Here is a 955,042-nt window from a genome sequence, read left to right on the forward strand (position 1 = left end):
GGTGGGACAACGGACGCGCCTAAATTTGATGGCACCGCGGACGACCTCGCTGACTTTATAGACCTATACGAGCAGCTCGCTGATGAAGTAGGTCTCCAAGGACTGATCGCATCAAAGGCATCATCCGCTACCTTGAGCGCGATGATCGCGAATTATGGGGCGGGATGCCTGAGGCGCAAGTAAGCGATTACGACGCCTTTTTAGACGAGGTCAAAGTAATGTATCCCGGATGGGATGGCAAAAGGCGCTACGCGCTTACGGACCTACAAGCCATCGCGCACGAGTATGCTAACAAACCGATGCCTTCTTACCAGGAACTGAGCAGTTACCTGCGCGCATTCAAGAAGATCATGCAACCGCTTTTGGCGGAGGACAGAATCGGGAAAGCCGAGCGCGACCGCACATTCATGGAAGGTATTCCTAAGGACACTCAGGCGCAAATCCGCACGCGCCTCATGATCAAGTTCCCGGACCACTACCCGCAAGATCCATATCCGTTCATGAACGTTTTCGCAGCTGGACAGTTTGTACTACCAGCGAACGCGCCCGCACCAAGCGCAACGGCTAGCGCGCCTAAGGCGGCATCATTCACTAACCTGGTCACAGCTAACACGTCAATGGAATCGCCCGCGCAAGGAACGGTAACCAAGCGCGAATATAAGCGCGAGGCGTCCGCATTCAACGACTGCTCCTTTTGTGGCAGTCTTGAACATTATTATGCTCGTTGCACGGAGAGACAAAGGTACATCGACGCGGGCAAATGTAAGGTTAACGAAGAGACGCGCAAGCTTGTTTTGCCAAATGGCGAGTGGATTCCAGGTCGAGGACTACTCAAGGAACGACTAGACCGACACCACGCGAGCCGCGCTACCTCAGATACGACCGCTAGCGCAAGCACCACAGCAGGGCTGTTCTATCGCGCGTCTGAGGAGATCGACGCGGTAATTGAAGTAGGGTCATCCGCGTTTGTGCACACAGTCGCGCGAACAGAACTTGATGGAGACGATGACACGGTGGACCTCATGACCGAGGCGCTAGCCTACGTAGCCGCGAAGCGCGAGCAGAAGCGCAACACCAAAGGTAAAAACGTCCGCTTTGACGGTGTCGAAGTACCCAGCGAAACCCGCGCGCGCCCGAGGCCCGCATCTAGACAAGCCACGGTAGAGGAGGAGATAATCTCCCCCGAAATACAAGCCTCGTCTGACAAAGGTAAAGGAAAGGAGCTAGCGAAAGTTGCGCCGTCAAGCGCGCCAGTAGGCGCAAAGGCGCCCCCCAAAGGAGCGGCGCCATCGTCGTCCGCGCCTTCTCCATCATCATCATCGCCATCTGCGACCGCATCGTCATCAGTATCAGCATCGGTATCACCATCATCGTCATCATCGTCACCAGCACCATCACAATCATCATCGTATCGTTATGCATTCGCGCTCGAGGACAAAGAGGCCGACAAACGCGTTGTCGAGCGTCTTCTCGATTCCAATCTCAACATTCCCGTAAGGGAATTATTAGCTGTATCTCCTGATGTTCGCCAACATTTCCGCGAACTTACGACCAAGAAGCGTGTCACGGTAGGCGCAGTATCAGTACACGAATTATCAGGACACCCCGCGACCGATCAATGGTTAAGGCAATACGAAGACGCGCGCATGCGAAGCGAGGACGGCAGGATCGTCGCGGATCACTTCGCGCCCCTGCGCTGTATCCGCGCGAAGACATCAGAGGGGCGCACTCTCACGTGTGTCCTAGACCAAGGCGCAGAGGTAGTAGTCATGCCAAGAGATGTGTGGAAGGCGCTCGGAGTACCGCTCAGATCGGACCACAGCCTCAACATGGAATCAGTGAACACATCACGCGACGCGACGCTTGGAGTCGTGGAGAATGTTTCGCTTGATTTTGGCGCAGGACCCATGTATTTCAAGTCCAGGTCATCGAGCGCGCGACCTTCGAGGTTTTGCTAGGGCGCCCGTTTTTTAAGCTTACTTCGTGTCGCACATTTGATCTCCCTGACGGGGAGCAGGATCTTATACTGACAGACCCTAATGCGCGCAAGGAATTGCGCATTCCAACCCTACCTTGGGTCAGCGTTCGCTCGCAAGAGACGCGAAGTGCGTTAACAACGCGCACTCGCACGCGCTCAAGGAGGAGGAACAGGGTTTTTAAGTATCGATGATCTGCAGCATTCGCGGGGAGGAGACGCCTATTCGCATTCGTTTCCCCAATCATTTTCATTATCGCATCATGTCTCGTCTTCTCGTATTGCGCCTAACGCACCGCGCATCGCGCGCGCTGAAGGCGTTTCTCATTCTATGCTCTTAAGGAGCAACAACGCATCGTCTTTTGTTTCTACGCATCATCTTTCCGCTGGTAGTATTCCGCAGTATTCAGCGCGTTACGCGCATCTAACATCCACACAGACCGCTATAGAGAAGGCGACTATTGACGCCTTCAATTCATGTTATTATTTATGATCCCGCCCTTCACACGCTGGTCTACAAACCAGTCGCGAAGAAGGTGCGGACCGTGCCTACCACTATGCCAGCAGAGTATAGGGTAGTGCGCCAGTTGCCAGAAGACCCGTTAGCAGGGTTACCAGACTTACCCACCCATCCCCCAGATTTCTCTCCAGGCGCGCGCTTCACGCGCGAGCGCGCAGACAAGCTAGACCTCGACCCAGCAAATTGGCTGTGGCCAGAGGAACTCAAGTTAGTGCGCTGGCTGGTTCGCGTTCACGAACTCGCCTTTGCGTGGGGCCGCCTCAGAGCGCGGGCGTCTCAACGAGACCTATTTTCCGCCGTACAAGATTCCGACCATTCCGCACACCCCGTGGTCTCAGCGCAATATTCCGATTCCACCAGCCACCTTAGATGAAGTAGTGCGCATCATCAAGGAAAAGATCTCATCAGGAGTATACGAGCCATCAACGGCCGCGTATCGCTCGCGCTGGTTTTGTGTCGTCAAGAAGGACGGAAAATCCTTGCGCCTAGTTCACGACTTGCAGCCGCTTAACGCGGTAACAATTCGCGACGCCTCGCTGTTACGGACTAGGATAGTTCGAGCTCTCCCTAGGCGGATTGCCTAATCTGATAGCGGGCTCGCTACTGGAGAGACGGGGATCTTCTCTCGAATGAGAGGTTCGGTGGTTCCACTTAAGGTAGCGTCGGCTTTCCTTAAGGTGCGGCTTTGACTGAAGGACTGGGACTGTCTTTCAGAGGAAGTTCTGGTTAAAACCTAGTAGATTAAAGTGAAGAACATCTACTTTAATCGTCTACCTTTATATAAGGCTACTCTATCGTATCTAAGCTCAGCTTGAAGCTGGGTTCTAAGTGCTTATCTATCGAGTCAGAGATACCGTCCATGAGGTATGGCTTCTATCTATGATAAGGAGCACGAGGCATCCTTCTATCAGTACACGAGGCAACACGAGGCTTGCCTTCTATCTTGATAAGGTCTTCTAGACCTATGTCGTCATAGCGGTCCAGACCGCTTATCTAATCCGGCATCTCCCGGAGTTCTCTTCTATATTGGTCCGGTGTTCTATCTTGTGTTCTTTATTCAAGGGCAGAGGAGGCCCGGGTATCGTCTGTAGCCGTGCAGGTGGCAGAGGGCAGGGTGGCAAGGGGACTCATGAAATGTTATTGTAACACTCGCTTCCTCCCTTTGTCGAACTTCTCGCAGAAGCATTCGCCGGTTACGCAGTATATGCAATATTGGATTTATATTCAGGTTATGACCAGCGCGCGCTTCATGTAGACTCGCGCGACCTGACAACCTTTGGAACGCCTTTGGGCCCCCACCGGCTGACCACCCTTCCTCAAGGGCATGCTAACGCTGTACAGGTTTACCAAGGCGATACCGCGTTCATCCTGCAACACGAGATTCCAGAGTTCACGTCGCCGTTCGTGGATGACGTCCCAATCAAATCAGTACGAACGCGCTATCAGCGCGAGGACGGTTCATACGAGACAATACCCGAAAACCCAGGAATCCGGCGCTTCATATGGGAACATTGCATCGTCGTCAATCGCATTCTCCAGCGCTTAGAGAACGTAGGTGCAACCGTCTCCGCGACGAAATTCATTCTAGCTGCGCCCACGGCTATTATCGTCGGGCACAAATGCACGTTTGAAGGGCGCGTACCAGAGGAATCTAAAGTCCAGAAGATACGCGACTGGCCCGAACCAACGAATCAATCGCAAGTGCGCGGATTCTTAGGGACTTGCGGAGTCTTGCGCATATTCATTCGCGACTTCTCGCGCATCGCGCGCCCGCTAATCAATCTTACTAGAAAGGACGCGCCGTTTATATTTGGACCTGAACAGCGCGAAGCCATGCAGATCCTCAAGGACGCAATCCTAGAATCGCCCGCGCTAAGGCGCATCGATTATGATAGCGAACGCGAAGTCATTCTGGCAGTCGATACTTCAAATATTGCTGTCGGATTCATCTTGCTGCAAGTAGGTGAAAACGGGAAGCGCTATCCAAATCGATTTGGCTCCATCGCGCTAAATGACGTGGAGAGGCGCTACTCTCAAGCGAAGCTAGAACTCTTTGGACTCTTCCGCGCGCTACGCGCGGTGCGCGTATACATATTCGGGGTAAAGAATCTGACGGTGGAGGTAGACGCGAAGTATATCAAAGGTATGATCAATAACCCGGACTTGCAACCTAACGCGACCATCAATCGATGGATTGCGGGTATCCTCTTATTTTCGTTCAAACTCGTTCATGTACCCGCGCAAAAGCACAAAGGCGTGGATGGCCTCTCAAGGAGACCACCCGCTGAGGAAGATCCCATTGAGGACGACGATCATGAAGATTGGATTGATCGCGCATACTCATTCGCTATTGCACTGCTGAACGATCGCGCGCGCCGCGTAGCAGGCGTCTCGGCAGACATACGCCATGAAGCGCATCGCACATGTTTCATTTCGCGGAGCGCGCGCGTGCCAGCGTTGCGCGTATATTTCGATGTCGCGCAGACGGAAGAATCGGAGCCTGATATTCCGCGCTCGGACGCAGCGCGCGCGCAAGACGCGCTGATGACCACAATAGAACAGTTCCTTACCTCGCGCGAAAGACCCACTGACGTTTCAGATCAAGAATTCGAAAAGTTCGTCAACAACGCAGCGCGCTACTTCGTCCTGGAAAGCAACCTATGGCGCAGAGCGACGCATGGCAAACATCAGCTCGTGTTGCCTCCAAACAAGCGCTACCGCGTTCTGAAGGAGGCGCATGACGATCTAGGGCACAAGGGTATCTATACGGTCAGCGCGCGCCTACGCCTGCGCTTTTGGTGGCCACACATCATTGAAGATATCAAATGGTACGCGCAAACGTGTCACGAATGCCAAGTGCGCCAAACGCGGAGGTTGCATATTCCTCCAATCGTACCCATACCGGGTGGTCTATTCCGCAAAGCGCACATCGACACTATGAAGATGCCCAGAGCAGGTGGATTTGAATACCTTGTGCAAGCGCGATGCGCGCTAACATCGTATCCTGAATGGCGCATGCTGCGCAAAGAGAATACTAACGCGCTAACCGCTTTTATTTTCGAAGAGCTCTTCTGTAGGTGGGGCCCGATCACAGAAATAGTGACGGACAACGCGCCCGCATATAGGCTCGCAGTAGACGAACTCGCGCGCAAATATGGGATCCACCCGATCCGCATCTCGCCATATAATTCTCAGGCAAACGGTATAGTCGAAAGACGACACCGCGATGTCCGGGAGGCCATCATTAAAACCTGCGACGGAGACGATTCCCGCTGGTATCAGGTGGTTCATTCAGTGTTCTGGGCAGAGCGCGTTACCATTCACAAAGCGACGGGCTTATCGCCTTATTTCATGATGCACGGTGTAGAACCAATATTTCCCTTTGATCTCGCTGAAGCGACGTTCCTCGCGCCCTTACCAAGCCGAGGCGCGTTCACCACTACTGACCTTATAGCATGGCGCGCGCGTCAATTACAGAAGCGCATAGAAGATATTAACGCGATCAGAGACAGAGTAGTCGCGGCGCGCTTCAAGTCGATACGCGATTTTGAGAAGCGCTTCCGCGCGACTATCAAATCGCACGATTTCGAACCCGGCGCCTTAGTGTTGGTACGCAACTCGAGGGTCGAATACGAATTGAGCAAGAAGACGAAGCCGCGCTATTTGGGACCTATGATCGTAGTGCGCCGCACGAAGGGAGGCTCGTATATGCTGGCCGAGTTGGATGGCGCAATCTCAAAACTCCGGTTCGCCGCGTTCCGCGTCATTCCTTACTACCCACGTAGCGGGGAGCGCGTATCGGTAACCCAAATGACTGGAGTGGACGACGAGAGCATCGACGAACTAGAAGCGTACGAAACCGTAGAACCTGAAGAAGACGAGCCTGAGCGCGCGCAAGACGATTAGCGCGCGCAACCAATTCTCACCCGCACATCACCCAATCAATTCGCACATCCACACACTCCTCAAAAACATAAAACAAAAACACAAGATAATACGAAAAACACAAAAAAAAAATATTCCATGAAGTACATACTCTCAGTTTTACCCCGGGTTTCGTCCGGTGATATCTTTTTCTATCATTCGTCCATATAACGCGCATTGCCTGCACATAAACCCCACAGACTCTAGAATACATCAACGCACCACCGAAACGCTCATATTCCGCAAGTACATACTACTAACTACCATATTTGTATAGCGCGCGCATAATCACCCCCATAGACGTTCACTTTCTAACGCGCGCGCGGCGCCGCGCACCTTTTTTCCTTTTTTCTAATTTTCATTCAAACGCGCGCGTCATCGCCTCGGCGCGCGGCGCAACAAGGCAGGGATAGATGAAGGAAGGCGCGCGAAGAAGACAAGACGGGCGCGCACCCCGCAGAAAACCTAGTAAAGTCCATCGCAGTACCTTTATCTCGTCTCGCGCTCGAGCCTTACTTACATACTTATAATCTTAATTTCATAGCCCAGTGAATCAGACGAGGACATGGACATGGACATGGGACAACAAAATCAGGATCTATTGCAAAGGCGCATTGGCGCTTAGGAGAAAAACAGGTTGTATCTAGTTCAGAGAAGCATTGGCGCGCTCCTCCAGGTCAGACCACTCCTGGGACATGGCGAAAAGTTTGTTGGAAAGCGCCAAGAGATCCGCCTGCTGGGCGCGCGCATACTGACGAGTCTTCAAAGCGGACGCGCGCATGAGCGCATTTTCCTCCCTCAAGCGCGCCGTCTCAGCTTGCACCTCTCTCAACTCCTCCTCTGGTCCCTTGTACTTGCCTTTTCCCTTAGGCGCAGAGCCAGATGCCAACGGACCCTCGGCGCGCACAGGGATAACGCGCGAGGCGCGCACAACCTTATCCTCCACAGTGCGCTCATCAATAATCATCACATCTAAACCAGACCCGTCAGAACCATCTTCTTCAACGGCAATAGAGGAGGCAGTCTCCTTGGCAGACTCAGTAACCGTGGGGCGCTTGGGCATAGGCTTGCGCGGACGCGCCTTGGGTCCGTCTGTATTGTTGCGCTTAGCTAATCCCAAAGGCGTCAGTAGCGCGCCAACAGAATCCGACAAGACGCAACTTACAAAAGGAGCAAGCGCGCTTAGAAACGTCACAAGGAGGGCAGCGCCTGCCAGGCGTGCCTCCGCAAACCTGATTCTTGCTGGCGCAGTTGGTGCAGCGAGGCACCGAAGGAACAGACATACGTCCAACCTTGCGCTAATGCGGACGAACATTCAGCAGAGTAGCACACCCACACGACATAGAGAAACGCACCTGCATGGAAGCATCAGTACCAGACGCGTCGGTGGCGCGAGCCTCGGTACCCGGCGCTTCAGTGGCGCGAACAACGCGCTTGGGAGGCGCCACTGGAACAGTCTCTATCGCCTTTGCTTTCCATCCCTTCACCAGCACCTCAATCTCCTTGTAACCCTTGCGCCCCTGCTTCAGGAGCTCCGCGCTCTTATTGTCCATATCCAGCTCCACGCTCAACGCACCCGCGCGCTCGGAACAGCCGTTCATGGTTGCCTAGGAATGTTAGATCACAACAGGCAAGCCATGTAAGCGCACTCACCAGTACAGAGAGCCACTCGCGCATCCACATCTCTTGATCCTCGAGGAGCTCCGGCTTGAGGTCTGGCGTCACCATGACGCACGCCTCCAATGCGACCAGGGAAGCCGCCCAAGCGCTGACAAGGCGGTCGGTATCGGACTCCGCGCTAGCGTCAGCCATAGGCGCGTCCTCAGGGTGAATTGGCGCCACAGGCTCAGGTTCTGGAGAGGGAGTGGAGTTTAGCATGGCGGCAGTGAAAGGAGGCATGATGGTAATGATAAGAAGGAAGACAAGAGATCGCGAGAACACTTCCATCTCTTATCAACAACCCCATCGATTAGATCAGCGATGCTCGCGATCATCAAAGGAGCGGCCCTACTCTCGCGATCACATGACCCCTGTCTATCACCATTTCTCCAAGTCCAAAATCCCGCGCTATAGCTCTGAGTGGGGACACTCAGAATGTAAGTTCCCAGGAGATGTAGAGACTCGCGCCTCTCGATGCCGGATATGCGGCCTTCTTACCCATTTAATTCCCTATCTGTATCAGCTCACATCCTAAGGACCAGTCATTCGCGCTCTCGCGCGCGCGCCCTACGTATGCGCCTCACTCGCACATCGCACACGCACGCGCGCCCTTCGCGTGCGCGCTCCATAGGCCTTCGCGCTCCTACCGTCCGTCCCTCTGTCCTTTGTCCTTGCTGATTCACTGGTGCGTTATTTTTATCTCTCTCATTGAATTAACAAACCTTCGGTCCGACCTCCGTGCTTACATACAGAGAGCCTATTTAAACTTAGAATATATTTAGAAGTTGATATGGTTACTCGGTTCGGGAGCGCGCTCGGAAGCGCGCCGCATAGCGTAATCTCCCTTCTTAAATAGAGGGAGGATTCCTTCGGTTCTGGTACTTACTTTCCCCTTATCTTGATATACTGCAAAGTGTAGAGTTCTCCCTCCAATACTAGAAATCTGATTATACTCCTCCACTGTTGACACCTGTGCCCTTGCTACTCTCTTAAGGACTCCTCTCCTTCATCGTTCAAGCGCGCGCCCGCTTACGCGCGTACCCTCCGCATCTCTCGCTCACGCGCGCATCTCGCGCGCCTTCGCATCGCCTACGCGCGCCTTCGCGCGCGTTACTTTCCCGCGTCTACCAGCGCCCGTCTAGTTGACATAGTTTCCCTCCACCTTATTCGCGAGGAACTTCTCTCAGTAGCTGTCCTTTGGGTCGAGTTGTATTCTCGTATCCAGGTCTTGCTGTAGAGCCCCCTTTCTTTTAGTGTTTTCACCCACAGTCAAGATTCCTCACCTTCACCGGTTTCATGTATGAGCCCGTTGTCTGCAAGGTCTTCTGTTTCTTCATTATAAAAATGCTATGCAGGACTAGACACAAGTACGAACCGATACTGGCTAGATGTTCGATGATTTGCTTCATTTGCTCCAGGGTCCAGAATATCGAACCGGCCGTGGATTGACTCAATGTAATTGCTTCTGTGCCTGCTAAGCGATTCTTGCCATCCCCGTGATATAAAGCTTACCTCCAATATAGCAAATAACTTCTCTCCGTACGCTTCTCACAACCAAAACATCCATCGACGACTGCTGCGGAAAGAATTCAAAGTGTTTCCTGCCGACAGTGAGAAGTCTTTTGATCAATCAGGTTGGCACATCCGACCACTTACCAATACTGAGCCTCGAGTTCGAGTCCTACATGATTGCAATCGGTCTCAAAGAAAAATTCAAAGATAAGGTACTGACTCTTATGTTCCCATTGGCTTGGCTGGACACAGTCGCGGAAAAGAAGGTGACCATTTAGTTCCTCTATCCAGGCAATGATACGCTGGTCCAGAACCACGTAGTAATATTGGAACTTTTCTTCTCCTCTGAACATTGTTGGATGAACGACCAGTATCCACGCATCTTCTTGCATCACAGCTCGTAATGCATCGACAAAGTCATCGATCTTCTGGGGATCCTGGTACCGCCTTAGGTTTACCGAAGTATACGTTCTCTAAATTTTTATCGAGTTTATCACTTATACGATTAGCTAGGCAGCACTCACCTTGTCCTTATGATAGTAGTATGTACCACCTAATGGGTGGACAAATTCCTCCCAATTCCCATATTTTAAGGGCCTGTTGATGGCGTTGAAGTGAATCCATTATGAAGAAAAGAAACTAACCTAGGGACATCAGTTTTCTTCCTACCAATGAAAGTATCTTCAGGTATATCATCACTAATTGTACGCAGAAAAAGTCAATCGAATGCAATCCTACTCGCAGACGGGTACTCACAGCATCATCACTTCAGCGTACCGCGGGAGTTGCGTTGGCCAAATACCAACTGCATGATTGAGAATCTGTTGCTGAGAACTGTAAGTTGTCTAAACCATGTTAGACTCTTGATCATGAGCACGTCCAAGAGGCACAGTTGAGCTTACCATGTTCAAGCCAGGAACCTGTGACTGAAGGTTGTTCGTGCCGTAGTAGTACAGAGAGTACAAAGACAATCGAACCAAACTTCCTTTTTGGGAATTTTATGACGTAGTCATCAGCGCGCTCAACTCAACAAGTAGACCAGAAAGCAACCACAATGACAAGTTCCATAGATATCATAAGTAAATTATCGATATATATAGCCCACAAATATATTTATGCTGCGAGCTAGAGGTCTATATCAGAGACTACTGCCCCCACAGCAGTAGACGAACCCTAAGTATCAAAAGAAAGTGTTAGGACGGCACCTTATGCCAGCAGAAACTTTTCGCCCTACCCACTGGTGCAGTATATGTAGGTTGGCAGAATTATCCACGTTCTTGCGGCCCAACTCGAAAGCCTATGCGAAACGGCATTGTAGATATCGAGATGGTCCATCACCGGATCTGCATACTAAATGAGACGAAACAAGGAAGAGAAAGACATCAGTTGAATTTTAGAACCCGGCCACCTGTAATGAACGCACGGAACCCAGACTTGCGGTGTACACTACTACTTCGTACAGCTCACCCATCTGTCGAAGAAACTCGTCTACTCCTGGTCGCTTCTGTACATACATGTTGTGCCATTGATGCTCAATTTGGACAGGAACGACAAAGTCTGGATCTGGTATGGGCTGACAGCGAGGTACATCAAAAGCAGGTATAAAATCGGAGTGAAAGATATACCATGATGTTAATATGGACGAGGGTCTCGTCCAGGTCAAGCACTAAACACTTCTTGCCAACATGTTTAGGCGCGATGGGTGGGAGAAGTGGCCATGGCTTTCCGTCCTGTAAATTCCAAGTCAGAAATATATCCATTGGACTACGGATCCACTCACAGAGCCCATGGGAATGCCTGCACCCCCATTCCTGATCAGCATTTCATCTTCCTCGCTTAACTCATCAAACGAAACATCATCCGACTCGTTACCATGTTCGGACGGGCGACTTGCAGAGGTCTTTAATACTTGACCAGGAACAGAAGAACCTGGCAGTTGTACGGCCCTACTGGTAGCGCCCGCAGTCTCTAGCAAGTCCTTAAGAGGTACAGCAGGTTGACCTGAGGATGCGACCGGAACTACCGATGCGACCGGTGCTTTTTCAGAAAATTGCTTCACAGCATTGTCCGCGGTCTTGTGAGCCAGTAAAGTAGGACCCGACCCAACGCTTGCCACACCATCGACGTCGATGTCATGAGCTCGGGAATCGACTCCGACGCAGCAGAAGAGCTTGCGAAAGAACGTGGCCAAGAAGCTCTCTTTGGGTTTCTTGACACGTTTGATCTCAGAAGACTCTACAAATGAAGCGTGATCTTTAGATTGAGAGCGACACCGGAGACTGCTGCGCCTGTAATAACTTTGCGAAAGGAGTGTGGATGTGCCTGCGGATTCTTCGCGCTTTTCAAGTGCCGGAGATGCAGTAGATGATGAAGAAGTATATGCAGCACTGCCTACATTCTCTTTGGAAGAAATAGAGGGACGAACGCGTGGTGGGACCTACCGGTCAATGGCATGTGGCGTCCTTGATAATGAATCCTTCGAAGGCGCGGACGCAGCAGCTTTTTTGTAAGCTGTAGATTGAGTATCTGATGGCATGATGATTACAGTCCTGGTATCTATCAGGAGAGCGTCGTCGAACGAGAGGTCCTCAACAAATGACAAGCAGGATGAGTACGAGCAGTAAGCTTGAAGGGAGGTATTGAACTACTGCGATTGTGAACAGTTAATATAAAAAGGGGAGAGTTGATGCAGGGACCTACTAGTACTAAGACGACTTGAAGGCCGTGGTCCAACCGCAACCTGCCTACAGCGTTGCCTCCCGTTAAGCAGCACTTGCGGCCGTCAACCTAAGCGTCAATTATTTGCGGCCGCGTGGAAACAACAAGGCAGCGCCAAAAAACGTTACATATTGCGTTCTGTCAGCCGTAATGTGAATCCGAACCAGGTACGGCATCTTGGATCCAGACATCAGCTTGGCTTGAATGGTGATGTCTGTGGGAGAAAGATGACTGAGTTCAAGCGCTTGCGTCTTGACCCACCCAGGAGGTCTGAGATCTTTGAGAAGGAAGTCGTCCCTCGGCAACTGGTTGGGCAGCTCAACGCTATTGTTACTTTCACGCCGAGGTACTCGTTGATCTCCTCGACCTGCTTGGTGATACACTGTACAGGAAGGCCGCAACCTGAGTGCGAAGATCTGCTGCAGTGATGAATGCCCGCAGGATGTTCTTCGGCAATACATGGGTGTATGAAGCAGTGTCGTCCTTGATATCATCATTGGAGACATAGATATGTTGGAGATGGAGAGGAAGATGCGTAGCAGAGATGGCACGGACACGCCAATCAGATTTGCTGCTAAACACCTGAAGTTGGTTGTCGTGACGGTCTGAATCGTTTCACCGTGAACGTTGGTGGTCTGAGTTTGCACAGCGGTAACACCCTGCGCCTCATTACTCTTTTCAAGCTCAGCCATCTGCTGGCGCTGTATGGAGGGAGCGGCAATCTCTTGACCAAGAATGATGTCACGAATTTCACTCGCAGTCAAGGACGCGATGTTGACGCTGTTCCGCTTGCCGAAATCCTTGGACTCGATGAGTCAAAGTTCAAAAAGTGTGCGATATTACTTACTGCCAGTATAAGATCCTTCATTGCGACCTCAACCTTGATCCATTCATCATCTGTAAGAGTGGGCCAGACGAAGTGAGGCTCTGTAATGGTCGACTTGTCCGGGTGCAAAATAATCTTCGCCTTCTCGTTGTTGACGTGCAAGCCACAAAGGAGGAGGATAAGACGAGAGAAGGCAGTGTAGCTGGACACCAACTTGAGCCAGTCGTCGTACAAGCTGAACAGTACCATTTGAGGTTGTGTAGCACGCTGTGAGAAACAGCATCAGCAATGAAGATGTAAATACGCGTGGACCCACTTACTAGGAACCGAACTTCTCCATCTTCATGCAAGCCTGGAAGGGCAGTTGTAACTCACTTCCCTTGATAACGATGTTCGGGAAATCAAGTAAATGAACCTCGAGAGGGTCCAACATGCCCTTGTGAGTGACGATGACCTGCTTCGGCTGTTCTTCAACAGGCAGTGAACGAACCAATGCAGCCACTTCTTCGGCAGTCTTCCACTTTGCGAGTTGACCGAGACAGCTTTTGGCCAGCCCAGACACTGGTGTGGATGATCTTCAGGAACAACTGTCCAGAACGTGGGTTGAAGATAAAGATGGCGCCGTTAATCGGTTTAGTCGTCAAGTTACCTTCGAACGTCTTGTGGATAGTGACACGATACACATTAGTGTCCGTCGACGAACCAAATGATCTGGTTCGAAAATAATTCGAATAGTTCTGGCTGTTGAGATAAGGCTCCGTGGGCTCAGAAGAGTACAACTGGAGACCCTTGCGAATACTGCTCGCGCAAGACGTGGCATGCCGGATTGGCCTTCATGATCTTGGCCATGGCTTGCTGAATCAGAGGCTTCATACCGGGGAACCAGTTGCCGTACGCAGACCACAGGTTATAGGCTAGATCCATGCTGATCATAACACCAGTTGGTGAGGGGTAGATACTCATGGAGTCGGACACGTAGTCCAAGAACTTGGCATGAGTACACCGCTCGATATCATGGGTGTCGAAGTCACCCCACCGAAGCTGAAGCGTCAATCCAATACTTGTTGCTGGTCGTGCCATCCAAAACGTCCTTGTTCTAAAAAACCGGAGAGATCAGATCAAAGTCCAATGGTGTATTGAAAGTGACCAACATCTGTGACCAATGAAGGCCGAGAGATATTCCATTTGTAGGCTGAGAACATCAAGATATCGGCGCAAGATGAATTCATCTTGTAACTCTTACGAGGGTGAATAGTCTCCTTCTGTACTGTCTCGATCTGGAGAGGCTCTAGCTCCTGATCAAAGACCTGACACAAGTCCATGACTACACTTTCGTGAATCTTCTGCCACAAGTGCGCACGGAAGATCTGAATCAGCGAGATCTTGAGGGTGGGAATCTTGCCGTGCATGAAAATACCCAGTCAGATCAAGCTGGACCTGGAAACCGACATAGACGTTGGCGTGGTTGATGGTCGGACTCCACCAAAGCGTGAATCGACGGTTAGGGATCTGGTTAAGACCTGACCTCTGGGCGTTGGTAAGTTTCTTGTATCGCATAGACTCTTCGAATCCAGACGCTTTCTCCCAGAAGAGACCCTCCCAGGTAGGGAAATAAGTTCCTTTGAAGAGCGTGTGCTCCAAGATACCCTCAACACCGCCCACGCCAACCTCGGTCATATGCCAATGTATGGCGATCCTTTTGGAAGAGGGTGTTGATATGAGGAATACCGCGGTCCCAGCTATCTTCAAGATCTTCAAGGGTGAGGCGCCGATTCTGGGCATTGGCCTCCTTCCGCTTCATGGAGTATTCGGACCAAACACGAGCCGAATCCAAGAATTCTGCCTCCCATGGCTGAAGATATCTGTACAAGTTCAGAATCAACTGGTCCTCCTCGTGGGTCATACCAGCACGGAAATGCGTCACTGATCAAACGAATTGTAAGCCAGAAGATGATTATCAAAGAAGAGAGTGAACGAACCTCCAACTGTCAGTTTGCTTGGACCATCGCAAGTCACTCTGCGGGATAAGAACGTGACCCATCGAAAGCATTCCAAGACCACCAAGCTCCTTCGGTGTGTAGAAGACAACAGGAGGGAAACGGGATGGCATCTTACTGTTTAAGCCGATCTTGACACGAGTTTGAATCTTGTTCTCTGCCTTGACAAGAGAGCCCAAAAGCTCGTTTGTGTGGATGACAGCCTCACGGTAGTAGGTCATCAAACCGATCAACGCAGTGTTCCACTTGTTGACGATCTTCGAGAAAGTGGTGGAACCGGAGCTCATAAGGACCTGACGAATACGGTTATTGAATTGCTGGACACCGTCATCAGAGACACGGAGGAACGCCTGCGCAGTTCTCTCTTTGGTCTGCTCGTTGGTGAGATTCCACACAGCGTCCTTCGACGAGAACTGCTCGCCACCCATCGTCCTAATCTTGGGCAAGATACGGACCTCGAACCCGCACATCGAGAACAACAACTGTGGGTTGTCCTTCGAGTAAACGCTGACAAAGGTGGCCTCCCACTCGATGGTGGTGAGTGAGCGCGGCAGGCTGTTCTTAACGTTCCAGAAAACTGCTCTTCCAAGGTTAATGTCATGTTTGATGAGACGCATACGACAATCTCGAGGCCAGCAGCGTTTGTTGTTATACCCGATGACGTTGTTGTTGGTCGGGTCAGGGTTGGCGCTAAGATAGCGTTGGATCAAGTCCCTTGCCTCATCCGCGCTGAAGCGGAAGAGAATGTGTAAGCGATCAACATAACGGGAGTATAAGTGGATGGGGTGACGAGTCTCGGTTGCCGAGTCGCGATACTGCAAAAGGTTGTTAGGCATCTGTGGAGGACCCGCCATCTCGCTAGCTCGCTGCAAGCCAAGAATGAGGAGATCAAGGACGAGACCGTAGTACTGGAAGACGAAGGCAGAGAACTGAAGACCACGGATGAGACCGAATGCATTCGTATGTGCCATGTCCTTGTAGGTCAGCACGGTGTTGTTCTTCGCGGTGATGTAGTCTGCCAAGTTGTGATCAAGAATGAGATGGAGGAGATGGTTCAGCAGGGTCAGGTCGATCTTCTCATACACCTTGGAGAAGACGGTCTCCATCATCACGTTGCACTCGCCCTCGCTCGTCTCCCAGATATCTGTCAAGTTGTTGATGCCTTGGCACCACTTGTACACAAGCAACGGCGGTGGCTCCGTGTCGGCAGGTTTGATCCAGGCAGGGAACAACCCTCTTTTATCTGCCTCGAAGAAGAGGAATTGATCGAGATACTGTAAAGTATCAACGTCAGCATGGCATATAACGGAGTAAATGCTGAAACCTACGGCGTCGGTGATCTTCTCAACGGGCTCAATGTCGTAGCACGGAATGAGTTTGTCGTACGTGTCAAAGAACTCAATACCAGCCTCCTTGAACGCACGCTGGGTAAGAAGCAATCGCTTGATGCGCAACAGACATTTGTGTGGATTGTCATACGCCTGTTCAATGAGGGCAAGCTCCTCACGCTGCGACTGATTAAGACGACCCTTGACTGAGTAAGCCTCCTTCAGTTTTTCAAGTGCAAGTACAAGCAATTTCGTATCGTGCTTGTACGACAGAGGGCTAGAGCAAACGGTAAGTTTAAAATGTGCAAACCATGCCTCGCTTGCTTACGGGAATGGTATAGAACCAAATTTGCGGCTCTCAAGCCCGTGAACAGTTGCTGTGTAAATTGCAATGGCCTCTTTCGCACTGATGTACGGTCCATCCTTCAAGTACCCCATGCTGCCTCTCCCGCTCTGCTTTCAAGTACAGATGAGTCAATCGACCTAAGCACCACTAATCAGCTTTGCTCTTGACGTACCGTAAAATAAAGTTCTTGATCGCAGTGGGCATTCCAGGGACTTTCATGGGATGTTCGCTTTCCAGCAACGTCACGCCTCTGAGAGATGCTTCAGCGGGCCTTGCGAGGCCTCATTATATCTGGACGAACGGTTTTACTTTGAAGGTTACTTTTAAAATGGTCGAAGTGCGGATATTGTTACCTTTTTTGGAAGTGTCAATATTTCAATCGGTTCAAGCTTGAAATATATTTCAAAACATCAATACACATGGGTTATCGCTTCAGATCTTTTGTGATTCAGAATCAACGTGCAAAAATGTAAGTACTACTAGTAGGACGTTTCAGTTCAATATGACCAGCAAGATTTTAGGAAGATTTGAGTAAGACGATACAACAGGAGGTCAATATCAGGCTATGTAGTACCTGCACTGTATGCTATGCGCTATTATAGTATACAGTATTCGTGATTGGTGAAATGGGAGATCATGATACATTCCTGCAGCGGTGAGATGGGTATAGTAGATCATGGAGTGATGGTCATAGTTGCAGTCCGAGCCTGTACTTCATCTCTGGAACTCTAAAACATCTTAGAGGAACTTGAGACTATAGATAGTTACGAAGTAAATCAAAGAACTCACCCTCTGCACGGCCGATCTTATGTGCTGCAGTACGCGAGCGCAGCCGCCGGTGAAACGGCGCATCAATTGCCTCATATGATCCCACAGCGGGGTTCGCGGAGTGGCGGTCTCGGGTATCAGAGTCAGGTACGCAGTGACGCGGTACACAAATGCATACCAAGTCTGCCAAAAACTCCAATTGTGACTGTTAAATGTGAGACTTTGCCGTCAAAATTACACGAGAGATGCTTACGATTCCGTCATTTCTTGCGTTCTCTGGGCTGTATACAACGCGGGACATGTTCTAACGAAGGCGTTGATTGATTCGATCGGAGGAGATTTGGCTTGATGGGCTTACCGTGAATATGCCTTATTGGGCGTTTGACAACAATTTTTGATCGATCTAATCAGCGAGTATGTCGCACACCAAAAACAATGACAAACAACTTTGTGGGCGCTAATTTGCGAATGTGAACTTGAGGCGGTCGAGCTTTCGTACGACACCAGAGATTGTTTTACTAATGAGTAAAAGGGTAATTCATTTCTGAGATACACGTGTACAAAAATATTCAGAAGGCACACCGTTCAGATCATGATGAGTACAATATTCAAGTTGATCAAAGTGAGATAGTCGACGGTGTGAAGTAGGAAATGTGTATCTGCGCCATGCCAGTAACCGGAAAGGCGAATTCTGCGTTGGGGACTTCGAAATCTACGACGGACTTGACTTCTATGGGCCTGACGTCTTCAAGGGTCTTCCTCCGGCCGTCTGACATTACTTTGGGAATTCCATGCTTAGGCTCCAAAACTAAGACGTTTTCCTCCCTAAACGGATGAGACGGATGAGTAAGATTACAATGTTAAAGGAGACTGACTTGAGAAAAAGAAGCTCATGGGCTTCCTTGAAGAAGACACTGAAGTCGCCTGGATGTTTGTACATGTTATCGAGGGCAGTCATGATGATAGGAAACAGCGCAGGAGCCTTCAAGTGAGAGTTGCTTTGTGGGGGATGAGTTAACCCTTGAAACATCTGATACATAAGCACAAATTTGGTCATCGACGTCCGACGAGCAAATAAGTAAAAGCTCACGAGGGTGCTGAGTACACCGACAACACCTTTTTGTAGATAACCTGTCCAAGATTGTACAGCGTCAGGGTATAGATCTGCCAATCTAACCTTTCCTTCAGCTAATTCGGCGATAGGTCGGAGTAACGAAGCCCAGAGCACTTCCCGGAAGGCCTGCGTGACAATAAGCTCCGTGAGGGCTCGTTGTATCTGATAGACAAAGTCTCAAGTTTCTATTTGATACGAATTTGCAGGCTCTTACCAGGTTTAGGTCCCCTGAGTCGAACAAACTAATCAAGTCGAGGATCTTCTGTTTCCGGTGGGTTTCGTGGGTCACGAATCCATCCGTAACATTCATGCTACCTCTGGCGACCTTACGTAGCTCAGAAGTAAATTCTATGTATAAGTCCAGGAACTGTGGAAAACGTTTAATGGTGACTGAAGGTAAACCGACAAACGAACGTACTCTATTGCGCAAATATGACCAATCCACGAGGGTCTCCCTCCCAGCTTTGTCCGTGACCCTCACTAATCACAATGTTAGTTAGTGGTGTTGAGAATTGGAGGCGGACACTTACATTTCTCATTACACAATGATTCGTATGTTTGACCGGTGAAAAACAGAGCTTTCAAAAAACTGGTTGTAATCAACTGCCTCGACACCGGCTCGGGCATATTAAAGGGGTTGGCAGGTATGCCGACCAATAAACACCCTACATAAAGGTATCTTGCCAACTTATATGGGTGTGCCCAAGGTGAGTCTATCATCAAACTTTTGAGCATTGTCCTCTGGCCATTGCTCAGTGGATCCTCTCGTGAGTTTTGTCTCCAATGGAGGTCTTTGTGAGGAAGTTGTGTCCCATCGAAAGGATGATTAGCAGGGAGGATCACAGCATTCGAGAGGCCGTCACCCTCCTCCTCCAAAGCAGGTGTGAGTACGCCAGAAAAAGTCGACGCTGTGGTTACGTCAAACACGGAGGGATCATAATCAAAATCTAAGGGCAGGTGGAGGGACGTGTCATGGAACGATGGTCCAGGGAGCGACTGCCGAGTAACTTGATCAAAGTGCTGCCAAGATAACTCCTCCGAAAGCTTGACAGGAGGAGGGAATCCATATGGGAACATTGCCGGGGAGAACTGGAAGTCGTGTAACTCGTGAAGCTATGTATGACGCGCACTGAGTCCGACGATGTGGGGGGATTCGAAGGGAAACTCACCATCCACATGGGCACAAGTTTCATTTGTGTGCTGGCCCCACAATAAGGTGTCCTAGTATTCTCGAGAATTGAGGCGCCACCATGCTAATGTGTTCGTCTAATGAGAAGTGAACTCGACTGCATAAAAGATCTCTTACCTCAATAACCTCATAGATTGCGTATCTACTAATGTCATCTATGATGCCCAACAATCCCACTTGTCGTAGGAGCTCGTCAGCAAGACCACGACATTCTTCAGGCCACTGTGAACAAGTACAATTATATGAAAAATTTGACTTGGAGAATTACAGACAGACTCACATAGAGTGGCGAAAGATGATAAGCATGAGTGACATAGCCAAGGAAAGAGAATTGACCTGAAAGGCCTTGAAAGGGCTGAAAACACGGGTCAATTAGAGTGACGACTGATGGCTGATAGTGAACCTCATCAATCTGCAGTAAGAAATCATGAGTGATGCGAATAAAGTCAGCCACTGATGCACTCACCTGAAGCGGAACAAGTCGCATAACTTCGTTCCTTGCTTGAACAAAAACATAGTTTTGAGCGTTGTTAACATGGACAGTTGGTAGCGCAGTTGACAGTTGCATCATCCCGGTAAGTTTGGAGTGATGAAGAATCAGACAACACTAAAAAGACCTTAAAAATTGTTCAAACATGCGCTTGTCTGCCCACATTACATTCGACCGCTAGGCAATGATGCCGTAACATATCAGCCATCAACATGCGTGCCAGGGGTTTAGTCATGGGTAGGCCAAAGCCAGTGATGGCCAGTCACGGCAAACCATGTATTGGAAATATGCCGGGAAGAAGCCAGGGGGCTTGCTAGGCGGCACAGCAGTGCCAGGCAGAAGCGAACATGAGTAGCCCAGCCCAGCCAGGAATCGGCACATGTGATGAAAAAGCGGGGGCGAATAAGGGCGATGCAGTAGCGAACAATTGATTATATTTATTAATTTTCATAATCGAATGTGTGACCGGCCAGAAACATCTCGTCTAGTGCCTGCATGAGTGATTCAGTGCTGGCATTGACTGCCTGATCGAAAAGCCATGCTCCTCCGCGCCCACGTAATCTTCATCGTCGTCTTCGTCTTCGTCCTGTTCATCGTCACCGGGAATTTGGCAGTGTGTGCGCTCCATGAGGCCTCCACTTTCTGAAGGTTCATGTTCTGTCCGTACTGTCGTCTCCACGACTCCTGCTTCATGAGAATAAACATGACCTACCCCAAGGCCATAATGAAAGCGCATGAGTGTATCGCGATCAACGAAGCTAGTGTAGTCCTATTATTAATGCTCATCCGCATCAAGTTATTTCAGGTCGCTCACCTATTAACATAGTATTCATGCCAATCGTGCTTGTCACCCGCAAGAGGAGAAATCCCGGATTCACCTGGATTGCGCTGGCCTTGAGAAAAGGCCGGGATGATATGACATGCCCTAAGAACCATCCCTGGGTCAACAAAACCGAACGCGTTCTGGTGTGCCAGCGGCCGGAAGCGAACTCGGCCCAAAGTATGTGAGTCCCACGCGTGAATTTGCACTGATTCATACCATCGAACAAGAAGAAATTCGAATCGGTGACTTTCGTACACATTGGCGACGCGCACGATGTTGACGTGGTGGATCCCAATGACTTTGGCATAGAGGTAGTGCCCATCATCACTGCGATTTGCGAGTAGCATAATGTTGCAATGCTGAGTCCTTGGGTTTACGACGTCTTGAGCTCTTCGAACGTCATAGGTGGTATAGTTGAATCGCGCGAGGTTGTGGTGATATATCCGATTCCGCTTGAAGAGGATGGTATTGTGCTGGTCGGTAAGAGCTGATCTCTCTAGAGGCGATTGGGTAGTTTCCGGCTCGAAATCCTAAGCGATGCTTCAAGATAAAGATCAACGCGTTACAGAAACTGCTTACCCTCATAGCAGGATCTCCTTTGTGGTCGCGAAGGTACTGACCAAAATCATCATACATTTTCTTGCTTTGGCCTATATGATGTTGGAGTTGGGGATCGTTGGCCATTTCAGGTACCCCTGCGTGAGAGGCTGGCTGTTGTCGTCGTTTGATGCGGCGCAAGCGCGTCTCGCGGCGTTCAATTTGAGTCAGTTGACGAACAAAGGTCCTTCGATCGGTGCGATGGTACCTGCCTTTCGGGGTACGATGCTCTAACTCCCCCTGAGAAGGTGAGTTAACATATACATAGGCAGCAGAATACAACTCACTGGTTCGGTACTGTACGAATCGGTTGTACCAAAATGATGGATGGAGGACACATAATCTCCAAGTACATGAAATTTGTAAGTCTGAATATTGAAAGACTTCTTTCGCCTTGGTTGCTTGGGTGCGGGTAAATACTGAAGCTGCTCTATCGCTTTGCCTTTGCCTTTGCCTTTTCCATTATCTTCATTAGCTCGTCCAAGGTCATTTCCATTGCGTTTAGCAGCATCCTTGGCCTGGCGACGAGATCGCGCACCGACTTCGCGATCGAGCTCCTGGGTCTGGTATGAAGCGCATACCTTTTCCTTGAAGTGACGAAACTGTTCGCCAAGATGAGTCGTTTGTTGGTCGAGAATCTTTAGAGTGATGTCAGAATGCATACGGAGCTTCGCAAGCCCGTGCCAGTGTGACATGGTGAAAAGGAGATTCATAAGAACTTTGTTGTGAGGGACGGGTAAAAGACCGTCGAAGACAGGGATAGAACACTGACAAAATTAGTTCACGGCTATGTATGAGAATCTTGCGAGTACATACTTGTAGAAGATCTTCGAAATTTCGCGCAGCCATGTTCGACATCTCGGAAACATTCGAAGAGAACCATCTAATCGTGGCCGGTCCAAACGAAGGGACCTTCCTATACCTGTCAAAGGTAAGTTTAGCCTGCAAAGCCGTTGTAAATGAATATCTGGCAGACCTCTCGTCGAGTTTATTGATCAGGTCCTTATCCAAGGCAGTAAGAATTCTTAGTAGATGGACTAGAAGCATGCGCCATACTCCGAGTTCAACCTCGTGCAAAAGATCAACAACAAGTGCAACAAAGATGTTGAATCCGAAAGGAGCGAGAGTATCTAGAAATGCATTCTAATCAAGGGTTAGCAAAGGTGAGAAAGAGACTGGTGGGCATCCTCACGGAGGTTGGCACCCACGAATCAGGTTTGAGGATGGTCTCAACTGCTGTGCTATCGACACCATAATGCTTCTCATAGATGAGACTGCGTGCGGTGGCAACCAACGGACTCCTTGAGGTATCAGAACGCGCAAGAGTCGCGCGTTGTTGCCTATCACGAGCCATACCCAGATGATGAAGCCTTGTTCTTGGTATGAGACATCGCGAGCAGGGACATCCTCCGAGCTGCCGGATAGTGGCAACGAGGACCCTGGTAGAGGTGAGGTGAGGTGAGGTGAGGTTGTATTTTCATCGACGAACATTCATAACTCACTTTTCGGGATAATCTGCGGAATAGGTAAATATGCGCGGGTAAAACCTACGTTTGATGCCGTCGCAGCAGAGAATGACGATTCCATGCTCATAAGCCTCTAAAAATTCGCAATCCAGCAAAATCCTCCACTGGGCTTGGAACAATTCGCGGTGACAATGTGTCGTGCACTCGCGGCCAACACCCTTGCCCTCAGTGTGAGTACCCGCGAAGTCTTTGAATGCGTCTGGGAGCTGCATCATGCATGTCAATGCAGAAGAGTAAGTTAATTAAAAAATTATCATACCTTTTGAAAGTAGGCTACGTGATTACCGAGATGGTGAGACGGTTTACAACGGCGGTACTTGGATTCGTTCCCGAAGTACATATATACCGGCCATAACTTTGCATTGCCGAATGTCGTCAGCTGTGTGGCATCGGACCAGATCATAAGCGCGGTAACCACGCGAGGTAAATCACATCCTGGCTCTCCAGGAGATTCCTGAAGTGTGCTGTGAGCTTCCATGAAAGCTGGTGAAGTGTACAGTTCGCCTTGGATGTTGACTTCTTGCGGTAGATGGGGGGGCTTCCATCGCAACTGATAAGGTTTGTAATGGAAATGTTCGACATCCTCAGCATTTGCGAGCTTTTCGCGAATAACCGATATGAGAGACCGATGGTAAAGGTCTGCTGCAATGTAAGGTCGAACACCTGGCTGAGCTGTGGTTCGAGAGAAAGGGACTTCGATTGTCACTTCCGTTTTGCGCCAACCTGCATCTTCATCCAACCATTCATCATCCTCTTCATCGACACTCGCACCTAATTTGGAGTTGATCTTGTCCCAATGCGTATGTCGCACATCATTGGGATCAAAATCCGAGCATCCGATGATATCGAGCAAGCCTTTGAAGCTCTGGTGCGACTTCTGTGCCGTGCCATTCCAGTACCAATGCCCAAGCTCAAAGGATGTTTGATTGGGGTATGGGTGAAACGAGTTGTGAGGCTCAGCAGGGCCATCCTGACCTGCTGGAGTAGGAATAGGAATAGAACTAATATCGTGAAGTGTTGCGGCCTCTTCTGGGTCATGAGACGGGGGGGTTGAAGAGAAAAACTGGCGCACTAGTCCGAATACATTCCTTGCCGTGCGGAAAGGAGCGGGTCGCAACGACGTACAAGCCGTGGTTAGTACACTAGTGGAATTTGCGACGGGGATAGATTCCGTTTGTTGAACGATATGACTTGGAACACTGGGGGGAGGCTGCGGGAGTACATCGTCGTACTGCCTATAATGTGATGGCATGCGAACATCAACACGTCGACTTCTGCGTTGCGCCAGTGATAAACCGTCTTCCTCCGTGGATGTTGTGCCGATGTTGGCGTTGGATGCTGCGATGGGTATGTTGTCCTGGATCGAAGAACCTGCAGAAGGCACCTCCCCTGGGGGGTGCACTGCGGCCAAAGGCAAAGACGGGTGAAGACTTGAAGACCCCACACTGTATGTCTCGTTGACATGGTTGGAAGACGACGACGGGGCTTGTGGACAGCGGGGATGTGTAATCGAAGAGGGCATGCTGATACACACATGCTGTCTGTTCCCATTGGTATCCAGTCGGGCCCGTTTTACAGAGCCTAGGAGATCTTTTGCTTTAGACAAAGCACTGATCAATCGTTTCTTGCCTTTCAGACAGGAACGTTGATGCTTTGTGAATGCACTCTCCTGAGTAAACTCACGTGTGCAAGTGCATTTGAAAAGCCTTTGCGACGAAGCTATATCCATGAAGAGCGAACGGATAAACAATTGAGCACAACAGCAAAAAATTTCAACAGTATAATATAACGTGACAAACCTGAACGTTAAGATGGCCAGCGCTGTTACCCGAGTTGCATATTCCCACAGGCCAAGATCCTGGCAGTGCAGGAGGGGCTGGCACACTTGACGGGAGAAAAAAAAGTCGGACCAGCCATGACATGGTTAATTACAGGATCTATAAAGAGCGATGAGGCCTTGTTGTATCCATCTGCACAATGGAAACCCCATCCTCACCTTCTTCCATGATCACTGCCCCACCTGACTGTCACGAAAACCGCCGTGAGGCTCGCCAAACTCATGGTAGAAGCCATGACTTGCCGCTTTGCCCTCCTGCATTACGATAGTGCGTCAAAATCAATGATAGAATGGTACTGGTAAGATTATTCGAACCTTGTATAACTTCTGAGCGTTGACTCGAATATGGAGGCCTGACGATGACGAGGGAAAGAAGATTATTCCATCACACTTTGAGAAGTACCGCGAAGAACGCAATTTTTGATACCCGTGCTGCTTATGTGCCGACGGGTGTGGAAAAGAGGCCTACACCGAGGCGGCAGTGTATCCTTGGAAAGATAAGACTACTCGAGAGACTTATTGGAGGGTAAGATGCGCATCTGATGAGTGTGGATATCAAGGTCAGCTTCCTTCATTCTCGAGGATATCCCAAACTAACCATGACCTACCAGTGAGAATAGACGCATACTACCGGCTATCGTCTTTAGCCACCTTCCAGTACCGTCGTCGAGGTATCAACTACATTCCTGTGGTGCAATAATTTTATTGATAAATCAGCAGGAGAACATGAAAAACCATGCTCTATTCGATTCGAGTGGACATACCAGGAACAAACGGAATTGTTCAAAAAGCTTGAGTCGTCCATTGGTGATGGAATTACAGCGAAAGAGTTCCAGGTTTTATTTAGACGCTGCAAGCTTTGCTCGCGAGTAGGAGCGAGGTCGATTATGAAGCACCATATCCAGACCTGTTCAAGAGGGGTCCAAAAGCAACGACCTAGGAATAATCCGCCATTGCTGAAGCTACGTCTGCGATAGGCTGTCGTACTAGAGTCTTACTGATCCTTATCGATCAAACTTTACACTTACATAATGGTGCAAATTTGCGCTCCCGACATCAACCCCACTCGCATCGATACTATGAGAATGTGCTTAATGAATACGTCGACACAAAACCAATGGAAAACTTCAAGTTGGTGAGGGTGTTTAGTAACTGGTAAGGTGAACCGAGCACGCTTACTTACATAATTCTAAGGCTGATCATCACATTGAGTTCGGGTGTCCGGGCCATATGTATCAACTTCTTGTCCTTTATCACCAGTCTCCACGCCGATGTGACAGTCCCCAATGACATTCAAATGTTATATCAACGATGTGGATATGAAACCTAGGTCCGTATTCGATTTGTCGTGTCCATCATCGTGACATTGTTGGGAAAGTGACTCAAAGATTGGACTGCAGTGAGATAATCTGGGTGTACGCTAAGCACTGTTGACTTTTGAGAAGTTTGAAGTCGCCAGCATCTGACCAGTATAATATTCTTTTTCAGGTAAACGAACATGGCTCTCATCCCCGCCACCATCGCCTGGCTGCCTGCCACCGCACCCTATGCAAAGATTTTTGTAAAATGTAACGGCATGCCGAGCTCGTCACCACGTATGCCCTCTTTACGTCTGAATTTTCTATGCGGAAGTCTAACCTCACTGCCCCGCCAGGGCAGTACCCAGATACAGATTGACGTCTAAGAGTCTCACACAGGCACATTCATAGTGGAAGGTTTGTTTCATCTCGAGTCTCTAGCTATTTCAGTGCTCATGACTCTCCTAAAAGTTGATCCATCACTAGCACTGATGGCCAGCCAGAATTCGAATTGTTTGATAGCCAGTAACGTTGATTTGATGGCCAGCTGTCATACCATTCAATCGCCGCCCAAATCAGATTCCGATTCAAAATATTGGTTAACAAACGAGCTCCATGATAGCATGTGTCGCGCGTGTACATATTTCCTTACCACAACAGTCATGATACCAGCTCCATCCTATCTTCCACCATTCAACTCCTCAGCCATTCATAATGGCATGTGCGAGCTTTCGGACATATTGGCAGGTCCCAAATGGTTGGATTTCTACATCAGACTCATACCAACGAAGACGGCAAGTCTACAATTTCTAAAGTATCAGTTCACCTAAATGTTTTTACGTAGCTTCGGACTGAATTGTATATTCTGTACTTCTTGCTCAAAGGCCGAGTCTATCACGGCGATATCTGGCAGATAATCGGAGGGCGTATATTGGAAGCACAGACAGAAGAATCGTTGCGAACGGTTAAGGATAACAAAGGGCGCGTAGCCGTAGAGCGAGCTTTCATGGAACAGAAGAGGGATCGATGTCAGCTGGAGATGTCTTTGTGCAGCCAGGCTATCGATCACGTACAGCAACGATGGATAATGCGTGAGATTCTCCCAACTACGCAAACCAATGGTCTGACACCTCACTACTTAGCAATGCGTGCTATTACAACTCGCTCACTCGTACATAACGACAGCCCTGGCTTAACAACCTCAATATGTATCGCTGAACCTACTGTAGCCCGTTCAGTATCTACAGAGGCCTGTTCAACATCCATAGGAGCCTATTCGGCAGCTGTACAACACAAGTGCGAAACTTGGTTAAGAGAGCAAGACCCCAACTTCACGCCAGTTAGACAACTTTTTTCGGACAAATATGGCTACTCAAATTGTATCACACATCTAGAGCAACGAATGCCAGTCATCGTGCACGTCAGTACTGTCAATTTTTCTACTTGGCTAGTCTGACATTATCACTGAAGTCCATCGACTCCTCGTTCCACCTGTCGAGCACATGGGTCCCACCTGGCGTTCAAGAGGCCTTTGATAAGGCATGCCATTTGGAACTTCGCTCTCAGACAGGACTCGTGGCAACTTACCTTGATATGGAAGGTTACCATTCTCATCAGCGCAACCCCGAGTTAGAGTTATATCACTTGCATGTGAAGATGTGTCGTGCCAAAGCTGAGGTAGAAGTTTATGAACTGGCGATTGGAAATGCGCCTGCATCTGACTACTCTGACAGCGACGGTGGGCACAAATTACTTACGTCCTCTTCAAAATGCTGATACCATTGCAGCTTCGTCATCACTTGGCAGCCGCCCTTAGAGGAGACGAGGCGCCTGGCTACGCGTGGTTGAATGAATTCGCATCAGTCGTTTTCACATGGACATCTTACAAGCTATCAGACACGTATCTTTATGCTCATGTGTACATAACCTTTGTGATACCATGTACTAGTTTCCTTACCTTAACGTACTGGCTGCCATGATTTCGTGTTTAGATGTACAATATTGAGTATCTTCTCCTGCACGGCGCTTTGCTAATTAAATCAATAAAAACATCCCCAATGGACCTTATCACAGCGGAGTCCGAGTCAGATGCTGACTGCTGTAGTCCAGGATTGCTTGTGTTTGCCAAGGCATTGTCTTACACATATCAAAATCACGAGGAATGGCTGACTGGCGTCAGTGCTCCATCAATTTTGCAATATATGATTGTTGTCTGGTTGTTGATGACCATAGTCTGGTTTGGGCAGCAGGTGTACCACAGATATTGAGAACTGTTGGTGATTTACAAAAGATTACCTAGGACACACCACACTTATGAATTCAGGCCAGTATTGCATGTAGTTTGTAACTCTTGATTGCCAGCTGACTGGCATTGCAAGTAGCAATCATGAAGTTCAGCTCAGGCGATGGATGACCACAGGTTTGGAGAGATGCAGAACCTTTTCAATATTTTATCTATTGTATATCATAGTTGTTGGGACATATAATCCTTCATCAAGTTTGGCTTGTTCTTGCAACTTCTTGTCCTTTGATGCCATCGTGTCATGATTATATATTGCTTTGCCTTTGGATATAATCCAGTAGACATGTGATCTGATGTTGCTATTTGTATCTACAAAAACCTTTTTCCCGCCAGTTTCCTGATGCAAGTGAGGGCGGTGTTCCTCGTGGTGAACCAGCATGTGAAGTTGAGATGCTCGTGGAGGAGGCTCGTCAGGCTTGTGGAGTACACGAGCCCTCATAACCTCATCACGAAGAGCATCGATGGTGTCTTGGAGCCTGTCGTAAGGCAAAGCGACGTCATCGGATGATACAGAACTGGTATCAGAAGAATCTGAAGTCGCTGAAGTCGCTGTGATAGGGGAGGCGGGGGACATGGGGGAAGGAGTGCTTAAAGACAGACTGATTGAAACATCATCGTCTGAAGGAGTAGTAGAAAGCGAGTCCTCGGAGCTGGAATCACTCTCAAAGTCTGACCAGTCCTCTAGGATATCCTGGTATCATAACCTGGCCAAAGAAAGTTCGGCCTGATCCACAATATTCAAGAGCTCTTTACGAGTGGATGGACGAGGCATAGTTATGGTGGGGGGCTATGGTGCGTGTGGGATCAAAACTCCTATCTGCGTGTATATGTGACGCAGTTTTTAGCGGAGTTTGAAATTTTGGAAAGTTCCGAGGCTTCGTCTTGCACTGAGCACGCCGTTGTCGTTGTCGTTGTCGACCTCACCCTCAAACCTCGATGCCCATCCACAGCGCCGAGAAGGCCACCATCAAATTTTCGGGTGCCATCCACCCAAGGTAAGTCATTTTTGTGTGTAGTTAACTAACATTTACTTTTATTTTATAGGAAATCTATTATAATCCGGATCCCACACGCATCCCACCTGACCAGCGGCGCCTCGCCCTTACCGGCAAATGGCCTCTCCACCTTCCGCCTCCTTATCTGTCTCCACGGAGGCACCCTCACATTGGAGATGGAGTCATCGGACACCATCGACAACGTGAAGGCGAAGATCCAGGACAAGGAGGGCATCCCAACTGACCAGCAGCGTCTCACCTTCGCTGGAAAGCAGCTCGAAGATGGCCGTACTCTCAGCGACTACAACATCCAGAAGGAGTCCACCCTCCACTTGATCTTGCGTCTTCGCGGAGGCACGCAGATCTTCCCCCCGACGCTTTTCATCCCCCCCCCGCTACTCAGCATCCCCCCGTCCTCAGCGACTACAACATCCAGAAGGAGTCCACCCTCCACTTGATCTTGCGTCTTCGCGGAGGCATGCAGATCTTCCTCCCGACTAGTGATGTGCACGGCCCGGCTTGAGGCCCTGGGCCGGCCCAAGCCGGGCCCAAATAGGCCGGGCCCAGCCCAGGCCTACGTCACGGCCTGAGGAAGGCTTGGGCCTGGGCTTGGATTTCGAGAAGCCTGAGCCGCCGGCCTGAGCCATGGCTTTGGCATGTTTAGTGGCACTGCCATAGAAGCCTTGCCGGAGGCAGAACGCAACTAAGCTAGGCAGAGCTGGCAGTCTCAAGAAGCTAATTCGCGAAGTCCTCAGTGACTCTGAGGATGATTCGTCAACCAACCCAGCACCTACCTCAATCGGTGACCCAACAAGACCATGGAGGGCTGAGTTTTTGGCCTACCTTGAGACGGTTGAAGCGGCTCCACCATCTGGCTTGTCCACCATTCAATGGTGGGGTGTATGTATATTTTTTATTACTCAGAAATTTCGCGCTAATGATAATCTTTGCTTCAGATCAATGCGCAGAGGTACCCTGTTTGGGCTTCACTTGCGCGGGACTATCTATCAATCATGTCATCGTCGGTCTCGAGCGAGCGGGCGTTCTCACAAGGCGGCATCACCATCACGAAACGGCGCAACCGGCTCAAGGCTGACATCGTCGAAGCACTCCAGTGTGTTAAATGTGCGCTACGACACGATCTTCTGTTCCGGGAGCCCGAACCATCGTCTCTCGTCGAGTTGGAGTACCTGGACGACAATGACGAAGAAGCGGAAGCGGGAGCAGAGACTGGTGACGCTGTGGATGAAGAAGAAGGTTGGGACATTTTACTTTTGGGTGATGATGCTGAGGACGTGTCAGATGTTGAGACGGACATTTAGACACATTGTAATTAGACTACCACTAATGCTTGATCTGTCCGTTGGCTTCGCAAAGCTGCTCTGTCCGTTGGCTCCCCCAAGCCGCGGCCTGGCTGGGCCCAAGCCCCGGCTTTGGGCTGGCTTGGGCTCACGGCCTAGGCTCTGAATTTTTGTGAGCCTAAGCCCTTCGAAGCCAAGCCTAAGCCGGGGCTTTGAGCCTAAGCCGGGCCGGAACATCACTACTCCCGACACTTGTCATCCCCCCCCCGCTGCTCAGCATCCCCCCCTCCTCCGCTCGGCACTTATTTGGTCCCTCCCGCGCTCCCTACCTACAGCTGATTTCATTCCCGCGGGCCTTGTTTTTTTTACAATTTTATTAATGCTTTCATTTGAAATACAATTATGTTGGACCGCTACTCTACCACTTTCCCCTATGTACATAGCACGCTTTGAAAATCACAAGTGTCGTTTTAAAGTCCGACTACATGCCAACGTGTGCCGAGCACATTTCTCTCGGACTTGCGCGAGTTCTTTCAAACTTTAAGCGGGGAGTTGAAGGGAGTTGAACGCAGTTTAGCGAGTTTTCAAGAGTTTCAAAATTTATTTTGAGTACCACTCATGTTAGCATTCAACTGACGTTATTTAGTAAAGGTTGGACCCCGCAAACTGTGCCGGAGAAAGGTACGAATCTTTTTTTATGTATTGTCGTCTTCATTGTCCTAATTACATGTCTTCGTTCTACTCGTCGAGCTCGCGGTCTCTGCGAACAGCATTCTCTGCCTTTTTTTCCCAACCCTAGCGCTCATGAATGGCGCCACCTTTCTGCGTCCTCCCTATAACCCTTCACGCCAATTCTGCGGCCGCGTCGCCATGAAATATGCTATCGCCGCCGGTCAAAAATTTTCGGAACAGCGCAGGCAGTACGTCCGCGTCAAGATTTAGCGTCGGATCCCCTTTGCGTTCGTCATCGACATCTTTTCCCTTGTTGTCTTTCTCCACCAGTTGACTCTTACCGCTACCTCGCGGCGGCAGGCCCCTTCATATTTTTCTTCAATGATTTCCACTGCATCGTGCATACTACCCTACTGTCTATGTACATGTTCCTGTCGAATATTGGTAGTCATAATTTGTATATTGCATCTTCATCTCAGTGCTCCCTCAGTCAAGCAGACACGTTGGTTCATAATTAAAGTTTCATAATATGTAAATAACAAAATACTGTGAAGGAGACTACACTACACACCCAAGTTTTGTGGGAGACGGTGTGACACGAAGATGAGGAAGCCTTGGTGGACTTGGAAGCAGAATTCGGAGCAGCGGGGATTTTTGTTGGTGGTGTCAGAGCTGGCAGCACTGTGGGAGTTGAAGTTGGGGATGTCAATATCAAGTACTGGTCGGATGGGAATCGGTGATGGGTGTTTGAGGGAGTGACGCGAACGTGGCAAGACAGCGCAGGGTAGGTCTGCGCGAGGGCGGTGAGCTTCGACTTAAGAGTGATGAGGAAATATGCTTACCGAGCAGTGGTTGAGGTCTTCACCACTGATGTAATTGATGCGTTCAGGGACTCGTGTTTCCCACCCTGTTGGGAGCCGATCTACTTCGGAATGCTAACAGGGCACTACACACTCAGACCGAATACGCATACATAGTGATTGAGACATCATCTGACAGTCTACGTTGTTCGGCGGTCTCTGGTTATAAAATCAAACCCAATCGTAAATCCTGCCTGGAGAAAAATCCTTAAACCGCCGACTTATAATCAGGAACAATCGCAAACTTACCAGGGGGGCAGCGATAGAAGAAGGTAAATGAAGTCCGCGCCGTAGCAGCATGCACTGAGCCAACAAAACCTTGTATAAGCGCCTTCATGAGTTGGGAACTGCTTACCACACACACAGGATCCACGCCGTAATACATCCCCAAAGTATGCTGCTCTCGTCAACTGGAGATGCTACTGATCATCTTGTTCCCTGCATAGGTTAACGCGACATGTTACTAGGAGTGTCTCAAGAAGCGCACCCCACCGCAAGAGCATCCGCGGATCGGATGATGCAAGAGCGATCGGCGCCTACGCGGACGATGCGAAGTCACACTGATTCATTGTTGGCGGTTGCGTTCTTCAAAGACGGCCGACGAGTCGTTACCGCTTCACACGATAAAACCCTGCGAATTTGTGACATGCAGAGAGGATCACTGGTAGGAGAGCCATTCGAGGGTCACAAGGACTATGTGCGATCGGTCGCAGTATCGCCAGACGACAAGCAAATTGCGAGCAGCGGAGATGATAAAGCCATCATCGTCTGGGACGTTGAGAGCAAACAGATGATATTCGATCCACTGGAGAAGCATACAGGCTGGGTGTTGTCGGTGTGTTTCTCACCTGATGGAAAGAGACTCGCCAGCGGATCGCACGATAAAACAGTTGTCGTATGGGATGCCAAGACTGGCGCTATCCTTGCAACAATTGACGGTCATAATAATTCGGTCTGGAGTGTTGCATTCAGCCCAGATGGGCTAAAACTAGCCTCCGGGTCAGCGGACCATTCCATCCGGATTTGGCGCTCCGACAATGCCGAGCTTCTTCTCAAAATCGACGCTCACCAACATTGGATTCGAAACGTCGTGTGGTCGCCTGACGGTCAGCAACTTGTTTCTGCGTCGTTCGACAAAACAGTCAGATTTTGGAGCTCAGATGACGGAGCCCAGATCGGTCAACCTTGCACTGGTCACGCTTACCACTCTCTCGCCATATCTTCTGACGGTTCCTTCATTGCCACTGCCTCGGATGACAAGACTTTACGGCTTTGGAGCACAAAGACACACAAGTTGATAGGACAGGTACTCGAGCACACTGCCTGGGTTCGCTGTGTTGCAATTTCTCTCAATGGAGAGGTGCTTGTGAGTGGTGATGGTGAAGGGAAGGTGCTGCTCTGCTCTATCAAGAATATACTCGAGCAATACAATGCAGAGGAAGGGATATTGGAAAATAAAGAAGCACGGCAACAACAACTCCCATTCAGTGAAACTCAGGTATGCTTATGCCCATAATTGTTTCGCTCTTCCATTCATCTACATTATTCGGCGTGGTGGCGAATAGCTGCGCAGTTACGAGAGAAATGAAGAGTTCCTTAGCAATCACGGCAGTCCGAGTAATCATTCCTCGGAAATTGACGAAGATTCTGACATTGACGACGTACACTCATTATTTGACGTGAGCTGTTTGCCTTCGATGCGTTCACTTATGACGGAATGTGAACTTACTTTGTACAGATCCTTACTATACAGGCGACGCTCTGCGATGCATCCATTACTGGTATCCTAGATACCGCTGAAGAGCTGCTGACCCAAGAGATTGACGCGGATGATAACAACTACGAATCCTATGCTAATCGCTCAGTTGTAAGGGCACGACGTGCCGAGTGGAAGTATGCACTTCAAGATGCAGTCAAGGTCAGATAGTCTACTTGATGAAGCCACTGACGACAGGTTGACTTTATCTCACAGTCAATTGCGATCCAGCCTTCCTTATTGGGCTACATTTCCAAGGCCATCGCCCTCTGCGGCAATGGGCAGCTCTGGGGCGCCATGGAAGCTTTCGACCTCGCTTTCATATTTTGCAATCGTGATCCGATTATAGTCGATCTCTTACTATTGATCAAGGTATTTTTATCGCTGTTTCCATAGTTTTTTAGTCATACTAAAACTTTAACATCATTTTGTCCAGGCTGTCTCACTTTTCAATGCCAATTATCACGATGAGGCGATGCGACGAATTAAAGACCTGACTACTACTTATCAACACCGAAATAGATTTCCATGCAACGTTATTAATGTAGGTTTGATATTAAACCTTGCAAGTTTTCTCACTTTGAGACTCTCCAGTCATATTTACGTGCGCAGCTTGCGATAATTGATTTGAAAAATGGGCAGTACAGCGAAGCCGCTGATCAATTCACGGCCAGTATTACTGGTTTGTTCTTACATCCGACACTTTTAGAACCTAGATTGAAGATATTCACGGTGGTGCGTCACTGCGAAGCTGCCGAGGACACTTGATTAATCAAGCGCACCACACAGCTTTTCGGTTGGGATTTGGATTCGTTATGGGAAACTATCAGCCAAAGACGGTGTGATGCATTCCTCCTTGCTGGTCGGGTGATCGAAGCAGTCGAATCTTTTCAATATATGATGAACATGGTCAACGAAGCTGGGAAGGGCAGCCGCATCGAATGGTCTACCAGTAAGTGTTTTAAGGTAAAACAAAATGAACAATGATACTCATAGTGGTACTGATCAGCCTTCAAGCTAGACTGCACTGCGCACTGCGTCGCAAAGGCACACGAAGCTGTTACTGCGAGCAATTATGAGATGGCTGTCTCATTGTATACGGCCGCGATTGCGCTAGATTCTACGAGGACGTCCCTTTTTACGCACCGCAGTAAGGTAAATTTAGAACTAAAGCTCTATGCAGAGGCCCTTCAGGATGCGGAAAAGGTGTGGATGATATCCATTGTTGTTCTGGTAATTGTGCTAATACCACCGATGTGCAGGTCATTGAACTCGACCCGTCGTCATATCTTGGTTACGAAATGAAACATGTAGCACTCTACGAGGCCCAACATTATAGCGAAGCAATTGATGCCTTTGAGATGATGCTCTCCAAGTTGGACTGCGGTCCCGATACTCAGAAACAAAGCAAGCCCCACATTACTTACGTGTCAATGGGAAGATCATTAACTTGATTTCCAGAGCTGCGTTGGCAATATATCAGTCCATCTGAAGCAAAGGACGCCATTCAACAAGCCGTTCACGTTCGACTTGAAAATGCTCCACTTCGTCTACTCAACACCTCTACTGGGCGTTTATGCAACCTAGAGGCGCAGACACACATTTTCATGGAAAGCACAGAATACAAGCAGCTTTTATATTCATTGATGATCCATGCTCCCCTTCAAACGGAGCTCATCACAGAAACAGTCAAGAAGTACTTCAGTCGAGTCATGTTGTCGCACAGGTGGGAACAGAAGGAGCCACTGTTGCACGACATCCAGGACAAGGTCGTGTACGATTTGAATCCTGTCGGAGCCATGGTCAAGTTGCAAACATTCTGCAAAACTGCTCGTGATGCGGGGTATCGCTGGGCGTGGAGCGATACCTGCTGCATCGATCAGAACAACAATGTTGAGCTCCAACGATCAGTGAACTCTATGTTTGTTTGGTATCGTCAGTCAGCTCTTACGATCATCTATCTGTCGGACGTCCCGTCCTCAGCGAAGTATGGCGCACTGGCAAAGAGCGCTTGGAACACACGAGGATGGACTATTCAGGAATTCTTGGCTTCCGTAGTTGTTCTCTTCTTCCGAGCAGACTGGACCCGATATCTCGACGACCACTCTCCTAACCACAAGAAGTCTGCCACTATCATGCAGGAGCTGCAGATTTCAACAGGCATAGATGCATCGTCCCTTGTCACCTTCCGTTCGGGCATGAGAGGCGCGCGCGAGAAACTCCAATGGGCATCAAGCCGTGTGACTACATTGCAGGAAGACATCGCGTACTCATTGTTTGGCATCTTCGGCATCCACCTACCCATTATCTACGGCGAAACGAAACAAAATGCGCTCGGCCGGCTTATACAGGAGATCGTCGCCCAGTCGGGCGACATTACCGCCCTGGACTGGATCGGGAAATCATCCCGGTTCAACAGCTGTCTCCCAGCTGACATTACCTCGTATAAAGCCCCGCCATGCATATTGACATCTTTACCGGAAGATGAGATGCAAATGTCCGTCTCCAGGCTGCAAGATGTTGTCCCTGTGGAGTCAGCTACGAAACTCTATACCCTCCTTGACAACCTCAGTGCTCCTCGTTTCGCGAACTCCAGACTGCAACTGCCTTGCATCGCATTCCCTGTCACAGATGTCAGAAGAAGGGATCAGGGGACATATTTCACTTATTTTGTAAAGGCAGACGGGCTTCAAGACCTTGTGATCACCACAGAGGATAAACTGACTCAATTCTCGCGCACAAGGCCCATTCCGCAGTCATTCCTGCTGGTCCGCCCGTGGAATCGTTATGACCCCGGGCTACTTGACTTTGAGGATGATATGTCCATCAAAACAATGTCTATGCCCTGGTCAATGTCAGATCGTTCACTGAGCGGTTCTCCTGACAAATATGAAGAAAGTGTTGATTCAGAGTTGCCCTTACGAGCGGTACGGTTGACGGTTCGTCTCGGGCAGGCTTTTGGCGCATTTTTGCTAGCGCAGCAGCGTGGTGGGGAGTACAGGAGAATCGCTTCGGATCACAATATCATGGCACGGGTCAAGGACATAACTGCTGTTGATGACATGAACATCAGAACGCTAGAGATATTGTAGCTAGTGCATGGATTTTGAAGTCTGTATACGTATGACAACTATGATCGTATGAGACACCAAGGCATTGTTTGGTGTTTGTTTGTCCCTGATGCTCCCAATAGTACCGCGACTTGTTTGTATCCTTGTCGCTCCCACCCGGGGCCCACAGGTCCCGGTCATTCATCATCGATTGATCATCCTTGCAAATGCTCATGTCAACTTTCGCAATTAGCTCTGATGCGAGTTCGACTGAAGGCCGCAAGATCCCTCGCAGGCTCTGACGTCAGTGGGAAGAATTCTGTTGACAATATTAGCACATATACGCACAGATACCCTTCCCTGCAAGCTGGGTTAACCGATCAGTACCTTCATGACTGACAGAGGACGTCATTCTAGGAGCCGGCACGTTTTCAAATAGTCTGCTGACTGATCCAGGGTCTCATACGGTAGAGCTGGGGCTGGCTGCTTCTGCCTTTTTGATTTTTTTCTAAGCAGGGAGAGCAGCCCTCATACAGCCCTTCGGTGCTCTTTTACTAGCGCAGCACCATGAGGTGGAGTACAAGAGGATCACACGGATATCGCACGAGTCGGAGATATGAATCGTGTTCATGGCACGATGAACGCTAGGACATCACATTGTAATCGCATGCATTTCGAAGATATCGAATCTAACACGTTTTCATTCATACCCAGCATGGATTGATATATGTACTATACTGCGTGCTAACTTACAACAGGAAAGAAAACCACCATGACTGTGTCATTGAATCGTTGCTGAGGGCAACACCAAGAAGACGTTGTCTACCCCCATCACCCCAGTCACTTATCATGTGCATGTCGATCGTGGTGCGTCCTTGTCAATTGTCAGTGGGTTTACTCAGCTTCTATCCGCGATAACTCATCCCTACACGAAGGTCATGCTCGTTCACCTTTAAAAATCCGCAGCAAGTGTGTGCATCGATGGCTGCAAGATCCTTTGCACCTTCTGACGTCAGGTTGTCGACAATAGCACGTATGCTGCCGAGCTCTTGGCATCTGAGGCCGAGTTACCCCATGGAGCAGAGGGCACAGTGTCATCGAAGTATTTTTACTAGCATTCCTCAACATCCGTTATTCTATTCCGCCGGTCATGGATACTCAATATGTGCCTGAGGACCAGGAAGAGCGCAGTTCTCAAGTTGAGCCGGAATGTATTTGACATGTCGGGTCAACGCTACTCCGGTTGAAATTATCTGCAAAACGTCAGTGTCGGGATCCAGCGACAATGTTACGACCAGTAAGGCTATGGATTTCGGCCGCCGTCATCGTTTTTCGCCTCAGGTAACAGAAGTGGACGCCCTCGAATATTTGCCAGGCGGAAATGCTACTTCTCATGCGACACAACGCAATACCAATACCTGATCCAGAATTAGAATGCCAGGTCAATGGTAAAGAAGGGGGAGCAACTCAAATCCCAATGGAGCGCCATTCGCCAACAGATAACACCAAAAATCGGGGAACCATGTAATTGTAAATAAAAGGCATCGACTCCGTCATGTGAACAGTAAGTTCATTTCCGCTATTAATCCGTCACCTCGAATTAAAGTTTGCGGTCCAACAAATCGTAGATATCATTTGTCGGTCAGAACGACTTCCTTTCTCAAAGAGCCCCGCTAACTATACCGTACATTGTAAGACTAGAACTATTTTCTGTTGCTACACCTTTCCAAAAATAAAAAAAAACAAAGAAGTGAATTTCCTCTAGATATCTATTGTGTCGTTAGCAAAAGCCGCCCACCTTCAAGCCGAAACAAAGTTCACCGCCGAAGAATGAAGCATTACACATACTTCTTGCCCCTGGTCGGTCGAGACTGTTAGGCACGCTGGAAGGCCTTTCGAATATCCTCTTCGCGAAGCCCGCAATGCAGCGGTCCGGTGAGTGGTCCGTGCCGTCATGTTCCTTCCACGGATCCAAGCGGTACTTGCGTGGAACGACAAGGAGCACACCAAGAGATGGGATAGTACAAAACTAATAATGGCCAGAGGTCGACGTCATGCGCGTATCATGAATGATGCGTGTCTATTCCCTGATTTTAGCCACGTCCGTGCCGCAGCCATATGTTGGATAAGATAAGTCCCACTTGCCGCGTTTTCTGGACGTATTTCGCGAGAATGATTGGGGACGGGAGATTACTGGAGACGGCAGTACTAGCCGCGCAGGTCCTTCATGATGCGTTTCTTTTTCCAATTGCGTGCTTCCCAGGTTCTCTCACTCCTAAACTCCGTAGCTGCACTTGATGTTGGAGGCGCGGAGGCGAAGTTCATTTGGGGTAGTCAGTCACAGTGGGTGAAGTACTGCAGTTGCTTTCCGAGGGCACAATAACAGGTGGTGTAGGGAAGCTGGTTGTTGGGTGAACCCCTGAGGAAAAGGTTGCACGCGTGCGCGAACAACTTCAGATAGAACGCATCATGGATGCCACGAGCTTGCGATGAGGCTTTCAGGGATCTTTCCACCCAATCACCTATCTATTCGTTCTCCACGTATAATATTCTGGAAGCACATATATTCATGTACAGTCGCATCGGCCTATACATAGCATTCTATAGAGCTAGTTATATGATGGATCGCTATCCTTGTGATTGAGATCATGCCCCGGAGATGAAGCATGGGTGGGGTAAGATATTAAGTTTCATGATGTGGTAAGTACTTAGTAGTGCACGATGATGCTGCCCTACCTTGTTGTGAGATCAGGCCGCACCTAGACCTGGGGATGAACAACATAAAGTTAGCTTCAGCATGTAAATCTGCGATAGACGCTCGCTAGGGGGGCTAAACAATGCCCCCGTATGGTGTTGGCGAAAGAGGTCACCCTCGGTATAAAACGTGCGACCCGCCGATAGGTCGCTAGATCTCCTTAATTGACGATGGGAAGAGTGGTGACCCGTTCAGCTCATGGCATCACGTTCAGTTGACTTCGAAGAAAGTGTGAATTAGGAGAAGGACTCCAATACCTTGATCTGGAGGTATCAGGAGACGCACTAATCGAAGGGCAGAGCAAACTCCGTAACGTGCGATCCCGTGTGCGTTTGTAGAGACCTGTGATTAGCGCACACCAGCTTACTATAGCTATGATCGGACTGCGCCGATGGCAGTTTGTCGAGGGAATGACTCGATACCGCAGCCGCTGGATCCGCCAGGCACTGCGGGAAGACTGCAGAGCATTGCAAGCGCTCCGGACGATCTGTGCGCGGGTACGCAGTTTCTTACAGATCCTCCGAATCGATATCGGATCAGTGTGCCTGGGACCGAGTGAGAGCTGTGCAACGACGAGATCTCGTGTTTCAGCCTCGTTATATCTTCTTGACAACGCCGGATCGCGGAAGACGGGACCTTGACCAACGGAATGGCACACCTTCGTCCCGCCACAAGCTCCACGATGAGATTGTGATAACTTTAAAAAACGCTTCAGAGAATGACAGCATGGCCTAGGGCGTGTTCGAAGAAGAGCCTGCTATCCACTATCCGAATCCGATAATCGATGGTCGGCAAGAAAGGAAACATATCGCAAGTCGAACGTGTGCGTGTGTGCAGAGGATTATTGTCGTGTAATAATCAGTCGAATTTTTGGCCTTTCGATACTTTATTCCAAAATTTGCGACAAACCTGTAGGTCCGGCGTGTCAAGCATGTACCGATAGACATCTTCCGACTTCCGATAACGGTGGATAGTCTCGTGAACAGCTCGTGAGATGGCCTGATGTGGGCAACTTTGCTTTGCTGCCATTTGGTAGTTTGGCCATTGTCTTGCTCCGTCCGAGGCCAGGAAGGATGCCATCTACGGCTGATGATGGTTGATTGTCATGGAAGAGCACAGCGAAGTGCGCCACCTGATTAGGCGAAACTACCCATGACTACATCAGTGGAGTCATATGTGGGCCTGGATTGTGGGTATTTACGCTGCGGCGTAACACAGGCGGGAACATCAGTCATACACCGTTGATGAGCGGGTGAATCCCGCCGTGGCGGGAACACGTGTTTCGCACACCAGATATGTTATATGACCTGAAATGGGTAAAAGTGTGAGATAGAAACGGTTCCGAGTGATATTTTTGCCAATAGCTAGGCGGTATTGGCACAAAAAGGCTGTGAGTTCCTTCGGCAAGTTTCGTACGATAGCCTTGGCTGTTCTTCTAGTCGAGTCATGCTTTGAAAGCCACCAGGACAAAGGGTGAAATACCCTAAGCCCTAACCCTAAATTAGTACTTGTCCATTGCATAATGGAAGCTCAATTATTATTCATCCAAAATTTGTGATTTGTGATCCTGAAAGAAATACCTAGAACATGAGGAGGCTCTCTAGAAAATGTCATGGAACCTGCAGATGCAGCTTGTAGATGAAATTAACATATTATGAAGACGGCGTGTTTAGTGATTATGGCTAGATGGCAGAAGAAATATGATTTGTTTGGCTATCAAGCCATGCGTGCAGTGCATTGTTTGGCTACTTTTGGTGACTTGCCGTCATTCTGAGATTTTTCACTTCATGCTATTTATCCACCACCAGGTCAAGCGATACCCCTTGTCAAAAGCTTTCTAACTAGCAAACCTGGCAAGGGTTTTATCGTCTTGACCTCATGCTCACGCTTAGTCCTGGTTCAGTCTGCGATGTGTGCGCAGAAGAGTACGGTCCGCACTGTGTTCCTCACTCAATTCCTTGCGGTGAGCTCTCAATCTTTTCATGATGTGGGAATTTTTTTTAACTCGAGTCATAAATCTTTCTATCCCCCAGGTCATGTCCTCTGCTCTAGTTGCTGCCATAAAATCGTAGAAAAGACATTGCCTCGTCTTCAGCCCGTCTGTCCGTTCTGTCGGGATCATTTCACTAGCGAGGATGTGCGTTTGATCCGCATCGACTTCTCAGCAAGTGGATGGGCCACTACTCGGCGGCGAGGTGGCCTCACTGAGGCTCTTGACATTGCTGACCGCTCCGCGCCACGACGGGAAGATCGTTTTCCCTTCGTTGAGCCGGGCTCCTCGCGTACCCGCGCAGAAGCTCGTAGGCTGGAGGATAAAGTAGCCAAAGTAGCTGCTAAAAAATGCTCAGTGGAAGAGGTTTCGACTCTACACAACGAGCTACAAGACTGGTTGACTAATGATGAGAAATCTAACGACCAGGTAAATTTTTTCATCGCTATTCAATGTTTGTCGTCCGGCTAACTTTTGCGTGCAGTTGAACTCTTCTTTATCCTTGAGTGCTGCGCTGCTCAGGGCGATTTTGATGAATCATTTCGCTCATTCGGAAGCCACCAAATTGGCAAAGGGAGTCGAGGCCACCCTAAAAGGGAAGCTAGACGACGCAGAATCATCTGTCACCAAGCTAGAAGCCGATCTAAAGCAGTACGTAAATTTTTGATATATACGTTTTTACTTGGCTGACTATTCTTCTAGACAAGTACGTTATAGTTTCAAGGATGTTTTACGCCGCTGACCTTGTCTTCTTTTGTTATAGCAAGCCCTTCACAACCAAAAAGTACAAGAATGCCAGGCTCTTCGAGCAGAGCTTAGCCGTTTCACTCTTAAGTCCGCATCATCTCAAGCCACAACGTCACCTGTCCGTCCCAGCACCGCCGCTCCAACTGGGTTAAGCGAGCGGCGTCAATCGGTTTCCTCATCCGCGGCATCTACGTACAACGTACCAGCTATGCCATCCATGCTTTCGCGCTTCGCGGCTACTCATTCTCGAAGTACGTCTGCATCTGTGTCAGGAGGGTCAAGACCAACGACCCCCGCACGGATGACGACACCATCGATTAGGTCTGAGACCCCAACGCAAGCGTCGATGCTGTCGGCGTCTCGCTTACGTGCTACGTCCCCAATCCCCCCCTCCAGACCGCGGACTATCTCCGTTTCCGCGTCGTCGCCCCAAAAAATAACTCGTTCTCACTCTGATGAGCAGGAAAGGGAACGAGAACGGATTCACGAACGTTGGATGCCGTCGCCGAATGTGGCATACAGCCCGCCGACTGGCAAAACTATCAACTATCCACCCTATTTTGGTTCGTCTGCAGCTCCAGGCCGTGCCCGCTCCTCGTTCTCAACAAACGCTGCTTAAAAATTCTCCTTTTCCTTTCTTTCCTTTTTGGATTTGTCTTTGCTTGGTTTCAGTTTAGCGGTCCCAGGACTACTACTCTACTTGTCTCATATTGCTATCTGTCGCCTAGTTCTCGTATCCATCTGACTTGACTCTTTCCATTTCTCTCGCATCTTTCTCATCTGCATCTCATCATTGGCGCTGCTCCTTATACTAATGCTTTATTTCTTTGTATCCTATCCATTTCGCTTTCTTGACAGCATTTGGCTTTGGCAGGATTTCTGAGCCATACCCGTTTTCGTTCCTGTTACTTATTTCCTTTGAACATTTCAACCCTTAATTAAGGAGCGCGTTTTTATGTGCGTTTGATTGCACAAGCATACATTCCCCGTAGCATTGCGTCGTTCCGCTTTCATTGTCATTAGCGTTCCTTGCTCTCCCTTGTCCCGCTTCCATTTCATCTGCTCCTCATCGATTCCCCCTTGATTCCCAGAACTTGACCGTTGAACCTATATTCCGTATCCCCCTTCTCCCTGCCATTCCCAGCCGTCGTGCTTTCAGATATACCGTCTCGCTATCGGTTAGTTGCTTCTTACGATAAGTTTGCGAATTTTAGTTTTCGCAGACTCCCTTATGGGTTTTGATGATTCTGAGTACTTACACAGTAGTAGTACATGATCTTTGTGACGTTTTACCTAGTATTTTTGAATGACAATTGTAGCGTTCTCATTCGCACTGGGGTGGTTGATTTGATATTGCAATTGGATATTGTTTGATCGAAATGTGAAAGTCAAAACGCTTCAACCGTTCCAACATTCAGGTGAGTTCTCCGCGGATAAGTCTGAGTGTTTCAAACATTGCAGTGTGCACGTAAACTTGGGTTTGTGCAAAGCTCCACAAGTCCATGGTTATAATCACATGCACTGACTCGAGTTTGCGGACGCCGCGTATCTTGTGCTACCACAGCTTTACTTTGCTCCGTGAGCTAAACGCTTATCATCCTGCGAATTCCAGTAAGTTCACGACTTCCAACGCGCGGATATTTGTTTTCGAACAATATTCGAGTCCCTGAACACCTGCATCGTGTAAAACACGCTGCCTTCCGAAAGAGGTACAGCGCCGATGCAACGAGGCTACGAGGGTTGCGCATCATCGGCCTAACTGCGCATGGCCCTAACACAAAGGGCGACAAATCCAGCTGAATTTCTCGTCGGATATTACGCGAAATATTTTCAATGGTTAAGCGTAAACTCAAAACGGAGAGCTTGCAACGTTGCAAACGCATGCGGGGGGTAGGCGAACCTTGCAAGGTAAGTTACGGTCTTGGCGTTATCGTGTCGTGTTCTCCGCCGCGTATCGTTGTGCATGGATTCGGTTTTTGTGACGTGAAGCCCTGAAACGCGATTTGTGGGTGGTGCGGATGATAGGGGACCTCGATTGGAGGTTTGACGTAAATTGACCTTTGGTTCCTTTGGCTTTTCCTTTTGCAAGACTCGTTGATCGTCGATCTGTCTGATTGTAATTGGGGCCACGGTGGTGATGAGCATAGGAGGTGTTGACTCCTTCGAGGGACTGTGCTCTGGCGAAGCGTTCTTGGAACCCTAATGACTATCTTCTTTCGATAGGCTGACCAATATTTATCGTGAGTCTGCTTCTATCTGTTGAATATATTTGGGTATTGGGTAGGCTGTGCTCGATTAGGACATCAAGTCGCCGTGCTCGTCGTATCGCAATCACTGCCAGCAGTTGTCTCGTCCAGCATATCATTCCATAGGTTATTGATACAAAGACTACGAATACTATACAGTAAAAAAGGTTCAAAACTAAGGGTGACTAGCAGGGACCTGACACGACAGATCAAAAGGAGCACACAAAACAAATCGAACGATACTTACGCTGCTCAGACCCAACGCAGATGCAATCTTGCTGTATTCTGCGCTCGTGGGGGTCACGGTGCCCGCGCAAACTGTGCGTTATCAGTCAGCATATATATACGATCGAAGAACGGCAGTGTCTTGACGTACTCTGGGATATGCGGCCTTGGTCACTTTGAGTTGCGATAGCGAGCTGCTGTGGGTTCATGCCTGATCGAGGGTCATGATGTTCTGTAACGATCGAATATGTACAACATGCGCACCCTTGTTAGCGAGAGCGCTGGCGAAGGCCTGGCAGACGGTCATGGTGAATGAGTAGAGGTGGATGTAGGTTGATTAGATGCAAGTTGGAGAATAAGAGTCCCTGACCTGTTTGATTGGTTTATATATGTCACAGTGACAGATTGACAGGTCAACTGATCAATCCATCATCATAAATAGGACACCGTATTAGGGATTTGCAGCCAGGTGACTGGGTGTCCCTGCCGAGAAGAGTATCTGATAAGGCTTCTATATGTGTACTGTACTGAGGAAGCGTTTGCTGTTCCACTCAGGACGTGATACTAATAGGAGATATTTCATGATATCATTCTTCTAGCCGTAGTATTAAGCAGGGTCCGACCACACGTAAAATTAACGCAGCCTATCGATCGCCATGTTTCTATTAACACGCAGACAGCCTCGCGTGCGAGTCGTAATAGGAGCGCCCACTAAAAGCGACATTGAGATCATACTACATACTACGCATTGATGAATACTAGTGGCCATTCACTTCCATCTTCTCATCTTCGAAACTTCGCTGGGAATTTGAGGAAGCTTGATAGTCGTGTGGGCCGTTCTGAATTGAGGTGAATAGCATGAAGGAGTTTTCAAGCAACTTGATTGTATTTTATACACGATCCAGGTTCCGTGCAAATTAATTTGAATTTCGCGTACTGTTGTTATTTGTTCATGTTTGCTCACTTCTCAATAGCCCGCTAAACCTTGCTTCAGATTCCTCGACTCCAAGGCCCGTATCGCTGAATATACCTCAAGCCCGTCAAAATGGTGCGTATATCGTTCCGTACACCGTCCTGAAATGTTTTATACCATCAATTTGAGCACCGTTTCGCATTTTTGGCCTGTCATTCAGATGGATTGCAAGCTGACTTTTGGATGCACAGGCCCCGAAAAAAACCAAGGTCGCCAAAGAAGAAAACACCGTTTCGCTCGGTCCTCAGGTTGCTGAAGGAGAGCTCGTCTTCGGTGTTGCACACATCTACGCCTCTTTCAACGACACATTCGTCCATGTCACCGATCTTTCTGGCAAGGAGACCATCTCCCGTGTCACTGGTACGCGCGACTCGCTATCTTGGTATAGATCTTAGCTACATGATGATCATCGTGAATAGGTGGCATGAAAGTCAAGGCTGATCGTGACGAGTCGTCCCCATACGCCGCTATGTTGGCTGCTCAAGACGTTGCCACGCGCTGCCGCGAGGTCGGCATCACTGCCCTCCACATCAAGCTCCGTGCAACCGGTGGTACTGGCACCAAGACCCCCGGTCCCGGTGCACAGAGCGCCCTCCGTGCTCTTGCTCGCGCAGGCATGCGCATCGGGCGTATCGAGGACGTTACCCCTGTCCCTACCGACTCCACCAGGCGCAAGGTACGCGCTCTCACCCGTTCCGAGGGAACGTTGTTATTAATCTTTTAACAGGGTGGTCGTCGTGGTCGTCGTCTGTGATCTCCATCTTCATGTTATTCTTATCAGATTTCCGAAGAGCCAAAAATTGCTATGCATGTAATTGGAGTTACAAATGATATGTCGCCGTTCGACGCGCATCAGGTTTTTTGCCTGCCCCGCGGTCGTTCACCTGTTTGTGTCTCTAGTATTGTGCTGTCAACATCTTTTGTGCTTCGTATCGACGCGTGATGATCTGAGCGCTGAGCGTGAAAATCATGTGAAAGTTGACTAGGTTTTTGAGCTTCCGCTTTATGTAATGATTTTTCTTCCTGTTCTTACCACCAACATAACGCAACATACGTTGTACCTCCTCAGCCTGAAGTTATTGAATGCGAGGAGCAGCCAGCAACGGGAACTCATGATTGTGTATAGGTTTCTGCGGACTGCACCATGTCTGGGTTCTATTCCGAGGTCTGCCACGTCACAGGAGGCGGGAACGGGACGGACCGGAAATCATGTACGTTTCCAAATTCCCGTTCTATCCTTGTAGCAAACTTGTCATCAGTACTGCGACTCATTGTCGACATTGCGGTACTATGTAAGCACTCCCTAATAAGTTCCCTTGAACAACCGATATCGCAGCAGCGACGATATCATATCCTCATAGGATCGTATCCTCGTAGGATATCATATCCTCGTAAGATATGCTACTGGGAAAAATCATCTCTTTTCAAGAACCCCATATCCAGCACCCTGCGCACTTTTTCCTCGTTTACTGCAACCCCGACAGCTCTTCATCGCCGTTCCCGCGAACCGTAATCGCTCGCGAGCAGACTTGTTTCGCCACACCTACGCCGCTCTTGCAGCTAGCGAAGTTATCCACGAATGAATGTTGTACACAGAGCCTGGAATCGTGCAAGTGAAGGACGGTGCGGCGGAGTACGGTAAAGCCATGAATTTGTGAGGGAAGGAAGGTAAGGAGTTGGTCATTGTTCCTGCAGCGATGGTCTATGCAGATGAGTCAAAGTATCAGAGCAGAGTAAGTTTTCCAAGCAGTGAGCTGTATGTCTGTGTCAGGTACTTACCTCGGTCTATCATCGAGTAGGACATTTGAGCAGGACCTGCAACCGCTCAGATGCGGCAAAGGTGGGTGAATGTGCAGCAAGACTGGATCCGGAGAGTGCTGAGAGTACGCATTTTGTGGTCAGAGAATGGCTGCTGCGATAGATTCACAGCTCGAGTACTTGACTGTGAATGCTCCTGACTGGTGCGTGTCCTTCTATCATTTTGCATGATTCAGGAAAACACTTTGTACGGCTTGTAAAGCAAGAACGGTGTTTTGGAAGAACGAGGATCGCATCCCGCTTGACAGATTTGTCGATATCTCTCAAAGGTGAGTTTGATGTATCTTGTACCTCTTGGTCCCCCGAAGTTTCGACGATTGCAAGGTTTGTCGCCAAGAAACGATGAAATGCAAACACGGGAGGCCATTTTGAATAGATACATTACGCTCCTGCACTGCACCAGCATTTCTCATTCAGAATTGGAAGTCCTCTACCCATCCATCGATCCAAATGGGGACTCTCCTATGAGCCCTCCTTTGGCCATCTCGTATCCGCACTAGTGTGACACTCCTGTTTCAACTGTGCGCCACCATGTTCCATCCTCATGCCCTTCTCTTCTTCCTAGCATCTGTGGCTCATGTTCCAGGGAGGGTATATTTCTAGCTTGTTCGCTCCACGGATGCTGACGGTACCGAACGAGGAAGAGACCAAGGCTCAATTCAAGGCTATATTTGGCGGTCTAGCATTTACCTTATCCTATGGCCGGCTCACACGAGTATGTGTGAAGCTCGCCGTGAAGTTCACCGATCTAGTCCTTTCCCAATTCGCAAGGGAGGTGTTGCTGTTTGCATCAACAAGATTTCATGATCATCGGCGCCGTGCGACTGCCTCTCTGGAAGACAGGGGTCGTTGAAAAGGCTTGATATTCTCGCCGTGGCAGTTGAGTTGACTCGGTTCTTTTGGAAGTGACATAATGCCCTCGTGTATTGCAAGTGATCAAGGCATGTAATCATTTATGATGCTCATTTTGCGAATAGCGAACTATAGGCAGTAAGTGATCTGGGTTGAGACTGCAGCCATGAATCTAACATCCATATAGATGGAAGCGTTTTCTGACTGCCTTTAGGGGTTTCACGGGCCCCTTGCTTCCTCCATATTTTGATTTACCAACTGATCAACTTCTAGCGTATTCAACTCTGCCACTTCCAGTAGACTCTGAGTCCGTATATCAAGCGACACGTCACTGAAGATCCTCCCTACCGTACACTTAAAGAGTCGTCGGATGGATGGACGCCGGTGTGAAGCTAAACAAGCTGATGTTCGTGTACTCTGATACGTGAATACGTGTGCATCTCGTACATTTCTTGATTGTCTAATGTATTTACCTTGAAGAGGCTTGGTCGCTCAAAATTTTGAAAGCATGTCATCGAGAACAAATCAATCTCATCCAAGCGCGACCCAGCCACACAACTCCATCCTCTGACTGATCTCCGTGGGCATCCGCAACACCATCTCCTTATGCAGTTCATTGGCCCTACAGCTCTCCGAACAAAGCACAAACCTCCCAAGCCCTCCCTCCCGTCCTGCGAAGATGCATACCGTCGGCGGTCGCTCAGCACGGAAATAGTACATGGTTGACGAATATGTGTCGATGAGCGTGAACATATGTCCTGGTCCACTCTTCGCTTGTTCCTTCGCATCCTCATATTGCTCGTCTGAGCCTATCCGCCTCGAGAATTGTTCCGGTTTTGAGAACAGTGAACCGCTCGGAGTGAAATACATCCTTGGGAAGTGTGCAATGGTACCCCCGTATAAGTGACTCTCTACCGTTTCTCTATCAACCACTCCTTTGACCCCGATCAACCACGGTTGTTTGTTGATTATACGCCCAGATTTGCTATAGAGAAACAGTCGAGGGGAAACAAACAGGAGGAGGAGTCCGATGCCAATGAGTACGAAGCCTGCTACTCTGCTGGTATTCGGTATAACCCCTAAACCAATGACAATGAAAGGCCAGGAGAAATACGGTATGGAACCGACAATCTTCCTCCTCAACGAAAATGTGGTTGCAAATGGGACCTCCGGGAAGTCCTTCCATCTGATGGCTGCCACCCGACAGCCATCCAAAACGAGAGCTCCGTTCTCTGTTACACCAGCGACTTGGATCTCCGGAAGAATATCCCAGAGATTTGCGTCGTAGATATCATTGTCGGCGTACCAGCACGCCCCTGGGGTGGTGGTTGAGGGAAACATGGACACCATGTGATCAGCGATGCGGTCATTATCGTTGGCCATTGACAACCTCGCGAGTGCGCGTAACTCATCCTCATCGTGGTTCGGCTGAATACGGTGCTCAAAAAAGCCCATGAGCGCATAAATGTGCTCCGCTTTGTGTGGCTTATACCCCTCGCCGGTGACAGACCCCCCACCTACCATGTCCGACTTTGGTGGGGGAGGAGGAGCGCCAGGAAGTGTTGGAAAACCTGCCATAGCATGCCTCCATATAGCTTTTTTCAAGAGTGTTAAGTGCTCCAGCCTCTCAAGTGGATCCTTCCCACCAACATATGCATTGACAATTGCTTGTTCATCTTTGGAGTTCATATAGGCCAGGTTAGCCAGCTGAAACAGTGACAGTGACTCAACCTAACATCATAACTGTTCCTGTGAAAGCATCGGTGTGATGATGAGTGTGAAGACTACAGGACCTTTGAGCTGTGAACTAGACTCACAGTGAGGAGAGTATCACAAACAGGGTGTTACTTCTCACAGCCATGCCCCAGTGTTACCTTTATATATTTCAGGTGCTGTAACTCTGTGGATGTGTAGGTCGTGCATGACTGTCATATCCCGCATTCCGGACCAACATCCGACGATGTTCCCACGCCTCATCCGGACCTCCGGACCTCCTGTCCATGTCTCCAGACCCAATCCTCTATCTGTCCGGATCCCTGTACTCCTGCATCTGATATCCGGACGCCAGATCTGATATCCACATCTCTGGATCTCTGGATCTGACCTATCTGTCATGTCCTAACCCAAACCTTAAATCAGCGCCCATCCCCTTATGGTAATCACCTGTCTCTGGACTTCCGAACATCTGGATCCCACCCACCTCTATCTTCCTTGCGTTCCGGACCCAGACCTATCACGCATTCATCTCCGGACATCCGGATCCGACCCGCGTCTATCTTCCGTGCCTTATCCCTTTGTATGTTCCTTCTTGAGTTAGACTTCCTCATTTTCCGTACCTCGTTTCATTTCCAGCTTTATTTTCCTATGTCTTCATCTCCGTCTTCATTTACTATTTTCCGATAGACTAGTGTTTGACTTTTCTACATCCTCCGTCCACAGCCTCGCATAGCTTCGGACTGCGCTGACTGACTCTCCGTTAAGTCCTCTGTAGTATATAAACTCTGTAGAATCTTTGTACTTCCTCAGTCTGAATATCATACACATATTAGTCCTCGCACTAGCCTTCACCCTAAGTCCTCGTAACAGTTCTAGTCCTCCAACTTAGTCATTATCCATCTCAGGCCTAGGGAGGAATTCCCTAGGCCGGAGCTCCGCTCCTCCGCTCCTCCGCTCCTCCGCTCCTCCGCTCCTCCGCTCCTCCGCTCCTCCGCTCCTCCGCTCCACCATTCCTCCGATCCTCCAAGGTTCCGGAAGTTCCTCCGGAAGTTTCCCGCGGTCCTCCGGACCTATCCTGCTTCGGACTTTGTCCTTGCAGCCTTTCCTCTGTTTCCTTCTACTCAGGACTCGTCCTGAGTAGCCATTACACATATCCCCGTCAGGACGAAACTCCATCGTAATTTCTGGAAGTTCCTCCGGAACTTTCCCGCACTCATCTGGAAGTTTCTCGCACTCGTCCGGAAAGTCCTTCCGAAGTTTCCCACGCTTCTCCGGAAGTCCTTCGGACTTCACTGGACTTTCTCCGGACTTCATTCTGAAGTTAAGGGCACATACTCGGGTAAGGGGCGCAGCGCATGAGCTGAAGCCAAGCCCCTTGGAATCAGTCCTACCCTTTGTGCATGGTCTTAACAATGACATATACCACCATGACAGTTGCAGAGTTAGAAATCTAGCCTAATTGGACCTTGAGACCCAGAATAAGATACCGCCCAGTGGCGTCTTCTTGAAATGCCTATAATGATGTTGGAGTCACATAGCTCTGAGACCTAGTTCAAATATTCTTGGGCGCAATTTTCATTTACCAGTAGCATCAGTGGGGTTAATGTTTTAGCTGCATATTTCTGTGATGTACAGTGAGGTGACAGGAATAGATTGGTTGCAGCAGAAGACAATGAGAATATCTGGAAATGAGTAAACGTGAGCAGGAAGGTGGCACAGCAGTGAAAAAATAGTTGTCAATCTTGTGGCATTTTTTTTTGATTTCTATAACATACCTAGTGTTGTTGGCTGTCCTGCCATTTGCCATAACAGAATTTGGAAAAACCTGGTTGCAAAAGGTCTAAGGCAGAATTTGATTAGCAACTGACTCCCTGTGACACATCATGGTTGTACCACCTCAGGCAGCACTTCTCAGTGCCTATAATGGGTCTAAGAGACCCGGTTTCTATGTTATGGGAAACTAGTCTCAGGAAGTGGTGTAGATGAGGAATGTGTAGTGCAGATAATTGGGTGGTATGAGATGTACTCAAGTAGTCCTCTGTGCATGAGCTAATGTCGGCCCAAGGGGATTGCTACTGAGAAGGTTCCTCTAAGTATATAAAAGGAGGGAAACACTGAACCGGACACGTGGTCAAGTCTAGTAAGGCACACAAAAGAGTGAGAGTGCTACTGAATGACGAAGTGCGATGGTGCATGTGTGGGTGGTTGGAGCGAAGCGACTCTAGGTGAGTCGGAAGACAAACGGACAGAGGTTCTTGGTAAGGTGTGATGGCGGGCACTCGTGTATACTTAGATACTTTAATGTCGGGCGGCAGATATGGCAAAGTTTAGACTTAGAACCCAACAATGTGCGGAAAGAAAGATGGTCATTATACAGCGAGGCGGAAGTATATATATTCTATGTAAGTAACGGATAAGCACTGTCAAGCGCTAAAGTAAACCAGGAGATGAACATGATAAATGTTATAAGGGTCCGTAATGCAACATACAGAATGAGTGTGCAAGCGCCGGAGATATGTCAGAATAACAGAAATATGATAGGAATACACACCGATGAACCGAACGGACATGGAATGGATGGACGGAGGATGATTGGGAATTTAGACCTCTATGAGGCCACAGAGATATCAGTCTCTACAGCGGGACAAGAAGGAGGTAAGTACTATCCAGCTTCAGATTCACATTCATTTTATGACCATGTCATAGAATACATTCGGTGATAGCAAGATTACCATGTTTCAACATATTGGATCTGTCGTGCTGCAAGACAGCTATAAGCTCAACCCAACAGCAACTGGAAAAGCTGTCAAGCGCAAGTATTATCAGCATGTGTCACTTTCTTCTGAGTCTTGAATGATGTACTCACCCGAGCCCCTTCAGTGACAAATTCCGTATTATACGGGCCACCCGACCTACATAATATCCCATATCAGATGGGCCAGCAGACCATGGGCCCATGTTGTGTATATCCTCGATGATGACGGATGGGCTGGGTAGCATATTATTTCCGATGGAGACGGGTGGGCCCATGTATGCCAATAATATATATATCCTTGATGTTGACGGATGGGCCGGGGGAATATGATCATTCATGGAGATGGGTGGGCCCATCTGGGTAATATGTAGAGTAGGATATTATAGACGGCTGGGCTGAAGAGAGATGTCAGGCAAATATTGTTATATAGATGGGTGGGCCAATGGGGGTGTATTACATATACGGGTGGGCCGAGGTAGGGGAATATTACATAGACAGGTGGGCTGATGTGGGGCGTATTACATATACGGGTGGGCCAACATAAGGGATATCAAATAGACGGGTGGGCCGAGGGTGCAATAAAATATTTATTACATAGACAGGTGGGCCAAGGTGGTGGAATATCACATATATGGGTGGGCCGACATAAGGGATATTAATTAGACAGGTGGGCTGAGGGTGCGATAAAATATTTATTACATAGACAGGTGGGCCAAGGTGGGGTATAATTATATAGACGGGTGGGCCAACATATGATGTATTACATAGACGAGTGGGTCGACGTGGGGGATATTACATAGATGGGTGGGCTGATGTGGGGGAATTGTACATAGATGGGTACATATATGGGTGAGCCTAGATACATTTCATCAAGACATACAGCTGATGTAGCCACCAGCAAATCAAACACGTAGGATACATGCACACTATGAGTGCATATACCTACCATTGACCACCGAAATCTAAACCCATAAGCACGAAAACATGAATCGACCATGTGTGGCATTGACCAATAATCGAGTACTGAAGTGGGAAAACCCCACACCTGAACCCTGGTGTGCAACATATCCTATTTCTACACACGGACACCAGAAGCACAACACTCGCAAAAATATAAATGTCAAATTTTCACAGTGCCGAACCCCGAACCCTGAGATTTTACCAACCCCCAAACCCCGAAATTGTGGACTGCTGGGTCTCGGGGGTCGGGGGTCGGCACTTGGGACTTGGGAAATTTGGGGAGATCAATAAAATTTGATCTACAATAAATTTGATTTACAAACAAATTGATTTACAAACTTTTGAAAGATATCTGTGTCGTCTCACATATTGAGTCCCAAGTTCCAGGACCCCCAAACCCTGAGACCCGAGACCTGGCAGTCCACAATTTCGGGGTTCAGGGGTTGGTAAAATGTATGGATATACGAAAGGTTGATTCAAACATGTTTGAAAAATGTCTTTCATCTCAAAAATCGAGTCCCAAGTGCCGGGTGCCTGAATTGTGGACTTCCGGGTCTCGGGGGTCCCGGAACTCGGGACTCGATATGTGAGATGACACAGATATCTTTCAAAAGTTTGTAAATCAATTTGTTTGTAAATCAAATTTTATTGATCTCCCCAAATTTCTCAAGTCCTGAGTGCCGACCCCCAACCCCCGACCCCTGAGACCCGACAGTCCACAATTTTGGGGTTCAGCACTGCGAATATTTGACATTCGGGTGATATCTACCTCAATCTACAGTTTCGAGTTCTGGGTATTGTGACTCGATGATTGAATCATTCAATTGTGGCATAAGTAACATGCATTGAAAAAGATTTATGTACATCTATCACTGAGCAATTATGTAGCCATTTCAACCTCCTCACAAGGATGCTCAACCTTCACCTCAACATCCATCTCTTCATCAGAAGAATTATATTCTGACAAGAGGTTGCCTGGTTCATCCAGGACCACAATTTCGCTGGAGGATTGTGGACCCTCAGGCTGAACTTGGGTGGGCTCAACCATGAGACCTACCATAGCAGATCCATCCTCAACCATCAAGGGTGTGGGTTCCATGACTGACATGTCCAAATCAATGAGATTAAAAAGTTTGGAGGTGAGGGGTGACATGGATGGGGGGGGACCGGATTGATCAAGCAAGGTTGTTGCATCGGCAGGTGTGTCCGGAAGTGGAAATGAAGGGTGCCAGTCGACCACCTTGCGCTGGAGGCTCTCATGGAGGCATTGCAGGGTATCAATCTTATCATCCTGCTCCTGCACATGAGCCTCAAGCATGGCGATGCGAGCTGCACCATCCCGAATCGCGATTGCCATGGAATGGAGATCTGGCATGGGAACATCGAGTGCTGCACGAGGCACTGCAAAGCTCGAAGACGGAACAGCTAAGTAAAAAATAAGGTCAGCTGGTCATTAAAAGTTTGGGTGACTTACGAGCTGGCGCAGGTGCAGGTGCAGGTGCAGGTGCAGGTGCAGGTGCAGTTGCAGGTGCAGTTGCAGTTGCAGGTGTCTTCTTGGCAGTGATGGTCTTGCTGCGACCACGTGACTGCACCTGGGGTGTAGTCGCAGCAGGGATGGCCGGAGTGCGGGATGGGCCACGAGATTGACTATGAGTTCGGGCCCTTGACTGCGAGGGAGACAGAGCATTGGATGGAGCAGGGGCAGGTGTCTTGGAACACGTCCGACCGGTGGTAGACTTCCCTCGGGTGCATTTGGGCGGGGATCCCAGAGATGCAGGGTTGCATTTGATCTTCTTGGTGGAGCAGCAGATGCAAGACAAGCAGGGGTGGCCGGACCTCTTGTCCAAATGAGTTGCGCAGGGCCAATCCTCCTTTACGCAATAATGGCAGGGGTTGTTCTGTGGGATCCGTTAGTGGATGGACTAAGGGGAATTAAATGGAGTACTCACTGGGCCAGGAATGGTGATATCAAATGTGGGATTGGCCAGAGGTTCACCATCCAAAGCGCTGGAAGTACCATCAGAGGGCTCGACGACTTCCGGACCACTGCCGGAGGTTGCCTGATAATGTGTTAGTATAAATGTGAGTTCCAGGCGAACTGCTAAGACTTACCGGAGCCTCCGGTCGACTGATGGGAGATTTCTAATGCAATGGGCATCAGTGAAAATGATACATGTGAGTTCCGGACAAATCCAAAAGACTCACCATGACCTCCGGACGACTGCCGGCAGTCAGCTGTGGATGCATGAGCATATATTTGAGTTCCGGACAAATAAATCAGACTTACCAAAGCAGGCCCAAATGATTGCTTCTTGGGGGAACCAGGTGACCGAGGCAACTGGGGCGTCCTTACAACAATGGTGGAGAGCTGGGGAAGGATGACCTCTGGCACTCCACACAAAATCGGCTGCAACAAATTGAGAGCATGACACAAATGAGCCAGACCACATACCTGAACAATTGTTTCTTCATCATCTTCCGACTCCACAAACGGCTTCGACTTGGCGAGTTGAGTTGACTTGACATGCTTGCGACCCTTCATTGCCGACTTCGGAGGTTGGGAGGAGTGTCCAGAAATCATGGGAGACTTCCTCTTGCTGCTCCCTCTGACTTCTGGCTCAAGGTCAACAGCAACCGCCTTACCTTTCCCTTTGTCCCGGAACTTGGAGGTCGTCTTGCCAAATGAACCAGCGACGTTGCCGGCGACGATGGGAGGGGAGGGAAGGACAGGTGCAGGGGAAGGGACAGGTGGAGACGGAAGGTTGACAGTCAGTGGGCCAGTGGAAGAATTAGGAACAACAGGGAGATCACAGGAATTGTCACCCAATGCCTCCCAGGCGTGTCTCAACACCCGGGGGTCATCATGGCCAATGCTGTGCCAGTCGGGTAACACCCAGGGAGTCATGGAACACACCCTCATCAGCTCCTTAGAACAGGAAGCCACAATGCCAGGGATGTAATCCCCTTTCTCATGCGCCCGGATGATGTCACCCTACCCGGATATTAGAAACATTAATGGTAAAATAATTTAATGAGTGCTACTTACCAACAGAGTGGTGACCTGTTTTGTCAGAGCAAGGTGGATATCCACTGTGCCGGCTGGGATGTGCCGAGCGCCGGCAATGATGCCCACAAGCTGAGTAGTGGATGCCTTGAGGCCGGCCAATGAGGATTGAACTGGAGTAGACATTTGGATTGAGTTGAGAGATGTGAGAATGTCAAAAGCAGGGTGAAATCTTTTATCACTAGGATGAAGTTTCAAAGAAACAATACAATTGAAGGACAATGTTAAAAATCATTGATTATTTGTCTTTGTTTGGTCGTGGTTCAACTTTCGGCAATCGCCGGCCATGTGTTGAACTTCGAAGTTATCAGTTATCAATCAGTTCATCAGCTCATCAGATATCATGAGCTCTCAACCTGGGGTCAGATTTCATGACCCTCCAGTCACTGAATGCACCTCAATGGATGTGGATGAGTCCTCCAAGTCCCGGATGTCCCTTAGTATGTTTTGTTTTTGTTATTTCATTCAATTGATCGGACATGTTTTAGATGCATTAGATGATATATACCTTGGGCCGGATGATGAGTTAGACTCTGATTCTGGGTCATCCGGTGGTTCGGATGCATTGAATGCAATTCCCGGTATGTTTCTCAATTCGAATGTACATATTCTACATGTGCAAATTCATCACATATTTCCAGATCCATCATATCTGGGCCTGGCTGATGGACTCACCTTGTACGATGACCCGGACTTGTATCTTGGTCTGGAGGATACCTTGATTGAGTCTGATGATGCTCCGGCTGTACCTGATTTACCAATGACTGGTGAGTTTATTCTTTCCATCTCATGTTCATTTTTCATGGCATTTCCCAAGTGAATGTATCAACTCCCGAACCTCATCCGGCCAGTCCAGCTGTACCAGAGGCACCCATACCTTGTACATGCATTCATATCATGTCATATGTTCTATTCATGTTATCTCCCAAGCGAATTCAGCAACTCCCAAATGTCAATCGCCCGAGCCGGCACTCAACAATGAAGCACTGCGTGCCATGGTTCAGGAGTTCATGCCAATCAGATCTTATGATCAAACCGAAAGTAAGTATACAACAGTTGATCATTTATCTCTGCTAATGTTCTGCAAGTTCAAACAATTGTAGATCGCCTGGGTGATTACCAACAGCATCATGGAAATCTTCCTGACCCTACAGTAGCACAACTTCTTGAGGCTGACAGACCATTCAGGATGGCATGGGCTGAAACATGTGACAAACTCCGGAAAGCAGATGCGGACCTCCGGAGGATGCAAAGGGTAAGGGAGTCAACCTCCGAAATGCTGAAGGTATTAGATACCCTCATTGACTTCTTTGATGACTCAAGTAACATGTAAATATCAATGAATGTCTGATAGTAGACACATTGCAGTATACTTTACCTACTCAGTACTCGGTGCCTGGTGTTTGGTGCTCGGTACTTGGTACTCAGGGTTCGGTACTTGGGGTTCGGTACTTGGGCCTTGGTAGTCGAGATTTGGGATTTGGTTGTTGGTACTTTGACATATACACAATAGCACATATGACAGTACACATGGGGGCAGGAAGATATATCTACATTAAGTGCGTCCCCGTGCTCTGGTTACTCTAGGTGTACTGTCTACTGGCATTTGCAACTTACTCCGGGTCGTCCTCGTGGATGGTTCAACCGTGACTGTCTTGCCCCACCTCCTTTTTGGTGCTGGCGGCGTGATACTCTCTTCCATTTCAACATCATCTCTAACCTCGCTGGTCGTGTCTCCAGTTAACCCAGCAAGGAGGTCGCCCATTTGTGATGTCAGTAATGCACCTTTTTTGGCCGGTTTGGCCGGGCGAGGCTTTGGAATTGCATGTGGGACTGCTGTCTTTTTGGGTGTAGGACCTCCCGTCCTGGGTTTCTTCAGAGGATGTCTCCCGTCAGCCATGTCATCATCCACATCATCCTCTGTATGATGAGTGGCACTCTCCTTATTACTCTTGGCTTCTGTCGACGAATCCCGAGCCCTTCGCATTGTAACCCTCTGCTGCTTTCTCACTATACGAGTCTGAGGAGAGGGCGACTTGCCGGATATGACAGATGGTACCATGTCCCCATCTTTGTTCTTCCATGCTTTAAACAGAAATGTGGGACCTTCACCTGTTTCCTGCCGAGCATGCCAGAAATGGAGCAAGGCAGTCGTGTCCCAATTTTGCAGCTTGGAAGGCTCCTTCAAGTCAACATCTGCTGGAAGATACATCTGGGCCACAAAGTCATCCTGACTTTGTATGATGGCACTCCATGGCACAACCACCTTGTCCTTCCCGGAACATATCCCTGTGTCCATGCATTGAACAATTTGTCGAATGATGCGACGAGAAACTCACAATAGTGCGATGTAAGAAAGGCCCTCACTATGGCCTTCTTCTCCTCAAGTTTTGTGTCGGTGATGTCAGGAAGGAATGGCATACCTTCCCCATCCATTTCGAGTTTGAAAGCTGGTTTTCGAATTCTTTTTCGACCTCCCTTGACCTGACGTCCTCCATCCCATGCCCCAGCGCCTATTATTGTGATGCTCAACATGTTCAATCTGGTATACATGGTTCAAACACTCACCGAACTGTTCCTGCGCATACTCCTGCCACACTGGCTCAATATCCTCCCAGTCCTTCGTCTTCATGAAGCTGTCCCCATCTCCTAAGGCCTTGTTATCATCATGCCTGCATGAATATTTTGAGATGAAAGATCCACGTCAATGGGTAAATGTACTCACATCCCGAACAGCACCTCTCCCTTTTCATTCTTCCAAGCTGACATCACAAAAACTCTCATCCCACATTGCCTCCACATCCCGTTCGAAAAGTGCTCCATATATGCCGGACCCTTCTTACGAGCAACTTGTGCTTGTATCTCCGGAGGCGGACAGTTGTTGGACCACTCTTCCACTGTTTCTTTCGCCTTCTCCAACTCGTCGTCGTCCAATTCAGCCATGACTCTCTTCACCGCCACCTGATAATGTTTGAACATACCAGGATCTCCTGGCTTCACCCCAGACTCGTCCTCAATCCTCTTCAGCACCTCTTCGCGTTTCTGCTGGTAGACCACCATCCTGGGCATCCATTTCCTCCCATACTTGATGGTGTCCTTCCTTTCCTTCTTTTTCTTGTTGTTGAACAACCAAGTCTTGTACACCTAAGAGTTGATGAAAGAATGTGATGTTAAAAATTTAGTGATTCAACACAACAAAGAAGTATCACCTGCTTCCTCTTTTTCCATTGTTTTTGGTCCACCTTAGGAGCAAACAACCTGGCCGCCCTTGCTATGGCAGTAAAAATCCCTCGCTTCTCACTCCTTTTGGCAGCAGTCCACTCAGGAAGGTAGTTCTTCAACTCCAAAATCTCCTTGTCCATGAGCTTCTGCAACTGTGGTTGATGCGCCCTGTGTCTTCCGGAAGTCGTGTTGGTGGAATGACCTGTTCTTGCCATAGTGAATCAGAATGCAGAACAGGCTGAGGATTTGCAAGGTGGAAGTATTAATGAATTGTGCGAAGTTGAACTTTGAGCAAAGCCTAATGATCGGTTAATCGGCCCATATTAGACAAGAAGCCATTAATGGAAATGAATTTGTAATGAGCCAACAGGACTGCACAGCATCATATTGCAATAACAATTCATTACACCTGAGCTTATGCCTTGCTTGCAACATTAGTAAACAAGATGAAGATAGGTAGATGCACCACAGTGCAAAAATCTCACAGGGTGGAAGCAAGGGGCAGCAAAGGTAGGAAGACTTGGGTCAAGGTCCCACTTGCAAGCATGAGGCGACATGTCTACAGGTCCATGCCTAACTCTCCCCCAGAATCACCAACAATTCAGCCTGTTGAGGCACCACCTCCTTGGGAAGACTTTCCTGACAATACTTACGAGCAGGACCAAGGCTCATTTGAGCCTTTGCAACTCCCAAAAACCATGGCAAGTTCATGTACAATGTTGGAGTGTCATTCAAACTATGGCTAAGCATTCAAAAATACAGAGTCAAAATGACTACCTCAGGCAATGGCTGTTACGACTAGGATAGGTTGAGCTCTCCCTAGGCGGATTGCCTAATCTGATAGCGGGCTCGCTACTGGAGAGATGGGTTCACAGCTTAGTGGAATGCTAAGGTATCCTCCGACAAGCTTGGTAAGCGCGGCGGCTCGTCAAGCTGTAGGGCTAGCGGAACTATATGACTAAAGGTAGTGTCGGCTTGCCTTTAGGTGCGACTAAGACTGAAGGACTGGGACTGTCTTTCAGAGGAAGTTCTGGGGAAAACCTAGTAGAATCAAGTACAGAAATACATGATCCTGTCTGCTCTATATACTGTCGTTCGTGTGCACAGACCAATACTACGTTCGGTAGGTAAGTATGAGTGTATCCATACACGGGCATGTTTATCAGATGCCATGCGGGCGATTATCTATACATGAGGCGTAACATGCCTCTTCTATCAGTCCTTGAGGCGAAGCATGCCTTCAAGTCTAACTGCGCATGCTGCGGCATGCGGCTTCTCTTCTGACCATGAAGCAGAGCTTCTCCATGATCCGGGTCGAGGACCTCTAGGTCCATCCAGATGTTGCCTAGGCTGGTCTAGGTCATCTAACGGCATCCAGGCCGTTCTAAGCGTTTCTACATATCTCCGTCGAGTCGGTAAGTCTTCCAAGACGGTGCATATGGCGGGATAGGGGCTAAGGTCAGGATGACCTTCATACGAGGGTTTCTCGGTTACATGTTATTGTAACAATGGCTGCCAAGGCAGGAATCATATCTACATCACCTCCTTGATCGAGAAGCTCCACCAGAAGACAGGAGATGCATCATCTGCGAACAGGATGGGGTGTACAAATGTCAAGATTGTCTTGGCGAGCCACTCTATTGCACAGGCTGTTGCAGGAGTCAACATCGTAGCAATCCTTTCCACTGGATCAGTCAATGGAATGGGCGATTCTTCAAGTGCAGTTGTCTTGCTCATGTGGGACTCATCATACACCTTGGCCATGATGGCAAACAATGTCCGGCGGTCACAGATCGGTGGAATTTGTTCAAAGAAGATGAACCTGAAGACCTGCTCGAGCCTGAAGATCTGCCATTTGTGTCTGGACCCAAGTTCCAGCCAAAGGAAAACACCATGGTCATCGTTGACAAGTCCAGAGTTTATCGCCTGGAGGTTCGATGCTGTGATTGTCCGAATGCCATGAGTCCAGACATTCAAATGTTTTGACACAGATTTTTCCCTGCATCTTTCAACAGGCCGAAGACTGTGTTCACCTTCAGAGTGCTCGATGATTTTCTACTGGACAGCCTTGAATGCGGCACCTCTGCGATCAACTATTACAGCAAGCTCCAGCAAATGACCTCGAGCATGTTTCCACACCTTGTTCCGGTGTAGAAACAACAATACAGAGAGGAACAAACTATGCTCCTGACTGTATCTGTAAATGTTGTAAGGTTGTGCATTGCCTAGTCTGCTATACTTGAGACGACAAGTGCATTCGACCCTAAAGGGGAAGCGAGTGCAGCAAGGATCTGGTAGTAGGCGCTGAAGGCGCTACTGGTCGGCCAATGCGAAGCGCGGGAAAGCGAAGGTACGCGCGAGGCGCGGGAAGCGCGCGCGCGCGTGAGTGGAAACAAGTGAGAGTAAGAGTGAGTTTGCTTAAGTGGTGATATGATGAATAACAAGAGATGTGAGTGCAAAGTGCCAAGGAATAGATTGCAACTATATTCTGCTAGGTAGTAGATGGGTAAGTGGGAGGTAGAGTAATTGTTGGAAAGTTCCTAATAGTATGTAATGCTGGCGCTTATATACAGCGCCTAAGCGCTGTCATGCGGAGCCGAATCGCTACCGAGTAAGGTATGCAAAGATATATGTATGTAAGTAAGGGTCCATGATAAAAATAAAGGTGGAACGATACACAGATAAGAGAAATGGAAACATACGCACTAGAGAACTTGGTGGACAGTGGATGGATGCTTCTGGATGGCTGGCGCTATAGGGCGCTCAAGCGCGGGAAAGCGCGCGCGCGTATACATCGTAAAGCGCGGGAATGGTGCGCGCATGGCGCGCGTTGCGTGGGAAAGCTGCGCCTCATATAGGGATAGCTGCAGATAGCACACAGAATGGTGCTGCAAGTTCGTGCAATGAACTCCCTAGTGAAAAGTGCCATATCACACCATGAGAAGCATGAGTCTCTACACTGGTAATGCCTTACCCTCTTCATCTACTGGACATCATATTGACAAAGCACATGGCAAGGACCGATACAGAGAGCTCATGAGGGTCGCTCGACAGTGGAGGCAGTTGAAGACAATGAAATGGCATGGCTTTGGCCATCGTTCCGATAACCCGAGCACAGGAGAACTCGCATTATTTTGCCCTGCATGTCCTCAGCCTGGTATTAATGTGCTGTTGTCAGAGGATGGATCACTTGATGAGTGAGTCCTGTTCGCAACCAATGTGGCCTCCACAATAATATGAGCGCTCCAAGCTGGAAATACACCCGGTCATTTGTGATGGACGGAAATTTCAAAGCCGAACATCTGCATCCCATCAAGCCATTTGATGAAGTTTGGCTGTCCGATGGGCTTAGATTCATGGTAGGAAAGGACAGGTATAAAATGCATCTGGCAGAGGCTGCTGACATGGTGGAAAAATCAAGCTGCAACAACCACCGGGCAGTAAATCAAGCTAATGCTGCTAGGCACAAGCTGGAGTCCACCGGTATCGGGGGAGTTGCCTGTGCCCAACATGGTTGCTTTGTCCCTCACTCCATGGTGGATTTTCAGAAAGGCAAAAGGCAAGCCACATGCACCATTCCACATTCATGAGTTAACCATGCATCACTTGCAGACAAATAAACATGGACTACACCCTTTGCGAGGCTTCCCAGCACAACATGGAAGGCATCACCAGGGCCGTCACCTTCTACGATATCAACTGTCAATACAACAAACACTTTCGGGTTCGGGTGGATCGAAGTCGATTTCTAGAAATGGCACAGCAACTAACCATCATTCCCGGAATTGGGTTGTGGCATGTTCATGGCCATCAGGACAGCTGCTATGTCCAATATGCATCTAACTTTATTGAAGGCATTGGTCGGATCGATGGAGAGATCATGGAGACACTATGGGCACGGCTCAATCTGATTTCCTCTGCTGCTTGGGGAATGTCATCTCCGCACTGAAAGGAATGCCTTGATTATCAGATGAATGACTCCAATTTCTGCAAGATGATTCGCATGAAAAGGACTCTATGCCGGAAATACAAGCTGGCGAGGAATGGCATCTCAGAAAGTGGAAAGGCATTTGACAGACTCGATGAAGCAGCACCTGCACATTTGAAGACCGAATGGTTAGCCAGGGAGAGGATAGCTCAGTCAAGCAGATTGAATGATCCTGCGGTGATGGATGAATATGAGATCAATATAAAAAAGGGTACATTGAGTTCCATTGTCTCCATCGAGGTCCGAATTAATATTGCACTCAGCACCGAGCAAAAAGGAGATTGAGCTTAGATTATTAGAGGAGGGTAACGCCCACAATGCAGCACCCTCTCGCAGATCTGTGGCGACGTGGATATCAATGGGGTTGGCGATTGAAGAGGCTCAGATTGCATTGCTCATTGAGGTCCAAAGGATTGGAAGAAGATCCACGGAGACACAGAGATTAGACATCGCCCATCAACACGATCGGCTCCAAGGCCAGATAGATGGATTCACTCGGTCTGCTCTAACACATCTCGGGGAGGGATTTGATGCAGATGATGAACCTGACAACTTGAATGTAGACATTCTCGATGATCTCGATGATGACCTGGCAGATTTCACAGAGATATCTCATACATGGACAAACTCTCCCGAGCTCACTGTAATCCCGTTGCCATTAAACCTGGGGGTTGATTGATGCAGATGATGCATGGCAGAGGATCTGATTCCCCTGGAGATGTCGCTTCATGAAGGGCAGGCCAATGATGCCCTTCACAATCTCCAAATTTACCTGTGCAACAAGGCCATCCTGTTCCGAACAACTGTTAGGCAGGCCAAATCCCAGGCCCTGAAAACTCGAGCTTGGTCCCAGGTGACGTCGGTGTAGCAGGCGGTCTCCCTCCATGCCAGCATATATACAAAGACCAGGAAGCAAATGATGAAACTTGAGCCGGGGCAAGACCAGCTTCAGAAATACAAACCCCTGCTTTGCGAGCAACTGAAAATCAGCACTGCAGTGGGCGACCCAAATGCCCGAGGTCAATGAAATGAATCTTTGGCTTGGTTTTGGTCTGTTGAAGTCGACCTCAGGGGTCCCAATTAATCGTGGAATGAGGAATGTGAGTTCCTGCTTGCATGTCATATCCCGCGGTTACCTGACGGGACCCATCCCAAGTTTACCAAGTCCATTGGCTTCGGGCAAAGGCACTACGGGATCGATGGAGGGAAGAAATGATATTGGTCAAATTGCAGATGGATTGGACATGTAACTTCTTTTTGTGGAAAGCAACCCAATGGGGCGACCACATGCAGGAATCATTGGAGAAATGCCTTCTGGGTCACGGATGCTACGCCGGAAGGCAATCCCAAATGTATTCATTGCTCGCACAGGATGCACAGGCAGCTTTTCAAGACCTACAGAACATGTTGATAGAGGCTGGAGATGAATGAACATTGTTTTCTCATGAAGTCCCTTTTTCCACATACATAATTGAGTCCCGGGAATTGTCTGGGTCAGCCCATGTCGGAGTTTGAATTTCGTATCCATCCATCAGTGATTCTTATCTTCACATCTTCACCATCTTTCACTTGCATTGCCAGCACCATAGTCCTGTATTAGCCATGCCTGCAACTCCTGCATCCACTTCTGGCACTCTGAATGCCGGAAGCCATTACTGACCCCTGAAGCTGAGCCTTCCAACTATTTCCTGCACATTGGCAATGGCTGGATTGCGCGTCCGCGCATGCATCTCTCAATATTGGACGTAAGCTGCCAACAATGTTCTATCTTCTGACCGGATCAAGTATTTTAAAGCCGGGCTGCAATGGGAGATGAATGTATGTTACCGCTGCCCTGATGACTGTGTTGGTCAATGCTAAGAATTTGAGCAGACTTTTGTCACACCACTCCTGCAGTACTCTGCTTCACAGAATATCGTGTCGGTTCTTTCGGTTCCAGTCGCTTATATCCTTAAGTTGTATCCCATGCTAACCTGGAACACGGTTCCGGACGACGTCTTTTCCTTTTCATTCCACCTCCTCGCATTTGATGATGAGGCAATTGCAGGACATCCATCCCGGATTGTGTTTGAATATAAATGTCCATGGTGGATGGGAAACACCACAATCCCAGATCAACTATGGCATTGGGATGAGATAATGGCTTCCTGCATCTCTCACTACCAGTATTGGGCGGTAAGATGTTAGCTGAATTGCCTTGATTGATGACTTATCTGTTCTAGCTTGGTGTTGAGGATGATGCTTTGGTTCTTCCAGAGAAGTTGAAAAACACTTCGAGTCCACCACTGATGGGACTGAGGTGGATTAAAGAACGCATGGAAGCATTGATGGAGGAGCAAGATGAGGGCGTCCAAGCCAAGATGGCAGAAGTGAAGATGTACACTGACATGCTAGAGAAATTGAGGAGAGGCAAAGGAGTGTAGTCCCATTCAGTCTTCATTGTATACAAGATGTAAAATATTATAGGCATTCAAAAATCTCGTGTCCCAGTCTTGGAAGCCCGGGTCCCGAGTCCCGAGTCCCAGTCTTGGAAGCCCGGGTCCCGAGTCCCGAGTCCCAAATTTTGGGGTTCGGGGTTCAGCGACCCGGAGCTCGGCAACCGTGTCGGGTGTCAGGGACTCGGTATTCAGAACAGTGTCGAGTCCCAAGTGACGAGTCCCAAACCCCGAACCCCGAGTCATGAGTCCCAAACCCCGAATCCCAATGTTCAGGACTCAGAGCTCAGGGTTCGGGACTCATCACTTGGGACTCGACACTGTTCTGAATACCGAGTCCCTGATGCCCAATTCCAGAATCAAGGAACACGAACCATGAAACACGAAACACTGACACATGCGATCTCCAATGTTCCAGATACCCTGACACCCAACACAGTTGCCGAGCTTCGGGTCGCTGAACCCCAAACCCCGAAATTCGGGACTCGGTGAAGGTTCAACAATACTGAGAGGAACAAACGAGGCTCCTGACTGTATCTATAAATGTTGTAAGGTCGCACGTTGCCTAGTCTGCTATACTTGACACGACAAGTGCGTTCGACCCTAAAGGGGAAGCGAGTGCAGCAAAGATCTAGTAGTAGGCGCTGAAGGCACTACTGGTTGGCTGATGCGAAGCGCGGGAAACCGCAGGCGCGCGCGAGGCGCGGGAAAGTGCGCGCGCGTATATAGAGATATGAGATGTAAGTGCTACTTTCTAGGGAGAGATTCCAACTAAGCTGAGTTGTGAGGTATGAACATGGGGGTTGCTAAACTACTCTCTGGTATGTACTACTGGCGCTTATGTATGGCGCCTAAGCGCTGTCATGCGGAGCCGAAGCGCTACCAAGTAAGGTATGTAAAGATATATGTAAGTAAGGGTCCATGATAAAAATAAAGGTGGAACGATATGCAAATAAGAGAAATGGAAATATACGCACTAGAGAGCTTGGTGGACAGTGGATGGATGCTTCTGGATGGCTGGCGCTATAGGGCACTCAAGCACGGGAAAGCGCGCGCACATATACATCGTGAAGCGCGGGAGTGTGCGCGCATGTTGCGCGTTGCGCAGGAAAGCTGCACCTCATATAGGAATAGCTGCGGATAGCATGCAGAGTGATGCTACAAGTTCGTGCCATGTACTCCCTAGTGAAAACTGCCATATCACCCAATGAGAGGCACAAGTCTCTACAGCGCCACAGATAGTGGCCTCGAGGCGTTTGTCGATGCAGACTGGGTGTCTCAACTGCATCGTCACTCGATGTCAGGCTACATCATATCACTCAATGGAGGCCCCATTGCGTGGAGTGCCCAGAAACAGCCGCTGATAGCCTTATCCACCACAGAAGCTGAGTATATTGCTCTGAAGAGTGTCGCACACGAGGTACTCTACCTCCAGTATCTTACCAAAGAGCTCTATGAGGCTCCCTCGCGCCCCACGTCCATCTTCTGCAACAACCAGGCTGCAATAGCCTTGGCCGCTAATGGGAAGTTTCAGTCCCAGACAAAGCATATTGCCATCAGGTACCACTTCATTTGTGCACACATCAAGCACAGCACATTTGCATTGTTCTATTGCCCGATGGAACACAACATTGCAGATGCTTTTATGAAGCCATTACCTTGCCCCCGTTTACAGAACCTTCAAGGTTAGATAAGCCTAGCTTGCACTCGAGGGGGAGTGTCGTGTTACAAGCAGATGAAGGCCGACGAGTCCAAGATGTGAGGTACGAGTGCATGCTAAGAACGGAAACAGACAAGCACACATTGACAGCAGCTTGTGCCCTCCCTTTATTTTTCTGTCTTTGATTAATATATGTTCATATTCACATTTACCTTATAGCTACGAGCAAAGCTGTAGACACATCTCAGTTCTGTTCCAGATACTGAGATGTGAGTACCAGCACTTAGTCGCACATCATGTATAGCTAATGTTCTCGTAGTGATCCTATTTGTTAGGTACATAACCAATACACAAAGTTCTGTTCCAGATACTGAGATTGATCATATTTGTTAGCTTCCTCCAAATCCTCCACTCGCCTCTAAGTTCTACATGGGAATCACAGCTCATCTCAACCTCTTAGGTTCGGAGTGGCGTTTCTGGCCGAAAGGGGCTTTGCCCAAATACTTACATGCAACTAGTACTTTCGTTGAAACATAGTTCAGATTGAGTCAGTGTCACAATCAATCGGATATTTCTTCTTTGACCAGAAAAGATCGAAGAACGCATGGAGTGTAAGCATAAGCACAAATAAGCATAAACCGTAAGCTCCCAGGTGTGAGAATCCCTAATGACTGACCTACAATGTAGGTAATAACTTAAAAGACTTGTTATCATTATGTAATAACAGCGCCTCCATTGAAACTCAGCAATCAGCAACCAGAATATCACATCACCAAAACTGTCCAACGTATATATAACTATATATACACCTGTAACCACTGTAACATGCTGTGACGACTGTGACGAGTATCTATAACTGAGCATAGAATACATACCGATATGACATATCGATTTTTGTCATATGGTCAGAGGCATGTTCCAGACCGCGTCATATGCTTGCTGGCATAATCCAGAAGGCTCTGAGATTATATTATCTTATATTGAGTTATAACATTGAATCACGCTGATATCCCATCATAACCACCTATCATTGAGATATTCGAATACATACGGTACAGTGGAATGTAATGTAATCTATTAGTGGTAACCGCGTACCGATCGTCCGGACATGAGCACTAAGTTAGAAATTGTAAAAAAGAGCATATGAGTGATGTCATTGAAGACCGCAAGTGAAAATGAGACATGTCCATGAGAGCATGAGAGCAGTAGAGTAGTATTGAGTCCGTGAGTGTAATGCGAATGCGAATGGAGCTGGTAAAAATGGTCATAATGCAGTAGTGTGATTCTAAATACAAGCAAGCGAATGTTATGAGTATCGAGCAGTCTACGAGACTGATGCGACTCACCTATTTCCTCGACTTGCACTTAGTCGGAGCCTTCTTGGGTTTCTTAGCAGTGGGTTGTTGTGTGTGCTTGGCTGGCTGAATAGTATCCGGTTCTTCTTCTGTCAGAGGGCTGTCGTCATCAATGGCTGCAACGAGTGTGGAGGCCTGTTTGCGCTTCCCTGAGTTGACAGGTGGATTGGGAGTAGGCAAGCGTGTAGGTATGGCCTTCTCCTTCCGTGAGTCGACAGGTGCATCGGGAGTAGGCAAGTGTGTAGGTACGTCCTTCCATGAGTCGACAGGTGGATCAGGAGTAGGTGAGCGTGTAGGTACGGCTGACTCTTGAGGAGACGAGGGAGGCAGTGGTGAGGGCTGCTTCAAGTTGTCCTTGCGAGGAATAACTGGTGGTTTGGCTACCGGAGGCTCTGGAATGGGAGATCATTGAGGTGCAGGAGGTGAGGACTCGGGACGCGACTCCTGTTGCTTGTCGACTGCCGAAGACTGTGCAGATGTTGCGTTGGAGGTTCCGGAAGCTCGCGCAGCATGCACGGCGAGTTGTCGTTCCATGGCAACCATGTCGTCCTCGTCTGAACACTTGGTGTTCGCGGAATGAGTAGCTTTGGCGCTGTTTTCATTGCCAAATAATTTCCTAGACACACAAGCATGTTAGATGATAGAATAATGCAGTGAATTACTTACTCATTATAATGTGCTAGGAGGGAATCGACCCACTCTCCGTCTTTCCTCCCACGAATTAACTTTACCATCCTAGTGTAGAAGTCAGGGTAATGAAAGAGGGCGTCCTTATCCTTCCATTTGTCGAGTGAACTGATTGCAAAGCGAGCCTGTACAAAAGAGACTGATTAAATCAAGTGCACATTTTAAAAAAACTTACCTGGACCGCGGCATATGCAATATGTTCGGCCTCCACTCCTGTCATCCCGTGGAGTTTCGCATTGCAAGCGCAAGTTCCATTGGAGACGCCAACCTTCAGTGCAGATGAAGGAGAAGTGAATATATGTTTAGCGACCTGCATAGTAGGTTAGAACTACACAATATTATTTTAAAAAAACGTACCCGCTCTAAGAGATACCCACGGAAAAGTCCTTCAATGATATCCTCAGCGTCGAAATCTTCGCCTGGAATGTCGCCTGGATACAGATAGGCGGGCCACACGGCAGAGGTTACCTTCAATGACCCACTATCGAATTTGTCTTTCATCCTGTAGTACTGTTAGTACTAGTAATTCGAGAAAATTAAACATACCTTGCGGGATCCTTGATGTAGTCGACTAGATGCTTAGCAGGACAAAGCATTTTGCCCAGCTGGGCGTGGTTGAATCCCATTTTGGCGCGATTCTTGCTGTCGTCAGCAATTGGAGGGTAGACGAGCTCTTTATCAGGGTGCGGAGCTGCGTATGAGCCCATGCAGGCCTTGAGGCGACTCGTGTCCTCGGAGTGTGTGTGATTGATCATATGCTGCATCTGTTGATAGTGAGTTGCAATCAGTACACGTGGAAAGTTACGCACCTCGCCGATGAGTTGCGTGAGCTCCTCGCGTTTTTTCCTCTGGCCAATCAGAGTCCCAAGATAAGGGGCGTGTTCCGTGACATATTCAAACGTCCGCTTGTACCGCGCACGAGTGATTTCATCACTAAAAACAATATTAGTGTGCATATATGCGGTCATATGTACTTACCAGTCAGCCAGAATCTTCTTCCGGGCAGCCCTAATTTGCTCTTCTTCCGTTTCATCTCCGTCCTCGGCTGCTTCTTCCTGCTCTAAAAGTAGACATACCTGGATCACCTGCTTGAGATCACAGAACATGTCTAGGCCGCGTGGGATCCAACGTGCAACGTGGATACACTGCTCCCGCGGCATAAGAACTTTATTGCGCGATCTTCTAGAATCTCGTCAATCTGAAATGTAGATGAATAAAAAATCTCTCACCTTTTTGGCTTTTCATTCTTCTTATCAATCATCGCAGGGCTACTACTACATCTATATGCTGCAGGTGAGTTCTGATCCGAACAACTGACAGTATCACTCACCTGGCCTTTTTGGACTTACGTCCGCCCTTGTCAGACGATTGAGACGCGTCCCTTCCACATTTGCGTGGTATAGTGGGTGGTGGTGTGCTGGGGCGCGTACTTACATCAGAGTCTTCAGAGCTTGTAGATGAAGAGCTAGACCCCGAAGATGCAGATGAAGATGCCGAAGAAATAGAGTCAGAGCGTTTGCGGCAAGCCATGGTGTTGGAGAGCTGAGAAAGATTCAAATAAGATGGCAATCATGCATATGATCAATGTGTTATTGATATTTGTTTGTATCTACTATTAATAACATATCAGACCAATATACCAGACGCAATACAGGTGCATCTGCAATATTTTATTGCAGTATACTGACAAACGAGTGCATGTATCATCGGACACGACACACGATAAAATTGAGCAAAATATTGTAATGTACATACAATCAAGCAGCTTGAATCTAGTGATATACATGTAGCACAATTTAAAAAAAAGAAGACCTACACCGATGCAGTGGAGCCATCTTCCTCCTCCTGGTCATCCAAGTCCGGCTCTTCATCTTTTTTCTTGACGTAGTAGCTCCAGGGTGCGGTGGGATTTTTGGGATCTTCATTGGGGTTACCAGTGCGCCTGGTAAGAAGGTCACAAAGAGATGCGATTACAGGCCTTAAGAAAGATCAGGTGAAATTTAAATTGAAAACGCTGGCAACTTACTGAAAATTTGGACCGATCACTTCATCTTCAACCACCGTGACATTGGTTCCTGACCTCTGCATCATCAGTCTGCATCTCCACGTCATCCCCGCTATCGCTGTTCCCCTCATCTTCAGGGCTCGGATTCGGTTGCTGAGTCATCTGCACCCGCCAAGTTGTTACTGGTATTGAAGATGGTGGCAGGCTGTTGGCCACCAATGCAAAAAACAATAGTCTATCAAATAAAAATTAGTTTATTTTTTTTATGAGAAAAGAAAATTACCTTGAGGCCGGGAGAATCTACATTGAGATTGAAGAAGTAAGTATTGTCTATGGAGATGGCATTTTGGATATCAATAAACACGACATCGCCGAAGACGTTTAGCGCAGTGTCGGCAGCAGTGACGTTAGACATTGGTTAATATTAAAGTTGGTAAATTTAGCCACCGAACAAAGTTTTGATATTTTCGGAAATTTCCGACGGAGGTTGAATTTGATATCAACCAAACAATGATCATGATATCACCTTACTTTCGATCACATGTCGATCATATACCCTTATTTTCGATTATATGCGAGCTACTATACATCCCACTTAGATACAGGTAGGCATCCAACTCAAATGTCTCTACTGAAATTTCTAAGTTAAGATCTGCTACCGCGAGATCATCCTGCCTACTAAGGTGGATGTCATGCATGTCATTTGCGCAAACTTGCGCTTGAGACGATGAATTTTATTGCAGTAAGTTTCTAGTAATTGACCTGCCCATTGACGTGTCGTGCAGGATTTATCTCACTCGTCATGCGGCATGGATTCACAGGATACTCTGCCGGGTTTCGGTGATTCTGACCGATGATTCTCACAACATTCCTAGTTAATGGTATGTCCGTTTTACATTTTCTATTGAGATTGGCGCTTGACTCTTACTTTCAGTTGTTAAATTATAAATGTACATTTAAAGTAGACTATGGCAATATATCATGGACCGTTTAAATATGCTACTCGTAAGTTCTGAAACTGATCAAGACGCGTCCCCTCCCCTCCCCCTTCTCTGCATTTTATCCATGGTCAATGACCTTTGCTGCTTAGCCTGTGGTGCAGTGTTTCAGTTCGCGCAGGCAGCTGTCAGCGCATACAAGCCAATGCGCACTTAGTTTCTCTCTTACTGACCAAATTTTCGATCGGAAGCGGAAGTCAGAGAAGAAGAGAAAGAGAAAGGACAAGAGGGCTCAGTCGTGGCGAGTCCCCCAATCACTTACCTGACGATGTTGTTATTCCAGAGCAACCGGAGGTGCAAGACATCATGTCTATCGATCAGGAATACTTTGACAATGATGTATGTATTTTATTTGCTTCATCGGTGTTCAACTGACTATAAGTAAACATTTCCTAGATTGAAATGGATCGCCCACCATCTCCCTCACCCCCACCTGTTGTCTCCCAGCGCTCTGGGCGGAGAATCTGCATGCCCGCTCGCTTTGCAGACTTCCTGCCAGGGTCCGCAACTCACCTTGCGCATATGCCGCCCTCTGACCGCCAGCAACGCGGACGTCATAATGATGTCATCGCGGATCAACCTCTCCCCAAGCCTCGTACACCTTCCCCGCCGCAGTCAGAGCACGAGGACCCCTTTCCTCTCGTCCCCTTTGAAACGGAACCTGACAAAGCAGGTCTCTACCGCCTGTATCCTACCTGCCCCACCTTACTCTCCAACAATGATACCCTCGAGGATGTTACCGATGCTCCCACACTTGCTGGAGGTAACCGTATTCCCGATTCGAGTCGCATCACTGAAGGCTTGTCGTCCAAGGAGATCGGTCAGGAGGATCTCTATGCAGCTTTCTCCAATCCCACCTCCGGCCTCCTTATGGCCTATCAGTATTCTGGAACTGGTCAGCAGTCTGTCGCCGAATTGCAGCGCCTCACCACTTTCATTGGTGATCCGCTATTTGATCATAGCGATGCTCTTTCATTTTCCCATACCTGGGAATCAAAAAACATTGATGCCTATTTGCAGAAATCGTCCAATCTGTTCCGCGAGGAATATGGCTGGCGCCAATCTGCCGTCAAGATCAGGCTACCTAAAGAGGGTAAGAAATGGAGCGCTGAGGCTGAGGCCCCAGAACTCGAAATACCCGGAGTCTATCACCGCTCGATCACTGATATAATAGAGTCCGTTTTCAAGGATGACGTCGCGACGACCTTCAACATGACTCCTTATCGCGAGTTCTGGAAATCTCCCGATGGACGTAGCATCGAGGTGTTCTCAGAAGCATACTCCAGCCCCGAAATGATCGAGACATACGCCGAGATTAACGATCTGCCTCGCGAAGCAGGAGACAACCTTGAACGTGTTGTCGCATCTCTCATGATGTGGTCAGACGCAACTCATCTTGCGAGTTTCGGCGATGCTTCACTTTGGCCTTTCTACCTTTATTTCAGCAATCAATCAAAGTATACTCGAGGGAAACCAACCGCATCTGCGTGTCACCACGTCGCTTACATTCCTTCAGTAAGTTGTCTATTTGAAATGTACTGAGTATCTACTAACTCTAAACCGATCTTCAGTTGCCCGAAGATCTCCAAGATCAGTATATGAGTGTATTTGGCGAGCCTAGTACTAGCCAAGTCTATACGCATTGCAAACGCGAGCTAATGCAGGCTATATGGGCTCTACTGCTGGATGAGGATTTCATGCACGCCTACCAGTACGGCATGGTAATAAAATGTGGTGATGGCATCACTCGCCGAGTCTTCCCTCATTTTTTTACATACTCAGCCGACTATCCCGAGAAGTAAGTACCTTAATTAATATCCTGACGCATGTATGTTAATGTTTCTCAGAGTTATTCTCACAGGCATCAAAAATCTCGGACGGTGCCTTTGTCCGCGCTGTCTCACAAGGAAGGACGAGGTTCCTTTGATGGGAACAAAGGTGGATATGAAACGTCGGCTCAGACGCATGCGAAAGGACGATTGGATACACTGCCGAGAAGTCGATGACGCCCGGGCACTCATTTTTCAGTTGGGCGTGTCTGTTGATGGGACTCGTGTCCAGAACATACTCAACTCGGAGTCATTGGTACCAACTCGAGTCAGTTTTTTATATTGTTTCACTCCCTACTAATAATTGATGGTATTTGATACATAGAACGCATTTTCTGTGAAGTTATCACCTCACGGGTTCAACCGTTTCCGTATGTTCGTGGTTGACGAACTTCACGAGTTTGAACTCGGTGTATGGAAGGCAAAATTTACTCATTTGATGCGCATTTTGCATGCGGCTGGTGGAGATTCCATCCAGACACTGAATAGAAGGTATGTATTTTCAAATTTCTATTACATCTACTAACGGATCTTAATAGATATCGAGCTACGCCAACTTTTGGTAGAGGAACCATCAGGAAGTTCAATTCCAATGCGTCGGCTATGAAACGTTTAGCTGCGAGGGATTTTGAGGATCTGCTGCAGGTAAGTGTCGGTTCCAACTTTCTTGATTTGGTTTTCAATGATCTGTATATATTTATAGTGCGCGCTTCCAGTCTTCGAGGGCTTACTGCCAGGCGACGATAATACCATGGTTTTGGACCTTCTATTCGACCTGGCAACTTGGCATGGCTTTGCAAAGTTGCGAATGCATACCGAGGACACCCTTAGGTTTTTCGATGCTGCCACAGTCACTCTGGGGCAGACGGTGCGCAAATTTTCTCGTACTACATGTAAGGTTTACGATACATCAGAACTACCCCACGAGTATGCAACACGCGGCCGACGGGAAGCTGCATTAGCTTCCAAGCTTGGAGAAGCAGACCCAAAGGGCAGGGTAGTTTCTTCCGGCCCAAAGCGGAAGAAACTTAATCTAATGACCTACAAGTATCACGCTCTGGGAGATTACCCTGATACAATCCGACAGTTTGGTACTACTGATAGCTTCAGCACACAGCCAGTAAGTTTTGATTTGATCGCGCGTGTATATACCACATACTAATTAGTACTGTTTCAATTACTAGGGCGAACTTCAGCATAGGCGTGTAAAACGCTGGTATCCAAAAACCCCCAAAGGCAAGAAGAACACGGTCTCGAGTATGACGCGGATTGAGACGAGGGAACGACTACTAGGAAAGATTGTCAAAGCACGAGCTGCGTTGGCATCAAGAGAAGGTGATGCCGGATCACAGCGCCGCCAACGTGATCGGACGTCACCAGCCGATCACTACCACATTTCCAAATACGCCAGAGCCTCGTTTGATCTCACAGAATGGCTCAGTGAACTACCGGAGGATGATCAAACAGTAGTGGTGTGTCTTTGTTTTTAAAACCTCTGGATTATTTCATTTGACATGAGGAACAGGATTTTATTCCGAGACTCAAGGATCATCTGCTCGCACGTCTTCGGGGCATCGAGTACACCGGAGATGAGCTGGATTTTACTGATGAAGATCGCGCACAGATTATAATTGCTAACAATAAAATCTACGAGCACAGTGTCCTCCGGATCAACTACACTACATATGACTTACGGCGAGAGCAAGATTCGCTGAACCCACGTACCCGTGCCGACGTCATGGTCTTGTCGCACGAGAACGACGATGCGCGGCACCCTTATTGGTATGCACGGATCATCCGGATCTTCCACGTCGATATTTGGGACTGCGATGACGTATCCATGGAGAAACCACGCCAAATGCAATTTTTGTTGGTGCGATGGTTTGGACACGACGCACATTACCAATCCGGTTGGTCTGCAAAACGTTTGCATCGCATTGGTTTTCTCAGAGGCGAGGACAGCACCTTCGGTTTTCTGGATCCTGATGTCATCATTCGAGGCGTTCATCTTATTCCAGCATTTGAATCTGGCAAAACTAATGAGCTTCCTAATCCATTTGTTCGACACGGGGCAGATTTGAATGAAGATTGGCTCTATTTTTACGTAAACATGTGAGTTTAGTGTACCTATCTACTTCTAATCAATTCATTGACCCTATTCATAGGTTCGTAGATCGAGATATGTTTATGCGATACCGAGGGGGAGGTATCGGCCACACTATAACCCGCGAATGGGACGAGTTCCTGCAAAGTGATGGGGCGCAGGTGATAAATGAAGAGCAGGAGGATGAAGCTGGGGAAGACGAGGGGGAGTACGAGGGGGAGGGGGATGAGGGTGAGATTGGGGAGGAAGAGGAAGATGAGGGTGAGATTGGCGAGGACAAAGATGACGAAGAAGATGATGATCCCGATAGGATAGAAGCGGACGAGGGAGAAGAGTTAGATGATGATTTTCTGATAGCGGAAGGCTACGGCGCTCTGTAATGTGATATTCTAGGTTTTCATGTTTAATTTGTGGTGTGACCCGTTATTAATTCACCATGTTCAATCTTGGAGCTCATTATTGGGAGGCCGCAGAGTGCATTTGTTTCTATTGCGCATATATGCATTTATAACTGTAGCGAGGTACATATAATAGTACTACCACCTTATAACTACGATATAATGTTGCTACCACTGTGTTTGAGCTGCGCCAAAGGTTATGTAAGGGTGGCGACGTGTTTATAATGTGTAATGTTTGTATGACGCACGCATACATGCGTCATAATACTCGAACGTTTTCACAATTCCTAATCAGGTAATGTTACGTGTTGTGACATTTGAAGAGTTTTGCTGATGCTAGCAATAAGCGTGATTATGAGGAACAAATGACTTTGTGGCTTCAATGCCAGGAAGCGGTGTTTTTACGCGGTTCCTATCTCGAATGGCTGTCGGATCAGTCGGTGAGCATGGCCAATCGCACAGACCACAAGTGCAGCGATGATTCAGGCTCGGATTCAGAGATAGAAGACTTGCAATCTGGGTCATGCACTCACAGCGCTACTCCCGCCAAAGCAAGTCTAATGCCTCCCATCGCTGGACAACACATTGTCCACATTCTTGCCAAAACTCCTGCACACCCTCGGCAGTCCGTTCACCAGCTTGCCACTGCGCATGGCGCAGTCACATTTCTTCCTGCCCTCAAAATTTTCCTAGACAAGCATATGCTGCACAATACCATCATTCCCGGTCCACAAGACCGTTTCGACGTTTATCGACAAGTTATAATTGCTGCCCCGCCAGATCTGCGTGTAAGTGATTCACCACAACGGTGGCGCATTAGAGCGACACCCGAAGTATCTCCTGGTCCTCGCCGGAAGCCTGGGTCCCCTGCCAAGTTTGATATGGTCTTGGTGAGCGATAGTGTTCAGACCTCGAATCTGCAGGTGTTAGATGGTAAGTGATCATTATTTCAGTGCATCGGAATATTTACATTAATGCTGTAGGTGTACGAGTTGCACAAGTCCGTGTGATATTCACTCTGCCTCGTCAGTTTGGGGCATACTCCCGAGCTTTGGCTTATGTCGAGTGGTTCACTCCGCTTAGGATACCAGATGCCTCCTCTGGCCTGCACCAGGTGTCACGTTCAACTCGTCGACTGCACCGGAATGCAGCGGTGATACATGTCGACGAAATCGCTCGTCCATGTCATCTCATTCCGAAGATGGGACAATTTGTTGACCGCGGATGGACCAGTACAAATGTCTACGAGTTGGTAAATGATTTCTACTTAAATACCTTTATCGACCTTGATACGTTCTGCATGTCCGCTATCAATTAATTTTGTTACTACTCAGCTACTATCGACTATGAACTGAAATTTTGCTATTGCGACTAGGCAATGTCATGGGTACCAGCGACCCACGTGGGTCGTGGGTGTGGGTATCTCGTGGGTGTGGGTGGGGGTATGCACTTCAGGTACCCACACCCATACCCGTACCCCTATGGTGGGTATGTAAGCAAAATTTTATGTAACTCTGATACTGTACCAAGTGCGAACCTTAACCTAAAGCACGATACCAATCAACAGAAGGATAGCCAGCAACACTAACAAGCTACCATGCATTCAACAATTCTCAAAAACACTACTAAACGTATCACCAAACTTACAGATAAAGCAAAGGCAGCAGTAGACGAGAGGCTCGAAATCACATCCAAAAAAAGAAAGAATACTGATGGTAGCAACGGAAGAACACACGCACAGCCAAAGAAAGCCAAGTCAACCCGGGAACATGGCACTAACAGTGTCGAGGAAGCACCTCATAACGTCCCAGCATCAACCGAGCCTCACGGCAGAACCATTGAACAAGCCCCACCTAAAGCCCATCCAGCACCGAGCCGACGAGCAGCGGTCCACTCTGAAGATGAAGACGAAGTGTTGAATGACGAGGTACCACATCCCTATGAACACTGACTATTTTTTAGTCCTGCACCCTCGTCATAAACTGACTTATTTCAAGTCCGCCGGTTGGGAGGAAGATTGGATCAACACCGCAGAAACCCTGGTCCGTGACGAGTTTGAGCGGTCCTACCAGGACATGGAGATTGAAGACGACGATGCTCTTGAGATGGCGATTGACGTGCCTGCTCGATCGGCAGTGGATTCTTCGAGCGAGGTTTGTTTTAGTTTTTTTTAGTTGTCTTTGTTCCATTCACTCACTACTCACTGTGTTCTAGAATATTTTTGACAACATGCCAGCGCTCGCGCCACCCCAATCCATCGACTTAGTGAACGAGCTCGACCGTTACCTGAGTGCTGATGTTGAGCACGTTACCGACGCTATCGTGTGGTGGCATGAGCGCCGCTCATCTTATCCGTGTCTCTCGCGGATGGCACTTGACTATCTGACAATACCTGGTACGTCTAATTTGTCACTATCAAAGATTATTCTGACACTGTTGGTAGCTACATCGGTCGACGTTGAACGTCTTTTCAGCCGCGGTAGGCTCCTGTTAACTCACGTTCGGTCACGTCTGTCCGCGCAGTCAACACGCGCCTTACTCTGCCTCGGCGCTTGGAGCCGTTTGAACCTTGTCAAGGACGAAGACATTACGAAAGTCGCTACCTTGCCCGACGTTGATGGTGATGCTGACGAGGTTCTCGAGGACGGATGGGATAGAATAAGGTTGAATTAACACTCGCTGCTTGTAGTTACATTTTGTTTTTTTCAACTATCTTAGTGCGCACCTGCGGGTATACCCGCGGGTACATGTACCCGCGGGTGCGCTACCTACCAACCCACCATAAAACCCACACCCACCACGCGGGTGTGGGTATACCTGCGGGTACGGGTGCGGGTGATACTGGCGACACCCACGGGTATACCCGTGTCATTGCCTAATTGCGACTCCAGTTTACTACCAGCGCACGCCGTAGCCTCCTGTAGCCCACTGTAGCTCTATATAGTCTGAGTTATAGCTACGTGAGGTACATAGACCTATGGTGACTATATAGTACTATATAGGCGTCACCAGGACTCCTACGATTTTTGTTTTTTCCTGATGTGCTCTTGGACGACGCAGTAGAGGAATTCGCAGGTATGGTATGACAGCCGAAGACCGTGTTAAGTACTTACTATATACTGAACGTAGGACTTAATCGCTTGCAACAGAAGTGGTGCGATATTTGTTCGGTAACCTGTGAATTTAACAACTTGAAGCCTTAAGGATTATGTATAGTGAATGAGTTTCATTTTCCAATATCAGTACTCAGGCCTCAGGGCTCAGGGAGCGCTCAGTGCTCAGCCTGATCAGTAAAATACCACATTTCTTATTTTACTTGGAAGCTGTTGCATAGAGGCTTGGCTTCTGCATCAGACCCTTGTCTTTCGCGACGCGATCTCGTCACGTGAGAAAAATCAATTTGATAACAAAGTACTTAATACTTACCCGTAAACTAGGAAGGACCTTTGAACTTTCAGTCCTGCCACAACTTACAAGTATGAACATGAATACCGAAAATACTGTTTCCTCCTTGCCTGCATCCACTCGCTGTATAATGATTCCTGAGCTGCTATGCAAAATATTCGAACAAGTCCATGTATTTGATCCTTTTGTAGTGAGTACTGCTAGGCGGTTCTCAGAATTCGAATGGGTGATGGATTCCTTGAGGTAGAGAGGTACTGCAAAGACACTCGTGGCGCTCGCCTTGACGTGCAAGTTATTCAGCGAACCTGCGCTGGACCTTGTGTGGCGAGACCTGCATGGGTTTGAACCGCTTATCAGATGTCTTCCCAAAAACCTATGGAAACAGGAGGAGAGAAAGCTAGTCAGTCAAGCTCTGCCTTATGCTCAAAAGTACACCATTTCACACCATTTCACAGGAATTTCAAAGAACCATGACCCTCGATGACTGGTCCATTTTTCGCAAATATAACTATCGCATCCGTTCACTGGTCAATCGATATCATCCGTTGTACATGAATCACACAATCCTCCGTGACACTGAAATTTGGCGTGCCCTCAGCTCTCCTCCCTTCTCCCTTCCACTGCTCCCCAACTTGACGACCCTTACCTGGACTGAGGCTACCAATGAGACATTCCAATACATTCTGTTGTTTGTGACCCCACGGTTGACAGAGCTCGATATTTCCGTGGCCCGTTCTGGTCCACCCTTCACCCTTGGCCCATCTGAACAGTCCACCTTTTCGTCTATCGCAAAGTCGTGCCCTTCTATCTCGCGTTTCAGTTTTTCTTCCCAGAGATATGACTCCCAACAAATAGTTGGAGACACATCGATCGCGTTGCAATTCTGGCCTCATCTAACATCGGTGAAGATCGGAACGGTTTCCGAGGCAGCTATACTACAGCTATCCAACTTGCCTTCACTCCGAGTCTTGGAATGTGGATTGCCCTCAACTTCCATATCTACAGATGCACAGAAGCTCCTACAACGGCCTGCTTTCTGCGCGTTACAAGAGCTGACCGTAACATGCAAAAGTCCAGTCATCTTAGAGGCTTTTTTGGAGAAGCTTACTATCACTCCAAAAATATTATCCTTTAGATTCGCTCGTGGAGTGGATCCCGCGCGAGTCCTACCAGCTCTGATTTCTCGTCTATCCAGTGCCTGTGCACGCAGTCCACTACAAAAGGTGCAGCTCCGCATTCTGGACGATGATCAGCCTGTTGATCTCAACGTTCCAATCGGAGCTGCCGCCTTTCAACCACTCTTTGCTTTTCGTAATCTTCGCGTGCTCGACTTCGTAGCGGACGGCCACTGTACCGTGCGAATGGATGATGCTTCCCTTTTACAGATGGCTAAGGCCTGGCCACACCTGGAAGAGCTGTACATCTCCAGATACTCCCATTCAAATTATCGAGTTACTCCACACGCCTTCGTCCTGCTGTTGTGGCATTGCCCACGTTTGCGCTCGGTTGCTGTTCTCATAGACTGGTCCACGATAGATGTGCATGCCATACCCCCTGACCTTCCATACCAAGGATTTTCTCAGAAGGCGCTAACCAACTTATTTATTAATGGTTGGAGAATTGAGAATCCGACATCAATCGCCGCTTTCCTTTCAGTCATCGCACCCAACGTGCGATCCATCAGCGGATGGGACTCTGATATTCATGGGTATGACTCGGACGCAATAGACAATTCGTGGACAGTGGTTCAGAGTTTGATCGCTACTCTACCCATGGTCCGTGAGCAAGGGAGGAGAATGGTGCTGAATAGGCTGATGCGGGGTTCACACAACCACCACACCACTATGCAGCGGGGGGGCCGACACTGAAGAAACCGGTGTTGGTGGTGATGTTGATGTTTCAAGGAAGATGCAGGAAGTGAGGGCGACTCGGAATACTATGGGTCTTTCTTGATCAAGTCACTCCTCATCTGAGTCTCCTGACGAATCTCTTTCCCATCTATGTCTCGCAATTTTACAGCAGGACTACGTACGTCATGGCCCTGAAGACCTGATATGATATCAATGTTGTAGTATATGGATACAAAACGATCAACCTTTCAGATACAGACTCACCTTTCGCTTCCAGCATCACCATGCTCCTCGCTCCACGAGTTTTTTCGCTAGTGTAGGTCGACATTGCTCGAAGCGTACGTGTATGTGGTCCGATTGATAAAACATCGGTGTGCTGATTCGCCGGAGTTATACTCCTAGTAGGTCCACGCAAGGTACACGACACTTTAAATTTACAGCCGTTTGAGAAACTAATGTCATTGGCGATTTTTTTCACGTGCGTGACCAAAAAGGAAATCACTGGAAATCGCGGATGCGACGCGTCTTGGATGTCCAATGGTCCATGTCAGGACACGACTTCCTGCAGTTCTACTTAATATCTAAGTCTTTTCAACCATAGTATTGTGTTTATTTCACACCATCGTACAAGTCTTCATCCATGGCAAATAAGAAACAAAGAAGCTTGCCATCAAGCAGATTCAAGCTCCCGGCAGGAAAGATACCAGACCATCTGGATGAGGTCCTCGAACGCCCGGATTCACTCTCATCCACCATCAACAATGACAAGGTGATATACCTTTCTGAGGCCGAATGGCTGTTCAGTGACGAAGAGAACCAGTCACAAGCTGAAGCAGTGAGGTAGAAGTCGAAGAACTTCATGAAGGCGAAGATCATCAATCGGAGGATAGGTTCGACGTGAATGCGGCAATATCCTCTAAATCCCACCCATAGTCCCAGAGTCGAAAAGCGCATTATTTGATATCTTTGCTGATTCTGCAGTTAACCATCGCATATAGGGACAAAGAAAGTTGTTTTCGGTGTTGCCAAAGGCTCGCAGTGGGGCTTAAAAATGATTTCCTTTTTTGTCTCACACACGTGAAAAAAAGCGCCAATGACATTAGTTTCTCCAACCTTAGGACGTAGCCACATGCTGGTGAAGTACTTACGTACTACTATCATAGGCTCTTTTTAAATTGCGGCAGGTAACAGCCGTGCCTCAGGCCTCGAGGCCACTATTAATATTGTGCGACCGAGCAAGTTGTCCGGGTGCGAATTGCATACTTCAAGTTCCAAAGTCTTGAACCTCCAAAGTACCTGGCACAAGTATGGAGGCCGAAAGCGCCGAGCATCAACGTACTCACAACAGGAGCAGTTCTGCCTCTTTCTCGCCAGCATCTACTCGCTGTATCATGATTGCTGAACTTCGGTGGAACATCTTCGATCTGGTTGGCCCTCCTGATACACCTGTTACTCGTACTGTTGGGGACCTTTCGGGAACTGGATGGGTGTTTTTCGACTTTCCCCGTACGAGAAAGACACTCCTGGCACTTGCCTTGACGTGCAAGTTATTCTCTGAACCTGCGTTGAACCTTTTGTGGCGGCACCTAGGTGGGATCGAACCTCTAATTAGGTGTCTCCCACAAAGCCTATGGAAACAGAACCGGGGAAGACTAGTCAGTATTCAAGCTTTGGCTCACAGGCACAGTACACTAATTTACTCTGTTTAACAGGAATTTCAAAGAGCCATGACCCTTGATGACTGGTCCATTTTTTGCAAATACAACCACCGTGTCCGTTCATTGCTTAATCAATGTCATCGGCAGTACTCGAGGGACATGAACTATAATGCCGAGATTTGGCGTGCCCTCAGCTGTCCTCCCTTCTCCCTTCCCTTGCTCCCCAACTTGACGTCCCTTACCTGGATTGAGGCCTCCGACGAGACACTTCAATATATTCAGTTGTTTGTGACCCCAAAATTGACGATGCTCAACATTTCCGCTGCCTATCTTGTACCCTTCACATTTGGTCCATCCGAACAGTCCATCTTCTTATCTATCGCAAAATCGTGCCCTTCTATCTCGCATTTCGATTTCGGTCGAAATGCGGATGATTACACAGAATCAGTCGGAGACACGTTGCAATTATGGTCTCAACTAACATCAGTGAGGACTGGAACATTGTCCGAGGCAGCGATATTACACCTGTCTAATCTACCCTCGCTCCGAATTTTGAAATTCACATTACCTTCGATTCTCATATCTGCCGATACACAAAAGCTGCTGCAGCGTCCTGTGTTCTGCGCATTACAAGAACTGAACATATCATCTAGAAATATGGTCTTCTTGGACGCTTTTTTGAAGGAACTCACTATCACTCCGAAAGTAGTTGCCTTTACGATCAAGGATGGAGTGGGTTCCGTACGGGCCCTGCCGGATATGATTTCTCGTCTATCCAACGCATGTGCATACAACTCAATGCAACAGGTGCAGCTCAACATCACTGGTCAGCCCGCTGATCACGAGGCTTCAATCGAAGCTGCGTCCTTTCAACCACTCTTTGCCTTTCGCAATCTTCGCAAGTTCAGCCTCGCAGTGGATGTCCATTGTGTTGTGCGAATGGATGATGCTGCCCTTTTGAAAATGGCTAAGGCCTGGCCCCTCCTGGAAAATTTATCCATCACAGGATACTCCCATTCAAGTCATCGAGTCACTCCGCACACCTTCGTCTTGCTATTGCGGCATTGCCCTCGTTTAGTCTCTGTTGCCATTCCCGTAAACTGGTCCATGATAGACATGCATGCCATACCCCGTGACGTTCCTTACCAAGGATTTTCTCACAACGCACTATCCCATTTAGCCTTTGAAGGTTCGAAGATTGAGAATCCGATATCAATTGCTGCTTTCATATCAGCTATCGCACCCAACGTAAAATCAATTCAGGGAGACTCGGATGACGAAGATTCCTTTGAGGATGATGTCTTTTCAGAACACTACCCGGCCTGGAGGATGGTTCAGGATCTGATCCCGGCTTTACCAATTATCCGTGAGCAGGGGATGAGAATCATGCTGAATAGGTCACTGCAAGGTTCATACAGCCACCACGGGGTCGCGCAGCGCGGGGGCCGACAATGAAGAAGCCAGTGTTGTAGTGATGGTGGTGTTTCAGGAAGTTGGCGGAAGCGAGGGCGACTCGGAATACTATGTACATGGATCTTTCTTACTCAACTTTTTCTCTTCATCGGGTTACTCCTCCCAATCGGAGTCGCTCGATGAATCTCTTCCCCATCTATGTCCTGCAATTTTATAGAAGAGCTATATACGTCATGGTCCTGAGGGCCTGATATGCTATAGTATACGGATATAGGACGATTAACCTTTCACTCACCTATTGCTTCCCGCATCACCATGCTCCTCGCCAGCTTTGCATCATCTCCATGAGTTGTTCGCTATCGTAGACCATCATTATTTGAAGCGTGCATTGGATATATGCGGTCCGATTGATGAAGTCTCCGTTGAATTTACTGTCCCGCGTGCTTGATATGAGCATCATCTCCGAGTACGGCCAGTCGCAAACTCTTGAACTCGAATGTTAGAGCTGCGGACGGCAAGCACGCGGGGCTGTTGAGAGCAGGTTCGATTAGAGGGTTAATTTCTCTATTGCAGCGCTTCCTTGTAGATCCTTGACACTAGGATTATGGCTATCAGCTTTGAGTCATTGCTCGCGGTGTGGTGGCTGGTTGAAGAATCAGTCCATCACCTCCAAGTACCAGGAGGTTCTTGAGCAATTCCACTAACCTATTCATGAGTGGTCAGGTCGATGTCAGTTGTTACGTTGTACCAGCATCGACAAGAAAGACCGAGTGCATTGAGCATACCGAAAGTGGGCGACCGTCCTGCAGACAATAGCACATAACGAAACTGGGTAGCGAGCAACATCTGGTCCCGAGCCATCCGCGCACATGCGAACGTCCCCCTAGTATTTTGTGCCGGGATGGGTGTATTTGAGATCTATACGCCTGTTCACATCTAGCACATCGAGCCTTCACACCACACAGGCGCGGCTCCGAGGTTCGCTCAGTGACGAGAAATCCGTATCGTATTTTACACATGTAAATGTGGTTGATGCGGAATACAATGTGACGAAAGAAGAATTCGAATTAGACTAATGATCCCTTGGATCTTGAGTCTACAGGCCCAAGGCAACGTGCGCATTTTAGGCGGGCACGTGCGGCCTGTTGAAACAGGATGGGGGCGTGAACGTGCCGATGATAAGGAGGTCTCTGCATTGCAGGTCCTTTTGTACTAAGGAGATACACAAATGTGCTCTCCTAGTCATAATCGCCTGTTCATCATGTGAGAAGGCTGAAATTTAGAAAATAGTGTCAGGAAAATCTTACCACCACCGCCATCATCACCACCACCACCGTCTCCAAGACCGTCCATATCATCTCCTTCACCGTTATCGAAATAATTCTCCGCATAATCATTGTCATATTCCTCGTCGACGTCGTAGTCGGAATCAACTGGCTGTGATCCAGCATCTGAGCGTTCGTCGCCTGACTTCTCCTGAAGAGCTTGTTAATATTCCGAAAATAAAAGTATGTCTGAAGTCATGACATACTTGGTCCTCACCGTCCTCCGCTAAGTCATCAAGATTGAGGCGTTTGGTGGTGCCTTTCTTGTCAACTGTTGATCCATTCAGTAACGGTGTGAAGTGAAAATAGATCTACTGACCTTTACGTTTTCTTTTTGGATTGAAATAGCCCTCGAATATTTCCGAGGGAAAAAAGGGTGCATGAAGGTCCTTCCGCTTCAGTGTAGGCTGAGAAGCAGGACTCTGGCGATATTTATCAGAATAACGCTCCAAGTCTGTAAAGCAAAGGTATTAGGTTCCTGTTTATCAATCACTTACGATCATTCAAACCATTTGACTTTGATGTTTCGACTACGTAGTAGGCTGATTGCCGTAAACGGGTAACAAATCCGGTTTGCAGATCACAGATTCGTTTCTCGTCAGCAGAGTAATCGGTGAGAACGGGCAGAGGATCCAATGGCTGTTCGAATAAAAATGAGATTACACACTATGATGTTACAAGATTGATGCACCGCACTGGGTACAACGCGTCTCCTTCTCTGGACATCGCTTGTATGTCTGCAAATGTGAGACCCATAGGAGGCATGCTTCCTGCGCCGAAGCCACCACCGCTTTTAAAGCCGCCCCTTCCACCACCTCGTCCACCACCGCGTCCTCTAGACATAATTTTAAAATCTTATTAGAGACGATGATCAAAGATGCAAGTACAGCACAGCATGCATCATGCTGAGTTGAGAAAGTTTAAACTCCGAAGCGTTATATAACAAGGACTTGCTGTGTTAGGGTCACCTCGCGTCGCCCCTTTGCCACCACCACCACCCACCCATCTTCTTTGTTGTCAAGACTCTCAAAACAGCAGTAATCTCACCCGCAAATAATTCACGCGTTCTTTAAAAACTTGAAATAATGGACAAATCGCTTGACGAGGTTGGTGTTGAGTTGTGAAAATTTTCCGCCACGCGTATATAAACCATGATATTTAGGTCATTTCTTCTCGCCCAAGGGGTGCCCGTCGTGGTACTGGTCGTCGCGGAGGTGCAGGAGCTAAGGCCCAACTTCTTGGAACTACTGGTGCCAACCCTGCTGCTCGCGCTGCCACTGCCGGCGCTATTAAAGCCACAGCCACCACCTCTGCGCAACCCGCAGATAAAATCATTGTTTCCAATCTTCCAACAGATGTGAATGAAGTTCAAATCAGGGTGTGTTGTTTAACTTTTAGCGGCCTTGATGACGTGGCCAATCTGAGCATGAATATAGGAGCTATTCTCCACTACCGTTGGAGCCTTGCGCGACGTCACCTTGCACTATGATAGCGCTGGACGGTCGAAAGGTGTCGCAGCTGTTCACTTCCAACGGAAGGGCGATGGTACTTTGGCCTACCAGCAATATAACAACCGATTGATCGATGGGAGTTAGTATCGCCTACTTTATTATCTCCTTCCTTTGTCTCCCGCAAGAGCCCTTCATCCGTTACGGAGATCCGTTGTCGCTGGTTCTCTATTTGGCCCTGCCAAAAGACGTGCATGCGTGGCGGAAACGCCTATATGCGGGTTCTCAAGACTCTTTTGGTGGCAGAGTCTTGTCCCCACAGCCTCGACACCCTTGAGGTGGGTACCAGGTTGCAGGTTGGTCAGAAGGCTTGCTGTCCTTTGAGCTTGCAATTCTGGTGCCGTCGCAGTGCACGTCATTCCTCATGGCTCAGTCTCGGGATTGAGTTCCAGGCCGGTGCAAGTATTATGGAGTGACAGGCGGGGAGGTACTCCAAATCTTCATCCCTTGACCAATCAGGGCGGCCATTCGTGCGCAAGCAAGCCTCAGCTATTGTGGCATATTGGAGGAGGACAGAGTCGACAATGTTCTTGGTAACGGTTTGGACAGTGGCATGCTCCTCGTATCCGTCCCTTTTGCCTGCTTCCTCGCTGAAAGCACAGCCGACTAACGAATGTCTATCTCTTTTTCGCATCGTCTCGCACGTCAACTACAGAACGCCCGATGAAGATTGAGATCGTAGTCGACCCCGCACGTCCTGCCCCGCCCGCTTCGCTTGTATCGCGTGTTGCTCCTGCCGCTTCCGCTCCTGCAACTTCAGACGCTCGAAGTGCAAGGTGGGTACAGCAAAGTTGCTGATTTCGTTGTCTTACCTATTCGCAGACCTGCCACACGTGGCTCTCGCCGTGGAAGAGGCCGTGGAAGGAAGGGGAATGAAAGACCTCAGAAGAGTGTGGCTGACCTTGATGCAGAGATGGAGGTTTGTTTTTGAACCTCGTCTCTGGAACATCATGTTCATATAGATTTCTCAGGATTACACTGCGAGCAATGTCGTTGCTCCCACTGCTGCTTAAATTAGCCCGTACCATGTGTATCTGCTAATGCTGATCGTTCTGTTGTTCTACTTTGATAACGATCCGATTTATTCTTAGTAGTTTCCGTCCTGTATTTTACACGCTTGCTTTTCTGGGACTCGAGTTTCTTTTGTGATGAGTGACCTGAGTAAAGCGAGTACTTTTGAGTCAATACAGCGGCGAATAAGTGCAGTTGCTATTTCTGGTCATTTCAATCTCCTTTGTCTTGAAGCTTGCAACCCCTCCATAACCTACATTCTGGCTATGGATCTCCCTGCAGAAGAGGAGCAGCCGTTGTATTCTCAGCGACCTGAGTGGGCCGATGTCGTTCCCTTAGAACAGTACGAAAGTGTCGCCCCTCTTGCGCCCATCTTTTATACGGATGAATGTTCGTGAGCAAACCGGTTTGTCTGCAAACCCTCACTCAATGCAACGATCGGATGGCATCTATTAGACAGAGATGCCACGAACTACTTCAGAGGGATCGTCAAGAGCGGTGAGATGAGCCCAAGGGTGTTGGAGCTCACGGAGAACATAATTCGGCAGAATCCTGGACACTACTCTGCATGGTGAGTGTAGGACTTGCTTTATCACGCACTTGCAGTCGAACACAGGTGACGTTTCCATGTGCGATTAGGCAGTACAGGTACAAAACACTTATGGCATTGAAGTCTCCCCTCGACGATGAGCTTCAGCTGATGGATGAACTTGCGATCAAGCATCTCAAGACATACCAAGTCTGGCATCATCGCAGGCTGCTCGTGCAGCAGACCCGCAATCCCGGCCCTGAGCTCGAGTTCATCGCTAACTCGTTGCAAGTTGATACGAAGAACTACCACACGTGGTCGTACAGACAGTGGATCCTCGCGTACTTCAATGACGACGCGTTATGGAGCCATGAGCTGGATTTCGTGGAGAGCATGCTTGAAAGTGACGTGAGGAATAACTCTGCATGGCATCACAGATTCTTCGTCGTCTTTCAATCTGGGGTACGAAATGGGGATGAAGACAGAGATGCGGTTGTCCGGCGGGAGCTTGCGTAAGTCCTAATTTGAGTGATGTGGATTCCTGGAGCATTAACAAGATGTACAACAGATTCGTGAAGGAGCGAATTGCAATTGCACCGAATAATGCATCTGCGTGGAATTACCTGCGCGGGATGCTTGATCATGCTAAAATTCCTTATTGCGAACTTCAAGCATTCGTGCTGCCTTATTCTCTGCCCCAACCTCCTTTAGGTACACCCCCTGAGGTTGTTGATCTTGAGAGTCCTCTTCCTTCGAAGAATTCACAACTGCCCTGCGTCGCTGCTGTTGAATTCATGGCTGATATTCACGAGGCAGCAGGGGGTGATGACTTGGTGACAGCCACTGAGGTGGGATACGTACTTCACGAACTTGGCAAATACCTGACCTATCGTAGCTTTGGAAATCTCTGGCAAATGAGCACGATACTATACGCAAAAGGTAGGTCACTAATTAAGCACTCTATGGTACATACCTCACTGATTACTTTGTAGATACTGGGAATACAGGATCACGGAATCCTTGAAGACCAAATCAGCTGGTGACGGCTGACGGATGCCCACCTTAGCACATCATCAGAATTCTTTTCTTTTACGTCGATCAGGTAAACAGGGCATCATCAAATACTATGTGTGGTTTTCGTTGGTTTTGCATCTCCTCCACTAATCAAACAAACTGGACCCTGCTGTTTAAAGTATTTCAAGGAGCCTGTCCAAATAATGATATCAATAAATGCGCCTGGAATCAAAGCTGTTCACTGAGCGCTAGTTTATACGTTCTAATTCAGGAGGTTGGTACTTTTCCTCTACCATGTTCGAGAACCTCTGCTTCTGCCACCGCAATTAATTCGTCACTGTGTGCCTTCTTTGCACTTCCCAGTCATCCTTTCGTATCACCGCAGGCTGTGTCGGCAGGGGACGGAGCTCATCGCGGTCCACAATTGTGGACCTGCTCCTGCCCTGATAGACACCAAGACCGCTGGATAAAGGTGAGGATATCGTCATATCGAGCAAGAAACTTGAAGTCTGGAATTTACACGGTGTAACGACTTACATTGACACTATGACAGGCTTTTGATGTTTATAGTTCCGCGGCTGCAGTATTTCTCACTCATGCATCAAATCACTATCCTGACGAGTGGAAATGTTTATATTAGAAACGAAGAAAGAACATCTACGGCATATCGTTAGGTACGTGTTAAACAGAGGTTGTAGAACGTATGCTCGGTGAAACGACATCGTACGGAAAGGATTGTTAGACATGTGCAGCGATGAGACGGAGAATGAAAGAGGGATGCAGACTCGGGCGAAAGGTGTTGCAGTACGTACGATGCATATCAAGGATGCAGCGAAATGTGCAATCATTTTCAAGCTGATTAACTTAGCAATCGACTAAGTATTGTGCCATGAACGACAGCATCAATGCCAAGACAGAAACATGACTTACTGTAAGCACGTCTCAGCTCCTCGAGATCCAGTATATTGTCGATAGCAACACAATATTTTTCAGTGCAATCCTGTTACAGTAAAGTGCGTGTCATAGGTTGAGTCCTGCATGCATGCAAAGCAAACTCACACTTTTCCATGTGCATGCATCAGAGCAGCACTGGGAGTCGTCATCGCAAGACTTGCCAACGGCAAGACAAGTATCGTTGGAAGTAGCTAGGGTTGTACTGATGTACATAGATGCTGTCAAAGCAGCCACGACGGCGAGCGATGCTAGATGCATGAGTTCAAGTTATAGGAGGTGATATGAGATGGGTCCGAGGGGCTTTCGAGTAACGCCGATGGGGAAGAACTTCAGCCTGACGACATGCTTGTATGTCCTGAAAACCTTTATAAACATTCGGGAAATATATAAAAGATACGAATGTGGTAGCCTAGGAATTGACGACCATTCGGATAATGTGATGATGTGGCTTTAGACGAGCAGTTCGGGTCCGCCTAAGACTTTCTTAGAAGAAATGACTATCTTCCTTCGTCTGCACAGGTTTGTCTAGGGGGCGACCTACCGCGACATTGATAATTAAACTCTTCGAGTTGCCAGTTTAGACAGGGATCAGTAAAAATGACCCATATTTCCGTCCAATTTTATGCACAAGCTGGACTTGTTGGCCAGGCGTTTTAGGTTTGCGAATTGAGAATATTCTTTGACCTACCAAATGTTCGGGGAAGGTCGTCTCAAACCACCACATTGGTCCACAAATGCCTCATCATGGTTGAACAAGAACATTCGTATTTCTTAGAAGTAACTTCGAAGTTCATTGTGCCGTACAACGTGACAATTATGCTCAGTCTTAGTTGGAAAAACCGAGAGGAAAATGATATCGTACAGAAGGGAACGTGGACGAAGCGTCTCCAGAAGTGCTAAGTTGTGCGTGTAAAATGGATGTGTGTATCGATCTCGTTCTTCTGTGGAGGGGTATCTCAAGAGCCAGTAAATATGTGCCAGTACATTGACCAATCTCAGCTGCAACTAGCTGAAAATTATTATGCCACATAAGCAACATCACCAATACAGAGATATAAATATGGCTTACCCTCGAGCTGCCTCTTTTTTCCTGGGCTTTCCGGACCTTCCGGACCTTCGGTTTCTCCTTGGTCAACAGCACAATATTTGTTAGTGCAATCCTTTTATAATCCGCAAGTGAGTGAGTACTGGACATAATCCTGGACATAAAGCAAACCCACAGTTGTATACGTGCACGAGTTAGAGCAGCAGTCAGGGTCATCATCGCAAGTCTGGCTAATGGCCTTACATGTCGTGGTGAAAACAGCTGGTGTCGCACTGACAGATATAGATGCTGTCCAAGCAACTATGATGGCGATCAAGGATAAACGCATTATTTGCAGGCGATATTAGATAGGTCCCTCTTGAATAGTAAGTCTGAGATGAGGAGACAGGCAGCATGCTTTTATGTCCTGTAAACATTCTGAAAGCGAACAAAGGATGGGTAATAGGAATCGTTCGTCGGCTGTGACTGGCACGTATGGGTGGATTCTGATGCGTCGGGACTACGTTTTTATGAAAGTGTGAGCTCACTGAAGGCGGTTCGAATACTTGATACGACTTCTGAGGCGAGCAGCTCGGGTCCGCGCAATAATTCAGTACTTCTGTAGTCACGGTTGGACCTTGCACGACTCTTTAAGTTGCTACTCGGGTCGTACCGCAGTACGTATAGATCTGTGCGCGACGCGCGTGCAGTTTTTCCACACATGCTGGAGTTGGCGGCCTTGGAAGTTGGCAAACTGTGAAAATCTCAATATTAGAAGTAACGTACCCACTGAAGTCCCCGTTCGTGCTTCTTTCAACTTGGAGTTGCGGAAGAATTCATAAATACGTGATGTGACACTGCTGTCACTGGCTCATTAGTAGTTCCGAAGCTCGCCATGTATTTACTCTATGTATAGGCGAAGGAATACAGCAGGTTCGTGAAGCTAACCATCTCTTCGGGCGATTGTATGCACCTGTTCACATGGTCAACACAACCGGATAGGCTGGTGATTGATACCTTGTCAGCATGTTATCATCACCCATGCTCCGAGTGATCCTGTCGGTGACAAAAAATCACTATCTTCCAATTTCATAGCATCCCTTATCAATATTTTGATGAGCGAAAAAGGCTCGTGCTAGAGGAAGAACTACGTATCGCTAGGTACCGATACTATACAAATGTAGTAGCAACTATGTCACATCAGTCCTAGTTGGAAAGACTGAGTCCAATATCGTATGGATATGATTACTTGTTGAGCGTGTGGGCTGAGACAAAACGAAAGGGGAACGCAAACGAAATGGGTATCGAGAAGTGATCGTGTGTAAGATAGATACGTATGTGTATCGATCTCGTTCTATTGAAGGGTATCCAAGAAGCGGTAAAACCTGTCCGAGGGCCATGATCATATTGATCAACTCAGCAATCAACTATGAATTGTGCCATGAACAACAACATCGATATGGAGGCAGAAGCATGACTCACTCTCACGACGTGCCAGCTCCCCGCTAAGTATGGAGTCGTCATCAACACAAGTTTTCACGCTGCAATCCTATTACAAACCACAAAAGGTGAGTCACGAGCCTGGGTCTTAGATGCAAAGAAACCTCACGGATGTATACGCGCACGCATCGGAGCAACAGTCAGAGCCTTGCTGGCAATACTTGCCAACGGCACGACATGATCTGCTGAAAACAGATGGGGTTGCGCTGACATACATAAATGTCGTCAAAGCAACCAAGACGGTGAGGAAGGAAAAATGCATTGGTCGTGTGAGGCAAGATGGAATCTGGCTGAAGGCTCTGATATGGGGAGAAAGAATGCAAGCTTTTATGTCTTGAGAGCCTTGATAAATATTCTGGAAAGGAACAAAGGATAGGGTAATAGTCATTGTTCGTCGGCTCTGTGACTAGCGCATATGAGTTCTAATTGTCAAGGTTAGGTATTTTATGAAAGTGTGAGCTCACTGTTAATGGTTCGAAAGGTGGAGTGTATGGCTTCAAGCAAACAGTTCGAATCCAATGACAGATCAGCATCATGGCATACGCAATTAAGTTGAACGCTTTAGATTCATCAAGTTGTCGCTGTACATATGGATCGCATAAAATGAAATGATCCACGCCGTTATGCGCGACGCATGTCAAGTGTTTCCATTCGAGTGTCTCCACATACTGGTGTTTGATGTTGGCGAACTGTAAAATATTCAACGTAAGTATATACTTCGCGTTGATTATGACTGATAGGCGATGATCCGTTACGATTCAGAAGCTCATCATGACTGCATCGGCTTTCCTAGAATACAAAGTGTTTGGCAGGTTGAAATTCTTTTTCTCAAAAGCCTGCCACTTTCCTCATCAGCGCTGCAGATATTATGAGAGTTCTAACGGCCATATAAGCAAACCAAAATCAGAAACATAGGTAAAAAGATCGAAGACACTTACTGCAACACAGGAATTGATACTACTGTTGAGCAGTCCGCATCGCAGCGGTAGCGTTCACTATCCGCTCTATGAACGCGCTTTGGCCATGCTATTCGAGATATTTATATCATCATTTGGAGAGACTGGAATATTATATTTGTACTTGTAAGTGGTAGGAATCGGAAGTTGGACTGCATCGCAGTTTAAATTCTAAACATCACACCTTGTTGACACCAACACGGTCTTCGCCGCCGGCGCGCCTGACGCCGACATTCAGCCTGAGAGCAGTTCTGTAGCCATTCCCATGATGGCACTGTATATTGTATATCCTCCACCTTGGCGAAAATAACACTTTCGTTCTAGCCCGACATGCGACTGCGAAGAGCATTCACAATGTTCTTGAAATTCACGCTTCCGCTGGCGTTCATCATAGGTTACACAGTATACTATCTCTATGAGCCGCATGGGAGCATCGGCCTCGTATTCCATCAACGAGCATGGATACAGCGCGAATTACTTCCATTGTCCCCACTTGCAGGATGTTTCGAGCCCGAGCGCATCAGCACACTGTACAACATCAGTGACGCCGTGTATGGCGGGAAACGGTTTGAGGTTCAGGCAGGTGTACCATTGCGGATGGGTATGGACTGCTACGAGTTAGCAGGAATAGTAAGATTTGCAGAAGGGGAACGAAAGGCAGAGGAACGGTATATCCCACCAGAGGAGCGAGCACAGTTCCACGCATATTGGCGTGTCGATCTTGCACCCCTCGGTGAGAGACAAGAATACATGCTGAAGTCATTCTTCGCTACGCAAGACCTTCCTCGCTCTCGTCTAATCCTTTGGTCAAATGGCGACCTATCACTCAATCCAATCGTGCAAAAGTATCTCGAACTGTTTCCTAGCTCATTCACACTTCAGATAGTGGATATACCTGAATTAGCCAAGGGCACGGCAATGGAGAACCACCACTTACTCAATCTCGAGGACAAGAAAGCATGGGTGGACGGTGACCTCGTCCGCTTACTTGTCATCTGGGCGTACGGCGGCGCTTGGATAGACGTGGACATGCTCCTAACCCGAGACCTCTCTCCATTGCTTGAGCACGAATTTGTAACGCAATGGGACTGCTACGGTAATCTAATAATCAACCCTTTTTCGTCCACTAATCCACAAGTTTCCTCAGACAAGATTTACCAACCGTTCAACGGTGCACTTATGCACTTCCGCAAGCACTCGCCTTACCTCTGTGAAGCCTTCCATCTCATGGCACACAGCACTCCCCCGCGTTCTCCGAGTACTGATTGGGGCTCAGTCCTTTACCATAGGTTATGGCGGCGCCTCCTCAACGAATCCATACCCCCCTTCAAAATTTTACCGTTCTGCTTCTCCGACCCTCTGGTATGTCGACTCGATAACAGAGCGCCAGATCCGTTTGAGCCTGATCGCATAGACGGGAAGTGGACTGGCAGACCTGGGGAGGGGCTTGAGGAGGGTGGAGCGCTAGATAGGGCGCTAGGAAAGATATTTGCCGTGCATTTGCATAATAGATGGGATCAAGCCTTTCCCAAGGGCGGCTGGGTGAACCGACTGTTGTTGAGGAGGCACGAGGAGGAGATGGAGAGGAAGGTGCGAACAAATGGTAATTTCTGATATTGTGACCTGCTAGCTTAGAGATTGGCTGTAAGTCCTGACAGGTAAACTTTCGAGTTTCAGAATGGCACTCCGCCGGACAACAAAGCGATAGTAGAGTGAGTGGTTTGTGTTCTGTTCGAGCGACCAGAACAAGGGTGGCTATAAGATTATCATCTGCACTTGGATGAACATGAAGGTTGCTGGTAAGACTTTCGAAAATGGAAATGATGGAACAAGGAGTTGACTCATGAACACATCTGTGTATGAAAAGTCGTCCACGAGAGAAGGACATCGTTACGGTGCGTTGCGGGAGTTTTGACTGATTGTCAATGGAAGATACTTCCATATTCCCGGAGGCAACAAGAATGAAGAACATGTCCTCTTGTGATGGAGCGTAGTCGCTGAAACCGTATCGAAAGAAAGACTGAACTGTCATATCCCTTAATTTTTAGCCGACAAAAGTGATTGAACTAGTAACCCATCTTGAATTGCTAGTCCTACATTTGTATACTAAGTAAGGCGTTGTCCGCGTTTGCGATGACAGCCAGACGTAGCACACCGAGGAGCTTCTGCCCTTGTCATTGTTCCCGACTTTACCATCACAAACTGGGCACCAAAGTAACGAGTAGTACCGTTCTACGGGCAAGCGACGGCTCGGGACGTGATCATTCGATATGAGTTGTTCCATCCCTCCGACCGAAAGGGCAATGTAATTCACGATCATTGAACCTTCGCGCAATCCCTGGGATTTGATCAATATTTGGTGGCCAATATCATTCTTGTCGAGTCCTTCCAGGAATGGTTGTGAGGGTAGCGTGCATTTCAGTTAGAATTCAACGTGTTGCCGTGCAGCGTCATACAGTCTAAGTCGTTTGCGACGTGTAATAGCTAGTGAGTAGCACGTCCACTTCCGAGGATCCCATTGAGTTCATTTGGAAGTAAGCAGGGGTGGGCAGTGAGCACAGTGAGATGGATACATCTGTTCACTCACCTTTTGTACCCGCACTACTAGCAGGTCGTACGAGTCAAGAAATGACAGTGTATGATACAAAAGCTCTGGTGGAAGTTGCACTAGTGTTTTGGCCCGCATGATCTGGCACTAATACGAAACCCATAATATCATGAACAAGCAAATGAGCAAGTCGAGGTTTCAGTTGACTGAGACTAACAAAAGGCTCCGATCTGCACAATAATGAAAGCGCACGTGGAATTCCATTTTTGGTGTGTGAAGTAGCCTCATGCTCTGAGAGCAGAGGACTGAATTGACAAGAACAAGACCGATGTCTTCCAACGGCGCATCCATCACCCGGATTGACTCGAGATCCCCAGTCCACGCCAGACCATTTTCTCCCATTAATCACGTCGTAAATGTGGATGGTCGCTCATCTCTGGACAGCGAACGCAGCTCCACGTCTTCTCCCGTAGTTGGCATCAATGGACATTTCCGTGCCCTCGTGGACGAGGAGGGCTTGGACCCCGTCGAGAAGCTGAAGAGAGAACTCGAACGCGAGAGAGACGAGAAAGATAACCTTGCTGCACAGTATCGTAACCTCTTAGCCAAACTCACGACGATGCGTACAAGCCTAGGCAATAAGCTGCAACAGGATGCTGTACGTTTCTATTGGAGTATCTACTACTTTTTGCTACCCTAACAAACTATGCATTAGGAAGAACTCGATAGGAGGGAACAACTTGTTCAGCATCTTACGGCTCAGAATGAGGATCTGGTTTCCACAGTCGAGACTTTGAAAGCCGAGCTCATCGCATCTCATGAAGAAGCAGAACACAATTCAAAAGAGCTAGATACAATTCGGAGTCAGGTCCTGAACGAAAATGCGCAGGAAAGTCTTCTACGCGAACGTGAGCTTCGGGAGACTTTGAGTGAGCTTGAGCGATGCCGCATCGAACGTAGCGAATGGGAACGCGCCACAATGCAGGAGAAGATGTTGGGTGATGAAGCAAGATTAAACCTGGAGACGTTGAGGCGTGATCTGGAGATGGAACGCGAAGTCCGAGATCGAGAGTCAGTTGAGTTGGCCGCAGCACGGGAGACTGCGACTAACTTACAGTCAGTGCTAGAGGATTTTTCAGCATGTAAGCAATATCATGCATATTTTGTGCTCAAGTTCTCCATGCTGAAGCATTGACAGCCAAGGAACACGAACTTTCACAAGCTGTGAAGGACTACAGGTCTCAGCTTCATGATGTCAACATATCATTAACCGAATTCAAGCGACGAGCTCTAGACGCAGAGGTCCGCCTCGTGTTCTGATCGGTTATCTAACCAAGCTCAAATATCAGACAGGCCCAGCTTGACGAACTGAAAATCAATGCCTCGCGGACACAAGAGCTAGAACAGGACGTCAAGGAGAAGAATCTATTGATCGGCAAGCTGCGACACGAAGGTCTATTTTCATCATCACACATGTTGCCTAATATCAATCTTCTTTTCAGCCGTAATCATCAACGAACACCTTATGGAAGCCCTCCGTAGACTTCGGCGCAATTCATCGGACACGAATGTAGATCGGAGATTGGTCAACAATATTCTTCTATCATTTCTTTCCACTCCACGTGCCGATGCAAAACGCTTCGAAATGCTCACGCTCCTTGCATCTATTCTATCATGGACGGACGCCGAACGTGAAAAGGCAGGCCTCCAGCGTTCTTCGATAACCGCTTCACCTGGCCATTCATTCTGGGGACGTCCATCAAATATCGGGTCACCAAGTCAAAAGGCAGTTGATTTGGAAAGGACAGATGAGACCGAGGTAATACCACGAATTTTGTTGCTGCAACAGCAAGCTCACCGCTTTTCCGCTCTAGTCTTTTTCCCGCCTATGGGTAGAATATCTGCTCACAGAAGCAAATCAGGGCGAAACGCCCACAAGACAAACACGCTCGAACGCCTCAGTCCCAAACAGTCCTATGCACTCACCAAATATTCTCTCCTCGCCAACGGGGCTAAAGGGAACACGGCGCCTAGCATCATTCACTAGCGCAGCAAGCACGGCAAGCTTACCAAGCTTGGCGCTGCCGCCGTCCCGGAAGGGTAAGGAAAAGGAGGTCGTACCGTGACGTCTGCCGGTCGGACTTGCCGATGCGATGCCCGTCACTATCTGACTTTATTCCGTTTTTGCACGCTTGGACACTCAGTGTCATTTTTTGCTTCCCATGTTATTTAGGGCACGCGTTGCTACTGCCTTGTGGGAGATTATGCTTACCTCTGGTACAGTAGTATTAATAGCACCAACTCAAATGCGGCAAAGGAGGTCGATACGAAGGAGGTTTACGTGGTTGGAAAAAAGCATGAGACGTTCAAACATGCCGCTTATTGTTCCGCAAGATGATGAGTGAGCTTCTATAAAGCGACAACTCGGGATAGACCAGGGAGTTTAATATTGAAGATACTGACTACGAAATTACTGTAACTTATAAGAAGTGCACTTAGCCGTGGGTCTTTTATGAACAAAATTCTCCAAGGCAAGCTCAGTTTAATGCAAGAAGCATTTTGCGGGGGTCCTCGATGTAGTCGCGAACTTTGACTGTAAACGCCATCAGCACGCTAGGTGAGACCAGATGACAGGAAGAGTACGAACCCAAGAAGGTAACTGCCTCCCGACCATCGAGTAGTCTGTGGTCGTAGGTGAGGGCAACAACCATGATGGGTCGGATGACGATCTGGCCGTTAACTACGACAGGCCTGTCCTTGATCGCGTGCATGCCTAGCACAGCAGACTGTGGCAAGTTGATGATGGGCGTTCCATACAATGAGCCGAAGACACCGCCATTGGAACTGAATGCGCGGAATTAGTCTTGGTTTCGGTTGTTAATCAGAAAAGCTTACATGGTGAAGGTGCCTCCTGCCATGTCCTCGAGAGTTAACTTACCGTCCCTGGCCTTGGTGCCGAGAGCGGCAATCTCCTTCTCGATATCAACAAAGCCCATGCTCTCAGCATTCCTCACTACGGGAGTGACTAAGCCCTTCGGAGTCGCGACAGCAACACTGAGGTCGACGTAATCATGGTAGACAATCTCATCACCCTCAATGGACGCGTTTGCAGCAGGAATTTCCTTCAGTGCTAGCGCGCACGCACGAGCGAATGCGCTCATGAAGCCTAACTTGACGTCGTGTTCCTTGAGCACCTCATCTTTGTACTTCTTTCGCATCTCCATGAGAGACGACATGTCGATCTCATTGAAAGTTGTGAGCGAAGCGGCAGCGTTTTGAGACTCCTTCAAACGCTCAGCAATGCGCAGGCGCATACGGTTCATTTTGACCTAATGGATAGATGTACGTTAATATCCTTGCCGAAGGTGCAGCGATGAAATGTTTACCCTGGTCTCACCCCGGTTGCCTGGTGCCTTTGGCGCGGCGGGAGGTGCTTTTGACTTGACCTCCTTTGGTTTTGAGTCCTGCTTCACTTCCTTCTTGGACTCTTTAGGTCCCTCGGGAGGAATACCACCACTCTGTTTGTCGACACCTGAAGGTGCGGGAGGCTCCGACGTCGTCTTGTCCAATTGCTGGTCCTTAGGTTCTTCAGGGTCTACCTTCTTCTGTTCTTGAGCGGAGGGAGATGCTAGAAGAATGTGAATAAATGGTGTGTGATTAAAGACGTGGGACATACCACCACCTTCACCGGGTTCGATTATAAAGAGGTCCTGGCCGACGCTGACAGTATCCTCCTCCTTTGCGAGCAGCTCCACAATCTTCCCTGATTTAGGTGCGTTCACAGAAACATCGATCTACGGGAGAGGACGTTAGTATGTTGTTCGTGCGATGGAGGTGTAAATGAACTGCTACTCACTTTATCCGTCTCAATTGTCGCGACTTCCTCGTCAGCCTCGACGCTATCCCCAACCTGTTTTGACCAAGACCGAAGAGTACCTTCGGAGATGGACTCTGCCATCTGCGGCACTTTTACGGTCTCAGCTGTGAATGAGCAAGACGAACAGAGCACGTTTGAATGATCATGTTTCTTTGTTTAGATACGTCATAGAACTGACCTTGGAGAAGATGTGATGAATGGAACTGTGCGCGTCTCATTTGCGAGTCGGCGACCTTCCTAGACAGACAAGAAGGTGATCGTCCATTAGCTATGCTTCCAGCAGTGAAAAAAACACGCAGAAAACGCGCACCATCCTTTCGACAGCGATACAGCAGTGTCGCGGCATCGGGCATTTCTGCTTGCGAGAAAAGCACTACTGCGTGCTGCAGCGATAACCCGTTTCGACAGCATGTTCTATGGGTCAGATTAATGTGGTGGAAGATGTCCAGGAAATAAGAGTAATATGTTCCATGGCCCGGGAACCTGGAGTCTCATCGGCCATGGGTACGGAACAAATTGATGTAATATACATAGCCACAACAAACACTCCAGGGCGCCGATTCCTCTGCTTTTCTACTCTCAACTCACACATCCGATTTTTTTTTCAAGAGTTATCCGAGGTGTCCCCTTGTTTCGCACCGATAATGAGAAACAGTTCACTTTGACGCCCCCAGGCTGTCTTGCTTGACATGACTTTCGTGGTGCCTGAAAGAGGTGTTACATTGCAATGTTGATCATCAACTTGTGATCGACAACCTGGCAACAGCCCCAGGAAACATCAAACCAACGGAGCCACGATATCATTAGCTGCGGTGCTTGCGGGAGGATCATATGGAAAGCGGGAGTGATCAGCTTCGTATCAGCTTCGCTAAGCGTGTTTGTTTGGCTTTTACCTGTCAGACCCCCAACCACTGCTTGAGAGAGACTTAATATTAATGTTTCTAGTGATATATTCAAGATGTATTGCTTGTCAAATTGTGAGTCCTCCAATGGTTACCGATAGTAACTCAGGTGCTGATCGTACCTTAATGCAATGACAGCGCAATCTGTGACGGAATTCAAAACAACTCGAACGTTCAAGTTGACGAGTGCAGGATCGTGCTCCCAACATTATGACTGATCGTTCTCGGCGCACCAACCAGCATAAGCCATGTCGTGAGTGTTAAGCCTGAATCACTGCCAGTTTCACTTATTTTTGAGCGAGCATAGCTCCTGCCAGGGAAATACAAGATCCGGCTCAGTTTTATTTCAAGCTCAACATGAGTGATGTTGACATCGTGCACCACCTCAAAGACCATTATGACCAGGAGGAATATGGACTCAGGTTCGTGTCTTACATATGTCCAGTGCAACTACTTCAACTAATTTATCATGCTAGCGTTGTCAGCTTTCGTCGGATGCGAAATAGCTGGGGCTGGAAACGGACCAGGCAACAACAACATACTCTCGAGTCCATCGAACAGCATGTCCGGGAGATTCGACAACGATTTCCCCACCGAGGTGCCGAGGCCATCAGACGAGACCTGCGCCAGCAGTTCAGCTTTCACGTACCCCGGTGAGTTGCTGTCTACTTGCTAGTACTGTTCACTATAAATCGATGTTTGAACAGCGAACTGATCGCCAAGCTTCTCAAGATCACAGAGCCAACTGCTGTGGAAGCTAGGCGTCGTGGACGTCTCAAACGGAGGCGTTTTTGGTGTGCGGGGGTTAATGATGTCTGGCCCCAAGACCAGCACGACAAATGGCTGCGCTTTGGGTTATGGCTGCATATCAGCCTCGATCCATTCACCGGCTGGATTAATTGGCTGAAAGTTTGGTGGACCAACAAGAATCCACGCCTTATTGCTAGATACTACCTTGACTGTTGCCGAAAACTCGGAGGTATGTCACCAAGCCCCTCACATTGATCGGACATTGATCATGTCATTTTTTTTTTGTGATCTCAGCTGTACCTTTGATCACTCAGAGCGATCCAGGCTCCGAAAATTTTGCTGTTGCCAACGCACAAACAATGATTCGACACCGCCTAGATCCAGCACTCAACGGAACACTTCAGCACCGCTGGATGCGAAAGCACCAGAACATCAAGCCCGAAATCATGTGGTCTGTGCTTCGCAGGGACTTTGCTCCAGGTTTCGAGAATATCCTGGAGGAAGGTGTCACTAGGGGACTATATGACATTCACAACACGCTGCAAAAGTATGCATCACTTCCTTGCATATGTATTCACTGACAATCTCCATCTACTATCTACTAGCTACGTGTTCCGCTGGCTTGCAATTCCATGGCTCCAGGCTGAGCTTGATGCATGGGCTCATCGTAGAAACCATAACGCTCCCCGCAGGGACAAAAATAAGATTCTTCCTCACGGCATTCCAGCAATCATTCGTGCGAAACCTCACGAATTCAATTCACTTGACTTCAAAGTAAGTATGTCGTCCATGACTGCAGCTCAACACTACTTACTCTTCTCAAGGTTCCAGTGCCAAGTGCGCTCTTTGATGAGGTCGAAGCAATTTATGCTCCCTCTGATCATCCTGTCTTCGATCTTGTCCCACCTTCATTCGAGCAACGCGCACAATATCTCTATACCTCACTCGGCAACCCGCAAGTGTCGTCGGATTCATTCTGGAATGTATATCAGATGTTACTGGCGCAGTTCCTCGCAATTGAAGGTGAAGATGACCTGACAGTCCTGCTTTCGCAGGGAGTTACGGAACCTGAAGATGATGATGTTCTATTGCTTCCGAGCTTGCAGGACCTCCCTCGAAATGCTGGCTTAGTAGGACCTGCTGGCTATCAGTATATGGGAGGCATGGTGAACCCGCCAACACAAGCACTTCACGGTGTTCAGGACTGGGGATCACAAGGGGAGGATCAGGATGATGAAGATCAACCAGAGTTCGCAGAGTTCACGGATTCTGAGTCTGAGTCTGACAGCGGAAGAGACTGTAGCAGAAATGCCTAGATATACTTTTGGTAATACATTAAGGTTGTCGGCATCTCTCCACTGTAGTGCTGCTGCTGTTGAAGTGAGTCCAACTCGAGCTAAATTCGGTTCCTCAAAAATGACCAACAGCAACACTCCTCCACTGGAATGGAGCCCGCTCCCACGGAAGCTTTAAACTCCGCTGGGAGTGGTGTCACGGTCCTAGACTGGCGAAAAGACTTAGTACCATCTATGTACATGTATGAACGTATGACTTGTTCAGCTCCGAACTGGAGGCGATACATACAGTGCGGCTTGGAAGCTAGCAAAGATGCTGGTGGTGTGCACGATCTGGCTATTGCTGACTGGGCACGGACACGAATTCTTGATGGACACTGGTGTAGTCCTGCCGACCAGTGGTATGGCTACGCTCGACCAATTGGTGGAGGTGTCAGAGATCCTGGCGAGGAACCTGACTACGAGTCGGAAACTGACGACGATGAACCTCTTGAGAATGGACAGTCTCACCGCCGCATCAGAGATCACACACGACGAGCCCTGTTCTTTCTACGACAACGCTACATACCACGCCATCGCCTCCACCATCACATCCTGAGGAGAAGGAGCATGAGCCTACAACGACAACGGCAACAGCGCGGCCGAAACCGCCACAAGTTATCATCCCTATTCCTGTGTCACCGGTGTTAGACTCACCCAAGCTTTTACATCCTATCCCTTGTGTACCGGTTACGCTGGCCCATATGGCACAGTATAGTCTCGAAGCATTTAAACAGGTGAGTTCCATTCTGTAACGCGATGCTACCTCGTCCGAACCAACTACATTAGGTATGGCGCGAAGCATGTGCACCACTGTATCACTGCCGATGTTCCGTCTGCGAACGTGCTATGATCAAGGCAAATGTTGCCACATACCATCACACCCCAAATGCTGCTACTGGTGATCCCATTGAGGTCCCTCATACCTCAACGCCGCCGAAGCATCCTCGTAGAGACTCAGATCGTCCTGTTGACGACCGAGCGCGGCGCGGAGAGTATGTGGCACCAATCCCTACACCTCGCCAACGAAAGCGCTCCTCAGAAGAGCTGGATGTTGGCAACGACTCTCTGTCTAGATCTATATAGTGCATAGTGTGCCGACCGTGTGTCTACGACAGGAATGCCAAAGTAACTAGTCTTTTGAAATATCATCGCGAGTTCCCAGAACCATGCTCTTTTCACCAAAGTCATCACTTTCGTCATCAGACTCTGAGTCTCTCTCGCTGTCAGCAACTTCCTCTGGTGTCTTATAGAACAATGGGGGTATTGGACGAGACCAGTTACATGGCAATTTGAAAAATTCGCAAAACATGTTGCACTGATGTTTCTCCGCAAAAGATGAAAATGCAGATGCCAAGTTGCCATCTGCGAACAGGTGTCCGGAAAGATCACTGATAATTGCTGTCAGCCACTCATTGATAAGGATAGTAGTAGGGATGTAGATTTACGGAGAAGTCATAATTTGAGGATCAGTTAAAAGATTCCTTCCGCCTGTCAAGAACGAATAAGCTATGTGTAGATATCCGAAATAAAGACGAGCCTTGAAAATCTGCAACGTAAGCAAGTTTCTTGGTCTTGACGTATTGGACGTGTTGTGCAAATGACAGGTACTGGGCAATTTCACTTGATTTGGCATCAAGGTGTGGCAGTGGGGAAGGCGAGTCGTTGGATATATACTTGGTGAATTTCCCTTGTGTGGACTCGTCAATGAACTCTTCAATTAGATATGTTTTGGTAACACCAGCGTCCTCGATAGTGGCAAGAGCAATATGCACGAAGCGGATATTTGGAATCTTGAAGGGAGGTGTGCTGCGAGTCACTAGTTCTGTGGCAATATATTGCTGAACCCGGTCCATGAGTGCTCCTGCCCATATGCTGCATCTAATCTCTGGCTGCAGCAGCTGTAGTTGCTGAGAATCGGGATAAGGAAACCGCTTGGATTTGTCGGTCTGGTAGTAGCACTGCTTTAAGCAGATGCGAGTTGAATCAGATCCAGACGGTCCAAGAATAGCTTTGTCTAGAAAGCCGAATTGTGCTGCTTTGAATGCTCCATACTTCGGTTTGCTTCGTGGATCGAAAAAAAGAGTAGCCTGCATCGGGGGGGCAGTAGTATTTGGTACGTCAGAAGTGGTTGGATCAGTAATCAGAGCAGATAGTGATATGGGGGGGATTATCCGCAGTAGTGCCTTGAACGTGCGAAGAGTGAGAAAGGGTAAGTTTGGTTGGGATATGGGAATAGCTTGTGCTTGAAGTGCACGGCGAAGTGCACTAACATCCGGAGATACTGCAGCATCCAAAGTCCGAGGCTTCCGAGGGGGCGTGGATGGGACAGGAGGCTGTGTGTGATGCTAATGAGCATAAGGCTGGTACTAGAGTTCGAAAGAATGACTGACCAATGATAATTTGCGCTTGACAGGGTGAGGCGAACATTGGGCACCATTTTGCAAATTTTTTGATGGGGACACCACAGATAGTACTAATGCAGGACTTGAAAGATGTTGGATGTCAGATGAACTTGCCGCTGTTGCGTGAGGTGTATCCTGGTTTATGTATTCTGTCAGTCATGCAAGGTACCAATAGTCCATGTTGAAAACGAACATCACGAGACTTGGACTCAGCTACTTCCTCACCATTTCGCCTTTGCTCAGCGGCAAGGAACTTCGTATGTGGAATAATGAGGTGAAGTTCGATCCCCTTGCCAGCGTTGAACTGCTGCTTCGTGTTCCTGGTCTTGAGGAAGTGGGATGCTATGGCATTGATGTCTTCTCCAGATGGACGGGGAAGAATCTCCTCGAAACTACTAACAAGACGCAAACGTGCCTCTTCAAACGTAAAAGTAAGACCCATGGACCACTTGATGAACATGGGAAGTAGGGTGAGGTACACCGAAGTTTTAAGGTCATTGGCACCAATGCGGTAAGGGATGTTGCTGATCGACTCGACTATATCCTATAGAAGATTCAGCAAAGTTGGTGAAGTTGAATTCAGAATTGTAGAGAGCAACACTTACAGATATCAGAGTTGGTTTTTTAGCCCGTGGAATCATCACTGCAAGGTATGCCTTGACGCATACCACTTCAGGAACACTCAAAGCATAGGCCTGTCGAGCAAGCTGGTCTCGCATCTCTTCATAAATTTTATGCGCATCTTGATAACCAGGCTTGAGTGGCAGAGTTCGAAGAAGGTCTGAGTACACAATAAACTGAGCATCCCGACCATAAATAGATATGTTGGGCCCTAATGGATTTGCACGGCGGATGTCTGAGGGGCCAGGAGCTGCAGGCCAGTTGGGTAAAGGAACAAATTGATGATTTGCTGAGGCGCGCCTCGGGTGAATGGGACCTGGGATGAATGCAGGTGGAGGCATCCCACATGATACACTAAGCCCCACTGCACGAACAGGAAGTTGGGATTCTACAAAAATAAATGAAGGTTTGTATTCAATATAAAATGCAACTGTACTGGGCGACTCACTTCCACGCTGCGCCTCTGCAGTCTGCTTGTGAACTGCAGCACCATCATATTTGGACTGGCCGAAACCATGCTTCGAGGTATTTGGAATTACTAAAGAAAATTATTGTCAGACTGTAATGTGACAAAGTCTGCACACCGAGCAATTATTTTACCTGCATCACTTATTTTCTTGGTAGTGAACTTGGAGCGCTGGTATCGGCTGCATTTTTCACAAAGCCATTTACCAGGCTTGCTCGGATCTTTGTGCTCAATATAGGTGATAGCAGGTACAGTGCCAGGATGACCGCTAAAACAGTTGGCATACTCGCAATAGTGCTGGTCAGCATTTGTGGTGAACTCTGCAGCATACATGATGATGGTGGATTTTTTGGGGGGTTTGGATTTAAATTTCTGAACCGTCAGATTCAAATATTAGTGCTACTAGAGGCTCGTCGAAGCAAGCAAGGGCCTTTGATATCACCATTTGATGCAAGTCTATGTGCGAGTGATGATTTCTCATGTCAAATTTGCAAGGCAAGAGATCTTAGGCACCACGTCAATACAATGTCTTAACCTCATTCTGTACGCACAGCCACATTTATGAGTGTAGTCGGTAAATTCTTCATCGCGTTCAGTGGGTGATTGGGGGTCTGGCAGGAGAAGAGCCAAACAAATGCCTTTTTAGTCCAGCTGATCACTCTCGCCGAAGCTGATCACTCCCGCTTTCCATAGGATCAGACTGTTGAACAGAAACCCACCGCAAAACATCCTAATCTTGATGATTTAGTGGAGGCCGTCGCCAGAGGACCAAGTGTGTCACGACGTCAGATATTGACATATTATTGGGATATTATTGACAATCAGGATCAATTACCAAGCGATGTCGAATGAACGCTCAGACGCTGGCGCAGCGGCTTATAAGTTATAACCAACTCGGACTATCTAGATGACGGTGAAGGACTCATAATATTATTTTTCTGTACTCATGAACACCCATGACAGGCAATTATACTACTTCCATGCATATCTTCAGACTTTAGTACGCAAAGATCTGCAGTGAGTGGCCCTACGACTCTCCTCACAAGTGACAACTGGCCAGGCATTATCAGCACTTCGCCCAAACTTCCCCTTACTATTTCGACCGTGCCACTTAGAACAACTCTTTAAACACCGCACGTAGTAACGTACCGCTCGCCGCCTCGAATAAAAGCACTCCGTGCAATAGTCGATATCCATTCATTTTCAACTTCCATTAGGGCCCGACCAATGTTTGAACCTCGTTGTAATGATGCTGTTCCGCATGTGTGCAATAAAATCCTGAAAAGAGGCAGCATTCTTTTTGTCAAATCAAATGTTCCCCAGTCCAGCTGATCGTCTGCAGTATCACCTTTCGATATACTGGCTGGTGCAAAGTACAAATTAGTAGAGACTACGCTGCTTGCGAAGGGTTGAAGTGGCCTAGTTGAGAAAAAGATATACTTAGGATGAACTGGTGCAACACCTCAATTAAAATTCAGAACGTTTTGCATCATTCCTCGTTCTTCATAAGGCACATATTTCGTCCGCTTCCGCTGTCTTCCTCGGACTCCTCTCCACCCCCACAAGGTCACCGACAACAGTTATTTCACCACTTTGAGTCTCTTGTGCTGGCTGCATAACTCCATAGTGGTGTAAGCACACTGGCTTATTAAAGTTCCCATAATCTACATACATATATATACCGGCCGCGATACTGAAAGACAAGCTTTCGGTATCATTCCTTTTGGCGTAACAGCTAAGCGGATGAGACAGTCTTGACTAATAATTAAGTCACAAGTGGATATAAACCTTGAAATTCTTCATCAGCCACGAGTGTGTGCAAATGTAACAATCCTATCTCGCTGGCCACTGTCTTCCACAGGCGTGAGCGTTAATGGCTCCGGGGTGTACTCCCCATATTGTGTGCCGGCGCTATCGGTCTGAAAACCACTATCAATAGGTGAAGGCGAGCAAGAGGTAACAGAATACGGCGTAGATTGTGTAGTCACTGTAAGGTGACGGCGACTAGACTCGCATGGTCGATAGTCAGGCATCGTGGTCCACAATCTGACCGCACCATCGTGGCTTCCCGTAGCAAACATGAAAGGGTTGTCCGAAGCATGATTCCATGCGACACACGTCAGGTCCCCGCCTAGGGCCTGGGCACGGACATGATGAAGAAGCACGGCTGAATCGCGGTCCCAGATATGTATATCACCAGCTGCTCAGTAGTCGTTCAGTTACAGGGCTGGGAAGAACCGGAAATAGCGCACCCTTGCCGGCACAAAGCACAAGCTGATCATCCTTGCCCCCAAAATAGCTCGGTCCTGCGAAGTCAACTGGCACTTTGGGCATATAAGTATGACGCAGAGTCAGCCGCGCCTGATCCTTGACTATTTCTAACTTCCACAGCTGGGGGAATGCCTAGATGTATGCACGAGAGAAACTGAGCAAAATAGGCGAATCGGCGATGTACGGACAGACCTTGTTTTCATAAGATACCAGAGCCACTTGTCCGTTCTTAGCCAGCGTTATATCACGGACATCATTGAGTACTGGCGTTTGGCTGCCACAAGTCGTCAATACATGCCTTGAAGCATCATGCTGATGAGCTCACCTTTCTATAACCTTCGTCTGGATGTTATAAACTAAAATAGATAAGAAATCAGATCCCACGAAAGACGACACTGAACTCACCCAAAAGCTGTTTTTCTACTCGGGACTTGCTAGGATGCAATCCTTTGGGAGAATATAGGATCGGCCCGACGCCCAATAGCCACTGTAGATCGGGAGTAATGGCCACATCATGAATGAACAACCGATTGAAGCGATACGTGTCTAGGACCTGAAGAATGAGACTTGAGCACCATTCCAAGAAATTGACCTTGGTGCACGCACATTGCCGTTGAGATCCTGTCGAAATGAGTGGATACGTCATAAATAAGAGCGCGATGACCACTCACCAATTTGACCACTTCGCTACCCTCGACGGACAGAAATGCTGCGAAGATCACTTGTTGGCATAGTCTGCGGGTGCCAGTTGGAACCTCACCTTCCCCTCTAGGCAACCATGCAATTGAGTGGACATGATGCTGACGTTCGATAGTTTTTCGACACACTCCATCCTAAAATGACATACAATTCAGCACGGCATTACTCTTCTTCCAGTTCAACCAACCTCTGTCCAAATTTTGATAGCCCGATTCAGCCGTGTAAGGAGAAGTACACCGATTGGGGACCTTACCAAAATATCAGCAAGCCATGGACACGAAGCAAGAATAACGTACCAAGCAACTTGACCAACAAAGCCAGAAGCATGTGCAAGCACACGATGGGGCACACAAGGATCCTGTAGAGATATCATTGCCACGTTTTAATCAACCACTAGCACCACACACCCCGACGCGGAAGATGATGGACGTCCGATCCCAGCTATTAAAAACATCAATACACAGCGTACTCGACAGGCCGGAAGGTCATACCTTGAAGTTGCCAAAAACTTCCCATTGGGTGAAAATTGTAAGTGCCTGACGAGTGCTGAATGCGCAGCCAAATCTTGCGTTGTCTCTAAGCTTTTGAGCTTAGATATGAGGGAAGCAACTTTGGAGCCTCTACATGTTGTAGTGATACTTGTCTCTGGCGTCGTTTTCGATGCATCTGTGAACGCCGACGAAGTTGTTCGCTTCCGCACAGGAGAAAATGGGCTACTAGGAGAAGACGTTGCAGACTGGAGCATCATAACGGACCGAATGGCACTTGTTAAACGGTCTCGCGCTGTAATCGGAGAGTTTGACGTGCCGCTGAAGGTGGTGGTTGGTGACTCCAAATTGGGATGTGAAGAACCCTCGCCACTGAAATGCGAGTAGGAGTCTGTGGATTGTCGGATGGGTGATAGCGGAGAAAGGGGTTCAGGAGAGCGTGATATAGTGTGAGCATACTCGCGAGTAGTCAGGTTGTCGCCTTGCTCTATCGCGGTTGTCGTGATTGTCCCCATCGATGACACCCGTCTACATTTGTGACCTGCAAATTCAACACCTTTTTGTACATACCGCGAGCCCCAACTAAAGGTTTTGCTGACAAATGAGACGAGACGCATCGCCATGAAGCGTCGCAGAGCATCTTTCAGAACATCAGAAAGCCACTTCGACCCACGATGATGCACAAATGTCCATTTCTCAGAAGCAAACCAGGCTGAAACCGCTGCTAGGCCAAACGAGGTGAACGCAGTAAAAACGGTTGTGATTGTAGATGTAACTTTGCCCTGTGATACATCATAAGTAGAAGGAAATTTCGAAAATAGCTAAGGGAACTCACCTGTTGTGTAGAATACGTGAACAGTACAAGTCCGGCCGAGAAGCAAGTCACAGACATCACCAAAAATACTAAGGGTGATCGTTTAATCCACATCAGTACCCACCACGGTACGCGATCACCAGGTGATCGACTACACACATCAGCTGGGACTCGCTTCAAGTCCGAGGGGTACTCACTACATAGCCTGTTTCCAAGAAAGCCCCAGCAAACTATTAACAGCAGCAGCGATGCTGAATACAAGCGAGGAGAACCAGAATGCATTAACTGCGTCAGAGAGCATATCTCCAGTCTGAGAATACGAGAACTGCAGTGTGGTCGCAGTGACGGCGGAGAAGAAGGTGGCCACGGTGGACAGAGTTAAAAGATTTGCTGCGGTGTGCTTCTGTGCGAATCGAATAGTTGGGACACCTCGGACTAAATTAGCATCATGTCGCCTGGGTAGACCAGGGGATCACACACCAACTTCGATGAACATAGATAACGTCCCAGTAATGTTGTCGATGTGCTCTCCCATTTCAGCTGTAAGGTCATGAACATAGCGCTGTACAGCAGGGTATTTGAATTGTCCTGATAGAAGATATTTAGAATCACAGGTCATTGAGTCCTACGAGACTGGGAGAGGCTTACCTCTGTATTCTTGTAAACAACATGCCCAGTACTGATAAAAATTAACCAAGCGCTACACAAAAGGGTGTAAATTTATACCTTCAAATCGCCCTCGAATGATTTTATCGAAGTGTTAACAGCCTCATCAGTGAATTCCGGAAATTCGTTCAAGCATTTCAAGAAGGTCATGAGGGCAGCAGCGAAGTTCTCAAACTGCTCTGGGAGGCTTTCAAGATCAAGGCTGTCTTCAATATTGACTGGAACACGACCTGGCATGCTCTTCCGCCGCCGAGCGTTGCGCTTTCTGTCCATTAGATTGGGGTTGACCAGAAATTCGCGTTGCTGACGAGAGACTTTCCGAGGAAAGAGATCAGCCGCATTGTCCCGGAAAAGGAAAAGGATTTGTGCAAGACGTTCTCGGAGCCGAAATGCGGAGGACAGAATTCCGACAGAACTACCAAGTTGTCGTGCAGCATTGCCGAAGTTTCTGAGCTGTCAGTGTGAACACCATGTCAGCCTAATCAGCCGCAAATCTTGTTGTTAAACAGCAGTGACCTCTTTGTCGAGACTATTGATCCTTCTGAAGGAAAATTTAATGAGAAAGAAATTCAGGGTTGATGGTAAACGAACTTCTGAAATCTGGTAAATTTCTCTGCTCCGGAAACCTGCAGTTGCTCGTCCACAGTTGCTAATCCGATGTTCAACCAAAGGTACAGCTGTCAGATAATCCTACTCACGGGTATCTCTGTCATCCTCAAAGCTTGGATTCTGATCAAAGTCTGAGTTGAGAAGTTGATAAACAGTCTAGGAATACATAGCACGGAAAGCTGACCTCGGTCAAGACATTCAGCCTGGCTAAGCTCGTTTAAAGCATTTAGGAGATTGAGCAATGTCTGCCTCCGTTTGGTATCGAATCTTGAAGGATCAACGCGGGGTTGATTAGCAGTCTCTCCGAGGAGATCACCTGTGCAATCTTTAAAAGGGCCAGCTACGGGCGCGGGACCGGTAGCTGGGAAGTGGTACATAGGTTCAGCCACGTTTCATTTGAAAAATAAAACATATCATACCATGATGCATATTGTTATACACGGCTGTGGCAACTGCAGTGCAAGTAGCCGTTAAAGATAGTTCTAGCTATGAAACTTTTGATAGGATGTGGTTTTTATGAGAATTCTGGTAGTGCTGCCAGTGAGTGAAGAAGGGCATAGGCTCGAAGCAGGCGAGAAGCAACGATACATCCATTTGAAAGAGCCTGTCACGAAAGGAGTTGGGAACCGAGTTATTCGCCACATCATAAAAAGTTCTGAGTAAGACACTGCCATAATGCATTGCCAAATAGACCTGAGACGCGACTTGGCAAGTATTATTTAATTATAATAACTTATGATGCTTCAGATATCATCCTATCCCTAGGTCCCAACAGCAGCGTAGTCCCCCAGCTCACTTTTCATCACTTCCCCGCTATCGCTAACAACGAGCTCAAGGGAGCAAAAAGTGCTACAAACTTTTGCTGCCGAACCGTGGCGTATCGGGCCACGTGCCAGTGTTATCAATTGCTTCCACCAACTATTTTAGCCAAACTTCAGAAATCGTGAACGGTCCGAAGTTCGTACGCTGTTCATGGCGACTCTCGTTCGCACCCAAGTCGTACAGCCCATCGAGCAGGACGAAATCCTTCGAACTTCCGTTCCAAAACCATTTCCCAGCGCAGACGAAAGAGAGCAACTACTTCAAGAAGCACTTTTGGAAGAACTTGCTGGGGAGCAAGTAGAGTATGAAGCTCATGCCAATGGGAGCATATCACAAAGCAAGCCGCAATCGACGCCAGCGCTACATAATGTAGACCATATTGCACCAGAAAGACTGCTCGTGAGTGATGGATACCTCAACGATGTGTCTGTGAATAATCCTTAGCTCAATTTTGCAGACCGTTATCATGCCATCAATCACTGCCGTACAAAATTCGTGTCTCATGACACTCAACAATTTGTTATCTGTCCCTAGAAGATGGCAGCCAATTGTCCCAGACAGGCGCCATTCGATGCCAGCCTCTATGCACTTCGAACGGACGCCGCAATCATACTCCGCGCTCGAGACGCTTGTGTTAAATCTCAGAAATCATGATGGTGGGGAGATACCTCGCAAAGTTCTGGATGACCACACAGCTCTCCTAGAGGAACTTAGGGATCGAGTCGATGCCCTAACGCCTTCTATGAACAGACAGGATGCACATTTTGCACAAGTCATAGTATCACTCCTTTTGGACTTGGACCAGTTGCCTGCAGTTTCTCCCCCTTTGGATTCAGCCCTTCAAGCATCTTCATCCACTTCTCCTGACCTCGTCGTTCGATATCCCGTCGATATCTTAAGTACCCTAAAAAAGCAGCTTGGCGATCTGCAATTGGAAGGGAAGGCAAGGGCAAACATTCTCTCCCCACAATCCCCAGTACAAACTGTACAAACTGCGCTCCTTTGGTCCAAGATTGAACGAAAACTGGAAGCTGTAACAGCACTTTGTAAAGATCGCGCCGATTCCCACCGTTCCCCCTCCTTAGATCATCTCCCCCCACAATATGACCACGCAGGCCACGACTTCGAGACACCTCCCGAGTACGATGCTGAGTATCAATCATCTTACGAGAAGGCTGGCATACAGCCACCACGGTCGATACCATCTCCCAGCATCCCCAACGAGAAATTGCGGATGGATTTTGATGCCGTGATGCTGGCAATCGAGCGTCTGTATATCGTTGCACCCCAGCTACACAACCAACGAGTGGAATTGAAGAGCGCCAAGCTCGCCCAAATGGAGCGTGCACGGCTTGAAGGTCCTAAAGTCCAGCCTTCTTTATCTAAGGGCAAGCAGAAAGCTCATGACCGGGATATGCGCGACCTTGACCATATGCTTGAGCTCATCCGGAAATCGTCAGACCGCAAGTTGACTGATCAATCGGTCGTCATGGATAGCAGACGAATGATCAGGTTCAGGCAAGCAAGGCAGGAGTACGAAAATCAGGTATTTCCTATCTACTTTGACCAGAGACAATCGCTTATCAAAGTAATCATTGCAGCGAGGTGCATTCGTCGACCATCTTATCCAACGCTCGGGAGCCGGGAGATTGCATGACCAAGATGCCATTTTGCAGCCCAAAGTTAGAGCACTGGATGAGCTCGTCACGCTCCCCGAGTTCATTCGCGAATCAATGTCGCTTATCCCATCCGAATCGCGCCAACACATATCCCCTTCTGGAGATGCACCTGAGGAGCCGGTTCCTGACGTTTCGGCAATGACTCACAAAAAGTTACGCAGTCGAAGCATATCTGCCCCACAATGGTTGCGCCCTGCGGCGGAATTTAGCCGACGGCTGTCTAAGAGCACCAGCAGACCGGGCTCGTCCCACGGGCTTATCCAATCTGGAACCGAAGAGTCGCAGCAACAAGGTAAACACTTGGACATTATCATCGACAAAACTAACCAGAGTTTTGCAGCGAGCATTGCACTCAATGTTTCATATGTTGCCGAATATCACGAGACCTTGAGACATGTCCTGGTCTTCGTAGCAGTATCAGGCATTCCCGTTGACACAGAACTACAGGCTGAAGTGTTGCCAACGTCATCCAGTGGGACAGAAGGTGATTGGTTGGTGATTAGGAGTTCTTGGGCCTCCTCGCCTCCACTAAGCTTGCCTGTCCGAGTCACCCCTGGAAAGAAAGATGTTCAAATTCGCCAAGGACACTACGAGCTCAAACTTGGGATTGCGAACCCACAGGCGGCGAGGTCCTCTTCACCCGATGAACCTACCCCGTTGATGTCTGCTGAGCAACTCCTATCATCGAAGCCGACATCCTGGTCCTGCATATCTTGCTCGCTCCCCCTCGTCCATTGCCAAAAGTTGTTCAAATACCGCGACCTCCCATCAGAACATTGGGAAGAACTTGTCGATGCCTGGATGTGCCATGCAGACCAAACACTACATAATCACATCGCGAAGCATGGACGTGGTTTCTGGCCAGAGGATAGCGAGGCTCTGGTTGGAGGTGGCTATATTCTCTTCCAGCAATCGGCAATAGTATCCAACAATGTCTCCTGCACCGAACAGCCCCTGGTAAATATATATTTCTTATTGAACTCGTGCTATTGTAGGACGAACAAGAAGGCCGACGTTGGGCTTCCACCAGCGGCTGCTAGTCGATCGTCGGTGCTCTGCCTTGATACCTTAGAAGCCCCCGCAGGTTTCTTCGCACTATCAAGTAGTGGGGTATGCGTCGTGAGACTGCGGCAAGTTTCACTTTCGGTTGATACAAAACGTCCAAAATTGAACGCGGGGCAATTCGCGAGTCACTCTTTCAAACAACTCTCTTCACTGAGGATCATGTGATGGGAGCTACGCTCGAGTGCACAGTTTTATAACTTTTTTCTCCTTATCAATTTTGATGGTAAACTGATTTATTATCTTTAGCGAGATGGAGAGTCGTGGCTGGCACGATGTATATGCGGCGCAGTAATTGGTCGGCGGCATGAACGACATGGCCCAGATGGCACAGCTTCAGGGATGTATCGTTTGTTCAAGTATGCGGTACGGCCAGTGAGCCAAACAACGGAGTTCGTAGTCACAGTATACCTACATTAGTGTGCTGACGGCCTTAACAGACTTCCCCGATTTCCAATGTCTGCCTTCATCATGCAAGATATGCTCGAGCATGTGTCTGCTCATGCAACATATCGCTTTGTTATCTCTGATGAAGAAGAGGAGCGGCCGCGAATTTTGGTTTGTTGTGATCTTTAATCATATTGTCTAGTTTTCTTACACTGCGCGTAAGGTATGGCTGTTCAAGCCGAGGATTCGTGTTTCGTATATGCTGCCTACGTCATACCTTATTCCGAAACAGGGTTCCATCGACGCGTCAAAAGTGTTGTACAAAATTTTGGGGCCATCGTCGTCAACGATGGCTTTGAAAGAGTGCGTGATCTTTGATGAACATCAATGCATCCCTCTGACCTGTTGTACGTAGCCTACTGTCTCGATACCCCGGATTTCCTCAAGCAGAGCACCTCTTCTATCCAATCGACGTCTGTCGCAAGCTCGCAGGGCTATTGACGGAGAGTACGCATTCGTATCCAGAGAACGTGAAGACAATGACAGGCTTGGATGTTGGCTGGTTAAATCGTGGATCCTGACAAATGGATATCCCACTTCCCTGTTTTTGCACCAAACCGAGTGATGTTTATTGGACGCTCAAGTTGTCGGAACAACTGTCATATGATACCATAGTTAATAACCTAGGCATAGGTCTACATCATACAAAACGCTGCTACCACGCTACGAACACGTAGTGTCGGGCAAAGTTGGATTTAAGGGGTTTCCGCTGCACTGACAATTGTATTTGTTCTGGCAATAAAGACAACGCAGTGCGCAAAGTTTCTCTGCGCATGGTGCGGAACTGGGAGCACGTTGAGAAGAACGTCCTACAGATTAAGTATACTAAGTAAATATGCACAGTGGTGGTACACAAGGAGGCATGCGAAAGTGATACATTGGGTGGATTACACCTCTTGGCTGTCGAGACTTTGTTTCTTGCTTTTTGCAGGCAGGAGCTAAACGAGGGCATTTAAAATGGTTGAGCAGCCGGTAAAGGAAAGAACGTACTGCAGGGTTGATGTAAGGTACGACACCACCCTCAGAGATGATCACATCTCCGAGCAGTTTACTCAACCTGAGGACGAAGTGAGTCAAGACTGCGACAAATCAGCTAATATAGGGGCGCACTCTTCATCGTTACGAATAGCTAGTTGAAGGTGACGAGGATTGATGCGACGTTTCTTGTTGTCACGAGCTGCATTTCCGGCCAACTCCAGGATTTCAGCCGACAAGTACTCTAGTACGGCAGCAAGGTAGACTACAAAACACGCGTCAGTTTCAATGCGAGACTAAAACACTTGGGAACCCACCGGGTGCGCCAGACCCAATGCGCTTGCTGACATTGGATTTCCTCAACATGCGATGAATACGGCTGACTGGGAACTGGAGACCAGCTCTAGTAGAACGGGACGTGGACTTGGTGTCTTCACTCTTGACCTTGCCGCTGACTTTACCCTTGCCGCTTGACTTTGCAGAAGGCATAATGAAGAGTGTGTAGTGGTTGAGAAAAAGGTAGAGCAGGCAAAGTTTTGAGTTGAGATGGGTTAGAAGGTAACTAGCTAGACGGAACGCTGTATTTATAGTCTACAGTCTAGACGCGCGCCACAATCAACAAAGACGCGTCGTAGCCAAATAAGTGCAAAGTCACGTGAAGGTATATATAGGAGATGTCGTTCGCGCCTCCCGAGCCTTGTAACCGCCATTATTGCCATCCCTCCCGCACTGTTGAGTTATTATAGTAAATCTCATAATTTCCGCCGATATGCCGCCTAAACCCACGTCAACTGGTGGTAAGGCCCCAGCTTCTGCTGCTGCCACTAAAGCCCCTATCAAAACCACCGAGGGTACTGCTAAAGCTGCGAAGAAGACCGCTAAGACTGCCACAGCCCCAGCTGCTGGAGAGGAAAAAAAGAAGCGGAAGAAAGTCCGCAAGGAGACTTACTCTTCTTACGTCTACAAGGGTAACGCGTCACTCTATTAGGCAGAAAGCTTTTGGTCTGACATGTTTTTCAAAGTGCTCAAGCAGGTACACCCAGACACTGGCATATCTAATAAAGCCATGGCCATATTGAACTCGTTTGTCAACGACATTTTCGAACGCATTGCTACGGAAGCTTCGAGTATGTACTTTTCACCTTCTTTCGATCTCACTTAACCGTCAATTCTAGAACTCGCTGCATATTCCAAGAAATCGACAATTTCATCCCGTGAGATACAGACGGCAGTCCGTCTCATACTTCCCGGAGAGCTTGCCAAGCATGCTATCTCTGAGGGCACAAAATCCGTGACCAAGGTGAGATTTACATCAGTCATATTCGCAAAGTGTCCCTAACGGCTGAGACAGTTCTCGAGCTCTGGCGGCAAGTGAAGAACCCTCTGTTATCAGCTGTATCGTTAGGCGTTGTATTACTTCTATTATTATCTTTATTATTATTTTATTGGGATCTAGTGCTCTTGTCGTTTTTCGTTTGAGCGATGACTACTCCAGGCAACATTGGCGGCAGTGACTTCGAGTCCGAAAGTGAGGCCACTTAATTTGTATCCTAGACATTGACACTTTCAGTACACATCCAGGTACCTCCGACTCTCGTACTCTGATTTCAGACCTCAGCATTAAAGCACGCTGCGGACATGACTGCCTAGGCCATTTACGTCTTGGCCCATCTTGGATGATCTAAAAGTACATTCCGCTTGTCTATCGGGCACACGTGTAAACCAAATGTTGTCAAGAACCCCAGTTTCTTAAAGCGCCCAAGTAAGGGTTACGACGTCGTGTTTCCTATCCATCCGATAATCTGTCAACCCCCTTGTAAGAGGTAATCACTCAAAGGAACTTACCTGTGGACTCCAGACCTGAATTTTCTCTTTATTTCCAATGTTTGAGGGCTTTCAAACACATCTGTGGAATATCCTCCTTCTATCTTAACATCTTTGACACCTCGAGGTCGAAAGTGCGATTCAGACATGTTAGGGATGGCTGCACTCGGGGTATCAATCCGGGTTGTGCTCATAGTAGGAATGCGTGGCTGTGAGCGGAGTGGGCCCCCCGCTGTTGAGTGTTGAGCTGCTATCTGCTGAATGGCCCTCGTGATCGTCATCACATCGCCCTTCTGGTCTACCCCATCAAACATTTCCCTCCCGTTCTTCATCCACTTTTTGCGCTCCTTATCGTACAGTCCTTCCTCGCAGATCTTATCCATCGTAACTTGTACGAGATCGTCCAGCGCATCTCGTTTGTACCCATCAGGTATTCCAACAGGTCTTGTGCATCTGACATTTGTATAGCTTGGCAAGTGGTTCACTGAGGACTTGAGCCGAAGACCAGGGCGATGGTCGTCGCAGATAGACAGGTAATCTAATCCAGGCAAGCTATCGGACATCATTCTTATTCCCAGAAGAACCTATCCTGATTCCCCTCCTGAAAATTTGGTAAACGATGCCATCTTAATCAGTCGCGTCTGTGACTCAACCTTTAGGGCTGTTGAACTTACACTTCACGCATCACAACTCTTTCAATTCACAATCTCGAGCAGTCCAGAACCCTTCATGAAGTCGCGGTAGTACTATTGACGAATCGGATGAGCCCGAACACTTCTGATAAGTCTGGAGCTACTGCCACCTGACTGAATGACTACAATGATTACGATCATCTCAGACAGTACTGCGGCATGTCCAAAGTTCTACAACATCAACTCATTGGCACGTAATATCGATTGGGCTGCATTTTATCTATGAATGCAGACGATGGAGCTCCTCATCGCGCTTGTATCAGCTTTTCGGGTCATTGCAGCACCGTTCGCACTTTCTAAAGAATGAACGGAGATGAAGCAATTGACTCGGGGTTGCCGGGGAAATAACCAGGTTTGTCATAAATGAGTTGCACGAGGTAGTCTGCTGATCTTCGAATGCAACACGGGCGACCTTGATCAAGCTAGCAAGGCTAACTCAATTTCTGATATCCGAGGTGGTTGACGAGCACAACCTGTTTCTCTGCACACAGTAACTCAGGATATTCTGGAGGTTGGAATCTTCAAGATCTTCAAGTTTACAATCAGGCTCGGAGTGATCTATCATGATTCCGAGTCTGGTAAACTTGTTCCGAGGTCGCTGAACGGTCGCGCACCATCGTACTACAAGATGGAAGTATCATCTTCCTTCTATCTGGTCTGCCTACTAGAGGTACTGAGAATACAAAGGTCAAGATTCTATCCTACATCCTGGAAATCCATGCATGAAGCGACTCAAACACGACTTCCAGCTTTCATCTCCGTCGGCTTCTGTAGGCTGACCTGTAATTGGACGAGAACTGAGTACTGAACGTTAACTCGGTCCGAGCATTGACGAAATCGCCGCGGCTGGGGGAAAGACCTTTATGGCCCGGATGTGACCAAATACTTATCTCGTCTGAACAATGCCCAGTTAATTGCTAAACATCGGAACTGTACGTATTAGTCATCTCATGTTTTCCAGACTCATCCATTTGTAATTTCTCAGCATACATGACTGCGTCACGGCGAGTCTTCGCCATTCCCGAAAAGATTTGTTGGGTATTCCCTCGATAGCTCATGACAATGGAATGTATGTCTCCCAAATTCAATCCAATCACGCCGTAGCAACATCACCACTGACGTATGATAATGACATCAACGTTTGTTCGTGCCCCGCTCAATCAGCCCAGCAACCCGCAAACGGATCGACCTGTCGAATTTTGTACACTAGGACATGAAGCGCTTGTTGATGTCACAACTTCAAGGCCAGAACAGAAGGTGTGTGGTCTGATGACGTTAAACCTTTACCCTATCTTTGTATGGTCCGTCCAGGGAGAACCACTTTCGCCCGGCTGAAGATCGCCTTTGAACAAAATTTTTATGAACCATTAGCCGTTCATGTGAGCCCAGACCACCACAATATTGGCCAAACACACGGTCTGCATCGCTTGGCTCCATCTCGCCGTAGTTGTTGTATTCTTATCTGAAATAACATCTAGGTACAACAAACGTTCACGATATGGGACGTACCATGTACCCCTGAAGCGAATTGAATCGTACCGAACCTCCGGAGTAAGCTACGTTATTGCCAGTTGTGACATCACAAGGCACGGCTAACAGCGTCGGACAACGACCCTTGGAAGCCCTTTGAGCAGACTTTCATGTGTATACGAATGATTCGGTCGCCCTCAGGAGTACCGGTCCGCGTGAACATATGATGCACTCGGGTTGCTCTCTGAAACTCCTTCTGATAATATCAATTATCAGTTGGTTGCCCATGGATGATACATGATTGATGATCATTCTACGGTTCCACGACTCTCGCGGGTTGGCTTGGAAAGTTTCAACTAGAAGAACTTCTAATACGCATACGAATTCGAAGCCCACATAATCGAGCGAACGCAAATATATGACTAACTTGACGATGTGACCGGGTTTTTTCACGAGTTGGAGCTAGTTTGACGCAAAGATTTGCGGGGAAATCTCGCTGCAAACATGCATCTGTTTTGTCATTTCTTGTCCGCTTCGCCTTCCTTATTTCGATCATGCATGAAAAAATAGATTGAGTTGCTACCTTGTGTTAACCGCTTTTTCTTCACCGATGGGGCCGCTGATCACAGGGTGGCATTCTGTATCGACTCAGAAGCATCCAATTAGCTCCACAGGTAGTCTTGTCGCCTATGGCATGTGCAACCCCGAGTCGGATGATAATGCTGGCGATATCTGTGTTGGTTTAGTAGGATCCGGCACCAATGCTCGCCCCTCTTCGTTTCCTCATAAACACCGAAGGGAAATCGTTCACCGATGTTCGTCCCCTCATTTTCTTTGGCTAGAAGTGCCACGTACTACTGGTGATTAAACTAGATCCGCAGCCGAATAGCAAGCCCTGGACTTAGCACCATCGTAACAAAGACCCTCCGATTCTAAATGGTGCGATTAGTATCATATTATGCGCATCGTGACGCATGGCTCGATAACCGTTGTGGCGAACCTAAACCATGTAGCCTTGTTACCGTGTCTTCATGATGCCGGTCAGGTGTTCCCATTGGAGTGGATATTAAAAACGTACCAGAATGATTTCGGCGGCACATATGCATGGTTTGAAACTGCTGAACCTGTTAACTCGGCTGTAGCCGCATGGCTTGCCCCAGGCCCTGGTACTTAGTGATACCCGGCTTTTCGAATGGCAGCAAGTGCCGAATGTAATCACGGTCTAGTGGTGATGATCGTCTGCTGTCACGAGTAACGACATATGGGCAACCAATAGGTGGCACCTAATCACTAGCTAGTCTTTATCCGGAAGACACGGTCCGTCGGTAAAAGGGAAAGCGAAGCCGCTTGGAAGGTCACCCCTGTATCGGGTATTCCCGATAGCATCCCGCTTGGTAATCAGATAATCAGAATTTTGCCTCAACATATCTTGTTGCGCCTAAACAATACTACTATGAAATTTAAATCAATAAAATTTGGTAGATAAATGATTGCCAAGAACTATGTTAAGTTTAAAATTCATGTCTTTCTATCACGCTTGCCTATTTCTTGTCTAGTCCTTGTCTCCGAGTAAAATATGATCGGCGGTCGGGCCTGAGGCAAGATAGGCTATCTTTGGGGCTGGTCATCGCTCACCACACTAACCCGGCCCAGAACATTGGGAAATGGTATGTGATCCATAACCTGATAAGTATCTACCAGGACTCTGAAAGGTGATTTCCTCACATGGAGACGCAAACTGCCAAGCGGAATTCATCTGCAAGTGCTTCCTAGATATGTACATAGATTTACAACCTCTTGACTTCTCCACGTTGTCGTGTGAACAGTGGCGGTCTCAAGTTTAACGCCCCATCCAGCCCTGATAACGACGCATGAGTAGGGTTGTGATACCAAGCTGCGAACTATACATACACCATCAACAACCAACAGTTCGCCACAGACATATTGACTTGCGCCGCTGGCAAGGAACACTACTGGACCAGCAAAGTCACCGGGGCTACCCCACCTCCCTGCTGGTATCCGCTCGGATATCTGCCTGAGGCGTATGGGGTCCGCTAGCAGCCTTTCGTTCCTAAAGGTATATCAAAAAGGTGATCAGACTGGAGAACAAAAGTAGACGCCAAAGGGCCGAATGATAACAGTTTGTAAAGAGAATAAAATGTGCGAAATGAAGGCTCAGCCGGCGGGAAGATGTCAGTGCTGTTAAACCATCACTAACGTCACGAGTTCGCACAACAGGGGTGATTTCACAAGATGCTCGAGCGATAACAAGAAAAGATATACGTACATGTCTGTGGCAATATACCCCGGGCAGATGCCGTTCACTTGAACGTTATGCTGGCTCCATTCGTTACTGAGAGCTTTCGTGAGTTGGCCGAGTGCACCCTTAGCGGCGGCATAAGCCGGGACGGTAAGGCCGCCTTGGAATGTCAACAAGGAACAGAAATTAATGATTTTCCCCCTCCTAAGCGGAACCATGTGCTGGCCCGCCGCTTGTGATATAAGCCACACGGATTTGAGGTTCACGTCGAGAACCTAAAATGAGTCGAGAGAAACATGTACAACTTGAGAATCTGATGCCGGGAAGGTTAAACAGAACTTGAGAGAATGACCTACATCATCCCAGTCCTTCTCCGGGAAATCGACACTCGGCGATCTCCGCTGTATTCCAGCACAGTTGACCAGAATATGAATACTACCGCCCATGAGCTCCAGTGCCTTGGGGAAAAGTTCCCTGACGGAATCCAAGTTGTTCAAGTCGCAATAGACGACTTGGGTGTTCACACCTAGCGCTCGAATGGAGTTCACTGTGTCCATATTCGGCTCCACACCCGGAGAGGGAGGACGCTGAACAACACATATTGAGGCACCCGCTTGAGCTAAAGCCAAAGCACACGCAGCACCTATGCCTGTCGTTAGGTCAACCGCGAGGGTAAGAACCAAGATAACAAATTGAAAATGCCTTGATCAGTTGAAGCGAGGTTCTAGGCGAGGAACAAGTACATTACCTCTGGTAGCTCCAGTGATGAGGACATTTTGGCCTGCCAGAGCAAAAAGTTGTAGAGATGGTACACCGGAGGGGGTTGGATCCATTTTGAGACAGATTCACATAGATTGAAGACTCGCTTCAGGGGATTTTATATTGTCGCGGGCAACATTTTGTTGACCAAGATTTGATTTTACCCCGCATCGGCTCACGAGCCGAGCAACCGGCAGCGAGATTTCGATAAATGATTTTTTTTCTGGTAAAAATGGAGGTTATAATATATTTGTCCTGATTTGGCCATATACCGGAGTTATTGATTCGCATTTTTCAAATACGTTTGCGGTAAACCGGACCGAACGAATCTTTCCCAATCTGGTTGTATGATAAGTTGAAGTTCTCCTCACGAGATTGCTCCTTCTTGCAACTTTATATTGTATATATAAGGTCACCGGTTGATACTAGGATGCAGTAGTACGTCCCTTAACACTTTCCCTCCACCCATCACAATCATGTCTCCTGCTACCGTCCAATTACAACGTGCAGCCGTCCTTCACGGTCCCAGGGACCTTCGTCTCGAGGAACGCCCATTCTGGCCTCCACAGTACAACTATGCACAAGTAGCAATACAGTCAACCGGACTGTGCGGAAGCGACTGTGAGTCTTCTCTGTGTTTCAAAAGTTTGAGCTTCGAGCAAATTTCCTAGTACACTATTACCTAGAAGGTCGCAATGGTGATTTTGCACTCCAAGCACCCCTCGTCCTTGGCCATGAATCGGCAGGTGTGATCACTGCTGTCGGTCCGGGTGTGAAAAATCTAGCCCTCGGTCAACGCGTTGCAATAGAGGCCGGCGTTATGTGCAAGAAGTGCAATTATTGCCAGGCTGGTCGTTACAATCTTTGCAAGGACATGCACTTTGCCAGTAGCGCAAAGACCTTCCCTCATCTTGATGGGACACTACAAGACCGGATGAACCATCCAGCGTACGCTATTCATCCGTGAGCCCCCAATTTAATTGTTGCTCTATGCACTCTAACTCCTCATCAGACTCCCTGACAACTGCAGCTTTGACCAAGCCGCCTTGGCTGAGCCGCTGTCAGTTTTGATACATGCTGCTAGAAGAGCCAATCTTACTTCAGGTCAACGTGTTCTCGTATTCGGTACGGGTTCCATTGGCATCCTCGCTTGTGCACTGGCCAATGTATATGGTGCCTCTCGGGTCGTTGCCGTTGACATTAACCAGACGCGACTGGACTTTGCGAAATCGTACGGTTTCGCTTCACAAACATACTGCTTGCCCAAGGTCGACAAGGCCAGAACGCCCGAAGAGCAGCTTCGACGTGCAAAAGACAACGTCTCGACTATCTTGTCTAAATTTAACGAACCCGAGGGCTTCGACGTAGTCTTCGAATGCACGGGCGCTGAACCCTGTATCCAGATGTCAATTCACGTAAGTTCATGGTCTGCGAAGCCTCGATCATCACTGACTTGCGACTTTTAGGCTGCTGTCACAGGCGGCAAAGTCATGTTGATTGGAATGGGGTCACGGAATGTCATGCTTCCGCTTTCTGCAGCAGCCCTGCGTGAAGTAGACATTCAAGGTTCCTTCCGCTATGCCAACACGTACCCTGAAGCGCTCAAGCTGCTTGGATCGGGCAAACTCCGCAATGTCGAAAAACTTATTACACACCGCGTTCCCTTGGCAGATACCTCTCGAGCTTTCGAATTGTTGGCTCGTGGCAAAGACGAGAATGGAAACATGGTGATGAAGATTATAATTGGACCTTCATCATAGTTCTCGTTTATCTATTATCTCTCATCTTTATTTGTAGTGGACGGACTAAAGAGCTGCAAATGTTGTAGTGTAATTTTTCATATTTCAGCACAGGCATCTTGGATAATCCTATGGGCATTTGTAAGTTATTTACGTACGCGCCCTTTTGCAATAAACAAACAAATATTTGCAGCCATGTTTTCTCCGAATGTCATTGTGGACGTATTTAATTAGAGTTCTGCCGCAAGGGTGAGGTGAATAGAAACGAAGTACTGTCTCGCGAGATCTTCTGTAACAAGCACATTTTGTTACCCTGAGCCGGCGGAATTTGGTGTTTGCTTGCGAGACGGTTCGGAGCCGTGACTGTAGTAATTACATCAGTTATGAAGTTGACGTGTTACGTCGTACTTGCGGGTACCACAGCATGCAACGGCTATCATTACTCCCAGTCGCTAGGGTATGGAAAACTCCGTAAACTTCAAAAGTTTGAGTTGTCCCAGTGTCAGCGATGCCTTCCCTGAAACCACTGGTAGCCGACTGTCCTCTAGAATGAGGAGAGCTATCCCACTCCAGAATTCAGGTACATGAAAAGGAGACCATGATGGCTAAGTCGAGCGCACGAGTTGATCACCAGTGATCACCTGTATCGGCAAATCAGGCGTTTTTGTTGCTTTTCCTCAACAAGACGTAAGTGACCAAACTGTGTGGATCAACCTGCCTCAAAATTCGAACCAGAGTGAGGTTACGTCCCTTCGCCGACGATGCCGCTAGATCGAACACTACCCTCAAAAGCAAAAGGTGTAGAGCCTCACGCAATGCACTTACCTACATTGACACACCGCGGAAAAGCTTCCATGCCGCAGGTTCACGAGAAGCGTACGTCTTCTTCTCCCGCGATGATTGAAAGGCGCTACAGATGTACAAGGAAAGGAAGCCGAAGGGTCTGGTGCCATTATCTTTTGCGGGTTTGCAGCGGAGGCAATTTTTTTGAGTTCGAGAAAGTCCCATGCGCTGAACACGCACGGACGCGGGGGTGAATCTTCAACTTGAACAACGGTATGTGTTATTTCAGGCGCGCATAAATTCCGTCCTGTGGTAACTGTTATCGCTTTGGTGGGGCCAAATTCCCTTGGCTCATACGCGCCTTCAGGACAACCGGGGCCGAGGTCGATGGGAAAAAGAAGGACGAGCACCGCTTGAACTAATGTTATGGTCCGGCTCGTGATGGCAGAGCCATTACCCTCACATGAGCAATGATCCGTTTTATGCGTTTGCTGTTCCGTTCTTCGGATTTGATTTCGTCGTTGCAGCGAAAAATTGATGTCCATGCACGCGCCACCGAGAGAACACCCTTGAACGATGTGTTATACGTCAATGACATGGAACGAACTATCCGAGTCCACGTATTTAGGATGCTATATTGGTTGCTGAGAGAAGCAGCGGAGCGGGCGGATGTCGCAAGCGTGTCGCGGCGTGTGCGAAATGGGTCAAACAAGGAGAGAAGAAGTAGCAGTCTTTGGTTGGTAGTTGGTCAGCCGGACTGCTTGTCGCAGTATGTTTTTACGGTGGCCATTGATTTTGGCTTCGCGATTGCAATGACTTCGCACCTTCGGAATCAAACATGTGAGCAAAATTGCTATATCTAAACCGCCATGCGTGCATACCGTCTCACATTATTACAAAGAGTTATCGGTTAGTTGAACCGTAGAAGCTTGTTGGGGTACATACTCTTATCTGTTACATACACCGAAGGTCTATATTCATGTAACCGAGACAAGATCATGGTCAGAAGCTGCGAGTGCGGATAACCGCACGCGTCGTGAGGCTGATACAAAACCTGCAACAAGATACTAGACAAGCTCAGTCTAACAAGATACGGTTTGCGATCCAAATCATGAATCCTATTTCTGTACAGCGATGTCCAAGTGAATTCCTGCTCAAAAGTATTACCGCTCTACTTCCACTCTATCTACTTTTGGCGAGTTAACAGTGATTATTCTGAGACATGGTGGAGACTCAATATACCCAAGAGGTAAATCGTACCGCAGGGCCCCTGCGCCTAGAAGTTCCGGCAGAGGGCGTTCCTCATAGGTTTCGGTCTCCGATGCGTTTCTCCTTTATCGCGGTTGCGGTCAGTATCATTTGATCAACAGTGAGCGACATGTATATCAAGACTCGGTGAAGGATCCGTGATTTCAACTTATCAGTCACTGACGGCCCGCGTGTCAGTTGCGATAGAGTGATGAAGGAGAGAAACACGCCCTTGAGTCCAACGCCGTCGTTATCGTCTGTGACGTAGGCACATCGATGGATGATACCATCACTGCCTTCCCATGCAGGTACTTTTGTCGATGTGGCAACATTGTCCAGCATGCTATAAAGTCAACGATGTCGTCAACAGGATGAAAGGTAGAAAACTCACAATGAAGTCCAACTAGTATCACCAGTGACGAACCCAAGGACGCTCAAACCTTCGATATACTTGCCGGTGCTGTAAGTAAACAGCCAGCTAGATGGGAAACGCGTGCAATCCTGAGTATTGATCGTGTCAAGGACGAGATCCCCAGAATTAATCACGTTGGTGGCCTTGATGAAGTCAGCAGAGAGAATTGAAGCATCGGTGTAAGTGCTATTTCTAGCTGTAGACACGAGGTAGGCCAAGAGACTAAAACATATATCGGCGGTGATTTCCATTTATTTTGGTAAAACCCAGAAGCATCCCTTTGTCGGACCGGATGAACTCATTTTAAGATAAAATAATACCAAACCATACCCAGTAGTGATAGAGTCCCTAACTCTGGTGTCGTCACTCCATTGCCGGGCGCATATAGTCCAGCCTCGCCACCATTGAGTGAACATGAGTTTCTCAACACCCAAAAAACACCCCCACGTGCCATAGTTTCTATAGCTGTATGTTAGACAACACCTCAGCAAATATAATTTATTAACATACCGCCATTAAAAGATCCTTCATATTACATATTGGTTATACGGGATCCGTTACCATTGATGTACACAGGGACTCACTAGTTCGAGACGTGCTGCCAAGGTGCAATGGCATGATTCAACAGATTTAGATTTGGATTGTCATATGCGCGGTAGCCAAGCCATAGCCCACCACCTGCCACAGGAAATCAGCGCTCAGCAGCAAACTACAGGAAATAGAGGCATACATTGCATCATCACTATACCGGCAGTAGACGAATTATATCACACATACTAATCTCACAAGATCATCGTCACAAGAACGAAACTTATCCTGCCTCACGCGGTATAGGTCATAGTAAGACAGTGTTCCAAATCTAAAAGGATACACGCACCCGTACTGATCGTACCCTGTATATTATAAGCTAAAGGTAGCATGCAAGCTATCTTGTTTATTTGTTGAAGACGAGATTAGTAGCCATCGTCGAAAGCGCGTTTACATTTTGCCAACATCCAAGTTCTTAAGATAACGTATTATGAGTTGCACTTGAGTGTACTGGCACCGTACTATGCTTAACACTAGAAGAGCCTGTGCCAGTGTCAATAACAGCAGTGAAGGTGTTGGTGCAGTTTTGGGTAATTGAGATATGGTTTAGAAAAGAACAGGATCCTGTGTACAGCGAAAGTTAGCGAATATAAATATGTCACAAGACAGGGACAAAGTTCCACTAACCCATCATGTAGACGGTGTGTTCAGGACCCAGGTCTTGTACAACTGCGAAGGGAAATGCAATGTGATGGTCGCATCACAAACCATGCTAGTGATCATCCAATTGAGCATGGCTTGCCGCTGTGAAGCTTAGATCGACTTCGTCATACAGCGTCAAGTACTTGTAGCACAATTAACATTAATCTTGATGGCCGTCACTTCTAGGAGTCATGCGCTGCGGCGAGCACGAATAATGGTTAGTCAGCAAGTGTACAAGTCAGCAACCTGACAGTGACAAACAGTGACCATCTCGGAGTGACACTAGTACGTACTAGCTCACGGTGCGGAGTCCTTGCCATTAGCCCACGGGCAAACGCGTCTTCACTGGCCTCGAATGGCGCTTCCAGATCTTACCTATATCGCTGCTCCCATGATCAAGCAAAGTGATGCACCCTTCCGGCTGTTGACACAGCGACATGGAGCAACCCTCGCGTATACGCAGATGCTTGACCCTCACAAGCTTCTTGAGGATCGAGATTACCTTGAGTTTCATCAGCGTGATTTGACTTTTGGTCGCGATGCTGGTAACGAGACGGATGGACCGGTAGTGGTCCAGCTATGTGGCAATGACCCTGAGATCATCGTTCAAGCTGGAAAGAAGATACAGGGCTTTTGCAGCGGTATTGGTGGGCGTAATGCCTCGAGTGAAATATATTAGTAACTGAATCGACTGCAAAGTTTTTAGATTTGAACCTAGGATGCCCACAAGAGCATGCCCGTGAAGGTCACTACGGTGGTTATCTCTTAGCCAAAAAGGACTGGCCACTCGTTCAGACCATAGGCAAGCAGTTTCAACCTTATCGAATACATTCTCAATTGGTAGGCATGTGATCCTAGTTTCTGCGATGTCCCACCTATTGCAGCCACCGACTTCCGTAAAACTACGTCTTTGCCCTTCATCGTCACCCCCATCATCTACGGTTGAATTTGCCACCCTTCTGGAACAGGCAGGTGCATCTTGGGTAACTCTTCATGCGCGTCATGTATCCGCCAGACGACGGCGTCAGGGTGCTGCAGATTTAGATGTGGTTCGTACTCTGAAGGCGGCACTCAGAGTACCTGTCGTGAGCAATGGCAACGTTCGTACATGGGAGGACGTACAAAGGAACAAGAAAGAGACCCGAGCTGATGGCATTATGGTAGGAGAAACCTTGCTAGGAAATCCTTGGTTTGTCCGCTGTTTTCCATTTTCTGGTACCGTGCCATTGATCATGTATGAACAGCATATTTGCAAATGTCATCCCAGATCCTGTCCAAGTATCTCTTGAATACCTAGAAATCTGCAAAGAACTTCCTGATATTGCGACTCATAAGACTATCGAGACTCATGTCAGACATTTTATTGAATTTCAGTGGTAGGTCGTTCATGCAGCTTTCATCGCGCAATCGCATGTCTTACTGCTGTCATCAGCTCTCGGCGGCCATGGTACAATAAATTTCGCACAACACTGCCTGCATGTGAAGGGATTCACGACATCGAGCACTTACTACGCACAAAAGTGACCAGATGGCGGGGCAAGGCTGCACTCAAAAATCATGACGCATGCACCGATGATCTGGAATATACCACGGATTGAAACGTACCATTTTGCACCAGATTCTCCCCCTACTTGCCAACATTTCAGGTAGTCTTCGTTATTCCATTGCGTTCTATGTCACTGCATAGCGGTTGTATCATAACCATGATGTACAGAAAGAAAACAACTTGGGGACCCATATTGGTCTGTAGTCCGAGCAGACTTGAACAAACAAGTCCTGACAGTGACTGCTGCTAAGCATTTACTTCTAGCTTGTCGCCCCCAGTTGGTGTGTTTTGCGATACCTTTGCGCCTTCGCAAGGGTTTGATGGAAAGATACACGCAGAAACGTATGTCTGCACCCCAGCCTCACGCCTGTGCGTGATTCCAGTCAAATTCTGAGCTAAAATATCAATGCTGCTTTCTAGTCACTGGCAAGAAAGTGCGTTTAAATATGCACCTGAATATGGATCCAAGCATGTCGATTTCTTCGATCGTTTACCATCAACTTTGAGTCATCGAGGTATCAAGCTGGCTGGACGACTTCGTTCACTCATGTTTGCGTTTTTGAGTCAATATCATATTGATTGTATGACACATTCCTCTATTCTATTCAAGGCTTCCCATCGTTCAAGCGGCAGTGAAATTGTTTCAACAAATATATTAACGACCAACTCAGCAGGTCACTAGGAGTCGAGCTATGAAAAACAACACCAGTACAGGGGCAGAAGCATGACTCACTCTCGCGTTCTAACAACTCTCTGTTATTTTTGTCCTTGGGATAGCACATCCCACCACACCTCTATTACAAGGCGCAAGGGGTGAGTACAAGATTAGATCCTGCCAGTGGATTCAAAGCAAACTTACATAATTAGACCCACACTTTCCAGAGCAGCACTCGGAGCCTTCGTTGCAGTTCGCATAATCGACTTTACAGTCCCTGCTGAAGACAGCTGGTGTGGCACTGACAGACATAGATGCTGTCAGAGCAGCAATGACGGCGAGCAAGGAGAAACGCATTGGTTGCACGAGGTAATATGGGATCTATTCGAGTTCGAGTTCGAATGACTTTCAGATAACAGGGGGACAGCCTGCTTTTATGTCCTAAAAACCTTGCTAGACATTCTAGGAGTATACCATAAACACCGCTCGTCGGCTCTGTAACGGACAGGAGAAATGGAGACTAGCAGGGTTGAGATATATTTAAATTGTGTGGCCTAACCTGTATATTTCAGACGCTGATTATGACTTTGTTCGGGTCCGATTAGGGTGCATTGACCACAACTATGCTCCAAGACTCTTCAAGACTCTTCAAGTTGCTGTCAGGCTTATGCAGGACGAGAAGTGATACACGACACACATCCTGACCTGCTCATCGAGTTTAATACAAGTCTACCTTCAGCCGTCGCTACGTACGCCATCTCAACCTCTACTAACATAATGCCAGTAAGTTTACGACCTCATTGAGTACGCGCCGGGACACAACAGACGTGCGCCAAGCTTTCGTGCAGAAATATATATATTTGGAACTGCGAATGGCAAGAAGCCACATTCACAGCTTATCACGTGATGTTTGTTGACACAGCATAGCGACTGGCTTAAGCCCAACAACAGAGCGTCGCAAGGCCGATCCCAAGTCCTTAGCACCTGTTGCAGTCACCGGTCTCCTAGGATAAGGGTCTATTAGCTGGGGCAAGAGGAACGCTAAGATGGCCGGGATGGCAGCGGTTTCGAAGTTCTCGTCAGGGGCTACCGCTACGTATACCCAGCCGCGCCAGCCTTCTCGTTCTATCTAGGAATAATATTACTGCTGAGCCTATATCATACCTAGTGGGAGTACAGGTTCGCGTCGCACAACTGCAACCGCGTCCAATGACTGCCTAGCTGCATCCAGTAACCACGACCCACCGGCAGGAGTTTACGATTAGGGTAGAGTTAGCAGGGGCAGACCCCAAGTCTCATAGCCTCTAGCACATCGAGACCCCTAAACCCATTCACCGAGGTACCCCTTAGGCGGTTTCGGAACCGAAAGGATCTGGCGCGTTTTTGCAGAGACGATGCTGCACCGGGTATGGTTGTGGTCAATGCATGTACCCTGATCGGACCCGAACAGAATAATCAGAGCATACATGTTAGGGCCACATAATTTACATAAATACATCCCAACCCTGTCAGTCTCCATTTCTCCTGTCCGTTACAGAACCGACAAGCGGCGGTGTTTATGTTATACTCCCAGAATGTTTAGCAAGGTTTTTAGAACATAAAAGCAGGCTGTCCTCCTGTTATCTGAAAGTCATTCGAACTCGAACTCGAATAGATCCCATATTACCTCGTACAACCAATGCGTTTCTCCTCGCTCGTCGTCATTGCTGCTCTGACAGCATCTATGTTTGTCAGTGCCACACCGGCTATCTTCAGCAGAGACTGTACTGTCGATGGTGAGTCTTGTGGCCAAGACTCCGAGTGCTGCTCTGGAAAGTGCGGGTACAATTTTGTAAGTTTGCTTTGGATCTACTGTACCGATCCAACCTCGTGACTGACTCCTCGTGCTCTGTAATAGAATTGCGGCGGGATGTGCTATCCTAAGAGCTGGCAAAATTCTGCAGAGTTGGTACGTCGCGAGAGTGAGTCATGTTTCTGCCTCTGTGTTAGGGATATTGTTCATGGCTTCATTCCTAGTGACTTGTTGAGTTAGTCATTATGAATCTGATCTTTGTTGGGCTAATTTCACTGTCGTTTGAGCGATGGGAAGCTTGAATAGGAAATCTCATACACTTTATGATATTGCACATGAGTGAGCAAAGTCGTGTCGAGCTAGCTTGATGCCTCTGTGACTTCGAGTTGATGGTAATGGTCGTAGAGAAGTACATCGACCGATGATTGATATCATGCTTGGGTCCATGTTTGAACCCACTTTCGTGGCAGCGACTGATTATATTAATCAGGATATTGGCTCAAAAATTATCCGTACTCATGATCATCCGACACTATAGGTACAGACATATGTTTCTGGGTGTTTCTTTCCATCAAAACCTTGCAAAGGTGCAAAGGTATGATCGCAAAACACACCAACTGAAGCTAGAAGTAAATGCTTAGTGCACCCAGACAAAAGTGCGAGAACACATTGATAAGAACTCTTACAGGCTCAGTTGGTCAATTCCGAGAGGTCGTACGGAAAGTATATCTTCTGGGTAATAAGACAACCTTAAAATTTCGTGCAATCGAAATTTCAGCCCGGCTGGTAACTCCCGGTAAATTGATAGATTACCGTGCACATACCAGCCTTGTGTCGTTTACAACTCCTGCCATTCACTTCGACCATTGGCCCTTCAGGCTCGTTGTAGCTTTCTCTCTATCCTGCATTAACGATAGCCAGGAGGCGTTCTAGCCATTGGTATTATAACCCAGGACACTTAATCATGGCACGAGTAACACCGCTTTCTCTTCTCGCATTCTTCGCATTCATTGCTCCTTTTACGCACGCCATCAAATTCGCCCTCCCAGCAGCTCGTTTACCCATCCCAAAATGTATATGGAACGCTGCACATATCCATGCACTTGTCATCGTCACCGCCAACGTTGGACCCGGGACCCACCAACGGGTAGACATCGAAATTTTAGATTCAACACCCCATCGCAACGTCTATCTCTCAAAACGCGACATCAAAGGCGAGACAAGACTTGCTGTCACAGCGCATGGCCAAGGAGAGGTTGGAGTCTGTTTCAAAAATTATCTATCCCCTGGTACGTTCGTTGGGGGTAGGTGTCTTATTGGCCATTACTTATGGCGTTGTAGACATCAAACTAGACATGGCGCGGAATATGTCGCGCACCGTCGATCTGGATATTGATATTGGGGCTGACGCTGTTGACTACAAGTGTGTACCCTGTTCATTCGCCATGATAACTTACTGACTCCCTCCTTGTCATCAAGTGCAATTGCAAACCAAGAATCACTCTCTGGACTTGAGACAGAAATGCGAAAACTGGAAGGCGTTGTAAAAGAGATAGTTGACGAGCTCGAATATCTTAAGAAGCGCGAAGAACGTTTTGCAGACACCAATCGTCAGTCTCCTTGGATTCCTGCACATTACTTTTTACAAATCTTTGTTCCTTGCAGTTGTGACGAATCGCCGCGTGCAGAATTTTGCCTGGTTCACCATTCTTGCCCTCGCGGCGCTTGGCGTTTGGCAAATTCTTCACCTCCGGTCGTTTTTCAAGCGCAAGTACCTCATTGACTGATGAGTGTGTAAAGCGTGCAATGTGGATGACAGTACTGCTTATAACTTGGGAGATGTGCGGTAGGACGCTCTTGTCCTCTACATCAGATTCAATATACACCATTTCATTATACAGGAAATGTTGTCACCCATTTTTTTCTGCTTCAATGCCTAAGTCATCATTACAGTTGGGTATCTTCCTGGTGGTCTTTTATTACTCCTCGAGGTAAAATAACTATTTGGGACAAGGCCATGAGCATCACACAGCCTCGCGAAACTGATTTTACGAGTAAACAGCTACTGACTTGCCACTACGTGAGAAAACTGATTGCCTTTGGCTGCTATGACTCAAGGTTAGCTCGATACGCATGCCCCATTGCACGTTAAGCGCGTGCTCGAAAATGTATCAAGAATTTGTCCGTCGGTACTATGCGGACCGGTCATGTTCAGCTGACCACCCTCAAAATTCAAAATTTAGTATTCCATGCAGCTGAAGGGAGATTCCATCTCTCACTTTGTCGTCTCCATTAAGGAAGACAAGCATGTCCCTAACAACTTCAGCTTCCAGCTTCATTTCAAAGATCGAGGTTCGTCCCACAATGTGTAGCAGGCTTCCCAGTGTACTCACTGTCAAATGTAGGTCTTCCGCGTGCCTCCACGCTGGCTCTTTGTGCGTATTGAGACAGCCGATGGGTTCGTTGGCTGGGGAGAATCCACTCTGGAAGGACACACCGAAGCAATTGAGGGCGCTTTTACTGACCTTGCACAGCGTTTCCTTGGTTGGGATGCAGATGGTATCGAAGACATCTGGCAGACTGCGTACCGCGCTCGGTTTTATCGTGGTGGACCTGTTTTAATGGTGGGCGTCTCTGCCTGCTTCCTTGTTTACCATTCGTCTAAACGTATATCTCGACCAGTCAGCCCTGTCTGGCCTTGATATTGCGCTCTGGGATATCAAGGGCAAGAAGCTCGGAGTTCCCGTGTGGCAGCTTCTAGGTGGTAAAGTCAGGGATCGTGTTCGTGTGTATGGATGGATTGGTGGCGACCATCCGAATGCTGTCCGTGAAGCAGCACGTGAGCGCAAAGAGCAAGGATTCACTGCTGTAAAGATGAATGCCACTGGTAGGCTCTGTAGCCTTGCGATACAACGAGCCTGAATCGTACACAGAGGCTCTCGCGTGGCTTGACTCCCCCGAGCTCTTAAAAGGAACGGTGGAACGCGTGCGTGAAGTTCGCGCTTTAGGGATGGATGTCGGAGTAGACTTTCATGGACGGGTGCACAAGGGTATGGCTCGCCAGCTCGCCAAGCTTCTTGAGGGCGAGGGTGTCTTGTTCATCGAGGGTGAGAAGCATCCCATCCCCACGTGCGGTCTGTTCGCACAAGTACTAATTTGATTCAGAACCCCTTCTGCCTACTCAACCTTCGGAATTTGCGGACCTTGGGCGTCTCGTCTCCACCCCTATCGCTGCTGGGGAGCGGCTCTACTCGCGACATGAATTTCGCCCTTACTTCGAAGGACATGCGCTAGATGTCGCACAACCAGACGTGAGTACTCACCTCTCAGCTGAGCTCCAAAGTCCATTCTCGTGTCGTGTTTTTGCCTATCTCCTTATGTTTCAACCAGCTGACAATACGAATAAGGTATCCCATTGCGGTGGAATATCGGAGTTGGCACGTATCGCATCTATGGCAGAAACGTACGATGTCGCACTTGCCCCGCACTGTCCGCTAGGACCGATTGCTTTGGCCGCATGTATTGCTGTAGGCGTATCGAAGCTCAATTGTGGGTCTTTGGCGTGTGGTCTACCCCTTATAGAACAAGCACTCATTATGGTTCCGGGCGTCTAGATTTTATTCAAGAAATGAGCTGGCAGGTGGGTTTCTCGCTCCAATATCCCTCGACACGTAGCACTTAGAAGACTGGCTGGATGTAGATGCATTACAACAGTGATGATGCAGACCTCTTCACGTATCTCGCAGATCCGAGTGTGTTTGCTGTGAAGGATGGGTATATCACAACTCCCAGCGGTGAGTACTAGTCTTGCCCGGGCCCTGTTTGGTCCATTCTATTTCTGGAGAGATCTGCGCGAAGGGTTACCCATACCGCACGCGTTGTGTCTCCAACAATCCAATCTTAATGCTCTCCGCTAAACGCCTGACATGACATTTGCATAGGACCTGGTTTGGGCATCGTTATCAACGAGGAGCTTGTGCGTACCCGTGCCAAGGAACATAGTCGAGCTGGTGTTGAGGCGTGGCGTAACCCGATATGGAGGGGAGAGGATGGAAGCATTAGGGAGTGGTAAAATTTCATTCCACTACTTAGCCGCGAGAAAACATCAGGAAATCCCAACTTGTACAGTTTATTCAGCAGGTATAGATAACAATCTTCGACTATGCAGTGTTGGGAAAATACATTCAAATGTCACATATATACATGTTCGCCTGTACCTTATTGCGCACTAAGCCAGAACTTCCCGCAGTACATCCACGATCTTCTCCACTTCCTCAACGGTGTTATAGTGGACAAGTGAAATGCGGACGACTCCGTCATTCATGTCCAACTTTGGGCGTAGATTATCAATAAGATAATACGCACCGAAGTAGCCGCATTGAATTGAAATCTGCGCAACACCCATAATAGAATACAATCACTGAGTGAGATCATTTGAAAGACTTACCCCTCCCTTTTTGTTGAATGCTTCCACGATATTCTTACTCTTGATCGCGTTCTGTCCGACGACAACAAAGGAGACATTGGAAGTCCTTGAGAAATTGATCTCGCTTTCCCCGATGATGCGAACGCCCCTGTCAACTTGTTTTGCGTCTGTCAGAAAGCGGAGCAAGGGCGTCAAAAGTTCCTGCTCGTGTTTTGCGATCGCGTTGAAAGATGCTGTAAGATCATCTTCTGGAGTCAACGACTTCAGATATGGCACGATTGCCGATGCACCATACACGAGCTCTTGGCCTGGACCGTCCGGTTGAAACTTACGGGGCTTGTCATCCACCTCTAGAAAATCGTGGGCAATGGACGTGAAAGATGTCTGCAGAGCTGCTGGCCGCACATAAGCAACGGCATTGTGAGCCCCGAACACCTACAAATAGTGTCAGTGTCAGACATCAAATCGAAGTCGCGGATACTGAAACCTTGTATACAGAAATTACGCAGTAATCGACATCCCACTTTTGTACGTCCATTCTTTTATGCGATGCGTATGCAACGCAGTCCAAAGCCACCTCGATCTTCATTGCTCCTTGTTCTTTTGCACGCTGACGAAGAGCTTTCACTGTCTCTTCCACAGGAATCACAGATCCTAAAATATTGGAGCACGCGGTGATCGCGGCCAGCCTGGTGCGCGATGAAACCAGCGGCAAAAGTTCTTCGACCCTATATGTGACCGAATAAGGATTTTCTGCAGATACTGGTATGGGATGCCAGTATTTGACCACGACATTGCGCCGCGCAGCCAGACGCTTCCAAGGACCGTTGTTGGCTAAGATGAACAGTGAGTTTTCACAACAAAAGACACAGGAAGACCTCGGCAGACACCTTCATGTTCATAGGTGATGATGAATTCATCTCCAGGTTGAATATCATTTTCAAGTGCTCTAGCGATATTTTCAAGTAACATTGTCGCACTCGATCCAAACCCAACCTCATTGAGAGATGTGGCATTGAACAACTCTACAGCAGCGATAGAGCCCTCAGAAACACGCTGAGAGTTCACGGCCGCATAGCCACCTTCCAGCTGAGCGTTGGTGTTGGACAGATAATCCACGATCCGATCGATCACTGCCTGAGTAGTCCGTGACCCCCCTGCGTTATCGGCATAAATGTGGCCTGATCTCAGGGACGGAAAGCAAGCACGAGCTTTGTTGATGTCAAGAACAGCCATCTGTTGTCGTCAAGGGTATAGTCTGAGTATGATAACTGGTACAAGCCCTTTATAGCACAGTAGTCCAGCATCGTCTTTGCACGGAGAGACCAAAAGTCCCGCGGAAACTTCCGATAAGGGTTTCCTTGGAGAGTGGGTTTTATGGTCCGGATGTCCTGAAGACTACTGGATCTGGGATCTGAAGCTTCGCATCCCCTCCCGATAGGTCATAGTTGCCGTTTGCAGCTGATCAGCGATCGAACACATGCATCGGAACTTGTACTCCCACTAGGTATATGGGCTCAGCAGTATCATTCCTCAACAGAACGAGATGGTTGGCGCGGTTGGGGCAGCGGTAGCCCCTTGACAAGAACTTCCGCAGTTCGAAACCGCTGCCATCCCCGCCGTCTAGCGTCCTTCTTACCCTAGCTAACAGACCTTGCAGCAGGTGCTAATCCGTGGTTGCCTCGTGACACTCTGCTCGACGCGTCTGCTTTTGGCTTGGGCTTTGCTTCCAAGCAATTCGCTATTCAGTTCATTATGCATTCAGTACATAATCATGGATACCGATGTAGTGGGGAGGCCTGGCGCAGGTCCTTGAGAGCGCCAGCCTCGGCATATGTGGCAGGAGTTCTGGTTCGTAGTCGGTGGTGTAGTAGGATCTGGCGCAGGTCCTTGGGAGTGTCAGGAGTCCTGGCTCGTAGTCGGTAGTCCCGCGCAATGTGCTAGTCAGTCTTGGATAGATAGAGCCATAGCCTCCCGCTATAGAGGTTTGGCCTTGGTTCCCCTTGCAGTCCTCGCCCATTCTATCGATCCAATACAAAAGGCGTCGCAGCTTGATCATGATGGGGGCATATGATGAGTGAGTGCGGTTTCGAGTCCACATAACTCGGGATGCAGTCCGATATGCGCTATGGATGTTCAGGCTCCAGGCCTGATTCAATAGTAATTAGGTCAGTGCATAATACATTGTTCGAATGAGAAGGAGAGGGAAGGATTTTGGAGTTGAATGCGAGTTGAAATAGTCATTGTGGGCGGAGGCACAACTTAGATGCTTCCAAGGTATTGCTATGTATTTATATTGAAATTGGGAAGTTCGCCAAGTTACTAGCGAATCTGTAGATGAGTCATGAGCAATGTGGGATGATCCCAGTGAGCACGTCACGTACTAATAATTTCAAGCGTAGCCATACGTAGTAGAGCAACGATTTCACTATGAGGCTCACATGCATGCAATACTTTTGATTAGCGAGATCATCCACACACACCAATCCTGCAATAAATATATATAGCACGCGTATAAACAATGCATCATTAGAAGTCTGAATCGTGCAAGTGCTATAGTTCACATTCATAGTAGATATCATTAGCGTCTGCCGCTGTCGCCCAGGATACAAGTACTCACAGCAGATCAATACATCATAGCTCGCTAGCTATTCTCATTTTCTTTTCTATACCCTCCTCGTACCTCCTCAACAACAGCCGATCCACCCAACCGCCTTGGGGAAACGCTCTATCCCAACGATTATGCAAATGCACAGTAAATATCTTCCCTAGTGCTTTGTCCAGCGCTCCGCCCTCCTCAAGCCCCTCCCCAGGTCGGCCCGTCCACTTCCCATCTCGACGATCAGGGTCAAAAGGATCTGGTACACTGTTGTCGAGACGACAAGCAAGAGGATCAGAAAGGCAGAACGGTAGAATTTTGAAGGGGGGTATGGATTCGCTGAGGAGGCGCCGCCAAAGCCGAAGATATAAAATTGCGCCCCAATCGGTGCTTGGAGAACGTGGAGGAGTACTGTGTGCCATGAGATGGAAAGCTTCACAGAGATAAGGCGAGTGCTTGCGGAAGTGCATGAGAGCACCATTGAATGCTTGATAAATTTTGTCTATAGAATCTTGTGAGTACGTGGGCCAAAGCGGGTTGATTGTCCATTTACCGTAGCAATCCCATTGCGTTACGAACTCATGCTCAAGCAATGGAGAGAGGTCGCGGGTCAGAAGCATGTCCATGTCTATCCAAGCACCACCATATGTCCAAATGACAAGTAACCGGACAAGGTCGCCGTCCACCCATGCCTTCTTGTCCTCAAGATTAAGGAGGTGGTGGTTCTCCATTGCCGTTCCCTTAGCTAATTCGGGTATATCCACAACTTGAAGTGCGAATGAGTCAGGGAACAGCTCGAGATACTTTTGCACAATTGGATTGAGTGATAGGTCGCCGTTTGACCAGAGTATTAGACGAGAGCGGGGAAGGTCTTGCGTAGCGAAGAATGACTTTAGCATGTACTCTTGTCTCTCATCGAGAGGCGCGAGATCGACGCGCCAATATGTGTGGAACTGTGCTCGTTCCTCGGGTGGGATATACCGTTGCTCCTCGGTCCACTCCCCTTCTGCAAACCTTACTGTTCCTGCAAACTCATAGCAGTCCATACCCATCCGCATCGTTACTCCTGCCTGAACCTCAAAGCGTTTCTTGCCGTACACAGCCTCGCTGATATTATACAGCGGGCTGACGCGCTCGGGCTCAAAGCATCCTCCAAGCGGGGACAGCGGGAGTATTTCGCGTTGTATCCATTCTCGTTGATACAATACGAGGTCGATGTGGCCGCGTGGGTCGTAGAGGTAGTATACCGTGTAACATATGATAAAAACCAATGGAAGTGCAAATTTCAATAACGTGAATACTCTCCGTGGTCGCAAACACGAAAAGTAAGAAATTGGTGATTTGCGCCGTGGAGAAGAGATACGGCGTGCTTGGTCGTGCACGGGAACCATTTCATATCCTGCTCTACCATTAGATGTCATGAGTCGGATAGATGGGGCCGTGGCATGGTACCAGTGTGAACGATACCGCATGCGTTGATGAACGCTTAGTTTGGCGCGCACTGCTTATGTTTACATTCGCTAATTTCGCTTGTACTACTAATCCACTACGTGATTTCGCTAGCCAAGCTCCTCAAAATGTCTACTGTATTTCTCTCTTCGCGAATATTGACTCTTGAGGCAATACGCCATCCATGTCGCACTCTCTCTACGACATCGCGGTGGTCTGCAGACCCATGGCCCCTTCCGCATACCCCACAACACCTCTCCAACACTCAAACACCTTCTGATATCCCACCGCCTACTCCCCTTCCACGCGCAGGGGAGTCCAAGGAGACGTTGCGTGCAAGACTCGTCTATCAGAGCAGGAAGCGCGGAACTTTGGAGAGCGACCTTCTGCTGAGTACGTTCGCAAGGGATCATCTGAGGCAAATGGATGAGACGGAATTGAAGGAGTATGACAAGGTGCTTTCGCTTCTTTGATTGGTGGCGTCCAGAACTTAGGTTTCATTGTAGCTACTTGACGAACCGGACTGGGACATATACTATTGGGCGACTGAAGGTCGCACACCTCCTGAGCGGTGGGTAAAGTCACCCGTGCTGGAGAAGCTCAGGATACATGCGAGGAATGAGGGAAAGGTTGTGCGCAAGATGCCTCCGTTGTAGACGTATCAGTGAATCTACAACCGTGTTCTATCATTTCCCCACTTTGCATAGAGTGTCTAAACTGAACACGGAAAAATCACTGTCAGAGTATGGGCATCAAAATAGGCCCATTCGCCGAGGGAGTGCTACACCATAGCGCTAACTTTCTGCCATTGTTCGGACCCTCGGTGGATTCAAATGGCTCTCATGCGATGCGAATGGAGAACTCTAAATTTTGAGCACTGCTGAGCAAATAGGACGTGGTCCCTTGACTTTTATGCAGGTAGCTCAAAAATGTACAATCAGGGCTAGACCAAGCAGTGCCCGCACAGGAGCAGGCGTTCATGCATGCATGGCTCCATAAAGCGATTGGATACAGGTTAGTGTGGTGTTTTTACAATCATAGCTGGCTGTTTGATGACATAGACTCATAGAGAACCCCACAGCACGAAATCTTCTCTTGCCGACCAGATTAAGCACACGTGTTGTGAATGCGAGCGGCACACATAGGTATATCACATTGCTTATACCCGGGTTGAGTTGAGTAGGGCTAACACTTATGTCTGCCTGGATCCAGTCATGTCCAACTTCATCGGAAAAGATGTCATTCACCAACTTGCAGTGTAGACATTGCACAGGTGCTGGCAGGATTCTGTGGCACTACGTAAGAATGTTACCCCTGGCCCCTTGATGGTTTTCACCATATGCAGGGATATATTTGAGTGCCTTCTTTCCTCTTGGGATATGAAATCTGAACGACTGACAGAGAAAGAGACGCTCTCCTGAGAATGACGGAAATGAATGAGGTCAAGGTTGAAGCTTTCTCGGCAGCAGTTGTGAACGACGCCACGATGTGCGCGGTAATTAATCTATCAGGTTACTGGCAGTGACTCTTTAAACTTTGATGATCTTCAATGTGCGTTTCAAGCTCGTCTCATTATCGAGAAGATAAACTTTCTTTATCACCTCTCAGGAATCCCATCCGCTCTTTGACCAAGAAACTGATACGGCCTGTGAGAGTCCGCACTGATTTGTTCTCGCAGTCTTATCGAGGGCACAGTCATACTAAGCATTTACCTCTAGCTTATCTACCCCAGTTAGGGTATTTTGTGATACCCTTGCGCCTTTGGAAAGACACACCCAGAAACGTATGTCTGCACGCTTGCGTGTGACTACGGACAATTGTTGAAGCTAAAATGTTGCTTTCTAGTTGCTGGCATGAAAGTAGCTTTAAACGGTGATAAACCTGGACCCACCCTCAACCCACCCTAGCATTATGATCGGTCGACCATCAGATATGTCAATTTTCTTCTCTACGGTCGTTTACCATTAACGAGGCATCAAGCTGGCTGGACATGACTTGGCTCACTCGTATGTTGCGCTTTCGAGTCGATGCCACATTGAGCGTATGAGATATTCCTCCACTTTATTCAGGGCTTCCCATTGCTTAAGCGGCAGCGAAATTGACCCAACAACGATTATACTGACCGAATTAGCAAGTTTCTAGGAATCGAATCAACTCCGATACGAACGCAGAAACATTCCCTCTCTGGCGATTTAACAACTCCGGAAACTTTTGTGCAGGTAGCTTAAAAATGTACAACAATGGCCGACCAAGCAGTACTTGCGCAGGAACAGGCGTTCATGTCTCCATAAAGTGATTGGATACAGGTTAGTGTGGTGTTTTGACGACTATGGTCGGTTTTTTGATGATGTGGAGAATTTCACAGCACAAGATCAGTTAATTACGCACATGTGTTGTGAATGCCAGCGGCACATAGGCACACCACATTGCTTATACCCAGGCTGACATGTTGACGCTTATATCTGTCTGGATCCAGACATGTCTTTCATCATGGGAAAAGACGGCGTTCACCAATTTGTAGGTACTAAACATCGCACGCTCGCCGACGGAATCCCGTGACCCCTTGATGGTTTTCACATTATGTGGGGATGTATTTGCAAGATGCTTTCCTCTTGGAATATCAATGTCTTCTCATTATCTAGAAGATAGGCTACTCTTCGATTGACAAACTGATACGGCATGTAAGTTCGTACTAATGTATTCTCGCCCTCTTGTTGGAGCATATTCATGCTAAGCATTTACATCTAGCCGGTCACCCTCTTGTGTTTTGTGATACACTTGCACATTTGCAAGGGTTTGATGGAAAGATATAGCCAGGAACGTATGTCTGCACCCCAGCCTCACGTCTGCGTGTGATTACGGTCAATTTTGAGCTAAAATATTGATGTTGCTTTCTAGTCGCTGGCACAAAAATGGGTTTAAACATGGACCCAAGGAAATATTATGATCGGTCGATTTTCTTTACGACCGTTTACCATCGACTCAGAGTCCTAGAGGCATCAAGCTGGCTAGACACGACTTCGCTCACTCACATGTTGCGTTTTCAAGTCAACATCATATTGAGTATGAGATATTCCTCTTGTTAAAGGCTTCCCATTACTCAAACGGCAGTGAAATCAAAACATGACTCACTCACTCTTACGATCTGACAACTCTCTGGAATTTTTCGAGCCCTTGGGATAGCAAGTTGATAATGTCAACAAAGGTTGTGTTCCCGCTGTCGTCTTACAAAGTCGTGCTGGCGACAAAACACCTTCACCGAGAATATACTCAAGCGAGCCCCCATCCAAGTTTATGATTTTGTTGGGACGATGGCCATGGAGTTCTGAAAGAATCGCTCAAGACTGATGTTACGAACAAACATATGGTATATCAACGAAAAGCTGATGCAAACTATTTGCAGATATGTTAGTGCAGTGTCAAGTAATATAACTTGCTGTCGATAAATCCTCCCTCTCCGCAAGTTTCTCCTGGTACCTGTTGAGAAGTAACCTCTCCACCCAGCCCCCTTTTGGAAATGTCTTGTCCCATTGATTATGGAGATGCACAGCAAACACATTCCCAAGCGCATCATCTAGGTCTCCACCTTCCTGCAGCCCGTCCTTCGTAGCACGCCACCACCGTGCCTCACTGCCATCATCCCCGTCAAATGGATCAGGTAACCTGTTATCCAACCTGCAGGATCGGGCATCTGAAAAACAAAATGGAAGGATTTTGAAAGGCGGAATGTGGGCACCCAGGAGACGGCGCCAGAGCTTGAGGTAAAGGAGTGCGCCCCAGTCTGTAGAATCGGCACGAGGAGCTGCTGAAGTCGCCATGACATTGAATGCCTCACAAAGATATGGAGAGTGTTTGTGGAAATGCATCAGGGCGCCGTTTAGAGGCTGATAAATCTTGTCTGCGAGACAAACTTGAGTCTGATGCTCATGGACTTTCGTGACAAGGGCTTACCGTAGCAATCCCACTGCGTGACGAACTCGTGCTCGAGTAGAGGAGAAAGGTCTCGAGTCAATAGTGAATCCATGTCAATCCATACACCCCCATAATTCCATATGACTAACAATCTGACAAGATCGCCATCCGTCCATGCTTTCTTGTCATTTGTCTTCAGCAATGGACTCCCGTCCAACGCAGTTCCACTCGCCAGATCTGGGATATCCACCACCCGCATCTCGAACGAATTCGGGTGCATGTGGGCATATGATGCAAGTATAGGGTTCGTCGACAAGTCCCCATTCGACCACATTACGAGTCTCGAGGCTGCATGATCCTGAGTCGCAAAAAAGGATTTGAGCATCCACTCCTGCCGCTCTGAAAAAGGCGCGAGGTCTACGCGCCAGTACGTATGGTACTGCGTCCTTTCATCAGGAGGTAAGCGAGGCCCGTCCACTATGGCACTAGTCGATCGCGGAATTGTCGCAGCAAACTCATAACAGTCCATCCCAAGTCTCATGCCCATCCCAGCATGCACCTCTACTTCCTTCGGTCCTTTCAAGTACCTAGAAGCGTTATATTCTGCACTAATTCTTCCCTCATCAAAACATCCAGCCAGCTGTCCTACGGGCTCGATTTCGCTGTTTATCCACTTGCGCGAGTAGAAGGTGATTTCGATGTGCGGCTCATAGAAGTAAAATGTGTATAATATAACTGCCACGGCAAGCACAAGAGTGATTTTCAAGAGCTTGGTGAAATCGAATGAGCGGACCGCTGTAGGGATACGGAGTGGTTGAGAGCGCGAACGGGAGCGAGAACGGGAACGGGAACGTGGTGGACCTGGTTCTGGCACGGTATGCATAGGCAGGCGTTCGTAACCTGTTCGTGACATGGCGAAGGTACAGTGTATACTCGCAAGTGAACCTGTTAATCTACATGGCGCGACGTTAGAAAGAATGCTACAAATTGCCGTGGACGAGTTACCGGTAAATTTCTCTAGCACGTCTTGATCATGTGATGCACTATTCGTGGTTGTGATATCAATTGTCGTCACGGGTACAGTTCGTGCGTTGAATGTAGAACGGAACGACTTTTTCTACAGGTCTGGGTAGTAGGAGAGACTAGTGTAAAACATGCAACTTGATCAAAATTCCGATGCCGTTACCACGTAGCCTAAAATAGGAGCTGTTTGTGTCCAGACGCTCGACCTCAGGCTCACAATTCAAATTGTCTAATGTGTGCACTGGGTCACACAATATGTCACCTGCAAGGTCATCAAGCTCAAGGTCATCAAGCTCAAGGCCGGGATGGACTTGTACCAAAGATTAGTATGCATGGTACTAATTAAACACAATTTGTACAGTGAAGATATGTGCGCGGTAATGATAACAATAATGTCATAAAGTAACAAATAACCATGTTCAGACAAGGAAAAAAGACAGTACTTTTGAATGAACAGAGTGCTAGATAATGAGTGGGTTGCTAGTTGGATGCCTTAGAAAACTCGAATAGGAACGCAAGCCCTTAGCGCGTCCTGCTGAAAGAGAACAGTCACGTCCAAATAATACTGGAACCTATCCCTCAGATGTGAATCTTCTGTTATAGGAGGAAACTCACCTGGACGCTAACACCAGGCCAATCGACTCCTGGTATCATATCCTTTGACAACCTAAATTTGCCCTTATAAAGGCCATCGGGTAGATACGCCTGGCATTCAGAACCGCCAGGGTCATTAGGATGACGGGGACGCTTTGGAAATCCAACAGACACTTGTGTTTGTACAGTGTGAGTTTCCGAGAAGGAAACTTGTGGCAATTCAGGGAGTGGTTTGTACCGGACGGCAGCTGAGAAAGGCTCTTCACGGCTCTTTGGTACGCGAACCACTGCAGTTGCAACCATCTTTGCTGCACGCTTTAGTAGTTTGGTTCGCGATGTCGGAAAAGGGCCAGATGGATTGTCTGAATCATCACTGAGTTGTGTGGTATCGGGGGGAATAGGAGGTAGCTGGGGCTTTATGGTAACTTTACGGACTAGGGAAACAGCAATGGTGGCATCGGCGGCGATTTCTCGGGCAAGTACGGCGCATTGAGGTTTCGTTGTAAATACCACAAAATATGGGACAGAGGTACATCGAGAAAATGTTTGCGAGCGTGGCAGAGTGACCTACAAATTCTGTTCGTAAGATGATACACATGTGTGCCACTCCTTCGACCTACCGCGCAATGGAATGGAACAGATCGCTCTGGTGTAAGAGGAGTTTCGAGCCATAATTCAGACGCGATATCGGAACCGTCCATAGACTGAAAGTCTGTGTTTGGATGAAACAGAATTGGAACTTCCAGCCTGTAACCTATGAGGTGAGCATCTGAAATCTAGTGGTGCCTGACATTGGAACGCACATCCCACTGGTCTCCGACATATCTGAGGGCTCCCACACTGCAGTAATGTGATATGACACCTCAGCCTTCTCCACAATAGATAGGTCTCCTCGCCTGTTGTCGGAAGGCATCGAAGCACAGAAGGTGGGAGGCATCTCTTCACCTGGTCGACTGCCGCGAGGAATTTCGAAGCTGAATTCGCAGAATCTAGGCCCAGGGCCATTCAAATTCGAGTGATTGGGAAATTTCAGCACCCAAAACACGTCGGAAACAACAGTAAACGGGTCAGAGAAAGGTGAAATAGCAATGACAGTAGAGGACGATAAGAATATGTGCTTGCATTTCGAAGCTTTAGGTCCCTGGGCAGATTCGTCGTCTAGATCCTCCTTTACAGAGACATACTCAAACACGCCTTCAATCTACAATAGTAATAGTTGAGTTCACGTGTATAACTCATGGTATAAGTTAGACTTACAGATATGTTCAGTCGACCGTTTTGTGAACAGTTCGGACCTATAATAACCTTGCCTTCCACCTTGTCGTGATCTCCGAAGACTGGGCAAGGGATTATTCCATCAAGTCCGACCTGTTTGACCGTTTTAATAGAGGAGCTATATAGTTGCATATCCAGAAGTAACGAGCTGTGCATACTAGTCAATGACCGATCGCCTGGTGCATACCACTGTACTTGTGATACTCACTGGAAGGTGGATACATGTGAATGCGAAGTCTCAAGACAACTGTCGAGCACCGCAGCCTGCACGAAGCTCGATGGTGGTGGCAATGCACTGGGGTCGAGGCTTGGGCGAGGCTCGACTCGGAGCGCCAACGTCATCCTGAGGGATGAATTTCAGAATAGGAGAGTCGCCGTGAACCTCTAGAAGGTACGGTGAGCCTCGTTCCTAATATAATATTGACCCTCAAACCCTGCCGTCCAACGTTTAACAGAGAAGGAATGTGAGTGGGACCTATTTGTATGGAAACAGCCAAGTTCTAATATTGAAAATGATTTAACCTTTCCCCCGTAGCCATGAGAAGAAAATAACTGGAATTTCACACTTAAGATCTGCTGATTTGGCCAAAATCATGGACAGACACACCGTGACTTTGAATAGTACACCACGACCCACGTTGTCGACAAGGGTACCTAGTAGTCGTCGTGAAGGGCCCCCATGATGTTGTATCTGGCAATAGTGATGCCTCGTGAGCTAGCCTGAGCTAGCCTGAGGTTCCTGGCATCAAGTTTACGGTCGAATATCACTGAGGCTTCCCGAGCACCGCAGCGAACGGTTCTCAGAAATGATCAATCTGGTGGGCTCAAGACAACAGGACGTTCCTGAGAACTATAATATAAAAAAGCGCCCAATAAGGTGGCTGTAGGCACATGCAATGATGCGGCAACGCCGGCACACCCAGGCTGGTAAATAATTTCTCACGAGCGAAGCTCAAGGGAACTATGTATTAAGCTTGGCCTGGCGGGGTTTGTCAATTTACAATTCCTGTCAACGTTGCTACGCTAAATATCTCTTTCATGTCAGGCTCGAAGATTGTGGTTACAGGTAGACACGTCTTCCTTTCATCTGAGAAGCCTTATACTGAAGAACGATCAGGGGCATCTGGTGTTCTCGGCACTGCGGTTCATAAGGCATTCGAGAAAGCATTGCGATATGAGGTTGTGGGCTTGAAGAATAAAAGCACCGCTAGCCATCTAGTGCAACTAGATTTGACAGATAAAGAAGCGACCAAGCAGAAGTTGGAAGAAATTAAACCTACCTGTGAGAGCGATTTCGAGGTGGTTCCGCGCAGGTCTTCACTGTGATTGGCAAGGGGTGATCCATTGCGCCGCTGAAAGGCGACCTGATGTTGCCGAGAAGGTATGAATATTCACACCGACATCGATGTTATGTTGATCCGTTATGACCTCAGGATCAAGTCGGAACCCAACTTGTTCGTCAGGAGATGACTTAATTATTAGCAGTGCCATCTGACAGCACCTGTCTAGTTGAATGTCGAAGTTCCGGGGTACCTTGCTGAACTCGCGAAGGCCATTAACTTTACACTCGTGTATATCTCTACTGGTGAGCATCGCACTTAGCTGTCATGAATTCATTGTGATTCAATAATGAATAGACTACGTTTTTGACGGAAGATCGCCTCCTCCTGGCGGGTATACACCAGAGTTGCCTACTAACCCACTTCAGATCTATGGTCAGACTAAACGGGATGGCGAGACTGCTGTATTGCAAGCTCGGCAACAGGGTTCCAGGGCAGTTGTTTTGAGAGTTCCAGTATTGCAAGTGACCTCCCGTCGCACTGCTTCGTTTTGACTGTGATCTCACCCACGCTTAGATATGGCCCTGCACCTAACAATGCAGACTCAGCCGTTAACATCCTCGTTGATGTTGTACAGGACCAATCAAAGGAGTCTAACATGGATGACTATGGGATCAGGTATCCTACCAACGTATTGGACATTGCATCCTTTTTAGTCCGCTTGACGGGTGTGTACAAATTCGTCCCTGCTGGGAAACCATCGCACTAAATACGAGGTTTGAAAGATATCAGCTTCGATACTTTACCTCCAATTCTCCACTATTCGGCGAACGAGTCCTTCACAAAGTACCAGATGTGCAAAATCTTTGCCGACATCCTTGGTCTCAATGACATGAATCATATCAAGCCTGTCTCAACACCTCCAACTGGTGCCGGTGCCACATCACGCCCTTACAATTGCCACCTATCTACTGCTGAGACAGAGAAATTACTTCCATTAGAATGTACAAGGTTTAGAACGTGGTGGGAGGAATATTTACACGATGGCGGAAAGTAAATACCTAAAATTGTATCACTATCAGAAGAGCCCTGCACTTTTTCTTCTCCGAATTCAGCTATTGATTCATGAACTATTCGCGTTCCCTTGATTGATGTTAGTGATCACTGTTTCTCCTTCGCAGATTCCTTTCTTTGCTCTTTCCCTGTCTCCTTAGTTCCTCCACGTTCTTTCTGGTGGGAGAGTCAACTGATTACGTGCATCCCCGCTGCTCTCGGCAATAAACTCACCAACTCCGGCTCAGCAAAGTAGGCTAAAATGTTCAAAATTGAACAGGGACACAACAGTCGTGTTGGATGATACGCACTCTTTCGTTGCTCCGCATCCAACGTCGGCTCCGAGACACTCCCATCGATGGAAGAAACCCCCATAGGGATATGCGAGCCTGTATATTCAAGAGGTGGTGATTGTGTGCCTCCAGATGACATTCTGTTCGAATTTACGGTGCGTAGATGATGATGGTAAGTCGCAACCCCTGTACACCTGAACTATGACATCATGTTATCTTGTTGCTATTTATGGTATTTGTACAGAGGTTTGGCAAGCTCCTTATCTTTTGCTCGCAGAATGATCTGATCCCCCGTCCTTCGTCTCGTCGTCTACTTCCTCAACATCCCGTAAACTGCGTGCCGTACGTTCATATCCAGATACGTCGATTTCCTCGAACGTGTCAGCGGCACCGATTACCGGGAAGACGCGATTCAACGCCCAATAGACAATTGCAGAAACTCCAAAGCCCGTAAAGAACGACAACTCATATATTCGAGTAGCCGCTAGAGGGACCACGCACCCAGCTGGGACATAACATCTCAGGATCGATGCATCGCGACCGTGGTGAAAACTCACTGGCTCCAGCGAAACCGACAGCGTTAATAAGGATCCCGGAAATATATGCGGTGTATGCCCTTAACAACACTTGTCAGGGTTGAACGCTTCAAGGCAATCAAAACTCTCACCGGAAGTTGATCCCATACGTGTACCAGTACCAGCTGCCCCTTTCGGCGTTATAGAGGTCCTTCACGTTATAATGACCCTTGCGGACGATGTAGTATTCCGTCACCTACAGCAACCCGTTCACAATAGTGAAAAGAACAATTACAGAAGCGCCTACATACCATCACCCCAGCAATGGAGCTCAGGAACACTGAATACGCGGAGAGGTAAGAAGTGAACTCATTACTATTTTTCAGAAGGTTCCATGGACACATGGCGAGACCAACGGTAGCAGCGATATACCCGCCACGTCGGATGTTCTGCGGTTGGTTCTTGAGTATGTTAGTTCTGAGTATACACCGGATATGCATACAATAAAGCGAGGGAACAGTGCGGTCAAATCGCATCCCGCCGACACTGAATTCGCGCAGATGTTCGTGCTTGATAACAAATGTCAGCTCGGAGCCCGTTCTGAAGTCTGGGTATATTATTTGACACACCCCATCTAGGAGGAGAAGAAGCATTAAATTCGCAATAGAAAAGAAAATACGCGACGTCACCTGTGCGAGCATGAATGATGCTGAGATAAACCATACCTGCAAGGACGAAGACGCGAAAGCGTGTCAGACGTAGACCAAGCTCCTCGGGTATCACAATCACACACCCCGAATCTCGTTGCTTTCGACGGATTGTCGTTCAAGAAATTTCCCAACAGTTCGATGGGTGACCAAATGGCTGTCCCGTAAATTGCCTGCGACGACGAGCTCACAAGGATTCCGATCAAACTTACAAATGCCGCACTTAGAGGAATCGCAAACAGTTGTGGGTATAGCGCGGCGGATGAGGTGCGAGCGCGGGAGGCAAAATCCGGTGCATTGGTGACCAGGGTTACCTTGTTACTGATGCATGACATCGAACTGACCACCATAGCCCAGCCTAGCTTTGATCCGTGCAGTGTAGAAGGTTGATGCATGATCGGACCGATCCCGTGAGCTTTGACAATGCACCATACGAGAAACGTGATTGAGGCTATGGGCATCAGGATGGGTGTCACAAGGAAGAAGTGCCGGCTGAGGAAGGTCACTTTATGACCATTGGAAGATGTGAATGTACTTACACCTTGTGCACAGGGAACCAAATGATTGGCAGCGAAATGAGCCAGAATAGGAAGAAGCATAGGAAATCTCGAGTGTCCGTTCCAGAGGACGCGGGCATCGAATTTGCTATTGGCCAGCTTCAGTTGAGTATGATTACCACAGAAAATGATAAACGCACGCAGGTCATATATGCTAGGCCACATTGCTCTGAGCATTACGAGCACACAGGAACCTCCGATGCTTGCCTGGACGCCATACCATATGCTATGTTACTTAGCTCGTGCATCATTGCGAAGCCAGGAAGGCGCACCATGCCATAGCGGCGCGATTAAAGACACACCACAGACTCCCAAACATCCCGAAGCTCGTGCGATTCACGATTGGAAACATAACATGGAAAATAGCACCAGGACGTGCATTCAGGACAAGGAAAGGCGCGATAACGCCATAACCCAGCCAGGTGCATATCCAGGCTTGCCACCACGACATCCCTAGTTGGATCATGGAACTTGAAGATTTTAATACCGACCAAAATTATAATGATGGTGGTGAGCGTACGATACGATCATCCACATGTTTATGTTGAACGTGTCCGCTGTCCAGAAGGCAATGTAGTTGTACGCACGCCATGTGCGTTTCTCCGGCTCAACAGGCAGCAAATCATAGTTCTATCATAGAGCAAATTGCCGTCAGTACATGGGGGGATCGTATCCATTGTGGATACTCACGGCAACGAGCTGCTCGGTAATGGTGAGGTTGGAGTCATGAGTGACTTCGAAGCTTTGGACGATCCTATTAAGCAGGCCCATGACAAGTTCAAATGGTAAGAGGGCGCTATCATCGTCCAAGCTCTCGGACTCGCAGTTCTTTAACCCGATGCTTATCATGCATGGCTAACGCCACTCACGCGGCACCATTTTCACATGATATCTTGGGCTACCAGGCGGTCACGACTCACCGGCAGCTCCTCCCTATGCGTCAAGATCCTCCAAAATGGCCCTCCGTTTCTGATAAAATTCAAGTGAATGAACAATCTAAAGATGCAACGAGCAGCAGCTGACAGAACCATATGTTTTCAACATGCGCCCACCAGGAATTTTCAACTTCGGCGATTTCTGCAGCAAGTACCGCGACAGAAGTAAGTGCATTCCATGATGTTTCTCCGTATCGGCTCTCCGGGAGATAACCTGCAATTATATGCTCTGTCACAGTCACTGCCTGCCAAGTCTTTCCGAGGTTAAAACAAGATGATTGATTGAGACGTGAGTGTGAAGGTCAAATGCATATGCATGCTACTTTTGGAATATTGCAACAATCTTCATATACTAATATCCCTTCCACTGTAATCGGTAGCCCCCACTTTCACACAACTCGTATTTCTAGCTACTTAGGCACAAAATTCTTAACATAGGTATCATTCTCCCTCCAATACAACTCATTACGAGGTTGAATGACCATGATTGAAATAGAACTGAGTGAAATAATCGTTACCTTGCGGAGCAAGGTCTATCAGGATGGAGCGTGATACTATGGGTTACGGTTTATTCGTTACGGTCCACATCAGGAAAAAGCTCCCCAGGGAAATTTCACTAAATTGTGATAATTTTCGATTATTACCTCAAATTATGGGCTTTAGGAAAATTAGAAGAATTATGCAGGCTAGACAGACTTTTTTACCTCCTTCTCCGTCAATTATAATTATCAAAAATTTGATGATATTTCATGCGAAAATGTTGTGAATTGCAGAAAGTATTTGTTGAATTCTGGTTCGCAAATCACACACATTGGACAATGTTACAAGAAGAAACAACTGATATTTGATTATATAGAAGATACACATAAAAGTAATTACTGTATAGCTACAATTGACCGCAAATACCTAATCCCACCTCAGGCAGCAGTTCTCGGTACTATTAAAGGTCTGTCAGACCCTATTTTTATGTTAGGATTATATGGTCTAAGAGACCCAGCCTCACTGATGTTCTATTTATAGCACACCTTCCTTCCTCCAGAATTCTCCCGCAGCGCCTCCCTCGAGCCTCATAGCCCTCTCCTGACCCTCTGGATATTCCGTACATCATCTGTGATGCTCTGCGATTCCTCACCGACATCATCAACATCCCCGTCCCAGGACTACTTAATGGTACTTAGTGCTCATTCCATCCTTGTCTTGACTGAGTCCTGTCTCTCCACCATGACAGCTCCCAGCTTATACTCAACACGCTTGCACTGCGACAATTTGCACTGTTGTTCGCTTGGTTATCCTTGCCTTCGTTCTGCCTCATGTTGCTCATATCTTCAATTGTCTTTACCTAGTAGGATTGGTATAGTTGGTTTGGGTGCGTTTATCTAGTTTTATTTCTCTACTAACTGATGCCCCCGTCACTTCAGTCTCACACCATTTCGAGTCGCAAGTCCCACTTGGACACCCACTGTCATCATGCCCACCCTCTCGTCTCCCATCATCCTGCGCAGCACTGTGCACGCCACTTATGTGTAGTCATCGACCTTGATTTCTCTCCAACATTATCAACAGTATGTTAATCTTTCACTTAACTCTGCATGCAACCACAATTCATCATTTTTATAGGACCAAAATTCCGTAGAAAGTCAGACTTTTTATGGCTTGGTTCAGATTTTCTCAGTGGTGCAGACGTTTGTGCTGGGACCACACCTGATCCTTGGCGTTCGAGAATATAATGCTAAGCTAGTGGCTGACTCTGACGCAGCATCCCGCATGACCTCAATTGCTTTTCAAGAGTGTGTGCATATATTGACTTGTTTCTATTCCAAGCCTTGTTGCGGTGCTCAAGTAGTTATTTAGTCTCACAAAATAGGTGTCAAGGAGACATAGGTTTAGACAATAGTTTTGTCACAGTATTTATTTGAATCACTTGCCATAGGTCTTGACATTGACAATGTTTCAACCAATGTCCTGGATACTGTACCAATGAAGGAAAGCAGTGTACAGAACAGGGAAGCGAGGAGCGAGTGTTTATAGGCAATGTCGCTGGAACGTTAGATGCAAGTTTCTATTTGCTTGTGCTTCTCATCTTCGAGGACAACTTGTGACCCACCTCTCATCGTATCAGAAGCACTATGGGATATATGGTGTGGCCATCTTGTAGCATATATAGGCCTGATGATCATGCTTTTTCAGGCTTTATGAGCGCACAGACATGGACAGTAGTGCACACATGTAAGCCAGCTGGTGTGAGTTGAGAATGGTAGGTTGAATGTCAAAATTGAATGATGACATGGTGTAGTACATGAATGAGTTGTGAATGTCTGATACAAACCACTGGATAGGCGGAGTGGTGATTGTGGGCTTCGTTGATCATGCAGCAAGGCCCTCGACATCCTCCTCATGTACTTCAACATTGCTTCAGTTAATTTAAGCATTCCAAAAAGCGAAGGAGACGCGTCTGGCAGGTGAAGGTGGGCCTAATTGACACTATTGCCTGCCGCGATGCTACGAAGGTAGGTGTCCTCTGGACAGAGAGACAGTAGTTTATGATAGAGTTGGGCGACTTTGCAGATATTGGCAGCAGTACCTTTCTTGATGTGGTGCCAAGTCAGCGCTTCGGTAAGATTATATTGAGATAAGGGATGGTCAGGATGGTGCTGTGGACACAATGCAAGTGCGTTGCAGAAGAGGGAAGTGGTGGCATTGATGTCTTCGAGATCATTTCGGATGTAGCCTAAGAGGTGGACCTATGGGAGGTTGGTGAGAGCCCTTGCATGATCTGGATGGCTGACCGGACACTAATCCAGAACTAACTGAAAATGCTCTACAGCGTCATTCAGGTGAGAGACTGTCTTGCTTGTTACGTATGCAGTAAATTGTATATGGCTCGTATATGTGCCTCGAGCAATCTTGCAGTCTATGAGGGATGGCAGTTTGCATTCTGTCAGCAAAAGCTAAAGGAGAGATACCAGTGTCACTCACACCAAACAGTGCGTCGTCCTGATCATCACAAGCATGTACAATAGCGGCCTTCAGCTCGATGGAAGGGTGAACACCACGCACAGGTGGGAATGCTAAATCTACAGGATGTCAGTGTATGTGCATGAATAAGAAGCAAATCACTCACTGAATGGCTCATGTCCATATGATTGAGTAGCTCATCCCATGACATTTGAAGTCTTCCAATGACCTCACCACTGCCCAGCATTCAACCATGCTCATAAGATGCTCTGATCTCCACTGACAGTGCAGGTGAGGAGTGTGATTATCTATAAACCAAAGATCAGTTCTTGCATAGTGTCAGAATTCCTCCAAGCTACAGATTTATCAGATGATAAGACACTGGTAGCTGATTTCAAATGCCTCCGGGAGTTGACATTGACAGATATGTAGATGCCAGCAGGAATGCGCCCAGAAGGAATTTGAATATTCTTTCTGTTGATGACTGTAGATAGAGTGTGAGCTGATACAAAGGTAGTTCGGAAAGATTCACCTTCAAGTCTGATATATCGTTCTTCTAGGCCACTACATGTGACTGTGGGACGAAACAAACGATGAATGACATGCGGAACCTGAAATTGAGATGGGTTCAGAATGAGCAGTAGGAGAAGGTGGAGGGTGGGTGGAATGAGTCAAAATACAATACATGTACAGTTGTAGAATCTTGCAAGGTAAATGAGCCGTGACACTGTGCTTTTTGTGCAAAGTGCAGTGTTGTGGGTCATTTGCCTTACAATAGTACTCAATGGTGGTCTTGTTATATGTAGGGACTACTATGCTGTTATTCCAGATCATTCCAGATGCTGTTATTCCAGATCATTCCAGATGCTGTTATCATCAGTACTCAGTCCATAATCAATGTTTTATGTTTTAGTTTGAGTTTTATTTGTTACTTGATTGGCTGCTTAAACCTCTTGAGAGCATCTCACAATCCACGCAACCTGCCACAGTGTTCCTCCACCCTTGTGATGGTTATGATGGATACTGTGAGGATTATTGGCACCTGGTGAGTGGTGTGTATTATGGTGTTGGGGGGATATATCAATATGGACATGGGCGTGAGTATCCTAACGACCTGGACAGTGGTGGACAAGCACCTTAAGCTCACGGGCCTCATTTGCAACTGGTGTGTTTGGCTGTATCCATTGTGCTCAGTCCATCTGTCACATATATTGTATATCACCATGTACCTTTCGAGCCTCCACATCTGACTTTACTGTTGTTGATTACCTTGTTCTTGTTGTTGTATTAGTCAATGCATGCTGTTGTGTCTGAATAACTTGTTTGTGCAATAAGAATGGGAGAGAAAAATAAAATAAAGCTTTCAAAGCGGAATACAGAAGTATGGAAAACATATAGATTCAAGAGGCTCTACAACACATCCACTATCATACTTGTCAACATCGCGGGACAGGTGGTGAGCATATGGAGAAGTGCTATGTTGAGGCTCTCCAGGGAACATACCAGGAAGCTACCCTCACCCTCTGCCACGAGGGTCAGCATTTATCCTCTCGAGGGAGATCTACTCAGCCCTATAAAACTAGGGAGCAGCCTCCTGGAGGAGGGTGTCTCTCAGACCATATAATTCCTACATAATAATGGGGTCTAACAGTATGTGGGAACATCTTCAAAGTGCTGCCAAGGGTGCCTAATCCTTGGCTTAGATAAAGCAAAGCCATACCTGTTGCAGCAAGAACGAGTGTGGACAAGCACATATAAGTGTGAATATGTGTGGATGAGCATAAGCTAATAAAGCTACATTAGTGAAACACGCGAGTGGATTTATAGAAAGGACGTATGGCAACCCCTGGAAGGAGGATCAACACACTGCAAATGGTGGACGACATTGTCGATCAGCATGGCTCGAGCTCGAAGGAGGATTAACACACTCACCCACTGCGAACAGCAGACAACAACCTGGATCAGCATGGCTCAAGCTCAGAGGAGGTTTGACACACTCACTTCCTGCGAACAGTGGACAACAACTTGTATCAGTGTGGCAGTTGCTCGAACGACCATCAACACACTCACTTCCTGTGAATGGCAGACAACGACTTGTATCAGTGTGGCGGTTGCTCGAACAACGATTGATGCACTCACTTCCTGCGAGCGGCGGATAACGACTTGGAATCAGCATGGCGGTTGCTTGAACAATGATCGATGCACTCACTTCCTATGAACAGCAGACAATGACTTGGATCAGGGTGGCAGTTGCTTGAACAATGATCGACGCACTCACCCGCTGCAAACAGCAAACAATGACTTGGATCAGCATGGCTCTTGCTGGAATGAGGATTAACACACTCACTTCCTGCGAGCAGCGGGGAATGACTTGGATCAGCGTGGCTCTTGCTCGAACAAGGACTGACACACTCACAATCCAATGACGAGCATGGAGGGACGACTCTGAACTACCTAGTTTGTAGTTACAAATGTTAAATAGAACTTTTTAAAAAACCTAAGACATACCTATCAGCTTGATGGTTGAGGCTGACAACATTGAATGTTGAGGAATGAAGGATCGACATTGGAAGTTCAAAAAGTTTTCAAACCAAAGTCATGCGAGCCAAACAAATACATGCAAATGGTTCAATATCAACCAAACAGTCACATGAGTGAAACAAATATGTGCAAATGATGAACTTCAACAAAATTTTACTCAGTCGTTCACTGCTTGTTCTAGGTGCGCATGTTTTTTTTTCTCGTTTACTACTATCTTTAACCTTGCAGCATGCTACTACGACCACCTCTTGCGCCTTACACTACAACCTACCCTCCATCTCATGCTTCCTGTCTTGGCCCTCCTTTCACTCTTCTGGTGCTCTCCAGTGTCCTCCGCACACGTTCGAGCCATGTCAGCATTCGCTGACGTGTGCCAGGCATGTGCGCTAAACACTGGTGGCTGCTGGGATCGGGTGGGGCGTCCCATGGTTCTGGATGATTGTAACGATTTTTGCTTGAATTCGTATTTAGATAGATACACTTTTTGTATATTCAAGTAATTCTTGACATTTTGTGATATTTGCATCCCACATTATCATCTTCTAGCAATTTTATTCCTAATTCTTGTAATTAGATAGAATTATCTGAATTAGAACTTTTAGCGAAAATTATAACATTTTTTCCCTGGGAGGGTTTTCCTGATGCACTATTTTGTGTACCTGGTTAGCCCAATTAGTAAGCCTCATTAGGCTTGATGATCTTGTGCCTCGCCAACCATACTTAGGCTTGGGTGTAGTAATATCCTGACACCAGCATTAAACCATGCCCCAAATCATCTCATACCTTCTCTACACCACTACAATAGCTAGTGCCTATCCCACCCCTGCCTTTGATTCCGGCACTTTCCACATGTGCGCCTGCCTTTGTTATAGCTGTTGATCTGGTGGGTTCTCACACCTCCTTCCTCACTGCTGCTCACTGCAGACCATCGCTCCCACCTCTACAACCTAGTAGCCACTATCCTGGCCCTCACCATGCTCTATAATGACCACTCCCTTCAAAATGCAGGCACTCAAGTGGTGTCATATCCCGTATTCCGGACTTACATCCGACAATATTCCCACGCCTCATCCGGACCTTCGGACGCCCTATCCATGTCTCCAGTCCTCTATCCATCCGGATCCCTGCACCTCTGCACATCCACATCCACATCCACATCCCTTTACCTCCATACCTCAGCTAGCCTGCATCAGTCATCCTCTGTCCCATCACCCTAATGTCATATCCCATATATCCACGTGTCTCATCCGGACGTCCGGTCCAATCCGGTCCAATCCGATCCGATATACGATAAGCTTCCTAATTCAATTCCTGTGCATATAACGTTAACACAACCTATTCCTCTATTCGGTATTCCTTGTCCTCGGTATCTCGGTCATACTTACTACTGGTATGCTTACTGATCCGTTAACCTATGCTTCATTTCCGACTCGCGCTTGATAACTTTGCTTATGCTTCATACATAGCCTCAGACGCTTGCTTACTGATCTTTCCGTTATTTCCTTAGTATATAAACTCGTGTATATGTCCTGTAGTTCCTCAGTCTGAATATCATATTAGTCCTCGCACTAGATCTCACTCTAAGTCCTCATATCAGTTCTAGTCTATCGACTTAGTCAATATCCATCTCGGGCCTAGGGAGAAATTCCCTAGGCCAGAGCTCCGCTTATCCGCTTATCCGCTCATCCGCTCATCCGCTTATCCGCTCATCCGATCCTCCGAAGTTTCCGGACGTTCGTCCGAAACTTTCCCGCAGTCCTCCGGACCTATTCTGCTTCGGACTTTGTCCTTGCAGCCTTTCCTCTGTTTGCTTCTACTTAGGACTTGTCCTAAGTAGCCATTACACGTATCCGTATCAGGACGAAACCTCATCGTAATTTCCGGAACTTTCCCGCACTCGTCCGGAAGTTACTTGCACTCGTCCAGAAAGTCCTTCCAAACTTTCCCGCGCTTCGGATGTCCTTCGGACGTCCTTGGACTTTCTTCGGACATCATTCTGAAATTAAGGGCACATACTCGGGTAAGGGGCGCAGCGCACGAGCTGAAGCCAAGCCCCTCGGAATCAGTCCTACCCTTTGTGCACGGTCTTAACAAGTGGTCTGTGCGCCCTTGCAAGTTGCCCCCAGGCACTGCCTGCCTGCCTCCATCATTGTTCTCACCTCCACCTCCTTGTCCCACCAGTTCTGTCGCTCAAGTGGTCTGTGCGCCCTCCCTCCATCATTGTTCTCATCTCCGCCTCCTTGTCCCACCAGTTCCTCATGTCTCGCGGGCAAAGTTACTTCAAGCTCAAGGGCCTCTCCCATTCAGTCATCGCACATGACTTTCGAGGGCGACAGCACCAATCCCATTTCTTGGCAGCTAGCTGGCAGTTTCAACGCAAAGAAGCTGTGGATGCAAGCTGTCAGGCTGAAATCCTAGGTATTTCTTCATATTCTGACTTTGCTCACTTCTAACCAACCATATATTACTCATGTTAGAGATGCCAAATGAGGATTGTCAGTTGGTGGAGGATATGATGGTCAACTGTGGAATGGATATTGATGGACTACCATGCACTGCACCTCCAGGAGAGGAAGGGATGGACATGAGTCATGCAGGTGGAGAATATGAAGCCTTCGAAGGACTCACTGAGCAAATAGCGGACGTCAGTGGCTAGTATGTATCACTTTCCTAACTCTACACCTTCTTGCTCATGCCATCCACCAGTCACTATGTTGATCTCCGCACTCGACAGGACCGAACAGAAAATCAAACTGAACACTGGCATCTTCAGCTGGACTTGCTTGTGAACGCTTACCTCGACTACCATTCTTGTGATTCTGGAGATGGCATGCCAATCTTGGAGGATGAGCTTCTGGAACCACCTTTAGACGATTCTCCCAGTGTTTCACTGACTAACATAGAACTCATTGATCTCTTCAGTATGTAAAATGGATTTTCCACTTCTATATGCCCTAATTTATTTGCAGAACGAAGCTACTCCTCACTTTGATCATGGCCCCTCCACAAATACCCCAATGAGACATTGATATATCATGGCTACATCGGGTGCGCACCAATCTATCCAACAGTTACTGTATCACTGCGCACTCTTGCCACCTACTGTCAAATCCATCGCTCTTGTCCTAGGTTCAGCATTCAAGCCCAAGTCAAATCTCTATGTTTCCTTCATGATGTACGTCCACACAACTCTTTTTGGCTTAGCTAATGATGTTGTCATAAGATTCCCTACCGACTGTACCTCAGTGTACAACTCTCAGTTGCTTATGACATTTATTTAGAAATCCTTCACCATGTGAATCAGCGGCTTTGCATGGTGCTCAAACATGACACACCGCATTGGCACATGCTCAATTTAGGCCCAGCTTGCTTCTATAAGCTGGAGGATGAGCCAGCACTAGAATTTGATTGGCTGGTATCTATCGATGGCAATAACAGTTTGAAATGGTGGGACTTGACAATTTACAGCTCAAAAGGCGCCTGGATTCTCATAAGGCATGGTCTGACTACTGGCTTGATGCCTGCGATGTAGACAGGTTCAAGGATGAAGTAAGGACACGAGAAGTAAGATGTTTCTCTTCATGCAACTACAGTCTGACAATGCCCTGCAGAGAGAGTCGAACAATGATAACTGGATGTATGACACAGTCGGAACTAAAGCTGGTGGGACATTCATGTGTGTCAACCGCTGGCGCAATGCTGGACCCAAAACTTGTAAAAAAATGTTTTCAGTATTTGATGAATCAGGCATTTTTATTGCAGCATGTCGTCATCGGTTTGTTCTTCTAGCCTGTGACATGATCCAGAGCAGGGAATTGTTAAGTAATTTCTCAATTCATCTTTGCTGCTACTGAGCTAATTTAACAGGGCAAAATATCCACTAGCCATAATCAAAAAGCTCCTTGCAGTATATGGGAAGAATGGAGGATGTGCCTATGACATCGGGTGCACATTTTCGAAGACACTAAGTAATAGTTCCTTGGGTACACAAGCACATGAATTGGACTTTCGGCTCATGATGGGCGCATTTCATGGACACACTCATAATCGTAGATGCCAGCTCAACTGGCATCCCATGTACATTCCGGGAATTGGACACACTGAGGGCAAAGGGTGTGAGCATATTGTCTCATCATCAAATGAGCTTGCTTGTAGTATGAGACATGCAAGTCCATTCCACCAGCACCAGACTATTGAGGAGCATTTTTCATTCTGGGATGCTGATAAGTATGCCACGCTGGGTGTGTATTTTTTTTCAAGTCTTTCGATTATGCAAATAATGATTTGTTCAGGCAATTTTATTTGGAACCATTATCGAGAAGCATTGAAATCGATTCAGACACTCACTGCCGAGCTCGTGACCATCAAGGCTGAGTTATCTCTGACTGATGAAGACTTTTATCAATTTTACAAAGAAGAATATGATCACTTAGACAGTTTGAAGCTGCCACCAGTTAGAGACCAGCTCTGCATACACTATGTTGAGGTCCTTGACGAGCTCGCAGAACTACGGTAAGTAAAGCTTCCATACCGTAATTAAGGCTTTGTGTCATATCCCGTATTCCGGACCTACATCCGATAATGTTCCCACGCCTCATCCGGACCTTCGGATGCCCTATCCATGTCTCCAGTCCTCTACCCATCCGGATCCCTGCACCTCTGCACATCCACATCCGCGCATCCATGTCCAGATCCCTTTACCTCCGTACATCGGACCTCCATACCTCCGCAGCTAGCCTGCATCATTCATCCTTTGTCCTATTGCCCTAATATCATATCCCGTATATCCACGCTTCTTGTCCGGACATCCGGTCCGGTCCGGTCTGATCCGATCCGATATATGATAAGCTTCCTAATTCATTTCCTGTGCATATAACGTTAACACAACCTATTCCTCTATTCGGTATTCCTTGTCCTCGGTATCTCAGTTATACTTACTACCGGTACGCTTACTGATCCGTTATCCTATGCTTCATTTCCGACTCGCGCTTGATAACTTTGCTTATGCTTCATACATAGCCTCAGACGCTTGCTTACTGATCTTTCCGTTATTTCCTTAGTATATAAACTCTTGTATATGTCCTGTAGTTCCTCAGTCTGAATATCATATTAGTCCTCACACTAGATCTCACTCTAAGTCCTCACATCAGTTCTAGTCTATCGACTTAGTCAATATCCATCTCGGGCCTAGGGAGAAATTCCCTAGGCCAGAACTCCGCTTATCCGCTCATCCGATCCTCCAAAGTTTCCGGACGTTCGTCCGAAACTTTCCCATGGTCCTCCGGACCTATTCTGCTTCGGACTTTGTCCTTGCAGCCTTTCCTCTGTTTGCTTCTACTTAGGACTTGTCCTAAGTAGCCATTACACATATCCGTATCAGGACGAAACCTCATCGTAATTTCCGGAACTTTCCTGCACTCGTCCAGAAGTTACTTGCACTCGTCCAGAAAGTCCTTCCGAACTTTCCCACGCTTCGGACGTCCTTCGGACATTCTTGGACTTTCTTTGGACATCATTCTGAAATTAAGGGCACATACTCGGGTAAGGGGCGCAGCGCACGAGCTGAAGCCAAGCCCCTCGGAATCAGTCCTACCCTTTGTGCACGGTCTTAACACTTTGATAATTTGATTGATCTAGAACCGATTGGGATGCAGCCCGCGAAGTTGGCAACAATGCCCTTACTAGTATTCCCACTGGTAGCTTGGAGCAAATCAATAGTGCCCTCACACAAGCTCACATTCAAGTTGACACTTCCTACACTAAGTTACAGAATGCTGAGGCGCTTGTTGCGCACATTGAGGTTCAATTGGTTGTTGATCAGCGGTGGGAGATTGGCGGACCGGAGTACCAGCATTTCAAGGAGGAAGCAACCCTGGGCAAGTATTGCACTGCCCTAGATGAGCTAGAGCGCCTCATTGTGATGAGGCTGTTCAAACTCTCAAAACTATCATTATTGGGAACAGGCAAGTTTGTTTATGTCAAAATACATACACTAAAAATGATTTTTTGATAGGGTACAAGCTATGGTAGCAGATTGGAAAGGCTCTACAACGTTGTTCGGATGTGATCCGTGATGCAATTAATTGGTACAACACTCAAGCCGTAGCACTCAAGCCACCGCTGTCTTCTTAGATAGATGATCTATAGATAAACACCTATAAAAACAAATATCTCCATGGTCAGTGATTCAGACAAATACCAATGACTGATAACATGGTCATTCGTGGGTGGCTAGTTGTATACTACCCAAAGTACGTTCAGCTAAAGGTACTTCTGCAAGATCAGTAAATACGATGGTCAATCCAATCTATGGACTTGACAGAAACAAACAAACAAACAAACAAATAATGGTCAACCCGACAGTATGGCAGTAACCAAAGAAATAGAAAGCTCTCCCTCGAGCTTCCTATCAACAACAGTGCCTCTTACCAAACTGTACTCCAAAAAAAGAATGGTGTGGAATTACAATGATCAACCGCCTCAGCACAAAACAGGTAGAATCAAAGGTCAAGACTAGTCCAATGCTTTATTGTAGAACTCTTAGCTCAATATTGAACCTGCTGTCAAGGAACTCACTTTGAGTATTCAAACAGACTCAGGAACAGATGTCCTTGGATTTACTACCAAGTCCCCTCTTCAACAGCTAAAGCCTAGCAGGCACAGAAAACCTTGGCTCAGTATCACTACTCAGATGAGTGAGGTCAAGCTTCACTATCAATCCCTTAAGTCTCCCCACTAAGCTACTCTGAGTCTTAGGTGGACGTAGAGACAACATGAATATTTTGAAATATGCTTTTTGGAAAAAGAACACCAAAGGCTGGTGAAAGTAAAACAAAAGAGAAAAGAAAAGAAAAAGAAGAATAGAAATTCGAATAAAACTGTGGCTGTACCTTGCTTGCTGGTTGTTGCACACAGTGAGCTCACAGCTAGTCGTTTAGTATGATGAGCTTGCAGTATTACTGTCTCTTGAGAATGTTCCTCTCAGTCTTGAACAGTTCTTGACACTGATGCTGACACTTATCACACCTTACTCACAACTTAATGTTTGATGGGCTGAAAACTCCCACTTGGTTGCTTTTATTATTTCAAAAGTGGGGTCATTATATACACAAATAATGTGGCTGTGCTACTAGTATATTCAAGAGTCATCAAGAGTCATAGTGAGTCATAATGAGTCATAATGAGTCATTGGGTATTTTGCTAAGTCATCCTGGTTTGTTGCTAGTCATGTGACCTATCCAGCTCCTGATGACAAGTCCAGAAAGAGAGTAAGAAATGTCACATGATGTGAATCCTTTGTATGTGTGTCTTTTCTTTGCTTTGTTTGGATGGTGAAAATGACGTGAGCCTAGTATTTAGGGTTTTACTAATGTTTTTCCAGGACAACATATGTGGGAAATATTTTTCACAGTCACCTGACATGTGCGGGATTTTTGTCTGGGTCATCACCATGGCTGACTAAGCAAAACTCATTGCAGAATTAAATGTACTAAAATATTCAGTCTGCTTGCATGCAAACTCGCAAAAGTGAAAAAGAGCGAAAAATATTCCCTTAGCCTCGGTCTGACTTCAGATCACAGGGAAAATGATTTCATAGGGTATAGGGCTCTTAGGAGAGTATTAGTCATCCATGCACCGAACCAGTTTGGTGCAGGTCATCTATTGGAAACTGAGAAATCAATCGTCCCCGATTGCAAATGTTCAGGGGGAGGGGGTATTTCAAGAACTAGCTAAGCTCAGTTCATCTTCTGTATTAGGGAAAGGGTATCGTAATGGGTCAGTCATGATATGATTTCGAGGCATAGGTGGAAGTTCTGCTTGAAAATCTTCCTGCTGAATATCCCGTAATCTTTCTTCTATCTCATCAAGTGCATGATTCAAATCTTGTGCTGTTATGAATATGTATTCACATGTAGGGCATCACCACCTGAGAAGGTATGCAACCAGTTTGGTGCAGGTCACCGCAACCAAAGATTTCATGGAAAGATATTGCTGACTATGGTTTTCTAGGCAAATTCGATCTTCTGCGATATTCTCGCAATAATATTCGAACCAGTGATTGGTCGAAGCCAGGTCATCGAGAAACAACTACCAAATTCTTCAAGCTTTGCTGAGCACATGAGGAAATCACTCATCTGAATGTTGAAGTTCTATGCCTGTGCACCTCCATGCATGATGAAGAGCTCAGGATGTCCGCCATTGTACAGGACATTCTTGTTTCAGATCTGCAGCTTGCCCACGAGCTCCAGTGCCAATACCATTCATGCACAGCTATCAATGCAGTGCATTGCTACCGATTGGATCACATTGAGAAACTTGCAGGTTTTTCCGGAGTGAGGGGTGTTGGTATATGTCTTGCGCATGATGCTGATGTTGCCCACAGTGGTACATTTTGTTGGAGCACATGGATTCAATACTGATGTATCTCACAGGGTGACTTGACAATCTTGTGAATCTCCAGGCCATTGTTAATCCTGAGTATACTGATGTTGATGCTGATGTTGACGCCATTGATCATGAAGAACAAGAGACATTGACAGGGGATATGGCTAATTATTTACAGTCGATTATCGACTAACTGGAGCACCACTTACTACTACACTTGGGCACAACCTACTACCGCACTTGGACACCTCTTACTTACCTTTAGATCATTAGTATTGTATTTTGTATGTCTGGTTGTAATTCATTGATTGTTCTATGAATGATGTCAGAAACTTAGCGGAAATGTGATAATGTAGTGTACAACTGCTGACGTGGATGGAACTGCGCATACACTTTTATATACAGAAATGGCGGTAATGTAACATACACTCATAGATATAGAAATGCGATAATGTAACATACACTTGTAGATATAGTGATATAATGTTGCCGATCGGTGTATATAATAACACCATGACTAGTAGTCATTGTGCATTAATAGACCCTTTAACTGCAACTTACCTGCACTTCCTTTTTCTGCTGCACCTAGCATCAAGAAATTTGCGCCCATGAAACCAACCTCCTCTCCACCACCCTTCAAACCTCCAGGTGCCAAACTGGTGGAATTCAGCCGCTTCACTATGTCAGGTCTTGCCACTTTGTGTACTCCTACCTTTGCACCAGGTTTCAGCAATAATGAGTGACAAGCTGCTGCATGGGCTCTACTTAGGCACTATGCTCATATTGACAGCACACATTACCAGACGAGGACCACAGGGGGTCTTCACCCATCATACATTGGCTTCAATCGGTCAATCAATGGAAATGAGATGGAGCGGACCCTTACTCACAGCAAGCTAGTTGAAGCAGCCCTCCAAGATGTCTTTGATGCAGTCAGTTGTTCCCATATTTCTTTTCTTAAACCTCATAATATGTTTCAGATCACTTTGCAAGACCGCCTGGATGGTGGGATATCCCTCATCATTTGATGCACTGGTAGTGAAGCGACCCCAAATATCTCACCTGAACAAATTCCTATCGACATCTATATCACACCCCGTGAGCTACAAGAAACACCACAGAGAATTGGCGGAGATGTCGCTGTCTTGGTGCAGGCATTTGCACAGGAGTTTGCAGTACCTCACCTCCAGCGCTTTGCTGCGCACTGCATTGTTGAAAATATGAAACCCAGTAGGAACTGTAAGTAATTCATTGTTTATCTCATTGTTTCATTGCTAACACGGCTCTGAAGTCCCTGCAGCTCATATTAGTGTTACTGGGCCACAACACCTTCCTGCACCTATGGTTGCCACAAGAACTCACATCCAGTGCTCTGCACAAGCCCCAAAGGTCTTTTCCACCAGTATGCAGTCCTCTCTAGATTCTTCAAGCTCTGTAGCCATTCATCATGGAGGAGAATTGGCTGCTGGACTTGTGAAAAAAACTACACCATTGACCCCACACTCTGAGATCCGTCAACACCATCCAGCCAATATGTTTGCCAAGTCTAGCCCACTGGTGGCAACACACACACAGAGTCAAGTCGCTAGTGATCCCACAACTTTTGGGATGCTGCTTATTAGCATTGGGCCTCACACAGATGCCACACTTGATTGGCTGAACTTGGGTGACAAAAATGTGTTGAAACTCCGAACTTTGATTGGAACCGTACACAGTAGCCGTTGGGAGGCCATATTAAGGTCACCGGCATGGGACCTTAAGTATGAAAAGCAGCCATTTTGTTCAGTGCCCTTCTTGCAGACCTACAAGTGGGTATATGGTCCATCAACCCTGAGGTTGCCGCTAGCTTGAAAGTTAGTTATCTTCCATTCTCAATTTTTGAAGCGAATTATATTAATGTCCACAAAGCACCGATCATCATGGCTTACCTCTATCTTCAAGCTTCTCGGCATTCTTGTATTGCTATGTGCACTTTACCTTTTTGGTTTGTTATTACTGTAGATCTCAAATGTTTTGCCCTCGCTTAGTATGGAATAATGAGTCATTTTACCTTACACTCGAGAATGCCGATCTTCAAAAAATCACATCCTTGGTGCATTAAATAGCTGAATCAAAACTTGACCATTTATTGCTAACTGGTCTCTACTGCTTCCCTCATAGCCAATGGTTACCCAGTCCTTTTGTTCTCAGAAACGCAGTTCAAGCACGAGGTGAGTTCAGCCACCTGTTCATCAACGTCCCAAGATTGTGCTTAGCAAGGAAGCTTGCACTGCTCTTAGGCTCGACCGATGTGCTAAGTCCCTTCGATTCAAGAACACTTTAGACAATGCTTGGAAGCAACTGGACAACACTATGAAAAATATTACTACTTCCCATCATAAAAGTATCCGCTGTGTTCAAAATAATCTATACATAGGTTGTGGACCTATTCAGTCAAAATGCTTAAAGCTCAATCTATGGAACACATTCTGTTGGAAGAAGAACAAGGACAAAGAGAACCGTGAGTTTATTTTATTATCACACTGTCATGCTTCATTGTGCTCACGGATGATTTTTTTTCAGATAGCCTAGGTAAAGCTGCGCTCCAATCACTCATACATGATAACAAGGATGAATACTTTGCCCTCTCAAAGGGGGAACAAGACAAACTGCTTACTGAGTTCATTGAATTCAAGGAGACAAAGACTACTGGTGTTCATACCTCAACAAAATCAAAGATTAATGATATCACACACACTTTAAAGGTGGTGGAAGATGAGGTGTGTTCTGAGTCTGTTCGTTTTTCTTTCTGTTTCTCTGACACAGCCCCATGAATACTAGCTCAACAGTCTACATTGTCATACAGGTGCAGAGACTATTCTCTACACCACCGTGGCTCTACAGACCTTCCTCTCCGTGGTATTGCATTTGCCACCAAAGGCATCAAAAACTTCATGGGTACCATCATGGAGGTTGATAATCAAGATTTAGTCAGCAAAATGGAAGGTTTTGCGGTCCAAGGGATGAAAGGTTAGTGTCCTGCATACTATTGTGTTCTCAGGCTAATTTCATTCAGGTGCTGCAAAACACTACAAGCAACGTGTCTCTGACACACATTCAGAAATCTGCAACATCATCAACCGCAAGCTTCATGAGTAGTTTTTTTTGGGCTTCTTGACAATGGTTTGAATCATTTTTTTCTATAGAAGAAATCACTGGTGATGATCATGCAAAGATGCAATGGGTCTACTATTTCGGCAATGTTATTCAATGCTACCAGGTCATCATGGAAGGGTGGCCTGAGAAGATTCCTTTTATAAACCTTAGTCAGGTATCAAGCGCACTTCCAGACCTTCAAATGCTTTTGCGCAAGTGGGAGTCTGGTGCAATGTGCTAGAAGTCCTTGAGTAATGAAGAATTTGAGGAACTCCATAAGGAGCATGAAGAGAAGCTTGAGAGCAGCGAGCTAGCTGACCATTGTTGTCAACCTCAATCAGACAAAGGAAAGAAACATGCAGAGGTGTGGAAGTCTACTGCTCAGCGCAAGCAGTTCAAGAGCGCAGAGACCATTAGTGATGACAACAGCGATGCGGAGGGAGATGAGGTCATTCACAAGTCAGCAGCACCATCTGATGAGGCCATTTGTGAGTCAGCACCGCCATCTGTGGTTGCTACTGCTTCTGCCTTTCTGGATACCACATCTCCTCAGCCTTTGGACAGCAATTTCAGTGCTTCTGGGTCCTTTGATCAGTATATAAACCTCAACACCCTTGACTGCAATGCCATGTTGGCCAACTTAGAAAGATTGTTTGGCCCCACGCCTAGTACACTGTTGGAGTAAGATCTCCCTTGCTTCCATAGTTTCAATTTGCAGTTATGTGTCATTCAGTTTGCAAAGGTAGTATGAAGGCAGCATGTTAATAGACTTGTGCATACGTAGTTCTTAAGTACCTGAAAATATATGGTTGCCCTGCATACTCGAATGCTGGTTCAATATTCTGCCCCCCACCCCCCCAGCATATCCCAATAGAAACCTAAGTAGAATGGTGTATTGATCTGCATCGTCGTATGGTATCTGTACATCATTGGAAGTGATAGATAGTAAAATATATAGGACTTACCTTAAAATGGGCACTGTCGCCCTCGAAAGTCATGTGCGATGACTGAATGGGAGAGGCCCTTGAGCTTGAAGTAACTTTGCCCGCGAGACATGAGGAACTGGTGGGACAAGAAGGCGGAGATGAGAACAATGATGGAGGGAGGGCGCACAGACCACTTGAGCGACAGAACTGGTGGGACAAGGAGGTGGAGGTGAGAACAATGATGGAGGCAGGCAGGCAGTGCCTGGGGGCAACTTGCAAGGGCGCACAGACCACTTGAGTGCCTGCATTTTGAAGGGAGTGGTCATTATAGAGCATGGTGAGGGCCAGGATAGTGGCTACTAGGTTGTAGAGGTGGGAGCGGTGGTCTGCAGTGAGCAGCAGTGAGGAAGGAGGCATGAGAACCCGCTAGATCAACAGCTATGACAAAGGTGGGCACACCTGCGGAAAGTGCTGGAATCAAAGGCGGGGGCGGGATAGGCACTAGCTATCGTAGTGGTGTAGAGAAGGTATGAGATGATTTGGGGCATGGTTTAATGCTGGTGTCAGGATATTACTACACCCAAGCCTAAGTATAGTTGGCAAGGCACGAGATTGTTAAGCCTAATGAGGCTTACTAATTGGGCTAATCAGGTGATTTCGTGAGTCACCCTATGTCACAAATAGTAATGGACAGTCACACTGGCCTGAATTTACAGTCCGCTCAGCACATGTGATTCGTGAATTTCAATGATAATTGATTAGGACTCGGAGGCTACTTAGTAGTAAATATGTGAGCTACAGTATGTACGGAGAGCTAAATGCAAGTTGTTAACAATGTGTAAAATTTTGCTGAGGGAATGTATGATGATGTGTCAGTGGGTATATATTGATACATAGATGGATTGTGAACTTGAAGTTCATGACTTGGTGCCAGATGTGGATGAAACGCACTACTAAATTTAATGTCTAACATCGGCGGCCACAACAGGTGACACTGAATCATGCTTTTTGCTGCTGTCATGCTGAAAACACGATCTCTACCATTTCTCAACATATTTTTTTTATTTCACTTGGGATATGATAGTATAGTATATAGAACATACCCAGTGAAGTAGCTAAGCAATTACTTCACAATTGAGTGCTATAGACAAAAATCACGAAATAGTGGACCGTAATGAATAAACTGTAACCCATAGTATGTCGTCACAAACAGCACAAAACATGCACATGATTGATGATGCGTGCCTATCACATTCACACACCAGTTTCTGAGTTTTGCTTTGGGTAAGATTTTAATTGAAATGAGAATGTCAAGTTAGGCATTTGTACTTTGAATTGTATCACTGGGATAATGGCAAATTTCGACTGACAGAAAAAATGACAAAGTAAATAACCTATTTCGACACCAATTTGAAGTGTATTTTATACTCAAAAAATTTTCCTTCTGAAAAATATAAATTTCTACAATCCTATTTCATGGAAAGATAAATTCAAAATTTTGAGGTGCAGATGTAAAATATTATGTAATAACAGGTGTGTTGCCACTCCGGGAAATTTTGAATTTTCCCTATGCTTAAATGAGATTGAGAAAATGCAAAGTTTAAGCAGCAGGAGAATATAATGGGCATTCATTGGGCGCTTGCTGGGCATTCATCAGGTATTAGTCGCGCATTCATAAATAGTTTATGTTTGAATATATGTGACACATGACTTCAGAGACCTGTTCATCGAAACTGAATGTGTTCATCTTCAGATGTTAATCCTAATTCTACTTCAATCAACAATGATGGCTGAACTTAACGCAAATGATGTAAGTTGTCAGTAGCCTGATGACGTGTGGGGACTGATGCATCGTCTGCAGGAAGTTCATCTTAATGAAAACTACCATGTAAGTTAGACTACCACCTGAGTGAATACACTAATTCTACAACAGCCTTTTCATAGGGAGGAACAAGCTGGAAACGACATGCAGGATCAGGGAGGAGCTATGGAGGAGCATGCTGGAGATATAGAGGAGCACACTGGGAACATGGAGCAAGATCTGGAGGATCATGATGGGAACATTGAGCACCCTGGAAATGTATGGGACCAACCCAGTCAAGAAACATTTGCAGTAACACCATCCATGATAGTAAGTCCATTGCTGCCCATCTCTGTTAGCAAATTATGATGTTTCTAGGTGCTATGGGACTACGCACAGGAGATCATACAAGACGATATGGAACACACACAAGCCCATCTGCACGCGCTATGTCCTGTCCACCCCCTCATCCAAATGTTGTGTCATGACAAATACCTCCTAGCATTGATGGTAGAGGACAGGTGTGAAGTGTTGCTCAGGTTATGGTGGGAGTTGGACGAGATGGAACATCTTCTGGGTTTAGAGCACATCTAGGGATGTAGGAGGAAAAGCTGGAGAAGGAGGAGGGAGAACGGAAGTGATACAATGATTAGATGCCCATTACCTACCCCTTATGATTTACGAACCAATTTATGAACCTTTTTTTCTGGAATGCCATCCATCACTTGCTTGGCTTGACCGTCCCATCAGCATACAGGCATTCTACCAAACGAGTTGTCAGTTCCTGGTGGGCAGCAGTTCACAAACCTTCTTTTCTGGAATGCCATCCACCACTTGCTTGGCTGGCCCATCCCATCAGCATACAGGTGTTCTACCAGATGAGCTGCCAGTTCCTGGCATGCAGCAGTTTACAATTCATAAACCTTCTTTTCTGGAATATCCACCACCTGCTTGACTTACCCATTCTGTCAGCATATAGGCATTCTACCAGACAAGCTGCAAGTCTATCTACTTCATGACGAGTTAGCGCTCTGAAAGATAGTGTCATTAGTCGACGTGGATGATGACCAATTGGCTATGGTGTGTACTACGAAAAAGAGTCTATGTTCTGATGGTTCTTTCAATGAAGCAGACTGTAGGCAGGTGTTGAGTGTTTGGGCATCAGCCCGAAGGGCTGATCTGGCCAGAAGCATGGGTTTGAACCCAGGATCAAGGTGAGCTGTGTTCCCATACTTGAGGAGTTCGGCGATGCATGCAGTGCAGCTTGATTCCATTCTTACAGGAGCTGATCTACTCACTTTTGGGACGTCTTAGCGGACAGGTGACATCATGTATCGAGTGAATGGTTGGAGACTCGGCAATGCTTGAATGTATGGCGCTAAGATGAGCGCGTGGTCTTGCAAGTATATTGTGAAAGCCTTGCTTGACCAGCACCCCATTGACTTGATGACGTCAAAAGGTACGCCCCTCAACAAATACTCAAGGGTTCCCCTGATGTGCAGACTATGACCTTTTAGATCCAGTAGACCGGCTGCTGCTGTTGCCCTCGACAACCTCTTTGAGAATTCCTTCTTCGACAATGGCCTAATTCCCTTGGGGTGTCTCCACACGAAGAGGTGATCCTTGCTATTGGCTTGGTTAACACAGAGATAATTCTCTAACACAGCTTTAGGATCGGTGGGACCATCCTGGCTGGCACAAAACATTTTCTCTCCTTTGTGCTTCACTGATTTTGTGTATGGCAGCTGAAACTTTGTCACTGGCAGGTCGTTACAGTCTTGTGCTTCCAAAACGTCTCCTCTGGTAATGTGTCTTTTCAGATTGAATTCTTTAATTGTTGTTACTGTAAATTCTCCTAACCTTACTATGCAGTAGAAAGTTGTTGTTAAACAGGCGAAAACAGCTGCGTTTAGCAGGGTGTTTAGATCAAGGAAATTGTGGATATTGGTGATAAACTCTATGGTTGTTGGGTTTCTCTTGGGAAGTTTTGATGACTCAGGTGCGCATGCTGCTGCTCCATTCAGGATTGTCTTCAGCACTTGGGGGTTGATCTTCCATTCTCTGCCATGCAGCAAATGCCACACTTTTATGGCTGCTATGAAATTGGACAGGGCCGAACTGGAGTCAGTTCCTGCGCAACTGGACAGGAATTCAAGTAGCAGGTTTGGAGCTACAGGACATTGTGTGTCCTTGTTGATCTCCCGCATATTGCAAAATACATGGAATACGAGTAGTCCGCCGCTGTAGGCTTCTTTTGTGGATTGTGCCCATGAAGATCCAATTACCTCGAGAATGTGGTTGAGTTGTTTGTCTGATACTACATGGTTTGGCATTCCTGGTGTTTCGTATGCTGACTGTCTTGTACTTTCCCCTGCAGGGGTCCATAGTCATAGTCTGTCTCGAGTGGGGCAGTGTGGGCAGAGAGGGGAAAGGTTCAGTGTAAGGTTTGGGTGATAGGCTTGGGGGGTTATTATTGACATGTTTGCTTTTGGTAGTGACACTCCAAACCGAGGAACTCTCTGGGAGTCATTCGTCGAGGAGGGCTCTTTTAATAATGGCTTCCTCCTCAGAATGTGCAGCTGCTGCTCTCTCTGCTGCTTGTTGGCAAATGAGGCTGCAGTTAATAAGTTTAGTGGCTGGGAGGGAGTAATTGCCTTCATGCAAGTGACAGAGTTCGGCTGGGGACAAAGGTTCAGTTGTGTCGATGATGAAAGGGCTAATGTCGGTTGGAATGGGGATTGGGGGAAGAAGAAGTTCGGTTGGGCTGTAAATGCCTCTGGATGGCTCATCAGCTGGGTTGGATCTGCTGGGAACATAGCTTGTAGTGACTTCAAAATGATGGGGTAAGTTGTGAATAAACTCGTGGACTCACCAAAAAATGATGTTGACTTCTGCGTTTTAGTGGCTGTTCTTCCACCACCCTTCAACCACTCCTGTATTGTCTCCATGCACAAGGAGTCGCCTGCTAGAGTTAGGCTGAGTGGCAAGAGTGTATACAAGGAGCTTGAAGCCCACTGCCTCCGCCCATCCGATGTCCCGTTTTCCATTAAGGGTTTTCCACCCCGGTATGAGTCTCCATGCACACCAACAACCCTTGATGATAATTCCTATGCCTATGCCTGAGCTTGTGTCTGAGAATGCCTCAGGGTCTGTTAGTGGAATTGCAGGGTAGATAGTTCTAGAGACGCCGCCCAATTGAAGTAGTAGTGACCACCAATCTAATTCACTTGGGATGTTCTTTGATGCTCTGTGTGAAAGGAAAGGCTTGGCTCCACAAGATGATAGCATTCCTTTGAGCCCTGTTAAATAAGCTCGGCCTCGAGGAACAGCTGCACAAGCGTGGAGTAATTTTCCGTACAGTTCTTGGATGTCCTTTAGAATGTGTGTTACACATTTTCTCCATTTGTGGATGGCTGTGAGATATTTGTCAACTTTCATGACACTTAATGACACAAACATCATTTTCAACAGTTCCCAGATTATTCCTAGTTCATGGGATAGGTTATCAATGTCTTGAAGACAGAACATGAAAAGCATGTCATTTTTGGACCACGGTGAGGTCTTTGACAGATACTTAAGGGAGTGAATGCAGTTCTCACTGAGTTCTTCTAACTGTCCGCTGATTGGACACTGGTCTCCATACCATAATCTATCTCCTGTTTGACATAACCCTGCTTTAGCGAACATTTGGTACCATGCAAGCCTTTGTTCGTTGTACGTAGTTAGATGTTCTTGGCGAATTTGGAAGAATATGTGGTCATCAATCTATTTATTAAGTGGGCTGATACCTCGGTGGCAACAGATTTCTGCGCCTGCATCAGCCACATGCCCATAAACACCTGCTGATGGTGTGGCTCCAAAGGCTGTACAGGTGTCCACACAGAACAGCATATCCGAAATTCTAACTATTCCTGCTTGCCATTGGGATGGGTGCAACGGTACTGTACAATATGCTTTGGCTATGTCTCTAGTAGCAGCTTCTGAACCTGGGGGAAGTTTCAAGATTAGCTGGTAGATCGTTGAGAATTTTCCCCAGGTTGTAGGGAAATCGTCCGCATTGATGTACGAATTTATGGATGGGTAATGACAGGATGCATTGGTTTCGTGTGGGAACGAGAAATTCCGAATGATTCTGAACTTTCCTGGTTTTCCCGGCTTAGGGATGATGGACAGGGGGGAAGATTGGAAGGGTCCTATTAACAATTCTAGAACATCTGCTGTGAATGGGCCTATGTACCTCCCTTTGACAAGCTCTTTTTGAATGATGTTATTAAATTCAGTTTCGTACTCGATAATGGAAACTTTATTCGGGGGGGTTTGTACAGATGAGATATGAGGGAAGTCTATGTGAAAACCTGATCAGAAACTGATTGGTACCTTAGCGAACCATTTGAGGATTCCCGTGTTCTGTAGCTCATGCTCCCAGGCATCAGCTTTGTATGGTGTCAATGGATGAAGCTTTCTGTGCGCAAGGGCATTTCTGGGCTCCATGCACAGTAGCCCCACAGCCAGAGCAGATGTGGTGCGCATCATGCTTGGGGGCAGAGCAGCCTTCTTCTCGTTGCCATGCTGTGCAAAGCTGTTTGCCATCTTTGGACCACAGTGCTTTGCGGATACACTCTGCGAACATTTCGTGCTGCTTGTCCCAGGTTTGGGTGGCGGCGCAGTTGATAGTTCAGTGGGGGTTGCATCCAAGGCACACTGCACAACATGGGAGGGGGCCCAAGGGAGGAGGAGCATGAGTGGTGTGTACCTTCTTATTACTCCCTGATACCTCCTCTGCTGCTGGCCAAGAGCGTTTCTGAGGTGCCGCACCAGGCTGTTGCTGGCACGGCGGCTCGTAGTTGTTTGCCGCATAGGCTGCTGTGGCTTGCTATAGCCATGGATATTGACAGTGTGTTGGTCACGGTGTAGGGATTCATTTCTGGCTGGGCTTGTAGAGACTGTTTTTACCTTACCTTATGTTGGCACTTTTGTAGCTTACATAAGGAAGTTACCTTTTCACCAGTTACCAGTATGAGTCTGAGTCTTAAGCAGTTTTTATGACATTTCCTCTCCTCTGAGCCTTGAGCCTGGTCCAGAAACCCTTTAGGGTCGAATAGCAGCTAGGTTCTGCAAGACCCAACATTGTTCAGACTCACTCTCTGAATTGTTGTACCTTCAACTGGAGCCCACCGCGAGGGTTTCTTGTGTTTCTAGGCTCTCTAAGCTCACCAATCATCCCCCAAATTCGCCTATTATCCTACCACAGTCATTCATTACCAGCTTCTCCCATATTCCCAAGTTTTCAGCATCTTCTCCTCCTCCCCAGCACATTGATAAGCGTTTTTCTCACGCGGTTTTCGAGCGGATCTCTCGCAAACTTAGGGTCGTATTCCCCACGTCCGTCCGGTCATTTTGAGCCCTGGTTCATCGAATTTGGAGCAGTAGTTGTGGAGTTATCGAGTTTTTGGTGTTTTTGAGAAGTTGAGGAGAGATAAGGGTTTTCTGGGTGCTCTAAGGCCTGTCTCATCTAGCTCTTTTGGTCATTTACCATCCCTCAGTGGCTCTGTCCATTGCCCCAAGCCGCTTTTTGATAGGACCAGCCCTTGTTGCCCTGCACCATACCCCTTCCTCCTCCTCCCTCTTGCACCTCCACACATTTTCGCACTTTCACCAGCCCATTTCGCATCGGAACCCCATAGACCCTATACCCGTTTTGAAGCCCTCGTTCATGGCTTTCATTCGCGCATATCCGCGCCTTCGCACGCTCAGCTGTTCGCTCGCTATCCGCATTTTCGCGTTCCCCCCATTTGTTTCACCCCAATTTTTGTGTTTTCTTTATATCTCGTCGCCCTGTGATCGCGCGCCCATCGCCTTAGGCGCGTTCTGACCGCATTCACCGCCGCGTTCCATCCATCCACTCCGCTTCCAGATACGCCCACCTGCGCCCTCGCTACTCGCCGTTTTCGCTATTTTCGCATGTTTTCACCATTTCCTTCATATCTCCCTCAGTTCTTCACCAAACCTAGTCGACCCTATACTCATTTCGAAGCCCTCATTCGCCTCTTTCTATCCGTCTACTTCCCGTCGTCATCCGCGCAACCACCACTTCGCATTTTATCGTTTTTATCGTTTTACCAGTCCCCCAGTACTGATGCGGTTCGCCTGGCACAAGAGATGTCAGGGAAAACAGGTGCTGGGGTCATCGTTTTATTGGATTGCCCTGACCCTCACTCACTGGCGCAGTTTACCTGGCATACGCGTCAAGGAAACAAAAGGTGTTTGAGGACCCCCAGGTTAGTAGTTTTCTTAGTTTAGCTTAGCTTTGGTTTGCATAGGTAGATGACTGGGGACAGTCATGATTCAAAGTTCCCATGAGATGTAGGGATTCATTTCTGGCTGGGCTTGTAGAGACTGTTTTTACCTTACCTTATGTTGGCACTTTTGTAGCTTACATAAGGAAGTTACCTTTTCACCAGTTACCAGTATGAGTCTGAGTCTTAAGCAGTTTTTATGACATTTCCTCTCCTCTGAGCCTTGAGCCTGGTCCAGAAACCCTTTAGGGTCGAATAGCAGCTAGGTTCTGCAAGACCCAACATTGTTCAGACTCACTCTCTGAATTGTTGTACCTTCAACGGCAGAGTCAAAGAGGGAGTATGAAAGTAGTGATTGACCATCGAGGGGGGGGTGGCACGTGATGGCTGATGGTATAAAGGTCGTGATTGACCATTAGATGGCACGTGATGGCCGATGGTGTGGAGGTCGTGATTGACCATTGGGTGGCACATAATGGCCGGGAGTAGAGTAGGATGTGTTTTGACGAATGTGATTGTTCAACAACATCGAACAGGGGGTCATCGGCACGTGATGGCCGACGTATGATAACAAAGTGAGCGATTTCACCAGGCAATGTCATAGCACAAAGGCAGGTGTTTGTGTAGTGTTGGAATAATCAGTGTTTGTAGATTAGAAACGAATGATACTTTGGTACTGACCTGAATTGCCATCACTGTTTGTTTCTCGCATTGCTCATTGAACAGCTCTTTGTGTGCTTCCAGTAGGAGATCTTGATTGATCTCCTCGAGACTCCATGTTTGTCCTGTGCTGATTGCTAGATGCCACCTGTGGCGCTATTGCGACTGATACAGTAGCAGTGCATGCTGCTTTAGAGGGTCCGGAATGTGCCTCCAACGATGCTGTTGCAGTGCTGACCAATATTGGATGAACATGCTGACTTGTTCAACTGGCCAGTCATGAGCTCTCATGTAATTGATGATATGTGCTGCTGCCTCGTTGAATTCTTCCCAGGTGAGGTGCTCGTCTTTGGTAACTGGGGACACCTTGGGGTCTTTTACTGCATCTGCAGGAACCTAGGAATGGATTTTATCTGTGGCAGGGAGCATGACTAGAGCGTCTGGTTCTGAGATTTGGGCACTTTTGTTGGCGTCATCTAGCCCTTGATTGGTCAAATCATGCAGTTTGCAATAGTCTCCTGCTTTAATTTTCCTCGTGGTGTATAGGGCTGGAAGAATAGTTGGTTCTGAGGGAACTTTTCCTCGAGAGAAAGGTGCATACTTATGCTTATTTTCTTTCGTTCTTCTAAGCAAGCTGCTTCTTCCTCGTCCTGAAGGGCTTGGTTACGCTGCTCTTCCTTATCTTCTTCTCGTTGACGTAGCTCCTGCAAACGCTCTTGTCTTTCGTTTGTAACTGCCTTGTTGGTGTTGTTGGTCAAAGTCCAAAGGGATGCGAGTGAGTGAGTGGCCTGTTCTTCAGTCAGTCCATCCAATACTAATTGTTGGCGAGCTGGTTGATGCTTTCAGTAAAATCTGGCCTTATGGCCTCATGTGGGTTCTTGAGGACCATTATGTGATCTCTGAATGATGCAAAAGAGGATGGTAAGTGCCTAGTACTTAGGACGAGAGAGTACTGCGATGGTGGTGAGAAGCAAAAAGTGCTGCACCACATCGCTTATTCGCACACAGACTAATTCTAGGCCGGCCTCGTGCCTTGGCCGGCTTAGATAACCATTCCTGGTGAACCTGCGCAAAAGCACTGTTAGAGTACCTATGTGAATAGTGAGAGGGACATGCACACAACAGACACTTCATGCTCAGTCCCAAAAATATACTTGATAGTTCCTAGTTTGCGTCTTTGAGGTTGATGTGTGATGAGTACAATATTTGTTTTTTGAGTACCAACCAAGTAGCTTGTCATGGCCAGCGCACTGGGGAGGCACCAGATCGAGTTGACTTATACAATGCTTGTATACGAAGATAATACATATTGTAAGTGTAAGTGTAAGATGAATACAGGCTTGCAAAGTACTAGAAGAGATCATTGATGGAAGAACACAAGGTCATCTAGGCCAGCCACCAAACTGAGGATCTCAATGTCATCTTCAGGATCCAGCCTATGTTTCTTGCCAGATGGTGTGACTTGGTGTATAAATGATGTCTGCTTTGCTTGTTATGCATTTTTTGCAGTATGGCCGCATCTTTGTCAGGCCATCTGGATGAGCCAAGGTGCTTGTCGTGGATATCAATGACGACCTCGTGTGAGTGCAGGATCTGCATACCTATCTCCTTCTGGTAAGCAGAAGACTCCAACAGGCAGCATTGTGCAACATCTATCATCTTTTGCTGCATAGCCGTGCGCACAGACACGGTGTAACAAGACAACAATTGCTGGACACTACACGAAGTAAGTACCTAGCAATATAAAAAGTTGTGGTCTAACACAGCCTAGTCTGCTATACTTGCAAGACAAGTGTGTTTGACCCAAGAGGTTCGCTGTAAGCTATTAGAATAATTAGCTATATGAAAAGGAAGATAGCCTGAAGCGCGGGAAACAAAGTCCGAAGGTAAAAATGTCGGGTCCGATGTTTTCGGATTAGCGGGTTTCATCGGGTTACGTCGGATTAATGTCGGATTTGTGTCAGGAATGTAACGAATGTTGAGGATAGTGAATGGCGGGTTACTGTCCATGTTTTTGGAGTGTTTCGGATAAGGAAAGGATGATATTTGCGGAATTCAATGAAGAACTATGAATATCTAATGACCTCCTCCTACTTGGAGGTAGAAAGGTAAATAAGTAAGTAGGAGGCATGCGAAATATATAGTGTTTATGTAGAACTTTGGAGTGCTATAGGCGAAAGTAGTAGTGGTAATTTTCAGGTCTGATGTCCTATGTAATAAGACATGTGGTACTGCGGACATGTAATAACGTGGTCTACATTGTTAGCGACGTGAAAATGAATAACTGCGCACCTAGTGGGGATAGATACAACAGGACAGGACATAGGGAGGACAAGTGTGTGGGAAAATATTGGGTCCGATGCGTGGGAAACGTCGGGTCCGTCGGATTAGTGTCGGACTAGTGTCGGGTTAGCGGATAAACATTTGATTGAGCAGGTAAGTGTCGGATAATATTGGGAAGTGATTCATGTGCAATGTGTATTGGAAAATAGCTGAATATGTGCCTAGTGCGAACTCGAGTGCTACAATGGCTTCATCCAGAACTTCCTACAATGAGAGCTGCAATTGCACAAGTGACTCCTGTGCCTCAGGGGAAACTGAGGAGTACCAATGTGAGAAGAACTGGGCTAGTTCAACAATGAGATCGTCAAGCGGTTTGCAGCCGACGAATATATCATGCGGAAAGTAGGTTCTAGCAAAAAGCCAATCCAATTTCGCAGATCCTCCGGTCCCCACCAGCGGATCAGCATTGAAGATCTGCAAAATGAATTGCATCCGGTCAATGACACTCATGTAGCTCTCCCTGGACTTCAAGGCCATCCACAGAACAACATACAGATTGGACTCGAGGTCATCCTCAACAGCATGGACAGCAAAACTATTTTTAATGAGGTGAGCAGACATGAACTGCCAGGTTCCCTTGGTGATGGGAGAATCAATTCAATATATGAGTTTGGAAAATGAACATACCATGCGGGTGGTTTGTCGAGGACCCTGAATGGTAAGTAACTTTGCTAAGTCCCAATTGATGAGAAAGCCCCTCCCTCAGTAGATAATGATATTTCTGACACTGAGATCTCAATGTAATATTTTTGCATCTTTATATGCATCCTGGTAGGCTGCGTGGATAATGAGTATGGACATCAGGTAATATGTGCGAAGTAAATACATACCAAGTAATGCATTGCAGACAGACTGGACAAGTTCATGAGAACTCTCAAAATCAGTCAATTGCTTGCCTATAAGATTGAGAACTAGGCAGTGAAGAATGTGCGGAGTGACAGCCTTGTTGGGGCAAGCCCATTCAGTGCTCCCAAACTTGACAATCTGGGTGTTTTACTCAGGGGTAGCATGGATCACATCATGAAATGTGATGCATGTTGCGACATTGCGAACATTATGCGACTTCAATAATTTGTAAGTCTCACCTTCTGGTAGAACATCCTTTAATGACACGCACCAAGAATCCTTGAACATCACAACCCTGTTGTTGAGATTATCAAACACAGGACAGGTGCGAGTCCAGCAGCCAACAAGCGGAAAACCTTTTGCAACAGGTTGGGGGATGATCAATGTCAACCAGTCAGGGTCCTCAATGGCAGGATCCTGAGGGACTGCAACTTTCAACATGCGCATGGTAGTAGTGAGCTTTAACACCATCCTTGTGAGGGCAGCATCTTCATTGCTAGCAGGAGTTACAGAAGTGTCAATGCCATACAGGGCATGCGATGCTTGTGCAAAATGATAGAAGAAATTGGTCAGGTGTAACTTGTAGTAGTAGTCGAAGGTGTTGGTGATGATAGCTCCCTCCCTATCCCATCTGATGATGCGAGCACGATTGCTGATAATGAGGATAGAGAATACATGGTTACGATATTGAGCACCAAGCTGAGCAACAGCATAGCTGGTTATTTGGCCCAATGTATCAAAGCCCTTATCGGTTTGTGACACAACTGACTGATCAACTCCAGGATATTTACAGAATGCGTCGTGGATATCATTCCATTTGAATTTGATATTGACTTCAAATTTGGAAATATTGCAGCTGTGCGATGTTCCATCAGTGTATACATGTCATATCCCGTATTCCGGACCTACATCCGACAATATTCCCACGCCTCATCCGGACCTTCGGACACCCTATCCATGTCTCCAGTCCTCTATCCATCCGGATCCCTGCACCCCTGCACATCCACATCCACATCCACATCCACATCCCTTTACCTCCATACCTCAGCTAGCCTGCATCAGTCATCCTTTGTCCCATCACCCTAATGTCATATCCCATATATCCACATGTCTCATCCGGACGTCCGGTCTGGTCCGATCTGATCTGATCTGATATATGATAAGCTTCCTAATTCATTCCTGTGCATATAATGTTAACACAGCCTATTCCTCTATTCAATATTCCTTGTCCTCGGTATCTCGGTTATACTTACTACCAGTATGCTTACTGATCTGTTAACCTATGCTTCATTTCCGACTCGCGCTTGATAACTTTGCTTATGCTTCATACATAGCCTCGGACGCTTGCTTACTGTCATATCCCGTATTCCAGACCTACATCCAACAATATTCCCACGCCTCATCCGGACCTTCGGACGCCCTATCCATGTCTCCAGTCCTCTACCCATCCGGATCCCTGCACCTCTGCACATCCACATCCGCGCATCCATGTCCAGATCCCTTTACCTCCGTACATCACACCTCCATACCTCCGCAGCTAGCCTGCATCATTCATCCTTTGTCCTATTGCCCTAATATCATATCCCGTATATCCACGCTTCATGTCCGGACATCCGGTCCGATCAGATATACGATAAGCTTCCTAATTCAATTCCTGTGCATATAACGTTAACACAGCCTATTCCTCTATTCGTTATTCCTTGTCCTCGGTATCTCGCTTATACTTACTACCAGTATGCTTACTGATCCGTTAACCTATGCTTCATTTCCGACTCGCGCTTGATAACTTTGCTTATGCTTCATACATAGCCTCGGACGCTTGCTTACTGATCTTTCCGTTATTTCCTTAGTATATAAACTCTTGTATATGTCCTGTAGTTCCTCAGTCTGAATATCATATTAGTCCTCACACTAGATCTCACTCTAAGTCCTCATATCAGTTCTAGTCTATCGACTTAGTCAATATTCATCTTGGGCCTAGGGAGAAATTCCCTAGGCCAGAGCTCCACTTATCCGATCCCCGCTCATCCGCTCATCCGCTCCTCCGAAGTTTCCGGACGTTCATCCAAAACTTTCCCGCGGTCCTCCAGACCTATTCTGCTTCGGACTTTGTCCTTGCAGCCTTTCCTCTGTTTGCTTCTACTTAGGACTTGTCCTAAGTAGCCATTACACGTATCCATATCAGGACAAAACCTCATCGTAATTTCCGGTAGTTCCTCCGGAACTTTCCCGCGCTTCAGACGTCCTTCGGACATCATTCTGAAATTAAGGGCACATACTCGGGTAAGGGGCGCAGCGCACGAGCTCAAGCCAAGCCCCTTGGAATCAGTCCTACCCTTTGTGCATGGTCTTAACAAACTGGCTCTAGCCCAAGTCCCTGAAAAATACTGGTGGGCAGTTTCTTGGTAAGTTGGTTATGTAATGGCTCAATAATATTAATCAGCAAGATAGAGTCATTCTTACTACCAGTCAATCTTCATGTATTAGTTTTCTTTGAAATAAGGCAGCATTTATTGCTACATGTAACACCTGACTTCATACTACTCTTGGGAAGCATAGGCACAAGGAAATTTTTTATCTAATAATATGTCACTAAAATAATTTAAAGTTACTAGTTTATTAAGTTTATTGGCTTTGATCCTGCCAAGCTTTATTACAAAATCTTATTTGAGATTGTCTCTGAGACAAAATTTGACCTTACTAAGTTCCAGTCTACTCAGTTGTGCTATATCATTAAAGAGACTATTACATCCAGAGTATTTTTAACATATATACAGTATAAGGCATTTGGGAGGGATACTAAAGTTCTAGGGTAGCTGTTGTATGACAATTGCCATAAATAGTATGTTATGACATCAAAGTTTCAGTTCAACCTGCCTACTTAAGCTTGAGTCCTATCAGTAGTCCCGCAAATTTAATCCTTCATCATACCCAGATACTGCAGGACAGTTACCTTTGCCAAGAGCATAATACTCCTAATACTGATAGCTGAGCTTATTACCATTGTTTCAATTTACAGATCCATCCCTCGTTTCATTATAGAGACACTCATAGGTTGGATGGCCTTTTCATGGACCCTGGCTATTTTCCTTAGCGGAGGCCGCAGAACCAAAAGGTTCATGCAGGCAGGAAGGATGTTTGACCACCTGTGTGCTGGTTTCATGGGTGCTTAGGGTTACATGCTTTGTATCAGTTGGCCAAATCTAGAAACTTTGACAGGTAAGTTCTGCAACAATAGCACTGAACATACTTCCAATTCCATAATAGTTCCCGCACTATTCAATTTACCTGTAGGGGTGCTAGCCACACTATTTGGTGCTGCAATCTTTGTGTACTCAGTAGCTTTTTTCTCTTGCAGAAATATTCACTTCCGACATTCACTATTTGGCTAACTGTTCTCAAGGCTTCTTGGAGACATCGAAGAGCCTCCTTCAAATATATGTGTAGGTATTAATATGTATTAGTAAGTGTGTTTCACTTATTAGTACTGATCATGAAGCTAATCTTAAGGAATACTACTAGGAAAGCTTGTCACAACATTTCCAGACACCGACTCCGGAACCCCCTAACCTTCCTCTTTTACCCTTGCACTCATTGTCCAGTGCTGGTCTCCAGAACCCTCTACCTTTGCCCCTTCTATTCCACCCCCATGACGCTGGTCCGTCTCATTCCCCCTTACACTCATCATCCAGCGCTGGTCCGCCATCCTAGTTTGTCTTATCCTAATTCTTGCACTCATAATCTTCATTGTCCCATGCTGGTCCACCATCCCAATTCATCTCATTCTGCAAGTTTGTCGCCATTGAAGTTAGCATGTTTGCTTATTCAGTCCTGTCGCGTCATATGTTTCATCTTGCTTTTGCTTCCTCTTCACGTGCTTGCTTACTCTACCTATTTGCCAATGTTCGTCAGTCAATGTGACCAAGTCTCCTCCTCTCACAAAGGCTTGTCCTTTGTACTACGTTTGTATGTCTCTGTACCATGCCACCAAATGGGATGCCAAGGTCCATTTTTTGGCCCAAGATCGAATGAGGAAGTGTGTGAGGTGTCAATCCTGTCTGACTGAAAGGGAAGTATTATTGAGGTAGTCACAGTGGAAAATGATATTGGGTAGCAGCTCTAAGGATGTGCTCATCTAGGACTGTGTAGATGATGTTGTTCAGAGGTCTTGAAATCCTATGCCACGAGTCTGTATAGCATTCATTGAAGCCACTAACCGAATGACTGTCTTTCCCTTAATGTAAGTAAATATTTACATATTAGTTTTGTATCAATTCTTTTATCCCAAGGTCAAGGAGGATTAAGCAGATGACCCTTACTATATACACCCTCATAATGATTTGCATCTACAATGTATGACATTCTGTCCTAAAGTATATGCTTGCTGCAAGTGTAACATTGTACAAATGATTAGTGTTGAAACTAGTAAATGTATAAGTAATTTATTATGATTATTTGAATAACCCTTAGTTGTATGTAGGTTAGAGGTGTTATCTTTAATACCTTCAATGATGCTAGCCTTCAAGAGATGTATGAAAATCACAAAGCTATTGTATACGATCCTAGTATACAATGAGATGAGGTTTTTCAGAGATGGACTTACACAGATAAAATAGTGCCTGTTGGATCATGGCTGGCTAAGGGTGGCCTCATGGTGATGGGTATATTCTGTCTAATCTATATAGGTCTATTCTATAAGGTTCAGGAGGAGTCTGTATCTATGAATCTATCTGAGTCAGAGATAAGATGTCATGAAGCAGGTCTTCTATTAGAATATGAGTACATGAGATGATCTGGTGTAGCACTCAGCCTCTGGCTGAGCACATATTGGCCTATTTTGTTACATCTTTATTTATAGTCATTTTCCTCACAATAGGTTTGCACTTTTACCACTTACCTAATCATGTTTTACTTCACCTAGTACCCTGACACCTGTACTCCAAACCCCACACACAGTTTCTACCAAATACTCACTGTTTTGATGTCCCAGTATGCTTGATGCCTCCAATAGGTAGTTGCAGGCTGTAGTTTTGTCAAAAACTCCTGGTATTAGATTCCCTACTTCCTACCTGCTGTCCAGGAATTACTATTTGCTGTATTTGCATCACTTTCACTTTCCTTCTGAGCTCTGGCCTCATTAGAAGCCCTTGGGCTGAACATACTGCTCCTCTGTACATGCCCAGCCCATATCTTTCTTTTATAATGATTTAGCACTTGAGCTCGTGCTAGGCTCATATTCAGTTATTTCATGATTCACATCAAATGCCCATCACACAATGATCACTTCTTAATGTAATCTGATGCAACCCGATGTTTTCCCGTGCACTTGTCCTCTCCATGTCCTGTCCTGTCTTACTAGCCCCACTAGGTACAGTGTAGTTGATTATTTCGCACATTACTCATGTTGCAGCAAGTACTATTATATGTTTTCCCATTGTCTGCAGCACCTTGTGTTTGTTTACATGTACTTTGGACCTGAAATATTCCACCACTACTTTCGCCTATGGGTTCTGGATTTCTATGTACTTATATATATATTAGACTGACTTTGAGCATCATTCATCATCCAAGTAGTAGGGAGCCATTTCCTGGTGCTTTGTGGTTAAACCCAATATTTTGTAGTTCTTAGTTGATATTGTGAATATTACCGCTCTTTCTATCTGAAATACCCATCATTATCGATAATCTGCATACCACTCACTTTCCCAACATTGACTATCACTATTCCCTGTAATCTGCTGAATACAAACACAAAACACACTGGACCAGGGGTTCCAAGGACAAGAGCCACACACCCAAAGCACCATTGGCTCTTTCCATAGCTTAGTCAGCAAGTAGTACAAGTTCCAGCACATCAGTAGAGTACATCATCATCATCTGCTTCTCTCAGCTAGACCTTGGGCTCAGATCCTTTCTCCTGCTCCAACATGGTGAACAGAGCATTATTCAAACTTGCTGAATTCCATTGTCCTAAGCGCTTGCAACAACCCTTAGCCTTCAGCCTAGCCCTAAGAAACCTAAGATAGCATATCTCGGCTCCAGCCTGAAGCGTCGGCAAAAATGTGTTCAATATCACACACACGTCAAGCAGCAACCCCCGTGTTTACGTCACTGTAGGACACGAGCTGGCGCTGGGCTCGTATCGAGCTATTTCACAGTACACGTCAAATACCCGTCACATGCTAATCACTTCCCAATGTTATCCGACGCTAACCCGCCAACCTGACGTTTAGGCCGCATCGGCCGATGCAAATTCCCGCGCACTCGTCCTTCCTGTGTCTTGTCCTGTCTTGCTAGCCCCACTAGGTGCGTAGTTCATTATTTCACACATTACTCACGTCGTAGCAAGCGCTATTACATGTTTTCCCATAGTCCGCAGCGCCTCATGTTTATTTACATGTACTTCGGATCCGAAATCATCGGCCGCTACCTTCGCCTATGGGTTCCGCATTTCTACGTACTTACATATATATTGGACTGACCTCGAGCATTATTCATTATCCAAGTAGAGGGGAGCAGTTCCCTGACGCTTAGTGGTCAAACCCGATATTTCGTAGTTCTTAGTTGATATTGCGAATATCATCGCTCTTTCATTATCCGTATCAGTCATTGTTGTCATCACGCATACCGCTCGCTTTTCCGACGCTCGCATAACGTGTCACTATTAGTTTCCGCATACCTGACCCGAATCCGACTACCCGACCCGACAAACCCGACGCTTTTGCATCGGACATCGTAAATATACCTTCGGACATTGTTTCCCGTGCTTGGACTATTGACCCCACATCACTCACTTACCCCCAAGACTATTCCCAGACTGCAGACCCCTGGGTCAAACGCACTTGTCAGGCAAGTATAGCAGACTAGGCAGTGCAAAGACCACAACATTTTAGATACAGTCAGGAGCATCATCATTAGTTCCTCTCAGTATTGTTGTTTCTACATCGCATTATGCCTAGAAGGCTAAGTTAGATGGCAGATGTCCATAAAAGACACTTGCAAAAGGAACAAAAAGGCTGTATCTGCCTGTAATTTTATGTGGTTTGTGATTAGAAACTGATGGACCGTTTGAGGACTAGAAAATCCGACAGACAAGCGACTACAGAAAAGGATTCAAAGAAAGCAAGTGTGTGGAAAGCAAACACAGCATCATCAACAGCAACCTCTGAAGTCTCGTCCCTGCTTGACATGCCAGAGGAACACTCTTGCAGTTCATCACTTAGCTCTCTCAGCAGTATTGAAGAGCACAGTATAATCCCCTTCCCAGAACTCAATGCCCCAGACCTAGACTTCGAACTACCCCTGCTCTACACAGAACCATTACTATGCAGTACGAAAACAAAACTACTTACCCTTGCCTCGACAATCCCCAACTATAACCTTGACGCCTTCTTTGCACTAGCACAACTCAAGACTATAATGCCAACAGAGACACCACAGATTTTTCATGGAGACGGATGCAGGTCAGAGAACCCAGCAGACTTTCTAAAGTCATTCAACCGGGCCATGAGACAACAATCTATCACAGACAGCACCAACAAAGTGGAGGCATTTGGCGACTACCTAGGCACAGGGTCAGACACCGAAATATGACTCAAAGCGCTCACTGGGAGCCAAAAAGCAACTTGGGAAATATCACTGAGCACTAACCAATGCACCTCTTCCATTTGAGGATCTCATGGTCTGGTTCAAAGTACATGTGAAGCAGGCATCATACCATAACCCATCAATCACTCCCCCTACTTTCATGGTCAATGCATCTCCTTCAAGTGCAACTTAGAAGTATAGCCACTATAATGCTGTTATTTTCACTGTTGATGATACCAGATGTGAACAATAACCAACTAGCAAGCTTAAAGATACATTTTCCAGATATATTATGTCTGAGTCTGATGTCTGAGCTACTTGCAGGCCATGCTATTATTAAGGTGTACCTCATTATGCAACGACTTCCTTCATGAGGAAAAAGTGGTAGTGCCCCTTGGGTCTCATATTTTCTTACTTATGTTCAATGCCTAGATTTCATACCCCAGCAACATGGAAACTTACTGGAATGTACAATGTAGATGCATGTTTTGAACCATACAATGTGATCAGCAGGGACTTCCTTCAGTGATATTCTCCCACTAGATCAACTTCATTATCTTGCTCACATTATCTTCCACGTTGGCCATATTGCTGATTCCTATCTAACAGCACAAAATAGTTCTCACTTTGCTAAGACATTCTTTCTAAACAAATACATTGACAAAGATTTCTACCATGCTATTTCAAACTGATAGTTTTTGTATCATGATTCAATTGTGTTAGAAGCACTAGTAGTGCTAGTGTGATGACAGCTTGAAGTGGTAACACTTGAGTTGAAGGCACATGGAAACGAGTTTTAAGACGATCAAGCAATGTCACCAGGTAATAGCTTAGTTGCAAGAACGCCAAACGTAACTAGTCTAACTACTGGGTCTTTTATAGCTTTTCTGTAATGTAACACGTGAAATAACAAGGGCGTAGGGTAGGGAGATGCAGAGCGTCAGACTGTAGGATAATGTCAAAGAAAATAAACGATAAGTACGAGAATCACATGGTATAGTTGGGGTTCAAGCTGAGTGGCCATGTAGATGCCACATACCCCCCTTCAGGGGTCTTCAGACCCCTTACTTCTTGCGTCCCTTGCCCTTCTTTTCAGCAATGGTGGGCCCCTCAACTCCTTCGCGATTGTTCGTGCCTTTCATACCTTCCATGTGCACGTCAACGTCCCGGACGGTGGGCAAGGCAACAGCCCGACTAGAGCTACCAGCCCCAGTGTCACGAGTATTGGTAGGGGGATGGGGAATGTTAGGCGCAGGTACGGCAGGGGGAGCAGGGCCTTTGAACCTCCGCCTCTTGTCCTTGTGAGCCTTGATGGCTTCATCTCGGCAGGAGTTCTGGTGGTGGGAACATTCAAGGTTGTCCCACAGGGGATCGTCGATTAGCTCTGCCTTGCATTTGTCCAACCAGCAGCCTCCATCAGGGTCACAGGGAGTCTCAGCCACAGGCTGGACAGGCTGGTCTGGGATGAGCATAGCGGCAGGTTCCTCGTCATTGCCGACAAGGAATGAAGCAGTTACGGTGGGTCCATTAACTTTGATAGAACCGTCTGTGGCAGCCGTAGTGAACTTAACGAGGATGTCAGGCTTGTTGAAATTGAAAGTGAAGGCAAATTCCTCGTAACCGAGAGGAATGGAGTGTTGGCTGCTATCCTTGCCTGAGTGCAACAGTGCATCATACATGACGAAGGATTTGACCTGTTTACATGTGATGGTATACTGACGAGGAGGGACATGCATGTCCGAGAATGTGTACAACCCTGGCCCTGCAGGAAGGAAGTTGCAGAATGTGGGGTTGTGCATGGTGCAATGAGGGTTGAGTGACAGTGATGTTGAGGAATGAGGGAATGGTGGGGTACTTGTAGGAAAGGAAGTGGGACATAGGTGTCCTAGAAACACCTGGGGAGCATCAGTTGGTGCCTCCCTGTCGCCATCCACCAGCTCACCGATTGTCTCAACACCAACCAGAGTAAAATAGTCCTTCAGGGCGTCGAGATGTTCCACTTGGTGGTAGGACAGCCAGGTCCTATCTCCGGACTTCCAAAGTACTTTGAAGTCCACATCTGTTTTGGTACCTTTATGCGATAGTACCTTGTCAACAGCCCATTCTCAATCCACACGATCGTCAAACTCAGCAACTTGCATCTCGAGTCTTCCTGGAAACCTCTGGTCATCACTGGGCACGTGGATGTGTAAGTATGACGAATGAAACATGGGGTGCACCCCTCATTGTTTCAACCTGTCCAGTAAGTCCACTTTATACGAATTATTCTTATAATCCTTGATGATCCGGTAGGGACCCACATACTTAGGTATGAACTTTCTTACTAGTCCTTTCGGAAAGCTGATATTTTTGGACAAAATATAGACTAAGTCCCCTTCTACGAGGGGACAAGCCCTTCGATGCTTATTTGCCTCTTTCATCTGCTTTATGCAAGCAGCCAGGATCACATCATGTGTGGTGAGTATTGTGGCCTTCATCTTCTGCACATATACTCTGACACCAGGGTACTCTGTTGCTTCAGGACTTTCCCATATCATTGGACGGGGCAGCCGCCTGGAATTGATGAAGAACGGTGAGTACATAGTCATCTCATTGTGCGCTAAGTTGATGGCGAACTCGATGGCCAGCAGCCTCCCCACCCAGTCTGTTTGACTGGGGGTTATGGTGCTCCGTATCATCTGCCCAATCATATGATTCGCTTGCTCTGTCAAGCCATCTGTCTCTGGATGGTAAGCACTTGACATTTTTTGTTTAATGCCTATTAACTGATTCAACTGGGTCCAAAACCCACTTGTGAACAGGATGTCTCGGTCACTGATGATAGACGACGGTAAGCCGTGATGTTTGTATACCTCGGCAAACATTAGTTCAGCGACCTCCTTAGTGTTATAGTTCGTCCGGCTTGGCACCAGGTGCACCATTCCAGAGAACAGGTCTATGACGATGGTGATACTGTCGAACTCTCCATCCCTGTTAGTCGATAAGGGCAACGGTCCAATGAAGTCTACTCCAACGGCCTCCCAGGGCTTGGATGGAACCCTTGGTGAGTGCAACAGCCCATAGGGCTTTTGATTAGATGGCTTACTATTCTGACAGGTCTTACATGACGCGCAGAAAGCCTGCACATCTGGCACAAGCGTCTTCCACCAGACGTACTCTCTTAGGTAAGACATTGTCTTTCTTGCGCCAAGGTGAGCTAACAAGGAGTGTGCTTGATCTATTAGAATCTCACACAACTTCCTTCCATCTACCAGGATATCCGGGATGCATAACAGCACCCTGTCCTGTAGTTTCAGCTTCAGGTACCCATCTTGGAGCTCAAAGTTCTTATAAAACTCAGGTGCATCTAGTATTGTTTTGAAAAAAGGATCCTCCTCATATCTTCCCTTAATCTCAGACAAGACTGCCTCCTTTTCAGGGTAAGTGATTGGTATTCTGGCTGGCTGGTATTCAGGCTCGGTTAACCCTTCCTGCAGATTCTCCAGTTCTTCGCTGGTCCAGGTTCTCTGGGGTTCCGCTGTTTGGTCGGTTTCTGGGGGGTTATGCTTCTTTAGGAGCTCCCCCCCTCCTTTTGTTTGACTGGGCCTTTCAGGATGAAATGACCCCTCACCCGCCATGCAAACTCTGCTGACGTTTCAGGGCGCACAGTCTCTGCTGGTTCAATGGCCTTGCACAGTCTCTTAGGTATGTCCCTCCCTGCTTCCAGTGGAATGGGATTACTAACGATTGACTCATTAGCCAGCACGCGGTTGCCCCGGTTCATGGAAGATTTGGTCAATGACCTTCCATGAGCCGGTTCGTGTTACGACTGGGATTGGTCGAGCTATCAAAGTCCGAATGGGCAATCGGCGATGAGCCTGATAGACGAGGGTCTTCTCTCGAATGAGAGGATCAATGGTCTAGGCTAAGACGAGTGGTGCTGACTCTCTTAGAATCGTAGTTCTTAGACAACAAGGTTGGAGACCTTGTTGAAGGAATGTTCCAGGTAAAACCCAGTAGATTAAAGTAAGGAATACAATCGTGCATAGTACAGTCTATATAGGAAATGTTCAAGCGGAGCTTGTAAATGCGTTATCAAGATAAGGAAGATAAGGCAGACAGCCCGCTTGGATAAGAGATAAGAGATAGGGCAGACGGCCCGTGCAGATAAGAGAAAGGTACGGACAGCCCATTTAGTATGTAACACAAAAATGAAATGATAGGAGTAAATGTTATCGTAACATTACCCCGTTATTATGGTCAAAGTCACCGACTTCGACATTAATCGTCCTGGTTGACGTACTCGTCCATGTGAGCGTAGTAGATGACGTCTGCATCGGCGTTCTGGAACTCTAATTCCTCGTCACGATGAGCAGCGTTATATGCGGCGTTTGCTCTGTCCAACTCAGCTAAGAGTTCTTCATCTTTCCTGGCTTCCCATGTTGCCAAGGCGTCGTAAAAGCCGTCGTCGGTATAAACCAATGGAAATTGCTCCTTCTTTGGAGCATAGGGGCAGTAGATGGAGAAGTGACCAGGTGCGTGAGCCTGGCATATACGACAGTAGTATTTGGGGCAGTTCTTGTGGCGATGCCCAAGCTTCTTACAGACGCGACATACGAAGTTGTCTGGGGAAAACTGCGGCTGCTTTACTGTGATGATGTCGGGGGATTTGGTGAGGTCAATGACCTTGCGCTTCTTTCCTTTAGAAGCTCTGGTCTTCATGACTCCGTGTATGACGGTTCCCTTTCGGGTCTTTCGTTTGTAGATGGTGGCGGGCTCGGGGATGGGTAATACTTCTTCAGCCCGTGCTGGTTGCGCAGCTGGCTGAGGCTCTTCTCTAGGTATATCTGCAGCAGGTACGCTGCTGGAGGGAGCGCTAACAAGAGCGCTTGGCAGGTGACCGACCTCGGTCGTGTTCCGTTCTGCAACAGTTCGTATAACTGTTTTGCAGACAGTGCTAAAAGCAGCAGGAAGAAGCTGAATCTCAAGACTGCGAATGCATCTCTGGATGTGTTGACATGCTAGTCTGAGGGTGTCGTTTTCGACTTCTTTGAGTCGGAGCTCAAGGGCGGCGGTGGCGCGTATGACATGGATCTGGGATAATATGGGGGCTGCTACGACTGCAGGTTCTTTGGCGAGTTGTTTTTCAAGCTCTTCTGCGTGAGCGAGCGATAATAGAGTAGTTTCAACAATGGCGTCATCGTCGAGGTTGATGATGTTCTGTTTGTAGGACGTGTCTCTGAGAGAGACGTGGGAGATGTTCGATTCAGTGGGCGATGGTGTCTGGGGGGGAGTCATGTTATGAAGAAATGTTTTGTTTGTCTGAGGGGATGATTTGTTCAGTTCAATTTGTGTCTCCCTTTATACGTTGCAAGGAGGTCTTTCGAACTCTGCAAATTCTCTTCGGGTATCCATTCATTACTTCCGGAAGAATAACTGGTCCAAGATACGAGATAGCGTCTTTGTTTTCCCGTTCCTTTGTGGCTAAGAATAGCTTCGACTTCATATTCTTCTTCACCGTTGACTATATCGGGCGGTGGTTCCATATAGTTCGGTCCATGTATCTCTGTTTCGCGATAGGACGATAGTTCGGAAGCGTGGAACGTGGGATGAACTTTCCATTGCTTGGGGAGCTTTAGAGTGAATGTGATGGGGGATAAGACTGCCGTGATTATGAATGGCCCATGCCTCTTGGGCGCAAGTTTCCTGGATGGTAATGAAGTGAGGAGATTGGTGGCGTTTAGCCATACCTTATCTCCTATCTTCCACAGTTGGTACTTCTTCTTTCGAGATCTTTCTGCCATTCGTTGCATGGCTATATTGTGACAAGCGATTGCTTCTTCACGAGTTTTCTGGAGGTTCCTGAGTCTTTCTTCTGCCGCGGGGACGTCAGATACGGCTAGGACATGGGGAATCCCTCTTGGTTCATATCCCATCATCAAGAAGAAAGGCGACGTGTTTCTTGCATCGTGTTTCCTATGATTGTGAACGAATTCGGCAAGGGGAAGGTGTTGCGACCATTCTAGAGGGTTGTTTCTGCAATAAATCCGTAGGTAGGTTTCAAGTTCCTGGTTAAGGCGTTCAGTCTGTCCATCGGTCTGGGGGTGATACGTGGTGGATGCTGCGATTTGATATCCGAGGAGTCTGGCTAGTTCTTTGGAGAATTTTGAGATAAACTGGGGTCCTCGGTCTGAGATAACTTTATCATGGAGGCCGAATCTCTTGAAAACGTTTTTAAGGAACAACTTTGCTACTCCTTCGGAGGTGATGTTCTTGTTACAGGGCGAAATAATTGCCCCCTTCGTAAGCCCGTGGTCGACCACGAGCATAACAGAATCAAAGCCACTGGATTCAGGGAGGTCGGTGATGAGGTCCACAGAGACCTGAGAGAAGGGTCGAGTGGCGGAGGAGGGGATCGGACATAATGGAGGGTTGGTAGGATGGGTGTCTACCTTCATTTGCTGGCACAATGTGCAGCTGTCGACGTATTTCCGAATGTAAGTGCCCATGGCTGGCCACCAATAATCCCTTTTAATTAACTCTTCCGTCTTAAATTGGCCTGGATGCCCGGCGGTGGGATGGTCATGATGTTTGAACAAGACATCCAATCGTTGAGAGGGTGGGACGTAGGCCCTGTTTTTATAAAACAGGATTCCGTCATGGAGTGTCCAATCAGACAACACTGACTTCATGGGCAGAAGACATATTCCATCCAATGCGTCCGTGGCTAGTTGGACGATGGTGTCGTTGGCTGAGTCGATGGCGATGGATTTAGAGAGGTTTTCGTCAATTAATCGTACAAACATGGAATCTGGTAGAAGGATCTTATCCTTGTTATCGTTCTTTCCTAGCGAGTGGTCTGGTCGTCTTGAGAGGGCATCTGGAGCGGCGAGTTTGGTTCCTGCGACATGATGGAGTACTAAGTTGAAATTTGATAGGGTTAGCTGCCAGCATGCTTGTCGCCAAGACAGTTTCTGTGCAGTTCGAAAATAGAGAAGGTTCATGTGGTCGGTAAACACAATTACTGGATGGGGGTTTCCTTCTAGATAATGGCGCCATTCAGAGAGCGCTCTAATGACTGCCAACAACTCCCTATCGAAGATTTCGTAGTTTTGTTCTGCCGAATTGAACGATTGGGATAGATATCCACATGGGTGATACATCCCATTTTCATCAGTTTGAAGAAGAACTGCGCCTGTTGCAGCAAGGGAGGCATCGGTTGCGATGGCGAATTGTCTGTTTGGGTCGGGATTTCTTAGCACTGGTTGAGATAAAAAGGCTCCCTTCAAGCGATCAAAGGAGTTTTGGGTTTCAACGGTCCATTGAAAGGGGTGATCTTTTTTTGTGAGGTCAATCAAAGGTCGTGCGATGTCGGAATAATGGGAGATGAATGATCGATAGAAATTGCAGAATCCAAGAAAAGATTGTGTATCTTTTAGGTTCTCTGGTTTCGGCCAATGCTTTATTCCATCGACCTTGGCTGGTTCCATCCCCACTTCTCCTGGTCGAATAATCATTCCTAGATATTCCACTTCTTCTGCGTCGAAGGTACACTTCTCAGGTTTGACAAATAATTTCTCCTTCCGTAACGTGTCGAGTACTCTCTTCGTCCGTCTTCGATGTTCATCCAGGTCTTTGGAGAAAATTAAAAGGTCGTCCATATAGATGACTAACCATCCTTCATTTATCTCTTGCTGGTAGAGTTTTCCCATGAAGGCTTGGAACGTTGCAGGAGAGTTGGTTAGTCCGAAGAACATAACCGTAGGTTCGAATAACCCTTCTTCCGTGGTAAACGTGGCCTTCCATTGATCCTGAGGGTGGATGCGGATATTATTGTAGCCTGATCTAATGTCAATTTTAGTGAAATATTTGGCATCGTAGAGTCGTTCGATTAAGGATTTTGGAAGGGGAAGAGGGTATTGATTTTGAATCGTCCAGTCATTAAGATATCGATAATCTTGGCAGGGTCGTAATTCTCCACTCTTCTTTCCTACGAAGAAAAATCCACTGGCTTGGGGTGATTTAGAGGGGACAATAAATCCTTTCTTGGTATTCTCTTCGATAAAGGTCTTGACCGCTTCACGTTCTTTTCCGGATAACAGATAGATTTTGGATGTTTTCGGTACAAATCCAGGTTTTAGATGGATACGGTGATCTATTCCTGGTCTTTCGGGGGGTACCTTATTTAGTCCGTCTTTGGCGAAGACGTCGGCGTACTGATGGAAGAAGGTGGGGACTAATTCTTCGAAGGTTTTGCTCTGCTTTGCTATTTCTCCGGCGATGGCGAATTCTTGGGCTTTGTTACTTGTTTTTCCGAAATTTTGCTCTTTTTTTGACGTTCCGTCACGAGTTAACGGAGTATTGAAAGATAGGTCTTCGATTATTCGCACTGTTGAACCGTCAGTGGCGTATTCAACGAGTACTTCATCATCCGCTAGTTTGTAGGCAAGCGGGTCGTTGACGGCGGGTTGGAAGTTATTGGACCATACATCTTCTTTGGTGTCATAATTGGGGGTTTCTTCATCTACAACTTCTTCTATAGAAGCGGTATAGGGGAGGGTGGTTTCATTAGTTGCCACCTTCACCTGTACCGGCTTCTTTAGTTTGGAGTTTGTCCAGATACGAGACGTTTCTTTCTGGACAGAAATTTTCTTGTGGAAGAGCGGGGGGAGATTTCTTTTCTTTCTTTCTTGGTCCATTCTTTTTTCTATTGCGAGGGATTTTTTTGTGGATGGTAGGGATACAGTTTTTTGTTCCCAATCAATCACAGGTTTTGATGCTGCGAGCCAAGGAAATCCCAAGAGGATTTTATCTTGTTTAGCAAGTGTCGCTACGTTGAACTTCCCGATCATCGTTCTTTGGTCGATTTTAACGGTCAGGATGCAGTAGTGAGAGATAAGACCTCCTTGGGCTTCTGATCCATCTGCGGTTATGACAGGAAATGGTCGAGAGAGTTTGTGTGTTCGTATCTTGTGTTTCTTGCAGAAGGCGCTGCTTATGAAGGTTCCGGATGCTCCGGAATCAATGACCATAGAGGTTTCGACGTTTTTCATACGTTTGTTGGAAAAGATTGATGCAGGGATCCTCAATTCATTTCTATTTCCAATGGACTGTATTAGTCGTACAGGGGTAGGAAGTACTGATGTCGAGGCAGTCTTCCCGTTTAAAAATCCAACTCCACAAAGCGGTGTTCCACTTCGGTGAAGTCACTATCTTCCTCATCTTCTTCTTCTTCTACCTTCGTGGTTTTCCTTCTGATCGGGGCTTTCCTCTTTGAAGAGGTACTTCCCTTTTCTTCATCTTCCTTCTCCTTCTTTCTCCTAATAGGCGTCTTTCTAGAGGTAGAGGCGTGACTTTTGACTTCGTCGTCGCTGCTTTCTTCCTCTTTGTTTCTCCTGATTTGATCTCTCTCTCTCGGGTGGAAGGAGGTGTCGTTGGCACGGTGTCCTACTTGGTGACACTTGAAGCATCTTCCTTCCTTGAGATGTTTCTTTAATTCTGCGTCGGATAGATGGCTTATGCGATCGACTTCCATGTCGTCCCTCTTTCTGGGGACATAGTGTCTGTTCCTGAAGTTCTTCTTTTTCTGTTGGTTGGGCCTTTCTCGTCTTTTGATGGCCTTCAACCTTTGAAAAGTGTTATCAAGATTGATACAGGTGTTGACCATGGTATCAAAGTTGTCGAGACTTTCACCGGTACGGTGAAGACTGTCTTGAAGCCCTTAATCTAAACCTTGTCTGAAGAATTCGATGAGGGGGGCTTGTTCGGACATTCCTGCCCTATGCGCGAGGAGTCGATAGTTGGAAATGTAGGTGTGAAGGTCTCCTCTCATTTCTAATCCTCAGATCTTCATCATGGCAGTTCCGGTGGGGTCCATGGGTTTAAAGGCTTCATCGAAGTCCTTTTTGAATGTGGCCCACGTTCCGTAACCAATCTGTTGTCCAGAGGTGTCTTTCCTCTTTGGGTCCAGGGCTGCTTCCATGAAGTCTTCGGCCCAGGCTGCCGCATTTCCTTTTGTCATATAGGACAATACAAGGATGATCTTCTTATCTTCATCGTATACCTTATCATTGATGTCGAGGTATGCATGGCACTTCATCATGAACCTCTTGGATTCTTCTCTGTCTCCATCGAATTCAGGAGGAGAACCAATCTTTAGTTCTATATCTTTGGCTTTCGTGGTCATGTTGTTTAATGGGGGAAAGGTTGGTAGTGCCCCTAAGTTCAAGGCTCCGATCAAAGGAGTAAGCGAAGTCGTGGTGTTGGCTACGTTGCAGATGGCAACGGTTCAGGTGATAAAGACTTTAATCTTTTGTTACGACTGGGATCGGTTGAGCTATCAAAGTCTGAATGGGCAATCGGCGATGAGCCTGATAGACGAGGGTCTTCTCTCGAATGAGAGGATCAATGGTCTAGGCTAAGACGAGTGGTGCTGACTCTCTTAGAATCGTAGTTCTTAGACAACAAGGTTGGAGACCTTGTTGAAGGAATGTTCCAGGTACAACCCAGTAGATTAAAGTAAGGAATACAATCGTGCATAGTACAGTCTATATAGGAAATGTTCAAGTGGAGCTTGTAAATGCGTTATCAAGATAAGGAAGATAAGGCAGACAGCCCGCTTGGATAAGAGATAAGAGATAGGGCAGATGGCCCGTGCAGATAAGAGAAAGGTACGGACAGCCCGTTTAGTATGTAACACAAAAATGAAATGATAGGAGTAAATGTTATCGTAACAGTTCGTGGTTGTTCTGGTCTATGGAAGGTAACAACCTTTTATGACCCGGTTCATGGTTGCTCTGGTCTGTGGAGGGCAACGACCTTTCATGACCTGGTTTGTGGTTGCTCTGGTCAGTGAGTGACATTCCATGACCCATTTCGCGGTTCATGGAAAATCTGGTTGATGATGTTCCAAGAACCATTTTGTGGTTGCTCATCCCACTGGCAGCAGGACCCTCAGCCGACCTGGTGAGTGACTCTTCCTGACCTACTCCACCTCTATCTGATCGGCTCACAGTATCCTGTCCATGGGTTGGCTCATGCCTGGCAGCCACACGCACACTTCGCCTGGGCGTCTGGGCCGTGGCCTCCAGTCCAACAGTCACTGGCATAGTGACCAGGCTGACAACTGAAGGTGAGATGACCTCCCCTTCCAGCTCCACATACTCACTGGGGGCCCTTACAGTGCCAGGCTCATCAAACTCGTACATTCGAGACAACACGTCCGGCAGGATATTCTCCTCACCAGGCAAGTATTCAATGTCGAAGTCAAACTCCCCGGTCGTCTCCTGCCACCGCGCCTGTCATCCAGACAGGTTCTTCTGCCGCATGAAGTGTGTCAGGCTCTTATGGTCTGTCAACCAGGTAAATTTTACGCCCTGTAGGATGTCCCTATGTCTAACCATAGTCTCCACCCCAGCCAACAACTCCTGTTCATGGACAGGGTAATTCCGCTGGGCTGAAGACATCTTCGCAGAGTAGAATACAGCCACCCTTGCCATCCACCAGTTGTCGCCCTGGGCGATCACACCTCCAACTCCAGTTGCGCCAGCATCCATCATCATCCAGATTTTTGGATGGCCAGGTGAGTAGTCCAATGGCATTCTACTATGTGATGCGCACACTGACACATAGCATTTCACTTCGTCAAAAGTGCACTGTTCTATGTCCGTCCAACAGAATGGAGTGGTGTCTGCAGACACTTCGGATAGGACACCCAATGGTAAGCATACTCGGTGGATGTCATCCGCCAGGTACCCTACTGACCCAATAAATCCCTTACATAGTGTATGGTTTGTGGGCATCTTCCAGGACAAGATCTTGTCCACCTTTGCGGGGTCCATACAGATCCCTTCCTTCCTGACGACGCGACCAAGAATCTTAATCTCGTCGCAAAGGAACTGAATCTTATTCTCACTGAGGTAAAGTTTCTCTCGCTCTAAGATTGCCAGTATCTTCTTAACGTGCTCAACATGTTCTTCCAGGGTGTCTGAGTACACGATGATGTCGTCAAGGTAGACATCCATGAAACGGCCGATGTATTCGCCGAAAAGGTGATTCATCAGTGCCTGGTACATCACCGGTGCATTGCAGTCGCCCTGCTGGATGACATGACTTACCATGTTACCATCCGGCGTCGTCACAGCAGAACGAGGTACGTGTTCCGGGATTATTCTTATTTGTTCGTACGCATCCTGACCATCTATCAAGGACTTGTACTTCTTTCGCGACACTCGGCGCAAGATTCCCTCCATATCGGGCAACGGTGACGACAAACTTCCTCGTGTTATTATTCCGTTCTCGGAGATCAAACACTGTGCACAGCCTGTCTGATCCTGGCTTCTTCAGGAACAGCATTGGCACGGTGTTACTGGCGCTTGTGACCTGCCAGCATCTGGACTTAAGGTAAGCAGCTCTTTTCTCTGACCATTGTGGTCTCATGGCCTCTGGACAGCAAGAAGGCCTCCAGTGGTATATTTTAGCATTGTCTATCAATGGGATCGAGTGGTTGATGGCGCGCATAGGTGGTAAGCCTGTCTCAGACGCCTTCACACACAATGGTTTCACTAATGATTTCAAGTGCTCTCGAACCTTGTCAAGTTCTTCGGCATAAACCTCCGCTGCCCTCGACTCCAACACAGAGACCTACCTCGTCACCCTTCATGGGCATGGGCATGTTGCAGCCAATGATCACCCTAGGTGAGTTGAAGCCAACCGTTACCTTATGTTGGAACAAGAATGGCGTCCCTAATATAAGGTCGTAGTTTTGCAGGTTAATCACATTGAAGTATCTCTTGCTGTCGATACCCTGGTATTGCAGCCTGGCCTTCGCACCATAGTTGACCTTCGAGCGAGACCCTTGGACCGCTAGCTGGATGGTCAATGGCTTGGTGAGTTGACTCAAAGGAACTCTCAGTTGCTCCACTAACATTAATGACATGAAGTCAGCCAACGAGCCGGTATCGATCAAGGCGCGCGCTGGCCTTCCGTTTATGTGCACTACCATTACTATAGGCTTCGGCAGTATGTGTGTGAAGTTGCGTGTCAACGCTGCATTGCGTTGCAATGCCGGTGTAGAAACAACAATACTGCGAGGTGCAAACAAGGCTCCTGACTGTATCTATAAGTGTTGTAAGGTCGCGTGTTGCCTAGTCTGCTATACTTGAGACGACAAGTGCGTTCGACCCTAAAGGGGAAGCAAGTGCAGCAAGGATCTAGAAGTAGGCGCTGAAGGTGCTACTGGTTGGCCAATGCGAAGCACGAGAAAGCGCGCAGGTGCGTGCAAGGCGCAGGAAAGTGAAGGTGCGCGCGTGAGCGGAAACAAGTGAGAGTAAGAGTGAGTTTGCTTAAGTGATGATTAGATATTTAGACAAGAGGTGTGAGGTGCAAGCTCAGAGACGAGGTGCCAAGGAATAGATTTCTACTATGTTCTGCTAGGTAGTAGGTGGGTACTCTATGGTTCAGAAAAGTTGGAAAGTTGGAAAGTGGGTAATAGTATGTAATGCTGGCGCTTAAGTATGGCACCTAGGCGCTGTCATGCGGAGCCAAATTGCTACCGAATGAGGTATGTAAAGATATATGTAAGTAAGGGTCCATGATAAAAATAAAGGTGGAACAATACACAGATAAGAGAAATAGGAATATACGCACTAGAGAGCTTGGTGGACAGTGGATGGATGCTTCCGCATGGCTGGCGCTATAGGGCACTCAAGCGCGGGAAAGCGCGCGCGCATATACATCATAAAGCGCGGGAAGTTGTGCGCGGGAAAGCTGCGCCTCGTATAGGAATAGCTGTGGATAGCACACAGAGTGATGCTACAAGTTCGTGCTATGTACTCCCTAGTGAATACTGCCATATCATGCAATGAGAGGCATGAGTCTCTACACCAGGTACTGCCCCACAGGTACAGCCACCCCATTAAGTTCCACTATGTGCATCAAGCTCCCGGCCATCTTCATGCTCATCGGAGGCAGAGGCTGCACAAGGTATTTGGCCAATTTATCCAATTGTCGGTCAACATCTGACAGTGCCCCTCGTTCTAATAGTCTGAACAGGTCCCATTCGCAGGACCATTCCTCCACAGCGTCCTGTAATGCGTGGTATCCCTGGGTAAGTCGTTTTGTGTACCAATTGGAGATGTTGAACCTTGAATTCAACAGCAGTTCTTCTGATACGGCAGCCACGAACTGCAGCGCCGTGTCGTATACCTCGTAAAGGCCTCCGCCCACGAAATTACATTCAAACCGTCATGGCACCTGGCATGCAGGCCTGTCGTTAGGGTAGCCCTTCCCTGCATCCAGTAAGTAGGATGCGTGTTCTGCCAGCACGTCCCCCATGGGGCTGGGTCTCCAGGTGTGTTTTCATTCAGTCTCTCTCAGCGCCTTCTTATCGAGACCTCTGCAAAGTCTGATGTGATGCCAGTACCAATGGTCCACCTCGAAGCAGGGGTTTGTCAGCAGGGCAATAGGAACTGTAAGTTCTGGGTCTAGTCGGCAGCAAGAGTCCATCATAACATACTCTGTCGCAGACACACGATATAGATGGAACCTGTCCACAGCCAGTGAGTCTGGGCAGTCAGTCTTGTCTCCGGGGTACTGAATACCAGATAGAAGCATCCTGGTGCGTTCCGCCAGTGGGTCTCCCATCCAGTCCAATAGTAGATCGGCACCGTGGGACTAGGGTGTCGCGTCCCCAAAGGCCATAGCCCAGGAACACGTCATGTCCATTTTCGGTGGTGTCTGCGAGATCCTGCAGCCTGTCCACCTCCCAGAGGTCAACGTGGACCCCATAACTAGGCACACCCGGCGGTTTTCCCGGTGAGTTAGTCTTTATATTGTTCCTTTTGGGACAATGACGAGATTGATGTCCAGATTGTTTACACTGGAAGCTGTTCGATGGTTATATAGTCAACCCCTGTAAGGTAGTATATAACCTAGGGTAAAATAACGATAACGAAAGTTATATAGTCAACCCCTGTAAGGTAGTATATAACTTTAGAATAGAATAATGATGTGTCTTAGTCTTACTTCAAGGCACGTTGCCTGCACTTTTATTCTTACATACTCTCACACGGTTTGAGAGAAGAATGAAAAATGGGAAGTTATATTTCATGGGTGAAAATGGGGTCCTTTTATACCTTTTTGGAACCCCCTTACTAAGCATGATTTATCAGATGGATTGGTAAGAATGTGGCTTACAAACCAGGTGATGAATCAGATTATTACTAAGTACATTATAAATACAGTGTAATCTTTCAAAGAATTCACAAAGCATGACCAATCATGACTAAACATGTTGAGTCAGCTTAAATAATGTTACAAACCAGAATATTTCCCAGTCACATGATGTGATGACAAATAAAATCTGGTGGCTGAAAGAAGCCAAATAAAAGTAAACAGTCAGACATAAACAAAGAGATACAAAACTTTGACAAACAAATCTGTGGCTGAAAGAAGCCAAATAAAAATAAATAATGAGAAATAAACAGAAGGTCACATGCTCATAAAAATACAAGACAATGAAATAAAGGTATGACCCATACCCATTTATGGATGTCTTTGCAGCTGCGCAGTTCCTATTACCTGCGCGCGCTTCTCCTGCGACAAGCGCACCAGTTAGCGCGCCCGTGGTAGTGCCATTTGCGAGCTTAGTTACAGCGACCATGCCAGCACAAGCACCGGTGCAAGCTAAGGTGACTAAGTACAAAGATCGATACTACATGAGCTGCGCAACCCAGGATACGAGCACTAGCGCTAGTGTGGCAGCTGGACTCTTCTATCGCGCATCCTCAGAAGTTGTACTTGACAAAAGGCCACCAGTTCCTATTCTCGCATCTCACGTGCGCACCTTTCCCGCGCCTTCGCGCGATTCACACGCACCCAAACCATCAACTGCGCCAGCACACAAACTATACCAGACTGCATCGCTTTAGATCACAAACTTGAGCGCGCGCTCGCGAAGCGCAATCCGAAGTGCACCGCAGGCGCCTCTTTTCCCCCATCATCATCTCTTTCATCGCCTGTTTTGCACACTGACAATTCTCATTTGCTGCCCGCATCAGCATCAATCGCATTGCTAGTCAGGGATGACTCTAAACATGTATTGCACACTAACACACCGCTTGCCATATGCTCACCTATCGCTATTGCATCGCCATTGGTCAGGGATGACTCTAAATATCTATTGCACAATAACACACCCATTGTGGAAGTTATTACACCATCACTTGAAACACACTCACCTACCACTATTGCATCGCTTAAGGAAGAAATCTCGCCAATCGCACCATCACCATCACCGCTATCACCGCTCGCATCATCAGAGGTCAGGGATGACCCTAAACATCTATTGCGCCTTAGCGCGCCTATAGAGGAGCCTTCTACTGCATCAGAGGCTTAAGTCGCACCTTGCATCAATCAACCAGAGTTTGCCTCTGGTAATTCCATCTGTCACTAACGATCACGTGCACATCGCGCTTTTTGCTTCTAGTGACTATTGCTTGCCAGTAAAGCATCCGTGCATCACGCTGCCCAACCACCAAGCAGAGCATGTCTCAGGCGACCCTGGGGTAACTCAGGCGCACCACATTGCACCTAAGGACGTGCAATGCATGCGCCTAGAGGCATTGTATATTTACCCTTGTCTCAATTCGCATTTCTTGTCTTTTTCATGTTTAAAGCTCTTAAGGAGCTATATGACAATTCCAAATACTTCAATTTCATCTTCGCACTACCCCTTGTTCACGCGCCATGATTGCGCGCATTGCCCGATAATTCCCGCGCCTCGCGCATTTATCATTTTAGCAGAGTTTCTGCACTATCGCATTTCTATCGTTCCTCCCCTTTTAAATCACATTTCTGTCATTCAATGCGAGATATATTCCAATCAGCCATCCAGGCGCGCCTGACACATACATATGCGCCTAACTCTCCTATCATCATCTTTAACTTCGCACTTTCCACGTTTATTTGTGTTCTTCACATTCTTGCTTACCATGTCAATTTCGTTCCTGCACACCCTGACGTGCACTATTCTCTTTCACCTATGCGCCTATTGCACCTTGATAAACCACCCTTACAGCCCATTCGCGCAACATTTGCGCCCAATTCCACACTATATATGTCTCTCACTCTCACTAATGCATTTGCAGAGAAATGGCCGTTCCTCGCGTGTTCGGCCGATATAATCAAATTCGCGTGAAATCGCCCCAAGGCGCGCACATCATGCGCATCCTATCAGCTTGTAGAGCACTTCTACACCCCTTGCAGCGCCTCCAATTGGCGCGCCTTCAACCTGCAGCGTGTTGTGCAGGAATTCATTATGCCAGTTACTAGCCCCCCTCAGAGTCGCAATCAAAGAGGCTTGATGAAGAGGCGCCTAGCACCCCAAGCGTGCCAGCCTTGCGCCTTCTGACCCTCGCCTATACTACATACACCACGTGCTTCGAGCGCTTCAGCTGCGCATCAATGAAAAGCACATAACAATACTGTTCATAGGATACCATTCGTTTTACCCTGGGTTTCATCCAGCGCTCTTTCATTTTTATTTTCTCTCATTATAACACTGTCCAAAGGACTAATAACACACTGATATATATGCATATAGGAATCACCTAGAAGAACATAGAAGAAAAACAACAAAACAACCTTAGATTGTGCCCGCCTAGCTCAATAGGACATTATTTTCTCTTCTTACGCATGACGCAGCACCATGCTCTTTTTACCTTAGAACGCGCCCATATGCGCGCAATCTTCCCGTGCCCATGCGCCTCATGCGCGCGTGCACGCGCTTCCCACGCCTTGCTCATAGGAAGGTGTAGATGTTGACAGCCGCACAAAGAAGACAAGTCGGATAGGACATCCGCAAAGTTTACTGTTTTTCCTTCGCATTTTCACATATAGTTTTACTCACACTGTTCAAACCCTTAGCACCTAATATTTAGCACGCCTAGCAGGACTTGGTTTGGACATGGATTGGATCGCTCCTGGACCACGCCACTTCACATCATACCCACCCACGCATATTGGACTCCAAGATCATTGCGCAACAGCTCAAGGTGTCTCCACAGAATACAACACATGCAACACTCACGCATGTTCTCGCGCCTTGTGCATGCGCACTCTCCCACGCTTCGCGTGCCACATCCATATCACTCTCGCACCATCGCCTCATGCCCATGGCGCATTGTTCACATCAGAGTCACCCTCGCAACTCACCATGCTATGCTGTATTCCCACACCCCTGCGCCTAAATGCGCGCACATTCCCGCGCCTTCGTGCCTAGCGCGCGCAACCTCCCGCGCTTCACGCATACCATGTGATACATTCCTGCACTCGCACATTCATCGCCCAACAACCCAAGCACCGTACATGCATCGCACTCGCATACCATCACTTGAGATCCTCACCACACGCGCGCTGAGTGGGGACACTCAGAATTTAAGTCCCTGGGAGATGTAGAGACTCATGCCTCTCATTGCATGATATGGCAGTATTCACTAGGGAGTACATAGCACGAACTTGTAGCATCACTCTGTGTGCTATCCACAGCTATTCCTATACGAGGCGCAGCTTTCCCGCGCACAACTTCCCGCGCTTTATGATGTATATGCGCGCGCGCTTTCCCGCGCTTGAGTGCCCTATAGCGCCAGCCATGCGGAAGCATCCATCCACTGTCCACCAAGCTCTCTAGTGCGTATATTCCTATTTCTCTTATCTGTGTATTGTTCCACCTTTATTTTTATCATGGACCCTTACTTACATATATCTTTACATACCTCATTCGGTAGCAATTTGGCTCCGCATGACAGCGCCTAGGTGCCATACTTAAGCGCCAGCATTACATACTATTACCCACTTTCCAACTTTCCAACTTTTCTGAACCATAGAGTACCCACCTACTACCTAGCAGAACATAGTAGAAATCTATTCCTTGGCACCTCGTCTCTGAGCTTGCACCTCACACCTCTTGTCTAAATATCTAATCATCACTTAAGCAAACTCACTCTTACTCTCACTTGTTTCCGCTCACGCGCGCACCTTCACTTTCCTGCGCCTTGCACGCACCTGCGCGCTTTCTCGTGCTTCGCATTGGCCAACCAGTAGCACCTTCAGCGCCTACTTCTAGATCCTTGCTGCACTTGCTTCCCCTTTAGGGTCGAACGCACTTGTCGTCTCAAGTATAGCAGACTAGGCAACACGCGACCTTACAACACTTATAGATACAGTCAGGAGCCTTGTTTGCACCTCGCAGTATTGTTGTTTCTACAACTGGAGCCCACCGCGAGGGGAACAGTCAGCAAGATCTAGTTCTACGCACTCAGCGCCATTTCGCGCATATAGGTCAATCTCTTTGCATCTTCACAAGCTAACCATTTTTAGTCGCGCATTCTCGCGCCTTTCCCACGCTTCAATGCCCTTTAGAATGCCCATCCGTGGCACAACAAACGCGCTCAAGTTCGATGGCACTACAGACAACCTCGCTGAATTCATTGATGCATATGAGCAGCTCGCTGATGAAGCAGGACTCCAAGGACTTGACCGCTGTCTTGTTACTTAAGGGTCTTCTATAAAAGTTGTGTATAATGACAACACAATTATACACAGTGAAGACTTCTTGCCAGTCCTTAAGTCTACGGTCTCCGACTTTTCTACTCTGTGGGAGGTAACGTGGTGAGTTCTTGGGAGGATTTAGTTTGTTGTCCTCTTCTTGTGTAGTCTTATACAAAGTGTTGTGGATTGTTCTGTGTTCTGGATAATTCATTAGGTTTGTTTCAGCCTAGTAGGTCGTGTTTCAACCTATGAAAGTCTGTTTCAACTTTGTCGTCCTTAGATATGTGTCTCACTTTCCGTTGAAAGGGAGAGTCTTATGTATACACGTAAAGCTTAGAATGAGAGCACTTCCCTTCAGCAGCCACCTATTGTGCTCCTCCTTTGGCAGGGGCTCGAACTTCTTACTTGTGGTACCCTGGGGCATAGCCCCACCCTCCGGTCTAGATCAGTTCTTATCCTGGGACCTTTGGTCCTTGGGTGTGTCTCTGTGGCAATCACATCTTTGTGAGTTTGTACCCTCACACTTCTTCTCTGGGGTCACCAAGGAACTCTCCAGATTGGTCACCCCCTTGTCTGGGACTTCCACTCTCTACTGACGGGTACAGACTGGGAGATCTCGATGATCTCAGCTGCGGCAAGTACTGCGTTAAACGTGGATACTTCCGGGTTTAACTCTTTCTTCCACAGCTCTCGTTAGATGTTGGTTCTCAAGCCAAACCACAACCGTTCAACACGATGTCTTTTGTCGATGTCCCCAATCATGTTCCACAGCTTGCTGAGCTCATAGAAGTAAGCTCTTACTGTCTTATCATTCTGGTAGCATTTCTTAAGCTTGGCACACAGTTCAGTCTGTAAATTGACTGGAAAGCAGTGGTTGAATAGTTCGTTGAAGAACTCAGGCAATTGCCAACAGTAAGGGTCTCCCGCCACTTCTCTGATATAAAACTCATGCACTTTACCAGTCAAGTACCTCGACAAGGTGAATACGCGCGCCTTGTGCTTGACACACCCATCCTTTACATAAGCGGTTCCTTCAGTTATGAACCTGTGAAACGCCCTAGAGTCTACCTCCCCATCATACACTGTGGGAGGTACCGGTTTCAAGATGGTATGTTTCTTCTTTTTCTTCTTCTTTGAAGATTTCTTACGGCTACACAACGATTTCTTAGTTCGTCATTTCTTTGACGAGTCAGTTGTCGAACTTTTGGATGCTTCGTTGGACGATTCGCTCAATGTCGACTCGCTCGAGCTGCTACTACTCGGGTCATCGCTTGACGGATCAGAATCGTTGTGAGTTTTTCCTTTGGGTTCTCTGGACTGAACTCTACTGAGCGCCCGCCCAATGTAGCTCTGGGCCGTCACTTGGTGCACTGGCTGCATTGCCCGAGGCATCTCACTTGCAGCTCGGGTCTTGGTCAAGGGTTTTACAACCTTCTCGATCATAGACTGCACCGGCTGCAGACGCACCGCTGTCCCAGTGCTTTCCTTGGTAGGTGCTGAGTCTTTCTTGAGCTTGCGAATCTTTTTCTCATATTTGCATTCTAGTCTAACCTCCGCAACGCGGACAGCTTCTACAGCTCGTTTGTGTATGAGCCTTTTGAGTTCCTCCTTGGACACCTTGATGCTCTTGACCTCAGGCACGTGTTCTAAGCTGCCTTCTTCCTCGCCATTGCTGGTCACCTCTCTTGCTGCCTTAGCAGCATTCCAGGCTTCGAATGCAGTGTGCTGGGTGTCCAGATCTAGGTCTCCTTTGTCAAGACCAGATGCTCCCCATTTCCTTGGGTCCGTTGCTTTACCCTTTGAGGGTCCCGCTGCTAAGGATGTGTGGGATTCAGCTTGTGAGTGTATCTTAGACTGTCTTCGATGCAATTTCTCATGTTCGTCGTGTGTTAGACGACGCTCAGCCTCTCTCACGAGGCTCTCCTGCTCCATCATCAACACATGAGGTTCAGCAGGGTCCGGTTTCACTTTGCCGGAAAAGGCACCCTCAGGGCTTTGCTTTTGTCGAACCGTGATCCAAGGACAACCGTCATCGTCGGACTCATCGCTTTCAGAGTCTGGACCTGCTGCACTAGGAGCAGGAGGTAAGGTCATACTCAATATTCTATTCACGTCCTCTACTGACTCAGTATGGTTATCAGGGGTATTCTCTGCCACGGAGACCTGCTCCATGGTCTTCTCCTTGGGGCCACGAAGGCCAAACCAAGGGCTTCTCACCCGGATGACGTCACTGCAAGAGCGGATGGTCCTAAGGACAGATGTCTCCGATCTAGTCACCTCGAAGGGTGCTGTCTCAGGGGTGTCGTCCAAGGCCATCAATGGTGAGTCGAAGGGTGAGTTTGGTAGAGCGCCGGGAGGTTTCAGTGTGGGAAGTATCTTCCAAGCGCGCTGATTGAGGGGTCGCAAATCATAGTGAACAGTAGTCATGTTTGTATTTGTAGATTTCTGAAATTGATTGTTGTTGCCGACTCGTCACCAGAGGTTGGCCAAACCTAGGTTATTGAGAACGGCAGTGGGTAGATTTAGATTAAGCTAGGGGAAGGTGAAAAAATATGTGACGATAGCTCGAAGTGGTAACACTTGAGTTGAAGGCACACAGAAACAAGTCTTAAGACGATCAAGCAATGTCACCAGGTAATAGCTTAGTTGCAAGAACGCCAAACGTAACTAGTCTAACTACTGGGTCTTTTATAGCTTTTCTGTAATGTAACACGTGAAATAACAAGGGCATAGGGTAGGGAGACGCAGAGCGTCGGAATAACTTGGACTGTAGGATAATGTCAAAGAAAATAAACGATAAGTACGAGAATCACATGGTATAGTTGGGGTTCAAGCTGAGTGACCGTGTAGATGCCACAGCTAGGTTAAAGGTAAACTTTATTAATGGTTAATGAACTCTGTGTGCCTGCATAACACTATATATCACTATGTATTATCATAAGGCACTGTGCAAGCCTATCTTGCACAAGGACTTGCTTCATAGTGCTGTGCATCACTATCATGTGGCTTTTTAAATGTTAATGGGAGTAAGTAGCACATGATTGAAAGCCACTGGTTATCATCATCCCTCTCTTGATGTCTATCACTGGTACTCTCACTGGCATGCTCTTCCAGCTTTTTGTTACAAACTCTCAAAGAGTTCAAAGTCTTGGCTTTCAAAATTGCCTTCAAACACTTTGATTACCCCTTCTTCTTCTCCTCCTCCTCCTCCTCCTCCTCCATGTGTACAATAAGATCAACTCCAAGTCCAAAAAATCTCCTATTCCTTGTACAATGGTGTTCTAACAAACACAGAACTGCAAGACAAGTAAGTTCTTGAAGACCTTAAGATAGCAGTAAAGACAAGACTCAACATTCAATATGCAGCCTTGGATAATAATTAAGATTATTTAAGTTTAGGTTAGTATTTCTCAGATCACTTACTACACCTACTAATCTCCTTCCTGATCATTCATTGTTACAAATTTAAAGACCATTATGTGATCATCCTCGAAGCACTACAACATCCTCAACATCATATAATCATAGGTTGATCTAGTACACTCAACATTGTAGATTGATATTTACCATCATCTGAGGTCATTGCCAACATTATGCCTACAGAGTATACAGCAGTGATAGTGTTTATGTCAGAAGAACAAGAATTTGAAGTCAGAGCAAAGTAAATAGTAGAGTAGTAACTGAGTCATATACATATACTGACTACAGCCCATCTTTTGCTACATATTCATCTACTTTGCAGATACCTGAGATCTTTACATCATGCCCCCACTTCTTATCCATAAACAACTGACTGCACACCTTGTGAAGGCCATCAACAAGTTTACAAAAGCCATCCCTTACAACAAACTTTTGATTAACATCACTATGTACCTACATCACTGTATCCAGAACAAGGACTTTATAAACATATCAGATTTGCATCTTATCATTACAATACAACCACCAGAGGATATGGAGTCAGATGAGATGGTGGTAGCAAAGCAGTTTTGCAAATGGGTGGGAGAATGCAGACCTTCTTCGGATACTAACTGCATAGTGCGCAAGCTGAGCATCACATGTGACAGCTATTAAGAGATTAATCACACTTTGTGATATCCTTCCAAAAGCAAACCAAATAGCATTAGCCATAAGAAGGGAATGTCACTGCTCAACAACTTTGCTTGGCTCCTACATTGGATTATGAGGAGTTCATCCCTTCCTGTATTAAGAAGATGTCATATCCCGTATTCCGGACCTACATCCGACAATATTCCCACGCCTCATCCGGACCTTCGGACACCCTATTCATGTCTCCAGTCCTCTATCCATCCGGATCCCTGCACCCCTGCACATCCACATCCACATCCACATACATTTACCTCCATACCTCAATCCACGCGTCTCATCCGGACGTCCGGTCCAGTCCGGTCTGATCCGATATACGATAAGCTTCCTAATTCAATTCCTGTGCATATAACGTTAACACAGCCTATTCCTCTATTCGTTATTCCTTGTCCTCGGTATCTCGCTTATACTTACTACCAGTATGCTTACTGATCCGTTAACCTATGCTTCATTTCCGACTCGCGCTTGATAACTGTGCTTATGCTTCATACATAGCCTCGGATGCTTGCTTACTGATCTTTCCGTTATTTCCTTAGTATATAAACTCTTGTATATGTCCTGTAGTTCCTCAGTCTGAATATCATATTAGTCCTCGCACTAGATCTCACTCTAAGTCCTCACATCAGTTCTAGTCTATCGACTTAGTCAATATCCATCTCGGGCCTAGGGAGAAATTCCCTAGGCCAGAGCTCCACTTATCCGATCCCCGCTCATCCGCTCATCCGCTCCTCCGAAGTTTCCGGACGTTCGTCCGAAACTTTCCCGCGGTCCTCCGGACCTATTCTGCTTCGGACTTTGTCCTTGCAGCCTTTCCTCTGTTTGCTTCTACTTAGGACTTGTCCTAAGTAGCCATTACACGTATCCGTATCAGGACGAAACCTCATCGTAATTTCCGGAACTTTCCCGCACTCGTCCGGAAGTTACTTGCACTCGTCCAGAAAGTCCTTCCAAACTTTCCCGCGCTTCGGATGTCCTTCGGACGTCCTTGGACTTTCTTCGGACATCATTCTGAAATTAAGGGCACATACTCGGGTAAGGGGCGCAGCGCACGAGCTGAAGCCAAGCCCCTCGGAATCAGTCCTACCCTTTGTGCATGGTCTTAACAGAAGAGCTTAAAGTTTACATTAGTGAAGATCAAGTCTCATACTTAGATAAATATCAGTGAGATCCACTACAGCATGTACAAACATAGTGCGGATGGTCACTTTGATTTCAATAACAAGAGTGTTGCTACATTCACAGAGGAGGTACATAGTATATGCTCATCCTATTAGTAGTTACTACTTTCTAACCTCAATTTGCTGCCTGCAGACCCTTTACTTCATGTTATAGATGGATGATGTGGGACACATGCTGGATGATGCTGCCAAGAGTTTGAAGAGATACATTATATCATTGATGGAGGGTATGGGGCTTGAGGACTCTGTAATTCAGACTATGCATGATTCCCATCCTGGTTTAGAGCCTATTTGAGGGGCAGCTCTTAATTCTATCTCCTCTGCAATTTATATGACAGCTTATTGCTGCTATTTAGATTGGTACAATCACAAATACTGTTAGGACCATGCACAAAGGGTAGGACTGATTCTGAGGGGCTTGGCTTCAGCTCATGTGCTGTGCCCCTTATCCGAGTATGTGCCCTTAATTTCAGAATGAAGTCTAGAGAAAGTCCAAGGAAGTCTAAAGGATTTCTGGATGAGCACAGGGAACTTTGGATGGATCTTCCAGCCGAGTGTGAGAAACTTCCGGAGGGGTGTGGGAAACTTCCAAAAATTACAATAGGATTTCAAGGAATGGAGAATCAGAGGAGCAGAGGAGTGTAGCTCTGGCCTAGGGAATTCCTCCCTAGGCCTAAGATGGATATTGATAAAATTGGAGGACTAAAGCTGATATGAAGACTTAGTGTGAGATCTAGTGTGATGTAGCACTCAGACTGGTGTTGATCGTGTATCCTGCCAATCTCATAGGTGCCTCTCATTATACTCCTCGACACTCCTTTTCTCTTCTGAGAGTTCCATGTGCTCATCTGAGACATCTGAAGGTTGTCCGTCTCCTTCCGAGGCCTGTATACACTTCTGATCCTCTGTATCATGTCCCTTCTGTGTCTGTTTGACTTCGCTGGTGCATTTTCACTTGGTTTATCTGTTATTGATTATGTCTTAGGGGCACATACATTGAAATGCCTGATTAATATGTATAGCTGCGCGCCTCATGTGCTATTACATGCATATCTCTGTAGTGGCTTGCCATGAATCTTATTACATTTCAGATAGCTTATCTTGCTACTAGTTTCGCCTACACAATTCTGGACTTTCATGCTGTAGGATATAATCTGGCTCGCTAGATACTTGCACTTCACTTCACTTTCCTTGTTACGAGTCATAGTTTGTAGAGTCACTGACTCACTTCGGATAGTCATACTTCACGCAATCGATCTTTTGTTCATTCAGAATGATTGTTTGACCTGACCACTGCCATTTCACATCTTGCTGTCTCTTAGTTCTTCCAATGGGCTTTGTTTAGTCATACTTCAGTACTTCTGCTAGTCTTACACTTCAACACACTTCAAAAAACCCACCATATTCCTCTCTTGGAACCTTTGCTGTTCATTGGAGACTCTTCAGATGCTTCATGCAACCTCGGACCTTTGTTTCTTAACATCAGACCATCTTCAGACACTTCAGACGCACCTTTGGAAACACAGAATGCACCTTAGGTATCTTTCCTTCTCTCACCTTTGATCTTAACAAGACATCCCTTGCATCATATATCAAGAGGTAGTTCTATAGGCAGTCTCTTTGGGATGAGCATTACACTTGCACATTGAGTTCTAAGGTAATACAATTTGTAGCGCCCACACAGAATTAACTCTTTACAGCGAGAACTAATATGATATTCAGACTGAGGAAGTAGCACTTGAATCCAAAACCAAACAGTCTAGTCACAATGTGACAGATCATGGCCAGAGAAGCAATACCAACAAAAACAGAGACAAAGCCTCCCCCAGCCTTGAGGAACACCCCCGATGCAGCTGTGGCAGTGAGAAATGTCCTGAGAAGCTCAGCCTGCTGGTGGCATTGCTTTGGACAAGCTGGTTGAGTGCCCAAGTGAGGGCGAAAAAAGGTGCCGACTTAGAACACTCACTGTGGGGACTGCTTGCAGCAAGGCTGGCATCTTGGTGTGTTTTAAGTTAGGATTGGTTGTGATCAAGGAAAGTTTGGGTTGGGAGGAAGGGAGCAGAACAGGGGGCAAAGATAGATACTTGCTAGTACGTTTTTCGAGAATGAGGACTTATGATAAACTCAATTAGCTGGGCATGAATTTGCCATATGTGACAGAGCACCAAGTTGTGCCCCTAAGCTGGCTTCAAAAGGGAGCGATGCTCCAGGCCTTGGCCTCAGTATTATAATGTCACCATCTCACATCTGATCAGGGGTCTGGCTGTCACACTGCTTGTGGGACTGTGTTTATTTACCCAGGAAATGTCTGGTGGGCTAAATTACTCCCCTGTGGAATTAGGGTGAGGCCCACCTAGAACTACACCCTTCCTGGAAAAAAATATGGTCCTGGCGCATGCTAGGGACCATCCCACACATGTTAAACATATTCCAGCTCATTTTGGCATTTTCATTTACTGATTTTGAGCGGTCTTGATGATCTTTGAGTCATGGCGAGTGCGTCCTTTGGAACATTGGGCATGGACATGTTGGTTATGTTGATTGGGCTGCACTAGTTGGATCACGCACATCTTCTCATACATCCACCATGTCATTTATCCTCTCAGGGCCTTGCATGCGCACAAACATCAATATCTACTGGCCCCTGCAGTTGCTCAGACTGTGAGGCAGCTTGCAAAGTTTTAGCCAGTATTCTGCACACTTAAACCAACATAGGGTGTTTAGCCAGTGATAAGATGCCATGATCCCACTGTCATGCTGACTTAGTATCCCAAGGAACATTCTCTAATCTTCTTTGTGTGTGCTGTTGTGACCCCAACCAAGGCAATACTTTGTATGAATAACACTTGTGTTTGGCGCAGAATTAAGATGTTCCTGGGCCCTGGACTCACCTTCGCCTTCACCATTCTCCATCAGTTCTAAGATTCCCTGTATTGGATCTCGTGATCAAGATAATGATGTAGGTACCATACTTTTTTTGTACTATTTCATTGACAACGAGTTACTGGCAGGTGACAAAGCAACCAGCCTCGCCCTGTAACTTGGATATCCCGCGATACCTATCATCTACATATCTCGCACCAAGCGTGTGCTACATTCCCACATTCATATGCACGCACCTAGCACGCTCGAAGCGCCCTACATTGCACATCCATCCATTGTCCAAACTAACCTCATTGGTACATTTTCATGTCATTATCTTCATATCAGACCATATTAGACTTTAATCATTTGCTCACCATCATGTCATGGACCCTTATTACATATTTTACCTACTCTCCTTGCTAGTGCTTTGGCTCCACTTCAGGGGCGCATTTTTAGACATATATAAGTGCCTGTAGTTCATGTTTTACATAATTGAATCATATAGAAGCTTCCTACACCACACTATCAGTGTATAGCTCATCCATCCCGAGCCATAGTCAGTAGCTATTGGTAATAAGAACATCCCATTGACGTCTATTACAAGCCTCTCCTTATATCCCCACCTCGCGCTACTCTGCGCGCTTTTCCCATGCTTCGTGCTCATCAAGTACTCCATTTCTGTGCTTGTGCTTTCCCACACTTCACATTGGCTGACGAGCGGCACCCTCTGCGCCAATCCCTAGATCCATGCTGCACTTGATTCCCCTTTAGGGTCGAACACACTTGTCACTACAAGCATAGCAGCTTAGGCAAGCAAGACCCAACACATTGTTCAGTATACACCATCTGAATTGTTGTACACACAATGATCTTGGTTACATAAGGATTATTGCTAATTCATTTCCCAACTTGAGTGGAAGAACATTGTACTGCTCTTTGGCATCATGAATAAAGCTAGGGTTGCTGTGATCAGATGACCTCTTTGTAAGTTCTTGCCACGTTATCTTCTATTTGTAGTCCTCAAATGATATGTCCATCAGCTACATGCAAGCCCACAATATGATTCACAACATCATGGGTTACTTGGGCAGGGTTCTTGGAGGAATCAGATCAGATTATCTTGGACACTCACCCTTACTAGATCATTTATTACTCCACATCACACAAATAAACAAAATTAATTCTTTGACAGTTCAACAGTGTGACATCAAAAATCGATGTGTTGAGTCCAGTGGAGAGTTACCGCGCAGAAAAGTGCATTTTCCCTAGAGTTCACACACTTTATCACACCATGTCACACATCTGCTGCAATGCCTTTTCACACTCTGCCCATTTGTATAGTGTGTTGTGAGTTCATGTGCTGTGTACTTAATTGTGGAGTTTTGATTTACAGTAACACTTTTGATACACTACTTGCTGCCGAAAAACTGTTGTACAGTCCCAAAAATGGTAAGCCTTGGCACATATTTCCACCACCTTGGTCATATAACTTTCGCACCACTTATTGGAGATAAATATATTATAGTCCTAGTGAAGAGAGAATGTGCGGGGTTTGAGAGATATTCTAATGACCACTGAGACACATCACCAAGACAGTCCTAGTGAAGAGAGAATGTGTGGGGTTTGAGAGATATACTAATGACCACTGAGACACATCACTAAGACACTCAAAATATATCAGTCACCCAAGCTTTAGTCTATATCTGAAATGACAGTGTCTGAATATATCTTGTACCACATCTGGTTCATACCTGTCACACAGGGTGGCTTTTATATGTTGTGTATAGATATGCTCGATACCTTGATAGGCATCCAATTTTCAGATATAATATACTCGGATGATACCTGCACACCATCCTCACACTCAAAGAGTGCAAAATAAATGAAATGAGCCACACAAAACATTGGATTATTGGTGGATGGTAGGTATAGGCATGATTACTATGGTGTAGGGATACCGGTGTAATGAAACAACAATTGCTAGACACTACACAAAGTAAGTAACCAGCAATATAAAATGTTGTGGTCTAGCACAGCCTAGTCTGCTATACTTGCAAGACAAGTGCATTCGACCTGAGGGGTTCGCTGTAAGGTATTAGAATAATTAGTTATATAAAAAGGAAGATAGTCCGAAGCACAGGAAACAAAGTCTGAAGGTAAAAATGTCGGGTCCAATGTTTTTGGGCTTTTGAGTTAGCAGGTTTCATTGGGTTATGTCAGATTAGCATCAGGGATGTAACAAATGTCGGGGATAGTGAATGTTGGGTTACTGTGAGATGTTTCAGGGTGTTTTGGATAAAGAAAGGATGATATTTGCAGAATTCAGTGAAGAACTACAAATATCCAATGACCTCCTCCTACTCAGAGGTAGAAAGGTAGATAAGTAAGTAGGAGGTATGTGAAATATATAGTGTCTATGTAGAATTTAGGAGCGCTATAGGCGAAAATAGTAGCGGTAATTTTCAGGTCCAATGTCCTATGTAATAAGACATGTGGTACTGCAGACATGTAATAATGCAGTCTACAGTATTAGTGACGTGAAAACAGATCCCTGTGCACCTAATGGGGATATATATGACAGGACAGGACATAGGGAGGACAAGTGCGTGGTGTAAAGAGTTGATTTGTTGTAGGCACTACAAATTGTATTACCTTAGAACTCAATGCGCGAGTGTAATGCTCATCCCAAAGAGACTGCCTATAGAACTACCTCTTGATATATGATGCAAGGGATGTCTTGTTAAGATCAAAGGTGAGAGAAGGAAAGATACCTAAAGTATGTTCTGTGTTTCCAAAGGTGCGCCTGAAGTGTCTGAAGATGGTCCGACGTCAAGAAACGAAGGTCCGAGGTTGCGCAAAGCATCTGAAGAGCTTCTGGTGAACAGCAAAGATTCCAAGAGAGAAATATGGTGGGTGTGTCAAAGTGTGTCAAAGTATAAGACTAGCAGAAGTACTGAAGTACAACTACACAAAGCCCATTGGAAGAACTAAGAGACAGCAAGATGTGAAATGGCAGTGGTCAGGTCAAAAAATCATTCTGAATGAACAAAAGATCGATTGCGTGAAGTATGACTATCCGAAGTGAGTCAGTGACTCTACAAACTATGACTCGTAACAAGGAAAGTGAAGTGAAGTGCAAGTATCTAGCGAGCCAGATTATATCCTACAGCATGAAAGTCCAGAATTGTGTAGGCGAAACTAGTAGCAAGATAAGCTATCTGAAATGTAATAAGACTCATGGTAAGCCACTACAGAGATATGCATGTAATAGCACATGAGGTACACAGCTATATGTATTAATCAGGCATTTCGATGTATGTGCCCCTAAGACATAATCAATAACAGATAAACCAAGTGAAAATGCACCAGCGAAGTCAAACAGACACAGAAGGGACATGGTACAGAGGATCAGAAGTGTATACAGGCCTTGGAAGAGGGTGGACGACCTTCAGGCAACTCAGATGAGTGCACAGAACTCTCGGAAGAGAAAAGAAGTGTCGAGGAGTATAATGTGAGGTACCTATGAGATTACCCTGATATGTGACCAACACCAGTCCAAGTGCTACAGCGGGAAAATATTGGGTCTAATGCGCGGGACATGTCGGGTTAGCAGATAAACATTGGATTGAGCAAGTAAGTGTCAGATAACATCGGGAAGTGATTCATGTGCGATGGGTGTTTGACATGCATTGGGAAATAGCTGAATACGAGCCTAGCACAAGCTCGAGTGCTACACTGGTTTATGTGAAGTATGCACAAGGCAGAGTATAAATGAGTGTTACATGTGGCTCCAAAGGAGTTGGTTCTGAATAGGCAATTGCCACTGGGGACAGTTGGTGGAGAGGAGCATTGAAACTTTGGTATTTCCAGGAAAATCAGAAAGATCCTGCAGTATGTAGATACTGCACAAGGACGCTTCATGATAATCAGCAACAAGGCACAACACCCGGTAACAAGAAACCTACTTGCTATATGCTTCCTCATATGCTAGACCCTTGTCTTCCATTGCTTGCTCCTTTGCAGCCTTGCATGCGCTTGTAGGCAAAGAGTCTACAAAATTTCAAAATCTTCCCACTGTGTAGAGGTCAGACTCAGACCTGCCTTTCTCTGTGACCACTGATCCATCCACATTAATGTCCACCAGGTCACCCACATCAGCCTCAAAGTTGGTGTCATCCTTATCATAGTCCACATCTGCATCAATATTCTCATTCTTATCCTGGCCATCACTGCTATCAACATTTCTGGGGGCTGCATTTTCATGAGCAACATCATCTTGAAAGGTATCAGTGTCATTGTCGTCCTTTTCAGCATCACCATTGAGCATGTTGCGCTCTATCTCGTTGATATTGACACCAAGCTGTGGTCCAATTTTTTGGTGGACTTCTTTTGGAAGAGAAGGTATAAGCAGGAGGGAGTAAAGAGTATCCAGAGGAACGGTGTGACACTCAGACCCACACTGGGCAGCAAACAGGCTGTTTTCATATATGTGTCAAGGAGTATAGTGGAGTATAGGTTTCCTTATTATTTTCCATCATTTGTCTAGCAAGTAACCTTTGTGTGAAGCCAAACCCACACTTTCCCATGCATCCACCGCATTGGACCCGCATTCCCGCACTTCAGATACCTCGGAAAACACATTAGGAAAGTCCCTCATCCATCCATAGTCTGTCCAAACCCCATTGGTATGTGAATTTCCTTACCTCAAGGCTTGTAAAATGTGTTGCAGCCTTATTACATGTCCTTACATATTTACTATACTTCCTATCCCTTCCTACTCTGAGTGAGATTCTAGACAGTATAAGTTACCTATACTTTAGATTACTTACTACACTTCCCTTGTACTGTATACCTCACCCATTAGGTTTATCTTTGAAGTTGTCCCTTGTAGTGCGTGCTTTTTAGCCCCTATTAGGTCTCTTATACCTCTCTATACCTAGACATTCCTTACCTCACAATATACCTTTGCCCTCGCTCTCTTGAAACCTTGTTCCTTGACTTTCCTATACCTTGTCTGCACTTTCCCGCACTTTCTGCACCTTCAGTCGTATGTTCCTGCACTTCGGATAGCCTTGGATACATTCATATACCTTGTGCATATCTGTCTGCTAACTCAATAAATAATAAGTTAGACTCATGATGTATACAGAGATGGCAAATAATACCTTAAAATCTTTAGAGCCCAGTAACTCCTTCAGATTGGCTGTCATATCCCGCATTCCGGACCAACATCTGACGACGTTCCCACGCCTCATCCGGACCTCCGGACCTCCTGTCCATGTCTCCAGACCCAATCCTCTATCCGTCCGGATCCCTGTACTCCTGCATCTGATATCCGGATGCCAGATCTGATATCCACATCTCCGGATCTCCGGATCCGACCTATCTGTCATGTCCGAACCCAAACCTTAAATCAGCGCCCATCCCCTTATGGTAATCACCTGTCTCCGGACTTCCGAACATCCGGATCCGACCCACGTCTATCTTCCTTGCGTTCCGGACCCGGACCTATCACGCATTCATCTCCGGACATCCGGATCCGACTCGCATCTATCTTCCGTGCCTTATCCCTTTGTATGTTCCTTCTTGAGTTAGACTTCCTCATTTTCCGTACCTCATTTCATCTCCGAGTTCATTTCCTATGATCCGTCTTATTTTCTAATACATTTCCACATGCTCGTACATAGCCTTACCCCTCTGCTTACTGATCTGCACAGACTTGCCTCTAGTATATAAACCCCAGTAGATACTCCTGTATTTCCTCAGTCTGAATATCATACACATATTAGTCCTCGCACTAGTCTTCACACTGAGTCCTCGTAACAGTTCTATTCCTCCGACTCAGTAATCATCCATCTCAGGCCTAGGGAGGAATTCCCTAGGCCGGAGCTCCGCTCCTCCGCTCCTCCGCTCCTCCGCTCCTCCGCTCCTCCGCTCCTCCGCTCCTCCGCTCCTCCGCTCCTCCGCTCCTCCGCTCCTCCGCTCCTCCGATCCTCCACTCATCCACTCATCCACTCATCCACTCATCCGATCCTCCATTCCTCCGAGTTTCCGGAAGTTCCTCCGGAACTTTCCCGCGGTCCTCCGGACCTATTCTGCTTCGGACTTTGTCCTTGCAGCCTTTCCTCTGTTTCCTTCTACTCAGGACTCGTCCTGAGTAGCCATTATACATATCCCCGTCAGGACGAAACTCCATCATAATTTCCGGAAGTTCCTCCGGAACTTTCCCGCACTCATCCGGAAGTTTCTCGCACTCGTCCGGAAAGTCCTTCCGAAGTTTCCCACGCTTCTCCGGAGGTCCTTCGGACTTCACTGGACTTTCTCCGGACTTCATTCTGAAGTTAAGGGCACATACTCGGGTAAGGGGCGCAGCGCACGAGCTGAAGCCAAGCCCCTTGGAATCAGTCCTACCCTTTGTGCATGGTCTTAACATTGGCGAGCAATCTAAGTTTTTCGTCACCGTCATTCTTGAGCACAAGGGCTACAATCCTGACAAGCATCTGGTATATCTCTCCACACTGAAGGAACACTAAATCATGTATGTTTACAGCGAGTTAAAAATACATATATCAATAAACTCATAAAGACTGGTGATTGGAACACCAACCTTCTCCATGACTTGATTTGCATAGACTTTAAGCTGTTTCATGTTGCGGGGCATAAGGGTAAGAGGGTAACCCAGACTCACACCAGAATCTACCCTTTGGCGATGCACACCAATAGTTATAGGTTTGTTCAGGGAGCCATTGAATGATGGTGCACATGGAATGCTAATAGGAGCTATGGCAGCAATCTGAGCCATCTCAGTTGAGGCCAATGATGGGTGGGCTGCTAGAGGTGAGCGTGCATGACTGATATTACCACGTGGTTGTGAACCACATGCTGAAGGTGGTAGAGATCCTCTATTGCTGGCTGACATACTCCTCCCTCGGCTAAGCAGGGCATTGACAGGTGTGAGTAGACTATTTGCTGTCGTTTGCCTAGCTTGTGGCTTCCTGCAAGCATGCACAGGATGCTGTGAGATCATGATGTTGCAGACAGTGAGGGAGCAGGACAATCAGTACTGAGTTGGTTCAAATTTCATGAAAAGTCAAAAACACACTTAATTGAGTTTATGTTAATTCAATTCAATCCAATTCACCCAAACCAATAATTGTCAATTGTCGCACACCAAGACAAATCAGACAGAAGGGAGATGGAGTTCAAATCCATATTATAAGTATATGTTATATTTATAGATAGTACTTTATTGAGGCTGCAAAGCAAATTTTCTCTATCTACAAGATAGGTTAGCATGACAGATACCAGAGAACCTTGATACAGCTGGGAGCAGCAAGTGTTGCTTTTCTTCCACCTGGTGCTGCACCTCTAAAGGGTGAGAAGTGGATGAAGGCTTGTTGTGGTAGCAGGAGCAGGCACTGTTGCAGTTGCAGTTGCAGTATGTTTTGTGGTCACAGCAGCAGAGAGCATGTTGCTGCTATTGCTACAGTGCGGGTTGGCAACAGATGGGTCAGAGAGCCTTGATACCGCTGGGAGTGGCAAGTGTCGCTTTTCTTCCACCTGATGTAGCGGCTCTCTAAGGGTGAGAAGTGGATTAAGACTTGTTGCAGTAGCGGAAGCAAGCACTGTCGCAGTTGCAGTATGTTTTGCAGTTGCAGTAGCAGTATTCCACCACTACTAACTAATGTTGTAGGTGTGGGTGAAGGTGCAGGTGTGGGTGTGGGTGCAGATGGAAGTGCAGGCACTGTTGCTGTAGATGCGGTTTAGATTGATTTGGGTACATGTTATAGCCTGAGTGTAGTTAGATTTTTGATGCTATAATAATAATGAAGAACTCACCGATATATGACCTTTCTAAAACCTCATGATGTTATTGTGAACCTCCCAAGTGAAGATACAGAGCTGGTGGTGGTGGACTATATAGCTGTGGTGGAGGAAGTTGTGAATGGTGAGGAGGGTAGTAGTACTGGGGAGGAGGGAATCCTGGTGGTAGCGCAAAGTAGGCTTAATTTTGGTGATCTTCAATATGAATTGTTAAGTCTTGCTGAGTGTTAAGAACGTGCTCAAGGGTCGGATCCGAAGGGCTTGGCTTCAGCTCGTGCGCTGCGCCCCTTACCCGAGTACGTGCCCCTAACTTCCGAAGGCTGTCGAACGATGTCCGAAGGTTACCGGACAATGTCCGGAGGGCGTCGGGCGATGTCCGGAGTCCGATGTCCGATGCGCGGGAATTCCGGCGGACGTTCGGGAACAAGAGATAAGACTAATCCGGACGAAGTCCGAACTAGAAAGGAAACAGCGGAGGACTACCAAAGGTAGAGGCGGAGGTGACAAGTCTATAGGAGTCAATCCTAAGACGAGCGGAGGTCGACGAGAGAGAAACTCAAGTCGGACGGAGGAGAGAATGAGCAGAGTCTAAGATGATATTCGAACTAAGGATGTACATAGATTCTACAGGGTTTATATACTACTGAGGACTTATCGGAGAACAGAGATGCGCAGTCCGAAGCTATACAAAGCTGTGGACGGAGCGTATAGAAAAGTCAAACACTAGTCTATCGGAAAATAGTAAATGAACCCGGAGATTAGAACAGATGAAAATAAAGGCGGAAATGAAATGAGGTACGGAAAATGATATGGTCTAACTGGAGTAGGAACATACAAAGGGATAAGGCACGGAAGTTAGATGCGGGTCGGATCCGAACATAGATAGACGTCGGCCGGATCCGGACTTCTGGAAATGATGTGTGTGATAGGTCCGGGTCCGGAACGCGGGATATGACACTGAGCAGGCAGAAGCTGGCTAGAGGGTCCAGTGATTGCTTGACCAGTCTTTGATGTTGCTGCCTTCCTTTGCATGCCAGAAGTGGTTGCCTTTGCCTTTGATTTTGCAGCTGTCCTTAGTGTTTTAAAGTCCAGTTGCCAGACTGCAAAAAGACTGGCAACTGGACCGGACTGCAGTCTCAGTTGCCTCCCATCGGCCCAAAAATAGAAAAACTAAGGAAAATTGGTTCAAACTGGTTGCAACCAGTCTTTTGTAACCCTAACCCTACCCTATATATTACTGTATGATTGTGCTAATTTAGGTGCATTTATCACTGGTTGGATCATAAAAAATGGTGTAATGAGACAACAATTGCTGGACACTACATGAAGTAAGTAACCAGCAATACAAAATGTTGTGGTCTTGCACAGCCTAATCTGCTATACTTGCTAGATAAGTGCATTTGACCCGAGGGGTTAGCTATCTGGAATTAGTCTTAAGGTAGTGAAATGATAAGTGATCAAAAGTCCAAGTGCAGGAAACAAAGTCCAAAGGTATAATCACGAGTCTGACACCAAAGTGTCAGGTTAGTGGACTAGCAGGTTTTGGGTACAGATTCAGCGGGTTACAGAAAATAGTGATAGCAAATGTCGGGAAAGCGAGCAGTATGTGGAGATATTGATAATGATGGGTATTTTGGATAGAAAGAGTGGTAATATTTGCAATGTCAACTAAGAACTATGAAATATCAGGTTTGACTACAAAGTGTTGGGAAATGGCTCCCTACTACTTGGATGATGAATAATGCTCGAGGTCAGTCCAATATATATGTAGGTACATAAAAATGCAGAACCTGTAGGCGAAAGTAGCTGTGGAATATTTCAGATCCAAAGTACATGTAAATAAACACGAGGCGCTGTGGACTATGGGAAAACATGTAATAGCGCTGGCCACGACATGAGTAATGTGCAAAATAATGAACTACGCACCTAGTGGGGCTAGCAAGACAGGACAGGAAGTGATTATCGTGCGATGGGCATTTGACGTGGATCATGGAATAACTGAATACGAGCCTAGCACGAGCTCGAGTGCTACAACAGTCAAGATTTGGGAAAGTTATGAGCATTTCAATAATTGCTCATAAAAGTCATACAAGCCTGTCTGTAATGCTCATAACTTGCTCAAATCTTACCCGTTGTCTTAATAACCGAGGGTCTTATATAAAGTGTGTAAGAATGTAATGACACCACAATTACACTTGGATAAGACTTCTTGCCAGTCCTCGATTAACACGGTCTACAACTTTTCTTCTTTCGTGGTAGATAATGTGTGAGTTCTTGGGAGGCTCGCTAAACCAATCAGGTGATCAACTTAGCCGGAGCTTTTATGTGTACCTCCAATTGCTTTGTCTAGGATTTGCTACCTAGATTCAGAACTGTGGTCTGAAGTACAAATAGCTTTGCCTAGATTGCACGTTCTAGGCACGAATAGTAGTAGAGACAAAGGGGTCTTCTGGAATATCACATTGACAAAAGACTGGTTGGTCAAATAGGCACAAATAGTACGGGTGAGACAACAATCTCAAAAATAATCACATTGACCAAGGCACGAGTTGGTCAAATATACAGTAACATAAGCTTCTTATCGTAAGAAACTTGTATTCTCAAGGGATATGTTTCCCTGCACTTGTTCTGCTACAAGTGGGAGATCTTGACAAGTGAGATGTCTTGTTCAACTGAGGGGGGTTTCTCTGAGAAGAAAATTTCCTAGAGGAGGGAAATCTGTTTTTGGGGGGAGAATGGGCTCTCCTTATATACATTTTGTATGGGAAAGTAATGTAGGTTTGCAAACAATAAAATAAAGAGAGAACCAATCAGAATATTGGGTGAAATCCAATAAAAGTATAAAATACAAATAAAAGATGGAGCAATGACATTAGAGATGACATCATAGTGGAGCTAGAATATTCTAGAGCCTATGACATCATTATGACTTCATACATTACATCATAATTTCCAACAGAATAGTCTAGAACTTTCTGTGGAGCTATATGACATCATTATGACATCATACTTGTAAATAATATTTTTTGGAGTATCTGGTAGGTCATAGCATCCTAAATAAAAGAAAATAAAAGAACAATGCTAGAGAAAACAAGATAGAAACAATGATACAAATACAATATGCAAGACACAGGCCTTTTAGATAGGTTTTTGTTAGGCTTTGAGCTTTTCTCAATGGTTTTCTCTAGCCAAAGTGAATAAGCCAAAGGTAAGGCAATACCTTAACCTTCATTTTACTTCACATATAAACTAGGTCGTTCTGTGATTCCCATTTCACATATGACTTTTTCTTCTTCTTCCATATAAAACTTGAAATATAGGACCAAGGTTTGATACCAAGGTATGGGGTGACTAGTCTGAGGACTGTGCTGACAGACATAATCTTTGAGGGTCATTCCTAGTAGTAGTTATGTCCATGCATGATTTCTGTATCATGCAGGACATCTGCGGGGCAGTGAAATCACAACTGTCCCCAGTTGTGTGCTCATGAATATGATGATGGAGCTGTAGTAATAACTCCCAAGTGGATATGCTATGGTTTCCAATTGTGTAGCGAGGAAGGAATTGATTCGTGCTCTTTGGTTTGTAGTAGTCTCCATGATTGTGCAATCATATTTCTCATATGATGCATTCTCGATAGATAGTGTTGTTACAGTGGTCTCTTTTGTTTGGGAGGGTTGGGTTGGATTATATAAGTCAATCACTTTGTGAGATTGACTCATCTTCACTGGAAGTATTAGCACTTGGTTGTGATAGTGTTTCGTCTTCATCCTCAAGGGGGTCTGCTAGTGATGGTAGTATTGATAGATATGTCCATGCATGATTCCCACATCATGCAGGACACTGTTAGACAAGATAAGAGGCTCAAAATAATCATATTGATGTGGGCTTTGGGTCTGGACTAGTTGCAGACCGGTCTGCTCATGGACCAGTCTAAAACCAGTTGCAGGACTGCAAAAGACCAAAAATATTGGTCCTGGTCCAGTTGCCTCCAAATAGGGTCAAAAAACCGGACCGGACCGGACCTCAAAACACTAGCTGTCCTTGACTTTGGAGGGGCACAATCAAAGGAGGGAACTGCCACCAGAGGAATTTGGGTATCATGTTCCATATTAGCATCTAGTTGAGGTGCATCATCAGATTTCTTCAGAGTCTTCTTCTGCTTCATTTGTTGTATGGCCATTTCCTGAACCTCTGTGATATTTGTAACCCTCAGTGGTGATTCATGAAGTGTCTCAGGAATTACAAGATTGATATGATTGTAGTTATGAATAGAGTAGGTGTTGATGAAGTAGTGTAGGGTTGACTTGTGCTGAATGATAGGTTTTGCATGAGAAGTTTCAAGCCATTCTTGGCGTACAGGTTCCTTGATGGTGTCTGTACACTGTGAATCAACACAGTTGTGCTGGAGATTAATGACACATATGATATCCTATAGTCTCACGAGGGTCAGAAATAGCACACATAATCAATGGCATATCAAATTTACTGCTGCCAGTATAACAACCTCGTCATCAATCAGGTTCAGACAGGGTAGATGGACAGAAGCATGCAAAGTGTTTGCAAATGAAAAGAGCTGGAATCCAACATGAACAATGGTGTTCAGATTCTCAGATGACATGAGGATCTTGCAAACATGTCTGATACATGTCTAACAATTAATCAAGAACCATATAGTGAAAAATTCACTCATGTTAAGACCATGCACAAAGGGTAGGACTGATTCCGAGGGGCTTGGCTTCAGCTCGTGCGCTGTGCCCCTTACCCGAGTATGTGCCCTTAATTTCAGAATGATGTCCGAAGAAAGTCCAAGGACGTCCGAAGGACATCCGAAGCGCGGGAAAGTTTGGAAGGACTTTCTGGACGAGTGCAAGTAACTTCCGGACGAGTGCGGGAAAGTTCCGGAGGAACTTCCGGAAATTACGATGATGTTTCGTCCTGATACGGATACGTGTAATGGCTACTTAGGACAAGTCCTAAGTAGAAGCAAACAGAGGAAAGGCTGCAAGGACAAAGTCCAAAGCAGAATAGGTCTGGAGGACCGCAGGAAAGTTTTGGATGAACGTCCGGAAACTTCGGAGGATCAGATGAGCGGATAAGCGGAACTCTGGCCTAGGGAATTTCTCCCTAGGCCCGAGATGGATATTGACTAAGTCGATAGACTAGAACTGATATGAGGACTTAGAGTGAGATCTAGTGTGAGGACTAATATGATATTCAGACTGAGGAACTACAGGACATATACAAGAGTTTATATACTAAGGAAATAATGGAAAGATCAGTAAGCAAGCATCCGAGGCTATGTATGAAGCATAAGCAAAGTTATCAAGTGCAAGTCAGAAATGAAGCATAGGTTAATGGATCAGTAAGCATACCGGTAGTAAGTATGACCGAGATACCGAGGACAAGGAATACCGAATAGAGGAATAGGCTGTGTTAACGTTATATGCACAGGAATTGAATTAGGAAGCTTATCGTATATCAGATCAGATCAGATCAGACCGGATCAGACCGGACGTCCGGATGAGACGCGTGGATATATGGGATATGACATTAGGGTGATGGGACAAAGGATGACTAATGCAGGCTAGCTGAGGTATGGAGGTAAAGGGATGTGGATGTGGATGTGGATGTGCAGAGGTGCAGGGATCCGGATGGATAGAGGACTGGAGACATGGATAGGGTGTCCGAAGGTCCGGATGAGGTGTGGGAATATTGTCGGATGTAAGTCCGGAATACGGGATATGACAACTCACCTGACCATTGGTTGTTTGATGAAAAATAACATGACTATTCAGATATGCAATATCCCCTTCCCTCACTACAACTGATTTGCCTTGATAGTAGGTGATGCCAGGCTGGGCAGTTTTCAGGATCTTCGAGCAATAAGTTTCTTTCCAGGCTACTATATCATGTCTTGCCATTTTTCCGTTAGCACCAAGAGAAGTCTAAACTTTCCCAGAACCTGTGGGAAAGAATCAGTAGTGATAGAGTAAAATAATAGGCTGGGACTACCAGGTACTGGAGTATTATGATTGAAGACCAATAACCTAAGCAATTGTGCTTGCTCTGGGTGTTCATTGAGATACCCTATAATTTGTGCTCCTCCCTGAACCCATTTTGAGGCTTTGGTATCATACCAATACCCACTCATGGCAATGTGCTTGACAACATCTTGATAAGTGAATGTTCAGCAGGAGTCGCAGCTTTGCGCTTGGTGATTACTGTATACACATGACAAACAAAATACATGGTTGAAGGACTCATATCATTCGGTCAAAAATATTACTGCTGGTCTGAAATGTCAAATATATGCTGGGAGATGAACTAAGAAATGAAATTTGGGCTTGCTTATAATGATGCTAGGTGTGCACTATGCTGTAACATTAATAAAATTTTGAATCATTCAAGACAGCTTTGCCTAGAAAAGAATGAACTAAAGTTATTGCATATCTCTGCATAAAACTACAAGATAAGCTTCCGTATCCACAATCATCATGTGCCAGACAAGTATGACGAGCTCTCCTATCATGGTCCATGCATTGAGAACAATTGAAAGAACAAGATCATAAATTAAAAATGGCATCACTTGTGCCAAGCTTTTGAAATGTTTCCCTATGAGACTGCCTTTGTAATGACAGATGTAGTCTGCATTCAAGCATGGAGCATTGAGTCTGTCCTTCATCAGCAAAACTCTTCAAATGTCACAACACGTAACATTACCTGATTGGGAATTGTGAGTCATACAAACATTACACATTATAAACACGTTGCCACCCTTACATAACCTTTGGCGCAGCTCAAACACAGTGGTAGCAACATTATATCGTAGTTATAAGGTGGTAGTACTATTATATGTACCTCGCTACAGTTATAAATGCATATATGTGCAATAGAAACAAATGCACTCTGCGGCCTCCCAATAATGAGCTCCAAGATTGAACATGGTGAATTAATAACGGGTCACACCACAAATTAAACATGAAAACCTGGAATATCAAATTACAGAGCACCATAGCCTTCCACTATCAGAAAATCATCATCTAACTCTTCTCCCTCGTCTGCTTCTATCCTATTGGGATCATCTTCTTCTTTGTCATCTTCGTCCTCGCCGATCTCACCCTCATCTTCCTCTTCCTCCCCAATCTCACCCTCATCATCCTCCCCCTTGTCCTCCCCCTTGTCCTCCCCAGCTTCATCCTCCTGTTCTTCTGCCTCTTCATTTATCACCTGTGCCCCATCACTTTGCAGGAACTCATCCCATTCACGGGTTATAGTGTGGCCGATACCTCCCCCTCAGTATCGCATAAACATATCTCGATCTACAAACCTATGAATAGGGTCAATGAATTGATTAGAAGTAGATAGGTACACTAAACTCACATGTTTACGTAAAAATAGAGCCAATCTTCATTCAAATCTGCCCCATGTCGAACAAATGGATTAGGAAGCTCATTATTTTTGCCAGATTCAAATGCTGGAATAAGATGAACACCTCAAATGATGACATCAGGATCCAGAAAACTGAAGGCGCTGTCCTCGCCTCTGAGAAAGCCAATGTGATGCAAACATTTTGCAGACCAACCGGATTGGTAATGTGCGTCATGTCCAAACCATCACACCAACAAAAATTGCATTTGGCATGGTTTCTCCATGGATACGTCATTGCAGTCCCAAATATCAACATAGAAGATCTGGATGATCTATGCATACCAATAAGGGTGCCGCACATCGTCGTTCTTGTGTGACAAGACCATGACGTCGGCACGGGTACGTGGGTTCAGCGAATCTTGCTCTTGCCGTAAGTCATATGTAGTGTAGTTGATCTGGAGGACGCTGTGCTCGTAGATTTTATTGTTAGCAATTATAATCTGTGCATGATCTTCATCAGTAAAATCCAGCTCATCTCCGGTGTACTCGATACCCCAAAGACGTGCGAGCAGATGATCCTTGAGTCTTGGAATAAAATCCTGTTCCTTGTGTCAAATGAAATAATTTAGAGGTTTTAAAAACAAAGACGCACCACTACTGTTTGATCATCCTCCGGTAGTTTACTGAGCCATTCTGTGAGATCAAACGAGGCTCTGGTGTATTTGGAAATGTGGTAGTGATTGGCTGGTGACGTCTGATTGCGTTGGCGGCACTGTGATCCGGCATCACCTTCTCTTGATGCCAATGCAGCTCGTGCTTTCACAATCTTTCCTAGTAGTTGTTCCCTTGTCTCAATCCGCATCATACTCGAGACTGTGTTCTTCTTGCCTTTGGGGGTTTTCGGATACCAGCATTTTACACGCCTATGCTGAAGTTCGCCCTAGTAATTGAAACAGTACTAATTAGTATGTGGTATATACACGCACGACCAAATCAAAACTTACTGGCTGTGTGCTGAAGCTATCAGTAGTACCAAACTGTCAGATTTTATCAGGGTAATCTCCCAGAGCATGATACTTGTAGGTCATTAGATTGAGTTTCTTCTGCTTTGGGCCAGAAGAAACTACCCTGCCCTTTGGGTCTGCTTCTCCAAGCTTGGAAGCTAATGCAGCTTCCTGTCGGCCACGTGTTGCATACTCGTGGGGTAGTTCTGATGTATCATAAACCTTACATGTAGTACGAGAAAATTTGTGCACCGTCTGCCCCAGAGTGACTGTGGCAGCATTGAAAAACCTAAGGGTGTCCTCGGTATGCATTCACAACTTTGCAAAGCCGTGCCAAGTTGCCAGGTCAAATAGAAGGTCCAAAACCATGGTATTATCGTCACCTGGCAGTAAGCCCTCGAAGACTGGAAGCGCGCACTATAAATATATACAGATCATTAAAAACCAAATCAAGAAAGTTGGAACTGACACTTACCTGCAGCAGATCCTCAAAATCCCTCGCAGCTAAATGTTTCATAGCCAACGCATTGGAATTGAACTTCCTGATGGTTCCTCTACCAAAAGTCAGCGTAGCTCGATTTAGTAGATGTAATAGAAATTTGAAAATACATACCTTCTATTCAGTGTCTGGACAGAATCTCCACCAGCCGCATGCAAAATGCGCATCAAATGAGTAAATTTTGCCTTCCATACACCGAGTTCAAACTCGTGAAGTTCGTCAACCACGAACATATGGAAACGGTTGAACCCATGAGGTGATAACTTCACAGAAAATGTGTTCTATGTATCAAATACCATCAATTATTAGTAGGGAGTGAAACAATATAAAAAACTGACTCGAGTTGGTACCAATGACTCCGAGTTTAGTATGTTCTGGACACAAGTCCCATCAACAGACACGCCCAACTGAAAAATGAGTGCCCGGGCGTCATCGACTTCTCGGCAGTGTATCTGATCATCCTTTCACATGTGTCTGAGCCGACGTTTCATATCCACCTTTGTTCCCATCAAAGGAACCTCGTCATTCCTCGTGAGACAGCGCGGACAAAGGCACCGTCCGAGATTTTTGATGCCTGTGAGAATAACTCTGAGAAACATTAACATACATGTGTCAGGATATTAATTAAGGTACTTACTTCTTGGGATAGTTGGCTGAGTATGTAAAAAAATGAGGGAAGACTCGGCAAGTGATGCCATCACCACATTTTATTACCATGCCATACTGGTAGGTGTGCATGAAATCCTCATCCAGCAGTAGAGCCCATATAGCCTTCATTAGCTCGTGTTTGCAATGCGTATAGACTTGGTTAGTACTAGGCTCGCCAAATACACTCATATACTGATCTTGGAGATCTTCGGGCAACTGAAGATCGGTTTAGAGTTAGTAGATACTCAGTACATTTCAAATAGACAACTTACTGAAGGAATGTAAGCGATGTGGTGACACGCAAATGTGGTTGGTTTCCCTCGAGTATACTTTGATTGATTGCCAAAATAAAGGTAGAAAGGCCAAAGTGAAGCATCGCTGAAACTCGCAAGATGAGTTGCATCTGACCACATCATGAGAGATGCGACAACACGCTCAAGGTTGTCTCCTGCTTCGCGAGGCAGATCATTAATCCCGGCGTATGTCTTGATCATTTCGGGGCTGAAGTATGCTTCTGAGAACACCTCGATGCTATGTCCATTGGGAGATTTCCAGAACTCGCGATAAGGAGTCATGTTGAAGGTCGTCATGACGTCATCCTTGAAAACGGACTCTATTATATCAGTGATCGAGCGGTGATAGACTCCGGGTATTTCGAGTTCTGGGGCCTCAGCCTCAGCGCTCCATTTCTTACCCTCTTTAGGTAGCCTGATCGTGACAGCAGATTGGCACCAGCCATATTCCTCGCGGAACGGATTGGATGATTTCTGCAAATAGGCATCAATGTTTTTTGATTCCCGGGTATGGAAAAATGAAAGAGCATCACTATGATCAAATAGCAGATCACCAATGAAAGTGGTGAGGTGCTGCAATTTGGCGACAGACTGCTGACCAGTTCCAGAATACTGATAGGCCATAAGGAGGCCGGAGGTGGGATTGGAGAAAGCTGCATAGAGATCCTCCTGACTGATCTCCTTGGATGACAAGCCTTCAGTGATGCAACTCAAATCTGGAATACAGTTACCTCCAGCAAGTGTGGGAGCATCAGTAACATCCTCGAGGGTATCATTGTTGGAGAGTAAGGTGGGGCAGGTAGGATACAGGCAGTAGAGACCTGCTTCATCAGGTTCTGTTTCAAAGGGGACGAGAGGGAAGGGGTCCTCATGCTCTGACTGCGGCGGGGAAGGTGTACGAGGCTGGGGGAGAGGTTGATCCACGATGACATCATTATGATGTCCGTGTTGCTGGTGGTCAGAGGGTGACATATGCGCAAGGTGAGTTGCGGACCCTGGCAGGAAGTCTGCAAAGCGAGCGGGCATGCAGATTCTCCGCCCAGAGTGCTGGGAGACAACAGGTGGGGGTGAGGGAGATGGTGGGCGACCCATTTCAATCTAGGAAATGTTTACTTATAGTCAGTTGAACACCGATGAAGCAAATAAAATACATACATCATTGTAAAAGTATTCCTGATTGATAGACATGATGTCTCACACCTCCGGTTGCTCTGGAATAACAACATCGTCAGGTAAGTGATTGGGGGACTCGCCACGACGAGCCCTCTTGTCCTTTCTCTTTCTCTTCTTCTCTGACTTCCACTTCCGATCAAAAATTTGGTCAGTAAGAGCGAAACTAAGTGCGCATTGGCTTGTATGCGCTGACAGCTGCCTGCGCGAACAAAATGCTGCACCACAGGCTAAGCAGCAAAGGTCATTGACCATGGATAAAATGCAGTGAAGGGGGAGGGGAGGGGACGTGTCTTAATCAGTTTCAGAACTTATGAGTAGCATATTTAAACGGTCCATGATATATTGCCATAGTCTACTTTAAATGTACATTTATAATTTAACAACTGAAAGTAAGAGTCAAGCGCCAATCTCAGTAGAAAATGGAAAACGGACATACCATTAACTAGAAATGTTGTCAGAATCATCAGTCAGAATCACCAAAACCCAGCAGAGTATCCTGTGAATCCATGCCACACGACAAGTGAGATAAATCCTGCACGACACGTCAATGGGCAGGTCAATTACTAGAAACTTACTGCAATAAAATTGATCGTCTCAAGCACAAGTTTGCGCAAATGACACGCATGACATCCACCTTAGTAGGCAGGATGATCTCGCGGTGGCAGATCTTAACCTAGAAACTTCAGTAGAGACATTTGAGTTGGATGCCTACCTGTATCTAAGTGGGATGTATAGTAGCTTGCATATGATCGAAAATAAGGGTATATGATCGACATGTGATCGAAAGTAAGGTGATATCATGATCGTTGTTTGGTTGATATCAAATTCAACCTCCATCGGAAATTTCCGAAAATATCAAAACTTGTTTGGTGGCTAAGTTTATCAACTTTAATATTAACCAATGTCTAATGTCACTGCTGCCGGCACTGCGCTAAACGTCTTTGGCAATGTTGCGTTTATTGATATCCAAAATGCCATCTCCATAGACAATACTTACTTCTTCAATCTCAATGTAGATTCTCCCGGCCTCAAGGTAATTTTCTTTTCTCATTAAAAAAAAAACTAATTTTTATTTGATAGACTATTGTTTTTCGCATCGGCGGCCAACAGCCTGCCACCGTCTTCAATACCAGTAACAACTTGGCGGGTGCAGATGACTCGGCGACTGAATCTGAGCCCAAAGATGAGGGGAACGGCGATAGTGGGGATGACGTGGAGATGCAGACTGATGATGCGGAGGCCGGAACCAATGTCATGGTGGTCGAAGATGAAGTGATTGGTCCAGATTTTCAGTAAGTTGCCAGCGTTTTCAATTTAAATTTCAACTGATCTTTCTTAAGGCCTCTGGTTGCATCCCTTTGTGACCTTCTTACCAGGTGTGCTGGCAACCCCAATCCAGACCCCAAAAATCCCACCGCACCCTGGAGCTACTACGTCAAGCAAAAAACTGAAGAACTGGACTCGGATGACCAGGAGGAAGATGGCTCCACTGCATCGGTGTAGGTCTTCTTTTTTTTACATTGTACTACGTGTATATCACTAGATTCAAGCTGCTCAATTGTATGTACATTACTTTTTTGCTCAATTTGATCGCATGTCGTGTCTGATCGTACATGCACTCATTTGTCAGTATACTGCAATAAAACATTGCAGATGTGCCTGTATTGCGTCTGCCAGTATCATATTGGTCTGATGTGTTATTAATAGTAGATACAAACAAATATCAATAACACGTCGATCATATGCATGATTGCCATCTTATTTAAATCTTTCTCAGCTCTCCAACACCATGGCTTGCCGCAAACGCTCTGACTCTATTTCTTTGGCATCTGCATCTGCATCTTCAGGGTCTAGCTCTGAAGACTCTGATGTAAGTACGCGCCCCAGCACACCACCACCCACTATACCACGCAAACGTGGAAGGGATGCGTCTCAATCGTCTGACAAGGGCGGATGTAAGTCCAAAAAGGCCAGGTGAGTGATACTGTCAGTTGTTCAGATCAGAACTCACCTGCAGCATATAGACGTAGTAGTAGCCCTGTGATGATCGATAAGAAGAATGAAAAGCCAAAAAGGTGAGAGATTTTTTATTCATCTACATTTCAGATTGACGAGATTCTAGAAGATCACGCAATAAAGTTCTTATGCCGCGGGAGCAGTGTATCCACGTTGCACATTGGATCCCACGCGGCCTAGACATGTTCTGCGATCTCAAACAGGTGATCCAGGTATGTTTACTTTTAGACCAGGAAGAAGCAGCCAAGGACGGAGATGAAATGGAAGAAGAGCAAATTAGGGCTGCCTGGAAGAAGATTCTGGCTGACTGGTAAGTACATATGACCGCATATATGCGCACTAATATTGTTTTTAGTGATGAAATCACTCATGCGCGGTACAAGTGGACGTTTGAATATGTCATGGAACACACCCCTTATCTTGGGACTCTGATTGGCTGGAGGAAAAAACGCGAGGAGCTCACGCAACTCATTGGCGAGGTGCGTAACTTTCATTTATACTAATCAGAGCTAACTATTTACAGATGCAAAACATGATAACATGATAAATCACACGCGCTCTGAGGATGCAAGTTGCCTCAAGTCACGCATGGGCTCATACGCAGCCCCAAACCCCGACAAAGACGTTGTCCACCCTCCAATCAATGACAACAGCAAGAGTCGTGCCAAAATGGGATTCAACCATGTCCAGCTGGGCAAAATGCTTTGTCCAGCTAAATATCGGGCCGACTACATCAAGGATCCACACAGGTATGTTCTATTTATTTTTCAGTCAGTTGTATTAACGGTAGGCACTACAGGATGAAGAGCAAATTTGATAGCGGGTCATTGAAGATAACCGCTGCCTTGTGGCCCGCTTATCTCTATCCAGGCGACATTGCAGGTGAAGACTTCGACTCCGAGGATATACTTGAAGGGCTTTTTTGTGGATATCTTTTGGAGCGAGTACATTTTTTTATTCAATTATATCGGACGACTCTAATATATACAGGTTACTAAACACGTATTTACGTCTCCGTCATCTGCACTCAAGGCCGGCATCTCTAATGGCACATGTGCTTGCAATGCGAAACCCCATGGGATGGCGGGGGTGGTGGCTGAGCATATCGCATATGCCGCAGTTCAGGTAGGTGTTTTTTGATGCGCATTTTATTTACTTAATCTGTACTGGACAGGCTCACTTTGCAATTAGCTTGCTCAACAAATGGAAAGATCGGGACACCTTATTTTATTACACTGACTTTTATACCAGGATAGTCAACTTAATTTGGGGGAGGATAGATGGGGAGTGGGTCGACTCCCTGCTAGGACATTATAACAAGTAAGTGATTTCCTACACTATTCTCTTATCTAACACAGATCTAGGAAATTGTTTGGCAATGAAAATGGTGCCAGACTTAGTCACTCTGCAAATGTTGAGTGTTCAGAGGATGACGACATGATCGCCATAGAACGGCAACTTGCCGCACGTGCAGCACGGGCTTCCGAATCCTCAGACATGACATCTACACAGTCTTCGGTGCTCGATAAGCAACAAGAGTCGCATCGCAAGTCCCCTACTCCTAATAGGTCGCCCCTTCCAGATTCTCCTGTAGCCCAAGGACCGGCTAATCCCCCATCACTTCCTTCTCAAGGATCGCATGATGAAGGCCTTGCATGCTCCCCTCCCCCTGATCCTCCTGTCAACTTGCATGAGGAGACGGTCTTACCCGCACGCTCCCCTCCCCCAGATCCTCCTGTCAACTCGGGTAAGCGCCAGCAAGCCCCCAGATCTGTTGCAGCCATTCTAGATGATGACAGCCCTCTAACAGAAGAAGATGAAGAGATCATCCAGCCTGCTAAGAAGCGCAAACGAAAGAGTGTTGCTGCGCCATCCAAGAAGCCTCTGAAACACAAGTCCAAGAAATAGTTATTCAACGTGAGTCGCAACATTCTCGTAGTCTGCTCGATACTTATAACCTTCGCTTGCTTGTATCAGGTTCACTCCGCATCATTTTCACCGTCTCCATTCACATTTGCATTACCCGACTCATTTGCTCATCTGCTCATGTACTACCCTAACGGACTTGATAGCATTTTTCTACTCACATGGACTTCGTTTTTCGTGGCAGTCTTCAATGACATCACCCATATACTCTTTTCAAATTCAGTGCTCATGTCCAGATGATCGGTATGTGGTTACCACTATTACATTAGATTATATACCACTGTGCCACATGTATTCGTATAACTCAATGATATATGGTTATTATGGGATATCATTGTGATTTAATGTTATAACTAAATATAAGACAATACAGCCATACAGTGTTCTGGAACATGACAGTGATCATATCATAAAAATCGATTCGGTATATTGGTATGTATTCTAGGCGCTGTTATAGATACTAGTCACAGTCGTTACAGTATGTTACAGTGGTTACATGTGTATATATGGTTATATATACATTGGACAGTTTTGGTGATGTTATCAACAGACTCAAGACAGACTTGAAAGATGCCCATGAGCTTTGCCTTGTTGAGCAAAAACATGGTTTGCCCCCAAAAATACTTGATGATACCGAGCAGTATTGTGTGCAGAATTTCCATTGGAGTGTCCATGTGTATATCAAGGCCTGCTAAGAGTGTGAATGAGAGTTCAAAATCACTAGAGTACTAAACTAACCTTCGATTCCCAACAATGGGTTAATAGTGTCATTGAGCTTGTGACCTTGCAAAGTTCTATGAACTCTTTCTCCAGGACAGCTGTAACTTCGGCTTCGGGCATTGCTTGGGTACCAGCTGCACACTTTCAAAGTTTCTTTCCAAGCTCTACTAACACATTGAGGATCAAACTAAAAGTGGAATCATGAACACCAGTCAATGATACTGAGTTCTTGATCTTCTCTGATGCTCCTGACTTCAATGCGATCTCAAACTGTTTTCGGACCTCTGCCATTGTATTTTCAGGTGTTTGTAGATTGCCTGACTGCAGGCACAATATTAGCTATTAGAATGTAGTTCAAATATATTCCTACCATGAAAAGACTGGTGTACCCATCACCAGACACCTTATATTATTTTGTCCCACCGATATCGCAAGTCCTGCAATAGTAATTGCAGTTTAAGCCGGTGTGGCTAGTACATTCTTCTGCTTGCATGGGGTTGTCTCCAGTGAGGGAGAGCGTGTACAGAATCAACAAAACCTCTTCATATACTTGCAATCTCAGGCAATTATACCTGATTCAGTAGTGTTACTGGTCCAAAATTTTGGTCACATTTTGTACAACATATAAACCTCTCCTAAATATCAATAACCTTGATGTGTGAGCACGGTTGTCTGACTTTCCATAATTTATGGTATTTGCAGAGGTTTGGTAAATTCCTTATCTTTTGCTCGCAGAATGATCTGATCCCCCGTCCTTCGTCTCGTCGTCTACTTCCTCAACATCCCGTAAACTGCGTGCCGTACGTTCATATCCAGATACGTCGATTTCCTCGAACGTGTCAGCGGCACCGATTACCGGGAAGACGTGATTTAACGCCCAATAGACAATTGCAGAGACTCCAAAGCCCGTAAAGAACGACAATTCATATATCCGAGTAGCTGCTAGAGGGACTGTGCGCCCAGCTGAGAAATAACATTTCAGGATCGATGTATCACGACCGTGGGGGCAACTCACTGGCTCCAGCGAAACCGACAACGTTAATAAGGATCCCGGCAATATACGCAGTGTATGCCCTTAACAGCACTTGTCAGGGTTGAACGCTTCAAGGCAATCAAAACTCTCACCGGAAGTTGACCCCATACGTGTACCAGTACCAGCTGCCCTTTTTGGTGCTATAGAGGTCCTTCACGTTATAATGACCCTTGCGGACGATGTAGTATTCTGTCACCTGCAGCAACCCGTTCACAATAGTGAAAAGAACAATTACAGAAGCGCCTACATACCATCACCCCAGCAATGGAGCTCAAGAACACTGAATACGCGGAGAGGTAAGAAGTGAACTCATTACTATTTTTCAGGAGGCTCCATGGACACATGGCGAGACCAACGGTAGCAGCGATATACCCGCCACGTCGGATGTTCTGCGGTTGGTTCTTGAGTATGTTAGTTCTGAGTATACACCAGATATGCATACAATAAAACGAGGGAACAGTGCGGTCAAATCGCATCCTGCCGACACTGAATTTGCGCAGATGTTCGTGCTTGATAACAAATGTCAGCTCGAGGCCCGTTCTGAAGTCTGGTATGTTATTTGACACACCCCATCTAGAAGGAGAAGAGGCATTAGATTCGCAATAGCAAAGAAAACACGTGACGTCACCTGTGCAAGCATGAATGATGCTGAGATAAACCATACCTGCAAGGAGGAAGAAGACGCGAAAGCGTGTCAGACGTAGACCAAGCTCGTCGGATATCACAATCACACACCCCGAATCTCGTTGCTTTCGACGGATTGTCGTTCAAGAAATTTCCCAACAGTTCGATGGGTGACCAAATGGCTGTCCCGTAAATTGCCTGCGACGACGAGCTCACAAGGATTCCAATCAAACTTACAAACGCCGCACTTAGAGGAATCGCAAACAATTGTGGGTATAGCGCGGCGGATGAGGTGCGAGCGCGGGAGGCAAAATCTGGTGCGTTGGTGACCAGGGTTACCTCGTTACTGATGCATGACATCGAACTGACCACCATAGCCCAGCCTAGCTTCGATCCGTGCAGTGTTGAAGGTTGATGCAGGATCGGGCCGATCCCGTGAGCTTTCACAATGCACCATATGAGAAATGTGATCGAGGCTATGGGCATCAGGATGGGTGTCACAAGGAAGAAGTGGCGGCTGAGGAAGGTCACTTTATGACCGTCTTCATGGGAAGATGTGAATGTACTTACACCTTGTGCACAGGGAACCAAATGATCGGCAGCGAAATGAGCCAGAATAGGAAGAAGCATAGGAAATCTCGAGTGTCCGTTCCAGAGGACGCGGGCATCGAATTTGCTATCGGCCAGCTTCAGTTGAGTATGATTATCACAGAAAATGATAAACGCACGCAGGTCATATATGCTAGGCCACATTGCTCTGAGCATTACGAGCACACAGGAACCTCCGATGCTCGCCTGGACGCCATACCATATACTATGTTGCTTAGCTCGCGCATCATTGCAAAGCCAGGAAGGCGCACCATGCCATAGCGGCTCGATTAAAGACACACCACAGACTCCCAAACATCCCGAAGCTCGTGCGATTCACGATTGGAAACATCACATGGAAGATAGCACCAGGACGTGCATTCAGGACAAGGAAAGGCGCGGCAACGCCATAACCAAGCCAGACGCATATCCAGGCTTGCCACCACGACATCCCTAGTTGGATCATGGAGCTTGGAAATTTCATTTAGTACCGACCAAAATAATGATGATGGTGAGCGTACGATACGATCATCCACATGTTTATGTTGAACGTGTCCGCTGTCCAGAAGGCAATGTAGTTGTATGCACGCCATGTGCGTTTCTCCGGCTCAACAGGCAGCAAATCGTAGTTCTATCATAGAGCAAATTGCCGTCAGTACATGCGCCTGAGGGAGGGATCGTATCCATTGTGGATACTCACGGCAACGAGCTGCTCGGTAATGGTGAGGTTGGAGTCATGAGTGACTTCGAAGCTTTGGACGATCCTATCAAGCAGGCCCATGACAAGTTGAAATGGTAAGAGGGCGCTACCATCTTTCACGCGCTCGGACTCGCAGGTCTTTAACTCGATGCTTATCGTGCATGGCTAACGCCACCATGCGGCGGCAATTAATGTCCCTGACACCCATTTTCACATGATATCTTGACCTTACCAGGCTGCCACTGTAAGTGGCAGCTCCCTCAGATGATTCAGATGTTAGGTCGTCAAGATCCTCAAAATTCGCCCTCCGTTTCTGATAAAAGTGAATGAACAATTGAAAGATGTAACGAGCAGCAGCTAACAGAACTATATGTTTTCAACATCATGCGCCCGCCAGGAATTTTTGACTTCGGCGACTTCTGCAGAAAGTACCGCAACAGAAGTAAGTGCATTCCATGAGGTTTCTCCGTATCGGCTCGGAGATAACTTGCCATGCTAGTATGCCACAGTCACCTGCCTGTGAGTGCCTGCCGAGTCTTTCCGAGGTTAAAACAAGATGATTGATTGAGACGTGAGTGTGAAGGTCAGGTGCATATGCATGCGAATTTTGGAATATCGTCGTCGTCGTCAGACTCAGAGAGAGCGAATTAAGTATACCGTCGAGCACAAGTCGAGCAGCCGGTTTTCATTAAGTCGACTCAACCAAACCAGCAACATGAAAAAGCCTGCCCTGAAGGTCGGCTGAAGCCTGCCGCTAGTCTCTAGAATAGGCAAGAGCCGTCGCCGCTCTCCAACTTCCAATCAGTTCAAATGTTCGACTCGCGAGCCTTGCGATGTGGCATAGCGCGACTCTCTCAGAAAACACAAAATTTGGGCCTAGGACTGACTCGGATGTCTGCTGACTGTCTGTTACCTCGGATCTACTTACATGTACAATTATCTGCAAATCATATCTTGGCTGAGTCGGGGACTGGCGCAGCCGAGCACCGGTAGGGTCGACTTCTTATCACAATCTGGGATCATTCGAGGGTCCAAGTTTATCGCTCATGTGCAGCTTCTGGTTGCCTGCAGGTGTCGAATTTGGGTGTACTATTTGCGCCCTAACCTGTTTGGAAATTCAGACAGAGCGCTCGGTCGACATGATACTACGAGGACGACCTCGTTGCAGAGTCGTTTCAAGCTCGAGGCACTCCTTTGTACCATCATTGACACAGCTCAAGTCCAAGTTCCCTAGAACCACTTCATTATCACAAACTCCTCTTCTTCATGTTGGACTTACTCTCTAAAGATCGAATAACCAACGAGGCAGGCCTCAGAGCTTTCTTGCATCATCTGGACGTAATTTCAAGTTCAGGAGCAACCGCATTACAAGCCACGGTCGAACACATATTGTCATCAGCCCATATTTTTGCATACATCATTTCTGGTATCTCACAGACTTTGTTCGAGCGTCATCAGCTCTGACCCTGTAACAGTTTGGGATCGCCGCGACGCAATGATATCACAGATCATGACAGACTTTCCAACGAAATCTCAAGAATATCCAGCATCCATTGCGAGAAAAATGCTAGACAATCTGTCTATGTACTTTTTAACTTTGCCAGTTGAATCCCTAGCGACGGATGTCTCAAGGGACATCAGCCGCCACAGAGGCTTCATCGAGCGCGCTTTACCTGTACTTTGCGCGTTGAACACTATGAAATTTACTGGTGCAGGGTCATTTGAAGACGAGATTGATCTCTTCGACGTCGACTTTGATGATGAATTCTTCAAGAAGAAAGTGCCTCAGAAAATGCGCAAGCGTAATCGCCCGAAAGCTCATGCGGCTATCGACACATCACTCTTCGTGAGGCTTGGTGTGGTTGTGCCTCTCACGAGCAAGGCTGCCGCATCATTGTCTATTCACATTCTTGCAGGGCTGAAAAATGCTCTCTCGGTGAGTATATTCGCTACTTTTTGGCGTTTTCCCTGACACCTCTCCGTAAGTTCTACCTCTCGCTTCTCCGGATGACGGAATTGGCAGGCGACATCAAAGCCTTACTCCTCCCAAATGTGAAAGAGTCTGCAAAAGATGTTGCGCCTGAAGTTTCGTTAACCGAGGATGTCGAGAGCCCGACTGACCGACCCAATACGTACCAAGTGGTGCAGCCTATGGAGTCTGCGCTTTACTTCGACAACGCGGATGAGTTCGGAGCGTGGCAAATCCTCATATCTACGGAGGCTTACAAAAAGTTGCTTGAATTCCGTAGAGCAAATAAGGAGATATTCAAGATCATCTTCAAGCAGATTAAGTCTGTCTTCTGATGAATTTCGCTGCAATGATCTCATCATTGCCACAGACAACTATCGAAGGGTCATTTCTCCGATGATAACAACAAGCAGCTTAACGGGCCGGATGCAGGCATACCTATCTACTATGCTAAGATGACTAGTGGCCTACGATTAGTAGTAGGTGTTATTTGACACACGTCGCTCAGAGCAGAAGACGACCCAATTTTCTCACAGTACCAGATCGATTGTGTCCCTGACCAGGATGGAAAGGTAGGTCCTAACATCAACATCGAGCATGGTACTGAGACTGGAGTCTTGACAGTCCGAAACACAAGGTGAGCTAACAAGAGCGATTACATCTGTCCGCCATTAGCACTCATGTGAACTCCAGTGATCAAGGTATACGGCATTTATACGCATGATCGGATTGGCAGAATATGGGATGCCTTGGGTAACCATCTCGCACGCAAGGGCACAGGATATCGTAAAAGGTGAGGACATTTTTCAGCTCTTGTTGCAATTCAGTGAATGGTTGCTTGCACAGATGTATCTTTCAGAATAAACCAGTCCTTTCTACAGACAGAGCGATTCTGCCTGCATCATTCCCACCAGCTAAACCAGAGCCAGAATGTTCAAGAAGCCTACTTAGTCTTAGTAACAAGGACATGGACTACGTTGAGTTTTTCAGTTGTCATTTGTGCTGTCATTGATCCATGACATAGCTTCACTCTTTGCTTGTGTATGAATTTTCGCTATTCTTATACAAATTGGTTTCCGTCTAACGGTTTTCTAGTTTGGAGAAATATGTCACATTCTCGCAAGTAAGCTTATAAATACGGTCTATAGGCACGTGAATATTGACTCGATAACCTCTTCTTTTAGGCGTTCCTGCATAGTGAGTAATCATGTAGTTGGCTCGCCACCTCTTCTCATCTTTGCAAAAAGGTCTCATCGCAAACCAAGACGTACAACACGTCTTTATACTTACGCGAGTTACTTCTGCCCCAATGAGACGAATTTACTGATCGATGTTGGTCCAGACCTGAAGAACAAAGGATTGTTGAGTGTACCACGTCATGTTACGTCTTGGGTCGCAGCGGCACGGGGTAGGCGTCCTGCTCCTGATATGAGTAGCTTATTTATTGCACCCGATTAGAAAAACCACAACGATGCTGTTTAAGATTCTCGACATTCAGCGAGCTTGGGAGATGAGTGACGTTGACATGCCGAAGCCACGCCAAATCTTCGTAACCAAATCCAGAGTGCTCGCCACGAAAGTGGAAGAGTATTTCACGAAGCTTCTCGAATCTCTGGCGTTAGCAGGCTATACCCTGCAGGAACTTGCAAGAATGAAGGCAAAAGACGTTCAGGAGGGCCTTGTTGATCTTGACGACCTGCCCGAATCACAGAAGAATATACCCATGAAATACAGCGAACTTGAGGATCGACACTTTCCTCTTTTTGTAACTTTCGATCAAGTACGTCCCAATCTGTCGTCTGGACAGTTCTCAAGCTAATCATTTATATAGCTAGTGAAGATGATCGCGGCAGATATCTTGAGCAAGGATGACCGAGGGCTTTTCTTCAATATTAACAATGCTGAGGCGCATGACAGTCTCGTCACCTATGACGTATTCGCAAATCAGTACTGGCCTCATTTTCCGCAGAAACTCACTAAGAAACTCAGTAGCGTCTTTTCTCTTGTGATGACAATGAAGTACTGACACTGCCCCATCAGACCCGTGGTTGGTTTTCAGCGAATTCATGGGTGAGTACTATTTGCATTACCTTGATACTGACAATTCCTGAATATACATACAGGGGTGGTTAAAGGCTCCGGACACGCACTGAACTGTCCTGAAGGAGTTCTCGATCGCCCAAACTACCTTGGTCTTCCTCATCGTTCGAACCCAAATTTTGCGAGTCAGAGGAAAATCCTGTATGACATTTTCGAGCATTATACGAAAATCAAGAGGCAGCGACGTCATCATGATGTTGCAGACCGGTACGACCTTTTCTCTCTTCTCACCCACGTAATGTCACGATATATGCCTAAACAGCACGCACGCGATACTCAAAGTCCTGCAGGGCCGGGGGTTCCCCGGTCAGCAGGTCGATTATCTGTATGTGTTATCCTCACCAATGCATCTTGCCCCTGACCACCTGCACTAGATATGTCGACGAAGCACAAGACAACCTCCTGATCGACGCACTCTGTAAGTAGCTACTCCATCATTCGTTGACAGAAATCCCTTGAGAACTTTCTGTTATAGTGTTGAGGCAATTGTGCAGGAATCCAGACGGTTTATTCTGGACTGGGGACACCGCACAGACAATCTCTGCAGGGAGTTCCTTCAGGTTCGATGATCTGAAAGCGTTTCTCTACCATGAGGAGGTCAGCAGATAGTAACTTAGCTCGGGCCTTAATTGATACCTCAGAGCAGCAGCGGAATATCAATATCTCGGTCAATTCCGCTGGAGCATGTCTTCATCAACCTACGACATTTCAATTGGCGATTAACTACAGATCGCACGGTGGCATCGTCAACTGCGCGCACTCTGTGATCGAACTCATCACAAAATTTTGGCCCGACACAATCGATAACCTTCAGCCAGAAAAGGGGGTGGTTGACGGGTTGAAGCCTGTATTTTTTACCGGTTGGGATAAAGACACCGTTCGTTATGAACAATTCTTGTTTGGGGCGAGGTAAGTATGCCTAGACGATATCCCTCTTTCCTTCTGAGGATTCTTCCAGCGGTAGTCGCATTGAGTTCGGAGCCCAGCAATGTCAAGTAATTGGTCAGAGGCCTCATTCATTTACTGACAAGGCATCTAGGCATTCTCGTGCGTGACGATGCAGCACGTCAAAAGCTACGAGACCAAGTTGGTGAAATTGGACTGATTATGTGAGTTGTATTAAGACTACCTTTACTCTGTGTTTTCATGTTCACATATGTGTGCAGGACCCTTAACGAGAGCAAAGGCCTGGAATTCAATGATGTGAGAAGGCTAAGTTTGCTATCTGATGGATGTCTGACTTCGATCAGGTATTGTTGTACAACTTTTTCGAGGATTCTGTTGTAGATCTGTCACGATGGCGCATAGTTCTCGATGTGGTGGACAGTCAAGGACATACATCGAAGTTCGATCGTGACAAGGCGCGATACGCTGGGGTTTGTAGCGAGGTAGACGCACCGATCCTCGAAATAAACTCAGGCTTACTTTTATTAGCTCAAATTTCTTTATGTGGGGATCACTCGAGCAAGGAAGAACATGTGGATCGTTGACAAATCAGATAAATCAGACCCGATGCGTGTACGTTTACAGTGTGTCAGCGTAACTCGATCTGATACCCTTTAGATATTCTGGACGTCTCGCAATCAGGTCCAGAATTGTACCCCTGGCACCAATGTCCCTCATCTAGCCGTCTCCTCGACTGCGGAAGAATGGACATCCTTCGGGCACTCACTATTCTCGCACAAGAGCTACTCGCAGGCTATCCACTGCTTCAAACGTGCTAACCTTCGTCGTGAAGTGAAGGTCTGTGAAGCATATCGACTGCGAGAAGTCGCACGTTCTAGTGTCGGAGTGGCCTCACTCGGCGACCAAAAAAAAGCTTTTAACGTGGCTGCCGGTGCCTTTACTGATTGTGGGGCGACTGAGACAGGAAATCAAAAGCTTCAGTATTATCGCAACTCGGCGGATTGCTACATTCGAGCAGGAGATGATCTTAAAGCTGCTGAGGCCTATTTCAATGCTCAAGAGTTCGAGCAAGCAACGAAGAGATATCGCAAGGCCAGACGGTTTGACAAGACCGTCCATGTTCTTGATGACCATGGAGTAAATATATTTGAAGAGATGGCGAAGTTATTCTCAAATGAAAAGAGGCGTCAGTAAATCACTTTTTTCCACAGAAAGTAGCAGAAAGTAGTACGAAAATTGTGTTTACACAACAAGTTCTGCCAAATCACAGCAAACAATGGTTGCAGAGTATACATCGTCTCCAGGAGGACGAGTCTGAAATGGCCGATCTGGGTGAAAGTCTGCGCAGACACCAGGTCTGTGTCTGTGACTTAGTCTGGGTGTATGCTCGGGACGGGGTGGTGGCCCATCAGCAAAACCCCACGGCCGGTTGCCATAGCTGGCTGAACTACAACTGTACCCCTACCTGAACCAACCAGATCCAAACCTTAGGCCTTAGGTTCTGGACTGAACGTTAGCAACCCTGTTTGTCTCAGCTTGGAATGCTGAAATGAATCATCGCAGAATGCAGAATTGCCTACACACCATGACCCCAGCTATGGAACTTTGGAACATGCTATGTGCAGAGAGGTAAGAGGTAAATCCGTTACTATTCTTCATCATGCATGCTCCATGGACACATGGCGAGACCAACGGTAGCAGCGATATACCAGCCCCGTCGGAAGTTCTGCTCATACAGCGATGAAACGAGGGAACAGTGTGGTCAGATCGCATCCGACCGGCGCCGAGTTCGCAGAGATATTCGGGCTTGAAACACGGTCTTAGGAACCGCGTTCCACATGTTATTTGACGCACCCCATCTGGAAGAGGAAGCATCAGAATCGCAACCAAACATCAAACAAAACAAGCGAGTTTACCTTTGCAATCACGAATAATGCCAAGATCCATAAACAATACCTGCAAAAAGGAAGACGTGAAGCGGCGCGGCCAAAGCGCGTCCAGATATAAGCACAGCTCTTGGAATATCGCAACAACACACCCCCAATATCGTCGCTTCCGACGGATTTGTCATTCAAGGAATTTCCCAAAAGTTTCATGGGAGACCAGATGGTTGTCCCATGCACTGTTACCTGCGATGACGAGCCTGCGAGGATTTGGACCTAACATAAATGATGCAGTGAGAGGAAATGTGAATAGTTGTGGGTATAGCGCGGCCGATGGGGTGCGAGCGCGCGAGGGGAAGTCCGGTGCGTTCGTGACAAGCGTCACCTAGTTAGCGATGCATGACATGGAACTGACTAGTAACTACCATGGCCCAGCCTAGCTTTGATCCGTGCAATATGGAAGGTTGGTGTACAATCGGACCGATTCCGTGAGCTTTCACGATGCACCGTATGAGGAATGCGAATGAGGCTGTGATCAAGCATTTGGATGGGTATCACGAGGAAGAGGTGGTGGCTGAGGAAGGACGCTCCATGACCACATTCGTAAGAAGGGATGAGCATACTTACACCTTGTGCACAAGGGAACCACAACCGGCAGCGAAATGAGCTAAAAAAAGAAGCACAGGAAATCTCGAGTATCCGTTCCACAAGACGCTGGTATCGAATTTGGTACTGCCCAGCCTCAGCTGAGTACAAACAGGAAACGTGGAATGCAACGCACGGAGGGCGTTAATGCTAAGCCACATCGCCCTGAGCATTACGAACATGAACCTCCGATGCTCGCTTGAACACCACACCATATGCTATGCTTAGCTCACGCGTCGTTGTGAAGGCAGGAACGCGTACTATGCCATATCAGCACCATTAAAGACGCACCGCAGGCTCTAAAACGTCCAGAAACTCGTGCAGTTCACAATTGGGAACGTCACATGGAGAATGGCCCCAGGACGCGCATTCAGAACAAGGAACGCGTGGCAATGCCGTAACCTGGCCAACGCATGTCCGGGCTTGCCACCACCACATTCCTAGTTGGATTATGGAGCTTGGAAACTTCATTCAACACAGGCCAATGATATCATAATGGTGACGGTGGGCGTACGATACAATCCCCCATATGTTTATATTAAACATGTCGACCATCCAGAAGGCAACGTAGTTGGATCCGTGCCATGTGCGTGTCTCTGACTCGTCAGGCAGTAAGTCATCGTTCTATGGAGAAGGTTATGTAAACAAATCAAAGATTGAATCCGCAATGGATACTCACGGTAATAAGCTGCTTGGTGAGCGTGAGATTGGGCTCATGAGTGACTTTGAGGTTTTGGATGATGCTATTGATCAAACCCATGGCAAGCTCAACTGGTGGGAGGGCGCGTTCTCTGACTGCGCGCTTTCCATGCATATCGCTCACATTTGTAAATTCCCGCCATCAGCTCTATCGATAGATGAAAAATATGTGGGGCTCCTGATATACCTATCGCTAAGCCAAGTCAATGTTGAGAGTTAGATGATTGTCATCATGACCAACAACTCGCTAAGAAGTCGTTCTGGTCTGAGTAACATCTGAAGATATTCAGTGAGCTCGTAGTGTGCACACGACTAAATTCGAGTGAAACGAGACGTATCGAGACTCTTCGGCAATCTCTTGAATTGAAGATATATTGATGCGAGATGCGTAATACATAAATGCTTGAGGAGTCCAACAATGCGGATACTCTGGGGGCACAAAGCAACGAGCAAACCAAAGCGAGTGAACCAGACCGAAGCATAGCAAGCGAGATGCGACCCGATGTGACCCAAGGTAATAATGTCGGCGATGATGGAATGTATAAATAGGAAGAAAAAATGCTATTGACAAGAAGGTTGATGATGAATGTGAACATGAGATTGGGGTAAGATGTGATAGTAAATTGTACGTGTGCAGGTGTCAATATAGTAGTAGCTCAAAGGGCTCACGACGGGGTATATGTCAGATATTATGATTCTGAACGGGAGGCGTTTGTCTTGTTGTTTGGGGATGACCAAGCTTCTTTAAAACGTTTCGAGGAAGGCGACGGAGATGAAAAGGTAAATGCCGAGCAGATTTGTCTGCGCTCTGGAGTAGATAATTCGGTATCGGAAGCGGCCCTTGAAGCAAGAGGAGTAGCATCCGCTTGGTCAGATGGTAACGAGGCGTGCGATATTGCGGGAGAGAAATAACGGCAAAGTTCTGGTTCAACAGACTGTTTCTGAAACCAAGGTCAATTGATGATGGTAAACAGAAAAGGATCCACGAACTTTGTCAAACACAGACTCTTGATCCGAAGTTTCCGTAGCGGTGTCATACGCTTCAGAGACGTCTGCCAATGGTGAGACAGTAAGCTCGTAACACTTGGAATCTATATTGGCCTGGGAAATAATAAGACGAGCGGGATCTCGCTGACTTGGAGTTGCACTTGAAAGCTCTTGTTCTTCATCCACTCTTGGCAAAGGGGAAGCCTTGCGTACAGGGCGTGACCCTCTAGGAATTTTTTTACGCCCATCGCTTCTATTTACATTGCCACTGGCAGATTTACGCAGTTTCTTTGAGTCCGACTTGAGTTCTTTCTGCTTCTTGGAAGACGGCGGAGGAACCACCACTTTTGTTACCAAAACTGCTGTCTTGCGCTTCTTGGATGCATTTGTGGTAGTTTGGGCCGCGCGTTCACCTGTAAGCGGATGAAGGTTCTCCTTCTCGATAGCGGCAAGGGTTGATAGCAATGTGGCAGCAGCATCCGCAGCTGTTGTTGTCACGAGATTTTTATCGCTAACATGACTGATCTTCTGAATCTCGGTTGGGGTGTCCTGGAAGACTGTGAAGGAGCGAACGGACATTGATATTTGAATGAGCAACGAGGCGAAGAGAATGCTGTGAATCGTGCAATGGAAAAAAATGCGCTAAGGAGGCAGTGCAGGCAGTGTAGGCTGGGAGTCGCTTGATGCGCGTGGTTGAATGTGACGGCTAGAAAATGTAAGACAACAAGTTGTACAGGCGTGTTCGGTAAACTCTCTTTAAATGATGCGTGTTTATTAGAACTCCGATGTTCCGATTTGCCACAACGCGTCGCGTTCTACTCACGTGCTTTTACTAGTCTTGGACTGCACGCGATATCAATGTGCTACGACACGAACAAGTTGGCCGACTTTGCAATGTTTCAACCCTCGATTAACAAAGGCTATCCACCACTAATCGCAACGTTTAGAACGTCTGGATACTAAACCGCAGCACTTTGTCGTGCTGTAGCCGCAGCTAACCCCAAATCACATGTATTATGTCAAAACGAATCTGTAATGATCGTCTCTCGATGTCATACCCCCATTTTTCGGGCATTGGTAAGCACACATTATCCAATCCCTTAGCCCTGTAGTATTTCTACATCCGCGGCAGTCACCCCCCCGCCCTGTTGCACCGGTACGATTCGGAAATTTCTCATAGAATGCGAGTCTAACAGAGTTGTGTCAGTCAAAAGGTCGATCTGCTACAGTCTGTCACTGACTGATGGCCGCCGCCCTCGGATTCCTAAGCAAGTAACTCCTCTTTGGAAAGCCGTGTCAGACCGGAATCGATCACTTTGGCTCTCAATGCGGTAATAGGGCTCGCCGCCTTTTCCATTTAGGGGTACCCGAAACATACGCAAAATGAAATGTTATACAGCTCGGGTTATGTCTGAACCGTAGAAAAGCCAATAATGTCATTATCGCAGGGGGATCTCAACGTTGCGCCCCCTTCATCTATCACGCTCACCAAACCAGGCGCGGCCTCATGCTTAACACGCCCCAAACAGACGTCACCCATTTAAACTGCCGCTCATCTATCATTACTCTTCGCCTCTCCCGTTTACCTCCCTCTCCGTAACGTTCCTCGCTACAGGCCTTTCCATTCAAGTCCATTAGGACTTTCCTCCTCCCTCACCACTCTCCTAGAAGTGACTTCGGCCAGGATGCCGTCCAAGCAATCCTCTTCTGCGAACACCCCTCCTCCCCCCGCTCTCGGCACTGTCATCGACAACAATACCATAGAGCTCGTAGAAGTCCTAGGCGTTGGTGGTTATGGTGTCGTCTATCGTGCCGTTGACACCCGTGATCCCCTACTCACCTCCTACGCTGTCAAGTGTCTCATAAGCTCCCACATCCACCACAGCACGCGGCAGCGCCAGCTCCACATCCGTGAGATAGCTCTTCATCGCCTCGCTTCAGCGCATCCGAATGTGGTCACACTGCACAGGGTGGTCGAGGAGGGCAACTACACCTACATTATCATGGATTATGCTAGCGACGGCGACCTTTTCTCTCAGATATTACACAACTGCCGCTATCTTGGTCATGACCACCTTATCAAACATATATTTCTACAGCTCCTCGACGCTGTTGAGTACTGCCATTCGCTCGGCATATACCATCGTGATCTCAAGCCAGAGAATGTCCTGTGCTTCGACGGTGGCATGCGAGTTGCGATCACCGATTTCGGTCTTGCCACGACTGATAGGTTTAGCGAGGAGTTTCGGACGGGTAGCGTATATCATATGAGTCCAGGTATTTATTCTGCCACTCCAATCGTCGCGTATACTCATCTCTATTTTAGAATGTCAAGGAGGAGAATTCGCTCCGACAGGCTCGTATTCACCCCTATTCAACGACATTTGGTCATTAGCAATAATTCTCCTTAACCTTGCAACCGGTCGGAATCCGTGGAAGTCGGCGTCATCATCAGACCCCACGTTCCAAGCATATTTGCAGGACCCGGCTAACTTTTTGCCGACCGTCCTCCCCATTTCACCTGAAGTGAACGAGATTCTTTGCCGCATGTTGGAAGTGGATTGGAGGCACCGCCTTACGCTTGCAGAGGTTCGCGTGGCGATTCAGGATGTGGAACACTTCTACGCCGAGGGCGTGATATTCGAAGGCAGCATGGCCCGTTGTGCCTGGGAGATTGATGTCGACCTTGAGAGCGACAGTGACTCCTCTAATCACGAGGAACCTGTTGAAGCTCAAGACGAGCTCAAGTCCTTTTGGAGCAAAGATTCGGATGCGGAGATGGACTTCACGAGGCTTTCTGTACAAAATCCGGCTTGGGAGCAATATTCGTCGTGCAATGCGACCTGGGCCATCGAATCCTCTATTCGGTCGCCATCACCGTCTCTGATTGAGCCGCTCAAAATCTACGAGTCCCCTCGTACTCCACCATCAACATACTCTCCCCAATCCCCTGATTCCAGCTCGTTACCTTCCGTTCCCGCCACTCCTGAGGGTATGATGTGCAGTAGGCCCACGCCCATTCCCGCCAAGGGTCTCAAAATCAACACAGTGTGCGGGCGTCGTATATTTTTCACTGGTAGCAGTGAAACACGTTCCACCTTTTCCTCTATGCACACTGCCGTTGAAAGTTCTACACCGTTCTCCTCCTGTTTTTTCCTTCCAACTCCTCCTTCAGTTTCGAAGCTGTCTTTGCCTTGGACCAATTCTGGAATGCCTTCTTCGGTTGACTTAGGCGCTTATTCTACTCCTGAAAGCCAGCGGATGGATTCCGCATGGGATTACACAGAAACAGACTATTCCCCATCATCATACCCCTCCACGTCGTCCTCCAGCGTCGTGGGTCTGGAACTCGACCTCTCTCCCACGTATCACGTTGCTGAGGACACCACTCTAGCCACCTGGCGACGTGATCAAGTCACTCCCTCCATAAATCACCTTGTACCCTCCATGGTCATGAATGCCTTTCGCTCCGTCGATGCCCCCCTTCCCACTCCTCCACCCTCAGCCCCAATCCCCATCCCCCGTTCCACTGCAGGCGAGGAGAAGAGGTGGTCTTCAAGCCTGTGGAGGTTCTCATTCCCTCGCTCGTCGTCGCCGCCGCATCAGACGGAAGAGCAGCCCCGTTCACGCAGGGGGTCCTTCACAGACTCGTTCCCCTTCTCTACGTTCTTTTCTGCGAGTCCCACATGGGGGCGTCGGTCGCCGTCACCCAGCATGCCCGAGCCGCCACCACCCGTTGTAACCGCTATACATGAACAATGCCGGCAGCAGGCCCCACGACCTCGTCAAAAACGTCACTGGTTTTCGCCAGGAAAACTGTTCGCTACAGTTGGTGGCTAGTTGTATACTTCTTATTCTCATCCATTCACATCATCATTCATCCAACCTACTCACAATTTCTCATGCCGAGACAATAGCATTTTTGGCCCCATTTTACCATATCTTTCGATTTCGATTTTTCTTCATTTACTGTTGTGCAATTATCCAGGCATTATATATGAGTACCTGGTGTACACGAAATTTTATGTATCGATATGCGGCTGTTAGATTCCATGCAATTCACGAATCCAAGCACGCATGTGCCATCAGAAGTGCCAGTCTTACTCTTCTTGACTTTGAACCCGTATCTGGCAAATTAATGTGATATCTTGAACTTGTCAAGGTGCATTCCATGTAGAAGGCGAAATAAGGTTACCTTTCATTCGAACTTGGTAAAATTACATTGGAGGTTTCAGTTTGTCTTACTCAATAGCAGAGAATTTAATTTCCAACGTCAGCCTAAGGGTGCCTTCCTGAAGTTACCATTATTTTGACCATACAATCGCTTCGGGTCTCGATCATACCAGCTGGACTCTAGGAATGCAGAGGAAAAGAACACACTGGAATCGATCAATTTATTCCGCGGAAAGCAATGCCACAAAACAGGGACGCCAAAACACGGGAATGAAAGCTAACGGCAATCCATATCAGTATGTCCTGAGATCCAAGAGCTTCCGCCCACGATCCCGTTCTACAGCGCTCTTGTTACGCAGTCCAGACCCCTTGTCAAGCTTCTTGACCTTCCCTCCGAAACCATCACCCATAGCTAGCGGCGCGTTCCCAGCCTGCAGCACCCTGAATAGAGCTTTGATGACGTTGAGTGGATTACGGCTACCCCATACTTTTGCACTGGCATCCTTGATGCCTGCTGCTTTGAGCACCTGATGCACGTTCGGGTTACAACGCAATCCAAAGCCAACGGGACGAGGCCGTAGGATGATGTGGGTAGAACCGAGCTTTGTTTCTATATCCGTCCACACTGTACGCTTCTCGAAGCGTTCGACAGAGTCCATATTACGAACGGCAGCGGCGAATGCCTTGTCGGATGCCCTTGGCAGTTCTTCGTCCTTACCCTCTCCATAACCAACTAACCCATCCCCATTCCCCACAACAACAAGCGCATATTGCCGGTGTATTTTTCCCTTCCCTGTCTGTTGTGTGATGCGGCGAGAGATGAGTTGGAATTTGTACAGCTTGCCGAGAGCTTCCCGGCTGAGAGGGAGGTTCGAGAGTGGAGAGACCTCGCCTTCCTCGTCAGCATCGTCTTCTTCGGCACCATTCTCTGATTTTTCTGCACCATCTGTTTCTAGCATTTGGTTGACGTGCTGTTCATAAACGCTGCGTATAACGACGCGGTTCGCGTGTGGTGTGCGTTTGGTAGGAGCAAAATCCATAGCTAAAAGATCGTCGTGAATAGGGTCTGGTTTCATGACGTCCGGAAAAGCAGGATTGCTCTCTTCCTCCTCAATAGCCTCCACATCTTGTAACTGTGATTCTGGCAATTCATTGGGTAGCGAGGAATTTGAAGGGCCTGTGGATAACTGTCTCAGAGACGAAGTTGATGGTCTACACAGAAATACGCGGGAATAAGTTGGAGGCCGTCGAAACACGGAGGCGCTGGCTCTTGCAAGTCTGTACATTTGCTTTTCACGCGTTTGAAGTAGAAATTTCGAAGGCGTCCCGAGTTGTTTGTCCCTATTTGGTTTGTGTCGATTTAGGACGACGCGTTAGTGTTCCGTGATATTTCAAGTTTCGTCGATACTTTGACCACGACGTACCGGTAATGGAAGGAAATAACTCCCTAGCTGCAGATCTCAGCGGAACAGACCTGTCGAGCCTGTTTCCGCTAATCGATAGAGCGAAGTAAGCACTTGCTGACTTATCACGGTGGGATATTTAGCAAAGATATCTGACTTTGACGAAATGCTATCAAGCGTACACGGGCTCAACCTGGCAATACCAGAGCAAGCCAAAGCTGTTATAAAGCCATGGAGTGAGCGTGAGGATACCACTGTATATGCAGATTCCGGTGTAGACGACCAAGTGAGCTGCGTCTCTGGGAAGAGATTCGCTTTGATTAATGATCACTTTCCGCAGATGATCATACATGTGCCCTTCGCACAGAACGTGCGCGTTAAGTCTATTATACTCAAATTAGGTGATTGATGCTCGTTTAAACTTGATGAGTCTGCATCACACAGCCATCATACGTACAGGCAGAGGTGAAACTACACCCCGCCACCTCAGGGTCTACGCGAATTACCCCAATATCATCGATTTCAGTGACGCTGAAAGCATACAACCGCATTTAAACATTAGTCTCTTGGAGGGTGAGACGGCAGTGGTTGAATATCCTCTGAAAGTTGCAGCGTTTTCCAGCGTTCATTCGTTAAGCTTGTACTTTGTGAGTGTTGCTCACCCTTATGACGAAATCGATCAACTGAATACGTATTAGCGTGAGTCGGTTGGAGGAGAGCTTTCTCGTGTTTACTACCTTGGATTTAAAGGGGATGTGCGGACTCTGCGGAAAGAGGGAACAAATAAGTTAGAGGTGGCTGCTGCGGATGCGGCTGATGCACCCCTTGTAGATCGTCTTGCACAGAAGACAGGAGGGCAACAGACTACTGCACGGTGATGTACTTTGCCTGTCTTGTGTTTGTGTGATATACATTTGATGACTAACCGGAAGTTTTTGGTCACCAGCCAACCGAATCCCTGAACGCATGCGGTGACGGCCGTTAACCTCTGGGAAGTGTAGTCTTGCCGAAGTTGCCGTATATGCTAAGTGTGGAGGATACCAGGCTGTGACGAACAGCCTGTATGACAAATTAAGCCAAACTATTTTCCTGAGCTTGAATTCACTTCATCATGTGTAGTGTGATGCATGTCATACCTCGTCAAACCTGTCAAGTCGTGTTGAGTCGGCATTGTTAGTCCGATAATTGTGGTAATATCTGGTATGACATTCTGAATGAAGGTGCGAAGAATGACAGCGGGGGAGAACCACTCCCGCATCCTACTCATCCATTTTTTCATGTAAGGTAGGTACTCTTCCTTAGCAGCTTCGGGTTTGTGGTTGCCAACTAAGACACCACGTAGTATTGATGACTCAACCTTTTCTGTGCCTTGCGATCCCTCCGCTGAGCCGCTGCCAGTTCTCGGTTCATGATTTTGAGCTGCGTCGTATCCTCGAATTCCTGAAGGCCAAGCAGCTGCCCCATAATCCAAAGGTCCTGGCATCCATCAAAGGCGTATCAGTTGAATCACAGTTGGATTTACTATCTCAGATTCAAGGGTGATGCACCACAAGCTCCAGGGAAAAAAGTAAGGATTTGGAGGTACCCACATAGATCATTTTGTGCAGAATTAGGATGGCAATAAGGATATACTGGTTACTGTATATTTATAGTGTCACGAATGCAGCCAGGCTCATTTCAGGGGTTAATTTTCTGTTTATCGTAATTGATTACATCAGCAATGTTTTGTTGAAAGGCGTGATGAAGTGGTCGGGCGTGTTCATCACAAGTAGCATGGACGTCGTGAGTATCATCCTTAAGCGCGATGCGTAGCCTTGTTTGAACTGACTTGTACTTCCTCAGGATGATAGCAATATGGTCCAAAACTGGCTCCTGCTTTTCGGGACGCCACATCAATTTCCTTGGACCACCACCAGATCTGCAGAAATAGAATCCCGACGCGCGCAGATGGCTGATGTCCTAATTTTTGACGTTCTGCTCATACGCGGTGGCATTCGTCAACCAGACATGCTTTATCCACCTACAGACCTACATTCACTCCGTAGGCTACTGGATGTCATCAATGGCTCGAGTTATGACAGCTTGAAGAAAGATTGTCTGGTATATATCCTCCTGAAGTGGTTTCAAGACGGACGAGAGGCTACTTATGCGGAGGAAAGGTGTATCCCACCACAGTTTGTGTCCCTTGCAGATGCATATTGGCATCTGGACACTGGCATCCACGTTGAGGTATGTCGTCATATCTGGTATCATGGCTTCCTTGAATCTTATGAGGAGTGGTTTAGAAAGCAGTTTCAATACTTTCAGATGCGAGACTAAACAGGGACTACGCCTCCAAAATTATGCAGGCGCTTTCATTGTCCGAGGATCCGTCCCCACTCATCGTGAAATACGTTCGGACCGCCAAGCCTCCGCTCATGGAACCCGACGACATTGATATGTACGCGCTTGCACTGGCTAACTCAAGTCTTTGGGACGCGTGGCAGTTTCAACGTACTTTTCCTGATTCCTCTGACACGCGTACGCGTCTACTCAATAAGCTCTTAGAGTGGTGTCTTTCGCGTGCGTAAACCGACCAATATTCCTTGTGACCTTGTTAATATTGTGTTTTTAATAGCCAAGCCACGCTCTGGACCGTTGGCACAGCTCGTAGCATTTCCTCTATCCCCTCCGGAACAGTCTCTGCTCCATGCATATGCTCTTAAGCCACCGCATGACATCCCAGCCGCTTCTATTGCCATCGTGCAAGACCTTGTCTGCGTCCGACTCGTCCAAAGTGGAGAATATTTGGCAGCCATCCAACTGGACCGCCAGTTTTCTACCGTAGGGTCTGCTGGTGCAGAGGGTGTGAAAGTCGGGCGAGAGAGAAAGAAGATAATGGATGACATCTTGGGGAATATGACATTTGTGGAAAGAACAATGATGGAGGGTTTACTTAACCAGCCAAGTACGTTAGCTCCTGCCCCGACCCCTCAGGCAGCGAAAACCGCGCCTCCGAAACCTAGAGCACCTCTAGGTGATCTCAGCATGTCATGGGAGGAGATTCCATCCGCAAGTTCTTTGAATGGGGCTTCCCCTAGTAGACCGAACAGTCTTACACCCCGAATCCCTGACAGGCATACCAGTTTCTCTAGTTCTGGTCGGTTTGAGCCAAAACCATCACTCGCTGGGTCCATTTCAGGGAGTTTCCTCCCCTCGCCACCCCAAAAGCCACCCGCTGTATCACCATTTGGTCAGCTTCCATTGCGCAAACCTGTTGCTGCGCCGCCTGTACCCCTCGTGGGCCAATCTGGGATCAAATTCGCGCATAGCACTGCCTTGTCAAAGACTACCTACGCATCCAGCGCGCCAACTACATCACTGTTTGAGAAAACTGGCAGTGCCAAACAGGCACCGAATGCATTCTACAAACCTCCACCAGTATCGACTGGAACGAGCCGTGCACTTCCCACAGAAGACGTGCCCACACGGCCTCATTCTCACAGGGCAGACGACATCAGCATGGAATCTGATGACGATAATGCCTTCATCATCCATGAAGATGGCGACGTCAGTAGCATGCCGGATGACATGGATGATGAGCCTGAGCTCGGCTTCTCCGTGTTTGGTAACAAGAACTCACCTGAACAACGCACTCGTGCACCCGCGTCTAAGCAGGTGGAAACCAAGAAACGTGCACCTCCAGGCGCATTTTATGATGAGGACGAGGACGAAAGTGATGCTTGTTCCCCTCTCAAAAGCGCTGTTCCGCGACATCGCGGTGCCCGTCGGCCTCAGCCTCGCGCGCGTTCACCTAGTCCTCGACGCAAACCCGTTAGTTCCTGGAAAGATAATATCAAGGGCCCTGCTCTCGCACAGACCATACCTGGCTCTTTACTTGATGATGATGAAGACCGGGACGAAGATGATATCACTCCCCTGCCGCCGCCACGTACGGCTCGTAAAACCCGAACGAGCACCTCAATCAAAGTCAAACCTGTGAAGGACGAAAAGACGCCTGCGCGCCGATCGTCCAGGTTGTCGACGACTTCATCAGTGCTTTCCGTGTCGCCAGAACCGTCACCGCCTTCTGTGAAGGCAACCAAACCTAGGAAAAGCACGCGAAATTCGACGACGGGTACTGGCTCGGCCACTGCGACACGCAGTAGCTCAAGAAGAAAAACCGTCAAGGGTTGAGATTGCTGTCGTGTGTTTGAGTGCAGTCGACTTCAAACTTTTAGTATTACCATGCCTTCCTTATCAATCGCTATATTCATCATGTATTGGTTAACTAACCCTGGGTCGGCGAAGGTAATTTTGCCATGCACATGCATTTAGATGTGGTGGAACGTGACTCACCAGCACCCTTTGCGGTATGCAATAGTGCGATAATTTCAAGTCGTGCTTTTATGCCAATTTACCTAGTCTGTCGTTTTGGTCGAGCACGATCGAATCATGAATTTAATCTCCCTTCGGACAAGGACGGTCATTTTTTTTACACCAACCTTTCGACAAAATGGTAAGCCCAGTGCTTACGTTTTGTGAACATTGGGCAGAGAGGTGAAACTTGCAAGAATTCACTGAACTTAGCCTGAGGGGTGTCATAACGAGGTCATTAAATAGATCTACTACCACATGCCAAACCATCCACAAGACATAGCTAACGGACCATATATCATTCAGTTCTCCTTGCAGTTGTCGGCACTAAAGCCCATAAAACGGTCAGGAACGCCATCATTGAAACGAGACTTTTGTGCCACCAATGATCAGTTTATTAAGCACATACACAACTATAGGGAACACTCACAATGGCTGTAAACTCTTGATTCCGGTCTTCGATGCAATGGCACCGGTTAAGAATGGCAAGAGCGCAGAACCTGCTTGCCCGAAGCCTGCTATCCAACCAATAGACCCTACATTCAGGTTTCAGTTGACTATGCTTGTGCTACTGAACACGAATTTACCTGTGATGAGCCACTCAGGGAGGATTCGTACTGTGTGATTCATAGCGATGGGATACATCGGCCCCAAAATTACTCCAATTAGGGAGGCCGCAACACCACCACCGATGAGCGAAGGCACCAGCCATACTACTAGTTGTAGCCCAATTGCGAGGATGGCGTAAATAAACAAAACACGACGTTCCCCAACCTGTGATCTTTGGTATCTATGTTGCATGCCGTAAACAGGATAGGAACTTGCCTTTTTGTTTACCCACAGAAGAGTGACACGGCCAACCATGAGACCTGTTGAAAAATAAACAGTCGAGTCCCTAGCATAACCAGAAAAGCTTACCTCCCCAAAAACCTGATGATATGTATCCCGAACTTGGACCTCCTCCGCGCACGTCGATTATGTACGTCACCATCCACCCTGGAGTAGTATTCTGAGCGAGCGCCTTCTCCATTTGAGTTGTATACTTACCACCCACAGTGACCTCCACTCCTACCAATGTCAAAATGAAGAAGGCGAGGATGTGCACTGCTCTGAGCCGCAATATCTGGCTAAACTGGCTCTTCTCACTTGTCCCCTTTTCCCCTGGTGGTTGTCCAATCTGAGCGAGGCACTCTGTGAGATGGTCAGCGATCTTCTTAATACTATGAATGCTTGTCATACCATCCTGTGTTTTCAGCCTAAAGACTGCAATCAACAGTACAGTGTTTATGAACGCAACACCAAGGCTGCACAGGTAGTGAAATGACCAATGCGAAAGCTGGGCAAATTGCGTTGCTACTAAAGGGGACGACAAAGCACCACCGCCTGAAAAGTGAAAATAGGAATATCCATCACGTTGCATCGCCATGGAAGAGATATGACGTACCGTATACCTTTTAACAGCAAGATAAAATGAGAGTTCACGGACAAGATAACACTTACCGCATGGAGGATCCCCATTTTCACCTCTGGGTTATCCTTGAGACTGGCTACAAAACCATTCGATTGTGCGTCCTGAGTTCAGGGTCCATCAGGGCCGTAGAATCTATTGCACTTGTGTAACTTACCTGTAGAGCCATTCCAAAGCCATTGATAACGTAACCCAGCACGAATGCAGGAAATGGCAAAGCAGCCGCCTCTATGGCGTACGCTATAACTTGACACGCAGATCCTGAGCAATGATAAGGCGATTGTGACCTTTGCTTTCAATAATCCGCCTTCACCTATCACGATCACCTAGACCACGGAGCGTGCCTCAGAGATCGTAAAAATATCATCGAAGATAAACTTACCTTCCCAAAACCGAATCTCCCGTCTAGATAAAGGTTTGCAAACGCTCCAGATAGGAAGCCCTACCGAATAATTCAGGTTCATTGGCGAATCTTGCAGGCTGCAATGGAATCTCACAACACATGCGAACACGAATATCAGGGATACGACAGCAAAATTCAGCTGTCAGGGCGATAGGAGGTAAAAGAGAACTGCGGGTGTTTGTAACAACCTACGTCATACACTTTCTGTATCCGAGGGAGCAATGGACCAGTCGTCCCATCATTCCATCCAGCTAGGTACATCGCCCCACAAACTGTTGCAAATTGCACTCGCGCGCGCAGCCGCTGAGGTTTCGTTTGGGCTTTCATGTCAAAGACAGAGGCTGCTCTTGAATCACTTGCAGACGACTCCACTTGCATTTCATTGTGTTTGTCACTCTCTTCAAATTTGTGATGAGGACCAATTGTGGGATGGTGCGAAACCGTATGACCTTCACTGATCGTCGTCATCTGCATAATGAGTTCTGAAAACGAATATGTGAACCACGGCCTAAGGGTGTTTGTTCTTGGATCCCAGGTTATGACTCGGAAACGAAAGTTGAAGGTTAAGTGTGTCCGAGGAAGGAACAGAGAAAGTACTGATAAAGGACGTTTCAATCTTCCTTTTCATAGGGCGTGACATGGGTCGACCCGGTTCATACCTGCACCCAACCCACTGGGTACCAAAATTTTCAGAGGCGTATCCGTACCCACCCGGTTAGAGCATTATCGCAGGGGTACGTGTCAACCCGTGGCCCAACCCGTAACCCAACCTGCAGGTGGACCTTAGTGTTGGCAGAATGGCGGCATTCTGCCAGTGAATTGCCAAGCGGCAATTGCCGGCAGTAGGTTGAGGGTGCTTAGTGGAAGTCGGCAGAAATACGATGACCTGGTATTTGTCCCTATTGAGAACAATGAAAAACATGACATATGGTGTTCATCGAGAACATGCATATATGCATACCTGTCCTGAACACGGACTCGACGCTGCTCTCGCCGATGAGTTGCAAACATCATTTTGTATGGATTTCTCTCCTCGCAGCAGACCTTGATGACTTGGACTACCTCGCGGGTCTAGAATTGATTGCTGATGGGTTGGTGGAAGGGTCGAGATCCGAGCGCAAGACACGGGAGGCTGACCAACTGCAAGAAATGACGTGGTCATCACTGAACTGGCAGTCCAGTGAACAGTCATGAATCATGATTAACTATATATAGTTAACAGTTACAATCATTTTCGTAAATCTGGTAGGGGAGGGTTTACTTAACCTTGTGACGGAAAGATGAATTTTCAAGTCAACCAGCCAACTTGAAGTTGTTTTACCCTCGATGCACTGGTCTATGACACGAACCAACCGATTGAATTTTGAGCCATAATGGTCGTGACCAAGCACTAATGTCCCCGTTCACATGGGTAGATCACTGGCGCAATGCTGCAAGCTGTAGAATCATTTCTTGCGTGACCGAGTGGAGCTTAAATGACACGAGCCAATGAATTGAATTTGAGACGACTTGTCAAGTTCTTGCTGATTCCCGGGTGATGATTGACTCTAGTCTCTGATGACTGTTGGGCGGATCAAATGGGAAGCCTTGAGTAGGACAGAGGTTAACATATGAATGAGCAGTCAACTTGATGTCTCTGTGACTTCGAATTAAATGTAAATGGTCGTAGACCTCGGAGGAAAATCGACACAATGTCACGGTGTGATTACTACTCAACTCGATTATCTAAGACAAAGGTGGCTGTACTAGGATGAAGGTGGTTGGAGTCTGGGCAAATAGGTGAAAGAATTCAGTTACATCCCGGCAAGGGGTCCACAATGAGGTCGTTAGATGAATCTATTGCCAAATTTCAACCCCTATAGCTAACGGAGAATCTATCATTCAGTTCTCCTAGCAGTTCTCGGCACTAAAGCCCATAAGACAGTCATGAACGCCATCATCGAAACGAGACTTTTGTGCCACCAACGATCAGTTTATTAAGCACGGGCAGAACTATAAAGAATACTGACAATGGCTGTAAACTCTTGATTCCCGCCCCCGATGCAATGGCACCAGTTAGGAATGGTAAGAGCGCAGAACCTGCTTGCCCGAAGCCTGCTATCCAACCAATCGACCCTACATTCAGGTTTCAGTTGACCATACTCGTGCTACTAAACACAAAATTACCTGTGACGAGCCACTCAGGGAGGATTCGTACTGTGTGATTCATAGCGATGGGATACATCGGCCCCAAAATTACTCCAATTATGGAGACCGCAACGCCTGCACCAATGAGCGAAGGTACTAGCCATACTACTAGTTGTAGCCCAATTGCGAGGATAGCATAAATGAACAAAACACGACGTTCCCCAACCTGTGATCTTTGAGATCTATGTTGCATGCTAAGAACGGGATAGGGACTTGCCTTTTTGTTCACCCACAGAAGACCGACACGGCCGATCATGAGACCTATTTACAAGTGAAACTCGAACCCCTGGCATACCCGGAAAAGCTTACCTCCAAAAAACCCTGATGATATATATCCCGAACTTGGACCTCCTCCGCGCACGTCGATGATGTACGTCACCATCCACCCTAGAGTAGTATTCTGAGTGAGCATTTTCTCCACTTAAATTGTATACTTACCACCCATAGTGACCTCCACTCCTACATATATTAAAATGAAGAAGGCGAGGAGGTGCACTTCTCTGAGCCGCAATATCTGCCTGAACTGGCTCTTTTCACTTGTTCCCTTTTCGCCTGCTGGCTGTCCAATCTGAGCGAGGCACTCTGTGAGATGGTCAGCGATCTTCTTAATACTATGAATGCTTGTCATACCATCCTGTGTTTTCAGCCCAAAGACTACAATCAACGATACGATGTTTATGAACGCAACACCAAGGCTGCACAGGTAGTGAAATGACCAATGCGAAAGCTGGGCAAATTGCGTTGCTACTAAAGGGGACGACAAAGCGCCAGCACCTAAAAAGTGAAAAAGGAACATGGATCACGTCGCATCACCATGGAATAGGTGTAACGTACCGTATACCTTTGAATGGCAAGATAAATCGAGAGTTCACAGACAAGATGACACACTTACTGCATGGAGGATCCCCATTTTCACCTCGGGACTATCCTTGAGACTGGCCACATAACCATTCGATTGTGCGTCCTAATTTCAGGTCCATCAGGAACCGTAGAATCCATTGCATTGGTGTAACTTACCTGTAGAGCCATTCCAAAGCCATTGATGGCGTAACCTAGCACGAATGCAGGAAATGGCAAGGCACCCGCCTCTATGGCGTACGCTATAACTTGACACGCAGATCCTGAGCAATGATTAGGCGATCATGGCCTCTGCTTTCAATGATCCGCCCTCACCTAATACAATCACCTAGACCACGGAGTGTACCTCAGAGACCGTAAAAAAAACATCGAAGATGAACTTACTTTCCCGAAACCGAATCTGCCATTCAGATATAGGTTTGCAAATGCTCCAGATAGGAAGCCCTGTCAAGCAACTCAGATTTATCGGTCTGGCAGGCTGCAATGAAATCTTACAACACATGCGAACACGAATATCAGGGATACAATAGTGAAATTCAACTGTCAAGACGATAGGAGGTAAACTTGAAAGAAAACTGCGGGTGTTTGAAACAACCCACGTCATACACTTCCTGTATCCGGGGGAGCAATGGACCAGTCGTCCCGTCATTCCATCCAGCAAGGTACATAGACCCACAAACTGTCGCAAATTGCACCCGTGCGCGCAGCCGTTGACGTTTCGTTTGGGCTTTCATGTCAGAGACAGACGCCGCTCCTGAATCACTTGCAGACGACCCCACTCGCATTTCAACTCCTTCATTGTGTTTGTCGCTTTCTTTAAGATTGTGCTGAGAGCCAATTGTGGGGTGGTGTAAAACCGCATGACCTTCACTGATTGTCGTCGCCTGCATGATGAGTTTTGAGGTCGTATACGTGAACCGCGGCCTATGAATGCTCTTTGGATCCAAGGTTATGACTGGGAAACGAAATTTGAAGTGCGTTCGAGTAAGCAGCAGAGGAGGACTGATATAGGACTCTGTTTCAATATTCCTCTAAAGGATATTACATTGCCTGAGAAGAGCTACGAGTGAAGAATTACAAGCCGTGGGGCCCGCAAAGGTCTGGAGGCTTGATCATGCGGGTGAGCGTCAAACTAGCAACTGATTGTTGATAACGAGTTTATAAGTCAGTACGTAAACAAGTGTAAAACTTACTACTAATATTAGTGCAATGCCAGAAACACGTTGTCGCAAAACTCAAGCTCTTTCCCACCGCTGCTTCGAGTGTAGAGGAGCGGACTGCCGGTCTGTGAGGCCTTGAAAGCTTGAGGGCCAATAAATCATGATGATTGCCGAAGTCAGAAGGTCTACTATGTGTGACTCATAACTCAGGTGTAAAATTCAATCCCAGCATCAAACCGGTGACCAAGGCAAATGCCGTACGGTCATTACTACAACTCTAACCATAACACGACTACTCAGATACGAGTCTAGTCCACGCTCCCTCGCAGTCCACCCCTCTACACTCGAAGCGTTGGGAAGGAGTCTGCGCCACGGCTAAGCTGTTTCTCGCTCGTCGGCTTCCAATGCGACTCGTTAAGTAAAACAACTGCGTGAGTGCATTACTTCATCCAGTGACAATGCCACGAAGAATTTTTTCTCGTTGTTCAACCGTGACTTCGATGCTGCAAGGGACAAGAGATTCAATGTTTATCATGCTCGTTTAGATGGCCGAACATACAGCTGCCGTAGTACCGGTAGTGGATTTTGCGCCATGGTCGGAGGGTGACGACTGATCCATACCCTACGATATTTATGAAATATCACGAGGATGACCACCCCATCTCATCACCTTCAACAACAAGCAGATCACCCGTGTATCACAGATTTCAACGTCCAACTCGGACACAGCGACGAGCTCTAATCCGACTGCGACTGGGCAAACAGTACCAGGCTGGTTGACGAGCCGAATGAGGTAGCTTATGTCGTCAAAGTGAAGGGCTCGTGGACGGCCAGCAGCTCCGTAGTTGTGTTGAACAACATCTGTTTCTTGCCAGAGTTTGCGAACACGCCAAAATGTACTTTCAGAGAAGCCGACACAATCAAGAATCTGTTCGAGAGACAGCATGTTGTGCTCATAAAGGTTGATAGCAGCGAGTTTCACGTCGCGACTGATTTCGCGGAACGGCATAATAGCACGCTGACAGGAAAATGCGCGTCTGGGACTTTTTCTTTTTTAAATTTCCTTATTCATTCAAATCACTCGTACTGTCAAGTTGCAAACTTTAGCTGTAAGATGACTCGTTGTTATCATCAGTACTCGGCCCACAAACATTAATGTTTTATGTTTTGGTAGGACTTTTATTCGTCGCCTGATTGGCTGCTGAAAGCCCTTGAGAATATCTCACGAGCATCTGGAGAACTCAGTACCTACTAGTGCCTTCCATGTGACTTCTCAAGTTGATCAATCTACAACTTGCTTCTACATGATTCACGTCAAATTCGTGTCGCGTCGCATCACATGATCTTGTGTACTGAACTCAATGTTCATACTACAGTGTGCACTGTATTGGCTGTAAGCCCTCCTCCCCATTCTAGTATTCTGACTACTGGTGACGTGGTTGCAGGAGCACCCTGCACTGGTCGTGTCTACATCACACCTCCAGATAGGCCAACGCCCACCTTCAAGTCTCTCTTGCACCACATCCACGCCACCTGTAGCCACTCACCTGCATAAGGATAAGATTGAGGCAAGGGTACGTCCATACTGCAGCCCATGGGAGATATTCTGTGAATTCTGAAGATAATCTACAGGAAAACCTCGTGATAACTACAGAAAAGTCTGTAACTTCCGGCATAATTCCAGCAGTGACTATGTGACAGAGAATGAATATTTTGACACTTCTCCCACATTCTATCGCGTCTATAATCCGTGCATTTATGCTTTATATCGTCATGTGGTATTATGCTCCTTGAGCTGAACAATTCGCATTTCAAGCCTACCATGTCACGGTCACGTCTGGGTTCGCGTTTCTAGTCTTCTGGCCCGACGTTGTCGTGAACGGTAAAGAATTAACAGGCCAAAACCGTCAAGTTAAGGTCAATTATAGAGCCACATTAGTGAAGTGGTCTGACTTGGAACTGACTTTGGATATGAGGAGCACCGATCAAAGGTCGAAATTACATGCTCGTTATTTTTGATCATCTACAGGAGCGGACCACTTGTCCGACACTCCAATTGACCTGGTCTCATAAGAAGTTAGCGTATATAGTGTACCCAGCGTGAGTCTTATCCTTTCCCTCCCATTTTCTCTTCGCGAAATGTCTCTTTCACCAGTCACGACTGACCCCGTTTTGACCCCAGACAAGGCGAATCTCGCCCCTGGGGCCACATCGATATGCCGAGTATCGCCTAAGCCGCCCTGTCACCTTGGTCTTACGGAGAGCGTCACGGTAGATGCAATTGAGCTTTCCCCCGTGACTCCAATAGACAAACATAACTATGACTCGGAAAGTCCATCAGTACTTTCAGCCAGGTACAGAACACAAAGAACGCGGGAGAAAATTCAATTTGTGACATTGTGTTGGTTTGACTATCTGGAGGGCTGGAATGATGGATCGAATGGTCCGCTGTTGCCCAGGATTCAAAAAGTTTATGGGGTACGTTTTTTTGTATTTTGTACCGCAACTGCTTATTGACGTGTTTTTCTAGGTTGGATATGCTGTTGTATCTCTTATTTTTATTTGCGCTTGCGTGGTCAGTTTGTACACGAGACTATAAACTGGTCATAGTTCTTATCATGCGTGGGCTAAACAGGGATATATCACGGGCGCCGTGTCTAATGTGATCCTTGCCGAGAAGCTAGGATTCGGAAAAGTACGCCCATATAGACTGCACGTTTTGTGACGATCCTGACTTCTTGTAAGGTGATGGTACTAGGTACTGCTCGCTGACATCGGGGGCCGCATGATTCTCAATTTCTCGCACTCCAGGTTCTTTATGTCAAGTCTTGGCATACTGTATCGAGTCTACGGGGCCCCCCTTTCCCGTGTTTGTATTTGCGTATTTCATTAACGGAATTGGAATAGCTCTACAGGCAGGTAAATTTGTTTATCATCGTTCATCTTTACTAACTCGTGAACAGAATGCACATTCAGTCGGCTATGTTGCATGCCTCAAAGAAAATGCAGAAGTGAAGATGGGCGTCTTCATGGCAGGTATGCATCAGGCATTTTTATGCGTCATTCGCGTAGCTCACTCTTGAATTATGTAGTATATGGTAATTTGACCAGCAATTCTTTTTCGTAAAGTCGATGTTCACAACTCATAGGGGCCGGAGCACTCTCATCTCCTTTGGTTGCCACCCAATTTTCACACCTACCTCATTGGAATCTCCATTTCTTGACATCCCTTGGAATTGCGATCACCAATACAATCGCCTTGATCATAGTCTTCCGGCTGAAGCCCCAGGCAGGTGAGGACAATGTGCATGTCACGTTTGTACTTGATTGCTGACATCAGTTACGCGCATTCTCCAGAGTGTCTTTCCGAGATAGGCATCGTGGACTCGGATAACAATGCAAGCGAGCACAGTCATCTCAGGCAGATATTCGGGAACAAAGACGTCCATCTTCTGGCAGCATTCACTCTACTCTATGTCGGAGCCGAAGTTACTCTTGGCGGTTCGTGACCGTCTACAATGGTTATAATATCTGACGCTCTGAAAAAGGCTGGATTGTTACCTACATCATTGATGTCAGAGGCGGAGGGCCTTCATCTGGTTATGTTTCTAGTGGTTTCTTCGGCGGTATGCAACAGCGCGCGTTAGTAGGCTTTGACTTATCCTCCCATTCTATAGGTCTCATGGTCGGTCGAGTGGCCTTGCTATGGTTGAATAAAAGGGTAGATTGCACGAATGAAGCTGAATGAACATTTTGGCTGATTTGGGACCCAATAGATCGGAGAACGCTTGGCCTTGTTCATCTATGCCGTTCTGATTATCATGTTAGTGATGGAAGCGTGCTTACTCTATCATCACTGATACATACATTGTTGTCAGTTTCGAGTTCATCGTATGGTTCGTCCCGTTTTTGATAGGAGATGCAATCGTTGTCTGTGTAATTGGCATGTTGCTGGGGCCAATGTATCCAATTATAGTGACCCATGCAGGACGCGTCCTTCCTCGCCGAATCCTCACTGGTATGTCTCAGACAGTCTAACAATTACTTGTGATCATAATTTCCGGCACATAGGTTCCATTGGTTGGATTTCAGGAGTGGGGCAGGCAGGTTCTGCGATGGTTCCGTTTATGGTGGGTGCCATCGCGCAAACTGCTGGAATGAAAACCCTGCAGCCTGTGTACGTATCATAACAACGACACTAAGAAGGCATGTCATATCTCACATTCTCTTTTTTAGATTGATCGGGATACTGAGTATTATGACTGGGTTATGGGCCCTGGTGTGCTATGGTTCCAGTTCACGTCGTCCCGATTAAAAGTTTGAATTTGCGTTCTCTTTATGTATTGTACGACTTTGTCAAGTTACTGCATTGTTTCCCAGCAGGCAATATTCCCCGACTCCCACGTTAGTGGAGGGCTTTGTCGAATTCCCATGCGTCAGCCGATGTGCAAAGCTGTGCACTTGGACAGAATCTAAGATTCTTAACTTTATTCTTGGCATCTGCTGCTGAGTGCTCTACAGTTTTCGGCAAATACTCACCATCATACTTTTGTCGGTAGCTGAGCGCTGAGTCTTATTACATGGATCTCACCGCTCTCGGACATCCAAACCTGCGCGACGGCAGTTCTACATCTGTTTTTTTTTCGTTTTCACTGCGATAAGGAATTTCTTGAAGCAATTGAATAGGTTGGTCCTTGGCTCATTCAATGTCGTCTTCAGCCTGGTCCTTTATTTGAGAGACACTACAGACTTCAAAGCACGTCGATATATATCCTCAACTTGAAATACGATGACACGTTGCAGTGCATGTCATTTTGAGAACGAGCAGGCCGGAATCAGGAGTCGGGGACTTGGTGCGCAAGCACCGTTACGATTATGATATTCATCACGTTCAATTGCACATGATCGCGCGCGCGCATACGTCGTGAATTCGCACCCAGTGACTTGCAAAAATCGTCCAAGTCCCATTTCTCGTGAACTTGTACTACTCACTGTCGTTGCCACTGTTTACGACGATCTCAATACTGAAAGCTATGGCAAACCTTTCTTTCAAATGCTCATGTGCACGTTGTTCACAGCATCCGGATGGATTCACGTATCAAACACAGCAAGTCATTTCAAAACATATAAAAAAAATGGCCCCCTGCTATCGGGTTCAATGGGCACTCGAACTTTCTGGCTGAAGATTAGACGTGGGACTTAGCAACACTAGAACAGGAACACGGCAGTGACAGCACCAAACCACAGGATGTATGGTACTCCGAAGTTAACTTCTTAGACCACGAGTACACATACTTCTATTTACACCGGTCCGGGTACACGGCAGCCTTGTACCAACCCCCCTATTGAACTCTATCATTCAAAGTGATCACGCTATCATGAAATCTCTAGATATGTACAACCTGGACGCAAATTCAAACCTTCAATATTCAATCGGGACGACGTGAACTGGAACCATAGCACACCAGGGCCCATAACCCAGTCATAATACTCAGTATCCCGATCAATCTAAAAAAAAGAATGTGAGATATGACATGCCTTCTTAGTGTCGTTATTATGATACGTACACAGGCTGCAGGGTTTTCATTCCAGCAGTTTGCGCGATGGCACCCACCATAAACGGAACCATTGCAGAACCTGCCTGCCCCACTCCTGCAATCCAACCAATGGATCCTATGGGAGATTATGAATCACAAGTATTTGTGAGACTGTTTGAGACATACCAGTGAGGATCCGGCGAGGAAGGATGCGTCCTGCATGGTTCACCATAATTGGATACATTGGCCCCAGCAACACGCCAATTACACAGACAATGATTGCATCTCCTATCAAAGACGGGAGGAACCATACGACAAACTCGAAACTGCCAACAATGGATGTATCAGTGATGATAGAGTAAGCACGCTTTCATCACTAACATGATAGCCAGAACGGCATAGATGAACAAGGCCAAGCGTTCTCCGATCTATTGGGTCCCAAATCAGCCAAAATGTTCATTCAGCTTCATTCGTGCAATCTACCTTTTCATTCAACCATAGCAAGGCCACTCGACCGACCATGAGACCTAGAGAATGGGAGGATAAGTCAAAGCCTACTAACGCGCGCTATTGCATACCGCCGAAGAAACCACTAGAGGTATAACCAGATGAAGGCCCTCCGCCTCTGACATCGATAATGTAGGTGACAATCCAGCCTTTTTCAGAGCGTCAGATATTATAACCATTGTAGACGGTCACGAACCGCCAAGAGTGACTTCGGCTCCGACATAGAGTAGAGTGAATGCTGCCAGAAGATGGACGTCTTTGTTCCCGAATATCTGCCTGAGATGACTGTGCTCGCTTGCATTGTTATCCGAGTCCACGATGCCTATCTCGGAAAGACACTCTGGAGAATGCGCGTAACTGATGTCAGCAATCAAGTACAAACGTGGCATGCACATTGTCCTCACCTGCCTGGGGCTTCAGCCGGAAGACTACGATCAAGGCGATTGTATTGGTGATCGCAATTCCAAGAGATGTCAGGAAATGTAGATTCCAATGAGGTAGGTGTGAAAATTGGGTGGCAACCAAAGGGGATGAGAGTGCTCCGGCCCCTATGAGTTGTGAACATCGACTTTACGAAAAAGAATTGCTGGTCAAATTACCATATACTACATAATTCAAGAGTGAGCCAGGCGAATGACCTGCATAAAAATGCCTGATGCATACCTGCCATGAAAACGCCCATCTTCGCTTCTGCATTTTCTTTGAGGCATGCAACATAGCCGACTGAATTTGCATTCTGTTCACGAGTTAGTAAAGATGAACGATGATAAACAAATTTACCTGCCTGTAGAGCTATTCCAATTCCGTTAATGAAATACGCAAATACAAACACGAGAAAGGGGGGCCCCGTGGACTCGATACAGTATGCCAAGACTTGACATAGGGAGCCTGCAGTGCGAGAAATTGAGAATCATGCGGCCCCCGATGTCAGAGAGCAGTACCTAGTACCATCACCTTACAAGAAGTTAGGATCGTCACATGAAACGTACACTAGTCTGTATGGACGTACTTTTCCGAATCCTAGCTTCTCGGCAAGGATCACATTAAACACGGCGCCCGTGATAAATCCCTGTTTAGCCCACACATGATCAGAATCATGATCCGTCTAGAATCTCGTGTGCAAACTGACCACGCAAGCGCAAATAAAAATAAGAGATACAACAGCATATCCAACCTAGAAAAACATGTCAATAAGTAGTTGCGGTACAAAATACAAAAAAAAACGTACCCCATAAACTTTTTGAATCCTTGGCAACAGCGGGCCATTCGATCCATCATTCCAGCCCTCCAGATAGACAAACCAACACAATGTCACAAATTGAATTTTCTCCCGCGTTCTTTGTGTTCTGGACCTGGCTGAAAGTACTGATGGACTTTCCGAGTCATAGTCATGTTTGTCTATTGGAGTCACGGGCGAAAGCTCAATGGCATCTACCGTAACGCTCTCCGTAAGATCAAGCTTGCAGGGCGGCTTAGGCGATACTCGGCATATCGACTCTGTGGCCCCAGGGGCGAGATTCGCCTTGTCTGGGGTCAAAACGGGGTCAGTCGTGACTGGTGAAAGAGTCATTTTGAGAAGAGAAAATGGGAGGGAAAGGATAAGACTCACACTGCGTACATTATATACGCTAACTTCTTATGAGACCAGGTCAATTGGAGTGTCGGACAAGTGGTCCGCTCCTTTACATACTCAAAAATAATGAGCATGTAATTTCGACCTTGATCGGTACTCCTCGTATCCGAAGTCAGTTCCAAGTCAGACCACTTCACTGATGGGGCTCTATAATTGACCTGAACTTGACGGTTTTGGCCTGTTAATTATTAACCGTTCACGACACGGGCCAGAAAACTAGAAACGCGAACCCAGACGTGACCGTGACATGGTAGGCTTGAAATGCGCTGCTTAAGGAGCACACAACGATAACTGCCAGTAACTTGAGTGTGACTCCTTTCCATCTTAAATCAGATGACCCACTCTTCAGTACTGTGTCCATCGGACAAACTTCACGCGTACGGGGCAGATCTTGAAAACTTTTACGTGATGCCTACAAAGCGAAGCAAAAATAGCTTTATCTCAGTCTGCACATATCATTTCTACAACTCCGTATAGTAAAGTAAGGGAAAGCGCGTAATCTCGGTCCAGACACCCGTTTCGTCCGAATTTGGCCTAACAGCTTTCGCGCAGAGGATGCAGGCTCAGTAATTATTGGCTCCATTAACCTTGTCCTTGAGTTGTCCAATGAACTGTTGATAGCTCGGTAAAACATCAGCACGATCTTGAATGAGACAGCTGAGGGCCCAGAGCCGCAAAGGGGGCTCGCCGTCTTCCTTGACGACGTAGAGATGAGGATAGTAAACGCCTCTGCGCATCTCGCGGGTTTTCTGAATGATGGCGTTGACCCGCTGTGAGAAGTCGTTGTCAAGAACAGGAAGTGTCGTCTAATAGTAAGGGGTTGATCAGTAACATGGAGAAAGCACCTCGCAAAACAACAGGATGCCCACCTTGCCGCCACGTAGCACTTCGTAATTCGGAAGGTTGAAAACGTCCATTACGAGTTGTGGTACAGCATCACGGCCTACCCACAAGAATACTGTCTGACCATCCTCAATCAGGTACAAACCATGTCTCTCCAGCCGTTCCGAAGTGAGGGGCAAAGGGGTTGGCAAAATCACACCTTGCTCACCCACCGTTCCAGCCTGAAAATAGTGTTAGTGAAATATTTAACTCGAATATCCCAACTCAACCTACTTCAGGTGCCATATTGTGCAGTGAAAAGAACGTGGGATGAATGTACGGGATGAGGGTTTGAGAAGGTAGGGTGGTCAGCAGAGCCTGGGCATAGGCCCTGAGATCGGGAGGAATTTGCGCGCTTTGACGGATACCGACCTGTGTAACAGAGCGGGTCAGGTCACTCGTGAACAAGCAATGTGACGAACTCACATTCTTCAGCAGCCCAAGAACCAACACAGGCAGCATTCTCAGGTTCTCCGAGATCGCTAGTTGCGCATTGGCGCCTGCACCTGCGGATGTCATGCTGCTCTTGTAACTGGATAAGATCTCCACCAGCCGCTGATGCACTGCATCACGGGCATCCTCTAGCTTGTGGGTAAGCGAGCGCTCTACGGCTTTGTTCGCTAGCAGGGTTGTGATTGCCACTTGGTCAGCAGATGCAAAAACCTCCGTAAGGCTGCTAGTTGTGGGCAACGCAAGTGTAATGACACGAATACGCCTTTCCCCGTGACACGTTGTGTGTAAAACTGCAGTCTGCATAACCACAAATGGTTGTGTAAGAGTGTCCTCGATCTGGATCTCAATGGCGTAAGACTGATCGGTGGGCACGGCGGGCATGGCCAGAAGGTCAGTAGAGCGGACGAAGAAGTTTCCGTGGAACGAAGCCATGCGCAAACCTTGATTGCATTGATGAGCATTGATTACGGCAACGTAAAATGATCCCTTACCTTTCGAAGCACGGACACGCATAACGGCTTCTAACATAATAGGCATCGCGAGAACCTCGCCAAACTCGTGCGCGAATTTAATGGCATCCTCGGACCGAGCAGCATTGAATGCAGGATAGAAGTAGGTTTGGCCAGAAGTATAGTGTGGGAGGCAAGCTATTGAAATACATTAGGTGGGCTCGGAGTGAGGAGAATGATGGGGAGTCACGAACCGAGACTGGCAACGTCCTGGTATGCAGCGCTGAATAGGAACATGTCCACCGACACCTGAGCACGCGAGCACTCAATGGCGAATGTCTTGTAGAAGGGTGAAGCAGCTTGCAATAAACCTGATTCCTGTAAAGGATTCATCAGCTAAGATGTAATCGGCAACATGATCGGAAGCTTACTTTGGATGTGCCCAAAATTTTGAGATCTTCACGATTTTTGAGGGAACCAGCGCCAATATTTGGCAAAGAGGATGAAAGTACCATGATCTTGCCACCAATAGGAGCCTAGAAACAATTCAAAAACTGCAATGCCTTTCTATTCAGCAACTGACCATCAGCTTAAAGCCAGCTTGTAATGCGGGGCCCATGGCACTTCCAACAGTGTGATTATCCTGGAACATGTCATTGATTCTGCCAAGGAGCGACTCCAGCGACTGACGCGCTTCCGTCAAGTTTATGAGGAGGTCAGTAGGTTTCGGCAAGAAGACGTCGTCAACGTCCGAAACGACGAGCATCGTTGATTCCGTCGTCCCAGGCTACAACAAAAACAAATTAGTACGAGATCTCAGAGGATCAGAAAGTACGAACTGGCATGGAGAAGAAATAAAGAGAAATGTCATAAGCGATAATGGCAACCTTAGTGCGCTCGTCCTCGTTGGGTATGCGATCAAGATTCTCAAGTATAGTACGTGTCGCCGTTGCCACCATACCTATAGGAAGATATTACGAAGCTGGTACTTCACCGACCGTGATGACTTACCCGACTGCACGGCGGTATGGCTCACGTCAATAAGAATCACATACACAGCCGGCTGTGGTGGGCGGACCATGTACTCCGTGGGCGCAACAAATTCGACGACGGAGTGGTTCAGTTCGTCTCTAGCCCATCGGTCTCCAGGCTGATTCCGTATCTGGTCCCAGTCGAAGAGCTGAGGAACCTCGTTCGACATACTGCACATACAACACCGCCAACTATGATTGTTAATAGGTTAGCCTGCCAATTAATATCCAATGTATATCAAACTCACCGATTGCCGTTGTCGATAAATTGAACATAAGGGTTTATATACGTCCTGCACCGTCTGCATCGCGCAATCACCGTGTCAGTCACAACAGGCACTGGTGGCTCGCCCTCTTTCAGCGTTCGGTAGGGAGTGATCACCAAACCTAACGGAATTTTGGACTTGTTCAGCATCGAAGATGTGGTCGGAATGGCATTGACGGTGCACCGCTGGTATGATGGATCCGCATTCGCGTACGGTGATGTCGTGATGCAGGCGTTCGCAGGCAACCTAATCTCGGGAGGAGGGCGAACCAGCTCACGAGGGTCTGGTGGCGACGTAAGTAGATTGGTAGTGGTAAGATGTAACGGTTTCTGCCCCATCCCCATCTGCCCGAATTGATCCGTGAGATGGTGGATTGGCGCATTGGGTGGATGATACGTTGGTTCCTGGCCAAACCCAGGAGCATTGATGTACTGGGGCTCCTGTTGGGGTGCGTAGTACGATGCTTGCGGGACTTGCTGCTGACCTGCGAAACCGCCCTCTGCCGCGAGTCCTGGAGTAAAGAGCTGAGTAGTAGCTGCAGGTTGCTGCTGCTGTGGTACACCAAGTGCGCCATACTGGTCACCAAGGGCATCGCCCGCGCCGTAGTACGCTTGGGTCTGCCCGGCTGCGTATTGGCGACGCCTACCGTGATGGGTTGTGGATGGGGGAGGTGACACTGACGGTGCGTGGTCTATCGGTTGAGCTGGGGGTGTCGGTATTTCCCATTGGCTGCGTCCAGTCGATGCCTCTGCAAGGAAAGATATTGGTCAATCCCAATGTTCATGCAGGTCACGCACGGATAAAAAGATATCTCTGGCTAGTAGGATCCCTACAAGTTTTCGTCAATAAAAGTGCAGAAAATCAAAACTAACAAATCTAGTACCATTCCGCTGTCCAACCAGGGGGAAGTTGCTGAGAAGGAGAAGCCATGGACGTGAGATTCGATCGACTTGAGAATTGTAAGTCGCAGCAAGTGTTGGAAAGGATTTCGTCACAACAGGACACGTAGCCAACACGGACAAACAACTTTCTGGCTTGTAGAAGAAAATCTCCAACAAACAAATTTATAAGTCAGTCAAGACATGCTGTAATTTAAACTACGAATAAGTGCTTGACACGATTTGCTTGCGTGGTACTATCATAGAACTATCGTGGAGCTTTGGCAGATCTTTTCTTGTCTAGCCTGCTTAACAGTACTCCCGTACATTGCTCAAGTGCATTCGTTTCCTCTACCTTGGCATCTGCGCAGCCAGCCCATCTAACCTTGAGGTTGTCATCCACAAGGTAAACGTACCCGATGTGTTTGTTTACCATACCAAGGTGCTCGCGCACGAACTCCATGTTTTGACTCGACACCAAGTATGTCGAATGTAGTTCTTGGGGGACCGACTTCGCTATTGATGAAAGAAATAGCGATACGAGAAAGGACTTTAGAAGGTTTTCTTGCAAGTTTATCTGGACATATCGGTACAGGGGGTTCGAGAGATACCTCTCATTTGTTGGTGTCGTGAAACCATTCACGTGTATCTAAGTATACTGAGCGCTGCAAAAAAGTTAAGGAGATACGAACGTACCTCTGACATCCTTGTGGACAACATAGATATAACGGAGATATGACCTTCACACATGCTGGAGGTATGTTTCTTAGATTTCGTATCCAAGCTTGATCCGACAATGTTGGGGAAATAAAGTGCTTTCTGGGTACGTTGTCAGTCTCCTTGCCATCGTGAAAAATTATGGAACATACGTCCTCGCGGATCATCACATTAGGTGCTATCCACGTCTTACCACCGTGCCTCCTCGTTGCATTGAGGTCAGTAAAATAGCCCTTGGTGGCTTCTTTCACCCTTGCAAGCAGTCAAAACAACTCCAAATCAAATCAATTGTAGACAACTCACAGATGTTCTCTTTGTGCCAGGCGCGTCTCCTGATTCATCAACTCCTCCCTTGTGTCCGCCCATGTTTTCAGGACAGGCGAAGGTTTCTCCTTCACACCGAGCGGGTGCTGCAGAAACGGTAAGACTGTCGACTCATCGGGAGTTGCCTTCGCTGAGGGCCTCTTTTCTGCAGATCCATCAGTTCCAGAGGTCAAATTCCTTGTACATCCTGGATGCTGAATAAATGTGCGCAAGGTAGTTGTTTCTTGCCACCGTGCATGGGCAAGTGCGCGGACAAGCATTTGGTGAAAAGTAAAAATTCTTAATTAGGAAGTAAGGATTCTACATCACGTGAAGATATATAAACGGGAAGTCGCGTCTCCGAGTCCGTTTGTTGATTATCATCCCTTTATCACAAACCACCACCAATCTAATAGTCGCCCGACTCAACTAGCGCTATCAATGGTATGTCCTTCTTTTGTATCAATTGGAGCACAGTTTAATATGTGTTACTTTACAGTCTGGCAAGGGTCAGTGGACTTGGGAATTTTGGTCGGCTCAAGTTTAACACGGTGGTGTACGATACAGGAAAGGCTGGCAAATCTTCCGGCGGAAAAGCTGGTAGCGAAGGAAAGTCACAGTCGCGTTCTGCGAAGGCTGGCCTTCAGTTTCCTGTCGGTCGTGTCCATCGTCTTTTGAAGAAAGGCAACTATGCCCAACGTGTTGGTGCAGGAGCTCCAGGTAAGTCGAGTATCTCTCAGATAAGCCTGCCTGGTCTAACACAGAATATTTCCAGTCTACCTTGCCGCGGTTCTTGAGTACCTTGCTGCTGAGATTCTTGAGCTTGCAGGCAATGCCGCCCGTGATAACAAGGTTGGTGGTCCTTCTGTCTCTTGAAGGCCATAAGCTGATGATCACCACAGAAACAACGTATTGTGCCCCGTCATCTTCAGTTGGCTATCCGAAACGATGAAGAGTGTGTTGTTTTCTCATCTCAAAGGTTCGGTAACTCTGATGTCGCTTAGATTGAACAAGCTCCTGGGTGACGTAGTTATCTCACAAGGAGGAGTGGTCCCCTTCATCAACCCTGAATTACTTCCTAGCAAAGCAAGGTATGCTCTGTGTTGCATGTCTGTTTATTCAGACCTGACGTCATTTACAGCAAAGGCAAGAAGGAGGGTGCAAGCCAGGAGGCGTAAATTTTTGTGCATCTTACCTTTATACACTTTTTTTATTACATTCGATCTTCTTGTAGTATCATATGTATCCGGTCGTGTTTCAGATGTAATCTTTGGTACTTACATAGCGAATACAGTCATGACTGGTCTGGCCATCCATTGACGTCAGACGATGTGTGTTTGTACTTGTTGGATTTACAGGGTAGTACTACTTATCTCCACTCGCTCGACAGGACGGCTCAGATTTCAACGTTCAACACAGGCTTGAGCTGAAACAATGGCTCGGCCTTTCGCTCTCAGTCGGCGGGAAATTACACTCGTTCTTTTCTCTATCATGATTTTTTTGGTCTTCTACAACTTCGAAGCGACTTCTGACTTCTTTACAAATTCTAATCTTCCTGGCATATCCTCAAATCCCACCGTGGATGGTAGTCTTGACATGGACATATATGGGGACTGGGTGTCCGACGACAGACGCATATCCAGCGTTCATAAGCAGCAAGAAAAGGAATATGCCTCGGAAGGAGATATATGGCTAAAGAGCGAACGTGTATCTGAGGCACAGAAACAAGTCATCTTCGGAAACATCGGTGTTAACGATGGCTTCATGCACTGGGGCAAAGACATACCTGAAACTCGAATAGTGAAACACGTCGCTGGTAGGTGTGCTGCAATTGCTTATGGACGTGTTACTAATGATATTACCTATCGCAACCCCTGTAGGGTTCTCAATCATGGACAATGTAATCATGTGCAATGGCACAATTTTCATTGTGACGGATTCTCCCTCAAGCTTCCCTTCGTTGGGTTCCATTGCATCGTCTGCTGGCAACTCGCATGCGGCTCCGTTTCCAGTAGAATGGGTCGTGTTGTCGATTGAGCAAGCCAGAGACATACTTGGTTCATATGGTGGATTGTGAGTGTCGCACGTGTACTATTCTAACCGCTCTTAACGTCGTCCAGGATTCAAGGCACGAGTTGGCTATCTTATGACGCTATTCCGAGTTTGTCAACACTTGCATTTTCATGAGTCGTGTCCTTATATAACATATCTAGGCAACTACACACTTTTCTCGCTCTGGAAGACCCACAGTTCCCTGAACACGTCAACGTCTCTGGACCCTTTCCGTCCGCCACGACGACTGTTTTTCCCAAACATTCCTACTTATAAAGGAATACGACCCGACCTCAACGGTCCCATCATTAGACGTCAACGTTCAGACAGTGGTTTTCATCCATATCTTCCCAAGGCCGCTTTTCCATTGCTCGGTTTGATGTATCAAGAAGACTGGGAAGATTATGCTCTAATGGAAACGCCTTTCGTTTTCGAGAGGATGGTTGTTGCTGATTTTGGTGCAGCTGCACGTTCAGCAAACGATGTGCTTCCGTTCGCTCTCCCGCTTGTCGGCCTGGATGCGTCAAAGGACTGGTGGGAGCCAATCAGGCAGAATCTCGCCAAGTTCTTGCATGTAAACTACCATACACAAAACCTCAACAGCGAACAGGAAAAAACGATAGTCACTTACATATCTCGACAAGATGCCATAAACGGGTCAAGGTTGAGGAGTGCCGACCACAACGCGCTGGTCAGCGCTCTTGAAACGTTGCACGAAAGCAACGACTTCGAGGTCAACATAGTCTCTTCAGAGGGACACTGGGCGGAACGATTGACGGCCGTCGCCCAGTCTAATGTAAGCTTGCTTCACTTCTAAATGTATTGCGCTGCAACTGACTTGCATGAAGGTCATTCTGGGTGTTTACGGAGATAGCCTCGCTGACAGCGTGTTCATGAGACCATCGGAACGCTCAGCTCTCATGGAATTTTTCCCCGCTGACGTCTTCACTCGCGACGCAGAAACAGCGGTCCGTTCCTTAGGCATCCACTATATCGCTTGGTGGAATGATCGGTACGCTTTGCCTTTATTTCTCTTCTCCGATGCCTCATTTTATCCATTTATAGGCGGTTCGAAACCGACAGTCTTCCACCTGTTGCTCCAGGGAGTGACCCTGCTCAAGAAGTTCAGATCGACCCTGCTGCAGTTGTGCATGCCATCCTGGAAGTGGTCACTCGCACGTAGATATATCCGCGGTCGAACATGTTATCATCTGCTATCATCATCATTGTCGAGTGCATCACTGTGACTTCTAGACAAGCTGGAAATGCTTCTGGTAATTCTGTCTACTCGTTCGCTTACACAATTACTCTTCACTTGCTTAAGAGGGCAGGTGGAGCTAGGACCCTTTTTTGGCTTTTCACGAACAACCTATGGTACCAGCAGTATATGTCTGCACTGTAACTTATTTACTCCCGAGGAACGCAAAGTAGTATAACTCTTAGCTTGAACTCTTCGACTGCATAGTCATAGTCACCTCAATCAGTCCACCGTATATGGAGAATGTGATGTGTGTACTTGTATTTTACGAGTTAGGATCAGGTATTCGGGGACTCTGCAGCCAAGGATGTGGCGCCAGGACGTTCAGCATTGGTAAAAAGCCTTCTATATAAGTACATATTTTCACTATGGTACACTTCCGACTGGCAATGCTCACCGGCTAACCAGTGCTAGCCCGCTCAGACCAGTCTAGCTTGGTGAAGGTTGAGAATGTTCTAATCCCTCTGGCTCCTCGACTATATTCGTGGTGTAGTTCACAACCTCCCTTACACCAGGCACGCCGAAGGGTGCAGTGCCAGGTCCATAGCGAGTCTCTGCAGTAGACCGGAATATAAACTGGATTTCTTGAATCTGCTGCAACGAGCCAATGCCTGGCAAACCGCCTGGGTTGGTGTGTAGATCTGATGGTGGAAGCGCGGAAATGCCGTCATGCTGTTGTAGAGGTGGATCCACGAAAGCGGTGGGTTGGGATGGAGTTTGGGGGATAGAAGAATTGGGGTGGTGTTCATAATCATCTGGGCTGGATACTTCGGGAAGTGGATTTGTTGGATGGGAGGCGTTACACCCTGCGACGTCTGCCTCAGCATTTGTTTGAGAGTGACATGCAAGAATGTTCGGTGGAGCGAGAACGTCCCTTCCAGTCTTTGATGAAGGATCTTGGACTTTTCTCATCCCCATGAATACCATGACTTGCTTCCCAGCGTCAGCCAGATGAATTGGTATTTTCAGACCGATTCTTGCGAGTAGCAGTATTGGCAGTCGCCACCAGCGATCTCCTCCGTACTTGGCTCTCATGATGCCATACAAGATCATTACAAATGCGAGAATTATCACAGAACCAACGACGGCTCTGGTAGTTTGATCTCCAGGATTCCACCAATGGACGGAGAATGCCGCAAAGAAGAAGATCATGCTAACATAGTTGAGTAAGGGCATCCATATAGTATACCAGGATGGAGACTCACCCCCACATGAGCAACGTTTTCGGGAGGCTGTAAATTATGGCCAGCCTTTCAAGTCTGCGTTCTTTCTCGCCGAGTTGTGAAAGGAAAACTTCCTGAATTATTTGCCATGAGAATCATCGCGATCATTATTTGTAGTTACTGACCGTTTGGAGGACCGTGCCCAATTGGCCCATGGTTCGATTATGCGAAACAAGTAACAAGCCAAGAATCATACTTCCCAAGCTTGACACAAGAGACATGTAGCTTGCCACCTGGACAGGAGATCTACCGCCCGTATCAACGCTGTTGATAGCGAGAAACCCAACATTGGCATTGAGTAAGACGGTGGCCTGGTTCAATATCAGTTGCACGCACGACACGACAATGAACAGGTATATTTACCAGAAGAGTGGAGTCCTGAAGCTGTCCATTCAGGTTTAAATTGAATGTATTCCACCGCTCTGAGGAAGGCGTGTTGTCAACAAATATCGTGTGCAGTTCTCGAACTAGAGCCATAGGGTCCAAAAACAAAAAAGGTGCAACCATGATTATCAACAACGACGGTGCGTATGGATGGACTGTTTGTTCAAAGGCCAATCTCACACAGTTCTCCCCATGAGAGTTAATGAAGTGATTGCGACCTTGAAAATCTCTATAAATGACAGCTAGTAAGACCAATAAGAGAGCACTGACTGAATGCATACATGATTCGGCCTTAAAAATAGTCAATATCAAGATGAGATCGAGCTTAATGTTACATCACCAATAACAATGGCAGCGTGACATTGTTGCACGCTTTGATCCGCAGGAGGATGGACTTGAGGAAAATAGCATAAGCACACGAGATTCCACGAGAATGTATCCACGTAACGCACCCTTGATCTTATCTATGAGAGATATGTAGTCTCTAGTTTCGATAACATCGAATGGCGCAGTAGAGTGGCGGGAGGTTAGGTGGTCTGTTGATTGCAACCTGATAATTAAACCACGTTCACCAAGGTACAAGAAAATACTGACCACATTCGGCATATATCAACATATATTTCACCTCATCAACAAGCTCTTGTGTAATTGGGCACAGGCAAGGGAAGTAATCGCAATGTTTCCTACGGAGTATGTCAGTTTACTTGCACGAACTAGAACCAGCAGAACACACCAATATTGTGCTTGGATGGCAAGCCCTGAATACAAAAACCAGGACGAACCGTCAAATACAGAAACACGAAAAACCATTGACTGCGCACGTATGTGTGAAAGATTCTCGACGCCGTTACATTCGGAGAGAATATCCTCGGTACTGTACTCATCCAACCAGAAGAGGCATCTATCACGATGGTTGGCGAAATAATAGCAACAAACCACTTTGTCGGCATCGGTGGAAACCTTCGGCTCGATCACAAGGTCCACCTGCGCCATGTCCAGCTCAAGGTGCTCACTTTCATCACGGAGTGAACGTAGCAAGTAATCCATGAAGTGTCTTATGTCACTGTATATTGTTTCGTCGCAAATATTCATCTGTGTGAATGTTCGCTGTTGATTGTAGCTGTGACTCAGATCATCAGCGTCTAATAACACATGAACTTCACGCACTCTTTCTACGTTCACAAAGTAGCGAGAACCTTGCGGATGCACGAGTGTAGTCCATCCTGGAGGCACAGCAGTGCTTAAAATATTTCAGATGATGCAATAAATGATGACAACATAGCTTACTCGTGCATGGGAAATTTCACTGTCATGGCAGGAACAATGATTTGGGACGGTAAAGAACTCCTTTTAACAACTTCAGCCCTGCAGTACAATTAATGTAGGAGATGATCGCTACTGACCTTGGTGTATACCCTTCACACCGCCCAACTTCCTCTGCAACCAAGAGGCCTATCGGCGGGCCGTCATCTAGGCCTACTTGCTCTGGACCCAATCGCTCGTCGCTGTAGGGCGAAGCAATGTTATGACCGCCTATAACTGGATCAGATACTGGCGTTGTCTGATTAGACAAATCCAGTGGAACAGCAATAGGGTCCGTAGATCTACGGTGGATATTTGCGACGGAATTGTAGATCGTCGTGACTCGGCGAGCACGAACACGTTTCGTATAAGTTGCGTATCTCGTCGGACCCTCCCCCACACTCAGAACCAGACTTGACCTGGAGCCATGACCGTTCGTCCCAACGGCACCTGGATATCCTATCGTTGCCTCCGGCAAAGACTTCGACGTATTATCTCGTACTATACGTCGTGAGGGTCGAGGACTTGTTTCGTAAGGGAAATCTGAAGGAGATGGAGGTTCTCTTGCAACTTCCTGTATTTCACCAGCAGGCAAACGACTGGAACAAGTATATGGATCCTCTTTTGAAATGTCCATTTCGAGGGGTTGCAGAAGAGCTCCCCGGGGAAGATGAGGTTGGGTGGTCGACCTCCTAACTCTGGGCTTTGAACGGCACGTAGCAAATCGACGGAGTAAAGACAACAAAACAGATAACGAGCTTGTATAACGGCGAGAAAGCCGTAAAAGCCATTTCTGAAATGTTCTGAGAATATGGGCGAGGAATTGGGGTGTCATCATGAAGGTCGGTAGCAACGCTCAAAGTTGAGACGCCATCATCCTACTGCGGCATTGCACACGCACATGGCGCCCGTACACCTTCCGGGGTACAAAGCGCTAACTTGCATAGCCGGCGCATCCGACTTCAGCCCATTTGCAAGGGTACATAGCGCCGTGACCGCCGAGAGACGCCCAAGTTGTTTTGAAGAATGTTTTAAATTTTTGTGGTCTACTGGATTAGCGAGCTGAGTCTCCGCTCGAGCCTACTCCTCGCTAAGATTTGATGCGGCTGGCGAGACTGGGTGGCAGTATCACGTAGTCGGGCTTCAAGCTTGAGATGTTGATGATGGAAGGAACACTCGGTGATTGACAGGCTTGCCAGTGGATAAGCATGGCGTTCGAAGCAGGGCCAACCGGATATATTACTAAGACTCAGATCACTACTTACAAGAATCATTACTTAGATGCACATTGACCTGCAGTGCACCGCCTCCCCCTTTGATTTTAGAAGAACATATGGGTAGTCGACATTAATATTGTGTCTTTTCTCAAAAGCTTAGACTAAGTCAGGGAGGATTTTAATGGAAGAAATAATATCGTATATACTGCGGAAACGAGTTTCATACCGTGACTGTCAGCTGTTCTCTTTTTCTAGCTTCGTCGGCTACTGATCATCATCGAATCTCGACAGTCCTTGGATGATGCGAAATTATCATCACCTCTACCAGAGCACACCTCCCTTCACATCAATCACATCGCAAAGTTCAATAATCCTCCAAAGAATTTCTGATGCATAATATTATTATGTAGTCGAAGCTGGTGAAGTAGATTCTATGCAAATACATGATGTCGACATGATATGTATAATATTACAGACTTGACTTGATTTCCTCCGAGTCGCTTTATTTAATCATCGAACCCTATTGAACACCCGTCTTACCGATAAAAATAATAAAGACCCTCTAATTCCCTGATTTCAGCTCGCGCTCCTCGCTTTCCCTGCGCCATGATTCACCCTTCTGTAACACCAATAAAACGAGCAACTCCATCCCAACCAAGACGGCAGCCCATGCCGTATACAATCCCCCATCTCCTAAAGCATCCTGCCGAGCTGACATCAGAATTTGTGAATCCCAACGGGCATTAAGGAAACTCACTTGTAGAGGTACAGCGACCAAAACCGAAACAAAAGCTATGGATCCTCGGAATGAGCTGTTGGTCGCCACCGCTGGACATGAGCGACCAGGGTTGGCATCAACGAGGTATGCTAATGTGCTGGTATACATCCATCTGGAAATATATGTCAGCGCAACTACGAGTGTGAATAATTGGTCTACCGACATGGAGGAGAATCCGATAAGCACGAGCAAGATGCAAATGACGGCGACATTGACATGCTTTTCGCATACCCAAGCATAACCGACGACAAATGGAGGTAGCCACAGCATCGCCAGTTTCGAGCTCTCTAAGCGCATCTTCGAAAGACATCAATGAACAGTTCTAGTGCGGGAGTATAAAAGATATTTACTTCTGCTTCCCACTTTCCTCCGTTCGCTTCCGTCATCTTCGCAAGCACGCGATCGGACCAACGCCCACTAAGCACGCTCCCAAAGATACTTCCTTCATAGGAAATTAGCCATCTGGTCACAATCCACGATGCGGGAATTGCCTCACCTATGCCCAAGCAAAGCAAAACCAAGCCAATGGGAAATGCTTTATAACCATATGTATTGGCGAGAGTGCGAGAGCACGTGTATGAAAGACAATATGTAAATCCGAAGACGAGCCCTTATCCCGAAGTAAAGTCAATAACAACGTTTACAGGAGGTCAACACTTCACTCACCATTAGCGATAAGAATGACAACATTGTTCTTCCGTGACAGGATTCGAAAGTATGGTGGAAATGGGTTGATGTCCCTTATCGATAGTTTGACATCGTCTAGCCCTGGCGTAGATGTTATCACTGAGGTATTGTCTGTAACACTTGGCGTTTGAGGCTGTTTCTCGATATCCTGGGGTTGTGTTTGGTCCTTGCCGGATTCGTGCCCGTCGATGATAGATCCGTTTGGACTCTGAATGAGTTCTTTGGAGGTAACAAGTCGTTGTAAAGCAGAGCAATAGGTGAGGCTCCGTTCACGTCGGTATGTGTCCTTGAACAGGATGAGAAAGGACATAAAGATGACGACTTCACAGATCAGCAGGAAGTAGAAGCTTGCGCGCCAACCGAAAGCTTGTGACAATGAACCACCAAGTATAGGACCGATTGCAGGTCCTAAGAGAGGCGCAGCAAAGAACACGCCCATCATGGTCCCTCGTTCATGAGTGTCATATATGTCAGCCAGGGTCGCAGCTGAAATAGCCATGACAGCGCATGATCTGCAGAAGAGGGTGTCAATCAATGACTAAGCCTTTTTCCTGAATGCTCACCCCGCAGCCTGAACTGCTCGCATGCCGATCATCACATTGATGGTCTGGCAAAGCGCCAACGCAGCACTTCCTACCATGAATAAAGCCGAAGCCATCAAATAGACAGGCTGTGATAAACAAAAATCGTATTCATTAAGCAGATCAAGGGAGATGTGCCTATCATAGACCAACCTTACGACCTTTGATCTCACTTGCGGCGCTCCATATTAGAGGAAAATTCCCCTGTATGATTAGGAACGCCGCCAATGTCCAGCTAATCTGGCTGCTTGTCGCATTCAGATTTGCTTCTATCAATGAATTCGAAGCTGCAAAAAAATATCAATATAAAACCATTCATTATGAAAAGCCATGTGACAAACGATTTTGAATGTTAGAAGCTGATGCAGACACCATTGTAGCCAGTGACACGATGCACAAAGTTGTGGTCTACAGATTTTACAGCTTCAGGATAGTCACAAAGTGCATGGTAAGATACACGTACTTTTCTAGCATAACTCCACTGACGAGGGTCGTCACTCACTGCGACATGTTCTATATCGGTTGAACTAGTTGTGCCTACGGACGACTCGACATCAGCATCTTGGCGCAATGTTGTGGGTTCCGGCACGGAAGGTGCGTCGGCAACAGTTGGACTAGCCATGAGTCAATGATCGAAAGGACGCGGCAGGGAAGTTGTGGGCTCTGACCCAAGATGCATGGCCTTTTATACAGTCACTAATTACCGTGACAAGGTGAGCTTAAACTCTCCGAAGGATGTTGCAATACCGGTACGGGCCGAGTACGTGTATGCACTTTTCCGTGACTGCGATGACGATAATAACCCCGGCTACTAACGGTCACATATGTCAGAGATCATTCCGGATGAAGTTGCTCCCTGTTCCGAAGGACGCAAATTAATTCCTTCTGCCGTACGTGAGTCTGCATCAATCGATCTATTCTGTTCCATTGGAAACTCGAGCTTTTAGGTTTCAGGTTGAGTCAGTCAGCACAATAAACCTTGTCCGATGACCCCATACTGGTATGGTGCCCATGGGTCAGGTTATTCGGATGAATTAACCCTATTTAAACCTATGAGTTTTATTAATATCAATGCTCTTGACCTCGTGCATATTAGCAGTACAGCTTGCAGTGGTTACCAAAATCAGCTGGCTCCGGCAGATCAAGTTGTCAATTACATATTACATAATGAACAGCATTCGGGGGAAAAGAGAAAGGGTAAGTATGCCATAAACAATAATCTGTGACTTGGGGATTATAGTGAAGATTGGCAACCGAGCACGTACCCTGTGTCATATCTTTCTACACGTTTTTCTTCCTTGTATATGATCGAGCTCCTCGGTGCGGTGCGGATGTAATTTCATCATTATTAAGAGGATTCGGCAGGTTAACTCTGGGCCTCTGGCTGTATATTTTCCGCTTGGGTTTCGAGTCGAGTGTTCCGAATAGCCAGACCGTGACTACAATAATAAATGCATTAAAATATGAAATGGGACGAGAAGAGTGAGTCGCCACTGACAGGAAAAAAAATGAAACCAAAGGGGATAATGGTTCAGGTGGTCCAACGTTTGCTCAATCAGTGTCGAGCCAAAACCCGAAGACCGTCAGCATCTGGGTCAGGCGATACTATTATGTGAGATCGAACTTGGGTGATCTGATTAGTGATGAGATGAAGTAAAAAGCCTAAGCGAACGCATAATAGACTGAGGTTGGTTAGGTGCAATGACGAGGCTGTGTCAGTATTCACATGATTTTGCGAGGTTTGTTTTGAAGTTACTCGCTACGGGAAAGTTGGTGATGTTGTGACCTGTTAGCATCCGAAATAGATCGACTCGACTTAGTAAAGGTTGGACCCCGTAAACTCTGTCGGAGAAAGGCTTAGCTATGTCGTCGCCTCGGGCCATCAGAGCAGCGTATGCCCCCCTTCGCGCTCGTCGTCGAGATCATTTGCCTCGTCTCTATCCATCAGTCGCCACGACCTGGCACCTTCGTATCCTTTCTTCAGTGATTTCCACTGCAGCCTGGATTTCATCTCGTACTACATGCTACTGTACCTACTACTGTCTACATACATGTTCTGGTGTTCATGATTTGTATATTGCATCCTCATCTCGCTCAGTAAACCAATCACATGAAACTTTGAGTTGGTTCATGATTGAAATATGTAAAGAACAAAATACTATCCAGGAGAGGCTAGCCGCTACACCACACAAGTTCTGTGTGGAAGAGGGTAAGAGGAGAGGAAGCCCATTGGTGTACAGGGAAATGCTGCCCAAATGAATGCGCCCAATCATAAGCGTCGGTGCGGTGAGTGCAGTCGGGTCCATCCGTCAGTACTGATGTACGTCACGGTAGGCTGTCGAAAGCAAAAGTGCGCAGAGGGGTTGGGAGTAGCAGCGGCGGTTTCTGTTGCGGCAGCGTCAGAGCTAGCAGCACCTAGAGTCGGGGATGCAGATATTGAGTATTGGACGGGTAGCTCGGGGATGCATCGATGAGCATTGAAGAGAGTGACAGCCTGAGCGCAGAATAGGTATGCGCGAGGGGCCGAGGGCAGTGAAGGAAATATGTTTACCGAGCGGTGGTTGAGGTCTTTGCCACATGCGAAACCTATGTTTCCCATGTGTTTCCTACCCTGTTGGGAACCACATCTAGCTCTTGTTACGACATGCATTAAGTCATGAACATATGGGCTCAGATTCAAAAAGATTTCGCTTCAAAAAGATCTATAGGCGAGTGCTAACCACCAAAGGCCGGTCCGGGAACGTTCTGCCAGAAGATGGCAGTACCGAATAATGTGCTTCAAGGCGAGTTTGAGGCGAGTATTATTATGCATAACTTCCTTCAAATCAGTCGCTGTGCATCAGAGAAAACTGTGCATGTGGACTAACTATTCTGACTTATCTATGAATGCGCACTGGTTCTCATAATAATGAAGGAGCGACCAGCCGCATATCTTCCTTTAATACAACTTACCGGTTGGCTGAAGTGCCGAGCTCTGTCCACAACATTAACGTTAACACCGTGACTCAGACCGATCGAGACTTTCACTGACCCCAATCATAGTATGTGGCAGTTTTTTGGACCATCATGAGCAACTGAAGCCAATTGGCAGATCAGGTCTCTCCAGTCACCAGTGCGCGAACGCTAGGCGAGTAGGAGGCTCGATGGAGCGAAGCCGATCGGCCGACTATGCCGAGTGACCAGTGACCCTGTCACCCAAAAAAGTAAAATAGTTCTGAAACTTCTATGTCGAACAACGGAAATGAGCTCATTTCAGAACTCGGTCTTGTTTTCCGATTCCTCGAGCACTTCTCATGAACTAATACAAATTTGAATAGCAAACGCAAGGCATTAATGTGACGAGCCGCATCTGCCAAGCCTCATCAGGTAAGTGCCGGGGGGCAGAGCGGGAAAGCACATGTCTTTCTATCACATTCTATGCGAATAAGTATTCGTGATGGACCCATTTGTTTTGAGTCCCGGTGGGCGACAGCGTTGTACGAGGTGGACTTAGATCATTGGACATTGTACGAAGCCTGGTCGGTGTTGGGTGTTAGGAAGGATTGCAGGAGGGATACCGCGAAGGAGCGATGGGATTCATAAACGAGATGCAAGTGCTCATGATCAAACACACCAAGCGTTCACTTCCCACCCGACATCTTACTATATGCCTCGAGGCATACTTTCCCAACGTAATTCCCAATCAAGGTCGAGCGAATGACCCTCGCAAATCCAGCACCATACATCGACACTCCAACCTTCAATAGCCTTTGGACACTCCAGATCAAGCAGACAAGCAAACAGATGTACTCTCCGCCTGGCCAAATGTTGATCTATGCTAATGCTCGTTTCTCCGCAGTGCATGTCACAGAAACCAAGTCCCTACAAAGCAGTGTCCGCATGCCTGCCAGGGGGTGCCCGCCTATCATCAAATACAATCTAAGGCCCCGGCCAGTCGCGCGAAGCATCTTGATAGTGCGTTGGATAGGATGAGTGTGAAATGGTCTGACCCCAGACGTTGGCTCCCTTGAGCGCGGTACCGCTGTCTTCAAACTCTAACAAGTAGGGTACGTCACTATACTGTCATGTTCGAACCTATGTACCTCGTACCTCATTTTGCACTGTCAGGCATACTATAATCCAGTGATTTCATATGATTCATGTAGTCCGCTTTTCAAAATGCTTTCCCCCTTGACACTGTCTCAATACCATAGCATCTCATGTTCTCAACTTCGAACAGACTCTTCCTCGTGAGCGAATCTCGGCCATGCCAGATGTGCCAGTGTGAAAGTGGGCAAAATTTCGGATACAATCCATTGCGCCTTGGCATTTTCGGCAATCAATGAGATTTTCACCAGGTCGAAACTATACTAGTATGTGATCAAACCAATAACGCAATAACGAAGGGATCGCACGGCTAGTCGTACATACAACAATGGTAAAGGACAAAACCCGTCCATCAGAGAGCCGATGAGTCCCTCGAAGGGTGCGTTACGTTGAATTCAGCCTTTACTAATAAGTGAACCGGTGAACAGATGCAGAATGATATGTAAGGCAATATAATGTCGAGAATTCACTGATGGGCCACTAGTAGTATTACGTCGTAATACATCACTTTATATCACTTTTAGCGTGATGAATCGTTCCCCGCATATTCAAGTTGTCATGTAATGGTATATGACTTTCTCGCCAATCCTTTGATACGGCCCGCCCGTCGGCCATGGTATTTCGAAACGGAGAGGAGGTGCCACTGAAAGTGGTGACATCGCAACAAAAGGTTAAGCAACCTTGCGGTGGCTTTATTGCGTTAAGTCCCGCAGGGATCAGATCAGTAAAATGTCATTAATTGCGATGGTGCGCAAGAATAAGGGTTGTAATTAATATGAGTTCGGATCCCTAACAACTCTTCGGGTCACTCACGACTCAAGTCTTCAGCCTTGCATTTGCATTTTCCCCCTCATCATGACTATCAGATGCGACCTCGCAATATTCGAGCATCACCTTACTAACGTAGGTAGGTGCTCACGATTGGAATATATACCCCTGATGGCATCATTCATTTATGTTCTTCCGCGAGTACTTTGCGGATAATCGGTTACTCATAAACACTCTCGGTTTAAAATTTAATCACCCCCTGACAATGTATATAAGCATTGTGTCAATTCAGCCTCTAATGTAACCACATCTTTCTAGTAAATCTAATCGTGATGCATTTATTCACGTAGTATTTCACGCTCACGTTCCTCACTTTCCCTACGCCACAATTCTCCCTTGTGTAGCACCAACATAACCATCAACTCCATCACAACCAAAATACCAGCCCACGCCGTATATAATCCCCCATCGCCTAAAGCATCCTGCCCAAGGAGCAAACTAGCATCAGCATGTGTGGGATACAGTAAATCAAGGAACCTCACTTGAAGCGGTACGGCGGTCATAACCGAAAGAAAAGCAAGGGATCCTCGGAACGAGCTGTTTGTGGCAACCGCTGTGCTCGAGCGACCTGGGTTGGCGTCAACGAGGTATGCTAACGTACTGCTATACATCCATCTGAAAGTAGATGTCAGGGCAATCACAATAATAAATAACTGGTTCACAGACATGGAGGTGAATCCAATAAGAACGAGCATGATGCAAATGACGGCGACATTGACATGCTTTTCGCACGCCCATGCATAACCGACAACGGACGGAGGTAACCACAGCATCGCTAGTTTCGAACTTTCTAGGCGCATCTTGGAAAGACGTCAAACAAGAGTTCTAGTGTGGAAGTGTAGAAAAGATTTACTTCTGCAGACCACTTTCCTCCGTTCGCTGCTTTCTTGCTCGCAAGTACCCGGTCGGACCAATAGCCACCAATCACACTCCCAGCGATACTTCCTTCATAGAAAATTAGCCACCTGCCATAATCCAGGGGGTGAATATCTCACCTATGCCTAGGCAAAGCAAGACAAAGCCAGTGTTAAACGCATTGTAACCATATATATTAGCAAGAGTGCGGGCACACGTGTATGAAAGGCAATAGCTAAATCCGAAGACGAGGCCTTATCACGAAGTGGCGTTATTAAGTTACAACATGGAGAGACCAAATTTTCACTCACCATTAGCGATGAGAATGAAAACGTTGTTCTTTCGCGACAATATTCGAAAGTATGGTGGAAAGGGGTTGATATCCTGTATTGATAGTCTCAAATTCTCCAGCCCTGGAGTAGAAATTAGCACCGGGGTCGCGTCTGGAACATACAGAGACTGAGGCTGTTTTTCGATGTCCCTGACAGGTATGCTGGAGTCTTGCGTGGTGCTGATAGATTCGTTTGAACTTTGGACGGGTTCTTTGGAGGCAGCTAGACGTTGTAAAGCAGAGCGATATATGAGACTTCGCTCATGTCTGAATGTGTCCTTGAACAGGATGAGGAAGGACAAGAAGGTGACTACTCCACAAATTAACAAGAAGTAGAAACTCGCGCGCCAGTTGAAGGCCTGTGACAACGACCCGCCGAGTATAGGGCCCAGGGCGGGTCCTAAGAGAGGTGCGGCAAAGAAGATGCCCATCCTAGTCCCTCGCTCGTGAGTGTCGTAGATATCAGCTAGAGTCGCAGCTGAAATAGAAATAGCAGCGCTTGATCTGCAAAAGAGGGGATTAATCAATTCTCGAGCTGTTGCATGAATACTCACCCTGCAGCTTGAAGTGTTCGCATAACGATCATCACTTCAATAGTCTTTGAAAATGCCAAGACAGCACTTCCTACCACAAATAAGGCGGATGACACCAAATAGACAGGCTATGACGATCGAGCGCGTTCATCAAGCAGGTCAAAAAGTGTACACCTACACTAACCTTACGACCTTTGATTTCGCTTGCGGCACTCCATAATAGAGGAAGGTTCCCTTGTACGATTTGGAACGCCGCTAATGTCCAGCTAATCTGATTGCTTGTTGCATGCAGAGCCTCCTCTATCAGAGAGTTCGACGCTGCGAGACAGTATCAATTTTAAATCACTCATTAGGAGAAGACATTCGACGAACGATTTTGAATGTTAGAAGCTAACGTAGACACCATCGTAGCCAGCGACACAATGCACAAGGTTGTCGTCTACCGATGTAAGGGTCAAATTGACTACAAAGTGCATCGCGTGATACACGCACCTTTCTAGCAAGACTCCACTGACGGGGGTCGTCGGTAACTGGAACATGTTCTATGTCAATTGCAGTATTTGTTTCTTGGTGTGGTGTTTTGGGTTCGGACGCGGCGGTTGGACTAGCCATGACTCGCAAAATTGGAAAGATGGGGTGACAGTAATTGATAGACTCTGACCTCAGATTGATTGCTTCTTATACAGTCCAAGGGGCCACATGGATCTCAGAAAGATATTGCGATTCCGGTATGTACCAAGTACGTGCACGCACCCGTGAAGATAATCCTAACCTGGCTGGCCTCATGGCAATGGTATTTTTGCCGATAGAACGATAATCACTGTTCGAAGATCTCAGTATGGTACGAACTCACACGAGAATAGAAGCAACGTTTCCAGGCTGGCATAGTACATAAACAACACCTCCTAGGATGTGAAGGCAAAATAGCCTCCCAGATTCAAGGTTACTCGAATGAGTCGACCTTATCTAGATGTATGAGTTTTGTTACCGCTCTTGACGGGGCTCGCCAAATTTGTCACACTCTTCGACTCTGGCACCTGCTAACAGTCGCGTAAACATCTCGGTCGAAAGAAAGGGGGGTAAATGATAATCTGCCAATGAGGTGAAAGAAGACGGCGGGATACTGGTGTATTAAAACAAAGGAGAGTGCAAAACAATTGAGCACGATACCCTGAGCATCTTTCTGCGCCTTTTTCTTCCTTGTGTCGAGTTCCTGAGCGCAGAAGAAGTTCGATGTCACGTAATAAGATAGCTCCGCTTCACCCGTGTCTTCCCGATCTCCGGCCAGGGTTTGTCCTGAACTTTTGACTTGATCAGTATGTTTGTGAAGTTCTCCTGCCTGGCTTACCCACAGCTACGGTTTTATCATTTGAAATGGAGCCGAGAACGGTTGTCGCTGAATGTGATGAATGAAACGAAATTCCTAGGTAGGTGTTGCTCAACCCGAAATCCCGAGGCGCTGGATTGTCCGATTGTCCGAGAACGGATAACTTATCTGAAAAATGGAATGAAGAGAGGAAACTGTGCGAATGAAATACAATGAATGATTGGCCTGAGGTCGTCCTGGGGTGCTAACTTTATGTGCAACGACGAGGGTCCGAGGCACGCACCACAAGGTTTTGAATTTCCTTGCTACTGGACGATTTAACTATATCATTGCTGCCGGGATCTAAAAAAAAGGATTATAAAACTATGCAGGCGAGCGCTGACGTACTAGTAGTAGCTCAAGTCGAGGAATTCAGCGCGGGAGGACTAGTACATTGTCAAATGATGATTTTTCTTCGTCGGCGTCTCCAATATCGAAAAGAGACGAGGACGTTGTGCGAGGCTGAACGACCGGGGAAGAAGAAACTTTCACTTCCCCTTAGCCTTCTAGATTGATTTGCAACTTTGCTCGCCATCGTGAAAGGTGGCGATATGGAAGTATATATCTGTGCACCAAGTCAGCCAATATCGACAACCACGTATCGTCCTCTAGATGTGAAAGTAATTTAGCAAATGCTGACCTCCCTATTTTCCTGCTCCCTAATCCTCCCGCCACCGACTCGCACGTCCCCAGTTACACCACTCGTACATTGCTCGTACACCATTGTTATTTAGGCCAGCAATAGAATGCTGGCCTAGGTTGAACGTTGCATGTACTCTTGTTCCATTGACGCGCAAGATATCCCAGCCGCAGTATGCCTCCTAGCAGCTCGTATCAGTGTGCCTTGCGATCTGAATCTTGTAACTTAGCACAGTGCGACTCGAACACACGTGCGCTGCTAGTGCGGCGGGCTTGTCAGATATGGTCAGGGCGCTCTCGATGATAACAGATATTGCAGTTGCTAAAGATGCTTCTGAGTAGGTATCTTCTGTGCACGCTTGGAGACCATCATGATACCGCTATATCAAGATGGTATCTCACCACGAAATGGCGGTAGAACCATAGCACTCATCCGCATTCTACGAAGTATTTTGAGCACGGCGAGAATTGTTTCATCGTCACCGAGGCTGCAAGGGTCAAGTCGTCGACGGTCCAAGACTCCAAACCAAAGCTTCGAGCAACTGATGAGGCCTATGCTGCAGCTGTAATGTGCGGAATAAGATATCATTTTAGTGCCCTGCATCGATTTCAGTGCTCCTGAACATGTGCGACTTAATTTGAGAGGTATGCCGTGTTGTATACAGCACGAACGAACTTTGATTCTGCGGATGGATTACAAATCGTACAATGCTACTTCGGCCCAAAGCGGCATGCATCGGCACCTGCAATTTTTCAAATTCCGCTCCTTGCCACTCCTAACCTAGGGGCTCCACTCAACTTGTCTGCGGCCAGGCTAATATTATATCGACGAGGTATATACATTCATTGCTCCTTTTTTCTCAATGTCATCATCTAATTCATATGCATATAGTGATTATAATGCTAAGAAAAAAGCTAACACGCGCTTCCGTCAAATTACTTCCCTCAGAGACACTATGCAGCATATTCAGGTTTGCACTGGAGGACATCATCGAAGATGATATGAAGACAACTGCTGAAGCAGAGCACCGGGTTATAGCAGGAGGCTTGCCATTTCCTCACACTATGGCATCAGTATGCAGACAATGGCGAGACGTCATTTCTTCTGCACCTGAGCTCTGGACTCGTATCTTTTGCGTGATGCCGAATAAGAGCAGACGTCAGACCTTGACAGATCTGACTTCTCAGCTTCAAAAGGCGCATGGTTATCCAGTTCATCTGACTATAGTCAACAAGCACAACCATCTCAAGCAAAAGGAAGTTCCTCGTATCCTCAACTTCATCGCTCTGCATATTGGACAGCTGAAGAGTTTGCGCATTCGTAACTTTTATGGCCTATACATCAAAGAATATTGCGACACATTAGCAGGACATGCGCCCCAACTAGAATGTTTACAAGTGACGGGCCCGAAAATCTTGGGGTGTTGGACAACTCGCGAGCACCTACCACCACTTTTCAAACTCGACTGTCCCACCCTCAGAATCCTTCATATCGATCATAAAGTAGCTCACAGTCTTGATCACCAGTGGCTCAAGAACAATTTGACAAACGTCGAGTCCGTGACGCTATCATTTGGAGATGAACTTCCGTGCTATGGCCCTTCATATTCAGTACCAGACGATGTTCCAAAAGCGCTGAATGCAGTCCCAGGAAGAATACCTTGCCTCATTATCGACGGCTTGCAATTTCCGTTCCAGACCATCTCACGGATCAAACGCGAAGGCCTCCAAATCGGGGCGGAGAAAGTGGTCGTGCGTGGGTGCATGAAGGTTTTGGCTATAGTCGATGACCATTGCAAGACGATCGTCATTCGCGACTGTGAAGTCGTGGAAGATCCGCGCATCAGAAGGTTTCCCTCGTCAGATACGCTAGAGTTTGATGAGTGCTTCGGCAGCAGTTTGGAAATGGCGCCTCTGACCCCTTCATGGAATGGCGATACGGTGACGATCACAAACAGCAACTCGCTTTGTATGAAAGCTATTTTTGTGCTCCTGGGTGCACCTTTCAAGGACTCTAGTTGTTCCCTGTGGCCACGCGTCACCACGCTCAAGCTCGTAGCCAATGGTGATTTCATCTTGAGATTCCCGTTCAAGATGCTGAAAGCGATGATAAGTAGTCGGAGGGAGGCTGCGGGACAGGAGAACCTGGGAAAGAATGACGTAGAGTTGGATGCTATTGGATTCAAAGGGGTCCGTCCGATTATGGTGCTTCATGTGCATGGGGGGCACGGTCTGTTGCGCAAGGAGAGAGAGTGGTTTGAGGAACAGGTGAGAGACTTTGTTTGGGATTGTAAGAAGAGGTAAAAGAATGGGTGATCGAGGTGGTTTCCTCGGCAGAAACGTAGGGAGACTAGTACGGCTTTTTTGTCGATAGCCAATCCTACTGACTAATTAGTCTAGATAGCCATACTAGCGCCCATGTCTGAATCTTTTGCTTTGTCACGATTATCTGACAAAGTTTTTAATCATCTAAAGGCAGTCCTGATCCTTGGGCGCTAGGAAAATGGTGTGCCACTGCTGCGACTGCTGCGGTATTTGCCCCTCCAAACTTTATCGATAAGCACTCTCAGTACTCAGTGGTAGGTTTCAGTGATTAGCGCTTAGCAGTAAGTGTAGTTACATAATACACACTCAACACCATTTGGGAGCACCGCAGCAGTGGCACAGCATTTCACGATGAATCATCTGAAGGCAGTCCTGATCGATGATCCTTGATTTTTCAAGTACTCGTATTATTACGTTCACTTGCGTTCACTTCAAAATTGGTCTCGCCTCTAGGATACTATGCGTGCGACTACAGGTCAAGGTGTAAGCCTGTGATTTTCGAAGACGCACGAGTTGTGACTCGAGCTCGGAACTGAGGTGACTCGGACAGGTCACGATCGGTACCGTCAAGCAAAGTTCTCTGCTGTGGGAAATCCGACGCCCAGAAAACCCTTTGATCATTTCATGACTGTTGCACTGACGGCAGCAGGTATAAATAAGGGGTCGAGTACTGAACGAAATGTCACTCACAACCTCCATCACTTCTCAAAGTCGTTCTATCAATCTCAATGGCTCCAATCGGCTCTCTCTGGGGTGTTTCTTATCAACGTCAAACCAAATATGTTGGTTCTGTTTCTTGTGCAGAGTTCTATTGATTGACGCAATATTGATGCAGATATTGAGCACTGCTGCTATTGCAGGCCTCGAATTGGATGTTAAGCCTTTCGAGTTCGGCGTCACCAACAGGTCACCTGAATTTATTAGCAAATTCCCTTTTGCGAAAATTCCTGCCTTTGAGGGCGAGGATGGACTCACTCTTCTAGAGGGTGCCTCTATTGCACGCTATGGTCAGTGTTACAATAAGTTATACATGCCATTCTTACTTATTACATGATCAGTTGCATCTCTGGCCCCTGAGTCTCGGCTTCTTGGAAACAGTATCAAAGATGCTGCGCTAGTCGACCAGTGGATCCACTTTGCAGAGCACGAGATCAACATGTACAGCGACTACATATGGCAGATGGTAAAGCGTTTCTTTCCAGAGAACGCCTACAGTGAAAGCGTCAGTTGTTCTTTACATGTACAGAACTCAATTACAATGACTCACACCGGTATTTTGATTACAGGTCCATAAATCTATATTCGAACGCCAAGAGCGCTCACTCAAGTTCCTTGAACAGAACCTCAGCGTTCGCGAGTTCCTCGTCACCGATGAGATTACACTGGCGGATATCGTTTTAGCTGCCGTCATCCAACGTGCCGGCCGAGTGACCCTCGGTGCTGCTGAACGAGCAGTCTACCCGAATGTCTTTGCACACTACGCGAGGGTGGCAGGTGATCCTCGCATTAGAGATATTTTCGGGGCAGCGGAATTTGTTGAAGTGCCCTTAGCACCTAAGAAAGACGAGTAGACTATGTGTGGAAGAGAGCGTTTTGGGGGATCAAAAGACAATAATATACCTCGCTCGAAACTTCCGTGGTTTGATATACTTGTTGTAACATGAGTCTGCAAGCTGATTGTAGTTCATATTTTTTCATCAAAACTCTATCAAGGACGATTGGTACACACCTGCTAACGACCTGGCAAGTGGAACCACACCTGTGTAGTCATCGCCGCTCGTCTCGCCAATTGTCCGTCCCGATCAATCCCCGCCGCTTGAGCAGACAGTCTTATCATGAATCATGTGATAACAGGGCACAAAGAAGCAGGAAGCAGCGGCGTCAGTGTATACCTCGTGTATGCATGATGTAAAGTTCCTCTATCGTAATCATAACACTGCGAGGCGCCCAGGGATCTAACACGTCCCAAAACATCACAATCACGGTCCGAAATTCAAATGGTTGAACTTGATAACCAGATAGGCTACCCAAAAAATCCAAAGCTTAATAACATGAACGACACACACATTTAAAGAATGAAGCGAGGTTCTGATAGAAGACAGTCCCTGTATGGAAGATAGTTCCCGCATGGAACAAAGGAACCTGCATGGTGGATCAGGGTGAACTCGCCCGCAGCCTAACTGAAAATGACGAATCCTCTTTCAATTCCCAATTCGCGCAAAAACGACTTGGAGGAAGCACTGACCAACCAAACCAACACATCGAGGTCAAAACTTCCCTCCAACTCACCAGATCACGGTACAAATAATACTGGTAGGTGCCACGATTTCAGGGTCAGGGTCCAGATGTTTAACAGAGTGAAGGCACAGGTGCACGTCCTTGGCTCAAGTAGGACAAGAGAACAAAGTTCATGCTATTTACTGACGAACAAGACTGTGACAGATGGTAGGTGAGCTCTGTCATTCCAGCGTCAGAACAAGGTCGATTTATTCAAAGATCATCGTACCATGAAATAACTTGATGGCGTGGGCCAACTTAACTGAGGAACTGAGTCGTATCAGCAGGTTCTAGTTCCGCGCCGAAATACGTAGCAGGAACGTTGATATTTGCATGTTACGGATGGGTACCTGATATGATTATTAGCGGTGAGTGGTACTATAGCTTGAAGCATGCGTGTTTTACTTCGGAGAAATTTGGGGTGGAGCAACACTTAGCCTAACTGAACTTCTGCATGGGGTACAGTAGTTATGGGTATGCATGACGCGTTATCTATGATCTGCCATGCTAGAGCACGATGAGTATATTGTTCGAGGAACAGGGAGGTGGATCCGGATTATAAGAGGTGACGGAGATGGTTCGGGTTCGCTGTTGAATCGTGGGGAAGTTGTGTAGGCGGAAGATAGACTGAACGATCGAGATTATTATAAAGGCGGAACCGAGAATGTGAACCTATGTTGATTTAGTAGAATGTGTGAGCGTCGACTCAAAATCGGACAGATCAGAGATCGTGGACGAGTGAATTTGCAGGAAGCACAGGGTGCTATGTATAAAGTTATCGACCTTTGTTGATAAATAAAATAGGACATGTATGGGATCAGTATGTCCACGACCGTGCTTATGTACACTGTAAACATACATTTTGTGAATGGGTGCCCCATGGTGATTTATTGTCGTTTTCCTTGTATCTTACAGCCTGGCGCTAATAGCGAATAGGTAGGATTGGCTCTGCGCGTATGGAAGCAAGGTCTACTGCTCGATCGATTGCTTCGTCAATCTCTCCGATGAGAACACTGTGCATGAGAGTGTGAGAGCAGTATTGTAATTGAGTGATCTCACGCACATCATATCGCCTTTGACAAGGTAGAGACCTAGTTCTACTTCTTCTACACCTTCGTCGATACTATAGATCCTCTCTTTTGAATCGCTGAGGACGACATTTGACTTTTGGTCGTAACCAGCTAGGACACCGACGATGGCTCTTCCGTCTTGCAGTACCAGAAGGACTCGCCCTAAATTGTTATCATTTATTATCGAGATGAAAAAGAGGATGCTTGGACTTGCTATCGACGTAACCCTGCAAGCTTGACATTGAAGTTGCAGTAAGACGGTGTGTGGCTGTGTTTATTTCCAGGGGTCGCTTTATCCCTTTTATCTACTCGGGTCTCGTCACTTCTTTCTTCCTACTTACGACGACGCTTCTTGCTCGTTGTCATTAACGACGTCGAACCACCACACACGACGCCAATCGCGACTCCCGACAATGGAGAAACGCGAATTAGAGAAGCTTGAATCTGTCGAGCTCGAGGAAGTCCGTCAAAGCAGAGACCTTCCTTCACCTGCCACTGCACAACAAACTCGCAGTCGTGCAAAGTTCAGTGCGGCTACGATCATTCCAGTGTGGATTGCTCTTAGTAGTGGAGTCATCATCTACAACAACTACATCTACAACACTTTAAACTTTAAGTTTCCAGTCTTTTTGGTCACTTGGCATTTGACTTTTGCGGTAAGTTTTTCGTATTTTCTTATACTCACTCTACTGACACTTCAAGTAGGCTATTGGAACCCGAGTCCTTCAACGTACCACGCATCTCTTGGACGGTGCAAAGGATGTACCAGTCAGCAAAGACATGTTCTTGCGCTCCATCCTACCCATTGGTCTCCTTTTCTCTGGCAGTCTTATCCTCAGCAACACTGCTTATCTATACCTGAGCGTGGCCTATATTCAGATGCTCAAGGTTAGTCCATCCCACACTTTTGTGTTATCTTTCTCACAGTCTTGGTGTCGTTACCTTTAATAAACCTCTCCGTTTCTGTAACCTTCATTCAACCTTCATTACCACCTCATCTCCGCTTCTCCGGTACTACACACGACCCTTGTTTCATGTTATCCCTCATGCGTACTGCTTTGGGTATTTTCCGTACTGACATCTACACAGGCCTTCACCCCCGTAGCGATCCTACTCATCACATGGGCCACTCGCATTAGTGAACCTTCCCGCAAGCTACTCATCATCGTCCTCATGATCTCCTCTGGTGTCGCCGTCACAAGCAAGGGTGAAAGGTTCTTCAGTTGGATTGGGTTTGTCATTCAAGCTGGAGGAGTCGGGGTGAGCACCACTCTACTTCGAGTCCAGACACACACCTAACTAACCTTCCTCCCAGTTCGAAGCTACCCGCCTGGTCCTCATCCAAACCCTCCTCCATGGACTCAAAATGGACCCTCTCGTCTCTCTCCATCTCTACGCGCCTGTCTGTGCCCTTATCAACCTCTGTGTCATACCTTTTACCGAGGGCCTAGAGCCGCTCCGCATAGTATGGGGGAGCATCATAGGATCTTACACCCATGCCATGTCCGCAGTATCAGGCGAAGCCGCATCCAACGCTACTGTCTCAATAGTCGGTGCGTCAGGAGAGTTGCTCGCTGCCATAGGCGAAGAAGCAGCACCTCGCATTACCCCATTTTTTCTTCTTACAAACGCGCTGCTTGCGTTCTTGCTAAATATCGCTGCTGTGTTTTTGGTGGGTGCTGGGAGCGGGTTGGTGTTGACCCTTGCGGGGGTATTGAAGGATGTGTTATTGGTTACGGGAAGTGTGGTTATTTGGGGTGGGTCGGTTGGCATTTTGCAGGCTCTTGGTGTGTTTTTGTTGGATTTGATTTTGATGCTCGTCCTGTACTGATGACTCGCGCAGGATACTCGATAGCGTTGTGTGGTCTGGTGATGTTCAAGGTGTCGGGTGGGAAGTGAACAATTGATTGTTTGATACTGGACTTTGCCCTCCACTTACCGCTTATGCTCCCTCCCTTATGTGACTATATTCCCAGCACTTGGTTTTCATGACTTGCTTGAAGCGGAGTCATCCATACGCGCTCAGACGCGTCGATCTGTCTATCTTTGATCCCTTCCCCCCCCACCACCACCACCTCATGGACAATGGCAGCGGTCCTTTTGCATATTATTGCGCACTTTGTTTTTTCTGTTTGTCGTCGCATTTTGTACATTCACAGTCACTCCCTCCCCCTTTCTCTTCCTGCTACAGTTCTTTCTGGTTCACCCACGTTCCTACAGTACCCGAATTAGCCAGCGACCCTGTGACGACATTAAAAACATAGACATTTCACATGGACATGCTTATAACGCATATATAGACTAAGACTTGCGTATATCCCTCTTTCATTTCCACTTTCCCTCTACGTAACTTTTGCCGTAGCTTGACCCGGGTGTTTTACTCCTACTACTGATGGACTTGTTGCCTGTCTTTTTGTGTTTACCATTTATACTTTGCTGTTTTATGTTTTCTTCCTACCCCGCTCTCGTACCGTACGTGCTCGACCCTCCTGCTCTCCTCCAATGTGGAGGCTATGCCAAATTCCATGAACTTTTGCAGTGCTTTTGATTTTGCTACGTGTACATTCGTTTGGGTTTGGTTCCATGGAAGCAATTATCAGATTAGTCACACCGTCACTTGTTCTTTCAATTTTAGAACACCGTACGACGGCTTGCGCACTGCGTCCTGGATTTTGGGTCTCATCCTGTTCTAACCGTATATCCCATTCATCAGCTTGTACAAATTGCCTATGGTACAAGTGACTGTCGTACTCCGTCTTACGGCAGTCTCGGCAATAGTATATGCTTCCTCCCGCTTCCACCACGACGTCCTTGTACTTCTCCGCGGCGTAGTAACGAGCGTGGCTACGGGACGCTGCGTCACGCTCCCGATCTGACAGCTCGAAAGGCTTACGCAAAACAGGATTCAAAATATTAGGTCTTGGTCCGCCGGGGCGCTTGAAAAACTTGAAATAACAGCATCAGATATTCATCCAGCATCGCACACGCGCACACGGAGCAAATTTCACGGACATGAATGCATGACCGATCATCCTTTCGATCTGCCGGAGGACAACCGTTAAGACGGCGAACTCGATTCATGCTGACAAGCGGGTTGCAGTCCAGATGCATTTCATTTTGACCAGACGTGTACCGTTTTTTAGGGTACGGGAACGGACCTATGATGGCGGTACCAAGGAAACCCGGTGAGTCATATCGCTAAATTTCCACACGTCTACTACATACTTACTATCCATGCAGTGTGGGTAAATGAAACAATGTTAACGGCATGGCAAACTTAAGGGATAACGCATAAGCCGCGGAGCAAGGAGCCATCAAATTTGATGAGCTGGCGCACGAAGCTCAGGATCTCATTTTCCACGTCTTTCGGGCCATTGGGATAATGCTACCTATACCTGTGCTGATACGCTGAAAACCTGATTCTTCTACTGCTTGATGCGGCGGGCCAAATATATTTTCATCAAACCACGATTCCTTTCGGCGACGAGCTTCGGAGGTCTCATGGGGCATCCTGCAAAGGTTTAGTCGACGGGCCTCCGAACGAAAATGAAGCGAATTGAGCACCCTTAAAGATTGCAGAACAGCTATTTCTACCATTGCCATAAGGAACAATACACAGCACATGGAAACAAGTTCCTACTACAGATCGATATCCGCGCCCCATTCAGATTTATTTGATTCCGATCGCAGCGATATCCTCACAAACAGTGCGCTTCTCGCATGTCCTCGTTGTCTTTGCTGCTTTAACAGCACATGGTGACGCTGTAGCTGCCAAGGACTATGCTTTCTGGTGCACACATGATAATGACTGGCGCCTGCAAAAAGGGGAAGTGCGCGAGTGCTTAAGAGTACATCTTGAATTTAACTACATGACTTACTGGTGTGTATTAGATTGATCTCATGCGCTTGATCATGCGTTTGCTTCTGAACAAATTTTGCTTTTGCTCGAACAAGAGAAATATTTCATGGAAGAGAAAAATTGTGGGCATCTGCCGTTTCCACCAAGCAATACCATTACTATTCAGATCCACATGCTCGACATATATTTTGTCTCTCCGTTCCTCTCAAATCTCTGCTTTGGTAATTTCTTGGCTTTCGAATGTCGTGATGAGCCAGCCTTACTTATTTCATGTGTCGTGGTCCGGGTCCCAATAGTTTATAAACAGCTACACAAACGGCCAGTTCCGTGTACTAAGTTTGCCCTTCTGGTAGTGATTGTGAGTTGGTGAACGATGAACAATGAACGATGTTAAATAAAGATCATATATCACGGTATTATATCTGCCGGGAGCACCAGCTGCAAAGTGATGTAACATCTCAGAGCGATAAAAACCGATTTGCCCCACGCGAGAGGAACATCGAAAGAAGACGAGGCGAAACGGGTTGCCAGGTTGATGAGTTTTGTAGGCGGACCTTAAAGTGGTTGGAGCGGAAGTCCAGGACAATGCGGTAGCTGATAGGCTGCGATAGGTGCGATCCGGATATGGTTGTGGTGCAGGGCACGGCACATGGCGCTAGACTGTAATAATGGTATTACTAGAGTGGTGCAGCTAAGTTGGGGACCGCCTACGTGGAACACTGTTCTTTCTGTGTAGGCCAGATACTGGTCAGAATGTCAGGCAGAATGTCGAATATGTGAATCTTAGCATTCCAATTCGTGGAGTAACCCAGTTGGTGAGAGGACCAGAGAGTGGTAATGTCGGACGTTGACTCACGAGGCGAGAATTGATGGTCTTGCTACTGGAAGCGTTAGCGAGGAGAGCACCATCAAATGAAAATACTAGACCTAAGACTATCCAGGCATACCCTTCCGAAGGAGCTCCAATAGTCTTCAGCATTGACTTGTCGAACTAACAGACCGTAGTGGGGCTGTCATCAGCAATGCGGCTACTGTGTTTTTGTTTGTCTTGTTCCCAGTGCACTCACATCCAATGTTTGTGATTCGACATCCCACGCCTCAAAGGTGCCTTGAGGTGTGGGATGTCGAATCACAGACTGAGATGTCCCTGTGGTGCTCGGTTTGACTGCGAGCTTGTTCAACGAGTTTTGCGATGAGAAGAATCAGTAGAGCTGCGAGATCACATCACCGTCACGAAAGTCCAGCACGGGCTTACTTAAGCACTGCCAAAAGCGGAAGAGGCGCGTCTGATGCATCGATGGGCGAGGCTGATCGAAGAGTCCAGCGCGGGGCAGGACGCGAACGGAAAATTCTGGCGACGGTCAGAGTAGGTAGAGCAGTCGATTATGTGGCTTTGTAGAGCTGCTGAAACCTTTTGAACGGTGCAAGCGTGCTGCAGAGAGCTTTGCGATGTCTCGCCACCGTGCGGAGTGTAGCTGCCGAGCGGGATTCGAAAGGACTTGTAAATTTCTCGCCTTAGAACCAACTGTCAAATTTAAAGTCCGAACTGGCTGTAACTTACGTACATGACAATTCTCATCTCGTTGTAGTCTTTTTGTTTATAAAGTTCAAGAGCCTCAGGCCTCAGGGAGCGCTGTCAGATCTGAGCCTGTTTTTCAATTACAAATACGTGCTCTTCGGCCGCCTTCCCCGCATTGGAGTTCACAGCGATGACTGTAATGCAGATGCATACCAAGGTTGGTTTAAAACTCCGAGTGTTGAACTGACATTAATAGTATGAAAGGTCATGCATTCATAGAGGGCCCCCCATATATTATCTAGTACGTTATCAGATCGGTTTCGGATCCAGAATTTGACCGAGTTATGATACGATATACATATACAAGCTTGGGACGAACTTGGCCTGTAGCCTCGTGACTAACCTGGCATATACTACTCCGGATGCTCGAGTGGCCGTCAAAATCCCCGAATCCAAAAGACGTACGTCAGACTGATCACGAGTTAGGCCGATACGTTCGTCTTCGGACGTTACCATGATAGAGTAAGTACAGATTTATGTCAACTGTGTTTGTCATAACCATAAAATGGAACTCCGTGTCTGGAAAGAGGACTAGTGTCGACTGCGACGATGCGAAAAAAATCGGACGACTTTCGGTAGGACGATTGAACACCGTAGTGTGTCGAAGAATAAGATCTTGTGAGTTGTTTTCACCGCCGGGACCGCGGATTGCGATTATTGAACTAGATCTGTTCATATACCTGGATGGATTTAGGGCAGCGACGAGGACTCGTGCGTCCATTAAATATGGACAAATGTTTACGAATAGAGTCCAGAAGGCGTTATTCTACCATCTGTGATGCAAATTGAGAGGTGAAGGTGTCATGTGGGATTACATTCTAGTATAACATATAACTATGTAATAAGAATTCGTCGGTCTAAGCTGATCGGGCATACTTGATCAACTTCTGCATATAGAAAACCACTAGATCATTCAGGAAAGTTGTATGAAGAGAAGATGAGAGAGAAGGTTCATCAAACTGGAACAAAAGGTTTAGGAAGGACGGCTACTACGGCTAAGATAGGAGGCATTATCCTAAACGCGGAAGCTGAGTTTTTAGGACAAACAAAAGGTTATAGTATAGACGGACGGTGGCCTACGGGTCTGATAATTAATTAATCACTTACATCCATAAAACGCTAGGCAAATCGTCAAAAATAAAACAGGACAGCGTTTTTTGAGTTACAATGTCCGGTCAGATACCACGAATTATAGGTTCCCCAGGCTGTAATGTCCCATGTCGGAAGTTGAAAGTTGGACTCGGTTTCTTTTTTGGGACTGGCCTAGCGTTCTGTCAACAGCTGTAAGCATCTGGTTTTCCCACTTACACGCTAAGAACACGTTTCCAGAGTTCTGCCATGAAGTGACGAAACAGATCAATTGTTCTGCATGGTCAGGCGGAACCGGTTGTGCCGGCAGATAGGCTGACCCTAAATACGTAAGTAGCACTTCTAGCACAATCCTCGGTCGATCATGCACATGCATCATGGTGCGGGTTTCGGGTCGCTGATATGATGGCAAAAGGAAGCTCGTACTACTCGCCTTCGCAATTCAATTGAATGATTGCTCGTGACGCGTGACATGCCGTCTGCGTAGGCTGAAACTATTAGCGGCATGATCTAGCAATTGACATACATTAGCGTCTCAAAATGATAAAAGTTACGGCTGAGAATTAGCACGAGTGCTCTACTAAGTAAATCAATGACTGTGGTCCAAGACATTGGATGTTACTGCTGTGGTCACGTGTTCCGTGAACCTACTAAGCAAGGTAATTCGACCCCAGAAGTGGATCAAGTGAACTAGCCTGCATATGAATCAGCTGTCAGCATCGATGTAGCTGATGAGTAATTTCCCTGCAAGAGCCCAGTGGCACACCTCTGCCAACGGCTGTGACATTTGGTTTTCCCATTTACACGCTAAGAACACCTTCCCAGAGTTCTGCCATGCAGTGACGAAACAGATCAATTGTTCTGCATGGTGTGGCGGTCAGGCGGAACCGGTTGTGCCGGCAGATGCTGACCCTAAATACGTTGCATGCGGATTTCGGCTCGCTGATAGGATCGCAAAAGGAAAATCGTACTAACTCTCCTTCATTCAATTGAATGATTACTCGTGACGCGTGACATGCCAGTTGCGTAGGCTGAAGCTATATTCCCAGATAGCGGCGTGATCTGGCAATTGACATGTATTAGTGTGTCTCATTTGAATCAGCACTTCAAAAATGATAAAAGTTACGGCTGAGGCGTAGCACGAGCGAGTGCTCTACTGGTCCGAGACTCGACTGAAAAATAGCATGTTACTACTATGGTCACGTGTTCTATGGAAGTTACCGGTAAGTAAAAGCAGAACCTTCATGACAAGCGAGGTAATTTCGACCCCAGAAGTGGATCGAGTGAGCTAACACTTGCCTACATATGAATCAGCTGTCAGCATCGATGTAGCTGATAAATAGTTGGAAACAACCCTGCAAGGGCCCAGTGGCACACCATTGAGATTCGATGAAGGGTTGCGGGATCAACCGAAGTCCATTAGAAAGAACCAAATGAGGTTGCAAACGTCGATCGAGCCCGGGTTTCGGGTCAGCTTGCAAGCGGCCACTGGGCTAAGGTTTACAAAAATAACTTTTTTCCCACAAATTCAATTCAAAGTCTACGCACTACAGTCTGCAAACATTAGTTGATAGCTTTCGATTGGTATTTGAGCCATCGAGGGACTTGGGTACTCGAGCACCAAATAAAATATTCAGTATTACATAACTTATAAGAGAATGGTCAAAGAATAGTGGCGGTGCCAGTTTAAGCGAATAGGCGGAATCGAAGACTAAGCCTAAATGCTTACTCATCCATCAAATTAGGTAAGTATCTACGAACAGACATTGCGACTAGTAGTAGGCTAACCAACCTCAGGCAAGCCTGTCCCCGCATTCGCACACATTTCTTTCTCCATGATCCCATTAACCTTGTCAGGCAATTGCCTAATTTAACGTCTCTTCCGGCTTTGTTACAAGACTTACAGCGGCGGTGCTCACATTGCTTCATTGAACGTGGCTTCGAAGCCATAGTTATTCTTGGACAATTGATATTTTTGATTCAGTCCTTCCAATCACCAGCACCGCCCAAATTCTGTCTGGCCCGGCAGAAGAACTTCAAGCGGAAACAGACCAAAGTGTCGGACATATCGGAGATACTCAGTACCAGTGTTGAAACTCCTCGATATCATGAGGTTCCATTCGTACCTTGAAGAGTTCGATACGATGTCGAGATGTTCGGGGGTACGTACTCGATTTTTTTCCACTCTCTTGCCTCGCAATACTTCAGCAGCTATAATCTTTTTTTATACCATCGGGATACCAGTATCCCATTTCTCTTCCGTCCGAAATGCTGTATATTTACGTGGCTGATAGCAGGTGCCGGAGCCATAGAGTGTCGTAATTTTGGCCCCCGTGAGGTTCAGAACGGTAAATGAATGCATAGCTTTAGAACAACTCGGAACAATCTGCGACAGCTGTGGCTAGCCAGGCTAAGGATCGCCTTCACGGAAGGGGCGTACACATGCTCGGAATGTACCAATATCGCGATATTAGAGAGCATGAGATACAAGGGGCCCCGTTGGATGTATAAAACCAATGCATCTTGGACCAGAGACTGCAAGCTTCCGCTGCATCGTCCTTTTCAACTTGTTACTCATGGCTAGTTCAACTGTTGCCAACGCATCTTCTGTGTCCGAACCCACAACGCTACGTCAAGACGCTAATATCGAGTCGTCCACAAGCGCAGCTAGTACAATTGACATAGAACATGTCCCAGTAAACGATGACCCCCGTCAATGGAGTCCTGCCAGAAAAGTGCGTGTATCACGCGAAGCACTCTGTAACTAATCTGACGTTGTACCTGTAGACAACAACTTTGTGCATTGTATCATTGGCTACAATGGTGTCTGCATTAGCTTCTAACATCCAAAATCGTTTGTCACATGTCTTTCCACAATGAGTTGTTTGATATTGATATGTTCTTGCAGCCTCGAACTCAGCGATAGAAGCAGATCTGCATGCGACAAGCAGCCAGATTAGCTGGACACTGGCGGCTTTCCTAATCATACAGGGGAACTTTCCTCTGATATGGAGCGCCGCAAGTGAAATTAAAGGTCGTAAGGTTGGTCTAGATGCTTTCCACTTTCCGATCTGCGTAATGAAAACTCGTTTATTACAGCCTGTCTATCTGGTAGCTTCGGCTTTGTTCGTGGTAGGAAGTGTCGCGTTGGCAGTTTCAAATACCATCGAGGTGATGATCGGCATGCGAGCACTTCAAGCTGCGGGGTGAGTGTCCATCCAAAAAGCACTGAGTAGTAATTGATCATTGATTCCCTCTCCTGTAGGTCATGCGCTGCCATGGCTATTTCGGCTGCGACCCTGGCTGACATCTACGACACTCACGAGCGAGGGAGCACGATGGGTATCTTCTTTGCTGCACCTCTCTTAGGACCCGCCTTGGGCCCTATACTCGGCGGCTCGTTGTCACAAGCCTTGGGCTGGCGCGCTTGTTTCTATTTCCTGCTTGTCTGTTCAGCAGTCGTATTCTTGTCCTTCCTAATCCTGTTCAAGGATACATACCGACGCGAGCGGAGTCTCACCTATTGCTCCGCTTTACAGCGACTTCTTGCCTCCAAAGAACGCGTTCGGAGTACAAACAAATCTACCATCGTCGGGAACGAGTCTAGCAAGGACCAAACACCCGTCAAAGATGCCGAGAAGCAGCTCCAATTGCCGGATGTTCCAGATAATATCTCAGCGGTAACTTCTACACCAGGGTTGGACGACGTCAAACTATCATTCAAGGACATCAACCCCTTTCCACCATACTTTCGAATTCTGTCGCGCAAGAACAATGTTTTAATTCTCATTGCTAATGGTGAGTGAAGGGTTGTCCTCGTGTACATGATGTCAAGACTCAATTTCGCGATAGGGCTTATCTTTGGATTTAGCTACTCCCTATCTTACACGTGTTCTCTCACTCTCGCCGATAGATATGATTATGATGCGTTTAGCACTGGCTTGGTCTTGCTTTGCCTAGGCATAGGTGAGATATTCACCCCCCCCTGATTGTAGCAGATGACTAAATTCCTACGCAGGAAGTATCGCTGGGAGTGTGATTGGCGGCCGTTGGTCCGACCGAGTGCTTGCGAAGATGATGGAAGCGAATGGAGGCAAATGCTATGCAGAAGTGAATATTTTCTATACTCCCACACTAGAACTGTTTATTAACGTCTTTCGAAGATGCGTTTAGAGAGCTCGAAATTGGCGATGCTGTGGGCACCTCTGTCTGTGATAGGCTATGCTTGGGCATGCGAAAAGCATGCCGATGTTGCTGTCATTTGCGTCATGCTTGTGCTTATTGGATTCACCTCCATGTCAGTAAACTAGTCATGCGTTGTCCTGGTTGTGTTGACATGTACTTCCAGATGGATGTATACCTGTACATTGGCATACCTCGTTGATGCGAACCCCGGCCGCTCGTGCTCAGCAGTTGCTGCAAACAGTTCGTTCCGAGGATCTATGGCCTTTGTTTCAATTATGGTTGCCGTACCTCTTCAAGTGAGTTCTCTCGATATCTACTGTATCTCACAAATTCTGATGCTAGCCTGCTCTCTGTTAAGAATATTCTAGGAGATGGGGGATTGTATTCGGCATGGGCTGGCATCTTGGTTGTGACGGAACTACTGGTTATATTGGTACTGCGCAAGGGAGAATCATGGCGCAAGGAAAGCGAGGAGCATGAATTTACATGCTAAATGAATTATGAATCAGCATTTTCTACCACATTCATATGTATCATGGGATCTACAGGGGGCATGACATTTTAGTTCGGGCGATAATATCAAGCCTCAAGTATATAACTTAGGCTACATGTATTTTGGTTTACAGATTTTATATAACATAGAGGATTGCGAAGACTAGGAAAAGTGTTACGAGGCTCAAGCTCAGTAAAAACCTACACGTTAGTAGCGGTGATCACCCCCAGCCACGATCCTCGCGAGCAGATTTCACCGCAGGCTACTGCGAGATTCAGGAGATGACCGGAAATGGTCATGTTTTGGGTGTAGTGGCAAAGTTCCCACAGTCAAAAAACACGCGGTGGAGGCCTACTATGGGTGCGACTTCCCGCAGTTGTTCTAAATCTATATGTTCTCAAGTCCTCGTGCCGACGTGCCGCCGTCAAACATCAGTGTTTTACAAGTCCGCATGTCAAAAGCACCCAGTTTTAAAGTGATCTCTAGATCTAGAGACTAGTAGAAGGGGGGGACTACCCAAATGGTGTTCAAAACATTCAAAACACCTACTACTAGTAAACGAGCCTTTCAAACTCGGTGAGTACGTTGTAACCATCGCTTACATGCGCTTTGACACCTCAACGCTGTACATTAGAATCTAGGTACAATTGGTCTGCAGTTTGGAAAGCATTTCTACGTCGCGACGAGTTGCGAGACTATACTCCAACTTCAAGGTTTGAATCAAAAGCTTATGCTACGGGAAGTCACCCATTGGTGATGCATTGGCGATACACCAGCCTGAGGTGCATATGCCTCTACTCAGGTATGGCAGTTGTACTGACGATGCATCACAGGTCCGTTACAATTGGCCTGTTCGAGCATTAATATGACAGGAGCCTGTGCCCCTGTGGCCTTTCTGTGTCGCTTCTGTAACACCGTGTCTAGCCTTATATGCACTCTGTACAGACTCGAGAGAACCCCTCCTGTGGCTCTGTACAGGGCTGTCAAGGGGCGTACAGTCCACCCCTATTCTGCTGATGTGACATACGTCAGACTAAGTCTAGGGTCTAGCAGGTATAATGCCGGCGGCCGCTGTCGTGTACAAGCCTCCTGGTTGTTCCGAGTTAACTTCATATTTAAACTCTGTTATAGGATACTATGCATACCCCATCCATCGCTCAATTGGTCCCCATTGTCCATGTCCAACCCTTCCTCCAGTGATGAAATTGCAAAGCAAGCTCCCGAGAGCGTCTCGAAATCCGCTGAAAGCGTTGGAAATACCAGCCTTGTCGACCCCTCGGATGCTCTAAGTTTTCCCGAAGGTGGTTTTACCGCTTGGGGCACAGTGCTGGGCGCGTAAGTGCTTCTGTCCACTTATCGGTTGTTGCATGCTCACCATCAACTACGACCGTTAAGTTTATTGATCCAATTCTGTGGCTTTGGGTGAATTCGACTCGCCATTCGTGGGCTCAAACTACTAACACGTTCCAGATATGTCAGCGCTTACGGTGTCTTCCAGGGCAAGCATATTTGTGAATTATCTTACGTGGACGGACTAACAACCACGATATGCAGACTTTTATACTCAAACATACCTAACCAATTCCACACCATCTGCAATCGCGTCAGTAAGCTCTAGATCTACCTAGGTAGTTTCTTGGCTGCTAGTGTCTCTGACCTCTACTGCGGTGTAGCTGGATAGGAAGTATCAATGCGTTCTTGATTTTATCAGTTGGTATCGTGTCAGGAAGAATGGTCGATCGGGGCGCATTGTATGTGTGCAAGAAGTTCGCATAAAGACGTCCCTGATCATACATTTTCAGTTACCCTGTGATGAAAATCGGCTGTCTCCTCCAATGTTTCTTCCTCTTTATATTGTCCCTGGCAAAACCAGAACAGTATTATCAAGCAAGCCTCGTTTTTGTTAATGCACAGCTTCGCTGACCGTATTGTTATGGATGTAGATATTCCTTTCCCAAGGTATCGGTTTAGGTTTTGCAATGGGCCTTACGAATGTCCCCTCCATCGCCGTAATATCGCATCACTTCCAGCGACGCAGAGCTTTTGCGATGGGAATCGTCGCCGCGGGAGGGTCACTCGGTGCGATCTTGCACCCCGTCATGCTCAACAATCTTATCAATGGAAGACTTGGCTTTGCAAACGGTGTCCGTGCAAGTGCGGCTCTGAGTAGTGGCTTGCTTTTCATCGCAAATCTCCTGATGCGAACAAGGCTTCCACCGCAACCAAAGATCGTTAGCTACACCCGCGTTCTTCAAAACTCGTCGAGAGATGGTGCTTATATTTGTACCTGTGTAGGGTGCGTAAGCTTTGCAATACCTGATGGTGTGAACATTCAGGTCGCCTTCACTGTTTAGGATGGCTGCTTTTGAATTCGGATACTTCTTCGAATCCTTTTATCTCCAGTTAGATTCCACCCTGCATGGTCTAAGCCAAGGATTTTCGTTTTATTCAGTGCGTATCAGAAACTACTCAAATAATCAAGAACTGCTTATCACCCCGACAGCTCACAATCCTTAGTTCTGGTTCTTTCATCGGAAGACTTGCTGGGGGCGTTGTCGCTGCATACGTGGGCGTCCCGAACACCATCATCATCTCTTCATTGATATCTTCCGCTGTACTGTTTGCAATGGTTGGCCTGCACTCGTCCGCCAGTGTAGCTGTTATAGCTGTAAGCTATGGGGTTTTTTCCGGAGGTGGTGCGTAGGTTCATGATGCTCCTCCGACACTAACCAAGTTCCGACTCCAGTTGTAGCAATGATGGGCCCGTTGATATCGCATCTGACTCCTGAATTCTCACATACTGGGTAACCACTTAGCATCTGCCTTTGAATTTCTCTGACACTACTCAAGCGCACGGATGGGTATAGCGTATGCAACATCTAGTAAGCCTCTGGGTCTTTATTTGGTGGCATTCTGAGTCTTGACACGTATTCACAGGCATGGGAGCACTCGTGGGCACGTGCGCCGTTGACATTTCCTCGACAATCACTCACGTTCGGCTTAGGTGCACCAATCTGTGGGGCTGTCCTGACGTCGCATTACATCTGGTGGAAGGCTGCTATCCTTGCTGGGGCGAGTGAACCATGTCAAGTTACGCTTTCTGTTTTCGGCTAACACGCTGTCTAGAGCGTCGCTACTGGCGGCTGTATCTTATTCGTATCCATGCAAGTCATCTTGAAGATGCGTCAAAAGACTTCAAGTGTTTACTCCAAGGGAGCTGGTGTCTGATTTGTGTCACCCGAGCATGTATGTAAAACTATTCGCATTACACATGAGAGAATTTATATATTTATATATCGCAATAAACGAAATTGTTAGGATGTGGTGCTCTGCGAGCTGTCCTGAGGAATAGCGTACCGGCAAAGTGACAAAAGTTATGGTGCGAGTGGCCAATAGATCTGTTTTTGATGTTGGTGTTTTCTAGCTTGCAGATGCGGCGTCCATATTGATTTGATATGATACAAACTCCCGATCCTCTACTCATCACTCAACCACTACTTCACCCATGTTCAAGTACATGGGTACTGAAGTACTGACCGTCGATGGGTTATGATGTAATGAGAATAAACGATGTCATGAAGTCTATCCAGTTACACCGACGCCTCTTCACTAAAATGATACATCCTTTCATTTAGATATCTGCATACACAAGATGCGATCCCACATGCTAGAACAACTGAGTGACGTCTGCGGCGCCTACGTCATCGTGCTGAAGGGCCGGTACATCCACTTACCAAGGGACCCTTTTTCAGTCGTTTCCGAACCGAACAGGGAATTGCGTGCAGACGATGCAGACTTTGGTGGGTGACTTAGTAATCAAGGTGCGAAGCTTTACAACTTTGGGTCATTACACACCGGCGGTTTTGGAGTTTCGCACTATGCAAGATTTGTTTTGAAATGTTAATGATAAAGTTGGCATTTTTACTATACATTTTGACACAGTAAAAATGGAAAAATTGGATGAGTGGGGGCGAAATTCTACATTTTATGAATCATTTTGACATTGTAAAAGAAATACATTTAACCGACAGCAAGATCTGAAGAAAAATGATCGAACATTTTGATTCAAATTTTACATGGGGTGAGATTTGAGGAAAATTTGAATAAAACACATTTTACCTGTTGGAAAGGAATTTTACCCCGATATAAGATTTGAATCAAAATGTTCGATCATTTTTCTTCAGATCTTGCTGTCGGTTAAATGTATTTCTTTTACAATGTCAAAATGACTCATAAAATGTAGAATTTCGCCCAAGATTTATCCACTCATCCAATTTTTTCATTTTTACTGTGTCAAAATGTATAGTAAGAATGCTAACTTTATCATTAACATTTCAAAACAAATCTTGCATAGTGCAAAACTCCAAAACCGCCGGTGTGTTATCACTCATATTCCGCGGTTCGGCAGATGCTTATGAGATCATTTCATCTACATTAACAATCCGCGTTCAACCTGGAGAATTGATAAAGTCATATGTAAGCCAAGTGGCTTCCCTGTCCTTGAAGGCATATAAGTAGGAAATATCTTACTGGTGAGTCATAGCGATACCAAGGGCACTTCTATTCCACTTTCCACCAAATATCAACCGACTAACCATGGCTTCTAACAGCATCACCACCCTCAACTACTTCCTCCCTCCATCTGACGGCTCTCGGCCTTACACTGACATCTACGCCCCCTCGGGAAAGCCCGTCCACAACTGGATTGAGGACCCGCATGAAGTGCAAATCGAGGACGTGCGCGGGAAGGAGGAACTTTACAAGCTTGACAATGCCGGATTTCAGTATGGGAGAGAAGCACCGAAGCATACCAGCTTCTTGAATGATGATGAGATTGAGCGCGAATACTACCCTGAGAGCATCGACCTCATGAAGAGAGTTACAGGAGCGACCAAGATTGTCATCTTCGATCACAGTACGTTGACCACCAATTTGAAAACGCCGTCTTGATCCCTAATTCATGTCACAGCCGTTCGTCGCCGTCGCCCAGGCGAGACAGATGGTGGTCCAGAGAAACGTCAGCCAGTCCCCCGGGCTCATGCGGACCAAACTCCTGCGGCGTCCATTGCTCGTGTTCATAGGCATCTCCCACCAACAGAAGTTCCTTCCCTCCTCAGCAAACGCTTCCAAATCATAAACTTGTGGCGCCCTATTTCGCATGCAGCTGTAGATTGGCCGCTTGCATTATGTGACTTCCGGAGTGTCGATTTCAAGAAAGATTTGTTGCCTGTTGCTCTTATATACCCTGACCGCGAGGGTGAGACATTTGGAGCCAAATACAACCCAAACCACCAGTGGAAGTACTTGAAGGCGATGACCCCAGAAGAGTTTGTTCTTATCAAATGGTGAGCGAAGTCATTCGGGGGAGACGTATGTCGTGCTAAAAGGGTCTCAGCTCTGAGTCGGTCGAAGATGGGAGTGTCGCGAGGCTCGCGCCTCATACTGCCTTCCAAGACCCGAACACTCCAGAGGGAGCGCCGCCTCGGGAATCCATCGAGCTGAGGGCTCTGGTATTCTATGATTAGAAGACGTTACTTTCGAGTAGCGTCAAGAATTAACATAGAGATCGTCGTACCGAGTTCTGTTGCTGTCTATATTGCTATGTGTACTAGTTGTACTTTGCCGATTGTACTCTTGGAAATTTGCGCAATAGAGTTTGGGGTGTTCTTGTTAATCCTGCGCGGTTGGGATGCCTCAGGATTGGAGTGGCATTGGTTAGATCTAGTGTAAAAAATTGGTTAGCGGGTGGCGAGGCGTCGTACCAGGAGGTGTTGATTTGTGGGGTCCTAGTTCGGGGTGCCAGTTGGTACTAAGCGAAGAAGCGATCCGTGTAATTAGTCAAGGTCGCCTCAAGATTCGATCCAGGCGCTCAAAATTGTCGTTGATCAGTGACTAGTGACGCGAGAGAGCTCATTGAGTCAACATCTCCGCGAGTCTGGAGTTCTACCAGGTTCTGCCACTCCGTGGACCAGGCACAAGGTACCAGTTTTGCCAAACGAAACCGGTTGGCAAAATTCGCGAGTTCTGCCAACAGCACTACTACCTTAGGACTGTCAATTTTCCAGTCCAAACTGGCTGAAAAATCATTTAGTATGTGCATATCCTGTAGGAGATACTCATATCTTTTTCGCTACCTCTCAGGACTGCAAATCTCACCATGGCACTTCTTCGAATTGCGCCTGATTCAAGTTGGCGGTCTAGTACTAAACAGGTTTGAACGGGCACTTGAGCCAGCAACACTTTGTTGTCTTCCTGTTGTACAACAAAGAGGGGATTATCCAGATCCTATCATCTGGTACAAAGCCTATCCGAATGGTCCATCAGTGTTTTCGGTCTTCACTTATCAATGTTCCGTGGTGACCGTCCACTTGAACTAGCACCAAACGAAGCAAACCAGAGAGATTGGCGTTATCTTTACATTCGGTAACGTAAACGACTGACTGTTCACTCCCACCATCACTGATCAGACTCGATGATTCTCATCAGCGTCTTCCTCATTACTACCGTCTCCCTCCTCGGATGACTCGAAAACATTCAGCGACGGCCTTTGCAGCGGTGCTTCCAGTTTCCAAAATTTTGGCTTGTTTCATGCTGGCCGGGTCTCCGTCTTTCCAACTTCGCTTGATCTCTGTATGCTGTTCTGCGTGCTTCATTTCTCACCAGCCGCGCAGCTTCCACTTCTTTCCACGATTTTAATAATCTTGCCCTTCCCCCAATTCGGCAAGCTTCGCGCTGGAAGCCATGGCGGATGCTCTTTGCCAGCGAGGTTGACGAATTCGGTGACTCTGAAGTCGAACTTAAGACCGCCGGTGACCGGTGAGGTCCGGTGTGTCTTAGCCTGAATGATGATAGTGAAACTCAACTCATTCCCCGCTAAAGCTTATCATCAGATCATTCGTGCGGAATGCTCAGATAAGGTTTTCGTCTCATCATGAGGCTAGCAAGAAGAAGAGTTATTGATGGGCATATGGGTGCGTTTGTCACACATCTCTATAGCTTTGCTAGATTGCATAGCAAGTTATGTTACATACCGGGCAAGGTGAAATGACGCGGGGCTGTGACAAACAGTCCATGTTCAATTCAAACACGATGTTATGTCGCTCGAAATGCATTCTACACTGAGTTAACTTTTAGTGCTCATGGTCGATGAATATTCGAGGTCCATCTACATATAGCCTCGGAGTACTTCTCACCACATTTAAAGTGCTTGTCCTCTGCGTTCGTACAGTGCCCATAGTCAATGTATCAGGAGAGTTACTCGCTGCTATAGGCGAGGAAGCATACCTCAAACCCGCCCTTCCTATTTCTCACAAATGCGCTACTTTTCTTCTTGCTGAACATCAACTTCTTTTCTGTACAGGATACTCGATAGCGTTGCATGAATTGCTGATGTTTAAGATACCGGGTGAGAAGTGATCGTTTGATACTGGACTTGTCATCGTTGAATGCTGATTGCTTACCCTACTCTTCTCTGCCCATGTTGCCCCATCTCATTTATGCGACTGTATTACCGGCTTTTCATATTCAAAACCCGTACATTCCTCAATCGGTTTCCGCTTCGTGCATCACCCACTTCCAAATCCGCTTCGTACCCCTCATACAGCCACCGATTTACACCACACAATTCCCTTTCCATCACATGGTCTTTTTCTTTAAAAAATCGATTTATTGTCCTTTGGGGTCATAGACCATATGTCGGACATAGCCCTATGCTCGGGGGACACATAGTTCTCCACGTGCACATGCTATAACGCATAGACAGGCTGAAACAATCAGTTTCGCAGTACTTCGATCACTTATATGTGAAATTTCCAAGTTAATCATATTATATTCAAAGTTGAGTATTTAATCATATTCTGAATTTCCTCCCACTGCTGAAGCACTAGCGGCACAAATTAACCATGACGACCAACTCAGCGACCGACTAAGAATTGTGCCATGAGTACCGATATGCAAGCAGAAATGTCACTTACTGTGACTCTCGCTAGGCGCCAGCTCTTCTGTATCTCAAGAATCCTTGTTCCTCATTGATCAGACATCAGTGCAGATATCGTTTTTCTATCGGAAGGCATAAAGGGTGAGTTGATTTTGAATCTCAGATACACGCGAACCGCATGCTCACACAATATTGAATGCAACAGGCAGACCCTACGCAGTCGGTACCACTGACACATGACCGCCTGTCGAACACAGCTGGCATTGCGTTGACAGACATGATTGTTATCAAAGCAGCGACGACAGCGAGGAAGGAGAAACGCATTTGGAGTCGATGTGAAGGTGATGTAGGATTAGTATGGGGGACTCTTGAATGACTTTTGGGACGATAGGATGATGACCCGTCCTAAAAGCCTCACTAAACGTTCCGAGAATGCAGATTGCAAAATTATTCATCAGCCCTGTGGCTAGCATAGGTCAACACCACCAACTGATTTTGGTTGTCAGTGCGTGTTATGTCTTTGTATTCATGATGAGTTGAGAAAGCAGCTGACTCTGCACGTGTATTGGCAGCATTGATCGGCGAAGCTCCACGACCTGATCAGAGCTGCATCATGAGCGAGATGAGACGCTCCCTCGTTTGAGCCAGCATTCCATTCCAGCAGTCTGCATACAGCGCTTGGAATTTCAAACGCTCAAGTCAGGGAAATATTATGGATTGCGATCATCGCGGACTCGTAGAGGAAACGGGCCGTCAGGTCCACCAGTGTTGCGGAAATTATGCCAAATCAGGGACTCGGAAACTGCCGCCAGGCAGTATGGGACAGCATTTGCGGTGTTGTTGGTGCAGTATGCGTGTAATGCTGGCTAAAGTATGACGGTGAGTCAGACATGCTGTTTCGATTCTCCAAAAATCCGATGAGGACGCAACAACATTTTCGAAAGCTATGACGGTAGCAGTTGCAGGGGATTTTCACGCTACTTACCGTTCGAAACGCAACCCTATGCGACTGGATTGCGGGGCCTTGACAACAGGCCTATAGCCCATGCAATTGCAAGCTCAGAATGCAGGGCCTTTCATTATGATGTATTTTCTCATGACGACCACTGCATATCCACTTACATGATATGTCTCATCTTGTTGTAGTCCCTTTTGGAAAAGCCCAACAGCCCGAACGCCGTCTCTGAATGTGTTTTTCAATCACGGACACGTGCTGCCAGGTGGACTTCTCCGCAGCAGAGTTCGCGACGATGACTACAATACAGAAGACGCGAAGGCGTGAGTTCGGATGAAATTCAAAATTCAAAAAACGCATACAAGTCATTGCACATGAGAGGCATCTGATTTCCGGGTCCGTCCGACTCACAGTGATATTTTGTATACAATAGAGTATGACACTAGTACATCTACACGAACATCAGAGCTGCAGCCCTCACAGATTTGGTCCGGACTATTTCAGAGATATCTGCATGAGTGAAAGCGCATAGAATGGCGCCTATTCAATCAATATTTGTCCACATTTAATGAATGCATGTCATAGTCCCCGTCACTGCCCTGGGTATACTGGTCTAGCTCGGGTCCGGTGCGGCGAACGTTTTCAATGGCTCAACGAATCTTAGCCTTCGACACACCGCAGTGTTCAAGCTTCCTACCAAAAGTGGTCCAATCCCCTTATGCATCGTCAACACTAGAATTATCTTTCCGGACTTGGAGTCTTCTAGCCATCAACAAACGTAGTTGACCCAAATCTATGCAGACTATGCTTGTATTGTAGCTCGCCGTATATCTTATCATAACTCGGTCATATTTTGGATCTGAAACAGATCTGATGGCGTACTAGATGATATGCATCATGATCTTTCGCCATTGCGCTAGTTCAACACTCGGAGTTTTATGTAAACCAACCGCTTGTAGGTCATGTGATGAACTGGTGTCAACTTCTCATGTTTTTCATTTCTCTTCCATCCCAAGTTTACGTGACTGATAGCAGGCGCCGGAGTCATAGAGTGTGGCAATTTTGGCTCCCATCATGATCGTGGGCGAGGTTGAGAACGGTAAGAAGACACATGACTTTAGAACAAGTCAATTGATCCGAGCAACTTTAGAGTCTCTGGTCTATTTCGCCCTTCACATCCTGGCAGCTGTTGGCTGTTGATCCTATATTCGATCTGGACAATGCTGCTTCTGCTCTCCGTGAGTTGGGGATCTCCGAGTAACCATCAACGCCACAAGGATTCTTACTGTTAACGATCGAGTACGGCAGAAGGAACCAGTAAAATCCTTCGGACCGCAGAAAATCCACTCGGGATTCTGTCGGAACAATCTGCGACAGCTGGCTAGCCAGGCTAGGATTGCCTTGACAAACGGGGTGTACACATGCTCGGAATATACCAGTATCGCGATGTCTGAGAGCGCAAGATACAAGTGGCCCCTTTCATTGTATAAGAAGTCGCGCAATCTTGGGTCAGAGACTGACCTCCCCTGCTACATCTTTTCAATCTTTGGCTCATGGCTAGTCCAACTGTTGCCAACGCGCATTCCGTGTCCGAACCCACAACGCTGCTCCAAGACGCTAATACCGAGTCGTCCACAGGCGCAGCTAGTACAATTGACACAGAACATATTTCAGTCAATGATGACCCCCGTCAATGGAGTCCTGCCAGAAAAGTGCGTGTATCACGCCATGTACTCTGCGATTAACCTGACGCTGTACTACATATAGACAACGACTTTATGGATTGTATCACTGGCTACAATGGTGTCTGCATTAGCTTCCAACATCCAAAATCGTTTGTCGCACATGTTTTCACAATGAGTTGTATGATATTGATATTGTCTTGCAGCCTCGAACTCATTGATAGAAGCGGATCTACATGCGACAAGCAACCAGGTTAGCTGGACAATGGCGGCGTTCCTATTCCCACAGGGGAACTTTCCTCTATTATGGAGCACAGCAAGTGAGATTAAAGGTCGTAAGGTCGGTCGAGGTGCTCCACTTCTCGATCTGCGTGATAAATGCGATCTCGTTCATCGCAGCCTGTCTATCTCGTGGGTTCGGCATTGTTTGTGGTAGGAAACGTTGCTTTGGCACTTTCAAAGACCATCGAGGTGATGATCGGCATGCGAGCACTTCAAGCTGTGGGGTGAGCATTTATCCAAAAAGCACTGAGTACTAATTGATCATTGACGCCCTCTCCTGTAGGTCATGCGCTGCCATGGCTATTTCGGCTGCGACTCTGGCGGATATCTACGACACTCATGAGCGAGGGACCATGATGGGTATTTTCTTTGCTGCACCTCTCTTGGGACCCGCCGTGGGCCCTATACTCGGCGGCTCGTTGTCACAAGCCTTCTACTGGCGCGCCTGTTTCTATTTCCTGCTTGTCTGTTCAGCAGTCGTATTCTTGTCCTTCCTCATCCTGTTCAAGGATACATACCGACGTGAACGCAGTCCAACCTATTGCTCCGCTTTTCAGCGACATGCTTCCAAAGAACGCGTTCGGAGTCCAAACGAATCTACCATAGCTGGGAATGAGTCCAGCAAGGACCAAACACCTGTCAAGGACGCCGAGAAGCAGCTCCAATCGCTGGAATATATCTCAGCGGTGACTCCTAAAACAGGGCTGGACGATGTCAAACTATCATTCAAGGACATCAACCCCTTTCCGCCATACTTGCGAATTCTGTCGCGCAAGAATAATGTTTTAATTCTTATTGCTAACGGTGAGTGAAGGGTTGTCCTCACGTACATGATGTCAGTGACTTTAACTTCGGGATAAGGACTCATCTTCGGATTTAGCTATTCCCTTTCATACACGTGTTGCCGCACTCTGGCCGAACGATATGGTTATAGCGCCTTTAGGATTGGCTTGGTCTTACTTTGGCTGGGTATAGGTGAGATCCTCACCCTAGATTGTGGCAGATGACTAAATTTCTGCGAAGGAAGCATAGCTGGGAGTGTGATTGGCGGCCGTTGGTCTGACCGGGTGCTTGCGAAGATGATGGCAGCCAACGGAGGCAAATGCTACCCAGAAGTGCATATTTCCTATACTCCCACACTAGATCTGTTCATTGACGTCTTTCGAAGATGCGCTTAGAGAGCTCGAAACTAGTGATGCCATGGGTACCTCTGTCTGTCATCGGTTATGCTTGGGTGTGCGAAAAGCATGTCAACGTCACTGTCATTTGCGTCATGCTCGTGCTTATTGGATTCACCTCTACGTCGGTAGACCAGTCATTCTTTGTCGTGGTTGCGTTGACATCTATTTACAGATGGATGTATACGTGTACATTGACATACCTAGTTGATGCCAATCCTGGTCGCTCGTACACAGCGGTTGCTGTAAATAGTTCGTTCCGAGGATTTTTTTCCTTTCTTTCAGTTATGATTGCTGTACCGCTTCAAGTGAGGTTTCTTACTATTTATTGTATCTATAAATTCTGATGCCAGCCCGATCTCCGCGAAGGATGCTCTAGGAGATGGGGGATTGTATTCAGCGTGGGGTGGCGTATTCGTGATGACAGAACTATTGGTTATATTGGTACTGCGCAAGGGAGAATCGTGGCGCAAGGAAAGTGAGGAGCCTGAATTTAAACGCTAAAAGAATTATGAATCAGCATCTTCTACCACACTCATGCATAATGCGATTTACAGGGGGCCCGACGTTCGAGTTAAAACGATGATATCAAGTCCCAAGTATATGACTTAGGCTACATGTATTTTGGTTTACATTGTACAGATTCTAGATGATATGGAGGATTGCATAGACTTACCCAAGGCTAATCATAGTGATTGATCAATATACATTTCGGATCATGGTGGACTGATACAGATACATTCCCCCAATTCCAGGCTATTACAAAAGAGGGGACGCCACTGGCCAACGCATGGGACCTCGGGCCCCATTACTCAACAAGACTGCAATCACAAACCCAACAGCGGAAGACCTCATCCCGAAAATATTTACATAAAAGCGGTCATATACCCGTGTCAAAAATGAATCATAGGCCGTTGTATGTCCCAAATCCTGCCTAATGATATGATCAGGACGATTAATGTCTGTACGCCTCCCTGGACCAACCCACTGCTTCTTAACTGCTTGCTTTGATAGTCTCTTTCCCTTATCTCCTCTTCTTCTAGTCCCACACAAAGTCCCTCACCTGGTTCTTGAACCACATTTCCTCCTCGCGTGGAAGAGGTTGTGCCCCATGCACATGAAGCACCCTAAGCGGACGCACACCGTTGTCTAGCTCACAGACTTCCTTCCATGAATTCTCCTGTCCCGCAGCCTCCCTCCTGCTGCTGACCATTGCCTTCAGTATCATCAAAGGTACCTCCATGACAAAATCATCCCTCGCTATTAGTTTTAACGTAGTGACACGGGGCCACAGGGAACAGTTACGACGAGCGAAAGGTGCACCGAGGAAATAGAAGATGATCTTGATGCATGAGGAACGGCTGTTCACGATGGTAACAGTATCACCATGCCACGGGCGTGTTTTAGGTATCCACCGCAAGCCACGTGTGGCAGCGCACCTATCCAACTCCAATGAATTTGAGCGGGGTAGCGGTAGGCGACGAAGTCCATGGATAGAATCGCATTCCTGGAGAACGATGGTTTGACATTTACCACTGAGTGCAGTTAGAGCGTCTTCGATGCATCTGCGCAGGATGAGTTTCTCTGCCCAAATTGTGATTGCGTCGGTGTAGGCTCCCGGATAGGCAATGACAAACTGCAGGTCGTCGAGAATGAGGCAAGGTATTGCCCGCGGTATTGCCCGCAAGGTTCGACCAAGCGTCATGGATGCCGCGCTGTTGATCGGAGAGCCGCCGTAAATGGTCAGGACCTCAATGTGTTCCATGTTATTCTTGAACCACTGCAGATTGAGGTGACAAGCTATATTCTTGTCGATGTGAAGAGTCCTAAGGGCGGGACACACCAGTTTTGAACACGGTTCCAAGCAAATGATATAATGATGACGTCTAACATCTGTCAATCGTAAACAGTCGAGCTGGGGCGCATATCCCGCCAGCGCGTCCAAGTTGCGGTATTCATCGAAGACGCCAGTGATTATGAGGCTCTTGAGTCGTTGAAGATATAATGAAGTAAAGGATGGGGGAAAAATTCTGCCCAGGAGTTTATCTTTGATTACAAAATGGACTGGGTGACTCCCCGTCTTCTGTAGCTGGGAGCTTACCCACTGGTCGTTCATAGATGGTGCCCAGGATATCCGAGTCCACAGTTCTGGCATAGAAAACACAATGTTTCGCCAGTGTCTGCACACCAAAGCCATGGTATGAGGGAACGGCAGGCTTCCTGCGAGCATACGGTGGTCGTTTTTAGGGGTCGCCATCATATCATCTTCGACCATACTTTCAAGTATGATCTTGAAGATACTGCACATCGTCTCTGTAGGAAGCGATTGAAAGGAGCGCTGTGTCATTTTGCCGTTGACTACTGGTAGTAGAATCCTAATGAGACAGAAACCCTAATCACTGGAGTATGGACTTACCTCGACCAAGTGCTTGTGTTCCTCAGGGGGTTCAAATTTCAAATCGAGCGTATCTGTAGGGCGCGTCCAAATAAAGCCAAATACTCGCGGTGGCACAGTAGTAGTGCACATGCGATTCCTCTCAAGAAAAATCGACCTGGACACCTACCTGTCACGGCGAGACAACGCTTGGGTGATAAGAGGCCGCATGTGATACTGAGAGCTGCAAAAACCCAAGATCCGAGTGATATTGAAGACCAGCGAGGTATTACGATAAACTGAAATTACAAACTCGTTGCTACATACCGTTCTAATGAATGACCCGGGTCTATCCTTGTATGACGAGTCTTGCAGAAACCAACGCAATGACACCATAACCATATCTTGACCTATCGTTGTGACGCAATCTTGATAAGGGCTCTGAGCGCGCCTCCTCCCCGCAATACTATGCGGTCCGCCTTCTCTTCGCCCATCGTTGCATGTACGACTAGTCGTGCGACAACTTCGCCCTGTGGTATGGTCATAGTTATTACTTTTCACGGATTGGAGTGCAAACGACTCACCAACTCCACAAGAAGCGCGACCACAATCAGCCTTCGAGGAACCGGTCAGGGAGAATCATTCAACTTTAACACCGTAGTAGATCTCACCAAATAACAATCCACGTTATTCGTTCCATTGCATTGTTGTTCAAGTGATCATGTATAGCATCGAGCTGAAAACAAAAACCATCAGTCGCTTCTCAAGCTGAATTGCAACGAAACACCCACAAATTCGCTCGCCATTCCGAGTTTCTCGTTCAGCACTTGTACGCGTTCATCAATTTCCATGTATTCTCGTACAGCTTCATACAGCCCTCCCAGACTTGCTTCGCTCCAGAACAACTCTGGAACGTCCAAGACATTGCTCACGAGGTTTACGTCGCGTCTGAGCTTGAATAGCTTGCCTGTGAGCCTCATCGCATCACGGCGTTTGAGGTTGATAGCACCAGAGGATGCGAGCTGTCGTGGTATGGATACGGTGCTAGGGGATGAAAGCACGGAAGAGGCGACAGACTCATAGTGTGCAAGGAGCGTAGACTGGGCGAGCGCATGCGCAACGGACAGTTTGAGCAGATGAGAAGGCGACTTGAAAGCTACGGTGTTTTAGTAGGGCTCACAAAACACGGTTTGAAACGCACTGAAGAAATCGTGATATATGCGAGGATATGAAATCGTCGGGTCATGCTAGACAACGTCAGATGAGGAATTGTAGAGGTTACAGGATAATGACATACCGCAAAATGACATTCCTCAATCTCCCAGTCATCTTCTTTCATTGGTCGTTTCAAAATACTTGCATTGCTAATGTCCTCGATAATAGCTCGTTCTTGCCCCTCGTCCAGTCCAAAGAAGACAACAACGCCATAAGCAAAGAAGACCACGTCCGCGATACGGTCTTCTTCTTTCACCTCGACTTGCTCGTGTCTCCTGTCCTCTGCCCTCTCCTTCGATTCCTGACTTCTCTCGTTTGCACCATGCCATTCACCCTCACCCTCTTCAGCATACTCCGCTTCCCCTTCGGCCTCAGATTCCACATCAGGACGAGGCGGGGGTCGGTGAGATTCCGTATGGGATCCAGACGTCATGTATCCGTCCGACGTCCGTGGTACGTCTTCCTGAGGGATAAAGTATGAACCCTGATAACCATTTTCCTCAGCTTCAGCAAGGCGTTTCTGGAGAGACTTGGCTTCTTTGACAGGGGCAGCCGAAGAACGGACGCTGGTGTTAGGCCCGTACCCAGGAAGGAGCGGCAGGTGATACATCTATATGACACCAGGACAAATTACATGACACAGATCAGGAACACTGACACGGAAATGAACAACACGAGACTCACAACATACATCGCCTCATCAAACGCTCTTGGTGTAACATTATGCTCCCTCTTCAAAAAGCTCGCGAGCAACTTCATCCTCAGTTCTTCAGCAATACAATACGCTGTAATTCTCTTGTATCCTGCTCGCTTTCTCTGTTCCTTGCTCATGCGCTCGCCAGCTGATTTATATTCACGAATGACGCCGGTATCGGTCTCGTAGCCGAGGATATCATCGGAAACAGTTGTTAGTAGAGGCTTTGTTTGTGGTGCAGAGGGTAAAAGGACAAGCTTTTGTGTTGTCTTGGAAGAACGTTGAGCTTTCTGGCCGGTAGTGGCGAGCCCCGAAACAGAGGAGCGTCGAGGTGCTGGCGCACGCGAGGTAATAAGGCCATGCGCTGGACGTGGACGGTAGCGTGCTGCTGGTGGAAGACTAGGTGTACGTAGTGGGCGGGAACCGGACATGGTCGTTCAGTTCAATTTATGTAAAGTGTCCCTGGAGTCCGTGTGACGATTAATGTGCTCAACTTTGAACGTTCAGGCTCTGCTAGCCCCAACATTCCACACCGGTTATCGTTGGCAAGCCCAACAGTTTCCCTTCATTCAACACGCTACCGGCGTTGGGCATCTTTCCGTCTTATTGGACACCTTCACACTTTATACTTAACAATTTAGTTCAGCTACCTTTGCGTATCACGTCCCAACAAGACTTTGTTCTACCAAGTAAACCTCCATGAGCTCTGTCAACCCACAACCAAGCGCCATGCTGATAATCGATGGCACATAGTTTCCCCATGACGACCCGCAGTAGCAACTGAGTCGGTTGTAGGTTGCATCGACCTGGACGTCGCGAACATAACTCTTTGCTGCGATCAACTTGGAGGAAAGATGTTGTATGCAGACGGCTCGTATGCATGTGCTTTTGTTCTGAGTCAGTTTCTTCTGTGCTGCATTCCAATTGATGCTCTGGATAAATTGCACTACGAGTCATAGTACCACTGGCAGTTGTGCTTGCGAGTTATCGCTTCCTGGTACGCCAAATACTAGTAGCACTAGGAAAGGTGTTAGCTTGGGGAAAAGTTTATGATTGGACTATTTTTGTTGGGATGGATGCCCTTAAAATATAATGTTATGCATAACTGTCTGGTCGCTCTATTAGCAGAGTTGTTCAATGAAATTGTGAGATGCACATACCTGCAATTTTCTCTATTGATATTGCGACGGTCGACGTTATCGATTCCACTGTGTGGTTCGACGTGATCATGAACAGCGTTCGCTTAGTACCCCGCCACGCATCTTGCAAAATGAGAACATCGAGCTCCGACTCCCACGAACTCGTAAATTTGGAACTCAAAAGTCAATCATTGCTTCGATGGTCCAGGCCCATGGACACGCGAGTTCTCTACGCGCTTTCCTCTCGAGCTACTTATGAAAATGCGCCAGTATAGACGGTCCTGAGCACTCATTGTGAGTCTTTATCACACAGTGCGAAGGGCTGAGTCAACTACTAGCAACCGTGACTCTTCTCCCCTCCCACTCTGCACCTGCGGGATTTTTGTCACTCGATGACTCAAGCACTTCCAATCTGCGAGTGAGTTTGTGCCTAACAGCTCCTACCCAAAACCATCTCTTTCGGTCCCAGTTAGAGATGAGGAAACGGCGGGTGAACTGACGAACCAAAGACCCTCACAGGCTCTTTTCCAATTGACTGCCGACACCGCTTTCCTTACGCGATTGGCCTAGCGCCTTCGGACACGCCCGTCAAGAAAGGCAACCTCATGTCCAGTACCTCGGATGTGCAGTCTAGTAATCGGCTTATCTAGTTTGCGCAGAAACACTACCCGGCAGCATTTCCCGATCGCAAAAACCTACGAGGACATGGCGGTTACGAGCTCATTCGGGATTCATATTGACTTTGTCTTACAAATATTGCTTCGATCCCAAAGCGTGACTCGGAAGTGGATCACAGTGTACGATGGCATATAATAAGAACTTCCTGACGAGGAACGCATGATTATTCCAATCGACACTGTTGACGTGTCCGCGGTATGCTCGGATCGAGAAGACTTCTTTGCATTACGCCCTACCCAGGAGAAGATGGACTTCGTGCCAAAGTTGATTGGGCTGCGCCATAATGGTGGATAAATTGTGGGTGTGCAGATTGAGTGCAAGTCGCGAAGAGTACGAATTCACTAACAACGTTTTATTCATTTACACAGCAATCATTCTTGCGTCCGCCCAGGTCGGCGTTTTTCCTACCGTCCGTAGAGCTGCAGAAACATTCCTGTTTCACTCTGAATCTCCGTGTTGACATTATAGTTGGAGAACGAGGTAGGTCCTTGTCGGAAACGGTGGTATCCATGTGCTGTGCGGATGCTTGTCATTAATATTGTATTGGAGAATACTTATGTGCAATACCTATTTAATGGGAGCTTGGGTAGCGTCTCGTGTCAAGGTAGAACTTGGGACCGCCTCAGGTAAGAAGTTGTGAATAGCAGACACCACCTTCAAATTTCTCATCACAAATCCGAGGAATCTACCATCATCCACAATGTCCATTGGAGCATACCTAACTCCCTTCGGAACATATGGGTTTCCGATCTGTTCCAGATGAACTTCCTCTCCTTCATAGTTCACCCAGAATGCTTTGAACTTCGGCCCATGCGAAGATATGAGGAAATCGAGTTTTTCACCCGTGTCTCGTGTCTTCCGCTGGCAAATTGATATCAGACGACGGTAACAGTTTGCTCTGTTAGTGTCAGGCCAAGGCGCCTGGGGATGCTCGCAGGCAATGACGCCCACCCAGGGCAACTGGGAGAGGTCATCTCCTGCCTGCATCCCACTAAGCAGGGAGTGGCGTGAAAGACCTATTACAGATAACGGTGTGTGACCTCCTGTTATACAGGGACCCAAAATTGAGCTTAGAAAAGTATGAGGGTGCGCCGGTATCTAAATCAAGGATATTTGCTTACGCCCATATGCGCCCGGCTTTTGGGTTTGAGAGAAAATGTGGCAGGATGTTGCGTGTCCAAATATCGCGTGTGTGGAGATCATTCACCACTTTCTGTAATTGAAAGGTACGTGGTGGATAGGTTTCTCGAAAAGTGATATCTACGATTTGGTCCGGACGTGGTTTCATAAAATAGATCCTTGCGTTCATGGCAGGGGTGCCGTTGTACATTGATAAATCGTTATTCGGATAAAGCTCTGGCGAGTTGTGGCCACAAGGGGAAACTAACCGCGTTACGCCGACTTCTTTCAATTCATTCGGTAATTACAGCCAGTTGACTCGTGGTTTAATTCCCCTGTGTTGATCCTATATTCCCTGCAGAGAAGATTAAGTACAGTAAGCGAGTGAAATGCGCGGCCGGAACAGCTCAACATCATTCGAACATGTCGATGGAGGCGTGGAGCAATCTATTTGATACTGATATGTAGTAGTATACAGCCCTGAGAAATTGCTAAAACTGTCAAGGTGCGAGTCAGGTTCCATCTGCCAGGGCCTCTTCGCTGCCTTCCTGTATACGAGGGGACAGAAACCCTAGATCCACAGCATTCATTCTCTTTTTCCCCTTCGTATCCTCCGCATAATTCTCGTAAAAGTTTGTCTCATCTCTCCTTGACAGCCCAACCTCCTCTTGGTCGCCATCTCCGTCGATGCCTTCTCCCCGTCGACCAGGACCATCCCAGAAGTGGAAAGCTTGGCTGTGCACACCGTAGGAAGTCGGAACAACTTCCAGTAAGTCACCTCTCGCAATTTCAATTGCAGGTATCTCGCTCGCAGGCAACCCGATCAGATACGCGAGAAGACATCGGATGACAGAAGAGTGTCCGATAATCAAGAGGTCTTCTTTTTCACGTTCCAATTCAATCAAGATGGGTTCCAGGCGAACTAAAGCCAAAACGGATTTTCAGAACAAAGATAACACACATATATATACAAGAGGAAGTAGTATTACCAGATAAATCGTGATAGCTCTCAGCTCTGGGAGCGCGGAATGCGTATGGATCCTTGACGAATCTTGCCCACTCCTCGGGGTAGAACTTTCTCGCTTGATCGGGAGTAAGGCCGTCCCAGACCCCAGGATTGATCTCGCACATCTGCGTCTTCTCGATTACCTTGATTTTCAAAGACGAGCCAGTCGTGACTTTTGTTTCTGTCAGCTCTCCAGCTTCGTCAGTGGTTACCACATTCCGTGCAACCGCAGACTGTGGTGGCACAGTGAGATGAGAGGCAACAAGAGGGAGCTGTTGCGGAATTGAAGTGGAGTGTGTTGGGGTCAAGAATGGCCAAGCGGTGTGATGGGCACGACGCCGAGTTGATGTCCATATCTAGTGAGCTCTATCTTAAAACGAATCCGTACAATAAAGATCGAAGGCCACATACAACTAGGCGTCTATCATTAGGGTCGAACCCATTCTGCTCGAGCGATTTGGCACGTCGCTCGACCACGAACTCTTTCAGCCGCTCAGAGTATTCCCACCCAGCAGGAGAAAGATCCGAGTCGGCTTTGTAAGAATGTTCAATGAGTGATTGTCCAGACTGTCAGGATATTATGGATCAAGTGACAGCTATAGTATACTTTACTACCTACTCGAGCAAAGTAAATCATGCGGGGTCTGTTGTGGATATTCATGAGGAAGAAAACAATTCGCGACTGCTCATAGGATCAGTCATACTAGAAAAACGACATTAAATCTTCGCCTACCTGCAAATAACCACGAATGTTCTACGCGGGGATTAATTAGGTCAACCGAAATGAAAGTGCGTCGGGACATACGTTGACCATGATCTTCTCGCCCACCTAATCTCAGCCGTGCGGGTGAGCCAAAAAATGGAAGAAGATTCGTATACATGGTAACATACATTTATTATACGGATAAATGGCCAAGTGGTTTCTTCAACCGTCTCGTACGATTTTTCGCGATCACGGATTCGTTCATAGTAATCTTTCACTGCTTTGTCTGGATCCCAGCCACGATACTACACCAGATTCAGCAAAAAGGTAGCCGAGAAGGTGAGGGAGCTCACATCAGGAGAGGATATCTTGACGTTCCGGATATTAGTCTCTATAATCTCTTTGTTATCGCACACAGACTCTACATCGAAGGAAAATAAGCGACTGTTGCCCAATGAACATGGTGAGACATACCAAGGATGATCACATGAATTCCCTGCTTATCGTACTTCTCTGCCAAGGCCTGCCGCGTAGTTCGTGAACCATTATTGGCATCATAAATCACGACCTGTCCACCGGCCCCAAAGAAGTCCTCGATGAGCTTTTCGCAGCCATCCGACACCATCTTGCGCAATGCCATAGTCTCTGGACTCTTCTCGCCTGTTGCCGGTAGCAATTCATATGGCAGGGCTTGGAATAAGTATTGAATGTATGCGCACCTAACGTGAAGTAATCTGGCGGCAGTTTCTTGGCACCACCAAGGGTCTTCCGTCGATAGTCACCCAGAGATACGACCTGAGTCTTCACGCCCATCCATCTGAGATAACGTTCGAGCGCGCGAGAAATATGTGTTTTGCCACGAGCGGGTAAGCCAACTGTTAAGATGAGAATCTTTCCAGCGTGAAACAGCAAGCCTGAAGCTGTTGTGTAGAGGGGTGCCGCCATGCTTCGATGCTTCAATCACTTTGGATATACGTACTACCTCGCCTGATGGGGATTGGCGTTGGTACACTCGAGGAAAGGTCGATATCCATTTACGCAGTCACTTATCTTATCTCCCACGGCAATTAGGTTTGGTACTTAACGTTTTACTTAACCGAAAATTACAGTACGGCACCACTTCATATCATTCCTTCCAGCTTCATCAGGCAATTCTAGTATCACGTTCACCACATCTCTCCTCGCCTTCGACAATCCACTATCCGTAAGATCGAGCTCTGTCGACGCGTCTGTACAGACAGCGTAATTAAACTTTCTTCGTCAGCGTCATGGCCGAGTCAAGCACACCGACAACACGGAGAGATAGAAAGCAAGAGGCGATGTTGAACTCACCGGTAGTTAGCGCACCCCGTCAGATGAAGGAGAAAGATCCGCCACCCATGTGGTGCACAGTATCACCAAGATGTACTTTGGGAAGGCAAGGAATTCACCGGTTGTGTTGGTCCGAGGACGGCGTACACATTTTCTCCGCGTCGTATGATGGCACCATCCAAAAATGGCGGTCGGTTGATGGGAAGGAGCTCGTTGTTTCTCAGGGCTATGTCGATGCTGTCAACTCACTCCATCTTTCCCATGATGAGAGCCATATTTTTGGCGCAGCACTGACTACTCAGTTCGCATCTGGGACCTCATGACCAATCAGCCAGTCGGAGACCCACTCTTGCACGACGACAAAGTTTGGGCTGTTTCCATGTCCCTTAATGGTGCCCTGCCTTGGATGGAAATATATATGTATGGCACCTAGATGCAGCACTCAAAACTACCGACAACGGTCATGTGAGTATATTTATTCATTGTTAAGTGGCTTTCTGTTGCCGTTCAGAGTGTGGATGAAAGCAATGCAAAACCCGATGCAAAGCTGAAGGCAAGTCGTCTGCGTTTTCCTCTTGTGCTGTATCTCACTTCTCTACCAGGGACGTTTTGTTAGATCTTGTATGCTAGTCATGTCTGCAAGCAGCAACCTATCAACAGAGGCCTGTCGAGATATGTCAGTGCAGTTTTTGTTCCGAAGCTCTCACAAGTCTGACAAGTGGTATAGGGCAACGACTTCTGATACCAACTGCTCATCGTCTACCCTTCGCTGCGTTTTAGCACTCGACCTCAAAATATGCCACGATCAGTACCGCTCAAGCCCCGGCGTTGGAATTTCAACTTATTTCCAAGAGAAAAATCCACGCATTGTCGAAGTAGCAGCCGGCTGCAAGAAAATATAAGCGGCTTCCATCGCTCCTTTTTGATATGGTGGAAATTAATACATTTGCAAAGAATTTCTGTTTCTCCTCCCACCGCAACAGAATTGGCCCGCGCAGCAGCAGCTGCATACGAGTTGCATTGAGGCTGGTAGTTCGATGCAAGGAGCTGTGTCGGGAACACAAGTGTCTCAAGAACATCCGATGTAACGGGAAGGACTGAAAGGGGAACCGAGGCCAGACCTCTATAGCGGGAGGCTACGGCTTTCTCTATCCAGGACTGACTACGACACAAGCGCAGGACTACCGACCACGGACACCGACGGAAACGCATCCAGGTCAATCTTAGGCTGCGTCAGGGATACAAGTGTTTCAAGGACACCCGATCACAGCGCAAGGTGCAGGTGGTGGGGTGGGAGATGTTTCTTGTGAAGCAGTGAGCTGCTGCGTATTTTTCTTTGGAGTTTCCTTTAGTCGTCGTCGTCGCATCTCACATCAGTCATGAGGCCATTAAAATAGTACTTAGTATTGTTATGTATTCCAGTGGAGAATGAAACCAAAAAGAAACTTAGCTAGGCAAGTAAATGCTGGGCTGAGAATTTCCCATTAGCCGACTTGAACGACTGACCTCGTCATTACTAGTGACGCGCTCTACCAACTGAGCTAAACGGGACACATTCCTTTGAGGCGCTCATGCAATCATATCCGCTTGGCTCTTTAATAGTGCACTATAAGTACTAAGTGTTAATGGTCGTCTCCCCAGGCAGACAGACCAAGTATTACACAAATGAAAACAGTTATTCCTTCTATGTCAGAGCCTACTGCATGGCTCCTCTCACTGCTCCTGCGTAATGTAACGTTGCTTGCCACCACACCACCATCCCAAGTCCCAGCAGACCGTGAAATGTACCCCATACAACCTCAGGTGTAAGATTCACGCTATAAGGTGGTCATTCGAATCACCTTGGGAGAACAAGTAAAAGAACACGCACGACTCTAAGAAGGGGCCTAGGGTATGAGGAATGAACCTGGGAGTCTGAAACAGAATGGTTGATACTACGCTGTGGTAAACGCAGAATCCTATTGCGAGTGCACGCTTTCCGGGAAGAAATTCTGGTTGGGAAACGTTATTCGCTTCATATTTCTTGAAGCAGCGCGCGGATGATACCTGGTAAAGGATATGCCAGGAAAGCGGTAATGCAGGATCCAGTGACCAACGCGGAATACAACTGGGTGGTGTGAATAGCTATACGCGTGATGTATCTTGAGATAGGCAAACCTTTAACATGACTACCGTGGTGTTGTTCATCTGTAGAAAGGGAAGGCTCTGTGGGGACCAGAACGCCTGGAGGGCCAGCGGTGCCTCCAACGCGATATGCAGCAAGAATACAGCAGATCTACTGAATGTCAAACGCATCTTTGGTATAACGGAGCCTTACTCACAACGGGCTACGTGCAGCGTGCACAGACATGATGAATCTGAGAGTGACAACTAGTCCTGTGAAGTGGGACTGAGCAGATGGTAAACTTCCCACTTAAGTTCGTTACGTAAGCAAGGTTGGCTTATCTGCTTGGTGCCTGAACTGAGAGACGCTTGGAGTTAACATGCATGGCTCAAAGTTACAAACCCACGACTGAGGCGGGTCTTTCCGAAGGATTTTCGCGGTCAATCACCTTGTTTTAATTTAGCAAGGTCGCCGATCAAAGAAATAGTCTCCTGCCTGCAAAAGGATTATATTCCCCGAGGATAGGCTGCACACCTGACTTATAAGTAGTTTGATTGATATTCCAGCCGATAGTCCACTCGATTAAACCTTTGTTCAGAAACAATAACTATACTATACATATTTTGACAAGGGAATTAGTTGGCATAGACCAGCAGCCTACCCTTCACCCTTCACTCTTCACCATCGTCTGCATCGTCCCCCTCCGCAACGGCACCTAGTGACGATTGGCGGAAAGTCGAATAAGCTTCAATGGCATCCAGATCCTGTTCTAGATCTATGTGTTCCCCTCCAGCAGCATCTCCAGCAATAGCACGCAGTCTCAATACTTCTTTCCTCAGATTCTCTATTTCGCTATCTCGACGCTCTACCCGACCTTTGAGCGTTCGAATAAAATCGTTCCCGCATCTGAGCAGCTGCAGCTTGCTGACAGCTTTATTTGGACCATCCCCACCAGCTTTTGGTGGTCCTCTGGGGGGTAAAGCACCCGGAAGGATCGGTTCATCAGGAAAGTTCTCATCGGAAGGCAGCGGAACTGGTGGGAGCAAAATACGCAAATCGTCATATGCAGTCTTCAGCGAATCACGGCGTTTTTGTTCGGCGTCCTTGTGCGACTTGCGATTAGGAACAGGAGGTGAGAGTGCAGAAGAGCCCGCATTTACGGATGATGGCGTGCCAGCTGTTAACACGAACAGAATTTCACACCCAACATTTCGACAAAATTTAGAACAAGAGCGCACCTGGTAAGATCGGCTTAGGACCAGGATTGATGAACGGCAGTGTGCCCTTCCTGAGTCCTTTGGTTGGTGCACTGTTATCAGGCGCTATCCTGGCCCTAGCTGGTTCTTTTACCCTATCAGCTTTCTGGGATGTGGGTGCTGCGGCAGTAGTGAGACTACTGCTAATACCCAGACGGCCAAGATTCATTATGCTTGCGGGAGTGACCGGAGTCATTGGCGATGTCGCTTCAGGAGTGCTCGGTGCTGCAGAATTGGAAGGAGATTGGCGCGGTCCTGGAGGCGCGGGGGGCGGCATCGACAAGTCGACAGGTGACGGTGAATCTGTCTCCATGATGGTGCTATTCCTGCGGGATTTGGTGGAGCGTAGAAGAGGGGTATTTGTGGCGCTCTTGGCATGCCTAATGGATTGTCTCGCTGTTGACGCCGGGGAAGCCGTGGAGGGTCCCCGCTTTCGCACCGCACGCGCCGCATCTTCTGCACTTGGGGATATCGTGCGCTTATTTGGGGAACGTTGGTTATGGTATGCCTCAAGCCAGGGGCTCGTCAACGGAGAAATGTCAATGTCAAGGTCTGGAGGTGGTACGGGAGGGCTCATGTGATGAAATACTATGTTGGCAGGTGCAGAGCTAGAACCTGGATGGCGCGTGTCGCGAAGATATTGCGGGGAGACAGAAACGTCATGGGGAGAGGGGAGGGAAACAGGGTCAAGCGTATGGGACGAGTACACGTCCTGAGGAGGATTGGGGTATTGTGAGCCAATACGGTCGATAAACTCTGGGTTAGGCAAAGGACGGAGCTCCGTGGAAGACACTACGATGATGATGAGGGTTGAATCTGGAGGTAAACCAAAGGAATCTCACTTGGAGTCGGAAGCCCACTAAACGATGCAATCTGATCCCTTGCGGGCTCGACGCTGGTATCATGCGTATTCAGGGCTGATTGTCCACTGATAAGGGCGAGCTGATAAAGATTATACTTCAGCACGATGTTGAAATCACGCTATTGTGCATCTGCACCAGACAGAGTGGGAGCGTGTGACAGAACAGGGGTGTTGACTCACCTGCTGCTGAAAAATTTGATTCTGAATTTGATTTTGAAGCTGCTGCAGCTGGTGCAGCTGAGCAAGCTTGTACTGCTGTTCAAAAATGACCTGAGGGGTGAGGCTCGTGGAACTGGGCAAGGCCGGAAGCGACGTGCTGTCCATGCCCTGCATAGACATGAGATTGTTCATAGCCATAAGATCTAATTGTTGATTGAAAGGAGGAGGGTTGACGGTTCCGGTAAAGTTGAGCATCCCAGAATTCGATCGTTGACCATGCACAGCAGCTGCGTTCATATGAACTTCGTTCTGCTGAGAGTCATGGCCTCGTTGTTGGTCAGAGGAAGATTCCGGAAACAGGAAGGCCAAGAAGTCCTTCTGAAGGTTGTTATCTTGACGACTTGAGTCCATTTTCCTGGTGTGATACAGAAAACTTGCAAAGAGCTTTCAGGATCGTCTGTGTCACAGAGAAGGACAAAACGGCAAATTTAGGAACAGCGCTGTCTTTCCAGGACAGAGAACGAAAGCAAAAATGGAAAATCTAATCTTTCAATCACACACTAACAACCCCCCCAAATCTATTTTCATATTACATCAACCCCTCCGCTTATTATATAATACATTTTATTAGCGACTCGCGTTCTTTGTCGACGCGACTGACCTTGCACCTCCCCTAGTTTGCTATCAGCCTATCACTAGATTTTTGAATATCATGTCTGCACGAGACCGTCCTCAAGCACGTATCACTTCTTACCATGGCGCAAAGCGGAATCTTCTCGGAAACCAAGCTGGAAATGTGCCACCTGCATGGCGGGATAGCAAGGACAAGCAGAAAGAACGAGGAAGCAAGATTCTGCTCAGCAGGCTCCCTGTAGATGTTGGAGAAACAGAAGTCGAAGTGCGTGGTCATCCCAACATCCACCTGAAAAGCACAGACCACAAGCCACTGTTCATAGGAACTGTTCAAGAAGTCCATAGGTCCTTTGAAGGAGTGCTTTGTGATATACAATACACAAGGGCGCTCGAAAGGGATGGCGGTAATAACGTTCCAGCGCCCAGGGGATGCAGCCGCAGCTCGTGAGAAGTATGACGGTAAACTCATCGACGGCAGTAAGCCATTTAAACTCGCTCCTCTTGTCCATTTGGCCCGTTTATATGGATTTTGTGCCTAGGACGTCCAATAAAGATCGAAATAATTGTTGATTCGGATGATGCCGCACGGTCTACACCTACATCTGCAGTTCCTTCGCTACTAGGACGCATCGGGAATTTCGCGGGTACTCCTAAGAGTGGCCCCTTTGCTCCTCGGAGTCAAACACTGAACACAAGCGTCTCGCCCGTGTAAGATATTCTTTTTAACTAGTTTGCTGAATTTATTGATGGAATCCGATTTTTCAGGCCCCTTCAAAAAATCGTACTGTCACCGCGCACTGTTCAGACTGCTGGAACGAAAGCCGTATCAAGGCGCCGCAGGAAGGGCCCACGACGCATAAATAAGTCAAATGTTTCCAAAAAGTCAGTTGCTGAACTGGACCAGGATATAGAGGAATATAGAGCTGCCGCTGGTGGTCATAAAGAGAGCGGTGACCAGTAGTTCATGCGTCTTTCCCTGAGAAGTCTGGGCGAACATATCACCGATCCATCCCCCTATATTGTACAACTCGCTATTCGTTTGAGAGCCGGACTATAATGAGATAATTTAATTGGTTTCTCCAACCCGCCGTCCGGATTTTTTTGTGCAAGACTTTTTGAAATATTGAACACCCATCAATTAAGTCGACAATCCTGTTCGGCTACATAACTCTACTTGTTCTGTGCACCTGTGTGGAGCAGAATTTCGAGAGGACCCGCACTACGGTACCTCCTAACCTTTTCCTAGCCCCAGTTTTGTTGGATATTACGACCGTGGTCTAAATACATACCCTTTATAAATGGATCGGGAAGATGCGTCACACCGGTTTTGACATACGTATTTGAAGGCAACCCATTTGTATATTCCTTTGTGAAAGTGGTGAGGACTATGATCTGTTTTTCCCGGAAAGGTCGAACCCCCTCGGAGCTCACTAGCGCTCACATATCATCCGCTCTTGAGATTTCCGATGGGAGGTTATGCCCCGCTCCATGTGTTCCCTACAGGTGATATTAATGTGTCTTCGCACGGCATACCGGAAGGTCCCGTTGAAAAACAATACAGTGCGGTACTTACAAGTAGCAAAAATCCAGCCACAGCGCAGCAATATGTCACCTTTCGAACAGCCAGCCATCTGCCCTGAGAAAACTCATGTGAGCCAGGTGGACCCATCCCTGGATAGTGATATGTGTGTAATCAAAAAAAAAATTAAGGAGGCTGTACCACATTGAAACCGAGATCTTTGGTCTATTAATCTCGCACTCTGACAAATATTATTGTGATCCCAAGATGGATGAGAGCATACTGGGTGGCAACATCCGGCACTTCGCTGGCAGCGCCGGACACCAAGGATAGAAGCAATAGGCGGGGATGTGTTTCTACCCCGCCGTATTATCGCCACTTTCCCCTAAACCGATAATCTGTCAAGAAACGCCAGTGCCACAATAAGTAGATGTCGATAAAGTGCAAAAGCGGTCGAGACTCGTGACGAGACAATTCAATCCACATCACGTTGTCTCGAAGTGTTGTAACCCGGGGCGGTCGTCATGCAACAACTCGCTTGTTCTGGGGCCAATGACGTTTCGTCGAAATCAAAGCAAAGCAAAAACAAAAAGTGAGCCGGGCGTTGTCTTTTCAGGACCATTTAATATCCTTCATCATCGGTAAGGGTTTTGAAGGGTTTAACAGGTCAAGGAACCAGTGACCTCTGTCGCAAAAATTTCCTGCTTGATTGGTCGCAGGGAGGGCTACACCAGACTGCTGAAAACATGCCGCAAGCATATTGTTTCGCAGGATATCGCCTACGAGAGTAAACAGTATTTATTTTTAAAAAATGTGTCACCTGCACTATTGTGTTCCGCCTGAAACTCGGCAAATTCTTGTACAACACGCGAGCCGCACGCTAGCCTCGAGGCTGTGATTGGCGTCCTTCAAGATCTGTCTCATTGAATTTTAGTGAATAAGTGAAGTCGACTTACGTTCTCCAAAATGAAGGTCCACGTTCATTCACGTGTATCTGCTCCACCATGACGGAAGCAGAGAGTTGCTTAGGTATTAGGCCTCGTTGTGCCCCATAGGGAAGTACATCGTCGCGGAGTGATGGATTCTCCAAGCACACGCCATAGGCGTGTGTCAGTGCGTGATTTACGGTGGTAAAGAAGACCTACTGAAAACTACAAAGTAGGCCAGATCTAGAGCTAGTGCGTAAATTAGCGACCGTCTTAATAATTCGATTAAAAGGCGCGCTCGACAACTACGGCATGCCGCAATAACGCCGTGAGGCCCATCCGTTTGTCGTGGAGGATGCGCGGGAGGGACTCGGGATCTGGAAGGACCTTCTTTGTTCTTCGGGACTTGAATGGATCCTAACGGCGAGTGCCCGGATGCGGCGAGCCGTAGGGATATTTTTACTGGGACCACCAGTAAGCACCTATCAAGAATCAAGATGCTGTGGAAGCTCTGTTAGCAAAATCAGCACCATTCAGGGGATGTTAATTTCATCTGATTGCGATGGATAAGAGTATTATAACCAATCTTAGTTCACAATAAAGCAAGATTAGAAACATGGCGGGAGCGCAGTTCCTGGAATGTTCCCAGACCATATCAGCGTTGGACCAAAAACGTGCAAGGCTGCACAGCAGCTGCCACATCAGGCTGTTTGGTCGAGCTCAAGAGGGAAAATGACTTATATCTTTTGTTTGGGCTACTGGTCTGGCGCAGGCCGGTGACCAGGATCGTACAGAATGATCATTTTTCTAGGGACTTCCAAGGAAGCGTGGAAGGTTCCGTGATTGATATGGTTGTGGTGTGGAAGAATCAACGATGATTTGTTTGTGGGTGCTTATCCTTTTGCCGTAAGTGTACAACAAGCAATGAGAATTACTTTAAAACACGACTCCGCTGCGCCTCTCTTTTATACCTCCCCCTACTCCATGCCCCTCTCAACAACAATTCGTTTGGTTCCCCACCACCAACCAATGTTTCTGGCGCATAAGCGGCAACGCCGCACCGCTACTAGTGTCCTCGCTGGCGATTTCGATCTTCGACCTCCCCGGGATGTGCTTACTAGCCTACTCAATGGCGTAGCACCTTACAAGGAAGTTGAGAAAGAGGAAGAGACGCGTAGAACAAAAAAGAAAGAGAAGAGGGAACGTCTGAAGGAGAAACAAAGGACAAAAGCGACCCCCAAGGTTCCAGAGAAACCTATCAAAGTGGAGAGTGCCACTGCACCTCCACCTGCGCCCATCGTAGCTATCCAATCAATCAGTGCCCCTGCCGTGCAGACCTCTTCTTTCTGGCGTGCCCGCGGGACGAGTCACCGACCTACTATACACATTGCGACCATGCAGCGCTCTGTATCCGTTACACCGCCCCCAATGGCATCTTCCCCACAGACTACCCCCGGACCGTCAGTTTCTTCGGCTACATCACGTACATCATCGAAGCGCCCCCGCACGCCTGCAGATGACTACCCCGATTCTGATGCCTTCATCCATTACAGAAGCGCTCCACAACCACGGAAAAAAAGAATTGCTGTGAAGAAGGGCTGGAAGGGCTGGGTGGAGGGTTCGCCAGCGCCGTCCGAGAAGCTCATCAATCTAGATGCAGTTCCTGTGCTACAGGAGAGACGCACACGCAGTGGCAAAAGTTTCGACGCAATAGGTGTTGGAAAGGATGGTTGGGTATAAATGGTCTGATATTTCACCGCCTTCCTTGCCGCTGTAAAATATGATCTGATGGGCGTTCTACAGCTCCTTACACACAGCATCATACCCCTGCCCTTCTCATCGCGATGCCTTTTGAAATCACACTGATACCAGCCCACGGGTCGGAAGGATTTCGTCCGAATTGCAACTTACCCCCTTTGGTATATTCCCCACCATCTTAACTGGTTCCTTACACCTCTATTTCGCTCATCTCAATAACTATAGCTACAGTATATGCACACATATATCAATTTTGGTCCTAGTTCTGTATTTGTTGTACCGCCTGGTTTTAACACTCAATCTTGTCGTCTTCCGTTGTTTGGTCGGGTGTCATGGTGTTGGCTTTCTTTATCTCGCTACCAGCCTTTCTGGGTATTCTTTGCTAAATATATGTATGTATGATGACCGATTTTGATGTCGGCCGATGAATGAAATTCCTAATAATCTGGGATTTTGCTTTCATGGTATCCAGTTTGCGAGCAGCATCGTATCCACAACTTGAACGGATGTCTCATGCAAGGAACTGCCCGATCCAAACTGGGTCTCCCTGCAATCGCGGAAGTTTCGTCAATATTTGCACTCACCAGTCGTAGTGATTGATTGTGCCGAGATGCCGGAGGCTTTAGAATTCAATAAAACCAAACAACCATGTTCATTCTAAGCAGTGTATGTACTTCGGTAATCTTTTTGTCACAAACCAACATCACACAACTGGAAGATCATAACAGCTAGTTCAATAGGACAACTCTCATTATAGGCGTTGCGTTGCTTATCCTGCATTCCAATTGTCTCAGGCTACCGCGGAGCCCGCTTCCCTCCATTTTCCCGGACCATACTCCGGTCAGAAGCCATCAGCCCGTTTTGCTGCCGACTGAATTCACAGTATTGTATCTAATTAACGGTTAACTCAAAATGATGTCTGTCATGTCATTTCCTGCACTTCCATCCCCACCGTCATGGTTCCCTGGGCACATGAACCGATTCACGAAGCAGCTTCCAGCACTGCTGTCCCGTACAGATGTTGTCCTGGAGCTCAGAGACTCTCGTCTGCCTCTCACTAGCATCAACAACAATCTAGAAGGTAAGGTTATCTCCTCCGGCCTACCTATTATTCGGTCCCGGTGCGTAGCCGTTTTGAGAAAGAAAAACATTATCTTGGTCTAGTTCCAGTTCCACCCTATAATTGCTTCCGCTGTCACCTATGTGACTATTTTCTTATCCAGAACTTCCTCCGTTCTTGCCCCGTTCTGGAATCACCCTATTTTACGACGGGTAGCATTATCGGCCCTGATACATTCTATTTTTGACAGGTGCTATCAACAAATGGAGGGCCGAGCGGGGCCACCACTCCACCCATGTCGCTCCTATTTCTCCCACTACATCTAGGAATTCGTCCCTAGGATATGGTGGCCCAATCTGCGAACGTATCGTGGTCTTAAACAAGCGTGACTTCGTCCCTGAATGGGGTGTCGAGGTAATTTCTTGCCTCCCCTGTTCATCGTGCTGTCTCATTCCCCTTTGAACGCAGCCCTTTAAGAGAGCCATGAAAACAAAATTTCCTGATCAAACGGTGCATTTTGCTTCTTGTAATAAACCGCGAGACATAAGATCCCTGAGCGAGATGCTCATAAGTATGTGGCTGATTTCCTCGACATGTCTACCGTGTTTTTCTTGGCGCAATGGAGCTGACGAAAAATGTAGATATAGCCAAGAGGAACCCTCATGCAACTGAGATGAATGTCCTGGTGATTGGCATGCCTAATGTTGGCAAATCAACATTATTGAACTCCCTTCGCAATATGGGTATCCCAGGTCGTGAGTTTCAATCATACATTGGCCCATCAAAATGAGTTAAGCACATACACGCAGGGACGCCAAAGGCACTACAAACATCTGCACAGCCTGGCCATACACGCGCCATCTCTACCCGGCTTAAGCTCTCAGAAGATCCGCTCGTATATTCATATGATTCGCCCGGTGTAATGCTACCATTTCTTGGGAGAGGTGATCGGGGTGCAGAGCGAGGAGTCAAGCTTGCCCTCATAGGTAAAATGTATTCTATCACCGGTGCACTTTTGGCTGAAACATACTTCACCGCAGCCGGCATTAAAGAGAGCTTATATGACATCGAAGCGCTTGTTGCATACTTGCTGTATAGGCTGAACGTGCTAAATCCTATTTGTGTGTCTGCTCTGCTGTACTGTCACTACCTTGCGGTTCTGACACGTTAGACATATAGCGCCAGCATACTTGACACTTCTCCCGCCTGGTTCACGTCCATTTACAGATGCAGAAGATTTTTTGGAGCAACTTGCGATGCGGCTTAATATGCTGTTACGAGGGGGCGAGAAGGATACCGTGAGAGCAGCGAAGTGGTTCGTAGAATGGTGGCGCAATGAAGGCGGTCTTGTATCTGCTTCGGTTCCAGAAAAGCTTCCGACGGGGTCGGATGGATTTCATGCACCGTTACTGCGACGTGGATGGGGTTTCGATTTCGAATGGACGGTGGACGCGTCTATAAATTCTACCGGCGGAGATTTTGAAACGACGGTGCAGATGAAAATGGAAGAGTGCATAGATGAATCAATCAGGGCAGCGAGCGAGGACGAGCGGTCAGGAGTTGGGATTAGTACAACCCAAGAGAGGAAACGTAGCTGGCAGGAGAAGCAGTCCATGCGTGCTGCGAAATCCAAGGCGAAGTTTGCTGCACGTAAAGCTGTATAATTATCCACGGTGTTTTCTACGGCACCCTACATTGCTTATGGTTTATTTGTAACCATATATTGTGTTTAGCTGCGCACAATGACAACGCACCCAAATATCACTGCAGACACGTTGCCGCGGTGATCCGCGTGGTTCGGGGTGCAAAACTCGGTATACCCAACAAAGGCGATATTATATACACATGTACGACTACGACGTGACAGGTATGTGTATCCTAAAAATCCAAATAATCCTTCCCTGTCCCCCAGTTCTGCGCACTTGCGCCCGTCGTGCCATATGGGTCCTCCGGCACATTACCCTCAGTCGTCTTGAAGGAGAACTCTCGCTTGAACTTTGCCTCAAGCGAAGATATTGTGGCAATGAGTTTCGTACAGGCTTGCTCCAGGACAGCTTGCGGCGTCATGGTCCCATCCGTCTGAATTTTCAACAGGAAATAGGGATGTAGTGGATGAGGTACTTTGTATCCGGCAAAAAGCACTTGAGGCATCGAAAGAACTTGTCTGGAAGACAATTCACACACTCCAGGAGGTAGAACACGGGTGCTTAGTAGAGACGTACGCGCGAATCATGTTACCCAACGTGTGGTCTTGCTTCACGATCTTGAAAGTGGCTGCATTGGGTATTTTGGTGTCTTCAGTGACTTCGACACTGTGACCCATCTGTCAAGCGTCTGCTTTAAGATGCAATTGCAGAAACGCACGGTTTCTCGCCGTCTTCGAGGACAAAGAGCTCAAATCTGTTTGGCGCGTTCATAATGGCTGTAAGGAAGCACCGTGGAGACTCGTATAAGCTCGCAGTGGCGAGGGAGAGACACGGTAGTCACGAACATCGTTCAATTCAACACAGTATGCGATGACAATTATCACGTAGAGCCCTGCTTTTTTCTCCTATGCTCGCACTTACTATCACTGTCTTGGCCAGCAAACGTGTGTATATCTGGAGTAGAGGTCGTCAGAACCTCGAAACAAGCGCAAAAAGTATCAGGAAACGAATTGTGTCCATAAGAAAGATTTTTCTTAGACATTACATCAATACATAGATAGTACCAAAGACCACCATTCGCGTGCTGATTGATGATGAAACTCACCCCAAGGATATGCTACAACGCCCTGAAAAGATTAAGGCCGTGAAGGTGGTACAGGTAGGGGTTTGGCGCAAAGCCGACTTTTGAAACTCCGCTATAACTGCCGACAGTCCTGCATCGAGAAACTTAGCGGCAAGGTCACCGATATCAACACTCGCGCCTCAAGGTCAGTTCATGCTCGTTTATTACGCCCCGTTTATCCAGCAGGAGATTATACGCGACCGGAGCTGTCGAATGGAGGTGTCGTGGTGCTGAGAGACGATGTCTTGCTGCTGGATGCATGGGGCCCGACTTGGATGCATCAGATTATTGATATTGGATGCTTGGTTTTGCAGAAAATGCCGACCCATCTCTCGAAGACTCGCAAGCACCGTGGCCACGTCTCTGCCGGTCATGGTCGTGTTGGAAAGCACCGTAAACATCCCGGAGGTCGCGGTCTCGCTGGTGGTCAGCACCACCACCGGTGTGTTTGATTTGATATCAGGCTATTTGCAGCGAATTAAATTTGATCACCCTCAGCACCAACTTCGATAAGTACCATCCTGGTTACTTCGGTAAAGTTGGTATGCGCCACTACCATTTGACCCGCAACGCACAATGGCGGCCTATCATTAACGTTGATAAACTATGGGCGCTTGTGCCTGAAGCGGAAAAGCAAGGGTTGACGGAGGACTCTGAGGTTGTTCCTGTCATTGACACCCTCCAACATGGCTATGGAAAGGTGCTTGGTAATGGACAGTGAGTCGTGATCTACTTTGATCTCGTATAAATTCTGACTTTGAAGTAGACTGCCCAAGCTTCCTTTTATCGTCAAGGCACGTTTTGTCTCGCAGAAAGCAGAGTATGTTGAACGCATTCCCTCATTCCTGAGAGTATACTCACGCAGTGCACAGAGCTAAAATTAAGGAGGCTGGCGGTGTCGTGTCGCTAGTGGCATAGGCTCCGAGTCCCATCATCATTGTTTTTTTTCTTTTACCTATCACACACCATGATACTATTATGACATGCTGCAATAAGAACGCCCATGCCTGAAACATGATAATTAATTGTGAATGGTGAAGTTGTACATGAAGATTGAAGCCAAAAGTTTGAAAGGATAGCTAGAGCAGACGAATTTAGAATGATGGTCGGTATGAGCATCGGCTTTTTCCCACAGTAGGAGGAAGTTGCCTACATGCTGCGCTTCTTCATCCTAAACCCACGAGGATGGCTTCCATCTCTACTTGGTGTAAGAATTGAAACCCTGCCAATCCATTTCTATCCCTATTAATCATATAGCGCCTTGTAGATCACAATCAGTATTCAACTTGGAATCGCACTCGTCGTCTTCACGCTACTCCTTTCCTAGCTCGCACCGATACCCACACATCTCGTACTGCTACCTCCATGGCTCGCACAAATACACAAGATGCCGTCATCATCAACATGGGCGACAATTCATCCAAGAAGGAGAAGAAACAGGAGACCCTCTTCGGGCCCAACATTGGCGTCGTCGGCTCTACACCCCAGTGGGCTCAATCCTTGGGACAAAAGACTCCCGCAGACAACGTCTCTTCAAATATCATCCAGAACTGGATTACAAGGAGCAAAGAGGTGCTTCAAGCATTGTCCGATGTCCCGTCTTATGTACTGACTCATGCACAGCCTTCACAGCCAACGACTACTCTCCAGGCGTTGGTTAATCTCAAGCGGCCCACACTCCGCTTATGTCCTTTGATCATCTCATCGGGAGATGATTCGGACCAAGTCGATTCTCACCATAACCATGGTTTGGAATTCGAATACGATTGCGACGCAGCCAAGTGTCGCATAAACGTTAGTGTGGTGCTACCTGCAGACCACCCCTATGCAGAGACCATAGATAGCACAGGCTACTCGTGCATCTCCGTTTTCGAATCCATCGTTGACGGTGGTTTTGGTAAAGTATTGCATCTAGATGAAGGTGCAACCCTCGAATTAGGAAGGTTTGAGCACAAACATACCGAAGCAGAGACCGCCTCTTCCCAGATTACCGGGGTTCCCGAGTCGTCCCGAGCAGCAGATAGTGTTGACTCCTCCGCTCCTGCTAGTGGTAGGAACGACCGTGTCCGGAAACGCTTTACGGGATTCAATTTCCGGAAGCGCTCCACTAGCACGTCTGTATCAGGACCGGCGCTTGCCGTTGTTGATGCAGAAGTATCTGCACCCACAGTTGAAGGGAGTGAAGAGAAAGGGGACAAAGAAGAGGTGAAGGATGGCGTTCGAGTCACTATCCGGTTATCAGCGTTGGACGAGGACGGTACCGACCTGTCTGTAGTCAACGAGCAGATAACATACCTCCACGTCGTCCGTTTTGGCACTACGCCCGATGATGAAAAAGAAGACACCAGGTCCTGGGTCGTCAAGGTTGTGAAACGTGAAGCCACAGTGCGTTTCGTATTTGGTCACTCTATACTTTTTTATTTTATGATTCGTAGATTGGACCTCACACGTTCCACTTGCACGAGATCTATGGTCTTTCCTCTCAGTCTACTTCATCCTCTCAACCACATGCGGCTTCTTCCACATCGGACGCACATACTTACCCGCCCACGTCTGCATCCGCAGCGCCTATACACGAGGATGAACCGTCATCTGAGTGTTTACTATGCCTTTCTTCCCCACGTGAGGTTATTCTACTCCCTTGCCGCCACCTCGTCGCATGCAAGGAATGTGCCATTAATATGGTCGAATTCGGTGCTGGCGGCAATATTATCCACACTGAAGAAACCACAACTGCACCCGCAGGTGGTGAGGCTTCAGCTACAGAAGGCTCTGCTCCAGCTCCAGTACCCACCATGATCGCTCAGAACATACGGAGAAAGCGAAAGGCAAAAGGCTGGTTTTGCCCCGTCTGCCGTCGACGTAAGCTGCATATATCTTACTTGCCTCTCGCCTGACATATCGTGCACATATCCAGCTTACACCTCGCTTTTACGGATTTCAACGACACCTCCGACGAAGGATATATCCGACGATGAACATCGTGCGTCCATCGATGAGCACGAGCATGAGGACGACGAACATGAGCACGAACACGAACATGAACGTGAGGATGAACACGACGACGACCCTCTGGCAACCGCGCCGCCGGCACCTGGCGGTATGTTCAATAGCATCCGTTCAGGCCTCATGCGTCTGAGCGTGGCGCGTTCTGACGGCGAACATACCGCCGAGGCCACAGAAAGTGAGCACCCTGCAGAGGTGCCCGCGTCAATTGTTTAGAGTCCCACGGCTTGTCCAGTATTATATGTGATGTGTAGGCTGATCTAGGACTTCATATGATTTTGGTCGTGTTTGTGGCTGGCTGGCTATCTCCGAACACTCATTATTGTTTTTACTCTGATTACTCGTATAGTTTATGTGTAGTTTCATTTCACTCTAGGATCTTTCTTGTACCGATACCGTATTCTAACTTATCGGATGTAAAATGACATAACCTGTATACGAATCGTCTGATATTCTCGTCGAATAAGGACAGGGGGTGACATAGTGTGCAAGTCTCGCCGCGTCACACCACAAGCCGCTCCGTAAACGCCCCAGTCACAGCAACAGGTGACTGCAAAGCATCCAACGCCCACTCCTCCCTCAGCCACCTACACACCATCCTAAAACTAGACAACGACCCCTTCTCTTGCACAAGCAGGATCGCGCAGGTGAATCCGCTCCCTAACGACGGCTTCCCAAACCCGTATCGAAACGTAGGCGACATCGGTCCTGAAGCATGATACATGGGTAATCGTGGACTAGCAGGGGTGGGGGACCGTGGAGATGACGAGGACGAAGATGACGAGAACTCGACACGGAACCGAACTTGTTTCTGTATGACCGATCCTGACATCGTGTCCATAAGGTCGTTCATACGACATCGGAGAACCCCGTGCCCATCCGTCTCCTCAAGGCCGACGATGACGCCAAAGTGCTCGAGAATGCGAACGGTCTCGTTGCGCGTGGCGTACAGCGTATCCGTCGAACAGAGCACGTAGGTGTGTGCTTTCCAGTTGAAGAGGTTGGAAAACCAGCCTTTGACTTCGCCGACAGGGGAGGCGAGGATAGAGGGCATGACAGGTGAGGGGATCTGGAGTGGCGAGCCGAGGATGGAACGCTTGGATGGGTGAACTTGTGGGTGAAAATCAAGCGCGGGGGCTGGTAAGATGTTGATATTTAAGTGCAACAGAGAAAAAGAAAAACCCTTACGTCGTGCCTTTTTGTCCTTTTCTTTCATGACCTCACGAGCACCATAGACACTGTTGCGCAACTCGCGACCGACACGTCCCTCGTTGAGCTTACCACCAAACAGCCCACCACGGGCCTGCATGATTTCGCTGCCCTCCCGGTAAGGCTGTCGGAAGTTATGATGGTCGTGATTCTCCTTATTGGCTCCACTGGAGAATCGGTCATACTCATAATCGACCATAGGGCCATTCAACGGGGCATATCCATGACGGTTAACGAATGTCTCACTGTATCCTCGAGTCGGAGAATGGAAAGCCTGCTCCTGATTGTGCCCCTGCGCCACAGTGTGCCACGCAGAAAGAACGTTCACCCAATCCGGATCAGAGCCCGTCGCAGGCTGCATATCGACTTCTATCGAGTTTGCTGAAACTTGTTCGTTCGCAACAGCGGAGACTGGAATAGGAGCTCGGATAATACAAGGGTTGAGGGCGGGGTGTGCAGGAGCGCCAGGAAAACGAGACCCCATTGGCGGTGTGCTTGGAACGGTCAGAGGCTGGAACATTTGCTGGTTGTGAGCGTGATAACTGTGCTGGTCCTGATTCGCTCGAGGATAGAGAAGGGAGACGGTTGATGCACGCGTCCTGTATTGGGGCTCGGGGTGGGCATTCACAGGATCAGCGATGGTATGGCCAACTCTCATGCTCTTATGACGTATGGGGACCTCACGGGCTGGAGAGGACATAGGTCGGACACGAGGTGGCCTGGGTCCAATCGGGGACGGGGGTCGGGCGCGTAAAGCCCCATCAAGGAAAGGAGACGCCAGACCAGCTTGCTGTGGTGATGGTGTGCGGGACGGAGGAGGAGGCGCATCCCGAATACTCTGCAGACGTAAAGAATGCGCATCTGCATCGACGCTTCTCTTTGGAGGGGGGGACATGTATTGTTTTGTAATAACCTTCATGCCAGGAGACACAGGCGTCTCGCCTACATCGAGAATAATACCGTGATCTTTCAAAGTTTGCTCGCGGTAGTGTTGCAACAAGAAATAGAATGCCTTAGCCAATGTGCCTTCGCCTGGTGAGCTCAAGAGGTCGGCTTTGATCATTTCGATGTCGCCATGTCTTCCCCAGATGACGCGAAGAGATTCCAAAAGATCAGGGTCGATACGGGCCGCTGACGGGAGGGGAAGAGCTAATTCAACGACAGAGGGAGCTGGAACATAGACAATCCCGGGAGTTGGTTTGTTGAACCAGGGGTGAGCCATTATCTCGGGAATCTGAGAGCGTTTGATAATGTTGGAAATAATAAAGAACTACCGCTTACCGTAATACGACGGTTAACATCTACTACCAGCATGCGAGTTAAGAGGTCTTTTGCCTGAGGATCGATGTAGGCTGGAATGTCGTACTTGCCCGCCTTCACTTTAGAAAGAAGAATCCTGACATTCTTGTCGTCGAATGGAAGCCTGCCGGTAAGTAACGCGAAGAGGATAACGCCGCAGCTCCAGATATCGGTGGCATTGCCTCTGTATTTCAGACCGTTGACAATCTCCGGGCTTGCGTAGTGAGGACTTCCACAGCTAGTCTCGAGCTGTAGGGCAGGAGGGGCAAAGGCGGCCATGCCCCAATCGGCCAGTTTAATGAGTGGCGGTTTTAGTGAGTGAATCAAGATATTTTCGGGTTTAAGATCACGATGAATGATAGAGAAAGTGTGAGCATAGTTAAGTCCATAAACGATTTGCTTGAAAAAGGAGAGAGCCTCTAGAGGAGGGAGCCTTCCGCGGTTGACAAGAAAGTCAAAGAGCTCGCCACCTTCTACGTACTCGAGGACGAGGTAAAGTTCCTTCTCGCCTTCAAATACATCATAGATACGGAGGATGTTTGGGTGGTTCATGAGCTTCATCATGATAATTTCTCTGTCGATACCCAACCGCTGCTTTTCTGATTTTGCTTGCTGTGTGGCAAGGGAAGCACGGGAGTTGACTAGTGGTTGAAGGGGAAGAATTTTGACTGCGGCGAGTTGGCCGGTACGACGGTGCTTTGCGATGCGGACGCGACCGCTTGCACCTTTGCCGACGCACTCGCCGATGATCCACTGACCGATATACCTCGGATCTTCTGGAAACTCGAAGGCGCCGTGACCTGCAGCAGCCTTTTCTTTCTGCCAGCGAGTTCCTAGATGAGCGGTATACTTGATGGGGGGTGCACGAGGGGGTTGGTCGACTATCGAAGTCATTATAGTGGGTATCTGTGGGTTTGATTAACGGTTAAAAATATAAAGATGAATAGTGGCCCGAGTAGAGAAGGGTGTGTAGAATGCACTGGTACAGCGTGTAGTGTTGTGGGCGAGAGGAAGCAAGAAGTTACCAGCAAGGCTCTAGCGTCGATCTCGAGAAGGTGATGCGTGGGAATTAAGATAACCTTAATATGGTGTATTATCTGTAATGCTCGTTGTATTAGTGGTTAAAATACTTAGTAGACATTATCATAGCAAGGTCAGTGCAAAACTGGAGGCCGTGCATGTCATGCGTGACAGCGATTAAGTGAGCTAATCGTAATTTCGGACAGCGAGCGCTTATATTGTTGGTTCACTGGTTACGACAGGCTGTGGCGTGTCGGGCTCTCCACACCGCTTCCGAGTATTAACTAAAATACGCTCTGCGTCCACCGTTGCAAGTCCCTCTCGCCTCTACGAATGAACCCAGCAGTTTGAAATTGCTTCACAAAGTCTGATAACAGATTTTTGAGGTCACGACTTGGTCATGACGTCGACAATGCACCGATATCTCGTTGCTTCGCAACTGGCTTTCTCTTTCTTTCCTCTTGTCTCCAGTTACACTTGGTCCTTTACTACCACACCTCAGCAATGCGCCACCTTATCCCTACAAATATCTGGCTCTGGCTCTCCTCCATACAGTGTTCTAGTCATACCATATGGCCCCACACCTCTCCCCAATAACACAGAGGTCCGCACCATCGTGTATCAACAGTTTGATGGTAGCTCCACTAGCACCAGCTTCCAACTCAAATACCCGTCCACATCCCAGTTCGTCGCCGTGGTGAGTATCTTCACTTTTGACGCGTCTCGTCCATAAGCTCACAAGTATGTAGGTCAGCGATAGCACTGGTTTTGGATCTGGCGGGACTAGCGTTGCTGGTTATGTGATGAGCAGTACCGACAACAGTTGCTTTAACCCAAATACAACCGTCATGCCAGATTTTCCATTCAACATATACCCCACCAACCAGGTCGTACAATGCAATGCAAGTAGATTGTGGTGGGACCCTACACAAGTCGAAGGGTGCGCTTTTTTCTCCCTTCTACCAACCTCCTTCAAACAACATGCCTCAACAGCACTCCATCCTTTCAAGGTGTCATCCCTGGTGGACAATCCTTTTCAATTCCCGAAGGCTCGATAACACAGGTATCTGACGAGGGCACTGGGTTTAGCTGGATACCCTCTGTCCGCGAAGGCACCACCCTCATGATAGTTGCCGGGGACGACCGTGGGCTAGGTACAGGAGGAAGTGGGCTGTATACCGTCGCACAAGGCATATATCCAAACAGCTCGTGTTTAACCACCACCTCGCCCTCATCCACTATCGGTTCTCCCGCAGGTGGTACATACCCAACTAGCCCCAGCAGTACAAACACCACTAGTGGCACTAGCGGCAGCAGCAGCAGGTAGGCCATGTTGTTCACCACCTGGATGGCTATTTTTAACCATCTCCACCACAGCAAAACCAATGTCGGGGCAATAGTTGGTAAGCTCGTTTTTTCACATCCGCTCCTTGAACATTCGTCTCACGCACTGTAGGCGGCATTATCGGTGGCCTTGCTGCACTCGTCATCCTTGCGCTCGCAGGGTTTTACTTTATCCGTCGTAGAACCGCCACCAAGGTCACTAAGGAACGTCCCGTCGACCTCTTTCAAGGTGATCCAGAAGACGATCATGATCTAGCACCTGGTGAACTCGGGAATTACTACCGTCCCGAACCCTTCCTCGCCACTGAGCCAGAAGAAACATCTCCTATGGTTGGACGTGAAGAGGGCAGAGCTGGCACAGCTATGTCTGGCTCACGTTACGGCACCTCGGACCGTAGACAGTCTACGTTCGGGAGTTTCAGCGATATGCGATCTGCAACGCCTGATTATGAAATGGGTATCACTGGTGGTACAATCCCAAGCAGCTCTCGCAAATCTCCTACGCCAAGACAGCTCCGGCCTATTAACATCATTCAGCACGACGACGCAGGTACCGCAGACGAGCAGGCCGAGGGCCAGCCAGACACCGTCGAGCTTCCCCCTGCATATACTAATATTCGAAAACCAATCACAAATTGATTTATTCATTTTAAAAATGCATTTACTCACATTTCTAACGAGTCTTCTCTCTTTCCTTCACACTTTACATAGGTCGAAAGCCGTCGTTCATAATTCTTTGCATGTCCCTTGTTATCATTCACCTGCGTACTTGTCTCCCCGTCAAAAATTATATCACCTACGTTCATCATGTCTTATATCAGCTTCCGTCGCGATGTGGCCCAGCGGCTCCACTCGGACTCTCAGGGACTCTAGTATCGTAGCTTCATCTTCACGTACGCGGACGTATGTTGCAATATCATACCATGTAGTTCCGTTTCCCATGATCACTTCCTCGGTCGCCTTAGTATTGTGGAATCAAATCTTATATATGCGGATATCTATATATAAAACTAGGACGTGTCATTGTAGTGAAGTGACGTCGATGTAACTTCGTGACGCACCATCCGGACGGATGCAAGCGCCACTAGTACTAGCATCGTCGATCGAAAACAGACTCATATATTGGCTATTCATACTATAACTTTGTCCTACGTTATACAGCTCGCGGATCACCGCGTCCGAACGTTGTTAATATTCGGTATATAAATATAGAGATTCTCTCTCATGTACAACGCTAAATACATGCTCGGGTGACACAAATCAGACATCAGCTTCCTTGAAGCAAACACTTGGACTTTCGACGCATCTCCAAGATCAATTGCATAGATACGAACATGATGCAGCCGCCAGTAGCGACGCTCTAGACGGTGTATTAGCCAAAGACCAGCAGTGGAGCTTGACATGGTTCGCTCACCCCAGCAAAGATAACAGCCTTCCACCAGATGTAATGTGACGTCAAGAACGTTCCACAAATCGGTGCACCTAAGCTGAACGTGAGTGACGGTCGAGAAAAGGCACGCAGCGCACGTGCCCAGGAGTGATCCAATGCCTGTGAATAGTGAATACGTGTCAAGACTCAGGGTGTCGCCAAATATAGACCCACAGACTTACCAGCTATTGCAAACGCTATCCCTATCCGTGCACTTGAGTAGTGTCAGAGAGATTCAAAGGCAAGTGTCAAATAGTTACCCAATATGTGATATTTCAGGAGTCAGAATAGATATCACCGGGCCCATCATCGCTACAACTGGGGTCGAAACTTGGTGAGTGTCAGAGGAGCATCATGAACCTACGCACCACCTCCGGAAAAAAAACCATAGCTTGCGGCTATCACAGCTACACTGGCGGCCGAGTGTAAGTCAATCATTGCAAATAGTACGGCGGAGGATATTAATGAAGAGCCAATGATCGTGTTTGGGATGCCCACGTAGGCAGAGACAAAACCCATAGTAAGTCTTCCAATGAAAGAACCAGAACTAAAAATTGTGAGCTGTCGGACTCGTAAGCAGTTCTTGATTATTTGAGTAGTCTCTGATACGCACTGAATAAAATGAAAATCCTTGACTTAGACCATGCAGGGTGGAATCTAACTGAAGATAAAAGGCTTCGAAGAAGTATCCAAATTCAAAAGCAGCCATCCTAACCAGTGAAAGTAACTTTAATGTTCATATCATCGAGTATTGCAAAGCTTGCGCACCCTACACAAGCACACATGTAAGCGCCATCTCTCGACGAGTTTCGCAGAACGCGGGTGTAGCTGACGGCCTTTGATTGCGGTGGAAGCCTTGTTCGCAGCAAGAGATTTGCGATAAAAAGCAGGCCGCCATTCAGGGCCGCGCTTGCACGGACACCATTTGCAAAGCCAAGTCTTCCATTGATAAGATTGTTGAGCATGACGGGGTGCAAGATCGCACCCAGTGACGACCCCGCAACGACAATTCCCATCGCAACAGCTCTGCGTCGCTGGAAGTGATGCGATACTATGGCGATGGACGGAACATTTGTGAGGCCTATTGCAATACCGAGACCGATACCTTGGGAAAGGAATATCTGCATACACAACAATACGGTCAACGAAGCCGCGCTTTAACAGAAACAAGACTTGCTTGATAATACCCATCTGGTTTCGTTAGGGACAACATAAAGAGGAAGAAGCATTGAAGGAGACAGCCGATTTTCATCACAGGGTAACTGGAAATATATGATCAGGGACATCTTTATGCGGACTTCTTGCACACATACAATGCGCCCTGGTCGACCATCCTTCCTGACACGATACCAACTGATAATATCAAGAACGCATTGACACTTCCTATCCAGCTACACGGCGGTAGAAGTCAGAAACACTAGCAGCTAAGAAACGGCCTAGGTAGATCCAGAGCTTACTAACGCGATTGCAGATGGTGTGGAATTGGTTAGGTATGTTTGAGTGTAAAAGTCTGCATATCGTGGTTGTCAGTCCGTCCAAGTAAGATAATTCACAAATATGCTTTCCCTGGAAGACACCGTAAGCGCTGATATATCTGGAACGTGTTAGTAGTTGGGGCCCATAGATGCCGAGTGGAACTTACCCGAAGCCACAGAATTGAATCAAGAAACTTAACAGTCGCGGTTGATGGTGAGTATGCAGTGATTGATAGGTGGACAGATGCACTTACGAGCCCAGCACTGTGCCCCAAGCTTCAAAACCACCTTCGGGCAAACCTAGTGCATCCGAGAGGTCGACAAGGCTGGGATTTCCAGCGTCTTTGACGAGTTGCGAGACGTTTTCGGGAGCCTGCATTGCAGTTTCATCACCGGGGAAAGGCGTGGACATGGACAATAGAGGCTGATTGAACGATGGATGGGGCATACATACTATCATACAATGGAGTTTAAATATGAAGTTGACTCGGAGCAACCAGGAGGCTTGTACATGATAGCGGGCGGCGTTATACTGTCTTCGTCCCTTGACCCTAGACTCGTGACTAGTCCGGCGTACGTCTTTGAGAGGGAGAGTCGATTTATCTGAGTCCGCGATAGTAGTATAAGCCAGGATGCTTCTAAATTGTCCTGAGCCTCGTTCCACGTAGTACATAAACGGACACGCCTGGGAGTTGATTCTGCGGCTAGTGTCGGAAAGAGATCAGGGATCGGGGTCCGTGTTGTCCTATTTTACTTGATTATTGCCATATAGATGCAGGATCAAATCGTGTTGGATAGTGCCAGGAGGGTGCAACGTTGTGACAGCGCAACTCGATTCGAATAGACCCTAGGACCACGAACTGTGAAACATAATGAACATCTACACCAGAAAATACTCGTACCGTCTCTATCCACTCGCCATATGTTTCTCGAGGTTCCACAGCGCATCGTCCCGTGGTCCTCGACTAGTGTTGTGGGCAGCACTCCGGGACCCACAGGCAGAACCGTGGGAGGATGTAGTACTACATAGCATAATAGCATGGAGGCACTTCAAGTTTTTGAAACTGGAACATGGTTTTGCCAGTTCTGCCGAGATCTGAAAGTTGAAAATCCAAAAACGAACCTTCGAGTAGAGTCCTTCGAGGCTCAAGCGCTCATATATGCATACCTCGAGCTGGATTTAGTTAGTGCACACTTTTAGTTCGTCATATATACTAAACCGTAGCACTTTGTCGTGCTCAGTAGCCATGGTGGCCACAGCTAACCCCTTATGTGCAAATCATTAAGTGGGACCTCGATTTGCACCTGTGACTCCCACATAACGGCTGTAGTTACAGGTGATAATAAATAGGGTTCGCATCTGTAACACGAGGCAAATACAGTCAATCAGCGCCTCCTGCAATATCCCTCCAATAGCAAGGGACTTTTACATAGCGCTGTAGGACCCACAGCTCATACCGGCATAACGGCAAATGCCGTGACGTGTTGCTGACGTCGTTTAAGGTCCGAGCTCGCTGTGTGACACGATGAGCTCCCACATCTTGATATCTCGCGCCCAGATGAACGTATTGACGACGGGTTTCGACGGCCCGTGCACAGGCAATGACTAAGATGCGCGACTGAGTTGTATTGGTCTGTAGACTAGACTAAGGTAATATAAACTACTACTACTTGTCGTCACCCCCTTCTTCATCAGACGACTGGACAAACTCAGCACTTTTTGGACCTCGAGGAAGCTGGGCAGAATTCCTTTTTGCTCTTTTCAACGTCCTTTGGTTCTCCTTACTAGGACCTGTGCTAGTTGCAGCTTTACGTTTCCGAGGTACCCCAGCATCCGAACGCTTTTTTCGCGGCTTGCGAACGACATCTCCGGCTGAACAGCGCGCTTCGAGTTCGGCAGTGTGAGCTTTGATTTCCGCTGGTGAGAGAACAGTCCAGTAGCACGTTCGGGCCTTCAGTGCATCTCGCAGCTTGCGAATGTCGCCCACAGTCCCGATGTTCGAGGGGCTAATAAAATTAACACCATGGGGCCACCCCACCAGGCGTACCCCGTATGTCTCGACGATGGCTGTTTCATAGTTATGATAATTCATCCCGATATCCTTTTTTCCGGTCACCTCGACTACAAACGACGTTAATCGAGGACAGCACGTACAAAACAAGATCTCACTCACCAAGACCATGGATAATCATTTTACGTACCTGCTTCCGTACCATTTCCAAAGAGTCCCGTTCGTTAAGATCTGCAGGATATTGAATAGGCTGGTAGTATACAAAAATGTGAAATGCGCACTTTGATTCTGGGTGCACGCCCATTGCTCATATTGCCTGAGGAAATCAGCCATAGGATGCTCGTATACGTCCTCCCAGAAGTCTTCTGAGTTATCGGTCCCATGCATCGCACTTTGAACTGTGTCGTTAATGTGACCGCGAACGACAAATAACGTTGCATAGACGCCAGTCCGAACTCGCAGGTCGTCCAGCTTTGAGAGAGTAAAGTATGAGTTGAGTTCATTGTAGTCCAGGTTCGGGCAAACTCACCTCTTTGACAATCCTATCCGTCGTAGCTACAACATCACGCGCAGCTGCTATATTGTTCGACCGAACACCAGCCGATTTTTTTTCACGATGCTTGTCGAGTGCTGAAATGTAGGCGGCCTCTTGTTCCCTCGTCAAGTCTTTCATCTTGGGGTCACTTGCGACCATTTCGCGGAGCTCTGCCAACGAATATCGAGACCCTACAGGTAGGTCTAATTGACATGATATAAGCTTTGCGGTACCATCAAACATATGTATTTTACGTACCTGCATTCATCTCCTTTGACTTAGCGTGAACAAGGGTGTTTTTCACCTGCATCTTGCGAGAATTGCGATAATGTGTCTGACCCCCGATGATGTCGTTGATTGCCTTGGGAGTCACACTATGAGCTCGCGAGAGCGCTTCGATCTTCACTCGTTGTTTCTCCAGGTATTCAGCGACAGCATTATGTAAGCGCTTCCTTTTCTCCGTCGTTTGGTCTCTCTTGATCTTTCGAGACGCCTTCTGGGCATCTGTCAGTCGAGGGGGCGGTGTCCGAGGACGGATGGTGGCTCGCGTTGGGTTTCGTGCTGCCCATGTGGACGTGTTTGCTTCGCGTTGGAGTAACTCTGGCACCTCTCGACTGGTGTCCGACACCTCTGACTGGGTGGGACTTACCGGGCCTTGATCATGGATTTCAGAGGGCTTAGGTGAGGGCGTGCGAGCAGGGGAGGTGCTCGCGCCAGCAACATGTGTGGGGGGAGGCAACTCTGGAAGGGGGTGGTTTGTGGCCGCTATGTCGTGAGTGAGAGCTGCAATTTCATCATCGGTAAGCGGCATGGTGTACAACGAGGGATCGTTCCAGTTGATATTGTTAATCAAGTGAATATGACTACCACCTTCACCACTGGGTGGCGTATCTTCACCTCTAGCTAGCAGATCCAAAAACCGGCCGGTTGAGATAAAGTTGCCGTTGGCATCAAAATCGTCAGCTGAATATAGGTAGCTCATATTTGAAACTGTGAGCAGAAACTCTGTAAGTGTAGACGCGAAGTTTAAACCAATAAAAAATGTGCGCATTGACATGTGATGGACTCCATGGCAAATAAACAACGCGTGTCGCGTCACAAAAATCCTATCATTGCCAGCCGGTTTCTGAGAGAAAAGATCCAGTGGAATCAGTGTAAGATCTTGAGGTTGATATTCATTTGAAACCGCGGCTAAGGTCACATGTGCATCTCAGAGGCAGTGCAGATCGGTACTGATCAGACCTACCACAAGCCGAAGGATCTATCGTCCTATGGAGGATGCAGACAGACCTTCCATGAGCCGAAGGGTCTACCGTCCTATGGAGGATGCAGACAGATGAAGGGTCTATCATCCTATGGAGGATGCGGACAGACCTTCCATGAGCCGAAGGGTCTATCGTCCTATGTGGGATGCGGCCAGACCTTCCAAGAACCAAAGGGTCTATTGTCCTATGGAGGATGCGGCCAGACCTTCCAAGAACCAAAGGGTCTATTGTCCTATGGAGGATATGGACAGACCTTCCATGAGCCGAAGGGTCTATCGTCCTATGTGGGATGCGGACAGACCTTCCATAAGCCGAAGGGTCTATCGTCCTATAGCAGACGTAGACTCACCTTCCCGGTTGAAATGGAACGCGCCGCACGCCACGTAGAGGCAGTGGGTGCCTTCTGGGTTGAAATGGAACGCGCCATGCATGCAGTGGAGGCAGAGGTATCCTCCTCGGTTGAAATGGAATGCGCCGTGCGCTTGGTGGAGGTAGGATTCTCCTCCCTGGTTGAAATGGAACGCGCTGCGTGCCAAGTAGAGGCAGTGGGTGCCTCCTGGGTTGAAATGGAACGCGCTGTGCGCTCCACCACTCGACTGTTTCACTGAGGTGCCAGGGCCTGGGCTTCCTGCCCCATTGAAGGACTGACATGTACTTATACGACGTACTCTGGGGCTGGTGAGAATGGAGGGGAGGGACCAGGAAGATTACCATCTTGCTTGCAGACAATGAGAACTGTTAAGTCTTTGCTGCGGTAGTATACTTGGACCTATAACAGTCTACAACGGTTCCCTAATTTAGATGAATTAGTAATCAAGATGACCGCACAAGCGGCAATCCTACAGAATCCTACTCCGTGCCTTTCAATCAGATCTCGCAGCATTGTCAACCATTTTATTGATGATCTTGACCATATACCTAGGGATGACCCCAGGTCATCTCTCCTTCCTTCATTTTTTCAACGACATGGTAAGTTCAAACTCACGTTAAAGGCTGGACTATCTAACATATTTTCCAAGGCTCGCCGAGGCAAGAGCAGATCCTGCAGTCCCGCGTCGAAGCAGCGGATAGCCACAGAGCGCTGGCTTGCGAAGCCAGGGTGAGTTTAACGTCCTTAGTCACTGGTGAATCCTGTTTACCTGCCCTCACTGCAGAGTGCGAGATGCTCGAAACGAGAAGGCTCGCATTCGAGTTGCTCAGTGAGTTCATACCTATTTCCTAAGTCTTATGTGCGCTATATAATTTATTTTAGGAATAGGGCAAGGTGAGAATGCCTAACTATAGGAGTGTGCTAGACTCACTAACCGACTTTTGCACAGGAAAAAAAGGGTTCTATCTTGCGAAGCGCATGACATGCCTGTCACTGCCTCGGACCATGAAGACTATTATTCTCAGTATGACGCCACCAAAGCCGTGCTCACCTTGGACCGTAACGATTCTGAGTGTGATGCTACCGAAGCCGTGCTCGCGAATGACGATCTACCTTATCTCGCAGACGCCAATCTGCCTTCTCCTCGCAACTCTCCCTCGCTGCAAGCGATTGATGAAGAATCGTGTTACGATCGTTCATTCGATCCTGACGAATCTATCCTCACGATGGACAGCGATTTACCCTGTGCCTGTGACTCTCCGTCACTGCAAACGCTTGAGATCCTCGTCGGGCAGTGGCGAAAGGAGTGGCTGTCTGAAGAAATGTGGAATGAGGCATACAATGAAGCACTTCGTCGCGCTCTGAGCAAGGGGGAGCACGCTATATTTGTCAAGCAGTGTGCACAGCATGCTTCAGAGGGTAGATCACTGCTGGAAAGTATCAAGGATGTCGTGCACACTCATTGCCCGTATTGCAGGGAACGCCTGAAGTACAATACAATATTACTATATGATTTACTGGTTAGTGTCACATCAGAGGTGAAATTTTTCGAAGTCAAATTAGTTGTAGACACCGTCTGTAACTAGTAGTATACATATTGTGAATGTAGCTCCGAGCATCTCAACATCAGACACAGTGTGAATGCCTAGTCACGTAGCGAACTTATAGTGAACAATAGTGAACAATAGCGAACTTATGGCGAACTTATGGCGAACTTATGGCGAACTTATGGTGAACTTATAGCGAACTTATAGTGAACTTATAGCGAACTTTCATTCTCGGATGCTCGGGACTGTGAATAACACCCTATAGCAAAAATTTGAAGACGCAGAATGCTTCAGTCACTTGAACACGATATACATTATCAAGCTGAAGCTGGAAAAATGTGTGTTGAGTAGTGTAGAGCATTTATGATGTTTAGGATACTCGTTTGCATAATGTGATGCACTTGCTAATCGGAATACCCCTCTAAGGGCAGCAGCAACAACAACATACTTCTGATCCGTTCCCAATCACGCAGGTTCCTTCTCACTCTCACTTCCCAGTACCACAGGTTCCTTCTCACTCTCATATGGCCACCACACATAATATTTATCAGCCGCATCATAACAGTACGAGCCATCTACTCCTGATCCGTTCCCAGTACCACAGGTTCCTTCTCACTCTCACTTCCCAGTACCGCAAGTTCCTTCTCACTCTCACATGGCCAACACATAATCTTTATCAGCCGCATCACAACAGTAAGAGTAAGGCAAATTCAATTTCTTTACTCTAATTATAAGTACCATTCGCAAACTAGACTACGTAGATTCAAATTTATATTGACTCATGGTGTCCGACAGGTCTTCTACTTGCGACCACAAGTCATCCGAGTCTATAGACAATGTGGGAGATGCAGGGGGCGGGGGAGATGCTGGGGATACAGGCGAGTTCATAGGCCAGAATGGGCCACCCGGAATCGGAACTGCATGGACGCTGCGTTCGTTATACTTGACGGTGTATGCGTGAAGAGCTTGCTGGAAAGATGGGTATCGTTTCTGAATACTCCCGCTAACAAAATTTGTTCGTTCCGCAACATCAGCCCTAAGATAAACATTGTGATTATAAGTAAAAGAGAGTGTGTAACACTGACCAACAATAAAATACACCGACTTCTTGCCCAACAATGATGACCCAGAAGCCCTCGGGCTTGAGCCCAGCTTGTGGTGGGCGGATCTCGTCTGGGGTTGGAGCAAGCGGAACATGGGAGGGGATTGACACCGGATGCGAGGGTGTTTGAGCTGTCAAAGTGGTAGGAAGAGGCACGATCCGTCCATCGGGAATGGTGTTGTGCGTGGATTGCGCGCACGAGGTTCTTGAGAGCGTGATAGACTCTTCTGTAGTCTTGCGCTTCCAAGTAACAGTACCGACCGATGAATCTATGATAAGTGATGTGAGTAGACAGTATTTGGGGGATGTTAGAAGAAATACCTACCTGCTAGGCTCATACGATCGAGCAAATTCTGTAGATCTTGAATGTGATCACCTGCTTGGGAGTCAGAGCGAGTTGATGGATGGCTGGACATGGCAGATGTGATGATGTATAGGGACCCTTTGCGACACTACCGATTATATCAGTCACGTGAAACGAAAAGATATTCCTTACTAACACGAAGAATCTGTAGATAATGCGAAATACCATAGGACGCCAGCGAATTCGAAGTAAGCTCTCCCTGCGATCTATCCGGCACATTGGACCGTCGAAGAATAAAAATGGGCTGCCGGTCAACAGCAGTGTATCGAAGGTGCTCAAGCACCGGGACTTGGTGGAGCAGGCAGCAAGGTCCAATGAGCGACGGAAAGCACGTCTGCAAGGTATCTAATCTTAATTGAAATACTCGACAAAAAAAAACTCACCTCTTGTAAAGCCATGAGTTCGGATGAGCGTCGTGCTCTCGAAGCACTCAAAGAGGACAAAAATGCCACCATTGAAGATTGGCAGGAAGGCTGCGATGATAGCTTCGGCGATGTCTGGAATGGGACTGAATCGATTGCCATCAGTCACGCTGGTGGCGAATTCGCTGACCTTGCAAGAGAGGTGTTGGGAGACTTCTGGAAAACGTAAGTGTCGGTGAGTGTTGACTATTGATATGTGAGTCACATACCTTCGTGAACAGAAACAATCGTGTTCGACGCGTGGATAACCGCACGCGTCGTGATCGCGTCCTCCGCAGAAACCAGGCGTTTACAGAGCAGATGCCTGCGATGATCGACGCTTACCTTGCCTGGAGCCTGGCAAAATCGAAGGAAGAGTTCAAGAGTTTTTTTGAGAGATTGCGGAATGAGGAGCTGGAGAGCAACTCGGACTATGGTGAATGGTCAATTAGTGTTATTGATGTGTTCTGTGAGTGATCTTGTTGTTGTTTGCTTACTTTTAATATTGATGTCGGCGTGACTCATTGTATTAGACGCTTCGAAAGTGACTCTTCGAATCTTACCAATAGACGCCACCATCTGCTCTGCAATGGTGCGTCAAGGTGTCATGCCGTGTTCGCCGATATCACCAACTGTAGGAATCACTACAGAAGCTCTTGACTTATACCGTGTCGCGCATCTTAGAAGTCCTCATTTGTCTATTCAAGCTTTCGTGAAAACCGTGTGCGACTTGCATGGGGTAACTATTTTAATTTCTCTAGTTATTGTGCTGATCATATGCAGGTGGAATTTCATAGACATCTCTCACGTCAATTTTCTATCGCGTTCGACACATATCTTCAAATTCGACGCTCTGTGGCAGATATCGTAGCCGAATCGCTTCAGCGCAACTCACCTGACTGGCGCCTTAAACACGCGTGCCCTACATGCACATATGAACTCACTGACGAAGAAGCACTAACATTCAGATTATTATATTCTATGGACGGTAACGACTCTTTAAAACGAGTCCTGCGGAGGTCTTTAGACCATGACACCGACGACTCTCTCGCTCCCTCGTCTGAAGTTCCTACAGGCCAACAATTCACGAGTGACTGGTACCTACCTCGTGCATTTGTAGACCGGTATTCTCGAGAGTCCGAAACGACAACAGCTGTAGGTGACGAGGAAGATGCAGCCACTGAAGACTCTTGCGCTGGACGATGGAAAAATATGGACGACGCTAAAACAAAGAAAGCGTGGGGGATATACGACGAAACAGGTATATTCGTGGCTGTTTGCCGTCACGGATTTATGTTACTTGTCGCGGACATGGTACAGAGCGGTGAACTGTAAGTAGTGCCTATCGTTTTCTCAGCTATTAATGAGTGTTTGGATAGTGCAAAGTATCCCCTTGCTGTCGTTGCAAAGTTGCTGGACGTATTCGGGAAACAATTAGGAAGTGGGTACGACATTGGTTGCCAGTTTAAGACGACACTCGACAACAGCTCCCTTGGACCGCTCGCACGCTCGCTTCAACACACCTGCCTGGTTGGCGCCTTCCACGGACATGCTCACAGGCGCTTGTGCCAGCTGTTTTCACTCACAACGTACATCAAGGGTCTGGGCCTCGAGGATCTCGAAACGTGTGAACGAACGTTCTCGAAATCGAATTCGCTGGCATCTGCGCTACGCTATGCGAGTGTATTCCATCGGCAGCAGGCTATCGACTGTTATTTCGAGCACAACGACGATTTTGAGGTCTACGCTAATCTTTGTAAGTATAACTAGTACATAAATCGAACGTTAGCTGACATAATCATCGTATTAGCCAATTTTTTGTACTCTAACTACAAACAAGCACTGGACATCTTGAATGATGGCGACACAACTCTACCGAAGCTCATGCAAGACCTGAGACTCATGGATGAGAGCATTTTTGAGCGCTGGCTAGAGGAAGAGAAGACCTACCTCCAAGGTCTAACGCGAGAACCCGAAGATGAGACCTTGCAGATGGAGTATTGGCAGAAGTTGGTAAATTTCACCGCAAGCGAGTGAGTGTAGCTTCCAAGGTATACCAGTCTTGTGTTCACTGACACTTCATTCGCTTAGAGAGGCTCTTAATGCTGCGATGGAAGCCTTTCAGGTCTATTCTCACCATGAGGCCGCGTCATATGACATTCAGATGCGAGATACCCGCAAAGCGGAGACTGCACGACGTCACGCTGTCGAGGACCACGAGAGGAATTCAAAACTTGTTCAAGCACTCGAACGCAAACTCGAGATCACGATGCGCTGGACCCCTGAGGATGCAGATTGGCAGAGGGTGGGGAGGCTCGTTGCTCATAGGAAGTACCAATGTGCATTAGATCGCCTCGAAGGACTGATAGTTGCGCGCATATTTGAACTGACGAGGATGAACCGGGCAGCTACAGGTGAGTTTGTTTAGACGATGTCTTGCTTGCGTGTCGATTCTAATATCACTCAAGGCTACAAGCTACGTAAACACATCGCCAAGGCATTACAAACACGCTCCATCGCCATCCGAAGTGCCCTCAACACATACAATGCCATCGCCGAGGCAATGCACCCTCCCCGCAAAACGCTTAAGTGGGACGAGGTCGTGGAGTATGCGTTTCTAGCCGACTTTGACCTCTTACGCGACACACGTGCAGACGTGTCTCAACGGCCTTGGGCATCGCCTGTTGCTCGCAGGGTGATGGACCTGTATTTCAAGATGTGCCGGGCGCGGGAGGAAATTCAACGCTTGAATGTGGAGGTACGGCGCCTAGTGACGTACATCCGAGACGAAGACAAATACCTGCGGGCATGCGAGGATCAGTTGAAGGCTGTCAGTCCAACTCTTGCCCATCAAGTCGCTATACATCGAAACGTCCGAGGACGGTTCAACTCACGCCACCTAAAGCGGGTCCATGAGATATCGACACTTCCTGGCTTCACCGGGACAATATCCCCAGGTATAAGCACTAATACAGGTCTCGGAGAAAGCTCCAGCACACCGAACGCGCAGATCCCATCACAATTGCTGGTAGAACACTTACCTTTTGATAACATTAGACGACCTGCAGCGGCGCCGGATACTCTGGATGAGTTAGATGAGGAGGAGCAGGAAGAGGAGGTGGAAGAGGAGGCATCCAGAAGTTTGCAAGATGTGCTCCGTGTTGCTGATGATCTCTCGCGACTGGAACTTCATGATCACGCCGATGAGCAGTAGTATAGCTTAATTTACACATTCTATGGACACATAAGACAGATCTACGTATGTTAATGGTCACTCGCGCATGGGCCGTGGAAACCCGCCGTCAATATGTTCATCTGGGCGCGAGATATCGAAATGTAGTAGCTCATCGTGTCGCACAGCGAGCTCGGACCTTAAACGACGTCAGCAACACGTCACGGCATTTGCCGTTATGCCGGCGGCACCTAGTGCCGGTATGAGCCTGTGGGTCCTACAGCGCTATGTAAAAGTCCCTCGCTATTGGAGGGATATTGCAGGAGGCGCTGATTGACTGTATTTGCCTCGTGTTACAGGTGCGAACCCTATTTATTATCACCTGTAACTACAGCCGTTATGTGGGAGTCACAGGTGTCGATTTGGAATTATCCGTTGCCGGTGACTTAACACAAGTTTACAGTTCTGCCTTGGCCCAAATAAAACCTCATTTTCGTCGTTGCTATCATCGAGCTCGTCATGACGTCGCCGTACTAGCTCACTTTTCTTGTGTATACCTCGGTCTGCTGCTCTCCCCACAGTGGCCATTTGCGATTTCCCATCCAGAACACACATCGTTGAAGGCACTCTCGTGTATCGAGCGCTGATCCGTGTAACGAGTCCGGGCCTAACTACTACCTGCCACTCCAACGCTTGTCACACCCTCCCAAACCCCACTGTCTCCAACGACTGCAACGATTCTTCGGTGTCTTCCACGTTTTTTGTACCTGTAAGTTACATTACTCAGACCGTTATTGACCTCACCGGCTTATCTTGTCACTTATTGACCAGTCGATGCCTCATGCAGGATAAAGAATAGAAAGTTTATTCGAGAATAATGCGCGAACATGGAATGAGGCAATGGTCATAATGAATCAGGTGGTGAGCATGGCGACGAACTTGAACGTTTGAACATGTAACATACGGTACACCACTATAATCTCCTAAACTTAACATTTCATTTCCTGCTCGTCGTTCATCCCTTCTTACCGATCTTCTTGAGCCAGCTTTTGCCGGTCGCCGAATCCGAGCCGTTGGGAACTGGCAAATCTGTGCAGTTTTTCACGACAAGCTTGCGCAGAATATTGCCCGATTCCAAAATACGATGAGTAATGTGGTCTGGGAAGCTTGAGTGTTCCCAAAGCGTTGTGACGCAAGCATGGTCTGCGAAATACATGCCCTTGAATTTTTCCACATTGGTATCCCACCAGTTCTCCATGTGGGTCTCTTTCTCTAATCCTGTGACGACGACTATGATCGGAACCTTCTTCTGGCAGATTCCAGAGTAGAATTTGTCATAGGCCTTAACGAGGGCGCTAGGGGCAATCGTGTTGTCCATGCAGTACACCAGAAGGCTGATGCCATCCAACTTGGAGTTCATGAACTCACGCAACAAACTCTTCAACTTTTTTTCCGCTTTCGCCGCTGACGCTGAGTCTGCAGTCCCCATGCAGAGACCTGCAGTATCAATCAGGACGAATCGCTGGCCTGAAATTTCTACTGGGTAGCGTTGAGAGGTAGAAGTACATCCATGTGCGTCGTTAGATGTCTTCGCGAGCTGCTCTTGCGCGATTGTGTTGATGATAGAACTTTTCCCTGAGCCTGTTTCGCCAAATATGACGACATTTCTTTCCCGCAGGCGCGTCTGATATATTCAATCAGTCACCTCTCTTTGTGGTATTGTGTCCCTCAAGAAGCACGTACTTTGTGGTTGCTCGACCATGCGTTTGGAGGTGGCAATGGTACTGATTGTTTCTGTTCGTGTCCTGGGTTGCTAGTCGATCGAACTACTCATGGTGATGAGACATATCCGTCTCGACGCTTGTTTGACATGGATGTAACTTACGAAAATCACTGTCGAACGCCGTTGTGGGATCAGTACTGATACTGGGAAATAATGGCCAAGAATCAGTGTTGGCTGGTGAAGAAGAACTGGAAAAATGAATATTAAAACTTGTGAATCTGTGCAGATTTGGACCTACAAAGATATCTGAGCTCCAGGCTCTATAATTCCATTCGTCGGCTCATGATCAGGGTGGGGTCGTGGACTATTGAGCAGGTGTTCTGTTATACCATTGGAATCATTGCGCGGGAAAACTCCGGGGAAGCCACCCTGCGCATCATCGGGAGAATCGTTAGGTAGGCTCGAAGAATCTTGAAGCTCAAATGAATGGATGGTCAAACAAGCACCACGAACTATGCAGGCTGACCTGATGAGCAAGACCTACGCATGTTGAAGTCGAATACTTCATCTGCTGAAGGCCGAAGTTCAAATTTTAATTGCAGACATTTTTGAATCATGTCCCAATCTGAGTCCATTATTGCAGGGTGGCCGTTGGGGCGCAGCGGACCACGACCTTGGCGTTTCAAACCATAAATACGGAATTCTGGGTTTTGAGACTTGATCTCAAACCAAGGGTACCGACCCGAGAGAATCTTGTTCGATAAGTCCTCAGATGAACATTTTGTGACCAAACAACTAACTCACTTGAAGCATTACACAGCCAAAAGAGTAGATGTCAGTTTTTTCCAAAGGTGGGAAAATGTCAGTTCTTTCCGAAGCTGGGTCATTGACATCGACATCATCTAATAGAAGTTCTGGTGCTGCATAGTGGATTGCCCCTGCATGTATCGATGTTGCAGCCAAGTGTGACTGGCCGAAAAGGGGTAGGACAACGGCAGAAAGACCAAAATCAATTAGCTTCGCACGGCCTCCCTCATCAATCAGTATATTTGCCTACAGTTTTATTATTTTTCAAAAATATCACAGCAGCTCTGGGCTCACCCCTGTTATATCCCCATGCACGACAGGCACCGAGTGCACTGCACCCATGGTAGGTTACCATAACATCTTGAGAAAAAATATATGAAACTGACAGTAACGCAGTCCAGCGCTGACATCCTCCAGCTTCCAACTTCGGGTCAGTCTGATAAGTAAAAGGATGCGGTGTGAATTTTACTTACCATACGTGAACGGTCCAGCACTGTTAAATCGTTGTGTCTAGATACCAGGTAGACATTCAAGGTGCCGTTTGGAATCCACGGAGTTACCAAGCTGGGCAAGTCTGGCCTCCGTCCAAATCCTGTCGCTATGCCCAACAACGGTACGATGTTGTCATGGCGTAGAAGTGTTAAAATGCCGATTTCTCTGCTGATTTTCTATATAATCCAAACAGTATAAGTAGCATGTGCTGACATATGTGCAGACCTGGTATTTCTTACCCTGTATATTCTCTCTGAATCATAATAGTTCTCTGGATATCTGAAGGCCTTGACCGCAACCTTATGTGTTGATAGATTGGTCGGCATAAGCCAGCGCATGGTAAATGAGTCTAATACATGAACTGACGACGGCTGAAATACCATCTGCATTGTAATTGCATTTCCAGACATCGCCGAATCCACCTCCGCTACTGTGGTCTCGAGTTGTTCGAGTGATAAAGGGTGTTAAATCGGCTGGTGAGGTGTCTGCCCTGCGCAATACGTTCAGTAAAGTAAATACTGCGTGCAGCACCGATAATGCGAGCATACCCCATACCGCAGTTCCCCGTGTTCATTCAATTAGTGGTCTTATGAATGACAGATAGTCAAAGAATGTGAGTCGGATTCAATTGCTCAGAGTCGTAGTAGGCCAAAGTTAAGATGAGAGGATGGGCAGCTATATAATTCGGGTTAGGGCGGCACTATTCTCAACAAAGACCATTGTTTGATTAGTCTAAGCGACCTCGGAAATGGGCGACAAGTAGATCAAGAAAGGAAAGTCCTATACCCTTGGCCACAAGCCTTCAGGCAAGGCATTATGTAATGGACACCCACAGAATTCATCGTCACAATGTCGGAAATTTCCAGCGAGCCTTCGAATTCAATTTAAGACATTTTAAGGGATCTTTTCACACGGTACACTTATAATGCATGTTAATGGTGTACGAAAAAATTTCAAGGCACTTATAATGTCTGTCCAAATCATGTTAAGGCACTGTAATGATCCTGGGTGGCGTGTGATGAGCCTAACATTATAAGGCCATGAAATGATAGTGTAAGCATTGTAAACGGTAGCAAGGTAAATTCAGACAATTTCAAGACTCGTCGCTTGTATTTCGATGCTCTTGCTGGAATTCCCAAATAATGATAATAATAGTAGTAAAAAACAGCAATATTGGTCGCATTTGTACTGATCGCGATACAGGTAAAAAAAATGGTGATCGTAATACTCACATTATAGTAATCTGGCAGGTGGTATTTCTCGGCTGAAGGTCGTGGGCTTGGTCCTGAATAGAGAAGCGAAAGGCATGGCGAGGCGAGGCGAGGCGCGAAGGTTGGGTAGCGATTCAGAGTGTGGGTCGAGGAGGTAGAGGTGGCGCCTGCGCAAACCTAAGACAACGCCCCCCAAACAGCCAAGCCCGCGAAAAAGGACATGAGGCCGACCAAGACACCGACATAGGCAGCAGTATGCACGCCTACACGTGGCAGGAGGGTCGGTGTGTGCAGCACTGCGAGGCTCGTGTGGAGGAGGACGACGAGGGAGGTGGTTATGATGAATGGGATATGCGAGCTGTCGTAGGAATGCATTTGTGAGGTCACGTGAAGGAAATCTTTGAGTTGGTCAGTTACAGGGACGGATGACAGTTGGATTGATACGTCTGAGAGGGGGAGGGAGAGCGCACGAGCGTCGTGTCGAGAGCGCTTCCGAATAATATCGGATTTCATACTAATGGGATGAGCAGAGCCGTGAAGCTTGTAGTAGAGGCCACATCTGCATGTATATAAGATATTGGTACGAATATAGAAGGAACAACAAATGAGAACTTACACGTTGCAAACGGTCTTGCCTTCAGCGTCCTTCCTCCGCAGAGGAGTTGCAGTCGTGTGACAGTTGTAGCACTGCGCGCTACTCACAAGGAGGCAGAAGTGGTCAACTGTGGCTAGGGATCAAGATGTCCTCGTCGTTGAGAAGGAGAAAAATTTTAACATTGACGACGCACCATATTGATAGACTTGATCTCAATGGACAAGCATTGAATTGCCTCGAGAGAGAGTGTTGGTATTAATGCATGGATTGAGATAAATAAGAGTCGAGTAGTCGACGGAATCTTCGGAGTTGATGACGACGTCTGTTCAGAGGTGGAAATGGTTGAAATGAAAGAAGACTCAATAGAAGCGTTGATCAGAATAGAGCTCAACTTGTTTGGCCTTGTGATTATACTACCCTAATTGGGATGCAATTTTACGACTTAGTAATCATTTAAATGCTGAATCAAGAGATGTGCAATGTGCTGTTGGGCGGGGGCGTCCGAGAATTAATAGCTGTTGGAAGGTGACAATGGGTAAGCTGGAGTTAGCATTTATAGTTGTAGGTAAATGTAAACAAATCAGAGGGCGACAGGTTCAACAAATTAATAAAGCGAGACTCAGATTCCACTAAAATTACTTCCTCCCCGACACCTTCCTCGGTTTGGCACCACCATTGCGTGTAACACGCTTGAGTGCTGGAGGAGGAGCCAAAGGAACAACAGGGACCACGTCCGAGTCCACCGGAGTCTGAGCAGCCTGAGCGGTAACTCGACGTTGAGCCGCAGACACCCTACCACCCTTGGATGCAGATGGTGCCAAGTCAGTTCTAGCGCCATCCAGCGAGAGCTCACCAATGTCAACTTCGAGTTGGAGCTGAGTGGTGGTGGCGGGCCCTCCCGGATTGCTGATAGACATTGCAGTCTGGTAGTTGACAGTGGCGACTGCATTCATGTCAGCACGACTCGCAGAAGTCGGAGCATAAGTGATGTGTGAAGATGACAGAAGTTGTGGTGCGGGAATGGGGATGGTTTGTGGTGCGGAGGCAGGATCTTCTAACTGCTGTAAGAAGTCGTCTTCCCAGGTGTGAGGTTGGGAGGCAGAGGGTGGAGTAGGGGTACCACTAGTAGCTAGGACTGAGCTTGTGCCGAAAACCTCCTGGTTGTAATAGTTGATCACACTCGTAGCCCATGGGCTGCGCTTGAATAGTCGCTCCAAGTAAAAATCAAAGTCTTGCGCATAATCAATTTTCGTGGCTGGTCCGGTTGCTGTGAGCTCTTGATCATGCGTTAACAAGAAACGCGCCTGAGAACGAGACGAGATCAGCATGCATGCAAAAGTCAGAAGATTATAATGCGCTCACCACAATAGCAGCACCTGCGATCAGACCTTCTGTGACACACTGCGTAGACCAATGCTGACCCCTGGCCTTCGGATGACCTTTGGTCTTCCCAGACAGCGAAGCCTTCCCGAATATTTCAACTCGGATGATCTGAGGGACGGAGTCAGCCCTAACGTACTGCTTGGACAGCAGCTGAATACATCACTCACCTTGGCCATGACTGGTGTTTTGAGGAAGGCGTCTGGAACTAGAGCAGAAGGATCCATGAACAGAATGGGGGCTAGACGTGTATACTTTTCGCCACCGACATCCTTCTTTAAGAGAGCAAGGAGTTGTGCATTCTTCTTCTTTTTGGCAGCCTCGTCAGTGAAGACGGTCGGGTCGAGTTTTAATGAAGAGAAGATCAAACCGGCGCAGTCCTTGAGACTATGCAGTATGTTCGACCTCTCGGAATTAACTGCAGCACGAAACTAGAGTATCTCATACATAAGTGTTGATGCGCAGACAGAGGGAGAATCGGACATACCACTGATCCAAACTGTGGGTAGGTCTCCATTGGTTTATGCAAAGCCTTGGGTATGCACTGATAAAGCTCAGCCATCGCACCATTGAGTTTCGCTTCAGGTGAAGACCAACGTGTGTCGCTGCGTGGATCAATGTCTGGCTGGGGTTTTGTCGGAAAGAGCCCGCTCATGACCCAAAAGTAGTTGAGCATGGCGTACATCTTGCCCGCATGGGCGATGTCATTGTCGATGGTTGATGTCTTCTTAAGGACTCGGTTTCGGCTGCGTGCAGGGACAGCAGCCTGGAGCATAGCGTGGTCTTTCTTGAGAGCGCGCAACTCAGACCAAACAGCAGTATATGCTTGTTGCGCCACTTCTAGTGCCTAGAGATTCAACTGCTACATCAACCAAACCAAGAGAATGGCAGCATGAGTGAACTCACCCTGCGGACTTCGTGCATGGGCGCGTCAGGCTGAGGCATTGTCAAGACCATCCTCAGGGTGTCGAGATCGCTCCGGGCATCAAACTCATTGTCTTGCTCATCATTTCCAGATTCGGACTCAGTATCCTCAATAGCATCGAGTTCTGCTGTGAAGTCGTCTGAGGAATATCCAGCCTGGGGCATGACAATTAAACTAAGACACAAGAAATTTAAGTCTGAACAGTGGAGATATGAGACACGACAATTTCACTTGCCTGGTTCCATGTTATAAAGACGTGACCCTGCACAGGGCCAGTTGCTCCGCAGCATCTTGCTGTCCTTGCTGTTGACATGCGGCGTGTTTAGTTCAGCCTTGGCAAAGTCGACATGTAATAAAAGCTGCAGGTACTTTAACTTCAGTACCGATCACTATCAAATGACTAATGAACACGACAATTTGGACTTACAGTGGGACAGATTCTCGTACGTATCTTGAGTCCAGTGATACGATTGGATTCGATCTTGGGTTTCTTTGCTACTCTCTCTTTGTCAAGTAGAAGCTCCTCGTCCTCTTTAGTGCCCAACGAGGGAAACTTGTGTTTGCTGCGTGTAGTCACGCTTGAGATTTTCTCGAGAAAGGAGCGTTTTAGCGAGCTCTAGACCCTGCGTCAACTCGTTCTGCAACCGCAAAAGCTTATCGGATGACGTTGCTTGCGAAGCACGGGTCTTGAGGCCCTGTGACATGAATCAAGAGTGTCTTGTGGTGGTCCAGTAAATAGACTTGCATGGTGCAAGAACTATTGGAGATATTGTTACGACTAGGATAGGTCGAGCTCTCCCTAGGCGGATTGCCTAATCTGATAGCGGGCTCGCTACTGGAGAGACGGGGATCTTCTCTCAAATGAGAGGTTCGGGGGTTCCACTAAAGGTAGCGTCGGCTTTCCTTTAGGTGCGGCTTAGACTGAGTGATTGGGATGATCACACAGAGGAAGTTCTGATGAAAACCTAGTAGAATCAAGTAGGGAATATACATGATTCTGTCTTGTCATATCCCGCATTCCGGACCAACATCTGGCGACATTCCCACGCCTCATCCGGACCTCCGGACCTCCTGTCCATGTCTCCAGACCCAATCCTCTATCCGTCCGGATCCCTGTACTCCTGCATCTGATATCCGGACGCCAGATCTGATATCCACATCTCCGGATCTCCGGATCTCCGGATCCGACCTATCTGTCATGTCCGAACCCAAACCTTAAATCAGCGCCCATCCCCTTATGGTAATCACCTGTCTCCGGACTTCCGAACATCCGGATCCGACCCACATCTATCTTCCTTGCGTTCCGGACCCAGACCTATCACGCATTCATCTCCGGACATCCGGATCCGACCCGCGTCTATCTTCCGTGCCTTATCCCTTTGTATGTTCCTTCTTGAGTTAGACTTCCTCATTTTCCGTACCTCATTTCATCTCCGAGTTCATTTCCTATGATCCGTCTTATTTTCTAATACATTTCCACATGCTCGTACATAGCCTTACCCCTCTGCTTACTGATCTGCACAGACTTGCCTCTAGTATATAAACCCCAGTAGATACTCCTGTATTTCCAGTCTGAATATCATACACATATTAGTCCTCGCACTAGTCTTCACACTGAGTCCTCGTAACAGTTCTATTCCTCCGACTTAGTAATCATCCATCTCAGGCCTAGGGAGGAATTCCCTAGGCCGGAGCTCCGCTCCTCCGCTCCTCCGCTCCTCCACTCATCCACTCATCCACTCATCCGATCCTCCATTCCTTCGAGTTTCCGGAAGTTCCTCCGGAACTTTCCCGCGGTCCTCCGGACCTATTCTGCTTCGGACTTTGTCCTTGCAGCCTTTCCTCTGTTTCCTTCTACTCAGGACTCGTCCTGAGTAGCCATTATACATATCCCCGTCAGGACGAAACTCCATCATAATTTCCGGAAGTTCCTCCGGAACTTTCCCGCACTCGTCCGGAAAGTCCTTCCGAAGTTTCCCACGCTTCTCCGGAGGTCCTTCGGACTTCACTGGACTTTCTCCGGACTTCATTCTGAAGTTAAGGGCACATACTCGGGTAAGGGGCACAGCGCACGAGCTGAAGCCAAGCCCCTTGGAATCAGTCCTACCCTTTGTGCACGGTCTTAACATGTCTACTCTATATACTGTCGTCCGTGTGCACAGACCAATACTACGTTCGGTAGGTAAGTATGAGTGTGTCTATACAAGGACATCTTATCTGATGCCATGCGGGCGATTATCTATACATGAGGCGTTGCATGCCTCTTCTATCAGTCCTCAAGGCTAAACATGCCTTGTAGTTTAACTGCGCATGCTGTGGCATGCGGCTTCTCTTCTGACCATGAGGCAGAGCTTCCCCATGATCCGGGTCGAGGACCATCTAGGTCCGTCCAGATGTTGCCTAGGCTGGTCTAGGTCATCTAACAGCATCCAGGCCGTTCTAGGCGTCTCTACGAGTCTCCATTGAGTCGGTAAGTCTTCCAATGACGGTGTATAGGCGGGATAGGGGCTAAGGTCATGATGACCTCCGTAGGAGGGGTTCTTGGTTACATGTTATTGTAACAGATATGGGAGAGCGGAGCTGAGTACGGATTTGGTGTGCATGGTGTGGGCAGAGAAGATGGCTGTGTCGTTGGAGATATGGGAGAGCGGAGCTGAGTATGGATTTGGTGTGCATGGTGCGGGCAGAGGAGATGGCTGTGTCATTGGAGATATGGGAGAGTGGAGCTGAGTGCAGTCAGACGAGATGATGTTAAGAAAAGAGAGATCTACATACATATCTGGACACTGTAGTTCTGATTCAGACTGATAGAGGTGAAGTAAGGAGACATTGGAGCTGGTCACTGGCGTGCTGGACGTGATTTCATGCGCACAAACATGTCACTATCGATGTGGTCGACCATGAGGAATTCATCTCGGTGATCAGGATCAGGGAAACAAACAGCGCCACGAATGAAAGACTGGACTGGAACAAAGATCGAACTTGCCCTTGGGACAGCTTTGACACAAGTAAGTCGTAGATCACGGTCCGACCTGCGAGAAGCACCAATGCCAGCAGTGAATGGCTGAACCAGTGCAAACTCGAAGGAACCAACATCCAGAAGCTGACAACTGAATATGAAAACAAGGCGAACAAACACTGATACTTCCTGGGCGAGTTGTATAAGTGCGCAGTCATAGCGCGGTTGCCCATGGAAGCCTGGAGTGCATCGAAGGTAGTCGGTAGTTTGCTTCCAGTCGACGGTAGACTCGTAGTGAACTTTGAGAAAGCGATGTTCACGAATCTGGTTCAGAAATACATAAATCAGTACAAGACACATACTAAAACAAGATCAACTCACCAAGAAGTTTGTCGGTATGGTGACCCATCTTTCCAGTCGATATCCGTACATCGGTAATGAGTTGTTGATAAAATCGGAAAACTTCTTACGAAAGCCTTGAAACGCACGATCCAATTGGCCGCCGTGGGTCTCGATGTCTTGGATGGCTACGGGCTGTTGCGTCGAACCAAGTTTGATGTGCCCCTCGAAAGCAACAGGATTCGGGTCTTCATCGTCATCATTGCCCTCTCCTGCCAATGTGCGCCGCTCGTCAAGCACGTCCACGTGCGCTCTCAACATTTTGGCTGCGAATTTGCGCGTGTCAACACGCAGTATCTAACAAGATCTTTACATGAGTGAACATCAGATGCTATAATGTTAGAAACATACCTGGTCAGCGACGTCCTTTCCATTTGACTGGCGCTCGTAGGCCTCTTTGAGGGGGCCATGAAGCTTCTCATTCGGACGGGTGCTGTAGTTGCGTACTGCACCCTTCATTCGGATGTCCCTAGTTGCGTGCTTCCAGAGATGCGCCTTTGGAAAGTCCCAGTCAAGCTTGAGACCTACGATGGGAGAATTGAGAGCACATTCGATGTATTCCTAGAATGTGTGATCAACAATCTATTTAAAAAGTGAATGAACAAAACATTTACCTTGAGTGCGCTATCAAAAACGAGTAGTTCAGCATCAATTGCTGCCAGTGTGCTTGACGTATGCACGTCGAGACCAATATAGCTATCCAATTGCAGATAGCTACTAATAACGCGAAGAAGTTTATACCCTTCTGGGCTGGTCCTCTGGTTCAAGACGTTTACCGCAGAATAGAAGGCTTGCTGCGTGTCAGTTAGTATTAGAAAGCCAAAAGCCTCATGATACGTACCTTGGATAGATCTTGCATCTTGTTACCATCACTGAAGGTAATGTGGATGATGGTGCTGAAATGATTAAGATTGCGCCATCGAGGGAAACTAGCAACCCTACCGAAGGTCATGAGTTGACGAGAATCGCGATGTGAATGACTTACTGTTTCTCGACCTTTGACTCTTCATCACGTCCAAGCGCTTTGAGGATTTTCTTCAACTCCTCGAGTAGGTGCCTCCACATACCAAGATGGAGGGCATGAAGGCGGTCAAAACTGATGGCTTGATGAGGGTCAGAGTGCACAATGAGCCAGAAAACATTCTGTTGATGAGATATTAGTAACAAAAACATGGAGGTGAAACGAGAGAGTGAATATTGCCGATAACTTACCGTGACAGCACACAATCCTAATGCCTTTAGTAGTTCCTCGCCTCGAGCTTTGCTGACCTTGTAAACATTGAGTGCGGCTATTGCTTCTTCCACTGTTCTAAATGCAAACGTCTTTGATAGCTCGCTAAGTTCTTCGAGCAGTACAAGACATACTGGACAGGGACATTTGCTATGGTGGCCACGAATGAGAGACATCATACATCTAAAAACAGTCTAATATCAGATTGCGGACATGTGTAAGAATATAGAACTTACTGTTCTTCATAATCAGCAGAAAGTATCAGAATAATGGGAAACAACCAGCGTGCGATCTTGTCATAGCAAGTATGTGAATAACCAGACTTTGAGTGTTGCGCGACCAGTTCCAACAGTTTTAAGAATGCCTCGTGCCATATGACGCGCTTGAGGTTTACGAAGCCTGGCTTGCCTTCTTCGTCTGCATCTTCAGATACCTGCAACTATAATGAGTCACGTCAGAAGATTCAATCAGAATGTTGATGTACAATTGGCAACCACCTGACAACACGGCCACCGCCGATGCCCTCTCCGTTCCGTATGCCAACTGGCAAATTCGCGCAACGGACCACGACAGGATATCCCTTTACTGTACCGTGGGACGACAGTCTTGTCTTGTCCGCATACAGGATGAAGCAGAATGGAGCGGCCTTAATGTCACTTGGAAGGCGACTCTGATTTGTTGATGCTGAGTGAGAGTAGATAGTGATATTAACAAAGATTACATGCCTGGAAGTCCCACCATCGATCACCCATCCAAGGCTCGTTGTAAAAGCGTTCAAACTCCCTGCCGTTGTGCTTGAAAACTCGTTGTGCATCCCAGACAAAATGCGGAGCAAGCAGCGGATTAGCTAACAAATCAAGAGCCCAGTCCCACAGAGGCAGCGCGTGAGTCTCATACACTCGTTGTTCTTTTTTGTAAGGAACGGTGATGTCGTGTTTTACAAACTAATTCACAACATATATCATACAAAATGTGAGATTTATTAATGACATACCGGCGTCACCTGAGCAGCTGCGTGTTCCCAAGCTTTGCGCAGCTCATTATCATTTGAAAAAGTTACCCGGCTCTCTCCTCTCGATATGCGACCAATGAGCGCAAGGAGCGCATTAATTTGTGATTTATTGAGTGCGGCATTGAGTGCGATCTCCGCAAACTCGAAGTCGCCGCGGGAACAGAAAGGACGCCAGGGCTCTTCATTTACAGGGAGCTCTTCCTCAGGATGCAAATTGACGCCGAACTCCTCAAACGTTTGAAGGAGTGGTTCACGACCAGCAGAAGGATGATACATCGTTTTGAATTCCATGGGCTGTGGAGGAGGTATTGCAGGTTGCGGTTCAACAGAATGTCGCTGGCTGTTGGCTATGCAAAAGAATCAGTAAGCAATACAGGTGAATATGGTGCACACTTACCTAGGCTACCAGCACCTTCGAGGTTCCCATTGTAGTTCCCATTGTAGGCTTCGAAATCACCAGCGTCCAGGTTATCTGCTGGCAGCACAGGGTCAGCTAGTGTCAGTTGGTGTTGGAGGAGCACACAAAGAATACGTGAGACATACCTAGAGGACTATGATCCCTGATTGCAGGGGGCGCATTCTGAATCCCAGCAACTGATCGCGATGGGCCAGCGCTAGGGGGCGTTATCATGCCCATGTCAGTGTGAGCCTGCTGCCGAGCTGCATACCTCAATATTGTCAAAGGAAACATCAAGAGCGGGTAGCAGAGGACTCACCTCTTTTCTGATCTCGTGCATATTGAATGGCGAACTCCGCTTGTTCCGCCTTGGTGTCCTTCTGCTTCTTGCAGCTTGTTTCGTGCTTCTTGAAGCCTTGGGTCTTGAACTTCTTGCTACAATGCGGGCATAGAAGCTGCCCTGTCAGAGTTTCTTCGGAGAAGTTGTATTTGCTTCGATGAGTGCGAGAGGGACCCATGCTGATGGCGATGTGATATTGCACGATGGATGTATTGTTTATCGATGTCATTGCATAAGAATATCTCACGCTTTTGATGACCTCAGCCGCCTTGAAAGGCACTTTTAATGTACCTTTCAATGCACATGACCCAACTTGTAAGCCGGCGGCATTACAATGGCCTGTGACTTTTTTCTGACATTGTCACGTTATGTAATGATTTGCGGGTCACTGCATCTCACATTTCCCACACTCCTCCGAGTCCCATCGACGATCGTGCCCACCATACACACCCACCTATCCACTGAATAAGTATTAGTGCTGCTCATGCACTGCATTCCGCTGCAGTTCTTGCAACATGTTCAACTCGGTTGCTCTTGCACGTCATAATATCGTGTAGAATGTCACAGTGACACAAGTTGCGAACGCACATTTGATGAGCTTCACGACATCATGAGGACTTTCTGCTTGGTATATGGTTTGGACATCAATGAATACCACGAACACCAAACCAGAATAGCAACTGTGAGTGTGATGCCCTTTTTTGACAACTCAAATATTTTCCTTCAGAAACTCTACCACGTCACTGTCGCTGGTGAAGGGGCTGATGCCAAACGGCTTCTTGCCAGAGTTCAATGCATACCGAGACTCACTCTAGAAGACACGTCAAGTGGTATTCTTTTCATTCTATGCTCTAGTCTTATTGTATCAATACTCACTACTGCAAGGCTACAGCATCGAGATTCGAGACTCAGTAAGTACTGCTGTCGCTATTACTATTCATATCGCGCAATCATTTGTGTGTTATGTCTAGATAAGTTGCCGACTGCATGTGAACCGCAAACATAGTCGAAACTCTCGCGAAGCCATTCATTGGCACACTACATTAGCCAGGTAAGATCGTCAGCAGGCGAGTAGAATCGAGCACGCATGTGGGTGACCCATTTTTTCAATTATTTTGCTGCTTTGTGATCCTCGAAGAGCATTGTTTTCTCTCAATTTGTGTCGGTACATTCTAAGAACCAGGGACGCGAGCCATCTATTCATATTCAAATATACGGAAATCTAACCACTCGATGTTTCATAGGTGGCATCAAGCAGCATCACCACCTGTCTGAGTATCGATGGAACAATCTACGAAGATGGTGCTCGAGCGGCCCTATAGAGCAACCATCTTCCCTGGTTGGTTTGCGGATTTACGGATACAGGTAATCAGTGTAAGTTACCAGAGATGTACATGCAGTGGATTATTAAATGTATACAGCCATTACTAAAGCTACAGACGCAGATACTGGTGATACATAAATAACCAGCAGTGATGACACCCGTTGAAGTCTTCTATGGCAATAGGCTTACTCATAATAACGATAATGATGATGAAAGCCACGTAGATAGCACTATTATATGTCAGGAATAGATAATGTCTCTTATGTGAAATCAGACTAGGTCCTCGTTGGCTCAACGCCAACCAACATCAACCGTTGCACAGCTCAAAACACCAACCACACCCCGCTCACGACGACACCTAGTATAACGCTCATACCACCACACAGACTCCTCGACGCGCCGCTCGTACTACTGGTGCTGCTAGCAGCCGGCGTCGTCGTAGTTGTACTTGACGCCTGGAAGTGTCATGCGGCATCAGAATCGCCATCACAACAAAAAATGATCAACACGTACGGATGATGATGAGGCTGCTTCGTTGACCTGGATACCAGGATCCGGGTCTGTGCCTGTACTAGCAGCTGCTGACGTGGGAACCGCCTCAACTGGCCCAGAAGATGTTGCGCTGGCATCCAATACATGCAGCATGGGACGACCGAATTGTGGTACAGCAGAGGCTGTGATTGTGGGATCAATATAGGTACGCAGAAATACAGCGGCTGCACGTACCAGACATTGAAAACAAGCTGAGCGTTATCATGAACGCTGATACGGCGGTGATAAACGTCGAGCGGAAAATAAACATCATCTTGGCTTGCAAGTAGAGTTGAAAGAACGAATGAATGAGTGAGCGGGCGGTAGAGAACTCAAGGTATTGCTGCTGATTGACGCTCCGTTATAAGAAGAGAATAAAGGAAGGCGACTCTGAGGCTTGTAAGTACGAGCAGTTACTGTGCGGCTAATACTTCGTGACTCAACTATATAGCCCTGATTCCTGTTACAAGACGCGTCATATAGGGAAACTGCTGCGAAGATGGATGTCATCGATGAGAAGTATTGCTGTCTTCAAAGGAATGAATATTAATGGGACAACAAATGTCATGGGTACACTTACATTGCGGAGTTGCAGGGCCAATCGACCCGCAGTCTTTGTATTATTTACCAATCTAAACAGGTTCCACATAGGGCGAATCACTTGGTCGCATGCTGAATACAAGGAGTTGAGTAACTTCTGCGAAGTTTTTGACAAAGTGAGTCCCAAATACGGAAACAAGGCTGCGGCGTAAATGCGTGTGGGAAACCCTAACCCTAGATCATGGTTCATTATTCAAGAGAGGATGATCTGGAGCAAGGTGAATTGATAGAGCCACAAAATAAGGTACTAGTAAGCTAAGAGTGCGCACTGTAGGAACGATTGGAGGAGTAAACTCAATCGACATCATCCACCACTCCCGCCGGACAAGACTGTGGATTATTTATCGCAACGAACGTCACGCCCCCAGAATTACTTGATTGGCTTGATGCTTGGGAGGGATTGGGGGTATATGGCGGCTTTTGCTTGCTCTTTGGCTTTGCGAACTTGCGCTTCTGCTGTCTGCAGAAATCCCACAGTGCATCAAGGGCGTCGTAGAGGAAGACTTTACTTGGTTTCTCAGCGAGCCTTTGCCGTCAGTTCAATCAATTGATCTCAGGGATGAGTGGGGAGGAACACACCGTCCCGTCATCTCATCCACTATATCTGGTGCACCCAAGAACGGCATCATCTCAACGATTACAGTATACACTTTCAGCAACACCGACATCCCTCCCTTGATTGTCCGTCCCGCTTCTATCCAACCCGCAAGATGTGCCTTTAGGTTTGGACGGAAATCTTCCCGCAGGTCATCCATATCCGGATCCTGGATATCCATGTCAATGTACCCGAGCGGGTCGGCATCGTCCATAGCCCCTTCCATCCCAGGGGGGAGAGGAAGCCCCATCATAAGCGCCGCCAGTGCCATCGGATGGGCAGTGTCACTTGTAGGCGACACTACAGCACCTACCCAGCGGTCAATCCGCCCTCGTCGCCCCAGTGCCTCCAAATGCAATGCCATAATCTCAGTCAGCTCCGTCTTATTGGCCTGAACATCAATATGGCAAAATGCGTTCCGTACGGCGGCGTGGATGGCGTGCACAGTATTGAGCAGCTCTTTTTCGATGATGCGCAGTGCATTGAGCTGGTAGGATGGTTCTGTAGCAAGTATTATGGTTGCAAGCTGGTGTGCGGGCGCGTCGCAGGGACGCAGAAGGTAAGAGTGGCTGGCGAGTAGAGTATTGATATTATCTGTATGTGAATGCAACGCACATATCTGCAGTGCTGTGGCAAAATTCTCGGGGCTGTAGGTAGCTATGCGCATGAGTGTGGGGAAGAGCTCTTCGCAAAGGTCATCCTCGTCCGTTGCATCCGCTTCAGATATGTCACTGATACTTGCGAAGAGAATTGGACTGGGCGAGGTAGCAAAGATAGAAATGAGAGAGGTGCGAATGAGATTGCGGAGGGAGGTGCAAACGTTGTTGAACTTGCTAGACCAATGAGATGCGTGGGAACTACAAGGACATTGAGCATCGCTGCAAGCGGTGCCATCGGAGTTTGCGTCAGTGTCAGTGTACTCTTCGCTGTAGTCATCGTCATAATCGACATCATCATCGAAATCAAAATCGTCTTCGTCGTCATCGGCTGGTGCCATGGTGTAAAGGTCATCACAGTTTAATCGAGTCAGTGGAGCTTACATTTTTGACCACCGTAGAGTAATAGCTCGAGGGCGTTCCAGCCAAATTGGGAGCGAATATCGTCTAGCATATCTGGAATGGCAGACTTCTGACGCTTAGTGCCATCGGCAAGCATGACTACGAAAAGGTCGCGCCAAATCCAAAGCATGACACGATCGAGGTTGTGTGCGCCAGTGAAATGGAAAGATTTGACGACCTTGCCAGAGGAGCGCCTGATCTTTACAGAGATGTACATGTTCATAAAGGAACACTTGCACCTGAAATGATATAAGTTACACCAGGGAGGACATGAAGACACCTTACCCGACTCGCGCGTCACCGATCTGTTCGATTGCTTTAAACGCGTACAAAAGACAATCATGGGCCTTTGAAAAGTTTGTACCGTACTCGTATACGACTCTCCAAATATCATTGAGCCAGTCGATGACGCTCTCGATGGCTTCTGCGAGAAGTTCTTCTTTACGAGACTTTTCTTTCACATAAGAACGTTTGTGATCGCGGGCTAGTTCGTCCAGGAGTGAAGCGATCTCCAATTTCTTCGCTTTCAGGTTCAGGGATGGCATGCTAGCATATGTTTTGTGCATGCGTGCTGCCGATGCGAGAATGAGGTTTGATTTCGGTTTGGAAACCACATCAAGGAGGGGTGCAAGTGAGTTCTCGACAAGAGCGTACTGTGCATCGGCTGGAAGGGATTGGTAGAGCTGTAGAAACCTATTAGAGTGATGATGAACCTGAACTCGTGTTATAAACGTAAAATTAAGCTTACTTTGCACTGCCAGTGGTTGAGGTGGACGCCATCAAATGGGATTCGGATAAGTCGGAACTCGCCAGATCATCGTGTCTTCCGTAATGTGACATTTGTTCTTGTGACCGTGTTTCCATTCTGCCCCTTGGTGAGTATTGTTTTTGATATGAACGTAGGAAATACAACTGGCCCCAGCGCTACTAGCTATAGCTGGCTGATGCGGCGCCTTAACCTGGCACAGGAATGAAATGTCCTGTGCTGAGATTGGACCCGGACTTCCTTGTCAGGCTTTGCCTCGAGGCAACGCTTCCAATATCACGGCCCTTTTCCACCCCTACAGTCTGTTTGCAACGCAGCAAGCCACGTTGGAAACGCGCGTACGTTTGAACTTGCGCTGACTGGCGCATTCTTCAACTCGTTATCTCTCAGATCTATCCTTTGCTCTCTTCCACCATCAACAGCAAACACAACAAGTCACCGAGAGCTCAGATACAATTAGCCCATGACAACTTCACAGTCCCCACATAAACAAAGAAAAGTCCAAATGTTTTCCGGTGTTCAAGGTTTGTGCCATTTATTTTTTGCTCTCGTGCCTGTTGTTCCCATCGCAGCCTTGGCAAGTGTGGATCATCATCAACCATCACGATTAGCTTGTTCCGGGCGTTCGTGCGTTACCGATACATCCTTCACATCATCGTCTATTTTACGTCCACTACTACGATATCACACTTCTTCCATTGTCATTCACTAGTCGTTATTACAACGCTAGCGGATCTTCTCTTATCCAATAACCGCTCCAAACCCCAAAACTGACCCTTTATATCAGGTTCGTCCCAGAACACCCCACCTCGTGAAATGTCCCCATCTCCAAGACAAAGGACGATCAAGGCCCAATCCCTACCTATCGTACCATCCGTCATGCAGATTTACGGAGCAGCAACTCAGTCTGCGAATCAGCGTCAGGCACAACAAGCGAGTCCCACCACTGCAAACATCCCCCCGCAGTCAAAACGAACTTCCTCACCGCCGGCCCTCACGCAAGCCGCACCCAACGTGACGAAACTCCCATCTCCACTCAATCAGCCCTCTCATCTCCGAGAAGAAGCAATTCAGGGGCATTATTCTCCCTCGGCCTCTATGCACCCCAACATGCATCAAGCACCACCTCCCCAACATTCGCTCAGCCAGCCCAACATGCATCAGCCTCCTCCTCTACACCAACACTCGCTCAGTCAACCCAACATCCACGCTCACCTCATGAATCCACAAATGGGTTACCCACGCCCTATTAACAGGGTCCCTCCTCCCCAGTTCTTAACACACTTCCATGCAATGGAGGAGAATTGGCACATGACGGAAGAGCTCATGGCAGAGATTGAGCGAGCAGACTATGCGCAGGCCCTGAGTCAGCAGCCGCCTGTGCCTGGCATGTCTGGCGTCGCCTACGCTGGTGGCGCCGCGAGCGGCGCCGTGTACGTACGTGAGGTGCCGTCACCTCTCAAAGACCCCGTCGGTGATCGTGTCCGCGCGAACGAACGAACTAGTCCAAAAGATGCAGACGGTCAGGGGAGCGGCGGCATGCAGCGCTCCCGTTCCATTCGCGTTGTCGAACGCGAGAAGGAAGTACAGCCGAGCGATAGTGCTCGTGCACGCGAGCGTCCCCTCCCGTCTAGTCAGACTGGGTCTCCGTCCTACTCACCCTTGGGACACCGTGTGCCCTCTCCTGAGCGCATTTCTCCCCCTTACCACACGCCTACTGGCTCGTCGGGCGGTGAGAGTGTGACTGTAGTGGACGTAGACTACGTCTCGTATAAGCGGGACTCACATCAATCTAATGGAAGCTCTTCCCTTAGGCTTCCCAGTCCGCCGCTCACTGTGCGGAAAGCCATTGTCGCCGACAATGCTCGTGTCACGCCGCCTGCGGTCAGCAAATTTGCAAGCAATACACCTCCCCTGCAGGCGATGAAGACCCGCACTCCCGACAAGTCGCTGCCTGTCCAAGAAGAGCCAGAAGACGATATCGCAACCTCTAAGAACGGCGACGACTATGCTCATGGGAATGACTATAATGAGGATGATGATAATGACACTCTCATAGAAAATGACAATGACTTTCCCGTCGACGGTAACAGAGACCACGACGGAGAACTAGAATCGTATACCCCACGCTCACCCACTGCCAGCTTACCCGAACCATACTCTGCCAGGCAATACCCCACGCAGCCCGCAAATCAGCGCCTCTCAAGCCTCACAAAGCACCACCGCAGTGGCAGCACAGACCGTCTTGGCCTCCGAAGCTTCGACGCAGCCGTCTTTGAAAAGCCTCCCATCAGATCTACTGAGGAGCGCCGTGAGTCACCTGCACTTCCGGTGAGGCTGACTGAGCAGATTGACTCTGTACCAGAGCATAATCTGCGGCACGAACAAAGCCGCACATTTTCTGACACTCGTGGTGCAGAACAGCAGCAGCAACAGCAACAGCAACCGCAGCAGAGCAATGGACGGCTGCACCCACTTCAAAATCAAGTCTACTCGGATGATCAGAATCACGATGATGCTGCAGCTGCCTATATATCGCATTACTTCCAGTCTCCTCGTCCAGTTGCGCCCATACCGCCCACACCTCATAGCCAAACTGCTGCTCCATCACCATTGATATCTAGTATGCAAAGCATGCAAGCCAGCCCGGCACCTCCAGTAGGCTCACCCTATCCGTACCCATTCTCTCATGTTCGGCGCAACAACGTCTACTCTACCTATCCCATCCACACTGCGCCTTCCTCCAACTACGACCCCAACCATCCCTCGGTGATTGAAGAGCAACTCGCTCTCCAGATGCAGATGTACGCCTTGAACAACCATGCAGCATTATCTGACTCCACGTTCTCACCGTCGTCAACGCCCTTCCCTGGGGCTGGATACAACCCGTGGACGTTCTTGCAGGCATCTCGTGCGTTCGGAGGAGGCGTACGGCCGCGTTTTGACTCCACTGCAACGATGAGTATCCAGTCGAGCCCGAGCCATCAACCAGTCAGCCTTCCGTTCCCGACTGGCAAAATCAAGCGCCGTCAGGCATCCGCGGATCTGCGAGTCCAGAGCACGATTCGGAAGCGGAAGATCAAGCCGCCGCCACGTGTGGACAGTACACAGCCACGGGACACGAGCCCAGAGCCGTACTCGTCTGGTGAGGAGACCGCTGGCGAGGAACGCTTTGAGGTTGCTGAAGAGGGGAACTGGGTGAATGGGTTGGTGCCTGATGATGGTACTGAGTGGGTGGATGAGGACGAGGATGACAAGGATGAGTTGTTAGAGTTGGAGTATCACCCGAACTACGTCAACAACATCGAAAAGAGACGGAGGAGATGGGATACGCGTTGGGAAGCTCTGCAGCAGGCGGTGAGCTGACTTGTTGTCAAAAGTCATGGGTGGATGCTGACATTTGCCATCGTATTATCGTAGTTCGAAGCGCTTGATTGCGAGACTGATACAACGATGGTCCTGCTTGCTGCACCTTCGCATTCTACAAAACTACATGCCTTGACATCACGCTCTATTCGTCGTGAAATAGGGACCCAGTCTCCGAGCATGCTTAACATCCGAAACTCTTTCCGAGGCATTGCTGCTCGCCGACGAGCATCCCGCGCCAAGGGCACGACGCTTGTTGAGAGGCTCCTCAACTCGACTTCTTCTGGTGATGGTTCCGACTGCAGTTCGGAATCACGGGAAGACGACCTCAAGCGTGCGCTCGAGACTGCTCTCGGCAGTCTCGGTGCCCTTCGCTCGATATACGACCACCGCGTCGCGCGCTGGGAGGACGAGATGGGGCGCATCAACGACGAGCGGGACCGTGTTGAAATGCTACTTCGCCAGACCCTGGGTGTCGGTTTGCAGAACGGTAATGGCCTTCCTAACGTGTAACTTACTCAATGTTGTGATCTACGCCGGCGATGTATGCACTCGTATGACCCTACTGTCCTATGCTGTACTGTACTTATGCACGCTGTCTATGATGTCCAACACCTCACCATGTCTAGATATGTTCATCTGGTGGATTACCCCGCTGATCCATGTACATAATGCGTCATGCTTGCTATTATTATTGTACACCTGTCCTTGAGTGTCCACTACGTTTCTAGGTCCTTGGAAAATCGTGAATAATTATAAGAAAAAGGTCGTGGATTACAATTCGTCCGAGAAGACTCGCTGGGCTGGCGTGAGAGAATGTTCCAAGGTCTCTAACCATGCTCTGAGAATGCCATTGAATACTTGTGGGTGCTCGAGATGGGGCCAGTGGGCACCCTCCATTGTCTGCATTCAATTGTTACGTAGTCCTTGGCAAAAGATCAAATCACACACCTTGGTCGTCAATTGTGGCAGGAAGGCCGCGGAGTTCAAGTATTTGGCAGCGAATACCCAGTCTGCGACGGGATCCTGGGGTGGTGCGCATGAGTAAGGTCCTGCAATCAGACAGACGACCCACGTTTAGAGGTAAAACAGACAAGACAGGCTGGGGAATGGTGTAATTTCCTTGCGCTTGAGTAGATTGCCATGTTCCATAACGGTTCTAAGCACATCGTTCAGTTATGAGTTCATTGCAAGAAGATATCTACGCACTCCGCGAGTGTAGAATAAGAGACCTGCAGGGTATCGATTAGCTTAGAATGGTATCTGATGGATTCTGTTTCGTACTATGGTCAAATTTCTGTATGCTGAACCGTTCGACAAAATACTTTTCATCGGAAGAACTGAAAAAGGGGATCGGAGGAATCTAGTCAAGGTTAGTAGACTTTATGCTAAAATGAAGGCTAATCATACCTCCGTCACATTGTCATATGCACTGAGATAAGTAGTGGTGCTTGTGAGGAAGCTGTCTGGAGGGGTGCTGTTTACCGTGCGCAACGTAGCACGTAGGCTTCTCCTGATATTCTTATTCAGCTCAGCTATGGCTTCTGTTGTGTGGTTCTCGAAGAAAACTTGGTAAGCTAGCTTGGGCATGACTGCTGCGAGCTGAGCGCTGTCTGCAAAAGGGCCAGCAGCGTGCAAATACTGGTTACGATTGTTGGGCAGGGAAATTAATGAAACAGTGATCTGTTTACCGGAACGGTCACGCCGACCAAGGCATAGAAGATATCAGGTCGTCTCCTCGCAGCCTCGTAGCAGACTTCAGCACCCCAGTCATGACTAGTATAAAGATATTAGGTAAGTCGGACCAGATCTTCTGCAAAACACACCCGAGGCAAATAGCAGATTGAATCCCGACATGTTCGAGAACACAAGTGAGATCACCAGTGATATCAGCCAACGTGCTGGACGACTGTACATCTGCGGGATGTGTTGAACCCCCGAAACCACGAACGTCGATAGCAATCATACGATACTCGTCCTGAAACAAATCAACATGACGGTCGTCAGCTGATGGAAGAGATGTTTACGTCGAACTCTTCGATTTGGTACACCCAGGAGCTCCAGAGACTGGGCCAGCCGTGGACCATGATGATGCTCTTCTCCGCGGTCGGGTTGACGTCTACATAATCTATGACAAGAATAAGTATCTCCGTGGGCAAGGAGCGCGCATATAAGGGTACCAATGATAATATCAACCTCCTCATGCAGGATGCGATCCACAGCTCTGCAAGTGGTAGACTGGATGGTATACGCCCATGGATTGAAGGCAGCAGCTCCCGCCACGAAGGAGAAGGAAAAAGGAAGAGCCAGGTAGGTAGACCAGTGCATTGGGCGTAGTTCTTTTAAAAGTTCAATTGACTCGCTAGTAGCTCACTAACTGAACGAACTTCAACTTCAAGGATCAGCATGGAAGATGCCGCTTGGAATTCTGTGTGCCATTGATATTATACTGTTGCTACCTGCAATAACTGGGCGGATTTCGGCGTAATAATCAGATCCATCGTGCGTTAACTGTGTGCCCGTATATGCAGACTCCAGAGTAAATAAAAAGAGGATCAAGTAACAAGTTGTCGAGTCCTTGTTTTTTGTTCGACCTTGGCCGTTGTCGATGTCAAAATCGGATTTAGTAAAAGCAAGTGAAAACAAAGATCAACAAGCGACAATGCCCTACCGACAACTTGAACTTGAACGCTGCTATTTCAGTACTAGTCCATCTGTGAAAAACATCAAACAGCTTATGAATGACGTCCCATTGCGTCTGGAGTTGATACCACTGCAGTCTCGAGATGAGTGTCAGTAAATGGATGGAAGTTCCACCTTTCTCCATGGCTAGGTCCCCGCAATCCTTATCTCCTCTTATCCAGCATGCGTCATTTATTGGGAGTTTAAATGCATGCTGCTTGCCTTGCCATCGCACGTCTTGAAGGTTTTGCGTTCATTTTCGCTTAATAGATAATGAATGTCGGCTATGAAGATAGTCTTATGAGAGTCGTTTGACATGGGCTATGGAATCGAGTGTCATCTGCGCTTACACTCTACCAGATCCTGCGTTTCCTCCACGACTATGGAAGCCCTTGAGGTCATGGTCTTGTGTTTACGGATCCCAGTGCGCTCCGTTGAGCGCAATTGTATCCTTGTAGCAGGCAATATTCAAACAGGGAAATACAAAAGCTGTGCTATTGAGATGTATTAGACACCAAGGTGGTACAAGAACGAGCGTGAGTGCTTGAGCTTTGGTGACTGTTAGGGGCAAACACGACTCAGACACGTAGTCCCACGCATTGACTGTGATTCAGGTTACCGGTGGCATGGCACTCGTCCAATTCAACTTTGTCTGCGATACTATGTGAAATGGGAAGTATTCATCTAAGGAGTGTCTCTAAACCCCATCAGGTACTGCATAATCTGGAAGGAGGCCTGTAATTATCCGTCTCTGCGTTAGACGGTGTCTGCATGATAGCACTGTCAGACTTACTACTGGCGCAAACCCTGGAAGCCTGGTGCGGAAAACATCAGCGCTCAGCAACGAGACCCTGCGAATTGTAGTGAACTTACATGTGTCCACTCAAGACTACTTCGTAATAAGTGAGTCCCCGCTCTGAGTGCATCGAACCGTAGGCACCCACACCATCAACAATGAAGCTGTCATCGGCGATAGGCGTCTGGAATCCTTGCAAACCATTCCCTAGGAATATAATGAGTGAATCTTGGCGTACATGAAACATCACTAGTCACACACAGGTCATGCTACAAATGATCCTCATCGATCAAGGTGATACAATCACGATCAAGAACGAACTTACTTTTGAATGGCAATTCTGTCTCTAAGTCATCAAACCATTGCGTCAGGATTAGGGTCAAAATTGAAGTCATACCCATCAGCAATGTACATAAAGTCCGCGAGTCCGTGCACGATGACGGTTCGCTGGCTCTTCTCGATAACATTGGGCAATACAGTGAGTGCAGAGGGTAAGCTGCTGTCTTCCTTGAGGAAGACATGGGCCAAAGCGCATTCAATCCACTCGGTATCCACGGGCGCGTGGATAACTTCCTTTACGTCTGTTAGGTTGAAGTAGATCGGAGACTGCGTGTCTCTAGATCTGCGTCAGCTGGGCTGCATTGAGTCAATTATTGAATGGCTTACAGAAACCCTAGGACATCCCATGGAGTCGGATACTTAGGAGGAAAAGAAGTTAATACGTTATCCATCAATATCCTCTTCGACTCACAGTGTCCCAGATGCGATAGACATTAAAAGAGGGGTTGATAATTTGCGCATTATTGTAAATGTCGCTCCAGATATCGCAGCCTTGAGCAAAATAGGTAGAGTCTCCTGGCAGCGGAAGAAGACCTTTTGGAGGGTATGTCACGTACTTATCCATGTAGCCAGTGTAATTGCACGTCGCGGCCATCTCTTCGAGGTATTCCATGTACGTTTGACTAGATATCAATCAGTGAGTGACCTGCAAACTAGGTCCGAGTGAAATGGACAAACTTAAAAGAGAAGAGACTAGCGTGCTTTTTCACGAAGTCCAATGCAGGGATTTCCTGTTGCACCACATACCACGAGATGAAGGCTGAGCTTCACGTATAAGCCCTTGAGAAGAGACAGAGCAATTCAAAATGTTATTTACGATCATTGATCCATATCCCTTGCAACGAGAGGTCTAGCCGACTCGGGTTCTCGTAGATATAGTTTGCGATATCTTCATTTGTCTTAGAGTTACGTTCAAAGAAGATGACTGCTGACTCACAAGGCACGTATCTTCCAGCATACTGAATACGGTCAATACAATGTTTTACCGCGCTCTCTGAGAACTTACACTTTCACCCGATAAATACAGCTTTTTACCTTTGAGTTCCGAAAAGACCTCAAGGATCTGCTGCATAAAGCCGACGAGTTGAATAGCGACATCGTCCTCGTTCTGTGCGTCCGGGATGCCTTGGGAAAATCCCGTACCGACAGGTTGCTCCACCCAAAGCACGGAGGACAGGTTGGTCCAGCTGTGTTGGTTCACCGTTGGTTTTGTCTGACCCCAGGACCAACTGAAAGGCTTCAAACATCTCGGTTATAGATGAGTCTTGTCGTCAACAAAGAGGCTCACCCCATTTTCTTGCAGCAAACCTGCGAGGGAGGAGCATCCAGGTCCACCATTCGTCCTTCAAGTAGAACATGCCATGTCAGCAGCGAAGAGCTTAGAGCACACCGCTTTTGATGACGCACCAAAAAATCAAATCATCAAGACTCCCTTGGGGGCCGGGAGGGAAAAACCAAAAAAAGAGCTGATGTCCTTGATGTCAACACTTGAAAGACGTGCATAGACTACTCAGGTACACACCTGATGCGTCTCATTAGGACTGTTGCTGATGGGCAGAAGACCCGCCCAGCTAGGACCAACGTCGAAGTCAACAAGAGGAAGCGATTTGCCATCGACGTAAAATTCTGGACGAAGATGCATCAGACGTATAAGATATTTACTTGTAGCATTTCAGTCACCTGAGGCCTTGGGGTTGGTGAATGTGATATTCTGAACACCACCGCTTTTTACGTTCTGAGAGCCACTAGTCTGCCAACGTTTTGCTGCCTCGAGTCGGCGTTCGTTCACCTCTTGCATGGTCATCATACGACCGCTGGCGGCGGTCACGGCGAGCAGAGCCGCAAACACGGCAAGACGACGCATCACGGTCGAATAAGCCAAGAGTTTGTGAGGGGGAAATGGCGAGTCGTATCTAAAATGCGTGTTTCTCGGACGAACATTCAGATAAATTCAAATGTATGTGATGCGGGTCGCCACAGCAGGGAATGGGTGCACCCAAGCGGCAGAATATCCGAGCCGAGTTCTACCAACCGGTTTGGCTGAATTAGTTGTGGCAGTCGGCAGAACCTCTGTTCGAGAGCAAAACCTCGCAGAACCCCAGGCTCAGAGCAACAAGACATTACTGTTGCTATAGCTGGACAAATTCCGGCGTAAAAATCAGGCCCATGCGTTGCAGAGCAAATAGAAGGAGGATTAATATTGTCGTCGAGTCCTTTACTATTGGTTACCACTTGCTCGTGCACACCACATTTCGTGCAGTCACAGAAAAGTCACGGAAAGTCACGGTTTAGTCACACTGACTTTTCACAGTCACCGACCCGAGTGCGTGCGTCGCCATAGTACTAGTAGCAAATGAAAGAAGAGAGGAGACCAAACTATCAGCGCGCAACAACACAGCATGACGTGATGGACGCAATTGCACCCAATCCCGGCGCTATAGATATGGGGAGCAAGTATTTATCTAAGGAGTGTCTCTAAACCCCATCAGGTACTGCATAATCTGGAAGGAGGCCTGTAATTATCCGTCTCTGCGTTAGACGGTGTCTGCATGATGGCACTGTTAGACTTACTACTGGCGCAAACTGTGGAAGCCTAGTGCAGAAAACATTAGCAACGAGACCCTACGAATTGTAGTGACCTTACATATGTCCACTCAAGACTACTTCATAATAGGTGAGTCCCCGTTCTGAGTGCATCGACCCGTAGGCACCCACCCCATCGACAATGAAGCTGTCATCGGCGATAGGCGTCTGGAATCCTTGCATACCATTCCCTTGGAATATGATGAGTGAATCTTGGCGTACATCAAACATCACTAGTCACACACAGGTCATGCTACAAATGATCCCCATCGTTTAAGGTGATACAGACACGATCAAGAACGCACTTACTTTTGAATAGCAATTCTGTCTCTAAGTCATCAAACCATTGCGTCAGAGTATACGAAGATTAGGGTCGAAATTGAAGTCATACCCATCAGCAATGAACATGAACTCCGCGAGTCCGTGAACGATGACGGTCCGCTGGCTTTTCTCAATAACGTTGGGCAATACAGTGAGTGCAGAGGGTAAGCTGCTGTCATCGTTGGGGAAGACATAGGTCGAGGTGCATACAATCCACTCGGTATCCACGGGCGCGTGGATAGCTTCTTTTACGTCTGTTAGGTTGAAGTAGATCGGAGACTGCGTATCTCTGAATCTGCGTCAGCTGGGCTGCATTGAGTCAATTATTGAATGGCTTACAAAAAACCTAGGACATCCCATGGACTCGGATACTTGGAAGGAAAAAAAGTTAATATGTTATCCATCAATATCCTCTTCGACTCACAGTGTCCCAGATGCGATAGATATCAAAAGAGGGGTTGATAATCAGCGAATTATTGTAAATATCGCCCCAGATATCGCAGCCTTGAGCAAAATCGGTAGAGTCTCCTGGCAGCGGAAGAAGACCTTTTGGAGGGTATGTCACGTACTTATCCATGTAGCCAGTGTAATTGCACGTCGCGGCCATCTCGTCGAGGTAGTCCATGTACGTGTGACTAGATATCAATCGGTGAGTAACCTGTAAACTAGGTCCGATTGAAATGGACAAACTTAAAAGAGAAGAGACTAGCGTGTTTTTTCACGAAGTCCAATGCAGGGATTTCCTGTTGCACCACAAACCATGAGATTAAGGCTGAGCTTCACGTATAAGCCCTTGAGAAGAGATAGAGTAAGTCAAAAATGTCATTTACGATCATTGATCCATATCCCTTGCAACAAGAGGTCTAGCCGACTCGGGTCCTCGTAGATATAGTTTGCGATATCTTCATTTGTCTTAGAGTTAAGTTCAAAGAATACGACTGCTGACTCACAAGGCACGTACATTCCAGCATACTGAATAAAGTCAGTACGATGTTTTACTGGAGTCTCTGATAACTTACACTTTCACCCGATAGATACAGCTTTTTACCTTTGAGTTCCGAAAAGACCTCAAGGAACTGCTGCATGAAGCCGACGACTTGAGCAGCAATATCTTCCTCGTTCTGAGCGTCCGGGATGCCTTGAGAAAATCCCGTACCGACAGGTTGCTCCACCCAAAGCACGGAGGACAGGTTGGTCCAGCTGTGTTGGTTCACCGTTGGTGCTGCCTGACCCCAGGACCAACTGAAAGGCTTCAAACATCTCGGTTATAGATGAGTCTTGTCGTCAACAAAGAGGCTTACCCCATTCTCTTCCAGTAAACCTGCGAGGGAGGAGCATCCAGGTCCACCATTCGTCCTTGAAGTGGAACATGTCAGGTCAGCAACGAAAAGCTTAGAGCACACCGCTTTTGATGACGCACCAAAAAATCAAATCATCAAGACTCCCTTGGGGGCCGGGAGGGAAAAACCAAAAAAAGAGCTGATGTCCTTGATGTCAACACTTGAAGGACGTGGATAAAATGCTCGTGTACACACCTTACGCGTCTCATTAGGACTGTTGCTGATGGGCAGAAGACCTGCCCAGCTAGGACCAACGTCGAAGTCAACAAGAGGAAGAGATTTGCCATCGACGTAAAATTCTGGACGAATTAGACGTATGAGATATTTACTTGTAGCATTTCAGTCACCTGAGGCCTTGGGGTTCGTGAATGTGATATTCTGAACACCACCGCTCTTTACGTTCTGAGAGCCACTAGTCTGCCAACGTTTTACTGCCTCGAGTCGGCGTTCGTTCACCTCTTGCATGGTCATAAACCGACCGCTGGCGGTGGCCACTGCGAGCAGAGTCGCAAACACGGCAAGAAGACGCATCACAGTCGAATAAGCTAAGAGTTTGTGAGGGTGAAATGGCGAGTCGTATCTAAAGTACGTGTTTCCGGAACGAACATTCAGATAAATCAAGTGTATACGAGGCGGGTCGCCATAGCAGGCAATGGGTGCGCTCAAGTGGCAGAATTACTGAGCCGAATTCTACCAACCGGTTTGGCTGAATTGGTGCTGGCAGTCGGCAGAACTTCTGTTCGAGAGCAGAACCTAGCAGAACCCCAGGCTCAGTAGAGCAACAAAACATTACTGTTGCTATAGCTGGACAAATTCCGGCGTAACAATCAGGCCCATGCGTCGACTGTGGGCCCGTATGCAGAGCAAATATTGAAATAGAAGGAGGATTGTCGTCCTGATGCTAGCGGAAACAGGTGAAAACAACGATCAACAAACGACAATTGAATCATACCCTGCGGAAAACAAATAACTTGAACGTATCTGCTATTCCAGTATTGGTCCATCTGTGAAAACAATCGTCCACGTCATGTGTCGGATCAACCCATCGAGATTCCATGCAGTGACAGCGCACACCAAAAAACCCATGAATGACGCCCCATTGCGTCTCGAGTTTGATACCACTGCAGTCTCGAGATGAGTGTCGGTAAATGGAAGTTCTCACCTTTCTCCATAGCCAGGTCCCAACAATCCTTATCTCCTCTTATCCAGCATGCTTCATTTCTTGGGAGTTAGATCGGGGTGAGCCTGCTCGTACACACGACTTCGGCCATAGCCCCGAGGAAGCTGACTGATTCTTGACGATGCCAGGCCTGGACTCAGTGACACTGAGGGGCGAACGAGATGGGACGTTAGCAACACCCAGTTCTGATTCTGAAGATGACGCGGTGTCAATGGCAGGCCGGAGGATAAAAATGGAACGTAACCTCCAAGGAGGACCTTGCTAGGCCTTGGCAGGCCACAACATATACAGTTGGAGTGAGATCGTCTTCTGGTGAAGTAAATTTCTAGGTATGTGATACGGTCGTCTACTACCACACCACTACCCTTTCCGCGAGTGTAGCTATTTGCGATGTTCGGTCGACATCATTGGCAGTGATAGATCTCCTCCGGTATCAATGTCACTTTTTAGAGCGCAGCCCGATAAAGGGGCGCTGAGCCAGACCGATGAAAAACGATCACAAAAATACATCGTATTACAACTCAGCCCAACGGCGAACTAGTATTGGGCAAATCCTGCTACAGTGCCGTAGCTAATGCAACGTAAGTACACATGTTGGCACATGGTTACTTATAAGGCAACTTATAGATCGATGGGTTTAAGGTTGTCCGTATCAAGGAGACAATGCACGGTCAACTTCGTTATCTTGCAGGGAGCCTTTACTTCGCATTTCAATTGCGTTGTCGCTGTCGTGTTTTCCACTATTATTTGGATCGACGCTTGTTATGTAAGTACCAGTCGATGGAATGTAGCGAGAGCCCATTTACGCTTTCCTTTTTTTCAGGGCACATCCTACTAGAAGTGCCGCACTTGACACAATCTCATTTCATAGGAACAGACTGGTTGTTCCTGTGACAAATATATCGAGGCTTTATATATGTAAGTTGTGCTTCGTGCTGTTTGAGGGTTCTGATGTGTATCCTGCACCAAATGAAAGCGAAAAAGGTACACGATATTATTGGTACAAGCGTGTGATTACGCATTCATGACATTCAGTAAGTTCAGTCTAGTCTAAAATTCAGGGTAACGGATGCCCTCTAACTGCCAAGGTAGCGTGCTTGACGAACCCAGCAACCCGCCTCAAGCTGACTTACACTGCTCGCAGTAGTAATAGTACTGTCGCCAACCAACTCAGATCGACCGCGCTGTTGAATTGAATCGCAACACTTACCAAGTCGGGAACGGTGTAGCAGCAAGCTGCTAGGTAGCCACTTGCACAACTTTCTGCGTAGCTTTGACACTCCTCATCGTTTACGTTGCCCGGTTGAGATAGATCCTTTACAATGCAGGTAAGCCAAAGTGTATCCCGCTATTTATTAATTTCTCTCACCTCCTGGCAGCAGCGAGCCGTGCCTGAACCACAGTCAGTCGAATTATTCGACGCCTTAACACTGGCTTGCAAAACGAGGAGCAAGATGACAGAAAACAAAAAGACACGGACGACCATATTGATTAGCCCCTTGGAAGTTCGAACGAGTGCCATTTGAACAAAACGGCCAGCGTCTTATAGCGTGAACGCGTTCATTTTACTGCGGAAGAACTTTTGACGTAGATAGCCTCGGTGAAGTGTGATTTTGAAATAAAAGCCCATGCTTCATCTCACGCTGCGTTTTCCCGGGAAATGACCACCACAGCCCAGTGGCCAGGCTGTTCGATTGGTGTTCAAAGGGGGGATGCTCTAGAAGAACCACAGTCCCAACTTCTGCAACGAAGCCTAGTCAAGGACTTTTTCATATCTATATAATCCTATCTATACATTAATATCGTCCGCGGCGGAGCTTTGTTGTCTACCTTTTAGAATCGTGTACAGGCTAGACTGTCCACCACTTTACATCCAATAACCTTCTCCTATTTCTATTTATGCGTCACTTTCTGACGTATAGAGGTTATGTTCTAGCTCCACGATGATGTAATTCGTACTTCGAACACTTGGTTATTCAATCAGCCGGATGCCCCCACTGCTCGAATCGAATGAGACCTAAGCCTTTTTGTAAAGGATGTATCATAAAGTACAGCAAAGTACTTGTGTCCGACTCTTAGTGACTTCCGATAGTGTGTTATCCCCTAAGCATGTAGACTCTTGCTAGAGTCACACCGGACATGCCATCGCAAGGTTTTCAGCGAGTGTCAATTTACTTTGACAACTTCCCGGGCAACGTTGCTAATGTTAATACTCGCCCGTAGCAGTAAAACTACATTAATCCTCCAAAGTCAGCCACTCCAATCATCGCCTTGGCGATTGTATTTTTCCGGATCTCAGATTATTATGGAGACTACAAAGTCATTCGAGCTATTTCTGCGAGATGTGATGGACGTATGCGTAGTCACCGCACAAGGTGCCATACCTTGGCCGATGCCGAACCAAGCTTACTCTCACTTCTCTTGACCAGTACTAAAGTTTGATGAAAAATTACGGCTGAAATGTTCAACGTATATCCGTGCAGCGGATATTGCTGGCAGAGACATCGAAGTGATAGGAAAACCACTCATGAGTCGATATCTCTCTGTGCTACCACCGTGCCACGTATTGTCCGGGAGCGGACTTAAGGGAAGCCACGCTACAAGTAATGTTACCACATAGAGCCATTGCGACAGTCTGATTAACGGGCATGGGGTGGCTTCAAGTTGGCAAGAAACGCGCATATATGCGGACCGATGATGACATCGACCTCCGCATTCAGGACACGATCCACAGCATCTGCAACTGGTAGTCTGGATGGTATACGCCTTCAGATTGAAGGCGGAAACTCCCACCACAGACGGAAGGGAAATAGGAAGATTGTGGGGGGATGAACGAGGAAGACAGGCCATGCATTGAACGATCCAGGATTTCTGGCCAGAATTCGTAGTCACGTCCACTGGGCGAACTTTAAATTCAAATGAAAGATACTCCATCGATATACTGCTGCCGCTACTACTACATACCTGCAACACCGGACTCGAGTTCTAGGTTCCGGCGATGATCACGGATCTGGGACTCCGGTTTCAATATAAATAGTGAAAACAAGCGAAAACGACGATCAACAAACGACAATTGTACCGGACTGATTTGCGAATACTCCAGTCCTGCTGTGAAAACCAGAGGAATACACTATCACGTGTCAGATCGAGACTCCATATGATGCCATTCAATCATCAGCACCATTCAACCACATCTATGGCGTCTCGAGCTGATACTACCACTCTCGAGGACAACCATAAACACGAGGAAATAGAACCACTCACTTTCCCCCATAACTTGGGTCGCGAGCTAGTAGAAGATGAAAGTGGAACGTACCCTCTCATATCGCCCTCGAACTTTCGAGCCGCGAGAATTGACGTGGACTGGGGTGCATGGTGCAGACCAGTACAACTGACCGGGGAGGTGTTGAGGAGGCACAGGGCGGAGAGAAGTCAGACATCCAAGAGCCCCGACGAATGTGGCCAGCAGACGCGCTTGAAGAGGATCGGATGGACCTAGGTCCTATCCCTGCACCGTCCATGTCGCGAGCGACGTCCATGAAGGGCAGCAGCTGTAGTATGTCGTCTCTTCACGTCATTGAATCGTAAATCTTGATGCACGGTCGTGGCTTGCCTCCAACTCCTGAACGGTAGGTGTCGGTTAGTATGCAGATAAGAGTGTAGCAAGAAACAGACATACATTTGGGTTGGGTTGTGGTCGAAGCTTGCGGTTGGACCTGAGTGCGATTAGGTGAACGTTAGTGACCTGGCACATATGCATAATACACTATAAGGAAGAAACGTACCATACAGCGTCTGGCGGGTAAAATTTCAGGTGTGCTAGTGGTGGAAAGGATGGTAGTATGCCAAGTCGGAGTCGGAGTCGCACTTGCTTGAAAGCTTGAACGTCCAAGACTATAATATAAGGAGTCCGAACAGATGAAGAAGTTGTGAAGATGAAAGAGCGGATGAAGGAGCGGATGAAGGAGTGAAGCGGGAATGAGGGAGTATATATACGCCCAGCACGGCGGCTGACACAGGGATGAATTTCCCAAATATGGAAAGTGGTAGGGGGTGTAAGGCGTCATCAAAGTTATGCTGGATACTCAGGCTCATGAGAGATCTATATGACACAATTCAGTATCGCACAAAGTTGGGAAGCACATACAGCCGCAGCTGATTAAGATTTCTACTGATTTATTCTCTGAGAGTTATATGGCATAGCAGTCGGCATTTTGGGGTGACTTATCAAAGTTCAGAATGACATGTCGATGGACGCGGAGTCATTTGGCTATATGTACTCAGCGGATAAGCTTGAAATTGCTCAACGTGTTCAAAGACGCTGGATGCGTCGGTCACATGATATAAACCTTCTGATCCTAACAGCGCCAAACAAGCAGGCATCAAGTCGTTTTATAAGTCGGACCGTGCTCGTTTTACATATCTGACACTTGCATAGATCTTCGCGTTTTCATAAACATACGCGCGGCGTTGAGATTCCCCTTATATCGTTTCCCCATCATCCGTTCCTTCAGCCACAGCTTCAGTCACCCACCTCCCTTAATCTCACCAGGTTTGGTCTCGTTCTTCGTGTCCTGCGCTTAGAGGGTCTGTCCCTGCGTTGAAGTGGCAAGATATTAATGGGATAGTAATAAGAAGTGAGAGAGAAATAACAAATAAACAAATAGTCCCATTGATGTAAGAAACACCATCCTGCAAAGTGTTTTTGGGTACTACTGCCCATTTTGAGATCGTGCCGTCGTAATGATTTCCACTGAGGATCTGTTCACCGTCCAGGGAGAAAGCGACACATGCTGCTGATTCTTGGAAAATGGCAACGGATTGTCGAGAGCTGCCAGAGCTGAAGGGCGGAATTTGCGCCGGAAGCAACGAGTGTGCCAGCATGATCAACGGCGAGGGCGGCATTGATGCCTATGTCGTATGTAAAGCCCGTCCAGCCTGGATAGCCAACTCCCTTCCAGGTCAATGCATCCCACTCACGTACGGTGGCATCAAGGCCTCCTGAAAGAAGGCGCGTGCCACTGTGCCATCGGGCGTCCACGTGAGTAAGTAGTTCCATCTCCTGTGAGCCTTGAAGGATGTGACGCGTTCCTTCGTACTTAAATTATATATAAATTGTGATCTTGTCCGATGTCGCAATGGCAAGAAGTTCACCAGACGGTGAATAGCCAATGCAGTGGATATAACTACCATCGACCTCGATTGCATTTCCTTGCTGCTCCCAGGTTTTTGTACTCCAGAACTTCGTCGTAAAGTCCCATGAACCACTTGCCAGTATTGATACATCGGGAGAAAAGTCCAAAGAGGCGAGTGGACGGGTGGGCTTTCATGGGTTGGATAAGGGATTCACCAGTTTCTCCGTTCCAAGCGATGAGCACTCCTTCGTCATCACCGCTTGCGATTGATTGTCCATCTCGTGATAACGCTGTTGTCAACACCGCCTCGCGATGTCCTTCCATCTTCTTCAACATAATGCCTGTGTTCAAGTCCCACAGCCGAAGGGTCTTGTCGTACGAGCCCATAACCATTCGTCGTCCATCGGGGAAAACTCTGGAAAACTGCGACTGCCGGCACTTGTTTTTCATGACCTTTAAATTCTAGCAAGCGTGTGGTACTTGAAATGAGCTCCGACATTTGACTGGAGGTGGACTGGAAGGGTCGTGGGTGCCTTTCTCTGAGGTGCGTGTATTATTGGTTTTTGTGCTGTGCCACCGCATTTGAGTACCGAACAACAGTGCATACAACAGGATGTACAGGAAAGGATAACCATCTTCCGAATAGTCTCCTTGTAGCATTTACATATATAAAGCAGTAGTACCCCATCCGCAGTTCTCAGACTTTAGTACATCTACTCAGTGATCTTTTTTCCTTACCATGTCAGGGCAAGAGCTAGAAGGACGAATCCTCAAGAGGTAGGCTCAACCTTACTACCCCCGCCGATCGACTCGAACAATAGCGATGTTACTTATTACCCTCACCACAGAGCAAATCCAAAGACAATACAAGATAAATTTCTAGTCGGATACCAAGGATGGTGCGTTCAATAGTTAATTATCACTGAGATGCAAGTACAAGGGCCAATAAGTGCCTCTGTAGCTAAACTTGCGGATGGATGATAGAGTGTCGCGCTGAACACTACTTTTGCAGGTTCACATGCAATGGAGACGGCGAACCCATGGATCCTAACCACCACGGATGGATGCACTGGTTCGATAAACCGATCTCGGGTGGTGGACACCCCAATACAGACCTATGGCCAGATGTATCCGAATACTCCCCATCCGAGCTGTTTCCCGCTCCAGATCTCCAAAATGCAGACGGAGAGCCCGTATTTCTCTTCTCTTCGCGAAACTCAAAGACGGTGAGGCGCCACTTTCACTGGATGGCATTACATGGCGTCGATGGCGCGTTTTTGCAACGATTCGCAACCCAATGTGACGTGGAGGCGGGCTCCGCAGCAATCAGGAAGATCAGAGATGAGGTGGGCGATCGTGTCAGAGAGGCTGCTGAAGCAGAGGGAAGGGTCTTTGCCATAATGTGCGCATACTCATCAACTCAGTCTGGCCGGTATTGACTGCGCATCTTAAGGTATGATGTCTCGGGTGTTCACCCAGACAAGATCCAACGGGTGCTCGAGCAAGATTGGATGCATCTAATACGTGACAAGTGTGTCCTAGACAGCCCAAATTACCTTCGGGAGAAAGGCAAGCCGGTCATCGCTCTGTGGGGTATGCTCGCATAAAGTATGATTATGGTCGTTTGGCTCATCTGTAGCCCAGGTTTTGGATTCAATCACAGAAACCACTCTCCACAGGTTGTCAGATCTATTGTCAATTTCTTTCGTTCCTTCACACCAGGTGGTGCTTATCTTATGGCTGGCGTACCTGGACATTGGCGCACATCAACATCTGATAGTGACCCAGACCCCGAATTCTTGCGGGTTTGGACAGAAGAATTTGACGCGCTAAGTCCCTGGACCATAGGGCGTTACGGGAACGAAGAGGAAGCGGAACGCTGGGGGAATGAGAAAGTCAAGCAGGACTTCGATTTTCTGAAGCGAAGAGGAGACGAAGGGGGGAAAAGAGTGGATTATATACCCGTAGTGCTCCCTGGAGGCAGCGTAGGTCCAGTGACACGTTCTATTATCGTTATCTTTATCATTTCTGTTCTACAGGGCTACAATCTCTCTCGCGGGCAATGGGGACTCAATGGAATAAAGCGCAACGGGGGCCACTTTCTTTGGAAACAAATCTACGCCGCCCGACACGCAGGGGTGCGCATCATCTACGGTGCCATGTGGGACGAATATGATGAAGGCACGGCATTCATGCCCGTAGTCTCTTCTTCAAAGCAACTCCCGGTTCATTCACAATTCAATTTTTTAGCGCTCGACGCCGATGGCCACTCGCTTCCGTCAGACTGGTATATGCGCATAGCTGGTTTCGCTGCTGAATCCCTACGCGGTGACCATATGTTACACGAGTCATTTCCCGTCAAGGAGTTACAGGATTATTGGGCCACTCGTCCCAGATATGAGGAAACGACACCTGCAAAGGAAGAAACGGAGCAATTGAACGAGGCTCAAAGAGCATACCATGATTGGGCCGCACAAGAGGAAGGTGCAGTGGTAGACGAGGCACCTCCGCCGTATATGCTGGAAGATGAGATGCAGAGTCCTCAAACAAGCAGTGTACAGAATACCGGACTAGTCCCTCCTGAGGCCACCAATCCTGTCCTCGATCGTTCATCACTCTCATCTGTGCCACCGCCATCTCCTCCGATGTCAACCAAGCCTGAATGTCCGCCCGGCTTGGATAAGCGTACCCAACAGTCCTATCAGCAACCAAGCTCTTCGTATACCATTGCCAGGCCATCGTCTCAGGTTTCTTCCTCTGTTCCATCATCCGCTGCTGTGGCCTATCTGGCTGGCGATCTCACTCGACAGACATTGTCACACCTTCCGCAGCATGCGTCAGGGTTTTCCTCTATAAGTCCTTCAGTCATCCAAATGCCTTCCGTGGAGGTGAGCCCAAGCGCCGCACCTATCTCTCCGCTCCCGGCTTCAGCGACACCCGTCTCGTCATGGCCGCAACGCCCTGTTCAACAACACAATCTTCCGAGTCATCCCCGTGTTTCACCCCTCGATTCCCTCCCCTCACTCATACCGCAGAGGGAGCCTTTCGGTATAGGTGGACCTGGATACCATGGGCCTGATTCCAACGTGCGCCCGCACGATCCCGCCTCTCTTCCCCGTGTCGAACATTCGCGCACAACTTCAAATTCTGGTGCACCTTGTGGATCTTCCATAGCAACGAATAGACCAGCACATCCCCACCCCGTACCAAATCCACTCGTGCAAGATTATTGCCAACGCCAAATTCCACCAACACAACTTCATCCTGGTGGTTCCCACTCTCCACGGCCTTATTCCCCGCCTGAATGGGGAACCCAACGCTCGCCTCCGCCTGTACCGCCCCGTGCGTATTTGTCTTGTTCATAGCTGCCTTTGCGTTGCTAATTGTTGCGTGTTGACAAGGTCCTCCCATGCACACGCAGTCTTTGAACCATGGCCCCTCGAACCAGTCAGCATCGATTTTGACAGGCAATGGTCGAGGGCGCGGGTTCAATAGTCGAGGGCGCGGACGAGGGCGTGGAAACAGCATCGCGGGGCATGTACAGGGAAGTATGCAAGGAAACAGCGGGAGACCCTCACGCGGAGTGAGTTTGTTCCTGAACATCATTCTGTTATGTATTGCTAATCTGGTTTTCTGCAGGCTGGCCGAGGCTACTAAATAGTGTTTAGCCTCTTGTAAACTCACAAGCACCGTAACAGCTCGCCTCCAGCCTTGTATAATTGCGGACATTTTAAGTTGAACTTTGATATGAATGCTTGTTGTGTTATTTCGTCCTAGATTGAATCCAACACGCAGACCAGGAGATGATATAAGTAATACATCTCAGAAACACAGGCTCGTCGAACCTCTACAGCCAATTATTCATTTATATTGTTTTGGCGGACGTTGATGGTGAACCGGTGATACCCAAGAGTAGCCTACTTCGGTGGCATCATACATAACTACCAAGGAAGCCATTTCAGCCTCTCCCAATCCAAAGCTGAGAATCATCTGTAAGATACCCTTCCATGGAAAACGTAACCCCCTCTTTTGCAAGCATCTCCATCTTTCTATTGCACTGTAACCCAGTGTTCTTCTGTCCACCCCTTGCGTTTGCGCCAGTGCCCCATTCACCGAAGAATCCACCAATGTACATATTTGATGCGATGATGCGGTGGCAAGGCACAAATGGTGCAAACGGGTTATTTCGAAGCGCAGAGCCAACTAGAAAACGAGATTGTGAGAGGAGACAAAGGGATTGCGTTTTAGACGCGCACCTGATCGCGGCGAACCTTGCCCAAGAGCGACGCAGATGTCCTTGTACGTCGTAACACGACCGCAAGGAATCGTTCTGGTGAAATCGTATACTGCCCATTGATGCGGAGTAACGCGCTGGGAGAAGCATCATGACTAAGGAATAGTCTTGGGCAGTCTCAATGCATGCTGCTTGCCTTGCCGTCGCGCGTCTTGAAGGTTTTGCGTTCATTTTCGCTTGACGGATAATGAATGTTGCCTATGAAGACAGTTCCACGAGAGTCATTTGACATGGGCTATGGAGTCGAATGTCATCTGCGCTTACAGTCTGCCAGGTCCTGCATTTCCTCCACGACTATGGTAGCCCTTGAGGTTATTGTCTTATGTTTATCGATGCCACTGGCACGCTTCTTTGAGCGCGATGTTGTCCTTGTGGCAGGCATGATCAAAACAGAAATGATAATAAAACTTTGCTATTGGGATGTGTTAGACACCAAGGTGGTACAAGAACGTGAGTGCTTGAGCTTTGGTGACCGTCAGGGGCAAGCACGACTCGGACACTTAATCCCACGCGTTGGCTGTGATTCAGGGCTGGCAAGACGGTGGCACTCGTCCAACTCAACTTTGTCTGCGATACTATGTACTATGGGAAGTAAGTATTTTTTAAGGAGTGTCTCTAAACCCCATCAGGTACTGCATAATCTGGAAGGAGGCCTGGAATTATCAGTTTTGCATCAGACAGCGTCTGCATGACAGCACTGTCGACTTACTACTGGCGCAAACTCTGGAAGCCTAATACAGAAAACATCAGCAACGAGACCCTGCAAATTGCAGTGCACTCACATGTGTCCACTCAAGGCTACTTCGTAATAAGTGAGTCCCCGCTCTGAGTGCATCGACCCGTAGGCACCCACGCCGTCGATAATGAAGCTGTCATCGGCGATAGGCGTCTGGAATCCCTGCAAACCATTCCCTTGAAATATGATAAATGGATCGTAGCGTACATCAAACATCACTAGTCACACACAGGTCATGCTACAAATGATTCCCATTGATCAAAGTGATTCAGTCACGATCAAGAACGCACTTGCTTTTGAATGGCAATTCTGGCACTATGTCATCAAACCATTGCGTCAGAATATACGAAGATAAGGGTCGAAACCGAAGTCATACCCATCAGCCATGATGATGAAGTCCGCGAGTCCGTGCACGATGACGGTCCGTTGGCTCTTCTTAATAACACTCGGTAATACAGTGAGTGCAGGGGGTAAGCTGCTGTCTTCGTTGGGGAAGACATTGGTCGAGGTGCATTCAATCCACTCGGTATCCACGGGTGCGTGAATAGCTTCTTTTACGTCTGTTAGGTTATAGTAGATAGGAGACTGCGTGTCTCTGGATCTGCGTCAGCTGGCTTCATTGAATCGATCATTGAATGGCTTACAAAAAACCTAGGACATCACATGGAAGCGGATACTTGAAGGAAAAGAAGTTAATATGGTATTCATTGATATCTTCTTCGACTCACAGTATCCCAGATGCGATACATATTGAAAGAGGGGTTGATCATCAGCGCATTGTCATGAATGTCGGTCCAGATATTGCAGCCTTGAGCAAAATCGGTAGAGTCTCCTGGCAGCGGAAGAAGACCTTTTGGAGGGTATGTGGCGTACTTATCCATGTATCCAGTGTAATTGCACGTTGCAGCCATTTCGTCGAGGTGGTGCATGTACGTTTGACTAGATATCAATCAGTGAGTGACCTGCGAACTAGGTCCGAGTGAAATGAACAAACTTAAAAGAGAAGAGACTAGCGTGTTTTTTCACGAAGTCCACTGCAGGGATTTGTTGTTGTACCACATACCATGAGATTAAGGCTGAGCTTCACGTATAAGCCCTTGAGAAGAGACAGGGTAAGTCAAAATGTTAGTTACGATCATTGATCCATATCCCTTGCAACGAGAGGCCCAACCGACTCGGGTTCTCGTAGATATAGTTTGCGATATCTTCATTTGTCTTAGAGTTACGTTCAAAGAATACGACTGGTGACTCACAAGGCACGTACATTCCAGCATACTGAATAAAGTCAGTACGATGTTTTACTGGACTCTCTGAGAACTTACACTTTCACCCGATAAATACAGCTTTTTACCTTTGAGTTCCGAAAAGACCTCAAGGAACTGCTGCATGAAGCCGACGAGTTGAGCAGCAACATCATCCTCGTTCTGTGCGTCCGGGATGCCTTGAGAAAATCCCGTGCCAACAGGTTGCTCCACCCAAAGCACGGAGGACAGGTTGGTCCAGCTGTGTTGGTTCACCGTTGGTTGTGCCTGACCCCAGGACCAAGTGAAAGGCTTCAAACATCTCAGTTATAGATGAGTCTTGTCGTCAACAAAGAGGCTTACCCCGTTCTCTTCCAGTAAACCTGCGAGGGAGGAGCAGCCAGGTCCACCATTCGTCCTTGAAGTAGAACATGTCAGGTCAGCAGCGAAGAGCTTAGAGCACACTGCTTCTGATGACACACCAAAAAATCAAATCATTAAGACTCCCTTGGGGGCCGGGAGGGAAGAACCAAAAAAAGAGCTGATGTCCTTGATGTCAACCCTTGAAGGACGTGGATAAACTGCTCGTGTACATACCTGACGCGTCTCATTAGGATTGTTGCTGATGGGCAGAAGACCCGCCCAGCTAGGACCAACGTCGAAGTCAACAAGAGGAAGAGATTTGCCATCGACGTAAAATTCTGGACGAAGATGAATCAAACGTATTAGATATTTACTTGTAGCATTTCAGTCACCTGAGGCCTTGGGGTTGGTGAATGTGATATTCTGAACACCACCGCTTTTTACATTCTGAGAGCCACTAGTCTGCCAACGTTTTGCTGCCTCGAGTCGACGTTGGTTAATCTCTTGCATGGTCATCAAACGACCGCTGGCGGCGGCCACTACGAGCAGAGTCGCAAACACGGCGAGAAGACGCATCACGGTCGAATAAGCCAAGAGTTTGTGAGGGGGGAATAGCGAGTCGTATTTAAAATGAGTATTCCTGCAACGAACATTCAGACAAACCACATGTATACGAGGCAGGTCGCCATAGGGAATAGTGATGTGCCGGCCCGGCTTGGCCTGAAAGCCACGGCTTTGGCCTGGCTTGAGGTGGCTTTGGCTTTCTAAAATCTCAGGCCAGGCCGTCAGCCAGAGCCAGGCCAAAGCCACGGCTTGGCTTTGGCCCAAGCACGGCTCATAGCAGCAAAAAGTCAAAAAATACATTTGCAAACTACTCTAGGCTAGTAATCTGACATTTCAGATACAGACATATCATCATCAATGTTGTTCTCGTCATCCAAAATGAATGTGTCCCAACCCCGTTCGTCATCTGCGACATCACCCTCCTTCTCCGATATAGTATCAGCTTCGGTGTCAGAGTCATTGAATTCTTCTTCGACAAGTGATGATGGCCCAGCCTCGCGAAACAAAAGATCATTGCGTAGTGAGCATTTAAGACTTTGGAGCGCTTCCACTATATCACCTTTGAGCCGTTTCCGTCGTTTACTGACTGTGATTCCGCCTTGCGAAAATGCTCGCTCGCTTGAGACAGACGATGTCATGATGGAGAGATAGTCGCGTGCGAGTGATGCCCACGTTGGGTACCTCGGTGCATTGATCTTAAGCAACATTAACATCAGTAACGAGTTTTAGAGTAGCAATGATATACTCACACCCCACCACTGAATCGTGCTCATTCCAGCAGGTGGAACATAAGTTTCTTCTTGAGTCGAGTTAGATGGTTCTTGAACATTCGCATGATCTCTGCTCGTGTGGCTTTTCGCCCCGGGATTTTGACGCCTTGAGTTGCACGGGAGGCAACATCCACCATCTCCTTGAACCTTGGATGTTCGAGAGCCTGAATTGGCTTGTGGAGAAGGCTCATTAGCATAGTGTAGTAGTAGTTTATGATACTAACATACCTGGTCTGTTGCAATGAGCCACTCAATTGCAGCTTTTCGAAACAACTGGTCAGAGTAAGGGATGACCCGTTCCGAAATCTTGCGCTCTGTCACATGCGCATCAATGGTTTGCTGTGCTTGCGCGACCTTCTTTTTTTCAGCGGCAACATCACCAGGCAATTTCGACGTGAATGAATTGGCCTTGGCCCATTTCCTATATTTCCCCGCAAATCGAGCTTCGGCATGTCGACGTAGTGTAGTTGGCTCGTTCACAATGATACAGTGACCCCTGCAAGTAGAACATTCAAGGTTTATAATAAAGACAACACAAAGGTGAGACGACATACGGGCAAACGCATCAGGAAATTCTCACATTTACTTGATGTGCTTAAATGACTTAATAAGCACAAATAAGTAGGAGCGCTGGATAAGCAAACACTGACTTATTCAGACCAGTCGATCTCTTATTTTCGTCTTAATTTCACTTATCGCTCTGGTAGTAAGATGAAAAAGTGATCATTCAGTACAATAAGTGAAGTAATGAAACACGACAAAAAGTCAATTAAAATAGGATTTAGAAAATGAGCGAATACTGTTAGACAAAGCAGTCGAAATTGCGAGTGAACAAAACTTCAACTGTAATACTACGATGAAGAGCAATATGAAGGTGGCGGCAGTAAAAACTTGAATGGTACAAAACGCCGTGATGCTGACAGATCCAAGTTTTCGCTGTTGCCTCGCTGGTGAAGTGGGAGGTAAGCTGCAGACCTGCGACTGGTGGGAAAGGACTGTGATCAGCATGGCTTAAACTCGAAGGAGAATCGGCACACTTACAGTCTGCAAACGGTGGGCAACGACTTCCGAGAGGTGGGTATTACTATCAGCATGGCTTGAGCTTGAAGGAGGATCAGCACACTCACAGTCTGCGAATGGCAGGCAACAACTTCTGAGATGTGAGAGGCGGGTAACGCCGCGAGTAGTAAGCATTCTTCTGGTGAATAACAAAAAGGTTGCATCGACACGCTTATTCCTAAACGTGCGAAATTCAACTTCTGTTCAAAGCTCCGCCATCCACACCAGCCACATTAATCGGTCTTATATGGGTGAGCGGCTTCCACACTTTTGTCCCTCCTAGAGTTAACACTCTAGGGACAGCCCAACCTAACCAATCGCACCACACAAGACTCTGGTTCAGCGGTTCGCACCTCAGATGTTGGCCTTCGCATGCACGGCTGAGGTGAGGTACTCACAGTTTCACATATTCACCTTTACTTACTTCGAGTAGTACACGTTTACCTTCGCGCGCACGCGGCACAACTGAGAGTGTCTGTTTGTTCCAGACCCGTGCGCGAAGTATATTCATCTTTTATTGTTACCAATCGCATACTAACATATTTGTCAAAAAAAAATGTATTACCGCACTTAATTCACTTTCGCGTCTTATACTACAATATTGATTTGAACCAAGTTTGTAAAAAGTGAAATCAGTAGAATCAGTAACATCAGAGGTTTCCTTTTTTTACTTAGCGACTTTTTTCAGAGCAATAATATGAATCAGACCGAAAAGGAAATGTGAGATATTGCTGATGCGGTGCATTTACGATGCTTTTTCACTATTCCATTAGCACCGGTGCGCTCAAAAGGTTTACCGAAAAATCTATCAAGGTCGCGAGTCCTATCCTCTCGTGAGGGACCAGGGTCAGTAATTGGCTGGACATCAATATCGGCAAGAATTCCATCCTCATCGACATCTTCTTGATCCATTACAGCAGCTTGACGGACTCGTTTTGCTGTTTTCAAATCAACAAAATGGACACATTGACAAAAGCAAAGGAACTCACGTTTGGGATTTATATGGGCATTTTCACACTCGTCATCATGGTCATCATCACGATCTTCCGTTACAGTGGCTTGACGGACTCGTTTTTCTGTTTTCAAATCAAAATGAATACATTTACAGATGCGAAGGAACTCACATTTTGGATTTGTACGGGCATTTTCATGCTCGTCGTCACTCTTTTCAATGTCAGTGTCAAAAATCCCTTCACTCCGTACCCTTTTGCTGTTCTCGGGAGCAGGAGAGATTTCAGTTTGGTCGGCAGCAACTAGTTGGCATTCAGTGGCGAGTTTTGCAGCTTCAGCAGCACGGAAGTCGTTGATTGCTTTCATTTGGGAAGGGATGGCTGCCTTCTCTGAATGTTGGAGAAGTGCTGCTGTAGGTTTCGTTTTGCGCACCGGGCGCGCAACAACACGAAGTTCATCTTCGTTGTCTGTGTGGATTGTGCTGACCATTAGAGGCTAGTACTAGGCAGGGACAGAATGTGGTGAAAAATATCAATTGGGGGTGCATGACACTGTAACGAGCAAGTACTTTGTAAACTAGGGATAGATACATGAAAAATTAGCGGATCATAGAAATAAAGATTTGCAATATGGACAAGCACGAGCCGATGTCAAAGTGTTGCTCACTTGTCCCGCTTTGGTTGTGCTCGCACAGAATCACTCTCGCCTCGTACCCATCTCGGATCCTTCGGCCTTCGACATGCTGGGTCATTTGGACTCTAGCGCCGAAAAATACACTCACTTTATGGTTGGTTTATGTGGCGAGAGAGTTGTGAGGGAGTTGCGAGGCACAGTTGACTCGGCCACTTGACAGGCAAACGAGTTGCTAACAACAAATACACCTATGACACAAAAGTAAGTTATAATGATGCACAGATGTTGCAACTCACCAACATGATAGCGACATAGTCCACAAGGGGAGTTCCGAGAAGCAAATTGGTTGGTAACCGTGCTGACTAAGCACGCAAAGCCACGGCCTGGGCCGCCGGCTTTGGCTTTTCAGTACCTCAGGCCAGGCCAAAGCCGTGGTCAGGCCATGATCTTTGGCCTGGCTTGGCCTGGCCTATTCTGGCCTGGCCTGGCCTGGCCCACGGCCTGAAGCCGGGCCATGCACATCACTAATAGGGAATGAGTGCGTTCAAGCGGCAGAATATCCAAGCCGAGTTCTACCAACCGGTTTGGCTGAATTATTTGTGGCAGTCGGCAGAACTTCTTTTCGAGAGCAGAACCTTGCAGAACTACAGGCTCAGCAGAGCAACAAGATATTCAATTTGAATTATGAATTTGTTGAGATTGGCGCCAAGACGCAAGCCTGTACGAACACGAGGGCGCATGTAGGAAATGGCCGGTCTGTGTTAAGTCTGCACAGACTCCGCCCCAAAGTCTGGGTGACATGTCTGGGTAGTGTTGCTGGTGAACTGAACTCAGTTTGAACTGACTTCGCTTCGCTTCGAAAATGAGGCAGTGTGCTTACCTCCCAATGACGCACAAGATCAGTGACACGCTCGCCTGCATTGAGTGTCAGTGGCTCACGTTCATAACACTCTAACTCCCTTCTAGCATCCTTGCAATCTTCCTCCATTGCTTTTGTCTCTTGTTGATCAAGCTCTTCGGCAGTTGGTTGATGTCCTTCGTTCGTGTTGGCATAGGTGATGGTGAACTTGAAGAAGACATGATTGAGGAAAAGGATGTCGAACGTCGGATATCAACATTGATGCACGATAGTCGTCGTGCTGCACGAGTCTGTACTTGTGCTGCACAAGTACAGACTCGTGCAGCACGACGACTATCGTGCATCAATGTTGATATCCGACGTTCGACATCCTTTTCCTCAATCATGTCTTCTTCAAGTTCACCATCACCTATGCCAACACGAACGAAGGACATCAACCAACTGCCGAAGAGCTTGATCAACAAGAGACAAAAGCAATGGAGAAGTTGTGCTGCAAGCGAAGTTGTGGTCCTCCGAAACTCGGATGTCGTGTACAGGTGTGCGATAGGTTCGAATTCACAGGTAATAGTCAGTAGATGAGAAATGACCACTGGCCCAGAGGCTGGCGCCTCATGCAAGTAAGCGCTCAAGATAATTAGAAACTATCTACTTCATCTTGGCGCGTAATTAGACAAATTGGGTTGCTGCATCGCCTCATTTACGAAAACCAGGTTGTAACGAACTGCCTGAGCCTATGACATTTTCGAGTTAAAACTGAGTTCAGTTCACCAGTAACACTACCTGCAATACTATGTGATATGAGAAATACGTATTTATCTAAGGAGTGTCTCTAAATCCCATCAGGTACTGCATAATCTGGAAGGAGGCCTGAAATTATCAGTATCTACGTCAGACGGCGCGAGTCGCACTGTCGACTTACTACTGGCGCGAACTGTGGCACCCTAGTACAGCAAAAATTAGCAAAGAGACTCTGCGAATTGCAGTAAACTCACATGTGTCCACTCAAGGCTACCTCATAATAAGTGAGTCCTCGTTCTGAGTGCATCGACCCGTAGGCACCCACGCCATCGAGAATGAAGCTGTCATTGGCGATAGGCGTCTGAAATCCTTGCAGACCATTCCCTTGAAATATAACGAGTGAATCATGGTGCACATCAAACATTACTAGTCACGCACAGGTCATGCTACAAATGATTCCCATCGATTAAAATGATACAATCACGATCAAGAACGCACTTGCTTTTGAATAGCAATTCTGTCTCTAAATCATCGAGACATTGCGTCAGAATATACGAGGATCAGGGTCGAAACTGAAGTCATACCCATCAGCAATGAGCCTGAAGTCTGCGAGGCCGCGCACGATGACGGTCCGCTGGCTCTTCTCGATAACATTCGGTAATACAGTGAAGGCAGGGGGCAAGCTGCTATCTTCAGTTTCGAAGACATCAGGACTACATGCAAACCAGTCGGTATTCACGGGAGCGTGGATAGCTTCTTTTACGTCTGTTAGATTATAGTAGATTGGAGACTGCATGTCTCTGGATCCGCGTCAGCTGGGCTTCATTGAATCGATCATTGAATGGCTTACAGAAAACCTAGGACATCCCACGGAAGCGGATACTTCAAAGGAAAAGAAGTTAATATGGTATTAATTGATATCTTCTTCGACTCACAGTGTCCCAGATGCGATACATATTGAAAGAGGGGTTGATCATCAGCGCACTAAACCAAATGTCGGTCCAGATATCGCAGCCTTGAGCAAAATCGGTAGAGTCTCCTGGCAGGGGAAGAAGTCCTTTTGGAGGGTATGTCACATACTTATCCATGTAGCCAGTGTAATTGCACGTCGCGGCCATCTTGTCGAGGTGGTCCATGTACGTTTGACTAGATATCAATCGGTGAGTGACCTGCGAACTAGGTCCGAGTGAAATGAACAGACTCAAAAGAGAAGAGACTAGCGTGCTTTTTCACGAAGTCCAATGCAGGGATTTCCTGTTGCACCACAAGCCACGAGATTATAGCTGGCTTTACGTATAAGCCCTTGAGAAGAGACAGGGCAAGTCAAAATGTTAGTTACGATCATTGATCCATATCCCTTGCAACGAGAGGTCTAGCCGACTCGGGTTCTCGTAGATATAGTTTGCGATATCTTCATTTGTCTTAGAGTTACGTTCAAAGAAGATGACTGCTGACTCACAAGGCACGTACATTCCAGCATACTGAATATAGTCAGTATGATGTTTTACTGGAGTCTCTGAGAACTTACACTTTCACCCGATAAATACAGCTTTTTACCTTTGAGTTCCGCAAAGACTTCAAGGAACTGCTGCATGAAGCCGACGAGTTGAGCAGCAACATCATCCTCATTCTGTGCGTCCGGGATTCCTTGGGAAAATCCCGTGCCGACAGGTTGGTTGCTCCACCCAAAGGACGGAGGACAGGTTGGTCCAGCTGTGTTGGTTCACCGTTGGTGCTGCCTGACCCCAGGACCAAGTGAAAGGCTTCAAACATCTCAGTTATAGATGAGTCTTGTCGTCAACACAGAGACTTACCCCATTCTCTTGCAGCAAACCTGCGAGGGAGGAGCAGCCAGGTCCACCATTCGTCCTTCAAGTAAGCCATGTCAGGCCAGCAGCGAAGAGCTTAGAGCACACCGCTTCTGATGACGCACCAAAAAATCAAATCATCAAGACTCCCTTGGGGGCCGGGAGGGAAGAACCAAAAGAAGAGCTGATGTCCTTGATATCAACCCTTGAAGGACGTGCATAGACTACTCAGGTACACACCTTGCGAGTCTCATTAGGACTGTTGCTGATGGGCAGAAGACCCGCCCAGCTAGGACCAACGTCGAAGTCAACAAGAGGAAGGGATTTGCCATCGACGTAAAATTCTGGACGAAGATGAATCAAACGTATTAGATATTTACTTGTAGCATTTCAGTCACCTGAAGCCTTGGGGTTGGTGAATGTGATATTCTGAACACCGCCGCTCTTTACATTCTGAGAGCCACTAGTCTGCCAACGTTTTGCTGCCTCGATTCGGTGTTCGTTCATCTCTTGCATGGTCATCAAACGACCGCTGGCGGCGGCCACTGCGAGCAGAGTCGCAAACACAGCAAGAAGACGCATTACGGTCGAATAAGCCAAAAGTTTGTGAGGGGGAAATAGCGTTCGTATCTAGAATGAGTATTTCTGAAGTGAACATAAGTATAAAAGGAGCGTCGCCATGGCAGGGAACGTATGGCGTCATGGGTTTTTCATGCAGCGTTACGTGGGCACGATCGACTTGGGCGTTGAACATTGAACGTTCAACCGTGATTGACACACATGCGTTGCGGCAGAATTGCCGAGCCGAATTCTACCAACCGGTTTGGCCGAATTAGCTGTGCCTGGCAGTTGGCAAGACTTCTTTTCGAGAGCAGAACACCAGGCTCTCAGAGCAACGGACCATTAAATTTGAATGATGAATTCGTGTTCAATTAAAATTGTTCGATTGTTACTCACATGCCGGAACATGCCTGAGCTCTTGGAAAGCTTACACATTGAAAAGGCAACAGTTGATTCGACGCTACTCTTGGATGCACCATGAAGAGTAATCTATGTCTCTGAGATAGACATTGATGCTCATAAGTACATTGCATGCCAGTAAATACTTACATCCAAGGGAAGCACGCCCAGTATGAAGTCCTAAAAGTTAGGTAATTGAGCACATTGTTGAAGACGAACCTAGTAGACATCATAGTAGCGGTGGTATAGCTTGATAAAAATGGAAGTCAACGACACGATTACTAGCGCCGTCTCGTGGCGCGATACTTGCAAGACTCACTTTGTTGTTGACTGCTTATCGGCGAGGGACCAGCAGAACAACCGGTGAGTACTAGTGAACTATTCCTATCCTATTTCACAGCTAACAGTGTCAGAGCCAGGAAAACATACAAATGACTTATCGTGACGAATCATGTATTCCAAAACTCTTACGACGCCTACCATTGAGCAAGTCGTGCGTTCTGATTCTAAACCGCCTGCAATGCCAACCACCGATGAAAATCCACTCCTGCCCAACCCGAGAGAAGAGCTCCAAAGCATAAGTTTGAAAGGCATCAACCATCGAAAATTTTATCTTCTTGCAGGACAACATCCGCATCACGACGAGCTTCGTTGAACAGCAGAATGCGCAAGTGGAACAGCGACACAGGGCTTCTTGTTGGGGAGCCATGATCAAGCGAGGGCGGAAAGATACATGCTCTGGCGCATCCACTGGACAGGAAGATAATGCGGGCGGGAAGACGGAAGCGTGACTCGTAGTGGGACACCGACAGAAATATGATCGAGGGCGTTTTAAGTTGGAGCCGACAAGTCAGATTCGAAAAGCAGAGACGCTTGGACTTGCATATTTACCTTTAGGTGGTAAGAACGCACACCGGGTTTAGATGTAATGCATAGAGCTCGTCGTCGGGCCTACAAGGAGTCATCGGATGGGACTCCGATGCCGATATATTTGCACGTGTTCGCCAGAGTACTCCTCTTAATGCTACCGTTATCCTTCTTCACAAGTTACATATTCGTCGCTCAATAGTTATCATGCATACCTTTTGCCGTGGGCTTTGCTTTGATCCCTGATTTGTTTGGTTCTTAGTAGTTGAGCCGTCGAGGTACTCAGGTGAGCGTAAATGACCAAATAAAATATTCATATCCAAATTCACCACTGGCACCATTCACTGTTTTCCAGCGCATTTTCACCTTGTGCTGGCACATGCACATATAGGTTATTCAAATATTCAGGCGCAGGTGTCTCACAGCTGCATATTTCCTCCGGAATCCAGATGCGCAGATACTTATTAGCATACCGTTTAGTGTGTTGGACACTCACTCAATAGGGACGGTCCGACGAAGACATTGCTCCCGGGCTTCTATTACGTGCGTTCACACGGTATCCAAGGTGACAAGCGACACTTCCCGGTATCCCTGTCCCTACCACCGTCTTGCGTACTCTTGCATTCGACCGCCTTCCTTCTATTGCTCCCAGAACTGTCACAAGTCACCGCTACAAAACCTCACAGAAGAGAGGCAACCGACTCCTTGTGTTAAGGGAACCAGCGTTGACAATCAGCATTTGCAGCCTTATTGTTCTTCAGCACCATCTGGTCCCTCTTGTTACAAGCACACTCACCCGTCCTCAGCTCACCATCTCTGGCACTTCCTTGAAATTTCTCGACAGCAAGCGAGTCTATTGCGCTGTACCGGTAACAGTTCCCGTGTATCATGAGTTCGTTGTAAGAGCACAAACCCTCAGCGCTCAGCCGTTGAGCGAAACGACTGAGGAAGGAAGTAGGGACACGTTCATCGCGTCTGCTGACCTAGTATACACTGGCAGGAAGTACTTGATCTATTACTACGTTACCTCTAGCTGCAGAGCGCCATCAGCAACGTGCCAGGAATGTCACGCCCACGAAGAAACGGTTCATCACTTCCTGTTAGTATGCCCCAAATACGCCAGACAGTGCAACGCACTCCGCATGGAGATAGGACCACATCAAGTATCTCCTAAGCGAGAGCAAAGTAATTAGAGCGACAGTCAAGTACATTGCGCGCACGAAAAGATTAGAGCAGGTTTTCGGCGATGTCACCCCCCAAAGGAGAAGGAAGGAGGCAGGAGACAGTTGGAGGAGGAAAGAGCAAGAGGAAGAATCGCACCCAACGTGTAACACAACAACTCAACGCCTTAAGACGGCGTCCCCGTCCTAGCTCACGTGCGGACCATTGCAAAGCACCGACCCAACATAAGATACGATACATAACCTACATAGCACAATAGTGTAAGTAGTGTCCACCATAGGGCTCCGCCCCACAGGACAATAAACGAGGATCAAAAAAAAACCTCTAGCTGCTCCCAATCAGACCACGGATAGCAAACTGCCATCCCTTCTTTCAAAACTCGGCAGTCCGCCAACTGTCCACAAGATCTGAATGAATGTGAGATCGCACCGCAATACTGCAAGGGAAGGTTGCAGGGCACCTGAAGCAACGAAACTCTCAGTAACAAGAGGATATAATAACACGAAGAAAGTCAAGTACCGAATCGCTCCTGGGATAAACTTTGGAGTAAAGTTGATCGCTTTTCCTTGGTCATCTTTGGCAGGAGAAATATCCAACGTGGCTAACATGGTCGCAATGGCAGCCCACGCGGAGGAATCAGCGTTATACCGCCCTGATCAAAGTCTTTCTGTCGATGAATCTTTTATAGGATTAGAATACGTTAACGAACCTGGGCATATACGCCGGCCAAGGCCGAAAATGTATTGTGCAGGGTCATCACTTGTCAACGCGCCATCGCTGTCGATGAACCTCTCTGGTATGAAACTAGATGCGTCGGGGTACCGCTTCTCATCCCGTGTAATGCCCCTACAATCAAGTCAGTACCACAAAAGCTGGGAAGAATTTCATATCGGACCATGTGTTGTATGTGATGATTGCGCCTGATGCACGATACTATAAATAATTATTGCGTTGATTCCGGGACAAAAACAGCGGACCTTTTGGAATGAAATACCCATCGTATATGTCATCACTCGAAGTGGCATGTGGTACGCCTATGAGATGATCTTCAGCACAGGCCAGATCACTCGGCGGGGAAGAATACCAAGGGGCACCACAGGCTGCCATCGCCAAGTCTCTCGCACAACTGCTTCGATGTAGGGTAGCAATGCTCTGTCCTCGAACGTTGGCAGCCGTTCTTTTCCAATCACTGAGTCGATTTCCGCTTGTGCGCGTTTCTGAACTTCTGGATATAATACCATGGCCAGGAAAAAAACCATCAAAGTTGCTGCACTCTGTGACGACGATAAGCAGCAGACAACACGATGGAGTTGTCCATTTACCGTCTCATATGAAGCTGTGTGATATTAGTGTATGTCGAGAGTACAATGTTGCTCGTAAAGAGGCTGACTCACCTATAATAGCAGTAGTAGCTGCTTTCTTCAACGCATTCTCGAATGCAGGTTTGAATGCCTCCTCTTGCCTCTCCATCCGTTGCAAATTTTCTGCAACCATCGAAGACCGAGCGAGCAACGAGCCGTCGGCCTTGCCAACAGCCGAGTCAATGTCTGAAACCAGGAGAAAAATAAACACCCACCATATGCTGCTGCACATATAGAAACGGCATGTCGGCCATTTCATTGATGCGCTCCCTCGAAGATCGAGCACCACGCTTGATCGAGGATCCCCAGCACCAGTCAGGCACCTTTAGTACTACATCCCACAAAAGTGCGTGTCACGTTAACGTTATCTCATCCAGGAGAGTTGAGCTCACAGAAGGGAAAGGTTTTGAGCATCAATGCTCTCTCTGGGGTCATCAAGGTCAAGCCTGGAACCAGTGCCTTTATCACGGTCTGCACCATGGGATCATCACGAGCACCGATATCATAGTCATATACTGTTGACATCACAACGGATAACGAGAATCTGTCAACAGGTAAATAATGGTTCAATTCGTAAAAAAAATCATTCGCTGACGTTGCGAAGTGGTCGTGATAATTTTGAGGGTCATCCACTAGGTTGACGATAATCTCACGAGCACGCTTGATCTGCATCGGGCGAAATTTTGCTGCAGAGTCGGGACGGAAAGTTTGGTGGAAAAGTCGTCTGCAAAGACGCCATTCATCGCCATAAGCTGCGAATCCAAAGTTAATCGACAACCCATATCTGCGAGAACCTCAGGCTGGTTGAATAAAGGAATACTGAACGAACCCACGGCACGAGTGTTGCTAGATATGGTCGATCGGAGTAAATACGAGAACGCTTGTCCAGTAAGGCTTCTGCGATGTGCTGAGAATTGATCACGACCATTTCCTCGTCTAGACTTCGCACGAAGAGCAAGTCCCCTGATATAATGATTCACACCACGATGTCCCATACTATCTGTTCACGTACCATACGCAGCACCCCATTCGGTGTAAGTCAGCCAAGGCTCATAAGCGTCAATAGATAAGACGCTCCCCAACAGTGGGAGGGGCACTGGGCCAGGAGGAAGAGGAGCACTATCCTGTCGCTTTTTGATGAACCGCCTAAGTGCCTTGACGGCGACAAAGGAAAGAGAAATGCCAGCGAGGATGGCAAGGTGGCGATCAACTGCAAGGGCCATGATTCGAGCAGTGGATATGTAAACTGTATACAACACGACCGTCCTTATAACCACGGGGAAGTGGAGTAATCGACGGTGATTATGCAATTCGGTGATATATATACATATTGCTTCTTGCTCAAATCATATCAACTTCTGCATGGGCGGCGGATGTTCTGGAGAGACCCGATAATCACAGAAGGATATGATCATGGAAGGAGAACACATACATAACAAAGTATAAAATTAAGCAAGCAGCCTGCACCGCGGAACCCATCTTCGTATTCCAGATTTTGCTGCATCGTGATGGTATCCGCCTGTCGCAAATGGTGAATAAATCATCACCCACGCAGAAACTTCCAAGGTTGTATCTCCGCTCTTTATATCTTACATTCCGGGGGGAGCCGTATTATGCCTTGTCTGCCAGGTAAGTGTATAACACCTTGTACCCGATTGACTCTTGCGCCTTACCGGTCGAGGAGGAAATGATCGGTGTTCGACGACTACATCAGAAGATCAGTATGCGGGCAAAGCCCACATAAATAGTTGAATAAGAGAAGCAGGGATTACTGGTGAATCTAGATTCTACATACCTATCTTTTGAGATAGCCACAAGAGTTGGTCAAAAAATGCAGACGACTCATTTTGTTGCCATCGAAGAAGCCTGGCGGTATTCGGCGGAGATCCTCGACCTTGTGACATCACTCTAGGATGCGGATGTATAAACGGTCGAAAAGATCAAGAAGCTCGCCACATATATTCATCAACGACTTCTCAGCTAGGACCTGCAACCTGAAGTGAAAAAATTGGTCCATATGACATTCGGGATGATCTTAATCGCCGGGCCATGTGACGTGGAGGTAAGCTTCTTTCCATCCGATGTCCGGGCTTCCCGTGGGGAGCAAGGCGGAGACTGCTCATCAAGGTCCGAAAGCGAATATGTTCACGGTATCGTCGAGACAGGCTCGCTCATGAGTATCGTAGATATCGGCCTGGGTTGCAGCCGAAATAGTCATGGCAGTGCATGACCTATAAGAGAGGGAGTCGATGATCAATCAGTACTCGCTCACCCTGCAGCTTGAAGTGCTCGCATGCCAATCATCACCTTGATCGGTTTTGAAAGTGCCACGGTAACGTTTTCTGCCACGAACAAAGCTGAAGCAGACCAGATAGACCGTAGACTGTTATAAACGAGTTCACATTCATGACGCAAATCAGGAAGTGGAGCACCTAGATGACCTTTAATTTCACCTGTGGCGTTCTATGATATAACAGCCTTGTATGATTAGGAACGCCGCCAGCGTCCAGCTAATCTGGCTGCTTGTCGCACATGGATCGGCTTCCATCAAAGCTGCAAGACGATATCAATATCAAATATGTGACAAACAGTTTTAAGTCGTTACTGTGGCTGTCCGTCTATGACTAAACGTAGTTACCTATATGGACTCGTTCAAATCTGGTCATGTCAACGAAAGTAGCATTGACCAGTCGTATGTGTTTGGGTCGTAGGGCTTAAGGCCTAGACTGCAAGAATCGCACTCTCCCAGTACATGTATCCCGCATAGTTAAACCTTCGTTTGTTTAAGGCTGGTCATGAGTCCGTTAAACGGCTATCGCAGCCTGCCCTAATCGCAGGGCACGGACCATTTACTCCAGTCAAAATAGCTTAAAAGGAAGAGCACCTACGTAGAACTAGAAGTACGAGCGGTCGGGGCAGCGTTCAAGCCCCCTGACGAGATCTTTCGCAGGATCGAAACCGCTGCCCTCCGCTCTACTAGCCCCTCCCTCCCGTTGTAGCAGCGCCCTATCTTAGGAGAAGGCGGACTGCAGCACGCGTGCATAGGGGTGGTCTGCCTAGTACACTACTAGTCGTAGACTAAAATCTATTGCCCACCTTGCGGCAGAGGCCTCGTTCCTCGGCCCCCTTCTCAGGGGGCCTAGATTGGCATCACCTGCAGAGTTGGCAGTTCAGGGCAGGCCACACCTGCACACTTTCCGACCCGTAAAGGTAATCATAATACCGTTAACGGCCGTACAGTCTAGCCGTAACGCAATCGATCTCCACGGACTGGAGCCAAGCTATACTTCGACGATTCAGACACTGTTCAAGGGGTTCGGGGCCGTCAAGAATCGACACTTGTCCAAAGTTTTAGTTTTCGGGGACGACACAGTCTCCCCACAGCATCAATGGGGTCACCGGCCGTACAAAATCCAGACACATATACGGGGGCGCTTCAGTCACTTATTCGGTTCCAGCGATGACCCCAACACCAGTACTTGCACTCGCCCTCATAGCGCTTGTATCTTTCGTGATAGTGCAATCCTTGCAAAAGAAGAGAGACACTAAGAAGCATCCTTTGCCCCCTGGTCCTCCACCTCTCCCTTTTGTTGGAAATGTGATCGGAATCGACCCAGATCATCCATGGTTAGCATACTCAAGATGGGGAACTGAGTATGGTGCGTAGAACCTCCGACATGTGGATCTGGATGTGCTGAATTGCGACACAGGGGAAATCGTTTACACCCGACTCTTTAGTCAGGATATCGTGATCATCAACTCCGAAAGAGTTGCGCATGACTTGCTCGACCGTCGTTCATATAACTATTCCACGCGACCCCCGGGACTCGTGCACCTTCTTGGCTTGTGAGGCCCTTCTATTGTTTGATATTCCGATTGTTAAACGAATCCTAGTTTTGGTCATGACTACTCCTCTACCTTTCTACCCTACTCAGACAAGTGGAGACTTCGTTAGTATATTATCCCTTCAAGTTCTCTTATCGCACTTATCAGTCTTTACAGACAGGCGAATCTTCCATGAAGCATTCCATTTAAAAGCAGCGTCATCCTTCCGTCCGATTCAAATGCGCAATGCTCACAGTTTGATACTAAACCTACTAGCCTCTCCGGAGGTGTATGGAACCCATTTTTACACGTTAGCAATCTCTCCTTTCATGTATTGCGTGGTTGAACCATACTTTCTACGCAGCTTCAGCACGTCTATCATCATGTCAATCATGTATGACTATGCTATAGCGCCCGTTGATGATCCCTTCCTTGCGCTCATTGAACGCTCACTTGAGATAGATGTAAAAGTATTCAGGCCCGAGGTCGCAGCTATTGTAACACAGTTTCCCATATGTGCGTATAACTTCGATCATCTGCAGTTCTATCCTAATGCACTCACAGTGGAAAAACTTCCTCCTTGGCTCCCTGGAGCGAGTTTGGTAAGGGATGCTATTGTCCAGAGAACCCTCGTTCCCATGATTGTGGACATGCCGTTTGAACATGTGAAGAACAACATGGCAAGTTCCAAGTGCCTTTTGATTTGAGTATTATTTAGATGAGGCTCATGGTGATCCTCAGGTCGCGGGGACGGCTGCACCATCCGTGGTGTCGGATGCATTGAAACGTATACCAGTCAAAACACAAGATGAAGGGGAGGCCGCTGTTCTTGAGAAAGGGATCAAGGAATCCAGTGCGTCTGGTTATGCTGGTTCGTGACAAATCTGCAATGGTCATTATGTTTTTGACAAATCTCTACTCATTTTCTCCGTACTCCCAGCCGCCTCAGAAACTGTATACTTTGACGCGATTTTTATTCTAGCTATATACTGACCAAAGGCCCAGACGACGTCCACTTTATACGTCTTCCTGCTCGCGATGGCTTTATATCCCGAGGTGCAAACACGTGCGCAAGCAGAGATTGATTCCGTCATTGGGGAAACACTCGAAAGATTGCCCGACTGGGACGATCGCGCTTCTATGCCCTACATCAATGCCGTCATACTGGAGACGCTAAGGTGGTTCCCTATCGCCCCTCTGGGTCAGCACTTTTGACTCGTCGAACTCCGGTTAGCACGGTTACTGACTGTGGATCCAGGCGTTGCACATGCCGCGGTAAATGACGACATTTACGAAGGCTACTATATTCCAAAAGGTCAGTCTATAGACTGAGAGCCCTATCCCTTTTCTAAAACTGTTTCTTAAGGGGCTACTGTAATGGCCAACGCATGGTGATTCATCATATCAAGTGAACAGAGATCAGACATAACCATTTCTTCTTATGCAAGGTTTATGGCGCGCAATCCAGATAAATATCCTAACCCGACGAGGTTCAAAAGTCGCCGTCGAACAGCCGTCAACACACGGCCCTGCCAGTGATGATATTTCCTTTGTTTTTGGATTCGGAAGGCGTATTTGGTACGAAGTCTAGAGTTTTGCGAATAGACGGGTTTGCCTCACCTTTCAGCAGTGTTGGACGACATGTCGCCGATGCTTCTTTATTCGCCGCGGTTGTGAATATTTAAACTGTTTTCCGGTTGGAACGTGCGCCAGGATGGAATGTCGGGCCTGATGCTGAAGGAGTGAAATGGACGGGGGGCTTAACGACGTGAGTCATCCTTGAGGATTCCTGCAGTGTATCTGAGCCAGCCGATTCAGGCACCCTGTATTCCCGTGCATATTCACCCCTCGCCACACGAAGGAAAGGGTATCGCGGTTGATATAAATGCAATGCTAAGAGCTGTGGGGATATGGTTCTGGGCTGAAATCATGTATTACCTGTGTTTTTAGTGTCGTTGGCTTTCGTTATCCGTCAGCATATTCAAGTTTTCATGGGAAGAGGCCTGCTACCTGCCAAATAGAGGTTAAATGTAAGGCGAGTCCGTTGTATCTTGTGCACACAAGGATCTTGGGAGTCTGTTGGATGGAGAAGTGATATTGCAGTAAGCTATATACATGCGTTCGAAGGAGTAACGTGGTGATAAGCCCGAGTAGCTGCTAGATACGAAAAACAACGGTATTCATGGAGGATAGACAGTCGGATTCGAGCGCTGGAAAGCACGGACTGCTCAACTTGATGCGATGGGATACATTCTAGAAGCTGCGAAGACAAGAGCCGGACGCATGTATGCAATACTGTCGAGGACAGCGGGTATGACAGTAGGGTGGATGCATTACGGTGATGGAGGCGTGGGCACGAACAGCCTTAGAATCTTGTCCTGGGCGTCTATTGAAATGAGGCAAGCCATAAAACGCACCATAGACCCTCTGCAACTTATAAGAGAAGGACATAATCCCTCCAAAGTTTAGCCTCGGCCGTATTCCATACCATCAACATCCAGTAAAATGTCGGAGCTCATTACAATCACCACTCCCCTGCGACGGTTCAAAGGCCATGAAAAAGGCATAACTGCAGTCGCAGTTTTCCCTGATAAACGTCGGATGGTTACGGGCTCGTACGACACAACGGTTCGTCTGTGGGACTTGAAGACAGGTGTTGTGTTAAAGAAGATGGAGGGGCATCGCAATTGGGTGTGGAAATTGGCGGTATCACGAGATGGGCAAGTGATAGCAAGCGGCGATACAAGCGGAGAGGTCATCGTCTGGCACGGAGAAACTGGCGAATTACTCACCAAAATCAAAGCACACTCGTATTATATCTCCTCGCTGGATTTTTCTCCCGATGGAACAGTGCTGGCCACTGGTTCATTGTTCGATGAAATGACGAAACTGTGGAATACCAAAACCTGGCAGCTGCAAGGAGATCCGATCGAGTGTCAATTTGTCAACTGCGTACGGTATTCACCGTCTGGAGAACTTCTTGCCATCGCAACAAACCATGATATTCAGATTTACAATTCAGGCACGAGGAAACGCGTCAAACCATTCAAGGGTCACAAATCATCCAACTTTTCACTCGCGTGGACGCCCGATGGCACACGCCTTCTCACAGGCAGCATGAATGATGATCCTACTATACGCGAATGGGATACAACAACCTGGAAGCAGGTCGGTGATCCTTGGACGGGCCACACTGACCAAATCAATACCATTGCCATTCATCCTGCTGGCACACTCGTTGCGTCCGCATCTAGAGACATCCATGTTCGTCTCTGGCAGCTCTCAGATCGACAAACCATTGCCGTCTTCGAGCACTCATCCATCACGACATGCGTCACTTTCTCTGTGGACGGCAATCACATCTTCAGTGGAGATAAGGATAGGATGATCTCAGAGTGGACAGTACCTCAGGGTATACATCCAAAGGCATGTTTCCGTCTCTGACTCATATACCACAAATAGAGCATGCTTCTTGCAGACTATTGCCACCACGACAGTCCGCGATGCGTGCATAGATGGAGACTTATCTACTGACGAAGAACTACTCATGCAAGATATCAATACCGATGCGAACAACCATACTCCCTACATCCATCGCTCAAAGGCATGTTTCCGTTCTTGACTCATATATACCACAATTAGAGCATGTTTCGTGCAGATCCTAGCCATCACGAGCTCCCGTATTGCATGTCTAAATGGAGACTTATCTACCGCCGAAACACTACTCACTCAAGATATCAACACCAGTCCGAACAACCATACTTCCTACGCCCATCGGTCATTCGTCATGGCGCGAAAATACGACTGGGACCAAGCCCTTCTGGACGCAATCAAGGTGAGAATCATCGCCGCCTTACACAGGACTAACTCGACGGTGACATAGTCCATCAGGATTCAGCCCTCATTGACGGGCTATATCTCCAAGGGTATTGCCCTCTGTGGAAAAGGCCGCGTCCTGGATGCGAGGGCGGCATTTGATGTTGCATCCATGTACACGGACCAGGATTCAGAAATCACTCATTTTCTGCTATTGATCAAGGTATGGTATGTTACATTTGCCTCGCATAATCTTCCCTTCATCGCGTATTTCAGGCCATCGCGCTATTCAATGCAGATCAGCATGATGAGGCAAACCTGCTCCTCAAAGAGCTCGCTACCGGTTGTCCGAATGCTGATACTCTCGCATGTGATATCGTGCAAGTAAGTGTCATCCATGCTTGGTCATCAACACTCATATTTACAACTCGCACATTAGGCATATTTACACGTTCAACTCGGAATCAAAGCCTTGGATGGCGCACGCTATGACGAAGCCGCCGACCATTTCACTGCCGCTCTCGACTCTCGCGATCCATCATCGAAATCGAACATTCATGAAATATATGAGGATTTGGTGGTGGTACGTCAAGATGATACATGTATAACGCTTTTAATAACTGAATCTCTTGTCCAGCTCTTTGGCTGGGACCTGAAGTCCTTATGGCAAAAGGCACGCCAGAAACGCTGTAATGCACTCCTTCGTGCGGGCAAATTCCAAGACGCCGTGAAATCATACCAACACATGATGACTTCGAGTGACGAAATCACCAAAGCCGACTGCTTTGATTGGTCCAACGGCGAGTCAAGTGCCAGTAATGTCGCGCAGGCTACAATTCTCACCTGTATTCTTCTCAGATTTCAAACAAGAATGCAGCGCACTCTGCGCTGCCAACGGAGATAGTGCCTTCGCTGCAAGCGATTACGACAAGGCTATTGATCTATACTCGATGGCGATCGACCTGGATTCTGCATCCGATATCTTCTTTGCAGGTCGCAGCGAGGCAAAGTTAAGTAAAATGCTTTGGGAGGATGCGCTCCTCGACGCGCAAAAGGTGCGATGGCATCCATGTTTTCGTAGCCAATGTTGACTTCGGCGATGCACAGGCCACGGAACTCAATCCTTCGTCTCATGTTGGGTACCGGTTGTCACACTCAGCGCTGCGTGGTGCACAACGTTACGAAGAAGCCATCGAGGCCTTCACAATCATGTTGACCAAGTTGGACGACGCTCCAGAAGTGCAGATACGATGTGAGACATGGAACACTCCTGCATTGTCTCGAAATGCCTATATCATTCTGCAGATCTGCGTCAGCAGTACGTCTGTCCAACGGAAGCAGAAGACGCTATTCGAGGAGCGGTTTGGATTGAACTCAGCAATGCCCCCCTTCGTCTGCTCAACACCTCTACGGGTCTTTTGTGCGACCGAGCAGCACAGCTAAACTCCTTCAAAACAAGTCCAGAGTACAAGGAGCTGTTGTCATCCATAACGAAGCGTTCGGATCTCCAAATGGAGCGCATCAAGGAGGTGGTGGCGATGCACTTCCGTTGCGTTTTGCTATCACATAGGTGGGAAGAAACGGAGGCGCTGCTGCACCACGTCCAGGAAAAAGCGGTGTACGAGCTGGATGGACTTAATGGCACCGCAAAACTGCAGTCGTTCTGTAAAATCGCTCGTAATGCAGGGTATTTCTGGGCGTGGATGGATACATGCTGCATCGATAAGAGCAACAACGTCGAGGTTCAAGAATCGGTCAATTCCATGTTCGTCTGGTACCGCCACTCAGCGCTCACCATAGTCTACCTATCCGATGTTTCTCCTTCATCCCAGCCCGGCGCACTGGGAAGGAGTGTTTGGAACGAGCGAGGATGGACCTTTCAAGAATTCGTCGCTCCGAAAGTCGTTATATTTTATCAGAACGACTGGTCATTATATCTGGACGATCGCTCTCCCAACCACAAAGAATCCCTAGCAATCATGGAGGAGTTGGAGGGTGCGACGGGAATAAATGCACAGGCCCTGATCTCCTTCCGTCCAGGGATGAGAGACGCTCGAGAGAAGCTGCAATGGGCATCAAAACGTGTCACAACGATGCAGGAAGACATTGCATACTCGTTGTTTGGTATCTTTGGCGTCCACCTGCCTGTCATCTATGGCGAGAAGAAGCAAAATGCGCTTGGGAGGCTCCTACAGGAGATCGTCGCTAGATCGGGCGACATCACTTCCCTGGACTGGGTCGGACAATCGTCCGAGTTCAATAGTTGCCTTCCAGCCGACATCATCTCATATGCGGCCCCGCCATGCTCCTTACCATCATTGTCTGAAGATGAGATTCAGACAGCGGTCTCTTCGTTGCGAAACATTGTTCCCGTGGATTCGGCTTCAAAGTTGTATAACATGCTCGAGAACATGAATGCTCCGCTCTTTGCAAACTGCAGACTCCGTCTGCCTTGCATCGCATTCCGTGTCACGGAAGTCAAACGAAGGCGGGGTCTGGCTGCCCATTCCACGTATGGAGTGAAAGCCGATGGGCTTCGGGACTTGCTGATCACCACGGACGAGACCCTAATTCAATTCTCGCGCGCAAAGCCCACTCAGCAGACGTTCTTTCTTGTCCGTCCCTGGGACCGTCGTCTCCTTGGGCTGCCTGATTTTTCAGAGCAGCTTACCTTTGCAGACGAAGGGGAGAGCGTAAGGGATTGGTCCGAGTCCGAGTCTGGATCAGATGACACTGACGAGCGGTCCAGCGATTCACCCGGAGAAGAGGAATTGTCGGTTGACTCGGACGCTCACTCGCGATCATTGCGTTTGATGGTTCACCTTGGGCAGGCTTTCAGCGCACTTTTGGTAGCGCAGCAACGCGTTGGAGAATACAAGAGGGTCGCGTCGGACCATAGTATCATTGCGCAGGTGAAAGACCCGGCTTCGATTGACATTATGAACATCAGGACCCTAGACATATTGTAGCTGATGGTTTTTTTACAACACGTCGACGATCACATTATCATATCCTCATTATATATATCATAGATACCCTGCAAATGACCCTCACAAATACAAGATTTCAAAATTTGACATGCAGAAGCACCATGTGATCTCGAGGTGGTTGCAGAGGATACTGTGTGTCTGGATTAGAGTCAGCACGTGTACTTGGACCGTGCCATTGATGATGGAAGAAGAACATCCTGCCATCCGAATCACCACGGCTAGTCAAATATTTAACAGCCATAGACATAGTGTATTTAGTTTTTTTTCTTGCTAGCTATAAAAAATTGGGTCCGGTTCGCGTTGGAACCGAAAAAAAACCGAACCTGACCGCAAAGGTTCGTCGAGAAAGGTAGAACCGGTCCTTGGTCCCGGGCCGGTTCTCGGTTCTCGTCAAACTGCCTCTGAATGATGGCCACCGTGGACGGTGACAGCAACAGTTTAAGCTATCCACCAACTGTTCAAGTAGTTCACAGCTTGCAGCTTAATCCTGCGAATGGTGATCGCTCGAAAGTCGAGATAGTATACCGACTCTAAATATGGGAGGGAAAATGGTTGGTTCAATAACAAGGGAGTCGAGCCTACAAGGTACTCGATCTCAAATCCATCATGATCTGCTCGGCTTACCTCTCCCTAGGTATAATTATCATTATGTATGTCAATTTTGGCCGATTAAACCAACCTATTACTCGACCAGTGGGTTCCACATTGTCAACCATCGGTGGCACCTGTCCAAAGAGCAGACTCCGGTGCAGCCTTGCAAAGCGAACACCGTGGGGAAGGCTTAATGGGCTCTGGTGATCGTACACTTGCTATGTACTTCAAGTTAGAACACCGACTTCAACACTGCTGACGCTGACAGCAGGATGCCGATACCACGAAGTAAAACGATTGAAAAAGACATCCTCCTGACGTGTTTCCTATTCGCTTGCTGAACGCTCGAGAGTGAAATGTAGCCATTTTCATACGCTGACACAAACTTTTACGTTTCTCCGATCGAAGGTGTAACCTGTCTTCCATGAAGTGAACACAAGTATGTAAGTATACTCACGAATTCGTCAACGAATAGATGTTTGACACTGAACCGGACGTGCCGAGCTCTCGATCAAATTTCTAGCTCGTCAATTTGAACCAGAAGCCACCAGTGACGTAGTAAATTCCATCACTCAAACCGCTGACAGCACGAAATATAAATTGAACGCGGTCGTATCCCCAACAACCTTAGGACAAGTACCCTGAAACTTTCGGTGAGCAGTCCTGCATGCAGTAACGCTGTGTCCGTTTCACTCAATCGACATTTTGCATCAGTCCCTTCGTGTACTCAACCGCACAATCAAACTTTTGTTAGTGTATGGTTTACTCGCATTAACAGTCATCGCTGAAGTACTGATACATAGCCCTGCTAGACATCATGAAGCCCATTCAGTTCGCCATCCTTGCCATCCTCGCCGCTGTCGCCGGGGTGAAGGCAGCCTCAACTACTACCAACGATGGAGCCTGCGACGATTCGCAATGCTACACTAGAGCGCCTGCCTGCAGTGATGATGCGATAGCCGTCGAAATTAGCTCAGATTGCTGGACCTGCTGCGATATACCTGATGCTTCGGTCAAGCTTGAGAAGCTCCACAAATTACTACACGAAGTTGTTTGAACACGCTGTAGTCGTCGTCAGATGCTTAGGTTCACGTTTAAATACATAGGGTTCCACATCTTTGATATCTTTCTATAAGCTGCAGAGCATATAGACGTCTTTTACTTTCACTCCGGGAGGGCAAGAATCAGCTGAAGATGCGTGTCACTGGAAGTACTCTGAAGTATGAGCCGAATAAGAAGCATACAGCATGCAGTAATATATATGAGAACTCGGTGAAATAATGAAGATCTCCAGGACCCAGAGACAATAGGCTTCCTAACTATCTTCTAAGAGCTGACGTTTTTTACAGATGGCAGGAACCTAAATCAAACCAAAGACAAGTGTCCTTATCTATGGCGTATCCCTAAAGCCCATCAAGTACTGCATAATCTGGAAGGCAGCCTGAATTATTGGTCTCTGCGTTAGAGCGCGTTTGGTTCAAGAACAGTCGACTTACTACTGGCGCAAATTGTGGAACCCTGCAGAATACATTTAAGAAGCGGGACGCTGTTACAGCGGAAAGAGCTCACATGTGTCCACTCAGGACTACTTCGTAATATGTGAGTCCCCGCTCTGAGTGCATAGTCCCGAAGGCACCCACACCATCGACAAGGAAACTGTCATCGGCGATAGGTGTCTGGAATCCTTGTAATCCGTTCCCTTTGAATAAAATGAGTGGTTTTTGCACCTCGACGCTTCTCCTCACTCACAAGTCATACTACAAACAATTCCTATTGATTGGATTCAAGTGATAGTCAAGAACGCACGTACTTTTGAATGACGATTCTGGTTCTAAGTAATAGAATCATGCATCAGGATATAGAAGAACTTGCGGACGCAGGCATACCCGTCAGAAATGAGAACAAAGTCGGCGAGACCGTGCACGATGACAGTCCGCTTGTTCTTCTCTATAACATTTGGTAACACGGTGAAAGCAGGGGGCAAGCTACCGTCTCCATTTGGGAAGACATTGATATTGGAACACTCCGTCCACTCTGTGTCAACAGGTGCATGGATGGCTTGTTTCACATCCGTACGGTCGAAGTAGAGTGGAGTTTGTGACTGTATGATCGAACCCCTGTCTCTGCGTAAACTGAAATGTCAAGTGCATTATTTAATTACTTACGGGGCACCGAGGACATCCCATAGGACGGGATACTGAAATGGAGAACGTTAGTAGCTGATAAGCAGGATTCTCTTCGACTCACAGTGTCCCAGATGCGATATATATTGAAGGCGGGGTTGATGATCAACGCATTATTGAAAATGTCGTCCCAAACATCACAGCCCTCAGCCGCCTCGACTGAGTCCCCTGGGAGAGGAAGAAGGCCGGCTGGAGGATATGTCACGTATTTGTCTATGTAGCCAGTGTAATTACACCTCGCGGCCTTCTTCTCGAGGTGATTCGTGAACGTTTGACTGGGCACGATTGGTGAGTGACCTGTAAACCCGACTCAAGTGAAATAAACTGACTTGAAGGAGAATAGACCAGCATATTTGTTCACGAAATCTACTGCAGGGATCTGCTCTTGTACCACGTCCCATGATAGTGAAGCTATTCTCCGTAGATAAGCCCTTGAGATAATGCAGAGCGATTGAGTATATTACTTACGATCACTGATCCACATGCCTTGCAACGAGAGGTCTAATAGAGTGGGATTCTCGTAGATATAGTTCGCAAGATCTTCAACGATCTTTTAGATATGCTCTTAGAAAAATAACGACAGACTGACAAGGGACGTATGTTCCTGCGTACTGGTTACAATGAGTATGTTGTCTAGACAGTCTTCCATAAGAACTTACGCTTTCACCCGTCAGATACAATTGCTTGCCTTTCAGTTCCGCAAAGACCTCCAGGAACTGTTGCAAGAAACCGACGAGTTGAGCAGCAACGTCTTCCTCATTCTGTGCATTGGGAACGCCTTGAGAAAACCCCGTGCCAACAGGTTGCTCAACCCAAAGGACAGAAGAAAGGTTGGTCCAGCTGTATTCATTCACCGTTGGTTTGGCTTGACCCAAGGACCAACTGAAAGGCTTCAAACTGCTCAGTGAGATGTGTCGTAAGATCCGAGGGAAGGGGCTTACTCCATTTTCCTGCAGTAAACCTTCGAGTGAAGAGCATCCAGGGCCTCCATTTGTCCTGAAGGAAGAGCAAGTCATATCAGCAGTAGATTAACACTGACCACTTTCAATCACACCAAAAAATCAAATCGTCAAGACTCCCATCGGGACCGGGAGGGAAAAACCAGAAGAAGAGCTGTCGTTCGAATCAGTAGAGAACACGCACGACTCATGATTGACATACCTGACGTGTCTCATCAGGGCTGTCGCTTATGGGCAACAGGCCTGACCAGCTGGGACCAACATCGAAGTCGACCAGAGGGAGGGATGTACCATCGACATAAAATTCTGCATGAACATATCAGACACTGACGTTTACTGCAGGAGCATTTCATCCACCTGAGGCCTTGGGGTTTGTGAAGGTGATGTTTTGAACACCCTTGCGCTCAACGTCCTCAGTTCCTCCCGTCTCCACGGTCCAACTGGTTTGCCAATGCTGGGCTGCTTCAAGCTGGCGCTCCCTCAGCACATCCTTGGTTACAATACGAGCGCTAGCGGCAGTGACTGCTAGCAGAGCGACGGAAAGACGCAACATTATCGAGTAAACCTCTTGAGGTAAGCCTGGTATTAGCCAGGTGTGACAGGAAAACAGCAGCGACGTCGCCCAGCGTTTGAATGCATAATGAGCCTTTTTATGGTGGATCCGACTTAATTGTCAAATCCGTGTGCGTTTTCTGTGACATATTCATACAAGCATGGGAGGCTCCCGCGGAAGATGTGCACATGACTCGGATGTGTTCTAATAAATGATGACCATCACTTGTTATAGGGCTGGCCCGAGCCCGGGAATGCAGGCTGAATGCGTCAAGTTACTTTGAATCAGTTGACAAACATAAGTGGGTACCTAACTTAAACGTTAACGACTGGTCAAAAGTTTTTGTCGGCGAGCCTGCGAACTGCCTGCGAGTGACATGCCGACATGTGACAGGTGTCATTACGTGCATGGGATACTTCGCGACGCCCTCTGAGCGGGCGGGCGAGAATATGTATTCTGTTCCAGCCAGCATATGGGAGGCTCGCCAAAGTCCTGATCAATTGAACCCTAACTAGTTCCTGTTGCCCTTAACTCTTTCGCATTCAACACTTCAGCTTCAGAAGATGCGACGGACATGCTGACCAGTGACCACCACTTATCATCCCAACATCACTCATGCGGTAATTCCTATGATAGACGCTTCGGTAACCTGAAGTCATCCGCTGAGTATTCAAATACACTTCAGCATGTCGCTCGAACACAACAAATCGGTGTTTGATATATTCTACGAACCTGACGAGCTCGTTCAGGCAGTGGTCGGCGGTCGCGACTCACTACATCCGAGTCAACTTGGTATCTATTGTGACTGTCACGGTTCCCGAATGAGAGTACGGTAGGATTCCACTATTTTAGGAAATTAATGCTGCAGACATACATCTTGTTGTGCAGTTCGGTATTACAACGAACATTCCTGAGCATGAGCAGCGAGCGCGTTCACTGATCGTGGCGACAAATGCGATGAAGCGATGCCTGAAATCAAGAGCTTGTAGATATTGCTGTCGATCTCGGTCACGATTGCGGCTGGAAAATAGGTCGAGGAGTACGTACAACTCGTCTATTTCTGCTGTGTTAGACTTTCAACCCTGCAGATTTGCCTGCGACCCAATCTTTTCCGGCGGTATCGATTCCCTAACTATACTGCGTCCAGGATGGAATAGGACCTTAGACTGGGCGGTGGAATCCAATGGAGGCATCGACATCGTGGACTAGCTAGAATGGAGAGAGTGAGGCTGGCCCTGGATTTCTAGTCACGTTAGTTAGGTCTCAAATTTCAAATTTCAGGCCTCGTGTACTGAGCGTCTAACGAAGCAGGTTGAGGCTGTGAATAAGCACAAAAAGGCCCGGTACACCCTGCAACTTAGATCAAGACGCCCACAAGCTCAACACCATCCACCTCGAGCAGAATGATAGAAGCAGAACGAATCACGACGGCTATTCGAACATTTCAAGGTCATGAAGAAACTCTCTTTGCAGTTGCAGTCTTCCCCGATAGATGCCGTATGGTGACGGCCTCAGGCGACAAGACGCTTCGTCTGTGGGACTTAGAAAACGGCGTTGTATTGAAGATAATAGAGGGGCATCGCTTCGCCGTACGAAGAGTTGCAGTATCAAGAGACGGGAAATTCATAGCAAGCGGTGATGATGGTGGAGAGCTCATCACCTGGAACAGAGACGGGGAACCTCTCATTCAACCCACCAAAGTCCACTCCAGACCGATATGGTGGCTCGATTTTTCCCCAGACAGCACGTTTTTGGCGAGTAGCTCATGGGACGCCACAGTAGAGTTCTCGAACACAAAAACATGGCGGGTGCAAGGAGATCCAATCAGTTGTGTTGCTGGAGTGTTCTGCATCCGGTACTCGCCGTCTGGTAAATATCTTGCCATCGCAACATTCAAGCATATCCAAATATGGAATCCAGGCAAGAGGGAATGCATTACAAAGTTTGAGGGTCAGTCTGCGTTCAATGGAGCGGGAAATGCTACACTTGCATGGACGCCCGATGGCAAACAGCTTATCTCCAGTGGTAACGAACGTGATCCCACCATACGGATCTGGGATTCGTCAACCTGGAAGCAGGTCGGTGAGCCCTGCAAGGGTCATGCTGGGAATGTCTACATGATTGCTTTGAACTCTGCTGGCACCCTTCTCGCGTCCGCATCTGATGACCACCAGGTTCGCCTTTGACAGCTTTCGGATCGACGAACCATTGCCATATTCAAGCACACCAATGAGGTGTTTTGTGTCACCTTCTCCGCGGATGACAAGCACATCCTGAGTGGAGGAAGAGATAAAATGATGTCAAAGTGGGCAGTACCTTTGCTGGAGGACAGTCTGGGGGACCAAGCACCAGATGTAAGTTTTGTTCATTTTCTATCCCTTCTTCATCTCATTTTATTCAAGGATGCGTTACGGGAAGATGCCCCGAAAGAACAAGTGGCAGATAGTATTAGTAATGTGAGTTCCCGTTCATTGCCCGTCTTCTTGTTGATCCTCAATCTTGATGCTAAGGCTCGACAGTCTGATTGCGAGGCTTGTTTCTAGCCCTCGCTTCTACCACGTAACCTCACCATCCATGATGCAGATCCTCACCGTCAACGCGACAACCCGCGATGCATGCATAAGCGGGGACTTGCTCACTGCAGACCGGCTGTTAACACGAGATATCGGGGCTGCTGGCAACGACTACAACTCTTATGCGAGTCGCTCGTTTGTCAAGGTAAGAAATTCAGACTGGGACCGCGCACTTGACGACGCGCTCAAAGTGAGATGCACCATTCCGTAACACGAAGTAACTTACATGGTGATATAGAGCATCAGTATTCAGCCATCCTTGATGGGCTGTATCTCCAAGGGCATCGCCCTCTGTGGAAAACAACAGTTCCAAGATGCGATGAAAGCATTTGACCTCGCGTTCATGTATGTGGACGCAGACTTGAACAAAACTCGCCTTTTACTCTTGATCAAGGTACGTCAATTGTGTCTTGTGTGCTCGCTACTTACGCGACAACTGTCAGGCCATCGCCCTTTTCAATGCAAATCAACGTGACGAGGCAATTCTGCGCGTCCAAGAGCTAGCTACCACTCGTCCTAGTGTGAATTCTCTTGCGTGTGGTATCGTGGAAGTGAGTGCTTTTGGTACAATCAACTCCTGATTCATACGTCGATGCTGATTTTGCGAACCTCGCACTTCAGGCTTATCTACACGTCCAGGTGGGAATGAATGCATTAGACGACGCACGTCACAACGAAGCTGCTGGCCATTTCACTGCTGCTGTCAATACTATTGGATTCTCGTCCACGTCGGCCATCCATTCGAAATATGACATCTTTGTGGTGGTATGTCGACTGAATATTTTTATTTCACGTCAGACTGAGTGCGTGCGCAGCTATTCGGTTGGGACCTCAAGTCGTTGTGGCTTACTGCACACCAGCATTGGTGCCGTTCGCTCTTTCTGGCAGGTAGATTTGTAGAGGCCCTCAGATCTTACAGACACATGATAAATGCAAGCGATGAACTTACGAAGGCAAGCTGCCTTGCCTGGTCCGCTGGTAAGTTTTCGTGATTTTAATGGGGTATCATTCTCAACCACATCTCATTTAGCTTTCAAGCAAGATTACAGCGCGCTTCATGCTGCCACCGGAGTTGCTGACCTTGCTACAAAGGGAGATGATGCCCTCGCTGCGGGTAATTATGACAGGGCTATCGAGTTATACTCCGTGGCAATCGATCTCGATTTGGCCACCGATGGCATCTTTGCGAACCGCAGCAAGGCGAGGTCGCAAAAAATGCTATGGGACGATGCGCTTCTGGATGCACAAACAGTATGATTTCATTTGTTATTTTATAGTCCATGCTCATTTTGCGAACATGTAGGTCATCAAACTGACCCCTTTATCTCATATTGGATACGAGTTGGGGTATACAGCGCTTCATGGCGCACATCGTTATGATGAAGCGATCGACACATTCCAAACCATGCTCTTCAAGTTAGAAAACGCTCCTGACACGCAAATACAAAGTATGTCCCCAAATAACCACGTCCCTAAACATGCCTGACTCTTTTTCCAGAGCTGCGCCAACAATATGTCCATCCATCCGAAGCAGATGGAGCTATTCAACAGACTGTCAAGGCTCAACTCGACGACGCCCCACATCGTCTGCTTAATACCTTTACTGGGCGCTTATGCAATCGAGAGGCACAGATCGATGCCTTCAAAGCGAGCCCAGAGTACAAGGAGCTTTTGTCATCAACGTTGATGCACGCAGATCTCCGAATGGAACACATCAAAGATGTCGTGGCATCGTACTTCTGTTGTGTCACGCTATCGCATCGTTGGGAAGGAAAGGAACCACTGCTGCACGACGTTCAGGACAAGGTCGTTGATGAGTTGAATCCAGTTGGCAGCATCATGAAATTGCAGTCTTTCTGCAAAACTGCTCGTGCTGCGGGGTATCGCTGGGGGTGGATTGATTCATGTTGCATCGACCAGGCTAACAATGTCGAACTCCAAACATCCCTCAATTCCATGTTCGAATGGTATCGCACCTCAGCACTCACGATGGTCTACCTATCGGATGTTCCGCCTTCGTCGAAGTCGGGCGCACTGGCAAGGAGCGCATGGAACACGCGAGGGTGGACCTTACCAGAATTCCTCGTCCCGGAAGTCATCCGCTTCTACCAAAGTGACTGGACCCCGTATCTCAACGACTGCTCTCCCAACCACAAACAGTCTGTCGCAATCATGCAGGAGTTGGAAGATGCGACAGGGATAGATGCACAAATCCTTGTCGCCTTCCGTCCTGGAATGATGAACGCCCGCGAGAAACTGCAATGGGCGTCGACACGTGTCACCACAGTGGAGGAAGACATCGCATACTCCTTGTTTGGCATCTTTGGTGTTCGGCTCAATATCATGTACGGTGAAAAGAAGCAAAATGCACTCGGGCGGCTCTTGGAGGATATCATCGCTGTGTCTGGAGACATTACTGCCCTGGACTGGTTTGGAACACCATCCGAATTCAACAGCTGTCTGCCTGCCGACATCACTTCATACGAAGCCTCACCGTACACGCCGCCATTTATGTCTGAAGATGAGATGCGGATATCGGTCTCGTCGCTGAAAGACACTGTGACTGTCGAGTCAGCTCTGAAATTGTACAGCTCGCTCGACCGCCTGAGCGCTCCACGTTTTACTCACCGCCGGCTGCTTCTACCGTGCATTGCATTCCCTGTCACAGAAGTTAGACGGAGACCCATTGAACACAAGGAGACCTACTTCACGTATGAAGTCAAGGCAGACGGGCTTCATGACCTGCAGATCACCACGGAGGACAGGTTGCCTCAGTTCTCGCGAGGAAGACCCGCTCGACAGTCATTCTTACTTGTCCGTCCCTGGGATCGTTGTCTCCTCGAGCTGCCAGCGCCTGATTTTGCAGACGATACGGAGAGCATGGGTGATTTTGCTCTTCCTGGGTCGCCTAGAGAACAGGACCCAGTTGATTCAGAATCGATCCAGCGTGCAATGCGATTGATTGTTCGCCTTGGACAACCGTTCAGCGCATTCCTACTAGCGCGGCAACGCGGCAAAGAATACAAGAGAATCGCATCAGATCATGATATCATTGCACAAGTCAAAGACGCGAATCATGTTGACAGTATGATGGACTCCATTAGGATACCAGAGATATTGTAGTCGTAGTACGTACTCATTTGTTTTGATAGAGATAGATCCTTCAGCAGTTTTCATTCTCGATATTTCCTCCTGTACTACATTTGTACTATTTACGGACAAAGTTGAAAGGTCGGCCCTCCGCCTAGATTCGTAACCAGGCTGGTCACGGGCCTACCCTCCGCCATGGGTCGGTTCAGCCATGTGGATAGGCAGAGATGTGCAATACGTATACTGAGCAATGTATTGGCCGCCGATAGACAGATGTTTCTGACTGGGATCCATTTCATTCGTGAATTAATAAACTTAGGACAGAGATTCTGTGCCATTAATAATCTCATCATTTCCTGGTAGTAGCAGTAGTACTGCACGTGCCTTTGAAAGGTCAACGTTTTAACGACTGATCAAAAGCTTTTGTCCAGCCTGATCGAGATCATCAATCAAGGGACTTGGACGCGCTGAAAGTGACACACAGACGCGTGACAGAACGTGTCATTACGAGTGACAGAATGTGACGCGACGTGCTTCTGCGTTCCGGGTGTGAACGTTTGAACACTGTTAGTCTGTTACACGACCAAATCACGCGCACCACTGTTATAGCACGGACGACTATGGCACCCGTGAAGTCTCCAAAATCTGCTGCACCGACAGGTAAAGATCTTCGCTCTTTCTTCGGTGGTGGAGGAGATAAATCCGTGAGTGTCTTCCTCCATCCATCTATGACTTCTGCGGACTCCTAGCACAAGACGACTACCAAATCCGACCGCACAATGATGCCTGACAGTGATGGCACCCCGCAGAAAAAGAGTCTCAAGCGAAAAAACACTGTCGTTATCTCGAGCGATGAGGAGGATGAACCCGTTGTGCCAAAGAAGAAAGTGGCCGTCGCTGCGAAGTCTGCACCGAAGGTAGTTGCCTCGGCCTCGAAAGTGGCTGCACCGAAAGCAGTTGCGTCAGCATCTACTTCAAAAGCTACCGCACCGAAGGTAGTCGCGTCAACATCAACCTCGAAAGCAACTACATCGACAAGCAAGACCAAGACGAACGGAAAGGCACCTGTCAAATCGAAGAAATCAAAGGATGATGAGTTTGTGGTAGATTCTTCCGAAGAAGAAGAAACAGAGGAGAGTGAGGACAACTATGAGGACGAGGAAGACGTCAAACATGAGAAGAAGGGTAATGCCAAGCCGCCCCCAAAGGCAAAGCTGCCCCCAAAGGCAAAACCGCCCCCCAAGAAACCTCCCCCGCAGAAAGTACCTGCAACGAAGGCAGCAGCCAAAGGAAAGGATAAAGAAGAGAACGCGGAGCCGCCCGCCAAACCCTTCAAGTGCGCTGACTTTCTGTGCTCGTGTTTCTGTCTCTGAACTGCGTGGACTTAGTTGGGCTGCTGCAAAGGCCGCAAAATCAGCCGGTCCGTCCGCCCCTGGTTCGAAACAGGTCCCTGAGCCCAAGTCATCCAACTGTCTCGAGGGGCTAGCCTTTGTCTTTACCGGCGAACTCAGCAGCTTCTCTAGAGACGAGGCAATAGACTTGGCGAAGCGGTTTGGGGGGTGAGTTATATTTACATCTACAGTATCTACAAAACTTTATAATTTTATAGGCGTGTTGTAGGGCAACCTTCGTCAAAGACATCGTTTGTCGTCCTGGGTGACAACGCCGGTCCTTCGAAGCTCAATGCAATCAAAAAGCACCAACTCAAGACGCTTTCCGAGGACGAATTCCTTGATCTAATCGCCACCCGCCAAGGACCAGGCGGATCAGGTGGCGGCGAGTTAGATGACAAGACCAAGAAGAAGATGGCAAAAGAACAGGAAACGATCAAGCAGGCTGCGAAGGAGCTCGAGCGGAGGGAGAAAAAAGCGTCAAAAGATGCCGATGAATCTGGCAGGTCAATATGCACTCCTTTTTCACCTAGCCCATCCGCTAATTCTTACCACAGCTCTAAAACCGACGTCTCAAACCAGCTGTGGACAACAAGATACGCTCCTCAATCATTAAAGGAGATCTGCGGCAACAAAGGACAGGTGGATAAACTACAGCAATGGCTTCACGACTGGTAGGTCTGCAGGTTAATGTCTCTCAAAGCAAACGTAAGTATTCTCGCAGGTCAGATAGTTTGAAGTGCAGTTTCAAAAAGCCGGGGAAAAACGCTATGAACGTCTACCGCGCAGTAATGATCACTGGCCCGCCTGGTATAGGTAAGACTACTAGTGCGCATCTTTGCGCCAAGCTCGAAGGCTTCACGCCCATCGAGCTTAATGCAAGTGATGCGCGCAGTAAAAAGTTAGTCGAGGTAAATCGGGAGTGCAGCTTACCCTTTCACTGTGCTCACAAATGTGCAGAGCGGTATGAACATCAGCAACCTGTCGTTAGACGGATGGATGGGTGGAAACGATGTTTGTTGTTTCCATGCTCTTCGTCACGTCGATCTAATATGTCACTAGGCGACAAACGCAGCAGGAGTCAGAATCACCGATAAGACGTGTCTCATCATGGACGAAGTCGACGGCATGTCCGCTGGTGACAGGGGCGGCGTTGGCGCTCTCAATGCCTTGATCAAGAAGACAAAAGTATGTTTTGATCCGTCCACTCGAGTAAACATCTTACCTCGTTATTCAGATCCCTATTATTTGTATCGCTAACGATAGAGGCGCCCAGAAGCTGAAGCCACTCATCGCGAATACTTTTGGCATGCCATTTAGACGGTATGTTGAACTCGACCTCGGCCGTAACAGGAGCTCACTACAGTAACAGGCCCGAGGCTCAAGCTGTCCGATCACGCATAATGACGATCGCGTACAAGTAAGTTATCCTTCAATTACATCGACATCATGGTGACGTCGTTGACTAGGGAGAAGATGAAAATTCCCGCCAACGTCGTCGATCAGCTTATCAGTGGTTCTCAGTCAGATATTCGACAAGTTTTGAATATGTTGTCGACGTGGCGATTATCTAGTAGTAGCATGGACTTTGACGAGGCAAAGAATCTGTACGTGTGCTCTTCGTCGTTTGCTATGCACTAATCATACTATAACACAGTGCAAAGATCAACGAAAAGTACACTATCTTGACGCCGTTCGACGTGACGTACAAAATTCTTGGTCCGTACGCGTTTGGGCCGAACGTTCGAGAGACACTGGGTGACAAGATGGAATTGTACTTCCACGATCACTCTTTCGTCCCCCTTTTCATCCAGGTAAAACGCACTGTTCCCGGATGCACAGAATTGCTCATCCCCTCGTCAGGAAAATTATTTAAAGACTCAACCTGTCAAGGTTCGGAACCTCGAAGGGCCTCCAAAGATGTTGAAGCAACTCGAGTTGATGGATCAAGCTGCATCTTCTATATCTGATGCCGATCTCGTCGATGCTCTGATTCACGGGTGAGCAGACCATATAGCTCTTTCTATCGGATCTTATAATGTCCTTCAGACCAGAACAACACTGGTCATTGATGCCATTACATGCGGTGTGCTCGATGGTGCGACCTGCGTCATTCCTGTTTGGTCCAGGCGGCGGATATGGCGGCCAAAACCCAATGACGTTCCCTCAGTATGTTTCCCCCGGATCACTACACACGTCATTCATATGATACTCGCACAGGTGGCTAGGACAAAATTCGAAACAGAACAAGCTTAATCGACAACTAGGAGACGTGCAGGTCCGAATGCGGCTCAAAGTCTCTGGGGACAAGCACGAGATCCGACAGTCGTACATCCCTGCGCTGTTCCCTCACATCGTTAAGCCATTGATAGACCGAGGCGCTGTGAGTCTTGTCGCTTACTCTTCCTCCTAGCTGCTTATCATGTCCTTGATAGGCCGCTGTCGACGACGTCATTGAACGGATGGATGAATATTATCTTTCCCGTGAAGATTGGGACACCGTCGTTGAGCTTGGTGTGGACACGCAGAAAGACGACGTCGTTAACAAGCTCATCAAACCTGCGACAAAGACATCGTTTACGAAGAAGTAAGGTTTATCAATTAACCGCGTCTGATTGTCGCTAATGGCAAGTCCAGGTACAACAGCACGGATCATCCAATACCCTTCCACAAAGCAACAGACCTCGGGAAAGTACCTAAAAAACTCTCAGGAGGTCCCGCGCCTGATTTAGAAGACGTTTTCGATGTGCGTACCCTAAGCATGATCGTCACTGTGCACTAACATCTCTTTCAGTTGGACGATGAAGTCGTCGATGTGTCTGATGACGAAAAGAAGAAAGTTAAGGATGAGGATGAGGTCGCTGCTGATAAGCTGTTCCAGGCTAGTAAGCCCAAAACTCAGAGTCGGAAGGGTAAGACGACTACAGTCAAAGGCAAGAAGGCTCAGAACTTTATGTGATTTAACTTTCGTGGACTTATAATGACTGGCTTTTCACGGAGTGCTGGCTCGTTTTGATTGCAAGCCTGAGGACGACGCAGTTGCGCGCGTGGGGAAGGGCCAACTCCCGTGACACCGTCCGCTACATTGGAGTCGATCACCTTTCACTCATCCCTTCTTCCAGTTTTCTGTCGTGTTTACTCAGTTGGCGTCCTTGATTCTCCACAATCTGTCTGCAACTCAATGACCTAGTACTCATACATGCAACTTATATTATAACTTGATGATTTCTTTGGCCTTGAACTTTCGATCAGATCTGAAATAATGTGAGTTGATGATTTAATCCAAGACAAAGCATGGCTATTTGAATCCTAACCACCTAGTATACTCGAACAGGCAACTTGAGCCGAATTGTATTGTATTTGAGACAGCAGAATATTTGGGGACGCAGCCCTGGCTGCGAGCTAAACCCCAGCGATTACCAAAAGCGACATTGTTGTTTCGATTCTGGTGGATGTCTTTCCGAATGTCTTTCCGAAGCGAAACCTTGACAGGATCTTCCCCAGCAGTGTGCGCCAACGCAAACACAACGTCGAGGTCTTTTATGATACAATTAGCCAAGGAACTGGACAGAAGACACGCAAAGCTTGCCTTCTAAAGAGCGACCGCCTGTTTCGGGAAAGAAAAAGTAAACAACCGGAACAATAGCTGCATTCAAGGCTGCGAAAACGATGTAGGTTCTCCAAGAGATGTTGTTAAAGGATGGGCCAACAACCATCACGACGACGAAGTTGAAAGTCCAGTTTGACGCTGGGAAAAGAATAGGTAAGTTAAAATTATCTCCATGTCTTGGCCTACGAGAGTGACAAACCCGTGCTTAGTGCATTTGCTTGTGCACGGGTTCTGAGCCCGGCAAGCTCAGCACACTAGAAATCAATAAAGAAAATATCAGATCAAGAAAGATTGAAACTGCCGTTGCTGTACTCACGTACAACCAGGCCATTCCGAGCCACCCAATAGCAAAAAATGTGTTAAAGCCGAATAACAGGACTACGCTCACGATCTGCGCGGGTCCATTGTTGATATATCCTAAGATAGCCAAGAGCAGCATCACGATGGATTGACCGATGGCTCCGATCAGCATGAGTTGACGCCTGCCAACATAGTCTATCGCATAATAAGCAATAAAAGAGGCAAGAAAATATTCTGTGCCATTGGCAGCAGCGGTAATCCGCGCGTTGACATCGGAGAGACCAAGACGCTGGAATAAGATGGTCTGCGTGATATCAGTATTGCCACAGTAGATCACGCGGTGGTATAACATACAGCGTAACTGTTGAAAGCGCATTTTTAGATCACGACAAGTTACATCATGAGGCTGAAATACCCACTAGGTAACGAGGTTGATGCCGGTCAGCTGCTGCATCATCTGACATACCACAGCAATGACTGTTCGCCTAAAGTTCTGGCTGCGACCTCCGGTAATGAGTTCACGTAGTGAACCTTGACCAGTAGTAGATGTTTCAACAGCAACAGCCTCACGAATGCCATAGTAGGTGCGCTGAACTTCTGGATCAGACGGAGGTTTGTCTTCCATTGCGGATATAACGGCCATCGCTTCTGCGTTCCGACCATGCTTTACCAACCTGAGATTCTGATCAGCTTCGCAAAAACCACAGAGAATGACAAGAACTCACCATCTCGGTGACTCAGGAAGCTTACGTAGCGTGTCAGATCGAATCCGTTAGTACAAGTATGCACATTTTTAGGGGGAGAGAACCCACAAATCCGATGCATGCCACCACAATAATTTCAAACACTAACTGCAGTGATATCGGAACTCTCCACTGAGCAGACGACCAATTCACGAAGAATCTGATTTGATCGTTTTTATGGGTCAGTCAAGCATAACCTGGGTATGACACTGAAACGTACAGCGCTAAATCAATCCACTAAAGAACCACGTCAGAAAAATGAACGAATGAAAATAACGGCTCGCGTACATAGCTGTAGGACAGCAATCAATTTAACAAAATAAATAAATCCAATAACGCACTCACGCAATGGCCACTCCAGCCACAATCAGAGTCCCCTCCATCATAATCCTAGAAAAGTTCTGTGAGTCATTTATCGTATTGCATATGAATGGCATACATTCGACCCCTCTTTGCGGAAGGGGAGAGCTCCGCATGATATGTTGGCACTGTCGATGTCTACAAACTTGTTTCAGCAGGACTTTGGAGCCAATAATAAACACCACTGACTATCAGACCAGTTCCGCAGCCTGTAAAGATACGAGCAAAAATCAAGTGTGCAAAAGAAAATGCAGTCGTTTGCAGAATTGCCCCTGAGGAATTCAGCTGGTGCTCTTAACGCAATAGAATTCGCCTACCGATCATCATTATACTGCCTCCTAAAGCAATTGTTCTACGGCGACCGAGCTTATCTCCAACCCAAAGATTGGACAGAGCACCGAAGAGACAGCCTACTTCCTGCATTGTATAAGCACAGAAGATGGCGTACAGACGGTGAACATACATAAATGGCAATTGTGAAGCTCTGAAGAGTTGCATGATTGGGGTGGCTAGCCTCCACTACGACTTCAGGGAAGGTAGCCTCGAACTTTTAGAATGATATATATATATATATTCACATGCAAGCAACAGAATACGTCGTTACCTGATTGCCCGTAATTAGTGACGACATGACACCTTGGTCATACCTGAATCGCAAAATAAGTAGATTTCGATTGCGAATTTGCGAGTTACTTCTCAACGCACCCAAGGAGTGTAAATCCAGTTCCTGCTACAAACGCCACTGCAGCCGTTAGCTTGCGACCACGCAACGATGGCGCATGGATAGCAATATCTGCTGGGTCCAAGTCGAATTGTTGATTTATCTGTTCTTGGACAGCATCAGTCTTTTCTGCGATAGATGGCCAATATTTCTCCTGATCAGTTGGAGGAAGAGACATAGTACTGTGTAGGTATCTATTCTTGTCGTTGAAGAACGAGATTTATATACTCGGGTGGCTTGCCTTCGAATCTGACAAATGGGAGCCTATCTCCACGTCTAGTACTGATGCGACCTCGGGACTTCTGACCATCAAGTGGGGATCAGGATGCAGCTGCGGAGATCAAAATGGTTCTGCCGTTCATGATGGGAGATAAGGTCAACTATCGAATTGTACGGTTCGGATTCTGTGATGCAGAGCGGTGATGACGTCCTGAAAATTCAAGTATTTTCTATAAGAAGCTCCTAGTTCAGTTGAACATTATGGCTCGTGACACGTTTCTTGCATTAAAAAAATAGACCGGTGAGTTGCTTGAATATAGCGCTGGAACCTATCTGGTGAGATGTGATGAAAGTGTGAAACTTAAAGATGTTACTAAGGGCGGCCAGCATTAAAGTTCCGAGGCTCTCGGCGGATCAAAGACACGAGGCAGACGAGAAGTCTTCAATGTACGCGCAAGCTACAATGACGTGGTTAGAAGATAAAAAGGGTTTGATGGTGATCAACTGGATCAGCATGAGAGTAGGCACAGAAGTACTGACAGTTTACAACAGATAAATTGCTAAATGCTTACCCCGATCTCATGATTGGCACGGTTCACTCTCACAGAATGTCGGCAGGAGAGCCCGCGGTGCCAGACGGAGACAACAATCTCGACGCTGGACCCTGGTAGATATCAACCGGACTGTGATTCGTCGTTGAACCAGTTCAGAAGCAAAGAAGAGTGAAGAATTTGAAAGTGATATTCATTTGCGATTGGGTACCGCCGGACTTTGCCGGGGGACGCTCGAGACGGGTCACAGCAGGACAATGTTTACTCCCTATAGTTCGGTACCAGCAATCTGGAACATAACTTGTAATTTTCATGCCCTCTAGTCCACCAGTAACAATGCCAAATTTAACAAGTGCGTTTACCGTATGACGATTTACGCAAAGTGATGCTATACCCATGATGGGGACGCTCGAACTTCGTGGTGATATGTGCCTTACAAGGTGGCAGCCATCGGAGATGGTGACACGTATGTTGTTGTGGTCATCGTTGTAACTGGAGGTGGTCACAGTACGTTTAAGGTCAGTACCTTTCTGCAGGCGTTCGGATGATCAACCTAGGATTATTTTGCATTTCTGCAGCAACTTGGCCGAGGAGTTAAAACTGAAAGCATGGAAGCAGGGCTTCTCTGGATCGGCGGATCTTTTACAATCCCTCAACTGCCACCTATTCCCTTTTACATATCTAACTTAGGTGCGTTCACCTCATCATGCTTCATCACCATACCGCAAGTCCTTACCCTTCAGAACGCTCTTCAACGTCCTTGATCACCTTATGTGTCTGTACATGTCGAACAAACATGGTTTTGGGCGTGCGTGAACTCTTCGCTCAGTCCCTTCGTGACATCGGTGTCCCGTGCAAAATCATGGTATGCGAAACCAAAGGACTTCACGAGATCAGCTATACCGGCGACCGCTGTGTGCGTGGCAATTGGAGGATGGCAAAATAAATTTGCACCCAGAACTTTTCGGACTGAGCGTTTATCCACCCCACGTACAATGCAGGGACATAATGACATTTAAGGTACTCGTCAACTCAGGCAATGTCATTACCATAAATTGTATGCATTGGCGCTTCTCGGTCGTTGCAGGTGTAGCCTTGATCACACTGGCAGCATAAAAAACCAACGTCTCGTGCTGTCAAGGTACCAGAGGCTGAATAATCCGTATGCTTGCCACGATACTGGCATGAATGCTGAGTTTGAACTTAGGGATTAATATTTTGACGAGCAGCAGCTACAAAGCGCGTGAGCACAGAACTGACAAACAACAGAACGAACAACAGACCCGCGCTCCAACGTGATTGCACTATTTGTACACTCGCACTTTCGATGGTAAGAGTCCAGTCACCAACCTGTAGATCCAACTTATGGCACTAATGATCTAGATGAACTGTGGCCTCTTGTCAACCATTCTCCTGACATTGATGGCTATCGGTCTGCTTGGCGCACAAGCCATGCCCGGCTCAGGGACCGTGAATGGCTTGTCATGCACTTGGATTAAGTGTGGAAAAATGTGCCCAGGAGCTGTCGCAGACAGCCAAGGTTGCGTAGATTCGAAAGGTATCGTGGCGACTCAGTACTGCTGTGATTGATGGCCGCCGTAACGGGTGAGGTTGCAGTGTAGTGGCGTAGAGGCATAGAGGTGTGGGGCAAGTATTGTGATACAAATGAGGAATCCAGAAATGTCAGCGATCAGATATTTCATCAGAATTGCAACTATCAGAGATCGGGATATGAAAGAACGTACTATTCGATCCAAGCAGCGAGTGAGAATGAAATGCGCAGCAGGTTCGGAGCTCAACTTGAAGTAGGAAGGGTTCAACCGACCGGCCATCTCGTGGCGCTCGAACTTTGCAATTGTGTTGTACTAACTAGATATCAAGTGTCTCGATCCACTGGTCACGCGCCCGTAAAATTAACCCGGTGTGCACTGTGCACTGTGTTTCCGAGCATACTTTCTTCAAGCTGAAGCGCTGACGACTTGGTCCAGTCTCGACGAAGATCTCCTGTATTGATGGCCACCAAATATACATAACTTGAATAAAGTGCAAGTACTTGCTTCTCCCCCTAGCCTAGTTCATTCAATTTGCGACCACACGATTCTGCAAGTTAAGCTCGCTCGCATCCCAATATGATTGAATCGTAAACAGCTTACTGTTAGGTCTCAATGCAGCAATCGCATCTACACCTGTTTTCTGGCTTTTCCCGATGAAGAGGATGGCGTGGGAGGTTTTTCCGAAGGGCGTGGGCTAACTCCAAGAATCTCATCCGCCTCTCGCGTTCCAGCAAGTGGGACATCTTTCCGAAGCGAAACCTTGACAGGATCTTCGCCGGTCATGTACGCCAACGCAAAAACAACGTCAAGATCTTGCAGGGTAGAATTAACCAGGGGTCAGTCTTAGACAGAAGACAGTGTAAAATGTACCTTCTAAAGACCGACCACCGGTTTCGGGGAAGAAAAAGTAAACAACTGGAACGATGATCGCGTTCAGGGCTGCGAAGACAATATAGGTTCGCCAGGAAATATTGTTGAAAGCTGGGCCAACGACCATCACCACGACAAAGTTGAAAGTCCAGTTTGACGCTTGGGAAAGAAGGTGAGTAGATCTGTCTCCATGTCTCGGCGTAAGAGATTGACAAACCCGTGCTTAGCGCATTTGTCGGCGCTCGAGTTCTGAGCCCAGCAATCTCAGCGCACTGGAACATCAGAGATGAAAAGATCGGATCAGCGAAAAAGATCAAAGCAGTCGTTGGTAACTCACATATAACCAAGCTACTCCAAGCCAGCCAAAAGCAAAGAACGTGTTGAAGCCGAATATAAGAACTACGCTCACTATCTGCGCGGGGGTATTATTGATATATCCTAAGATAGCCAAGAGCAGCATCACGATGGATTGACCAATAGCTCCAAATAGCATGAGGTGACGCCTGCCCACATAATCTATAGTATAATAAGCAGCAATAGAAGCAAGGATATACTCTGCGCCGTTAGCTACTGAGGTGATCCGCGCGTTGACCTCGGAGAGACCAAGACGCTGGAATACAATAGTCTGTGTGATTTCAGTATTGCCTCAGCAGACCGTGTGGCCGCATGACATACAGCATAACTGTTGACAACAATGCATTTTTAGATTACAACAGATCGCATCCGAGTTGGAGGAATGAGATACCCACAAGGTAACGAGATTGATGCCGGTCAGCTGCTGCATCATCATAAATACCACAGCAATGACCGTTCGTCTAAAGTTCTGGCTGGGACCCCCGGTAGTGAGTTCACGTAGTGAACCTTGACTAGATGCTTCGACAGCAACAGCTTCACGAATGCCGTAGTAAGTGCGCTGAACTTCTGGATCAGAGAGAGGTTTATCTTCCATTGCGGATATAACGGCCATCGCTTCTGCATTGCGACCACGCTTTACCAACCTGGGTTTCTGATCAGTTTCACGAGAATCATGGAGGACGACGAGAACTCACCACCTCGGTGACTCAGGTAGCTTGCGTAGTGTACCAAATCGAATAAGTTAGTACACAGTCTGCGGAAAAGCAAACTCACGAATCCGATGCATGTCACCATAATGATTTCGAACACCAACTGCAGCGCTATCGGAACTCTCCACTGAGCAGACGACCAATTTACGAAAAATCTGATTTGATCGTTGTCATTGGCTTAGCTGCAGATAAAACTGAAACATACAGCGCCAAATCAACCAACTAAAGAATGTTGTCAACAAAAATGACCCAATAAAATAACGATCCACACACATAGCTGCAAGCCAGTCGTCAATTTCAAAAATATTGATGTAAAGCACACTCACGCGATGGTCACTCCAACCACGATCAATGTCCCCTCCATCATGATCCTAGGAAAAATCTGTATCTTTTCATTAAAGTGCTCTTAATAACGTACATTCGGCCCCTCTTTGCGGAAGGGGAGAGTTCCGCATGATATGTGGGCACTGTCGATGTCTACAAACTTGTTTTCAGTAGGACGTTGAACATGAGTAGGCACATCACTGACTATCAGACCGTTTCCGTAGCCTGTAAAGATACGAGCAAAAATCAACTGTGCAAAAGAAAACGCAGTAGTTTGCAGAATTGCCCCTGTAGGGAATTCAGCCGATGCTCTAAACGGGTCACAAACAGCTCGGCTACCAACTATCATTATACTGCCTCCTACAACAATTGTCTTTCGACGACCGAGCTTATCTCCCACCCAAAGATTGGACAGGGCGCCAAAGAGACAGCCTACTTCCTGCACGTTATGAGCACCAAAGATGAAGTAGAAAAGGTGACAACATACGTAAATGGCAATTATGAAGCTCTGAAGAGTGGCGTGATTGGGGTGACTGGGCTCCACTATGACTTCAGGGAAGGAACCCTCAAACTGGTACAATAAGATATGGACATTTCCATGCGAGGTTTGATAGAACACATGTTACCTGATTACCCGTAAGCAGTGACGACATGACACCTTGATCATATCTGAATCGCAAAATTACGAGAATTGTTGATTATAGTTACTTCCCAACGCACCCAAAGAGTGTGAACCCAGTTCCTGCTACAAATGCCACTGCAGCTGTTAGCTTACGACCACGCAGTGAGGGAGTATGAGCAGCGATATCTGCCGGATCGAATCCAAATTGTTGTTTGAACTGCTCATGGTGATGATCAGTGTTTTCTGCGACAGACGACTTATGTTTCTCCTCGTCAGATGAAGGGAGAGACATGGTGTTGGGTGTGTATTGACTTGTTTTTCAGAGGACGATAGTTAAATACCTCGGCTTCCAAGTTTAATCCTGATATGGGCCGCCAGAGAACCTGTGAGAAGAAATTATTGTCATATATCTCCATGATCACAGGTCGGGTTTTATCACGCAGATCGACGTCCTGAGGAATGGGAGTGTTTTCTATAAGAACTCCCGGCCACGCAATATCGTGGCTCGTGACACGTTCGTTGGACAAAAATAGATTGGTGAAAATGGACTTGGATGCAACTGCCGATAACTTGTTCGACGACGCATCATGAAGGTGTGAAAGCGGGGAATAATATTGGCGATCAGCGACAGGCTCACGAGGTCCTCGGTAATTCGAAGATACGATGTAGAAGGGAGTTCTGAATTACACGCAGGCTATTCGATAGCAATGGTGTGATTAAATGTAATGAGGCTTGACGGCAATCAGCTGGATCGGTGGAGGGGTTACAGTGGATCGGCCTTGCTTGGCCCTGATCGTAGGGACCAAGTTCGAATCACCTGACGAATCCTGGGAGGAGAACCTGCGTCCCATACCGAGAAGCAATATCTACGCTTGTAAGCGAATTAGGCTGCCAAGTTTTGGTAGCTACGCAAAGTGCCGTCGGCCCTTGCCGGAGGTTCGGCGGCACCGTCCGACAGTACTAGTCTAATGATCATCCCGAGTTGATCCCGAGATCATTCATGAGCATCGGCGAATCATATGAACGAACCCCCGCAACCTTTTCATGTCCTTTCGCCTGCCATCGGATACAGCATTTGTTTTCCAAGACATTTCCAATAAGCACACGAGGATCTGCGGCCATTGAAGGTTACCACAGGTTCAAGTTGTTATAGATGATGAGCAAAGGGTGTACTAGGATGGGGCCGACGTTTCATCGGCATACCCGACTACCCGTCGACCGAGAAACCCATCTTGGTTGATTAATCATCACTTGTTCAGTAGTCAGCGCCGCCACAACCGTCAATACCATTACTCTTGCCTGAAAGGTCGTTATTTCTAAATTCCGATTTCTACATTTACGCCCATGGCAAGAGACATCGACTAACGTTCTAAGGCCAGCGGCGCTAGTAACACTAGTTCCACGGAAATGATTCAAATCGAGTCACCCGTTTTTCGAAAAGAATCCCTTTTATTATACTTTTGGGGTCATCAGCCATGCTTCTTCCGCCAGTGGGCGAGCCCGATTGTCCGTGATTCTTAGAATTTTAGAATGCGTCGGCAATTATGCTCCCATCGCTGACCTATTTCGGACCTGCGGGTGATCAGACATCACAATAGCCCATTCCGACAACTCATCTCGCCAAACTATTACGGGTACAGGCGTACAAGGTGGGGTTTATTCTCAAACGATTAGACATAACGGCACGTTCATATATAATAGGACTCTCGGTTATCTGTTAATCGAAGTGAGTCGATCGTGGAAGTGAGATGGATCGCTGACATACTCCCTTCCAAGGTCCAAATTTGAATAAAGTTGAGTTCTGTCCTCCCACCGGGGTTAAGATCAATCTACCTGTTCTCTTCGTGTTATTGGTATGTTGCATTGTGGCGTTTCCCTATCCACTTTGTTCTGTAGCTTGGCAGCCTCGTGTTTGTAGGTATCCTTGGACACCGCAGTCCGATCTCAAGATCCCCGCATTGTCAAAACAAAGCTTATCCTTGACCACAGCTGTGTATCTTCCATATAAAATCCCTTTCGTCTGTCAATTTTCTTCAGCCTCTATCCTCGACAATCATGTCATACTTTACTCCCGCTGCAAACTCCAATCTTGCCAACAAACGTGGACAATCTCAGGCCACTTCGCATTACACATCTTCCTCGGTTCCCTCGTCCAGTGGCGGGGGCACGCAGCCGCCTCCACCGACGAGATATATCCCTCCCCCTGTCGGTGCCATGCAATCATCCGGCCAAACAGTGCTTAATTGCCCGCACTGTACTGAAATTCTCCCACCCGGCCTTGATCTCGCCACTCATCTTGTTGGATGTGGCGTAGCAGAGCTTCTCACCAAGGCCTATACGCCCTTTGATTATCCCTTCCGGCCGAAACACACCGGAGGTCAGCCCCCCAATTCCCAACCTTCTCCGCCGAATTATAGCGGCAGATCAGGTTCGCGCAGATGATTGTAGCGTGAGTAGTATCTTTTGTCTGCGCATTGACGCTCATCCTATGGTTAGCTTCAGAAGCTGTCCGAACGTGTCACCGCTTTGTACTTTAAACCATCACGAGTGCTGTGCTTTTTTTTGCCACACTAGACGCCGTATGAAATGCATGTTGGCTGATCTTTATCAGACAAATTTTGGCACTGCCTCGCTATTGCATACGCTTTCCCATACACCTTATTGTCTCTGATACTGCTTTGGTTTTGATTGATTGTTTTACCGTTTGTAGCTTACCTGACTTGATATCGGATTGGTGTATCACTTCTTTCTGGTGTAACTTGTTTCTGACGTGCCTGACTAGACAATCCAATAATAATTTGCATGATCTTCCTTTACAATTTACCTACTTACACGTAAGGCACAAAAGAATGTGAACGAGTAGGTCAATAGTGATACAACGTCTATACCGCATAACTCCCTGCGGAAGGATCGTGATAAAAGAGCGGAGGTATCATTATGAGAGCCCAAAACAAGCACACAATGTCATTCAGCTATTGGTAGCCACCATCACCACAGTATTGTCCTTCTCCTTCTCCCGTGACAGTTCGTTGGAGCTACGGGGACTAGAATTCAGCACGCCATCAAGGTTTGTAAGACCGAGACCCGTGACAGCTGACAGCACGCCACCCTCAGACGGGCGATCTCCGTCGGGACGCCCACGCCCCTCTCCCGCGAAGCGCGCTCTCCCTCTTGACAGATGTCCTGCCCGTCTCCCTCGGTCCTCCCGCTCACGGTCAGCAGAAGCCCGGTGTGCTTGCGTCGATTCACCCGTGCCCAGTAACCGCATTTCAGCTTCTACATCCCGCGTGCGTCCGTAGTTATGCAGTGTGTTGACGATCAGCACAAAGTCGATCAGCCCGACTATGAATAGTGCCGTGATGGCGATGCGCGGGCCCAATACGGCGGTTGGGGAGAGCGGTGCGGGGCTGGTATTATCTGTTGAAGAATCAGAGCGCCACACAAAGGAGAGGATAGCGGCTATGAAGAAACACATAGACCTATCAGGCACAGGTGAGTGTGAGAGCGTGATAGGAACGGGAAGGACAAACCAGGCAAGCCATACAGCAGGCATTGCTAATAGTACCCACACATTCCACCAAATGAATGTTGTTGTTTTACGTGCTTCCTGTGGGGTTGCTGTGAGCGTGCGTGAAGGAACGGCAGTGCCATGCGCCACGTACCTCAGCCCAACGGGTGGCTTTGTACATACTTCTCATGGTGCCAAAGCGGACAATGTAGATACAGCCGAAAAATAGGCTCATCAATGCAGATGTCAGCGAAAGTAGCGCTGCTGTGCGGATCACAGGATCCTGAGCCATCATAGTATTCTGAAACATGGATAATATGGCACTGCGGGAGGAGCATTTAACAACTTCCAAACGTGAAACAACAGTAGTAACTTACGAAAGCAATAAAGCGGAGACCAGGTTTAGCGTCTTCCACTCTCGGAGTAGGGAGTCAATGAACGCCTCCCAGGAATGCTTGAATCTGATGAGAGCTGGGGAGACGTTTGCGATGGTCCATTCATCTGCTAAAGGAAGAGCAGGCTGTGGGTGGTAGTGAGCCCCTGGCGGTATGGGGCTGGAGGTGGGGTTCGGCACTTGGGAGGCACAGGCTTCAATCAATCGTTCAATATCTGGGCGACTGAGCTCTGCATCTTGATAAATACGAGCGATGCGTGAAAAATAAAGAGAGGGAAGGCGAAGCAGTAAGTGCAGATATATTTGTCGGGGGAGAGTATCCATCAAAAAGTCACGAGAGGAGCGGAGGAATTTCCGTGAAGCCTTTAAGGGGATACATGTTACTGGACGGGGTAGACATTGCTTGAGCGCGTCCTCGCAGTTGGGATCAAAGCTTTCATCATTGTTGCGATCAGGGCTGCCGATAGAAAATCTGCGCAATGGGTTTCGCCTTTGGAAGGGGTTCTGAGGGACGAATGGCTCTTCGCGTGTTTCCCTACGACGAAAGGCAGGCCATGCAAATATACGCATGGGAGATGCAGCCCGAGAGTGTGACGCGGAAGGAGATTCGTAGCTACCCTTCCTGGATGTCTGAGCCTCTGCGCGCATGGCTGAGGATGGCATGGCTGAGGATGGTCGAGGGGGGTCGCTTGGGCGGCGAAATCGGGATAATGTTGACTCGATAAGCGGTGACCTTGGCGGAGCGCCACCGTCGCGAAGTAAGGGGTGGTGTACATTATTCCCTGGACGAGACATATTGCTGGGAGGGGGTGGTATGCGAGAAATGCCGCTCTCGAAAGAGACGCGTTGAAATGGACTACCCTTGTTGATAGCACCTTCTGAGGCGGTTGCCCTGGACATGTCAGGGGTGGAAGTATTAGGATGATGCGTGAAACCCTCCAAGGAAGGAGCCGATTGTGAAGTTTGAATGGCCTGACGTTCCATACTGCTTAAGACACGAGGACGCGACAAAGGAGAGTCGGGGAGTGCGGATAGCTTGTCTGAGCTAGTAAGCTCTGAATCACTACTAGATCTTGCGACTAGAATTTCGGATAAAAGGGGACTCTGGATCGGTTGAAAGGACAAAGGCGCACCATGAGATGGGAATGACTCGGCTCGGGTATTAGATGACAGCGCGTGCTGAGTGGTTGCTCCCTCAGATAACGAAGCTTGATCTTCAGGGTATGCAAAGGTGTGATTCATTAAGTTAAAAAAACGGAAGTCGTACAGGTCGTGAATACGTGACAGAGAGAGAGATATGGGAGAAATTAACTAGAGGGCACTTCTGCGGACCAGCGCTTTAAATATCATGGGTTAGCTTGCTGCCGTAAACTCGCCTCGAAGGGCCTGCTTGACAATGACAGTGGAAACGAATACGTGCTCCTTTTTTGGATTGCTTTGATCAGCATGAAAGGTAAGTCCGGTCACAGGTGTGACAAGGTCACGGGATGCGTTTACGTCATGAGCCTTCAGCAAGTTTGAAGTGGATGCAGCAACATTAACGACGACGAAATCTGAGCACTTCTTCCCTTGGAACTTCCACCACGTCTTCTCAACCACTTCAACTAAAAGTCCTCATCTACCCTTATTTTTTCCTTTTTTTCTGCTCAGATTTCGTGGATTTCTGCGTGGATCTCTGAGACTACCAAGATAGAACATAATCTATGGTTTTCAAGTAGAGAAACTTGGTCGTTTGGAGAGGATTGGCTAATTGAAGGGGAGGGGGAAATGGGAGGACACCAACTTCGGAGCCAACATGGTCACCACGCGCCATCAAATACAAACAAAGCCAAACAATCAATAGCAGGCAATAGCCACCTGCAAACAAAGGTGGTGTCAGTGCTTCTGCCAACGTCCTTGCTTGTTTCATCCATTTTTCATCTAAAAATCATTCAAGAAATAATCAGCGAGTCATCTTAGACGTAAAGTTCCTCTTGCGCACTCCTATTGCGCTCTTTTTCGCGATTTTGCGCTGTGACTTTGGTCTATGCAAGATCCCGATTCACCACTTCCTCAGCAGGACTTTCATTCAGCAGAATCATCTGAACCGCTCCCCTTACCATCGTCCAACGAAGAGCAACCGCCATTGAAGATCAAACTTAAGATCCCTCCAACTATTAAGCTACCACCACCGCCACCACCGCCGCCGCCGCCGCCGACCCAAATGACTCAAGGTATCGATGGTCCGCGCCGTTCAAGCAGAAACCGCACATTCTCCCAATCCAGTTCAGAGTACTTCGAAAGTGAAAAGTCTGTGATGGATGAGGACGACCACCCACCAGTATCTGCGGAATCACCAGAGTCTCCTCCCCCCGCTACCTTCGTCAAGTCCCAGAGAGGTCGCACAGTCAAGCTAGCCCAGTATCGCGAGTCGAGCGATGACGAGCTCAACAAGATATTTCGAGATGATGAAGATGTCGAACTCGTCAATTCCCATATTGACGCGATGGACGGTGATGATGAAGATGATGATCAGCCACGTCGAAAAACGCGCTCTTCCAGTAAACGTAGTTCCATTAATGACGACACGACAAGCAGCCGTCGTGTCCTTCGCAATAGGAACAAGAATCCCCCTCCTCCTCCTACAACCTCTAGTGGACGCGTCACTCGTCAACCTAAGCGCTATGAGCCTAGTAACAACCCTGCCAAGAGATTAACGCGTGCTCAAAGTAAAGCTGCTGCTGAAATGGATGATGGCTATATCGACGAGCCATCGGACGGCTCAGCTGATGCAGATGGCTCTCTTGATGACGCACCACGCACATCCTCAGATATCGACCTCGATGCCGAAGGCGAGGTGGATTTGGATGGCGAGGTCGAACATGGGGATATGCAGGACAATGGCCGACCGTATTCACTACGACAACGTGTCCCAATCAATTATGCTATCCCACCAGCGCTGGAGGAGATGAAACAAGCCAAACCGCGTCCAGCTGGCGGGCGAGGTGGCGGCAATCGAAGGCGTGGACCAGGGTGGAGTGCCTCTGGTGCTGAACTGAGCAGATGGATGGGCATGGCCCCTGCCGATGACTCGGTGCGTCATCATACCTGTTTGCCACATGTAGCAGTCAGCTGACGCACGTTCATGCCAGGATTCCGACTTCCCAACTCGAACACCCCGTAAACCTTTTGGAGGTGCCGGTGTTTTTGGTGCCGGAGGTCCTGTTTCGGCGGGTGGTGCTGGTTTACTACCAGGCGACCTTGCTGCCGCGGCTGGCACCCCTTCAAACCTGGGTAAAATTGGCGATGCAGGTGATTGCCGTTGTAGCTTGAAAATCATCTCCAGCTTATCTGTTCGCAGCATTGGCTGATGCAGACCCATTGGGAGTCAACACCAATGTCACTTTCGATGAAGTTGGTGGCTTAGATGATCGTGCGTGTTCTTCCATTTCGTTGCCATACTTTCTTGACTTCCTGTCTACAGACATACACTCTCTGAAGGAAATGACACTCCTTCCACTATTGTACCCAGAAGTTTTCCAGCGATTCAATCTAACGCCTCCTCGTGGAGTGCTATTCCATGGTCCTCCTGGTACAGGAAAAACCCTCCTCGCCCGTGCTCTGGCCGCGAGCTGTCGCGCTAATGGCAAGGGAGTTTGTAAGTTACAGTCTTTTTCGTCAGGACATCACTTCTCATGATCTGCCAGCCTTCTTCATGCGCAAGGGTGCTGACTGCCTGTCAAAATGGGTCGGTGAAGCTGAACGCCAACTTCGACTTCTGTTCGAAGAAGCACGCAATTGCCAACCGAGTATCATCTTCTTTGATGAAATTGATGGATTAGCACCCGTCCGGTCATCGAAGCAGGACCAGATCCACGCTTCGATTGTTTCTACGCTTCTAGCGCTGATGGACGGTATGGACGGACGTGGCCAGGTGATTGTCATAGGCGCCACCAACCGTCCAGATGCCATTGACCCTGCTTTACGAAGACCTGGTCGATTTGACAGAGAATTTTATTTTCCTCTTCCATCTCTCGAGGCTCGTGAGCGTATATTGACGATCATGACAAAGGACTGGGAGGGCTGGAAGGATGGAGAAGGTACTGAGAATATCAAGGGACTTACAAAGTTCACCAAGGGCTATGGTGGTGCTGATCTTCGAGTATGCGATTTTACAGCCATACGCGCTGGCCATCATACTCACTTATACTACAGGCCTTGTGCACCGAGGCGGCCTTGAACGCTATTCAGCGACGATATCCTCAGATATACCAGTCTAGTGACCGGCTACTCCTTAAGCCAGAGACTATCGGCGTGACATTCAGAGACTTTATGATCTCCATTAAAAGTATGTTTGTTTTTATGTAATACAGACAGTGTTAATCTGACATCTCATTTCTAGAGCTCGTCCCGTCATCTGCACGCTCGTCGTCCTCATCTGCTTCACCTCTTCCGACCCAGCTTGCACCTTTGCTTTCGGACACCTTAGAAAAGGTGAAAGATGCTATTAACAGGGTTCTTCCTGTTAGCAAGAAGCGTACTGCTTTGGAAGAAGCTATGTGGGAAGAGGATAGTGAGACAAATGCCCTTGACAGGGAACTGTTCATCCAATGTGAGTGCTGGCTGCTGGTTGGTCGGTGGAGTCGCTGATTGTTCCATAGCTATGGAGACCTTAAGGGTCTATCGACCACGACTGGTGCTCCATGGGCCTGCCGGTATGGGACAAGGCTATTTAGGGGCTGCGGCTCTCCATCACTTGGAGGGATATCATGTTCAGACTCTCGATCTGGGGACACTTATGGGGGACTCAACACGAGTAAGCTTGCCTCATCCTCCTGATGAATCTGTGCTCTTGATGGTTTTATCAGACTGTGGAAGCCGCAGTGGTCCAACTATTCGTCGAGGCTAAAAGACATCAGCCCTCGGTTATTTACCTTCCTTCCCTCGATGGGTGGTCAGCAGCGGTTTCCGAGACTGCACGATCCACTGTCAGATCCATGCTTGATTCGCTTGCGCCTACAGATCCCGTCCTCGTACTTGCCATTGTAGATGGTCCATTCTCCTCATTACCCCGTGACGTCCGTTCATGGTTCGGTATGATCCGCGAGAATCGCCTCACACTACCAAGTCCCACTGAAGCTCAACGGGACGCCTTCTTTTCGAGTATTATCGCTGACATCCGTCGACCGCCAAATCAGTTCGCAGATGGTATCAAGCGCCGAAAACGAATACTTGAGGAACTACCGATTGCGCCTCCGCTTGAGCCTCGTCAACCGACGGCTGCTGAACTTGCTGTTCAGGAAGAGAATGACCAACGTGTCATCACATTACTGAAGTATCGTCTCGGCCCTATACTAACAGAGCTGAAACGCAAGTTCAAACGATTTACCAAGAAAGCTAGGGTGAGTGTGATCACTGCGACTGCTGCGCACTCACCGATATTCTGTTTTAGGAGGAGTATGACTTCGATCCAACTCCTGCGGTTAATGAAGTGGAAATTATTGCCACCACCACTACTGTCACCATACAAGCCGAAAACGACGTCATCGAAGTCTGTGAGCAAGTCGCCCGGGAGCAGCCAAATGGCATCGTTAATGGCGTCCCCCCTGATCCTCAGCCAACCGAACATCCAGAACCTCCACAGCCACAAGAACCACGGCTATATGACATGGACCTCGAGAGGATGCACATTGACCTGTACAAGGGCAAGTACCTCACTCCACAAGATTTCCTGGAGGACATCAACAAGATCGTTTTCAACGCCGCGGCACGCTCACATCATGATCCTACTGGTGACAGGCTGTATAGGGCACAAGCTATGCTGACTGCTGCCGAAGTGAACATCCAAGATTTCGATGCTCAGTTTAAGCACGAGTGTCAACGGATGGCTGAGCGGGAGCGGAAGAGAAGGGAGGAGCACAAGAAAGCGAAAGAGAAGAGCAGGGTCGGAGAGGACACTCAGAACGGCGCAGCAGCGCCTCGCAGGAGTGCTCGCCACAATGGCCAGCAGCTGGATATCACTATCACGGATCCGTCACAATTGGAAAGGCGACTGAAAAGGGCACGTTCTGCTGAGCGTCAAAGCGGTTCCCCTGTATCAGGTGACGATAAAGCAGAAGCACCTAGCACTCCTCGGAACTCGAAACGTCAGCGGACGATAACGAGCGATGATGACCACGACCCGATGGACATAATTGGTGCATCTCGCGCTCAGAACAAATCTTCAGCTGTGCGTTTTGCAAATGACGTTCAGCCGCCTCCTGAAAACGACGTGTTGCCCGTTTATGATGCACCTGTTGCTATCAACGGTGTGTCAAATTCAAGTGCGATGGCTGTCGACTCTCCTTCCCCGCGGAAACCGGCTGGCTTTGACCCTATGCTTTTAAATCCTATGTCTCCTGACGGCGGGTTCCCAGCAACCTCGATATCACACCTTCTTAATGGTGCAGGACCGTCGACAGTGCCCGCGCAAGATGGATGTACCCCTCCTCTTCCTTTGTTGTCCCCAGCAATCGGAGTCGCGCTTCTAAATCCATTGATGCCGCCTCCCCGCACGCCCTCTCCACTAGCCACTCGGTCATTAACCCCCGCTGCTGATGTTATACAAGAGCAACCCATGGTGGTTGTACCCCCAGTCGAAATAGAAAGAACCCCAACTCCTTTGCCAGACTTCCACGTCGATGAACATCTACTTTCGACACTTCAGCATGATTTATGCTCCAGAACCGCGCAGCTATCCGTCGAGCTTCTCGAACAGCTTCGTGCAGCAGTGCTCGGGAGCATCTGGAGACATCGTACTGACTGGGATCGTGATGAGCTCATAAGAGAGATACAAGACACACTAAAGGAATTTTTGGATGACTTTACTGCTGGGGGTGATAATCCTGACTCGCCTTGAGGTTGGCGGTGTGTTGAGCTGTCAATTGATGTGGTAGATTATTGTTTTTATTTCGCAGCTCTATGTATCTTATCATCGTTACTACTTGTAGCGTTTGCAATATTGACATCACCTCTTGCGTGAAATCGAGAATCCGTCTTGAGTGGAGCGACTTACAAGAATTGCGGTCTGGCCTAACTTGTCACCAAAGTCTTTGATTTTGCGCATGTAGCTTGCCTCTGGGCGAGTTGAACTTCCTTCCCCTATTTATTAGCATATGCATGTTACCAGCAGTCGTTGTAAGAAATTGTTGTGCCATTCGCATTCACTGCCTTCGAAACTTCATTCTGAAAAGTTACTCGTGTTGCTTTTGTATCAAGATCAAGTGTCACTAATGGATTCCTGGCCAAGCGACATGACGCTGCAGAATCACTGGACTTGCAAATATGATTATGAAGAAAATACAGGAAAGCCAACGATTACGAAAACCACGGGTTAAATTTTAAGCAGGTCGGAATAAAACTAATAACGGCGACCGCCACGAGTCCCTCCCCCAGGTCCCTGGTATGGTCCATAATCCGGAGGTGGACGACCACCAGCTGCACCTGTGCATAAATTAGAAGATTTGACCACTTGAATTGATCAGTATACGCACTAGTACGGACAGGAGGCGGCACCGGTGGAAGCGGCGTAGGTGGTGGGGTAGCACGTCTGGTAGCACTAGGAATCACAGCATTGCGTAACAACATCATCAGGTCATCAGTTCGAAATACGGGCCCTAGAACGAATCTCGCATCAGGGATTCCTCACAGTTTAGAAATAGAATGACGCACCATCAAAAGAAGCTGGACTAGGTAATTGTCCGACAAACCACGAAATAACAGTGGGTAAAGTAGACGCCTTGTCATCTTCGCGGTCCTTTTTAACATGCTGCAGTTCTCTGTCTCGCTCTCTTTCCCAGCCTGCGGGGCTTCCAAATCGCCTTCTAGGGGGACCCTCCCATCTTTCTCGGTCACGGTCACGAGGCGGAGGAGATGATGGCCTCTGCCGCTTGCTAGGGGGGCCAAAGTCAGGTCTCGCAGATCCCTCGCGTCTCTTGTAGTCCGGAGATGAGGTTCTCTTTATGGGCGGCTGACTGGTTGGCATATGCGAAGCTGAGGTCAAGGAAAACAAAGAGTCTGTTCGCTTTTCAATGGAATTCAAGGTGCTAGTTGAACCCAACGCGGCAGGCTGACGAGCTGCCATGGCAAACCCAAGATCCCGTGCTGCAATGGCATCAGTTCCCAGATACGTATGTCGTTGAGCAAACCGTTTGATGGGAGGATCTTGAGAGAACTGTGAGCTCCATATCCTAAATGAGGTGTCCTCGCACGTACCCGAGGGATATACTTCAGCTATTCTCTTTTCAAGCTTCTGTGCTGCCTCAAGATCACCATACTGGTACTCATAACGGGCCCACCTTTCCCAAAGGGGTCGAGCGCGTTCAGGTGAAAAAGCTGTAATAACCCGTTCAAAAAGAGCTCGAGCATCTGGGTAAGGAAATAGTAAGTGGGCGAACAGCACGTAAAGAAAATGGAACCCAACTGTTCTCGTCATTCACGGATATCAAAAATCCGAGATATCTCAGAACAAACTCAATCTCGTCACCATAAGTTTCCAAACCTTTCTCAAATATACGCGATGCCACGCCAGTACCACCATCCTTGTTGCAATGGTACTCCATTAGAGCTGAAGAGGGGCCATCATTATCTGCGGCTCTAACTCTCGGGCCTTCAACGTACCAGCGGCTTCATACACCTCCCATGGTGTCCATCGGTCACGCCTAGCTTTCGCAAAAACTGAACGGAAAGCCTTGAGGTCGAGAGCACGTCGTGCAAACCGAATATACATGATCCAAACAACACCATATTCTTGTCTTCGGTCGGAGAGCTCTTTGAATTTTGGAGGCTTCTCATCGCAAGCCTGAGTGGCAAAGGACGAATTGTTGGAGATCGTTCCCGCTTCTAATGACCCTGAACCATTTCCAGCTGGAGCACCCGTATGCACGACACGACCAGAGCCATCAGACGTAAAAGACGAGTTGGCGGAATTAACGCGATTTTCGAGCTCATCCAACTCAGCACGCAAGACGTCAAGGAACTTGTCGAACGTCGCAGTGACCTCAGCGTGTTCCTTGCGGGACTCTTGTAGCTCACAGTATGCAAAATGGAGGAGGAAGCTTGTAGGATTGGCCTCCATGCCAGACTTGAGAATATTCAGCGCCTCTTCCGGCTTACCCATGCTGTTTGTCCACACGAAAGCCATATACCTGTACAGACCATGAGCTATCCATGACAAAGTTAAAATTGGAGACAAACCATATTTCTGCATAAAACCTCATTCGTATAGCAGCTTTGCGATACACGCCCTGTATACGTGAAATAAGAGTTGCTTTATCCTTGTCCTCAAACTCGAGTGGGTTGCTCTCTTCCCACTTCAAGTAAGTTTTCCAAGCCCCGACAAGTGCCCTTTCAGCCGCATTGAACGTAGGAGTAGGAGGGAGGTATAGGTGTGGTCGTGTGGACGAAGAAGCTGGCGGCGGAGGGAACAGCGGTCCTAGGTGCCGTTGGAGCTGACGAAGCACTGTACGAGCTTGCATGTATGATGGGGATAGATCTGACATGAACTTCTTAGCCTGTACCACTGTAAGCATTACACCGTGTCACATCAGCAAAGTCAATCACCGTTATCTTGTTGAGGCTATTTTCGAAAGTCTCCAATTCCGACCAGAGCCTCTCGACATTTTCAAGAGGGATTTGAACCGCACGATGGTAAACTTTGCGCAGGGAGTCCATCTTTTGCTGTTCCTCCCATGTTGTAGTTGTCTGTCACGGGCGTCAGTAGTGTGCTGAAAGTGGCAGGAAGATGACAAACCTCTCCGGCCTTCAGGAACTGGATATAATCACCCCAGATATCCCCACTATCTTTGTCTTGGCCTATACGGCTCAAAGCAAACTCATACGCTTTGCTAACAGCTTCGCGACTGGCCGGTGATGTATTAACTCGCCTGGGCAAGTAGTTCAATGCATCTGGATTATAGTGCCCATATCACACTGACCTGACGTAGGTAAGATAGAATTTCCAGAGGTCAACTAGAGGAGAAGATCTCAGGAATCTTCTGAAGAGTTCTTCGGCGTAAGGAAAAAGACCGGGACTCAAGAAATGATTGAGATAGGCAATTTGAGCGGACGACTTGGTGTTCGTGATACATGTTAAGGACTGTAGAGTGCAAGGCTGGAAGGTGCATACCGTGTTGGGATAGACTTCAAGCAGAGCTTCATAGGTCTGTTTTATTTGTTCAATTTCACCGCGCGTCTCGGCGAGGTCGACAAGTTTGTTCCAGCCGTCTGGATCATGAGGTTGCTCACGCAGCTTCTCGCGCAGAACATGCCATTCAGACGGAGCTTCTTGACTCGGAGTATCTTGCTTGATATTGCCTTGCTGAGCTGGGGATTGTTCGTGTCCGTTTTGAGCGGTTGTCTGGTTGAGAGCATTCAGAGCATTCAGAATCTCTTCGGTTGGCTGAGTCTTGTCTCCAATATACTCGGTGTCGTTCGTTGCGATTTCCGTTGGTGTTTCGATATTGACTATACTGTCCTGTTGTTCCTCAGACATGTCCGTCATAAAAACGGAAAAAAAAGAACGGTTTGGAGGAGAGTTCATCATACACAACAACCCCACGGCTATTTCCCACGCTCTTCTTATTCAATCATCGACATCAACTACCACTGGGCTTGAATTCGTGAGCGTCATGCCTCTGCGAGGAACTGGACATGGAAAACTTCTTGGCGACGAGGCACCCTACTTTGAGTCTCTGGCCGAGCTTGATCAATGGACTAGTCTCCCTCACGCAAAGTTGATGGCTGTCTTGGAGTATCAGGCCCGTCCTCAGCTTGCAGAATCACTGAATCAGAGAGGGAAGCTTTTGGTGAAGAATAAAAACTCATGATCTTCCACGATACCCCACTAATTCGCCTATCAAAGGTGTGCCACGATTATAAAGTGAGTAGGTGACTCGGTCAATTTATGTCATATCAGTCACGGTAGCCGTAATGAAATGACTCAGTCTTCCATTCCATAGGGAGGGTATACAGAATCTCCTTCTGGCCTGTGCTATACATTCAATTTTTGGCCTCTATGTGACACATTCGTGTAGTACGTTGACCTAATTGATTAGCTTATCACACCTCATCGCTTGCGGCAGCTTCTCGCATCACCGAGTTACTGTTCCTCCATCAGGATGGATCACTGCTGGACATCGGCAAGGGGTTAAGATGCTCGGAACAATGTAGGCTCTACAAATCACTGTTAGATAACCCGCGCTTCACTCATCTTATTTCAGAATATTTGAGGGATCTGGAGAAGCTGACTGCCTCCAGCTGATAGTTGGACCTCCTCAGGCAGGCGCAGGCCCGATTTTACGTACAGATTCGATCCCCATGTCAAGACACTATGCCTCGGTTTTGGCGGAGCTTGCTCGTCAGCGCGGGTTTGATGGGTATCTCCTGAACTTTGAATGTCCGCTTCAAGGGGGCCCGGAACAAGCGCGGGCGCTTGCCGGGTGGATTTTACTTTTGAGATCCGAGCTCGTAACCAAAGTTGGTCCTCATGCCCAAGCTATTTGGTGAGGCCAAGGCGGATCAAAAGTCCATCACAGACGTTTCTGACTCAATTCAAATCATAGGTACGACAGTGTGGTATTCAACGGACAACTGAGGTGGCAGGATCGACTGAACAGTCTGAATTTGCCATTTTTCCTCTCGTCTGATGCATTCTTCACGAATTACACTGTAAGTATGTGTTCACATTCGCTGTCTTTATCTCAAGCGTATTACACAAGTGGCCGCCATCTTTTCCAGCCCTCACTGCCCAGTATTTCATGAGCTTGGATCCAGTACTCATCAATGGTGATGCGAAGGGGTCATCTACCTCTTCCACCAAATCTCTTCAAAGCATCTTTACAGGTGTTGATGTCTGGGGCCGAGGATCGCACGGTGGAGGAGGATTCGGTTCCTACAGGGCCATGACACATATCGATCCCCAATCACTCGGCCTGAGCGTCGCCCTTTTCGGGCAAGCGTGGACATGGGAGAGTGAACAAGATAAGCCAGGATGGAACTGGGATCAATGGTGGGAATATGAGCGCAAGTTATGGGTCGGTCCCGCAGACCCTCAAGAGGTGGTCCCCGTGCCTGATGCTCCCAGACGTCGCGGAGAGCCTGAGTGTCCTCACGATGCGTTCGAGCCAGTGTCGTCATTCTTTGTACATGCCACCCCTCCCGACCCTGCCCAGCTAGTCTTTTGCACGTCGTTCTCACCAGGAGTTGGACGTTCGTGGTTTGTCGAAGGCATGAATGTTCTTCAGACGGATGACGGTTGGACTGATATCGACAAACAAAGTTCCCTTGGGAATTTAGTGTGGCCACGACCATCTGTGATGTGGGAAAACGATGATCGTCCAGAACCACTCCCTTTAGCGTCATCCAGGTTGGATATGAGCGACGCATGGAATGGAGGGAATACCCTTAAAATCTCCATTTCTTGTGCTGGCAGTACGGCTGATGATGCATTTTTCCGGTGTATCTGGCTCCCTGTGCAGTCGTTGAATGTGACTTCCCTTGTGTCATATGACGTTAACATCGTTTACAAAACTGCCGCTTGTGAGGGGACCGACCTTGACCTTGGACTTTTCGTGAAGCCATTGATGGCGGGTGGCGGAGATCTCCCAGAAGTCAATGTCGGGGCATCTACCCAATCTTATATTAAGAACGGTTGGACCAGACAAGTTCTTAGCTTCTCACTCCTCCCCGGCACAGCTAATGCATTGATTGCCGTTGGCTTGATCATCGGTTTCGTCGCCGAAGATCCGTCTCAGCCACTTGATTTTTCAGTCTCGTTGGGTCAACTTGCTGTATATCCATCTTCTCCCACCGCCCGCGTCTCTAAGGGAATCCCCGGGATTCTGTGGGCTAAATTCCAAAGCACCAAGCCCCTCACCTCCCCTTCAACCGGTTTCGGTGGGCTTCTCACTTGGGACATCGCATCCTCTTTTCCACGTCTAGCGTTACGGGTGATACCCCCACCAGAAGACTCGAATCCTACATGGATTTTAGACAGTACCAAAGAACGATTCCCTTCATTTCTTTACTTCAATATCTACGTCATCCCGCACCCCCTCTCTGGAAGTGTCGCGGGAGCCACGGCCGCGATATTTATTGGAACAACAGGCTTAGATGGGCGTGCTAACAGGTTGTATGTGGATTCAACGATTCTGCCGAAGAACGTGACGGACGGGAGAGGGTTACGCTTTTATGTGCAAGGAGTTTCTGACAAAGGCGATGTCCTACCATGGGAGATGTGTGCATACGTGGATTGCATGTTCGAGCTCGGAGGCCGTTGATGACCGTGCAAGACGCTGAGCACGTAAATACGGCTATGAGAGGGATTTGTTGGTTTGTTGTTATAAGAACGAGATGTTTCAAATGAGGTAGTGCGGCATGCTGCACATTACACTACCTCATGTACGTGCCTAGTAGAACTTGTGTTTGTATTCATATCTATGATCAAGGGTCCGATGTGTCATCAAAATGTCCAGAATATAACCAAGAGGCCAATTTTCCTCTGTCAAGCTAGTCTAAAAATGTCAGCGGCTTGCTCAGCTGTGAGTATATAACACCCCCAGTCTTGCTTCCCTCCTTCACCCGGTTGATCTTCTGCTTTCTGTTTTGCCTTGCATGACCCATGTCAGATGCTGGAACGAGATATGTGGCATTTACACACACGTCGCATTGTCATCCTAGCACTGACAGCCTCGTGTCCATTCCGAGTCTGCCACCATGACTATCCTTCCACCCCGCCGCCCGTCACCGCATAGCATGCTCCGTATATACTTCCTTAGCTGACGCTTTGTTTTCTCGATTGCACCCGGTTCGAGAATCTTCACAGGCATGTCTTGGGACGAGACTCAGTACTCATTGTTTGTCGCAAAGAAACCACTGAAATACGCACTGCAACTGCTAACCATCAGCGCTAGCCGTGGCGGGATCTGCTTGGCGCTTCGCCGATGTGGCCATCACGGTATTTTCCAATTTCATATTTTGGCTCCACCATCGAATTGACAAGCGTGCGATCTTCACTGGCAGGCCATCGGCAGTTATTGCTGTCCACGTCAGGATGGCTCGGAATGTGGAACTTGGGTTCCCTGTTTAGGAACCCGAGGATGCCTGGTACCAGTAGCTCGGTCTACGAATCGATCAGGTATACAAGTGCTGAGATCATTAGCACCGACTGACCGACATGTCTTGAATAATGAAGACGTGAGCAAGGTGAGCCGTCTTTGGTGCATCGGACTCAAGGACCGACGTCTCAGCAACTGCGTGATGTCGTTCGATTGCAATGTGTTGATGGAACGAGGCCCAAGCAAGAAACGCATCACTGACATGATCCACGCGCCGTCTGCCAGCATCCACAAAAGATTCATCTAGTCCAATTCAGGCCAAATCGCCATATATCTACACGACATCATCTCTGGAATCGCGAGGGAAACAAACGTCAATGCAACATCAAACGTAATTAGTGACGATGAAACCCCGCCAAAATAAAAAATACCAACGAGATGCCCCAAGTCCAATACCAAACATAATGCATCGACCCACAATCCCACAACTCAAAGATCTTTCAGCATCTTCCCTATATCATCCTTTCCCTCGTCTATTGTCCAGAAGGTGGCCCACTCATCCTTCTCGTCCGTCACTTCCAACATCACATTTTCATCAGGCGTGCACTGCCCAAGACTACTCAGGTATTTTTCCTTCATCTCCCGCTCCACGTGTTCTGCCTCCTTCATCTCCTTACTTCCTGTCCATATGGCATGTTTCAAGACATGTCGGACGGCGGCACGCATCACGAGATACCCATGAGACGCAAACAGCGCGATCAACAGAGCGGACATCAAAAGTTCCCGAGTGGCAGCGAGACTAGGAAGTGGGTGATGGTTCAGATGCTGCGACTCATCAGTCGCATTCGCAGCCACCATGGTCCCCAGCTCATTCTCTTGTTGATCAGGGGGACGGAAGAGGTATACCAGCGCAGAGTTCGTGAGAGCCGACAACCATGTTAGAAACGATAGAGACTCCAGCCACGGCCCTATCGTATCCGTTCGAACAGGCGTCGGTCGTCGGGTGTGCACCGCGATTTTAAACGCATCAGAGCGCGCTTCAATGTAGTTGTTGAAAAGCGCCATCGCCGGTGCAAGTGGCCATATCGTTGACCAAAGAGCGACGTAGCCAAACTGTGTCACCATCTCGCTGTAGTCCGTGAACACATCATACTCTGGCAGCACCACTTCGCTCCGAACGCGCTCGAGGAATTCACGCTCCTCTCTACCGTGTGCATCATGCCCCACAGGTTCATCATCAAACGCCACCCGCTTTTTCTTCCCATGTCCCTTTCCATTACCATTCCGAAAACCTTTCCCATTGCGGAACGACTCCACCGCACGGAGGATGTATGGCAAGCCAATAGCTGTGAAGGTATCCACCGCTTGGTTTGTGACCGAAAAAGCGAACATCTGGTCCTGAAGCCTCGATGAATTCAACATGCGTCGCGCGTTTTTCCTATCCGACTCCCATAAATTGAGTCCGGCCGCACTGGTTTTCTTTCCACCGGCTCCTCTAGCACCGAGATTAGAGGTCGCGTTGAAACTGACATTATATTTCTCCAGTAAGGCCAACGCACGATGACCACCTGTGAACAAGTAGGACTGGACAAAGTTCATGACACTTTCGCCGAAAGGGACGTAGACGAATGCGGACAGCGCAATGCCAAGATAAGCATTCATCGCCGAGAGTGTAAAGACCTTCAATGAAAGAGATGAACTATGATTCGATTGATGCTTGTGATTCTCCCAATCCGTGAAGTTTCTGGCGAGTTTCTGGTACATTGCAAGTAACCGAGGAACAAGGAGTGAGAAAAGTATCGTTGGAGCAAAAGCCTTGAAACAACGATGCTCAGAAAGGCAGTAAGCAGCAGGCATAAGTAAGCTTACCACATATGTGTGGCCAGGACCCTTGTAAAGCTGTGTCACAAAAGCTTCCAGGACGAATATGCCTGTCAACATAACCGCAAGGATAGTCGCAAAGAGTAGTATGACCGGTAGGCCAGCCATCATGCGCATCTCCTGCTTCCACCAGGGGAAGCTCGGGAGATAATCAGCCCTCCGCTTTTCCACGCGCCACGAGCCACGAATGCACCATCTGATTGACAAGATACGCTCTTGGAGTCTCCACCATTCGACGAACGCAATTGACCACAACAAGAGTAGAGTGGAGTAAGAAGCAGAGTAGGGTTTCCCCCAGAGATAATAGATAGTGCCAAGTGCTGCCGGAAATATCAAAGCCTGCGTGTATGCTGTGAGGAAAAAAAAATAGAGCGCAACGGAATCTCCAAACTAGGACAACTTCGTCATGATGATGTATGCGGGACGAAACTAATCGAGACAAACCTGGTCTCGAATCTTTTCGAGCTCCACGCTCGCTATTCGGTGCCGAGTCCATAGGCGTATCCAGTGATCATTGAAATCATGATCGTGAAGTGCCATTACAGACTCCACGAGATCCCATTCTTTTCGCCCTGGAATGATGCCCAAACCTCCATCTTCGGGAGTGGAGGAAATGAATCCGTGGATCAAACGGATACGGTCGGCGGGGGATAGTGGGGCCGATTCAAAGTCGCTCGTGGACGGTAACTTGGACATTGGAAGACCGTATAAGAAATCCGAATGTCTGAGATGCATAGTAAGAAAATGGAGAGGGAAATCATCGTCATTGTGAGACTCACCGTTCACAATGAATGAGTTTCGCAAGCACGTTTTGCGGACAAGTCACCATTACGAGTAGTTGGCCCTGGCTCTCTCCACGCCTCCCTACAGCTTTGAGGCCAGCTCGTGTGAGCGTGTTGATGAGTTTAGAATACTGCCTTTCTGCCTTGACTGCATTCTGGCGCATTTGTTCTTTGGAAAAGTTGGCTGCCTTTTTCCGGATGGCACAGAAGACTATGACTATGTCCACATGGGGAGGCATTTTGAGGGCACACAGTGGGCGCTCTGCCTACGGTTCGAGTTATATCGCGACCTGTGAGTATTGGTGTTTTGCAACCGAAGAACTGATAGTTAGAGAGATGTCTAGTTCGAGCATCTAACGGAATTATTTTTACATCAGCAATGTGCCTCGTGTTGTTGTTATCTATTTGTAAGAGGAAGGATGCCTCCCAAATTCATAAATACGGATGCAAATGCAGCAGGCACAAATAATTCATTCCATACAGCTTCTGAACATCCTAAAAAGCGAAAATGACGAACTAAACTACTGCCTATAAATGCATATGAAAGGTCCACCATCTTCATGCGTACACGGACCAGCTTTTGAATTGATAAGTTAGTTGCAATGCAAATCCAGCGATGTCATGAAAACTAGCGCGCGTAGGGATGGTAACTGTGCTGCCCTCGTTGTGCCGCACGTTGTGGGCCAACGCCAAGACCACCAGGACCACTCGGACCACCACCCTGTGCTCCTCGTGGACCACGTGGAACATTCGGACCTAGGCTGGCAGGCCCTGTAGGTGTACCACCGCCCCCCATACCCTGACCCCCTCGCCCCATTCCACCACCACCCATTCCTGGTCCTCCACCCATGCCACCACCTGCTATTGCGGGGCTTCCCATGCCACCTCTGCCCATGCCCATGCCTGCACCTCCATAACCACCCATGCCACCCATCATGCTCGGGTTTATGCCCGGAGTCATGCCTGGATTCATACCCATACCCATACCTCCCATCATGCCACCTCCGCCTGCCATTTGGAACATACGGGTGTACAAGGCGGCTAGAGCCTGGGGATCGAATGGAGTGTTGCCCGAGGGAGCCGCGGGCATAGCGTTAGCCGCCGCATTAAAATTCCCGCCCTTGTTGGTGTACTGTTGTTGCTGACCGCCGTCTTCATTGAAATTGTCACGCTGATAACGCGGTTGCGCCAATTTCACATCAATCTTAAATAAAGTGCGTAAATGAATGAATCTACTTATAGATGTAGCACGTTCGTCACATACCAATTTCCCATCGATTTCTAGGTTCCCAAAACCGAGGAAAGGCTGGACATTTGTGTCTTCGAATGAAACAAATCCAAAGCCCTTGCTTCTCCCTGTCTCACGATCTAACATGACCGTCGAATCAATGACCTTGCCAAACTGCGAGAAGAAGTCTCGCATCGACTCGGACGTCACACTCCCCGCAAGACCGCCGATGAATAGTTTTGTAGCCCGTTGGTGCTCTTGTCTAGGTATTGCTCTCTTTGGATCAATCTTGGATAACGGGTAAATAATCTCCAATGCTAGATACAACACTGTACGTACAATCTTGCCATCTAGGAAGTGCTCCCGCACCATCACCGCATTAACGCTTGCGGGGTCGTCAAAGGTCAAAAAGGCGAAGCATCTCGACCGGCCAGCAGCATCGCGCATGATCGTGCATGCATCTACTTTACCGAACTGGGAGAAGTAATTCCTGAGGGACTCTGCCGCGAATGACCTTATTTTAGTACTACCGAACGGTACAGAGCAAGTAATAATGATGTAAGTACCATCGGTTGTGTCCCAGTTAAGACCGCCAATGAACATCTTGCTATAGATAGTGTCGCACGCGAGGCAACATGGTCGAAGACACGAGGAATACGTTCGGACGTCGGTAATTGAGCGCAAGATATGAAAAGCAAAGCTCGTTATTAGTTTCTGTAGAGACAGGGGGTGTTATGACAGAAGAGAGAAGGGAAGACGCTACTGTCTGTTCGCGTTATGGCTAGCCTAGCTTAGACTGGACGTAGAGAACGCGAATATGCTAGAGCTAGACTAGTCGTCCTAGTCGACATAGCTGAGTAGCTAGCGTGACGACGACCGAGCAACTACGTCGGCATTATTGACCGTCAACGACTAAGATCCAGTATTTCCCAGCGAAAACGCATGACCCAATTTTTATAGGAAGTTAGTAGAACTGTCCTATACAACTCACCCTTCATCCTTCATCTCCGAGGGCCGTACACTCCTCTCGTGGCTATGTTGGCGGTCATAACTACCCACACCTTCATGTTGGCCCAAGTCTGATGCATAGTCAGACTGAGGTTGCTGGTAAGTCGGAATTTGCTGTGTAGTCGGAGTAGCATAGGCAGGAGGTCCAGATTGAGCATTAGTCGACGCGTATTCTTCATAAGTCTGTACTGGATAGGTCTCTGTTACTTGTGCTTTGATGGCGGCGGCCGGCACGACCGGTGAAGGCTGTTTTGATATTGTCGGCTGGGGAACTTTCACAGCGGAAGCAGCAGGTGCTTGAGGGGGCGCTTCCGATAGAAGAGACTCTTCTGGTTTAGATTGGTCACCGTTTTCTGCTGAAGTTGGAAATTCAGGCTCATCGTTGCCGTAGAGATCTAGAAGGGTGTTAGGTCAAAAACTAGACAATTCGCAAGCATTGAGAATATCTACCGCCATAAAGGTCAGCATCAAGCTCAGACATGATGGTGGTTGCAGTGAGAGTGAAAAAGACCTCGGGTCTTAGTCATCGCGTCATCACTTATGCCTAAAAAAGTCCCACGCGCGGGCCGTCCGTCGGCCAACCGCCAATTTTTCTCCTCCTCGAAGAGCACATGTTCTAAATATTGACTCGATCCAAACTCGATCCGTATCATTCCGCTTGGAACCCGCATCAGTTTTTTCCGTGAGTTCTGTGACGTGTGAACCAATCGCTCCAGTGTCTCTCTTTCTCATCATGACTCACGTCCAGGTCAGCAACAACGTTACCATCGGCATACTAGGTAAGTAGTAAGGTATTGTGTGCTGGCATAGTATATATTTTTTCATCTGGAAAATACAGCTCTTCAAGGAGCTTTTGCAGAACATCAGACTGCCCTGCAAAAGCTCTCATGCCAGAAGAAAATATCGGTTGTTCTTGTTCGGACTGCAGAAGATCTTTCAGCATGTGATGCTCTGATAATCCCCGGAGGGGGTGAGACAAACGTCATTTTACCTAAACTCGCTCATATCATCCGATAGAGTCCACCACGATTGCATTCCTCGCCAAGCTCTCTGGACTTTTAGAACCTTTACGGACGTTTCTGCAGCAGAAGCCCGTGTGGGGAACTTGTGCCGGGGCGATTCTTCTTGCACAGGCAGTCGAGAACACCAAAAGAGGTGGCCAGGAACTTCTCGGTGGAATATCAGTCACCATAGCTCGGAATGGTTGGGGTTCACAAGTACGGATATCATGCTTTGCTATTTTTCGTCTGTTGACACTGTCTCGCCAAGGTCGAGTCTTTCGAGGCACCTCTCTCAATAGACGGTCTGCTGGATCCAAGCACTCCTTTTATGGGTGTATTCATTCGTGCTCCTGTGCGTGTTTCGTGTTCATCCACATAGTCGTATTTATTGGACTTTCTTTGAAAAGGTTGTCTTAGCCTTACATCCATCCACCGAGAACCCACCAATAGAAGTCATCGCTCGCTTACCGATCAACCTCGTGCCAAAGTCACAGAAGCTGATACTAAATGACGAAGGCGACTCCAGTCCACACGATTCACAAAGTATCGTTGCATTACGGCAGGGACGACATATGCTCACCACATTTCACCCGGAGCTCACAAAAGACAGTCGTTTTCATGAGTATTTTGTGCGGACTTGTGTTGTGCCTACCCTCCTGTGAAGTTGTGTGTTATGACACTGCCGCTCACCGCTGTCATGGGTTGATATGCAATAGACTGGGCCTCATAAGGTCCTTAATTGGCGATATAGCGACAATGGAAGCGCACATACCTGTCCTGAGGATAGCCAGCAGAGAAAATCCAAGCAAGAGCTGCAAGGGGCCCAAATAAATTCAGACGGCGTGTTGCTCTCGCGATGAGCTTGATAAAATCTTTTCACCGGTCATTAACGTTTAACATCAAAGGCACAGTAGCACTACTACCAGGAAATGACGAGAATGACACAGAATCTCTGTTGTTTACGAATCAAATGGATCCCAGAAGCAAACGTCTATCAGTGTACAGCGAGGGGTGTGCTATTGAGAATAATACGTGGCTCAGCGTTTGAATTCAATGATCTGTCTGTCCAAATGGCTGGGTTGACCCTGGCTGATGGCCGACCGTTTTAAAGCTGTCCTATATCAATGAGATGGATAGTAAATACCCGGGTACGTGTATACAGGAGGATTCTGGTCCTGGAGGAAATATCGAGAATGAAAACTGCAGTAAGAGATCCATTTCTTGCGCATACAGCTACAATATCTCTAGTGTCCTGACGTCCGTCATGCCTTGAACAGAATTCACGTCTTTGACTTGTGCGATGATATCACGATCTGATGCGATTCTCTTGTATTCTCCACCGCGTTGCTGTGCTAGCAAGAATGCGCTAAACGGCTGTCCAAGACGGATAATCAATCGCATTGCACGCTCGCTCGAATCTGAATCAACCGGGCACTGTTCTATGGGCCAGGGTGATGGGAGAGTAAAATCATACATGCTCTCTGTATCGTCTGCATAGTCAGAAAGCTGAAGACGACGATCCCAGGGACGGACGAGTAAGAATGACCGTCCGGGTCGAGCGGGTCTTCCTCGTGAGAACTGAAGCAATTTGTTCTCCGTGGTGATCTCCAGGTCACGAAGCCCGTCCGCCTTGACTTCATACGTGAAGTAGGTCTCTTCATATCTAATGAATCTCCGTCTAACTTCTGTGATAGGGAATGCGTTACATGGCAGATGCAGCCGGCGGTGAGCGAAACGTGGAGCGCTCAGGCAGTCGAGCGAGCTGTACATTTTCAGAGCTGACTCGACAGTCACAGTACTTTTCAGCGACGATACCAATTTCGGCATCTCATCTTCAGAGATGGATGGCAGCTTGTAGGGTGGGGCTTCGTATGAAGTGATGTCGGCAGGCAGACAGCTATTAAATTCGGATGATGTTCCGACCCAGTCCAGGGCAGTAATGTCCCCAGACTCAGCGATAATCTCCTGCAAGAGCCGGCCGAGTGCCTTTTGCTTCTTCTCACCGTACATGATAGGGAGCTGAACACCAAATATTCCAAATAAGGAGTACGCAATGTCTTCCTCCACTGCGGTTACACGCGTCGACGCCCATTGCAGTTTTTCGCGGGCGTTTATCATGCCAGGACGGAAGGCGACAAGGATTTGTGCATCTATCCCCGTCGCATCTTCCAACTCCTGCATGATCGCGACAGACTGCTTGTGATTGGGAGAGCAGTCATCGAGATACGGGGTCCAGTCACTTTGGTAGAAGCGGATGACCTTCGGGGCGAGGAATTCTGGTACGGTCCATCCTCGCGTGTTCCATGCGCTCTTTGCCAGTGCGCCCGGCTTCGACGAAGGCGGAACATCTGATAGGTAGACCATCGTGAGCGCTGAAGTGCGATACCATACGAACATGGAATTGAGGGATGTTTGAAGTTCGACGTTGTTAGCCTGGTCGATGCAACATGAATCAATCCACCCCCAGCGATACCCCGCAGCGCGAGCGGTTTTGCAGAAAGACTGCAATTTCATGATGCCGTCAACCGGATTCAACTCATCAACGACTTTGTCCTGGACGTCGTGTAGCAGTGGTTCCTTTCCTTCCCAACGATGGGATAGCGTGACACAACGGAAGTACATCGCCACGACATCTTTGATGTGTTCCATTCGGAGATCTACGTGCATCAATTTTGATGACAAAATCTCCTTGTATTCTGTGCTCGTTATAAAGGCATTGATCTGTGCCTCTCGATCACATAGTCGGCCAGTAAATGTGTCGAGCAGACGATGGGGAGCGTCGTCGAGCTGAGCCTTGACAGTCTGTTGAATAGCCCCTTTCACTTCAGATGGATTGACGTATTGTTGGCGCAGTTCTGGAAAAACAGTCAAGCATGATTGAGGATGTGGTTATTCAGGCGTACTTTGTGTTTGCGTGTCAGGGGCATTTTCCAACTTGGAAAGCATAGTTTGGAATGCATCGATCGCTTCATCATATCGATGTGCGCCATGAAGTACCGCATGCTTTAACTGATATCCAAAATAAGATGAGGGGTTGACTTTGATGACCTGCGCATCACCAAAATGAGCGTCTAATATGAAACAGTGACTGTCATCGCACCTTTTCCACGTCAAGGAGTGCACCATCCCATAGCATTTCCCCCGACCTCGCCTTACTGCGGTTCGCAAAGATGGTGTCGGTTGCAAAATCGAGGTCGATCGCTCCAGTGTAAAGCTCGATAGCCTTGTCGTAATCAGCCACAGCAAGGGCATCATCTCCACCCGCAGTATAAAGCATGCCGCAATCTTGTGTGAAAGCTAAGTGATACGAGGTTGAGAATTATACCCGGTTGACATCACGAAGACTTGCCAGTGGACCAATCAATGCAGCGTGCTTTCGTAGCCTCATCAGCCCTATCCATCATGTACCGATATGCTTCGATGGCTTCTGGAAGTCTGCCTGCCCGAAGGAGCACATTGCACCGATTCTGATGTGCAGTTTGCCACAAGGACTTGAGGTCCCACCCGAATAACTAGAAAAAGCACAGTCAGGCGTGAAAAATGTCGAGTTGCATTGCAATTAACTTACCACCACGAAGATATCATATCTAGAATGGATGGCCGACATAGACGGGAAACCAATGGTGTTCACGGCAGCAGTGAAGTGGTCAGCCGCTTCGTTGTGACGTGCGTAATCTAATGCATCCATTCCCAATTGCATGTGTAGATAAGCCTGAAGTACGAGGTTCGCAAAATCAGCATCGACGCACGAATCTAGAATTGACTGTGTCAGGAGCACTCACTTCTACGATGCCACAGGCAAGAGAACTTGGATTGGGACGAGTAGTAGTTAACACTTGAACCCGCAGAATTGCCTCGTCACGTTGATTTGCATTGAAAAGGGCGATGGCCTGACAGCTGTCGTGTGAGTAGCGAGTACGTGAGACGCGATGAACATACCTTGATCAAAAGTAGAAGACGAGTTTTATTCAAGTCTGCGTCCACGTACATGGACGCGATATCAAACGCTTTCATCGCATCTTGGAACTGTCGTTTTCCACAGAGAGCGATGCCCTCGGAGACACAGCCTATCAAGGATGGTTGGATACTGATGCTCTATATCACCATATGAGTTGGTTTGCATCAAAAGGGTCACGACGGGAAAGTACTAACTTTGAGCGCATCATCAAGTGCGCAGTCCCAGTCTGAATTTCTTGCCTTGACAAACGAGCGATTCGCGTAAGAATTGTAGTCGTTGCCATCAGCGTTGATTTCTTGGGTGAACAGCCTGACAGCAGTAGGCAAGTCCCCGGTGATGCATGCATTGCGGGCTGTCGTGTTAATGGCGAGGATCTGCATCACGCATGGTTAGATTGTGTGGTAAGAATGAAGGCCAGAAACAAGCCTCGCAATCGGTCTGTTGAGCCTTGGGATCAAAATCGAGGTCGTAAATCAATATGCAAGAAGATGAACCGACTGACAATGAACAGAAACTCACATCATTCGCCGCATGTTCCTCCAAAGTGTCTTCCCGTAACGGATCCTTCAAGACTGATACCTGGTCCTCGGGAATGTCCTCCAGGAAAGGAACTGCCCACTTTGAGATCATAGCACCTCTACCTCCGCTGAAAATGTGCTTGCCATCCGCAGAGAACGTGACACAATACACCTGATTGGGGTGCTTAAATATGGCGATAGTTCGTCGGTCCGAAAGCCGCCAAAGGTGGACCTGTTGGTCTTCAGATGCGGATGCGATAAGGGTGCCAGTAGGGTTCAAGGCAACCATGTAGATAGTGTCAGTATGGCCTTTGCAGGGTTCACCGACCTGCTGCCAGGTCGATGAATCCCAGATCCGTATGGTGGGATCACTTGTAGAACCAGCTGAGACAAGCTGTTTGCTATCAGGCGTCCATGCGAGCGAGTAATTCCATCCTCTGTTGAATACAGAGTGACCCTGGAACTTTACGATTCGTTGACTCTTGCGTGGATTCCATATTTGGATATCATTCTTGGTTGCAATGGCAAGATATTCACCAGACGGGGAATACCGAACGCAGAAGATTTGAGCACCACTCCCAGGGCCACAATTGATTGGATCTCCTTGCACTCGCCATGTTTTTGTGCTCCAGAGCTTCGTTATGGTGTCAAATGAGCCACTCGCCAGAAATGTGCTGTCTGGGGAAAAGTCGAGCGAGAAAACCTTGTTGGAGTGGACTTTAATGAGCTGGGTGAGAGGCTCGCCGTCTCTGTTCCAAGCTATGACCTCTCCGCCGAAATCACCGCTTGCAATCCATTGCCCGTCTCCGGATACTGCAATTCCTGCCACTTCGTTGCAGTGCCCCTTCATTATCTTCAATACAGCACCCTCTTCTAAGTCCCACAGACGAAGGGTCCCGTCGTACGAGGCCGTCACCATACGACGTCTATCAGGGAAGACTGCGACTGCCGAGACACTATCTTTATGACCTTCAAATCTTCGATTAGCCGTAGTGATTTGAATGGCAGGCTGTTCTGCTTCCGTCATTCTGCTCGATGTGGATACTGTTGAGCACGACTTGTCAGAGAGCTTGTGGGTGTCTTTATCTAAGTTTCAGGGCGCGTGTACGGGGCCTTTTTGCGGTTCTTCGCGGCCCCAGGCCCATCTAAAAAGTTGAGCTGGTCTATACCTGTGCTGAACAAGCCACATTTGGTGTAGCTCAGGACGATGTTCGTCTTGGTTTACTGCGGCTGACGGGGTCTAGGTGTCGAGGTGACAGGTCCACAGGATAGCATGCGGTTCATTATCGTGACAGGCGCAACTGTCGACATCCTGGCGCCTGCATGTCATCGCCTGGAGGTGAATTAACTTGAGTACTTGTAGGTGCCTGCCAGGCCTGTGCCTACTGCCGAAGTTAGAGAGTCGCCAGCCATGCACGATATATATCACAGTACAGTTTGAATGAGCCGAGACGAACTACAACTTACAAGGGAGGATCCTCGGCTTGTCTCGCATGGGTCGGAACTTACAAAATAGATAGAAAAGGTGAGCATCGCAAATATTCACGGTAATGATTCATGAATAAGTTGCGGTGAAGCCCGCAAACGACTGTGGGAAGTTATTGCGATTTTTAGGCAATATGTTTGCAGGTAATGAATGCATTACTTAATGTCCTTATTTCGTGATTATATGGATTGGTTCTATACTCCCCTTCTTTGAAGTTTATTGAATGTCCTTTGCCGTCATTGCTTACTCACATACTCTCCAATCACACTGCAGCTGATCCGACCTTTGTACCTGGTCGTACCCTCACACTGCCTCTTTACGACTTGCATGCGCCACCGGACCATCCTTACGTGCGGACGCCATACGCATACTCAGCGCTGGTACAGCTCTATGCGAGATCACGCCAACTGGACTCTGCTAGTGTACGATTTGCCCGTATGGGAAACGTATCACCGTGGTGCCAATTTGGGTGTGAGTGTCTGGAAACGCCGCATCATCTATTTGCCAAGTGTCGTCGTTTCGCGGAAACGCGCATCAAGTCGTCGCAGGAAGTGGTAGATACAACTTCCATGCTTCTTTGTGAAGCAAAAACCACTATTCGAACAACGGATGTTTATCTACACTCCGCACGGCGCTTGTTCGTTGACGACGCTTCGGTGTGGCCTTTGCGCGAGACTCGCTATTACTTAGGAACTGTACCTGCGATTGAACCACCAGATCAAATAACCACTGTGTTGGCGACAAAAATAGCGCACGTTTGGCATGTGGCCAGCATTCGTTTGGTAGGGTAAATATGGGGGATGTACAAGTGTACTACAAATCCAACGATCGGCAAGGCTGAACGTGTGTTTGATTTGCCTAGACATTTGCGGCATTTGCAGTCACATTCATAGTGACTATTTATTTCGAAGAGCTGACGCTCCTTCCTTCCTCCTCTCGCACGGACACAGCTTCTTTCTGACATTTGTGATCCCTTGGATATACGTTCTTCTCTTACTTCCTTCTCACTCAACTCGACGGTCTCTTTGCAGTTCCCTGCTATATCGCCCCTACCTCCTAGCTGATCTCTCTCACCGGGCGCCAGTATTCACAGACGTTCACACACAGTTCCACGCGAGAACGTCAACGACAACGGCTGCCATCACATTTCCAACTTACATCTTTTTCAGTCTTGACTACACACCAACAAATCATCTGCTACCGCTAGTGGTCCTACAACCTTCAAAGCTCACTTATAAACCGCTCGTCATTGCCGCCCATTTTTTATGTTTGTCATGCGTTGGGTCAACTGGGATGCCTCGTTCATTTTCACACTGTAGTCCGGGTCTCACATCCATTTGTACACCATGATGCTGATGACAACTTGATTCATGGTGAAGATTATGTTCCTCATCCATCCAACCCGCAACCGTTAGCCACAGGGCAGCTCATGTCTAGAGAAGACGGGGGCATTCCGTGGGCATTGCTCATCTCATACATCAAGTTCACACTCTTGGATTATTGACACCCAAAATGCATACCGCTACAATATTTCTAGCGTCTTGACCATGTCCAAAATAGAAGAAAGGTCTGTAACTTGTGCAATAATATCATGATCCGACGCGATCCTCTTGTATTCTCCGCCACGCTGCTGCGCTAGCAAAAATGCTCCAAAAGGCTGTTCAAGGCGAGCAGTCAACCGCAAGGCTCGATCGCTCAGTTCCGGATCAACCGACTCCTGTGCTTCAGGGAACCCGCCAGAGGAAAAGGAATTCTGTAACGGAGACCCGGGCGCAGACCAATAATCTTCTTCGCTCTGCATGTCGTCATCAACGTCAAGCAGCCCTGCCAAGCCAGACGGCTCCGCAAAGTCAGGAAGCTCCAGGAGATAACGATTCCACGGACGAACAAGAAAGAACGTCTGCATAGTGGGTCGCGGTGATGAGAACTGAGTCAGCTTATCCTTCGTGGTGATCAGCAGGTCATGAAGCCCGTCGGCCTTGACTTCATATATCTCCTGGTCCTGAGCTCGACTCCGTTTGACTGCTGTGACGCGAAATGCGATGCAAGGCAGATGCAGCCTGCAGTTCGCGAAACGAGGCGCATTCAGGTCGTCAAGCAGGGTGTAGATTGACATTACGAAATCCACACCCGCGACATGTCGGAGCGACGAGATTGATCTCTGAATCTCGTCTTCAGACAGAGATGGCAGGGTGTATGGTGGTGCCTTGTATGAAGTAATGTCGGCTGGCAGACAGCTATTGAATTCGGATGATTGCCCCACCCAGTCCAGGGCACTGATGTCGCCCGATTGAGCTACTACCTCCTGCAAGAGCCTCCCAAGCGCCTTTTGCCTTTTCTCTCCATAAATGACAGGTAGGTTGACGCCGAAGATACCGAACAATGAGTATGCGATGTCTTCCTGCCACGTGGTGACACGCGCCGAGACCCATTGGAGTTTCACCCGGGCGTCTCTCATCCCTGGACGGAAGGCAACAAGGGACTGTGCATCTATGCCCGTCGCATGTCCCATCTCCTGCATGATTTCAAGGGAATCCTTGTGATTGGGAGAACGATCGTCGAGATATAGAGACCAATCTTTCTGATAAAATAGGACAAATTTTGGAGCCAAGAATTCTTGAACTGTCCATCCTCGCGTATTCCAAACGCTACTTGCGAGTGCCCCAGGCTGCGATGAAGGTGGAACATCCGACAGGTAGATGATGGTAAGTGCCGAGTGGCGATACCAGATGAACATGGAGTTGACCGATTGTTGGACCTCGACATTGTTAGTCTGGTCGATGCAACAGGTATCGATCCATGTCCAGCGATACCCCATATCACGAGCAGTTTTACAGAATGACTGCAACTTTGGGATGCCGCCGACTGGATCCAAGTCGTACACCACCTTGTTCTGGATGTCATGCAGCGATGGCTCCGCCCCTTCCCACCTATGCGATAGCATGACATAACGGAAGTACATCGCCACCACGTCTCGAATGCGCTCCATTTGAAGGTCTGCATGTTTCATTGTGGATGACAAAAGTTCTTTGTACTCTGCGCTCATTCTGAAGGCATTGATCTGTACTTCACGATTGCACAAGCGACCAGTGGAGGTGTTGATTAGACGATGCGGGGCGTCTTCGAGCTGAGCTTTGATCCTGTCTTCAATAGCACCTTCTGCTTCAGATGGACTAGCATACTGTCGACGCAAGTCTGGACAAGGAGTCAACTATGTTTGATGGATGTGCTATTTGGGACGTACTTGTTGTTTCCGTGTCGGGAGCATCTTCCAACTTGGAGAGCATGATTTTGAACGCCTCGATGGCTTCGTCATATCGATGTGCGCCATGAAGTACCTCATGCTTCAACTGATATCCAAAGTAAGATGAAGGGTTGAGTTCGATGACCTGCGCATCATAAAAATGAAAATGAGCGTCAAATACGAAACAGTAGCTGTCATCATACCTTTTCCACGTCAAGAAGTGCATCGTCCCATAGCATTTTGCCCGACCTCGCCTTACTGCGCTTTGCAAAAATTGTATCGGTTGCCAAATCAAGGTGGATCGCTGCAGAGTAAAGCTCGATAGCCCTGTCGTAATCACCTGCAGCGAGGGCATCATCACCAACGGCAGCAAGGTCAGTCGCTCCGGTAGTAGGATAGAGCATGCTGCAATCGTGTTTGAAAGCTAAGTGACATGAGGTTGAGAATTATACCCGGTCGACAGCATGAAGACTTGCCAGTGGACCAATCAATGCAGCGTGCTTTTGTAGCCTCATCGGCCCTATCCATCATGTATCGATATGCTTCGATGGCTTCTGGAAGTCTACCTGCCCGGAGGAGCGCATTGCACCAATTCTGGTTTGCAGTTTGCCACAAGGACTTGAGGTCCCACCCGAATAACTAGAAAAAGCACAGTCAGGCGTGAAAAATGTCGAGTTGCATTGCAATTAACTTACCACCACGAAGATATCATATCTAGAATGGATGGCCGACATAGACGGGAAACCAATGGTGTTCACGGCAGCAGTGAAGTGGTCAGCCGCTTCGTTGTGGCGTGCATCGTCTAATGCATCCATTCCCAATTGGACGTGTAGATAAGCCTGAAGTGCGAGGTTCGCAAATCAGCATCGACGCACGAATCTGAAGTTGACTGCGTCAGGAGCACTTACTTCCACGATGCCACAGGCAAGAGAATTTGGATTGGGACGAGTAGTAGCTAGCTCTTGAACCCGCAAAATTGCCTCGTCACGTTGATTTGCGTTGAAAAGGGCGATGGCCTGACAGCTGTTGTGTAAGTAGCGAGTACGTGGGACATAATGAACATACCTTGATCAAGAGTAGAAGACGAGTTTTATTCAAGTCTGCGTCTACGTACATGAACGCGATATCAAACGCTTGCATCGCATCTTCGAATTGTCGTTTTCCACAGAGGGCGATGCCCTTGGAGATACAGCCCATCAAGGATGGCTGAATACTGATGCTCTATATCACCATATAAGTTATTAGTCTGCGTTAAAAAGGTCACGACGGAACGGTGCGACTCACTTTCAGTGCATCATCAAGTGCGCGGTCCCAGTCTGAATTTCTTGCCTTGACAAATGATCGATTCGCATATGAATTGTAATCTTTGGTATCAGCGTTGATCTCTTGGGTAAGTAGCCGGTCAGCAGTAGGCAAGTCCCCGGTTATACATGCATTGCGGGCTGTCGTGTTGATGGCGAGGATCTGAATCACGCATGGTTAGATTGCGTGGTAAGAACGAAGGCCAGAAACAAGCCTCGCAATCAGACTGTTGAACCTTGGCATCAAGATTGAGGATCAACAGGCAAGGAGACGAGCAAAGAATGGGAACTCACATTATCTGCTACTTGTTCCTTCAGAGTGTCTTTCCGTGATGCGGCATCCTTGTAGAAAATGAGATAAAGAAGCGACGGAAAATGAACAGAATCTCACATCTGATGCCTGGTCCTTAAGGATGTCCTCCACCAAAGGTACTGCCCACTTTGAGATTATCGCATCTTTTCCTCCACTCAGGATGTACTTGCCATCCTCGGAGAAGGCGACACAATACACCTCATCAGAGTGCTTGAATATGGCGATGGTTTGTCGATCCGAAAGGCGCCAAAGGCGAACCTGGTTGTCTCTAGATGCAGACGCGAGAAGGGTGCCAGTAGGGTTCAAGGCAATCATGAAGATAAAGTTAGGATGGCCCTTGCAGGGTTCACCGACCTGCTGCCAGGTTGCTGAATCCCAGATTCGTATGGTGGGATCACTCGCAGAACCAGCCGAGACAAGCTGTTTGCCATCGGGCGTCCATACAAGTGAGGTATTCCATGCTCCATTGAACGCAGAGTGACCCTGGAACTTTGCGAGGCGCTCTCTCTTGTGTGGATTCCATATTTGAATATCATTCTTGGTTGCGATGGCAAGATATTCACCAGACGGCGAATACCGAGCACAGCGGACATCGGACCCACAATTGATTGGATCTCCTTCCACCAACCATGTTTTCGTGTTCCAGAGCTCCACTGTGGTATCCCATGAGCCACTCGCCAGGAATGTGCTGTCTGGGGGAAAATCAAGCGACCCTATCGCTTTGGAGTGGACTTTGATGGGCTGGGTGAGGGATTCGCCATCTTTATTCCAGACTATGACCTCTCCACCATCATTACCACTTGCGATCCATTCCCCATCTTTTGATACTGCAAGTTCTCGTATGCCGGAGCGATTCCCTTCCATTATCTTCAATACAACACCGTTTTCCAAGTCCCACAGACGAAGCTTCTTGTCGTACGAGGCTGTCACCATACGGCGTCTATCGGGGAAGACTGCAACTCCAAAGATACTATCTCTATGACCTTTAAATGTTTGAGTAGTGGTGGTGATTCGAATGGGGGGCTTTTCTGCCTCTGCCATTCTGCTCGAGGTGGATGGTGTTGAGCACGACTTGCTGGAGAGGTTGTGGGTGTCTTGATCTAAGTTTGAAAGGTGCGTGTACCGGGCCTTTTTGTGCTTCTTCACAGCCTCAACCTGCTTCGTGTATCACAACTGTGTCTCCCAGCTATGATGTCATATTGATAGGCTGAGTAGTTTCAAGCTTGCTCATGCAGTGATGTGGCAAGCAACGGATCTGCCATCATAGCTTCAACGTCGGCAATCACATATCTGATTACGACCTCAAGACAATTTATGAGTTTAATGCCTCGATGCTGAAGAGGGTTGGAAAGCCACACGAACCTTGTTATAGGTCTTGTATAGGTCTAGCACTGTCATTCCATTGTGCTCTCCTCGCAAGCGCTACTCATGACCACATCGTTAACCTCTGGGCCTTCGAGTCCTGCCAGCTCTTTGATGCCCAACATCCTCGCAGCATTATATTCTTACCTGACTCACGCCAATTGGTTTACATGATGGTCTGAACCAAGATTCGTATGCGTGATACCATTGTTCCCGTACAGCAAGAACCCGATATATGCATCTCACGCGCACAGATCTATTCCTTAAGCGCCAAATGCATGGCACGAGCTATAATAATTAATGTTATAGGATGTATGCAAAGTGATACGTACTAGTTTTGTGATTGTAGATATACGAGCTGTTGGTATCCTTGACGTCATATATAGCATATTTGATGACATGAATCAATCTAGATCGATCTAAACGTCAAAAGCAATAAAATGATCTGACTACCAGGTCAATCTCATTGAGATCGCATCTCATGGGTATAGTCGTCCCAAGCCTTAAAGCTTAATTATCAAAACTGTTGAGGATCACAGCCTACAAAGCTTTTTAGATGAAATGATTCCCAAACATGGGACCAAAGCTTGGTACAGTCCAGCAAGCTCAACGCATCGTATATGCTCATCCGTGATACCCAACGATGGTTGGCTCTTCTAAAGACGTTGGGCTATCATCCTGGCAAGGTGGCCAACGCCTGTTTGATCCCATCAGCGAACAAACTGAGGAATGTCGTCCAGCAAACGTCTATCAGCGTACAGTGAGAGAATACAATACATGGATGTAGCATAGACCTACGACAGAAAGGTGTGATGGTACCATGATTAATCTCGCTTGTCCCGTCCTCCCCGTTTGCTGTCCCCGTCTCTGCGTCGATCGCGGTCATCGTAGTCCCGGACTCTGTCACGACGTTTATCGACATCACGATCTCGGTCCCTTCGGTCCAAGTCTCTGTCGCTGTCCCTTCTACTATCATCTCTTCTCCTCCTGCCATCTCGGTCTCCTCGATCGTCACGGTCGCGTTCTCGTCGCCCATCGCGATCACCTTCCCTCCTAGACTTGTCGTAGTCATCATCCCTCCTTCTATCACTCCTCCTTTCACGATCATCGTCCCTCCTACTGCTCTTCGCTTCACTCCTTCTCTCAGGCGACCGCGAAGCCCTCCTCGAAACAGTCGCACTCCCATTCCTGCTCTCCTCCCTACTGCTTTCCTGTCTCACAAGCGGGATATACCGCTTCTCGTCCCCTCGCCGTTTCTTCTTCTGCTTACTTCCGTCATCTAGTACCTCCTGTTCCTTCGCGCCAATTCCTAAGAGTGCAGGGCGCGATTTCGGTAGGTAAGGCTCCACCAGTGCATTCTTCTTTGCTCGTTCCGAGCTTGTAACAGCCCCGCCATCCACCCAACCCATGCCACGAAGCATAGCAGCTCCAAACGCAGTGATGGGCACGCGCGCATAGTCCTCGATAGTCGCAACATCCGGAAGATCAGCAACGTCTTGCTGAAGGGCTTCAGTTTCGCTGGGAGGAACAGGAATAGAATCGATCTGAGGCGCCGAGTCCATACCCCCATCCAGCAGCGCACGAAGAGCCTTTTGGTCTTCCGTCTCTTCTACAATATTTTCTTTTTGTCTCTCTTCTACCATCATGTTATTCTCTTCGTCAGTAGACGTCGTACTTGTGTCTACTTTGACTTCTTTGTTGCCGAACTGGATACCTGAGAGTTGAGGGCCGGAGTTGATCGAGTCACGCGTTCCAAGTCCTCCAACGCTCCCGTCCGCACCTGTACTTGCTCTAGCAGAGTCAGGGACGAACCGTGCAGCCCCTGCACGACGTTTCCGTGCAGCCTCCCGCCAGTCCGGATTCGGCTTCGAAGGAATGACAAGAGGGCCCGCAGGGGCTTTGTTCCTGGACTTTTTTCCATTCACACTAGATGATACATGCACCTTTTGTGAGCTGTAGAAATGTTGAAAAAAGCAGAGGGAGACGCACCGCTGTGCACCGAACTTGTTGAAAGAAGTGATTAGCTCGTCTTCGAGACGGCTGTCTTCATCGTCGCTGGTGTCTGGCTCGTCTTTATCCCCACCATCGGCGAACACGATCCCGCTCTCCTCTTCATCATCGGAATCCTCGCGGGAGCTGTAAGTACGAGGAGAACCTGTGAGTGGGGAGCCAGAAGCGGAGCTGGCAGCACTGGAGAGGTGGCGAGGGAGTGCTGATAGTTTGAATTTGTCGCTGGCCCTGTCGTTGTCGACTGCCGGGGGTTTTCGGACAGTAAATGATAATTTAGACTCCATCGTTGTGCAAGATACAGCAAGCGTTCACCGGAGGAATGAATTCAAAGCTTAGTCATCATGACAGACACATTCTGGATCCGTGCATAGAATTGAGTTGGCACGCTAAAAGTACACTTGGCTCGCGTAGAAGTGTACATAATATCCCTAGTCAACTCCGTCATGGTCCCGTTCCTCAGCATCACTATCAGATCCATCCCCATCAGCCGTAGCCCCGCCACTTCCCCAAAACCTATTCAACAGATTCCTTACAACCCGTATGGGCATGGGCTGAAACAACCACATCAGCACCTTCGTTGGAAAAGTCAGACATCGAAAGGCAGCTCACAGCAATATACTCGTCCTCGTCCTCATCCTCATCTTCCTCCTCGCTTTGATCCTCGTCCGCCAACACTGGCGCTGCTTCTGCTGCACCTCTCGGAGGCATCGGTTCCAAGTCCAACCCATCATCATCACCCTCCTCCACCGGCAATCCACCCGGCATACCCCCTCCACCTGGCACACCAACGCCGCCCTCCCCAGCCATCGCAAAATCAAGCATCATATCATTGAGCGCCTCTTCTGGCATCTCCGCCATCATCTGCACAAACTGCACCACGCCACCAGGTAACTGTCTCGCCAGCCCGGGATTCGCATGAAACAACCTTTCGATTTGCGCCCTGATACCTGCGTCTGGGATGAGTCGCTCCAACGCGCGCGCGTCCCGTCGGCGAGGACGCACACTGAATATCTCTTCTGCACCTGCAAAGAAGGCATCATTATATTCGGAGGATGCTGTAAGTGGTGGAAGTGGATCGCACGCAAGCTGTTTGGCTAGCAAGACAGAGCGTGGGATGAAAGGGGTAAGGTTCCGGAAGCTTTGTTCGAGGACGAGAATATGTCGATAGACAGAGTAGCGAAGCGTTGTGGAGCCGTACATTTGGAGGAACCGCTCACGAGTTGGATTGGAGCGTTGGGCATTGAGTGACGATCGAATTCCATTAGCGGTATTTTCGAACCATTTCATATGTGAAGCAGATTTCCATAGAGGTGCAGATCGCTGAGTATAGAGATGAGATAAGAGGTGGAGAATGCTTTGCGCAGGTGACAGCCCGCTTCAATCGCTGTTAGTACACGGGTATCTGACACATCAATTTAACGCACATTCCGTCAGTTTGAATCCGGAATGCTCTGTGTTCGCGCAGCTCCGGAGACAGTGAAATATCACACTTGTCAGCCAGGAGTGGTACCACCTCTGGGAAGGCTAGCATAGCCTGCTTCAGCGCGTCCGTACTGCTGCCTATGCTCTACCATTTCAAGATTAATACACCGCTTACGGTACAAACAGAAAATTTACCTGCCCCCCGCCTGCTTTTTCCCTCGCAAAAAGCGCCAGGGCTCTCGCATACGCCCATCCAGGTAGCGCACTTGGACTCAGATGATCCTCAAATGCCGTCTTTGCGCAAGCAAACTCGGAGTATACGTCCAAGAGCCATTGCCCCATACCTGATTTGATGGAAACGAAGTCAAGATGGAACAGGACACCGTGCGGATCCGTCCATGGTTCGAGAGAGTACAGAAGGCGCCCAAACTCGAACGCGGTACGGATACATCCGCGACGCTGGAGATCACTGTGACGAATTAGTCTCCAAGATATATGCACAGGAGAGGGACATACCTGACCTGCCGATGCAATGCAAGGAAGAAGGGACGATTCTCGACGCGGTTGAAATCGAGGCGGTTGAGTCCATTCGTGAAGCTGTATGACCCTAAGAAAGCGCGTTCATATGAGAAGAGCGCCCGATCCACGTATTCCACGGCTTGGCTGTAATCTGTTCTGATTTTATAACATGAACATGTTCGAAAACGGACCACTGACCTTCTTGATGGCGATATACCTCTGCCAGCTGCAGCAGTGTATCGCCATGCCACGGGAGCTTCTGCAAAACTCCCCGCAGCGCTTCGGGATCTTGTCCCAGGGATGACTATGAGCGTTATGAGAAGGTATACGATGAAAAACCCTACCTGCTGAGGATACGGCCTGCATAAAGGTTTTTGTGGCACCCTTGTACCTCTTACTATATTCAACAGTCCACCACTTGTCTCCTGCAGCTGGACTATTTCGATCTATAATCTTTTGTTGCACCTCCTCGTCGGTTAATGGGCGAGAAGAGAGTCCTTCACGTTGTTTGATCATGCTCCATGATGGATCAGGTCGTGTAAGTTGTGAACGCTGAGCCTGGGTTGGAACAACACCCCTCCGTTTTTTTGAGCCGCCAGAGGAGGAAGTCTCTGACGATTTTGCAGCTATAACGGCTCTTGCGCCAAAGAACTTGCGCATTTCTGCTTCTGCATCGAGATTGGATACTGACACAGATAGAAGGGACACAAGAGATGCATTTCGAGTAGTTGACGATGAGGAAGTTGCCACGCTTTGGAGTTCTGGGTATCTTTGCGTTGGTGAGCATATTAAGCGGCAGTTAGAATTTTAGACGCACTTTTGGGAAAGCTCTGCGAGCGCCGTGTCTAGATCATCCAGGCCGTCTTTCTTCTTCTCTCTTCCCTTGCCTTTCTTTGAAGATTTAGGCTGCTGTGGCTTCGGTGCCTCAGCGGGTTTAGCCTGCTGAGGGTTTGCCGGTGCATCGGATGCTGCTGGTTTCTTCTTCTTCTTCTTTGCCTGCGTTCAAATTAGTAGTCAGTCGGTCTCAAATAATAGTATATAGCAGTTGCGCGCCTTCTTTGCCTTTGTGGGCTTGAATGTTTCGTCATCGCTGTTAGATCCATCGTGGTCATCTTCTGCAGTGGAAAGCTGGGTCCATCGTTACGATCTCCGCAAAGATTCGTTCCAGGATTGAACTTACCGCTGCAAACCCCGAGGGTGCTATCGGCGCTGGTTCCTCCTCGCTGTCGGTATCGACGGCCGCAGCAGTCTGGTTTCCTAACGCAAGAAGCTCTTCCTGCTCGCGCTGCTGTCGTTTATTGATTCGTGCGGGCATGGAGTATGGTTGTGGTCGATGATTAATGGGGGCTATGTTTATCTTTGGTTATTATCTAATCTTCTCAAGTACTCCAGTTCAACAAGCCTCTTAAGTTCCATCCTTTCTATCTTCTGCACGTTTGCTCCCGACTTTATTTTTCGACATTCGTTTTTCGTCGCCATCGTCGTTGGTAAGTTCAAGGAACACACCCCTGATTCAGCACTTCGTAAACTCAAGGCTGCTGTAGGGTCGAGTAACTCGAGTCTAACCCCTTCAAACATGGAAGCACAGCCCCCCGCGCTGCTCAGTGCACCGCGGATGTTGACGCTTGTAGGATCTATCCTCGTATCCCTCAGTTCAGGGACAAATTATGTGCGCAAAATTTCCATGATATGTATATGTGTGTGGCGTTGAAAGTAGTTCTGCTGCTACCAGATATACTCTGGTGAGTAATACTATGTGTGTCGATAAGACTCTTGGCATGATGTCCTATCACAGCATACGCTCCGCAATTAGGCGCACGTTTGCTCCTCTCCCACACCCAGTTGAATGTCATCGGCCTCGCAGGGAATAGTACGCTAATCATTCAAATCAACTCGACCAAATCCTAAACTTTATTCAGTGGGTGTATATCTGAGCGGCCCAGCCTGGGGTCGAGTAGTCGATTCAAAGGGTCCTCGCATTCCGCTTATCAGTGCCTTTGCCTGCCTCCTCATAGGATATCTCGGCATAAGGGGCATCTACGACAATGGTGCTGGAACAGCAATATCGTTCATGCATCTTGTCATCCTCATCGCCTGTACTTTCATAACCGGGTTGGCTGGAAATTCGGGCCTTGCCGTTGCTGTAAATACTACGGCCAAGAGCTTCCCTGAAACCTCGGTTTGTTTCCGTACTTTGATCCATGCATGAATAAGTCAAACTGAAGGAATGGCCTTTTATGCAGCGCGGAACTATCACAGGTCTCGTTCTGTCTGGTTTCGGCTTATCCGCGTTTTTCTTCGCTACAGTCGCCAGTATCGCATTCCCTGGTGACACATCTGCTCTTCTCCTTGTCCTGGGCCTCGGAGCTGCCATGCCCATGCTTCTTGGTCTTGTGATAGTCCGTCAAATACCGTTACCTCCTCCGAGTACCACACTCGGTATCGAAGGGGGCCTGCATGGACGTGAGGGGTACCACCCGATTCCGAGCGGTGATGCCGCTCTATTTATTCATGAGAATGACAGCAACACCTCCCTTCTTGATCCCACGGAACTCGTACACGAGGCACCAAACTATCACGTCCCCGAATCATCGACCGCGGTGGAACTTGTGCCGGACCGGATTGTATCGAGAGGGTCGAGTGTCAGGAGGAGTGCGAGTCGCGCAAAGCCCGCGCATGATGGGCCTAATGTCCATGGGAAGCAACTGTGGCTTACCCCAGAGTTTTATCTTATTTTTGTTATCATGTCGCTTCGTGAGTTGAGTTTATCTGCTTTTCATACCTTCTGACCAATGCTTGCATGTATTAGTAAGTGGAACCGGGCTCATGTGTAGGTGTTTCTCATCAGGGTCAATTGGGTCGCCTCACTCAAAGTCCTGTAGATATCAATAATGTTGGTTCCATATCTCAGGCATTATATGCCAAAGGGAATCCTAATTACGACGAGTTAGAAGCTTTGCGATGGCAAGCCGCACAGGTTTCAACTCTCAGTGTTTGCAACTTCGCAGGACGTATTCTTATTGGTTCATTTATTTGTCCTTCTACTTCGCTATCTTTGCTTATTTCATACACCAGGATTAATTGCGGACTTGATCCGAATTCGCCTACGTCTCCCTCGTGCATACTGTTTTTGCATCGTTTCAACGCTCTTTGTCGTCTCTCAATTGTCTGCCATCAGCATCAACGACGTTGCACATCTTTGGAAAGCAACCGCGCTACTTGGGCTCGCATACGGTGGTCTGTTCGGCATTGCCCCTACGATTATCATTGACTGGTTTGGACTGTGTGAGTAGTAGACTAGGTGCTGATGAGTCACGCCCAAAGGGACTGATGTGAATTATTCTAGCACATCTCTCGGAGAATTGGGGATATGTCTCACTCAGTCCACTAGTGGGAGGGAATATTTTCTCGCTTCTGTTCGGTCGTAATCTCGATTCACACACCTCAGACGATGACACCGGGACACATTCTTCTTTACCCTTGGTAAGGCGTGGTGGTCTTCCAAGCGAACACCAATGTTTTGATGGACGCGACTGCTATGTCTCGAGTTTGTACGTAACGGTGACAGCGTGCTTGATTGCACTTGGGCTGAGCGTGTGGGCGGGAATGAGGGACCAGAGAAAGACAGCGGAGGCAAAGAGGGAAGTTGTTTGGGATGCTGAAGACTAAGTAGACAGCAAGTTTTAGGCAGATATTCATTGCAAGATATAATCATCACAGGCTCGCTAGAAACACCAAATTGCGGGAAACGCCACAAAAGACGTGCAACAGGCGCTGAGTAGGTGAGGCTGCATGCACATTCCGTGCCCGTTCCATGTTCATAAGTCCAGAGGCATATTTAATTGCAATATAGATAGCATATTTAGTTACGCTGTGAATATATACGTACAGTGTGAGGTATAACATAATGAAAATATATGCAGTTTGATGCTACAGATATTGTACAGATTCTATGCAGTCCTAGTATTACAGATGTGAGCGCAGGTGGCAATAATAACATCAATCAAAACCATAGCCCATCCAATGGACGTGTCATCAACAGGAGAATAGATAGAAACACGAAAACAGCAATAAATGCTATGCGAAGGTTAGAAGCGAGCAGATCTGGGGCCCGAGCAGCTGGTACCGGCAAAGGGAGAAACGAATGGGGTGTGAGCGGTGATGAGATAGATTTAATAGTCTGCTGTGGTTGAATTGCCCGCATTTCGACATCAGGGGCAAGCAGCTTCGTGCAACATTCTCTGCGCGGACTTCCTGGCAGTAGTTGAGGGGGCATCGTAACAGAGTTCGTGTATAGAGTTCCCGATTGCAAGCGAGGATGCGTGGGCTGACAGGCTGGCGGTGGTGCGTTAGCTTCATCTGCGGCAAACTCTTTCTCATCTCCGAATTGTTCTGCCTGACCACGCTGTAACAGTGATTCACCGTTCATGCTTCTCATTGATAGCGGAACAGAACGTGTTGGTATGTCAGCAGTGCGTCCCACCGCTTCTGGGAATTTATGAGGCTGTGGAGCTGCGGAGTTCATCGACATTCGTGAAAGCGGTGAAGGAGGCGATGGAAGCACCTCCAAAGAGCGGTGACTCGAAGTATTAGTAGGAGTGGAGCTCCTGATTGCGTCAATGACAGGTTCGATATCGGAATTGTCGTCCGAACAGACACGCTGCGCACGATTCAGTAGGTCTTGTCCTTCCATTACATCTGCAGGATTTTTCCTTAGCTGAAAACGGTATAGCAATGCAAGTCCAAGCTTGAGCAGTGCCAAAGGACGGTCTGGGTGCCCCGATCGGCGAAGCTCCAGCGCTTCCTGATACAGCGAGATAGGGGCATTGATGGCGCCATCGCTTTCTTCAATATGCGGGTGGATCACGAGAGCGTCCGCTAAATTAGTCAATGCTGCTGCACGGTCAGGGTGATCACTGCCACAATAATCAAGCGCAAGGCGCAGCTGTTCCGTGGCTGCGTGATAGTCTGAGATGCGACGAGTGCGGCGATAGCATTCGAGGAGATTCTGACCGGTTTCTGTCATTTGACCAAGAAGTCGTGACTCATTAGGTCTGGGCTAGCTGTGATGTCAATCTGATAGCAGAAATGCTTGTGAAGTCGACAACACTTACAGAGTAGCGTTGGCCAAACTGAGCTGCATCGGGTTCGCCTTCAAGGCCTCGGTCGACCTTTACCAGGAGAGACGATGATTCACCCCCATCAGGGAAGAAAAATATGGCTGAAGGTTATGTCGTTTGGGTGAAAGGCATTGAAAAACAAACTAGCTGCCAGCTTACGTAGGGATTGGTCGCTGTGATGTAAAAGTTCTCCCACTGTGAGCTCAGCTTTGCGCATCAACTGACCGCGCCCAAGCATACGTTCAGATTCGAAGGCTGCAAAGATTCTCAAAGATACTGTTGTTGAACTATCTGCGGGACTGAGATACAGTTTCAGTATTCTCACGGAACGCCCTCTAACTGAGCACTTACAGTACAAAAATCTGATCCCACTGCACGATATTGCTTGACGGTACTTCCGCTTTGACTGCTGTTCTCCAAACAGTTCCGTCGATCTCGACGGCGACATAATAACCGGCTGGAATGCGACGAAGGCCAGCCGCAGGAGCTGTTACATGGATCGCTACACCCCAGAATGAATCGATCTAGTCTCGATAATGTGAACCAAAAGCCTTACAAGAAATTGACAATCGCTTGTCCTGAGGCGTTTGGCGCCACGATTCTAGCTGAGAATGATGGGACATATACGAAAGAGGGGAAGCTGCAGGGTAGGAAGGAGCCGTGAACTATAAATCTGGGCCGGTGACATAGCGGTGTTCCTGCGCTGCAACCTGTGCTGGCGTTCTTGATGAGCGTCTGTGAGATTGATTATTAAGTTGTGCCCCGTGTAGAAAATGGATTCGGGAATGGAACGTGGTTGCATAGCATTCTGGAGGTACGACCTGATCCGTAAAATACCGGTCCCGGTTGGAGGCCGGCAACCAAGTTCACCGACTCACAGTACCGCTAGAAGTCGTTATAGCTGGAGTGTGAAAAACCTCATGCTGCGATCATGTTCCAATATGGTTCAGGAAGTGATAGTAATAGGCATGTCAGGAGACAGGCAGCTGGAATCCCGAGCATTTCAAATGAAGGCCTGGACTGATCGATTGCGTTCCATTTCACAGACTCCCACTGATGCGATAATGTCGTGTGGAGGCGAGGTGAAGCCATATAATTGAGCGGACAGGCTTGTGACGTCATACGGGTGACTTGGAAAAAAATACTCGGACCACATACCGTAGCCTGTAGGTCCACTTGCGCTCTGCTGAGCTCTATGAACCACAATGTATGTGGATCAGGCTATCCTCATCGAGTACTTGACCAACAGTTTCGCTGAGTTGTGAATAATTTGATAGTTCGACAGGCTGAAATCCCTGTATCGCTGGGTGCAATTCCCAAAAGACTAACCGGCTGACCGGGGCTGACTTTGTCAGTTGCCATAAGCCAGCGGTCTCGAGCCACTAACGTTCCACCGAAAAAAGACAATTTGATAGCTCCTCATGCAAGCTGTATGATTTCAAAGACCACTCGGACCCCACTTCATGATCTTGTGCTTGCCGAATTTCCCTGCGTAAGTAGTTGCATTCGCTGAATTGAGGATGAAATGCAGGAAAGAAAGTGTCACAAAGGGTTGACCAACTTTTGAGTTCGAACAAGCTCCTCGGCAACTGGTGTTCTGGTATCAGTCACATGAAGCGGAGATCGGAGTTTGTTTCCACGTGGTCCCTGGGACTGAGGTTTCGTCCACTGTTTGTCCACGTCTCTCGTTCAACGGACTTGTCTATTGCTGTCCATTGGTTCGTGAGTGCTTTTCTCTTGATCTCATACAGAGGCTCCATTTCGCTTGACATTTGTCTGCTATGATCCAGAGCAACCAGCGCGTCTGTTACCGCGCGTTCAAGGGCAGCTATGTCCATACAAATGGATAGGGTACACACTTTGGCCTCCCGACCCCCTCCAATTGTTCCTGCACCTACCTACTTACAGATGTCCGCAAATGTGGTTCCTCGTGGTGTGGAGAAGCTTCCCTCGCCAGAGCAAACCTCCAATGATGAGAAGCAAAGCCAGATGGAGCTGTCACTGAAACGTTCTATAACGCTTGTTATATGGTACAAGGTTGGTGGTATATTCTTAAATGATTGCGCTGGGTGACTTGACTAATTGACAGCCGGCGTGCGATCCCATTCGCCTGAACCACGAGATATCCACCTTTCCGTTGTTTCAGCTGTCGCATTTTCCATCCGTGGTTTCCGACCTGGAACTCACGCCCGCTTCATACGTCGATACGTATAATCATGCAACAGGGAATTGGGAGCAACATATGATTACCACTGTCCGTGCGATCGAGACAGACCAACGTCTGCTATATAAACTCCGTAAAAGTCTTTTAAGTGGGCTTTTGGACGAGGAATGCCGAGGACTCGCAGAGGAGTTGGCGCTACAGTCGAAGAAGAAACCACCCGTATCTCCTACGATTGTCACCCAAAATGGCACCAAGAGGCCTGCAACTGAGCATACAGAAGGCCCTCCCACAAAAAGACCATACCCACCGGAAGGGTACCCGCACCCGATGTACATACCGCCCATGGGATATATGTACCCACAGGTCCCGCTTGGACATCCAATGAGTGCACCGCTAGTCGCTAGCCCATCGCACGCAAATAGTCCTGAGGGCGAGGCTTCCTCGCCCACGCCACACCCATATTCAGGTCCTCCTCCAACCCCAATGAGCGGCCAGCCACCGAACAGCCCAGGGCAGTATCCAGTGGTGTCGCCTTCGTCAGCCACTCGAACAGGGTCAGGGCCATTCCCTCAGCACCCACACCCTCCACTCAAAAGATGGCCTAACGATTATACTGTGTCTGAAATTGCTGCCGGCTTCCGGCAGATGGATGCTCTTATTGCTCAGACGCCTAATGCGACTCAGCGCATATCATTCGAACGCGTTTTTGGATGCCGGTATGTTAAGTCGACCGTGTGCCGACACCGTGGCGTATATCGCAAAGCTGATACAGCGGTCCGGAGTATGTTTGAGAATATGGGGACGGACGAACGTGCCGTATGGGGTGAGTTTGTGAGGCGCGTGGAGGGTCGACCATCAGGAAAGCAGGGGCAAGGAGAAGAACATGCTCTTCATGGTGACCTTATCGAAGGAAGCTCGCAGCCCGGTCAAGTTCAGCAGGAACAATGTGGAGAGGCGAATACAGTCCCACTTATGGATTCACTGGTACCATCTCCGCATATGACTGTCTCCTCGCCACCCCCTAGTATGCCACATATCAATGGTGTGTGTTTTATATGATCTATTTCCACGTGCTTATTTGATCTATAGGGCATGTTCCTGTTTATGATCCAAGTCTAGCAGATAAAGATGCTGGCTTGTCTGGAACATGAGGTTCAAGTTTTTCACAGCGTTTTGAGCCCTCTTTTCGCCATCCACGCCGTGACTCCGTGCGGTATTTGTAGGACTTCTTCCTTTAATTCACAATCTAGGGCTCAGGGTATGATATATTTACTGATAGCGTGACTTGCGATAGTCCCATGATTGATCTGCGCTCAAAGCTATAAGGCAACTGAGGATGCCTCGAGCTTCATCAGAAGCCTCGAGTCCATCCCACTCCTGTCAGTATTATGTTAAGGATTCAAAATGACTCATTACTCAAATGGATCTAGCAAGAAAATTCTACATAGACGACTGAATAAACCGCTTCGACTGCTAGTATGGTACAATTTAGACTACGTAAGTGCAACCGAGGTCAACCCGATTGATATTGGTCACGTGTCTGTGCACCAAGTGCAATGTGTTGTCGAAACGTAACTTTCGTCATCATTTTGGGCTTCTCGGTATATAACATGATTTATAACGATCGCTCCGGCTCCAGTCTCTAAACCCTACCGGTCTCCCTCTCTCGCTTTAACGACTACCACGTTGCACAGCCTGATACCAGCTTTCCTTGACTTTTCAGTTACTCGTTGTGTGAAGATAAAATCGATGACCGACGACTCAATTCCTAATAAGAGGATCTTCAAAGATCCAGTACATGACTATGGTGAGTATTACAATTCAGTCAATGTATCTTGGCAATCTCATTGTGACCGCGACTCCGTATGTCCAACAGTGGAGTATGATCCATGGATTTGCAGCTTCATAGATACGTAAGTTGCCATTGGTTTCTTACTAATGAAAAAAAAACTCAATGTATGCTTCTCCTAGACCGCACTTTCAACGGTTGAGATATGTAAAACAACTAGGGATCTCGTACTATGTGTACCCAGGAGCGTCTCACAATAGATTCGAACATTGTCTCGGTACGAGTGATGATATATCTTAGATTGTTCGGCTGATGGGCTCAAACAGGCGTTGGCCACCTGGCCAGGATGATGGCTCAGCATCTTCAGAAGAGCCAACCGTCGCTGGGTATCACAGATGAGCATATACGATGCGTTGAGCTTGCTGGACTGTGCCACGACCTTGGTCACGGGCCTTGGTCCCATGTTTGGGATGGCCATTTTATCCCCAAAGCTCTGTAGGTTGTCATTGTGCCTGCATTTCCGAAAGACCTGACGACCGAATCTTAGTCCTGATCACCCCAAATGGAGTCATGAGCAAGCGTCAGAGATGATGTTTGACGACATGGTGAAGAAGTATCGTAGCCTTGACATCTCGCCTGAGGATGTAGAGACCGTGAAGGCACTCATTTCTGGCAGGAAGGAACGATGCAAGTGCGTGTTGCTGTTGACTTGACTCAACAGTTTCTGATGGACAGTTTGTTACTTCAGGCTTGGAACGACTATGCCTTTTTTATTCGAGATTGTTGCCAACGATCTCAATGGCATTGACGTGGACAAGTGCGTCTCTACTCTTCCACATGAGTAACATCTAATTTTAAGTTCAAGGTTCGATTACATTGCGCGTGATTGCCACGCTGTCGGCGAGAAACGCAATATTGCCATGACAAGGTAGTTTTCAGATCAATTCATTCGCGCTGAGTGCTTTTGACACTCATTTAGATTGATTCATTCCGCCCGCGTCATTGACGGTCAAATATGCTATGATATCAAGGATGCCAACTCAGTCTACGAACTATTTTACACTCGTTTCTCGTTGCACAAAAACATCTATAATCACAAAACTAGTACGTATCACGTTGCATACATCCTTTTTGATGCTGACGTTAGTATAGCTCGCGCCATTGAATACATGATCATGGACGTGCTTCTCATTGCGCAGAAGCACATGAAGTTCGCAGAGTACATCGACGTGCCTGAAAAGTATCTTCATCTCACGGATGATCTCTTCCACCGCATTAACATGACCGAATCGGAAGTGAGTCTATGTAATTGCTCCTTTCGTTTGTCTCATCGCGTAATTGCATCAGGAACTCGAACCAGCGCGCAAGATCATCCACCGCATCCAGACCCGTGACCTCTATCGTCGGGTGGACTACAAGATCATGGACTGGGATGACAAAGAATTTTGTCAGGCACATATCACGCCTGAGGCAATCGTTCATGCTGCTAAAAATGCCAACCTTGAAGGCGTCGAACAGAGCCTCGTCGCTGAGCTCACTGTTGACCACGTCATTGTGGATGTGAGCAAGATGCACTACGGCCGAGGAGTGGACAATCCCATCTATCAGGTTAAGTTCTACAGCAAGCATGAACCAAATGGTGACCATCGAGTATTACAATCTGACAGTTGTACTGATCCGTCCCCCAGTGTGCCGGCGGGCCGAGTCTGGAGACGTCTCCCTTTTGATGCCCGAGAAGTTCGGCGAGCTCCTCCTGAGGATTTACACCAAGGAAGAGCGATTCATGGGCCTCGTGCAAACCGCGTACCGGCATGTGCTCAGGACCCTTCCTATGCCTGGGGAGGCAGCGGGAATAGTCACTATAGTACCAACACCTCCCGCTACTGAAGCGCCTTCTACCCCAAGGGCACTTTCGTCTACCCTGAGTTTTGGTGTACCTCAGAGCCGTGCTTCAAGACCTTTCGGACGCACACCCAGCTATTCGGACAACCAATTCACCACTTTACCGCCTGATTGTCAGAGCCGCTCTCCGACGAGGATATCATCACGAAACTTGAAGAGGGCTAGGGAGACCAGTATCGAGTTGGACATTGACAATCCTCCTCCGACTAGGAAGAGTATGCGTTTGGCATCAGTATCAGGGCCAGCAAAGTGATCTTACTTCCATAGTGCTGATGGGTTCAGCTTTTTTACAGTTTCCTGCCTGCAAGTGTTAGATTCGCGCCTTTGTTGCATTCCCGTTCCGCATTCAGCCTGTATTCATTCATGATTTGTTGGAAAGAAGAATTCACTTACTATACAAATTTTATAACACGCTTCGCACTCTATACCAGTACCATAACATATACACTTACTTGACACACCCGGCCGGACGGGTCAAGCGGTTACAAGTTCCTGGAGCTGGTGAGGAAAAGAACTGTTCGCTAACCGATGCTGTTCGGTCGTACCTGCTGGTGTGAGATGAATGCAATCCGAGAAGTACAACTCATGTGCATGATCACATGCTTGACAATGTGCGTGCACGGACTAGCAGACATTGTGTTCCGAACTGTGCAACACGTGTAAGATATATGTATATGATGACGTGAAGCAGTGTTAAAATTGAAAAAGAGGCCGTCCATCATGATCGTCTGTCTTATCCCATTCAAGATTTAAAAGGCCTTGAGTTGTAGTTGAGGAAGCCAGGCTAGCCTGAGATTATGAGCAAAACTGTTGAGCCCTCAGGCCCACTTTGAGATAGCCCTATGACAGCAACACGGGCGGTGAACATCAAGGCAAAGAAGATTGTTTGGTACAGTCGTTATTGGATCCAGAATCAGATGCAAGGAGTTGTTAGCGAGATCACAAAGATATGATCGCCGAGTCCACGAAGGTTCTGCTTTGTGGCTGTGGGTTTCTTGATGTTGATTGGTCCAGACTCCGACTCGGAGTAGAAAATTAGGTAAATGCTGCTGATGAAACATGCAATGTCGTTACCCGATTGGACCAATCAGCCAAGTGAATTCTTGTAGAATTATTTACTTTGCTCTTCTTCAGCATCGCGGCCTTCTCGTTGCAGCTGCTTTGACACCAACAACATGCTTGTGCTGTACAAATCCGATGCTGATTGTGAAAATGAGGCTACGCGTGGATTCTGCGAGTCGTTTCTATCCTGTTCAAGTTGACGGCATTGGCACTGCACAGCGTGGATGTCAATGTGCACACCGTGGTTGCCCGGTCCTTTATAATCCCTTAGGACTTTACAGGTGCTGCAGTATTTGTTTCGTAACCTCCAGCACATACCTTACTCTCAAGTGTTAGTTTGAATCATCCTTCAGCTATCATTTTCATGATGGACCATCGTCGATGTGTCACCTTCGAGTCCTCAGGCTCATCAGAATCAGACTCTGACTTTTCTTCAGCGTCATCAGGTAAACCTTCCACAACTCCTCTAGTAGAGAATTCCGCTACCAGTACTGAGCCCTTGCAAGGGAGAAAACGTAAGCGTAAGTCGTCAGGCAGCCATGGCGAAAACAAGACGAAGAGTTCAAAACGTGCACGATCGTACGTCGGTGTGTCATATCACACGTGCATGGACTTAATCGTATTTCCAGGCAAGAACAGGACGAGTAAGTATGTGAAGCACCGATCATCCACATGCCTGACAATGTGCTTGTTGTTTAGTGAGGAGCCAAGTCATCAGGAACCCACCCAGGACCCGGGAGAGATGCAACTCGGTGGAGTGCAACAAGTCATCATCACTGGTATGTGATATCTATCTCCGCTCGGCTCATATTGATGATTTCCCCTAAGCCATTCACGCAACTGATCTCACTCTTGGTCTCCGACGGATCCCCGCTGGCTTCCATGTCGTGGTCAAGGCTGACGGCGCTGAATGCCAGACAAGCAATAAATCTGTAAATGTAGACCAGGCTGCCGTGGAATGGGACGAGCGCATTTTGCTGTAAGTCGTCCTTAACCTGCTGTGTCCTGCAGGCATTGAGAAAGAGTCTAGGCCATGCGATCCTTCTTGTAAAGTTCGGGTCAGCGTGTATGCCTCATTCGAATTGGGTCCCATGGTCTGTCACGGAGAACTCCTCCGTACATTCGAAATCTCCGTCGGAGAATTACTGGAGCGCAGCGAAAAATCGCATCGTCGGTATCGTCTATTGCAAATAACGCCTGACAGATTCTGACGAGCATGACAGCCATCATATTTCAGCCAAAGCAGGATGAAGTCGTATCAGCTTGCACTTCACTGTTCATGAGAGTGGAGCAGCAACTTTGTGATCGAAACGAGGCCGCAGTTCTGCGTCTCCTTATTCCAGTGAGTGATAAATATAGTCTAGCACTTTGATACTGAGGACTGCAAATTGTAGGTTACATGCCGGGATATGGAAGCGTTAGCACTGATGACAGACGCCGGACACCGTCTTCTCGCACGGTACCGCAGGACGCAGAACAGCGGGGATCTCGAACAATCTATAAAGCACTTTGGACGAGCCTCGGATCTCTGTCCCATGGATCATCCCTACCACCCTGCAGCGCTGTTCAATCTAGCCACGGCAAAGTTTGTTAGTTGCCAAGCGGACGGAAGATACATCGACCTCGACATCCCTATCTCTCTTTTTCAAGAAGCCCTCGACTCGCGCGCCACTGATCATCCGGACCGAAGCGTCACGCAGCTCCATCTTGCCATCGCTTTGCTCTCGCGGTTCGCGAAATGGGGATCTGAAACGGATGCTGACGCAGCTACAGGATTGCTGAGCGAAATTCTCGAAGTCTGCCACGCCAACAACCACATTTACAGAGCCGCTTTGATCGCAATGGAAATGCGGGCTCTGCATTCTGCTGGAAGGCTTGATGCCAATGATATTGGGCAGGAGTGGGCCGCCACATCGATGCTTCCGTTATCACCGAATGAACTTGCTCGTCGAGCAAAGTGGTGCGAGCAGAGAGATGAACCCGGTGCCTTAGATGAAGTGATATCGCTTCATTATGATGCACTGAGATACTACAACACCGGGCATGCTAGCCGAGGGCAATTGCTATGCAATCTGTCTGCATCGCTGCTAACTCGCTTCAAGCGTCGAGGCAATGACAAAGACTTAGATCAGGCCATCGCACATGAGATGGAGGCGCTGGCTTTGCACCCGGTCGGTCACACAGATCGGTCTGCGTCATTAAACAACCTCGCTGCTCAACTCTCCTCCCGCTTTAAGCACCGAGGCAACGACGAAGACTTGGATCAGGCTATCGCACTTCAGAGAGAAGCGCTGGCTTTGCGCCCGGTCGGTCACACAGATCGGTCCATGTCATTACACAACCTCGCTGCTCAACTCTTCTCCCGCTTTAAACACCAACGCAATAGAGAGGACCTCGATGAGTCCCGAGAGAATCTACTCTGTGCATTGACTCTGTTGAGCCAGCATGATCCTCGTCAATTGGTAGTCCATCAGTTGCTAGCTGAGGTCTATCTATTATTCCATCATTCAGGACCTGACGGCACCGTCGCGGGCGACAATACAGACCGTCTGGATGCTGCCATGCGACATATCAAGGCAGCAACAAATATTGTCTCTGCAGGCTTGCGGTCCCGCCTGCGGGCGAGTCTACGTTGGGTGGGCCATGCTAGTGAACATTTGCATAGCACTCAACTGGAGGCTTATGCGACCTCTATGCAACTCCTGGACGCTTACGTGTCTGTGACAGCCTCTGTGTCGTCTCGTCATAATGCCATGAAGGAATTCCCAAGTACACTTGCCGTGGATGCTGCATCTTGCGCCCTTCGCAGTGGCGATGTGCGTCGCGCTGTTGAGCTGTTGGAGCAAGGCAGGACTATCATCTGGACCCAGATGGCGCGACTCCGCACGCCTCTTGATAGCCTCCAGAGTTGCGGCGATCATGCAGTGACCTTGGTGAAGAAATTCAGAGACCTCAGCTCCCTCCTTGATAGGCCTCCTGCGAGTCATTCAGAAGGCACCTCAAGAGTTGTTGTAGAAGCAGAAGAAACTCGATACAGATGTCTAGTGGAGGACTGGAATGGAACAGTAGAGGACATCCGGAAGATTGAAGGCTTCTCTCGCTTCCTACTTCCCCCCTTGTTCTCCGATCGTCAACATGCAGGTCGTGATGGACCCATCATCGTGCTCATCGCAAGCAGATCGTCTTGCGATGCTATCATTATCCCGCACGAACAAGATCCTACTAGCATTCAACTCCCTACCAATTTGGGAAAACTCGTCGAATTGGTACTCGCGTTCCGAGAGGCAGTTGACAAAGATGCCGGACCCAATGGGAAGCAACGAGCGCTGATGGAAGCTTTGAGAGAGTTGTGGAAAATCGTTGTCCAGCCAGTGGTCAACAATCTGGGCGGAATTGCACGACAAAGTTCTCGAATATGGTGGTGTCCGACGTCTTTCTTCAATTTCTTGCCATTACATGCTGCTGGCGAATACAGGAAAGATGGAGGATCCCTTTCACGCCACTACATCTCATCATACACCCCATCGCTCACCGCGCTGATTAAGGCTCGCGTGAGTCATGACAGGTCCCCGTCTGTGCCCTTTGTTGCCATTGGTCAAAATCACCCTGCCGGTGCCGTATTCACTTTGGATGCTGTGGAGCCTGAACTGGAATTGGTCCGGACACTCTTACCCCCTCCCCCAACCGTTTCCTTCTCCAAGATAACCAGCGTTGATGCCACAAAATCGACAGCACTGCGCGCATTGCAAGACAATACGTGGTTCCATCTCGCGTGTCACGGGACGCAGAGATTTGACGAACCCTTCCAGTCGGCCTTTCTTATGCGTGACCAGCCGCTTTCGCTCCTCGATATCGCTCAGATGGATCTGTCTCGGCACCAATTTGCATTCCTTTCTGCCTGTGAAACCGCAGTCGGTGACCTCAGAACGCCCGACGAAGTGATACACTTAGCGGCTGGCTTGCAATTTGCCGGGGTCAAGAGCGTCGTTGGGACATTATGGAAGGTCGATGATGCCACTGTGGAGCGTGTAGTCAAGGCGTTTTACACAAAGTTGTGCGGGGATGGCACGATGAATTCCAAACGAGCTGCGCGAGCGCTGCACCAAGCGGTGCAGTCGTTGGCCAGTGACAAGGACATTCCCTTGGCCCAGCGAATAGTGTTCGTGCACATTGGCATATGATCAATTCTGTGCGTCCTGCCCTCTTGTTAATGAAACCATTCTAACGACTTCGCATCTAGTCCATGACCACGCGGAACTTGTTACCAAGGACTTATATTATTCCAGACTTCGAGATTGTATACTTCCACGATATGGACACCCAATTTAGACTTGAATCTGTATTAATTTCCAATTTGTTGCCTTGGAGCCAGAGGTGCCGGTGATCGCTCCTTTAAGGTCCACTGATGTCGATGATTTGTGGGTCAGAATGAAGCTGATCTGGCGTAACACCTCATGTGGCAAGACACGATTTGCGATGAACGTGATAATCGCGTGAGGACGTTGGGTGCACTTCCACTTAGCATGTCGCACTGAAATCCAGTTCCTGTGAAGAGCTTGACCCTGGTAGGCTAAGAAGTCGTTCGTTCTGCTTTAAACTAAAAGCATTATAACGCTTCGTGCAACGCAGGATCGAAAAGAGTCAAGGCGTAGATTATGCAACGAATATATAGTGTATATATGCGCAAGAGCCTGATGATATGATTCCAGTTGTGCGACTTCTATGTTCGTATCCTCGGTTCTTCAAGTACTAGAAGCTTAGGTTGAGAGACTGAACTAGAGACAATGCCATGGTTCGGATGGCCACATTAATTTCATCGGGTGCGTGCAGTGCCGTCCGGCTCAGACCGTAAGCAAACATTGTATTCCGAATCGTGCATGTATCATGACATTGAAAGCTTTAGAAGCAGTGTTCAAATTGAAAAAGGGGCAGTTCATAATGCATAATGGTCGCCTGTCTCATCCCGGAGAACATTTTAAAGACCTCGAGTTGCAGTGAAGGAAGCCGAACTTGGTGAGCTAGATTATGGCCCCCGTGATGGCAACACGCGGGGCGAACATCGAGGCAGAGGAGATTATTTGGCAGAGTCGCTATTGGATCAGATGCAGGGAGTCTTCATGAATGACCCGTGACATGTTCGCCACGCTAGCATGATTTGAATCGAGTGAATTACCATACCTGTTACGAATCAATCAGTAGTACTGCCCCATGGAATCCATGCTTGCTATGCACATAAGACCCATCCTCGTTGTTTGCTTGCTACCAGCGAGGAACAAGTAGAACAAGCAGTGAGTACTGGTCAACTGTTCCCGTCCTTTTTGATCATGAACAGAGTGAGTCAGACAAAACGCAAAGAAGCCTCACATTAACGAGCTATGTCTCCCGAATTCCTTGCGACGCCTATCATTGAGGAAGCTATGACTTCTGATTCTGAAGTCCCTGCAATGCCAGCTACTGAAGAAGCTCAGGACACAACTCAAATCGAAAAGTCAGCTCCGAAGCAAGAATTTGTAGGCCACGAGGACTATGTTTGGGCTTTTGTCTTCTTGCACGACAATATCCACATCGTGAGTGGCTCGTGGCCCGTGGGACTGCACGATGCGCAAGTGGGACTGCGACACGGGACTTCTTGTCGGACAACCATGGACAGGCAAGGGAGGCTGCATCCATGCATTAGCACTTTCACCGGACGGAAAGACAGTTGCGTGTGGGAGGATGAACAGAAACGTTCAGCGGTGGGACATCGACAGTGGAAAGATGATTGAAGACGTTTGGACAGGTCATAGCCGTGAAGTAAGGCCACTGTCGTGGTCACCCAACGGAGACCATATTGCAAGTGGGTCCAGGGATGGGACAATCCTGATCCGAAAACTAGACAACGGACAAACCGAGATGGGCCCGATCAAGACGGGGCAGCGTTTGGTGAACGTTCTTGTGTATTCACCTTCAGGCGACAAAATCGCATCAGGCGGGTTGAATGAGACGATCTGCATTTGGGATACAAAAACAGGCGAGCTCGTTCTCGGCCCCATCGAAGAACTGGGGGCCAGTGTTACGTCGTTGTTGTGGTCGTCGGAAAGCAAAAAAGTTTACGCCGCTTCAGACAAATTTGTGCGTATTTTTCGACAGTAATTCAGGTATCGAACTTTCATCGCTTCGAGCACGACGTTTTGGTGAAGTCTATCGCGCTTTCACCCAAACACAATGTACTGGCTTGCGTGGGCCAGCCAGGTGTTGCACAACTATGGGACACAGAGTCCTATGAACCATTACTCCGCCAGCCATTCATTGACCGCTAAACTCTTCGCTGCATATCATTCTCTCGAGATGGGAGATACCTAGCAAGTAGCGGACTTGACAAGAAACTCACCCTGTGGGTGGTAAAAGACATGGTCCCTGAGCTTACAGACGTGTTTGTACGCCCATACTGCAAGTTGGGGCGTAGCTATTTTGACGCGGTCCTGCCGCGCCTGCCGCGGTCGTGACGCGGCCGTGACGCGGCGTGACGCGCATGTGACGCGGCACTGACGCGGCACTGACGAGCCTTGACGCGGCACTAACGAGCCTCGACGCGGCCACTGACGCGCCATTCCTATATTCTATATTCAACTTCCAGATCAAGTTGAATGAGTTCACGACCATTCTTTTGTTATTTCATTTGACTCAGAGCCATGTACAACTAGGTATACATAAGCCAATGACTATTTTCTTTTCCTCCCTCTCTGGACCCTTCGAGCCTGTGGAGCACATCGACGTTTAACGGGCGGACATTCTTCGGCCGGCAGAGAAGGAACTACAGCTTCGGATAGCTCGTCTGCAGACTCCACAGATGTAGCATCAGAGTTATCACTGAATAAGGGGCCGCGCTGTTAATCACATAAGTTAGATATCTATCGAACGGAGCAGGTAATGTCTTCCTCACTTCAAGTTCACTTTCGCTATAATCTCTTGCAGAAACCCATTCATCAGGAATTCCGAGATACACATTCCATCGCCTGTGATGTTGGCCAGCATCCAAACCCCACTGCTGGTTGCCTGCAGGTCCTGCTTCTTCGGAATCCTCGAACATTCTTGCTTCTAGTGCGGTCAGACACTCGAGGTCGACGTCAGCCACGAAGCTATTGGTAGGATAGCTTATCATGAGATCAGCCCAAGCCATCTTCAACAGCATGCTAATGTCGTCCAGTTCTTTTGATACTTCCGCTGACATAAAGCTTTGAATCAAGTCTTAACTCATCTCGACCGCCCGATTTGGGATGTTGATTTGTTCGGGCTGCAGGAGGACTAACGCTTCGGGTACGCCGGCGTGGTATAGACTTTGTGTCCGTGCAGAGTTCAAACAACTCCTGTGAGTGGTGTTTCATATGTTGAGGGAGGGGTGGTGGATTTGGGACGGAGTGTGCAGGGTCATGTGATGGCTGAGCGGTTTGCACAGAGGCCGGAAGATAAGCTATTATATTGCCTGTTCTATTTGTCAAATCTAAGTTCACAAGGAGAATATGTCGGATGACGCACCTGAACGGTCATAGCAGGGTATAAGGTCCCCAAAACTCAGCAGCGGACCCGGCCGATCTGGATAATTTTGATTCTCTGTCTCGTTGGGATATAAAAAGTTGAATATATGCTTGATTAATTCCTAAAAGATGGTTATAACAAGTTTACTCCGTATTTAAAAGCACTCACAAAGGCCATGATACGATTTACAAAAGCGCGATAATAAGGGTTTCTTCTCGAGCCCAGAGGAGACAAACGAAAGAATGCTTAGTAAAATAAATTTATTACTGCCTATGGACAATTACAGTGTACGACGTCTAATTCTGTCAGGATGAAAAGGAACACTGTTAGAATATCAAATATTATGACAGATCTAAAAAAAAATACCTAAGTTATATGGACAGCGTGACAGTTGAGGTGGCGAGGTCTGACGCGGCATGTGCTACTTGTGACGCGGCATGAATGAAGTTTGACGCGGCAGTGACGAGGTTTGACGCGGCGTGACGCGCATGTGACGCGGCACTGACGCGGCATGGAGGAGGTTTGACCACCTGGGCTTCCCATTAAGTAAGCCTTACTATAGTGGTTTGTTACGTGCTGTGCTTACTATTGTTAGGCTTAGTTGCAGCAATCCTCAACACCAGCATTAAATGCTGTCCCAAATAACCCAGGACCTTTGGGTATTTGGCGTAGGTAAGTAGCTCGGCACTGTCGGCACTGTCTGCCGCCTATTTACGCCTAATGCGTCATCCCGACGCGCCCCGCCATGCGCTAAGCTTCCAAACTAGGTGAGACTCTTTTCTCACGCCCCTTGCCCTTCTCCATCACCGCCAACGTCGTCTACCACCCGTTCTAGCCATCGACGCGGGCTTCCTGCGCCCCCAACAGCGTCGTTCACCACCATCTTACGTGGATCTGTCCGTTGGACCAAGTACAACGGCTCTGGACACCGCCTAGGTGAGTCTTTTCTCGCGCGCCCTTTGCCCTTATCCACCACCACCAACGTCGCCTACCACCCGTTCTAGCCATCGACACAGGCTTCCTGCGCCCCCAACAGCGTCTTTCACCACCTCCTACGTGGATCTGCCTGTTGGACCAAGCGCAACGGCTCTGGACGCCACCCTCATCTCTCAACACGCTTTCTACACTACCCTCACCTTGTCAATCACGCTATCTACACTCTCTAACCACCCATGTCGCGACCATCAGCGAGGAGGATCACAGGGCTGTCGAAGGCAACCATAAAACATGGTTTTCGACGCTCTGTGCGAACGATTGATGTACTGAAGGCAGGACAACAAACCCGACGAATGGAACATGTGAACGCCAAGCGGCAATCATGTATACAAGGTATGGTGTCCATTTTTCTTAGATGTTTGTCTTCTCATTTCCGCAGAGATGTCAGCTGAAGATCGTGCGGCTGTCGAGACTATGCTCATCGATTATGACACGGATATTGAGTCTATACCATACACTGCTCCCCCGGGCGAGGAGGGAGCCGAGTTTAGCCACGAGGGCGGAGAGTACGAGGTGTTCCAGGGGCTAGCTCAGCAGATGGCAGACCTCTCTGGATTGTAAGTTATTTGATTTCATGCCCACTAGCATGCGCTTACGCGTGCTAGCCACTACGTTGATCCACGTACACGTGGGGACCGCATTAATGTTCAGAATGCAAACTGGGATCTTCAGATGGAAGGCCTGGTCAGGGCTTATCTGGACTATCGCATGCGAGATAATGGCGACGGCATGCCAAGTGTTTTGAGCGATGATGACACTCTACGTGATGATGCTGACACTCTGATCCTGCAGAATATCGAGCTGGTCGACATTTTTAGTAAGCAATATTTTTCTTTCCGGTCAGAAGACTTTGCTCAACAGTATTCTAGGCCGAAAATTCGCATCGCTGCAACCCCTTGCCTCCCACAGGTTTCCGAATGAAAGCCTTATATATCATGGTTACCTTGGCTGTTCTCCGCTGCACCCGACTGTCGCCATTTCTCTCCGCACGCTTGCGGCTTATCGACAGTCTCACAGGACTTGCCCCCGGTTTAGTGTTCAAGCGCAGTGCAAGGCCCTGTGCCACCTCCACGATGTACGATATTCAATTGTATTGTGATATATCAATTACAATGTTGCTTCATAGATCCCTTACCAACCATATCTAAATACGCAATTCTCGGACGCATATGATGTTTACCTTGAGATCTTGCATCGGGTAGACTCCCTCATCAAAGCAGCACTGAAGCGCGATACACAAGATTGGCGCCTTCTCAACTCGTGTCCCTGTTGCTGTTACAAACTAGATGACGAAGACAACATGACTTTTGAGTGGCTTGCCACCATCGACGGTAACAATAGCTTGAAAAGATGGTCGTCTTCTATTTACGGCACATCTCCAAGGGATGATTCGCGGACTCGACGTTCTGACTACTGGCTCCATCGCGCGAACGTTGACCAATTCCAACTTAATGGCGCTCAACCTCATGAAGTAAGTTTTCAATTGATATGAAATATACAAACCTAATTTCTGATCAGCAAGATCCCACTGATGACTGGGAGGATGTGGTACAGTCCGACTCGGCACCATTCAACTGCGTTGACCGCTGGCGAAATGCTGGTCCGGAAGCACGTAAACGCATGTTTTCAGTTTTCGATGAATCTGGCATTTTTATTGCGGCCTGTCGCCACCGGTTCATTCTTTTAGTGTGTGATATGGTCAAAAGTGGCGAACTGTATGTAATTTTGATTTTGATTTTGTCATCATCATCGCTGACTGATTTTTCAAGCTCAAAATACCCGCTCGCTATTTTAGATCATCTGCTCAATGTCTACGGGAAGAATGGTGGCGTTGCATACGATATTGGATGCGCATTTTCCAAGACGCTGGAAAATAGCTGCCTTGGACCCCGAGCTCGTGAACTCAATTTACGACTGATGGTCGGAGCTTTCCATGGCCATGCTCACAACCGACGGTGTCAAATTGACTGGCATCCGATGTACATAGAAGGTACTGGCCACACCGAGGGAGAAGGCTGTGAACACGTTTTTTCATCATCAAATGAGCTTGCGCGCAGCACTCGCCACGCTACTCCATTTCACCGGCATCAAACGATCGAGCAACACTTTGCCTTTTGGGACGATGACAAGTACGCAGCGCTTAGTAAGTTATTATCATTTTACGAAATCCTAAGCTAACGGGTTGATGTGTAGGTACATTTTTACAGAATCATTACCGAGAGGCACTCACTGCCATTCAAACTCTCACCGGCGAACTTTCCTCACTGGAAGGTGTCCTCAATCTCACACACGCCGACTTCATTCGTTTTCACAAGGAAGAGCGCTCATACCTCGACGGCCTGAAGGAACCCCCTGTCAAGGATCGTGTCAGTGTTCGATATGTTCAAGCTCTTGATGAAGTTGTCGTCCGCCAGTAAGTCATATAGTTTAATTTGTATTTATTTGACACTTACATTATGTATATGACAGAAAGGAATGGAACACAGCACGAGAAGCCGCCAATCGGGCACTTGTGGATATTCATGTCGGTGGCTATCAGGAAATGCACACTGCCATCAATCAAGCCTGGATCCGAGTTGACGGATCATATTCGAAGCTTCAAAATGCGGAAGCGATGGCTTCGCATTTAGAGATTCAACTTGGGATTGATAAGCGATGGGAGATCGACAGCAAACCCTACCGTCAATTTCGCCAAGAAGCTTCACTTTTGACTTACCGCACAGCACTCGATGACTTAGAACGACTTGTCGTGATGCGTCTATTTGAGTTGTCGAAACTCTCGCTTTCAGGCACGGGTAAGATCATGCTATTTGCGCACTCACATAAGTGTTTATTTTGTTTATTTTAGGCTACAAACTACGTCAACAAATTAGCAAGGCTCTACAACGTCGATCACAGGCAATTCGGAACGCACTTAGCCGGTTCAATCTGCAGGCTGCTGCTCTTGTACCTCCGCGTCCACAGCTCACTTGGAAAGATATAGTGGAGTACAGCTTTCTGGGCGAGTTCGATCTTTTGCGCCAGTCTCGTTCTGACATTCGCACCCTGGACTGGACCAAACCTGCGCATCGCGAAGCTACGGTAAAGTACTTCAAACTTCAACGTGCCCGTGAAGAGATTCAACGCTTGAATATTGAAATTCGTCGGTTGCGTACAGCCATACATGATGAGGAACTCACTGTGAATGCCACCATCAATTCCCTTCTCGTATCCAACAAACCTGTTGGACTTGAACTGCAACGTCAATGGCGCAGTCGCGCTGCCATCAATGCAGCGCATTTGTTTAGATTAGATCGAATCATGTCGCAGGCAGGCTTTTCAGGCAAAAGAGGCCTCGGAACTCGACTCAACGGCACATCTAGCCATGGTATGTCCCCCGCTCTTCATTATTTGCAGCTTACATATCTCTAACGCAGAACCTGAGCGGATGATGGCGACTTCGACAATTTCAACAACTGACGAACAAAGTGGTGGAGATAATCTTGAGCATGAGGAGCAAGAACAGAATGTAGAAGATTTCGCTGATTTTTTGGCATCCGTTGTAGAGTAAATGTTGCGTCAAAAATACAATAGTAGTGTTGATATTGGAATTCGAGATGTTCAGACACGCAAAATGCTAGTGGCCGAACTGTAGTGGAATGGGAGAAATGTATGATGATCCTTAAAATATTCCTCTGCGGTGTAGTGTGATTTGCGCTCGATATACATATGATAATCCTCAAGCTTAACATATTCCCTTTCTACATATCATCTGCTACATACTTAGGCCGTTCTTAACATATTCCCTTTCTACATATCATCTGCTACTATATACTTAGGCTGTTCTTTAACATATTCCCTTTCTACATATCATCTGCTACATACTTAGGCCGTTCTTAACATATTCCCTTTCTACATATCATCTGCTACATACTTAGGCTGTTCTAACATATTCCCTTTCTACATATCATCTGCTACTATATACTTAGGCTCTTTAACACATTCCCTTTCTACATATCATCTGCTACTTAATTACATATTGTGATCTGCGCTCATGATATTTACCTGCTACTAATACTTATGACTTAGGAGCGCACTCTTAACATAATCGGTATCAATACATGCCTCAAGGCCTCAAATTTCATTACTTTCATAACTGCTCTCCCGAATCTCGCGCTTCAACCTCGCGCTTCAACCATGGTTCACTCTGTCTATGCCCCCTCCCCCACCACTCCAAACAAGACACTTCCAGCTCGTGCAGAATCTCCAGAAACTGTGTCTGGTGTTATGGACAAGCCAGCGCAGGTGGCTCGCTTCTCACTGTCCAGCTTAGCAGCGCTACACTCAAGCTCGTTTGCTCAAGGTTTCAGCAACGGAGAACGACAGGCAGCAGCTCGCGCGTTACTCAAGCATGAAGCCCACGTTGACGGTACTCACTATCATACCCGAAAGCCTGGTGGCCTCCATCCGTCTCATATCGCCTTCAATTCATACACATCATCAAACGAACGATCCATCACACAAGAAGATTTCCTTGACGCAGCATTACAAGACCTGTTCGATGTGGTGAGCTTTTTTTATTTTCTATCTTTGTATACTAATGACATAGATTGTTAGATCACAATGCAAGATCGTCTTGATGGTGGAATTTCCATCCTCATGCGTTGTGCTGGTTCTGAAGCCTCAGAAACGCTGTCTCCGGAGCACTTCACTGTCGATCTGTACATTACGCCACGGGAACATCGTGAAACACCAGAGCGGATTGGGGGAGATTTATCAGCCTTAGTGCAGGCTTTCAGCGAGGAGTTTGTCATCCCCCATCTGCAGCGCTATGCAGAACGTTGTCGCATTGAGGGCATCATCCCTCCCCGGCATTGTGAGTCTCCTCTGTTTCCATGTTCACAAGCTTACTTTTTTCAAAGACCCGGCAAGTCAAGTGAATCCTTCTGGACCCCCATTTTTGCCTGGACCCTTGGTGGCCACAGGTGCACGTATTCAGTGTTCCGCTCGTCCCACCAAGCAGTTCGAACGTGATTTTGAAGTTAGCAACAAGTCGCTTTCAGCTGCTGTTCAGATGGGTCAAGCCCTCGCGAAAGCATCGCCTAGCAAGAGCAAGTCAGACATTCGGCAGCGTCGCAACGCTGACGCATTTCTATTGAGTGCCGCTCAACAAGGTACTGCAACTGTCCCAAAGCCCCCCGGTACCAAAAATACGACCAAGTCAACTGGCGCAGCAGCATCTTTCCAAGCTGGGGCCCCCTTGATCAGCATAGGTCCGCACTCCGATGCTGTGCTTGATCGGTTCGGTTTAGACGATCACATACTTCCCAAACTTCATCAGCTCATCGGCTCCGTTCGCAGCAGCCGATGGGAGGCTGTGCTTCAATCACCGAAATGGAACCTGACTTATGAACAGGCATCGAACCTGAGTAGAGCACTCAATTCTGACGTTCACAGCAACCGAGCTATGCCCACAAACACTAAGGTATTTTATATTTCTACCGTTATTTGAATTGATTGACAATTTAATCACTTTCTAGCCGCCGTCTTCGTTCCTTTCACAAATATTCACATTTCTTGGCGCCCTAGTTTTTATGTGCGCACTTTACTTGTTTTTTCTCTTGTTCTTGTTCTAGATCCCCGATTGTGTGTGGCAAAAGCCACCGATGTTTTTTTTGAATAGTTACACCAATATACGTGCTCCGTTGTGCTTGCCGTTTGCGTATAAATTGGCTGCGCGGGTGTTTACTAACCGCTGAAATACCCAGGTCAATGGCCACCCAGACCTTTCACGCGACACAGACTCACAAACGCGTCCAGGCTTTGCCTACTCGTCGCACGAGGGTCACTCTCAGTAAGGAGGCCCGCGCTGCCCTTACTGCTCGGCGTCGTGAAAATGCGCATCAATTCAGATCAGCTCTCGGTGATGCTTGGAACGGTCTCGATGAGACCGTAAAGGAAATCGCATCTTCTCACCACAAGAGTTTCCGCCGTGTACAAAATGACTTATGTTTAGGCCGGGGGATGATGAGATTCAAGCGCTTGAAGTTGAATGCGTGGAACGCATTCTGTTGGAAAAAACGGCAGGATAATCAAGAGAATGGTACGTGGTTTGACAACACACGAACAACGTACTTACTGTGCCGTCAAGGGGCGACGGGCAAGGACGTCCTACAAGAACTCGTCAAGAGCCACCGTGCGGAATATCAAGAGCTCACGGATGACGAGAAGGCTGAGATTTTGCTCGAGTACAGCGAGCACAAGGAGACACAAGCCACGGGCATCCGAATCTCAACAAAGTCAAAGGTTAATGATGTCACCCAGACCCTCAAGGCCGTTGAGAACGAGGCGAGTCCTCATGCATCTTCATTTTGGATTCACTGACACAGTTTACAGCTTAACAATTTGAGGAGCCGTACGGGAGCCGAGGCGATCCTCTACACGACGCGTGGGTCCACGGACCTCCCTCTTCGTGGTGTCGCTTTTGCTACCGAAGGTGTGGACGAGTTTATGTCGTCTGTAATGAATATCGACAATCAAGATTTAATTAGCAAGATGGAAGGATTCGCTGTCCAGGGCATGAAAGGTATGTTTGCTCACATAGTACAGTAACTTATACCCGTATTAGACGGACAGCTGAGGGTGACAATGTAGCAATAGAGGCGGGCCAGCCCATGTGGGCCCATGGCAACAATTGTACCATGGTAGACGAGTGGGCTGCAGGGTTGTGTGTACCTGTTGCAAACGGATGGGCCGGTGGTATATAGTGTAGATGGTAGTATAGGAATGTACTATATAGGATATCTATGTAAATAGTAGTGAATGCAATGAGCTATAGAGACGAGTGGGCCGGCTGAATGGTGTGCAATGTAAATGAGTGGGCCAGGGAGATGGGTATGATGGGGACGAGTGGGCCGGGGGTATGAAGTGCAATGGAGACGGGTGGGCCGGTATGCAAAGTACAATAGAGACGGGTGGGCTGGGATGAGAAGTACAATTGAAGACGAGTGGGCTGGGGGTATGGGGTGCAATGGAGACGGGTGGGCCGGTATGCGAAGTACAATAGAGACGAGTGGGCCGGGGGTAAGGGTGTAATGGAGACGAGTGGGCCGGTATTTGAAGCACAATGGAAGACGAGTGGGCTGGGGGTACCAGGTGAAATGGAGACAGGTGGGCCTCATGATATTCCACCCGGTGGATAATGGAAATATTTGCCGGTATGGATGATACAGATGAGCCGGAAGAGTGTTGTGGGACAGAGGTGAAGGTGAGATGGATGATACAGATGAGCCGGAAGAGTGTTGTGGGACAGAGGTGAAGGTGAGATGGATGATACAGATGAGCCGGACTTCCGGTGTGCGAGAGGTGAAGGCGAGATGGATGATACAGATGAGCCGGACTTCCGGTGTGCGAGAGGTGAAGGCGAGATGGATGATACAGATGAGCCGGACTTCCGGTGTGCGAGAGGTGAAGGTGAGATGGATGATACAGATGAGCCGGACTTCCGGTGTGCGAGAGGTGAAGGTGAAATGTATGATACAGATGAGCCGGACGTCGGCTGTCCGATTGAGGTGAAGGTGAAATGGATGATACAGATGTGCCGGACCTCCGGTGTGCAAGAGGTGAAGGCGAGATGGATAATACAGATGAGCCGGATGTCCGCTGTGTGATTGAGTGAAATGGATGATACACATGAGCCGGAAGGGCGTTGTGTGATATACAATGATGGAAATACCATCCAGTATAGCAACATTCTCACTACTAAAATGCAGGTTGTGCGATTATATGATGCATTGTCTTCAACATTGAAAGCACCAGAGCTTGACAACACAATGTAGACAACTAGTACATACGAAAACATGAATGATATAGACTAGTATTATGTCGGCCCGTCACCGGAAGGCTTGCTTGGATACCTAGCACTCACTGACCGACCTTGGTGCGATAGAGGTCCAAAGCGCGGGCGTGGCAAAGGAGCTGAGACGGACTGGGCATCAGCCGGCACATTTGATGGCCCGGCGACCGGGAGAATAGGAGATTGCACAGGTGGTGCACCAACCGGAGGAACAGATGGGCCGGATTCCCTCATGGTCAGTGAAGGGATGATGGTGGAATTGGATGGCACCCGGTTGTGCCTTGCGACCGGTGATCCATCTGCAGTATCACCCAACATATCACCACCGGTCTGGGCACCCATCCAAGAGACATCCGGAGTGAACACATTGTTGGTCACAGTGCGAGCAAATGCACTGATAGATGGGTCATGGGCTGTCATGGGGGGTGGATTAAATGCCGGTGGAGTTGATGCTGTGACCTGAGTAGATCTTTGCTCCCTCAGATACCTGACAATACCTCTTACTTCAGCCGTGCACTCAGCAAGGAGTCCCTTCTGCACACGCATATCCCGCCCTATGTCATCAATCTGCATGGACATGGCGCTATCAGATGCCTCGGCGATGTCCATGCGATTCTCCAAGTGATCATGCCGGACGTCAATTTCCATTCGATCGTGTGTGCGCAGTTCCTCCATCTCGATGCGAATTTGGGCCAACATGGCCTCCATCTCATCATGAGAGAGAGGGTATTGGGCGGAATGACCAGGTCTGGAAGGAGAGACAGGAGAGGGATGGTTGAAAACGACCGGTAACGGCGAGAACCGGATATTGTCCTCCGAGGCCATGGCCGGTGATGAAGGTGGCATCTCATCATTGCCGGGCTCCACCCAATGATCAGGAGGGAAATCGTGTGCGGATGCCAAAGGGGCCGGTTGTTGTGCAGAACCGCCGGCAGCAACCATCTGGACATCATCGACGTTGTCCTCCTCTTCGATAGGACTTGGGTGCCGGATATCCTTGCCTACAAGAATACATCAGAATGGACAAGTAACCGGAAACAAAAGACTTGCCTTTCGCCTTGGATTTCCCACTCATCTTCTCTCCGGTGGCTTTGGACCGGATGGTCTTGGAGCGAGTGGCTACTGCGACTGCAGGTGGTGCAGTGACGGTGATGGGGGTAATGGTGTTGGCAGAGGTGGTGGGTGCGCTCTCTGTGTTAGTCCGGATGCATGCCATCTTCCACAGATAGCACAATGAGCAAGTCGAGGCGATCTCGCCTTTCTTCGTCAATCGGGGGAAACACTCGACATTCTTGGCCAGACATCTATCACAAGGCGGATGGGGTTCATCAACGCGGGGCTATGGAGAATTAGTATGGTGAAGCATGGCATTGACCGGAAGACACACTGGTTCTGGCACTTTGCCCTTGCTGGTGGCCTTGCCCTTGGGCTGCATGGACTATTCAATAATGTTAGCGTTGTATATCACCTGTGCTATGACAAGCAAATCCTACCAGTTTTTGCCGTTTCCCTGGTCTGACAGTGGCCTGCATCGTGATGAGTGATAGACCGGTAAATGTGAAGTAAAATAATGAACTTGCCTTTGGCCTGCCTTGTGTATCATCATCCTCATCCTCCAATTCATCCTCTTCATCGTCCTGAATCACAACCCGCTGACTTGCCTTCGACGCACTGCCCTTCTTTTTGACAACGATGACAGCCTGACGAGTTGATTTCCGGGGCTGCTTGTTGCATTAGTAACGTTGAATATCTCAAGAAACAAACACACCTCAACGTCCAGAAGATCATCCACATCGATCCCCTCGCCATCCTCATCGCCATGATCTTCCGGTGCCTTTGCCTTCCCTTTCCCCTTCTCCTTCCCCTTCCCCTTCCCCTTTGCCTTTGCCTTGTCATTGTCGGTAGTGTCAGTGTCAGACAAAATTGCCTTCGACTTTGGTGCAGGCTTCCGGGCCCGGTTGACACGGGGCAAAGGGGGGCTGCTGAGCCGGCGTTTCCGGTTTGTTGATGTCCCGGCTGTTGCTGTCCCACCGGGTGGCACATCTTTAGGTATGCGAATGCTGATGCGTGGTGCCGGTGTCGGTGCAGAGGCCGGTGCCGGTACTGGAACAGGTACCGGTGGTGGGGCAGGTACCGGTGGTGGGGCAGGTACCGGTGGTGGGGCAGGTACCGGTGCAGGAGTAGGTACCGGTGCAGGTGCAGGTGCAGATGCAGGAGCTAGTGCAGTCACAGGTGTGAGTACAGGTTGCATGAGGAGGAATATCCTTACCAGTAGCTGCAGGTGAAGCAGGCGGTGCATGACCCAATGTCTTACTGTACAATGGATGCTTCATGCACATATCCTGATTGTTACCAAGATGGTTCCAATCCGGTACTACCACCAATTGTGAGGTGCGCCTCTGAGCGCGAAAGATCTCAGCTGCAAGTGACAGCAGGCCAGGGGGAACATATGAAGCGTCCCTCCCATATGAACGAATCGCGACATTCTGGGACCCTAGTATCAATACAGGCAACCGACAGGACGACAAACATACCACTTCACGAGCAATCTCGTGGCTCAACTCCATTTTCTCATCCTGAGACTGCGACCGGAGAACATCTTGAACCATGTCATCGAGCCGGGCGACAAGAGCGATGAGAGCCTGGTTGGCAGCCGCAGCAGAAGCAGATTGAGAAGACATGATAGTGAGACGATTACAATAGAGCTAGTGGACAAGTCACCCGGAAGAGACGTGTAAAACAACAACACTTATAAAATTTTCAATCACCGGCTAGCCGGGCCGACTCGGACATATCCGAGTCCATTGTTCGCCTCATTGTTGTCAGTCTATTTTTAGATATAAATGTCTCATTGTTGACACGTCATCAGTAATCAATTGTTGCCAACCAACCTGTGAGTACATCATCCGGTCGCAGCCTTCTGTAGAACATGATTCTTCCAGTGATATCATGAAGTCCGTGGATTTGTACGACCCATTCCAGAAGAAAAGAAGGATGCGATCATCGGCGATTGCTCAGCATAATCTACATGTATCTAGTGAGGATGTAGGTAAGAAACCATCACCTCCCACAACGTACCGGTTGATATTATCCGGCATCCCAGTTCATAGCATCTTGGAGCCAGGGAGAGAGGAGCGCACTTACTACAACCCTTTCATGGTTTGTTCAAGCATGGGTGAATGTGAGTTCATCTCATGCTAAGCGATGGTAAGGACAATTGATATGAATTTTAAAGATCTAGATGTCCTGTCAGCCCATGATGGGTTGCAAGACGGTAAAAGATTGAAGATGAACTCTGAACCGGCAGATGACGACCGGTCACTGGACCTGGGATTTCCTTTGTCAGATTATGACCAGATGACCGACAACCACGACCAACAACAATCAGACATGTTGGATATGCAATTTCCCACCTTGTCTGATGATGACCGGTCAAATGGTGAGATGTTGGATTTGGGATTTCCTCCACAGCCGGATGATGAAGATGTGCTTGATTTGGGCTTTGATATTGACCTCTGTGATCCGGCCGGCAACACAGGCATGTCGCTGGAATCTACATCTCATAAATTGACACTCATTTGAAACGATATTTGACTAGAAGACGGGGCTCTTGACATGGGCTTCGGCACATATCTGGCAGATGATTCGCTTGATAAAGGGACTAATATTTCACCGGAAGAACACCCTTTAGATATGGGTTTCGAGATGGATCCGGTACGTGTTGATCTGGATCAGTCTTGTAAGCCTTCTTGCTGTTCCCGAGATTGTTCTGATCATTTAAACTTAGTCGCCGTCAGTCGACAGGATCCAGTTGGATATGTAATTCAACGGGCTGTAGGTGATTTGCGCGAGGCAATGCACCGGTTGCAGATTGACCGGGCTGGTAATGCAATGTCGCCGGACGAAGCCTTTGCTAGAGAGCAAGTTCTTGACTGTACACAAGAGTTATTGTTGGCATGTCAACTGATGTCGATATCTCGACTTTCAACGTGAAGTATATATTTATAGTCAAATGCTATCTACACCTATCACTAGAATACTTGCTTACAACGATCCAAATTACTACGATTGCATATACTGAGCTTTATAAGAGGCCTTTGTACTTCTATGAGAGCGCTTTGGCTCTGGATTGGTTGTCTGTGCTTCAGATGCTTTGGCTTTCTTGCCGGAGTCCCTTCTTGGGGCAGGGGGTGTTGGTTTGTGCACCGGTGCTTTGTTAGTTTTATTCTTGGCATAGACACCTGATGTAGGGCCAAATGCACGACTTCTAGAAAGATGTTGCGAAGGCAGAGGATCATTGTCATCATTACCGGTTGATTGTGCAGAACCGGTGCTGGTGTTGTCTTCTGCCTGTCCCCTTCCACTTGCAGTCAGCTTTGATTTCTTGACTGGTGGCGGACCATCCGACTCCAAATCAGATTGAATGGGAGCAACCCTACCCCTCTTTTGGGATGATTTTAATTTAGGTGGTGGTAGGACCGGTATGGATCTCTTGACCGGTGGGCGAGTATCTTCCTCCTCTGAAGCCGGACGAGTGCTGCGGACGGTATTGGTCCGCTTGGCCTTTGAAGTTGGTTGTGGGACAGGTATGGATTTCTTGACCGGTGGGCGAGTATCTTCCTCTGAAGCTGTACTAGCCCTGCGAACGGTATTGGTCCGCTTGGCCTTTGAAGGTGGTGGTGGGACCGGTATGGATTTCTTGACCGGTTGGCGAGTATCTTCCTCCTCTGAAGCTGTACTAGCCCTGCGGACGGTATTGGTCCGTTTTGACTTTGAAGGTGGTGGTGGGACCAGTATGGATTTCTTGACCGGTGGGCGAGTATCTTCCTCCTCTGAAGCTGTACTAGCCCTGCAGACGGTATTGGTCCGTTTTGCCTTTGAAGGTGGTGGTTGGACCAGTATGGATTTCTTGACTGGTAGGCGAGTATCTTCCTCCTCTGACGCCGGACTAGTGCTGCGGACCGTATTGGCCCGTTTTGCCTTTGAAGGTGGTGGTGGGACAGGTATGGATTTCTTGACCGGTGGGCGATTGTTGATAGATTTTGACTTTGGTGGTGGTGATTGGTGGTGGTGATTGGAGGTTGTCATCGTAATAGTGATCGTCGTCCTTCTCCTCATCTTCATCATCCTTGTCCTTATCCTCACTACTAGACACCGGTTCCACCCCCCTGGTGCGCCTTCCGGTGGACTTTTTCACTGGAACCCTGGGTCTCGCATCAGAACCATTGCCAGAGATTATCTCTGCCGGTTCTCTCATTGTCTTATCATCGCCTTCCCAGCCTTTAAATTCAAAGGTTGGGCGAACCTGGTCCTTCTGTCTTTGACACCACAACTCTAACAGCCGGTCAGCATCAGCCAGCCGAATCTTTGATGGATCGTCGAGCCTCCAGCCGGTAGGTAAAAACTTGGCTGCAATAAAGTCACCCTGAGCCATCCTAACTGAGGCCCAAGGAACAGACGCCTTTGGTTGTTGGCTGCACAATCCTGAAAAATTGCTGGTCAGCAGATCAACTCTCCAGATGCATCATTTGTGAAACTGACTGTAGTGCTTTGTGAGGAAAGTCCTTATAAGACGCTTTTTGCTCTCTAGGTTAAGCTCTGTGACGTCCGGTATGACCGGCAGCCCATAGCTATCCACCTCCAAAGGATAATCGTCCTTCTTTCCACCTTTCTTCCTGCTCTTCTTCACCTCCTCTTCGTTATCATCGTCATCATTATTCAGGTCAACGTCTGGTATCACCCCAGGTCAGATAAGTACTTGACTGAATGGCGCAAGATTTTCAAACAGAAGCTCACCAAACTCTTCACCAGCATAGGCATTCCACTCCGATAACATGGACTTCCAGTCCTTCGTATCGGTATAACTATTCCCCTCCAACTTTTCATTGAAGTCAATTCTTTCAACCGGATCAGTATATCTTTACCGGTTGAGTGTGAAGCGGAACTCACCCATTGATCCGGACTTCGTCTTCCTCTGTTTTCCATGCTGACAATATGAAAATTCTCATACCGGCCTGCTTCCACAACTTTGTTGCCAGATCCTTCATCATACCGGGTGCTTTCTTCTTTGCAAAGTCCGCCTGAACAGCTGCAGGAGGAGCCTTGGCAGACCACTCAATCGCAGTGTTCTGAGCCTCCTCCAGCTCCTCTTTAGATAGACTGGCCACCACTGCAGTGAGTGTTGTCTGATATCTTTCAATAAATTTCTTCGATCCTGGCATTGCTCCGGTCTTTTCAATGATCTCCTCCTTGCGCAGTTGTTCTATGACCGACCGGGAAGTCCATTTCTGACCGAACTTGTTGGCTTTCTTTTCTCGAGTCTTTTCAGGTCTCCGGTTATATAACCAGTCCCGGTACGTCTTGATACATCATGATATAAGTCGGTCATCATGTATAAATTTAAAGTTCTACTGCTCACATATTTCCTGTTCTTCAATGACCGGTCATCCATAGCAGGGGCATGCACCTTGGCCTCTTTTATGACGGCCTTCAGAATCTTTTTTCTATCGTTGGCAGCTGCTTCCTTCCATTCTTCTAGGTGGGATTTCAAGACCAGCACCTCTTCATCGGTTAATTTCTTCTGCTTGGTCTTTTTTGGGCTATCGACTGATGAGTTGGACCGGGGCATGGCAAAGTAGTTGAGGAGCAGTGGACGTCTTGATAGAAGAAAGGATGCATGTGTATCTCACAGTAATAGGTTACATAACCGATGTACGTGACTGCAAACCGAACAAAGGATTGTCCAATACTCGTTCATTGGTATGAATCCCTCAACATCCTATGTGTTTCTGATTCATAGAATGTAGAACTGTAAAAGCATATGGACTTAGACCTGTATTATATAGTATATGGGCAGCATACAGCCCTCAAATACTGGATACCGCCCTGTGCAATCATATTCCACAACTTGCTCAAGTAAGTATAATCACAAATGACTTTGAGGGCCAGCATGAATGTGGACATTAACAGCTGGTGTCCTGAAGATCAAACCAGAAGCCTGTTTGTCTCTAGAGTTGGTTATTTGGTTTGAACTGTTCTCTCAGAGCATGTTTTGCAATGCCAGTGCCCTCGACTAAAGTTTAATCAATGTATTGACTTTGCCAGACTCGTCAATAATCTAATCGAAAGAAGTATATATTGCTGCCGAACCCTCGTAATTACCTGAATGATTGTTCTACAGCCAACAATCCAGAATGCTGGCTAGAAAGAAGTATTTAAACATTGAAATGTAACCTCCGGTCGATGTACTTTATCCAGTCAATTGTCATGTAACTTGAACATGAAATCCATGCGACTCGGGTTAATGGGAGGATTACGGTGTTTGTGATGTCATGCAACTATGGCAACCTCAGTGACTCCAACCTTAATATATCCCATACAGGTGACATTGCAAGATCTTCGGTGAGATCACAGGAACAATGTGGTAATCCCGACCGGTCAAACCATTCGGAGTCTGAACAACACCGGATCAATTGGTCCCTTGATGACTGGGTAGTTCAATGACTACGAAGGGAAAATGTGGTAATCTCGACGGTTCAAAATCCCCGGAAACTGGAATTGATGGAAGGCACCGCAGTGAAGGTCATGTGCTAGGCTACCAGTCATCAAGTTTACAGCACACCGATCCTTTCCAGTCAATATGGCAAATACCAAACAAAAGGGAATCACATACACCCCTCCTACAAAGAAACGATTACCTCAGCTGTATAAGCTCAAGGAAAAAACTACAACCAGGGGATCGAGGTCATCTTGGGTGAAAGATTCATGGGCTAGGAAAACAAAGTCGGTAACATCATCACCAATAAAATCACCCTCAAAGCATAAATCTGGGTCGCCTCACTTGCTCTATGAAGGTGCTGACTTTGAGTTTGACCAAGGTAACATCCCCCAGCCTAAATTTCCAAAATCCCAGGCAAGCAACAGTTATCTTCATTTCCCCGGTCTGACCGGACCATACAGAGTCAGAATGCATATCTCCGGCAATGGAAATGCAAGTTCAAGGACTACATAAATTCACTCATGATCAGAGAAGCCCCACCAGCCAACCGACTTTGCTCAGTCTGCAAGAAGGATGGGGTGTATAGATGTCATGGCTGTTTCAATGAGCCACTCTTTTGCACAGACTGTTGCAGAATTCAACATCAAAGACATCCATTCCATCGCATCAGTCAATGGACCGGATCATTTTTTCAAGAAACTTCACTCATTAAAGTTGGCCTGCACATTCACCTTGCTCACGACGGCACTCCATGTCCCAGCAGCACCGATGACTCATCAGACTTCTTTCAGTGGTCAGATACCGATGACAATATAGATGACGATTATCCGGAAGGACCTTTCATTCAACCGGTCAGAGACTCAGATCGTCCGGCAATAACTGTAGTAGACAAGTCCGGCGTTCACTCCCTTTCCATATGTTATTGCCAATGCCCCAGTGCTCTCAGCCGAGACATACAGCTCTTTCAAGCAGGCTTGTTTCCGGCGTCTTTCACCAGACCAAAAACTGCATTCACATTCGCTGTCTTGGACGACTTTCTGTTAGACAATCTCGAGTGCGGTACATCGGCCATGAATTACTACAGCAAAATTCGCAGACTCACCTCTAGCATCTTTCCACTGATGGTTCCGGTGAGCTGGGTTTTATTCTGTACTTCACATTCTGGTCATTAAAGAATGATATCTGTAGGATCGCTATAGAGAGCTCATGAGAGCTGCCAGGCAGTGGCGACAATGCAAGCTCTACAAGTGGCATGGATTTGCTCACAAAGATGACCAGCCAAAGGATGGTGATCTTGCCCTATTTTGTCCGGCATGTCCGCAACCGGGTATAAACTTGGACCTGTCTACCAGTACAGTCGCCCAGCCTGACGATACACCTTCCTGGCTCATGACTAGGTATTTGGTCATGGATGGCAATTTCAAAGCCGAGCACATGCATCCGGTGAATCCATCCGATGAAGTATCATTAATGGATGGTCTGGGGTTCATGGTCTCCGATGAAAGATACAAGAGCCATTTGGCCATTGCTCAAGACAATGTCCAAAGGTTGGATTGCAATAATCACCGGGCAGTAAATCAAGCAAACGCCTCGCGGCAAAGGCTGGAAGCCACCGGTATAGGAGGATGTGCATGTGCACGGCATGGATGTTTTGTCCCACATTCCATGGTTGACTTTCAGAAAGGCGAAAGGTCAGTACATATTGCATCCGGTCACATCAATGGATGATCTTACAACTCTTACGTGGAATAATCAGGCAGATGAACATGGACTATGCATTAAGTCAAGCTCTCAACTATAAGACCGACGGAATCTCTCGAGCCATCACATTCTACGACATAAATTGTCAGTATAACAAGTATTTGAAGGACCGGATCGCTTCCAGCATGTATCTTTCCATCCCCATAGGTATGGATATCATTCCTGGAATCGGTTTGTGGCATGTACATGGACATCAAGACAACTGCTTTGTCCGGTATGCATCAAATTTTATCCATGGGACCGGCCGGATAGACGGAGAGATTATGGAAACCCTCTGGGCACCTTTGAATATAATATCTCCATCGGCCAGGGGCATGGGAACTCCCCATCGCAAGGAGGTATTGGATTATCAGATGAATGATTGTAATTTCATGAAAATGATTCGTATAAGTAAGTCACCCACCTCCAGATGTGCGTGTGTTGTCGGCGCTCATACAATTCATGTCCGGATGGCACGTCCGGTAGCTAAGTTTCTGTCCAGAAAATTCAAAGAGGCCATCAAGGGGGCTTCGGAAAGCAAACTTGCTTTTGATAATCTTAACGAGACTGCCAACCCCGACATGGTAGTTCTTTGGAAGGCAGAGGAGGCATTGGCTCATGCAAACAGAGCAGAGGATCCTACGGCTATGGACATCTATGAGGTCCGGTTGGAAAGAGGCAAGTGTCCACTTTTATTGGCTGTCCGGTAGGTCTGATCATGAGGTCGTGCAGCGCCAACAAAGAAACAGCAGGAATTGCGCCTGTTGCAGGCTCAAAATCGCCCTGAACATCCGGTCATCAACCCTCCTGGTCGACGAGGAGCCGCCACTTGGCTTGCAACCGGTCTTACCATAGAGGAATCGCAAATATCTCTCTGCAAGGATGTGAGAAGTTTGCGAATGCACCCAACGGACATGCAACTGTTGAGAGTGGCTCGATGCCGGGATAAGCTTCACACTCAGATCACGAGCTTTCTTGAGATGTCACCTACTTATCTCGGAGTTGGAGTCAATGTCAATGATCCGGATTGTCTGGTTACTGTTTGTAACTCACTGGATGATTGTGAAGATTACTCCGATTTTGACGAAGATCAAAATCCTGATCTGGACGTACACAATGCTTCCATATTTCAACCGGAGCTCACTGTCATACCCCTACCATCCAACATTGGTGCAGTGAGGTGCAGGGAGTTAGGTCTCACCAATCTCATCAAAGAAGAAATTGCCCTCCGAGAAGGTCAGGCCAATGACGCACTGCATGCCATTAGAGTTCATTTAGGAGATAAAGCTGTTTTATTCCGCAATACTGTCCGGTCAGCCAAGTCACAGGCTTCATCTACTAGGGCATGGACTCGAGTTCGCTCAGTTGAAACAGCAGTCAATCTCCATGCTCGTATATATTCGAAATGCCGGTCGCAACTGGCCAAACTCCCTGACCACGACCTCTTGAAGAAATACCTTCCTTTGAAGAAAGAAGACCTGAAAGCCAGCTCTGCGGTGGCCGATCCAAATGCACGTGGTCAGAGAGATACCCCTCTTTCATGGTTCTGGTCCTTGGATGTTCAGGGAGACACATCAGGAAATGACTGGATGACTGAATGTGTGTCTAGTGTTTCTGATTATGAGGTCGTCCGGTCTCACATGTTCTAATTATAGTTTACCGGGTTAATTGGCTCCGGACAAAAGCACTGCGCGATCGCTGGAATGAGGAGGTTATTCTTGTCAAACACGAAATGCAGTGGTCAATTAATTTCTTCACCCACAGAGCCAAGCAATGGCTCTGTCACATGCACAATGCTACTTCTGCAGGGCTCACCGGACATACATGTTATGCTGCCAGACAATCTCACATATATGACCTGCTGGCAGCACATGCAGAGGATGCTTTTCGGAAAATGATCGTTGGGATAGAAGTCCCAGTTCCGGGTTAGTTGCATAATTGTGATTACCGGTTGATAATATATGAACAACTAGCGGCATATGCAGAGGATGCTCTGCGGGAAATGATCGTTCGGATAGAAGTACCGGTGCCGGGTTAGTTACATAATTGTGGTCACCGGTTGATAAGACCTGTGAGGTAATATACCCTTGTGTTTGGCATGTAAATATTCCCAGTGTGCCGGTCACACCATAGCCTCATATTCCTCTCCATGGACAATACTGTAACTCTCATCCCCTCCAACCAAGTCATCATTGCCGCCAAGGGCAATCACATCACAGCTGCAGATATCTCTCGTGCCCTATTCTATGCCAATTCCCGGATGCTGGCCATGCGCCTGTATGTCGACAAGAGTTTTGCCACTGCCATACCTGGTTATGCAGAGACGTTCTACACCCTGATGAAATGGGAGATGGAGGTAGGGAGCCAGCCATGCCGATACTCCCATGCCCTCATCCTTTTCTCTGACATAGACCTTTGCAACACCTTTCATCAATATATGTTTTATCACCCGGTTGTCAGCTACTATTCCTCAACTTCTCAAGGATGTGCTCTCAACCATGACTGCTCACACATTGGTTGATCGGCGACCGGATGTCAATGCCATTTTGCAGGATATCCGGGCATTGCGCCTTTCTGCAGATTCAAACAAATCCGATGACTATGACATTGCTCACATGCCGGACTACTTCAATGACTGGTGGAAGGAATCACTTGGTTGTTGCAGGGTTTCAGATATGTTGCCCAAGTCATCTGTCCAAGATGTTATGGATTTGGTTGAATGGCACTTTTCACACCTTGTCAGTCCATAAGATCTTGTTAACACCGGATGCACCAGATGCTCACACCATTTATTACAGCCGGATCATGTGAAAACTGGTCTTCTCCCATATATTGTGCGTGGTCCGGATAATGCGCCGGATATAATTGGTTCAAGATCTGGTGTGCCGTGCCACCAGACAACGATCGGGAGAGAGTTGCTGGATATGTTGCAGACAAGGATGATGAATCTTAGGCGATCAAGTGATAGGTTGACCGGATTGGTTGGGCCGATTGATGAAATCACACGGGCTGTGTCATCCTCACAGGCACTCATTGACTGGTTACATATAGATCACAGTGCATCCACTTCACAGTAAAGTAGAACCCAATGTCCGCCGGTATCTTGCCAATCTTTTATACCATCACGTCATATTTACCTGAATGGAAATGGAGTCTGTCTATGCAATCAGGTCGTGTGAATATGGGGCTATTTTTTCCAATGGATATAACAGTGGTGCTTTCCTGTCACTTAATTGTTTCGGCAAGCCATGGTTACAATTCCACTTGACTGGGCCTTGTACCAGACCTACCTTGCCGGTGAATTGGTGCATGAGATTTTCACATCTACAATTCTTCACCGACCGGTAAAGGATATGGACCTTGGACTCTTGGATATCGACACTTGTATTGCTTTGGAGCAGCTAGCCTATGTGATGGCCACTGCTTACTCTAACGCCGGTATGTATTCCGGCACACCTGTCTGTTCTGGTCAACTAACCTGCAGAAAGTTCATCTTAAAATAGACATGGTTAGATACAATGACGCCCTGGACAAAGATGAATCCGGTCGAAGTGAGACACGAGAAGAGGTTCTTTTGAACAAATTCCCCCCTGAAGAGGAGCACCTCTTGACAACACCATCTGTTGTCATTGATTCTGGCGGTAGAATCATTGTCTGGTATTTGCCTGGAGCACTCACCTCTATGATGATGGTTGGTCCTTTATCCTTTATCCATTTCCAGTTGTTCTTTTATCTTACCCGGATGCATTACTTAGAAAGATATTCACGGTGCCACACATTCCATGAGTGGTTTGTTGAAGCATAGCATCACATCAGGCAAGATTTCTCAATGGAGGACCCACCGGTCAAACTTCTATACAAGTCCAGATGGAATGATCACCCCCGGTTGCATCAATATATCTCCTGCATGGTTTCAGCAAGGAAGAGAGGTGCGTCAGGTCCACATGCATTGAAATCTCTGGTTGGAAGTATTGTAGAAACATGGCTTCCCGAATCTTGACCCGGAAGATGGCTTCTCGCCGGAGGTATCAGCGGCACTGAAAGGTGCTGCCGGTCACAATATTACAGCATCCCTTCAAAGGTCCGGTATCGTTGTCTCTGCTGCACTTCGAGTCATGCACCCTGATCTTTATTGGGCCGGAATGGAAACTCAAGTCAGGCTTGGTAAATGGGCTGCCAGATATGAGTTGAACGAGATGCACCATCATCTTCAACGCTGGACATCCGTTTTTAATGTGGTATCGATCATATGCAATCGCCGGACACCCCCTCATAGAGATCCTAAATGTCGACCGGCAGCATTTGATATCATGACTACTGCTGGTGTTTATCGCCCGGTTATCATGGATTTCATGAACCTTGGAATCAAGTTTCTCTACGACTCTGGCTCAATATTGGCTTCATCATGTCGACTGGTGAGACATTACATGAACGTGGAAGAGGGCAACAGGATTGTCACTGCATGGTACATGCGAGACAGCATCCACAATTTTGTTGGGACTCCGAGCACGGAGTATGCAAAATATGACCGTGTAGATATTTAGCAACTCCATGTATTGGGCCACATATATTGCTTGTCAATCTCGTTTGATATCATAGACGTACTGTATGGGTATAGACCCGGATGTATATATGAGACGGACCGGATGTTTATTCCCGGTTAATATACTTTGTATGCACCGGATGAGGCATCATGCCACCCACATCATATATTCACCCTATCCCCCGGCCCACTCGTCTCCGGTTAGTATACTCTGTATGCACCAGATACCCCCTCCATCCCACAATGCTCTTCCGGCTCATCTGTATCATCCATCTCACCTGCACCTCTATCACGCAGCGGACATCCGGCTCATCTGTATCATCCATCTCGCCTTCACCTCTCGCACACCGGACGCCCGGCTCATCTGTATCATCCATCTCACCTTCACCTCTGTCCCACAACGCTCTTCCGGCTCATCTGTATCATCCATACCGGCAAATATTTCCATTGTCCACCGGGTGGAATATCATGAGGCCCACCTGTCTCCATTTCACCCGGTACCCCCGGCCCACTCGTCTTCCATTATACCCCATACCCCCGGCTCACTTGTCTTCCATTATACCCCATACCCCTGGCTCACTTGTCTTCCATTGTGCTTCACATACCGGCCCACTTGTCTTCCATTGTGCTTCACATACCGGCCCACTTGTCTCCATTGCACCCTTACCCCTGGCCCACTTGTCTTCCATTATACCCCATACCCCCGGCCCACTCGTCTTCCATTGTGCTTCACATACCGGCCCACTCGTCTCCATTGCACCCTTACCCCCGGCCCACTCGTCTTCAATTGTACTTCTCATCCCAGCCCACCCGTCTCTATTGTACTTCGCATACCGGCCCACCCGTCTCCATTGCACCCCATACCCCCAGCCCACTCGTCTTCAATTGTACTTCTCATCCCAGCCCACCCGTCTCTATTGTACTTTGCATACCGGCCCACCCGTCTCCATTGCACTTCATACCCCCGGCCCACTCGTCCCCATCATACCCATCTCCCTGGCCCACTCATTTACATTGCACACCATTCAGCCGGCCCACTTGTCTCTATAGCTCATTGCATTCACTACTATTTACATAGATATCCTATATAGTACATTCCTATACTACCATCTACACTATATACCACCGGCCCATCCGTTTGCAACAGGTACACACAACCCTGCAGCCCACTCGTCTACCATGGTACAATTGTTGCCATGGGCCCACATGGGCTGGCCCGCCTCTATTGCTACATTGTCACCCTCAGCTGTCCGTCTAATACGGGTGAATTCACTGAAGGGGCTCAATATTTTACCTTTAGCGCAGTCCCGTAGGATTTCGTCGATTCGCGGTAGGGGGTGGTTGTCCGGCACGGTGTTTGCGTTTAACGCGCGGTAGTCATTCACCCATCTGGGTAGTGCTGTAGGGTCCTTTTTCGGTATTAGGAAGGCTGGAGAGACAAATGCGCTCGACGAAGGTCGCAATCGTCCGGCCTCAATGTGTTGGTTCAGAAGGGCATCCCATGCTTCGCGGTACTTTCTTGGCATATTGTACCTTCTGCATTGTATAATTTTATTAGGGTCCTTTAGGGTGATCCGGTGTACGACTTCGGTAGGTAGTTGGTCGATATGTGGGATGTCGTCTGGAAATCTGTCCTCGTATTTCCGTCGCATTTCCCTATCAAGACGATCCAGGTGTTCTTTGTTGGCTTCGATGAACGCCAGGGTGTCAATCCGTCGTCAGAGCAAGGTAGCTATGTTTGGAGCTTCGAAGGTGGTGTCCTTCTCGTGGTTGTCGTGTCGCTTCTCTAGCACACATTTGAGCTCATCCACAACCCTTTTTTGTTGTTGTCGTAGCTCGTGACGAGACGGAATCCGAACCTTAACCTGCGGAGTCCTTTTGGGTGGATTCAAAAGATCATAGTTCGAGTCTTTGACGATACATGTTCGACTGTCGTGATCTATAACAATGCAATTGTGTGATAAGAAGGGGCCTCCGAGGAGGAGCGGAACAGCGAGGCTCGGCGCAATAATAGCGCGAATTGTACGTGAAGTCCAATCATGATTAACAGACGAAGGGGAGAGAAGAACGTATTCGGAAAAAGAGAAAGGAGAAGAGGAATTGTTCATAAACGCTGAGCTTGCTTCTATCTTTGTATGTAGCCTGCGTTTGCGCAGTCCCAGTTTGTTGACGACGTCTTCGTCAATCAGAACTAAATGTGACCCATGGTCAATTAAAGCGTCGACACGCTCGAAAGAATCGGAAGAGGGCCCTGTCAAGAGACAGGGCCATAAAAGATGGGCGACTTCAAAAGGGGCTACGCACATTTCGTCTTCGGAATCAGATCCGTCATCGAGTACCGTTGATGGCATGACAGCTCCCACAGGTCCTACAGCGGCCACAGCCCTGGTCTTCGGCTTTGCCGCGATGGCATCAGACTCTGTAAGCGTTTTGTAGGCTGAAGCGTCAGGCGCGCCATCGGTGCACTCCTTCGATTGATGGGACATGTAGAACTTGCGACATTTGAAGCAACCTCTGTGTTTCATCAGTAACGCGCGTTCCAATTCCGTCAGAGATCCTAAACGTGAAGACGATGTGTGTGTCCTGGATAAGGAGGGTTTGTTGTACGTAGATGTGGTACATTTGGAGGATTTATACAGATCCTCTGCGATCTCCTTATGGGCAGCAAGGTCCTCAAGGCGCTTGTCGTCGAGATGTTTTACTTCCTCGATCCAAGCTTTGAGAGTCAAGTCGTTCGCGAGATTTGCTCTGAGTACGGGGATTGTCAGCTCGTCGCAGATGTTTGCCTCGAGCTGGATCCGTAGTCTATCATCTTCAAGATGCGCCGTGGTTCCGTATAGTAAGGCGTTTTGATTCTGTAGTTCCAAGGCCCATTCGTAGAACGGACGGTTACCTTGTTGAGAACCTAAGACCTTTCTACGCAATTTGGTGTCCCAGTGGCTTTCAAGCCACGCATCTTTGAGAGCGGTCATGTATTCTTGGAACGTTCCCGCGTCCAGTACAGCTCGTTGGGCCAGGTACCAAGTATGTAGACGTGCGTCTAGCATCCCAAACGCAACCATCTTCACCTGGTCGTCGGCTTCGATATCCTTGTGCATGAAGTACGTCGTGCAGGCGTTATCCCAGTCACGTACGACTTCAGGATTGAGTTCGCCCGCCAGGAGTTTTGGTGGTTTGTTGGGCGCGGACTGTTCTACTTTAGCAGATCTGGTCATTTTGTGAATGTGAGAGCGGGATATATGCGTATCGTTGGTATCGGATTCTGAGGAGGAAGAGTTGTAGTACTTTCTTTTAGGGATAGTACGTCGGATGGGTGCGTCGTTCGAGGAGATAGACGTCAGAGGGGATAAGGATGGTTCAGGAGGTATTGGAAAAGGTTGTTGTCTTTGGTTCCTTGCGCGTTGTCGCGTGATCAAGGGTGTAGAGACGGTTGGTTTCCTTCGTACGGAAGGCAGTTTGTCAGGTTAAATAGCGGGCGGGGAGCCCGGTGGTTTAGACAAGAGTATTATAGCGAAGGTTCAATGGTCACCAGTTTCGTTTCTGTTAAAAAAAAAGTGGAACCTCGCCAGGGAAATGGCGGGGAACACTAAACGGATCGGGCGAAGTAACAGGACGAAACTGTGTATTTCTAGAACGTTATATGGAAGAGCAGATGATGGTAGGTAGGAGACCCGAGTCTGGCGTGAAGTGATACAAATGGGCGTTTTATATATGGGGAAAGTCCACGTGATGTGATACGGTAAGCATGTGATAAGCGTCCCAGCTTACACCATGCTTAGTTTAATAAAATTGGATTACCGCCCTTTTAACAAGTTTGACACATCGAATTCGCGACCAATTGTCGCGACCACTCAGCAGCTCCACTGCCATTCTACTCCGAGCTACGCTCGGCCCAGCCCGACTACTAGTAGCCTTAGCACAGACGCATGCTGGAGGTAGATATGCATATATACTAAGCACAAGGGGTGCTGTGGTTGCAATATTCAGCAGAATGCATGAGACTCATAACATTTGTTTAGAATAGCACGTCATAGATCGAAATGTGTCCCAAAATGATTACTTCTCGATGTTTCAACTTTGTTTGAACAAACAATTTGTTCACGTGGAAACTTTACATTCATAGGTCATTTTTCAAACTTGCAAGAAAAAAATACTGGTTATCATGATAGTATGGTGAAGCTTTGTGTCTGCATATAGCAAGAAAATCGTATTTAGTCACTGTATGACTTCGACGTCATCTACAGCTTCCATCTTGACCCACATACCACCCTGCGAGGAAGAACCCAGTTAGATGACTGCAAAGTATGTCAGAGAGACTTGCCTCGGCATAAAGCATCACGTGAAATTTCGGCTTGAACCGCTCGATCGCCTGTCGACCGTCTTTCTCAGCCCACCACGCAGGTGGGCACATTGCAGGCTCGGGGGATAATGCAATCGCAGAAAATTTTTGCAGCAAACGAATAAGCATGAACGACATTTGGTTGTAAGCAAACTAAGGTACGAAACAGTGTGTGAGATGCGTGCAGGTAATGAATAAGTCCACGAGCGACGTACTTTTTTCCCTAAGCAGATCCTCGGTCCCGCGTTAAATGGGACGAAAATAAAGGGATTAGCAAGTTGATATTTCTGCATGCGCTCGTCGAGCCATCTATCCGGATCGAACTCCAACGCTGGAACACGAAGTCCAATTGAATCAGTAATTTATATGTAGACGAAGTTCAAGCACCTTACCGTCTGGTCCCCATAGATCTGTTCTCCTGTGCATAAGGAACACTGAATAGATGACCCTGAAATCGTTCAAGCAGTCATGCGATCAATCTAAACGATCAGATAAAACACGTACATGACTCCCCCTGGAACAAACAGTGGCTTCTTCCCAGGTTCGGGGGATGTCCATGTGGTGTCATGTACGGCTTCCCTGAAAGGTCGTAGTTCAAGTCTAGCATCTTTGAAGTAGCCTGGGAACATACCTCACATCAAAGGGGCTAGGAATTTATGGTAAGACGATCTAATTCGGCTGAAATCATATTCAATCACTTACAGGGCAGGGAAAAGGCGCATCGTTTCTAAAACAGATGAGTGACATCCCTACGTCCGACAGGAAACAAATATATGCACCATTGAGAACGGCCTGGATGTACTTCATCTCTTTGATATCCCCATATGTGGGCATGCGAATCGGCCCAACCTTCGATATTATTTCCTCCCTAAGTCGAGAGAGAATCTCTGGATGCATCGCAAGTAAATAAATAGCCGAAGTCAATGTCGAGGCTGTCTAATATTGTTCGTCACCAACATGGATGACCCAAAAGGTAATTGCAAGCTCACTGTATCTCTTCCTGCCAGTAATATGTTCAACGTTTCATCTTTGATGACTTTGAAGTCTGAAAAGAATATTTTAACAACAGAAATTCCCAGGTAACGTGCTATCTTACCTGAAGTCAGCTTTATCAAATGGTCCAAAAAGGTTTGGTCTTCCGCAATGTTATTTACGTCTAATTTAGCGGCCGTGCTATGCCTCGCCAGAGCGGCTTTGAGGATCGGATCTAAAAATTCGTCGATCACTTTCATATGTTGCGCGGTGCTGTCAGCAAAAATCTCAGTCATTTTCCAGGCCGTCCCAATGATGACACGACGACTGATTGCATGCTCAGCTTGAGAGACAGCATCTGAGAAGGCTGCGGCAGTGTCTCCCCGACCCTTGGTATTTGTGGATTGTAGCGTGTTATCGGGGAAAGGAAGTTCGACAGAAAGTGAATCGGTGCAATGTCCAAACAGAAACTCCGATGCAGAGTCGAGGGTAAATCTCGAGATGAGATCCTGTAGTACTTCATCAACACAAGATGTCAAATGCCGACTTGAAGTCCTACTTGGAAGTCAATTGCCAAGTCCATTCTGGAACGGTCCTTTGCCAAGGCGATAGCACGATTCGCATGACGGTCAAAGATCTCAAAGTGGCTTATCCGATCATGGGTGAAGAAAGGTCGTGTCATGGTTCGGTGAAACATAGAAGCACGCCTAAGGTTCCCTATTAGGAGTGATCTTCAAATGCACAGCTCACTTCCATGTTTCACCTGGTGGCACAATCGATCCATCAGTCGCAACATAAAAGGCTCTCTAATTCACACTTTACCATCCGAGTTAAATACACCCGTTCCAAAGACGGAGTCAGCTGCTTCTCTGAACTTTGCACCTGCATCGAGTCATGATTCATCACATGTAAATAAACAACATTTATGGGCATACCTTTCACGTAGTTATGAAAATCGGTTACGAGAATTGTCTGCCTGGAGCTTGGTTGCATCGTCTTCAAATATAAATTGGAGCTTACCTTTACGTGCTGGGGCTCCGTGGTCACGATGTAGTCCTCCCATAAGCACCGATAATTCAAAGTCGGCCCAAGTTCCTTCATCTCGTCCAACACAGGTTGTCCTGGACAAAATCAAGCACGAACATGAATGCATGAAACAAAAACTATACCAAGGTATTCGACCTTAAACCTCTGGATCGTGTTCAATAACTTGTCCAGATTTCCAGGCCATCTGCCCTGGATACAAGGAACGAGTCTGGCACCGAGTCGAGTGGCCTTTCGTCGCTGCGATATCACACCCACGAAAATATAAGCTGCAAGCCACAGAGGCGCTGCACCCAAAACCACCACCGACAATAGCCACGGGGAGACTGGAAAGCCTTGCAGACAGGCCAGACGTCCTATAATAATGACGGAAGAAGCGGTCGGAAAAATGACAGAAAGCAAACCACGAGTGAGGTAGGCCACGCCAGGACTGACCCAAGATCGTGACATAGCTTTGATATTGCTAGTTGATGACCGAGATCCGGCAGTTCGAAGTCCTTAAAGCCAAGATGCCGTGTCACAGGTGATAGCTTGGTTACCAGAACGCCGGGTCTGCAACGAGTATAGTACTGCGCTTTGGTAGGTTTCTTAAAAGCTAGATAAAGAGCTTGCGTGGCAATTCGTGGGAGGTGACTCGTGGCGACATCGACGCCGTCCGTCCAACGCACAAACGACTTCTTGGTAATTCGACTCATCTGTGGTGCCAAGACAATGCATTCGACATGCAACGGCGTCGAGCGAGGGAGACAGTACTGTGCTGCAAACCTTGTGCAAACCGAAACACGACGACAGTAATCTGATCAGAACTTGCTTGAAGTCAGACAGGGCGGGACTTCTGTTAATATCAATATCCTAATCAATAGGAGAGTCTACACCCACATTTCACAGCCAGCGCCATATAAGAGGAATTTGAATATCCGACACAGTAACCAGATATCTCGACCAGCCTTTCTACACGACATGCACGTGCGCGGTAATTCACGTTACGCTCGTGAGGGTGCCGCCATTCGATGGGTCATGATAAGACATATCCGTCATAGGACCACCGGCCCCAAAGGATTACTTTGATGTAAAATGTGTCTCAGACAGAGGAAATGAAATGGCAGTCCAAGCCATGCGTTGCCTTAATAGCGTTGTTGGCAGAATGCAGAATGGCAGATGCCATTAGGGCCTAGGCAGTGGCTCAGCCTGAGTGGGAATTACCAAGCGGTAATTGCCGGCAGTATACAGCCTTGAAGTTGGCAGTATTTGTTCCTACTAAAAATTCGACATGTCTGTATCTTGGTATGAAGTTGGCAACCATCATGCCCAAGGGCTGTTTGATTGACGTACCGGATATTCTCGACGGTGGCCGCATGCATCGACTGGAGTGAGTCAGAGAAAGGGCCGAAAACGCTCACAATACATTTCGCCGACCTGTGCCACGAGGCCAATTCCTTTCGAATCTCCCCCTATGCTAGTTGCTTGGTCGCAATCATGCTTAAATCAGGCAAATACCATCAGGAAAAACCTCCCACCCGAATTTCAACCAAGTATTCAGTACTAGTAGTTCGTGGTGGGACACCACCATGTCAAGGAACGGCCCGGAGCGCACTCACATTCATATTCAAGACCTTCTGGCAAATCATGACACGCCGCCATCACAGCGAGTAATTGGGAACGGGCCTCACGTGTTTCGTTGAGGTTGAACGTTGAGTATCTCACATATTTCATATTGCAAAACATTCTGGAGAACAATCGCGTTAGCACATCGGCGGTTCATTAAATCAACATGGTTGCACTTATTTACCACCCATACTTGATCGTGCGTGCATTGGCATAGCCGTGCCAATGGTGAGACCGTTATTCCTTCTTCACAGGCAGTCACGACAGCGAATTCCTAACCAGACCCTCCTCTTGGGAGTTTTCCGTCGGCGTGCACAAAGTTCGATGGAACCTTTTGCATCACTTCGAGTGGTTGGACATGGACTTTGCTCCAAATCATCTTGTTATCGTGTCTCCCTAATTGCGAGTGGATATACGCGACACTCTTGTTCAGCCCGTGTATATTCTATCAATCGAGGTGCGACTCAAACAACAACAAAGACTTAGCTACTGAAGAATTGATCATTTAGTGAGTACTGTTACACGTCCGACGCTAAAGAATACCTGAAAGAATTGACCAGCACGACAAGGAAGATATCCCACTCTGAAGACAAATACCAAACGAGCAAACGAGAACGAGCATCATATCCGGTGACCCAAAAGCGAAAGGTTTATCACATACATAGCAATCACCAGTTGATCTTCTTCCGACCTCCACCTCGACCTCCGAAGCCCCATCCAATCTGGTTCGCAATCTTGATCGCGACGCCAACGTCCGACGCAAATCTATTAATACATCATCAGATCAGGTATTAACAACTTAGTTCACGATGAATATACACTCACGCCCAAACAGTCGCCGGGTTCTTTTGAAATTGTCGTCCAACCAGGACGACATCGGCTTGACCTTTATCAAGTACTCCTTGGGCGATCTTGCCATCGCTAATCGACCCGACAGTCCCGACGACAAGCTTATCCCCCACAGCTTGTTTGACTGCATGTGCGAAAGGTGCTTGGTACGCCGGGCCGCCTTTCACGATGGCCTTTGGGTGGTTACCACCGCTGGAGACGTCGAGGAAGTCAACGCCATGCTCGGCAAGAATACCAGCAAGTTTGACGGTATCTTCGACACGCCAAGATGGTACATTTGGAAGTGCTTCTTCAAGCCATTCAGTCGCAGAAATCCTAAGTGCGAGCTATGATTCAGATCAAGTAAGAACATCATATGGACTCGAAAATACCTCAGGAAGAGAGGCATGTCTTCGGGAATAACGCCACGGATAGCATCCACGATCTCGAGAGTCAAACGAATGCGGTTCTCGAAGCTTCCGCCGTATTCGTCTGTGCGCGTGTTGCTGGTGGGGCTCACGAAAGCGGCGAGCAAATAGCCGTGTGCGTTATGGATTTCAATGACGTCAATGCCAGCTTTCAATGCTCTCTTCGCAGCTTCTACATATGCGACGACGAGCGCCTTGATCTGCGCCTTGGATAGCTCCTTAGGCACTGGGAAGATGTCGTTGTAAGGAACCGTAGAGGGCCCCCATACATTGTCTGGCCATCCGCCTACGCTCTCAGTCGCTGCCATACCCGAATGTAACCACGGCACAACGGTGGATGCTTTCCTGCCGGCGTGGCCAAGCTGAATGCCAACCTTTTGGTTTTGGGAATGGGCAAACTCGACTATCTTGCGAAGGGGCTCGATTTGGCTATCTTTCCAGAGTCCTGAGTCATCGGGGCTGATGCGACCCTCTGGGACGACCGCTGTCGCTTCGATTATAGTAAGACCAGGACCTCGGGTGAAGATGCCACCCACTGGATATCATGAGTATTTCGATCATGTTCGAGATTCATAGACGTACGGTGCGCCATGTGCCAGGATGTGAGATGACCATCGTCTGCAGAATATTGACACAGTGGAGATAGCTACACGAGATTGAGATGAGACGTCAGGGGAACGCGTCGATCAATATGACGACCCACGAAGATACGGTTGTGGAATGTCGTCCCTCTGATCTTGATAGGCTGGAACAATTTTGGTATAGGATTTCCATCAGGCTGGGGGTCAAATGCTGTGCCTGCAGCTGGGACCTGCGCAGGGGTAAAATACGGGATGGCGGGTGCAGGCCTGTTTGCTGGAGGCTGCATATTGAGGGAGTTTGTAAGGAAACACCTTCCATGTCTTCCATGCTATATATACCAACCACCGCTCAGTTAGCGTCTCAGGATGTCGCAATCTCACTAGATTATTCAGCGCTTAGTGAGATACAGTAAGCTCTGAGATCTGATGGATTAGAATGCATATAAATAGATGATAAAGTGGTTGCTATGAACGTATAAAGATAAGATTGGACATTGCATACCAGATACATCCTTCGACTACGTCCCTTTCAACCAGTTGAGACGCAAACGGAGACCATGGACTCATCGGGGATGACACTCCACAAAGGAGTTCAAGAAGTTGAAAAATTTGTAAGAACCAGTCCAAGAGTAGTCTGAATCGAGTTTCACGATCCACGAAGGATACGCGAGCCACGAAGTGAACTCAAGGACAAACCAGTGTCATCGCATATATCCCTCATACGCAAGGAGAGTAACGACATTATGGTAATGTAGTCACCTCCAGCCGTGAGCGGATATTCACGAAGCCGAGCAGAGACGCTCATCGGTAGGGTAGGCACCGTGGGAGGATACCTCGACTGCAGTCTGCATGTACCACCAGAACTCAGGTTGATTCCTGAGGGCGACGAATGTACATGACATCTAGCGAGTTAGATGTAAGAAATGTACCACCAAAACTCAAGTTGATTCCTGAGGGCGACGAATGTACATGACATCTAGCGATTTAGATGTAAGGAATGTACCGCAGCAAAGGCCCGGGGACTTGAGCATCTGCAACAGAACCTCTCTATGTCCCTGAGCGCCATTGTGAGAGGCGCACGCGCGATAGGACTGCTACACGGTGGACACTAGTTTGCCCGATCCCCGCAACGCTTTCAAAGCCTCTCATTCTCGCCCTCCTCTGCCGTGACAGGATCTTGGGGATGTGAAAACGAAGCTGCTTTTCTGGTACGTCGCGCAGCTGATTACAGCCGGGCTCTGCTAGAGCCAATCGAGGGGGATTAAAATACTCAGACCTTAGCCCGCTCAGAAATGTGGATGCATGAAGCAACCTGTACGTGATGAGCATTCGTGGCCTTCGAGCTGGTTGAGGAAAAGAATTGGTTTGAAGTCCGTCTGGCTTATAACGTCAATGTTCAAACTCAGCGCTTAACTCGGGCGCTTAGTACTTTTGAGTTTTAATCCGTCTCTCCTCTGTCCTACATGGAAACCTCGCAGGCGCTGATTGACACAGAATTCATGACCACACTGTCATGAAAACAGTTGAAACGTCCATCAGAGCAAGCACTGATTCTGGCTGAATTTCGAACTGTATGAGATACATTCGATGAAATTTATCTATACCCACGACTGGTAAACATGCGCTCGATCAACCTGGTCGCATCGGTCATGCCAGGAGATTTCCCTGCAAAGTATATTTCGCACAATGGTGCAGTGGCAGAAATGACAGGATACAAACGATTGCAGTTTTGTCAGGTGGTGTCAATGGATGAATGCGCGGGTCCCACTGACGAAAACATGTCTTTTCCTGACTTCAAGGACGGTCCCAATACAACCAACACCACAGTTGTCAAAAAGATTGTGTCACAAGGAGCCGATTATCCAGGACTCCCCATGGCCGCACGACCGCTCCAGCTTTATGTCCTATGCATCTTCATTTGCGGCCACCAATTTTACCTCAGTTGGTAAGTCATCCCTTCCGACAACTATGACATCAACGACAATCTTGACACCCTCGTCAATGTAGTCCTTCAGCTCACCACCCACATGACTACCTATCAGGTTGGATATGACAGGTCGGCTTGCTTGAGGGACATTCGTACTATCAGGTTGGATATCCTTTCATGCTGGTCAGCATGGGTACAGATGACGATATGGTCTTCTTTGTCTTTACTAGGTCGCCGTACAGCCAACATAGCGAACTTTATTGGTTGCGAATAAGAAGGGATCTGTTGTCTTGAACACACTATGGAGGTCGCAAACTCAGCAACGCGAATACAACAGGAGTGGCAAGATACAGCAAAGGAGAACCGAAGTGAATTTAATCCACCATCTTGTTGATTGCGGCAATGCGATGGTCGCACGAAGTCCCTCTACATGCGGACGCTCAGGGCTGATGAGTTGGCGAGATATCTATATGATAACCGACATTCGAATGGGGTAGAATTCAGGATCATGGCGATTTGAAGTGGATGGGACTTCATATGGACAGCGTGAACATCAAGAGAGGGCACCACATGATTGAGGCACTGACACCGGATACGCACATGGTGTATTTTCGAAAATGGGCCGCCGAAGCAAGTGCTGCTAGATACGGAACACGATCTTCCAGAGAACTGCCTCCCAAAGCGCAGACTTCCTTATCATAACTCGCTTGGGTCGTAACGACGGCAATCGAAGCTGTTCCATCGTTTACAGGCGCAGCCGGGGTGGTCTGATGATAATATTGATGATGGCTCAAATGAGCACTGCTAGCGAATGACGCACAAGCAGGGCTTACTTAGCGGCTCGACCTATTAATCTGCTGCTGGTATGGATTCAGTACGGGATAAAATTGATGTCGTAGTATGCAATGTAATGATAATCCAGCGTACCAATCAGAGATGTCGATGAGGAGAGAGATTCCGAGTGCACTGGACTTCTACAGCAAGTGCTTTGATCCCATATCGCCTAACCACCTTGTACTCGAAGATCTTCCGATGATGCTTACGGCCCCTCGTAGATCCGCCCGCTATTAAAAGCATCATTTCGAGCACAAGGATGCAAAGCCTGCGATCGGAGCAGGTCGGTGAATTTTTGGAATTGCGTTCTAGATCAAAAGGCTCCAGGTGCCCGACAAAGTTGCGCCACATGGAAAGTGTATTAATTACGAGGAAGTCATGAGGATGCTTTGCGATGCATATCGTGGTCAAATTGATGAGGAGTGGGCTCAGTTCTCCCGTGTGCACCCCGACCGTCACGTGCATGATGGTTGTCGATGATCATATCTACTGCAATCAAACCATAATCCATAGACAATTGTTGGGCGCTTCTGAGTTACAATTTTCAAATGCATTGCTTTTCTATTCAGTACTCGGTAAGTACTCAGTAGCCTTAGCAGTTCATCATAAATTTTACTCATTAGTTTGGCTTGTCAACGGGCTTGATGCCACCACAGGAGTTTCATGAAGTTTCTTACCACCAACAAAAATCATTCGTATCAATGCGTTGCTAGCCAGTGTCCAGGCGGCCTCGTTCAAAACGTTGAGTACTCCACAGATTCTGACCCGCGGTGCGTAGGCAGCCCTCGATTATCGCATAAGTGACGTCACTGTACGGGCTTGGTAACTGCCAGACATAACGTGCGTGTCACGTTAGGTCTCCAAGCCGCAATACTTGAGATCATAGCATGAAGATTTCTCGTTACCTGGGGCGGTACTGGCTATGTGTGTGGTTCTCCATGGTGTGTTTTCAGTTACACTGCTATTATTAATTACAACGAGTCTGAAAATGTATAGCCCTCATGCACATTTCGGGAAGGTTTGCCGTGTTAACGGGGGACAATGTCAGGGTCATCTACCAACTCTGTTTGATAGGCGAAACACTATGTTCTTTGCACTAATTATGGAACGTGGTAGGCAACGTTCTTGATCATGATGGCGATCTGGAATACCGCCATGCTCACAGTCCGGTCAATCATATGCTACTGCTGATCAGTTGTCAAAATGGAACTCTGGGCTCTCTAATCTCTATAGCAATGAATCATTTTATTGTGACGACGGCATGCAGCAATATTGATTTTGGAAGAGGGATTTTTGCAGGCAAGCTCTTATCGACATCTCGTAACCCCCTAGGATAGGACGAAAATACAGCACGTTCCGAGTCCTACACGACTCGATACTATGGGTATCGCATGGTTAAGGTGGAGGCCACGACATATATAAAGTCTTTGCATTCATGATTGAAGCCTCACTTCCAGCTGATCTCATTCCTCACCCAGTACCTTCAAATCTTCGAGATGTTCCCTTCCAAGACTCTCCTTTCTACTGTTCTCATTGCGCTGTCCGTTGTGGACGCGTCCCCCCTGCGCCGTGAATCTTCGTCAACCCTCGGCTTCACCGCTAGAGTGAACGCTAGGGCTGATACTCTCAATATCGCTGCCGCTGACAGGGCTCGTGCTCAGGCGATGCAGCAATCTGGTCACAAGCGCGCTGGCAGCTCCTCGTTCAGCATCACTAATGCTGCCACTGTTTACACTGCCCAAGTTGGTGTCGGCAGCCCTGCAAATCAGTGTAAGACTTGTTGTCGGGTGGCCCCAGATATCTTCGACTAAATAAATTTTCAGACACGCTCCTTATTGATACGGGCAGCTCCAACACCTGGGTGGGTGCAAATACCCCATACAAAACCACCAGCACTAGTGTAGATACTGGCAACTCTGTTGTACGTCTTTTCACGCCTTTTGCTAAAAAAAAGTTGCTCATAACAACTCTTTAGTCCGTCAATTATGGTTCCGGCAGCTTTTCAGGAGAGGAGTACTTGGACACAGTTACTCTCAGTTCTGGTTTGGTTATTACCGGACAATCTATCGGTGCCGCAACGACTTCAACAGGCTTCACTAACTTCGATGGAATTCTTGGTGTCGGACCGACTGACCTGACGCAGGGCACCGTTTCCAATGTTGATTCAGTCCCCACTGTCACCGACAATCTTTACAGCAAGGGTACCATTGGCACTGAAGCACTCGGAGTCTACTTTGCTCCTGGTGGCAGCACTGGCGAGCTCACCTTTGGTGGCTCCGACAGCTCAAAGACGACGAGCTCAGTAAATTACGTCCCTCTCACAACCACATCGCCTGCTAGCAGTTACTGGGGCATCGATCAATCGATCACCTACGGTAGCTCCACCATTTTGTCCGCGACTGCTGGTATTGTCGACACTGGCACCACCCTCATTCTCATCGCCACTGGTATGTCAAGTTAGTTATAAACAGGTCACCCTGACTGACTGGATAATACTAGATGCATTCCAAAAGTACCAATCTGCTACTGGTGCTACGGTGGATAACAACACCGGCCTCTTGATGATCACCTCTGCGCAGTATGCCAACCTGCAAACCCTGAACTTCAACATCGGTGGTGTCAACTATGGCCTCACCGCCAATGGCCAAATCTGGCCCCGTTCCCTTAACACCGACATCGGTGGTAGCAGCGATAGCATCTACCTTGTCATTAATGATATAGGTACCAACTCTGGTAGTGGTCTCGACTTCATCAACGGTTACTCATTCCTGTATGTATCTAAAGACTTTCTTTGTTATAAAGCTGATCACCTGCCCTACAGTCAACGCTTCTACTCTGTCTTCGACACCACTAACCACCGTGTCGGCTTCGCAACCACTTCGTCTACCTCTGCGACCTCCAACTAGAACAATCATTTATTAATCTGACACTCATACAGCGAATATTTATATATAAGAGCCATATTCTCGGAATTCGATGGAAACGTTCGTTGTTTGGGATGATAGGGTGTTACTTATAGGGTCTGTTTAGAACAGCGCGTCATTCTTTGAAATATGTCACAAAATCATTACTTCTCGTTCTTTACAAGGCTGCTGATATATCAATTGTGTTTAATAAAAAATCTGTTCGTGTGGAAGCTTTATACTTGTAGGCCATTCTTCAAACAGAAAAAATACTGGTAATATGACATGTCGATGTGCCTGTATATAGCAAGAAAGTCGTATTTAGTCACTGTATGACTTCGACGTCATCTACAGCTTCCATCTTGACCCACATACCACCCTGTGAGGAGAACCCAATTAGATGGCTGGAAATCATATCCGAGGGACTCACCTGGGCATAAAGTGTCAAGTGGTTTCTCGGCTTGAATCGTTCGATGGCCTGTCGACCGTCTTTCTCAGTCCACCACGCAGGTGGGCACATTGCAGGCTCGGGGGATAATGCAATCGCAGAAAAGTTTTGCAGCAAACGAATAAGCATAAACGACATTTGGTTGTAGGCAAACTGAGATACGGAACAGGGCATGAGACGGGTGGAGGTAATGAATAACTCCACGAGCGACGTACGTTTTGCCCCAAGCAGATCCTCGGTCCCGCGTTAAATGGGACGAAAATAAAGGGATTAGCAAGTTGATATTTCTGCATGCGCTCGTCGAGCCATCTATCCGGATCGAACTCCAACGCTGGAACACGAAGTCCAATTGAATCAGTAATTTATATGTAGACGAAGTTCAAGCACCTTACCGTCTGGTCCCCATAGATCTGTTCTCCTGTGCATAAGGAACACTGAATAGACGACCCTGAAATCATTCAAGCAGTCATGCGATGAATCTAAACGATCAAATAGAACACGTACACGGCTCCTCCTGGAACAAACAGTGGCTTCTTCTCAGGTTCGGGGGATGTCAATGTGGTGTCATGTACGGCTTCCCTGAAAGCTCGTAGTTCAAGTCTCGTATCTTTGAAGTAGCCCGGAAACATACCTCACATTAAAGGGGCTAGGCATGTATGGTAAGACGACGTCTGAAATCAAATTCAATCACTCACACGGCAGGGAAAAGGCGCATCGTTTCTAAAACAGATGAGTGACATCCCCACGTCCGGCAGAAAACAAAGATATGCACCATTGAGAACGGCCTGGAGGTACTTCATCTCTTTGATATCCCCATACGTGGGCATGCGAGTCGGCCCGACCTTCGATATTATTTCCTCCCTAAGTCGAGAGAGAATCTCTGGATGCATCGCAAGTAAATAAATAGCCGAAGTCAATGTCGAGGCTGTCTAATATTGTTCGTCACCAACATGGATGACTCAAAACGTAATTGCAAGCTCACTGTATCTCTTCCCGCCAGCAATATGTTTAACGTCTCGTCTTTGATGACTTTGAAGTCTGAAAAGAATATTTCAACAACAGAAATTCCCAGGTAACGTGCCACCTCACCCGACGTCAGCTTTATTAGATGGTCCAAAAAGGTTTGGTCTTCCACAGTTTCATTTGCCTCTAATTTAGCAGCCGTGCTATGCCTCGCCAGAGCGGCTTCTAGGATCGGATCTATAAATTTGTCGACCACTTTCATATGTCGCGCGGTGCTGTCAGCAAGAATCTCAATCATTGGCCAGGCTGCCCCAATGATGACACGACGGCTAATTGCATGCTGAGCTTGAGAGAAGGCATTTGTGAAGGCTGCAGCATTGTCTCCCGGACCAGGCTTGGTATGTGTGGATTGTAGCGTGTTATCGGGGAAAGGAAGTTCGACGGAAAGTGAGTCAATGCAATGTCCAAACAAGAACTCCGATGCAGAGTCGAGTGTAAATCTCGAGATGAGATCCTGCGGTAGTTTTTCAACAAAAGATATCAAAATGCCGACTTGAAGTCCTACTTGGAAGTCAATTGCCATGTCCATCCTGAAACGGTCCTTCGCCAAGGCGATAGCACGATTCGCATGACGGTCAAAGATCTCAAAGTGGCTTATCCGATCATGAGTGAAGAAAGGTCGTGTCATGGTTCTGTGAAGCCTAGAAGCGCGCCTAAGGTTTCCTATCAGGAACGATCTTCATATGTATGGCTTACTTCCATGTTTCACCTCAATCGACGCGTAAGTCGCAACGTAAAAGGCTCTCTGAATCACACTTACCATCCGAGTTAAATACCCCCGTTCCAAGGATGGAATCAGCCGCTTCTCGGAACTTTGCACCTGCATCGAGTCATAAGTCATCACATGTAAATAGACAGCATTTATGATTTATGGGCATACCTTTGACGTAGTTATGAAAATCAGTTACAAGAATTGTCTGTATGGAGCTTGGTTGTATCGTCATTAGACATAAATCGGAGCTTACCTGAACGTGCTGGGGCTCCGTGGTCACGATGTAGTCCTCCCATAAGCACCGATAATTCAAAGTCGGCCCAAGTTCCTTCATCTCGTCCAACACAGGTTGTCCTAGACAAAAGTCAAGCACGAACATGAATGCATAAAACAAGAACTATACCAAGGTATTCGACCTCAAGCGTCAGGATTACGTTCACTAACTTGTCCAGATTTCCAGGCCATCTGCCCTGGATACGAGGAACGAGTCTGGCACCGAGTCGAGTGGCCTTTCGTCGCTGCAATATCTCATCCACGAAAATATAAGCTGCAAACCCCAGAGGCATTGCACCCCAAACCATTGCCGACAATAGCCATGGGGAGACTGGAAAGTTTTGCAGACAGGCTAGACGTCCTATAATAATGACGGAAGAAGCGGTCGGAAAAATGACAGAAAGCAAACCACGAGTGAGGTAGGCCACGCCAGGACTGACCCGAGATCGTGACATAGCTTTGATATTGCTAGTTGATGACCGAGATGCGGCAGTTCGAAGTTCTTAAAGACGACACATGGAGTTAAGAGAGGATGCCGCGTCACAGGTGATAGCTTAGTTACCAGAACCGCGGGTCTGCAACAAGTATAGTACTCGGCTTTGTAGGTTCCCTATAAGTCAAAGAAAGAGCTTGCGTGACGAAGCCGCGGGCGCTCAGCGTAGCAATTCGTGGGAGGTAACTCGCAGCGATACCGACACCGTCCGTCCAGCGCACGAACGACGTCTTGGTAATCCAACCTATCAATGGTGCCAAGGCAATGAATTCGACGGGCAAGTGCGTCAAGCGAGGGAGACAGTGCTTTACTGAAAACCTTGTGCAAATCGCAGCATGACCACAATGAACTCCGGCTTGAAGTTGGACATGGCAGGGCTTCTGGGTGTTGTGGTCAATATTCTGATCAACAGTAGAGTCTAACCCATACATTTCACAGCCAATATCGAAACCAAGGAGCTTCATCTCCTTTTGGGTCCAGGAATCTTCCTCTGGGGAAATGTCCGAGGGCACGGTAGCCAGATAATCCAGAATGGCGGTATCTCGACCAGCCCTTCTACGCTTGCACATACACAATAATTGCGCTTGCGACGATGCCACCATTAGGATCGATGCATAGTTCATGACGAGACATCCGTTATAAGATCACGGTATCACTCTGATGCCAAAAAAATTGCCTCAGACAACGGAAATAAAGCGGCAATCTGCTTTAATTTCAGTGGCATCGATAACAACCCAAGCCGCGCGTTGCCTAGCTGCTATCATGAAATTGGCGAGTAACCACACTATCGGATTCGTAGCTGGGCTTGATTGGTTTGAGAAGGACAACATATTTGCGATTTAGACATAGATATGGCAGAGATCAAAGGTTCGAATGTCGACGAATGGGACTTCTCAAGATGGCCTCTCGGATTCGCATACCAGTTGCTCGTAACCTGATCCTTCGCAGGCAGGTCCCGACTCTTCGCAAGCCGAGCAGTGGCAATCTGGTCATTGCAACTTCAGAAAATCTTCCTCTGCAGATAATTTTGCATCGGCTCCTTGTGATGACACCGACACTGACTGGTCGACCAAGTCCTTGTCCGCAGATGTTGTTATCTGGTTTGAAATCCATATAGTACACGGCCGAAGAATAAGTAGTCGATTCCAGTGGTGACTAGAAATTTCTAGCATGTTTCGACTAGAAACACACAGGTGATGGTCAAAAACATTTGAAAATAGATGTGTGAATAATCGCGGAACCTACGATATGCGCTATCGCGATAGCTATGAGAAGGTCCTAGTCAACGTTTGGTATCTCCCACACGTCCGATTGAGATACTACGAAAGGCCTAGCTAGATGTCCATGTCAATATCGGCCCATCATGCATCATGATGGACAAGGGCTTTCACTGACAGCCCTAGGAAAGCAGGACCCTGCGGCACCGCCGGCACCAGAACTTCTTTTCCACGATTCATCAACGCTAGGATGAGCCTGAGCAGTGGGGTCCGTAGCATTGAACACCCTTGTGCCCGCTACTACTATAACAAATGATGTGGAAGACTGTTTGACCGAGCCTGCCCTGGAGCCCGTCCCAGGAGGTAAATTGATTTGCGTAACCACTGCCGGGTTCCGAGCTATCCATCTGAATCATGGGGATCCGTGACGCTATCTGTCATACGTTTGACCGAACAACCACGGTCAGCCCCGGATGGGCAAGCAGAAGCGAGTATCAGGTACCCTGCACAATGCATTGACGTTGTCAGCACACTTCAAAAAGCTTCAAGTCCCACGAAATGTGAGTCCTCGTGCCAACAACGGGGTACTATTCGGAATCATAGTTCCTCTAGCCCTTTCGTCGCGGCTGCCCACACTTTAAAACGGACAACCGAACTATCCGAATGCATTCCCAGACTATGCTTATTCGTTGGCCTGCCGTATCTCCAGGGATGACCGCGGCAACATGTACTCACACAATGAGTGGCGTATGACATGCATGCATGCGTGTTCTTTCCACAATTTTGTCTGCCGGTGTGGTATCTTCCTGCACGATGTTAGCTGGCGGGGACGAGATCTCCGTTCAAATGTTTCCGTCCCTGATTTGATTGTGCGCGTATATGCGCATCTTGCCAGACGCGGCGGTGGCGGGCGTCGCTCGCATCGCCACGGATGCTAACGTTCTCCTCACCTAGGGATTCCAATGCATCTGACACAGGAATAAGCAGTAAGATACGGTTCGGTTTCCTGTACGACCGGAAACCCACTCGGATGCCTCGAAACCCGAATTTGATGCTCTCCCGTCTCCGACAGCGAAGCGTATCCACATCAATTTTTTGATCAGACCATTGATATATCGACCTTGATATTGATGGATCCCATTGATCCATTGCCTGCGATGAAGCGACATCTGTCTTTAAATTGTAATTACGAAATACATATGTACTGTGTGGACATTTCATGATATCAAACGCAGGAATCTATACATGAGTGGCACTATTAAATGGCCCACTACTGCTTGAGCGATCAATCATTAGTTATAGAGAAGAGCGGCAAAAAAAGAGTGTGGGTGTCGAAAGTCGGAAAGAGTAAACACGTCAGATAGCCTGAACCACAGAAAATCAAACCAAGAGCAACCGACGAAACAGGCACGAGGTATCCAGATCCAATGCCATGCGTATATATGTACGTGTGATGGTGACATGAAATGAGTAGGAATAGGCAAAGAGAGGGATGACACCACATGCGAGACGGCGGGCCTTGATAATATCTATTAGATTACAGGTGACATCGTTCCATGCGTTTTGCTTTGCTGCAGGTGATCTCGGAACACTCGTTCCCTTTCTACAACTCACAAAGTCTATGCAGCAGCGGTACGACTGGGATTGCGAGCGAGTGTCGCACCCGTACGTTGTGCTTGAATACTGCTGAAGCGTTGAAGCTCCTCGGGCTTCATCGTAATCTTGGATCCGAAGCCGACTTTGCGAGCAGCACGGCGGATGAACGACACACGGTTCGAGTATAACGATTCGTGGATTGAAGCAGCGCGAGATTGGGTGCGAGTGATGGGGACACCAGTGATGGCCTGTGCTGCTTGTGCTGCCTCGTGACGTTGACGAAGCTTCTTGATAACAGTGGCCTTCATCGCAAATTTGATCCAGTCGAGAGGGGCAAACCAAATGATGTTCTAGGGATTCATGAGTGAGCAAAAGCACAGAAAAAGGCTCGATAGATATACGTACCCAAACCCACACAATACCAATCCATCCACCTGATATCGCCTGGATCTGCGTGAAGCCGAAATTGGCGTAGGCGGCGATAATCGAAGACACGAGCTGCGCAACGCAGAATGCTCCGAAGAGAGCAACAGAAGGGCGCTCCATGAAGAAGAAACCGTGCGAACGGGTGACGAAGATCAACGCTTGCGAGATGATAGCAACTTGGAGGTAGACGATCATGTGGAGCTGATAATCATTGGAACCAGAAGGAGATGGATTCCCGTTGAAGGTGACACCGAATTTGTCATAGAAGAACGTAGTCTCCAAGATGATGGTGACCAGTGCCACACTACAGGATATGATTCAGTTCGACAGCGATGTGGAAAAAGTATTACTTACGTCGAGGCAGTCAGGTAGATACCATAAGCGACGGCATACGCGAAGATCTCAGCGAGGTCCCAAGAATCAGGTGTCATTGAGGGCAAAACGCGGTCAACTGAGAGTGTCATGATAGTACCGTCATTCAGCAGGGCAATGATCAGGACCATGAAGGGAGGGAAGTCGAACTTGAATGCGAAGGCAAGGATCGCGAAGCATACAACAATACGGATGGTGACAGCGCAAGCGTATATGGAGTAGTTGCGCATACGCTGGAAGATGACACGCGAACCGCGAATAGCGTGGACGATGGTGGAAAGACCGGGTTCGGTCAGCACAATATCAGCAGCACCACGAGCAGCGTCTGTGGCACCCTCAACAGCAATACCAACATTGGCACGGGAAAGAGCGGGAGCGTCGTTGGCACCATCACCAGTCATGGCACACAGGTGGCCAAGACCCTGGAGACGCTTGACGATCTCATATTTGTGCTCAGGGAACACACCAGCGAAACCATCGGCATCCAAAATCATCTCATCAAGTGACAAGTGTTTGCCACCAGGAGCGGGGCCGTCCTTGAGAACCTTGGCGGGATACATGTGATCACCGAGACCAAGACGACGACCAGTCTCCTTCGCAATTGCAAGCTGGTCACCGGTAACCATCTTCACCTTCACGCCGAGAGCAAGAGCATCATCGATGGTCTGCTTGGTGTCTTCACGAGGGGGATCGAAGATGGCAAGAAGACCAATGAGCTCGAGACCGTTACCTTCACCTTCTGGGTCTTGGCCGTCGAGCTCCTCGTATGCAACAGCGAGGGCACGAAGACCACGCGTAGCGAATTCCTCAACATCAGCTTCAAGTCTATTCTCAAGCTCCTCGGTCTTGTTGCGCGAGCAAAGTTCGATGATGATACCAGTCATACCCTTGGTAACGCGTTTCAACATGCCGGACGACTCTTCACGGTAAGTGATCTCCGTGCGTTTGTCAACGGGGTTGAAGGGCTTGAAGTCAAGGAGTTTAATTCCAGCACGAGCACGTGAAACATCACCGAGAGCCTGAACAACAGCCGAATCAATGGCATCCTGGTTCTCGGTACGAGAAGCGTAGGCAGCAAGGAGCATGACATCATCGGCAGAGAAGGGCCCGTATGTGCGAATGGTGGCCCTATCGATGGTAAGTTTGTTGGTGGTCAACGTACCCGTCTTGTCGGAGCAAAGGATGGTAACACCGGCCAACTCTTCGATGGCGGTGATACGGGTAACAATGGCTTTGTGCTTGGCCAATTGTTGGGCACCCACGGCAAGAGTGACGGATAAGACAGTTGGCATGGCAATGGGGATACCACCGATCAAGAGCACCAATATATTGTTGAGACCACGACGGTAGCTGTAGCGGAAGCCCGCATAGAGTACGAGAATCTCTGCGAGCACAAAGATGCCGATCGATACCAAGCAGAACGAGCCAATCTGGGCAAGAATCTTCTGCAAATGACCGGTAGTGTCATCGTCTTGGCCCACGAGGGAAGCAGCCCGTCCGAAGAAAGTGTTGGCGCCAGTGGAAATTACGACACCTTCCGCCTCACCCTGCTTACACGTCGAACCCCTGGGAGTAGATTGTAGACTTTAATGCCAAGCACTGCAGTAAACCGAAGATGACGTACGAGAAGCACTGATCACCCAACTTCTTGCTCTGAGGAAGAGACTCGCCCGTAAGGGCAGCCTGGTCAATGGAGACGTTGATGGCTTCTGTCAAACGACAGTCTGCGGGAACAATGTCACCGATCTTGAAAGAGATCATATCACCGGGAACGAGTCCTGAAGATTCGATTTCCAACCAGGAGCCGTTACGTCTGACTTTTGCTTTGGGAGCGAGGGAATCCATAAGTGCCTTGACGGCATTACCAGCGTTACGCTCTTCATAGAAACCGATGGCGGAGTTGATGAAAAGGAGAAGGACGATACCGATGAAATCCTCCCAGTCTGGTGGTTGGCCATTACCGTTTGATAATACAATGGCGACAAGTGCAGCTCCCTCCATGACCCAGGACAAGGGATTCCACATGAAACTCAAGAACTATTGAAGAGAGGTAAACGGAAGCGCTGCAGAAGTGTGCAGCATAACATGCCTGTAAGAACGCATTTTGTTCTTCCTGCTCAAGCTTGTTGGGACCGAAGAGTTCGATACGACGCTGTGCCTCTTCATCATTGAGACCATCCTCGCCACATTGAAGGAGCTTGAAGACATCCTCAATAACGATGGTCTCGAGGTCAACCTTTTCTTTATCGTAGAGGTCTTCCGCTTTCAACTCAATCTAACGAACGGGTTAAGAAAGCAATACTAACTGCAGGCACGGCAACTACTCACCAATGCCATGTCGACATTTGCATCTGGGGTAGAAATGGGCTAACGTAAGATCGGGGAGCACGGTCAGAGGGTAAAAACCTACGAGTTGGTTTCTCTTCGTCATGAGTGAATTCCTTGTACTCTCTTTTCTTCTTTTCTTCTGGAGAGGGTGAGCGGACAACAGGCGACTCTTCGCCTTGTGGACCGGGCTCCTTGGCCACGTTTGACGCGGACATGGGAAACGATGGAGAGGGGGGGAGGAGGGGAAAGCCCTACAGAAAATATCTATAGTGTCTTGGGCACTTTTGGAACGAGAATTGACGGGTGTGTCAAGGAGGGCGAGGATGAAGGAGTGGGAGAGTGTCAGCCCCGTCGATGAACGGACTTTATATATTTGGAGGAAAAATCAGAGTGATCGAACGACCAAAATAAAACCAAATACGGAGGTTCCAACCTAATTTAGTCAGAATCGTAATGATTATTTTGAGATTCACAAATCTCGGCAACTGTCGTGCTGACACAGGCTGACACTGCCGTTCCGTATCCTTCCTTGTCCCGAACCGTGTGTGGATATCGAGGGGGGCTCAAGCTAACTCCTGAACTACTCCTCAAAAAGACCCTGCAGTCCTGCGTTCTATCACCGTACAGTAGTCGTTTTGAACATGCCAAGACTTTGGCCCCGTCCTTGCCGTATCACATAACGTTAATTTGTGGACCAAGCCCAACTTCTTACGATGCCAACCAATTATCCTGTTCTACTTCGAAGCGCCAAGTTTGCACTACGTGTAATAGTCTTGGACTCTTGGCTGCGAACAAGTTTCGGTTCACGGCCCAGTGGCATAAGGCAACGTGTTCACTATAAGTACGGTCGCAATCTGAGAGCAATCGTCAGAGCCGGAGGAGATGGAAGGAGCCCTTGAAGCTCATTATCGATTACCTAGTGCGTATTTAAGTTAACCTCATCAACCCCTCGCAACGCCTTCTTTTGACGAGAACAGAACATGATGATCGCGATGTGGACTAAATCATAGAGATTGATCCATGTAGTCCAGGGTAATGAAATGACTACCTGAACGCACTATTCCACCAGTGTGCAATTTGCCCTTGGACTACATACACCCCAAGGAGCTCGTTGATCATCGATCGTGACAGAAAATGTTCACGCAGTCGGCAATCTGGATTGTCCCATTTCGGAATGTAAACAAGAGAGTAACTTTTGGCTCCCCAATGCCGATCGGTCCGACTCCTCACAATCTGAGTCCTTTTTGCTGGACGTTGCGGAAACGCTGCGCTGTGCGCATTGGTACAGGGAACTCCGCAGAAAAACGTGATGGGCGCCGACTGCGAGGTACGAAAGGGGGGTTCGCAGCCAGTACTGTGTAACTATCTTGCTTATCCGAATGTCTAGTACATAGTTGGACCTAGGTTACACGATCACCTCTTGTTTGTCTTTCCGATGCCGATCGGACCGACGATATTGAGTTGTTTTTGCTGTGGGTCGCGGATCCTAAAAAATGGTCATAGCGGTAATCCGCATTATGTGGTAGCTGTTTCAGTGTTTCAGCGGAAAGTTTGAACTATGTTTACTTCCGCAACATTGTAACCTCGTTCACATCCATTTCCGTAAGTCATTTTCCCTGGATCTTGTCCTTATTAAAGCCACCTGCCGCAGTCACACAGTGTGGCACTCAGCCTAGCCGTTTATCGGCCGTCAGCACTTAAGTGGTTCAAAGGTTGATCGTGCATGAAACCCGCGGCCTCCAAAATATTAATAACTTCTTTAGACTGCTAATTTAACAGTGTAACCTATCATTAATCAGGTTGAGGAGGTCAGAATTGCGATTAGACCCGTCTGCAGCTGTTCTTCGGCGTTAGTAATGATATGGGGCAATATTATTATAATATTCTTATTATTCACCGGCATCCGGGGAGCCGTCTGCAGTTCGGACATGAGTTTGGCGAACGTGCCCTAACCAAATACTGATACATACTGTAAACTCATGCTGTAGCCGATGAGGCGTAGGAAATGCACTCCCGACATCAACGATTCGGTAAGTTCTCTATCCCCGCCCTCGCTGCATTGCCCCAAGACTCCCACAACTATACATCAAACACAATCAGTATGCTCTGCTCCACATCAGATGATGCGACAACGACAGTGACGGAGGGAACTTCCCGGACGCTCAGGCTGTTCGCAGAACTAGGCCAGTGGTCAAAAATAAAACGCTGTTTGACTTGCAATGTCCGATCAGATGCCGCAAATTCCTAGGTATGTGACTCTTGTGGAGTGGTTGACAGGAATTCATGGGCTGATCACTTGCCCGCTTATGATGTCTTTTTTCTGGACTAGCCTAGCTTCGCCCTGCAATCATAACTGTATTATGGGTCGACACATCAAAAAAGAATGGTCACACGACTAAGGTTTTTCCTGTGCTTTGTAGCTCAAGCGCTCATGATCACACCAAAACAATTGCGCATTTGATCACACAATTGACGACATCCATCAAACGCGCAGTCCTTTCAAGTTCCCTTCATCTGTTCGAACCTTGGTTCAAACTTCAGGGCTGTGGAAGAAGACCATATATGGACTCAGCGAGTACCGGTCCGCAGTTTGAGTACACCCGGTTTCATGATTTGATGCAGTTTGTAAGTTCTTCCATGTTTAGTAAGCCTTGGCTGAAGTTGATACTGGCGAGCAAAGTGTCAAACAGTTCCGTCATCACTTTATCGCGGGGACGCACAGTACTAGACTCCGGCGGAATCACTATACCGAGCGCCAGCACCTAGGAACTCTTGCCAGTGGGTAACGGTGGCCTAGTCGAGCCGGCTATCCCAGTTGTTAGGCATCGGCCGAAGTCGGGCACTCTGGTGGCGCATTATGGTTGGCAGCATTAGTGCTTCCACTGCCCTAGGGCACGTAGAGATTTGCCAGTGGCTACACGTTTAGAGTTGGTCCCTAAACCAAGCACGCGGGCGCAAATAAATGATTATAATGCACAACCGCCACGAAAGGAAACGAGGAAGATATCTAGACCACAAGTGAGTCCGAGTCCGGTATTCGGATGCTGCTAAGAAACCTCCCATTAGATCCCAATTACTTAATGAAGTTGCTTCGTGTTAAGGACTGTATGTAACGTTCAGCGCCTCCAGCTTTAAGTAAGAGCTAATTATAATACTTAGTACCTGGCTTGAATAGTCGTGCAGGGTGGCGGCCTCAACTAGCCTCAAGTATGCGGGGTATTCGGGTTGCATTACCTCAGAACCCTTCAGCTCCTCACGCAATGACAATATTGTTAGACCCTGAACTCTCAAGTCAAGTGTTTTCAACAGCCATTAGTGCCCGATAATGCCGATGTAGGCCCACGCCCTACTTGAGCCCCGCCGCCAGCGCCTACCTTGACAGACACGAGAATCTTTGACGAATAATGTCTTCATAGCCACGAGGAGCTGGGCCTTGATTTTTTTTATGGCAGGATGCCCCTGCGCACATTGCGCTTTGACACATCGCCACGGAGAGATAACCCTTGACCTTCCTATGTGTAGTTGAGAGGTTGCATCATCGATCGCCGCTATTAAGGGTCGTGATGCTGGTTTCCAGTATATTGATTAAATTCATATAGTATATCTACCTTACATGGCCGATCAAGTTGCATGCGCTTGCATGCAGGAGCTCAGGTATGTAAGTGCGTTTAGATCAGGGTTTTTTCTCGCTCATCTATCTACGAAGGCACATTGGTATCGTTACACACTGTCGCTGGACCCAATTTCACCTAGTGTCTGGTCGACATGATGGCGAATACGACTGCTACGGTGCTACCCGTGAATATTCAGCTGGTCTATCAACGGTGACAGATGTCCGATGTCGAATGCTTCTAATGCGACAGCGATTAGCTACTCAGGGTACATCTCCATCTCGAGAACTTTCGAGGGGTCCAAATTTTCGCATGATTCCAGCGCATGGCTACTACCAAATCTTGTATTTTCGCAGCACCCCTTTGGAGCACTGTACAGGCTTGATGATATCATGTCTGTGATAACTGTTGGGTCACCAGCACTTGCTAGTTATTTACTCCCACCCTCCCCAATTCTCGTCGGATTAATCCAGCACGTCCGGCTGAAGCTGTATTTCCATGCACACTTCCCCTCTCTTGTCGTCCCTTCGGACAATAACTCCTGGTAGAAATACTTACCTGGATTAATCGACTACACTCGTGCGTCAATCGCGTCTGCGACCTCCATGGGATCCTTGGGTAGTCGTCACCTACATCCTGGCTGCAGCCAACATTGTTATCTAAACCTTCAAGCTGACGATGAACGTCGAATGGCTGCAAATATCTGCGAAATGTGATTTTCAAGTCGATGGCTTATACACCCTAACACCCAGCCAAATCGAGGTCCGAGATAGGCTGCTCAAATTAGGGGACATATTTGAAATCAATACCGCGGCATTCATAGATGTGTCTTGGGATGTATCACATCTGTCCGTGGAACTTCCCTCGCCGTGTCTCAGGCATTATGAGCAGCTTGTGGTCGTGCCGATATGCTCGCACAGGAACAGCAGATACTCGTATAAGAATGTCACCTCTGCTCAGAGAGCTTTGAGACGAAGGGGGATGTAATTTCTCCAGACGAATTCAGCCTGGCACTGCGAGACCGCTGATCATATCAGCAGTGTTAATGTGACACCAATGTCACCTAGGTCCTAGGAGCCATAGGGACCTGAAGTCGATAGAAAAGCATTATGAAAGAAAGCATACCCCAGATACTTTGAGCATCCGCAGTGGTCGTCGAATTTAGACCGTCGGCAAGAACATGACATTCATTTATCACACATGTAAATATTGTCAGAAAATGAACGCGGATCTAAAGGTGGATAGTACTTACCTCCTTCCTGTCCTGCTTCCCAAGTAAAACAAGACTGTTCTGGTCTTTCTTGACGCAAGGTCTATGTCATCATTCGGGAATGGGAGGGGATGTGGATACTTCTTTCTCATGGCATTAACCAGACTCGGATGATCAATAATGCACTAGTGCTGGCAGCAGAGGAACGCTCGACAGCACTTGATTATAAGCATAAGCACGGATGAACATAGCCAGTTTAACAGGTGTGAACGTTCCTATGGTATAGATGAGCATAATGACATAATGATAAATCTTTCAAATGTTTGCAACCAGCCGGTTGTGCCGGGCTTATAATTTCTCATCATACTAGTAAGTTACTAACTCAGGGCATTCTCAGTTGATTCTTTTCATTCGTTTTCGCTTACCGCAGTCACCTCCCATAGCCTCAGATAGCCTCCCATCCGAACCGCAGAATTGAAAGCCGTAGATCCTTGGAGACTTGATATTATTTGTGTGAGAGACCGTAAGTCCTTCGATGATTGGCGGGGTGGTGGAAATGGCATCATATGTGGATGCACTTGTGTTCGTTCTCGATCCATTTGTACCATAGGTTGCAAATCTGGATGCAGTTGTGTTGAGGACTTTATACTGTGCATATGCTAAAGACAACGTGGTTATAGAACGTGTTCACTCGGTGTACAGCCAACGTGTCAAGTATGGCACCTGAATTAACATTCACGACGCTCGAAGAAATCGACGAGGTGCGAAGCTTGCAATCCACATTACTGTCATGTAGCTCACGGAACGTGCTCTAGATTTACACCACTCTCAACAAGACCTTCCGGTCAGGCAAAACTAAACCCATCGCATTCAGAAAGGTCCAGATCCTGCAACTAGGTTACCTTCTGCAGGACAACATTGAACGTTTCAAGGAGGCCTTGGCCGCTGACCTTGGGAGACCTTCGCTAGAATCTTCATTGTAAGCACTGTTTTGCCAAGTTACCGTGCATGAAACTCACTTAAGTGCACCCCAGCCTCGAGCTTGACTCAACTATAAGTGACTGCAAGATCGCTTATGACCGGGTGGACAAGTGGGCTCGAACCGAAAAGGCACCTTTCAATATCAAATTTGCTGCTTTCCGTCCAGCTATTCGCAAGGAACCAAAGGGTGTCGTGTTGTCCATTAGCCCATTCAACTACCCCGTATGGCTTGCTCTCGGACCTATCGTATGTTCATTTTCGTCTTTTCTCGCGCTCACTTCCATTTCATTGTTTCCCTTCTAAGATTGGAGCAATTGCCGCCGGTAACTGTGTCGTCCTCAAACCGTCCGAACTGTCCCCCGCCATAAGTGGCCTCATCGCGGAACTAATTCCAAAGTATTTGGACAATGATGTCGTTCGAGTCGTGTTGGGTGCTGTCCCGGAGACCAACAAGGTGTGTTATTCATTTCTGTTAGATATGGACTGCATACTTATCAGGTCATCTAGCTCATGGAATACCAATGGGGCCACGGTATGTGCAATTTACTATGTTTGTTGTCGAAATTATGATGCGAGACAACTAGTCCTGTACACCGGGAGCGGGCGAGTAGCAAAGCTTATAGGCGTAGCTGCTGCGAAGACTCTTTCCCCTATTAGTCTCGAGGTAAATCCATACTTTCAGTGTGATGTGCTGGCGCCAATATCTTCCTAGCTCGGAGGGAAGTCTCCTGTTGTTATCGACCCTAAATGTGACTTCAAGATTGCTGCACGCCGTATCCTGTGGGGCAAGTGCGCTAATGCTGGTCAGACCTGCGTCGCACCAGATTATGTTCTTGTCCCGCGCTCTTCAGAAGACGCGTTCGTAAAGGCCCTCAAAGATGCGTGCGTACCTCATCACACCCTTATATACGTCATGCTCAATATGTATCCTACTGCGTCCGCAGACACGATGAGTTCTATCCTTCTGGTGCTACCACCACTCCGGATATCTCTCGTATCATCAATCCTGCGCACTTCCATCGTCTTAAGAAATTGCTCGACAGCACTTCCGGCACCATCGTCTTTGGCGGGCAGACCGATGAGTCACGAAAATTTATAGCCCCTACCGTGGTCAAGGGTGTCAAAGATGAAGATTCACTAATGAGCGAGTGCGTATATATCTGTCTGTCGGAGTATTTTCAAGCAACGTTTGACTGGTTTCAAAGAGAACTATTCGGGCCGATCCTGCCTGTTATGCCTGTGGATGATGTCGATGCAGCAATTGCATACATCAATGCTCAGTGAGTTGTGCTTCTATTTACATGTTAACATCAGACTGAATTCTGCCAGCGATCATCCGCTCGCTTTGTACTGTTTCTCGCCCGATGCAGCCTTCAAAAACAAGGGTGCGTTTTACTTTCGATTGTCTATCAAGTCATCGTCGTTGACATTCTTGGTCAGTGTTTGACAATACTCAGAGTGGCTCAGCCATTGCCAATGATGTGATGATACACTGCGCTAGTATGCCTTACGATGTTTCCAATGAGGATAGCCCACTGATAGTGCTATAGCTGATGGATTGCCATTCGGGGGTATTGGCCCCAGCGGATGTGAGTTCATCCTTCTCTCAATCAAGTTATCACTAATCACATCTCGTTAGCTGGGTATCACACACGAACTTTCTCCTTCGACATGTTCACGCACCTACGCGCCTCTCTTGACTCCCCTGGATGGTTCGTCCTTTTCTTATAATTTCGTCCGCCTGTTCACTTTGTGACATCTTACAGGGTTGACAATATCATAGGAGGAAGGTTTCCCCCTTACAGCGTAAGTTTTGATGATTTATACCCCTCTGCACTTCCCTCACGATAGGTTCCAGCCCGGGAAATTAGCGTCCCTCAAACGTTTCCGCGTAAAACTCCCGCCCCGTCCCATTTCGGCAAATGGCCATGTACGTAGTTACAATATTTTGCACTTGGAGCTTGGCTTATTGAACAGGCCCTTTAAGCAGTTAATCGAACAGAGGCGCAACACCAAATGGCTCTTCTTGTTGGTCAGTCTGGCAGTTGTCGGTGTTGGTTACACACGTACTGCAGATGTTGGTGAGTGGGTGAGGTGGTTGAAGGGGTTGATCAAGGTATAGGCTTATTTTCTAATTTATTCCTTGTCTGTTCGTGTTTGTGAAGGGCTACTCATCGTTATGCACATTTTCTCTACTCTTTCTTCCTTTTGTAATAGATAGTTATCAGGCGTCTCTTGCTATTAATCTCGTTCATCTGATAAGGTCCATGAGGATCAAATTAACCATCCTTTTGACTTGTTGAAGCAAGGTTACAGCTTGCCAGCCACTACTTTGGAGACAAATTCCTCATACATCCCTGTCCAAGCTTGCGGTAACCCTGGACCATCTCTGCTGTAAAGAAATCAATGGTCTCGTCTTTCTCGGATACACTTTCAAACGACTCTTTAGGCGTTGGCTCAAAAAATTGGATTCATACAACATGATCTGTAGCACAATAAAGACTGCCTTCGCATATGCCTAGATGGGACTCGACTCGGATGGGTGTGTGTATCACTACGCGTCATTTCCTCCATCCTTGTCCCCCACCTTCAGATTCCGAAGTGTTTAAATGTGACCCCAAGGGGAATTGAGGGCGTCTGCGAGGGTTCCCGGGCCAGTACGGGCCAAAACTCATGTTCCATTCGTGTGTTCTGCGCTGCCTCTGGCTCTGCACGATTTCTGGTGCTACGGCTCGCAAGGTGCTCAATTCGTCCTGCGATAACTTTGACAGAGGCGATGACGCTAATAGTAGCATGTCTGAAGGTGTGTAGATAGGGATAAGTCCTGTATAACGTGACCGACATGAGGTATGTGCCACCCGATGGGTAAAGGCTAGAGGATAATACTCACTGCTATCATGAGGCAAGGGTGACAACGAGTGTGCTGGTAACGAAACCTTCGTTGAGCTGGCCGAACCCGGTGGAGGCTCCCGTCGGTGTACGGGGATGTAGAGTTTGGAAGATGACGACATCACTGAGGTGGCGAGGGAGGTGGGTTACTAGAGAAGACTCGGTAGATGAGGACACGGGAGATGAGTTGATCATGTTCTGGCTTGAACAAAGTGTTATATATACTCACAGGAGCAACCTGTGGACCTGCGCATGCATAGACCCATTGTCAGTCAGTTATTGTATGTTAGCGTGGCATGAAGCGGCAGTGGTGGTGGCTCATCCACTTCAAGTTGGACCGCCACATAGGTGATCTGTGAAGGCCAATGAGAAGGTCTGAAAGGTCGTAAGAAACATGTCGGGATTGCCTTATGTAAATGGTCTCAGCAGACCTATGCGGTCACGTGACAATCAACTCCAACTCCACAATATCAGACGCGTTTTTATGTGGGTGTGCTACCCCCACTTGCGCGTATTGTGGGCAACATAACTGAGACAGACGTGGGTGTGTTACCCCCACAGTCTCATGATATGGGCAACATTGCGTCTAGTAATGCGGGTGCCTTACCCCCGCAACTGGATAGTACGACTAAGGTGTTGTCACGGTTAGCGCAGGCATGGCACGTGCGTGGTATTCAGCTGGCGGGACGTATTTGGAGAGAGTATAAACGACGAATAAGATCTCTGAATGCCGTTCCTTCTGATAAGGTGGCATATAAGTCTTTGGACACTTATGCATACCTTTTACCGACAAGTTTGCGAGGTTTGCTTTGATTACGGACGTTTGATTGGATTCGGAGGACGTTTTTGTTTTTGTTTCATTGGTAGTTGAGTCATCGAGGAACCTAGTTACCTGAGCTTATGTGAGCGTAGATGGCCAAATATAAAAATTCAAAATTCCCCTATTTGTCAATCACAGCAACTCTAGAGGATAAGTTAGCAAACCACTGAAACTTGAAGACACCACGTCGACACGAAAAACTTTTAAAAGCAAAAGTGATGAATATTGAGTGACATTAAATGCTAGTGAGACTGAGAGGGGAGATAACAGCCAATAAATGTATGGTTGTACGTGTAAAGATGGGTGTGCAAGGTCATGCAGATAGCGGGGATGGCTTTTGAGAGTGGTCATGAAAGCAGTGCGAGCAAACTACATGCCTACGCATCCACGAAGTTCTTCACGTTGTCCAACCACCTTACGTATTCCTATGAGGGAAAGTGATGAGGTCCTGCAAACAATGGACAGGCAAACGACCACTAACCTTCTGCTCTTTGAATTCCGAATATTCAGGAACAAACGTGGCAAGGTTTTCATTGATACCCCGCTCCTGTAACCACTTCTCGATCTCCTCCTGGACAGAAACGTCGAGAGTATCAAACTGAGGGCCGATGTACAAGCCCCGGCGTTTCCAGTCAGCCTCAGCGGTAAGCTCGGTACCAAGCTGTGCATCAGGATAGTAGGACATGTTGTCGACAATGAACGCGCCCTCCTGGCACATAGTGTCAATGTTGATGGACCCCTTGGCATTACCCTACATCCAAATATAAGCACAAGAATGTTTCACCTGAGGCTAGCTACCTTCGTGATGGAGAATGAAGCACGGATAGGGTACGAGTTGGGAGGTTGGTCCTCTCCACCTTCACCTTCTTCCTGCTCGTATTCCGGCTCTTCCTCAGCGTTTTGAATGTCGGCAATAGAGAACATCATACGAATACTATAAAACATGTCAGTATATGTCAAGCGGTATAAATTTTTACCCACGTCTCATTGCCAAATTTCCGTACGAGAGTGACCTCGTCGTTACCAGTAACGTCCTGTATCTGCGTGCAAGGTCTGAGGAACAAGCCCACCATCTACTCGGCATAACACATACCTCCCAGATACCCTGTTCCTTGAATGTCTTCAAGAACTCAGGCTCTCCTGGCGCGTCAGCAACAGCCTCTTTCTCGTACTTAAGTTCCTCGGCAAGTTTTTGTGAGAGGAGAATGTCAGCTATTGCCACCAAAAAAGGGTGAGTGCTGGTTCATTGAAAAAAGAACAAAGCTCACTCGAACCCTCCGAAAAACGACACGTAGATGCCGAGAATGCTCTTGCAGCAGTCATGGAAGCCCGTGGAGCAAGCTGTGCGGTCGCAAGGCGCAAGGGGCCAGAGCGAGCCGCAGGACGAGCAACAGCCCGTGATGAAGATGCAGCAACCTGACGAAGGGCACGGAGAACAGACATGTTGCGTGAGGGAGGAAAAGTACAGAAGATGGTGAAGAGGAAGCTTAGACGGACACAACCAGTTTTCGAGTTTTGAAGTCACTCAAAATTTCGAGCATTGTTTGGCAACGCCTTTTGAAATAAACAAACGCCCGGACATAGCCGGTAACTTTACGTAACAAGTTGTCCAGGGAAGATCGCTCGCCTACATTTTTTCTTTATTTGATGCCCTTCCGCTTCTCGTATATTTTGGCGCTCACTCTGTCGTTCTAGGGCCTTATTACGCAACCTATTTGCACAGACTGACGAGCTGAGGAATGCGAGTCCGTGAATGTCAACTTATATGTGTTGTGGCGGACCGCAGTCTGAACGTTCAAGTTGCGATGAACACTTGAATTTCAGACAAGCATGAAAACCTTGCCGCAGCAAGGAAGGTAATTTTTATGTTGACAAACGCTCTTCCCCTGTCTATTATAACCGACCATCGCTTCTGAAAATCAATTTATGTAAGTAACCATGTTGATTTATATCCTACAATAATAAATACCACCCAATCATATCATACATAAGTAAAAGCAGGAAGACGGGAAGCATAGGATGACAGACAGGTCATATACGTACAACAAGCAGAAACCGTAATTCCAAAGGGCAAGAAGAAAAAAAGGCGGCGGAATAGAAATCCAGGGACGTTCAAAATGACTGTGGGTAGCCAATATTCCAATCATCGACGTACGGGGGTTCGAGAATGATAGATACTTTGCCTCCGGCGGCTTTTTGACCATAAACAGGATCGCGTCACACGATCTACACCCTCTCTACACATTATCATCCTCATCGAGACCTTGTTGGTGGTCAAAGAGCGTCGGAGTCTCTGAAAGTTTTCAGAAGTACGTAGGAGGCAAAACAGAATCACATCGAACATGCATTTGAAACTGAACAACGAGAAAGCAAAGATCGCAAAAAAAAAAAAAAAGAGAAAACAGCAGCGCGAAAGCAGGGAACCGTATGCAGCAAGAGATCCAGTGATATTCATGCGTCACCAATCTCAGCTGGGCTGCCATGTCCAGGTTCTGAAGCCTGGTCGCTCCCTCCCGTCGTTCCACTAGAAGTTGAAGATTCTTGCACGACAGCAGCGACCTTAGTCTTCTTCGCTTTCGGCTGTCCATCTTTTCCCACTCTAGATCTCTTCTTTGAATTTGTCTTCGGAGCAGGCGGCGGTATTTCTTCGACATCAGGATCATGATCTACAGGCGGGCCAGATGTCCTTTGAAGCTCAGCCTGAGCTGGATCCATGGCGGGCGGCGGCACGCCAGGAGGGCCATAATATGGCGGTCCATAGTATCCAGGAGGAGGCATATAGTAAGGCATCATCGGAGGAGGTACGCCAGAATTTGGGGACCCTTCCACGGGCGCCTGACCCTCAGAGGGTGGTACGAAACCAGGAGGGGGAGGATAGAAATATGGGGGCGGATAATATCCCCCCTCTGGTGGTGGTGGCGGAGGTGGAAAGGTTGGCATTGACGAGGGTGCAGGAGTTGCAGTCGCAGAACCCTGTGCTACACCGTTCGGCGGGTGCCAAGTTGGGTCTCCGTTTGCTTCATTTGGGGTAGTCGAGAAAGCTATCAACCAATGAGTAAAACAAATGCAGATTGATGATTGTAACGTACTTTCGAAACTGGGATTATGAGTAGGTGAGGTAGCAGTATCGCTGCCGCCGGACTTGTTCTTGCGCTTATAGGGTCCCCGCTTAATTCCCTTCTGTCGCTCCTTCCGCACACCATCAACGCACGTTTCTGGGATACCATATTTGACACATCGTTCACATGGACGATGCTCGTCACAACGCTTGCAGGCATTTGCGCAGTTGGTACACTGACATAATAAGTTAATTAATTTAGAAAATGGGCGCAAAAATGTACGTCAACTTACCGCCATCTTGACCTGCTTACGCTTAACGCGCTGGAAGTTAGTTTGGGGAGGGGGTGCGTAAGGCGGAAATCCTACGAGTCTAACGTAAGAGAGAACAAGAGAGAACGACAGAGAACGACGCCGCGAAACTAGACCTACCAGGAGGAGGAAATGGGTACATCATCCCCGGAGGCGGGTAATGATAGATGTATGGGGGTGCTGGGTGTGGCCCGCCGTTTGGTTCAGGATGGCTCGGATCATAGTAGACCGGAAAAGGTGGCGAGTAGGCACCGTATGCTTGGTATGGTGGCATGTGATGTTCCTGTGCTACAGCACCAGCATTCTTGGCTTGATCGCTTGCCATTGGGGACAAAAACTTTGCCCAGCGCTCCTCACAGAAATTTGTTCTCTATGGGTAAGCGAATAGTCACGGACCTGTAGAACGGGAACCATGTTGAGTGTTTGATCGAGCCGGTATTTTGTGAAGCAGACAGATAATAGGCTCCAGTAGAGGAGACAGATGGATGGATGGAAGGAAAGGGAAGAAAGTTGTTGCTCACTCCGCTCGAAATTGCTTAGTTTTCCGATCGTCGCCGCTCAGAACACGCTTCCTACGTTCCGGTGCTTCAAATTATTTGATCTGGCGCTATCGGTTTGATACCAAATTCGATATCGCAAAGGTCTTGAAGAGTATGACGAGGAAAAGGGTAGTTTTTGAGTATAAATGATGGAGTGAAGGCACAACTGTGAACGTGGGACTTGAATAAAAGTTATAAAACGCGAAAACGTGACTTTAAGTGATGCCGTGCGCCTTTTTCCTCATCCTCCAAACTTCATGATGTCGAGCTCTACGATGAGCAGACCTTCGTATGAAAATAGCGATACCTGCGAATTCGTGGGCCATAATTGTCAATCAAAGTTGAGTTTGACAGCGCACGCATGATTCTGTCTCTTTCTCCGACCCAAAGATCGTTGACTCCGCTACAAACGTTGCAACCTCCCACACTGCTTTCCTATACGAGTCGGTGGTCTAAATCTCTTTATAATTTCTGGTTCATTGCACTTATCGTTATAAGACTAACTATGCAAGTCTTTTTAGGCCTTCTATCGTGTTCTGGTGTCGTCCTTGTTAATCAGCGTTGTAACGCTTTATAGCCATCCCAAAAGGAGTTGCGCTCTCAAAATATCTTAATGTTCCTTCTCTTTCCTTTGACTCCCCTCTCTTCTTCCACTGCTACCAGTAAGCAGTATTACTCAATTTTTTTCATTCTAATGACGTCCAGTTGTTCAATAGTAGCAATGACATTACTTACTCAGGACAACAAGTGCGGGTAATAATTAAATGTCCCGAGCTACCTCGGCGAATCAAAAATTATCCTCTTCGGTGCTCTGCGAATTCGTACTCCCATCACTTCTTCGAACCTTGACCGGCGCCGCACGATAACAACAACGCGTACGTTGACTTCCTACGCATGATGTTCTGTCGGCCTTTGTCCCGCATTCGTTACGATCTTCCACGTGTTATAGTTGGCCCAGACCATCCAGACAAGGGGAAGCTTTGATATTCGATGATCCCGATTCGTGATTATTAGCCAACCCTGTACGTGCGATAGTTCACAATCAGACAATCCCATTGTGCAAGATTTGTGAATACATTTACTTATCATGATCTAAGTCCGGCATTCGGTGTTCTTAGACTTTATGTGGAGTTAATTTCTCCTAAGGACCGCAATACAGGCTCCAGGTCGACTTATCTTCGCGCACAGTTTAGGTTTAGTCGTTATCCATTGGTCTTCAACATTCTCGGCTTCTGGATGCTACCTCAGAGGGTCAATATTTGTTGCAAGGACAATCTAGCCTCAGAGAATTCTCAGCCAAGATAATGGATGTCTGCGGTCACTCAGAAAGCACCGAGCAACCTTTGAATTTAGCAGGCGCAGTTGCTTCCCTTGAAATAGGGAACCGATCCTGTCTCCGCCGTGATATTCACGCTCTCGGTGTTTCAAACAGGCGCTGCGTTTATATGGGGATGCTGGCTAACGTTCTTCTCTCGGCATATCTGAATTATCAATTTCATAGATATGATTCACAAGCAAGTCAGGTGAGTCGTTCCTCAGCGAAAATAATTCATCCAGGCGCCTGACCCTTGGCTACCCGCGACGCGTGATATTTGATCTACCGTATTATGATAATTCCGTGTTTGCGCCTTCACCGGTGCTCCCCAAAGTGACCCGATATTTTTAGTCCGTCTCTTTGTTGGTCACCCCTAAAAGTACTTTGACGTATTGGCCGACATATTTTTGCGCCTAGATCTCTCCCGACTTTCGAGCGGAATTCCGTACCGCTCTGGTGGATAACGACACGAAAACGATGCTCGTGATGTATAATAGTTTGAACCCCATTCGTCCTTCATGGATTGTTTCGGGTGGACTGCTCATTGACCATGTTTTTACACAAACTAACTGTCCCCTCTGCTTCCTCCGTTCCTCTAAGGACGCATAAGTTAGTTGTTAGCAAAGACTTTCATCAGGCACTCGCAGTGCACAATGTGTTGAACAGTTGCGTGATTTTGCTCTTTCGTCATAACGTCAAACTGTTATTACCACAACAGGATTCGAAACAAATGATCATGTTCCTACAGGTTCCAGCCTCTCCCGAGCTACACGCCACTGGCAGTTGGTACACGTGTTCATTCTTGGAATATGATTGTAATCATAGCAGGCACCGTGTCGGAGTTAGCCACACGCTTGGCGTAGCATCCTCTAACGCTAAGAATAAGGTACGGTGCCAGCACAAATATCTGCGCAAACGAGACTTGAAGAATGCCCTTGTAAGTCTCTAATTCCAAGGAACATGAGTCCTGTAAGAATGATGAATGACCAGATGCAGATAACTCGGTCACAGATCGGCGTACCGATAGATTTGGAGATAGCCGAGTTGCAAAGCAAAAGAATAGCACAATTAAGACGTATAGAAGATCGGCGTCAGAGATAATCACGAACTTGCACTGCAAAGTAAAACATGAGATTTTACTAACACCGTGGCAACCAGCAAGGTTGCACCAAGAAAAGTGAGAGTCTTTCTTGATTGCCGATACATGGCATATAGCCGAGTAATCGTGATAACTATGGTATGTCAGTCAAAGTCAGCATCATTGGGGTACTGAGACTGAATGGCTCACCACTCACAACTGTTTCGGTCATTAGATCAAACTAACAAGCCCGTCAACAACCTCACTCCGCCTCTAGAATGGTGGACGAAAATAGCACAGAACACTGACAAAGTCTGTCAGCGAGACTGCCGGAAAACTTACTGCATACCGCCGGTCAGAAGTCAACGAGCAGGGGCACTTGCACAGCATGCTGATGCTAATCGCGAGAGATGGGTTATTAGCACAATGCCAATGTCTTAACCTTGAAAACATATACAGAGGATAGAATTCCAACATAGCGTACCTATATATATTTGAAGTTGAGTGAAACTTGTCAAGTGCGCCCATGACATAGACCACTTACTCTGATATATAGAACAGTCATGAACTTGAAAAAGTTGAGCGCTGCCTCTGCCCTGAATCAAATGTGACATCCTTCCTGATGTGGGACCCCGCTCACCTAGACCAGGTCCAGCTGTGAAACCATTCATAGTGAGAATCTGCTTTGGTCACGGTTTAGTGCTGGAGAATACCAAACGGACATCAATAATGCTCAGAGTCTGTAAGTACTACCTTGCTCACCCCAATCGTATACCAACACAGTAGAGGATACAACTGACACCGCAGTCGTATATAGAGGGAACATGTGCTCGCCACAAACCCAAGAAATAGTAACCACGATACCAATTTGATTTGAGACTTGAAGATATTATATTTGGTATCAGTGAGTGGCGAATCAATTGGATAAGTATGACAAATGATACCGATACATTATAACAACCCTTGCCTCATGCCAGGTCCTCGTATCACCACCACCCGCTGCGCGCCCCTCGTCTAGGCTGCATGCGATGAAATAAGATTTGTCATCAACCGTTTTGAACGACAAAAGCAATGTAGAACGTACCGTATCACACGGACTGATACCCGTCAGCGTTGCATCAATTTACACAGCCAGGTAACGCGCCATTGTTGTTTTTGAAGATCCGGATGTGGCGCTTGACAGTCTAAATGTGAATGATATTTGATGCTGTGAATAGTGCAGTAATGCGAACAGCATATCCGATGGGGGTTGCTGTATATGAGTTACGATGTTGGCGGGTGCTGGCTGGCATGCTACCACAATCTTTGGTGGTCCCTCATGAGTGTGCACAAAGATGGCTACGTTTGGTTTCAATGCTTCTGTTTCCGTGGGTTCTGGAGTGGAAATCATGATGGAGATATCATAGGTGAACAGCAGCCGTGATCTCCCGAGGGTAGCTATGCACGTACTTCAGGAAGAGCGTATCGGCATGCGTGCCTCCCACTGCCCACCACTGTCTCTAAAGATTTTAACTTTGATGCTGTAAACTCTGCCTTAAACGCTGGGTTTGAATGTATTAGTAATAATATATGATTTCATAAGCCAGGGACTTGAAATTTGCTTTTTTCTTTCTCGACCAGCTCAAAGGCCACGAATGCTCATCACGTACAGGCTGCGTCATGCATCCACATTTCTGAGCGGGCTAAGGTCTGAGTATTTTAATCCCTCTCGATCGGCTCTAGCAGAGCCCAGCTGTAATCAGCTGCGTGACGTACCAGAAAAGCAGCTTCATTTTCATATCCCAAGATCCTGTTCCAGCAGAGGAGGGCGAGAATGAAAGCTTTGAAAGCGTTGCAGGGATTGTGCAAACTTTTTCCATCGTGCAGCAGTCCTATCGCGCGTGCGCCCGTCAAAATGGCGCTCAGGGACGTAGAGAAATCCAAGCTAGATGCTTAGTCCCCGGGCTTTGTTGCGGTGCATTCCTCATCCAAGTCGCTAAGCATGTACTTTTGCTACCCTTGGGATCTACTCCCGAGTCCTGGTGCACATGCAAACTGCAGTCGAGGTATCTCCTACAGTGCCTCCTCTACCGACGAGGGTCTCCGCTTGCTGCAAGCATATCATACGCCGAGTTTCGTGAACATCTTGCGGCTGGAGATGACCCAACGCTACCATGTTAGCTCTCTCACTCTCCTTGCGTATGAGGGATATACACGATGGCACTGGTTTGTCCTTGAGTTCACTTCGTGGCTCGCGTATCCTTCGTGGATCGTGAAACTCGATTCAGACTACTCTTGGGCTGGTTCCATTATCAATTTTTTGCTTCTCGAACTCCTTTGTGGAGGGTCATCTTCCCGATGTCGAGGGTTTATGCTTGGGTCCGAACTGGTTGAAAGGAACGTAGTGGAAAGGATAGGAGTGATCTATGTGGTATGCAATATTCTTTCTAGTTTGACCTCCCGCTTTTACGTGGCAAAGATAATGTGTTATTTTCTTGTATTTGTAGCCACCACGTTTCTTTATTGAAGCTCTTCGTAATCGCTAGAAAGCTTCAAGTTCTTACCATTGCATCTCATTAAGAATCATGCTGAATCAGTGAACTCAACCCGAGACACAACATTGGGTGGACACCAGTTGTATATATCGCCTGGAAGACATGGAAGGCGTTCCGCGCACACAATTATTTACTTCTCGACATGTGACCTCGCCATCCCATACTCTACCTTGGTCGAGCAAGCTTTTGACTCCCAGCTCGATGGAACTCCTATACCAAAATTATCACCGCCTATCAAGATTACAGGGGCGATATTCCACAATCGTATCTTCGTGAGTCATCATGTTGATCATTGACACGACGAAGGCTCTCTTAATAATCCTAATGTCACGCAGCTATCTTCACTGTTTAATATTCTGCAGACGACGGTCATCTCACGTCCAGACTATAGTCAGGGAATGTTCTCTTTCTTGAGTGCTATGAATAACGTGCACACAGACGAATACGGCGGAAGCTTCGAGAACATTCGTTGAGTCTCGAGGTTGTGGATGGCATCTATGACTATGCTTGAAAATATACTACTCTTCTGAAGTATTTTCATGTTCTTTGCTTGATCTGACTGATGTGTCGAAGATATCGTCGGTATTCTTGTCGAGCACAGAGTCTACTCTCCCGACATCTCCAGAGGTGCTAGCCACCCAAAAGCCATCATCAAAGTCAGCCCAACTTAGTAGGCACCGTTTTCACAGGCAGTCAAACAAGCTGCCGGAGACAACCTTACTGCTGAGGCTGTCGGCTCTATTACCGATACCGAGGAGATTCTTGACAAAAGTCAAGCCGATGTCGTCGGGATTGTGATTGTTGGGGCGTGAGTACATTCTTCACCAGATAAGCTAACTCATGATCGACATCTTCCGGTGTACAATTGGCGGATTTGCCTCAGACTGGTGTCGCTATTAGGCTAGAGAATAGATCGGGCTATGGACGTGTGGGTCGCGTTCAACTGCCGACTACAATGACTCGGAGTTCTGAAAAATAACAAGAATGCCGCTCGCAGCTTGAATTTAGGACACACGAAGACGTTCGGTCACAGATATATATTCCATTAGTCGAACTACAAAAGCAAATGTTGCATTGAGCCTTCTAAATTGACAAAAGGCTCTCCACCCTGCTAGCTGATAGGATCCGCGGCGCCAGGATTACTAAAAGCCATGTACTTGTGGGGGCTTATCTAGTCCCCATATGCCAAGCTGGCTCTAAACAGTGATCTACAAATACGGAAAGTCGAGCCACTCGAGTTCGATCAGGTGATCATTAACAATCACACAAGCCTTCGGCCCGGTAACACGTCTATCACTGACGAATACATAACGTAGGGCTCCGATGGCGAAGGTCGTATTTTCTCGCCATTTGTACAACCTTCCACGACCTTCCAGGAGGCCACAAATAGCTGACGCAGCGGTCCAAGTTGATGAGTCACCACTGCTCTTTCCCGCCACGACATCGGTGACACACAATAACCAACTGCCGAGCGGCCCATGCATGCGCAGTTTCCTCAGGATGTTCCTGTGTATATATAAGACCTTGTTCAAGCCGGAACATGATCAGCAGTCTCACTCGTCCAGTCATCTACCAAGTCTTCTCTAGCTACCCGCTTCCCTTGCCATATCAGTGATGTCGTCATCTTCAGGACTCTACATCCCTGTACACCGACGGGCACCTTCACCGAGTTCAGCCAGCTCATCAAGCGTCTCTTCTTCACCAGCGCACTCATTGTCACCTTTACCTCATGATAGTCGTGAGTATCCCCTTGAGCTGTAAATACCTAACACTGGCCACGTCACACAGTGCTTATCTACACGCCTTCAGACTTGCTACAATTAGCATCATCACCTCTGTCAAAGTTGTCGAATGAGGAATTGAGTGCCTTGCGAGCTGCAGCACCAGAGATCGTGCAGAGCCGCAGGCAGCGCAGATCACGCGAATGGCACATGAACCATAGCCCGTCCTGGCCCGGGAAGCCCCACAGACGTTCTCAATTCCCCTCGCGCTCATATCCAAACACTTCTGAATCAGAGGGGGAGGGACATGGATACATGAAGTAGCTTGTTGTAGCAAGACATATACCCCTCCGAGTCCACCAACTTCATCACTCGTCATTCACAGCATACCCCAAGATCAGTGACAATCACATACACCCCTCATCAGTCCTTATGTAAATGGAGACAAAGGAACTACATTTCCTTCGCCACCTTGGTATCAATCCCCTTATGTATACATTCATCTATTGTCTTCACTCTATCAGGACATTCAATGCCAACGTGTTTAATTAGAAGGGACTATAGTAGGCCAGTATCAGTAGTGAAGGTCTCAGTTTTCATGTAGTAGTGGCAACAGATGTATCGTATTTCACCAGTACCCAGATGAAGTTTTACCATTCAGAGTGTCTTGAGTATGAACTCATCGGAGCATCGGAATATAGCATGGATCGACAAAACTAGGGAGCTGCATATAAGGTGAAAATATTCCCAACCTCGTTGACTTCCATGCGGACGACCATCCTTGACTTTCTACCCAGACAGTGTTCGAAGCCGACGCTCTCTTTTCGACTCTCGATCTTTGGTGAAAAAATTTACTGCACGGTGATACCCCTCCTTGAACGTCTCGTCAATGTTGTAAACCGGGTTTGCAACCAAGGTACCATAATCGTCTTCTTCGTCTCCGCTGTCCCCCTCTCCGTCTTCGCCAGCAAAGAGGAAAATCGGTGTGGGAGCTTTCAGGGTGAACGGTTCCAGTAGTTCTTTTGGCGGTAAAGAGTCTTCATCTACGAACCCAGACAGAGGTATCGACGGCGAAAGCGGCGCTGCCTGCCGGAGGGCTTGGTCGCGCTGTACGAGACCAATGAGTAGCTCCCAGCGAGCGTACCAGTTCAGCTCCCAGGTGCGAATAGCCTCCCATGTACACGGCGGAGATCTTTTTGGAGTTCTAGGCGATAGACATTCTTGATGAGACCCGTTGTCAAGCGTTTGTTTCTCGAAGGGTGGTTCATCGTCAGCAACAAGGGTTACATCCCCATCACCGCATGTCGATGAACCAGTCGACGACTGCAAGCTTCCTGAAGACGCAGAACCTTGTATCTGGTCGGAAATATTGGTTGCCCTTTGATACATGTCGAACACGTAGAGCGTCTTGTGAATGGTCCACAGCGGAAACCTGAAGAAGCACCGGTCGACATTGGCAGAGTATGGATCACGAAGCGCAGAGATATCGCCCACACGAGGGTAGATCGGCGCGTTCGAGTCCTGGACAAAGTCTCTCGATGCATACCCCTCAAAGTCACGCTCCAAGCCAGATAGAGGCACGCGGATTTGCGATGGCAGCCCAGAGACTTCCTGACTATCCATGAGCGTGATGCCAGTATATGCGCCTCCAGGGTCTTGTGCGCATATAGTGTGGTCTATTCGCCGTTTCACTTCTTTGGCCTGCCATTCCAACCATTCGTCATGGCGCGCTGTCCAGAAAGACTTTTGATGCAACAAAGCACTCCGTGAAAATCCGCGGTGAGGGTAGTTCAGACGCTGCGAGTGGGGACGTGAGACAGGAGTTGGATTTTGCACCTTTGTTTCTTGTGGAAGCGTCGCATGGCGAACAGGTTCTGGTGCCAATGGCTCCATGGTGACTGTCTGAAGTGAAGGTGGGAATGGAACGCATTGGAGCTCGTCTTCGAAGTCTGTCTGGTAATTGGTGCTGTGGTCATTCACGTGGAGGATTGGTAGACCGATGAGAGGCTCGTCGTCGCTGTCCTCCTCCTCCCTAAATTTCGCAAGTGCCGGGCCGCTACGGAAGAGGTTGCGTGCCCACTTGACCCTTGAAATCGGCAGTTCTGCGTCTGCATCTGATTCAGAGCAACCGACAGCGCCGCCTTCTTCATGAAAGAAGTCAAGTCTACTAGGAGAGCGTGGCGGAGAGATCAAAACATCTGGCTCTTCCGAGGATAGAGAAATATCTGTGTATGGTTCGTGTCTCGCGTCCGCTAGAAGGTCCGAGGCATCGTGCACGCCAGTGAAATAAGGCATTACTATGTAGCAATTAGGTATGATGATAACAATAGACGCGCGGGGATGGCGGAAAATAGCAGATGTGACGATAGCCTTCGGTTGCGTGATGTTAGCAGTTAGGCTAGCGAAGAAGTGCGATGTCATTCATTTACAGGAACGCGTCGGTAGCAAATAGACATCAACAGACGCGCGGGTCAATACGGTCACATGACAGGCGCGTTCTGGAGTAGCTGCCAATCATGTACTCTAATTTATGCTAGGCTGAAGTCTCTGCATCTGGTTTTCTCAGAGCGGTTACCGACTATGCAAACCACGCAGTAGCAGAAGATCACCAAAGACAGAAATTCGCAGGAGGCGGACAAGAAGCGCTTGGGTGAGAACACCGTTGCTGTAAAGGTTGAAACTAACCAGTGCAAGGTGAGCTGCTTGCCGGTACGTTGTCATGATCGTCGCGATGTAATTGTTGAATGATGCCTCGCAGTAATGGCAAGGAAAAAATAGGAGGTCCGAGAAGCCGAGACGTTGATTGCTGTTTTGAAACACCAACTCGCATCCATTCAACTTGCTAATCTGTCGAGGAAGAGGTAGGGAAGTATCGTGCTTTAACGGACAATCTAAGATGAGGTGGATTATTTCCCTTCCTGATGCTCGTCGCTGATGTTACTTTTGGCCCAAACAGAGCTCAAATGCCTGCGAAACACGTTTCACAACTAGTGTCCAATTGTGAGCAGCCCAACCCGTACCGACTATAGTCAAAATCCTGACAGTCAAGAGCCCGCGTACCAATCAGGTCAGTCATATAGACACGCTAGGAACATCTGTTGAATCATCGTTGTCTTCAAACACTATGCGTGTTCGCTTCTTGGTTCGAACAGAATCCGCATCTTTCTCTTCCTCTACTTCTTCGTTCTGGCTTTCATGGACCTCATCGTCGTCCATCTTCAGCCCCACTTCTCCACTGCGCACCAACCCAACTTTCACTTTCCTCATCTTGTCCCTACGCTCAGAGGAGGGTGCTGCATAGCCAGCAAGGCAAGAGACCAAGCCTGGCTTCCCTCCTTCACCAAAATCGGGCGCTGGGATGACTTGGGTAATCGTCTGAGTCTCAACGCTGTGCACTTCGATTGTGCCATTTGGCAGAAGTGTTGTTAGGTAAGGATAGTCGAGACCTAGGCAGGTTCATCCACGGTAATCAGTCTTAGAACTTGAAAACAAATGCGAAATGATAAATAAAATGAAAGTAACTTATGCACCACTGAGAAAGTCGAAAGGTGGTGGAGAATTAGCGAATTCGAGCTAGCAACACGGAAGAGATCCACATAAGATATCACTCACACACAGACACTGGATACGATGGCCACTCAAGTGTTCCACGTACGGGATCACCATCGCCCGTGACGAACAGACCAAGTGTGCTCCCGCCCGTCCAGCTCAGTAAAAGGAACTCAGATGGAGATATGACAACGATATGTGGTTTAATCGTACTGTTAGCTGAGTCAGTAAGAGTCAGTAAGGTAATATCCTATTCCACTTACCCCGCCGTAACCTCGACTTGTGTCACTGGAAGCAATTCAAACATTTGGGCAGTTACAAGATCAATTACACTGTAAATGTCTGCGGTCGCAATGCACAGGTGGCGCCCGGAACGCCGAGCACGGAGGGATCCAGGTCGGAAAGGGATTTCCTAAGGAGGAACAAACGGACATCAGCTTATAAGCAAAAAAGATGGGAGTGTGAAGGAACACCAACCCTGGTGAATATCAACTTCTCCTCGCCCAAACTATACATGGCAATAGTACTGCGCTTTATAACACAGAGGTCGATGGCATCAACTTTCCCTCGCTCAGTAGGAAAATTTGCTGATGTGGAAGTGGCTCTAGTGGTAAGCGAGGTCGCGGCGGGGCGCTGAAGGTGGTTGTGGTCGACTGCGAGAGCCTCAACATTGCGGATGGGTTTAGCGTTTGGAACAAGATCAAGCGAAGGGAGGGTGTATATATGGAATTGACGGTCTGAAGAAGTATGTTAGTACATGCTTAGCGATTGAATATGTAGATATCAGAAGAAAGTAAGGTGTGGTGCGAACAGCATCTCAAATTTTCACAACACAATCAGCTACACCCTGGATCAAGCACTCACAGATATGAGGATAACGCACCACATAATATCAGCGCCCTCGCGATGCAAGGTACGAGGATGAGCTCGTCGATCTGCTTGCCCGAAGGATGGCTCTGTTGCGAGAGCAGAGCGTAAGCGTCCAGCTGGGCTAGGTTAGCATGGTATCGCAGACTTGAGTTGGGAAAGAGGAGAAAAAGAGGCGAGTAATCTAAGAGTGGAATATATGAAAATGATAAAATCTATAGAGCGATGAATGAGAAGGATGTTGCAAACGTTGGTACCGACCTTGGTGGGATCCGCATCTGGCTGAAGGGCGTAGCGCAGGAGCTCGCCATTCGAGCAGCCAACGTATATTTCGGACCCTGTACCTGGTGTTAGCACTGGTTCTTGAATGATTCGGGGAGACTAAGGAGGTAATGAAAGAAAATGGTCGTCTAAGTGACCCATGGTCGTTCACGCACCAAAGGCCTGCGCACAAGTAACAGTCCCTGCAATGATTCTAGGGATGAGCGGTTGGAGGAGGTATGGCGGGACTTCAAGTGAATTGACCATGCCGCTGAAGCACTGATTTACTAGCCTGAGCTAGTCAAATGCTAATTACCAGTACTCAGCTGATGAACGAAGTTGATTGATTGGTTGACTACGCCGCCACCTTTTATAATCACACCTTTGATCAGTCACATGGTGACTGGCAACTCTTCATTGCATTTGTCGATGTAAGTTACTGCCGCTTTGTGATCAAGTCAGTCTATAGTCACCATTGAGCCGCTGCAGTTTTTATCCGCGATATCTTTGTTCTTTCGTTTCTTGGTCGTACCAATATTTAAGCAGAGCGGTCTCGACGTGATAGAGATGTTTTCCAGGCTACTACTCGAGTTCGCTATTGACGACTTAAATTCTGGTCAGTTCTTCGTCCCATAACCAGTGCCGATAATGCTGACACCGAGTCTCAACTTACAAGACAGTGGACAAAGCTGAAAATGAAAGCCAAAGCAGAGTTACTGTCCCTTCCTGTAGAACTCCTCACTTACATTCTGAGCTTCCTTCCTTGGCGAGATATCCTTCGTTGTACAACTGTGAGTTACTATTAACTTTCTAATCGCTGTCGATCCATCGTCTTAAATGGACTCCGATACTGACGATCGTCTGGTAGTTATGCAAGGCCCTTCGCCAGACATACATCATATCCGAGTCATCCTCTGAGCTTCAGTACGCCATTGAACTCGGTAGTCAACGACTACTTCCTGTTTCCAACAATCACATCCATGTTGCAAAGCGCCTACAACTCCTAAGGGAAAATGCTAGCGCATGGTTCAAATTTGATCTCCATTCTTTCGAAACAATCTCCATACCGGAAAAATTCCATAGGCTCACAGCAACGTATGTCACTAATGGGCATGCTTGTTTCTGGAACCCAAGCATAGATTCTGTTAGAATCTTTCCAATACTACCTAAATCCTCACAAGAAACCATCGAACGTGATTTCTTTCCAGGTTCGCTTTGTGCTGTTTCCAACATCAGCGACATCGATGTTTTCATGGACCCAGCACAAAATCTACTCGCCATCTCCTATGCCATTAGTGGTGATAATTATCCATATGACGAGGAGTCCTATATCGAGCTTCTTACCCTGGATGGAGATGGTGTCCACCCGCAAGCTGCTGGACGGACATTGTTTATGTCCGACTTGTGGCTGCCAGGAAGACGTGAGAACTTTGTAACATGGTGTTCGAAACTCGAAGGTTTTGAGAAGTATATCGCTTTCCTTCGCTTCGCACCACTGTTTGATGGTACAGGCTCATCAGTCTACTCCAAGTGGTGCTTACATATTTGGGACTGGCAACACTCGACTTCGTCCAATGTGAGTATCAGCCAGAATTAGCTGAAAGACTTGACAGTTGACTCGATTTAGAGCATACTCAGTGGCTCAACTATACTAGATCTAGATTCCGACAGGTCAATCGACTTTTGCTTCCTCGGAAACGATAGACTTTTGATTATCAGCGACAATTTAGAGCTCTATTCAATTGAGGACATGTCTCGGTCACCGCAGTTGCTGGCGCGCTTCTTGTTGCCTGCATCACTGTTCGGACTAAAGTGCTGTACTCCGACGAGCGATATTGCATATAGCTCACACCCGAAGATACAAGCTCAGCAAGTAACATGGGTCTCAGACCCCAAGTATCGAGTACTCTCTCTTGTTTCACATTCTTCAGGTCTCGACTTCGTTATTTCCACCACGATTTTCTTCGATGGCTTTTCTGACTCGGAAGGAATGTCGCCAATAATACCGTGGATATATTGGGGTCCTTCAAATGTTCGTATTTTTCGGCACGATTTTCCATGCAGACTTGGCGTCAGTGGGAATCGAGCTTTAAATGCATTCCCTGCAGCTGGCGCGACAAAACCGGTTGATTCAGAATACAGGCTACACATGATGGATTTCAGCCCATCAGCTGTTAGGCGTCACCAGCAAGGCCTAGGAAGACTGGTTAACGAACCATCCACAGTATACAACTGTGAGTCTGGGGAATACTTGACGACATTCCTGCCCTATGTCGAAGTCGTGTCGGACAGAACGTTCAGTTATGGCGAGTTCGTCGAGATATGGCTCGATCAAGACAAGATTTATTTGTTCAAAGAAAATATAGACACTGTAGGTTCCTATCATTTTCCAAGGAAGTGCGACATACTCATTGTTTATCCCTCATTATTTCTCTAGGATAATATGGATCAGCTTGAAGTCATCGAGATGTAAGAGTAAACGCTGTATGATGTAGCTGGATCGTCGATTTTCAACTTACTTAGAGTCTAGACTCGGAGACCTCTTGCTGCGCAATACTATCACTTGTATTCCCAGGTCATTTATCAGTTGAGATCCGCTGCCCTTGCTCATCAGGAGCCTTCCTTATACCTGCTCCACGCACTGGCAATACCATGAATTTGAGGTTGTCCTTCGCACTGCTTTCTTCACATGTTCTGCCCTGCTAGGCAGACGCTTCAAGGTATCCTCCCCAATTCAGACTAGTTGAAATAATAAACATGTCAAAGCCACCGTGATCAACGCAGTGACAGCACATGTATCCAGGGCAGTGCTCTTAGCAGCCAACGTTTGTTGCAACCCGAACGTTTGTTGCAACCCGTTCAACAGATACGTGCGGATCTCCCCTGAGGCCTGAGTACCGAATCCTTGCCACCTTTGCAACCGATACGTTCTGATCTCCCCCGAGCATCGAGTTCTCGTGGTAATAAAAAGCCGTACACCTTAATTACATCAACCAGAGTGATTGATCCAAGGAACTCAATCCAATACAATATATCGACTTTAATTCCTCACCCTCCCGAAAACCCTCCCAATCTCCTCCCCAACCCTCCCAACTCCAACGCCAACACCAACCAAAACACCCACATCAACAGCCCAAAGCCCAAAACCAGCACCCAAATACCTAGGCGCAAAGATCTTCCACACCATCAAATGCCTCCTCAATACCGCTGCGCACGCAGCTGCCCCAAACGCCAACACCGCGAAATACAATGATATCGCTAGTGCAGCTCTTAGTGCGTTTGGGCGGGGGCGAGATGGTGAGAGGGGTATGGGAGGGAGGTTCCAAAGTACGATCAGCGGCACCGCCAGCGCTCCAAGGAAAAAAGATCCAAAAGTATTGATAGCAATGGAGACGTGTGAAAAGGGGAAGGAAAGCGTCTTTCCGAGGATAAATGCGCTTTTCCACTGGATGGATGAAAACGTCGATTGATGGCCTGTACTGTGATACATGTGCATCGCTAGGAGCGCTAGGGGTACGATTTCTGAGAATAAGAGGTCATGATTCGGATTAGTATCGGCGAGTTGGAGAGATGCATTGGGGGATGTGAACGCGTTATTTAGGCTGTGGACGTCCCGGACGCTGTCGATGATCTCTAGGTACGAGAGAAGAGCGATGGATGAGAGTCCAAGGACGATCTGTCCGGAAAGTTGAGTCATCAACCACATGATACTAAAAAAGATGAGCCAGAACATGAGATAAGGGGAGCCGAATGCGTTGGCAAAGCCTAAGACAGTAACTTCAGCCTTTTCCTGCGTAGATGCCTCACTCGTTTGGCTTTTTGAGATCGCAAGGCAAGCGGGCGACGTCCACCACACGGACAAACCCCCAATCAACATAGTAACAGCAGTAGTCCTCGCCAACACGGTCCTCGTCACCCTCAAAGTATCACCCATATCACCCAGGACCTGTGCAGAGTCTACCCATTCGAGCATCCAGAACATCGTGCCAGCAATCAAAGACGGCGCGAACAACAGCGGGATGAACGTTGCAGCGAGACCAGAGTCTGATTTCGAGATTTTGAGTATGCGCCGGACGACGAGGGGAACCGCGATAGCAACGGGGAAGGCGAGGAGGAGTGCTGTGAGTGGTGGGGCTGATGATGACTCAGAGGCATAAAAGGTAACGGTACAGTATGGGTGTTGTTCCTCCCTGCAGACGGTGCTCATAGCCATGAGGCGCACACATATAGCGAAAAGAGCGGAAAAGCCTAGTATGCGGAAGCGAAGCCGGGAAGTGGGAGCTGTGAAGCCTGTGATGACGGAGGGCACGATGGACGAGATGAGGAAAAAGAGTACAATGTGGTCTTCCCATACTGTAAATGAGTTTGATGCGAAACATAAGGTGTGCAGAATGAGGAAGATAGGGAGCGATTTGATGGCTTTCAAGGTGATCACGGGGCGGGTGGTGGCTATCATGACGAACGATGATACGATGGCGGCAGCGAAGAGGACGGTCTGGTGCATGGCAACACCGTCCAAATACTTGTGTAAGACAATGTGTGCCAGGTATCCTAGGGCAGATCCTACAGCAGAGGCGCTGAACGACCACCAGACTTTGTCGTCCACCCACTTTTCCCACTCGACATCCGCAACATCTCGGAGTTTGGAGTACAACGCCCAGCCGGCGACAATGCTCAAACCAATGACGGCCAATCCAGCGCCCATGAGGAAAACGTTGAACTGAGCCCAGAGAATACGACAAGCGGATAACGCCAAACGAGTAAAGTTATCAAGCGCAATGAGACGGTCATTCCCGTCCATAGCATGTACGCCATCCCAGGCGAGGGAAAAATCATGCCAGGCAGCATCAAGCTCCTTACCGGATGAACTAGATCGATAAGCATCAAGATAGCGCCTGATCTGAGCCGCGTTGAGTTCCATGGCTTTCTGCAAAGATGAACCATCGGAATCGCGATTGAAAAGTTCTGGAATGACGGTTCCGAGGTTATTGAATGGGATGGGAAGACCGAGGAGCAAGGAGATAGTTGGCACCAAGTCTATCTGCTGGACATGGCGATGGGGGACCGGAGTGTCTGGGAATGTGATCACCGGTAGAATGGCCTCTGGAATTGTGTGTTCCGGGAGGGAAAGAGGGACCTTGCTATAGATCCAGAGAGCTGACATTGTCTCTAGGATGTTGTCACCGCCGTGGTTACCCATCTTGTCCATTCCATGATCCCCAAGCATTATGAGGAGGGTGTCGTCATCCATGGCTGCAACGACATCGCGTAAAAGAGTGTTCATCTGCTCAAGTTTTTCTCTGAGGACGGGATGATCTGGACCGACTCTGTGACCTGCATGGTCGACCCCTAAACCGTGACCAATGGCAAAATGCCATGAGTTTTTATGATGTCGCATCAAGGGTAAAAGATTGTCGATGACGCCCTGGTCTACGGTGTGAAGGTCTTCGACGTTGAAGGAGTCAAAGGCAAAGGTCATGTTTGGCTGAAAACCATCTGGGAAAAGGGCGAGCCAAGTGTCATCGCCGGCGAAAGCGATCTTTCCTTTGGATTGTATCAGGGAAACGGAGGGAAAAAGAAGTCAGCACATACCTTTCTGCCCGCAGCATTTAGCTGATGGATGATAGAATCCTCATGGATGGAAGAGCCTCCAAAGTTTTCTCCTGCATCTACAAAGGTGGGTAGAGACCCTGTGGTGATGCCTTTGAGTCGCTGAAGAGTCGTGGTCGGCGGGTCAGAGTGCGCGTTAAATATGAATGATCTGTCGGGATGAGCGGCGGTCAATTCGCGTGGTAGAGTTAGAATGTTGTGATGGAAAGGTGAAGCAGGTTCTGGCGGGTGTTCCGCGATGAAATCAAAGCGTAGGGCGTCTATGACGAGCAGGACAGCCCTTTTGTGGGTAGCGAGTGAAGTGCAAGCATCTACACTTCTGTCGGGGAGTGCGAGTCGATTGAGGAGGAATCCCTTTGTGAATAGATAAATCCCAGCTAGGTGAATACATAGCACCCAAAACAAGATTCTAAATTCCCGAGATATCATTGCATTCAGAATTATTCAAGTTCGTCGAGTACAGTAACATTAATGTCCGACAGCGGGGTTTTTATAATTTCCCACCTAAGCTCAAAGACCCAACTCCGGACCCAGCTGATTCTTTTCGCTTACCAAGGCGCATGAGCGCAACACTGCCGGAATCTGCCTGGGTAGATCCTTGACCCACTTTCCTGTCGCAAGCACACTTTCAGACAAGTACCCACACCCCGCCCTGAGATTTGGGTCTCCCAACCTGTGACAACTTGAAGACCACCCGACAAGCACCAGCACAATGAGCGCCGTCACACCCACAGGGACCGAGGGTACCACAGTCGAGTTATGAAAACATTCAGTTAAAAATGCAATCACGAAAAATATCATCCTATCAGCTGTAGTGAATAACTTGACACTGATAGAGGAGAGTCAAACGTACCCCCACATGAGTAAAGCATACGGTAGGCTGTATATGATTGCAAGCGTCTCGAGACCGTGCTTGGGGTGCACCATGCTCTGCAGGTGTGCTTGCTAATCGAATACATTCATTGGAGATTACCACTACGCGAGTTGTAACAAGACGCACCACATTATCGACCATATCTGGACCTTGAGTGTAGCTTTGTCTCGCGATATTCACACCAAGCAGCATGCACCCAAAACTTGAGATCACAGAAACGTAGCTCGCAATCTGCGATAAAGAATGTCCTCCACCGTTATCTACGCTCTGAATCGCCAAAAAACCAACATTGACACTCAAGAGCACTGTCGCCTGACCATCGATGTGTCAGCATGATCCGCATATCGCAAACTTAACGGGAATGAGTTACGAGCAGATTGAAGTCCTGCATCTCGGCGTTCAGCTTTTGAACGAAGGTGCGCCAGTCGAGCTGATGAACTATGGAGTCGACGTAGAGTTTGTGAAGAGAGTGGACGTGCTCATAAGGAGCATTGAAGAGCAAGGGTGCAAGACATTTCATCATAACGGACCGCTTTTCGTAGGAGTCGCCGTGTACAGTCTGGTCTCGGGAGAGCCGCGCGCCTCGCTGCCCATGGTAGTTGAGGTATTGACAATGTCCTGGTGCAGGGAATTGGAGGATATCTTGAACCAGAATTAGGTCACGTACTAAAATGGTTCATCGTCCTCGCTAATAGTTACGTTGTCATGAATGTCGATTTACTGCGCGCGAAACACGACTGCTTACCGACGAGACATTTGTCATGTGCAGACTGAATCCAATTGTCCTCCACTTGGCACGCGATGAGTTTTACGATTTCGGGAGTTGGCGTGACTTACCATCTACATCTTTGATGAGGTCCAGAGTGTTCTTCAGGACATCCATGCTGAAAGCACAGACTGCCGACACTTCCGAAGTCATGCAATCTGGAACGAATTGAGTTCTCTTATGATGTCCCGATGGTAAAGAGCTCACCGCTTATCGCAAAACGAATGATCTGCTGCAATTGTCGAAGGACCTCAGAGTGGAGAGCACTTGCGTGCGGAAACAGGTCGATATGCTTCCTACTTGCGTGAGCAGTCACCATGCCTCGACTGATGCAGTCAGTACAATGCATTCTGGCAATGAAGCATACATTGAATGTACTCACAAACTGCTTTAGTGCGTACCAGTACTGAGCCTCCAACTCGATTTCTGCAAGCGTTCGTCAGACACGGTTAAGCACAGGTCCACAAAACTGACTCTTATGAGCAAGTTCAGTGACCCCACTGCATTCGCGCAGGATGTCGACGGCATCGAACTCCAGCAACCAGAACAGGCACCTGTTCTTATGGTGCACGAAATAATACTCTCCTATGATGGTTTCTCCGACATCCTTAGGTTCCAACACAAGGTCTACATTCGCCGGGAAAGAAGAATAGTGACAAGCATGACTATAAGCAAGCTTTGCAAGGTCCTCGATTGTCTCAGCAACTCCGTCGCGAGCGAGATCCGCCTGCGTTATAACGTGAATTTTCCTTGAACATCCGTCAAAAGTCACCACGCTCTCATAACAGTAATAGAGACGGCCTTCAGGATGAATGTAGGCTTGCCATCCAGGAGGAGCCGATACCCTAAAATGTATGCATGAGATACGAAAGTGGCAAAGTGAAAATGTGTTACTCGATAGGATCTATCGTCATGTGTGGGATGTTGAAGTTCCCGATGTCTCTCTGACTGTGTGTCAGTGGTCAGTCGGACATGGTCGATGATCTCCAGCGCCGACCTACATGATGTTGCCTGGTTTATATCTCTGTGCTTGTACTCCTTCGGCAGGCATGGGCCTGAGCTTCAGACGTCCATCGGAAGACCATATGACTTTCTGAACATCAGATCCATGGATCGGGATAGGCCGACTTGGTTGGTGGACTGTTGGAGGATGGAGGGATATTATTTGCATTGCAGTTTGTAAGAGGATCTCGAGAAGTCGTTATGTCCAAAGGAGACAGCAATTTTTGGGTATATATCTATAAAACTCAGCATCGGTTTTGGAGCCTCCATGATGCTGTATACTTCGATCGAGTTCCATATCTTGATTATCTCAAGCTGGATGCAGGAACCCTATCGTTTTATTGGTGGCGGTCTCTATACATAGTCAGTCGCACTAGCCCTATGGCAGTACTTACGGTACCGTATAAACGCCAAGGTGCAGATAAGACATGGACCTGCCACCGAAATCGGAAGTTCGGGCCACGTTGTGTCAATGTTTCAATGTTCAAGACGCAGCACTCCCTGCTCGACCCACATAGTTAGTCAGGTTCGTATGGTGTGTACAACCCCGAAGAAATGGACTCGGATGTCGACAACGAAACATACAATGGCAAGCTCCATACATCTCGATCAACCATTCTCTGGCAGTGTATTCCTGTGCAATCTGGTGGCATACACCTAGCCGCGGTGACGAGGACCTGCCGCCGGACTTCTTTTGGCGGCCTGGACATGACCACATCAGATATTACTCGTGAGCACTATCATGATTACAGCCCCAACTGCCAATGTCAGGAGTGCTGTGCAAAATTCTGGACTAGATGATCCTTATAGTCTTTTGTTCGACGAGTTGTTGGTGAAGATTGCTGATACTGTCTGTGACTGTTTCAAGGCGTGCGTAACTGCATCCAATTTCCTGTCTTTGAGGAGTGGCGACTAGCTCGGGAGTAGGGGGTTCGAGGTCTGGTACCTCATCACCATGATCAATAGAGAAGCGAGTGAGTTATTATATCCAGACGCCAGTACAAAACCGAGTATTTACTATACAGTGCACAAGTGACACCTGAGACGATTTGATCTTTGAGTGTTAGTTGTTCAAACATTCAATTCTCGTGACATTGAGATCATGACGGAGATTTAAAAATAGTGGCCGATTTGGTCACGCGTCACGTCAATATTTCAATGCTCATATGTGGCATGATTTGAAGCTCTTGAAGGCTGCTGCTGCCCCATCTGATCTCACGCCAGCCTTAGTCAACTCTCTAAGCAATTAACAAATATTACGATTGCCCGGTTCAATGTCCCCTGCACGATGAGTAAGTGTTAATCCGCCTTGGTTGATAAGTTGAGCGAGAAGACATCGATATAGTTTTGCAGCATGATGAACACGTCCAAATGGCAGGGCTACTACCTCCAAAGGACAGCTCTCCCAGCCAGTAACGGTCTCTTCGCAGAAGGGTAGGCATATCAATTACCATTCAGTTCCTCAGAGTCACAAGACCGTGACTTGTCAGGGTACGCCTTGGCCCTCTGCAGGATGATCACTCATTTTATACACTTTTCCTGCTCTCGTTTTAGTCACATCGTCAGTATTGAAGCGAAGACCAAGTTCCTGACCTCTTCAAGCACGTCCCACCAGCTGTACCGCTCGCAAAGATATCTGAAAACGTTCAAGCCATCCGAGTATATATGTACACGTCCATTTCGGCATCTCAGTGGGGTTCCCCTACCGCTTCCAGGCGGGTTCTGCTCATTCATGGGTTGACTATGTCCTCACAATCATGGGAGGGCGTTGCTCAGCTATTAGCAACAGAAGGTCAGGTCTTGCAATGTTAGGTGATGATACTCTATCTTAACGGCTAGCCAGGGTTCTTTGTTGTCGCGCCGAATCTCCTTGGGCATGCATGGAGACGAGGCACCGACACCGACTATCGTGTGTCCACCCTTGCTGAGGACCTCCGACCGTATTTTGTCATGGACACGTCCTACGATGTGATTATAGGTCATTCTCTTGGGGGCGCGGTGACCTTATCGCTCTTGCCACTCCTGTCCAACACAAAAGAAACAACTGTTATACTCCTCGATCCTGCCCTCGAGCTCACGAAGGAGATAGCCGACAAGTGTGAAAACTGGTTTCTGAAGGAGATTGCCAATCTCAGAACCGCTGACGACCACATGGCTGAGAACCCTGTTTGGTCTCGAGGTGACAGCATGTTAAGAGCGCTGGGAATCTCCATGTGTGATCATACTGTTGTCAAGAGGATATTTGAGGTAATAGTTCTAGCATCGAAATAGGAAACATTGCTGACTTCTGCTGTGAATAGCATAACAGGCCATGGTCTTTTAGTGGCCTGTTCAAAAACGTTTCACCCCAGGTGAATATCACTGTGCTGGCATCAGATCCGGCGCTCGGTGCTATTTGTCATTTGGAGCACGTCCCGTGTGACGTGGCGAGATTGCGTGCCAAAGTTTTTATCGGAATTGGTCACTGGATTCAATACGAGAGTTTGAATATCATCATGAATGAAATTCCGCTACGAAGAGCAAAACTATGAGTCAAGTACTTGCAAAGATATATTTTTTGTGGTGTAGTCTTCGCCTACGTTCAGTTGATACGGTCGCTATTGATATTCTTCTTCAGACTCTGTTGTTTGTGTAATGTAGTTTCGCAGCGATTTCAAAACATGACCCCATTCCCTCACCTAGTCGCACCCGCAAGTTAGGTTCTCTCCGCCCTAAATAGACTAGGAATTTACGGATGGGCCGGACCTGCCATATGTGCAAAGTCACCGTTTCAATGGTATGTCCTGATCCACTACTCTCGCATTTAAACAGACACGTCAACCTCGCCGGTTTTTTCTCACTGCTGTTTACCGTGGGCTCTGTCAGCTTTTTAAGTGCAGAGCGACCGCCAATCCTCTTCGATCTTCTCTGCTGACAAGTCCTAAAGACATCCAAGTCATCTCAGTGTGGACATGACCATTTCAGCGTCTCAGTGGGGTTCTCCTACCGCTTCTAGGCGGGCTCTTCTCATTCATGGCCTGACCATGTCCTCGCAATCATGGGAGGGCATCGCTCAGCTATTGGTAGCAGATGGTCAGGTTTTCTATATTATAAAGTGAGCCATTTTTAACAGGTTGATCAGGGTTTTTCGTCGTTGCTCCAAATCTCCTCGGGCATGCATGGAGACAGGGCACCGACTATCGTATTTCCGATATTGCAGAGGACCTCCGATCGTATTTCGCCATGGGCACATCTTACGACGTAATCATCGGTCATTCTCTTGGAGGCCCAGTGGCCTTGTCGCTCTTGCCATTCTTGCCCAAGACGCAAGAAACCACTGTCATACTTCTCGATCCTGCCCTCGAGCTTACAGAGGAGAAAATGAAAATCAACACGCAATTAGTTTTAAACGAGATGTCAAGAATCAGAACCCCCGAAGAGCATATGGCTGAAAATCCTGCTTGGTCGCGACGTGACTGCATATTAAGAGTGCTGGGGATGGCCATGTACGATCGCACTGCTATCGAGATACTTCGGGTAATATTTCAGTTTTTGAGATGGTAGGCGTTACTGATAGTTTCTGTCCTTTTCTCGAACAGCAAAACACGCCGTGGTCTTTCACTGGGTTGCTCAAGAACATTCCACCCAACGTTAAGATCACCGTACTGATATCAGATCCAAAATTCAACGCTTTTTTGGATTACGTCCCTCTTGACATGGAGAACGTGAATTCCAAAGTTCTTACAGGAATTGGTCACTGGATTCAATATGAGCTTCCGCGTGCTATCATGGATGAAATTCCCTTACCGAGAGCAAAACTGTGAGCCATGTAAAGAAGGGATAGTGTCTTGCGAATTTATCTTTATCTGTAACCGCTATAAGTAAATGTATACTTACTTGCTCCTGATGTTGGCCTCAGATTGCTTAAGATAACGATAACCTATAGTGTCGTCACTCTTGCCGTTCTTGCCAAAAACGAATGAAACCATCCCATCCTGGAGGTCGATGTTAAATTTACATGAGACAAATTTGGTTTTTTGGAAAGATGGCCAAGGTCAGAACTGCCAAAGAGCACAATGCACGTGGCTGACAATCCTGCGTACCCATGACGTGAGTGCATATTAAGAATGCCGGGAGTCTCCATGTGCGATTGCCCCGTCGTCGAGATACGGGTAATATTTCAGGTATCGGAATGACACATTGCTGTTAAAGTCTGCCCTTGTTTCGAACAGCAAAATGACAGACTTTCAGTGGGCTGCTCAAGAGCATCCCACCAACATAAAGATCACCGTAAAGAAGCTTGGCGATAACTATTATTTGGATCTATCCTTTGCAACATGAAGAGATTCTTACCGGCATTGGTCCCTGGATTCAATACGAGTGTCCGGGTGTTGTGATTCCTGCACCACGAGGAAAACTGTGAGCTCTCGTGTTCTGCAATATGACTCATATTTGCACACTCGTTATCCCAGATTGCATAAGATAGTAGGGTTCACTGTTAACGAGCACAACGCAATCATATTCAGTACATAGTATATCATTGCGTATACATATAATTCAGGAAGCTGTGGGAACTCACCCGCTCATGCCATCTTAGGGAGTCTTGTCTCAGGTTAGATCGCTCATTAGTCCACGAGTCCGCTGACGTCACTCCTAGCAGGACTTGATTCGCGTTCCTTAGACCTGTAATGGAACGTTCAGTGCATAGCCTCTTAAGGGGGTGTTTGAAACCTGCCTGAGTGTTCCGACATGAGACCACCCATTGACTTGTGACGTATCCACCCATCGCTTCCAACATCCTGATAATGACGTTTCCGCTATCGAATTCGTTGATAGAGATATGAGATAAGTTAGCTGGCCTGGGGAGCCGTGTGAGACTCGGAGTTTTAAGTGTGGCGTTAGGCTTGGTGTGTTGGAAAGGGAAAGGCCGGGCGGCTGTAGTACGACGTAATAAGAGGAGCGGCGTGCAGTTATATCCAAATCATGCACTACATCAGCCGTCCCGGTTTCTTAAACAACTTCTTATCACCTTCCATCGTATCTAGCGCTTGACTCCATCTAACTGTCACTGAAACATTCAACGCGTATTTTGAGACTCGTTATCTCTTGGAACCAGTCGAAATAAGTAGTACATACTATGGCACAGCGGGGAGCATCTCTTCCAAGACCAACCCGTGGACAAAGCCCAACAGTTGCCGATGTCCCTACTGCAGAGGTAGAGAAGTGGGTCTCGCAGTGGGCACATGTATTGGCTAAGGGTGCGTCTAGGTCTATAACAACTCGTTCCATATCTGCTCTGAATTCAATTCCGGACCTTGATACTAACATACAATCGTGCAGATCTGATCGATGTGCGCGTAGTTGAAGTAGACGCAGACATGTCCGTCGAGGACGCATGCGATGTGAGTTCAATGTTGGACTTAGTAAGTGCACTAGCGCTGACTCTTTCTCTAGCTCCTTCTGCAAGAAGAAATCCCGTGTCTCGCTGTCCGCACACTTCCAGATTCGACTCGCACAGGTGCATCTTATCTTGGACTTTTTGACGTGCGTTATTCTTTTATTTCGCGCTCGTCCAATCTGACTCACATACCCCTCCATTCTGTCGGGATTATCGCCATGATATGCTATGACACAACTTGGACGATGTGCATGTAGTTTTCAGATGTGAACGCATTCCTCACGCTCGCCGCGACAAGACACACCATCTCACTCGCAGAGCTTCGTGCTAACTCGCGCGCCGATCAGATCATGAGTGCTGCACAAGAAGGACGTGTACCTGTGCACCTTGTTAGCAGTATGTGTTGAACATTATTCTCTACGTCGATGGCGTGTTTTATGTCTTGTTTATCTTATCCTACGCCACGGATGTTGTGACTTCGTATCTCTTGTATCTTCCTCCTCTACGCTCATATTGATACACCTTCACACGCAGACCTCTCAGAAAAGAATTACCTAGAGACCCTTCCGAACGATGCCAGCCTTATTTCGCTCCTTGGAGTGTTTGCGAAGGGGACGCATAGGGGTAAGCGTCCCCGTCCGCCTATTTGTTTCTTTTGCTAACACCTATCTCTGCGCGTTGCATTTTGTTCTGTATTATGTAGTGCTTGTCGAAGCCGCCCCACCCACCGCTCCCGCAGAGTCTCATACTGCTCCGGAGGCGACAAGAACACGGACTACCTACCTCGGTGCAGTCTCCGACCGTGCCGTGCTGGCGTACTTCGCCAATTTTGCCATGCAATCGGACACTGCTGCACACATTCACTCTCCCATGCAGCACCCGCATTCTCCTCGGCCGCCAGCTTCAGTGCAATCCTCCATCCAGATTTCCCAGCCTTCTCAGTCTCCCAAACCTGTATCAGCCTTAACAGCTTCCCGCCCCACTGCTCCGCTCCAACCCCAACCCCAGCCTCCTTCCACTCTCACATTTGCAAGGCTCCTCTCGTGCCCCCTATACTTACTTGCTCTCCCGTCGCTTCAAATGTACACGTCTGTCATAGCTGCTACCAGCTCATCTACAGTGCTTGACGCGATGCGCCTGATGAGCGACGGTGGTGTGAGTAGCGTAGCTGTTGTCGATGATGGCGGGGGAGGATACGGAGCTGGATACGGGTCCTGGGGTGGGCTGACTGGAGCAGTGAGTGTTACTGATATCGGGAAGGTGTGTTTCCCCTTGCTATCGCCGCAGTGCGGAGTTTGATCAAAATTTCTCTCTCTTTTCACGAACCGCATCTGGCTTCAATCTGTATGCATTATCACAATATACATACAGCTCGTCGTTCCTTCGGAGTCCAACCACATTCTCTCCGCGCCTCTACACCAGTTCGTCGCGCAGATCAAGGAGCCAAGTGGAAGCACGGATGGAGCAGACCGGTATCCTGGTTCGTGTCTCTCTTTGCTTGTGTTTGTGATTCCACAACAACGCCTCCTCATGTGCTTTGCGGATACTCGTTTCAGTATTAGAGTAGTTTAACTGATGCATGCCACACAGTGTATGTCGTCCTCCCCACCAGCACACTCTCATATACAATTCAGAAACTGCTTGCGAGTGCGTCACTTTTCTCCGAGTCACAACATGGGATAGACTGATGACTTGATCAGCCAATTCGCACCGACTCTTCGTAATTGACCCGGATTTCGAGCCCAGTTCATCTCCAGGCTCGCCCATGGGCGGCGGACTGTGCGGAGTTGTTAGCGTTGTTGACAGTGTGTATTTTGTTCCTCGAATATCTCGATCATCCCTAATGCCTAATCATGTAGTTCTTTCTTTTTTCGCACGTATCGCCAACCTTCCAAATGTTGATCCTACGCAACGCATGCGGCACCGACGTGCCTCATCTTCGTCTTCGTCTTCATCTTCACACTCGTCTCGGGGAGTGATTGTGCGGGACTTGTCACGGTCGCTCACACAAACACGGGATCTCTCGCAATCCAGCAGAGATTTCGCGCGCTCAAGATCCAGTAGCAAGACGAGCATACGTCTCAGCCAAAGCCCGCGAGTCATCCCAACTGTAGATGTTGGCAGTCCGCGCTCCATGCCAAGTTTGGGGCTAGGGGATGTCAGAGATACTCCGCGGATGATACCGACGCTTGGTGCTGGTGACAGAAACTCGTGGGTGGGTTTAGATTTTGGGGAGCTCGTGGGACGGTGGGAGTGATTGTGAGGTCTTTTATTTTGCTTTTGCTTTTCGTGCGTTATTCGATGATTTCCGGCAATAACTTAGGGTTCGCTTGCCATGCTTTTTGTACACAAAGATAATTGTCGACAGGGATGTATGTAGGTTTGTAGAGTGATTCCAAGCACCAGTATTGACTGCTGGACTGCACTACAAGGCTTGTAATACTACTGAAGCTAATTAACGATCAGCTCAACGGGCACATGGTCTTGACGCAAGGTTCTGGTTAGTTTAGAGACTTCACGCGAGGATGCTTACGGCTCAGTGCTTACTAGATCCGACCGCTTGCGCATTTCGTGTGGACTTTCAGATTTAGAGTCTAAAAATTGTCACATAGCATGCTCGAGGAAACATGCTGTATCACACAGCAAGTTCAGAACAGTGGCATTTGATATCAATGCCGCGACTTCCACTGGATCTATTGTTCTTAGGTCAAGCACATTCAGGTTAGATAGAACCACACCGCCAACGTGTTTTCGTCCACAATAGTTCCTGTGAGTCTGGTGAATGTTTATCATTCCTCATCAAGGCTCACGAGGGAAGTCCTTCACGTCTTGACCAGCTTGTCCCATTAGGAGAGGTTCATCTACGTTCAGCAAGAATTCAATATTCAACGAGGATAAGAAGTTAACTTAAGAGACGATGCATGTTTTGGTGATGTCTTACTACGTGAGATAAGGGAAATAGGTATGAATTTGGTACGAATAATCGATAAAGGTGAGCTCGAGTCCAGACGATTGGTGGCTCGTGTAAGTCACATGATATGTATAACTCCACGACTCCGACGGAATCAGAAAACACCTGGAATCCTCAAGGCTCAGCGCTCACTATCGGACTCGGGTCCAACGAATATCCTCACACCTGGTCAAGTCCGGTCTTATTATCGGGGCAGAGCTTTGTAAACGGTAATTCTTCAGCGGACATTTGAACATTCAACGTTTAACAGTGATCTGTGTATTGTGATATTGTCAGTCAACAACTATTTCCCTAAATATTCCCTAAGATGAGCTCGAGGCGGTACGACAAGTGAGGTACCTCTCGAATACTCCTGCCATTGATGCTAATGAGAATGCGCAGTCCTCCACCTTACTCTCCCAGGTGTGTAAGCCTCGTTGACAGGTTGATACTTGATAGGTGATGACAAGCCTTGCAGCTCATCAGAGGCAGACCCTCTGATAGGGCCTCGCAAGCCTTATCGTCGCTATCAATCTTCCTGTGTCTTTGCAGCACTCATCGCTATCGCTTTCTGTATTATTGCATTCACGATTGTCAATCTCTGTATCAGCCTTTCCAAGGACCCCTTAGATCCGGATGTTCGAGAACGCATTCGCAAGGAATGGAACATTGAACTTCGCCGGCACGAGGAAGAAGTTCTCAAGCGCATTGACATCAAAAAATGTTGGCTTCTGGAAGATAATGACAGGATTCGTTCCCGCGAACAATGGCGAACGGAAGTAGAAGAACATAAGCGTGAGTTGGAGGAGAGACGAAAGCACGAAGAAGAAGAACGCTTGAGGTTGAATATGTTTTGGACCGACTTGGCTTCCCACACGTGCACAACATACGCCACTCGGGAGTACACTGCCCGACTTGTGAATGTTCCGTCATACTACAACCGCCGCGTGGAGGCTTGCATGGCCACACCAGTAAAGATCCATGGGGTTGAATACACACCTAAGTGGTGTGAGGACCATGTGAGTCTTCCTGCATTTCTTGGTAGTACAAGCAGCTGATATTCCGAGTTCAGGGTCCAAACAATGTAGTAGGTCATTGGGAAGTCGATCAGCATGAGCCAGATTGCACGTCGTACTGGAACTGGTACAAAGATTTTGTTTGTCGATCCTTCTCGTCAGCATATTTGCAAAACTTATTGACTGCCGCAGGGTTGTGTTTCACCTGGATCCGGCCAGCGAGTAAGTTTCTCAGACATGAGATAGTGAGCGAAGTTGACGGTATACAGCGGATTGAACATTACCTCGAGAACCTCCCGTCGGGAGCTGATTGGAAGGAGTTCTGTGCTACCACTCCTGCAAGCTTCAACGGGATGCATTTCATGGGGTCAGAAATCTGCTTTCAATGGGTTCGCTGCTTAGTCGCATCAATTTGGCACGATTTGTTAATTATTTTCTAGAATGGTGGTACATACGGTCACTGGGTTTTTGATGACGATAATTGCAAGTAGTAATGGCGCTTCGATGTTGAACGATGCTTGGACTATTTTTGCTGTACCATTCGATATACTTTGTGCTTTGCATCACTGTATTTTTTTTTGATCACTAGTATTCACGAATTTGAGTATTTACGAGAGCGTGAAGGATAGGCACTGCTGCCACCACCACTGAGGGACCGGGAGAAAAGAACACCCCGGGATGGGCCTTGCCATTACGACTCCAGGAAGCTTTGAAGTTGTACAGGCTCATGCTATGAGATATCTAATAGAGATATTCAGGATATCGATTTAAACATTGTCAGCACGTATGTTAAATCACTTGACTAAATAATATGACGAAAGCTTTGTACGTCTCCTTGAAATCTACTTCAGAACATTGAATACTTCGATCATAAGAGGGCTAATAAATAGAAACAAATTCCCCTACTCCTTACAGAACAGTTAACTTCACCAAGTATCACACATCACTGCCAGTCGATATATACACATGCTCCTGGAAAGCGATTGAGGTCATACCAGTCGCTGCGTCAGCATCGGCAACGAGTTTAGCGTGGTATTCCCGAATGCCAAGGATCAGGCGTGGTCCCAGCACAAACATCTGCACGATCTCCGAAATCTGAATAAACCCAGAAATAATGTTGGCGTTCAGGGAGTTATACTATAGGAACGGTAAATTATGGTAGCGTGCAAAAGTTAAAGACTGACATACCGTTGAGAGTATTGGAGAGAAATCAAGAATGAGCTCGCAGCAAGAAACAACAACAAAACTGCCAGGACCGACCCTTCAGCGGAAAAAGGAATAATAATCACAGTATGGACTTACCTCGCAAAGTAAAGCATGTGAGTTGTCATCAATATCGTAAAACAGTCCCCCATAATCCCTCCTGTCGAATGTCGTCGAAGTTCACGGAAGTGTTTTACCGCAATCCAGACTGCGAGACATAATGCGAGGACCTCCCACACGGTGACGAGTATCCAAATAATGGACTCCAAAAGTATGAAATCTTCCGTAAAGCCAATCCAACATTCATAGGTGCCAGAGAGAATGAATTGCTCTGGTATTCATTAATGAGCTCCATGCATGTTTGTTTTCACCCATAATTGAACGTACCCGCAGAAGCATCTATCGTCATCAGCAAGGTGACCACTCCACTGAAAATGTTGACAGCCAGGAAGGTGACAATAAGAAATATCAGGATCTTTCTGGATCGTTGATACATGGCATGCAACCGAATGATGATGATGACTTGCAGAGTGTTTTAGTTAAGTCAATATCACTGAGATCTCGTAAGTGCTAAGCTCACCCCACAGCATCGCAAATACCACAATGAACGTCCAATAATGTACGATGGACGTAATCAAGCCTAACAAATCCAGTCAGTGACCAGCCTCGGGTAGCACATACTCCAAATAGACTCACATCTGTGGCAGTATAGTGTGGCAGTCATTTAGTAAAGAACCACACTCACTGCTACAGGGCTTCACGTTAATTGCAGGGGAATAGTAGTAGGCATCTGTGCAGAAGACTCACTGTATCTGTCAGCCAGATGGTCGGAACACAGTCTGTATGCCGTTGGTCAGAAGAGGCGAAGACAGTGAATGTAATAAGGAGACATACTTAGCATGTACAAGCTGATTATAAGAGATAGACAATTAGCACAACACTGATCATTTAGCCTTCCGAACATACGCAGCATATGAGATTCCAAGGTAACGCACCTAGGATACTTTCAAGTCAGCACAACATGGCAACCGCGACAAATAAGCTACATACACCGAGATACAGAGCTGTCATTACCGACCAACGTTGTCTCTGGAATCGTGTATATTTTCATGCGTGTTCCTCTGACACCGTGACCAGACTCTACTCACCCAGATGAGTTCCACCTATAGAAGCCATTATCAATGAGATAGCTGCTCCGGCCATAGCATCGACATACCTCTTGTCCTAATGTAAGTGCTGAAAATACTTGTAAGATATCAGCAGTCCTTTCATATTATCATGCTCACCCCAATCATACGTCACTCCAACGAAGGCGGCAACTGTGAAATGGCAGCCAAGGTTTAGATCGAGTCAACTTCGACGTCCGACTACTCTCCACGAACCTACAAAATAGCTGAAATAACGATATGCATTGATGGTCGGCCACCAAGTGGGATCATTTGAGACCATGATGGTCATTTTGGTAGAGAATGGGTGTGGATGAGAGGCGAACCTGGTGAAGGTAAGACGATGGCATTCGCGCTAGTTATACCACCACCCATTGCATAGATCAGCAAACGAGATCGTGGGATGATGACCGTGTCATAGTAAAACTTGATCATGAAACATTTACACAAATGAATACTTGAACACCGCATAAGATCAAACAACATCAAGAACTGATGCTGTCGCCCTCAGGCTGGTTTTGATGCCATTCTCGAAACGTTTTTGCTACACGTGGCATCAGTCCAGTAACCAAGTACTATGTCATCTGTTTGACACAAGATGATCATGGTGCGATCATGGAAAAGCCTCTCGTCTCGTCTCGCCAGCACATACATCAGCATGACACCGAACAGCCGTCAAAAATAGACGAAACAAATTCGTGTACACCTCGAGCTCAGGCTCACTGGCAGCTTTGCCTCGGAAATTGGGCTATAATACCACCAGGATGCCGGAAATGATGACGGCAATATATTGTGGAGTTGCTACGAGGCATCAGGTTTCAAATTTCACCAGACGTCCTGGTTGAGATCTGATTGATGATCAAATGATAGAGACTGTTAAGAAACGGCTCTATGAGCGCTTGAGCTGTTCTGTGTACTAGGTGAGATAGGTGACGGTGGCTTGTGCTCATATGGTGGCTCGTGTCGCGGATCATGATACAACTCCGCGACTCCGACGGAATCTGCTCAGAAACACAATTCTCATTGTCAGTAACATCCAACGAATATTCTCACACCTGGTCAAGTCCAGTAGATCTTTTTTATCGAGGGAGAGGTTAATTCTTCAGCGGACATTTGAACATTCAACAGTTATCTGTGTATTGTGATATTGTCAGTCAACAACGATTCCCTAAACATTCCCTAAGATGAGCTCGAGGCGGAACGACAAGTGAGGTGCCTCTCGAATACTCCTGTCATTGATACTGATGAGAATGCGCAGTCCTCCACCTTACTCTCCCAGGTGTGTAAGCCTCGTTGACAGGTTGATACTTGATAGGTGATGACAAGCCTTGCAGCTCATCAGAGGCAGACCCTCTGATAGGGCCTCGCAAGCCTTATCGTCGCTATCGATCTCCCTACCTCTATGTGGCACTTATTGTTCTCTTTATTATCGCAATCATGGCTTTCAATTTCTCCACGAGCCTTTCCAATGACCCCTTAGATCCAGATGTTCGAGAACGCATTCGCAAGGACTGGGACATTGAACTTCGCCAGCACCAAAAAGAAGTTCTCGAGCGCATCGACACCCAAAAGCGCTGGCGTGTGGAAGATAATGAAAGGATTAACCTCCGCGAACAATGGGGAGCGGAGGTGGAAAAGCACAATCGTGAAGTGGAGGATAGGCTAAAGCGCGACGAAGAACACAAAAGTCATATGCACGAACAATGGAAAAGAGAAACGGAAGAACACAAGAAAGAAGTGGAGGAGTTACGGAGGCGCGAAGAGCAAGACAGAATTATTCTTCGCGAAAAATGGAGCAGGGAAGTGGAAGAGCATGAACGTGAAGTGGAGGAGAGACGGAAGCACGAAGAAGAAGAACGTTTGAGATTGAATATGTTTTGGACCGACTTGGCGTCCCACACGTGCACAACATACGCCACTCGAGAGTACACTGCCCGACTTGTGAATGTTCCGTCATACTACAACCGCCGCGTGGAGGCTTGCATGACCACACCGGTAAAGATTCATGGGGTTGAATACATGCCTAAGTGGTGCGAGGACCATGTGAGTGTTCCTGTGTTTTTTGGTATACAAGCAGCTGATATTGCGTGTGCAGGGTCCAAACGATGTGATAGGTCATTGGGAAGTCGATCAGCATGAGCCGGATTGCGCGTCGTACTGGATCCGGTACAAAAATCTTGTTTGTTGATCCCTCTCGTCGCCATATTTGTAACTTATTCATTGTCGCAGGGCTGTATTTCTCCTGGATCCGGTCAGCGAGTGAGTTTCTCAGACACAATGTAGTGAGCGAAGTTGACGGTATGCAGCGTATTGAACATTACCTTGAGCACCTCCCATCGGGAGCTGATTGGAAGGAGTTCTGTGCTACCACTCCTGCAAACTTCCTCGGGATGCATTTCATGGGCTCAGAATTCTGCTTCCAAAATGTTCGTTGCTTAGTCGCATCAATTTGGCACGATTTGTTGATTATTTTCTAGAAGGGTGGCACATACGGTCACTGGGTTTTTGATGACGAGAGCTGCAAATAGTGAAGTCACAACAAAGCTTCGATGATGGATGAGGGTGATATTGTCTTGGAATTTTGATGGGTTGTTTTTGCTGTACCATTAGTTGTACTTTATACTTGCATCACTGTATGGTCACTTATATTCGAGGTAGGCACTGCTGCCACCGCCATTGGGGGAGTGTCTGCGAACTTCGGAGCACGCACCATGACTGACACCACAGAAATCATGACCAACTGGAGAATGTTCCGTCGAGTTATGACCGTCGTTTGGAGGCTTGCATGGCCATATTGAAATATTGAATGATTCACGGGACTCGTGCATGCAGTTGAATATACACTCAAGTATTGCAAAGACATATGATCGGATTCCTGTCTGCAGTATGCACCAGTAGTTGATATCGCGTTCCATATGGTGTCATTGGCCAAAAGGCTGATCTGCACCGCCGTGGCCATTAGTACATCAGTAAATCACTAGGCTTTGTACGGAGCTGGACACTTTGGGCCATCATCACCGCATGCTATGGAAGAAGTTTTTTGTCCATTGAAAGTAGTACCACTCTATGTAGGATAATACTACACAATATGCACAACGACGTAATTAATCTAACGAATTAAGCACATGTACTCCGAGTATAGTCGAATAGATACTGGCGAAAAGACAGATATAAACATAATACGACGCTCTAAATATTTTATAGGCCACGAGCCTCGAGACGACCCCGGAAGATCTTCTGGAACTGCGGGACGTGGTCAAAGTCCATCAGCGTGTAGTGTTGCCCTGGCACGTCGGTATATGATGGCTCGCCACGGCTGAACCCAGACCATGGCTTGAGCTGGTTGTTGAGCCAGTCTGACTTGCTGCCGCGGAGAGGAATAGCGTAGAAAACGTCCGTGGCAGCTGAAGAGACACAGCATATGAGCAAGCGATAACGAAGTGAGAAAAGAAATGACATACAAACTGAGCCTGATGGGTTGTAGTCCTTCCCGCACTCGATCAGGGACCCGGCGATGTCCACCCAGTGGTCGAGCTTCTCAGGAGTCAGCTGGAGCTCGACGAGACGATCAGGGGGAGACAGCTTCCACACAACTTCGAGCTGCTCCTTCCTCGTCATCGGCCTCAGAGCAGGTGCGAGATCATTGGCATCGTGCTTCGACACGAGACCGAGGAAGTACGACAAGTTGAGCATGCCGCCCGTCCAGTCGATCTCGTGCATGCGGTCCGCGATATGAGGAGGAATGTTGATGAGACCGACGAATTTGACTTCTTCGCCCATCGCCTCGAGCCGCTTAGCAACTTCGAACGCGACGACACCGCCGTAACTGTAGCCCGCGATGGCGTATGGCCCAGTCGCCTGGGTCCTCTTGACTGCTGCAGCGTAGCACGACACCATCTCGTCCATAGAGGTGAAGAAGGGGTGACCGGGCTCGAAGCCACGAGCACGGAGGGCGTAGAAGGGACGCTCGTTCTGGAAGTATTTGGCAAGGTTGACGAAAATCAGGACCTCTCCGACACCAGGGTGAACGAAGAAGATCGGAGTTTTGTTTCCGGTCAGCTGAAGAGGAACGATAGGGTCGTACTCTTCAGTCTGGCTGTCCTTGGAGAGCAGGGAGTCGACATAGTTGGCGAGGCTCGAGATGACGGGGTGCTTCAGGATCTGGATAGTGGGGATTTCAGGAAGGTCGAAATGTGCCTCTCCCTCGCGCTTAAGCCTGAAGATAAAATGCATTAGTGAGAGCCATTTTAGGGCGGGAAGTATATACTGACCTGATGACATCAATGGAGGTACCGCCGAGTTCGAAGAAGTTGTCGCTGGCCGACATCTCGCTTTCCGCGAGGTTGAAGATCCCAGCATATATCTTGGCAAGCGCCTTCTCCGTCTCCGTGGACGGCGCGACGAATGTAGCGCCACGTGCCTCGCTCAGAAGCTCTTCCGAGCGAGCGATGTGCTTCGCGAGCTGGCCTTGCTTGAAGAGACTGATCAAACGCGCACGAGACAATTTACCGAGAGTGGTCTTCTCCATCTGGTTCACAGGGATGGGAACGACTAACTGAGGCGGCAGCGTGATCATTTTCACGCAGATGTCCCGAAGGGCCCGATGAGTGGCGAAGAGCTTTGACGAAGCGTCTGCTCCATCGAGGTCGAAGGTTGGCGAGTAGAAGATGATGAACCCTTCTGTCTCCTGACCAGGAGCACGGTACGGAGCTGCAGCGAGGAACGAATGAGTCACTCCTTCTACGGTCTGGAGGTGGGTCTCAAGCTCAGGGATGCCGTACGAAACACCATGAACGATGACGGTGTCCTTGATACGACCGCTGAGGCGCATGACCCCATTTTCGATGATGCCGACGTCGCCGGTGCGGTACCAGCCGCCCTCGACGAAGCTGGAGGACGTAGCCTCTGCATTGTTGTAGTAGCGTACGAAGACCATCGGTCCGCGAACCTGGAGCTCGCCGCTCTCCCCGTCGGGGCGCAGGGTCGAGCCGTCTGCAGGGTCAACGACACGCATCTCGCAACCATCGATGGGTCTCCCGAGATCAAGGAATTCATGAGCAGGCTCGCTTGTGAGCACATCCACGGGATGGTAAATGCATCCGGCGCTGCAGATCCCCATCAGTTTCTTTGTATACCCATATGGTTTCATAAGTCTTACCAAGTTTCTGTCATTCCGAACCCAGGAGAGATCTCGAACGATACAGCGGACGGATTCTTGCTGAGCTGCTTCATGGTGGCAGCGAACGCCTTCGCGGTCTTGGAAACAACAGCTTCGCCTCCGCTGTTGATCCGCTTGATTGAAGACAGGTCGAAAGTTCCGAAAAGGTCGGTGCGCTTTTCCAGATCGCGCGTGAGCTTGGATAGCAAGAAGTTCGGGGCGAAACTCAGTTCAATCGACTAATGATTGAATCATCAGAGATGCGTTTGGCTATAATTTCATACGGACATACCTCTTCATCGATCAAACGGAGCAGCCGGAGAGGATCAGCAAGGATAGCAGACGCGTGCACGTGGAGTTGCGAAGCGCCATATAGCAAAGGCGTGATGTGCATTTCCAACGATCCTGCGACGTGATCAAATCCGACCCCTGAAAGTCATGATCAATTTGAGGATAAAGGTTAAATAACGCGTGTCTTACAGTTCAAGACTCGAGATTCGGAAGTCAGGCCGTAACTTTGGCCCTTTGCACGGCATGCAGCAATAATCGTGCGGTGCGTGTGCACGACAGCCTTGGAGAATCCGGTCGACCCTGAGGTCAAGAACAGGATCGCCTCGTCGTCTGCCTTGGCTTCGTATGCAACCCAGTCAACTGAGACGCTGAATGTGTCCGCCGACGCCTTTAATTCGGAGAGCAAGTGTACCTCCAGACCAGAAATGGTGCTAATCTGCTCGGCCCCAAGTTCATTGGTCAACCAAATAGCAGACCCAAACAAGTTCTTGATGTGGGCGACATGGCCCTCCTTGTGCGCCTGTTGCGCGCTAAGTGCAGGCTGCAAGCAAGGCACATAGCCAGCCAGCAAACATGCCCATACAGCAGCCATATTATCTTCGTGCTCCGTCAGGTACACGACGACGATTGAGCCCGTGGGCTTGCCCCACTCTAGCATGGCACGTGCGAGGTTGCGAACATATTGGTTGAAGGTGCTGAAGGTTTTTGTCTGAATGGAGGAGTCATGTGCTGATGAGGTTATGAAACCAAGCTCGTGGGATGGATAACGGTCGACAGCTTGAGCGATGACGTCGTGGAGAGTATTAGGTTGTGGGGAGACGATGGATGTCTTGAGGTTGGTGAAGAATTCAGTGGTTGTAGTAGAAGCGACTGCGATGGGTGCCATTGCGAGATGAGTCTAAGTTCTGAAATTGTATGAGGATACGATAAGGTGTCTAGGATATTGAATGCGGATCTCCTTGGAGGTCCGAGCTTATATAGTACGAAGTCGGTACCACAATCGAGCAGCACTGCGGTGAGCTTACGCAATACCGTAATACTGTAGTAGCTAGACTCGGATATGTCGTCGTAGGATGCACCGCTCAGATCACTGGGTGGGACTATTTTCAAGTCAATAATCGCTCGTGGAGTCCTACGATGTGTTAGCATATGTCAGCACAGGACTAGCTTGTAGCAACATGAAAAGTCGCCGAGGAGCCTGGGAGAGCCGGGAAATCGGATGACAATGTGCTCGCAAATATTATTGAGTCCCGTGAGACAGACCGATCGGGAGCTAGGACGATAGCACGAGCTTAGTCTAGTACTGCAGTGTACATAACTGAATGGCCTTGGCCCATGGATCGATATGATGATCGGATCTGCACAGCGTGGTGCATATATCCAGCGTATCACCGCTAGTGACACCGCCAGTTTGGGAACAAGTTCAATTAGCTGCGTCGTGAAGTCACTGCACCAACGCCACTCCACCTTTCAAAGGAAAAGCACGCTAAAGCCAATCTGATCCCCAACGACGCTTTCATGAAAGCCGGTGAGGTGTTATCGTAACTCCGCGACCATGCTCACAGGTGGTAACCACACATGTTCTTATGCATGGATCTTTGTCTTGATAATCATATGGCACTACCGACGATATCTTACCCTCTGCCTCGACCAGTTCTTCGTAGATTTTGCCAGTACAGTTGCCCGATATTCTTGGAAGAAAGACTAGCCAACCTTTTCCGATTGGTCATGAATTCTCCGCGAATAGTCAATCACGATAGGCGATGATCGGTGATCCGTTGGAGTTGGAGGCCGTCTGCGACCAGGGCAATTATGTGTTTCACAACATCTGTATCCGTTTGTTAGTCTAGTAACCTAGCCTATCCTGTCAAACGTACGGCTGCTAGGACTTACGGGTATGTCTCGATTCACTCAGCCTTATCTATAGCGGCCAAGTTAAGGTCGCGAATCGAGATTTTCAATTCAGGGCCTGTACATGTGATGATGATAAGGTGGCAAATAGTTTGGATGAAGACCAAGCTGAGCGGAATTTTTTTAGCGATTCGAAGTCTCGTCCTTTCAATTATTAATTATTATGTAATATTACTATACCTATTCCCTGGGATATGCAAAAGCTTTGTAGCTCCTCAACCACATCATGTCTTCCTTCGAAAATTTTGTCCCATAATAGACCCATATCTCCTCTACAAGAACCCAATTTTTTTTAGTGATTTTTAGGATGATGTGATGTGGTGTCATGCTAGTCTGCAAAACTCTTGTTACGCCTCGGCGTGGCACTGACAACTTTCACCCTAAAGCTGTACATTGATCAGCTGCACAAGATTTAGAATTAAATGATTTGAAATCTTAACTTACATAAGAACACTCATTGAGTGAAAACCTGTATTCCTGGCCATAGGCACGCTCGACGTTCGACCAGTTCAACGTCGTTTTTATTTCCAAAATCAGCAACAGTGATAACCCTGCATGGGGCACATCCGAGTCAATGCATCGTGGCGGGTTGAGGTTATACAACGATTAATTAGGTATCAACTCCGCGACTCCGACTGAATCCGCCCATGAACCTTCCTCTAGGTCCAACAACGGTACAATTTGTCAAATCTCTGGTAGATCTTCATGCATGCATGTCTGAGAGAGAGGTTTGTAAATGCTTGATTCTTCTGCAAACATTTGATAATCAACAACTATTCGCCAGATATTTCCCAACATGTGGCAGGATAACAAGTGAAGTACCATCTTGAATACTCTTGTCATCGATACTGATGAGAATGGGCAGTTCCTCACCAGGGCCCCCACCTTACCATTCTCGGTGTGTAAGCCTCGTTAATATATTAATACCTGATGGGTGACGACAAGCCTTGCAGCTCATCAGAGGCAGACCCTCTGATAGGGCCTCGCAAGCCTTATCGTCGCTATCAATCTTTCTGTGTCTATGTAGCAATCGCTCTCTTTTTTATTACATTCACGATTGTCAATTCCCCCATTATTTTTCACAAGGACCCCTTAGATCCGGATGTTCGAGACCGCATTCGCAAGGACTGGGACATTGAACTTCGCCAGCACCAGAAAGAAGTTCTCGAGCACAATTACACCAAAACACGCTGGCTTCTGGAAGATGACAACAGGATTCGTCTCCGCAAACAATGGCAAACAGAAGTAGAAGAGCAAAAACACGACATGGAGGAGAGGCGGAGGCGCGAAGAGCAAGACAACATTCTTCTCCGCGAAAAATGGAGCAGGGAAGTAGAAGAGCACAAACACGACGTGGAGGAAAGACGCAAGCGCGAAGAGCAAGACAACATTCTTCTCCGCGAAAAATGGGGCAAGGAAGTGGAAGAACACAAACACGACATGGAGGAGAGACAGAGGCGCGAAGACCAAGACAGAATGCTTCTCCGCGAAAAATGGAACAGGGAAGTGGAAGAACACGAGCGTAAAGTGGAGGAGAGACGGAAACACGAAGAAGAAGAACGCCTGAGATTGAATATGTTTTGGACTGACTTGGCTTCTCAAACGTGCACATCATATGCCACTCGAGAGTACACTGCCCGACTGGTGAACGTTCCATCATATTACGACCGCCGTGTGGAGGCTTGTATGGCCACACCGGTAAAGATCCATGGGGTTGAATACATGCCTAAGTGGTGCGAGGACTATGTGGGTGTTCCTTTGTTTCTTGGTAGTACAAGTAGCTGATGTTGCGTGTGCAGGGTCCAAACGATGTAATAGGTCATTGGGAAGTCGACCAGCATGAGCCGGATTGCGCATCGTACTGGCTCTGGTACAAAGATATTGTTTGTCGATCCCTCTCGTCGGCATATTTGCAACTTATCCATTGTCGCAGGGCTGTATTTCTCCTGGATCCGGTCAGCGAGTGAGTTTCTCAGACACAATGTAGTGAGCGAAGGTTGACGGTATGCAGCGTATTGAACATTACCTCGAGAACCTTCCGTCGGGAGCTGATTGGAAGGAGTTCTGTGCTACCACTCCTGCAAGCTTCCTCGGGATGCATTTCATGGGGGCAGAAATCTGTTTCCAAAAGGTTCGCTGCTCAGTCACACCAATTGCGGCACGATTTGTTGATTCCTTTCAGGATTATGGCACATACGGTCACTGGGTTTTTGATGACGAGAACTGTTAGTAATCCGCCATGACGTCTCGATGTTGGATGAGGGTGATATTGTTTTGGAATTTTGATGGGCTATTTTTGTTGTACCATTCGTTGTACATTATACTTGTACCACTGTATGTCATTTTTAGGTCACTCGTATTCATGACTTCGAGTATTGACGAGAACATGAAGGATAGGCACTGCCGCCACCACTGGGGAGTCCCAACGGGAGCTACGAACTTCGACACAACGCCACAGCAAAGTGTTCATGGAGAAGATGGATGTCTAGCAAGTCAAGGACCAGCAAATGTCACCGCGCTGTAGATGGGCAGGGCACATATATCCTAGTAATCTTGAGGTCCCCAGGTGCCCGAGTGCAGGATGCACCAAGAACTCAAACCTAGCCGCGACATACGCAACTTGACCAAGGGAGCAGAATGCATCAGGTGCTTACTGAGGTGAGGCACGAAGGTATGAGAAAGCCCACCAAAGGAGACGCTGGCTAAATCGCAAATCAAGGAAGCAATTGAGGTAGCACCCGTGGGGTTCGTCCTGCGTGCCTGGCACCTGCGGTATGACGTCTGATTATTAAGAAATTGCGCAATTATAGGTGACATTACACCACAATGTTGCAAAGTTGAATCTTAGCTTGATGCTTCTACAAATTTGCATGTGGTGTATCTCGTTCCAAATCATGCCCGAGGTCCGATTATGAAACTGGGGTACAGGCCGCCACCCCAAGCTGGACAACACAGGCATCGCAGTACGCGTCCCTCGCCCTCGATCTGCATACCCACAACTCAACGAGCACTGCGGATAATATCCGATTAATCCTGTCATAGAGCCCACCTTTTCCTTCGTCGAACGCGAATCAAAACTGGGTACTTGATCCAAACACCAATTCAGCACATGAACAACGGTAGTATTTGCCCTTCGAGTCACGGTGGGCAATGTTGCTTCGAAAAATGGATAAGGCAATCAGGAGAGCCTGCGTATCCGTAACAATGGACGCGAGGTTGACACAGAAGTTTGAACAGTCGTCATCTGATGGGATCTCGTGTACTGTGGGGGGCGTGATCCAATTGGAAGACTTGCCACAATAATATCCAGCGGCAATAAACCGTGTAAGTGACTCTTTTGAGGTGGTGTTCGTAGTAATCATCTGATATGCTTGAGAAGCAGATATTGAGCATGACCTTGCGACTGCAGTAGCTCAGGACTTTAAAATTAGTGACGAAGCATCGCTCATCCGCACCGAGTGATGCAACCGAATGAAAACCCGAATACTGTCCGGCTTAGTAAGCTTGCGGGGGTCGTATCGGGTAAAGAATTGCATCGCGAGTCATTTAGCTGAACACGCGACTGAATTGATGCAAGCGCCGGTCTTTGCTAGAAATAATCCTTAGGCATCGCAAATATCAGATATTCACTTCTACCCCGCGATTAATATTATGACTACCCCAAGCAACTATCCACTTGGATCTGCAGTACCACCTTTCACTCAGCATGCGATATCTGTTTCACTTCCTACATGGGCGGACAATGTGGGATATGAGGAAGGAGAAAAGCGAGTTGTTGATGCCATGGTGTCCGGATACCCAAGGTTCTTTATCCATCTACGCATCGAAAAGGTATGTGTTTGTTCCAAGCCAAATTAAATAGAATATCCCTAACCCATTAATTGGAAGCTTGCCCGGATATGCGAGCTAAAATTTGGGGCGGCCAACGAAAAATGCATGCTATACCCATCCAAGAAGATCGCAGATCAGTGTCGATCTTTTATGCTTGACCGAGCATCATTAGCAGGCACACCAACGCACGCGCGGCTCGTGCAATATCGCATTTATCCTGAGGACACTCCCGTGCCATCTACACAACACACTGTAGAGCTACACATCGTTCTATTCCCTGCAGATGCATGGCCTTTCGCAAAACAATTCTGGCAGCATACAGGTCTCGGTATCTCCTCCCGCCTCGCGGACTACTGTCTCTCCCTTCTCCCGGCTGAATCACCAAATTCTCCGGTGCTCTCGTCAACGTCTCCCCGTACTCCATTCAAGATGCTGAACAAACACTATAGCGTCAAGCGCGCCCCACAATCATCGTCCTTCGGATTGGCTCTTCCACTCAGTTCGAACCCGCAAGAGGAACTCAGTAAAGACCAAAACATCTATCTTGAAGAACGATACGGGAGAAACCTCCCAGTTAATGCAGGTTCTCATGCAAAGCGGGCTATGCGCAGACGAATTGCTGGTGTGCTCGTTAGAGACAATTGGGAAGACTGTCCGAATGGTCCATGTGCAGGCGCACACGATGTCGAAGTGGGACCCAGCCACAGAGGCGTGAAGGATGTGACTGAGGATGATGTATACCTATTCCCAACTGGCATGTCTGCAATTTGGAATGCCCATCAATTGATTCTAGGTACACGGCCACCGGTCAAGAGCGTGTGCTTTGGGTACATTTTAAAAAAAAGTTGCATCGAGATACGTGCTGATAGTCTCTTAGATTTACATACACTGATACCCTAAAAATTCTTCAAAAATGGGGTCCTGGTTGTCACTTCCTCGGACACGGTCTTGACTCTGACATAGACGCGCTAGAGACAATTATCAAGCAGGAACTTTCCGCGAACCCTTCCGCGCTGCCTATTACAGCTCTTTTTACAGAGTTCCCGTCAAATCCTCTCCTTCGCTCAGCTGACATCTCCGTCCTCCGTGCCCTTGCAGATAAATATAATTTCGTGATCGTCATAGATGAGACCATCGGAAACTTCGTCAATGTCGATGTGCTGCAACATGCAGACGTCGTTGTGAGCAGCTTGTCCAAGATTTTTAGCGGCGACGCAAACACTATGGGCGGAAGGTAGGTATCTTGCCATCCTCGGAAGCTTGATCTCATACTTGCTACCACTCAGTTTAATTCTCAATCCTCAAAGCCGCCACTACGCCACGCTCAAAGCACACATGTCTGCTACCTATGAAGACACATACTTTGATGAAGACGCAATCTTCATGGAGCGCAACTCCCGAAACTTTGCATGGCGCATTCGCATCATCGATGAGAACACGCTCGCCGTTTGCGACTTCTTACGATCGAGATCCATCGCAGGTGGAACATCCATACCATCCCCCGTCATTAAAGAGGTCTTCTACCCAAAATATATCACGACTGAAAACTACCTCTCGTGCAAGCTCCCGGAGGGAGGATATGGAGGGCTATTTTCACTCACGTTCACCTCGCTTGCTGCTTCGCAGGCTTTCTTCGATAACATGCCATTCCAGAAGGGCCCGAGTCTCGGAACGAACTTTACGCTCGCGTGTCCATATACCATTTTAGCGCATTATTTCGAACTTGGATGGGCAGCGGAGTACGGTGTGGAAGAGGGCTTGGTGAGGATTAGTGTTGGGATGGAAGAAAGGCAGGGACTTTTGGAAGGTTTCAAAGTTGCTCTTAGAGCTGCAGAAGCTGCGATGTGACGTGATGGAGTCTACTTGGAGTGCTTCAACAGTACATTCAAACGTTCAACGCTTAACTCGGGACTCTTTATGTGAAGGGTCGTTCGACCTTTAGCGAGGTTACTCCTCTTATTATGACCTGCGTCACTGCACTAACAAACAGTTTAATGTACAAATTATCCACCATTGCCTGATCGAAAAAGAGAGCATGAAAGCTTCAAATACAACTACAAGGTGAAAGGAAGAATACGACAATGAATGCATATGAACAATAGTGCATGGAGGAACGAAATCTCTACTCTATTCAAACTTCTATGAGCCACGACGACAACGAGAGAACATGATGAAGGGGAAGTTTGGGATCCATCAGGAATCTGCGCCAGACGCTGAGGAAAGCCCATTGGCATTCCCCTCAGCGGTGTGCTTGGCTTCTTCTGCCTTCGACCCAAGGACGTTAATGATCTCGCCTATCCGCTGAGTGAGCTTTTCAAGCAATGGAGACACGCGCTCTTTGACCTCTCTGCCCACGCGATTGAGCTTCTCGGGGACAGGGAGAGAAGGATTCGTGATTATATCGTGTAAGTCTGCGACGGTTTTGGAGATATCAGGATATGTAGCCTGTATGGTCTGAGGGAGCTGAGCGGTAGAATGCTGTATTTTCTGCATCTCGGAGAGCAAGTTGTGAGCAACACCATAGAAGGCATTTTGAGCATTATTGAACTGGTTGGAGGCGAGAGCAGAGATAGAATTAGCGGTGTCGGTTGCTCGTTGACTGAGGGATGATTGGTCAGAATCAACGCATATATGCGCTAAAAAGAGGGTATCTCACACTAGGACACTTTGCTGCTGTACTTGCTTGAGGTGCTCTGATGAATAGACGTAGAGATGGTCCTTGAGGTGCTTGGAAACGTTGATCGCGCGCTGATACTGGTATTGAGAGTCGGAAGATACAGACGAGGGCGAAGAAGCACCCGATTCATTGGAAATATTTCCAGTGATTTTCTCGATGTAGTCAACGACCGGTGCAAATTTCTGAAAACTCATGTCAATCGTGTAACAGGGGTTATAAGTCACGTGGTCCCCACCTTGTCGATACCCTCTGCAACGCCAACTGCAGGGGTTTTGACATTCTCAAATGTCTTTCCCGCAGTTTCACGCACGTAACTGGCCACTTCCTCGGGCTTGGCCTGGAACGGATAAGGGTATCTCGACTCAACTGCATCGAGACCCTTGTTGGCGATACCGTCTGCACGGACGAGGAGCGGGGCCAGACGAATCTGAATAGGCTGCGAGTAGTTATAGGCGGTGTTGGTGATTGCTTGAGCTGCGTGGTATGGAGAGCGGGTGAGCGTGTTTTTCTCAAGGATGAAATTTATCTGTTCAAGTGAAGACGCAATTAAGGGAATAGAAACAACACGATTTAAAACCGTGATTTCAGGGACTTTGGACTGTTGTTGCGCGGTTGATGCCATTATGAATGTGACTGCGAGGTTACTCGTAGGCGTGCAAGAAGGGAATGGAAAAGAAATGGAAGCGCAAGGGGTTGATATACTTCGAATGCGGATTGACATGTGATTATACTCATATCGCGTCTGTCACGGTCACGCTTGTCGTATCTGTCACGGCTTTAGCACTTCCCCCGGGATTCCCCACGAATCGAGCCTTGTTATGCCATCTAGATTCTGCGAGAAATTGCTACTTCGATGCTTCGTCACTCTATCTATTGCATACGGTATCGATGGCCTCGAATCATCAGGCGACTTTTCTGCTTCTTGTTCACCGCTCTAGCCGCTTCCTGGACATACTTATTGTGGTAGTAGCACAGGTATGCATACATATACGTGGAGTGCTATCGCTTATGACAGCCGATCCCTCGTGATTGTTCAAGCGAGGGGCTGCGGAATTACCCCGTATCGCATGACAAGACGCCAAATCACGCAAACCTTCATTTCGAACCTTCAGGTTAGACTAGCCTTGGACTAGCCTAGAGCCTGAAAGCTAACCCTGTTTCACCTCAATATACACTCCAGCCAGTGCAGAGTTGAAACTCTGTCGAGTTTTCATCATGCAGGGAAGTGGGCCGTCTTTGGCAGTCTTAGTCAAATTGATGAGATGGCTTGGCGACTCACTCACCAAAATAGCGAACCAATAGCACTTTTCAGCAACAGAAACAGGATTAATACAACCACCAACCTGCATACGGCGATCTTAAATTGCTATGCAATGTTCGAATGTCGGTCACAGACAATACAGGTAAATGATTGTGACCTTTTTTTGTTCTGGTCCGGTTCCAATTTCTGTTAAAGTACCTTACGTCGGACAATCCAAGGAGGAACGATGGGTACCTGATGATCCGCGTTTCGGCCACGAACTTGGCGGTAACGATCAAGTTCAATTGTATTTTTACTACTGAGAAAGTGTCGAGTGTCCATGTTTAATGTAGATATATATATAGCATATGGCACGAGAATAATGAGTCGCAAAACTATCCATCACGTGTGAGACATATAGTAGGATATTGAGTATTGTCAAAGGGAACTGGGAACGAAAGGAACTCAATGTATCGACACCAACCAATAAAACAACCTATGAGTGCTTCATCACAAAATTTGCAGAACTGAGATATTACCTGATTTAGACTGTTGTGTGCCACAACAATTGACACGTCACTGTCAGACCATCTCGGCAACAGCCGGACGTGATAGAAAACATCTCGCAATGACATATCACCTATCTGCGTGCTGTCAAAATAGGATTACTATGTAGTACATTGTATCTACATGATATATACAAGGTATTGCCCAGATTGACCGGCAAAATTAAGTGAGTGCAACATCAGTAAACCACTTAGTGGTGTACAGCGCTGTACAGTGCTGTACAGCGTGCAAGCTCCACAGCTTGGTCCCTGTTAGTCAGTTCATCAAGTAGCACCTTGCTCTGTGAATTTCTGTACAGACACCCACAGACAACCCAGCAACTACGAAATTCAACTTAAATTGCCAAAAAAAATTGCTGTCTATGTATGTACAGACACTCACAGAGCACCGGAGCTGCGCAGATATTGTTCGCTGTACTGATATTGCTCGCTGTACTGCTTACACGACACTAAAAATCAAACAAAACCAATATATTCAATCACATGACTATGTTGGACGGTATTAGATCGCGATCGGGGACACAATGATACAACGGTGCCTAAAACGATGAAAGAGGGGCGCGGGAATAGAAAACTAGTCGAGAAGAATTTTCAGGTGGTCGTGCTTCGCCTCAACAACTCCTTCGAGATTCAATGCCGCGGCCCTGTGCAAATGAAATTAGTATAAAAGTTTTCGGAGAGGGTGGAGATCCTTGCCATCCCGCTGCAGCCCATTCTTGCAGTTGAGCTGACAGCCTCAGACCATGATACGCATCTCCAAGGATATCTTTGAGAAATACGAGCATCCGATTGTAAATAGGGCTGTAGTCCTTGCTTGAAAAATTCGGGTATGATTTTCCATGTCCGTTTTTCGCAAGACCGTCGAGGACGCAATTGAACTAGTATAGAACAAAAATTAATACAGCATTTGTGAAGGAGATAACTTACCACTGCGGCAACCAAAGCCAAACATGAGAGCGGCAATTCCGTACGGAAGATCTCTGGCATCCTTTGTGCGATTCGATACGGCCCTGTATAAAAGAATGCGATGGCAACCTCACGAAGGGCGGGATGGGCGAAATTTCGCGTTTTCCCCTGGCAATCTTCTGTCAGTATAGATGCGATCAGTGCAAGATCACTTACCATTTCGTCCACCCCAAACCGTAAAAATAGCGATTCTTTGATTAAACCAGCAGCCGCGTGTTCAATCCAAGCAGCACGTTCTTGAGCGGGGACCGAAAGCGGGGGAATGAGCGAATATGATAGTGGTGCAATGCTTATGGCAGTTTTCTTCAAGTCTGATCGCCAAGTTGAAAGATCGTCATACAGCTTCCGTACAGACTGTCAGCGATATATCGGCGCAGAATGAGTTAAATACGCACCAACCGAGACATATTAAATTTTTGCTCAGGCCAAACCCCTGCGATGACAGATTAGTTTGAGAACGAACGAGAACGAATGAGCACTCACCAGCTTCAAATTGTTCACCGTTCCTATCCCACAAGACCAACGTTGCGATAAGAACTTCGGTGATTGATCCTGGTAGGCTCTTCACCAAAGCTGGAAACGGATTCTCCAGGGCATGTTGCACGCGACATTCCGCTTTGGCATCCTCCAGAAAACGCTTCCAGCGCGGGCCATACCAAGATAGTTGATCGGGTGTTGGCCCACTACCCGATGCCTTGGACCTTTTGGCTCTTGATGGCTGAACGCTAGACTCGGTTTCTTGATTTAGCAGCTTGAGGGAGTCAGGGTCAGGAAGATGGGGCTTTCTGTTTTTCTCATGGTGGCGCTGCAATACATCCTCGGGCTTCGAGGTAATGGTCTACTGAATTGTGAGCGCCAATTAGAACAATTTCCAATCTCACCTCAATATGTTGGGACTGTTGCCGCTGTAGGTCTGGTGAGATGTCCTGAGGGCCCTTGAAAGAAAAGAAATGTAAGCGTGTCACAATTAAATGACGTGATCATACCTGAGAGCTTTCGTTCCGCTGGACGAACAAAATGAAGTGAGTCGGTCTTGGCTAGACTAGAAAACTTACGGAGGTTTTATCAAGGCTCGTCTGGGCAATGACATCATCTTCATCACGTGAATACTGGAATTCAAATTCAGGTGTGAGTGGACGAGCAACTGGAGGTTGCGAAGGTAGTGCATCCTTTGAAAATCCTATGATATCGATTTAGTGAAGGGAAATCATGCCACGAAGATGTTTACCTGGATGTTCTTTCTGGCGCCGGCCAGCCTCCCCCCAACCAAACTCCTGCGAGCTCCTGACAGTGTCATCGTTCTCCCCCTCTTCATCATCCTCTTCGTCAGCCTCTCCGTCGGGATCGTTGTTGTCGCTGTCGTCACTGTCATCACTGTCGTTGCTGCTGCTGCCTTTGGAGTCGCTATCCTCCTCGGGTCCTGGCAGGTTCAGACGACGTTGAGCCCTAACAGTGTCATCCTCCTGGCGCAGAGCTGGGTCTAAGTTGTGCTCCAAAAAGACGGACCTCTGGGTATGCTGTGCTCGTTTCTCAGCGATAGCGTCCCGAACTCGTTTCTCAGCGATAGCGTCCTGAGCTCGCTGCTCATCGATAGCATCCCGAGCTCGCTGCTCATCGATAGCGTCCCTAGCTCGCTGCTCTGCAATAGCATCCCTAGCTTGCTGCTCTGCAATAGCGTCCCTAGCTCGCTGCTCAGCAATAGCGTCCCTAGCTCGCTGCTCAGCAATAACGTCCCTAGCTCGCTGCTCAGCGACCTTCATCCCAACGGCGACATATGGGTTTTCCGACCCCTGAAGATTGGGCTTGGCAGTACCGGGATGAACAAAGTCTGTGGTGCTTGAAGCAGTAAATCCAAACCTTCTGCCAGGTTGTTGTAATGTCAAGCTGGGCTCGGCAATATCCATGGCTGAGGCATCTGGAGCATCACTGACGAGCGAGCTATACGGTGGAGGAACCGCCTATGGGACAATCAACATGAGTAACAACATTTATTAAACACTTACCTTAGAACTTTTCTTTCGACCTTTACGACGTGGCTCTGGGGCTTGGGGATTGACTGGAACATTGGGACCAAGGGACGTCCTACCCTTGTATTCGTGAGCTCGAGGCTTAGATTGTAGCGCTAATCCAATTTTCTCCAGCTGGGCGTTCCTACCTCCAGTTCCTGCATTAGGGCGGCCAGAACGTCGGGGTGCATCATTTGCTGCTTCTGCTCCAGCCAGGCCGAGGGACACGAGAGGTACCATGCTGGGTACTTCGGCAATGTCTGCAGCCCGTGACTTCTTTGGCAAGCCGGTCTTCAAAGCATCAGATCCTTTGCGCTTGGATTGTTTCCTCTTGGGACTGGCAACGGCACGGGGAGGCATCACTGCAATAAAGAACAGGAAGAGGCAACACTGACGAATTATACCAGACTCACGAGGATTTTATATCATATCTCAGTAATCGATATTCGGACGACTAGCGAGAGAAAAACTTCATTGTGAGTAATGATAGTAATAGAGCAACACACCTGAGTCAATGTGTCGCAAGAGTTGTGTATCATGACTCGTACTCGATATTCAGATGGGACTAGCGAGGGAAGATGTGCTTCATATTGACGTCAGTTAAGAAAATGTTTCAGAGTTACATTCAAATTTCGATTACATAAGCAAAAACATTAGTCATAATCCTGGGTCAGTGCGCATCATTGGCAAGATGAATAGTAGTACGTAAAGGAAACTGTCTGATTGTGAAGAGAAAGAGAAAAATCAGTAGGGTGCTCGTAGGTGAACTATCATAATAACGTAACGCAGTACATGAGATTCTAGGTATGCATATGCCAGTGCAAACAAGTTAATGACGAAGAAGATAACACATGATGAGTGGGTGGACAAATCGAATCACCTTTCCCCTCCTGGTCATGCGTCACTGCCCGATGCTGAGTCAGACTCAGTGTCTCCAGTATGATGGGACTTCTGCCGCTTAGGCTCCACAACAGAGAAAGACTCTGAAGCAAGCCGTTTCCCCTTGAAACGATCCGCGAGAACGGCAGCATCATTCTTGAGCATATTCACAGTAGTTGCGAGCTCCTCGTCGTCGGGAAGCTTGTCAAGATGCGAGTTGAGTATACCAAGAATGGTACTGAAGGTGACGGGGTGAATCATGTTGTCCACCAGAGCTTTACGCCACTCTGTTGCAAGGGGGATGAGGTCCGTGAAGTACGGGTGAAATTCATCAGTGAGACACTTTTCTTCTGCTGGATTCGCGAAAAAGGTGATCTTGAAGGCAGCGCATGTTTCCAAGTCAAGGCTTGTCCATCGATCCAGCAAGGAATTGGGTAAGGGCCCCTGGCGCACCATGCCATTGGGACCACTGAACTTGATGCAAACCCAAGCGAATATAAAAAAAAGAGACTCCAAGTCATCCGCGAAACTGTGAACGACAAATGATATTGGCAGAGCCAAAGAATCCGACGATGATTTCGGGGTTGTCGGTTTTTTCGTTGATTTATGTGCCCGAGTTTTCTTCTTCATCGATTCCGCGTTCGCCTGTTGCTGCAGGATTGCGACCTGGTTGAGTAGCCCACGTGACATGAAAGGGACTGTGCCCTGGCAAATGAATTAATAAACTGAATATTTAATGAATAAGGTGTACTTACTGTACCACCGATGGGATATTTGTTATCCGCGGCAATACGAACCGCGAACTCCCAGTCAATAAGAAACCCTTCACTACTGCCAAGCTCGTCGAGGATCATCGCGTTGTTAAGACTACAGTCCCGATGCAAAATCTGACGTTCCTCCACTGCAGTTTGTAGGACTAAAATCCGAGAGCATCAGTTGAAGACACCTGTACCACGAACTAGATGCTTACTCTTAACGATATCTCTTAGTGCTCGCACGAACTCCTTAAGCGTTCGAAACATGTGAAGGGGGCGACCACATGGCTTCAAGACAAGACGCACATGAGTACGACTGGTGCCTCTGGTACTCCGGCGTTCCTTGTGCCGATATTTGCGGGTAATGTCGGGCTCACCATCTGACCGCTCAACAACCCAATAATCCACCAGCCTTGGAACGCCAGGGACGTTGTCCATTAATTCCAGCATCTTGATCTCATTCAGGACTACATTATCGTCCTTGCCCAGAACCCAATGATCTTTGACGATGTAGTCTTCATCATCCAAGGTGACTAAATAGCAAACGGTTCCGCGACCAACGAGGCCTCGGGTCACAAAAAGAATTCTCTTTATAGTGTAGATTTTCTCCCCTACACGAATCTTGCCGCAAGGTTCGGGTGATTGAGTAGAATAAGGGAATTGGGAAGGGAGAGGGGTGACGGAATAGATGCTCTCGGTCATCTCAGCCTGGGGTATTTGCGATATGAGGCTAAGAAGGGGAGCGCTGCGGGTTGCAGTGGGTTGAGGGGGGGAGGAATTCTCTTCATCCATCGAGTCATGCAAGGCGCTCGGACTCTCTTCAGTTGAGTCATGAGCAGAATCACTAGAGGACTCATCAGAGTCTTCAGAGTCTTCAGAATCATCGGAGTCATCGGAGACAACCGATTCAAGAGCTTCGCTGGATGATACGTCAGGATTTGGAAGAGAATCAGAGCTCGATGTGGTAACAGCATGGTTTGTCGTAGTACTCCGTCGGGCAGGAGTATTTCTGATGGGACGATAGCCGTGGATATCTTTGGATCGGGGTGGTGAAACAATTTTCGAGAAGGAAACTGTTGTGTCATAACTGACGCACTCTAAACTCCCAAACATGATAGCAGCGATGATGTGTAGAAATGTGTTGGGTTGCGTGTAAATATCGAAGCGAGGGGATACAACACCACCTGAGTGGTCATACATCAAGACCCTAAGGTGGCGATATTTATTTGTGAATGATAATATGAGAGCGAAGCGCCTCCAGGGCTGTTCACTCATCATAATATAGGCATGGGTATCCGCGGCCTTCCCGAGTCGCATCGCAGGCCGGTATCGACTGTGCGTGAGTTCCGCTGATACCCTGATGTTTCCCCACTTGGCAGATATATCGTCAGATAGGACAATATCTGGCTTGCGCTTGATGGCGCTGCCAGGCAATGCCTTCTGTGCATTGGCCGCACTCCATGTGCCGGTTGCAAAGCGCATTGCTACAAGTTCGGACCGCGACCGTGACAAGCAACTAGCAAAAGCATTGAGAAACGCTGCAAAATTTTCTTCGTGAGTTGTTTCCTGTGTGGCGTTGTCCTCCGAGTCTGACCCCGAGTCAACCCCAGCTGGATTACTACCATTTTCTGGGGGGTCAACTGGAAGAGCCCAGTTCCAAGTCTTCGCTTCAGTGTCATACAGCGGCACTAGAGTATCTGGTGATGTACTGCTAAAGTTTTCGTCGATGCGCTGGTTGTGATGAAGGATTTTTCCAAAAGGTATTTTAAGGTCGGACACATCGGGAAGAGGAATTGTGAAAGACTGGAAGATTTGGGAGAGTAAGTGTCCTAGTATCGGTTGTGAGGCCTTTGGTGTATCCTCGTGAGTGACCAGCCGATTAAGCTCATTGGACGTGATCTTGTTCATAGCAGGGACGTCAGTGACATCGGGAATAGACACAAGTGATGACAATTTGATTCCGTTGTCAACGGTCCTGAAAAAAAAGCCATTTTGCATGTGACAATAGTGAGATAAACGACCAGCTTATCACGCCACATAGCGCCTCACAGCGCCATCAAAGGATTGGACCAATGATCTAAGAATAAGATAGACTAGAATAACCATGGGCTAGATACACAACCGACGCGAAGTTCGAACATTACATAAAAAAAGGGTGACACCGTGACTACGTCAAAGTTACATGGAAAGAGGAAAATATGAGTTCTTGTCCCAATACTTGTTGAGCCAAAACTGCGAAGCATGTTCCATGCTATTATATGGGGTGAGGCGGTTGTCCGCACTTGCACCGAAGCAAGGGACGAGGTTGACAAGTGCTCTGAGCTGTGTCACAGGGATGATGTCACCCACCCGAGTACCATTTGAACGCTTCGCTCGTTTGAGCAAGTGGAGCTGCGTACTTGGCTCACGATCATTGGTACCGGAGCTTTGGGGAACAATGTCAAAACGATGTACATATACCAGAAAGCGGTCCTTCCATGACCAATTTGCGCCACTCTTTCCAACAGGACGCATGAGAAGCCTGATCTGACCAATAGTATGACCTACGACTTAACAATAAGTAAATATTCAGTACAATGTAAGAATAACATACCGTGAAGACCATCTGCGGGCCATGAACATCTCGCCTCGTTATTGATGATGACTGTGTCATACCGGCCAGAGGTCCAGGGATCAGAAGGGGGTGCGCAGTTGAGGGTCTGTGCAGGCCGTATGATGCTGATATCGTGAACATCAGTGTCCTGAAGCCGAAGCTTAAACCAGACTTGTAGTTTGTCAAAGGGAAGTGGAGTAGTGGGTCCAGCTCTTCTAGCCCCCCCAATAGTATGGATGTGATCCCTCCCGTGAGTATCCTCACGACGAAGAAAGTCGGCAATGGCTGGTCGTAAGTTGGGAAGGCCAAACTTAATGGCAGCATCGTCAACAGATATATTTCTGATGGATGGGTCATAGGCGAGGTGGAACGCTGTGCGTTCAATAACAAATGAGCGCAATGGCACAGGGACTGTTCCCGCTTCCCTGTGCCGAAGGACCTTGGCAATTTCGAAGTAATTAGTGGTCGGACGTGGATGCCCAGGGTATTTGCTCATCGCCAGAAGGTCTGGGACATCATGATCGACATCTGCATCGAAATCAACATCGCCATCATCGTGATCATGGTCTGCATCAAGATCAATGTTGTCGTTGACATCGCCAACGTCATCTGAACCCTGCCACTTCGAGTCTGTCATATTGTTGAGCAGACTCATAGCGAGGTCAAAGCGGCGGCATTTATCAGTACGGTCAAGATGGCGACATATCTGGGGATCGTAGTTGTTGTTGTTGCTGGAGCGAGCAGGATCCTTGATTTCCGTTATGTGCGCATGTTCGGTGGTGTCGGCGGTCCATTGCAGAGGAACTCCAGTGTTCCTTATGCTCGGAACTATGGACTGCATGAGCTCTAGCTTTGGTATGTACCAGTTCTCAATGACTCCACCACGCTGACCACGACGAAATCCGCCGTCTATAATTGCATCTTTGTTGGCGTGAAATTCTTCAAGGGCCGTGGAAATACGGGTGAGTTGGATGTCATTGATTACGGGTGACTGTATGAGGTACCGAAAGTCCATGAGAGCTCGTACAGCAGTCATCACGGTGCTAGGTACTGCGTCCGCGCTGACCGCAACAATTGAGCGCTGGATGTCGCGTTGAGCGCGTCCTGTAACCTGTTTAAGTTTTGAAATCCCGCCATGAAAATGACGGAACCCAGTGATGACCTGCAACACAGAGAACCGAAAATCGATCTCTGTGTCACCGACTGCGCAAATGAGCCACTTTGCATCGTGGTCGTAGAACTCACGATGGATGAGGTGAAGAAACTCGGGAGTAAGAAAGTGTGATGGATCACTGAGGGGCCAATCCAGCCAGAATGGTGTGTTGACGCCATTCAGACGAAACTTCTGTGCCTCACGAAAAAAGCCTCGATGTCATCGGGATCAACTTTACTCCGTGCAGTAGCCAGCTGGGAGAGTGTAGTTGCTCGTGTGCGAGGTTCGTGATGGAAAGAATCTCCAAACTGTTTATACATGGCCATAGTAACCGGAGAGGTTTTCCCGCCAACGGCAGCCAGCATCATGGCCTCCGGGGTGTCAACAATATAGCTTGCGAGCGGTGTGAAACAGTAACGACTGTGTCCGACAGGATCTGACAGCATGACCCCTTCGCGGGCGGCTACCTTGAGTGGACGTAGAACTATATCCAAGCATTCGTGAATGAGGCGATCCTCAAGTACACCTCGCATGCGTTTCTTCTTGTAGATGAATTTTGGGACGGGGAGTAGAGCAGTAAGGACAAAGGCATTCGAAGACGATTTGAGTCGGGTAGACATGCGTATGTTAGCAAGGCTAACGAGAAGGGGATGTGCAACTCTGTCGCCCGTCATGGTCGATACATTCGTCTTGTCAGATGATAAGATGGTCCCGAGGAGTGTTGCACCTTTTGGTAGGGCTGACTGTCCGAAAACTGATAAGTATGACAACTTGCATGAATGATAATATGCGTACCTGCATATTCCACGCGTCATCACCTGTCGCCCATTCCGAGTACACGCGACACAACCTCTGTGCAGTGGTATACACCCTGCGAGGCGTAAAGTCCAGCTGATCATGAAAGGCAGGATGGTTGAGAAGGCTTGAAATACAATCCAGGGGATCGCGCCAATACAACACAACGGGCAATTTCGTAGGATATTTTGTAGGTATGATTTGAGACATCCAGCACGGACCGCTGGGCAACATTTCCGCTCTACCGCGGAGTTCCTTGGCCGACAGGAACGACAACGGAAGGGTCTTTATCTGAATCACTTAGAAAATTTGTAAATATTATCAACGAATTTGTTACTCACCAGCTCGAGTGAAAGAAAACTGTCTATCTTCCCCATGCTCAATCCTGAGCGAAGGAGCCACGACCCAACTTCCCAGTCTTTCCGGCTGCTGAATGGGTAATACGGATTCGTTGCACGGTGTTTGCTGTTACTGTCGGAATTGAATAGATCGAGGAACGTGTAGCCATTGCCGTATGTTTGAGCGCAGTCAGGATATGAGTCGATAACTTCCGAGTTGTGAGTTGGCATTCCCTGGCTCTCACTACCACCAGTACTCCCTCGAGACATCTGATCCCAATCCCCAAAACCACCAGACTCGATGTCGGGTATATTCGGTCCATCGTCCATATCCATGGAAATATTCGGTTCATCATCCGAGTCCATACGAGAGTCATCAGGCTCGGAGCGCAAGCATACCAAATCCTGCAGCCACGTACTGCACCCAGAGCGAGGTTGGCTCATGTGACGAGCAACAGCGACGTCGTTCTTGAAACCGCCTTTGCCGCATGAAGGACACTGGAATGATGACATAGCGTGCACGTGAGAATTCTGAGACGTTGAACTGTAAAGGTATTGATTCCGGAATCCGAACATATTAGTTTTTCAATCCCTCATGTCCGAGTCAAGCCACGCACCAATACATCTCAATCTGAATGTCTCTAGTGACATATCATCGGCGTCACGTATGCGCCCGCGATGCAATAAGTGGCAAGCCGGCTATGTTCTGGGTGACTCTGGCAGTGGTATCGCAGATTTGTACGAAGTGGTCGACGCTATTGGCTCAATGGTAAGTGACTGTGATATCTTACTAGGCAATGCTCGTTCACGTGCCCACAGACCATCAACGATGTTGATGATCTTGAAGCCAACCTCATCATGGACCTTGCAAGGGCCCGACGTGATGTATTCGATGCAGAGAAAACACTTAACGATTGCATCGTCCGAGAACATGAAGTCTTGACGACTCTTTCAAAACACAAGTCCGCCATCTCTAAGCGCAAGGTCGACAAGGCAGATGTAGGATTGGGTCATATGCGCATCACATTCAGGAAACATGGTCTTTCTCACCACCCAGCGCCATACAATTTTCACGGTAAGTACGCCTATCATTTACATAGTACTACCAACTAACACCTTCGTATCATAGACTCATTCGCATCCTGCCGTCAGGTCGCCATCCAGTTGGACTAATGACAAGTACCTTCTTTTGAGTTGTATCAAATAGAAACATTGTATTTGGCAGTAGTACTCTCACTAAATATGATTCGGCCATGAAATTTTGTTTATGTCTTGACCTTGGCGGATGTGCTTCAAATTGTTTTAATTTTCTAAGTATAGCTCTAGTAGCTCAAACTACATAGTAGTAGTAGCGCTTGAGAAATGGTGACTACTAGTATTTTACTGACAAACACTGTAAGCAGCTGTACATCCTGTGAGCTCTGTCCCTCTGTGGGTTACTGTGAGGAACTAGTATCAGAAAATGTCGATGCTGGGAGAAATTTACTGTGAGCTCTGTGCCGCTGTGGGGCGCTGTGGGTTACTGTGGGAAACTGTCGGAAATGTTATGTCTGTGGAGAAAATTGGGGTTTACTGATGAAACAAAAGCTAAGTTAAAGTGCGCCATAGCCCTCCTCTGCGAGCAGGTCGTCGTCAAGTTCCTCACCCTCATCGGCCAAAACTCTATCGTCGTCGTCATCCTGACCTATATCAGCCTCATTGTCAGTGCCGTCTTCCTCATCAACGCCGTCTTCCTCGTCAGCCCCATCTTCCTCGTCAGCATCCTCTTCCTCGTCAGCACCCTCTTCGTCCTGCTCCTCCAAGTCTTCCAAATCCGACTCATCCCCTTGCATCTCAGAGTCTTCCTGTGGACTTGATTCAGTGTTGCATCCCCCACCTTGGAGGAATTCGTCCCAGTCCCGCATGGCCTTGTGACCAATCCCGCCCCCACGAAACCTCATGAATATGTCGCGATCAACGAACCTGTAGGTACTACAATGAGAAATATAATAAGAAAAAAAATAAGCACATACATGTTTACATAGTAATAGCGCCAGTCCGTATCAAGTTCTTCCTCTTTTCGGACAAAGGACGGTCCAAGCAGTGTGTCAGTGCGACTGTAGGCAAATGCAGGGATAATGTGTACCCCGCGGATGACGGACTCGGGGTCCAGGAATCCAAATGCTTCCCCAAGACTGTCTTGGTCAAAGAATTCCAAGCGCTGTAGGCGTTTAGCAGTAAAGCCGGCGGGTGATCCATCACGTCGGAACCAACGAACAAATAAGACATCCATGCGTCTAGGTCGTGAATAGTGTGACTCCTCGTTCTCGCGATACTCTACATTGACGTGAAATATCCTGATAATGCGGGCATACCAGTAAGGATGCGTGCGCTCATCCTCTTGGGCAAGTACCATAACATCAGCACGAGTTCGCGGATTGATAGTGTCTTGTTCGCATCGTAGATCATATGTCGTGTAGTTGATACGCAATGTGCTATGCTGGAATAGCTTGTTCTCACCAATGAGGACAGAGTCGCGGTCTTCATCGGAAAAGTTGTATTCATCACCATTATATTCAAGCTCACGGAGGCGGGCAAGCAAGTGGTCTTTCAGGCGAGGGATGAAGTTCTGAAAAAAATGCAATGAAACTTGAGTGAAACGTATACACGGAAAGACATACCTTAACCGCTGGATCATCGGCCAAATCTACTAACCAAGCCGTGAGATCGAAGCTTTCACGAGAATACTTGGCGATGTAGTAATGATCTATGGGGGAAGTGCGGAGACACTTTGGTCTGGGATTGGCCTTCTGCGCGACAATGGTTTCATGTGCGGCAATGACTTTCTTCACCAAGCGTTCAATTGCATCCTGAGAGGTCATACTGCGTGTCGTTTGATCCTTTTTCTTGGGTGTTCGTGGATACCGGCGCTTTGACAGGCGGTGTTCAAGCTCTCCCTGGGGGCACATTAGAAGACGATAGTAAATGAACTAAACTAGTACATACCAACTGTGAGTTAAAGCTATCAGTTGTACCTCTTTCTCGGATGGTGTTAGGGTAGTCGGCGAGCGCATGGTATTTGTAGGTGTTCAAATTCAATCTCTTTACCTTTGGACCAGAGACAGTATGCGATGCTCCTGGTTTTTTTGAGGCGAGTGCAGCCTGTCGACGTCCACGGGCAGCATGCTCGTGCGGAAGTTCCGTTGTGTGATAATGTTTGCACACAGTGCGCTGAAATTTGCGAACGGACTGACCCAGAGCAACAGTTGCTGAATCGAAAAATGTGAGGGTGTCGTCAGTATGCAGGCGGAGTTTGGCATATGCGTGCCACGCTGCAAGGTCGAAGAGAAGGTCCAATATAATCTTGTTATGGATAGCCTTTTCCTTGTCCTTTGATTCCTCGTCGATGAGGATTCCTTCAAAGACAGGAAGAGCACACTAGTTTACAATAGAATTAAATGAATGAATAAACGAGGCGAGTGTAAGTTCACCTGCAGGAGATCTTCAAAGTCTCGGGCTGCGAGACGTTTCATTGCTGATGCGTTGTTGTGGAACCGACGGATGGTTCCCCGTCCAAAGGTAGGTACTCTTCGATATCTGTAAAAAGCCGCATGAGCATAAGTATGACCGCAATTCCTAAGTACATACCTCCAGTTCAGCTCCTGAACTGCAGCACCACCTGCCGCAAAAAGGACACGCATAAGATGAATAAATATAGCCTTCCAAACCCCAAGTTCGAACTCATGCAGTAGGTCGACTACGAATAAGACAAAGAAATTGAAGAAGTATTCTGCGAGGCGCTCAGAGAAGGCATTCTACTAACAAATCAATCTTAAAAACCAATATCTTGTGAGGAATGACTTACCCGAGTAGGGACCAGCGACTCTTCATTCAAGATATTCTGGACGCGCTGACTATTGATACTAGCTCCCTGCTTGAATATCATTGCTCGTGCTTGTTCGACACGACGGCGTCGTCGTTCGTTGTCAGTCCGCTGAGTCCTCTCACGACGTTTCATATCGAGTTTGGTGCCCATCATAGGGATATCGAATTTCTTGATGAGGCACCGTGGACACGGGCATTCACCAAGGAATTTTATACAGGCAAGTAAGATCCTGATAGTAGAACTCAATTAGATACTGCAATCTGATGAAGGTCAATCACGAAACCTACTTTTCAGGGTAATCCGCGGAGTAACTGAAGAATCTGGGAAATACGTGCCATGTGATCCCATCTCCGCAGCGAATGACAATACCATATTTGTAGGCATGCATGAACTTCTCGTCGAGGAGAAGTGCCCAGATGGCCTGCATAAGCTCGTGCTTACAATGCGTATAGACGTCAGTTGAGGATGCATCGGCGAAAATATTGAAATAGGTGTCTTGAAAGTCACTGGGGATCTGTTAAGATAAGTATCCGATGACATGTTATAAGACAGGACTTACAGATGGGATGTACGCCACATGGTGACATGCAGATGCCGTCGGTTTCCCTCTCGTGTATTTAGACTGATTGCCGAATAACAAGTAAAATGGCCAAAGTGAAGCGTCACCGAAGTTCGTAAGATGTGTCGCGTCCGACCACATCATGAGGGAGGCAACAACGCGTTCAAGGTCGTCATCAGGTTCCCTAGGAAGAGAGTTGACCTCCTCATAAGCTTCTGAGAAAGCAGGGGACGAGTATGCCTCAGAATAGACATTGACGGTGCGTTCCTCTGACACCTTCCACCTCTGTTGGAAGGGTGTCATGTGAAAGGTGGAGGCGACACTATCCTGGAAGACCGACGTAATGACATCAGTGAGTGAGCGGTGGTAGACACCAGGTATCTCAAGCACAGGTGCTTCATCCTCTGATGCCCACTTCATTTTCTCCTTTGGCAGGCGGATTTGGACTGTAGACTCACGCCAGCCATTTTCAGCGCGGAAGGGGTTAGAGGAATCCTTGAGATAGACACTGATAAGCCGCTTCTCACGTACGTCGTCATAAATCCGCGCGTCCTCTCTCTTGTACTCATCGTCGTCGAGGAAATTCCTTGTGAGGCGTTTCATCTCTGCATTCGACTTGGAATTAACCCCAGAGTACTGCCAGCACATGAGGAGCCCCGCTGTCGGGCTACTGAAAGCAGAGAAAAGGTTGTCGGGCCCAATCTCTGGAGAAGGAAGTCCAGTCGCAATCTGAGAACTCCCGACACTAGGATCACGATCCAGGGTAGGAGCATCGACGGCTGCATCAAGACCTGCATCACCCTTTGGTATCATGGTAGGACGTGCAGAGTAGATACGGAAAAGTCCCATCGCATCAGGGGCTGTTTGGTATGGGACGAGGGGGGGCTGGTGAGGGATGTCTTTGGAGGCAGGACTATCTGGTGCCTGTGGTTGCTCAGGCTGGACCTCGACGATAGGTCGTCTGCGCTCCTGACGATTCGTCGGGGGCATGTGAGCGAGGTGAGTTGACGAGCCTGGGATATAGTCAATATACCGTGCAGGCATCCGTATTCGCCGCCCAGAACGGGCAGAGACAACAGCAGGTGCGTCTGGGGTAGGCACTGGAGGTTCTGGTTCTGGAATATATCCCGAGGGTCCAGCGACATCACCGTACTATACAATTATTGTATCAGTATAATACAAATCAAGTACATTTAAAAAAAATTACCTCAGTATTGACATGGTCGTCACCCAGGTCCATCTGCACATCAGCTTCGGGAGAGGTGTTCCTTTGCCTGCGTTCCGGAGACCTGGTCTCATCTCGAGCTCTCGTCTTCCTACGCTTCTTACGCCCCTTCTCGAGGCGACACTGACTCTTGTAGACGTCAGCATCTAGAAGTTTGTCGGCTTCGCACCGGGCCTCATGACCACTCAAGCGCTTTTGGGACGGGAAAACCTTCCTGCATCCTAGACAGACGAGGTCATCCATATAGATAGGTACATAGAGAACGTGGAGGGGGATATACATACCTGGGCATTTCTGGAGGCATTTATAGTCGCCATAGATTCACTTGAATGCGACAGTTCTAGTCCCTGTGCAAGATAAGAGTCATGAGGTGATTCACCACAGGTAAGTATTGGAAGCAGCTTCGATGCTAAAGGTGGAGATAGACCTTCGGTCTCTGAATCACAAGTCACACTGCAACATCGTTCATTTAGAAATTGACATTCAATATTGTAGAGAATACAGTGAAATATAATGAGTACCGGGAGGCAAAGGTCCGGACGCACATGCGTATGATATCAAAAGAAACAGTGATTACATTAACGAAAATCCACGCAACATAGGTAGACGAAATGACTCACATATCTCGCGGGTGTAAGCGGGTGAGAATGGCCTAAAAGAGATGCAGAGTTGACCGGTTCAGATTTAGGTTGATTAATGGACGGCAAGGCGTAAGACGTATAAGTAGTAGAGGAAGAGTGTTGTGGTACTGGAGGTGAGAATGCAGATTGCGTAGCTTGGCGAGTGTATGCAGGCTGAGCTTGGTATTGATATGATGTAGTAGTTGTCGGAGGAGCGGCCGCGGCAGGTTGAGGGGCTTGTGATAGAGATCTCAGCTGGGTCAGGATTTGACGGAGCTCATCTTGAGAAATATGTACCAAAAGTCGGCGGGCGTATAGTCAATATCTCTGGTGGTTTATTAGGGTTAGTGAGGGCGGACGGCAACTTGGACATTGGAAGAACGTACCAAAAGTCGGCGGGCGTATAGTCAATGTCTCTGGTAGTTTGTTGGTTCGAAATCTTGGTTCCAAACATCACGTGACTTTTCGAAGTCAGCCGGCAAATACCGGTGATGCAAAAAGACGCGACTACGCGTTTCTCATATTCATTTCTTATCAATACCACTAATCTTTTTCATAATCATATACTACTATGTCAACCGAATCCATCCTCGTTAATGGGACCGACCAGGTCATTATTCATGACAATGTCATTGTCATGGATATCGAGAATCTCCTAACCGGTTGGCCGACTTACGAGATTAAGTTTACGCCCGAGAACCCGGGCCCATTGGTGAGTCATCTCGATCTTTTCATATTACTTACTGACTTTGATTTAGAAACTAATCATCCGGCTCAAGGATCCCGTCAAGATGGTCCATATTGAGGAATCTACCGATAGCGAGGCGGAGTTATTGATACCAGGCAGTCGCAAAAGGAAAAGGTGTGTCTTTTGGTTCCGATCTTCTCACAAATATATTGCTAACTCAATGTACAGGACCGATCGCGAGAGCAAGAAAATCAAAACGTGAGTTGGTCTTGCGCGTCACATTCACTAACATTAAACTTTCTAGGTTCTCGGCCGATACCGTCAAGATCACAGAAGATCTCGGACGCCTCAAGATCATGTCCCAGAGTTCCGGGTGAGTTTTTCTTATATTTACTGGCTCATCACGCTGACAAATTTTGATTTACAGAAATAACTCCGTCAAAGCGAAGCCAGTGCGCTTGTTGGGAGCCCGCCCAAATCCTCAGCCGCGCAAACTCAAATTCGACAGCAGTACTACTTGGCCACCCTGCCGCCCTCACCATTTCAGGGACGTGCAAGATAAGGATTCCGTTGACAGTCTTATCCTGCAAGCCGTGCCTGCTCTGGTTAAAGCTGACTTAACTTAGGTTATTTTTTTTGCTGTGCGTTTTTGCTATTGCATTTGTTATTTTGCAGTCTGTATACGATAAGTACGTACTTTGTAATTGTACAATTAAATGTATTTTTTTGTTGCGCCTCAATATGATGATAACATGTCAACAGAACCAAATAAAACATGTACGATGACGCGTGAATGCCCTATGCAACTTTGTAACTCTAACCACTATGGCGCGTCGCAAGTGATCCCCCAGTTTTTCTCAATCTGAAAATTCTGATTCCTCAAGTGATTTGAACGATTCACGACGCTCTCCAAGTCCAACCCACAAGAATGCGAAAAACGCGGTCGATCACGCAAATCTGTTCAAAGTAGAGATGCAACACCAAAGTAAGTTATATTTTGTATTCCATTGACGCTTACATTACTTCTCATCTTACAGAAAGGTGAATATATCCAAGGACACGGATGAAGATTTAGACGACGAGTATTTTGCTGCTGCGCGTGCTATGACGCGCTGCTATGACTTATTTTGCAAGGTCGAGAAGCTCATCAAGATTGGGTGCCTTTTGCAGCAAGACAAGGCTGCCGATAAGGGAGATCTCGAGGAAGATGAGGCCGACAAGGTGTCTTGCAAAAAGAGACTTGAGGGCCTGTAAGTTTTGTTCATTGCTAGGTTGTATATCGCTGATTTATTGTTTTAGCTCAACTTATGTACGTGATCGTTATAAACGGAATTATCATCAACTTCTTCAACTCGCTCCCGGCTTACGAGCGCTCATCAACAACAAGAACAAGTCAAAGCAACTTGCTAGGATCGCACGAAAGGTTAGCATATACTGCATATATGCGCACTTATGATTTACTGACGCATCATGGAGATGAATGGCATCATTAGTGCAACACGGTCTGACGATTCAACTCGTCTCAAGTCACAAATCGGCCACTATGCGGCTCCCTTACCGGCAAAGGAACCTCTAAGCCCACCTGTCAATAATGGCACCTCGTCTAGGTCACACTTGGGTGTTAATCACCCTGTGTTGGCTTCGTTTCTTTGTCCTATAACAGCGATCAAAGATTACCACCAGGATCCAGCAGAGTAAGTAGTATTTTGCGTTTATATTCAATTCTGAGGTTCTGTATTTTAGGACGCGAAAAAAATTGGCAAACGGACAGATCATCATGTCCGCAGCTGATTTTCCTGCTTATCTCTGGGAGGGAACTCCACCGGGGGAAAGCTACGACGACGATTCCATGACTGATGGACTTTTCAAAGGGTATTTTCTCGTCCGCGTAAGTTTTCAACTGTTTACTTAACGTGTCAATATCATACACTCATTGTATATATCAGATCATGCGTCATATATTCACAGGACCGTCTACTGCCTTAGGTGAAGACTCACGTGCAACGCGTTCCTGCAACGCTTCATTGCACGACATGACCACGGTCCAACCAGAACACATTGCATATGCTTGTGTTCAGGTAAGTGTTTTCGTATACTTGACGATTTTATCTTACAATTGTTACTATTGAGGCTCGCTTCGGGATTAGCAGCAGGAATAAGTGGGCCGAAGTCGACGGCAAATTCAGCTATCGAGAGTTCTACCAGAACATTATCGACTTTCTCCGAGAATGCGAAGATAAGGATTGGGTAGACGGTCTCTTAAAATGGTGGAATAGGTACGTGATTTTTACTTTCGTGACTATGATGCTGAGCATTTCTGGAAGGAAACTATTCAAAACTGAACATGGACGGGAAGGTGCAGTTGACGGAGTCTCCGCTAATGATTCTAGCAGGGGCTCCACTGCACCAATGGACAGCCTCGCCAAGATGCGGGCACAGATGTCCGCTCGTGCTAGTGCCGCCAAGAGCTTGGGGGGAGATCGTGTTCGTAATCCTCCCAGTTCTCCCACCCCTCGTACTGGTTCTCGTGATCGTTCTTATTCTCCTCTTGGCCATTCTCATCATCCTCGTGTTCGTTCCCCTTCACCTCAGATCCATTCGCCTGTGCCTCGTGGACGGTCTCCTACTCCTGCGCATGGCAGGCACTCTCCTGCTTCCCATGGACGTTCTTTTTCTCCTCACAAGCATGTCCATCCTCATCCGATTCCGCCTAAACGGGCTGCTCCGATGGTACCTGACACCACTCGTTCCCCCACCCCACCCCGTCGTCGTTCTCCCACCCCACCCCGTCGTCCTCGTTCTCCCACCCCACCCCGTCGTCGTTCTCCCACCCCACCTCGTCGCCCTCATTCCCCCACCCCACCCCGTCGTACATCCCCACGGAAGAACGGCACTCCACCCCGTCATGCTCGTTCTCCCACCCCAACCCGTCGTACATCCCCGCGCAAGAAAGGTCCTACTGTTCCCTCTTCACCTGGATTAAGTGAGTTAACGCAGGAGGATGAAGATGAAGAACTCGAAGTCAGTACCAGTAAGAAAGGGAAGTCGGCTGGGAAGAAAGCCAAGGTCGCAGCCAAGGCTGTGGGGAAAAGGAAGCGTGCCGTGGAATCAGATGATGAGCAGCCATCTGAACCTGCTCGACATCCCAAACGGCAAGCGCGCCGCCGGAAGTAGGTGTTTTATTTTAAGGTACATTTTGATGCTCTCGTGTTCTGGTGCTTCGTGTCGCATTTCTCTCTACCTGATGAAGTTAACTATTTGTACTCACGCTTCCCGGCTGCCTAGTGTACTTTACAGATACCTACACAGTATCTGGATACTATGACTCAAGTTTCCTTACATTCTGTCGCATAGCAATACTTTGTACTCTCATTTCTGCAGATAATATCATGCAATGTCTTCGCTATCTGCTTGACTATTAATGTCCGACAATATCTGAAATAACTATATGAAACATTAAGTCATGTGCTCCTCTACGACGTACAAGCACTCGTCCGTCGGACTTTTCAGTTCCCTAGTATTGCAATATATACTGGGCTCTGGACCCGATACTGCTGACATGGTAGTCACCGAAAACATAACCATATATTGCCAGGTCTTGGTCCTGCAATTTTTGTGATGGCAGGGTACGAGAGTGCACGGTGCACTGCCACGATTAGTCATAGTACCGCCTCAAGCTGTGTTACAAAGTTTTTGACAGCATGCCGGAGACCGCCACCACTAGCACTACTAGCTCTTGAATGGGTCGTGTGCCTAGTGTTGCACTGTTCTCTCAATTCTCGAATACGAAGAACGTCGAGTCTAAATATGATCAACACCGCTAAACATGTGGGACTCGTAATCCAGCAGTACAGCCACCTACACGCACTCTTCCTCGCAACACACGCACAAACCTAGTTTTTGATGCACAGTCTCAACCCTAGCTCAACCTGAAATGCTTCATCCACACAAACTCAGAAGGTGCAAGTGTGTAGTGTTGAAATCCCATGCATCAGACTGCTGTACTCAAAGCCTGAGGAGAGGGTTCAAGTTGTCATGTTGACCAGGAAGATTCAATATCGATATTCAATCCTGCTGCAACTCGAGCCTCCATCAGACAGCCCTTCATAGACGGAGGAAGAGTCGTTCCTTTCAATAAAGGAGTGTCGATCAAGGTTTGGAACTCGAAATCCTAGGTCCAACCAGTGAGTGAGGGTGGATTGCAAACTCATCCCGTTAGCTCAATTTGAGAGCAAATTGCGTGATGATGTGGTCGAAGTGCACTTAGCTTTTTTACCATCAGCATCAGAAGGCCTAAACATCACATTTCCAACGCTGCTCTTCGCGAGACGATCGTATTACGGCCACCTTCCCGGGCCAGCATGCCTTCCGGTCTGCTGAAACGATGCCAACTGGGCGCTGGGCCTTCCTTTCAAAGGAAAGAAACGAGCTCACGTACCTTTCACGACTGATGGTAAACACTATTTTCGAATCGAAACAACGTGTAACGATTGATCACAACCATTTATCAGAAACCGTCATGTGTTGTACTAACAATGTAGCATCGCGTTGTATTCAGATGACAAAGTTGGCATAGTTTTTTCTGATTATGACTGCAGCTTGCCACTCTTGAAAGTTTTGTTGTAATATTAGCATACTGCTGATGTGCAATGAATGATCTACATGAATTACATGTCTTCCCCAAAAAATGTGTCGATAGTACAAAACACTTGTGAAACAAGGTTGCTGCCGGCAAAGCTAATGCATAACACAACTCATAAATACACCTATTAATGTCTCTGGAGTCCCATGCGTGGCAACCAAGCCAAATGTTCGCTACGAAATGTTTGTTGCGCAATTGAGATACTCGCGGACCTCTTCCACGTCGTGCAAACGTGGCAGGAACTGAGCGCTTAGTGCCGAAACCAACAACTCGTGAGTTTCGTCGTGGAAAGGCGTTTTGTTGTGGGCTATCTCGTGCACGACGATATAGTACCTGTTGGGGTAAGGCTGTATGAGCACATCGTGGTCGGTGATTCTCTACGTCTACGTACCAGTGAATGTATGCCTGACCGGGCGTCATGTGCGAGTCTGTGACCATAACATGTGAGGGTTTTTGATAAACAGCATGAAGGTTTACTTACGTTGGGTGAAGTGTGCAAGGTTTAAGAAAATCAGCCGGTTGCGGTTGAATCCCATCAAGTCACGATCCTCCGGATGCCAGAAGATATTAAATATGCCGTGTTCGTTATTACTCAGGTCCAAAACTCTGTTGAGTCCATGGACTATGTTTGCAAACTCTGTTAATTCGCCTGGAATTGCCTCTTGTGCAGTGACTACGACTATTAGTAATGCTGACGCCAAGAAACGAGGGGACTTACTTTGTCGCCAAACGGGTATGAGACCGGCGGCACCACCCACATCTGGAGTTCGTTCATATCAAAACATGGCTATCAACAACGACCCACGTACCGACGGATTCCAGAGCGGTGCTCTTCAGCTCAGTACAGTATTGAACGTCTTTCTGCTTCCTGCCTGCACCCCTGTGTTCTCTATTTCGGATCTCTTTTTGTTCTTCTGGGGTAGCTTGTCCTTTGGCACACTGATCCATCAATTCCTTGATCGCATCGTCTGCATGAAACAAGTTTGCGAATGTATTTGAGGTATAATACGAGACATACCAATTTCGCCGACGTTAACTCTATTGGCGTTCTTGGATCCCGACTGCCACCTGAAGAAATCAAGGAATCTGGTTCGGAGGTGGATACTGCCACCATTATGCTGCCCTCCGCCGGACTCCTCTGAATGCTTATTGCGTGCTGCCTTTTCGCGCTCTGGAGAGTGATTGGTTAATAAGCCCGAGTAGTCGACTCAAAGTTTATCGGATACCTTCTTCCTTCTTCTTGTCCTCAAGTTTAGCGGCTTCGTGAGCTTGCTCAATCCTATCCACTGCTACAAGTGAGACAAAGACATTGCAAGAAAGTCGTGAAAATTACCATCGTAGCCTCGTTTCCTCAAGACCTCCTTGTCCGTCTCCAATATGGTCATCAAACTGAGAACATCGTGCTTCTTGTGAGTCTTGAAAAGCAGACGGCAAAGTGCGACAGCGACGCTAACGCAATCCCATCAGTGATAAGTGTGTGGAGAAACATGAATTCAAATTCACTCACTCATACATGTCAAGATGGTCCGTTTTCTTGAGCCATAGCACAACACGACCGCTCTCTTCTGTAGTAATCTCGGCGGACACATAGAATTCATTACTTTCTCTCTGACGTTCAGTAGAGATACAGTAATTAGATTCAAGTCTCTTGTCCACTTTGAGATCTTTACATCCTTTCACGAGAAAGCGTGATTTCTCATCCCACTTCCGATGCACCGAGCCTTGCTTGAGACGTTGTTCATCAAACTCATGCATAAAGATGGGTAACTTCTCCAAAATCGCCTTTCGAACTTCCTCGCAGCGAGTCCACCTAGGTTGCTCGATATCTGGTTTCACGTTGTATTTGATATGGGCGCTCAAATAACCAGATCCCACAGATTCGTAGAGCTCTGCGACTTGGTTAGCTGGGTCCACTTTCAAAGAAAAACTAGCTTAGCTTACTTTCGAGCAACTCATCTTGTGGAGCCAACCAGACAAACTCTCCAAAGATCCGTCGGTTTTCCATGTCGTCAGCAAGTAGAATCTTAGATGCTGTAACGAGTTGGAATTCGTCCCTGACGACGAGAGTGGTGTTATCTGAATTTAAGGACCTTAAGGTACGATAGCCGACGAATATCGGCGCATTCTTCATCCTTTTCTTATCCTCTTCGGAGAGCCCCTCATACCCAACCGCAATTCCACGAAGCTCAACAAGATATCTACATTGATGATGAGCATAAGGGTGATTCTGCAGGATGTTTACGTACTTTTCAGGGTCTGCACCAGCTTTTCTAAGGAACTCCTTAGGGTCCTTTATTAGGATGTGGAGGATGTCGGAACAATCAGGCTTGGCTTTGACGCCGCAAGCTTTCAGAAACCGATTTGCACGTTCCTCAAAGTCGACGAAGGTAAACAGTCGTCGGTAAAGGTGGTCATCTCCGTATTGACTACCACCAATGAAGCACTCCCGAGGTGGCACCAGGCGAGGCTCGATGGAACCTTCTACGGGAACGATAGGAATCTCGGCGATTTGCTGAAGATCTCCAGGAGAGAGGACTATAAGATGAGGAAACCGTTTAGAGACTGAGAGTTAGCCAAGTAGCGCGTCTGACCTTGCTTTGTTGCAAGAAAGGCGAACCATTTTATCGCTGTGTTGCGATCCTTGGGCGGACTGGTCCTGAAAACATCGATCACTTGTCTTGCCGATGGCGCTTCCCGCATCCTCAGTCGGCCAACGATCTTCCTGTCGACAGAAGGGTGGACTTTCTGGAACCCCATCAACGCCCATGATGAATCAGAATAAACCTTGATGCGAGTTTCCAGTATCAGTTCCATGAAATAGCAAAAGATCTTACCTCCTCGTAAGCGCCAACACATTCATGACCATCTCGGATAGCTGGTATAAACGGCATATCGTCGTATTTCGAAGGATCATATTCTGTATCATAGAGTTCATCGAACTTGCTTGCAAGGTACCCAAAGGCAGCACGTTGAACTTCAGGATCGGGGTCTCCAGCAATCTCAATGAGCTTCTCCAAAGGCGGGTGTCGAAGGAATCCCATATCGGTCAGAAGTTGTTCTGTAGTAGAGTCAGCTGAAAGCGAGAGAAAATATAGGGGAAGGAAACAAGGTACCATCTTCAGAATCTTTATCGATCCTGCGTGACCAATCGAGAATTGGTAGGCCCAACGGACGTATCTCCGCATGTGGAAGGTACAAGTCAGTGATGCAGTATTTCTCGCCTTTATCGCAAGGGAAAACAGCGTGTTTCCTGATTTCCTCCAGCCTCTCCATGGCGTCTGGGTCAGTGTTAAGATACCGGATCATCTCCATCGCTGACCACGTGCTCAATTTGTCCGCCCTGGAAACTGATCAACAATGTTGAATCAAGGTCTTGAAATTGAACGCACTTGGCAAACAACTCTTCAAAGTCAAGATGACGCTTGACCCCAAGCTCACCAAGTACAGTGAGAATCTGTGGATCAAACAGGCTGACAGAGACAACAGGCAAATCATGGAAGACGTCTGCTTCTGGAAAATACGCTCCACCAGGGGGCCGGAATCCCAGATTCGTTGCGATCCATGGGACGTCCTGCATGAGATCCTTTGCCTGAGTTTTTATGTCACTGGACATCATGGGCCAGATGTTCCCCAGGACCCCCAAGACACGGTTGGAATACGTGGAATTTTTGCGAATGTCATGGGCTGCGTCTATCTGAGGGCTTATCAAATGAGTCAGCCAGTCCACAAGTGTCATTGGCTGCCACAAAAGAGATGGGGAAATGTGTTGTCGATTGAGAGGTCTGGTAAACGAGAACGGGATAGTGTCTGGGGGAAGAGCATCGTCCGACTGAAGCCAAGGGAGCCAAATATTGGAATCGACAAACTTGGTGATATTGCGAAATTCTATGACGCGTGTTGAATTCCCAATTCGCGACTTGGCATTATCGGTCAGATTGGGCAGAAATGTGAGGGTTCTTTCCCTCTCTTCATCGTCTTCAAGCGAACTTATGAAGTTGACCCACCACCGCAGACAACCGATCATTTCTTCTTCTTGTAAGATCCTTCGCTTTAATTCGTTCACCACGTCCGAAAACGTGTACATGCGGACACCATACTTCTCAGGGAGAGTGTCAACCAAATTAGGTGGGTCGCCAGGTGACGTCGGAAGTTGTGTAGGCACCATTTTCATGAAGGAGGTAAAGTCAGGGTGAATCTCCCGAACGTCCTTGGTGTGACAGATACCCGAATTCGTCAAGATGGGGAAATGAACGTTGGAGGAATAGTCGAAACAGTCATAAAATGCATCTTGCAAGATTTTCGACACTTTGGCATCCGGAGTGGACGGTTGGAATGTGAAGTAGCGCATAGCATATGTGGCCTTTTCTCTTGAAGCTGCCGCCCGAGCATCAGCAGTTGGGACAGCAACACCGCTGACTATAGGCCAAGCATCCCAGACCTTGCGAATCTCCTGTTCATATACGAGCCTCGCAAGAAACCCACCTACATACAGGAGCTCCTGATTCCATTCTGTGTGAATTGTCAGTACGCCTCAACGGGAACCGACCGAGAGGCTGGCACGAACTTGCAATGTGACCGTTTCTAAGCAATCGTGAGATAACTTTACGTGCAAAAAATGTGCACTCACGTCAGATCAATGGATCCTCGTTCGACAGTGGGAATAAACCGGCCAGACATGTGCCCACCAATACCAGTCGTTTGCGCTGTACTTTGTCCCTACGACTCATCAGCACGTTTCATGTTGACTACCATGTAGAGCCTACGATGAAGATCCGGGACATGTATTCCCTAAAACATGATGACAACATGACGATGTGCACAAATACAAACAAAAAAACAAGTAACATACCCATCTAGTTGTGGAAATAGACCTTGCGGTCCTCTGAATATGCTTCCCATGTCCGGATCCCTCTTCTCCTCTGCCGTTCTTGCATCCTGCTCCTCTTTGGAGAACTGTATTTATGATGAGTACAAAGTACAGAACAAGGTTGCTGGAAGGCTCACGTAGACCATCTCAAAATCAAAGTGGGAAGGAGGATCCTTCTTCGTCATTGCTCGTAAGCCCTTATGAAGGTCCTTGCTAGGAGTAGTCGTAACTTCAGCCGAATATACCGCGTATTTGGCACGATGGGTCACCCAGGGCGGGTGATCATAAGTCGACGCTCGAGATACAGCTTTAGTGGCTTTGGCAGCTTTTGGGACTTCGCGCTTTGAGCCATCCCAAAAACCTTTGCGTTTCACAGGATCCTTTGATAGATTTTCATTGCCAGGGCGATGCGTAGATATCATCTTCGTTCCGGCGGCGCGTGCCCATTCCGCGAGTTCAACAGAAATTTCTTGGGCTGTCGGGGCAAATCAGTATGCTTCACGTGCCGAGAATACGACGTGCAACCCACTAACTACTGAAAGTCCCTTGATATGCATGGTGTCCTCCTTGCTCCTCGGTATCATATCTTTGGGAACACGAATGGAGCTGGGTACTTGTCTGGACTTGGCGATCTTCATGAAGATTTTGTCGTTGAAAGAAACATGGGCATTTTCCACACATGACATGAATGTCATAGTAGCTGCCAAGAACCTGGCCAAGTCGAATGGCTTCGGGACGGGAACTTGCATATCTTCCTTCAGCTGCATCTCGATGGAAGTCCACTCGCTCTTGGGACAAGTATCGTCCAACGTATATAGCTGCAGAGATATGTGAGTATTGCGAGCTTTTACCGAGCTTATGGAGCTTCCGGGCATACCTGATCGCCTTGAAAGAATATCGACAGGCTTTTACCTATCAGGTGTTCCGATTGGCACGGTGGATCTAGCCAAGGAAAGAGCTTGGCGCTTACCTCCAGAGAAGACCTGCGGGCTATCGGTGATACCGAAGACGCTGTAGAACCCTATAGAGAATAACTTCATGAGAAGGCCAATTGACGGTGATATATAACTCTACGAACCAACTCCAAATGCCCCGATCTTCTGTTCGTCCGGGTTGCCATCCGCTGGGTAAAAGTCAGCGTGAATCATTTGGGAATTGAACCATCATACCAATCTTCGTCAGTCGTCCCCAGTCCTTATCTTCGAAATAATCACCATTGTTGCGAACAACCCATTTGTACAACTGTTAGGATGCTGAACATTAGTAATTCCGAGGGCAGCACCGCCCCGAGCTCACCTTCGTTGTGAGCAAGTCCGGGAAATCGGTCGTGCCATTGATTCCATTTGTCTTGCCGTTTGCTCCAGCAGAATGTGTAGCGTAGTCCTTCGTCTGAAACTCTATTAGGACCTTCTTGGCTCTAGCGTCGTCTGCATTCTGTAATAGTTCTCGGAACACTGAGCACATTTAGTCAACCGCGCTACCCAGAACAGTGGCTTGACGAACCTGTAAACTCTTCGGGATATCGAGCGAGCACTTTATCGACCAGCGCGCGCTGGTTTACTTCTACTCTCTTCGGCGTTCTAGTCGTCTGTACACCTCTTAGTGCGAGCGCCTAATTTGGAACCATTTATCACCAACCTTGCTCGCCATATGTTACGCCGTGGCCTAGGTTGCTTTGCTGGTGTCCTGTCGTTGAAAGGGTATACAGATATGAAAGATGCTGTGGTATTTGCTGTGGATGTGAAAGCAGGCAGGTCTCTGCTGGCATGTCAAGAATAACGTTTGATTAAAGGATTCCGGAATCCACAGCCGCATCGTAGACGCCCAACAATGTTTCCTTCAGGACTTGTAGCAACCGCGTAAATGGAAGTCGAGCTGCCGACCTTTCAAGTTGTATCCAGCAAAAATGAGAAGCAGCATTGTAATTTGTCACAACCCCAAGTTGTCGAGTTGGTACCAGGCAGACTCGGACTAGACGTTCCTTCAATTTATTCTATCATGCCTCTACTGCAGAGCCTCATCAGCTGACAATTGATTCGTCAGAATTCTCCGATATCATATATGATTAAGAGCTATCAACAAAATTTGGGCACAAGATTCTTTGGGGATAGGACGTTTTTTGTCCAAGTCTGGAGCCTCAGGCCTCGAGCTCAAGACCTCGTTGACATGATTCGCTGGAGTGACAATTCTATACGCTGGAATGGGATCTAAGGGAGAGGGCATTTCCCCAAGAAATAGAGCCCATCGGAGTCATACCCACTGCCCAGTAGGCTCCAGCTTTCGAAACTGCGCCAGGTCCCTCAACGTGTTGTCTCTACATTGCCCGGTCACCCTGGAGATTCCGACTCGAATCACTTCCTTGCTTTTCAGAATAGGATCGCATATAATGACCAACGTCGGGCCCACTCAGACTTCACTGCCAATGCACTTACACTCAACGTATGAGCCGTTGGACGCCGACATTGAGAGTACTCTGCCTGTGCAAACGCCCTGGGTGAGAATCGAATCTCGTGAGCGACCTCTGGAAACAATACTTCGCCACCTCATCCCTATTCCTGCATGTCAGTCATGAGATACAACAATAAAATTGAATGTAGGTCTAAACAGTCCGCCAATCGACCATCTCGCTCATATTAGTGAATTCACAGACGAAGTTCTCATTCTAGTTACACGATCCAGCCTGGAATAAGTTCTCCGAGGGAGTGTCTTGTTCTTGCATACTCGTCTCAAGCCGAACTTTAGGCTCGTGTGCAACGCTCTGTTCTCTCGGCTGGAAAGCTTACCCGGAAGGCGCTCTATACTTTTATAACGCCGAGCAGGTGGGCACATTCTCATGTTGATGAACATTGCATTTGAAATCTTGCAGATAATCTTCATGAACCCTAATTTGTCAAAGAGCCTCTCATTCTTGAAGTGAAGGAAGTTATCGTGCATGCGATGTTGATGCTGAATTTGTTTGAAACAGTACTGATCAATAATACGATTGCTCTTAGCCCGATTCATGCTCACGATTTGCAGGTCTTTCATGTATTTGCTCAACTTCTGTGGGTAAGTCAGAGCTCGTTTGGATGTTGACCAAACTATCTACCTCAGAGGCCGGTGCCTGATATCCATCCTCCTTGCCATAGGTCTCCCCTTTTTTTCGGTGCACCATACATCCACGCCCAAGGCTTGAATGACATATGCGTGGACCAGCCCGTAAATCACACCTTATGGAAGCAGTTCATTTACAAACTCAACTCGGAATGGGAGGCCTTCACCCTATACGTACGTTACCTCTTTTATCTACCACATGTTTGATGATTCCATGATTCTGTTGCAGTCCACAGTGATCTTAAATGTCATTATCGCCTTCCTCGATGACCCTAACGTCAATACTGTCGTCCGAATATCCAGCTATCTACCCACTATCAACATTGTCAGTGCGATCATTCTAGGCTTGCTTCTCATGTGTCATAATCGCACGCATAAACAAGAGTCTGCAGAGGATGCCGTAAGCTAACACATGTTGGTTGGAGCATCGATCTGGTTTAGGTTGTTTCTAATCTTTATGACCTGAACACATTCCTCCTGAGGGTGTACGTCTACTCAACCTAAAATTACTTGCTCACCTATCTAATGTCGTCCCTGTACCAGCATCATCTTCCCTGTTCTTGGTTTGCCTTCCTGGTATTCCAATACTCGGATTGTTTAACGCGTGTCATGGTCGGCTGTGCAGTTGGCATGGTAACGTGATGTGGACGGTGTGGGACACACGCATCATCTGGAGGCTGTATCCGATCAGACAAAGAGGAACTTCCAGTATTGGGCGATGCACAACCGCCTCTTTGGCTAAATTCTGCGCCACCTTCTTTGGAAGAAAGTGCATTGATGCCAACTGGACAATGATTCTGAAGCGGCAGGTACAGACTCGGATTAACTGAATCACCCTGGAAATTGGAATACAGAATGTTTGGGCCTCTATTCTCGTTACATCGCAGTTTCCCAACAACCAGTCCTCAATACTCAATCTTCTCTCAGAAATTGTTGATGTGTATACGTCCTGGAATCTTATAAAGTCCTAGGTGTACTCATCTATTATACGGCTTCACGGTCTGGCTGTCAATCCTTCGTACCATAAAATCCGACAGAAAATCATCGACCTCATAGACGACCATAGGCATCAAGTGATGGCCTGCCAAAGGTAGGCTGGCAGGGCAGTAACGATCAGTGATTCAATTCAATCAAATTCCAACACCATCACTCACCGTTGGTGCAGGTTTATTTTGAAGGATTGCCTCAATCTTGTCTAGGATCTCAGGCGTTAGCTTGGGAATAACGTCCAGTGCCTTCAAGTTATCGACCACCTGCTCAGGCTTGGAGGCGCCGAGGATGACGGTGCTCGTGTTAGGATTCTTTGCAATCCAGGCCAACGCCAAGTGTGTGACGCTACATCCTAACTCTGTCTCAGCGAGCTTGGAGAGCGCTTGGACTTTGCTGATCTTGGAGAGACCCTCCTCCTCGTTGAGGCTCTTCATAGTGTCCTTGAAGAAATCGGAGTGGGCAGCGAACCGCGAATCTGCCGGGATACCATTGTTGTACTGGAGATCGCGAATCATCAGCGGTCTGATCTGCAGGCTATCTTTGGAACGTCATTTACCTTCCCGGTGAGGAGGCCGCTAGCCAATGCAGACCAAACGGTGGTCCCGATGGAATATTTCTTGTAGATAGGTGCGTATTCCTTTTCGGGGCGTTCACGGTGGAACATGCTAGATACCCATCAGGAAACTGGATCGCGCGCAATATCTTTGTCGACTCACTGGTGCTGGCACTGCTCAGCAATGGGAGGGATCAGGTTAAGCTTCTCAGCGACGTCTGGACAGCTTATTAAATTTGGGACATTCAAGAAGCAGATGAAACGTACGGTGAGCCTCCTCAATGTCCCTTGCAGACCATTCTGACGTGGCCCAGTAGAATGCCTGCAAATATCTTGAGCAGGACTAAAAATACTTGAGACTTGAGACTCACCCAGCCCTTCTCAATGACATAGTTGAAAGCGCGGACAATCTCCTCCATGGGTGCTGCAAACGATGATGTCTTCAATGTCTATGGTTGTGTTCACAAATTAACACATACTTGTATAATCAGGTCTGTGTGCGAAGAGGACATCAACATAGTCAAGGCCAAGGCGGTTCAGTGACTCCTGGGTACCCTCAATAATGCTAGGCCGAGGATAAGTTCACGTGACCTGGTTCAAGTTTTATTGACACGCACTGTTTTCTGGAGAGACCAGTGTCGTTCGGACCGGTACGGGTACCAAAGAACAATTTTGTGGTGATGACCAAATCGGAGCGACGGTAGCCAAGTTCTTTGATGACGCGACCCCTATGCAGAGACCAGGTTAGACTCATCCGACGAGGATTCCTTTAGCACGCACATTTCAACTTCGGAGTGACCCTTTGCGTAGCCCTCAGCGGTGTCAAACATGTTGATACCATGCTCGAAGGCAACTTTGACGATTTCCTGATTGTGAGATCGAGTTGAGGCTCCTCATTCACTCAAGATTTAGGCTCCCTTACCTTGACAGGGTCACCAACAACGGTTCCTCCCAGCGTCAGCCCTACGACATATTCTCAGCACCATAGCAATACTGTCCTAATGAACAAGCTACTCACATCCACCAAGTGAGAATACCGGGACCCGTAGGCCGCTGGGGCCCAGACGGCGGAAGGGCATGTTCTTGGGGTCGAACTCTGTTTTGACGGACATGGTTGATACAGTGTGGTGTGCAGTAAGGTGACTATTGCATGGGACTTTACAATGGATTCAACTCGTGTTATATACGTATGTGAACATAGCACATGTCTAAGCGACACTGTCTCCGGTTCGTGTCAAAACGCAATGACACTATTGATAGGGGTGTCACTCACAGATGCGGCAATTGCATAAATGGGTACGCGTACAGTCCAAATTATTTCACATCGTTCGTTCATAGTTGCAATTGGTTCAGAATGCCAACAGACACCTGGCGCAACACCAAATAATTTGTAGTACGTCCAGCGCTGTGTGGAGAGCACATCAGCGAGTTGTTTCGGACCGTGTCGGCTCGGCCTCGTTTGTCAGCCAGCCGACATGCTCCCTGCCAGTGGGAGAGCGTCTTAGATGGGAACGTATTTGGTCCGTTATTTAAATGTCCATATGGACGCCCAAGCGCGAGCTAGAAAAAAACGGATCATTAGCTGTTCGGACTAATTTTCTCTCTCAGGACACCTCACCAGTTTCCGTTGTTTGTATGTAAATATTGTATAAATATAGAAATTCTAGATAGCACCCAAGGATTTTCCGATAAACGCCAAGGCCCAACACGCTGTACCGTAATGTAAGTACGAAGCGAAGGTTTCCGACCTGAGTATATTCCAATTGTTTGGTAGATGTGAGTTCTTACTCATGCATCATGCTTACCTTCATGTGGTATCGCAACGCGATCCAGGGCACAAGACATCTGTCCAACAACGGGGTTCCGTATTCCCCCACCTTATGGCAAGACGGACTCAAATGTTTGATCTTCACATAGGTCAATCACGGCACTTATATAGCACATCGACACTACTCAGTACTTATTGATACTGGGAATTTATTTTCTGACCACGAGGCGGATTCCGTCAATCTCTTCTCACAGACGACCGTTGGGATCCAGTGCCGGGCGACCAAATGTTGGCTACAAGCATGAAGTTTCAGTTTCATAAAGTTACTCATCAAAGGCAAGCATTTACCGGGTCAGCCGGCTGGTTCTCCAGAATGGCTTCAATCCTGTCCATTATCTCAGGGGTGAGTTTGGGAATGACGTCGAGAGCCTTCAAGTTATCAACGACTTGTTCAGGTTTCGAGGCCCCGAGGATGACAGTGCTTGTGTTCGGGTTCTTTGCGACCCACGCAAGTGCCAGATGCGTGACGCTGCAACCAAGTTCTATCAGGTGCGTGTCAGTTCGAGCAATCGTGTATGACAACAAAGGGAGGAAATACCTTGTTCTGCGAGTACGCTCAACTCGTTGACCTTGCGGATCTTCGTGAGACCCTCCTCCTTTTGCAAGCTGTCCACTGTGCCCTTGAAAAAGTTGGAGTGAGTCGAGAAACGGGTCCCATCTGGGATACCGGCGTTGTACTGCATCCAACATGAGAAAATGATTGTTGGCTTGCTGGAAGTAGCACACCTTTCCAGTAAGAAGACCGCTAGCAAGAGCGGAGAAGACGGTGGTGCCCAGCTGGTATTTCTTGTACAAAGGACTGCGGTAAATTCGTCTCAGCCACTGATCATAACGAATATGATAGTAACCCACCGGTACTCCTTCTCAGGGCGCTCGCGATGGAACATGCTGATCAAGGACTCAGAAATCTACAGTCGCAAAAATGAGGGACACCTACTTGTGTTGACATTGTTCAGCGATAGGTCCATGGAGTCCAAGCTTCGTCGCGATGTCTACAATCACTCGTCAGCAGCATTCACAACTCCCTAATACAAAAGAGCTCACGCTGCGCTTCCTCAATCTCGTATGCAGACCATTCTGACGTTGCCCAGTAGAATGCCTAGAATACCGTGAGTACTTCACTGTTATTTTCCTAGTCAGACGACATACCAAACCCTTTTCAATCACCCAGTTGAATGCGCGTACCACCTCTTCCATGGGGACTAAACAGTTGAGTTGAGCTAATTTGGTTCCTTCGGGCATACATGAATAACCATACCTGAGACATCTGGGCGGTGCGCAAAGATAACATCGACATAGTCAAGACCAAGACGCTCGAGACACTCCTTGGTTCCTTCAATGATACTGCAACTAGGTCAGCACTCTCTAAAGTGCAATTGTTAACAACTCACTGTTTCCTCGAGAGACCACCATCATTGGGACCAGTGCGCAGACCCCAGAACAATTTGGTAGTGATGACAAGATCTGTCCGGCGGAGGCCGAGCTCCTTGATGACACGGCCCCTTCCCATACAGTCAGCTTCGGCGCTCGCTGAAGTGTCCAAGAACCTCACATTTCCACCTCGGACTTGCCTTTTGCATAAGCCTCCGCGGTATCGAACATGTTGATACCATTGTCGAATGCGACTTTAATTATATCCTTTTGGTGGGGGTTAGATCCTCTGATATTATGAAGATTGAGGAGTTTAATTAATGCTTACCTTCACTGGGTCACCGATCACAGTTCCACCAAGAGTAAGCCCTAGGTGAATTCCCATTTAGAGCCGTCAAACACGAAATAGTACACAAAACACACATCCACCAAGCGAGAAGACAGGGACTCGGAGACCACTAGGGCCGAGCCTGCGGAAAGGCATGTTCTTAGGGTCGAATTCGACCTTGACATCAGATCCAGAAGCCATTGTTTGCGCGAAAGACGTCGAGAATGAAAGGAGTCGAGCAAGGGGAATAAACCTTGAGTGCGTGATGGTATTTAAAGAATTCAGACATTGCTGTTACGGGCCGCCGTCATCACCAACTTGACGTCCGGCCAATCATATCAACCATCTATATCATTTAAAGTCCACCATGTTGTCGTCGAGACATGCCAAAGTCAAGTGTCAGATGACCTCCAAGCATTTGAGCGTGGCATCAATCTCAAGCCCGGGAGAGTGAATGGCAATTGGTGAGCACATGCACTTAGGCCGCCTCTAGGTGGGTATAGTTAGATGACATGCGGTATTCGTAAGAATATCGGAGAAATGCAAGGTTTCTTGATGTGCGACTGACAAGACTCGGAGCGGCCTGTCAACATCATGCTCTAGCCTCCCTTCCTTTGCTTTTTTAGGCATGTGGATGCATGTACTTAGTAGCGCACGACAAGGCCTGCAGTGCAAGTGGTTACGGGTGGTGTGGTTTACTTTCATGATTCGGGCTACTTACTACAATGTAGCAAGCCTGTATAGTAGGCTTGTATTACCAGGGACAAGTCGAGTGGCGAAGCCAGGCTGGTCGAAATTTGGCAGGCGAAGCACGGAGCTTTAATTTTAGCAGGTGCCGGTGGTGCCGCTTTAGGTAACGATTCAAATTTTTGTGCAGCGTCGACAACACAAGTCCTTCATTCCCATCGTACTACAAAGTACTTACTGTATGCCTCTCCAACTACATGATGAGTATCACCGGCACCTGCTGAAATTAAAACTCCGTGCTTTGCCTTCTCCGAGGTCAAACACTTAACATCTCAGACGTAGTAAAGACTGGTTACGAGTATCGACAGTTGTATACTGATAGTGAACTGAGTGAATGTAGAACATCGCTAAGCGTGCGATCGATAATAAGAGAAACTATGTAGGATGTCGACGGAACATGTGGTACAATAATTTTGAACAAACTGCTCACCATCCGTAGTCCAATGTCAAGTTTCCGTTTAAACAACATTAACGTATCCGATTATAGTTGAGGGGAAATACAATCTACAGTTGAAAGACGCTCCCCGATACCGGTTGGCTATTCTTCCCGCTCATATTATCAGACTGAACGATCTCCTCCTCAGTGATGTGCACAGCCACCCGTTGCATGCTGAAGTGATGGTCCCGCGTACTTCGCCCTCGAAAAAGGTTGGTGAGGATTCCACCTACATCAGAGGACTGTTCAGTCGAGGAGCTGCCACCGATGTGGAAGTGTACTTGGAGAATGATGAGGCAGAATGTAATTCCCTGGAAATTTTCATGAACAACTCGAACACGTGTACAAACCGATTCATTGCACTTACTACAATTGGAGGGATGACGCCCAGCATGATGTATTCGCCATTGGATCCGACCAAGAATGATATTAGGAGTGCAAGCACACTCGTGGCATATAAAGCGCCGCTCTCAATGACGACGATGAAAACGGGTAAAAGATTGGCAAGGCCTCCTGGCATAGAACGGCGAGTGTGATAAATTCGCCATGCAATTGAAACTGTATTATTTTGGTCATCAGTAGCCAGCAGAGCATGTGCAATAGACGTACTGGTACAGACAACGCTGACAAACATGGTCAATGTATAGAATGTAGTGATACACCCTGAAGTAGCGGTGGAAACTGTGGACAGCGCATATGCCCGAGAGAGGGACCAGACGACATAGTACCCGGTAGCTGCAAAACGACAAGATAAGACGTTGATTGAATGATACCCTTCGAAACCCTTACCCGCATTGACTATTAGCACGATACAACCAGGAATAGCAACAAAGCGGCTTTTATGGTTAAGCACATGACATCGCCAAACCTGCTCTACTCAAAGGGAGATCAAACATTCAAGTGGAGAAACTTACAACTACACCATCAGCAAGAGTGGTTTGCGTAATGTAAAGTGCCTTTGATGCGAGATCCAATGGCGAAGCAAGATTTGAATAGTAGGCATTTGCACCAATCGTATCCACCTTGAATACGAAGGCTTCTAGTGCTCGAACAAAATCGATTATGAGATGCTGAAGGCGACTGTGTTGAGCAATTCTCCTAAGAGGTTTTATTAATACACTCACAGCTGTTGCAATACAGAGCAGCAAGGTTGCCACAGGGACAAGAAGTTGTTGTTGAATGCCAGTTTTCTTGAACAAGACGAATAGCGTCAACCAGTATAAAGTAAAGAACACGCCTGTTAAATTTTTGAGATGATATCATGACATCGAGTTCAACTATTCCGATGGTCAGTAACGCACCGTAAAACAAAGTCTCGAGGAACAAAGCTAAAAATGAAGCTTTGTCCAGAGGTATGCCCATTATGAATGAAGTAATGTGACTGGAGTCACTGGACCAATCGTGTCAGATTTAGACAGGAGATACGACCAAGGCAAGTTTTTTCGAGCACGAATAAACGCAGGTAGTCGCCTTCTAGATAAATCGCAGTGCGGAGTTGTGCTGCAAAAAAGACTCATAATAGGTGTCTGGGCTGCAAAGCCTAAGTATTCGAAGAATTCTATTTAGCATATACCGTAAGACCGAGCATCGAAATTACTCACTGCTGTAACTGTCTAACCATTCTCAGCGTGGTCTAGTTCAGCCCTTTTTGATACCCGATAACATGACGCCACGGACTCTGAGGAGTATTATTGCCACAGTTGACAACCAGCTGATCATGATGATTGATGATCTGCAGCATCATTATGGGGCGTAAGAGGTTGACAGCTAGGAGCCGTTACATGTCCTAAACCTCAGGATTCATGTTCCTAACCTTAGAGCCCAGCTAGCCTTGAGCTAGCCGTTATCTAAACCACCTTGTAGCAATGCTAGCAATGACTAATTCGTTCCATTTTTGAGCGGTGCAGCGATGCTCGGATCCCAAACGAGTCGGACAACGACTCATCTATCTCTGTCCGAATCTGTGCATGATGCCGTGAAGGCTAAAGTACGTCCTCGTACAATATTTGAGTAGGCCTCGAATGTACAGAGACTGGTACTCTCAATTGTTAGACATATCAGACATATGTTATGTAGGATGCACACCTATGTATCACAGGCGCATCATAAATATTCTGTCGCTATAGCGGACGTACCTTGAGAGACTATAATAAAGTAGTAAACCCATTCAGAGACGCAATTCTTAACTTCCTTTGGGAAGATTGATCGAGTCCGCGGTCTTGCATGACGAATTCGCAGTGCAATTGGTGGGTTTAGTTAGAGAATGACGTGTGTTTGAGGGGTAATCAGACTAGTGCCAGAGGAAGCACGGACTTTGAAGAAAGCCGCCCGGCTGTCATCATAGGGTCGGAGTGGCGTGGCAGGCGAAACACTCACTGTGCATGTTCATATCGGTCCCACCAAGTGTTCAAAGCTTGATCTTGTCTCGAAAGGAACAAAGCATCCGAAGTTAAGGCTCACATATCATTGCTTACAGGAAGACATCCTTCGAGCTGCAATAGACACCGGAAAGATACGCTGCATTTGTTTATCTCCCCTGACAAGATTGATATCAACAGTTATCATACCTCTAAAATTGCTTCAGAATGATAACGTACGCTGAATATCACTCTCATTGCGTGAAATCTGGACTTCTGGATTACACGTCAAAGAATTCGAGGAATATGGATGGGTTCCATTCGATCACAACCCTCGCGGGCCCCACGTCAAGCACTCTCAGGCTGAAGTGTACATGAGAGTGTTGCCTGTTAAGCGGCATTTTCCTGATCATCGATCATCCTGAGGACACAGGAGGTTTTCGTAACCTGCTTGTTACACCAGAGTAAGAAAAAATCCATCACTCAAAGTGGCTATGCAAAGCTTTTCTGAGATAGTATGCAGTATGACCATCATTTGCATACCGCGACCGCGGATATTTCCAGCAAGGAGATAAACTTTCCTTTTCGCTTACTCGACGCTGAGCTTGCGAAAGTCCATGCTAAACATTCAAGCGGAGCGTACTGCAATGGTGAAGGATGATATGGAACAAATGGTATCTGCGTGGGAACAAAAGTTGACTACTTCAAGTTAGTCTTCGACCGGCACGACCGGCACCTTAAACTCCGTTCTTCGCCCCGACGGCGGCTTGGCCGATATAACTTAGCTCCTGATCAGCATATCAAAACAGTTCGTGCACATGTTCAAGGTATAATTTAGTCCTTGAATTGTTTGTTCGGTTATCTACGGCGCGCCTGGAGGTTACAATCAAATGCAGTACTTGAGCTCATATGAGGTTAGATGGCCAAATATATAAAATTCATTCATTCAATGGATCCGTTGGCAACATCGATGCGTGTATCTTTTTAATCGCAATATTCTTGTGACTCCTGCTTAGCCTTACATAGTATTCTCTACTTCCACAATAACGGTATCTTCTACAATGTTCTATGATCTTCGTCTGCGTCACATTGACATCCGCCATCTACCCTATCTATTTCTTCAGTAACGAGCGCCCAGTCATTTCTAATGGAATTGATTCATCAATAAGGCATCAATCCCAACTGCATACAAGTCTTACCTTCTGGCTGAGTCAAGCCCATAATTGCCAAAATAGTGGGTGCAACATCAGCAAGTGCACCCCCCTCTCCTTCGCCGTCTTCCTCGTCGCTCGCAAACTCAAGACCCTGGGCTGTCATGATGAAAGGCACCTGGTTGGTAGTGTGTGCAGTATGAGGGGCACCAGTCTCCAAGTTGATCATTTGCTCCGCATTTCCGTGGTCTGCAGTAATGAGCAAAACGTATCCAGCCTCAACGCATGCATCGTAGACCGTTCCGACCGCCTTGTCAGTAGCAGTGATAGCCTCTATCGCAGCCTCATATACACCCGTGTGGCCGACCATGTCGGGCGGGGCAAAATTGCACATGACGAACTCGTGCTTCTTGCTCTTCACCACCTCAGCGACCTTGTCTGCGACACCTTGGGCGCTCATCTCTGGCTGCTTGTCGTATGTAGCGACCTTGGGAGATGCGATCATATAGCGTTCCTCTGCAGGGAATTGCTTCTCGAGCCCGCCGTTGAAGAAGAATGTAACATGAGCATATTTCTCTGTTTCTGCGATATGCGCTTGGGAGACGCCTTGTTTAGAAAGCCACTCAGCCAAAACGTTGGTCATGGCTTGGGGAGGGAAGGCTACCGGGAATGGGAACTCAGCGTTGTAACGGGACATGGTGGTGATATGCTACACTATGCAATTAGTTTGAAATAAAATGTTCGGCAGATATACGGACTTACCAGGTCTTTAGGGATATCTATTTCGATGGGCTTGTCCGGAAGTCCGATGACGGACGCGATCTCTCGCATACGATCTGAGCGATAGTTGAAGAAAAAGAGGGTATCTCCCTCTTTAATGCGTCCCTCGTCTCCATTTACGATGATGGGCTTCAGGAACTCATCGGTCTCATCTTTGTTGTACTTTTCCTCTATTTTTTCGAGAATATTTTCACCTTCTTCGCCCTCGCCGCGAACGAGGCCATCAACAGCGATCTTGATGCGCTCCCAACGCTTGTCACGGTCCATCGCGTAGTATCTGCCAACAACCGTGGCAAGCGTACCATACTCAATCTCTTTCATAAAGTCCACCAGTTCTTGTGCGTAACCCTTAGCCGAACGAGGTGCAGTGTCACGGCCATCGCCGAAAAAGTGAACGTAAGTGTGAGGAACGCCAGATTCCTTCGCAGTCTCCAAAAGTGCCTTGAGATGTCTAATGTGGGAATGCACACCACCATCTGAAACCTATGGAGCGAATTTAGCGTGATGCAATGCAGGGCCGTCATCGTAACATACTGACCAGACCAAGGAGGTGAAGACGGCCATTTCCGTCCTTCGCACGCTTCATGCTTGCCAGGATCGTCTCATTTTTGTGAAATTGCCGTTTGGCAATGGACACATCGATCTTGACGATATCTTGCCACACGATGCGGCCTGCCCCGATGTTGAGGTGGCTGAGATATGGATATAGATCAATCTTGGTTAGATGGGATACATCGGAAACGCATATTGTACACACCCAACTTCAGAGTTTCCCATGAGCCCATCGTTCAAACCGACCGCATTTCCGTGCGCAAAAAGGGTGCGATAGGAATGTTTTTGGGCAATGGTATCCATGTTAGTGGTGTCTGCTGCATCGATAGCATCACCTTTCATGCCTTTCTCTGGAGCGATTCCCCACCCATCGTGAACGCTGTAGTGATGATCGTCAATGAAGCAATGCCTTTACATTCAGGTGCTGGCACTGCGCTACTCACATCAGACAGACCTTGTTCTTAACCTCGGGCATGGTGATCACAGTATAAAGTTAGGATGATGGGAAGTCTAGTTGCTTGCGATGCCTCAAGTGGTGCACGCAGTGCTGTGTTTGCAGGGCACAGAACAGGGACTACTGACAAAGCAGTACTGGTGCCTTGGCGATAAAGCGATCTTTGCGCTCAGCGTCCGAAACGATAATCTTTCGGGTTATCGCCAGGTCATATTTCAAACTCAGCGGCTCAAGCCCAAGTGGTCTCATTTCACAACTTCTCTCCTTCATGAACAAAACAACCTGGTTCAGTAACTATCTGTTACGGAACCCTACTACTACCACTACTACTTCATATTATTGCGCGACGTTTACAATGATAAAAGTACATATTTATTGAAGATCCAATGTGGACCGCCGGACTAGTAGTATATGGAGGACCCGCCCCTCGATGCGTAGTATGACCCCTAGTACTTGGATTGACCCCTACTAGTATAGTACAGTTATTCTCCATGCTGACAGTTGACACACCTCGCATAATAATCGCTTCCACTATGCGGCCGTCTGGCGAAATCTCTGCTCTGTGATGCCCATGGATAGTTTGACTGACTACTGTCTTGTGCCATATTTGCATCGTACAGCTGGGTGAACCATTCATAGTCTTGTGCTGTAAGCGTATGGGTCGCGTTTGATGACATTGCAGTGTCTAGTGCACGTGCCCTGTCAGTCCGTTGACACGTGACTTCTGCCATATTATGTGACCACTCCGCAGGATCCTCGTAAATCACACTGTCACCTACACAAAGTCGCCAATTTAGTTCGTCTCTATGATATTGCCAAGTTTTGCCTTACATGATGGTGATCGAGAATGTTCATATTTGTGATTTCCTCTGTGAGACTCAATCACTGCCTTCTGTTGCAATAACAGATGGTTTTCATCCGCCAGGCGTCTAAGCTCACAGGAAGCTTCAATGTGCCGTCAGATTAAGAAAGACTACATAAAGAGGTGAACAGACCTCTCCTCAAGATTTCCTGTCTGGTTCGTGGATCATCCTTGGCCACCTCCCTCAGGGCCTCTCGGAGCTGCAAAAACCCATCCTCTTCCTTCTTCCTGTATCGTCGTTGAGCAGCAGATCTGTTGTCCCTCGCAGGTTGCGGACTCTGCGGGCTTTGTGGTATAGGAGAGTTGAAGCTGCTCATGTCGAAGAAAAGGTTCACCTGGCGTGGAAGGCGAAGGCTTCAAGTTGATGTGGTGATCGACTGGGGTTAGCGTTTGAGAAGTGCGCATCTTATAGGCACTTCCGTACCACGTTGACCGATTGAACACCCAGTCATTCAGGGTAAGTAGTACAACAAGAACAACAGTATTTGTGGTAAGTTCATTATTACAACGATAGTTTCGGGCCGAAATGAAGTTTTCTTGAAGGTGATGTTCATCCCCAGCAACTTGGCGATAGAGATCACCAAGAAGATCGGAAGGATTACAGCGAACCTCATGAGACCCCGATTTGTTCTCATACGGCTAGTTTCGACTTTTTCCCGTCATGAACGGAACAGTTCACTTGGGACGCCGTGTTCGGCGCATGCGATAATTCCCTACGTACAGTAGAGGCGGCTCAACGAAATACTCTTCCCATACGTTGCCGGAGTTCTGCGGCGTGGTAGGCAGACAGCTTGTTACATGTTGGTTTGCGTTCCCAATTTGCGAACTTGGTCCAATGATGTCGCGCGCAATGTTGCTTATCAGATTGTGCACAGCATTTGGTCTCTCCATCAGCCCGGACACATGTGTACCCCACGTTTTCGGCAATTGACTGCTGAAATGAATGTAACCTGCGGGAAATCCGGGATATGAAAACTTCGACTTCTTCTAGTAGGCCCGAGAGCCGATCGTTGTACGAGACGATGTCCTCATCTCTAAAAACAACTGGCTCAATTCCAGTTATAGGATTACGCCCAGGTCTGCAGATCTGGTCTCGGAGACCTTCTGGCGCTGCATCAAATCTCATGCTGCACTTGGCTTTTTGGTTTATCATTCAAGCGCTAATATATTTAGGGGGCTCGGCTTTGACAGAACCCACTGAACGGCTTTTTCTATTATTGTACATCTATAGTGCATGTGACTTTGACATGGGGTACAGTACTTTCACCTCATGACATGACTGGCGCTATGCGCCTAATAATCGGGGACACCGCCAATTATGTCCCCAGCCATGCTGCCCCGCAGCTAGTTCGTTGGCTACTAAGAGGACAGACATTTTTTGTTTAGGATGAGAGGAGTGCCGATAGCATACGGGTCTCCTTCTCGCCCTTTTCGCTGACCCACTCGCAGGCCTCGTGATTTTAAACTTTTTGAATACAGCTATAACTATATCCGCGGAACGCCATGGACACGTAGCAAAACAAAGGCTTTTCCGTCAATAATGCCTGGCCGATCCAATAGGTCCAAAATCCGATGGAGGAGGTATCAGAAATGCTCAAGATAACGAGTCAATGGAGGCCGCGTCGCTGGGGGCTGACTTGGTCATTTGCCCTTCGTTGATACCCTTCCACCAAAAAAATGACTCGATGGAGGAGGCACCAGAACCACTCAAGACAGTGAATCATTCAGGGCTCGCTGATCTGGTGCCCGATGTTAAGGCTACATACAGCTTATTTTACGTTGACCTAGCCCACCTCGTTCTTCTGTAACACGAGATGGATTTACCCGTACGTCGTACGTGTTTCCTGTCCATATTGATTGGCTACAGTGTATCCGGAACTACGCTTATGAAGCACGGGTGTCACAACTCTAATCATGTCCGACGTACGCAAGACAGAGAAGCGCATTGAGAGCGGAACTCGGTTCCAAAGCACATCAACTGAAACACCTGCTAAACGACGCCAAATGTACAAAGCCCCTCTTCAAATTCATTGCTAGCACTCGCCGTTTCGCCAGCACATTCGGGGACGTCTCCCTCCCGAAATAAGTCCATTCGTAACAGCCGCACACACCCTCTCCACGCCTGACCAGGCGCCTATCGTCCTCGCGCATGCCTGGACCAGTATTTTAGTAACATATAGAAACCCCGCACATACAATACATTAGACAAAAGTACATACTCTGTAGGTATTGTCCAGCATAGGGCCCAGCCCCACCGGACAATAAACAAGGATACAAAAAAAAAAAAAACAACTCTAATCATCGGTATCCACTTTTCTTCCGATGTTGCTACGCGAGCATTGGCTCCAATTCATCTTTCAAGGGTGACTGTATACACTTCCACTTAGGCTCCCCACTGCATACGTGAATACGCCGGCCTAGCTCTCCGAAGGGGAGGGAATGTGCTAGTGTGCGTTGGTGTTGCCTATCTATTACAACATTGCGTATACTCCAGGACCCCGAACACCAAGATGTCAACTTCTGCGCGTACTCCTGATATCTATGCCTGCATCGTTCTGACCCCTGAGCTAATCTTCACGCTAACCCATGCTGTACTCCCCACTATGGCAGCCCTCCCGTTCCCCCCTGCTGTTCCAACTGAGCCAAATAATCTTGTAACAACAACTCGAAATCTTCATCTGGTAGTTGCATGCGCCTACTCAGTCCGGAGTACATGCGACCGCAAATAACCTTACCTTCTGGCTGACTCGCAGTACCCACAACATTGTTTGGGAACACGAGCTGTCGTTGCAGGTCAATTTGTTCTTGTCCCAAACGTCGGAGACACTCGGCCGCTTTTGTCTCGTCAGCGTTGCAAAATGTAGACTTCGAGATACTCACCTTGTCTCAAAATCTCGCGTCGGGAACGAGGATTAGTGCGGTCGACTTCATTCAGGGCCCCCAACAGCCTGCGAAAGGCGAGCCGCTCCCTCTCGCGATAGTCCCGTTGCAAGTCGGACCTGTTTTGCGACCCTTGTGATGGTCTCTGGTTGTCCATAGCTTATCGAGTTCCGGGTATTGAAGATGCTAGTTCTGAGGACGGAAGGTTCCCATTCCATGGCTTTATATCTTCACCCCAGTACCGGCAGCGGCGAAGGTACAGAATGGAACCTCGATACTGGCCACTTCATGTGAACCGTTTTGTGACAACTTTGATGTAAAACACAGGAAGTAGCAATTATTACATGGTTAATATCTTCTCATACATGCTCCACTCAAGCGCCCTGTGGGCATCCCGCAGTTGACGCGTCTAGCCCCTACCGGAGTGGCCTTTCATCCGATTCCGTTCGACCTTACTGACTGTCAATACTCCTTACACCGTCTCACAACAATACCATGGTAGCACCGCGGCCGTCGGAATTAGGCCTACGGCACTCAGTCCTCAGCGCTTGTCAGCGCTTGTTAGCGCCTGTCAAAGTTCATCTCGCCAAGTGGTTGACATCGTCCTCGTGGCTGCTCCAACTGCACTGCATCGGGACTTCATGAGATTAAGCAAAGAAAACGTGGTGATAAAAGGTGGCTGTCCCACCACCCGTATGACCTGCGTGCACTGTATGAACGTCCTCCTTTCTCAAACCATACTGCCTGTTCTCTCACCCCTTCAACCGCTGTAATTTCCGACCACCACAGTGATTGTTATTCCGTACCACACGCGATTACCAACCCCCCCACCCACACCGGATGGATGTTCCCGACATGGTTCGCTTATCAAACAACTTGACTCATCAGAGACCAACACAGGAAGGTCAAGATGAAATTCGGTTGAGATAGTATATTTACAGCAAAATGAAATCATACATGCGGCACGTCCACCTCCAGACCATATTCACTAGCCGCATCTACAACCATCTCCTGTGTGCGCTCCTTGATGATGGCGTTTAGAGAAGCCTAGAAAAGTCCGCAATGAATTTGCGAACACCGGAACATATAGAACATCTTACAATCCGCTGGCTTCCTACCAGATAAGAAAATTCTGCCACACGACTTTCAGGGGTCATATCGAGGATTTCTTGCAGCGCTCCCTGATGCAGCATGACGAAGGCTGCGAAAGGGTTCATGCCCTCCACACTGGCAAGATCCGCTTCATCCTGAAAAGAAGATGGGCGATAAAATGTACACACTACAGCATTGAATGAGAAGCACGGAGTGAACACACCTCGTGCTCTTCGACCTGTAGCCACGCCCTATCTTCCCAAAGTGCATTCCCACCTCCATTGAAAGCCCATTCCTGAGCTAAGTTCCCAAAAATCCTCACGAATAAGGCCACCTCGCCCACATCATTGGCAAACGCCCATTGAATCTTACACTCTGCATTCTTCGTCCCACAACCCTCGGCGATGGTCAAGAGCCGGCGGAGCTTCTTAACTGCTTTGAGAATGGGAGGCGAGAAGGCATAGGGCATTAGTTTGACGTTGTTCGTACTTATTTCTGCCGTAAATGCATTTGCGCTTGGGAACGCTTCGAGAATGATAAGGATACGTGTATACCGCCAGGACGCCTGCGAGATGCGATCGACGAGTCCTTCAACCTGAGAGGGGAGCGCCAGCAGCGGCGCAACTAGCACGGCTGTGTCTGGATCCATCGCGATGTCCACCCCACCTAACACATACCTCTCTACGAGATGTACCCGGCACTCAGGGGCCTGCAAGGCCCGGACGAGCGCACGTTTCTGAATGAGAGCCATACTTGCAAGATAGCAATGGTTCGCAGTTGGTGCGTTCCATACATCGGGGAGAAGCATGGTGTAGGTGTCGAGGATTTCTACAGGTGCAGCACGGGGTGGCGAAATGCTGCCGAGTTGCAAACCTTGGGGTTCAGAGGAGATGATCGTGGGAGTTACCGACGGAGGCGGGTCACGCATCCCGTTCTTATTGCGCAGTGCCAAGTAGTCATCTAAAAACCCTCGCGTGACGACGGCGGCGGCCATGGGATCATCCAGTCGTCTGCGTTTGAATGCAGGGAAAGCGGTACTAGGATCCATTTCCGGCCCAAAATATCGTAAGAATGACGTTATGTTCGCCGGTTGGTCGTTGTCCGAGATGCCTGCAGTTTTCTTTGGGCTGTCGGTATCCGGTAACACACTTCGTTCCTCATCACCACCCGAAATTGCAACTAGATCAGCCGGACATCTTGACACCCGCTCGCCTTGGGATCCAAATGAAAGCGGGAAAAAAGCGGATTCCATATATTTGTCTTGGGAGTAGTTAGCCATTGCATAATCTTGGTCAAGTCCTCGGAGAGGAGGGCTGGCCGGATATGGACTTGGGCCGTACCGGTGCCGTGCCAGTAACGGGAAAGATGAAGATAGTCCTTCGTGGCCTTGATCCCTATCTTGCCCCTGACCTTGATGTTGGCACACATAGCGGGGGTTATCCTCCTCGTCCTTGTCAGAGTAATCAGCACCATCGAGTGAGTAGACAGCTTCCAAGGGACTCGGATCGTCTTGATCTCGATAACGCGTCTCATTGTCGTGGAGGTTGGGGAATGCAACACCAGAATAATCGAACGCAATTTCTGGATCGCCGACCGTAGGCCCAGAAAGGCTATTATCTGCAACATCGGAGTCGTCGACAACGTTGGGAATACTATCCAAAATGCCAGAATCGTGAAAGACAAAGCGAGGGGGCTTCGCAGGCTGATCTTCATTGTCCGTTTCAAGTGAGGTTTCATCTCCGCCTTTGACTTTATCTTGTCGTTTATGACAATTTTCACCATATTTAGCACGATGTTCATGAAAATCCTCGAATTCAGGAAGGCCGGCGTGAAGTCTTCGTTCTCTTTTCGTCAGGACCAGCTCGAATCCCTCTCCTAGCATAGAGGACTTAGGGGGGCGGGGAGGTGAAAGACCAAGACTCCCTGTGCCGCGTTTGTCTTTTAATTTCTTGGATTCTGCCACGTTGGCGGAATGACAGGAGGTAGTTTCGAGGTCTGCGAGCAGTCCATGGATCTTCGTTTCGCTTGCTTTATCAGCATAGCCCAATTTCACGAGGTCATCCAGAGTAGATTCAGCGACAAGGGAAACGCTTTCGTCGGTTGGAATCGGGGCCGCGAATTTGAAGGGTCTGCGTGTGCCGATATATATGAGAGCAGTTTCGAGACGACGACCACAGGGCGCTCGTATTCAAATTGGGCTGGGAGTGCGGATTACGTACCTCCAAGATAACTCGAGGTTAAGTGGCTTGATGCCTTTTACAGGTTCCAGTGTAGTGTGCCGCTGGACGTTTGTATTCATCTTGCCTCTATGGATGAGGGCCCTCATGCTTGTAGGTTGTAGAGATGGCCCCAGGTGCACGGTAGGCGAGGGAAGGTGTGGCACTGCCGGGTGACGGTGGTGTAAGAAATCCGAAAGACATTCGAAAGAAAACATCGAGAAAGTATATCAACAAGAACGAAGTTACAAAGACTGTCATCAACCCCCAAAAAATAGCAGAAACGAACGCACCATCCATCAGTGCAACATCCTTTTCATCCAACCTCTCCTGCAATACACACCCCTCGATGTTCTCCTGCTGCACCGCTTGGTATATATGCCTGAGAGCCATGTCGAGACCCTGTTCCACATCAATGTCTTCCAAGGCCTGATCTTGATCTGACTTCTTTCTTCTGTCTCTTCCCGCATGCGCAGGCAGAGGTGAAGCAGTACAAACAGAAGGTGGCTGCCCGAGCATAGAGTCTTCTGCATCAAGAATCCTCCCATCCTCTGCGCTTGGGGAAGAAATAAATAGCGAAATATTAGTATTCTGATTCGTCGGTGCTGTAGTATGGCCTTCTTTTGACTTCGCCGTAGCCGCAGGCTTCAGGTGCTCGATAAGTGACTTGAGACTGAAGAAAGCGAGTGAGTGAGCGCTCGTGTATGGACTGCAGCACGCACCTGTTAGAACCCCTTGGTTTCAGCGAGTGTGGGAGTATGTGTCCGGGTTTGTGAATACGCGGGATCTCTACTTCGTCTACCAGCCCATAACGAAAAGCCAAAAAAGCATGATCGGAGGGCAAAGTCAGAGAAATGTATTGCATATATGAATATATGCTCACCCATTCTAGCACTGAAAAGGCTTGTAGCAGGCGTGCCAGGCGGAGTCGGTGATGCCTCCCATAGTTCGTCGATTTCTGTGCCTTGTGAGGAGAGAGGCGAAGCGGAAGGGGGAGAAGAGATTGGGAGGACAGCTAAGCATTTAGTAGTCAGCCTTTCCCCCACATACTAAGAATGAAGAACTAGGAACGACGCACGTACCCCATCCATCAACAATCGACATGTTGACGCTGTCTACATTGTCCTCTAGCTCTTCTTGAACGGGAACAGGAGCAGCATTCAGCCTACCCACGATGTCCTTTGCATTCGCAATACCTGTCCATAACGAACCCGGACTGGCTTGAGATCGGGAAAAGAGGGGGGGAGAAAGTGGACGTTGAATCTGAAACGGTGGTGAATCGGCACGTAGGAAAGAAGCGACATGTACGTTTGTCTCGGTTAATTGTGCAGGTGGATTTGCCGATTTAAATAGCGAAAGGATATAAGTGCGAGTGGTGGATTCCATCGTGGGACGAACATTCCTGTTCCAAATTTGTAAGTGGTAATTTAAGAGCAAGAGAAAAATCGCGCACAAAACCTCCTCCAAGTTAGGTACATCCGAATCCTCGATTTGTGCTACCACTACAGACTTGACACCGATGTGCTCGAATAGCGCAGGCTGTGTGCGAGGGAGAGATGCACGGAGAACATTGGAACCTGCTTTCGGGGTCTGCTTTCGCGCGCGGTTGGTAAGTATGGGTGTCATAGGTCTGTATATCTCTGCAATGCATGTATCTACAACACGTTACCTCAAGATAGTGAGAGCGATGAAAGGGAATACAACTGACACATGTAATCCTCCTCCCGCCAGCATGCCTCGCTGCGGAGTTCCCTGCCTTCACCCACAATAGTCTTGAGTGATGATTTGATCTTGCGCACGGTATCTCCATCTGTCGTCAAGCGCTCATCAAAGGAGAAGTCAAGATCTTTCAGAGACCTGACGAGCGTATCGAGTGGATCTGGGGGTAGCACGAGCACGTGCGGGTCCGCTAATGGGACAAAATCTAAGGATTCTGTGAAGATCTTCGCCACATCTTATGTCATATTATGTATTCTTGGTCGGAGAGCATTGCAACGGACCTGCTCGAGCTTAGACTCGGTATATGCGACATGGTCTCTGGTAATGTACTTCCTAACGTAAGGAAGAAAGGTCTGGCGAATGTGGTTGCGGACTGTGAGCTCGTATTCGGGTGATATTTCAGATGGATCCATGTGTGTAGGATGAAAATCCCCGTCAGTAGACCCTAATGATAAACGTCAGTTAACTTGGTAAACAATATTAATGAGACGAAGGACTCGTTATGTCACGTCACGCTGGTCACGCTCGCGGTCGACCGATTTGCAAATATCTGTGCTAGGCTTGCTCACTCAAAGTTGTCATTGTTCTCACTATGTGCCTATAGACTTATCTGAAAACCAGTGGTTCAGCAAATCACCATAGATGCAAATCTCACGAGCGAGTTTACACCCTTCATTCTTGCGACAACTCGACGTCCTGATGCTGGGCCTAGGTGTGCCACATCATGAATAGCCTACTAACTCTTGATCTGCTGCTTAGTTCCAAATACCTCAGATTGTTATACCTCATTGATCAACACCACGCTTGACATGCCAGTATCAATATTTGGTTTGAAACACAGCCAGGATGATCCTCTCAGGTCACTCCATCACGCAGCACAGACCCTCGACGAAACAAACCCAGGTTCATGCAAGTCGGGTACCCGCCCCAATCTAGTCTGGTGGTGTCGTGTGATGTATGCAGTGTCCCTGTTTGTGCAATGACTGACCATACCTCGTGACCACCATCACAGATTTACCATTGTTCACGAGCCAGTTGGATTTCCTCTATTCTGCCTATAGTTGTGTTTTGTCAACACCGATTGTTTCCACTGAGCGTGCGGCGGCTGTGATAGAGCAAGTTACGATACCACTCAACACCAAAGTTTCTTTGGCAGCCGCTCCAAGGACAAACAAAGACATGTCGCACGTCTCTTCTTGAAATGCCGAGATCGAACATGGCAGAGTGGGGGCCCTCCCGCGAGTTAGACAACACATCACCAATCGGCTTCAGGAGACATGGAGCTCCATGTCGAGTGGGATGTTTCAAAATCTGGTCTATCGATATGAGACCCACGACTTTCTTGCTGTCCATCTGTCGCGAGTACCGTCCATTCGTGCGGTCTCGCGCCTTAGATTGCAACATGACCACATAGTTCATGCAACATTCATTCCCGCATGCCTAAATCGTTGCCCCGTAAGAGCTGAATTCTACGAAGTTTACCCGGCTCCACTTTACGCAATCATTCAGCTAGTCAGTTCTCGTCTTCTCAAATGCGGGGAGCTTCCTCGTGGACTGGTTACCATCTTTCGCTCGTCAGAGGGTGACGCACCTCGGGGAAGACCGAGTCGAGCTCGAAGCCATCTCGGATCTCGTCAACTCCTCTGCACATCGCAGAATTCATAATCGCTCAGAACTGATGCAAAGAACAAGTTCTCCAAGTTTGTAGTAAGTAAATTGTGTTCTCGCTTTAATTAAGAACCAGAACCGTAGAAAGAACCTTCGCACTGACTCAAACCTGGTTGTTGAATAGTGCAGACAAATAACCTAAGCTGCCGTTGGAGTGTGCTCAGTGCCACGGCCCGCAGCCCATGTGTCTGGTCCCTGTACCATGTCAGCATCAATTGTCCTATCCACCACAACTGGAATTCTCACCCTTCTGTTATTAATTCTCCGATTCCTGACTCTTCTTGCGAGCCACTCGGCAGCAGTAGAACCGCTCTCGAAGTTCTTGTCAGGTTGCTTCTTCACAGCGTCTGCGATAATGGGACTGGATTCGACAAGGGCCCGAAGAACTTTCGAGCTGGTCGGACGGGTGAAGAAAACCAGGGACCACCGCTCGTATGCTGCCTGTGCACCAGGAGGCGGACTGTCCGTGATGATTTGAAAAATTAGCAAGTTTGCACAAGCAGGTCCTCGCTGGTATGTACATACACAACGCGGTGGATGTTGGACTGCAGGATGCCTCCGCTGAAAATAGATAGCGCATCCGCAATATTGCAAATAGCATGTCCAGGGATGGGCTACGCGTTGGTGAGCGTCTGTTGCGGCCACCTAAGAGAAATGCTTACTCTGACGTAGGACCACTCGTCATGACCAGGGGGCATCACTTGGAGTCCACCAAGCCGATTGTGCAGGAAGGTCTGGAGAAACAAATATTTCCGTCACCACAATACCCGCATGTATCAAGCGACCCACCAGACTGCCAAAATCAGTATGGGCAGCTAGCATAGCTCTTTCCATCGCTTCCTTGTCCTGCACAGGGGGGCTGCGAGTGCACCTAACCTCGCAAGCACTGTGCTCATCCATAGCATGCATACTCTCCAAAGTGCCTTTCGGCAATCCAAGCTTATCATTAAATATATTGAACACGACATATGTCACATCAAGAGACTTGCGGACAAATGGCGCAACGGTGTTTTCCATGCGAGCGTTTATGGTCGATGGATAAGTGAGGTGAACGACCCGTGGATATGCGAGCGCATCGTCTTTAGAGACATTCATGAATTCCATGTTGTCCAAGAATTTGCCTGGGTTTATGTCAGTTTATTGCTAGTGATGTGGTCTAGAAGTACGTGCCCGTTCCATCGATCGCTTGAGCCCCCGCTTTCTTGTATCTGATCAAAAATACAGATAAGATAAGGCACGCTTGCCAATGTGAGCCATATCAATGACAGACCCGAAAGATTGACCGTTGTCCCCTTGCTCGAACTTCAAACGTTCTTCGAGGGGCAAAGCCAGCGTCTCTGCACCGACATCAAACATGTCGTTGACTTCTTGATCTGCGCCATGGTTCTTTAAACTGTCCGAAGAATCTAGTAGGTCCGACTCATGATCCAACTCTTATGACGTACTACCAGAATCCGAGCGTCGTCGCAGCCTCCCACAATCGATCAATTTCCTCCCTATCTCCAGCCTTGATAAGCTCAAAATCAACAATCAAAAGCGGATGTGTTCGAACATCATCCGGGAAAGGGGGGAGAGTGGTTCCAGGCATACTAATCTAATGAGAAATGATATCAAACCAGATAATGCGACAAAACCTACTGCGAGAATTAGATAGCAAAGGAGAGGATGCTTATCAGAGTGAGTGCGTGGAAGTGGGGCGTTCAAACTTATACCACTCCGTGCACGCAGATACTGAGATAACATCCAGCTGACTTCAAGACGGCTACTTCATCGTGCGAAGAAAGTACCGGACCACATCCGTGTCGACATATGTTCTGGCCGCAGCGCGTCCCACATGATCATGATAGCGTACGTCCCGACTCGCGAAATCAATCAATACCACAAGAACAGCTCAACCCTTACGCGTACGCTCCACCTGTCAAAGAAGGACAGGGTGCAAGGGTGGTACTTGTACCTTTTCACACGAAGAGCGAGAATAAGATTGATGAACTCACTTCTCGGCTAAGACACCGTCTGGTTCGACTAACACTGCAGTGCTGAACTGGTAGGTAATCTTCTCCCGGAAAAGTGCGTATTACGGACAGTGAGTCAAAAACACATAAACCTATCAAACCGATTTAGTAAGGCCGAGGCGTATAGGGATTACTACTCGAGTACTCGCCCATGATCATTTCCGACTTGATATGAGCGTGACATCTTAGAATTTCTGTTTTCGCCTGGCGAATGTTCCTGGAATTGATCGCCGCCGCTGCACTGATTATGGACCGCAGGACTGGTCGAGCTCTCGAATCCAGGCAGTGATCGTTGGCAAATGAAACAGGATATAAACTTCTGATAGAAATATTTGATTCGCGAAGAGCTGAGGGGAACAAACACTTGTGTCATTCTAATATGCTCGCTGAGTGGAGTAGAACACAGAGAAGGGCAAGTCTCGACCGGCTGGTTGCCAGTAGTCACGATACATATATAGTCTTGTATGGCAACTGCAGTCAGACACGAGACTCGTCTGTGCATTAATGGCACGTACATTTGAGTTGATTTCGTCTGTCTCAAGATGTCCCTTCGACTGTGGCGGTTGGTTTGTATCCGTTTTTGGGCCAGTGCGCCAGAGCTATCTGCTGACTAATCGACGACCTGGTCCCCTGACAGTACTCACTTTTAGCATTGTGATAGTTGCTGCGTGGTCTAGACCTCTCCCAATGTATTAGTCTCCCCTAGTCAGGCCATAGAAGACGCTTGTTCCTTCTTGATTCTAAACAACTGCGGCCCAATTGTCCTAGGCCTTGAGCTATAGCCTGGTTCTAACATTTTCAAATTCATATCGTATAACTGCAACCGGCGCGGGGTGCAGTGCCAACCCCGATATTTCTGTATAGTCGAGGATTCCGGGTCTCGATCGAATGAGGTCCAGCTGCCAGCTCGACTCCGGTAACTAACCTTTTTCGTCATAAAAGTAGATCCTATCCACATTATATTATTTGTGATAGATTTGTATTTTATATTATAATATGTGCTTGCCAAAGGCACAGATTACTGTCGAGTGACAGCTTGTAAATGGAGAAATAAAATGGAAGAAAAACCAAAGAATGGAGATCGAAGCATCCGAGGCTCGCGTCTCAGAATGGATACCTCGTCCGAGACCACTACCATAGACTAGTACTGTCATTCGGCGATAAGAATGATTAATGAAGAGCTAATCGGGTAGCCAATCGTACTGGCTGGATAATGGTCAAAAGTGGCGTAGAGCCTTGATAAAGTTCAATACTCAATTGCCAGCGTTTCAGTATTCCTGGAGTCCGGGAACTCCACTCCGCCGGACAGTTCAGGGATCGCCTCCAGAACGGTGGAACGAATCCTGCTCAAACTTGCCGTCATCTAGCGTATGCCCGACGCCCACAGTTATGAAAGAAAATTGTTTTTAAACATAACAACTCACCAACAAAGTGATTCCAACGAAACTAGTATCAGCGCCCAATATCATCTCATCGTGGCTATGAGAGGCTTGAATGACGGCAGAGTCAACGATGAGGGAAGCATTTCCATATGTCCTAAAGTTAGCCGAGCCAACAAAAAAAACATTAGCCTACCCTACTATGTAGCGCCTCGGGTCGTATTATTGTGCACCACTAACACCGCCTACAAGGCTCGCAGTCCGAGGAGAATGAAACAAAGGATTTGCAGGTCGTAGCAGAGACGTAAAGAGACGTGTGTTGGAGGGTGCGGGTGGTGTATTAGGTACTAGAGTATGTTGTTTGGCGCGGGCCCGAAGTACTAGTAGTATTGCAGTGGCGCTCGCTTGCCGCCAGGCCAGGATTATCCGTGTTACGTCATCCCCGGTCGGACTTTTTCACCTCAATTCTGTTATCAGGCTCAACTTTTCTTCAAGGTTGGCCTTCTGATTGTTAACTGAACTCTAGCTAGTACTAGTATAGCCACGTGTATGCTGCTACTAGCTAGAACTGGACTTTGGTAAACCTCAGCGAACTACAAGTACTAGTAAAGAACTTGACTGTGACGGGTCAAACAATAGATTCCCCAGCCTGAGTGCTACTCCATCCTGGAAGTGTTGTTCGCCCCCACAGTCCGAAGGAGACGGCGCAATAAACGTACGGCATAGATTTATTGCGCTCGCAACTCAGCAATAGTTTTTTTCTAACCATGAGCGGCGGTGCCAGACACACTCATCCATGTACACTCCCGCACAATCAACACTGCACAGCAAGGTTTCTGATCGTTTGTGGGAGACTTTGCGAGCTTTATTAGGTGCCGAGGAAACGTTAGTGTGCAGGCGCGCTGAGGCGGTGTTTAGAGAATGATGAAGGTGGGAATTCGTTTAAAGGAGTGGGCGCTGGTCCACTTTCCACAGAGCAAACCAGCTCTATCCACGTTCATATTGACCAAGGTTGTCAAACTTCACATATATGCCTTGTTCATTTGCCTATATAGAATTCAGGTTTGAAGGAAGATCCGAATTATCAGGTTCAATGCGGATTTAGCCTGTAACGTACGGGAAGCTGACCCTGCTTATGTGGCTGTGCCGCTACCGTATACCGAATTCTTCGAACTAGAATCAGAGAATTCTATTGCTCGCGATGACGAGATCAGTGAAAGCATGCCTGGATCTCGACCAGCTTTCCGATATTAATTTTAATCATCACGTACCTACATAAAGGTGCAGCGGTGTGTCTAACCTTTTTTTTTGTGGTTGTTTTTCTTTACTTCCACTACCTGTCTTTACTCCCCCTGGACCTCTCAAGTTCCACCTCAAAACATGTTATCGGGCGATGTAGCCACCGTTGCGACGGTATACGGTGCCATCCTTCTGGGCACCTGCATTGGCTGCGGGTGAGTAATGCTTCGTCTGTTATCGGGATGCCTCTGTGACACGTTGTATCAAGCCTCACTGGCATTGTGTTCGTTCAAACCGTCTTGTATTTCAAATTTTACCCCTCGGATTGCACTCAAAATAAAATTTTGGTGAGTTTGGTTATACGTTGCTCCCCAAGATCATTTTCTAACTTGATACTTACTCAAGGTCTTGATCGTCTGGTGGGTGTACAAGTTCGACATGGTTGGAAATATTTCTTACTGTCGTGCAGGGCACTGGACATGATGCACACAATCCTCATCATCGTCTCCGTCTGGGAGTCCGTCATCGTTAATTTCAATAAACCAGAAATGATGGATGTCATCCCCAGGTGAGTCAGCTGAAATGCTTTTGTTTGCACCATAATTTATGGTACAACTGCACTTTAGGTCCTTAGGTGTTCGTGTTCTCTATTGGGGTCAACTAACCGGTCTAACAATGCTTCATATAGCTCTCTGTAGCCATAACTGCCGCGGTTACCTTCCTCGTCCACTGGTTTGTTGCTTTCTACACTGAATTGGCATGACGGTGATTTAGATTTTTTCCTGTGCAGTTTCTTCGCGAACAGAGTTCGTAAACGTCAGTAATTGAAACTGGTTACCGTGTACCTAGCTGAGCTTCTTTCAGTGACAAAGAGGTGGTATTTCGCTGCACCCCTTGTACGTGGTTCAGCCAAACCAATTTACCGTCATTAAATCTAATGTTCGATGATCAGGTCTTCTTGGCATTTTTGCGTCTTCGTGAGTTTCTTTATTTTTCATTTTTCAATTCTTTATGCTCATCATAAAACCGCAGTCGCTGCATGTGGTACGTTACCCTCGGCAAATTGTTTTTATATATATTACTAACGGGTTCTTACAAGTTTCGACAACCGAAATGTGAGTTTCACAGAGTTCACAATAATTTGTTTCCTTACGTGAGTCTATCGTAGCTTGCGACTTCGCCACTTCTCGCTATTCATCAAGCCATTCCCATCAGTAAGTGGGCGGAAACGCCAAGGACATCGTTCAAAAGCTCACTCCGTAATGTAGTGGGTGTTCACTGTCGGTGTCACCCTATCTGCATCTGTGGAATTCATCATAACCGTGGTCATGGTCACATTCCTCGGACGGAGTCGCACTGGTTTCGCAACGTAGGACCGTTTCTCACTTCGTATCTATCTCATCTGATGAGTCATTAGCATGAACCACATCATCAACTCATTAATCTTGTATACACTCGAGACTGGAAGTTTTACTTGGTAAGTGCTCACGGCCATCATTCAGGATGTCGTTAATATTTCCTTAGCGCTGTCACAATTGCATCCCTCATTTGCGTAAGAGGCATCTATTTTCAGAGGAATGTCTTCTGATGCACAAACCAGTGGATGGTTATGCGACATAACTTGATCTTCCTCGGAATGCACTTCGCTATCTCGAAGCGTACGTGTGAATTCATAGTTTTACCCTGCAAGTGACTAATGACTGTGACCAGTGTATGCCAATTCCCTTCTCGCAACGTGAGTCCAATCCTGCATGTCCTTCTACTGGCCAACTAATATTTGTTAGACTAAACACACGGAAGCGCTTGCGTTCAGACCATACCTTCTCGAGTCAGCGCGAGGCTGATGTGTACCCTGCCTCGATGAACATTCACAAATCATCGGTCCGTGTGCCATATTCATTTATCATGCGGTGACACTCACTCTTCTCGTGGGTTACAGCAACGTATCTTGGGTCCTTTCTCACCTAATAAGAGCGTACGTATATGTCACCGTTTGCCTGATAAAACGCGCTAATGATAACATCTAGGCACACCTGAACGTCAATGTGGAGACCACGGTCGTGTCTGTCATTGATGAGCCCTGCGATGACTACGACATGGTAGACATCGAATCCAAAGGCTGTGACACCGCATGCGGAACAGAGAAGGACAGTAAGGAGTTTCTACATTAACCCATGCTTCCTGTCTCCAATCCATGAGCCCCAATCCTCAGGCTCCTCACTCGGCAGGCCCAGCCACAATGGGAATATGACTGATATTGTATGGCGCGATATATCGAACTGCGCTGCTCTCAGTTTTGCCTTCCTGTAGTATAGTATAGCTAATAGCTCCACCACGCTCCTTGCACATTACACTCGCTCGTTCTGACTAACTCCTTTGACGTGTATCCTACGCGTACATCTCGCACTTACTCGTACGGCGTATACACATCCCCTAACCTATTGTATATTCGGGCTCGCTGCTTACATTTCATTATACTGGACTCTACCAGCACTTGTATCTTTGGCTTCAATTTTGCATTTCCTGCTTTCGAGGTCGTTTTTTTCGTGGTGCTTGGTTCAGTTGAGCAGTACTGCAGTATTCGTCGTTGATTGAAAATTATATTTATTTGGGATTCTACGGTGAACTTGTTGTAAAGTTAACTTGGTATCAACTGCACGGAATCAAATGACGCCGAAGGTGCGCCTGATTGAGGGGAAGGCTATAGCCAAGGACTGGTAGATTTCCATATAATCTGTGATGTCAAGTAAGACACACATGAGAAGTAAAAAAAGCCGAACGAGTACTATGCATGGTCCTAGCTATCAACATGATCGTAACCCTACATGTCCAGTAACTATCGTAAAGTGTCAGCGTTTGAAAGTTTCATGCTCAAGTATCTCATCGTTTGCAAGACCAGTGTAAGGCCAGTATCAGTGACGGAGGCGGAGGAAGAATCATAAGTGAAATCAACTTTCGCCTACAAAGTCTGAGCGGTATAGTTCAAGTAAGGAGCACGGAAACTTTGGATGGCATCGAGCGGGATACCAGCAAGTGCGTTGAGTGCAATGATATTTCCGTTGATCTCGTCCGCCGGCCGGAGGTGAACCGACATGCGTCATCCTAAACCCAATATTAATGATCGGAACGTTTGAGACGGTCACATAGCGGAGCTTGAAATCAACGGCACCCGATCAAGCCGTGTGGCTTGTTGCTTATACAGTTTATCTAATTATTTCCCACAGCTTATTACCGTTTGTACTCGCAGTGCCGCGTCTAGTACTCCCCTCTTCAAGACCTCTGCTCCTCAACATGGTGGGTACTATCACCCGAACCATGTTTTTATCTAACCACGACCTTAATTACAGACCAAACGTACACGCAAAGTGGGTGTGACGGGAAAATACGGTACCGTATGTTATGTGTCCTCTTACAGGACAATGGACTTGACATCTTCATCTAGCGCTACGGTGCTTCGCTTCGTAAGCAAGTAAAAAAGGTGAGCCTCTTTGCTCTATGATGATCACACGATGTATTGAGACTAACGTTTTTCAGATGGAAATAACACAGCACGCCCGGTATACCTGCACCTTCTGCGGCAAGGTGAGCACAGTCTAATATTCCCATGTGCGCAATCTCATCCCGTCACAGGACTCCGTGAAGCGTACCGCCGTCGGTATCTGGCACTGCAGCTCCTGCAAAAAGACGATCGCTGGCGGGGCATGGACAGTATCGACGACTGCGGCTGCTACCGTACGGAGGTGAGTCATCCCCATTCACAGTGTTGGGCATCAAGTCTGACTGTCTACTTAGCACTGTTCGTCGTCTGCGGGAGTTGACTGAGGCATAGATCAAGCATCATCGGTTCTTTTCTTCGTGTGTTGTTCCATATACTCGACCCATATATGGTTTTTTCTTTCAGTATAACGTGATAAATGGAGTGATAAAGGGAGACTCGGGCCCGCCGTGATCATGATACTAAGTTCATGGAGAATCCTGCCCCCCTTAGAACCACCAAGGGCGAGGCGATTCCCCCCATAGTGCCACAATTTCCTTCAGGGCTAATGTTTGATCATGCTAGACATGCAATATCTTTTGGCTTGTGGTCCGGAATTCTGTCTACATTCAATACAAGCTTGAAATTTATGCTCAGGGCTTGATTAGTGCTGGGACCGCTACCATGAATTCGACCGGCGTTTCCAAAAAGACTCTGTGTTCGCTCAAGAAATTGGCATTTTTGTGGCGATCTGACTTCTATGCGACCACTACCTTTGAAACAGTGGTCACTACTGCTGCCACATGGCAACCCATGTTGCCGATCCAAGATGTGAAATGTGGGTTTTGGTGGTCACACTTGCTGAAAGAAGACAAACTCTACATTCAGGGTTGTGGCACGAATCCTACGCTCTCCCGGACATGGTCTATCGGTTATGTCGAGGGCTTTTTTACTACATTCGACCTTCTGCAGGATCTTATGGTTGTGTGTTCTAAGCCTGATGATTGTGTCACTGTGACCGATGCGGAACAAAATCACCATGTCTGTCGGGTGCAGTTTCGACTGGCTTCATCCCAGCGTCTGCATCCGAGCGCTGTGTGCAGTTCTTTGGAGTGTAAGCATACCTTTGATGCACCTGGCTATTACCGTGCTGCAGCTTTGTCACCGCCTGTAATCTGTGGCGATCGCGTATTTGTGGTCTATGGCATAGAGGACATAGATGAATGTCTAGTGTGCGGCATATTCATACAAGTGATCAATTGGAGGAAGGGATATGTAAATAGGGTAAGTTCCTCCTTTTTGTGACAATTCTGCTGCTCAGCATAAGCAGCATTTTTTATGTCAACCGGATATCTACGACGAAGTTTGTTTCTATCCAGTCGATGAACAGAAGTTCGTCATCATTGGCCCAGAAGGCTCGATATACTTGTACACGTTACAAGAGCTCGATGGGTCGCCTCAGTGCCGAATCATATATCACCCTCCCACGATCCCCCATCTATCATTACGCGAATCGGAAATCGTTGTTCATGGCCATCCATCACTCCTTGGCAAAGCAGCACGCCCAGGACTCATGCCGAGCTATGTGCCCTCCCTGGAGTCGCAAATTATAGTTTTAGAGTTTCTTCCCAAAGCGGGGAAATCTATCCTAGTCATCGATATGGCCATCTTCTCTGACATGGCCCTGCGCTCAGATATGCTCGTCGACATTCCCTGGTCAGATTGGGGACCTCAGTATGCGTCCTACTTTCCGCACCACGAAAGCTACCATATCAGCGTGTTTGGCAGCAAAATGGCCTATGCCCTTCCCCAAGATCATATTCCCGATCCTGGCCAAAGACTGGAGCTCAGCTCGAGCTAAGGTGGAGCACAGACAGGAGAGTCACGCGAATTGGTTCTGTGGGATCAAACGTTTTCACGATCGCACACTATGGCATGAACTCGAGACGAACACTGTGCATGAGATTGGGGAGTTAGGTACTGTCCGCGACCGTCCTCAGGACAACAGACCGACAGCAACGAAGCTCACGGAACACCGTTATGGCTTTCATCTGACTTTTAACATTGACTGGTGAGTTTAATTCAAGTGGTCGTTCAGTATCGCATTAAGCACCAAGTGGGTCCAATGACAGGTTGCCATTGCACTCACTGGGTGCTTAATGCGATATCACGTAGGATGGGAATACTTGAAAATCGGCCCCACTCTAGCGGACCTATCTATTATGCTATCAACGACCTTCCACGAGATTAACGTTTTCTGCAGGTCAATGTTATATGCGCAGCAATCATGCCGGGACCAAAGGAGCCGAACATCCAGCAAATCAATCATTGTTTGGAGCCCTCGACTCGTGAGCTGATGGAACTCAAGAATGGTATGCTGCGGACTTGGTAACTGGTCATCGTCTGCTCACCGTTTCAAATACTTATTCGCGGTGCGGGGGCTTCTATTCTTGTATCCAAAAAAATATGCAATATCGGATCCATTGTTTGATATGATCTCTTTTTTTTGGTACGTACTCAGCTTTTTCCTTTTAACATTTCACATTTTCGTCATCAATATTCCTTTGTATTTGACTTGCCCTTTCACCCTCACGCCCATTCCTATGTCTCTGACTGCCTCGTTTTTCAGTTCACCTATGCTCATTTTTGGTCATCGAGCCACTCTCAAACATATATATATATATACAAGCAACTTTACTGATTGGCTCCGAACTAGATGTTGTACCATCAACCCTGATAATACCAACGCGAAAACAGAAACATGACTCACTGTCGCGACGTGTCTCTCGGGCTGCTGGCTCGATCCTCAATCGACTACTACTGGCAGATCTTGCCTGATCCCGGCTCCTATGGTGCACAGGTGAGCCATGGAAGCACAGTGACCTGCTCATACTCACACTACGATAGAAACAAATATAGCCATCGCAGCAATCGCTATTTGTCTGGCAAGTCGCTTCGGGATCGTTGTGAGGCACACATGGAGTTGCTGCATTGACAGACATGGATGCTGTCAAAGTGACAACGATGGTGAGGAGGAAGAAATGCATTTTCATTTTCTATGTGAAGTGATGTAGAATCTTCTGAGGGGGTTCTCGAATGATATCACTAAGGATGGGGGACTACTATAGGACAACGGCCAGCTTTTATATCATGCATTGGCACAATTCTGATCTATTTGGAAGAATTGTTATTGCTGTCAAATGGCACAAATTTAGACAGAAGCTGCAAGAACCTATTCAAGTGGTTACGACCTTGGTATGAAAACTCAATCTCTCACGCATCACTTCTTCATTTGAACATGCGGCGACCCTGCCAGCGCAGCGACAAAGTTTAGAAGTTGATTACTCAGTGGATCAGATAAATTCAGACATTCATATTGCTCGAGCGGTACGAAATTTGTCCGAAAGCAACTGTACTGATGGCTTCGAACTAGGTATTGCACCATCAGCCATGATGCCAAAGCAAAAGCAGAGATATGGCTCACTATTGTGACGTGTCCCTCGAGTTGCCAGCTCATTGCTGACTTCAAGCACTGATGAGCACCTCCCGCATCCCCGCCGCTGCATATAGCTGCCTTGGAATTTTCATGCTTCGCCCCAAATCTACCTCTTGGTCACGCCATGCTCGCTGTCCTTCCGCCCATCTTTCTCATCCGCCTCCTTCCTGTGTTTCCCGCCCGCCCCTCTTCCTGCACACCCGCATGACTACGACTGGAGTCTAGGGGTCTATTGACAGAACCTCTTGCGATAACAGATAGTATGCAATGGCCACGAAGACTGGACTCGGGCTGTCATCGACTATTTGTTGCTGCAAGTCCATTAGGGATTTACCTTGAACGAGTGGTGCGAAACCAATCAATGCGTTCGCATTACACACAGCCTAGTGACCATCCAATCCTAGACTGCATTTACTCACGATGCAAACACATTCTTGGTTTCATGCACCACGTCATGGTAGCATGGATGTTCAGTGCTGTTATCTAGCTCCTTTATACACTTACTGGTAGGTTCCTCTCGCCAAATGGACCGTCATGCCTTCGTGATATGCCGGCTTACAAGAAGAATTTGCCCGAGTTGAGATAGTATAAAATACACCTGTCTCCCTTTGTCCTGTTAATCCTGAACTCTTCAATTACCATCTACTATGGTACGTCCAACGGACAGTCCCTCGTGCATTGGTGTTGTCATGACTGACACGAGAGATGTTTTTCAACAACTGGGAAAACCAGGACAGGACAAAACACAGGGCAGATGGACTGGTGCAGACCACCGAACTGGTACATTGGGCATCCTATGTAGAAGTGGGGTGCACGTTACAGTGTAATTCCGAGATGAGCACTTTGGTTCGTATGTCTTGTTTTACTAATGGCTGCTGATGGTAATGCGTTATCTCATTAGGTTGATTTTTCATCGAGGGACGGTCGTTCGCTGGTAAGGCAGAATTCTGGCGTCCCATTCGAAGGGGTAAACCTTGATGATTATCGTAGGAAACATCCGACCGCGAACACGAAACGTCTACATCTGATAATACAACAAAGGCTCAAATGTTAGATGCAGATGAAAGGGCGTGGGACAGCCCCCGCTCAAGCAAGAATGTGAGAGCCTCGAGGGAATAGTGCTAGTTATATTTTCTTCAAGGAGAGCAGTACGGCGTAGATTCGAGCAGCTTGTCAATCATATTCTCATTTTGAGACTCCCATGTATAACCACGCATGAAAACATGTTGTAAGATACTCACCAATTCATCAAGCAAAGGACAAGTGTCGTGATTAGCCGAATCTCTGCTTTGCCAGCTGTTGAAACATGTCCATCGTAGCCTTGTCCTTCTCTCGCAAGGCCGCAGCACGTTCGCGTACACCAGCAGTTTTATCTTCTTTCCCTGCAGAACGCTTCTCCTCGAATCGTTTCCGTGCTGCATCTCGCCGAGCAATGCTAATACGATGTCAGCATTCAAAGGAAAGCGAAGGGGCACGTGACATACTGGTCCCTGAAACTATCCCCACCACCGAGGAGGGTCGACTCGTCGGCTTCAAAGCCGTCATCACCTTTCTCCCTAAATGCACGGTCGTCCTCTCTCCGGGCACGCTTCTTCTCCAGCATGCCCTCTCTACCGACCTCTTTCGGCCCCACCATGTCCTCGACGCGCTCTTTCGCTTCTGCGCGATCTCGTTTACGCTTCATGCTATGTTCTGCTGCTTGATACTCCGACGCAGCTTCCCGGGCAAGGACTCGATCAGACGCTGAAGGGAGAGTTGGGCCGTGTACGCGGCTTCGACTTCCACCGGTATCGGATGAACTAGTAGCACGCCGGTACGTCGCGGAATCAACCTCTTCTCGAACGGCCTTCAAGGTTCCTGCGTCTACATTTGAGCCCTTAGATGCGAAAGACCATTTGTAAGCCGTTTGGTTTGCTGCTGATGATATATAGGAGCCGGCCTCGGAGTATAGGGACTCTGGACGTCGGTTAGGATCCGTCAGAATTGGCCACTGTGAGATACTGAAGGAGGCTCACTCGGTAGTTTCGCTCTGTTCCATGCCTTGTATCACATACTCAGCAGACATTTTTATAGCTCGTGCATCTTCTTACCTTTACAAACTTTCGGAAGTAGCTGCCATTCCTCTTGAGCAACTTTTCAAGGAAACATCTTGATGATAAAACTCACCTCCTAGCTTTCTCACTCGAGAGCTCATCAAAGTACTACCAGATGAACACCTTAGCATTATTTCTTCGATTCAGGAAAGCGCAGCGCAGGACAGACCTTGTGCTTCTCCTCCTTTAGCCATAGTCTAAACTCCGTATTTTTCAAAAAGTAGTCCGACTCCGATATGGGTGAGACGCCTTGCGGAAGGTCGTAGCCACTTTCTGGGGTAGGCGAACGTTCTCTTCTGTCTCTGGAGCGTGAACGGTCATGACGTGAACGGCGCTCATTATCTCTATGAGAAGGCATGTCTATGTCGTTGTTTGTTCTCCTGAAAGTTGCGCGTAGCGTGGTGTCGAGTAACTAAGACGACCACTGACCACGGTGATTATCGTACAGTGCTAACGGCTCCTTCTCTGCATGAAACGTTGCCAGCAGATATATAGCAGATATAGAAAACCACGAATAAGTCGAAGACAAGTCTAGACAGGAAGATCACAGGTTACTAATGCGCTTCTTACGTTAGCATTTAGAGACAGAAGAATTTCTGTATCCTGTTGACACCAGTGCTCAGCGCTCAGCATTCACCTCTTCAACCGTTGAATTTCGAGTCTCCTTCTTGAAAGGCTGGACAGCTCTCGCCCGTGCTACTTTCTCTCCTTGCTAATTGCGACAACTTCTCATTAATACACCAACTTCGAGGCACTCTCATTCCTCTCATCGTCAAGGGTCTCTGAGCGGGCACTTTATAGGACCAACTACCTATGTTCGATCGCATTCGTCGCCCTTACACTCAGACGTCCATGGACACTAGTGTTTTATGGCTTCAATGAACATATTTCCCAAGACATCTGAATAGACCAGTACGTGATACAGACATTCATTTGTCCACCTCAACGATCTCAATAATAACGGGTATTTCAGACGATCTATCAGCGAGAGTCAACCTATAGCTCTAGCCAGTGGGGTGATGTCTAACCTGTGTTCTACTGACAGCTGTACAGCATCTCGTGGCTGCATTGTCAGTTACGTTTCTTGCATTTCCCAGCCTGCAACAGGCAAGTCAGCTGCGTCCACTGTGTTCGCCATGGCAAAAGAAACGGTATTTACCTGACATATAGAGTCAGGCCCACATTCATCAAAGCCCTCGTTGCACTCATTAGTGCCATCTGCGCTAACAGACACGGCAAGAGCGACAAAAATAGCGAGAAGTGTCAAAAAACGCATGGTGGATATGAGAGTCAGTTGCGAGGGTCTCGAGGCGGGTTGTTCAGTACTGAAGACTTGTTTGCAGCCCGGGTATTTATGCTTTTCCTTGGTACGTTGCTTGCACTGTCCATCCTATTCGCTTCGCTTCTACGTGACAGAACGAGTCGACACTGGCAGGTTGAATGGTCAGCCTCTTTTCGCGTCCGGCTGGTGTCATGTTTCACCTAAAGCTCCATTCCGGTTGCGGCAGAGACTGTTATTTACCTAAGGTTCCATTCCGGATACTGACAGAGTCTGGCACTATACTAATATAAGTTCTGCAAACGAACAATCTCGGTATCACTTCCTGCAAGTGCGGTGATCGACTCAGCGTCCATTTCTAGCCACGTAAAGATGGACCTAAATCAACATATCGTCACTTGTACAAAGGAATCCTTTGTCGCGACCATCCCCTATTTGCACAAGACGCGGAGTGTGCACCAGCCGAGTTTGGACCCGCTGTCAAACTAAGTACGATTTAACCAGAAAAAGTTCTAGGTCGACCCTAGGCTCAGAACCGAACTGCGGGAACAGTGCATTACTTTTGTAAGTCGCCCTGAGCAAGAGAATATCCGTTGATACGCATTTACTTTGGTGAGTATTTTGTGCATCATGCCAGTACATGAACGGCGCACATCAGTATAGACACAACCTAATATATTACTAGGTCATTTCCTCCGGAATTCTCTACACTCCTCATTATCCCACTTCACAAACTGCCCAGTAAGTGCAAGAGGAGCGCGTAACGAGAGAGCAGCGATTACATATCCAACGTCGTGTGGATTGACTAGGGCTCCTTCATTGTAGGCATCGACAAAATCCTTATGATCCGTCGCCTTCATGTGCTGCACCCCTGCATCCCGCAGTATAGCCTGCATCTGTGCGGTATTTGAGATCTATGTTCGACATGATACAGTCCAGACCTACCGCAGTGTCGACCCTTCCAGGTGCAAGTGCCAATGACACGATCGAAGGTTCTTCGTTCGCGAGCGTTCTATACATTTCATAGAATCAGTTCAAAGCCTCCTCACACGACCCAGTACTGATCACCTGCTCAAGCTATTCATAGCCGCTTTACTAGCATTGTATGCGCCCCATCCATATATGTTTCCGGTAGCCGCTCCTGAACTTACAAAAATGATCCTACCCTTCGATTCTCGCAAGCCAGGCAAAGATGCCCTGATAGCAGTAACAAGCGAGAAAAAATTGATGTCGAAATAGCTTTTCCAGTCATCGAGGGTGATGTCGGCATTGTCGATGCGTGCTATGGGGTCTAGAGTAGCAGCATTGAGGATTAGGCCGTCTATCTGTCCAAAGTGGTCTTTGCCGCGGGTTATAGCACTTTTGAGCGCGGGTTCATCTGTGCTGTGATTGTAAGACCATGAGTTCTATGTAATATGAACTCAGGTTGAAGGTTTGGTACTCACATGTCGCACTCGAGAGTCAACAATGATTGCTCGTGTTCCTGAATCAGTTGGCTGAGCTCCGGTGTTCGAGTCCGCGATATGGTAACGACGCGAGCATTGTGCTCCTTGAGTAAGGAACGAGTGACTGCAAGACCGATACCTCTGAACATTAGATGATCAGCACAAGGTTCTCAGATATAGGGACTAGGATTAACCTGGATGCGCCTGTGATGACGACGACAGGATTTGGCATGACGAAGATGACAAGGAGCCTGACTATGTTTTTCAGAACAGCTTAATGGATACAAATACTCAAGGGAATCAAGGAGAGCCGCCTCGGGCTCCCATGCACGCCTGAACCAAGGTCTGATCTGTTTATAGTGTTCGATGACGGTTCGGACGATGCCGACATAGCGCCACTAACGAGCACAAACACGATTCATCACTATCGTTCCCCTGTACATGTTGCTTCACTTAATTACTTCTCCTAAACATCCCGCAACTTTGGAGCGCGTCAAGGTGTCTTTGTAGCCGTTCCATGCACGCATGAGATATCTGAAATGGCCCTTCAGATGATTTGCACAATCAAATCAGGAGGGTAGAGTCCAACAACATGCCTTCCCCCTGATTTGATTGATCGATGACTAGGACTCGCCATGGTATCTCGACCTTTTCGAGTCAATCGAGTATACGATTTACGTTGACTTTTTCTTTGGCAGAAATCATCAGCGTTGGCTCAATCGTTTGTCGGGTCGTTTGTTTCTTCCGAATCCTTCATTTCAAAATTCACACAGATAACGGAGTCCTCCCGAAGAACGTACAAAATATGATATATACAACATGATAACAAATGTGAAGATGCAATTTTGGAAATGTAGGGTATGTGCAGATAATAAGGTTAGTGCTGTGCGTGCAAAAAGTCTAATGTCACCGCCTGATAATTATTAACGATCCCTCAGCTGCGCTTTCCCAGTCCACACAAGACCAGCGCAGCTCGCATCATATCGTCGTCCTGGATCGCACTTTTTCTTCCGTTTACTACCACGGGCGCAAACTTCAGGTTCCGAGCCACGTGCCCGCGCTTCTGGACGGGAAATGCAGTTTTCTTATTCCAGGCGTCATCTCCAGCTCCTAAGCTCCCTTCCGGCGTAACAGCTTCCATTTCTTCGTCTTCCGTTTCAGCACCTGCTTCGTCTTCTTTACGTCTTCCGGATAGGCGTGCCGCAGCACACGCCCATTCAAGGGTGCGCCCGCTGCCCATGAAGTCTATCAAGTCGCGCGTAGGAGGGCTGGCAGGTGCCAGTGGAGATGAGGGCATATTGTCCCATAGTGATGCGTGTGGATTATGAGGCTTCGTAGGTGTGCGGGGTGGTTGGAGACGTGATTCGGAACGTGCCGCGACACGATCAAGGGAGGGACGCGGGCGAGGAGGCGTTATCCGTCTCCGTGGAGTATGCAAGCTTGAAAAAGAAACTGATCGGGAATGGACGTGACGTGACGAAGAAGCATGTCCATGCGCGAATAATGGAGAGGAAGGGTCGTCATCATTGGATACGTTTGTCGCATTGTGGAGGGCCACTTTGCGCTCCGTCTGTCGTTTGTTTTGGAACCATATGGTGACAGACTTTATTTCCCTGCGGACGACGGTCAGATATGGAGCAAGTGACATCTGTCCCGGAAATGACATACATTCCTGCTGTGTTCGCAACGGCTTCGCGCTCCTCTCGCGTAGGGTGGGATGTCCGATGGAAAAGCTGTTCCAGCATCATAAGCTGAACAGTGGAAAAGCGTTTGCGCGTACGACGCGCAGTATCATCTGTGGAAGATATGCTGGCCAACGAGGACGTCCTGGAGAGTGTAGCTGATTCCATGATTGATAATTGACGAAGGATGTTGGGAAGAAGGACGGGAAATCGGGTGTGCGCGTATTTAAGGTGACTACATGCCAGTGACACGCCGCCTGCAGCAAACAAGAAACGCGGTAGCGGAGATCAAATACGCGCCTTCCACGTGACCGTGTTCGGTGTGATTTATCCCCATCGAACCACCGCTATACTGGTCAATAGATTGACTGTTACAACGTTAACTTGTCCAGTCAATGCTTTTCTACGTTGTCGAATGTCCTTTCACGCCCAATTGATCGTAATTCGGTAGTTACGAATTCTCCATAACCGACGGTAACTTGAGATCAGCGTCAACTTCTCACATTAACCCTAGACTAGTAATGATCACATCATATGTATCCCTATCAAGGTCTATCAGTCCACGCACGGTAAATATAAAGGGTATTACAATCCCGAGCATGCATTAATGAACGCAAGCCTCCCATATCTCAGTAAAACAAGGTCAAATCACTAGGATGGATATGGCAAAACAGAATTAGCTTAAGAACCACCCGCGCGCTTCTCCTTGCCCCTAGGGCGTTCCCGAATGACCATCTTATTACTGTTCTTAGGGCCCTTGGGTCCAGGTTTACGCGTACGTTTGCCTTTCGTGGCCCAGCCCCAAACAGAGACAGGATGCTTATTGGACTTGGATTTACCACGTCCACCACCATGAGGGTGATCCTTGCTAAAATTCCGAATGCAAAAGCGTGACTAAATATAATGCACGCAATTGATTGATAGAAAAATACTGACGCATTCATGGCAACACCTCGGACTCGTGGTCTCCACCCCAACCACCGATTTCTCCCCGCCTTTCCTATCTTCCTCCCTTTCCAATTGAGGTTGCTTACGCGTCCGATGGTAGCGCAACAATCTTGTAGGACTTGGCGGATTTCACCGCTCTGAAGGCGCACATGACTGTACCGTCCAGACTCATCATGGTGCACGACCTGAGCGAAGGAGCCAGCAGAGCGCACGAGCAACGCCCTGCCCGTAGGTAAAAGCGCAACACAGTGAATGACCGTGCCAGTAGGAATGAACCGAATAGGAAGAACATTGCCAGGCCTAACCGTCCTAGTACGGAGCATACCCGTGGTTTCAGGCATACCCATCCTATAGCTCTGCACAACATCCCCCGGCCTCATTCCCTCAGTAGCGAGTATGTATTTCCACTTCGCCTTCCCCTCCACATTGGCGTCTCGTGCTTTGATAAGAGCAATATGTGCTGAGCGTCCAGGATCGTATTCGATACGGATGACATCGTACTCTCCAGGCTCGGTGCGCATAAAGTCGATGAGACGTACACGACGCTTGTGACCACCACCGCGAAAGCGGACGGTGATGCGCCCGTGAGAGTTACGACCACCATGTTTGCGGAGGCAAGCCGTTAGCAGACGAACGGGCTTCCCTTGGTAGAGGTGGTCATTTATGGGTCGACGAAGGTGACGAATACCGGGAGAAACGGGTTTGTAGGTCTTGAAGACGTTGGTGTCGACATCTAGAGATGTAGCTTTAGGCTCATTTTTTGAACCTGATGCAAAATGTGTAGCGTAAGTGCGAGCTATGGAGTTGGTTGCATTGGTCGTTCGGAACACGTGTGTCAATGCTCGAGAGCTTGATGGAGCGCCCAATGACGCAAAAGTGCGCAGTGCACGAACGCACAACATCCCGCGGTCTGTCGACGGAACAGCGCCTCCAAGTAAGTATGCTGAAATGGAAAATGCAGGAATTATTTTTAGAAGGTCGAAGAGGAAGGTTGTTTGTTCCGAACAAACAGACGCGCTCTCTGCTCGTTCATCATTCAAACAATGGTAGGAGAACTCCTAGATCCAAGCTTGTTTGCCATACGAAAAATGCTGATGCTAATCATCAGGCTGCTCAAATATCCACAGGAATGTCCGAGTTGCGGGAGATAACTAAAATGGAGCGCATAGGTGCGCGAAGGACTCATATGCGTTGAGAGTAATTAGTAACTAATGACTGCTAGGCGCACACTCGCATATCCGAGGTCTTGGGCTTGACGACCGTCTTGAACCGCGAGCCAATTCGCAGGGTATGGTAGGACAGGCCAAAGCACGGAAAGCTGCGGGCATGGTCATCAAGATGGTACAAGAAGGACGGATAGCGGGACGCGCTATATTGTTCGCTGGACCACCTTCGACGGGGAAGACAGCGATCGCACTAGGCAGGTTGATAATTATGATCGGCTTACAACAGATGAATGACACTCTGCAGGCATGGCACAGACCCTAGGCTCGGATGTACCGTTTACAATGATCGCTGGCAGCGAGGTGTTTTCATTGTCGATGTCTAAGACTGAAGCACTGACACAAGCCATACGGCGGAGTATCGGCGTGCGCATCAAAGAAGAAAGTGAGATAATTGAAGGAGAGGTCGTCGAAATCCAGATCGACCGCAGTCTAACTGGCGTATGTGTACCATATCTCAGTCATCAAAGTTGCGGGCACTGACTACCTTCCGCAGGCCACTAAAACCGGCAAACTCACGATAAAAACGACAGACATGGAAACTATTTACGACCTGGGTACCAAGATGATAGATGCGCTTTCTAAAGAAAAGGTTCTTGCAGGCGATGTGGTAGTGATCGACAAGACGTCGGGGAGGGTCACAAAGCTTGGTCGCTCGTATGCGCGTTCAAGAGATTATGACGCCATGGGTGCAGACGTGCGTTCACAACTTTTTTGCAGTCAGAACCAAGCGGTGCTAATCGAAATTGCAGACAAAATTCGTGCAATGTCCCGAGGGCGAAATACAGAAACGAAAAGAAGTCGTGCACACAGTATCATTACACGAGATCGACGTGATCAACAGTCGGACGCAAGGCTTCCTTGCCCTCTTCGCAGGAGATACAGGCGAGATTAAACCTGAGCTTCGTGACCAAATCAACTCCAAGGTTGCTGAATGGAGGGAAGAAGGCAAAGCAGAAATCGTACCTGGTGTAAGTCACCTCTTGATGATAGAGCTCCGGGACTAACGCTGATATAGGTCCTTTTCATCGATGAAGTACACATGCTTGATATCGAGTGCTTTTCATTCTTGAACCGTGCGCTTGAGAACGAGCTGTCTCCTTTGGTGATCATGGCTTCAAATCGAGGAATGTCGCGTATACGAGGAACGAAGTTCAGAAGCCCGCACGGACTGCCCGTTGACCTGCTCGATCGTGTCCTCATCGTCAGCACGAAGCCTTACGCCGAAGAAGACATCCAGCAGATCATTCAAATCCGGTGAGTCCTATTTGCCACGCTATATATTTCTAGTCACTAAACCATGAACGCAGCTGCGATGAAGAGGATGTGACCCTAACCCCAGAAGCACAAAGCGTTCTCACTTCGATGGCAACATCCACGACTCTGCGGTACGCCCTCAACCTGATCTCTTGCGCACAAGTAATCGCACGGAAGCGGAAGTCGGACGCAGTGGACGTCGAGGATCTCCGTCGAGCATACACATATTTTATGGATGAAAAGCGGAGTGTGCAGTGGCTGAAGGAGCAACAAGGCAGCTTGGTGTTTGAGGAGACGGGTCAAGAGGATGCGGTTATGGGGGATGCGATGGAGTCGTAGGTGTGCTACCGTCGGATGGTGTGTCACTGCTTTGGAGAGGAGAGACTTGTTTGTTTCGTGAGCAGTCATACTTGCTTTGCTTGGCGGAATTTATCCGGTAGTGCACCAGGCGTTACTATGTAAGCACATGAGTATAAACGCATAGTCCTCTTTGCTTTTCATAAATAAAATTTGCGTTTTTTTCTTCCAATTTTATGAGATGACATCTAATAGACTAGTGAGCAGCTCGTCTATTTTGATAGACCGGCTAGTCGCCGGTCTAAGACGCGACTGCTTGCCTCGTACTGAGTCGTAGTACATCATGTGATGTGTGCGCGCTGAAATTTAAAGTCCGCATCAAACCAATGAAACGTCTAGAACGCGGACTCGGAGTGTCATGTCGAACGTTCATCGATGCATCGATCATCGGTCACTTATGACAAAAGACTCTAATAATCGATGTAAGTAGTACTAGCTACTCATCTGCTAACATTCTGAACATAGACCGAACAAGAATCTTGCCTCTACATGTACTTACCTCGTGGTACTGTGCTCGTGAATCAATTGTGCACTATTGTTATGCCATTCATTTCGACCAACATGATCCCGTCGTTTCTGTGATAGGTTTGTCTACATGGCACTGCCCCTTCAAGGCTTTCTGCTTCCTTCGGCAATGGGCCTATGGCCGATAATCATGATTAGCGCCTCAAGAAGCCAGTCAACGTGTTGGCCATGCTTTGATCAAGGGTATTTAGCTCATGCCAGAGGTTCTCTCTTTTCTCCCACCTACTTCTTGCACCCTGGCCTCACTTACAGCAATCCACTACTCGCGATGACTAAAGACCATAGGCCAGATCCTCCAGAAACCTGCGAGGCACCCGTTCGTGAAAATTCGGTATGTCGTCTCAAGGGCTTACTTGACGTGGATGAGCGCTCATGGAATTCATCGCTGCTGTAACGCTTTCTTCGTCCAGAGCCGACTCCGTACTCGAGTCAAGCAGATTATTTGGAAATTTGCGAAAGGCGTCGCCAAGAAACTTGCTGTGAGTAGGCTGCTAGGTCGCCTGATTCTGAATATGGCTGACATTGTGCAGAAACCCTTCAAGTTTTTCCGCAACCGCATTCCTGCGAACCAGAGCGTAGACCTTCAAGATGCTTCAACCACTGTCGTTCAGAACGTCGAAATGGAAGGGTCTTCATCAAGTCAGAAAGTCGACGTAAGTGCTCGAACTTACTATTCTAGTCCTTCGGTTTTCTTAGAGGCGCTTCTAGTCATCCAACGACGACAAGCATCCCACCACATCTGAGATTCCCAGTGACTCTGTGAACCAAGGGCTGTCCGGAGAGCCTGCTTCTCAGGTATTTTCGTCACATGCTTTGACTTTCCTCCCTAATTTTGGCGATACCGCAGGTTCAGGCCGCTCCTTCTGGCGAGGAGGAAAATCTTGATACTCAATTAGTTGACGCTGAACTTCAGGGTGCTTGTGATAGCACACAAAACATGGGATTACTCGGGAAACATGCGACTTCTGCGGCATCCGCCGTCGACCATGCCCCAGCGGGTCTCGCTGCCGCGGATAATTTTGAGACGAAGTATCTCCAACCCCTAAAAATTATTGATGGTGTCCTCGAGAAGATCGCGGATGTATGGGCTATTCTTGTCTATTGGAAGCGGACTAATCAAGTTGTATAGGTACATCCTTACGCAAAGATAGCGCTGGGTGTGCTGTCTGCTGCATCCAAAGTATGTTTGATTTCTCCCGGAGTGCAGTCTCCTGCTTAGAAGTCATAACTCTGTAGATTATAATCGCTCAAGCAGAGCGCGACAAATCGATTCATAGTCTTCTTGAGAAATTGGCTGAAGTCTATCGCTTCATGACTCTAGATGACAATCTTGGCAAAATTGAATCGATGCGCGGTGTCGTTGGAAAGATCGTTCAGCAGACTCATGAGTGCGCCCGTTTTATCAGGGACTACTCAGAAACAAAGAGCTTTTGTGGGTCACCAAGCTATCGGACTTCGTGAATGAATCTTATACTGCTGTCATAGGGAAGAGACTCGGGAAAAACGTTCTGTCGGAAACTGACGACATCATCAAACAGTACAGTGACACTTTGGATGACCTTATGCAGCAATTCCGGGACCAAGTCGATCGAGACGTGGCGGTCTTCGTCCAACGTACGGGTAAGGAGTCTGACACGCTTTTGTCTTTGCATTGACTCATACCCTAAAGGTGAAACACTCGATCTCAGCGATATGGTTTATGCAGGGGGCGCAGGAGTAGATACTACGAAGGAATGTCTGTCAGGCACTCGCACGGACGTTCTCTCCCAAATCACCAAGTGGATCAACAACAGCGAAGATTCCGCTCCACGTGTAATGTGGTTATCCGGCCCTGCAGGCAAGGGCAAATCAGCCATCGCGCACACGATTGCCAACTGGTTCAAAGAAACGGGAGGCCTCGGTTCATGCTTTTGTTTCGATCGGCACAGAGGAGATCGTCGCCACGAAAAGATTTTCTCCACCATCGCGCGCGATCTTGCTGATCGTGATCCGAGGATGAGACGAGCGTTAGCGGATGCAGTCAGGAATGATACCTCGCTCAAGAATACGACGGACATTATGCAGCAGTGGCGCGAGCTTCTCATGGCACCGTTGAAGAAGTTCCCTGCGTCAAGCGTGGGGCCTGTCTTGATCGTGATTGATGCGCTGGACGAGAGCGGCGGAGTAGAGACGCGGGAGCACCTTCTTCGCATACTTGCGGGTAAACTTCAAAACAAAAAGGTTCCCCAAATCACGGAACTTCCTTCCAACTTTCGGATTCTCGTCACCTCTCGCCCGCTTCCAGATATTGAAAAGTGGTTTGAAGGTGCCAATCATATTCTGCAGTTCTCCATGGACAGTATTGCACCAGAAGTCGCGAAGCGCGACATTCACGCCTTCGTATCGGAGGAGCTGAAAGAGCTATCAGAATTTCAGGACGACCATCTTGCAACGCTCGCTGCGGGATCCGACGGACTCTTCGAGTGGGCGCGTCTCGCATGCAGATACATCAAGGAACCCGAGTTCGGTTCATCTTCAATGAACTGCTTCAATGATGTCGTGGCCCACAGTCCGGGGGAGCGGAGAAACTTGTTGTATGATATGTATCGGCTCATCTTGACGGAAATCATGCCAAAGGATAAAAATACAACAGCCCACAAGCAAGCGATGGCGAGATTCCGTTCCGTGATGGGACAAATACTTGCCACAGCCGAACCTCTCCCTTTAGATTCACTGAATGCTATGCGGGCCCATTTTCCAGAGGGGGCCGACTACAAAGTAGATGTAGTAATAAAACGCATGGGCGCCCTCCTCAGCGGCACCACCGACTCAAATACCCCCATCCGACCCCTTCATGCTACATTCCAAGAATTCCTGACGGACGAATCATCCAGCGGAGACTTCTTCGTCGAGAGAACGAAGGGGCAACAACGCGAGCTCGCATTCACATCATTACGAGTGATGAAAGATGGCCTTGGCTTCAATATTTGTGATTTGAAGTCGTCATACCTCCCTAATTCCCAAGACACAGGGCTGTCTGGACGAGTCAGAACATCCATTCCCCCACATCTATCCTATTCCTGTCGATATTGGGCTACGCATGTCCAGACAACGGACTTTGACGATGAGCTCGCAAAGGAAATAAGATCACTCTTCGACGACGAACGACTGATGTTCTGGATCGAAGCACTCGGACTTCTTAATGCAATCAGCGGCGCAATTACCGTGCTTCCACTCGTTGCCAAGTGGCTGAAGGTGAGCACATGCCTATGAGGCAGAGTCGGACGAATAGCTCATACACAAATACAGGGCCATTCTGGATATGAAGATTTGCGGTCCGCCACGATGGATGTACAAAGATTCATGCAAGTGTTTGGCGGGATGATTTTGCATAGCACACCCCATCTGTATCTATCAGCACTCCCGTTCTCGCCGGTCAACTCTACCATTGCTACCAAATTCACAGCTAGGTTTCCGAATGTCCTTCGTCTGGCATCCGGCCGGGATTTGAACTGGACGGTGGTTGAGGCTATAATGAGGGGGCACACTGGCGAAGTTCGGTCACTCTCGTTCTCACCGGATGGTACTCGCATCGCGTCTGGTTCATCGGATAAGACTGTGCGGCTGTGGAATGCAGCGACGGGACAGCCATTGGGTGAGCCCTTGAAGGGGCACACTAATGAGGTTCACTCAGTCTCGTTCTCACCGGATGGTACTCGCATCGCCTCTGGTTCGGAGGATAACACTGTGCGGCTGTGGAGTGCAGCGACCGGAGAGCCATTGGGTGAGCCCTTCCGGGGGCACACTGGCCCGGTTTACTCAGTCTCATTCTCACCGGATGGTACTCGCATTGCGTCTGGTTCATCGGATAAGACTGTGCGGCTGTGGAATGCAGCGACGGGACAGCCATTGGGTGAGCCCTTGAAGGGGCACACTAATGAGGTTCACTCAGTCTCGTTCTCACCGGATGGTACTCGCATCGCCTCTGGTTCGGAGGATAACACTGTGCGGCTGTGGAGTGCAGCGACCGGAGAGCCATTGGGTGAGCCCTTCCGGGGGCACACTGGCCCGGTTTACTCAGTCTCATTCTCACCGGATGGTACTCGCATTGCATCTGGTTCATCGGATAAGACTGTGCGGCTGTGGAATGCAGCGACGGGAGAGCCATTGGGTGAGCCCTTCAAGGGGCACACTAACAAGGTTTTCTCAGTCTCGTTCTCACCGGATGGTACTCGCATAGCGTCTGGTTCGCAAGATAACACTGTGCGGCTGTGGAATGCAGCGACGGGACAGCCATTGGGTGAGCCCTTCAAGGGGCACACTTGTGGGATTTTGTCAGTCTCGTTCTCACCGGATGGTACTCGCATCGCGTCTGGTTCATTCGATAACACTGTGCGCCTGTGGAATGCAGCAACAGGACAGCCATTGGGTGAGCCCTTGGAGGGGCACACTTGGTGGGTTCGTTCAGTCTCATTCTCACCGGATGGTACTCGCATCGCGTCTGGTTCATATGATAACACTGTGCGGCTGTGGAATGCGGCGACGGGACAGCCATTGGGTGAGCCCTTGAAGGGGCACACTCACGCCGTTTGCTCAGTCTCGTTCTCACCGGATGGTACTCGCATCGCGTCTGGTTCATGGGATAACATTGTGCGGCTGTGGAATGCAGCGACGGGAGAGCCATTGGGTGAGCCCTTGAAGGGGCACACTGACGCGGTTCGGTCAGTCTCGTTCTCACCGGATGGTACTCGCATCGCGTCTGGTTCATATGATAACACTGTGCGGCTGTGGAATGCAGCAACTGGACAGCTATTGGGTGAACCCTTGAGGGGGCACACTTGTGGGATTTTGTCAGTCTCGTTCTCACCGGATGGTACTCGCATCGCGTCTGGTTCATTGGATAAGACTGTGCGGCTGTGGAATGCAGCGACGGGACAGCCATTGGGTGAGCCCTTGAAGGGGCACACTCACGCCGTTTGCTCAGTCTCGTTCTCACCGGATGGTACTCGCATCGCCTCTGGTTCATGGGATAACATTGTGCGGCTGTGGAATGCAGCGACGGGAGAGCCATTGGGTGAGCCCTTGAAGGGGCACACTCGCGCAGTTCACTCAGTCTCGTTCTCACCAGATGGTACTCGCATTGCGTCTGGTTCAGAGGATGAAACTGTGCGGCTGTGGAATGCAGCGACAGGACAGCCATTGGGTGAGCCCTTGAAGGGGCACACTCACGCCGTTTGCTCAGTCTCGTTCTCACCGGATGGTACTCGCATCGCGTCTGGTTCATATGATAACACTGTGCGGCTGTGGAATGCAGCAACGGGAGAGCCATTGGGTGAGCCCTTGAAGGGGCACACAGGAGCGGTTTTGTCAGTCTCGTTCTCACCGGATGGTACTCGCATCGCGTCTGGTTCGGAGGATAAGACTGTGCGGCTTATGAAAGTGCTGCCATCCCTTGATTCCGCAGAGCCGGATCCCTCTGCATCTCCACTACATCAAAACACCGCACCTCCCACTCAAGAACATCGTTTCACGCCAGCCAACACTTGTAACCATCCCCCCATTTCCTTCTCACCCTGCCTAAAACATGCCCTACCCAACCCCGCTGACTTGCTCGAACCCGCCTCTGATGATTCAACCCCTTTCTCGCTGCAGCCTGATGGGTGGATCATGGGACCCAGACATGAGCTCCTTTTCTGGGTACCTCCCGCTTCCCGACACGCGTTTTATACTCCTTGGACGTCACTGGTGATACCCAGAGGATATCCTGAGCTTGATCTGAGCTGCATGGCACATGGGACGCGCTGGTCAAGTTGCCGAGATGCGTGAGTTCTTAGTCTACCATCTGTCCTTGCAGTCGCTAACATCAAACCCTCCAGCTCCACGTAACGATGATTTCGTTGCTGCAATATCGAGTGTACCATTTCCTTGCCTATTTTATACCTAGCACCGATCCTGAATTTATGGTTGTCCGACTGAATGATGCACTGAAAACAGACTTGCTGCTGATTCCTGACAGCACGTAGCGGACACTAATTTCATCAGACACCCTCAAACATCATCCTGATATGTCGCAGGTGGTTTGGTATTCCTGTTTTGTCAGACTTTCAAACTCGATGTTCGGGAGTCCAATGACAACCAGTCTCGGTCGAAGTGTATGAGATGAAGAGGCTACAACCTCGCACCGTGCACGTACAGACACATAAGAACGTGCTGATCGACTCATTTGACAAGATCGTTGAACTCAAGTGCTCCGTGCGTCTCTTTTTGTAAATTTAGCAGCGGTGCCTAAAGACTAGGATCACACTTGGAATCAATATCCTGGTGTATGTTCCCGTTCCCCATCATACTTCTTTGTCAGATTCTTGTTTGATTGCTTTCCAACGATACATACATTGCTGACGATATTATGCGTGTAGTTGTTACAAGGAAAAGATATCTGTACGAACCACCAGCCTGTTTTCAACTCCTAGAGAAAGCAAGAGAAAAAAAGCACAAGCACTGATGCAAGCGTTCGTGTCCGTCCTACGTTTACATACATAGGCCCAGTCCAGCGTGATTGTGTAGGTTTGCAACTTGACTTGAGTGCGGACAACTCGAGAGTCGAGGATGCTTAACCGCTTACATAATAGTAGTGACTCAGCGAGTCGGCGACTGACTAGCTGCCCGAGGACGACTTGCTCGGGTCACGGCCCGAGTCGGTGTATTCAACGTAAGTCTGAGCTTTTTACTAAAAACCGCAGGCACAGTGAGTGACTTTCATGTTTAAGCGCTAGCAGGGACTTATTACCTCCGTGTGCTATAATAAGCTTTGTTGAAAGATGAACAGCTCGGGAACGGATCATCTCTTCACGTCAAACATCGATGATGACCTGCAAGTGTAACAGTGAGTATGGGCACTCCGAGTCGTTCTTTACGTCGCTGGTCACTAGGCCAAATGGTAAAAGGTAATATAGTAGCGTTAACGAAATATTTGTCATCTAATTGAATTCTTTTTCGCCTCCCCGCCGAACTTATATAGGGTTTCTTCACCACTAGTGCGTTGCCTAGCATTTTCGCTCTTTTCTCTTTCATTCGTTGACCACACCACTGTTGGTCATCTTTTTTTTGTTCAGAGAGATGTGGATTTCTGCGCTGCTGTCGGTGCTTGGTATAGCACTGCAGGTGTCAGTGGTGACCGCTCAAGACGGCTCCATATCTGGTCCAACCAGCAGTTCGTCTGCTGCTGGGTACTCATGCGACCCTAGCCAATGCCAGTTGCCCAACTGCAATTGTGCTAGCACGAGTCCCCCGGGTGGTCTTTCTCCTGTATGTTTTAAACTGTCTTTTACCATGCATCACTTCTGACGCGTGGTTTTATAGTCGGACGTACCGCAGTTCGTTGTCTTCACTGCCGACGATGCTATTCAGTCCTATACTATTGACTCTGTCAATCAGTTCCTTGCTCAACGGCAGAATCCGAATGGTTGTCCTATCAAGATGACTTACTTCACCTCTCTCAACTATACCAACTATACCCTTGTCACTGATTGGTACGTTGCTGGAAACGAAATAGCTGATCATACGTATGTATTTCATCCTAGTCCTTCGTGCTTTTGATCATTGGCTTTAGGATGACCCATGTTGGTTCACCTCCTGCGGACGAGATCAACGGAAACATCATTGCTCTCAACGCACTTGCTGGTATCCCGCTCGATGCCATCCAAGGTTTCCGCGCACCTTACTTGAACTACACCGCTCAGACTTTGCAGCTCCTCGCGAACGTTGACTTCACTTATGATTCTTCCTCCGCCGCTTCGATTCCTGTTACAGACCCAGGTACTGATGCGTACTGGCCTTACACGCTGGACAACGGTCTCGCAAACGACTGTCTGACTGTCGAGGGTATATGCAAAGGCCTACCTAAAATCCCTGGTCTTTGGGAGATTCCTATGTATGCGTTCTTTGATGAGCTCGGGATTGATGGACCGCACTTGATGGACCCTTGGTTGGATACTGCAAACGGAGCCAGTTCGGTCAATGACACTGCCACGTTTGAGTACATGAAGAATACGTTCACGGCTCATTACACTGGGAATAGGCAACCGATTGGTCTATACACTCATCCTATTCATCTTTCGGTCAGTTATTTCCGTTCTACAACATTTCGATATTGGCTAATGTTATACTTTAGACCACTTATCCCGGTGTCGACCCCCCGAACAGCACGATCCAGATGATCAATGATTTCCTGGATTGGGTTCAAATGCAACAGGATGTCTGGATTGTTTCGAACGAGCAGCTTCTTGCTTGGGTCCGGAACCCTGTACCTGTCTCAGAGCTCGATTCCTTTGCGCCTTTGAAGTGTTCGACTCCCCAGGTTGACTCGTCTTTGAAAATTTGCAATGGTATTCCTCAGAACGAAGCTGGTCTCCTGGAGGAGTGTGACTTCCCCGACTTCCCTTTCTTCACTTGCGTAAGTTGTTTGTGGCTAGTGCGGTACTCATTTAGACTTAATTGGTGAATTAGTATGGTTGCCCGCAAGTAGAGGTGTCCCCTTCAAACCCGAACCCACCGCAGCAAGTCCCAGCGGGTCAACAGATAAGATACAGATGTGACTATTACTACTGTTTTCTATTACCCTGGACTGAAGATGTTCCGTAGTGCCTTCGAACTGCTCGACACCTTTCTGGGATCCTATTGCCGGGTCGTGCTTGTGTCAGTCCTCGGCTTGCGCGTTTACGGATAACTCACGACCTATTGGGGTAAGTCGCAGCCTAAAGTCATACAGTTCGCTCTAACCATCTTTTAGCCCAACGGTGCCAACTTGACTGGTGGTGGAACTGGTGGAGATGGATTCGACGGTTCTGGTAGTACGCCGACGCCGACGTATATCAACTTTAATGGTGCTACCCCCGTCAAGTTGTGGAGTGGCAGTCTCGTTGGGATGATGAGTGCTCTAGCTGTGGGCGCGTTTGGCGCTGCGACAGGATGGGTTTTGGTTAACGTCTGATATGGGACTTTCGAACGCTGACAATTTACGATAGTTACTGGACATAGGGTTACGATCATTGCTTTCCACGATGCTTTATTGGCTTTCTCATTTCCTTTTCTCGCGGCAATTGCGTAGGCTAACCTCGATTAATAATTGGCTCGTGTTAATAGCCAGGACCATGCATTGTATATTACGGTACTACTCGTTCGGATTTATTACTTCTCATGTCTTACTTGACGCAACAAACCGACGAGTCTTGCCATTTGCCACACTATGAATAATCTTCAGGCGTGAATGGTACATGCAGCGATGGGTCCTCTGATAATTGATCCCGTGCTGATCGCAGGCCGTGTCATATTTCAAATTGATAATAGATGTTGCCTAAATTGTAAACCGATCGGGGTAACGACTCCATACTGTGTGCAGATTGGTATCACTTGGGTAGCTTGAGATCCCCGAGACCCACTTTACTGGGAAAGTATGTCATGCTCCCCCAATATCGTCTGAGTAGTAATCACTTGGTTACTGGGCGCCATAGTGCCGTGTCGTCAAATGGACTTAGCAGCGACGAGAGTGGAGTCAATGAAGAACAGTAATGAAGATAAAAGGAGGGTCGGGTCAGGAACCGGAATATACCGATAGCTGTATCCAACCAACGCGTCTAGAACGCGGAGTGTTAAAGAATTCTGCGTATTAGTACCGATACCCGGCTCTTGCGTCCAAGTTGAAGCTATCGTATGACTTCCTCGCAGCACCCTCCAGCCGTAATCAACAACAAGTTCGTATCCAAGACAGTCAAATGCGCGCATCAGAATGGAGCAAAGTCTGTTCGCGTCCGATATCCGATCGATATTTGGAGCTCTTCCCCTTCTAAAGGAGATCAAAACTATCTCCCTTGCGATGATTGTTTCCACTAGGCTATCGGTCCTGAACGAATAATGTCCCAATCTCCCTTCATGTGGGCACCCAGGATTATCCTTCTATTGACTTCAGGAGTCATCCCTGTTCTCGTGTTCTTTTCTAAAAGACGCAGGGCCCAAAATGCAGGCAATCTATTCTACTGAAGTCGCTAAGCTGATGTTGTTCGTGCAGTTGGACGATTTCCCGACTGTTGGCTGCTCCTTCGGCCCATTTCGTTGTTTCAGCAACTTTTACGTGGGCGCATCCAGATTTCTCGTAGACGCACCAGGTGTCCTCAAGGAGGGATACGAAAAGGTATATCTGATTCTCATTCATCTCGGCTTGTAAATGACGCACAATGCTAGTATGGTAATAGACCGTTTAAGGTCGCAACCATGCTACGCTGGACAGTGGTTCTCACTGATCCCCAGCATATGGTGGAAATTGCGGATGCTGCGGAAGAAGACCTTTCGTTCCGTGAGGCTATGAAAGATGTAAGACCCTTGTCGTCTCTTTAGCCAACAACCATTGATACCGCTCTGGAGATCATGGGCGTCGACGATGCATTAAAGATCAACGTCGGCAGTCCAGATCATGATCTTCTCGCCGAACTACTCAAGAGTCATATTGCTAGAAATGCAACCAAAATATGTGCTGAAGTTCAAGACGAGTTGCTCACCTCTCTCGAAAACGTTCTAGGAAATGAGAGTGATGGTGAGGATGCAATTTGACAGTTGACCAAGTGACGAATAACATCAAGCAGATTGGACCTCGATTCCCGCTTTGAGCACCGTAAGTCGAATAATGGTACAGACATGGCAACGATTCTTTGTCGGCTATCCCCTATGTATGTAATACGGTCTGTCCTGTTCGACATTCTCACCATGTTCTGTAGGCCGCAACTCTGAGTGGTCCTCCTTGGTGGCCAAGATTCACAAAGACGTGGCGATCTCGAGCGTGATCAGACGTCTCGTGCCATCATGGACATTCCCGTATGTCACACAAAAACGGAAATGAAACTGAAAACCCAGAACAAGTCCAGATTCTTTGCGAGAATGACTAGCAACCTCGAGGCAAATGTTGATCGTGCCACCATTCTGTTGGGTACTGCAGTGGAGGCTTGCACGAGTGAAGTGGACGAATATGCTACTCCAAACGAGCAAAAGGTATGAAATTCGCTGCTACATACTGATCCTTTAATCGCGTTTTCCGCAGTTCGACTTCCTCGCGCGACTCGTAAGGCGATCTACCGGTGAAGATAGTTTGTTGAGAAACCTTACGGCGCGTCTCCTTGGTTTCACCATTGCGGTTTCATCTGTATGTGTTGACACCTTTCCTAATAGTCTCTCTGACATCATACTCCAGACGCCCTCAAATGTAAGACATCCTTCGGAGCCGGACGATCATTAACTTGTCTATAGACCCTTACACACGCCCTATATCATTTAGCCACAAACCCCGAGTTTGCACAGGTATTGCGGGATGAAGTTGATCCCATCGTACAGCACGATGGCTGGAATATACAATCCGTCGCAAAGATGAACAAGATAGACAGTTTCCTGAGGGAAAGCGCCAGGATCAACGGCGTATCATCACGTACGTTTTTCATCTCACATACCCCCGATTAAGCTATGAACCATTTGCCAGTGGGATTCTTCAGGCAAGCGACGCGTGATCTCTCGCTCTCTGATGGCACATTTCTCCCAAAGGGTTGTACTATCGCGGTCTCTCTACCGCCATTTCACCGTGACAGCACCGCATACGAGGCCCCCGATGAATTCAGACCTTTCAGGTTTTCGGACAATCCAGAACACAGCATAACTACTATCACGCCCCAGTGGTTGTTTTTTGGCTATGGGAAACATGCGTGGTGAGTGAGAGATCTCTGTCGACTTGACGCTTACATGAATCGCGATGTTCATATTCAGTCCTGGGCGTTTCTTGCTCACTTATCAGCTGAAAGTCATGTTTGCGTACATGATATCTGTCTACGACATTAGAATTGGCGATGAGTGGACGTCGCGTCCGTCAAACTTCATATTTGGGGAGGGAATCGTGCCGAATCTATCTGCGCATGTCTCATATAGAAGACGGCGTGATGCGCACTGATTGTTGGATGTAATTCATGGCATTAGTTTTTGAAATCCGACACTTTGCATGACATGGAAATTAGAATGATGGCTTCTTAATGTCCTTGAGGATGAAAAAATACGTAGTAGCTTCCATATTAACATTGGTAGTACACGATGAGAATATATGTATGTTAGTAAGGGTTATTTTCAAATACATGTCGTGAATGATCATGAGGCTGTCATCAGTACGGTGGTCGAACTACAAGACATCACACCGGGCTATCGATCGCATCGCAATCATCACCCTTGCTCTCCACAATCTGTTCGATATTTACTTGGATCTGTGACAGTCAGAAAGGTCATATTTATACGTGGCAAAGGTACGCACCGGTTCCCCCCGATGGTGCACTGCTCTCGATTGAGGAGTCTTTATTCGCAGCTGTGGTTGTGTAAGACGCAATATCATTCGCATGTGACGGACTATGGTACTTGCCGATTCCTGTTGCGAGATCGAAGAATCAGGTCCATGCTCAGACTCCCCCAGAAAGACGACTGGCATAGGCCGATTGCTTGAAGGAGTGTATTGATTTCCATTCCATATTTGTTTTCTGGCATTGAGACTACAGGACCAGATTGAACTGCAGTCCACAGATACTGCATCGAACATGCGACTCACGTAGCTAGAAAGGAGTTTGCATATACTACTCCAATAATGTTCAGATGAGGTAAGTTCACGATAATTTGAAATGGCTTACATTTTGCTACGACAAAGTGAAGACCTAGAAATATGCGGTTTGAAGGCATGGTCATCCACTGTAGTATTTGAGTGATCAAAACATAACAAGAATTAGGAATGCTCACGCAAACCAATGTTGCGATGGTTGCAGCGCTAAGGTGGCCTTAGCATATGGTTTATGGCATGCGCTTGGATAACATACCATGTTATCGAGCCATTCTGAATTGTCCAGAACGTCAGGGTGTCGATGATACGCATAGTACTACAAGCTGGTGAACACCAGCTGCACAGTAATGCCATAAAATGACTTACTCTGTAAAAGATGGTCGGTTTTTGCGAAGGAAGTAGCACAGGAAGGCTGTGATCATGATATCCACGAATGCCGAAAGTAAAAGGCCAAAAGTGAAGACCCAAGAAAATTCTATCGGAATGTCAATACTGAGAAGCTGCCCACCACCTGTAGATGAAGAATTACGCTGAAAGAATATGCTGTATGATTTCAATCTGAGCCTACGGAAAACAAGTTTCAGTGACTGTCAATCCTATTTTAAACACGGCTCACATCTCGGTATTCGTAACTGACGAAAATGCGTGATTATCATCAAGGAACGTATGTGCGGTACTTCATGACTTACTGCTAGCCATTACTGAAGTCAGTTATCAAAATAAGTTCTCATTATTGCACTGCCAAAGTGCACTTACTTAAACGAGCAAAAGCGAGTGCAACCTACAAGCGAAAATCTCATCATTCAAGTAGCAGAATCGCAAACATGAGACCTACAATTGGAATCGCTACAGTGAGCTTCTTCTTTTGCACTTTCTAGCGACATCAGTGTGGGAAACGCAAAACCAAAGAAAAATTACGAAACATTTATAGATTCGGTACGCAAAGAAGCTGAAGCTCGAGTCAGAACAGCATTTCCTCGTATAGCTTAGCTAACCTTTGAACAAGGAAGGTAATCAAAGCCTGGTAAATATTCCAGTAATGAGAATTGTGAGGTTCCATACGTGTAAGAACGCACAGTAAGCTCAATCGCAGGCTATGGGGCCGCGTTAACGCCAGGTCAAAACGTCTAGAACGTGATTGCTCACACCAATACACCTGATGATCAATCGATTTTCCAGTTGATGATAAACGATGACATCACACATACCAGGGGATTGTGTCAACTTTACTGAGATCACCGTAGGTCGCAATGATGGAATCCCAAAGGGCAACTGCAACGAGTGCGGAATGGGACAAATCAAGCAGCCTGAATTCCATTGACATTCGTCTCGCACGCATCAGGATACTGGAACGCACCATATTACAATGACCTTTACAAGATGATTAAAAAGGCGCAGACTTGAAAGACAACGTGACGTACCAATGACTTAGTACGCCAACTCTCATGAAAATAAACCCGGAAGTACACGATGAATTGCATGTTAACGCAACCCGAAAAGCTGTGAGGAGATCTATCAGACAGATATCATATTTTTGCATCAAGGTTGATCACGTCCCTGAAGGCCAGCAAGCCACCGACCATCATGGCTCCGTAAATCAGATCAATATTCGTCATAAAGATAACAAGTGGGGCGTTGGGAGAACCGGCGAAAGACGCCTAGTAGGCTACCCAACCCTATGGTATAGCTTATAAGTAGCTCAAGGCGTTGAAAGGAGGTTGCACATACATACATAAACACACGCAGTAGACAGACTCTCCGGGCCATGCTCCGTTCTTAGAGGAATGGTCCCTATAAGATATACTTCGATTGTCAGTTTCTTGCATAGGCACGATACGTGATGGTAGAACTAACTTTCCCGGGTAATATGTTGTTTTTGACAGCACATGACAGCTATGTAAGAGCGGCTGGATATATTTGCATCCCGTAGCTCCATCTCCGCGCGTTTCTGAAACGACGAGAAGATCGCATCGTGGAATCCCAGATATAACTATGTAGCACTTGGGTGACCAGGTCTGACGAAGTTGACAATTTTTGTGCGCAAGTTGATGACACTCCAGTCCCTCCTCGAGGCTACGAAACTGGATCAGCTACTATGTCGCGGTTTGTCGACCGTGCAGCATTGAGCGAGAAACTGAAAAGTCATCGTCACCTGGTGTACCAGTTAAGTTTCTAAGAATAGCAACGGCAAGCCCATAACTCACCGTCTGATTGAGTTCACACTCGCGATAACAAACCAATCACTGATAGAGATAAACCAGGGGTTGCTGGCAGCTGGTGTGTTACTAATAGTACTAGTAGTAGCTGTAGTAACTACTAGTGTACATCAAAACAGATCAAAACATCTGTTGGTCACACTATCACAACTATCAGTATTTGTACTTATCTAATGGGCGCAACGCTATTCAATTTTCCTCCATCACGTCGGACGCGGAAAGGCCGCTGTAATCGTGTATCAATCTACTCCAACAAGCTAAGTCAAACCTTGTGTGACACGTCCAACAAATTCCACACTAGTTGCTGACTCCAACTTCAGTTTCTCCAAGAATACTGGAACGTTCGAACCTGTGGCTTAAGTTGTCGTGACTATCACAACATCCGAAGCAACGGGTTCGATGTTACCCTTTCGTCATCCCACTGTTCTACTATACGGGAAGTCATTTGGCCCACCAATGTCCTCCTGTTTGAGCTACGTGTCGCCCGGGCATGGCGTCCCGAACAGTGCTGCGAGTCTCTGCGGAGGAAGTCCCAGACAATGCACCAAGACTGGTACTTCTCAACCTTCGAATTTACAACTGCAGACGCCCGGTAGGAATCCCGGACGTACTCTAGAAAATTGCGTTCGGGAACTCGTCTGGGCCGTTGATTCTCAGCTGCCAGTGGGCCAGTTAGGAAAGACTGTAGGCCATTTGATCGAGGGAGCTCTCCGAATAGATTTGTACACTTGAAGTGTCATACCTTCATTATGACATTTTTGACGGGAATGTCGACGCTGTCGGAAGAAATATCAGCAGCGTGTCCCTGCAGAAAATGGAGAACCATTGCATGACGACAATTGTCCCTGAGGGTAAGATGCAAATGATGAGCTCCGTAGGAACCGACGGGAACCGAATCGAGAAGAAATGGACAATAGATTTGAGACTAAAATTCAACATTACACGGAATTTATAAGTCATAGCTCGACAATGACGAATAACTATGAATTATGGTGGGCGATCAGCTACGAAGGCACATGTCCTCGATCAACATAAACATGATGATGAAGCGACGTCAATAAACGCACGCTGGAGTAACGAGTGCCACGAAGAAACTGCGCCTGGGGCGTTGTTGCGTCGAAATGATCTCGATTGCTGCAGGGTGAGGGAACGCGAAAGTTCTAGAAGCAGTTAGCTGAAGACGGGTTGGAACACATGGATAGATAACAAAGTACAGCCAGCGCCGAAGGATTGTATGACTGGGAAGCTACTTATCGTTAACATTTGTGCCCTTTGCAAGATAAAGCACAAGGTTTACCTGGAAAATCGCCGCCACACGGATTTCCTCGATCAATAGATCACCACTCCCCACGAGGCTTTGTACATAGCTTCGAGCTGTGATAGTTGTGTCAGCAATATTGGGGAGGAAGACCTAGTCGAATATGGCAAGGCGGGGTACTTGGTGTCGAGTCACGGTTTCTTGCTGTAATGATATGGCTAAGTAGTCCACTTGAGGTATGGCCAGCACGTACCGGAAGTTGTCCTAGAGAAGTGTCGTACAAATCCCGACCTGACCTGGTTGCTTACTTAATTGCGCGGGAGTACGGAATTGTGCTTGATGGAATTCTGCATATCGAGTGTAACTTACTCAGGCTAACTGGACGAGCTCGCCTGTTTCATTTTGTTGCTCCTACCTTCGATGCGATTTTGTCCCCCCTAAGGCTTTAGTCACTCGTATTAGTGGCGTGATGGTCCGGGATTCCGAGAGGAGAGGCCTCCTAAAATTTTCAAATTCGAAGTCCTCTCTTCAATCCTACAACCATGACTATGGCGGTCGGATTCTTGTCGCTTCCTACGGAGCTCATATGCCACATTCTAATCCTTCTTAACCCCAGGGACATTAGTCGCTGTGCACTGGTTCGCTTTCCCCCGTAGTTCCACAATTTCCTTCAGGGCTAATGTTTGATCATGCTAGACATGCAACATCTTTTGGCTTGTGGTCCGGAATTCTGTCTACATTCAATACAAGCTTGAAATTTATGCTCAGGGCTTGATTAGTACCGGGTCCGCTACCATGAATTCGACCGGGATTTCCAGAAAGACTCTGTGTTCGCTCAAGAAATTGGCATCTTTGTGGCGATCCGACTTCCATGCGACAACTACCTTTGAAACAGTGGTCACTACTGCTACCACATGGCAACCCATGTTACCGATCCAAGATGTGAAATGTGGGCTTTGGTGGTCACACTCGCCGAAAGAAGACAAACTCTACATTCAGGGTTGTGGCACGAATCTTATGCTCTCCCGGACATGGTCTATCGGTTATGTCGAGGGCTTTTTTACTACATTCGACCCTCTGCAGGATCTTATGGTTGTGTGTTCTAAGCCTGATGATCGTGTCACTGTGACCGATGCGGAACAAAATCACCATGTCTGTCGGGTGCAGTTTCGACTGGCTTCATCCCAGCGTCCGCATCCGAGCGCTGTGTGCACTTCTTTGGAGTGTAAGCATACCTTTGATGCACCTGGCCATTACCGTGCTGCTTTGTCACCGCCTGTAATCTGTGGCGATCGCGTATTTATTGTCTATGAAATGGAGGACATGGATAACTGGCTTGTGTCCGGCACGTTCATACAAGTGATCAATTGGAGGAAGGGATATGTAAATAGGGTAAGTTCCTCCTTTTTGTGACAATTCTGCTGCTCAGCATAAGCAGCATTTTTTATGTCAACCGGATATCTACGACCAACATTGTTTCTATCCAGTCGATGAACAGAAGTTTGTCATCATTGGCCCAGAAGGCTCGATATACTTGTACACGTTACAAGGGCTCGATGGGCCGCCTCAGTGCCGAATCATATATCACCCTCCCACGATCCCCCATCTATCATTAAGTGAATCGAACATTGTTGTTCGCGGCCATCCATCACTCCTTGGCAAAGCAGCACGCCCAGGACTCATGCCGAGCTATGTGCCCTCCCTGGAGTCGCAAATTATGGTTTTAGAGTTTCTTTCTGAAGCGGGGGATGCCATCCTAGTCATCGATATGGCCATCTTCTCTGACATGGCCTTGCACTCAGATATGCTCGTCGAGATTCCCTGGTCAGATTGGGGACCTCAGTATGCGTGCTACTTTCCACACCACGAAAGCTACGATATCAGCGTGTTTGGCAGCAAAATGGCCTATGCTCTTCCCCAAGATCATATTCCCGATCCTGGTCAAAGACTGGAAGAGCTCTCCAATGAGGGTTACTTCTATGTGCATATCTGGGACTTCAATAAGCGAGTCATTGCTCTCTCGGAAAGTGTCAACGATCCTGACTCACCGGATCTTCACATTTGCAAGCCGGGTCAGATCATTGACTCCTCTGGTAAAGACATCTTCTCGAATCGTGCATACATCGCAACAGTCTGTCGTACATCATTTCCGACAGCTGGCTTCAATATATTCTTGGAACAGGATCGGCTTACTGTGACATGGGTACGTGTTCTTCGTTTGAACACAGTAACAGTCTGATGTGGCTGCGTTGTAGGTTCTGCATGATGAGATTAGTATTCGGGTCGTTTCCCCCATTCAGACGGAGGCTGGCCTGGACCTTACAGAATAGACAGTTTGGTTGCCCAGTGTTATGCTTGTGTTATGTTTGTATTGGAAAGTGAGTAAGATAGGTAGGACTTAGCGATGGCGATGTAGTTTTATGAGCAATATGCGTTTTGATGACAAGCAAAATATCGAGTGGGCTTTTGTAATCGTGTATCAATCTACTCGCACAAGCAGCCAAGCTAAGTCAAACTTTCTTGGGTGACACACTGACACGTCCAACAAATTCCACACTACTTAGTTCCTAATAGTTTTTACTCCAGTAGTGATCAACAGCGGAAGATCATCGCCTGGCGGCGACTCAGCGCTCATCATGCGGCCGGTCACTACACCACTTGTGCAACCGTGGTAGTATTAGGCCAGGCTGGTCACGAGCCTAAGCCTATCCGCCATATGCGAGGCTGCTTACCTAATTGCGCGGGGGTACGGAATTGAAATTCTGTGCGTTGAGTGTACTAACTTACTCAGGCTGCTCGACGAGCTCGCCTGTTTTCAGATTTGAAATTTATTTTGTTGCTCCTACCTTCGATGCGATTTTGTCCCCCTAAGGCTTTAGTCACTCGTGTTAAGCCCGGGATTCCGAGAGGAGAGGCCTCCTAAATTTTTCAAATTCGAAGGTCCTCTACAACCATGACTATGGCGGTCGGATTCTTGTCGCTTCCTACGGAGCTCATATGTCACATTCTAATCCTTCTTAACCCCAGGGACATTAGTCGCTGTGCACTGGTTCGCTTTCCCCGTAGTTTCCACAATTTCCACCAGGGCTAATGTTTGATCATACTAGACCTGCAATATCTTTTGGCTCGTGGTCCGGAATTCTGTTTATATTCAATACAAGCTTGAAATTTTTGCTCAGGGCTTGATTAGTACTGGGACCGCTACCATGAATTCGGCCGGTGTTTCCAGAAAGACTCTGTGTTCGCTCAAGAAATTGGCATCTTTGTGGCGATCCGACTTCCATGCGACCGCTACCTTTGAAGCAGTGGTCAGTATTGCTGTCGGATTTCGTGCGATACCATGGGAATGCATGCCACCGATCCAATCTGTGAAATGTGGGCTTTGGTGGTTACCTTTGCCACAAGTGGACAACTTTCACATTCAGGACTGTAGCACAAATTCCACACTCGAGTCCCGGACGCCGTGGTCTCTCGATGATACCGGGGGCTTTCACACCTTCGACCCTCTGCAGGACCTTATGGTTTTGTGTTCTGAGCCTGATGATTGTGTCACTGTGACCGATGCGGAACAAGATCACCATGTCTGTCGGGTGGAGTTTCGACTGGCTTCATCTCAACGTCCGCATCCGAGCGCTGTGTGCACTTCTTTGGAGTGTAAGCATACCTTTGATGCACCTGGCTATTATAATGCTGCTTTGTCGCCACCTGTAATCTGTGGTGATCGCGTATTTATTGTCTATGAAATAGAGGACACAGATGGCTGGCTTGTGTCCGGCATGTTCATACAAGTGATCAATTGGAGGAAGGGATATGTAAATAGGGTAAGTTCCTCCTTTTTGTGACAATTCTGCTGCTCAGCATAAGCAGCATTTTTTATGTCAACCGGATATCTACGACGAAGTTTGTTTCTATCCAGTCGATGAACAGAAGCTCGTCATCGTTGGCCCAGAAGGCTCGATATACTTGTACACGTTACAAGGGCTCGATGGGCCACCTCAGTGCCGAATCATATATCACCCTCCCAAGATCCCCCATCTATCATTACACGACTCGGAAATCATTATTCATGGCCACCCATCACTCCTTGGCAAAGCAGCACGCCCAGGACTCACGCCGAGCTATGTGCCCTCCCTGGAGTCGCAAATTATGGTTTTAGAGTTTCTTTCCAAAGCGGAGACTGCTATCCTATTGTTGGTAATCGATATGGCCATCTTCTCTGACATGGCCTTGCACTCAGATATGCCCATCGAGATTCCTTGGTCAGACTGGGGACCTCAGTATGCGTGCTACTTTCCCCACCACGAAAGCTACCATATCAGCGTGTTTGGCAGTAAAATGGCTTATGCTCTTCCCCAAGATCATATTCCCGATCCTGTCCAAAGACTGGAAAGGCTTTCCAGTGAGGACTACTTCTATGTGCATATCTGGGACTTCAATAAGCGAGTCATTGCTCGCTCGGAAAGTGTCAATGATCCTGACTCACCGGATCTTCACATTTGCAAGCCGGGTCAGATCATTGACTCCTTTGGTGAAGACATCTTCTCGAATCGTGCATACATCGCAACGGTCTGTCGTACGCCATTTCCGACAGCTGGCTCCAGGATATTCTTGGAACAGGATCGGCTCACTGTGACATGGGTACGTGTTCTTCGTTTGAACACAGTAACAGTCTGATGTGGCTGCGTTGTAGGCTCGGCATGGTGAGATTAGTATTCGGGTCATTTCCCCCATTCAGACGGAGGTTGGCCCGGACCTTACAGAATATACAGTTTGGTTATGCTTGTATTATGTTTATGTTGGAAAGTGAGTAAGATAGGTGGGACTTAGCGACGCCGATGTAGTTTTACGAACAATATGACAAGCAAAATATCGAGTTTGCTTTCGTTGTATCAATTTACTCCCACAAGCTAAGTCAAACCGTGGGTGACACGCCCAGCACATTCAACACTGGTTCCTAATAGTCTTTACTCCTGAGTAGTGATCAACAGCGGCCTGGCAGCGGCTCATCAGTCTGCGGCCGGTCAATGGAATTACGCAATGAGGCCATATCGCGGTTCATGATGCTCGATAACTGTCACTACATTGGCAATGAAATGCCTTTCACTCACCCCCTTTATCTGATTTGAGTTATGGATGATGACCCATGGCATCTATAACACAACAGTCAAGTCTGAGGCAGCAGTAGTTCAGAAACTATTGTATCACTCTGTTGTACGCTACTAGAAGATGTCGGACCTCGTGCGGGTTGGTGTCGTGCGGAAATGAGATGCAGATATTGATGTCGAATGTCTCAGCTTCGCAGCAATATATTGAATGCCCATCGTTGCGTTTTGATATCCTTTCAAGTCGCTCTGGGGGAATTCGGGTCTGTCGATTGTCGTTACGTAGTACAGAGAGATAGTGGCTAACAAATCGAGATGGTAGAATCAAGATAAGGATGTGCTATATGGTGAAGTATGTGCAAGGATGTGTATGATGAAGAATTTATAAGGATGTGCTATATGGTGGAGCATGTGTAAGATGTGAAGTATGTATGACGGACAAAGATGTAAAATTTCAATCATCCGCGTCATCCTGTGCTTGTGAAAGGGCTCGTAAGACATTGTTAGGTATACACATCACCTCTGAAAATCTATCTGCAAAAACCACACCACTTTGAACTCGTGCCTTGATAGCGCAGAGATCTGCGAAGGCGACGGAGAAGCCGAATGCACCACTTAGATTGTACGCATAGGATGCCATGATGATTTTGAGTTCCTCGTCGGAAAAAGATAAAACCTCTGGCCGCCGCGCAAAGTGTTGAGCTGTCTTTTGGATCGCTCGTGTCCTGGGATCCGAAGACCCCCTCCCTTCTGAAGCCTTCTTCTGGAGAGCAACAGCGACTTGCCACTCTCCATGTACTCTCTGGACATGAACTTTGACATCACTTAAGTTGTCTTGCAGAATTTGAAAGCCCTTGTGCGAAGCTTGTGTTGCCCTACGGGACGTAGAAAGGTAAGGTGAAGTGAGGTCGCGGTCTGCCGTATTGGTGGAAGAACTCCGGAGGACGGAATAATGTTTGAGGAAGTCGTCGCGGAGGCGACGGCCCTCGTCAACAAGAGCATCCAGGATGTACGGAGTCGAGCCCTTGCGTTTCGATACCTCTTGACCCTCGATGTTCTGTTCGAGAGCGGCCATATAGTAGGGCTTGCGTTTACCACAAGACTTGCGATCTGCCTCGAAGACGTGGGGTTTAACCCGCAGCCCAGTCTTGCTCGCATCGAGGCAGGTAGTAAACCTGCGCCGCACAACATGAGGCGAGTACCATAGCAATAGACTGAAATTCTCACATGTATGCCAACCGAATGGCAGCAGCACTTGCATATCCGCGCTCATACACAGCGAGATCATGGAACTTCGAATATAATCCGATTTTTGTTTCTGCGAGTCCAAGAAGAAGGACCTTCTGGAATGCGATTTGAGCCTCCTTTGCAGAGAGTTTGGTTACTCGTCGGTCAAAATCCTCAACGTGTTCAACTTCTCGCTCAAAGTCGTCAGTCAAACCTGCAGGTGCCAAACACAGCGGGGCGGTATTGAAGTTTTCAACAAGACGTTTGGACCAGACCAATGTGACCGTGTCTTTGAAAGGAATTATTAAATGATAAAATACAAGTGACGTAAACTCACCTCCATCATAATCTATAGAATGACCACGTCAGGCGATGACCGGAAAATGATGAAAGTAAGTGCCTACCTCCTCCACCCAAGTAGCTTGCCAATGAGCGCTCCCCCTTCACAGGGAACACGATAACATCGAAGTAATTAGCCAATTTTGGGTGGCTGACGGCAGTGACCTGATCCATATTTGATAAGGTTATTCGACGAGGTATTGATTTCCTTACCTTCTGGATATCAGAGGGCAGTCTTGTGGGATTCCTCCATACCTTTTTATCAACGTCTCAGGACAGTTCATTGTAATGGACTGAAGTACTCACCAGAACAGAACCGGTCACGATATCCATCTGGGTTCCGCTTTCGGGATCGGTGATGAGTTCTGAAGAGCGAAAATATATCTGCCCCTCCTCGAGGACTCCATATGGATCTGCTGCTAGATGAGCTAGAAGAAAATGATTACGGAAAAAGTTACATGCCCGGTATGATATATGCTTCCAAAGACTCCTTGACCGGAATGTGGAATTTCTCGATGTACTCGTCGAGGACTTGGGTCACCACGTACTCCAGTTTGGAAAAAAGTTGGTCAAGCTTAAGAGGATGAAAACCGGCCTGCAGTAGTTCAAGGACCGTCTCGTGTAGAGTCAGCGGTTCACCGCTGTAAGGATTGCGTCCCCGATTGACCGAGTCATGCAGCGATGGGTTCACTGCAACATCGTCACAATCATCAGTCCCGGCAGCAGGCTCCTCGTTGGGTCGGAGTTGGCCAAGACCAAGTGCTCGTGCCTGGCCAGCAATGCGCCGCCGCAGCCTCGATGTTACAACACGGCCGGCTTGCTCCACAGCTCGCCAGACCATAAGCATGCTGTCCGGTCCACTCCATTCCGTCAGCTGACGGACCTCCTCGTGAAGCCCATCTGCCATGAGCTCCTTCAAAACAGAAAGGGGAACACGACCATGTGCCAAGTTGACGAGTGTCTGGCTCGACAAACGGCTTGGCCCGGTTACCCGAGATGGCGCAAGGAGGTCGAAAATCCTATGTGCGCTATCGACGTCGTGTAGCGAGCCAAGATTGATCTTATTCTGTGAGTCACGTATCCAAATTTTCGGGGGTCCATCGGCGATCTGATGCACGGGATCTGGGTGCAGAACCCACATTCCCTTGGCACCAGCAATACGTCCTTGCACGGCGGTCGGTCTACTCGAATACTTCATTACTCGCATGATGGCCGTCAAGGCCGCGCCGCTGATATAACCACACCCATCGGTCATGATTTTTTCAGCTGGGGGCTTTCCCTCGCCACAGTCCACAGCATCTAGATATTTGAGCAGTCAGTACCTCGTATTTTATGAGCTTGAGGAAATATTACGTTGGTCAGCAATGAAGATTATGTTTTCCGGAGAGAATTCAATTGTTGGCACCGACGTTGATAGGCCGAGCGCCCATCGTGTAGACCACTTGCTGATGGGCTACTCGGGGAGCGTGTCAGAGCTGCATGATGAGGAATAAAAGGTAATCACCTGCATCGAATTCAACGCCAGAGGATTGTGCCACTTCACAAACTGGTAGAGTGTCAGTCTGTGACTGTCGCCGTCATTGAGGTTCGTTTGCCGATCAATGTTCTGGTTCGTTTCCATAAGGTACATGCTCCCTTCCTTAGCATGGAAGGGTACGAAGACGCGGCCACACAATACAAATTTGCTTGATATCAGGAATTCCCGAAGTGCCGAGCCGACTTTATCATACGTAAGGTTATCTGGCACGCGGACTTGGAGGATGCGCCGAGACCCCAAGAACCGAGCAAAGCGATGCGATCTCCGAATCTCTGGTTTCTCGAGTTCGAATTTGAAAGACGTTCCAGCTTTCACGACACGTGCAACTTGCTGTATCTTCCCTCCGTACCAATGGTCTTTTCCCTCCCACTGTCCCATAGTTCCCAAACCACGACCTTTGTTTTCGACAATCGCGAGCTGCTCCCGATCGTATTCGAGCCTTAAATTAAGTTTAGCTCGCGATTTGTGAGGCGAATAAGGCTAATACCAAAGTTCTGATGGCGTTCCCATCGCAGATGGTTCTTTGTCTGCCATGATGGTAGCGACTTTCCAGGCAGATTGAGCATTTGAACCTTTGAGTTTTCGTAGACGATGCTCCGTCATGTCTTGGAATGTCCACACGCCACGAGTGACACCTCGTGCTAGTTCGAAAATCGTTCCCCATGCAAGTTCATGTCGATCAAGGACTACCTGAGCCTCCTCGCAGTGGGCAATGTGGACGATATCTAATTCGACACCGAACTCGGGAGACCTGCGTTTTCGATTTTTTCCAACTTGTGGCAGATTCACCTACAGGATTCTGAGAACACATTGGATGGAATAAAATTATACGACTTACAATTGGTGCGCATGGTGAGACTTTGCGTTTAACTGCTGGTGGAGGAGGCAGCAAGCAGTCTGGTGCACGCTTCAGGCCCGTGGATCCAACGGATGACATCGAGGTCGTGCGACTCGAGAACAGTGAAGATTGTTCGGTCGACGGTGCCGACCCGGAATCACTGTCCGACTCCATCACTGATTTGGATGATACTAAGTAATAAAGCGCAGATTAGTAGGGAGAGATCACCTACATCTTTGAGCTACTGTGAGGGCGTGAATAATATATTCATTTGAGCAAACTTAAACTCGACACTGTACCTTCATCGATCTCACGCATCTCCTCATCACGCGACACACGTCTTCGTAAACGCATATCCGCCCTAGGCGCTTGAAGTGTTATCTTCTGCGAGATAGAAAGCTTTTCTCCAAGGACTTTTGCTAATGGTTGAGTTGGAGACTGCGAGATTTCTGTAGAGTTGCAACGATCAAATGAATTCACGTTGAGGTGGGTTGCCAACGCGTACCTAAAGCTTCTACTTGCATCTTGAAATCGTCCCAACCATTTGAGTACTCACCGTCGTCCGACGATTCATACACCACCTGGGAGGCCATGATGATCTCGATGCACGCTGAACGAACGCACTCACCACAGTCTTAGGGTCCATTTTTTATTCGTGATTCAAAATGCTGGGAAAAAAATTGAGGGAATTTTAGAACAAGGAGTAATGATATCGATGAACCAGGGTCTTGATAAACTCTTTCCAATTGCGAGGCCGAACCCCTACCAACAGCTGCCAACCAAAGGTATACAATCTGGGTGCCAATCAAGTTTAGAAGTGCCGTAAGGTCCAGGCTTGTATTGGTTCAGCAAAGCTTCCATTGCTCCACGAGTGCATCGCGAACGTCTTCTGGGACTTGCTATGGTGTTCCTTCAAGTTCCTGGCTAAACGCGGATGTGTAGCCTGAGTGAGTCCGAGACTCGGTTACATATCATGATGGCGAGAAGATTCTGTCAGAGCTGAGAGCGCTCTCGTCTCGCTTGCCCGGACCGGAGTATAATTTTTAAATCACGCTCAGACATTCGCTGATCTTCGAAATCTTGGTCTTGAACTTCTGAAGTCATTTGGCAAATTAGGGACTTGAGGCAGTCATCGCGATAACAGGTGGACCACTCTAACTCAAGTAGCATCAATTAAAATATGATACAATATCCCAAAGCATAACAATACAAGAAGTTCACTTCCGGGCGAATGTAATCTGAAACGAAGTGAGAGTGGTTCTTAAAGAAAAGAAAAGATATCCACGGACCTTGATCTTATTCTCCCCATCAAGCTTGTAGTTGTGAAGAGCATCTTTGGCAACCCCAGCGCTGCCTTCGTCCATGTATTCCACGAACGCGATGTCTTTTTTTGTTGGAATAAGCCGAACCTCGTGGAGGTTTGGGTACCTGAGAAAGTTAAGATCGGCCTCTCAACGCGGAGGGGGTTTACATACTGAGAAAAGAGGGCCATAAGCTGGTCCTTGGTAACGCTTTCGGGTAGATTTTGAAGGAAAAGGATTTTGTTGGGAGGCAAGTATTCGTCTGGCATCTGGACATTGGGACGCCTAGCTGCAGGAGCTGCAGCAGCTCCGTCAACTGTAATGAATATAATTCAGCGTGCAGCTGGTGAATATGAGGCTGTAACACAAACTTTCTGCAGCCATCCGCTTGGCCTTGAATTTCTGCTTCAAGGGGTTCGAATATCGCGTACGCCCTGCACAATTCAACTTTTCTTAGCTCTTAGTAACAAACCTTGTCAAGAAAATCCCACTTTTGTGTTCAGCTCTCTTGGCCGTATGTTGTTCAAGGTTGTTAGCATCCAATCGTTTGACGACAGCGTCAGATCGCGTCCGCGCAAACGTAATTTGCTGAGACAATCATATGAGCGGAGAACGAGCCTATAACATAGAAATACGTGCCATAGGTTTGGAGTAGAGAGGGAAACCACGGACTTCCTTCATAGCTTTCTGTGCGATCTCTGGGGATGCGAATGAGACGAATGCTTGACCCCTCATTCTCAAGTTGCTATGCGCTACAACATCCAGCACTTCCCCATACGATTTGAACAAGCCTTTTAGTGAAGCCTTGAGCACTATGTAAAGAAGAGAAATCAGTCACAGCCAAGTTGTGGTATGTTTCGATGCTCACCGTCGATCTTCACCTTCTCGTTGAGGTTTTGAATATAAAGTGTCTCAGAAACAGCTTCTTCCCCCTCTGGTTGAGGTGTCCCATTTTCTGCTAATGATGGTGTGACATCTTGCATAGAGTGAGGGTCCACTGGGGCTGCCTGTGATGTGGCCATGACTTGATGAGTGCGAGCTTCGTCGAGCTCAGACTTACAGGAAGTGCTTAGTAATCATTTCGTAAAGACTGGGTTTACGAATTGGCTCATGTAAATTCTGTAAATGACCCGAATATTAGATCTAATCGTAACTACAAGCTCGCAAGTATATGACGCTAATTATTGTAGTTTAACTGGAGTTCCATACATGAATGGACCCGTGAAGTCGACCGCAATATCTACATATTTGGATTCGCAATAGCGACTTCATGAAAATGTATCGCAGAAGCTTTTTTCCTAGTGTGCTAGGCGTAGTTTCAAAGGCTAAGGGTCCACGGCTTTCGGCTTCAGCTTCACAGAAGGAATCGTTATAGGAGGTACGTCCAGAGCTTCAGCGAAGTCCTTTCCGGCAACTTGGTTGATTAGGTCTATCGAATGACTTCGCAGAGTCGATATCAGCTGAGAGAGATACGCATACATAGTGGATCTCTTACTGATCCTCCAAGTGATCCGTCATTCCCTGCACAGTCATTTTCTCCGGTTCTCCAGGCTTGTCGTGACAATGAGTGCACCGCCAAATTTTGCGCGGAGGTATCGTAGTGCTCGCGGCGGCTTCCTCCTGGTCTTGGCGAAGACTTCTACTCTCCTCATCTGAAATTTTCTGCCACTTCACAGTGGAGTCACTCCAATGCTTCTTGGCGCAATGTTTGACCTGTGATTCCTCGTCAACGTTGTCTTACTTCAGCCCACAGATCAACTTACTGATTCTCGCCACGAACGGACCATCATAGGTCTCTCTCCATCACAGCGGTTGCCGTAGCTGCACTTTAGGCAGACCAACCTAGGATCCAGATTGTCGAGCTCCGACACTGTTACCTCTCTCCAGTCTAAGTCGCATGCATCGATGATGTTCCTCACGGTTTGGGAGGCCTTCTTATCTAATTCGAGGTCGTCCGTGGACCACTCTTGTTGCACAGTATTTCCCGGATACCCTTGGCCCATTGCAAACGTGTTAGCAGGGTCGAGTTCATTCCATGCTCGTCGCCGGATCCGATTGCATCTATGGTGAAGGTACTCTGGGAAGTACATGTACCGAGGCGAGTCATTAGGCTCGGGAATGTTGTCGCAAAGCCACCCTGTGCACGTAAAGACAGCAACAGCAAGTCTCTCGCATTGAACAGAGAGTCTGTCAAGCCAGTACGGTGGGTGGATTTCAAGCCGCCATAGCAAGTCTGACCGCAAATCATGAGCATTGCAGCGCTTCCAAGTGTCGACTAGTTTAAATAACTCCTCGCAAACAGGCTGAAAATCTTCCGCGGTGACAGTCAGATGGGCAGGCAACTCCACGATATCGCGAACTTGTCGCATCCCAAAGAGGTCGGCAGCAGTAGGCATAAGATACTTGTGATACCCTTTCTCCCGTTGCCAGTCACTGTATATCGTAGCGAGGAGGCTTTGCCGCTCCCTGATCTGTTGCTTTCTTTCTTGTAGAATGCGAAATTCGCGCATTTGGCCCATGAATTCGACCATCTTGTGTTGGATGTTTTGCCAGACTGCTCAATAAGTTAGCGTTAAAGAAACACGAACGAACAAAAGCAGATGAAAAGCCTTACTGCGATCGGTCAAGGGCTTTGGCTGCTTGACAAGTGGATGATCTTCAAAATGGGTCAACTTGTAGATTCGTGCAGTATGCCGATCCGGAAGCTTGTTGACATCTTCCTCCCAGCCAAGTTCGATCAACTTCTCCAGGATACTGTGAATGTTGAGCCGTGAGCATCAGGAGCTGAACACAAGACTTACGCGTCATGGCGCAAGCTTCTCAGATGATCGAGCTCCTTCCATCTACTCTGTTGTTCGCCTTCCATCCATTTTGTGCACCGAACTGCATGCTGCATATACTCAACAAACAAGGATGAGTTTTTGAAAAACAGGAGACGTACCTCCTTCCGAGCGAGCACCGCATCTCTCTTCAAACCTCGAAGGACAGATCTTTCTTCCGGCCCGAGCTTCGACAACTCGTCGACCAATGATTCCCTGTCTGAAATCAGACAGCGGGCGTCATTACCTTGAAGTTGAATTAAAATAAGGACATGCGTCAGTGAATGGACAGAAAACTAACGGTTCTGCGTCATGCTCAACGACAGACAATGGTGCAATTTCAATCCATATGTTTTTTTGAACTTATCATCGACAACCTCTGTACTGAAGTGCTAGTCGGTAAGCCTATGCATCATCGAGCGAGACCTAGCTTACCGTTCTTTAAAGCATTTTTGGCAGTACCTGACTCGGAGGTTCCAGTCAACATTGCGCACATTTGGTCTGAGACAATTCTAAGTTAGGAAGGTCAAATACATCCGGGTGCTATGATTAGAACACTTACGTGACAATGCATATCAAACGCGAGGCTCGCATGCGCAGGCTCTGACATGTCATCAGCACAAGCAGGCATGCCCTTTACATCGGAGCGCGCAGCCATCCACACAGTGGTAGATGAGCGGTGCATCAGCACAGAGCGCAGAGCCTTCGTAGTGCGTGAGAGATGAAGTAAGTCAAGCGGAAGTAGCCTCCCAAAGATCTGGGCCGATTGTGATTATCTCGGATGATCATATGACAAAGGACCTGAGTTACCTCGAATAGGATATCCAAAGGTAAGGAGATAAGTATTTCGAGACTCTGTTTTTGTGCTCGGGGACGATAGTTCTTGAGGAATTCTGTCGCATCTACGGCGGTATTTTTTGTAAAGCGCGATTTGATTCCACCTCTTGCAAAGACGTGTTCCCATCCATTGTTGGCGGTGATTTTAATTTTCTTGGTGATATGCCCTGTAAATTCGTCGTCGCTGTCCATATCGACAGCGGAGGACCCACAAAGATTAGAAAAGGACATCTTAGTGGGGGGAAGAATCTCGAGCTTGATCTTGGACCAGGACGCGTCCTGTCACGTTTGTGACAGACGCGATCCCGTGACAAGTTTTTGGGGTTCCTTCCACGAACCTCGAGCAGATGTACATGCTGACTTTATATCGATGAGGAACAATACCGCGATGGGCCGCTGCAGGTATCTTAGATCGAAGGTTGATCGAAGGCGCTGGGCTTCTTTATAGCAGAAATTCGATTAAAATAATCTTGCTTCTCGTGACTCGAGGTTGCAAAACAAACCACAACTACTTTGCGCCCTGCTCATCATACTCATACGTACCATACACTGGCTTCCACTGCTTGTCTTCTGCCTTAGTTCTCACCTCTTCTTTGCTCCAGCTAACTCCCTGGATGCCTTCATCAAATGCCTGTTGTGCTACTGCTATTGCAACCTCAAGATTGGCTGCTGGAGCATCTTCGAAGTCGGGTAACAGGCCGCTGTCTGGGTCTTTGAGTGCAGGAGAGAGGGCAGCGAGACGTCGTGCGCCTGCGATGATCATCCCATCGGTCATCTGCCTGGATTGCGACAGCATGGAACCAAATCCAAGTCCAGGGTAGATGAGAGCATCTGAAAGTAGCAGCGGTCAGTATGCACAAACGGGGGATTACATGAACTCACTGTTGCATTCAGCGATACTGCAAGTCACAAATCAGCTTGTGCATGATACTCATGATATGACAAGCGTACACATAGTCTTTGCCGTTCGGCATCTTAGCTGGTGGGAATGGGCTGCCCGTGGCTAGTAGAGCCATCCCTTCTGTCCAGTCATTTGCATCCTTCGGATCAACTTCCACCAGATGGCTAGGGTTGCTGAGGGGAAAAATGATAGGTCTCTCACAACCTTCCTTCATTGTTCTCACGACGCGCTCGGTGAAAGCGCCACCTTTCGTCGAACATCCTATTAAAACCGTCGGTCGTACTTTCCTGACAACCTCCAGAAGCTCAACCTCTCCTTTGTCATTAGTTGGAACATCGCTCCATTCTTCATCAGGCTGCACGAATTCTTGCAACGCAGGGCGTATCTTGTTAGGACCAAGAGACTGCTTGATGAGACCAAAGCGATCAACGAGGTAGAATTTCTTGTTGGCTTCCTCACGAGACACACCGTCTGTGAGTATGATTGCATCCCGAACTTGTGTTGCAATACCAAGGCCCGCAGAACCCGCTCCAAAGATGACATAACGTTGATCTGCCAGCTTCGACTTGGTCACCCCAATGGCGGCCATCAAAGCGGCCAGTGTAACCGCGCCAGTTCCTTGGCTACTGTGCGTTAGTGCTAATTGATATATTGATGACGCATAACCATACATATCATCATTGAAAACAGAATGCTCATTGCGGTACAAGTCAAGAAATCGCTGAGCATTGGTAACTCCAAAGTCCTCAAAGTGCAGCAAGCAGTGAGGCTGGTGTTTGCGGATCAACTGGACAAACCTATGAGGGTATTGCAAGCCCATGAGGTGAGACCAACCAAGAGGTAAGTCAACCTTACTTGTCGATGAATTTATCGTACTCAACACCCCGGATCCTTCTCGAACGCCATCCCTGGATTTGTCTGATGAGTGAATGATGACAGTGATTTAAAAGGCACGCACGACATAAAGATGATCGTTCAAGAGCGTTTCATTGTCAGTGCCGACATCAAGTGTCACACTGAGCGCTTTCGCTGGGTTTATCCCAGCCAATAACCTGTCACCACATGAAGTAAGAATAAACTGAGGGCAGTGCGAACGCACGTGTATATCGCAGATTTGGCAGATGATATCTGGAACAACTGTTCAACAACTCCCTGTCGTGAGATATGTGCGGATACTCACCCCGATTCCCTATGACGTCAGGCAGTGGTGAGAGATGTAAGGCAGAGCAACAGAAATGCGCCTACCCCGACGCCTTGGTCGCCGATGCCCAGGATAGCCTCTGCATCTGTGCAGACTATCAACTCGATATCTTTCCCGCGGGTTTGCTCCAGGAAATCTTTCTCCATGGAGTCTTGGTCTGGGAATGTGAGAAATAACCCCTCGCTGCGACGAAAAAGATGAGAGTAGTTTTCGATCGCTTCTGCCTACAATACAGTCAATCACTTGAATATTTGAGACAAGATCAGAACTCACTTCGGTAGGCGTGTATATAATAGGAGTCAACTCCTTGAGATGCCTGGATAGCAGAGAATAGTAAAGAACCCAGTTTTGCTCTTTGAGGCTCTGCAAGAATGAATTCTTTTGTATGGGAGATTCACGGGAGCGTAGCTGATCATAAGCTCTCTCGCATTGTTCTTCGATGGTATTGACGCGAGAAGGAAGTCTGCTCGTTAGACCAAAATCATTACGCTCCTTTTTCGTGAAGGCTGTTCCCTTGTTCCAACGAGGTGAAGTGAGCAATGAATCGCCGCGTAAGGCGACTTTGAATATGAGCTCTGAGGATATTGGAAACATAGCCTTGACCACCCTTTGCATAGTATGGAGTGGAGAACCCACAACCCCTAGCGCTTAGCGAACGGGGATACCACGTCTGACAGTGGCAGTGACGGTTATTCGGCTTTCTCCGTTGCATTATATTGCCTGTGAAGCGTCAAAGCATCTTCAGTCTCCATTTCAATCCTCAACTAGGAGTTCTTTGTTCTGCAAAAACAGCACTTATCCACTGGTTGGCCTTTTGTGCGTAACGAACAACTATGGGGCGCTGGACGCAGTATGATGAAGTACTACTATTTTTGACCTTGTCCTCGGCAAGCTGACCCAAAGTTTTCTAGGACGATTACAGGCTCCCAGAAGGCGTGAAGCGAGTTGGTTACGACGCCGACAGTGAGCGGTATTATTTCCGTGACCGTGATGGATTGGTATACCAAGGGCCAGAGGGCTCTGAATTCGGAGAGCTTAAGCTAGGTAAATGCTTTGGACGCCGTTTTGTTAGCGCTCACAGTTCACACGTGCATGCAGTGTCTGAAATACCCTCTTCCATCCCTCAAGAGGTAGATGAAGACAGTGACCTGGAAGCTGCTCCTACTGGCACTGACGGTTATCGCATCTTGGCGCTAGATGAGGTAAGTTCTCGCCGTCATTGCCCGCCCTATCTCAATTCGGCTGCAGAACGGCACCCGGTACAGTCCCCGGGGAGGAGCTTACCGTACACTTTTCCCGTTCTTTCTCATGATCGCTGTCGTCTTATTATTGGTCTGGCGTCTCGTTCTGTTGCCTACACGTATCGCTCCTGTTCCATGCCCTTCAACGACCCTCTCCTACATCGTGCAACCTGGAGACACTTGTTGGGATATCGCCAACGACCACAATTCCTCTTTAGACAAACTTCTCATTGTCAACCCCAAAGTGGACTGCGACAAACTCATGCCTGGTGAACGTGTCTGCGTTCCAGATGAAGGGATGTCCATTAGTGTCCGTTTCTAGGGACTTTTTATTATTTCAAAATATATTCCACGCAGCATAGTCTCATTGTATATTATTGCTCATCGCATATGGACATTTGGATATTGGCTTTACCAAACAGTTTACTTTTAGATGACGTCAGAACTAAATGTGGTAACGCAGCTGCATAGCCACTATGCTTCTATTCAACTTTCGCGCAGCTCCACCGGTCTCCATCAAAACTTGTTTCTTTCATCTTTCACGAACAATCACGAACTATCAGCCAAACAAGTCTTGTATATCCAGTTTGAACAATGGATTTTAATACCCACATGCGAAGGGGACACCCTAGTAAGAATCTGTTGTCTGCTTTATTCAGTTCGACTGACTTGCTGGATCGCAGTTGTATTCTCGTTGATCATCTTGTTCTGTATCATCGAGGTATGTGCACATTTTATTGCAATGCTGAAATAATAAATCCCTGTGGTAGCTTGCAATCTCAGCCTGGCTCACGTCACGTTTTAATTCCTATCACAACTACTTCAGCCTAGCAGAACGGGACCGCACGCGTTTTCTACTGTTCAGTTCAATATGGACGATCGTATTGTCTGGTGTCTACATGTTTTTCTTCTTTTCTTTGCCAGATAGCCCCATGAGTAGTGTAGCTTCTCATGTCGTCTTGTAAGTCAACCTCCTTTGACTTGGACAATAGAACTTGCTGACAAATTCATCATAGCCTACTTCTAACATGGATCTTCTGGACTGCGGGCGCTGCAAGTATAACCGCAGCTCTCGGTGGAGGGCTGAACTGCAAGTTCGTGGATCTTCTTGTTTCGCTCTCTCATTGTTCACGTTCTATCACTTTAGTACCCAGATGGTGTTCGTGTATTGCGGGCAACTTAACGCGCTAGAAGGTTTTGCTTGGGTTATTTGGTGCGTGCTATTGATACATGTCCATCACTTCTTTGTTCATATTCCTGCTAGGCTTCTTGTAACGTTCGCAATCCTTGTTGTGCTGATACGCGGCATTCTCGCGGCGCGTCGGGGTGATGGAATGCGCGGGTCACTGATGGCATGAGCATGCAGGCTGTCCCAGCTCGCTTAGGTCGCTGCGCATGCAAGACATTATCTTTAAGTTCTAGGGCTTCTTTCTTTATAGTTATTCATTCTACAGACGATGTGCGACACTCGTGTTACCTGTATTGCTACATCTACGTCATGCCTTGCCACGATTTTACGATTACTGACATACATAGCCCATGTCCAGTGCCTCTTTCCCATGTTCTAATAACACTTCAGTCAGTCACCGGCGACTCACTGCGGAAATGAGGTTTTAGCTCCTGGTGACCATGACATGGATGTAAGATCCATTCAGGCGTGGACTAATGAATTCGAGCTCATCTGGGAGTTGCGAGCCGAGTCTCCACGCGGATACCTTGGTTCAAAAATAAACTGTCCTAACTCGGATCAATGTAGACCGAGTTTTATATAAACCGAATTTCTTTGTTTGTTCGTCGAGTCCAGAACCGATGATCGTGGAACCTCATAACAGCTTATCACGTCGCTCACCTGACCCACCTTCGATAACTAACTGGTCGTGCATTTCTCAGCGGTCGTGAGCTTTCTGGCACAAACCATGGCTTTCATGCATATGGGCTGTTTGGCCTTGATGCATTGATGACCAACTGTCGTTGAAACGTTGATGAGTGGCACCTGGGCCTAGTATTCAAGGGAAAGGCACTCGAACTTTGAACTGTCGTTTTCTTCGTGGGTATGTAGTACTAACTAGCGCTGCTCCTTTGATCAAAATTGCTCATTTATAGCGCATGTAGTCACCACCCGGCACCGGGTCGAAATGCTGGATACTAGCCGCTGTCAAGCGCCAGTGCGTGTTTATCTCATTTAATCGATATATCTGTTGAACATAGAAGTAGGTTCTGGACGACGTCGACAAGGTTACATCCACCTGATGTCTGCTTGGCAGCTCAAGAATTCATACACGAAGTGGATTTACCGTGACCAGAGTTAATCCAAAGGTCAGCTGAGAACTAACCCGCTCTTCACTTGCCCTCGCCCATCGTCATTAACCAACCTCCCGAACGGTCACTCTAGCCTGTAGGGATTCACACATCTGCCATCTGTCACATACGGTGTACTTATAAACCGCTAACTATGCAACAACCCTATCGGGTTATTTTCGCATCTTTGCACAGACGCTCCTGCTCCTGCTACTCCGGCGTTGTTCCCGCAGTATTAATTAGTACAGTTTGAGTAACACAAGAGTTATACTGGGCTTTCGGTTCCATGATATCGGTTTGGAGGTCTCATACTCGCAAGACGATCGCACAGAAAGTATTATCGTCGACTGTCGACTAACGATCAATCATAGATCCTATAGATAGGCTGCGATCTATATCAAATCTATATGCCCAGAAATTGCTCAGAACCAACCATTTAGCGATCACGTCAACGCTATGATAATGTAGCAGCTGACGTTGGCATGGAAAATTATTTGTATCATCCATCACACGTCGATTAGATATTGGCTTCTTGTCCTCGTCAAAGTTCACATCATCTGTTGATCTCATACCACCATGGCCTCTCAGACGTATGAACTCTTTTGCATCGGTAACCCCCTCCTCGACGTGCAGGTCACTAACGGTGAAGAGCTGCTCAAGAAGTATGATCTGAAGGCCAACGATGCCATCCTTGCGGAGGAGAAGCACATGTCCATGTGAGTATCCGATAACCGCTTTCCACATCAGACATTCATCGTCGACGCCTACAGCTACGATGAGCTCGTGAAGAACTACAAGGTCACATACGTTGCTGGTGGTGCTTCTCAAAACGCTGCCCGAGGAGCCGCAGTAAGTCTTCATGCTCTATAATCAGGCCTCAGGTTTCAGATACTGACACTCCAACAGTATGTTCTTCCCCCCAATTCAGTGGTTTACACTGGCTGCGTGGGAGATGACAACCTGGCAGACCAACTGCGGGCGGCAAACAAGCGCGAGGGCCTGCAGGAGGTCTACCTCGTCAAGGCAGGTGAAAGGACGGGCGCATGCGCCGTCGTCCTCACGGGGCATGATCGGTAAGGTCAACACCATAAATTTCATAGCACCAAACTCAATCGGTATATCAGCTCCCTGGTCACGACCCTCCGGGCAGCTGAGAAGTTCGAGCAATCGCATCTCTCTTCCCCCGCCGTAGCACCTTTGGTAGACGCCGCAAAAGTCTTCTACGTAGAAGGCTTCTTCCTGACGCACGGCACATCCGTTGTGCTCGAGCTCAGCCAAAAGGCATCCGCTGCTTCCAAGGTGTTCGCAATGAACTTCTCTGCGCCTTTCATTCCGCAGTTCTTCGGCACCCAGCTCCAGTCCGTCCTCCCCTACTGCGACATCATCATCGGCAACGAGACAGAGGCTGAGGCATACGCAGCCGCAAACGGTCTGCCAGACACCAAGGACCTTGCTGCGATCGCCAAGGCTGTTGCGACCTCCCCTAAATCGAACAAATCTCGCCCGCGTGTCGTGGTCTTCACGCACGGCGCTGAGTCCACTACCTTGGTATCATCCGCTGAGCCTGACAGCCCCAAGGTCTTCAAAGTCAGCGCTATCGACAAAGAGCTTATCGTCGACACCAACGGTGCTGGTGATGCTTTCGCGGGTGGTTTCCTTGGCGCGTATGTCGCTGGTAAAAGCTTGGATGAGTGTGTCGAGGTTGGGCACAAGATGGGTGCCATGAATATCCAGCTTGTAAGTCGATGCATTTTGGTATCAAGACACTCGCTAACGATGAATATCCATTAGGTTGGTCCCCAATACCCTTGGCCCAAGGTCTCCGTTCTTTAAACACATTGAACTACCATATACACTTTCTGAATTCCCTACATATATTACGCTTTCAACAGCGATATTTGTTGTATCCTTACTACACATACCGATGTTCCTTCATCACTCGCTTTCCACAAGCATGTAGCAACTGATATTTTCGAATCTATGATTTCGATGATGATTAAGACTAAAGTGTTACAAAAAGCTCCAATGTTATGCATGGAAGACAAGCTGTGTATGCGTGAGTACAGTAAGGTAATGCATGTAAAAAAACAGCGAGGAATAACATCAATAATCTAGAGTATGACTGTTATATAGATGGAGGTGGAGATGCGAGGGATTCCTGGTTCAGTAGGTCCAGCATCAGATCATACACATTAGATTCTGCAGCAGTCATCGCGCTACCCACCTGAGTCAACAGCTCGGCTTTGCAGATACATATAAGCATCAACTTTCGAATCACAACAGAATAGAACGAACCTGGATTCAGCATAGGCTCTCCATCTTCTGTGAGCATGTGTTCCATTTCAGGTGGACGCTCGAAAGTGTGAGTATGGGGTGGCGATTGGGTAGCATAAAATAGTTCAGGTGGTTCTATATCGTGACTGGACGTGAGTTCTCTTGACGTTTCGTTTCGTTCGATGCTACCTCCGGTAGAAGCCGAGCTGGAATGGTGTGATACCGACCGAGGGTCCACATGACTGGGTGAGTGTATGATATCCGGTGCACGTGATGGCTCTCTTTCTGTCGATGACAAGACGACTTCTACAGCGGGTTGGTTGACCTTAAAAGATACATTATGGTTTGCAGCTGGTGACACTGGTGAGATGTCTAGTGAGGGGTCGATGACAGGTGATCTTGCTTCATTCCCATGGAAGTTTCCTGTTCCCGACGCAGAGGGGTCGCCGCCACTGTGCATACTCGTCCTTGTGGGACTACTAGTGCTCGATGAGTCGTCACAAGGCGAGGGAGAGTGCGGCTGGACACCGTTTTGTAGATGAGCCATAAGTTCAGAGGGTGGTGGAGGGTGAGGCATTCCACGATAGTATGCATAGTATGAAGGATGCGGATAGCCTATAGGCGGAATAGGTGGTGGTTGTGACCCGTCAGGAATCCAGGCGCTTGGGGGCCATGTTGCCTGGTGTAATCGAGCCGATGACGTCGGGAGTCCAACGTTAGGAGGATATTGACCTTCAACGATTACTCCAAGGGGTGGTGGCATGTATGCTGTCACAATTGAGAGGGTGAATTAGGTCAAGAACGAATGCACCTACCACCTGCAGGCATAGTGTGTTGACGATAATAACTGTGTGGGCCTTGCGGACCGCCAAGAGTACCAAGAGGGGGTGGAGCGCCATCGGTTGGATTCTCTGCACTTTTCGATGACGGCGATGGACTTCGGCTGTGAGATTGAGACCCTGATGCCCGGGGCTCGGTGCTGCTTTTCTTCTTCTCTACCTCCGTGGGTTCGATGATTACGCCGTTGTGTCTGTATGCAAATCCAATCAGATAAATTAGCTGACACTCAATATATGTCCATGCCTGGACTTCTGATGCCTCCGTAATGCATCAGTCTGCAAGATTCATGTATTAGTAATTGCACCATATGAATGAAAGTGATCAAAGAATAACGTACTCGTGTAAACGTAGCATCACATTGCGGACATGCACTACAGGGGCATAGCTACGTCAGAACCGTCGCGTATCATACATGCTTGAATAAGCACTCACAATCCTGGCACGGAGTGTAATTTGGTAGTTCGCTGATGCCGTTTCAGATCGGCCTCCCGAGCAAACTGCTTGTTGCAACCATCGATTTTGCATGGCCACACTCCAGTCTCTGTCACCTTTTTCTTCTGAGTCGTCTTTCTCTTCTGCGACTCTTTTTTTTGTTCCGGCTACATTTCAGCCACAGTGAATTCAGGTGGCTGATAAGCACAATTCAATCCGCGAGCACTACGCACTGTCTGTTTTGCTTGTCGAACCATCTTGGATGGTGCGCCGCACTAGATCAGCCGTTTCAAACTTAAGATGATCCTGATTTTTTTGTTCAGAATTTATTGGGGTTGGATTGCGCTCGTCAATATGTGCTGTGGCTAAACCTGTGGCTGACGTCCGTGCGGCGGCGGGGGAAATTGGGCGATGGCAGAATGTGGCAGAAGGTGTCCGCGACTCGTGGCATTAGCACGGAGGCTTATGTCATCTTGCTAATTTAGGCAGCTATTCAAGTTCGTAAATTTGCTTGGCACTCTCGAGGAGTTCATGGAATGGCTTGTCAGGTGAGGCCCCTGATAGTATCAAAGGCAGAGTTAGAAGAGTTGTGATACGAAGGCTTTTGTGTTACAGTATTATAGCACACATTTGTATTTTATCCAAGTGACCTACGAGATACTAATATAAATATATTGACAATTTCAACGCAACAACCACGACACATGGTAACTGAGCGCTAAGCGATGGGACAAATACAATCTGCTATTAGAAGGCATCGGAATATATGTAGCAAGGGTTCAAAGACTATGTTATGCAGACGCTGCTATGTTGAATTACAGTGCTGTGTATATAGTGTACAATCATCAAAAAATATCCCTGAGTGATCTACAATGCCTCGGTTAACTCTGGGGCAGCGGGTGTCACTTCAGGTGAAAAAATCTCGCTAGCGGACGTAACAGACGCAGTGGTGGACGAGGTGGAAGTGGGTGACGCAGTACTAGATTCAGTATCCGCGCTGTTAGCGTTCAGAAAACAAAACATCTAATGGGTATAGACTCACTCGGAATGTTGTGAAGGCAGTTCTCCATGAATATTCTTTGGTCCGTCGAAATAGCCTTCTAAGCGGGTGCCGTCTTCAGCGATGCCGCAGAAACTGATGATGTTAGAACTCGTATCATTGATCGATGAATAAGGTCTCTAGAAACTTACTCGACGATTTGTTTCCAGTATGTCTCATGATCGAACTCGAAGTCAAAATCACCCCCAAATTCAGAGTCCAGCTGGGACTTTGGAATCAGTTCAAGAAGATCAGGATTAAACCTCATCTATAGCCCGTCAAGTCACGTTTCCCACGCAGATACAGAATAACGCGTACCTTGTCCCGGGTGACAGGATCCAAGAATGGCGAAATGCCTTTGTAGAAGAAATTAAGCAACATTGGAAGGTTGGTGACGATTGCGCGACCGAGAGTTTCTACATAGTGTTGCTGAAGGATCGTAAGTACTTTACCAGCAACGGATATCGAAGGGTTGGTGCGAAGCGTCGTGGATTTATAATCTACGATGATAACCAGTGACTCTTGTCCTGGGGGCATCAAATCCTTTGCACGTTCTCTGTACTCCTGTGAGATGATGTTGAATGAGAGGACTAAGGACGTACAACCACCAAACGAGGTGTCTTAACTGCCTAGGACTGGTTTCGGTATTTTCGCGACCAGGGCGCATGTAGATTATGGGCCTGCCATCTTTATCGAACCCATTTAGGATGCTGTGTTCCGTTGATTAGGTCTCTTTCATATGAAGTGGGGAAGGAGTTACATACATCTTCCCTGTCCCGGCTTCTATCTTCACCTGCGTTTTGGCAACTGTGTATGTGTTGATATTATCTTCGAGTTGAATATGCACATACATCATCAGGTCTGATTAACTCTGGTTGGAACTCCCTCCTCCATTTGATCGTTCCCTCTATTCTACGCTTCGCGTCAGGGAGTTTCCATTTTGCTGCGCGCATGTACCGAGGCATGGTATCTGGCTTGTTCAACCACCGCAGCTCCCATTTATGGTACGGGTCTGATGGGTCCAGAAGCAGAGCATCTGCATACTTTTTACGACGACTCAGGTAACGGTTGACAGAAAGAAAAGTGTCATACCTCACGTAATGCCTTTATATGGGTTTGTTGCTCGTCGGAGTACTGGTATATAGGCTGCACGACAGTACCTTGCTCTGGGGCAGTAAAGACAGCTTTGACCATAGTACGAAATGAAGAGCTGGGTGAAAGAAAGTGAACAGACAACCGTGGCTGCCTTGGTGCCACACGTGGACCTACATAGCCAGTGAATTTGGTAATAAGGGACAGGAGGTGTCGCAATGTAAAATTACTTTACATAAGCTTTTAAACCTTAATATACAGCCACTCAAACTTACCAGCACGCCATTCTCAGTTCCTCGATAGCGGCATCAAAATTTGATAGAATTGTTCGCTGAGTACTGAGACAGAGTTGTTCTCAGTACTGTAGAAGACATCTAGATGGTTGGTTGAATCGATGAAAAAAGGATGCTGTGAGTGATATCATGTGACTCAATTATATCAATTACGAGAGTTAGCAATAGTATTGGCGCCGAATGCTTAGCGTTCGCAACCAGCGTTACCTTCGTTCTTGATTCCCCTCCTACTCCTCGTTGCATGCCGGTGGGTCGCGAAGATACGAGGCAGATGGTGTTCCGACCGTTCGTGATCAACGGTAATATTGGGGGTCGCGGTATGAGTGGGCCCATCAGTCACGACGTGACCGTTCGTGACCCGACCGTCGTTTGTCGGGTTCAAAACAGGCTTGACCCAGTGTACGTACTGCATGCCTGTGAGTATCATCGAAAATCTGGGTCTCAGGAAGGGGTGGAAGGCTTTGCAGGGAACGATTTCATGATTCGCGTTTGGATTGAGGTTACATATGGCGTTGACACCAATTGGAAATCGCTTCGTTCTTACAATGTGTAGATATCATATATGCACGTCATACGCGTCGTTGTTATTGACACGTCTCATACTAGTACTCTCAGTCATGGATTCACTACAATGACTTTCAAATCATCGAGTGGCACTGATTTGATCCAAATGAACCACCATCCCCTACCCACTGCGATGATGTAGTATCATAGCTTTTGCAGGAACTCCACACTATTCTAAAGTCGATGACAAATTGCAACAACATTATATATGGGAAAGCATTGAATAGCCTTGTAATTCAGAACACGAGCAGGGGGAACCGGGATTCATCGACAAGTTTCCTACCATCTGTGATTGCACAATGTCATATTTGGTGGACTTTAGCCCGCTAGCTGTGACAAATAGGCGGGGTCTAGGACGAGTAGTAAGAGCCATCCACGACATGCATCCGTGACTCCGGCAGATTTGGAAGGAGCTTGACGACACCCCTGCCTTACGTCCAGGTCGTATTTTCGGGCAGAAATTTTGATGCTACCGAGTTAGAGGACATATCGACAAGGATAGAATTTATATCCTCCACACAGATGTGCAACGTGTAACGTTCGGCGACGATCCGTATTTCTCGATGGCTACCAGCAAGCTTGAGGTCATTGACGTCTAGAGCAGAGCGGTATGCTATCAGCTGGTTAATGATTAGCTAGGCACTTATCGCAGCCCCGTAACAACAGGGACTTGACAGGGACAGTGGCATTAGTGATGTGTCGGGCCTGAAACCCCTGGCTTGGGCCTGGTGACAAATACTCAAGCCAAGCTGCCAAGGCCACGATGCCGCTGAAATTGCATCCACAAAATGACCGCTCAGCTCGTGTCAAACCACTGGCAAGTGTATCAATGGAAATAACGTCCGGGCGGGAGGAATGGATAGCACTGCAGGGTCGTTCAATTCATAATACGATATTGTTGTAGTATTGGTAAGGAAATTAAGAGCTGTCAGCACAGGATGTGTAGACTCCGGAAGATACCCTGATCATAGTAGTAAATGGTCAGCTCTGTTAACGAGGAAAACACACATGACTTGACGGGGTTGATCGTCGTTCCTGTGGGAAGTGCAGGAAGGTCGCCTATTCCATAGACATCAAGTGGTGGTGTAGTCAAGATATTGTTCCTGGTAGCAAGTCCTCAGCAACACAACAGGAGTAGGAGGGCTGCACTTACTAGCAGTGCGACTTCGGTATCGTAGCATCTGCAGACAGAAAAGTCACCAGTAGTATCCACGAAAAGAGATGATGAGAGGACACCTTGGTTTTCTCCGTTCAGCTAAGAATAGTAGGCCTTGAATTCGTCGGTGGAACCACTTGCTTCAGCTAGCGAAGGGCACAAAGGTTCCTAGTATGGTGTGTAAGTAGTGACGATCCTATAAATAACAAAATGCAAACACTCGCCGGCACCGTCCATTCTTCGGATCCGGTCGCAGTTTCACGCCCTTCTTTCACGATGTTGCAGCAGCAGGAGAGACATCATTAACTGCAGCCAATATAGTAGGTGGCAGAAGAGACGTGTTGGTTGTGCTTGAAGGGGACGCCGCAAGCTTCGAGAATCGAGATAGTGAGATGTCTTGAGTCGAATATGGCAAGGTCATTGCGCTACCGTACCTTGCGTGTTGCGATGGCGCCGTGTCTGATAGCATATTATACGTTAGTTGAGCGCTACTTCTCACGAGAATATGTGAGAATGTGTGGATAGAAATAAATGCTGCGTTCTGCTACCGTACCCGTACATATTGAACCGTTGTCCCGTGTTGCTGAGAGCATAGCAATAATAGCATGCAAATGATTGGCTAAACGATGTACTGTGGTTAATTATGGGCCAAAAATCTTCACAAGTACTGTAGAGTCGTACTCAGCTTGACCAGTATATATATGCTGTTGTTATCATTCACATTACTTTTGTTTTTTAATGAGCGGTAGACATGACGAGAGCAATGGAAACACAATGATTTTTGTACAAAGAAATCAACGTGTGTCCGAAAATAGTCATTTGTTTTGACCTTGCTCGTGGCAAAAAACGACGTATTGAGAGGCCTTTTGCCTTGCGCCACTACACGGGGCAGTAGCCAATTTCCCATTCCCTTCAATCGAATCCGCCGCTCTTTTCTCCTCACTATCACAAGCAGCGCTGCTGACGTTTACGACAGCGACCACATCAGGGTGAACTTTCCTTGACCCTAAAACAATGGATTATCGTGATCAAAGACGTTCACGGTCTGCCCACCACCAACATCATCACCCATCACCCCCGCAGACTCCTCCCGTCTACCCACAACAGCAGTATTCTGGGTATAGCCATTTATCTTCTCCGTCACCTGCGAGCGCCTACTCGCAGCAGCGGCCAGCGTTCAACCAGTTTCAAGAGGGCAGAACACCAAATATCTCTTTTCAAACTACTGAGCGTGGTGATAGGCAGAGTGCCCTGGATCAGCAACGCCAGCGTACACTGCCCTCTGCATACGAAAACCAACTTTCACCTACTATCGACTCTGCAGGAGCAGATCACCTCGATCCTGCACGAGTGGGGCGGAAGAAGAGTTTGGTCCGACCAGACAGGGAGAAGATCGAACCTGGCCACAGGCAATGGCACTATCGCACTCATGCAGCACAGATGCAGAATGAGGGGACTGGTAGAGTGGGTGTTCAACCGTCAAGTAAGTATGCCTGCCCTAGTAGCATGTCGTCTAACTCATTATTTTAGGTACTGGTAATTATCCGCAGAAAGCAGTGCTCCGCAGAGGAAAATCTTTTCTTGGACGTGAAGAGGACGTGCAGGAGTCAGGACTTGCTCTCTTTAAACGGGGTGCAACCCTTCGGCGCAAGCGCCCAGCATCCACTCAGTCTGCCGCGCCACTAACAGTACCTGACCGCCAGTCACGCAAATGTCTTGACAGCATCGGGCCGGGGCCCAAGGATGCATGGTTTATTTACTGTTACATCATTACCTGTTGGATCCCCCACTTCATTCTCCGGACATGCGGTAGGCATTTTTGTATGGTTTCGTTGCAAGATTGCTCATTTTATGTCAGGTATCCGCACGCCAGATGCGCAACGTGCATGGCGCGAGAAAATAGGTCTAATAAGCATCATCTTGATAGAGATGGCTGGTGTCGGTTTCGTTACATTCGGCTTCACAGAAACTGTTTGCGGCATTCCTCCAAATCGATTCCACCAGGGCCAGATTCAGAACAACTCGGTGATCATCCATGGCTATGACTACGACTTTTCCAACTTCAAGCATCCAGCCGTGGGGCCGTTCAACGGATCAACAAACCCGCTGCTGACTGGTGGATGGAACCTGGCCAGTAACGATGCAAGCTTCTTGTTTCAGATCACCAATGATAACTGCTTGGGCATCATCACGAAGGCGAACGGTTCCAGTATCACGGGCAGTGGACAAATGTTGGACTGGTACTTCCCCTGTAATGTGTTCAATCCACAGTCAAACGCACAGAATGTGTCCGGATATGGAGATTCGACGAACTGTCATGTATCTTCCACAGCAAGGCAGGGGCTAGCTGCGATGAAGCCTCAGGGGCAGGTCTACTACACATGGGATGATGTCGCAGCTTCCGGTCGTAATTTGGCCGTCTTCGAGTCGTGAGTTTCTACGTAGTTGATGTTTTCTCAGTTTGATCATTTTTTTTAGCAACGTTCTCGACCTAGATCTTCTACAGTGGCTCAGCACTGCTGAGGTGCAGTACCCTGCTCTTTTCGATGAGATGAAAAATGCAGATGGAACATATAATGGAAAAGACCTTTCTATGATGTTCATGCGATCAAACCAGCGCCAGGTCGGCAAGTGTCTGGAGGACGTGATCACGGTCGGGTTTATTGATACCAATTCAATCGGTTGCGTTGCCTCCGAGGTCGTCCTCTATCTGTCCCTCGTGTTCATTATCGGCGTCGTCGCTATTCGCTTTGTCATGGCCGTCATGTTCGCATGGTTTTTCTCATGGAAGCTCGGTAATTTCCCGCGGGAGACATATGAGCAACGTATGCAGCGCTCCGCCCAGATAGAAGACTGGTCGAACGATATCTACCGGCCTGCACCGAGCGAATATCGTCCCAATGTGAGCAAGAATGGATTACGAAATGGGAAGGTCGGGAAGAAAGGATTCTTTCCGTCTACCTCTCGCTTCACACCACAGGAAAATATGCCTAAGGGCGCCTCTCCTCGACCTACCACGAATTACGGAATGGGAGATCCCTACAAGCGGAACACCACATATTCTACCAAAGCTTCTAAAGTCAGTCCCCCTGATACACCATACCGTCAATCAAGAAGCACCATGTCGTTTGGTGATATATCGTCTCGCAATATCTCTCCTCGCTCCGCGTTCCTTGACACACCCTGTCCGTTCCCTCTGCAGAATGTTGTGCCACAGCCTCCCCCCGATTTCGAACCGTTCAACTTCCCCCTCGCGCACACTATTTGCCTGGTCACGGCATACTCAGAGTCCGTCGAGGGTCTTCGTACAACGCTCGACTCCCTCGCCACGACAGATTACCCTAACAGCCACAAGCTCATCCTGGTCATCGCGGATGGTATGGTCAAAGGTGCTGGTAACTCAATGACAACGCCGGAGATTTGTCTTTCAATGATGAAAGACTTCGCCATCTCACCGCATGAGGTCGAGCCACACTCTTATGTTGCCATTGCAGATGGGCACAAGCGTCATAACATGGCAAAGGTCTACGCCGGTTTCTACGACTACGACAATGCCTCGGTTGAGGTGTCGAAGCAGCAGCGCGTTCCGATGGTTGTCGTTGCCAAGGTCGGCAACCCGCTGGAGACAAACGACGCGAAGCCTGGAAACAGAGGCAAGCGTGACTCGCAGATCGTGCTCATGGCGTTCTTGCAGAAGGTCATGTTTGACGAGCGGATGACGACGTTTGAATATGAGTTCTTCAACTCCATCTGGCGCGTGACGGGTGTCAGCCCAGATCGATATGAACTTGTGCTTTGCGTTGATGCGGATACCAAGGTGTTCCCGGATTCGTTGACTCGCATGGTGTCATGCATGGTTGTGGACGTTGAGATTATGGGTCTGTGCGGAGAGACAAAGATTGCAAATAAAGCGGATAATTTCGTGACGATGATGCAGGGTACGATTCGTCTGTTGGTGTCTGTAGAAACCTAACCCTAATTTTTGCCTCGCAGTCTTCGAGTACTACATCTCACATCACATGACTAAGGCGTTCGAAGCCATGTTCGGTGGTGTTACATGTTTACCCGGTTGTTTCAGTATGTACCGGATCAAGGCTCCCAAGGGTGACACTGGGTACTGGGTTCCTGTCCTGGCAAACCCTGACATCGTGGAACGGTACTCAGAGAACGTTGTTGACACTTTGCACAAGAAGAACCTGTTACTCCTCGGAGAAGATCGATACCTCACAACCCTCCTGCTCAAGACATTCCCGCGGCGCAAGAACATGTTCTGTCCCCAGGCCGTCTGCAAGACCATCGTCCCTGACACCTTCCACGTTCTGCTCTCCCAACGTCGTCGGTGGATTAATTCAACGATCCATAATCTGTTTGAGCTCGTTCTTGTCCGTGATCTTTGCGGAACGTTCTGTTTCTCGATGCAGTTCGTCGTGGGTATGGAGCTTATGGGAACGCTCGTCCTGCCCGCCGCTATTAGTTTCACTCTCTACCTCATCATCATCTCTATCATCCCTGGCGGTGCCAACACTACCATCCCTCTCGTACTGCTTGCCATCGTCCTTGGTTTACCCGGTCTCCTCATTGTCGTAACGTCACGCAAGGTCGCTTATGTCGGATGGATGATCGTGTATTTAATTTCGTTGCCCATATGGAACGGTCTCCTCCCTGCATATGCGTTCTGGCACTTTGATGACTTCTCATGGGGTCAGACGCGGCAAGTTGCAGGTGATAAGGGTGGCAACCATGGTGATAAGGAGGGAGAATTTGACTCTTCGCATATCGTCATGAAGCGCTGGGCTGAGTTCGAGCGTGATAGGCGGTGGAAGAATGGGGTGCAATCTCGTGATTCAACTGTGTAAGTCTTGTGATTGGTGGCGTGCTCCGTTTCTTATCGCTGACTTCTATTTCAGCAACAATCGGTACTCGATGGCATCAAACTCTGATGTTAATCATAATGGTGTTGACTCATCAACGACAGAGTCTGCGCCCAGTGTGCCATACGCATCTGGTACTCGGTCGAGACACGACAGTAACGGCCTTCTTACACTCCCTACACCACTTTCCGTCAGTAAGAATCCCAGCTCTGTGACACCAACCTCGTCAGCCGCTATGTCACGCTCTAGTGAAGATGTTGTTTATTCAGATGGGGGCTCCACCTCTAATCAACGACTTGTTTCCTCCCAGCAAGACCAATACGTCGACTCGTATACTGAATCTCCGACGCCGCGGTACCCCCAGTTTGATGCTCACGTTGCCCGGGCAGGGGGTGTTCTTCGCAATCAGACCATATCCAGCCAATACCCTGGAGAGACCCAGAACCCATTCCGCTCTGAACCATATGTGGCTACGTATGACGACCAGTATGGTGGCTATAGTGCCGAACCAGAAGATATGTCACCGCCGCCTGTGCCCAGCAAATATCAACAAGGGGGCCGTGGGGTCAGCTTGTCTGACAATGGACCTGTTCCTGGGCCCGAGGGTGTCCGTAGGGTAGCGAGACCAGCAGTCCGTCGGTCCACATCACAGGCGCCTCAGAACCGATACTCTCGTTCGTCAACGTTTAATCTACCACCTGGAGCAGCGCCTCCACATCCAGGAGGATATGGAAGCGGATATTAAAGATACATTCTATTTTTGATTTCATGTGACATTCTTCGAGATCAGGTTCCAAACTTTTGGCTGGCCAGTGAATTTAAGGATGCTCTTCGTTTGCTCTCTTTGGACTACACGTGTTTTATGGTGATACCTTACGACCTTTTCATTCTTCCAGTCCTTCCTTGACTTTATCTTAACAACGCGCAGTTGATCTGGACAGTATCACGAAACGCAATATCTCTGTAATATTTCAACTTGGATGCATAAGCTATCGTTCAGATTTGTTACATGCATCGTCCACTCCTTATAGATACTAGAGGACTTCTTGTAGCAAAAAAGCAAAAAAAAAAAAGCCGAGTCTTGAATACAATGTGCAGCCCAGCCTGCCCAGGGTTATTGTGGAAGTATTTGGTTTGCACAAACAAGGGAGGTCGTGGTAGCCTTGAGGCGCTGGGGAAAGTTGATGTTCAGAATCCCTGAGCAGTCTTCACAACATTTCCCTCATCATCACTGTTGACCATCATGGCAGCAGTATCGATATCCTCCTCACCAATCACACAGGTATCCCAGCATGCGCCCGTGAATACCAGCCTTCAGCCTCAGTTACTCACTAGGCTGCTCCTCGACCTCCGAGGCAGACGTTTCTCGGTTGACAGAGAAACTATCATGAATCTCCCCGAATCGGTTCTTCTGTGTCTCTTTCCAAACGGGCTTGTTCTGAGTCGTCAGAGCCAAGCATTCTCAGATGGCGGGGACAATGAAGAAGACGACGAGGTGTACGGCGTCGATGTAAGCGGCTACTGGACAATTCACGTGGTTCAGGTTTGCTGACGCGCCGCAGTTCGACCCAGAATGCTTTGCATACGTGCTTGATTTCTTCAGAAACGCATCAGACACGTTCTATGGGACCAATACTTCGCCTGGTTTGTTTGCGGCACAGCAGCATCTGCTTGACGGGTCGCCTTCAGATTTTGGTCCCTCTGTATCACAGAATCCACTCCTTACCAAGCAGGCTATCATCGTGCTTCGCGAGGAACTGGAATACTTTGCTATACCGCCAAAAGAAGGAAAGGCTCTGACTGATGAACATGGCACCGCCAACCAGGCGCTTCTTGATATCAAGCACAAGTGTGGACAAAATGTTATGGAAAAGCGTAATATCTTTACTGCGCTCCAACGAAACGTTCACAAGGAGAACAATATTGCTGAACAACATCTTATTGATATGTTGTGCATGAGGTAAGACCGCTGGTGGCTATCTACGGTGTGACTGACAGCGTCCATAGTGGATTTAACCGAGATGACGAATGGGGATTCCGTGCCATGGAGCCCTCGCGGTGTTGTATTTCTTCGATCGCTCTTGTATTACTCAAGACGGGCATCGTACATCATCCTCCAGGACAAAACAGCGAGCGCCCGGTCACTATTGACTACAATCAAATGGCTACAGCACAGAAGTTGTTATTGTTCTGGAGAAAACCAGCGGTAAGTTTGCTCCACGTATGCGTGGGACAGTCGTTCACGCGTTGGTAATCCTAGCGCAAGTGCTGGTGGGACGGCCTTGAGGTCGATCTAGCTGTGCCAGGAGAGCCACCTATTCCTGTGAAGCTATGGGCAAGACGAGTATGGACCCTCGAGCTTAGCTTAGTATGTGCCGTCCTTTTCACACGCTCAATCTTTCTGATTATTCCTTCAGGTCTAGTTGTGAGGGAGATGAGAACTTTTGGACACGAACTCGTTTCTCCTGCGACCCTTCCTTACGCATATCATCCTCCCCCCTGATATCGCATTGATACCCACCACGATTCTTCCTGCTGCAACCATTAATTAATGCCACACACGCGCCTTGACGACATTTGCTAACATAACGTATCGGAGGGTCTTTGACACTTTGACTGAATTACTGTAACTGGAGGCCAAGTCCTGGCCACTGAGTGACAGAAAGGAGTTGATCCGAGACGGTACAATGCGTATACTGCCCATCATGATGATCACGGTAAATTAATGCTCATACTATTTGGTTTCCATGCTCATAAAGTGGAGCGAGAAGACAACCCGCGTTGCACCGGTGCCGATGGATTTAAAGGATCGCTATTGAGTTTGTTCGAAATAATCACTTCAGATTGCAAAATTTAGTCTATGGATGTAAGCACGCTGGCTTACTAGAGTTCCCATGATCTCTGTCCGAGATACTAAAACACAAGCTTTCAGTATCACTGCCTTTTGGCGTGACAGTTAAGCAGACGACAGTAAGACTTGACTAAGTTATGTATGATCATGATGGATTTGGTCAATGGCAAGCCGGTATGGGAAGCTTATAAAAGCGGAAGTAAGGTGGCATGGGTCGACTTCTACAGCATCGTTCTTTCGTTCTGACCTACACGCGGGATATGAGCTTTACATCTGGCTCACCAAGCTTTTGGCCAGCTACCGGATGTGATGACCTTCACTTTAGATTTATTGGTGGGTCTTTGGCCTCCTTTGTTCAAGTTCTTAGAGTTGATTCGCGCACAGTGGCTTCTACAACAATCATCTTCTACGACTATGGTATCTGACCAGTTATATCACAAGTTAGTGCAAGCATGCTCAAATGTGGTCTTTGTTAGGCCTCGTTTTCTCTCGTGAAGTATGTTATACGATCTTTCTAAAGCTGTTACTATCTCCACCTTTTAACTGCTTCGTTCCGAATAGGTAGAGCTGATATGGGCGAGGAATTCAAACCAATGTACTTATCGTCTGACTTATACCAACACTCCGTAGCGCCAACGCTGGAGGCTAACGACAGTTCTATATATCATTGTAAGTTGCCCTTTGAAAACATCGCGATATGTGGCCTGACGACATTGTTTAGGCACGTTACTTGGGTCTTGCAATTGCGATGTAAGTTTAAAATAGAGGTCGCGGATCTGTTGACTGATAACGGGTTTCAGAATTCAGATATGTATGTATGTTTTTGTGGAATTCTGCTTTCAAACCAACTCGTGTTTTGTTTCGATTTGTAGTAGGGGGGCCAGGCATCTTGCTGGGTGATACGGTAAAGCCTCTTAAGTTACTTGCAGGAATACATCTTTGACTGACTGATCAAGCACAGAAGTACGTTCCACCAGCTACTAACTTGCTGCAGTCCATGTGCTAATGTCGGTTCTAGCCGCGAGTCAATGAGCTACACATGTGCGGCAATCCCTTTAACTCCTGATAGGTGGCATTGTTGGCAGATCATGGTCATGGGGAATGGTTGCCCTCGCGTGTACGATGTATGGTCCGTTCCATTATGTGATCAAATGAATGTGGACTATTATTAATGTCTCAAAATCAATCGTAGCAGTCATGTCAATCCGTGTTTTTGCCATGTATCGCCGATCCATGCGGATGAGGATATTCCTTATTATCTGCTTTCTGGTCGCTAGCGCTTTTCGAGGAGTAACCGATGGCTTAGCATGCAAGTCAGCCAATTTTGTGACGGCTACTCGCTCATGAATCGTTGATGTTCAGCTGAAGAATGCGTACTTTCCGAGTCGGGAGTCTGCACTATGTCCATGGCCTCCATGGTGCCTTTTCTTGAGGGCATTCCAAGTCTATGCATCGAGCTTCTATTTCTCCTCCTTACCGTACGGGTCCTCGTGGAGTATGTCCGCGAGATGCAGAGAACACGTTCAGACGATGGATTTGGTGATGGTCATGGCGACATTATTGCCATCCTTAGGGACCATGTACTGCATTTTTCGTGGTGAGTGAATGCGGTTTCTTACCTTGAAAAAAAACATTCTTACCATTACATTCAGCTATCTCATATTGAGCGTCATGCAGGTTGCTACTATATCTGCAAATGTAAGCATCGTCCTGTCGATACTTCTACCAATGACCACAGCATGATTCATGAACAACAGGGTGGTACCGATGGGAGCCGGTGGTATATAAGCATTGCAACATTCTTCGTCACCATCCAACAATGTGTCCTGGTTCCTCGACTGGTCATCGGTACTCGAGAATATTTCTCTCAGCTCGATTATGTATCGGACAGAGTGACAGACCTCGATGACATGGCATTCGCATATAACCCCAATGTAAATACGTAGACTTCGTCTGTTTGAACGAACTGCGAAAGCAACCTCGATATTTTGCTCGTCATCAAAACGCATATTGCTCGTAAAACTACATCGGCGTCGCTAAGTCTTACCTATCTTACTCACTTTCCAATACAAACATGATACAAGCATGACGCTGGACAACCAAAGTATCTATTCTGTGATGTCCGGGCCAACGTCTGTCTGGATGGGGGAAATGACCTGGATATTAACCTCGTGACCCCGAGCCTATGATGGGGTCACATCAGACCGTTCCTCTGTTCAAACGAAGAGCACGTACCCGTGTCACAGTAAGCCGATCCTGTTCCAAGAATATACAAGAGCCAGCTGCCGGAAATGGCGTACGACAGACCGTCGCTATGTATGCACGATTCGAGACGATGTCTTCACCAAAGGAGTCAATGATCTGACCCGGCTTGCAAATGCGAAAATCTGGTGAGTCGGGATCGTCGACACTTTCCGAACGAGCAATGACTCGTTTATTGAAGTCCCAGATATGTACATATATGTAACCCTCACTGGAGAGCCCTTCCAGTGTTTGATCAGGATCAGGAATACGATCTTGGGGAAGAGCATAGGCCATTTTGCTGCCAAACACGCTGATATGGTAGCTTTCGTGGTGCGGAAAGTAGCACGCATACTGAGGTCCCCAATCTGACCAGGGAATGTCGACAAGCATATCTGAGCGCAGGGCCTTGTCAGAGAAGATAGCCATATCGATGACTAGGATAGCGTCTTTCTCCTCTTCGGGAAGAAACTCTACAACCATAATCTGCGACTCCAGGGAGGGTACATAGCTCGGCATGAGTCCTGGGTGTGCTGCTTTGCCATGCAGTGACGGGTGGCCATGAACAAAGATTTTCGAGTCGCATGATGATAGATGGAGGATCTTGGGAAGGTGATATATGATTCGGCACTGAGGCGGCCCATTGAGCCCTTGTAACGTGTACAAGTGTATCGATTCTGGGCCAATGATGACAAACTTCTGTTCATCAACTGGATAGAACAGATCTAACTCGCAGAAATCCAGTTGACATAGAAAATGCTGCTTATGCTGAGTAGCAGAATTTTCACAAACAGAGGGAACTTACCCTATTCACATATCCCTTCCTCCAATTGATCACTTGTATGAGCATGCCGGGCACAGGCTCAGGATGGCAGCCACCCGTATCCTCTATGTCATAGAGGATAAATACGTGATCACCGCAGATTACGGGTGGTGATATAGCAGCAAAGTAATAGCCAGGCGCATCAAAGGTATGTTTGCACTCCAAGGAAGTGCACGCAGCACTCGGATGCGGACGCTGGGATGAAGCCAGTCGGAACTCCACCCAACAGACATGGTAATCTTGTTTTGCATCGGTCACAGCGACATCATCATCAGGCTCAGAACACACAACCATAAGATCCTGCAGAGGGTCGAACGTAAAAAAGCCCTTGGCGTCACCGATAGGCCATGTCTGGGAGAGTGTAGGATTCGTGCCACAACCCTGAATGTAGAATTCGTCTTCTTCCGGCGAGTCTGACCACCAAAGCCCACATTGCACATTCTGGATCGGTAACATGTGTTCCCATGACACTGGAAGGTATGTGGCAGCGGTAGTGACCACTGTTTCAAAGGTAGTGGTCGCATGGAAGTCAGATCGCCACAAAGATGCCAATTTCTTGAGCGAACACAGAGACTTTCTGAAAGCGCCGGTCGAATTCATGGTAACAGTCCCGGTACTAATCAAGCCTTGAGCATAGATTTCAAGCTTGTATTGAATGTAGACAGAATTTTGGACCACCAGCCAAAAAATATTGCAGGTCTAGTATGATCAAGCATTAGTCATGGAGGAAAACATGGAATTACGGGGAAAAGCAAACCATTGCACACCGACTAATGTCCCTGGGGTGAAGAAGGATTAGAATGTGACATATGAGCTCCGTAGGAAGCGACAAGAATCCGACCGCCATAGTCATGGTTGTAGAATTGGAGAGGACTTCGAATTTGAAAAATTTAGGAGGCCTCTCCTCTCGAAATCCCGGGCCATCACGCCACTAACACCAGTGACTAAAGCCTTAGGGGGACGAAATCGCATGGAAGGTAGGAGCAACAAAATAAATTTCAAAGTCTGAAAACAGGCGAGCTCGTCAAGTTAACCTGAGTAGTAAGTTAGTACACTTGATACTCAAGGCACACAAGCACGATTCCGTACCCCCGCGCAATTAAGCAAGCAACCAGGTCAGGTTGTGAATCGTGACCCATAATGAAAGCGGTTCAGAGTGGAAGGAATACGGCCTTCAAGTTTCGTAAATTTTATCTCTGCATGTCATGGAGGGGTGGCTGCAAGGCCACCCACTTTGATAAAGGTAAGCAGTACTGGAAGAATATAATTCTGACTGCAGGTTAACGTTCAGGCTCAACCTTATTCGGAAAAGTTCTGCCCCATAGATTATTATGTAATACAATGCTCGCTTGTCAATTTTGCGAGGCACGACTTCCGAGTCCTTCCCATGACTGACAGTACTCATGCATGCGTATATGTTGACCATGGTTCTCCATACCGAGGTACATACAAAAGACCCGCAAAATCTTGTGACCGACAAACTGTAAGCTCTCCCAGGTGTGAACATCCCTAATGCTAGAAATGTGTGAATTTACTATGTAATACTTCAAGTGGTGACTAGCACAATCATGATGCATCATTCCTGAGTCTCTGCTTTGTCATAGCTTCGGCTCTTCCATCCTGCTCCAGCGTGTGCAGATGCCAAGGCCACATCGAGGAAGTCCAGGTGCGTGATGGCGGCTGCTTCTTTTGCTGCATTAATTGGTGTAGCGGGGCGCTCTGGCAGGACAGGACGGGAGTGGCAGGGGTCCTGGCGCGGTGGCAGGAGTCCTGGCTCGTAGTCGGTAGTCCTCGCGTGTGTCGTAGTCTGTCCTCGATAGACAGAGCCGTAGCCTCCCGCCATAGAGGTCTGGCCTTGGTTCCCTTGCAGTCCGTGCCCGTTCCATCTGGTGATGAGAGTGGTCTTCGCTCCCCGTGCTTGACATCTGAGATCTGAGTCCTGGTTTTCGCATTTTCACATTTTTTTTGCTCCGGTCTACTTTTCGACTTCTCTTGGTTTCTGGTCCCCGAATTTCAAATTCATGTCTATAGAACCTGTCCCGCTCTTCTATGGTGACTATAGCGGCAATGAGGAACCGTCTACGTGGTTCACAGAATTCCAGCTCTCCCTTCCAACAACATGGACCGACACTCAGCGTGTCCGGCGCTTCTCTATGCAACTCGTGCCCGGACAAATGGCAGACCAGTGGTTCCAGTCACTCAACTCAGTCCAAACTGCCACATTTGCGGCACTCACGATAGCTTTTTTCAAACGGTGGCCACTTCTGAAACCGCCCAAGTTATCTCGTGCGCAGCAGAGAGAGCGCGTGGCTGCGCATGCACTGAAAGAGGGTGATATTGGAGCATTGGCGCCCAACGGCAACTTTGCGCATGTTGTATGGGCAACTGAGATCTCGCAACTTGCTTTGGGTATGGGAGATTTAAAAGGAGATTTGATTGAGGATGTGCTCGAGGGCATCCCCGACCTCCTCAAGGACCACCTAACATGCAGTTACTCAACATGGGACGAGTTCGTTGAAGATGTGCTACGAGTTCCCAGCATCAAGCTCCAGCGGAGTCGTGAGAAGTTGGAAGATAGGAATCGTCGAGACGCTGACATTGCGCAGTTGAAGGCATGGAGTTCGTCTGTACTGTTGCCATCCTATCTACCGTCTTCGCCAATCACCAACACTAACCTTCATACTGCCCCGCCCACTTGGGCAGATGATGTGTGCTACACAGTTGCTCAGACTCGACCTTCGCGCGATTTTTCGGCCCTTCGCACTTCCTGTCGCAACCCATGGTCCAGTCTTCAGTACCGGCGTCGTCGTTTGCGGACTCATGTTCAACTCCCTCACACAGTATTTGCAGTACTCCCACATCACTCACACTTGAGACGCTATCCAACATTCTTCGACAACTCGCCATATCATTTTTCCCACCATGCTACTAGTACACCACATTGTCCTACTTGCCGGTGTCAAAAACCTCTCCGTCTCGTTCAGCCGCCGCATTCTCGTCATTTTCAGACTGCGGCCACACATTCGTCGTTCGTGGTACAACCGCGGACGGTTGCATTTGGAGAGGGGGGAGGTGTACCAGGGTGGTGGTCTGGCGCAGGTTTCCGCACTCCCGCACGTTCGTCTTTCGTCTTGCAACCGCGGACGGTTGCATTTGGAGGGGTGGCATATGTAGCGGGGCGCTCTGGCAGGACAGGACGGGAGTGGCAGGGGTCCTGGCGCGGTGGCAGGAGTCCTGGCTCGTAGTCGGTAGTCCTCGCGTGTGTCGTAGTCTGTCCTCGATAGACAGAGCCGTAGCCTCCCGCCATAGAGGTCTGGCCTTGGTTCCCTTGCAGTCCGTGCCCGTTCCATTGGATATACGAATTTGCCAACTGTGAATAGCGGGTTAACTGATACTTGGCAGGCCGTGACTGCATGTGACGAGGCAAGCTCGCATACCAACGTGATTCACTTAAGTTGGATAGTTGCGATGGCTCGTCAATACGAGCGATAGCCTGGTCTGCAGGAGGTGAGTACTTTCGTTAATCAGTTATTGAAGACGTTACTATTAGCAACTTGCGAGGCACAACTTCCTTCTCATGAGCAGTATCTGCTTGCATATATGTTGATCATGGTTCTCCATACCCGGTTACATACAAAAGAACCACAAAATTTTGTGAGCAACAAACCGTAAGCTCTCCCAGGTGTGAACGTCGCTAATGCTTAATGCGTCGGGGGTACCCGCAATGCCACACATTCAGGGATGCTCGATTCTAAAATGACTTTGTCGTTCGAAAGTCGTAATGGAGCATCCCTCTTATAATCATGCAGTATCACACACGTACGCACCCCGTGTTTTTCTCACATCATGTTCAAACCTCGCCTAGTAGTGAAAGCAGACTGAAGTCGCAAGTTCCCGATGGGCGCCAAGATAGGCATCGCTTCTGTCAAGGTTATAAAGTGGAACTTGCGAGGGGCAATCTGAAAGGAACCCTCCACATTAATGTCTCAGCGAATCCTGTCAGAATTCGACATCGTTTTTGCTGGAGGTGAGCAGATATAATCCTGTAGTGGTTTCCCCTCTTAAGCTATGCATTCTTCTGTATAGGTGGTGCTACAGCCTGTGTTGTCGCAGGTCGCTTGGCTGCATATGATCCCTCGCTCAGGATCTTGATTCTGGAAGCGGGTCAACACACCCTCAATAAACCTATACATGTCCAACCATACCAATATCCCCTCAACCAAGCACCGACGAGCACCACGGTCACATTCCACAAGGGAAATCCATCTCCTCGCCTCAACGGCCGTGCGCCGATCGTTCCTTCCGGTCGTTGCGTTGGTGGAGCCTCATGTGTGAATTGTGCGTAGCATACTTGCAATGACAGTGAACGATAATCTAATAATGAGATAGTTATGGCATATACCCGTGCACCTGCTTCGGACTTTGATGATTGGGGAGTCGATGGTTGGGAATCTGAAAATTTGATTCCCCTCATGAAGAAGGTCTCAAATTTGTTTTCAGGACATTCGTTCGAATTACTTATACGTTCGCTTTATAGCTGGAGACATATGGGATGCAGCCCAATCGTCCAACTCACGGATATGACGGACCTATCAAAGTTTCATCTGGTGGGTGTAAGTTGGGTATCGCCGACGAATTCATCCAGGTTGGCACGACCTATCACAAGAGGCAGTATGCCGACGACACCGATGATTTGGAAACATGCAATACATACAGTGTAAGCTACGATGCTTCTTTCCTACCTGCGACAACTAACCAGATCTATCTCAGCCATGGCGGAAGTGAGTTCCTGCACTCCTAGGCAATTGCGAAATCTTAGCTCATGTACACAAGATACATCGACGGAACAACCGGAAGGCGCTCTGATGCAGCTCACCACTATGTCTACAACCAAGCTCACAACCTGAATTTACAAGTCTGGGACGGAAAGCGCGTGAAACGCATCATCTTCGAGTAAGTGGCCATCTGAGATCGCAACCCTAGCAAACGGTTGACTGTTTCTCCAAACGAAAGAGACAAGCGTGCTGTAGGTGTCGAGTTCGCCAGCGACCCGGTGTCTTGCCCAGATGCGGATCAGTCGTCGAGTATTGTAAGAGCATCAAAACTGGTTGTTATTTCTGCTGGGGTATTCGGCTCCCCGACCATTCTGGAGAGGTCTGGGATCGGTGCCGAGGCGATCCTCAAGCGATGCGGTATCGAGCAGCTGGTGAATTTGCCTGGTGTCGGAGAGAATTATCAAGGTGCGCTTTTAAGTTATCCCGAGAGCTTGCTTGGCTTAGGACGGTCAGATCACAATCTCGTCTTTGTTCCATACTTGGCTGCTGACGAGGCCGTTACCATGGACGCCCTCTGGCGTGGTGACAGTATCCTGCAGGGTAAGCATGCTTCATCCCACGATTGCGGCACTTCACAACCACTCAAATGCAGAAAGCCTTGCGGAATGGAACAGCAGCGGCAAGTCGTTGATTGCACAAAAGTCAGTGCAAGTTATTATCATCACTGCTGGCATCGTGCTGATTGGAATCTCAGCGGCCTCGATGCAAAAATCAAGTGGCGTCCTGATGACGAGGAGTTGAAAGCCATGGATCCAGCTTTTCAACCGCGCTGGAAGGAGTTCTTCCAGGACCGGCCAGACAAGGCTGTTGCAATATTTTGTGTTTTTGCAGGGTGTGTGCGCATTGCTTTGATGATATGACAATGCTCATGACAGCCAGACACGTTCAACCGCTCTCGAGGCCGCTTGTTCTTCCTCCTCGCAAGTATATGTGTACGGGGTATTATACAGTATTGCTTTTCATCTACTCTGTGATTCTTTTGTTAACCTTTTCAATAGCTTTACCCCGTGTCTGTTGGAAGCGTCCATATCCACGTGACAGAGGACGGAAAAGAAGAAATGGACTTTACTACAGGCTTCCTAGATGAGTGAGTGGACGCATTTCATTTTAGGGCACTTTGCATGACTACGACACTCCGGCCAGTCCATCTGATATTGTTCCTCTTGACTTCGGGTACAAAAAGACACGCGAACTTCTTCGACGCATGGCTTCCTACCGAGGTGAAGTCGCTGCCGGCCATCCTGATTTCCCGGAGGGAAGCGCTGCAGCCTGCAGAGAAGCCTCCGGGCCAGTGGACTTGAATGCGCCAGACATTGTTTACACTACCGAAGATGACGAGGCGATTGATCGATTCCACCGCGATATTAGTAAGTGCTGACATGCGATCTGTATTGTCACAGTACTTGAAATACTGAATCGAACATCAGTGCAAACGACGTGGCATTCTGTGTGTGCGACTGAACCTTCCGTGATTTCATATCTGATATTTGTATTTGTTAGCTTGGGACTTGTGCGATGAAACCTGAGGCAGATCAGGGAGTCGTCGACGCTCGGCTCAATGTATATGGAGTGTCGAACCTGAAGGTTGCAGATATGTCCATTTCGCCGTTGAACGTTGGCACAGTGGGTACTGGACAGAGGATTGTTGATGTGCGATCTCACGATATACACAGAACACGTACTCGACTGCACTTCTCATTGGAGAGCGGGCTGCGATGATCATTGCTGAAGAATTGGGTATCAATTGCATTTGATATTCATCGTCAGGCCATTTCCTGGACCGACTACTCATCCGCCGTGAACAATGCGTCAAAATACCAGAAATTTATGTAGGAAGGGCCCCCCATCCATAAAATTGGGTTCTCCAAATCGCCGACCGTGCGGGCTAATTGCACAGTGTTCAATGGAGAGGTTCTTGATTAGCCGTAAGTAGATAGACCAGAGATCACCGTAAACATTGTTGTTGTCAAACTGAGACAGTAGGAAGAAAGAAAGTCGTGGTCATTGGCAGAACTGTGGGGAGCACCCGTTGAAAGACAACGATAGTAGCAATCGAACACATCAATAGTCTCTGCGTGAAAGGAACAATGCATCGACGAGGACATCATCGGGCTTGCGCGATTGGTTGAACCAAGCCCTTCAAACATCAATCAACAACAATGCACGCACTAGCACAACATACGTCACCAGGTTTAAATCTTTAAATCTTTGTCTGGCGTGATCCTTACCGACTGTGTGGTGCGGCATGTACTGATCGCCTATCGTAAAGTCAATGCAGATGTCATAACAAGATGGACGATAAAACTAAAATACCAGCAGACATTCATAAATGCTTTTAGCAGCACACCCAACCACGTCCATGTTCTCTGTTGTCTACCTGCACTGCTGCTAGTCGCTGTTGCTTTATAAATCGGTGTCCGATGGCGGTCCATGATAGTCTTCATCACGGATCAAGGAGTCGTCACTCCCAACAGCACCCGCTGCAGCATTAGATTGAAGCATAGGACACCTCATAATGGTCAGTAGCGAAAGAGGTGAGGACGGAAGTGCATACGCCAAGAATGCGGTCATGCTGTTCACCGAGCGCGCTACATCGTTTCCTAAACTCTGAGTGAACGCGGGTGAGTATGATGCCATCAGGTGATGTCACTAAAAACTTACCATTGGACCGATCGAGGCAGCAGTACTGCATAGCAGTTAGTTCCGAAGGTCCGGTTCACGAGTGAATTCATGAGTCCGTGACATTGCAGTCGTGAGAACTATAGAAGTGTGTAAATTCAGTGCTCCTGCTATCTACACTGCGAAAAAATCGAATCGTCGGTACATGGTCATGGATCTATGCAAGTCTAGATCGCAATGAGGAGGTCCCAGGGTGTTCGGACAGCTGTTTGGAGTAAGTCATAACTTTACTAGCGCAAGTACCAATGTTATTGCTTTCAGCTATCTCATATTGAGCGTCATGCTGGTTGCTACCGTATCTAAGTATTTTCCTGCTGATACTCTCACCCATGCCCACAGCATGATGAGCCACAGGGTGATGCAGATGGAAGCCGGTGGCATAGAAGCACTGCAATATCTTCGTCGTCATCCAGTAATGTGTCCTGGGTCCCCAACTGGTCAGGCGTCGCTGAGTCCCACCTGTTTTACTCCAAACTGCCTATTCTGTAAGGTCCGGGCCAACCTCCGTCTGAGTGGGGGAAATGACCCGAAAACTAATCTCATCATGCCGAGCCTACAACGCAGCCACATCAGACTGTTACTGTGTTCAAACGAAGAACACGTACCCATGTCACAGTAAGCCGACCCTGTTCCAAGAATATCCTGGAGCCAGCTGTCGGAAATGGCGTACGACAGACCGTTGCGATGTATGCACGACTCGAGAAGATGTCTTCACCAAAGGAGTCAATCATCTGACCCGACTTGCAAATGCGAAGACTCGGTGAGTCAGGATCGTTGACACTTTCCGAACATGCAATGACTCGCTTATTGAAGTCCCAGATGTGCACATAGAAGTAACCCTCGCTGGAGAGCCCTTCCAGTGTTTGACCAGGATCACGAATATGATCTTGGGGAAGAGCATAAGCCATTTTGCTGCCAAACACGCTGATATGGTAGCTTTCGTGGTGCGGAAAGTAGCACGCATACTGAGGTCCCCAATCTGACCAGGGAATGTCGACGAGCATATCTGAGCGCAGGGCCATGTCAGAGAAGATGGCGATATCGATGACTAGGATAGATGTCCCCGCTTTGAGAAGAAACTCTAAAACCATAATCTGCGACTCCAGGGAGGGTACATAGCTCGGCATGAGTCCTGGGCGTGCTGCTTTGCCATGCAGTGACGGGTGGCCATGAAAAATGATTTCCGGGTCGTATAATGATAGATGGAGGATCTTGGGAAGGTGATATATGATTCGGCACTGAGGCGACCCATTGAGCCCTTGTAACGTGTACAAGTATATCGAGCCTTCTGGGCCAATGATGACAAGCTTCTGTTCATCAACTGGATAGAAAAGATGTATCTCGCAGATATGCAGTTGACATAAAAAATGCTGCTTATGCTGAGTAGCATAATTTTCACAAACAGAGGGAACTCACCCTATTCACATATCCCCCCCTCCAATTGATCACTTGTATGAACATGCCGGATGCAGGCTGAGGATGGCAGTCATCCGCCGTGTTCTCTATGTAATAGAGAATAAATACGCGATCACCACAGATTACAGGCGGTGACAAAGCAGCACGGTAATAGCCAGGCAGTGCATCAAAGGTATGCTTGCACTCCAAGGAAGTGCACGCAGCACTGGGATGTGGACACTGGGATGAAGCCAGTCGGAACTCCACCCGACAGACACGGTAATCTTGTTCCGCATCGGTCACAGCGACATAATGATGATGCTCAGAACACACAACCATAAGATCCTGCAGAGGGTCGAAGGTAGTAAGAAAGCGGTCGACATCATCGATAAACCATGTCCGGGAGAGTGTAGGATTCATGCCACAATCCTGAATGTAGAATTTGTCTTCGTCCAGCGAGTAAGACCACCAAAGCCCACATTTCACATCTTGGATCGCGGGTAAAAATGGAATATATTCAGTGGCAGCAATAGCGACCACTGATTCAAAGGTAGTGGTCGCATGGAAGTCAGATCGCCACAAAGATGCCAATGTCTTGAGCGAACACAGAATCTTTTTGGAAACGCCGGTCGAATTCATGGTAGCGGCCCCAGTACTAGTCAAGCCCTGAGCATAAATTTCAAGCTTGTATTGAATGTGGACAGAATTCCGGACCGCAAGCCAAAAGATATTGCATGTCTAGCATGATCAAACATTAGCCCCGGAGGAAATTGTGGAACTGCGGGGAAAAGCGAACCCGTGCACAGCGACTAATGTCCCTGGGGTTAAGGAGGATTAGAATGTGACATATGAGCTCTGTAGGAAGCGACAAGAATCCGACCGCCATAGTCATGGTTGTAGGATTGAAGAGAGGACTTCGAATTTAGGAGGCCTCCCCTCTCAGAATCACGGGCTATCCGACGCTACTGACACTAGAATCTTGAGTGGACGACATTGCATCGAAGGTAGAAGCAACAAATCTGAAAAAAGGCAAGCTGGTCGTTGGCCTGAGCAAGTTAGTACACCCAATATACCTCAAGCCATCATGCATCTGCACCAAGTAGTACAATGAACGATGAACGTTCTGTACTACCCCCGCACAATTAAGTAAGCAGCCTCAGGTCACTCGGAGACACGACGCACATAAGTAACTTAGTACTTCGTAGATGGTCCAAGATGACATAGCTTCTGAGCGCTGGGCCTCCGGTACGTGCTGGCCATACCTCAAGTCGACTACTTAGCAATATCATTACAACAGGAAAATACCCCGCCTTGCCATATTCGACTAGGTCTTCCTCCCCAATATTGCTGACACGACTATCACAGCTCGAAGCTATGTACAAAGCCTTATGGGGAGTGCTGATCGATTGATTGAGGATATTCGTGTGGCGGCGATTTTCCATGCAAACCTTGTGCTTTATCTTGCAAAGGGCACAAATGTTAACGATAAGTAGCTTCCCAGTCGTACAATTATTCGGCGCTGTCTGTACTGTGTTATCTTTCCAGACGAACTGCTTCTAGAACTTCCGTGTTCCCTCACCCTGCAGCAATCGAGATCATTTCGATGCAACAACGCCCCAGGCGCAGTTTCTTCGCGCAGCACACAAGCCCGCAACAGTCTCTGCTGGAAGAGAGCAACAACAGGTAAGTGGTGTATGAGGTGCTTTTTTTATTCCGCCATATGCATAACCGAATCTCCAGAAGGTTCACGTAGCACGCGTCTATTGTGAAAGCCAACCGGTCAGTCGTCCTCAGCGGCAACTCCACCTACGGCACAACCAAACTCGACGATACAACAACCTGCTCAAGAAGGAAAATGGTTGTTACAACTTTTGCATCGCACTCAGGTGCCTCCCACACCACCATCCTCTCCGCGTCTCTGCTGCTCAGCCTGCTCCCTCATTACTCCAGCCTGCGCTTATTGACGTTGCTTCATCAGCATGTTATCGAGGACATGTGCCTTCGTGGCTGATCGACCATCGTAATTCATAGTTATTCGTCATTGTCGAGCTATGACTTGTAAATTCTATGTAATGTTGAATTCTAGTCTCAAATCTGTTGTCCACTTCTTCTCGATTCGGTGCCCGTCGTTTCCTACGGAGCTCATCATTTACATCTTACCCTCGATTGTCGTTGTGCAATGGTTCTCCATTTTCTGCAGGGACACGTTGCTGATATTTCTTCTGACAGCATCGACACTCCCGTCAAAAATGTGATAATGAAGGAATGACACTTCGAGTGTACAAATCTATTCGGAGAGCTCCCTCTATCGAATGGCCTACAGTCTTTCCTAACTGACCCACTGGCAGCTGAGAATCGACGGCCCAGATGAGTTCCCGAACGCAATTTATGATCGTCACATTCTGTCTATCTACTGTCTACACTGCGAAAAAATCGAATCGTCGGTACATGGCCATGGATGTATGCAAGTCTAGATCACAATGAGGAGGTCCCACGGTGTTCGGACAGCTTTTTTGGAGTCAGTCATAATATTAGCGCAAGTACCAATGCTATTGCTTCATATTGAGCGCCATGCAGGTTGCTACTATATCTAAGCATTTTCCTGATGATATTCTCACCCATGCCCACAGCATGATGAGCTACAGGGTGATGCAGACGGCAGAAGCCGGTGGCATAGAAGCTAGAAGCACTGCGATATTCTTCGTCGCCATTCAGCAATGTCCTGGTTCCCCGTTCTGTTCTCGGCACTCGACTCGGCTTGATTATGTATCGAACTCTAGAGTGACAGACCTCAACGCTGTGGCAGTCGCACATAACCCCGATGCAAATACTTATACCCCGCCTGTTTTGCTGCGAAAACATATTTACTATTTTGCTTGCCAACACAATGCATATTGCTCATAATAAAACTACATCGGCGTCGCTGAGTCCCAGCTGTTTTACTCCAAACTATCTATTCTGTAATTTCCAGGCCAACATCTGTCTGGATGGGGGAAATGACCTGGATACTAATATCACGATGCCGAGTCTACAATGTGGTCACATCAGACCGTTCCTGTGTTTAAACGAAGAACACATACCCATGTCACAGTAAGCCGATCCTGTTCCAAGAATATCCTGGAGCCAGCTGTCGGAAATGGCGTACGACAGACCGTTGCGATGTATGCACGATTCGAGAACATGTCTTTACCAAAGGAGTCAATCATCTGACCCGACTTGCAAATGCGAAGATCCGGTGAGTCAGGATCGTTGACACTTTCCGAATGAGCAACGACTCGCTTGTTGAAGTCCCAGATATGCACATAGAAGTAACCCTTACGGGAGAGCCTTTGCAGTCTTTGACCAGGATTAGGAATATGATCTCGGGGAAGGGCATAGGCCATTTTGCTGCCAAACACGCTGATATGGTAGCTTTTGTGGTGTGGAAAGTAGGACGCATACTGAGGTCCCCAATCTGACCAGGGAATCTTGACGAGCAGATCTGAGCGCAGGGCCGTGTCAGAGAAGATGGCCATATCGATGACTAGGATAGCTTTCCCCGCTTTGGAAGGAGACTCTAAAACCATAATCTGTGACTCCAGGGAGGGTACATAGCTCGGCATGAGTCCTGGGCGTGCTGCTTTGCCATGCAGTGACGGGTGGCCATGAACCCTGATGCACGAGTTGTGTAATGATAGATGGAGGATCTTGGGAAGGTGATATATGATTCGGCACTGAGGCGGCCCATCGAGCCCTTGTAACGTGTACAAGTATATCGATTTTGGGCCAATGATGACAAACTTCTGTTCATCAACTGGATATAACAGATCTAACTTGCAGAAATCCAGGTGACATAAAAAATGCTGCTTATGCTGAGTAGAAGAATTTTCACAAACAGAGGGAACTTACCCTATTTACATATCCCTTCCTCCAATTGATCACTTGTATGAACATGCCGGGCACAGGCTCAGAATCGCAGCAACTAATGACCTCTATGTAATAGAGGATAAATACGTGATCACCACAGATTACAGGTGGCGACAAAGCAGTATGGTGATAGCCAGGAAGTGCATCAAAGGTATGGTTGCACTCCAAGGAAGTGCACTCGGCACTCGGATGTGGACGCTGGGATGAAGCCAGTCGGAACTCCACCCGACAGACAGGGTAATCTTGTTCCGCATCGGTCACAGCGACATAATGATGATGCTCAGAACACACAACCATAAGATCCTGCAGAGGGTCGAAGGTAGTAAGAAAGCCCTGGACACCATCGCCGATAGACCACGTCCGGGAGAGTGTAAGATTCGTGCCACAACTCTGAATGTAGAATTTATGTTCGTCCAGTGAGCGTGTCCACCAAAGCCCACATTTCACATCTTGGATCGGTAACATGCGCCCCCATGTGGCAGCAGCAGTGACCACTGTTTCAAAGGTAGTGGTCGCATGGAAGTCGGATCGCCACAAAGTTGCCAATTTCTTGAGTGAACACAGAGTCTTGCTGGAAACGCCGGTTGAATCCATGGCAGCGGTCCCGGTACTAATCAAGCCTTGAGCATAGATTTCAAGCTTATATTGAATGTAGACAGAATTCCGGACCGCAAGCCAAAAGATATTGCAAGTCTAGTATGATCAAATGTTAGCCATGGAGGAAATTGTAACGAACTACAGGGAATAGCGAACCATTGCACAGCGACTAATGTCCCTGGGGTTAAGGAGGATTAGAATGTGACATATGAGCTCTGTAGGAAGCGACAAGAATCCGACCGTCGTAGTCATGGTTGTAGGATTGAAGAGAGGACTTCGAATCTGAAAATTTTAGGAGGCCTCTCCTCTCAGAATCCATCACGTCACCGTGACTGGAGCCTCAGTGACAAGTTGAGGGGACAAAATCGGATCAAAGGCAACAGGAGCAACAAAACAAAATCAAGCGAGCTCGTCGTCAGCTACTAAGCTGCTACAAGTTAACCTGAGTAAGGCCAGATGCTGGCAAGGCGCCGAATTCCATCAAGCATGTCAATTGGCGGCACCCCCGCGCAATTGGGTAAGCAGCCCTGAAATTTGAAAGCTTATTGGGTCAGTGTCAGTCAGTAGATAAATGACAGCAATATAAAATCAACGCACTTCTTTGTCCTCGTCAACGTGGCGTGATGACGCCGTGATAACTCTGGGGTAGCGCATAATCCTCGATGAGCGTCTGCGCAAAATGCTCAGGAGTGATGACAGGATCTAAATGACGTCAGTCGTAGAAAGCTACTCTAGACAAGAGGCTTACCATTCAGATTCCATACAAAGGTCTCGCGCATCTTATGATGCTCCACATCGAATTCAAGTCTGATCGGCACGAGTTGCTCAGGGAGGTTGGCCAGCTGAGGTGGAAGTTTCCGAACCCGTGGGAATTAATCGATCTCCCCAACTCGTGGAAGTGAGTACTCATTCTGTCAACTTCGCCCGCACTTTCTCTTTTCGCCTGGGCTGGCCGGGGCAGTCCGAAGTTGCTTCGAACCCTGAGCTGATCCCAGTGTAAATGCAGACCCGGCCAGGGCGTACAGAGTTGCTTTGAACCCTGAACCGGCGAAGCAATTTAACTGCATTTTTTTTGTCCTTTTCCTCGTTCCTATTCATACCTTCACGCGTGTGTCTCTAGGACAATCGTGCTATGACCATCGAGGACCTTGCGGAAATGACTCTCAACTTCGGCCTCGTGTCAGAAGTATGCTCTCCTTTCCTCTCTTCACCCTACTCACAACACCCTAGTGTTTCTGCTGCGTCGCAAGCAATAACGACTTACATCCGAAGTCATCTCTCTCGATGCGAGGCTCAACAAGATCACCCTCTTCTTCGACATACCCTCTCTGGGCGCCCCTACAAAGGCAGCCAGTCGACTCCGCGTGTCCAAATCACTTTCGTCGTGGCGTCAAAAGCTAGTGGCGTCTCCTGCCCTTTTTCTCGTGCTGGTATGTGACAGTCCTAAACTTCCACACGCTCTCGAGTCCTCCTGCACGCGTAGGCGCAACTTGTCCCGGCATCTCCTTCCTATCCGTGCGTATGATCTCACTTCAATGCATTCAGCCGATTAATGCAAGGACTACAGCAAACTATGCTTCTGCTCTTGCCTTCGAGCTCCGTCGCGGACCTGCCCCTGAAGACCGTGACTTCATCAGGATCAAGTTCAAGAACGGTGCCAGCGGCGGCTTCGAGACCTACCGTGCTTTCGGGCACAGGTCTGACATTGCTGCAACGGAGTTTATCTACAGGATCGAGGTAGGCACCTGCGCTACTTTTTGAATTTGGGTCTGACACTGCACGGTTCGGCTCGTGCAGGTTCAATGTCCTTATCACTCGACGGACTTAGGTTCAAGAGGTGGGCTCCGGGCCCTTCTCCCATTTCCCACTTCTCTCCTTCCGGGTTGGTATTCGATGATGGTTCGCGAGTGGTGGCCGACCTTGTCATCTTCGCAACTGGGTAAGTTTAAACATCTATTCGTCTGATCGCGCACTTCTGAGGCATCGTTTACAGGTACTCGAAATGCTTAGATGCAAACTCCACGGTCAGTGTTGATTCTAGTATATTTACAATGCCTGACGAATCTATTCGCAGACGAAACAGATGACTGCACATCTCTGGGACATATCCGCACGTTACTCTCGGACGATATGGTACTGTTATCTGGCTTGACAACTATTACGAAGACTGGGTGTACGCGAGGGAGCCTGGCGAGTTCGATCAGGGACTTGCAAGACAGAAACTAATGGTTACAGGAAGATTCTCGACTAGCCAGCATGGCTCACATGATTCCATGGTATTTCGCGTACGAGACCGCAACGATTGGAGAAGGGTCAACTCACATTTGGCATATTTCACCATTTTCTCGTCTGTCAGTTATATCCCTCGTCCATAATATACGAAGTTAAATCCATTGCGGTGGTGTATCTACATCGACGGAAAGCGTTTGGGCAGCTAACAATTCAGCAACTTCACGTAACGCTTGCAAGATGTATTAGTTCACAAGATGTTCGTAGTCTGTTTAACCCGCTCATTACCAGGAATATGGTGCACCTTAGCCAGGATTATGCGAGCCAGGAAATAACATCGGGCCACTGAAACTTGTCACGAAGCTGTATGTCCTGGTCCCCCAACTGATCAGGCATCGCTGAGTCCCACCTGTTTTACTCCAAACTGTCTATTCTGTAAGGTCCGGGTCAACCTCCGTCTGAGTGGGGGAAATGACCCGAATACTAATCTCATCATGCCGAGCCTACAACGCAGCCACATCAGACCGTTCCTGTGTTCAAACGAAGAACACATACCCATGTCACAGTAAGCCGATCCTGTTCCAAGAATATCCTGGAGCCAGCTGTCGGAAATGGCGTACAACAGACCGTTGCGATGTATGCATTCGAGAAGATGTCTTCACCAAAGGAGTCAATCATCTGACCCGACTTGCAAATACGAAGATCCGGTGAGTCAGGATCGTTGACACTTTCCGAACGAGCAATGACTCGCTTATTGAAGTCCCAGATATGCACATAGAAGTAACCCTCACTGGAGAGTCCTTCCAGTGTTTGACCAGGATCACGAATATGATCTTGGGGAAGAGCATAGGCCATTTTGCTGCCAAACACGCTGATATCGTAGCTTTCGTGGTGCGGAAAGTAGTACGCATACTGAGGTCCCCAATCTGACCAGGGAATGTCGACGAGCATATCTGAGCGCAGGGCCGTGTCAGAGAAGATGGCCATATCGATGACTAGGATAGCGTCTTTCCCCGCTTTGGGAAGAAACTCTACAACCATAATCTGCGACTCCAGGGAGGGTACATAGCTCGGCATGAGTCCTGGGTGTGCTGCTTTGCCATGCAGTGACGGGTGGCCATGAACAATGATTTCCGAGTCGTTTAATGATAGATGGAGGACATTGGGAAGGTGATATATGATTCGGCACTGAGGCGGCCCATCGAGCCCTTGTAACGTGTACAAGTATATCGATTCTGGGCCAATGATGACAAACTTCTGTTCATCCACTGGATAGAAGAGATCTAACTCGCAGAAATCCAGTTGACATAAAAAATGCTGCTTATGCTGAGTAGAAGAATTTTCACAAAGAGAGGGAACTCACCCTATTCACGTATCCCTTCCTCCAATTGATCACTTGTATGAACATGCCGAACACAGACTTAGGATGGCGGCGATCACCCGTGTCCTCTATGTCATAGAAGACAAATACGTGATCACCGTAGATTACAGGCGGTGACAAAACAGCACGGTAATAGCCAGGTGCATCCGAGTCAAAGGTATGCTTGCACTCCAAGGAAGTGCACGCAGCACTTGGATGTGGACACTGGGATGAAGCCAGTCGAAACTCTACCCAACATACATGGTAATCTTGTGTTGCATCGGTCACAGTGACATCATCATCAGGTTCAGAACACACAACCATAAGATCCTGCAGAGGGTCGAAGGTAAAAAAGCCCTCGGTATCACCGATAGACCATGTCCGGGAGAGTGTAGGATTCGTGCCACAACCCTGAATGTAGAATTTGTATTCTTCCAGCGAGTGTAACCACCAAAGCCCACATTTCACATCTTGGATCGGTAACATGCGTTCCCATTTGGCAACAGTAGTGACCACTGTTTCAAAGGTGGTGGATGCATGGAAATCGGATCGCCACAAAGATGCTAATTTCTTGAGCGAACACAGAGTCTTTTTGGAAACGCCGGTCGGATTCATGGTAGCGGTCCCAGTACTAGTCAAGCCCTGAGCATAAATTTCAAGCTTGTATTGAATGTAGACAGAATTCCGGACCACAAGCCAAAAGATATTGCATGTCTAGCATGATCAAACATTAGCCCTGGAGAAAATTGTGGAACTACGGGGAAAAGCGAACCAGTGCACAGCGACTAATATCCCTGGGGTTAAGGAGGATTAGAATGTGACATATGAGCTCTGTAGGAAGCGACAAGAATCCGACCGCCATAGTCATGGTTGTAGGATTGAAGAGAGGACTTCGATTCATTTGAAAAATTTTAGGAGGCCTCTCCTCTCGGAATCCCGGACCATCACGCCACTAATACGAGTGACTAAAGCCTTAGGGGGACAAAATCGCATCGAAGGTAGGAGCAACAAAATAAAACAGGCGAGCTCGTCCAGTTAGCCTGAGTAAGTTAGTACTACACTCGATATCATCAAGGCTCGTCAGTGCCGCGTCACATGCGCGTCACGACCGCGTCACGACCGCGGCAGGCGCGGCAGGACCGCGTCAAAATAGCTACGCCCAGAAACCGTGACTCGACCCCAAGTACCCCGCCTTGCCATATTCGAATAGGTCTTCCTCCCCAATATTGCTGACACAACTATCACAGCTCGAAGCTGTGTACAAAGCCTTGTAGGGAGTGCTGATCGATTGATCGAAGAGATCCATATGACAGCGATTTTCCGGGTAAACCTTGTGCTTTATCTTGTAAAGGGCACAAATGTTAATTACGATAAGTAGCTTTCCAGTCATATAATCCTTCGGCGCTGTCTGTACTACTTTGTTATCTTTTCAAGCGTTCCCACCCGTCCTCAGCCTGAGCCAACTGCTTCTAGAACTTCCGCGTTCCCTCACCCTGCAGAAATCGAAGTCATTTCGATGCAACAACGCCCCCGGCGCAGTTTCTTCGCGTGACACACCAGCCCGCAACAGTCCATGTTGGAAGAGAACAACAACAGGTAAGTGGTGTATGAGGTGCTTTCTATTTTGCCATATGCATAACCGGCGAATCTCCAGAATGTTCACGTAGCACGTGTCTAATATTGTGAAAGCCAACCGGTCAGTCCGACTCAGTCGTCCTCAACGGCAACTCCACCTGCGGCACAACCAAACTCGACGCCACAGCCTCCGCTTCAGGCATAGACAACGACGCAACAACCTACTCAAGAAGGAAACTATGGTTGTTGCAACTTTTGCATCGCACTCAGGTGCCTCCCACACCACCATCCTCTCCGTGTCTCTGCTGCTCAGCCTGCTCCCTCGTTACTCCAGCGTGCGTTTATTGATGTTGCTTCACCAGCATGTTTATGTTGATCGAGGACATGTGCCTTCGTAGCTGATCGCCCACCATAATTCATAGTTATTCGCCATTGTCGAGCTATGACTTATAAATTCTATGTAATGTTGAATTTTAATCTCAAATCTGTTGTCTATTTCTTCTCGATTCCGTTCCCGTCGTTTCCTACGGAGCTTATCTTTTACATCTTACCCTCAGGGACAATTGTCGTCATGCAATGGTTCTCCATTTTCTGCAGGGACACGCTGCTGATATTTCTTCCGACAGCATTGACACTCCTGTCATAATGAAGGTATGACATTTCGAGTGTACAAATCTATTCGGGCCCCCTCGATCGAATGGCCTGCACTCTTTCCTAACTGGCCCACTGGCAGCTGAGAATCAACGGTCGAGAAGAGTTCCCGAACGCAATTTGTCATTGTCACATTCTGTCCAAAGTATCAGCCCCTCTATGTTGTCTTCATTCCTATTGGAGACTCAGGTCGGCGGTGGTCCATGTCTCGAGAGCATTATCATTCGTATTTGTATTCACAGTGAAGCTTTGCACTGGGCCAAGGCCGTGACACGTTAAATACGATATTCGAATTGATTCTCACATGTTGAACGACGACAATGCAAGCAGGTGAGACTGACTGTAAGATTGTCCCAACAGGAGCCACAAATTTCAAACTCCTCGCTTCGCCTGCCAAATCACTCCAGATCGACCAGTCTGACTCTGGTTGTTGAGCTTATAGCTGTCTCGCAGCATGACAGATTCAATACGTTGAAACACGGTAATCTTGCTATCACCAGATGTATTCTATGGCATGGTTATAAAATGATCGTGGATCTGAAGCTGGATAGTACTTGCCTCCTTCTTGTCCCGCTTCCCGAGCAAAACAAGCCTATTCTCGTCTTTCTCGACCTCTGACAGCAAGGTCCATGTCATATTCTCGGGCCAGTGGACATCGGGAATAGGAGGGGGCGGCGGAACCTTCGTTAACGAAACTCGGGTGGCAGAGGGGGCGCTCGATAGCACTTGGCTGACGCGACAGCGCATGTGACGGGTGTGCATTCGTCATCCCGCTATTCTAACGTATGCACGTTATCACAATGGCATGACGAGAGGGTAACATCTTGCTTAACATGTCGTTATAGCTGTTTATATCTACAGCTGTAACGACGTGTTAAGCAACAGGTTCGATTCCGTTCGCCAAGAATACTGTAACGTTCGAATAGTTCGACCGGTACAGCATTCTGGGAGAAACTTCTCGCCGACTAAGCACTGCCGTTATAAGCCACATTGATATATACCTAGGCTAGGATACATGAGCATGAGTGCGATCGAGTGAGAAGACATGGCATACACACCTCAGTATGCGTAGAAGAATTCTGAGGTGTGCTACGAGCTATATACGAAAGATAAAGTGAGCTTAGGTAATGAACCGGCGAAGAGTTTAGCGGAAAGCTCGTATGTGTCCGCTGCATGTGGCGATATAAGAACAAGAAGGTAATACAATGTCTAAAAGGTAAATCGTTATCTAACGTCAACACACACCCTCAGCGAGACACCAGGCGCAAGCTTGCGAGGAATAGTGGCCGTGAGCGAGAGCCTTGGTAAGGATGTCCGCAGTGCGCACCTCAGGTATCACTTTTCGGTACCAATAAAGGGTCTAAGACACCCACTTTCTATGTCACGGAAAAGTAGTCCAAGAGATCCAACCTCTCTACCATCTATTAATACCACGCCCCTTTGCACCTCTTGCGGCGTGGCCCTGGCGCCACCACCGGTAGGCCCGCAACAGTCTCTGCTGGAAGAGAACAACAACAGGTAAGTGGTGTATGAGGTGCTTTTCATTCCGCCATGTGCACAACCGAATCTCCAGAAGGTCTACGTAGTACGCGTCTCTTGTGAAAGCCAACCGGTCAGCCGTCCTCAGCGGCAATTCCACCTGCGGCACAACCAAACTCGACGCCGCAGCCTCCGCTTCAGGTAAATTGCATATGAAACATTCTCACCGTTATTTTCAGCTATCTCATACTGAGCATCATGCAGGTTGCTACTATATCTACGAATGTAAGCATTTTGCCGTTGATACTCTCACCAATGACCACAGCCTGAGCATGATGAACCACAGGGTGATACCGATGGGAGCCGGTGGTATGGAAGCACTGCAATATCCTTTAGCCGTCTAGCAATGTGTCCTGGTTCCTCGACTGGTCACCAGTACTCCTCTCAGCTCGGTTATGTATCAAACAGACTGACAGAGCTCAACGCCATGGCATTTGCATATAACCTTCATATAAATTCACAGACTTGATTCACAGTAATCTATGATATCACCATTCTATTAGAAAACATAGATGACGAACAGCGACAAAGCAGGTCAAAGTGACAGTATCAATGAAGCTATCCACTCACAGGAGCACTATCTGGTCCTCCGGGATAAACTACGCTGAATGGATGGACAATACCTGAATATTAACACATTGAAGTTCTGTGACTCGGGAACCAAGCTCGAAACAATCAATAGTACAGCGCGCGTAGCCAGTCTGCATACTATTGATTACATTTCTTCAATATTGCATAGTGTGAAGCTCGTCCACTGTTTGGGCAAGGGAATTATGGTATGATAATAAAGTGTTGCGAACGAGAAGGCTCGGACTAAGAAAGAGAAAGAAAGATACCCAGTCTTCAATTGAAAAATCAAGGGGAAGTGATCCCAAACAAAAGGACGCTGCCACGAAGAAGGAAGATCGTACGAGTAATTGTACATGTAAAATGAGGTGCGTACGGAGAACATATCTTGCCCTACGAAGAACAAAGAACAATATTTAGTACAAGTCGAGAAAAGATCATTCGTAAAGACAACAAAATGTTTGTTTCAAAAAAGAGTAACCTGCCATGTAACTGTAGAGAGCTGGTCTCCCATAGACGGCCCTTCATAGACGAAGGAATATTAGCGTTCCTTTTGATAGGGGAGAGTTGCAGACGGTTCTCGTCGCACAATGATAGCATGATCCACGCGCTTTGGGTTTAGTAAACACCAGGTATCAGCCGGTACCTCACTGTCTCTGCCCATGCCTCCCACTCGTCTCTGAAAGCTGATTTCAGGACTTCATCCTCGTGACTGACCCTGAACACGACGCTTATCATAAGAAGAGTGATCTCCGCAAGCCATGCTACCACGATCACTTTCAGTCCAGGGATAGCCAAAACCCCTGAGTATCTAAGCCATGAATTGGTCGATCCGTGCAGGATCAATAGGCCTATGATCTCTGCCAGGCCTGCCGTATAGGCTGGATGGCGTATGACCGCATATGGCCCGGTCGTTATAATGTGTTGCCCTTCACGGACACTGAGTTGGAAAGTGAAAAAACGACCGAGGGTGCGATAACACCACCAGCGGATGAGACCCCCCGTGATAGCGAGTGCAGTGCCGAAAACAAAAAGGAAAGTAATGGGTGTGTCCTGTATCGCGGAAACAGAGTTGGGGTCTGTTGTATGATAGGCGATAGTAGTGATTTCTGCGAAAGAAACAACCCAGTAAAATGCCTGGTGCATGGTTCTATGAAATGTTCGTGGGCAGGCGACATAAATTACCTTTATGGTCGGAAACCCGTATTTAACGAGCAGAGTGAAGATACACTCGTTGAACGTTTGACGAACAACCTCTTTACTCGAAGGAAGATTTCCGGTCGTGAACGATACGTGCAGCGCAATAGCAGACGAGAGAATCAGTGGAACTTTGAGAAGGGACTCCATGATTATGAAGAGCACTCGAGCTTTTCAATGACTGCTTTTATACATACCTCACTCAGGGTGCAATCGAGGGCTAGACTTCCTCCAACGGCGGCGGTATCATACTGTGAAAGCGGGCGTCAGTGAAACAGGGTGCGGGGTGGAGCCTGAGAGTGTCATCAGTCCTACATCCTATCATTGGTGCACGCACCAGGCCCAAGCCAGACCAGGGTCCCCGACTCTACGCAGCGGATAATCTCAGTTTCCTTTGCTAAAAGGGTTTAGAGATGTATCATAGAAAGGAATGGTACTAGTTTCGCGCGATTATTACGCTCGATGGTCCGCTTGCGCGCACGCTGAGGTACATGGACATGATTCCCCGACTCCACTTGGAACTCACTAGGTCCAACTTCGTCATCTGAACACCCTAGATTGGCCAAATTTGTGGATCAACATGCCAGATAGAAAATCGAAGACGAACCTGCATTCACGTGCTTACCGGAAGTGTTTCCATTATCATTGCTTACAAGGATAAGTTCCGTTTCCCAACTGAACTCAAACAGAATCGGCAGTCTCCTGGTAAGACCTACAGAAGAGGACAGTCGTTCCTAAGAAAATAGGCAAGTTCTAACCAAATGCAGGAGGTGAAGCCCAAAGTTTTGTAAGTGTGGAAGCTCTCGTTGTTCGCAAGTTGCTCGAAGGAGTGCGAAAGCTGGATACGGTAAATCATGTAAGTTCCCCGCAACATCCATACTACACTGGTTGAAAGTGCGAGGAGAAGATTCCACGAACAGCTCGAGTGATAGTTTGAGAAAGACCTACTAGCTTACAGGCGCGATGTCCACGTCCCATCGAACTTCCGTAGAATCTGTCTTTGGCACCCTAGAGGAATCCATACAGGTACAATCTACAAACTCCATAGAGGTCGTAGAATCGTAGACATGGAGGTAAGGTAAGTAAAGTCATCAACGTGTCCGACCAATCAATGAAAGTCGTTTCCCGAACAGTCAGAACTGTCCTTGTTCTGCGAAAAAAAATGTAGCTTCAAGATGAACAGTATTTCTCCACGAATTTCTGGGATGGTGGGCAAGAATGAGTTTCTATTCGAATGCTGAAAGACTACAAACGTACCTGCAGCCTCTCGCGAGCAGCACCAAACGTGGATTCCTCCATCTTATTACCGTCCTTAAATGCGATGAATGTAGGATACTGAGAAGCCATATAAATTAGTGGTCGGCGTAAGACGATGGTTGTGTGCAGATATTTACGCTCGTTATGCCACCAACTTCGAAGCTGACATCGTCGACTTTTTCGGCGTCAATAACGTAAAATTCGATCTTGTCCGACGAGAACTTGTTTGCGAGCTCATCAAAGGTGGGGGCGATTGCTTTGCAATGAGGACACCTTTCGGATACGAAATCTACGATGACAGTCTTTCCCTCTTCCATCACCTGTGGTGTTAAATGTGATTGTGCTACGCCACTGACTATGAAGTGCCTACGATGGAAATGAACTGGCTATGAGATGTGATCGGTTTGACGGACATGATGGTGAGCGGGGTATTACAAAGACTTTAACGGCTCACGACTGACACTGATTCACAGAAATAACTAGTCTGCCACGGCCGTGGAACTTTCTGTGCTGGCCTTCCCGAGCTGGAAGGTCTTGAGTCTTGACCATATCTCGCAGATCCCTGCCAAACATTATTTGAAGGACGCGGAACTCTCCTTCCACTGGCAGGTATCCTCGTCAACACATTAATATTGGGCCCTCTTCAAATCATGCCGCGCCTGGGCCCATCTGAAACATCTACTTTCTATTGGGTTCCGACAGCGTGGCTTTGTGCCTACGGCAAGATATGACTCAAAGCCTCTCTCCACCTATGCAGAATCGCCACGAACTCCTCCGGACGCTCTTGTCGGCCACTAAACTGACGTGTTTCTCCGTGTTGGAGTTGGGGCAAACGCAGTATCATGTGATGATTCCGTATTCGACGTTTTCCCGCAATACTCGGAGCCGATGACGAAGGATAAGGCAAATCTGGGATTGTGCGCAAGGAAATGAAGGGAGGTGAGAGTGCCCGGGACAAGGCTAATGAAGGAATGTATGTTCCAGCGTCAACGGGCCTAACAGTTGCAGTCATTTCAACATGCAAACATTTTAAATAACTCATCCTGCAATAACAGGGTCTTCCGCTTGCAACGGTATATCATTGATGGGCAAATGATACTTTCTCTCATGACGATGCTTCTAGAGGAAAGCTAAGAAAGAAAGTCGGAATATTCGTTATTCACCGCTGTCGGTTTCAACTACTTCGTGTATCATAAACTACGTATTAGGTTAGCCTGGAATGACAACAGACGCGATTAAATAGAAAGCCGACATCGAAAAAACGACTACGAAATCTATTGCACGTCTCACCACCGTTAACCAAAAAAGAAACCGAGCGTTATCGTAGAATGAAATCCGAAATTTGAGATGAATCTCTTCTAATTTCGGATGGAAGGGAGCAATGGTCTTAGCTTGCACTAGCGTGTCTACATATGATAGTTCTAAGATTGGACGGTGAATGTTTGAATAGTTGTAACCATCACAAAACACCATGATGTCAAGTGCGATGGGTCAATAGATGCCAGGTATCAGTCGGTACCTGACCACCTTCGCCCACCTCGCCCACTCGTCTCCGAAAGCCGATTTCAGTGCTTCATCTTCTTCGCTGACCCTGAGCACGGAGCCTATCGCAAGAAATGTCACCCCCACAAGCCATGACATCACAGCCAATTTGAGTCCAGGAATATCTAGAACTCCGGAGTGTCTAAGCCACGAAGTGGGCGATCCGTGTAGCATCACCATCCCGATCAGCTGCGTGATACCTGCTGTGTATGCTGGATGGCGTATGACAGCGTATGGTCCTGTCGTGACAATATGCTGTCCTTTGCGAACACTGAGTTCGAATGTGAAAAAGCGACCGAGGGTGCGATAACACCACCAACGGCCGAGACCCCCTGCGACAGTAAGTGTGGTGCCCAAGATGAAAGGGAAAGTGATAGGCGTGTCACGAATCCCGTGACCGGCCGCGTGTTGTGCAATGGCTTGTATAACGGACTTGAAAGAGTCTGCTGTCTGAGAGGCAATGATAACGACCTCTGTGAAAGAAAGAATCCAGTAAAGTGCCTAGTAGCGTATCGCTCTATAAGAATGGTTGTGGACAAAGCAGTAACAACACTCACTTTCATGGTCGGAAACCCATATGCCATAACCCGAGTGAGCACCCGCTCATTGAACGTTTGGGGAATAGTCTCTTCACCCGAGGCGATGTTTGGAGGTGTAAACGCTACCTGTTGTGCGATAGCAGACGAGAGAATAAATGGAACTTTGAGAAGTGATGCCATGTTCGTGAGGAACGATTGACCTTTCAATGGTTACTTTTTATGCCCGTACGGCCACTGCGTGAGTACCCATTGCATTGCCCAGAAATTGTCAAATATAGCCAGGGTTTCGAGGTGTCTTCTTACGAAATGTATCTGCGTAAGAACACCACAATCTGTAGCGCAGCATTCGAGGTCGGATCATATTAGCAAGCAGATATCACTGTTTTACCTAAATATACACTCACGAAACTGCGCTAGAAGATTGATGCTTTAGAGATGCGCACTTGTTCGAAATTTCCATGATGACTCGGAGGACTTCACTTTAAGGTGATTTTGGTATTCTAATAGTTATAGTGACAGGAGCGATGTCCAGGTCCCGTTAAAGTCGGTAGATGTTCTGCACAATCAGTCTTTGTCGAAAGAATACTTCAGAATACTTACGTATACTGAACTCCACCGATCAGCATATATGCGTATATTCGAGTTAACGTTAGAATCCCCGGAAATCAGAAGTATATACCTAGCTAGTTGTTTCCGATGTCGGAATCGCCTCGCCTTTGGTGGTTAGCAAGAAAAAATCATCATTACGCACTTGTAACCACGAACGAACGCCAATTCCTCCATCTTGCATGTGATGTATGTAGGGTACCGAGCAATCCTGGACCCTGTCTGAAAAGCTTCGCCGCTGGGAAACTATCGCAAGCTGAATTAGCTTAGCATGCAAGGACTCGTCATGCGACTTGGAAGTTCCTGACTATCATAGTAAGCGTAGATGACATTCACTCCTGTTTAGTCGCTTGCGTGATCTGGATGATACTGTGACGTCCTTAGGTAAATTCTGATACCAACCATCGACGTTCGGCACGCGCGCCGGACCAAAAGTCGACTCGTAACTACCCCATTATGACAGAACGCGGCACATTCAATGCAGCTGTGACGATACGGACGATTTAGGACTCGAATCGTTGACATGTGAAGAGAAGTAACATCAGCACGAAAAGCCAAGGATTTTGCAGCGAATGGAAGACGTGACCGAGGTCGCAGAGCAGGCGAAACAGCCAAGGACCCTGCGAACAGACCACCAGAAACAGGCATGACATATATATATGACATCAATGCACATCAATGTGGGCCGTTCAAACTTCAGACCATTTGAAACTGTTACTAGGTTTTTTTCGGCGGCAGTGGTGTGATTGGAATCAGTCAGTTGTTACATAATACAGTTTTCAATATTGTGGTGCCGCGTTTCACCTGGCCCGCGCCGTCCTGAAGAGACCAGTCGGTCAACTTGAACTCTGCGAGTCAATGGACATTGATCACGGTTAGCGATTCAAAATTTAGCCAGTGCCTAAGATAATAATAAGTGTAGTATGTGTGCGGCATAGGAGTATTGTCCTCCAATAAGTCAATTCAGGGCATTCAGACTCTCCCGTAAGAGTCTTACCCGCTCCTCGACATCATTCAACGTCGTATTGATAGCATCCAACTCCAACCTCCAATCACCATTCACATGACCCGAATGCACCGACCCACCACCACCACCACCACCACCACCAATAACCCCACCACCAACTCCAAAAATACCAGAAGACCCGATACCACCCCTCGCCCTCCCAACAGCCATCTCCTCCCAAAGCCCAGTGACAACATCCTGCACCCACTTCTCCCTCTCCTCAGTCCTCCTCGCCTCCTTCCTCCTCCCTGCCTCCTCCCTTTGCCCCACAAGCATCAACGTCCACAGGTTACTGAACACAAGAATGACGATGACGAAATATAAAATCGTCATCGACGAGCTCTGTTCCCAAGCTTCCTTGACAAGTTCCAGCGCTCCAAACGTAGAGCGCTTCGCAACGCCATAGGCACCGTCAAATGTCTCATACGCCCATTGGAGCCCACGTCTGTTACGTTCGTGTTCGCGTGCTTTACGGGCTTCTGCGTCTGATATGCCCATGGAGCGACTCAGGAGATTGAGGTCGTGGTGTTCGATGACGGGGCTGATAGGCTCGACGGGTGCTACGGCTGTTGGATCAACGCCTGCTGGGATGAATTCGGATTGGTGTTCTTGGATGTACATCCGCATGGCTTTGTCGAGGTCGGAGTGGTACACTTTTTGACCGTCTATTGCTGATTTTTCGATCAGACCTTGGCGTATCGCGAGCATGAGCATAAGATTTTGTAGGAGGAAAGAATAGCAGACCTTTGATGAAACTTCTCCCAGTCCAATCTACCTGCGTGGTGACGACCACCCGTGTGGAAATAGCACTTGCCCACATCAAGCATGTCTTCGTCTTGACGGAGAACACACCTCCGCTAGGAACATCGGGCGTCTTCGTCGTCGTCAACATCACGACGTGGTCATCAAAGTCGTAGGTCATGGTTTCATCGTGGATCTCGCACTTTGTTTGCTTCGGGCCTACGCTATTGTTCAAAGGCTTGATATACGACATATTCCGTGCCAAAAGCTTCGAGTTGTCGCCTATGGGAGACCAATCTGATATCTGCACATCTGAATGAGGAGCATCAGTACTGATTCAGTCGAGCGAGACGCCACCCACCCATGAGCTTCTGATCCACTCGCATAAAATCCTTGATAAACCCACTCGCAAACATGAGGTTATAAATCTTGTCCGGTGTTCCAGGTAACACAGTCTCGAGGGCAATCTCATTAAGATGCTGTCCATTTTTCGAGCATGCGCAGTGCGTGACTTTGCTAATGCGAGTCACAGGAGCTGCTTCTTTGCCTCCGCTAGTGACCAGGGGACCTGAAACATCAGAGGTACTTGCGGGCGTGATGATGTTGGCGGATGAGCCGGTTTGGCTTAGAGTATCATCAGGACGGGCAAGTCGCCAGATATTGGCAATGACGTCATACGTCGTATCGCGGGAGAGGAACGAGGCGAAGGTGTATTTTGCCTGTCGGGTAGTTATTTGGATGGCGTTGGGAATGACGAATGCCGTCATCTTCTTCTCAAGAGCGGTTATTTCGTATATTGGGATTGACAGCTGTGGGGTATCATTTAGTTTGCCAGTATGCATAAGCGTGTGCAACGTACGTCAGTGATCCACCCGAAAATGTTCGCATGGAAACATATGTGGTTCTCTGAGATGTATATCCGGCCTTGGATTAGAATCTCACGCTGTAATGCGCACCCGTAATCTACAGGATATGAAGCAGATATTTGACATTGTCAAAGTGTGACAAACCTTCAATAAGATAATCGCCTTCGGGGATACTAGGGAACAACTCGTGGAAGTCTGCATTACGCTTGCTGCTTGCAACGGCAAAACCCGTGACGGGAATGTCTTCATTAATATCAAGTTCGTCGTCCGACGCCTCGCTCTCTCCGCTAGAAGTAAACGAGTCTGGCTGACCGTCTGAAAAGTCATCTCGACCAGACAAGGCACGTCTTGTGCGAGCGTTGACATCGGTAGAATTAGGCACAGACGTCACGGAAGCGGAAGCAGTGTGCCCCACTGCAGAACGAGCAGAGGCATTTGACCTGACTGTTCCGTTGGTGACTTTTTTTGCTGCCGAATTGGAAACCGGAAGAACAGGGGACATTTGGGAACCAGTATTTGTCATGGAAGCGACCATAGAAGAAGCAACGCCAGGTTGTCTGCGATTGGGAGTAGTGAGTGAAGGACGACGCCAACCTGTTGTCTTCGAGGTTGAGCTGTTTACGGAGCGGATGGATCTTGCGTCTGTGTCGGTGAGGACAGGTAAAAGCTCCTGTTGATGATGGGAGCTTTTGGGGGCATTGCTTATTGTGGTGGGTGAGTCCACGAGGCCATTTTCAATTATGACGGCATTGTGTTCGTGGCGACTAGTTCGGCGGTGCGTATCGGAACGAGTATTACTCTGATCGAAATCGAGCGGAGCTGGGGGCTGTGTTCTACTGCGAAGTGACTTCTTTGAGGGAATTCTATCGACCACCTTGTGAGTGTTTGAAGGGTGAGTGCTGCTACGCTTGTCTACAAAGGCTTTCAGGTTCCCAGTGGATGACGCAGGTGTGAGCTGGCGAGAGGATTTGGGTGAGCTGTCAGCACTGGTCTTCCATTCTTCAGGACGAGAACGAGAGGGGGTTGGAGTTGGAAGCATGTCATCCGTAGACAAAGAAGAGTCGCTTGCCATGGGACGAGCAGCGAACGATACAGCATGTCTGTCTGGGACCATCCTGTCCTGCGAGCGTGCACGTCGATGTTGAGATGTATCAGGATGGTGGTCTTGCGAAGGAAGATAAGGAAAAGTAAGAAGGGCTGAACGAGGGGAAGGTGGAATTATACCAATTTTGACACTCCCTTTTGTACTAGAATTGTCATTGGCTGGGTCGGGAAGTGATGAAGGAGGGTGTGATATTAACTGAGAATGCGGGCGCGCTGGAATATTGGATTGACGCGGTGAAGCAGTCGTACTCTCTCTTCCGCTCGGAGATGAACTTTGTGTACTAGGCTTCACAAGCTTTGCAAAAAAGTTGGGTGCCATAGTCTAACAGGAGCTAGCGATGTCAAAACACGTCGCAATTGATGGTTGAGCCCAACGACGCAGCTGCGATCCCGACTGCGGAATATTAAGTTACTTACCGACGTCGACGCTGTTAACGACGTCCAATGGCACAGCAATCTCGACATAGCACCACTTAACCTAAAAAGGCAATTAGCAAACTTTTCCGATGATTTCTTCTTCAGACTTCATCCTACTTGAAACACTTCCTCCACCAGTTACTATGTAGTTACTCGTTAATTCAGGTGATGATCTGCACATGAAACATCGATCGATCCATCACCGGTTATCGAGACTTGAAAACAGGTCCACCATACCCATACTCAGCGTGATCTCATGTGCCGAATATTTCGCGGAATGATACTACGAGATTTATGGCATGAGCTTGGTTGATCCATTAGGTAGAATATCCTACAAAACGAGGTTAGACTCAACTTAGACTCCTTACTGAGCATGGCAAATGATTCGGTCACCGTTATCAAACCTAGTACCAAGTGGCAAGAACTCGTAGGCACACGTGTCATTGATATGGGTTGACATTTATTTCATCCAGGAATCACTGATTTCTAAGCAGACTGCCATCCCGGTGCCCCACAACATCGTCTCCGAACTTAAGACAGTGGATGATCGGAATCATTGTACGAGCTGAAAAGCAGCTGACAAGCTATGGACAATGGGCTTTCATTGTCGCCTTCTTGATGGTGGGAAGCTAGGGTCTCAGAATCGGAGTGTCAAGTTGATCTTGATGTGCGTTTCATTACCCACCTTTGTGATTACTGAGAGGTTTTGTCCAGACCTCCGGATAAAGTAATACTCAGTACCCCAATTCGTTATCTTATCACAAATTGATTTACTACCTGGCCAGGCCGACACTGCAGGCAAACCGCTACAACTCGAAAGGGGCGTCGACGTCACGGCGCGTCATGCATCGTTGAAATAAAGTTCTTCACCTCTCCCATCGCTTGACATATATACTATATCCTCTGACAATACTCTTTGTACTTTGCTTTTGCCCCCTTTTGTTTGTTTTCACGTCAATTTCTGTCAGACCCTTGTCTCACTCATCTCCGTAATATATAAAATACATACATTCTCATTACACTTGGACCAAAGTCACAATATGCCTTTCAACCCCATAGACGATGCTCAAGACTTCACTAGAATCGTGAGTACCTAAATATTCGATGGACTCAATCCCTTGCTCACTACTCCCAGATCAACAGCGGTAAAACCGTACTGATAGATTTCCATGCAGACTGGAGCGGATTGTGCCGGTCCACCTCTCAGCAGTTTTCTGAGCTCTCTGACACATTCGTTCGCATCGGCGTGGATTTCTATCGCGTGAATGTGGACGAACTAGAAGATGTGGTGATGGAAGCTGATGTACGCGTTGTATGTATTTTTACAAACATGACATCTTTGTGGAGTCAATTGAAACCGAGGAATATCACAAGGTCCCTACTTATATGGTATTCAAGGACGGAAAGAAGGTTGGGCACGCCACGGGTGTGGATGGACTAAGTCTGCACGTGAGTACCTCATGTTTGATGTCGTGCACATCACTGATTTGTTCCGTCTGTTGCGGATAGAAATTAATGGGTTCATACATGACGGGATGCGAAGTCGCTGCTTAAAGGCAACTTACTAGACAAGAGACAATCATCATTTGCGTTGTAATTATATGGAAGGGATCGTCTGGTTATGATATGGGGAAATCAAACGTATAAGTTACATCATGTATTATTATTACAACCAACTTTGACTTGGCTTACCATACACTTTCAGCGAGGCCGCATCACGCTTATGAAAATCAACTCGCACAAACGTGAAACAGATGCGCCGCCAAGATAAGAGCAATCCCATTGGTGCGAAAGGAAGTTCGCCGTCATGGGAAGGAACGTGTGTCAATGCAATTACCTAGCAAGGTTGCGTCATATCAAAAAACGACTACTTCGCGTGTTCTCTTCTGCCGCGGCTACGCATCGAGCTTTGTAAGTTTATACAAAGCGAATCAAGAGCGCTATTGGGATGGTTGTATATGAATGCGGGGACGGGTGGCCGGGGAGGATCTGCCGCTGTAATTCGTTGGGAACTGTGACTGTGAGAGTACCGAGTCGATTCTATTTTTTGATTCGTACGCGGTACTTGCATGAAACAAAAACCTGTATCAATGCGTATGCAAGGCGATAAATCTAGGCGGTTTCGGTTAATATCATGTAGCCTATTGCCGTTCTGTTACCCCTTGTGCCTTGTAGCTCGTCGTCCGAGTTCGCATCGCAGGCTGTCGCAAGTCGGTTCCAATTTTACTTTGCATTCTAAATGGGGGAATAAGCAAATAAAGTCAAACAATCCCTGTTCACTGGTCATACCCGGCATCACGAACATCATTTCTTGTTCTCTCTTTCATTCATCACCCGGACTGCCTTTCTGCTGCTGACCCTCTTCATGCCATTGCTTCCAGGAATATTTGCTAAACGAGATAAACAATCTGGTCCTCGCAGTGCACCATCCAATTTAAACGTCCCAACGACCCCGACTTCTAGAGTGTCCATCTCGAGCGGCACCTTAACCTCTTCAGAACCAGATTATGTCTTTCCAGACAAGTCTTTAAAGTTTCTTCCGGCCGCAGCTTATGCCGGTCAAGCAGCAGCATCGTCGAGCAAGCTAAAGTTGCCATTCCGTCGGAGACCTGTACATCAGCCACATGTCGCAGGCACTTCCACAAGCGTCTTTTCTCTCAACGATAGCCCGCCACGCGCACACATATCTGGTGTAGCCTCTGAATCAGGCCACGACATCTCGCCTCCCCCACCAAAACTGTCCTTTGGAATATATCACGATCCCAGCATTAATTCCACACATTCGCTTCCTCATGAAAACACGCGCCGTCAATCTCCCCTTGATACCCCTTCCGTCGCCCGGAATCAGATACACAGCGCACCTCCGTCTTCTTCGACGACGCCACCTAATGTAAAAAAATCTGGCGGGTTGTTCTCGTGGGCTAGAGAGCGTACTAAATCGAAACCCGCCCTGCCACTAGCAACTATTGCAGCTCCTCCTACTCCAAGTCCCTCACCGAGGGATAACTTTAATTTGAAAGCTTTCCGCCACATTCGTTCCGAGTCCCCTCCTTCTCTAGCTGATGTTTCAGATACCGGACTTCCGCTTCCTCCTGCCCGGCCACGGCCGCGCGGGGACAGTGTTGCTTCAGAATCCTCTCAAAAGATATCTGTTGCAGCATTTCGTGAAGCACAACGCCGTAGCCGTGCAAATTCCCCTGTACCTTCATTCCGACTGCCTTCTTCCCTCGATACCCTTCGTGTTGAAAATATATCGAGACAGCGGGCTTCTACGGTTTCAACGCCTACCGGAAGTGAACATCACCTACCATTTAATCGTAATTCGAGTGCGCCCCCGCTACCCATCTCCGCTAACCGGACTTCGTCCGTTTTGGACACTAGTACTTCAGAGTCGGATGATTATGATGAAGAAGTGGATAGTGATGGCGTGCCTATCAAGCCTAGTCGCAAAGGCACTGTGACTCCTCGCCCTGGTCCGCGCTCGTGGTCCGATGCGGGGCATGTACCTACTACATCAAACGCTCAGACTCAACGGCCAGATCCTCCGAAATGGTCAAAATCGGACAATGTGCAGTTACGGCAGCCCGACAATATGGCTGCCGTGCGAGCGAGGGCATCTGTCTCCACTAGCGCTCTCACACCCAACGCTGCTGCCCGTCGTGCGTCGACTTTAGCTGCTGCAAACGCTTCTGCTGCATCATCAGGCGAGCATACAAGTTATTAAAGTTTATCCTTGTTTCTAACATGCCTTTTGGCTTCAGAGAAATCTTTGCCATTGCCTTTGTCGCCAAGGGTAGCGAAGGGTGACGACTCGGATACTTCGTCAGATTCGGATAATGATTCTGAAGACATGCCTCTGTCCGCGCTCGTTGCACCACGCAGACCGGGAAGTTCTGCATCCATATCCACCAACAGATCCGCTGGCTCGCGGCCTCGGATGCCCGCGAAGCCCCTGATTGATATCAAATCACTCGTAGGAAGTCCTCCGATGCTCACGCCTGTACTGAGGCACGAGCATTCAGTGAAAAAAGCGTCTACAAAGGGTAAGGAACGTGAGGTGGACAGGGACGAGCCCTTTGCTCCTCCCCCTGTCATCAGCTTGACGCCGAGTCGCTTGGCTGAGAGTCCTGCTCCGGTAACTCCCCGTTCACCTTCGGGCCCAGCTCCTAAGATTTCTTCTCCTACTCGCCATAAGAAGTCAAGCAGTGATGTTGGGTCTATCCCTCGGGCATCCTCTTCACCAATCGAGGTTGATGACGATTTGATAGACGCCATCAGACTCGTTACTTCCTTTGATCAATCACGAGATTCCTCACAGTCGCCTACACAACCATCCCAACAAGTGCCGCCCCTGCACATCACTTCACCGCATGTCGAACGTTTGTCAGACACTGATGATAAGACAGAATCCCCTCGTGACGACCGCATCGTGCCAACGCCTGTCAGAGAGTATAAACCACCAGCTTCTTTCAGCGTCACCTCACGCCCTCCGCGTCGATATACCACTGATCTCTCTCAGGCAGTATCACCAGTTTCGCCGACAACAACGTTCTCCAGTGTCTCCAAGAGGTCTTCTTCCCCACAACGATCTCCTTCTCCTATCAAATCTTCATTCGCTCCTCGTTCTCGTGCAGGTATCCTAGCTCAGCAGCACAATGTACCATCAACTGACAAGTCAGATGCTTCATCCGTCGTCTCAACTTCTCGGTCCTCACGCTCTTCTCGTGTCCCACCTGTCCCTCTCATCACCGCCGTGCCCGATTCACCTTCTGTGAAAGCTAGTTGGGGGTCTTCGAAGGATTTATACAAGACACGCCCTGCTTCGACGGCAAGTGTGATGGATAGCAGAATATCTCGACCGCCGTCAGGCACGCTTGTCTCCCCTTCCTCAAGGCCTAGCATGCCCGCAGTACCACAGCCATCCAGGTTGCAATCGCAGTCACTCATGCCCTCCCGCCCCTTCGCCAGTAATAGTTCTTTACGAGGCGATAGTCCCGCCGGCAGCTCAACAGGTGACTCTAGCAGTGGTCTTGGTGCGCCGTTCACTCCTCGTGATGGTAGTGATATTGGGATGAACGCTGGGCGGAGGGATGAAAGCGATGTGGACTTGACGCTCAAGGCGCGCGGGCCGAATGCAAAGCAGTCGACTGTGAGCTTTAAGGATGATCCGCCGCGTGGTCGTGAGAGGGTGAAGAATGATGCTGCTGATGAGGAGAAGCGGAATGAGAGGAGACGGAGTGAAGCGAGGTCTGCTATTGAGGTTTGTGTTCTATTTTGTGATTGTTGATGGTCGTTCTGACTTTTTGGTCGTAGTTCGGGAAAATCGTCAATGGTCGTGGACCCATTGTGCACAATGGTTCTGACGATGATCTTGTGCCTCAGCATGGACAGCGGATGAGCATTAATCCTACTATGGGCTTGGATGGCACGATGCCTGGGATGAACGCTCCTGCGTGGGGAGCGTGGCAGCAGCCCATGCCGACAGGTATGGGACCTATGATTGCTCCTCAGCTCAGCCCCGACCAGAGCTTCTTCGTTGCTCACCAGCATGCGATGATGATCGCGAAGCAAGCGTACCAAATGGCAGTGGCTCAACATGCGATGGCATTAGCCGGAGAGGAGTGGGAACGAGGGTCCAATGTCGGCGGCGGGTCTGTGTATGGGGGCGGTGGAGGTAGTGTGTACAGTGGGATGGGAGGAGGCGGGGGTGGAATGAGCATGCTGGGCGTCCCTGGGATGAGCATGCCTGGTATGATGCCGAATCAGTGGTCCACAGGCTCCGTCATGTTCCCTGGTCGGATCAGCAGTACGCAGAGTGAGTTCGGAGGAGGGTCGAGGAGTGTGTATGGGGAGTCGTTTGGCCCATCAATGTCCTCCCGTTCGAGCTACATGTCGGCTGGGCAAGGCGTCCCAAACAGTGCTGCAAGTGCCTATGGAGGAGGTCCCAGACAACGCGCCAAGACTGGTGCTTCTCAACCTTCGAATCTGCAACTACAGACGCCTGGTAAGAATCCCGGACGAAAAGCCGCTCCCCCATCGAGCTGGAAGAACGCCCGATAACATGTCGTATGATGATTTTATGACGTTCATCCATTTTTTTGATTTTCACTTGCATATATATTGAGACATTCCACTTAGCCGCTCTTTGGTTCTCTGACTTTTCTTTTAATTCCACGATAGCGCTCGAAGTTTTTTTCTGTGTTGGTCGAAGACGCTAACGGATATGCTTGCATACAGTAGAAATGTTGGATTTTGCATTTCTTCGATTCGATTTCGACTTTCTCATCATCATCATTTGCATTGACGTTGAACTAGCATATACCACGATTATGGCTCCTGTTGGGACAATCATACGCATAGTCAATCCCACCTGCTTGCATTGTCATCATTCGACATTTGAAATTTGAGGATCAATTCGAGTCTCATATTTAACGTATCATGACCTTGGCCCAGTGGAAAGTTTCACTGTGAATACGCCGAAATTTAATGATAATGTTCTCGAGACATGGATTACCCGCCGACCTGAGTCTCCAATAGGAATGAAGACAACATAGAGGGGCTGATACTCTGGACAGAACGTGACGATGACAAGTTCGGGAACTCGTCTGGGCCGTTGATTCTCAGCTGCCAGTGGGCCAGTTAGGAAAGACTGTAGGCCACTCGATCGAGGGGGCTCTCCGAATAGATTTGTACCCTCGAAGTGTCATACCTTCATTATGACATTTCTGACGGAAGTGTCAAGGTTGTCAGAAGAAATATCAGTAACGTGTCCCTGCGGAAAATGGAGAACCATTGCACAACGACGATCGTTCCTGAGGGTAAGATGTAACAGATGAGCTCCGTAGGAAACGACGGGAACCGAATCGAGCAGAGATGGGCGACATATTTGAGACTAAAATTCAACACTATATAGAATTTATAAGTCATGACAATGTCGAATGACTATGTGCGATTGGTCACGGAGGCACATGTGCTCGATCAACATAAACGTGCCGATGAAGAAATGCCAATAAACACACGCTAGAGTAACGAGGGACCAGGCTGAGTAGCAGAGGCAGAGAGAGGATGGTGGTGTGGGATGCACCTGAGTGCGATGCAAAAGTTGTAACAACCATGTTTTTCTTGTTGAGCAGGTGGTTGTGTCGTCGTCTATGCCTGAGGCGGAGGCTGTGGCGTCGAGTTTGGTTGCGTCGCAGGCGGAGTTGTCCCTGAGGCCTGAGGACGACTGACTGGTCTGAGCGTTAGCTTTCACAAGGGACACACGCTACGTAGACACCTTCTGGAAATTCGGTTATGCATATGGCAGAGCGAGAAGCACCTAATATACCACTTACCTGTTGTTGTTCTCTTCAGGCAGAGACTGGTGCGGGCCTGTGTGCCATGAGAAGAAACTGAGCCTGAGGTGTTATTTGCAGCGAAATGGTCTCAATTGCTGCAAGGTGATGCCTAGAGGTAGAAGTTTTAGCTGAGGACGGGCGCCTGAAAATATAAGAAAGTACAGACGGCGCCGAAGTATGATAAGACTTGGAAGACTACGTATAGTTAACATTTGTGCCCTTTGCAAGATAAAGTGCAAGGTTCACCTGAACAAATCGCCACTGCATGGATCTCCTCGACCAATCGATCACCACTCCTCACGAGGCTTTGGACATAGCTTCGACATGTAATGGTTGTGTTGGGCCTTGGCGATATTGGAGAGGAAGACCTAGTCGTGACATGCTAAGTAGTCAACTCGAAATATGGCTAGCATGCACGTACTGGAGGACCAGGCCCGAGCTATGTATGAGACCATCTACGAAGCGTCGTATCCGCCATATGCGAGGTGTCTCCCATCCTGGGAGTGAACACATTCTGTGCATCACTGACCCAATAAGTTTTCAGGGCTGCTTACTCAATTGCGCGACGTGCTTGAGGGAATTCTGTGCCTTGCCACAAGAGGCCTTACTCAGGTTAACTTGTAGCAGCTTAGCAGCTGACGACGAGCTCGCTTGTTTTTAGATGAATTTTGTTTTATTGCTCCTGTTGCCTTCGATGCGATTTTGTCCCACTCAAGGCTCCAGTCACGGTGACGTGATGGATTCTGAGAGGAGAGGCCTCCTAAAATTTTCAGATTCTAAGTCCTCTCTTCAATCCTATAACCATGACTATGGCGGTCGGATTCTTGTCGCTTCCTACAGAGCTCATATGTCACATTCTAATCCTTCTCAACCCCAGGGACATTATTCGCTGTGCAATGGTTCGCTATTCCTCGTAGTTCCACAATTTCCTCCATGGCTAACGTTTGATCATACTAGACCTGCAATATCTTTTGGCTTGCGGTCCGGAATTCTGTCTACATTCAATGCAAGCTTGAAATTTATGCTCAAAGCTTGATTAATACTGGGACCGCTACCACGAATTCGACCGGCGTTGCCAGAAAGACTTTGTGTTCGCTCAAGAAATTGGCATCTTTGTGGCGATCTGACTTCCATGCGACCACTACCTTTGAAACAGTGGTCACTACTGCTGCCACATGGGAAAGCACGTTACCGATACAAGATGTGAAATGTGGGCTTTGGTGGTCACACTCGCTGGGCGAAAATAAATTCTACATTCAGGGTTGCGACTCGAATCCTACACTCTCCCGGACATGGTCTATCGGTGATGTCGAGGGCTTTCTTACTACCTTCGACCCTCTGCAGGATCTTATGGTTGTGTGTTCTGAGCATGATTATTATGTCGCTGTGACCGATGCAACACAAGATTACCATGTCTGTTGGGTGGAGTTCCGACTGGCTTCGTCCCAGCATCCACATCCGAGTGCTGAGTGCACTTCCTTGGAGTGCAAGCATACCTTTGATGCACCTGGCGATTACCGTGCTGCTTTGTCACCGCCTGTAATCTGTGGTGATCGCGTATTTATCCTCTATTACATAGAGAACACAGCGGATGACTGCCATCCTGAGCCTGTGTCCGGCATGTTCATACAAGTGATCAATTGGAGGAAGGGATATGTGAATAGGGTGAGTTCCCTCTGTTTGTGAGAATTCTGCTACTCAGCATATAAGCAGCATTTTTTATGTCGATTGGGTGTCTGCGAGTTAGATCTTTTCTATCTAGTTGATGAACAGAAGCTTGTCGTCATTGGCCCAGAAGGCTCGATATACTTGTACACGTTACAAGGGCTCAATGGGTCGCCCCAGTGCCGAATCATATATCACCTTCCCAAGATCTTCCATCTATCATTGTACAACTGCCAGGTCAAGGTTCATGGCCACCCGTCACTGCATGGCAAAGCAGCACGCCCAGGACTCATGCCGAGTTATGTGCCCTCCCTGGAGTCACAGATTATGGTTTTAGAGTTTCTTCCCAAAGCGGGGAAAGCTATCCTAGTCATCGATATGGCCATCTTCTCTGACATGGCCCTGCGCTCAGATATGCTCGTCGAGATTCCCTGGTCAGATTGGGGACCTCAGTATGCGTCCTACTTTCCGCACCACGAAAGCTACGATATCAGCGTGTTTGGCAGCAAAATGGCCTATGCTCTTCCCCAAGATCATATCCCGAATCCTGGTCAAACACTGGAAGGGCTCTCCAGTGAGGGTTACTTCTATGTGCATATCTGGGACTTCAATAAGCGAGTCATTGCTCGTTCGGAATGTGTCAACGATCCTGACTCACCGGATCTTCGCATTTGCAAGCCGGGTCGGATGATTGACTCCTTTGGTGAAGATATCGTCTCGAATCGTGCATACATTGCAACAGTCTGTCGTACGCCATTTCCGACAGCTGGCTCCAGGATGTTCTTGGAACAGGATCAGCTTACTGTGACATCGGTACGCGTTCTTCGTTTGAACACAGGAACGGTCTGATGTGACCGCATTGTAGGCTCGGCAACATGAGATTAGTATTCAGGTCATTTCCCCCATCCAGACAGATATTGGCTCGGACCTTACAGAACAGACAGTTTGGAGTAAAACGGTGGGACTCAGCGACGCCGATGTAGTTTTATGAGCAATATGTTTTCGCAGTTCGTCCAAAACAGGCGGAGTATAAGTATGGTATCCTATACACATCCGAGTCTCATTCCAGAATTGTTCCAGAACGGTAACAATATGGAGGATTCGAGGTTCCGTGCTGTTCACGAGAGGCTGTACTAGGCTAGGTGCGGTGGTCGTGTATACCTGTGACCGCTGAGGACCCCAACTGCTCAAATATAAGCTTCTTTTACCATGTGTTTTCCTCCAGTTCTATGTTGATACGGAGCTCATATATATTCTTTTCTTGCAGAATTGCTATCGACTTCGATGACCGGACATCGTGCCCGTCGAGGTTACAAGTGCGTATATGATTTTTTCTTTCAGTATACCGTGACAAATGGAGTGATAAATGGAGACTTGGGACCGCCCTGATCGTGATACTGATCATGGAGAATCCTACTCCCCTTAGAGCCACCAAGGGCGAGGCGATTCCGACATCGGAAACAACTACATATATACCTCTGATTTCCGGGATCCTAACTCGAATATAGGCATATATTTTCCTCCGGTTTCTATGCTGGTGCGGAGTTCATATGTATTCGTATTCTGAGGAATTCTTTCCGCAGAGATCAATGGCGTAGAACATCTACCGACTTCGACGGGACCTGGACATCGCTCCCGTCACTATAACCAGGCTATTAGCCAATATCAAGATCACTTCAAAGTGAAGTCCTTTGAGTCGTCATAGAAATTTCCAGCAAGCGCCGTATCTCTGAAACAAGAAATTAGGCAAGACAGTAATATCTGCTTGCTACATTGCTAATATGGTCCGATCTCGAATGCCGCACTAGAGATTGTAGGGTTCTTACGCAGACAACACTTCGTAAGAAGAAACGGCGAAACCATATTTGACAATGCCTGGGCAGTATAATGGGTACTCACGAAGTGGCCGTACGGGCATAAAAAGTAACCATTGAAAGGTCAATCGTTCCTCATGAACATGGCATCACTTCTCAAAGTTCCATTTATTCTCTCGTCTGCCATCACGCAGCACATGTCGTTTACACCTCCGAACGTCCCCTCGAGTGCAGAGACTATTCCCCAAAGGTTCAATGAGCAGGTGTTCACTCGGTTTATTATGTACGGGTTTCCGATTATGAAAGTGAGTGTTGTTACTGCTTGTCCACGACCATTTCTATACAGCGATACACTAGACAGTTTACTGGATTGTTTCTGTCGCAGAGATCGTTACCATCGTGTCTCACACGACGGACTCTCTGTCCTTCATACAAGCCATTGCACAACACGCAGTCGGTCATGGAATTCATGACACACCCATTACTTTCTCTTTCATCTTGGGCACCACACTTGCTGTCGTAGGGGGTCTCATACGCTGGTGGTGTTTTCGCACCCTCGGTCGCTTTTTCACATTCCAACTCAGTGTCCGCAAAGGACACCATATTGTAACGACAGGACCATACGCTGTCATACGCCATCCATCATATACAGCAGGTATTATACAGATGACCGGCATGGTAATACTGCACGGATCGCCCACTTCATGGCTTAGATGCTCCGGAGTTTTAGATTTTTTCGGACTCAAATTAGCTGTGGTGGCATGGCTTGCGGGGATCACGCTTCTTGTGATCAACATCGTGTTTAGGGTCAGCGAAGAAGATGAAGCACTGAAATCGGCTTTCGGAGACGAGTGGGCGAGGTGGGCGAAGGTGGTCAGGTACCGACTGATACCTGGCATCTACTGAACCCATTGCACTTGACATATTGGTGTTTTGCAATGGCTACAACTATTCCCCGTTCAATCTTAGATCTAGATAACCCGCTCATACGAGAAGACCGTCTCTCCCTTTCCTCGTCTGAAGTTGGAGGGTATTCATTTCAAAGTTTCATTCTACAATAGCGCTCAGTTACTTTTTTAGTTGACGGTGACACTGGTAACTAGACTGTAGAGAATAGACAGCTTGGAGTCAAATAGGTGGGACTCAGCGACGCCGATGTAGTTTTATGAGCAATATGCGTTTTGTCGGCGAGAAAAATATTAATTTTGTTTTCGCAGTTCGTCCAAAACGGGCAGTGTCTGCGTATTTGCACCGGGGTTATATGCGACTGCCATGGCGTTGACTCGGAGGTCTGTCACTCTAGAGTCCGATACATGATAATCGAGCTGAGAGAAATATTCTCGAGTGCTGATGACCAGTCGGGGAACCAGGATACATTGCTGAATGGCGACGAAGAATATCGCAGTGCTTCTATAGCACTGGCTTCCATCTGCATCACCTTGGGATAACCCCTGTGGTTCATCGTGCTGTAGTCATTGGTGAGAGTATCAGCACCTGCATGACGTTCAATATGAGATAGCTGAAAACAGTAGCATTGGTACTTGCGCTAGTATTATGACTGCTGCCGTCTGACTCCAAAAAAGCTGTCCGAACACCCTGTGTGGCGTCTCGAAGACGTTCACACTAGAGAGTCGATAGACTTAGAGACTCGAACAGGATAACTGTCCGAACTAAGATATATTCGGGGGTGAAAGATCCACTGCCCTACAAGTAGATATACGTCAGTTTATATACTGTAGGGTAAGAATACTATGGAATAAGAGAGAAGGAATGAGTCAGTAGTAAGCTAACAACGAGAATATTGGTTGCTATCGCCAATATTCGACGATGGCTTTTGACGAGCGTTACACCCTGGGACCTCCTCACTGTGATCTAGACTTATACGATTCGAATTTTTCGCGGGAATCACATGCTTCTATGGTTCTCACGACCACGATGTCACGTGAATTCGCTGATGAACCGGACCGAACCCGAACTTCAACTAATAACTGCATCCTATACACATCCGAGTCGCATTCAAGAACGGTAACAATCTGGAGGATTCGACGTTCTGTGCTGTTCACTAGAGGCTGTAGGTGCGGCAGTTATGGTTACTTCTTTCAGCATACGAATGGAAATTCGAGTGGCAGTTTAGCCCAGTGGCCGGGCCATGCCATCATATTCATGGAGCATACCGCTACCCCTTGGCACCACCGAATCGGTTCCACTGGCATGGGAAATAACTATGTGTATACCTGTGACCACTGAGGCCTAGGATCCCAATTGCTCAAATATAAGACTATGTCTTTTCCTCCAGTTCTATGGCCCTATATTCTTTTCTTGCAGAATTGCTACCGACTTCGATGGGACCGGACATCGTGCATGTCGCTGTAACTAGGCTTTTACCAAAAGCACCGCAAAATGAAACCCTCGTCATGGAAATTTCTAGCAAGCGTCATATCTGAACCTTCTAGCGCAGCTCCGAGATGGACGTATCTTTGCAACAAGGACGTCACGTTAGGTTGAAGAAGCAGATGAGATGCTTGCTTGTCATGAATATGATCCGACCTGGAATGCTGCACTGCGGGATATAGGGTTCTGTAGCTTACGAAGACAACTAAGAGGAAATGACTACTTTCAATTGTCCATGCCGTGCTATCGCTTTGTGAGTGACCATGACTTCGTGAGTCATTTTTGATGTATAGTGAGTTTGTCAGACAATGAAATGTGATAAACTGCCGACCCCCTAGCTGGATTCATCAGTTCCTGTGCGAAGTAGTGGGCACTCACGAAGTGACCGTACTAGTAGGGAATGATGGCGGTTTGTTTTAGGGACAACTAGTCTAAACTCATCGTTCATCACCTCCACCATTCTCAGGGGTGTACGTCAGGCAAGTAGCTTGCGAAGTTGCACTTTTTCTGGACTGCAATGCGGGTGTTTCGTGGACTATGTCTATGGTCCAACTCTTACAGTACGTGATGTTAGTCATTCTTACATGCGACCTCATTCAGCCATCAGACCCAGAACGCATATTATGGAGCATAAGTCAACCCCGAAGCGATACGCGGCACGACACTGTCCACTACCTTCTCCCTTCCTCGTTAGATGCAAGGTGATGTTTATTTTCAACAGTCGTCGGCAAGCAATTTAATGATACTTCTGAGCTATTCACAACTGGTTTAGTTCGTTTGTCTTCTCCGACATGGCAAGTTAAGTTTGAATGTTGAAGGGCTGAAATGGACTGATATTCTATGACAGGCAAGTGATGACTGTTTGTATGAATGCCGACCTTCGCCACATTATGGACGGCTAGAGTATGTCAACGCTGAGATACAAGAATACGAGCTGACGTGTATAGCTTATCGCCACTTCTGGACCATGCAGGTACTTCAACCATCGAGTATAGCCTCGGCGAGATACTTATGAATAAAACGCAACCATTCAAGTTGAAAGGTCAGTTGCTCTTCATGAAGATGGCGTCACTTATCAAAGTTCTACTCATTCTCTCGTCTGCTATCACGCAGCAAGTATCGTTCACACCCCCAAATGTCCCCTCAAGTAAAGAGATTATTCACCAAACATTTAATGAGTGGGTCTTCACTGGGCTTATTATGTACGGGTTTCCAGTCGTGAAGGCGGGTGTTTTATTTGTCTATCCACAATCATTTTTACAGAACGATGCGCTAGGCAATTTACTGGGCTGTTTCTTTCGCAGAGATCGTTACCATCGTGTCTCACACGACGGACTCTCTGTCCTTCATACAAGCCATTGCACAACACACAGTCGGTCACGGGATTCGTGACACACCCATTACTTTCTCTTTCATCTTGGGCACCACACTTGCTGTCGTAGGGGGTCTCATACGCTGGTGGTGTTTTCGCACCCTCGGTCGCTTTTTCACATTCCAACTCAGTGTCCGCAAAGGACACCATATTGTCACGACAGGACCATACGCTGTCATACGCCATCCATCATATACAGCAGGTATTATACAGATGACTGGCATGGTAATACTGCACGGATCGCCCACTTCATGGCTTAGACGCTCCGGAGTTTTAGATTTTTTCGGACTCAAATTAGCTGTGGTGGCATGGCTTGCGGGGATCACGCTTCTTGTGATCAACATCGTGTGTAGGGTCAGCGAAGAAGATGAAGCACTGAAATCGGCTTTCGGAGACGAGTGGGCGAGGTGGGCGAAGGTGGTCAGGTATCGACTGATACCTGGCATCTACTGAACCCATTGCACTTGACATATTGGTGTTTTGCGATGGTTACAAGTACTTATTCCCCGTTCAACCTTAGATCTAGATGACCTGCTCATACGAGAAGACCGTCTCTCCCTTTCCTCGTCCGAAGTTGGATTCATTTCAAAGTTTCATTCTACAATAGCACTCAGTTTCTTTTTTAGTTGACGGTGACACTGGCAACTAGACTGTAGTGCAATGGACTTTGTACAAATTTTCTATTAGTCTTTTTTTCTACTTTCTATTTGTAATCGCATTTATCATGATATGCTCCTAGGTTAACCTGATATCTCATATAAGGCCAACGAAGAAACACAGGGGAGGTTCTGGATAATGTTTTGGGCAATACGACGCCCAGGCTAGAATCGCAGCGATGACTCTCGCTATTGCACCTCCCGGATCCCTGTGCCTAATTCAGACTCGGGCTCAAATACTGACTGAGCGTCCGCGCCAGTGTCGAGCGCAGACAGCAATAGTTTGCATCGTAACATCCAGTACCTTATATTGCATCTACGCCGGTCGTATGGACTCGGTGCTTTGTACATGTATATGCATCGCAGCAATCAAAAGTTATAATTCTTCGTAAGTGATGACCTCAGTACTCTCTTCATCACTCTTGACCGGCTGCATCTCCTCGTCACCTTCGTTCAACTGGTCATAGTTCGTAACCTGGCGCGCAGACTCTTCACCAACTCCTGCGAAGTGTATTGACCCAGTGATCATGATCGGTTCCGAGTTCAACCGGCGAGAACAATGTTCCTTGAAGTTGATTACCATGCGGGTGCCAATTATGGTCTCGACAAGCATGATGAACGGGATAGATATATTTGCGTGTAGGGCCTGATTGCGTGCAGGGTTCAATGAGTAACAGTGAGTAATACGTCAAAAATGACGCAATAAAAACCTCACAGCGGCATTCCGCCACAGGCTCATGACGATAACGCACATCGCCAGGTTTCTAGATAGATCAATTATCAACCGGTGATTAGGAACGTACGAAGTAGATGATGCTAACATGAAGAAATATAAAATGCTGTCTCGCACGAGTATGCTCATGAATGAATTTACGCGCAAGCTGGAGGTACCAGGGGTGGCCTTCCTCTCTCTCATATTATTGAGGGAAACTCTAATGGCCAAGAAGAAGAGCAATAGCTCGAAGCAAAAGACGGGTATGAACAAATAGGTGAAATCCGTGTTGATCCCGGAGAAGGTGCACAGGTGCTTTCCAGGAAAACTTGAAGACTCGTTGGTGACTGGAGATGTTTAGTGAACAAGTGTGGCCCCACGTCTCTCTGCAGTACGTACCAATCAATTGGCTTGCTGGACCAATGGTTCTCCAGATGATTACAACGACAGCCAGGACCTCGCTGAAGAAAGCAAAGACCAATATCATGAGTATCCGCCTAGTCCGCCTGTACATAGCATATATTCGGAGTTGCATGATGCCTATGCGAGTGGTGTTAATGTCGAATTGTATATGCACAAATGTGATTTACACTGAGTAAGCCACGAACACAGAAGAGTACCCCACGCTCGGACTTGGAAAAGCCGAAAGCCTTGAGTATAAGTCAGATGCTGGCCATTTCGAATACGAAGTCAATGGACTTGCATCTGAGGAATGTGTGAAACCAATACTATCAGCAAGAAGTGCGAATAAAGCGCGTTAGAGACCATACTCCTGTAAACGACATCGTAAGAAAACCACAAATCATACGTTTAGACAAACGCGCTCACTTGTGTTGATGCATCTTCAGTGAGGCACACTAGAGCACGTGAAAGAGATAACTTGTGAGATAAATATTAACTTACGATATACACCAATGCTAAGAACACATCAGATTACTGATAAGAGCTAGACACCAGGGCTTACATCACGACGGAATCGCCCAGGTAGCGGTCCTAACCAACGTGAAGACTAGAAAAATCTACACTAGTTGCACATACCAATAGATATAAGGCGGCCACTATTGAAGGCGGCCTCCGCTAGCCATCAACGAAGTCAGCATATGACGAACGGACACCATTTTTTCAAGTCTTGACTCACCCATATATAATCTATCTAAGAGTCCAGCATTATCATTAGGTTTTGCTCGTTTATGGGTCAACAGTGACTCACTTCACGAGCGAAGGTCAATGCTGAACAGACGATAATTGAGTGAGTGGTCATAAGACTTGATCGATTGCATACAGTGATCATACAAGACGGCGACAGCGACAGCAACTGAAAGCCGTGTTTGGATTAAATCAGATTGGAAGTCGGGAACATCACTAGAACTAACTTTGCGCATAAGAAAATGAACTAAGGACATCTGCTGCTGCTGTTGCAGTTGAACTCATGTGTTGCAATGCGCTCAGCTAATTTCAGGGATAGAAGAGCTCTGGGTGAAAGTCGTTGGACAACGGAAAGGGCGGTTCCACAGTCGCACGATGGACTTATTATAATTTGGCTTTGAGTGAGCATTCCAAAAGTACATGCATTTAGGGTCCTGCTATTTGGGCAAAGGCGCTGATAACAAAAGGGGTGACATTTAGCACCAAAACTTTTATTACTGACAGAGGTTTGTCAAGTACTTACGTTTGAATTAGCATCGGGATACTGCTCATCAAGGGTCCAGAACACAAAAGAACGCCTATAACCGCAGAACTGCCACTACTGGAGATTCGAGGTCAGCCCGGCCGTTAAAAAACACCGAGGGAACAAACTTGAAGTATCATCGAGGAAGTTCGTAGACAAGGGCAAAATACTACCGCTAATCGACGGCATTTGCGCCGTACCGTACAGTATAAGTTGGTGTAAAACTTCGTGTAGTATCAGGTTAAAGCTGACTAAGCATGCTTGATCCGATCACAAACCAACTGCAGCTTTGAGCGCAGGGCTCATAACTCCTTTCGGCCAACTCCAGTTGACACTCCAAGGTACATGTCGCAAACTTTCGTGATACCATTCACTCGTTTAAAAGACGCCTACGTGCAGATCGAGCCTTGCCCATGCTGTCACGGTGAGTCAACGGGTACTAGCTACTAGCGACCTTACTAGTAAAACACATGGCTGGGTCTTACCGTCATTTTTCCCAAAAGCCCTAATCCAGTTGGTAAGTTCCTTCCAGCATTACATGAGGCTTCTTCATACGGTCACCCATCATGCAGGGTTGAGTGAGCATCGGATACATTAGTTATCCATTGCGCACACATTTAGATGTCCGTTCCGTCTTTGTACGGACACCAGTGCGGTTCGGAAACGGCCGTACACAGGCACCAACTAGTTCGGCTCATGCTAAAGGCTGGGAGATGAGGCTTCCTGTCCCCCCACTGGTACCCACCCTGCTGGTGGGCCATGAGTACCGAATGCAGCTGGCCAGATATACTAGACTTGTAGTCGCGCATGGACCATATACTCTCACTAGGTCGTATCAAAGCTCAGTGGTATCCTCTTAAATAGGACGAGTAAAACGGCGAGGTAGGCAGAGGTAGTAAACCCCTGACGAGAACTCGGTCAGTGGTCCCTTATCCTAGGAGACGGGTGCCTGCGGCAGGTGTGGTCTGCCTCGCGACGCTCAACTGGACACATTGGCTTCGGCTTCGCTCCATAGCCAGTTGCTAATAAACGGAGAGCAGATTCTTCTGAGATAGCGCCGTCCATGGGCTCCCGAACCGTTTTATGAGGAATTTCAGGTTGTTTGGGCCTATGATACTCCATGAGGCAAGAAAGTCTTTCAACGTGTTCAAGCCACTAATAATACTTCAATAGTTCACCCATAATGTCGTTTTTATCCGACTTTTTAGCTACATTCAAGGACGAGTATAATGCACTAGTGGCTATGCTGGTGAAGGCCTAGGACCAACAAGCGCGCCAATGTCTTTCACAGGGCGTCTTCGAGATCCTTTTATGGGACGGACTAACGTCACGGTGTGCTAACATACCCCACTAGTTTTGGTCATGTCGATTTTGCAGCGCGATCAAGACGGACTACGAGCACTTATGGCTAGAGGATTCTGTCTCTCCTGGAGTAATTTTACATCTCAGGGAACTCCAGGGCTTCATGTTGCAATGTCTCATAATAGTACCTTGGCGTTACGATGCAGGGCCTTCATTTTGACGGTTTTCCTCTCATGTATTCTGTGCCCCGTTAGATACGGTGATCGTACGATGGAATAACATAAGTGTTTACGTTGGGTGAGTTGCAATTAGTTGTTTGTCGACCTGTGGAAGTGATCATCATTGGAGATACTGGTCATGGAATAATTTTTTTTATTAAGCGGCTGTGTCTGGGTCGTGGGTTTTGATGTTCCTGTCCAAGTCCATTTTGATCCAGTGATTAATATCTCGTTCCGCAGACTTGCATTTACAGTAGTAGTTCGATGCCATTCGAAGAGATGCACTATTTATACAAAAGCTGTCACTCATTGTCACCGAATATAACTTTCAGGTCCTCGAGACTCCCCGGGTTTACTTTACCCGATTTATCGCCCGGAACGCCTCTTTGTCGATGACAGTCTTGCGTTTTTGGATCCGGAGTATGCGGCCTTCGGTGTGATCAACCTCAAAGAAGGTTAAATGAATATGATAAAGACGTACTCACTAAAAGTTTTTTGATATAGACAGTTTTTTCTTCGCCTACGAATTCGGTGCATGCCATCGATGGCTGTCACCAAAATCAGTACGGTTAACCATAGACGGATACTGATGCCAACCTCGATTTTCAGTCGCCGCGTTCGCATCAGAAGTCTGAATAATATTCATTAGCGTGGCACAGGGCAACAAGTTCTGGGAGATTAATCATGAAGATGTGGTTGGCGCTCGTCAGCTATTGTTTGAAGTAATGTTCAGGCAATTCAAAAGGCAGGTAGCTTGCGCTTAAGTTCAGATTAACGGCTTCAAGCTGACAATCGGAACCTTGGGCTTTCGCTTGTTCCGCTCGAATTCTGATATGACAGCAATGCGCTTCAAGTTGAGGCCCATCGATCCTAAACGATACCATGACAGGTGCCCTGAAACTAACTTAGATCAGAATGGAATGGACTATGCAGAGGTGCACCTACCGAGATTTTGTACCGGCGCATCCAGTTTAGCGGAGGATTTAGAATCATTTCACGGGAAGACTTCTGATGTTCGACGACCCTTCTTTTTCGTCCATTGAAAACACCTGGTGTGGGCTATCTTGACCAGACAGCCGGAGAACCTCAATGAGGTCTTATTCCTTGACCGGTCCTTATGAGCACGTTGTGCATCGTGGCAACCCTCCCTTGTCCGTACACGTCGCAAGATATGAATAATGCATTGTTTACCACTGTGGTATAACGTTGAGAACTTGACATTGGCAGATGAAACGGACAGTGTTATACAAACGCAAGGATCCCTCCTTTGAGTTTGTGTTCGGCTTTAGGTAAGTCAAGACTGAATTCTCGTCTTCAGTCAGATCGACTACAGTTCGGCAGGGAAAGCATGGATATAAGACAGCTGTTCCTATAGCTGGTTGGGAGACTTACTCACTCCATAGATGCATAAACACAGCTTCTGTGCGTCCACCTTGTATGAATCAGTAGAGGAGAACAAGATAATTTGGCCACAAGTGCTTTCTTCTGGTATCCCCTTAGTGTTAATGTAAACATGCCAGGAAGATCCATGTCAGCCATCGATTGATCGTTCTAGCCCTGAAAGACTGTCAACATGATAGCCGCTTATTGTAAATGAAATCCGACTCGTTTTCAGTCAGCTCCTCACTTTTTTCGACTTCGACTTCCTGTTCGTCACCAATAATTTCAGTATTCTTCTTCTTGGCATCACCAGGATCTTGGTCACCCTCCAAAGGCAAAGGTTAAAAGCTTCGAAGAGAGTGGCCCAGATTGGCGTTTCTGACAGTTTGTTCATCTTGTGTTTCCTGTCCCTGATGGAACATGATTATTAGTGGCCCCTCCGCAGAAGCGCCTGGTTAATTAATATCAAGTCCGCACCAGAATGCAGAGTGACTAGGCACTTGCCACCCTGAAGTCAACAATCCTGGACGCCATGATAAATGCAAGGCTAATTCATATGGGAGATAAAGTACCGAAGTCAAGAAACCATGAAACATAAGATGAAACATGCTGCGAAAGACGGCCGAACTCTGGTTGAAATGTGTGAGCACCCTTACATCATAAAACACACCAAAACTACGGTCATTCGTAAGGCGAACTGCAGCGTCAGTTTTGGCTGCGATTTCAGCGTAGCACCGAGGGCGAGATCCGTTTTCACCGTTATCAGGAAAGGCTTTCTTCTTCTCTTCGCCTGAGACTGGTAGGCGAGATTATAACCATCAGGATTACCTTGTTCAACACGGGTGGTGTCGCCTGGTTGATATGACCTTTGCCCTTGAGAGCACTCTAGACATTCCCATTCCCGACAAGGAATGATCCAAGATATGCAGGATGATCAAATGATGCTTGTCCCGCACATGTCTGAACTTTGGGAGGTGGGAGTCGGTACACTTGCGTGTTCTGAAGACAAAGTTCAACTGGTAAAATTGTCCGAGTCATGCTGATAGTGTCCGGACGAAGTCGTAGAGCACTCAGCTGCTAGAGGTGCTCATTCTATTATTTCATTTGTAATTGTTTTTTTATCATTATTTGATTGGCTAGTAAAGATCATGTGACGCCACCCACTAGACTACCACGCCCCCGCCAGCACCGAAAACCCAGGAAACCCAGTTAATTTTATCTACTCAACCTACTATGTTTTGGAAATACTTTACCGACGCTTCTGCTACGTCGGTTGCCTCTGTACTTGCACCAAGCGGCCCTGAGGTAGACTCCAAGGCGATTGACGCCAAGCTCGAGGACCAAGCGAAGTATACCAATGAACAGGAGGTGATGATCAAGACACTCAACAAACAGCTATGTCACTGTGAGAGTGATTTGGCTGCTCACATGGATCTCGTGAGCGCACTAGAGACATCATTAAGCGACTCTGAGAAGAATCGTATGTATCGTTTCCTGATCGCTCTCTAGTGTTTGAGCTAACCATTTATATTTGTCTTACAGTTCTCAACGCGCGCATGCAAGCAACGGAGCTTGCGAGGGACCGAGACTCGCTTAATTTCCAAATTGAGGGCCTTCGCAATGAGTTACAGGAAGCGCGCCGTGAGGTTGTTACTGTTCGGAAATCGATCGTGGAAGAAAAACAGTCCCTCGAATCGCATCTTGACGAAGAACGACGTGCAAAGGAACGTGCTCGTGCACAGCTCGACTCTCGGATGGAGGAGCTAAAAAAACGCCAATCGAAGTTTGCTTGTCTATAGCGTGCCTGTCAAATCTGCATTCATATCTTTTCGGCCTGTGAGTTGTTGCGACTCGTGTCGGACCTCTATGCCTATCCTTTTTGCGCTTTGCTTATTATACCAGTTTTCGCGATCTACGAGATCGGTTAGCGATTATGTCTCTTGTGTACCCCTTGGCTGTAGGTACACAAATTTGAAATGAGACTTGAGTGGTTTGGCCGTGTTACTACAACTATGTACTTGATAGAATTGCTGTGTCGTTTTTCGCTCATATATTTCGTTCAAGCCAATTTAGATCGATCGACTCGGACAACATCGTTTACACTGTACTCAAGGCACCATTTGTAATTCTCAAGGCGTTGAACCATTATCGGAGCACGACGCCAATGCTTGTGTCATGCGGGTCTTGTACGCACAAACACTTTCACTTGCTTACGGTGCTTCCCATGAAGACATGGTTCCCACTGTCAGGACTCTTGTTGTTGTTCTGGTTGGGACGAACATCGGATACTTGCATTTCTCCTTGTCTCCTGCACTGTTCTATTCCTTCCTAGCGGTCTTGCCTCTCGATTTGACATCTATGCTGACCCGCTGTGTTATCCTGGCCAAGCGCTTGACTGTCGTGCTCAGTAAAGGGTGCACAACAGATGAGCCATTCCTGCCCTATCACTCCATCATGCCTCGTAACTCCTGCGTGTCCACAGCTCAGCTTGGCAACATGCGAACACCTCTCCAACATCCCTACCCTTCTCGAAGTGCATATTCACGGGAACCTGCACAAGTCTTTGGCGCCTTTTCTCAACATTCAGGAGCCCCGATTTACTTGTGAAAAGAGACATTGTCCTGCTCATGCAATACTTCGAATTTTCCGGAGCTTTGAAAAGCACTGCCTGTGACAGTGCAAAGCAAGCCAGACTCTTCAATATATTCATTCGAATCCAGCATTATACCTGTATTGGCCGCTCAATATCATCTACATGATGGGGATAAGCAAGTTTTTTTGTTTCACGCAACTGTGGGTCCTGGAGCTGAATCTTGGTTGCTCCATCTACCTTTAACAATGACTCTCTTTTGGAAACCATGTCGCCTCTTCATAAGCCTGAAGAAGGAAGAGAGTACTGGCAACGCAGACACAGTTACGTAGGCTTGGAGCTCGCTATCCGCTGGAAGGTGGATGGAGGTCATACCATCCGCGCGAAGTTGGCTCTTAACCAGGGGGTTTCAGACGTCATAGAAATGTATATGGTCCTCTAGCACATCGTGCTTTTGACCGGCGTGTGCAATTTTTTACGTTCTGATACTGCGAACTCAAATCAGAAGATGAAGCGTTGCAACTCGAAGCAAATTATAAGGATTTAAATAAATCTGTACAATAATGCCTCCTGTTTGATTTTGGCTTCAGCAAAACAGTAATGGCCCGGAAGTAACGACAGAAGGACGTGATCAATTAAGAAACGTAAAACGAGCACCCAGTCCATATCCATATGTAATGGAGCAAAAAAACCGGTCGCGATTCTAGTTCGCGACCCATCCTCGATGAACTGATATAAAAAGGTCAATGAAAAAAAGGAAAGTGCTAGTAAGTAATTGTGAGGCAATGCATAGTGATAGTGAGTCTTGAGATGAAGGATACAAGATTATTGTTTGACTTTGACTTGGTGAGAATGCGGAAGCAGCAGAAGAGAAGAAGAGGGACCGGTCCCGCGGTCGACTGGGTCGTGATCACTGACGAGGAGAAGCAAAGAGGGACAGCATTTTCTCTGCTCCTTCCTTGTACTTCTTAAGCTTTTTGGTCTTAAGCTTCTCGGGCTCCTCGGTGTGAGCGGCCGGGACTCCTCTCGTCGATTCGGGTGAAAAAAGGGTTTCTGGTATCGTATCACCGTTTGACTGATCCGACGATAGACTTTCGCCGACTGAAGTTGCTGATTCTTTCGACTTGAGCGATGGGGACATTGGTGTTGGACTAGTGCCTGAAACGGAAGGTGAAAGAAGGCCACCACTTGATACCGATGATAGCGTAGCGGATGTGGAAGGAGTGAGGGTTTTTGCAGTAGAGGATGACTTGGTGGTGGGAAATGATGATGGCGGAGACTTTGCACGGAGGAACTGTCTGGGCGTTTTTCGGAACTTCAACGCAGGTGCACGTCCACGACGATGCTTCTCTGATGGACTAGGTGACTCTGCCGGGTCGGTACCATGAACATCAGACTCTTTTGACATGCCAGAAAATGAGCGTCCACCCATCCGTTGTGAAGGGGTTGATGCTTTACGGAATACGGCCAACCGGTATCGGTCGACGACACCCCGAGCAAACAAGCTTGTGCCCTTGGTACCATTGCGGTCCTCGCCATCCCCAGCTTCAATAAAGTCCCAGTCCTCCTCCTCTTCCTTCTCAGTGCATTCTTCCTCGTCAGGGCCATCGGAAAGGAAGCGGTCAAGTGCAGGGACACCAGACTTCTCTCGGCGATTACGTGTTGAACGATGGGCGCTCGGCCGAGGAGCGGTTGGCTTTGTGACCTTCTGCTTGACATCCTTGGCTGGTGGAATAGGCACAATCTCCTGAGGCGGCGACGTGGGAGTAGTCGGTAACGGTGATTCCTTGAGAGGAGCAGATGACGGCTCTGAGGGTGTGATAGGTTCAACTGGGGTTGAAGGTTCCTCAACCAGTGTTGTAGTCTCCTCTTGTGGCTGAACGATGATCTCGGCGGGTTGTTCCTCTGGTAGGACTTGTGGTCTGGCTTCAGGAGTCTTCGGTTCTGGAGTCGTTTCATCGACAACTGGTGATGCCTCTTCGACCTTCGGTTGCAGAGGGGTATCCGCAATATTTGAAAGAATCTCTGGTACCTCTTCCTCATCGGTCTCTTCCCGTTCAGATTCTCCAGATACCTCATCGTCATCATCGTCCAGGATAACAGAATGCCGGCCCTTGAACGAATACCCGTCAAAGACATCGACGCTCTCGTCAATTGGATGCACTGATGGGCTACGGGAATGCGAGGGTGTCGTGCTTGAATCCTCGCCTTCCCCATCTGTAGGCTCAGCGTCCGTTTGGTCACGATCTGTATCAGTCTGTTCCTGATCGTTCGGATCGTCAATCACTGGTTCCATATCCAGGAATGTGTCGTCGAAGTTCTGGGTATCACTGGCATTGGATGGGTCAATAGGTGGGATATAGGGGGCTAGAGGGATAACACCAAGTAAGCACATCTATCTATCGCAGCAGCGAATATGCCTCACGTATGTAGCGCTTGTAATACACGTGCGACCAGTCACTGAAGGGGAAGAAATCAGGATCAGGAAAGTTGGCCTCGTGATAAACTCACATCATAGAGAAGTACGGGTGCCGCTTGATCCGCGGCTCGCACATCCTAAGTGCAGGATTTCGTTGCAAGAGCTATGCGAAGGCGACTATAAATGATTTGTGGTCATGGACAAGAAGCATCACCCACCCCTCTAATCAAGCTCTTGGTATCTTGGTCAATCGCTCTATCCTCAGGGAATTGCAGCTCATCCTGCAGGACCCTGACATACATGTCGGAGTGGTTATTCGCCCAGAATGGCGTCTATTGCGCATGAGTAGCCGTCAAAGCTTTAACCCAGGGCACTTACAATTCCCGTCAGCATCTCATAAAGCATGGTGCCGAAACTCCACCAGTCGACCTCGTAACTATATGGCAGTCCTTGGATCACCTCTGGAGCCAAATACTCTGCTGTGCCACAGAAAGTCGTCGTCGCATCCATAGGGCCAACAGTCTGTCCATGCCATCCCATTACAACGTCTTGACTCTTTTCGCCCTTCATCCAGGGCGGCGTCGCAGGCTCACTGCCCGGAGCTGAATAGAACTCGCCTCGTGTGGGAGTAGGAGGCGCTGTCGTTGCAGCTACACGGCGTGGGAACTCTTTTGAGAGGCCAAAGTCTGTCAGTACGATGTGCCCATCTGCACCAATCAGGATGTTTTCAGGTTTCAGGTCACGGTAGATGACGCCGGCTGCATGCAGGCCCTCGACACCCTCGACTATCTCCGCGGCGTAAAACCGGGCACGGTCCCGACCTAGCCTACCCCAACGTGCAAGCTGCGTGGCAAGGTCACCGCCTGGATGGAAATCCTAGGAGAAAACGCCATTAATGTGCGTGTTGTGCACTTCTATGAAGAAGCATACCATGACTAAAAATAGATTCTCCTTATCATGAAAACTCCACCAGAGCTTGACAACGAATGGGTCTTTCGACTCTGCTGCCATCCGTTTGAGCACAGCTTGTTCGGTCAACGTGTGCTGCAGTTCCTGATGTGCCAGTACATGACGCTTCGTGATCGCCTTCAGGGCATACAGATCCGAGCTCGTCTTGTGTTTCACAAGTAAGACCTTGCCAGCACACCCCTTTCCAAGGACACGCATCATCTCAAAGTCATCAATGACGACCTTGCGTTTTGAACGCTTCTTGAGTTCCTTGTTCGGGTCAGCCGACTTGGTACGATTCTTACGCCCCCCAGTGTTGGTGCTGATCGAAGAGTCATCGCCCGTTTGGGAACTCGTACCTTCCTGCAATGTCGAGGAGGTGTATGCTCGCGACAAACGGCTAGCTTTATCGGGATCGGCAGAGTGGGAACGAAGTATCCGGGAAGCTTGGACCTCTGCGACAGGCGTAGACACAGCTGTCTCTTCCCCATCGGCTGCGTTAGGAACTGCAAGTTCTGCCTCTATGGGTGTAGGAACTGCTTCATCCACAACGACAATGTCCTCAGGCGCTTCAGTAAGAGGAGCCTCATCCGCAACAGGAGCTAGAGCCTCCACCTGAACAGGAATAGACTCTACATCCTCTTCTTCCTCTTTGATCCCCTCCTCCCTCAAGTCACCGGCAGCAAAATCGTTCAGATTGACTTCGCTCGTAGCACCATTGGTATCATCCACCTCAATTTCACTGACGTTGCCCGAGCTGACGTTTGTGGTAATATTGGAGCTGCCATGCGCTGCCAGATCAGAGCGCACACGCTTGATCGCGCGCTCTACACGCACGCTCTCGAGGTCATCGGTGCGCACACGTACAAAACGCTTCCATGCGCGGGTCTGTCGGAACGTCGGCTCATTTGAGATGGTGGTGAGATATGCAGCAAGGCTCGTGACTACGTTGCCTCCTGAACCTGTGCCACCCGTCTCTGTAAAAGGGTCGCCGATCTCATGCGTAGGTGAAACAATGGGAGTGATGGAACTAGCGCTGGCGATGCGTGTAGATACCGTGCGCGCTACTTTGTTGCTTGGTGAGGCAAGGCGGGATAGCGTGTTGAGGAAGATATTCCGCTTGATGGGTTGAGCCGCCAAGTCTATGGGCAACTTGGGAAGTCTGGTGCCTGGGACGGAGTCTGCAAGCTTGCCGTGCAACTCGACGACCTCTGTGGCAGTGCGGGTCAGGGTGAGGTTGTGCGTGGAGGCTGCGGAAGAAAGAATATCATTAGCAGGTTCGTTTGTTAAAGACATGTGGTAGGAATTAACGGGGCCATAGGACATAAAACACTGGACCGCAATCACATGCACACAGAATGGTAACCCGGCTACCTCGGAAAGCCAGACGAAAATCCAATTGCGTAGGTAATGAACGAACTCGTTCTGACCAACATGGTGGAGAAAGAGTGGAGCGAAAATGCGAGACTCACTCTTTATGTAAATGCTATATGAGTGTACATCATGTGGAGTCTCAGCGACGCTGACGCTCCAGGGACCTTCCTGAGCATCAATCCTGACCGGTGGTCTTCTAAGAGGACGGGTATGAGCGGCGTCTATGGACTTCATACTGCGGACGGTGTTATTGGGGTCGTGTTTATGGTTCTGACTATGCTCCTGATGTGCGTGGGGCGAACTTGAGAGTGAATCAGAGGAGGCGTCGGTTGCACTTGCACGTTCTTGGCGGGATTTGCGCTTGTATTGAAAACTTCTCGTGGTATCGATGCTGACTCTACTTGTAGGTTGACGGGGAAGGTAAGAGTCGACGGAAGAACGGCTTCGGTTGAAAGACCCGAAGCCAAGGACAGATTTGAAGTTTTTCTTTGAAGCACCGCGCTGATGAAAGGTGGCGGCTACACCAGGCATCCGCGGGAATAAAAATTGGCGAGGTTTACGAGAAAAGGGATGGGCAAGCCGTCTCTCTTAAGTCCTACGTGAATCGGAATGGGAGGCTGTGGGTTGGGTATGTGACTTCCGGTGAACAGGGTGTATGTGGGAGTGAAGGTGCAAGAGAGAGAAGAGCAGACGACAAAGGGAATTGAATTCTGTGACAGTTGAGAGATGGATTAATTAGGGCGGGAGATATTATGGGTAATCGTCGCGCGGCGTTGGCGTGAAAGGCCACGAGGAGACCACGGGGGAAATGAAAAGATGCGTTACGGTCAACGATGCCGTTCTGTGAGGCCAAGGTACTGACAATCAATGATTTGGGTACTGACTTGACAGAGATTACTGGCAGTTAATACTGCGGGACCTTGATCAAGGTTACGGTTGAAAAGCTGCCAGATATGAACAAACTGAGTTCAGATTTCTGCCTCGAGGCTAGCTGTGCAGCGACACGGTATATTGAACCGCAAACTGCCAAACGCAAAATAGCAGCACTTGTGAGAGTATAAGAAAAGCAGGATGATTATAAAGTATTAACGAAAGACTGAGTCAATGAATATGATTGACTTTGAGTAAAAAAGGATTTGCTGCTGTAGGAGTTAGTTCGCTTGGTTGAAAGGCTGTTCAAGTCGTTGTCTGGTCTTGCTTGGTCACAATTAATGCTTGCCGTAACTCAAAAAACATCTCTCCGTTTTGTCTCCCTTCTCCGTTTCTTCCATTTATTCTTATTCTATTTTATATTGCTTCCCTAGAACCCTTCCTTAATTATATCAAGTATCAAAGCAAGCACAACACCAGAACGGGACCGCCCATGGAAGTGAACCACACTCGTCTCCAGGCCCATCCGAACTAGTGGCAGTCGCTGAGAACCCGATACCAGAATCACCTTGGTGATAACAGAATCACGGATGTTTGCGAGCGCCCAGCCAGCTCCTTCCAGCTCACTCACTCAGATGGAACTGTAACATGACAAATTAGCGTCATGTTCACATCGGGCATATTCTCTCGTGGTGCTTGGGCTTAAGTTGTTGTTCCTGTGCGAGACCCACAGCTCTTGCTACACAAATCACAAGACCCATCTGAAACCGTTCACCATGTACGTGATCAGTACTTGCATGTAATAGGGCTAGTTGATAACTCATCTTTACCCCGCATGCAGGCATAGTTTGATCTGTGTGGCGCAGGACACTGATCATCATATCGTAAAAGAATTAAACTCCTCGACAACATCGCGAGGCATCTAACTCATGGCACTCGTAGATCATGCTCATGCGAAAAGTTTTCTATATCACACTAATGAACTGCTGCGCATGCCGTCGGCGATAGACTACTAAAAGCGTCACTGCAATTTTAGTCCCTCGGGCCTGGCAAAATACGCACTAGAATGCCATCTGAGCTGTATGTTACTGTGCAGCACCGATACCGACCCACGCAGCAAATAGCTCGATGGTAGCTGATAACGCAGCGATACGAAAGCAGTCACGCTACGACACACTTGTTGCTATGACATGCTGTACAAGGGGGACCACTCGTCCAATCAGCGCCCAGTGCTCAGCATAGAAAAGACTTGACACGCCCCTAATAAAGCTCAATGGCTCCAAATAACATAGGTGGAATACGAACGCAGTGCACATATACTTCCATGATAATCGCAGATGTTCCATCGATGTGTAAGACGAGACAATAATGCCTGGAGCTGGCTGCTGGATAACACAAACGTGTTTAAAAGAAGAGTCATCACGGAGCGATCCGTCAGAAACGTGCAACGGAAATGGCTCAAACATGGAGAAAGTCGGGTCACCGTGATCCGTCGCAGAGAGATCCGATTTGCCCGTCGATCGTTACATGGACAATAGGGCGTCCTGATAGCGCAAGCAACACGAGGCGGAATAGAGTGGCCTGTCACAGCAGAATGGGTAAAGGCTGCTTTCTGATGTACCCCGTTGCGGTATGCCTTCAGAATCGTACGACTTGGCCAGATTAGCATGTGCCTTCAAGTGAGTGCTAAACTAGCCTAGTTGCTGATAAGTTTGACGTTGACCGACTAGCGTGACATACACGAGGCTGCATTTGTTATCAGCGGCATTCTGCGACCCTCAGTTCTGCGAGCTAGAAGTAGAAAAACGTTAGCATTGCATCACCGCGATGAGCATTCGGAGGTGAAAAGCTTTAATCAGACAAGTCAAGTATTCCAGTGTACTGGGGGTTCCCGGTTTGTCTGACAAGACGAGAGAGCTTCAGGTGGTCAAATTTGGCAACTTGAGAAGAAATACCAATGAGTCAAATCTGAAGTTGGTGACTTAGCAAATAGACCTTCAAAATCTAATATATCTCACTCACGGAAGTTGGAGAAGAAGAAGAAATTCAAGACACTCAAGTGTGGATCTAGACTGCGGACTGGCGAAGGAAGCAGAGTGGGCATTAATATTCAATGCACATCACAGACCAACGAGTTGAGTCACAATAGTAAATCGAACATCTTGTCTCGAGTGCAATTACGTAACATTGTAAACGATGACTATGCATACAAATTAGAGTATTAATTTTCTGAGCAAAGATAGAAACTACGTCGCAAGCCAATTTCCTACGCAATGCTCGGGGAAGTTGACGTTCGACGATTCACGTTCAGACAGCTGTTGATCATGCGCAAAATCAGTTGCATGGCTTGGTGTAGCAATTCGCTGCTACTGACCTGTCGTGTTGGCAGGAGCTTGTTTCTGAGTGGTTTGAGTAGCAACCGGAGACTGGTCGCGCGTAAACTCATACGCGAATAACCCGATTGTATAGCAAAGCACTGAAAATGTCCCTTAAGAAACAGAAAAATAAAAAGGGAAAAGACGCACGAATGATGAAGTTGATATAAGCGAAAGCTTCCACGACCCTGAACTCATTGCAAATCTTATTGGAAAAGCCAGAGACTGAGAAGCGAAGGCGAAGATAACATGATCAGAAAAGCGACCCCGTTCTGGAAATATAGTACTTACAGAAACTACAACCACCTGCGAAGAAGTGTACGCGAGCCGCATGAGTGGCGTTAGCTCCAGTTGCGAGCCACAAAATCCACATGATACCTTCGGAATCGTAAGTAATCATTGAAAATGATATTGGACGTCAAGAGGTACATACTTAGCCAAAGAGCCTCGCCAAAGATCCGTTCTGTCGAAGCGCTACCTAGGAAGGTATCGACCAGGAGACTGAATTTTGCGACCATAAATGAGTGCTAGCTCAGCCAATTGGGAAGAAAACGCACATAACAGGGAATGTCAGAATTGTCAGGGAAGATACTGCGACTGCAAGGGCAGCAAAATGCCAATAGTGTGTAGGTCGGATGGCGATGAGGTGTGCACTTATACCGAGCACCACGATTGCGAAGATGAGAGTGAACGCTGCGATGAAGATGAGCTAGTTGACGACGTGTAAGAAAATAACGACGCACTCAAGACACACCATCGGACGATCTTGATAACCATGTTGCGTGAGTGTTGAACGTTTGAACGTTGAAGAGATAAATAATGTTTTGCAGAAGACGGTTGTCTTAAATGAGAGCCAATAGGGGCCCTGTATGATAGTGTGACCAATCTACTCCTAACAGAACTTGGATTGCTGACGAAGTGTCTGACGTCAGAGGCGAGTAGGTTAATCTTATTCACTTACCTTACTGCATTCATAGACTCGCCTCGGGTGGTTCATGCGGAAGTCAACATGAAGCGCCCGGATTGCGCTCGATACACGGTAAAGTGTACACAAACTTCCGCGAGTTATTTCGCATCAGTTTCCATGTTTTTGCCGAACCATAGAAAATCAATTTCATATCGGCTGCCAGATAATGAAACTAGTGTTGGTATTGAGGATCGATCATACCCCGAATTCGGCGGGTGCTGACAAGATCACCATTAGCTACTCAGTACTCAGCGAGCGGACCAGGGTATCTTCGTGTAGATTGCCAGAGAAATCAGATCTTCAAGGTATTAATTAGCATGAATGGTATGAGTAAATTTGGTGTACCGTCGGGAGAGGACGCAATCCATGTTTACCCTGAAGATTGAGAAGAAGAAATAAGGGTTAATAAGTTTAGCTGGTGTGAACGACCCCCCACGCAACGACCTCCCGCCTCATCCAAAGACAGCAATCCCCCTGGGACGGCGACCTTTTCTGAGCGTGCGACGTGTTGAGCACAGGACCAAACGTTCGTCAGCTACCTACCCTGGGGTGAGAACCATCATTTCGCTATGTCACCATGGCGCTAATCTTTTTCTCGCTTCCCCGTTCACAGCTGGTTAAAATTCAACCAGCACCGAACACAATCCCTTAAGGCTCTGCGTCATACATTTCACAGCCCCGAAAATGTCCCCTGACCCCACGCTAGAGCCTACAGTCCCTGGAGAAGAGCCGGAGGATGTTGACGAAGGCGAGGAGAGCGATGAATATGAGGTCGAGGTCTGCATATTATTTTCTGATATTTCTTATATTTTGTGCATCTAAACTCGTTCTCGTTTTCGCACAACAATTGTGTCTACCTCCTTTTCAATTGCTCTGTCAACGTTTTATGAAAACAGGACGCAGAAGAAGAGCAAGTTGGCTCGCCCCACCCAGTCGGAGCTGAAGAAGACGAAGATGAAGGGGAGGATGGAGAGGAAGGAGGTGTCGCATCAAGGGTATGTTGAATCCTGGTCCGTCGCCTCTTGAAGAATGTTGAGTTATTGGTATAGAGTAAACCAAGTTTGACGGCGCTACTAGTTGGCGAGGTACGTATACATCGTTTCTTTTCTCCACAGAAAACTCATGCAATTCTTCCAGAATGGCACATCAGTCTCAGCTGCGGCTGCTGATGACGATGAGGACGCCGAGGACGATGACGAGTATTTCGAGGAAGACGAAGACGAGCCTCCCACTTCTGCAGGCGGCTTGAAACGTTATGCGGATGAAATCAGCGAAGGAGACGAAGAAGAGGAGGAAGAGGAGGATGGCGGTGCTACAAAGAGGGCACGAGTTGGCTGAAGAACATGAAGTGTAATGATAACAACAACACGATGCAACTAAGTCTTATTATCTCATATTTCCTGTTTCACCGAGGATTATACTTGTAGGATATTATGTACTTACATAGATGCAGACTAGTACATGGCAGACCCCCGGTCCGACATCTAACGATACTGCCAATAAGTACTAGTAGTCCTTGGGAGTAGTGCTGTGGGCAGAACTAACTCAAGGTAGTTCTGCCGGCAGAACTGGCAGAACCTGGCAGAACCATGTTCTGCCAGCATGGCAGATGGCAGAATTTCATAGCGCTAGAGTACTAACTACATGGATGTAAGACCACTTGACAGCAACATAGAATCAATATTCCAAGTCCCATCTTCATTCGCATCACGATCTGCGACCATAATCTCATCCTCTATCGTGGTAGGCACTAATCCCTCGTTGACATGCCGCAGTTCCACAAAGTCGAACGCTCTCCCTTCCAACACTTCCTTCCTATCCACATCCCAGTTTGAGGCAAACTCCATCATTTTTTCCGTGTTACGAATATCTTCAAGACGAGAAAACTCAGCATCAATGTCATCGAGTGAGATCGATTCACTGCTTCGAGATTGTCGCCGGAGACTGCTGAAAGTGGAGGGACAAATGCGAAGTCGGTTTCGAGCTGCTTGGCAACGTCTGTATCAATGCCTGGAAGTTCAGTTGTGTGCATATGAGCGTGACGACGTCATGTTCAGTTTTAAAGTGCCTCAATCTATACTATCGTACACTGAACCGACACACTAAACTATATAGCACATTCTCCCACTGTTCTACATGTGCGGGAGTTCTGCCACATTCTGCCTGGGAGGTTCTGCCATCTGCCTGGCAGTGCCAGTTCTGCCCTGCCACATGGCAGAATGGCAGAGTTCTGCCCACAACACTACTTGGGAGACTGTCGAGCACAAAAAAATTCCCATCACCAAAAAGATTTAGTTTTTTCCGCGGCTCGATACTTCCATCATGTCGATTTCCACCGGTTCAACGACTGACACGTTGCACGCACTCGCCATTGGTTGAGCACTAGACTCTGAGCATGTCGGCTAGCCGAGGAATGAGCCGAGCCGATATCGCCATGCTCAAGCGCTCACACGCCATTTGGGGATGTATGTACTAGCCCCGGATCGCATGAATTGGACCACAAATCTAAATCACTAGTAGTACTGACCCATATCCTGATCGCCAATTCAAAGCAGTGTCGGGGAGTTGGGGCGCAAGCGCCATTACCATGTACCGCAACAGACTGGTTTCGATCAGTATCATCATGGCCTTCATGCCAGGAGCACCGAAACTGTACAGTACTAGCGAGTCAACAAATCGAAGGACAGTCAATTCTTGCTTTGAGCAATCGAGGTTAAACTCAAACTATCACTGCCAGCCATTATCGAAGAAACACCACCTTCTCCTCCGGCGTTGAAGCAACCCAGGCAACGATATGAATGATGCCCAATCCAATACGTTCCATCAAGCCCTCGTTCTCACTAACCGCCATCACATGTAGCAAACACCCACGGTAAGGCTTGATACTCTCTTCATCGTAGAAGCCGTGCGCACCATCACAACGGGAAAGCACGATGAACTCGATAGAACTTGGTGGGGCAGGGTTCAATGGCAGGATGACAGTACCAACCCAAGTGGGAGAAGACGTGGCGGAGAGGATATTAAAGAGACCATAGTGGTCGGCAGGGCTCGATTCTTCATTTGATTCACCACCTCGCCTTGTAATGGCAAAGTGGCTGGAAGTCGTGCAAAAAATGAGAGTGCCTGGTTTTAGTGGTCGATGAGTGTCCAGTGGCATCGCTGTTGGGTCCAAGGTCCTTCCCGGAGAGGAATACGGGGGCTGCTCTTCCTCTATCCAATAATCGCGTGACACCTTCTGAACATTGAGGGGCACTATACCGCCACCATGGTCCACGATGTACCAAGCATCAACAAGCGTCTCATCCACCGACACTTCGCTGCTATAACCAGTAACCCTAGTCTGCCTATACACACTCCGTGACATGTAGATAACAGCACCACACCATGTCGCCCATGCCCAAGAAGGCCAAGATGAGTTGCTTCCTTCAGCAAGCGAACGACGAGTACGAGGTGTAAGTGGATCATGTTGCCAAAGAAGCGCTTGATGCAGCTCCGTCAACATCATTCCATATTGAAAAGCTCTAGCGGGGTCACCGAGTCCAAATGCTACCACCAAAGCATTTGTCACTCCAGTGAGAGCATCGACAATGTCTGATTCGACGGTGAGATTACGTCGCGTGCACCTCTCAACGGCATACTTGTAACTCCAGAAGGAGTCAGTTGAGAATGGGAAATATTCTTCCCGTGAATGCCGAAGAAAGCTGCTGCAGAAGTCGGCCTTACTTTCCGCAACGATGTTTTCACAGAAAACCTGACATCGGCACTCAAAGTAGACCTCCTGCTCAGTGAAGTATATCCTTCGACAGGACAACGCGCTCTCTTGATAGGTCCAACAACGCGTAATCCAAGCGGACATTCCGAGAGCCTTCTCATGTGTTGGAGGAGTCACAAAGAGATGAAGTCCTTGGACAACTTCGATATGTATTTGTGGCGTTCTGGTTCGCGGACGGCACCCTGGGAGAGGGTCTCGAGCTGTTTTTCCGCCAGCAGCAATTAACGTGAAATAAGACAGGCCATAGACCGAATCCATAGCGTGCAGCTGACTGATCTTGTCCTGCAAATCATCTTGAATGATGCACAGAGCGTCGATCCATATGTAACGTTCACCAAGTTGTCGCACGAATGAAATCGAGTCTGTAATGGTATCAGGGAGGTTTGCCGCATTCAATCCGCCAGGTATGGAGCGCTTTGCTATATTATCCTTCGTCGTCCAATACTCTGCACCGTTGCCTCCCCATACATAACTGAGGGCGACGTGACGAAAGCGGTGAGAAGGTGCAGGGATCACGGCCATCGATACTACGTCCACCACTCTCACGAACTCCGGCAGGTTCCTGTCCATTCTCCAAACATTCCGACATTTATCTCCATGGTTTTCCTCACACAACTTAATCCATTTCTTCACCAGACCGACATCCACCGTGTTTTTCACCCTGCGACCATGAAGATCGACCGGTCTCCCAAACTTGGAAGCATCTTCTTGCATGAGATGGATTAATAGTGGACCCACTGCCCTGAAAGCGGGATGTGTCTGCCAGAGGCCGTTCCCAGTGATGTAGAGGCGACGGCCATAACGGAGTGGGGGATGAGGTCCCCTCCGAAGAGCACCGCAAAGCGTCGTGTGGACCCCACATTCAATCTCTGAGAGATCGATGTGAGGAAAGTCCTCCATAATCCGTGTCCGACGGACATACAATGATATGAGGCGGCAGAAACTGCACTGATATGATTTTTCGAAAATAGATGACAGTGAACCGAGTGGTATCGGCTCCAGCTCGTGGATGCCATAAAGAAGGATCCTGTAAAAATCCAGCTTTGCACAGATGGAACAAAGTAATATGTCGTTTTCTAACTTGGCAGTATAAGTCTATTCATCCTCTTTAATCAGTCCACTGCGCTGGGTAATTTCATCGAGCTCCCCACCTGAAGATTAAGTGGTGCTTGATATTGAACCAGGAGAGGTGAGGATTCAGAGGTTCCAGCAGAAGCGGCATTCTCTTTGAGTTTGCGTGTGCGGACGACCAATAGCCAGACAGCCAAAATTCCAAAAGAAATCCCTCCAACAATTCCAGCAAGGGCCAAACTAGTATGTGTGGAGACCAGACGGTGAGTCGCAAAAGTACTACCACTGGTTGGAGCACCACTAGGTAGTAGTGTAAACCCTTCAGGATTACCCGAGAATTGCTTGGATGCGTGAGGAACAGGCTAGTAACATAAAAGCAAGGTGCCCACCTGACTGAGTTGTGCCATTGAACTTGAAGGAATCATAAGTACGGACTTGCAGGGTTGAGCTCAAATGCATAACAGCAATCCATCAGATGCATCATGCTCAGACTCGGATAGGCTGTGTTATTAGCATTCTTATTTACATAAATGTCACGGGCGCGCGGATAGGCTTGACACGCGTCTACTAATAAGTTGTGCAGCGATGGAATCAATGAAAAAAGCAGAGGTAACCTGGACCAAAAGAAAGGAGCCGATGATCAAATATTAGTTCGATTCCTTCCAAGTTCCCACCACTGTGACAGAACCAACGACTATGATAGAGAACTTAGTAGGACTACTTGGCATGAACCATTCTTATTTCCGAACCAATGGTTCCTACCAGTGTGCTGGAGCGTCACTGCCAATATAATCTTGTTCACTTCCCAGCAGGCGCTTCTGCTTCGTTTCTCGGTCTTTCTTCGTTGCACATTTCACTTTCTACGCCCACCGATGGACGCGGGTGGCAGAAATCCTCGAGCGATCAAGATTTCTTGAACAGAACAACTATCTTCTATCCAATGGGTCTGTCCGACTCTGTGTATGCATTGGACTTGGTTGGACTTTAGTTTTTGAATTTCACTGACATCCTGGATCGCACGCTCATATCAAATCATCTTCCAATGCATCTCGGAGCAACTCACTCACCCTGAACAATATGGACGCCTACCCTTGTCTCGATACCCTTCGCTATGACTAACAATTGTGCATCGTCCAATAATGGTGGTATGATGAGGCTTATAAGTGGCATTGGGCGTACTGTTCAACTTCTTGTGTGCTCCCATTGCTGATCCTCTTCTCCCTCTGTATATTTCGCAGTATTCATCAACTCCTCCCTGAAGATCTGATATCCGGATCAAACGATGTTTCGACACACCATCCATGATCCTACGATACCTGATACCAACTTCAGGTATAATACACCCTGTGTTCCTGAATAACGCGGGGAGGTGACATCGAATATCGTGTCCAATTTTTCAGTAACAAGTAGCACTGTGAATAATGGATACCCTGCAGGAACAATCAGAATTCAACCTTCAAGCCAACAGCAACCCACTACTGTACCAACCTGGTGGAATATGTAAAGAGCCATGGAAGAGGCATCCTCTATCTGCAGCGTGCAGCACGCTGAAGTTGCTTCACTTCAAATGATTCCATCAGATTTCAGACATGAAAATGAGTTTATCAGAACGTCTTTGTGTCTCTGTATGTGCGAGGCCGCAGCCACTCGAACCACATACACTTCGATCGAAAGACTGCGGCTGCCATGAACTCCGAGTTTGAATGTACTTTTGTAGGGCATTGATAGTGATGAAATCTCAAAACAGTAACACGGGCGCAAATACGTCTGTGATGAAATTAGTTTTCAGTACGCGCTCTTACCAATCAGCAAGTTTTACCCAGTCTACTTTTTAGCCCATCATTCAGTCGGACAACCATGAATTCAGGCTCGATGTGCTAGGTACAGAATTGACAGGGAATCAAAGAATTGAACGGTACACTCGATATTGCAACAATAAAATCATTGTCACGTGGAGCTAGCAGGATTGATTTTAGCAACTGCGAGGATGGATGGTACAGGCTAAGAACTCACGGATCTCGGCAACTCGACCAAAGCGTTCCATGTGCCATGCGGCTCAAATCAATCTCAGGATATCCTCTGGGAATCACCAATGAAGTCCAAGGAGTATAAAATGCATGTCGGGAAGCAGGAGGTACCCAGAAAAGGAGCCGATTATTGTGTCCCATCATCCATCCGTCAGCCTGCAGAAAGAAAGGGGTTGAATTAGAATCATAATGAGAGGTGGGTTCGAACAAGTGAGCGGGGTTGGGTAGCGCGTGTTCCAGGCTGGAAGAGAAGGAAATGCGGTAATCGTTACAGGTGTTGGTTGGCATGATATGGTTTTCTTGGGTGGGAGGTGCGGTGCTTTGATGCAGTGAAAATGTGGATGGATCTGGCTCTTTGCACTTGGAGGATGGCTGCACTTTCACTACATCCCACAGCCGCACGGTGTTATCCGAAGAACCAGACGCGATGTGAGTACCATCTGGTGAGAATGAGACTGATTCGACTGAGTTAGTGTGCCCTTCCAAGGGATCACCCAATGGCTCTCCCGTCACTGTATCCCACAGCCGCACAGTCTGATCCTCCGAACCAGACACGATGCGAGTACCATCTGGTGAGAACGAGACTGAGAAAACCGCTCTAGTGTGCCCCTCCAAGGACCCACCCAATGGCTGTCCTGTCGCTGCATCCCACAGCCGCACAGTTTTATCGAACGAACCAGATGCGATGTGGGTACCATCCGGTGAGAACGAGACTGAGAAAACTGCTCGAGTGTGCCCCTCCAAGGGCCTACCCAATGGCCGTCCCGTTGCCGTATCCCACAGCCGCACAGTCTTATCCTCCGAACCAGACACGATGCGGGTACCATCCGGTGAGAACGAAACTGACCAAACCGCTCTAGCGTGCCCCTCCAAGGGCCCACCCAATGGCTGTCCCGTCACTGCATCCCACAGCCGCACGGTCTTATCCAATGAACCAGACGCAATGTGGGTACCATCCGGTGAGAACAATACTGATAAAACCGCTCTAGTGTGCCCCTCCAAGGGCCTACCCAATGGCTGTCCTGTCATTGCATCCCACAGTCGCACAGTGCTATCCTCCGAACCAGACACGATGCGAGTGCCATCCGGTGAGAACGAGACTGAGAAAACCGCTCCAGCGTGCCCCTCCATGGGCCCACACAATGGGTGTCCCGTCGCTGCATCCCACAGCCGCACTGTCTTATCCTCCGAACCAGACGCGATGCGAGTACCATCCGGCGAAAATGAGACTGATAAAACCACTCTAGTGTGTCCATTGATTACAGTCTGAACAACCGTCCAGTTCAAATCACAGCCAGATGCCAGACGAAGGTTATTCGGAAACCTTGTCATAAATTTGGTAGCCATGGTGGAGTTGACAGGTGAGAATGGGAGCGCTGATAAATACAAATGCGGGGTGCTGTGTAAAATGATGCCCCCAAACACTTGAATGAATCTTTGTACATCCATCGTGGTGGACCGTAATTCTTCGTATCCAGAATGGTCCTGTACTTATTTATGAGTTGTCCATCCAACGTTGCCTCGTACGCATGTGCTCACCTTCAGCCACTTGGCAACAAGTGGGAGTACAGCGACTGCACCACTAATGGCATTGAGAAGTCCGAGTGCTTCAATCCAAAACATCAGTCGTTCGTCGTCAAAGAGTAATCTTATTTCCTTTGCGAGCTCATTGTCAAAGTCTGTTGTTCGAACATGCGTAGCCCAAAATCGACAAGAATAAGAGAGATGTAGGGGAATAGATGTTTTGACTCGTTGAGGCAGCCCCATGTCGTGAGAATTAGGGAGGTACGACGAATTCAAATGACAGATATTGAAGCGAAGGCCATGTTCCATCACTCGTAGTGATGCAAATGCAAGGTCGCGTTGTACGTTGGACACCTCGACGAAAAAGTCCCCGCTGGATGACTTGTCTGTCAGGAAGTCGTAGAAAGATGCGTGAAGGGGTCGGATGGGAGTACATAAGTTGGTGGTGCCGCTGAGGAGGGATCCCATACGTTTAATAATGTCCATGTTGTCATCCTTGCTTCGGTCTGGAAAGTAGTTCCGCATGATATTGAGGGAATTGAAAGGGAGTGGTTCAGCTGTGCCGAGTATCTGGCCCATCACAGAACGAAACCCTGCTAATGCTTGTTCGTACTCGTCGTCATCATATTGATCCCTTTTCATGATTTCTTTCAAAATGACCAGATACATATCGTGCAACAGGTTTTTCTGCTTTCCGGCACTGCGGTTCACGAGAGCATTGTAACGAGGCATGTGGCGTACACCTGGAGGGGTATCTTTGATGTATTCGCAGGCGAGACGCGCCCACTCGAAAAGTCCATCGGCTTTCCCAGCGAGATTTGCAAACTCCTTGTCGCGAAAATCCGATAACCCCTTCAGCTCCTCAGATACGAACGTGTGGATGTCGCGCTCCGCCACTCCTGCTGGAATCTCGTCCATGGATAACCGTAGAATATGCTGAGCACCGTGAAATGATTCTTCAATATCATGAAGTGGGCGAGAGGTAACGAGAATCCGAAAGTTGGATGGGAGTTCTGTGATTTTGGGAAGACCTTTGTTCTGAAGTTTACTGGTAAGTATGCGGAGAAGGTCCCGCCGCGTCTCCACTCCGCCACTCTCGTCCAGCGCTTCGATCACGATCAAGACAGGCCCTACACTTGACGCAGAGAACTTCTTTAGCGGTACCATGAGAAGCTTGCGCCATTGCTGGATAATGTCCGTCGTATTCTTGAGCGAGTTTGCATCCTTGACTGCATCTGCTAACGCCCGCTTCATCCCCGGATCACAATCAGCAAGATCGCGCGCGATGGTAGAGAAAATTTTTTCATGGCGACGGTCTGCTTCACTATGCCGATCGAAACAAAAACATGAACCAAGGCCTCCCGTTTCGCTGAACCAGTTGGCAATTGTATGGGCGATAGCTGATTTTCCCGTGCCTGCAGGGCCAGATAGCCACAGCACACGTTTAGCAGCATTTCCACTGCTATTGATCCAATCCGTAATCTTGGAAAGAATCTCCGTGCGCGTCCCTGGTAGGCACTGTTTTATGGTATTTAGTCCTGCGCCCTTTGCATAAGCGATATCCCCGAGATCCAGCGTATCGCCTGAAACGGTGTGAGTGAATGTAAAGACAGACAGAAGCGTGTCAGAATCCTTACCCGTACGTTGGACGAAGGTGGCCACATCTCGATCAACTTGGTCCCGAAATTGTTGCACAAGGCTGTCCAAAGTGTCGCTGTACTGTTTGATGATGTCATCAGTTTCCGAAAGAACGTTTTTCCCGAGTCTCTTCCCTATGATACTAATATGAGATTCATGTACGAAGTGCGATAGCTTGGAGACTCACAAAAGCTCTTTGTCTCCGAGTAGTCCCTGATGAAACGGGCACACTCGAGAGTCTGCTGAACGATCTTTCCAACGATTCCGCGCATCGATTCAATCTTGTTAAGACTGTCATCTTGAGTCATGAAGCGGTAAACTTCAGCCAATTTCTTGAGAAGACTAAGAATCGATTTGTCGCGCTCTGCTTGAGCAATTATAATCTGCATGGAGTTAAAACTTCTGAGTATGAGAATAGACTGCAGAGAAACCAAACATACTTTGGATGCAGCAGACAGCACACCCAGCGCCATCTTTGCGTACGGATGTACCTATACAAATTGATTGATTAGTTCACTTCCAATCAAGAAGAATGGTCCTTACATCCGCGATCTTCTCAAGGACACCATCGATAATCTTTAGGGGTTGGAGATACGCCGCCTCAAAATCATCTGCGGCAGAAAGATCCGCTGAGGCATTGTCGGCGGCGGATGTCATAGAAGTCGCATGTTTCCCGAGTGATTCCATATTTTGTATACCATCACAAGCACCCTGAAGTTCAACATCAACTAATTGAGAATCGGGTCCTTCCCCCTTGCCGGAAGGAGCAGCCTGAACCTGTGGGACCGCCGAAATTAGAAAAGAAAGTTAAAGTGTTGGGCGAAAATACCTGTGAAATAGGCGCTCCGGACAACCCTTGGTTCGCAGAGTCGCTGGGAATCTCAGATGTAGTGAGATGCTTGTTGCCATTGAAAGGATGGAGGCGCCTCTAAGAAAACTGAAGGACTAGGATAGCAAGTTCGAGCACTTACCTCAACTTCCTGACTCGATGAAGCCCCCTCAATTTCGACATTCTGTACTAAAGTGGTGCAGTTGCGTGTTCGCTTAGAGCGTTTCTGTACAATCTCAGCCGTATTCAGAACAATCAACATTCATCTTTACGCACAGGGAGTTTTTTGATCAACCCATTCTTCAATTTCCGCAGGGGCTGACAGAATCCTCTACGAGGTTGGTTCTGGACGAATAATATATAATGGAAGCAACGGATTTTCAAGATACCACATACCGAGCTTTCAGCGACATTTTCCCGGCTGGATCTGGAGGCTCCTGGAGGAAGATCAGCAGTATCTAGCCTATGGACTTCACTCATCGCGAGTGGTTGTATATTTGAATTGGTGTAAGAGAAACGGTGGGGTACACTGAGAATTAGTGTGAGAATGGAATGGGCGTCTCATCCTTTGGCAGAACTCTGAATAACGTTCGGGGCATGATGGCCAGCACGTTGACTTCAAGCGCTAACCATTCAGCCACAAGAATGATTTCCGTTGGTTTATAGGTGCAGGTTATTGCGTGCGTATTGCGTATTATAGTGCAATGAAGTATTGAGAGACGCTATGTAGGAAAAGTCGAAAGAGCTTGGTCTACTGAGTCTACTCCAAACTCCAGAGCCGCCGACAATTCCAGTTGTTGCCAGACTGGTAATGGTACTAGAGTAAGATAATAAGATAGCCCATTTTGGCAGCGTGAGAATACTAGAAATTATTTCGTTTCGTGCTCACTGCTCATCATCCCAAGTTCAACGAGTTGCCGTTCACAAGTCATCATGCATCTTATGTATACGCTAGATGAGAGTGGGAACAGGATATACACTCTGAATGTGAGCACCTTCGCTATTATAGAGCAACTCTTGTCTGACTCGCTGTTTCAGAAAGCAACAGATACGGGCCGAATTACCAAGTCTGCACACCCAGGTTCGTCTCCCCTGATGCCATTTTTTCTGGCTCAAGAATGTGCATCGATTGGTATACTAATAATATTATTTGTCTATACAGCACGTTTCTCGCCTGATGATAAATTCTCGAGACACCGCGTTACTCTTAAAAAGCGCTATGGCGTCCTGTTAACCCAGCTCCCTAGCAAGCCTATGTGAAGGGTTAGGCGTCTACCGAATCCAGTCGAAGTGTATTTGGTAGTGGTTTTCACGTAGCATATATGAATTTATTGTTTGCCTAGCTGGACTTCAGTGCAATATCTTCATCCCTATTACCGTCACAGTCATAGTCTGAGTACACTTGTTTTATCATGAGCGCACGCTGGCACAACGCTCTAAAGCTCGCTCTGCAAAAGGAAGGCGGCATGAAAAATGGTAAGCTCCCAACCACACTCCACGAGACACGGACCAATATCATCGTTCGGACTAGTCTTTCAGCTCGCAACTACCGACTTCAACAACGCTACTCCACACGTCCGTTGCCATGTCCTCAGGGGCCACGTCGTCCATCCATCCCTGCCTTCTCTACCCCTACTCCTCACAACCACAGACATCCGCACTCCAAAGGTCGCTCAGATCAAGTCCCACCCTAGCCATCGCGTAGAAGCGCACGTCTGGATCAAAGCCACGAACGAGCAATTCCGCATCTCTGGACATGCGGCTATCTACCCCTCACCCGAACTTCAGGAGAACAAAGGAATCGAGGGCGTGGGAGAGGTGTATGATGCATTCCGGAGTCAGGGGTGGGACTGGGAGGACGAGCGACAGAGGCAATTTGATAATGTCGGTGCACACATGCGCGCATCTTGGTGCCGGCCTGTTCCGGGTTCCCCCATGGACTCTTACAGCGATGCAGAAAAGTGGCCTGTCGAAGTTGCGAAACCCGGAGAGGAAGGGTATGACGCTAAGAATTACGAGGAGGCCCGAGGAAACTTTGCGTTGGTTCTGATTGATCCCATTGAAGTTGACTATATCGAACTTGGAGTTATGCCTAACCGGAGGACAAAGTTCGTTAGACAGGAATCAGATGATGAGAGATGGAAGGAAGTGATATTGGTCCCATAGTCTCCACTATACCTTCCAGGACGTCAACCTATGAGACTCGGGAAGCAGAAGGCACTGTTACAAAAGAAATTCCAGAATTATAGAGCGTCCAGCACAACATGTATAATACCACACCATATGATGCATACACCTGTGATTTCAACCGAAATCAAATACTACAGAGTATGTAATCTACCCAGCCCGTCTTCCTACGATCCATGATCATTAACTTACAACCTTGACACCAGTTTAGTACAGCGGATCTCCCTTATCGTCCAATGAGCTTAATCTCAAGTGCACGCAGCGGAAGATAAGTAACAGCCGAGAAAGCAGCTGCGAGCTATATGAAAATTTTGTGAGCGCATGTTCAATCGGCGAAAGAATCAATCATACCTCGAACCCAAGATCAGCGCCGTACGCCGCTCCTGCCATCTTCCCAAGCGGTCCTGTATACCACACCTACGAACGGGGAGATATATCAGTGTACGAGGCTATGGCAGGTAAATGACATACCTCTGACATCCCAACGACGGCACCTGCGATTCCAAAGCACATTGCGAGTATACCCGCTATGCCTGGTGGCAGCCTTGAAGATATAATAGGGTCAATAACATCTTCACCCCAAACCAGTAGACTCACTTTGACGGCGTATCATAATCATCCAAATTGTAACCTCCAAGCGGTCCGTTCTTCCGTCTGAAGATGAAATGCTCTTCGGCTACGATCACGATGAAGAAAGCCGTCCAGTAACTGAGAATACTGAGGAAATTAGAAAGGATGGCGTTGAAGTGTTCGCGGCCTACGACGCCTGCTACGGTATATGCGACGAAAGCCATGAAAACCCAGAAGAAGCGCGGGATGATGGCGAATGGGCGTCCGAGGGCTTGTATCGATAGGCCGGTGGAGTAGGTATTCGGGATATTGTTAGCGCTATTCCTAGATTAGTATATACAAGAAGGTATTGAGCCGTTCTCTTACACGACAGTAAGTGCGAGAAGGACGAGGACGAATTGGCCAAAGTGACCCCAAGGGGAGAGAACTTGCGCAATTAGGCCGCCTGTCGAACCATCTGTGTATGCTAAGACATATGCCGGATCTGTGATTGACATGAGGGCTGCGCCAAGGATCTGGACAAAGCAGATAGGGATGAACAGGCCGAAGAATGTAAGCAGGAATACACGCATAGGTGGCGTATCAGCTGGTAGCCGGCAATTATAATCCGCAGCGACTGGAGCCCACTGGTGGATAAAGGTTTGCAGTATTTAGCCCCTGTTGTGATATAAGAGAGATGATGGGTGGACTCACCCCTGTAAATGAGCCGAATACGATTCCGCCAAAGCCGAGAATATCTGCTGAGAGAGCACGCCCTGTGTCTTCGAAAGATTTTTGCGCGTTTATGTCATATCCGGCTTTGCCACCAAGACCCCAGAGGAAAAGCATTATGACACTGGCGATTATCCATGCGTAGCGTTCGTAGACGTGTACCATGTCGTACCCGATAAAACACGGGATGAGGCAACACACACCAATGATAATGATGCCAACGACGAGCGGAAGGGTGCCAGGATTGATATTGGCGAGCGTCTGACCTCCAAGAATGACTGCTGTTGTGGAAAAGCCGAGCCTAGGTACGATCAGTGAGATAATGTGCATGTAAACGAGAATCGCCGCACTGAGTGAGGATGTTGAGGACCGAATAAATGGTGCCACCAACGTATCCTGAACTGAAACGGGTGATAACCATGGTGCGGAGACCAGTTATGGGGCCGAGGGTAGCAATGAATGCTGTTGCAATGCCGCCGAGAGCGCCAAAACAGAAAATAGTTGCTACAGCATGGCTTGAGAGCATAAGCGTGGGTAAGAAGCGGCATCATGATGTGGTGAGTGAACATACCCAAAACTCAAAGTGAAAACGGACTGTCCGAGCGCCCCGATAGGAATGGTAGTCAACACTGCATTAACGGACCTGCGCAAAAATGGAGGGAGGGGAACATGAGAACAAAACAATGTGTTGGATCAAATCAAACTGACCACCACATGAGAAGACTACATACATTGGGCTCAGGACAGGCACAGTACGAGCGCAACATAACATACGCACTTGTTCCAGGCATTTTTCGACTCTCTCTGGTCTTCCGGTACACGTTCTATCCCACGAGCTTCGACACCAATGGCAAAGAGTCTTGAAAGAAGTGGGCCAAGTACACCGAAACGGCTTGCGATCACACGATCTGGTGCTGCCTCAGCCTGAGCGTACGCAACTCGATGAAGTCCATCTTCAATCGAGCCAAGGGCATTTTCCTTGTCCTTGTCTTCTGTGTAATAGTCTGGGGAAGCAGACATGTCAGTGGTGCTTGTTGGGCAGCGTGGAAAGGCTCAGCGATGCCGGTTCCTAAATGCTTTCTAGCTCGGCACCATCCCCTGAGATCCATTAATAATGAACTGAACCCGACCCGGTTCATGAATCACAAGCGTGATGGCATCAACTGCCATGCACTGTGTGGGTGCATCTGTCCCTGATGCATCATTAATCGTTCATGCCGCGAGTATAAAAGTCTAAATGGGTCTATGAATCATGCGGAAGATGTACGTAAGTACACTGCCTATCTATTGTGTTATTAACAGTGTTATGCATTTTTTCGCGGTGTACTTACAGGTGGTAATTGATTGACTCAGAACATCTTATCCAGCCATTAGCCATTTCATGAGTGCTCAACTCAGCACCCATTCCATCTGGCAGAAATCAGTTAATATATTAAAACAATGCCCATGTCGTCCAAAATAAAGTACCGATTGCTTCTCTGAGCGTGTACTATAAATCACGCATGGCACTCCAGAAAATCTCTGCGACGAACATCGTGTTTTGCATCGTGGATTCTCCAAAATTAAGGATATCTGGTTCTAAGAAAGAGTCTACAACTTAGTACAAGGAAGCCACGGATGAGCTATCAACCCATTGAAAAAGGGTGTGATGGAACGCGCCTAATACCTCGTAGGAAGTCAAATTGCCTTCTAATTATGGGCCTCCTTGGTAATTCGAGCACCGTATGGGTTTTGAGGATCCTTGACGCACGTCTCCGCTGTAACACCCATTCGAGGTCAGAGTAACAACGTACAACGAACATTTATCCTGCTTCTTTGAGGCAAGGTGAAAGGTGAATACGCTTGCTACTAGGGCACATCATTCAACATGACTAGCCGGCGAAGGGCACTTGTGGCACGAGAAATGGAACATGCAGGAATGGACCACTCGCGGAGGCCGAGAAATGCCATGAGGGTGTGATTCAAGAACACCGTGACAGGGTTATTTGAAGTAGAACACGAATTAGTTGGAACTCATACTTTATAAGGCTGGAGTGAAGTGGAAGAGTAATAGTTCGTACTTCATGCGTATCGAAAGTTTTTTTCTCACGCCTTTCTACCCACCAAATATTGCGTGCGATCCTGGACGTATGGCTCGAGCTCGCTGTCAGCCACGTCGTCCAAAATTCAAATCATCATGGCAGGAGTGGCACCATACTACACAGTCGTATCTGACCACAGAGAGCCCATTCACGCAGGAGCTTAGAGTGTCTCTCGAGAAAGGTGCTGATGAAGAGAGACTAGACACGCAAGATTATTGTATCGACGATTAATGGTGGTATGTTCCTTGATCGATGATCTATCAGTCCGCATAATGTCAATCAGGAGTAAAAAGCTGCCTTACTTCTACCGGGAGGTGTGTCCCAAGTGTGGTGAGAACGGGAGATGATTCTCGTCCTGTACGTGGATCTATTGTCCTAGCGATGCCATCTGAAATGTGCACGTTACCGTATACTAATTCAAAGGCTCCGGAGTACAGGCAACCTTTAAACCAATCGATCCACGTGTTAGCGGTTAGAAGGGTTCTCTACATACTCATGAAATTCTTTGGGGACACCAATTCCTCTGCGTTTGACGTCGTGGCCTTTGTTTGGTTTCCCCCTCCTGGTTCCGGCACTCATAGCACATCTGGCAATCCATATGCAACAAGTTCACCCAAGCTCTGACAGCGATCAAATCCGGCCGACAAAACCTTCCTCGGCGTCCTCTGGATTCTAGGCGAGTACGTTGAAGGCCTGTCAGACATCCAGGCCACATTTCAGGACATCCGCAAAGTGGTTAGCGAAGCACTTTGCACGATTTAGGAGTATTCTTGACTCCTGCCGCCAGTCGATGCCGATCACAACCAACGCGCACTATATATTAAGTCAGCGGCCCCGAGTTCGTGCAGAACTTCTGTGCCAGGCACACCAATGGCGGCCTTGTATGTATCCTCAATTAACTCACATGTTATTCGAGGCCCAGCTAATAGCGCAGACCGTTCCTTTCTCTAACTTCCTCATTTTCACAGGTTCTTCCATCCCCCTGAATAGTCATATCGGCTGTGTGGAGTTTACATAACTTTTGGAGCGCGCATCCGATGTCAAGCCGCATCTTGATTGCTTGCAAGAATATTCCAGACTAGATCTAGGTGACAGCAGTGGGCACTGTATCATTGCAATCCCTGTACCACATAGTACCAAGCGGTTCTTGGGAGAAAACACCGCGGGAATGCATATGGGCGCGATGTGAGACACCCCGCTGTGCGACTGTTCCGATTCCTAATGAAGAAGTGGCGGCAACCAAAAAAAGCGACAACGCAGGACTCGGAATGAAGCCACGCAGATAGCGCGTTATCGCGTTATCATACTGGCACGATTGGGTGAGTTGAAAGCGACGTCCAAAAGCATCCAAATCGAACGCAAAATAACTGAACGCTCCTAGTTAGCATCACCATCTGGTACAGGATTAGCAACCATTTCACTGAAGCTATCATGCAAATTTGGGCTAGGACGGTTGTGAATTGGGCTAGTGGTATCCAGTCACTCAAAAAAAGTAGATGCGTCACCCTTATTGACATGTACATATCTGAGCGGGTCCCTAGTAGCATACTCTTTCGAGGTATTATTTTTTGTCTCTCAACTCTGCCTATTTTAATTTTGGATTGTGGGAAATATAGAGTTTTGGTAGATATATGGCCTTTACAAACAAAACTTCATACAAAATTTGTCACATTGACCAGGCACGGCATGTCCTTCGATTTAAGAATTGGTGCAAATCAACAACCGAGTCCATGTAGGTCAGCGTCGACTTGCGAGGAAGGAATGATTAAGTTCGCTATAGGTTTGACTACGGGCGGGATCTAAAGTGTAAAATGCTGAGTAATTTCAGTAAGCGGTTGAACTCCGACGGAAGGCAGAACGGGCTGTGTACGTCACCGGTGATTTTCTCCTGTCTTCACATGTCTTGCCCGTAACCCACTAGGCGCGGATGGATACTAACATAGCAAGACTAAGAAAAACGCATTTGGCTTCGCACGCCGCCTCCAACACTCACGCGGCAAATGGTCCTGAATGAAATACTAGTTCAGACTGCAAGTTACTTACCAGTACTTGACGGCGATAGAACCGACTCGGACGAGCACCAAGGAATGTTAGACGAGAATCTGATTTGTACGTCGATTATCATTACAAGTAGTACTATACTTACTAAGGGGAAGCTTGTAACATTCTAACTCTAAATTCTTCCAATTCTCCACGTCTCACGATAGGTACCGATGCGGCAACGTCTCCTGTGTGTTGCAATGGACAAATCCAGATTGCTATACCAGCTGCTGCGTATTCCCTGAAACCGCGTCCTCGAGGTATATAACCTCTCTTCGAACTCTCCTCATCCCTTCTGTTACGGCAATCATGGCGTTTCCGGGGAGTCTGTTCCTCCGGCAATTTACAATACTGTGCTGGAAGAATTGGATCGTTCTCTCTAAACATTCGCTCGTGAGTAAAATTACGCCTGCGGAACGTTCACCACTCTGACCATGCCATAGTTGAACATCCTGCGCTGCTTGTTGTTGCCGATCGGATACGGAAGTACGTCTAGCTCCCTCTCAATTTCATGAATATATATCCTTACGACGGTTACAAAGTCTTCCTCGCCGTCGCACAGACATTTCTTTTAAAGCCAAATAATGTGAAGAATATTTCCAAATTATTCCAGTCCACCGTCTCACATCCTTGTAGTACGGATTCGGCTCTCCGGTATCGGTCTACAATTTGCAGGATCAGTTTGACGGCTCTCTAACCTTAGTCTGGGCTGATGGAACCAATGGTACTGGAACACCCTCTGCGGAACAAGTCATGGCGCACGTCACCAGTAACTTTACGTCGAATCAACTTCAAGCGGTCATGCAGGTTGCGACACCCGCAGACATACCAACTCAATGTCCACAAAACTTCGACCTGACCTCTCAGTGCTTTGCTGGTATCGCGTTCAATTACCTTCCAATGAATGCCACAGATCCGAAACCAGTCAACTACACCATCAGTGCCGATGGTGGTCTTGTCTACATCAACGTCATCAGTCATACTAGTGATTTCGAGACACGTATTCTGCCGTTGCAATGGGCATTAGACCAGGTAACACATTCGCTTGCTCTCTTTTCCTTTCAAAGTGTTAATGGTTCAACTCAGGCAATCATCGAGCTTAGATCTGGACAGGTAGTACCCACTCCTATGGAATGGCCATATAGTCAGGAAACCAACCAACAACAGGCCACGAATACGAGACTTAGTACGTCGTTACGCTCATGGTACGACTACATACTGACATTTTCCTGTTTCAGGTTTCATTAGAGGCATTCGAAATCTCATTGTCATTGCATTGTGAGTCCAACACATCAACTCACAATCCTACAACTTTAATTGGGGATCAGTTTTATTTGTTATATTGGGATTGCGTATCATCTTCCGGGGTCATTCACCGGCGAGAGAGCCAATCTTCTAACCAGCCACATGAAGGCTATGGGTCTACTGGATGCTGCCAGAATAGCGTGCGTCACTGCTCAAAAGGACCCGCTATGCATCGCATGTCCCTGATTACTTATGGCATTCAGATCGTGGCATATTAGTATCTCTCTAGCATATCTTCCCGCATGGGTGGTCGTTTCTATCATATGGCACTACCGAATTTTCAGCGGTACTAACGTTGGCCTGGTGCTTGGTGTGCACCTTCTATTTGGATTCTCGCTCGCCAGTTGGTCCTTCTTCGTCGCGGCTCCTTTTGGCAAGAGTCCTCAGCTTGCGGCTGTGGCAACTACATTCCTTGCTATGATATTTGCTATCCTCGCGCTAGTCTTCAGCAGTGCTAGCACGGTTACGGCGACTATTTTTACCGTAATCTTCCCGCCTGGATACTACGTTTTCGCAATCCGTGCTATATGTGGCTGGGAAAACCAACAGATTCCGACCAATATCATGAAGCCAGATCCGGATACAAATCTAATTTTGTTGCCCTTGATTATTGCTGCCATTGTACGTGACGCATATATCTCGTGTACAATGCCTTAACCTATGTCTAGGTTGACGTGTTCCTATGGCCATATTTAGGTGTCCTGCTCGAGAGAAGGCTCTATGACGCCAGAGAGCCGTCCCCAGGCTTTTGGTCGTGCTGCCGCAGGCAGAAAAAGGCTGACCGACCTCTGCATCCCAACGGAGTTGCAATTTCTGTCAGGAATTTGGGCAAGACGTTTTCCCCTTCCTTGTTCCACCGTGAGAAGCGACCGGTCACTGCCATCGCAGATTTGTCTTTCGATGTTCCCAAATCTGGTATCTTCGTTCTTTTGGGATCAAATGGGTGAGTCTTGTTTCACCTTTGGCAGAATGGAAAATGGCTAACTACCAGGGATGACTAGCGCCGGTAAGTCAACGGCATTATCAATCATTGGAAATCTTCTAGGGCGCAGCACCGGAACTATCACCTTTGAGGGTGGTGCGTCTCGTCCTCCCCGCGGAACGCTCGGCATCGTGCCTCAGAAAAATGTGATATTCCCTGAACTTTCTTGCTACCAAACTCTCCGCGTATGGCGCGCAGTGAAGCATTCTGCCAAATCGATAGATGAAGACGAAGATTGCGAACAGCTACTGCGCGACTGTGATCTCGGCAAAAAGATCCACGCCAATGCCAGTACTCTCTCGGGTGGTCAGAAGCGCAAACTGCAGCTCGCTATTGGACTCGTTGGAGGCTCCAAGATTGTCCTCGTGGATGAGTGTACATCCGGCGTTGATCCATTATCCCGCCGGGCGTTGTGGAGGACTTTGACATCCGTTCGCCTTGACCGGACCATCGTGTTCACCACTCATTTCTTGGACGAAGCTGATCTGTTGGCCGATAAAATAGCCATTTTAGCTGCGCCAGGCAAGCTGGTAGCTGCGGGCACTCCTGTTGCTCTCAAGTCAAACCTCGGGCAGGGATACAGCGTCCAAGTCATGTTCGACCTCCCTGATTTGGCTGAGAAGGACCTTCCAAAAGCACCCTCCGAAGCTTTGGATCGTATTCGTCAAGTTTGTCCCCAGTGTTCCATGTCACTCTCCTCGCCGAGCCAGGCATCATACCACCTCAAGTCAAAGGATCCCGTTGTTGTGGAGAAGGTCCTCCAACTGTTGGATGAGGAGCGCAGCGCTCTTTGCGTCGCGTCCTGTGATGTACTTGGGACGTCCATTGAAGATATCTTCCTAGATCTCATGGCCCGTCAAACTGGTAGCGCCTCCCTAGATAGCACCGAGAAGTCCATTTCAAGTTCAGGTGGTATTTATGAGCCCACCCTGGCTGAATCGACAGACGGCTCATCTTCCCCACCTGGAGCTCTTCAGCTTACTGATGGGCGACCTCGTTCCCCTCTTAGTCAAGCCTTTACGATCTTTTATAAGCGTGCATTAATCGCTCGCAGGAGTTGGCTAACACCCTTGTTGGCTGTGGTCATCGCGGTTTGCGGTTCATGCATCCCGATAGTCTTCCTGTCTGGCCAGGACACAACATGTACCACTAAGCTCGGGAACGAGTCGGTCATTTCGTTGTACTTCCCCGAATCGCCCATCTACTATTCAGCGTCTGGACCTGGTACCCGAGTTTTGGAGTCACCCCCGAATATCATTTCGACTCTCGGCTCAACTGTGTCATACCTCAAAACGGAGAACATCGTTGACAATGCCACATTTGTCTCGACGATTGACCAGGACTACCTTAACTTGACGTTTGGTGGGATATCGATAGATATGCTGACGGGTGATTCGTTATTTGCATGGCAGGCAACCCCGCCCGGTTTAACTGGTCCGACCATGATGAATCTGGTAACAAATATACTGTATAATCGGGCATTGAACGCTTCTGGGGTCATTGAACGCACGCCGAACCTCATTTACGCGAGCTATGCTGCTTTCCCTCATCTTGCTTCAGGGACTCTGGTTGATCTCAAGTGGGTGGCGTTTTTTGGGGCCGCTATGGTACGCATTGTGCAAGAATCCTGTATACATAGAATCATGCACTGATATCTTGCTTAGGCTGTCTTTCCTGCGTTCTTCTCCATCTATGTCTCAAGAGAGCGAAGATCAGCCGTGCAAGCCATGCAACTGTCGAACGGTCTTTCAAATCCCGTTGGGCTTTGGATTGGCCATCTCATGTGGGACTCGATATTCTCGGTGACAATAGCTACAATCATTATCATTGTCTTCGCTACCACTACGAATCAATTCACCGGCCTTGGTTTCTTCGTATGTTTACCTTTATTTTTTTGAGCGCTGTGATTCACTGATACATCCTGGCAGTGGGTCGTTCTTTTTTTGTATGGCATCGTTGGCGCGCTATTCGCGTACTGCGTGTCGTTGTTCATGTCGTCACCCCTGTCCTCTTTTGCAGCAGTGGCAGGATACCAAATCATCGTATATATCGTGAGCTCTTGCAGTTTCTTGGGCGCACCACCACTAATGTAGGACTAGCTGTACTTGGGTGGATATCTCTTGACGCTGACTTATGCGCCGCCGTCTCAATCCGGCAGTATCATCACGATCATCCGTAAGCCGTTGTTATATGTTCATCTGCGGCCTGGCGTTTAAAATGATTCTTCTAGACTTCACGTTTTCGGTGCTATCGCCGGTGGCTAGTGTCGTAAGTTGCATTATTTTCTTCATGCAAACTAGCCTTCATCATGTCGTAGATGCGTACCGCCTTTGTATCAGTAAATCTCTTCTCGCTGCTTTGCAACGGCGCGACTCCTGTGACATCGGCATCACTTGGTGACCTCATGCAATTTGGAGGTCCCATCCTCTACCTCTTCGTTTATGGCTTTGTGCTGTTCGGTATTCTCGTATGGGTTGACTCTGGGTCAATTATCCCTCGTCGATTCCTCAATACCAAGGGACGGCGAGTACGAATGGATAAGTTGCAGGCCAGTTTCGAGGCTAATAGACAAGATGTTGCTGCTGAAGCGCACGCGGTGGCAAATTCCAGTGATGTGCTGCGTCTTCTTCATCTTACCAAGACTTTTGGGAGCAATAAAGTTGTTGATGACGTGTCTTACGGGGTCTCTCGGGACACTATTTTTGCTATGCTTGGGCCTAACGGGGCTGGCAAAACTACAACGTTCAACATGATTCGTATGTATATCTGATACGACAATTACTCTCTGAGACTTATTTCCGTGATTCTGTGTTGTCTAGGTGGCGACATTGTTCCGGATATGGGAGATGTATTGATCAAGGGGACATCAGTGTTAACTTCTCCGAGAACCGCACGTCTATCTTTGGGAGTCTGCCCGCAGTTTACTGCGATCGACTCTCAGTTGACTGTTCGAGAACACCTCATGATCTATGGACGTCTCAAAGGCCTGAAGAGAGGCTTTGAACTGAAGACAAATGTCGAGGCACTCATGGTTGCTACATCATTGCATGTGTATGCTGACAGACTAGCAAGTCAACTGTCCGGCGGGAATCAGCGCAAGCTGTCTCTTGCTATCGCCCTCATTGGTGAGTTCTGAAACTTCAGGTGGATGGGATGGCTGACATGAACACATGCAGGTAACCCCTCCGTTGTTCTCATTGACGAGTTTTCTACGGGAGTAGATGCGAAGATGAAAAGAGATATGTGGGGCACTCTCCGGAACGTCGCTGTCGGAAAAGCAATTGTTATCACAACACGTACGTTTTCTTTGAGATCATCCTGACCTTGCCTCTAATTTAGATGGCTATCTAGATTCCATGGAAGAAGCTTCAGCTCTGGCAAATAAGGTTGGCATCATTTCTAAACAATTACTGGGTAGGCACATCTTCATTATGATATTTGCAATATCTTATCGCCTTGCAGCTGTTGGTACAATCGACAACCTGGTCTCGCGTTATGCCACGTACCAAGTGCATTTCTCTTGTCCGACACGAGAGGACGTGATTAGAGCTCAGGTCCTTATGAGTCGGATTCCAGGCTCCCGTCTAGCCGACGATGTTGCCACGCGCTTCGAAGTTCCTATACAAGAAGGCAGCGGTTTCACCCTTGCGCGATTGTTCCATATTCTCTCGTCCCAAGGCGATTTCCAGGAGTACACTGTAGAAAAGGCGACACTAGAAAGTGTGTTCCTGAAGGTTATTAGAGGTAATAATGTTATGGAGGAGGACGATTCCCCTGGACGACGACGCAGGTTTCGGTTGTGGTGATGCCGCAAGTTGCCCAAATATTTAGTTAGACTGGACTGACTTAGACTTGCATGGACTTTGACATGGACGATATATGCATTAATGATTGTAATAGTATCAATGTATCTTTACGACCATTGATTGCAGTTGATAGCAATAGTATGCTTACCGTGCTGGTATCATCAGTTCATGTTACATATTGCAAAAGTGGTACCAGTGAGTCAATAAAATTTCAGTGACGAAAAATCCCGGGTAGTGAGGACGGTCGACGTAGCCAGGTAGATCTGAGTAGTTGATGATCTTTGAGCGTAGAGAGCTGCCGAAGCGTTTCCTTGTCATGCAAAGGCCTTGAACAGTCATGTTTCGGTAACGCCGCTCATACTGTTGCAAAGTCCCTGACTTTAGATTCAATTTATATCGCCAGTCTATGTTCTTTGTCATTAGATACATCATGGCAGGCATGTTGGGTTTACTATTTGACGATCCCATTGATCCATGGCCTGTCTGTAATGAGATTGTACGGTTTCACAGTGTAGATCTGAGAAGAGATCTGGTCCAGGCTGCAGATGGACCCAGTGGGTCACTTGGAATTGCGAGACGTCGGGTACTAGTGCTGTCTCCACGCCGTCCCGGACTGACACCACATGCGGTGAATCATATTGCACTGTGCAGTGAGTGGCGACAAATTTCAAAGTACAATGATGCGATGTGGGCGCAGTCGCAGTATTAGGACAGTCGTTGTTATAGCAAGGGGGACAGGTGAAATTCAAGACGCGGTCGTGACGCGACTGTGACGCGGTACATGTGACACATCTTGGGACTGTCACGGTGATGATGTCGCGACTCGCTCGAACTGAATTCCAAATCTTCGTTCATGATCAACATATGTATCTGACTACGTACTTAAATGTCCATCTGCATACAGGCCTAGAATCTGTTTTCACTACTCACAGTGGCTGTCCTCCGAGACTTTGTCCGTACTACTAGTGTGCGTCTTGCATTCGTCTTGTATTGTCACGGTTGTATTGCTTTCTAACTCGTTGATCCAATGTTGGTTTTCAGACGCGGCCGCATGCCAGTATCAAGTGCTATCTCAATTCAGGCTGGGTCAAGCACCACTTATATCACGACAAGTTCCCCAAACATTTTCGCAGTATATGTACTCATCATGATGTCAACCTCCACACTTACCTACGCCGCGTCATGACCGCATCAAAATAGCTATGCCCATGATTAGGCACATGGCCCGGGACACGCAGGCTTGGTACTGACCCCAAACATGTGCGCGCGTTCGTTGTGGTTGCCGACTTGCCGAGGTCTGTGGGCAGCGAGGAACCCGGCAGTATGTGGAATCCATCCTGCGCCTCGGCGTGATCTTTTTCGCCTCAAAAATACGCCTGATGCGTCTCTGTACCAATTCACGTCAATTCCGACAAAAAAGTGCTTCTCGCCGAGTGTTTCACCTGGCTTTCGGATGGAAACGGCGTGCTGAGAGCCTAGAGAGTTTAGCATCTCATGGGACACACTGTTTCTAGCAGGAGGCGGTTTTTTTCCTGCAGGACGTGCCCCATGAAAAACAGTGTACTGGCAGCCTCATGGGGTACGGTACCTTTTCTCGCGCGCTTGCTTAACCCGATGACTTGGATATATTGCTCCGCAGTCTACTAGGTCCCGCCCTCATCTCCTTTCCTATACATAGCTAGCTACAATTTTTCCGCATCAAGAACATGACCCCAGCTTTCTGTTTTTTTTTTTCAAAATGTCACTTGCCGTCCCTACCCTGCTCAGGAACAACATCAACTCTTCTGGTTACTGTTAACGGTAGATTCATCCTGAATTAATATTTTTACCACCTCTTCGGGCTGCAAATTCCACAAAGGACCAACTACTGTTACAGCTGACTAAGCCACCTGAAAACAAATGGAAACATGACATCGGGCCTCAGTAGTTTCAAGACAACACATTACTCAAGAGCTCACGGAGTTAAGTCTCCACGCCATACTGTCGCCAGGAGCTAAATGTTTTAGGACTGAAGTTGCTCCCTGGGCTTGCTGTCACTTGTTTCGCAAGGACCCGGGGCTTCCTGCGCTTGTGATGCGGTGTTTTGAGAGCGTAATTAATGCCGCAGATGCGGGCAAGAAACCAGACCGGTGACAGCATCGCTTATATCATCTGTGGATACTTATAAGAATTCAGAACGTAAACTGCAAAAGCTGACCTGTTGTCTGCTAAATGTCTTCTGGTGTACTCATATTCTTTGTGGCTGTACTGGCCACAGTTTTCTTCTACAGCCGTCGACACAGTAAATTACCACTACCCCCTGGGCCACGTCCAAAGCTCTTTACCGGAAATGCTCATCAGCTACCAAAGAAAGAGCCTTGGCTAACGTATGCCAAGTGGGCTGAAAGCTATGGTGCACATTGTCCAATTTCCCGTTTGCTACGACACTTCTCACCCATGTCTCGTAGGGCCCATATTCTCCTTCCACGTGCCTAATCGGCAGTTTATAGTGCTTAGCTCCCTACAATCAGCTACCGAATTGCTCGACTCACGCGCCACTATATATTCTGATCGTCCAAGGGTATGGATGCAGACAGAACTTGCCAAGCGCAACTTGAATCCATTCAACATATCTTGCGCTCACCCATATTTCAAGACGTATCGCACAATCCTCAAAGCCAGTCTAAGTTCCCGCGCTATACAAAGCTACCAGTCGCTGCAAACCGAACAATCTCACATACTGCTTGGTATTCTGCACAAGAACCCCGAACATTTCATCGAGCAAATCAGAACGTGAAATTCTTGTGATTGCTAGTTTTGCTTGTTTCTCATTGAGCGTCTAGGAACACAGCGGCCGTTGTCCTTAATCTCGCATATGGTTGGAAGGTCACCGAGAATAACGACTATCTCATCAACATCCTGAAAGACAGCATAGAAATGAGCGCCATGCTAGCCCAGCCTGGACGTTGGTTGGTCGATACCATACCATTATGTATGCCTTCCTTTCATTCAGTTATCATAAAACTCAGCTTACCGACCTTTCATATGAGTGCGTTTTCTACCTGTATGGTTTCCAGGGGCAGGTTTCAAGCGTGTAGCCTTCGACATCGGGCAAAAGTTAAGTAGGCTCGACATGATACCATTTAACTGGGCAAAAAAACAAATAGTAAGCCTTGCTAAGCAGTCTTGGGGGTTCCTGTTATCCGGGATCGTTAACCAATTCTCATCGCCGATCAGCACAGTGGCAACTACATGCATTCCTTCGTTTCAGAACAGCTCCTTCCAGAGGACGGGTCCACGGTCAGCGCCCAACAAGAAGAGATCACTAAGTGGTGCAGTCTGGGGATCTATGCAGGGGGGGTAGACACTGTAAGATATCGATGTCTTTTGCACCCTTCCCCATGTGACTTTTGAAACAATGAACAGACAACATCATCCTTGTCGTCTTTCATTCTGGCGATGCTGCTTTATCCGGAGGTACAGAAGCATGCGCAGGCAGAGATCGATGCTGTCGTGGGTCAGGACCGATTTCCCGTATTCGACGACAGAAGCAAGCTTCCATACATCGGAGCGCTCATCCAGGAACTCCTCCGCTGGGCACCCGTGGCTCCTCAAGGTCAGCCAGATGACTTTTTGTCCTAGTTCCCGTTCACTCTCAGCGACACAGGGATCCCGCACCACGTGATGAAGGAAGATGTCTACGAAGGGTACCGTATACCCAAAGGTGCAACCGTCATCGCAAACATTCTTTCCATGTCACGGGATAACGGGATGTACCCTGACCCATTGGAATTCAGGCCTGAGCGATTCCTCGGTCCCTCGCCCCAATTGGACCCACGGAAATTCATCTTTGGGTTCGGGCGCCGCAGATGTCCTGGTGCGCGTCCTTTACATGACACTATCCAAGCCGCCACTGAACGGTGGTATCTTATTCCAGGGTTATATTTTGCCGAAGCCTCATTGTACCTCAGTATTTCTTGTATCCTTGCTGCGTTCACGATCGGTAAAGCACTGGATGCGAAAGGGGAAGAGATCACACCTCCTGCAGAGTTCGAGAGTTCTGGTTTACTCTGGTAACTCCTCCCTCTATGAGCCTGAAACGCATGCTTACACGCCCAAAGGCTCCCCAAACCATTCGAGTGCAAGTTCATCCCAAGGAATAAGGACTTACTAGCAACTCTCTCGCAATGATTAACACGTCGGCCGACATGATTGCTTCGTACTGAAGGACTTTTACAGCCAATTGTATCTTTTTCTTACTAGCAGCCACGAATCTCGTCCAGTACTGTCGGTAACCCTTAGGCTAACGCTCGTCCAATCCATCCTTGTCCCATGTCTGCTCCCGGTATTGGCATTTCGCTATGTTCCCGTTTCCTGTCACTGTCGTATCACAACACGTCATATTGGTTTGCAGTTGGGTCTTTCCCTCAGGCTCAAACTACTAGTACGCATTGATCAGCTTGTTTTCTTGACTTGCTGTCTGTCTGTCTGATGAAAAAAATGTTATCTCACGGTCTGAACATGTCTGTTGCGGCTACCACACTCTGCCGAATTTACTAGTGTATGCCGTACTTTTCTGCGCTAGCTGCAAACCTGCAAGGGCATCATAACGTTGATTACATAATGCCACGCACGCGGGCGTTGCCCGGGGCCCCATGATTCTAACGGGAAAGCCACGTATACGTACACTAGTACTTATAGGTAATGCTGATCGTGACGCTGTTGGAGGTCAGGTGGTGATTGCACTACTTCACATGGTACATAATGGTCGCCTTCAACTTGAAGTTCCCATAGCACTTCCTCTTCAAAGCATTCTCTAGTACCCTACCGCCTCCACTCAAAGGTGGTGTATCCACTCTTAACCATACTACGATGACCATTCTCACATCCTTATTTAGATCATATTATGCCTGGAAGTACTCTTCCTCCTTTCCCCAACGATGTTCGAACACATCCACTTTTGATTATTGATTATGAGCTCATCAGGGCTGGAGATGTGAAAGAAGTAAATCGACTGTGGGAGGCAGCGACGACTATCGGATTCTGGTAGTACGTCATATTTAAGTATTTTGTTGAATTTATGCCGGACCTAACTCTTTAACAGTTTAAAGAATCACGGAGCAGACCAAGAAGTCAGCGAGATGTTTGATATGGGAGCTGAGACAATGGCTTTGCCCTTCGAAGAACTTATGACGTTCGAGCAAGGAGACAGCGGTCAATCTTTCGGGTTGGTTTTGACTTAGCTCATGAGCGCCCCTCTTTTATATGGGTTCCTTATCAGATACAAGAAAGCAGGGGCTAATGCGATTGATGCAACTGGTAGGATTTCTAGACCAATCTACTACTAAGTAGTAGACTAACGCAAACGCAGGCACCTTGGACACTGTCGAATTCATAAACGTTTCTAAGGATGATGCTCTGGCATACCCGCAGGTCATTCACCGCACCTACCCATCGACCGTAAATGCTCGCATGGAAAACACGATTGCACCATTTACCCGCAAAGGTCTCGAAGTGTCATATGTTGTATTGAATATATTCAACGATAAGCTTGGACTGCCGAAAGGGACTTTGGAGAGTCTGCATGACTTGGAGGAGTATAGTGGTAGTGAGACTAGATGTATTCGTAACCCTCCTGTGCAGATCAAAGAAGCGGCGAAAATCCCTGCTATAGGTGCGCATACTGATTTCGGCAGCCTGGTGGGTAACTGGACACGTGGGTTATGTCTTTTTAATCAAACTTTACCAGAGCTTCTTGCACAATCGCCTCGGTGGACTCCAAGTACTTCCACCCGGTCATGACGAGTGGTCCTATATTCGAGTGAGCACGAGTCTGGTGCTCGCGTGCACGTACAACAGACACTTATCTACTGATAGCCCATCCCTGGACATGCTGTCTGCAATATTGGAGATGCGTTATCTCTTTTCAGCGGAGGCGTCCTGCAATCCAACATCCACCGTGTTGTGTGCGTGCATGAGTACTTGAATGGTCAACCTTACTAATCTGTTGAATGACCGTGGATAGTGCACCTCCTGGTGTACAGGCTGAATACGAGCGATGGTCCTTAGTTTTCTTCACCCGCCCGGGCAACTCGAAGGTCCTGCGGGCTCTTGTCGATTCCAGCCATATTATTGCAGAAGCGGTGAAGAAGCGACCTGAGAAAAATTTCGAGACTGGTTCTACTGCTGCAGAGTGGTTCGCGAGAAGAATCAAGAATCAGAGAATCAATAACAGATTGGTAAGCACTCCATCAGTGTGTTGCAGCGGATGTGATCATAGATACCGCAATATTGTAGGGACCAGAAACGTGGGCTACAAGCCGAGGGACAGAGCATACTCCGACAGTGGTTTAGCCTACGAATTTTCTTTCCCGGTCAATAGCCAATTCGAACCACGGTTATCGCCGGCGACCGTGCCTAAACTTCAGGCGTAGGATTGTGGAAGAAAGGTGCTTGTATTGAGGTTTGATGTATTGTATGTTGTAACATCATGAAATTACTTTGGTAGAGACCGACACATCAAGAACAAGGACAAATCTAGACCGAGTACAGCTATACCCTAACAACAAATTACTACCGAACTTTCAGCGCGATTTGCACCAGACTGACCTATTGGCGCCCAAAGGCGTGTCCGCAGGTGAATGGTTTCTTCCCCCTTGAGTGGGGAAATTTTAGTTGACAGACTCGGGTGAGGATTGGTTGGAGACAGACACTAGGATGGATCGGGCAAGATTGGAGGCACCGGAAGGTAGAAAGTTCATTACCCCGTATGGACAATCGGGTATGTCGTTCTGAACACAAGGTACTAAATAGAGCAGGGAGAAAGAGATATTAGGATACAGTGTGTTGCATATGAGATTGCAGTACGTGTTTTTGAAAACTCAGCCTCACCGACACTTTGACACCCTCAGGCTAGGGATGTGACATATTACTCTAGCCAGGGCCTGCCACTTGATGACATCATGAAACGAACCTCGGTCAGTTCGTTATGGGGCCATTCACTGGCCAGGAAATGCGCCGGAATATCGTATTCTGGCGGTTTGAATAGCACAGGACATATCTCAGCTCGCTCAATGCTCGGAGAGGACAGTATACAAGATGTCACATGTCTTGACCTAATTATGTAAGGTGTAAAAGTGTGCCGGTTCCGGTGGCGAGGCCGAGTTTTGTACTGCAATCTGGCATGCAACACAAGTCTACACAAGTACTGTAACCAATTTTTCATTTTTCACAAGCCTGACCCTACCTTTACGGCCTGACGCTGTGGTCACAGGTGGCGCGGTGGCGCCCCACCTGCCGTCGTCGGATAAGCACAATATACCGCATTCATTTATTGCGGATAGGCCCATTCTGACCTGGGCACGTACTATGTTCTGCTGAAAGTTCTTGACTGGACCAGCAACAATTCGCCCCTCTTTCAACTTTTGCATTCCTCATCAGAAACTATATTTTGGAAGTTATGGATGCTCGCCCAAAGACGATATACCTCCCAGACACTATGGTTGACTGGCCCTGGCCTCGTACCATCAATCCTCATTACGAAGATATGAAAGCTGAAGTCGATGCTTCATTCCGTGATTTCAAGGCTCTGAGTCCTAAATTACAAAAAGCATTCGACAAATGCGATTTTGGTTCGACCTATGCCACGAGCCCTGGATTCTGACGATGATTAACACATTTTTAATAGCCCGCCTGGCAGCATTGGGTTATCCCAACGCACCGAGAGGTCCGTACTCTGGCAATTAACGCATCACAGAACCCTGATTCCGTTCTTGAACAAAATAGAACACCTTCGAATTGGTTGTGACTTGATGAATTTATTCTTTATTTTTCGACGAGTACACCGACATCGAAAATGAAGCAGTCGTGAAGGAAATGGTGGACATCGTGCTCGATGCCTTACATAATCCTCATAAGACACGACCAGAAGGCGAATGCATTCTCGGCAAAATTGCACGACGGTAAGTGCTTCTGAATTGTTTGATGATCATCTGACGCCACAGGGACTTTTGGATAGGTTTTGGGCCCATGCAGTCCAATTCGCAAGCCTGCTTTGTCAACGTCACTTCCTCGAAATCTTTGATGAATACCTTCATTCAGTAGTTGTCGAGGCCAACGACCGTGCGCAAGGCCGTAGGCGCAGTCTCGGTGACTACCTCAAGCTCCGACGTAAAACTGGTGGCGTCAAACCTTGTTTCCCAATATTGAAGGCGGGGATGGACCTTCCTGATGAAGTATTCTACCATCCCGTCATCGTGGATCTTGCTGAATGCATCACAGACTTAGCTGTGATCGACAATGTAAATTGGTATTGAGGACATCTTGGTTTGTCATGGTATGCTCACGATATTCACAGGACATGATCTCATACAACAAAGAGCAAGCGATTGGGAACGGAGCCCATAACATTATTAGTGCCATCATGTTTGACCTTGGCCTTGACGTGAGCGGTGCAATGGCCTGGGCAGCGCACTATCACACCGAAGTTCAGAAACGATTCATTAATGGTCTTGCGAAAGTTCCTTCATGGGGACCTTCCATCGACGTCCTAGTCAAAGAGTATCTTGATGGGACAGTAATGTGGGCTCGAGGACACCATTCTTGGAGTTACGAATCTCAGAGGTAATATGAATTTCTCATTGGTAGCCGCATCACTTAACTCGATTGTAATTGCAGGTACCTTGCCACCATGGGCCCGGAAATACAGCAAACTAGGCTTGTCCCATTGTTACCAAGGCCCAATCACAAAGTCATGTGAATCCATCAAATCTGTTCAGATACAAAGCTCTTTCCACAGAATCTGGCGCTAGCTTTTCTTGTACCTCGCAAATTTCGTTGTGATATGTTATTACCATGCTTCTCACTCGGTCTCTCATATATGCCACTCTTGTCCTTCCATTTCTTCGACTAGTGCTTTTCATACATGACTTTTGTAACCCCACTGGCAGGTTCCGCGGGCATTGTGTAATGCTCTAGAAATCATCGACAATCTACCAGTAGACCCCTTTCCATGAAAGCGGCCGAAGCCAGTAAACTCTTCCAGTTGAAGCTTTCACACAGCTCGAACTTTATTTCGCAAGGCACATTATTTCAGCTCAAATGCATGATATAATTACTGATAGTATTATTGATACCTGCCTCATTCTATAGTGTCTTCCCTCATCGGAAACATAGTCTGTGAAAAAAATACAACTTACTCATCGTTTAGAATAACATGGCCAGTGTACAAGTACATGGACATTCTTATATCAATACGTAGTATTGCGACGCATATATATCTTCAGGGTTTCTCCACCTAGTCCGAAGTTCCTTTCTCATGCACTTCGTGATGATGCCTCTCACTCGGTCGCCAGCCTACTGATCGCCAGGGCGGAATGCCAGAGCGGTACAACTCGTCCACCTAGTTCATTAGATGGGCAGCAATTTAGAACGTGCATTGAATTATTACCTCTTCTAAAGTTAAACCTTTGGTTTCAGGAATGGCAAAATACACGTAGATGTATCCAAAGACAAGCATGCTGAAGAAGACCAACATTATCATTGGACCAATCCTGGCGAGGTGTTCAAACATCGAGAAATGTCCCAGAACCTTTGGCTGTAGTTTAGACTCACCGATCGACAATCCTTGGGGAAAAGAACGAGAGCATGAAGTTCCAGAACCAGTCTTGAACAAGCGTGAGTAACGAATTCAAATAGCGAAAAGGGAACAATTATACTTGACGCAGTCCCGAAAGCAATTGATTTGGGGCGCACTCGAAGAGGGAAAGACTCCCCGAGGTACACCCACGCAGTAGGTCCCCAAGTCGTGTTGAAGATGAACACTTGAAATACTGCAAAAGTAATGACAACGTTGCCCCCAGCTCTATTACGAGGAGTAAGTGCTGAAGTTAGGGTTCCAGTAGGCGCAAGGGTAGTATGCCCAACCACAGCAACCTAGCGAAAGTGTCAGTCCAGCACAGTTTGCCAACGAATAATGTGCACGGACAATTAGTGCACAGACAGCTTGCGCAGACGCGCCAAGGAGCAGGGACTGGGAAAGTGTAAAATTTCTGCTCTGATCGTCTAGTGGAAGAAGGAATACCTTTCGGCGACCCCAAGTCTCGATGAAGTACAGCGCGGGGAGAGTTCCAAAAAGTGACACCGCTCCAAGAATCGTCTGGATGATATAAGGCGAAAGCCTGCCATTACATGAGCTAAACTGCTTTAAGCGGAGAGATTTAAGACTCGCCCTGCACCTGCACTCTGAAAGAAAGTGTCGCCATAGAAGTCTGTCGACAATAGCCATTAGAGGTCAAAATAAATCGGCACGAAGAATCTTACAGTAAAAGTTCTGGCCGTTAAGTTGTTGAAAAAATTGAAGCATGATTCCATTCATCGTCCGACGCCACAATGCATTTCTCGTGGAGAAGCATTCTGACCAAGTCGATTTGCCACCTTCATTCTCTGCCCTGATAGCAAGATCGAGTTCCTTAACAATCTCAATCACAAGAGGGTCATCTTCAGCGACTCCGTTGAGTTCTGCAATGACCTTGCGCGCTTCGTCACCTCGTCCAGTTCCGAGAAGGTGTCGGCTAATGAAGGTCAAATCAGTTTGAAATGAGAGGTTCTCAGAAGTTGCACATACGGAGATTCTGGAAGGAAAAACATTCCAGACAAAATTATGATACCCCAGACCATTTGCAATCCGATGGGGAGTCGCCAGGACGCAGAGTTGTTGATTGTGTGACTTCCAAGTTCAATCACATAACTCAAAAATACGCTAGATAACAAGCGTTACCTATTGTTACGATGGAGGATGAAGACTTGACTAACCCCGAGATAATTTGGACTTGATAGATAGCCAAGATCGTACCACGAATAGCTTTCGGTGCCGTTTCTCCGTTATACAAGGGCACGATAGCTGAATAGATGTAGTTAGATTCACAAAGTCATATTATGACATCAGCACCAACCTGACAATGAACCGGCACCTAAGCCTGCGATATAACGCCCTATGAGCAACTGAACGAGAGAGTATGTCGTGCTGGTTTGGATAGCCACGCCGACAGTGAAGATAGCCGACCAGAGTAGAATGGATCCACGGCGTCCCAGCCGATCAGACGTGAACGCTTGAACGATGGCTCCACTTTAGCTATCGTCAGACCATATTAAAAGCAACGAAATATAATTTCCTCACCAAAATGTGCTACGATGAGTACGAATATCAGCTCGGAGTGGAATCAGACATCGCGGTCTTACCCAGCCGATAGAACAGAGACAATGATCGATTGTCTCGAACTTGACAGGCAGTACTGACCATTCGTTCCTTCTTGGCCGAATTGGCGGATAAAGTCTGGCATAATCAGACATCCCTGAAGTAGAAGAGAAGTTTAGATATGCCAAGGACTGAGAAGATATGAGTACATACTGATATGACACCTATATCATACCCAAACAAGAAGCCTATTGCCGAATGTTAATTGAGTGGACATTAATCTACTGCCCATATAAGCATAGAAACGGGAACATGGCAGTTGCTAATGACGTACGTTTTCTATTCTGTATGACAGCCGCGCACCTCCTGCAAGGAAGAGTTCAATTAGCACAGGATAGCAGTGACGAGAGTGAAATCACCAAACGCAATGAAAATGGCGAGCAAGACCGCTCTACATCTCGTTGGAACATCTCTTGTCATGATCTAGTGGGACAAATGTCGAAGAAAAGGCGGTCGGAGAAGTCCTCCTGCTAAGCAAGCATGCTTAAGTATAAGTTCTGAATAAGCGGGGTAAAATCTCTATTCATCCATCATGACGCATGACAGGGTAATGCGGTCCGGGATCAAAGAGAAGGAATTCTTTGATCTCCAAATGCAAAACCCGACGCGCTTCCCTGTACACAAACGAGGTGAGGGAAACTGTCCTTCAGTTAAGAAATAGCCATAGAATTTTCCAAGGTCCTCGCTGCATGCACAAGCAGCCACTTAGCTGGCCACTCTGTCATTCTGAACATTATTCAGAAGCGCGTTGCTCTGCAACGCCAGTGCGTAGTTTGTGCGTCGGACCTCGGTACGTTTCGAGAATCGGCTTTTATCCCTGACTCAACGCGTGACCCGAGAGCCTAATGTTACAGCTCATGAGCGCGGGAAATAGGGTCACTAGGCAAGATCCCTGCTGAACCAAGCATACCAGTATGTTAAAGCGGTCAAGGCATATGTGATCAAAGGAGTGCTAGTCCACTCCACTCAAGGCATGTGTTCTCAGCTTAGAAAGAGGTGTGCCCCGTAGCAACCACACTTAGCATTTCTAGCTATCGTCGCTAGCCCGCAAGCAAGCAACGTCAAATACTCCGAAATCTACCAAACGCAATCGTGTAAAGTCGGGTAATACAACCGCGTTGAATATTGCGGGCATCGGTCAGTCACGCCAACTTGCCTTGGTAGTCTATCAGACGATTATTGACATACACAGTGCACAACAAACCAGGCAATGACGCACCTTTGCCGCCCACCGTTTCTCAGCGTAATGCGTGGCATGCTTTATGTCTGACCACATAAATAAGGGTATAACGAATGCCATGAGAGGGATCGCAATCTTCCAAAATCTGTGTGCGTGTATAAGTCAGCCTCGGGTTTTGTTTCAGTTCAGTACAGATAGGATATGTACAGGGCGTCGGAATGGTCATTGACACTCCACATCGATGCAAAATTCATTCCCTATGCAATACGTTATACTCGGTGGGGTAGGTGAGATGACAGGAAACATACAAAATAACCCGTGAGCAATGTCAGCGGGAGGAATATGATAGTTGCGAGGGTGAGGCGGCGCCTGATAGTTGACATCAACTCAAAGCATGCCGATGAAATAAAAAATGCACGCACATGACTACGTTCATTTCGTATGATTTTATCTGTCACTCACGTCAATCAAGACGAGAGAGTTGAAATAAAGCAAGTACGCACATTGAACGTGTAGTTCATCAGGTTTTCTGTTATCCCTGCGAACATATCCATGCTTGTAAGGATATATTCCATATGATCGTGTACGTCCGCCTGCCACCGTATCTCAACAGCCAAGACTTATACAAAGAGGCGAAAACAGGTCACGACGCACCAGGTATATTTTGCTCTTATTGGACATGAACCCCTTCACTTTCTCTCTGCTTTGCTCTTGCACCTCCTTCTCAGCAGGTGAGAGAAGTGCAGCACACCGGTCTTCGTCGTACCGCCGTAGCCCATAAATGACCGTCTTGAGGGGCCCAAGTGTCCGCTTGTGCAGTATCAAATCACCAGAAAGAATGTGCACTAGTTTCAGGTCTGTCAACACAAGCAGAAACAGACGATGGGAATAATGCGCACGCCTTGTAACCACTTTCATATTCGGCTTCATTAACACATCGTATTCTAGTTGCAATATCTTCTCGTGGAATGCATCCACTACCTCAAGTGCAGAGTCCACAATGAGGTCGAGCAGACTTTGAACGAGCAGACTGGGATCTGCAGATGCACGCAGCCCCGTGTCGGGCTGTCGGAGACGCGCCATGATGGGACCCGTGAAATGAATGAAATTGGATGGCATGACAGAGATTACTGTGCCTGTGTCAGGTAGAGTCAGCTATTATCATTCGAAACTGAGACGCAGCTCAAACTCGAAGCATATACATCAAAGCAAGAGCCAAAATGCGCACAAACTGCAATATATGCGTCAAAATAAAAGCATATAGTGAATGTTGGCTCAAAATCGGGATACATGGCACCATAAATCATCATACACGTGGCTCACCGGATGTGCGTACACTCCTATCGCCATGAATTGATACAAGATAAGACAAGACAAGTATACCGAGAAGGAAGGACAGAATGTGGCAGAAATAACGCAATGAAACAACTAGGCGAATCAGTCCAGCACTCACCGTCTCTCAATAAGAAAATTGATATCGGGTGGATACAAACGTCCACGCGACCTGCCTTCTTGAGATCAGCAAGAGTCATACGAGCTTTCTCCCGGCGTTTTCGTGACTGCGCAGGGAGGAGATTCTGATGAGTATCAGTTTGGAACCGAATTGTGAATTGGTTCGAAGGGTTGGAGATGAAAACAAACAAATAAAAAGAAAATACAATGAAGAAAAACACAGAATGTGAGAGATACAACGCACCGCGCTCTCCTTCCGTGTAGCAGATGTCAGCGGGGTTAAGCCGTTCTCCCTGGCCCTTGCTACACTCTCCATGTCAGCTTTCGCTGACCTTTGGCTCCTGACAGTGCTTCCAAGTCGCCAGGTTGCAGGCACACTGTCGTCATACATCATGTGATCTTCATCCCCAGCATCTGCATGGAGGTTATCATCCTTGAAGTACCCCTCCTCGTGATAGTCTCCTGGTGTCATTGGACCTGGTGAGGAGCTCCGTAGTGGGTCTTCGTCCTCTGGTATATAGGAGTGAGATGAAGAGGAGGAAGCGAGTGTGTGAGATAAGACATGGATAAAGAGGTGTTGATTGTAGTAGTCCGTTTTGGAGCGCGTGTGTCCGTGTGTGTGCAATACATCTTCGAGGGCGAGGGGATGAAGGCCTACGCACGCAGGATGATTATCAACACCTCGCATGAGGTATCATGACCATTTACATACCGTACTTCAGGGCAAGTACACTCATCACATCCCAGCTGATGCCGCACACATTTATCCACCTCACCTTCACCCAAGACTCCTTCTCCGAACTTCTCTTATCATTGAACATTTGTACGAAACGCTCATTATCCATCTTTCCAAAGCTGCTCCTCACGGTACTATAGTCGTTGATCTGGATCTCGCAGCGCTCGCGAATGTGCGCATAATGGAGGTATGCGGACTGCCTGCGCGGGTCAACACCAGGTTCCGCACCGGCGAGACCGAAGCCCGAAAAGACGGTTGTTGTTCGGTGCATGGAAATTACTTTACGAACATATGACCGGAAGCGATCTTTGGGAGTTTGAAAATGGATGGCAGGAACACGTTCTGGCTGCAGTAAGGCCGGAAGTATTGACGAAGATGCACGTCCGAGTCGGCAAGACTGAACCATAGGTTCTTGAAAGGGTCCATTGGAGGGTAAAGACAGTTCGATATGAGCAGGAGATGCGGAACGCAATGCTGGACTTGGTGATGGCATAAATTCGTCCTCAAGGTCAGGCGTCAAGGAACGTCCGACAGAGTCCGTGAAACTGTTTTCGCGAGGCATGGCAAGCTGTAATCTTCGTCAGAGTAAGTTTATCGTTCCCTGGTATGTTCAATCAAGTTAGAACTAGTGTATGAAACACCGGTAGTGAAGGGTAATTCGGCCCCAAAGTGATTTGAAGGGCTGCAGGGGTAAATGAATTTTTGCAGGAAGACGTTTGAAAAAGGTTATGAGCTCCGAGATACTAAGTATGGTCTTGCATAGTTGCGCCCTGCCTCCATTGAATCCACGTACTTACGTTTTGTGTACATACTCAGGCTTACAGACAACTTGGTTGCTGGCATTAAACGCAACGAGGCGCCGAGACTCTCGGTGAATATTGTACTAGTATTCATTTGGCAATCGGCTGGCGATGAGACTCGAATCACCCGGACGTTCACGGTGCAGGTTCTTTCTACAATGCTGTCGGTAGTATCCGCGGAACCTTGATAGTAACCAGTGAGTAGGTAGACCTGTAGTAGTACTGAGGTTACAATCATCCACGTTACAATCTTCATTAAATAAGTTGCACTGTGATCTACCAGGATACGTCCGAGTCATCATTCCAGCCACCGTCCGCCCCACCATCCGAATCATCATCATAGCTCGCACAGTCAACATCGTCCCCATCATCGCTATCGCCCTCATCACCCTCATCATCGCCATCACCCTCCCCCTCGCTGTTTTCATCTTCCTCCTCATCACCTCCATTCTCATCATCCTCACTGCCTTCATGCCCTTCATTCCCTTCCACACTTTCGTCATCCCTGTCTTCGTCGAAGTCCTCTCTTTCAACATCCTGGTCGATTCCGGAGGAGCTATCGTTGTCGTCGGACCCGTCTCTTCCATCTAAGCCAACGACCTCATCACATTTGTCGCCCTCATGATCCTCGTCGCCCCTCTTGTCGTGCTCGTCACCCTCACTGCCCTGTTGCTCTTTATCATACTCTCCATCATCGTTTCCATCCAGACCCTCTTCTTCGGCACTCTGGTCGGTTCCAGAGGAGCTGCCGTCATCTGACTCTTCACCTTCATCGCTATCACTGTCAGACCAGTGCCCAGACCAACCCCCAGACCAGGTCCCAGGCCAAATCCCAGACGAATTCCCAGACGAATTCCCATCATCAACTGTATCGTTTGAATGCAGCTCGCAGTATCGCTGATGTGCAAACAGCACAATATCTCCAATTGATGGTCGACTAGCGCGAGGTAACCAACACCGCTGTATGAACTCCCAGTGCGTGGGTACAACTTGCGAGCCCTTGGGGGGCTCTGGTTTCTTTCCTCTGACGACGTGTCCCAACACCACATTATCCTTCTTCACATCGTAGTAGGGCACCTTGCAAGTTAATACCTAAAGCATTCGCAAAGTGAGCAAAGGTTCTTTTGGCCCAGAACTCAAGCTATTCACCTGCAAGATGATGCTACCAAATGAGTAGATGTCGCATTCAACACTGAGCGACACCTGCGAATCATCTCCATCGCTCTCGGGTATGTCATATAGCTCTGCAGCTGCCCATCGGACATTTCCCCTGATGGAGCTCGTGAGATAGGAAGTACCAGTAAACTCCTCGATCATAGTTGAGAGACCGAAATCAGTGACGCATGCCCGACCATTTTCATAGATCAAGACATTTGACTAGAGAATCAGGACATCAGTAATGAGGGATACCACTGCATGTCCCCGTACACACCCCTGTCAGATCACCATGGACAATTGATTTGCTATGGACTGACTCTTGTCGGCATTTGAAACTCAGGTGGAGTGAAGGATCACTTACGATATTGTAAACCAAGAGCGATATCAGTCAACTGACGTGCATCAACAGGTCAACAAGTGTCCAGAAATACTCGTGAATACGTGCTTACAAGGGTGAACTTATCTTCCAATGTCAATACATCTTCTTGGCGCTCAAGAAAGCCCGTCAAAGTTCCATTATCAGCCCATGGACAGACCATTGCGAGATAAGGTCCAAAGTCGATCGCCACTCCCCAGAGTGGAAGAATACTGTTGTGTTTGAGGCGGCCCCAAACTTTCAGCTCGCGACGAATTCTCTATGCCAAATTCATTAGAAAACCCCAATTATTGAGGAGGGCATTACCTTCCTATTCTTCCGCATCAAGGCCTCGTTATCAGACTGTAAAGCACGGATGGTCTTCACTGCTACCTTCATTATATTTAAAAAAATATGTGACGCAAGTGCACAGACTGGTCTTACCGGAACGGTCCCATCTGGCCTCACCAACTGACACTTATAGATGTCCCCAAAGCCTCCGCAAGTTATAGGAAATGGTGAGCTCTTCTGCAGTTCCTTGGTAAGATCTTGCAGCAAGCCTGATAAAGAATGTGCTGATTGTTGGCCAGCTTCACTGGTAAGTTCATCTGTTGTCATCTCCGAAGGAGACGAAATGGAAGTCTGCGGGTAGCTACGTGAGTGAGGTGTGTATATTTTATAGAGTGATGGTCCATACATTCATGAGGGGTTGCACAGTGCGCGGGAAAAAATAGAGAAAACACTCGAGAACCGAGTCAGCTGCATACCGTAGAGCCAGTTCGGCAACGAGATGTTGACCGAGGTTTGGCAAATGTCAGGTGAGGCTTCTCGGCTTGAAGCGTCCCAGACGTCGGAGCTCAAATTATAGCTGTATTCGTCCAACCCTAATGCCAGCTGTTATCGATACGCTATACACATCGTCCTTGATCTATGTCCTACAGCAATGAGTGTTCAATCGCGACTCCCACCTTATGTGCCCCAACGCCCAGAAACTCGACGTCGCCTTGTCCAATATTCGATTCTTCTTGTTAGTATTCTGATCAGCGCTACAGCCAATATATTAGAGTCCGTGTATGCAAAGGATCCAGAGCCCTATCACACGTCTGCCCTCTCCGGCGAAGCCTGGGTTATGGAGCTATTGTCTGGTCATCCAGAACGAATTCGGTGCGAACTTGGTGTGCATGCACACGTCTTTGCAGAGCTCATCTCTGAGATTCGTGCCCTTGGACACACTGCCTCCAAGTTCGTCTCGCTAGAAGAGCAGCTTGCGATTTTCCTGTACACATCTGTTACAGGTTTGTCCCTCAGACACGTTGGCGAAAGATTTCAACGCTCGAATGATACGATTTCCCGGTAAGTACTATGCGCTAACAGTTTTTATATTGTCTCATGTTCTATGTAGTTACTTTCGCAAGATGCTCAACATCTTCTCGTCGTCCCCCTTCTATACAAAATATGTCCAGTTACCAGATGCCTCCGTTCCCAACAAAATCCGCCATAACCCAAAGTTCTGGCCGTTTTTTAAAGATACCATTGGTGCCATCGACGGAAGCCACATTCACGCATCGCCTCGCGCATTCGAACGAGGTCCCTATCGTAATCGAAAGGGATTCGTTTCGCAAAACTGCTTGTTTGCATGTGATTTCAACCTCAACTTCATATACGCCCTCACTGGCTGGGAGGGGTCAGCTACAGACGCGCGTATCTACGAGGCTGCAGAGGGCCATGACCTTCGCATTCCTGTAGGGAAATATTTCCTTGCAGATGCAGGTTTCCCTCTGCGGCCTGAACTACTCATTCCCTACCGTAACGTGCGCTACCACCTTGCAGAATGGGGTCGTGCAAGTGTAAGGCGAGTTGTACCAGCCTTTTTCTTTGTGTTATGTGCTAATTTTTAACAGGCCAACTACGAAACAAGAGCTGTTCAATCTACGTCACGCATCCGCTCGAAACGTCATCGAGCGGATATTCGGTGTCCTCAAACGACGCTTCCGGATCCTCCTGCTGTCCCCACCATACGCTATGGGCGTACAAGCTCAGATCCCAGCTGCGTTGTGCAGCGTCCATAATTTTATCCGCTTACATGATCCTGCAGAAGGCAACCTGCCTGATGCGGACCACCCCATTGGCGATGCGCACACCGCAAACTGGGAGCAGGAGCCAGCAGAGAATCATCCGGCTAGACACGACGACGTCCATTTGATGCGTGATCGCATTGCCGAAGCGATGTGGGTGGATTATCAGCGCATTTTGCAGGAGAGAGGAGATGATAACGACGATCTATCAGAAGGTATTGCAGAGGAGGATGAGGACGGACTGGACTAGTACTAGTATGCACTTGTACTTTACAATGTTATATATCAGCAGCAGCAACCACAACCATCTACTCCTGATCCGTTCCCGGTCCTGCAAGTTCCTTCTCACTCTCATACTCACGCTCAATCGCACCTATACATCGTTCCTGGTCCCGCAAGTTCCTTCTCACTCTCATACTCACACTCAATCGCACCCGTGTACTCATCATGATGTCATATAGGATGTACAATACAGATACTACATGTTGATACGAAAATGTAATGAGAAGTGATACAAATGGTATGGTAGTTCTATGTAGACACGAGGAGCCCAGAGATAAACGCGCGGCGCATCTCAAAGTCATCCTCCAGCTCGACATAAGCGGCAAGATTGTTCTCCCCTCCTGCACGGGTAAATATCCGCAGGAGGGTGGCTCTCTGTTCAACTCCCAGATCCGCATCTGTGCTGCGCATGATTGCGAGACCGCGGGAGATCATGGTGGGTGGAGCAGGAGGAGGAGGAGGAGGTGGTGGTGGTGGTGGCACCATTTCAAGCGGATGGGCCAAGCTCTTTTCAATAGCGTCAGTGAGGCGATTGATACTACCTTGCATGTTCATGACGGCAGCTGCTGGAGTTATCTTCGCAGCGACTCTGGCAGCACTGCTCGTCCCCATATGTGTGCTGCCATGTGCCGACACTCGAGCCTTCTTGAAGACCTGAGTGGAGGGCACCAATGTCGTTGAAAGCGGGAGAGTTGACGACTGGGGAGTAGCGGGATGGGTAGATATGGGGACGCCACTGGAAGGGAGAGACGATGTCTCCACGGAGTCGAGTAGAGTGTTGGTGCGCAGGCGTTTACTGGACTGGGAGCCAGTAGTAGCGGAGGCTCTGATGCTAAGTGGCATCATCAGGTCAGCGCTCATGTCTGGCACACTGGGGTCCACATCCATGTCAAGAAGGTTGAGGCCCCCGTCAGCGTCATCGAGCACATCATCGATACTGATGGAGGCGGGGGCTGTAGTAGCGGGGTGGAATGCATGCCTTCCACGAGCACCACTGTTCTCGCCTAAGATGGCCTGCATGTCGTCGTATGGGGGCCACCCTTTGTTGCGCAAGGGGCGCATTGCGATTCGTGACTAGCTCAATGTTAGTCAATGTTGCGCAATATATTTAATAATGACATACCTTTGCCGCAACATATGTATCCCAAACGCTCGCAGCAGCAGTGCCCTCAATTCCAGCTCCCCGCACATTGTCCCAATGGAAGCCAGACACGTTGCGGTAAACCTCGATTTGATTGAATGTTTTTTTGAGCTAAACCAATCTCATCAATTCATGGTCGATCAATATAAGATAACATACCGAGGTCCACTTCGTCTTGACCATCTTGCCCGTCTTCGGTGGGCCTATTGTCTGAATCGTACCATCGGTGTTGATAGCAGCTGCTGCACTGTTGTAGGTAGGCATTGAGGAATTTCCGCCATCACCACCTGATGCCCGATTCTCAATCAGGTGGTGAAGCAGGACATCCACCTCCGCATCCTGCCAATGTGCCTTTGAACTGTCAGTCTGCTGTGTGACCTCTGGCTGAGCCATGAGAACTGTCGTAAAACTAGCACAGATAGCCGCAAGTGCAATAACGCTAGTATGAAGTCTTTGTCGTCGATGACAATCAATAAGATAGGGATGCATGGTAGATGTACAGGTAGGAGATGTTGTACAGGTAGGAGATGTAAGGTTAGAAGTCCGACGTCTGGGACGCTTCAAGCCGAGAAGCCTCACCTGACATTTGCCAAACCTCGGTCAACATCTCGTTGCCGAACTGGCTCTACTTTGGGAGTTTGCAATTTCGGTACCGCTGCCGCTTGACTACTACTAGTTCCACTGTAGGCCTTATCAAGGTGTTTTACGTAGTCATTGTCCGGCAGCACGACTTGGGAAGTGGCCAAATTCTCATCTGTTTGAAACACTTCGGGGTTATTGATATTTAGGAGAGGTTTATATGTTGTACGAAATGCGAAGAAAATATTTGGAGTTTGAACTGACATAAAGAGGGGCATAAAATTTCAAATTTAGTCATTGTTTTGTGCAAAATCGAAAATATGAAATATTCGCAGCCATTTTTTCACTGACTATACGTCAACACAAATAAGAAATATGGTCTGGTTTTCAGCGTCTGCTTTAATTTTAAATTTAATTATCACATAAAATTTCGGACGAAACTTGAAGTTTAATCCGCGGCTGTATGCTTGCCAACGTTTTAAGTTTTGTCCAACAATTAGGGGCTGCCAAAAATTTGAAGTTTACGCCAGCGACAAAATGTGATGGCGAAACTACAAGTTTTGCGCTTGGACGAAATAAATCGCCCGATCATCGCCCACCAATAATTCAATTGTCGCCCACTCATCACCCGCAAACGGCGATCACACCACACTGAGATTAGCAAAAATGTCTATATCATACAAATGTAGCAATGTAGCAATGTAAAACTATGTGCGCCAAACTATGCAAACCTCGTGAGCGTGAATGAGAAAGGAAGTGGGGAAGCTCTTACCTGGTGCTCTTGTCATGAAATCATAACTTGCTGCCGAAACGTTGCGCATGATCTTATTGGTAGCAGGTTGAAATTTAAGGGAGCACTTCCATTGTGCGGAGGTCATTGGACCATTGGCGTCCTTAGTGAGCGAATGTCGCATACGAGAAACCCCTTCTCGAATGTTGCCAAGACGTCCTTGGAACCAATCTTCGCAGCGAGCAGACCAAAAGCCAACATTCAAGCCCGACACATTCCAAGCATTGGGCCGAGGCCACCATGAAACTACCTCCTGTCCGTCACCTAGAAGCGTGGTTATTAGTAAGTACTGATGGGACAGTAGCAAGCTTACGGTGGTCTATGTAGTACGTTCCACACATAAAATCGATTTCCTCCTCTGACAACCCATCGTCGTAGTGAGTCTGACCACCATCGCCAATCAATAACTCGCCAAACGGAACGGCTTCCGTTGAAATACCGTCGAGGACAGATGGAAGATGGTCGAAACCAAGGCTATGCAAAGCCAACCGCCATACGAGTCCTCCATGCAGGAACGCAGCCCTCGCCCGGGGAAGATTCATGAATTCATGGCGTAGCTGTTCATACACGATGTAATCAGCATATAGGGGATTGAAGGGGGGTCGTCGACGTCCCAATGTGTAAGTACGAAGTTCAGAAAGGGGGCAGCGCCGGTTGGGTGCGACAGTCATTTGCTGTAAGGTCCTGAATGCAATACCTCGTTGAAGTAAAGCTAACGCAATCTGCTTCATGTCTGAGCCCCAATCACGACGGAGGCACATTACAGCAGTTGCGGGGTTGAGGACAGCCAGAGTCCAAACGACAAGGTTTGGGGACTCGCGGGGCTCGATTATATAATATCGACATTGTGATAGCTGCGCGAGAGAGACACAAATATAAGGATGTGAAATTTGTAGAGACGACAGGGGTCCAAGATCCCAAAGGTCAGGTGGGATTGTATTCAAGTCGGATTCTTTCATGTTGACGAGATATGCAATGAACTTCGTGATGCATTGGCGTTGTGGCTCTGTGATCGAACCCGTTTCTGCTGTTGAATCACCAAGGAGCTTGTGAAGTTGATCCCATTTTGCCGATTTAATCCAGTCGCTCGCTGGTAGGAACGATATGGCCAAGGGAGCGGAGGTAGGAGCGGTGATACGATATCCGAAGTGATAATGCAAGACGGGAACGAATCCTTCAATAAATGTATATCTTGATGAAAGTGAAACTTCGCTGCCGAAGTATGTATATATATCATCGGCAAAACTGGAAGGGGCGGGAGGTGGAACCTGGGAAGGGGTTGTTATGGGGAGGGGAGGCATGATATCTTCGTCATCTTCCCGATCATCGCCGTCAGGGATGCCAGTGGGGTCGAGTGCGAGACACAAGTCCCATTGATTGGAGAAGGAATCGAAGATCCTGGTGGACTTGCTGTAATTTCCCCAAATCTCCTCAACCCCAGCCTTCGTGATGTGGGTGCGCAACATGAAATCATTGGCATCATCTTGAGGTTGCCATTCAAACACCCAAACCCTACTGGACCTGCCGGGAAGGCTGTGATTCTCGGCTGAACGTTGACGACTCAGACGAGCCTGTCGTTGAGATGGAGTCTTTTTCTCCTCCTTCTTCGCGTTCTGCAAGGCCCTGTGCGCAAAAAACGCAGACCAATCTTCGCCATGCCTCTGCCCACTATTTTTATGGGGAAGGGGAAAACGGGAGAGGTCTTGTTGAGGTTGAGTGGACAACGGTGCTGGTTGGCTCGGTTCGGGGTCCCACATATCATTTGACTGGGAAAGCCAAAAATGAGAATCAGCCTGAACACCCCAGGCGTCATTGTTCTGCAAATCGGGCCAAGCCGAAGTAGCGCAAGTCGCTCCTGCGAGATCTTCTGCTGAGGGAATGTAGCGTTTCCATGTCTTGTTGCCGGGAATGTCAGGAGGCCAATAAACCCAGATTGGAACTTTGAAATGTTCAAACATGATCACGTCTGTGTCCCAGGCCAGACTATAAGCACCATTGATAATCATACCATTGCGTGGTACGACATCTGTAAGATCCCCGACAAATGTGCGGGAGAGTTCCATCACCCATGCAGATAGGATAGGACATTGAGGGTCGTTTATTAAGAGAGAAGTCCAGGTTGGGGAATCGTTATGGGGTCGATACCGACGAGCCATAATGAAGTATGTGCAGAGAGCTGAGATTCCTGCGAATACACGCAATCAGACATTATCAGCGAATATATACGAGTAACATACCTAAGAATGCGTCGCGAGATCTCATAGCAACCTTCTTTGCAAGCTTCGCATCAACCTGGGGCCTCAGGTACCCATAGTCTTTGGGTGGTCTTGGGGCCTGGCCATACCAGGGAAAATGCATGTTCACTGCTAACCGTTGCGAGCACCAGAGTAACTTTTGCTCTAGACTCTGCCATTCTCGCCAAACGTCTCCACGCAAGATATAGCGACCGTCGAGTGTAGACTCTATGGGCAAGGAGTAGAGCGAATGATTCAGGCAGGAAAAGACAGCTCCGTTGAAATGAGGGTTTGACGCGACAAGGGGAAACCATGGGCGTGTCTTGTAAGCCCATTGCGTGGTCAGCGCATCTTTGATATTGTCAGAGGAAGAATCGGACTCGAGGTTGGGATTCCAGGGCCGAGGAATAGGAGGGATCGTGGCAGGAAGCGACGACGCATTGAAGGATGTGAAAGTTTGGTTTTCGTGCACGAATACACGGAGCTTGGGAGTCTCCATGGGCGGCATAGTGCTTTGCGACTGAGGAGTGGGTGATGGAAGAAAACGTGCGACAGTACAAACCGTTGCACGCGACAGACCAAGAACAAGAGCGAGAGAACACGGCAGGCAACAGTACAGACGGTTGCACGCGATAGGCAGAGAACAAGATCAAGAGAACGTGACAAGCAAGTTAAGATCAAGAGAACGTGACAAGCAAGTTGTGGACCCGTTGGGCGCAGCTGAACAATAACAAGAGCCTGCGGGGTTTAAATTCGAGGGCGCCGATATCGGGATATGCTGAGGTAGTCGCATGGAACACGCCCACGCCTAGCAGTACAAACCGCTAGGCGATGGAGGTTATGAGTCGAAGAGAAGACTCAGCAGTACAGACTGCTGAGCCCTAAATATAGATCGTTTTGGAGTTATACTTTCAAAGGTTGAGACTTTGAGTTGGGGTTGAGTTTTTTTGCACGTGACTTTGTTTACAGATGTTTGTACTTTTTGACGAATTGATTCAAAGTCTTTCTTACCTATTCGATTCTATTCTTGTATACATACTAAATCTATACTTCAACCTCTACCTGACGCAACGGTCTGTACTGTTGCGTTTATCCCCTGCTCCCCCCCTCCTCCGACACGACGGTCTGTACTGTCGTGTCTGCTGGACTTCGACTGGTGGATATGACGGTCCATGCTATCGTCGCATCTGGCCCCTTATCCTCTCCTCCGACACGACAGTCTGTACTGTCGTGTCTGCTGGACTTCAGCTGGTGGATACGACGGTCCTGTCGTCGCCGTCAAGCTCCTCATTCCCTCGATGCCTGGAGTGCATTGGAAAGGCCGGATGATGAAAAAGGCGCACTGAAAGGGGTGCTGATGGTAGAACGTCCTCGTCCCAGAGTCCTGACACGGCAGTATGTACCGCCGTGTGTCGATCCCTAGCACCAATTCGAGGGATGAGTTCGGGACACAGACTGGTATGTACTCACTTTAATTCCATCGCTATCCTGACTTTAATTTCCTCGTACAGCGCTGTCGTCTACCCAAAATTACATGTTCTTTTGCCTGCAGTACATTGTTCAACACTACACAACCGCGACTCTCACCCATTTAAATGTTTCATCTGAGATTGATAACCTCTCAACTTCACGCTTTGTCAAACCTGCAAGCCAATCCTCGTTGTACAATGCTTTAGGTAATCCATCGACTTGCGTTCTGGATGTCGTTGGATTCCCAGCCGAGCGTATCCGTTTCATCGGCTTTGAACCTTGGGGGGGAAAAATATCGACATCCACGATTCTTTGTTGATCGATAATATCCAATTCCCGTTCGATCGCTCGGCGCCAAGTCATGTTCTTGACACGAAGAACTGTTTTGATATCGTTTTCGATGTCACTCTCCTCCGAACTCATGCCGCCTTCTCCTAACGTCCCGACTAGTTGTTGAAGCCACTTCCAAGCTGGGAGGTCTTCCTCGTTTTCGTCGGCCTTGTACCCAACGAGATGGTTAAGAACTGTAACTCTGCGAAGATATTTCTGAGAAGGCATCAGCAACAGAATAATATGGAGCGCTTGAACATACATTTTTCCGACGCGTTGTCTGACGAGTCGCTTTCAATGTCCCATCCTTCTTCGTTATCAGCCTCTGTTCCACTTCTGCAGGAGTCTCCAATCCACCCTTCGCTGTAACCTTGGGTTGTGCAGCTGTCCAGACTGTACGCAGGCGCTTGTAGCGGTGTTGAAGAACCTCCCTAAAATACGCCTCTGACCTTCGGAACGGCCAGCTCTCTTCCGCACCCCTTCTCTGCAATTCTGCAAGGAGCAAGCCAATGACTTTATCGTTCCAGGGGCTTTTGAGGCCACATGTAAGATCAAAGGCGAGATCTTGGCAATTGGGACCTGGGCCGTCTTCATATTCGTATGCGTAGACATCCTCACGACTAGCCGCCTGATGAAGTATGAAATCGGCGTCTTGAGAAATGTTGAAAACGTCCTTGAAGAGACGCCGCACTTCTCCCTATACATCACTGTAAGTCACAGCATCCCATACCATATTTTGGCTTACCAAAAGGAAGTCTCTTTCGTAGTTTTTCTCGGCCGCCTTCTCTTGCTGGAGTTCTTTTTCCTCCGTCTTTCTTCTCCGGGGACTGTGCTTTTTGGTGACTGGAAATTCTTTGTCGATTAGAACACGTCTCAGCGCGGCTTCTACACCTCTCGCAATCGCATCTTCCATCGCTGTAGCAGGATGTGTATCGTGTTGTAGATGTGGTGGTGCGTCTTGTTCGGACGACTGTTCTCGAGGTATTTCCTCTTCGTCCACCTATCACTGTGTAGGTTTAAATCGCAGTCAACAGCACCGGACACTTACCTCCGATACTACCGATACAAGGCGAACTCTATGCGACATTCCCCGAGTTTTCTTAATTCTCTTAATTGCATCATAGCATAAGGTACCTGATCGTGGTTTTGCATACGGAGATGATGGTTGTCCCGCATCTCCTGGCATAGTGGGGTTGTTCATATCTATATCCTCATTCTGAGGCCCGCGACGCCTGGAAAATCTCCGTTCCATCTTGGCCACCTCGCTCTCTTTTTCTGCCTGGTGAGTATTTCAGTATATTTTCATTTGTATACGAAACATGTTCTCGCCTTCAACTTGAGCATTTCTTGCTGTAACCTTCGATCCATCTCAGCGAGTATCGTATTCTCGCGCTCTCGCAACTGTTTATTGTTAACAAACTGTTTTTCTGTCGTATTATCCATCTCACCTCTTCGTTTGTCTGTCTCTTCAACTCTTGCTCACGTCGGGCCAGGTTTTCACGCAGCTCTGCTTCTTGCTGTATCCGTGCTTGCACCAAGTGATCGCGAGCGTCCTGCTGGATTTTGTGCATAACGGCGTTTATTGCTTCCTGATTAGCCTGGCCGAGTCCCTCCCGAGTTTCTTTGATATGTTCTTCAAGTAGGTGCTGCTGGACGCGTGTCCTCTGTCATGCTCATGAGCGTACGTCTAGTGGTCACACGCTGCAGCAGGAATTACCTCAATTTCCTCCTGGGCCTCTGCTAGTTGCTCTTGCCGCTCTCTCAGGGTTGTTTCCCATTGACGTTTCATCTCGTTCATGTTTTGCTCATGTTCAGCCTTTTGATTTTCCACTTGCTACAGCGGCCACGTCAGATATTAAAAAATCTCCAGTGAGATACTACGGACCGTTTGCATATTGTGGATCAGTTCCCCCTGACTGTACACAGTTTGGCGTAGTGTCTCTGAGTAGTCGACTTCTTTGATGCGACGCTTGTCAGGTAGTACCTGATAAAATGAAATCTAACATTAACCTTGAATCATATTACCTAGACATACCGAATGGGCGGCTCGCTTTTCCCTCTTGTCGGGCAGAGCTGTCCTTGTCTGGCTTGCGACATCGTCCAAGTCCATCCGGGAGGTCCCTCTCTTGTGCAACTGAGTTGTCCAAGTTGATGACTGGCCTGTGACATCATTCAAAGGCTCTTCGAAGTCCATCCGGGAGGCCTCTTCCGATACCTGGAACAGATACTGAGCCCGGCATGATTCTCGCTCGCTCAATGAATATGGACATACTCTGTATTGTGCTGTATCAAGCTGGGATGTCCGACTCTCAGCACCTTCCATATCATCGTCTTCGAACAAGCCTATGTCACTGGCTGTTTGTATGTTCTCTTGCTCGTTGTGAACATAGTGCTGTGTTTCTGACATGGTAATGGGAGTCGGCGTCGTGAATGTTTGACTTTTGGGCTCGGCATGGATCCTACTTATGTACGTCCACCATTATTGTATTTAGACTTTATTATTCTAACTTTTCGGTCACTAGTGATTCACGATTCACCCTGACGACGTTCTATTATCATTTTTCAGGGCCTCGAGCGTTGTCATTTTGGGTGTGTCATAAATGCAAAATGAAAAACACAAAAAGCCTAGGCATGCAAGATGTTTACGAAACCATAATTATTGTTCTGATCCCCGCATTCTGCGGAACAAATAAAGACAATAGATATGGTGATCGGTTCATCAATTCAACTCTTCGGGATGCTCTGCGCTCTGGGCGAGATACATTCAGTTCAAGGTAAGTACTAAAAAACTACTATAAGATCGCCCACTTTCATCGCCCACTTTCATCGCCCACTTTCAAGCCACTCCTTGTTCTAAGCGCTGGTCGCCTATCTAATTTTCATTTGTCATTCCTGTGCAATGGTCAATACTCGCGTTTATGTCTTCCCCACGTCATCCGTAAGCTGCTATCATCTCGCTTCTCTTGATTTATACTGACCGCTATACAGACTGCTGAACTTCATTTGCGGTGTAGGCTGTATTCTTCATCCTGGAGTAAACCTCGTCAGGTCACCGTGTTGACACGATGCTCTGATCGCTCGCGCAGGGCGAAACACTTTCCCGTTCCCGAGAGCCTCATGGATTGTGCAACCGTGCAGCCTTATGTTCATAACTGTGGTGTCACCCTGCATGAAGGAAGACACACTTATCAGTTTTGTGTTTTCTTCAAGCGGCACCGCCATCTGAGAACCAATCAGCTTCTCAGCACTGACCACATATTCCGAGGTGATGCAGTCGTTATGAGGATTGGTTCCAGCGCCGGCCATGTTGTGAACATGCGAAGCAGGGACAATTCACTCGCAGACTTCATCATGGATCGGTAAGCATCATCACTGGACAGTCATTACAGTCCTCGTTGACCAAGAATCCATCAGTTTTATACGAACCATTAAACATCATCGTCAAGCAAAGCTCCCATGTACTCTCATCGTCGTGAAGCCCTTGAGCACTCGGGTAAACCACCGGCTGACTTCCAGGATCATCAGCGGCGGCGAGGTAGTTTGATGCAGAGTAATATATAGAATGATTTGTATGTAATACACTATGAAGTTTGCCTTGATGGCGCCGTTCTTGCCACAAGCATCGTGAGCGCTAGTACACAGGAATAAGCTTCATTATCAGGTGAGACTTCATCGGAAAATTTAAACGAGTCACAGATGTTGAATATGTGCGTTATCTCACGTTTGGTAGGGGTCAAGTCCTCCAGGGCCATTCGGTAAGGAACTTCGTGTATAAAAGGTTAACCATTTTACCATCGCGCGTTTCGGAGCAACGATCCCTAGTAATTCAACTAAAAACGATACATGGTGGTATAGTATGAACCAAGTTTACTGTAGATCAATATCATCTCGCTTTCGATGGATCTTTCTTGGTCTTGCTCTTGGACTTGCCCACAGCCATCATTGCCTGTGTCTGCCTAGCACGACCTGATGTATATTTCAAACGCATCATGATCATATCATTCAGCGGCCAAAAGTCCCTGTAGTTTTCTAAGTCCGGGAAAGCATCGACAGCCTGACAAATAATAAATCGGTGGACAACTGCCATCTGTGGTTTACTTACTTTGTCGCGCACAACTTTCAGGAGCGCATGGTTTTGGGAAGAAGCGCACTTGGTCGTATTGAGATGTTCTTCAATGAGGTGGTGCATAGATTTCTTATGTTCATGAGCAAATAGCACGTTGTGGTGAGAGCACATCACTCACCTTGAATTTAGCATATGCCTTTGGGTTCCAGTCTAAAGCCTCGTTAAGTGTGTATCCTCCACGCCCCGGACGACCAGGTTCACCAGGGGGCTTTGGTATCTTCGATTCATCCGAGAGACTCTCAGTTGAAGTTGAGGAGCCACTTTCCGACATTGAATCTAATGAACTCGAATAATCTGAGAGCATGGGCGTCCGAGAACTGGAACGCTCGAACGAAACTCTCTTCGAGTATGGCGAGGAAGAGGAATCATTCTGGGATGGCCGTGCTGCAAGCTTGAACTCAGGCGCCGGCGTGTGCTCGCGGTGCTTAATATGCTGAGGAGGATCGACAGTACTGATTCTGGAAGGAAGAATCTCGTCGGAAACGAGCATAGTTGAGCGGTGAGCACTGTCAAATAGTTCAAGCTGGTCCGTGAGCATAGGAGGGAAGGGAGGTGGAGCGCCAGGCTCTTGATCATAAAAAGGAGAGACAGCGTTGGTTTTGTTGGGCATGATGTTGTACGACGATGTGAGTGGGACGGCGATGTGAGTGGGACAAGGGCGGGCGATCAAGATATTGGGTATGAACTGTAATGATTTATGACCGAGATTTATGACCTAATGACACCATTCAATGTAACCTACTATATAGAGATTAAACACAATAAGACAGTCAACAAAAGAAGTGGCTTACAAGGGTCGAATACATAAGTCCTAAATATAATAGAAATCTTACGTGAGGTCAAATGAATTGAAATGCGCTCACAAAAAGATGGATACAGAAACCGGGAACCAACAAGGATGGATACAAAAACCGGGAATCAACAATTGGCTAGGAAATTGTCATGGAATCAACAAAAAAAGTTCCCGGTATAAGTAGGCTGTGAGCAGGTGAACTGGTGACTACAACCAATCAGATTGTGCACGCAATGTTTTCTTTTATCTCGTCACTCTTCACAAAATCAAAGCGACACTTCCAACATCAAACGCGCATTTCCACCTACGGCGGGTCCATTCACGCCCTCGCAATATCTAACGATGGTCAGGCTCTTGCATGCGGAGGTAACTTGACACACATTTTGCTATGTGAGGGTGCTGACAGACAAGCAGGGACCGAGGGCGTTAAAGTCTGGGATATCAAATCTCGGAAAGAACTTACATGCTCGACTCATCACCATGAGTCCCGGGGCACGGTCAGCTGCGCTGTCTGGGTCACAACAAGACTGGGTATGGCAGAAATCCTTTGTTATGGAACTGGGCTGGGCTACATTGTGTTTTTACGTCGTAGCCATATAGATGTAAGAGCGTCCCTCATCGTTGAACCTTCGGCTAATATCCAACAGATGCAGTTTCAAGAGACTTGTGCTAGGAGGCTTGGATCAGGCTTCGAAATAACTTGCATGGTATGGGATTCGACATCCTCCGAAACGACTACGCGGATTGCAGTAGGAACGAGGGACAAAATAGTTCAAGTCCTCGTTCTCAACACAAACTCACAGCTGCAGGCCGTGTTTTCAGTGCGACTCGACAACACGGTGCCAAAGTCTGTAGCATTTGCAGACAACGGATGTGTCTATGTCTTCGGACTGTACGACGGGAACTTCATCAAGCTGAGAGGTGATGACGGCGCAGTGGTAAAGGAACACAGCTGCCAATCGGTTATGTAAGAGTGTATGACACGTCATCGACAGATGTATTACTGACCGTCTTTCAGCGGACACGCAGCAGTGAACCAGAAGAGGGGTGTGTTCGTAGTGGACAATGCTACCAACGGTTTTACTTTGTATCGACTTGAAGGTGACGAGGAACCTATTCGAACATTCGTGACTGCTGCTTCGAGTGTGTCTGTCCCCAAGCAGGTGGCATTCGGGGCAGAAGGAAGAATGATCATCGGGGGGAGTGACCATGGATCAGTGTATGCATTCGAGAGGAAATCAGGGAAGTTGTTCGAAACTCTGTGCCACTCGAATACAGGCTTGGTGCAGACAATCACAGTAGGTGTCAGATTCAAAGGGTAGGATGGATACTGATTATTTTCCCAAGACGCGTGATCTTAACGGACGCTGTACAGTCGCCAGTGCTTCACCAGCGCTAGGCCATGGAAAGGCCATAATCAACTTATGGGTCTATAACTATGGCACAGTAAAGGGACCTCTCACCTCTGAAGAATCCTGGCCTATGTCGTGCGTGGTTACATTCGTGTTCAAAATCTTGGTCCATTTTGGGGCCTTGGCGGTTATCATCTGCTTTTTAATAACAAACTACTTCGTAAGTCGAGCAGTAGCTGAGCAGCAGTCAACAAATTCATACCTTCACAGGACACAGTGGTAACGTGGTCAGGAGGCCTCGCCCAACACATGACAACGATGCGAGTGTTCACCTTTTCGGATAAAAATTTCCGAGGTCCTAAGGTATTCAATGAAGTACCAGAAGCCCATCAGCAAGTGGTCGAACAGAGCAGCATATTGACCTTACACGAACTGGCAGGAAAACTCATCGAAGTCATTCGAGAGGCGAACAAAGATTTAGATGTCGGTGAGGATATTCATGATATGGTACGACACGAGGAGATTTCCGCAGAAGCCAAAAGAGTATTTTTTGATGCGGTGAAGGAGAAACCGGTATCTGGAGCTTGGATGCGACACGATGATTCGGGAAAAGAAGTCCTCTACTTGTGATGTAGAAATGTTGTAGTATACCATATTAACGTCGTCTCGTGTTGGTTGTAAACCCCTCCACGTTACACGTGGAGGGATGGCCGAAGATCAGAGAGAATCACCTGACAGGTGAAATAGCATGGGATGGGCAGCATAATCCCCGAGATAACAGGACGAGTGGATGACCGAAGACCAGAGAAATTTGCCGGATGGGCAAAATGGCATGGGGTGGGCGACGTAATCTGTGAGATAACAGGACGAGTGGATGACCGAAGATGACCGAATAAATCGCCTGAAGGGCGAAATGGCATGAGGTGGGCGACGAAATCTGCGAGACAATGGGGTGAAGGGGGTGACCGAATATCAGAAAGAATCGCCTGAAGGGCGAAATGGCATGTGTGACAGGCCAAGAGCAATAGCAAGAGAACATGACAGCGAGCAACAGTACAGACTGTTGCACGCGACAGGCAGGCATGGGGTGGGCGTGTTGCGCGCGACAGGCCAAGAGCAATAGCAAGAGAACCGACGACGAGCAACAGTACAGACCGTTGCACGCGACAGGCAGAGAACCTTAAGATCGAGAGAAAACATGATAAGCAGCAAGTACAGACAGGCCAGGCCTAGGGTTGCCTTGCACGTGACTTTATTTGCAGTTGTTTGTACTTTTTGACGAATTGATTCAAAGTCTTTCTTACCTATTCGATTCTATTCTTGTATACATCTATTCTTGTATACATACTAAATCTATACTTCAACCTCTACCTGACGCAACGGTCTGTACTGTTGCATCCATCCATCCCCTCCTCCTCCTCCTCCTCCGACGATGCGACGGTCTGTACTGTCGTGTCTGCTGGACTTCGACTACTTCATCGTCCTGGATCCTCGTCGTATGGCACTCCGACTTCAATCGATCCCATGTAGGTAAGTACCTTGTACTTTGTCGCTACCATTTCTTATTCGTATAAGATCGCTTGTTCTCTGTTGTTCGTACTCTTGATCTTTATCGTAAGTCACTTTACTTTCCCCTTGTTTTTTTTCAATTTAAATGGTCACCTCAGGCTCTTTGCACTCTGCCTACTCGCAACACGATCTATAGACGACGACGGTACATACTGTCGTCGCCGACTCTGCACTACTCGCAACACAATCCATAGACGACGACGGTACATACTGTCATCGCCGTCAAGCTCGTTGTTTGCTCGATGCCCGCATCCCGTGCAGCGCTCACGCGGTGCATATGTGAGGAGTGCACTAGAAAGGGGGGATACGACGAGAAAGGCGCACCAAGAGGGGTGCTGATAGCAGAACGTTCAATGTCGGCTCATGTCCAGCGTGTAAAGGCAGAAAGCGCTGCATTTACCAACGCTGGTGAATCTACCGTCTCCTCTATTACCGACGATATCAGACATTTGTCCCTTGCCACAGATAATCCCCAGTCGTCCCCATCATTTACATCTGCAATGAAAAATCATCTGGATCGCCCAGTATCATGCAACCTTCCTGCAGTTCCTGTTTTCTGCCCTGTCAGATGGCCTCGAGCGGTTGCAGTTGTCAGATTGCACGTCAGCCCCGCTAACGGAAAAGGCTGACAGAGAGACTGTATCAAAGCCGAAGCCCGATCGGCGCACAGTGAAAGCGTTGCTTATCCTTGATAATATCGACTCCCGTATTCAGCGGTGCTTTCGCTTATCGTTGCATCCTTGTAACCTTGATGATCTTGGTCGCGAGCTATCTTTGCTTCGCACAGCTATGGAGAACGTCAATGGAGGGGCAGATGTTATAATTGCATGAAAGAAGTCACTCAAAATACAGATGGATGATTTGGCTACCCAGTTCGGCAGCTACCAGGACGTGCTGCAAGTGCCCATCGAGATTAATACTGGTAAGTCATGAGTATGTCAACTCAACTACGGTTCCTTGCTTATCTTTTAATAGATACTCTGCAGCAAGCTCCAGTTGATCGCTCAGACGAGATCAGCCAAGTCGTCTTATTCCTTTGCGTGGCATGCAGAGTTGTCATGGGGCTCAGCAGACGCAGCTGTGATTTCATCATAAAGATAATTTCCATCATATTGTTCCTCTCGTTTCGGAGGTCGGACGGCAGTCTTAGCTCCTCACATGAAAATATCCTCAAGCAAATTCCTCTGACCTCGGAAGGCGCAGAGACGAAATTTCATCTCACTGGCAAAACCATCGCATACGCCGTCTGCAGTTGTCATTGCACCTATCCTCCGACATATGCACCAGGCTCTAGGATCGCAATATACCCCCAACATTGCACGCATTGTCCTGCGCCCGGGATTGAATGCGGCGAGGCTTTACTTGTTGGCGTTGAAGGAGAGCTCCGTCCGAGGAAGGTTTTCATATATCACGACTTCAAAGACTATCTTTCTGGTCTTCTCTCTCGGAGAGATGTGGAAGCCGTGATGGATGAAGCTTGTGACGATTTCATGGACTCCATTAACTCCCCTCTTCCGTCCTTCGTCAAGAATCCATTTGAAGCCCAATTCCTCCGTCAGTTTGGCGGCCCGAAGCCTGAGACACTTTTTATCGATCGAGGAGAGGAAGGACGCTATGCCTTTGCCTTTCATGTAGATTTCTTCAATCCTGAAGGGATGAATGTGCGGGGACCTAGTACGTCTTGCGGGATCATCTCCATGGCGTGCTTGAACCTGCCTTTGGATATGAGATATAAGCCGGAGAATATGTATCTTGCAGGTATCATTCCAGGTCCGAAGCAGCCGTCTCTCGAGAACCTCAACCATTACATCCGACCGCTCATCGATGATTTGGTAGACGCATGGGAGCGCGGCATCAAGTTTTCAAAAACTGCGTGTTACCCTACCGGTCGGCTAACTCGTAGTGCTGTTGCCCTCGTTGTTTGCGACCTTCCTGCTGCTCGTCATCTCTCTTCTCTGGCTGGAGTCAGTAGTCATTTCTACTGCAGTGTATGCAAATGCTACCACAAGTCTACTTATGGAAGGGTGGACTACGAGAATTGGGAACCCCGCGATAGAAACGAACTTCGGCAATACGCAGAGCAGTGGCGAGACGCTGCCACGTCCTCTGACCATGAAAAAATATTTAAGGCGCATGGTGTGCGTTATTCCGAACTTTGGCGTCTATCATACTGGGACCCTTCACGACAACTTATCATCGATCCAATGCACTGTTTATTAGAAGGTCTAGTCCCATATCACACTCGTAGTCTCCTCGGTTTGACTTCACAGTCAAATACATCCACTTCGGCCCCACCAGCATTTCCGCTTGACTTTGGTGAAGTACCTCCCGGGACAATGTCATCCAAGGAAATGACGCAAACATCTACGATTCATGCCCTCCTTGTTTCTCAGATCGACGGGCAGCTGGATGAATGTTTTGACACGTTGAAAAAATCTCTGCTGTCCAAGAACGTGGGTGTGTTGAAGTTTGTCTGCAATACCTTGGGTTGTACGCCACAGAAAGCTGGTAGAACACTTAAAGTCGATTATGTTAAGGCTCTTCTCGAGTGGGTAAGCTCTTCGTTCACCATGTCCATTGTCCTGAGTTTCTAAATGTTTCTATACAGCGTCGCGAACAGCCTTTAGCTGCCCCTAAAGAAGAACATCAATTTGGCACGGCAAAAGTACTCAAACACATTCGCAATGTCATCCGAGATACATCCGTCCCTACTTGGTTGGGTTCAGTTCCAAGTAATTTTGGCGAGGCATCTGCTGGGACACTCAAGGCTGATGAGTGGCGAACACTTATTATGGTCTACCTTCCCATTTCCCTTGTGAGCTTGTGGGGAGCCGGTACTTCGCACTCTTCTCCTGAACTTGCTGCCCGCCTTAGAACTGTTCTTGATCATACGATGGAACTGGTCTGTGCAGTTTATGTTGCATGTGCGCGAACGATGACTGCAAGAAGGGCACAAGCCTATCGTTCATACATTGTTGGTTACGTCGGAAAGTTGAAAGACATACATCCTACCTCCTCTCCGCGTCCGAACCACCATGCAGCCTTCCATATATACGACTTCCTACTCCTATTCGGTCCCGCCCACTCGTGGTGGTGTTTTCCTTTCGAGCGCCTGATTGGAACACTTCAACGGCTTCCTGTAAATCACAAATTTGGTAGGTCACTATGAAAATATGGAACGAGCAAGTAAACTAATGGTCTCTAAGGGGAGCTCGAGAACACGATGCTTCATTCATATATCAAGACTACAATGCTTCGCCGCTGGCTCGCTCGACCGGATTCTCTGCCTGTTATTCAAGAGTGCAGGGACATCTTTGATAGAGTATATGCACCCAAGAGCGTTGAAAATTCCAGCCAAGAGTTCGCTGAGGACCCCATAAATGATGTTATTCGGGTATCCGACTGCACAATGACTAGCGCTGTGCCTGATGACCTATATACCCTCCTGAGACGACGAACAGCAATCCTACGTGCCACACTCAAGTTCGAAGGTGTTATATACAGTAGGGCATCGACACACTTGGGGAACAGCCAAATTCTCTTCTACCCCCGAGGAGACCGGACATTGACCCCTGTCCCTGCCAGCATCAAATACATCTATGGCACGCTGACAGGGGAATTGTTGTTTGCTGCACAGAGACATCTCCCGCTGGATCGTCACGACTGTACGATCGATCCCTTCTCAATTTATCCTGATTTCCCTGCAAAAATGTACTCGACAGAGCTCGAGAGTCGCCTGGAAAATGTTAAGGTAACCTGGGTAGTCAGTCACTTCGCGCGATGGACGGTTTCCGACCGTCACGCAGTAATTCTATCCCTATCTCGTGATTGATCAGTTTATTGCTTTGTTTTCAAGTCGTATTTTTTATTCTGTCTTGTTCATACCCTCAGTATCGTGTACAAGCGCTTGTTTTTGTAATAAATGAAATTTCACTCAGGATCACAAGTAACGAGGTCGCCATTTGCGCTTGTCGCGGGTGATGAGTGGGCGACAATTGAATTATTGGTGGGCGATGATCGGGCGATTTATTTCGTCCAAGCGCAAAACTTGTAGTTTCGCCATCACATTTTGTCGCTGGCGTAAACTTCAAATTTTTGGCAGCCCCTAATTGTTGGACAAAACTTAAAACGTTGGCAAGCATACAGCCGCGGATTAAACTTCAAGTTTCGTCCGAAATTTTATGTGATAATTAAATTTAAAATTAAAGCAGACGCTGAAAACCAGACCATATTTCTTATTTGTGTTGACGTATAGTCAGTGAAAAAATGGCTGCGAATATTTCATATTTTCGATTTTGCACAAAACAATGACTAAATTTGAAATTTTATGCCCCTCTTTATGTCAGTTCAAACTCCAAATATTTTCTTCGCATTTCGTACAACATATAAACCTCTCCTAAATATCAATAACCCCGAAGTGAAAGTTTCACCAACGCGTATGGGACCCCATGCACCGCTACTGTAAATTTTATCAGTACTTGTAGCTCGTCGCTCAGGACCAACTAACGTACCCGTGGCCGCTTCTTCTGACTTCAGCAAGTCTGCCCAGCATGTCCGGAGCTGTAGCAATTAATGGAGCTACGGGATCATTTCGAAGACGATCGTGTTTACTGTCGATTGCAGTTATAGTGGTGATTGAGGATAAGAATACTATTTCCCAATAGTGCTCAGGGCATCATCTCCGGCAGTCCAATGACTCAAAGGCGAGACTCAAATGAGTTTTGAGCCATGCGGAGTCACGTGGTCACGTGATGACGTTAACGATCGGAGTTTCGTGATGGCCCTATCATAGGGCCACAGTAACCTTAGCTTGGTAAAGCTGTGAGCCAATACTAGCTATTTATCATCCACTTCAAACCAGTACTTGGCCGTGGTGCTGTGACCCTCAAAGGAAATGCTTCCGCCGCCGCTGTCACCGCTGCGGGATATCATCTATATAAGTGAGACACAGTACACTGTCCTTTGAGAGCCTCAACCATCCATGTCTACCATATCCTTTGAGAAGTCCCTCCAGCATTCGCGTGAGACGGTAGAAGATAGTCTCATTGAACTTGATGCGAAGGATCAGCGTGCATACGAGCACGCTAGGCACCAGACAAAGGAGCGGCAGGAGCACGCGCAGATGAAAGAGCGCAAAGAGAGAGCGGCGGCGAGGGTATGAGCACCAGCGCTCAAGGAGGGGCACTCAAACCGGGCTTCCAGGAGGGCCAGCATGGAGTTCTGGGATGGCGATGAGCCTGACCCTCATACCCTCACTGGATCCGGTCGTCCCATTAATGTCGCACCAACGTCGAGAAACAAATCCGGTTTCTCCAAGATGGCGCTTGCGGATTTCGTGACGTTCAGGACCAAGAAACTATCCAAGGCGGACGGCATCGTGCGTCTGTACCGGAATTACGACCCCACAGTGAACCAAGGTCCACTCCAGATGGTCAGCTCATTCCGTGCACTGCATGAGTTGATTCGGGTGCGTAGGGGTAGTGGCCTTGTGCTAGATTGGAAACAATCGGGTGGCACGCTGCTGGTTGGGGGCGACTCTCGTATCATCCGTGTATGGGATGCCCACACAGAGACTCAAGTCCTGGTAAGAGGGCAATACCTCATAGTGAGGACTAATTACTCATAAATTCAAAGGATCTAGAAACTAATTGCGACAGTCCTGTGATGTCTATCACATCTGATCAGGGCTCGTCGTCCACATTCATTGTTGGCTTTGCCAATGGCCTGGTCAAAGTTTTCGATCATCGACTAGAGGAAGAGGACACTATTGTTAGATCGTATCATGACCATCACTCATGGGTACAGAATGTCAAGTACCACCCATGCATCAGCGGTCAGTTCTTGTCTGGAAGGTGAGCTGAAGCTGTGTAGGGTGTGTACTGGGATTCACATAAATGCAGCCTCGCTGGCGAAGTCCGTCTGTGGGATTTGAGAGGCTCTGATACAGCGATTCAGGCTTGGGACTTACACCATACGGGCTTGTCCGTGTTCGATGTACATTCACAGACGGGCGTGTTTGCCACGTAAGTGCGATTTTGTTTTAGGAAGAATGGTTGGCTGACTAGGTTGCAGAACATCTGCTCTTACTCCTACCAACTTTAGGCACCAGCGGCTTATGGTACACTCTATATCAGATTCATTGTTACTCTCCACGCTTAGCCTACCAACGGGCCTCAACGCGTATCCCTCTCGACCACCAACATCTTATATCCCTAGGCATACGTCTTTCGCGTTCCACCCAATGGAGATGTTGTATGCTGTTGGGCAGCCTGATGGTTCTGGTGTGTTGCACGTGGTTTGGACTATATGACGGCAACTTCATCAAGCTGAAGGGGGATGACGGCACAGTAGTGAAGGAATATAGTTGCCAATCAGTGATGTGAGGATTCACCGCAAGCTGCCGAAGTATGACTGACACTTTTCCTTCAGCGGACATGCAGCAATCAACCAGAAGAGGGGTGTGTTCATGGTAGACAACACAACTGACAGGTTTACATTGTACCGACTTCTCGGTGATGAGGAGCCAGTTCGAACTTTCATCACCGCTCCTCCCAGTGTATCAGTCCCAAAGCAGGTGGCATTCGGTGCCGAAGGGAGGTTGGTGGTAGGTGGGAGTGACAATGGTTTGGTATATATATTCGAGAGGAAAACAGGGAAGTTACTGGAGAGTCTTCATCATTCCAATGCCGGCCTGGTGCAGACAATAGCCGTAGGTGTTGACTTGATTCCGAGATGTGATGCTGATTGAATTTTCAGACACGTGATATTAACGGGCGCTGCATAGTCGTCAGTGCATCGCAAGCACTAAGGCATAAGGTTACAGTCAATTTATGGGTCTACGACTATGGCATGAAAAAGGAAACCATCACCTCGAAAGAATCCTGGTCTCTGTCGTGTGCACTAACGCGCATTTTCACAATCTTGATTCACACAAGTGCCCTATTGGTGACCTTATGTTTCTTGATGAACTATGTGAACTATGTCAGTCATCATTAACTTAGCAATATAATTCACTAACTTATGTCTCCAGGACACGATGGCGTTGTCAGCAGACCTTGGCCAGCGCATGAGACATACACGGGCGTTCTTTGCTAATAATCTTGAAGCAAGTGTGCATGAAGCAGTATTGGACAAAGTACCGCATGCACAAGAAAAAACCACGAAAAGAGCGATATCCTGATGCTGCGCGAATTGGCAGAAAGGCTTATGGAGGCCATTTGTCATATCCCGTATTCCGGACCTACATCCGATAATATTCCCACGCCTCATCCGGACCTTCGGATGTCCTATCCATGTCTCCAGTACCCATCCGGATCCCTGCACCTCTGCACATCCACATCTGCATGCCCACGTCCAGATCCCTTATCCTTCGCAGCTAGCCTGCATCATTCATCCTTGTCCCATCGCCCTAATGCCACATCCTATATATCCACGCATCTCGTCCGGACCATATCCGATCCGGTCCGATCCGATGTATAGATCCGTTTACTATCCGATATACGATAAGCTTCTTAATTCATTTCCTGTGCATAACGTTAACACAGCCTATCTGGTATTCCTTGTTCCCGGTACCTCGGTTATACTTACTACCGGTATGCTTACTGATCCATTAACCTATGCTTCATTTCCGACTCGCGTTTGATAACTTTGCTTATGCTTCATACATAGCCTCGGACCTTTGCTTATTGATCTTTCCGATAGTCACTTAGTATATAAACTCTTGTATATGTCCTGTAGTTCCTCAGTCTGAATATCATATTAGTCCTCGCACTAGTCTTCACACTAAGTCCTCATACTAGTTACTTCCTTGTGAATATCCACTTAGGCCTAGGGAGGAATTCCCTAGGCCGGAGCTCCGCTCCTCCGCTCCTCCGCTCCTCCGCTCCTCCGCTCCTCCGCTCCTCCGCTCCTCCGCTCCTCCGCTCCTCCGCTCCTCCGATCCTCTATTCATCCAATCATCCAATCCTACGATCCTACCTTCCTCCAAGTTTCCGGAAGTTCATCCGGATCTTTCCCGCGGTCCTCCGGACCTATTCTGCTTCGGACATTGTCCTTGCAGCCTTACCTCTGTTTGCTTCTACTCAGGACAAGTCCTGAGTAGCCATTACACATATCCGTATCAGGACGAAACCTCATTGTAATTTCCGGAAGTTCCTCCGGAACTTTCCCGCACTCATCCGGAAGTTACTTGCACTCGTCCGGAAAGTCCTTCCGAAGTTTCCCACGCCTTCGGACGTCCTTCGGACGTCTTCGGATCTTCTCCGGACATCAATCTGAAATTAAGGGCACATACTCGGGTAAGGGGTGCAGCGCACGAGCTGAAGCCAAGCCCCTCAGAATCAGTCCTACCCTTTGTGCATGGTCTTAACACCATTCGAGAGGCGGAAGGAGATGTAGGTGAAGAAAGCACCATTGGTGAAAAAGACGAGATCGCTGCTGAAGCCGAGAGGGTATTTTATGAGGTGCTGAGGGTACGACGGGTTGATATTAGGGAAGATAGTTCAGGGGGGAAAGATGTTATTCTCATATAATGATAGACATACTGTTAACTTGCGAAAAAAATTGTGTTGCTATGCCCCTCCGCTGTATGTATGGTGGAGGAGTCGAGACGAGCAGGCAAACAGAGATGGTGTTTGATATGGTGTTCTACAAGGCAGTTGTCGAATTGCCCTGAGTGATACCTATGTGGTGTATAACCCCTTCAGCAGTGAGTTAATGGGTGTGCTGGGTGATACTTACGCAGTGTATATAAGACCCCTTCCCCGGGCCATGGACGATGAGCTCCACAGTACAAACAGAGAGCCAAGTGTACATTGATCGATTGGCCATATCGTTCTTTACCCAGGCTTGCCTTAAGTGGGTGACCAATTGGTCGTTCACGTGTGCACCTACGTATGGTCTAGTGGAGGGTATTCTTAAGGATTATCCAAATCCGAACATGTCTCCGCATCGTCGGGCGTCAAGTTGACTGGGTAGACACGCAAGCAGAGCTCGCCCATCCAAACAGCTATGAATCCATCGAAAGAGTAGTGACGTTGGAACTGAGTGTATTGAGAGTGAGCTCGATAGTACAAACTATCGAACTCGAAGGGATCTGGGAACGATGATCTTGATGGTACAAAACCATCGAGCTCAAAAAATCAGGGGTAAGATAATACTACCACAACCGTATGAAACAGTTGTAGTAGCAGTCTATGGTAAAGGAGTAACTTGGAACGTTTGGCGAGATGTGAGATGGCGAGACAAACAGCTGCAAATAATATTATGTCAGCAATCTGATTTGAGATTGAGTCGCCCACCTAAAATGAGGCGGGAGGTCGGGGGGCGCTCAATGTTAGGATGAGCTCGATAGTACAAACTATCAGGCTCAGAGAGATCGGAGGGCGAGGAACTCGATGGTACAAACCACCAAGGTCAGAAACTTAAGGGGACAATACTACCACAACCGTACGAAACAGTTGTAGTAGCGGACTATAGGAAAGGAGTAACTTGAGACTTTGGCAAAACTTCAGATGTGCGACAAATAGTGACAAATACAATTATGTCATCATTGTCACGATGTGGCCAATTACAATGATGACATAATTGTATTTGTAACTATTTGTCGCACATCTGAAGTTTTGCCAAAGTCTCAAGTTACTCCTTTCCTATAGTCCGCTACTACAACTGTTTCGTACGGTTGTGGTAGTATTGTCCCCTTAAGTTTCTGACCTTGGTGGTTTGTACCATCGAGTTCCTCGCCCTCCGATCTCTCTGAGCCCGATAGTTTGTACTATCGAGCTCATCCTAACATTGAGCGCCCCCCGACCTCCCGCCTCATTTTAGGTGGGCGACTCAATCTCAAATCAGATTGCTGACATAATATTATTTGCAGCTGTTTGTCTCGCCATCTCACATCTCGCCAAACGTTGTCACTCTGAACCCAATAGTTTGTACTGTCGAGCTTACCGTTCCTCGTTGACATTTGCAAATATGGAATTTTCCCAACAATACGACCGGATTGCGTGACCACTCTGTTTACAGGCACTTGGAATTCCGTTGCGCTTGTCTCGTCAGATCTAGATTACGGTATGTATTGTTCCATCATCCCTTGTCATGCATCCAAATAGTGTCCATATAGGCAATCACCTTGTACTTCGTCGTGGGCATTTGTCTCCGATGCCTTGTTTGTGAGTTGCTCCATTCTTCCCTTGTTTTTTTTTCATTTAAGTCCCGCTATGCCAGGATCTACTTCCAATCACCCAACCACCAACCTCCCTCAATTCTCCATGCCTGTAGCCTGTGCAACACTCAAATGATGTCTTTGCAAGGAGTGCATTGAGAAAGGCAGATATGACGAGAAAGGCGCACCAAAAGGAGTGCTCATGGCCGAATGCTTAATCGTGTCTCATATCTTGCATGTAAAAGCGGAACACGCCACAGGTAACAGTGTGATTATTGACGTACATTTTTCTGCCCACTGACCTTGCCGCATGCACCATCGCAGACAACACGTCATCAGTCGCTGTCATCGCCGACGATCTTCGTCGCTTGACCCTTGATACAGATGTACCAGTCAATATTTCTCCGAGCTTGACAGTTTGTACTGTCGAGCTCAAACCTGACACAGTACCTGTCTTGAAAAAGGGATGCAATCGACGCACCGCGAAGGCATTGGTTGTCCTTGACAACATCGAGTCTCGGATCCAGCAATGCTTTCACTTGTTGCTGCATTCTTGTAGCATTGATCACGTTGGTCGCGAACTACATTTACTTCGTAAAGCCATGCAAAATGTCATTCGGCAGACCGATATTGTAATTGCACGAAAGAAGGCGATCGAATCGCAGATAGACATATTGGCAACCCAGTGCAGCAGTCATGAGCCATCCGATGATACACCCATCGAGATCAATATCGGTAAGTGAGCGTGCGGATCATCATGACAGTTCTTTGCTTATCGTTCAGTAGATACCCTTCCGCAAGATCCAGTGAACGAGTTAGATGAAATCACTCAAATTGTTCTCTTCCTTGGCGTTGCATGCAGAGTTATCATAGGGGTCAGCAGGAGTAGCTGTGATCTAATCATGAAGATCATTTCCATCATACTATTTCTCGCATTCCGGAGACCAGATAACAGCCTCAACCCCTCCCACACAAATATAAAGCAGTGTCGGAAATTTCTAGGCACTATTTTTAGGCCTCATAATACATTTTAAGGCATAGTTTTCACACACGACCTTTTAAGGTTTCACAATGATGTAGATAATCTTTCAAGCATCTTAAAAGGCAACCGTTCCCACATTATGATGCCTTGCAATGGCGTGAGTCACAGACCAGATCATGTAAGCATTGTAAGGCTTGAAAAGGATCAGCACGATATTAGAAGACAAAAATAGATTTCTTAAGGCGCAGCGTGTTTTTTAATTCTATTCTAATTTCAATGCTTCTATTTTAATGCTAGCACTAGTATTTTATTTACACTGGGGGGATTTGAACGCTCGCTATTAGCATTTTTATTACTTGTAAATTATAGTACTCACCGGCATAGTAACCACTTAGTTATTAGACCTCTGACTACCTTTGTAAGGCGGTTGATTATATGGCGTCTTTTGGTGCCTTATAAGGATGCACCGAGGGACAAGAATCAGCATGGCATTTGTAAACTGCAATCAAAGCGACAAATCACGAGTGAATAACAACAAGATCTAAGACCAAGATATACGAGCAAGACAGAAAATACCTAACTATCACTTGTAAAGACTAGATACTGCGTGAGCCTCAGTCATGGTGGAACAAACTATATTTAATACCTAGATACTGCGTGAGCTAAAAGCCGTAGTCAGTATCTAGCGGCGGACCGAATATTAAAAAAGCTTACCCTCAGTCGTGGTGGAACAAACTGAGGGAAGGTGAGAAGACGAGACGACTATATGAGTATATGGTTCGAATTCCAAACGGTAACTCCGCTTGTCACGTCGGCATGCATAGCATCAACACTCCTCCTCGACGTGATAAGTGACTCCTCCTCGATTTCGTCACTGAAGACCCATGCAGATACGTAGACGTTCGAAATCTTTGCGAGGAAGAGCCTTGGTAAAGATGTCGGCGGCGTTATTAAGAGATTTAACATAAGAAAGTTTTAATTGGCCTCGGGTGACGCGTTCGCGAATGGAATGAACAGCGATATCAATATGTTTGACTTTGGAATGATACAAAGCGTCCTCGGAAAGCGTGATACCGCCAGTGTTGTCACAGAGAAGTGGTGTTGCGGAAGGTTGAGCGAAGTCAAGTTCGAGAAGAAGAGTACGAAGCCATGCGAGTTCTTTGGAAGTGTCTGAAGCAGCCACATATTCAGCTTCGCATGTTGATAAAGAGACCGTTTTCTGTTGCCTAGCGCTCCACGTTACCATACCGCTTCCCAGAGTGAAACAATAGCCGGAGACCGATCGGCGTGTATCAGGGCAATTCGCAAAATCGCTATCGGTAAAGCCGAGTAGACGCGCTGGGTGTTCGCCACCAAGAACCAGACGCATGGTGCGGGTACCTTTAAGGTATCAGGCGACACATTTCGCAGCCTCCCAGTGGACGGGCCCATAGCAGTCGAGATGGCGGCAAAGTTGTTGCACAGCGTGTGCTATGTCAGGACGTGTTCCTATTGCCAGGTACATGAGAGAGCCGACGAGAGATCGGTAAGGGGTGCGAGACATAAGCTCCCGTTGTGCATCGTTCGAAGGTGAGTGTGTGCGTCGGGAAAGGTGCAGGCCAGTCTCCATGGGCGTCGAAACGGGTACAGCATCTGTTAGGCCGAATTGAGAGACAATACGGTCGATAAGCGCTGTTTGGGAAAGGGCGATAGTGCGATTGGGGCGATCTCGTTCTATTGCGATGCCAAGGCAGAAGCGCGCATCACCAAGGTCTGATATGGACCATTTAGTGCGTAGCTGTGATTTGAAGTCAGCAATGATGGCCTTGTTGCTACCGACAGTGAGGAAATCGTCAACGTGTATAGCGACGAGGAGAATGCCTTGTTCCGTTTTACGGTAATAGATGCAGTGCTCGCACTTGAGACGAGTGAATCCCCAGGACAGCATAGCGTCATTCATAGTGCGATTCCAGACTAATCCACCTTGCTTTATACCGTAGAGACCCTTCTGTAGCTCCCAGAGCCAATCCTCTTTGCCCGGCTCGAGGAACCCTTCGGGTTGGTGCATGTAGCACACCTCATCTGAGTCGAGCAGGCCATGCAAGAATGCCGTCTTGATATCGATTTGATCGATTTCCCAATCTAAGGCGGCGCCGAGGTGGGTTAGGATACGGAAAGACTCGAGACGTGCAGTCGGAGCTGATGTCTTGGTGTAATCCTGTCCCCAGACGGCGGAATAACCACGACAAACGTACCGCGCTTTGAAGCGAACAGCATTACCATGTTGGTCACGCTTAAGTTTGAACACGGGGCGTCCGCGCATAATTTTCCGTCCAGGAGGGACTGCTGATCGTGGGACAAGTTTGTAGACACCAAGGTCTCGTAGAGAGTTGAATTCGTCTTGTAGTGCGGCTGTCCAGTTGGATGCGTGTTCAGACGCCATGGCCTCGGCATAGGTGGAAGGATCATCGGGGAATTCGTGTTCCAAATTATCGGGCATGGCGGCAAAGACGTCAGCCAGTGCTGCAAACTCCTCCTCAGTAAAGATAGCCGGCAAGGCATGTTCATTGGGAGAGTGAGCAGAGGATAAGGCGCGGACACGGTCAGCCGCAGAGAGAGATTCAAGTACAGCACGCTGAGTAGAAGACACATATGGTTTACCATCCAATGCACAACGACGTTCGGAGGGAACAGAAGGCCGAGTTGAACGACGCGGGGTAGCAGGGATGGGAGAATGATGAGTCACGGGAGACGGTGCATCAAAGTCGCGAACTTCTTCCATAGTAACGGATGTCGAACGAGGCAGATTGTCATGAGCGACAGAATCAGGGAGGGCAGTAGGAGCGACAGTCGTACCGTGCTGATGCGATTCTATGAAGGAAACATGGTAAGAGAGGAAGACTTTATGAGAAGCTCGATGATAACATCGATAAGCTTTAGAATCTAGGGAATACCCGATCAGCATGCATTCAACCGAACGAGCAAACACTTTGGGGTTGTGTTGATTTTGAATAAGCACGAAGGCTCTGCAGCCAATCTCACGTAGATGGGAGAGGTCTGGTTTGTGACCGTACCACCGCTCATAGGGTGTATGCCCGTTCTGGGAGACGACGGGTGTTCTGTTAGACAGGTAACAAGCAGTAAGCACAAATTCATCCCATCGATTGGGCGGGAGATTGCACGCAGAACGCATCGCACGGGCTTTACCCATCAGAGTGCGGTGCAGGCGTTCGACACGCCCATTGTGAGCTGAGGTATATGGGGCAGTGAACTGATGCTGAGTTACACGCGAGAGGAGCCACTCTCGCATGGACTCTGACTTCAGTTCGCCGTTATCAGACCTGTATAGGCCGACTTTAGAGCCGGTTTTGGCTTCTCGAGCAGAGGTCCAGGCTTGGAGTGCTGCGAAGGCATCAGACTTAGAGGCAAGGGGGATTGCCTAGGAGTAGGAGGAATGATCATCGATGATATCCATCACGTATCTATTACCCGAAGCTGACACTGTATCTGGGTGTTCGATCAAGTCCACGTGAACTATGCCCAACTTCCTGTCCGATCTAACACCTTGACGAACTTTCGGAACGCTAGTCCGAGTCTGCTTGCCAAGGATGCAGTCGTCACACTTCGGTGGAACAGGAGAGAGGTCAATGGGCATACCGATAGCATTGCCTGAGTGAGCAAGGTCATAAACAGCGCGATAATTCGCATGGCCGAGACGACGGTGCCAAGACTGGAGAGTGGGCTTCTGGTGGGCCATGTAGGCATGCTCGGCCGAGAGTTGTCCCCCGGATAAGGCGTAGAGACGTCGAGAAGTAAGGGTACCGGAGAGCATACGGTTACCATTGCGAGATTGGACCCAACAGTTGGTAGCGTCAAAGGATGTAATGCAATGGTGTGCCTCGCAGAGGGCAGACACCGAGATAAGATGTACCATCGCGCCTGGAATGAACAGGACATTCTCGAGGGTGATGTGGATGCCTCTTGCGACGATGAGACGAAGTGTCCCAATGCCGATGGCCTGAATGGACGAGCCACCAACCCCGTTAACTGAGCGAGGGGGAATGGGGCGAAGACTGAAGAAGTCAGCTTCCTCGTTGCTGATGTGCACGGAGGCACCGCTATCAAGGAATAGAGGGACAACAGAGGGGTCCACAATGGTGCGTTGACGCTGGTTTGGGGCCTTGTACGTGAGGCCGGCAAAGTCGATTGGGCGCGTATTAGAGCGCCAGTCGAGACTGGTAGTGAGGGAGTCTACGGAGGCAAGAAGTGTGGTGTACTCGTCTTCCCCGGCGTCAGAGAGTTCGCATATGAAAGCGGGCGTAATGGTGTCGCTGGCGAGGCCAGCGAATTCCATAGAGGAGGCAGGAGCTTCAGGTGGCTCAGATGACGTGGCGACATAGATGGCTTCATGACTTTCGCTGTCAAGTAAGTAAGCCCTACCATGGGTGTCGTAACGCAGACCCCCTGGTTTGCCTGTGGCTGCAGTGGGCTTAGGAGCGGCACTTTTGTTCGCAGAGGGTGCTTTAGCGTCACGAGCCGCGCGTCTGCGCGCAATGACCTCGTCCCTTTTGCCCTCCATGGCTCCCCCTTTGCCGAAGCAGTCCTTCGTCGGGTGGCTGGTGTTGCCGCAGTTGCCACAAGGTGAGCGCTCGCGATGCTCGCGGTGATTCCCCCCCTTACTGGTGGTAGCCAGGGCAACGTCTCAGGCTTTGGATTTCTCAGTGTCGAGCAATTGTTGCTCGACGTCAAGGCGGGAACGGATATTGGATGGTCCATATGGGTTGCTGGACGTGCTGGTGGCAAGGGCATCGGCGATGTGGTTGCGGACGTGAGGAAGATCCTCGGCCATGGCGTTAAGCATCATGATTGTGAGGAAGTCGTCCTCTTTGGGGATACCAATTGCATAGATGCGACGAACGAGGTCGTGAAGGGTAGTACTAGTAGTAGAGAGTCGTTCTGAGCGAATATACTTGACAGCCAGAGCTTGCTGAATGAGTAAGATTTGGGCGATGGGCCCGACCTTTTCATGACGGGACTTGAGAGCGTCCCAGGCTAGGTATGCGTTCGTGAAGCCACGTAGGAACTCGTTTTCCTCGGAGCTGGAACGCGTACGCATGGCGGCCACGATGCATAGGTTGTTGAGATCCCAGTGACCCGCACTGGATGGGTCCAGGGACGGGTCGGGGCGGGTGACAAGGCCTAAGATGTATCCTCCTCCGTGTTTAAGGAGGAGGTAATTCTGCATATGATCGGACCAAACCCCCCAATTATTCTTGCTCTGGTCCAAGACTTCGATCTTGTCTAAGTCGGTCTGGCTGAGCGTAATGGCCGTGACAGATGCATGAAGTGGGGACATGGTAGCCGCAGGCACTATGGCCGTTGGCGGACTAAGAGTGGCGGCTTTAGCGCCTGAGCTATGAGAGCGTGTATGCGCAGTTGAAGGCATGAGATTAAGGGGCGGGAAATAAGCAAAGAGCGACGCGTGAGTATATATACCTGCGGACGATGTCAATTGAATCTCCTCGACCTAAGAAGGAAAGAGTTAAACGTCTCGGTGACGTCGATAGAGGTTTGATAGAGGTTTGATAAGGTCCCCGAGGGTTTAATAACCCGGCGAGTTCGTTCCGGAGGCCCGTTGTTGTATCTAAGTAGGTAATTCCGCTCCTCGATTTATGAGAGAGCAGGGCTCATAACCTGTAAAGACTAGATACTGCGTGAGCCTCAGTCGTGGTGGAACAAACTATATTTAATACCTAGATACTGCGTGAGCTAAAAGCCGTAGTCAGTATCTAGCGGCGGACCGAATATTAAAAAGCTTACCCTCAGTCATGGTGGAACAAACTGAGGGAAGGTGAGAAGACGAGACGACTATATGAGTATATGGTTTGAATTCCAAACGGTAACTCCGCTTGTCACGTCGGCATGCATAGCATCAACATCACTGCTTCCCCTTCCCCTTCCCCCTTCCGGCTCTACTAGGAGCAACTGCTCTGGTGCCGCCATGACGGTGTCTTCTTAGATAGATGATCTATAGATAAACACCTATAAAAACAAATATCTCCACGGTCAGTGATTCAGACAAATACCAATGACTGATAACGTGGTCGTTCGTGGGTGGCTAGTTGTATACTACCCAAAGTACGTTCAGCTAAAGATATTTCTGCAAGATCAGTAAATACGATGGTCAATCCAATCTATGGACTTGACAGAAACAAACAAACAAACAAATAATGGTCAGCCCGACAGTATGGCAGTAACCAAAGAAATAGAAAGTTCTTCCTCAAGCTTCCTTTCAACAACAGGGCCTCTTACCAAACTGTACTCCAAAAAGAATGGTGCGGAATTACAATGATCAACCCCCTCAGCACAAAACAGGTAAAATCAAAGGTCAAGACTAGTCCAATGCTTTATTGTAGAACTCTTAGCTCAATATTGAACCTGCTGTCAAGGAACTCACTTTGAGTATTCAAACAGACTCAGGAACGGACGTCCTTGGATTTACTACCAAGTCCCCTCTTCAACAGCTAAAGCCTAGCAGGCACAGAAAACCTTGGCTCAGTATCACTACTCAGATGAGTGAGGTCAAGCTTCACTATCAATCCCTTAAGTCTCCCCACTAAGCTACTCTGAGTCTTAGGTGGACGTAGAGACAACACGAATATTTTGGAATATGCTTTTTGGAAAAAGAACACCAAAGGCTGGTGAAAGTAAAACAGAAGAGAAAAGAAAAGAAAAAGAAAATAGAAATTTGAATAAAACTGTGGCTGTACCTTGCTTGCTGGTTGTTGCACACAGTGAGCTCACAGCTAGTCGTTTAGTATGATGAGCTTGCAGTATTACTGTCTCTTGAGAATGTTCCTCTCAGTCTTGAACAGTTCTTGACACTGATGCTGACACTTATCACACCTTACTCACAACTTAATGTTAGATGGGCTGAAAACTCCCACTAAAAGTTGCTTGGTATTATTTCAGAAACTGGGGTCTTTATATACACAATAAATGTGGCTGTGCTACTAGTATACTCAAGAGTCATCAAAAGTCAAAAGGAGTCGTAAAGAGTCATAATGAGTCATAATGAGTCATATATTCAGGGTGAGTCATAGTGAGTCAGTTCAAAGTCATTTCTAGTCATAGTGAGTCATATATTCAGAGTGAGTCATAGTGAGTCATATATTCAGAGTGAGTCATAATGAGTCATTGGGTATTTTGCTAAGTCATCCTGGCTTGTTGCTAGTCATGTGACCTATCCAACTCCTGATGACAAGTCCAGAAAAAGAGTAAGAAATGTCACATGATGTGAATCCTTTGTGTGTCTGTCATTTCTTTGCTTTGTTTGAAGGGTGAAAATGACGTGAGCCTAGTATTTAGGGTTTTACGAATGTTTTTCCAGGACAACATATGTGGGAAATATTTTTCACAGTCACCTGACATGCGTGGGAGTTTTGTCTGGGTCATCACCATGGCTGACTAAGCAGAACTCATTGCCGAATTAAATGTACTAAAATATTCAGTCTGCTCGCATGCAAACTCGTAAAAACGAAAAATATTCCCTTAGCCTCAGTCTGACTTCAGATCATAGAGAAAATGATTTCATAGGGCATAGGGCTCATAGGAGAGTATCAGTCATCCATGCACCGAACCAGTTTGGTGCAGGTCAACGGGTGACGCGGATAGTTTTCTCGGGCTGGGGTATGAAAGGTGACTCAGTAGCTTGCATTTGAGGTTGATGAGATGATGTGCTATGGGTCACTGATGCAGGTGACTCGTTACCCAGTGACAACTGGCTGACACCTAGTTGCAGCTGAGCAGACGTGGACACGGACCCTCGGTTGATGGACATGGAAGTCTGATAGTTGGAGATGACATCAACTGTTGCCGAGTTAGCGGTAGGTGAAGAGGTAAGAGTCGAAGCCTGAGTAGGAGCGTCGAGCTCATCAAGGAGATCATCTTCCCATGTTCGAGGAGGAGAGACGATGGGAGAGTCGTTAGCCAATGGTACACGAGACTGGCTGGTGACATTGAAAACTTCCTTATTGAAATAGTCCATGACGCTACAGGCCCATGGTGTGCGCTTGAACAGGCGCTCTAAGTAGAAATCGTAGTCGGCTTGGTAGTTTATCTTGGTCTCCGCACCGATTGCTGTGAATTCAGGATCGTGCGTTAACAAAAAACGTGCCTGGAATTGTCAATGAAAACTTATGAAACGAATGAAAGGGTACTCACCATAACAGCAGCACCCGCGATCAGTCCTTCGGTTACACACTGCGCGTTGCAACGTTGCCCCCTGGCCTTCTGACCTTCGACTTTCCCAGAAAGAATCTTCTTCCCATACATCTCGACGCGAACAATCTAGCGAGTTGTTAGTATGTTGTATTATACAATAACTGAATTGATACTTACTTTGACGAGGACTGGACTCTTAAGAAACTCATCGGCTGTCATTGCGTCAGGTCTCGCAAATAGAACAGGTGCCAACCGAATATAATCTCCTTCGCCATTTCTCTTCAGCAAATCGAGGAGATCCTTGTTGTCCCGCTTTCTGATGTCTGTCTGGGATGCGAAGAGCGATGGATCAAGTTTAAGCATCGAGAAAATAATGCCTGCACAGCCTTTGATGGCATGTACAATGTTGGAACGCTCTGCGCTGACTGCAGCGCAAAACTAGTAAGAATAAGCATATAATTAAGTTATATCAATAAAACATGAAAGTACGTACCAGAGAATCAAACGGTGTATATTTCTCCATAGACTTGTGGAGATCCTTGGGTACACACCGATACAACTCTGCCATAGCGCCATTGAGCTTGGCCTCAGGTGAACTCCAACGCGTAGGACTACGTGGGTCGACATCGGGCTGAGGAGTTGTTGGGAACACACCGGGGATAACCCAGAAATGGTAGAATAGTGCAAATGTCTTCCCTTGGGTGGTGATCTTGGTATCGAGCACAGATGTCTTCTTGAGGGTGCGATTACAGCTGCGGGCGGGAACGGTAGCTGAAAGTGTGAGGTAGTCTTTCTTAAGAGCTCGAAACTCTACTCGTAGCGTATTGTACGCTTGTTGAGCGGTTTCGAGAGCCTGTATGTACAGGATTATGTTAGTACGACGAGAGAATAACAGAATGATCAAATACCTTGCGAACTTCGTGCATTGGTGCATCAGGCTGAGGAACAGACAGAACCGTCCTTAATATGTCCAGATCATCGTCACTGGAGTTTTCAGCATCTGAAGTTTCGGCATCGCTGACAGCATCGAGCTCGGCTTCAAAGTCCTCGCCGGAATCAGAGTTTCCGTCAGGCATCTCTTCGAAACTGACAGTAACAAGCTGGTGAGGATGGGTGATGGTACGCAAGTAGCAACTTACCTGAAGGTGCTTATAATGAGACAGTTCTGTCTCCGCTATCGATGTGGCGCTGTCTAGAGTGATGGTAAGTCGTTATTATGACACAATACTGAAGTGTAGTGACTAAACTCACCTAGGCATGAGGCCCTTCTAGATCAAATTAGTACATAGTCCGTGGTAGTAAGGCAGATTCAAAAGGGTCCGCTTCGAAGGCAGAGCACCGGCAAGCCTCGCGGAAGATATATTAGTGTTATAGTAGCTGCACGAGTGTTGATATTAGTAATGAAACGTGATGAACTGATGGCTACATTACCTGCAGGCCGTCCCATTGAGTGTTGCCAAGCGATAGGTGAGAAAGGTGCGGGCACCAGCGTGGCTGGAGGAGGCAGGAAGAGATTTATGGTAGGAGGAGAAGATATAAGTCGGGTAAGGTCCTTGACCTGCGAAATCCTTCTTGACCATGTCTTCGAACTCCCTGAGCGTTACCGGATCCACATTGACTGCCCACTCCAATGTAGGAGGGTTTTGGTGGAGGGAAAGCGGGTTTTGGAGGTGAATGATAATGATGGGTGTGGGCGCCAATGCGGCTGGAGGAGGTAGGTAGGAGGAGGGGAAGGATATAAGTCGGGTAAGGTCCTTGACCTGCGAAATCCTTCTTGACCATGTCTTTGAACTCCCTAAGCGTCAGCAGATTCACATTGACCGCCTACTCTAATGTAAGAAGAATTTGGCGGAGGGAAATTGGGCTTTGAGGGCAAAGGATAGCGATGGCCATATGAAGGCGTGGGCGCCAGCGCCAGTGTGACTGGAGGAGGCAGGAAGAGATTTGTGGTAGGGGGAGGGGTTGGCTTTGAGGATGAGGGAAGGATATAAGTCGGGTAAGGTCCTTGGTGACCTATGAAATCTATCTTGACCATGTCTTCGAACTCCCTAAGCGTAATTTGTCAGGATTTGAATGGACGCAAACATCAAGTACTACTTACCTGAAAGGCTCATCAACATGCCCGTGCCTCCATGCGCAGGAACATGTCACTATCAATATGCTCGACAACCAAAAACTCGTCTTGGTGCTCTGGATCACAGGCCAAAACAGCTCCTCGGATGAAGGACTTGAGGGGTACAAAAATTGAATCTTTTCTGGGAACAGCTTTGACCCGAGTGAGCCTCAAATCTTGGTCGATCCTGCGAGAGCCACCAGGAATGCCAGCGGTGTATGGCTGAACAAGTGCGAATTGGAAGGCGCCAATATCCGGAACTTCGCATTTGAACATAAATATAATCTTAACAAAGACGGTCCTCTCTGCAGTAAGCTGTATGAGTGCGCAATCGAAGCGTGGAGACCCATGGAAAGAAGGATTGGATCGGAGGTGATCTGTCGACTGTCTCCAGTTGACGGTACTTTCATAATTGAGCTTGAGGTAGCAATATTCACGAATCTGAATAATATGCCAGTTAGCGTGAAATAACAAAAGATAATCAATCAATAGTATACCTGGAAATCAGTTGGAATAATGGTCCATCTTGTCAACTGGTATCCATAAGTAGGTAATGACGTGTTGATGAAATTAGCAAGTTTCTTGCGGAAGCCTTGAAACGCTGAATCTTGAGCACTGAGCCTGTTTTCGATATCCTGAATAGTATCAGCGCGGCTTTGAGGAGAGCCGAGCTTGAAATGTCCATCCAAATTGATGTGGTCGTGGTCCTCGTCATCAAGCCCAGCATCACCTAAAGCCTGTAGGCGGCATTGTTCGTCGAGGGTATCCAGACGTCCTCGCAACAGCAGGGCTGCACATTTATGATGATCAATACGAAGGATCTACAAGTATATACAACCTGTTAGCAACAAGATAACACGAACAGATGAGTGCACATACCTGTTTAGCAACATCTTTCCCATTCGACTGAGAAAGATAGGCCGATTTTAGCGGGCCATGGAGCTTCTCATTTGGGCGTGTGCTGTAGTTACGCGCCACACCTTTCGATTCAATGTCGCGTCGTGCGTGTTTCCAAAGATGCGTCTTTGGAAAGTTCCAGTCTGTCTTGATGCCCTCAATGGATGATGTCGTAGTGGCATATTCAATGTAGTCCTAGCATTGTGTCAGTACCAACAATAATTTAATGAAAAGAAAGAAAAAACATTACCTTGAGTGCAGTATCATAGACGAGGAATTCGGCGTCTATCATCGCAAGTGTCCGCTCTGTATGCACATCGAGCCCGATCAAACTATCCAACCGCAGGTAACTGCGAATGACTCGAAGAAGGCGGTAGCCTTCTGGACTGACTTGGCATTTTAAAACACTGAGCGCTGCATAAAATGCTTGCTTTGTAACGATCAGCCGAGAAATTGATGTTGATGGGCGTATGTACATATCTTGACTAAGTCCCACCTCTTGTTGCCATTGCTAAAGGTGATATGGATGACGGTGGTGAAATGGGTGAGAGCACGCCATCGAGGGAAGTCAGCAACCCTGGATGCAAGAGGTTTAGTGATGTCAATCATGGTAAAAAAGACGTACTGTTGCTTGAAATCGTCCTGGGCCTTGTGTCCAAGGTCAGCGAGGACCATCTTCAGTTCTCTGAGTAAATGTACCCCCCCTGTGCCACCATGCAAGGTATGCAAGTCGTCCAGGCTTAATGCCTCGTGAGGGTCGGAATTCTCGATGAGCCACAGGGCGTTCTGAAAATTTATCAGTTGAGAAGATTAAGAGAAAGATTAACTTACTGCGACGGGACGCAATCCTAGCCCTTTCAGAACTTCTTCACCTTCAGTTCTGTTCTGTCTGTAAATGTCGAGCGCGACCTGTGCGTCTTTCATAGACCTGATTGGGAAGGTCTTGGACAAGTCGTGAAGCTCGTCAAGAGGGACAAGACAGACTGGGCAAGGGCACTTGCACTGTAAACCACGTATGAGAGACATCATGCATCTAAAAACAGAAGTGAGGGCCGCGCATATCAACATATGGCGCACTTACTGTTCCTCATAGTCTCCCGAAAGTATCAGTATAACAGGAAACAACCAGCGCATGATCTTGTCGTAACACGAATATGAATACCCAGTCTTCGAGTACTGGTCAAGGTGAACAAGAAGCTTGAGGAATGACTCGTGCCACACGACACGCTTTAGGGTAGTATATCCGTGTTTCCCCTCTTTGGATGCATCTTCAGGAACCTACAGTAATAGTAGTAATATATACAGATGAAGTCATTGGGACTCACAATTGGTAACCACCTGACCGCCACCGAGCCCTTCACCATTTCGAATCTCAACAGGTAGATTTGCGCAGCGCGCCACGACTGGGTACCCTTTAACGGTGCCATGTGAGGAGAGCCTAGTCTTGTCCGCGTATAATATAAAACAAAAGGGGACGGCATTCAGATCCGGCAGAAGACGAGACTGATAGCATAAACATAGTTATTGTATATACATGTGAGTATCAAACATAACAACATACTTGGATATCCCACCACCGGTGACCAGTCCACGGTTCGTTGAAGAAATGTTCAAAGTCCATGCCATTATGTTTGTAGACGCGTTGCGCGTCCCAAACAAAATGGGGTGCTAGCAATGGGTTATCCAACAGATCGAGGGCCCAGTCCCATAAAGGACGTGCATGCACCTCGTAGACCCGTTCTTCTTTCTTGTAGGGAACCTTGATTTCATGTTTTGTGAACTAATATACAAGAATCTAAACGGTTAGAAATGAGCATCTCGAGAACGAAGGAAAGGCACACACTGGCGTCAGCTCGCTCGCAGCATTGTCTAATGCCTTGCGCAGATCGGTCTCATTTGTCAGCGTGATTTGAGTTTGACCCTGCGATATGCGGGCGATGAGGCTAAGTAGCCTGTCAATCTGGTGTTTGTTGAGAGCAGCATCAAGAGCGATTTCAGAAAATTCGAAATCTCCGCGTGACCGGAACGGACGCCACGGTTCTTCATCTGCAGGAAGTGCTTGCGTCTCAGGAGCGATGCCAAACTCCTCAAAGCATTGGTAGAGTGCTTGACGGCCACTGCGAGGGTGAAATTCGGTTTTGAATTCGCAAGGCTGATCAACGGGTGCAGGCTGAGGTTGGACGTTGCTGGTCATGCTCGCATCCGATAAGACTGTTACATAAAATATCATTAATCAGATGATGAACGAGAACGAAACATGTAAGCACATACCTGGGCTGGGAAGGACCTCATTTCCAGGGTCAAAGTCTATAACGTTGTGATCATCCAATGAGAGACTGACTATAGGTGCAGTTGAAAGATCATCGAAGTGTCAGCAGCGTGATTAAACTGGTAAGCAAGTGATAACGCACTTTGTCCTGGGGTTGTGTCGTCTTCGACCGTGTGCGATGGGCCTGCTACTGCTGTTACAGTCGAGGCTGCTACACCTCGTCGAGCTAGATGGCGGGCTATTTTCATTGTGACCGATGTCAATGATTATGATTATGTGTGGATAATAAGCTTTCGATCCATTATAATAAGGGAACAAAACGACTCACCTCTTCGTTTGTCTCTATCGTACTCTCGATTGAATTCCTCTTGTCCCTGCGCATCACGCATCCTGCACGTAGATTCATGGCGTTTGTAGCCCTTGGATTTGAACATATCGCTGCAGTGGGGACATTTTGATCCACTAGTCAGCGTTTTTTGGCTATAGTTGTACTTACTTCTGCTTGCGCGGTTTGGCGCCATGTATTTGACAGTATGGACAATGTGTAGTATGTACAGGTATGTGCAGAGTGGAGAACGTGAGGCAACAACGGTAAGACTCTGATAATGCCACGTGATCAATCTTGTAAGCCAGCAGCATTTCGGGCCTTTCAAGGCCTTTATGTTGCGCCGACGTCCTTAAATGGCACTTACAAGGCCCCTTGTAATGCACGTGACCAGCCTTCTCAGCTGGCGGTATTATAAGGCCCGTTTATCTTTTTCTGACAAGATCCCAATGACCTCAGAAAGCGCCGAGGCCAGATTCCATCTCAAGGGAAAGATTGTCCCGTATGCTGTCTGCAGTTGCCATTGCACCTATCCACCAACTTATGCACCAGGCTCAACGACTCCAGTATATCCTGAACGGTGCACTCATCATCCTACACTCACAACTGAATGTGGCGAGGCTTTGCTTGTTGGTGCTGATGGAAATTTCCGACCCAGGAGGACCTTCATGTACCACGATTTCAAGGATTATCTGTTCAGTCTCCTCTCTCGTAGAGATATTGAGGCCGTGATGGATCAGGCATGCGACAATCTGATGGACTCCATCGATTCCCCCCATCCGTCCTTCGTCAAAACCCCCTTTGAAGCTCAATTTCTCCATCAGTTCAATGGTCCTCATCCAGGTTCACTTTTTGTTGACAGAGGAGAGGAGGGACACTATGTCTTCGCTCTTCATGTGGATTTTTTCAATCCGGAAGGTCTGGATATCCGCGGTGCCAGTACATCATGCGGAATTATCTCTATGGCATGCTTAAATTTACCAGTGGATATCAGATACAAGCCAGAGAATATGTATGTTGCGAGTATCATCCCAGGTCCGAAGCAGCCGTCACTGGAGAACCTCAACCACTACATCTGACCCCTCATCAATGATTTGGTAGATGCATGGCAGCGTGGTATCAAGTTCTCCAAAACGGCTTGTTACCCCCATGGCTGGCTTACTTGTAGCGCCGTCGCCCCTGTTGTCTGTGACCTCCCCACCATTCGTCATATTGCTTCTATGGCTGGAGTTGGCAGTCACTTCTATTGCAGTGCGTGCAATTGTTATCATAAGTCTACCTGTGGAAGAGTTGACTTCGAGAAGTGGGAACCTCACAACAAAGTAAAATTGCGAGAATATGCTGAGCAGTGGAGAGACGCTGCTACATCCTCTGAACGTGAAAGACTGTTCAAGGCTCATGGTGTATGCTATTCCAAACTCTGGCGCTTACCATACTGGGACCCCTCCCGGCAACTTGTCGTTGATCTGATGCACTGCATATTGGAAGGCTTGGTCCAACACCACACCTGACATCTTCTTGGTTTAACTTCAGAGTCGACCACATCGACATCACCCTCCCCGGCATTTGCATGTGACTTTGGCGAAATACCTCCCGGGACAATGACAGCCAAAGAGGTAACACAGATATCTGCGATTCGCACCCTCCTCGCATCTCATGTAGGTTCTGGCGACAATAATCAACTGGAGGAACGCTTTGACAAGCTAAAAAGTACTCTGTCTCATAAAAATTCCGGACCGTTGAGATTTGCCTGCAATTCTTTACATTGTATGCCCCAGAAAGTTGGCAGAACACTGAAGATTGACTACATCAAGGCTCTTGTTAATTGGGTAAGCTCTTTGCTGTGATGTTTCTTGCCGTCAAATTCTCTAACACGCACTTCACAGCATCGCGGACAACCTCTAGCGGCCCCTCAAAAAGTTCGTTCGTTCGAGACAGCAGAAGTACTTGATCAAATGCATAACGTCATCCATGATACGACCACCCCCACTTGGCTTGGTTCCATCCCCACGAATTTTGGTGAGGCATCTGCTGGGACAATTAAGGCTGATGAGTGGTGATCCCTTATCACAATCTATCTTCTCATCGCCCTCATGAGCTTGTGGGGAGCTGGTACATCGCATTCTTCTGACGAACTTGCTGTTCGCCTCAAAACTATCCTCGATCACACTATGGAATTAGTCGGTGCAGTGTATCTTGCTTGTGCACGAACAATGACACCAAGAAGGGCTCAAGCCTATTGCTCACATATCGCTGCTTATGTCGGAAAGTTACAGACAATTCATCACACCTTCTCTGTGCGACCGAATCACCATGCATCATTCCATATATATGATTATCCGCTCCTATTTGGGCCTGCTCACTCGTGGTGGTCTTTTCCTTTCGAACGTTTAATTGGAATTATACAACGCATTCCTATCAATCACAAATTTGGTACGTCCTTTCAAAGCATGAACGAGAAAGTTAGACTTAATCCTGTTAGGGGAGCTTGAAAACACAATGCTTCTTTCCTATATCAAAGCTGCAAGACTTCGCCGTTGGCTCGCCCGACCAGACTGTCCACCTGCTATTCAAGAGTGTGGGGTCCTGTTTGATCGAGTATTCAATAAGAGCGCTATGAGTTCTATCCATGAGCTTGCCAAAGATCCTATGAATGATGCCATCAAGGTTGCCGACTGTGCAGCAACTAGTGCGGTGCCTGAAGACCTGTATACCCTCATCAGACGACGAATGGCAGTATTACGTGCTACACTCAAGTTCGACGGTGTCATCTACAGTAAGGCGTCTACACACTTGGGCAACAGCCAGATTTTCTTCTATCCTTGCAGAGATCAGACGTTAACCCCTGTCGCCACCAGTATCAAATACATTTACAGTACGCTGACAGGAGAGTTATTGTTTGCTGTACAGTGACATATCCCACTAGATAACCATACCGTTGATCCCTTCTCAATATACCCTTATTTTCCAGCGAAATTGTACTTGACAGACTTCGAACCCCGCCTTGAAAATGCCAAGGTGTCATGGGTCATTAGTCACTTTGCGCGATGGAGGGTTTCTGACCGTCACGCTGTGATCCTATCCTTATCTCATGACTGAAACTACCTAGCCAACATCTATAACTTGCATTGTTATAGCTTTCAATATGAATATATTTATTTAATCTCTTGCATTTTTGCAGGCGGGTGAGCGGGCGATGGGCGGGCGATGATTGGGTGATATATTTAATCTGAAGACAAAACTTGAAGTTTCGTCATCGCATTTTGTTGCCGCCGTGAACTTGATATTTTTGGCAGGGTCTAATTGTTTGATACAACTTAACATAGTGACCATGGACCAAACTTCAAGTAATTGTCCCAAGTTGAACGTCATAATAAAACTTTAAATTCAAGCACACGCTCAAAATCTGACAATATTTCTTATTTTCGGTGACGTATGGTCAGTGCAAAAATAGCTGCCAAAGCTTTATATTTTGGATTTTGCACAAAACACTGACAAAATTTGAAGTTATGTGCCCATATATATGTTAGTTTAAATTTCAAAAATGTTCTTTGCATTCCGGATAACATTAAAACCTATCTTAAATATTTCTAACCCTGCTGTGGTACTTTTTGCTTTACGCCTCAGGCCTTCAGGTACGTGGGAACATCAGGTGGAGCTAAGGCTGCTAAGCGTAAACCATGCGAGCTGGCGAAGGTGAGAAAAATCTGTTGTTCCCTTCTTAGGTTCAGGCTCTCATTCCCTCCCATGTATCTTATCCTCAAATATTGACCACAACATTCTCGGTCGGATGCCCCGGACGCAGTAGGTCTCCTTTCAGAGCCATGCTGCTCACTGTCAATAATTGCCACTAACATAATATACTAGTAAATCAAAGTGTACTCAGTCCAAGCGCCCCACACCTATTACCCAGTTCAAACACCCTGATCGTGATCATGTAGCACGTGGTTGGGGTCCGCACCGTTACACGAGCATCACAGTAAGTCATCTGAAAACCTTGATACTACTGAATGCTCACTAGCCCACAGAATCCCTTACCAGATAACGAATCTACGCAAAAGTTCCATATCTCCTCCCACATAACCGGCAGATTAATGGAATTGAAGGAGCACCAGTAGGGATCCGCACGGGTATACCCTGGGGTGTCGGGGACCTGACCCGCACCCGCACCCGGCAAAAACCCATACCCGCTCTGACGGGTACGGGTTTTCGGCGGGTACAACAAGCTCAGACCCGTACCCGCACTCGTGCAGGGTTTACCCGCGGGTACCATAGGTATCACCACCAGTGCTTAGCACATATGTCCAGCACATGTCAGCGAATGCTGACATGACTCGAACATATGTGGATGGCACAAGAAGGAGGAGTGGAGGCACGGTCGAGGATGGTGGTGTCGGCATCGTGGATGGTGGCATTGGCGTCGTGGATGGTGGCATTGGCGTGAAAGCTGGTGCATCAGGCATCTGACTTCTGTATGACAAAGATTTAACTAACTTTACCTAATACCTAATATAGAAAATATATATCATAATTGCAGACCAAATAATAAAGGAATAGATAGGTAGACTACATTGGCAGAATCTGCCAAAGCTACAATATTGTTAGACCTATTAGAATCTATCAACACACTGTTAAGCTGTTATCAAATCCACCTAACACACCTAGCTTTATATAGGTAGACTACAGTGGTGGGATCCACAATCATTGACAGTGTGACAGGGGATAATAATGGGTCGCCTGATGTTAGCAAGCTGCTGGCATCCCAACTAATACATCTGACTTTATATAGGTAGACTACAGTGGCAGAATCTACAATCATTGACGGTGTGACAGGGCACAACAATGGGTTGCCTGGTGTTAACGAGCTGCTGGCATCCCAACTAATACATCTGACTTTATATAGGTAGACTACAGTGGTGAGATCTACAATCATTGACAGTGTGACAGGGCACAACAATGAGTTGGCAGACTAAAGCAACTTGGCAATATTTTGGTCACCCATAATCACAACCCTCTCTGGGTAGGGGGGTTCCCATGCTATTATTACTAGCTCATGGTGCTGCATTATACATTATGGAAAATTCTTTGATTGCATTACTAGGATTCACAGGCATTACAGCGCAGTACAGCTACGAAATACAATGGACTAATGAACGTCAGCAATACAGCTACGACATACAATGGACTAATGAACGTCAGCAATAGTCCGTTCTCGAAGGGCAGCACGTCTTTCCCGGATTTTTGACAGCGCGCTGTTTTTGCTGACACTGCGTTGTGAAGAGGAAGAATTAGGGAACACCCGACTGTAAAATATATTAACTTAGAGCTCGAGATATAATGCATGATTACGAACCGAGTCCACCACATCATCAGGTCACATACTTCTTCACTTTCGTCAGGATCTTCCAACAGGTCGAGAATACTATGGTAGAAATTTTCGGAATCTGTGACTGTGTCTGTCCGTGAGAATACAGACGAGGAACTTAACGAAAACCGAATCTGAAGGAATAATCAGCCACGAGACGAACGAAGGATCAGATTTCATACGCGCCTGCGTCGCAATATATGCAAGGGAACCTTTTGTCACGCTCTTCATGCCATGGAGGTACGCGTTGCCGGAGCGCGTAGCTTTGGGTTCCTTATCCACTGAGCTGGGAGATGTAAATACATGTTTGAAACCCTGTCGAATGTAATTGTTAAAGGTAAGAACTTTATCGTAGAATTAACTTACAAAGACGAGTATCTCACTTCTTAATAATCCCTTCCATGGATCTTCGGAATCGTAAACATAGCCAGAATATAAGAAAATAGGCCACTGATCACCACGAACTGCGGTTTCACCGCTCTTAAGACTCTGCTTAGTTCTGGGTAGCGTCATGATATTTAGATTAAGGGAAGATATGATTTGAGACTTACTCTGCATTCAACCAGTCGAGGCCTGCGGGACAGAGTAACGCACCAGTAACCTCATGATTAAACCCCCGGTCGGACTTGATATTTCGCGAGAGAGGTGGTATGACTGCCTGTCCTCTGGGCACAAGCCATTCGAGGACAGCAGCTTTGAGGGTTTTAGTATCGTCTCCTCGTGCACCAGAAGCCCCTTTACCCAGCTGCAAAAGGTGAGTATGATGAACTTCCAACATACAAAACTTACCATTTCTCCCACATAAATAATATCCTCCTCCTCGCCGTTTGTTAGACGATCCATCAGACCAGGATACGAATCTAGTAACTCTATGAATACCCTGTGTTCCCGTCGAACACTGACGTCAGCGGTAGGGTGAGAATACTTGCGGCGGCTACTAATAGACGCAACTGAACTCACTCAGCTGGAAAATCCTCCAGGGGAGAGTCCTGCAATTCTTCGAGCCGGAGTATACCTGCAGTCAAGAGAGCAGGATAGTTACATAATGCAAAAACAGTACGACCAAAATGTCGACCGTGCAGAACAAGGGGATTTGATGAAGTCCTGCTCAGGAAAATTCAGGAACGCACTAGCAAGAGTGCAACTTGAACCACTCACACCTTTTTACGCGGACCCATATGAAGCGCCGAACCACTGCGCTTGCGTGATGCTTCGTCAACAGAGGGAGTATTCTCATCGTTACCCATAGTCATACTAAGCTGTACGATGTGGTAGTAGTCTAAATGCCATAGGAAATGAGACACTTTATATATCAATTCAAAGTGTCACGAAAACGACTTGTCATCCGAGTGCCATCGATAGCGTAATAATAAAAAATCTTGCCAATCAAGCGCCATCGATAAAAAAATCTCGCCATCCTAGCGCCATCGATGCTGTGAGGGAAATTGAATCCCCGTGCTACAATACTGGTGCGCATGATGTAAGCTCGTGCGCAGGTACCAGTAGTAGTACACTCATCGGCATTATAGCGATTAACCCCACTTAGTTCCATTTTATTTTGTGCCTTTCTATTTTTTTTCACAAATAATATACGAGTCCCAGGCAGTTAGAAATGAGATATGTTCTAATTGAGGTTGTCTATTTTATTTTATTTCTGAGTCACGGCAACACGCTGAGATCAGAGTATGCCGAGGTGGCACACATAGCGACGCAGCTCGAAGTCTCGAAGTCCGACGCCAACAGTCATGGATGAATTCCCGTGGACATTCCCTACCGAAAACACATCCTTGTGAGTACCGGCTGGGTCAGGCAAATGAACATGTTTGAGAGGCATTGGCAGCCTCTTCCAAAAAGATATTATGATACGCTGCACACCCCTTCCTTCAATCAGTATGAGAGACTCCTCATCTACGACACTCACCGGATGCCCTATCCCTAGCACACTGACTCGCCAACCTCATTTCTGTACTGATCCAGCCTCAGGTCTTCGTCAGTCCCTTCGAAAAACACAACCGCCGAATGGTTATACCTGTTCCATTGCAAATTTCATGCCAGGCAGAGCCTCGTTAGAATGAGGTCGAGAAAAAGCTGAGTTCGGCTCACCATCAGTTTTTTCTCTTGTACTGAGACCAGCGAAAACTCTCGCAACAAAGCAGACAGACACGAGCTACGCCCAAGTCAGCGCTAGCAGGCAATCTGAAAATGAAGTTCGTCGATAAAACAAGGACACAGAGAAACAGAAAAGACATACACAAATTTTGCCGAAAGGACGACAGACTTTGAGTAACAATGATACCATCATCAATCAATTGTGAAGGTATGCCTGAGGATGATGGTTTTTGGGTGGATCTGCGATAACAATGCAAGTCGGGGACGTGGTAGCTGGAAAGGGGTTCACTTAGAGAAAAGACGTCCTGATATAGTGAATGATTATATTCAAACTCAGATTCACGCGGCATTTGCCGGCTGGGTCTGAACGTAGAGTCATTCACTATATCAACCGCTATGTCATCAATAGTGTTGGTTTTTCCCGCCTCCTCATACATATGTAGTTTAGCTACTAATTTCAATATCGATATTGATTCGTGCGATTTGGCCTTTAGCAAAGGCAGCGGTGTATTATGGTGTCGGTCACACTTACACGACCTGTGCCGAAGTTTGTCATAGTCGTGAGTGCATACTATTAATGGGACTTCCGAGTCAATTCCGAAAATTCAAGTTCAAGTTAGTTCCCAGTCACAGCATAAGCTTGAGAATTTCAGCAACCGCGGCATCACGCACCACGGTGGCACTTCAAGAATTGACTATGGTCACCACGGTAGTAGTACAAAAGAAAGGTGTTTGCGCACAGAAGTCACCCACCACACTCGCCACTGGCAGGCTGGTGTCCGAGGAGTCTCAGGCTGGCACAATCATCATCGAATTTCTCATTGTCTAGTATTAGTAACTCCAATGAGTCTTCAAATTAGTCCGAGCACGGTAGTGGTTCCAAATTAGTCATTCACTATAAATACCAATCACTGTACATTTGCAGTCTTCTTTCTGCTCACTGATCACTGCCTCAATACGATATATCAAAGCCGTGCTAACTACACCGGGATCGACTTCCAGTAAGTAAACTTGGCATACCAACTTGAATAAACACTACTATTAGTACGTTACGATGAGGCTTTTACCTATGCAAACCGAAATTAACGTTCACTTCGACTCAGGCTACTAGTACGTGCCAACCGTGACTACTATACTAGTTACAGGCAAAGCCCGGCAATACTCAGGCTAGTAATGACTCCGAGTCGGACTGGCAAACGCGCGGCACTACCGATTGATGAACTGCCCTCGAAGCGCATAAGGAATGACTCGAATGGTGAGTGATGATGATACTCGTCGCAGTTATTCCTCATGCACATAATCGTGACAGGGACGTGCCATGCGCCATCCCCACTTGAGGATGCAGGGACGTGGTCTTTCCTAGAGCGATACCTCAAGTCCGAATTATCCTATGGACAGGCGGAAGAGGGATTAATATCATACCTCGGCGATTGATACCGCGAGGATGACTGGAGAGAAGCCAAACTTGCGGTATTCTCTGGTGACGGCGACGACTACGAAGCTATGAATAATTTGATGGCCTTAAAAAGAAGGTACATACCCGAGCCCTCCGTATCGAGTTCGACGCTCGTAGCTACATTTGCATCGAAGCGCAAACAAGTAAGTGAAACATTCACTTCGATGAGCTTACACTAAGGAGATGTAGGTGAAACATTGTATTTTCATCGACAGGGAAGCAGGAGAGGGTGACGATGATGAGGAGGAAGAAGAAGAAGAAGAAGAAGAGGGGGATGAGTATGACCTCCCTCCGCGTCCACGAAAAGTCACAACCTTGCCGGGACAGTCAGCTAAACATACGTTGTCTAAGAAGATCGATGAGATCTTCAATGCATACGACGCTCAAGCTTGCGCTTCCAAGCCACCAGGAAGGCTCGGACGCATTCCTTACAGAGCTGCCTGGTCCTCCGACACGATTGACAACAGGATGTATTTGCTTAACGTTCACAGTACGTTTAATCTAAATCACGTAGCATCTAACTCATTATTTGGTAGGAACTGTCACGGACTACGTCGCAGAACACCTTCGAAGTAAAAAATTCTCCGTTATCGTGTCCCCCTGGGTACCGGGACAACTTTACGTAGTCTCAGAGAGTCCCCGGGCCATCGCATCATCACTCCCGATATCACACAAACTTTCCGTGAAAGATTATTTTCGGATCTCGGACGAAGAACGTGCGATAGTCGAACCCAACTGTCCAGTCCAGGGTGGGTAAGGATCATATGTGGCAAGTACAAGGACGCCATGGCCTACGTCACAGATTTGAAGTCGGCAAACGAGTTGCCGTCTGGTCACCCTCTTGTCTGGGTCTTAGTTGCTTTACGGGACTTTCCCTATCCTATGCCTAAGGGGTCTGTGGCATTGCTGGACCGATCTCGCCTTCCGGCTGGCAATGCAGTATCTGATATCATTCGTGATGGGGAAGTTGTGGGATGTTCGTATAAAGGAGAAGAGTATTACAAGGGGCTGTTACTAAAGAGTTTTCACCACGATCTCTTAAATGTTGTCAACACCCCTCATCCTGACGAAATTCGACTGCATATTGACTCTGGATGGGACAGGCCCTCCATGAAGATCGCTGAGCGGGCGTTTTCGCTGGAGTTCCTGCGCATGGGCGATTCAGCCAGGGTCATCATCGGGGAATTTGGCGCAGAGATCAGTGAAGTAGTCTCGACAGACCATACATTTGGTTCTGTCCGTTTGGAATACAGCATCGAGGGAGACAAAATACAATCAGAAGTTCGACTCCAGGACGTCGAGCGCGTGTTTTGGGTTGGCGATACTGTCAGAGTTGTAGCGGGTATATACTTAGGTTTAGAAGGTCACATTGTTCAAATGACAGACGACATATTTCACATTTGTCAAACCTCTACGAAGGAAGAGGTGGGTCCATGGTGTCAGTACAAATCTTGTAAAACTAACTTAATGCATAGGTCAAAGTTTCAAAGTACCATTTGGATCGTCGCTCTTTGAAGCACACATTACAAGCACAGCTGCCAACTCAGCAATTTTTTGAGCCTCCCCCCGACCCCGATGATATTCAAATCGGGGATGTTATACAAGTCCTTTTGGAGAGCATATAGGGAAATGCGGCGTCGTAGACTGGTTTCCTTCGGGAGGGACCATGCTGTGGTTCCGGGATGTGAATCCTATGCTGACCACTGGTGACGATACAAACTTAGGACCCCCAAGTATTCAAGTTCCTGCAGTCATGGTTCAACGGATGCGCCTCCCCCCAACAATCAAATTTACGAAAGACAGGGGTTATGATGTCAGACCTGGGGATGTGGTGAGTGTCGCTCGTGGGCCGGAGTATGAGGCGACGGGGGTCGTACAAAGTGTCAACGTTCCAGAGGCTTGCTTGACAATACTGTCCACCCGTGACCACACAATCGTAAGTTCAATGCAGCTCAACTCGAACACCTGTTAAATTGTTACAGACCAACGTACCCATCAGATTTGTGATGAAATTGCACAATGCGAATGTGGACTCATTCAGTCACGTTATCGGTAAAGAGGTATTCATTGTTGGGGGTAACCTAAAGGGCTACCGAGCTACACTGTACAATATTGGGAGCGAGGATTGTACCGTTGCAATACATGGACAGAAGCGTATGATACTCAAACGCCCCAATGTCGTTACCAGGTGAGTGGAATGCTTAGTATATTCGTGGTAATGCAATTGCTTACGATGGTTCAGTTATGGCATGAGGTTAAATGGTGCGATACTCGAAGGGAATGACCTGGTTTCTTTCTGTGATATGCGGCAAAAATCATATTTGATAGCGCAACCTCTGAGAAGTATAACCCCCCCACCCGAAAAAATAGTCCCCTCCAGTTCTATCACAAATGCCAGCTTGTCGTCCTCTAATGTCTTGTCCCACTGGACCACCAACCCCGAGGATATCGACTTAGTGCTCAACCCCTCCGGGCCGGCAACAGACAATCGGACCGCTAATCTCAACTCATCAGCATCTGACCCTTGGACTGTTAACGAGGGCGACATCCAGGACAACATTGAGGCTAGAGCCAAGAAACATGGAGACAACGGTGAGACCTTCAAAACGAAGGCATCGGCTCACTGTTCACTTACTTTATTATTATGATCATAGGCCCACTATCCTGGTTAATGAAGAAGGAGTTTTCTTCGACATTGCTTATGCATCATGCATTGTTGAAAGTCTCGCCGAGGTTTGAGCAGGGCAGGTTATGCAAACGATTCGTATCAACTGCGTGTCCCGACCCCTTCTGCGGCGCTAATGGACCAGCACCTGAGGGGTGTGTTGCAGTATTCTGCACATCCAACGGCGCAGGGGCTCAGATACAGCACTATCATGTTCCCGCCAGTGATCTTAGCCCAGCTCATCCGCGCAAAAAGAATCAACATTGCCTCGTTTTGGAGGGGGAGTATCGCGGGCTCGTCCTACCTGTGTCGAAATGTAACATGAAGTCAAAGACCGTCGAGGTTTTTATGATGACTACGATTACTACAACTCTGCATTTCGACCAGATATGTCTTGTGGAACTCGCACAACACCGATAGATGGTAACTTTGCATTTGTTCATAGTAATTTGACCGTGACTGTCACTGTACTGTTTTTCACATGTAGTATCGTATCTTTCTGGTAACGCTCAGTATGTCACATACATTTTCTATCAGTGACAGCGCAACAGTGCTTCGGAAGTGCCAGCGACTCCGACTTCAATGTAGGTTTAAGTTTTCAATCGCAAACGGTCAGGCACCTCCAATATTACTATTCAGCTACACCGCGATCTCATCTTTCACCACTACAACCACCTAATTTCATACGCACATATTAATCTCCACCGTTCAAGTCTTATGTGGCGTCTCTTACGAGAAACAAGTTGAGATCAACGATTGGACACATCAGGATTCAGAATGGTGTTCACTTTATCTCAGCGGAGACCCATGGTCTTTTTGGGTATGTGATGGCTACGGCTCCTTTTTTTATGTTATTGATCATCATGATCAGCTCCGTCTTTAATGACTTTGGTTCAAAAATTTACTTGTGTGGATCCTACAGGCGAGCAAGCTCTTACTGGAATAATTGTGTCAGTGGAAAAAGTAAGTCTTACGAACTATAACCCCGACGTCCTAGTATCTATACTATCATTAAACAAGACAAGGAATGGCTGGTAACATGCCTCGATGAATCAAGACACGGTCTTGAAGATGGCGATTTTGTCACGTTCACTGAAGTGCAGGACATGACTGAACTGAATGGTTGTAATCCTTGCAAGGTCACAGTGAAGGGACCAGATACTTTCACCATCGGTGACACTCCCGACCTAGGAGAGTATGTTCGAGGTGGGATCTTTACCCAGGTGAAAATGCCCAAAATCCTCCAGTTTGTAAGTTATACTCCAGTTTCATTCAATTGCAATTCACTTTCTCTTCAGAAATCCTTGCGAGAGTCGCTTCAAGTTGCAGCTCCAGAGTTCTTCATGACAGACTTCGCCAAGTTCGATAGGCCTGCTACTCTCCATGCAGGGTTCCAGGCTGTATCACAATTCAAGGCATGACTCGGACACCAGTGTCTACCTCGGCCCCGAAACACAGAAGATGCTGCTTCCCTGGTGGCTTTGGCGAAGAAATTAGATGCTGATGCTGATGAGAAGATTATCGCAGAGCTGGCATACCAAGCAACCGGAGATTTACTACCGCCCGTCGCAGCTGTGATTGGTGGTTTTGTGGCACAAGAAGTGCTGAAAGCATGCTCTGCGAAGTTCCATCTAATCCTCCAGCACTTGTATTTCGATTCTTTGGAGTCGTTGCCAAACACACTACCGACTGAACAAGATTGCGAACCCCTTGGTAGCCGGTATGACAGGATAAGCTTGCCAATCACCGTCAGTTCCTCGTCGGTGCAGGAGCAATCGGGTGTGAAATGTTGAAGAACTGGAGCATGATGGTTCTCGCTACCGGGCCCAACGCTACGATTCATACCACCGACCTAGACATCATCGAGAAGAGTAACTTACTGAATCGGCAATTCCTCTTTCGTGCCAAAGATCTCGGGAAATTTAAGTCTGAAGTCGCAGCAGGTAGCAGTTGCAGACATGAATCCAGCTCTCAAGGACCATATTCTCTGTAGACAAGATCCTGTTGGTCAGGCGACAGAAAGTCAGTTACTACTTATCACCTTCAAGTTTTGTATGGTCCCCATTTTGATTTTTTTTCAAAGATGTCTTCGATGACGACTTTTTTTCGGGGATTGACGGTGTTATAGATGCATTGGATAACATTGCTGCACGTAAGGCTTCCTCTTTTTCTCTGTGAATTTCATCTGACAACACTTGTTGTAGGTGTATACGTGGATCAGTGTTGCATCTTGTATGAAAAACCAGTCCTAGAATCTGGTACCATGGGCACAAAAGTCAATACCCAAGTTGTGATTCCCCATCTCACCAAGTCGTACTCGTCTTTGCAAGATCCCCTGGAGAAGCGGACATTGTCGTGCACAGTCAAAAACTTCCCGAGTGCCATTACACACACGCTGATTGAGGTGCGCTCTAAGTTAAGTTTTTTCTTGACTAGCAGGGTCTGATAACAACACAGTGGGCTTGGCAAGAGTTCGACACAATGTTTGTTAAGCTTGTGGAATCTGTCAATCGATATCTTTCGGAGCCTAACTACCTCGAGAGCTCCCTCAAATACTCCGGGCCTGACCCAGATTGTTTCATATCTGGTTACTTGAACAAGCCTTGACTTTCGAGGAATGTATTATCTGGGCTCGTCTGCAGTTCGAGGAAAAGTTTAACAATGCTATCCGCCAGCTTCTCCACAGTCCTCCAAAGGATCATGTTCAACACCAGCGCGGGCCAGCCGTTCTGGAGTGGACCGACGGGCACGGGCCAGACCCACTCAGGCTTGTGTTCGACTCTTCAGATGTATGTCACCCAGTGTGTTGCTAGCCTAGACCTTTAGTACTGATTGTTTTCCTTAGCCCACGCATCTTTCTTTTATCATTGCTGCAGCAAATCTTTGAGTCATGCCTCTAATTACGGCCTCCGAGGAGAGACCGATCCTGCAGTCTTCAAGAGGGTTGCAGATTCTGTGATCATTCCCAAGTTCTCTCCAAGGAGCGGAGTGAAGATCCAGATTACCGAAACCTGATCCCGTCAATCAGTCGTCTTCTGGTACGTTCACTCATTTTAAGACTGTTCACTCCACCTGCAGGGCGTAGTAATTCCTTTCAGATCCTGACAACATCTCCCTCGGACTTGGTCAAGATGCTACCTCCTCCATCAGTCACTCGCTGGCTACCGTCTCACTCCTGTCGAGTTTGAGAAGGGCAATTATGATACTAACCATCGCATCGATCTCATCGCCGCTGCGTCAAACCTTCGTGCGATGAACTACAACATCACCGTCGCTGGTCGTCATACCACAAAGCAGATACTACAGGCAAAATCATTCCCGCCATCGCTACTACTACCGCGCTCGTCGTCGGTTTGGTGTGTCTTGAACTTTACAAGGCAAGATGTTTGCTATCCTTACCGGAAGGGTGCGCCGCTGACACGTGCGCTTTATAAATCATAGATGGAAAGAATAAGATAGATGACTCCATGAACGGTTTAATTATCAACCTTGCTTTGCCTTTCTTCGGGTTTTCAGAGCCCATCGCTGTCGCAAAGAACAAATTCCAAAATACTGAGTGGACCCTTTGGGACCGGTTGGAGTTCAAGCTTAATGACCCAACACTCAAGGAGTTCATTGCTTGGTTTAAGACTAACCACAACTTAGATGTCAGCATGGTTAGTTAGGGCGTGAGCATGCTCTGGAGTTCGTTCACCGATAAGAAGGTTCGTAATGGGCCCTGTGATCAATCCATGGCAACTGCTCATGCCAGTGTTAATCATTTAGAGCGCTGAGAGGATGCCTATGAAATTCACTAGGCTGGTAGAGCACGTCAGCAAGAAGCCTATTCCCCTGCACTGCGCCAAGCACCTTTTGGTTGAAGTCATGCTCATGGATGAGATGGAGGATGTTGAGGTATGTCATAAGAGCCATATATCTGAATGTTCTATCGCTGATGACATTGATAGGTACCTTTTATTCTGATAAAGATTTGAAACCAAGTGAAGAAGTCCCATGTACTACGTAGACAATGGCAAGTACTGTATAATTGCATCTGAATGAATGCCATGCTCAAGCTCTGGACGTCAAACATATTTGCACACTCATGGGAAACATATGGGAGAGCAGCATTCATTAAACCAAGTCGTACGTGTAGTAAGGACCCAGTACTACGTAGTACGGTGCAGTGTATGCTTTACGCTTGACTATCGAATGCCAGGAAAAAGAGGCGCATAATTTCTTACCTACGGAAACGAGCTGAAGGTGAAAAGGAAAAGCTAAAAGCTTAATTAACCACCAAAGGGGTAACAGATGATAAGACAGGAGGAAAGGGAGCTACCATAGCAGCGAAGGCGGAAGGATGGGGAATAAGAGAGTAGCCGAAGTTCTACTTGATGTTTCTCGCCGAAATGAACCGGTAGAAGATGGTCTTGTCGTTAGTCCCACTCGGTCGTCCCCCTCCAAAGGATTTTTGACCCACGACCGCGCCAGCTGCATTCCTCGTGGTAATAGACGTTGCCAGTAGCGTTGCGTAGTAGAGTCAGAAGGGTTTTGTGGTCTGCGGCAAAGCTGGAGAAGAGGTTGTCAGTCAACGCATATCGCAGAGACCTTAAGTACGACTCACAGAGCCGGTCAGTGCATAAGGCGAGGTGTTATTGATAAGTTCCAGAGCCTTCTCATAATTCGCGTTAAATAATACTGATGGCTGTTAGATGGGACACGATGAGAAGTAAATGCGTTGCATAGAATTAGGGCACAGTGCACAGCTGCCATCCAGAAGGGGCGTCAGTCATAGAGTACATCGACACCAGGAGACCTCGCCTTCGCATCGTTGAACGCATCCAAAGAATAGTTGTTCGTACTTCGCGGTTTCACTGGCAGAGACGTAAGTCATAGCTTCTACATCTGGAAAAGTAGCCACCATGGAATCCATTCTGACGCCATCAATGATTTTGAAGGGCTATGGAGAATGGATTAAATATATGTCCTATTTTCCAGACGGTCAGCGAGTGATCAGCGAATCTGATGATTGTACCTCTCGGCAAGGGAACCTGAAGGCGGGCAAGGAGATTGAAGCAGCGCGGTCACGGTATGTTCAAGTTCGCGAGAGGATGGTGTGGGTAGTGGCAGTATCAAGGGATGGTCGATGGGTTGTCGCTTTTGGTGGAGATTTGGAGAGTGCCGAGCTGAAAGCCTGTGAAGTTGAAACTGGGATTGTAGGAACGTACGAAGGACATTCATGGGATCCCAGTCACGGTGGCATCATCATTGCTTTTGGCAGTATCTCAGATGGCCCAATGTTGAGTGCATTGTCACGAACGGTCACGACATGACCATACCAAGTTCGTCACGCATTGAACTCGGACTTGGATGATAGCGGCTTACTAGTACATCAGGCATTTGACTTTTTCGCTGCAACGTTCCCCATTGGCATACCCTGTCATAGCCGTGATAACCTCGAAAGGAGATTGGTGACGAAACTCGATTTGCGTATGTCCGTGATACTGGTTTTGTATACCCACTTCCTCGCAGCTGAAGCACTGACCTGGCATGACTTGCCCTCAGCCTCTATATAAACTCACAACAGCTCGAAGTAGACTCTTCCCTAAATCAGATCAGCATGGCCAATACTCCTCACGCCTCAACGGTTTCCTGGCCTCTCCACGTTTATGGTATTCAATTCCTGTCGTCAAGTAGTACCATCAACCCCACTGAATATATCCAATAGGCATCACCGTCGATTCCAGCAAGTCGAAACCGAATATAGAGTCTGTTGAAGTATGGACCAGCAAGTATTCACCAATTGAACTCGAACGCGAAGCAGGAAAGAGGTTTCGACGGACGTTTTCTAAGCCCACGTAAGTACTCGACCCCAACACATGTTCTCACCTGAGTCGCTATTGTGTTTGTTGCCGTAGGGTGCTTTCTCAAGGGGATACATTCTCTTTACATTTGCGGTGCAAGACATGGCTTGGGATGAAGACCGAGCATCAAGACATTCCTTTCAACTGAGATGTCTTGTTCCGCGTGTGTCATGCAAGACAAGGTGAAACAAGAATAACCGCATTCTCATTCTAATCACTTGCGAACTTAACCTCACATGCCTAGGATACAACAAAGTCCATAAAAAAATAAGTATCTTCGTCGACCTTTCTGAAGTAAGTATCCACGTCTTGCATCGAAATTGTATAAGTCATGGATTAGCAGACTGAGCAGTCTACCTCTTCCGCTACAGACCTTGAGCTCCGGCCTACAGCTTCTGAAATATTTCAGAAGTGTCCTCGGTGAGTCAGGATGATCATAACGTGCCGTCCTTGAGGTTGACACTCCCAATGTTCCGAATTCTGGTGATAGGAAAGGTATTTGGCAGCTGTCTTTCTCCGATCTCGGGTCAGTTTTGACGACGTGCTTTTAAATAGCCTGGCGTCGGCAAGTCATCGCTGATCGACCACATATTTAAAATGGAAAAAATGGTGGGCCAAACGCGATGCTTCAATGAGCACAGCTATTCATACTGTCCATAGATCGTCGCCCGAGGCCAACGTCGACCATGAGTTCATCTCACTAACCTAATGACAAAGGGGAACCTACCTCTCCGCTCTCGCACATTTCTCTTCCACCATCCGTGAGTAGCCAGATGATCTATCTTCATCGTCGCTCTGATATCCGGGCGGAACAAGTATCATTTCATATTCTGAAATGCTCAGCCATATCCAGCTCACCAAAGGACTTCCCCTCATACGTCCTCCGCCCTCTTTTATGTACCGCAATCACTAATATGTGTGAGGGAACGTCCCTCCTTTCATAAACAGTGTCGCCACCGTCAGGGCATCTCAATATCTCCTATGGGACTCCATCACTCCGATCCTATATAACGTCAATCACTCGCCATGGGGCCTAGACCATGCGACCCTTCAAGCTCCATCATTCATAAGTCACTCCTACAATAATCGTCGCTTGGGAAACTTACTACCAAAACAGTCTTCAATTGACACGTACATGTGTAGTGCGACCAGCTGACTCGGAGTTCATGTGCCGTCAACATACGGCACTTCGCTCGGCCTGCCTTTTGGGTTTGCTTATCGTTACTCCAAAAACATACATTCGGCACTCCTACCAATAAACGTCAAGTCACCGAATTAATTGCATCGCTGACTGGCTCGCCCTATGAGCAATTACTGCTCGCCCAATTATGTATTCGATGTCACTACTACTCCCGGAGCCCGGACCTACTTGTCATCGATACTCCACTATCGCGAGCTTATAATTATCAAGGTGGAGCATAATTTCAATGAACTGGGCTTCCCCTCCCACCCCCAGCTCATACATTACAAATAAATGCCAGTTTTTAAATAGAATACGCGCGCTTGCGTACTTCCATGATGCGAGCCTGAGGTACATTATGACTCGAGTGATTAGAAGTGGCTCGTCGGACGAATATAATAATGAAAGGGCCATCAGACGACCCCGGGCCTGGACTCGGACGTGTATCTGATCTGACCATTCGACTTGAAAAGACGTTACTCACGTACGATCGATTGTTGTTCGTGCGAATCAGCTGCAGATGAAGAATCATGAGTACGACTCGGTACAAGGATCATTCACATGACTGGGTGGTTCCAATAATATACAGAACACGTCTACTTCATGAGTCGTAATCAGGGGCATGAGCAAATGAGAATGTGATAGGACCCTGCATTCGCAAACTTGAATGACCTGGAGGAACGTCCGAGTTGTACGTTCAAGTTAACTTGAAGGCGTTCAAGTTCGGCTGCGTCGCCGACGGATTTTAGCGCGGGTCACCGGTAGTAGGAGATGCAAGTAGTAACCTTCCGGCACGCCAAAATAGAAAAAGCCAGCACCAGCCTGAGCACCAACGCTCGGAACTAAAGATCGACAACGGAATACGCCTCCGAGTCAGCATCGGGTTCAGCCCATATGATAAGTATAGTCACGGTAGTAGTCGCTACTAAGGCTAGTAGTAAAATCCTGACCGTTTCAAGTTGAAGCATCGTCCGAAAAAAGACTCCCGGGCCGACGAATGTGTGGATGCCAAAAGGTAGTGTGCCGTGCGCATTGCAGTTACGTCCATGATGGTTACACCGAGATTATGATCATGAGAAGGTTCAACAAAAGGAATGGTGACGGAGTTAGGAGCCGAGGATTGTGTGTTTGCTGTGCTGGCAGTGAGTCGGACATTCAAGTTGAACCCACTAGTCCTGCCGGTGCCACTGATCTAGAACATGTCTCCCGTGCTGGTCGGGCATTGATAGTAGTCGGAGCACGACCTTCAATTGAATACTCACCAAGACCCAAGGATGCAGTGCGTGGATGTCATCCGCGCCTGGCTCGTCTTGTGGCACAATTTTCCTACGTAGTAGTCTTGAAGCAGGTGTTTTAGAATGGCGTGCGTATCGATTGCTTCAAGTTCTGGCACTGAGATACATCATTCAACTTCTACTAAAGTACATAAGTCGGTTACATCACGGTGTTCTAGAATGTACAATCTGGTCTCGAGACTATGTAGTGTCAGACTACTCAGAGCTATACGGCAACTTGTATGCCAACTTATACGTTTTGAGAGCTCCCTCACTTCCTCTTCCCATTCTGAGTGTTCGTTGATGGCCCGATATCCCGCACCTCTGATGATAGGTGAGTAGTGCGAGCAACTCCTTGGCTGTGATGAGGTCGATTTCTGGACATACCAGTCCCTTTGTGGCTATTTCGGGGGTTGCCGGAGGAGTGTCATTCCAAAAGTTGTTCAGTATATAGGATAAGCCCTACTCGCTTACATATGTTGTTCTTCTTCTCGATTTTTCATCATCTTACAACCATCTTGATGGAATTTAGTTAGTTGTACGGTTAGTTTGATAAAAAAGACTTGGTCGAAAGTGTATTTGTCGCGCCAGCCTTATCATAATGTCATAATAAGTTCATACTAGGATTAACCTCGTGTAACTGAGATATTGAAGGCGCACTATTGGATTAGCTCAAGTACACGCCGAGCGCTGTCTTGTTACTTAAGGGTCTTATATAAAAGTTGTGTATAATGACAACACAATTATACACAGGGAAGACTTCTTGCCAGTCCTTAAGTCCACGGTCTCCGACTTTTCTATTTCGTGGGAGGTAACGTGGTGAGTTCTTGGGAGGATTTAGTTTGTTGTCCTCTTCTTGTGTAGTCTGATACGAAGTGTTGTGGAATGTTCTGTGTTCTGGATAAATTCGTTAGGTTTGTTTCAGCCTAGTAGGTCGTGTTTCAACCTATGAAAGTCTGTTTCAACTTTGTCGTCCTTAGATATGTGTCTCACTTTCCGTTGAAAGAGAGAGTCTTATGTATACACGTAAAGCTTAGAATGAGAGCTGTTCGATGGTTATATAGTCAACCCCTGTAAGGTAGTATATAACCTAGAGTAGAATAACGATAACGAAAGTTATATAGTCAACCCCTGTAAGGTAGTATATAACTTTAGAATAGAATAATGATGTGTCTTAGTCTTACTTCAAGGCACGTTGCCTGCACTTTTATTCTTACGTACTCTCACACGGTTTGAGAGAAGAATGAAAAATGGGAAGTTTTATTTTATGGGTGAAAATGGGGTCCTTTTATACCTTTTGGGAACCCCCTTACTAAGCATGATTTATCAGATGGATTGGTAAGAATGTGGCTTACAAACCAGATGATGAATCAGCTTATTACTAAGTACATTACAAATACAGTGTAATCTTACAAAGAATTTACAAAGCATGACAAATCATGACAAAACATGATGAGTCATGTGAATGTTGTTACAAAGCATGACCAATCATGACTAAACATGTTGAGTCAGCTTAAATAATGTTACAAACCAGAATATTCCCCAGTCACATGATGTGCTGACAAATAAAATCTGGTGGCTGAAAGAAGCCAAATAAAAATAAACAGTCAGAAATAAATAGAGATACAAAACTTTGACAAACAAATCTGTGGCTGAAAGTAGCCAAATAAAAATAAATAATGAGAAATAAACAGAAGGTCACATGCTCATAAAAATACAAGGTAAAATAAATCTGAAAAGTGAGAAATAAAATACAAGACAATGAAATAAAGGAAAAATAGAAAGGTAACTCAGTGACAGAGGGCTAGACAGTCTCTCATATCTTCCTTATCACTCTCTATATATATCTGACATGGTATGAATCACATACCATGCATGACATCCACCCCGAACGAAAAATCGCAACTGTCCCCAGTTGAAGGGTAGGTCATGTCATTTTATTAATCATGATGTTGGTGACTCCTCCATCTGTTCTCTGGGTTGACAAGATGGTGCCATTCATCTAGGAGTCTGAAAATTTCGAAGTATACTGCACATGTAGGACATATTTGTGATAATGCTTCCTGGTGATTGTGATCCCAGAAGTATATCATTTGATTATAATGGGTTCTGATATCTTGAAAAATAAAGTACTCGTGAAGTTTATTGCAATCCTCTAAAAGGATGTCAAATAAACTTGCAATGTTCTGTTGAATTCGGTTTTCTATTGTGGTGTCTTTGCCGTTCATGATGTGATGTGTTTTGTTATTCGTCCTCTGAGAGGAAAGAAGTATCTGAATCTGATCCTGATGAATTTTTCTCAGAGTCTTGACCATTATCAAGAGTATCTGCAATTGATTGTAGAGTGGGATCATTTCGGCTTATATACGGAATTAGTCTAAAGGAGGCTACACCACGTCTAGACAAAGTTCCGTTCATTTGTTTAAGAATGTAGGATCCACCTTTGGTTTGTCTCTCGACAACAAAGGGTCCTAAGTATCGTGGTTTAGTTTTGCGATTCAGTTCTTTCTCAACTTGGGTATTTCGGACTAGTACAAGATCACCTGGTGCGAATGATTTTCTGTGCATCCTCAGATGATATTTCTGTTCAAACTGAAGCTTGGACTTAAATCTGGCCTTCTTTAATGTCTTAGCGGCACGTCTCAAGTCTTCAGGACGTCGTTCAATTTGGCGTATTCGTAATGCGAGGAAATCGACAGGATTCATATCCGTGTGAAATCCATCAACAAGGAATGTAGCTTCACTAAGGTCAAAAGGTAGAACAGGATGGACTCCATGTAATAGGTAGAAAGGTGAGAATCCGGTTGCACGGCTTGTGGTAATGTTTTCAGCAAAGAGTGCCTGAGGAACCTTCTCAGGCCATCGTGAGATGTGCTTTTCACAACTTTTAACTATTGCTTCTCTGATATTAAAGTGTCCACATTCAACTACCCCATTTGCTTGTGAGTTGTAGGGTGAAATTTGAATCTGTGGAATGTCCACTTGTTGAAGTAAATTTTGGAATGCTCCCTTGACTTCGGAGCCATTATCGGTGACAATCTGTCCTATTGCTCCATATCGGCAATACAAGTCTTCCCAGAAAAACTTGGCCATAGCTTTGGCAGAGGCAGATCGTAATGCTCTTCCTTCTACATATCGTGAAAGATCATCTCGAGTTAACACTAGATGCTTCATACCATTCCCGGCAGGCATCTTGAGTATGTCAATGTAGATCTTTGTGAAGATTGTGGCAGGTGTAGAGACTGTGATGGGTATGTGCATTTTCTTTGTGCTTCGAATCTGACAATCATGACAAGATTGTACATGGTGCTTAACATCGGTATACATATGTGGCCAGAAGAATCTATATCGAATAGTCTCAAAGGTAGACTGAACTCCTTTGTGGCCTAAATCTTCATGTGCTCCTGATAGTATAGACAGCCGTTTATCAGGATCAAAAATAACGAGCAAAGGGGGTCTATCTGGTAGACGCTTGTACATCTTTCCCTTTTGTACAAAGAATCGAGTTGTACGCTTGACAAATTTCTTGCGTTTAGCAGTACTTTCAAAACTTGGTGCTTCAAGTGTGGTAAGGAACTTGAAAATATCTGTCAAAGTCTGCTCTTGATCAGCAGCTGACAAAAATATAGATGGTAGGTTATTGGGATTATATGGATGTGTAGTGAAATTTGAGATTGACGTGAATAGGGCTATTTCGTCTAACCAAGAGTCATCTTCAGGGATAATCTCTTTGTCTGAAGCTAGAGGGCGTCTAGATAAGCCATCAGGCCCTCTGAAACTTGTTGCTGGTACATGGTGAAGTGTGAAATCAAATAGGAGAATTCCTTGAATCCATCTATTGATTGTGGCATTTGGTTGTAGGTCGGGCTCATTAAGCATGCCCTTGATATATTTTGCGTCAACTTCTACATGGAGGTTCTGAACTCCAATGATGTGAAGTCGGTAATGTCGAAGTGCTCTGAAAAGTCCATACAATTCTAACTTGGGCTGAGAGTATCGTGACTCTGCATCGCCCATAGGTAAAGAACCATATCGTGCTGGACGACGACGTCCTTCATCGTCTATTTGCGAAAGGATGATTCCTACAGCTATGAAGCTGGAATCAACTGATAAATATACGGGGTTTGAAGAAGTATAGTCAATGCTTCTCATTGCTGGTGCTGAACATATACGTTCCTTCAAAGTTTCGAAAGCAATATCTTGCTTATCTCCCCAAATAAAAGGGGCATCTTTTCTCCAAAGTTGGGTGATAGGTTTTGCTAGTTCAGAGAATCCTAGTATCCAAATATGAACTGTCCCACAAAGTCCCATAAATCCTCGGGCTTCTTTAATCGTAGTGGGAATTGGCCAGTTGAGAATTTTGGACACTTTCTCGGTATCAGGTAGTCTTCCTTCCGGAGTACAGCGCTGTCCTACAATAAGGACGTCTGGAAGGCAACACTGAATTTTCGTAGCGGAGAATGTTGCACCTACGTCTTTTATACGGTGCATGATACGGTGAACATCATTTGCATGTTCCCAAATAAATCGTCTAATCCCTGGGTTTTCTTCTAAGACCTCGGGATTACCTTTATTGTCAGGATAGATAGTTTGTGGACCTTTGACTGGAAGGTCATCTATGAAAACATTGGCTACGTGTGGAATTTCATCCTGCAGTACAAAGCTGGTACATTTCTGAAATTCTGCAGGTGCATTTGTATAGCCCATTGGCAAGGCTGTTAATCGCAGCAGTCCTAATGGTGTTAGGAAAGCTGTAAGATCTCTACTTTCTGGGTGCATTTTACGTGCATCAAATCCCCAGAATAAATCGAATACGGTGTAACACTGAGCTCCAGCAAATGACTCCACAAAGTCATCCACTATAGGAATGAGGCCAGCATCTCGAATAGAAATTTTGTTGAGAGGTTGAAGGTCATGGACTAGTCTTAGTTTGCCATTCTTCTTGAGTACACAGAACCAACGTGAACGGTATGCAGATTGGCTTGGTTCGTATACTCCTGCATTAATCTTGGACTTTAGTAGTTCAATAACTTTTTGACGTATCCCCGGTGGGATAGGAATATTCTTATATTCCCAAGGTACATGAGGTACAGTGGGAATGATATATGGGGTGAAATATGTTTCTTTGAGAGTCCCCCTATCTGTTTCTTCAAATGCTAGGGTCTCTTGATTTAAATTCATGATGTGTTGAAAAAGTTTATCTTCTTCAGGCCAAAGAAATCCTTGTGAATTTATCTTAAGGTCAACCATACGATCATGAGTTAGACGTCCATTAGGAACAAATTCAGGAGGATGTGGGGTTAACGGGATTAGATTTTGGAGTGGGTCATGAGGAAAATGACGATCTACTCTGGCTCCTTGGGGAAAAGTTCCTGACACGGGCTTGACTTTTTTGTCAACCCTCTTGTACATTGTAAGCACTGGATTTCCCTCAGGATAGTTGGTAGAGTCACAGGAAATTAAGATATCAGACTCAGTATCAGAATTTTCATTATAGTCTGAGTCTTGAAGTATAGTGTCTTCTTTGAAATTTGACGATTGATTTTTTGATGTGGGATTATTTCTAAGTCTCTCAAAACAGTCTTCTATAGACTCATTTTCAAGTAAATCTGAAGGATACACTAGGATCTCCTTACTTGAATTTTGTTCAATAGGTTTTGAGTGACTTAGACTTAAAACTTGATTTTGTTGTTGTTGGGACTTAGGATTTTCGGACAAAGTTTTGGACCACCAAAGAATTGAATTACAGAACAGGTAACTCATATCTAAGGCTATCACTTGACTTTTTACACCTTTTTCCCATAGTATTATACTCATACACATAAGCCTGCAATGTAGTTTTTGTGAATAGGCAAGAGCACTAGAGACAATCAAAACAAGCAAAGACAAACATGTGAAACGAGACTCTGAGTCTGAGAGTGACATGAAAATGGAGATATAAATACATAGGCACTGGTTCGAAGACGCGAGGGTCCATGTTTTTGGGATTATGTGAATTTTCACACGAGGCAATAGAAGTCGAAGGGGAAATGGACATGATGGACATATACGAAATTTTGAGACTTGAAGATCCAGTAACGAGTTTTTAGATTTTCTATTAAAGAAATTGATAAGTTGAAAAAATAATAACGAAGGATAGAAGTTTACCTCTAGAGCACTAGAGAAAAAACTTCTTAGCCTTAGATTTCGGCTCCTCCTCAGGTTCCTTGGCAATATCTGAGAGAACGAACCACTCTTTTGAATAAAAGGGGTCTTCGAACATCTCACTGCGAAAGGGGGGGGTAGCTATGATGGTGAGACCTGAGCGCGCGATCCCAAGGACAAGGTCTCTGTCTGATGCGAGACGAAGGATGTCCTTGACAGTCCCAACATCGAGGAGACGAGATTCAGTAAGGGCACTGACAGTGTCCTCGTCAGGGAAAGGCATTAGGAGGGAATCAAGAATTTTAGAAGATAGCTCTCCTTCTCCATGAGCTTCGGCAATAGCTGCATATGAGTTCATCCGTTTAGCCTCACTCTCTGAGAAAAAAGGATTGACGTCGTCGTAGTGTCCAGTGTAGACTTTGTTAGTTAGACCTCCCTGGATGTGCAGAGTTTGGTCACATTTGATGGTTCCCGCGCGAGAGGATGCTTCAGCAAGCATGCGAGTCGAAAGGACAGTTTCAATGACATGGATTAAGTGCCGAGTGTGTGCCCTGTGGTCTTTGAGTTCTCGGACCCGTTCGTGCCAAGTCCTCCCAGAACGCGGACCTCCAGTGGGCAGTTTGACAGTTCCAGGGATGACAGGATGTCCAGGGTAGCTTCCATCTCGGAACATATGGTAGTTCCAATCATTAGAAATAATCTCGTCCTGACAGAAGCAGTAGGACTCAATAGCTTGGACAACGTTAGGAATATAAACAGAATGATAGTCGTTGTACTTCGCGAACTCAGAGCTTGGATATTCTTCAGCCTCGAGTCTTGTTAAACCTTCAAACGAAACATACTTCCTTCCATCTGGTCGACTCGGGCCTCGATAAGGGATGGTCCCTTCTGTAGGTGTGGGTGCTGCATCAGGTAGAGTTAACATAGGGATGTCTTCGTCATCCTGCGCGAGCCTCGAATCACTCAAGGTAGCTGTAGACGGCATATTATATTCAGGATTGCCCTTAAAAGGACGAGAGGGCATGAGCGAGGGGACATATTCATCATCCTTAGGTAAGCTCGCATTAGAATTTGGTGGCGCTACCAGGAAGGCGCTAGATGGTAGTGCAGACGTCGAGTTTGAATACATAGATTCGTCGTTGAACGACGGACGGACGAGAAAAACGTCGACGGAGTCTTGAGTATCAATAGGAGGGGGTGTGGATGCTGTAGAGGATGGTGCGGACGTGTTCTCATTTGCATTAGCATTGTCTGCTTGATTTAATATATAGTTGAGTGCGTTGAAAAAACTTAGAGTGTGAATGCTCTCACCATTAGGGGCAAGAAGCAAAGGCTCTCCTTTATCTGGGCCAATAGCACGCACGAACTCTTCTTCCCTAGGTTCATCTGGCAAGGAAGCAATAGGTGGGATCAGGCTTTCGGAGACGGTCTCTGTTTTGTTAGAAGTGCACGGGATTTCATCAAAACAAAGTTCATTTTTAATCAACGATACATGTATATTAGTCCCATTAAGGGAGGGACAAGGTAAGAGTATAGGTGGCGCGTTGGACGCGAGTGAGGTCAAGGTGGGTGTCGCGTTGGACGCGAGTGAGGTTAAGGTAGGTGGCACGATGCCCGAAGTTGCAATGGGAGAAGGGAGAATGGTGGAGAGAGATGGTGGCGCGATGCCCGAAGTTGCGATGGGTGGAAGGATGGTGCCGGTACCCCAGGTATTACCCAAGGTAGCGGCGGGTGGAAAGATGGTGCCGGCCATACCCAAGGTGGCATTGGGAGGAGACGCGAGGGCAGAGAGCGCCGTTGGCGTTGGTGGCGCGAGGGCAGAGAGCACCATTGGCGTTGGTGGTGCGAGGGCAGAGAGTGCCATTGGCGTTGGTGACGCGAGGGCAGAGAGTGCCGTTGGCGTTGGCGCGAGGTTGGTGTTGGCGTTGGCGTAAGTGCCGCGCATAACATTAGCATTGGCGTTGGCCAAGGATTGTCGAGGAGGGGGTGAATATGAGATAGCGTTTTGATTAGTTAGATTTTGAATATGATAAGAATTAAAAAAAGACGTACCCTTCCTTCCAACAAAGTCTCCAACTCCAGTATCATCAGTGTGTGAGCCGGCAGAAAAGAACTCCCTGGGAGCTTCTCCAGAAAGGAAGGTCCTGATGCCAGAGTCTTGAGAGCCGGCATGAGAGTCCACACGATCGTCCGGGTCCAGAGAGGATTCTTCCCAGAGGACGGGAGAGTAGGAAGGAGAGGGAATATCAAGCTGGTCGTTGCCGGCAGGTGGGGAGAAGGCAGTAGCGTAGAAGGAAAGTGTGAGCGCATCATTCTCGATGGAAGTGCTGAACCGGAAGTTGCCGGGGTTCTGAAAAAGGAAGTCGGCCAATTCGGCGCGAGTATTGTCAAACGCGTGTTCCGGCATATCCCGAGAACGCAATAAGTTACTAAATTTGGACGTGTGTGTGATTTCTGGATGCCTCGCGCTGTATTTCTCAGACACGAGGCTAGTGGGCGCTGGGCGTAGCGCTGGTTCTGGCCCTTCTTTTATGCTTTTTGAGAAATCTTTTATTTCAATTTTGGCTGACTGATCCCGGCCTTTGCTGATAAATTTCTTACCAATAAAATTCTCGGCTCGGAGATCATTTTGCAAATGTTTAGTCACGTGACTTTTGAGTTTAGAGTTTCGCGCGCTAAATTCCGAATTTGGCAATTCTTCATTAATTTCGCAAAACATGGTTGTTTCGCCCATATTACTGACCCAAGTGGACGGTTCAAAGTCCCAATTAGGATCATTTCCGTCAGGAGTGCATAGAAGTTCATAACGGACTTCTAAATCGAGTGGATTTTTGAATAATAACCACGTCCCGTCCTTTCTTTCGTCAATGGAGATGTAGTTTCCTCTTTGCCATGGATGACCTAATAATAGACTGAATGGTACGTGATCGCCAACAAACAAATTCGCGTGAGTACTAACTCCTCCGCAATCTAGTGGAACATTTTGTACCAATCCGCGAAGTTTGCCTTCACCACTGTTTGCGTCATTCATAGATACTGACTTGGCAATATCAATAGGCCTATTAATAATAGTCTTCCAGACGTGTTTATTTACGATATTGAGTTGTGAACCCATGTCAATTATTGCGTTAATTGCTTGACCGTCACAATGCATCGCTATTTTGATTAATAGCCCGCGTGTCTTTGTCCATACCGAATGTGCTTCTATCTTTGAGTCATTAGGTAAGGACTTCGGTTTAATAGCATTAGCGAGGATTCCACTAAGCTCACGAGAGGTGCCAAGAAGCTCTCCTACCTCAAGTCGGATAGGAGTCCTCAACACTGTTTCAAGAATTTTCTCTGGCTTAATCTTAGCTGCTATGTCGGAGACGCGTTGACGTGTTGTCATATTCTTACGATCCGAGTTTGGGGTTGATTTGTAAGGTGTTTCATTGGTCTTTGGGTGTTTCTCGTTGATCTTCCTTTCATCCACATCATCCATGACAATGTCTTCACTATCCCACCCATTATCTAGACCTTTTCCCGTCTCTTTCTTATTTGCGGGCTTTGTCTTTGTGGTTGGAACGGGTTGTGTGGATTTAGGTTTGGTATGAGTATCAGCCTTTTTGGCTTGAGTGGTGGGAACATTATCTTTTCCTTTATCTTTTTCGCTTGGTTTCCTTAGATTTTTGCTTTGACCTGGAGGGAATACCTCCTCAAATCTTTCACGTCTTCCTTGTGTGGAGTTTCGTGTGACCCTTTCAACCGGGAATGCATATGTTTCTTCATCTGTATCACTTTCTTCTTCATCAGTCTCTTCGTGCCGGTTGATTGAATTGTCCGTGTCACTATCTTTGCTATCAGAACTCACATACTCTTCAATGTATGCAGTCCTAGACTCTTGAAATTTATTTTTGCTTATTTGCACTATAGGTTTGTGTGTCTCCGCTATTCACTTTAATAAAGTGAGCTACTGGCACACTGTCCTCTCGCTTTAGTGCTTCAATAATCGTTTCTTCAGGTAGCCGTCTTACGGCTCTTCCATCTGGTTTTCCGATTTGCCCACGGTGTGTACGTTGGAGTTTACCGTCAGCAATTAGTTTATTGATTTGTGGACACATTGGAATGCCATGCCCCTTTTCACCACAACCAAAGCATGTTCGTTCATTGAAAGGGGTGTTTGGTGGGTGATAGAACCTAGTACCTGGTTGTGGTCCTCTGAATGTCTGATTTGCATTATTGTTTTGCCTTACATTACTTTGTCCATTTTGATTGTTGTAAGGCTTATATTCTCCTTGGGTAGCATTACCTCTTTTCAAAATAGGGGCTGCTATCATATCTTTGATGGTAGGATCAATTCGTGTTGCCCTGTAGTAATACAGAGCATAGTCTGGGTCATCGAGTGAGATTGCATTAAGTCTCTTGATGAGTCCCTCCATTTCATCCATAGGTTCTGGTGAAGTGATACCAGGACTCTTAGTATCCTTTGAGGAAGTCTTAGTCTTGGCTTCCTTGACATGCCCTTTTGCTTTCTTTACTACTTTCTTATCTTTTGGCTCTGGGGCCTTCTTCTTCTTACGAAAAAACTCGGTTTCAGACTCACTAGACTCTGAGTCTGTATTGGCATCAGAGTTTTCTTCAGTTGAGGAGTCAGTTTCAGACTCGGTCTCTACTTCAGAAACTAATAGGTCTGCATCAAACCGGTCACGGTGTAGCAATTTCTCTGCTATTGCAATAACTTGGTCTACTGGGAAGGCTTCGGATAGATCTCTGTCTGGATCCTTTGCCATGAGGCGTGTTTCAATTTTAATACGGAGTTTCTTATAAATCCCCTCCCAGAAGTAACTTGCATATTCTTCGCTTGTTAATTTCTTGGCTTGTTCAAGCCATCCTGCAATACGAATAAACCCTCTCACATACTTCTTCCAAGCAGTGAGTGTAGGGATTTTCTTTCCTCGTGTTGTCCTTACATAGGACAATAAATCTTTGCGTCTATATCGCTTCGTGTCAAGGTCTGCATCATAATACTTCAGAATGTCAGCCTTGAGTTTGCTCCAGTTATTTGATCTGAAACTGGGTAGTCCCTCTACAAATTCTGTTACGTGACGGGACATGTACTGGGTAATAGATTCACATTTCTCCTCATCAGAGGTTACATTGTGATAATCACACAGTTTTTCATAGTGTTTCAGAAAGTCCTTGACTTCTGAAAATCCACCCTTGAATTTGGCAGGTGCTGCCTTAGTTCCAGGGTTAGGTAATGTTAATACGGATCGTGTAGTCATGTTTGACTTTTGTTTGTGTTGTTTTGATATGATTGTTGATGTTGTGGTGTGTGGGTGGAGTGATTTATACAAAGTATGGCTTTGTTTACGATTGTTGCGTTATGTTTGGTACAAGAAGAAGCCTCCCTCGCGGTGGGCTCCAGTGATGTCTTGTTACTTAAGGGTCTTATATAAAAGTTGTGTATAATGACAACACAATTATACACAGGGAAGACTTCTTGCCAGTCCTTAAGTCCACGGTCTCCGACTTTTCTATTTCGTGGGAGGTAACGTGGTGAGTTCTTGGGAGGATTTAGTTTGTTGTCCTCTTCTTGTGTAGTCTGATACGAAGTGTTGTGGAATGTTCTGTGTTCTGGATAAATTCGTTAGGTTTGTTTCAGCCTAGTAGGTCGTGTTTCAACCTATGAAAGTCTGTTTCAACTTTGTCGTCCTTAGATATGTGTCTCACTTTCCGTTGAAAGAGAGAGTCTTATGTATACACGTAAAGCTTAGAATGAGAGCTGTTCGATGGTTATATAGTCAACCCCTGTAAGGTAGTATATAACCTAGAGTAGAATAACGATAACGAAAGTTATATAGTCAACCCCTGTAAGGTAGTATATAACTTTAGAATAGAATAATGATGTGTCTTAGTCTTACTTCAAGGCACGTTGCCTGCACTTTTATTCTTACGTACTCTCACACGGTTTGAGAGAAGAATGAAAAATGGGAAGTTTTATTTTATGGGTGAAAATGGGGTCCTTTTATACCTTTTGGGAACCCCCTTACTAAGCATGATTTATCAGATGGATTGGTAAGAATGTGGCTTACAAACCAGATGATGAATCAGCTTATTACTAAGTACATTACAAATACAGTGTAATCTTACAAAGAATTTACAAAGCATGACAAATCATGACAAAACATGATGAGTCATGTGAATGTTGTTACAAAGCATGACCAATCATGACTAAACATGTTGAGTCAGCTTAAATAATGTTACAAACCAGAATATTCCCCAGTCACATGATGTGCTGACAAATAAAATCTGGTGGCTGAAAGAAGCCAAATAAAAATAAACAGTCAGAAATAAATAGAGATACAAAACTTTGACAAACAAATCTGTGGCTGAAAGTAGCCAAATAAAAATAAATAATGAGAAATAAACAGAAGGTCACATGCTCATAAAAATACAAGGTAAAATAAATCTGAAAAGTGAGAAATAAAATACAAGACAATGAAATAAAGGAAAAATAGAAAGGTAACTCAGTGACAGAGGGCTAGACAGTCTCTCATATCTTCCTTATCACTCTCTATATATATCTGACATGGTATGAATCACATACCATGCATGACAGCGCGCCACACCTCATTCCTCCTGCTAAATTGTACGTATTCTATTTATTTTTGATTTGATTTGATTAGGATTTCTGTCACTTTGCAGGTAGGACAATACGTCCTAGTCTAACGTAAAAGGGACCCACAGTGTCCCTGTCGTACTTTCGAGTGCGCGAATGTCCTGACATGAGGCGTGGACGTATCCTTCAAACTAAGGACAAGATACTGATAGTGCGTTGCCCACTTCAGTCCATCTATCGTTGTGCCTGACATCAATCATACGGAAACATGTACGGCGGTTGATTGTCCCTGAACATATGAGCATGTACGGACGTGCACAATCTTAAACACACACCTCCGAGGATAATACATAGCCGGTACGTAGGCTCTTGCAAAAAATCTCTCAACATTTACTTAGTCATAGATCAGAAATCCTTTCCTTTTGGTGGAGCAAAAGTCGACTTACGCATGTAACCACATGTGCTGGTCGCGCATTCGGCAACGTACTGCCCTTGATATACACCTCTAGTTTGCTGAAAGATCGATGCCTCGACATATCTGCCCCCCGTTGCGCACAGGCAGCATGGGTAACGAAAGTTGTGCACCTCTCGATAAAGCGCAAATCTTGAAGGGTGTATTTTATGCCCAAATTTAGTGGTCGGCCTGGAATCCAGATGAGTAGGTGTGCGCAGCTATTTTTTGTACAATGACAATTAACTCACCATTGAAACGTTGCTAGTTCTCCTGTTTGTCCGTGGTAATGAAGGACACCGTGACGTGAAGTCAATATCTTCACTAACATGTTTACCACGTTGGGGTCGGCTTTGAACTCCAGGAGAGTTGAACACATAGAACATGGAGAAGAGGGTGCGGACATTACAGTCGCAAGGACAGTAGGTGGCTGGAATGCGTCTATCCCAAAATATATAGCCTCCTGCGGCTGGGTCTCATCCCTGTGCCATCGCGTGCCTGACTAAACATAGGAATGACCACGCTATCACATTTTCCATCAGTCATCCCTGCGCCATCGCATCATTTTTTTTCGAGTCACCTCAGGCCACTCCTTGTGATCCTGACATTCCTCCATGACAGCGTCCAGTTATACCTGTATCTGCAAGCGCACATTCACGGCGCAGAACCACTTCAGCCAACACCAACATTCATGTTCTCACACCAAAAAGCGTCTTTCGTCGGCATTATCTTCTTTCAAACAGTTTATGGGCCACAGGAAAAGGCCCCGCCTCTCAAACGATGAAGCTGGGTCTGCAGTCGATGCTTCACCCAATGTCTTATTTGATTCGCATCCCAACCAGCCGCTCGTCCGTGCAGCCGACGCTTCTCCAGTCCCTCAAGGTCTCGAAGTCACGATGTCTTCTATGCGCAATCCATCAGTTGATGCAGGAGGGCCCTCCTGTGAGGGAGGGGACATAGACGGGGCGGATATGAGTTTAGCGCAACGTAGACCGAGGCGTCAAAACCGAAAGCTACCGATGAGATTTAGGGATGTCCTTCCTCAGCCCCCACCAACTGTCCCTCTGGAAATCCGTGATCAACTTCCACAATCTATTGGCTCTGTTGTCAGCGCAGAAGACCGCCCAGCCTCAGCAATGCACACGGTGTTTCGCACCCGCCCGAATCTCTTCGGGCTAGTGCGTCAATACTTTTCCTCGAGACCACCATTACACGATCCAGAAGAATGCGTTACATTAGCAGACCTCTCAACTATTCCTGGCGCCCCTCAAGTCGATGAATTACCCCCTTCACCCCCTCCATCAATCAGCGACTCTCCATACCATCCCTATCCCAATCACTCATTCTTCCAGCTGGGTGATTGGTACTGGAACCAAGGAGTCCAAAAGTCGCAACGAGATTATACCAAGCTGGTGGGAATATTGGGCTGCAGTTCTTTCGTCCCTAGTGACGTTAGCTCTACTCATTGGAGGAACATCGACATGAAGTTGGGCGCGAACGAGTATGACGAGGGAGACGGAGAAGTGTGGGAGGACGAAGACGCTGGATGGAAAAAAATGTCAGTCTCTATCCAAGTACCTTTTCCCCGTACCACCGAAGTACCAGGTCCTCGTGTCTACCAAGCTGCTGATTTGTATCATCGGTCCCTTGTGGCCGTTCTGCGGGAGAAGCTTGCCAACCCCAGAGATAGTAAGCTCTTTCATTACGAACCGTATAAATTGCGTTGGACCCCTGCCCATCTGGACGCGGAGGTCTCCATATATGGCGACCTCTACACATCTCCGGCTTTCCACGAAGCTCATAGCAAAGTGCAAAGCTTGCCTGCGGAACCCGGCTGTGATCTGCCTCGAGTAGTGGCTGGCCTCATGTTTTGGTCTGATGCCACGCAACTCACTTCCTTCGGCAATGCCAAGCTTTGGCCTACATATATGTATTTTGGTAATGAATCCAAGTATCGCCGGTGCAAGCCATCGTGTAACTTGAGCAATCACATTGCTTACTTCGAAACAGTATGTCTTACCATAATTTTGGCTTTGCAGGGTACCTAACTTCACGCTATCAGCTTCCAGATTCGTTTAAGGATTTCATAGGCGGGAAAAATAGTGATTGTGCGACGCACTGTCATCGAGAATTCTTCCACGAGCAGTGGAAGATTTTACTGGACGACGAGTTCCTGGAGGTATATGAACATGGTGTCGTGATTCACTGTTGCGACGGCGTCATGCGTAGATTCTATCCTAGAATCTTCACATACTCCGCAGACTATCCTGAAAAGTATGTATTATTCTTAAGGCAGGTTGGATTGTGCTGATTCTGGTCTGAATAGGGTACTAATAGCTACAGTACGAAACATGGGAGGTTGCCCATGCCCTCGTTGCCTTATACCCAAGGATCGCATCCATAATATGGGTCGGCCTCAGGATAGAACACAACGTGAGACTCTTGCACGCGACGATGTCGGAAGGCATTCCTTGGTGAGCGAGGCTCGCAAATTGATCTATGAAAAGGACTTGGGGGTCGGTAGCACGCGGGTGGAACAAATACTGAAACCACAGTCCTGGGTACCCACCACGGTGAGGCTGCAAGTTTCATGCTAGTAACGATGATTAACACGCCTCAGAATGCATTCTCAGATCGCCTCAGCCGTTTTGGTTTCAACATTTTTTGCGCCCTCATGGTAGATCTCTTACATGAGTTCAAAATCGGGGTTTGGAAAATGCTTTTCGTTCACCTACTACGAATCGTCGAGGCGCAAGACAAGGGACTTATCGACGAATTGGACCGGAGGTATGTTACCGGAATACACGTCACCCACTCCGCTGACCCTCCTACTGACCAGATTCAGGCAAATTCCAACGTTCGGACAAGCTACTATCCGAAAGTTTTCGGCCAACTCCTCAGAGATGAAACGGATGGCAGCTCGCAATTTCGAAGACCTACTTCAGGTAATGATTTCACCGCAATTGAAGTTAAATAAGGTCTGACACACTGCAGTGTTCTATCCCTGTTTTTGACCGTCTTCTTCCCGAACCCCACAACACGGCTGTTCTCAAGTTGCTATTCACCATGGCGCATTGGCACGGACTGGCCAAGCTTAGAATGCATTCTGATTTGACCCTTGATATCATGGACTCCGTCACTTCTGCGGTCGGTCAACAATTCCGGGAATTCAAAGCCAAAGTTTGTTCTGCGTACGACACCCGCGAACTTCGTCTGGAGGTCGAAGCTCGCGCCCGACGCCATGCGAAGCTAGCGGCAAAACAAAAGGGATCCCAGAAGGGCAAGCGAAAGCAAGGGGCAGCGGTCGAGGCAGAGAATCCTGTAAGGAATGCACAGCGAACAAAGGTATTCAACTTTCAGACCTACAAATTTCATGCATTGGGCGATTATGTGTCGACAATTCGCCGGTATGGCACGTCCGATTCCTACAGTACCGAACCGGTACGTGGTCTATCGTTCATGTCTAGACTTCGCTGACCGACTGACTGACGAACCTCCCCAGGGTGAACTCGAACACCGTTCACCCAAGGCCAGATATCGTCGCACGGATCGCAAGTCCTTCGTGAGGCAGCTCACTCGGATCGAACGCCGTCAAGCTCGCATTCGTCGTATAGGGGACAAAATTGTTCATCGCCCCCACATCGAACTTGCCGAGATAGTGACAAGCCCGTACGTCCACCATCACATTGGCCTGACGCAGAAGTACCCTATCCATATAGGCTCGTACTTACGCAGCCATGAAGGCGATCCGGCAATCAAGGTCATTTAAATGTATTTCCGCAACCGACTCGTCTCACATGCTCCTGCAGAATTTCGTGCTGAAACTCAAGGAACATTTAGTCCGTCGAATCAACACGTCAAAAAATCTGTCGGAGTCGGGAGAAGATCACACTCTCAACACACTCATTATCAAGGACAATCACATCTATCGCCACAACATCGCAAGGATTAACTACACCACATACGATGTTCGTCGTGCGCAAGATGTAATCAACCCACGAACTGAACACTGTAATATTATGGTGCTACGCCCCGACAACGATGTGGAGCACGCAAGTCACAAGTTCACCTATGGTAAGGTCCTGGGTATTTATCATGTGAATGTAATCATTATTGGAGTCGGAATGGTCGACTACACTCCACGCAGAATGGAATTCCTGTGGATCCGATGGTACGAGCCCACGGATCAGGTCTCCGACTGGGACACCTTGAGCTTAGATCGAGTCAGATTTCCGCCTATGGCGGACGAGTACTCATTCGATTTCTTGGATCCAGCGCTTGTCCTCAGAGGCTGCCACATCGTACCTGCTTTCGCCAGCCTCAGGAGATACCAAAATGGATTGGGGGTGTCAGCATGTGCAAGGGACAAGGATGATTGGCGGGAATACTATGTCAATCGGTGAGTGAGGGTCTGTTTCACATATAAGTTATATGGAGCTCATCATTTTAGATTCGTGGACCGCGATATGCTGATGCGCTTCCACTTTGGTCTTGGAGTTGGACACGTTTACTCTCACCACCCCACTTCACAGGATGTGCCTGTGCCTGGAGGCAGTGCAGAACAAGATGATGGGCAGGTCGTTGACGATTATAATGAAGACGAGGGCCAGGAAGACGATTCTTCAGATGAAGAGGAAGGTGGAGATCTCAGGACGCAAAACGTTCTACAGGGATCAGATTCCAGTAGCGAGTCGCTGATATCTCAATTTAATGAGATGTACGGTAGTGATGTAGAACTAGACTACGAGAACTGATTCGGGATATTTAGGAATGCTGTTCCACCCACGTAATGAGATCCAAGAGGCCGTTGCAGAGATAGACGGTGTTTGTAGCGCTGGGATGGCGCTGGAATTATATGACTGATCAAAAATACAGTTCAGAACGTATACGTACATATAATCTGTTGCCGTCGGCCCAATACCACTTGATATCCGGCGTATACCTTAAAGGAGCCACATACATGTAATATGCTCAAGGCGCTGTGATGGCCTGTCTCTCAAGCGAGGTATGTACATGTAATATGCACATCTGACTTTAACTTAAGTGTCCTAGGCCCTGTGACTTCTTCGATGGCGCTGCGATGGCCTGTTGCAGGTCGAAAATAATCAAAACTCAAATCAGACGTGCAAATTGCTTTAAATAATCTTTGCATAGACTTTACATTCCAGTTCCTCAGTCACAGTGATGATGTTGGTCGACTCCGTACCGAGCGTCGATGACAATGCTTGTATTTACGGTATCCATCCTCCCAGCTTGCAATATTTCGCTGTCAGTTGTCTTCTTTGTTGTAAACCCAAAATACCTTACTCACACTGGATCCTTCAGGGTACGCCCGCCGTTTGCGTGTCATTTGTGGGGTATCTGTGGATAGGCACGCAGCCCATGCTTTATCCTCTCTATGTAAGCATGCAACTTGTATCTCTTTTTATCCTGGGTATCTTATGATGAGCTTAGTGTCCGCCTGCCAGTCTGGATGATGTAAGATGTTTTATTTTACGTGTGCTACATGATATACTGACCTTCTCCTCCCAGCTCAAACTAAAACTGTCACTATTTGCTTATTTGCATGCTCCTATGAGTCATGGCACGCCATATGAGCGAGAGGGCAAGGAAGTCCCTGTATTTGTCTTAGCTGTAGGTTCAATCTCGACTGTGCCACGCCTTCCTACTGATTGGTTGTGTGTAGCTGCCTGAAATCATGCCGTTTCTCAATTTGCCATGGTTACGGGGAAAATTTTCCTCCGACAGCGCCATATACGGTGTGTACGATCATGTATGTCCACCTTACGATTGTATCGTTTCTTGTACTACAATGTCACGGTCGCAGGTTGGGGTGGCTCGCGAACACGAGCCTGAAACTCTGATTCATTTCGCGCAGTATCCTTACGGGTACTACCTCCCCAGTGATCAGTCGGTCAACGGCTCTGAATCAATTCTCCAGACTACATGGGTAGGTTCGTCAGCCATGTCATCAGTGACCGGAACCAGGTCTCTTCCCTGTACCAAGAAAGAGACAGCCAGACACAGTCTCCAAAGAATCATGACGACCTGTCCCAACTGGCGAAGGGGTCTCGCATACCTACGCATCCTCATGAGGGTTCATGTGTGTTGTGGACACTCCGACAACCCACATATTCTCGTAACTGCGGATTATGCTGACCGTAGACGCGAGTTACTCAGAGTCTGCTGGCCTCAAGCCCTCATTCGGGCAGATGTCGCGTCTGAGAATTTAGAAACAGGTCGGGTGCTTAATCCTACATACCATCACATGCTGAATCCTCTATAGTCCTCACCAAAGACACCCAGGTTCCGATGTCAGAGTCCGCAATATTGGCGCTCGTACGTGTCTTGCTTATCTTATTTTGATTTCTCTTATTCCATAATAGGCTCTTCCGTGGATGAGCCAGTTCATGTATGACAATAGAAGAGTAGCTATCTGCTCCATGGACGACAGTCGCATCTTTGGCTTAGGCAACTTCTTTGGGTTAGCTCAAAGACACTGCATTGTGGACTTGCTGCAAATGTTCATACGCCCTTACGCTCATTCATTACCACTCAGCGTAAGTTCTATGAATTCACTCTTATTATGACAGATGACCTACCTCGTCCAACAGGTCAATTCCTTTGTGAAATTTCTGGAGAACCAGATGGCGAAGGAATTAGTATATCACGTTATATTTCGAACCACGGCCACATGCCGCGTTCGTCTCACCATCGCTGATTTCGAGCCACAAATCTTCAGGAATGCTACAAATCCGCCGGTTGACACACTGGCGTTGATAGGGTCATGCGTAAGTGCCTTCTACTTTCTAGATGCTTCATTCACGTTTGTTTTCACACTAGTGTTATCAAGCGCTGCTGGCAAGACTCGTAGCCATTTGGGGCACAATTGACTTCATGCCAGACTATCCATCTGCGAGCCAAGTCCATACAGAACTTCGCGACACAGCCATCTTGCTGATCCTGCAGGTTGAGGACCCGCAGTACGTGCCCTTCATGGGCAAACTAGGAGAGTTGTGCACAATCACGTGAGTTTTTTCAGGATGGGATCTTACTATGTAATGCTGACTCGGAGATGCAGTGAGGCCGATGTGTACCGCATTGGCCGGTGAAATGGAGCGACCCATCCTTGACCCAGTAATTGTGTCCAATATTGTACAATTTGTATCTGCAACGAGCCCATGGTCTGAAATGTACTTTGTTCTCCGTCAGACTGTAGACCTTTGATAACGTGACAGTCGTGTACAATTCTTCGAAACAATCTTTAATACTTGCGGACGGAACTAGTCAACAATTACTTGTACGTGAAGTCACTGTTATTTCATTCATGACTTCTAATCTATTTTTGTATTTAGAATTTGATGGCCATCGTCTGATTTGATGGCCATCGTCTCCGTATCATGACTCCGATATCGCCATCCAGTGTTATAAGTTATGTGAGCATACTCCTTCCTCTTACTACCCTCTAACATGATGTATTTAGAGTTTGATGGCCAACGTGTCGTGACACGGACATCGCCTTCCTAGCTAGTGTTATAGGTTGTGTAAGCACTCAGCGATCGCGAGAGTATTCCTCAGCCTTCCTCTTGCTACCCTCTAACTTCGACATGTTAAATATCAGCTCCCCTTTTCTTTCTACATATGACACATCTTCAAAGACTCATTTTCTTGGAACTGAGCAGACCGAGACAGCTCTCATATCTTGGCTTCAGAAACAGGACCGCAACACTGTGAGAGTGCTCACATTTCTTGATATTGTCTTCTAACTTCATTTTCAGCTTCCAGCTTCTCTCTATATCACAGCTTCGGTGCTCTTTGGATGGGTCGATACCCACGATCTTATAGCTCTCATGGACGTGAGCCTCAGGGAGGTTGCCATGCAGACGCAACTTCAGCAAGAAGAGGAGAGGAGCTGTGCGGCATTCCGTTCTCGAGGGGGGTGTTTGATGGAGCATAGAATACATCGAGCTCAGATGGAAGTTTCGTTGTTTAGTAATGCTATTGCAAACCTGTCTGAAGAGCTAGAAATCAGATTCTCGAGTAAGCCATGTTCGTCGAGGATTATGTCCGATACTCAAAATTTACTCCTAGTTGGCTCCAACAAGCTAGGATCCACAGTGAAGGATGTCGCATACGTGGGAGCATGCGCGGCGCCCAGCTCGATAATGTTCGATCAGTTCCGACCTACAAAGGCCATTCAAGACAAATGCCATGCATGGCTTATGACGACATCGCATTTTCAAGGCATCGTAGGGCCTGATTCTCATGCAAACCGAACCTTGTTTGGTTCCCCACAAACCATAGACGATGATCCTTATATTTATGAATCCTTTCAAGGGGTGAGTGCTCTTTATACTACGAGGACCCGATGTGCTGATGTTATGCAGCTGGACGATCAATTTCTTTCCCTGCCTCGTTTATTGAGGACTTGGGTTGATAATATGACATATCGTGCATACATGAGCGCGTCCTTTGCAGAAAGCAGATCCCTACACATCGACACTAGCGACGATTTTCAACCAATGAAGTCCAAGACTACAGATATTCTCAAGTCCGACATGCATATCCTGGGCTTGAAGAAGCAGCGTGCACAGGCCGAAGTGGACATGTTTTCTGAGGCCCTAGCACGCATTGCTGAGTTCGAGGGTACCGATGATGGTAGGTATATAAGTCACATCTGTTTTCCTATACTAAGATAAATTCAGGCACACCTCCAGGGAGTGCTGTCACGCATGCGTCACTTACATCTGACGATGAATGCTTTGATGAATGCTTTTCAATCTCATACACCTCTTCTTATGGCTCTATAATCATGTAACACTACCCTTGCTTGTAATTGTACCATACCTCGGTTGTAAGTCGGACTGGATCTATGTTATTTGTGCTACCTCTATTTGATTTACTTCGTTTTTGATGACCAATTATTATTGGTTCCGTCCCTGTCTTGACAAGTAGACGTCATTGAAGCATTCAGCCTTCAGCCTTAATCGCCTCTAGGTCGTTTACCCACATCCGAGCCACTCGATGTCTCCGAGTCCTCACTCACAGACTACTAATCCATTTTGTTGGATTGTTTCAGTGAAGGTACAATTTCTATTAGTACTATAACACGACCGTTCTAACCCTTGCGTACCCACGTTGCCTACTGTTCGCAGGGTGTGAGAGCGTTGATCCTCTGAGCTCGAGCCAACGTGTCGACCAGTCTCAGTGGCCTGCAAGGTCTGACGGCACTCGTGGAACTACGATCACTCCGATAGCAACGCATAAGTTCCTAGGAGTCATCCTAGATCAAGCATTAAGATGGAAACCCCACGTAGCTCACGCCATCGCAAAAGGCACAGCTTCTGTTATGCAGCTGCGTCGCATCTCCTCCACTTCCACAGGCATACCTCTCTCACTGATGCGTCAGTTATACCTTTCAGTAGCTATGCCTAAAATGTTATACGCAGTCGATCTGTGGTTTCGCCCTCTATTCACCGGTATTGACGACAAGCAACAATCCGGATCCATAGGAGTGGCCCGTCGACTAGGTCGAGTTCAAAGAGTAGCGGCATTAAGTATTATGGGGGCAATGCGCTCTACGGCTACTGACACCCTAAAAGTACACGCGAAGCTACTACCAATGGAACATAGAATGCAGAACCTCTGCTACCAGGCCGCTGTACGTCTTGCTGCACATCCCCCGTCCCATCCGCTACGTGATCCAGTCCGCAAAGCTGCCAGGAAATATGTCAAACGTCATCGATCATCTCTCCACCATCTATATCACGCCTCCCAACTCGACATTACCTCTATCGAAACCATCACTCATAGCAGACGTCCCCCGAATGGCCGAAACTCATAATCTACTGTCATTGCCGAGTCCAGGGAACAAGATATCAAGAACCACACCACCAATAAGGACGAAATCAAGATATATTGCGATGGATCAGGTATAGATGATCATATAGGAGAGGCGGCAATCCTATACAGACAAGGACAGAGTCACCCGCGCATATTACGTTTTCATCTCGGAACCAGCAAAAAAAACACCGTCTGTGAGGTGGAATCAGTAGGCCCAACGTTAGCAGCTCAACTCCTTTCCCAAGAAGAGGACATTACATACCTGGTGTCAATCTATGTCGATAATCAAGCGTCCATTAAATTAGGTGATCGGTTCTCAACTAAACCAGGCCATTATTTGATCGACCACTTCCGTAGCGCAATCGATAACCTAGAGAAAGTTAGCTGAGACCGTAACTTCAAGGTCAACGTCCATTAGATATCAGGGCATGACGGAGTAGAAGGCATTCTCAGCAGCAAGCCGCACTGGACCCAACCTACTACTTACTTTTCTTCCGCACTCCATTCACTCCCCTCGTGCAAAGAACGCTTCGGCGATCCGAGTACATGTATATCCCATAACACACGACAGGCCCAAAATACACACGAACTGTACCAATACGGCCTACACAACTTACGATTGGTTCGAGTTTTGCCATAGATTCGCTTTCGACTATTCACATCAATACTTTGCAGGGATCTAGGCGGCGATACTCAGTCAGACTGATCAACGTTCTTTTTTAACGATATTCGCAGCCTGATCTGTTCCTGAGTCTTCACTGGCATGAGACGTGCTAGGATTGGAGGCTTGATCTGATGCTACATGCTGTTACAATGTTGTAGGATTGAGTATAAATTTTTCTTAAAAAAATATCAAGCATTCGTCAAATGGATGCAAAATATTGTGATACAGTCAAGTAGGTTATCCGACAATCGTCATTAATCAACGAGGATGGTGAGATCAAAGCTTTTCGTAAAGGGCGCATACTTGGGCTTCCCGCTAGACATAGTACTCGTCACCTTCCTCACCCTTCCTTTAGGTATCTCACCCAACGTCTCCCCACCGTCAGCATTGCCCTCCCTTGGATCGCGAACGTCAACACAAACTGATGCAAAATGCGGAGGCACGTACTGTTTGTTCACTACTACCCGCCGCCTCAGCCTGAGTGTAATCGTTTGACATCGTACTACTTCCTCCACCTCCCCCTTCGTTGGGCACCGACAACAGTCCTGACATAAATTAGTAGATATCGATGTGACACGCGTAAGTTACTCACTGCTTTTTGTTTGCCCATAGCTCAAATTATTTTTCAGTGACTGATTAGGAAGAACAGCGAAACAATGTGAATATTTCGCAAATGGCAGTCGTAAGAGATTGGAGCACTCAATACAACCGTCAAGCAGCCCCGTTGTCTCTAACACCCGCTTATGTCACGATACTGATGGGCACGCACGCATTCACCCAATTCCCAATTTGAACGCTCGCTATACTAGTAGCGACATCACTCAATTCTAACGCATCCGCACGCACGCGAACCAGCCTCCACCCAGGCGTCCAACCGAAACTCGAAGTCCTTCGCGTACTCTGAGTACGCAGACAAGAAGATCATCGTAGGAAGGGATAAGTTGGATGTCGTCGAGGGGTTTTTGCAAAAGGTGACTATTCTTTCTCACATGGTTGTATCGTTGTTGATTTGTTGGCTGTTCCTTGCACCATCATTCAAATTGTCGGTATAACACCAGCTCCGTGCGTTTGAGGAGCTCTTGCATGATTACCCAGAGTGGCAGCGCAAACTGTCATCCTTATTCAGGTGTGCTGTCATCTGACTGCAATACTCATATATTGATGAATGACTCTACATACCGTTTACAGCCGCCGTTTTCTGCATTAACAGACTCCCCAAAGCTCGAGCGTCTTGAAGTCTCGTAAACCGTCGCGCAGATCAATCACTCGGAGTTTGGACTTTGCACACGTACACCACCAGTGCGTGCATTTTTTTATCACGTCTTCACCTGTCTTATTTTATTTACTTTCGCCTTTTCCTTGCACACATCACCTCCAAGTCTGCGACAACTCCAACAGTCACCAAACCCTCAGAGAGGACGAAATCCACGCGCTGCAGATTTCGGAGTGATAATGCCCCTCAGGGACGGAATGAATACGACTTCCGAGTCGACGGAGTTCGTGGTCGCAGAAGAGCACACGATCGCTGTAAACAAGGTCTGTGCGTGTGGTTCTTATATGCATGCAGATTGACAGTTCATACAAGGGGGAAATCGTCAAGCATTTATTATACTATCATTGAAACCCTGGAGTCGCGTCCATCTTTTGCGCTGGTGACGACAACGTCTGTTCCATCTCTCCCCCTCTGATGATCTCACTCACTCACAGGTCTTTTTACAGTGTCTTTACGCCACCGGGTGTGACGGAACGATATGAGCCTGCATCGCCATTCAACTCTCTGCCACCATTTAGCTCTGCACACTGCCAATTCGCTGTATCACAACCCCCGCTATCTTGGATACCTTCGCAGCGATTCAGAGTTTCAAAATGTTGATCTTGGTAAAACTGATGACGTTCTGAACACGCTAGTTGCCAGTATGCCCCAAACCGTTGTGATGAAGGAACTGACTTCTGATAGTTTTGTATCTATTTTTGGAAGCGTGCGTAGTAAAGTTACGCTTTCACAACAGGTATGGTCTTTTTTTACTGTGAAGATTGCTCTAAACTTCTCGAAGGAGCAACCTATTCAAGTTTAAATTTGCAACCTCTGATTGTCACCTTTGCAAGGGCAAATTATCGTGTGCTTCGCAAATCCTCTGCGGTCAGCACCCACCATTCCCTCGCCTTCCACCTATCATTGCCATCCTGATGACGGTCACGTTCATTGTCGCACAGTAGCTACCAGCGCGAACTAGCAAGTGCATACTATGCCCTCTATTGGGACAACATTGAAGGAGGTCAGTACTTACATTTGATCTGAGGACACACTACTGACGCAGTGTTCTAGGAATACAAGAAAAAGATTGCGGTGCAGGTGAGTATGATGATTCGTGCCTGCTCTAGTACTCGGTGAAATTGCCGAGAAGACCATGGCAAGTCATCTACTAATGTACATGAAATTCATAGGGGTGGCATCATATGGTTTTTACCGGACGAATCAGACTTTAGATTTGGTATTGATGGATTTTACGTCAGATTTGGTATGTTTACGTGCCGCAATCTGATACAATACCGATAATGCCCGTGTGCGCGAGTCCTAAGTCTATTATGAGAACACTGATCAATAACGATTCTGTACTAGGAAGGAACAAGATAGATAATTAATGACTTTTAGTATGTGGAATTATCTTTCGTTGTGCCACATGAACAACTTTCCGTACAAGCTGGCTATTATTGACCAGTTAACAGGTATCTATGATCACCATTGCTTCTATGGTACTACTCGATCGAGTCGAGATGTGAATTCCTCGTTTCTGCACAGGGGAGAATTTCACATTGAAACATTGCTGGGACTGAAGTTGAACAACGCTGAATTACATAATGAACGAAGTCGTGAAATGGCAGCAGATTTGGCGGGAGCAATTTTTCAATACATGTGACGCAACACGTCTTTTGCTTCTTCCTTGTGTTATCAGGTCAAAATTTAGTAGCGTGGCTCTTGGCATGTGTGGGAAGGAAAAGGATGCAGAGCATGAACTGAGTGAGTCTTTGATTGCTCGACCATAGAATTTTAACTCTGACCTGAGACCAGCCTCTGACCCCAGTTTCGTTGCATTCTTTTCCAAACTCCCAAAGAAATCTCCTGAAACTGGAACGATCCGTCTATTTGATCGCACAGACTACTACTCTGTCCACGGGCAGGATGCTCACTATGTCGCAACACACGTCTTTCGTACCAACTCCGTCCTCAAGTGTCTAGGTGCTGGAGGCAAGGCTGGTGGTCTTCCGAGTGTCACGCTCACTGCAGGCCAGCCATACCCTGGCTCGCCCATTTTTGCGAGATACCCTTACATCTAAACAGCTATGCGTAGAAATATTGGTGCCCGCACCTGGGCAGGGAAGGAAAGCTTCCAAATTCATTTTGGAAACATCGGAGGTGAGTAAGTAATGTCTTGTCTTTATAGCCATAATTAACCATTCGAAAGGCATCACCTGGAAATCTCCAAGCTGTTGAAGACCTTCTCTTTGTCAGCTCCGATGTTACATCGGCACCTATCGTTTTAGCTGTCAAAGTATCATCATCTTCAGTCACGAACAAAGCCAAGACCAAGTCAATCGGCATTGTCTTCGCGGATACCAGTGTGAGGGAGTTCGGAGTTGCTGACTGCATTGACAACGATCTTTTCTCGAACCTTGAGGTGGGTGTACTTAGTTGCAGACCGTCATCGCTATCTCCTCACACTGGTTGAATAGTCTCTTGTTCATACGACTTTCAGTCAAAGAAGCCATTATTCCCACTGGAACAACAGACCGCGACCTCGACTTGAGCAAGCTAAAAGCCGTGTTCGAGAGGTGTGTTGTGGTTGTGACTGAACGTAAACCAAGTAAGTCAACATTCATGCAGTTTCTTAAGTCCATCTAATTCCAGGTCCTACTAGTAGGCGAGTTTACTCCAAAACATGTCCAAGACGACGTTAAAAATCAACGATCGACTCAGAAACGGATTCAGACTCTGCTGCTTCGATTCGTGGGTTTTGATATCTTAACTGCTCAAGCAACACTCACAATATCATCTAGCTGAGCTCTCCCTTCCTTCAGCCCTGTCTGCACCTTCTGCCTCGATCAGCTATCTTTCTCTCCTTTCTGATCCTTCCAATCACGGGGCATACAAGTTACGGACACACGATCTAGCACGATGTATGCGCTTGGATGCTAGTGCATTGCGTGCACTGAATCTGATTGACGCCCCTGGGAGTGCTGTAAGTCATTCAAGATGCAGTTCATACTGATATCTTCCCTGCTAACGGTCGCCCTGTAGGGAAGTATCAATAAACATGCAACCCTCCTTGGTCTGCTAAATAAATGCAAGACTGCTCAATGAACTAGGCTTCTCGGGACATGGCTTAAGCAACCCTTGGTAAATCTGCACGAAACACGTATGCCCGTTTCTTACTCCACTTGACGTAACAAAACTTTAGCCTTGCAAGTAAACGGCAAGACCTTGTGGAGACATTTGTGGATGATGGATCTTCTCGGAGAAAACTGCAGGTTAGTACAATACCCTTTGTCAAGGGCGTCATTTATTTTCATTCCGCAGGATGACTACTTGAAGCTAATGCCTGACCTCCACCGACTAAGCAAACGATTCAAGAAATCTATCGCATCTCTTGAGGATGTTGTGAGCGTATATCAAGTGATCCTCAAGGTACTTTGCTTCAATTCCTGGCCCTCAGTGTTATTTACTTTACCCAACTAGCTGCCTGGTTTTCTCGAGACTCTCGAAGGTGTCCAGTACAAACACAAGGAGCACAAGGAGCTTATCGATGAAATTTATATCAAGCCTTTCCAGGTGCGCATGTCATAGTTTCGTCGAATTACATCATCACCGCTCCCTCTAACACCTGCTATTACCAGGCTGTCAACGAGAATCTCGTCAAATATGGTGAAATGGTAGAGTCAACGCTAGATCTTGAAGAACTCGAAAATCATAATTACGCGATCAAGCCTGACTATGACGAGCGTCTGTAAGTTCTGGCAGATAAACTTGTGGAGGTTCATATTATGTCTATCAGAATGATGGCGAACAGGGCTGACGTTTTCTCAGATCTGGGATGGTCTTGATGCTGAACATCGTGCGACCGGCAAGATACTGCTTCAGGTTGACTGAAGAATGTAAGCTTCCCGTACTGTGAGATTGCCATGAGCCCACATACCTATCAGGATGCGAAAGCCATCATGCGGAACAACAAATATATTGAACTCGGGACTGTCAAGAGCGGAGTCTACTTTACGACCAAGAAGCTAAAAGCACTTTCCATGGACCATCAAGAGGCTACGCATGAATATCAGCGAATGCAGAGCGGGTTAGTGAAGGAAGTTGTGAGCATTGTATGTAAGATACTCCTTTCATTACTACTTTCGCATTCACATATGCCTTTTCCTTCGCACAGCAACATCATGATATACATCTGTACTAGAGAATCTCGACCACATCATTGCACACCTAGACGTTATCATCAGGTGAGCCCTGTGACTGGAGCTTGCACATGTGGTAACGATCATCTAGTTTCGCTCATGTTTCTGTAAATGCTCCTGAGCCATACGTGAAACTGAAAGTCTTGGAGAAAGGCAGTTTTGGAGATGATGTTTGACGCAGGAATTGATCAACGCACAT

The 955,042-nt window shown here is 47.7% G+C and overlaps 302 protein-coding genes and 1 non-coding gene across 303 annotated transcripts; 144 read left to right on the top strand and 159 right to left on the bottom strand.

Moving 5' to 3' along the window:
* Positions 1–10,883: 10,883 nt before the first annotated feature.
* On the bottom strand, positions 10,884–11,433 carry HD556DRAFT_1216174 (HAD-like domain-containing protein; the record flags this gene model as incomplete). Its single annotated transcript, XM_041296689.1, has 4 exons — positions 10,884–10,940; positions 11,014–11,163; positions 11,216–11,320; positions 11,371–11,433. Coding segments are annotated over 4 exons (375 nt in total), but the record flags the coding sequence as incomplete, so codon positions are not given.
* A 955-nt stretch (positions 11,434–12,388) lies between these two features.
* On the bottom strand, positions 12,389–17,024 carry HD556DRAFT_1505362 (PRP8 pre-mRNA processing factor 8-like protein; the record flags this gene model as incomplete). The annotated part of the gene is made up of 16 exons (XM_041309022.1): positions 12,389–12,446; positions 12,480–12,641; positions 12,676–12,890; positions 12,911–13,108; positions 13,156–13,369; positions 13,455–13,654; positions 13,695–13,922; positions 13,948–14,201; positions 14,282–14,531; positions 14,572–14,753; positions 14,803–15,057; positions 15,121–16,405; positions 16,460–16,736; positions 16,788–16,898; positions 16,927–16,952; positions 16,974–17,024. The coding sequence occupies 16 exons, from the start codon at positions 17,022–17,024 to the stop codon at positions 12,389–12,391; spliced, it is 3,966 nt and encodes a 1,321-aa protein (XP_041164171.1).
* A 10,177-nt stretch (positions 17,025–27,201) lies between these two features.
* HD556DRAFT_1304987 (uncharacterized protein) lies at positions 27,202–28,263 on the top strand (the record flags this gene model as incomplete). Its single annotated transcript, XM_041299732.1, has 5 exons — positions 27,202–27,261; positions 27,292–27,568; positions 27,686–27,867; positions 27,918–28,185; positions 28,235–28,263. The coding sequence occupies 5 exons, from the start codon at positions 27,202–27,204 to the stop codon at positions 28,261–28,263; spliced, it is 816 nt and encodes a 271-aa protein (XP_041164172.1).
* Positions 28,264–29,685: 1,422 nt separating this feature from the next.
* On the top strand, positions 29,686–30,202 carry HD556DRAFT_1505364 (ubiquitin family-domain-containing protein; the record flags this gene model as incomplete). Its single annotated transcript, XM_041309023.1, has 2 exons — positions 29,686–29,744; positions 29,794–30,202. The coding sequence occupies 2 exons, from the start codon at positions 29,686–29,688 to the stop codon at positions 30,200–30,202; spliced, it is 468 nt and encodes a 155-aa protein (XP_041164173.1).
* A 2,832-nt stretch (positions 30,203–33,034) lies between these two features.
* Positions 33,035–37,425, top strand: HD556DRAFT_1439046 (uncharacterized protein; the record flags this gene model as incomplete). The annotated part of the gene is made up of 10 exons (XM_041305917.1): positions 33,035–34,075; positions 34,143–34,256; positions 34,316–34,495; positions 34,550–34,705; positions 34,770–34,877; positions 34,928–35,068; positions 35,123–35,285; positions 35,343–35,539; positions 35,596–35,719; positions 35,795–37,425. The coding sequence occupies 10 exons, from the start codon at positions 33,035–33,037 to the stop codon at positions 37,423–37,425; spliced, it is 3,855 nt and encodes a 1,284-aa protein (XP_041164174.1).
* A 4,591-nt stretch (positions 37,426–42,016) lies between these two features.
* HD556DRAFT_1439047 (uncharacterized protein) lies at positions 42,017–43,494 on the top strand (the record flags this gene model as incomplete). The annotated part of the gene is made up of 5 exons (XM_041305918.1): positions 42,017–42,101; positions 42,172–42,557; positions 42,613–42,779; positions 42,831–42,855; positions 42,892–43,494. The coding sequence occupies 5 exons, from the start codon at positions 42,017–42,019 to the stop codon at positions 43,492–43,494; spliced, it is 1,266 nt and encodes a 421-aa protein (XP_041164175.1).
* A 1,598-nt stretch (positions 43,495–45,092) lies between these two features.
* Positions 45,093–45,910, bottom strand: HD556DRAFT_1019271 (uncharacterized protein). Its single transcript, XM_041295897.1, has 4 exons — positions 45,611–45,910; positions 45,498–45,557; positions 45,369–45,439; positions 45,093–45,317 (listed from the first exon to the last, which is right to left on the bottom strand). The coding sequence occupies exons 1-4, from the start codon at positions 45,651–45,653 to the stop codon at positions 45,297–45,299; spliced, it is 195 nt and encodes a 64-aa protein (XP_041164176.1). The 5' UTR covers positions 45,654–45,910; the 3' UTR covers positions 45,093–45,296.
* Positions 45,911–46,300: 390 nt separating this feature from the next.
* On the top strand, positions 46,301–47,251 carry HD556DRAFT_1341618 (ribosomal protein S11-domain-containing protein). The gene is made up of 4 exons (XM_041302117.1): positions 46,301–46,394; positions 46,511–46,679; positions 46,739–46,995; positions 47,047–47,251. Exons 1-4 carry the CDS (start codon positions 46,392–46,394, stop codon positions 47,071–47,073), a joined length of 456 nt encoding a protein of 151 aa, XP_041164177.1. The 5' UTR covers positions 46,301–46,391; the 3' UTR covers positions 47,074–47,251.
* A 1,925-nt stretch (positions 47,252–49,176) lies between these two features.
* Positions 49,177–50,717, bottom strand: HD556DRAFT_1341619 (uncharacterized protein; the record flags this gene model as incomplete). Its single annotated transcript, XM_041302118.1, has 1 exon — positions 49,177–50,717. A coding segment is annotated over one exon (1,197 nt), but the record flags the coding sequence as incomplete, so codon positions are not given.
* Positions 50,718–53,315: 2,598 nt separating this feature from the next.
* Positions 53,316–53,558, top strand: HD556DRAFT_1439052 (uncharacterized protein; the record flags this gene model as incomplete). Its single annotated transcript, XM_041305919.1, has 2 exons — positions 53,316–53,360; positions 53,412–53,558. 2 exons carry the CDS (start codon positions 53,316–53,318, stop codon positions 53,556–53,558), a joined length of 192 nt encoding a protein of 63 aa, XP_041164179.1.
* Positions 53,559–55,300: 1,742 nt separating this feature from the next.
* HD556DRAFT_1341623 (uncharacterized protein) lies at positions 55,301–57,676 on the bottom strand (the record flags this gene model as incomplete). The annotated part of the gene is made up of 8 exons (XM_041302119.1): positions 57,467–57,676; positions 56,873–57,412; positions 56,708–56,827; positions 56,626–56,655; positions 56,533–56,562; positions 56,370–56,480; positions 55,895–56,318; positions 55,301–55,866 (listed from the first exon to the last, which is right to left on the bottom strand). Exons 1-8 carry the CDS (start codon positions 57,608–57,610, stop codon positions 55,301–55,303), a joined length of 1,965 nt encoding a protein of 654 aa, XP_041164180.1. The 5' UTR covers positions 57,611–57,676.
* Positions 57,677–57,884: 208 nt separating this feature from the next.
* HD556DRAFT_1439054 (uncharacterized protein) lies at positions 57,885–58,817 on the top strand (the record flags this gene model as incomplete). Its single annotated transcript, XM_041305920.1, has 6 exons — positions 57,885–57,924; positions 57,973–58,065; positions 58,126–58,251; positions 58,302–58,364; positions 58,415–58,525; positions 58,573–58,817. 6 exons carry the CDS (start codon positions 57,885–57,887, stop codon positions 58,815–58,817), a joined length of 678 nt encoding a protein of 225 aa, XP_041164181.1.
* Positions 58,818–59,034: 217 nt separating this feature from the next.
* HD556DRAFT_1505397 (uncharacterized protein) lies at positions 59,035–60,921 on the bottom strand (the record flags this gene model as incomplete). Its single annotated transcript, XM_041309024.1, has 5 exons — positions 59,035–59,773; positions 59,824–59,997; positions 60,053–60,156; positions 60,210–60,628; positions 60,694–60,921. 5 exons carry the CDS (start codon positions 60,919–60,921, stop codon positions 59,040–59,042), a joined length of 1,659 nt encoding a protein of 552 aa, XP_041164182.1. The 3' UTR covers positions 59,035–59,039.
* Positions 60,922–62,311: 1,390 nt separating this feature from the next.
* Positions 62,312–62,488, top strand: HD556DRAFT_1194728 (uncharacterized protein; the record flags this gene model as incomplete). The annotated part of the gene is made up of 1 exon (XM_041296252.1): positions 62,312–62,488. A coding segment is annotated over one exon (177 nt), but the record flags the coding sequence as incomplete, so codon positions are not given.
* Positions 62,391–66,128, top strand: HD556DRAFT_1341629 (uncharacterized protein). The gene is made up of 10 exons (XM_041302120.1): positions 62,391–62,685; positions 62,722–62,854; positions 63,725–63,903; positions 63,957–64,265; positions 64,319–64,639; positions 64,718–64,905; positions 64,958–65,364; positions 65,395–65,558; positions 65,586–65,721; positions 65,830–66,128. The coding sequence occupies exons 1-9, from the start codon at positions 62,600–62,602 to the stop codon at positions 65,719–65,721; spliced, it is 1,923 nt and encodes a 640-aa protein (XP_041164184.1). The 5' UTR covers positions 62,391–62,599; the 3' UTR covers positions 65,830–66,128.
* On the top strand, positions 65,847–66,125 carry HD556DRAFT_1230701 (uncharacterized protein; the record flags this gene model as incomplete). The annotated part of the gene is made up of 1 exon (XM_041297368.1): positions 65,847–66,125. A coding segment is annotated over one exon (279 nt), but the record flags the coding sequence as incomplete, so codon positions are not given.
* Positions 66,129–66,446: 318 nt separating the features above from the next.
* On the top strand, positions 66,447–67,311 carry HD556DRAFT_1341634 (uncharacterized protein; the record flags this gene model as incomplete). The annotated part of the gene is made up of 4 exons (XM_041302121.1): positions 66,447–66,512; positions 66,567–66,869; positions 66,917–67,211; positions 67,254–67,311. Coding segments are annotated over 3 exons (570 nt in total), but the record flags the coding sequence as incomplete, so codon positions are not given.
* A 3,582-nt stretch (positions 67,312–70,893) lies between these two features.
* On the bottom strand, positions 70,894–71,940 carry HD556DRAFT_1197914 (uncharacterized protein; the record flags this gene model as incomplete). The annotated part of the gene is made up of 4 exons (XM_041296317.1): positions 70,894–70,939; positions 71,378–71,595; positions 71,641–71,764; positions 71,810–71,940. Coding segments are annotated over 4 exons (519 nt in total), but the record flags the coding sequence as incomplete, so codon positions are not given.
* Positions 71,941–78,500: 6,560 nt separating this feature from the next.
* Positions 78,501–79,483, top strand: HD556DRAFT_1230343 (uncharacterized protein; the record flags this gene model as incomplete). Its single annotated transcript, XM_041297347.1, has 2 exons — positions 78,501–79,098; positions 79,149–79,483. Coding segments are annotated over 2 exons (933 nt in total), but the record flags the coding sequence as incomplete, so codon positions are not given.
* Positions 79,484–81,591: 2,108 nt separating this feature from the next.
* Positions 81,592–83,661, top strand: HD556DRAFT_1020057 (uncharacterized protein). The gene is made up of 3 exons (XM_041295900.1): positions 81,592–81,760; positions 81,818–81,970; positions 82,026–83,661. Exons 1-3 carry the CDS (start codon positions 81,644–81,646, stop codon positions 83,436–83,438), a joined length of 1,683 nt encoding a protein of 560 aa, XP_041164189.1. The 5' UTR covers positions 81,592–81,643; the 3' UTR covers positions 83,439–83,661.
* An 845-nt stretch (positions 83,662–84,506) lies between these two features.
* Positions 84,507–86,881, top strand: HD556DRAFT_1020010 (uncharacterized protein). Its single transcript, XM_041295899.1, has 2 exons — positions 84,507–85,075; positions 85,133–86,881. The coding sequence occupies exons 1-2, from the start codon at positions 84,728–84,730 to the stop codon at positions 86,531–86,533; spliced, it is 1,749 nt and encodes a 582-aa protein (XP_041164190.1). The 5' UTR covers positions 84,507–84,727; the 3' UTR covers positions 86,534–86,881.
* Positions 86,882–87,733: 852 nt separating this feature from the next.
* HD556DRAFT_1230692 (DNA-directed RNA polymerase III, subunit Rpc31) lies at positions 87,734–88,581 on the bottom strand (the record flags this gene model as incomplete). The annotated part of the gene is made up of 5 exons (XM_041297366.1): positions 87,734–87,967; positions 88,023–88,087; positions 88,136–88,270; positions 88,326–88,455; positions 88,513–88,581. The coding sequence occupies 5 exons, from the start codon at positions 88,579–88,581 to the stop codon at positions 87,734–87,736; spliced, it is 633 nt and encodes a 210-aa protein (XP_041164191.1).
* A 197-nt stretch (positions 88,582–88,778) lies between these two features.
* Positions 88,779–90,468, top strand: HD556DRAFT_1341647 (uncharacterized protein). Its single transcript, XM_041302122.1, has 6 exons — positions 88,779–88,922; positions 88,979–89,194; positions 89,253–89,406; positions 89,980–90,100; positions 90,147–90,243; positions 90,296–90,468. Exons 1-6 carry the CDS (start codon positions 88,902–88,904, stop codon positions 90,335–90,337), a joined length of 651 nt encoding a protein of 216 aa, XP_041164192.1. The 5' UTR covers positions 88,779–88,901; the 3' UTR covers positions 90,338–90,468.
* A 133-nt stretch (positions 90,469–90,601) lies between these two features.
* Positions 90,602–91,914, top strand: HD556DRAFT_1430341 (uncharacterized protein; the record flags this gene model as incomplete). The annotated part of the gene is made up of 6 exons (XM_041304895.1): positions 90,602–90,725; positions 90,792–90,906; positions 90,975–91,376; positions 91,433–91,712; positions 91,760–91,803; positions 91,857–91,914. The coding sequence occupies 6 exons, from the start codon at positions 90,602–90,604 to the stop codon at positions 91,912–91,914; spliced, it is 1,023 nt and encodes a 340-aa protein (XP_041164193.1).
* Positions 91,915–92,204: 290 nt separating this feature from the next.
* HD556DRAFT_1534129 (uncharacterized protein) lies at positions 92,205–93,282 on the bottom strand (the record flags this gene model as incomplete). Its single annotated transcript, XM_041309558.1, has 4 exons — positions 92,938–93,282; positions 92,809–92,878; positions 92,416–92,432; positions 92,205–92,387 (listed from the first exon to the last, which is right to left on the bottom strand). Exons 1-4 carry the CDS (start codon positions 93,088–93,090, stop codon positions 92,205–92,207), a joined length of 423 nt encoding a protein of 140 aa, XP_041164194.1. The 5' UTR covers positions 93,091–93,282.
* Positions 93,283–96,666: 3,384 nt separating this feature from the next.
* On the top strand, positions 96,667–97,926 carry HD556DRAFT_1230733 (glycosyltransferase family 32 protein; the record flags this gene model as incomplete). The annotated part of the gene is made up of 2 exons (XM_041297371.1): positions 96,667–97,408; positions 97,460–97,926. The coding sequence occupies 2 exons, from the start codon at positions 96,667–96,669 to the stop codon at positions 97,924–97,926; spliced, it is 1,209 nt and encodes a 402-aa protein (XP_041164195.1).
* Positions 97,927–99,188: 1,262 nt separating this feature from the next.
* HD556DRAFT_1439071 (uncharacterized protein) lies at positions 99,189–100,986 on the top strand (the record flags this gene model as incomplete). Its single annotated transcript, XM_041305921.1, has 6 exons — positions 99,189–99,518; positions 99,576–100,002; positions 100,059–100,162; positions 100,214–100,313; positions 100,363–100,679; positions 100,735–100,986. The coding sequence occupies 6 exons, from the start codon at positions 99,189–99,191 to the stop codon at positions 100,984–100,986; spliced, it is 1,530 nt and encodes a 509-aa protein (XP_041164196.1).
* A 166-nt stretch (positions 100,987–101,152) lies between these two features.
* HD556DRAFT_1020398 (uncharacterized protein) lies at positions 101,153–103,301 on the bottom strand. Its single transcript, XM_041295903.1, has 8 exons — positions 103,048–103,301; positions 102,916–102,974; positions 102,717–102,841; positions 102,537–102,654; positions 102,247–102,488; positions 101,756–102,189; positions 101,508–101,704; positions 101,153–101,453 (listed from the first exon to the last, which is right to left on the bottom strand). The coding sequence occupies exons 1-8, from the start codon at positions 103,146–103,148 to the stop codon at positions 101,398–101,400; spliced, it is 1,332 nt and encodes a 443-aa protein (XP_041164197.1). The 5' UTR covers positions 103,149–103,301; the 3' UTR covers positions 101,153–101,397.
* A 695-nt stretch (positions 103,302–103,996) lies between these two features.
* HD556DRAFT_1505427 (uncharacterized protein) lies at positions 103,997–106,809 on the top strand (the record flags this gene model as incomplete). The annotated part of the gene is made up of 10 exons (XM_041309025.1): positions 103,997–104,061; positions 104,116–104,292; positions 104,347–104,618; positions 104,684–104,936; positions 104,995–105,163; positions 105,214–105,668; positions 105,730–105,769; positions 105,817–106,187; positions 106,223–106,460; positions 106,513–106,809. 10 exons carry the CDS (start codon positions 103,997–103,999, stop codon positions 106,807–106,809), a joined length of 2,337 nt encoding a protein of 778 aa, XP_041164198.1.
* Positions 106,810–107,192: 383 nt separating this feature from the next.
* On the bottom strand, positions 107,193–109,548 carry HD556DRAFT_1505430 (uncharacterized protein; the record flags this gene model as incomplete). The annotated part of the gene is made up of 6 exons (XM_041309026.1): positions 107,193–108,059; positions 108,117–108,263; positions 108,322–108,672; positions 108,734–109,137; positions 109,198–109,287; positions 109,350–109,548. The coding sequence occupies 6 exons, from the start codon at positions 109,546–109,548 to the stop codon at positions 107,193–107,195; spliced, it is 2,058 nt and encodes a 685-aa protein (XP_041164199.1).
* A 1,526-nt stretch (positions 109,549–111,074) lies between these two features.
* HD556DRAFT_1505446 (WD40-repeat-containing domain protein) lies at positions 111,075–115,136 on the bottom strand (the record flags this gene model as incomplete). The annotated part of the gene is made up of 21 exons (XM_041309027.1): positions 111,075–111,415; positions 111,468–111,618; positions 111,679–111,760; positions 111,812–111,842; positions 111,892–112,039; positions 112,093–112,107; positions 112,158–112,207; positions 112,247–112,319; positions 112,373–112,433; positions 112,482–112,543; positions 112,593–112,626; positions 112,677–113,455; positions 113,509–113,638; positions 113,685–113,916; positions 113,968–114,075; positions 114,136–114,166; positions 114,214–114,606; positions 114,670–114,694; positions 114,745–114,802; positions 114,852–114,893; positions 114,947–115,136. Coding segments are annotated over 21 exons (3,036 nt in total), but the record flags the coding sequence as incomplete, so codon positions are not given.
* Positions 115,137–115,724: 588 nt separating this feature from the next.
* HD556DRAFT_1020753 (HECT-like ubiquitin-conjugating enzyme-binding-domain-containing protein) lies at positions 115,725–119,360 on the top strand. Its single transcript, XM_041295905.1, has 8 exons — positions 115,725–115,983; positions 116,029–117,130; positions 117,186–117,555; positions 117,604–118,220; positions 118,575–118,717; positions 118,766–118,883; positions 118,936–119,075; positions 119,128–119,360. The coding sequence occupies exons 2-8, from the start codon at positions 116,051–116,053 to the stop codon at positions 119,291–119,293; spliced, it is 2,634 nt and encodes an 877-aa protein (XP_041164201.1). The 5' UTR covers positions 115,725–115,983; positions 116,029–116,050; the 3' UTR covers positions 119,294–119,360.
* Positions 119,361–119,393: 33 nt separating this feature from the next.
* HD556DRAFT_1020585 (histone-fold-containing protein) lies at positions 119,394–120,448 on the bottom strand. The gene is made up of 4 exons (XM_041295904.1): positions 120,065–120,448; positions 119,883–120,012; positions 119,763–119,829; positions 119,394–119,710 (listed from the first exon to the last, which is right to left on the bottom strand). Exons 1-4 carry the CDS (start codon positions 120,234–120,236, stop codon positions 119,660–119,662), a joined length of 420 nt encoding a protein of 139 aa, XP_041164202.1. The 5' UTR covers positions 120,237–120,448; the 3' UTR covers positions 119,394–119,659.
* Positions 120,449–120,516: 68 nt separating this feature from the next.
* On the top strand, positions 120,517–121,122 carry HD556DRAFT_1439078 (histone-fold-containing protein; the record flags this gene model as incomplete). The annotated part of the gene is made up of 4 exons (XM_041305922.1): positions 120,517–120,715; positions 120,770–120,874; positions 120,923–121,047; positions 121,099–121,122. 4 exons carry the CDS (start codon positions 120,517–120,519, stop codon positions 121,120–121,122), a joined length of 453 nt encoding a protein of 150 aa, XP_041164203.1.
* Positions 121,123–121,367: 245 nt separating this feature from the next.
* On the bottom strand, positions 121,368–122,134 carry HD556DRAFT_1305013 (uncharacterized protein; the record flags this gene model as incomplete). Its single annotated transcript, XM_041299733.1, has 2 exons — positions 121,368–121,428; positions 121,593–122,134. The coding sequence occupies 2 exons, from the start codon at positions 122,132–122,134 to the stop codon at positions 121,368–121,370; spliced, it is 603 nt and encodes a 200-aa protein (XP_041164204.1).
* Positions 122,135–125,170: 3,036 nt separating this feature from the next.
* On the bottom strand, positions 125,171–126,895 carry HD556DRAFT_1341739 (uncharacterized protein). The gene is made up of 5 exons (XM_041302123.1): positions 126,742–126,895; positions 126,350–126,642; positions 126,021–126,268; positions 125,645–125,804; positions 125,171–125,591 (listed from the first exon to the last, which is right to left on the bottom strand). The coding sequence occupies exons 1-5, from the start codon at positions 126,824–126,826 to the stop codon at positions 125,574–125,576; spliced, it is 804 nt and encodes a 267-aa protein (XP_041164205.1). The 5' UTR covers positions 126,827–126,895; the 3' UTR covers positions 125,171–125,573.
* A 192-nt stretch (positions 126,896–127,087) lies between these two features.
* HD556DRAFT_1341741 (GroES-like protein) lies at positions 127,088–128,932 on the top strand. The gene is made up of 5 exons (XM_041302124.1): positions 127,088–127,373; positions 127,424–127,715; positions 127,765–128,167; positions 128,219–128,859; positions 128,915–128,932. The coding sequence occupies exons 1-4, from the start codon at positions 127,229–127,231 to the stop codon at positions 128,510–128,512; spliced, it is 1,134 nt and encodes a 377-aa protein (XP_041164206.1). The 5' UTR covers positions 127,088–127,228; the 3' UTR covers positions 128,513–128,859; positions 128,915–128,932.
* Positions 128,933–130,741: 1,809 nt separating this feature from the next.
* Positions 130,742–131,155, bottom strand: HD556DRAFT_1218149 (uncharacterized protein; the record flags this gene model as incomplete). Its single annotated transcript, XM_041296736.1, has 2 exons — positions 130,742–130,865; positions 130,914–131,155. Coding segments are annotated over 2 exons (366 nt in total), but the record flags the coding sequence as incomplete, so codon positions are not given.
* A 1,364-nt stretch (positions 131,156–132,519) lies between these two features.
* On the top strand, positions 132,520–133,762 carry HD556DRAFT_1230393 (FMN-linked oxidoreductase; the record flags this gene model as incomplete). The annotated part of the gene is made up of 5 exons (XM_041297350.1): positions 132,520–132,817; positions 132,844–132,973; positions 133,009–133,353; positions 133,409–133,540; positions 133,597–133,762. The coding sequence occupies 5 exons, from the start codon at positions 132,520–132,522 to the stop codon at positions 133,760–133,762; spliced, it is 1,071 nt and encodes a 356-aa protein (XP_041164208.1).
* A 3,419-nt stretch (positions 133,763–137,181) lies between these two features.
* Positions 137,182–137,944, top strand: HD556DRAFT_1211705 (emp24/gp25L/p24 family/GOLD-domain-containing protein; the record flags this gene model as incomplete). The annotated part of the gene is made up of 4 exons (XM_041296578.1): positions 137,182–137,446; positions 137,499–137,580; positions 137,637–137,767; positions 137,823–137,944. Coding segments are annotated over 4 exons (600 nt in total), but the record flags the coding sequence as incomplete, so codon positions are not given.
* A 258-nt stretch (positions 137,945–138,202) lies between these two features.
* On the top strand, positions 138,203–140,523 carry HD556DRAFT_1021186 (enolase C-terminal domain-like protein). The gene is made up of 9 exons (XM_041295907.1): positions 138,203–138,509; positions 138,563–138,781; positions 138,840–139,044; positions 139,091–139,264; positions 139,323–139,468; positions 139,565–139,706; positions 139,772–139,797; positions 139,858–139,951; positions 140,099–140,523. Exons 1-9 carry the CDS (start codon positions 138,465–138,467, stop codon positions 140,227–140,229), a joined length of 1,182 nt encoding a protein of 393 aa, XP_041164210.1. The 5' UTR covers positions 138,203–138,464; the 3' UTR covers positions 140,230–140,523.
* On the bottom strand, positions 139,980–141,934 carry HD556DRAFT_1505528 (pyridoxal phosphate-dependent transferase). The gene is made up of 4 exons (XM_041309028.1): positions 141,474–141,934; positions 141,071–141,417; positions 140,605–141,018; positions 139,980–140,547 (listed from the first exon to the last, which is right to left on the bottom strand). The coding sequence occupies exons 1-4, from the start codon at positions 141,817–141,819 to the stop codon at positions 140,386–140,388; spliced, it is 1,269 nt and encodes a 422-aa protein (XP_041164211.1). The 5' UTR covers positions 141,820–141,934; the 3' UTR covers positions 139,980–140,385.
* A 1,050-nt stretch (positions 141,935–142,984) lies between these two features.
* Positions 142,985–144,683, bottom strand: HD556DRAFT_1341800 (uncharacterized protein). Its single transcript, XM_041302125.1, has 2 exons — positions 143,736–144,683; positions 142,985–143,684 (listed from the first exon to the last, which is right to left on the bottom strand). The coding sequence occupies exons 1-2, from the start codon at positions 144,652–144,654 to the stop codon at positions 143,218–143,220; spliced, it is 1,386 nt and encodes a 461-aa protein (XP_041164212.1). The 5' UTR covers positions 144,655–144,683; the 3' UTR covers positions 142,985–143,217.
* Positions 144,684–145,358, top strand: HD556DRAFT_1341803 (mitochondrial protein). The gene is made up of 2 exons (XM_041302126.1): positions 144,684–145,086; positions 145,138–145,358. Exons 1-2 carry the CDS (start codon positions 144,760–144,762, stop codon positions 145,285–145,287), a joined length of 477 nt encoding a protein of 158 aa, XP_041164213.1. The 5' UTR covers positions 144,684–144,759; the 3' UTR covers positions 145,288–145,358.
* A 2,248-nt stretch (positions 145,359–147,606) lies between these two features.
* HD556DRAFT_1341805 (glycosyltransferase family 32 protein) lies at positions 147,607–149,729 on the bottom strand. The gene is made up of 4 exons (XM_041302127.1): positions 149,549–149,729; positions 148,583–149,496; positions 147,803–148,529; positions 147,607–147,694 (listed from the first exon to the last, which is right to left on the bottom strand). The coding sequence occupies exons 2-3, from the start codon at positions 149,454–149,456 to the stop codon at positions 148,051–148,053; spliced, it is 1,353 nt and encodes a 450-aa protein (XP_041164214.1). The 5' UTR covers positions 149,457–149,496; positions 149,549–149,729; the 3' UTR covers positions 147,607–147,694; positions 147,803–148,050.
* A 330-nt stretch (positions 149,730–150,059) lies between these two features.
* On the bottom strand, positions 150,060–151,777 carry HD556DRAFT_1230272 (uncharacterized protein; the record flags this gene model as incomplete). The annotated part of the gene is made up of 6 exons (XM_041297338.1): positions 150,060–150,131; positions 150,182–150,727; positions 150,781–150,914; positions 150,971–151,361; positions 151,418–151,583; positions 151,644–151,777. The coding sequence occupies 6 exons, from the start codon at positions 151,775–151,777 to the stop codon at positions 150,060–150,062; spliced, it is 1,443 nt and encodes a 480-aa protein (XP_041164215.1).
* Positions 151,778–152,473: 696 nt separating this feature from the next.
* HD556DRAFT_1430358 (NAD dependent epimerase/dehydratase) lies at positions 152,474–153,772 on the top strand (the record flags this gene model as incomplete). Its single annotated transcript, XM_041304896.1, has 7 exons — positions 152,474–152,501; positions 152,553–152,717; positions 152,749–152,816; positions 152,945–153,020; positions 153,073–153,262; positions 153,292–153,443; positions 153,501–153,772. The coding sequence occupies 7 exons, from the start codon at positions 152,474–152,476 to the stop codon at positions 153,770–153,772; spliced, it is 951 nt and encodes a 316-aa protein (XP_041164216.1).
* Positions 153,773–153,876: 104 nt separating this feature from the next.
* On the bottom strand, positions 153,877–154,200 carry HD556DRAFT_1439091 (uncharacterized protein; the record flags this gene model as incomplete). Its single annotated transcript, XM_041305923.1, has 3 exons — positions 153,877–153,945; positions 154,003–154,025; positions 154,080–154,200. The coding sequence occupies 3 exons, from the start codon at positions 154,198–154,200 to the stop codon at positions 153,877–153,879; spliced, it is 213 nt and encodes a 70-aa protein (XP_041164217.1).
* Positions 154,201–154,321: 121 nt separating this feature from the next.
* Positions 154,322–156,611, bottom strand: HD556DRAFT_1430359 (permease for cytosine/purines, uracil, thiamine, allantoin-domain-containing protein; the record flags this gene model as incomplete). The annotated part of the gene is made up of 12 exons (XM_041304897.1): positions 154,322–154,566; positions 154,619–154,677; positions 154,729–154,832; positions 154,888–155,025; positions 155,079–155,145; positions 155,261–155,301; positions 155,370–155,775; positions 155,823–155,928; positions 155,981–156,066; positions 156,113–156,310; positions 156,361–156,470; positions 156,531–156,611. The coding sequence occupies 12 exons, from the start codon at positions 156,609–156,611 to the stop codon at positions 154,322–154,324; spliced, it is 1,641 nt and encodes a 546-aa protein (XP_041164218.1).
* A 2,635-nt stretch (positions 156,612–159,246) lies between these two features.
* On the bottom strand, positions 159,247–159,941 carry HD556DRAFT_1439093 (uncharacterized protein; the record flags this gene model as incomplete). The annotated part of the gene is made up of 3 exons (XM_041305924.1): positions 159,247–159,516; positions 159,752–159,849; positions 159,893–159,941. 3 exons carry the CDS (start codon positions 159,939–159,941, stop codon positions 159,247–159,249), a joined length of 417 nt encoding a protein of 138 aa, XP_041164219.1.
* A 4,842-nt stretch (positions 159,942–164,783) lies between these two features.
* HD556DRAFT_1230311 (uncharacterized protein) lies at positions 164,784–165,200 on the top strand (the record flags this gene model as incomplete). The annotated part of the gene is made up of 2 exons (XM_041297342.1): positions 164,784–164,926; positions 164,978–165,200. The coding sequence occupies 2 exons, from the start codon at positions 164,784–164,786 to the stop codon at positions 165,198–165,200; spliced, it is 366 nt and encodes a 121-aa protein (XP_041164220.1).
* A 787-nt stretch (positions 165,201–165,987) lies between these two features.
* On the top strand, positions 165,988–166,418 carry HD556DRAFT_1207086 (uncharacterized protein; the record flags this gene model as incomplete). Its single annotated transcript, XM_041296493.1, has 2 exons — positions 165,988–166,088; positions 166,139–166,418. Coding segments are annotated over 2 exons (381 nt in total), but the record flags the coding sequence as incomplete, so codon positions are not given.
* A 9-nt stretch (positions 166,419–166,427) lies between these two features.
* On the top strand, positions 166,428–170,385 carry HD556DRAFT_1230306 (uncharacterized protein; the record flags this gene model as incomplete). Its single annotated transcript, XM_041297340.1, has 5 exons — positions 166,428–166,512; positions 166,591–166,783; positions 167,909–168,242; positions 168,305–168,393; positions 170,229–170,385. 5 exons carry the CDS (start codon positions 166,428–166,430, stop codon positions 170,383–170,385), a joined length of 858 nt encoding a protein of 285 aa, XP_041164222.1.
* On the top strand, positions 170,386–170,691 carry HD556DRAFT_1230294 (uncharacterized protein; the record flags this gene model as incomplete). The annotated part of the gene is made up of 1 exon (XM_041297339.1): positions 170,386–170,691. A coding segment is annotated over one exon (306 nt), but the record flags the coding sequence as incomplete, so codon positions are not given.
* Positions 170,692–171,574: 883 nt separating this feature from the next.
* On the top strand, positions 171,575–174,476 carry HD556DRAFT_1305027 (uncharacterized protein; the record flags this gene model as incomplete). The annotated part of the gene is made up of 13 exons (XM_041299734.1): positions 171,575–171,588; positions 171,637–171,754; positions 171,778–171,895; positions 171,957–172,416; positions 172,443–172,509; positions 172,565–172,640; positions 172,817–172,866; positions 172,901–173,039; positions 173,073–173,156; positions 173,219–173,415; positions 173,485–173,665; positions 173,842–173,966; positions 174,033–174,476. The coding sequence occupies 13 exons, from the start codon at positions 171,575–171,577 to the stop codon at positions 174,474–174,476; spliced, it is 2,073 nt and encodes a 690-aa protein (XP_041164224.1).
* Positions 174,477–176,503: 2,027 nt separating this feature from the next.
* HD556DRAFT_1305029 (uncharacterized protein) lies at positions 176,504–177,112 on the top strand (the record flags this gene model as incomplete). Its single annotated transcript, XM_041299735.1, has 4 exons — positions 176,504–176,527; positions 176,579–176,605; positions 176,651–176,848; positions 176,897–177,112. 4 exons carry the CDS (start codon positions 176,504–176,506, stop codon positions 177,110–177,112), a joined length of 465 nt encoding a protein of 154 aa, XP_041164225.1.
* A 152-nt stretch (positions 177,113–177,264) lies between these two features.
* HD556DRAFT_1230328 (uncharacterized protein) lies at positions 177,265–177,426 on the bottom strand (the record flags this gene model as incomplete). Its single annotated transcript, XM_041297344.1, has 1 exon — positions 177,265–177,426. A coding segment is annotated over one exon (162 nt), but the record flags the coding sequence as incomplete, so codon positions are not given.
* A 5,585-nt stretch (positions 177,427–183,011) lies between these two features.
* HD556DRAFT_1305030 (uncharacterized protein) lies at positions 183,012–184,714 on the bottom strand (the record flags this gene model as incomplete). The annotated part of the gene is made up of 7 exons (XM_041299736.1): positions 183,012–183,057; positions 183,113–183,129; positions 183,496–183,622; positions 183,713–183,860; positions 184,076–184,288; positions 184,485–184,539; positions 184,595–184,714. 7 exons carry the CDS (start codon positions 184,712–184,714, stop codon positions 183,012–183,014), a joined length of 726 nt encoding a protein of 241 aa, XP_041164227.1.
* A 1,472-nt stretch (positions 184,715–186,186) lies between these two features.
* HD556DRAFT_1220386 (uncharacterized protein) lies at positions 186,187–186,516 on the bottom strand (the record flags this gene model as incomplete). Its single annotated transcript, XM_041296791.1, has 2 exons — positions 186,187–186,393; positions 186,445–186,516. Coding segments are annotated over 2 exons (279 nt in total), but the record flags the coding sequence as incomplete, so codon positions are not given.
* A 315-nt stretch (positions 186,517–186,831) lies between these two features.
* Positions 186,832–187,515, bottom strand: HD556DRAFT_1222013 (uncharacterized protein; the record flags this gene model as incomplete). The annotated part of the gene is made up of 1 exon (XM_041296825.1): positions 186,832–187,515. A coding segment is annotated over one exon (684 nt), but the record flags the coding sequence as incomplete, so codon positions are not given.
* A 7,799-nt stretch (positions 187,516–195,314) lies between these two features.
* Positions 195,315–196,049, bottom strand: HD556DRAFT_1305032 (uncharacterized protein; the record flags this gene model as incomplete). The annotated part of the gene is made up of 1 exon (XM_041299737.1): positions 195,315–196,049. One exon carries the CDS (start codon positions 196,047–196,049, stop codon positions 195,315–195,317), a length of 735 nt encoding a protein of 244 aa, XP_041164230.1.
* A 12,538-nt stretch (positions 196,050–208,587) lies between these two features.
* On the bottom strand, positions 208,588–208,872 carry HD556DRAFT_1230240 (uncharacterized protein; the record flags this gene model as incomplete). Its single annotated transcript, XM_041297332.1, has 1 exon — positions 208,588–208,872. The coding sequence occupies one exon, from the start codon at positions 208,870–208,872 to the stop codon at positions 208,588–208,590; it is 285 nt and encodes a 94-aa protein (XP_041164231.1).
* Positions 208,873–214,470: 5,598 nt separating this feature from the next.
* On the bottom strand, positions 214,471–216,204 carry HD556DRAFT_1305033 (uncharacterized protein; the record flags this gene model as incomplete). The annotated part of the gene is made up of 2 exons (XM_041299738.1): positions 214,471–214,927; positions 214,964–216,204. The coding sequence occupies 2 exons, from the start codon at positions 216,202–216,204 to the stop codon at positions 214,471–214,473; spliced, it is 1,698 nt and encodes a 565-aa protein (XP_041164232.1).
* A 7,999-nt stretch (positions 216,205–224,203) lies between these two features.
* Positions 224,204–225,262, top strand: HD556DRAFT_1305034 (uncharacterized protein; the record flags this gene model as incomplete). Its single annotated transcript, XM_041299739.1, has 7 exons — positions 224,204–224,310; positions 224,455–224,529; positions 224,585–224,600; positions 224,658–224,679; positions 224,725–224,840; positions 224,887–225,008; positions 225,232–225,262. The coding sequence occupies 7 exons, from the start codon at positions 224,204–224,206 to the stop codon at positions 225,260–225,262; spliced, it is 489 nt and encodes a 162-aa protein (XP_041164233.1).
* Positions 225,263–225,705: 443 nt separating this feature from the next.
* On the bottom strand, positions 225,706–226,254 carry HD556DRAFT_1305035 (uncharacterized protein; the record flags this gene model as incomplete). Its single annotated transcript, XM_041299740.1, has 3 exons — positions 225,706–225,829; positions 225,893–225,961; positions 226,025–226,254. The coding sequence occupies 3 exons, from the start codon at positions 226,252–226,254 to the stop codon at positions 225,706–225,708; spliced, it is 423 nt and encodes a 140-aa protein (XP_041164234.1).
* A 7,650-nt stretch (positions 226,255–233,904) lies between these two features.
* HD556DRAFT_1216040 (uncharacterized protein) lies at positions 233,905–234,183 on the bottom strand (the record flags this gene model as incomplete). Its single annotated transcript, XM_041296687.1, has 1 exon — positions 233,905–234,183. A coding segment is annotated over one exon (279 nt), but the record flags the coding sequence as incomplete, so codon positions are not given.
* A 2,010-nt stretch (positions 234,184–236,193) lies between these two features.
* HD556DRAFT_1230638 (uncharacterized protein) lies at positions 236,194–236,436 on the bottom strand (the record flags this gene model as incomplete). The annotated part of the gene is made up of 1 exon (XM_041297365.1): positions 236,194–236,436. One exon carries the CDS (start codon positions 236,434–236,436, stop codon positions 236,194–236,196), a length of 243 nt encoding a protein of 80 aa, XP_041164236.1.
* Positions 236,437–242,934: 6,498 nt separating this feature from the next.
* On the top strand, positions 242,935–243,499 carry HD556DRAFT_1197085 (uncharacterized protein; the record flags this gene model as incomplete). The annotated part of the gene is made up of 3 exons (XM_041296300.1): positions 242,935–243,065; positions 243,111–243,238; positions 243,279–243,499. Coding segments are annotated over 3 exons (480 nt in total), but the record flags the coding sequence as incomplete, so codon positions are not given.
* A 17-nt stretch (positions 243,500–243,516) lies between these two features.
* On the top strand, positions 243,517–244,079 carry HD556DRAFT_1230521 (uncharacterized protein; the record flags this gene model as incomplete). Its single annotated transcript, XM_041297360.1, has 3 exons — positions 243,517–243,699; positions 243,746–243,880; positions 243,930–244,079. Coding segments are annotated over 3 exons (468 nt in total), but the record flags the coding sequence as incomplete, so codon positions are not given.
* Positions 244,080–246,119: 2,040 nt separating this feature from the next.
* On the bottom strand, positions 246,120–248,427 carry HD556DRAFT_1230221 (permease for cytosine/purines, uracil, thiamine, allantoin-domain-containing protein; the record flags this gene model as incomplete). The annotated part of the gene is made up of 12 exons (XM_041297331.1): positions 246,120–246,364; positions 246,417–246,475; positions 246,527–246,630; positions 246,686–246,823; positions 246,877–246,943; positions 247,058–247,098; positions 247,170–247,575; positions 247,629–247,734; positions 247,787–247,872; positions 247,919–248,116; positions 248,168–248,277; positions 248,347–248,427. The coding sequence occupies 12 exons, from the start codon at positions 248,425–248,427 to the stop codon at positions 246,120–246,122; spliced, it is 1,641 nt and encodes a 546-aa protein (XP_041164239.1).
* Positions 248,428–249,711: 1,284 nt separating this feature from the next.
* Positions 249,712–254,618, top strand: HD556DRAFT_1021756 (P-loop containing nucleoside triphosphate hydrolase protein). The gene is made up of 27 exons (XM_041295908.1): positions 249,712–249,772; positions 249,822–250,282; positions 250,333–250,637; positions 250,686–250,794; positions 250,852–250,887; positions 250,940–250,952; positions 251,009–251,108; positions 251,162–251,291; positions 251,340–251,356; positions 251,411–251,438; positions 251,500–251,512; positions 251,563–251,605; positions 251,658–251,723; positions 251,774–252,095; positions 252,147–252,303; positions 252,356–252,385; positions 252,439–252,622; positions 252,678–252,740; positions 252,790–252,833; positions 252,891–253,012; positions 253,062–253,324; positions 253,374–253,405; positions 253,455–253,524; positions 253,582–253,618; positions 253,666–253,803; positions 253,850–253,933; positions 253,979–254,618. The coding sequence occupies exons 2-27, from the start codon at positions 249,842–249,844 to the stop codon at positions 254,513–254,515; spliced, it is 3,384 nt and encodes a 1,127-aa protein (XP_041164240.1). The 5' UTR covers positions 249,712–249,772; positions 249,822–249,841; the 3' UTR covers positions 254,516–254,618.
* A 2,261-nt stretch (positions 254,619–256,879) lies between these two features.
* Positions 256,880–258,290, bottom strand: HD556DRAFT_1341921 (uncharacterized protein). Its single transcript, XM_041302128.1, has 2 exons — positions 257,539–258,290; positions 256,880–257,489 (listed from the first exon to the last, which is right to left on the bottom strand). Exons 1-2 carry the CDS (start codon positions 258,112–258,114, stop codon positions 257,238–257,240), a joined length of 828 nt encoding a protein of 275 aa, XP_041164241.1. The 5' UTR covers positions 258,115–258,290; the 3' UTR covers positions 256,880–257,237.
* A 569-nt stretch (positions 258,291–258,859) lies between these two features.
* On the top strand, positions 258,860–261,726 carry HD556DRAFT_1022160 (serine/threonine protein kinase, negative regulator of sexual conjugation and meiosis). The gene is made up of 2 exons (XM_041295909.1): positions 258,860–259,812; positions 259,862–261,726. Exons 1-2 carry the CDS (start codon positions 259,221–259,223, stop codon positions 261,373–261,375), a joined length of 2,106 nt encoding a protein of 701 aa, XP_041164242.1. The 5' UTR covers positions 258,860–259,220; the 3' UTR covers positions 261,376–261,726.
* A 97-nt stretch (positions 261,727–261,823) lies between these two features.
* HD556DRAFT_1341925 (uncharacterized protein) lies at positions 261,824–263,078 on the bottom strand. The gene has a single exon (XM_041302129.1). It carries the CDS (start codon positions 262,992–262,994, stop codon positions 262,002–262,004), a length of 993 nt encoding a protein of 330 aa, XP_041164243.1. The 5' UTR covers positions 262,995–263,078; the 3' UTR covers positions 261,824–262,001.
* Positions 263,079–263,137: 59 nt separating this feature from the next.
* On the top strand, positions 263,138–263,989 carry HD556DRAFT_1230746 (galactose-binding domain-like protein; the record flags this gene model as incomplete). Its single annotated transcript, XM_041297372.1, has 5 exons — positions 263,138–263,217; positions 263,289–263,397; positions 263,452–263,512; positions 263,571–263,758; positions 263,810–263,989. The coding sequence occupies 5 exons, from the start codon at positions 263,138–263,140 to the stop codon at positions 263,987–263,989; spliced, it is 618 nt and encodes a 205-aa protein (XP_041164244.1).
* Positions 263,990–264,845: 856 nt separating this feature from the next.
* Positions 264,846–267,570, top strand: HD556DRAFT_1534153 (nuclear pore complex assembly-domain-containing protein). The gene is made up of 4 exons (XM_041309559.1): positions 264,846–264,893; positions 264,954–265,340; positions 265,397–265,673; positions 265,729–267,570. Exons 1-4 carry the CDS (start codon positions 264,852–264,854, stop codon positions 267,285–267,287), a joined length of 2,265 nt encoding a protein of 754 aa, XP_041164245.1. The 5' UTR covers positions 264,846–264,851; the 3' UTR covers positions 267,288–267,570.
* Positions 267,571–267,893: 323 nt separating this feature from the next.
* On the bottom strand, positions 267,894–269,812 carry HD556DRAFT_1439124 (MFS general substrate transporter; the record flags this gene model as incomplete). The annotated part of the gene is made up of 12 exons (XM_041305925.1): positions 267,894–268,003; positions 268,055–268,336; positions 268,386–268,463; positions 268,515–268,658; positions 268,707–268,850; positions 268,912–268,918; positions 268,968–269,039; positions 269,093–269,196; positions 269,249–269,261; positions 269,318–269,377; positions 269,433–269,477; positions 269,531–269,812. 12 exons carry the CDS (start codon positions 269,810–269,812, stop codon positions 267,894–267,896), a joined length of 1,341 nt encoding a protein of 446 aa, XP_041164246.1.
* A 1,403-nt stretch (positions 269,813–271,215) lies between these two features.
* Positions 271,216–273,117, bottom strand: HD556DRAFT_1230259 (major facilitator superfamily domain-containing protein; the record flags this gene model as incomplete). Its single annotated transcript, XM_041297335.1, has 11 exons — positions 271,216–271,288; positions 271,348–271,453; positions 271,505–271,786; positions 271,835–271,912; positions 271,964–272,107; positions 272,156–272,299; positions 272,414–272,489; positions 272,543–272,646; positions 272,764–272,827; positions 272,879–272,923; positions 272,983–273,117. 11 exons carry the CDS (start codon positions 273,115–273,117, stop codon positions 271,216–271,218), a joined length of 1,251 nt encoding a protein of 416 aa, XP_041164247.1.
* A 1,198-nt stretch (positions 273,118–274,315) lies between these two features.
* HD556DRAFT_1215256 (uncharacterized protein) lies at positions 274,316–274,552 on the bottom strand (the record flags this gene model as incomplete). Its single annotated transcript, XM_041296664.1, has 1 exon — positions 274,316–274,552. A coding segment is annotated over one exon (237 nt), but the record flags the coding sequence as incomplete, so codon positions are not given.
* A 1,130-nt stretch (positions 274,553–275,682) lies between these two features.
* On the top strand, positions 275,683–277,858 carry HD556DRAFT_1439126 (MFS general substrate transporter; the record flags this gene model as incomplete). The annotated part of the gene is made up of 15 exons (XM_041305926.1): positions 275,683–276,021; positions 276,074–276,118; positions 276,179–276,238; positions 276,289–276,301; positions 276,355–276,462; positions 276,520–276,579; positions 276,636–276,641; positions 276,693–276,836; positions 276,901–277,044; positions 277,092–277,169; positions 277,221–277,264; positions 277,320–277,366; positions 277,422–277,561; positions 277,615–277,720; positions 277,780–277,858. The coding sequence occupies 15 exons, from the start codon at positions 275,683–275,685 to the stop codon at positions 277,856–277,858; spliced, it is 1,413 nt and encodes a 470-aa protein (XP_041164249.1).
* Positions 277,859–278,832: 974 nt separating this feature from the next.
* HD556DRAFT_1505631 (MFS general substrate transporter) lies at positions 278,833–281,157 on the bottom strand (the record flags this gene model as incomplete). Its single annotated transcript, XM_041309029.1, has 15 exons — positions 278,833–279,051; positions 279,111–279,216; positions 279,267–279,406; positions 279,462–279,508; positions 279,564–279,607; positions 279,659–279,736; positions 279,784–279,927; positions 279,992–280,135; positions 280,187–280,192; positions 280,251–280,310; positions 280,368–280,475; positions 280,529–280,541; positions 280,597–280,656; positions 280,717–280,761; positions 280,816–281,157. 15 exons carry the CDS (start codon positions 281,155–281,157, stop codon positions 278,973–278,975), a joined length of 1,416 nt encoding a protein of 471 aa, XP_041164250.1. The 3' UTR covers positions 278,833–278,972.
* A 437-nt stretch (positions 281,158–281,594) lies between these two features.
* On the bottom strand, positions 281,595–285,231 carry HD556DRAFT_1505695 (Sec23/Sec24 trunk domain-containing protein; the record flags this gene model as incomplete). The annotated part of the gene is made up of 13 exons (XM_041309030.1): positions 281,595–282,026; positions 282,090–282,284; positions 282,337–282,474; positions 282,529–282,995; positions 283,047–283,202; positions 283,259–283,382; positions 283,436–283,540; positions 283,588–283,791; positions 283,844–283,965; positions 284,016–284,227; positions 284,284–285,049; positions 285,099–285,130; positions 285,185–285,231. 13 exons carry the CDS (start codon positions 285,229–285,231, stop codon positions 281,784–281,786), a joined length of 2,811 nt encoding a protein of 936 aa, XP_041164251.1. The 3' UTR covers positions 281,595–281,783.
* A 99-nt stretch (positions 285,232–285,330) lies between these two features.
* Positions 285,331–286,501, bottom strand: HD556DRAFT_1342002 (ATPase assembly factor ATP10). The gene is made up of 4 exons (XM_041302130.1): positions 286,200–286,501; positions 286,049–286,148; positions 285,876–285,998; positions 285,331–285,828 (listed from the first exon to the last, which is right to left on the bottom strand). The coding sequence occupies exons 1-4, from the start codon at positions 286,478–286,480 to the stop codon at positions 285,448–285,450; spliced, it is 885 nt and encodes a 294-aa protein (XP_041164252.1). The 5' UTR covers positions 286,481–286,501; the 3' UTR covers positions 285,331–285,447.
* A 75-nt stretch (positions 286,502–286,576) lies between these two features.
* On the top strand, positions 286,577–287,542 carry HD556DRAFT_1342004 (histone-fold-containing protein). The gene is made up of 7 exons (XM_041302131.1): positions 286,577–286,643; positions 286,699–286,708; positions 286,767–286,919; positions 286,975–287,051; positions 287,102–287,154; positions 287,204–287,290; positions 287,341–287,542. Exons 1-7 carry the CDS (start codon positions 286,641–286,643, stop codon positions 287,375–287,377), a joined length of 420 nt encoding a protein of 139 aa, XP_041164253.1. The 5' UTR covers positions 286,577–286,640; the 3' UTR covers positions 287,378–287,542.
* A 5-nt stretch (positions 287,543–287,547) lies between these two features.
* HD556DRAFT_1022649 (uncharacterized protein) lies at positions 287,548–289,686 on the top strand. The gene is made up of 6 exons (XM_041295911.1): positions 287,548–288,015; positions 288,080–288,272; positions 288,320–288,360; positions 288,413–289,047; positions 289,100–289,263; positions 289,317–289,686. Exons 1-6 carry the CDS (start codon positions 287,634–287,636, stop codon positions 289,432–289,434), a joined length of 1,533 nt encoding a protein of 510 aa, XP_041164254.1. The 5' UTR covers positions 287,548–287,633; the 3' UTR covers positions 289,435–289,686.
* A 109-nt stretch (positions 289,687–289,795) lies between these two features.
* On the bottom strand, positions 289,796–293,360 carry HD556DRAFT_1022738 (uncharacterized protein). The gene is made up of 13 exons (XM_041295912.1): positions 292,520–293,360; positions 292,404–292,463; positions 292,284–292,356; positions 291,938–292,223; positions 291,850–291,874; positions 291,711–291,799; positions 291,569–291,652; positions 291,457–291,510; positions 291,387–291,407; positions 291,096–291,334; positions 290,858–291,043; positions 290,715–290,806; positions 289,796–290,662 (listed from the first exon to the last, which is right to left on the bottom strand). The coding sequence occupies exons 1-13, from the start codon at positions 293,254–293,256 to the stop codon at positions 289,939–289,941; spliced, it is 2,670 nt and encodes an 889-aa protein (XP_041164255.1). The 5' UTR covers positions 293,257–293,360; the 3' UTR covers positions 289,796–289,938.
* An 837-nt stretch (positions 293,361–294,197) lies between these two features.
* On the bottom strand, positions 294,198–296,303 carry HD556DRAFT_1230517 (vacuolar DHA amino acid exporter; the record flags this gene model as incomplete). Its single annotated transcript, XM_041297359.1, has 10 exons — positions 294,198–294,338; positions 294,393–294,525; positions 294,577–294,710; positions 294,764–294,855; positions 294,910–295,023; positions 295,080–295,612; positions 295,664–295,770; positions 295,835–295,968; positions 296,023–296,089; positions 296,145–296,303. The coding sequence occupies 10 exons, from the start codon at positions 296,301–296,303 to the stop codon at positions 294,198–294,200; spliced, it is 1,614 nt and encodes a 537-aa protein (XP_041164256.1).
* Positions 296,304–300,798: 4,495 nt separating this feature from the next.
* Positions 300,799–302,999, bottom strand: HD556DRAFT_1286912 (vacuolar DHA amino acid exporter). Its single transcript, XM_041299345.1, has 10 exons — positions 302,807–302,999; positions 302,687–302,753; positions 302,499–302,632; positions 302,336–302,442; positions 301,762–302,285; positions 301,591–301,704; positions 301,449–301,540; positions 301,262–301,395; positions 301,078–301,210; positions 300,799–301,017 (listed from the first exon to the last, which is right to left on the bottom strand). The coding sequence occupies exons 1-10, from the start codon at positions 302,924–302,926 to the stop codon at positions 300,874–300,876; spliced, it is 1,569 nt and encodes a 522-aa protein (XP_041164257.1). The 5' UTR covers positions 302,927–302,999; the 3' UTR covers positions 300,799–300,873.
* Positions 303,000–305,102: 2,103 nt separating this feature from the next.
* Positions 305,103–306,997, top strand: HD556DRAFT_1342037 (uncharacterized protein). The gene is made up of 2 exons (XM_041302132.1): positions 305,103–305,152; positions 305,212–306,997. Exon 2 carries the CDS (start codon positions 305,220–305,222, stop codon positions 306,621–306,623), a length of 1,404 nt encoding a protein of 467 aa, XP_041164258.1. The 5' UTR covers positions 305,103–305,152; positions 305,212–305,219; the 3' UTR covers positions 306,624–306,997.
* Positions 306,998–307,003: 6 nt separating this feature from the next.
* Positions 307,004–308,503, top strand: HD556DRAFT_1023680 (glutathione S-transferase C-terminal-like protein). The gene is made up of 4 exons (XM_041295914.1): positions 307,004–307,426; positions 307,480–307,651; positions 307,703–307,866; positions 307,931–308,503. The coding sequence occupies exons 1-4, from the start codon at positions 307,373–307,375 to the stop codon at positions 308,213–308,215; spliced, it is 675 nt and encodes a 224-aa protein (XP_041164259.1). The 5' UTR covers positions 307,004–307,372; the 3' UTR covers positions 308,216–308,503.
* Positions 308,504–309,843: 1,340 nt separating this feature from the next.
* Positions 309,844–310,233, bottom strand: HD556DRAFT_1430376 (uncharacterized protein; the record flags this gene model as incomplete). The annotated part of the gene is made up of 3 exons (XM_041304898.1): positions 309,844–309,934; positions 309,985–310,153; positions 310,206–310,233. The coding sequence occupies 3 exons, from the start codon at positions 310,231–310,233 to the stop codon at positions 309,844–309,846; spliced, it is 288 nt and encodes a 95-aa protein (XP_041164260.1).
* Positions 310,234–310,254: 21 nt separating this feature from the next.
* HD556DRAFT_1342065 (TPT-domain-containing protein) lies at positions 310,255–312,061 on the top strand. The gene is made up of 5 exons (XM_041302133.1): positions 310,255–310,647; positions 310,697–310,879; positions 311,081–311,251; positions 311,307–311,778; positions 311,835–312,061. Exons 1-5 carry the CDS (start codon positions 310,405–310,407, stop codon positions 311,888–311,890), a joined length of 1,125 nt encoding a protein of 374 aa, XP_041164261.1. The 5' UTR covers positions 310,255–310,404; the 3' UTR covers positions 311,891–312,061.
* Positions 312,062–312,196: 135 nt separating this feature from the next.
* Positions 312,197–313,229, bottom strand: HD556DRAFT_1023515 (uncharacterized protein). Its single transcript, XM_041295913.1, has 3 exons — positions 313,217–313,229; positions 313,004–313,149; positions 312,197–312,936 (listed from the first exon to the last, which is right to left on the bottom strand). Exons 2-3 carry the CDS (start codon positions 313,100–313,102, stop codon positions 312,433–312,435), a joined length of 603 nt encoding a protein of 200 aa, XP_041164262.1. The 5' UTR covers positions 313,103–313,149; positions 313,217–313,229; the 3' UTR covers positions 312,197–312,432.
* A 3,112-nt stretch (positions 313,230–316,341) lies between these two features.
* HD556DRAFT_1342081 (uncharacterized protein) lies at positions 316,342–317,379 on the bottom strand. The gene has a single exon (XM_041302134.1). The coding sequence runs from the start codon at positions 316,895–316,897 to the stop codon at positions 316,619–316,621; it is 279 nt and encodes a 92-aa protein (XP_041164263.1). The 5' UTR covers positions 316,898–317,379; the 3' UTR covers positions 316,342–316,618.
* Positions 317,380–319,094: 1,715 nt separating this feature from the next.
* On the top strand, positions 319,095–321,256 carry HD556DRAFT_1265339 (major facilitator superfamily domain-containing protein; the record flags this gene model as incomplete). The annotated part of the gene is made up of 10 exons (XM_041299095.1): positions 319,095–319,253; positions 319,306–319,372; positions 319,427–319,560; positions 319,618–319,724; positions 319,784–320,316; positions 320,371–320,484; positions 320,537–320,628; positions 320,682–320,815; positions 320,867–320,999; positions 321,062–321,256. The coding sequence occupies 10 exons, from the start codon at positions 319,095–319,097 to the stop codon at positions 321,194–321,196; spliced, it is 1,608 nt and encodes a 535-aa protein (XP_041164264.1). The 3' UTR covers positions 321,197–321,256.
* A 1,117-nt stretch (positions 321,257–322,373) lies between these two features.
* Positions 322,374–324,424, top strand: HD556DRAFT_1430378 (major facilitator superfamily domain-containing protein; the record flags this gene model as incomplete). Its single annotated transcript, XM_041304899.1, has 12 exons — positions 322,374–322,531; positions 322,592–322,618; positions 322,667–322,695; positions 322,751–322,799; positions 322,870–322,947; positions 322,999–323,083; positions 323,140–323,492; positions 323,551–323,647; positions 323,700–323,892; positions 323,943–324,000; positions 324,115–324,286; positions 324,323–324,424. The coding sequence occupies 12 exons, from the start codon at positions 322,374–322,376 to the stop codon at positions 324,422–324,424; spliced, it is 1,401 nt and encodes a 466-aa protein (XP_041164265.1).
* Positions 324,425–325,792: 1,368 nt separating this feature from the next.
* HD556DRAFT_1230456 (uncharacterized protein) lies at positions 325,793–326,721 on the top strand (the record flags this gene model as incomplete). Its single annotated transcript, XM_041297356.1, has 3 exons — positions 325,793–326,111; positions 326,166–326,541; positions 326,592–326,721. The coding sequence occupies 3 exons, from the start codon at positions 325,793–325,795 to the stop codon at positions 326,719–326,721; spliced, it is 825 nt and encodes a 274-aa protein (XP_041164266.1).
* A 4,919-nt stretch (positions 326,722–331,640) lies between these two features.
* Positions 331,641–333,733, top strand: HD556DRAFT_1439140 (vacuolar DHA amino acid exporter; the record flags this gene model as incomplete). Its single annotated transcript, XM_041305927.1, has 10 exons — positions 331,641–331,799; positions 331,855–331,921; positions 331,976–332,109; positions 332,169–332,275; positions 332,335–332,855; positions 332,913–333,026; positions 333,075–333,166; positions 333,220–333,353; positions 333,405–333,537; positions 333,599–333,733. 10 exons carry the CDS (start codon positions 331,641–331,643, stop codon positions 333,731–333,733), a joined length of 1,596 nt encoding a protein of 531 aa, XP_041164267.1.
* A 253-nt stretch (positions 333,734–333,986) lies between these two features.
* HD556DRAFT_1342150 (uncharacterized protein) lies at positions 333,987–335,811 on the bottom strand. The gene is made up of 2 exons (XM_041302135.1): positions 335,646–335,811; positions 333,987–335,590 (listed from the first exon to the last, which is right to left on the bottom strand). Exon 2 carries the CDS (start codon positions 335,574–335,576, stop codon positions 334,269–334,271), a length of 1,308 nt encoding a protein of 435 aa, XP_041164268.1. The 5' UTR covers positions 335,577–335,590; positions 335,646–335,811; the 3' UTR covers positions 333,987–334,268.
* Positions 335,803–338,048, bottom strand: HD556DRAFT_1024279 (uncharacterized protein). The gene is made up of 7 exons (XM_041295915.1): positions 337,503–338,048; positions 336,901–337,428; positions 336,805–336,850; positions 336,395–336,759; positions 336,275–336,339; positions 336,188–336,218; positions 335,803–336,133 (listed from the first exon to the last, which is right to left on the bottom strand). Exons 1-7 carry the CDS (start codon positions 337,941–337,943, stop codon positions 336,014–336,016), a joined length of 1,596 nt encoding a protein of 531 aa, XP_041164269.1. The 5' UTR covers positions 337,944–338,048; the 3' UTR covers positions 335,803–336,013.
* Positions 338,049–339,697: 1,649 nt separating this feature from the next.
* HD556DRAFT_1342164 (uncharacterized protein) lies at positions 339,698–340,823 on the bottom strand (the record flags this gene model as incomplete). Its single annotated transcript, XM_041302136.1, has 3 exons — positions 340,451–340,823; positions 339,897–340,398; positions 339,698–339,843 (listed from the first exon to the last, which is right to left on the bottom strand). Coding segments are annotated over exons 1-2 (707 nt in total), but the record flags the coding sequence as incomplete, so codon positions are not given.
* HD556DRAFT_1342167 (bifunctional 6-phosphofructo-2-kinase fructose-2,6-bisphosphate 2-phosphatase) lies at positions 340,802–343,209 on the bottom strand. The gene is made up of 10 exons (XM_041302137.1): positions 342,877–343,209; positions 342,632–342,817; positions 342,511–342,578; positions 342,346–342,462; positions 342,260–342,283; positions 342,188–342,208; positions 342,074–342,136; positions 341,866–342,021; positions 341,438–341,810; positions 340,802–341,370 (listed from the first exon to the last, which is right to left on the bottom strand). Exons 1-10 carry the CDS (start codon positions 343,100–343,102, stop codon positions 340,961–340,963), a joined length of 1,644 nt encoding a protein of 547 aa, XP_041164271.1. The 5' UTR covers positions 343,103–343,209; the 3' UTR covers positions 340,802–340,960.
* A 1,737-nt stretch (positions 343,210–344,946) lies between these two features.
* HD556DRAFT_t37 lies at positions 344,947–345,019 on the bottom strand. The gene has a single exon. It is a non-coding gene; the product is annotated as a tRNA-Thr (tRNA).
* Positions 345,020–345,032: 13 nt separating this feature from the next.
* Positions 345,033–345,934, bottom strand: HD556DRAFT_1342181 (uncharacterized protein). Its single transcript, XM_041302138.1, has 5 exons — positions 345,790–345,934; positions 345,626–345,743; positions 345,515–345,575; positions 345,339–345,459; positions 345,033–345,285 (listed from the first exon to the last, which is right to left on the bottom strand). Exons 1-5 carry the CDS (start codon positions 345,816–345,818, stop codon positions 345,165–345,167), a joined length of 450 nt encoding a protein of 149 aa, XP_041164272.1. The 5' UTR covers positions 345,819–345,934; the 3' UTR covers positions 345,033–345,164.
* Positions 345,935–346,133: 199 nt separating this feature from the next.
* Positions 346,134–348,363, bottom strand: HD556DRAFT_1342184 (uncharacterized protein). Its single transcript, XM_041302139.1, has 4 exons — positions 347,871–348,363; positions 347,671–347,770; positions 346,811–347,620; positions 346,134–346,749 (listed from the first exon to the last, which is right to left on the bottom strand). Exons 1-4 carry the CDS (start codon positions 348,258–348,260, stop codon positions 346,244–346,246), a joined length of 1,806 nt encoding a protein of 601 aa, XP_041164273.1. The 5' UTR covers positions 348,261–348,363; the 3' UTR covers positions 346,134–346,243.
* Positions 348,364–348,500: 137 nt separating this feature from the next.
* On the top strand, positions 348,501–349,565 carry HD556DRAFT_1342186 (uncharacterized protein). The gene is made up of 4 exons (XM_041302140.1): positions 348,501–348,747; positions 348,806–348,959; positions 349,022–349,190; positions 349,248–349,565. Exons 1-4 carry the CDS (start codon positions 348,562–348,564, stop codon positions 349,441–349,443), a joined length of 705 nt encoding a protein of 234 aa, XP_041164274.1. The 5' UTR covers positions 348,501–348,561; the 3' UTR covers positions 349,444–349,565.
* Positions 349,566–351,791: 2,226 nt separating this feature from the next.
* On the top strand, positions 351,792–353,147 carry HD556DRAFT_1342208 (uncharacterized protein). The gene has a single exon (XM_041302141.1). The coding sequence runs from the start codon at positions 351,852–351,854 to the stop codon at positions 352,665–352,667; it is 816 nt and encodes a 271-aa protein (XP_041164275.1). The 5' UTR covers positions 351,792–351,851; the 3' UTR covers positions 352,668–353,147.
* Positions 353,148–353,258: 111 nt separating this feature from the next.
* On the top strand, positions 353,259–355,540 carry HD556DRAFT_1342223 (P-loop containing nucleoside triphosphate hydrolase protein). The gene is made up of 7 exons (XM_041302142.1): positions 353,259–353,766; positions 353,996–354,159; positions 354,214–354,316; positions 354,387–354,500; positions 354,555–354,731; positions 354,786–354,866; positions 354,925–355,540. Exons 1-7 carry the CDS (start codon positions 353,598–353,600, stop codon positions 355,407–355,409), a joined length of 1,293 nt encoding a protein of 430 aa, XP_041164276.1. The 5' UTR covers positions 353,259–353,597; the 3' UTR covers positions 355,410–355,540.
* Positions 355,541–356,592, bottom strand: HD556DRAFT_1342236 (DNA-directed RNA polymerase). The gene is made up of 5 exons (XM_041302143.1): positions 356,497–356,592; positions 356,237–356,345; positions 356,110–356,167; positions 355,968–356,057; positions 355,541–355,909 (listed from the first exon to the last, which is right to left on the bottom strand). The coding sequence occupies exons 3-5, from the start codon at positions 356,160–356,162 to the stop codon at positions 355,624–355,626; spliced, it is 429 nt and encodes a 142-aa protein (XP_041164277.1). The 5' UTR covers positions 356,163–356,167; positions 356,237–356,345; positions 356,497–356,592; the 3' UTR covers positions 355,541–355,623.
* HD556DRAFT_1342242 (ribosomal protein L18e/L15P) lies at positions 356,593–357,535 on the top strand. Its single transcript, XM_041302144.1, has 5 exons — positions 356,593–356,659; positions 356,829–356,956; positions 357,013–357,231; positions 357,281–357,334; positions 357,387–357,535. The coding sequence occupies exons 2-5, from the start codon at positions 356,832–356,834 to the stop codon at positions 357,430–357,432; spliced, it is 444 nt and encodes a 147-aa protein (XP_041164278.1). The 5' UTR covers positions 356,593–356,659; positions 356,829–356,831; the 3' UTR covers positions 357,433–357,535.
* Positions 357,536–357,652: 117 nt separating this feature from the next.
* On the top strand, positions 357,653–359,963 carry HD556DRAFT_1342246 (uncharacterized protein). The gene is made up of 5 exons (XM_041302145.1): positions 357,653–357,721; positions 357,782–358,086; positions 358,138–358,899; positions 358,950–359,376; positions 359,432–359,963. Exons 1-5 carry the CDS (start codon positions 357,700–357,702, stop codon positions 359,734–359,736), a joined length of 1,821 nt encoding a protein of 606 aa, XP_041164279.1. The 5' UTR covers positions 357,653–357,699; the 3' UTR covers positions 359,737–359,963.
* Positions 359,964–360,022: 59 nt separating this feature from the next.
* Positions 360,023–362,922, bottom strand: HD556DRAFT_1305071 (uncharacterized protein; the record flags this gene model as incomplete). Its single annotated transcript, XM_041299741.1, has 3 exons — positions 360,023–360,657; positions 360,709–361,963; positions 362,011–362,922. The coding sequence occupies 3 exons, from the start codon at positions 362,920–362,922 to the stop codon at positions 360,023–360,025; spliced, it is 2,802 nt and encodes a 933-aa protein (XP_041164280.1).
* Positions 362,923–363,460: 538 nt separating this feature from the next.
* Positions 363,461–365,031, top strand: HD556DRAFT_1230308 (uncharacterized protein; the record flags this gene model as incomplete). The annotated part of the gene is made up of 5 exons (XM_041297341.1): positions 363,461–363,745; positions 363,798–363,988; positions 364,042–364,371; positions 364,426–364,451; positions 364,505–365,031. 5 exons carry the CDS (start codon positions 363,461–363,463, stop codon positions 365,029–365,031), a joined length of 1,359 nt encoding a protein of 452 aa, XP_041164281.1.
* Positions 365,032–365,764: 733 nt separating this feature from the next.
* HD556DRAFT_1230320 (major facilitator superfamily domain-containing protein) lies at positions 365,765–367,675 on the bottom strand (the record flags this gene model as incomplete). Its single annotated transcript, XM_041297343.1, has 12 exons — positions 365,765–365,879; positions 366,000–366,035; positions 366,082–366,139; positions 366,190–366,382; positions 366,435–366,531; positions 366,590–366,942; positions 366,990–367,083; positions 367,135–367,212; positions 367,283–367,331; positions 367,375–367,415; positions 367,464–367,490; positions 367,551–367,675. 12 exons carry the CDS (start codon positions 367,673–367,675, stop codon positions 365,765–365,767), a joined length of 1,266 nt encoding a protein of 421 aa, XP_041164282.1.
* Positions 367,676–368,963: 1,288 nt separating this feature from the next.
* HD556DRAFT_1230555 (uncharacterized protein) lies at positions 368,964–370,654 on the bottom strand (the record flags this gene model as incomplete). The annotated part of the gene is made up of 4 exons (XM_041297362.1): positions 368,964–369,465; positions 369,571–369,779; positions 369,838–370,034; positions 370,102–370,654. The coding sequence occupies 4 exons, from the start codon at positions 370,652–370,654 to the stop codon at positions 368,964–368,966; spliced, it is 1,461 nt and encodes a 486-aa protein (XP_041164283.1).
* Positions 370,655–371,044: 390 nt separating this feature from the next.
* On the top strand, positions 371,045–371,716 carry HD556DRAFT_1439156 (uncharacterized protein; the record flags this gene model as incomplete). The annotated part of the gene is made up of 1 exon (XM_041305928.1): positions 371,045–371,716. One exon carries the CDS (start codon positions 371,045–371,047, stop codon positions 371,714–371,716), a length of 672 nt encoding a protein of 223 aa, XP_041164284.1.
* A 316-nt stretch (positions 371,717–372,032) lies between these two features.
* HD556DRAFT_1305075 (uncharacterized protein) lies at positions 372,033–373,064 on the top strand (the record flags this gene model as incomplete). The annotated part of the gene is made up of 5 exons (XM_041299742.1): positions 372,033–372,077; positions 372,128–372,207; positions 372,263–372,307; positions 372,361–372,372; positions 372,428–373,064. The coding sequence occupies 5 exons, from the start codon at positions 372,033–372,035 to the stop codon at positions 373,062–373,064; spliced, it is 819 nt and encodes a 272-aa protein (XP_041164285.1).
* A 714-nt stretch (positions 373,065–373,778) lies between these two features.
* Positions 373,779–374,543, bottom strand: HD556DRAFT_1439158 (uncharacterized protein; the record flags this gene model as incomplete). Its single annotated transcript, XM_041305929.1, has 3 exons — positions 373,779–374,061; positions 374,111–374,396; positions 374,453–374,543. 3 exons carry the CDS (start codon positions 374,541–374,543, stop codon positions 373,779–373,781), a joined length of 660 nt encoding a protein of 219 aa, XP_041164286.1.
* A 344-nt stretch (positions 374,544–374,887) lies between these two features.
* On the top strand, positions 374,888–378,106 carry HD556DRAFT_1505822 (uncharacterized protein; the record flags this gene model as incomplete). Its single annotated transcript, XM_041309031.1, has 8 exons — positions 374,888–375,078; positions 375,135–375,361; positions 375,426–375,631; positions 375,676–376,223; positions 376,272–376,648; positions 376,703–376,925; positions 376,984–377,306; positions 377,361–378,106. 8 exons carry the CDS (start codon positions 374,888–374,890, stop codon positions 378,104–378,106), a joined length of 2,841 nt encoding a protein of 946 aa, XP_041164287.1.
* Positions 378,107–379,079: 973 nt separating this feature from the next.
* On the bottom strand, positions 379,080–380,612 carry HD556DRAFT_1342287 (P-loop containing nucleoside triphosphate hydrolase protein; the record flags this gene model as incomplete). The annotated part of the gene is made up of 6 exons (XM_041302146.1): positions 380,592–380,612; positions 380,314–380,539; positions 380,086–380,257; positions 379,950–380,035; positions 379,808–379,890; positions 379,080–379,748 (listed from the first exon to the last, which is right to left on the bottom strand). Exons 1-6 carry the CDS (start codon positions 380,598–380,600, stop codon positions 379,080–379,082), a joined length of 1,245 nt encoding a protein of 414 aa, XP_041164288.1. The 5' UTR covers positions 380,601–380,612.
* Positions 380,613–382,777: 2,165 nt separating this feature from the next.
* HD556DRAFT_1188665 (uncharacterized protein) lies at positions 382,778–382,984 on the bottom strand (the record flags this gene model as incomplete). The annotated part of the gene is made up of 2 exons (XM_041296123.1): positions 382,778–382,856; positions 382,914–382,984. Coding segments are annotated over 2 exons (150 nt in total), but the record flags the coding sequence as incomplete, so codon positions are not given.
* Positions 382,985–388,036: 5,052 nt separating this feature from the next.
* Positions 388,037–391,089, bottom strand: HD556DRAFT_1430398 (uncharacterized protein; the record flags this gene model as incomplete). The annotated part of the gene is made up of 11 exons (XM_041304900.1): positions 388,037–388,480; positions 388,538–388,852; positions 388,907–389,116; positions 389,170–389,349; positions 389,397–389,493; positions 389,541–389,698; positions 389,768–389,969; positions 390,023–390,219; positions 390,271–390,456; positions 390,512–390,730; positions 390,781–391,089. 11 exons carry the CDS (start codon positions 391,087–391,089, stop codon positions 388,037–388,039), a joined length of 2,517 nt encoding a protein of 838 aa, XP_041164290.1.
* Positions 391,090–392,968: 1,879 nt separating this feature from the next.
* On the bottom strand, positions 392,969–393,780 carry HD556DRAFT_1342317 (uncharacterized protein). Its single transcript, XM_041302147.1, has 2 exons — positions 393,586–393,780; positions 392,969–393,533 (listed from the first exon to the last, which is right to left on the bottom strand). Exons 1-2 carry the CDS (start codon positions 393,662–393,664, stop codon positions 393,346–393,348), a joined length of 267 nt encoding a protein of 88 aa, XP_041164291.1. The 5' UTR covers positions 393,665–393,780; the 3' UTR covers positions 392,969–393,345.
* Positions 393,781–394,284: 504 nt separating this feature from the next.
* Positions 394,285–396,483, bottom strand: HD556DRAFT_1439164 (uncharacterized protein; the record flags this gene model as incomplete). Its single annotated transcript, XM_041305930.1, has 5 exons — positions 394,285–394,516; positions 394,570–395,572; positions 395,626–395,882; positions 395,929–396,336; positions 396,392–396,483. 5 exons carry the CDS (start codon positions 396,481–396,483, stop codon positions 394,285–394,287), a joined length of 1,992 nt encoding a protein of 663 aa, XP_041164292.1.
* A 711-nt stretch (positions 396,484–397,194) lies between these two features.
* HD556DRAFT_1342320 (uncharacterized protein) lies at positions 397,195–399,851 on the top strand. The gene is made up of 2 exons (XM_041302148.1): positions 397,195–398,720; positions 398,775–399,851. The coding sequence occupies exons 1-2, from the start codon at positions 397,226–397,228 to the stop codon at positions 399,773–399,775; spliced, it is 2,496 nt and encodes an 831-aa protein (XP_041164293.1). The 5' UTR covers positions 397,195–397,225; the 3' UTR covers positions 399,776–399,851.
* A 667-nt stretch (positions 399,852–400,518) lies between these two features.
* HD556DRAFT_1025816 (Alpha/Beta hydrolase protein) lies at positions 400,519–402,184 on the bottom strand. The gene is made up of 10 exons (XM_041295917.1): positions 401,956–402,184; positions 401,803–401,903; positions 401,602–401,753; positions 401,467–401,551; positions 401,186–401,416; positions 401,060–401,138; positions 400,985–401,007; positions 400,851–400,934; positions 400,727–400,801; positions 400,519–400,678 (listed from the first exon to the last, which is right to left on the bottom strand). The coding sequence occupies exons 1-10, from the start codon at positions 402,101–402,103 to the stop codon at positions 400,550–400,552; spliced, it is 1,107 nt and encodes a 368-aa protein (XP_041164294.1). The 5' UTR covers positions 402,104–402,184; the 3' UTR covers positions 400,519–400,549.
* Positions 402,185–403,054: 870 nt separating this feature from the next.
* HD556DRAFT_1025391 (Alpha/Beta hydrolase protein) lies at positions 403,055–405,755 on the bottom strand. Its single transcript, XM_041295916.1, has 16 exons — positions 405,273–405,755; positions 405,115–405,218; positions 405,000–405,058; positions 404,881–404,935; positions 404,599–404,829; positions 404,530–404,551; positions 404,410–404,481; positions 404,271–404,352; positions 404,005–404,215; positions 403,920–403,951; positions 403,651–403,869; positions 403,579–403,593; positions 403,515–403,522; positions 403,331–403,460; positions 403,251–403,272; positions 403,055–403,192 (listed from the first exon to the last, which is right to left on the bottom strand). The coding sequence occupies exons 1-16, from the start codon at positions 405,454–405,456 to the stop codon at positions 403,142–403,144; spliced, it is 1,497 nt and encodes a 498-aa protein (XP_041164295.1). The 5' UTR covers positions 405,457–405,755; the 3' UTR covers positions 403,055–403,141.
* A 299-nt stretch (positions 405,756–406,054) lies between these two features.
* Positions 406,055–408,616, bottom strand: HD556DRAFT_1524872 (Alpha/Beta hydrolase protein; the record flags this gene model as incomplete). The annotated part of the gene is made up of 15 exons (XM_041309240.1): positions 408,184–408,616; positions 408,032–408,135; positions 407,917–407,975; positions 407,798–407,852; positions 407,516–407,746; positions 407,327–407,468; positions 407,187–407,268; positions 406,921–407,131; positions 406,836–406,867; positions 406,567–406,785; positions 406,485–406,505; positions 406,421–406,428; positions 406,237–406,366; positions 406,164–406,185; positions 406,055–406,105 (listed from the first exon to the last, which is right to left on the bottom strand). The coding sequence occupies exons 1-15, from the start codon at positions 408,365–408,367 to the stop codon at positions 406,055–406,057; spliced, it is 1,551 nt and encodes a 516-aa protein (XP_041164296.1). The 5' UTR covers positions 408,368–408,616.
* Positions 408,617–414,746: 6,130 nt separating this feature from the next.
* On the top strand, positions 414,747–418,191 carry HD556DRAFT_1026340 (uncharacterized protein). The gene is made up of 8 exons (XM_041295918.1): positions 414,747–414,928; positions 415,000–415,050; positions 415,164–415,553; positions 415,605–415,744; positions 415,796–416,136; positions 416,191–417,493; positions 417,553–417,734; positions 417,791–418,191. The coding sequence occupies exons 1-8, from the start codon at positions 414,891–414,893 to the stop codon at positions 417,806–417,808; spliced, it is 2,463 nt and encodes an 820-aa protein (XP_041164297.1). The 5' UTR covers positions 414,747–414,890; the 3' UTR covers positions 417,809–418,191.
* HD556DRAFT_1342389 (6-O-methylguanine DNA methyltransferase) lies at positions 417,969–419,249 on the bottom strand. The gene is made up of 4 exons (XM_041302149.1): positions 418,710–419,249; positions 418,582–418,643; positions 418,408–418,522; positions 417,969–418,354 (listed from the first exon to the last, which is right to left on the bottom strand). Exons 1-4 carry the CDS (start codon positions 418,825–418,827, stop codon positions 418,110–418,112), a joined length of 540 nt encoding a protein of 179 aa, XP_041164298.1. The 5' UTR covers positions 418,828–419,249; the 3' UTR covers positions 417,969–418,109.
* Positions 419,048–421,361, bottom strand: HD556DRAFT_1230256 (Alpha/Beta hydrolase protein; the record flags this gene model as incomplete). The annotated part of the gene is made up of 14 exons (XM_041297334.1): positions 419,048–419,098; positions 419,155–419,176; positions 419,228–419,357; positions 419,529–419,782; positions 419,826–419,857; positions 419,910–420,120; positions 420,176–420,257; positions 420,315–420,386; positions 420,435–420,456; positions 420,504–420,734; positions 420,786–420,840; positions 420,905–420,963; positions 421,020–421,123; positions 421,178–421,361. The coding sequence occupies 14 exons, from the start codon at positions 421,359–421,361 to the stop codon at positions 419,048–419,050; spliced, it is 1,509 nt and encodes a 502-aa protein (XP_041164299.1).
* A 671-nt stretch (positions 421,362–422,032) lies between these two features.
* HD556DRAFT_1026372 (uncharacterized protein) lies at positions 422,033–422,677 on the bottom strand. The gene is made up of 3 exons (XM_041295919.1): positions 422,348–422,677; positions 422,099–422,292; positions 422,033–422,044 (listed from the first exon to the last, which is right to left on the bottom strand). Exons 1-2 carry the CDS (start codon positions 422,669–422,671, stop codon positions 422,119–422,121), a joined length of 498 nt encoding a protein of 165 aa, XP_041164300.1. The 5' UTR covers positions 422,672–422,677; the 3' UTR covers positions 422,033–422,044; positions 422,099–422,118.
* A 1,203-nt stretch (positions 422,678–423,880) lies between these two features.
* HD556DRAFT_1439172 (uncharacterized protein) lies at positions 423,881–424,618 on the bottom strand (the record flags this gene model as incomplete). The annotated part of the gene is made up of 3 exons (XM_041305931.1): positions 423,881–424,116; positions 424,168–424,254; positions 424,318–424,618. 3 exons carry the CDS (start codon positions 424,616–424,618, stop codon positions 423,881–423,883), a joined length of 624 nt encoding a protein of 207 aa, XP_041164301.1.
* A 1,819-nt stretch (positions 424,619–426,437) lies between these two features.
* On the bottom strand, positions 426,438–429,214 carry HD556DRAFT_1505886 (Alpha/Beta hydrolase protein; the record flags this gene model as incomplete). The annotated part of the gene is made up of 15 exons (XM_041309032.1): positions 428,566–429,214; positions 428,408–428,511; positions 428,293–428,351; positions 428,174–428,228; positions 428,045–428,122; positions 427,888–427,989; positions 427,699–427,840; positions 427,561–427,642; positions 427,295–427,505; positions 427,210–427,241; positions 426,944–427,159; positions 426,858–426,882; positions 426,614–426,720; positions 426,541–426,562; positions 426,438–426,488 (listed from the first exon to the last, which is right to left on the bottom strand). The coding sequence occupies exons 1-15, from the start codon at positions 428,747–428,749 to the stop codon at positions 426,438–426,440; spliced, it is 1,470 nt and encodes a 489-aa protein (XP_041164302.1). The 5' UTR covers positions 428,750–429,214.
* A 2,002-nt stretch (positions 429,215–431,216) lies between these two features.
* Positions 431,217–433,885, bottom strand: HD556DRAFT_1026896 (cytochrome P450). The gene is made up of 13 exons (XM_041295921.1): positions 433,550–433,885; positions 433,371–433,500; positions 433,133–433,321; positions 432,930–433,081; positions 432,753–432,868; positions 432,571–432,700; positions 432,499–432,512; positions 432,261–432,450; positions 432,154–432,210; positions 432,072–432,096; positions 431,886–432,022; positions 431,696–431,828; positions 431,217–431,636 (listed from the first exon to the last, which is right to left on the bottom strand). The coding sequence occupies exons 1-13, from the start codon at positions 433,758–433,760 to the stop codon at positions 431,549–431,551; spliced, it is 1,572 nt and encodes a 523-aa protein (XP_041164303.1). The 5' UTR covers positions 433,761–433,885; the 3' UTR covers positions 431,217–431,548.
* Positions 433,886–434,485: 600 nt separating this feature from the next.
* HD556DRAFT_1026722 (uncharacterized protein) lies at positions 434,486–435,120 on the bottom strand. The gene is made up of 3 exons (XM_041295920.1): positions 434,991–435,120; positions 434,810–434,920; positions 434,486–434,731 (listed from the first exon to the last, which is right to left on the bottom strand). Exons 1-3 carry the CDS (start codon positions 435,083–435,085, stop codon positions 434,683–434,685), a joined length of 255 nt encoding a protein of 84 aa, XP_041164304.1. The 5' UTR covers positions 435,086–435,120; the 3' UTR covers positions 434,486–434,682.
* An 877-nt stretch (positions 435,121–435,997) lies between these two features.
* HD556DRAFT_1439175 (cytochrome P450) lies at positions 435,998–437,757 on the top strand (the record flags this gene model as incomplete). Its single annotated transcript, XM_041305932.1, has 11 exons — positions 435,998–436,196; positions 436,248–436,383; positions 436,432–436,487; positions 436,540–436,672; positions 436,727–436,878; positions 436,927–436,964; positions 437,104–437,233; positions 437,303–437,316; positions 437,368–437,563; positions 437,621–437,677; positions 437,729–437,757. The coding sequence occupies 11 exons, from the start codon at positions 435,998–436,000 to the stop codon at positions 437,755–437,757; spliced, it is 1,140 nt and encodes a 379-aa protein (XP_041164305.1).
* Positions 437,758–438,867: 1,110 nt separating this feature from the next.
* On the top strand, positions 438,868–443,147 carry HD556DRAFT_1439176 (uncharacterized protein; the record flags this gene model as incomplete). The annotated part of the gene is made up of 10 exons (XM_041305933.1): positions 438,868–439,764; positions 439,841–439,976; positions 440,028–440,197; positions 440,246–440,401; positions 440,455–440,562; positions 440,618–440,761; positions 440,816–440,993; positions 441,037–441,233; positions 441,286–441,430; positions 441,484–443,147. 10 exons carry the CDS (start codon positions 438,868–438,870, stop codon positions 443,145–443,147), a joined length of 3,795 nt encoding a protein of 1,264 aa, XP_041164306.1.
* A 1,398-nt stretch (positions 443,148–444,545) lies between these two features.
* Positions 444,546–444,873, top strand: HD556DRAFT_1027350 (uncharacterized protein). The gene has a single exon (XM_041295922.1). It carries the CDS (start codon positions 444,577–444,579, stop codon positions 444,814–444,816), a length of 240 nt encoding a protein of 79 aa, XP_041164307.1. The 5' UTR covers positions 444,546–444,576; the 3' UTR covers positions 444,817–444,873.
* A 60-nt stretch (positions 444,874–444,933) lies between these two features.
* Positions 444,934–447,445, bottom strand: HD556DRAFT_1506014 (Alpha/Beta hydrolase protein; the record flags this gene model as incomplete). The annotated part of the gene is made up of 15 exons (XM_041309033.1): positions 444,934–445,200; positions 445,256–445,277; positions 445,329–445,458; positions 445,562–445,590; positions 445,646–445,876; positions 445,925–445,956; positions 446,007–446,217; positions 446,272–446,353; positions 446,411–446,482; positions 446,532–446,553; positions 446,602–446,832; positions 446,884–446,938; positions 446,997–447,055; positions 447,104–447,207; positions 447,259–447,445. Coding segments are annotated over 15 exons (1,518 nt in total), but the record flags the coding sequence as incomplete, so codon positions are not given.
* A 1,412-nt stretch (positions 447,446–448,857) lies between these two features.
* On the top strand, positions 448,858–453,439 carry HD556DRAFT_1524880 (uncharacterized protein; the record flags this gene model as incomplete). The annotated part of the gene is made up of 11 exons (XM_041309241.1): positions 448,858–449,628; positions 449,677–449,808; positions 449,857–449,910; positions 450,038–450,217; positions 450,266–450,421; positions 450,471–450,578; positions 450,649–450,792; positions 450,843–451,005; positions 451,058–451,278; positions 451,331–451,475; positions 451,526–453,439. 11 exons carry the CDS (start codon positions 448,858–448,860, stop codon positions 453,148–453,150), a joined length of 3,699 nt encoding a protein of 1,232 aa, XP_041164309.1. The 3' UTR covers positions 453,151–453,439.
* A 224-nt stretch (positions 453,440–453,663) lies between these two features.
* On the top strand, positions 453,664–457,761 carry HD556DRAFT_1342613 (replication factor RFC1 C terminal domain-containing protein). The gene is made up of 18 exons (XM_041302150.1): positions 453,664–453,821; positions 453,873–454,453; positions 454,506–454,676; positions 454,727–455,014; positions 455,066–455,182; positions 455,233–455,419; positions 455,469–455,522; positions 455,571–455,696; positions 455,746–455,831; positions 455,881–455,928; positions 455,978–456,115; positions 456,166–456,322; positions 456,372–456,508; positions 456,558–456,677; positions 456,729–456,891; positions 456,944–457,095; positions 457,146–457,254; positions 457,303–457,761. Exons 1-18 carry the CDS (start codon positions 453,738–453,740, stop codon positions 457,465–457,467), a joined length of 2,883 nt encoding a protein of 960 aa, XP_041164310.1. The 5' UTR covers positions 453,664–453,737; the 3' UTR covers positions 457,468–457,761.
* Positions 457,626–460,743, bottom strand: HD556DRAFT_1027627 (uncharacterized protein). The gene is made up of 18 exons (XM_041295923.1): positions 460,227–460,743; positions 460,126–460,168; positions 459,985–460,068; positions 459,839–459,938; positions 459,711–459,793; positions 459,601–459,659; positions 459,507–459,551; positions 459,450–459,453; positions 459,382–459,398; positions 459,231–459,321; positions 459,144–459,163; positions 458,838–459,092; positions 458,773–458,779; positions 458,435–458,722; positions 458,318–458,372; positions 458,098–458,256; positions 457,823–458,045; positions 457,626–457,762 (listed from the first exon to the last, which is right to left on the bottom strand). Coding segments are annotated over exons 1-18 (1,728 nt in total). The 5' UTR covers positions 460,421–460,743; the 3' UTR covers positions 457,626–457,761.
* Positions 460,744–462,965: 2,222 nt separating this feature from the next.
* HD556DRAFT_1027784 (general substrate transporter) lies at positions 462,966–465,997 on the bottom strand. The gene is made up of 18 exons (XM_041295924.1): positions 465,544–465,997; positions 465,450–465,492; positions 465,311–465,394; positions 465,163–465,262; positions 465,029–465,111; positions 464,918–464,976; positions 464,826–464,870; positions 464,773–464,776; positions 464,705–464,721; positions 464,564–464,654; positions 464,485–464,504; positions 464,185–464,433; positions 464,111–464,117; positions 463,773–464,060; positions 463,653–463,707; positions 463,436–463,594; positions 463,166–463,377; positions 462,966–463,082 (listed from the first exon to the last, which is right to left on the bottom strand). Exons 1-17 carry the CDS (start codon positions 465,735–465,737, stop codon positions 463,193–463,195), a joined length of 1,683 nt encoding a protein of 560 aa, XP_041164312.1. The 5' UTR covers positions 465,738–465,997; the 3' UTR covers positions 462,966–463,082; positions 463,166–463,192.
* A 2,416-nt stretch (positions 465,998–468,413) lies between these two features.
* Positions 468,414–470,589, bottom strand: HD556DRAFT_1230443 (uncharacterized protein; the record flags this gene model as incomplete). The annotated part of the gene is made up of 4 exons (XM_041297354.1): positions 468,414–468,924; positions 468,976–469,052; positions 469,108–469,276; positions 469,331–470,589. 4 exons carry the CDS (start codon positions 470,587–470,589, stop codon positions 468,414–468,416), a joined length of 2,016 nt encoding a protein of 671 aa, XP_041164313.1.
* A 784-nt stretch (positions 470,590–471,373) lies between these two features.
* Positions 471,374–476,224, top strand: HD556DRAFT_1230220 (AAA-domain-containing protein; the record flags this gene model as incomplete). The annotated part of the gene is made up of 10 exons (XM_041297330.1): positions 471,374–472,420; positions 472,479–472,638; positions 472,688–472,759; positions 472,811–472,984; positions 473,034–473,488; positions 473,542–473,674; positions 473,729–473,938; positions 473,988–474,142; positions 474,195–474,728; positions 474,779–476,224. The coding sequence occupies 10 exons, from the start codon at positions 471,374–471,376 to the stop codon at positions 476,222–476,224; spliced, it is 4,386 nt and encodes a 1,461-aa protein (XP_041164314.1).
* A 324-nt stretch (positions 476,225–476,548) lies between these two features.
* Positions 476,549–479,927, bottom strand: HD556DRAFT_1342649 (uncharacterized protein). The gene is made up of 11 exons (XM_041302151.1): positions 479,492–479,927; positions 479,301–479,434; positions 479,117–479,249; positions 478,927–479,067; positions 478,561–478,877; positions 477,985–478,511; positions 477,788–477,931; positions 477,580–477,732; positions 477,037–477,528; positions 476,859–476,981; positions 476,549–476,808 (listed from the first exon to the last, which is right to left on the bottom strand). The coding sequence occupies exons 1-11, from the start codon at positions 479,906–479,908 to the stop codon at positions 476,726–476,728; spliced, it is 2,664 nt and encodes an 887-aa protein (XP_041164315.1). The 5' UTR covers positions 479,909–479,927; the 3' UTR covers positions 476,549–476,725.
* HD556DRAFT_1342655 (glycoside hydrolase family 85 protein) lies at positions 479,928–482,783 on the top strand. Its single transcript, XM_041302152.1, has 7 exons — positions 479,928–480,170; positions 480,227–480,244; positions 480,324–480,397; positions 480,447–480,530; positions 480,585–480,866; positions 480,927–481,032; positions 481,083–482,783. Exons 1-7 carry the CDS (start codon positions 479,994–479,996, stop codon positions 482,640–482,642), a joined length of 2,301 nt encoding a protein of 766 aa, XP_041164316.1. The 5' UTR covers positions 479,928–479,993; the 3' UTR covers positions 482,643–482,783.
* Positions 482,784–483,693: 910 nt separating this feature from the next.
* Positions 483,694–486,433, bottom strand: HD556DRAFT_1342661 (calcium-activated chloride channel-domain-containing protein). Its single transcript, XM_041302153.1, has 5 exons — positions 486,080–486,433; positions 485,745–486,024; positions 485,289–485,690; positions 483,855–485,234; positions 483,694–483,769 (listed from the first exon to the last, which is right to left on the bottom strand). The coding sequence occupies exons 1-4, from the start codon at positions 486,319–486,321 to the stop codon at positions 483,909–483,911; spliced, it is 2,250 nt and encodes a 749-aa protein (XP_041164317.1). The 5' UTR covers positions 486,322–486,433; the 3' UTR covers positions 483,694–483,769; positions 483,855–483,908.
* Positions 486,434–486,533: 100 nt separating this feature from the next.
* HD556DRAFT_1342663 (uncharacterized protein) lies at positions 486,534–487,917 on the bottom strand. Its single transcript, XM_041302154.1, has 3 exons — positions 487,650–487,917; positions 487,347–487,598; positions 486,534–487,286 (listed from the first exon to the last, which is right to left on the bottom strand). The coding sequence occupies exons 1-3, from the start codon at positions 487,911–487,913 to the stop codon at positions 486,711–486,713; spliced, it is 1,092 nt and encodes a 363-aa protein (XP_041164318.1). The 5' UTR covers positions 487,914–487,917; the 3' UTR covers positions 486,534–486,710.
* Positions 487,918–489,051: 1,134 nt separating this feature from the next.
* On the top strand, positions 489,052–489,981 carry HD556DRAFT_1430414 (class I glutamine amidotransferase-like protein; the record flags this gene model as incomplete). Its single annotated transcript, XM_041304901.1, has 5 exons — positions 489,052–489,097; positions 489,157–489,288; positions 489,336–489,535; positions 489,588–489,671; positions 489,727–489,981. 5 exons carry the CDS (start codon positions 489,052–489,054, stop codon positions 489,979–489,981), a joined length of 717 nt encoding a protein of 238 aa, XP_041164319.1.
* A 370-nt stretch (positions 489,982–490,351) lies between these two features.
* Positions 490,352–495,061, bottom strand: HD556DRAFT_1028494 (uncharacterized protein). Its single transcript, XM_041295925.1, has 11 exons — positions 493,797–495,061; positions 493,704–493,724; positions 493,472–493,651; positions 493,259–493,414; positions 493,102–493,209; positions 492,888–493,031; positions 492,669–492,831; positions 492,581–492,616; positions 492,420–492,520; positions 492,223–492,367; positions 490,352–492,174 (listed from the first exon to the last, which is right to left on the bottom strand). Exons 1-11 carry the CDS (start codon positions 494,820–494,822, stop codon positions 490,553–490,555), a joined length of 3,702 nt encoding a protein of 1,233 aa, XP_041164320.1. The 5' UTR covers positions 494,823–495,061; the 3' UTR covers positions 490,352–490,552.
* Positions 495,062–495,455: 394 nt separating this feature from the next.
* Positions 495,456–496,437, top strand: HD556DRAFT_1028592 (uncharacterized protein). The gene has a single exon (XM_041295926.1). The coding sequence runs from the start codon at positions 495,719–495,721 to the stop codon at positions 496,070–496,072; it is 354 nt and encodes a 117-aa protein (XP_041164321.1). The 5' UTR covers positions 495,456–495,718; the 3' UTR covers positions 496,073–496,437.
* Positions 496,438–501,325, bottom strand: HD556DRAFT_1028617 (uncharacterized protein). The gene is made up of 11 exons (XM_041295927.1): positions 500,218–501,325; positions 500,121–500,168; positions 500,042–500,062; positions 499,810–499,989; positions 499,591–499,746; positions 499,434–499,541; positions 499,221–499,364; positions 499,002–499,164; positions 498,729–498,949; positions 498,526–498,670; positions 496,438–498,476 (listed from the first exon to the last, which is right to left on the bottom strand). The coding sequence occupies exons 1-11, from the start codon at positions 501,178–501,180 to the stop codon at positions 496,804–496,806; spliced, it is 3,822 nt and encodes a 1,273-aa protein (XP_041164322.1). The 5' UTR covers positions 501,181–501,325; the 3' UTR covers positions 496,438–496,803.
* Positions 501,326–502,039: 714 nt separating this feature from the next.
* HD556DRAFT_1342711 (DExH-box splicing factor binding site-domain-containing protein) lies at positions 502,040–503,836 on the bottom strand. The gene is made up of 2 exons (XM_041302155.1): positions 503,491–503,836; positions 502,040–503,427 (listed from the first exon to the last, which is right to left on the bottom strand). The coding sequence occupies exons 1-2, from the start codon at positions 503,793–503,795 to the stop codon at positions 502,326–502,328; spliced, it is 1,407 nt and encodes a 468-aa protein (XP_041164323.1). The 5' UTR covers positions 503,796–503,836; the 3' UTR covers positions 502,040–502,325.
* Positions 503,837–503,864: 28 nt separating this feature from the next.
* On the bottom strand, positions 503,865–506,815 carry HD556DRAFT_1265451 (transcriptional repressor TCF25-domain-containing protein). Its single transcript, XM_041299096.1, has 10 exons — positions 506,633–506,815; positions 506,506–506,580; positions 506,270–506,448; positions 505,797–506,221; positions 505,651–505,740; positions 505,450–505,603; positions 505,129–505,402; positions 504,936–505,078; positions 504,121–504,886; positions 503,865–504,062 (listed from the first exon to the last, which is right to left on the bottom strand). The coding sequence occupies exons 1-10, from the start codon at positions 506,765–506,767 to the stop codon at positions 503,940–503,942; spliced, it is 2,364 nt and encodes a 787-aa protein (XP_041164324.1). The 5' UTR covers positions 506,768–506,815; the 3' UTR covers positions 503,865–503,939.
* A 25-nt stretch (positions 506,816–506,840) lies between these two features.
* Positions 506,841–509,191, top strand: HD556DRAFT_1342726 (major facilitator superfamily domain-containing protein). Its single transcript, XM_041302156.1, has 10 exons — positions 506,841–506,939; positions 506,997–507,121; positions 507,185–507,194; positions 507,248–507,322; positions 507,372–507,631; positions 507,696–508,206; positions 508,262–508,282; positions 508,335–508,475; positions 508,528–508,737; positions 508,799–509,191. Exons 2-10 carry the CDS (start codon positions 507,029–507,031, stop codon positions 509,119–509,121), a joined length of 1,644 nt encoding a protein of 547 aa, XP_041164325.1. The 5' UTR covers positions 506,841–506,939; positions 506,997–507,028; the 3' UTR covers positions 509,122–509,191.
* A 214-nt stretch (positions 509,192–509,405) lies between these two features.
* On the bottom strand, positions 509,406–511,342 carry HD556DRAFT_1028808 (uncharacterized protein). Its single transcript, XM_041295928.1, has 7 exons — positions 511,129–511,342; positions 510,924–511,074; positions 510,813–510,871; positions 510,732–510,761; positions 510,567–510,673; positions 510,466–510,511; positions 509,406–510,408 (listed from the first exon to the last, which is right to left on the bottom strand). The coding sequence occupies exons 1-7, from the start codon at positions 511,193–511,195 to the stop codon at positions 509,456–509,458; spliced, it is 1,413 nt and encodes a 470-aa protein (XP_041164326.1). The 5' UTR covers positions 511,196–511,342; the 3' UTR covers positions 509,406–509,455.
* Positions 511,343–512,480: 1,138 nt separating this feature from the next.
* Positions 512,481–513,887, top strand: HD556DRAFT_1305112 (uncharacterized protein; the record flags this gene model as incomplete). Its single annotated transcript, XM_041299743.1, has 3 exons — positions 512,481–512,609; positions 512,662–513,778; positions 513,826–513,887. 3 exons carry the CDS (start codon positions 512,481–512,483, stop codon positions 513,885–513,887), a joined length of 1,308 nt encoding a protein of 435 aa, XP_041164327.1.
* A 325-nt stretch (positions 513,888–514,212) lies between these two features.
* HD556DRAFT_1028880 (uncharacterized protein) lies at positions 514,213–516,814 on the top strand. The gene is made up of 11 exons (XM_041295929.1): positions 514,213–514,543; positions 514,613–514,649; positions 514,708–514,802; positions 514,852–515,020; positions 515,073–515,216; positions 515,274–515,342; positions 515,391–515,453; positions 515,505–515,629; positions 515,678–515,820; positions 515,873–516,164; positions 516,214–516,814. Exons 1-11 carry the CDS (start codon positions 514,486–514,488, stop codon positions 516,678–516,680), a joined length of 1,662 nt encoding a protein of 553 aa, XP_041164328.1. The 5' UTR covers positions 514,213–514,485; the 3' UTR covers positions 516,681–516,814.
* A 1,705-nt stretch (positions 516,815–518,519) lies between these two features.
* Positions 518,520–521,670, top strand: HD556DRAFT_1265461 (CHAT domain-containing protein; the record flags this gene model as incomplete). Its single annotated transcript, XM_041299097.1, has 3 exons — positions 518,520–518,659; positions 518,713–518,831; positions 518,884–521,670. The coding sequence occupies exons 1-3, from the start codon at positions 518,581–518,583 to the stop codon at positions 521,668–521,670; spliced, it is 2,985 nt and encodes a 994-aa protein (XP_041164329.1). The 5' UTR covers positions 518,520–518,580.
* Positions 521,671–524,282: 2,612 nt separating this feature from the next.
* HD556DRAFT_1230603 (uncharacterized protein) lies at positions 524,283–524,630 on the bottom strand (the record flags this gene model as incomplete). The annotated part of the gene is made up of 1 exon (XM_041297364.1): positions 524,283–524,630. The coding sequence occupies one exon, from the start codon at positions 524,628–524,630 to the stop codon at positions 524,283–524,285; it is 348 nt and encodes a 115-aa protein (XP_041164330.1).
* A 1,118-nt stretch (positions 524,631–525,748) lies between these two features.
* On the top strand, positions 525,749–529,596 carry HD556DRAFT_1342759 (uncharacterized protein). Its single transcript, XM_041302157.1, has 12 exons — positions 525,749–525,777; positions 525,947–526,333; positions 526,380–526,557; positions 526,606–526,817; positions 526,870–527,075; positions 527,127–527,471; positions 527,519–527,715; positions 527,770–528,143; positions 528,194–528,413; positions 528,470–528,795; positions 528,849–529,367; positions 529,417–529,596. The coding sequence occupies exons 2-12, from the start codon at positions 526,177–526,179 to the stop codon at positions 529,548–529,550; spliced, it is 2,868 nt and encodes a 955-aa protein (XP_041164331.1). The 5' UTR covers positions 525,749–525,777; positions 525,947–526,176; the 3' UTR covers positions 529,551–529,596.
* Positions 529,597–532,183: 2,587 nt separating this feature from the next.
* HD556DRAFT_1195502 (uncharacterized protein) lies at positions 532,184–532,354 on the top strand (the record flags this gene model as incomplete). Its single annotated transcript, XM_041296268.1, has 1 exon — positions 532,184–532,354. A coding segment is annotated over one exon (171 nt), but the record flags the coding sequence as incomplete, so codon positions are not given.
* An 802-nt stretch (positions 532,355–533,156) lies between these two features.
* Positions 533,157–536,515, bottom strand: HD556DRAFT_1439203 (uncharacterized protein; the record flags this gene model as incomplete). Its single annotated transcript, XM_041305934.1, has 8 exons — positions 533,157–533,641; positions 533,915–534,835; positions 534,867–535,173; positions 535,222–535,272; positions 535,328–535,555; positions 535,603–536,051; positions 536,104–536,320; positions 536,369–536,515. The coding sequence occupies 8 exons, from the start codon at positions 536,513–536,515 to the stop codon at positions 533,157–533,159; spliced, it is 2,805 nt and encodes a 934-aa protein (XP_041164333.1).
* Positions 536,516–536,783: 268 nt separating this feature from the next.
* HD556DRAFT_1305119 (uncharacterized protein) lies at positions 536,784–537,416 on the top strand (the record flags this gene model as incomplete). Its single annotated transcript, XM_041299744.1, has 3 exons — positions 536,784–536,883; positions 536,938–537,015; positions 537,070–537,416. 3 exons carry the CDS (start codon positions 536,784–536,786, stop codon positions 537,414–537,416), a joined length of 525 nt encoding a protein of 174 aa, XP_041164334.1.
* A 33-nt stretch (positions 537,417–537,449) lies between these two features.
* HD556DRAFT_1439205 (uncharacterized protein) lies at positions 537,450–537,827 on the top strand (the record flags this gene model as incomplete). The annotated part of the gene is made up of 2 exons (XM_041305935.1): positions 537,450–537,573; positions 537,622–537,827. The coding sequence occupies 2 exons, from the start codon at positions 537,450–537,452 to the stop codon at positions 537,825–537,827; spliced, it is 330 nt and encodes a 109-aa protein (XP_041164335.1).
* Positions 537,828–537,896: 69 nt separating this feature from the next.
* Positions 537,897–540,462, bottom strand: HD556DRAFT_1305120 (uncharacterized protein; the record flags this gene model as incomplete). Its single annotated transcript, XM_041299745.1, has 6 exons — positions 537,897–538,771; positions 538,797–539,318; positions 539,376–539,564; positions 539,631–539,731; positions 539,784–540,193; positions 540,253–540,462. 6 exons carry the CDS (start codon positions 540,460–540,462, stop codon positions 537,897–537,899), a joined length of 2,307 nt encoding a protein of 768 aa, XP_041164336.1.
* A 1,322-nt stretch (positions 540,463–541,784) lies between these two features.
* HD556DRAFT_1230340 (uncharacterized protein) lies at positions 541,785–545,002 on the top strand (the record flags this gene model as incomplete). Its single annotated transcript, XM_041297346.1, has 6 exons — positions 541,785–542,462; positions 542,521–543,027; positions 543,093–543,483; positions 543,559–543,756; positions 543,805–544,671; positions 544,728–545,002. Coding segments are annotated over 6 exons (2,916 nt in total), but the record flags the coding sequence as incomplete, so codon positions are not given.
* Positions 545,003–545,221: 219 nt separating this feature from the next.
* On the top strand, positions 545,222–546,149 carry HD556DRAFT_1439208 (uncharacterized protein; the record flags this gene model as incomplete). The annotated part of the gene is made up of 3 exons (XM_041305936.1): positions 545,222–545,428; positions 545,484–545,810; positions 545,871–546,149. 3 exons carry the CDS (start codon positions 545,222–545,224, stop codon positions 546,147–546,149), a joined length of 813 nt encoding a protein of 270 aa, XP_041164338.1.
* A 428-nt stretch (positions 546,150–546,577) lies between these two features.
* Positions 546,578–547,616, top strand: HD556DRAFT_1230538 (uncharacterized protein; the record flags this gene model as incomplete). Its single annotated transcript, XM_041297361.1, has 3 exons — positions 546,578–546,763; positions 546,828–547,005; positions 547,081–547,616. 3 exons carry the CDS (start codon positions 546,578–546,580, stop codon positions 547,614–547,616), a joined length of 900 nt encoding a protein of 299 aa, XP_041164339.1.
* A 4,233-nt stretch (positions 547,617–551,849) lies between these two features.
* HD556DRAFT_1230339 (cytochrome P450) lies at positions 551,850–554,420 on the bottom strand (the record flags this gene model as incomplete). The annotated part of the gene is made up of 13 exons (XM_041297345.1): positions 551,850–552,107; positions 552,170–552,285; positions 552,347–552,402; positions 552,459–552,554; positions 552,657–552,681; positions 552,734–552,890; positions 552,944–552,999; positions 553,051–553,435; positions 553,486–553,633; positions 553,742–553,808; positions 553,862–553,898; positions 553,947–554,047; positions 554,096–554,420. The coding sequence occupies 13 exons, from the start codon at positions 554,418–554,420 to the stop codon at positions 551,850–551,852; spliced, it is 1,827 nt and encodes a 608-aa protein (XP_041164340.1).
* Positions 554,421–556,113: 1,693 nt separating this feature from the next.
* Positions 556,114–557,878, bottom strand: HD556DRAFT_1029235 (uncharacterized protein). Its single transcript, XM_041295930.1, has 6 exons — positions 557,535–557,878; positions 557,414–557,477; positions 556,796–557,366; positions 556,401–556,739; positions 556,237–556,340; positions 556,114–556,158 (listed from the first exon to the last, which is right to left on the bottom strand). Exons 1-5 carry the CDS (start codon positions 557,697–557,699, stop codon positions 556,244–556,246), a joined length of 1,236 nt encoding a protein of 411 aa, XP_041164341.1. The 5' UTR covers positions 557,700–557,878; the 3' UTR covers positions 556,114–556,158; positions 556,237–556,243.
* A 3,712-nt stretch (positions 557,879–561,590) lies between these two features.
* HD556DRAFT_1029825 (acid protease) lies at positions 561,591–563,240 on the top strand. The gene is made up of 5 exons (XM_041295931.1): positions 561,591–561,943; positions 561,997–562,094; positions 562,149–562,620; positions 562,673–562,943; positions 562,995–563,240. The coding sequence occupies exons 1-5, from the start codon at positions 561,670–561,672 to the stop codon at positions 563,077–563,079; spliced, it is 1,200 nt and encodes a 399-aa protein (XP_041164342.1). The 5' UTR covers positions 561,591–561,669; the 3' UTR covers positions 563,080–563,240.
* On the bottom strand, positions 563,241–566,159 carry HD556DRAFT_1030315 (cytochrome P450). Its single transcript, XM_041295933.1, has 16 exons — positions 565,663–566,159; positions 565,513–565,613; positions 565,428–565,464; positions 565,308–565,367; positions 565,244–565,256; positions 565,053–565,188; positions 564,614–565,001; positions 564,507–564,562; positions 564,297–564,453; positions 564,220–564,244; positions 564,156–564,170; positions 564,029–564,103; positions 563,917–563,972; positions 563,740–563,855; positions 563,507–563,677; positions 563,241–563,455 (listed from the first exon to the last, which is right to left on the bottom strand). Exons 1-16 carry the CDS (start codon positions 565,985–565,987, stop codon positions 563,402–563,404), a joined length of 1,785 nt encoding a protein of 594 aa, XP_041164343.1. The 5' UTR covers positions 565,988–566,159; the 3' UTR covers positions 563,241–563,401.
* A 173-nt stretch (positions 566,160–566,332) lies between these two features.
* Positions 566,333–566,648, bottom strand: HD556DRAFT_1439214 (uncharacterized protein; the record flags this gene model as incomplete). The annotated part of the gene is made up of 2 exons (XM_041305937.1): positions 566,333–566,405; positions 566,455–566,648. 2 exons carry the CDS (start codon positions 566,646–566,648, stop codon positions 566,333–566,335), a joined length of 267 nt encoding a protein of 88 aa, XP_041164344.1.
* Positions 566,649–568,861: 2,213 nt separating this feature from the next.
* On the bottom strand, positions 568,862–572,179 carry HD556DRAFT_1305128 (uncharacterized protein; the record flags this gene model as incomplete). The annotated part of the gene is given in 7 exon segments (XM_041299746.1): positions 568,862–569,188; positions 569,244–569,568; positions 569,619–571,202; positions 571,261–571,673; positions 571,693–571,911; positions 571,965–571,987; positions 572,047–572,179. 7 exon segments carry the CDS (start codon positions 572,177–572,179, stop codon positions 568,862–568,864), a joined length of 3,024 nt encoding a protein of 1,007 aa, XP_041164345.1.
* A 5,322-nt stretch (positions 572,180–577,501) lies between these two features.
* On the top strand, positions 577,502–579,888 carry HD556DRAFT_1230379 (Aldehyde/histidinol dehydrogenase; the record flags this gene model as incomplete). The annotated part of the gene is made up of 15 exons (XM_041297349.1): positions 577,502–577,546; positions 577,601–577,764; positions 577,820–578,012; positions 578,071–578,220; positions 578,274–578,298; positions 578,351–578,430; positions 578,479–578,648; positions 578,711–578,914; positions 578,972–579,046; positions 579,096–579,151; positions 579,207–579,266; positions 579,317–579,355; positions 579,406–579,478; positions 579,533–579,572; positions 579,625–579,888. 15 exons carry the CDS (start codon positions 577,502–577,504, stop codon positions 579,886–579,888), a joined length of 1,638 nt encoding a protein of 545 aa, XP_041164346.1.
* Positions 579,889–580,184: 296 nt separating this feature from the next.
* On the bottom strand, positions 580,185–581,041 carry HD556DRAFT_1029870 (uncharacterized protein). The gene is made up of 3 exons (XM_041295932.1): positions 580,885–581,041; positions 580,657–580,804; positions 580,185–580,590 (listed from the first exon to the last, which is right to left on the bottom strand). The coding sequence occupies exons 2-3, from the start codon at positions 580,775–580,777 to the stop codon at positions 580,328–580,330; spliced, it is 384 nt and encodes a 127-aa protein (XP_041164347.1). The 5' UTR covers positions 580,778–580,804; positions 580,885–581,041; the 3' UTR covers positions 580,185–580,327.
* Positions 581,042–581,566: 525 nt separating this feature from the next.
* On the bottom strand, positions 581,567–582,998 carry HD556DRAFT_1342905 (mitochondrial glycoprotein). The gene is made up of 6 exons (XM_041302158.1): positions 582,744–582,998; positions 582,569–582,687; positions 582,457–582,515; positions 582,274–582,409; positions 581,957–582,226; positions 581,567–581,900 (listed from the first exon to the last, which is right to left on the bottom strand). Exons 1-6 carry the CDS (start codon positions 582,916–582,918, stop codon positions 581,853–581,855), a joined length of 807 nt encoding a protein of 268 aa, XP_041164348.1. The 5' UTR covers positions 582,919–582,998; the 3' UTR covers positions 581,567–581,852.
* Positions 582,999–583,802: 804 nt separating this feature from the next.
* Positions 583,803–585,288, bottom strand: HD556DRAFT_1030595 (uncharacterized protein). The gene is made up of 3 exons (XM_041295935.1): positions 584,827–585,288; positions 584,565–584,769; positions 583,803–584,516 (listed from the first exon to the last, which is right to left on the bottom strand). The coding sequence occupies exons 1-3, from the start codon at positions 584,830–584,832 to the stop codon at positions 583,927–583,929; spliced, it is 801 nt and encodes a 266-aa protein (XP_041164349.1). The 5' UTR covers positions 584,833–585,288; the 3' UTR covers positions 583,803–583,926.
* A 2,206-nt stretch (positions 585,289–587,494) lies between these two features.
* HD556DRAFT_1305133 (uncharacterized protein) lies at positions 587,495–588,166 on the bottom strand (the record flags this gene model as incomplete). Its single annotated transcript, XM_041299747.1, has 6 exons — positions 587,495–587,665; positions 587,720–587,812; positions 587,843–587,930; positions 587,994–587,995; positions 588,023–588,049; positions 588,119–588,166. 6 exons carry the CDS (start codon positions 588,164–588,166, stop codon positions 587,495–587,497), a joined length of 429 nt encoding a protein of 142 aa, XP_041164350.1.
* Positions 588,167–589,391: 1,225 nt separating this feature from the next.
* Positions 589,392–590,816, top strand: HD556DRAFT_1342931 (uncharacterized protein). Its single transcript, XM_041302159.1, has 3 exons — positions 589,392–590,186; positions 590,337–590,582; positions 590,646–590,816. The coding sequence occupies exons 1-3, from the start codon at positions 589,758–589,760 to the stop codon at positions 590,781–590,783; spliced, it is 813 nt and encodes a 270-aa protein (XP_041164351.1). The 5' UTR covers positions 589,392–589,757; the 3' UTR covers positions 590,784–590,816.
* Positions 590,817–592,668: 1,852 nt separating this feature from the next.
* On the bottom strand, positions 592,669–594,422 carry HD556DRAFT_1342940 (uncharacterized protein). Its single transcript, XM_041302160.1, has one exon. It carries the CDS (start codon positions 594,324–594,326, stop codon positions 592,821–592,823), a length of 1,506 nt encoding a protein of 501 aa, XP_041164352.1. The 5' UTR covers positions 594,327–594,422; the 3' UTR covers positions 592,669–592,820.
* A 681-nt stretch (positions 594,423–595,103) lies between these two features.
* HD556DRAFT_1439220 (uncharacterized protein) lies at positions 595,104–596,975 on the bottom strand (the record flags this gene model as incomplete). The annotated part of the gene is made up of 7 exons (XM_041305938.1): positions 595,104–595,477; positions 595,644–595,792; positions 595,844–595,992; positions 596,058–596,317; positions 596,464–596,662; positions 596,709–596,785; positions 596,885–596,975. The coding sequence occupies 7 exons, from the start codon at positions 596,973–596,975 to the stop codon at positions 595,104–595,106; spliced, it is 1,299 nt and encodes a 432-aa protein (XP_041164353.1).
* Positions 596,976–597,075: 100 nt separating this feature from the next.
* HD556DRAFT_1342957 (uncharacterized protein) lies at positions 597,076–599,284 on the top strand. Its single transcript, XM_041302161.1, has 5 exons — positions 597,076–597,324; positions 597,385–597,499; positions 597,577–598,284; positions 598,336–599,079; positions 599,146–599,284. The coding sequence occupies exons 2-5, from the start codon at positions 597,404–597,406 to the stop codon at positions 599,179–599,181; spliced, it is 1,584 nt and encodes a 527-aa protein (XP_041164354.1). The 5' UTR covers positions 597,076–597,324; positions 597,385–597,403; the 3' UTR covers positions 599,182–599,284.
* Positions 599,285–599,527: 243 nt separating this feature from the next.
* Positions 599,528–602,768, bottom strand: HD556DRAFT_1287085 (uncharacterized protein). The gene is made up of 2 exons (XM_041299346.1): positions 602,301–602,768; positions 599,528–602,247 (listed from the first exon to the last, which is right to left on the bottom strand). Exons 1-2 carry the CDS (start codon positions 602,745–602,747, stop codon positions 599,749–599,751), a joined length of 2,946 nt encoding a protein of 981 aa, XP_041164355.1. The 5' UTR covers positions 602,748–602,768; the 3' UTR covers positions 599,528–599,748.
* Positions 602,532–605,322, bottom strand: HD556DRAFT_1030962 (uncharacterized protein). The gene is made up of 12 exons (XM_041295937.1): positions 604,960–605,322; positions 604,853–604,906; positions 604,433–604,803; positions 604,360–604,384; positions 604,166–604,254; positions 604,030–604,116; positions 603,938–603,982; positions 603,860–603,880; positions 603,563–603,810; positions 603,319–603,504; positions 603,172–603,263; positions 602,532–603,120 (listed from the first exon to the last, which is right to left on the bottom strand). Exons 1-12 carry the CDS (start codon positions 605,127–605,129, stop codon positions 602,829–602,831), a joined length of 1,680 nt encoding a protein of 559 aa, XP_041164356.1. The 5' UTR covers positions 605,130–605,322; the 3' UTR covers positions 602,532–602,828.
* Positions 605,323–606,625: 1,303 nt separating this feature from the next.
* HD556DRAFT_1230476 (Alpha/Beta hydrolase protein) lies at positions 606,626–608,763 on the top strand (the record flags this gene model as incomplete). The annotated part of the gene is made up of 7 exons (XM_041297357.1): positions 606,626–606,752; positions 606,804–607,207; positions 607,261–607,441; positions 607,609–607,654; positions 607,887–608,032; positions 608,082–608,476; positions 608,539–608,763. 7 exons carry the CDS (start codon positions 606,626–606,628, stop codon positions 608,761–608,763), a joined length of 1,524 nt encoding a protein of 507 aa, XP_041164357.1.
* A 1,111-nt stretch (positions 608,764–609,874) lies between these two features.
* Positions 609,875–612,865, top strand: HD556DRAFT_1343011 (uncharacterized protein). The gene is made up of 10 exons (XM_041302162.1): positions 609,875–610,197; positions 610,280–610,341; positions 610,394–610,483; positions 610,595–610,733; positions 610,872–610,961; positions 611,041–611,597; positions 611,709–611,817; positions 611,928–611,984; positions 612,038–612,142; positions 612,197–612,865. The coding sequence occupies exons 1-10, from the start codon at positions 610,077–610,079 to the stop codon at positions 612,592–612,594; spliced, it is 1,728 nt and encodes a 575-aa protein (XP_041164358.1). The 5' UTR covers positions 609,875–610,076; the 3' UTR covers positions 612,595–612,865.
* Positions 612,866–613,615: 750 nt separating this feature from the next.
* HD556DRAFT_1439225 (uncharacterized protein) lies at positions 613,616–614,794 on the top strand (the record flags this gene model as incomplete). The annotated part of the gene is made up of 7 exons (XM_041305939.1): positions 613,616–613,638; positions 613,690–613,710; positions 613,766–614,306; positions 614,360–614,443; positions 614,496–614,525; positions 614,573–614,692; positions 614,744–614,794. 7 exons carry the CDS (start codon positions 613,616–613,618, stop codon positions 614,792–614,794), a joined length of 870 nt encoding a protein of 289 aa, XP_041164359.1.
* Positions 614,795–615,239: 445 nt separating this feature from the next.
* Positions 615,240–616,964, bottom strand: HD556DRAFT_1439226 (uncharacterized protein; the record flags this gene model as incomplete). Its single annotated transcript, XM_041305940.1, has 12 exons — positions 615,240–615,440; positions 615,492–615,549; positions 615,606–615,837; positions 615,894–616,028; positions 616,087–616,146; positions 616,401–616,414; positions 616,473–616,501; positions 616,557–616,595; positions 616,655–616,669; positions 616,723–616,751; positions 616,793–616,825; positions 616,889–616,964. The coding sequence occupies 12 exons, from the start codon at positions 616,962–616,964 to the stop codon at positions 615,240–615,242; spliced, it is 921 nt and encodes a 306-aa protein (XP_041164360.1).
* Positions 616,965–617,856: 892 nt separating this feature from the next.
* HD556DRAFT_1534237 (uncharacterized protein) lies at positions 617,857–619,406 on the top strand (the record flags this gene model as incomplete). Its single annotated transcript, XM_041309560.1, has 7 exons — positions 617,857–617,879; positions 617,931–617,951; positions 618,007–618,715; positions 618,768–618,851; positions 618,902–618,931; positions 618,979–619,098; positions 619,150–619,406. The coding sequence occupies 7 exons, from the start codon at positions 617,857–617,859 to the stop codon at positions 619,198–619,200; spliced, it is 1,038 nt and encodes a 345-aa protein (XP_041164361.1). The 3' UTR covers positions 619,201–619,406.
* Positions 619,407–619,831: 425 nt separating this feature from the next.
* Positions 619,832–623,431, bottom strand: HD556DRAFT_1031642 (atromentin synthetase). Its single transcript, XM_041295938.1, has 6 exons — positions 622,311–623,431; positions 622,123–622,259; positions 621,831–622,069; positions 620,944–621,777; positions 620,134–620,888; positions 619,832–620,076 (listed from the first exon to the last, which is right to left on the bottom strand). Exons 1-6 carry the CDS (start codon positions 623,005–623,007, stop codon positions 619,871–619,873), a joined length of 2,868 nt encoding a protein of 955 aa, XP_041164362.1. The 5' UTR covers positions 623,008–623,431; the 3' UTR covers positions 619,832–619,870.
* Positions 623,167–623,762, bottom strand: HD556DRAFT_1031776 (uncharacterized protein). The gene is made up of 2 exons (XM_041295939.1): positions 623,589–623,762; positions 623,167–623,529 (listed from the first exon to the last, which is right to left on the bottom strand). The coding sequence occupies exons 1-2, from the start codon at positions 623,639–623,641 to the stop codon at positions 623,274–623,276; spliced, it is 309 nt and encodes a 102-aa protein (XP_041164363.1). The 5' UTR covers positions 623,642–623,762; the 3' UTR covers positions 623,167–623,273.
* A 1,127-nt stretch (positions 623,763–624,889) lies between these two features.
* HD556DRAFT_1343066 (uncharacterized protein) lies at positions 624,890–626,367 on the top strand (the record flags this gene model as incomplete). Its single annotated transcript, XM_041302163.1, has 7 exons — positions 624,890–624,930; positions 624,986–625,251; positions 625,540–625,778; positions 625,832–625,915; positions 625,966–625,995; positions 626,044–626,163; positions 626,215–626,367. The coding sequence occupies 7 exons, from the start codon at positions 624,890–624,892 to the stop codon at positions 626,260–626,262; spliced, it is 828 nt and encodes a 275-aa protein (XP_041164364.1). The 3' UTR covers positions 626,263–626,367.
* Positions 626,368–627,588: 1,221 nt separating this feature from the next.
* HD556DRAFT_1343081 (pyridoxal phosphate-dependent transferase) lies at positions 627,589–629,776 on the top strand. Its single transcript, XM_041302164.1, has 4 exons — positions 627,589–627,863; positions 627,921–628,690; positions 628,741–629,097; positions 629,150–629,776. Exons 1-4 carry the CDS (start codon positions 627,684–627,686, stop codon positions 629,709–629,711), a joined length of 1,869 nt encoding a protein of 622 aa, XP_041164365.1. The 5' UTR covers positions 627,589–627,683; the 3' UTR covers positions 629,712–629,776.
* On the bottom strand, positions 629,777–631,274 carry HD556DRAFT_1343083 (uncharacterized protein). Its single transcript, XM_041302165.1, has 3 exons — positions 630,776–631,274; positions 630,520–630,722; positions 629,777–630,462 (listed from the first exon to the last, which is right to left on the bottom strand). The coding sequence occupies exons 1-3, from the start codon at positions 631,259–631,261 to the stop codon at positions 630,057–630,059; spliced, it is 1,095 nt and encodes a 364-aa protein (XP_041164366.1). The 5' UTR covers positions 631,262–631,274; the 3' UTR covers positions 629,777–630,056.
* Positions 631,275–632,957: 1,683 nt separating this feature from the next.
* HD556DRAFT_1439232 (uncharacterized protein) lies at positions 632,958–635,678 on the bottom strand (the record flags this gene model as incomplete). The annotated part of the gene is made up of 10 exons (XM_041305941.1): positions 632,958–633,224; positions 633,274–633,420; positions 633,469–633,654; positions 633,708–633,745; positions 633,796–634,150; positions 634,194–634,247; positions 634,299–634,316; positions 634,368–634,492; positions 634,541–635,270; positions 635,316–635,678. The coding sequence occupies 10 exons, from the start codon at positions 635,676–635,678 to the stop codon at positions 632,958–632,960; spliced, it is 2,283 nt and encodes a 760-aa protein (XP_041164367.1).
* A 3,452-nt stretch (positions 635,679–639,130) lies between these two features.
* On the bottom strand, positions 639,131–642,344 carry HD556DRAFT_1430435 (uncharacterized protein; the record flags this gene model as incomplete). The annotated part of the gene is made up of 6 exons (XM_041304902.1): positions 639,131–639,473; positions 639,500–640,896; positions 640,932–640,969; positions 641,120–641,441; positions 641,494–641,784; positions 641,835–642,344. The coding sequence occupies 6 exons, from the start codon at positions 642,342–642,344 to the stop codon at positions 639,131–639,133; spliced, it is 2,901 nt and encodes a 966-aa protein (XP_041164368.1).
* Positions 642,345–642,426: 82 nt separating this feature from the next.
* On the top strand, positions 642,427–643,004 carry HD556DRAFT_1305151 (uncharacterized protein; the record flags this gene model as incomplete). Its single annotated transcript, XM_041299748.1, has 3 exons — positions 642,427–642,600; positions 642,651–642,906; positions 642,961–643,004. The coding sequence occupies 3 exons, from the start codon at positions 642,427–642,429 to the stop codon at positions 643,002–643,004; spliced, it is 474 nt and encodes a 157-aa protein (XP_041164369.1).
* Positions 643,005–648,671: 5,667 nt separating this feature from the next.
* HD556DRAFT_1439236 (uncharacterized protein) lies at positions 648,672–649,414 on the top strand (the record flags this gene model as incomplete). The annotated part of the gene is made up of 5 exons (XM_041305942.1): positions 648,672–648,812; positions 648,859–648,962; positions 649,017–649,046; positions 649,093–649,161; positions 649,216–649,414. 5 exons carry the CDS (start codon positions 648,672–648,674, stop codon positions 649,412–649,414), a joined length of 543 nt encoding a protein of 180 aa, XP_041164370.1.
* Positions 649,415–649,570: 156 nt separating this feature from the next.
* On the top strand, positions 649,571–651,962 carry HD556DRAFT_1439237 (uncharacterized protein; the record flags this gene model as incomplete). The annotated part of the gene is made up of 9 exons (XM_041305943.1): positions 649,571–649,627; positions 649,703–649,773; positions 649,826–650,038; positions 650,088–650,211; positions 650,265–650,482; positions 650,532–650,676; positions 650,735–650,866; positions 650,919–651,064; positions 651,113–651,962. The coding sequence occupies 9 exons, from the start codon at positions 649,571–649,573 to the stop codon at positions 651,960–651,962; spliced, it is 1,956 nt and encodes a 651-aa protein (XP_041164371.1).
* Positions 651,963–653,603: 1,641 nt separating this feature from the next.
* On the bottom strand, positions 653,604–659,947 carry HD556DRAFT_1439238 (uncharacterized protein; the record flags this gene model as incomplete). Its single annotated transcript, XM_041305944.1, has 28 exons — positions 653,604–653,763; positions 653,822–653,858; positions 653,912–654,103; positions 654,149–654,190; positions 654,240–654,398; positions 654,449–654,601; positions 654,657–654,716; positions 654,764–654,879; positions 654,938–655,319; positions 655,372–655,628; positions 655,677–655,965; positions 656,022–656,214; positions 656,265–656,488; positions 656,544–656,770; positions 656,820–657,939; positions 657,995–658,011; positions 658,058–658,146; positions 658,194–658,218; positions 658,280–658,383; positions 658,435–658,772; positions 658,827–659,115; positions 659,175–659,209; positions 659,268–659,318; positions 659,376–659,420; positions 659,467–659,539; positions 659,594–659,751; positions 659,801–659,885; positions 659,936–659,947. 28 exons carry the CDS (start codon positions 659,945–659,947, stop codon positions 653,604–653,606), a joined length of 4,932 nt encoding a protein of 1,643 aa, XP_041164372.1.
* Positions 659,948–661,088: 1,141 nt separating this feature from the next.
* HD556DRAFT_1032154 (uncharacterized protein) lies at positions 661,089–661,944 on the top strand. The gene is made up of 5 exons (XM_041295941.1): positions 661,089–661,116; positions 661,164–661,345; positions 661,426–661,564; positions 661,620–661,875; positions 661,934–661,944. Exons 2-4 carry the CDS (start codon positions 661,299–661,301, stop codon positions 661,797–661,799), a joined length of 366 nt encoding a protein of 121 aa, XP_041164373.1. The 5' UTR covers positions 661,089–661,116; positions 661,164–661,298; the 3' UTR covers positions 661,800–661,875; positions 661,934–661,944.
* A 386-nt stretch (positions 661,945–662,330) lies between these two features.
* HD556DRAFT_1031898 (NADP-dependent oxidoreductase domain-containing protein) lies at positions 662,331–664,469 on the bottom strand. Its single transcript, XM_041295940.1, has 12 exons — positions 664,240–664,469; positions 663,952–664,183; positions 663,856–663,896; positions 663,714–663,799; positions 663,551–663,661; positions 663,413–663,498; positions 663,305–663,357; positions 663,201–663,255; positions 663,097–663,151; positions 662,937–663,045; positions 662,545–662,877; positions 662,331–662,485 (listed from the first exon to the last, which is right to left on the bottom strand). The coding sequence occupies exons 2-12, from the start codon at positions 664,043–664,045 to the stop codon at positions 662,441–662,443; spliced, it is 1,068 nt and encodes a 355-aa protein (XP_041164374.1). The 5' UTR covers positions 664,046–664,183; positions 664,240–664,469; the 3' UTR covers positions 662,331–662,440.
* Positions 664,470–664,823: 354 nt separating this feature from the next.
* Positions 664,824–666,787, bottom strand: HD556DRAFT_1032347 (NADP-dependent oxidoreductase domain-containing protein). The gene is made up of 13 exons (XM_041295942.1): positions 666,556–666,787; positions 666,461–666,501; positions 666,314–666,399; positions 666,153–666,263; positions 666,020–666,105; positions 665,911–665,963; positions 665,806–665,860; positions 665,699–665,753; positions 665,614–665,649; positions 665,488–665,560; positions 665,300–665,438; positions 665,050–665,243; positions 664,824–664,994 (listed from the first exon to the last, which is right to left on the bottom strand). The coding sequence occupies exons 1-13, from the start codon at positions 666,659–666,661 to the stop codon at positions 664,950–664,952; spliced, it is 1,080 nt and encodes a 359-aa protein (XP_041164375.1). The 5' UTR covers positions 666,662–666,787; the 3' UTR covers positions 664,824–664,949.
* A 924-nt stretch (positions 666,788–667,711) lies between these two features.
* On the bottom strand, positions 667,712–669,005 carry HD556DRAFT_1305157 (uncharacterized protein; the record flags this gene model as incomplete). The annotated part of the gene is made up of 7 exons (XM_041299749.1): positions 667,712–667,954; positions 668,011–668,201; positions 668,253–668,378; positions 668,433–668,511; positions 668,558–668,713; positions 668,768–668,880; positions 668,945–669,005. 7 exons carry the CDS (start codon positions 669,003–669,005, stop codon positions 667,712–667,714), a joined length of 969 nt encoding a protein of 322 aa, XP_041164376.1.
* A 1,910-nt stretch (positions 669,006–670,915) lies between these two features.
* Positions 670,916–673,145, bottom strand: HD556DRAFT_1343175 (cofactor-independent phosphoglycerate mutase). The gene is made up of 6 exons (XM_041302166.1): positions 672,927–673,145; positions 672,689–672,862; positions 672,470–672,623; positions 671,914–672,414; positions 671,200–671,860; positions 670,916–671,144 (listed from the first exon to the last, which is right to left on the bottom strand). Exons 1-6 carry the CDS (start codon positions 672,956–672,958, stop codon positions 671,113–671,115), a joined length of 1,554 nt encoding a protein of 517 aa, XP_041164377.1. The 5' UTR covers positions 672,959–673,145; the 3' UTR covers positions 670,916–671,112.
* A 274-nt stretch (positions 673,146–673,419) lies between these two features.
* On the bottom strand, positions 673,420–674,116 carry HD556DRAFT_1439244 (uncharacterized protein; the record flags this gene model as incomplete). Its single annotated transcript, XM_041305945.1, has 3 exons — positions 673,420–673,712; positions 673,769–673,882; positions 673,933–674,116. 3 exons carry the CDS (start codon positions 674,114–674,116, stop codon positions 673,420–673,422), a joined length of 591 nt encoding a protein of 196 aa, XP_041164378.1.
* A 1,598-nt stretch (positions 674,117–675,714) lies between these two features.
* Positions 675,715–675,870, top strand: HD556DRAFT_1192034 (uncharacterized protein; the record flags this gene model as incomplete). Its single annotated transcript, XM_041296193.1, has 1 exon — positions 675,715–675,870. A coding segment is annotated over one exon (156 nt), but the record flags the coding sequence as incomplete, so codon positions are not given.
* Positions 675,871–676,338: 468 nt separating this feature from the next.
* On the bottom strand, positions 676,339–676,836 carry HD556DRAFT_1305160 (uncharacterized protein; the record flags this gene model as incomplete). The annotated part of the gene is made up of 3 exons (XM_041299750.1): positions 676,339–676,436; positions 676,535–676,633; positions 676,680–676,836. The coding sequence occupies 3 exons, from the start codon at positions 676,834–676,836 to the stop codon at positions 676,339–676,341; spliced, it is 354 nt and encodes a 117-aa protein (XP_041164380.1).
* Positions 676,837–677,716: 880 nt separating this feature from the next.
* HD556DRAFT_1230584 (uncharacterized protein) lies at positions 677,717–682,119 on the bottom strand (the record flags this gene model as incomplete). Its single annotated transcript, XM_041297363.1, has 11 exons — positions 677,717–677,926; positions 677,995–679,286; positions 679,425–679,900; positions 679,991–680,153; positions 680,281–680,536; positions 680,655–680,785; positions 680,871–681,002; positions 681,070–681,389; positions 681,441–681,642; positions 681,696–681,930; positions 681,988–682,119. 11 exons carry the CDS (start codon positions 682,117–682,119, stop codon positions 677,717–677,719), a joined length of 3,549 nt encoding a protein of 1,182 aa, XP_041164381.1.
* Positions 682,120–683,512: 1,393 nt separating this feature from the next.
* Positions 683,513–684,962, bottom strand: HD556DRAFT_1430438 (uncharacterized protein; the record flags this gene model as incomplete). Its single annotated transcript, XM_041304903.1, has 8 exons — positions 683,513–683,569; positions 683,621–683,834; positions 683,900–683,988; positions 684,037–684,108; positions 684,164–684,495; positions 684,545–684,582; positions 684,645–684,767; positions 684,820–684,962. 8 exons carry the CDS (start codon positions 684,960–684,962, stop codon positions 683,513–683,515), a joined length of 1,068 nt encoding a protein of 355 aa, XP_041164382.1.
* Positions 684,963–687,854: 2,892 nt separating this feature from the next.
* Positions 687,855–690,639, top strand: HD556DRAFT_1032911 (uncharacterized protein). The gene is made up of 20 exons (XM_041295943.1): positions 687,855–688,219; positions 688,273–688,351; positions 688,410–688,423; positions 688,474–688,572; positions 688,631–688,640; positions 688,693–688,736; positions 688,795–688,820; positions 688,869–688,900; positions 688,957–688,981; positions 689,037–689,048; positions 689,104–689,119; positions 689,173–689,218; positions 689,273–689,373; positions 689,422–689,481; positions 689,529–689,556; positions 689,605–689,662; positions 689,715–689,739; positions 689,789–689,885; positions 689,944–689,979; positions 690,032–690,639. The coding sequence occupies exons 1-20, from the start codon at positions 688,146–688,148 to the stop codon at positions 690,173–690,175; spliced, it is 1,026 nt and encodes a 341-aa protein (XP_041164383.1). The 5' UTR covers positions 687,855–688,145; the 3' UTR covers positions 690,176–690,639.
* A 656-nt stretch (positions 690,640–691,295) lies between these two features.
* HD556DRAFT_1430439 (ribosomal protein L37ae) lies at positions 691,296–691,833 on the top strand (the record flags this gene model as incomplete). The annotated part of the gene is made up of 6 exons (XM_041304904.1): positions 691,296–691,298; positions 691,352–691,396; positions 691,447–691,482; positions 691,539–691,586; positions 691,635–691,744; positions 691,797–691,833. The coding sequence occupies 6 exons, from the start codon at positions 691,296–691,298 to the stop codon at positions 691,831–691,833; spliced, it is 279 nt and encodes a 92-aa protein (XP_041164384.1).
* Positions 691,834–692,163: 330 nt separating this feature from the next.
* HD556DRAFT_1506406 (uncharacterized protein) lies at positions 692,164–693,511 on the top strand (the record flags this gene model as incomplete). Its single annotated transcript, XM_041309034.1, has 2 exons — positions 692,164–692,763; positions 692,810–693,511. The coding sequence occupies 2 exons, from the start codon at positions 692,164–692,166 to the stop codon at positions 693,338–693,340; spliced, it is 1,131 nt and encodes a 376-aa protein (XP_041164385.1). The 3' UTR covers positions 693,341–693,511.
* Positions 693,512–693,741: 230 nt separating this feature from the next.
* HD556DRAFT_1343300 (uncharacterized protein) lies at positions 693,742–694,531 on the bottom strand. Its single transcript, XM_041302167.1, has 2 exons — positions 694,196–694,531; positions 693,742–693,988 (listed from the first exon to the last, which is right to left on the bottom strand). The coding sequence occupies exons 1-2, from the start codon at positions 694,524–694,526 to the stop codon at positions 693,924–693,926; spliced, it is 396 nt and encodes a 131-aa protein (XP_041164386.1). The 5' UTR covers positions 694,527–694,531; the 3' UTR covers positions 693,742–693,923.
* A 1,716-nt stretch (positions 694,532–696,247) lies between these two features.
* Positions 696,248–697,426, bottom strand: HD556DRAFT_1230352 (uncharacterized protein; the record flags this gene model as incomplete). Its single annotated transcript, XM_041297348.1, has 6 exons — positions 696,248–696,410; positions 696,460–696,931; positions 696,991–697,015; positions 697,066–697,087; positions 697,142–697,176; positions 697,238–697,426. 6 exons carry the CDS (start codon positions 697,424–697,426, stop codon positions 696,248–696,250), a joined length of 906 nt encoding a protein of 301 aa, XP_041164387.1.
* A 1,607-nt stretch (positions 697,427–699,033) lies between these two features.
* On the bottom strand, positions 699,034–700,024 carry HD556DRAFT_1305165 (uncharacterized protein; the record flags this gene model as incomplete). The annotated part of the gene is made up of 5 exons (XM_041299751.1): positions 699,034–699,261; positions 699,293–699,359; positions 699,416–699,730; positions 699,793–699,933; positions 699,987–700,024. 5 exons carry the CDS (start codon positions 700,022–700,024, stop codon positions 699,034–699,036), a joined length of 789 nt encoding a protein of 262 aa, XP_041164388.1.
* A 170-nt stretch (positions 700,025–700,194) lies between these two features.
* Positions 700,195–702,004, bottom strand: HD556DRAFT_1343367 (homeobox-domain-containing protein). The gene is made up of 6 exons (XM_041302168.1): positions 701,461–702,004; positions 700,731–701,405; positions 700,566–700,668; positions 700,491–700,513; positions 700,344–700,430; positions 700,195–700,290 (listed from the first exon to the last, which is right to left on the bottom strand). Exons 1-4 carry the CDS (start codon positions 701,640–701,642, stop codon positions 700,508–700,510), a joined length of 966 nt encoding a protein of 321 aa, XP_041164389.1. The 5' UTR covers positions 701,643–702,004; the 3' UTR covers positions 700,195–700,290; positions 700,344–700,430; positions 700,491–700,507.
* Positions 702,005–703,404, bottom strand: HD556DRAFT_1343372 (translation protein SH3-like domain-containing protein). The gene is made up of 2 exons (XM_041302169.1): positions 702,411–703,404; positions 702,005–702,342 (listed from the first exon to the last, which is right to left on the bottom strand). The coding sequence occupies exons 1-2, from the start codon at positions 703,322–703,324 to the stop codon at positions 702,156–702,158; spliced, it is 1,101 nt and encodes a 366-aa protein (XP_041164390.1). The 5' UTR covers positions 703,325–703,404; the 3' UTR covers positions 702,005–702,155.
* Positions 703,405–705,435, top strand: HD556DRAFT_1343374 (TIP49 C-terminus-domain-containing protein). The gene is made up of 8 exons (XM_041302170.1): positions 703,405–703,468; positions 703,531–703,591; positions 703,645–703,842; positions 703,893–704,086; positions 704,142–704,342; positions 704,398–704,616; positions 704,664–704,902; positions 704,956–705,435. Exons 1-8 carry the CDS (start codon positions 703,466–703,468, stop codon positions 705,239–705,241), a joined length of 1,401 nt encoding a protein of 466 aa, XP_041164391.1. The 5' UTR covers positions 703,405–703,465; the 3' UTR covers positions 705,242–705,435.
* A 506-nt stretch (positions 705,436–705,941) lies between these two features.
* On the top strand, positions 705,942–707,004 carry HD556DRAFT_1033483 (uncharacterized protein). The gene is made up of 4 exons (XM_041295944.1): positions 705,942–706,263; positions 706,315–706,437; positions 706,493–706,579; positions 706,632–707,004. The coding sequence occupies exons 1-4, from the start codon at positions 706,147–706,149 to the stop codon at positions 706,911–706,913; spliced, it is 609 nt and encodes a 202-aa protein (XP_041164392.1). The 5' UTR covers positions 705,942–706,146; the 3' UTR covers positions 706,914–707,004.
* Positions 707,005–711,196: 4,192 nt separating this feature from the next.
* On the top strand, positions 711,197–711,589 carry HD556DRAFT_1230242 (uncharacterized protein; the record flags this gene model as incomplete). The annotated part of the gene is made up of 1 exon (XM_041297333.1): positions 711,197–711,589. The coding sequence occupies one exon, from the start codon at positions 711,197–711,199 to the stop codon at positions 711,587–711,589; it is 393 nt and encodes a 130-aa protein (XP_041164393.1).
* An 858-nt stretch (positions 711,590–712,447) lies between these two features.
* Positions 712,448–715,024, top strand: HD556DRAFT_1343391 (uncharacterized protein). Its single transcript, XM_041302171.1, has 9 exons — positions 712,448–712,508; positions 712,570–712,797; positions 712,876–713,068; positions 713,123–713,325; positions 713,373–713,880; positions 713,934–714,215; positions 714,269–714,353; positions 714,404–714,504; positions 714,552–715,024. Exons 3-9 carry the CDS (start codon positions 712,880–712,882, stop codon positions 714,750–714,752), a joined length of 1,569 nt encoding a protein of 522 aa, XP_041164394.1. The 5' UTR covers positions 712,448–712,508; positions 712,570–712,797; positions 712,876–712,879; the 3' UTR covers positions 714,753–715,024.
* A 720-nt stretch (positions 715,025–715,744) lies between these two features.
* Positions 715,745–717,734, top strand: HD556DRAFT_1506448 (cytochrome P450; the record flags this gene model as incomplete). Its single annotated transcript, XM_041309035.1, has 11 exons — positions 715,745–715,777; positions 715,827–715,949; positions 716,000–716,128; positions 716,180–716,348; positions 716,398–716,481; positions 716,530–716,626; positions 716,677–716,800; positions 716,850–716,957; positions 717,056–717,230; positions 717,282–717,504; positions 717,563–717,734. Coding segments are annotated over 11 exons (1,437 nt in total), but the record flags the coding sequence as incomplete, so codon positions are not given.
* A 241-nt stretch (positions 717,735–717,975) lies between these two features.
* HD556DRAFT_1439257 (uncharacterized protein) lies at positions 717,976–719,712 on the bottom strand (the record flags this gene model as incomplete). The annotated part of the gene is made up of 16 exons (XM_041305946.1): positions 717,976–718,047; positions 718,095–718,326; positions 718,383–718,407; positions 718,462–718,519; positions 718,574–718,595; positions 718,645–718,704; positions 718,755–718,952; positions 719,005–719,020; positions 719,078–719,089; positions 719,145–719,169; positions 719,224–719,262; positions 719,307–719,337; positions 719,384–719,409; positions 719,465–719,482; positions 719,535–719,544; positions 719,597–719,712. 16 exons carry the CDS (start codon positions 719,710–719,712, stop codon positions 717,976–717,978), a joined length of 960 nt encoding a protein of 319 aa, XP_041164396.1.
* Positions 719,713–722,261: 2,549 nt separating this feature from the next.
* Positions 722,262–724,326, top strand: HD556DRAFT_1524944 (uncharacterized protein). Its single transcript, XM_041309242.1, has 4 exons — positions 722,262–722,500; positions 722,559–723,254; positions 723,301–724,065; positions 724,118–724,326. Exons 1-4 carry the CDS (start codon positions 722,405–722,407, stop codon positions 724,190–724,192), a joined length of 1,632 nt encoding a protein of 543 aa, XP_041164397.1. The 5' UTR covers positions 722,262–722,404; the 3' UTR covers positions 724,193–724,326.
* A 742-nt stretch (positions 724,327–725,068) lies between these two features.
* HD556DRAFT_1534260 (uncharacterized protein) lies at positions 725,069–726,988 on the top strand (the record flags this gene model as incomplete). The annotated part of the gene is made up of 4 exons (XM_041309561.1): positions 725,069–725,683; positions 725,721–726,500; positions 726,553–726,665; positions 726,841–726,988. The coding sequence occupies 4 exons, from the start codon at positions 725,069–725,071 to the stop codon at positions 726,986–726,988; spliced, it is 1,656 nt and encodes a 551-aa protein (XP_041164398.1).
* Positions 726,989–727,214: 226 nt separating this feature from the next.
* Positions 727,215–731,896, bottom strand: HD556DRAFT_1034507 (RNA dependent RNA polymerase-domain-containing protein). The gene is made up of 15 exons (XM_041295945.1): positions 731,534–731,896; positions 731,411–731,486; positions 731,205–731,354; positions 731,138–731,149; positions 730,906–731,081; positions 730,555–730,856; positions 730,035–730,506; positions 729,884–729,983; positions 728,993–729,829; positions 728,837–728,943; positions 728,744–728,785; positions 728,596–728,695; positions 728,529–728,540; positions 728,192–728,480; positions 727,215–728,139 (listed from the first exon to the last, which is right to left on the bottom strand). Exons 1-15 carry the CDS (start codon positions 731,549–731,551, stop codon positions 727,419–727,421), a joined length of 3,414 nt encoding a protein of 1,137 aa, XP_041164399.1. The 5' UTR covers positions 731,552–731,896; the 3' UTR covers positions 727,215–727,418.
* A 92-nt stretch (positions 731,897–731,988) lies between these two features.
* HD556DRAFT_1343482 (uncharacterized protein) lies at positions 731,989–733,262 on the bottom strand. Its single transcript, XM_041302172.1, has 7 exons — positions 733,075–733,262; positions 732,846–733,018; positions 732,698–732,794; positions 732,578–732,640; positions 732,381–732,522; positions 732,195–732,333; positions 731,989–732,143 (listed from the first exon to the last, which is right to left on the bottom strand). The coding sequence occupies exons 1-7, from the start codon at positions 733,226–733,228 to the stop codon at positions 732,123–732,125; spliced, it is 789 nt and encodes a 262-aa protein (XP_041164400.1). The 5' UTR covers positions 733,229–733,262; the 3' UTR covers positions 731,989–732,122.
* A 50-nt stretch (positions 733,263–733,312) lies between these two features.
* On the bottom strand, positions 733,313–736,247 carry HD556DRAFT_1265557 (uncharacterized protein). Its single transcript, XM_041299098.1, has 10 exons — positions 735,836–736,247; positions 735,588–735,782; positions 735,461–735,537; positions 735,327–735,409; positions 735,148–735,272; positions 735,008–735,096; positions 734,821–734,960; positions 733,970–734,760; positions 733,702–733,919; positions 733,313–733,646 (listed from the first exon to the last, which is right to left on the bottom strand). Exons 1-10 carry the CDS (start codon positions 736,091–736,093, stop codon positions 733,532–733,534), a joined length of 2,091 nt encoding a protein of 696 aa, XP_041164401.1. The 5' UTR covers positions 736,094–736,247; the 3' UTR covers positions 733,313–733,531.
* Positions 736,248–736,293: 46 nt separating this feature from the next.
* On the bottom strand, positions 736,294–738,647 carry HD556DRAFT_1343492 (uncharacterized protein). Its single transcript, XM_041302173.1, has 10 exons — positions 738,238–738,647; positions 738,009–738,188; positions 737,944–737,952; positions 737,863–737,891; positions 737,722–737,815; positions 737,619–737,671; positions 737,435–737,560; positions 736,814–737,386; positions 736,745–736,761; positions 736,294–736,693 (listed from the first exon to the last, which is right to left on the bottom strand). The coding sequence occupies exons 1-10, from the start codon at positions 738,577–738,579 to the stop codon at positions 736,371–736,373; spliced, it is 1,746 nt and encodes a 581-aa protein (XP_041164402.1). The 5' UTR covers positions 738,580–738,647; the 3' UTR covers positions 736,294–736,370.
* A 36-nt stretch (positions 738,648–738,683) lies between these two features.
* HD556DRAFT_1343499 (carbohydrate-binding module family 50 protein) lies at positions 738,684–739,682 on the top strand. Its single transcript, XM_041302174.1, has 4 exons — positions 738,684–738,824; positions 738,876–739,008; positions 739,063–739,166; positions 739,213–739,682. The coding sequence occupies exons 1-4, from the start codon at positions 738,798–738,800 to the stop codon at positions 739,525–739,527; spliced, it is 579 nt and encodes a 192-aa protein (XP_041164403.1). The 5' UTR covers positions 738,684–738,797; the 3' UTR covers positions 739,528–739,682.
* HD556DRAFT_1343504 (uncharacterized protein) lies at positions 739,683–740,907 on the top strand. Its single transcript, XM_041302175.1, has 6 exons — positions 739,683–739,836; positions 739,889–739,926; positions 739,976–740,166; positions 740,222–740,299; positions 740,353–740,418; positions 740,470–740,907. The coding sequence occupies exons 1-6, from the start codon at positions 739,800–739,802 to the stop codon at positions 740,561–740,563; spliced, it is 504 nt and encodes a 167-aa protein (XP_041164404.1). The 5' UTR covers positions 739,683–739,799; the 3' UTR covers positions 740,564–740,907.
* Positions 740,908–742,079: 1,172 nt separating this feature from the next.
* Positions 742,080–743,336, top strand: HD556DRAFT_1230446 (Ribokinase-like protein; the record flags this gene model as incomplete). Its single annotated transcript, XM_041297355.1, has 5 exons — positions 742,080–742,219; positions 742,274–742,352; positions 742,410–742,576; positions 742,628–743,240; positions 743,295–743,336. 5 exons carry the CDS (start codon positions 742,080–742,082, stop codon positions 743,334–743,336), a joined length of 1,041 nt encoding a protein of 346 aa, XP_041164405.1.
* A 149-nt stretch (positions 743,337–743,485) lies between these two features.
* Positions 743,486–745,693, bottom strand: HD556DRAFT_1343510 (uncharacterized protein). Its single transcript, XM_041302176.1, has 8 exons — positions 745,283–745,693; positions 745,050–745,216; positions 744,955–744,988; positions 744,861–744,892; positions 744,593–744,807; positions 743,799–744,545; positions 743,728–743,744; positions 743,486–743,661 (listed from the first exon to the last, which is right to left on the bottom strand). Exons 1-8 carry the CDS (start codon positions 745,304–745,306, stop codon positions 743,629–743,631), a joined length of 1,269 nt encoding a protein of 422 aa, XP_041164406.1. The 5' UTR covers positions 745,307–745,693; the 3' UTR covers positions 743,486–743,628.
* Positions 745,623–747,498, bottom strand: HD556DRAFT_1036085 (CRAL TRIO domain-containing protein). The gene is made up of 8 exons (XM_041295948.1): positions 747,181–747,498; positions 746,940–747,131; positions 746,853–746,881; positions 746,691–746,798; positions 746,407–746,644; positions 746,241–746,356; positions 746,092–746,184; positions 745,623–746,028 (listed from the first exon to the last, which is right to left on the bottom strand). The coding sequence occupies exons 1-8, from the start codon at positions 747,280–747,282 to the stop codon at positions 745,917–745,919; spliced, it is 990 nt and encodes a 329-aa protein (XP_041164407.1). The 5' UTR covers positions 747,283–747,498; the 3' UTR covers positions 745,623–745,916.
* Positions 747,499–750,024: 2,526 nt separating this feature from the next.
* HD556DRAFT_1343566 (glycosyltransferase family 2 protein) lies at positions 750,025–755,243 on the top strand. The gene is made up of 6 exons (XM_041302177.1): positions 750,025–750,676; positions 750,724–751,002; positions 751,052–751,622; positions 751,672–753,131; positions 753,187–754,045; positions 754,101–755,243. Exons 1-6 carry the CDS (start codon positions 750,208–750,210, stop codon positions 754,807–754,809), a joined length of 4,347 nt encoding a protein of 1,448 aa, XP_041164408.1. The 5' UTR covers positions 750,025–750,207; the 3' UTR covers positions 754,810–755,243.
* On the top strand, positions 755,244–756,984 carry HD556DRAFT_1343572 (uncharacterized protein). The gene is made up of 6 exons (XM_041302178.1): positions 755,244–755,574; positions 755,627–756,024; positions 756,072–756,270; positions 756,325–756,432; positions 756,482–756,876; positions 756,949–756,984. Exons 1-5 carry the CDS (start codon positions 755,308–755,310, stop codon positions 756,485–756,487), a joined length of 978 nt encoding a protein of 325 aa, XP_041164409.1. The 5' UTR covers positions 755,244–755,307; the 3' UTR covers positions 756,488–756,876; positions 756,949–756,984.
* Positions 756,985–757,091: 107 nt separating this feature from the next.
* On the top strand, positions 757,092–759,318 carry HD556DRAFT_1343580 (uncharacterized protein). Its single transcript, XM_041302179.1, has 11 exons — positions 757,092–757,248; positions 757,300–757,332; positions 757,361–757,386; positions 757,477–757,491; positions 757,546–757,588; positions 757,985–758,044; positions 758,108–758,224; positions 758,278–758,512; positions 758,568–758,613; positions 758,673–759,097; positions 759,150–759,318. The coding sequence occupies exons 1-10, from the start codon at positions 757,125–757,127 to the stop codon at positions 758,859–758,861; spliced, it is 888 nt and encodes a 295-aa protein (XP_041164410.1). The 5' UTR covers positions 757,092–757,124; the 3' UTR covers positions 758,862–759,097; positions 759,150–759,318.
* Positions 758,943–760,965, bottom strand: HD556DRAFT_1035629 (uncharacterized protein). Its single transcript, XM_041295946.1, has 4 exons — positions 760,737–760,965; positions 759,962–760,678; positions 759,151–759,915; positions 758,943–759,053 (listed from the first exon to the last, which is right to left on the bottom strand). Exons 1-4 carry the CDS (start codon positions 760,830–760,832, stop codon positions 759,024–759,026), a joined length of 1,608 nt encoding a protein of 535 aa, XP_041164411.1. The 5' UTR covers positions 760,833–760,965; the 3' UTR covers positions 758,943–759,023.
* A 973-nt stretch (positions 760,966–761,938) lies between these two features.
* HD556DRAFT_1343607 (uncharacterized protein) lies at positions 761,939–763,445 on the top strand. The gene has a single exon (XM_041302180.1). It carries the CDS (start codon positions 762,001–762,003, stop codon positions 763,222–763,224), a length of 1,224 nt encoding a protein of 407 aa, XP_041164412.1. The 5' UTR covers positions 761,939–762,000; the 3' UTR covers positions 763,225–763,445.
* Positions 763,446–763,960: 515 nt separating this feature from the next.
* Positions 763,961–766,623, top strand: HD556DRAFT_1287170 (GMC oxidoreductase-domain-containing protein; the record flags this gene model as incomplete). The annotated part of the gene is made up of 16 exons (XM_041299347.1): positions 763,961–764,006; positions 764,066–764,317; positions 764,369–764,460; positions 764,517–764,696; positions 764,750–764,760; positions 764,813–764,932; positions 764,993–765,219; positions 765,268–765,354; positions 765,407–765,455; positions 765,509–765,633; positions 765,690–765,763; positions 765,813–765,901; positions 765,958–766,181; positions 766,242–766,261; positions 766,315–766,437; positions 766,488–766,623. 16 exons carry the CDS (start codon positions 763,961–763,963, stop codon positions 766,566–766,568), a joined length of 1,800 nt encoding a protein of 599 aa, XP_041164413.1. The 3' UTR covers positions 766,569–766,623.
* A 594-nt stretch (positions 766,624–767,217) lies between these two features.
* On the bottom strand, positions 767,218–767,506 carry HD556DRAFT_1439274 (uncharacterized protein; the record flags this gene model as incomplete). Its single annotated transcript, XM_041305947.1, has 2 exons — positions 767,218–767,414; positions 767,476–767,506. 2 exons carry the CDS (start codon positions 767,504–767,506, stop codon positions 767,218–767,220), a joined length of 228 nt encoding a protein of 75 aa, XP_041164414.1.
* Positions 767,507–767,550: 44 nt separating this feature from the next.
* HD556DRAFT_1524961 (uncharacterized protein) lies at positions 767,551–769,872 on the bottom strand. The gene is made up of 4 exons (XM_041309243.1): positions 769,685–769,872; positions 768,910–769,626; positions 768,099–768,863; positions 767,551–768,046 (listed from the first exon to the last, which is right to left on the bottom strand). The coding sequence occupies exons 1-4, from the start codon at positions 769,778–769,780 to the stop codon at positions 767,972–767,974; spliced, it is 1,653 nt and encodes a 550-aa protein (XP_041164415.1). The 5' UTR covers positions 769,781–769,872; the 3' UTR covers positions 767,551–767,971.
* A 1,866-nt stretch (positions 769,873–771,738) lies between these two features.
* Positions 771,739–773,869, bottom strand: HD556DRAFT_1036715 (uncharacterized protein). Its single transcript, XM_041295950.1, has 3 exons — positions 773,548–773,869; positions 772,777–773,487; positions 771,739–772,730 (listed from the first exon to the last, which is right to left on the bottom strand). The coding sequence occupies exons 1-3, from the start codon at positions 773,641–773,643 to the stop codon at positions 771,933–771,935; spliced, it is 1,605 nt and encodes a 534-aa protein (XP_041164416.1). The 5' UTR covers positions 773,644–773,869; the 3' UTR covers positions 771,739–771,932.
* Positions 773,442–774,170, bottom strand: HD556DRAFT_1265584 (uncharacterized protein). Its single transcript, XM_041299099.1, has 4 exons — positions 774,140–774,170; positions 773,989–774,093; positions 773,548–773,932; positions 773,442–773,487 (listed from the first exon to the last, which is right to left on the bottom strand). The coding sequence occupies exons 1-3, from the start codon at positions 774,140–774,142 to the stop codon at positions 773,822–773,824; spliced, it is 219 nt and encodes a 72-aa protein (XP_041164417.1). The 5' UTR covers positions 774,143–774,170; the 3' UTR covers positions 773,442–773,487; positions 773,548–773,821.
* Positions 774,171–774,995: 825 nt separating this feature from the next.
* On the top strand, positions 774,996–775,805 carry HD556DRAFT_1343679 (uncharacterized protein). Its single transcript, XM_041302181.1, has 5 exons — positions 774,996–775,128; positions 775,189–775,330; positions 775,385–775,415; positions 775,466–775,581; positions 775,631–775,805. Exons 2-4 carry the CDS (start codon positions 775,194–775,196, stop codon positions 775,541–775,543), a joined length of 246 nt encoding a protein of 81 aa, XP_041164418.1. The 5' UTR covers positions 774,996–775,128; positions 775,189–775,193; the 3' UTR covers positions 775,544–775,581; positions 775,631–775,805.
* A 243-nt stretch (positions 775,806–776,048) lies between these two features.
* Positions 776,049–777,848, bottom strand: HD556DRAFT_1305190 (uncharacterized protein; the record flags this gene model as incomplete). Its single annotated transcript, XM_041299752.1, has 5 exons — positions 776,049–776,123; positions 776,176–776,946; positions 776,984–777,205; positions 777,242–777,622; positions 777,753–777,848. 5 exons carry the CDS (start codon positions 777,846–777,848, stop codon positions 776,049–776,051), a joined length of 1,545 nt encoding a protein of 514 aa, XP_041164419.1.
* Positions 777,849–778,880: 1,032 nt separating this feature from the next.
* On the top strand, positions 778,881–779,321 carry HD556DRAFT_1343692 (uncharacterized protein). Its single transcript, XM_041302182.1, has one exon. It carries the CDS (start codon positions 778,998–779,000, stop codon positions 779,199–779,201), a length of 204 nt encoding a protein of 67 aa, XP_041164420.1. The 5' UTR covers positions 778,881–778,997; the 3' UTR covers positions 779,202–779,321.
* Positions 779,322–781,930: 2,609 nt separating this feature from the next.
* HD556DRAFT_1230410 (uncharacterized protein) lies at positions 781,931–782,659 on the bottom strand (the record flags this gene model as incomplete). Its single annotated transcript, XM_041297352.1, has 2 exons — positions 781,931–782,449; positions 782,498–782,659. The coding sequence occupies 2 exons, from the start codon at positions 782,657–782,659 to the stop codon at positions 781,931–781,933; spliced, it is 681 nt and encodes a 226-aa protein (XP_041164421.1).
* An 872-nt stretch (positions 782,660–783,531) lies between these two features.
* Positions 783,532–784,331, bottom strand: HD556DRAFT_1036868 (thioredoxin-like protein). The gene is made up of 4 exons (XM_041295951.1): positions 784,137–784,331; positions 783,904–784,086; positions 783,767–783,844; positions 783,532–783,709 (listed from the first exon to the last, which is right to left on the bottom strand). Exons 1-4 carry the CDS (start codon positions 784,179–784,181, stop codon positions 783,680–783,682), a joined length of 336 nt encoding a protein of 111 aa, XP_041164422.1. The 5' UTR covers positions 784,182–784,331; the 3' UTR covers positions 783,532–783,679.
* Positions 784,332–785,032: 701 nt separating this feature from the next.
* Positions 785,033–786,319, bottom strand: HD556DRAFT_1036892 (uncharacterized protein). Its single transcript, XM_041295952.1, has 3 exons — positions 786,252–786,319; positions 785,866–786,179; positions 785,033–785,809 (listed from the first exon to the last, which is right to left on the bottom strand). Exons 2-3 carry the CDS (start codon positions 786,025–786,027, stop codon positions 785,258–785,260), a joined length of 714 nt encoding a protein of 237 aa, XP_041164423.1. The 5' UTR covers positions 786,028–786,179; positions 786,252–786,319; the 3' UTR covers positions 785,033–785,257.
* Positions 786,320–787,615: 1,296 nt separating this feature from the next.
* HD556DRAFT_1222326 (uncharacterized protein) lies at positions 787,616–790,321 on the bottom strand (the record flags this gene model as incomplete). The annotated part of the gene is made up of 5 exons (XM_041296831.1): positions 787,616–788,148; positions 788,204–788,512; positions 788,562–789,009; positions 789,060–789,163; positions 789,211–790,321. Coding segments are annotated over 5 exons (2,505 nt in total), but the record flags the coding sequence as incomplete, so codon positions are not given.
* Positions 790,322–791,324: 1,003 nt separating this feature from the next.
* HD556DRAFT_1037175 (thioredoxin-like protein) lies at positions 791,325–792,298 on the top strand. The gene is made up of 4 exons (XM_041295953.1): positions 791,325–791,672; positions 791,723–791,899; positions 791,962–792,036; positions 792,097–792,298. The coding sequence occupies exons 1-4, from the start codon at positions 791,628–791,630 to the stop codon at positions 792,139–792,141; spliced, it is 342 nt and encodes a 113-aa protein (XP_041164425.1). The 5' UTR covers positions 791,325–791,627; the 3' UTR covers positions 792,142–792,298.
* A 567-nt stretch (positions 792,299–792,865) lies between these two features.
* On the top strand, positions 792,866–796,131 carry HD556DRAFT_1037326 (uncharacterized protein). Its single transcript, XM_041295955.1, has 2 exons — positions 792,866–794,291; positions 794,349–796,131. Exons 1-2 carry the CDS (start codon positions 792,953–792,955, stop codon positions 795,872–795,874), a joined length of 2,865 nt encoding a protein of 954 aa, XP_041164426.1. The 5' UTR covers positions 792,866–792,952; the 3' UTR covers positions 795,875–796,131.
* On the top strand, positions 795,875–796,974 carry HD556DRAFT_1037239 (uncharacterized protein). Its single transcript, XM_041295954.1, has one exon. The coding sequence runs from the start codon at positions 795,982–795,984 to the stop codon at positions 796,645–796,647; it is 666 nt and encodes a 221-aa protein (XP_041164427.1). The 5' UTR covers positions 795,875–795,981; the 3' UTR covers positions 796,648–796,974.
* A 204-nt stretch (positions 796,975–797,178) lies between these two features.
* HD556DRAFT_1343759 (uncharacterized protein) lies at positions 797,179–797,818 on the bottom strand (the record flags this gene model as incomplete). The annotated part of the gene is given in 3 exon segments (XM_041302183.1): positions 797,179–797,309; positions 797,321–797,514; positions 797,607–797,818. Coding segments are annotated over 2 exon segments (202 nt in total), but the record flags the coding sequence as incomplete, so codon positions are not given.
* Positions 797,819–798,727: 909 nt separating this feature from the next.
* On the top strand, positions 798,728–800,580 carry HD556DRAFT_1439285 (uncharacterized protein; the record flags this gene model as incomplete). Its single annotated transcript, XM_041305948.1, has 4 exons — positions 798,728–798,823; positions 798,882–799,589; positions 799,638–800,402; positions 800,455–800,580. The coding sequence occupies 4 exons, from the start codon at positions 798,728–798,730 to the stop codon at positions 800,578–800,580; spliced, it is 1,695 nt and encodes a 564-aa protein (XP_041164429.1).
* A 966-nt stretch (positions 800,581–801,546) lies between these two features.
* HD556DRAFT_1305195 (uncharacterized protein) lies at positions 801,547–802,851 on the top strand (the record flags this gene model as incomplete). The annotated part of the gene is made up of 4 exons (XM_041299753.1): positions 801,547–801,708; positions 801,761–802,263; positions 802,621–802,692; positions 802,749–802,851. The coding sequence occupies 4 exons, from the start codon at positions 801,547–801,549 to the stop codon at positions 802,849–802,851; spliced, it is 840 nt and encodes a 279-aa protein (XP_041164430.1).
* Positions 802,852–804,434: 1,583 nt separating this feature from the next.
* Positions 804,435–805,930, top strand: HD556DRAFT_1037374 (uncharacterized protein). Its single transcript, XM_041295956.1, has 5 exons — positions 804,435–804,588; positions 804,642–804,697; positions 804,768–804,836; positions 804,912–805,018; positions 805,071–805,930. Exons 3-5 carry the CDS (start codon positions 804,806–804,808, stop codon positions 805,617–805,619), a joined length of 687 nt encoding a protein of 228 aa, XP_041164431.1. The 5' UTR covers positions 804,435–804,588; positions 804,642–804,697; positions 804,768–804,805; the 3' UTR covers positions 805,620–805,930.
* A 179-nt stretch (positions 805,931–806,109) lies between these two features.
* On the bottom strand, positions 806,110–808,455 carry HD556DRAFT_1524973 (uncharacterized protein). The gene is made up of 13 exons (XM_041309244.1): positions 808,204–808,455; positions 807,908–808,134; positions 807,817–807,849; positions 807,745–807,764; positions 807,673–807,687; positions 807,573–807,611; positions 807,499–807,527; positions 807,438–807,451; positions 807,359–807,391; positions 807,125–807,184; positions 806,934–807,074; positions 806,538–806,881; positions 806,110–806,468 (listed from the first exon to the last, which is right to left on the bottom strand). Exons 2-13 carry the CDS (start codon positions 807,963–807,965, stop codon positions 806,199–806,201), a joined length of 1,056 nt encoding a protein of 351 aa, XP_041164432.1. The 5' UTR covers positions 807,966–808,134; positions 808,204–808,455; the 3' UTR covers positions 806,110–806,198.
* Positions 808,456–810,075: 1,620 nt separating this feature from the next.
* HD556DRAFT_1534284 (uncharacterized protein) lies at positions 810,076–812,141 on the bottom strand (the record flags this gene model as incomplete). The annotated part of the gene is made up of 9 exons (XM_041309562.1): positions 810,076–810,168; positions 810,209–810,271; positions 810,298–810,354; positions 810,514–810,593; positions 811,120–811,155; positions 811,351–811,429; positions 811,487–811,554; positions 811,774–811,899; positions 812,060–812,141. 9 exons carry the CDS (start codon positions 812,139–812,141, stop codon positions 810,076–810,078), a joined length of 684 nt encoding a protein of 227 aa, XP_041164433.1.
* Positions 812,142–812,336: 195 nt separating this feature from the next.
* On the top strand, positions 812,337–812,902 carry HD556DRAFT_1230394 (uncharacterized protein; the record flags this gene model as incomplete). Its single annotated transcript, XM_041297351.1, has 2 exons — positions 812,337–812,583; positions 812,646–812,902. The coding sequence occupies 2 exons, from the start codon at positions 812,337–812,339 to the stop codon at positions 812,900–812,902; spliced, it is 504 nt and encodes a 167-aa protein (XP_041164434.1).
* A 1,701-nt stretch (positions 812,903–814,603) lies between these two features.
* Positions 814,604–818,965, bottom strand: HD556DRAFT_1230269 (uncharacterized protein; the record flags this gene model as incomplete). Its single annotated transcript, XM_041297337.1, has 7 exons — positions 814,604–816,060; positions 816,119–816,153; positions 816,205–816,275; positions 816,331–816,444; positions 816,491–816,988; positions 817,043–818,310; positions 818,533–818,965. 7 exons carry the CDS (start codon positions 818,963–818,965, stop codon positions 814,604–814,606), a joined length of 3,876 nt encoding a protein of 1,291 aa, XP_041164435.1.
* A 2,705-nt stretch (positions 818,966–821,670) lies between these two features.
* HD556DRAFT_1439291 (uncharacterized protein) lies at positions 821,671–822,456 on the bottom strand (the record flags this gene model as incomplete). The annotated part of the gene is made up of 6 exons (XM_041305949.1): positions 821,671–821,780; positions 821,830–821,904; positions 821,971–822,057; positions 822,113–822,180; positions 822,237–822,372; positions 822,423–822,456. The coding sequence occupies 6 exons, from the start codon at positions 822,454–822,456 to the stop codon at positions 821,671–821,673; spliced, it is 510 nt and encodes a 169-aa protein (XP_041164436.1).
* Positions 822,457–823,330: 874 nt separating this feature from the next.
* On the top strand, positions 823,331–823,984 carry HD556DRAFT_1305201 (uncharacterized protein; the record flags this gene model as incomplete). Its single annotated transcript, XM_041299754.1, has 4 exons — positions 823,331–823,423; positions 823,543–823,641; positions 823,696–823,731; positions 823,784–823,984. 4 exons carry the CDS (start codon positions 823,331–823,333, stop codon positions 823,982–823,984), a joined length of 429 nt encoding a protein of 142 aa, XP_041164437.1.
* Positions 823,985–825,386: 1,402 nt separating this feature from the next.
* Positions 825,387–827,948, bottom strand: HD556DRAFT_1430458 (heterokaryon incompatibility protein-domain-containing protein; the record flags this gene model as incomplete). Its single annotated transcript, XM_041304905.1, has 4 exons — positions 825,387–825,990; positions 826,030–826,069; positions 826,094–827,494; positions 827,879–827,948. 4 exons carry the CDS (start codon positions 827,946–827,948, stop codon positions 825,387–825,389), a joined length of 2,115 nt encoding a protein of 704 aa, XP_041164438.1.
* Positions 827,949–829,331: 1,383 nt separating this feature from the next.
* HD556DRAFT_1265611 (uncharacterized protein) lies at positions 829,332–829,804 on the bottom strand (the record flags this gene model as incomplete). The annotated part of the gene is made up of 2 exons (XM_041299100.1): positions 829,332–829,446; positions 829,503–829,804. The coding sequence occupies 2 exons, from the start codon at positions 829,802–829,804 to the stop codon at positions 829,437–829,439; spliced, it is 312 nt and encodes a 103-aa protein (XP_041164439.1). The 3' UTR covers positions 829,332–829,436.
* Positions 829,805–834,360: 4,556 nt separating this feature from the next.
* HD556DRAFT_1343918 (H/ACA ribonucleoprotein complex, subunit Nop10) lies at positions 834,361–834,854 on the top strand. Its single transcript, XM_041302184.1, has 3 exons — positions 834,361–834,494; positions 834,546–834,588; positions 834,670–834,854. Exons 1-3 carry the CDS (start codon positions 834,441–834,443, stop codon positions 834,765–834,767), a joined length of 195 nt encoding a protein of 64 aa, XP_041164440.1. The 5' UTR covers positions 834,361–834,440; the 3' UTR covers positions 834,768–834,854.
* On the top strand, positions 834,831–836,001 carry HD556DRAFT_1038710 (uncharacterized protein). Its single transcript, XM_041295959.1, has 2 exons — positions 834,831–834,983; positions 835,039–836,001. Exons 1-2 carry the CDS (start codon positions 834,920–834,922, stop codon positions 835,671–835,673), a joined length of 699 nt encoding a protein of 232 aa, XP_041164441.1. The 5' UTR covers positions 834,831–834,919; the 3' UTR covers positions 835,674–836,001.
* HD556DRAFT_1037766 (permease for cytosine/purines, uracil, thiamine, allantoin-domain-containing protein) lies at positions 835,797–838,185 on the bottom strand. The gene is made up of 10 exons (XM_041295958.1): positions 837,754–838,185; positions 837,684–837,698; positions 837,547–837,618; positions 837,326–837,490; positions 836,958–837,276; positions 836,631–836,890; positions 836,292–836,582; positions 836,166–836,238; positions 836,046–836,111; positions 835,797–835,992 (listed from the first exon to the last, which is right to left on the bottom strand). The coding sequence occupies exons 1-10, from the start codon at positions 837,993–837,995 to the stop codon at positions 835,921–835,923; spliced, it is 1,575 nt and encodes a 524-aa protein (XP_041164442.1). The 5' UTR covers positions 837,996–838,185; the 3' UTR covers positions 835,797–835,920.
* Positions 838,186–840,948: 2,763 nt separating this feature from the next.
* Positions 840,949–847,403, top strand: HD556DRAFT_1037715 (uncharacterized protein). The gene is made up of 19 exons (XM_041295957.1): positions 840,949–841,489; positions 841,540–841,582; positions 841,639–841,682; positions 841,733–842,128; positions 842,183–842,282; positions 842,335–842,374; positions 842,425–842,541; positions 842,605–843,022; positions 843,070–843,344; positions 843,403–844,990; positions 845,048–845,257; positions 845,312–845,434; positions 845,483–845,558; positions 845,614–845,651; positions 845,701–846,139; positions 846,203–846,508; positions 846,560–846,679; positions 846,735–846,797; positions 846,846–847,403. Exons 1-19 carry the CDS (start codon positions 841,406–841,408, stop codon positions 847,187–847,189), a joined length of 4,824 nt encoding a protein of 1,607 aa, XP_041164443.1. The 5' UTR covers positions 840,949–841,405; the 3' UTR covers positions 847,190–847,403.
* A 1,997-nt stretch (positions 847,404–849,400) lies between these two features.
* HD556DRAFT_1430462 (cytochrome P450) lies at positions 849,401–851,359 on the top strand (the record flags this gene model as incomplete). Its single annotated transcript, XM_041304906.1, has 9 exons — positions 849,401–849,581; positions 849,637–849,961; positions 850,012–850,160; positions 850,219–850,334; positions 850,406–850,537; positions 850,595–850,784; positions 850,836–851,045; positions 851,106–851,241; positions 851,290–851,359. 9 exons carry the CDS (start codon positions 849,401–849,403, stop codon positions 851,357–851,359), a joined length of 1,509 nt encoding a protein of 502 aa, XP_041164444.1.
* Positions 851,360–851,767: 408 nt separating this feature from the next.
* Positions 851,768–853,697, top strand: HD556DRAFT_1343976 (uncharacterized protein). The gene is made up of 8 exons (XM_041302185.1): positions 851,768–852,217; positions 852,273–852,395; positions 852,450–852,487; positions 852,540–852,868; positions 852,918–852,989; positions 853,046–853,134; positions 853,194–853,407; positions 853,466–853,697. The coding sequence occupies exons 1-8, from the start codon at positions 852,075–852,077 to the stop codon at positions 853,520–853,522; spliced, it is 1,065 nt and encodes a 354-aa protein (XP_041164445.1). The 5' UTR covers positions 851,768–852,074; the 3' UTR covers positions 853,523–853,697.
* Positions 853,698–854,510: 813 nt separating this feature from the next.
* Positions 854,511–854,903, top strand: HD556DRAFT_1040239 (uncharacterized protein). Its single transcript, XM_041295961.1, has one exon. It carries the CDS (start codon positions 854,628–854,630, stop codon positions 854,829–854,831), a length of 204 nt encoding a protein of 67 aa, XP_041164446.1. The 5' UTR covers positions 854,511–854,627; the 3' UTR covers positions 854,832–854,903.
* Positions 854,904–855,028: 125 nt separating this feature from the next.
* Positions 855,029–856,371, top strand: HD556DRAFT_1344021 (isoprenoid synthase domain-containing protein). Its single transcript, XM_041302186.1, has 4 exons — positions 855,029–855,129; positions 855,186–855,468; positions 855,525–855,790; positions 855,845–856,371. Exons 1-4 carry the CDS (start codon positions 855,044–855,046, stop codon positions 855,924–855,926), a joined length of 717 nt encoding a protein of 238 aa, XP_041164447.1. The 5' UTR covers positions 855,029–855,043; the 3' UTR covers positions 855,927–856,371.
* A 92-nt stretch (positions 856,372–856,463) lies between these two features.
* Positions 856,464–858,842, bottom strand: HD556DRAFT_1265629 (general substrate transporter; the record flags this gene model as incomplete). The annotated part of the gene is made up of 14 exons (XM_041299101.1): positions 856,464–856,568; positions 856,617–856,719; positions 856,781–856,832; positions 856,885–857,101; positions 857,154–857,198; positions 857,250–857,346; positions 857,397–857,436; positions 857,489–857,739; positions 857,793–857,927; positions 857,981–858,068; positions 858,121–858,293; positions 858,407–858,519; positions 858,576–858,610; positions 858,782–858,842. 14 exons carry the CDS (start codon positions 858,840–858,842, stop codon positions 856,464–856,466), a joined length of 1,515 nt encoding a protein of 504 aa, XP_041164448.1.
* A 358-nt stretch (positions 858,843–859,200) lies between these two features.
* HD556DRAFT_1287220 (uncharacterized protein) lies at positions 859,201–862,624 on the bottom strand. The gene is made up of 11 exons (XM_041299348.1): positions 861,767–862,624; positions 861,299–861,708; positions 861,056–861,179; positions 860,502–860,738; positions 860,257–860,447; positions 860,106–860,195; positions 860,025–860,053; positions 859,911–859,971; positions 859,810–859,859; positions 859,333–859,747; positions 859,201–859,264 (listed from the first exon to the last, which is right to left on the bottom strand). Exons 1-10 carry the CDS (start codon positions 862,350–862,352, stop codon positions 859,591–859,593), a joined length of 1,935 nt encoding a protein of 644 aa, XP_041164449.1. The 5' UTR covers positions 862,353–862,624; the 3' UTR covers positions 859,201–859,264; positions 859,333–859,590.
* On the bottom strand, positions 862,435–863,038 carry HD556DRAFT_1040376 (uncharacterized protein). The gene is made up of 2 exons (XM_041295962.1): positions 863,034–863,038; positions 862,435–862,980 (listed from the first exon to the last, which is right to left on the bottom strand). The coding sequence occupies exon 2, from the start codon at positions 862,844–862,846 to the stop codon at positions 862,517–862,519; it is 330 nt and encodes a 109-aa protein (XP_041164450.1). The 5' UTR covers positions 862,847–862,980; positions 863,034–863,038; the 3' UTR covers positions 862,435–862,516.
* On the bottom strand, positions 862,625–864,871 carry HD556DRAFT_1344053 (kinase-like domain-containing protein). Its single transcript, XM_041302187.1, has 8 exons — positions 864,801–864,871; positions 864,548–864,745; positions 864,431–864,496; positions 864,198–864,383; positions 864,110–864,140; positions 864,023–864,060; positions 863,740–863,967; positions 862,625–863,682 (listed from the first exon to the last, which is right to left on the bottom strand). The coding sequence occupies exons 1-8, from the start codon at positions 864,804–864,806 to the stop codon at positions 862,867–862,869; spliced, it is 1,569 nt and encodes a 522-aa protein (XP_041164451.1). The 5' UTR covers positions 864,807–864,871; the 3' UTR covers positions 862,625–862,866.
* A 2,697-nt stretch (positions 864,872–867,568) lies between these two features.
* On the bottom strand, positions 867,569–867,994 carry HD556DRAFT_1230709 (uncharacterized protein; the record flags this gene model as incomplete). Its single annotated transcript, XM_041297370.1, has 2 exons — positions 867,569–867,712; positions 867,761–867,994. 2 exons carry the CDS (start codon positions 867,992–867,994, stop codon positions 867,569–867,571), a joined length of 378 nt encoding a protein of 125 aa, XP_041164452.1.
* Positions 867,995–868,821: 827 nt separating this feature from the next.
* HD556DRAFT_1430468 (uncharacterized protein) lies at positions 868,822–869,641 on the bottom strand (the record flags this gene model as incomplete). Its single annotated transcript, XM_041304907.1, has 3 exons — positions 868,822–868,850; positions 868,953–869,234; positions 869,284–869,641. The coding sequence occupies 3 exons, from the start codon at positions 869,639–869,641 to the stop codon at positions 868,822–868,824; spliced, it is 669 nt and encodes a 222-aa protein (XP_041164453.1).
* Positions 869,642–872,962: 3,321 nt separating this feature from the next.
* On the bottom strand, positions 872,963–873,623 carry HD556DRAFT_1200676 (uncharacterized protein; the record flags this gene model as incomplete). The annotated part of the gene is made up of 2 exons (XM_041296380.1): positions 872,963–873,172; positions 873,267–873,623. Coding segments are annotated over 2 exons (567 nt in total), but the record flags the coding sequence as incomplete, so codon positions are not given.
* Positions 873,624–875,971: 2,348 nt separating this feature from the next.
* HD556DRAFT_1230208 (uncharacterized protein) lies at positions 875,972–876,367 on the top strand (the record flags this gene model as incomplete). Its single annotated transcript, XM_041297329.1, has 1 exon — positions 875,972–876,367. A coding segment is annotated over one exon (396 nt), but the record flags the coding sequence as incomplete, so codon positions are not given.
* Positions 876,368–876,887: 520 nt separating this feature from the next.
* On the bottom strand, positions 876,888–877,740 carry HD556DRAFT_1305212 (uncharacterized protein; the record flags this gene model as incomplete). The annotated part of the gene is made up of 3 exons (XM_041299755.1): positions 876,888–877,058; positions 877,107–877,199; positions 877,249–877,740. 3 exons carry the CDS (start codon positions 877,738–877,740, stop codon positions 876,888–876,890), a joined length of 756 nt encoding a protein of 251 aa, XP_041164456.1.
* Positions 877,741–878,156: 416 nt separating this feature from the next.
* On the top strand, positions 878,157–879,245 carry HD556DRAFT_1230698 (uncharacterized protein; the record flags this gene model as incomplete). The annotated part of the gene is made up of 3 exons (XM_041297367.1): positions 878,157–878,525; positions 878,571–878,890; positions 878,942–879,245. The coding sequence occupies 3 exons, from the start codon at positions 878,157–878,159 to the stop codon at positions 879,243–879,245; spliced, it is 993 nt and encodes a 330-aa protein (XP_041164457.1).
* Positions 879,246–882,772: 3,527 nt separating this feature from the next.
* HD556DRAFT_1213944 (uncharacterized protein) lies at positions 882,773–883,995 on the top strand (the record flags this gene model as incomplete). Its single annotated transcript, XM_041296633.1, has 2 exons — positions 882,773–883,091; positions 883,472–883,995. Coding segments are annotated over 2 exons (843 nt in total), but the record flags the coding sequence as incomplete, so codon positions are not given.
* Positions 883,996–884,094: 99 nt separating this feature from the next.
* Positions 884,095–884,676, top strand: HD556DRAFT_1230260 (uncharacterized protein; the record flags this gene model as incomplete). The annotated part of the gene is made up of 2 exons (XM_041297336.1): positions 884,095–884,204; positions 884,295–884,676. 2 exons carry the CDS (start codon positions 884,095–884,097, stop codon positions 884,674–884,676), a joined length of 492 nt encoding a protein of 163 aa, XP_041164459.1.
* Positions 884,677–886,209: 1,533 nt separating this feature from the next.
* On the top strand, positions 886,210–887,110 carry HD556DRAFT_1040805 (WD40-repeat-containing domain protein). Its single transcript, XM_041295963.1, has 3 exons — positions 886,210–886,428; positions 886,479–886,696; positions 886,745–887,110. The coding sequence occupies exons 1-3, from the start codon at positions 886,273–886,275 to the stop codon at positions 886,869–886,871; spliced, it is 501 nt and encodes a 166-aa protein (XP_041164460.1). The 5' UTR covers positions 886,210–886,272; the 3' UTR covers positions 886,872–887,110.
* A 3,951-nt stretch (positions 887,111–891,061) lies between these two features.
* Positions 891,062–891,987, top strand: HD556DRAFT_1439309 (uncharacterized protein; the record flags this gene model as incomplete). Its single annotated transcript, XM_041305950.1, has 5 exons — positions 891,062–891,118; positions 891,155–891,266; positions 891,331–891,741; positions 891,793–891,881; positions 891,955–891,987. The coding sequence occupies 5 exons, from the start codon at positions 891,062–891,064 to the stop codon at positions 891,985–891,987; spliced, it is 702 nt and encodes a 233-aa protein (XP_041164461.1).
* Positions 891,988–900,659: 8,672 nt separating this feature from the next.
* HD556DRAFT_1230480 (uncharacterized protein) lies at positions 900,660–901,124 on the bottom strand (the record flags this gene model as incomplete). Its single annotated transcript, XM_041297358.1, has 1 exon — positions 900,660–901,124. One exon carries the CDS (start codon positions 901,122–901,124, stop codon positions 900,660–900,662), a length of 465 nt encoding a protein of 154 aa, XP_041164462.1.
* Positions 901,125–902,303: 1,179 nt separating this feature from the next.
* HD556DRAFT_1230432 (uncharacterized protein) lies at positions 902,304–905,394 on the bottom strand (the record flags this gene model as incomplete). Its single annotated transcript, XM_041297353.1, has 11 exons — positions 902,304–902,744; positions 902,801–903,124; positions 903,183–903,395; positions 903,451–903,626; positions 903,677–903,777; positions 903,826–903,986; positions 904,032–904,233; positions 904,282–904,468; positions 904,526–904,703; positions 904,762–904,980; positions 905,044–905,394. 11 exons carry the CDS (start codon positions 905,392–905,394, stop codon positions 902,304–902,306), a joined length of 2,553 nt encoding a protein of 850 aa, XP_041164463.1.
* A 2,169-nt stretch (positions 905,395–907,563) lies between these two features.
* On the top strand, positions 907,564–909,005 carry HD556DRAFT_1305218 (uncharacterized protein; the record flags this gene model as incomplete). The annotated part of the gene is made up of 6 exons (XM_041299756.1): positions 907,564–907,623; positions 907,681–907,850; positions 907,893–908,227; positions 908,277–908,669; positions 908,766–908,848; positions 908,976–909,005. 6 exons carry the CDS (start codon positions 907,564–907,566, stop codon positions 909,003–909,005), a joined length of 1,071 nt encoding a protein of 356 aa, XP_041164464.1.
* A 469-nt stretch (positions 909,006–909,474) lies between these two features.
* HD556DRAFT_1305219 (uncharacterized protein) lies at positions 909,475–910,261 on the top strand (the record flags this gene model as incomplete). The annotated part of the gene is made up of 5 exons (XM_041299757.1): positions 909,475–909,490; positions 909,520–909,598; positions 909,662–909,773; positions 909,885–910,069; positions 910,090–910,261. The coding sequence occupies 5 exons, from the start codon at positions 909,475–909,477 to the stop codon at positions 910,259–910,261; spliced, it is 564 nt and encodes a 187-aa protein (XP_041164465.1).
* Positions 910,262–910,979: 718 nt separating this feature from the next.
* On the bottom strand, positions 910,980–912,406 carry HD556DRAFT_1230704 (uncharacterized protein; the record flags this gene model as incomplete). The annotated part of the gene is made up of 8 exons (XM_041297369.1): positions 910,980–911,097; positions 911,148–911,293; positions 911,319–911,474; positions 911,526–911,658; positions 911,711–911,904; positions 911,949–912,057; positions 912,120–912,263; positions 912,318–912,406. 8 exons carry the CDS (start codon positions 912,404–912,406, stop codon positions 910,980–910,982), a joined length of 1,089 nt encoding a protein of 362 aa, XP_041164466.1.
* A 2,035-nt stretch (positions 912,407–914,441) lies between these two features.
* On the top strand, positions 914,442–916,349 carry HD556DRAFT_1439316 (uncharacterized protein; the record flags this gene model as incomplete). Its single annotated transcript, XM_041305951.1, has 7 exons — positions 914,442–914,523; positions 914,578–914,644; positions 914,723–914,867; positions 914,914–915,214; positions 915,261–915,473; positions 915,527–916,149; positions 916,200–916,349. 7 exons carry the CDS (start codon positions 914,442–914,444, stop codon positions 916,347–916,349), a joined length of 1,581 nt encoding a protein of 526 aa, XP_041164467.1.
* Positions 916,350–917,368: 1,019 nt separating this feature from the next.
* HD556DRAFT_1506700 (uncharacterized protein) lies at positions 917,369–921,363 on the top strand (the record flags this gene model as incomplete). The annotated part of the gene is made up of 19 exons (XM_041309036.1): positions 917,369–917,731; positions 918,103–918,209; positions 918,261–918,280; positions 918,312–918,352; positions 918,415–918,639; positions 918,688–918,789; positions 918,823–919,152; positions 919,185–919,332; positions 919,358–919,411; positions 919,473–919,541; positions 919,594–919,793; positions 919,847–919,964; positions 919,991–920,182; positions 920,235–920,377; positions 920,540–920,669; positions 920,696–920,773; positions 920,831–921,045; positions 921,155–921,283; positions 921,337–921,363. The coding sequence occupies 19 exons, from the start codon at positions 917,369–917,371 to the stop codon at positions 921,361–921,363; spliced, it is 2,691 nt and encodes an 896-aa protein (XP_041164468.1).
* A 1,625-nt stretch (positions 921,364–922,988) lies between these two features.
* HD556DRAFT_1439318 (uncharacterized protein) lies at positions 922,989–923,380 on the top strand (the record flags this gene model as incomplete). The annotated part of the gene is made up of 3 exons (XM_041305952.1): positions 922,989–923,040; positions 923,097–923,226; positions 923,287–923,380. The coding sequence occupies 3 exons, from the start codon at positions 922,989–922,991 to the stop codon at positions 923,378–923,380; spliced, it is 276 nt and encodes a 91-aa protein (XP_041164469.1).
* Positions 923,381–944,066: 20,686 nt separating this feature from the next.
* HD556DRAFT_1439322 (uncharacterized protein) lies at positions 944,067–945,994 on the top strand (the record flags this gene model as incomplete). Its single annotated transcript, XM_041305953.1, has 12 exons — positions 944,067–944,150; positions 944,208–944,282; positions 944,337–944,360; positions 944,415–944,516; positions 944,569–944,655; positions 944,710–944,832; positions 944,890–945,121; positions 945,169–945,221; positions 945,269–945,442; positions 945,497–945,673; positions 945,726–945,910; positions 945,964–945,994. The coding sequence occupies 12 exons, from the start codon at positions 944,067–944,069 to the stop codon at positions 945,992–945,994; spliced, it is 1,347 nt and encodes a 448-aa protein (XP_041164470.1).
* A 4,847-nt stretch (positions 945,995–950,841) lies between these two features.
* Positions 950,842–955,019, top strand: HD556DRAFT_1305223 (DNA mismatch repair protein MutS; the record flags this gene model as incomplete). Its single annotated transcript, XM_041299758.1, has 23 exons — positions 950,842–950,929; positions 951,181–951,303; positions 951,347–951,368; positions 951,604–951,665; positions 951,716–951,742; positions 951,772–951,908; positions 952,117–952,166; positions 952,344–952,408; positions 952,460–952,659; positions 952,730–952,804; positions 952,854–953,066; positions 953,087–953,252; positions 953,446–953,627; positions 953,687–953,717; positions 953,755–953,785; positions 953,847–953,916; positions 953,966–954,073; positions 954,125–954,217; positions 954,283–954,392; positions 954,473–954,540; positions 954,599–954,756; positions 954,848–954,888; positions 954,935–955,019. 23 exons carry the CDS (start codon positions 950,842–950,844, stop codon positions 955,017–955,019), a joined length of 2,205 nt encoding a protein of 734 aa, XP_041164471.1.
* Between the last annotated feature and the right edge of the window lie 23 nt (positions 955,020–955,042).

Source organism: Suillus plorans (genome assembly GCF_016647745.1).
Source record: "Suillus plorans strain S12 chromosome Unknown HD556scaffold_9, whole genome shotgun sequence".
In the NCBI taxonomy this organism is placed as follows: Eukaryota; Fungi; Basidiomycota; class Agaricomycetes; order Boletales; family Suillaceae; genus Suillus; species Suillus plorans.

Coding starts and splice junctions, on each gene's coding strand:
- HD556DRAFT_1029870 (XM_041295932.1), bottom strand. CDS start 580,777: ATGTCGTCATCTTCCAAACTCTACATCCCCGTACACCGACGGGAGCCT. Junction 580,591..580,656: donor ACCCTTGCCTCATGATAGCA/GTGAGTATTATC, acceptor CACGTTATACAG/GACTTATCCCTATCTACACA.
- HD556DRAFT_1341647 (XM_041302122.1), top strand. CDS start 88,902: ATGGACAAATCGCTTGACGAG. Junction 88,923..88,978: donor TGGACAAATCGCTTGACGAG/GTTGGTGTTGAG, acceptor CATGATATTTAG/GTCATTTCTTCTCGCCCAAG. Junction 89,195..89,252: donor TGAATGAAGTTCAAATCAGG/GTGTGTTGTTTA, acceptor GCATGAATATAG/GAGCTATTCTCCACTACCGT.
- HD556DRAFT_1344021 (XM_041302186.1), top strand. CDS start 855,044: ATGGTGGACATCGTGCTCGATGCCTTACATAATCCTCATAAGACACGA. Junction 855,469..855,524: donor ACTTAGCTGTGATCGACAAT/GTAAATTGGTAT, acceptor CGATATTCACAG/GACATGATCTCATACAACAA. Junction 855,791..855,844: donor TGGAGTTACGAATCTCAGAG/GTAATATGAATT, acceptor TTGTAATTGCAG/GTACCTTGCCACCATGGGCC.
- HD556DRAFT_1505528 (XM_041309028.1), bottom strand. CDS start 141,819: ATGGCTGTTCTTGACATCAACAAAGCTCGTGCTTGCTTTCCGTCCCTG. Junction 141,418..141,473: donor CATCACCTATGAACATGAAG/GTGTCTGCCGAG, acceptor TGTTCATCTTAG/CCAACAACGGTCCTTGGAAG. Junction 140,548..140,604: donor CATTCAACAAAAAGGGAGGG/GTAAGTCTTTCA, acceptor GGTGTTGCGCAG/ATTTCAATTCAATGCGGCTA.
- HD556DRAFT_1033483 (XM_041295944.1), top strand. CDS start 706,147: ATGAGCGCTCATGGAATTCATCGCTGCTGTAACGCTTTCTTCGTCCAG. Junction 706,438..706,492: donor CATCAAGTCAGAAAGTCGAC/GTAAGTGCTCGA, acceptor AGGCGCTTCTAG/TCATCCAACGACGACAAGCA. Junction 706,580..706,631: donor CCGGAGAGCCTGCTTCTCAG/GTATTTTCGTCA, acceptor GCGATACCGCAG/GTTCAGGCCGCTCCTTCTGG.
- HD556DRAFT_1342002 (XM_041302130.1), bottom strand. CDS start 286,480: ATGCTTGTCCGCGCACTTGCCCATGCACGGTGGCAAGAAACAACTACC. Junction 286,149..286,199: donor CTGGCACAAAGAGAACATCT/GTGAGTTGTCTA, acceptor ACTGCTTGCAAG/GGTGAAAGAAGCCACCAAGG. Junction 285,999..286,048: donor ATGTGATGATCCGCGAGGAC/GTATGTTCCATA, acceptor CAACGTACCCAG/AAAGCACTTTATTTCCCCAA.
- HD556DRAFT_1342246 (XM_041302145.1), top strand. CDS start 357,700: ATGGCTTCCATCTCTACTTGGT. Junction 357,722..357,781: donor GGCTTCCATCTCTACTTGGT/GTAAGAATTGAA, acceptor AGCGCCTTGTAG/ATCACAATCAGTATTCAACT. Junction 359,377..359,431: donor TTGCCCCGTCTGCCGTCGAC/GTAAGCTGCATA, acceptor GCACATATCCAG/CTTACACCTCGCTTTTACGG.
- HD556DRAFT_1341921 (XM_041302128.1), bottom strand. CDS start 258,114: ATGTCCGTTCGCTCCTTCACAGTCTTCCAGGACACCCCAACCGAGATT. Junction 257,490..257,538: donor AAGAGTCTGTGTTTGACAAA/GTTCGTGGATCC, acceptor CCTTGGTTTCAG/AAACAGTCTGTTGAACCAGA.
- HD556DRAFT_1265557 (XM_041299098.1), bottom strand. CDS start 736,093: ATGTCCTTTTCTAATCTTTGTGGGTCCTCCGCTGTCGATATGGACAGC. Junction 735,538..735,587: donor CGTTTGATATGCATTGTCAC/GTAAGTGTTCTA, acceptor TTCCTAACTTAG/AATTGTCTCAGACCAAATGT. Junction 734,761..734,820: donor AAAGCCCTTGACCGATCGCA/GTAAGGCTTTTC, acceptor CTTATTGAGCAG/TCTGGCAAAACATCCAACAC.
- HD556DRAFT_1036892 (XM_041295952.1), bottom strand. CDS start 786,027: ATGGCATCACTTCTCAAAGTTCCATTTATTCTCTCGTCTGCTATCGCA. Junction 785,810..785,865: donor ATGGGTTTCCGACCATGAAA/GTGAGTGTTGTT, acceptor ATACGCTACTAG/GCACTTTACTGGATTCTTTC.
- HD556DRAFT_1020753 (XM_041295905.1), top strand. CDS start 116,051: ATGCCATCAATCACTGCCGTACAAAATTCGTGTCTCATGACACTCAAC. Junction 118,221..118,574: donor CCTGCACCGAACAGCCCCTG/GTAAATATATAT, acceptor TATTATCTTTAG/CGAGATGGAGAGTCGTGGCT. Junction 119,076..119,127: donor TCAACGATGGCTTTGAAAGA/GTGCGTGATCTT, acceptor TGTTGTACGTAG/CCTACTGTCTCGATACCCCG.
- HD556DRAFT_1020585 (XM_041295904.1), bottom strand. CDS start 120,236: ATGCCTTCTGCAAAGTCAAGCGGCAAGGGTAAAGTCAGCGGCAAGGTC. Junction 120,013..120,064: donor CATTGGGTCTGGCGCACCCG/GTGGGTTCCCAA, acceptor CGTGTTTTGTAG/TCTACCTTGCTGCCGTACTA. Junction 119,711..119,762: donor TACCTTACATCAACCCTGCA/GTACGTTCTTTC, acceptor GCCCTCGTTTAG/CTCCTGCCTGCAAAAAGCAA.
- HD556DRAFT_1342389 (XM_041302149.1), bottom strand. CDS start 418,827: ATGCCTGCCACAAGGACAACATCGCGCTCAAAGAAGCGTGCCAGTGGC. Junction 418,644..418,709: donor AATGCAGGACCTGGCAGACT/GTAAGCGCAGAT, acceptor CTGTCTTCATAG/GCAACATTCATTATCCGTCA. Junction 418,355..418,407: donor GCAAGGTTCGCCGCGATCAG/GTGCGCGTCTAA, acceptor CTCGTTTTCTAG/TTGGCTCTGCGCTTCGAAAT.
- HD556DRAFT_1524961 (XM_041309243.1), bottom strand. CDS start 769,780: ATGACTATGGCGGTCGGATTCTTGTCGCTTCCTACAGAGCTCATATGT. Junction 768,864..768,909: donor GGGGGGGATATGTGAATAGG/GTGAGTTCCCTC, acceptor CAGCATAAGCAG/CATTTTTTATGTCAACTGCA. Junction 768,047..768,098: donor GTCGGCTTACTGTGACATGG/GTACGTGTTCTT, acceptor GCTGCGTTGTAG/GCTCGGCATGATGAGATTAG.
- HD556DRAFT_1343566 (XM_041302177.1), top strand. CDS start 750,208: ATGGATTATCGTGATCAAAGACGTTCACGGTCTGCCCACCACCAACAT. Junction 751,003..751,051: donor CTTCATTCTCCGGACATGCG/GTAGGCATTTTT, acceptor ATTTTATGTCAG/GTATCCGCACGCCAGATGCG. Junction 751,623..751,671: donor AATTTGGCCGTCTTCGAGTC/GTGAGTTTCTAC, acceptor CATTTTTTTTAG/CAACGTTCTCGACCTAGATC.
- HD556DRAFT_1020057 (XM_041295900.1), top strand. CDS start 81,644: ATGAACATGAATACCGAAAATACTGTTTCCTCCTTGCCTGCATCCACT. Junction 81,761..81,817: donor ATGTATTTGATCCTTTTGTA/GTGAGTACTGCT, acceptor TCCTTGAGGTAG/AGAGGTACTGCAAAGACACT. Junction 81,971..82,025: donor AACAGGAGGAGAGAAAGCTA/GTCAGTCAAGCT, acceptor ACCATTTCACAG/GAATTTCAAAGAACCATGAC.
- HD556DRAFT_1020010 (XM_041295899.1), top strand. CDS start 84,728: ATGGAGGCCGAAAGCGCCGAGCATCAACGTACTCACAACAGGAGCAGT. Junction 85,076..85,132: donor AACAGAACCGGGGAAGACTA/GTCAGTATTCAA, acceptor TCTGTTTAACAG/GAATTTCAAAGAGCCATGAC.
- HD556DRAFT_1342150 (XM_041302135.1), bottom strand. CDS start 335,576: ATGACACAGCGCTCCTTTCAATCGCTTCCTACAGAGACGATGTGCAGT.
- HD556DRAFT_1031898 (XM_041295940.1), bottom strand. CDS start 664,045: ATGTCCGTCAAAACAGAGTTCGACCCCAAGAACATGCCCTTCCGCCGT. Junction 663,358..663,412: donor ACACAGACCTGATTATACAA/GTATGTGTTAAT, acceptor CATCGTTTGCAG/CACCCATGGAGGAGATTGTC. Junction 663,256..663,304: donor ATGTCATTGAGAAGGGCTGG/GTGAGTCTCAAG, acceptor AGATATTTGCAG/GCATTCTACTGGGCCACGTC.
- HD556DRAFT_1341739 (XM_041302123.1), bottom strand. CDS start 126,826: ATGGATCCAACCCCCTCCGGTGTACCATCTCTACAACTTTTTGCTCTG. Junction 126,269..126,349: donor CGGAGAAGGACTGGGATGAT/GTAGGTCATTCT, acceptor GACTCATTTTAG/GTTCTCGACGTGAACCTCAA. Junction 125,805..126,020: donor GGGTATATTGCCACAGACAT/GTACGTATATCT, acceptor ATATACCTTTAG/GAACGAAAGGCTGCTAGCGG.
- HD556DRAFT_1343374 (XM_041302170.1), top strand. Junction 703,592..703,644: donor AACTAAAATGGAGCGCATAG/GTGCGCGAAGGA, acceptor AATGACTGCTAG/GCGCACACTCGCATATCCGA. Junction 703,843..703,892: donor GAAGACAGCGATCGCACTAG/GCAGGTTGATAA, acceptor GACACTCTGCAG/GCATGGCACAGACCCTAGGC.
- HD556DRAFT_1023515 (XM_041295913.1), bottom strand. CDS start 313,102: ATGCATCTGGACTGCAACCCGCTTGTCAGCATGAATCGAGTTCGCCGT. Junction 312,937..313,003: donor ATGATCGGTCATGCATTCAT/GTCCGTGAAATT, acceptor TGTTATTTCAAG/TTTTTCAAGCGCCCCGGCGG.
- HD556DRAFT_1341925 (XM_041302129.1), bottom strand. CDS start 262,994: ATGTACAGACTTGCAAGAGCCAGCGCCTCCGTGTTTCGACGGCCTCCA.
- HD556DRAFT_1342186 (XM_041302140.1), top strand. CDS start 348,562: ATGTCTGCACGAGACCGTCCTCAAGCACGTATCACTTCTTACCATGGC. Junction 348,748..348,805: donor TTGGAGAAACAGAAGTCGAA/GTGCGTGGTCAT, acceptor CACTGTTCATAG/GAACTGTTCAAGAAGTCCAT. Junction 348,960..349,021: donor CGGTAAACTCATCGACGGCA/GTAAGCCATTTA, acceptor TTTTGTGCCTAG/GACGTCCAATAAAGATCGAA.
- HD556DRAFT_1341629 (XM_041302120.1), top strand. CDS start 62,600: ATGGTCATCGTTGACAAGTCCAGAGTTTATCGCCTGGAGGTTCGATGC. Junction 64,266..64,318: donor GATTTTCAGAAAGGCAAAAG/GCAAGCCACATG, acceptor CATCACTTGCAG/ACAAATAAACATGGACTACA. Junction 64,906..64,957: donor TGAGATCAATATAAAAAAGG/GTACATTGAGTT, acceptor TATTGCACTCAG/CACCGAGCAAAAAGGAGATT.
- HD556DRAFT_1343510 (XM_041302176.1), bottom strand. CDS start 745,306: ATGGTTCGACAAGCAAAACAGACA. Junction 745,217..745,282: donor TTCGACAAGCAAAACAGACA/GTGCGTAGTGCT, acceptor GCTGAAATGTAG/CCGGAACAAAAAAAAGAGTC. Junction 744,546..744,592: donor ACACACTATGCCTGCAGGTG/GTAGGTGCATTC, acceptor CAATTGTGACAG/CATACATGCCACCACCCCTT.
- HD556DRAFT_1022160 (XM_041295909.1), top strand. CDS start 259,221: ATGCCGTCCAAGCAATCCTCTTCTGCGAACACCCCTCCTCCCCCCGCT. Junction 259,813..259,861: donor CGTATATCATATGAGTCCAG/GTATTTATTCTG, acceptor TCTCTATTTTAG/AATGTCAAGGAGGAGAATTC.
- HD556DRAFT_1342655 (XM_041302152.1), top strand. CDS start 479,994: ATGCCTCTGCGAGGAACTGGACATGGAAAACTTCTTGGCGACGAGGCA. Junction 480,398..480,446: donor CTATGTGACACATTCGTGTA/GTACGTTGACCT, acceptor CGCTTGCGGCAG/CTTCTCGCATCACCGAGTTA. Junction 480,867..480,926: donor CCTCATGCCCAAGCTATTTG/GTGAGGCCAAGG, acceptor TTCAAATCATAG/GTACGACAGTGTGGTATTCA.
- HD556DRAFT_1029825 (XM_041295931.1), top strand. CDS start 561,670: ATGTTCCCTTCCAAGACTCTCCTTTCTACTGTTCTCATTGCGCTGTCC. Junction 562,095..562,148: donor TAGATACTGGCAACTCTGTT/GTACGTCTTTTC, acceptor ACAACTCTTTAG/TCCGTCAATTATGGTTCCGG. Junction 562,944..562,994: donor ATCAACGGTTACTCATTCCT/GTATGTATCTAA, acceptor CCTGCCCTACAG/TCAACGCTTCTACTCTGTCT.
- HD556DRAFT_1343679 (XM_041302181.1), top strand. CDS start 775,194: ATGTCCTTATCACTCGACGGACTTAGGTTCAAGAGGTGGGCTCCGGGC. Junction 775,331..775,384: donor CTTGTCATCTTCGCAACTGG/GTAAGTTTAAAC, acceptor CATCGTTTACAG/GTACTCGAAATGCTTAGATG. Junction 775,416..775,465: donor GCTTAGATGCAAACTCCACG/GTCAGTGTTGAT, acceptor ATCTATTCGCAG/ACGAAACAGATGACTGCACA.
- HD556DRAFT_1343391 (XM_041302171.1), top strand. CDS start 712,880: ATGTGGATTTCTGCGCTGCTGTCGGTGCTTGGTATAGCACTGCAGGTG. Junction 713,069..713,122: donor CCCCGGGTGGTCTTTCTCCT/GTATGTTTTAAA, acceptor GTGGTTTTATAG/TCGGACGTACCGCAGTTCGT. Junction 714,354..714,403: donor TCAACAGATAAGATACAGAT/GTGACTATTACT, acceptor GATGTTCCGTAG/TGCCTTCGAACTGCTCGACA.
- HD556DRAFT_1037175 (XM_041295953.1), top strand. CDS start 791,628: ATGCCTTTCAACCCCATAGACGATGCTCAAGACTTCACTAGAATC. Junction 791,673..791,722: donor CTCAAGACTTCACTAGAATC/GTGAGTACCTAA, acceptor CACTACTCCCAG/ATCAACAGCGGTAAAACCGT. Junction 792,037..792,096: donor TGGATGGACTAAGTCTGCAC/GTGAGTACCTCA, acceptor TGTTGCGGATAG/AAATTAATGGGTTCATACAT.
- HD556DRAFT_1036868 (XM_041295951.1), bottom strand. CDS start 784,181: ATGTCCGTCAAACCGATCACATCTCATAGCCAGTTCATTTCCATC. Junction 784,087..784,136: donor ATAGCCAGTTCATTTCCATC/GTAGGCACTTCA, acceptor TTAACACCACAG/GTGATGGAAGAGGGAAAGAC. Junction 783,710..783,766: donor CTGCTCGCGAGAGGCTGCAG/GTACGTTTGTAG, acceptor CCACCATCCCAG/AAATTCGTGGAGAAATACTG.
- HD556DRAFT_1027350 (XM_041295922.1), top strand. CDS start 444,577: ATGAAGCCCATTCAGTTCGCCATCCTTGCCATCCTCGCCGCTGTCGCC.
- HD556DRAFT_1287085 (XM_041299346.1), bottom strand. CDS start 602,747: ATGATATCTCGGGAATTTAGAATCTTGTTTTGGGTGCTATGTATTCAC. Junction 602,248..602,300: donor TAAATGCTGCGGGCAGAAAG/GTATGTGCTGAC, acceptor TCCAAAGGAAAG/ATCGCTTTCGCCGGCGATGA.
- HD556DRAFT_1021186 (XM_041295907.1), top strand. CDS start 138,465: ATGTCCCTAACAACTTCAGCTTCCAGCTTCATTTCAAAGATCGAG. Junction 139,045..139,090: donor TGTAAAGATGAATGCCACTG/GTAGGCTCTGTA, acceptor AATCGTACACAG/AGGCTCTCGCGTGGCTTGAC. Junction 139,265..139,322: donor GGGTGTCTTGTTCATCGAGG/GTGAGAAGCATC, acceptor AATTTGATTCAG/AACCCCTTCTGCCTACTCAA.
- HD556DRAFT_1031642 (XM_041295938.1), bottom strand. CDS start 623,007: ATGGCACCCATCGCAGTCGCTTCTACTACAACCACTGAATTCTTCACC. Junction 621,778..621,830: donor TTCGGAATGACAGAAACTTG/GTAAGACTTATG, acceptor GGGGATCTGCAG/CGCCGGATGCATTTACCATC. Junction 620,077..620,133: donor CAACCCATCAGGCTCAGTTT/GTATGTCATTTC, acceptor GTGTCTCTTCAG/CTGCCACGGACGTTTTCTAC.
- HD556DRAFT_1343580 (XM_041302179.1), top strand. CDS start 757,125: ATGGGTCGACTTCTACAGCATCGTTCTTTCGTTCTGACCTACACGCGG. Junction 757,249..757,299: donor CCTTCACTTTAGATTTATTG/GTGGGTCTTTGG, acceptor ATTCGCGCACAG/TGGCTTCTACAACAATCATC. Junction 758,614..758,672: donor TTGCTACTATATCTGCAAAT/GTAAGCATCGTC, acceptor CATGAACAACAG/GGTGGTACCGATGGGAGCCG.
- HD556DRAFT_1341805 (XM_041302127.1), bottom strand. CDS start 149,456: ATGTCACGAACAGGTTACGAACGCCTGCCTATGCATACCGTGCCAGAA. Junction 148,530..148,582: donor CACGCAGTGGGATTGCTACG/GTAAGCCCTTGT, acceptor TTTGTCTCGCAG/ACAAGATTTATCAGCCTCTA.
- HD556DRAFT_1342957 (XM_041302161.1), top strand. CDS start 597,404: ATGAAAGCCAAAGCAGAGTTACTGTCCCTTCCTGTAGAACTCCTCACT. Junction 597,500..597,576: donor ATATCCTTCGTTGTACAACT/GTGAGTTACTAT, acceptor ATCGTCTGGTAG/TTATGCAAGGCCCTTCGCCA. Junction 598,285..598,335: donor AACACTCGACTTCGTCCAAT/GTGAGTATCAGC, acceptor GACTCGATTTAG/AGCATACTCAGTGGCTCAAC.
- HD556DRAFT_1025816 (XM_041295917.1), bottom strand. CDS start 402,103: ATGCACTGGTCTACCTACCTGGCTCTTCCTTTTTCCTTCTCCTTCGTG. Junction 401,904..401,955: donor GGAGGTTGATATTATCATTG/GTACCCTTATAT, acceptor TTCTTGTCATAG/ATTATGTAGACGTCAACCCG. Junction 401,754..401,802: donor ACCAAATCGAAGAGTTCGAC/GTAAACATCTCT, acceptor GATTTGTTTCAG/GACGAGTATCGTATGATTGC.
- HD556DRAFT_1343175 (XM_041302166.1), bottom strand. CDS start 672,958: ATGCCCGAGGTTAAGAACAAGGTCTGTCTGAT. Junction 672,624..672,688: donor ATGGGAAACTCTGAAGTTGG/GTGTGTACAATA, acceptor TCCATATCTCAG/CCACCTCAACATCGGGGCAG. Junction 671,861..671,913: donor TAGATATCCCTAAAGACCTG/GTAAGTCCGTAT, acceptor TGCATAGTGTAG/CATATCACCACCATGTCCCG.
- HD556DRAFT_1342320 (XM_041302148.1), top strand. CDS start 397,226: ATGTCCCCATCTCCAAGACAAAGGACGATCAAGGCCCAATCCCTACCT. Junction 398,721..398,774: donor CAGATCTACTGAGGAGCGCC/GTGAGTCACCTG, acceptor ACTCTGTACCAG/AGCATAATCTGCGGCACGAA.
- HD556DRAFT_1026340 (XM_041295918.1), top strand. CDS start 414,891: ATGTCAGGGCAAGAGCTAGAAGGACGAATCCTCAAGAG. Junction 415,051..415,163: donor CTAGTCGGATACCAAGGATG/GTGCGTTCAATA, acceptor CTACTTTTGCAG/GTTCACATGCAATGGAGACG. Junction 416,137..416,190: donor TAGTGCTCCCTGGAGGCAGC/GTAGGTCCAGTG, acceptor TCTGTTCTACAG/GGCTACAATCTCTCTCGCGG.
- HD556DRAFT_1343692 (XM_041302182.1), top strand. CDS start 778,998: ATGACTTATAAATTCTATGTAATGTTGAATTTTAATCTCAAATCTGTT.
- HD556DRAFT_1023680 (XM_041295914.1), top strand. CDS start 307,373: ATGGCTCCAATCGGCTCTCTCTGGGGTGTTTCTTATCAACGTCAAACC. Junction 307,427..307,479: donor ATCAACGTCAAACCAAATAT/GTTGGTTCTGTT, acceptor ATATTGATGCAG/ATATTGAGCACTGCTGCTAT. Junction 307,652..307,702: donor TGCCTCTATTGCACGCTATG/GTCAGTGTTACA, acceptor TTACATGATCAG/TTGCATCTCTGGCCCCTGAG.
- HD556DRAFT_1341741 (XM_041302124.1), top strand. CDS start 127,229: ATGTCTCCTGCTACCGTCCAATTACAACGTGCAGCCGTCCTTCACGGT. Junction 127,374..127,423: donor CGGACTGTGCGGAAGCGACT/GTGAGTCTTCTC, acceptor CAAATTTCCTAG/TACACTATTACCTAGAAGGT. Junction 127,716..127,764: donor CCAGCGTACGCTATTCATCC/GTGAGCCCCCAA, acceptor ACTCCTCATCAG/ACTCCCTGACAACTGCAGCT.
- HD556DRAFT_1037326 (XM_041295955.1), top strand. CDS start 792,953: ATGCCATTGCTTCCAGGAATATTTGCTAAACGAGATAAACAATCTGGT. Junction 794,292..794,348: donor CGCTTCTGCTGCATCATCAG/GCGAGCATACAA, acceptor TTTTGGCTTCAG/AGAAATCTTTGCCATTGCCT.
- HD556DRAFT_1287220 (XM_041299348.1), bottom strand. CDS start 862,352: ATGCCTCGCGAAAACAGTTTCACGGACTCTGTCGGACGTTCCTTGACG. Junction 860,054..860,105: donor TGATGAACTACACGTTCAAT/GTGCGTACTTGC, acceptor CGTGAGTGACAG/ATAAAATCATACGAAATGAA. Junction 859,748..859,809: donor AATGACCATTCCGACGCCCT/GTACATATCCTA, acceptor ACACGCACACAG/ATTTTGGAAGATTGCGATCC.
- HD556DRAFT_1021756 (XM_041295908.1), top strand. CDS start 249,842: ATGATATCACAGATCATGACAGACTTTCCAACGAAATCTCAAGAATAT. Junction 250,638..250,685: donor ATCATCTTCAAGCAGATTAA/GTCTGTCTTCTG, acceptor TCATTGCCACAG/ACAACTATCGAAGGGTCATT. Junction 251,109..251,161: donor GGCACAGGATATCGTAAAAG/GTGAGGACATTT, acceptor TTGCTTGCACAG/ATGTATCTTTCAGAATAAAC.
- HD556DRAFT_1342649 (XM_041302151.1), bottom strand. CDS start 479,908: ATGATGAACTCTCCTCCAAACCGTTCTTTTTTTTCCGTTTTTATGACG. Junction 479,250..479,300: donor TTCTATCTTACCTACGTCAG/GTCAGTGTGATA, acceptor CTACTTGCCCAG/GCGAGTTAATACATCACCGG. Junction 477,733..477,787: donor ATCCGTGAATGACGAGAACA/GTTGGGTTCCAT, acceptor TTCCTTACCCAG/ATGCTCGAGCTCTTTTTGAA.
- HD556DRAFT_1019271 (XM_041295897.1), bottom strand. CDS start 45,653: ATGACCGTCTGCCAGGCCTTCGCCAGCGCTCTCGCTAACAAGG. Junction 45,558..45,610: donor CAGCGCTCTCGCTAACAAGG/GTGCGCATGTTG, acceptor ACCCTCGATCAG/GCATGAACCCACAGCAGCTC. Junction 45,318..45,368: donor CTGCGTTGGGTCTGAGCAGC/GTAAGTATCGTT, acceptor CTGTCGTGTCAG/GTCCCTGCTAGTCACCCTTA.
- HD556DRAFT_1342613 (XM_041302150.1), top strand. CDS start 453,738: ATGGCACCCGTGAAGTCTCCAAAATCTGCTGCACCGACAGGTAAAGAT. Junction 455,420..455,468: donor GCAGTAAAAAGTTAGTCGAG/GTAAATCGGGAG, acceptor ACAAATGTGCAG/AGCGGTATGAACATCAGCAA. Junction 456,509..456,557: donor GTCGATGCTCTGATTCACGG/GTGAGCAGACCA, acceptor AATGTCCTTCAG/ACCAGAACAACACTGGTCAT.
- HD556DRAFT_1341803 (XM_041302126.1), top strand. CDS start 144,760: ATGTCTACTGTATTTCTCTCTTCGCGAATATTGACTCTTGAGGCAATA. Junction 145,087..145,137: donor AATTGAAGGAGTATGACAAG/GTGCTTTCGCTT, acceptor GTTTCATTGTAG/CTACTTGACGAACCGGACTG.
- HD556DRAFT_1342661 (XM_041302153.1), bottom strand. CDS start 486,321: ATGCCTCCCCATGTGGACATAGTCATAGTCTTCTGTGCCATCCGGAAA. Junction 486,025..486,079: donor AAACTCATTCATTGTGAACG/GTGAGTCTCACA, acceptor TATGCATCTCAG/ACATTCGGATTTCTTATACG. Junction 485,691..485,744: donor TCGAAAAGATTCGAGACCAG/GTTTGTCTCGAT, acceptor AAGTTGTCCTAG/TTTGGAGATTCCGTTGCGCT.
- HD556DRAFT_1343607 (XM_041302180.1), top strand. CDS start 762,001: ATGTCTATAGAACCTGTCCCGCTCTTCTATGGTGACTATAGCGGCAAT.
- HD556DRAFT_1036085 (XM_041295948.1), bottom strand. CDS start 747,282: ATGGTCAAAGCTGTCTTTACTGCCCCAGAGCAAGGTACTGTCGTGCAG. Junction 746,645..746,690: donor AGACACCTCGTTTGGTGGTT/GTACGTCCTTAG, acceptor ACAGGAGTACAG/AGAACGTGCAAAGGATTTGA. Junction 746,029..746,091: donor CTGCCTTCACAACATTCCGA/GTGAGTCTATAC, acceptor TACTGAATCTAG/TACTGCGTCACCCACTTCCA.
- HD556DRAFT_1342037 (XM_041302132.1), top strand. CDS start 305,220: ATGCTAAGAAAAAAGCTAACACGCGCTTCCGTCAAATTACTTCCCTCA.
- HD556DRAFT_1343482 (XM_041302172.1), bottom strand. CDS start 733,228: ATGGCCACATCACAGGCAGCCCCAGTGGACCCTCACTCTATGCAAGAT. Junction 732,795..732,845: donor CTCTCTACTCCAAACCTATG/GCACGTATTTCT, acceptor TGATTGTCTCAG/CAAATTACGTTTGCGCGGAC. Junction 732,641..732,697: donor CAAGAGAGCTGAACACAAAA/GTGGGATTTTCT, acceptor TGAATTGTGCAG/GGCGTACGCGATATTCGAAC.
- HD556DRAFT_1026722 (XM_041295920.1), bottom strand. CDS start 435,085: ATGGAAGCCGATCCATGTGCGACAAGCAGCCAGATTAGCTGGACGCTG. Junction 434,921..434,990: donor TATATCATAGAACGCCACAG/GTGAAATTAAAG, acceptor CGTTTATAACAG/TCTACGGTCTATCTGGTCTG. Junction 434,732..434,809: donor CGAGCACTTCAAGCTGCAGG/GTGAGCGAGTAC, acceptor GCTGCAACCCAG/GCCGATATCTACGATACTCA.
- HD556DRAFT_1029235 (XM_041295930.1), bottom strand. CDS start 557,699: ATGCAGCCTCCAGCAAACAGGCCTGCACCCGCCATCCCGTATTTTACC. Junction 557,478..557,534: donor CATTCCACAACCGTATCTTC/GTGGGTCGTCAT, acceptor AATCTCGTGTAG/CTATCTCCACTGTGTCAATA. Junction 556,740..556,795: donor GACATGCCTCTCTTCCTGAG/GTATTTTCGAGT, acceptor GCTCGCACTTAG/GATTTCTGCGACTGAATGGC.
- HD556DRAFT_1286912 (XM_041299345.1), bottom strand. CDS start 302,926: ATGGCTAGTCCAACCGCCGCGTCCGAACCCAAAACACCACACCAAGAA. Junction 302,443..302,498: donor GCGAAATCAAAGGTCGTAAG/GTTAGTGTAGGT, acceptor CGATCGTCATAG/CCTGTCTATTTGGTGTCATC. Junction 301,705..301,761: donor TTTCATTCTCATCGCTAATG/GTGAGTGAAAAT, acceptor CTTCGTGATAAG/GCCTCGTCTTCGGATTTAGC.
- HD556DRAFT_1342208 (XM_041302141.1), top strand. CDS start 351,852: ATGAGAATTACTTTAAAACACGACTCCGCTGCGCCTCTCTTTTATACC.
- HD556DRAFT_1344053 (XM_041302187.1), bottom strand. Junction 864,141..864,197: donor TGGAAGATAAGTTCACCCTT/GTAAGCACGTAT, acceptor GATGCACGTCAG/TTGACTGATATCGCTCTTGG. Junction 863,683..863,739: donor TTGGTAGCATCATCTTGCAG/GTGAATAGCTTG, acceptor CGAATGCTTTAG/GTATTAACTTGCAAGGTGCC.
- HD556DRAFT_1343918 (XM_041302184.1), top strand. CDS start 834,441: ATGCATCTTATGTATACGCTAGATGAGAGTGGGAACAGGATATACACT. Junction 834,495..834,545: donor ACAGGATATACACTCTGAAT/GTGAGCACCTTC, acceptor TCGCTGTTTCAG/AAAGCAACAGATACGGGCCG. Junction 834,589..834,669: donor TACCAAGTCTGCACACCCAG/GTTCGTCTCCCC, acceptor TTGTCTATACAG/CACGTTTCTCGCCTGATGAT.
- HD556DRAFT_1038710 (XM_041295959.1), top strand. CDS start 834,920: ATGAGCGCACGCTGGCACAACGCTCTAAAGCTCGCTCTGCAAAAGGAA. Junction 834,984..835,038: donor GGAAGGCGGCATGAAAAATG/GTAAGCTCCCAA, acceptor CGTTCGGACTAG/TCTTTCAGCTCGCAACTACC.
- HD556DRAFT_1027784 (XM_041295924.1), bottom strand. CDS start 465,737: ATGTCTCTCCCTTCATCTGACGAGGAGAAACATAAGTCGTCTGTCGCA. Junction 465,493..465,543: donor ACTGGGTTCACACTCTTTGG/GTGCGTTGGGAA, acceptor TTTGCGATTCAG/ATATGATCAAGGTGTCATGT. Junction 465,112..465,162: donor AGGCAGTATAATGATAGTTG/GTAGCCGAGCTG, acceptor AATTCCCTACAG/GGGCAATTCTGCAAACTACT.
- HD556DRAFT_1028592 (XM_041295926.1), top strand. CDS start 495,719: ATGGGAAACGTATCACCGTGGTGCCAATTTGGGTGTGAGTGTCTGGAA.
- HD556DRAFT_1342726 (XM_041302156.1), top strand. CDS start 507,029: ATGGAAGCACAGCCCCCCGCGCTGCTCAGTGCACCGCGGATGTTGACG. Junction 508,283..508,334: donor AAGTGGAACCGGGCTCATGT/GTAGGTGTTTCT, acceptor AAAGTCCTGTAG/ATATCAATAATGTTGGTTCC. Junction 508,476..508,527: donor CGCAGGACGTATTCTTATTG/GTTCATTTATTT, acceptor TTCATACACCAG/GATTAATTGCGGACTTGATC.
- HD556DRAFT_1040805 (XM_041295963.1), top strand. CDS start 886,273: ATGGTCAGCTCATTCCGTGCACTGCATGAGTTGATTCGGGTGCGTAGG. Junction 886,429..886,478: donor ACACAGAGACTCAAGTCCTG/GTAAGAGGGCAA, acceptor ATAAATTCAAAG/GATCTAGAAACTAATTGCGA. Junction 886,697..886,744: donor GGTCAGTTCTTGTCTGGAAG/GTGAGCTGAAGC, acceptor ACATAAATGCAG/CCTCGCTGGCGAAGTCCGTC.
- HD556DRAFT_1343492 (XM_041302173.1), bottom strand. CDS start 738,579: ATGCAAAGGGTGGTCAAGGCTATGTTTCCAATATCCTCAGAGCTCATA. Junction 737,561..737,618: donor TACGATAAATTCATCGACAA/GTAAGGTTGACT, acceptor ATACCCTCATAG/GTTTGTCCAGTTGATCCGCA. Junction 737,387..737,434: donor TCTGTTTTCAATGATGATAT/GTATGGTTATGC, acceptor AACGCACAGTAG/CCAAGGAACTGGCGCGGTTA.
- HD556DRAFT_1524944 (XM_041309242.1), top strand. CDS start 722,405: ATGACTATGGCGGTCGGATTCTTGTCGCTTCCTACGGAGCTCATATGC. Junction 722,501..722,558: donor ACATTAGTCGCTGTGCACTG/GTTCGCTTTCCC, acceptor TGATCATGCTAG/ACATGCAACATCTTTTGGCT. Junction 724,066..724,117: donor ATCGGCTTACTGTGACATGG/GTACGTGTTCTT, acceptor GCTGCGTTGTAG/GTTCTGCATGATGAGATTAG.
- HD556DRAFT_1026896 (XM_041295921.1), bottom strand. CDS start 433,760: ATGGCCCTTGCAGTTGATCGCCACCTTGCCATCCTCGCTGGCATTTCT. Junction 432,211..432,260: donor GCAGCCTGTGGTGCCCCTTG/GTATTCTTCCCC, acceptor ATCATCTCATAG/GCGTACCACATGCCACTTCG. Junction 432,023..432,071: donor ATCATCACATACAACACATG/GTCCGATATGAA, acceptor ACTTGATTGTAG/GGGCATTACACGGGATGAGA.
- HD556DRAFT_1341618 (XM_041302117.1), top strand. Junction 46,680..46,738: donor GACCATCTCCCGTGTCACTG/GTACGCGCGACT, acceptor CATCGTGAATAG/GTGGCATGAAAGTCAAGGCT. Junction 46,996..47,046: donor CCGACTCCACCAGGCGCAAG/GTACGCGCTCTC, acceptor ATCTTTTAACAG/GGTGGTCGTCGTGGTCGTCG.
- HD556DRAFT_1342065 (XM_041302133.1), top strand. CDS start 310,405: ATGGAGAAACGCGAATTAGAGAAGCTTGAATCTGTCGAGCTCGAGGAA. Junction 310,880..311,080: donor CCTATATTCAGATGCTCAAG/GTTAGTCCATCC, acceptor ACATCTACACAG/GCCTTCACCCCCGTAGCGAT. Junction 311,779..311,834: donor TGGCATTTTGCAGGCTCTTG/GTGTGTTTTTGT, acceptor TGACTCGCGCAG/GATACTCGATAGCGTTGTGT.
- HD556DRAFT_1028808 (XM_041295928.1), bottom strand. CDS start 511,195: ATGTCCCATCATTCTCAGCTAGAATCGTGGCGCCAAACGCCTCAGGAC. Junction 510,872..510,923: donor TGGGATCAGATTTTTGTACT/GTAAGTGCTCAG, acceptor ACTGTATCTCAG/TCCCGCAGATAGTTCAACAA. Junction 510,409..510,465: donor TGGTCAAATGACAGAAACCG/GTCAGAATCTCC, acceptor ACTATCACGCAG/CCACGGAACAGCTGCGCCTT.
- HD556DRAFT_1342663 (XM_041302154.1), bottom strand. CDS start 487,913: ATGTTCATTGGCGGTCTTAACTGGGACACAACCGATGGTACTTACATC. Junction 487,599..487,649: donor ACTTCCTAGATGGCAAGATT/GTACGTACAGTG, acceptor CCGTTATCCAAG/ATTGATCCAAAGAGAGCAAT. Junction 487,287..487,346: donor TAGAAATCGATGGGAAATTG/GTATGTGACGAA, acceptor ACTTTATTTAAG/ATTGATGTGAAATTGGCGCA.
- HD556DRAFT_1343504 (XM_041302175.1), top strand. CDS start 739,800: ATGGATTTTAATACCCACATGCGAAGGGGACACCCTA. Junction 740,167..740,221: donor GTAGCTTCTCATGTCGTCTT/GTAAGTCAACCT, acceptor AATTCATCATAG/CCTACTTCTAACATGGATCT. Junction 740,300..740,352: donor GGTGGAGGGCTGAACTGCAA/GTTCGTGGATCT, acceptor CTATCACTTTAG/TACCCAGATGGTGTTCGTGT.
- HD556DRAFT_1342711 (XM_041302155.1), bottom strand. CDS start 503,795: ATGGAGTCTAAATTATCATTTACTGTCCGAAAACCCCCGGCAGTCGAC. Junction 503,428..503,490: donor AACAAGTTCGGTGCACAGCG/GTGCGTCTCCCT, acceptor TGTATCATCTAG/TGTGAATGGAAAAAAGTCCA.
- HD556DRAFT_1341800 (XM_041302125.1), bottom strand. CDS start 144,654: ATGCGGTATCGTTCACACTGGTACCATGCCACGGCCCCATCTATCCGA. Junction 143,685..143,735: donor AACGCAATGGGATTGCTACG/GTAAATGGACAA, acceptor AAGATTCTATAG/ACAAAATTTATCAAGCATTC.
- HD556DRAFT_1028880 (XM_041295929.1), top strand. CDS start 514,486: ATGACCGACGACTCAATTCCTAATAAGAGGATCTTCAAAGATCCAGTA. Junction 515,217..515,273: donor GGCAGGAAGGAACGATGCAA/GTGCGTGTTGCT, acceptor TTGTTACTTCAG/GCTTGGAACGACTATGCCTT. Junction 515,343..515,390: donor AATGGCATTGACGTGGACAA/GTGCGTCTCTAC, acceptor TTTAAGTTCAAG/GTTCGATTACATTGCGCGTG.
- HD556DRAFT_1534153 (XM_041309559.1), top strand. CDS start 264,852: ATGAAGTGGTCGGGCGTGTTCATCACAAGTAGCATGGACGTC. Junction 264,894..264,953: donor TCACAAGTAGCATGGACGTC/GTGAGTATCATC, acceptor GTACTTCCTCAG/GATGATAGCAATATGGTCCA. Junction 265,341..265,396: donor ACACTGGCATCCACGTTGAG/GTATGTCGTCAT, acceptor GGAGTGGTTTAG/AAAGCAGTTTCAATACTTTC.
- HD556DRAFT_1037766 (XM_041295958.1), bottom strand. CDS start 837,995: ATGTCTGCTTCCCCAGACTATTACACAGAAGACAAGGACAAGGAAAAT. Junction 836,583..836,630: donor CTTCTCGCACTTACTGTCGT/GTAAGAGAACGG, acceptor ATCTAGGAATAG/CGCTAACAATATCCCGAATA. Junction 836,239..836,291: donor GATTATGATACGCCGTCAAA/GTGAGTCTACTG, acceptor TATATCTTCAAG/GCTGCCACCAGGCATAGCGG.
- HD556DRAFT_1342940 (XM_041302160.1), bottom strand. CDS start 594,326: ATGCCTTATTTCACTGGCGTGCACGATGCCTCGGACCTTCTAGCGGAC.
- HD556DRAFT_1342759 (XM_041302157.1), top strand. CDS start 526,177: ATGTCGCGACCATCAGCGAGGAGGATCACAGGGCTGTCGAAGGCAACC. Junction 526,334..526,379: donor GCGGCAATCATGTATACAAG/GTATGGTGTCCA, acceptor TCATTTCCGCAG/AGATGTCAGCTGAAGATCGT. Junction 527,716..527,769: donor ATGGTCAAAAGTGGCGAACT/GTATGTAATTTT, acceptor TGATTTTTCAAG/CTCAAAATACCCGCTCGCTA.
- HD556DRAFT_1036715 (XM_041295950.1), bottom strand. CDS start 773,643: ATGACTACGACGGTCGGATTCTTGTCGCTTCCTACAGAGCTCATATGT. Junction 773,488..773,547: donor ACATTAGTCGCTGTGCAATG/GTTCGCTATTCC, acceptor TGATCATACTAG/ACTTGCAATATCTTTTGGCT. Junction 772,731..772,776: donor GGAAGGGATATGTAAATAGG/GTAAGTTCCCTC, acceptor CAGCATAAGCAG/CATTTTTTATGTCACCTGGA.
- HD556DRAFT_1028617 (XM_041295927.1), bottom strand. CDS start 501,180: ATGGCAGAGGCAGAAAAGCCCCCCATTCGAATCACCACCACTACTCAA. Junction 500,063..500,120: donor AGGAACAAGTAGCAGATAAT/GTGAGTTCCCAT, acceptor CTTGATGCCAAG/GTTCAACAGTCTGATTGCGA. Junction 498,671..498,728: donor CACTTCTTGACGTGGAAAAG/GTATGATGACAG, acceptor TATGATGCGCAG/GTCATCGAACTCAACCCTTC.
- HD556DRAFT_1037239 (XM_041295954.1), top strand. CDS start 795,982: ATGAGCATTAATCCTACTATGGGCTTGGATGGCACGATGCCTGGGATG.
- HD556DRAFT_1030595 (XM_041295935.1), bottom strand. Junction 584,517..584,564: donor TCATAATCCCAGTTTCGAAA/GTACGTTACAAT, acceptor ATTGGTTGATAG/CTTTCTCGACTACCCCAAAT.
- HD556DRAFT_1342081 (XM_041302134.1), bottom strand. CDS start 316,897: ATGATGCATGTGCATGATCGACCGAGGATTGTGCTAGAAGTGCTACTT.
- HD556DRAFT_1342223 (XM_041302142.1), top strand. CDS start 353,598: ATGATGTCTGTCATGTCATTTCCTGCACTTCCATCCCCACCGTCATGG. Junction 353,767..353,995: donor CATCAACAACAATCTAGAAG/GTAAGGTTATCT, acceptor TATTTTTGACAG/GTGCTATCAACAAATGGAGG. Junction 354,867..354,924: donor GAACGTGCTAAATCCTATTT/GTGTGTCTGCTC, acceptor TTAGACATATAG/CGCCAGCATACTTGACACTT.
- HD556DRAFT_1030962 (XM_041295937.1), bottom strand. CDS start 605,129: ATGCAAATAATATCCCTCCATCCTCCAACAGTCCACCAACCAAGTCGG. Junction 604,385..604,432: donor CACTGAACTTGCTCATAAGA/GTCAGTTTTGTG, acceptor GAACGCTTGCAG/AAATCGAGTTGGAGGCTCAG. Junction 603,983..604,029: donor CCTCATCAAAGATGTAGATG/GTAAGTCACGCC, acceptor TCGCGTGCCAAG/TGGAGGACAATTGGATTCAG.
- HD556DRAFT_1343572 (XM_041302178.1), top strand. CDS start 755,308: ATGGCAGCAGTATCGATATCCTCCTCACCAATCACACAGGTATCCCAG. Junction 756,025..756,071: donor ATTGATATGTTGTGCATGAG/GTAAGACCGCTG, acceptor CAGCGTCCATAG/TGGATTTAACCGAGATGACG. Junction 756,271..756,324: donor TGTTCTGGAGAAAACCAGCG/GTAAGTTTGCTC, acceptor TGGTAATCCTAG/CGCAAGTGCTGGTGGGACGG.
- HD556DRAFT_1032911 (XM_041295943.1), top strand. CDS start 688,146: ATGTTATCGGGCGATGTAGCCACCGTTGCGACGGTATACGGTGCCATC. Junction 689,663..689,714: donor GCACTTCGCTATCTCGAAGC/GTACGTGTGAAT, acceptor GACTGTGACCAG/TGTATGCCAATTCCCTTCTC. Junction 689,980..690,031: donor CTTTCTCACCTAATAAGAGC/GTACGTATATGT, acceptor GATAACATCTAG/GCACACCTGAACGTCAATGT.
- HD556DRAFT_1342317 (XM_041302147.1), bottom strand. CDS start 393,664: ATGATGTTTATTTTCCGCTCGACGTTTATCACCGCCGTATCAGCGTTC. Junction 393,534..393,585: donor CAGCTTGTTTTCAATGTCTG/GTACGTGCAGCC, acceptor CCACAATCACAG/CCTCTGCTGTACCACAATTC.
- HD556DRAFT_1342004 (XM_041302131.1), top strand. Junction 286,920..286,974: donor TGTTGGTGCAGGAGCTCCAG/GTAAGTCGAGTA, acceptor GAATATTTCCAG/TCTACCTTGCCGCGGTTCTT. Junction 287,291..287,340: donor TTACTTCCTAGCAAAGCAAG/GTATGCTCTGTG, acceptor CGTCATTTACAG/CAAAGGCAAGAAGGAGGGTG.
- HD556DRAFT_1030315 (XM_041295933.1), bottom strand. CDS start 565,987: ATGTCACGATCTCGGGTCAGTCCTGGCGTGGCCTACCTCACTCGTGGT. Junction 563,973..564,028: donor TTTGTTCCAGGAGGAGCCGT/GTACGTGTTCTA, acceptor GAATGATTTCAG/GGTCGTCTATTCAGTGTTCC. Junction 563,456..563,506: donor ACTTGACACTTTATGCCCAG/GTGAGTCCCTCG, acceptor TTCTCCTCACAG/GGTGGTATGTGGGTCAAGAT.
- HD556DRAFT_1342184 (XM_041302139.1), bottom strand. CDS start 348,260: ATGGACTCAAGTCGTCAAGATAACAACCTTCAGAAGGACTTCTTGGCC. Junction 347,771..347,870: donor ATCAAATTTTTCAGCAGCAG/GTGAGTCAACAC, acceptor AATCTTTATCAG/CTCGCCCTTATCAGTGGACA. Junction 347,621..347,670: donor TAGTGGGCTTCCGACTCCAA/GTGAGATTCCTT, acceptor TCATCATCGTAG/TGTCTTCCACGGAGCTCCGT.
- HD556DRAFT_1035629 (XM_041295946.1), bottom strand. CDS start 760,832: ATGACTATGGCGGTCGGATTCTTGTCGCTTCCTACGGAGCTCATATGT. Junction 760,679..760,736: donor ACATTAGTCGGTGTGCAATG/GTTTGCTTTTCC, acceptor TGATCATACTAG/ACCTGCAATATTTTTTGGCT. Junction 759,054..759,150: donor ATCGGCTTACTGTGACACGG/GTACGTGCTCTT, acceptor TCCCCCATCCAG/ACAGACGTTGGCCCGGACAT.
- HD556DRAFT_1342931 (XM_041302159.1), top strand. CDS start 589,758: ATGTACTTTTGCTACCCTTGGGATCTACTCCCGAGTCCTGGTGCACAT. Junction 590,187..590,336: donor GGATAGGAGTGATCTATGTG/GTATGCAATATT, acceptor CATCTCATTAAG/AATCATGCTGAATCAGTGAA. Junction 590,583..590,645: donor TATTCCACAATCGTATCTTC/GTGAGTCATCAT, acceptor AATGTCACGCAG/CTATCTTCACTGTTTAATAT.
- HD556DRAFT_1343367 (XM_041302168.1), bottom strand. CDS start 701,642: ATGGAATCAGCTACACTCTCCAGGACGTCCTCGTTGGCCAGCATATCT. Junction 701,406..701,460: donor GTTGCGAACACAGCAGGAAT/GTATGTCATTTC, acceptor CGTCGTCCGCAG/GGAAATAAAGTCTGTCACCA. Junction 700,669..700,730: donor TGTGGACTGGGAAAGCGCAG/CTGAGGGATCGT, acceptor CACAGCACTAAC/CTTATTATCTGCACATACCC.
- HD556DRAFT_1037374 (XM_041295956.1), top strand. CDS start 804,806: ATGAATAAAACGCAACCATTCAAGTTGAAAG. Junction 804,837..804,911: donor GCAACCATTCAAGTTGAAAG/GTCAGTTGCTCT, acceptor TCACGCAGCAAG/TATCGTTCACACCCCCAAAT. Junction 805,019..805,070: donor ACGGGTTTCCAGTCGTGAAG/GCGGGTGTTTTA, acceptor ACGATGCGCTAG/GCAATTTACTGGGCTGTTTC.
- HD556DRAFT_1040376 (XM_041295962.1), bottom strand. CDS start 862,846: ATGAAGATTGTAACGTGGATGATTGTAACCTCAGTACTACTACAGGTC.
- HD556DRAFT_1028494 (XM_041295925.1), bottom strand. CDS start 494,822: ATGACGGAAGCAGAACAGCCTGCCATTCAAATCACTACGGCTAATCGA. Junction 492,617..492,668: donor CTGCATTGATTGGTCCACTG/GCAAGTCTTCGT, acceptor CGTATCACTTAG/CTTTCACACAAGATTGCGGC. Junction 492,368..492,419: donor CACTCCTTGACGTGGAAAAG/GTGCGATGACAG, acceptor GGTGATGCGCAG/GTCATCAAAGTCAACCCCTC.
- HD556DRAFT_1342236 (XM_041302143.1), bottom strand. CDS start 356,162: ATGAACGCGCCAAACAGATTTGAGCTCTTTGTCCTCGAAGACGGCGAG. Junction 356,058..356,109: donor CTCGAAGACGGCGAGAAACC/GTGCGTTTCTGC, acceptor GATGGGTCACAG/TGTCGAAGTCACTGAAGACA. Junction 355,910..355,967: donor TTGGGTAACATGATTCGCGC/GTACGTCTCTAC, acceptor ATTGTCTTCCAG/ACAAGTTCTTTCGATGCCTC.
- HD556DRAFT_1032154 (XM_041295941.1), top strand. CDS start 661,299: ATGCTCACGATTTGCAGGTCTTTCATGTATTTGCTCAACTTCTGTGG. Junction 661,346..661,425: donor TATTTGCTCAACTTCTGTGG/GTAAGTCAGAGC, acceptor TCCTTGCCATAG/GTCTCCCCTTTTTTTCGGTG. Junction 661,565..661,619: donor GGGAGGCCTTCACCCTATAC/GTACGTTACCTC, acceptor ATTCTGTTGCAG/TCCACAGTGATCTTAAATGT.
- HD556DRAFT_1265584 (XM_041299099.1), bottom strand. Junction 773,933..773,988: donor ACGTTGACGAGGACAAAGAA/GTGCGTTGATTT, acceptor TGACCCAATAAG/CTTTCAAATTTCAGGGCTGC.
- HD556DRAFT_1025391 (XM_041295916.1), bottom strand. CDS start 405,456: ATGCGTCGTCTTGCCGTGTTTGCGGCTCTGCTCGCCGTGACCGCCGCC. Junction 404,830..404,880: donor GTTTGCTGCAAGAAAATGGG/GTGAGCCTCTTT, acceptor AGATGTTTGAAG/CCTTTCAGTTGGTCCTGGGG. Junction 403,193..403,250: donor TTCCAGGGTTTGCGCCAGTA/GTAAGTCTGACA, acceptor GGATAATTACAG/GCCTCCTTCCAGATTATGCA.
- HD556DRAFT_1022738 (XM_041295912.1), bottom strand. CDS start 293,256: ATGATGACACCCCAATTCCTCGCCCATATTCTCAGAACATTTCAGAAA. Junction 292,357..292,403: donor GTGAAATTTCCCATGCACGA/GTAAGCTATGTT, acceptor AAATATTTTAAG/CACTGCTGTGCCTCCAGGAT. Junction 291,408..291,456: donor TCACGCTGCCATTGTTATTG/GTGATGTAACAT, acceptor ACTATTTTTAAG/GCCGAATCATGTATGCATTC.
- HD556DRAFT_1524973 (XM_041309244.1), bottom strand. CDS start 807,965: ATGAGTTCAACTGCAACAGCAGCAGCAGATGTCCTTAGTTCATTTTCT. Junction 807,528..807,572: donor TGGCCGCCTTATATCTATTG/GTATGTGCAACT, acceptor CACGTTGGTTAG/GACCGCTACCTGGGCGATTC. Junction 806,469..806,537: donor GCCTGTGGCGGAATGCCGCT/GTGAGGTTTTTA, acceptor GCACGCAATCAG/GCCCTACACGCAAATATATC.
- HD556DRAFT_1342167 (XM_041302137.1), bottom strand. CDS start 343,102: ATGGCGGCACCCCTCTACACAACAGCTTCAGGCTTGCTGTTTCACGCT. Junction 342,579..342,631: donor AATTCATGTGATCATCCTTG/GTATGTCTCACC, acceptor CCTTCGATGTAG/AGTCTGTGTGCGATAACAAA. Junction 342,209..342,259: donor GCGAGAAGATCATGGTCAAC/GTATGTCCCGAC, acceptor ATCCCCGCGTAG/AACATTCGTGGTTATTTGCA.
- HD556DRAFT_1022649 (XM_041295911.1), top strand. CDS start 287,634: ATGGCTCGGCCTTTCGCTCTCAGTCGGCGGGAAATTACACTCGTTCTT. Junction 288,273..288,319: donor CTTGGTTCATATGGTGGATT/GTGAGTGTCGCA, acceptor AACGTCGTCCAG/GATTCAAGGCACGAGTTGGC. Junction 289,048..289,099: donor CGGCCGTCGCCCAGTCTAAT/GTAAGCTTGCTT, acceptor ACTTGCATGAAG/GTCATTCTGGGTGTTTACGG.
- HD556DRAFT_1342242 (XM_041302144.1), top strand. CDS start 356,832: ATGCCGACCCATCTCTCGAAGACTCGCAAGCACCGTGGCCACGTCTCT. Junction 356,957..357,012: donor GGTGGTCAGCACCACCACCG/GTGTGTTTGATT, acceptor GATCACCCTCAG/CACCAACTTCGATAAGTACC. Junction 357,335..357,386: donor TTTGTCTCGCAGAAAGCAGA/GTATGTTGAACG, acceptor CGCAGTGCACAG/AGCTAAAATTAAGGAGGCTG.
- HD556DRAFT_1265451 (XM_041299096.1), bottom strand. CDS start 506,767: ATGCCCGCACGAATCAATAAACGACAGCAGCGCGAGCAGGAAGAGCTT. Junction 506,581..506,632: donor CACCCTCGGGGTTTGCAGCG/GTAAGTTCAATC, acceptor CGATGGACCCAG/CTTTCCACTGCAGAAGATGA. Junction 505,604..505,650: donor GGTATATCGCCATCAAGAAG/GTCAGTGGTCCG, acceptor AAATCAGAACAG/ATTACAGCCAAGCCGTGGAA.
- HD556DRAFT_1026372 (XM_041295919.1), bottom strand. CDS start 422,671: ATGTCGTCTCACCTTTGTGTTGTCTTTATTATAAACCTTGAATGTTCT. Junction 422,293..422,347: donor GGCTCATTGCAACAGACCAG/GTATGTTAGTAT, acceptor CTTCTCCACAAG/CCAATTCAGGCTCTCGAACA.
- HD556DRAFT_1031776 (XM_041295939.1), bottom strand. CDS start 623,641: ATGAAAGCGTCGTTGGGGATCAGATTGGCTTTAGCGTGCTTTTCCTTT. Junction 623,530..623,588: donor GCGTGCTTTTCCTTTGAAAG/GTGGAGTGGCGT, acceptor TGTTCCCAAACT/GGCGGTGTCACTAGCGGTGA.
- HD556DRAFT_1037715 (XM_041295957.1), top strand. CDS start 841,406: ATGGCGTTTCCGGGGAGTCTGTTCCTCCGGCAATTTACAATACTGTGC. Junction 842,542..842,604: donor CTGGATGCTGCCAGAATAGC/GTGCGTCACTGC, acceptor TATGGCATTCAG/ATCGTGGCATATTAGTATCT. Junction 846,798..846,845: donor CATTTCTAAACAATTACTGG/GTAGGCACATCT, acceptor ATCGCCTTGCAG/CTGTTGGTACAATCGACAAC.
- HD556DRAFT_1343372 (XM_041302169.1), bottom strand. CDS start 703,324: ATGTTGTGCGTTCGTGCACTGCGCACTTTTGCGTCATTGGGCGCTCCA. Junction 702,343..702,410: donor CGAGGTGTTGCCATGAATGC/GTCAGTATTTTT, acceptor TCGGAATTTTAG/CAAGGATCACCCTCATGGTG.
- HD556DRAFT_1343083 (XM_041302165.1), bottom strand. CDS start 631,261: ATGTCAATCCGCATTCGAAGTATATCAACCCCTTGCGCTTCCATTTCT. Junction 630,723..630,775: donor TTGCAGAGGGTATCGACAAG/GTGGGGACCACG, acceptor ATGAGTTTTCAG/AAATTTGCACCGGTCGTTGA. Junction 630,463..630,519: donor CAGCAGCAAAGTGTCCTAGT/GTGAGATACCCT, acceptor ATCATCCCTCAG/TCAACGAGCAACCGACACCG.
- HD556DRAFT_1342905 (XM_041302158.1), bottom strand. CDS start 582,918: ATGTCTGTTCTCCGTGCCCTTCGTCAGGTTGCTGCATCTTCATCACGG. Junction 582,227..582,273: donor CTTCATTCTCCATCACGAAG/GTAGCTAGCCTC, acceptor ATTTGGATGTAG/GGTAATGCCAAGGGGTCCAT. Junction 581,901..581,956: donor CGGAATTCAAAGAGCAGAAG/GTTAGTGGTCGT, acceptor TTTCCCTCATAG/GAATACGTAAGGTGGTTGGA.
- HD556DRAFT_1027627 (XM_041295923.1), bottom strand. CDS start 460,420: ATGTCTCTTCCTCCAACTGATCAGGAGAAATATTGGCCATCTATCGCA. Junction 459,660..459,710: donor GCTGCGGAACTGGTCTGATA/GTCAGTGGTGTT, acceptor ACAAGTTTGTAG/ACATCGACAGTGCCAACATA. Junction 458,257..458,317: donor AGCAAATGCACTAAGCACGG/GTTTGTCACTCT, acceptor TTCTTTTCCCAG/CGTCAAACTGGACTTTCAAC.
- HD556DRAFT_1032347 (XM_041295942.1), bottom strand. CDS start 666,661: ATGGCTTCTGGATCTGATGTCAAGGTCGAATTCGACCCTAAGAACATG. Junction 665,754..665,805: donor CGAGATTGAGGAAGCGCAGC/GTGAGCTCTTTT, acceptor GAGTGATTGTAG/ACATCGCGACGAAGCTTGGA. Junction 665,561..665,613: donor CGCCCTGAGAAGGAGTACCG/GTGGGTTACTAT, acceptor AATTTACCGCAG/TCCTTTGTACAAGAAATACC.
- HD556DRAFT_1040239 (XM_041295961.1), top strand. CDS start 854,628: ATGGATGCTCGCCCAAAGACGATATACCTCCCAGACACTATGGTTGAC.
- HD556DRAFT_1343300 (XM_041302167.1), bottom strand. CDS start 694,526: ATGCATTTCTTCCTCCTCACCATCGTTGTCACTTTGACAGCATCCATG. Junction 693,989..694,195: donor CAGGGTTGATGGTACAACAT/CTAGTTCGGAGC, acceptor CTGAGTACGTAC/CAAAAAAAAGAGATCATATC.
- HD556DRAFT_1343499 (XM_041302174.1), top strand. CDS start 738,798: ATGGGGCGCTGGACGCAGTATGATGAA. Junction 738,825..738,875: donor GCTGGACGCAGTATGATGAA/GTACTACTATTT, acceptor AAAGTTTTCTAG/GACGATTACAGGCTCCCAGA. Junction 739,167..739,212: donor GCATCTTGGCGCTAGATGAG/GTAAGTTCTCGC, acceptor ATTCGGCTGCAG/AACGGCACCCGGTACAGTCC.
- HD556DRAFT_1020398 (XM_041295903.1), bottom strand. CDS start 103,148: ATGCTGTCGAAACGGGTTATCGCTGCAGCACGCAGTAGTGCTTTTCTC. Junction 102,489..102,536: donor CGAACCCGGTGAAGGTGGTG/GTATGTCCCACG, acceptor ACATTCTTCTAG/CATCTCCCTCCGCTCAAGAA. Junction 102,190..102,246: donor GCAACCGGGGTGAGACCAGG/GTAAACATTTCA, acceptor TCTATCCATTAG/GTCAAAATGAACCGTATGCG.
- HD556DRAFT_1034507 (XM_041295945.1), bottom strand. Junction 731,355..731,410: donor GATGCAAGTAGAAGCTTTAG/GTACGCGTTGGC, acceptor GCAACTCTACAG/AAATCTCGCAGTCTCCAACT. Junction 729,984..730,034: donor TGGCGTTGAATTCGATGCAG/GTGATTACCTTT, acceptor CTCCCCGAGTAG/CCCATCAGCAAGTGGTCTAC.
- HD556DRAFT_1343081 (XM_041302164.1), top strand. CDS start 627,684: ATGACTACCCCAAGCAACTATCCACTTGGATCTGCAGTACCACCTTTC. Junction 627,864..627,920: donor TCCATCTACGCATCGAAAAG/GTATGTGTTTGT, acceptor ATTAATTGGAAG/CTTGCCCGGATATGCGAGCT. Junction 628,691..628,740: donor GTCAAGAGCGTGTGCTTTGG/GTACATTTTAAA, acceptor ATAGTCTCTTAG/ATTTACATACACTGATACCC.
- HD556DRAFT_1343976 (XM_041302185.1), top strand. CDS start 852,075: ATGCCTGGAAGTACTCTTCCTCCTTTCCCCAACGATGTTCGAACACAT. Junction 852,218..852,272: donor ACGACTATCGGATTCTGGTA/GTACGTCATATT, acceptor ACTCTTTAACAG/TTTAAAGAATCACGGAGCAG. Junction 852,488..852,539: donor TAATGCGATTGATGCAACTG/GTAGGATTTCTA, acceptor ACGCAAACGCAG/GCACCTTGGACACTGTCGAA.
- HD556DRAFT_1024279 (XM_041295915.1), bottom strand. CDS start 337,943: ATGTCCGGTTCCCGCCCACTACGTACACCTAGTCTTCCACCAGCAGCA. Junction 336,851..336,900: donor TTGAGGAATGTCATTTTGCG/GTATGTCATTAT, acceptor GACGTTGTCTAG/CATGACCCGACGATTTCATA. Junction 336,760..336,804: donor CATATATCACGATTTCTTCA/GTGCGTTTCAAA, acceptor AAAACACCGTAG/CTTTCAAGTCGCCTTCTCAT.
- HD556DRAFT_1342181 (XM_041302138.1), bottom strand. CDS start 345,818: ATGTCTGTGCACGCTGCACGTAGCCCGTT. Junction 345,460..345,514: donor CCTGGCATATCCTTTACCAG/GTATCATCCGCG, acceptor TTTCCCAACCAG/AATTTCTTCCCGGAAAGCGT. Junction 345,286..345,338: donor CTAGGCCCCTTCTTAGAGTC/GTGCGTGTTCTT, acceptor ACCACCTTATAG/CGTGAATCTTACACCTGAGG.
- HD556DRAFT_1343011 (XM_041302162.1), top strand. CDS start 610,077: ATGGCACAGCGGGGAGCATCTCTTCCAAGACCAACCCGTGGACAAAGC. Junction 610,198..610,279: donor GGCACATGTATTGGCTAAGG/GTGCGTCTAGGT, acceptor ACAATCGTGCAG/ATCTGATCGATGTGCGCGTA. Junction 611,818..611,927: donor TGGAGCAGACCGGTATCCTG/GTTCGTGTCTCT, acceptor CATGCCACACAG/TGTATGTCGTCCTCCCCACC.